The sequence below is a fragment of the Phocoena sinus genome, chromosome 21, assembly GCF_008692025.1.
Source record: "Phocoena sinus isolate mPhoSin1 chromosome 21, mPhoSin1.pri, whole genome shotgun sequence".
Lineage (NCBI taxonomy): Eukaryota > Metazoa > Chordata > Mammalia > Artiodactyla > Phocoenidae > Phocoena > Phocoena sinus.
The window spans coordinates 27,595,013-28,748,445 of NC_045783.1; the positions used below are offsets into that span (position 1 = coordinate 27,595,013).

Below are 1,153,433 nucleotides of genomic sequence, written 5' to 3' on the forward strand. Positions count from 1 at the left end.
GACTTACTTCACTTGGTATGATAACCTCTAGGTCCATCATGTTGCTACAAATGGCATTATTTCATTCTTTTTTATGGCTGAGTAATATTCCATGGTGTGTATGTGTATATATGACATCTTCTTTATCCATCCATCTCTTGATGGATGTTCAGGTTGCTTCCATGTCTTGGCCGTTGTGAATAGTGCTGCTAGGAACAGAACTATCAATATCATTTTACAGAAAGGAAATGAACTTTAGAGAATTTTAATGATTTGATCAAAGCTGCATCATAGGAATGAAGCTAAGCAGAGTTCATTTCTTCACCTTCACAATAATACCTTATTGCCTTCACTAACAATATGACTCCTATTTGTGAAGAGAGAAGGAACTTGAAAAACACTGAGTCCAATTGCTTCATTTCACATATGGGAAGCCTAAGTGAGATTAAATGTTTAGCCCAAGGTTTCAAGGCCAAGCAGATCTAAATTAGAAATCTTAATCCAAACCCGTCTATTGCTCTTTTCACATTTCTAGAATTTACAATCTACTATATAATTCAATTTGACAAGAAACTACTCCTTGCAATGCTTGTATTCATTGCTAATTGATTCCATCCTTTCCCTGTTTTCCTGTCCTTTTACCTCTCCTGCACTTCTCAGCAAATGTTTCTATCTTCACTCATCCTCATTTCTCCACCTTTCCTCTCCTCAGCCTCTCTCCTGCAGTACATGATGGTTTTCAAGTCCTCCTCCTCCTTGCCCTAGTCCGCTTTGGCTACCTTGACTGCCTTTTCTCCATACTTTCTCTCCACACACCTGACTGGTTTTTTCAATCTCCTTTGCTTGCTTCCTCTCCTCGACCGTGCCTTATCATGCGTGGTCCCTAATGCTTCATCTAGGGTTTTCCCTCCTTTATCTCAATCACAACTTTGTTTATACCATCACCTATATACTCATGATTTCCACAACAGCAATTCCACCCTGATATTCAAACTCAAACTGAACACTCTCTGCAGGATATTTCAACCATCATGAAGTTACACATACAACACTAACTCAAGATGTCCAACTTCGAACTCACGTTCTTTGCCTCCCATCAGACTTGTTTTGTCATTTTCTTTTTTGGTCCATGGCATTACCATCCACTGACCATTTTAACAGAAACTGGCCAATTGTTCACCAGTATCCATGTTCTATTCCTTAATATCACACTGCTAGACCACATTTCCTGGCTCCCTTGTGGTTCAGTGGATCATGTGACTGAGACGTGTCTAATGGGATAGAAGTGGAATTGACGGCATCCTCTTCTGGGCGTGATCCTAAACCTTGTGAAATAATCCTTTCTGTCTTTGTCTCTTACCTCACCTGTTGGCCGGATGCAGAGGCTCTGGGGTAGGAATTCAAGATCCTACAGGGTCGTGGAGCTCACGATGGAAGGAGCCTGGGTCCCTGAGTTACCTCACAGAACAGAACTGGTCAGTCCTCTGTCAGATCTCATTAGAATGTCACTGAGTGTAAAATACATCCTTGTTGTGTTCAGCCACAGTTTATTGGAGTTAGTTGTCACAGAAATTAGCTACCCTGACCAACATTATCACCTACGTGAATAATGTTTTCACAAGTGACCCTCTTGTCTTTATTTCCTTTGCATACCCAGTCATTTACAATGCCCAGGATTCTCCCTGTGTATCTTTTTTTTTTAATCTCTCCATTTTTACCACTCTTATCCCCATGTAATTGTACCCATCGCTATAAATGCGCCACCAGGGAAGCCCCCCAAGTCTCTTTGACAATTTTCTTCTCTGTACTTTTGCCACTCCAATGTTTCACATTTTACTGAAAACTATTCACTTCCTTCTTCCCTCACTTTATTTATTCTATTTATAAGTATATAATTATAATGGTAGAGAATTATATATTTTTTCTCTGCTGTAAAAATTCTACTTACTCTTCAAGGCCCAAAGACTTTGTGGTACGGTGGTAGTTTCTCTAATCTCAAGGTCAGACTTAATTTCTATACCCTTTGTGTATGTAACTGTTCCATCACAGTGTTAACCTTGGCTCTAAAAACCCTTTGCCTCCTCATTATTTTGAGGGATTCTAAAAGCCAAGTATCAATATCTTTTTCCAGTGTTTATTTCCTATTTCATGAGAGCAAGCTTTGTTCTTCAAGGAAGGAGCCAGTAAAGATTTGGCAAATGGGGACTTCCCTGGTGGCACAGTGGTTTAGAATCCGCCTGCCAATGCAGGGGACACGGGTTAGAGCCCTAGTCTGGGAAGATCCCACATGCCATGAAGCAGCTAAGCCCGTGTGCCGCAACTACTGAGCCTGCACTCTAGAGCCCACGAGCCACAACTACTGAGCCCGCGTGCCACAACTACTGAAGCTTGCACACCTAGAGCCCGTGCTCTACAGCAAGAGAAGCCACCGCAATAAGCCCACACACCACAATGAATATTAGCCCCTGCTCACCGCACCTAGAGAAAGCCTGTGTGCGGCAATGAAGACCCAGTACAGCCAAAAATAAATTAATTAATTTAAAAAAAAAAGATTTGATAAATGAGAAAATGAATGGAAGTACAAATGCAAGGGCAAACTATTTCATTTATGAAACATGTTGCTAGGTACTGGTGTTTAGATAAATGGCTCATGTCCACTCTGCTTTCAAATCAAAGTCTTATGGTTTCTCTCTATATATTCCAACTCATCAAAGGTTTGTTGTTGTTTTCTCTGGTTGTTCATTTATCTCAACTCTTTGAAGAGGTTGGAGTTCAAAGCTGCCTTTTAACTTTTTCTTATATTTTATGACATATTTTAGGCTTTTCTTGGATTAAGAAGCATAAACCACTTACCCTAGAAAATGCATAAGAGATTCAAAGTAAGGTACCTCTGAAGAGTACACTTAAGAACTAAGAAAGGGTAGTAATATTACCATATAGTTATTTCAATTTATCTTTCAAAGCCCAAAGAATCCTTCTTTGCTTTTCCAGACCATTAGAGATCACTCCCTCTTATAAACTCATAGAAGATGGTATACAACTGATTTACTAATTAATTAATCACTGCCTTATGTAATGTTCCATGTTGTAGCTTATGCTTCTCTTATTTAATTTTAGTATACATACACCTTTATCTCTTTGCTGGATTTTAATTTCTTTAGGCATAAAATATCCCGTGGAAATTAATGCTCTGTTTCATGTTATTCAAATAATCACTCCAGTTTTGTTTTGACTTGTTTTAACCCTTAGAATACACAGTGAAATATTCATGCTTATTGTGTTTCATTTGGGGTAAGGGGTGCATTTCTTTTGCTTAGTTTGTTTAACTGTAGATTATATATTCATCCTTTGCTGTCCCTTACTTTTGTGATGATGATCAAGGCACTTAATTCCAGCAAGGCTCACCTGGTGTATTTTAATTGAACAGTGACTGTTTGGTGGGATGCTATTAAAAGGAATCATCTTGCGATTCACATCATTTTGCTCAGGACTTGAGTGTTGAAGCATACATGGTTCTAGAATTGGTTCTGAGAAATGACAAAACAGAGAGGACAAGATTTACTCTGTGTTAATAACAATGGAGTTTAAATGCCAAGTCTGATTTTAACTCACAATTTTTACTCTTTCATGCCCTGGTATAGTCGCTATGGTTTCACCCATTTCATTGTTTGTGTTTACTCTATATATACTGTTGGGAAGGAATTTGCTTCCTTCATGACTGTACACTCACTTCAGATTCTTAGATTCATATATTATTTCAAGGAGGAAGACCTGGAATCAAATGAGGGCCTGAGGCTGGATCCTTGAGGCTATTTAGTCAACATAAAAAAATGATCATGGGAGTCATGGTTATATGGCAGCAATAACCCTGCTCCAACTTAGGGTTTGAAAGAACGTAAAAAAGAAATGGTGGGCTTCCCTGGTGGCGCAGTGGTTGAGAGTCCTCCTGCCGATGCAGGAGACACGAGTTCGTGCCCCGGTCCGGGAAGATCCCACATGCCGCGGAGCGGCTGGGTCCGTGAGCCATGGCCCCTGAGCCTGCGCATCCGGAGCCTGTGCTCCACAACCGGAGAGGCCACAACAGTGAGAGGCCCGCGTACCGCAAAAAAAAAAAAAAAAAAAAAAAAAAAAAAAAAAAGAAATGGTGTCTCTGGGCCTGACCTTCACCCCTGACTGTATCCTGCTGGATACCAAAATGACCCATCTGTCTCTCTTCACCTCTCATTTTGAATTTGGAGGGGAAAAGAAGAGAAAGTGATCAGTCAGTAGCAGAGGGTATAATTAAAGCTGTTCATAAGAAAAGTAGAACACGGGTGTTCTTTCATTTCTAGGAATCCTTCTTTCTCTTCTCCCCATAAGAACAGCAACAACAAAAATTACAAGTGATTCCAATTACATTTGGAATGAAGAGTTAAGGAAATACTGGTATTCAGTGTTTTTCTGAATTTCTGCAAAGTAGCTCGTTTCTACCATCAACATGGCCATAATGCCTTCCCAAGCGTCCACCAAAGCAACCATTTACCAGACTGGCATCACCCTGCCCAGGATGCAGAGGATGGACGGTTTTATATCTTGAACGTTAGTGCAGCCCTCTCTCCAAGGCCTCTGAAACCCCTAAGCCAGAAAGTCTGCTTGTGGAATGGAATTCCTTAATCGAATATTCAAAGCTCATTACCTCTAAGGAGCTCCCAACTTCCTGCCCCACAGCCATCTGACAGATGGAAAAAGGAGAAAGCTCCTGCTAGGGTTTCCAAGGGATGAAAATCTTTATTCATATTTGTTAGTAATGCAAGGTTGGAATCCTCAGACAGCATTTCCCTTCACTGAGTCCGCAAATCCCCTCCCTGTCCTTTTATGTGTAACAGAGTTAATTCCCAGAGCCAGCACTAAACTGACACGCGATGACAGATTCTCCCTCAGCTCAGTCTGGGGAACATGCAGCGTCAGGCTGAAAATGAAAGTCCCAGGTCCTTCTGCCTGTTCCCTCTCAGTGAGGAAACAATACAGGCCGAGCGGAATGAAATCTGCCTTGAGGTTGATTTGCACTGGTCCGTCCCCTGCCCGGCGTTACCGACAGGTGGCGCTGCTGCAAAGCGGATCAGTAGGCTGGGAGCGCCTGCAAGATTGTATCCAGCGGCTTTGGGGGCCGGGTGTCACCGCAGCAGACAGCAGAGGGGCCAGCCCTCGTTCTCTCACCAGAAATGCTATTTACTCATCACTAGGCAGGTGATTCATTCACAAATTAAAATAGCATATTTGCACAGGACCCAAACTTTGACCTACATTTAAATAAATCTAGGCTTTTATTTAATCACTGTCAGATTATTTTCCTTAAATGAGCTTAACTCTAGTTTACCTCATTAAAATATTTTTAAATATTCATTACATTACAATTCCCTCGGTAAGCCCCGAGAGTATTGTTGTTGTCTGTTTTAATATATGAGAATCCAGACTTCATTTCCCGCCTTTTCTTCCCTTAACCTGGTGCTGTCTTTCTTGGCTTTGAGAGAAATAGTATCTAAGGGTGGCAGGGACCACGGACAAGAACAGAAGCTCTAACTTCAGAAATCTGTCCATCAGAGACAAGGAAAAAAATCAAAACTGGATCAAGAAGAGATATACACATATACATATATATGTGTGTATATGTATGTATTTATCTTCCCTACAGAATTCATCCATGTTTTGTTCATTAATGTCTTTTCATATCTTGACAGAAGAAATGTAGTTATTTCATTGAGAGGATGTGCATGAAGACAAAGTGAGGTTAAAACAACAGCAACAAGTTGAAAAACACTCCTATCCATCTGAAATGGGTTGCTGATGAGCTAAAGAGATGCTGCAAGGAAATAAATGCTAAACAAGGCCAAGAGTCCTGCCCACCCTGTGCCTGTCCATCTCTTCTTCACAGCTCTGGGGATCGTTAGCCAGTGAGTGATTTCAGAGCTCAGCTTCCTGGAATTATGATGCCACAGAGAATGTAATAGGGAACTGTACAAACTCTTCCAAATTCACGAGACATTTCTGAATTTTTTGCTTCACAGAAAGATAACTCTAAGCCTTCTAAAACGGCTTCTGAACGTTTTTGCTCATAATTCTGGCAAAGCATCGATTTCCAGTGACACCCAACACAACTTCCCGCACAACTGATTCCCTTCCCCAAGAAGCTACTAAACCGAGTAGTCTCCGGAAGCCAGCTACATACTCTCTACCTGACTGAGAACCGGCAATTGTTAGTTTCCTGAGCTTAAAGGAACTGGGTAGAACGGTAGTGATCAGGATGTCTGCAGAGCAGACATCAATAGCAATCGTCCATATTACAGTTACTGGAACTCAGTTGGTTTTAACTCCATGTTCATCACCAGTGAAGCTAATTTATCCCTGTCAAGCTCAGCCTTTCTAAGGGGGGGCTAACCCCCCAGAAACACATTTATCACAGCCGGTGTTCAGTGCATCTAGAACCTTAGTTGGGCACCATCATAGATTTCTGGACATTCTCAAGTTATATTATTGGCCAAAGTTCCATGATTAACATTTTAAAATGTCTAGTTTCAGGAAGTTTGTCTCTTCCTAGGTTGGGTAAATAATGCATTTCTACATAAGAGAAGTTTGATGGTATCAGGAAAACTGCTCTGACACCCTGACCTCCATCCAAATGGAAAATTATTAAATCATAAATTTGATTTTATAAAAATCCATTTCTAAACCCCTACAGCTAAACATTAAGTTCTTTCCTGCTTCCATGCACGATACTACACATCTCTCCAAAGGATGTCTTTTAAACTAATTCATAGTTTTCTTTTAAAAAAACATTGTATCGTCCATTTCTAAAGACAAGAATACTCATAACCCAATTGAATTATTTTTCCTTAATAATACAAATATTATTTAAGTCACCTTTCAGTCAATGCAGAGTCTGTCTTAGATGACAGTCGAGAAATTCCCTCTATTTCTGATATCCCTCCTCCTCTGCCCCTCCACTCTTTATTCTCCAAATTACATTTAAAAAACAGACAAATAAACATAAAACAGATGCTCAAGCCCACTTCAAGAGATCCTTGTTCACTTGCATGCAAAGAAGAGATTTTAGAACCAGAGATCCAGTGAAAGATTTAGTTTATTGAATTTTCTTTGAACAGCACATTTCCAAAGCATCATGTCAGAACACCCATGACATATCCATTGGTCTCAGTGAATTTTTAAGTTCTTAGTCAGTGGGGCAAATGAAATTTTAATTCTGTAATTCTTCAAAGTGGTTCATCTCAATCACAGAACAATCGTCTTAATAGTATTCATCACTCTCCAAAATTATTTATTTGTATATACATTTATTTTTCTCTTCCAATTGAGTGAATCTTTATTAAAATACACTGGAATACTGGTTGATCCATAGGGACTCAATAAGTAATTGTGATGAGTAAATAATGTCCCACACGTTCTGGTGTTACAGGTGGAAACAATATAAAAAGTTAATTCTCCTTCATTCAGTGTTGGTAGGAATGCAGAGTGGTTTAGCCACTTTTGAGATCAGTTTGTTGGTTTCTTATGAAATTAAACATACCCTTACTGTATGACTCAGCGTCTGTGGGACTCAGCAATCCCACTTCTAGTTTTTACCTAAATGAATTGAAAATTTACATTCACCAAAAAACTGCACAAAATGTTTATAGCCACTTTGTCCGTAATTGCTGATAATTAGAGACAACCAAGATGTCCTTCAACAGGTGAATGCATAAGTGAACCATGGTGCATCCATACAATGGAACATTATTCAGCAATAAAAAGGAATGAGTCATCGGGCTTCCCTGGTGGCGCAGTGGTTGAGAATCCGCCTGCTAATGCAGGGGACGCGGGTTGGAGCCCTGGTCTGGGAAGATCCCACATGCCTCAGAACAACTAGGCCCGTGAGCCACAACTACTGAGCCTGCGCGTCTGGAGCCTGTGCTCTGCAACAAGAGAGGCCGCGATAGTGAGAGGCCCGCACACCACGATGAAGAGTGGCCCCCGCTTGCCACAACTAGAGAAAGCCCTCGCACAGAAACGAAGACCCAACACAGCAAAAATAAATTAATTAATTAATAAACTGCAAAAAAAAAAAAAACCACACACATACAAACCAACTACTAAATAAATAAAAGTTTCACAGTCATTTGTCCCTAAGTAAACACCCCAACTTTGCTCTATCCAACTTTGCCATATCCCTCAATTAATATTTTTTTTAAAAAAGTAATTAGTCATTGATGAAACATTCATTTTTGCTAAGTATAGGAAACCAAAACAAAAGACTACATATACCCTGGTCCATTTATGTGACATTCTTGAGAAGGCAAAACTATAAGAGTGGAAAAGAGATAAGTATTTGTTTGAGGGATTTGAGGAGGGGGAGTGATTGACTCAGGGGAGACACAGAGGAAATCGTAGGGTGATAGAACGATTCTGTACGGTGCGGTGGTGGGGTACACACGACTCTGTACCTTTGTCAAAACCCACAAAACTATACACCACAAGGAGTGAACTTCATTACGCAAATTAAAACAAACAAACAGAAAATGTTGGAGGATCCCAGATAAAATGCAGACTCGGACAAATGAATCTAACTGTATTACAAATACGGGAGAAAACCTCACTGGAGAGAATGGGGCAAAAAATGAGGTGACCTAAGTTAATGTAGTAAGCAGTGGTGACTAGAAAATAGGATACTAAAGACAAAAAAACCTATACCTAGGGCTTCCCTGGTGGGGCAATGGTTAAGAATCTGCCTGCCAACGCAGGGGACACAGGTTAGAACCCTGGTCCAGGAAGATCCCACATGCCGTGGAGCAACTAAGCCCATGCGCCACAACTACTGAGCCCACGTGCCACAACTACTGAAGCCCATGCGCCTAGAGTCCGTGCTCTGCAACAAGAGAAGCCACCACAAGGAGAAGCCTGCGCACCGCAACGAAGAGTAGCCCTCTCTCGCCGCAACTAGAAAAAGCCCGCACACAGCAACAAAGACCCAATGCAGCCAAAAATCAATTAAAATTTAAAAACCCCAAAACCGGGCTTCCCTGGTGGCGCAGTGGTTGAGAGTCCGCCTGCCGATGCAGGGGACGTGGGTTCGTGCCCCGGTCCGGGAAGATCCCACATGCTGTGGAGCGGCTGGGCCCGTGAACCATGGCCACTGAGCCCGTGTACCACAAAAAAAAAAAAAAAAAAACCCCAAAACCTACACATAAACATTGTACTGTAGTTGGTAAGTGTGTTTTTCAGGGGGTACAGGTTAGCAATTCTGAAACTGCTTTACATGTATACTAGAGTTGAACAAGTCAGTCAGTGGGTTGTGAATAGGGAGCCGAGTGTCTCAGTGCCAAAGACAGAGTGACAAAAGCAAATGAAAGGTGGACTTGAGTAAGAGCTGTAGTATCTGAGAGAGAAAGAGAGAAGAGAGGGGTGGTACTGAAATACAGAATGAATATATAGTATCCATAGTATCCATACATATATATTACCTAGTTCTCTGCAGTGAGAGCGCCTAAAAGCAGTGACAGGCCAGTAGCAACAAGCACAACTGGTGCCCAAATCTTTGTTTCTAAAAGCCATTCATTGATGATAGAAACCAGGGCTCCTTGGAGAAATAGTTGATTCTAGGATCCAGGAAATACAGAATGATTCTGGAGCATCTTGAAGTGCCAGAAATTAAAGAAGTGCCCCCTCCCCAAAATAGAGGCCTGTCAAAAAGACATATGAGCTTCCATGGCCAACACAGGAACAAAATAGATAAAGAGAATATTGGATTATAACACAAATAATAATATAAAAGTCCATGAAATGATGATATAAATAGATGATTAAGTAAATGAATAAATGGGGAAATGGACAAATACTCCTTACAGAAGAATCCCAAATAATAAATATAGAAAGAATGAAGGAAATAGAAAAAGCACCACTGGACCACCATAGTAATAATTGCTTCTTGCAGAATCCACTGATAGATGCTAAAATTTAGTGAGCAAAATGTGAAGGAGAAATAGGATAAATGAATAGCCTGAAAGCATCTCTCCCATAACTTATTAATTGCCATTGTGGTTTTTAATATGTTCCCAGAAAGTCTTTGGTATTCCTCCCTACAGGAGGTGGACCTTAATTCCCCTCTCCTGAAATGTGGACTGACCTTAGTGACTAGCTTCTAATGAATAGAATCTGAAAAGAAAAATAAAAAATAACAGAAAAACCTGGCAGACAATAGCTTAATAAAGTGTTTGAGGCTAACATCACCACTAATAAGTCACAATGATGTCATGTACCCTCTGGTATAATGTGATAATTAAGGGCATTTCATCTCTTTAATATTTTTCCCCTGAATTTATAACCTCCATCTAACCATGAGAAAACCCAAGACAAACACAAACAGAGGTACATTCCACAGAATGCTTGTACAGTACCCTTCAAAAGCGGCAAGGTTATACACCAAAAAAAAAAAAAAAAGAAACAAATTGGTAGAAATCAAGGCGATATGATGACTAAATGCAACGTGGGATCCTGGATTGGATCCTGGAACAGAAAAAGTTCATATTTTCATATTTGAAAAGCTGGAGAAATCCAAAGAAACTTTGCAGTTTGGCTAATAGTAGTATTGAACCAATGTGGATTTCTTAGTTTGGATAAACATGCCATGATTATATAAGATGTTAAAGTAAAGGGAAAATGGAGGATATACAGGACTCTGTACTATTTTTACAACACTGTAAATCTGAAATCATTTCAAAATAAAACTTCAGAAAGAAAACAAGTCAGCTAGTAACGTATGTCAAATGAGTAATAAAGACCAAAACCGATAAAGGATACCGCTGTTGAGTATGGACCTTATCAACAAGGGAGCAGATTAGAAATTGGGTGTTGGAGGAGTAGTTACGATTCAGAGATCTAGAAAGTAAGAGGAAGGTGTAACAGGAACAGAATTGCAGCAGCAGAAGTTCACAGCTGGTTAAGAAAGTCCTGAGTGAATCAGTCCAACCGAATCTTGGGCTGGAGTATAACGGAGGGCAGAGTTAGCAGGACTCTCTTATTGTATAAATAATGGCTTTGCGATGTAGGTACATGATTTAATTACTTGCAACATTTATTTTTCTAAATGAAAATATCTTTGCCTTTATTCCTAGATAAAAGGATGAGTTCGTTACTATCATCCAGACATTGTCTCATCAACTTGTGTGACTAGTAAAAGTGCGTCTGTTTGGTTTGGTTTGGGGCATTTTTTCAGCTGTCAGTTAACCTGTTACTGCCCCAAACAGTTGATGAAACATCTATTTGAGTCACTGTCTCAGAGGGAGTTTAGGAGGAGACGTTAGATCACGGCATCTGATTGAACTCTTATGAGTGGGTTAGAATGCTGAGGAATGATGTAGGCTTCCTGGATCACTATTTTTTTCTTTTTTTCTTTTTTTTTTAACAATTATCAGTCAAAGTCTCTCCCAAGTGCTCCTGAGTCGCTATACTCAGATACTGGCTATTTCCCATCACAAGGCGGCCCCCATCCAAAAGTCTTGTCATCTTTGTGCTTGAGGGATTTGAGCCATCTTTACTGGAAATGCTAGTAGTGTTTCTATATGATTTAACATTTATTTTAGTTAAGGAATCTGCCTGGAATGACTGTGGTATTGTGTATTGTCACATCCCCTGTAATCCCCATCTAGAAAGCTTTCTATGTCATTCAACAGCCCTCTGTGGTCTTCATTGATGGGCAACATCTTTTCCACTTCATTTTATGGGAGACATTTTATGGGAGAAATACGAAGCCAAGTCCTCTAGGGCGTCGGCATGCTACTTAGCTGAAGTTCGACTAACGATAGGAACTGCAGATGAAGCACCGAAGCTAATTCCCTTCACACTCTTTGTTTCATTGACGATCATTAAATGCCACTGGCCATGTGTTTTGAAGTATCAAATCCGCCAGCCAAATGCAAGCACAAATTAACCCTTCTCATTGCAATCAGCCATTACACACACACACACACACACACACACACACACACACACACCATAGATTCACACACATACTTAGCTTTCATTACAACAGAGAATCGAGCCTGGAAACAATGGTCTACTTTGGGAGAGGAAAATTCTGTCTTTTCTGCTGGTAATGAAAAGTGTAAAAAGGTACCCATAAAACCTCTGTCTCCTAGGAATTTACTGCTGCTCAATCCAAGATTTCGCTGGTAACAAATTCTGGGTAGGGGGTTAGGGGGTTGCATGGCTGGAGGTGTCTTCATCCAATTCCATGCAAAATCTGGACAGCACGTGACACAGTAACCCTGGAAATTGAGCCTATATTTTGCACCTCCCGACAACATGATCAAACGTGGATAACTCTTAATAATTCTCCTTTTGTTCTTAAAATTAATTATGGGCTGGCCCAGAGAGCACTGAGGATCAGCTCTTGCCTGACAAGTGTCTCACTGTAGAGGCTGGCAGGAAAGCATTTCCTAGGATACGGACTTAATTAAACTGAAAATATAGAATGTTGAGGTTAAAACCTTAGATTCACAGTGTGGTTTGATTCAGCGAGGAAAAAAAAGGGGGGAGAGCTTTAATCCAAGCGGAAGATGGTGGTGCAAAAGACTGTGAATTTGATGGCAGTGAGGGATCCCAGCCAGAGTCCCAGAGGCCAAGAGAAAGCCCAGGTGATTGTAATCGAGGGCTCTCACCATTTTTTCCCTACCTGCCTGGCACCTTGGCCATGGCCCAGAGGGGTTCCATTCATTCTTCAGAGTAGTATCATGCCCGTTCAGACTTCGACATCACTGTGGAAGTTCAAAGGCTTCTTTGCAGAAGTGGTTTTCATCCCATGGACACTCCATACTCTGAAGGGAAAAAGGACTGTGCCCCAGTCCTGATTTTTCCTGGCTCTGCCCTGCTTATGAATTTGCCTGCACTGATTCCCTTAGCTCTCCCCACGCGCCCAAATCCTTTTTCCCTGGTGCGCGCATGCGCGCGCGCACACACACACACACACACACACACACACACACACACACACACAAAACTCTTTGGAACTGAGTCCCTAAGAAGACGGAGACACAGGCCTCGTTTTTATGCGCAGTGCCAAACAGGAGCGAAAGCTGTCTGCCCCTACTCATAAATTCTGTTTCACTGCAACAAGAAAGCATCCTCTTTCTCTGGCTCTCTCGCACACACACTCACACACATCCACTCCCAGAAATGTTCCGACTTCCAGCACGTGATCAATAGGAGGATACCCACTCGGGAAAGTTGCAGCTGCTGGTTGTATCTAGCAGGCAATGGAAACTGGCAACGCTTCATTCTGGAAGAGCCATCAGAGTGACCAGCATGGAGCCTGGTTTCAGTCCCCAAGAGAGAAAACATGTGAGTACTGACCAGGGTTAGTCGGTCCCCGTGCGGTCACATCATCAGCCCAGCTTGTCACAGGGTGTCCTGACGTGCTAGCTTGACATTAGATAAATAGATACACAGGATGAGAAATCGCGGAGGAAAATAACCGTACCCAGCAGAGAGGGACAGGGAGACATTTCTGGATCCCTAACCTTCTTTACCAAGAAAATCATTCTCTGGCATCCCCAAATGCCAAAGTGAAAGTCTGATAAGGTTAAGGGATTTGATTATCTCTAAAGAAAAAGATAGTCAAACAAAAAAATTGTTTAATAGGAAAACAATACCCTGGTCTCTTTCACACCTCAGATGAGGAACTCAAAAATCAATTTACAAAGAAAGTTCTTGCTTTTCTTGTGAATTAGGAACTCTGCAGATGAAAAATTCCTGTCTTTGACTTCAATTTCTGCCACAAAACTGAGAAGCAGCTCAGTTGGTGTTCTCGAAAGCTCCCCCTGTCAAGTTGAGGGCATATGATGTCCAATTAGTTTTTTGATAAGATGGTATCTTCCTACCTCATGCGTACCCCTTCCATTCTCCTGGGTGCCTCAGCAAATACATGCAAGCGGATTTTGTCATCTGTCTCTCTCTAAACATCATGCCCAAGTCCAACCTGAACAATTTTGAATATTCCTTAATGAAGTCATTTTCTTTGCTTAAAAAAAAGCAGTGTCAGGCTTTGAAATGCGATCATTCTGTTATCTCGGCTCATTACAATTACCCTCTAAATAATAAGTAATTACCTTCTTTGAACCTTTAGTTCTATCTTGGGTTACAGCTAAAGGATTCAGGTCAGAGGAGTGAGGGTTCTCACTCTCCATGAAGATATTTGTTCTTAAATATGTCTTTCAGTATGCACCCTCTCATCCTTTTCTGCTTTGTTTTCTTTACTTGGGTGATGTTCTCTTCACTAGCACTCTCATTTTCAAAGAATGGTGTTTGTTTTAAAATGAAAAAGGGACTTCCAGAAGGAGGAAGACACCACCTTTTAAAAGGAAGAGAAGAGATACGTACCCCACTCACACTCCATCATGTGGTATTTTGCTTTTTCCTCATCATTGATCTCAAGTCAGTGGTAAGGACACTGAGGTACACAAAGTTTATATAATTCAGGCACAGCTCGGCTGAGAGGTGTAACTCCAATCCAAGCATTTGAGATTCTGACTTCCCTGTCCTACACTGTGAAGCTTCCCAAGGTCATGAAATGGGTGTGTGCGAACTAGCAGAAAAGATCTAGGATGTCTGAAACTAGGCATTTTTTATTTGCCTTCCTTTCCAATGAAATATTAAACCCGTAAAAACAGCATTTGAATTGTTTAAGCTTCAGTATTGAATATTAGTGTTGTAAGAGTTTTTGTTATTGTTTTTGTTTTTTTTTGAACAGTAGTAAGAATCAGTTAATGTAAAATAATCTAAAATATTAGCAACAAGGACTTCCCTGGTGGTCAGTGGGTGAGATTCCGTGCTCCCAATGCAGGGGGCCCAGGTTCGATCCCTGGTCGGGGAACTAGATCCCATATGCATGCCACAACTAAGAGTTTGCATACCGCAAGGAAGATCCCACAGCTAAGACCCGGCCCAGCCAAAGTAAATAAATAAATTAATTAAATAAATATAAAATATTAGCAACAAGTAAATGTATGTTTTTTAATGCCAGGAAAAAATAGAATTTCACCCTTTTAAGCATCTTCTGGATCTTTATAAAAAAGTGCCAAGAAAAGAAAAATGGCAGTGCTGAAAGCCAGAAACGTAATAGAAAGAATCTGACCCTTTAATTACTCAAGCTAAGTGGAATTTAGAAGCACATCATGAATGATGAAAAATCTTCCTTTTCCTGTTGGGAAAAGAAATTCTATATTTTGTATTATTAACAACAGCAAGAAATATTTTTAAAATCTAAACTCTTTGTGTAAGGCATCTACAAATAGATCAAAAGGCAAAGAGTCACTTACTACCTATAAATATAAGTATAATCTCAGTATCTTTCCCTTAAAAGTCCAACTCATCCAACTTAATTTACTGACAGTGTGAATTAAAACTTCATTTATAGAGGAAGAAACCTCAGTAATTGTATACAATAAAATCTGTACAATAATGAATACATAATATTTAACTGAATTCTCATTTATTATTTTTTAAATTATAATACTTATCATAGAAAGTGAATATCAGAGTACTGTTACAAAAACCAGCTGAATATCATACCTGTGTGAGAAATAAACTATATAAAAAGAAAGAAAGTAGTAAGATATTGCATATATCTGGTTATAATATATGTGTATGTATATTGCTTCTATATCAGGGGTTGGTAAACTAAACTCAATAGGTAAATCGTGCCCCACTGCTTGTTTTTGTCAATAAAGTTTTATTGGAACACAGCCCTGCTCATTTGTTTACATACTGTCTCTGGCTGCTTTCATGCACACACAATGGCAGAATTGAGTAGTTGCAGCAGAAACAGTCTAGCCTGCAAAGCCTAAAATATTTATTTTGGGGCCCTTTACGGAAAATCGTTTGCCAATCACTGATCTACGTCTCATACATAGCTACTTAATTTTTGTGGAATTAATTTCATTAAGGATCTTTCCTGGATTTACTGCAGTGGCAAATTCTGAAGTTAATTGATGAACACATAAATTTATCTACTTGGATAAACTCTGTGATTATGTTTCTGTTCAGCATGAAAACTAAGTACATGTATAAACATGTATAAATATATAATATATACCGACATATATAAATCCTAGAAGTATACATAGAGATGTGTCATATAAACAAATATTCACACATGCAGGCAAATGTTCATATAAACTCTCCAAAAGACTTGAAGTTGCTCTTTGCTACCTGTGAGGCCTTGGCCTTTCTTTTCTTTTTTTTTTTTTGCGGTTCGCGGGCCTCTCACTGTTGTGGCCTCTCCCATTGCAGAGCACAGGCTCCGGACGCGCAGGCTCAGCGGCCATGGCTCATGGGCCCAGCCACTCCGCGGCATGTGGGATCTTCCCGGACCGGGGCACGAACCCGTGTCCCCTGCATCGGCAGGTGGACCCTCAACCACTGCGCCACCAGGGAACCCCACCTTGGCCTTTCTTGGCCTCAGTTTCCCCATTGGTAAAATGGTGATAATAACTGTTATATTATTGCATACTAGCATAATATTGCCATAATGATTAAAGAAATGAGTGCTGAACGGAGTGCCAAGCACAGAGTAAACACTTAATAAATGTAAGTTACTAATATTTTAAGTTGCTTTATTGACAATCCTTGCCCACAAGGAGGCACCTCTATCTCTGAGAGAAGGTATGTGACCTTTCATAAGGGAAGATTACAAGTCGTTATCAGAACGTTAGCTTTGCCATCAACCGTATGAAAACCAAAGGATGTGCCTTATCAATGTGCCAACAGTTTGAACTCCAGATTCTTGTCAGAGCTTAATCTAGATTAGCTCTTCTTCTACTCATGCAAAAGGAAAACTCAGGATGACTGGAACATACCTAGGGTAGTATAAGGCAAACACTAATCATCCATTCTTATAGCCTTTTTAAAGTTTACTTAGCATCAAGTTTGCTAGTGAAGAGAAAACATCATCTAGGCTGTGTTTCCTTCACCTGGCATCAACTTATCAGGTGCTAGGGAGGACCGCTGGGGCGTCACAAACAGTAGCCTAGCTCTATATGCAATTGCTGTAATTGGGCATTTTGTCCGTCCAATGTCATTTGGAGTCTGTTTTTTCCGTGTACCTCTTTCTCTCATCAGCTCCACCTGATTTTTGAGTTCCTGATGCCCGGTGTTAATTTCTTGGCTCTATCTCTGTTTTCTCTCTTATATGGCTTTTGTCACCTTCTATATATTTCATGATCTCAGTGTTCAACTCTGTTTTTCCTTCACCACAGGGAATGAATAAGATTAATTTGCTACTTCTCCAGCAAAGCCGTCACCACCAGCTCCCACCAACCTTCATCCCTTTGCTGGTATCACACCAGATAGAATAAAATACTTTCACTGAATTAAAATCTAACCTTACATCCTTATTTTTGTTTAGGGTCACTATAAGAAATGCCTACATGAAGTATGTTTTTGCATATTCTAACAAGTTTTCTTTTGAAGGATTCGTCCATTATTAATCAGGAACTCTGATGGCAGGATTTGTATTAGACTGTTTTGCACACAATTTAACGCCAGACACTTTCTCTTCTAAATAACTGAAATGTGTGGTTTTTTCAGACTATGAAGGCACTGTAAACTTTTCTTTCTATTAACTCTCTATCTGTTGGCTTAATAACTGGAAGCTCAGGCTAAATATGACATTTGAATGTAATTACTGCCTAATCGAAGTTTCTCTGAGAATTTTTGTGATTTTCTATGAAGTCACAGATCTCTTTTGGGAACCTAGGAGAAACATGAAAACAACCCCCCAAAATACAGTTTTAAGAAAATTTTGCATGCCATGATTTCTGAACAGAATCCTAGAATTAATCATTACACTTAAAACTTTTAGTGAAGTGATGAAGGTATATCTGTGGCTATTAGCCATCCTGAATTTTGCTGGACTCTTAGTTGAACAGATTGTCCAAAACTTTGACAGTAGGAAGAGGGGAGGCATATACATTTACGAACAAACTAAGCACCATTTACAGAGTGGAGTCAGGTATTATTAAATACCATGGCTACTGAATTAGTTCCTCAAGGTGAGGCAGTTTCTTTTCACTGTGACCAGGGATCTCTAGAAGCTATGGAATCTCTCAATTTTGAGCAGACACATTTTAATTGAGGTATAATTGACATATTACATTATATTAGTTGCAGGTGTACCATATAATATTTCAACATTGGTATACGTTGTCAAATGATCACCACGAAAAGACTAGTTAACATCCGTTGCCATATGTAGTTACAAATTTTTTATTGTGATGATGACTTTTAAGATCTACTCTCTACCAACTTTAAAATATGAAACCCAGTACAGCTATCCCCCTTATCATCCATGGTTTTGTTTTCCACTGCTTCAGTTTCCCATGGTCAACAGCATCCAAAAATATTAAATAGAAAATTCCAAAAAGAAACTCTTCGTAAGTTTTAATTTGTGCACAGTTCTGATAAAATCTCATGCCATCCTGTTAGTCACTTGATAGTCCTCTAGGTTATCAGATTGACTGTCGAGGTATCACAGTGCCTGTGCTCAAGTACCCATATTTTACTTACTAATAGCCCCAAAGTGCAAGCGTAAGGAGGCTGGCAATTCAAATATGCCAAAGAGAAGTCATATCTCTAATGATTAGTGATGTTGAGCATCCTTTCATGTGTTTGTTGGCAGTCTGTATATCTTCTTTGGAGAAATGTCTATTTAGGTCTTCTGCCCATTTTTGGATTTGAGCTGCATGAGCTGCTTGTAAATTTTAGAGATTAATCCTTTGTCAGTTGCTTCATCTGCAAATATTTTCTCCCATTCTGAGGGTTGTCTTTTCGTCTTGTTTATGGTTTCCTTTGCTGTGTAAAAGCTTTTAAGTTTCATTAGGTCCCATTTGTTTATTTTTGTTTTTATTTCCATTTCTCTAGGAGGTGGGTCAAAATGGATCTTACTGTGATTTATGTCATAGAGTGTTCTGCCTATGCTTTCCTCTAAGACTTTTATAGTGTCTGGCCTTACATTTAGGCCTTTAATCCATTTTGAGTTTATTTTTGTGTATGGTGTTAGGGATGGACTTGAGGACACGGGGAGGAGGAAGGGTAAGCTGGGATGAAGTGAGAGAGTGCCATGGACTTATGTATACTACCAAAAGTAAAATAGATAGCTAGTGGGAAGCAGCTGCATAGCACAGGGAGATCAGCTTGGTGCTTTGTGTCCACCTAGAGGGGTGGGATAGGGAGGGTGGGAGGGAGACGCAGGAGGGAGGAGATATGGGGATATATGTATACGTATAGCTGATGCACTTTGTTATAAAGCAGAAACTAACACACCATTGTAAAGCAATTAGACTCCGATAAAGATGTTAAAAAAAAAAAGAGAAGTCATAAAGTGCTTCCTTTAAGTAGAAAGGTGAAAGTCCAGCTTTGCCTTTGCACCTCAAACTGCAAAAGATACAGCCACAGTGCATGATAACTGTTTAGTTAGGATAGGAAAGACATTAAATGTATACAGTAAGATATTTTGAGAGAGAGAGAGAGACCACACTCACATAACCCAATACAGTATATCGTTACAGTTATTCTGTTTCATTATTAATTATTGTTGCTAATCTCTGTGCCTAATTTATAAATTAAACTTTATCATAAGTATGTATGCATGGAGAAAAACATATGTAGGGTTCACTACTATCCAAGGTTTCAGGCATCCACTGGGGTCATAGAACATATCCCCCCCATAGATGAGGGGGAACTACTAACTATATTACTAACTAAACTTAATACTGTACATTACATTCCCATGACTTATTTATTTTATAGCTGAAGTCAGTTCTTTTTGACTCCCTTCACCTATTTCACCTACCCACCCCACCTCCCACCCCTGGTAACCCACCAGTCTCCTCTTTGTATCTATGGGCTTGGTCTACATATATATAAGACCATACAGTGTTTGTCTTTCTCTGTCTGACTTATTTCACTCGGCATCATGCCCTTAAGGTCTATCCATGTTGTCACAAGTGGCAAGATTTCATTCTTTTTTATGGCTTAATAGTATTCCATTGTCTGTGTGTACATTTCACATCTTCTTTATCCATTCATCCATCAATGGACACTTAGGTTGTTTCGTTATCTTGGCTATAGTAAATAATGCTCTAGTGAACATTGGGGTACATGTGTCCTTTCAAATTAGTGTTTTTGCTTTCTTCAGATAAATACCCAGTAGTGGAATTGCTGGATCATGTATATGGTAGTTCTAGTTTTAAATTTTGAGGCACCTCCATGCTGTTTTCCATAGCGGCTGCACCAGTTTACATTCCCTTCTCTCCATATGCTCACCAACACTTGTTATTTCTTGTCTTTTTGATGATAGCCATTCTAACAGGCATGAGGTGATATCTCATTGTGGTTTTCATTTGCATTTCCCCGATAATTAGTGATGTTGAGCATCTTTTCATGTACCTGTTGGCCATCTGTAAGTGCTCTCTGAAAAATGTCTATTCAGATCCTTTGTCCATTTTTTAATCGGATTGTTTGGTTTTTTTGCTATTGAGTTGTATGAACTCTTTATATATTTTGGATATTAGCCCCTTATCAGATATATGATTTGCAAATATTTTTTCCCATTCCATAGGTTGCCTTTTCATTTTGTTAATCATTTCCTTTGATGTAGTTTCATTTGTTTATTTTCGCTTTTGCTGCCTTTGCTTTTGGAGTCAGACTCAAAAAATCATCACCAAGACTGATACATATTTTTTATCATGAGATTTTTCTGATTTTTTTATTCTTATGTTTCGTCGATGAATTGGTCATAGTATTAACATACCATACATTCTCAATAAGTAATCACAACTTTAAAATGTATGTGATTATGCCTCTACACATGTTGAAAAGAAAGAACCCCTTGGTGAAAATGCATGGAGAGAAAATCAAGCATTTAGAAATGTGTATATTGTTGTAGAGATCCATTGATATGGTATATTGGTATTTAGTTTAATAAAAATATAAAAGGGAAATAATAGTCTACCTGTAAATAGTGATTTTTGCATAAGGTAGGGGGCTAGATCTTGGGAAGTGTAAAACATGTAATAAGTAACACTTACTTAAAGGAAATCACCATCCTTTTTGTGTTCTAAAACAAACATTTATTATCGTCCCTCTTGGTTGTGGGAATTGACTGGGCCCACCTGGATGGTTTTGCTTTTGGTCTCCCATGCTGTTGGAGTCAGATGGCAACAAGGCTGGAGTCATCTGGAGGCGCTTTCCCTCACATGTCGTGTCTGGGCTGGGTCGGCTGGAGTAGCTGGGGGCTGGCTGGGCATTTCTTCTCATTCTCATCCTCTCCCCATGCAGCCTTTCCACGTGGCTTCCTTCATTACATGGCAGTCTCAGCATAGCTGAACTTCTCACATGGCAACTGGCTTCCCCAAGCAAGTGGACCAAGAGCTTAAAATCATTTTCAATGGATAAAATAAAATAATAGTTTAATGAACACTGATCCCCATGCCAGGTACTATGAATATATTTTATTTCATTCTGATAACAACCCAGGAAAATGAGTATCACTATTCCTATATTAAAGATGAGGGACTTCCCTGGTGGTCCAGTGGTAAAGACTCCACCTAACAATGCAGGGCACGCGGGTTTGATCCCTGGTCAGGAGACTGAGATCCTGCATGCTGCAGGGCAACTAAGGCCCGCGTGCCACAACTACGGAGCCCACGCGCCCTGGAGCGTGTGCGTCACAACTAGAGAAGAGAAAACTCACGTGCCACAACTAGAGAGAAGCCCACGCTCAACAACAGAGAGCCCGCGCGTGGACAAAAGAGTCCGCGTGCCGCAACTAAGACCTGACACAGCCAAACTAAATAATAAAATTATTTTAAAAAAATAAAAAGTAAAGATGAGGGAACTGAGGGTCCAAATTGGTACCTAACTGCACCACTCCACATAGCTGTAAAATGGGCAATCCAGGTTGCTTTATCCCATTCGAATCCAGATTTGCTCTCTCTCTAAAACCTGCACCCTTCCTCCTCGGCTAGCCACCTCTTATCAAACCGTGAAAAGTTAAATGGCAATACAAGAGACAAGTATCAGTTCAGTACACGGAATGTCGTGAATCATATGGGATTAGTAGCCAGATTAAAGTATGGTCTGCAAGTTCTCTAGGACTTCAGCAGAGGCAAGATTCCCTATGAAGCAGGATTTCTGAGGAGCTTTCCTTGAAGGGGTTAAGTGATCTAAGTGCTACAAAGTTTTGTCCACAAACTGAAGATAATTTGACAAGGTTTACATTTTATTTTCATCAGATATTTTTGCTTACCTCAAACATTCGGTAACTATTTTTCCCTTACATAGATATTAAAATTCCAGATCTGTTAAAGGCAGAGCAGATACAGTTTTCTTTAAGTGGCTTGGATAGTAACTCTTGCTCATCTAGATATTTTTGCTGATTTCCTTTTTACTGTATTAGACTATAAGACCGTTATTATTTAAGCCTAAAAGGGAGTCCAATCCACTAACTAAAGCAGGAAGAAAGGTCTATTTCATTAGAAGAGGCAGTTGTACTTTTCTTTATGGGAAGAATAATGATCATGATACTAAATTGATGGAATATTTTCTCTGCTGGTTGCAGACAGAGAGAGCCTGGCCTTGTGAAATCCTAAAATGCACTTCAAACTTCGCCTTATGCCCACTAAATATGTTACCACCGAGTTTAGAGCTTCATGTCTATGTCGGCTCTTATTTCCTACTGTACCCCCATCCCAAGTGAGAGCCCCGTTGAGAGACTATTCAAGCAAATACAGGTTCCAGAGAGGGAGAGAAATGACACATACCCAGATGGGACATGCAGGAGATTCATCTTCATGCTGATTAAATTGCCCAAATCAAGTCAAGTGGATCCATGGCAAATTAGGCAGTGGAACCCTTTGTTGAGCTTGTAAGAGCTGACGTCATTTGCTGGAGCTGGGGGAATCAAGTTGTCTGGATAAAGGCTACATACAAGTTGTCCCAATCATTTTATTTTTTCTCATTATTCTTTCTAATCCTAGGCTTACAAGTGTTTTAAGACTTCTGTGCCACCATCCAGAGTCTTTTGGTTTGGTAAAAAGCGGAATCCAATGAAACTATCAGGCATCTAGACTAAGACACAGGAGGCAGGGATGTAGACAAGACAACCAGATTCTTCTAGGCATCTAAGGTAGTGCCTGTACACATTGTATTTCCTTTAGAAACAATTACCGTCTGAATGTTTGCCTGCTGCACACTTTACACTCAAGTGATACCAAACTCTTGCAGTTGGCTTCATACCAAAGTTGGGCTCTGGAACTTGGTTCAGTTCTTTGCTCTGTCGTCCTTCATTCTCTTACTACTGCTTAGCTTCAAGTTCTAGCTCAAATATCTTCTCCTCCAGGAAAATTTCCAAAGCCCCATTCCATGTCATGAACATTTCTGTCATGTCCTGGAAATAGTCTGCTGGAGGCATCTGTATATCATGTCTGTCTCCATAAACTTATGGAGAATAAAGATCATTTCTTATTCATCTTTGCACCTCCGTGCCCAGCTCCATGCTTGACTTGTACTTGGACCTCAGTAGTATTTGTTGAAGTAAAGAATGGATGAGACAGGTACTCAACAAGGCAAACCAGGGAGCTGGATGTCCCAGGCACCAGCAGTGTCCTCTGCACCCCTTAGAAAGGGTCGCTTGTACAGGAATTTTGTTCAAATTAACTCCATGTTACCTCACAGAGGCATAACTCCAATTTTTAAGTTTCTAAAGTTCAAAATTGCTATGGAAAAACACAATTGGAAGGTTCTAAAAATTAATTGACTCTATCCTGCTTCCCTTAGGAGTCATGGGAAGAGCCAAGAGGAAAGAGGTAGAAACTGATGTAACCAGAGGGGTTCAAATGGTCTCAGAGCTAGAGTGGGAGTTTCTGATTCTCCCCAGAGAGGCACTAAATCCAGGAAAGCAGACAGAATGGAGTGATACCAAAGTAAAGTGGTGTGCTCTCCTGGCACAGGAGAAAAGACAGCAAGCCAAAGGGGTCAAGCATAAATGGAAAGGAATTCAAGTTAATTTCCTAGAAGAACTGACACTATTTGAGACTTGCTTGGACGGGCCAGATTTTCAATAGCCACAGGCTGAATGGATAGTAATGCTGACTGCCTGGCTGTGCTTTCCAGAGATGGGCAGCATACGCTGGCTGGCTCCACGGCAGATCGGAAATGAGGAACCCTGCGATGTTAGCTGTGAATGATCCCAGCGCCGACCAGCGGAGCACAAATTTATTTAAGACCAGCAGGAAGTGAAGTGGGTGTCATGGCCCCCTAAGGCTTTCTGATCAGCTTGGAAGACGAGAAGGCAGTGAGATACCATAGACAGTCTTCCAAAATCAGTGAAACTTTATTTGCATCTCCTTAGGAAATAGGAGGTGGTGCCGACATGGAAGGACAGGAGGTCATTTCCTTCACTGTCACACTGGAAAGCCCCTAGGAGCTTAGTCCCAGCCTTCCTTGCTCCAATGCTGCTATTGGAATTAGATCTTCTGCAAAAGGCTGCTTTTGCAAAAGATGCTACTAATGTTTCCCCTTGAGTTTAAAGAAGAAAGAATCAAAGAATTGTTTCATCTTCCATAGCCTCATCATCAGCGAATAGGATTCATGACCCTGGAGTGAGTGAGGTTTGAGTTTCTTCAGGTCAAATACTGTCGGTGAGAACAAGGCATGGAGGTCGCCCTGAGCTATTTAGAGATTCTTGTGAACAGAAGTGATGAATTGCGGTTCCTAGCTGCATACTGAATGTTTCCTATTAGCTCACTATCCTTTGCAGTAAATCAACTTACTCTCCATTACAATAGATGGCAATAGTGCATTACTTGTCAGCAACAAGCTGCCGTAATAAGGCTCTTTCAGACAGCCTCTCAAATACAGATTGTGATGTCTGGAGAAATAGAACTGCTTTTAAAAAAATTATGAGCCATGGCTCTGTAATAAGGTCAGATCCAGTATTTCAACAGGAGGGTCCCTGAATTTTCTTACATCATGACAAGAAACTTATTGCACAGAGTGTGATGAAAAGTCATTGTTTAATTGAAAACTATTTATGAAATTGAGGTCCCATTAATTCGGCCACAAAAATATAGCCTCCAAGATGTTCAAAGCCTACAGAATCCACAAATTACCTGGCGGACTCTAGAAACAGCCAGAAGGCTTGGATTCACGGCTTGCCTCTCTAGCTTACCAGCTAGGTGACCACAGGGAGGTTACTTAGACCTTGTCCTTATGTCCCAGGTCTAACGAAGGCGACAGTCATCCCTCCTATACGGAATACACGATTGTGGATTAAATGAGATAACATCTGTAATGTGCCTCAAAAACACCTATAACACAAGTATCTGATCAATGTTATATAGTATTATCTTATGCCCAATGTTTTTAAGTCTGCAACATTGTAGGGCCAGAAGTTCCATTTAATTCAAGGAATCAGGGAATGCCTGTTCCTATCTCTTGCCCTTCCCCTCAAGCCAGTGTTGATCTGAATTCTCGGGAAATATTCCAGAGGGGTTGAATCTTGAGCTTCCCAAAGGAACAAATAAAGAGACCAAAGTCAGCTTGTCCCCACTGGGTTGGCATCTGACAAACATTTGAAATGTCTCTGAGGCATCACAGAGAACAGCTGAAAATCACACTGTCAGCCCGAAATGCATCAAAGCCGTCGCTGGCTTGAGCCACCCCCGGGAGCATCCCCATCCAGTGTCATTTGTGCAGGATCACGCTTGGCCCCGGCAGGATGGGGAGGAACTCACCATCCCATGTGGTATCTAGTTTGTAGTAAGCACTTGACGAGAAAGAGATAATGACAGGAATAACCCTTCTTCACCCTCAAACAGGACCCCGTTAGGGACATCTTGTCACCATTGTCACCCCTGACACAAATTCTGATATTACTTTGTGCTGTGGAAAACGTGAGGAAACTCATTGTGTAGCTAATGGGAGGCTATCTTGCCTTAGCAGTGAACATGAAGGATGTCCACTGTTGGTGACAAGCACACCGCCCCAGCTCTCTGTAGGTGTGTTGCTAATACGGAGAAAGAACTGATACATCCACTTCAAGTTATTTTGCTTGTGCTTAATTCCTCTTCTCTAGCCAGAATCTTCCCTGTACCTTAGTATAATCCAGATTCGGTGGTACTCTTAGTTTTCCACTCTGCTGGGTGATGGATGTGTCCCCCCCTATCAAAAAGTTCTCTGCAAACTTTGGGAGGAATTTCCATCTAGGAGAACCATGACTGGTCCCTCCCTGCTCTCTGGCTATAAAAAGCCCCTCCTGTTACACGTCACATGAGCCTTGAATAAGTCAGCTTCTTCTTTTTTTTTTTAATTAGTTAATTTTATTTTATTTATTTTTAGCTGTGTTGGGTCTTCGTTGCTGCACGCGGGCTTCTCTGTAGTTGCGGCGAGCGGGGGCTACTCTTCGTTGTGGTGCGCGGGCTTCTCACTGCGGTGGCTTCTCTTGTTGCAGAGCACGGGCTCTAGGTGTGTGGGCTTCAGTAGTTGTGGCTCGTGGGCTCTAGAGCTCAGGCTCAGTAGTTGTGGCACACGGGCTTAGTTGCTCCACAGCATGTGGGATCTTCCTGGACCAGGGCTCAAACGTGTGTCCCCTGCGCTGGCAGGCAGATTCTTAACCACTGCACCACCAGGGAAGCCCAAGTCAGCTTCTTAGTGACCAGGGTAGACAGGGTCTCTGGATCAGTGGTTTGTAAGAAATATAAAATTGCTTTCAGTTTCCTCATAGGTTTAAGGCTGTGCTATTTCTTTGCAGAAGGAAGCAGGTTAAGGAAGCAGGTTAAGGAGGAGGCACGTTTCTAAACTCTTGAGAATTTTACAAAGGTCAGCCCAAAATGTAGCTTTTTCTTTCTCGTGATTTCTTAGCAAGTGTCAATATTCTGGTTAGCTAGGATGAAATAAAATGTTCATGCCTGATTCCTCCAAAGCAATGAGCAAGACCGAGTCCAGTAAAGTGTCTTCGAGCAGGACCAACACGTTCCACAATGTGCGTGACGCGTGATGAACCACATCTGTTGCTTTGACACTGGTGTCTTTGGGTTGTACTTGGTGGTGTCTCCAGTTTGACACTCACACATTTTCCTGATAGCCTCATCATTCTGCGTAAAAGACTGGGTTAGTGGTAAAACGTTCTGAATCACAAAACCAGCTAAAAAAGTTCTGAGTTAGGTCTTTTGGCTTGTCACTTCAAATTGTTAGCCTACATGAACCCAATTCCATAAAAAACTGCCTGATGCATAGGTAACGTATTATACTTTACATATGTTCTAAAGGGATCTAAAGACAGATGTTCTAAAGGCCTGAAAATAATAGCTGAGCCTTAGATGAGTAGGTAGTTGTTGTTGACTAGTAAGAGACTGAGGTTCCATACTCTGCCTATTATTCAGGTGTGTCCTGCCATCCACCCCTCAAATGACCCAACCCCTCTAAGCCTCCTTTCTCATCTTCAAATGAGAATAATAATATTCCTATCTCCTAGGGTTGCCATAATGAGTAAATGAGCTAATCCACAAATGGCACTTACCCACGTGCCCACAACACAGTAAGCCCTTAGTGAGCATTACCCGTGACAGTGGTGATGATTTCTATTTCACTTTGCATTTTACTACACATTTCCATTTGTCTGGGTCATCTTTGCAAGCTTAAATGGTTGATTTCCCATCAAAAGAAACACCAGGCTAGATGAGTGGTGTGCTCTGGACCTGCAAGAGTGGTTTCCTTGCATCCAGTCAGCGTGTGGTTCCTACAGGATAGGGCTCCTTACGTACTGCTCATCTTACGACACCATCAATATACTGTAAGTTTCAATATCTTGGACTGATGGGGCGAGTGAAGTCTTGCATTTCTGTTCCCACTGGACTAACTATAGCTTTCACAGGATGGTGGTTGAGAGTCTGGGCTCATGGGACTTCAATGAAACATTTCATTGTAGTAAAAACAAGCTGATTCAGACATAGTGGATGAAGGCAGCTAGACTCAAACCTTGCATTGTATACCCACCCCTCCAACTTTATCCACCCAACAAGACTTCGGTTGACAAAGGAAGACATTTTTCCTTTTCTCTCTTCACTTAACATCTCCTGACACGCAATCTCCGTAATCATTAACACTTGAAGAGATCCTCTTCCGCAGTTCAATGAGCCGCTTCTGTGAGAACTGCTGGGTCTCCTTCCACCCATCCCCAGAGGTGCTCTTCAGCCTGATTCTCCTTCCCAGGGTTGTTTTACTCTAAGTAGGCAGGGCGCCCCCAGGTCACCTCTACTTTCACAGTTTTTTGGTTTTTGGCATTACTTTTTCTTTTTTATTCAAACAGGAAGTCACAAAAATTATAATCCTCCTCATCAGTTCCCTCAGTCCCATGTAATTCATTTTTTTTATCTTGATCTTTTGTTAGCACTTTTATGAATTCATCAGTTCTTCATTAGAGTTCAGAAAATACTTATTCCTTCAGTTCAGCTGTACGGTCAGTTACCAGAAACCTGTACTTGTCCGTCTTTTCCATGAATTCCTTGAAGATGAAACCCGTTTATAGGAACATTTTTGCAAAAGCATCAGAGTACACCCAGAACTGTCTGTAAATGACAAGACTTAAAAATGACCATGGTTAAAGATTTGATGAAAGTTCATAAAAATGCAATTGACAAGGAAATTTAGTTATTTCTGAGATATACATTTTAAAATATTAACTAGAATTATGACTTATAACATTGTACCAGGACATATAAGATTTTTAGAAATTTCATGTAATGTCTGAAATATTTATATTAACGTATTTCCATACAAATAACCCAAAGAAAGTTTAGTATTCGTTTTTTTAAATTTTTTAATTTAATTTAATTTTTTTATACAGCAGGTCCTTATTAGTCATCAATTTTATACACATCAGTGTATACATGTCAATCCCAATCGCCCAATTCATCAAACCACCATCCCCAGCCCCCCACTGCTTTCCCCCCTTGGTGTCCATACGTTTGTTCTCTACATCTGTGTCTCAACTTCTTCCCTGCAAACCAGTTCATCTGTACCATTTTTCTAGGTTCCACATACATGTGTTAATATACGATATTTGTTTTTCTCTTTCTGACTTACTTCACTCTGTATGACAGTCTCTAGATCCATCCACATCATAACAAATGACTCAATTTCGTTCCTTTTTATGACTGAGTAATATTCCATTGTATATAATGTACCACATCTTCTTTATCCATTCGTCTGTCGATGGGCATTTAGGTTGCTTCCATGACCTGGCTATTGTAAATAGTGCTAAAGTGAACATTGGGGTGCATGTGTCTTTTTGAATTATGGTTTTCTGTGGGTATATGCCCAGTAGTGGGATTGCTGGATCATATGGTAATTCTATTTTTAGTTTTTTAAGGAACCTCCATACTGTTGTCCATAGTGGCTGTATCAATTTACATTCCCACCAACAGTGCAAGAGGGTTCCCTTTTCTCCACACCCTCTCCAGCATTTGTTGTTTGTAGGTTTTCTGATGATGCCCATTCTAACTGGTGTGAGGTGATACCTCATTGTAGTTTCGATCTGCATTTCTCTAATAATTAGCGATGTTGAGCAGCTTTTCATGTGCTTCTTGGCCATCGATATGTCTTCTTTGGAGAAATGTCTATTTAGGTCTTCTGCCCATTTTTGGATTGGGTTGTTTGTTTCTATAATATTGAGCTGCATGAACTGTGTATATATTTTGGAGATTAATCCTTTGTCCATTGATTCATTGGCAAATATTTTCTCCCATTCTGAGGGTTGTCTTTTCATCTTGTTTATGGTTTCCTTTGCTGTGCAAAAGCTTTTAAGTTTCATTAGGTCCCATTTGTTTATTTTTGTTTTTATTTCCATTACTCTAGGAGGTGGATCAAAAAAGATCTTGCTGTGATTTATGTCAAAGAGTGTTCTTCCTATGCTTTCCTCTAAGAGTCTTATAGTGTCCGGTATTACCTTTAGGTCTGTAATCCATTTTGAGTTTATTTTTGTGTGTGGTGTTAGGGAGTGTTCTAATTTCATTCTTTCACATGTGGCTGTCCCGTTTTCCCAGCACCACTTATTGAAGAGACGGTCTTTTCTCCATTGTATATCCTTGCCTCCTTTGTCATAGATTAGCTGACCATACATGCGTGGGTTTATCTCTGAGCTTTCTATCCTGTTCCATTGATCTGTATTTCTGTTTTTGTGCCAGTACCATATTGTCTTGATTACTGTAGCTTTTTAGTATAGTCTGAAGTCAGGGAGACTAATTCCTCCAGCTCCGTTTTTTTCCCCTCAAGACCACTTTTGCTATTTGGGGTCTTTTGTGTCTTCATACAAGTTTTAAGATTTTTTTGTTCTAGTTCTGAAAAAATACCATTGGTAATTTGATAGGGATTGCATTGAATCTGTAGATTGCTTTGGGTAGTAGAGTCATTTTCACAATATTGATTCTTCCAATCCAAGAACATGGTATATCTCTCCATCTGTTGGTATCATCTTTAATTTCTTTCATCAGTGTCTTATAGTTTTCTGCATACAGGTCTTTTGTCTCCCTAGGTAGGTTTATTCCTAGGTATTTTATTCTTTTTGTTGCAGTGGTAAATGGGAGTGTTTCCTTAATTTCTCTTTCAGATTTTTCATTATTAGTGTATAGGAATGCAAGAGATTTCTGTGCACAGTTTTTTATATTGAACATGTAAATGCACTTAGTAATTTTTTTATTTTTTTACTATTTATTTTGCTTAGTCAACATTCCTTGTCTGAGGTACAAGTTGATAGATAATCCAAGGTTTAAGTGATTTTGAAATAATGAGGTTTCAGTTGGTTCCCTCTATGCAGGACAGCTTATACCACCATCAACCGTTTTTCTTCATTTGTTTGTTTTCTCAGTTCTATTAAGATATCATGGATATATAACATTGCATAAGTTTAAGGTGTGCAACATAGTGATTTGATCCATGTATATATTAAGAAATGATCACCACAATAAGTTGGTTAACGTCTATCACCTCATATAGTTACAACTTTTTGTGTGTGTGTAATGAAAACGCTTAAGATCTTCAATCTTTGCAAATTTCAAATATACAATACAGTATTGTTAACTGTAAATCCATTCATATATGGCGAACTAATATTTGACAAGGAGCCAAGAATAGTCAATGGAGAAAAGGCAGCCTCCTCAATAGATGATGCTGGGAAAGTTGGATTTTCACATGAAAAAGAGTGAAACTAGGCTCCTATCTTACACAACTCACAGAAAATTAACTCAGAATAGATTAAACGTTTAAATGTAAGACCTGAAACTATAAAACTCCCAGGAGAAAACACGGGGAAAAACTTTCTTGACATTGGTCTTGGGAATGATACTTTTTATATATGACACTTAAAACACTTGAAACAAGAGCAAAAATGAAGTTGGACTATTGTTTTATTAATAAAATAATAATGATGATAGCTAATGTTTATTTGTTCTTACTGTATGGTAATAATATGTTAATTGCTTAACATGCCTTATAACGTTCAATCTTCATAATAGCAGAATGAAGTAGATGCTATTGTTATCCTCATTATGTAGATGAAAAAAGAATGAGGTTAAGAGGGTTGAATGACTTGCCAACTGACAGACAAGAAGAGATAGTAAAGTCAGGATTTGAACCTCAGTGGGTCCAAATTCCAGTCTGTATATGTAACCACTATATTCAGATGATACACTGACCTCACATCTTTCTAGTTACACTTATCTTTTTCCATTACTTAATTTCCCTTCTCTGCATTGTAGAGAAGGAATGTGGTAGTTGTGATTCATTGTGGCATAAGGCATTCATGTATTGAACAAATATTTATTATGGCCCATGTGTGTGTAAAGGTGATTTCAGCTGGTAGAGAGGAAATAAAGTGGATACATGAAGAATTATTTTCTAAACTCTCCCAGATAATTTCTTTCTCCACATCTTACATGTTAAGTACAATTTCTCTATCCTGCTTTCTCCTATAGAGACTCTGCAGCTTTTTGTACTTAACAACTCCTATTTTACCCTATGCAGTGCTGTGCAAAACAGTGTATAAGATATTTTAAAGACCACCTCAGGTAACTTACTGTAATGTTTGAATCTGAAATATTTTCCCCTAAACCCTCAATTTTTTTTTATTTTTTATTTTTTGCAGTACGCGGGCCTCTCACTGTTGTGGCCTCTCCCGTTGTAGAGTACAGGCTCCGGACGCGCAGGCTCAGCGGCCATGGCTCACGGGCCTAGCCGCTCCGCGGCATGTGGGATCCTCCCAGACCGGGGCACGAACCCGTGTCCCCTGCATTGGCAGGCAGACTCTCAACCACTGCGCCACCAGGGAAGCCCTTAAACCCTCAATTTTCCATACAGTCAAGCTCCTAAATTGCCTCTCTGAGAGGAATAAATTACTGTTGATTTGATTTCCTTTGTTTTCTTAAGCAAGTATAAGATATTACCAATTTCTTTTTAATCCCACCACTATTGCCATGTCTCCCTCCTCCCTTCTAAAACTCTAGACAATTTTCAACATTAAGTACTTGGCAGAAATTTTAACTTTTAACAAATGGGGAGAAGTTATGTGTTTTAATAATTTAATCAGCATCCTTAAGCCTCTTTAAGAACTTTCTAACCCAGGTTAAAATCAAAAGGGCAGCAACAAACAAACAATCACAACAGCCAGGAGTTGGCATCCTTGTCTTCCTTCTATGCTTCTGTGGCTATTGTTCGTCAAGCAGCTATTATAAGGCTGCCTTAAAGATATCCCTTAAGAACCAGAGACAGGTGTTTTTGGTTTTGTTTTTTTCTTTTTTTAACTTCTGTATGTGGTAATGAGTCAATATGAGAAAATATAGACCTTTGTGTTTTGAAAATTTATCATAGTTGTGGCACTCCTTTTGGAAAAGTTGCATTTGAACTCTTGCTTTCTGTAGATCAGAGTTACTCGAAATTAGAAGCAAGCAAGTAGTTAATGACCAGTTCCTTCCCTGAAACTGGATCATGACACAATTAAGTCAAGAGAATATCACGTAGGGATAATTTCTCTCAGTTACACAACAAGTAAAGTATTATAAGGATTTATGCTACTTCTTTAAATAACTGAATCCAATGATTCAAGAACTTGAATTTGATTATGTGCTTGTGACTAGAATCCCAGCTCTGTACATACTCTGCTGACTATGCAGCACCTCCTATTATGTTCTGCTTTGGTCAGAAGTTTCTCTATAGAATTTGGTCCGATTTTGAATGTCTGTTCACCTTCATTTTAGAATATTCTGCTTATTCACTCTCGAGGTGGGTTTATGATTGAAGTATATGTTGGCGTTGTTCTGTGCAGTCTGATTTGGGCTGTTTCAGAACCTCAAAAGTAAGTATTTCATCAGTTTACATGAGATATATATTAGTGATTAAAAACATGTGCACTGGAGGACCTTCAAGATGGTGGAGGAGTAAGACGTGGACATCACCTTTTCCCCCACAAATACATCAAAAATACATCTATATGTGGAACAACTCCTACAGAAAACATACTGAACACTGGTAGAAGACCTCAGGTTTCCCAAAAAGCAAGAAAATCCCAACATACTCACGGTGTGGCTAACAGGGTCTTGGTGCTCCAGCAGGGTGTAAAGCCTGAGCCTCTGAGGTGAGAGAGCTGAGTTCAGGACATCGGACCACCAGAGACCTCCCAGCCACACGTAATATCAATCGGCGAGAGCTCTCCCAGAGATGTCCATCTCAATGCTAAGACCCAGCTCCACTCAACGACCAGCAAGATCCAGTGCTGGACACCCCATACCAAACAACTAGCAAGAAAGGAACACAAACCCACCATTAGCAGAGAGGCTGCCTAAAATCATAATAAGATCAGAGACACCCCAAAACACACCACTGGATGTAGTCCTGCCCACCAGAAAGACAAGAACCCGCCTCATCCACCAGAACACAGGCACCAGTCCCCTCCACCAGGAAGTCTACACAACCCACTGAACCAACCTTACCCACTGGGGGCAGACACAAAAACAACAGGAACTATGAACCTGCAGCCTGCAAAAAGGAGACCCCAAACACAGTAAGTTAAGCAAACTGAGAAGACAGAGAAATATGCAGCAGATGAAGGAGCAAGGTAACAACCCACCAGACCAAAGAAATGAAGAGTAAATAGGCAGTCTACCTGAAAAATAATTTAGAGTAATGATAATAAAGATGATCTAAAATCCTGGAAATAAAATGCAGAAAATACAAGAAACGTTTACCAAGGACCTAGAAGAACTAAAGAGCAAACAAACAATGATGAACAGCACAATAAATGAAATTTAAAATTCTCTAGAAGGAATCAATAGCAGAATGACTGACAGAAGAACAGATAAGTGACGTGGAAGATAAAATAGTGGAAATAACTACCACATAGCAGAATAAAAAAGAAAAGAATTGAGGCCAGTCTCAAAGACTTCTGGGACAAAATTAAACACACCAACATTCAAATTATAGGGGGCCCAGAATAAGAAGAGAAAAAGACAGGGACTGAGAAAGTATTTGAAGAGATTGTAGTTGAAAACTTCCCAATTATGGGAAAGGAAAGATCAATCAAGTCCAGGAAGCACAGAGAGTCCCATACAGGATAAATCCAAGGAGAAACATGCCAGGACATATATTAATCAAACTATCAAAATTAAATGCAAAGAAAAAATATTGAAAGCAGCAAGGGAAAAGCAACAAATAACATAGAAGGGAATCCCCATAAGCTTAACAGCTGATCTTTCAGCAGAAACTCTGTAAGCCAAAAGAGAGCGGCAGGACACATTGAAAGTGATGAAAGGGAAAAACGTACAACCAAGATTACTCTACCCAGCAAGGATCTCATTCAGATTTGACGGAGAAATTAAAACCTTTACAGACAAGCAAAAGCTAAGAGAAGTCAGCACCACCAAACCAGATTTACAACAAGTGCTAAAGGAACTTCTCTAGGCAGGAAACACAAGAGAAGGAAAAGACCTACAATAACGAACCCAAAACAATTAAGAAAATGGGAATAGGAATATACATATCGATAATTACCTTAAATGTAAATGGATTAAATGCTCCCACCAAAAGACACAGATTGGCAAAATGCATACAAAAACAAGACCCATATATATGCTGTCTACAAGAGACCCACTTCAGACCTAGAGACACATACAGACTGAATGTAAGGGGATGGAAAAAGATATTCCATGCAAATGGAAACCAAAAGAAAGATGGAGCAGCAATTCTCATATCAGACAAAACAGACTTTAAAATAAAGTCTATTAGAAGAGACAAGGACACTACATAATGATCAAGGGATCGATCCAAGAAGAAGATATAACAATTGTAAATATTTATGCACCCAACATAGGAGCACCTCAATACATAAGGCAAATACTAACAGCCATAAAAGGGGAAATTGACAGTAACACAATAACAGTAGGGGATTTTAACACCCCACTTTCACCAATGGACAGATCATCCAAAATGGTCATAAATAAGGAAACACAAGCTTTAAATGACACATTAAACAAGATGGACTTAATTGATATTTATAGGACATTCCATCCAAAAACAACAGAAAACACTTTGTTCTCGAGTGCTCATGGAACATTCTCCAGGATAGACCATATCTTGAGTCAGAAACCAAGCCTTGGTAAATGTAAGAAAACTGAAATCGTATTAAGTATCTTTTCTAACCACAATGCTATGAGACTAGATTTCAGTTACAGGAAAAAAACTGTAAAAAATACAAACCCATGGAGGCTAAAAAATATGCTACTAAATAACCAAGAGATCACTGAAGAAATCAAAAAATACCTAGACACAAATGACAATGGAAACAGGACGGCCCAAAACCTATGGAATGCAGCAAAAGCAGTTCTAAGAGGGAAGTTTATAGCAATAGAATCCTACCTCAAGAAACAAGGAAGAAGGAAGAGGAAGAAGCAAGAGGAAGAAGAACAAAAAAACCCCAAAGTTACCAGAAGAAAAGAAATCATAAAGATTGGATCAGAAATAAATGAAAAAGAATGAAGGAAATGATAGCAAAGATCAATAAAACTAAAAGCTGGTTCTTTGAGAAGATAAACAAAATTGATAAACCACTAGCCAGACTCATCAAGAAGAAGAGGGAGAAGACTCAAATTAGCAGAATTAGAAATGAAAAAGAAGTAACAACTGACACTGCAGAAATAAAAAGGATCATGAGAAATTACTACAAACAACTATATGCCAATAAAATGGACAACCTGTAAGAAATGGACAAATTCTTAGAAATGCACAACTTTCCGAGACTCAACCAAGAAGAAATAGAAAATATACACAGACCAATCACAAGCACTGAAATTGAAACTGTGATTTAAAATCTTCCAACAAACAAAAGCCCAGGACCATCACAGGCAAATTCTATCTTCACAGGCTTCACAGGCGAATTCTATCAAACATTTGGAGAAGAGCTAACACCTGTCCTTCTCAAACTCTTCCAAAATATAGCAGAGGGGGGGAATACTCCCAAACTCATTCTACAAGGCCACCATCACCCTGATACTAAAACCAAAGATGTCACAAAAAAGAAAACTAGAGGCCAATATCACTGATAAACATAGATTCAAAAATCCTCAACAAAATACTAGCAAACAAAATCCAGCAGCTCATTAAAAGGGTCATACACCATGATCAAGTGGGGTTTATTCCAGGAATGCAAGGATTCTTCAATATGCACAAATCAATCAATGTGATACACCATATTAAGAAATAGAAGGAGAAAAACCATATGATCATCTCAATAGATGCAGAAAAAGCTTTTGACAAAAGTCAACACCCATTATGATAAAAACTCTCCAGAAAGTAGGCAAAGAGGAAACTTACCTCAACATAATAAAGGCCATATATGACAAACCCAAAGCCAACATCGTTCTCAGTGGTGAAAAACGGAAACCATTTCCACTAAGATCAGGAGTAAGACAAGGTTGCCCACTCTCACCACTGTTATTCAGCAAAGTTTCGGAAGTTTTAGCCACAGCAGTCAGAGAAGAAAAAGAAATAAAAGGAATCCAATTGGAAAAGAAGAAGTAAAACTGTCACTGTTTGCAGATGACATGATAATATACATAGAGAATCCTAAAGATGACACCAGAAAACTACTAGAGCTAATCAATGAATTTGGTAAAGTTGCAGGATACAAAATTAATGCAGAAAAATCTCTTGCATTCCTATACACTAACAATGAAAAATCTGAAAGAGAAATTAAGGAAACGCTCCCATTTACCAATGCAACAAAAAGAATAAAATACCTAGGAATACATCTAGCTAAGGAGACTAAAGACCTGTATGCAGAAAACTGTAAGACATTGATGAAAGAAATTAAAGATGGTACAAACAGTTGGAGAGATATACCATGTTCTTGGATTGGAAGAATCAACATTTTGAAAATGACTATCCTACCCAAAGCAATCTACAAATTCAGTGCCATCCCTATGAAGCTACCAGTGGCATTTTTCACAGAACTAGAACAAAAAGTTTCACAATTTGTATGGAAACACATAAGACCCCACATAGCCAAAGCAATCTTGAGAAAGTAAAACAGAGCTAGAGGAATCAGGCTCCCTGACTTCAGACTATACTACAAAGCTCCAGTAATCAAGACAGTATGGTATTGGCAGAAAAACAGAAATATAGATCAGTGGAACAGGATAGAAACTGAGAGATAAACCCACGCACATATGGTCATCTTATCTTTGATAAAGGAGGCAAGAATATACAATGGAGAAAAGACTGCCTCTGTAATAAGTGGTGCTGGGAAAACTGGACAGCTACATGTAAAAGAATGAAATTAGAGCACTCCCTAACACCATACACAAAAATGAACTCAAAATGGATTAAAGACCTATATATAAGGAGAGAGAGTATAAAACTCTTAGAGGAAAACATAGGCAGAATACTCTATGACATAAATCACAGCAAGATCCTTTTTGACCCACCTTGTAGGGAAATGGAAATAAAAATAAACAAATGGGACTTAATGAAACTTAATTTTTTGCACATCAAAGGAAACCATAAACAAGACGAAAAGACAGCCCTCAGAATGCGAGAAAATATTTGCAAACAAAGCAACTGACAAAGGATTAATCTCCAACATATACAAGCAGCCCATGCAGCTCAATATTAAAGAAACAAACAACCCAATCCAAAAATGGGCAGAAGACCTAAATAGACATTTCTCCAAAGAAGATACACAGATTGCCAACAAACACATGAAAGGATGCTCAGCATCACTAATCATTAGAGAAATGCAAATCAAAACTGCAATGAGGTGTCACCTCATACCAGTCAGCCATCATCAAAAAATCTACAAACAATAAATGCTGGAGAGGTTGTGGAGAAGAGGGAACCCTCTTGCACTGCTGGTGGGCATGTAAATTGATACAGCCATTATGGAGGTTCCTTAAAAAACTAAAAATAGAAATATCGTATGACCCAGCAATCTCACTACTGGGCTTATACCCTGAGAAACCATAATTCAAAAAGGGTCATGTACCACAAAGTTAATTGCAGCACTATTTACAATAGCCAGGACATGGAAGCAACGTAAGTGTCCATCAACAGATGAATGGATAAAGAAGATGTGGCACATATATACAATGGAATAGTACCCAGCCATAAAAGGAAATGAAGTTGAGTTATTTGTAGTGACGTGGATGGACCTAGAGTCTGTCATACAGACTGAAGTAAGTCAGAAAGAGAAAAACAAATACCATATGCTAGCACATATATATGGAATATTAAAAAAAAAAAATCGTTCTGAAGACCTTAGGGGCAGGACAGGAATAAAGACACAGAGGTAGTGAATGGACTTGAGGACATGGGGAGTAGGAAGTGTAAGCTGGGACGAAGTGAGAGAGTGGCATGGACATATATACACTACCCAATGTAAAATATAAAGCTAGTGGAAAGCAGCCGCATAGCACAGGGAGATCAGCTTGGTGCTCTGTGACCGGTTAGAGGGGTGGAATAGGGAGGGTTGGAGGGAGACGCAGGAGGGAGGAGATATGGGGATATATGTATACAGTATAGCTGATTCACTTTGTTATAGAGCAGCAACTAACACAACAACGTAAAGCAATTGTACTCCAATAAAGATGTTTTAAAAAAAAAGAACATGTGCACTTCTGTGAATAAAAACAAAGATTAGTTGTAACAGAGAAGAGCAAACGTGTCTCATACAGGATCTGTTCCTTTAGTTCTAACCCTGTGCCCCTTGCCTGTGCTTGGTCATGCTGGCTCTGCACTTTTTGTAATAGAATGTTGCCTGTAGCCTGAAATATACAGGGTAGCCCATTCTCAAGGCTCTGCCTCACAGGCTTGACCCTTAAAGGTGTTAACACTTTTCCATTCACATAGAGATAAAAAACTGCAGAACAGAAAACAACAAGTGTTTTATTGGAGGTTTATAGGAACACTGTGATCAGACCTGCCTGGATAGCTGCAAAAGGATTCCAGCACCAAGAAGTTTGTAACAACCAGCCACACCCCCCTCCCCTTTTAGTATAAAAGCCTGAATTTTATCTCGGGTAAGATGGTTCTTTGGGACACCAGTCCACTATCTTCTTGGTCTGCTAGCTTTCTGAATAAAGTCCCTATTCCTTGCCCCAGCACCCAGTCTCTCGATTTGTTGTACTGTTATGTGGGGAGCAGTACCAGCTTGGACTTGGTAACATACTTAGAAATTTCCGATATAAACACACATGCGTTTATGTTACATACACAACCTAAACTTGAAATATGAACAAATTTCACTCTCTCACACACACACAAAATTTGGGTTTGTTCAGATTAAATTAGAAAGGACTAGAATATATTCTTCAAATAAAGTGATTCCTTCCAACCAAAATGTTTTCCCTCGTTCTTTACATACCTGAAATGATCTTCATATTGAGATAAATCAGAGCACTTAACTAAAGAATGAGTTGAACATTATTGGCCATAATGTCTTATGTAGAATTTTAGACTTTGGGTAGTATTTATGTGGCTGCTCATAACTATGAAAAATAGCCAGAGAAGTTTATTTGTCTTTACATAATATCAAGCCTTTCTTCTTTATTACTATATAGGCTGAACAGAGCTGTGAATACCTGTGATTCATGGAGAGAGCTTTAGGTGAAGGCTGAAGTGTCAGACAGTGGCAGACCTTGTAGTTACAGCCTTTTCGAGTACTATAGAACCTCTCACCACCAACAGCCCCCCCCATGAACTTCTGCCATTCCTGTACCAATTCTTATCCCTGAGCCTTTCATCTTTCTTTTTTCTCCCAATCTTTTACTCCCAGTTGCTAAACATGGAAAGTCATGAAATTTCCTTTTCTGTCATCGCCTCACTCATCTATCCAAGTTCACTTAGATGCGTGGACTGCCCAGAAAAACTTTTATTTATCATTTGTTTATACCTTTAATATCTCACAGGAGGTGATTCTAAATCCTTTCTGTAGCCTTCGGATGCCCAGAGTCATCTCTATATGCCTGACTCTCAAGAGGTGACCTTTTTGTTTGTTTTCTTCTTTACCTTGGTGAGAAATTCCACTGCATCTAGCATCAATTCTTAATCTCATTTCCACTTCACTTAACAACAGAGGCTTCCCACCATCTCAGTATCCTCCATCCCCATGGATGTTGCCCTAATCTCTCTTCCCTCCTGTCTTGGAGGACAAGACATCTTTGTGTGTATTATTGACACTGTAGTCTTTTGCATCTCTCAAGAACTTCTTTCTAGTTCTTTTAAAAACAATTTTAGTTTCTAGCTTTCTGTTGGCTTTTTTTCCCTTTTGCTTTTTACTGTGTTCAAGTCTCGTCACATAAAAATAACTAAAAACTAACAAATTAAAAACACAGTAGTATATACTGGTAAGAATTTAAATTAGAATCTCCCCCTTTCCTCTTGGAAACTACAGAAAGAAATGATGAAAGAAAAAGTGCCAGCAAAAAGTCTCACATACTCTAAAGTGAAACGAATATGGAAAGCTGATGGGGCAGGGTTGTAAGGCAGCTGGCATGGTATTTGACATCAAGAGTAGCAGTGAGCTGTGAAGGAAATGGTAAGGAATCTGAGTGTGGGATCCCCCAGAAAGCACTGGTAACAATCTACTTCCTGAAGAAAAAGGGCAGCATATGCTAAGGTACAGCAGCTGAGAACAGAGCTGGGGATTATCCAGAAGCTTCAGAGATGGCAAGAAAAGTGACAGGGGAGGCTGGGACAAGCCATGGCTGATGTGAGAAAGTATTTTATGAAATATCCCTGAAATAAATCCCATGGAAAGAGCCACCTGTGAGCCCAGAGCTGGTAGCAGAAATCCTCCTGGACCAAATTAATTTTGGAAAAGGGTGGAGGCCTCTTGAGAAGTCACATAGAGAAACACAAGGAAATGTCACACTGGAGTCAACAGTCCGCATATCTAGCAGCACAAGATAAACCCTTGATTTGTAAGGATTTTTCCTTGCCCCACACATCCTCTGTCCCACCCACCATGGAAAACTGCAAACAGCAGGTCCGGAAACATCTAATCCATTTATCCTTGAGTCGTAAAGGAACAGCGGCATAGAATCCATACAAAAGTACTATTACAAAGGTGTAAAAAAGCAGTTAAGCTTTCCGACAAGAGAACAGTCACCAGAAAAATATTGCCAAGTTGCAGCTGAAGATCTAGCCAAAGATCCCACCATTAAAATGAGTTATGAAGCAATCACTGCAAGAAGGAAGACCACAAGGCAGAAAAATAAGGACGCAGGGAGAAATGGCCACATGACAGGGAGAGGTGAGCATGAACTGATGGAACCCAGAGAAAAAAGAGAATGACAAGAGGATCACGGAAACGAAGATTACTGGAAAGAGTGCAAGGAGAGTGGTGACTGTGGCTGTCAGTAGCCACTGAAGGGGCAGAGTAAAAATGAGAAAATAAAAGAAATAAAATGGATGGAGAGTTAGAAGGGATACAGACAAGAGAGGCAAAGGGCAGGCAGCATATTTACGTTTGGACTTCTTTTTTTCAAATTGAGGTATAGTTGATTTACAGTGTTGTGTTAGTTTCAGGTGTACAACATAGTGATTCAGTTATACATATATATTGGAATTCTTAAAAATGAAAAAAAAGCAATGGAATGAAACAAATGTTTTAATATGTAATTCAAAAAGAAACTTTTCTGAAAGTAGAGAAACTTTGAACCTACCTTTTAGTCCCAGAAAAAAAATGGACCAGAATAGTCAATTCTGTGATGCATACTAGTAAAGTTTTTGAATGTTAACGATAATGAAAGAATTTTCCAGATACAGGACACCAAAAAAAAAATCTAAGGAAAAAAAGTCATTTATATAATTAAACTAACATCAGACTTCTCTCTCTACCATGATACCCAGTGCCAGAAAACAATGAAGTAGCCCCTGAAAAATATTAAAGGCAAACAGGGTATGAGTCAAAGATTTTCTATCTAGGCAAGCTATCCTTTAAGCATATAAAAGATAAAAAGCCATATACAATAACTACAAACTGACAGTTTAAAATGGAAAAATTCAGAGAATACTTTTTCCATAAGTTCTACTTGAAGAGAAAAATTATAGGAATTTTACTCAGTCTAGAAACAACTGGGGAAGGATTAGCAGCAGACTGATGGTGAACAAAGACTCTGTTTTGCTACAATTAAAATTAAAACCAATGTGAGAATAATGGTAACAGAATCATTGGAAATACAAGATGGCTTGATAACATAGAAAACAGCTAACAAAAAGAAGAAAGTGAGGGGCTTCCCTGGTGGCGCAGTGGCTGAGAGTCCGCCTGCCGATGCACGGGACACGGGTTCGTGCCCGGTCGGGGAAGATCCCACATGCCGCGGAGCGGCTGGGCCCGTGAGCCATGGCCGCTGAGCCTGCGCGTCTGGAGCCTGTGCTCTGCAACGGGAGAGGCCACAACAGTGAGAGGCCCGCGTACCGCAGGAAAAAAAAAAAAAAAAAAAGAAAGAGGTGCAAGTAAAAACTTGCAAATGCCTCATCGTTAGTAGCTGGGAGGCAAAAGATAGCCTTTACAGCTGGCAAATCAAATAGTGGAAATATAAGCATACTTAAGGGTGCGTTGGTGAACATAAAGGGAAAATACTGTTAAGTCATTGGCAGGACTGGGAGCAGAAAGGAGGGAGAGGAAGATGGATGAAAAACATAGGACGATATACATTTTCTAATGCACATACAAAGAAACTAAAATAATAGATACCAGGTATGATCATAGTGGTGATCATCTGAAAATGTGAACTTTTTCAATATTGAAGGATGTACAATTTTTAAAAATAAAAGTCAACATAGTAGAGTCGGCCCTCAGGAGAAACCGGTGAACCAGAGCCTAATCTTCTGGGGTAGTTATGAGAGCCTAATTGACCTGGGGGAAAGGAAATACCCACCTCCAGCCAACTCTCCCATCCTCCTCCACCCATGGGGAGAGAAAAAAAACTGAGAAACACTTGTGAATTTCACAGTCTGGAGGGATAGATAGGGTCAGGAAAAGCCTGAAATCTCATGAAGGACCACAGAATACTTCTCCTTCCACCATACCTCACACCATGTGACTGAGAGCCTATTTACAGCAGTGAACGCATATATTCATAGTTGCTTATATTTGCATAAAGAAAAATCATAAAGAAAAATCAGTAAATATATTCAAGAAAATGATACATGTGGTTACCTGTTGGAGGCCAACAGGCAAAAACCAGAATAAATGAGGCTTTGCCTTAAAGGGAGACAGGACCCTTTTATATTGTTTTGATTTTTTTTAAAACCAAAATGAATGTCTTACCTGCAAAAAAATGCATTTTTATTATTTAAAATAAAAGTTTAAAACATGTTAAATAGTTAGATATAAAATAAATTGCATTCCAAATGCGAAAATTTCATCAGAAAACTGTCCTTTTGGGACTTCCCTGGTGGTCCAGTGATTAGGACTGCACGCTTCCACTGCAGGGGGCGCCGGTTCGGTCCCTGGTGGGGGAACTAGGATTCCGCAAGCTGATTGGTGCAGCCAAGTGGCCCAAAAAAACAGAAAAGGACACTGTCCTTTGGTCCTGTTGTGCCTTCATACTACCATCCTACTTCTTTTTCATATACACACAGACTTGTTAACAGAGTAATAAATATTATTTCAATAAAAGTGAGTAAATTATATCAGCTTTTTTCTACTTCCTCACTGTCTTCTGCTTACCACATTAATACTTGCAGTTGACTTCCCAGTGTCACCCATGATCTCATGTGGGTGACGCTATAAAAATTACTATCATTAATAAACCTACTTTTACTTAACAGCTGTGTAAATGCTATAGCTACAGCAAATGTTGGTGAATTGAGAATGTTAGGGAAGCTTGCTATTTAGAGGAAATCAGAAATGAACCTTTTTCTTAGTACGTGATATTTAACTCCTAATTTATTTTTCTCATGTTTCAATTTTTGGTAGTTTCAGTGTTGTTAAAATAATGTTAGATGGAATGATTTTGATTTTTGAAATGAAATTTCAGGAAGAATATGACTTTTTGATTACATTATTTTAAAAAGGTCTGTGACTGTAAGTAGGTGTGTATTTACACAAGGCTTCACAAAGTGTTCATACTCTAGCTCAAGGGTGGCAGTTCATGCATTACAATTCAGCCACCTCAATTACACACCACATCGTGTCCATTCATGCAAGCTCCTTCATCTTCCATCCCAGGGTCTCTTCTTAGACTCCCCACCCATACACCCACCTGTTTTGAAAATGTTATTGAATCCACAAGCTCATTGGTATGTACTTGCTTCCTCTGGTTAATGTCAACTACATTTTCCAGACTTAGTGTGCTGTAAAAGAATCTGAAATTGTATTTTGTCTAAGGTAATAGAGGAACACTCGTTTTCATGACACAATTGAAAGAAAATGGGTTTTAAAAGTAAAAAAAGAACATATAACCTGAAAAATGGCCTTTGTTTTCCTTTCGGTGCCAGAGCTTACTTCATTATGTTAATTCCAGAGAGCCAGCAAAAGAAACTGACTTAAATTGAACAGTAATCCATAGTGAAATTGACTAATCCAGCTTCACTTATTACCAACTCTGTTAAATGCAAAAAGTAGTACATTGAATTGAAAATAACAAAAGAGTACATGGTGTTTCTAAATTGAAATTGCTAATACATCGGAAAGCCTAGGTCTTTTTGCTAGGGTGTGCATGTAGCAATAAGGGATGTGTGTGCAAATGGGAATTTTGCAGGCTGTTCTTATAAAAACCTGTAGGAAACTCTATTAAAATTCAAAAGAGTAATCTTTATCTCAGGCAAATCAAAGAAGCATTTTTATCTGGCAAAACCAGGCACAAACAAAGAAAAGCAAGTAAATAGCAATTAGGAATTTCATTAGGAAAAGCCATAAAACAATACAAATTGTTCACTATACTATGTAATGAACTTCAGCTTTGTGTTTACCAGACACCTCACATCCATACATTTCCTGCCCTTCACTGCATATCAGCTTCTTAGGTACAGACTTAATGCCAATTAAAGAATCATTCTCAAAGGTACAGAAGAGTATGTACAGTTTATCATTTATCTAAGGAGGAAGGGAATACAAATACTTGTGTGTGTGTGTGTGAATATATATATCTGTGTAGGTATACACTATATACATATGTATATAATATATATATATATATATACACACACACACATATATCTTTGCTTACATTGTTAAGGGTGCCTGTGGTGGGTAGGTGAGAATAAGGTAAAGGGAACACCAATTCAAGCTAAACTTCTTTGACTATCCCTTGTTTTAGAAATTAGACTTTGAAATCATGTACATGTATTACATAATTTTAAAAACAACCTTAGAAATAAACACTAAAGTTAAATAAAAAATAACTGTGTGATTCAAAGTTTGGCATAGCCAGTCAGAGAAGAAATAGTTCAAGGGACTTTATAATTTAGCCACACATCCATAGTAGAATAGATCCCAAAGAAAACAAATTGCAAAATAAAAAATGTGGTTGTTTTCAGTAACCATATCATTGGTGGTAATGTTATATTATTCTTATGAGGCCTTTATATGTATAATGTGAGATAAAGCAAATGAGTAATTAAGGCATTACTGAGAACTAAGGCATAACTGAGAACTAAGATTTGAGGCATGGGATAAATGAGATACTGATGTAAGTTCAATGATATTAAGTAAAATCTCTATAGTCTTGATTTTGTTTTCGTTTTTTTTTTTTTTTTTGCGGTACGCGGGCCTCTCAATGTTGTGGCCTCTCCCGTTGCGGAGCACAGGCTCCGGACGCGCAGGCTCAGCGGCCATGGCTCACGGGCCCAGCCGCTCTGCGGCATGTGGGATCTTCCCGGACCGGGGCACGAACCCGTGTCCCCTGCATCGGCAGGCGGACTCTCAACCTCTGCGCCACCAAGGAAGCCCTATAGTCTTGATTTTTAATTGGAAAATCAGTATAAATTCAAAATGCATCTTATTATTTATTTTTACTTTATTTTATTTTATTTTTTAACTTATTTTTGGCCGTGCCACGAGGCATGCGGGACCTTAGTTCCCTGACCAGGGATCGAACCCGTGCCCCCCCTGCAGTGGAAGAGCAGAGTCTTAACCACTGGATCACCAGGAAAGTCCCACATCTTACACTTTTTTTTTTTTTTTTGCGATACGCGGGCCTCTCACTGTTGTGGCCTCTCCCGTTGTGGAGCACAGGCTCCGGACGTGCAGGCTCAGCGGCCATGGCTCACGGGCCCAGCCGCTCTGCGGCATGTGGGATCTTCCCAGACCGGGACACGAACCCGCGTCCCCTGCATCGGCAGGCAGACTCTCAACCACTGCGCCACCAGGGAAGCCCATCTTACGCTTTTTAATGTGTATTTTCTAGTTCTGCCCACTGGATAAGGCCTAAAAACAATGAATGACCAAATAGTGTATTAAAACCCCTAGTGCCTAACTGTGGCCTTGACATACCAAAACCAATTGGAAAAAACCCCGGACTTCTCAAAGAAATAGCTGTTACCAGGCAGGAAAATATATCTTAGATACTTTTCAAAATAAACAAGGAGAGGGTACCTGGAAAAGTGGGGATAAAAGGAAACAAAATGAACATTTCTACACCAGAAAGCAAGGAAGCTATCAAATAGGACCATACTGGGTCAAAAAAACTTAGGAGCCAACTTAAACAGGTACTCACAGGTCAAAGATGAGCCAATTTGAGCATCAGTAAAGATAATAATTGCAGTGGCTTGAAAAATATTAAACTATTTAAATCCATGAGTTTATAATGATGCAAAAATAGTCATCACCTTTGGAAAATATTAAGACTAACTCATTACTTTGAAAACTCAGAGATAAAAGAAAATAACCAAGCATTTAACCCTTAAGAGCTATACCTTAGGGCAACCAAATAGTTGATGAAGACAAGTTTCTCTTTATAGAAGTATTCACAGTAATGATTGAAGAAAGAATGATAGAATTAGACTACTACCCTTCTATAACCTGTAATGAATTAATGCATCTAATTAATGATTTTCAGTAGCTACTACTATCATAACGGGAAGGAAAACTGGAAACTATACACCTTCTGTTGGAGGAATACACCCACCTGTGTATAAATTGGCCTGGAAAAAAATCAAACTTGAATATGATAATTACCAATGTACATGAAATGCAGAGAACAACAGAGCATGTGAGTGTTATGGAGATGAACTCCACAGCACAGTCTGCAAGAAATTCTACTGGAAAAATGAAAATTCTATAACAATAACAAAAAAAATGTAAAAACAAAGAGAAATGGAGGATGAATCTGTAAATTAGAAGACACTTAAGAACAAGTTATTGCAATAACACAACATTGTAAGTCAACTATACTCCAATAGAATTTAAAAAGCAATCTACACAGAACAAATTTATGGATACCAAGGGGGGAAGGAGGCTGGGATGAACTGGAAGATTGGGATTGACATATATATATATATATATATATATATATATATATATATATATATATATATATTACTATGTATAAAATAGGTAACTAGTGAGAATCTACCGTATAGCACAGGGAACTCTACTCGATGCTCTGTGGTGACCTAAATGGTAAGGAAATCTAAAAAAGAGGGGATATATGTATACTTACAGCTGATTCACTTTGCTGTACAGCAGAAACTAACACAACATTGTAAAGCAACTATACTCCAATAAAAATTTTAAAAATAAATAAAATAAAAAACAGAAAAAAAAATCTCTACACAATCCAAGGAATGTATTTTGTATTAAAAACATGGTATTGGGACTTCCCTGGTGGACCAGTGGTTAAGAGTCCACCTTCCAATGCAGAGGATGTGGGTTCAATCCCTGGTCGGGGAACTAAGATCCCACATGCCGCAGGGCAATTAAGCCCACATGCTCTAGAGCCCGCACACTACAACTACTGAGCATGCACGCCACCGCTAGCAAGAAGCCCACACAAGCCGCAACGAAGATCCTGAGTGCCGCAAGTTAAGACCCGATGCAGTCAAATAAATAAATAAATAAATGTGGTATCAATTGAAATATGACTGGAGATATTTAGGGAGAAAATAAATTTAGTCTATTAAGGATTCTCATAGGATATCAAAATTATCAAACAAATCCATAAAAACATTTATGTGAAATTACATGTGCATATATAATAAACTCCAGAACATTTATAAATAAAATTTTTGAAATTTGAAACACTTCAAAAAAAAAAAGGAAAGATGTTAACCAATCACAATGCATGGCTCTTGCTTGGATCCCAATTCAATAGGCAAAGAGTGAAAATAATATAGAATTCGTGAAATCTGTGTGATGTATGGGCTGCTGACTCTGCCCCAGGAACTTTCCCTCAGTCTATCCAGGCGGTCAGAGGCAGTAGTTCTTACCTGGGTCTTCCTGAGTAAAAGGCCAGACGTCCCAGGAGGTAACTGTCAACCTGTGAGATGTGACAGAGGATAAATGCCTTGTTTCCTTGACCTTCTTTGGAACTGTTCTGACATTTGCCCCACACGTCTCCGAGGGTCTCCAGAGGGGTTGAATCCTTCCTTCACACAGTAGTGCCTCTCCATTGACACGCTCTTCCTCGACTTCTGTCCCCTCCACTTGCCCACTTCCTCCCACTGCTGTCACCCTCCAAAGTGACATCCAAGTCTTTGTCTCAGTGTCTGTTATTTTGGGGACTGCAGGCTAACACCCTGGGAATTTTATAATAATAACATTTTTTATTTGTCTGGAGAGTGATTATAGGGTTGATGCTATGCTTTTTAAAGGGGTCCTTTGAGAGATGCTCTTTAGGACATTTACAGATAAAAGTGTATGATGCCTGGGATTTGTTTCAAAATAATTTATGAGAGGGTTGCTGGGCAAGTGGGTGGAGCTATAGACATGCAAGATCGCCTCTGATTTGATAATTGGTGGAGTTATGTGATGGGTACGTGGAGGTTTATTACACTGTTAGCACTACTTTTTATAGGCGTTTAATATTTTACATAATAAAAAGCTTTATGAAATTACATCCACACTAAAGGTAGCCCTGGAGGGATTCAAAGAAAGTAGTAAAATTGTTTGCCTCTGGTAAGGAGCAATAAGGGGGTAGGAAAATATGGTGGGAGGAAGGTTTTTCAATGTATAATTTTTTTAATCCTTTAAAGCTGGACTAAGAGAAAGTATTACATTTTCAAAAAATAGAAAAAAATGTTATATATAATAATAAAGCTGCAGCATTTAGAAGAGAAAGTAAAAAGCAGTATGATTGATCACAGCAGTTTTCTGCATAAAATCTTTCAAATGTAACCCATTGACCTAAACATAAGGACCAAAATCTTTTAACACATCCTAAAAGTCCCTACAGGATCTCATCCGTGTCCATCTCTCAAGTTTTAGCTCTTTATAACTTGATCAACATGCCCCAAACATTTCTCTTTTTCATTTTTGTCAATCTCTTTCCCACCTCAAAACCTTAGCACAAGCAATTTCCTCTTCCTTAGGGAAGAATTTTCCAATCCCAGACTAAGTCCTCATTTCATATACATAAACAGTACCCTATGTCACAATTGTGATTTCATTATTTTTATGTTATATAATATGTACAGCAGCTATGATTTTAGTCCACAAATCCAGCTGTGTAAGAAACATACCTTTCTTTAATGTCTCTTTCTCCCCTGTTAGAACTTCATCTTAATGAGAACAGATGCTCTGTCATGGTCCCTTTGGAAGTTCCAGCAGGTGGTGTGCACTCACTCAATATTTATGGGGCAGAGAATGATGAATCGATGGATGGATCGATGGGTGGATGGATGAATTGAAGAAAAAATAAGTAAATGAATGGATGCAACCATGAGCAGAATCTTTTGAATTCCAGCCATCAGTTTTGTTGCCCAGTCAAAGATTTGAATTAACGCGTGGCTGATCTTTGTATTTCACTGTTTCTGAACCCCAATGTAAGCTTTGGTTGTATGCTATGAATAAGGAGGAGAATAATTGTAGCAGATACCTCTACACTGAGGCCCCTCCACCCCCATGCATCATAGTAAAAATCACTCACTGTCTCTTTTAAACTTTAATACAGCAGGCATTGCGGAGGGAACTCTGTCTCCTCCGCCATAATATGGGAATGAAAAGGAAATTGATTGAAAAATGTATTTAAATAAGCAGACTCTTCTCAGGCGTTCCTACTTGTGGATTCAGTTAAAGGGCTAACTTAAAAATCTCTAGTTTTTCTCAGACTTATAAAACTCAATTTCTCATTTTAAAAATATGTATATTTATGTGGCCATGAAATACCCCTTCATTTCTATGTGGAAAAGAGGAACAGTGTGCTCAGAAATGAAGGAAGATTTTGAAATACAGGTCACCTAGTGGACCAATAAAAAGAAACCATTGATTTGCTGCCAGCAGGAGGGTCTGTCCTACCTTCAGATAGTTAGGAGTTTTATATGTTACAGACTGATCAGGTGAAAGCAGGAACACGGAAGCAAGCACGTGATGTGTGAAAGAGGTAAATATTTCATTATCAATTGGAAGTAGTTGATGGTATCAGGACCTGCTGTTTCAGATCAGCAAGGTCATGGGTGCTTTGCCCTAGTACTTGGACATTCTTCGCTCTGCTGGTGTTGAAAAGGGACAGCTCTTGCTCACACAGGAGTTTCAGCAAAAATGTTAACTCTTTACAGAAGCAAAACTATCACAAAAATCACAGAAGAAGCATGACTATTTTGAGCATTGCCTCTGACGCTGTTTGTACTGACGAAAATCAGTGAAAACAAGGTCCTTTAATTTGGGGGCAAAATCTTTGTGGCAAGTTCTTGATGCTACAAGGTATAATATATGCTCACGAAAGCTATTTTCTTTTAACAGGCCCTTAATCTGATTTTTTTTTAACCAGCATAGCAGGTGCAAATTTATCCTCATATACTAAGCTGTATTTTAGGTTAATTAAAAAAAAATTTCTAAAGAGATTGAATGTGGTGATTCCCCTTTCAACTAGTTACAATGACTCACAGAATCATTCTTTCTCCTTTTTGTATGGTGTTAACCCGTACATCTGACTCAGCTACAAAATCAGTTGATTCATCAAGCTGAATTATACTCTGAGATAATCTATAATCACTGTAAGAAGTTCTTGTTCATCTTAGGGTGTTTATTTGGAGTACCTAACCCAGACTCTGTGCTTATGGAGTCACTAATATTTTGACTCTGGTTGCAATCTATTTTTGCTTACTTATTCAAGTAAGGATTTTGATCTTATGCTTAAAATGGCTTCTTAAAATTGAACAACCTTCAAGTCAGCAAATTCTCAATTCCTCAAGATCCTGCTAAGATTAAGCCATGTTTTCTTGGCTGTTAAGATATCAAATTATGTCTGGTTTAACTCCTTGCCTTTTATTTGATTGTTCAGGAAGCATGAATAGTGTGAGATTGGTCTTTAAAAATTACCAGTTGCACAGGGTCCATTGTCATGGAATTCCATCCACCTCTATTATACCATGGAATAAGCACAGCTGTCATTGTATTTGAGGTTCTTCAACAGGACACCACCTTGACATATGGGAGAGATTTTTCTATGAGAACAACCTGAAACCAGCATTAACAAGGAGACGTGAACTAAATTCAGACAAGGCCCAGTTACTCCCACATCCCTAGAACACAGGCTGGAGAAAACCTCACCATGGCCAAAAGGCAGATCTTTTTAGCAGCAACACTACCATTCAACTCAGTTCAACTCCCCATCACACATGATTGTTTATCACACTGACAAGTTTTGCACCAGCAATTGTGATTGTTCACCAAAGAGTCATGCATACTCTTGAATTATTTTGTCAGAGCTTTGCTCTCAGGTCTTATTTGGATCATAATAATGGGATCGTGAAGGAGAATACACTCAAACTATCAGTTGGTACCAAGGCAGAAAGTCAGTGCTAAGTGAGGGTTTAGCTCATGGGACATGTCTGTACTCCTTATTCCTTTTTTTAAATTTTAAACATTTTTTCTTTAAAATATTGATTTTTTAAATTTAAATTAAATTTTATTTAGAATATTTAAAAATTGATTTACAGTGTTGTGTTAGTTTCAGGTGTACAGCACAGTGATTCAGTTATACATATACATGTATATATGTGTGTATATATATATATATATATTTTAACATCTTTATTGGAGTATAATTACTTTACAATGGTGTTAGTTTCTGCTGTACAACAAAGTAAATCAGCTATATGTATACATATATCCCCATATCCCCTCCCTCTTGCGTCTCCCTCCCACCCTCCCTATCCCACCCCTCTAGGTGATCACAAAGCACCGAGCTGATCTCCCTGTGCTATGCGGCTGCTTCCCACTAGCTATCTATTTTACATTTGGTAGTGTATATATGTCCATGCCACTCTCTCACTTTGTCGCATCTCACCCTTCCCCCTCCCCCTGTCCTCAAGTCCATTCTCTATGTCTGCATCTTTATTCCTGTCCTGCCCCTAGGTTCTTCAGAACCATTTTTTTTTTAAGATTCCATATATATGTGTTAGCATACGGTATTTGTTTTTTCTCTTTCTGACTTACTTCACTCTGTTTGACAGACTCTAGGTCCATCCACCTCACTACAAATAACTCAACTTCGTTTCTTTTTATGACTGAGTACTATTCCATTGTATATGTGTGCCACATCTTCTTTATCTATTCGTCTGTCGATAGACACTTAGGTTGCTTCCATGTCCTGGCTATTGTAAATAGTGCTGCAATGAACATTGCTGTACATGACTCTTTTTGAATTATGTCAACAGTTATTTTAGATTAACCATTAAAAGAAATCTTTGAAAAGAAAACAGTTCAACTGAGACTGATGACATTTGGGATGCCTTAAAAATATATATATATATATGTATACATTATTTGGTAATGTCATAAGACCAGAATACTTTGATAGCTCAAACAACAGCAAAGAAAGGAAATCCATGAATTAAATGATTTGCCATTGTGAATGGCATTGTGAATTAAAACATTTGCCATTATATATTTCCCAAAATACCCGGTGTAGAGGATGAGTCTGTTGACCAGCCCTGATTACATAGTGGAAAGACCCTAAAATGAAGAGTGGCAGTTTATGATGTAACCATAATGTGTCAGAGACGTCTCTCAAGGGGCTCCCTCATCTTCAGTTCTATGCCTTCAAAACAACCACTGCCTACAGCATGGGGTTTACTATTCAGAATTCTCCAACGTACACGCCACACACCACAATCCCACAGTGACAGGTAGGATTATTTATTTAGATATTCCTATACATTGTAATAATTGAGGATTCTTGTCTGTCAGTTTCCTATGGGCTTGGAATTACAAAACAGCCAAATCATTTCAGGTCAAACCATTGAGAATATGTTCTTGAACCCATCCAGGCGAGACAAGATTTGATTAGCAGTGACAAAAATAAAGTGCAGGTCATTCTTGTAGCCATGCTTTGAATTGAATGCTAAGTTCTTTCTGTCCAATGTAGCAAAATTATTATTTTTGTCACATGCTAGTTAGTAAGCAGTTAATGGAACTACTTACACATAACATGGTTTTTACAAAGCCAAGGCAGATTTTAGTTTCTGTGTCCTCAATTCACTTGTTCTAAAATTATGTCAATATTCAGAAATTTCCCAACAAGGGCCTACTGTATAACATAGGGAACTCTGCTCAATATTCTGTAATAACCTAAGTGGGAAAAGAACTGGAAAAAGAATAGTTACATGTATATGTGTAACTGAATCACTTTCCTGTACACCTGAAGCTAACACATCATTGTTAATCAACTATGCTCCAAAATAAAATAAAATTTTAAAAAATATTCAGAAATTTCTCTAATACCCTATATTTCTTTATGATCGTGATCATTATCAAAGTTGTCATTATCACATTTATACAGACAACAGGGCCCACTCAGGAAAACACAGGCAAAGAGAAAAAATACTTGCAAAGAAGTACTTCCCTTTACAGCAGTGGAATCAAGGCGTTATGTTTTTTTTTTTTTTTTTTTTTTTTTTTTTTTTTCTTTACGCGGGCCTCTCACTGTTGTGGCCTCTCCCGTTGCAGAGCACAGGCTCTGGACGCGCAGGCTCAGCGGCCATGGCTCACGGGCCCAGCCGCTCCGCGGCATGTGGGATCTTCCCGGACCGGGGAACGAACCCGTGTCCCCTGCATCGGCAGGCGGACTCTCAACCACTGCGCCACCAGGGAAGCCCAAGGCGTTATTTTTTATCTCTAATAGAATGACCATAAGTCCAAGGACTGGTAATTTACCCAATGATACAGCCTCAAATATTTAAAAATTTGTTTGGCAATAGAATGATGTTGTTTACATAAAAAGAAATAAAATATAATTTTTCAAATGAGTTTTAATAAAAATGTTAACTACATATTAGACATAGTCTTTATTATTTTGTTTAATAATTTACCTCCAGAGTTCAAGATTCTTGCACTGGAATTTACCAGTGGACTGATGTCATGGGAGGTGTGCTGTGAATATTCATACTTTTTAAATACCTAGATAAATTGGCTCTATCAAAGCATGAAGCACCTCTTTGCCCTGTCCGGAAAGATGTAGTTGGTTCTTAGGGCTTGTGAGGGTTACACTAGTAGTTGTATAAAGACATAAAAATTATTTTAAAGTTTCACCTCCGTCTATTAACCCATAGGAAAGAAATTCAGAGAAGGTGATTATTTACCCCCCCAAACTGGAATATGCCTACTATTCAAATTTATGAATTCACGGATTTTGGGGAACTGGAGCCTAATATATGTTTTTATATTATTTTATATAATGTCCTATTACTAATCCTCCAGAACCTGGAGCATTGCACATATTATTAAAATACCAACTTCAATTACTTTCAGTGGATAAGAAGCAAGAAACCATTGTATATTTTGAGGCCAGAAAGGAAGATTGTAATTGAGACTTCGATTTACCTGCCAGTTTGTAGGATACAGGAGGGCAGAGAGACATGGGCAAAATCATGCAGTAAAGACATGAGAGCTCAGCCTAGTTGGGTTGTCCGGGAAAACAAAAATAAAAAACAAGAATGAAAAAAGACCCCGATAATTATTTGTGCCTCTTTTATTGAAAATTAGAAAGGGAGTCTTTATTCAAGACATTAAACTGTGGACAATTCAGAAATGTGTAAAATTAAAACACGTTCAGGATATAGGATATAGGACAGTGGTTAAGGATATGGGCTCTGAAGTCAAGAAGATCACTTACTGTGTGGTTTAAGCTATTTACTGAGTTTTAAATTTTCATTACTAAACGTAAATTTCTGGAAACTCAACTTAATCCTTTTTTTTAAATTTTTAATTTTATTTATTTTTGGCTGCGTTGGGTCTTCGTTGCTGCACACGAGCTTTCTCTAGTTGCAGTGAGCGGGGCTACTCTTCATTGCGGTGCGCAGGCTTCTCGTTGTGGTGACTTCTCTTGTTGCAGAGCATGGGCTCTAGGCACGTGGGCTTCAGTAGTTGTGGTTCACGGGCTGTAGCACAGGCTCAGTAGTTGTGGTGCATGGGCTCAGTAGTTGTGGCACTCGGGCTCAGTAGTTGTGGTTCGTGGGCTCTAGAGCACAGGTTCAGTAGTTGTGGCACATGGACTTAGTTGCTCCGCGGCATGTGGGATCTTCCCGGACCAGGGCTCGATCCCGTGTCCGCTGCATTGGCAGGAGGATTCTTAACCACTGCACCACCAGGGAAGTCCCAACTTAGTCCTTCTAAATTTATAATTTACATAAGACAATATCCACTTATTTTAAATAAACAGTGCTTTTGAGGAAATGCATGAGGTGGTGTAATTATCATCACAGTTCAGTTGTAGGACAATTCTTATCACCTCAAAGTGTTACCACACACAGGTTTACAAGCAATTCTTGCTCCCAACCTTCCCTCCCCACCTCCAGCCCCAAGAAAACACTGAGAAAGCTACCTGCTACCTTTTAGTGAAATTGCTAGAGTAGATGCTAAGTGTATGCTAAACTCTTGAGAAAACTGCCAAACAGCTTTCCAAAGTCACTGTGTCCACCAGCAGTGTGTGAGGGTTCCAGTTGCGCCATACTCTCACCAAAATTTGGTATCGGCCATCTTTTTTATTTTAGCCATTCTAGTCATTAGGTAGTGGTATCTCATTGTAACTTTAACTTGCATCTCCCTAATGACGAATAATGTTCAATACATTTCCATATGCTTATTGTTCATTCAGATATTTTCTTTGGTGAAAGACTGAACATGAAAATGGACCATGGCCTGACCACATATGACACCCTGACCCACCACTTCTGCAGCAACAAGTCCAGGAAAGGCAAAGAAAAACCTCTGCAGCAATTGGCTCAGAAAGGTCAGGAATTGGCCAATAATTGTCAGCTTTACGTATTTTTGCCTCTGCTTTCAAATCAGAATCAGAGAAAGCCAGATATTCTCCCAAATCAATCACATTGGCTGCCCCATTTCAGTTAGCCCACCTCCAGCGCTTTTCTGTGCCAATACTCTCATTAAAGCATACCTGAAACGTTTTCCTTTTTTTACTCTAAAAATTTCCCACTCCTTTGCCTGCATTTGAGTCTCTTCCAGACTCAAGGGATGGTGGCTGACACTCTTGCTATAGTAAGCTCTGAATAAATAGACTCTGTTCTATTTTGGGTTGTCTTCATTAACTTTTTGTAAAGTTAATTAATTTTATTTTATTTTTATTTTGTTTGTTTGTTTTTGTTTTGTTTGCGGTATGCAGGCCTCTCACTGTTGTGGCCTCTCCCGTTGCGGAGCCCAGGCTCTGGACGCGCAGGCTCAGCGGCCGTGGCTCACGGGCGCAGCCGCTCCGCGGCACGTGGGATCTTTCCGGACTGGGGCACGAACCCGTGTATCCTGCATCGGCAGGCGGACTCTAAACCACTGTGTCACCAGGGAAGTCCTATTTTATTTTATTTATTTTTGGCTGCACTGGGTCTCCGTTGCTGCGTGCAGGCTTTCTCTAGCTGAGGAGAGCGGGGTCTACTCTTCATTGCGGTGCACGGGCATCTCATTGCGGTGGCTTCTCTTGCTGCGAAGCACAGGCTCTAGGCGTGCGGGCTTCAGTAGTTGTGGCATACGGGTTTAGTTGCCCCCCAGCATGTGGGATCTTCCTTGACCAGGGCTCGAACCCGTGTCCCCTGCATTGGCAGGCAGATTCTTAACCACTGCACCACCAGGAAAGTCCCTTAATTAACTTTTGAATTGGTGAAGTGACTAAATTTTTGTGCATTCTTGAGGACTTTTTGTCCTCTTATTATTAAGTTATAAGTGTTCTTTAATTATTCTGGATATGTCTATAATCAAATACATAATGTGCAAATAACTTACTCCCAGTCTGTAACTTATTTCATTTTCTAATGGTGTGTTTTGAAAAACATAAGTTTTAAATTTTGATGAAATCCAACTTTGGCAGTTTTTATTTGTGGATGATGCTTTTGGTGTTATAGCATAGATATCTTTACCTAATGCAAGGTCACAAAGTTTTTCTCGATTTTCTTTTAGAAATTTTAGAGTTTCAACACTTACAGTTATTTCTATAATCCATTTTTTTTTTTTTTTTTTTTTTTTTTTTTTTTTTTTTTGCGGTATGCAGGCCTCTCACTGTGGTGGCCTCTCCCGTTGCGGAGCACAGGCTCCGGACACACAGGCTCAGCGGCCGTGACTCACGGGCCCAGCCGCTCCGCGGCATGTGGGATCTTCCCGGACCGGGGCACGAACCTGTGTCCCCTGCATCAGCAGGCGGACTCTCAACCACTGCGCCACCAGGGAAGCCCTATAATCCATTTTGAGTCCACTTTTATGTATGGTGTGAGGTGATAGACTAAGTTTTGTTTGTTTGTTACATGTGTATATCCTATCGTTAAAGCACCATTCATTGAAATTATTATCTGTTCCTATGTGATTTTCTTGGTACCTTTGTCAAATATCAATTGATCAAAATACGTGATATATACTTCTGGACTCTCTATTCTGTTCTGTTTGTATGTATCAAACAGATGCCAGTATCATTGTCTTGAAAAGTAGCATTATATTAACTTTTGAAATCCAGAAGTTTAAGTTCTCTCAATTTGTTGTTCTTTAAAAAAATTGTTTCATTTTTATGGGTTCTTTTACTTCCCATATACATTTTAGGATTAGCTTGCTAATTTCTACAAATAAACCTACTGGAATTTTTGTAGGGGGTGTGTTCAATATGTAGATTAACTTGGGGAGGATTCTGATTTTAGGTTGTTCACTGATTGTACAGCTGACCCTTGAATAACACAGGGCTTAGGGCCACCAACCCCTGTGCAGTCAAAAATCGATGAATAAGCTTTGACTCCCACAAAACTTAACTCTATTAGTAACCTACTGCTTGCTGGAAGCCTTATTGATAATATAAACAGTAGATTATAACATACTTTGTATATTATATATATATATAATATAGTGTATTTTTACAATAAAGTAGAAAAAAGAAAATATTATTAAGAAAATCATAAAGAAGAGAAAATACATTTACAGTACTGTACTGTATTTATTGATACTGTAAGGTTACATCCTCTGTTTATAAGATGAATCATCTATCTGTCAGTGCCTACATGAATATTGTCTTATATGATACAAAACACTGTAGAGGTTAAATGTAATGCTAATACAAAGACATCACAAATGAAAAGATAATGTGAAAAATTCATCCTTATTTATAAGTATAACAACTTACGCATTGATACTGAAGAATCAGCACTATGGGAGCCTAGAGTAATCAATAAAACTGCTTCACAGTAGCCTAACATATACACTAATGAATGAATCGTTATAAAATTTTTATGGCATATAGTATTACAGTCATAATTGTAATACAGTATTGGAAACATTGTTATATTTTTATTGAAATACTTACCTGTAATGATAGTTACATGTTAAAGAAAGAAAGGCACACTGTACAATAATGTAATTTTTTGAAAGCAACGTTATTAAAGGCACTAACACATTATTAATTTTATATTAAATATCACTCACCTTATGACTAAGTAAGGATAGACAGGATAGTAGGATCTACATAAATTTTATGCATTCATGACATACGTTTCTCTTAATTTTTTTGATATTTCTAAGCCATGTGGTTCATCTGCAAGATTTTTAAAATTATTGCAAATCTCAGAAAAATTTTCCAATATACTTATTAAAAAAATCAGCATATAAGTGGACCTGCACAGTTCAAACCCATGTTGTTCAGGGTCAACTATATATAGAAACACAATTCCCTTTTTGTGTATTGGTCTTGTATCCTGCAAACTTTCTACACTCACTCGTTAGTTCTAGCAGATGTTTTTTGTAAAATCCTTAGATTTTTGCATTCAAGATCATGCCATCTGAATGATTCATCCTTCCCAATTAGTATGCTTTCTTTTTTTTCTTTTTATTTCACTAATTGTAACCTTAATTACAATGATGAATAGAAATGGTAGAAGTAAATATCCTTACATTGTTCTTTATCTTAAACGGAAAGAGTTCATTCCTTTACTGTTAAGTGTGATGGTATCTGTAGGTTTTTTTTCTAGCTGTTCTCTAACAGTTTAAGTACCCTTTCATTCCTAAAGTGTTGAGATGTTTGATCATGAATGAATGTTGGACTTTTCTTTGTTTCTTTTTTTTAATTGTAGTAAAATATACAAAACATAAAATTTACCCTTTAGCCATTTTTAGATGTACATTTCAGTGGCATTAAGTACATTCATATTGTTATTAAACCATCACCATATGCATCTCCAAAATTTATTTTCCCAAATTACTCCTTTAAATGATTGATTCAATCTCTTTACTAAATATAAATCTATCCAGGTTTTCTATTTCTTCATGATTCAGTCTTGGTAGATTGTGTTTTTCTAGGAATTTGTTTCCTTTATGCTCATCTCGCATAAGTTTTTGTATATTGTGTTTTCATTTTCCTTTATTTCAAGATATTTTCTAATTTCCCTTATGATTTCTTTGATCCATTGTTTGAGTTGTTTAATTTACACATATTTGTAATTTTTGAGCTTTTCCTCTGCTATTGATTTCTAGTTCTATTATAATTAGAAATTATACTTTGTATGATCTTAATCTTTTTAAATTATAAAATTGTTCTGTGGCCTAACATATGGTCTATCCTGAAGAGTGTTCTATATGCATAGAGAAAAATGTACCTTCTGCTGTTGTTGGTTGGAGTATTCTGTATATGTTTGTCAGGTCCATTTGGTTTATTGTGTTCATCTCCTCTATTTCCTTATTTATTTTCTGTCTGGTTGTTCTATCTGTTGTTGTAAATGGGGTGTTGAAGTCTCCTACTATTATTGTAGAGATGCATATTTCTCCATTACATTCTATCGATGTTTGCTTTGCATATTTTGGAGCTCTGCTGTTTGGTACATATATGTTAGTAATTGTTATATCTTCTTGCTTAACTGATACTTTTATCAATATATAATGTCCTTCTTTGTCTCTTGTAACAGATTTTGACTTAAAGCCTATCTTTTCTGATATTAGTTAGCCACCTCTACTCTCTTTTGGTTACTATTTGCATGAAGTTTCTTTTTGCATCCTTGCACTTTCAACTTATGTGTGTTGTTTAGGTATAAAATGAGTCTCTTGTAGACAATACATAGTTGGATTCTGTCTTTATATCCATTCTATGTGTTTTGACTGGATAATTTAATTTATTTACATTTAAAGTAATTACTAATGAGGACTTATTTTTGACATTTTGTTATTTATTCTTTGTATGTCTTGTAGCTTTATTATCCCAACTATATTTCCAATGTTTGTTTTCAGTATACTTTCTATTTCTCCTTTGGCATTCAGTTGCCTCTTTACTGAGTCAATTTATTCTATTTCAATTAAATATTGAAAACACAGTTACCTTGTGTCCTTTGACTAATTTTATAAACTGCTTTAAAAGCTTTTTCTGCTAAATCCAACCTCTTGGCCCACTCAGTCAGTTTCCATTGACTGTCTTTTTCCTTGAGTACAAGTCAAACTTTCCTGTTTTTCTTGGCATGGCTCATAATTTTTTTTAATAAAAATGGGGCATTTAACATAATATAGCAACATCCTGGGTTCTGTTCTGTTTTTTTCTTTATTTTGTTTTGTTTTTAATATCTTGCCTAGACTTAAGCTGTGGAATCTGTCTCCTACTCAGTGCAAGTGATGTTTCTGCTTAGTTTTTTGATTTTTCCATTTTATCTTTTAGTCTCGCTCTCTAGGGTTTGCTCTGGTGTTTACATAGCTTAGTGGTTAGCCAATAATTTGAGAAGAGCTTATATTCAAACACCTGAAGCCCATAAGGCTGCCATCCTAGGCAGTTAGATGTCTCTGTGGTTTGGGGAACACATTCATATTTAGAGCCAGTTCCCACATCTCCTTTGACTTTTACTTCTTGCTGCATTCTCTCAGGTCTACTTTGCTCCTGTATGTAGTTTCCCATTCAGCCAGGTAAATACAGAGAACTTAACTCAGCACTTCTGTGGTTCTCACCTTTCCAGAATCTCGCATTAATTTCTTCCTGATTGCCTGCTTGCCACACTGAGACCTCAATCTTGGGGTAGCGTCGTTGCAGGTGTTTCCCATTCATTTCCTATTGAGTTTGCCAGTTAAAGCTGGCAAAGCTACAAGATGTCACCTCTGCCCAAATTGAGTCTCCCGCTCGCAGCAAATCTGCTAGGATTTTTGGCCAGTTTTATGCTGGTAAAGCTACAGTTCTCACCAGTCAAGCTGGGGAGAAAAGATTGGAGCATGCTGAGGCCAGAGGCTCCAGACTCCTAGTGATCTTGCCCTCAACTCTTCTCATTTTTGCCTCCTTGATTTGTCTCACTTTCCCCCATTTCAGAGCCCTGAAATGGTTCTTTTTATCCAGTTTTAAACTTGTTTTTTTGTTTTGTTTTTTTTTTTTAGGTAGGATTCACTGACACTCAATGCCTCCACAGGCCAAAATTTGTCTTCTTTATCAACTTTGGAATAGTCTGAAACAGTTATTGTATTCTACAGCCCACCAAAGTAAGTTAGATAAAGCAGTATCTCTGTGGTTTTTTCTTCTGTTTTGCTTCTTAATATTATTTATTTATCTTTTCATAAATTCTCCCCGACAAACTTCTGTCTTCAGCTTCTTTTGGGGCAGCTATATCAACCACAAACACTTATGGAACAATTCCTGTCTACTAATTTTATGCTGGATTATAGTCATATGGAGAAAAATATGACACACTCCTTGAAAGAGAATATCTTGTGACCCTCGTGAAGGAAATGATATATTTAGTTCTTTTTTTATATCTATTTAGTTTTTTTGGTATACATCTTGTTTATTGCCCGTGTTTTCAGTTATTTTGCTTGACTAATACTACAGAAGCCTTGTTTAAATTTTATTTTAAAAATTGCAATATCTGAATTCCTTAGTAATATGATTCTTTAGCTTGTTGATTCTGGTAATGCACTCTTATTGAGGCTCATTTCCAGGTATTTGTCTGGGTTTTATGGAGGAAAATCCCTGTGTTCAAGGGTTTGTTCTCCAAAGAGGACATTCTTTTCCTTTGCTATACAGCCCAGGACACTACCCATCTTGCACAAGTTAATTTCATAGTTTCGATTTTCTGTAACCACATAGGTAATATATTTTCGACCCTGAAACCTGTATTTGGGAAAGCCTCATTTAAAATTCTTAAAAACTTTTCTAACCTAGATCTTAGGGCAAGACAAATGAGTTTTCATGTGGCCTCTCTTTGTTAAGTGGATGTATTTCTGGTTCACATTTTCAGTTTTGTTGAAGTACTTTATGGGTCCCTGGTTTGTGTCCAGATCTCAAGTCTACTTCCTCCCCTTCTGAGGACCCAAGAATTAGCCTCATGTCCCTAGAGTTAGCATTAAAATGCAATCCTATAGGCTGTAAACTTTGTTAAATTCCCCAGGACAACTCCAGCCTCAAAGTAAGCTTGTCTTTTCCAGGTCTATTTCTGGCCTGTGCATTTTCTCCGTAATTTGAAGGGAACTATGTACTACAGAGAAGTATATGTTATTTTATACAGCATTTCTAGTTTTTTGTTTGTTTGTTTTTCAGATGCCACAGGCAGAAATCTCAGTAGGGGTTTTGGTAATATTTAGAGTTTAGTTCTGGGATTTTCTAAGTAGGATATCATGCACATATAAATAATGTTTGTTCACTACACTCCTTTCAGATAAGTATAATTTTAAAATAATGTATTGCAATGGCTGAATCATCCTGAACATTGTTAAATAATTAGAACGATAGCATTCTAGTTTATTCACAGTTTTAATGATAATGACGTGCACTTTGCTTTATAACTTTGGCTCTGGGTTTGGAATAGTCAATCAGAAGAGTGTCTTACTCTTTATAGTTTGATCATTTGTAGCCTGAATATATATGCAAAATGCATAGCCTTGACTACCTTCAAAGTGCTCAGAACACTTACATTAGCCTACAGTTGGGCAAAATCATCTAACACAAAGCTTATTTCCTAATGAAGTATTGACTATCTCATGTAATTGATTGACCACTGTATGGAAAGTGAAAAACAGAATGGCTGATGGGTCCAGAATGGTTGTGTGTTGGTTGTTCACCCTCGTGACCACGTGGCTGACAGAACCTGTGGCTGCTGCCACTGCCCAACATCACCAGAGAGCGTGATATTGCATTCCAGTGGTCCCGGAAAGATCAGAATTCAAAATTTGAAGTACAGTTTCTACTGAATGCATTTCACACTCTCACTCTCATAAAGTCAGAAAATCGTAAGTCAAACCATTGTAAATTGGGGACAATCTATATAAATAAATGAACTGGCACGACCAGCCAGATGCCCAGTGTGTGTGTGCGTGCGTGCGTGTGTGCATATGTGCGCGTCCATGTGTAATTTGCTTTATCTTCTCGACAGGAGTATATTGTCAGTGGCTGAGTGTAAAGGAGTCAAAGAAATTCTACATTTATTTTGTTTGGATTCGTTTCTTACATAAGCACTAGTAATAATCATGGCCTTCTAGTGATCCCCAAAATCTACTGTGGAACTAGATTGTCTGTCTCTAGGGAAGCTGGTACTTGAATGGGGTTAAAGTCATCCTTATACCTGACAAGTTGAGTGGAATGTGTGGTTGAATTAAACTGCAAATGGTACTCTCTTAAATTTTATTTTTGGTAAAATACTACTTAACATGTAAAGCAGATCTTTTCTCCTTCAAAATGCGTGACAGCCATTTACTAATGAATGCTTTTAAATCTACTGCCTGAGCCTTAAGATATACCAAATTATAAATTCATAGTTTTTTTTTCCCTGTAAAGATGGATAAAAGGAAGCAGGTATATGGTAGGATTTGGGTCGGGAAAGTCAAAGCGTTATTTGAAAATTGGAAACGACCCTGTTTGTTAAGCTAGCATTTTCTCTTCTTACAACTTTGATTGGAATCACGCAACAGTTACTTAAGTCCTGCTTTGAAGAATCCACAGGAGTTGTCATCCTCCTCTTAGTGACAGGGAGTCATTTATGATATCTTATTCCAGAAGAGAGATCAAGGGAACTGAAGGAAAAATGGAAATGAGAGAAGAAAATTAAAAAATAAAAAGAAAGAAAACTTATGCTGCTTATTCCTTTTGTTTTACTTCTCAGAGAAGCCATTCTTTTCTTAGTGATTGGCATTTGCACGAGTGGCTTCTTGTGGTTAAAGGCTCTTTGATAAACTCCTTCGATAGCATAATCCACCCCCTAAATGTATACACTACCATTCTGTTTGTCATACTTTTTTCCAGAGGCCAGACACCTGTTTCTTCTCTTGGTACTGGTACTCCAAACAGGCAATACAGGCCCTTCTAATCTCCAACTTTGACATACAGACTGCATCCATCTATTCCTTAGCACTTATTCTGCAGGAAAACAGGCAGCTTCAGTAAAAAGAAAGCCACTGGCTCTATTCATGTCTATAGACTGGAAACTGTGCATCTAACCCTACGTTTCCCCAGCAATTGGCTCTGGGTAGATGTTCCAGTTCCAGGAAAATGAAACAGCTCTGGATCTTGTAATACTAATGAGGAGATGGAGAGGTTGGAATAAAAGTTTGTTCCACTTGCTGTATTTTTGATTCTTGATTCTATTCTTGACCAGAACCTACAGGGCAGTTATCTCCTCATGCCTTCAGTCTTCTTCTATTTGGAGTGTGAAGGAAGAATGTCACCTGCCAGATCAATAAATGAAGGACATTGCAGCCATCAAGCCATCAGCTACTGACTGTGCACCCTGAGGGGATTCAGTATGGAGAAAAGCAGGATGCTGGCCCTAGATAGTTAAGGTGCATATCAAAGGAATGATTTCAATGAGCCCAGAATCTTGCATCTTCCCATACATAGAAAAGCGCTAAATTCCTTAACTTGAGACCTCTGTTTTTGCTTTAATTAACAGTAATCTTTCGAGGTTCCAGCTACCTGGTTTTTTGTTGCAAAAACTCCTATATATCCTGGTTCTTCCCTTACCTCTTCGGAGCAGTCCCTCAGAGCTATCCAAGAGGCTGCCTCCCAAGCTCAAGTCCTCAACAAGACCGTTGAATAAAACATCATTCTCAACTTCTAGATTGTGCATTTTTTTCTGTTGACAGGAGATAGCTGTGTGGTTTATCTGTGTGGTGTAGTGATGGTGGCATGGCAGTCATGTGACTTTGAACTATAAATTTACTTTAATTATCTCGGGAAATCTCTTGCCTTGTTTTCTCTATTCACCAGCAGGCATAGTACCCACCAGAGTAGATCAAGAGGAACAAATGAAAACACATACCCCACAGAGGGTTTGGCAGCATCTTCCACTTGACGGTTAAGAATCACAGCATTTTCTCCCAATATGGAAAGATACTAGGCTGTCCCTGAGCTACCATAAAGTGCTGGGAGGGGTAAATTGTCACGTTTCTGATGCTCAGTGCCAAGGTCGGGTAACTCAGGGGTTGCATGTTACACTGTCTTCAGAGACTACATCTTTTATGAGTTTACACATCTTGTCCTTTTCTCATCCCAGTTTATTATTTTTTAAAGCACTAACATTAATTTTACTGCCAAAGAATTGTGTTTCTTGTAATTATTTTTATTTATTTATTTAAAACCTAACTTTTTAAAAAAATTTGTAATTAATTAATTTATTTTCGGTTGTGTTGGGTCTTCGTTGCTACACGTGGGCTTTCTCTAGTTGCGTCAAGGCGGGGGCCACTCTTTGTTGCAGTGCGCGGACCCCTCATTGCTGTGGCCTCTCCTGTTGCGGAACACCGGCTCCAGTTGCCCGGGCTTCAGCAGTTGTGGCTCACGGGCTCCAGAGCGCAGGCTCAGTAGTTGTGGCACACGGGCTGAGTCGCTCCGTGGCATGGGGGATCTTCCTGGACCAGGGCTCGAACCTGTGTCCCCTGCATTGGCAGGCGGATTCTTAACCACTGTGCCACCACGGAAGTCCTTGTTATTATTTTTAAGTTCTTTCCTTTGTCTGTGTCAGCAGCTACAGCCGAAACTCCTAGACACCTGATTCCGGGAAGTAATTACCGGGGTAGAAAATGAGGAAGGCACACTTGCGGTGTCAGGAAAACTGTGTTTAGTTAGAGTCTTATTCTGGTGCCCGCTGTCCTTTTTAAACAAATGTATTGGATTTCTGTACTTTATTGCTGCTCCATAGCCCAATATCCAAAATAGACTTCTCTAATATTGTGTGTGTGAGTTTCCTTAACAAATGATCCCATATTGCCTTTAACAGGGACGGTTGTTAACCTGGATTATTGTACCTGGATAAACATCACATGGGAAGCACTCAAGGCTTTCCGGCTCTCAACATCATTTTCTCCCCCTGTTCCAGCAGTTTCCTGAATTATGAGTGAGACCGTGAGCACATAGTGGTGAATTAAATTCTACCTGCTTTCTGTAAGTTGCATGCGTTTCTGAAATGTGCTGCTCTGATTGAACGTGACCTTTCTGGGGTAATGATTGACACAGAGTATTTCCAATGGCAATATCGCTTGTAGACGCTCTCATTTAATTGGATTGCCAAGTTCACCAATTGAGGTTGCCAACTGTTGCTCTTTTGTCGGTTGATTTTTGGTCTTCACCTATTAATTATCATAATTGTATGATTAATAGAGACAGGGGCTTTTATCAGAAACATCCGGTAGTGGCAGAGCTAGAAATAGTTGGGTCTTCGGAATAGCAGTCAGGTATTCCGGAGGAGGGAAAGCTACAAACGTGGGAAGATTACCCCTCTGTGGTGCATGCTTAGGAAAGGATCTATGTGCAGCCTACAAAGGCCCTAGAAACATTAAAAGAAAGATTCTGACAGTGGTTATAACTAAAACTACCTATTCAGTCCAGAAGGTTAGGTAAAAGTAAGATGTACAACTGTGTGGTGGAGTTCTTTCCCGCTCTTTCCCCCTAAGTCTTCACCCAATGTTTCTAAGCCTGCTGCCGCTCCTTTGTAGCTACAGCTGTGTTCTATTCCCAGGGGTCTTGAGCTCACTGACTTCTGACACCTGGCTTCAGATTTTTAAATAGGCACCTCCTGGGCCTAAAGAGAATTCAGTTCTGTTGTTAGGGAAGCCCCACAGCGTCTCCATACTTTCTGAAAGCTTCCTTGTCTAAGGTCCTCTCTCTCTGTTCTGAGTGTCTGTTTTGTCTTTAGTTATCTAGATTCAAACTACAATTCCTTTGCTCTGTTTTCATGAAGAATTCACTTGCCTCCATAGCCTTAATGATGATTTGGATCTCCCGGGAGAAAGGCCATGTGCTGGCAGGTGTGGCTTTCCACCCACCCCTTCACTCCTCTCCTTCCCCATCTCCTTGAATGACAAATTCTTTCCTCTTACTCTTGCAGAATATTTGTACCTCCTTTAATGTCCCTTGGAGTTTTACCACTTACACCAAACAGGGGGGCCAAATCATTTAACATATGTTTTCCAGGCCAATACACAGGTTTTCATAAGGAGTTATAGTAAACCACTTAAAAAATAATTCACTGGGGCTTCCCTGGTGGCGCAGTGGTTAAGAGTCTGCCTGCCAATGCAGGGGACATGGGTTCGTGCCCCGGTCTGGGAAGATCCCACATGCCGCAGAGCGGCTAGGCCCGTGAGCCATGGCCGCTGAGCCTGCGCGTCCGGAGCCTGTGCTCCACAACCGAAGAGGCCACAACAGTGAGAGGCCTGCGTACCGGGAAAAAAAAAAAAAAAAAAAAAATTCACTGTATTTGGAAGGGCATATCTCACCATGCAAAGTCTGTATCTCTCCTCCTCCAAATTAGACTCAAACATTTTCTATCTTTTGAGACTAGTTTGGTTAGAGATGATCAAAAGGCTATGAAAAAAGAAGGAAATCCTACCATTGCAGCAATATGAATGGAACTTAAGTACCATATGTTCTCACTTATATGTGCAAGCTAAAAGGAAAACAGAAACAAAAAAAAACAACAAAACCTAACCAAAGTCATATATACAGAGAACAGATTGGTGGTTGCCAGCGGGAGGGGTGGGTGAAACAGGTGGAGGGGGTCAAAAGGTACAAACTTCCAGTTATGAAATACATAAGTCTTGGGGATGTATGTATGGCAATGGTGACTATAGTTAATATACTATATTGTATATGTGAAGTTGCTGAAAGAGTAGATCTTAAAAGTTCTCATCACAAGAAAAAAAATCGTAACTATGTAAGGTGACGGATGTAAACTAAACTTACTGTGGTGGTCATTTCACAATACACACAAATATCGAATCATTATGTTGTACACCTGAAACAATGTTATATGTCAATTATTTATGCAGTAAAAAAAGGCAATGGAAGTAGAAATGTTCTACCTCTTGATCTTTAATATCAATTGTTAGAAAACAGTCATAGTCAACTCAAGCAGCAAAGAATGGAGCAAAACATTTTACTAAGCCTATTCATTAAATTAATATTACTTGGTTATAGCTAATACTTATAGGTTGGCTATGATCCAAAATCATTTCTCTAGAACACAATGCATTTGTCACATAATTGTCCCAATTTCAGAAGAAGTGGCTTAATTTCCAACTTGGTTGTATGGAGCATTCAAAATTATAATGTGCTAAAGTTGAAAATGATGGATCTTATATAGGGTTGATCTTAAGCTCATCTAGTGAAACACTCCCATTTTACAGATGAAGAAACTGAGACTAGGAGCTGTTGACTTGCCCTAAGCCACACAGTCCCTGGCAGTGTCAGGGCCCAGCACCTGGTTTCCTGATTCTCAGGTCAGTTCTTCCAGGCTGCTCCTTGGCCAGAGACTATGATCCCAGTTGTTGACTACTCAATGTATTTCTCCAGATGGATATGGATATTTTTCCAAATGCAATGGAGTACAATTCCTGCATCTTTTAAAATAGCCAGAATTAGATTAATACAGGGTGTATTGACATGTGAAACATAGTTAGTACAAGATGTATAATGAATATATGGTCTGTAATAGGTGTGGTAATACTGAAGACCGAACCTCTCCCAACCCAGTTGCTAAACAGTACTGAGGAGAACGAGGCAGAATGTCTCATCTCTGGAAAACTCAGTGGAACGGACAGGACTTCAAACTTCATCTTGGGTTTAGAATTGTGCAAGCTGGTGCCTCATTCTTTTTTTAAAAATTAATTAATTAATTAATTATTTTTGGCTGTGTTGGGTCTTCGCTTCTGTGCGTGGGCTTTCTCTAGTTGCGGCAAGCGGGGGCCACGCTTCATCGCGGTGTGCGGGTCTCTCACTGTCGCAGCCTCTCCAGTTGCGGAGCACAAGCTCCAGACGCGCAGGCTCAGTAGTTGTGGCTCACCGGGCCTAGTTGCTCCGTGGCATGTGGCATCTTCCCAGACCAGGGCTCGAACCCGTGTCCCCTGCATTGGCAGGCAGATTCTCAACCACTGTGCCACCAGGGAAGCCCCCCCCTTTTTAAAAAAATATTTATTTGGCTGTGCTGGGTCTTAGTTGCAGCACAGGGGATCTTCCTTGTGGTGTGCGGGATCTTTAGTTTCAGCATGCAGGCTCTTAGTTGTGTCGTGCAGGCTCTAGTTCCCTGACCAGGGATTGAACCGGGCCCCCTGCACTGGGGGCACGGAGTCTTAACTGCTGGACCACCACAGAAGTCCCTGGTGCCTCATTCTTAATGTTCAGCCCCTTGGTTATGTGACCTTGGGTGAATCACTCTCTACTCAGCCTGACTCTCCTTGTCTGCCCAACAGGGATAATAGTACCTGACTTCCTGGATTCGCTTCTGCTCTAAAAAACAACAACAATTACATATAACAAGTATTTATATGCATAACAATATATATATTTGTATATGTATGTGTGTGTGTGTGTATATCCCATTCCTTGAGCAGCATATGTATTCAAAGGTTCTTAGTTTCCTTTCCTTCTCTCTTAACTGTCATCACAATTTTACTTGACTTAATAATCTCACTTATTAACCTTATTAGCTCATCTATTTCCTAGATATTTTTTCAAAATAAAATTGTTTTTACTTTTGCTCCCCTTTGGAGACAGTAGTAATACTTAAATACTATTTTGGAGAAACACAGTAATTCCCTTTTTCTTTCTTTTCTCTTTTTTTTCTTTAAGAAAATACTCATTTTGTGGTATAACTGCCACATGGTCTTGAAGAATAAAGAAAGTCAGAGGATGAATGACTATTTTCCAGAGGACAGGTAAAGCATATTTGGTAGATTAATTCCCAGTTCACCTTCTCAGAGGAAAAGGACAAAACCCTCATTTACCAAGATTCTAAAGAGATTTTCAGGCGAGTCCCTAGCCCACCCCACATCAGTCTTTGCTTTGAAGCCTTCATTCCCCAGAGCTTGGTTTTCTTGACCAGGTCCCAAACCTTTTATTGAGGGTCAGAAGACCGGAGGAAGCAATTGCTGACAGTCACGTGTCTGGTGGCACTCAGGAGAGGGATGGCATATGTGCTTATCAGGGAATCAATCTTCCTGCCTATCATCCTCTTTTTCCTAGGAAGAAAGCGACTTAGCGCAATTACCTCATCCAGAACTATTACCTCACTTTAAACTGTTTATTCTCCAGAGAAACGTGTTTCGGGTCAGGTGGTACTTTGACCAGATAGAGGGACTTTTTGAAAGTACTGTATTGATATTGACTGTGGGCAGTGGGGAGGTGTTGGGAACGCTGTCTTTCTTTCAAACCAAGATTTCATTTTCTATTGGGGTCCACCAGGCAAAAGGGGACACGTATTCTGACCAGCTAAGTTCTGGCATCATTCTGGGGGCTCGAATATGGTGCTCTGACTATGGAGCCTTGAACTCAGGGCCAACCCCCCAAGCGTGTTCTTTGCTCTGAAACTGTGTGGCCCGAGGCAATCTCTCTTAAATGACTCCTTCTGCAAATGGGAGAATAAGAGGCAACCGGGAGGTACTTTCAAAAGCAGGGAAATGAAGATTTGACAACCTATTCAAAACAAACCACACTTTTAAGAAGTCTTTCCTTCTCATGACAAAGGCCCAGCACGACTTCCTTTCCCTGATACTTAGGAGGAAGGCAATTGCCAGGGCCCAGATTTAAACGAAACAGGAGCCATCAGAAACGAAAGAGCTTTCTGAAATTTTGGGGGCTTCCTGAGTGATTAGGACCACAGACAAGGGAATTGGGGAAAAAAAGAAAAAATAAAAATCGATCACATACCCCTCATGCACCCATGACTTCCCCACCTCTTTATGTACATGCATGCGCATTTAGCTTAGTTGCAATAATGGGTTTATTCCAGTGCTATTTTTTTCCACTTGGCATTTGTCTTTTTTTTTTTTTTTTTGAATTTTTCTGGAGTGGTGTCTGGTCTGATTTTTAAAAATGGAAGCAAGAGGGGCAGGGCTGTGAAAGGGCTCAAAGTTGAACGAAACAGTGGTTTGCAGGAAGCAGCAGACTCAGGCTGCCGAGATGCCCACATCTTTCCGCGCTGGGTTCGCCTCCAAGAGGCCCGCAGGCTTTGCTCCCATCTTGGAGCGAGCGTGACCTCCGCAAGCCCAGCGGCGGTCCTGCTCCGGAGCTCGCGGAGGCACCTGGGGTGGCGCGCAGTCGCCGCGGGGCTCACCTGCGCCTCCCTGCCGCCAGCCCCGCCCCACGCCGCCCCGCCCCGCCCCGCGCCGCCCGCCAGCCCCGCCGCCGCCGCCGCCCCGCCCCGGCCCGGCTCATTGGTTGCCTCTCGGAGGGGAGAAGGGGCGGCCTCTGGGGGGGTGTCTCATTAGCTTTGCGGGTTCCTTTCTCCGCTCCCTAGTCCGGAACCCGGCGGCGGCTGGAACGCCGCGAGCGGGCAGTGCGGCAGGGACGGTGGGTGACTCGGGCAGTGACCGTGGCGGCAGCGGTCGCCCCGCCGTGGGAGGCTATGGGGACGCGCGCATCCTCTGGGTGCCCAGCGCGCGGCGGCTCGGAACGCCCTGCCCTGCTGCTGTAGGGAGCGGCGGTGGAGCAGTCACTCGCCGAAGCCCCCCGGGACCCACTTGCTTCGGCCCCTGGCTCGCCGTGCCTTTCTCCCGGGCTGCCGGGGCGCAGAAGAGGATCCGTACTCCCGAGCGGGGCAAGCAGCATGCGGAGAGCGGCCGCCGCAAGAGGAGGCGCTGGAGGGGCGCGCCGGTGGCTCCCTTGGCTGGGGCTCTGCTTCTGGGCGGCGGGGGCTGCGGCTGCCCGAGGTAAGCGCGGGGTCGAGCGGGAGGCGGAGCCGGGGGCGAGGCGGCCGAGCGGGACCCGCACCTATGGCGTTGGCTTCCCAAGTTGCGCCCTGCACCTCTCCGCGCGCTGAGCGCAGCGGGGTGGGACTCGGGCGGAGGACCTCCGAGGGGACCATTGTCTCCCACCCCAAGTTCGCGATCAGTCGCAGCCCTACAGGTTGCTGGGACCGGGGCCCCTACCCTTCTTTTCCTCTCGTCGTTTGCTGCATTTTCCGAGCCCTCCCCAATTGCTGCAGACTGGAGTCCCCACCTCTTCACTCCAATCTCGCTCCCCCCAGTCCTCTTCACTTCCTTCCGTGGCGAGATCGTTCACGGGTGGGCGCCCGTAGGGGTGTTCGAGAGTTCCTGGGGAGGAGCGCCGGGTGATGAGAGTCTCTGGAGGGTGCTCTTGAATGGAGAGTGCGCCTTTTCTCTGGGGGAGCAGCACCCAGGCTGAAGTCCGCGAAGCTCGACACCTCTCGGGCGACAGCAGCCCGAGGTCCTGGGCAGCAGTGGGCTTTCTTTCGAGGAGGCCGCGGTGTGCGGGAGCTCGGGAGAGCGGCGTGTACCGTCCGCGTTTAACTGCGCCGGCAGTGCCCCACCGGGTTAGCAGTTGGCCCGAGGCCGCCCACCCGGCGCCTCCTCTCCCTGCCCGGTGCCGGCTCCATCCCGGGAGCGCGTGAGCGCGGGGCCCCCTGAGCGGATGGGAAGCCGCAGCTTCTTTCCGACTTAGAAACGTAGACCCCATTTTTCCTGGATCCTCTGGGCTCCGGCAGAGTGACATTCTGCACCTGGTTTCAGCTCCACCTTGAGCGAGGACTGGAAGCATGAACTTAAAACCGCGGACTTGCTTTGAAGCTGATCAGAGGCAGTTTACACGTAGCTTGAGGACTGTGGCTTTACCCTTGAAATCATCCGGAAGCTCTTCCTTCCCGCTCTTTCTTTATTCCTAGGTGTCATCCATTAGGCTTAGAATTTGTAATTGCCTTAAATGATTTACCTAACGCTTGACTGGCGAGGGATGAAACTGATCTGCCCACCTTACCTCTACCTTGAACGTATTGTGAGTAGCCGGGAGACAGGAAAGGGTGGAAAGGGTTGAGGACGATCACAGAAAAACCAGTGTAATCTCATTTTTATAAAAGCTAACGGTGTGTTAAAAGCAGTCGTGCTGTCTGGAATGAAGAATTAAAAAAAGAAAAAAGTGGATAGAGGTTTTTCCCTTTTATGATCCTGTTCAGTGACTATTTGCATTTCATTTCCTGAAAAGTTTTTGGTTTTTGTGCTTTTTTTAATGGAGCAGGCTTTTTAAAAAGCAGGAAAGGTTTAAAAATGAGCCTCAAGTGATTGCACACACTAGGTGATGGTGAAGCATAGTTCCTTTCCTCGCTGGGAGAAACACAAGCTTCAGCCATTTAATTTACTACAGAGAATGCCTCCTTGCAAAGTCAGCTCTGAGTTGTTTTTAATACACTATTAGGAGGGAAAGCGGGCCTTTTCTGAGTGTTGATTTAAATGTCTGAGTTTCCACTTGCTGTTCTATGCTGAACACCTAAAGAATGACTGACTCCACATACTGACCCTTGGAATTTGGTTGGTGGGGCTGTCTTGAAGCCAGCTTGAAACAAGAGGTGCGGACCTGCCAAAAGCCTCTTGGATGGAGTTTTGCTGGCTGTGAAACTAAGGCTAGCACCTCCTGTCTGCAAGCTGTTCTTCAAAGGACTCCTGGAAAACACACTGTACACTCCGCAGGCTTATTTACAACAAATGTCTTGCACAGATCATAGTAATGTTCAAGACACATGGAGTGGAGCAGTACATCTGACTAATATTTCCCTTGTGGTATTTTACTTTCTGGGGCAGAAAGCCTGTTACCTTTAGCACCTGTCAGAGATTCCCCAAGAAATGAGCAGTAAACAGGCTATAAAATCTGTGAAGCCACAGAACCTGGCTTGGGACAGGTGGGTACAGTTAGGGTTTTCAGAACAAAGGGTGCGTCTCAAAGTTATTTAAGTTCTCCCAGCTCAGGAAGGTGCCGGCTCATTAAAAGCAAGATGAGATGCACCCAGGGGACATGTTTGCCGAGTAGTTTCACCGCATTCTCTGGGGTTGGCTCTACAGTGTTCTTACTTATCCAAGTAAATCGTTTTTTTGTTCTACAAGCCTTTTCATGTTGGTCTGAACCAAGGTACTCCGCCTTCCCGAAACAACAGGATAGACAGAATTATGCCATTTGCTTTGATTATATAAGAAGATTGAACAATTCAGTAGCCATTTCTTTACAATTAGTTATCATTTATTTGTTTCCAAGATCATTGTACCAACTCCTTTTTTTCCCCCTTTTCTTTCCCTCCGTACCTAATGTAAAACCCTCTGAAAATTGCAATGAGATTTCAGATGATTGGCTTTGAATGTCCTCAACGAGGAAAATACACGGGGCAAGGGACTGCCTGCAGAAACTAGTAGTGGCCCAAGTAGTGGCCCAAGGCCCATGTTCTGGTTCCCTCCTTTGTAAGCTAGACTTAATTCTTGAGATTTATGTACTTGATGGATAGCATACTTACTGTAAGGAAAGCGCTTGGGTACCATGATTACGTATATTTTAACACTTTCCAAGTTAAAAGAAGGGGGGTTTAAAAGTTATTCATGACCTGCCAAGTGCTAATTGAATCCACATCATGTTGTCACACTGATTTGTTTTTCTTCTCTGAAAAAAAGGAGCACTGCTGTTGATCCGGTTGTGATTCCTCTATTAGATACTGTACATAGATATCCCAGTCTGAAGGCAGGGAGGAAGATGATCTTAGCTGGGCTGAGCTTTCACACAAGTCCTTCTTTTAAACATTTTCATGGACAATGAAATCTTCCTTATGGTAACCATAGTGATACATTAAGGGCAAGAGAAATACGCATCTGTTTTATAGGCACAATAGGGTCGCATGGTTTACGCATACTTAAATCCATTTACGTACCTCGTTCCTGCAGTTTTATATCTATGTTCACTTCTACGTACCTCGTTCCTGCAGTTTTATATCTATGTTCACTTCCTCCTTAACGAACATAATTACTGCCTCCGCCACCCCGCATTCTGCTTCTTTTTCCTCCAGAATCTTCTCCTCCAAAGGGCTATGAGAAAAGAGCCTTTTCTTGTAATTTCTTGGTGGGTTTTTCTTTTTGTGACTCTTGGGTTGTACTCTTCGTTTGAGCAGTCCGGTGGTATCTTCTGCCTGACAAAGGGTTCTGCTCAAGAAATCTCTTAAGTATCTCGGCTGATAAGAAGAGATTCATTGTTCTTACCTGACCCTATAGTGGCAGCATCTGTCACCCTTTTTCATAATCTTACCAGGAAAGATAGTAATGTCAGCCTTCCATTCTTCCTCACTCTTTGAATGACCCATCTGTGGGTCTCTGGTTCTTTAAGTGGTATCCCATAGGTTGGGGAAACCTGTGGAACCCCAGGAATCCTCCGTGAGTTCCATCAAAACTCTATGACTGAGCGGGTCTCGTAGTTCTAGACCCCACTGTCTTAGTAGTTCGGGAAGAAGCACTTTTCTGTCTGTTGCCTCAATGGCTTGTAAACGTTTTATCATCCTCCTGCTACCAAATAAGGACCCAACTTGAAATACTGCCAACTTTCAAGGTTTAACAAGAAATTGGTCGTTCAGGAGATAATGAATATTTGATATCACTCCCTCGGGTCTTTCTTTCTTTCTAAAATATGGAGGCTGGGGACCCAGACCATACGTGTTAACAGTCTAATCCCGAAGACCAAGTGTATGAAGAAAGATTTATTCCATAACATTCTCTTAAGGAAGGTGGTGGTGGTGATGCAGGATGTCCTCTTAAGCGGCAGGCACAGATGTTCACAGAGAGCCCGGATGTGTCCCCCTCCTTGATTATACCTTTGCCATTAATTCTGATCGTCCCGTACACTGGGCAGTGCTACTTGACCAGCCGTGTCATTGTCTTCTGTCCTCCTTATTCTGCTGCCTTCTTGAACTAACAGCATGACCGAATAACCGAGGGGGACTTACCTCTGTCATTCTTGGCCGCATACTCTAGGTAAAGACGCTTGCTTGCGCACCCAGTCATTTGCTTCATGGCCACCACTGGCATGAGACCTGTCATCGTGTTGCTGCCACTCTTTGTGTGATGCCTGTTCCTTAAGAGAAGGCATTTGTGCAGTCTTGCTTGAATATTAGATAATAATAGTAATGACTGTCTTTAGCAGGTGCCATTCATTACTCTAAAGAGTTTTACACACATTAACTTACATAATCCTTAAAGTAACTTAACATAACTTAAAATAACTCTTTGAGGTGAGCACTCTTATTATCCTCCTTTTGAAGATAGCAGAAGAGCTGCACAGAGAAGGTAAGTACCTCGCTCAAGGCCGCGGAGTTAGTATGTGGTGGCGCCTGGATTTGAACCTATGCAGTCCGGCTCCAGAGCCCACGATAAAGACGCTTTTCTAAACTGTGCCGAAAACAAAATGAGTCTGATATTTTGGTGACATAAGTACTAAAATTATATCTCTATAACTATGAGACTTGGAGAAGAATTTAGAGGAGCTTAAATAAATCTATAAATGTATTCAGATACGTCTCAGAGATTTATGTTGTACGCAAACAGCCATCCTCTCACCATTCAGCTTAATATACTTTGGGATCAGATTCACACTTAAAATTCTGAGTGCCAGCTTCTAATATGATAGCTTGCTTTTCCCCCCCAGTTTTGAATTTCAACACAAAATATTACTCTGAATACGCCATCCATGGAATGGCAGAACCCAAGAGACTATTTGTTGCCTGTCTTGTATTTTTAGCCTTGTTTGCCGGGGAAATGTGAAGCATGAGATTTGAGAATAGATTGTTAACACCAGAGGCTGCTGTTTCTGCTGTTTTGGGTACTCTTCCTGCGGCTCTTGCAAGGCAGATGGCTAGATTCATTTCCAGAAAATAGATATTCGTTCTATTTTGCATTTCCACTCTGAAAAGAACTTTTAATTGTTTGTACCACATTGCGTTGTATGCTCTTACCGTGAGCATGGAGCATACACATGCTGTGCGTAGATAGTTTTCAGAATTAGGCGGATGTTAATGTATTTCAGTTCGGACCACGTGAGAAATCCACTGCACACTCTCTTGTGCTTTTGGAGGATTTCTTTGGAAAGTGGGTTTGTGTGCAGGACAGTGTGGACCGCATATGTTGTTCTCAGCACCCCTGCCCCCTCTGGACTTCACTGGACTGAGAAATTAGGGGCAGAAGTATTCGGGTTGTGTTGATGGGGCTAAAGTAGAAACCAAAACGCGTAGTACTCTTCTCGGCTTACCTGGGACCACAACAGGATGTAAAATGTTTCCTAATATTGTTTCCAAGAGGACAAGAGTACCAGGAGGCCTGTATTTTTCCTATATGATCAGTTTCTTCTGACAGTTTCCTTCCTAATTAAGAAAGCTGGAAGCCAAAAGCTGTCTTCCAAGTGAAGTCAGTAACAGCCTCACTTAATGCAGATACTGACTTTCTGCCCCTAAATTTCTGGTTCATAAAATGCAAAAGAGCCTTCCTCCCCAGAAAGGGAGACCTTGGCACTTAAGTGTATGTTTCCACTTGAACCTGGCCTTGTAAGGCTGGGAGGAATAATATGGGGGTAATTTCACCACAACACAGAGGAACTTGGCTCAGAATGGACTTTTACAAGATGCATTGTTTTGCTGATTGAATGGTGTAATTTCTCCCTCAGGTAAGTCCAAGGGAAAATGACATTGCAGACATCCCAGAAGGTAAGTGATTGGCAGACACGCAAAGGAAGCAGGAGGTACTAGAGGCTAAAGCGAAGTCATCCTGACTACTTCAAGGGTCCAACCAACACTGGAATAACTATGTTTAATATCATTCATAGATTTTACTCACTTACTATAAAAGCAAATGTATTTACTAAATATTGGACTAGAAGATTTGCCTGTGAAGAAATTTGTGGCATGCCTTTTAGAGTTGTTTGCAGGTGATTGGTGGTTTCTGCCTCGTCACAGTACTTATTTAGTAGTTAGCATCTTTATTTGAATTTAATTTAATAAAATCTACTGGAAGAGGAAGGGCAACCCAATGATCTTGGGTTAGGAAAGCTAAGCTGGTAATATTTGAAACATACAAATCAGGGCTTTTCAAATGTCAATGTGCCTTTGAATCACTGTAGATCTTGTTAAAATGCACATTCTGATTTGGTAAATCTGGGGAGGGGCCTGAGAGCCTGCATTTCTAACAAACTTCTAGATGACGCCACCTGACCACACTTTGAGTAACAGGGTCATGGATGACAATAATTCAAGTTTTGGGGGTTTGTTTTTGATTTTTAATATTGATTTTCACTTGGAAGCCAGTACGAAGTGGAATTCTATGTAACAATATTGTAAACGTGACAGAAGAATAGGCAAAGACACATGTCACTTTTAACACACAAAAACCTAGAGCTACTCATAAAACAAGTAGACATTCTGGGAGTACCATTCTGATGTAATATAGCGTCTTGCTTCTGGCATTTGTAAAGATGGATGCAGTATTTTCAAAGGCTTGGATTTTATTTTGAAGTAATTGAGGACTTATGTCTGCATCTACTTCATTTCTGTAAGAAAGAGGAAACTGAGTCCCCCAGAAGTTGAACAGTTTGCCCAAAGTCAGATTTTTGCTAAGCTTCTACCCCCTTTTATCTTACTGTATCTCTTGCCTGGCGCTGCATTTAAAAACGATCCCGAGTTCAGGATATTGAGAGAGCGAGGCTACGCTTGAGGAAGAGGTAGAACAAAAACAGTTGGTTAGAAACAAAAACAGAGGAATGTTCACATGGGATAGGGATGCTCGCCAAGGAGCTGGATCCTTGTTGTCACAACATGGTGTAGGACTAGGTTTTGGGTCCTTCCTTGCTGCTGGACACTTTTGTCTACTTGGCAATGCCCATCATGCTTACTGTTACTTACCCAGCACCTGGAGGTGCTGGTCCCATAGCACACGCTAAACAATCATTTTTACTCTAAGCTTATTGCGTTAAGGTATAAATAATATTGAGGATAACATTGCTAAAATTTACTCAATATGGTGCTAAAACATTCAGGAAAATTAGTTGCCAGAAGAAATTAAATAACTGTAAGAGGGTTTTACATTCCCGCCGCCCAACAGATTGAAAAGCCTACGTCCCTAGATAGATTATTCTACAAAGATGATTAAGTGTTAGATGTGACACTATCACGGATGGCTCTTTTGCATAATAATTCATTTGCATGGAATTCGACATTTTTCAGGTGCATTCACAGTTTGGATTGTTTTGGATTTTTACATTGACCCTGATGTTGAACAGAGGATGAAATTAAGGTTTAGAGGTTTTTCCAACCAAGGCTAGACAGAGAGCCACAACTAGTACTAGGACCAGCAGCTGAGTGTCCAGATGGTTTCTGGGCCTTTTTGACTATGAGGTCGTTCTGTTTTATTACCAAATAGATTGGTTGCACTTAAGTTGGACCATACAACATTCTGCTCACACTGTATTTGAGACAGGGCATGGGTACATGAACACGTGTGACAGAGAAAGAAACGAGTAAAAAATTTCAGTGTTACCTTGTTGGCTTCTGGGTTTATGTGGTGTTAGGTTTCTCATGGTTATGAACAGAAGTGGTGTCATCTGGAAGAGGGGATGGTAGGAAATGTGGCAGCAGTGGTTTGAGGCAAGTAAAATTGTAAATATATGAAAAATGGTATACTGCGGTATGGCCTAAGGGGTACGGACAAAGTTCTGAGGAACTTGCTGAACAATAGTATTTTCTTTTTTAAAAAAAAAATGTATTAAATTTATTTTATTTTTGGCTGCATTGGGTCTTTGTTACTGCACGGGCTTTCTCTAGTTGTAGCGAGCGGGGGCTACTCTTCATTGCGGTGCACGGGCTTCTCATTGCGGTGGCTTCTCTTGTTGCGGAGCACAGGCTCTAGGTGCATGGGCTTCAGTAGTTGTAGCACCTGGGCTCAGTAGTTGTGGCTCACGGGCTCTAGAGCACAGGCTCAGTAGTTGTGGCACACGGGCTTAGTTGCTCCACGGCATGTGGGATCTTCCCGGACTGGGGCTCGAACCCGTGTCCCCTGCGTTGGCAGGCGGATTCTTAACCATTGTGCCACCAGGGGAGTCCCTTAAAAACAACAAAGGATTTAAAATTTAGTTCATTAAATAAAAATCACAGTTAGTTCTGCAGTTTTATTTTAAAGTTGTCATTACAGACACCAGACACTCTTTAGAAATACAGTACTGGCTTCATAATCTGCATCGCTCTCTAAATACTTTGTCTTTATTATTAACTTTGTGCTTTATTTTTTCTTTCTGTGTGTAGTTGCGGAACAAGGTTAAAGTATTTTAATTGGTATTTGGGAGATGTGTGGTAGCACAGTGCATTTGGACTTGCAATAATAATTTTCATCAACGTGTCTTTAAGAATTATCTAACCTATTTTAGAAAGAAATAGAAAAAAATACAGACCTCAAAATAAAGTTCTTTGCCAGAGAAATATGTGTGTTGTAGGCCTTTTGAAAGGAGCTGAGGAGATTGTAACTGTCCTTCATCCGAATAGGTGACCCTTGTATCTTTCTCAACCTAGGGACCAGCAGCTACAGTGATTGCCAGCAGCTACAGTGATTGCCGGCAGCTTGCATCAGGGAATTTCCAAAGTTGTCTCCCATTAAAAAAAAAAAAAAAAAAAAAAAAAAGCAGTCAGGAGGTTCACAGGTTTTGTCAGTGTGAGGTGTGTGGGTGGAATGTTAAGTGTTTGGGGGTTTGCTTTAAAGAAAGAAAGGTTTTTAAAATGTTTGTCATTTTTTTCTCACCTTGGAGAAAACAAACAAACAAAACAAACCCACCCACCCCAAATACAAAAATGAAAACTAAAACCTATTGGCTGTTTTCTCAAGTTTAGCAGACAGCTTGAAATGTACATCCGTCTCGGATAGCAATGTGAAAAGACGGCTCTCCCGTGTCATATCCTGCAGCAGACAACACCATTACTTGTACAGCCATTATTAATAATTGTCAAGGGGATAAGTGCTTAATGCATGGATATCTGTGTGTATGTATTATGTATTAGTAGAATGTCATATATCATCATTATGGCAAACTTACATCATTAAACTTCCATGCTGTTAATTTAAATGCCATTAGTAACACTTAAACTCGAGACGGAGACACAGTTTTGACTTGAAATTTAGCTTCTTAATTTGAGCGCTCCCGTTCCTCTTTCTCCCTGGTCTCTCCCATCTAACCCCCAACTCTCAGTCTGTTCTTGCTTCCTGTCTCCTCCTCAAGTCAAAACGGCCTTCCCGTTCCAGCAGTGTGTGGTGGGCTGCAAAGTTCAAGGCTACATGGCCTCCAACATGTCACTTTTTTTCTGGTTCCTTTTATTTCTTAAATGAGAAGAAGTAACGCAATTATCGTGAAAGCTCCTTCCTGCTGTAACATTTTATGATGCTGTGTATCGTTTTCAGTACCCTTTATTCATGGTATTTTTTTTATCATTTCAGGAAGCATTTCTTGGCGTTTAAATAGGCATCAAAACCTTCGATAACAAATACTCTGAAAGTAGAATTTTCAGGACAAGTTTGTAGGACTTCAGGAATGATGCTGGTGAGCCTTGGCTTTAGCGTTTTTAAGAATGCATCTTCAATAAAAGTGTAATTTTATGTATCGGTTTCTCTTTTTTTTTTTTTTTTTTTGCGGTACGCGGGCCTCTCACTGTTGTGGCCTCTCCCGTTGCAGAGCACAGGCTCCGACGCGCAGGCTCAGAGGCCATGGCTCACGGGCCCAGCCGCTGCACGGCATGTGGGATCCTCCCGGACTGGGGCACGAACCCGTGTCCCCTGCATCGGCAAGCGGACTCTCAACCACTGCGCCACCAGGGAAGCCCAGTATTGGTTTCTCTTAAATCAGTGGTTGTACACTAATGCATACACATGCTGCCGCAGCAGCAGAAGTGGGATGGGTGGGAAAGGGCCGCGGGGGCTGGAATCCTCCACGGCAGCCCACTGTTGCCCAGTTGGGTGCGTGGGCCCACGGCTGCTCGATTGACTTTTTCTTTTTTAGCAGAAACCACCTCTATGCTATTTCATGGTAAATTTCCAGATTTGAACTCTTCTCACATCATTTTAATAAAACACCTTTAGTTTAAGCAAGAGTCACAAGATACAGCACTCAACCTTCCAGTGTGTCTCAAGTCAGTGACTTTTTCCACCTTTTGTTAAGAGATTTAAAGGATCAGGGAGTCAGTTGGTCCTCATTTTCAATCATTGTCTTTGAGCTCTGCCTATAAAGCTTTTTCTAGCTTTGTGAAGGAGCACACTGTCCATTGTCTTCCCTTCCTCTCTTGTTCTCGTGATTTGATGACCATCTCTAGTGTTGTGTTTCTTTTTCTTTTTGTGTATGTATCGTAGTTTTGGGGTTTGCTGTTTCCATGAGGTTTGGATATAGTAGTCCATATAGGTACAAGGTTGTTTTAAGTTGCTGGTCTCTTTCCCGCCTAGAGAAGTTCCTTTAGCATTTGAGGAGCGTTGTCTAAAAGCGGAAGATCAAAAGCATTTGAGTGGCCTTTTATTTAACATATGAAAAACACTAATTTGATCACTGAGTTTCTATGTGCCTCTCCATCCCATTTGTAAAGAAGAATCATACAATTATATTGCTGGAAAGGGCCCTAAAATTTCTAGGCTGAAGCTCAAATCTCTACATGGGCAACAAAAGTCTAGAGAAGCAGCGTACCTTGCTGGACTTGTAGGAGGTCATTTCTGTCAGTGTTTGCCCATGAACCCAGATCTTCATTTTCTCAATGTTGTTCTTGCCCCTTCTCCTTTTCAGGCCCATAATAACAAAAGCAATTGATAGAGGCACCAAGGAAATCAAAAGAATGATACCAGAAGACTAAAGCCTATTGATCATTTTACACTTCTGTTAGAGGATGCTTTCCTTTTATTTAAAATGTTTATATTTTTCTAAATACCTTTGAAATAGGATAGATTTTTCCTCTTTGGCACCGTTCTGAATCGTACAGTGTTGGGGCTGTGATTTGAGGGGCTCAGGTTGGTTCATTGTAGTAGAGCTGATGGATATTGTATTACATTATTATCTATATTACATTATCTATATCTACATTATAGGTTTATTTTGTGTTTTTATGGAATTTACAGTGAGTCAAGCTTTTGTTCCAATTACTTACCCTCTGCATCCTTGGTAACAATTTTGTTCAGTATGAGTCTACTAGCAGACCCTAAATACTTTCTAAATATAATTATTAAAAAAAATCTATACATAGGATGAAGACAGTCACCTCTCTTGTACTGTGGGATGTTAGTGCCACGAGTTAGAACAGGAAGCCGTATGCTTCACCCAAGGAAATAACTTCAGAACGGTATTTGCCACACAACTCCTAATTCTTATCTGGATAAGTAAATTACTTCCAATTTCCATTTTTCCCTGTTTAAGTCTGGATTTTCATGTGTGACGAGAAGGTAACACTTTCCAGCTGGAATGCTAGGTCTGTTGTGATGAGGCGGTTTTATTCAAATGGATACAGTAGTTGGCCACTTAGAGGACCAGTAGGTGGAGAAGGTTTTAAAGATGCACAAGCGATTGGCTTACGCTTCGCTTCGCAGAAAACTTCTGATGTTGGCAGCAGCTTGCCAGTGATACCCTCAAAAGGCCATGAATTTGCATCCAAAGAGAGTGAGGATCTAATTTGAAAAGCCTCCGTTGCTTCTTCTCATGCATTCTCTATTGTTCTTTATTTTAAAGCTGAGTTCTGCATTTCTGACGGTCGTGATAACTTGTAAAATGCAATCGCTGTAGTTGAGCTGAAGCTTATAAACCCCCGGTGACCCTGTAATGATGATGATTCACTTTGAAGCCACCTTACTGGGAAAGTGTTAGATGTGGAGGGTGTCGAAAACTTCAGATTCTTGGCGATTAGTTGTCAAAATATTCAGGGTTTGGTTATTTTTAGCAGTTATCAGTGAAAGATCTTGCTGCTGGAAATGGTGATTAGGTTTTAAAGCTACAAATTCCCTGTCATCACCCAAAGCCATTATTTTGTTTTTCAAACTCACAGAAAGGCTGACATCTTTAGTATTGTCGCCCGGGGTTAGGTGAGACGATCACACAGACAGGTGCTTTGAATGTGTGTGGCCATCAGTTTTTTAAGTTTAAAATTGATGTTTAATATTTAAACAGTTTTACTGAAACATAGTAGATTGAAAAATGAGCACCAAAAGTTTAATGTAACCCCCATTTAGAGAAATACGTGTGTTTGTAATTTAAATTTTGAAGAGAAGCTGATGCCAAGAACAGAACAGTTAAGCCATCTCAGAATAGTTGAGCCCAAATCTCAGGGGAGAGGATCCACTGATAGATATTTTTTTAAGTTCCTCAGTTTTAAGTTTTTTTAAGTTCCTTAAGTTTTAAGTTTATATGTTTTTAAGTTTTAAATCCACTGATTTATATTTAGTTTGGGAATCAAAGCCTGAGAGCCGCTGGTGTAATGGGTGGATTGATTGTGAGCAAATGTAGAAACTGATCCTCTTTTTTGAGATTTAGAGACGGCAAAGTGTAAGGGATAAAGGTGACCACCCATGTTTCTCCCTCGCACACCCCTCCACGTTAGGCGTTCTATTTCCATGTTGGATCTCAAGTGACTTGGATGAGTGAAACTGGATAATGGCACTCAACATTTCAGTCTTTAGGAGCTAGACTTTTTCTGCTAGGACGGAAGAACTTAGATATTCATGAAAGAGATGTGATTAAATAAGAAACATTATGTAATCATGGAGAAGAGTTTTAAGAACCCAAGGTTGGAGGTTGCACCATGTTTCCCTTCTGAACAAAAGCACAGGGGCCCACAAATGGACATTCCTATTAATTCTCATCTAATATGTTTTAGGGCCAGGATGTAAATGATAAGTGATCACATTTATGAGTGGGTTAATAACTTTGTACTGGTCTTGGTGTCGGAAGGATGAAAGCAGTATAGCTCCTTACAGTGTAGGGCAGGGCCCCAGTCAGCACCATTGTTGTTGACTAAGGAGTTGGGCGGGGACAGCTGGTGCCTCTTTGCTGTTTTAGGAAATGTGGCATAGGAATTCCAAATAGAGCAAATGTTTCTAATATGTCTGTTCACAACTGCCAACGGTTCCCTATTTGTCTGTGAAATCAAAAGCAAGACATTTTGTGACCAGTTGTGGCACATGAGTTTAGTTTAAAAAAATCAATTTAAAATGGATATCTGTGCCCTTACCACCATATTAATAAACCATTATCAACACAACTCATCTGTATGTCTCTCTTTAACTCCCATCCCTCTGGTTCTCCTTCAAAAGTAATATTGCTTGAATTTTGTGCTTATCATTTCCTGGTCTTTAAAACTATTTTACACAAATACGTATGTACTCTAAACAGCGTTTACTTTTGCTTCTTTTTGACATATATTATAGTTTTCAGCAATTGTTTTTTTTCACCCAGTATTAGGTTTCAGCTATGTTATTGGATGTACTATTGTTGAATCACTTCCCTCCTGTACAATATTTGATGCTGTGACTAAACCATAATTGACTTATTTTACTCTCAGTGACATTTGGCTTGTTTTCAGGTTGTTTTTTCTCTTATGAAAAGTGCTACTAGGAACATTCATGTACACGTCAATGGCGCCCACTTTTCAAGTGTTTCTCATACATCTGAGAGTAGGTTACTAAGACCCAGAGCATGAACATGTTAAATTTTCCAGATATGCCAAAGCATTTTTCAGCCGTATGAGTTCCCATCACTTCACATCAGCCAACGTGGTAGAATATGATTATCTCCCATGGACTTAATTTCCATATCCCTGATTACTAATGAAGTTAAACATTGTTTCATTTATTTCATTGCCATTTATATTTCTTCTACAAAACACCTACTCAAGTCTTCTGCTCAATTTTTCTATTTGTTAATAAAAAATGATAATTTAATTATTAAATTAATAAGTTATTGAATTATAGGGAGCTTTAAATACACATATGTGTATGTGTATATATGTGTATATATATAATATTTTTAGTAAGCTTTAATGTGTTAATGTGTGATTGGAATTTCTTCCCCCAGTTTTTTTTTTAACTTAATGGTATTTTCTGATGACTTGACTTTTTAATGTTAAGTTCTCATGAACTCAAGTTTTAATTTCGATGTAATCAATGTTATCAGTGGTTTTATGCTCTTTTGTGTCGTGCTTAGGAAATCTTGCCTAAATCTCATGAACTATATTCTCCTGTATTTCTTCTAAAATTTTCTAGTTTTGGTCTTTCGTATTTATGCCTTTAATCGACCTAGGATAGATTTTTTTTTCCGTGTAGAGTTTGAGTTAGGGATTTAGTTTCATTCTTTCATGTGAATAACCAGTTGTCACAGAACCATTGAGGGGTCTCCCTCCTTTTTCTGATGATCTGCAGTGCCACCTTTGTAACGTGCGAAGGTTTCATAGATGCACGGGGATTTTTTAGTCTGGTATTAAGTGTTCTTCCAATAGTTCCAGCAAACCTTTCTGGTTTTATTTTTTACTGCTTTTTCATGTACCCTCTACTCATCTGGACTCCATGCTGTGCCTCAAAATTGTCCCACGATTTCCTTTGTCTTGTGCATTTTGTACATTTCTTATACCTCTCATATCCTGCCTTATGCTGTTGTTTCAGGTATATTTATTTCTCTTTTGCTTCACATTCGGTTTTTGAAAGCAGGCTTTATGTTTTTTCATCTTTGATACTTTTGAGCAGAAACTGGTACCTTTTACTGAATAGCTATATGATAAATCATTGACCTAAATTGGGGCTTGGAATTGAAAGGATCTTAGAAATTATCCAGCCAGTCTCACTGTATTTGCCCACCTATGATCATTGGGATTTGCAAAGTTTAAATGCAACGCCCAAGGTCATATACCCTGGTGGGTCCCTGACTTTTTTTCTTGAGCTTATTCCAGAACACCTTTCACTTCAGTTCTTTGCCCATAGAACTGATAATATCAGATGCTGTCCAGAAGTAGGAACTAACATGAAGATACTGGAAAACAGGTGAAGACACCCACGTGGCAGGTCCATGACCCGTTGGCTGGTTGAGTCAGACGGTGATGTTTGGACATGCACGGACACGATGTTCACATCACATGGAAATATCGAGCATCACCCAAGCAGCTCTGCTGACTCACATCCCTGGGCCTTTGTTCACGCCTCTTGTTCAACAGAACTGTTCTTACGGACCACTGTCCATGAGTCTCTGTACTCCTAGAGGTAAATCTCTTCTTGTTGAATGCTGTTTCCATACTTTGACATCACTTCTGTTCCTGCACCAGTCAGACCATATTTTAATTCTTTTTTTATGTCTTTCACTCTTGATTTTTATCACCTGAGGTCAGAGACAATTTTCTATTCTACTGTGTCTCCTCAGCACCTAGCACAGGGTTATATCTGCTCTGAGTTAGGTTTTTAAGATGTTCTATATGTGAAAATCAAACAAGCAAAAAACCAAAGCCTTCAAGTGAGCTTACAAATAAGTCCTGTCATTCCACCATTTAGATGTGTAATCTGGATGAAATCATTGTGCTTCCCCCGCCTAATAAAATATAAAAACTATAGGAAGGATAACCCACTTCCACAGTATTAGCTGTTACCACAGGAGTCCAAATTAGCTAAAGAACTTGGTACACATCTTCAGAGATTCCTTGTCAGGGAGATATTGCTGGGGAAAAAAAGCATGCTAGGTTTGTGATTGAATGAGGCTGTATAGCTGGGAATTTGTATAATCAGAAGAGAACTTCAGGGCCCTAGGTATTTGGACTGAGGGTCCAAAACAGAGATAATTATAGGAAAAAAAAATGGAGAGAAGAGGACACCAACTACAGATAGCCCTTTGGCCCAAAGACTGGTCCTGGAAAGCGCATCTTGGGATGATCACACTTTTGGAGTGAGCGTTCCAAAGGAGGAATAGCATGGGGGACTCTCAATGTTTATTTCACCTGACTGTTTACTGCTGGGAGCTTCTGGGCAGGAGAACGTCCAGAAGCTAAGTCAGGGGGCCAGCAGGGCTGACAGCAGAACTTCTTGGAGCGGATGCTTTCTTCTCCACTCTTTTACTCACACGTGGGCTGCATGGTTAGATGAACACAACTAACGAGCCCAGGGGAGCTTTATTTGCATCTACTCCAAATAGCTTTTCTGGATGGAAGTTTTTTTTTGTGACATAAAAATATTATATGCTCATTGTAAGAAGTTTGAAAATACAGGAAGGTCTTTTTTGTTGCTGAGGCAAGGAATAGCGTATTCAGGAAGCCGGCAGACTGGGAAGATGGCGGACTAGTGTCCCTAAAAAACCGTCTTCTGGGAAAGTTTTAAAGAGAACGGAAATCCCCAGCAGATCATCCACAAAGGTGCTTCCACCTCAGGGGAGTTCTCACGGTGCCTCTCGTTGTCAGCAGGTGTCTGCTGTCCCTCCTATCCTTCATCTTTTGGAAAGAGGAACAACCAGTTACCCAAGTACTAAACCAAATATTTTAATTTTGCTCTTCCTGTCTTTTCGGAATGTTCACTTCTTGGTAGCGGACTCTGAGTACCTCTGTGACATATCTTCAGTGCTTTGGAAAATGTGAAATGATCACATATTTGTTATTTCTCAACCACTGACCAAAGCTAGTGGACACACCCTTTGTAGTGCCCAAGATCATGGGTAGCAGGCTCTTTAGAAGAGTTACATAGCAGAGCTTTGTGTTAACTGAGCCAACGAAATAAGATGCACAATTATTTCTTCTCTCTCAGTATGAGAAGGGCACTGATGGAAGCACTACTTTGACATTCAGAACAGAGTTTTAAAATTTCTTGTTTTTGTTTTTTTTTTGTTTTTAACTCTCCCAAGATAGCTTTGAAGGATGGTTTTCCTATTCTCTGTATGTTACCACATACTGGTTTTATCTCCGCGTCAGAATGAATCAAACCTTGGCCAATATGTGTTCTTCTGACTATTGTAGACTTGAATAAATAGGGATACAGTTTTTAGAATATTTATTGTTCTTATGTGTATGGAGATTGTCTCAGTTGTGCTAAAGCCTTGTCTCTAGGGAGCCAAGGGCAACAATAGCATTACATATACTCAAATTATATTCTGCATTTTTTTTTTCTTGGAGTTGGATTGAAACAAACAATTATATGGAATTTTCCTAGGCAAAATTAATTAAGATTAGAGCAATTAGTCATTGCCAGGTCCCCTTCCACCTTCTTCTCACTCTAATTTGTTAATAAAATGCATCTGATATAATTAAGATGTAGAAAATTAGAATCAGAAGATCGTGTTTTATGGTATGCCATGACTTCACATGTTCTCGGTTCATCCATCCCTCCATCCCTACCCTATCTCCTAGTCAAAGTACTTACCTCCAAAGTGAAAACGTCTACAGTTCCTAACTTTCAAAAGTGTTTCCCCCCAGGTGTGTGTATATGTAATGGTATCAGAGTTCTGTAGCTGGTAGTTTTTGTAGTGAGTTGAATGTCTGTTTGTGTTTCCTCATAAAATACCTTGATGACAGGGGCTGCTAGTTTTCTGAATCTTTGAATACTTGTTGTTTGGCCCGTTTTAGTAATTCAGAGAATACATGAATAGATGAATGGATGAATCGTTACCAACTACAATGGGTATTTGTGTGTTGGATGAGCTCTGGCTTGATAATCATATATGATAATGGTAATGTTTGCTGCGTGCCATCCATCATGCTAGAGGCTTAACATACATGTGCTTTAATTTCTACAACAATCCTCTAAAGCAGGTGTTATTACCTGCTTTAGAAATAAGGAAATTAAAAGTCAAATATATGTATCCAAGTCCATACTTCCAGTAAGTGGGAGAGTAGCGATTTGGGCCCAGGTCAGTTTTCATTCTAGCATGTAGATTCTTTCCTACTATCATATCAGTGTACCTTCTAACTTTTAAGATGTGGGGTGTGTGTGTGTGTGTGTGTGTGTATGTAGTGTGTACACACACACACACACACACTGGAATATTACTCAGCCATTAAAAAGGACGAAATATGCCATTTGCAGCAACATGGATGGACCTAGAAATGATTATACTAAGTGAAGTAAGTCAGAGAAAGATAAATATCATATGATATCACTTATGTGGAATCTAAAAAGTAATACAAATGAATCTATATACAAAACAAACAGAGTCACGACATGCAAAACAAATTTATGATTACCAATGGAGAGAGGGAGGGAGGGATAAATTAGGAGTATGAGATTAACAGATACAAACTACTATACATAAAATAGATAAGCAACAGGGACATACTATAGAGCACAGAAAACTATATTCAGTATTTTGTAATAACCTATAATGGAAAATAATCTAAAAAAATATATGTATCCGAATCACTTTGCTGTACACCTGAAACTTTAACACAATATTGTAAATCAACTATACTTCAATAAAAGAGTATTACACGAGTAGTACAAGAAATACTATTTGTATCCCCCAAAGTAGATTTTTGTCATTATAATGCATTAAAATAAATTTTAAATTAAAAAAATGATGCCCTCCAACTTGATAACAAAGAAGATGTACATGAATATCCAGGATTCTTTGGATATAATACTTCTTTTAGAGCCAGCTACGGTTGGTTTTCCAAAGTAATTTTCCCGAATCACTGTGCTGTACGCCTGAAACATGATATTATAAATCAACTATACTTCCGTAAACAACAAAGTAGCTTTCCAAGCCACTTCTTCATCACCACATATTATAGGGGTTTCCTAAGCAAATGTGTGTTGAAATCCATCTTCTTGGTTCTGTCTTTGGCTGCTGTCTGTGGTATCACCAGTTTATAGATTACGCTTTTTCCTAACGTGTAAATGTCCTTGAATATCAGTCTTGCTTTCACCTTTGATAGTTTAAACCGTGAGCCTGGAAATGACAGCATCTGGCTCTCTGGGGCCTGGCTGGATGACAGACCCACTCTGCTGGTCTTATACTGGTTGGGACTGGACCCTGGCTCACATGGTCCTTGCTGTCCTCAGGGCCTATCTGTTGCTTCCTGTACATCGAAAGGAAAATTGCAGCAGTGAGACCCCTGCCGTGGATATGGTATTATGTACGACTGACCTTGCTTTGGGCAAAGAGTGTGATGCGTTGATGTACAAACTAATAATAGTTGGCAATGTTAATTATAGGCCAAATGATCACCTCAGGTAAGATTAGTAACCTGCGTTTCTAACGGAGCTTTCATTGCTGAGATTCACTAATGGAATTAACCCCATTGGTGTGTACTTGGGCAAGGGAACTAACATGTGTTTAGCACAGCCATGTATCGTGCTAGCCAGATTATAGGACCTTTTAAGTTTAGTCCTCAAGGGGAACAAGTTGAGGTTATAGAGAAGGAAATAAAGTTGGAAGGCATTAACTAGCTTTTCTTGGGTCATTACAGATTCTAAGTGATGCATCTGAATATTTAAAAAAACTTCTTCCAAAAGACATTTATTGAGTATATTTAAGGTGTACACAATATTATTTTTGAAAGGGGCAATGAAGAATATAGTGGTAAAGCACAGTCTCTAGAATCAGACTGTCTGAGTTAGAATTCAGTTTTTTAGCACTAATCAGCTGTGTGACCATAAGAAAATTGCTTAACCTTTCTGTGTGCCGTCTCTTCATCTGTAAAATGGGGATCAGTAATAGTACCTATTATCTAGGGGTATTGTGAGTAAATAGGGGTAAATCCATATATGCAAAGTATTATAATTTTGATATGTAATATTTTATCTATATTTATTACTACTACTCCCGTGTTGAGTCACTGTGCGAGAACTGGGATCTAGAAATAAAAGCTCTTTTGATTGCCAGCAGGGACCTTACAGTCGAGTGAGGGAGATGCCGGAATAAACTCTACAAGACATTGTGGGAAATGCAGGGAGTGAAACATCACAGGCGGCTCTGGCAGCACAGCCAAGAGCCCCCAGATCTTGGAAGAGGAAGTTTACCCAGAGGAAGCGATAGCCAGGCTAGCTGAGGGATGAATTTTGAGTAGGAAGGTTCGGGAGACAGAGGGCATTCAATCAAGGCAGCACAAATCAGGGCAAGACCCCTTCCACTAAGAAATGCCCTTCCCCGTGGCTGGCTAGGCATCTAACAGAAGATAAAACCTTGTATTCCATGGAGAAAGGAAACATACAAATGTCCTCGGAAGAGGGTTCTCTTGGCTTGTTCTGAGGTGTTAAGTTCTGAAATCCAATCCTTTCTATAAAGTAGTTTCTAATAGTAGGGTGGGGAGGGCAGAGAGAAGAAGCAGCCATGCATTAAAGGCAAGACTTCTGAAAGGAAGGAGGAGGCTCACACCAAGGATAAGTCAGTCATCAGGGAAGGGAGAGCTGGTGTTTGGTGGCGGCTGGCGGGTGGACAGGATGGGAGGGGTCGGGAGTGGACCTTGGTTTATTGTCCAGGGTGGAAATTAACGCAGGCTAGATGTTCATCATCCTCATAGTTTGGAAAAGAACTGGTTCCTTTGGAAACAGGTACCATGAAGATTTGAGCGGCAGCCGATGCCTCGTGTTTCGTTTTCCAGCCACGGACTCCAGGGTGCTATATATGTAACTCCAGACGCTGTAACTACTCCCCAGCACATGGGTTGTTCATTTTTACCTTTTCCAAGTGAACACTTTAGGCAGACTGATTTACTTTTTTTCCTCCTCTCTGAAATAGAGAAGTGCTCTTTAGTACTTTTACCCTTTGAAAATATGAAATCACTCAAGGGCTTTCATATTTCCAAAGGGCAGAAACAACCTCAGCGAGAGAGAAGAGTGCAAAAAGCCGACTGATTCTTTTTTTTTTTTTAAGTGCTATAATGAAAACATGTATAAGACATATCCTCCGGGTCTGTATGTGCGGACACTGGTTTAAAAGGTGGCCAAGGTAAGGAGGTAGGGAGGGGAGAAGGCAGAGAAGGATGCATATTTGGAAAGTGATATGGCTTTCTCTGTTGCTGGGATTTTATTCTTTTCCTTTTTAACTTACTGGAGAAGAAGCAATCCTTATCATTTTCCCCCAAGTGCATGCTAAGATATGCCTCAATATTTTAATTGAGAAAATGATGGCTTCCTTCTTTGACATGGATCTGCCAAATCTCTGACCCCTGAGGATGAACTCATAACCAACAAGAACTTGGCTGTGTTATTCCTGAGTGAGTTTTGCCTTCGGAGTGACAGGTATAGTTATGTCACCTCGGAGATGCAGAGAGAACAGTTAACCTGTCAGGTAAGAAACAAACAACCAAGCTACCAGCCAGGCCCATTGTCTTAGCCCTGCACCACACCCGCACACAGCAGACGCCTCTGGAGAGGTCCAGCATTCAAAAGGGCCATATTTTATCCAATGAGGTGGTTACTATGAGGGGCCATAGAAATGATCTACTAACTCAGGCTTCATTGGCAGTCCTGGGTGATGGCATTCTGTGCTAGATGGGCCTCTCTGCCTCCCCAAAGCACAGATAAAGTGTTATTGGCAGACAGGATTTTACTTATTTATGTTTATCATTAAATATAAACATGAACAATGGCATATGGCGTTCGTGGCAGTTGTGATTCTCAAATGCCATTTGCCAGAGATGGTGTCTTCTGTTGGAGACCCCAAGGGTCACAGCATTAACCAGCAGGCTGAGGAATTGCCCCAGACTCTTGTTCTAAGAAGACACCCCGGACACTGCTGGCTGTTTCCAGGATGAGTTGGGTTGGGGGTTTGCTGGACTTTAAAGCCAATAAAGAAGATACTTTGCCATTTCAGTGGCTCAGGGGTATCTTGATGATGCTCTTTTTCTTTTTTTAAGTCAGCCTGCACTGCTGTAGTCCGGAGACAGGGAGACTCTTCTGAGTGGTAGAGCCCCACTCTTCCTTGACTTTACTGCAGAGGAGCGATTAATTGTGAAACTATGTGAGAGTTCATGAAGCTGCCTCAGATAGACTTGCCCATCAAAGTGCCATTAAACTTCATGTACAGTAGCAGCTGTGAAGGAATACCTAAGGCTCGTAAATAAAGCAAACCTACCTTAATTTACGGCCAGGACCTTCTCTACCCATTGAGCTCTTCAGAACTCTGCACAATTGATGTTTCTTTCCTCCAGTTATTTCAATAAAAAATGAACTCTATTTTATGCCACACAAGAATACTAATAGACCAGTGTTTTGCTGCTTATAAAGGCAAGCTGTCACCTGTTAAAATATGTAACTGTCACAGAAAGATAAAAAAGGATCATTTAATAATGATGAACAATGTGCGTGTGGCATAAATAGATTCCAAAATGTAAACAGCAGTTTATTATGCTAGAGCCAGCCGGAGCTGTTCCTCAGTGGAGGACCCGCCACTCATCCACAGGCTGTTCCTTTTAAGGGAGATGCAACCTGGCTTAACAATGATGCGTGAGTGTGTGTGTGTGTGTGTGTGTGTGTGTGTGTGTGTGTGTGTGTGTGTGTTTGTGTGTGTGTGTGTAATGGAGGCTCATTACTGGTTCAGAATCTGGACTGTTGCTCTCACCATGGAGGGAAAAATGGTTTTCAGACATTTTTTTAACTGATGAGGAAAATCTTAAGTGTTCTGTTGTTTTCTAGAGGCTGATAATAGGGAATATTTAGAAGCTTCATTTAGAAGTTCCTGTGCTGGTGGGTTTGGAAAGGAGGTTGTTTTTAATTAAGCTATTCAGCTGCTTTTATTTCACTGTTTGAAGCCAAATATATCCCTAGCAAGAGTATATCTGATGTGACTAAAGCCAGTGCTAGCAAAAATAAAGGTGAGTTTATTGTAGCTGTCTGGGTTTCTTTTTTTTTTAACATCTTTATTGGGGTATAATTGCTTTACAATGGTGTGTTAGTTTCTGCTTTATAATAAAGTGAATCAGTTATACATATACATATGTTCCCATATCTCTTCCCTCTTGTGTCTCCCTCCCTCCCACCCTCCCCATCCCACCCCTCCAGGCGGTCACAAAGCACCGAGCTGATATCCCTGTGCTACACGGCTGCTTCCCACTAGCTATCTACCTTACGTTTGGTAGTGTATATATGTCCATGCCTCTCTCTCGCTTTGTCACAGCTCACCCTTCCCCCTCCCCATATCCTCAAGTCCGTTCTCTAGTAGGTCTGTGTCTTTATTCCTGTCTTACCCCTAGGTTCTTCATGACATTTTTCTTAAATTCCATATATATGTGTTAGCATATGGTATTTGTCTTTCTCTTTCTGACTTACTTCACTCAGACTCTAGGTCTATCCACCTCATTACAAATAGCTCAATTTCGCTGCCTGGGTTTCTTGATCTCTTTTTATTGACCTGTACGAATAATCCCTCCAAGGTACAGCATTGAAAACTCCAGATTCTTTCATGATGTAAGGGGATGTTTACAGCCAGTGGACGGTATTAAAGTTGCATTCCTGGACACCGAATTTTAAGAGGCATCAGAAGCGTTCTTTGGTTTTGATGCAACAAACGAGATTATAATGTAACTTTTTAAAATTAATAAATTCTTCAGTTGTAGTCTATTAAACTTCAGGGAACCAAAAACCAGAACAGTAACCACAACAAGAGCTTCTTCTCTTCTGGAGTCATTTCTCCTTCCTGTTTCCAGGTAGCATGTATTTACATTGACTCATGTCTCGGTAATGACAATTATAGTCAGCTGAATAAATATTGAATGTTTTAAAGATTGTGTAAGTATTTGCCCAACAGACAGCCCTACCTTCTTAAATATTTGGCCTTTTATATTAGGTTCAATTTGAAATGATTTAAAAGCTTACTCAACTATTGAACAGAGCCATACCAGCTTAAAAAAAGAAAGCCTTTCCAAGCACAGTTAAATGCAAAACATTGTATTCAGCAGGAAACAGATTTTCACCCAAATCAGAGCAGCTAAGACTCTGTTGAAAGAATTAAGAAGGGCTTCATTGGAAAGCCAGTGTGAGCTAGTTTCTGGGACTGGGAATGACGGTTTGCTTTGCATCCCAGCCTCGCACCCAAATGTCCCCCTCACACTGAGGTTTCTTCTAGAAATTTCACTTCTCAGCACGATGTTTAAATAACTCTTGTTCGCCAAAGTGACTTGTAGACTTAGCAGAACAATCATTTCATAAATTGAGGATGGAATCCTGAATGTTAGGTACTGGAGCAAGATTTGGCTACCCTCCGATGTCCCATAGTCTAATTAATCTTCCAGTACCAGAATCTGTTTCTAAAACCCTCATTTTTATTATTCCCCCTAAATTGACAGCAGTTCGGTTGCCTTTATGATAAAGTTACAAACTCCTTGATGTGGCAGTGTGGCCTCAATCTACTCTTCCAGCTTCATTGCTCACCACTGCCCACAGGGTACTTTGCATTCCAGCCACAAAAACATACATGAACTTTCACAGCTCTGCAACCTTTGCATATGATTTTTCCAGGACACATTTGCCTGACCTCTTTATCAGCTTGATGAACTCCTACTTAGTCTTTAAGCCCATTCAGAGGTGAGCACAACTGGCAATTCTAATAATTCTACTGGGTGGAATGCATGATTCCTCTCTGAAGCCAGTCCCTTAAAATAGGCATGATGGTTTTCAATGGCACTGAACAGATTGCCTCTTTCTGTAAGTTTTTTCTAAACTTCAAGGAATTGAGTTTTATTCATCTGTGTGTGGCACGTCACAGCTACTTAATAAATTGTTATTTTTCTTTGTGTTGAATAATGGACTCTTTCATTCAACCTAGTGGTGATGAAACTCCATGTCTGTGGCTTTGTATCTGAACATTACGCCTTTAGGCTTTAAAAGAGCATTTGAGTATTAAGCCTTGATCACAGGACAGTAAATTTAAGAATACGAACAGAACAAGTGAAGTGACGTTAGGAGTGAGAATTAGGTGGTTTATTTTTTTCAGTTCTTCACATTCTTACTGCGATCGTCCTTTGCCCACTTGCCTTGGTGTCTGTCAGCAGATTTCCTAGCCTGTAACTCTCATTTGATAAATGAGAGTAAATAATATTATCCTTTCCTGCTGTACCGGATGCAAATTCCAATGATAGAAAATTGACAGAAATTTAACTGAATGATGTTCACATGCGAGGTTTTTTGGCTATAATTAATACCAGTATTCATTTTAATACATTTCCCAGAAAAAAGCCACGTTTTAATTTTTGAGACTAAGCTTACCTGGGTCATCCTCTGTTTGGTCCAGGAACAAACATAATCAGACTAGGTTATGTGATCTCTAAGATCTGGTGGCATTTTGGAGAGTGAAAGCATGGACTCATTTATATCCAGCCACAGAATTATACAGACCAGATTTACAGCACACGCTGTAGCTTATCAATTCATTGATCTATTTGCTCAGCACTGCAGGTGTTGTAAGTGCAAATAAATAGAGTGATAAAGTTTCCTTCCACATGCCTTTGAAGTGGTTTTGCAGTGTGATCTCTCGGGCTGCAGGAGCAAAATATCTCTTTCTGTGAACTGTTGCAAGTATACAGAATGACATAGAGAATACTAATCATATACGTCTGTTCCAAGCTTCATCAAATAACTACCTTTGCATCTAGAAATTAATTTTAAAAATTAAGTTTTTTTTAAAAATTTATAAAGCATAAATTAACCCTTTTGCCCACTCAGCCTATAGGCAGGACCATCCTGGGGTCAGGAGATAGCCTGGGAGAAGTGGGGTGACAAGGTCCAAAGGGCTTGCCCTGGATGGCTGAGTGATGTTCCGGTCTTAACTGATCTGCACAAAATGGGAAGACGGTTTGTAAATGTCCCTGTGCACAAATAGTACATTGGAAACAGTCCTAATAAGGCAGCCACAGAGGAAACTCGAAGAAAATGGCAGGGATGTGCTTCTCCAGGTCTGAGCGCATACCTCCCCGTCATCCATATTGGGAGGAAAAACAATAACAGTCGTGTCAGGTTTGACAAAAAGTCGGCCAAATCATTTTAAAGTGACCTTATTTTGACTCCAGTTCATAATAAATTCCACCCCTAGTTTGTAGTAAGACTACTACCTCATCATAGTATGAAGCTGTTACCTAATCGTATCACCCAATCTATGTATGGAGCCACAATGACTAGCAAGACATGTTATGTTACGTCTTTTTCTTTTCTTTTTTTAAAAGATGGTGTATCTTTTAGAACAGGAGTGGCATGCATTTTCTGAATAAGGGCCAGATAGTAAAAAATTTTAGGCTTTGCCATAGGCTTTAGGCACAGAAGGCTGGATTTGGTTGCAGTGTAGTTTGCTGATCCTTGTGTTAAAGATACATATAGAAATGCTTCTGGAAATGATATGATGTCTGGGTTAGCATTTAAGTACCCTGGAAGTGTGGGGAAAATGTATAGAGGCATGGATGAGGAAAGATGGGCCACGTGTTGATAATTGTGGGAGGTGGGTGATGGACGTATGAGGGTATATATATATATATATATATATATATAGTTTTATTTTTTTATATATAGTTTATATATTTATATATAAATTTTTTATAAAGCATAAATTAACCCTTTAATTTATAATTTATAATTATAAATTATAATTATAAATTAATATAAATATATATTTATATATAAAGTTTTTAATATAGTTTATATATTTATATATATATATAAATATATAGTTATAAAAATAACTATATATTTCTGACTGTATGTGTTTAAATTTTCCATAATAAGTAACCTCCAGAACATTATGATAGACCTCTCTTTTTTCTTCTTGGAATGTTTAAAATCAGGCTTCAGTGTAGTAGCTTATAAAATTTCACTGTTTTTGATGATAAATGCTTAGAACCTTATTTGAGGGTTTTGAGACAAAAGATAGTTTGCTATATACCATTGGAAGAAAAGTTTATTTCTCTTTTCCTTGGTAAAAATGGCCAAAATTATGTGCCCGAAACATTATGGCATTCAGTTGAAATGCATTCCTTTGTTTGCAAGTGCTTTTGTAAAACAGATCGTAAATACTGACGAAGACTTGAAGAAACAAGTATTAGAAGAAACTAGACCACATGGGAAGTTGGCCAAAGTGTTAGATAAAAGTACAGAAGTGTCAACATCTCAGAGCTAACGTTTGTTAGACTGTATTCCAGTAGCGAAATATATAGAGATCTATGCCAATTACTACTGTTGTATAATGAACCTCCCCAAATTTAGTGGCATAAGACAACCACCGTTTTATTATGCTCTTGGATTCCGTGGGTCAGGAATTCAGTAGACGTAATGGGGGTGGCTTGTCCTCTGCTCCATGATGACTGGGGCTTTATCAGGGAAGGCTTGAATGCCTGGAAGTGAGGAGAATGGATGGGGCTGGAATCATCCGGAGGTTTCTTCATTCACGTGCAGGACCTACACATAGCGTCTGAGTAGTTGAGCTTCTCGCAGCATGGCAGCTAGATTGTGAGAGACAGCATCCCAGATGGAGCCTCTGGGGGAGTGAGTGTTCCAAGAGAACAGACAGAAGTCATGACCTAACCTCAGAAGTCACTTCTGCCAGACTGTGTGGATGGAAGCCATCGAAATCCCGCCTAGATTAAAAAGGAGGGGTCATAGACCTCACCTCTAGATGGGAAGAGTGTTAGGGTATTACGGGCCATGTATAAAACTGCCACAAGGACTGAATTTTTCCTTTGATGGCCCATTAAGGGAAAGTTGTAGGAGAAAAGATAAATTATCAACTGTAAAAAATAAATAAACCTATGTGAGTATAATCACTAGTGGTGGAGTAGCCACTTTGATGGGGCTAAAAAATTTTCTAGGGTAAGATTAATGAGAAAGCATCTCATGTGAAGTGTATTTCCCCATCATTCATGACTGAGCTCTTTACAAATGAAGAACCTTAAACTAGACAGACACTGAAAGTGGCCTCTTGCCTTGATACGGCTTATTGACAGAAGAACAAGACTGTTAAATTGTAGAATCTTGACAATATTTTGTGCTGAGTTGGGAAGTGATGCTGTATTTTTTGAACCATATAGAGATTCTCTGGTTATTTAAGCAAAGTAATCTAAAGAGTTGTCAAGCTTGAAGATAAATACCACATATTTTTTCCAAAAAGAAGATTGTTCCAAGTTTTGCCGATCTTTTCTGTGGTGACAAATGAGTGTCACCAGATTTTCAGCCAAGTTTTTGAAAAATTCCATTTGATGTTTTTCATCATTATAAAATGAGTGAAAACAGAGGTGATTTTTTTTTTTTTTTTTTTTTTTTTGCGGTACGCGGGCCTCTCACTGCTGTGGCCTCACCCCCTGCAGAGCACAGGCTCCGGATGCTCAGGCTCAGCGGCCATGGCTCACGGGCCGAGCCGCTCCGCAGCATGTGGGATCTTCCCAGGCCGGGGCACGAACCTGTGTCCCCCGCATTGGCAGGCGGACTCTCAACCACTGCGCCACCAGGGAAGCCCCAGAGGTGATTTTTTTATTAAAAATTTTTTATATTGACGTATAGTTGATTTACAGTGTTCTGTTAGTTTCAGGTGTATAGTAGAGTGATTCAGTTATAAAAGCACACACATTCTTTTTCAGGCAGAGGTGATTTTTAAAATAAACTTCTACAACACACAGAACATTTAAAAATAAGATTTTGGAAGTGACTATTATTAATTTATGATTTGTTGTCAAATACAATTTGTGTTTCCTATAAATTCCTGTATCCATTTAAAAAACTTAAAAGCAGAATTTTATAAACCTGCTTTGAAGTTTTCCAAATGGTAACATGTTCAGTGGATTTCAAACTTCTGTTAAAAGTAAAAAATTATAGTGTCTTTCAATTCATTTTAAGAACAATTGAATGACATCAGTGAAAATGAAAATTTACTGGATGAAACTAACAAAGAAATGACCGAAAACATGAATAGGACTGAACAAGTGATTAAATGACCTGGTAAGTATATACAGAAACGTAACTCTTCTTTTTGGTCTCCTGTTTCCCTGGGAGATCTGTTGGAACTCCAGTGGCCGTCATCTAGCATTGGGATAAACAGAATTTAAATCCAGAGCCATGAATTCCTTCATCACCAAGTAAACTGAGCTAACCAAATTATTAAAAGCATATTCAATCACGTTTCTCTAAAATTATTAGTAATTAATACTTTGTGAGATAAACATTTTTGTGCTCTTAATAAAATCACCTATGTCTTTAAATACTTCCTGTTTTCTAATTATTTAAAAATTTCTGTTTTGGGATGTATTTTATAATACAATCCTAATGGCTAACTTTTATTTAGAATTTCCTAGGGTCTGGGCGCTTTTTTAAATATACTGTTTACGTGAACACGTTTAATCCTCGTAACACCTGCTTGAAAAAGATGCTGTTGTCTCTATTTTATGGAAGAGGAGAATAGGCATAGAGAAGTATCTTATGCAAGGTCCCACAGCTAAGCTATGGCGTATCACTGTAAATATTTCATAAATAAATAAATGTATATTTATTAGGGCATTAAAAATTGTTGTTGAGAATAGGTATGCAGAGATAAAGTTTGGCTACCACTGACCTAGAGCGTGAGGTACAACCTTGGGCCTCTTTGCAGCCTGGTTCCAGTCTCCAGTGACACTCTCCTCTGGTCTAGTCAAGCCCTAAGTGGCCCTGAATACCCGTCTTCTTTCATGCCTCCTTATCGGGGATGTACTCGCTCCTGTACTGGCCTTTGCAGTCTTACTTGTGTTCACTCATCCCTTGAGATCCCTTGAGATCCAGCTCAAATGCCCCTTCTCCAGGATGTCCTTCTTGACTACCTCTGCAAAATTCACAGCTCTTACTGTTTACTGTTCCCACTTCTTTTATGTAGTGTCGGTGTATTCCTGTATTACTGTTTTTAAAATTTTAAGAGCGTGAGCTTATAAAGGCCAAGAACCATGTCTAATTCATCTTTCTAATCCTCACTGGTTGGCACAATGCCAGGCCCATTCTATTACTGTTTTTACCGCTGCTGTGCTGCTGCTTTGACGCCCGCTGCCCGTTTATGCATCGGGCACCGTGTTCAGCCCTTGAGTAGATTATTTCATTTAATTCGAACAACAATCCAGTGAGGCCGAGCTCGTGGGAGACGGAGTCACCCAGGTAGATGGGGAGATTCAAACATGGGTCAGCGACTGATGTGCAGGTTTGCATCCCCTATGCTAGATAAAATTCCCTGTTCAGGTCAGCTTTCATAGCACCTTCCAACCACCAAAGTTTGAGAAATCTTTAGAGGTGCAGAAGAGGACTCTTAAGACTTGGGAGTTGGATGGAAAGAGATACTCTATTCTACCATTTGACATTGAATGTTTTCTCTTCCGGATAAAATAAGAATCTTAAGAGTGGGGAGCAAGAAATGAAACAGAGGCAATCCAAGATATGATACTTTTCTTTCCACCAGCCCTGGGATTTAGCTCAGTGTCCTTTGGTAAGAAATTCTCCTTATTTTCCTCCTGTGATTTTCATCTCTCATTTTAATAGTCGCCTACCGGATGCTTGAGTGTGGCCAGGTAAACTCATTGTGTGATCGACAGTCCATTTCCCAGGCTTCAGATACAAGATCGCCTGTGGTTGTAGTGGTTTATAGAATTTGGTGCTGGGTGCCACTGTACCTGCTCCATCCAAAACACTGATGTAATTCACCCAGTGGCCATCCGTCTTTACAGGGACTCATTCTTTCCTCCTTTTCTCAGGAGACGAACTTCATGAATTTGCTGATTTTGGTTCTGGCTATATTGAGTTCCTTTTTGCCTTTTTCATATAAATAGCCTGAATAATAGCAACAATAATAATAACAGGCTGTCGTACTTAATTAGTTATGACACATTGATAGACTGTATGTAATTATCTTTAGAGGAGTGGGTGGTGTGGTTTAGTATATTCTTCAAATTAAAAGTAAAACCTTGTGTCTTGTCAGATCTTAAATTATAAGATCGAAGAGCTGCACTGTTCATTTATAGCTTTATGAACCTCTTAGCTTTGTACAGGTCTCCAGCAGACACCTGCTTCATGACCACTTAAAACAGTGGCTCGTAACATAGAGTAAATTTATAGGCAGTCATTTCTTGCAGTTGCCAACTTTTGGTACTGTACTTGTGACTGCAATAAAAAAAAATCACTATTTATTTCATTAACTTTTAACATCAAAACGTACCCCTAAGGTACATTATGGAGCTACTACTGTACTACTGGGGATGGCCTCGCCACTTCTCATCAGAGCACATCTGTTTGGGCAAGCTTTGTTTTTGAAATATACAAATGTCACAGTAAACACCACTGATCTTTTAAAAAAATTTTTATTTTATTTTATATTGGAGTATAGTTGATTTTACAATGTTGTGTTAGTTTCAGGTGTACAGCCAAGTGATTCAGTTATACATATACATATGTATATTCTTTTTCAGATTCTTTTCCCATATAGGTTATTACGGAGTTTTGAGTAGAATTCTCTGTGCTATACAGTAGGTCCTTGTTGATTATCTATTTTATGTATAGAAGGAACACCACTGAGCTTTTAAGAGAGATTAATGACTTCTGTCCTGTACTTACAGTGTAGGAAAGTCACTGTTCTTAAAGAGAGTGTGAAGCTGAATTTCAGATTCTCTCATTCAACAAAGATATGTATCGAGTGCCTGTAATTTGCTAGGTGCTGCTGTAGGCACTGGATAAGCTGGACAGGTTTCTCCCCTCATGGGGTTTCCCTTTGCATGGATATGTTTTAAAACGAGTTATAACTGTAAGGGTTGCTTTTTACACGCTTTCATGTCATCGCTATAGATAAGAATATTGTAGTGAACACAATAAGAATGGAAGTTCTTTTTAGCTGTGTCTGCAGTGTAGGCATGGTTAGGTGTGTCATATGGTCAGTCTACCTACCACTGAAATAAAAGTCCAGAACACACAGCAGCTGTGGAAAGGAGTTAGTGCTCTGCTGTTTTTGGAATCGTTGGATTTTCAGGAAAGAAGTGAGGTTGAATTGCTGAGTATTTGTGCAGCCCCAAACAAAACTGAAAATGATGTTTAAAAAATAAATGTTACTTAAAGTGTAATTTCAGTTGTCTAGCTGGGGAGTGTGATTTTTTCTTCCATTTAAACATTTTTCCTTTTAAGTGACCGTCATAGGTTGGATGCCCTGGGATGAAGCTTCTGGGGACCAGCTGTGGGGTGGGGGAGGGGAGTGGGAATGGTGGAGGGAGAAATTGAAGGGCAATGTAGCTGTGACAGGGGCCTCACAGATTCCACGGAGCTCTGAGACTGGAAGGGCCCTCAGAATTGTCCCAGATTGAGGCCAGTGCCTACCACTTTAAATATACCTTTCTGTCCCTCTTCCGCCTCTGACAGTCACCAGATCTGGCCTGCCCATGGGGACGGGGGGTTACTTTGAATGAGTAAGACTTGAGTGAGAAATCAGCGCAGGGCTGGTTTCCAAACCGTGCACCTAAGTGCCCTTGGCTCCCCGGTGGATTCACAGAGACTCTGCCTGAACTACAAGCTCAAGATAATTCACAGTTGCCCCACGGCATTGCTATTTTCCCTTCAAGTCCAGGTTTTCAGCAATCAGTAGGAGAAAAAGCAAGTACCATGTAAAAATCAGTGCAAAACAGAAAAGGAGGGTGGTGGTGTCTAATCGTCCAGGGCTTGAAATTGTAGTGCCCAATGGGTACTAAGTGGACTTGAATACTTAGTAAGTTGTTTGACCTATTTATAAACGGAAGGTCGGGTTTCTCTTTAGTTTGACTGCCATGAAGGGCTCTCAGAAGTAATCATGCTTGCGGGACTTGGGCCGAGAGCAGTTGTTGGGAGAAAAGGGCTCAGCTGGAAGCTGTCAGCCACCAGTGCCCCTAGCTGGGAGAAAAAGTGTTTTGTCCTAAAGTTGGAACCTGGATGCAGCCCGTAGTGTTCATTACAGGGAATAAATATTGAGTAACTTTCCTGCCAGACACAAGTCTTAAAAGTCTGTAGACACCACGTCAAACAAAATACCACTTCTTAAATTAATCTACTGGAGCCATTCAAAACAATCATGAAAGTGTGGAGATTCGTGTATTCTATGATCCTTTGGTTGCTGTCCATCATGTTAACACACACTTAACAGTGAGGAAACATGTAGGCGTTTCAAGATGGAATCAGGAGGTGTGATTAAGTGCTGAAGTTCCTGGCTGCACCTTGTGTGTCGGATCTTGTTAGCCAGACTTCTTTTGGACTTAAGGAATCCAACTTCCCTTGATCGGGGTCTATCTGAATTCTGCTGTGAAACACAGTGTTAAAGAGTTTCCTGTATGTTGGAAAGTTCCCCAAAATGTTGATTTCAGAAATATTTTTCCCGGGGGAAGTTAGAAGAAAAAAAAAAAATAGTGAACACTCAGCAAAAACATAGACCAACTTAATTTTGATGTTTTACTTCCACATCACAACCCCTCCAGGTAGGTAATATTTGAGAATTTTCCATGTGACTGTTGGGTACTTATCGGTTTATGTAAATCCAGTTGATTTTCCATTGTAATCTCGGGTCAGAAAACTCTTACCAAGTGACCACAGAGCCTGAAAAAGTTTGTTAGATGTAAATTTAATATCTTCCGCATAAATTTTATTTATAACTCTGGGAAAAACACAGGCCTTCACAACCCACAGCATTTCATGTTTTCATGGGTTTCCTAGTACCATTTTTATGCCTATTATGGACTTTGAATCAACTCGTTGTTTTTTTTAATGTACTCATGAAGGAGTATGCATCTGTCTCCTTCAATTGACTGTGCGTAATTATGGTTTGAATGGAGCTCCTTTTTACCCTTGAGAACCCCAAATCTTGTCTCTTAAAGTTCAAAAGACCTTGCTTATTCCCAGCTGGCATTTAAAGAGTAAAATCTTTTCTTAGTCATCATGATATATAGGTTTCCTCCGATGACGGTGTGAATGTGAATTTTTTAAAGGAACTGTAAAAAATAAAAAGAAAATAAAGACACCATGATGCAAAAGGACGACCAGAGTGAAAAGCTAAGAGCAAAATGGTTTCTTCAGATGATTTAGCAGATCTGTAAAGCAGGATTTGTCCTAAGAATCCATTGCCTAAGTTGAGTATAGCAGCAATCATGTCCTAAGAAACTATGTTGTCTCACAAGGGAGAGAAAATGATTCTCTAGCCAAATTGAATTTGTAACCTGTTTACCCAGCAAATACTGGAAGAGGTCCAGCACCTCTGGGGTACAGCGTGTGCGTGTCCATGTGTGTACAGGGATGCACATGTCCAGCTTAGATGACAGTGACAGGTGGATGCATGACAAGTGTTTTCATCAGCCTAGAAGAGAACCTCCAACTCTCATTGCTTTGTGAGACACCCCCATTTTATCCTTTGGTGGCGGAGTTTGATATCAACTTTAATTCATTATATGTCCCCTAAAACAGGTGGGCCGAGCAGCAGCTCTGCCACTTCAAAGTTTGTTCGTGTCTGAAACATTGAATATGTATAGGAACCATAGGTAACGACCGCCAGAGGAAATTTTAGTAGGCAAAGTGGCTTAATATAGTGTTGAAAGTAATTTATATTTATCAGTTCTAAAAACCTCTTTTTGATTATAATGAAATAGGAAAATAAATCTGCATGCCTCCTCTTTCACTTTGCTCTCTCATTTTTACCAAATTTCTCTTTATTCTCACCCTCTGGTTTCTGTTTTTCATGCCATGACTTTTCCCAAAGACCTAGGGTAGAAGAAATCTAATAACTTTGGATCGAAAGTTCATAACATATGTCCCCATCTGTTATAAGTAAATTAGTGTGTCCTAATTTCAGGCAGAGTGTTTTGGAAAAATAGTTCCATAAATACAAATCAATATTATTGTGACAAATCAGCGTGGCAAAACATGTCTTTCATACGGAAGGATGTGATCTGCATCTCTTTTCCCTGGGGCAATATAATTGAAAATTGGTATTCCTTCACTTAGTATATTTTAATTTTCTTTGTTCGTATTTCAGCTCCATGAAATTATGCTTATTTCACTTGTTTTCTTTATGTTTGGAGTCGGAGGTGACAAGAAGTGTGAGCTTTTGATATATAATCTCATCTTCAGCATTTACTCACTGTGTGACTTGGAGGAAATCACTGTGCCATGGTTTCCTCATCTGTAAAATGAGTATCACGACACTTATTTCCTAGGGCTTGGGATAGTACATAAAGTACCATCGATTTGCCTCTAACTGCAGTTTGGTTTGCACGTCCTACCTTTCACACATCTGTATCTATCAATCAATCTATATTCCAAATAGTTTTCATTTGTAGTTTAAAATTGTCACAGGACCCAGCCCTTTTGTAAGCAAAACAGTGCAGAATTTCTAAGGGATTAGGGGCAGTGTGGCCAGAGAAATGGGATCTGTTCAAGGTCTGATTGTATTTTTGGAAGATGGGATAGATAGAGATATAATAAGATTTCCTTTGTGGTTTAATAGATGATCAATTCTTTGTTGATGGTTTCGTGGAAATAAAAAAATACTGTGCGTATTTGTTATTGGCAATTTATGAAGGTTTTCGTGTATATCCATCTAATCACGCCTCTTAATACATTTTTCAAGTTCTCTGGATAAGTTGTCAGAACAAGGGGTTATACTGATTTGCCCCCTAACAACATAGTTATAATGGCAGTGAGCTTGCTCCCAGAACATTAAATTTCCGCCCCCCCCCCCCCCCCCGGGGATACATGCAACCCCAGCCATCATGAAACTTTAAATCGGGAGGGAGAGGTAGACAATAATCAAATATCACTGAAGCAAATGAAATCTGCAGTTTGCATGAGCGTTACAGCTGATGGGTAACTGTTTTTTTGTTTTGTTTTTTGAGTATTTGAATTGAATTTTTTTATACAGCAGTCGTTATTAGTCATCAGTTTTATACACATCAGTGTATACATGTCAATCCCAATCGCCCAATTCATCACACCACCACCCATCTCCCCGCAGCTTTCCCCCCTTGGTGTCCATACATTTGTTCTCTACATCTGTGTCTCAACTTCTGCCCTGCAAACCGGTTCATCTGCACCATTTTTCTAGCTTCCACATGCATGCGTTAATATACGGTATTTGTTTTTCTCTTTCTGACTTACTTCACTCTGTATGACAGTCTCTAGATCCATCCACGTCACAACAAATGACTCAATTTCGTTCCTTTTTATGGCTAATATTCCATTGTATATAATGTACCACATCTTCTTTATCTGTTCCTCTGTCGATGGGCATTTAGGTTGATTCCATAACCTGGCTATTGTAAATAGTGCTGCAATGAACATTGGGGTGCATGTGTCTTTTTGAATTATGTTTTTCTCTGGGTATATGCCCAGTAGTGGGATTGCTGGATCATATGATAATTCTATTTTTAGTTTTTTAAGGAACCTCCATACTGTTGTCCATAGTGGCTGTATCAATTTACATTCCCACCAACAGTGCAAGAGGGTTCCCTTTTCTCCACAGCCTCTCCAGCATTTGTTGTTTGTAGGTTTCCTGATGATGGCCATTCTAACTGGTGTGAGGTGATACCTCATTGAAGTTTTGATTTGCATTTCTCTAATGACTAGTGATGTTGAGCATACTTTCATGTGTTTGTTGGCAATGCTGTATATCTTCTTTGGAAAAATGTCTATTTAGGTCTTCTGCCCATTTTTGGATTGGGTTGTTTGTTTCTTTAATATTGAGCTGCATGAGCTGTTTATATATTTTGGAGATAAACCCTTTGTCCATTGATTTGTTTGCAAATATTTTCTCCCATTCTGAGGGTTGTCTTTTCGTCTTATTTATGGTTTCCTTTGCTGTGCAAAAGCTTTTAAGTTTCATTAGGTCCCATTTGTTTATTTTTATTTCCATTACTCTAGGAGGTGGATCAAAAAAGATCTTGCTGTGATTTATGTCAAAGAGTGTTCTTCCTATGTTTTCCTCTAAGAGTTTTATAGTGTTCAGTCTTACATTTAGGTCTCTAATGCATTTTGAGTTTATTTTTGTGTATGGTGTTAGGGAGTGTTCTAATTTGATTCTTTTACATGTAGCTGTCCAGTTTTCCCGGCACCACTTATTGAAGTGACTGTCTTTTCTCCATTGTATATTCTTGCCTCCTTTGTCATAGATTAGTTGACCATAGGTGCATGGGTTTATCTCTGGGCTTTTTATCTTGTTCCATTGATCTATGTTTCTGTTTTTGTGCCAGTACCATATTGTCTTGAATACTGTAGCTTTGTAGTATAGTCTGAAGTCAGGGAGTCTGATTCCTCCCGCTCAGTGTTTTTCCCTCAAGACTGCTTTGGCTATTCAGGGTCCTTTTTGTGTCCATACAAATTTTAAGATTTTTTGTTCTAGTTTCGTAAAAAAGGCCATATGTAATTTGATAAGGATTGCATTGAATCTGTAGATTGCTTTGGGTAGTACAGTCATTTTCACAATATTGATTTTTCCTATCCAGGAACATGGTATATCTCTCCATCTGTTTGTGTCATGTTTGATTTCTTTCATCAGTGTCTTATAGTTTTCTGCATACAGGTCTTTTGTCTCCCTAGGTAGGTTTATTCCTAGGTATTTTATTCTTTTTGTTGCAATGGTAAATGGGAGTGTTTCCTTAATTTCTCTTTCAGATTTTTCATCATTAGTGTATAGGAATGCAAGAGATTTCTGTGCATTAATTATAAGTTAATTATAATTAATTTATAATATAGGAATGTCCTATAAATATCAATTAAATCTATCTGGTCTATTGTATCATTTAAAGCTTCTGTTTCCTTATTTGTTTTCATTTTGGATGATCTGTCCATTGGTGTAAGTGAGGTGTTAAAGTCCCCCACTATTATTGTGTTACTGTCGATTTCCTCTTCTATAGCTGTTAGTAGTTGCCTTATGTATTGAGGTGCTCCTATGTTGGGTGCGTATATATTTATAATTGTTATATCTTCTTCTTGGATTGATTCCTTGATCATTAATGTAGTGTCCTTCCTTGTCTCTTGTAACATTCTTTATTTTAAAGTCTATTTTATCTGATATGAGTGTTGCTATTCCAGCTTTCTTTTAATTTCCATTTGCATGGAATATCTTTTTCCATCCCCTCACTTTCAGTCTGTATGTGTCCCTAGGTCTGAAGTGGGTCTCTTGTAGACAGCATATATATGGGTCTTGTTTTTGTATCCATTCAGCAAGCCTTTGTCTTTTGATTGGAGCATTTAATCCATTCACATTTAAGGTAATTATCGATATGTATGTTCCTATGACCATTTTCTTAATTGTTTTGGGTTTTTTTTTTTTTTTTTTAGGTCCTTTTCTTCTCTTGTGTTTCCCACTTAGAGAAGTTCCATTAGCATTTGTTGTAGAGCTGGTTTGGTGGTGCTGAATTCTCTTAGCTTTTGCTTGTCTGTAAAGCTTTTGATTTCTCTATCAAATCTGAATGAGATCCTTGCCAGGTAGAATAATCTTGGCTGTAGGTTCTTCCCTTTCATCACTTTAAGTATATCATGCCACTCCCTTCTGGCTTGTAGAGTTTCTGCTGAAAAATCAGCTGTTAACCTTATGGGAATTCCCTTGTATGTTATTTTTCTCTTGCTGCTTTCAATAATTTTTCTTTGTCTTCAATTTTTGTCAATTTGAATACTATGTGTCTTGGCATGTTTCTCCTTAGGTTAATCCTGTATGGGACTCGCTGCGCTTCCTGGACTTGGGTGGCTATTACCTTTCCCATGTTAGGCAAGTTTTTGACTGTAAATCTCTTCAAATATTTTCTCTGGTCCTTTCTCTCTCTCTTCTTCTGGGACCCCTATAATATGAATGTTGTTGCGTTTAATGTTGTCCCGGAGGTCTCTTAGGCTGTCTTCATTTCTTTTCATTCTTTTTTCTTTCTTCTGTTCCACAGCAGTGAATTCCACCATTCTGTCTTCCAGGTCACTTATCCGTTTTTCTGCCTCAGTTATTCTGCTATTGATTCCTTCTGGTGTAGTGTTCATTTCAGTTATTGTATTGTTCATCTCTGTTTGTTTGTTCTTTAATTCTTCTAGGTCTTTGTTAAACATTTCTTGCATCTTCTCGATCTTTGCCTCCATTCTTTTTCCGAGGTCCTGGATCATCTTCACTATCATTATTCGGAATTCTGTTTCTGGAAGGTTGCCTATCTCCACTTCATTTAGTTGTTTTTCTGGGGTTTTATCTTGTTCCTTCATCTGGTACATAGCCCTCTGCCTTTTCATCTTGTCTGTCTTTCTGTGAATGTGGTTTTTGTTCCACAGGCTGCAGGATTGTAGTTCTTCTTTCTTCTGCCCTCTGGTGGATGAGGCTATCTCTAAATATTGATATATAGTAGAACAAAGGTTACGTATGCGGAAGGTTGCTTCAGGGCTGGGGGGCGAATTGCTTCTGGGCCAGCAAGATTTAACTGGAAGCTGATTGATTAAATTAACACAGGTAATAAATAACACATCAGAGTGACAGTCAGACTCCAATGCATAGACAAGTGAGGTCAGGAAGACCCACATGATCCCTGGCAGTACAAGCACTCTCCAAGCTAGGGTGAGCTTTGGCCAGTGGATTCAAATATTTTTGAGCCATTAGTGTAGCTATGCATATTTTGAGATGGCCATATCCAGCCACTTTAAGCAGATGCCATTAAAGCTTTGATTTATCCAGCTTTTCCCACTTGTTTTGATCCCATACTCGCTAAGTTATTTTCTGAGTTCTGATATAATAAGGAGATGCTGGGTGAATTTTGCATGAGATAGTGCTTGAGCCAGTTATCTATCATTATTAATTAATACATAAGCACTGGAGCTATTGGTTTGTCCATTGGCAGGAATATATCCTTAGGACTGTATTTTAAAGACTGGTAAATGGACTGTGTATTTTCAGAGATTTTTCTCAATTACTTTCTGCTTTGGTAATTCTTTTTCCATGTCTGCTGTGGTCTCTGTCTGGTATTGCTGTAATGCATATTGGCCATCCTGTACCTGTTTGCTTTGTCATTTAGCTTTTCTTTTTTGATCTTCATCTCTTTACCCTTCCCCTTGAGTCTTGAGAGACCTTCCTTGAGCTTTTACTTAACTGATATGATTTTTTCCGCAATCCTGACTGCTACTCACTGCCTTCATTGCTGTCTCTAATTATGGAGGCTGGGCTTTCTGTTTTTCCCCTGTTCTTGACTGCTTCTTTTCATGACCCTCTCCTGTCATTTCAGAGATGTGGTGTCCTTTTGAGTTCTACTAAGAGAATATATTTAAAAGAAGTTCTCCCATATCTTGTTGTAACTGTGTTTCTGAGGAAGACACACTTTGTTTCTTCAAAATTTTGCTTATGTACAAGTGGAAACATCTATTCTTTTCAAAGATTGGGCAATTGCAATGTGTTCTTTTAGAGATGGTATCGAATACTTTTCAGTTTCTCAGTCTCTTATGAAAGAAGAAGGGAAGTTTTCAGAGATTCAGCATCAGAGGCTGGGATGACCCAAACCAAAGGAAGTACCCCAGGCAGCTTGACCTATTTGCTAGTTTCTGTATTTCGAGTGGTCTGCGGGAATTCACTGGACTACTGCCTTCTTCCTTGGCCTGGTCTAGTTCTTCCAGTTAGCAGCCAGCCAGGACTGTACTCCGTTCGTTCTTCATGCCCAGTGAAAGCCAGGTTTAGTCTAGCAGTGACTTCTGATCTCAGAGAGCCCTGCAGCTCCTTGTGTCCCCCAGATACACTGGGAAAGTCACTGGTGCCTCATACCACACCCACACTCATTATCTGCCCTGCCACTGTTGCCTAATGGGCATTAGCAAAATTAATTTTCCAGGGTCATTTCTACAACCTTCCCAGGCATATTCCTTCCTTCATATTTAAGATGTCTTCATCAGGTCGTGCTTTCCTTAATTTGGATCCGTCTGCATTATAGCTATGAAGTCCTTGAAGTTTCTGGTGTGAAAAATATAGGCAGATTATTCTTTATTTTTAAAAAATCCCGTTGATGGTCATTTCAGTGGGTGTGTGAATTAGGGGATGGAGTTTCATGGGTTCAAGGCTGTATATTACCTGCAGAACCAAATGTCTTTGGAAAAAATCCACTAAATTTTAAGGTTTTTTGTTGCTACTATTAATTTTTATTTTATTGGAGCACAGTTGATTTACAATGTTGTGATTACAGCAAAGTGGTTCAGTTATGCATATATTCTTTTTCAGATTCTTTACCCATATAGGTTGTTACAGAATATTGTAATATGATACAAATGAATTTATTTATAAAACAGAAACAGACACACAGATTTCGATAACAGACTTATGGTTACCAAAGGGGAAACTTGGGGAGGACGGAGGGATAAATTAGGAGCTTGAGATTAACATACACACACTGCTGTATATAAAATAAATAACCAACACGGACCTACTGTACAGCACAGGGAACTCAATAAATGTTAAGTTTTGTGCAATATGATAGAGTCCAGTTATTAGCACCAGTAGTGAGTGATTATCTGCCCTAAGAAGGATACAGGATTTATAGCCTTGAAGAAATCCAATTTCTGCTCTATCCTGGGCTCCCTGCTATGAACCTGGGAGACTCTGCAGAGCCTAGCAGAATCCCTCACACCTTGCCGAGATACACTGAGGAAGAGGAGTAGCTCCTGAATTCTAATGATGCTGTGTGGATTCAACGCCTGTGTGCTCAGTCATTTTGTAAATAGCAACCCACGCTTACAGACTTAAGGCATTATTTCCGCAAGAGGAAGGTAAATAAGCTCAAGAGGAATATTTGGGACTTCACTCAATTGTCCTTCCACTGACAACTTGGTGTGTTCGTATTTACCATGGGGAGAGATGGTGTTGGGAATGAGGGCCAGCTGTTTGTGAGATTTAATGATGAACTTGTAAACTATTCAGAGAACATAAACATAATATAAATTTTATGTGGGTGGCAAATTGCTCCCAAGCCGAATGACCCTTTGCAGTGAAGAGAAAATTTGTCAGCATTTTATTTTCGTTGTAGGTCACACTGGTGATTAATGAACATCGCTCCCAAATGTAAAATATGGAGGAATCAGTCCTCCATGGCCAGTAAGTAACCAGGTCTCCTGCCACAGTAAACCTCAAGGGATGATGGTGACTCTTCCTTCTTACCTTTATTCCAACTACCTACACACACACACACACACACACACATAAATGCTCTGATATTAAACGCTCCTGAAATGACCATGCTTTGCTTCTGAAAGACATTGGCATAGAGACAAGCCCAGGTGGTAGGTGTAGTGGGCTCTCCCATAGGCAAAAGATCCTCAGCTTCCCATTAGCTGCAGCAAATTGGAGTCAAAACAGAAACAGAAGACAGACTCTATACACTCTGCCTTGTAGAATCAAGAAAAATGCAGGATTCTGGGTACTGTTATAATGGAAATGGAACATTATCTTTTCAGTAGCGCAGTTAAACACTCAAACATACTACAGTCCTCCCTCAGTGTCCGCGGGGGATTGGTTCCAGGACCGCCATGGAGACCAATATCTGCGGATGCCCAAGTCCTTTGTAATATAAAATGGCATCGCGCTGCGGCCCTATGTAGCTGGGGGTTCTGTATCCGCGGTTGGTTGAATATGTGGATGCAGAAGCCGCAAGTGTAGGGGGCCGAAAGTACTGTGTATGAAGAAATGCTACCTTTTCTTTATAGAGGTTGAGCTGTACTTTATCTGCTCTGCAAAATACCTGTGCTAGAGGATCTTTTGGGAAAGACTATAGAGAAGTCTTGATATTTAATCATTTAGTGTTCATTGAGAGTCCGTGTCCCATGTTATGTGTTAGGTCCAGAGTTGACCCTACTAATAATACTTTTTTCCTGCACCTGCATCAATCTGTGAAATGGCATGTTCGCATGTGTGGGTGGAGGGATTGTTAATGTGAGAGTGTGGGCAGAGTAACAAGGAATGCGTCTCTCTAGTTGGTGACTCTCTTTACCCGCTGTCACACAGAACAGAGTTCCTACTGGCTCGGCAGTACTTGAAACACGCCTGTGCTTCTTATACAAATTATATCTTTAGAAATCTGCATATTCTAATTTAGCACTGCCCTTTCTTTTCTTTCCCATTGCCATCTAGTGTTCTCTTGCCCAAAAGACTGCATTTAAGTGGACGTCTCTCCTTGGTGCTTTCCCCCATCAGTTCATTCTGTCCTGGGTTGCCAGGTTAATCTTCCTAATGTTCAACCCGAATAATGTCTCTCCCTTCTTAAATTCCCTCTCCATTTCTCTGTTGCCTAACAAAATTCCCAAATGATATTTATTTAAAGCATATGTGTGTCCTTCTTCCCCACTCATTATCTCTCTCAGCTGGATTCTTTTTACCTGTCACTCCGGGCGCAAAGCCTCCTCCCTCTGCTTCCCCAGCCAGAGCTCACTCAGCTCTTCAGCAGCTCTTTGCTTTGCCTCAGATCTCTGTTCTGTGATCATATTTCTGTGTATCCTTCTCCCTGTGGGCAAACTCCTCTCTATACTGAAGCCCTTGTTTCAAATCTTCCTTCCGACTCTTTGCCTTCATGAAAATTTACCCCTTTCCTGACACTGCTGCATTTCCTCGTTTTCTCGTGGCTGTCAGTGCCCTGATTGAAGGGAGGAGAGGTCTTTCCATGGCCAGCTCCACAGCTGCTCTGGGGTACCGTTTATCAAAGACCCATCCCTCTGTCACTGTGTGTGAATGTTTCTTGCACTAAGTGAGTAATTACAACTCTTTCCTTTGAATATTTTTCTTGGCCAAAGTTCTCTTATTTTTGAAACTCTCATGTTGCTCTACCATCCAGCTAGAAGACACTCTTCTGAGTCAAGTACAGGATTCTTTAGAGTGTTCCCCTATAGGCATGCCTTCTAGCTGAGGTCTAGGATAACCCCATTCCACTGCCCCCTGTGACCTGCATCTAAATTATCACAGGAAATAAATCCCGTTGTGCCTTGATGCTTCTCAGTGGATTTTATTTTTCCATTTCTCGCCTACTTGCTTCATTTCATTTGGTGAATGGTGTCATGATAGTATCTTAAATTTAGGTATCCTTCTCACTTTCATATCCTCCGTTTTATGAATTGCTCTTATATCACTTCTTGAATATCCGCATTTAGTGACCTGTCCCCTCACATGTGCTCCGTTATTCTTTTAGGTACTAAAATATTACATTATTTGCTATTACTTAATATTCACCTAAGCAGGATTCCATTGTTAAAAAAAAAAACAGTTCTAAATCTCCAAAAGGCTCAGAGCAATTTGCAGAGGCAGGAATTTGGTCTCAATTTTCTTTTGCTTTCTTAAAATAAGCAGGAAACCCAAACCTCGGCATGGTTGGTCTCTTTCTAAAATATCTCTTGAAATGGTGGCCAGTCTCTGAATATTGCTGCTGTCAGTGTTACTGCAGCACCCAAATCCCAGGACAGTGTGCTCTGGGCTTGCTGTTTACCAGCCCTTTTGAATAACCTTGGTGCATAATTTTCTTTTCTTTTTTAAAAAATTTATTTATTTATTTATTTTTGGCTGTGTTGGGTCTTCGCTGCTGTGTGCGGGCTTTCTCAAGTCGAGGTGAGCAGGGGTTACTCTTCATTGTGGTGTGTGGGCTTCTCATTGAGGTGGCTTCTCTTGTTGTGGAGCATGGGCTCTAGGCGCGCGGGTTCAGTAGTTGCGGCTCACGGGCTCTAGAGCGCAGGCTCAGTAGTTGTGGCTCACGGGCTTAGTTGCTCCGTGGCGTGTGGGATCTTCCTGGACCAGGGATCGAACCCATGTCCGCTGCATTGACAGGAGGATTCTTAACCACTGTGCCACCAGGGAAGTCCAATTTTCTTTCCTTTATACCTGTTTACTGCTAAAATTTAGTTGCAAATTATGTAAATGTAGTAAATAGCCTCCTCTTATAGGAGCCAACAGCTCAAACTTGACTATACAACTCCATGACCCTCCTTGATACCAATTCTAATGACTTCCATTAAATGGATTATCAGACATTTTGGTTACATATGAGGTTTCTTCAGCAAGGAGGAGGGGTTGTTGGGAGAGGGTAGGATTTCTCAGTTTTTGTCCCATGTATATGATTTTGTGTAAACACCTCTTTGTTACTGAAGTTGATGTACGAGAAAGTTTACAAAACTTGACTCAGCATCGTAATTTCTGAGGGAAAGACGCTCCCCATGTTCTTTTAAATGTGTTCTTTCTGTACTGAACTTTATTTTGCTTAATGGGTCAGAAAAACAACAACAACATATTTCCTCCATGGCGTCTCATCCTGGAGTAATAGTTTTCATCAGCTAACATAAAATAAACTACTTGAAATAATCCTAATGGAAGTTTAAATATATTGATTATGGACTTTTATTTTGAAATTTAGAGTGAAGCACTTTATAAAGGATTGCCTTCTTTTTTGGCAAATCTTACTATATGGAAACATCAGTATGTTAATCTTAGTAGACTTTCAGTCTTGATACATGCTTTCGATGTTTTACGAATTCTTAGGTTGACTAAAACTAATACTGTCACTTTCCATGTAGCCTACACGAACATTACTCATTTGATGACTTAATGTTCTTGGGAGGTTGTTTGGGGAAGGTTTTTCTCTTGAGGTTGGTTGTTAACGGCAGAGAATAAGAAAATGTATTTCACAAAGCTATGGAGTAGTCTGCAGTTAAGAAAATTAAGATAGAGTAGGTAAAACTAATTTGTGTTCCTTTTAACTACAAAATCTATTTACAAACAAAATTGAATTTCTAAATAAAAGTTCAAAATAGTTCAGTAAAAATGTTTCTGAAGATAGTTTTAATTTAACACATTAACGCGAAACTACCATGTGCAAGGGAGGATAACTTTTTTTTATTTTATTTATTTTTTTTTATTTATTTTTTTTTTTGCAGTATGCGGGCCTCTCACTGCTGTGGCCTCTCCCATTGCGGAGCACAGGCTCCGGATGCACAGGCTCAGCGGCCATGGCTCACGGGCCCAGCCCCTCCGCGGCATGTGGGATCTTCCCAGACCGGGGCACGAACCCGTGTCCCCTGCATCGGCAGGCAGACTCTCAACCACCGCGCCACCAGGGAAGCCCCGGGAGGATAACTTTTACATGAGAAAATATGTTCGCGTAATCGTTATTTTTTTAATAGAGCGTTATCTGTTCCGGGATCCATTGGACCCCCTTTGTCCCCAGTATACAAATATAAGGGTTGATTTCTAACTATTCATAATAAGTCAGTGTCTGCCCATCAGCATTTAGTAGTCGTTTCTCTGTAATACGGTCTGGGATGTAAGATGAAACATTAAAGAAACTCTGTTCCTGAGATGTGCCATGTGAAGTCACAGATGAGCCTGGGCCAAGTTTTCAGGTGCGGGTTGAAATCATTTGGGGAGGTTTGATTACTGATTCCCAGGCCCTAGCTTCAGAGGTTTTTATTCATTTATGCTAGAAGTGGGGCCCAGAATAAATATTTCTTAAGAGTTCCCCAGATAATTCTAGCAGAACCAAGGTTGAGAACTACTTATATAAGAATCATTCAAGTACCAAGACTCTTAAAAAAAAAAAAAAAACTTGAAACCTTTTAACAGAAGTAATTTCTGTAGGTGTAGGAAAGGAAGTCTTACTGGGGATGAATTCATTTTCAGTTGAGAAAGGATTTAGTGACAGTACCAGTAGAAACTTGGTATTGGCCAATTCTACGATAAATAGAAAAAGACAGACCACAGGAAACTACATCAAACTCTGTTATGCTTGTGTGTACTTTTTGCTGAAATATCATAGAGTTTAGAAATTATACGTACAAAACTATGACAGACTTGCAGAGGTATAAGGAGCTTTTATTAAACTAATAGCAAATATTTATCTCTTTAAAATAGAGTTTACAAAAAACTTTCTTTTACTGATTTTTAAAAATTCAGACTGCTTTGGTGGTAGAGATTTCTTTGCACAAAAATAGCAAAAGTACCACCTTTCTTTGCCACCACCAGCATCGTCCGTCTAAACTCTAGGGTTAATGCAGTGAGTTGGAGGTAGATGACCTTCTGGCAGTTTCGGTTATCTTTACCAGTTATCTCTGGTAAACAAGCAGTTTATTTACTTATTTTCGATGTAGCAGTAGAAAACGTCTGGGAAAATTATTTAAAAATATAATGTGTATTTTCTATAGTAAAAACATTTCTAGCTCTGAGTTAGATGCCACACAGTTATTTTAATCAGTTTGCCTCCCCTGACCCGGATCGCATTTTTCCTTTTGATACCTTCCTGACCAGTGAGTTTAAAATAGACCCATTCTGGTTGGCTTTGAGATAGTTATTAACAGCTGGGTGATACACTCACTAAAACAGTGACCTTCACGTTTCTGATTTTTTTTTTTTACATTTTTGCTCTCATGTAATGGCACTAATTGTATAATCATAAGACTTTCACCTCTGTGCCTACAAGCCCCAAACTGTACCCAGGCAGACATGAAACTATTTGACGGTGTTGATAGCCTCATTGTCAGGTTCAAGGATGAGGAAAACGCCTGTGGGTTTCCCAGCTCCTTCTCTGCAGGAAAAGACCAATTTATCTTCAGGCAGAATACCTTTCCTGGGCCTTCCTAGGGGGATTATAGCATTCATCCTAGGACATTCTGTAGCATAGGGGAAGATAACCATTATTGTTTGGCTCTAGAAGTAGTTACTGGTTTCCACATGAAGCTTTGAGTAAGTTACGTGTTCGTAGTGTTCTATGACTCTGTAAATAATATTAAAATTTCTCCATAGGAGCTGATAGATGAATCTGAGTGAGCCTCTGGGTAGCATTCACTTTGCTATTATATGAAATGAAGGAGAAAGAAAAGATCAAGCTAGTTGATTCAATTATATTTATTTAGGAACCTGGAGTAAGCAATTTGTTCTTTTGCTCCCAGTGACAGAATGGTAAAGAAAATCACTGTTCCACATCAAGGTAAGCTTCTTATTGAGGAAAGCTTCCTGGGAAAAACCCAGCAGAAGTTACCACACTGAGGACTGGTGGAATCACAGATCTATTCCTTCATCCATGAATTTGGCAGTGAGGCTTCCGGCATTGTCCAGAAGTTTCACATCTGCCTACCTACAGTTTGGAGTTTGTAGACCACAGAGGTAAAAGTCTTGTGATTATACAGTTAGGAACTTTTATATGACAGTATATATTGGGGGTGGCCAAAAAGTTCGTTCAGGTTTTCTGTAACATGGAAAACCCGAACGAACTTTTTGGCCAACCCAATACTTAAAAAATAACGTTAGAAACGTAAGTCACAATTTAGCGAGCATGTCATTTTTTTAAGAAAAAATTCAAAGTGATAACTATTCATGGGGCCCCAAAGTTTTATATAAAGATGAAAAAGCTGTTTGGGGAGTTATGAATTCCTGTAGCCTTCTGTTAAATCTGTTTTGACAATTGTTAAAAGTCATTATAATCAGAAAAAAGGGCTGCATTTCACTGTCTGTCAAATACAACCCACATAGAGGACTTGAAGAAAGTGCGACAATAAGGGTGTTCAAAGGAATTGGAAGAAATCACCAAAGATCAGCTACTTCTGGCTACCCTTGGGGAGAGGTTTTAGAATAACGGCCCCCAAACCAGTGCTGAGGACCCTGAGTGGAAACTGAGCCGCTCAGAAGGATCATAAGCTGAGAGCAAAGAGAGTGAAGGAATTTGAAGCCACTTCTTTACTGTTGTACAAGTCAACCTACCAACTCTTCTAAAAATACGTACCATGGAGGAAACATCTCTACAAGTTCACGTGGCATCCTTGGTGGCCCGAGGCTCATTTGTAGCCCAAAATGGGCATCTCTGGCGGCCTTGGAGCTGCTGGTGGGAAGACAGGCCGGCTTTTGCAGCAGAAAAATCATTGAGCAGGGAAACTGAAGAGTTGGCTCTGGACCCAACGTCACTCGTCCCTGTGGTTGGCTCTTAGACACTTGGGTGACTTCCGGGCTGTTTTCTTTTTTATGCTTTAATGAGGTGGGCGGTGGATCGTGTGACCTTTAAGGCCATCCGACCTCTGATAGGCCTTGATTCTGAATTCTGTTTCTTCCATTCCATTCTTCCATCTCTACCTTTTGTGTCGCTGAACTTCAGCTAATCAGTTAGAGGTGTAGCTCACGTTTGTTGTAATGATGGGGTTCAATTTGAAGTCTAACTGGGTACTTATTTTATGCTTAATACATGAAATATTATATTAATATACTGTAATACAGATATTCAGTATTATATTTAATATAGTAAATAATAAACATGTATAACACTACATTATTTATAATACATTATATTTATTTATAATATAAACATAGGTATACATATATAAAATCTAAAATCAGTACTCAGACTTTAAACCTCATCTCTATAGCAAATGTATCACTTTTATATTTGGTTAGCTGAAGTTTAACAACACAAGAAGTATATATATAAAACACTATAATACTATAAATATTGTGTAACCTATTTAATTATATAATTATGTTATAATAGTAAATATTTATAATATATAGTATAATATATAATAAATATAAGTATGTAATTAAATATACATAATATATAAATAAATCAAATATCTATATTGTATACAGTTACATATGTATATAAAATATGTCATAAAACCAAATTTATTCTTCATGTACCAAGGAGAAATATGTACTTACTTGAAATGATGGCTGTTAGTTATGGAAAGATTTGTGCAGCCATGTCAAAAAGGATACATTTTCCCTAAAACATTTATCCACTGGTTTTCTTTTAGTTCCTGAGACCATCAGTTGTCTTCTGCGTTTTGGCTACCTAATTGAAGTTAGGCTTTTTCTAAGCAGTGAAGATTCATTAAATTGTAAGTTGGCCAGTTTCTTGGGAGATTTTGGAAAGTCAAAATAGTTGGAAGGATTTTAACAGCTCTCAAGCCCCACATCCCTTTATGGTTGATACAATTTGATTTTTCTCATATTCTTTTCCTGATTTGTCTTATTTCCTCCCTTTGCTAATTTTCCATTTCTGAAGAAGGAAATAAAGTCTCCGAATTGCATGCAGGGCATTTAAAAAGAATTTGTTCTGCATTTCTAATTACCTTTATCTATTATGTTAGGATTTTACTCACTTTGCCAAATTGCATTGCTACAAAGCCCATTAGGGATTTTAAAAACCAGGATTAGTGCATGCTGCATGTTCAGAACTTTAGTTATTAATTCAGTTCTAGCGGAAAAATTTTGTTCTAATTATGGTAGCATTGCAATGTTGGACATTGGTCAAAGCTTTCAGAGATGGTTATAAACAACTTGAATTTATCTTAAAATGAATTAGTTGATTATATTCTAGAGTCAAAAATAAGTATGACACACCACTCCCTCATACCCCACACAGTATACTGTAATACCCATTCTTTTAACTCTATGGGAATTTGGCAAATAGTGTCATACCAATTTGTGATATTCAAAGTCAACCACATAATAATAATGATATTAGTAAATTCCTTAAGAGTTGAGACTCCTATAGTGAAACTAGTTCAGTTAAAAACACAAAAATATTTTATAGGTCATGGGAAAAACAGATGTCTAGGTGATGACTATCCCTGGGAAGCTTATGTTTGTCTCCATTCAGTTGAATCAACAGGGTTGACCCCAGACAGAGTTGTGAAGTATATCAGTAACTGCTTCTATCTGACCACTTCTTTTATGCCTCCGACAAAAATAAATGTTTTATATCTCTCACTTTCCTTTTGTACTTAGAAAATATTCTCATAACTAATCATATAGATAATTTTTGGCTGTTGGATTAATTTTTAAGAAAACAATTTATCCTCAGTTGTGGCTTAACCAGCCTTTCCATTTTTCAATAAATTGTAGGCATCTAGATAGCAGAGAATAATTTGAGTAGGAGGGTGGAGGTGCCTCTGAAATGATGTTGTGTCCGGTTACTGGGACCTTCCTTTTCAGTGATTTGCATAGGGGAGTATAGAAGGAGTTAAATACTGGAATCACATCTCTCTAGGAGATGGTTCCCCTTAATAGGTTGGCTGAGGCCACCTTGGGTAATTGAAGAGCCAGAGGAACCTAGAATTCACTCCAAGTCCCCTGTCCTCCCACTAAGGACATAGTCCCAGACTGTCCTCCCCAAGGCCTAATCTCAACTCCCTTCATGACTACTTTAGAGGACTTACTGATGAGGGACATAGAGAAGTCCCAATCCTTGTTGCTTTAGCGGTTAATAACTGTGACAGGTGTGAATTGTGTTCCCTAGTATTCTGCTGTAAGATGTCTTTAGTTTTTCTAATTTTGCATCAGCATATGCTGAGTACTAAGACCCTGGATTTATTCAAGTTTGGAGGGTCCCATGACTTCCGTTGGGAGAGTTCAGAAACTGGCGAGCTTCCTTGGTGTCTGGAACAGAGTGTATATGAGCCTGGTCTTTAGTTGGTGGGGTTCCCCCTTAGCTGTACAGTCAGCACTGGTTACTGGTGTTCTTTCTGGTCGGTCTCAGAGATGTTGCTCGCAGGGCTGCCTTTCACGTGGCTCTTCTCTGAAATCCATAGGCTTAGCCACAGGGCCCTCCTCTGCTGTTCTGGAAAGTGCAGTTCTAGGGAGCAGATGTGCCACTGTCTAGAGCCTTTTCTCTTTGATGGGGGCTCTGCATATAAGCAGGGTCCAGGCTCTGTAACACAAACACCCGCACATCCCCTGGCTCCTTCCTAATCTCAGGAAAGTCAACCTTTTCTTCCAGGTTGAGCCCCTCTGGCCATCTCCCACCCTTGGACATTCCCTACCCAACTCACCCCTAAACTTGGCTCCATGGCCTCTTTGTGTATTACAAAAAAAAACCCCAAAACCAAAAAACCACAACTGTTAGTTCTCACTTGGGAACAGAGAAGGTCCATTTCTCTTAGATCCAAAGGCTTGGGTATTCTCTTGAGAGTGTGTGTTGGAGACAAGGGGATCGGGAGGGATCCTATGGCACCACAGCAGAACACACATTAATATCTCAGTAGATGACACTGTTCCCGAACTCTTTGTCAGAGTGAATATTAATTGCTTAGACCAGTACAGAATGGCCATCTTTAAAAAGTCTGCAAATTAAATAAATGTTGGGGAGGGAGTGGAGAAAAGGGAACCCTCCTACACTGTTGGTGGGAATGTAAATTGGTGCAGCCACTGTGGAAAAGAGTAGGGAGTTTCCTCAAAAAACTAAAAATAGAGTTTCTGTATGATCCAGCAATCCCACTACTGGGCGTAAACCCAGACAAAACTGTAATTTGAAAAGGTACATGCATACCTATGTTCACAGCAGCACTATTTACTATAGCTAAGACATGGAAACAACCTAAATGTCCATGGACAGATGAAAGGTTAAAGAAGATGTGGTATATGTATACAATGGAATACTACTCAGCCATGAAAAAGAATGAAATAATGCCATTTGCAGCAACATGGATGGACCCAGAGATTATCATACTGAGCGAAGTAAGTCAGAAAGAGAAAGACAAATACTGTATGATATCACTTACATGTGGAATCTAAAATACGACACAAATGTATTTATCTACGAAACAGAAACAAACTCACTGACATAGGGAACAGACTTGTGGTTGCCAAGGTGGGGGTGGGGCAGGGATGGAGTGGGAGTTTGGGGTTAGCAGATGCAAACTAGTATATATAGGATGGATGAACATCAGGGTCCTACTGTAGAGCACAGGGAACTGTATTCAACATCCTGTGATAAACCATAATGGAAAAGAATATGAAAAAGAATAAATGTATAACCGAGTCACTTTGCTCTATAGCAGAAATTAAACACAACATTGTAAATCAACTACAATAACATTTTTCAAAATGGCTTAGACCTGTAATTTTTTTTTTTTTTTTTTTTTTTTTTTTTTATGCGTTACGCGGGCCTCTCACTGCTGTGGCCCCTCCCGTTGCGGAGGACAGGCTCCGGACGCGCAGGCCCAGCGGCCATGGCTCACGGGCCCAGCCGCTCCGCGGCATGTGGGATCCTCCCAGACGGGGGCACGAACCCGTGTCCCCTGCATCGGCAGGCAGACTCTCAACCACTGCGCCACCAGGGAAGCCCGACCTGTAATATTTTTGATTGTCCTGGTTTCTTTGAATGCTTTGAGGAGGTAATGAGAAGTGCTGATAAAATATATGTACGTGGAGTTGGGGTTCAGACCTATGCATTCAGCAGCAGCAAGGGTTGCAGAATATCCTAATGAAAATAAAGCAAAGAAAATAGAGCAAATTCCCAAATGTTGTCAGGAGGAAGTCTTGGAAGGACTCGGCAGCACTGGATGTAAGTATCAGTGTTCGCTCTTCCAGAGTGAAGGTGTTAAGAGAAGTGGTACTTGAACATTGATAAAAACCATTAGACTAGAAGAGCTGTGAGAAAGAGAAGGATGCTTTTGAATAAAGAGCAGTGTTATTTGCGTGTCTTGTTTATTCATTTTTATCCGTTTGAAAACTTGTACACCTGCCATATTGGCACTTCTGGGTTGAGGAAGATATTGTCCCCACTGTCAAAGTGTGCAAAGACGCCAGATTTACTCAGAGCCAATCATAATGTAGTGGGTTCAGTGCAGTCAAGATGGTGTGAATATAATAGCCAAGACATGGAAACAACCTAAATGTACATCAACAGATGAATGGCTAAAGAAGATATGGTACATATATACAGTGGAATACTACTCAGCCATAAAAAAGCATGAAATAATGTCATTTGCAGCTACATGCATGGACCTAGAGATTCTTATACTAAGTGAAGTAAGTCAGATAGAGAAAGACAAATATCATATGATATCACTTATATGTGGAATCTAAAATATGACACAAATTAACTTATTTACAAAACAAATCAACTCACAGACGTGGAGAACAGACGTGTGGTTGCCAAGGGGTAAGGGCAGTGGGGGAGGGATGGATGGGGAGTTCGGGATGAGCAGATACAACCTATTATATGTAGAATGGATAAACAGCAAGGTCCTACTGTACAGCACAGGGAACTGTATTCAATATCCTGTTATAAACCATAGTGGAAAAGAACATAGGGGCTTCCCTGATGACGCAGTGGTTAAGAATCTGCCTGCCAATGCAGGGGACACGGGTTCGAACCCTCGTCTGGGAAGATCCCACATGCCGCAGAGCAACTAAGCCCATGTGCCACAACTACTGAGCCTGTGCTCTAGAGACCATGAGGCACAACTACTGAAGCCCGCGTGCCTAGAGCCCGTGTTCCGCAGCAAGAGAAGCCACTGCAATGAGAAGCCCCTGCTCGCCACAACTAGAGAAACCTCTCGCACAGCAACAAAGACCCAACGCAGCCAAAAATAAATTTATGAAGAAAAAGAAGATGAAAAAGAATGTGTATGTATAACTGTATCACTTTGCTGTACAGCAGAAATTAACACATCATAAATCAACTATACTTCAATAAAATAAATTAAAAATTTAAAAGGTGGTGGGAATAAAGAATTCCTAGAACACTACGGGGTGTGTTAAATGTAAAACTGTTTTGAGGAAGCAGGATTAACATTTCAGCTTGAAGGGTGAATGGAACTAAGGCATATCAGCTAAGTGGTATGGGTGAAAGCCTGGAATTGCAAGTGAAAAAAAGAGTATGGGCAAAGCTATGAAATGGTGAACTGATCATGGAATGTTTGAGGAATGGCAAGTTCCTTGATGGAATGAGCATCAAGAGAAAGTTGCTGAAGGTGAGGCTAGTCTCAGAGCTCTCTGGAGGGAGCCTTGTAGGTACTTACAAAAGTGTGGGAGCTTCATTTCACAGACAGTAGGGAATCATCTATTATTTTTAAGCTGGAAAGACCTCTGTATCAGTACTTCTTTCTTTCCTCCTTCCCTTTCTTCCTTCTAGATGATTTATGTGGTTTGTGGAGTATGTGATAGAAGAAGAATAAAAAATACATGGAGCCTGGCACTGTCACACATTGCTGCTGGGAATGCAAACTGGTATGGCCCTTCTGGAGATGAAGTTGGTAATTCAGGGTCCCACTTCCAGGAATTTATGCAAAAGGTCCACCTCCAACAATGTGAAGACACATAGGAATAAGATTATTTATTGCAGTATTGTTTGTAAGCGCAAAATACTGGGAACAACCTAAATTTCCACAGAGGAGCATGATTGAATAAACTCTATTACAGCCACACAATGGAATTCAGTGCAGCTGTAAAAAAGAATGAGGGTGATTTCTGTGAACTGATTGCTATTGAGTAATTCCCAGGATATACTGTTAAATAGAAAGGCAAAATACAAAGGTCATCTATGTGGAACCTTTCATTCAAGAGAAAAAGGGTACTGAAAACAATGCATGCATGTATCTGCTAATCTGTGCCAAAGAGATATAGGAAGGATAAATCAGAAACTAATGAGATTAATTTCCTGTAGGAGGGGGTAGGGGAAGAGTAGAAAGAAGGGAACAGGAATGAGGTAGTAGAAATGAGGAAATGACACTCATCTGATTATATTTTTAGTTTGGTTCTGCCTTTTAGAACCAGAGTAATGTTTCACATGTTAAAAAAATAATTAAAATTAACCAGGGTGTGGGTGGAACCCAAAGGGGATACAAGCAATAATAAATGAACCTAACGATCATAAATGACTTAAAGAGCCACCTGAAGGAAAAACAACTAACCTGTGTAACTGTGGACAACAGCATTTTGACTGGATACTGTAAGACTAAAGTCAAAAGAAGTGTACACAAAGGTTATGCTCCATTTAGTGAATTTGTTTCCCATAGCGGTATGGTTAGCGATTGTGAAACTGCTTTGAGTATTCTAGGACTGAAAAAATAGGTGACTATTTTGTAGATACTGGAGAGCTGGATTTTTCACTATTGCAAAAAAGTTACAAATAAGAAAAGGACAAAGGATAGAGTAAATGCTGTGGTATTGGATTGGAATTGGAGGTATCAAAATGAGCACATTTTGGGGGATGGGAGGGTAAAATAGATGATAAATTTTAATGTCATCCATATCAATTAAAATCAAGGAAAAATTTGTGGTTTTTAATATATGTGCAGGTAGATACACACTGAAACATAGATTGTGTGTGTGTATGTGTGTATGTGCATACGTATATTTACTAGCTCTGTTCGTTGAGAGGGACAGACAGAAGCAGTGCCACCGGCTAGCAATGAACACACTCAGCACCTAGATCTTGGTTGCTAAATACCATTTTTCAATAAAAGAAACTAGATTTCAGAACTGGAGAAATGACCCTGGAATATCAGTGCCAGAAAGTAAGGAATTTTTCAAAGAAAAGGCATATGTTGAAAAGACACAGGTGCCAACCCGAAAGAACTCCCAATGGCCAAAGCCATAACAACTTAAGCAAATAAATGAACAATGACAATATTACATTATAATCCATAGGATAAATATCCCCAAGTCCATACTGATACAAATATAACAAATATTTTAAAAAAGAAAAATGGGGGAGAAGGGACTTTTTCAGAGAATTCCATTTAATAAATATAGAAAGAATGAGGGAAATAGAAAATTGTCACTGGGCGCACAACACAGTAATAATTGATGCAGGTTGGATCCAAGATTGGTGGGTGAAAAGTTGAGTCAAAACAGGATATTTGCAGCATATCAGAGTATCTCCTTCAGGGTGTTCGTTGTGTTACAGATGGAAAAACAGAAAACTTACAGTGGAGAAATCCTGAAGGTACCACTTTCATGAAGTGATTAAAGTTAATATCAGCAGTAATAAGACATTAGCATCATGTATGCCTTGATATCCCTTGCACTGAAAAGGGCCCAACATCATTTTTGTGCCATTCTTGCCCAAATTTTGTAACCTCAAATCTAATCATAACATTCACAAAATTACTGACCAATTTTGTATTTCGGATTTTTTTTTTTTTTTTTTTTTTGCAAAAGTGTCAAGGTGATGAAGTGTAAGGGAAGCCCGAGAACTGTCTTAGGCTGTAGGAGACTAAGGAGTCATGACAACTCAGTGCAGTGGGGGATCCGTGGTTTCTAGACAGCAAGAGGACATCCATGGGGAAACGGGTGCAATTCTAATGAGACCTGTAATTGAGTGACTAGTGTTGTGCCAGCGTCGATGTCTTGGCTTTCATAGTTGTGTAATGATTTTGTAAGATATTAACACTAGGGAAAGATGAGTGAGGAGTGTAGAAGAGCCCTCAGTGCAATGTAAGCTTAAATTATTAGAGAGAGAGAGAGAGAGAGAGAGATGGAGCCTGAGAGGTAAGTTGAGAAATTCAGCAATGGTGAGAAACCCATGAGTTTGAGAGACATAAAATGTGCCTGATTAAGTGGATGGGGTGAGAGATAATCGGGGCTGGGGGCAGAGGAAAGGGTAGAATTTGACTCTAGTTAACCCAGTTTGGGTAAATTCAGCAGCTCACCCTTCTATTTGAAATATTTATTTGCCATTGAGCGGCTCAGCAGTGCCATTGGGTTTCAAAGAATGAGAGACGCCCTGACTCTCCGGTGGAGATGGGCTGGAAAATCCTGTCTTGGGAGAAATTCAGTCTCTCCACTATTTCCTTTTCTTAGGATTCAGGATGTTTCTTGTGTTATAAAAGGGGAAAGTTAACCCAAATGCAACTGAAATGCGGCGCAACCAAATGACCTTATTACCAGATGGAAAAATGGCAGGGCGCTCTCTACATATTTTCTTTTCCTTGGGTGCTGTGTGCCACCTGGACTTTTAGAGGATTTTCAGAAGTTGCTTTAAAGAACCTTTTTTTTTTTTTTTAACATCTTTATTGGAGTATAATTGCTTTACAATGGTGTGTTAGTTTCTGCTTTATAACAAAGTGAATCAGCTATACATATACATATATCCCCATATCTCTTCCCTCTTACATCTCCCTCCCTCCCACCCTCCCTATCCCACCCCTCTAGGTGGTCACAAAGCACCGAGCTGATCTTCCTGTGCTATGCGGCTGCTTCTCACTAGCTAGCTATTTTACGTTTGGTAGTGTGTATATGTCCATGCCACTCTCTCACTTTGTCCCAGCTTACCCTTCCCCCTCCCCGTGTCCTCAAGTCCATTCTCTAGTAGGTCTGCGTCTTTATTCCCGTCCTGCCCCTAGGTTCTTCATGAACATTTTTTTTTGAAGATTCCATATATATGTGTTAGCATACAGTATAGGCAACCCTCAGAATGGGAGAAAATATTTGCAGATGAAGCAACTGACAAAGGATTAATCTCCCAAACATACAAGCAGCTCATGCAGCTCAATATCAAAAAAACAGCCCAATCCAAAAATGGGCAGAAGACCTAAATAGACATTTCTCCAAAGAAGATACACAGATTACCAACAAACACATGAAAGGATGCTCAACATCACTAATCATTAGAGAAATGCATAAAGAACCTTCTTTTCATGACCAGATGTAATAGTGGTAGCTCTACGTATATGAGTATGTGTAAGAGAGAGAGACAGAGACAGAATACACATAGTAGAACAGAGAGTGGAAATTTTGAAAGGATGCTATGTGAAGGCAGGAGGGAAGATGAGATAATTTTTTTAAATTCTTTTACTTCTTTGGAGAACACACATTAGGCATTCATGAAGATCTTATATTGCCAAGTATTAAAGAAAAAAAAAATGGTCTAGGGAATTCAGAAAATCTGATAGTTTATTAAGATTTTAAGGTATAAGTGTTGTTCAAGGGACTTCCCTGGTGGTCCAGTGGTTAAGAATCTGCCTTCCAATGCAGGGGACACGGGTTTGATCCCTGGTTGAGGAACTAAGATCCTACATGCCGCGGAGCAACTAAGCCCGTGCGCTTTAGAGCCCTCGCTCTACAGCTAGAGGGAAGCCCGCGCGCCACAGCTAAGACCCAACGCAGCAATAAATAAATATATAAATAAACATTAAAAAAAAAAAAATGTTCAGGGGCTTCCCTGGTGGCGCAGTGGTTGAGAGTCTGCCTGCCGATGCAGGGGACACGGGTTCATGCCCCGGTCCGGGAAGATCCCACAAGCCACGGAGTGGCTGGGTCCATGAGCCATGGCTGCTGAGCCTGCGCGGCCGGAGCCTGTGCTCCGCAACGGGAGAGGCCACAACAGTGAGAGGCCCGCGTACCGCAAAAAAAAAAAAAGTTCGAAGTAAGTAAGCCTTCTTCTGTACTGGGTAGTAGAATTAATAAAAATTACCGTTTGCTGAGTGGTATGCCAGACGCTAAGGAATATGATTTATGTGCATTTTACTTTTACAAAACCCTTCAGTGTAGTTCTTTACTATTTGACAGATAAGGAACCTAACTAAGGGTTGAAGCAGCATTGCCCAATAGGAACATAATGCAAGCCACCCATGTAAGCCACATATGTAACTTTTAATTTTTAGTAGCCATGTTAAAACAGGTAAAAAGAAACAGGTGAAAATTAATTTTAGTAATATGTATTATTTAACTCAATTCATCCAAAATATTATTTCAATATGTAATCAGTATACATTATTAATGAGATATGTTTTACATTTTTTATACTAAGTGTTTAAATTGGAACCTATTTTTACAGAGAACACATCTCAATTTGGATGCTAGATTTTCACTGGAAATACTTGGTCCGTATTTAGATTTCATGAAATGTACAAATTTACATACCCAAGTTGTTCCAACGTGCTTAAAAGTTGTTTCAATAATTGAATTGAGTATCTGCTTTTAAATTTAAATTTTAATTAATTAAAAGGAAATAAAACTCACAGTTCAGCCCCTGAGTCACGCTTGTCACTTTTCAAGAGCTCAGGAGTAAGCTGTGACTGACCGGTGGCTATCATGGGGTATGGTGCAAGTTTAGAGAATTAAACTTAATTACCTCCGCCCTGAGAGCTCCTAAGTGCTGGAAATGACATTTCAATCTGAGTTAACACGACTCAGAATTCTATGATCTTAACTCTGACTTCCAGTATGAAAATGTGGTTGCTTCGAATGAATTAGTTGAATGCATGTCTCCTCTGCTTTTTGATAATTGTACTTAAGCTGATGGGCCGAATGCCTAAAATCAGTTGTCTCCGGTGAGGCAGCTTGTTTATAAGCCTGAGAAAAAGCTGGCCTTGAGAGCAGCGTATACACTTCACAGGCCAAAATGCTAATGTATTTCTTAGTTATTCTCAGTCATTGCCACAGTGAAATGGGGATGGGAATGCGAATGGTCAGCTGAAGCCATTTTACTCTGAGGCTGTTTCTGTTTGTACCAGCATTCTCTAGTTGTACTTCATTAACAGTCTGAATTGTTTGTCCTTGTCATAGTGCTTTTAATTTTGTTTTGTACATTTTGGGGCTCTTTCATGTTAAAAAAACAAAAGCCATTAGACTGCTCTTCTCAAGGGACTCACATTGATCTCCCCAAAGAGGAGTTTTGGCTTCTAAAACAAGAGAAATCTAGACAGAATCCTTTGATTGGCAGGGAACATTGCCATGGCTTAATTTTTTTTTTTTTTCTCCTTCAGCATCACTAGAGAATCATTTTGATGTTTTCATATTTTTCACTAAAAATATATTAAGAAAGCCATAAACACTGATTTCGTTTCTTAATGCTGGCCTGGTCCAGACATGGTTCCCAGGTAAGACGCTTGCTTGTTAGTGATTTGCATTTTTCAGAGCCCGTTTTCCTCTACTTAGAAAAAATAAAATGTGCTGGGCAGTATCTGTCAATGAAAGCAGAAAACCCTGTTTCTTGACTTTGACCATTCTTTAGATGGTGGTTAATTGTTTTTGCACAGAGGGAAGGAAAAGAGTAAAAGAAGAGAAATTGACATGCTGGCAATTTTAGTTAATTTCATAATAACTTAATCTTTGTCAGACAAAGTAAAATGAGTCACAAGGTAAAAAAGGAAATGACTTTTTAATGAAAATTGTTCAGACATGTCATTTACACTGTGTGTGTATGTGTCTGTGCCTGTTTCAGAGAGAAAAGCTGTTAAAGAGGAAAAAAAGTGAATATTAAAAGGCTATAGTAATTTTGTAAGCCAGTGTTTTTATTTTTCTGTTTAGCTTTCTATATGAAGTGTTGGAAGCATATTATATGGGGTAAAATAATTGTTCTCTCCCTGAACTGTAGTCACAGTGTGACCTATTGGGTTTGCTCCATTTACTGTGTCTGCAGCATAATTATGAAGACTTAGCTGCTCTCCCAAATAGTTACAGATGTGGGAGAAAAATTAATTACTTTTGTATGCTAACCCTGGAAGTCGTGCTGTTGTAATATAATGTAATCGGCCATGAACAAAAGGACGTTATTATATTCATTTATATTAGTTTGAAAGCCACAGAAATGTATTATTTTAGGCTGAAGAGTTGAGGCAGGGCCATTGATGATTTTTTTTTTCCCCCTGGTCATCCGGCTTTCCTCTGAAGGTCCTCTTCATGAAATGTGATAATTTCAGCCTTTTCATTTTACTTAAGGTATAAGCACATCATGATAGCTGTCATCAAATATTTGAAGATGTATGGAAGAGGGGTTATATTTGGTCTATATGACTTCAGGTGGGGAGAAATAGGATCAGTAGCTGGAAGTGACAAGACAGATTTCAACTGAACATAAGGAAGAAATGATCTTGGACAGAATTATCTAAAAGAGAAGAGAATTCCTCGAGAGATGGTGAGTTTCTAGAGTCTTATATCCTACTTGTAGGTCCCTTCCTGGAGATGCTCCAGAGTCAGATCGGTGGATTTTTAAAAAAGCAAACAAAAAAATCATCTGAAGTCCTTTTCCTTCCAACCCAGAGACCCATGAAATCAGAACACTAGAAGGAGCCTGGGTTTGTAGCAAAATGTTATAGAATTGTGAGTGAGCCACCTAGGTGTCATGATTTGGGAAAATTTGGGAAAATTCCTCCTGCCACGATTTCTGAATTTATATATATGGAGACGATGATGATACTTACCCCCTTTACATGCAGAAATATGATTAGGTTAATATGGCTTTCTGTGAGATGTATTGATCTATTTACTGAACTTTAAATAAGTAAATCCTACTTCAACATAAAGATAATTAACTGTTTCATTCTTTACTGGAAATGAAGAATAATAGTAAGTTGATTTAATTTACATGGAGTAGTGAATACATGATGCAAGTTAGGCAAAAAATATATATAAAATTATGAACTTTGGAACGGGTGACAGATTTTTTACATTTTTTTTTCCATTTGTGAGATGACTTACATATGTTCTTACCTAGGGATCACCCTATGACTTTCTTGCTTAAAAATAACCCCTGAATTTTTACTCAGTTTCTCAAGGTTACTAGTTATATTGTTAGATTTGAAATAAAAATTTTTAAGCATAATTTTAGTTATTTCTTCAAGGGAGAGATACTGTAAGTGGTGAGGTTTTACCTACATACCAAGAAAAATATTTATTCACACAGGAACACACACACACACACAAACACACAGAACAGGGCAGGGGGAGAACTATTCCTTCTGAGGGATTATTTTTAGTGAGCTTTCTTCATTGTTGAGGTTTTTAAATTCTTATTGAAATGTTAGTAACGCTTGTTACTAACCAGCCTGGTAACTTTTATGAACTACCTTTGGAAGGGAGTTAGATTTATATAGGGCGATTGGAGGAAGGAGACCTTCTGTAATACATCATCACCATAATGAATTATCTCTGAAATTTGACATTGAGGTATTTCCACAGACCGTATCTGCTTAAGTTGGAATATGCTTCTGGGATCAATAGACGTTGTTCCAAGGCTAAAGTTCCATCATTTTATGTTTCGATTGGTTTCAAATTGTTTAACTGAGAATCTGAAAACAGTATTGATCACATTCATTCTGCTGTTGTCATTTTTGTTGTTTTTTGTTATTTGACATTTCCAGTTGAAAGACAATTTGGCAAATCTCAAATTTTGTTAGCAAAAGGTATTCACAGTTGGGAAAATAAAAATGATGGTTAATACCATAGCATAGAATTCAAGCCCTTCAAGGACTTAGCTTGAGGTGAATGTTGTCCTTTGCATTGGCTCATTACTACTAAGTGATTACAGATCATCTGGACAGGATTCTTTATCTGCCTGCTGTTCTTTGATGTAGATTCCGCTCTTTCCCAGGGGACTCAGGTGAAGAGGCATCATTCATCTAAGCTGTAGGTAGTCTTCAGTATTCCATGAGATGGTTGTGACCCTGCCATTTGCCTGGTACTAGTCACTAATGGGACAGTCAGGAGACCTAAAAGTTCTTCTTTGGTGAAGTGAGGAGATGTTCAAGAGAGTGAGAAGGGATGAGTAGGGGGAAGGGAAGTCCCCAGTAGTGTAAAATCATGTAAATTGGCTTAGATTAAAATGAGAGAGTTTGAAATAGAAGGAAAAGGCAATGCACCATCATCTGCCATGTACCTGGTTTAATTAACCTTGCATTTCCACTTGTGCAGTCTTTTGGGGGAGGTGCAGAGAGAATGCTCTGGGATAAAATTGACCTTGCTCTCCTCCACATGCATATGGAAATGTCAGGCAGGGGCTTTACAATTAATATTGATTCTGTGTCAGAAGCACAACATTGATTGCGATGGAAAAGCCGGGCGGGGGGGCAGGGGGAGAGTGGGGGGAAGCAGGGGCGGGGGACCTCCTGAAGCTTTCATTTGGGATGTGTAGAAGTGCAAGCCCGCATTATTGACTTCGGTGGAGATATCGAGGGTGTTTGCTGAGGCCTGTGATCACTGACTTCTCATTTGCTATGGAGGCAGCTTCTTCGTACCACTTTAATTATGCCTTATATATTTCTTACTCAGAAAGAAGGCCTTGTTTGAGATGGAAGCAATAGAGTTACCTGCCTTAAGCCTTTTTTATGTAACAATGGAGAACATGCATCTCTAAATACCAGCTTAGAGAGAGGGCAGCTTTATTCCAGCAGGTGATTTTTGAGTATCATGGGTCTCTATCAAAAGGACATTTTGTCAGCAAGTAATTAACAAAGCCTTACGTTGAGTAGACAGGCAGGACCAAATTCTTATTGGTTAATATAATGCTGTATTCTCACCTAGGACCACCTTTTGTGACATGAATCCAAGGACATTCTTAAAATGAAACTATAGACATGTTTTATGGCCAAATAGTCCTGGGTTAACAACTACCATAGGGAAGTCCAATTAGCAAATTTATTCATTTGGGCCCTGTTTACACTTCTGCTGTCAAGTCTAATTACTTCTTTTTGAAATAAAAACTTTGGCCTTCACTAGGGTCTCTGGTGCCTGTCAGTGAATGATCATCTGTTTGCATCTCCTCAGCTATATTTGCATTTCACAGGTCTGCCATCTGGTCGTAGGAACCAAAACTTCAGCAATATTTATACATACAAAATGACAATTCTTGAGAAGGGATGGTTTCAACTTAAGTGAACGCATCGTTAAAGTTGATACTAGAATTACACACAGAAGCCATGATTTGCCAATCAGTAACGATTATTCCATGCCATGGATGTTTCATCTTTATCAGGAAAGAGCCATTATGCTCTAAAACTTACAGGACATGAAAACTGTGCTTTTAGTGCTTGAAGGGGGAAAAAGAGGAGGGAGAGAGCCAGGCTGGATAGACGACAGCCCCCAGCAACACAGGGGTACTGATGGCAAGACAACCGTGTCTGTGTATCAGTTGTTTTATGCTTTGTGCTTCCGGAACAAGTGCTCTCCACAAGGACACTGGCCGAGAGCTGGTCCCTGCTCGGCTGGGCTCTCTCTCCTTCCTCAACAGGGAACAATTCTGGGACATTCGAATGCTTGGAAAGTTCCCCCACAGTTTTTGGTCTTAGCAAGCAATAATGTCTGCCAGTGAACCGAGCTCTATTTCAGCCTATAGATTTAGAAACTTGAGGCGTGACTCAAATTGATGACCTTGCTACCCAAAGTCATATTTTCAGGTTAGAAGGAGCTGCGGTGAAGAGGCCTGCACACTCGTGTTGCAGATGAGACACTGAGTGCAGAGGAGTTAAGCTGAGCATTAGATGGTGTCACAGTTTCATTTGCTTGGGGACAAAGCCCAGAATCATTGCATGTCCCATCTTTCCCCCATAGCTCATTCAGGTTCTTCTTAGCCTTTGTGGGTCTTTGACTACATTAAACAGGAAATATGCATCTGGAAAAATAGCTTTGCTTTGTCAGTATAAATATTGTTGAAGCGTGAATCCCGTTTGAAACAAACCAAGAACACTAAAACATAAATATTAATCCGAAAGGTTGATTGTGGATACTCATTAATAGTAGCTTTCAAAAATTATTTGTTCGGCAGTATGGAGCTTCCTTAAAAAACTAAAAATAGAACTACCATACGACCCAGCAATCCCACTACTGGGCATATACCCTGAGAAAACCATAATTCAAAAAGAGTCATGTACCACAGTGTTCATTGCAGCTCTATTTACAATAGCCCAGAGATGGAAACAACCTAAGTGTTGTCCATCGACAGATGAATGGATAAAGAAGATGTGGCACATATATACAATGGAGTATTACTCAGCCATAAAAAGGAATGAAACTGAGTTATTTGTAGTGAGGTGGATGGACCTAGAGACTGTCATACAGAGTGAAGTAAGTCAGAAAGAGAAAAATAAATACCGTATGCTAACACATATATATGGAATAAAAATTAAAAAAAAAAGGTTCTGAAGAACCTAGGGGCGGGACAGGAATAAAGATGCAGATGTAGAGAATGGACTTGAGAACATGGGGAGGGGGAAAGGTAAGCTGAGACGAAGTGAGAGAGTGGCAAGGACTTATATATATATTACCAAATGTAGAACAGATAGCTAGTGGGAAGCAGCTGCATAGCACAGGGAGATCAGCTCGGTGCTTTGTGACCACCTAGAGGGGTGGGATAGGGAGGCTGGGAGGGAGGGAGACGCAAGAGGGAAGAGATATGGGAACATATGTATATGTATAACTGATTCACTTTGTTATAAAGCAGAAACTAACACACCATTGTAAAGCAATTACACTCCAGTAAAGATGTTAAAAAAAAATTTATTCGGGGAACTTCCCTGGTGGTCCAGTGGTAAAGAATCTGCCTTCCAATGCAGGGGATGCGGGTTTGATCCCTGGTAGGGGAACTAAGATCCCACATGCCTTGGGGCAACTAAGCCCACGCGCGCGACAGCTACTGAGCTCACTCGCCACAACTAGAGAGAAGCCCACATACCCCAACTAGAGAGAAACCTGAGCAGACCGCATGCTGTAACGAAAGTTCCCTCATGCCTCAACAAAGGTCCCGTGTGCCACAACTAAGACCCAACGCAGCAAAAAAAAAGGAAAATAAATATTTTTAAAAAATTATTTGTTCAGGACTGAAATAAGCAGAATTCCTATAAGTCATTTGTCTCACATTTTTGTCAATAGAACATAGTTACCTAATAATTTAGAATGTTCTCTGACTTTAAAAGACATAGGCCTCTTCTATGGACCTTATTGAAGATACAGATACAGATTCTTCAATAAGACTATGGTTGTAATCCCCAGAGATGGCTTTTGAGCAGTTCTGGGGTCCAAGAAGTTGCATGTTCAAAGATTCCAGGTGGTTCGGTTACAGATCATCAGAAGACATTTTGGTCCTCATCAACGAAGTGTGCTGATTTTGAATTCTGATTAATTTTAATTTAGTCATTGTTTTTTGAGAAATTATATATTAAAGGTATTGTCTTTGAATGAACTGTACATAGGTGCTTCTGTAGTTTGGGTGCTATTGAAGATTTGTCATGTCTCTGCCTCTATTTTGATGACTTGATTTTTATGCTTAGACATGTTATTCAAATATTCCTTGGAAGTTACAAGTGTCTTTTTTTTTTTTAGAAAGACCACAGTGCCATAGCAGTTAATACTTAACTTTTAAATTTTGGTTATGCTCTAGTATATAATCCATTGTGAAAGTAAAATTCTGTTTTACATCTTTTTAAAGAAGTCTCAGTAAATACATAAAATAAACAAAAGGTGAGTAATAGAGGGGGAGTATACTTAAATTACATGAAATTATTAGGGCTTCAAGAATTTACTGCTAATTTGAAAACTCTACGGCAAAAGAGAATTATGTAGGTAGCAGTTAGAACAGCATTCTTCACAGAGTTTTAGTAATAATTTAGATAAAGAGGGAATAAGAGACTAAGGGGGAAGGAGAAAAAGGGAAAGGAAGGGAAAAAACTATTAAATAATTATATACTGCAAATATATTTGCATAGAAGCTTGGCTCTCACTATATATGGAGTATGTCATGAATATGTTGCTGATTTAATTCACTAAACGTTGACAAGTATCTACCGTGAATGGGACAAACTACCACGGATGTATTAGATTGCTAGAGGTGCCATAACAAAATACCACGGCTGGGTGGCTTAAACAATAGAACTTTATTTCCTCAAAGTTTTGGATGCCGGCAGGTCAAGGTCAAGATGCCTTCAGGGTTGCTTGTCCTGTGGCTTCTGTCCTTGACTTGCAGATGGATGTTTTCTCACTGTGTCATCGCATGACCTTCCTTCTGGGGGCCCACCCACCAGTCCCCCGTAAGTCTCTGTGAATTCTAATCTTCTTCTAAGGTCCAGACAGGTCGGAGTAAGATGCCATCCTTATGACCTCATTTAACCTTAATTACCTCTTGAAAGGCCCTGTCTCTCAGTCATATTGGGGGTTAGAAATTCAACATGAGTTTTTGAGGGTACACAATTCATTCTGTGACAAAGGGTACAAAGGTAAGAGTAAGACAGAGGTACAGATACATAATTTAATGGGCTAACTGGACTAAAGGCCATGTCCATTCTAACAAATAATGTGAAAAATAGAGCCTTTGAAAGCCTGGGGAAGAATGATAGGACCCAGGGAGAAATGCTTCACGGTGGAGATTATGTTTGCTACAGATCTGTGGAGCTGAACCCAATTATGGGAAAGGAGGGGAGAGGTGGGGCATTGAGGCAGGATACATGGCATACAGAAGTGAGCATGCAAGCATATGTAGAGGGAAGTAGTGGCTCATGAGACTGGAAAGGTTACTCCAGAGAATATTAGAAAAGTTGTGAATTCTCTGCCCGGGAGTTTGGACCATGAATGTTTGTATTCTTTTTGTTCATTGGATGGTAGGTCCTACAGTGATGATAGTCAAAAGTTCCAACTCAGATGCTGGGGAGGCCAAGGTTTTGTATGATCTTGCTTGGACAGGTTGCCGAACCTCAGGAAACTTTTGCTTCCTCATCTCTGAAACAGAGATAACACTCTCCCCTTCTTCGCTGGACTGTTGAGAGAACTAAATAAGATAATGCACACGAAGTGCTTGCTATACTGCAGACTTTCAACCTGTGCTAGAGTGGACAGTATTTATTTCATTCCTCAAATAACTCAGCAGATGTGTAGTATGGATTTGGTGCTGGGGTTTAATAGTATCAAAATGATGAAAATTGTAAAGAATTTAAAATAATAAACAACAAGGTCCTGTTGTATAGCACAGGGAATTATATTCAATATTCTGTGATAAACCATAATGGAAAAGAATATGAAAAAGAATATACATGTATGTATAACTGAAATTCTTTTCTGTATAGCAGAAATGAACACAACATTGTAAATCAACTATACTTCAATAAAATTGAAAAAATAAAATAGAATACATTGTCATACCGTCAGCACCAACCTGCATGGCAAGTAGTTTGAGGAATTGGGGGGAGGAAAAATAGTGGGAGTGCTGGAGGCAAAGAACAGATCAAAGCTATTTGAAAAGTACAAGGAAGAGAACCTTATGTTAGGTCCTCCAGAATTAGTGGGAAATGTTTTATTTCTTTTTTTTTCCCTTTTTAAAAAAAGTTATTTATTTAATTTATTTGTTTTTGGCTGCGATGGGTCTTCATTGCTGTGCACGGGCTTTCTCTAGTTGCAGCGAGCTGGGGCTACTCTTCGTTGTGGTGCACGGGTTTCTCATTGCGGTGGCTTCTCTTTGTTGCGGAGCACAGGCTCTAGGCGCGCGGGCTTCAGTAGTTGTGGCACATGGGCTCAGTAGTTGTGGCTCACGGGCTTAGTTGCTCCACAGCATGTAGGATCTTCCCGGACCAGGGCTCAAACCTGTGTCCCCTGCATTGGCAGGCAGATTCTTAACCACTGCGCTAACCAGGAGGTCCCAGTGGGATATGTTTTAACCTGTCATAGCTACACTCCTTGTATCAGCACTCCTGACTCCATGTCAGCATCATCTATTTCCATCTGTTTCCTAGAGCTTTTTTTTTTTTTTTTTAATTCCCTCATTCTTTTTAAAATTCTGGGCTTTTATGCTAGTCCTGTACTCCATTCAATCAGTATTTCCTCCTCGGAGGTAAAGTCATGTTTCCCAAGCTAACATTGTTTTTCAATTAATTAAAGTCAGTTAAGAACAATTTAATTGAATGCTGTCACCAGCACCATAAATCACTGTGATGCTTTGCTTTTAGCACCCTGCTTCTGAAAGCACCTCTCGTGGCAAGATCTGACACAGTTTATAGTCATATCCCAAATGTTTAACCAGGATGACATAATTGTCAAATCTGTAATTGTGCTTTTACTGCCTGCAGCATTCACTACTACTGGAAAATGTCAGGAATGACTACTGCAGGCAAGTGGAACGTTTAGATACAGGTCCAGAAGCAATCCTCTGCTGAGGTTTAAAAGCGTCATGACTCCTTGGTGTCTTTAAAGTTGAATGCCCTAAGTATCAGAAAGTGTCTTTCGGTGTGTTCACATGGCATTTCAAGTTTGGGAAGAGTGCAGGGGAGTCCAGCCCTGTCAGTGCGACGAAGAATTATTAGGTGTGGAAATTGGATACAAGGATCTTTTGAACGGAGTAAGGATGGGTTTGTCGTACTGGGTCATATTTCGGAATGAATTTTGACACGTTCGGTAGGCTTCATAACACATGATTAGCATCTCAGACTACTTTATGGACTCTGGTGACCCTCTGTGTTAGCAGGGACATCAGATCAGAGCACAGATTCACGGATGTCAGGGGAAGTGTTGAATTGGTGTTGAATTTTCTCCTGTTTTAGCATTGAGCGTTTCAATTCAGGGCCGTATTCCATGATATAAACTCCCACTAAATTGTCACCATTGTTTAGCCTTTATTTACCCTTTTGCTTTATAACCTAAATTGTCAAATTAGTACCCCGCACTGCGGCCAACTTCCTCCCCCCACCAGCAGCATCCCTAGCTATATCAACATGCACTCACTTGGCAACTCTGTATCAGATGACAAGAGGGTTCTGTCAAACATCTGGGTAACCACATTAAAATAATTCAGCAGGTCCTTTGAAAGGAACAATCGGTTCAAATTCAATGGAAATTTCCACTTAAAGGGAGTACAGCCGTCACCACCGGAATAGATATTAGTCCACATTTATTTGATTAGAGCTCACCCATGATATGTCTGTCATTAGTATGAACTGTGCATTTCTTAAACTACGAGGAGTGCGAGCTCATGTAAATTGCAAATATGATGCATCCATTCAAATATTTATCTGGAAAGATATAGTTCATGGAAATCGTTTCTTTGACATTGAGTATAATGCTCTTTAATATCATGGTGACTTGTTCCTGTGATCTTGCATTTGACTGTGCCAAACTGCCGTACAGAAAACATTTGAGCAGATTATAGACCACTCGTCAACTATTCTCTTCTTTGGAGCCGTGTCGCATGTGATAGAAAATTACTATGATTATCCCGTTCCACATGGAAGTTTTGTGATTATTCGCGGAAAGGAAACCTAAGAACCTTTCGAGCCAGAGATGGGCAGATTCTCTTATTGGTCTTCCACTGACATTTCTTCTAAATGGAAGAATGCAGATGGGAGGCTTGATTGATTACACCAGAGACTTACTTGAGTTGTCTCTCTTTGTTGCCCCCTACAGTAGTTAAGAGGATAGATGCAGGATAGGGCTACCCTGGTCCAGATCCTGGCTCTACCACTTAGAAGCTCAGCAACTTTGACAAGTTACAACCTTTTTATACCTCCATCTTCATCTGTTGCATAGACATAATAATAGTATACCCCTCATAGGATTGTTTTGAAGATTGAATGGGTTTCTGTACCTACCTGCTCAGAGCAGTGCCTGGCACATAGTAAGAGCTGAGTAAACTTTAGTTTAATTTTTTTTTTTAATATCTTTATTGGAGCATAATTGCTTTACAAAGGTATGTTAGTTTCTGCTTTATAACAAAGTGAATTAGTTATACATATACATATGTTCCCATATCTCTTCCCTCTTGCGTCTCCCTCCCTCCCACCCTCCCTATCCCACCCCTCTAGGTGGTCAGAAAGTACCGAGCTCATCTCCCTGTGCTATGTTAGCCATTATTATTATTATAACTTTTGTTAATATGAGTTGATGTGTGGAAGTTAAGTACTGTTAAAATGTTTCTCTTGAGCACGAGAAAGGTATCATGAGAATGGAAATGTTTTAATTTTCTAAATTGATGGAACATTTGGATTCCGAAAATAATAGATTGTTAGAGTTTCTCCTTTGAAAAATTTTGGTCAAAATTACTCAACAGATGGCTTTTGAGCAGTCAGAAGAAACTGTGATGGTCACTAACCATCACGATGTGTTAATTAAAAGCAAGTCATTCCGAACTAGCCTGATCTCATTTTTTGGAAAGAGTTACTGGGTTGTTGGAATAAGAGATGCCTTATCTGGATCTCTGCAAGGTATGTGGATTCTTTCATTATGTACTTTGATTAAAATGAAGAAACATAAGCTTAATCGAGTGGAGTTACTATTTCATTGGTTGAATACCACAAGAGTGACTTATTCTCGTGAGAGGTCTCTCAGAGCTTAAAAAAGTATAGTTGTTTTGTCTGCTTCCATTCAACATTTGTATCCATGGTTTCCGAGAAGACTTGGAAAATATGCATGATATGTGAATGATACACAGTTTGGAGAGGTAGTTAATGTTGGTGGCAAATGTAAGTTTCATAACAGATATACACTATTATATGTAAAATAGATAGACATCAAAGACCTACTATATAGCTCAGGGAACTATATTCAATATCTTGTAATAACCTATAACGGAAAAGAATCTGAAAAACTATATATATAGATACAGATATAGATATATAGATATATGTATGTATGTGTAACTGAATCACTTTGGTGTACACCTGGAACTAATACAACATTGTAAATCAACCGTACTTAAGTTAAAAAAAATATATATATATAAGTTTCAAAAGAATAGTAAGAACAGTGGTTGAAACAAGTGAGGTAACATTTAATAGGAATACAGTATATGTAAAATCATATTAGTATATTTTTAAAAACTCACAGTAGTAAAGTGGACTACGTTTAACGAAAGTTTATTTAAACACATTTTGAACCTTGAAACAATTTTCTTTTGGAGAGTCAACTCTGATGGGTTAGATAAGGTTGACTTAAGCGCTATGCTAAGGAGGACTCAGAAGTAAAGCAGTAGTTAACACCCAGCAGTGACATAGCCCCTACCCTTAAAGAGCTTGTAAACTAGCGTCGGTGATAAATCTATGAGTGATAGCTGTACGCTGTGGAAACAGTAACAACAGAGTAAGCACAGAGTTCTTGAGAATTCACGGAAGGGACATTTTTTTTTCCTGTTTAATGCCTTTTTAAAAACTGAAGTATAGTTCTTTTTCAGATTCTTTTCCATTGTAGGTTATTAGAAGATATTGAGTATAGTTCCCTGTGCTGTACAGTAGGTCCTTGTTGTTTACCTATTTTATATATAGTAGTGTGTATAGGTTAATCCCAAACTCCTAACTTGTCCCTCTCTCCCTCCATTTGGTAACCATAAGTTTGTTTTCTGTATCTGTGAGTCTATTTCTATTTTGTAAATAAGTTCATTTGTATCAGGGGCATTGAACACCACGTAATGGTGACAGGAAATGATTCTCAAAAAAGGCTATAGTTTAAGCTAAGAGGATTAGGAGTTTGCCATGTGAGGGTAGGGACAGTGCTATTCCAGGTTGTTAAATTGTAGATGGGGATGTGAGAACATGTATATTTCAGAATTGTCTGTACCAGTGATGCAAGTGACAATGGCAAGTGAGGCAGAGACCACTGAGTTCTAATAGCTAATGTTCATATATGCCTGACTGAAACTTTTATAAGTGCTTTACGTATATTAACTCATTTAATACTGTTGTATCCATTGGCTTTTGCTTATTTTTTAATTTTTTATTATTATTATTTTTTTGCGGTACGCGGGCCTCTCACTGTCGTGGCCTCTCCTGTCGCGGAGCACAGGCTCCGGACGCGCAGGCTCAGCGGCCATGGCTCACGGGCCCAGTCGCTCTTTGGCGGGGCACGAACCCGTGTCCCCTGCATCGGCAGGCGGACTCCCAACCACTGCGCCACCAGGGAAGCCCAGCTTTTGCTTATTTAACAACCGGTAACTTAGTGGTTTATGTTAATAACAATCATTTACTGTTCCTTATGAGTCTAGGAGTCAGAAAGGTAATTCTGTTGCAATGGACCAGGCTTGGACCATCTTGACTGGATTTTCTCTTTCATTTGTGCTCAGCTGGTGGTTCATCTAGTGGAGGTGATCTAGAATGGTCTCACTCACGTGTGTGGCGTGTGTTTTGCTTTTGGCTGGGGCAGTGGAGATGACGTGGCCCTGTGTCTCGTCTTTCAGCACGTCGGCCAGGCTTGTTCACGTGCCCGTCACAGGGACTCAAAATTAGCAAGAGGACAGATCTCGGTGTTCAAGCACATGCCAAGCCTCTGCTAAGGTCCAAAGCAAGTCACATGGCCAGAGAGATATAAGTGAGATATAAGTGACTGCACATCTTGAGAAGAGTGAAGATATGTGTGACCAAGTTTGTCATCTGTACAACTTAAAAAATCTCAGTGAGGTACAGGGAGATGTAACTTGGTCAGGGTCTGGGTAGGAATGGCAGGCGGGTCTGGGATTTTGCAAGGAGACAGTCTGATTCAGGAGTCTGATTCTTACCCACTCTGCTCTGCTGGTTCCTTGGGGCAGACGTAAGATAGGTACAGACCATGAGAAACACTGTGTGCCATTGCAGGAAGCTGGGATTTTATCCTGAAGGCCATTGAAGAATGATGATCAGAAGGTTGACATGATCAGCTCTACTGCTTAGGAAGCTCACTTGAACTGCATGATGGAGAATAAATTATAGGAGGGTAATATTGGAAATTGATCAACTGATTAATAGGACGCTGATAGAACACTGCTCTACGGTAGTGGTAGTTGAATAGCTATATAATTTTATCTAAACTAAGGAAACGTTAAATCTTTTTCATACAAATATGACACTACTGACGGGGTGTCAGTAGCTTGGGGAAACTAGAATTTTGAGCTTGTAACACATTTAGGGAAGTACAATTTCTTGATCATTTGTTAGTAATGAGTAATAGAGGCAGATGATTTTAGTTGATATAAATAAATGATTGGACGTGACAGTAGAGGTGTGAAAGGGATTTTAATGAATACATTTGCTAATTGGCATTGTAAAGATGCCTGTCCCCATTCCGTCTCCTTAAGTGAGATGTATAGATGGTACTTATTCAGTGCACACAAAACTCCTCTGTGATTGCCCATCTGTGAAACTAACTCACAAGGTGTGAAACAAATATTTCTACAGAATACTGACTGACTCAGTAGCCAGATTTAGAAAAATCAGGTACGTTGCCCTAACTATTTGAGAATGGGAGGAGGACTCTGTTATCTCATTTGATTTAGCGATTTCTGGCCTCTTGGTTTCTGGAATGGTTCATGTGAGCCTGAATGAAAATGATTACAGATTTAATCGAGAGTATAATCATTCAGGTTAAGTTTTTATCGAGGCTGCAGTTCGCTGTGATGAGTAAGTAAGGCCACAGATAACGCAGAAACTGTGGAGATGAGTTTTCCTCATTGCTTACAATACTTTGCATTTTTAGGAAATATACTGTCAGATGGGTTGGCGACGTTACGGGCCACCAGAGGACATTCATGTAATCAGTGAGAGCAGCCATGACAGCCCAAAAGCTAATCTTTGAAAGAAAGTCAAATCATACAACATAAAATAATTGTTCTGACTTTTAGAGGACAAGCTCACATCTAAACTTATAGTGAGAGAATATTAGAGCTTGTGAAGTCCTTAGACAGCATATATTTCACTTCCTCCATTTTATGGATAAAGACATGAGGCTCAGAAGAGTTAAGTCACATTTCTAAGCTTATGTAGCTAATTAACAGCAGAGTTGGGAAAACAACCCAACTTTCTAGTTCCCGTCTAATGCGTCGTCCATCATCATTTGCTATTTCAGTGGTGCGTAATAGTTATGAGTAATTCATCCCCAGATAGTATGTGTCAGAAGGGGATTGGTGTACCTGTTACTACTGTAATTAAAAAAAAAAAAAAACAAACAAAACTGTCCATCCACTGATAGAGAACATCTCTTGAATTGCTCCATGGGGTCCGAAGATGTTTGCAAGTACGGGGTTTTTGGTTGTTCTGGTCACCAGCTAATGACCAGCTGACTCCACTGGCTACAAAGGACACTATAACAATATCTTGGTAAATTTATCGTGGTCAAAGGTATAACTTTTAGCTTACCAGCCAAAAATTAAATAATAACAATATCAGGATGAACACAACTGAGCATGCTGGATGACGTTAAAGTACTTGAAGGAGACTAACAGATTGAAAGCGGAGTGCCCGTCAGTCAACGACGAGAAGCACAATGAACAATCTGTCAAAGGAGACGTTCCCTTCAACCTATTGTGTACTCTTCTGCTTCCCCTGAGCTGGGAAAACCAGGTTACTTGGTGAGCTCGGAGTTAGACTGAGAGTAGGTGTTGATAATTGACAGATGTTTCATGGTTCCAAGCTAATGTTGCCTACTGTGTCCATGTTTGCTGTAGGAACGCCTCCTGCTGGGACAAGGCAGCTTAGCTTTGGGGCGTGTGTGACACAACTTCTGGTCAATAGGAGGACAGGCACTGCCGAAGCTTGTTCTGGTGTCTCTCTTTCCCTTTTACTCAACTTCTGACTGTCCTCTCTTGTGGTTGATACTCTGTCCACATCCCGACCACCGTATATATTAATACATTTTCAAGTCTTGTTGGGCAGAAGAGATAGTCTCTCTCTGAAAGGGGATTTTACATATCTCTTGTCTAATTTTACTATTTCACTTGCAGAAGACAGCCTAGTTCCCTTTATTTCACAGTTCTTAGAAGATATCACATCACCTCACTGTCATTTCCATGTCCTGTGTCCAGCCTGTAGGTTGGAGTCCAAATTCTACATCTGTGTCAGGATACTTTGACAGGGTTTTAGATGGACTGATATATAAAGAGCAGGTTTTTTTTCCTGGTGCCCAGTAAAGAACCAGAAATACTAGTTGTCTTTCACCCATTAATAGTAATGAGACAGACAGATTAGGTCACTCGTAAGCAGTAGAAGAAGTAAGCGCGTGATAAATGCATGAATCCCTGAGGTAGAATCAAAAAGGATAGGCTTGGAAATCAGATTCAGGGTTTGAAGTGAGCCTCACTTCTTACCAGCTGTGGGATCTAGGGCAGGTCTTTTTGCGAACTATTCTGTTTTATCACCCATTACATTTTAATGATACCTGCCTTTTAGGGTTGTTTTAGGATTTAAAGCAGTTTTGTACCTTTAATGCTTTATTGATGTGACTACCACATAGGTGTTTAGTAACTGTGTGTTTTCTCTTCCATCTGAGAACTGGAGATTGTCCGTGTTTAAAGATGCAGAAAGTCACTTCCCATTGGATTACACTTTACCTAAGCAAGTCATTATAGCCTGAACACAAGTCAGGCTGGGCCCCATTGTGGTACATTCTCAGTAAGAACACAGATTTGACCAGTGACCTTTGGGTACCAAAGCTGCAAGTGTGTGGGTTTACGGAAGAGCTGTAACATATTCATTCAGAGTGTACCTGAGTGTGTATCCTTAGAACACACAAAAATGAATACTCCCTCAGGAGGTTCATGTAACAGAAAATCTACCCAAGTACATAGAATCTTAGAGAAGGATCTCACCAGCGTTCACCAAACAAGGCATCTACTCTTCCTTCAGGTCTTTGGAAAAAGAAAAAGGGATTCTGGGCTCTCCCATGGTAGCATTTCATAATCATAACTCGTCTGCATGCCATGCTTGAAGCTCATAAAGCATCTTCGAGCTCGGCTGCACTAGTACGGTGACAAAGTCTGGATTTTCTCCCCGTATGAGGGGTACAACCACATTTTAGCTTCCTATTAAAATAAACCCTTCAGGCCAACTTAACTTCTCATTTATGGAAACATGGGGTATATCTCCCTTTGCTGTGTGTGAGGCTGTCTGAATCCTTGATCCAGTGTGCACTTGGGTAAAGGTCAGATGAATCTGTATCCCTTAATAGGACTGTCTCTTTCCCTATGACATAATAGGTTCTTGTCTCTCTGAAATGTGTTCTTCGGTGAAGATCATTCCACTATCGCTTACTTTCCACGAGCTTCTGCCTTTTTCTCTTTTAAAATAGTGTTTTGTTAAGGGAATCACTAGACTGAAATACATTGATTTCCATTTCCATGGCGAGGAAGGCAGAAAAGAACGAGACGCTATTTTGGCTGTAAGTTTCTGACGTGATCAGAACTCTGTAAAGTGACCACATACAAAATGTTCCATCACAATTGTCATGTTCTCCCGGGAAATAGCAGCAGCATCTGAAGACCAAAGAGAAGTGAGGAGTGTATTCTCGGCGGCACAGTTTGCTCTTGGGAAGTGGGCTATAGTGATAGCAGGTCTTACGCCAAACTGTGTGCAGTACATGAATGTTTGTTAGCAGGCAGCCCCAAACTGCCGTACTGCCTTTCCATAAGCTCACGTAGAACCTGATTCTGTCCTCGTGACTGCGACGGGCATTGTACCTGAAAGGTGAACTCTGTAGCAGGTTCAAGAATATGCTGATCCACTATTCACAATAGCCAAGACATGGAAGCAACCTAAATGTCCGTCGACAGATGAGTGGATAAAGAAGATGTGGTACATATATGGAATATTACTCAGCCATAAAAAGAATGAAATAATACCATTTGCAGCAACACGGATGGACCTAGAGATGTTCATACTAAGTGAAGTAAATCAGAAAGAGAAAGACAAATACCATATGATATCACTGATATGTGGAATCTAAAATATGACACAAATGAACTTATCTACGAAACAGAAACAGACTCACAGACACAGAGGACAGACTTGTGGTTGCCAGGTGGGGAGGAGGGGGTGGGGGAGGAATGGATGGGGAGTTTGGGATTAGCAGATGCAAACTATTATATATAGGGGCTTCCCTGGTGCCGCAGTGGTTGAGAGTCCGCCTGCCGATGCAGGGAACACGGGTTCGTGCCCCGGTCCGGGAAGATCCCACATGCCGCGGAGCGGCTGGGCCTGTGAGCCATGGCCACTGAGCCTGCGCGTCCAGAGCCTGTGCTCCACAATGGGAGTGGCCACAACAGTGAGAGGCCCGCGTACCGCAAAAAAACCCCCACAAAACTATTATATATAGAATGGATAAACAACAAGGTCCTACTGTATAGCACAGGGAACTATATTCAGTATCCTGTGATAAACCATAATGGAAAAGAATATGAAAAAGTATGTAAATATGTACATATAACTGAGTCACTTTGTTGTACAGTAGGAATTAACACAACACTGTAAATCAACTATACTTCTGTAAAATAAATTTTAGAGAAAGAATATGCTGATCCTAGGACCAGCCAACTGCAAAGGCAGATCGGGGGCCAAAGTCTCCCGTGAAGCTGGGGGTCCCTGGGTGACCAGGGTTTCAGATTGCAAGTGCTGCCTAGAAGTTATTAGAAAGCTGCTGCTTTCTGTGTCTTTTAAATTTATTTTATTTTTGGCTGCGTTGGGTCTTTGTTGCTGCATGTGGGCTTTCCCTAGTTGTGGTGAGCAGGGGCTACTCTTCGTTGTGGTGCCTGGGCCTCTTACCGAGGTGGCTTCTCTTGTTGCGGAGCACGGGATCTAGGCACGCAGGCTTCAGTAGCTGTGGCACGTGGGCTCAGTAGTTGTGGCTCACGGGCTCTAGAGCGCAGGCTCAGTAGTTGTGGCGCACGGGCTTAGTTGCTCAGCTGCATGTGGGATCTTCCCGGACCAGGGCTCGAACCCGTGTCGCCTGCATTGGCAGGCGGATTCTTAACCCCTGCGCCACCAGGGAAGCTCTGCTTTCTGTGCCTAGGTCACCTCTTCTTTCACCATCCCTTATGCTGATGGGATGGTCAGCATCGTGGTCCAGGTTAAGAAAGTCTTTTGAACTGCTCAGTGGATATTTTTATCCCCATTTTATAGACAGAAACCTAAAACCCGCAGTACCTATTTCACAAGTTTCTTATGAGAAATATGTTAGGAACGTGTATGTGAAACCCTCAGCCCAGCACCGTAAACATCACAGATGTAGCTTTTATTAATTCTATATATGAACAAGAATCGGTTGTTGGAGGACAGATATTTTTAATGACAACTATGAATGAAGTGCGTAATATCATTATATGAGCAGATTCTGGTGTTAAGAGTTATGCATATTGCAGGGGTTATTTATTTACTACTTGGTCAAAGATTTCTTTTTTCTTTAAAGATGGCACATATTAATATTTATTACCCGCTCATTTCGTAGACATGCTAACTTGCAAAAATTAATGGTTCTTAGTCCTCCTGTAAAGAACTGAAAACAGATAGGGGTTTTCTTTTTTCCTTCCTTCTTTCCTTCCTTCCGTCTTCCCTTCCTGCCTCACTGCCACCCTCCCTCTCTCTCTTTCTTTCTTTTCCTTTAAGTTAGAAAACTGTTCTTCTGCAAGAGTACCCCTTTAAATTGACTAAGACACAAACATGTGTAAATCTTCATTTTACAAACTCACCTTCTTAGTTTCTTGGGATTTGCATCTGCTTTGGATACATCCCTTTCCTCCTGGTCTGATACTCCCTGTGTCAATCCGTTGCTTTCACATAATATTTTTGGATTCCCCCAGGGGACTAAATGAAACATTATGCTTTAATCCCTTCTCCGATCCTGCCTTCTCAAGAGGTTTTAATCATGATGGGAATAGGCAATAAGTGTATGCGAACGTCCCTCATTTGCAATGCATGTTGTGTCTGCCTCTTTAAATAAAGTAAAGGTTAATATGTTGATTTCCTATTTATAGGTAACTTAATGCTTCTAATTTTTTCTAATCATGGCACAAGGTTTTGGCTCAGTACTACGACTTCTTAAATGATCTTTCTAAATCGCTGTAATGATATGATGAGTTTACTACTTTCCCAAGAGGTTGGATTGACAGGTTTAAAGAGAGAAATCATATAGTACTTTTTTTTTACCACATAGTATCTAGTTGTAGCGGCAAGTCTTTCCATTAAGCAAGCTGTATTTCTAAATCATTTATCTTCACGCTTTTTTATTTCAGCCCAGACATTTCTGCTTTGGCAATCCAGATTTAACAGTAGGGCTAATATGACCTTCACATAAATCAGAACAGAATCAGACAATATTTAACCTGAAAGCTGAACTAATACTCTCCATCAGAGGAAGTGGATATTAATTCATTACATGATTTCCATTTCTGACATTAAAAAAAACAACTTGACATTTTACTGTTTTCTCTTTCTACTTTCCTTTTTTACATGGATTACAGTTTAGAAAAGCCTTTCTTCAGTCGGTGTGAGACCTGGGACCATCTTGAGGATGTAATCAGTACTAAACCTAGCCTCCACAGACTATACATGGTCTCTGAAAGGGAATGGGCTGCCTAATTTGGCTTTGTGTTTTTGTGGACTCTACTTGACACACCTTTCCTCGGAGTCACTTGATTTCTGGGGAAATGCTGTGTACCACCTTTAATGAGTTTCAAAATCACCTGTGTGCTCACCTTCCACTCTGTCCTTTATCGTCTTTGAGTGATTCCAGAGACTACAAACTCTGAAAAATAGACATTTCTTCCAAGTAGAAACAAGTCTGAAGGTTCATTCATTTGTCCAACAAATAATTACATTATCAGCTCTTTGTGGTAAGCATTCTGTTAGGCGCTGGAACGGAACTGGCAGTATTACTCCTGTTAACTCCAAACACATATGTGGTGCCTGTAGTGTATGGATTTTTCCACATATTAATATAGTTTTCTTTGGAACATCCGTATGGGGCAGGTACTCTTATTATTCCCATATTAGCGATGAATAAATAGAAGCCCAGAAAATTTGTTACTTGTCCAAAGTACTCCTAAGTGGTGAAGCTGAATCTTACCCAAGCAGTATATCTTCAGAATCTTCTTTCAAACTCAATATGCACTTAACCACTTGTACAAAGATGATTGATAGCAAAGTCATCGGCTTCCTCAGGCTCGCAGATTGTCAACTTGTCCATTTTTGTTAGGCAAAGTCCCTGTTCAGTCTCTCAAGAGCATGTCATGTGCACACAGGTTCTGGGTAAACATGAGAATAATGATGAGTCATTCCATCATCTATTCATTTAATGGATGTTTATTGAGTACTTACTGTGTACCAGGTACACTACAAGACACTTGGAGACAAAAAGAGGAATAATAAAAATCCTTTTCCCAATTTCCTGTGCCATTTAAGTTGTCCCTTATGTCATTTTCATCTTTTGTTTTCCTGCTGTTTTCAAGTATTTAAAATGGGTAATGTAGATATTAGACAAGCACCTCATAAATTCTAAACTGCTATGCAAATTTTCACTTTTATTTTTATCATTGCTTGTTATATTGAACAACAATATAACGTATAATATGTGCCCTCAGAGGTAACTTCAGCCATTTGTTAATTTCATTTATATTCCAGCCGAATAATTCAACTTGGTGTTTGTGGTTACTGAGTAAAAGACACATAGTCAATTAAAATTTTAAAACTAACATTCAGCATGAGATGGCCGAGTTGCTAAATGAAAATGAATATGATATGATGAAGGGAAGCTGCAAATTTACTTAGGTTTTTCTATCAAATTAGAAACTTGCTTGTTACAGAAAATGAATGCTAATTAGTTCTCTGTGCTGCAGAAGGCATCCTGCACTTGTCCCAGGACAGTGTTTGTTAAGCAGTCTCATTTCTTTAAGGTCTTGGCCCCTTTTCTCTGGCACTGACATGAGAAGACGGCAGGGGAGGACCAGTGTCGTGTGCTGGGCACTGTGTTACCACCCATCACCTCTTTTATGGGCATCATGTTTTTTGAAGTAGAAGCAAACCTCAGGAAGACTGTAGGTTGTTCCCAGCCAATGAAAAGTTGAAAGTGATAAAGACCAAGAGATGGGAGACTCTTGGATTCAGGCCTAAAGCAAGTACATAGAATCCAGGAGGGAAATGACAAAGCAGTCTTGTCAGCCTTTGAGGTTAACGGTAAAGCAACTAATTCTTCAAACACATACATTTAAAGTACGTACATTAAAAGGCTGGAGGTTGGAGATGAAAAAAAAATCTTTTCTAGTGATTGTTTTAAAAGGACCTTACCTTGATAATGCTGCTTAAATGCTTCCAGGTTGAAAATCTGAGACCACCAGTGAAAATTCAACAGGAATATCCGTGGTTTTGTAACAAAGGGAGACAGATGCAAGCACCAGGACAAGGAATGCAGGCAGAAAAGTAGGACTGAGAAAACTTAGAATAACCTGGCAAGCAGGTGGTGGCAGAGAGAGGATGGAACTTGAGCGTGTGCTAAGTGAGCAGGCATGGGGTGTGTAAGTCAGCACGGTTCTGCTCCACACTGGAACGCACGTGCGCCAGTGCATTTCATCCTGGGTACCGTGTAAAAAACAGAATCAACTAGAACAACGTGTTGAAGGAGAGTCACCACTAGCATTAAGGAATTTGGAACCAAGAAACTGTTCAAGAAAGGCATCACGGCCTTTCACGCATCTGAGAGACTGACTTTCATGTGGAAGAAGGAGAAACAGAAAAGTAAGAACATCTGTTTAATGTCCTCTGTGTTCTGGTCCCTGGACTAGATACTAAAATACTGCAGTTAATCTTCACCCCCTCAAATCGTAGCTTGGTGGTTCGGTATATAGTCAAAGAAAATGATGCTTGTCGAGTCTGGGTGTTACACACAAGCTTTACACGGCAAGTATTGGGTCGGCCAAAAAGTTTGTTCGGTTTCAAGTAAAAATAAAAGACATTTTTCATTTTCACCAAGTACTTTATTGAACAACACATTCGTTAACCAAACGAACGTTTTTTGGCCAACCCAATGCCATGGTATTACTGGGATCCCAAGTTGGATCTTTTAGTCATCAAAGTCCATATTCCTTTTCCTCCATTTTGTTCTGTCCTGAAGGGTTAGAAATGAGACCAGTGAGTACAGACTGAATGCTTTTCCGCTATATTCTTTTATGGTAGAATAGGTTTTTGTAGGAGAAAGGAGGTATTCAGGCCTCAGCAGGGTGTCCCCTTGACTGAAATGTTGTAGGGTGATTGTGGCTGTCCTTTAAGATTCTTTCCAACCCTGAAAGCATGTGTGTCTTGATTTTACGAATAAACCGATAGAATATCAGTGTGTAGTGACATATCCCTCATATCCCTAAAGAGGGAAAGTCAAGTGGGGGGTGGGTGAGAAACCAGAAGACTTCCTTAAAAGGCAAGGCAGGGAGAGCTCAGCTGGTCGTTAAGACGCAGGAGAGCCCGTGGGACCGCAAAGATCAGGGTTTCAAGTGGAAAAGAAAGAAGACAGAAGCCATCAGCACCCTTAGAACATTGATCCTGAGGTGAGGTTCTGCAGAATCAGCCCCCCCTCCCCCCACCCCAGTGACAGGCACCATAGTGGGGCATGTGTGATACAGGACCCTGGCTGATGGCCAGTCTATAAATGTGTTCAGCTCCCAGAAGTAGCGTCATTTTAATTTGTTTTTAAGGTTCAGCTGCAGTAGAGTTGTAATGAACATTGCCCCCAGTTGGATTGACTTGTGGAGGGGGAAATTTCTCTGAATGAGTGGAAATGGTCAGATGTGTATTTCTAAGAAGGGCAAAGCCACAAAGGTGCGTCATCCCAGTGCCTCAGCAGAGAGATCAACGGGAGGAATGGCCGTGAAAATTGGACGACCACTGAGTTCTGAAACATACAGCCGGAATGCTATTTTCTAAAGCATGTTTCCCAAGGGATATTTCAGTGCTGAGCATACTTGAAACTATGTAAGTCATATCAGTTAAGTTTTACATGGACCAGATGGCCTTCCCAAATGACCACAGGGATGCTCTTGGCTCGGGAATGCACTTTCTGCACGTGTGCTTCCCATGTGGGGCATGTTTGCTGACCCATCTCCTGCCGGTGACCTGGACGTACAACTGGCATCAGTTCATCCCAGCATCCCAAGATCGAAGAGAGAATTCCCAACTTACGGAAATTGCCACATAGGCTGTATTTGGCAGGAAGACTGTTTCCCTTCATCCAGACCTCTGTGATGGCAAGTGGGGCTTGGCAGGGCTCCTTTGCCAGGGCGAGTGTCCGAACTCCGTCGTCTGCATTTACTCTCCGTGTGTCTCCTTTAAACAGAGGCTTATCTTTTGGAGGAGGAACCTGGGAAGTTGATTCCTTACCTGCTTGATTGACTGCCACTGCTCTTTCTGAGTTTGGCAAACTCCTCAGTTTGAGAGCTGTGATTCTCTTCCAATCCACAATGATAGATTGAAGGTGACAGCCCGAGTTAAAGTCCTAAGCTCCCAGCTGGTCAGTGGATTTCACAAGTACAATGCTGCAAGAGTCATTTATCAGAAGTGTGAACCCAGAGATTTGGATGTTTGAGGTGACAGCTGTTAGACACACTACTTAGAGAAATAACTCACGGAAGATTAGGCTAAGAAGGTCTTTGATTTTTCGTCTGTGTGAGTGGGAAATCAGGGTGAGGAAAGGTCTCCATGGACATTTCTACTGTTTAAGTGCCAGGAAAGATTTGGGTGACCTCAAATCTCAGCTGATAGAACCTTCATATAGTGTATGTAGTATGTATTTGTAAATAAATTTAAAACCCTGGAAAAGAGATACCCTGGAAATCTTTTTTTTTTTTAAACAGATTTACTTTTGTGTATGTACCTAATGCTGTTACTAGCAGTGGGAAGATAATCCCTGTACAAAGTCACAGGTAGTAATGGGCCCAATTCTTTTAGTCACAGACTGTAGACTCCCTGACAATTTTGTGCTTTAGACAACGAATACGTTTATCCTCCACAGGGAAGTAAAAGGAAATCATCATTTGCAACACTTTTTGTTTTTGTATTGTCAGGTCTAAACACGGGCATTCAGCAAGACATTCATTCACTTCCTGGCAGGGACCGAGGTTCACCTGATTCTTGTGAGCTAATACCTTCAGTCAGGACAAAGGTTCAAGTGCTTTCTTTTCTTCCCACTGTAAATAATTATCCAAATTCCGTTTCAAAAATATGTCAACAGATCTCTTTTCTTGTAAACTCTAGCTGGTATTGGGCCTCCTAATGTAATATAGTAATTCCCAAGGCAGACAGGACTCGGATTTCAGAGAAAATTTTGATGTGCTAGCTAACACATCACATATAAATTTTAAAATGTTAGACTGGCCCAATGTGAAAACTCCTTCTTCTGAGGCAGGCCGTCTATATCAGGAGCTGCCTTTTACTCTTGGAGGCCCCAGGGATATCCTTCCGCATGTGACCCTTGAGGTGAATTGGTTCTTTCATAATACATTTTGGAAGGATTCTATTTCTGTTTCTTCCCCAGTCACACACCCACATCCTTTTTACACTGTCTTTCTCTGTCTTTTTTGCATCTCCTTGCCCCAAATCCCTGCTTTAAAGCACACACTCCTGCCCTGGCCTCTTATCTCAACTGTATTTTCTGAGATACTGATGAGTGAGTTGGCAGCGTTCCTTTACTCATAAGGTCATCTATTTCTCCAGGTTTTCTTTTTTAATTTTGTGGGTAATAGACTTTTTTTTTTAATCTCTTCTGTGTATTACGTCCTCTAATCATCACTGGCCCCCATACAGTAGATATGATTCCTGTCTTGTACAGGAAAGTGCACTCAGAGAGGTTAAGTAATTTGCTCAAAATCGGAGCCAAAATTTGATTTTGGAATTGTTCAAATTCCATTTTTTATTCTATTTTTTATTTTCCATGCTGTAGTCTCCAGTGCTTTGGCCCCTTTTCCATCATATAGGAAGACTGCATATTTCTGATCAAAAAAAAAAAAAAAGTTAGGACTCTTTCAGCATATAAAAGTTGTATAGGTAGAGAATATTCCCAATTTCTTGGTTTTTATTGGGGTGACTTATATCTGAAAAAAAAAAAAGAAAAGAAACATGAGATACCAATCCTAAAAACATTAAATTAGATTGGAGTTCTAATAAGACCAGAGAATAAATCACCAGGAAAATGCTGAACATCATATTAAATTCTGTTAATAATGGCTGACGTCTTGCCTGTTATTATTATTGTTTTTTAATGTTTACTGCATTTTTTTTTTTGGCTGTGCCACACAGCACGAGGGATCTTAGTTCCCCGACCAGGAGTCAGACCTGTGCCCCCTGAAGTGGAAGCGCGGAGTCTAACCCACCAGACTGCCAGGGAAGTCCCTTGCCCGTTATTTTAGTTGTGTTTCGATATTTCTTCCTCCCTGACTCCTTCCCCTGTATTAGGCCATGATCGGGTTTGCTGTAAAACTGAATCAGTAAAAAATAAAATAAAGTAAAATAAAATTAAATTAAAAAGTTATAAAAACAAAAAGTCTGTACCTGAGGCCCAGCCCAGCTTGCCCAAGGGCGGCATTTCCATCAACAGAATCGGTGGCCCTGTGCCCTTCATACAGGCCTCCAGGATTGCACTGAACTCAGTCCATCATTATCCACTGTTTCCCTGCATGTCTCTAGATTTGAATTTCTAGCACTTGAGCAGGTATGAGCAATGCTTTCTTCAACTTGTCATCATCATCATGAATCCTTAGTAAATTCCAGGCACTGGGCTGAGCACTTTAGTTACATTATCTCATTAAAGAGTTCACACTTACGAAGGAGAGAACTAAATCCCATTTGGAAATTTAGTTGTCTGGGCTTCCACAGCTGCTAAGTCATTTGTTCAAAGGCACAGAGATAGCAAGTAGAGAAGTCAGATTTAAACCTTTAGTTTCTCCAACTCCATCGGCCAAGTCCTTAACCCTGGTTCATACTCGATTTCCATGATCGAATGCAGTATTTGTCACATACGGATGGCTCAACAAATGCTTCTCGTGTTGAAAAGTAAGAGAGAGGCTGTATGCTGTTGAAACACACACGAGACTTATAATTAGTGGATGAAGGATTGAGTTAGATGGATACCGCGTTTAGCTTCGTGACCTCAACAGTTCACATCAACTGTCTGGACTGTTTTTTCTTCATCTGTAAAATGAGAGGGAAAGGGTTAAATGAGCCCTAAGATCTCTTCTAAACTCTGGTGGATAAAACCACAAGTGGTGACTAGCAAATAATTCAGAGCCACTTGCTGATGCACCAGTTACTGGGCAAATAGCTATTGCATTATTCCAGTTGCTCTTCAGTTCAGCTGTAGTGGCATAATTCCATTTAGATCCAATCTAGATATGTTTTTGCAGGGCCTCTTTCATTTTTCAGACTGTTTGAAAAACAAAATACATTTAGGCTTCTAACCCTGTGTTTGGAAATCTGAAATATACATAAGATGGTATGAAGGAGGCTGACTTTGATTACCATAGAGTGGCATAGCTGGGGGCTGCAATAAATAAACCTATAAAATTGAGCTTGATCTGAACCATGGCAGGCCTCCTTAATGCACAGATGCTTTGGCTTGCAAGTGGATTCTTACACTGTATTATACAAAATGTGGATAAAGTGATAAGTGAGTTTTAAAATAATCGTATAGCGGGCTTCCCTGGTGGTACAGTGGTTGAGAGTCCGCCTGCCGATGCAGGGGACACGGGTTCGTGCCCCGGTCCGGGAATATCCCACATGCCGCGGAGCGGCTGGGTTCGTGAGCCATGGCCACTGAGCCTGCACGTCCGGAGCCTGTGCTCCGCAACGGGAGAGGCCACAACGGTGAGAGGCCCGCGTAATGCAAAAAAAAAAAAAAAAAAAAGATTGTATAAGGTGAAGTGCACTGTCGGCATGGGAAAGTGTTTTGCCCCAGGGAGACCAAAATTGTAAGGCAACCTCATTTCCTTTCTTTTAAGGACTTTCTGGGTTGCTTAGGGTTGCCATGGTTGGGTGGGTTGGTTTGTTGTTTGCCAAGTTAAGATCATCCTTGTCTTGATTTTTTTTTCTTTTCTGAGGAATTGTTACCCAAAAGGGATTTTTTAAGAGAAACTGAGAAAGAGCCAGAAAAAAGAAGGACCAGAGACAAAGAAAGACGTGTGTGTGTGTGTGTGTGTGTGTGTGTGTGTGTGTGTATGAGAGAGATTAATTCAGAAGCCTATATAGATGTTTGAAACAGTTTAAAGACACAGGGCAGTTATACTGGGGAGGCCTTTGAATCCAATGATCCAAAAAAAATTAAAACAAAAGTGCAGTTGCCTCCTCTAGCAGTTTACAGACCTCCCCTCCCCCCCAAGCACTGACATTGCCCCTCCCCCAGCCCCAATGGCATGACTATTCACAGATTCCTATGCTCCCTGCATATGGTGGAATGCTTCATCCATGCAGGACCTTCGGACTGATGCAGCAGGCGAACGCTGTGTCCACTTGTCTTATCTTTATCTCTCCTGTCGTTTGCATTGCTTGTCTGCTGGTTCAGGAGTTAAGCAGAGAGAAAAAGCAGCGTGAGCTTGCATTACCAGTCGGGTCCGCTAGCCTTTGAACGTTGACCAACTTTAACATATACATCATTCTCATGTTTCCTTTGTATTGTGAACCAGTTCTTGTCAAGAAGGATGATGAAAGTGCAGTGAACACAGTCAAACTGCTTGACATAAAATAAGTTTGGGCTACGGATTCAGCCTTACCTCCTGCTTCTATCACTACGACCTGTAGGATATTTGCCAAATGCTTCTACTCTGTGCCTGAACTGAAAATAGGAAACCAACAGTTCCTTTGCCCAGATCTCAGGAAAGGTGGTGGTAACAGGGGTAGAAGGTATAGTTCCTGGCATAAAGCACGTGTTCAGTATTTGATGGTCATTATTATGCTTTTGATTGCTCTTGTTTTCTCTCTTGCCTGAAGGTAGTAAACTTTTCTCCTCCTGTAAGTATGCTGTCCATTGACCCATCTAATACGTGGTCAGGCTTCAGCATGACTTGGCGAGTGCCCTCTATGGAGGATAAAATCATAAGCTTTCTGATTCAGGCCAAAATTTGCTAAAATTAGAGTGGACGCTAGGAGTATACTAACTAGCAGTGTTTTGAAGTAATAATGTTAGATCAACGTTTAGCTTTCAGTCTGAATCCATTTTGGAGGCTTTTAGTATTCTACTTGAATGCACCACAGCCGGCTTATGAAAAGCACAAGTTCAGAGTTCTTGGTCTGATATTCTCAAATGCGAATCTTCAGGTTCAAGTGAGGATATCGGCCTTAACAACCACAATGAGAAGCTGTCTCTTTCCTTTGTTTCTTAGGACCACCTTGCGAAGGATTGTTCGAAATGCAAAGATTTCCTCTGAGCTCTTGTTGGATTTTGACAGCTCTGTTATTTTTGCTGCTACAGTTAAATATGTTGAATTCCGGTGGTCAGAACATCGTTATAAAGAGGATCTTGTCGTTTTAAAACATAAAATATTGTTATTTGTCTTTCTCTGTCTGGCTTCACTTAGTATGATAATCCCTAGGTCCACCTATATGGCTGCAAATGGCGTTATTTCATTCTTTTTTGAAACATAAAATATAGGTAATTAAACAATATAATTATACCCAATCAACTATCAATTATATAGAGGCAGATTAGTCACGGTTAAGACCAAACAAGTTCTAGACAGTTTATTTCTGGGCCAAGGCATTTGATGATGGGGCCACGGGTGATTAGTGCTAAATGCTCCCCTCTGCCCACCCTCACACGTTAACTGCAGTGGTGTCAGAAGGTGTGGGGGGAGTCTAGTTTGAGGTCTGGGCAGTTGGGGTGTGATCATGAAGAGAAAGCCCTGGTCCTCAGTTCAGCATTAACTGAGCTGACACAGGCACCCTCGGAGCTCCCAGCCTTGGTTATGCTTCTGAGTGGGGTTAATACACAGTCCTGATCAAGTGCTGACTGCATAATTTTCCAGTCAGCCGGGCAGAGGAAATGTCCCAAGTCTCTGATGCCCTTATGAATAAGCTGCTCTGAGATCAGAGGTGGATTTTTCCAGGTAGCGAAAAACATATAAGCTTTAAAGCTCTTCCTTGTATGCGCCGCCTTCCAAATTCTGATTTGTGTCTGACTTTTAGGTCTCTCAGAAACTGGAAAATTAGTATTTGTTTCAGTCGTGACTTCAGGGTAAATCTTCTTCTACAAAACTAAAATTAGAACAGGAATAAAGACACAGATGTAGAGAATGGACTTGAGGACATGGGGAGGGGGAAGGGGAAGCTGGGATGAAGTGAGAGAGTGGCACGGACCTATATACACTACCAAATGTAAAACAGATAGCTAGTGGGAAGCAGCTGCATAGCACAGGGAGATCAGCTCGGTGCTCTGTGACCACCTAGAGGGGTGGGATAGGGAGGGTGGGAGGAGGGAGATGCAAGAGGGAGGAGATATGGGGATGTATGTGTACGTATGGCTGATTCACTTTGTTATAAAGCAGAAACTAACAAAAAAAAATTTGGTGACTTGGAAAAATTATATATGTATTTGAAATGAAAAAAAAGAACATGGCATGCTTTACTGGAATGTTTTAAAATGTTAATACTATAACTTGTATCACTAAATTACCAATTACCCAGCGTTCAGATCTCAGAAAATTTGGGAGTGTCTCAGACTCAGCTCTAAGTGCTCTAAGTGAATTAACCGTCAGTGTCAATAAAAATTCCTCTAACAGAGCATTTTCCTCCATAGAAAAGGTGTAGCAGAGGCCCTCTTTCAGCACAGAACCTTTTTGATTTTTTTTTTTACTTAATTTTATATGCAGTGTATGCTTGCCACTTTTATTTAACTTCACAGCCCGAGGGGTTAGAGTAGCAGACAGTGAAGAAAATAGATTAAAAGAATAAGAAAAAAAAAAAAAAAAGAGTCTTACCTAAACAAGCAAAAAGTAACTGGTAAGATCAGAGACAGCTGGGAAAAGACAGAAGCCGCGTCAATGAAAACAGCAGGAAGGTGGGACCATTCAGTGTAGGGGAACAGGGATCAAAACCAAATTTGTCCTTCAGGATTTAATTTGCAGGGAGGTAACAAAATCACTAATTAGAACAATAGGCGTCAATTAGCCCTTTATAGTTTATAGACTAAAATAAGTGATGTTGCACTAAAGTAAAACTGAATTAAAGTCAATATTCTTTTTCTAAGTAGGACATTTTATAATATCCGAGGCCATATACTCCGGTGGTTAAGGGCACAGACTTTGGAGTTAGATTGCCTATATTTTAAAACTTAGGTATAATTAATGTACAGTGAAGTGCACATCTTTAAAGTGTCCACTTTGATGAATTTTGACCTATATGGTCACACGTGAAACCATCACCACGGTAAAGATAATAAACATAACCATCACCCCCGAACATTTCCTCATGCCACTTATGAATCCATCTCTCCCTTTTCTGCATTCCCTTTCCAAGCAATCATTGATCTGCTTTGTGTTACTATAGATTAGTTTGCATTTTCTAGAAATGTATATACATACCGTATGTGTTTTTTGTTTGTCAGAATTCTTTCACTCATCTTGATTGATCTGAGACTTTTTCCATGTTGTGTGTATTAGTGTTTGTTGCTTTTATCAATGAGTAAGTATCTCATTGTGTGTCTTTGTGACAGTGTTTATCCATTCACCCCATTGATAGACATATGGATTGTTTCCATGTTTTGGCTATTACAAGTAAAACTGTTAAGAACTTACCCGTGTGGGTCTTCATGTGTACATGCTTTCAGTTTCTTGGGTAAATATGTCAGAGTGGAATGGCTGGGTTATATGTTTGATGTATGGTGACTACTTGGATTTAAATCTCTTGTACCATCAACTACCTTATGACATTGTGTTAGTCACTTAACCTGTTAGATGGTAACTAAGGCACAGATTTGTTGGAAGAATTCAATGATATGATTCATGCAAAGCACTTGGCACTGTGCCTCGCCTGTCGTAAGCATTTACAGTCTTAAATAATTATTTTTTTAAACTTTAACAATTTAAAAACTTTAGAAGATTTCAGTCCTGAAATATGTTTTTTTCTTAGGAAAGTTTGTTCATGTGTAAAGTGATTATTCCATCATACTGCATCATAGTGGGTCTAACTATATTTCAAAGCTATATTTGCTTAGAACATGAAGTATGTGCGTGGTTACCAGCTAACAACATACAGAGAATGATAGGCAATCGACCTTTGAAGTGACAGGTTGAAATGAGAAATTTCAGTTTCTAAAAGACTATTATATATGGAGAGTCAATGATAAAAGAACTAAGATAAAGAAAATGCAATTCTGAAGCTTCTCCTTTAGTGTGTAGTAAATTGAGGAATGATCTCTAGATTGAGGGCTAAGACCATTTTCCTTATCAGCTGTGTTGCTTTGGGGACATCATTTAACCTCTCTGCCACTTAGAAGAATGAGCCTCCAGCTCAAAAATCTATGATTCTGTGACATATGATATCACAAGATACCTCCTTAACCATTCTGGCGCTCCCTAAAATCTAAATATCGAGTTGAATCACTGTTAATTATGCCTATGGAGAGGTTTACGATTGCTGCGGAGGCGCGTAGTATTTTAATGCATTTATGCAGGAGTCTTCACTGGTCTCCAGATTTAGTGCTGTTATCTTTTCGGTCTGAATGCCGAGCACCAGCCAAATATCCCAAGTGATGTAGCCGAGCTCTCAGGTTATAGAGAGGGTCAGAGCTGGGTAGCTGCTGCCCTGCTCCATGTCTGCTTGAAAATAGACTGGACCTGGGTAGTATGGAGACCTCTCTCTCTCCTCCCAGGAGTACTTGAAGAAAGGACTCTTTCCTGAGCATGTGATTTTTCAGACACAAAGGCCAGATAGATTCAAGGGGGTGGTGATTTTTCTTTGACTTTATTTTTAGTTTTACTATTGTTTTGGATATTTCTTTTCTTTTCAGCACTGCCTTATGTGAAATTAACTTCAGTGCCGCCCTGAAATTGACACCTGCTTTCCCTCTTTTCAGCTAACAGCTGGATGAACAGATGCTGTGAGCCATTGCCGTTCAGTAACCCCCCTGGACTACTTTGTCAGGACGATCACATGCATTTTTCATATTTATTTATGTATGTATGTGTTTAGCTGTTTTTCCGTGAGTAATATTCAAAATGCTGACCCCATCATAGGAGAGTAATGATTTAGAAATACTGCAGTGGTTACAAACTGATACATCATGGGCTTCAAGGGCTGAGTGATCTTAATGTTGTCTTTTTTAGACTTACACTTGAGGAGACGTCAGTGTCTTTATTAAATTTCAATCTCCCTGCCCCCTCATTTCAACATCACCACCTAGTAGTATGCAGGAGAGGATTTTTATTGTTTTTGTTTTTGTTTTTTTGGCGGTACGCGGGCCTCTCACTGTTGTGGCCTCTCCCGTTGCGGAGCACAGGCTCCGGACGCGCAGGCTCAGCGGCCATGGCTCACGGGCCCAGCCGCTCCGCGGCATGTGGGATCTTCCCGGAGCGGGGCACGAACCCGTGTCCCCTGCATCGGCAGGCGGACTCTCAACCACCGCGCCACCAGGGAAGCCCCAGGAGAGGATTTTTGATTGGAGTTTCCAAGGTTGATGCTAATAACTCTTCAATTAAAATTTGGTTATTTTCTTGGAGGAATCCTCAGAGGCAGGAGCGGCTTATTTGGCAGTACCTTATTTAGATCTTGCTTTTAAACAGAATGCTTTCTTTCCACTTTTTTTTAATATATATAAATTTATTTTTATTTTTGGCTGCATTGGGTCTTTGTTGCTGCACGTGGGCTTTCTCTAGTTGCGGTGAGCAGGGACTACTCTTCGTTGTGGTGCACGGTCTTCTCATTGTGCTGGCCTCTCTTGTTTTGCAGAGCAGGGGCTCGAGGCTTGCGGGCTTCAGTACTTGTGGCACGCGGACTCAGTAGTTGTGGCTCGCGGGCTCTAGAGCGCAGGCTTTGTAGTTGGGGCACACGGGCTTAGTTGCTCCGCGACATGTGGGATCTTCCCAGACCAGGGCTCAAACCCGTGTCCCCTGCATCAGCAGGTGGATTCTTAACTGCTGTGCCGCCAGGGAAGTCCTTTCTTTTCATTCTGACATAAGGAAGTAATGTTCTGGGTCACTACTGACATCTTATTTAGGCATTTAGCCTATTCAGTGGGTCTGCTGTGATGGAGCATGTGTATTTACTTCAGTTTTCAATCATCAAGGAAGCAGTCTGCTTTTTCTACTGAGTTAAGAGAATCTGCCCCAATCTGTAGGCAGTTCCTCTTAGCATTCTGGTGCGGTACACAGCACACATTGAATTTTACTCCCTTCAGTAAGCCGCTAGAATGGTTTCTCTCAGACAAACTCAACTTGAAGTTGTCTTTGTTGGAAAAACTGTGAAAGTCTCATTCTATGCAAATGTGGAAAAACTATTATGTTTCTGTATTCTGGGGTGGGGGGGGAAGAAAGCAAATTAGGGCTTCCCTGGTGGCGCAGTGGTTGAGAGTCCGCCTGCCGATGCAGGGGACACGGGTTCGTGCCCCGCTCCGGGAAGATCTCACATGCCGCGGAGCGGCTGGGCCCGTGAGCCATGGCCGCTGAGCTTGCACGTCCCGAGCCTGTGCTCCGCAACAGGAGAGGCCACACCAGTGAGAGGCCCGCGTACCACAAAAAAAAAAGCAAATCAGATAGCCAAGAAAATCAATTGTTGGTCTAATTTCAACATTTCCCGAGTGGTAATCATATTTTTAGTTATTACTGTCAAAGTTCTAAATTATTAAAAGTTTGTGTTTGTGATTATTTTTCACTCCTGCGTTATCCAAATTGACTGGCCTGCGGTAAAAGTTTAATTTGCCTTTTGCTGTCTCATTGCTTTAAAATGTTTGCAGAATGCATATGATTATATTAAAGTCTTTGTGCAGCATTCATAATCGGAGTTCTAGGTCAGTGTTTTCAGAGGAAACTTGAGATGAAACCTCCCAACGTTCATCCCTTTGTTCTTGAATCTCTATGTTTTTCCATTTAATTTCGGAAGAGTTAAATGATCATGTAACGCAGAAGTAATATATTCTCCTTTAGAATGTAGAAATTTCTCTGGAATAGATTCTCACAGGATAGGCTGCCAAAGGCCAGTCTTCCAAAGGGGAAATTTGCCCACATTTTTTTTTTTTTTTTTTTTTTTGCGGTACACGGGCCTCTCACTGTTGGGGCCTCTCACTGTTGTGGCCTCTCCCGTTGCGGAGCAACAGGCTCCGGACGCGCAGGCTCAGCGGCCATGGCTCACGGGCCCAGCCGCTCCGCGGCATGTGGGATCCTCCCAGACCGGGGCACGAACCCGTGTCCCCTGCATCGGCAGGCGGACTCTCAACCACTGCGCCACCAGGGAAGCCCTGCCCACATTTTCAAATTTACTATTCTTTGGGTTTTTTCTTTTTTTTTTAATGCTTAGCAGCTAATAACAATTCACAGGCGTGACTGTGTGTTTAAAAGGTAGTGATACCTTCAGCAATATTCATTTTAATCCAGTTTGGCTTTTTGTTTGCTTGTAAAACAAGAGAAGCCAGTGAGATGATCTCCCAAAGAACAACATTTGATTCCCTAGGACAGATTTAAGAACCGGATCATCTGAGCTAAAGAGCAGTGGGTGTGTAACTCGTATTCAGAGTTTCCAGCAACCCTGGAGATTTTCTGTTAGAGACCAGCTTACTGGAGACGCATTGCAGTGTTAGCTTTGGGCCAATGGGGCTGAGGAAAAGTTCTGGAGGAGAAGAGGTTCTCTTCCCATCTCTGACTTCAATACGATTTTATTCCTGGCTCATTTAGAAAAGACATTGCAGTTTCCTCACTGCTTTCACGCCTGCTATTCACCCTCCTCTGGCCTCTGCTCCAGTCCTTTGTCTCCATGCCCCAGCCCTGTCCTGCCTTGTTAAATGCACTGTGACCTACTTCTGCCCCAAGTCCCATTACCCACCTTCACAGGATTAAGCCCTTGAAAGCCACCAGACAGGCATCCCATTCTAGGCTCCCTTGATAGAAGTCTGTATGTACCTTGGGGATGCTGTTTTCACTCTCTTAGGGCTTTTTACTGAACATCATTTTGTAAGGGATGCTTTCATGCCTAAAATGGCTTTCTGATAAACTAGTTGTAAGGGAAAAGAAAGAACATAGGAAGAGACAAGATCCATGTAATAGTGTCATAGAGTGAAAAGCATTTTGCCATTTGGCCCTAACTCTGCCTTTGAGCTCCAGGGTGTTGTGTGGTGGTATAAAGGAATTTGCTGACTTCTCCTCCCTCCCTCCCTTCTTCTTTCCTGCCTTCAGTAGTTATTGAGAGTCAACTGTGTCCTTAATAGTGTGCTAGATCAACGAGTAAAAAGACAAGAAAACATTTATTTCCTCAATACCGCCCATTACTAAGAGTTAATAAAATAGTGTGACAGAAAGAGATATAAGCAAAACATTACTGTAAGGCGCGACCAGTTTTCATACCATGAGGCTGTGCACACAGTGGTACTTTGAGTAACAGATGATGGTGGGACTCCCAGTTTCCTCTCCTTCTGTTTATTATCCATGCTTGCAGTGAAGTCTGCACAGAGAACATGATGTTTGATTTGGGATTTGAAGGATGGGTAGGAATTCTCCAGGGCATCAAGAGGTGAAAGAGAATTCCAGGAAGAAGGAACAAAACGTGCATAGAAATGAAATCCTAAAAGTTCATGGAAGGTTTAATTATACACTGTTGGTGCAGCCACTATTGAGAACAGTATGGAGGTTCCTTAAAAAACTGAAAATAGAGTTACCTTTTGATGCTGCAATCTCACTCCTGGGCATATATCCAGAGAAAACAATAATGCGAAAGGATACGTGCACCCCGATATTCATTGCGGCACTATTTACAGTAGGCAAGACGTGGAAGCAGCCTGTGTCCATCAACAGATGAATGGATAAAGAAGATGTATATATATATACAATGGACTTATTACTCAGCCATAAAAAACAATGAAATAGTGCCATCTGCAGTGACATGGATGGACCTAGAGATTATCATACTAAGTGAAGTCAGTCAGACAGAGAAAGACAAATATTATATGATATCACTTACATGTGGAATCTAAAAAAATGATACAAATGAACTTATTTACAAAAAGGAAATAGACTCAGACATAGAAAACAAACTTATGGCTACCAAAAGGGAAGGGGGGGAGAGATGAATTGGGAGTGAGGGATTAACAGCTACATACTACTATATATAAAATAGATAAACAACAAGGATCTACTGTGTAGTACAGGGAGCTATATTCAATATCTTATAATAACCTATAATGGAAAAAAATCTAAAAAAGAATGTGTATATATATATATACACACACACACACACACATATATACGTATATGTATATATAACTATCACTCTGCTGTACACCTGGAACTAACACAACATTGTAAATCAACTGTACTTCGATTTCTAAAAAGTACATGGAGGGTGTAGGAAACCTGGGGTAGTTGTGGGCTGCTGGAACAGAGAGTGGGTGACAGATGGAAGAATGCGTCTATACCGGAAGACAGGGACAGATGATGGGGAGGGAATTTTCAAACCTCCATTCCCACAAAATATACACAAAGCACTTTATCACGATAGTACAAATACTTCTCTGTGTGATAGCAGGGATACGTTTCTAAATAAAAATATTCTTGGGAATGCCTTGGTGCTGGATACCCTGTACAAGATCATGGACAAATACAGCAAACTGTTGAATGACAGATAGATACAGCAAGTAGCGAATTGTTGTGTGTGGACCAAAGTAATTTTCACTCTGTGGGTTTTCATTTAGTAACTACTTGCTTTACAAGTAGTTGCTTTACTTGCAGTGTGGTCACTCGTTTGGTATGTTTGAGGGTTTCCATGGGCATTATAATATGCGGGTAGAAACACTAAGGCAGTAGATGGGCCTGGAGAAAGTGAAGAGCCCTGGGTGGTCACTGCGGTGATCTGGGATCTTCCATTTGCAGCTTACAGAGAATTAACCTCTCCTTCGTCTCTGGTACCCCGGTCCCGTCTTCACAATGTGTTTGGTCCTTTGGGATGTATAATTGGGAGAAAAAACTGAATTTGTATTTTGGTGTGCTGTGTGTGGATAACAAGTAGCACTCTGATTTGGTGACCCCAGAGTTGAGGTTTATATAATAGCCACACGAGGAAACAAAGATTTGTTGACTTATTACCAGCCTTGAAACTCAGGGGCCAAAAATTTCCAGTCAGATGTTAGGTGGGTGAAAAGTATCTTGGTCAAAACTTTGCTCTTTGACACTTACTGTCCTAAGAGTAAAGTATAGTTTCAGGGGAAGAGAATGACTTTCTGAATCTAATATTCTAAGTTTAAAAATGGTTGATTTCAGAACCTAGGAACATACCCTGACCTGTGACTACTGTAATAGTGGTTATCTGTAATTAGTCGCCTGTTATAACTATGTTGACACAAAGTAATCACAAAGATAGCAATTTTCAGGAACAATCAGAGCAAAATCCTTTAAATTTTCTACTGTATACATCATATTGGAATGATTCCTATTTTTTCCATTATAATCTAGTCATGATTTTATAAGTACTAAACGCTAATTATGACAAATATTGGACATGTGTCACCCACTTTTTTTTTCTTTAACATCTTTATTGGAGTATAATTGCTTTACAATGGTGTGTTAGTTTCTGCTGTATAACAAAGTGAATCAGCTATATGTATACATATATCCCCATATCCCTTCCCTCTTGCATCTCCCTCCCACCCTCCCTATCCCACCCCTCTAGGTGGTCACAAAGCACCGAGCTGATATCCCTGTGCTATACAGCTGCTTCCCACTAGCTATCTATTTTACGTTTGGTAGTGTATATATGTCCATGCCTCTCTCTCACTTTGTCCAGGCTTACCCTTCCCCCTCCCTGTGTCCTCAAGTCCATTCTTTACGTCTGCGTCTTTATTCCTGTCCTGCCCCTAGGTTCTTCAGAACCAATTTTATTTTTAGATTCCATATATATGTGTAGGCATATGGTATTTGTTTTTCTCTTTCTGACTTACTTCACTCTGTATGACACACTCTAGGTCCATCCACCTCACTACAAATAACTCAATTTTGTTTCTTTTTATGGCTGAGTAATATTCCATTGTATATATGTGCCACATCTTCTTTATCCATTCATCTGTCAATGGACACTTAGGTTGCTTCCATGTCCTGGCTCTTGTAAATAGGCGTCACCCACTTTTGATATATGCCTGGGGTGAGGGTTACTTACACATCTATTTTCTTTCAGCAGAGTTGCGTGTTACATGGATTTTAATTCTTACTTGATCTATTACCCAGATAGACTTCCACGTCGGAAGATAGTAAACAGAGCAGCCAAACCCAAAATGGGGCAGTGGGGGTGATGAGGGAGAAGCCTTCATTTTTAGAGGAGACACATTTAAAGCTGATTGAACTAACAGCCATTGTATTTATTTCTTCCTCTTCCTTTTACCCATTTAAAAACATTTTTGGCCCGTCATCTTGATATAACCTTTACACAAGTACTCAGAATAAAGTTGAGATGCTTAATAATCATGCAAATTAGGCAGAACAGACACATCTTTGATAGGAGAATTAATAGCAAAGCTTGTCATTAACAAGTGGCCAGTGATGTGACAAATACTTTGTGTAAATGGAATTAATAGTGAAACATGCAGCAGCCAGCTTTTATTCTAAAAATGAGAATATCATAGTTAACTCAGCTTTATGAGACAAATGCGTATTAAAAAGCTGTTGTATTGATGTCTTATGCAATAGCATGCAGTTTCTTTCCAATTTTTTGTATTTGGGGAGAATATATTTGCAGTCGAGCACTGCAGTTTTACAGTAGCCTAAATATTTCACAGTATCAGTACTGTAGAATATAGATTTTATTTTCTTCTTTTTTTCCCCATCTTCAAGACTCTTGGCTATCAATCTTCATTCTGAAAAATTTAACTTGCCATTGATGCATTGAAGTGATTTTTGTCCCAGGTTATTTGCAATCTAAACAAATCCATTCATGGAAGTTTTAGGGCTCAGTGGAGCTCACAGATAGGAGTCTTATAAATAATATAAAATTCAACCATCCAGGTGTATGAGTTCTGACCTTTCCCTGTGACCTCAGAATCCCAAGTAGATTCGATCTTGTCTTGTGGACAGACAGAAAGAAGGAAAGATGCTCTTGTATCCCAGTACTCATGCTTATTCATTGTATGAGGCTTGATCTCTGTTGAGTGATCACATACTGGGTTTATAAAATTGCTTGCCGTGTTGCCTTCTGAATCAAAAAATATTGAATCCACAGCACTGTAAATCAACTATACTTGAATAAAATTTAAAAAAAGAACAAAAGATGTTGAATATCTTCTGTGATATATGCAGAAAAATAGGAACCGTCAGGAAAATCGTAACCCATTACCTGCAGATAATGGGCGTTGTGGGTAAGAGAAACAACACCCCAAAAGCCATCCACAGGTTTGGTTTGTCAAATAGAAGAAGAAATTGGGGGGTTGAGGGCTGCTCTGCGAAATCCATCATTTACTAAGAAATACAGAAGATGTCTAGAGCAGTGTTTTTTAAAGTGATATAAACCATCATCCTAAGGAAAACACAGGATACTTGGCAAAAAGAAGTATTGTAACACAGTCTCTGGGGAGACTGTGTCATATACTCTCCATTTAGATTCTATAACTGTTAATATTTGCCAGGTTTCCTTTATATCTCTGTGTATGTCTGATATAGAGGGGATGCTTCAAAGTAAGCTGCAGACAGTATGACACTTCACCTCTGTACAGGACCATCTTTTTTTTTTTGAATTTTATTTTATTTTTTATACAGCAGGTTCTTATTAGTTATCTATTCTGTACGTATTAGTGTATGTATATTGTACAGGACCATCTAGCAACATGTTATTGCACACATTTGAAACCAGCCCTCCAGGCAGTGGTTCCCACATTGTAAGATGCATCAGAGTTGCCCGGAGGTCTCGTTAAAACACAGACTCTGGGGCTTCCCTGGTGACGCAGTGGTTGAGAGTCCGCCTGCCGATGCAGGGGACACGGGTTCGTGCCCCGCTCCGGGAAGATCCCACATGCCGCGGGGCGGCTGGGCCCGTGAGCCATGGCCGCTGAGCCTGCGCGTCCGGAGCCTGTGCTCCGCAACGGGAGAGGCCACGACAGTGAGAGGCCCGCGTACCGCAAAAAAAAAAAAAAACAAAACAAAAAACACAGACTCTGGCCCCACCCCTGGAATTTCTGATCCAGTACCTCTGGGTGAGGCCAAGGAGTGTTTGGTCTGAACAAGCTCCAGGTGATGCTGATGGTGCTGGTCTGGGGACCACACTTGGAGAAGAGAATAGCTTGTGGTAGTGTGTTGAGATACAAATTGTTGTTTTTATTAAAGAGTCCAAAAGTCCTGTTTCTTATCCAGTCTATCAAGTTTCTCCTCTTTTTCTTTCCTGCCTCAAGTTTCTCTAACTGAATGAGAAGGGGGGAGGGTCACACTTTCAGTTACACTATAAGTGTTTATTCCCATCAAATGTCTTCCTTCTCTTGTTGCTTCCTAAGGTCATCACATGAGAACCAAATATCCTGGATGACAATACCAATTAAGACCAAGTACAGTGGGTAATATTCTGGTTCTTCTCCAAAGGCTTGTGTTCTAAGGGCCTGAGATGTAGGACCCAGTTGTGTTGGGTGAGATTAGTGTTAGAACACTTCTTTTTCAGTTTGAGTGCTACTATGGGGATGGGATAGCAAAGGAGGGAACTTTGAGGACAGTGTATGGCATTGTCACTATGTAGCTGATACATCATCATCTCCAAAGAAATGGGAAGACTATGCCCTGCAACCTGCTCACGGGGGCATTCTCTGGTGACCTTACTGGACCTGAGGGGCACATATGCTGGAAATGGAAATGCCAGAGTTAGTGAATAAGTATTCTGAGACAGGGAGAGCTCTGAGAGCACCTGACAGCCTCTCCCACGGGTCTCTGGCAGGACTGGGCCCCAGGGTCAGGGTAACCTGCTCAGGTATGTTCCGTGTATAGACTTCCTTCCCTTCCCTGTATCTCTTTGCTCACACTATACCTGCAGGCGTTGACATCGTCCATTCACGGCCCATTACTTCCTAGCAATGTGTCTCAGAGAAACCAACTTTCAATTAAATCCCTGTCTCATGGGTTGCTTTGCGTGGCGGGAGGAAAGACAACCAGTGCAGCTGAAACTTGGGTACCACTGGGAAACTCAAGTGAACATCCATCCAGGGAGCATTTATATAACAACTCGGGCTTTTAGTAACTTTTTGTCAAGTATATTTATTTTATTAGTGGTGAATGTTCTTACAGAAGAATTAGACAATTCAGGTCACCCAAACCTAAATGTTCAAGTTATCTAGCATCCAGAGGTAAACGTAGGGTAAAATGTTGCACCAACACGCATCCCTAGCCATGACTCACAGGGTCCATCCAGGTTCAGAGTAGCGTTGTATTGAAGAGAACACATCCATCAATGGAGAGGAAATTCAAAGTAGCACAGATACTTTAATTTTTTGGAGTATTTAAAGGTTAAGTGTGTGAAGCATGGTCATTTACCTCTAACATAATATAGGTGTCTCCTGTTCACACCCATCAAATACTGGGGCAGCTCCTGCATCTTTTTTTTTTTTTTTAAATACAACTTCTCCCCAAATAAAACTCCCCACCCATATCAGACGGGTATCACTTATCCTCCACTTCCTTCCTTTTTCTTCCTAAGTTACAGGATATTAGAAATCTAAAAGCAACCTGACTCTCTGGGTCCCTCCTTAGAAGGCTTAGGAGAGAAAGAATGCAGGAGCTGGTCCCCGGCCTCCCTTAGCAGGTTGGGGGAAGGCAGATCTGAAGACATCAATAAATAATGTGTGTCCTATTGCACAGATACTTTTACCATGCCTGATTTTTCTTTGACAGCTTTTTTTTCACTTAGCAACACATATACTTTTCTCTTTAATAATTATGTATGCACAGTCATCATGACTTTTGGATTTCATAGATTCAATTCAAGAGTATAATTTATTTGCCTAGTCCACTATTCCTGAATATATATGGTATTTTCACTTTTTCTCCTGTTATAAGTTGCTGTGTGTATATATTTATGTACTAACTTGCTACTTTCCTTAGGATCGTTCACAGAAGTGGAATTACTAGGTTGGAGATAGCAATTTTCAAATCTTCTGATATATGTTGCTGTCTTATCTTCCAGCAATATATGGGTATAGTGATTTTGCCAGGACTTCAAAAACCCAAGAGGTCGTTATCCTATTTTAATCTTTGTCAATTTATAGGCAAATAACAAATAAATACATCAATAGCATCTTGTGAAACATCTGGTTTCTTTTTTTGTTAATTAGATGTTATTGAGGTAACATTGATTTATAACACTATGTGGGTTTCATGTGTACAACCTTATATTTCTACTTCTGTATTCACTACAGCATGTTCACCACCAAAAATTTAGTTTCCATATGTCATCATGTGGTTGATCCCCTTTACCCATTTTGCTCTCCCTCCCTGCCAACCCCAGCACTTTGGTAACCACTACTCTGTTCTCTGTATCTACATGTCTATTTTTGTTTGTTTCTGTTTGTTTATTTAGTTAGTTTTTTATATACTACATATGAGTGAAATCATACAGTATTTATCTTTCTCCCTCGGACTTATTTCTCTTAGCATAATAATCTCTTGCTATTATCACAGATAGCAAGATTTCATCTTTTTTATGGCTGAATAGTATTTCTCTGTGTGTGTGTGTGTGTGTGTGTGTGTGCGCACGTGTGTATCATCTTTATCCATTCATCCATTGATGAGCACTTAGATTGTTTCCATTTCTTGGCTATTGTAAATAATGGTGCAGTGAACACAGGAGTGCATATATTTTTTAATGTGTTTTCATATTTTTTGGATAAATACCCAGAAGTGGGGGATAGCTGGATCATCTTTTCATGTGCCTGTTAGCCATCTGTGTGTCTTCTTTGGAAAAATGTGTGCTCAGATCCTCTGCCCACTTTTCAGTCAGGTTGTTTGTTTTGCTGTTGTTGTTGTTGAGTCGTATGAGTTCATTATATATTTTGGTTATTAACCCCTTTGGATGTTAACCCCAGATATATGATTTGCAAATATCTTCTCTCATTTGGTAGGTTTCTTTGTTTTGTTGATGGTTTCCTTTGCTGTGCAGAAGCTTTTTAATTTGACGTAGTCCCATTTATTTATTTTGCTTTTGTTTCCTTTGCCTGAGGAGACATATCTAGAAACATATTGCTAAGACCTGTGTCAAAGAGCATACTGACTGTGTTTTCTTCTAAGAATTTTATGGTTTCAGGTTGTACATTCAAGTCTTTCATCTATATTGAGTTGTTTTTTTGTGTGTATGGTTAGAGATAGTGGCATAGTTTCATTCTTTTGCACGTAGCTGTCCAGTTTTCCCAGCACCACTTATTGAAGAGACTATCCTTTCTCCATTTTATGTTCTTTGTTGTAAATCAATTGTCTGTACATGTGTGGGTTTATTTCTGGACCCTCAGTTCCGGTCACTTGATCTAAGTATCCATTTTTCCACCACTACCACACTGTTTTGATTACTATGGCTTTGTAATATATTTTGAAGTCAGGGAATGTGATACCTCCAGCTTTGTTCCTTTTTCACAAGATTGCTTTGGCTATTTGGAATATATTGTGATTCCATATAAATTTTAGAATTTTTTGTTCTATTTCTGTAAAAAATGTCCTTTGGATTTTAATAGAAATTGCATTGAATCTGTAGATTGTTTTAGGTACTGTGGATATTTTATCAATGTTAATTCTTCCAATCCATGAGCACAGAATATCTGAGCACAGAATATCTTTGCATTTATTTGTGTCTTATTCAGTTTTTTCCCACAGTGTCTTACAGTTTTCAGTGTACAAGTCTTTCACTTCCTTCATTAGATTTATTCCTAGGTATTTTATTCCTTTATTTTCGAGTTGAAAATGGTATTGTTTTCTTAGTTTCTTTTTCTGCTATCTCACTGTTAGTATATAAAAATGCAACAGATTTTTGTATGTTGATTTTATACCCTGAAATTTTACTCTATTTGTCTATTATTTCTATTAGTGTTTTGATGGAGTCTTTAGGGTTTTCTGTACATAAAATCATGTCATCTGCAAATAGTGACAGTTTTACTTCTTCTTTCCAATTTAATGCCTTTTATTTCTTTTTCCTGCTTAATTGCTCTGGCTAGGACTTCTAATACTGTGTTGAATAAGTGGTGAGAGTGGGCCTCCTTGTCTTGTTCCTAATTTTAGAGTGATAGCCTTCAGTTTTTCACCACTGAGTGGGAAAATCTGGTTTCTTTAATCACTCTTAATATTGGTAGGGTTTTTTTTTTTTTTTTTGTATGTTACAAAATCCTCTTTTCATTCCATAAACTGCTTTTCATTCTGTAGCTTACTTTTTTCATTGAGGTTTTAGTCTCGATGTCTTGCAGGAGCACTTGATAGATAAAATATGTTAGCCATTTGTCTGGGAAATATTTCCCAGGGTAGTGTTTTCTTTGTAAAACATTAAGCTGTTACACTGGCTACTTGAAGAATTACAGTCTTAATGAACAAATTAAAAATGTTCTTTGCTAAATGATTCCCTTTTACCTTGTGGCTGCTACAGGCCTCACTTCTTTAAGTCACAGCACATGTGGTACCATCTCACCTGTGGTGGCCCTTTTTCACAGCCTCAGAAACAAGAAACCACTTTATATAATCCTGTAGCATTGCTGTGTTGAATATAAATGAATGTGTTTGCAAATTCCACTTAAGTATTGCATTTATCATTCTCATGGCTTAAAGTTACTAGGCTGCACAAGAATTTCATGAAGGATCCATCTGAAGGGTATATGAGACTGCCTATCCAAAGTGGTGTTACTGACAAATGCTGGAGAATTTGAGAGAAGGCTGTGACCAGGGTCAGCCTGAGCAGTTGCTGCTTGTGGGAGGCCCTGACTCGAAATGGCTCTGTTGTGATTTCAACAGGCAGAGAGAGAGAAAAAGACATTGTGCGTCTTGCTCTATTCTTGTAGAAGCAAGAAAAGCCTCTTCCAACACAGAGCAAGTAAATAAGAATAAATGGCAATGTCAGTACCTGGGCCAGCTGCTCACCCACAATTGAACTGCCCAGTAGTAAGATTCTGCTGCATGTGTAAGCCCAGATGACCTTCTGGACTACTCTCTACACGCTAAGCACACAGTGGCCTTGAGTCTTGGATCAAACTTGGCAGTAAAATTACGTGATCTCCATGCTTCTGCTTGGAGAGAATATTGTTCTACTCTGTATCTTTATTTTAGGTTCACATGCGTGGGCTCAAATAGTCACACTGTGTAACTATAGAAGACTGTAAATGATATTCCTCGATATGCTGAATAGCCATGCAGGAATATAAATGATATTTATGGGGAAGTTGGGAGTGCTTTAAATATTGTGAAAATGCTGACTTTGACACATGGGGGATAATGATGCAGAAACAGTAGGCTCTTTGTAAACTGTTTAATGGCAACAATTTTCTAAATCAAAGCAATCTACACTTCCCCATTTACACTTTTATCTCTGACTACTACAGTCTCATAAAGAGGTTTAGTACACAAAATCTTTTGCTTTTCTGAATGGTTATCCAGTACTCTGATGCTTCGAACTGTTTATATTTTATCTTTTAAAACCTAGAAATATTTCATGGGGGGGTTGGTAGGGCATGTCATTTTGGCTGAAATATGGTATTGTTAATAGATATAAAATTTAAGAGGCACAAGTTTTAAACATTTGAGATGGTTTCCTTCTATAGTGCTTTATATCCTAGATAAATATTAATACTTATATAAATGGGTTTGTGTGCTTGCATAGAAATAATATAGCGGTAATGTACACACGTCTCTAGCTTATTGAGTAACGGGTGTGCAGTGGTAAATGCCAGAAGGATTATACTCTGCAACTCAATTTTGTTTAATTTTTCAAATATGGCAAAGTTTAATCTGTATATTAACTTCTGTATTTGCTAAGTTATAGACATTTACCTTTTTTTTTTTTTTTTTTGCGGTGCGCGGGCCTCTCACTGTTGTGGCCTCTCCCGTTGTGGAGCACGGGCTCCGGACGTGCAGGCCCAGCGGCCATGGCTCACGGGCCCAGCCGCTCCGCGGCATGTGGGATCCTCCCGGACTGGGGCACGAACCCGTGTGTCCTGCATCGGCAGGCGGATTCTCAACCACTGCGCCACCAGGGAAGCCCAGACATTTACCTTTAAATGCACATTTTTCTCCATGTGTGAGCTGAAAATAATTCTTGTAATCTAATTATATTTGACTGTAGACAGTGCTGTTTACATTTCTTAATGCCTATGTTTATTTCTGACCTGCTATATCTTCATTTAATGAGTTTCTCTAGAATTTCCAGTGAACCCCCTTTGCTTGCATCAGATGAAAAATAAGTTAATAAGAAGAACAGAAGTATTAGAGAAAAATACCTGCGAGAAAACACTCGAATGTTTCTAAAGGCACCTAGAAAGAAGTTTCTTTTTGTCATATGGAACATTTTTAGAAGTAAAGATTCTGCTGTATTCTGCTCTGAGTACATTTGAATCACACATCTCGATGTTAGTAAGTTTTCTCTCATTCCACTTTGCATTTTCATTTACAGGAAGAGATTTCTTTTATTCGGCAGAGTAATTTTCATAATCTCTGATGGTGTAAGGCATGGGAGGAAAAGTAAACCTAGGTTTGTGCTCAGAAACACAATATCCCAACTTTATGTCTCTGGGACTTTACAGTAAACTTTTATTTTAAATGTTTTTCTGTGGGCTCACAAGAATTTAGAGGATATGAAACACATACTACATTTTTTTTACCCTTAAACACTGAATAAATACTCATGCATGGAAGTGCCAAATAAAATGTATAAAGGAAGGAAGAGGAATTTTATGAATCTGGTACAGACCTGACAGAAAAAATTAGGTTAAAAAGCAGAACAATCCCTTTGTGGGGAGCGTCACTAACCAGTGGAAAGATAGAGAAGATTTGCACATTTAATTTCTGGTGGACTTGACTGTGTATAACTTTTGGTTCATGATGTATATTTTCTCTGGAGGATTTCCACGTCATTTTTATCATGTTGGAATTCTTAAGAGAAAAAAAAATTCTCTAAATTGAAAAACTCTTTGGCTTTACCTGATTCTCTCTTTCTACTTTGCATATTCTGGGGAAAAAGTGGAAATGAACTCTAGCTTGGGGTATGGGAGGTAAAAACTGTCAGTGGAAGCCATGATATTATCATTATTTAGACTAATAGGAAATGACAGGAACTGTGTAGAAATAATCATTGTCTTTGTGAGAAGTTGCAAATCAGATTAGAGACTTTCAATCATAGTGACTAATTAAATATATTTATATAGAGAGTAATGAAAACTCATTAGGGCTGCAAAGATTTTTTTTCATAAATATGTTTGAGGAGTCAATTTAAAACATTGGTGATATATGGAATTTCAAAGTGTATTTTCCTTGTTAATCATATGTGCTGTTTTACTGCTTTTTTTTTTAGTATATAGTTTCAGGATCAATGTATGGATTGTAGTTGGAGCAGGGTTAATTGTCAGAAAGAAAGTGGAGGGAAAATATAGAATAGGGGAGTTTTTACAGAACATCTTAACTTCAGGGAAAATATAAAACCATGAAATGAAAAGAGTCATATATAATTACAAATATATGTAAAATTTATATAGATATTTGTATATATATACAGTTTTATATGTATAAATATTTTATTACATTTTCATATAACCAAGAGTTTTTAAGCATAAATATTCATCATTTGATACAATAAAAAATCAGATAAAAATTTGTATAGTGGTCTTCAGTGTACCATGGAATCAGTGGCTCATTTGGGCAGTAGATAATGGAGGGTCACTATTCTAAATATTTATTTCTTTATTAGCTATCGTGAGAGGGCAGAAAGACTTCACTACTCCTTCATTTACCCAGTTTTATGTTTTCCAATGATTCCATGTGTCAGATGTTGGCATTCACAGCAATGATTTTGTCTTTGTGTTTGTTTCTGTAAAACCACACTGGACCTCTTCAGAGAAACACAGCACGTCACTGCAGACCAGAAAATCGATGCATTAGAGCACAATAGCCATTTTTCTTTATGTTAATTGAAGCTTGATAGAAGTTGAACTAAAATTAAGCAAATATAAGAGAGGGATGCTCACCACCATTAAAAGGAGAGTGAAGAACAACTTAATGTTTTGGAAAATGTCCTTTGAGGCTTGTGACGTGAGTGTGGTCAACAGATCGCACCAGTTGACAATTTAAAATAATGAACTCATTGGACCAGAAGTAGGTTCTTCGTGCGAAGAGCCGAAACAGAGGCTGACCCCTTGAGCAGCAGCTGTGGTAACTCAGGAGACAGTAACCTACCCCATGGAGTAGGTTTTTTAGGGCATATATTCAGCCAGTCTCCTTTAGAGGATTTGTAACCCATATATTTTTGAGATATTTTGAGAAGGAGATTGCTTAAATTGTGTGATGGAAATGTGGCATGAACCCAGTCGTCTTTAGTCTTCTCAGTTAAATCCAAAAAACATGTGGTCACTTTGATTGCAACTGACATGCGTTCTCTGGGAAGAAGTGAGAGTTCTCTTAAGAATATTGGTGAAAGTTTTTGTTTGTACAGTCATCATCATCGGTATCATTTTTTCCCCAAGTATGCTTAGAGCTCATTCTCCTAAACTTGTGACGTGATGTTTAGGATTTGGTTGGAAGGTATGTGAGTGCCATCATGCATTGTTCATGCTCCAACACATTCCTCCTTGCTAAGTTCACTGCTAGGAGCCTTGACATGGTTGTAAGTAGCAAAGAGAGAAGGCGACCTGGCCTCAAGGTCAGTGCTCCCAGCACTTTATCATGGCCTTCCTAATTTGTGATTTGTGTATGGTGAATTTCACTCTGTAGAACTCTCTAGAATTCAATTTAAATTTATAATGTATAGCCAAAGAGGTCACATGATGGGAGACCAAGGATGTTGACTAAAGACTAATGAAAATCTAACATGAGCAGAGCTAAGGATAACCTGGGAACTAAATGCAAAGGACAAATATTAATATTTTATATTTCTTTTACTTGGAGTTCTTCAGATTACAAAAGTGATACCTCCTTGTCTGGTCAAATGAAACAAGACAATGGAAAGATGTATAAAGGCAAAGCTGATTATCTTCCTTTCCTCCTGACTTTATCCTAATTTCCCCACCTGGTAAAAGCAGTATTGATAGCTCAGTGTCTATCTTTTTTTTGTTATTTAACATCTTTATTGGAGTATAATTGCTTTACAATACTGTGTTAGTTTCTGCTGTATAACAAAGTGAAACAGATATATATGTATACATATATCCCCATACCCCCTCCCTCTTGAATCTCCCTCCTGCCCTTCTTATCCCACCCCTCTAGGTGGTCACAGTGCAAGGAGCTGACTTCCCTGAACTATGCAGCTGCTTCCCACTAGCTAGCTCTTTTACATTTGGTAGTGTATATATGTCCAAGCCACGCTCTCACTTTGGCCCACCTAAAATTCCCCCTCCCTGTGTCCTCAAGTTCATTCTCTACATCTGCATCTTATATTTAATTTTTGAATTTTATTTCGTTTATTTTTTTATACAGCATGTTCTTATTAGTTATCTATTTTATACATATTAGTGTTTATATGTCAATCCCAATCTCCCAGTTCATCCCACCACCATCCCCACCCCCCCGCATATGTTTGTTCTCTACACCTGTGGCTATTGTAAATAGTGCTGCAATGAACATTGGGGTGCATGTGTCTTTTTGAATTATGGTTTCCTCTGGGTATATGCCCAGTAGTGGGATTCCCGGGTCATATGGTAATTCTATTTTCAGTTTTTTAAGGAACCTCCATACTGTTCTCCATAGTGGCTGTATCAATTCACATTCCCACCAGCAGTGCAAGAGGGTTCCCTTTTTCTCCACAGCCTCTCCAGCATTTGTTGTTTGTAAGTTTTCTGATGATGCCCATTCTAACTGGTGTGAGGTGATACCTCATTGTCGTTTTGATTTGCATTTCTCTAATAATTAATGATGTTGAACAGCTTTTCATGTGCTGCTTGGCCATCTGTATGTCTTCTTTGGAGAAATGTCTATTTAGGTCTTCTGCCCATTTTTGGATTGGGTTGTTTGTTTTTTTGATATTGAGCTGCATGAGCTGCTTGTATATTTTGGAGATTAATCCTTCGTCAGTTGCTTCATGTGCAAATATTTTCTCCCATTCTGAGGGTTGTCTTTTCGTCTTGTTTGTAGTTTCCTTTGCTTTGCAAAAGCTTTTAAGTTTCATTAGGTCCCATTTGTTTATTTTAGTTTTTATTTCCGTTACTCTAGGAGGTGGATCAAAAAGATCTTGCTGTGATTTATGTCAAAGAGTGTTCTTCCTATGTTTTCCTCTACGAGTCTTATACTGTCTGGTCTTATGTTTAGGTCTCGACTCCATTTTGAGTTTATTTTTGTGTATGGTGTTAGGGAGTGTTCTAATTTCATTCTTTCATATGTAGCTGTCCAGTTTTCCCAGCACCAGTTATTGAAGAGACTGTCTTTTCTCCATTGTATATCCTTGCCTCTTTGTCATAGATTAGTTGACCATAGGTGCATGGGTTTATCTCTGGGCTTTCTATCCTGTTCCAGTGATCTATATTTCTCTTTTTGTGCTAATACCGTATTGTCTTGATGACTGTAGCTTTGTAGTATAGTCTGAAGTCAGGGAGCCTGATTCCTCCAGGACCGTTTTGTTCCCTCAAGACTGCTTTGGCTATTCGGGGTCTTTTGTGTCTCCATACAAATTTTAAGATTTTTTGTTCTAGTTTTGTAAAAAATGCCATTGGTAATTTGATAGGGATTGCATTGAATCTGTAGATTGCTTCGGGTACTATACTCATTTTCACAATGTTCATTCTTCCAATCCAAGAACATGGTATATCTCTCCGTCTGTTTGTATCGTCTTAAATTTCTTTCATCAGTGTCTTATAGTTTTCTGCATATAGGTTGTTTGTCTCCCTAGGGAGGTTTATTCCTAGGTATTTTATTCTTTTTGTTGCAGTGGTAAGTGGGAGTGTTTCCTTAATTTCTCTTTCAGATTTTTCATTATTAGTGTATAGGAATGCAAGAGATTTCTGTGCATTAATTTTGTATCCTGCAACTTTACCAGATTCATTGATTAGCTCTAGTAGTTTTCTGGTGGCATCTTTAGGATTCTCTATGTATAGTATTTCATCTGAAAACAGTGACAGTTTTACTTCTTCTTTTCCAATTTGTATTCCTTTTATTTCTTTTTCTTCTCTGATTGCCATGGCTAGGACTTCCAAAACTATGTTGAATAATAGTGGCGAGAGTGGACATCCTTGTTTTGTTCCTGATCTTAGAGGAAATGCTTTTAGTTTTTCACCATTGAGAATGATGTTTGCTGTGGGTTTGTCGTATATGGCCTTTATTATGTTGAGGTAGGTTCCCTCTGTGCCCACTTTCTGTAGAGTTTTTATCATAAATTGGTGTTGAATTTTGTCAAAAGCTTTTTCTGAATCTATAGAGATGATCATATGGTTTTTATCCTTCAATTTGTTAATATGGTGTATCACATTATTGATTTGTGTATATTGAAGATACACACAAGTGGGATAAATCCCACTTGATCATGGAGTATGATCTGTTTAATTTGTTGTTGGATTGGATTCTGTTTGCTAGTATTTTGTTGAGGATTTTTGCATCTATATTCATCAGTGATATTGGCCTGTAATTTTCTTTCTTTCTTTTTTTTTTTTTTTTTTGTAGTATCTTTGTATGCTTTTGGTATCAGGGTGATGGTGGCCTCATAGAATGAGTTTGGGAGTGTTCCTCCCTCTGCTAAATTTTGGAAGAGTTTGAGAAGCATAGGTGTTAGCTCTTCTCTAAATGTTTGATAGAATTCACCTGTGAAGCCATCTGGTCCTGGACTTTTGTCTGTTGGAAGATTTTTAATCACAGTTTGAATTTGAAATCTTGTGATTGTTCTGTTCGTATTTTCTATTTCTTCCTGCTTCAGTCTTGGAAGGTTATACCTCTCTAAGAATTTGTCCATACACATTCTCTTGTATATTATTTTTTGCTTTTCCCTTGCTGCTTTTAATATTTTTTTTGTATTTAATTTTTGATAGTTTATTTAATATGTGTCTTGGCATGTTTCTTCTTGGATTTATCCTGTATGAGACTCTCTGTGCTTCCTGGACTTAATTGACTATTCCTTTCCCATGTTAGGGAACTTTTCAACTATAATCTCTTCAAATATTTTCTCAGACTCTTTCTTTTTCTCTTCTTCTTCTGGGACCCCTATAATCGAACGTTGAGGAGTTTAATGTTGTCCCCAAGGTCTCTAAGACAGTCCTCAATTCTTTTCATTCTTTTTTCTTTATTCTGCTCTGCAGTAGTCATTTCCACTATTTTATCTTCCAGGTCACTTATCCATCCTTCTGTCTCAGTTATTCTGCTATTGATCCCTTCTAGAGAATTTTTAATTTCATTTATTGTGTTGTTCATCATTGTTTGTTCTTTAGTTCTTCTAGGTCCTTGTTAAACATTTCATGTATTTTCTGCATTCCTTTTTCAAGATTTTGGATCATCTTTACTATCATTACTCTGAATTCTTTTTCAGGTAGACTGCCTATTTCCTCTTCAGTTGTTTGGTCTGGTAGGTTTTTACTTTGCTCCTTCATCTGCTGCATGTTTCTCTGTCTTCTCATTTTGTTTAACTCACTGTGTTTGGGGTCTCCTTTCCAGGAGCTGCAGGTTTGTAGTTCCTGTCGTTTTTGGTGTCTGCCCCCAGTGGGTAGGGTTGGTTCAGTGGGTTGTGTAGACTTCCTGGTGGAGGGGACTGGTGTCTGTGTTCTGGTGGTTGGGGCTGGATCTTGTCTTTCTGGTCGGCAGGGCCACGTCCGGTGGTGTGTTTTGGGGTGTCTGTGAACTTAGTATGATTTTAGGCAGCCTCTCTGCTAATGGGTGGGGCTGTGATCCAGTCTTGCTAGTTGTTTGGCATGGGGCGCCCAGTACTGGAGCTTTCTGGTCGTTGAGTGGTGCTGGGTCTTAGCATCGAGACAGAGATCTCTGGGAGAGTTCTTGCCGATTGATATTACGTGGGGCCAGGAGGTCTCTGGTGGTCCAACGTCCTGAACTCAGCTGTCCCGCCTCAGAGTCTCAGGCCTGACACCAGGACGCGGCACCAAGACTCTGTCAGCACACGGCTCTCAGTGCGAAGCCAGCTTTGTGCTTCCCTCTCTCCTTCTCCAAGGCTGCTGGGGCTGCAGCAGCCATGCTGTCCTCCACCGCTGCCTCTTCAGAGCCACATGGCTCCAGAGGGGAGGACACAAGGGGAGGGGGCATGCAGAGGGATGGACCTGGGTGCCAAGCCCTGTGTAGCAGGAAGCAGCGACACCTGGGTCACGATGCCTCTAGATCTCGCTCTCTGTTTTTCAAAATATAATTTAAACCCCCTTATTTCCCCTCCCGCCCAGCCCCCCTGCGACGGTTACTGGCAGGCGGCTCACGCGTGCGCTGGCTGGACTGGCCGAGTGCCTCCTGAGCGTCCCCTGGCCTCACCCCTATTTTTTTTTTTTTTCATTTTCTTTTTTATTTTTGGCCGCGCCACACTTCACGCAGGATCTTAGTTCCCTGACCTGGGATCGAACCCATGCCCCCTGCAGTGGAAGTGTGGAGTCTTAATCACTGGCCCACTAGGGAAGTCCCAGTGTCTATCTTTACACCTTTTGAAATTGCTTATACAAATATATTAAAGCAGATGTAATCCCCATATCATTGGTGGTGTTTTACCAAACTAAAAATCATTCTGTTCACATTAATTTGCTTTTTTCACTAAAGAAATATATCATGGAGTGAACAAATTGTGAGTACAAGGCATGCAGTCAGGGGAGCAAGTTTGGGAGTGTCTGGAATATTGTTACGCACAGTTGGGAGAGAAGCAAGTTCAATGATTACAAAGGCTATTGCATGCTATAGGATAAGATAGAGGTACCAAATATTAATTAATCAGTAAAGATTAGTTTCTTTATTTCTAGCAATCATAGATACAGACATGCTAGTTGGAGCTTTAGATTAGCCTGGGAAAATCAGTGTGGAGTTACCACACTGAGAAGTTCTCATCTATCCATGAGAAGAGGAACCTTAAGACAGCAATGAAATGCTCTTTCTCTGTGATCAGAATGACAAACATAAAAAGTTCTGATAATTCCAAAAATTGGATAGGATGTAAAGAAGAGTAACACATGTGCTGCTAGCTGTAAAAATAGGAAAATATTTTTTTCATTATCTAATAAAGTTGAAGGTTATGTGTATCCAAATCCCGCATATTCATTCTAGAAATGTACTTGAGAACAAACGTTCTCAAATAGTTTTGTCTTAGGATCCCTTTAGAGTCTTAAAATTTATTGAGAACCCCAAAGAGCTTTTGTTTCTGTAGGTTTTATCTGTGGATCTTTACCAGTATGACCACTCTTTACCAATTTACCCATCTTTTCCAATATAAATTTTAGACCATTTTCAGGTATTTATTATTATGCTTAGAATAACAAAAAGATACCCAATACGTAAACAGCATGTTTTTATGAAAAATAGCTATGCTTTGCAAAACAAAAACTTACTAAAAAACATGATGTTGCTTTTTCATTTTTGCAAATCGTTTTAATGTTTGGCCAAACAGGAAACAACTCATATCTGCTTCTGGATTCAATCTGTTGTGCTATGTCGTTTTGGTCCCAGTATATGAGGAAAGTCTAGCTCCACAGTGATGTATATTTGACAAAGGAAGGAGTGGGGTTTTTGTTTGTTTGTTTGTTTGTTTTTGGCGGTAAGCGGCCACTGTTGTGGCCTCTCCTATTGCGGAGCACAGGCTCCGGACGCGCAGGCTCAGCGGCCATGGCTCACGGGCCCAGCCGCTCCGCGGCATGTGGGATCTTCCCGGACCGGGGCACGAACCCGTGTCCCCTGCATCGGCAGGCGGACTCTCAACCACTGCGCCACCAGGGAAGCCCTCAGGAAGGAGTGTTTTAATAGCCTTTTTAGATATTTATGGACATTCTTTTTGATACTACGTGCAACTTGACCTGTGGTAGTTTTGTGAAGTTTAGCGGCAATGTAAAACAATGTCAAAGAACATTTATACTCTTTCTCTATTCTGGTAGCTTGTGTTTTGGTTGGGTGTTTATCCACAATAATCTTGTGATATCATGCAACAGTCAATTAGAAAATATTGATTCACCGAGTTCTGCACATCTTCCAAATGTGGATGCATTCATAATGCAGTAGAAAAATCGTGGGATAGGGAGGGTGGGAGATGAGGCTCAAGAGGGACGGGTGATGGGGATATATGTATACATATAGCTGATTTACTTTGCTATACAGTGGAAACTAACACAACATTGTAAAGCAATTATACTCCAGTAAAGATGAAAAAAAAAATTGAGAAGAGAAGGAATAAAAGAAAAAAAAATTCTAACAATAAAGATGAATCTATGTGACATCCGGTTTCAATACAAATCATAAAAATTTTTAAAAAATCGCTTTCATTCATATTACTACTAATTTCATCTGAACGGTATTTGAGTATTAGGAAGCTATAAATTCGCAGTGGCCGATAAAAGTTTTCAACAATTCTAATTTTCCAATGAAAGCACAAATTTTGTTATTGGCAATGAGTACTGTCAGTTTTTTAGTTTTGTTTGAAATGATAATCTCACTGTTCATTTTCGAGAAAATTTCTGCTAAATACTCAAATTCGAATAATAGTTTTTTTCAGTCTTTCTTCTAGTGTACCAGTGTTCCATGAAAAAAAAGTTAGTTTAGTTTATAACTCAGTTACACAAGGGCTTTTCTACTTCAGTATGCAAGAGGACAGCTTCATGCATAATATTTGTTATTTAAAAAGCATGTACTGAAGAATGGAGACGTAATAAAATAAATGGTTTTTACTGCTTCATCAAAGTCCTCAGGCTGACGCTTTTTTTTTTCTGTTGCAAGTGTGTGGCAGTAAAAGATGCAGTAGAGTGTGGTGCCAATATATCAGTTTTGCCCGCAGTTTACTCACCGTTGGTTTTACACCATCAGTTGAATGTCAGTGCAGTGAAAAAAGAAAGTCACATTTTAGTATTATTAGTAGACTAGATTTTTCTTCCTGGTCCTGTGGTTGTTGGGAAGTCTCAGGGTTCTGTGGATCACATTTTGAGAATAATTATCTTAGAAAAACTTGCATGTGTTCACCACATTATAGGTACAAGTATGTTTTAGTTTAATTGTGTGTAATACAAAAATACTTGGAAATAATTCCAGTGCCTGTTAACTTGAGGATGGAGAAATACATTGCAGCGCACAGGCATACCTCACTTTATCACACTCCAATTTATTGTGCTTTGTATATAATGCATTTTTTTTCATTGAAGGTTTGTGGCACCCTTACATCAGGCGAGTCTCTTGATGTCATTTTTCCAACAGGCTTTGCTCACTTTGTGCCTCTGTGTCCCAATTTTGGTAATTCTCATTAGATTTCAAGCTTTTGTATTATTATTCTATTTGTTATGGTAATCTGTGATCAGTGATCTTTGATATTAACTGTTGTAATTGTTTGGGGGACCCACAAACCACACCCGTATGAGAGGCCACACTTGATTGATGAATGTTGTTTGTCTTACTGCTCCACTGACTGGCTTTTCCCCTCTCCCCTTCTCCTCCAGCCTCTCTTTTCTGGGAGGTGGAAAAATATTAAAATTAGACCAATTAATAACCCTTCAATGGCCTCTAAGTGTTCAGATGAAAGGAAGAGTCCCATGTCTCTCACTTCAAATTAAAAGCTACAAATGATTAAGCTTAGTAAAGGAAGGCAAGATAGACGGAGAGCTAAGCCTTTTGTACCCGTTAGCCAAGTTGTAAATGCAAAGGAAAAGTTCTGGAAGCAAATTAAATGTGCTACTCCAATGAACACACAAATGATAAGAAAGGAGAACAGCCGTATTGCTGATATGGAGAAAGTTTGATTGTTCTGGTTAGAAGATCAAACCAGCCACAACACTGCCTTAAGCCAAAGTCTAATCGAGCAAGACCCTGTCTTCAATTCTGTGAAGGCTGAGAGACAAGGAAGCTGCAGAAGATGAGTTTGAAGCTTGTTTGTTTGTGAGGTTTGTGAGGTTTAAGGAAAGCGGTTTAAGGAAAGAAGCCGTATTCATAACATAAAAGTGCAAGGTGAAGCAGCAAATGCTGATGTAGAAGCTGCAGGAAATTATCCAGAAAATCTAGCTAAGATCATTAATGACGGTGATACACTAAACAACAGATTTTCAATATAGACCAAACAGCCTTCTATTGGAAGAAGATGCCATCTAGGACTTTCATAGCTAGCGAGGAAAAGTCAATGCCTGGCTTCAAAGCTTCAAAGGGCAGGCTGAGTCTCTTATTAGGGGCTAATGTATTTGGTGACTTCAAGTTGAAGCCAGTGCTCATTTACCGTTCTTAAAATCCTACGGCCTTTAAGAAAGATGTTAAGTCTACTCTGCCCGTGCTCTATAAATGGAACAACAAAGACGGGGTGACAGCACACCTCTATACAACATGATTTACTGAATATTTTAAGCCCACTGTGGAGACCTACTGCTCAGAAGAAAAGCTTTCTTTCAGAATATTACTGCTCATTGACAAAGCATATGGTCATCCAAGAGCTCTGATGGAAATGTACAGCAAGATTAATGTTGCTTTCATGCCTGCTAACACAGCATCATTTTGTAGCCAATGGATCCAGGAGAAATTTTGACTTTCAAGTCTTACCATTGAAGAAACAAGTTTTGTAAAACTATTGCTGCCAGAGATAGTGATTCCTCTGATGGTTCTGGGCAAAATAAAGTAAAAATCATCTGGAAAGTATTCAACGTTCTAGGTGCCATTAAGAACATTTGTGATTAGATATGGGGATATATGTATATGTATAGCTGACTCACTTTGTTAAAAAGCAGAAACTTAACACACCATTGTAAAGCAATTATACTCCAATAAAGATGTTTAAAAAAAAACCATTTGTGATTCATGGGAAGAGGTAAAAATATCAACATTAACAGGAGCTTGGAAGAAGGTGGTTCGAACCCTCATGAGTAACTTTGACGGGTTCAGGACTTCACTGGAGGAGGTAACTGCAGATGTGAGGGAAACAGCAGGAGAACTAGAATTCGAAGTGGAGCCTGAAGATGGGACTGAATTGCTGCAATCTCACGATAAAGCCTCAAAGGATGAGGAATTGCTTCCTATGGATAAGCAAAGAAAGTGGTTTCTTGAAAGGGACTCTACTCAGGCTGACGATGCTGTGAAGATTGTGGGAAAAACACCAGGGATTGGGAATATTATACAGGCTTAGTTGATAAAGCAGCAGTAGGGTTTGAGAGGATTAACTTCAACTCTGAAAGATATTCTACTGTGGGTAAAATACTGTCAAACAGCATTGCCTGCTCCAGAGAAATTTTTCATCCAAGAGTCAATCAGTGTGCAAACGTCACTGTTGTCTCACTTTAAGGAATTGCCACAGCTTCTTCAAAATGCTGCAGCCAGCAACATCGAGGTAGGACCCTCCACCAGCCAAAAAAAGATTATGACTTGCTGAAGACTTAGATGATGGTTAGCCTTTTTAAGATTTAAAGTATTTTAAAGTAAGGTATCTACATTTTTTAGACATAATGTTATTTCACACTTAATAGAGTACAGTATACTGTGAACATAACTTTTATATGCACTTGGAAACCAAAAAACTTATGTGGCTCACTTGCCGTATTTGCTTTACGATGGTGATCTGGAACTGAACCTACAATACCTCCAAGGTATTCCTTTGGTCATACGATGGGGTTCTATCTCAAGATCATAATGTTAGGTGAAAAAAGAAAAATGAAAAAACTATGGCACACTACTAAATATGCCTCTTCTAAAATATGATCTCTGTGAAATCGAGTCTTTGTGTATTTAATTCACGTTTGGATCGTAAATAAATACAAATTCCTAGCAAATAATAGGCACTCAATAAGTACTTTTTAAAATGAGATTTTTTTTTTTTTTTTTTTTGCGGTACGCGGGCCTGTCACTGTTGTGGCCTCTCCCGATGCGGAGCACAGGCTCCGGACGCACAGGCTCAGCGGCCATGGCTCACGGGCCCAGCCGCTCCGCGGCATGTGGGATCTTCCCGGACCGGGACACGAACCCGTGTCCCCCGCATCGGCAGGCGGACTCTCAACCACTGCGCCACCAGGGAAGCCCTAAGTGAGAAATTTTAATTAATAAAATCCAAGACTATGCAAAACTCAACAATATAATGTTTAGAGAACAGTAATGGAGTAATAAACTCCTTCACCACTTGTGGTTTCAAAACTTATTTCTAGCTTTAAAATGGACCCCAAAAGTGAGCTTACATTTTCCAAGTAACTGTTTTAGGCATAATTACTTAAAAACAGTCAAATTTCCTATCCTCCATCTTCATTCTAAGTCTTTCTTTTTTTTTTAAACATCTTTATTGGAGTATAATCGCTTTACAATGGTGTGTTAGTTTCTGCTGTATAACATAGTGAATCAGCTATACATATACATATATCCCCATATCTCCTCCCTCTTATGTCTCCCTCCCAACCTCCCTATCCCACCCCTCTAGGTGGTCACAAAGCACCGAGCTGATCTCCCTGTGCTATGCGGCTGCTTCCCACTAGCTATCTATTTTGCATTTGGTAGTGTATATATGCCCATACCACTCTCTCACTTCATCCCAGCTTACACTTCCCCCTCCCCGTGTCCTCTTGTCCATTCTCTACCTCTGCATCTTTATTCCTGTCCTGCCTCTAGGTTCTTCAGAACCATTTATTTTTTAAGATTCCATATATATGTGTTAGCATTCGGTATTTTTTTTTCTCTTTCTGACTTACTTCACTCTGTATGACAGATTCTAGGTCCATCCACCTCACTACAAATAACTCAATTTTGTTTCTTTTTATGGCTGAGTAATATTCCATTGTATATATGTGCCACATCTTCTTTATCCATTCATCTGTCAGTGGATAATTAGGTCACTTCCATGTCCTGGCTACTGTAAATAGAGCTGCAGTGAGCACTGTGGTACATGACTCTTTTTGAATCATGGTTTTCTCAGGGTACATGCCCCCTAGTGGGATTGCTGGGTCGTATGGTAGTTCTATTTTTAGTTTTTTACGGAACTTCCATACTGATCTCCATAGTGTATGTACCAATTCACATTCCCACCAACAGTGCAGGAGGGTTCCCTTTTCTCCATACCCTCTCCCGCCTTTATTGTTTGTAGATTTATTGATGGTGGCCATTCTGACCGGTGTGAAGTGGTACCTCGTTGTAGTTTTGATTTGCATTTCTCTAATGATTAGTGATGTTGACCATTCTTTCATGTGTCTGTTGGCAGTCTGTATATCTTCTTTGGAGAAATGTCTATTTAGGTCTTCTGCCCATTTTGGGATTGGGTTTTTTTTTTTTTTTTTTGGATATTGAGCTGCATGAGCTGCTTGTATATTTTGGAGATTAATCCGTTGTCAGTTTCTTCTTTTGCAAACATTTTCTCCCATTCTTAGGGTTGTCTTTTCATCTTGTTTATGGTTTCCTTTGCTGTGCAAAAGCTTTTAAGTTTCATTAGGTCCCATTTGTTTATTTTTGTTTTTATTTCCATTTCTCTAGGAGGTGGGTCAAGATGGATCTTGCTGTGATTTATGTCAGAGTGTTCTTCCTATGTTTTCCTGTAAGAGTTTTACACTGTCTTTCCTTACATTTAGGTCTTTAATCCATTTTGAGTTTATTTTTGTGTATGGTGTTAGCGAGTGTTCTAATTTCATTCTTTTACATGTATCTGTCCAGTTTTCCCAGCACCACTTATTGAAGAGGCTGTCCTTTCTCCACTGTACATTCCTGCCTCCTTTATCAAAGATAAGGTGACCATATGTGCATGGGTTTATCTCTGGGTTTTCTATCCCGTTCCATTGATCTATATTTCTGTTTTTGTGCCAGTACTATATTGTCTTGATTACTGTAGCCTTGTTATTGTCTTGATTACTGTATCTTTGTAGTATAGTCTGAAATCAGGGAGTCTGATTCCTCTAGCTCTGTTTTTTCCCCTCAGGACTGCTTTGGCTATTCAGGGTCCTTTGTGTCTCCATACAGATTTTACGAGTTTTGTCCTAGTTTTGTAAAAAGTGCCAGTGGTAGTCTGATATGGATTGTATTGAATCTGTAGATTGATTGCTTTGGGTAGTATAGTAATTTTCACAGTATTGATTCTTCCAGTCCAAGAACATGGTATATATCTCTCCATCTGTTTGTATCATCTTAAATTTCTTTCATCAGTGTCTTACAGTTTTCTGCATACAGGTCTTTTGTCTCCCTGGGTAGGTTTATTCCTAGGTATTTTATTCTTTCTGTTGCAATGGTAAATTGGAGTATTTCCTTAATTTCTCTTTCAGATTCTTCATCATTAGTGTATAGGAAGTGTGCAAGTACTCTTAACAGAGACCCCAATTCCAAATCCTCGAGACTCATTTTTTCCCAAAAGATTATTGAAAATCCTTTTTTCCTTTTCTTTTTCTTGCCCACCAAGTCCCCACATGGCTCATGAAGCATTTAAACAATTATAAACTTTGAAAAGTTATAAGTGATCTTATAGAAGATTTTCTAAAATATTCCTGATAGTGATATTTAAAGCACCTGAACTCATAGTATTAAATATATCTATACAGTTTGATTGCATTTTATAAAGGTAGACAAGTTCACATATGCCCGTGTATGTATTTTTAAGTCTCATATATTATTGAAAATGGCACCATCAGGGTAGTATCTTCCTTGATAAATTGTAGTCAGAGCCATCCTACCTTTGGTGTTTTTCAAGATTATAGAAGCAAAGAACTGATCTTCTGCTCATGGAGAATGAAACTCATTATCCCCTAGAAAATATGGCGTTAAATAATATCATGTTCAAAAGAGAAAATTTAGTAATCTCATTGCTCCCAGGGAGCATTCATTCAGCTGTTGCCTAATATGAGAAGTTGTTTGTGTTAGTGGAGGTATAAATGATAAGGCTTTAATTTTATTTTTAATATTATTGAGAAAAAAATTCAAGTTGAAATATGGAAGTGCCATTTTTCCCCTTTTAAGATTTAGAGAGCCTTAAAAGTTTGATAAAAACTGGTGCTTAGGGCTTCCCTGGTGGCGCAGTGGTTGGGAGTCCGCCTGCCGATGCAGGGGACGCGGGTTCGTGCCCCGGTCTGGGAGGATCCCGCATGCCGCGGAGCGGCTGGGCCCGTGAGCCATGGCCGCTGGGCCTGCGCGTACGGAGCCTGTCCTCCGCAGCGGGAGAGGCCACAGCGGTGAGAGGCCCGCGTAACGAATAAAAAAAAAAAAAAAAAAAAAAACTGGTGCTTAGGGCTTCCCTGGTGGCGCAGTGGTTAAGAATCTGCCTGCCAATGCAGGGGACACGGGTTGAAGCCCTGGTCAGGGAAGACCCCACATGCTGCAGAGCAACTAAGCCCGTGAGCCAAAACTACTGAGCCTGCGCTCTAGAGCCCACGAGCCACAACTACTGAGCCCATGCGCCACATCTACTGAAGCCCGCACACTCTAGGGCCCGTGCTGTGCAACAAGAGAAGCCACCGCAGTGAGAAGCCCGCGCACCACCACGAAGAGTAGCCCCTGCTCGCGGCAACTAGAGAAAGCCTGCACGCAGCAACAAAGACCCAGCACAGCCAACACAAATAAATAAATAAAAATAAATAAATTAAAAAACAAAAAAAACTTGGTGCTTATATCCTTTATTTATTTATTTTTTAAATTTATGTTTGGCTGCGTTGGGTCTTCGTTGCTGCATGCGGGCTTTCTCTAATTTCAGTGAGTGGGGGCTACTCTTTGTTGTGGTACACGGTCTTCTCTCTGCAGTGGCTTCTCTTGTTGTGGAGCACAGGCTCTGGGCACGCGGGCTTCAGTAGTTGTGGCTCGCGGCCTCTAGAGTGCAGGTTTAGTAGTTGTGGCGCATGGGCTTAAGTTGCTCCATGGCATGTAGGATCTTCCTGGACCAGGGCTCGAACCCTTGTTGCCTGCATTGGCAGGCAGGTTCTTAAGTACTGCACTGCCAGGGAAGTCCTTGGTGCTTATATCCTTGAAGTGTAACTTTCTTATAACCAAAAGTTTATATACTTTAATTTACATATCCATATCTCCCCTCATACCAGCCCCTTACAACCACCAGTCTGTTTTCTGTTTCTGTGAAATCAACTTTAAAAAAATATTCTTTGTGTGGTGATAACACATTATATGTCTTTCTCTTTCTGGCTTATTTCAGTTAGAATAATGCCCTCCAGGTTCTTCCATGTTGTTGCAGATGACAGGATTTCCTTATTTTTAATGGCTGAATCATTACACATGTGTGTATGTGTGTAGATATATGTGTGTGTATATCATTTTCTTTATCCATTCATCCCTTGAGGGAAATTTAGTTTATTACCATATCTTGGCTATTGTGAGTAATGCTGCATTGTGCATGGGATTGCAGATATCTCTTGAGATACTGATTTCATTCCCTTTGGATATATGCCCAGAAATGGAATTGCTGGGTCCTATGGTAGTTCTAATTTTAACTTTTTGAGGAACCATTGTACTGTTTTCCACAGTGGCTACACCAATTTACAGTTCCTGTAACAGTGAACAGTGTTTCTCTTTTATCTGCATCCTTGCCAAAATGTACTATTTCAAGTCTTGTTCTTATTTTATTTTGTTTTATTTTATTTATATATTTGGCCGCATCGGGTCTTAGTTGCGGTGTGTGGGCTGTTTCTTGTGGCACACGGGCTTCTCTGTAGTTGTGGCGTGCAGGCTGAGTAGTTGCGGCGTGCAGGCTTAGTTTTCCCGTGGCATGTGGGATCTTAGTCCCCTGACCAGGGATCAGATCTGCATCGTCTGCATTGGAAGGGGGATTCTTAAACACTGGACCACCAGGGAAGTCCCTCAAGTCTTGTTGATAATAGCCATCCTAAAAGATGTGAGGTGATATCTCATTGTGGTTTTGGTAATATTTTAAATTTTTTTAAGATATGTATTGTCACCTAACCTATGATCTGTCTTGGAAAATGTTCTGTGTGTGTTTGAAAAGAATGTGCTCTGCTGCTATGGGATAGAATGTTCTGCATATATCTGTTAGGTATATTCGGTTGAAAGTGTAGTTCAAGTCTATTATTTCTTTATTGATTTTCTGTCTGCGTAATTTATCCATTGTTGAAAGTGGGGTATCGAAGTCCCCTGTTATTGCATTGCTGTCTGTTTCTACCTTCAGATCTGTTAATAATAGTTCAATACGTTTAGGTGCTCTGATATTGGGTTTGTATATATTTACACTTGTTATGCCCTCTTAATAACTTGACCCCTTTATAATTGTATAATGACCTTCTTTTTCATTTATTACAGTTTACTGCTGCTAAATTTGCTTCTAGCCTTATCAGGGTTCCCCTGTATGTGATTAATATTTTTTTCTTGCTTGTTTTTGAAATTCTGTTTTTGTCTTTGATTTTGGAGAGTTTGATTATAATGTGTTTATGTGAAGATCTCTTCGGGTTGAACCTATGTGGAGATCTTTGAGCCTCGTGTTATCTGTATGGCTGTGTATTTCCACAGTTTTGGTAAGGTTTCAGCTCTTATGCCTTTAAATAAGTTTTCATTTCCTTCCTCCTCCTTCTTCTCCTTTCTGGGACTCCCGTAATGCTAATATTATTTTCTTTGATGGTATCCCATAATTCATGTCAATTTTCCTAACTCTTTAATTATTATTTTTTCTTTGCTGAATGATGTTGAGAGATATGTATTCAGGTTCTCAGATTTTCTTTTCTTCTGCTTGATTAAGCCTGCTTTTGAGGCTCTCTATTGCATTTTTCACTTTATTCGTTATATTCTTCAGTTCTATAGTTTCTGTTTGGTTTTTTTTTTTTTTTTAATCATTTATGTCTCTTTGTTGAACTTCTCACTTTGTTCACACAACTCTTTTCTGAGTTCTTGGCTTTGCATTCATGCCTGTGCATTTAAAGGAACAGTTACCTCTTCCAGCCTTTTTTGGATTGGCTTTGGTGGGGAAAGACTTTTCCTTAAGTTGGGTACAAAGGCACTAGCTGGGTGGGGTTCAATGTCTCTCGTGTCTGGGAGACCACAGAGGCATAGTCTCTGAGTGTCTCCATCAGCTGAGATCATCTTCTGATAAAACTACAGGAGTTTTCTGTGGTGAAGACTGCAGAGGTTCTCTGAGGGGCAGTGGCAGCTAGAGCTATTGTCATCCTCAGAGGTGAAGGCTGCTGGGCTCTTTTTGTTCTACATTTTTATTTTGGGGAGGATATTTTATTTGAGGTTATCTCTCTTGTCCCCAGGTCTGGTGTGCTGGCTGTCAGTGAAGCAGCAGAGCTGGGATCCTGGGATCAGGTGCTTTTAGAGCTACCACAGCACCTGGGTCCTGGGACAGAGATACACTTTTTATGGTGGTGGTGTTGGTATCTGAGGTGCAGGCCTGTGCATATCTCCTGTGGAACCAGGACCTGCATCTCCAGGGCTCAGGGCAGTAACTTGGGCCGTGTGTGTGTGTGTGTGTGTGTGTGTGTGTGTGTGTGTGTGTGTGTGTGTGTGTGTTGGGGAGACTGGCAGTAGCACAGGCCTTGGGATGACAGGGTACAACATCGGCTTTGGTTCAGGGGCAGGGTATAGTAGTAGGCTCTGGGAATGGTGGCTCAGAGTCCCAGTTCTGGCCCCCCAGGGGGTAGCTGGAGATAGCAGCAGCTTGGCTCTGATGATTGCGGGTCAGTGCCATGACTTAGAAGCCTGGGGGCGGGCACAGGGCTACTGCCGCACAGCCCAGTGATGGCAGGACAAAGCCAGGAGTTAGAACCCAAGGGTGGGTTGCAGAGCAGCCTTAGCGCCCCACCCCCTACCTGTGTAATGACAAGTCAGAGCCACGCCTTACAACCCTTGGGCTGGGGCACAGAACTGCAGCAGCACAGCCCAAGGATGGCAGGTCAAAGCTGTGATTTACGATGCACAGTGGGCAGTCGCAGAACAGTAGCATGGCCCTGGTGATGGCCCATGAAAGCCTCACGTCAGGACCCAGAGATGGGGTTAGAGCAGCAGCAGCTCAGTCCCAGTGATGGTGGGTCAAAGCAGCCAGTGACTTAGGACCTGGGGTCTGCAACTATGACCCTAAATGCATAAGCGTCAGCAGTGCAGGCCTGGTTATTGGGAGTCAAAGCCCAGGTGAGCCCCAGAGAGCAGGTCCAGAGCAGCAGCAGCTCTGGTCCCGGGAGGAGACACATTTTTGTGGACTCCAGGTGGCTCTGTCAGCTGGGTTCAGTGCTAGTTAAGACTGTGGGGTCCTTGGTATCAAAGGCTGCAAATATTCATGACCTCCTTTTCCCTGTGGGGTGAAACCCCTCTGAGTGGATCCCTCCTGGTGCTAAGCTGCTCTGGATTCGGGGATGGGGTGATGCATGTAAAATGCTTCCTACACTTTTCTGTGCAGCAATCCTTGAGTTTTGAGCTCTGCAGGGTTTTGATTGCTTTTTGCTGTAATCCAGAGCCTTCCTAGAGCTGTTTTCATTGATTTGTAGTTTGTTTATTGTTTTTGTAGGAGAGATGAGCATTGGGATCCTCTAGCCCTCCACCTTGCTGACATCACCTTCTTAATAATTTTAGAAGTAAAAAACTGTCAACATCAAAAATTATAAGCAAAATTTTATTGTCTAGTGAAAGCCAAGAAATTGTCCCTGTTGTTTTTTTTTAATTGCACTATAATTACATTGATTCAGATATTGCTGGAAATAAATAATTCACTAATAAGGATCCTCGAAGACATTTTTATCCTATAAAGATTTTCTCAATGCTGATAGCTCTTAATGACACTTGACTAATATCTTTTTGCAGGATACTGGACCCATTACAGCAAAATAGATCACCAAAGTAGTCTTTGCAACTATGCCCCTAAATGCATAAGCCATTGGGGAAAAGTTTAAGAAATTCAACTGCGTTAAGAAAATTTTCATGGCGAAACCTCGATGATCAAATTCAAAAGATGATTTGGGAAAATGATTTTCAGAGCTCCTGCCAGAGCCAAAGTGATAATTTCTTTAAAGAATTCCTAGCAATCAATAGGAAAAGGGCCAATAACTCATTAGAAAAGTAGGCAAAAACTGTGAGCCCGTGATTCACAGAATAGGAAGCACAAATGGCTCTTAAACATAATACAGGAAAGAATTATAAAATAAAACACACCAAAACCCAGTTTTTCACCTATCAAATTAGTAAAAATCCAAATGGTATTAATAATACTGTTGTCGTATCTGTGGATAAAATCAACCATTGCCTTTGGTACTGTAACTTTATACAGTCCCTGTGTAGGCAAAATTGAGAGGAATTACCTAAATTATAAATACCCTCTTACCCAGAACTTTTACATCCTAGAAATGTATGTCGTGTGTGCTAGCAAATGATAATTAGTCATCACAGCGTTGCTGGTAAGAAGCAAAGACTGCAGGCATCTTAATGTTCATCCATAGGGTGCGGATTAGATATAGAGCAGTGTGCTAGGTATTACTCTAAAGATGAACATGACACCTCTATATGTATTAACGCTGAAAAATCTCCGGAATGTATATTGGGAATAGGAAGGTGCAGGACAGTGCATAATGATTGTGTAGAACAGGGGAAAAATTACACACATCTCTACTCATGTGCATAAAATTTTTAAATAAAGCATACAGATATATACAGATATATATGGCATGTATTTAAGTCCAGTTATATAAAAACATATGTACTTTCATTGAATAAAATATTTGCATAAAATGTTACAGGAAACTGAATATACTTGTCATCTCCAGGGAGGAGTACTGAGTGGCCGAAGGTAGGGTTGGGAGGGTGACTTTTCTCTCTATTCTCTTTACAAAGTTTGGAGTTTGGATAATGTAAATATATCACTTAGCCAGAAAGTAAATGAAATGTATATTTTAAATACCATATAAATAAAATATTAATGTGATTCCACAGTTTGTTCCGGGTATGTTTGGTAATTATTTTCAAAGTTGTGTTGAATACAGGAAAATTTATTGGAATCACAGAGCACTATTATTTTTTCTTTTTTCAAGTCTGAATCGTGTTTTACACTGCAGATAGAGTAAAATAAGTGGGTCACGTCTTTCAGTGTCGATATATTTATTCTCCTTTTTCCTCCTCTTATTTTTTCTCCTGATATATTAGGCAAAGCAGGAACAATACTCAAATACATGAGTGACAGCTTGTCACTGGAAAAGTTCATTGTGGGAATTTTTATGAGTTTATGACATCTCTGTTAATGAGTACTTAAAGTTAACATCTTACAAGATGTTAACAGAGGGATGTAGTGAACTCCAGTGCAACTTGAGCTATTTCATATGCACGTGTTTTCAGGGTAACGGAGGATTTCCTTTCTGTTATGCAGAATTTGTTTTATTTTGCTCAGTCTGTATAGTAAGTCCCACCACTGGCCTGGTCACTTTTTATCCTGCCGGTATGCTTTCACCAGGGTGAAGGAGAGGTTCTCTTGAGACCATAGAGGCAGTTTTTTACTTAGGATCCTAAAATGGTGGTTTTGTTTTCTTAGTTCACTTATAATTACCTCCCAATTATTCTTTACTACATAACAAACTACCTCGAAGCTAAATCGTTTTATGTAGCTCCTGATTTTCTGGGTAAGGATGGTAGGGAGAGCTGGCCTGTGTAGTTTGGTTTGGATCCGGAGCTGGGGCTGGTAGACCCATTTCTAAGATGGTTTCCTCACTCAGATGCGTGGCGTCTCAATTCTCTGTGGCTTCTCTCCCCACATAGCGTGTTGTCTGGGGCCTTTCCTTGTGGCTCGTGATGCCCACAGTATGGTGGTATCAGGAGAGTCACTTTTCTTCTATGGCAGCTGGTTTCCAAGAGACAGAACTGAGAGCTGCCTGTCTCTTAAGGGCTGGACTGGAAACAGGCATTGCGTCACTTCTGCTAAATTCTGTTAGCCAGTGAGGTCACAGAGTCTACTCAGATTCAAGGGGAGGGAACATGGACCCAAGCTCTAGATAGGAGGTGCATCAAAAAATTTGAAGTTAATTCCTTATTTTTGAAAAACTTGGACAAGATCCTGAGGCCTCTGTTGGGAACTTACTGAATGAGATCTTTCGGCTCAGACCCCAAAGTGTGCCTTCCTTCCTCCTTAACCTGAGCTTCTGGGCCAAGTCAAAGCAATTTAACTTTATCTTGTTAGGAAATACCTGCCCAGATGGGACTCTGAACATTGAGTCAGCCTCTGTTCTTCTTCTTCATCCCAGCAGCCTGTAACCTGACCCTCAGTCTCAAAGCTCTGATTCTTCTTTCCTGATAAAAAGCCTTTTTTAAAAACAGCTTTCTTCGTCTTCCATTTTCATATGGTAAGCAGATTGAAGTAGCCCCTGAGAACCTTGTAATGCAGTGCCCCCATCAACAGGACCAGGAGGCTTGTTTCCAATTCCTTAACAATCTTGTTGGGGCTTCCCTGGTGGCGCAGTGGTTAAGAACCTGCCTGCCAGTGCAGGGGACACGGGTTCGAGCCCTGGCCCAGGAAGATCCCACATGCTGCGGAGTAACTAAGCCCGTGCGCCACAACTACTGAGCCTGTGCTCTAGAGCCCGCGAGCCACAGCTACTGAGCCCGCATGCCACAACTACTGAAGCCCACATGCCTAGAGCCCGTGCTCCCAACAAGAGAAGCCGCCGCAATGAGAAGCCCGCGCACAGCAATGAAGACCCAACAGAGCCCAAAATAAAAATAAATAATAAAATACATAAATTATTTTTAAAAAAATCTTGTTATTTAACCAATGTATGGGTACGCTTTGTATCTTATTTGTGTCTGTTTCCCCAGCACCATGCAGCTCTTAAGAATATGGTCAATGCTGGCTATATTAGCTATGGAAATGAATGGTGATGGACAATTATTCTTTTTTTTTTTTTTTTTTTTTTTTTTGCGGTACGTGGGCCTCTCACTGCTGTGGCCTCTCCCGTTGCAGAGCACAGGCTCCGGACGCGCAAGCTCGGCGGCCATGGCTCACGGGCCCAGCCGCCCCGCAGCATGTGGGATCTTCCCGGACCGGGGCACGAACCCGTGTCCCCTGCATCGGCAGGCGGACTCTCAACCACTGTGCCACCAGGGAAGCCCAATTATTCTTTCTTTAACCTCCTATGATCCTAACCCACCCTTTTGTCCCTTTCCCTTTTACTATGCCCTACCTGTATTTTGGCTACCTTTATATCTTATCTAGTTCATCCAAAGTCTCCCAATCGATTTCCCCGATACCAGTCTTGCCTCCCTTCTATTCTTCCCTTCTCGTTGCAGCCGAGGTGAGCATCTGGACGTGAAAGTCTCACGAGGTGATGTCTCTGCTTGGATTTCTGTAATGGCTCTGTTGCCGCAACAGCAAAGTCACATAACTGACAAGCCTCTGAGTGATTGTCCCCTGCTTCCCTCGGGCCTCACTGTGACCCAGTTCCCCTTCTCACCTGATGTTCCACCTACAGGGGCTCCTTTTGGCCCTCCAGTACGCTCTGCTTATCCTTAACGGCAAGCCTTTCCCCATGATGATGTTCTGCTCACATCCCTCTCCCCTTCCCGTTTTCTCTCTGTCCCCTCTGCAGTTTCCTAAGTTCCGAATTCAAGGACAGCTCTTCCAAAGGTTTACCTGACCCACCGAAGCTGGGTTAATTCCACTTCTGTGCGCTCCTTTTCTGCCCCCGTATTTTCCCCACAGTAGATATCATTCCATGTTACTGTATTCGCTTTGCTCACTCGCTGATCTATGTCTTCTCTTAGTCTGGGAGCTTGAGGGGGATAGAGACTGAGTTTTTTGAGTGTTATTGCCGATGCCTAGAACAGTGCCTGGTGCCTCCTGAGCCCCACATAAAGATCAGTTGTGCGAATAAGTACATCTGATGGCAGATAGGCTGTGGGTCTTTGAGGAAAGCAATTTAGCTCATTCTCTTGACAACATGATTTTTGCAGACCAGAAGCTAGCTAGCTGTCTTTTCCCTCCTCTCTGCTTCTCTTTCTTCTCTCTCTCTCTCTCTCCCCGCTTCCTTTCCTTTCCTTTCCTTTTCCCTCTCTCCCTCCCTCCCTCTCCCTCTCTTTCTTTTATTCTTCCCTCCCTCCCTCCCTCCCTCCCTTCTTTCCATCCTTCCTTCCATCCATCCATCCATGTTTTAATCTACATGATTGAAATTTTCACATGACTGACTTCCAGATGAATGAGATGTTACTGTAATTTGTAACAACACCTTTTCATATTTATGTCAAATTTAAGCACTGGGAAATTTTTCTCTGGACCCAGATCTTTGCTTACCATCCAGATATTTTAGAACATTTATTTTCTTCTGTTCTATACCTGCTTTGTCATGTGTTTAAGTAAGAATTCAGTATCCATCTCTTCTTCAAGAAGTGTTTTAACCCTGAATCATTCCATTTCGACTGTCATTTTCTTATGAAACATTCTTAAGTTTGTGATACACACAGTTATGTCCAGTGACAGTCATTCTTGCTTTCCTTTTTACATAATAAAATTTTAGGAGCTGGCAGTACATCTATCTTTTGGTATTTCTGGGGCGCTGGTAATACCATAAGCCTTTATTGGATTAAGTGGAAACTGGATTTTTACAGGAATCAGTCAAAAACTAACCTATATTAAATCATGATTTCTTATGAATATGTAAGATACAGCTGCAAAATGGACTTAGGGATTATAAGTCTCTTTAAGCAGAAACTGTATTTCTTTTTGAATGCACATATTTTTCTTTGGTTTTACATCCTTGCTTTTACGCGGTCTGAACACGTCTGGGACCCTTTTGCGGGGGGGGGGTTGTTTGTTTGTTTCTTCATGCCCTTGGGCTATCAGTGCTCTCAAAACAGAAATTCTTTACATAGCTACCAACTTCCATATTTTTGCCAACTCATGGAATAAGGAGAATCCTTCGTTACTCCTTTAGAATACACATCCCATTGCATGTATCTTTATTTGTGGACATTTACAACATTATTGAAGTCCTTGTAGGTCAGATGGCAGTCATCTGTAAACTCTGTTCTTTGATATGAGTTGTTCTGGTGAATTGAATATCCTGGTTAATAAAGTTACCATTTATAACATACGGGGATCATCAGGTTTAAAAAAATACAGTACAATATCACTAGGTCTCTCCTTTCTTTTAATTCCTACATTATGACCCTTAAATCTTCTGGTCCCTCAGCATTGAGTTCAGTAGCTTATTCAAAGTATGCCCTACATTACGTTCATTAAGTGGATGTGCTTCTGGGATCTTCTGTGATGATTCAGAGAGTAGTATGGGTTCTAAAATTATGAATACCAATTATCATTATATCATAAATCTTGGAAGTGAGGGTTAATGGAGAGTTTCTGTACATTAGCTGACTCTCTGATCACTTTCCTTTTTTTTTCTGAATTAGTTGAAATTATTCTGGTTCGTAAGCAAACTCAAATAATACTGCACTAGAAATCCGATTTTTTTTTCTTTGTTTGTTTGTTTGTTTGTTTCCATGTCCCTGCACCATTCCCGGATTCTTGCCCTGTCCTTGAAGGTTCTATCTGCTGCCCGTTTTTCAAGCCGGGTCAGTGGCTAAGCTTATCTCATCAGGTCCCTACATCAGCGTTGTTTCCTGTTTCCTCTGACATGTAAATGTATATATCCCTTCCAAACAGTAGTAACATGTTGAATTCCTGTAATTCACACCAGAAGCTTTCTCTTCTGTAGGAAGTGTTTTAATTAGAGGATCTCTGTACCCTCAGTTTTGTCAAATGCATCTTCCTGTAAAGCAGCTTTTGTGAACTTCATTAAATTAGAGTTAGGGAAGATGTGGTCTCTGATCTTGGGCTTTGCTGAACTGCTGATTGGCTTGATGTGGCGTTTTCTCTGGAATGCTGAGTGTGTTGGAGGATTCTGTAATCTGTCTTGTTTAGTGCACTGTCGATAGGTTACCGGTCATTACTCAGAAAGGAAATTGTCCTCTCTGTTCCAGGTATCTGAATCTTAACTGCAGGTCTGTTAGAAGTCAAGTACGTGCATTTCTGAATTCAATCTATTAATTCCTGCTCTCTGAGTACATATTTCAGGAGTATGGAAGACTGTGTGGGCATGGTGGTAGATATAAACTGTGGCTATATTCATAGGAATATATATTCCAAGCACTGATATAAAATTGACAGTAGAGTTTTTAAAAAGCTCCAACTGTAGGTACTGACAGTAGTTTAAAACTCCTACTGTGTTCTGGTTGGTCTCCCCAGATGGGAGACTTGTGATTGGGATACTGTGGCCGAATTGCTGTTGCTTCAGACAGCTTTATTTTTATACAAGTTGCTTTAAAAATATTTTAAAATATATACACTCTCAAACATCAAAAGCACATTTGGACTCTTTTTTTTTCAAAAAGAAAATAAATTTAATGGATGCCCAAATATCTGAAGACTAACATGTTTGTGCCAGGATTGTGATAATGGTATGTGGACAGTGGAGGAGTTTCAGGGTAGTTGCAAATATTAAACAAGCTTCAGTCCTCTACATGATGAAATGGAAAGAGTATTGGACCAGGAATTAGAATACCTGGGTTCTGGTCTGGGCTCTGCTTGAGTCTCCCTCACTTCCTTTTCTTTTTTTTTATTGTTTTTAATTGTTTTATTGAAGTTTAGTTGATTTACAGTTTTGTGTTAGTATCAGGGTGTACAGCAGAGTGATTCGGTTACGTGTGTGTGTATATATATCCTTTGTCAGATCCTTTTCCACGATAGGTTATTACAAGATATTGAATATAGTTCCCTGTGCTCTACAGTAGGTCCTTGTTGGTTATCTGTTTTAGATATACTAGTGAGTATATTTCAATCCCAATCTCCCAATTTACCCCTACCCCCTTCCCCTTTGGTAACCATAAGTTTCTTTTCTATGTCTGTGGGTCAATTTCTGTTTTGTAAATAAGTTCATTTGTATCTTTTTCTCACTTTTTCTCACTTCCTTTTCTTATGCACATGTTCTCACCTCTCACTGCTTCTGTCTCCTTTGTGGTCCAAAGTAGCTAGACTTGAAGATATGAAATATCATGGCCACCCTTGATTTTAACGTGGACAGTAAGCAATTATGTTATCAGACTGTGTAACCTCTAGGGAACAACAAACATTCAGGACAGAAGTCACAAGGAATTAGCCACTTATTCCAGTGTCTTCAAGATGCCAACTCTGAATGTTAAGAAATCAGCGTAATGGACTGATTTCTTTCAGCTGGGATATTGACTGTCACTGATACCAGGAGCAGAGCACGCATACAAATGCAGAGAGGTGTGAGAAGGTCAGTAGCTTGCGGCCTTACAGCACCTGTGCAGGAGGTCATTTGGGTTCTCAGAATCACCTGTGCAAGGTTCTTTCCTTTGACAGAGCTGAAATTTTCCAATCTTGACCAGCGTTCCCATTAATATGAGTCTTAGTAACAGTTTTAACTGGCCATCTATTTTAGTCATTATTTTTCTTGGTTAAGTCAGACCTGGGATATCATTCTACATAGAACAATCCAAATTAGTAAAAGGTACTTCCAAAAATATATGAGATTATCATATGAAGTGAAGTAAGTTAGACAGAGAAGGACAGATATTGTATGATGTCACTTATATGTAGAATCTAAAAAAATGATACAAATGAAGTTATTTCCAAAACAGAAAGAGACTCAGAGACACAACACAAATTTATGGTTACCAAAGGGGATAGCAGGTCGGGGCAGGGGATAAACTAGGAGTTTGGGATTAACATATACACACTACTATATATAAAATAGGTAAACATCAGGGGCCTACTGTATAGCACAGGGAACTCTACTCACTATCTTGTAATAACCTATAATGGAAAAAAATCTGAAAAAGAATATATATATATAACTGAATCACTTTGCTGTACACTTGAAACTAGCACAACATTGTAAATTAACTATACTTCAATTAAAACAGAAGCAAAAAAAAAAAGTGTTGCTGACCATATACTGATTACATGTTATATATTGTATTTCATTCAAAGGCATACATTTTAATCTCTCTGAATTTGAAGTGTTTATAGTTGATGACACTTTCCAATTAAAATGGGCAAAACGTTTTCTTTTAGGGGAAAATAAAATACTGGTGCATCTTGCAATCAATGATATCTAAGATTTGATGGATTATGGCAGCAGTCCCCAACCTTTTTGGCATCAGGGACTGGTTTTGTAGAAGACAGTTTTTCCATGGACAGATGGACGTGGATGGTGGGGGGCGGGGGGAGGGGGAGGGGGGATGGTTCAGCGGTAATGTGAGCGATGGGGGCGGCAGATGAAGCTTCGCTCACTTGCCCACTGCTCACCTCCTGCTGTGCAGCCCGGATCCTAACAGGCCACGGACTGGTGGGTTGGGGACCCCTGGATTATGGTATTAACCTTTATCATCAGCCATGATATCAGTCCCTTTATTCAAGCAATATTCATAATAAGGTAGAGACAGAAAACCTCCATTAATATGTTTGAGATGCTGGGCATGGAGGAATTTCGCTAAAAATAACCCTTTTACAAGTTGCAGTTGAGTGCTGAGTCGCTATCTGAGGTTGGTCCTCTGTAGTCCTTGTTTGCTTACTTTACTATCTACTAAAACGGTTTTTCTTAATGGTATTAGAAATCTCCAAGTAAATGGATTTTCCTTTTTGCAAATACACTTCTTTACAAGAAAATAGGTGTAAAGCACTTAGCCCAAAAACTGACACAGAATAAATGGCAACCATAAAGTGCCTTCTGGAAAAGAGCATTTTCTGGCTAAGTGCATGGATTTTGCATTTCCATATTTAGTCCTCTCTGAGGGTAGCCACCAGAGGCAACGAAGGGCCAAACTTCAATGGATTAAGCCAGGGAAGAATCCATCTTATAAATGACTGGACCGCTCTGATGGTGGAAATAACTAAGTTCTAAGGTATACATTATTTTTGAATTTTTCATTTTGAAACATTTTCAGACTCACAAGACAGTGGCAAAAACAAGTTTCCTATAAATCCTTCTCTCAGATTCCTCAAACTAACATTAAGAAAAACAGTGCAATTGTCAAAATCATGAAATTAGCCTTGATCCAATATTATTTTCTTTTTAAAAAAATGTATTTATTTATTTACTTTAACGATGTTTTTATTGAAGTATAGTTAATTTACAATGTTGTGCTACTTTCAGGTGTACAGCAAAGTGATTTGGTTATACATATATGTATAAATATCTATTCTTTTTCAGATACTTTTCCATTATAGATTATTACAAGATGTTGAATATAGTGCCCTGTGCCATACAGTAGGTCCTTGTTTATTTTATAGATCCGATATTCTTTTCTAATCCAGAGTTTAGCATATTTTTTCAATAAGGGGCCGAAGAATAAATATTTTTGGCTGTGTTGCCTATAAGGTCTCTGCAGCTACTACTCATCTTTGCCACTGGGCAAGGGCAGCCGTAGACGATACTTAAATGAATGGTAATGAACGTGTTTCAAAAGGTTTAATCCTAACCTTTCGCAAAAATTTGACAGTTTTCCCACGAATGACCTTTCTGTGGTCCAGAGTCCAATCCCAGATCAGGTGTTGCATCTAACTATTAAATCTCTTGGTCGCCTTAAATTTGAATAGTTTCTCAATCTGTTTTTATATTTAGTGACCTCAAAACTAGCATATTGGCCAGTACTTTTGTAGTTTAGATGTCAATTTGGGCTTCCGTGGTATTTCTTCATGGTCATATTCGGATTGTACTTTTCTTTTTTTTCCGGCTGTGCCTCTCGGCTTGAAGGATCTTAGTTCCCCAATCAGGGACTAAACCCGGGCCCCCTGCAGTGGAAGAGCCGAGTCCTAACCACTGAACCACCAGGGAATTTCCAGATTGTACCTTTTTTTTTTTTAAACATCTTTATTGGAGTATAATTGCTTTGCAATGGTGTGTTTGTTTCTGCTTTATAACAAAGTGAATCAGTTATACATATACATATATTCCCATATCTCTTGCCTCTTGGGTCTCCCACCCTTCCACCTTCCCTATCTCACCTCTTGAGGTGGTCACAAAGCACCGAGCTGATCTCCCTGTGCTATGCATTTGCTTCCCACTAGCTATCTGTTTTACATTTGGTAGTGTATATATGTCCATGCCACTCTCTCACTTTGTCCCGGCTTACCCTTCCCCCTCCTCATATCCTCAAGTCCATTCTCTAGTAGGTCTGCGTCTTTATTCCCGTCTTGCCCCTAGGTTCTTAATGACCATTTTTTTTTTAGATTCCATATATATGTGTTAGCATTCGGTATTTCTTTTTCTCTTTCTGACTTACTTCACTCTGTTTGACATACTCTAGGTCCATCCACCTCACTACAAATAACTCAATTTCGTTTCTTTTTATGTCTGAGTAATATGCCATTGTATATATTTGCTACATCTTTATCCATTCATCTGTCGATGGACACTTAGGTTGCTTCCATGTCCTGGCTATTGTAAATAGAGCTGCAGTGAACATTGTGGTACATGACTCTTTTTGAATTATGGTTTTCTCTGGGTATATGCCTAGTAGTGGTATTGCTGGGTCATAGGGTAATTCTAATTTTAGTTTCTTAAGGAACCTCCATACTGTTGTCCATAGTGGCTGTATCAATTTACATTCCCACCAACAGTGCAAGAGGGTTCCCTTTTCTCCACACCCTCTCCAGCATTTATTGTTTCTAGATTTTTTGAAGATGGCCATTCTGACTGGTGTGAGATGATACCTCATTGTAGTTTTGATTTGCATTTCTCTAATGATTAATGACGTTGAGCATTCTTTCATATGTTTGTTGGCAATCTGTATATCTTTTTTGGAGAAATGTCTGTTTAGGTCTCCTGCCCATTTTTGGATTGGATTGTTTATTTTTTCAATATTGAGCTGCATGAGCTACTTGTAAATTTTGGAGATTAATCCTTTGTCAGTTGCTTCATTTGCAAATATTTTCTCCCATTCTGAGGGTTGTCTTTTCGTCTTGTGTATGGTTTCCTTTGCTGTGCCAAGGCTTTTAAGTTTCATTAGGTCCCATTTGTTTATTTTTGTTTTTATTTCCATTTCTCTAGGAGGTGGGTCAAAAAGAATCTTGCTGTGATTTATGTCATAGAGTGTTCTGCCTATGTTTTCCTCTAAGAGTTTGATAGTGTCTGTCCTTACATTTAGGTATTTAATCCATTTTGAGTTTATTTTTGTGTATGGTGTTAGGGAGTGTTCTAATTTAATTCTTCTCCATGTAGCTGTCCAGTTTTCCCAGCACCACTTATCGAAGAGGATGTCTTTTCTCCACTGTATATTCTTGCCTCCTTTATTAAAGAAAAGGTGACCATATATGTGTGGGTTTATTTCTGGGCTTTCTATCCTGTTCCATTGATCTAGATTTCTGTTTTTGTGCCAGTACCATACTGTCTTGATTACTGTAGCTTTGTAGTATAGTCTGAAGTCAGGGAGCCTGATTCCTCCAGCTCCGTTTTTCTTTCTCAAGATTGCTTTGGCTATTCAGGGTCTTTTGTGTTTCCATACAAATGGTGAAATTTTTTGTTTTAGTTCTGTGAAAAATGCCATTGGTAATTTGATAGGAATTACACTGAATCTGTAGATTGCTTTGGGTAGTATAGTCATTTTCACAATGTTGATTCTTCCAATCCAAGAACATGGTATATCTCTCCATCTATTTGTATCATCTTTAATTTTTTTCATCAGTGTCCTATAGTTTTCTGCATACAGGTCTTTTGTCTCCCTAGTTAGGTTTATTCCTAGATATTTAATTCTTTCTGTTGCAATGGTAAATGGGAGTGTTTTCTTCATTTCACTTTCAGATTTTTCATCATTAGTGTATAGGAAGGCCAGAGATTTCTGTGCATTAATTTTGTATCCTGCTACTTTACCATATTCATTGATTAGCTCTAGTAGTTTTCTGGTAGCATCTTTAGGATTCTCTCTGTATAGTATCGTGTCATCTGCAGCGACAGCTTTACTTCTTCTTTTCCAATTTTTATTCCTTTTATTTCTTTTTCTTCTCTGATTGCTGTGGCTAAAAGTTCCGAAAGAATGTTGAATAATAGTGGTGAGAGTGGGCAACTTTGTCTTGTTCCTGGTCTTAGTGGAAATGGTTTCAGTTTTTCACCATTGAGAACGATGTTGGCTGTGGGTTTGTTATATATGGCCTTTATTATGTTGAGGTAAGTTCCCTCTATGCCTACTTTCTGCAGGGTTTTTATCATAAATGGTGTTGAATTCTGTTGAAAGCCTTCTCTGCATCTATTGAGATGATCATATGGTTTTTCTCCTTCAATTTGTTAATATGATGTATCACATTGATTGATTTACGTATATTGGAGAATCCCTGCATTCCTGGGATAAACCCCACTTGATAATGATGTATGATCCTTTTAATGTGCTGTTGGTTTCTGTTTGCTGGTATTTTGTTGAGGAGTTTTGCATCTATGTTCATCAGTGATATTGGCCTGTAGTTTTCTTTTTTTTTTGGCATCTTTCTCTGGTTTTGTTATCAGGGTGATGGTGGCCTCGTAGAATGAGTTTGGGAGTGTTCCTCCCTCTGCTAAATTTTGGAAGAGTTTGAGAAGGATAGGTGTTAGCTCTTCTCTAAATGTTTAATAGAATTCACCTCTGAAGTCATCTGGTCATGGACTTTTTTTTGTTGGAAGATTTTTTTTTTTTTTTTTTTTTTTTTTGCGGTACAATGGCCACTCATTGTTGTGGCCTCTCCCGTTGCGCAGCACAGGCTCTGGATGCACAGGCTCAGCCGTGGCTCACGGGCCCAGCTGCTCCGTGGCATGTGGGATCTTCCCGGACCGGGGCACGAACCTGTGTCCCCTGCATCGGCAGGCAGATTCTCAACCACTGCACCACCAGGGAAGTCCTGTTGGAAGATTTTTAATCACAGTTTCAGTTTCAGTGCTTGTGATTGGTCTGTTCATATTCTCTATTTCTTACTGGTTTAGTCTCAGAAGGTTGTGCATTTCTAAGAATTTGTCCATTTCTTCCAGGTTGTCCATTTTATTGGCATAGAGTTGCTTATAGTAATCTCGCATGATCCTTTGTATTGCTGCAGTGTCAGTTGTTACATCTCGTTTTTCATTTCTAAATCTATTGATTTGAGTCTTCTCCCTTTTTTTCTTGATGAGTCTGGCTAATGGTTTATCAATTTTGTTTATCATCTCAAACAACCAGCTTTTAATTTTCTTGATTTTGCTATTGTTTCCCTCATTTCTTTTTCATTTATTTCTGATCTTATCTTTATGATTTCTTTCCTTCTGCTAACTTTGGGGGTTTTTTGTTCTTCTTTCTCTAATTGCTTTAGGTGTTAGGTTAGTTGTTTATTTGAGATGTTTCTTGAAGTAGGATTGTATTGCTATAAACTTCCCTGGTAGAACTGCTTTTAATGCATCCCATAGGTTTTGGGTCATCGTCTTTTCATTGTCATTTGTTTCTAGGTATTTTTTGGTTTCCCCTTTGATTTCTTCAGTGATCTCTTCGTTATTTAGTAGTGTATTGTTTAGCCCCCATGTGTTTGTATTTTTTACAGATTTTTCCCTATAATTGCTATCTAGTCTCATAGTGTTGTGGTCAGAAAAGATACTTGATACGATTTCAATTTTCTGAAATTTACCAAGGCTTGATTTGTGATCCAAGATATGATCTATCCTGGAGAATGTTCCATGAGCACTTGAGAAGGAAGTGTATTCTGTTGTTTTTGGATGGAATGTCCTTTAAATATCAATTAAGTCCTTTTTGTTTAATGTATCATTTAAAGCTTGTGTTTCCTTATTTATTTTCATTTTGGATGATCTGTCCATTGGTGAAAGTGGGGTGTTGACGTCCCCTTCTGTGATTGTGTTGCTGTCGATTTCCCCTTTATGACTGTTAGTATTGCCTTATCTATTGAGGTGCTCCTGTGTTTGGTGCATAAATATTTACAATTGTTATATCTTCTTCTTGGATTGATCCCTTGATCATTATGTAGCGTCCTTCTTAGTCTCTTGTAATAGTCTTTGTTTTAAAGTCTATTTTGTCTGATATGAGAATTGCTACTCCAGCTTTCTTTTGATTTCCATTTGCATGGAATATCTTTTTCCATCCCCTCACTTTCCATCTGTATGTGTCCGTAGGTCTGAAGTGGGTCTCTTGTAGACAGCATATATACAGGTCTTGTTTTTGTATCCATTCAGGCAGTGTATATCTTTTGGTTAGAGCCTTTAATCCATTTACATTTAAGGTAATTATCAATATGTATGTTCCTGTTACCATTTTCTTAGTTGTTTTGGGTTTGTTATTGTAGGTCTTTTCCTTTTCTTGTGTTTCCTGCCTAGAGAAGTTCCTGTAGCATTTGTTGTAAAGCTTGTTTGGTGGTGCTGAATTCTCTTAGCTTTTGCTTGTTTTTAAAGGTTTTAATTTCTCCATCAAATCTGTATGAGATCCTTGCTGGGTGGAGTAATCTTGGTTGTAGGTTTTTCCCTTTCATCACTTTAACTCTGTCCTGCCACTCCCTTCTGGCTGGCAGAGTTTCTGCTGAAACATCAGCTCTTAACCTTATGGGGATTCCCTTGTATGTTATTTGTTGTTTTTCCATTGCTACTTTTAATATTTTTTCTTTGTAGTTAGTATTTGATAGTTTGACTAATATGTGTCTTGGCGTGTTTCTCCTTGGATTTATCGTATATGGGAGTCCGTCTGCTTCCTGGACTTGATTAACTATTTCCTTTCCCATATTAGGGAAGTTTTCAAGTATAATCTTTTCAAATATTTTCTTAGTCCCTTTCTTTTTCTCTTCTTCTTCTGGGAACCCTATAATTCTAGTGTTGGTGCATTTAATGTTGTCCCAGAGGTCTCTGAGACTGTCCTCAATTCTTTTCATTCTTTTTTTCTTCATTCTGCTATGTGGTAGTTATTTCCACTATTTTATCTTCCAGGTCACTTATCCACTCTTCTGCCTCAGTTATTCTGCTATTGATCCCTTCTACAGAATTTTTAATTTCATTTATTTTGTTGTTCATCAGTGTTTGTGTGCTCTTTAGTTCTTCTAGGTCCTTGTTAAACGTTTGTTGTATTTTCTCCACTCTGTTTCCAAGATTTTGGATCATCTTTACTATCATTGTTCTGAATTCATTTTTAGGTAGACTGCCTATTTCTTCTTCATTTTATAGGTCCAGTGAGTTTTTACCTTGCTCCTTAATCTGCTCTGTATTTCTCTGTCTTCTCATTTTGCTTAACTTACTGTGTTTGGGGTCTCCTTTTCTCACGCTTTAGGTTCGTAGTTCCCATAATTTTTCGTGTCTGCCCCCAGTGGCTAAGGTTAGTTCAGTGGGTTGTGTAGGCTTCCTGGTGGAGGGGACTAGTGCCTGTGTTCTGGTGGATGAGGCTGGATCTTGCCTTTCTAGTGGGAAGGTCCACGTCTGGTGGTGTGTTTTGGGGCATCTATGGCCTTATTATGATTTTAGGCAGCCTCTCTGCTAATGGATTGGGTTGTGTTCCTGTCTTGCTTGTTGGTTGGCATGGGGTGTCCTGCACTGTAGCTTGCTGGTCATTGAGTGGAGCTGGGAATTGGCGTTGAGATGCAGATCTCTGGGAGATTTTCGCTGTTTGATATTACGTGGAGCTGGGAGGTCTCTTGTTGACCAGTGTCCTGAACTTGGCTCTCCCACCTCAGAGGCACAGCCCTGATGCCTGGCTGGAGCACCAAGAGCCTGTCATCCACACGGCTCAGAATAAAAGGGAGAAAAGAAAGAAAGAGAGAGAGAGAGAGAGAGAGGGGGGGGGGAGGGAGAGAGGGAGGGAGAGAGAGAGAGAGAGAGAAAGGAAGGAAGGAAGGCAAAGAGAGAGAGAGGAAGAAAGAAAGAAGAAAGTAGATAAAATAAAAGTTATTAAAATAAAAACTAATTATTAAAAAAGTTTAAGTAATTAAAAAAAAAAAAAAAAAGAAAGAGAGCACCCTAACCAAAAAACAAATCCACCAATGATAACAAGTGCTAAAAAGTATACTAAAAAAGAAAAACGGACAGACAGAACCCTAGGACAAATGATAAAATCAGAGCTATACAGACAAAGTCTCACACAGAAGCATACACATACACACTCACAAAAGGAGAAAAAGGGAAATATATATATATATCTTGCTCCCAAACTCCACTTCCTCAATTTGGGATGATTATTTGTCTATTCAGGTATTCCACAGATGCAGGGTACATCAAGTTGATTGTGGAGTTTTAATCTGCTGCTTCTGAGGCTGCTGGGAGAAATTTCCCTTTCTCTTCTTTGTTCGCACAGCTCCAGGGGTTCAGCTTTGGATTTGGCCCCGCCTCTGCGTGTAGGTCGCCTGAGGGCGTCTGTTCTTTGCTCAGACAGGACGGGGTTAAAGGAGCCGCTGATTCGGGGGCTCTGGCTCACTCAGGCCGGGGGTAGGGAGGGTCATGGAGTGCAGGGCGAGCCTGTGGTGGCAGAGGCCGGCGTGACGTTGCACCAGCCTGAGGCACGCCGTGCGTTCTCCTGGGGAAGTTGTCCGTGGATCCCGGGACCCTGGCAGTGACGGGCTGCACAGGCTCCGCGGAAGAGAGGTGTGGAGAGTGACCTGTGCTCGCACACAGGCTTCTTGGTGGCGGCAGCAGCAGCCTTAGCGTCTCATGCCCGTCTCTGGGGTCCGCGCTTTTAGCTGCGGCTCGCACCCGTCTCTGGAGCTCCTTTAAGCAGCGCTGTTAACCCCCTCTCCTCGCGCACCAGGAAACAAAGAGGGAAGAAAAAGTCTCTTGCCTCTTCGGCAGCTCCAGACTTTTTCCCGGACTCCCTCCCGGCTAGCCGTGGTGCACTAGCCCCTTTTGGCTGTGTTCACGCCCCCAACCCCAGTCCTCTCCCTGTGATCCGACCAAAGCCCGAGCCTCAGCTCCCAGCCCCCCCTGCCCGCCCGGCGGGTGAGCAGACAAGCCTCTCGGCCTGGTGAGTGCCGGTCGGCACCAATCCTCTGTGCGGGAATCTTTCCACTTTGCCCTCCGCACCCCTGTTGCTGTGCTCTCCTCCGCGGCTCCAAAGCTTCCCCTTCTCCGCTACCCTCAGTCTCTGCCCGCGAAGGGGCTTCCTAGTGTGTGGAAACCTTTCCTCCTTCACAACTCCCTCCCACTGGTGCAGGTCCCGTCCCTGTTCTTTTGTCTCTGTTTTTTTTTTCCCTACCCAGGTACGTGGGGTGTGCCTTGCCTTTTGGGAGGTCTGAGGTCTTCTGCCAGCGTTCAGTAGGTGTTCTGTAGGAGCTGTTCCACGTGTATATGTCTTTCTGATGTATTTGTGGGGAGGAAGGTGATCTCCACGTCTTACTCTTCCGCCATCTTGAAGCTCCTGCTCTGTACCATTTTTAAGAGCAACACAGAGATGATATTGTGACCTTCTCTGTGCGTTATGTCAGGAGGCATGTTATATCCATTTTTTCCATTATTGGTGATGCTAACATGGGTCATTTGGTTATTAGCATGTTATCTGCCACATTCTTCCCCTTTAAGGTTATTCTTCTTCCAACTGTAATTTAATTGTTACTTTTTTTACCTTTGTAATTATCATACTTTGAGACTATATACTCATACTTCTGCCCATCAGTTTTAGTGTTCATTAGTGTTCATTAATGATTCTTTCCTTAACCAGTTAATAATCTGTTGTGTGCCATATGGTGACACTTTAGTTCCATTATTCCATCTACATTTATCGGTTAAAATTTTACAGTAAAGATTTGCTTTTCCCTTATTCCTTATTTGTTTGTTTCTTTATATTAATATGAGCTCATGGATTCTTATTTTATACTTTGGGCTAATTTCCATTGCTGTCATGATTTATGTTGGTTTTCAAAACTATCCCAAGTTTGGCTTCTGGGAGGCCCCTGAAGTTAGTTGTGTATCGTTTTGAACGTCCCTGTCATTTCTTTAAGTGCTTTCTTATATTATGGCACCCCAAGATGTTCCTGGCTCATCTTGTGCCTTGCTTGTCGCAGTCCTGGAATCAGGACATTTTATCACAGAGTTCCGGTTCCTTTTATTAAAGAATAATCTTCAGAAACCGTGAGCAAAAGAGTTAGGCAGTGTATTGTCCTGGAGCGCCATTGGCTCCAAGCCCTCTCAGTGAACAGAGCAAGACAGTGTATGCACAAAGTGTACACACACACACACACACACACACATTTGTATCTATGTGTCTGTGTATATTAAAATCCAAGAGTATACCAATGCCTCTAGTATCCATCCAACATAACAGAATTCAACCTTTCCCTATTCCTTATTTTGTAACAATCTTCTTTTCCAGTGAGAAAGCTGGCTCTCATTATCCATGATATATTTAATTTTTTGTTCAATCCTAGAATAACACAAGGTACGTTTGAAATTGCTAACCTATACCCCTGTGAAAACAAACCTATTATTTTTGTGCAATTCTTTGGCTTAAAAAAAAATTATTGGAAATTCCCTGGTGGTCCAGTGGTTAGGACTCGGCGCTTTCACTGCCAAGGGCGTGGGTTCGATCCCTGGTTGGGGGACTAACGTCCCACAAGCCATGTGACGTGGCCAAAAAAAAAAATTTAGTGAAATACAGTGGATTTACAATGTTGTGTTTACTTTCTGCTGTACAGCAAAGTGACTCAGTTATACATATATATTCTCTTTCATGTTCTTTTCCATTATGGTTTATCTCAGGATATTGATTATAGTTCCCTGTGCTGTACAGTAGGACCTTGTTGTTTATCCATTCTGTATATAATAGTTTGCATCTGCTATCCCCAAACTCCCAATTCACCCCTCCCCACCCCTCCTCCCCCTTGGTAACCACAACTCTGTTCTCTATATCTGTGGGTCTGTTTTTGTTTCATAGGTATGTTCTTTTGTGTCATATTTTAGATTCCACATATAAGCGATATCATATGGTATTTGTCTTTCGCCTTCTGACTTAGTCCACTTAGTATTATCATCTCTAGGTCTATCCATATTGCTGCAAATGGCATTATGTCATTTTTTTTTTAATGGCTGAGTACTATTCCATTGTATAATATACAACATCTTCTTTATCCATTCATCCGTCGTTGGACGTTTAGGTTGTTTCCACGTCTAGGCAATTGTAAATAGCACTGCTATGAACATTGCAGTGCATGTATCTTTTTGAGTTATAGTTTCGTCTGGGTATATGCCCAGGAGTAGGATTGCTGGATAATGTGGCAACTCTATTGTTAGTTTTTTGCGGAATCTCCATACTGTTTTCCGTAGTAGCTTTTTGTGCAATTCCTTTTGTCTTGAGCCTTGGATTATATAGTCAATATATTCACTCCCAGGTTGCTTAGGTTGTGCTTAAGTGTGGTTATGCTATTCATTTATTATAAAGTCAGTTTCATTTGTTAATGTCTGTCCACCATTCTCCCATATTTATTTTAGTTATTTGTTCCGTAATACATGGAACATTGTCATAGTTCTAAAGTCAGAAGTGTATGAAAAGTTATGCTCAGAGAAATGTCCATCCCCTATTCCTTGCACCTCAGTCCCACTTACTCATTTCTTTCCATTCTGTTCCCACTTATTATTCCTTTGGTGTAACTTAACTCAGTTCCTTGCATAGCCTCATATCCTTCCTATGTTTCATTGTATACAGTTGAGCAGATATGTGGATATTTTCATACATTCTTCTATATCCAGCAATAGGAAATGCACACTTATGTATATATAGTTTTTTGTGTGTGCAGCATTGTTTGTGATTGCAAAATAATGGAAACAAGCTCCATGTGTACACAGAGGAGAGAGACAGAATTAACTGTTGTACGTTGTACATGCACACAGTGAAACGCTGTGTAACTGTAACAAAAATGAAGATGATCTCTATGAACTGATTTGGAGATAATTCTAAGATACATTGTTAACTGAAAAAAAAATACGTAAGGAATAGCTTAAGAGTGGGCCCCAGCAGGAACCCCCTAGAGCACTTGTGTCTCCAACACAGTTCTTTCCCTACCACTTTTTGTATCCAAATTTTCCCCTTGGAGGATTCTCTCTTTAGCTTGTTGTTTTCATACAAAAAAAAAAAAAAAAGCAAATGTGAGGGATGAAGCGATGACACAGTAATACAGTTACCAGTCACTCCCAGTTGAGGAGATAGAGGGTTTGAGAACTGCCTTGGTCAAAGATGGAAGGAAAAACTCCTACAGGTACCAGGCACTGGAGAAATGGGGAATGGGATCCCTGGAGGGGAATAGAATCCTGGTAGTAAGTGTTGACAGTTTTTCTTTCTAGACGCCAGCTAGGTTTAGGCTTAGGCAATGCTTTGCATGTACTCTACTGGGAAAAATAAGAGTTTAATGAACAAGTAACTGTGCAAACTAGTTTGTATTAATTAGGCACTGAAAGAACTATCCTCAGTTGTTGGGGGAAGAAAATATAAACATAACAAAACGTAATTAAATCTTTAGCCATAATAAGCCACTGAAACAAAAATTGTATCATTTCACACTTTATTGACTACCGCCAAAATGTCATGATTTTAGGTAGAGTGGGGAAGAGAGAGAGGAAAGAAGAGGGGAATCTTATATGGGCTCCTGGGGCGCTTGACCAAAACGTACTCATGCTTGGAATTGAATCCCATTTTAATTAACAAATTGCATTTTTTCCCCCTAAAGCAGGCAGACACCATGGAGTGTGTAAGGATATGCATATTGGTATACAGTAGACCCTCCGTATCTGCAGACTCCATGTCCATGGGTTCCTCATCTGTGGATACAGACGGCCAGCTGTATACTTTTCTCACTCTTTATTCCTCTTACCTTTGCCCCTTCTTTGATAGAGATGTTAATGAACTTCTTCCAGTTTTCCCTAATGTTCCACCTCCCTATAGACTCGAGCTCACGCACTTTACCTGTTTCCCTCCCCCCATTACACACACAATCACCCTTATCTTGGCTAATTCTTTTCAGTCTTCAGCTCTCAGTTAGATGTCATTTCTCAGGTAATTTTTCCCTGACCATCCAGAATTGGTGAGGTTTTTCTTTTATGTATTATTTTGTCTGTGCATCTAGAAATCTTACTGGTTTGCTTACATAAGTGTTCATTTACCCTTCCTCTAAGGTCTTTTAATAATAAAGCTAGTCTGTCATCGACCTCTGATTATATCCCCCTAGAGCAGTATTTACCACCCATGACGTATTTACTAAGTGAACGGATCCATCCGTGGTCCAGCAATCCAGGATGCGAGGTAATGTAAAACCTGGGTTCTCCTCCCGCTGAGTTGTTTAGAGGCTATAAATATAATGGGAAATGTATTGAAAAACAGTTAATAAAAGACAACAGGGTTATTAAAGTGTGATTACCATCATTTAAGATATAGTACATATTCTACTTTATCTCTTGATAGACAGCTTCGTAAAAAGCCTCATCACCTAAGATTAATGGAAATTATTTTCTTAGCTCATGTCATAATAGAGATCATCAGCCTGGTGCAGTCTTCTTTTGCACAACTCCAAGTGGGATATAATAAAATAATGTGAAATGTGGAACTATTTGACGTGTCTGTAGTGGTTATAATTTAGTTAGCAGAAGTAACAGGGTGCAGATCTATTGACTTAATGGTACTAGTAATTTTTTTATTGTAGAACTTCTTAGAGCCTGTCATATACTACTCTTCACTGTGAATCTTGCAGAGGATATATTATACAGCATTTCCAAAACGATTATGGAGTAGTTTTTCTTTCTCCCCATAAATGAACATGTTCTAGAATTAGTGATTATTGGGACTTCCCTGGCGGTCCAGTGCTTAAGACTCCATGCTCTCAATGCAGTGGGTACAGTTTGGATCCCTGTTTGGGGAACTAAGATCCCACATGCTGCATGGAACAGCCAAAAAAAAAATGGAATTAGTGATTATTACTATCTGTCTATCTATATCTATCATCTGTCAACTGATCATCCATCTACCCACCTACCCTACCTACTGAGAGAATGATTATTGAGTTCTTACCTTTTCCTCTCTCTCCCCCTGCTTTTATGCCATTCCACAATTCCTTTCTGCCATTATACTTTTTTTGTTTGTTTTTCTAACTTCTCATTTCTTCCCTATATAAAAAAAAGAAATATTTTAGATACACTCCACTTTCACTACAGCAGGAACCTCGCCCTCCCCAGCTGATAACCTGATTATAAATAAATCATGTTGGGGGTCCATGTGTGTGGGAATATGCCCCTACACTTTCCCAGAGGGGAGAAACATTCATAATTATTAGGAACATAATAGAACTAATGAATATGCATATCTCAACTATAAACTCTAAAATACTTCAGTTCTGATTCTATAACAGTATAAAAGAGCAAATAGAAAAATAGTGAAGTCAAAAATGAAAGCAAAAAATATGACATTAGTCAGAGATATCCATAAAACAAAATAGGCAAGAAGTGTGAATTTATACTGGTGGTACTTTGGGCTGCGGAAGCCTTGAAGTTTGCTCTCACAGGCTTGTCTGACCAAATGAGCCAAAGCAGTTAATCATTCTGTTGTGTGGCGTGCGGTGTGGGACAGAACAAAAAGATTGGCGGTTCACGAGTCATTTACAGTCATTTCCCTCAGTATGTGCACATGGCCTTCCCTCCATGTGCACATACTGAGGGAAGGCCATGTGAGGAAGCAGCAAGAAGGTGGCCTTCTGCAAACTAGGAAGAGAGCCCTCACCAGCACTTGACTGTGCTGGTAACCTGGTCATAGACACAGACGTCTGGTCTCCAGATCTGTGAGAAAATAAATCTCTTGTCGTTTAAACCACCTGGCCCCTGGTATTTTGTTACAGCAGCTAGAGCTGAGTGAGGCAATATTATACAATATACTGTATAATATATTATAGTATAAAAAAATCATATGTTTAAGATATATCTTAGTCCTACTTTAAACGTGTTTTATGTAATGATGTAGGGATATAAAGTTCAGAAAAGCAGTGTTGGCAATTAGCATGTAGTAATGACGAGACCCATCTCTCCCGTTGTCTCTTTCCCTAGAGGGTGATGTCGTAAACGTCAAGAGTCATGTGTAATTCATGATTCCCATGCTTTTTATCTCTGTGTTCTCAGCAGCTAGATAACACTGAGTGGGTGCAGAAGACGTCGTAAGTTGAGCAATACTTTGAATTACATTTGACCCTTGGACATTGCTGGGGTTAGGGCCCCCGACCCCCATGCAGTCAAAAATCCATCTATAACTTCACAGTCAGCCCTGTGTCCGAGTTTCCTCCATATCTGCCTCTGTTCCATATCCTTGGATTCAACCAACCACAGATTGTGTAGTTGTATAGTATGTATCAATACTTACTGAAAAAAGAAATCCATGTATAATTGGACCCATGCATTTCAAACCTGTATTGTTCAAGGGTCAGCTAGTTTTATCTAAATTAACAGGTAGAATGATATTCCCTAAATAGTAAGGCTTTAGGACCTTTGAAATAGAATTCAAGTATATACACACTTCAGGTGATAGCACTTTTATAGTTAAGTGGAAAACCCTAATATGGGATATTTGTGAAGGGGGTTGGGCAGGTACTTTTGTTCCCTCGGATTTTTCTTGCCTCTGTCAGAGAAGGCTTTATCCACATTAAGGGTGTAAATTTAATTTCTCAAATGTTTCCACCTCTTGGCATGGTCAAGTAGTACTGAGAGTTTGTCTGGTTGGCTATGTCCATCTATAGGTGTGTCCTGGAGAGCTTTTCTTTCTCTTCTGGTTTGTTTTCATTGTTTGCAAACAGCTCCCCTGGCAATAGGTATGATAGTTGCTGTGGGATGGTATATAGACAATTCCAATTTTTCCCTGTATAATTGTCTTCTTTATTTTCCCTCAGAATAGAGTATAATGAGCAGACCTATGTCTCTGGAGCTTTTGTTTAGTAAAGATTTTATTGGACTTTGCTTATCATGCTTTCCCTGTATGTTCAATAATTATATTGTCAGTGGTATAAGGACACAGTTTCTGGATGGCAATTTTCTATCTTTTTGCTTTGCATTTGGAATCTCTCTCCTTCCTTCTTTTTTTTTTTTTTTTTTTTTTTTTGTGGTACGTGGGCCTCTCACTGCTGTGGCCTCTCCCGTTGCGGAGCACAGGCTCTGGACGCGCAGGCTCAGCGGCCATGGCTCACGGGCCTAGCCGCTCCGCGACATGTGGGATCTTCCCAGACCGGGGCACGAACCCGTGTCCCCTGCATCGGCAGGCGGACTCTCAACCCCTGCGCCACCAGGGAAGCCCCTAATGATAAACTTTTAATCCAGAGTTTCTAAGAAGCTAACACACCTTCGGAGGGAGAAAACTTTTTCTAGTTAAATTGTACCTGTGGTCTTCCTAAAATGACCTAGAAAAATATGACTCTGTGATAATCTATAGTGCAGTATAAATGCTGTGTATTAACCATGGCCATTCATGTCCAAGGTAGGTTTTCAATTGGAAAATTTAAAAAAAAAGCTTGGATTTCTGTCATAACATATGGCAATGCTAAGATAAAGAAAAAATATAGTTTGTAGTAACAGATGGATTCGAACCACACTTGGATCTGTTGAATACTTTTTAATATTTAATTTACAATGAATCTTTAATATAACATTTAAGTGTTCTGTCACGTTCTTTTTAAATGTATGAAGCCTTTTCAATGTAATTGTGTCTAGAAAATTTCATAAGAATATTGAGTGTTTAAAATTAAAACTGTCTTCGAAGGAAAAAAAAAACAGTAGTTTTTCCTGAGATTTTTATAGTTCCCTTTTATTTGTGCTGTTTAGACTGTCATATATATTTTTTAACAGTCTGTCAGCTTCTTCTTTATTTTCTGTTTGCTGAAAGAAATGGAACCAAATAATGAAAGGAACTTTTGGCCAAGAAAATGAAACATACACGAAAGCCATGCTGAGGCCATTGAATCCATCCTGTTTGTTGGTATGGAGCCATACCACAATAGTTTTCTAAGGGTACTAGAAATTATGGTGGTAGTATAAGCATGGTTGCTGTCTCATGGAGATAATCTGAATAAATAAATCACTACGTAAGTGGTAAAACAGCCTAGTCAGTCACATCTAAAGAAACCCAAGGAAAAAGTCTGTGGCATTACTTATAATGTAGTTGTTAAAACATTTCATACAAGGTTCATTTTCAGTCTTTTTTCCAAAAGTGTATTAGACAGTAAAGATGAAAATGGTAGCAATTAAGATGTGTTCTGATTTATACCTCATGTTACTTTCCATTGGATTGTTACATCTTGATCATGACTGTAACACCTTGGTCCCATTAACGTGGAAGAGAGGAATGTAAAGCTGTGTTCCAGGCCAATACTTATTAAACTGTTTCTTCCCTTGCATTTGATGATACTCTCTATAGGGGCAAGTGTTAGGTTGACATTATCTTTTTAAAAAAATTTAGGAGATGTTAAAGACATGCAGAGTTTATTGAAGATTATATTTGAAAGTCAAGCCTTTGTTTAGTAAACACCTGTTATAAGAGGGAATAACACTGATTGAAGGCCTATCCATTTCTGGTTTGGTGAGAGGAACTTGAATCTAGTTACAGAGTGCTGTCTTGATAGCTGTCGTCACTTCAGGCAAAGCAATTCTTTCTTTATTTACTTATTTATTTGGCTAGTTGCTCCGCAGCATGTGGGATCTTCCTGGACCAGGGATCAAAACCATGTCCCCTGCATTGGCAGGTGGATTCTTAACTACTGAACCACCAGAGAAGTCCCTGTCGTCACTTCAGAAGACTCATACCGGAAAGAAAGATTGGTCCAGGTCATAATTCTTGAAGTCTGTATCTCTGGACATTTCTTATACATCCTTTTATAATTCTAGGTCCTTGAGAATCATAGTATTTTTTGCCTCACTGTGTATAATGGTGAATATGTCTGGACAGTGTCCCATTAGGAAGTAGATGTTTAGATCTGAAGACAGTTTTATAACCCCTCCTCTTAGCTGGGACCTGTGGGCTTATGGTCCTTTCGAACAGAACAAACAAGGAGGAGCAATGAACTGTTGCCTAACTGGATGGTTTAGGAGGAGTCATGGTGACATAATGTCATCTACTCTTTGGATCCTTGATCTTAGGCTCTGATCTGAGTCTACTGTTTCTTTCACTCTCCCCCCTTCCCAGACCATTTGATAATGACATGATAACATGTATTATTTAATTTGGTGCACCACTAGTTTTTGGCTGTTTGATACCATGTTAATCTTGTACATTTTTAGGGGTTAATATACTTTTACAGGGAAGCAGATGGGCTTTTCTACTATAGCCATTGTTTGATATTTGAAGCTGAGTTCATAATGGGTCAGACGAGCTGAGTGTTTTAATTCCCCCATCCCACTCATCTTTCCTTTAGTTGAATAGTCTCTTTCACCACCCCAGTGAGTGCCAAAAGATGTTTAGTCCCAGAGCCCATGGTTTGCTTTATTTTATGTGCCAGGTAAACAGAATCTCAGTTCTCTCTGCCTGGTCCACTCCCTTTCTCTCACATTGGCTAACTTAGATACCCTTCCAGAAGGATATCCTTTCCTTTTGTATTTCTTCAGTGGCTTCATATGTAGCAAAGAATAATTTCACTAGTACCCAGCCTGTCCTGATTCTGAGGGACGTCAAATCGCAGTGCTGCATCTCAGGACAGTTTTACTTTTTAAACAAATAAGAGTACGAAGTGTCATGAATTGTGTGTTATCTGTGCACCACTATGATGACCGTATGGCGCTACACTGAATGATTCCAGACATACTGGGAAATGTTACCTACTCCACAGTACAATAGGCATTTCTTTAAAAAATACACGTAGCAATAAAGCCTGGACATATTTATCCTTTTCCTGTCAGGCATATTTTTTTTAAAAAAAATATAAGTTTATTTATTTATTTATTTTTGGCTTTATTGGGTCTTCGTTGCTATGCACGGGCTTTCTCTAGTTGTGGCAAGCGGGGGCTACTCTTCGTTGTGGTGCGCGGGCTTCTCATTGCGGTGGCTTCTCTTGTTGCAGAGCGCAGGCTCAGTAGTTGTGGTGCGCGGGCTTAGTTGCTCCGCGGCACATGGGATCTTCCCGGACCAGGGATCGAACACGTGTCCCTTGCGTTGGCAGGCGGATTCTTAACCACTGGGCCACCGGGGGAGTCCCACGCGTATTCTTATAACACGGCTTTTATTTTCTAGTTAATAAGCATCCTATACTATGAAGCTGCATACTTGTCCTGCTTGCACTGGGCTATACACCTGAGCTGGTGAAGGTTTAATTCCTCTCTCTAGTGCAAGAAAGCCAACAGTTCATGCAGCCGAGGGGCCCACTGGTAAGACAGATGTGGTTATTTTGAACGTACCCTGTCTTGAGAATGTATCAGCAGTACATTGAGGTTGGCTTATCCCAGGAGGGGTTTTGAGAGTTGAGAGAGAAGAGGCCAGAATCAACTATTGGCAGCTGTATATTATTTGAAAGTTTAAATCCCAGAGTTAACTCAGAATGCACGTGTCGAAACTCCTCTTCATTTTTTTGGATATCATTATAGGGAAAAAATTAACATGGATGAATACATCAGTACAGACCCATCTTTATCTCATTTGAGCGCCAGGGTTCTGGAAATCAAACTGATTTTCCTTTCTTCGGCATGCTTTATTTTCCAAAATGTGTTGGGAATTATTTTGTCTTAAGGGAAGGGATAAGCAAGTATGTGAATGATATAGATTTACAAAGCCGATGTTTTTTTTTTTTTTACGATGGATTAGCTTCAAACAATACTATGAAATTTGCAGAGAGATCGTGGGTTTTTTTTTTGTGACATGCTCGTCGTTTTATGTACGTATTCGATGTGTACTGATGATATTGCATTTCACTCGGAGAAATTACCACCATGCCTGTACTTGGCTTTTAACATAAACCGTTCCTTTGCCGTTTAATAGAAGAAGTAATTCACTTAAATGATAACAGAAGTATGCATTTTAAATAGAGTTTGTCTGGTGTTCTGAGCCAGGTGTCCAAAGTGGATGATGTAATGTTAGGGGTTGAAAGTTGCACTGGTCAAAAGAAGTTGGAGGAAAGACATACAAGTGAGAATGATTTTGTGAAGGATAGTCCCCCATTTCCAGTTGAAAACAGTCTTCTGAGGGGTTACAAGAAGGTAGTATACAGCTTAGAGAAGGCACAAAGCTTTTATGTATAAAGAAGGGACTAAGTATGGTAGAGCTAGGTTGGGCCTATAAAGAGACCAAAAGATGCTATTAAAAATTAGGGAATTCCCTGGCAGGTCCAGTGGTTAAGACTCCGAGCTTCCACTGCAGGGGGTGTGGGTTCAGTCCCTCCTTGGTCGGGGAACTAAGATTCTGTAAGCCGCATGGCACTGCCAAAAACAAAATTAGCAACCTTGGTCCCTCTCCACTTCCTTCCACCCACATTCACATCCCTGTTGAACATCAGCAAACTCCCAAGTGCTTATTTGTTACTGTCTCAAAAGGGCACACTGAATTCTCATTTCAGTTATACTTAATTTTCCTCTACCTTCTAACAGAGATTACAGACGTACCTCTGGGATCTTCACTGGTTCAGACCCTTTGTGAAGGAAGTGGAATTGGTGACAATTTCGGATAGTAGAATTTAAAAACACATTTTTATTGCTGTGTAATACATTGCAAATTAAATGCTCCCTGTTTTGTCTGAGATTCTTTGAGGCTCTGTTTTAACACGGAGGTAAGACGTGTTTTACTCAGCTTAGCAGATCACATTTTCGCATAGAAATTAACCTAAGAAGAATGAGAAAATTTGTTTTACCCTAAGGAGCTAATTGTTCTTTTTATAAACTTTTATAACCTTTTTATTGTTTATTTTCATAGTTTTTTTTTTTTAATCATGTGTCTTATAAAGATGGAATTCAGCTAAGGATTGTACCTAAATTATTAGAGACGGTCATGAACAGTCGAAACTAGTGAGGTTGTCTTATGGAGGAAATAGGTTAACTACAATCTAGAATGAAAAAAATAATATTTATTTATACATCAGTCTATGCCATCTCTCCCACCTGGAAAGGTGAGGGGAATCAAAGCTCTGTAAGTTTACTTTCAGTGTAAGACTGTCCACGGAGGAACCACAAAGTATTTAAAGTGAATGGTGTCTGTTGCTGACACTTTGTTAAAGGGACCACGATGATTAGTATGAGTCACTGAAGTATGCCTTACTCATGTTTCATACCTTGATAATTGCCACACTTGCTGGGTGCTGATGAAGGAGAAGGATGAAGAAGAAAGTGTTTGTGATGGATTCCACTATAGAAATTAGAGATGGTCAAGAAACCCTCCTCCCACAGTTGAGCTCTTATCTAAGAAAAAAGGCAACGTGCACACACAAAATGAAAGTTACAGTTGAGACCACGTGCAGTGATGGCAAACCAATCCTCATACAGTAACAATAATAACAAATAAGATTAATGGTAGCAGCTTTACAATCTATATTTAATTTTAACTGTGGGAATTCCATTTGTTAGAAATCACCAACATTTTAGAGAAAGCAATAGAATAAAGAAAGGTCATGGAGAATTTTCTTCTCTAATCCAAACTATTGATTCATCTGAATTTCATGGAGTCGGCAGTTCCTAAAGCTATAGAGAAATGGCTGGGTAATTGAATTTGTCCCATTTGTTAAATTGCATTTTTGAAAAGAGGAATTATATTTTTAATCCCTTGAGGGTAGGAGCCCAGGGCGGTATTTGAAATCCCAAATACTGATTACTTTTAGATTCTCTTACCGTATGAAAATTTCAAACCACCTCTTTATACCCTCCCACCTCCTGAAGCTCAGAAGAAATGTGGGACATTATCAGAAGTTCGTTTGTGCCAACTATCATCTGTATCTCGTTATGCTGAAAAAGTTCTTGGATTGTGTAAATTTTTAATCACAAAAAATATGACCACTTTCTGTCTTCAGTAAAATGGAGGTTACAAAAATGAATTAAAATGTGCTTGAGTGGAGCTGAAGTAGCATAAGCAAAGCATACTGAGTACCACCTTCTTGGGGGGCTCTGATTTGGTGTGATCCATGGTACTGTGCACTTTCTCCTGGCACTAGGAAACATGTTGATGCCAGTGATTGAGGTGAAGACGGGCACATGTGAATTTTAAGCCTCTCCTGAAAGCCCTCTGCTGAAAAGGCTTTGCTTATCATAACTTCTGAGAATAGGCCAGAGAGAGTTTCTGCAGAATGAAGTATTAGGTGAAGAAAATGACATTGGCCTGTGAGATGTCCTTTGCGAGACAGAACAAATGTAGGGCACCGTAGTAAGTGAGTAAGACCCAAGGGATGGTGGCTGGTGAGCTTCGTTGGGAAGAATGTTGGACTAAGAAGCTCAAGTGAGATGTGTGTGAGGGAGCGTGGCTCTTTGGAGGGGAAGGAGGGAAGGCAGATGCTTTTTTGCAAGTTCATGCCATTGATACAAAGAGAGACAGTTGATGGAAATAGATAAGACTCTTCTGGTTCTTCTTGAAAGTCACGATCCAACCCGGTCATGGAGTCTATTCAAAGCCTTTTCTACAGTGTGGTCCCAACCTGCTTCTACAGTATCCAGTTGCTCTCCAATGTACCTGTGCTCTATAACCAGCCACCCTCCTCCTCCACCTCTGTTCATAGTATTCCATCAGCCAGGAACAATCGCTCCCAACCCACTGTCAATGCCTGTACTTACCATCTTCTATGGGCAGTTAAAACCATACTTTTCTCATAAAAATGTCCCAACTGCCTCATAATGCTAGTCCTCTTTTCTACATGGCCTTTGGTAAACTGGGATTGCCATCCATTGTGTCTTTACCTCTCCTTATATATTTATTTTATGTGCGTGTCATCTTCTCTGGCGAGATGTGAGGCTCTTCCATAAAAGCATCACACGCTGTATCATTGTCCTCTTCTCAGATCACATGCTGCCTGGTACTTGTTGTCCAGCACATATGTTTTGTTCAGCCACTCGGATCACTGCAAACCTTGATCACAATACCGCCATCCTTATCTGGGGCACAGGAGTCCTTTTAGGTTTGTAAGGGAGATGCTTTCTGCTAGAACTTTGCCCTGACTCAGGTGTGGAGTGACTATTGTCCTGTGCTGGGGAGCACAGGTGTCCTATTTGCATTTGACATCTTCTGGGAACAGCTTTCTGCGGAGCACAGCGGGAGCACGAGGGCAGAGAGTGAGTGGTGTGCCTCTGTGGCTTCCGGCTTTGGGGTTATTAAAGCAGAGTGTTGCTGTAATTGCAGCACAATGGGAACGCTCCCCATGTCACCTTCCTGGCTGCTGACCCCAGCCTCCTGCTGGACAGCCTCAAAACACATTAATAAACCTCTGTGGGACCACAGGGACAGCTGGAGTGCCTTTGATTCATCTGTCCTTGTTCCTCTGGTTTATCTGTGTTTACATAGAAAGGTGGTGATATTTACTAGCAGAGTCTCCAGGTGAGCCATGGGGGAGACATTCCATATCTGTGATCTCTGAGACACAGCGGGTCACTTTTCTGAAGGATTTAGCAAAAGGGTCACATCTGGCCTTTTTAAAAATGTGCTCTTCTTCTGAGCCTATCCATTTGCTCTGAGCTTACAGTTTTCCTGTGAGAGAAGTCGTCCATTTCTATTATATATATTTGTGTTTTCCTTTTTATGCGGTGCATCCTTTATTTTCTTACCATATTACAAACACTCCACTGTCATCAGGGCTCTTGCTGCCTCTGTGTCATCCTCCCCAGAACTCCTTGTGTAATACTTGATGCATAGTGATGAGGTGATTACGAATCACCTCCAGCAGCTGCTGTCTCCTCACTCACCTCCTGTTTATCTCTACCGCCAAGCTTTTAGTGTTTTTTAAAAACTTTACTGTGAGGTTAAACAGGCTGCCTTCCTAATCCTGTCCCCTGTCTCCTCGCCTGTGATGTCTTGTGACAGCCTTCTCCACAAGGTCCTTAAATACACCTCCTTAAATGCAGATAGAATGACCTGTATGAATGCCGTTTTCTGCCCAAACAGGGAATTTTACCTCGTGACTCACTTTTCACTTGGTCTCAACCGTCCAGGTCTCTTGTAGTATTTCCCTGAAGCATCCAGCCTCTTGCATGGGTTCCAGGCAGAGCAAAAGGATTTGAGGAAACTGGCACAGTTCTTTTTTTTTTTTTTTAACGTCTTTATTGAAGTATAATTGCTTTACAATGGTGTGTTAGTTTCTGCTTTATAACAGTCAGCTATACATATACATATATCTCCATAGCTCCTCCCTCTTGTGTCTCGCTCCCACCCTCCCTATCCCACCCCTCTAGGTGGACACAAAGCACTGAGCTGATCTCCCTGTGCTATGCGGCTGCTTCCCACTAGCTATCTATTTTGCATCTGGTAGTGTATATAAGTCCATGCCACTCTCTCACTTTGTCCCAGCTTACCCTTCCCCCTCCCCTTATCCTCAAGTCCATTCTCTAGTAGGTCTGTTTCTTTATTCCTGTCTTACCCCTAGGTTCTTCATGACATTTTTTTTTTTTTGGATTCCATATATATGTGTTAACATGTGGTATTTGTTTTTCTCTTTCTGACTTACTTCACTCTGTATGACAGACTCTAGGTCCATCCACCTCACTACAAATAACTCAATTTCGTTTCTTTTTATGGCTGAGTAATATTCCATTGTATATATGTGCCACATCTTCTTCATCCATTCCTCTGTCGATGGACACTTAGGTTGCTTCCATGTCCTGGCTATTGTAAATAGAGCTGTAATGCACATTGTGGTACGTGACTCTTTTTGAATTCTGGTTTTCTCAGGGTATATGCCCAGTACTGGGATTGCTGGGTCGTATGGTAGTGCTATTTTTGGCACAGTTCTGAAGAGCAAGGCAAGCTTTGCATTTCATGTCAGGCTGAAAACGATGGGAAACATCCCATTGGAAGCAGAGGCTCCTGTACTTCAGAATCCCTAGGCAGGCCCCGGGTGTGCTCTTTGTCTCTGGTTCCCTGGCCTGCCGACCCCATGACCCAGGCTGTCTGAGGCTGACTCCTGCTCGTACCCTTGAACTCCAAGCCCCAGATAGTGTCGAAAGGTTCGTCCCCTCCAGTTTGCCCCATATCCAAACCCTGTCCTACCCTGTAAGTGTGCACATTCAAAGTCTCCTGCTAAAAGTGGGGAGCATCCTTCCCCAACCTCAGTGCCCAGCCCCTGTTTTTGGCTGCACCTGTCTGATCCCGGCCTCGTTTCTGGTTCCCAGCGCTCTGGAAAGCCTGTGAGCACCCAGGACACGGTGCTTATACCATTAGTCCCTAAGTTTTTCTTACTTTCTTTCTTTAATTTATTTTACTGAAGTATAGTTGATTTACAGTGTTGTGTTAATTTCTGCTGTATAGCAAAGTGATTCAGTTATACACACACACACACACACACACACACACACACATTCTTTTTCATATTCTTTCCACTGTGGTTCATCACAGGATATTGAATATAGCTCCCTGTGCTCTACAGTAGGACCTCCTTGTTTATCCATTCTCTATATAATAGTTTGTGTCTGCTAATCCCAGACTCCCAATCCATCCCGCCCCCATCTTCCCTGCCTCTTGGCAACCACAAGTCTGTTGCTAAGTCCCTAAGTTTTTGAACTCATTCTCCTACATTGGCTAGTGGGAGTGATAGAGAGCACTGAGAAGTCTGGGTATTTCTGTTCCACACCTGGATTTTCAAGGTGCTGAGGATGATAGAGCCCTGTGGAAGGAAGGCTGAGGAATGGCTCAGGTGTAGCCTGGAATTGTAGCTCTGGGCTGGGGGCTTCCGACCGTGGTCCCAGTCAGATTGCCTTCCCATCATTGTGCCTCACTGGCATCGCTAAAGAGCAAAGGGCCAAGTCCCTGATGGTGTCAGGTTGCAGGTGTGGAGGTGCTCTTTGGATTTGGGGGAAAGCCCTAGAAAAAGGGATAGAAGACATTTCTCTAGTCCTATTTTAGAGCTCCCTTCCATGTCAAGGAGAATAGATGTTTCTTTTGATTTCCTATACTGCTGATTGTGGAAATGGGAGTGATAACATTTGAGCTGTAGTGTCTTGAGCAGAGGAAAGAATAGAAGTCATCTAATTCAGCCTGCTCATTTGACAGGAGATAACCGAAGCCTGTGGTGATTTACGTGTCTGCCAAGGTCACACAGCCGCTCGGTGAGGTCACACTGCCTGTCCAGTGTCCTTCCCATTGAGAGTGACACTGCCCAGTTTGTTTAGCTCCATTTCAGCTTATCTCCCACCAACCCCATGAAACAATCCACCTTCCTCTTTTCCCCTTTGTGTAAATGGCGTCACACCAATTCCTTAGGCCCCCAGGATGGGCATCTTAACATCATTATCCTTTCTCTTTACACCGTCCGTCACTAAGCCTGGTGGATTCCACCATCTCTGGATCTGATGTTATTTGTTCTGTTCCTTTCCTTCTCTTTGTACTTGGCACTTATGTCTGCCTGACCCTTTCCCACCATTGCCCCCAGTGGGTTTTCCTGACTTCCTGGGGGGCATCCTGCCCTAACATCTGTCTGCCAGACCCACCTCCGAATGCATGGCTGCAGTCCTATCTATCTTCTGCATCCCCTGCCATCTGAGTGTCCCTGGACTCTCTGTAGCCTTAGAATCTCCATTTGAGATCCCAAGTTAGGGAAGCCAGCGACTTAATGAGGAGAAAACAAACACTGCGGCTCACCTTTACACAAAGGCTCTGTGAGGAGAGACGCAGGGAATATCGGGGCTTCATAAGGTTAAGGCTTCCTCTTCTAGTAGCCAATGTACACAATGTAGTAGAACAATGTACACTTTGACATGTTATATACTTGTCTATATTTATATATACACACACACAAAATATGTCTGAATATATTTGAATGTATTATAATATGGGGGCTTCCCTGGTGGCGCAGTGGTTGAGAGTCCGCCTGCCGATGCAGGGGACGCGGCTTCGTGCCCTGGTCCGGGAGGATCCCACATGCCGCGGGGCGGCTGGGCCCGTGAGCCATGGCCGCTGAGCCTGTGCGTCCGGAGCCTGTGCTCCGCAACGGGAGAGGCCACAGCGGTGAGAGGCCCGCGTACCGCAAAAAAAAAAAAAAAAAAAGTTAAAAAATATAATATGGGGCACACGAACATTCCATCCTGTGTGAAAGAATGATGTTGCTTTCTAAGGCGTGACCTTTTATTTAGGGGATGTTGAAAGCTTTTTGGGAGGAATACCACTGAAGGATTCCTTGGGTATGATTTTTTATTAATGTTGATTATACTTTTTAATTATAATTTCATGCTTGTAAGAATCTGGCTTCTAGATTAGAAAGTTGAAAGGGAGGCTTATTTGAACTTGAGCTCATAAAGCAGAGAAAGCAAAAAGTTTACTGTAAAATTACAAATTAGATGAGGAAGGAAGATTTGGGATTTTATGCAATTAGTGATGTACACTGACAGTTACAGCAATATGTCAGTTCATCTGTGTTTGTTGTGTGGAAACTGATAGTACGTATATATTTGTGTCAAAGTTCTTAAACCTGTAGCAGTTTTCATGACCATTTTCAAGAGAAATAAAAAAGTCCTGAAGATTATTGATTTGTCTAACATTATGTTTGCCATCCCCTTGCTCTAGACATTACCTTCTAATCAACCAAAACATGTTCGCTGGATAATGAGTAGAGGAAGGTATTGTGTTAAACTCTGTGGACAGACACAAAGAGCTGTGTGTACATGAAAAAAAATTCTGCCAGAGAAATTATTGATCTAGTTAAATAGAGTACCTTATAGGTATTCAAGTTAGTATGATAATCAGCATTAAAAATCAGCTTCCTGAATGTTCCAAAGCAGTGGAAGAGAAAACTTCTAGGAATTAGAATGAGATCTGTGTGAGTTGACTGGGGTGATCATGAAAGATTTTATGGAGCAAATGACACTTAAATTTTGCCTTTAGAGTCCAAATAATTTATCTTGTTCTTTTTACCTCTGCCTGTTGCAGGGCCCTGAATCCTAGGTGACTTATAACTGCAGACTTAGGAGCCGGGCCAGCTGTGCCAGCTCTGTTAACAGATGCCTCCCAGCTATTTGCCCCACACAAGCCCCTCACTCAGTGCTTCGGCTTTAGTGAGATCCTCACCTAATCACCAGCTCTGCTACCCTGTCTTCCACCAGACTCAGCTCTGGGCCATTTGGATGTTTTTTAACTATTATTACTTAGAGTGAGTAATTTAATTCCAGAGACGATGATCTATATTCTTTTAAGTTTCAGTAAGTAGTCATTAGAATGCTTAATCTCAGGCATCTTTATTTTTTTTCTCCAGTCTGAAGCAGTGCCATGCGTTTAGATAGCGCTTATTAAATTTTTAGCCCTGCCAAGCCACTACGATAACATGAAATATTGAAGTTTTGCTCCTTTGATTTTAGCCTAGAGCCTTATCTCAAAGCATATAGTCGCCCTGTGCTTTGCACACTCGCCTGGGCTTGATTTAACAGAACCGTTGATTCCTTTTCATGCTTTCTTGTCGCAGATTTCTGCTGCTTTTGTTTTGTGCCGGAGTTTTCATTTCATATTAAATCTTTATTAACTTAACAGGTGAGTGGATGTAGTTCAGCCACACCTGCAGGACCACCTGTTTGAAGGTTGGATGTGATATCAAAAATGAATGTTGTAGCGCTTTGAAGGGATTCATTTGCCTTTGGGATTTTAGTAGAACTTTGTAATTATGGATTATTTCAGTGCAAATACATTTTTTTTTTTTGCGGTACGCGGGCCTCTCACTGTTGTGGCCTCTCCCGTTGCGGAGCACAGGCTCCAGACGCGCAGGCTCAGCGGCCATGGCTCACGGGCCCAGCCGCCCCGCGGCATGTGGGATCTTCCCGGACCGGGGCACGAAGCCACGTCCCCTGCATCGGCAGGCGGACTCTCAACCACTGCGCCACCAGGGAAGCCCCTGCAAATACATTTTTAAGTAACAAGTTCCTGCAAATCTTGACACCATACGCCCAACATAAAGCAATCTCAAACAACCTTGAGGAGTTCTTCACAGCTCTGCAGAGGCTAAGATAAAATCTGTCAAGGTGAATTAAAAGGCATCTAGAAGCTTTGAATTTAAGGTTCTGTGTTTTCCCCTACAAGAAGTTGATGGCATTTTTTGATATGTAACTCAGGCCAGACAACTGTATTTCTTATTCTCCTTTACACGTCTGTGATGTCCTTAAAGAGAAAAGAAAAGAACATTGGCGAGACTTCCAGAATTGCCTCAAGTCACTTCTTCTAAGAGAAGACAGAACTTGTTCAGGGTCCTTAGCTTACACAATTATGAACAGAGATGCCGCATCCTTTTTATTTTTTGATTTTGAAAAAGTAACGTTTCCTTTTGTTGATTTGAGATTTTGCGGGATCTATTATTTACTTAAAAATATACAGTTTTTTATTCAACTTAGAGTTTACTGGCTAAAGTACTTTATCTTTTGTGTTGTCTTGTGACTGAGCTTTGATATTTTATTGGTAATAATCCTAAAAGATGAATGAGAATTGCAAAGGAGTTTTTTGCTTTGTAGATTTATAGTGATGGTGACTGGACTTGGTTCCTACTGTCACATCTCAGAAAGGACATTCACACCCGCCAGCTTAAACATTGCTTGTTTACAGAGCCCAGTATACTGGGGAGGTTGTCTGTGCCCCTATGCTATGACTGTGACTGTGAAGCTTCTGTGAAAGTTTGTGTCTCACTTTTATATCCTTGATCATAATCACTCTCTTAGTTTATAGATATTATAGACATTTTGTTAATACTTACATCATCTCCTTTTGACTGAAAGTGCCAGGAATTCTGTGCCATCAGACTGCACAGGCCCAGTAAGTTCAGATTTGCATGGAACCTCGCTTAAAATATTCCCCATTGGGAAGTACCAGAGAAGAACATGCATTTCGTGATGGTTTGATAGCCCGTTATAATTTAAAGAACACTTTCATATCAATGATCAGATTTAAGCAATTCAGTAAGAGGGCAGTTTATTATCATAATGATTTTCTGGACAAGGACCTTCATCACAGTGACCTGACCAGCAGTTCACCCCCAGGAGAACCATAGCCCAGGCTGGGACCCCCATGCCTTTCAGCTTAGGACTAGTGTTGCTTTCACTAAATCTGCACCATTTCCTGCAACGCCTGTCACAAACAAGTGTTCCAGTTAAATGTCCTAGTTAAGGGTGGGGGAAATCTGTATACATATTATAGTAATTAGATATTGCCTTTGAAGAGCCTGCAGTCATATAGAGGGGATGAAAATTACAGGACAGGTTGAGAAGTGCTATTAGAATTAGATAATTTTATACCCATTCCTTTGAGTTCATAGAGGGAGGACTGACGTAAGTTACCTGAGAGGTTTCCGGGAGAAAAGATCTTTCCATAGGAACTAAAGGATAAATAAGTAGGTAAAGGACATCTCAGGAAGGGGGATGGTCTGGGCAAAAACATGGCGGCATGGAAGAGTGTAGCCTGTGGCTGATTGTAGGGAGAAGTAGAAAATGAGGCTGAACAGGTGGGATTTAAAATAAATTATAGACTAAAGCTTAGCTTCCAGGTTATGACCTTGTTTTGTATTTGAAATGTCCTTGATTTTTTTTGTTTTTTAATTTTTATTTTTTACAGTAGCTCCTTGTTGGTTATCTGTTTTAAATATAGCAATGTATACATGTCAATCCCAAATGTCCTGATTTCTTCATAAAGCTAAGTCCATCAAATATACGTGTGTGCATAACAGCAAAAACACCCAACAACAAGAAAAATGTTGTCTTAGAAAATTATGGATGTGTTTATAAATTAGCTCTATTTCCCACAGTGTTTAGAATAGGCTGGGCACATAGAATAGGGATTCAGTGAATACTTGATTTGACACATGGGTGTACTGTCAGTGTAGAGGCATCTGCGTCCGTACATTCAGACACGCCTTGCTTGTGTCCCAGTCTCTCTCCTTCCTCGCCATTTAGCTTGGAAGCATTTTGTATCTCTCAAGTCCATGGTGGCAGAATCAACTCTCTGAAAGCCCCTTCTGTTGTTAATGCCCATTTATTTGGTGGAATTTTGCTTTCCAACAAGTCTGCTTGTTCCTTAAGTGCTTTGGGACTGCCTAATGAAATGCAGGGCTCTTCATCAAAGTTACAGATGGTGGCAGTGCACAAACCCAAACTGGGACAAGGGGAAGAAAGAGGTGAGCCACTGACCCACATTTACAGATCGTGCAATTAATTATCAGGTAAAAGTGGCACTTTATTTCTTTCTGATTTTTTAACTCGACAGGTGCTTGGAGATATTTGCGCCCCCAAAGGAGGGTTTTTTTCTACCTACCATAAATATAGCCCTGGAGTTTGGTCTGACTGGAGTTTACATTTTTTTTAGGTCTGTGGGGTTTATAGTCTGGCAGCAGCTAGACCAGTCTAGATGTTCCAGAAGGCATGGGGCTTATCTTTGGAACCTGTGGGAAAGAATGGTAAATTACATGGGAGCCCTTTGGGAGAGGCACTGAAGCTGAGGTGGTGAAAAGAGCCACGTGTTGAAGACGCACCCCACGTGGTCTCCTGAGAAGGCCAGTGTAAGATCAGAGGAGACCTTGGGTAGCAGCCACGGCTCAGCACAGTTTCCCTAGTGAAATTGGGTTTGCCAGTGCTGTGGAATCGTAGAAATTAAGATGGGAAAGGTCTGTGCAGTCTCACCCACACCCTCCCTGCCTGCCAGCCTAGGGAATTGCTCCTGACACTTGAGCCTCTAGTTCTTTGTCCAGTCCACTTTTAAACAATGCAAGTGATAAGGTATCGATCTTCCCTGGTTCTGAATTTCTTTTGATTTGCTCAAGCTGTCATTCTGCACACAAACTCTTGTAGCTCCGCACCGCCTGAAACCTACATGCCACTTTGCGGCGGGGACGGTTACTCTGTTAGACAGGGTCACCCTAGTTGCTTTGTGCTCACATCCTTTTGTCTTCCTGTTCTCAACAAAGACAACAGCAGTAGGTACCCTTTTCAGCTTTCCTGTTCCATTGGTCTTATCTTACCCTTTTACCAATACTGCATTCTCTTGATTACTGTCCTTTTATAGTAAGTCTTGAAACTGGGTTGGGTGTGTCCTCCAGCTTTGTTCTTTTTCAGAATTGTTGACTATTTAGTGCCTTTGCCTCTCCATACAAATTTAAATTCAGTGTGTCAATATTGACAAAAAAGTTGCTGGGATTGGGATTTTGTCGAATCAAATACAAAGGGATGGTCTTCTTTCTAGATGAAAATTTTTCTCATGTTTCACAAGAATTTCAGACATCTCTAACCATATGCAAGGAACAATTTTGTATTTGGTTGTAGTAGATGGCCTCAGTTTCCCCTTCTAACCGTGATTCAATGATGTCTATAATTGGTTTATTTTATTAATTTAGTTCTCAGGCATGTCTGGTAGCATAGAACAATCGTTGTATGTACTCAGAGTTATAAAAGGGATTATTCTGTATTTGAAATGTCAACATTCAGGCCTAATATGACTTCTTTAACTTATTTCTTGCTAGTTTTTCCTTTTTTAGCAAAAATTTCTAAGTGGAAAAAGAAGAAGAAAGTTAGCTATCACTGATTTTCAAGCCATTTAACCCAAACTCTCTAAGAGTATCATGTGTTCAAATTTAAAGATGGACTTTCCAATAGAAATTATTACAATCGTTAGCTAAAAGCAGAAATTGGGTATATCTTTCTTTAGACACACATGCGCGCACACACACACACACACGATTTAAATAGGGAAATCACTGAGCTCTGAGAGCCAGTAAATTAATTGCTTGCCTTTCTAACCATAGTTCCTCATTGTATTTTAACTGGAAGATTGAGTGATTTCTTCTGTTAATTATTTTTTTTGTAAAAGGAGACAGTGCTGTGAAAGGGAAATCGACGAAAAGCCTGAGGAGGGAAAAAAATCGTCTAGGTTATAATTTTTTAAGAGCTCTCGCTGTATTTTTAACCAAACTCCGGCTGCATCGAATCTGTGACGTATGAAAAATTCTTTGGCTTCCCCCCGTTTATCGCGTTTGAGCAGTAAAGAAAATATAATTGAAGAAATGGCATTGAAGAGTATCCTGGGTTGCTTGTTATCAAAAGTGACACGCAGGAGGCTTTCCACATGAAATTTAAACATAAGAAGTGGCTAAATCTGTGACTGTGGAGAAGGGACAATTTGAGTTTCTTTTTTTATTTTTGAAAGTTCTGGTAGAAAATGATACGGGCAGGGCTTACTTTTTTTCCCCCCCCTTTAAAACTGAGACTCTTCTGAAGGAGATGATGAGGGGGAGTCACACTGACAATGAGAAGTCACTTGTAAAATGTGATTATTGTAATTTGCAAAACGATAGCAAGAAAGAACGGGCCCCTCCCCCATAGCGGGGGAGAATGACGCAGAATGATGTATGAGAACCTCGGGCCTGAGCAGTTTTCAGAGATATGTCCCTTCTCTGAAATTACCTTCTTTGCCTGCTCAAAATGCTTGTATTTGGGACTTGGGTAGTGGCACAGTGGTTGAGAATCCGCCTGCCATTGCAGGGGACACGGGTTCAAGCCCTAGTCCGGGAAGATCCCACATGCTGTGGAGCAAGTAAGCCCGTGCACCACAACAATTGAGCCTGTGCTCTAGAGCCCGCGAGCCACAACTACTGAGCCCGCACACCACAACTACGGAAGCCCGCACGCCTAGAGCCCGTGCTCTGCAACAAGAGAAGCCACCGCAATGAGAAACCCATGTGCAGCAACAAAGAGTAGCCCCCGCTCGCCACAACTAGAGAAACCCGGCACGCAGCAAATAAGACCCAATAACGAAGACCCGATGCAGCCAAAAATAAATAAATAAATTTATTTTTTAAAAAAAAAGAGCTTCTATTTGCTAATGCGGCTAAGTTCTTCAATATTAAGTAAATAATTTCAGTAAATAAAAAACAGTAGAGAAAAAAGCGGAATTGAGATTCAGTGTGAGGACCCCGGAGCTGATTCTCTAGCTAGGCCACATGGTGGCTGTGCAAGTCTGGATAACTTCCTCAGCATCTCTGATCTTTAGTGTGTTCGTGGGCAGGATGAGGATGATGCAGTGATCATTAGATTATCCATCTCAGTAGATTTTCTGAGTACCTATATTTAGAGAGGGTGACTGGGACCTAGTCAGTATGCAATAGAAGTCAGCTATTGTTTTCATTATGACTAACACTAAAAATAATTTTTGAAGGGGTGTTCTATGTATTGGGGAATATAATAGTGTGTAAATGAATGCTACCTGAGTTCATTTCTGAAAGCAGGCTGTGAAGGGATAAGTAGTTGGGAAGAGAAAGAATACCAGTTTTCCAAAACAGTAGCACACAAAAGTATGAGGAAAGAGCCAAGAGTGAGTAAGGAATAATACTGACAAGGAAATTCTTGAGTCCTGTTCAGGAACCAGCTTTCTCTTAAGAGGGAAGGAAGATTTGGAAATGGAAACTAATTGACAGCTCTTTAAATTGTCTCCTTTTCCCTAAGATGCTGAGCACTGAACCTTCTGTCCGCCGTACTTCGAGCAGGTGTTTCCTCGTTTGCACAGCCTCAAAGGTTTAAATCAATGTCCTACAGCCTTGGAAGAGTAGCCCAAATAAAAGGGTTGTAAGATCAAATAGGTCCCTGGCAAGTGCATGGCTTGACTCTGGGGTTTCGGTGGGAGTTGGTACTCATACCAATCTGTATGCATGCTTTCAGTGAATTAAGTTAAACACAGACATCTTCCTATGTGTAATCCCCATGCTCAGTGCTGTAGATACAAAGATGCGTGAAAATTAGCCCATGCTATCAAGATTCTAACATGTTATTTTCTGCAGTGGCTGTTCTCTTTTGTTTGTTTGTCTGATTTTATGAATTGAGAGTGACTGATTTGTTCCAGAATGTGTTTGAATAAATTATCTTTGGTGGTAAAATTTGGGCATTGCTAAGAGAGTCAACATTTAGAAGTGAAAACACACTCTTATGTTGAAAACCTCAGGTTTCCCAGCTGAGTAAAAATGAGTAAGACGCTTTTCTTTTTTAACATCTTTATTGGAGTATAATTGCTTTACATTGTTGTGTTAGTTGCTGCTGTATAACAAAGTGAATCAGCTATATGTATACATAAATCCCCATATCCCCTCCCTCTTGTGTCTCCCTCCCACCCTCCCTATCCCACCCCTCTAGGTGGTCACAAAGCACCGAGCTGATCTCCCTGTGCCATGCAGCTGCTTCCCACTAGCTATCTATTTTACATTTGGTAGTGTATATATGTCCATGCCACTCTCTCACTTCATCCCAGCTTCCCCTTCCCCCTCCCCATGTCCTCAAGTCCATTCTCTACGGAATAACACACTTTTAAAAATAGATGTCAGCATCTCTTGGGGTGACTAGTGTGGTTCCTCTCACTGAATCCATTCATAGTTTATTTTGGTTGCTTTTTATGTTTTTTTCATGAACTTCAGAGTTGATAAGTAGACAGAGGAACATTTGGACTGTGTGTGTGTGTGTGTGTGTGTGTGTGTGTGTGTGATTATTTCTTAACTGGGTGGAAATAAGATAAATAATAAAACCACACTTTTACCTGTGGTTTTCAACAGTAACGACACATCAGAATCACCTGTGTGGAATTTTCTTTACAAATACAGAAACTCGGGGTCCATCATGGAGATTCTGACTTTGTAGGTCATGTTCTGCTATGGTGTCTAATAGCTAGGATTGAGTAGCCCTGCCTTTTTTTTTTTTTTTTGATTCCTGTTACTTAAGGCTTTTTCAAGCTGTAAGAGAAAAGAACTAGGGCTTTGCTATCAAATTTTAATGTGCATGCAAATCACCTGGGCATCTTGTTAGAACGGGGTAAGGCCTAGAGCTCTGCATTTCTAAGATGTTGGAGGTGATGCAGATGCTGTAGGTTCTTGGCCCACATTTTGAGTAGAAAAGAACTGGGTCAAGATTTGCACTGTGGATACCATACCATGACTGTAATTAGGAGAATCTGATGCCCACCGTTTAACCTGCAAAAACCCCCATGTTCCTCCCCTGCCTATTTTATAATAAACAGAAAGGAGTATTATGACTTGCTAAATGAGTAGCCCTTTCTTCCTTTATAAGATGAAATATATATATTACCAAGCCTGAAAACTACTTTGTGGTATAGAAAGGATTTTGCAACCACGGTTCACCTCCTTAATGTAATTCTAGAAGTTAATGTTCTGACTGATAAGAAAAAATCAGTCTTATAGGGCGATATATAGAAACAACGAGAAGTTAAAGGAAATGAGAAAGAATATGCATGTGGCTGTCTAGATACAGTTATAATCATCATTGCCTGTTAAAGGAAGGTACTTAGTTGTTATACCTACCTATTAAGAGCATTAACTTAAAGTAGGTTTGAAAAACTCACCATACATAGTAAATCCTCCATAATTGTAGTTATTGCCAATATTACTATTGTTGTGGCTACCGTTATCATCAATGATGGCAGTGCTCATTTTACATAAGATCCTTTTAAGAGAACTCTCTTGGTGTTGGGTACGATATAAGGAAAAAATAATTCCGAAGAGAAGAATTCTGAGAATCAGAATCTTAAAGGGATAGGATCAAAGTGAAATATATAAAACCTTTAAAAAAAAAATACCAAAAGTGCTCTTTTTGTTAAGTAAACACACAAAAGAAATATTTTTCCTGTTCATTGATAACACTCTGGCACATTATTAATCTTAGCAAAGTCTCTCTAAATGTACTGATGCATGTATTCCATTTTCAAATATCTCATTAGTTCCTCCTTATTGATTAAATGGTCATGTTTTCTAGGGAAAATCAAGTTCCAACTGACAGATATAACTTGGATGTAATGGATGATAAGTCGTCTTCATTGTCATCTGAACTGGTTAAACTAATGCATTAACCTCCTCTCCTTAATGTTATGAGAGAGTTTTAAAAAGAAACAGCACAAGAACAAAAACTAAATTCCATATGCAGAAATGCAATTACTTTTAGCCACAATGTCCAACTGCTTTAAGGCATTTGATGAGTCTTTTTGCTTTGTGAGAAGTTGGAGCTTATATGGATTCAGTCTCTGTCCTCTCATCTGTCACTGGCAACCAAGCACAGACTGGAGGGAATTAAAGCTGGGAGAGTGGCATTAAGCATGTCATATGCCTTAGGCATAGTTGGAACCGTCTTGATAAAGACATTTTTGACGAAACTGGACCTCATTCTGTTGAGGTTCATTCAACCTTAATGTTGTAAAATACAAGGTTATGAAGGGGAGGAAAAAGCCATCTCATATGCTCCCCCAGGTAGATTCACAGGAGTCTTCTTCTCATCATTCCTCAGCTCCAGATCCATTCTATCCAACACAGGCCAACCAAATTATTCTTTGGAAATGGTCTTGTCCCAATATGAGAAACAAATACATCCAGAATTTGAGTGTATAATTAAAAAAATACAACAACACACAAATGAAAAAATGTGATATTTAATCAATGTACATTTTCATCTCTGGAATTCCATTGTTAAATTTCCCCTCTCAGCTTAGTAGGAGTCTAAAGTGTACTCTAGATCCATGTGTCTTTGCCTTTACAGCCATATAAAGATATTTCCAGGTATACCCATGAAAGAAATACCCCATCTGTGTGTATTCTTCTCCAAAATAGGAAAATCTGTTGATTAAGCAAAATAAGTTTTGTAGACTTATTGTAGTAAAGAAGAATACCTACTTGGGGAGTAGTCTTGCAAGAGGAGGAAGATGATGGAGAATATTTGTAAGATAGAAGACCTAGTTAGGTGGGTGAGTTTGAGGTAGGTCTTGCAAGGTGATGATTGGGTCAGGATTGGGCAGTTCTGGGTGTATAAACTGGTCTGGAGGGCACAGTGAGATCAGGGTGTGAGTATTGGTGAACAAGTCTTGCTGTTGAGTCACGTATTTTACATAGTTTACAATCTTATTTTCCAGAAACAGAAACAAAAAAAGCATTCCTTTTTGCCTGGTTCCAGTGTTCATTACCATAGGAACTGGAGTATGTCATGGTTTCAGTTCTCAAACTTAATGATGGAGAAATGATATGTATTAGTCTCTTACTGCTGCTGTAACAAACTACCACAATCTTAGTGGCTTAAAAAAAATACAGGTTTATTAGTTTACCATTCTGAAGGTGGGAATTCTAATATGGGTCTTACTAGGCTCAATTCATGGAATCAGAAGGGCTGTATTTTCTTTCTGGAGGTTCTCCAGGGAGAATCTGTTTCATTGAACTTTCCAGCTTCTAGAGGTTGCCCACAAACCTTCCCAAGTGGCCCCTTCCTCCATCTTCAGTCAGCAAAGTTTCATCTCTCTGACGCTGCTTCTCAAAGTTATTGATATATCTCCATCTTCCTCTTTAAGGACCGTTTTGATTGCATTGCGTCCACTCAGATAATGCAAGATCTTCCTCCTACTGCAAGGTCACATCTGCAAAGTCCCTTTTGCCATGAAAGGTAACATATTCCCTGGTTCTGAGGATTAGTATGAGGACATCTTGAGGAGAGGCTGCATTATTTGGCCTACCACATGGGAGATAGATTCCACAGAAATTGGTAAACTGTGTCCTCTTGCAGCCTTTGGCTACCAGAGTTACCTCATGGTACAGATAATTCTTTAGTAATTCTTGAAGCATTTATTTACATTCATAAAAAGCAAGAATTGTAGAGCTTCTCCTTGTAATAAGATGGATGTCAATGAGATCTATTTGATAGCATTTATATATTTTGTTCTTTAAAAAAAAGTTTTGTGTTGTTTTGTTTTTTTTTTGAGGAAACTACTATTCTTTGTATACTAGTTAGCTCCAACAGGACACTTAAGGTGATTATACAAATATAATAAATATCGAATACCTATTACTGCTTTTTATCCTCTGTAATCTAATGACTCCCTTGACACAGTACTATTTCAGATCATCTTCAGTGAGGAATGACTTGCATTTAGCTTTTTATATCACACCGTCATATAGATCATTCTCAGCAATGCTTTATGTAAATTAGGAATCTTTTCTGTCACATTGCAAATAGTACTCACCAAATTAAAGACCTCTACAGTGTAATCTTTGCATAATATGAAAAGCACCAATGAAATGCATGGATTTGAGTGCCTGACTTTAATTACTGAAAATGAAGAGCACCTGTGATTCAAGGGAGACATGCCCCGCCCCCTTTCATCACCATAGGGTCTTTCAGACATGGATGCTATTCTCACCTCAAACCACCTCGTGACAATTTTGTGGCTCTGATGGGAAGTACTTAAGGGAAGGGGAAAGAAATTGAATTGTAACTGTCCAAAGAGGCATTTTTCTAGTTTTATAGAAGTTTTGCATTAGATCGGAATAATCCACTGTAGAACTTAAACAAAGTTGATCTCAGCTTTCAACTTTCATATGGCTAAAGGAATAAATATATATCTGGTTTAGGAATTTCTTTTCCTTCCCTCTTTTTCCTTCTCCTCCTCCCTTTCTTTCTTCTTGTTCTCCCTCCTCCATTTCTCCTTTCTTCTCTCTCTTTCTCATTGTTTTCTCTCTTTTTCTTCTTAGCCCTAGATGTTTAAGTGATGTAGGTATATTTTAAGCAAACCACCTGACCATTCTGTCATGGAACTAATGAGGTTTGTCACAGGACTAGTTCTCCCTATGCAGAAGAAAATTCTGTGTATAAGAATATTTATTTTATGATTCTTCACATGATGAAAAATTGGACATTACCTAAATACTCACCAAATAAAGTTAAATAATTTATGAAAGCAGTGCAATGTAGTCACTATATGCTGACGTGGAAAGTTATAGAACAGTAGAATCGGATTTGTGGTGGATTTATGTTTCTTCTTCTGGGAACTATTTACAGAGTTTGAACACGAACACAAACAGTTTGTCCACTAATGACAAGTGACTTCTCTGTATATACAGATTATTTGAAATAATATTCAAAAAACCATGTATCTCTATGCTGAGAAGAAGAATACGGAATGATATATTAAAAACTAAGAATAGTATTGAAGTAGTTTTGGGGGTTTTATTTCCTACTTTTTATACATCTGGATAACTTGAAATTTATGAACAGCATTTATTTTTACTGTCTAAAGGAAATGAAAATTAAGGAGACTGAATTTATGGTTTATAAGGTACACCTCAATAAAGCTGTTTAAAGCAAACATAAAAGCGAAAGGTATGATGAGATCCTACACCAAAAAAAAAAAAAAAAAGACAAACTAATGCCAGCTTCTGTGTCATCCATAGATTATGAACATTAAGGAAATAGAAGAATTTTTATGTGAGTATGAAGAGGTATTATTTCTCCCATTGCAAGAATCTTGTCATTATAATTGTCAGGTCACTGTAGTAATGAGAAATGCACAGGGGCCAATCTTTATTTAGATCAAGGGTAATGTAAGTTGGGTAAGTATTCGTTCTGTATCTCCAAAATCTAGGTGAGAACCTGGCACTTGTCTCTGATGCATTACTTGGATGAATAGGTGGATGGAGAAATGGGAGTACCTCAGCCTACCCTCAGCTGTCTTTGGCAAAATATTCATTTGTGTTCCCTTTCAAGTGCTTTAGGTATTCATATTTATAAACAAAATCAAAATCCCCAAAATATAGAGCTATTCTTCTTTCTTCATAGAACTACTGGGAAATTACATGGATAATATTTTTGAGCGCTTTGGGAACCTCAAATCAGAAGGGAGACCTTTATTCAAAGCAGTGGTGGTCCAATGTGAAAATCTTACAGAACAGGGACTATTTCTGAGTACCTGGACAGTTCATAATACTACTTAATTATGAAAATGCAATAAATATTGTTTTTCCCTAAAGATATGGCTATCAGTAATAGAGGATTTAACCCAATAAAGTATTGGCATATCTGATAGAGTAAAAGACAGCATTCATTTGACCAGCCTTTTCAAGATCATGTAAAAGAAAAAAGAAAAGAGAAGAGGAAAAAAGAAAGGTGGCCAGGAGAGATTAGGTAGTCAAGGCTATAAGATAATTATCTTTTTTTAAACATCTTATTGGAGTATAATTGCTTTATAATGGTGTGTTAGTTTCTGCTGTATAACAAAGTGAATCAGCTATATGTATACGTATATCCCCATAACCCCTCCTTCTTGCGTCTCCCTCCCACCCTCCCTATCCCACTTCTCTAGGTGGACACAAAGCACCGAGCTCATCTCCCTGTGCTATGTGACTGCTTCCCACTAGCTATCTGTTTTACATTTAATAGTGTATATATGTCCGTGCCAATCTGGGATAAACCCCTCTTGATCATGGTGTATGATCCTTTTAATGTGCTGTTGGTTTCTGTTTGCTAGTATTTTGTTGAGGATTTTTGCATCTGTGTTCATCAGTGATATTGCCCTGTAGTTTTCTTTGTCTGTGACATTTTGCCTGGTTTCGGTATCAGGGTGCTGGTGGCCTCGTAGAATGAATTTGGGAGTGTTCCTCCCTCTGCTGTATTTTGGAAGAGTTTGAGAAGGATAGGTGTTAGCTCTTCTCTAAATGTTTGATAGAATTCGCCTGTGAAGCCATCTGGTCCTGGGCTTTTGTCTGTTGGAAGATTTTTAATCCCAGTTTCAATTTCAGTGCTTTTGATTGGTCTGTTTATATTTTCTATTTCTTCCTGGTTCAGTTTCAGAAGCTTGTGCTTTTCTAAGAATTTGTCCATTTCTTCCAGGTTGTCTGTTTTATTGGCATATAGTTGCTTGTAGTAATCTCTCATGATCCTTTGTCTTTCTGCAGTGTCAGTTGTTACGTCTCCTGTTTCATTTCTAGCTGTCTCCCTCTTTTTCTTGATGAGTCTGGCTAATGGTTTATCAATTTTGTTTATCTTCTCAAAGAACCAGCTTTTAGTTTTATTGATCTTTGCTATTCTTTCCTTCTCTTCTTTTTCATTTATTTCTGACCTGATATTTATGATTTCTTTCCTTCTGCTAACTTTGGGGTTTTTTTGTTCTTCTTCCTCTAATTGCTTTAGGTGTAAGGTTAGGTTGTTTATTTGAGATGTTTCTTGTTTCTTCAAGTAGGATTGTATTGCTATAAACTTCCCTCTTAGAACTGCTTTTGCTGCATCCCATAGGTTTTGGGTCATCGTCTTTTCATTGTCATTTGTTTCTAGGTATTTTTTGATTTCCTTTTTGATTTCTTCAGTGATCTCTTGGTTATTTAGTAGTGTATTGTTTAGGCTCCATGTGTTTGTATTTTTTACACAGATCTTCCTGTAACTGATATCTAGTCTCATAGTGCTGTGGTTGGACAAGATACGTGATACAATTTCAATTTTCTTAAATTTACCAAGGCTTGATTTGTGACCCAAGATATGATCTATCCTGGAGAATGTTCCATGAGCACTTGAGAAGAAAGTGTATTCTGTTGTTTTTGAATGGAACGTCCTATAAATATCAATTAAGTCCATCTTTTTTAATGTATCATTTAAAGCTTGTGTTTCCTTATTTATTTTCATTTTGGTTGATCTGTCTTTTGGTGAAAGTCCGTACTGTTATTGTGTTACTGTCGATTTTCCCTTTTATGGCTGTTAGCATTTGCCTTATATATTGAGGTGCTCCTATGTTTGGTGCATAAATATTTACAGTTGTTATATCTTCTTCTTGGATTGATCCCTTGATCATTATGTAGTGTCCTTCTCTGTCTCTTGGAATAGTCTTTTTTTAAAAAATATATTTATTTGTGGCTGCATTGGGTCTTCATTGCTGTGTGTGGGCTTTAGTTGTGTCGAGCATGGGCTACTCTTCGTTGCACTGCTCTGGCTTCTCGTTGTGGTGGCTTCTCTTGTTGTGGAGCCTGTGACTCTAGGTGTGCGGGCTTCAGTAGTTGTGGCTCGCGGGCTTAGTTGCTTCGTGGTATGTGGGATCTTCCCGGACCAGGGCTGGAACCTGTGGCCCCTGCATTGGCAGGCAGATTCTCAACCACTGTGCCACCAGGGAAGCCCTCTTGGAATAATCTTTATTTTAAAGTCTATTTTGTCTGATATGAGTATTGCTACTCCAGCTTTCTTTTGATTTCCATTTGCATTGAATATCTTTTTCCATCCCCTCACTTTCAGTCTGTATGTGTCCCTGGGTCTTAAGTGGGTCTCTTGTAGACAGCATATATATGAGTCTTGTTTTTGTATCCATTCAGCCAGTCTATGTCTTTTGGTTGGAACATTTAATCCATTTACATTTAAGGTAATTATTGATATGTATGTTCCTATTACCATTTTCTTAATTGTTTTGGGTTTGTTATTGTAGGTGTTTTCCTTCTCTTGTGTTTCCTGCCTAGAGAAGTTCCTTTAGCATTTGTTGTAAAGCTGTTTTGGTGGTGCTGAATTCTCTTAGCTTTTGCTTGTCTGTAAAGATTTTCATTTCTCTGTTGAATCTGTATGAGATCCTTGCTGGATAGAGTAATCTTGTTTGTAGGTTTTTCCCTTTCATCACTTTAAATATGTCCTACCACTCCCTTCTGGCTTGCAGAGTTTTTGCTGAAAGATCAGCTGTTAACCTTATGGGTATTCCCTTGTATGTTATTTGTTGCTTTTCCCTTGCTGCTTTTAATATATTTTCTTTGTATTTAATTTTTGATAGCTTGATTAATATGTGTCTTGGCATGTTTCTCCTTGGATTTATCCTGTATGAGACTCTCTGTGCATCCTGGACTTGATGAACTATTTCCTTTCCTATATTTGAGAAGTTTTCAAGTATAATCTCTTCAAATATTTTCTCAGGTCTTTCTTTTTCTGGGACCCCTATAATTCAAATGTTGGTGTGTTTAATGTTGTCCAAGATTTCTCTGAGACTGTCCTCAATTCTTTTCATTCTTTTTTATTTATTCTGCTCTGCAGTAGTTATTTCCACTATTGTATCATCCAGGTCACTTATCCGTTCTTATGCTTGTTATTCTGCTATTGATTCCTTCTAGAGAATTTTTATTTATTATGTTCATCATTGTTTGTTTGCTCTTTAGTTCTTCTAGGTTCTTATTAAATGTTTCTTGTATTTTCTCTATTCTATTTCTAAGATTTGGGATCATCTTTACTATCATTACCCTGAATTGTTTTTCACGTAGACTGCCTATTTCCTCTTCATTTGTTTGGTCTGCTGGGTTTTTACCTTCCTCCTTCATCTGCTGTGTATTTCTCTGTCTTCTCATTTTGCTTAACTTACTGTGTTTGGGGTCTCCTTTTTGCAGGCTGCAGGTTCATAGTTCCCGTTGTTTTTGGTGTCTGTCCCCAGTGGGTAAGCTTGGTTCGGTGGGTTGTGTAGGCTTCCCGGTGGAGGGGACTAGTGCCTGTGTTCTGGTGAATGAGGCTGGATCTTGTCTTTCTGGTGGGCAGGAGCGCGTCTGGTGGTGTGTTTTGAGGTGTTTGTGAACTTAGTATGATTTTCGGCAGCCTCTCTGCTAATGGATGGGGTTTTGTTCATGTCTTTCTAGTTATTTGGCATGGGGTGTCCAGCACTGTAGCTTGCTGGTCGTTGAGTGCAGCTGGTCTTAGCGTTGAGATGGAGGTCTCTGGGAGAGCTTTTTCCGTTTGATATTATGAGGGGCCGGGAGGTCTCTGGTGGACCAGTGTACTGAACTCGGCTCTCCCATCTGAGAGGCTCAGGCCTGATGCCCGGCAGGAGCACGAAGACCCTGTCAGCCACATGGCTGCTAGTGTTGGAAGGTCTCCTGAGGAGGCGGGGAGTGGCTGTGGCTCACCACGGGGACGGGGACGGGGACGCTGGCATCGGAGGTTCTGGAAGTGCTCCTTGGCATGAGCCCTTCCGGTGTCTCAAGATAATTACCTTCAAGTTTTTGTGGATTCTCGTTTGCCTTTGTTGCTGGAATTGTTATTTCGTATTTAAAGAAGATTTTCTCTGAAGAATGTATTTTTATACTTGATCCTAGAGAGTAAATCATTTCAAATTGTCGGAGAGGTTGTGAATAATCAACACACCGTCCGCCAGATCTGCACAGTATTCACGTCTCTTGTGTTCAGTGCTTCCTTCTAGAATAGGTAGGTGATGGCTGATTCTGTATTATCACAAGGTAAGAAAGCACCTTTTAGTCAGAAAAAAAAAAATCCACAAACACTTACTCAGCCTCTGATATTATTTTCCTCTGACGTCTGCAAGTAGCCAGTCTCTCCCTTCTGTCACAGCTGAAGAATTTAAACTTGATTCTTCAGCTCCGTGGAGTGGCCAAGGCACAGGAACACTGGGAAATTTACTCTGAATGTCAAGAATATGTTGTTACCGGTTATTTCTTTCCTTGGTATGATGACTTTATCTCCCCGAGGAAGGGAAAGAAAACCCCAGAACATAAGCCATGTGAATGCCTGTTTGGAGAGCATGTAGCTTTGATAGTCCTTAGATGAAGTGGTCCCTGCAGTCATATCCCTGAAGTATTCATCCTGTATTATCCACTCTCCCTTCTTTGATCTCCTGTTATACAGTAAGTCCCCTACATACGAACCTTCAAGTTGTGAACTTTCAAAGATGCAAATGTGCTTTCACGTGTCCAGTCACGTAAGTTAGTTCACGTGTCAGTTGTACATTGTCACATGCGTGCAACCTCTGCAAGTGGTTGTGCTTTTGTGTACTTTACAGTACTATATAGAGTACGGTAGTACAGAATCTTTATTTCAAGCCCAGGATGTCCAGAAGCAAGCATAAAAGCAGCGGTAGATAGCCGATTGTTACTTGGGTACCGAGGCTAACATTGTTGGACTTACAAACAAATTGGACTTACGAACACGTTCTTGTATGTAGGGGACTTCCTGTATTTTAGTCTACATTTTGGCATTTGATCATTGTGCCAAGGGTCCACCCTAGGTTTCAGGATTCCCTAGGAGGATGCACAGGACTGAGCGTATGGTTGTACTCATGGCTGTGATGTATTACAGTGAAATGTACACAGTGAAACTGGCAAAGGGAAAGGGGCCTGGTGGAGTCCAGGGCCACCAGACATAAGCATTCAAGAGTCTTCTCCCAGTGGGGTCACAGAGGAGGCACTTAATCCCTCCAGAAACAAATTGTGACAACACGTGTGAGGTGTTACTGCTCAGGGAGGCTCATTGGAGACTCAGTGCCCAGGGTTTTCACTGGAGGCTGGTAAGGTGGGCACCTTCTCCCTGGCATGAACCAAGATTCCAGACTCCCATAAGGAAAGTAGATGTTCAACATAAACCATGTTGTTTATGTTAACAGTCTAGTCCAAGTGAGACATTGTATCAGTTCTGGCAGTGTCGGAAACCCTCTTAAAATCCAGGTTCCCAGAGGCCAGTTAAAGGCCAACTTTGTAAACATGCCTTTTAAAGGATAAGTAATCTGGCCTGCGAACTGAACCCTTTTCTACACAATCTATGTGTTAATAATATACAATCTTTTCAACTTGTGTACCAAGTGGCAACTGTATATCAAGTTGCCACTTGGTATACAGCACGCACTTCTTGAAAACTCAGGTGATACCTAACATCTTGCCGAAACTAACAGTTGCTTTCCTTGCCTGCTCCCTTGTCCCAACACACAATCATCTAAAAGATAACCAGGGTTCACCCAGCTCTGTTCTCTCCCTGCACTGTCCTAGTTCATGCCACTCTCATCTCTAGATGACACTGCCATGGTAACCTCCGAACTGCCTTCTCTGTTCAGCGTTTGCCCTCTGCTAATCCACACGCCACAAGGCAGCCTGAGACTGTTTCTTAAAACTGGAGGATGTTACTTCTTTACTTAAAATTCTTCCTTGACTTTACATTGTTCTTAAGATGAACTCCTGTGTCTGGAATATGACGTCCACTAGCCCCCACTCATCCAGCTCCATCTGGAATCGTTCCGTCTGTTATTTTGCAGCTATGTGGGTCCTTTCTGATTTTATCGAATTCACTGAGCTCTCTCCACCCTCAGGCCCTGAACAAGCTCATTCAGACCCCAGGAACACTAGTGTTTCTTTCTTATTGTTAGGCTAACACCTATTAATTATTCGGAGCTTACTTTCAAAGGAGGACAGCCACATAATTTATCATCCAAACCAGGACACTTTTTAGTGTGAAAGGGGGTGTTATTTATAATTATTCGTGGTCCACAGGTGTAACCTTGGAGATGTAACCATCCTGCTAATCAGTACCTCCCCGGAGGGTCCTTTCTCGACCACATCTTTTTAAATTGGATCACAGTCTCTATAACAACCTGCCACTTTCTTTCCTACTGCTCATCTCATAATCACTAATTTTATACTAATTTATGTGATTATTTGTTTCATATCTTTTACCCCATAATGCTATGAAGTTTCACAAGTTCATGGACAATATAGCCAGCATTTGGCAGGGCCAGTAGACATATTGTAAATAGTCCCTAAATTCATAATTAGATAATAGCAGTGCTTCCAATCAGGCATTTTTTGATCTGTCTCTGATTCATTCTACTTGCTTTATTTTTTCCCACCACTGTTGTTGTATTTGGGAAGCTCTTCATTAAGTTCTTGGGTTTCTCTTTCAGTTGCTGTCTTACTGAATGTATAAAGAATTAATTTGGTTATGTGTTGGAATGTTTCACTTGTGCAAAAACTCTCAGGCGTATTGGTTTGCTAGTGATTTGTGTGTTTTTTAAATTAAAAGGGAATGCTGCGAATTTCATTTCATTCATTTTTTTAAAAAACAGGAGTACTATTTAATAAAAAAAAAAAAAAAAACAGTTCTCTTTATATCAATTAATTCATTTCACCCTGTAGGAATGAATTTGCTCTGATCTCCTGGAAGCGGTCAAGCACAAAATAGGTTTCTATGAACAAAGCAATCTACTCCAGATGCTAGGAAGACCCTCTGGCATTTCCAGCCCTTCGGGGGGTGATCCAGACAATGCCGCCTTCTTTTTCTTCAAAGGCCTTAATAGTCAAATAGGTCTTACAAGTTGTGGGTTAAACTAAAAATTTGCCTCAACTACTATCAACCTTCTGTTATGATACCATATTCTCTAGAGAGTGAGATCTTCTATTTTGTTTCAGATTCAACCCAAACTGAAGGGTTTGCCCATCAGTTTTCAAGCCACGTATTTTCCACTATCTTTGGAAATTTGTTTAGACACTGATTTCCACATCTGGGCATCACAAATTTACATGCATACGGGTGTCAAAAGTTAGTATACTTAACATCTGTGTCTCATTAAAAGATAAGAAATGAATGAGAATTGGAACTGAGACTGCTTTAATTACAGAATAAAGGCTTTTCATTGATCCTAATTCAATATAACGATTTAAATTTTAATCATCAAAGCGGGGTGTAGACACAGTTGATTACTTACCCACTAGGGTTCCTCTTTGCCAGCAGAGCTCTTCTTAACTCTAGGGCTGAAAGGTGCAATACGTACTTCTTTTGAAGTCCCAGCAGCCAGGAGCACCTCATTTCTGTTTGCATATCTCCCATTAAGCCTTTCTACCATCAAAGATTTTCTTTCAAAAACGTTGCAAGAGGGGCAGAGGCACCTCATTCTTGTCTTCCTACCCTGAAAGGTGGTACAGCAGACATTGGACGAGAAGGGAGAGATGTCTTACTAAATCCCTGTGCAGGCTAAGATCATCACCTGAGTTCATATTCTAGAAGAAATTAAAGAGAAAACATGCCTGATGTTTATGAGCCTTCTAGCATACTTCCTTGAATGAAAATAGATGGCAAAGACCCTCTTAGAAGCCTTCGAAAGAAACCAGCAAAGTTGGCATTATCCTGTGCAAATACTGCCATCTTTATGTTTACTTTCAATTGCGGGACTGTCCTCTTAGTGAAATGCGAGAAATATTGATTTTTTTTTTTTTTTTTTTGCGTTACGCGGACCTCCCAGTGCGTGGTCTCTCACGTCGCGGAGCACAGGCTCCGGACACGCAGGCTCAGCAGCCATGGCTCATGGGCCCAGCCGCTCCGCGGTATGTGGGATCTTCCTGGACCGGGGCACGAACCCGTGTCCCCTGCATCGGCAGGCGGACTCTCAACCACTGCGCCACCAGGGAAGCCCGAGAAATATTGATCTTAATTTTGCCTTGTCAATTATGGATTTGACCTGGACAGTTTTTGCTCAGTTGCATACCTGTGCACTCTCTGGTCTTCGTATGATTGCATTTCTGCCCCATTATTCTCCTTCCAGGTGGGTCATTGAAAGGCCCCTGCATTTCTGAATGTTAAAATATAACCTGCAAGAAGTTTGGTCTGGTGATGTCGTGTTGAGTGGCTTAGAGAAAACTGAATCTTTATCTGATGGGTCTGTCATTATCTCCTATCCTTCTACGTTGGAATTTGAAATTTATGCAAACCCTCTGTTCTCAAGAGACCCTAAGAGATTGGTTTTCGTGGGCCATCCATCAACTTGACCTTTGCATTTGCCTGGTAATGGCTGCCATCTTCAACTCTCCAAATGGAGGATGCATTAGGATTCTCCATCAGGAGCCTGTATGATTACCCTTCCTTTCTCCCTAGTACTTACGCTTCTATCTTTGTTATAATTACCCCTTCTTTGCCCCCAAATAATAGTGAGAGGTTGAGAACTATGACCCATAAGGCATTGGGGGCAGTTTGACGCCCTTCAAGTTATCCCACCCTGTTCTTTGTTCACTTAGGGATTCTCCATGTGTGTATCCCCCTTGGATTTTAAGGGTCCAATGCTCAATTCTAGTGCCACCCCAATCTTGGAAAGCCACACCCATGTGGGCATTTATTTTGCCTCATAGACCTGTTCTTTGCTTCCAGTGTCATCGTCAGATCCTGCAGGGTCATTGAACACTGGCATCATCAGATCCTCAGAGGCAGGGGATACATGCGTTAACATTTGTACAGTTTTGGCTGTCGCTGCTCCCTGTCGCCTGTATTCATTTATCAGGCCGGGCCATCACATTGCACTGTGTAAATCAAGGAAGTGAAAGCGTAAGCCATTTGTAACGCTCTCCCCTGTTGCCGAAGCCTGTTGGTCAGCCACCCCTTGTCACCGTGTCACGTTTGTAAAAGCTGCATTCAGGTCACCTCCTCAGCAAAGACGGTGTGTGTTAACACCTTTGGATTGCTGCCTGTTCCGGGCAGTGAGGACAGCTGGAGGAGGGAGCTTCTGGATCCAGCCTGTAGCTTCCTCCTTCTTGCCATTCCAAGAGCTGTCTTGTTGCATCTACTGTGGATGCCAATAAACTAAATACTGGAAACAGTCTTGAGAGGTACTGGAAGCAGAAGAAATACTGAAGCAGTATAAATACTTCAGTGCCTTGAGTTCAGCTACAATAAGAACATTCTTCTGCCTCTGTGGAAGATGATCTAAGAAAGGGTAGTCATCACCATCTTCAACCATCCTCAGAATGACTAGACCAAGCTAAATCCGGATGGTCATTTCTGGTGGGGCAGCATACCCTGTTCCGGGACAGTGCTTCCCGGACCATCTCGCCCTCTGTTCCCTCCTCTGGCTTTTCTCCGTTCCTCCCACCGGATCTTATCTCATGCCAGCTCTCTGGTTTGCTTGTGTGGAGATTGCCGTGTGGGTGTTGCCATGTGCTGCCTGCACTTGTTCTGCTAGGATGAGGTCCTGCAGATGGTGTTTCCTCCTCCAGGCGTGACTCCCTCGGGCCTGAGACAGCCTGGGAGAGGTCGTGAAGTCCCTATAGCCTCTCTCATATTGAAAACAGAAAGACAATCATTCAGATAAGTGGTAACTTTTGGTAGGTCTATTAGAAAACACAAGGGTTTGTGGAACGGGCGTGGAAGAGAGGGTTTGTCCAGCAGGGTTAGAAATTTCTGGAGGAATCGGCCTCTTCATGGTTGGGGAAGGGGCCAGGAGAGCCGTTCAAGATTGAGTCCCCTATGTGAGGTCCGCCCTACCATCCTGATGCCCAGCAGTGGGTTTGAGAAGGAAGAGGAGAAATAGATGCTAGTTACAAAGGGAACAGGCTTCTGGGGTGCTTGGACTTGGGAGAAAACTGGGGTTCAAGGTTGTCTTTTGCTCCTCAAACTGTGACCTGAGAAGAGCAGTTGTCATTGCTGTCATCATCATTCTTAGAAATGCAGATTCTTAGGCTCTATCCCAGAACTGTATCGAATTAGAATGTGCATTAAAAAAATTTTTGTTGGAGTATAGTTGATTTACTATATATTTACTATATAACACAACAATGTTGTGTTAGTTTCAGGTATACAGCAAAGTGACTCAGTTATGCATATATACTTTTTTTTTTTAAATTTAGAATCTGCATTTTAGCAAGATTTCCCAGATGACTCTTAGACACTTTCAAATTTGATACACACTGGTCTTTACTAATAGCGGCTAAAGTGACTTTATATGTTAAGCTCTTGTGCCTCATATCCTTATCTACAAAATGGGAATTGTAGTAGCTGCTTTACCACTGTTGTAAATATTTTTAAGATAAAGAACTTATACAACCAGAAGCATTTTTAAAAGCAATATTTGAACAGCAAGCTGTCAAGAGTTCAGAGACTTCCTACAAGGAATCTCATTTTCAACCCCGGCGGCAACTCCAGCCCAAGAGATGGTAGCTGCTTTCACCCAGATGATGGAGAAAAGAGGAATCGTTAGAAGTCAAGGTTGGGAGTGAGCGGGTGGTGTACATAATAGAAATCAGGCAGTATATGGTAAGAGTATATAGGCTCCCAACGAAGATATACCCTAGACCCAAATTCGTATGTTGCGTCGTTCTGAAATTCTAGCGATCCAGTGGATCAAATCTCAGAGATGCTTGTGGATTCACGCTGAGTGTGGAGTTTGAGCCGCTGACTTTAAATTGCATAGAAAGCTGACCTGGCGATGACTGTATATATTTTATCATAATTGGACATAACCAATGTTAGATGTGCAAAAAGTTTAAAAAAGATTCCCCACACGTTCTTTACCTCTATAAAGATGCATGTTCACTTTGGTAATGAAGGTTCCCCTAACGTTAAACTGTTTTCAGGAGTTGACATTCTCTGTTCGCAACTTCTTTCATAGGTCCTGAAATCACAGTTGATTCATTTTCTAATTTTCAGCCTCATTTCTAGCTACAACTCTGACCAGCTTTTAGCACTGCTTTCCTGTAGGAAAATATTACATGTGACTGTATCTTTCCTTTTGGTGTACTGAACTGGAGTATATAAAAATAATATCCATATGAATATAATTTGCTGAATTTAGAATTCTGACATACGTAACTCAGAGATGTAGCTGTATTCTAGGTCTGCAGATTTAAATGGACTAAAAAGACAAATGCAAAATTAAATGTTTCTGAGCATTCTATATTTATTAATAGAGCATTCGTTTAGTTTAATTATGGAGTACAAATTAATTCAGTGAGGGTTTACCTCTCCTTCCATTTTATTATATTTTAGGCTTGTTAGTAAAATAGTGCCTCCAGTAAGACTAGGGGTAACAAACTTTGATCCTCCAGATTATAATTACCTTTCATTTCTTTAAAAAAAAGTGATCGTCATATAAGTAAGCCAGACAGACAATCATATGATATCGCTTGTATGTGGGATCTAAAAAAATGATACAAATGAACTTTTTTACAAAACAGAAATAGACACACAGACGTAGAGAACAAATTTATGGTTACCAAAGGGGGAAGAGGGGGAGTATCAATTAGGAGTTTGGGATTAATAGATACACACTACTATATATAAAATAGATAAACGACAAGGACCCACTGAATATAGCACAGGGAGCTATACTCAATATTTTGTATTAACCTATATGGGAAAATAAGCTGAAAAATATATATATGTATGTATGTGTATGTGTGTATGTGTGTGTGTGTGTGTGTGTGTGTGTATATATATATATAAAACTGAAACACTTTGCTGTACCCCAGAAACTAACACATTGTAAATCAACTGTATCTCAATTTAAAAAATAAACAACAGCCAAAAAAAAAAAAAAAACCACTGAATCTTCAATAGTGTAAGTTGAAGGCTATACAAAAGATGACAATAGTTGGTAAACTTTAATTATTTTCACATTGCGTACTGGGGTATTGATAAGTTACATATGTTCTTAAGAATTATGAGAAATACTTATTTTCAAGGATATCTTTACTGTGGTAAAACTTAGCGATCTTAATTTTCCAAGACATGATTGTCCAGTAGGATACTTTCAGACACACACACACACACACACACACACACACACACACACACACACACAAACCATTACGCTGAATGGATCACTTTCTGAGAAAAATCCCAAGGTCACATGATAGAAATACAGGTTTTAAATGGAACACTAAACTATAATTATGCCTCCACTTTTAGGTCATTTGGCATCTACTCTCTGGCTAGGAAAGTTTGTGATGATTCATATCATTTTAACAAACTTTTAATGAAAATATTAAAAAAATTTGTTATTTGGAAAGAAACCAACAGAATCTATTTTAAGCGTGTTCACATGTAATGGTTTGGGGTTTTTTTAAGTTAACTAATTAATTAATTTATTTTTGGCTGTGTGGGGTCTTCGTTGCTGCCCATGGGCTTTCTCTAGTTGCAGTGAACGGGGCTACTCTTCGTTGTGGTACATGGGCTTCTAGTTATGGTGGCTTCTCTTGTTGCACAACACGGCCCCTAGAGTGTGTGGGCTTCAGTAGTTGTGGCACATGGTGCAGTAGTTGTGGTTCACGGGCTCTAGAGCGCAGGCTCAGTAGTTGTGGCACACGGGCTTAGTTGCTCCACGGCATGTGGGATCTTCCTGGGCCAGGGATCGAACCTGTTTCCCCTGCATTGGTAGGCAGATTCTTACCACTGTGCCACCAGGGAAGTCCTGTAATGATTTGTTTTCAGTGTTTTTCTTTTTCTAATTCACTCAGCCTTTAAACATTAAAGAGCTGTTTTGTTCTCCTTCCTTCTTTGTAATTGCTTGTGTTCCTGAAAATTCTTTCATGTATTTAAAAAATATGCAATGTATAAATGACGATTTAGGAGTAAGCATTCTTATTTTAATAATGATAGAGTCATACCTCATCAGGCAAAAAGGACAGAGTGTAAAAGTTCATTACAGTAACCAACAACCTTTGTGTATGTGTGTATGTATGTGTGTGTGTGTGTGCCTGCGTGTATCTGTGTCATTTGTCACATTGTGTTAATCTAAGTTACACTGGGAGTTAGTTAGCCCCAATGGTACTGCTTTCTGACAGTGTTTGGCTGTTCATTTACATGGCTGTCAGTGGTATCTTGGAGTAGAAAGAGGGGCTCTTATTTCATCGGGGCACCTGTTTTCCCAATGAAATCTTACCCAGACATGCAGTCAAAACAGGTAAAAGCAGAGCTGCTCAGGCTGAACTAGACTCTGAAGAGATATTTGAAAGCCTCATATAATGACTGCAGTGAGGAGAAAACTGAGCCTCAAAGAGATTATGTAACCTGCCCAAGGTCACACAACAGATTGTTTTAGAAGCTTAAATAGAGTTGCCATCTCCTGATTCTTAGGACAGAGCTCCAAATGACTGCCTTTTTAGATTTTACTCAAACTGGATTATATGTTTCTATGGAAACTGTTTTTTACTTCCTTTGTCCGCTATAGTGAGACATGTGACTGGACTTGATCTTAGCTTCAGTATTTGATTTGAGAGGAGGATGTCTTGAGGCCCCTCCCCCATAGCGAAGAAGCCCTCGTTGATGGCTAAGTCTCCATGATTAGTATTTTATTATTTTATGTTATTCCTGTGATCCAGGTGGAAGATACTGACAGACTTGGGAGAGAGATTACTGAAAACTAGGTGTCAGAATAGTTTAACGACCCTTCCTGGTATAGGACAGGGCTGTTCCCGCTGGGACCCCTGGCACCCTGGTCAGCAGTGCTGGTGCCTCAGGGCTTCCAAAGTTTGTTTTTACCTTTTACTTAAAGGTCTCCTGCTATCTCTGAATGATGAAAGGTCATTTTAAGATTTACCAGTTAAGCTATATTTAAACTGCTTGCATTTTGTGATTCTTTAATCACAACTGAAAAAAAATGCACAACCTAAAAGTTGAGAATCGTGTTTGATTCGGCAGACTTTCTGAGGGCTTAAGCCCTGGAGGCAGCCTCTCATATCGCTCTGAGGGACTGCTCCCAAGAGGAAAGGGATGTAGAGGATATAGAGGGCCCAGGATATATAGGAGTTTTTGCAACAAAAACCAGGTAGTTGGAACATCAAAGATTATTGTTAATTAAAGAAAACCAGACATCTCAAGTTAAGGAATTTAGCTCTTTTCTGTGTATGGGAAGATGCAAGAGTCTGGGCTCATTGAAATCGTTGCTTTGATACGCACCATAGCTCTTTAGGGCCAGTATCCTGCTTTTCTCCATCCTGAATCCCCTCAGGGTGCACCGTTGGAAGCAGCTGCAGAGGCTGACAGCTTAGTGGCAGGCAGCCTATTTGTCTCCCTCCTGAGTTCCCTCAGGGCTCACCATCAGGGGCAGCTGTAGCAGCTGATGGCTTGATGGCCGCAGCATCCTTTGCTGACGTGGCAGGCGGCATTCCTTGCCACAGTGTAAATTGGACTTTCTTGATATTTTGTGAAGAAACAAAAGAACTACAGACATACATTGGATAAGTCTTCCATAAAACTGCAAATACCATTCCCGATTTCAGAGAAGCAGTATCATCTCTTTCTTTTCCTACCACGAAATATTTCTTACGGAGCAGAGGCTTTGTGAATGCCATTTTCTAATGCGCAGTACTGGGTACATAGTAGACAGTGATCAAGTTTTTGATGAATTGAATGACTCGAGTGAATGAAATAGTTCTCATTTAGATCTCAGGTCAAATGCTACCTGTTCAGAGAAGTTCTCCCTGGCCACCTTACCTTGTAAACACAGCCCCTGTCACTATTCCATTAACCAACTGTGTTTTCTTTAAATCTCATCTTAGAAATAGCACTGGCATTGTAGTACATCTATATTTATTTATGGTCTCTCTTCCTCCTCTAGAATGTAGAGGGCAAGAGCTGTGTTCGTTTACCAATGTGTATCCATAGTACCTAGAACAGTCCTTGGCATGGTGTGTTAAAAAGTGTGCCATAGGTGTTCCTTGACTGAATGAGTCTAATGATTCTTACCTGCTTGGAATGATTGTACTCAAAATGAAAGAATAGATCACAGGTCACCTTAAGTCCTGTCCTATCCCTGTGACACTAGGAAAGTATTAAAGAGAGGGAAGGGGGGTGGTCTTTCACAATCCCAGAACATCTTTTATTGAAAAAACTTTGTCATGTGCTGTAGTTTACCTCCTGGTTTTTCCTGATGGTTTTTATACCTCTGTTACTTTATTGGTGTCTAAACAGCCTCTGATAAATGTCAGTGTTCTACTTTATATCTACTTCGGTATAAATGCTTCAACATCGAATGCAGTATTGGCTCCTAGGGTTCCCTGAGCTCCTGCCGTGTCTTATTTTTAGAACTCTCCAGTGGGCACCAGTGAAGAATATCCTTAAATTGCCCACACTGACAGTAATAGGGACAAAGTGGCTCAGATGGGTGGTACTGCCTCTTCTGATCGGATCTTATGCTAAAATTATAAGCACTATTGCGTTAAGTGAAAACAAATGATTTGGCAGAAACATCAGAGATGTTCCCTTGGGCTAAGGATGCTCCCTGTTTTCAATGCCTACATCCTCTGCTTTTTGTATGCAATAACAGAAAAAACATGAACCAAAAATCAGAAAGATCTGACGTCTAATCCCAAACACCGAGGGTTCTTTATGACCCCAGGCAGGATACTTAACCTCTCCCTGCCATGGTTTTATCATCTTTAATATGACAAAAAGACATCTTTTTTTTTTTCCAGAATGGACATCCTAAAATAATGAATCAATCCATGCAAATAAAGCACTCTGAGCCTTTTAGAAAGGACAGTCTCACAGTAAGACAAGACATTGGTAGAATGCCATTCAGTTCTGATGAGCCTTTCCTACTGCCTAGACTGCTTGTTGTCAGGTTTTGGAACCTGTCCTGGTGTATCCCTTCCTGTTTATCATGCACAACTAGTTAGATGTTTGTTCCAACTCCCATGTCTAGTAATGTAGAAATAGAACCAAACCCTGACTCCACTGAGAGCTGCAGAAGACTCTTTTAAGAAGAAGGCAGGTATGCAGTCTACAGAGAGAGAGCTTTTTAACTCACATATGGGTCTCGCTGGATTCCTTTTCAGCACAGAAAATGACCTGGTTCTATTGAATTTCACTGTCAAGGTAGTTTCTTGTTTACACTGAGCAGCTGCAAAGTCACTGGGTAGTGGATTAGTGCCAGGAGCTGCATACAGAGTTTGCCAGTACTGGTTTGTGTATTTCGAGGAGCAACGATGAATTAGTCTGTGCAGTCAGTGCAAAACAAATCTACGTTAGTCGTGTTCCATATACCTGCCTCCTAGATTTCTGGATATTCCTCTTAGGCTTCCTAATTAGGGGCTGTGATTTTTTTCCCCCCTCTTCTTTGCAGTCTTAGGCAAATCGAAGATGGATGTCTGGAGACTAGGATTTTAACAGACTTTGCCAAGAAAAAAAAAAAACTCAAGCCATTCAACTGTTTGTTCCTTTCCCTCTTAAACTCATCAAGAATGTAGCCAGGGCTTCCCTGATGGCGCAGTGGTTGAGAGTCCGCCTGCCGATGCAGGGGACACGGGTTCGTGCCCCGGTCCGGGAAGATCCCACATGCCGCAGAGCGGCTGGGTCCGTGAGCCATGGCCGCTGAGCCTGCGCGTCCGGAGCCTGTGCTCCACAACGAGAGAGGCCACAACGGTGAGAGGCCCGCGTACCGCAAAAAAAAAAAAAAAAAGAATGTAGCCGGAAGCCTTATGCTACCAAGAGCCTTTGACTGTACCATTCTAAGTGTAAAAATAGCAGCTATCAAGGTACTGATAACAGGCATTAAATGGGCTGGTGATGTTGATGATGATGATGTTGATTACCCTTTGACTTTCTGCCATCATCTAAGTCACGTGACAAAATGTAACGGTAGACAATCTGATCTTGATGAAAGGGTCTCCCTACCCAGGGAACTTGTAATTGTGTGCAAAGCCCAAAATACTTATTTCAAGTTCTTCAAATCATCCATTCAACTTAAAGAATGGCTAAGATCTTTTCAAATACTATATGAAAGTAGTGAGGCTGGCCTAAGAAATCACAAAAAGTGGAACTACTTCAATCCATCTCTTAAACTGGGAGCAGAGAGTTCTTTTCTTTTTCTTCCTAGTAGAAAAGGTCTACACATTTTTTGAAGTCTAGAATCGCATAGAGTATAAACTTTACATCAGTGGGTCTTAATGCTGGCTGCCCATTAGACTCATCTGGAAAGCTTTAAAAATTACCTGAGTCCTATAGCCATCCTCAGGTTCCTGATTGCAGTGTGTTGTTTGTTTGTAAAGCTCTTCAAGTTGTTTTAAAGCACTGTTACGGTTGAGAATCACCTGTTGTGGCATTAATTGATCCTACCAGCTCAGTTTCCCTTTAGCTCTATTATATTAATCTTACTAGAAGGTCTGCAGTAAAGATTCCAGTGGAAATCCAAAAGAAATCCAAGAACCTTTGATGAAATTGTGATTCTGAGTTACTCAATGGCGGTAACTGTGTCTTATGTCTTCTTCGTGTCCTCTTGAATATGTATGTTGTATGTTATAGGGGAGGAAACATTTTTCCTCTATCCTTCTAGCTTCTTTTGGCAGGTGTAATAATTAAATTGATTTAAGACAGATTAGCAGGAGAAAGACAAATTCAATTACATAAGTATAGGAGCTCCATAAGAATCTGAGACCCACAGGCAGTCTTGGCAGTTGAGGCTTATATGCCATCCTGAGCTAAGAAGGGGGCAGGGGTTTGGGCCTTCAGAGGGGGAGGAAGGCAGTTCACGTGGAGATGCAGATGTTTGCCATGCCCTGTAGAGACCGTGGGACTCGGAGAAATTTGAACAAACAGGCCCTGTGAGCTCTACTGATGCACCACACCTAGCTCACAGTCTTTGTAGTTATCACTGGTGATAACTCTTCCTGGACCAGTTCCCCTGTCTAAACTCTTTTAGGCAGTTAAAGGGAGGCAAAAAGCTCTTCCTGAGTCTTCTGAGCCTTAATTGTCTTCAAGTCAAAATAATCCACATGCCAAAGTGGCACTTCTGGGGGAAGCTTATTCTGAACCCCTTCCATTTCTTAGTACAGGACTTTAGTTGTCATTAAAGTTTAGAAGTTATGGTGATTACTTTGTTGTCATGTAGCTATAACACATGATATCTGCATATATTCTCAAAGTGTAGCCTTGTTTTTCTACCTTTGATATATTCTATATCCTTCTTACAGTCTTCATTTGTCATATTTAAAAGATCTTCTAGCCTAGCTGTGAATCTGATGGAGGTCTTCCAACTCCTTATTTACCAACCTAAAACTCTAGAATGAAAACAAACATTATGAGTTACTATCATTCAGATTTCTTTTTTAAAAAGGGATTTAAGAACCCAAACTTTAAAATGACCATAATTGCAGAGGAAGTTGAGCTTCTTGAAAAATAATACATTGTTTTGTTTGTCCCATCTTACCAAAGACATGCAAGCTCTGGCCTGGATGGAGACGTGCAAACTCTTACTTTTGAAGAAATTCTCTTGTCCATCACACTGGTTGTTTCATTTATTCCTAGTTTTCCTCCAACTCCCTAAGAGTCAGTTTTCCAAATCATAATAAACTTGATCTCTTTTTCAATCTCAGTAGTGAACATGGAAACATGCACTGGGCCCTGAACAGGAAGACTCATTATTTTTCTCTATCTCTTGTCACTTATTAGAAAATGCCCTCTAATAAAGTGCCACAGTGCAGTTTATGGAACTCAACTAGGACTGTGAATCCAATTTATGCCAGGAATTTCTTCAAGGAACATATGTCTAGGCCTCATCTCAGACCAACGAAATCAAAATTTTGTTTGGGGAAGGGAAGGTCTGGGATTCAGATGAGTGTATTAAAACAAAAAGTTATCTGAGATGTTCTGCTTAGAAAAATTTTGCTTCTCCCAATATCATTACAAAAATTATTTTAGATTTTCTGCTGATAGTTTTACAGTTCGTTTTTGTTTCTAAGTCTGTAATTGATCTTGACATAATTGTATAGGTTTACGGTCTGACAAACTTCAGGATCTTGCTTTATTTTTCTTCTAAATGGATAGTCAAGTGACTCAATATTACTAGGTGATTCTGATGTGAAATCAGGGTTGAAAAGTAAATTCCCAAACCCTCTTTGACCATGCAATCCATCTGACTTATTTATTTTTTCCTTTTAATTTTATTTATTTATGTATTAAATAAACAACAAATGCACATCATGAATTATTTAAAATCTGTTCAAGGTTAGCAGAGAGGAGAAAGTCTCCCTCTCTCCTGTTCCCCGGCCACTTAGTTTTCCCTAACCTCCCAAAGCAATCACTGTTCGCTTTCTTGAATATTCTCCATCTGGCTCCTTTTCGGCTAGGCAGCTATATACTTCTCTTACCTGTTGATCATGGAGAACGCATGCAGCACCCTCTCACTTGCTACTGGAGAATTATCTAGGTCGTTATTTTGAATTTCCAATCATCAGCTGTTTGTGCTACTCCCCGGATTTTTGTGTCCACTTTTAGTTATACCATTTCAGCATTAAGTATTTCAGAAGATACATCACTAGTCTCAAAGGCCATGATAGCTCTCCCTCTATGCCCCCCACTTTCTTAATCTCAACTGTGTAGGCAAGGACTTCCTTGGTGGTCCAGTGGTTAAGACTCCACGCTTCCACTACAGGGGGTGTGGGTTCGATCCCTGGTCAAGGAACTGAGATCCTGCATGCCACATAGAGCAGCCAACCCCCCCCCCCACCAAAAGCCAGCAATCCCCAGGTTTAAGAAAGCTTCAACTATTCCACGCATATTTATAAAGAAGAAAAAATAATCAACTGTGTAAGCTACATCAAATTTGGAATTGTTTTATGGATCAAAAAAGTGAACAGCAATGGAATAGGAAGACACCTGAGCTTATGTTAAAAGATTTGGGTTTGATTTCCTCTGGGAATGCATCTTGCAAACTGCAAAGTACTTAACAGAGTGGAGTTTTGTTACCGCCATTGCTGTTGCCATCACCCTTATATGATGTGAGATTCCAGGGTACCAAGAAGGCTCAGGCATAACCATAGGAAGATTGATTTGGTCTAGGGGTTGCACCTGCTGGCTCCATCGTTAAATTAATCACTAAATCAGAAAAAGAGAACCAGATTTTAGGACAGAAAGGAAATGCAGAGAGTAAGATAAAAAAGCAGGCAGCCCAGCCAAAAAAAAATTATCTTTGTATCGTACTCTACTGACTTTTTTGTTTGTGCTTAAAAATGACTAATTGAGAGCACATTTGAACGTGGCATTTGCTTTAATCAGTGTTTCATAAGCACGTTGATCTATAAAGGCCTGGACAATGTAAATACAAAAAATTAGCAGTTAGCCGTAAGAGGGAAAGTTGATGATGGCCCTCCAAATTTCTAATCAGGATAAATGCCAGAAGAAAATACAGGTGGCCTCACTGGGTTTAGCTTTGTGTTTTAGCAAGTATTTGAGTTTATGACATTTCGTTTGTCGTAATAAGAATCAGGTCCGAAGTAACTCTTGTGAGTTTCCAACTGGGAGAGAAGAAAACGTGCTTGACCTCATTTACAAATGATGACCTGCCATATACAGGTTTGTCTCAGTTGTAGGCAACCTTCATCTGAAAGGCAGCAGATGAATATATAACAATGATTGTACAGGTTTTAGAGTGAGTTTTAAAAAAATTATTAAAGTATAGTTGCTTTACAGTATTGTGTTAATTTCACGTGTACAGCATAGTGATTCAGTATTTTTGCTGATTATATTCCATTATAGGTTATTACAAGATAATGGGTATAATTCCCTATGTGATACAGTAACTCCTTACTGCTTCTCTATTTTATGTATAGTAGTTTGTATCTGTTCACCCCATACCCCTGATTTCTCCCTCTGACTTCTTTCTCCCCATTGGTAACCAGTTTGTATTCTATGTCTGTGAGTCACATTCGTGCAGCCATCGTGGAAAACAGTATGGAGGCTCCTGTTAAAACTAAAAATGGAACTGCCCTATGACCCAACAATTCCACCCCTGGGTGTATATCTGGAAAAAATAAAAACACTAATTTGAAAAGACAGATGCACCCCCATGTTCATAGCAGCACTATTTACAATAGCCAAGATATGGAAGCAACCCAAGTGCCCATCAACAGAAGATGTGGTATATAATTGTATAGTTTTTAAAGTCCACGATTATCGAGATGGAACTTGACCATTTGAGGGTTCTTTAAAATGAACTGTTTGAATGTAGGATCTGCGATTGGGAGTTAATATCCAGAACTCGGCAGACGTGCCAGCTGATTTTGACATCAGATTCAGTGGGGCAAAATGCGTTTGGGGGGCTTCCCTGGTGGCTCAGTGGTTGAGAGTCGGCCTGCCGATGCACGGGACGCGCGTTCGTGCCCCTGTCCGGGAGCATCCCACGTGCCGCGGAGTGGCTGGGTACGTGAGCCATGGCCACTGGGCCTGCGCGTCCAGAGCCTGTGCTCCGCGATGGGAGGGGCCACAGCAGTGAGAGCCCCACATACCGCAAAAAAAAATGAGTTTGGGGATTTGTATTAGGTTTGGATATACATTTTAAGTAGGATTGATGTGGCTCAGGAGTGGACTGTACAAATGATTTATTTTCACCAACAGAAACATTTGGGAAAAAAAGCTGTGCAGGAAAGCAATATAACATAGAATGAATCAACCCTTCTTATTTTTCTTGAAGTAACAAGTCAAACATAGAGATTTTTTTTTAAATGACATGAGTCTAAGTGTTAAACATGCTAATGCCTTTTCATTTGCTTATTTATTATGACATATGTTCACCTCTTGGTTATTGAATTTCCCTGTTGAAATGGAAACTGTCTCTTCATTTTAAAAGTGATTTTGCCAAAGAGACATCCCGGGCATGTTTCTGCTTCTATATTTCTAAGCCATCCAACAAAAGAATCATTATCCCAGAGTCACAGATGTGAGAATGTCCAAGGCAGAGTATTTGTGTCGCGCTGTATGGGACTTTTGACTCTGACTGCTGGATTTTAACTATGCGCATTTCCAACTCCACTGAACACCGCTTAGGTGAGGTAGTGTCAATCAGGTGAGCGCATTCATTTCTTTTTGAAAGCCCTGAGCTTTCCTCTTTCCAGGTGCCCAGCCTGCTGCAGGGTTGAGTGCCGAGTTTTGAAAACAGAGTTGGGGATCAAACCACTTTAAAGCTAATTGCTGTTACATATTATTTTTATTTAATTAAAAAAAAAAGTCTGTCCTGTTCCTTTTGCCTCTCCCTGCCCAGGGCCCACATCAGTGGTGTTCAGAACTAATCTCAGAGGTTTATTGTAGTCACCTCGGCCTCCCTTGGTTTGCTAACTGCAATCTCGCAGCCTCCGGGGAGCAGTTGTTCTCAGAGATTCAACCTGTTCCCTCCCAGGGCTGGAGAGTCGCTGCCAGCGTTTCATTTCATTTTTGTTCCATCTGCAGGGGCTAGAAGCTGGTTTCATACTTGACATGTAAAGGCATTTGGGGCATATTGTTCATTTCAATATACATTAATGATGATTCTAAAGCCTGTATTGCAGTCCGGCTTTTCCACATGCTGTAGACCCCCATTACAGGCTGATTGAACACAGAAGTACTTGTGTTGAATTGGACAGATGCTAAAAGCATATTGTCTCCTGTCTTCAGAATATCTGTCAGAATGCCATTCACAGTCTGCTCAGGATTTCTGATTGTGAGGCCGACAAACAAACCAAAAAAACCAAGAAAAAGTGGAAAGTGATTGGAAGGAAAGCCCCGCCCCATTGCCATTCCATATCTCATTAATAGTATCAGGTTCTACATAAAGCTAACATGGTAAATAGGCGTAGTCTCACCAGCAGACTCTGGAATGTTCAACTCTTCCCTCCGTCTCTACAGTGTCTTAAAAGTGGTGTTCAAAACTGTTGAACACACATTCCTAGAACTTTCGTGGTTGAGTCAAGGAAGTATTTGGAAGGTTGGAAGGATGAAGGTGCACAGGTGTTAATATTTTCATATTTTTTCTTTTGTTGTATTTTATTTATTTAATTTTTTATTAATTTTTATTGGAGTATAGTTGCTTTAGGATGTTGAGTTAGTTTCTGCTGTACAGCAAAGTGAATCATATACCCACTATATATAGTGGATATACATACATCCACTCTTCTGTAGATTTCCTTCCTATTTAGGTCACCACAGAGCGCTGAGTAGAGCTCCTTGTGCTATACAGTAGGTTCTCGTTAGTTATCTATTTTTTTTTTAACATCTTTATTGGGGTATAATTGCTTTACAATGGTGTGTTAGTTTCTGCTTTATAACAAAGTGAATCAGTTATACATATACATATGTTCCCATCTCTCTTCCCTCTTGCGTCTCCCTCCCTCCCACCCTCCCTATCCCACTCCTCCAGGAGGTCACAAAGCACCAAGCCGATATCCCTGTGCTATGCGGCTGCTTCCCACTATCTACCTTATGTTTGTTAGTGTGTATATATCCATGACTCTTTCTCACCCTGTCACAGCTCACCCTTCCCCCTCCCCATATTCTCAAGTCCGTTCTCCAGTAAGTTATCTATTTTGTATATAATAGTGTATATATGTCAGTCCCAATCTTCCAATACATTCCACCCCTCCTTCCCCCCTTGGTAACCGTAAGTTTGTTTTCTGCATCTGTGACTCTATTTGTGCTTTGCAAGTAAGTTTTGTGTGGGCACAGTCTGAAAACCCATGGGATGGTTACTGACTTCTGCTAGGCATTGGGACTTTGAAAATCTGAACCATCCCCTGTTTGGGTGCAGTGGCAGAAGCAGCCAGAAATCTTCAAGAATCACTCGTTAGTAGAAGAATTCACAGCTCTGCATGGTTCCCAAAATACAGCCTCAAGTAAAACAACTGGCTCATTAGCACCTACTTTTAAACCCCTGCACTTAAGCAGCATCACTGCCTTGCAGTGAGGATGATACAAATCACCTGTGGATTTCTGTGTAGCTGGGACGCTCCAATGTCACAAGTCATGCCAATTAAACAGCTGACTGGACTTCCTGCCGGGAGGAATCTTTTGCATCTTTGTGGCCAGCTAATGAAGGATCACTTGAGCAACTATATTTTTCCTTTTCCTCTTTTTTTTTCTATAAGAAAAGAATTTGAAATTAAAGAACCCCCTTGTAAAAGCTGTACAGTTTTTATTAATATGTGTATAATTTACTAGCATTCACAAACCTGGTGAGTAACTCACACATATCCTCTTGACTGGAGATTGAAGAAGATCTGACCTCCTAGGAAACTTCTCATTACAATCAACTGACACAGCATCTTCTCTTCCTATTTCTTTCGCCTGCACTTAGGCCCTTCTGGCTGTTCAGAAAGCTAGTTGCCAATATGGTACTGTACCAGCTGCCTCGTGGTATATCTTAAAGCAAGATGTGAAAATGGAACCCAGGATGAAGTGTCTGTTGGCTCCATCAATTTGAGTACAATTAGTCTGGAGTCAGTAGAAGCCACAACTCAAGAATAGACTAGCAGGGGCTTCCCTGGTGGCGCAGTGGTTGAGAGTCCACCTGCCGATGCAGGGGACACGGGTTCGTGCCCCGGTCTGGGAGGATCCCACGTGCCGCGGAGCGGCTGGGCCCATGAGCCATGGCTGCTGAGCCTGCGCGTCCGGGGCCTGTGCTCCGCAACGGGAGAGACCATAGCAGTGAAAGGCCCGCGTACAGCAAAAAAAAAAAAAGAAAAAAGAAAAAAGAGAAAAAAGAAATGATGTGTGACTCCTTTGTTGTGGAATTACCCGAGACTAACTTAAGTCATAACTTGGTCCCTGCTATCTTTCTTTGCAAGGCTGGGTCTAGGCTACATTGTGAAGGTATAAAGTGCCCCGTTTTCCCACCTATGTTGTGTCCCTCTTCACCCCCCATCTAGGGACTATTTGCCGCCAAGCGCTACTTCACCCGGCCCCACCCCCCCCACCCCCCCCCCCCCCCGGGCAAAGTTTGCTCTCAGGAAAGGTTATGACATTAATCTGAGTGTGCCTCAGTGTTTTCTTCTCTCAGAAGCACGATAGGAGTAGGTGAGAGAGCCGTGGCCTTTGGGGACCAAGCATGGCCTCTTGGTACATCTGAAACGGCACAAGCTGAAATGCAGTATCCTCCGCCCCTCTGTACTGGGAGGGGAGACTTGCCCCCGATCTGCCAGCCTTGCCTGGAGAGTCAGCTGTGACATTGGCCTCAAAACCTCACCTAATAACTGTACTGGAAAGGGGAGAAGGGAATTCCTAGTATTGGGGAATAAATAGGGTTTAGGAAGGAAGGCACTTTGTTGACAAATATACATCAGATCCCTACTGAAGCAATTCATAGAATGAGTACCTCTCCTGCTTTTAGAGACTTTTAAATTATGCTTTCAGACTGAGAATTTTTTGTCATTTATCCATTTGTTACTTGGCAGCAGCTTTGTATACACACTAGTGTTGTAATTTATACGCTTCAATATTGATTGAGTTATTCGTTTCTTATAAGCATGTATTTTTACAGCCAAAAAGATTTATTTATCAGATATACACATATATGTATATAACCCTGCCCTTCAGTTTTAGATCACTTTTGACTAAACTTTTCTTTATACCATCATTTAGCTTTTAAAATGGTGAAAAAGAAGATTTAAACTTGGCATATATATATCTCTCTCTACCTATCTATGTAGTGGGCCTTTCTGAATTAAGAAATTTTCATTGAAGACCCCTGGAAGATACAAGATAAAAATCAAACTTTGAACAGGGTAATGTACCTTCTGCCTTCTTCATGTCCACTAAAAGAACACTTTTGCAACATTGCCTTTCTGGTTCTTTTACCTTTGCAGTGGTTATCTGTGTGTGGTTGAGTGTATATGCACCAGGATTGTCGGAGCTGTTTCGAGTATAGCGACCCATGCCCTTACACTCTCCAAGTTACCGCCAGTTATGACAGATCTCAATATGGCCCCTTTCCCGTGAGTGTGTGACACACAGTGCTGGCTGCAGTTGGGCCGCTGTTATTAGAACTCTGTGGAAATGGCAGAACAGAAGAATGTCTCATAAAGACGTGTCATGCTTAGAAAGAACTTGGAGCGGACTGAGTTTCATCGGGAGACCATTCTCTCAGTTACTCTTTGTTTTGCTGAACTGAGGGTGTTCAAAGTGGTCCTGATGTGAGCGGGGGCTTGACTGTTCTCTAAAGAACCAATCTTCCATTGTTAGTGACGGTCTAGCAACTTAGTTGCCATGTCTAGTGGGAGACCACTCATTGGACTCTATCACTCACAAATGGAAGAATCGCCTCCATAATATACAGTGACAGATGCTCCCATGAACGTTGCCATTCTGCTTCCCTATGAATTTCAGTATATAGGCACACAGATAATTATTTGTTCATATTTGACTAAAACCAATGCTAATTTTGTGTGCATATATATTTGGATGCGGCTTGGAATAATAATAATAGGAAGAAGAGCCCTGTTATTTATTGAGTGCATACTATGTGCCAGATGCTTTATACAAATGGTAGCATTTAATTTGCATAACTACATGAGTTACATGGCGTTTTCTCTCTTTTGAAGTTTGGGAACCGAGACTGAGAAGCAGTGATTTATGATTTACTTGTTTACCTCCAATGTCCATGCTCCTTCACGTCTGCTGTGCTGTGATCCTAGGAAATTAAAGTGGTGAAGAGTGCAAATGTCTTATTTGAGGCTCTCAAATAAATATCCCACGAGGTGGACACAAAGCTTCCATGTTTTAGTGGCTTGCTTTGGATTATACGGTTACTATTTGAATGGCTGGTGCTGCAATCCAGGTCTTGTCACTCTTCCTTCAGTGCTGACCTCCAGGACTTCCCTGACGGTCTAGTGGTTAAGACTCTGCACTTCCACTGCAGGGGGCACGGGTTCGATCCCTGGTCGGGGATGTAAGATCCCGCATGCTGTGACACGGCCAAAAAAAACTGACCTCCATCAAGTGGAAATGAATGATACTTTTGCTTCTGAGAAGCAGCTGCAGTGTGACTTAGCCAGTGGTTTGGTGGTTTGGTCACTTTTATGGCAGGAGGTAATTCCACCTGCATGGAGACCTGTGCTTATAGTTCAGTTGGTGATGCAAGAACGTATAAGGTGGTTGTACTGAGCAGGGCACCGCCTCCGACTGTACTGATACACACACACACACACACACACACACACACGAACCACTGTCACTGCTTGTGTGTCTTTAAGTACATTCACAGGAGCCAGGCTGGTTATGTCGTGCCCTACAGATGCCATTATCACAGCAGCCCGCTGACCTTCCCTCTTTAACATTTCTTCTCTCTGAAATGTCCTCTCTCTCCCCATCTTGTCACTGCTCCTACTCTAGATGATAGAGATCATCTCTTACACATACGAGCAGAGGTCTTCTTCATTCAGGTTAGAAACCATATGACTTATTTCTTTCCTTCTGTTGATTAGTAGACCCATGGGCATAGAAATTGACTCAAATTGTCAATGATTGGGTACAATACATAGGAAGGTGACAAATACTTGAGCTAACACCACTTCAGGCAAGTAACGGTTGGTCGCCAGATTAGTAATTATGACTGATTTTTAATAGGTGCCATATTTTGAAGATACAGCCATTGGAAAATATCTCCTGAAGGATGGAAAACTAGGTAGCATCTTTTCTACAGAAGTATGAAGGGTGACTGCTGTTGGCTTTAATTGAAACTAAAGAGCTCGAGCTGGAGTCAGTTAGGACATAAGATAGCAGCAAGGGATTTATAAACTGAAAGAAGTTAATAAAGAGAATAGTAGTTCTGAGTGAGCTTGAGTGATTTCCTTTGGTTGAGCTTTTGTATGGATAATGTGGCAAGTGAGACAGTGGATGGCAAAGCACACACTTTGAAAATGCAAAAGTCTATAGGAATGTAAGAGATAATTAATACAGCACCTATATAACTAGGTAATTAATACAGTATCAGTGTCATATATTTAATTTTTTATTTACCCCATTAAAAAATAAAAAGGAATAAGAGGAAGTAATTTTAATGATATCTTTTATTTGACAGGATATATCCAAAATATTATTATCGCTTCAACATGCAGTCAATCTTTTACAATCTCTTTAGTACTGAGTTTGGGGACTCTGGTGTGTCTTTCACATGTACAACACATTTCAGTTTGGATTAACATGTTTCAAAGGCTCAGTAACTCATGTGGCTACCACATTGGACCTGTCAGACCTAGGGTATCTGTCTAGGAATGAGATACAAACCCCGGGATTCTTGTGTGAGCTGCAAAATCATCTATAAAGCTTTTACAAAATAAGCTTTCCTAGACCCCATTTGTAGAGGCTTTGACTTGGTAAGCCTGGGGTGAGGTCTCAGCATCTGTTTACGAAGTTCTGTGCGTGATTTTGGCAGTGACGTTCAGGTTCAGCTTCGCACGTGAGCCTCCTGAGGGGGGCTTAGGCCTCACGCCTCTCCCCCACTCTAACTGCTCTTTTTTTTAACTCAGCAGATAACAAATTTGTTTTTATATTAAGCAAGGGATTGACGTATTAGCTGCTGTAACTTAAACAGTGAATTTTATAGGAGTGCTAACTTTTTCTCTCCATTTAACCCTTGGTTGTGGGATAGTGGTTAGTGGGGCTATTTTTGGGGGGGTGGGCTGCACCGTGAGGCATGTGGAATCTTAGTTCCCCGACCAGGGATCGAACCCGCGCCCCCTGCAATGGAAGTGCGGAGTCTTAACCACTGGACTGCCAGGGAAGTCCCAAGGGGCTATTTGTTTAGAGTGTGGGTGGTCAAGTACAGAGTTGAAACTGCCCCTCTTCTAGCAGAGGTGAGTGCCGGGGAAGTTGTCTTCACTCTGTCTTCTGCCCCCTTGGATGCCCATTACTTGTTTAACTCTCTGTGTCGCAACAGTCAGTAAAAAGGCAGAAATCTGGGAAGGTTCTGTTTCAGCCCCTGGCTAAATGCATTATTCTTTTAGCTACGCTTTTAAGCTTCTTGGTGCTTCTGTTTATCCAGCCACAAAATGTGGTAAATGCTGATGTATATACACTCGGAGACCCCCAGGTTAAAACACTGCTGTGCTCTGTATACCATGTCACCTCAGGATTATGGTAAGCTACCCAGCATGCCCGTGAGTTAAGTAAGTGTTTATAGAAATTTGAACAAGACTGTGCTTGAGAAGGTCAGAATGACTTGCTCAAGGACAGTGCGTTTCTCTAGGGCTCTGATTCTTCTGCCTCAGAACCAGTTGAATTCCTCCTATTGACTACTTTTCTAGTCATCGGCTTCCTTTTCTTCTACCCCTTCCCCTGCTCCCCACTTCAGAGAGTTTAGATGGGCAGGCTGTGTGCTTGTGAAGATTTGCTTTCTGGTGACATTACCATGACCTGTTTTCTAACCCTCTCAGGGTTGGAAGAGACCTCAAAACCATTTAGTTAACCTCTAATACGATTTTTGCACATCCTTTTGAATATCCTGACATTTAATCCTCTAGTTTATTTTTTAGCAACACCAATGATAGGAATTTCACCACCTCCTAAGCCAGTCCATTTCATGTCTAAACGGCTCATTTTCCCCTTTAATTTAACTGAAATATTTATTTCTGTAACTTCTACCCTTTGAAAACATCTAAACATGACAACCCTTCAAGTATTTGAAAATAAGGATTTTGGCCATGACACTCCCACTTCCATCAATATATTCCACCTGCCTTTTCTTTTTAGATTGAGTGATTCTGAGTTCTTTCAAGTGTTCCTCAGAAAACATGGTTCTAAGTTTCTTTACTTTCCTCTGAATGGACTTCAAGGACTATATATTAAATGTGATACTTTAATTAGCATGGCCCCTGTGCGAGTATGACACGCAAATCCGTGGAGCGTTCCATATTTTTTAAACATAAACAAGACGAAAAGACAACCTTCCGAATGGGAGAAAATATTTGTAATGAAGCAATTGACAAAGGATTAATCTCCAAAATTTACAAGCAGCTCATGCAGCTCAAAATCAAAAAAACAAACAACCCAATCCAAAAATGGGCAGAAGACCTAAACAGACATTTCTGCAAAGAAGATATACAGATTGCCAACAAACACATGAAAGGATGCTCAACATCACTAATCATTAGAGAAATGCAAATCAAAACTGCAATGAGGTATCACCTCACACCAGTCAGAATGGCCATCATCAAAAAATCTACAAACAATAAATTCTGGAGAGGGTTTGGAGAAAAGTGAACCCTCTTGCACTGTTGGTGGGAATGTAAATGATACAGCCACTATGGAGAACAGTATGGAGGTTCCTTAAAAAACTAAAAATAGAACTTCCATATGACCCAGCAATCCCACTACTGGGCATATACCCTGAGAAAACCATAATTCAAAAAGTCATGTACCACAATGTTCACTGCAGCTCTATTTACAATGGCCAGGACATGGAAGCAACCTAAGTGTCCACCGACAGATGAAAAGATAAAGAAGATGTGGCACATATATACAATGGAATATTCCTGAGCCATAAAAAGAAATGAAATTGAGTTATTTGTAGTGAGGTGGATGGACCCAGAGACTGTAAGACAGAGTGAAGTAAGTCAGAAAAACAAATACTGTATGCTAACACATATATATAGAATCTAAAAAAAAATGGTTCTGAAGAACCTAGAGGCAGGACAGGAACAAAGACGCAGATGTAGCGAATGGACTTGAGGACACTGGGAGGGGGAAGGGTTAAAAAAAAAATGTGATACTTTAAATATAATCTAACCAGCACAGATTCACAAAATATGGATGAAATAAGGAAAATAAAGGAGCAACGGAAACCTCTGTGAAGGCTTTCTTTTCTCCTCTGAGTGATCGTAGAATTCACAATGTAGAAAATAATCGTGCAGAAAACTTCTTGCATTACTTTTGTGAAACCAAGTAGGAGAACAGTGGGATCTTTCCTTTGCTAAATATTGCTTTCTGGTATTACACTAGCAGACTTGTTTTCAGGTTAACTTAATATAATAAGTAAACTATGCTCTGAAGGTCTTCTGTAAGCATCTATATGCTTGTATTCTTACCTTGTAGGCATCTATCTCTTTCTTGTACAGGGAGCAGACTTAAAACTATTAAAAAGTGGTATTTTTAACTTCTGAGTCTTGTTGCCCCTGCATGCCCCTTTTTAGTGTTTGAAATTAAACAGCAGGGAGATTTCGGCTGAATGGTCCAAAGCCATTATAGTGAGTTAGACCTCTGAGATGCATTCCACTGTGCAGAGCCAACAGACTACTTAATCCACATCATTGCCTGGCCTCTAGGGTGCGCACCCAATGGAAGGCATTTATTTACCAAATTAAAAGCACAGCAAGTAAAAGCCAAGGTATTATGCAAGCCCATTTATCGACTCTTTATTCTGCTACTGTTTACTAAATTTCTCAGTGATGGAACATGATGGACGAGTTGATTCTTACAGTCAAGTGGCTCCACTAAAGATGAAATACATCTTCCCTGCTTTATTCCTCTTGCATTGACAAAGCAGCTTATGGTAGAATTGGCAGTTATCCAGCTCCAGCTGGAGAGAGTATGTAGATTTCAAGGTTTGTTTTTCTTGTTTTTTCATTTCTGAATTATTCTGTCAAGACCGCTAGATGCAGCTACATATAAAGAGATGCTGGCATGCTTGGGATTCAGTGCCTGGTTCTCTCGTCTGCTTCCCTAAGTCCCTTCTTTCTCTTCTAGTGGATGTTCATATATACATAGGTGAGTACACACATACATGTACATGCATGGGTGAACATGGATCTCTAAAAACCCACCTGTGGCTACCTCAGGTATCATCCACCCAGTCAGTAAACAGAATGAGAAGTCCAGGGATTTTTCAGCCTACCACTGTATTGTGTGTTAAATTCTACTTGCTGAAATGCTTTTATCATCAAAGAACCTCTCATCTTTTTTAGCAGGATGGATGACAGAGCTGGATATCTTTGTCCACCATCAGCCCTGAGAGACAAAGGGATTTATGCTGCTCTTCTTTAAAAAAAAATTTATTTTATTCAAGTATAGTTGATTTACAATGTTGTGTTAATTTCTGCTGTACAGCACAGTGATTCAGTTCATTATGGTTTATCACAGGATATTGAATATAGTTCCCTGTGGTGTACAGTAGGACCTTGTTGTTTATCTAGTCTCTGTATAATAGTTTGCACCTGCTAATCCCAAACTCCCACTCCATCCCTCCCCCTTGGCATATGCTGCTCTTTGAAGAGTGGGATGTTAGATATAATAGTGATGAAATGTGGGTAGACAGGGGAGAAATTGTTTATGTCATTATTTCATTGAGGCTCTTCCTGCACTATGCTTTCCTAACCCCTGTCCTTTCTTGTATACTGACCAGGCTGGATTAATTTATTCTTGGTTCTCTTTGACAATTTTGCCCTCACTGATAATCTCCAGTATGAAGTCAAATTGATCAAACCAGTGTTTTCTCTGGAATGCTCATTCATGAGTCACAGGCTTCTGGGATACATTTGCCCTTTCCTGCTAATAAAATTGCAAGGCACTCTATGCCAGGGCAACTTAAAACCTATGCATCTAAAACTCATGGGTACCCTGGGTCTGGTGAGTGTATCATGGAATTGTAGTTTACAAACACTTTCAACAGCCAACTTGTTTTTCAAACTAAATCTTTTCTGGAAGCTCAATATTGGATGTAGATAAATGAAGTGTAGTTCTCAGGTGGAACTGAGGATGGATAGTCCAGAATCCCATGGCATGATATGCTGAGAAACTTGCTTATATGGTTTCCTCCTTATTCACTGACACTAGACTGAGGGACCCAAAGGTATGTCACATCATATTTTTAATCCTACTTCTTGCAGAATAATGGATGGTGCTTCTTCCTGGCACGTTTGCGCCCCACTTAGGACACATTTTCTGTTGTTCAGTATAAGGAAAACACGCTGGTGTTCAGAAACTATGACATGCACGCACATATAGACCACACACACACACACACACAGAGTAAATTTTTGTTGGATATCCATGTATCTCATTGGATGCCTGAGGTCAGTTAACAAGTTACTGTTGAAACCTTGATCATCAAGGACTCAGCTATCAGTTTTCTAACATCGCTTAACTTGGGCAACACAAAACAAAACAAAAATCTGTAGTAGTGAGGAAGTATCTCACTCATGAAAAACAACAACTGCAGAAACCAACCCTCACTGGGGAGATAGTGGCTACTCTCCTGACCATTTTAACTTTTTGTTAAAGGCTTTAGTGCCTTCAAATAAGCAGTAAATAATCACTGGAAAAGTAGGCAATTTACAAAGGAATCTAATATGGTAATTGATTAGTCACTGAGAGAACGGGAGATGTTGCTAAACTGTAGTAAATCCATCTCTTTGCCCCAGTTTGCTAGTTAAAAGGAAAATATGGTAGCAATGAAAGTGAAATCTGTTGGCTATTTTATGCTTCATTTACACTGTATAAAACACACATCATAGATGATTGTCAGCATGAATATGGACTGTGTTTTTCAAAAGCTCCGTATCCCCCTTTCTTCTTTGATGATGCAGAACAGGGTGTAGTGGGGGTTAGTGGCATTAAGAGGTCAAAAAGTGTTGTACCAGAGATTTTTAACTATAGATTTTTCATAATAAATAAACTGAGGTTATAAATTGAGCAATTAATTAGATTTTTCTCCATGTAACCTGTTCTTCCTATATAAATACTTTAGTGGATAGAGTATTACTAACTTAGTGTTTGCCTCTGTAGTGATGACCCAGGTGAATTTATTCAAGCCCAATTGTTATTTACAATGTCAATGTCAAAATTTTTAGATACTTTTGCCACAGTATCTCTAATGTATTGAACTTTAACCTTTCCTGAATTTATTTTATTGTGACATTGTGATTTTTTATTATTTAACCTTTCAGGTTGAAAATATTCCTTGGAGAAGTGAGTTTCATAAGCTTATTCTACACGTTATAAAATAAAAATTTCTCCCCATTTTGTCAATGTTATCACAGTATAATTTACGTACAATAAACTATATCTATTTAAAGAGTACTCTTTGATGAGTTTTGATACCACCACAATCAAGTAAAGAACATTTCCATCACCTCTGAAAGTTTCTTGGTATCACTTTTTGTCTATTCCAATCCCAGCCCCAGCCTATGACAACTACTGATCTTAATTTTTGTCACTATAGAACCTAATATTTTGTTTGAATTTGCCTTAAAACTACCTTTTAAAATGTCAAGACTTGGTTTTTTTGCTGTTGGCAAATAATGGTAGAAGGAAAAATATAGTAAAAATTATATTGTTTGGCTTTTCATTTGGGAGGTATAAAGCCTCTGTAAATATAATGGATTATTTGTTAAGAAGTGCTTGAAGATAACACCCTAAAATCTCTATTATGTCATCATCTAGAAATAACACACAAACATTACAAATTTATACCAAAGGATTTTTTATGAATAAAGTACAAGACCCCTAAACATCAAATATTGAAAACAGGTTTACTATTTTTGAGACTGTAGTACATAGTTAAGTTTCACTCTACATTTTTATAATGTTCGTTTGGTTTCCAAACTTAATACAATGTAATATTTAATTTAAAAATCATTTATAAGTTGTGCTTTATCTCAAATAATAATAGTCATAATAAATTATGCTTAAAATAAAGTGGCACGGACCACTTGTTAAATAGAAGGAAGTAATTTTCTGTGCAAGTTACGATTAACTTTAAATACATAGAGTATTAAAAGGAACTTTATGATAAAATATTTAAAAACATATTGATTGTAACTTAAACTGTCTTCCTTATTATGTCACAGAGGAATGATTAAGAGCATAGGTTCTGGGGCTTCCCTGGTGGCGCAGTGGTTGAGAGTCCGTCTGCTGATGCAGGGGACGTGGGTTTGTGCCCCGGTCCAGGAAGATCCCACATGCCGCGGAGCGGCTGGGCCCGTGAGCCATGGCCGCTGAGCCTGCGCGTCCGGAGCCTGTGCTCCGCAACAGGAGAGGCCACAACAGTGAGAGACCCGCGTACCGCAAAAAAAAAAAAAGAGCATAGGTTCTGGAGTTAGGATATCTGGCTTGGAATCCTGGATCTGCGGTGTACCAGGTGTGTGATCTTGGGCAAGTCATTTAATTTCAGTACCCTTCTCTATAAAATAGGGAAAGTAATGCCAACCTACATCATAGTATTGTTGGGAGGAGTAAACAAGTTTAGCCATGTAAAATGTTTAAAATAGGATCAGACATACAGGAAGACGTCTATTATTATTATCCCTCCCCAAAACAGTTAATTCTCCCAGTTTTGAAAAAATAATATATTATTATGTCACAGTTCAGCATTTCAGAAAAATTTGGGAAACAATCCACTGGAAGATTTCTCATTTTCATTCTCTTATGAAATATTTCCTCTCTGGCCCTATGGTACTGTCCCAGGTGCTGAAAAGTCCCAGTCCCTTTTTGCTATACTACCCTTTATACGGAATACTTTAATTCTAACTAGAATCCCTTGGGTTACAGCATCCTGAGATTGGTGCATAATTCTATGAAATTAACGTTGTCTGCTTGGTAGTAGAAAAGCAAGGAAAAATTGTCTGATGATGGAAAGACGTGGGAAAATGGGTCACTTGTCAGTTAAATAACAAGCCATCTCTCATCTCACTTGCATTGAAACCACATTTTGTGTATTTTTCATATTTACATGAGAGTAAAGGTTCCCAATTTCTTAATTTAATTTGCCAAATAGTTGGCTGTCCTGCCTAAGTACTTTTGATCTGCAATCACTTTCAAGGCCAAGGCAGCTTTGTCTAGTGCCAGGAACAATTAATTTCTCACGACTCTAATAAAGAATGTTTCACTTGGTTGCACACGTAAATAGTGAGTTTGTAGTCAAATAAACAAACACACAAACAGAAAGGATATTCACAAATTACTTGTGAGATTTCTGGAGGTCAGTGTCCATGTCTTATACATTATTATATCCTTGACAATCAATAGTGTTGGCACATATGAGGCACATAAACTCTTGAGTAATTGAATTGACTTACTTGATTTCCAAGGCTAAGTCTGAAAGCTGAAACTTATCTTCATTGACTGTCTTTTTCACATGAAGATTTGGATGATAAATTTCTACTGGTATGTCAAATTTCTCTAAAAAGAGCAATAAGCAAATTGTAGGATGGATAATCTAATGTAGTGATGAGGGCTAGAGATGAGATTGTTCCACTTGGTCAGTAATATTCACAGGTAGCTTGGAATCTCCTCTTTCATCTCAAAATGTATATATTTTTATATATATATAAAAGAATATATATAAGAATATATATTCTTAGTCCATTTGTTAAGGATATAACATAGAGCCTTAAATTATATATATTTTCCATATGGATTTGCTAAAATTTCTTTCTTGGTTTATGATGTGAATGATATACAAGAAGAAAAACTCACCAATTAACTCCTAAAGAAGGAAATAGTAGTTTATACATGGTTAAATGTGTAAATTCTATCAATCCCTCTCAACAAAAATATAATCATAAAAGTTTACTCAACTCTTGTTGTGAAAGACTAGTGTTAAAAAATAGTTGTGTAACGGGGCACATATGCTGAGTTTATTATTTCAAGTGTCCTAAAGGCAGTGGTGCCAGATTTAATATGAGGCTCCTCTAAAGATGCTAATTCCTATTAGGAGAATTTTGTATATTCTAATTTTGTTTCCCTCCGGATTTCTACTTATTGTACTAAAAACAAAATAATTCCAGAAAGAAAAATAATAGTTGTGTATTTTATTAGCATAGGATATGAATAGAAATTTAATTGGTTTATAAACCATCAGTATTCAGATGCCATAAGAATAAAGAAAATCCTAAAACTGTTTATATTGTAATATAAAATCATTCTTGGGTTCATGTTAATGAAGAGAACCATTTTCACTGACAATCACCCTATATTCTAATTTATATCAGTGAAACTTTATCAGTTAAATTTTATTTAACAGGTTATTTTTTCTAATCTGTTTTGTTTGCAGTATATTCTATTATTCTCACTTTATTTAGAAGATAATTTACCTTTTAAAGTAGCTTTTTTTTTTTTTTTTTCTTTTGCGGTACGCGGGCCTCTCACTGTTGTGGCCTCTCCCGTTGCGGAGCACAGGCCCCAGACGCGCAGGCTCAGCGGCCATGGCTCACGGGCCCAGCTGCTCCGCGGCACATGGGATCTTCCTGGACCGGGGCACAAACCCGTGTCCCCTGCATCGGCAGGCGGACTCTCAACCACCGAGCCACCAGGGAAGCCCTTAAACTAGCATTTTTTTTTTTTTTTTTCATTAAGGATTTAAAATACGTCTCTGGATAAAACACCAAAATCTACTACCTGACTTGAGAAAGGAAGAATTTTAACTTTTATTGCAAAGCTTAATAATGACTGTTATGAAATTTTAGGATTTTATAGTAAGTTAAATCTAAACAATTTCATACGGATTTTTGTATATTAGCTGACTCATAATACTGAAATATAGAAATAAATTTAAGAACATTTTAGTGAAAATGTAGCAAGTTCTAATAAGGATCAGTGGTTCAATTTTGATTTTAAAAGCCATCAATTGTTGCCTTAGAATTGTTCCAAAATGAAAATACCTTTACTGGGGGCAGGGGAAATGTGGAAAATTAAAGGGAACAGTTTTAAAATTGTTTTAATTTTAAGTAATAGCTGTGTAACAATATCACCTCTTAACTTCGTAAATGAAAATATAGAACAGTTGCTTTTAGCTTTTTTAGATAATTTTGGTTTTTTTGAGAAGGAAGTGTTTCCCAGAAATAAAATTATCATTTTCCTTCCTCCTCTTCAATTCCCCCTGCCCCCCACCCCTTGCATAATTGTGATTCTCCTGCTGTAAATCTTGGGTGATTATCTAACTTAGAAATGACTCATATACCATTTATTAGGAACCATGTATTTTTTTAAATTAATTTTTATTGGAGTATAGTTGAGTTACAATGTTGTATTAGTTTCAGGCGTACAGCAAAGTGAATCAGTTATACATACACATATATCCACTCTTTTTTAGATTCTATTTCCATATAGGTCACTACAGAGTATTGAGTAGACTTCCCTGTGCTATACTATAGGTTCTTATTAGTTATCTATTTTAGATATAGTAGTGTGTGTATGTCAATCCCAATCTCCCAATTTATCCCTTACCCCCTTGGTAACTATAAGTTTGTTTTCTACACCTGGGATTCTATTTCTATTTTGTAAATAGGTTCATTTGTACCATATTTTTAGATTCCACATATAAGCCATATCATATGATATTTGTCTTTCTCTGTCTGACTTAACTTCACTCAGTATGACTGTCTCTAGGTCCATCCATGTTGCTGCAAATGGCATTATTTCATTATTTTTTATGACTTAGTATATAGCCATATATACTCCATTGTATATATATATACCCCATCTTGTTTATCCATTCTTCCGTCGATGGACATTTAGGTTTCTTCCATGTCCTGGCTATTGTAAATAGTGCTGCAATGAACATTGGGGTACATGTATTTTTTTCAGATTATGGTTTTCTCCAGATATATGCCCAGGAGTAAGATTGCTGGATCATGTGGTAGCTCTGTTTTTAGTTTTTTTAAGGAACCTCCATACTGTTCTCCATGATGGCTGTACCAATTTACATTCCCACCAACAGTGTAGGAGGGTTCTCTTTTCTCCATACCCTCTCCAGCATTTATTGTTTGTAGATTTTTTGATGATGGCCGTTCTAACCAGTGTGAGGTGGCACCTCATTGTAGTAATTATCTACTACAGTGCCACATTTAACTTAGAAGTGGCTCATATACCCATTCATTAGGAACCATGTATTTTTAATGATATACCAAAATTCGAAAGCAAGTTAGGTACCTGAGAACTGTCATAAAAGTTCTTTACTAGATCAATTTCCAACAAATAAAACCTATAATTTATGTTACAGAGTTAAAATATTTTCTCTGGCAAATGATAGGCCAAGAGCAATGATGCTGTCAATTATTAATGAAAGGATGGGAATCAGCCCTTGGTCTCTTCAAGTTGTGTGTGTGTGTGTGCATGCACATGTGTGTGTTCACGTGTGTGTGTGGTTTTTGTTCGGTCTTTCAGTACCCTTCATTATTCTTTTACATTAGCTAGTGCTAAACTTATTTTTAAAAATGTCAATGGCCTTTAAAACTGGAAAGACTGTGGAGTATTATTTTTTGAAGGAGGTTCAGTAATTTGGGTCAAAAAATGCTTTTTACTTGATTTTATGGGGGCATCTCCAGATCATTTTATCTTTATTTTATATACGATCAACCATTTGGCAGATCCTTAATTTTGTTTTGGATATCTTAAACATGATAAACAGATAAATTAAAAAAAAACTCATTAACAATTAAATATGATCCAGATACTAATACAGACAGTAAGGATTACATTTCACTTCAGGAATAAGAGGAGTGGCAATGGTATAACTTTGCAGTAGTAAAAACGTATTTTCTGACTTTACTCTTAAGTTTTAGTCATTCTTTCATGCATTTCTGGGGAAAACTGGAAAAATAAATTGCCTTAAAATGACTTAGGAAGAATGGCCTTGGAAATTGTGACAACACAGTTGTGTGTTGTGTGAGATCCATGTGTGATGACCATAATACAACTGAATGTGTCATTATAATGTTTCTAAGCCTATGAAACAGTAAAAAAAAAAAAATCTGTACAAGGGGAAACAAACTTTTTTGAAGATAAAGTGAAAATATGTCTTAAGGGCCAAATAAATTTAAAATCCAATCAAATGATATATCTAAGACAGCTGTGAGTGGGGAGATACTGTAAAACTTGAATTTCAGGTGTTGGAACTTGCCTCTTTGGGGTTATAAAGTCATAGACGTGGAAAGTATAAAGTGTTCAGAGTTCCTCTGAGGGTGTCAACAGTGCAGTCAGCCTCTTAGCTTGAATTTCTGGTCATTTTGAGAGCTGTAGAACACTGGGAAGTCAACTCCAAGGTTACATTGTGGGGACTGAAATAATTATTTCCTTGGGAGTAAGCATTTGTCAAATGCTTAGAAAGTTTTATCATGAAGTAAAAGAGGTATTTATCTCATTGTATTAATATTTATATAAAAAAGGATTTGTAAAAAACTGTACGTACAATATTTAACATTTGGATTATTATAAAAAATAGATTAGCCTGTGACTTTAATTCTAACTTAATTATTCAAAATTTTAATTTTAATAATTAATTTAGAACCATGATTTTTTTATGACTAATAATTTATTTATTGGAGTGTAATTGCTCTACAGTGGTGTGTTAGCTTCTGCATTATAACAAAGTGAATCAGCTATACATATACACACACCCGCATATCTCTTCCCTCTTGTGTCTCCCTCCCACCCTCCCCATCCCACCCCTATAGGTGGTCACAAAGCACTGAGCTGATCTCCGTGTGCTATGCAGCTGCTTCTCACTAGCTAGCTATTTTACATTTGAGAACCATGATTTTAAATTGAGTTTTAGTAAGCTTGTAAACATTATCAGAGTGCTTAATATATAAATGTTTTATTTCTTCACATTATAATTTAAATATATTTGATGTTAACAGTAATTTAAGTGCTCAGTAAGGTCTATCTGTAACGCTATTAAAGTATTCATAATATTAAATATATAAATAAAGTTTCAAATGTTTGAAGATGTTTAAATCTATGGTGAATATAAACATTATCCAGAGCACCATTAAGGGTAATATGGTTTTTTGGTTTTTTTTGCGGTACGCGGGCCTCTCACCGTTGTGGCCTCTCCTGTTGCGGAGCACAGGCTCCGGACACGCAGGCTCAGCGGCCATGGCTCAGGAGCCCAGCCGCCCCGCAGCATGTGGGATCTTCCCGGACCGGGGCACGAACCCGCGTCCCCTGCATCGGCAGGCGGACTCTTAACCACTGCGCCACCCGGGAAGCCCTGTCTTATTTGAAATTTATTGTGCTTCTTAGAACTGAGTTTTGGTGTCTTTTAGCAATTCTTGGAAAATGCCAGCCATTATTTGTTTGAAGGGTCCCTCTGCCCCTTTATTTCTACAATCATCTCCTTCTGGAACTCCAAGTTTTATATGTTAGACCTTCACACACTATCTTTCATGTCTTTTAACCTTAGCTTGTTTTCCATATCTTTGTCAGGGCTTCCTATTGGATTGTTTCTTAAGAATTATCTTGTCGAGGTCTATCCTGATGGGGCTTTTTCTGTAAACCTACATTGTTGGAAATGCCTCAGAGTAACTGCGTACTTTCCTTTACTCATGGAACTACCTGTTAGATCTGTGGGAAAGAAGTACAAGACAGAGCTGCCAAGTAAACTATGAAAAACCTTAGGTATTGGCATATCCCAATGATCTGTACTCTTCTAGGGTGTGATGGCTTAGGAGTGAATATGATTTAAATCTTATACATTTTTAGAGGATGTCAAATTCAGAACCAGGCAGATCAATCTCCCGACCCTAAACATGGTCCTAAAGTAAATCGCTTGAGGAAATTGGATCCCGAAGGGTACAGGTGGGGAATTTTGAAGTGTGTCTATATTCCATTGGAGATCAAAGAAACCTAACTAAAAGAATTGTGGGCTGACTCACATGACAACTTCTTTTTGAAAGGGCTATTTTGTCTTGAAGGTTATGAGTTTGGAGGAACTAAGGTGATTGGCAGTGGAAAGAATCAGAACATGTGAAATTCCTTAAAAATTTATTGACTTAAATAATTTTGTCTGTGTTACACATAATTTAAAAAAAAAAACAACCTTTACACTTCGTGCAGAAAGTCAGCATACATTTTTGGCTCAGAGTTTCTCTAATGTTTTCTGTGGAAGGAATAATACCATTTATCAGTTAAAAAAAAAAGAATTATTAGTCCATTAATTTTCTCTTCAGCTGTGTCTAATCCATTATAAATCATCCACTGGATTTTCCATTTCAATTATTATGTATATTTTTCCTGGAACTTCTTTCTGGTTCTTTGATAAATCTGTATTAAAAAATAGAGTTCTGTACTCATATTTTCAAACCTTTCTTTTTTTATTGAGGTATAATTGACATATAACATTGTATTATTTCCAGATGTACAACATAATGATTCAATATTTGTATATACTGTGAAGTGATCATCACAATAAGTCTTGATAACATTTGTTAACATACATAGTTACAAATATTTTTTTTTCTAATGAGTGCTTTTAAGATCTACCCTCTTAGCAACTTTCAGATATGCACTATAGTATTATTAACTATAGTCACCATCCTGCACATTGCATCCCCATGACTTAATTATTTTATAACTGGAAATTTGTACCTTTTGGCCCCTTTCACCCATTTCTCCCATCCTCTGTCTCCTACCACTGGCAACCACCAATCTGTTCTCTGTATGTATGGGTTCCTTCTGTTGTTTTCATTGCTGTTGTTTAATTCCACATATAGTTGAGATCATACAGCATTTGTCTTTCTCTTTCAGACTTATTTCACTTAGTATAATGCCTTCAAGGTATATATATGTATATCTCACATCCATTCATCCGTCATCAGACACTTTGATTGTTTCCATACCTTGGCTATTGAAAAAATGCACCCGGAAATGGAATTACTGGATCATATGGTAGTTCTATTTTTAATTTCTTGAGGAACCTTCGTACTGTTTTCCATAGTGGCCGCACCAATTTACATTCCCACCAACAGTACATAAAGGTACCCTTTTGTTTTTTTACTTCTTTGCCGACACTTGTTATTTCTTGTCTTTTCAATGGTAGCCATTCTAACAAGTGTGAGGTGATATCTCATTGTGATATTGATTTGCATTTCCCTGATGACTAGTGATGTTGAGCATCTTTTCATGTACCTGTTTCCCATCTACATGTCTTCTTTGGTAAAATGTCTCTTCAGATATTTTGCCCATTTTTTAAAAATTGGATTTTTTTGTTCATTTGTTTGTTTTTGCTATTGCACTGTATTGAGTTCTTTATATGTTTTTGGGTATTAACCCTTTATCAGATACATGATTTTGCAAATAGTTTTTCCAACTCAGGAGATTGCCTTTTCATTTTATTATTTCCTTTGCTGTGTAGAAGCTTTTTGGACTGATGTAGTCCCACTTGTTTATTTTTGCTGTTGTTGTCTTTGGTTCTGGAGTCAGATTCAAAAACTCATTGCCAAGACTAATGTCAAGGATCCTACATTCAAGTCTTCAATCCTTAATTTTTGTGCATGGTATATGATAGTCTACTTTCATAATTTTGCATGTGGCTGTCCAGTTTTCCCAGCACCTTTTATTGAAGAGACTATCCCTTCCTCATTGTACATCCTTGCTTCCTTTGTCATAAATTAATTGGCCACAGATGTGTGGGTTTGTTTTATTTGGGGAATCTCTTTTCTGTTTCATTGATCTATATGTCTGATTTTTATGCTGATACCATACTGTTTTGATTACTGTAGCTTTGTAATGTAGTTTGAAATTAGGGTGCATGATGCCACCAGCTTTGTTCTTCTTTCTCAAGATTCCTTTGGCTATTGGGATATTTTGTGGTTCCATACAAACTTTAGGATTGTTCATTATATTTCTATGAAAGAGGCTATTGGAATTTTGGTAGGAATTGAATTAAATCTGTGGATTGCTTTGGGTGATATGGACATTTTAACACAATTAATTCTTCCAGCCCATGAGCACAGACTACATTTTTATTTATTTGTGTCTTCTTTAGTTTCCTTCATCAGTGTAAGTTTTCAGTGTGCAGGCCTTTTACCTCCTTGGTTAAATTTATTCCTAGGTATTTTATTCTTTTTGGTGAAATTTTATATGGGTTTGTTTCCTTAATTTCTCTTTCTGGTAGTTTGTTGTTAGTGTGTAGAAATGCAACAGATTTTTGTGCATTAATTTTTGTATCCTTCAATTTGAATGAATTCATTTATTAGTACTAACAGTCTTTTGGTAAAACTTTTTTATTTTTTGAAATACAGTTGATTTACACTGTTGTGTTAGTTTCTGATATACAGCAAAGCTATTCATTTAAATATGTATTCGTTTTCATATTCTTTTCTATTTAGGTTGCTACAAGATATTGAATGTAGTTACCTGTGCTATACAGTAGGAACTTGTTGTTTATCCATTTTATATATAGTAGTTTGTATCTACTAATCCCAAACTCTGAATTTATCCCCCTGTCCTTTCCCCTTTGGTAACCACAAGTTTGTTTTCTATGTCTTCGAGTCTGTTTCTGTTTTTAATTAAGTTGATTTGTGTCATATTTTAGATTCTACATATAAGTAATAGCATATGATATTTGTCTTTGTCTTATTTATTTCACTTAGTATGATCGTCTCTAGGTCCATGCATGTTGCTGCAAATGGCACTATTTTATTCATTTTTTATGGCTGAATAATACATAAACACACACACACACACACACACACACACACACACACACACACACACACACCACGTCTTCTTTATCCATTCATCTGTAGATGGACACTTCACTTAGGTTGTTTCCATGTTTTGGCTATTGTAAATAGTGCTGCTATGAACACAGGGGTGCATGTATCTTTTCAAATTAGAGTTTTCTCCAGATATATGTACAGGAGTAGAATTGCTGGATCATATGGTAGCTCTATTTTCAGTTTTTTGAGGAACCTCCATACTGTTTTCCATAGTGGCTGCAAGTGAAACTATTTTAAAATACATGTTTAATAGCAATACTTGAATATTGTTCTATTTACTACTGTCAGTTACTATAACAGAACTTCATTAAGAATATTTCCTTTTCATGCTTGGTTATTCTTGGTGACAAAGCATGCCCTCGTGGTCTTAGGATGGATATTGGATATATCATTTGCATTATGAAAATCTAAACATATGGCATGACTGTTAGGTGTTTCCTTGAAAACTGTCACATTTTGCTACTATCAGTGGCTTCTTGATGTGTTAATGTATTACATTCCCTCTTCAGCATTGAAGAAATAGATGATACTTCTGTAAGATATAGCTGCAGTGGACAAAAAAGTAATCCTTTTGATCTGTGTAAAATGATCAACTAAGTTCTTTTCTGGCAATAGATAGACAAACAGATATTCTTCCCAATATCTATCAGTGTTAAGGGAAATAGAACAACATTTATAGATGATTGCCTGATGAATACCCATTAAATACTCTAGACCATTAAGTGTGCTAATATCTGTCCCAGGATTAGACTGAACCAACATTCGCATACCTGAATGGTATGTTATTAGCTTCCTGTAAAATCACTCACACTTTCCTCCCTTCTGAATTATGCTTTGGAGGGTGCCATTAGCCAATATCAAAAGATGCTATAAGAAAGAGACCTGTAGAAAAATTTCAAGTCTGCTGTAAAGATGTTGTCATGATCTTTGTTCGTGGGATTGCAGTACCCCTTTTATGATTTCCCTTAAGCAGAAATGGTTTGCTGCTTTCTGCACTTTAGTATCAGGAACAGTTGGGTTTCTTCCAAGCAGTTGATTTTTTTATCTTCTTATGGATCCTTGGTTTGTAAACTTATTATCTTTCTTTCACGGAGAGGCCAGAATACTGAATCATATGTTAACTTATTTGATACTATAGTTATATCTGGCTCCTTTTAAGTCCTTACTTTATTTTTCAGTACTTTTTTTCTCATTTCTTCAGCTTTATGTTTTCTTGGTATATTTTGTTTTATTTTTTTAATTGAAGTATAGTTGATTTACAATGTTGTGCTAGTTTCCAGTATACAGCACAGTGATTCAGGTATTCTTTTTCAGATTCTTTTCCCTTATAGGTTATTACAAAATACTAATTATTTTTCCCTGTGCTATCTAGGCAAAGATGTACAGTGACCTTATATATAGGGAACCCTAAATGCCTTTTTACTCACATATGCTATCAAGTAATCTATATGTATGTGTGTATATATATATATATTTGTTTTCTTTAAAAAAATTTTTTTTTGCCAAGACTATTTAACATAAGACAGACAAACCACCTTTACTGGGAGATTTGCTTTGACTCTGGCTTTTGCATAATTTGCCTTTGGCAAATTCTTCATCAAGTAGCAAGATTTAAAGTACAGGGTTGAAGTTCAGGTTAAAACTCTAGTAAGTTAATGATCAAGAACGTACAAGGTAGAGAATCAGAGATAGAGAATTTGGGTTATCAGTTTATCCAAGCGTAGGGAACATTTAACAGACGCACATATACCAGAATTAGGGCATGAGGTTATAATCAGATATCGGGAAATTCTGAGGTCAGGTCTGGCTTTAGAGAAGGTGGGGCTAAGCTTGTATTTGGGGGTAAAGAGAGCTCCATTTAGGGAGAAAAGGAGACAGAGGCTGGAACTCTGAAGAGGTAAATGAGTCAGCCCAGGTGCAAGGACTGATTTTGCCATGCTGAGTGACCACGGGCAAGTGAATTAAACCATCTGAGACCTCTTTCTAGTTTGGGTCATGTAGATAATAATACCTACCTCACAGATTGCTTGAAAGACATGAAAAGTACTTAAAATAGCGTCTGCTCTCCAGCAGGCTTTCAATAAATAGTGATTGTCATCGTGTCCCAGTGCAGTGGCTGCATTCTGCAAGCTGATCCACTGGGTGCCACTGTGAATAAAATAGCACGAGGGTAGCCTTTTCTTAATTTGCAGGGAACCCAATTTGGTTGGGATATTCTCAATTGGCAGCTTCCCTGAGATCGATGTTTTCACCCTTTGGTGTTTACTGCTTCCTGCCTGCCAGTGGGCGGCAATAGATGACAAAACAAATGAATGAACAGTATCAATATTTCTTGCTTTTCTTTCCAAATCAACACATTCCAAGTGTTTCACTGATTGGGTAAGTTTAGGAACCAATGCCTGGTTTAGAACCCTGTGTCCATGACGTAATGCTGCTTGTTTTAGCAGAAGTCTCTTGGGGCCATGGGAAAGCATCTTCCTAAATTCTCAGGTTCGTTTTTTGCTACCTGAACTAGGAGTGGTTGGACAGAAGTATATCTGAGATCCCTGTCATTCCCAGGAAGGGTGTCATTTGCTAGCTCTGGCAAGTATCTTTTCCTAGGACACTTTGCTATGCTGAAAAAAGAAATCTATAACTGTACTGAACTCCTCACTAAGTCAAAGTGTCAGAAATCTCTCAGGCTGTCATAATTTACCTTTTAAAGGTAAATAAAAGGAGATAGGGCAATTATTTTCCGTTGGAAGAAGATAGATCCAATTGTATGATACGAGGATGTAAAGGTCACAAAGCAGGTATTTGCAGATCGAGTACTCTTTCCCCAACCTGCTCACTCATTCTCACTGTTTTCTTACCACAGTTGTCCCCAAGTTCACCTCTGTCACTCCGGTGACCTGTATTGCTAGCCAGTAGCAACAGACCCCCAGAGGCCTCTAACTCACTCCATCCTTTCATCTTGGAGAAATGTTTCTTGATAGGTAAGAAACTAAGCACCGCCGTCTGGGCTTATCTGAGATCCTAAAAGCCCTCTGAATGTGTGTTGCTGACCTCATTTTAAAGTCCCTGGTGCATCTTTGGAGCACATCACAGGTACATAAATCACCCTTAGAAAGTACATTCTTCCAAACTCTGTCAGCCTATGTCTCTCAGAAAATACGTTCACTTTTGGTAGCTTTTTATGAAGCCTGCTTTATGAAAATTAATAATAATAATAAAAGAGGAACTTAAAGATTTTTGTACACTCCGTTGGGTTTTTTTTTTGGAATTTTTAGCTGCCATCCAGGCAAACAAACAGTCTAGTGACTGCTTCTGTTGGTACCTTCATGATGCATTCAAGCCTTTTGTTAAATTTGAACCACACTGAACTTAGAAGCCCTTTGAATCTCACCTCCTCCCCACAGCCTTCCTTGGCTACTCTTGTCCTGTTTAAAGACAAGGAATATTAACGCTTGTGGAGGTGGTATGCAAATGTTACTTGCTGTTGCCAATTTTTATCTTCCCTAAACAGCTCCGCCACATAAAACATGCATCACAAATTAATTTGTATATATTCCTTGATTAATGGGTGCTATTTTGGTATTCCTAATATTGTTCCTGATCTGTGCGTTTTCTAATATGTTGTTCAGTGATTCATACATGGTGATCTTATCTCCATGGCTAGACTATAAATGTTCTCAAATGAGGGCAAGGACCAGATTTTATCTGCTCCCTTAACTAATGTTTAATAAGGGTCTGCCGTTTCGATGCTTTCTAAAATGTTGGCTGGGGAAAGATGGCGGGTCTTCAGGACATGCAATTTCCTGTTGGTATAACTAACTTCCCACTCTCTTCCATGAGCATTGGGGTTTCTTGTACAAGAATATCTTTGTCTTGTTAATCACTTTATTGAGGTATGATTGACATGTAAAAAGTAGTATATATTTAATGTGTACAGGTTGATGTGTTTGGGGATAAGTATATACCTGTGGAACCATCACTGACATCAAGGCCATAGACATATCCGTTGCTAGTAAATGTCTCCTTGCATCCGTTTATTATGATTGTTTTATGTGTGTGAGTGTGTGTGTGTGTGTGTGTGTGTGTGAGTTTGTGTGTGAAACTTAATGTAAGGTTACCTCCCTGGCAAATTGTAAGTATACGGTACAGTATTGTTAGCTATAGGCACTGTGCTGTATAGTAGCTATCCCTAATTTATTGATCTTGCAAAACTGTAACTTTGTACGCTTTGATCATCGTCTTCCCATTTCCCCCTGTGAGAAACTATTTTAGATTTCACATATAAGTGAGATCATGCAGTATTTGTCTTTCTGTGTCTAGCTCATCTCACATAACATAATGTCCTCCAGGTTCATCCATGATGTTGCAAATGGCAGGATTTCCTTCTTTTTTAAGGCTGGATATTGTATACGTGCACCACATTTTCTATACCCGTCCACCCTTCAGTGGGCATATAGGCTGATTACGTATCTTGGCTATGGTGAATACAGAGCAATGAACATGAGAGGGTAGATATCTCTTTAAGATCCTAATTTCAATTCCTTTGGATAAATACCCAAAAGTGAGATTGCTGGATGGTATGGTAGTGCCAGCTTTAATTTTTTGAGGAACCACCACACTAATTTCCACAATAGCTTTACCAATTTACATTCCTACCAACAGTGTACAAGGGTTCACTTTTCTCCACATCTTGCCTGTACTTCTTATGTTTTTATTTTTTTTTAATAGCTATCCTCATAGGTGTGAAGTGATATCTCATTGTGGTTTTGATTTGCCTTTCTCTGGTGATTAATGACATTGAGTACCCTTTCATATACCTGTTGTCCACTTGTATGTCTTCTTTGGAGAAATGTTTATTCAGATCCTCTGTTCATTTGTTAACTGGGTTATTTGTTTTGTTTTGTTTTTGTGCAGTTGAGTTGTATGAATTCTTTATATATTTTGGATGCTAACCCCTTATTGGATATATGGTTTGCACATATTTTCTCCCATTACATAGCTTAGCTTTTAATTTAGTTATTTCCTTTGCTATGCAATAGCTTTTTAATTTGATGTAGCCCCACACTTTTATTTTTGTTTCTGTTGTGTGTACTTTTGGTGCTACATCCAAAGAGTTATTGCCAAGACCAATGTCAAGGAGCTTTTTCCTTATGTTTTCTTCTAGGGGTTTTACATTTTCAAATGTTACATTTAAGTCTTTAATCCACTTTGAGTTGATCTTTTTCTGTATGGAATAAGGTAGGGGTCCAATTTTATTCTTTTGCACATGGATATACAGTTTAAGCAATAACAGTTGTTGAAGAGACTGTCCTTTCCCCGTTGTATATTTTGGTGCCTCTGAAGAAATTTAATTGACCATAGAAGCATGGGTTTATTTCTGGGCTCTCTGTTGTGTTCCATTGGTCATTGGGCTATTTTTATTCCAGTACCATAATGTTTGGATTACTGTAACTTTGTAATGTAATTTCAAATCAGGAAATGTGGTGCCTCCAGCTCTTTTATTCTTGCTCAAGATTGTGTTGGCTATTCGGGGTCTTTTGTAGTTCCATAGGAGTTTTAGGATGTTTTTCTGTGAAAAATGCCATCGAAATTTTGATAGAAATTGCATTGAATCTGTGGAACATTTGGGCAATGTGGACATTTTAAGAATATTAATTCTTCCAATCCAGAAACACACGATATCAAAAAACCAAAAACCCAGTTTAAAAAAATGGGCAGAAAAGCTAGATAGACATTTCTCCCAAGAAGACATACAGATGGCTACAAGCACATGAAAAGATGCTCAACAACATTAGAGAAATGCAAATCAAAACTACAGTGAGGTATCTCCTCACACTGGTCAGAATGGCCATCATCAAAAAGTCTACAAATAATAAATGCTGGAGAGGGTGTGGAGAAAAGGGAACCCTCCTACACTGTTGATGGAAATGTAAACTGGTGTAGCCACTACGGAGGACAGTATGGAGGATCCTTAAAAAACTAAAAACAGAGCTACCACATGATCCAGCAATCCTACTCCTGGGCATGTATCCAGAAAAGACAAAAACTCTAATTTGAAAAGATACATGCACCCCAGTGTTCATAGCAGCACTGTTTACAATAGCCAAGTCATGGAAGCAACCTAAATTTCCATCGACAGATGAATGGGTGAAGAAGCTGTGGTATATATATAGTGGAATATTACTCAGCTATAAGAAAGAATGAAATAATGCCATTTGCAGCAACATGGATGGACCTAGAGATTATCATACTATGTGAAGTCAAACAAAGACAAATATCCCATGATATCACTTATATGTGGAATCTTTAAAAACTGATACAAATGAACTTATTTACAAAACAGAGATAGAGTCACAGACATAGAATACAAACTTACGGTTACCAAAGGGGAAAGAGGAGGAGAGGGATAAATTAGGAGTTTGGGATTAACAAATACACACTAATATATATAAAATAGGTAAACAACAAAGCCTCTATAGTACAGGGAGGTATATTCAATATCTTGTAATAACTATAATGGAAAATAAGCTGGAAAAGAATTTGTACATGTATCACTGAATCACTTTGCTGTACACCTGAAACTAACATAGCATTGTAAATCAACTATACTTCAATAAAAAAATGGATGAAGAAAACCAGAAAAAAATAAAGAAGGGAGCAACCAACAGGAAGGAGAAATTCTTCAAGAGCTTTGGTCAAGAACCCTGCCATGTGCCAGTAAACTTCTGATTCTAGGACCTATTTGATTTACAGAATGATAACAAACTAATTTTTTAGTATTGTCTATTACCAGGTACATAATATCACCTGTCGTCCTTACAGTCCTATATATCCTGTAGGTCCCGTATATCCCAGTAAAATATAAAGTTATTTTTGTCGTTAATTATTTTTCCTCCTATTTTTTGTAAATTGACTTAACCAAATTTGGCTGTTCATAATCATTAGGTTTTTTCTGGTACTGGTTATTATTGTTTTGAAATATCAGGAACCTGCAGTCATTATAGGTAGGTGAGGGTTATATAGTATCTTTCTGCATAACCTTACTGCCACATACAAAGTTATATTTTGGGCCAAATCTTGTTACAAATGCACATATTTTTTAGAATGAAAGTATGAAATTAATCATAATCATGTTACATCAATAATAATATCCAGTGCTCTGTTCTTTTATAAGTTCTATCCACAGCTTGCATAAAAAATGGTTGTAACAAACACAACAGTTATTCTAGAGACAAGAGTTCTTTAATTTTATAATTGGCCTTGGTTACCAGAATCTTACGAAATAGGGGACTAGATTCAAGACTTTTTAAAAACCAAAGTTCAGGTCCCATTTCAAAGGAAGTCTTCGTACAACTTAGTCATGTAAGAATATATATAAAATTTCTAGCCTATCCACACTATTTGAGGATCACAACATTGGCCAATGAATACCCACTTCAAAAATAGTTTATGATGTTTAATAAAACCTATTTTGCTGTTCAGAGATAAAAAGTGTTTGCAGTAGCTACTGTAACCTTTAGATTATATGAGAGCCAACACAATTTAGTCAAGTAACTATCTTTGATAGTAAATTAAAACTTTATTAAACATTCAGACACACACACATACTCACCCCCCCCCACACACTATGATTAAGTATTTTAAAGTGTATTATAGACATCACAACACCATTTTATAACAGAAACCATTAGGCTCAGAGAGGTTAAGCAGTTTGCCTCTGGATTTACAACTATTAATTGGGAAAGGAGAGAAATGACCCCATGGCTTTGGACTCCATATCCATGCATATTCTTTACATCATACTGTACATCTTGGGCTTATTTTCTCTGGGTGCTAAAAACCAAAATCTCTGTTTATTTGACTCAGAACGACCTACTGCTTGTTACCAAGATGGAAATTCTAAGAACACTTGTAAAATATGTCCCTACTGCATCTGCTTTCTTGGGGCACGTAGAGACTTCTGTATTAGTGAGTCAATTCGCTGTGTATGACAATGAGGTACACTATCTAGGGGAAGCACATGGAGAAGATTCAGCAGCAGGTGCAGTCTCAACAGATCACTAAATTACTGCTCGCAGGGGAAGCAAGCCACAGAAGCTGGCAGACTCAGACTGGAATAAATGGGAAAAAGTAAGATGAGATGGGAGCATAAAAGCTCACAGCCAGACATGTTCTGACTCCATCATGATGCAGGTTTGTATAAATGATGGTGAATTTAGTTCTTTGGTGATTCTCAAAATATAGATTATGGATTCCAGTGAGAACATGGTAAATATCTAGTTCTAAGCAAGAAAGCAAGGGATGCATTCATTCTGCTCGCGATCTTTGCCTGCTGATGGTAATAGCTTCACACTAGAAATAATTCTCATTTCTAACAAATTTTGGTTAAAAACTACACTTTTTTAATGAATTGGTGCTTTCTGAAGTATTACCTTGAGGTTTGATTGTTGACATAAAGTTGAGACCTGGAATGTAATACAGAATTCGATTTGCATATAAAAGTCTCTACGAAAATGTATCTGAAGGGGATATATTAGAAGCTGATCATCTTTCATCATGGGGAGAGAAAGTGGGGTTGTATGCTATTTGTAGTTTCTCTTAGAATAGAGATATAAGAAAGGGTACGGCAGAAATTAAACACAACATTTTAAATCAACCATACTTCAATACAATTTTTAAAAAGTTGTAATGCCAGAGAAAAAGGATCACTTTCTTCACTGCTTCTAATGTGGAAATTCATGATATTTAGTGTTGTCTGTATTTTTCCTCACTCATTTTTTAAACACACATATTTTGTTGAAAAAGTTAAATTATTTGATATAGCCTAATAAAATAATTTGATTTATTGTCTCTTATCCAGTGTTCAAAGGCATTTGAGGGGACCTTTTCTTAACCCATCTCTGAATGTGCATCCTCTTGACAGAAGGTGACTGAGTTTGGAGGCATTACTGGAAGAAACATCAACTTCCCCATTCTCCTTTCTGCCCTACTTAAGTGCAGATGTGTTCCAGGGCTCGCTGTTATGCTTAGTTTCATACCCTTTGCATATTCTGCTAGTTCTTCCTGCTGAACCAAGTGATAACCTCTTTGGGGGACTTAGCTAATTTTAGTTTGGAAGCACATTCAATCTGAGATTACTTGAAACATTACTTGAAACAAAGAATGCTTACTTCCTGGAAAGTAATCAGTCTATTATAGTAGATTTCCCCCCAGTCTTTGTGGAAGGGCCTGATTTTCTTTTCCCCTTTCAAGTAACACATAGAATGCGTATTTTTCCCAATTTATTCATCTTCTAAACTCAGATAAGAGGGGGAGAAACTTTTGCCTTAAATAAGCCCAGCCTTTGGAAGATCAATGACAACAGAAATTTAGAATTATATGTATATAAAACATAAATTTCTGACCTGGTCCACCCTGAACCTAGGTCTCTGACTCCCAAGTTTCTATTCTTTTGTAGGGGAGAAAATCTTTTCCTTTTTGCTCTTGTAGGTACTTTGGCTGGTCCAATGATGAAACTGATTTAAGGCAGATTAATAGGAGAAAAATTTAATTTGTATGTGTGGGAGCTCATAGATATATGAGACTCAAAGAAGTGATCAAAGCAGGCAGCTTTTATACCTGTTTTGGACAGATAAGCAATACATTTCTGAAGAACTAACAAGACAAAAAAGTGTGGGTTTGGGGTAGTAAATTAGTAAAGAAGTGGACTTCCCTGGTGGCGTCCGGGAAGATCCCACATGCCACGAAGCAACTAAGCCTGTGTGCCACAAGTACTGAGCCTGTGCTCTAGAGCTCGCAAGCCACAACTATTGAGCCTGAGAGCCACAACTACTGAGCCCGTGTGACATAACTACTGAAGCTTATGTGCCTAGAGCCCATGCTCTGCAACAAGAGAAGCCACCTCAATGAGAAGCCCGCGCACCACAACGAAGAGTAAGCCCCCGCTCGCCGCAACTAGTGAAAAGCCCGCACGCAGCAACGAAGACACAACGCAGCCAAAATTAAATAAATTAATTAAAATTTTTTAAAAAATTAGTAAAGAAGTAACAAGGTTTGTTTATACAGCGGTCTCTATGAATGGCACCTGCCTTCAGTGGGGTAGAGGAGGGTCAGAGTGACTTTCTTGCATCAGCTGTTTCTTAAGTAGTAACTCTGTTTTGAAATAATCAGTATGGCAAAGTGGCATATTTTAGGATGGCCTGCCCTGAACCCCATCCCTTTGAATACAGCATGCTTTTTCCTAAGACTATATCAGAATCCCAAGTCCCCACAGTAATACAGACCCATAAAAGCTATCCTTTTTGACTATAGGAAAAAGAAGGAATTTTTATTTGGTGATTTTGGAGGGTACTATAGCTAGAACTCTCATTTATGCCTTTTGACCCAAGGTAACAATTCATATTACCTCCCTATGCTCACTTTTTTTTTTTTTTCCCGGTACGCGGTCCTCTCACTGTTGTGGCCTCTCCCGTTGCGGGGCACAGGCTCCGGACGCGCAGGCTCAGTGGCCATGGCTCACAGGCCCAGCCGCTCCGCGGCATGTGGGATCCTCCCGGACTGGGGCACGAACCCGCGTCCCCTGCATCGGCAGGCGGACTCTCAACCACTGCGCCACCAGGGAAGCCCCCTATGGTCACTTTTTGTGTCCCAATTGGTATGAGAAATTATGAAGTCATCCTAGGTATGGGTGATGTTTTCATCCTGGGGTAACACTGTATCATTTAAATTATTTACGTTTCTCCTGACCCAGTGACTTGTATATCAGTCCTTAAACGTTTCTCCCGTTGACTTCAGAGCACAGCTCCCCAGCTTCCTATCCCTTGTGCCACCGTGCAGTACTTCATAGGTCCAGTACTCCACTGGCCTTCCCTCTGACCTTATTCACTACCTGCCCTTCAGTAAACATAATTTTTTGAAGATTCTGAATGACTTTATGGCAAGTACTTACAAAAGAATTGAAAAAAAAGGAGTTATTAATCAATATGAGTAAGTTCCAAAATGTGATAGAAATTTTAAAACTGTTACTTGACATTGTTAGTGAAATAGGAAGTGATACATTTGCATTCCTTCTAAAGCAATGCATATAACATTTACTCTGTAATAAATGCTATTCTGAGTTCCCTTACATCTGTTAATTCATTCTACTTATAAATGAATGCTATAAATCTTAGAAATCTTATCACAGTTCTAAGGGGTAGGTACTGTTATGTACCCTCTCTATTTTCGTTTTACAGATGAAGAAACTGAAGTTCAGGGATTAAGTACTTTACACACTTAGGAAGCATCAAGGCTGGGATTTAACCCTAAACAGTCTGGCTCAGAAGTCCATGATCTTGTCTGTTACGGAGTAATTTAAAGCGTGGTCCAGGAACATCAGTGTCACTTGAGGAGCTGCTAAATCAGAAACTCTTTGAATGCGGCCCAGTGGCAAACCCTACTGGTTATTCAGATGCCCCCTAATGTTCGCCTTCTTTTAGAGTCTTTCATTAATTGATCTCTCTGATCTCTCAATTATTTTTACTTTGTTTTTTAACAACAGTAACAAAAAGTCTTAACAGTTCTGTAATCGAGAGTTAATTTAGAAAATTTGGAAAATACATAAAAGCGTAAAAACATTGAAATCTAAGCAGTAATAATTATTGTGTTTACAGCTTTATAAAATGCTTATACTCATGTAGAATACTGTGAACATTTTTTTCAGTCATTGGTAATTCTAAAATACCATTATAAATAATTCCTTGCATTTTCAATATGCAGAAATTTTACTTGTATGTGGTTTTTTTTTTAGGTTCTTACATTTTTGAGAACGTTTTTATTGGCATGTAATTCACATATCATATTACTTTGTCTTTACACTAAAAAGAGTCTACAACTCAAAATCAGATAAGCATTCACTTAGATTTTCAAGTAGCTGCTTCATGAATTTGATGTTTATATTTAGTTCTTTAACTCCCATAGAATTTTTCATTTTGATTTTAGATATAGAAGGTCAAATTTTGAAAAAGTAAAACAAAAGAAAAAAAACAGTAATTATATTAACCCGATGCCATCAGTTGAGGAATTCTTTTTTTCTTTAAATTCTTTAAAGGTCCCTGGCAAAATAACTGGATTGGCTCAGTAAATATTTGTGGAATTCTTGAATAAATGAATGAGTCTCATTGGACCTCTCTGAATTTCAAGAATTTCTTCTCTTTTTAAATGAAGATTTCTATTTCTTACCTCATTTCCTATCTTTGTAAAGTCTGAGGCAGGATATTAGTTGATGACTGAAAACGGTTAAACTTACACAGGAAGCCCAGTTAGTTCTTCATATCTAATGCCTTCTTGCCTAAGACAGTGAATGGATGGTCCATTTGGGCTAGATCACTTCTTCCCTGACAGAACTGCCATTGCCTATGAGCTTTACCTTGAGGGTAAATGGGAATTACTATCTGTGTACTGTTCTACAGTTCATGGTTTCACAAGCATGAGTCTCTTTTATCTTTACACAGAGACGTTGGGGCTGGATTGACGACACTTAGCATCATCACCGTCACCTGCACTGTCATTATTATTACCAGTATCCTTAGAGCTAAGAATGAACATTATGGTGTGATTACTTTGTGCCAGCCAGGTAATTCTAAGTGCTCTCTATATAATAGCTCATTGAATATATATATATATATATATATATATATATATATATAAACTCTATGAAGTAAATACGCTTTATTTTTCACAATAGCAAAGAGGTGGAGAAAATTGCCTAAGGTCACATGACAAACAAGTGGAGATGCTAAGTGTTTAGTAGATATAAGTATCTAGTAAATGCTTATCGCAAAATGTACTAAACGCCTACTAAATGCTTGTTGAATTGATGAACTTTTATATATGAAGACTGTGGCATTCAGAGGGGTTACGTGCCTTGCCCAAGGACAGATCACTAGCTGTTGGTTGAGAGCTTCAAGTCCAACCAAGAAGTTCAGATTATAAAATTCCTATCAGCTGCATAAAGGTATGGGTCTAGGAGAGCAGAGGTGTGAGAGTCCAGGCTTTGGAGCTGTTGTTTGAGTCCTTCTACTAACATGTATTCCTTTTTGATCTTCAAGTCATTTCTTCAAGTCTTTCTAAGCTTGTTACCTCATCTGTAAAATGGAGAAGATGCTAATATTTTTTCTGGAGGTATTGTAAGGCATACGTGACGTATAAAGTGGCTACAAATGTGTCTTGTAGGCAATGATACCCAGTAAATGGGCATTTGCAATTAAACCAGTAGATGGTTTGGGTGAGCTAACCTGTGGATGCTGACATAGCAGGGAGAGAGAAAATTATCCTAGAGGATTTATTATTCACTCCCTCCGCTCCATCTAGTGTTGAGATTTTCAGAAAATCTAGCTCCAAGTGTTTTCTCTGATGCTATAATTACAGTCTTAAACTAGTCACAGGAGAACTTCAGAAGATAGGGAAATTCCACAATATTCTACCAGGAAATAATACTCCTCTGTCTGAAAGTTTCTGAAGTTTTCCCTTTAAACGTCCTCTCATATTTGAAAGTCTTTGCCAGCATTCTCCAAAATCTCCTCCTCCTGCTACCTCCCCTTTTGCTTGTTTCGGAATTTTTCAGCTATAGCAGCAATGCTTTTTGTCATCAATTTAGCAAATTAGTTGAACCTAGGGAACGTGTTGGGGGCTGATTTATCATCATTTCATCAGGAGCACAGGGAACAACGTGGACTTGTGATTGCCCTCTGAATTGGAGGCATCCTTGTGGGACTGAGCCCTTACCCTGTGGGATTTGATGCTGTCTCGGGGTAGATAGTTGTCAGAACTGTAGGACACCCAGCTGGTGTCGGAGAATTGCTTGGTGGTGTGGGGAGAAATCCATAGGGATCGACAGTGGTCCTGGAATCTTTTATCTTTCTTCTCCACAAAGCTGCTTTAGACCATTTTGACTCATACTGATTTCTTTCTTACGAAATACTCTAGTCTGGATGTTACTCCGTTTTTTTCCAGAACTATTTAGTGACACATTTTTGTTAAGTTTCTATTATACTAGACACAGTACCTCAGCTAAAATTTAAGCTCCTCGAGGGCAGAAAAATGCAAATGTTTAGCACTTGGTAAGGTGTTTTGTTGATTAGTGCCGAATGAATCTGGATTGATGAAATGCACTTCGATGGATCGCTAAAAATTTAATCCTTGTTATTTCTGGTGACCATTAGTTTACATGTCCTGTGCCTTGCCCCAAACAGCTTAGTACTATCCTCTATAAAGAAAATAATCTTCCATAAGATAGCCGACCATATACTTATCTGGGTTTTCCTATTCTGGGCTTACTCTTACCTGTTTATAATATCAATATCTATAATAATATCTCCGTTGGTTCTTTAGCTTAGAATTTAGGAAGGCAAAAAGGCTTTTGAGTATGTCTAATGATAAAGTAATGATTCTTATGATGGCTTATGACGCAGGTACTATACATTCTCTAGTGAGAGCTATATAATGATATCAAATATCCTTACAAACAAATGAAGATTAACTATAGTCGTTTCTGAAAGCAATCTGCTTTTCCTCAGTAAGACTCTAGTAATAATCTGTATAACCTAGGTGACTAAGTAAATAGTTCATTTATTAGCAGATCCTTACTAAACACTTTCTAGGCACTAGGCATGATTTTAAGTTCTTTAGATGCATTAAGACAGTAGTCTTTACCATGGTCCAAAGCAGTAGGCATTACTATCTCAATTTTATAAATGAAGTTACGGGGTACAGAGAGGCAAGATGCTATGCCAGGGTCACAAAGGCGCTTGAGCTAAGATTCCAACCCCAAGAGAAACCTGGAGTTTTCATCTCTTAACACTTTTTTTTTTTTTTTTTTTTAGATGGGCTGGGGTGTTATTTTATTTTTTTAAATTTTATTGAAGTGTTGTTGATTTACAATGTTGTGTTAATTTCTTCTGTACAGCAAAGTGACTCAGTTATATGTATATACATATTGTTTTTCATATTCTTTCATATGGTTTGTTACAGGATATTGAATATAGTTCCCTGTGCTATACAGTAGGACCTGGTTGTTTATCCACTCTCACACCCTTAAACAGTATGCTGCTTTGTAACTTTGGTCCTCCCCTGTTCTCGTCTGGGTGTCCTAAAGGATCTGGGCCCTGCTATGATGCTTCTTTCCTGTTATTACTGAATATAGGTCACTGTAAGTCTGCACTTGTTGCTGGAACTCTCTAGGTCCATCACTGAGTGTTCTGTGCCTTTGGTCTTTCTGGTAGCTGAGTTCTCTCTGCAAATTCACATCGCTCTACGCACTGTGATATTGAGAGAAGAAATCTGAAGTTCCTTTAAATAAGGGACAGCCATTTCCTGCTTGGAGGCAGACCGAAACTAGAGCTTTCTTTTGTGAAGCCCCTCACACTTCCTGTGAACCCTTCTCTCCTTCCTCCCCACTCCCAGGCAGTGAGCACTAGTTTAACACATTTGTTTAATTCAAGATTATATACATTACTTCTCTCTATATGGTAAGCTGTTTATTGACAAGGCGGTACCTACCCAATTGAAAGTGCAGTGTTCAGTGCCTGGCACATAGCAACCGCTAAATATTTAATGAATTAGTGTGTGAATCGATGCTCTGAGCCTCTAGTGCATCATACAATTTTGTTAATTGCTTCGAGTTTCGGTGTGTGTGAGTGTGTGTGTGTGTAGAGAAGAGAATTCTAGTTTCTTTCATTAACCAACATTTTCAATACCTAATCCACATGCTGCTATCCTAGTTACCACCCAAAGTTAGCTGAAAAGACACATAGTAGTAGCTTTCTTTGAATTCTTTAGGATTTAAGGCACAAAAAACAGTGTTGCTGATGAAGTTGCAAAAAACATGCAGACAACGAAGGGCATTACATAGAAAAATTAATGGATATTACTGACTACCATTCTGTGAGCCACAGGTATTTATTGTCCAGATGGACTTATGTGAAAGGTTTCTAATGGAAGGATAACTTATGACTTATGGCCTCTGCAGATGGAGGCATTAGTATTCTGATCCAAGAGTTTCAGAGGCATTAGTTTCCTTTGAATATTTTCATATTTTTTACCACTGGGGCCTTTAGTATTGGAACAAATTGATGTCTAGAGTCCAAAAAAGCTGTTTAGTGTGTGATAGTGGAAAATTAAATAATGCATTTGTCCTGCAGGCTTCTGGCTCTCACACTTAGGCAGAATCAGAAAACCCACAGCCACTTTTTTGAATGCTGGATGTCTTCATTGGAAAGTGAGGAAATCTATTTAATTACTGACCTCAAATGAAGGGCATGAGGATGAAGTTGCAGCTTTCTACTTGAATTTCTGTTCTTGTGTCCAGTAACATTTGCTGGTACCGGGAACAGTGAATTATCATCCCAGAATTCCAGAGGTCTTTTTGAGTCATCACCAGTGTTGCCCATTCTACGTCCTGTCTCCATCAAAATGGAGATCTGAGATTTATAAAGCAAATGTACTGTATCTTGAGGGTCTTGAAAAATGGGAGCATTACAGAGGCAAAGTTAACTTGGAAGTGTGTGGCATTGCCTGTGAAAGTTCCAATTTCTGGCAACCTCTAGTCCCAGCAATCTGATTTAGTCTGATATAATCTGATAATTATAATTTGAGAGACGTATGGGGACCATCTTGACTAAAGAGTCCTAAGAACAGTTAAGAGAGGAACAAATCAAATAAGAGAATAATTGTTTCTTTAGTATTTAGTTGTAAAATTCTATTCGCGGAACGGAGAAAAAAAAGAGGATAAAGTCCTCTGGCATTTTCTCAGTTAATTTCTTCTCCTAATTGTGGTTTGGCCTAGTTCTTTTTTTGTCTGTGTTCCCTCCTTGCAGGCCTCCGCTGCTTTGCATCCCGAGGGGGTAGCACATTCAGGACTCTGCTTTCCAACATGTGTTTCTAAAAGGCAGAGTGAGACATCTGCCACCCGCCCACTCTCCTGCCTACCAGGACATTCCTCATCCTCCTTTAGCTGCAGCGTAAAATTAACCTCCTGCCCACACTCAGTACAAAGGGCTGGCTTTGATTTTTGTAAGCCATCTTTTTCTCCCCTCGCCGCCCCCCACCCCCCGCCATTTCTCCTTATAGCAGAAAAATACAGAACCAGAGAAATAGATGAAAGCATAAAAGAAAATTGTGAATACTGAAACTGTTTCCTTATAATTGCATAGCACATTTAACTGCACGTGATATACTTGGATCTTGGAGTCTTGGGTTTATGACCTACTATGGGATCCATCAACCCAACAAACCCTCCCTCTTTTGTCTCCATTTTCCATGTTATATAGAACAGGGGTGGGAAGGAGTAGCCATAGTTGTTCTTGAACCTTTCCAGCCTGGACAGGCAGGGTTCTAGATTTTAAAAGAGGTTGCACATAGGAACACACAAGAGAATCAGCAAGTAGAGGCATTCTCTTCCCCCAACTCAAAGATTCAGGTGAAGGGGATCAGAATAGGCCACCCGCAAATATGCCGCTGAGCTGAAGGCAGTTGAGAAGAAGAAAACCCAAGAAGAGCTTTGTGCCCTCCCCCTGTCTATCTAAAAGCAGAGCATCGATTTCCCTGTGTGAAGGTGTCCTCCTCCTGTCTCCCAAACCAGGAGGACAGTCACCATACCATTATCAACCAGAGATGGAAAGTCAGCCCTGAGAGAAGTCTGCACAGACATTATTTGAATAATTATTATCTTGCAGTAGCTTCCTTATATACTTACCTTTCCACAGTTTACTGCATCTAGAAGCTCACTCAAACCCCTTTTCCTTTGTCTAGTCACTTCCCACACAATTTATCACCCTTTGTTAAAATGGTATACAAGCTCTCAAGTCTAACATCATCTTTGAGTTTTCACTTCTTTTCTGTGAAACTCCCATCACATAAAATTTTAAAACATCAGTAAGATTTGTTGGCCTTCTGTCCTGTTAATCTGGCTTTTTGTCAGTTTAATACACTGATCCCAGTTTAGAATTTAAAAGTGTATAGGGAGGGCTTCCCTGGTGGCGCAGTGGTTGAGAGTCCGCCTGCCGATGCGGGGGACACGGGTTCGTGCCCCGGTCTGGGAGGATCCCACGTGCCGCGGAGCGGCTGGGCCCGTGAGCCATGGCCGCTGAGCCTGCGCGTCCGGAGCCTGTCCTCCGCAACGGGAGAGGCCACAACAGTGAGAGGCCCGCGTAACGCATAAAAAAAAAAAAAAAAAAAAAAAAAAAAAAAGTGTATAGGGAAAGTTCTACGTCACCCACCCTGGGGAAGAATCGTCTGTCCTTTTGGGCAGCTTCTCTTTTCTGACCCAGGAAACCTTCTCGAGCTCATTGATGAGTCTGGGTCTCAAATGAAAAATACCCCCACATCATGGATTTCATCCTTTCATTCAACATTTATTGAGCACCTTTATAAATAAGGCTTACTTCTTGCTCTCATGCAGTTGACAAGGTAGCAGAGGCAAAATTTTAGGGTGTATAGAGACTTTAGACTTGCTCCAGTGAAAATTACTCTGTAGACAGAAGGTACAGTGCTGTCCATCAACCTACCGTCTACCTATCTATCGATGTATCTATCAGTATGCATCTCATCCTGCTTTCAGATATAAAGTAACTATATTTTATAAAGTAGTAATAAATGCATGACCTTCCTATAATTTTGTTCCCTAAAATAAAGCTTTTACACTAGAAATGGACATTCTAATATCATGTACAAAATACAGGATGGCTTTTGTGAAAGAAGTACACAAAACAGCCAGGTATTTAGAGACTGAATTTCCTAGCAGTTAAGGTAAATCCCCGGTGGCCTGCATAGTTTAGATACTGTTTTATTTTAAGAAAGAGAATCCATTTATTAAAATAGGCAATCAGAATTCCACGTTCTGGAAGGAATTTCATTAGAAAATTACCTAGTATTATAATTCAATGGATCTTCTTGGTTTTTTTCCCTCTTATTTAGAACCTGGGTTACTAGACTGTTGTTCTCTTTCGGTTGGTGGTTTTCAAACGTGAGTGTGTATCAAAAACACCTGGAGGGTTTGTTAAACACAGATTGCTGGGTCCCATCCCGGCCTTTCTGATTCTGTAGGTCTAGGACGGAGCCAAGTATTTGCATTTCTGGGTGATGCTGAGGCTGCTGATTAAGGGCGCACACTTGGAGATTCACTACTCAAGGACACAAGGAGTCATGACAATTAGATAAGTTTGGGTGAGATTAGCTCCTGTTTGTGGATCCCTGTGGGGTTTAGTATTTAGTTGCAGATCTTCACTTTTACCTAACACTTAGCATCATGTCCTTAAAGCACTCTAAGAATGGAGGGGTAATGCTCTTTCAGAAAACTTTCAGTGTGTCTTGTGACAGCATCACTTTTCTTAAAAGTACCGACACCAGTGTGCCAGATGAGGCAGAACCTGCCTAACCACAGTGGGCTACCAGAAAAAGAGTTATTGCTGTAATTGACCGTAGCTCTCAGAATGTTTGTTAGCAAAGGACAGTGGGAAACATCGCTCACTGGGGGTATTGCAAGATCACACCCACTAGACATATATCTCATTGTCAACGTCCTTAGGAGCTATAATTTGTGTAATGCATGAAACGCCTCTACCTGATTTACTTGTAGTGCATGTAGACAAGGTTTTGGGTTATGGCTCAGATTTATTAATGTATGTTCTTGAGCAAGTTTTTTCTTATTTTCTCTGACTGCGCCTCATTTTCCTCCTCTCTTAAGGGGATAATAATGCCTACCCTTAATTAGGGTTGCTCTGAAGATTAAATGGTATAGCTTGTAAAATGACTGGCAAGTAAGAAGAACTTAATTCTTCCCTTTTCTCTTTTCATCATTTGCCTAATAAATTTTTTTCATCATTTGCCTAATAAATTTTTAAAAATGAATTGATGTTTCCTGATTCTAGTCATAATTGGAAAGATTCTTGAGTCTCATGGTGTCTCAGTTTTCTTCCAGCCTGAGACTGGAGGCCATTCCAGTTTAAGGATTGGTAAACTTCCAGTTCTGACTTTTGACCTCTTCCTCCTTTGTTTTTCCTTTTCTGTCCTAACAGGATGGCAGTGGCCAGGGTCTAACTGTTGATTCTTATCATACTATTTATCATCCCCAAGGTAACAAGTTTGAATATACCTTCACAGTTCTGATAGGTACAGATAGCTTATCAGGTTCTATTGGAACAGAACCAAGCATTCCCCATTTAAGTGAGTCTTTCAAGCTGTTTGAATATATTCATCCTCTTGGTTTGGGTGCTACCTGCAGGCAGGAATTGGGGCCTGATGCTCAGTGGGTAAATTGGAGATGGAATGGTGTCTAGCGTCCCAAGTCCATGGGGAAGGGACACGTCTGCCATTTTAATAAGTTTCCTGGGTACTTATCTTTCGAGTCCCTTAGGAGCCCAATGGAAAATGAATCGGTGTGAGAACACTGACGGGGTCTTATTTACTTTCTTACTCTCAGTGCTTAACCCAGTGTCTGCAAGGTATGGGCTCAGTCATTACTTTTGAATGAAGGAGCTTATTAAAATATCAGTGTTCTTGGAATTTTTACACAATCCCAAGACATCCAGGAATCTCGTGAAAGAAAAATGGCAAGCGATTTTTCCAAGGACCTATTCAAATTGGCAGTAAAGCACGGAGCATCCTGTAAAGACCTTGTGAAGCCTTATTAGTTGATGAGCTCTATGGTGAACTAGGCATTGAGCCTTACGGGGATTGCTAAAGAGCATTGCTGCCTGCTCTGCTCCTTCACGATGTGGCTGCAGGAGAGTCCCCACTCGTACAGAACGAAATGTCAGCAAGAGCAGGGCCTTGGAGGGTGCCCAGTGCAACCCCTTCGTTCTACGGAAGAGGAAGCTCACTGCCCTCACGGGGAGACCATTTTCTGGCATAGGAATGCCCACCGATATCTTTCCCTACCTTGTAATGAACCCAGAAATGAGTTCTGTCATTGAGCACAACTGATCGTCAGGTTACGTTCCGCAAGAAACACAGCTGATGGTGGCTGTCCACCCTGTCAGTTAGTTGCTTGCTGCAGAGGGCACACCATGAGCGGTAGTTGTATAGCGCTGCCATTTCCTGAGGCCACCAGCACTGACCTGTTGGCCGTGGGATTCAGTCCCTCTTCACTCCAACACGGAATCTTCGGTAGAGTTTAAAGGAAAATAAGAGAACAAGGCTGGCATGGAAAGGAAAACTTTCCTAAGGAAAACGATGATGCCCATCTTAAATACTTAAGACACTTCCAGATGTATGAAAACAGGTGCAACCAAGGGCAGACCCCAGGGATGCTGGGGATGGTTGGTACTCATCCCGGGTCAGAGGTGCTCCAAGAGGAAAGCAGTGGGATGAAACAGTACGCGCAGCCTTTTTAAAGCCAAGGTACCTAATGCAAGCTTCAGACTCTATTGGGTTTTCCTGTTATGTCTTACTCTTATCCAAATAAGTAGCAGTTTCATCATCTAAGTACAGAAACTTTTCTCCCTTCTGTTTTCTGTACTTCTTCCCCCCCCCCCCCCCTTTTGGCCTCCTCTCCCATGCATGTGTGGGGAAAACATTTCAGAAAGTCCGTGAGCTGGTAGAGTATCTCAGTTGAAGTCATTGCTTGACGTATTAATAATTCATTTTTTCTAGCTCTTTTGCAGGGTGGTATGAGGAGTGGGGAGGGTACGTTGGAGAGGCTAATTCATCTGATTTCACTGAGGCTAATTCATCTGGTTCCCTATGAATGACAGCCTTTGGTTCTTTATGCGCACGAGACACTGTTCCATTCATTCCTTTGGGGCATCTTCCTCGGTTAGTTGAGGCTGGAGGATTTCAGGCAGCAATGCTGAGCCTCGAACCAGAGATGATAGTGTTGCCAATAACAAGGAGAAGCAGGGTAATAACATTTCAGTTTTTAAATTCTTGGCCCCATTATTCTTTCATGCTGAAATGTTATTGAAGTATAACTGCTTGTTGAACACACATTAATTCTGGAATTTGTGGTGAATCCAATCACATGTAGCTGAATTTGCCAGGCTCGCTGCACAAGCCTTTTGACATTTGAGGCCAAATGTTCAAATCACAAACCTGAAGGTCGTGGCATGTATTAGACAGGGAGGAATTAAGAAGATGCATGGTCCCCACAATCTTTACCAGAGTCTTTACAGACCTGTCACGATCACCAATGCATTATTTATCAGATTAGGTGAAAGAAATGTTATCTTTTTTTTTTTTTTTAAACAGGGCTTACTAATGGGGGAGCAGTGGTGTCCACATATACTGTCAAATGGGAAAGCATCTTATTTCAAACCTAGACCCTTCCTGTTGCACTAATGAGCCTTCTGTTTTGATTTCTAACACACTGTTGCAGATATCTTTAGCTTGACTTTATGCCATTGGACAGTCTTTCTGTAAGTGACAAACGTTTGCATGAACATAGGTCTCACTAGGTATTTTTAGACCTGCCATGGCCTTTAGACAAGTGTAACTAAGTGGGAGAGTTCTTTGCTGTAGGGTTCAGCTCGGTAGCTCACCCGCGTTGCCAATGGTGAGAGTAACTAGTAATACCACCCAGCTTATCTGAGCAAGAGAGCTGGTTTCTGAATAGTTTGAAAGTTTGGAGTGAAGGGAAAGGAAAAATAAGCTCATTTTTACATATACAAACTGCAAATTTACAAAACTTGGATTATCAAATTGTTTTTACTCCCAGAAAAGTTAAAAAATTCTGAATTGGGCAGTGAGATGGTAAATGTGGCTCTGCCGCTTTCTGAGCAAAAGAGGGGGAAGTATTCCCTTTTTCAAAATATTCCTGAGGCTTGCTTTCCCTGAAGAAGGTTATAATCTCTCCAGGGAGACTGTCTTGACAGCTTGAGAGATACCAGATTCAAGATTTCTCGTGGAAATGTCGGTTAAAACAAACTCCCCATCAGGAAATAGTCCAGATGCTGCAGCATGAAATGCAAAAGCGTGGATTTGTTCACTTGAAATGACACCAGGACCACAAAACCTCTGAAACACACATGGCTTCATCATATTACTCCAAATCCCCTGGGTAGATAAGGTTTAAACCAAGGAAATACAATGGCTACAATGCTACACCACAGTGCCAATTAATTTTTATTCATTGATCTTTGAGGCTATGTTTTCTTTATCACACCTGCACCCTCCCCCTCTTTGTTTAGCCTGTGATTCAGAATCCTTTCAAGGTCTGCAAGCTGCTCAAAGCCTTTGCTCCCATATTGGAGACAATTTTTTTCCTTATCGGTCTCTTTCCGGCTGTTTTCCTCCCTTTCTTGCTCTGCTCCGTGTCTGTGCCCTTCAGGCTAATTTGGATCACCCTTCCCTTTACTTCAACACATTTGGAAGGCTCATTTGTCCTCACTCGCCATCAGCAGCAGTGAGTCAAACTATTTATATTTTCCAGACTTTGTCCACCCAGTGGTCTGTTCATTTAATGAGTTTCATTATTGGTTCCTGAGCAGATCTTTGCCTTATTATTATTCCACGTTTGCATTTAGGTATCAGTAAAGCAAGCAGATGGGCTTTCTATGCTTGGGAGTTGCCGGATGTGACACTGTGCTTTGTGTGTGAGCTGTGGTGGTTCTGAGAACAAGACCCCCCCCAGCCGAGGCTACTGTATTGTTGACTTGGTTGATGTGATGAGTTAGTTACCTGGGTAGTTAGCGCAAAGTCACGGTGCATTCATTACACTCTTTGACAGGAGTGGTGATGGGCGAGTTGGGTTGAGAGTGGACGTTTAATGCAGGAGATTTGTGGGCAAATTCATACTCCACTGTTTCTGTAGATAAGCTGAGGCCTTTTAATTCCAGAGTTCTTGATCGCTGGGTTTATATCTCACGCTTCCATGTTGCTTTACGTTCTGCATCTCTTACTTCTGTGCTACACCCCGATGAAGAGGAATGAACGCTCAGGGTTGCGTCTGGAAAGATTCCATGAGCTGAAGCAAAGCAGAGCTGTGTGAGGCGATGGCACGCCCATCCATCACCTGGAGGAGGTGAAAAACTCCAATATACAGGACCATTAATAGATCGTAACACATAGTAATAGCAGTTCCATTTCTGCTGGAGAAGACCCGCATACATCCCGCCCTTTGGGCGTTGTTTACACGTGTTGTTTAGTGTTGTAGGAGCAAACAAGAGAACAGAAAGTTGTTACGAGCACATCTTGGAGAGATACAGTCACTACATAAACGAACGAATCTTGCCTCATTGGCCCTCACGACAACCCCCGTAAGCAGGTGCTGGGAAGTCTGCTTCTCGCGGGAGTAGGAGAAACATCTTGCTTAAGGTCATAACTATGGTTCTGTGATAAGAATTGAAATTAGACCTGGTTGCCCTTTGTAGAAGACTATAAATATTACCAGCTATGGATAAGCTAACGAATTGCCCAGCAGGCCAGACACAAACCTTCAGGTGCTTCGAAGGAGCTGGAAGGGATTTCAAAGGTTCTTTAGTCCAGACCTTTCATAATAGATGAGGAAACAGACACTCTGGGTAGTTCATGGTGTCTGGGTAAGATTTTTGGTGTCCTTAAACATGGCTTTAATGCTTAGAAAGATTATTTAAGGGCTACTTTCATTTTGAATAGTAATATTCAATTTATTAAAATTACAAATTTAAAAACAGTTCTTTCTTAAGTCTTTAAATTCAATCTACAAATCTCATTATTCTTTTACTAAATCCAGCAACTTTAGCAATTGCTTTGAAAGGGTTTCTTGTTTTACAACCTAGTTACTGAAATCAACTTATTTTAAACTGCACTTATAAATTTAATATATTCGATTCTCTTTTTAAGTACTTAAATTGTCTAACAAATAAACTTCCCCACGTGCTTAAATAACACTTGTAAATCTGATAAGTTAAAGTTTTAAATATGGTAGTTCTTAATTCTTCTGCGTGTTACAGTATTACTTGTAGCTTTAGAAAAACTTTCATAGTGCTACCAGCTTAAATTTAGTTTTAAAAGTTACTCAGTTATGCACCATTTAAAACTTAAAGATCATAAAGATGGTGTCGTGTATATTCTACAATGTTGAATTCTCAAACGATACAAATGGTGCATTTAAAATACCAATTATACACAGAATATTCTTAAACTTAACATATTTAGTAACGAGACCTGCCTTAGAGGACTGTTGGCTGAATTAAATCCATTAGAATGGAAGCTTTAACAAAGTTAGCGATTTTGTCTGTTTGGTTATTGATATACTCTCAGCACCTAGAAAGGTGCCTGGATATTATGTATGCTCAAAAAAAATTGTTGCACTAAATACGCAGTGCTTTACAGTGACTGGAATGTAGAAAACGTCCAAGAAACGTTGGCTGCCATTATGCTTTGGTGACAACTTGCCCATAGTCACTTGCAGATTCTTAATTTTGTACTGATTTATTCGGAAATTGTTGACTAATGATTCCCGTGCCAGGAGTTTCATACCTGTATTTATTTGTGATGTTACTTTCATCCCAAGAAAAGCCTTGGGGAAGCTGCGTGACTCCAGCGCTTGGGTGCCCACAGCTTATTTGTAATTTTCTGGGTTTGGAGGTCTTCTCTCTTATCTTGCTCAGCATATGCGCACTTCTCAGCTTTCCCTGTTGTTTTTTTCTTTAAGCGATCTTGTTCTTGAGTCTTCCTTGACTGTTTCTTAGCCTTTTTCCTGTGTTTTTTCTTTGTGCACCCTTTAAGTGGAGGTAGTCTTCGAAGATCCGTTTCTGTCTATTTCTGTTCATCATCTAGCCTTCCTGGCCGATCTCCCTGACGTCTGTAGCTTTAAGTAAACCTCCCTTTATCCCTACCTCTGACCGTTTCCTAAGTCACAGACCCTCCACCTAAGAAATACCTACTACGTTCACACTCTGACAACAGAATATTTTTCTCACATTTGAAATTTGAGTGATGTTATCAGACTCCTCCGTTCTCCCCTCCAGAACCCAGATTATAGTCAAAATCTTGTCCTTCCTTCAGCGTTTTTCACATCTGATGCTTCCTTCACACAATCAGTGTCAGCGGAGACCCGTATCAGGAGCCACCTGGGCTCTTTGATCTCATCTAGCTGGCCTCCCCAGCGCCAGGTAGATACTGCCTTTGACACCTCGTCCATACTGCTGCCAGGGTTATATTCTTCAGAACAAGCTCAAATCATTTTTCTCCATGCTCAAAAGCCTCTGAGGAGGCACAGTTCTCACATTTCCTGTTGTATCTTCCCTTTCATCCTTCGTTTCTTATGTTTCATCCTCCTTTTTGTTTCCAATCTACCCACCCCCACCATTGTCTTATTAAGTTCTTCTCCCACTGTGATCAGGTAGAATAATACCCTTCCCCCTCCTCCCGCTAGGTCCTAATTGCTGGAACCTGTGGATATGTTAAGGTATATGGAAAAGGGGAGCTAAGGTTGCAGGTAAAATCGAAGATGCTAATCAGCTGACCTTAAATTAGGGCGAGGATCCCGAAGGGCTCAGGTGGGCCCAGTGTAATCACGTGTCTTTAAAAATGGAAGAGGGAGGCGGAAGAGGAGGGTCGGGGTGGGTGTGGTTATGGGAGGAGATCCCGGTGAGGGGACGTGAGATGAACCCGGCCTGCTGTTACCGGTTTTGAAGACGGAGGAAGGGACCTTAAGACAAGAGGTGTGAGTAGCCTTTTGAATCTGGAAATCACAAGGACACAGGCTCTCCCCTAGAGCCTCTAGAAGGGAAGACAAGTCTTGCTGGCGCTTGGCTTTAGCCTAATGAGACCCATGTCAGACTTCTTAGAGAACTGTAAGATAATGAGCGTGTGTTTTAAGCCCCTAAGTTTATAGTAATTTGTTAACAGCAGCAGTAGGAAACTAATACACCCACCTTCATGCTTTTACTCAAGCTGAGCATAATGTTGGGAATGAGCTGCTGTCTCACCGGCTTACTGAAGTCGAATAAAGACTTCAAGTTCTAGTATAAATCTCACCTGCTCTAAAACTGCCCTTGTAGTCGAAATTCATCTCTCTAATCCTGCTTATTTAAAACCTTATGTCCTATATCAGCACTTTCTCTCTTTTATTAGATATGTGTGTGTCTCCCTTTTTGAACTTGGATTGTGAGTGTTCAGAATAAGACCCATATATTTCTTTCTGTCCCCCCATAAAAGCTTCACATTCAAGTCAGTACTTCTTGAATCAGACTGTAAAAATGCGACACGTTGGAAATGGTGCTAAATACGAGTCCTAAATGCCCACAAGATGGGGATATTCCCTTAACAAAAATTTTCATTATCCCATGAGATCATTTCTCTTTGACCCCCTTTCAAAACCAGAAATTCAGCCCTTTTTAGCTGGAATTTCAATCCTGTATTGACAGTCACAATTTCGGATTTTTAGAAAGTTTATATACTGAAAATGTCCTTGACCATTTTAAAACGAGGGTTGGTATGGACATACGTTAAAACTAAGAAAAATCTTTGCCTAACAGGACTTATGTAAACAGCATGACCACACGTTCACAGGTGCAGTGGGTTATTGTGTCTTATGGAGCATAGTTGTATCATAGTGGTTTTCTGTGTTTCCTTTAGCGAGAGGTCAGGAGGAAATGCAGAAATTGTCTTGTTTGCTGCCATCTAATTTCACCTTTTCAATTGGAATACAAATTAAAGTCAAGGATGCTGTCTCCTAGAGATTCTTGGACAAGGGGTGAAATTCCAGGTTGTGTGAACATGTAGGACTGGAATAAAATTAGCATGTGAAGCCACTTACGGTGTCTTCCGAAGCTTCTTCTGACAAGCAGCTTTTGAATATGTTAAGTTCAGACATTCATATGCTCTCATCAGTTCTTCAGATACCTTCCTTAAAAATTGCCCCTAACTCAAGTGCTAGTTGTCTTTCCATTAGGTAATGGATGGCTGGTCTCTGATACCTGAGAACCCAGCTGAAACTACCTGTTCTTTCCAGTACTAACTTGGTCAGGGAAGTGTGGTCTGGGAAGATAAAGAGGGGGAGGGGTGTGGACACGCGGAGTTAGTCGGTTTCAAACTGGGTGGATTGACAGTTTGAAAGAACAGGTTAAGCTATGAAGGCAGGGTAGAAGATAACTTAATTCAGCTGAACCACATGGGATTGCTAGGTCCGTCCCCTTAGGTAAGTAGCATTAATGTTCCGAGTCATCTAGGGCCATTTTATATCTGAAAGCATCCCAGCCATATCGACACTGACAGGTCAAAAAAAAAAATCACGCTTGTTTGAGTAACCTATCAATAACCGTATCAAAATATTTAAAGAACTTCATATAGATAACAGAAAATTCATCTCCTTCAGTGTGGCCTTTTAGGGTAAAGGTAGAACTTAGGGGCAGGTGTCGTGAGGAGGTGGAATTCATTCACTGTCACAAAGCATTATCTTACAACAAGAGCTGTGTAATGATGGAATAAGCTTCTGATAACCAAAGCCTTTCCCCCGAAGGCTGGGTGGTTCCTTTTTAGCAAAACCTTGGGTGGGAAGTGGTATCTGATGACCTTTGTTCTTTTTCTACCAAATCTAAAATTCTGTGATGTTATCAAAAGGACACACACTCACACAGAGACTTCATGAATTTGTAAGCTTCTTTAAAAGAAATCCAGGAATGTGCCTACTTATTCCTTAATAATAACCCTAATTTAAATTAGTATTAGAGCAGACCTTACCTGCTGTTGATTTTAATCAAATTCCTTAGGATCAAAATCAAGATGGCACTCTTAACTCAATAGTTGATGAAACTAACTTAACCTGGAGGCACAGAGTTTGGCAACGCTAGTGGTGAATAATCATTGAGAACACGTGAAAACGAACCCTCAGGTAAATGGAAACAGGAAGGTGCTTCTGACCATCGTAAAGAAAAAGATCACCAGCTCCCTCTACCAGTCAATACTTCTGTTTATTTTGCCTGAACTCTTGGGGAAGCCATAATCATCCTTCATATTGGGTAAAATAACTCATTGTGGTGAACGTTGTATTTCAACGCTCTTTTTTCTTAAGAAGAAAAATGAGTTGTTCAAGTTGGATATTAAGTGCTGAGCTCTTTTGCACAGCCGTGATTCCCCATGTTGGTAGTGCTATCGTCTGTGGCCTCTCCTTCCTAGAGGGATTGTATTGATGGAAGTCAAGATTCTTCATTCCTTCAAGTGACGTCACCACCCAGAATGGTTTCCAGGACCATTGGCTTCTCATCTGGCCAGTGGCAGCAAATTGCTCTGGGCCTTCTAATCTTGCAAAGTGACTAGGGTCCCATTTTGCTGTCATTCCCAAGGAGCAACACATAGTTTCTGAACACCTCCTGGCAAAGTAGGTATAATTTCCACGGGATAGTGCTGAGGACTTTTTAATTAGGATTCTTCTCTTCAGCACGCTGTATTCACAGGTGGGCTAGAAGAAAAGTGAGGGGGTAAGGAGTGCTTGGGAAATGGGAGAGCCATTGTTAATTGGAGTTAGAAATGGGCGAAAAGTAGTCAGAGGGGCCTCTGCAGAGAGAAAAAGAAAATATGCATGCCGTGTGCAAGGTGGGAGTTGTAGAGGGTGGTGGCTGATTATCTCATATTATCTATTATTACACCTTTCTTAGCAAGTTAAAAATGCTCTAGTGATGTGATGGGAGCTATTAACCTATTCTGATCACAGAGAAAACAGGTTTTATGAACATTCAATTTCAGACTGGCATACGTAAAAACTTCTAATTATCAGGGTAATATATACTTGGTTAAAGTTTGGAGCCAACCAGATTCGACTTCAACTTGGGTGATTCATTTAGGCTCCATGAAGCTCATTTTCTTCATCTTTGAAGTAGGAATGATACTTGCCTAATTGTATTATCTTGCAAGTTAGAGTCAGTGAAAACATGCCTAGAAAGCAGTTGGGCTTGTATCTATTCATAGGTGGTATTCAAAGAATGTGATTAAAGAGTGTCTTCAGGACCTAAGCTAAGGAACCTATAAGTTACCAAAAACAGTGTCACCTTTTACTGGAACAGCCCATATTGACTGTCTAAATATATTTGGGGGTGGGGGGAACTATGCAGCCTTGATTTAATAACTCAAGAGTAACTCAACTTCAGATTCCATGTTTTCCATGTTTATCGTTTCTATACCTTAATTTGCCTACCATTCCAGGAGCTTGATAGCATTCACTACTCCCTTATCTGGCAGAGAAGCCAGAAATGTAGATGGCATGAGTCTGCATAATAGTTCCATTCAACTGAAGAAGGGCGTTTAAAGGAAACTATAATGCATTCTCCCAAGAAGACCTGAATGATCAGTGTAAGGTTTTCAGCTCGAAATCAGATCTCCCAACCCCATTACTACACTTACGCCTGGCGTACCTCAGTTTTTGCACCTTAAGAAGAAATCTCAAAATATGATGGGAGAGATTTAGGAATATGGCAGAGGCATTTTCTTGGGGAATGGGAATGAAGGAAAGAATGTTGGAACTTCCTGCCCTTCTTGAATGGGTGATGGCTACATAACTGCTCACCCACTCCTTCCTTGTCTTCTGGGTACCATTGACGAAGGATGTTGTAAACAGTGTTGAGCAAGTCACTGGTCTCAGTGACTACGTTTTGGATTTGATTTTAAAATGACTTTCCAGCAGAGTATTAAGTAACATCATGAACGAGTAATCAGCCAGGAGCTAAGGACAAAACAGTAAAGTACATGTAGCTAGTAATCGAGGAGACAAACTTTTAATAATGATAACTGAGACATGTATTAATGTAGGCCTGCACAAATGGTTTAGAGACACCACAAGGTGCTGTGCAGGATCTTATGGAAAGACTGTACTCTTTTAAATATGCTTTTGTGACCAAAACATATCTATGTAATTCTTTTCGTAAATACAGCGGACATTTTTTAAGCATCTTTTCTTCTGGTTATGGCACTCTGGGAAATCAACTGTGGACTCTCATTCAGGAGGTTATGGTTTAGCTGGGTAAGGAAGACAGACAGACGTATATTTAGTGTAAAGACTTAGTGGGGGTTGGTACGGCATTGACTGAAGCACAACTTGGCAGCTTTGAGAACAGTTCCCCCGCCCTGCCCCCTCAAGGACTTTTATGTGCTTCCATAGAGATTATCTCACTTAAGTCTGCAACAACTCTCTTTGAGTTCTCATTTCACAACTGCAAAAACTGACTCAAAGGTTTCAAGAATACGCTTAAGTTCACACTGCAAGCTAATAGAGGTCCCAGCACTTGAACCTGGATTTCCCGTTTCTAGTAGCATGGAGCCCATTCCTTGATCACAGCTGTCTACCCAACTCACGCCCCTCCTTCGGAGTTCTTGCTTGAGAAGGACTATTTGGTGACCTTCCTCTGCATCTAAAAGTGATAATGTTTAGACACTAACACCCTCATCACCTCAGTTATTTCAAACCCTCAATATCCAAGGAATGACTATTTCAAGAGATTCCTTAAGTTAACAAATCTTTCTTGATTTGTTGTATGCTGTAGTAGATTTGATTAAAATGTTTCACCAGGAATAGAGAATTCAGGAAGTAGGCAAAGCACCTCCTTGCCATCCCCATCCCTGCAACTGGAAGGCATTGCGTAAAATTCATCATATTTTAGTTAAGAAAGCATTCAATGAAAGCACTTATAATTAAAATGAATTGCAACCCAACATAAAAAACATTGGGGAAGACACTACATAGTTTTTTACTGTATTCAAGTTCCCTAGTGGACCTTAAAGCAATTCATACCAGAAGAAGCATAGTAAAAACATCTTACTGATGCTTTTATCATATAGTGTCATATTACATCTTTCTGTTGCTAGTATGTATCCCTGTTTCCTCCATCTAGTATTCTGGGATCTAGGGATGTTATTGGAGATGCAGCAGACAACCACTTTTTTGTTTTACTTAATAAATTAAACAGACATTTACTGGTGGACACATTTTTGCCTGATGGCTATGGTACACTGCAGTGTTTGAGTATTTAAAGATCCACTGAGTTATCAAAAGAGGAAGCAGCCATTACAGTGAAATATATTGAAGCCTTATGGTAGATCACTGCCAACCATTTAATGGCTATATCAATTAAAACAAGCAGACACTTCAGTGTTTGCTTTGTGGTTCAGTGCTGGACAAGGAAAGCTGTGGAATTTTCATAGCCTCTGTCTTTAAGGAGTTAAGGTAACAAGAGCAAAGTGTAAGGAGACCGTAAGACAGACCTCAAGTATATAGTGTTTAAATGAATTTTTCCACTGAAGCAGAAACTAGGGATCGAATCTACTATAAGGAAGCAAGACGAGTCTTGAGATTTGTGTAGTTAGACCAGAGGGTCACCTCAAGGAGCACTTCACTATTCCCACAGATTGGGAGAAGCTTCACAGTGAAGGAGAGGGGATGCCGGTGTTGTGTAGGCCTTGGGGGCGTAGTTGGGGTTGGCGAGTGCCAGTGCAGGAGTGAGCAGTAGGTTATTTTTTAAACATTTATTTTATTGAAGTATAGTTGACTTACAATGTTGTTATTTTCTGCTGTACAGCAAAGTGATTCAGTTACACGTATACATACATTGTTTTTCATATTCTTTTCCATTAGGATTTATCACAGGATAGTGAATATAGTTCCCTGTGCTGTACAGTAGGACCTTGTTGTTTATCCATTCTATATATAATAGTTGAGCAGCAGTAGTTTCAAACCTGCACTAACGAGAGAGAGAGTGCATTTGGTGAGCATCGGACCAGGAGAGCAGTCCACAAATGAGGGAATATGAATAATTCCTGGAGACACGAGTAGGATGGCAGGATTGGCAGTAAGTTGATACGTGGTCTTAACTTGCGATGAATGGAGTGGGAAGAAGCTAGAAAAAGAACTATTTAGAAAAAGAAAAAACAACTTTGAGAAAAGTGTGAAGCTTTTGATCTGAATATAGAATGCCCTGGTAAGCACCTTATGAACTGTAACTTGTGTTTTTAATGGAAACTAAGACATAGTCCAACAAGAGTGATAAGCCTGCTTATGGGAAGGGATGTGGGAAATAGACCATTCTGGGAAGATTAAAATAGAGCGTGTGTTCTCCATCACCCCTTGGTAAACAAAAGAGGGAGAAAATGTTCTTGGCTCACATTTTGCACCAAGATTCCTCTTGAAGTAAAAAAGTAGGAAAAGTGACTTGCTTAAAGTAACAAGTATTTAGTTGCCAAGATAAGTATAGATCCCAAGTTTCCTCTCACCCTGGATCTTTCCATGGTAAGTTACCTACCGTGACGTGAAACTCTGAGTAGAGATTTGAGAAAGAATGAAAGATAGTAAATAATGACACCGGGAGGGAAGGCACGGCATAAAGGTGGAGTGTTGGAGGCCAGCTTTTCCACGCAGGTTCAATGGTACAGGTGTGTGAGTAGCAAACAGAAATTAGAGGCGAACCTGAGTTGTCCTCCTGTCACGCTGACAGAGCAATGAGCCAGGCAAAGCAGGATGTGGAAATAATATTCAAGTTGTCCATTGTAGAATGTAGTGTTTCGTTCAGTGTGATTGCCCTGACAGTTGGTGACAGAGCCTCCAAGAAACGAATGTGCTGATGACCTCGATTACAAGGAAAAAGGTCAATCTCAACTGACAACATGGGAAGAATAAGAGGGTGTAGGATCTGGAAATAGGCCTATCTGGTTCACCTGTGGGGGGTCGGGAAGAAAAGGAAGATGAAAGGAAATGCCCAGCTAGAAAGGTGTCTTATAAACTATGGAATCCAGATTTATTCTAGAAGGTAAATTCCATGAAAACAGGGATTTTTGTAAGCTTTAGTCACTACTATATCAGCAAACTTTAGACTAGTACCTGGCCTAGGGCAAGCATTCAATATTTGTTGAATGTTTAGATGGGTGGTTGGATGGACGATGAGAAGATGGGTGGGTGATGAGCCTATTCCTCAGATTCTTACGGTTTCCCAACCATTGCACAATAATGGGCACTCATCCAGCAGTTGAAAGAGTTCCCTTCACAAGCTCAAGAGCCCTCTACAGCTCTAAGAATGATGTGAAGGACACCTAAGCTTTTTAAGTCAGTATTCTCAACTAAGGACCCCGATTGGTTGGAGATGAGAAACCACCAGGATAACAATTAGATTCCATTCGCTTTGGAGTATTAAGAGCCTGCCATATGAGCAAACAACTGACAGTGTAACGGTGGTGTTTTGGGGGTGTGTGTGTGTGTACTTGGACCGTAGGAGATTGACGTTCAGGTGCAAATCCATGTGATCTGTTCATCAGAGATGTTACCACTTGGGATTTTTCCTTTTATGTTCTACTCACCCCTTTCCTGATTGTTTACCGCAGTTCTTTTCTACTTTCTGGTCCTTAGTACATGCATAAACAAGAATTTCTTTCTGTTTGGCATTGTTTTGGTTGGTTTGGATTTTTTAAACGATTTTCAACTTACCCACACCTCATTAGAGCACCGGAAGAGAATGTTTCCTAGCTCCCAAAAGAGAGATGACAACTGTTGAGATGTGGGTTATGGGAATATGGATAAAAGATCCTCCCAGATATGATGTATATGCTACTATTATATGCAAATAATTACTGCTCTCTTAGGGTCTGTGCACATTCAGTAGTCCATGTGCTTCCTTATTTTTACTGGTCTCTCTTGCAGTTAGGGTAAAGCCATGAGACTAATTCTGGCCCCTGAACATAAATATGATACCTTATTTCTGGGTCAAGGTAGTTAAAAGCCAGTGGGGTGCCTTCTCACTTTCCCTGCCTCAGCAAACTTGAAGGCCACCTGTTGAGATGGTGGCCTCACAAGATGGCAGGATTATGGGTCCCCGAGTCCTGGATGGAGGCTCACCCCCACTGACCTGCTTTGGATTTTCTGTGAGCAAGGAATAGCCCTTCATTGTCGGAGGCCCCTGAGATTTCATGGCTTGTTGCAGTAGCTAAGACAAACTATCGTGACTAATAAAGTTTTTGTTTTTAATTAGTTAATTTATTTCTGGCTGCGTTGGGTCCTCGTTGCTGCCCGTGGGCCCCCTTCAGTTGCAGCGAGCGGGGGCCACCCCCCACTGCAGCGCACGGGCCTCTCACTGCAGTGGCCTCTCCCGCCGCAGAGCACGGACTCTAGAGCGCGGTCTCAGTAGTTGTGGCGCACGGGCTTAGTTGCTCCGCGACATGTGGGATCTTCCTGGACCAGGGCTCGAACCCGCGTCCCCTGCATTGGCAGGCGGACTCGCAACCACTGCACCACCAGGGAAGCCCAATAAAATTTTATATAAGGCTTTAGTGAACTAAACTGCTTTACAGTGGTGGAAAGGAGACCCACCGGAAGGATGAATCATAAAAATCTCCATAGGTGGTTGGAGTTGATAATCTGAGCCCCAGTGGGTGACGTCATTCATTATGTGAATTACTTAAATCATGGGGGATTAAATTGTAGGGAAGAAACAGACTGAGGTCAGTGTCCCCCCCAGCCCCCAGTGGAGTTTGGGAGGCTGAATCTGGACTTTCAACATTTGGAGGAATAAGAAAGAATATCCAGGAGTAAGGAGTAGAGTGTGTGTGTGGTTGGATTTGTTTTTGTTTTATTTTTCCTAAGCATTAATAAAAATGTTAAATAGAGGAGTTTAACTCAGGAGTCTCCGCTTGATGCTAACAGTGACCATCAGAATGAGAGCACCCCGGGACTTCCCTGGCGGGCCAGTGGTGAAGACTCAGCACTTCCATTGCTGGGGGCGCGGGTTCGATCCCTGGTCGGGGAACTAAGATGCCCCAAGCCACAGGGCACGGCCAAAATAAAAACAGCACCCCGATGAGATGATAAGACAAAACAGGGTGAGTCTGGGATGGCTGCACACCTAGTTTTCTCCATGGCCTGTCCCTTTTCGCTAGGCGTGCACACACAGCAGTCACATGCATGCCCCAAAGGTGACATAAGAGCAGTGACCACAGCCACCCAGAGCCTGGCCACCTCCTTCCCTGCGCTGCCTTTGTCCCAGGACTCGAACGTCGTGCTTGCCTGTGCTGCTGTACTTGGTGTGTGGGGCCTTGAGCCTTTTAAAGAGCTGCAGGCTTCTCGTGACTCTAGCTTTGAACAGCCCTTCCCAAAGGACCCAGCCATAGCCCAGGCCTGACCCCTCTGCACAGGTGTGTGGGAGAAGCGGGGGAGGCACGTTTGGCACCTTCCTCCGGAATTACAGAAACTTCTGTTTTGCATTTTGTTTTAACAGGGAGGTGGGGACAAATTGGTCTAGGTCCTAATTTCTTGTTCTTCAGGTTTTTACAAAACTGTGGTATGGATTCATGCTGTTGACGCTGTACTTACGACCAGACCCATCCTCATTTCTGTTGTGAGCATATGTAGGGGGTTTGCAACCCGTATTATGCTTGGAGAGGTAGCCTTTGTTTCGACTGTGGAGCGTGTGCTGAGCACCAGTTGGCAGGTTCTAGCAACGTCATTTTCAACTTGTTTATAGAGCACCCACTGGATGCTTGGCCTGAAATAAGTGTATTACTGGATTGGAAGCTGTTTGAAGGCAGTGTTTTTCATCTGTGACTCCGTCATCAGGCAGCACCTTACACACAGAGACCTCAATTAACATCTCTCCTGTTGGATTTAAAGTAGTGATGCTGTTCCCAACCATGTTTCTTGGCCTCCTTAATCAATAGAAATTGGTCAGAGGCCAGACGAGAAATTCAGCCAAAGCTTCACTGGGGCCCCTGCTGCAGCAGTGGGGAGGAAGAACAAATAACAGGTTCCCTTGCTTGCATGCTCCCCAAGGTGGGTGAGCTGATGACTTAAATGGGGTGAGGGTAAGGATGCGTCCAGGGGTGGGGCTGGAGGGGGGGCCTAGGTGTTTTGCCCACCCCTTTGGTGGTGTTGAGTGCAGGTGGCGTGCGCAGTGCCCTGCTTTTGCTCCAGACTTTTGTTCTTCAGAAATGGCAGTTGGGCTCTTTGGTCTCTTTGTATCTTTTCCAGAATTTACCCCAACTGTGCGTGCACACAGTTACTTTTAGCCCCTTACCGTTTCTTTGTATGTTGTTGCATGAGGAGATGTTTGTCCAGGTGCAGGCATTGCAGCGCTGCGGCTAAGGGTCCCACGTCCCAGCCTGTCTCAATGCTGTGAGAGCTGGAGTTGTTCTTCCTGGCTCGGGGCTGCGTGCTGTCTCTTGCTGTTGCCTCAGGAGCAGTGTCGCTGCAGTCCCCTTTAGACAAGCGTCCAGAATGTGCTGCAGACACAACTGTTGAGAACCAGGGAGTTGGGGCGTGGGCCTTGGCAGGCATACTGGGATCCACAAACCCCATCCTCGAGGAAGCGGTGCCTGAGCTCTAGTCCTGGCTCGGCCGCGACATCAACTAGACGCCTCACCTCTCTGGGTATTAGTTAATTCATCTAGCTATTAAAGTGTCTTACGAAATGCTTACAGAATTTTCTTCCAACTCGAAAATTGGATGACTATCTGATCTTTCATTTATATCAGTATTTTCCCAGGAATGTAACTCGGGGAGTGTGTATGAAGACAGATGGGAGAGAGGTTATTTCCTGTGACAGAATTTGAACACGCTCTGGTCTTAACTTGGAACCTCGTGACAAAGGCTCAGAGCCATGTCTGTCCTCAGCACCACCACTGACAAGTGTCTGTCTTCCCTTAGTTTGTTACCAAGCCAAGTTTCCCTTCTGTTTTCTCCCACCCTGCCTTCTTCAAGACCTCTCGTTCTAGCTGAACCTCATGTGAAATTCATGCCTTCTCCTGAAAATTAAGACAGGCTCCATTGATAGAAGTTCTTTCCTGTTTATTTTTCTCCACAGACTCAGGCTGTAAAAATAAATGAAGGATTATACGTATGTATCTTTTCATTTCTTTCAAGCTTCACAGCCCAGGGTCTGGATGCTTTGATCACCCATTCTGGCATTAATATTGACTTGCATTCTGCTCCCCTTTTTTGTTATTTTTCCTCCCTTACTGCTAGAATTAAGCCCATCTCTCTGAAGTCTGCATCTCATTCCTTCTGTGATCGTTCTAGGAGGGCATTCATTTGAATGGTTATCAACATCCATTTTGTTGACCAGGCAGCCCTCTTGTGGGTCCTTCTGGTTTACCTGAAGTGCTACAAGACCCTCCTAGTCTTCTAAGATAATTTTCTTTGTACTTTAAAAGGTATTTGTGGGCTTCCCTGGTGGCGCAGTGGTTGGAAGTCCGCCTGCCAATGCAGGGGATGCGGGTTCGTGCCCGGGTCCGGGAAGATCCCACATGCCGCGGAGTGGCTGGGCCCGTGAGCCATGGCCGCTGAGCCTGCGCGTCCGGAGCCTGTGCCCCGCAACGGGAGAGGCCACAGCAGTGAGAGGCCCGCGTACCGCAAAAAAAAAAAAAAAAGGATATTTGTCTGTGATTGTTTTCACTTAATTTTGAAGTTATTTGGGGGCCTAATTTTGTTAAATCTTAGAATGTAGCCTTTTACGTTTTCTCTTTGATAGGTTTAAGAGTTTTCCTTTTCACTTTCCATAATAATTATTCCTATTGTATATATTGCTTCCATAAACTGAGACTCATCGTATTTTTATCTTTTTTCCTCTTTCTCATCCATTCCATAACATTTGGGTATTTACCTGCATAATTTCAAAGTCTGTATCACATCGTTGAAAATCAGCTGCTTTTCTTTCTTCACAGATGATTTTTATGATGCTCATTGTTTAAAGATGCCGCTGCTAACGATGACGCTTTTTGCTCAGAAAGAATTATTCTTGAATTTGTGTTTTCGGGGGGAAAATTTGAATGGAGCTATAAACAGGGTATTCTGATGCCCAATCAAAGATAGTTATGGATGGCTATTAAGCACCAGGGAAAGAAAAAGAATAGTAAAAACTAAAAACTAGCTATATTCACAGTGGACCAGAAATTTAGTATCTTATTGTTCCTCTGTACTTTTTACCAAACATCTATTTATCAACACTCAGTGGTAACATCTGGATACACAGTGCAGCATATAACAATCATTACTCCGCTATGTCCTGAACGTTTGCTGGTGACCACACAGACGGAAGTGATTAACCACTTCTATTGTTTCTATTTATATTTCTCTTCCCCAAACTAGTGGTTTAAGTAGGAAGGTAATCTTTGAACATGACCATTGATAAATGTAAATATTCAAAAGGAATTTTGGATTCTGTGCCACAGAGCTGACATCAGTAACGAAGATGGATAAAGGGCCTTATTTAATCAACAGAGAATTCCATTTTGAGAAGGACCTGGACGCAGATTTCATAATTCACGCACTTAGCAATGTTCTTCCTCGCCATGGCCCTTAGATATTGACACATCTTAGGGCAATATTGAGAATCTCTAGTTTGGAGTTTTTCTTATTATAATAATCAACACAGGCGGGTTCACCACTTAAAGTTTTTGAATTTTTATTTAGCTTATTGCATGATGTGATACAAACTGAGCCGCCATGAGAAAGCCAACACGGGGGCCTTAGTTTACGTGCTGAGATACAGACTTGAATCGACAGCCTAAAAGTACAGTCTGTATCCACATAACAGTCCACAGATTAGAAGCACAAATATGAAAGCCCCCTTTTCCTTTAGCAGCTTCTACAAAAAGTGACTTGTTAGCATGAAATTGTTGCAACATTGTACTTTAATGTTCTGATACAAATATATAAGCAAACTTAGCCTTCAACATCAGTTCTTAGTAAGATTCTTATTACAAAGGCCTGTGGTCCCCATCCCTCACTTGCTTGCTGCTAAGGTTATTTGTCCATAAGGGAATCACACTTAAAGCAAAAGACCGAGCTTGACTTAATAGGCGTATATCTGTCTCTGAAAGGATAGACCGAGTTCCGATCCTTAGTTTGGCTTTATTTTCAGTGTTTTTGAATAAGCAGCTCTGAAGCTGTACTGGTATTGCGATGTGTTAATAACATTAAACATTTTTGATCAAGTGTGAGTGAGGTATCTGAGGAAGCAAAAAGTCAAGTACAACCCTTTTTTTTTAAACCTGCTTTTAATGAGATCATTAGGGAGTTAAGGCTCTGTTGGTTGAATTACACTGCAGTCTTCACTCTTAGCTATTGAGTTTATTTAAATTACATCTCAAACTAGTCATTGTAGAAGAGGGTTTTGGAGAATGTTCGGAGTGAAATAAAGGGCAAGCCTTTGAAGAGCATAATGTCTTTTTAGAATGAGAGACTTGGAGAAATGGTATTTGTGTTTGTAGCTCAGAAAGAGGAATGTTGTTGATAGAAACATCTTCAGTACTCGGCTGCTGCATTTTCTATCAAACCTAGACTGTTTGCTCTTAGAGGCTTCGAAAAGCTTTACTTGTGCCTTCTGATGATGAGGATACAAACACACAAACCAGTAAGCCTGCTTAGCCTCAAACCTGGGACAGAAAGTTGCCTGGGATTTCGAAGAAATTAGTTGCTAGTCTTTGCGAGGCTTTGATTCTTAAGGTATTTTGTTAGAGAAGGAATACAAAGGAATTGAAATCAGCTGATTACTGGGGCCGAAGTGTCAATTCCAGGGCTAGGGAAGCCTCCATTAACAATATATGCATTAAAATGCGGCGAATCCATTCCTCTGTCCTCTGGAAGGCACTAATCACTGACTCACCTGTACCGCGTAGTTTCCTAAAGGTGATCCCTGACAAACTATTACTGTCTCTTCTGCGTTATCAGTTAAATGCTAAAAGTCTATTCAAGATCATTTCAGCTTCCAGTATTGTATTGTTTTATTTCAATAATAAATTAGTGATTTAAATGTAGAATGTTGAACCCATGGTCTTCATAGACAGGAGGTTTCTTTATATTTGCTCTTGAAGGTATGTGATTGCACTATCAAAACAGTGTTCTTCCAAAGAATAGGGAAACCAAAGTTATAAATAGCAACATACATTTTGCCACTTAAAAAATAAATTTTACTAAGTTAGGGAAAAATTGAAACTAAAGAAAGCAGCCCTGAGGCATTTTGGAATCTCTAGAAGAAGAAAGGCTTTGTTTTGTTCAAGTTGTCAGCTAGAGGAAGAACTCAAGCTAGATTTTGCGAATTATTTTGTTTAGGCATTACAGGGGTCTGATTGATCCTTGTTCTTTGGAGTTCCTGAGGAAACTTGAAGAGGTTTCTTGGTAGCGAGAAAGAAGGACAAAATCTTCACATTGTTCGGTTCTTTCAATTCGGGGTGGTATAGTAAAGCAAAACAGATCATTATTAAACGATATTTTTTGTCAGCCTAGTAGATCTGGGGGTCTGTTCTAGAATGCTAGGATACATCGCTGATTAGATAGACACAGATGTCCGTTCCTGTAGGGCTTACATTGAAGCAGAGGCAGGGCAGAAAACATATAATAAACCTCATAACTAAGTGAATTATAGAGAATTCCAGAGGTGGTAAGTGCTATTAAAAAAAAAAAAACGGCAAGGTGAAGGAGATCAGGAGAGGCTGCCATTTATTTAGAGTAGATAGGGTGGCCCTTATTGAGAAAATCTTTGAACCTGAAAGGGGAAGTCAGCAATGTAGATATCAAATAACACTTAAGGAGAAGCTCAAGCAGAGCCTCCACAGTAGAAGTGAGTGGGGAGAGTTCAAGTAGGGGGAATATATGGGAATGAGGAGTTGAGGGTTTTGAACAAAGTATGAGATGACGTGCTTTACCTTTTCAGACCATCGCTCTGGCTTCTGTCAGACTGTTGGAGCCCAAGGGAGAAAGCAGTGGGACTAGTTATGAGGCTATTACAATGATTTGTCCAGGCAAGAAATTATGAGTGCTTTGATCAGAGTAGGAGCAGTGGACGCGGTAAGAAACAGATCCAATTTGGATATACCTTGAAGGGAAAGCCCACAGGATTTCCTGATAATTGGATTTGAGATGTGAGAAAAAAGTCTACCAACAGTGACTCCAGACAGCTTTTTTAAATTTAATTTTTATTTTATATTGGAGTATAGCTGATTAACAGCGTTGTGTTAGTTTCAGGTGTACAGCAAAGTGATTCAGTCATACAGATACGTACATCCACTCTTTTTTAGATTCTATTCCCATATAGGTCATTACAGAATACTGAGTAGAGTTTCCTGTGCTATACAGTAGGTCCCTGTTGATTACCTATTTTATATGTAGTAGTGTGGATGTGTTAATCCCAGACTCCTAATTTATCCCTCCCCCCCTGCCCCCCTCTCCTGCCATTTTCCCTTTTGGTCACCATAAATTTATTTTTTGAAGCCTGTAAGTCTGTTTCTGCTTTGTAAATAAGTTCATTTTTATCAAGTTGGACACGGGATCTTGTATCATCTTGGGTTAGGGATTTCAGTTGTGGATATGTTTAAGGTGACAACTAGACTTCCAGATGGAGAGGTGCCATGTGGGGATGTGGAGTTATGTCAGAATATCTGTAATTTTGGTGACTGGAGAGCCCGAGAAGTTAATAAGATCTGTGACGAAGTTTCTTAGCTGGTTGTGTGGATTAAATAATCTTTGTCGAAAAGCTGTGCACACATTTTGTCGGGCAAACATATCCTACCAGGAAGGGGGATTGACCTTTAACATTGAATAAAGCGCTCACAGCCCATCTGACGGGCAGAGGATTAGGAAGTAGAAGGCATGGAGTAATATGGTTCTTGGTATCAGCGCTGAGGCATTGTGTGTGTGCTCTTAACGCCACTATCAGTGTAATGAAAACATAAACATTAAAACAAAATCCCCATCTTATACGGTAGATTTGTACTAGCCCTTCAAAGCCCTACATACTTAACACTTGATGACCTATTTGTATAATGTAATACTAAATTCTAGAATAAATACTCAACTCTTCACTGCCCATATATCCTTGTCGATCTCTGAATTCAAGTATAAAATAAGGAATAGTTTTTTGAAAGGTGTAATATTGAAAAAGTTTTAAAATAATGGATTTTCACCACCTTCTTAAAAACAAAAGAAGGTTTCATTAAAAAAATGCTACCTTCGGGCTTCCCTGGTGGCGCAGTGGTTGAGAGTCCGCCTGCCGATGCAGGGGACACGGGTTCGTGCCCCGGTCCGGGAAGATCCCACATGCCGTGGAGCGGCTGGGCCCGTGGGCCATGGCCGCTGAGCCTGCACGTCCGGAGCCTGTGCTCTGCAACAGGAGAGGCCACAACAATGAGAGGCCTGCGTACCACAAAAAAAAAAAAAAAATGCTACCTTCTAGTTATCCTCCATATGCATATGTAATAATTGGGCTTTATGTTAATATGGATAGAATTTTGTTTGTGGGGGTTTTTTTTTAATTTAACTTTAGAATACACTAGAGTCTTTCTGTTCGGTTGGGGTTTGGTTTTAAATATCCCATTCCAGCACCCTCCAGTTTCCAAGATAACCAGTGTTAACAGTCTGATGTTTAGCCCATCACACCTTGTATATATAGTGTTGGGTATATGTGAAAGAGTAAGTCAAAAGAATTTCCTGAAAAATTGGATTTAAATATGTAGGTAGGTAGAGTATATATAAAACCTGTGGTTTTAGGGTCATACTATCTAAATTTCTCTGTAGCTAGACTGAATAGCGAATTTCTCTCCAGGCCTATAGATATAATCACTGTTCTTAATACCCAATATTCCATATTATTTGCTGTCTGAATTGTTCCTCTATGGATGGACAGTCCAGATTTTTTTTCGGTCGTGACTGTAGTGTTCATAAAGCACTTCATGCAGCGTCTGACACCAGGTAAGCACGCAGTAAATGTTAGCTGGGATCGTCAGCCAAGTTGACACAGTAAGTGCTGGAGCCATGGTCTGAACAGTTTCCATCTTCGAAGCCTGTGGCCTAACATTGTTACTACACCTCTCCACCTGCTCCCTCTCTCTCCTTGCCTCCTTGTTTTGTAACAGCTCCCTCTCTCTCCTTGCCTCCTTGTTTTGTAACAGCTCCCTCTCTCTCCTTGCCTCCTTGTTTTGTAACAACAGCTGTAGCATTTACTGAGTTCCACACTCGCCCTTGGATTGGAGAGCAACATCTTTCTTACCTTATGGTGGATATTTCCATACGCACAGTATTCACACTAAACTTAAGATTTCAAGATCAAGCGTGAGCTTTTCCTCCAAAGCTAGTTCTCCCCAACATTGTAAGATTCCATCAATCTTTCCAATATACCTCTCCTCATTTATGCCCAGAACTTGATTATCATCCTGTACCTTTTGACCCCTTCACCTCCACATCCAGTTAATCACAAGAATATGCGGATTAGATTCCTTCCATGTCCCTCAAGTCCTTTTTTCCCCTATTTATCCTCACTTCTAGCATCCTCGTTAAAATACGTATGACTTCAAACCTAATTCCGTGCTTTTGTCTTTATCCCATCCAATATATCCTACCGTCTACCAAATTAAGCAGTTAGAACGTGCTGTATATATGTCACTTTGTACCTAAAACAAGCCAGAATGCATCTTTTAACCTACAGGTTAAAAGTCACTGAATCCTGATGTTTTAGGAGGAAGCGACATTCTTTCAAGGCATCTTCTCTCTAGCATCTCAGGTGGCCGTGGTCTTTGAGCTGCGGTTTTTTTTTTTTTTTTTTTTGCGGTACGCGGGCCTCTCCCGTTGCGGAGCACAGGCTCCGGACGCGCAGGCCCAGTGGCCATGGCTCACGGGCCCAGCCGCTCCGTGGAATGTGGGATCTTCCCAGACGGGGGCACGAACCCATGTCCCCTGCATCGGCAGGCAGACTCTCAACCACTGCGCCACCAGGGAAGCCCTGAGCTGCGGTTTTGATACACCTATTAGAGGAACCTGCACTTCTTCCTAAGCGAGAGGTTTAACTTTTTAGATAATTCAGATTCTGAGCATCTTCTTCCTAACCTTGAGTTAATGCCTCTGATTGCTTTCCCCACATTTTTTCTGAATTGTGCCTTTTGAAGTTCCAGAATAAGTCGAATTTCTCTAAAATATAACTTTCAAATCCATAAAGAACTCTGCTACAGCGCCATCCCATTCCTAGATGGAACTGCTGACTTTTTTGTTGCTGGTATAACGAGCTTTCTAGTTTGCCAGTTCTGGGCACACTAAAAATCCTCTTAAAATATGGACCTTAGGATTGAAAACAGTTGTCTAAATGAGGCCTAAGAAAAAATTCATTAATTCAGCAGTATTTTTTTTTTTTTTAAGAACTTACTTGGTGCCGATTCAGTGCCCTGCGCTAGATAATGAAATAGAGAAACTAACCTTATGAAAGTTAGGAGAGACCACAGATGCAAACATCAAATCTAAAAATGAATGTAATTTGCAAAGTGACTACATTGGTAGATGCAGAATTCCAATTTTTTAGGGCTGCCGTCCAATCCTACAAGAATTAGGAAGGAGTTGCTGTTCATCTGGAGTTGTGGATCTTGGTGGACAGGCCTGTAAATCTCAGATTCATGAGTTGACAGTCCAAGGTGATACAGATCTCCTTGAAGGTTTGTGAACTAATTAGGTTCCAAAAGACCCTTCCCAAGTTCAGAAAGACATCTCACCCCCAACTACTAGTGCTGTTTACTGAGGGTGGCCAAATTAGAAGCATCTGTTTACCTGCTAAGTTTACCTGCCATAAAGGGATCAAGATAGTCAATCTTTATAATCCTCAATCAGTGGGTGTGTGTATGTGTGCATGTCAGACGTAGGTCCTAGTCTTATGTCACACACCAGGCTGGTCTTCCTGAATCATAGATTGGATTGGGTCACTCCTAAGGTGGGCTTTTGTTGAGGGAGTTTGGCTTGAAAGGTGGAAACATATCTAAGAACTAGTGCATTTTGCTTACATCCTAATAGCAATATATAGCATATGGTTCTTCCACCAATGTTTAACTCCTTACCGACAGAGAGACCCAATGAACGTTTATCCCTCCATTAATTGTAATAGGTCAGTTGGCACAAAGAAAAATTAAGGGTTTTTGTTTTTTGTTTTTTTTTTAACCTACCTCCAACCTCCATGGTCTCAGGAGATATTGATTCATAAACACCATTCACAGGAGCAGTGGTTAAATCAATATATTAGCCTAGGATGCGTCTCAAGAACAGATAAAAACGTTTTAATTAATTTTGTCTTTAGGCGGTCACTTACACTGGTTTTCTGACATCAGAGGCTCAGAATGTGGTTAAGACAGGGCAGCTGGAGTAGAGATTCTAGGCAGGAAATTTGCACTGCATCCAGATGAGGGGAGGCGGAGCGGGGCTTGCGAACTAGCCAATCGGTCGCTACCTCCAGAGACCGGGCTTCAATTTACGCTATAATCTTATCTAGATAATGACCCTTAAGGGAAAGCTTTTCCTTGAGTTCCTTTATCTCTACCTGTAATGAATGAAGCATATTTATATTCAAATCACCAGGACATCAGTGTCAAGCTCCTTGTCAAAAGCATGCTAAGAAGGGAAAAGGAAAAGAAAAATAAAGGAAAAACCCTGCAACCCCACAGAACTGCTCTGCTCTTGTCAAAACATTCCCACTGAGCCAAAACTTGGTGTTCTACTCACTGCCTGGGCTTCCACTGGGGCTGGCTGACTAGCTCTTCAAGCCAGAATCTCTAGTTACCCTCGTTTTCTCTTTTCACTCTACCCCACTCTATCAGTAAGTTTTATCACTTATGCTCCAAACTATATTTCTACTACCTTTTTATTTCTTCATCTTTACTACTGATTTCCTGTGCTGGGCACCATCTCTTCTTTCCTGTCGTTGAAGCAGCTTCCTAACTGGTCTCCCTCTTCTCGCCTGGGCACCATCGAGGGCCATTCTTCACCCAGTAGAAAAGTGATCTTCTTAGAAGGTAAATGGGGTTGTATCACGCCCTGCTTAGACCCTGTGATGGCTTCTTCTGACCTTACAGTGAAAGGCATACCCTGTCCCTCCAGGGCTGCATGATTGGGCTTCTAGGATACGAATATGGCCCCTTCTTGACTCACTCTTCTTCCCTGATTATCACTCTAGTTTTTCATTGCTTTGAACACACTTACCTGTCTCCAGCCTCAGGACCAGTGTGCCCTTTCCTCTGCTTTGAATATTTTTCCCTCGACTGTGTATAACAATCTCCCCCTTCCCTGTCTTTCAGGTCTCACCTGAAAGACCACCTATTCAGAGAGGCAGCCTTAACCTTCCTATTTAAAATAGGTCCTCCCAACATTCTTTACCTTGTTTGCATCTCTCTACCCTGTTTCCTGTTTGCAATGAATGCAGACCATTCATTGCAAACGAATTATTGTTTCTTTATCTACTTTTGTTTCAGTCCTTCCCCCCCCCCCACCTCCCCGAATAGGATATATATACGTATTTCGTGAGATCAGGGACCAAGTCAGTCTTAATCATCGCTTTCCCAATAAAATCAATGTTTATGGATAGACTTTTCAGCGGTAGAGATTTTCTGTGCTCTTCCCCCCCACCTCCCCGAATAGGATATATATACGTATTTCGTGAGATCAGGGACCAAGTCAGTCTTAATCATCGCTTTCCCAATAAAATCAATGTTTATGGATAGACTTTTCAGCGGTAGAGATTTTCTGTGCTCTTATCTACAGGAGAAGCCAGAGGGAAGAATGAGTTTAATGGTACCTCCCATGAGAAGGCAGGGCAGTTCTGTTTCCCGCCTCAGAATCTGTGGCAGAATCCTAGTACAGCTTCTTAAGCAGATGCCACGTGTTGCGTGTTTGATCCCAGCCTGTTTTATGGGTACACGGTGCCAGTAAGGCAGCGGTCCCCAACCTTTTTGGCACCAGGGACCTGTTTCACGGAAGACAGTTTTTCCACGGACGGGGTGCGGGGGACGGTTCAGGCGGTAACGCGATCCATGGGGAGCGGCAGGTGAAGCCTCTGCTCGCTTACCCGCCGCTCACCTCCTCTAGGTTCCTAACAGGCCACACGGGTCTGCAGCCCGGGGGTTGGGCTCCCCTGCAGTAAGGCGCGATTTGGGCAAGGATCATCCTAGAGATCTTAAAGTCTCTCCTTGACTTAATTGACATGGAGTTTAGTGTTACAAGAAGGAGAGCTGACATGTATCAGGTACATACTATGTGCCTGACACCATGCTACGCACTTTCAATCGCTTGCTTAACACAACAACCCTTTGAGTTCCTTGGACAACTTGCTCAGTGTTAATATAGCTAGCAAAGCCTGGATTAAAACCAGGCGGTCTGATTCCAGTTCTCAATATCTTAACAGCACTCATTAATGTATTTGCCTTAAAGAAAGAGACTCCTCTTTTAAATTGTTTTGTTTTGACTTGAAGCAAGGATGTTAGGATTGTAGCACTCTAAGTCACCAACGTAATACTTTATGTAATTTCATTGGATGACTATCTGATATGACAGGAAAAACCCGTAAATTCATGAGAGAAAAACCCTGAGAAGCTGAATGCACAGAAAACAGAGTAGGCAGGAGGATAGTTAGTGATGTAATAAATAAAGACTGATGCCATCTATTTTGCTATTTGCCTTAAAGTTCATCCTGGCGCCGATGGTCATAAACAATAGTAATCTCTCCTACAACCCTAGGACTGAGCCAGTACCTGTTTCTAGAATACCTTCAGGGTAACCTTACTGAGAGATGGACAAATGGATTACTGATATATTTAAGAGAAATATATTCTAATCTCAGAATTTAGAGTTAGAAAGAAATCTTGTGGTTTATCATATTCTTACTGTGGGTTACACGCCGACTTGATGTGAAGAGTATCATTTAATTTCTATAACATAAGGCAAATAATTACTCCATTCTATGGTAAGGTACTCTGCATAGAAAGCTTTAGGTAATTTTATATTTTAGATCCTGCATTAATGTCCAGTATGTTGACCCACTTCCCTTGCTGCTTTGTGGTACCACCCACCCAAATAGCTCTAATCTCCCAAGTAGCATGGACGGTATGAGCAGTGAAAATAACAAAGTCTTTGAATTCAGACAGACTTCGCTTGTCAATCTTGATTCCCCCTTTTCCTAGTAATGAGAACCCGAGTACAGTTTTGGTTTTGCTGTGGTCTGGTTTTCTGATCTGTAAAGTGGACATGATCAGAATCTGAGTTGTTCCAAGAATCAGATGAAATAGTATATGTAAAAACCATAGTAGACACAGGGGAGATGATCAAACGATGGCTGCTCACCGTGGGCCCCGTTGTTGGCATTGATGTCTCAGGTATGAGCTGCACATGACCTGCCCCAGCTCTGGTGCCTCCATGGTGCTGATTTCCCTCAGGACTGTGTGTACCTTGGAGATTGCACGGGGAACTAGCTATTTCTCAGTGCTTTAAATGTCATACTGCTTTTGAAATTTTTTTGAGGCAGTAATTTACCTTTGACAGTGATGGATTATTATTCAGCTTTGATTCATAGCAGGGTTGCCACATTCAGTGAGGTGAGGTGCCGTTTTAAATATGGGAAATATTTTCAGTAGTTTCCTAATTAGCATGAGCAGATAGAAAAACCATTTGCTGAGCTCTGTGAGGGGCACATTCTAATTCCTGTTATGCATACGTAAGAATGAATTCCTTCTGCTGTAGTGATTTATCTAGTGCATGCTGTTTCACGGGACCCATCCCCTAAACACAGACTCAAGTGCACGGAGTGGGGGGCAGGGAGCCAGAAGAGGTCCAGTCCCTGTATTGATGCTGATTCAGAGCGGGACCCAAGGAGACGTGGAGACGTCAGAACTCTCACTCTGAGCTTCTCCCCGTGATAAATATGAGAATGGTCTCTGACCTTTCCTACTCCATGGGACACTTAAGAGGATTTGAATCTGAAAATAAAAATTCAAACTTAGAGTTGAGGTACAACAACAGAATGATTATTAACTTGGTTTTGTTTTAATCGTCATCATTGACTGGTTTGTTGCATGAGATCAAAGCCAGCGGTAGTCAGAATGCCTATGCTTTGTCACCAAGGAATCAGGTAAGGATATGTGGATAAATTTGTCTTAATATCGCTAGCCCAGGACTCTTGCAGAGAACAGTGACAGAATCCCGGGCCGTACTATCCAACCCCAGGTCACAGTGTTAGAGTTAAGGTTCAGCGGATGGTTTTTATTATGCTCGATTACTAAGCAGTTAAAGTCCAGTTACTCTTCTTAGAAGGTAAAGATGATCAGAGTCCTTGGGGCCTCACATCATTGCTGATATCATGATGGATCACAGCACTGCACCCGACACCTATGCCTTATAAAATTGAAACGATACTTGGTGTCATGGGTAGTTTTATATGTTAACATAGCTGGACCGTGGTGCCCAGATATTTGGTCAGTCATTTTTCTGGATGTTTCTGTGAATCTGTTTTTGTTTACTTGTTTAATGAAATTAACATTTAAATCGATAGACTTTGAGTAAAGGATATTACCCTCATAATGTAGGTGGGCTTCATTCAGTCAGTTGAAGGCTTTAATAGAATAAACACTAACCTCCCCTGGGCAAGAAAGAATTCTGCCAGCAGACCGCCTTCGGACCCAAACTGCAATTTGTCCCTGGATCTTCCGTCTGCTCGCTCTCCTTGCAGACCTGGGAAAGCCAGCAGAGACCACATATACATCCTGTCGATCCTGTTCCTTACAGAACCCTGATTAATAGAGATTGTGATACTGGGAAGGTAGGGTTCTGCAGTACCAAATGCCTAAAAATGCGGAAGTGTCTTTGGAACTGGGCAGTGGGTCAAGGCTGGAAAAGAGTTTTTGAGGTCCATGTTAGAAGAAGCCTCGACTGTCTTGGAGAGACTCTCGGTAGAAATGGGGACATTAAAGGGAAGGATGACCCAGTGGTGATTCCTCACTTTAATGAGTGAGGACTCAGAAATGAGGTACATGCTATTGAAGGAAGGGAAGTCCTGGTTATAAAATTGCACAGAACTTGGCTGAATTGTGTTCTCGTGTTTTGTGGAAGGCAGGATTTGTACATGTTGTTGGGGATTAGTTGAGGACATTTCTAAGCAAAGCATTGAAGGTATGACTTGGTTTCTCCCTACTACTTAGGGTAAAATGCCAGAGTAGAGAAATTAAAGAAAGAATTGGTGGGACTTCCCTGGTGGTGCAGTGGTTAAGAATCCGCCTGCCAATACAGGGGACACGGGTTCGAGCCCTGGTCCAGGAAGATCCCACATGCCAGGGAGCAACTAAGCCCATGCGCCACAACTACTGAGCCTGCTCTCTAGAGCCCACGAGCCACAACTGCTGAGCCTGCATGCCACAACTACTGAAGCCCGTGTGCCTAGAGCCCATACCCTGCAACGAGAAGCCACCACAATGAGAAGCCCGTGCACCGCAATGAAAAGTAGCCCCCGCTTGCCGCAACTAGAGAAAGCCTGCATGCAGCAACTAAGACCCAACAATGAAGACCCAATGCAGCCAAAAATAAATAAATAAATAGATTTTTAAAAAAAGAATTGGGAAGCAAGAAGAAACCAGGGCTTGGATACTCATAAAATCCTCAGCCTATCCGTGTTGGGGAAAAAATGAGAAAGCATTTTCTGAAGAGAACACCAAGGGGGTGACTGGGCAGTCATTTGATAAAGAGGTTACATGTGCAACTCATAGATCCAGCTGGCCATGTCAGCAGAAGTTAGGAATAGAGATGGGGTTGGACCAGCAGAAATACAGCCAGCTTGGGCTACAGGGGACAGACATGGGATAAAAATGGAGGAAAACTTGTCAGATTTCTGAGCCTCTACTTGATGAACAAGAGCTATCTGGCAGTGACCATGTCTTGTCCTTCAAGAAAAGGGAAGGATGGATGACTCCAAAGGTGATTCAGAGTGGCAGAGGTGCCACCGCCACTGTGGGCTCAGATGACACAGGCCCAGGGAGTGAGTCTGTCCCCTCCTTGGTTTCAGAAGGCAGGGCTACTGCCTGTGTTTACTGGGACGGGGTCAACCCTGTCAACCCAGTGAACCTGGGAGGTGGGGCCGCTATCTTGGTGGACCCAGACCAAAAACATCAAACCAAAGAGGATTATTCTCAAGCCTTAAAAATCTAATGGAATTTGCCCTGGTAGGTTTCAGAATTGCTTGGGGACCTGTGATTTTTTTTTTTCCCCCTCTTTTCCTTTTTCTCCCTTTTGAAAAGGAAATGTCTATCTTATGCCTGTCTCACCATTGTGTTTTGGAAGCAGCTAATGCGTCTGGTTTCAGAGGTTCATAGCTGTAGGGGAATTTTGCCTTAGGAGGAATTAAACCTCGAGTTGTACCCACATTTGATTCAGATGAGATTAGAGTCTTACATGTGATGCCCATCCCATATCGGATGGTTTAAAACTTCAGGAGTTGTTCAGGTGGGCGTGCATTTTGGAGGGCCAGAGGGCAAAGTGTATGAGCTGAATTGTGTCCCTGCAAAATTCATGTATTAAAATCCTGGCCCCCAGGACCTCAGAACGTAACTGTATTTGAAGATAGGACCTTTAGAGAGGTTAAGTTAAAATGAGGCCATTAGAATTGGCCCCAATCCTATCTGAATGGTGACCTTATAAGAACAGGAAGTTTGGACAGTAGAGACCAGGGGTGTGCAGTACAGAGGGAAGACCATCTAATGATACGGTGAGAAGGTGGCCGTCTGCAAGCCAAGGAGAGAGGCCTCAGGAGAAAGCAAACCTGTTGATACCATGATCTTGGTCTGGAATTTTGTTATGGCAGCCCTAGGAATCTAATACACTTGGGGAACTTTTCCAGTTATATAATTCTGAACTGTTCACTTATTAAAGAGTCAGTTGTATCTTTGATGTCTGCTTCCACAAACATGATGCTTTGAGTTACTGCAAAAGTTAAACATTGCAATCCAGGGTATTCCATCTACTCTGGAATCGTAAGACATCACCTGAGGTGTGTGCGTGAAAGATTTATGCTCAGTTAAAATTACGTGCAGCTTTGATTGTTTTTATGTTTTGTTTTCGTTGAAGACCATTTTTGAGTTTCCACAATTAGTAAATATTGCCCATTTAAAAGATCACTATTCATGCAAGCTTCGACTTGACTTAAATATAACTGCAGGGGAAAGGATCCATTATAAGGATGTTATAGTATGTTTTATTAAAATTGTGAGTTGGTTGTTATTGTAACCAGAGATTTCCTTACTTAGCAATTCTATGTTCTCCCTTTTGGCAGCCACCAGAAACATGAGTACAGAAATCCCTTATTCGTTTGCTTTATTAAGGATTTTGGAGGCTCGTGGAAGAGAAATATCTAGATGACCGAAGTTTCCTTTGTACCAAAACTGAAACACCAGATAATCTTGGTTAGAGATGTCTTTAAAGCACATTATATGAATCCTTAGCTTGGTATATCAGAGAGTGGCATTAGACGTTATGGGTGATTTAGGGTTTCATTATGAACATTATTCTGCTGGCCTCTGGAAGAGAGGGGGGCCCTCAGGAGACATTAAAAGGTTTAGCCCTCTTGTCATTTCATTAAAAGGCTTCACGTGGCTCTCTGGACCTGGAGTTCTTAGGAACAGTTTTATCACTTTTATTATTTTTTTAACAAAAAGTTCGTTAACTCTTTTTGGCTGTTTCTCTTCCTTTCTGTTCATTCACCTGTAGCATTCCTTTTCCCCATTCCTTACTTGATTTTTTAAATCACTGGGTGCTTAAATAATTGGATTAGCTATAGTTGCTTGCAAACTAAGCTCATGTAGGCTGTGGTGATAGCCTGATTCTTCGTGAATTTTGCAGCACTAATAGTAGTTTTTAAGAGGTTATCAGTGCTTTCCATTTGCTTGTTTACATTCAGATAGTTGAGGCTGCTGAGTGAACTTTAGGTAAAGAAAGTATCTTTATAATATCATCAAGCAAGGACACCTTTCTGGAAAGTATCTCTTTATGATGTTTGAAGCCTTTGTGAAAGTGAAATAGAGATGCATCCTCTCTTTTAGAGAAGGTATGATCATTTATTTACCATGTGTAATTTTTCAAAATAAACATTAACTGACTTAGGGAGATACTATTAATGACCATTATTATGACAGACTTGGCTTTAAACAGTTGGCTTGGGCTTGATAAATTGTTTCACTTCAACAGGAGATGTCATTTAAAGATACCTCAACTCTAGATCATTCCATCACTGTGTCCTTCCATTTTAATTAATTTTTAAAAACTAGATGTTTTATGTTTGTTTCCATAAAATAAGGAACCCCAGCATTATCATCCTTGGTGGCTAGTAACATAACATACTCAAAATGAACTCCAAGAAGGCAACACTTCAGAAATTATTTCCTTGTGGGAGGAGATCCACAACTCAAGTTTTTTCTGTTTTGAAGCCTCTAGGAGTGGTATTTGGAGATTGACAAAATTGTTACAGAAATGAGGTTTGGCTGCTTGCCACTCAAAAGCCAGTAATTGAGGGGCAAGTGTTGGTAGAAAGGACAGATGCTTTATTCAGAAAAGCCAGCAACCTGGGGAGAAGGTGGACTCTTGTCCAGAGACCAACTCTGAAGATTCTGCTCAGCCGTGACAGTCTTTAAAGGGAAAAAGGGGAAATGATCTCAGTTCATCATTAAGGTAGGAGGTCAGATTCTTCATCATTTTTCCATTGCATGCAGACTCCTGGCTTCTCCTCATCTTTCTTTGGATGCTGTCTTGCCCGTGTGGTCCACCTGCAGATTTGCTAAGGGGGAAGTTGGGGGTAGAGAAGCAGTCATTCTTTAACTACTTATTCTTCATTCTTACTCCTTCTAATCCAGGAAATGGATCAACAAGTTGGGCAAGGCATTGTGTACATCCAGTAAAGCAAAGATCAGGAGTTAGGTTAAATGTTACCTAGTGATCTCATCTTTATGGCTAAGGTTTAAGGGCAACAGAAATAGACGAACAGGAAAGGGAAAAAAGCCTTCCAAAATGTTACTTTGTGACATATGTATCCTTTGGTCCGATTCCCTACCCCGCCCCCCCCCCCCCAGCTTGTCATATGCTTCTAGTATTTAAACTCCTTTTTCTTATTTATTCTACACTCAGACTTCTATTTGCCAGACACTGACTATGTACATTACTCTCATTAGCTTATGTGGGAATACTTATTAATCAAGTCCCTTGTTCCTTAGCTTTTTAAAAAAACCTATTTCCTTCTCATCACTCTTGTAATGCTTTAAGGGGACAAGAGTGCCCATCAGCTTCCTTTTGGTAGATGGCTTTGCATGAAGCAAGTACTAGATAAACAATAATTAAATCTTCTCAAATATTTTGATAGCTAATTTTCTTTAATTTCCATTGTTTCCTGAATGCTGCACTTTTCTTTCTTGGCTTTCTAGAGTCTGAATATAAGTTTACACTTTCTTGTCATTGTTAAAGAAAGAGCTTCAAGTTTAGGTCAAAGGAAACAGATTGCTATGTTATTAACTCTGCTTCAGAGCTTAGATTTCTTTTTCTGACCTTTCATATTTTTTAACTGACAAGATGTAAGTTAAAAGAAATGAACTTGTCAGGGTGCAAAGGAGGGAAATATCAAGGGACTACTAGCATTTTCATCCTTAATCTAAGAAAAGCTAGAGTTGGCCATCAGTGGATGAGAACTTGGGGTCCCAGAAACTGTCCTATGCGTGACTGAAAATTTGCTCTTATCTATACTCGAATTTCATTAACAATTAAGATATGCTTCAAGGAATCCTGTGACAAAAAGAAAATGCAGTTCACTTTGTAGTTTAGCATCTGTTCCTAGTCTTGAAAATAGGAATCCTGTTATCCGTCTCTCTGAGAGGGAGTGTCTAGGTTGTGTGTTGTATGAAACGTTGTGTCACAGTGGGTCTGGAAGCCAAATGCTTTAAAACCCACTAGAATTTCCTTACGTTGTTGGTCCTATGTTTACAGTTACTGAATTTGCTTTTCCAGTTGGCAAATAATTTCAAGGTATCTTTAGGTTGTTTGAATCACAAAACAAGAATTAGACAAACCAACAAAATTCCAAACCCACAAATGGCATTAAAACAAAAAGAGTTGTGGGTGTTATTAAATTTTTTCTTATTAATACTGAGATTTTGGTATTTTTTAATTCAACAGAATATTAAGTTATATTAAGTTTGTAGAATTCTTTAGAAGGGGTTTTAATGGAGACTTATTTTCTTTCTTTAATTGATAAACTTTCTACCATATTTCTGTGAATAGGAGACTCTGCATTTCTAGGTTTTACTAGTTTATACCGGGGGAAAAAAGGTTACTGAAAACGATAGGTGAATTTTTTCTTAAGCAAAAGGAATGAATATACATGAAAATATTTAGAAGTTAACTTGATTTTTAATTATTTTGTTTTTAAATAACTGACATTTAAATACTTTGAAAGATGATTTAAGTCACTTTTTACTAGTAGATGGATCCCTTTAATAAAATGGATGCCAAGTAGAGTCAAGTTCTCAAGGTGACCTTTCTCACCTTCTCTCTCTTTCCTGTCTGTTCTAAACGCTTAAAGTGTCCCTGTAGTTGGTTTTCCCTCTCCTAAACTCTCAACAAATATACAGACTGCCTTCTCTGTGAGATTATTGGTGCTTAGTATTATAAAGTTAAATATAAAATTATGTGGTTTCCAGTAATACAGAATCTAATTAAATGTTTCTCTTCAGAACAGTTCCTAAGAGTTGAGTTCAGTATGTTTCTAAAGAAAATGAAATAATGTATATTAAACATGCTGTTACACAATATCTTGCATTACTGTGAACTTCTTTGACATGCTAGGTGTGTTTACCTAGCATGGGTAAATGATATTGATAATATATTTTTCCTAAACTCCTAGAAACTTACACTACAATATTTTGCTTACTGTTCCGAAAATCCTATGAGAGCGCCAAGTGTTATGTTTATTTTAGGGAGAATATCTGTAATCTCTGGAAAGAATTGATTTCCTACGAATTGAATCCTACGAATTACAGGTAGATAATGACCGTGGTCAAAAGCGGTATTCTCCATTCACTATTTGCTATTCAAACCGTTTGTACACACTGGCAGAATTCTAATTTCTAAAGTGAGCCTCACATAAGTTGAGTCAAATGCTTGGAATATTTATTTAGATGTAATTGTTCAGAATGATACTGACAAATCAGAATTTTGTCCCCATCTACAGCATCAAAATTTGTTAAATTTTTGTGATTTTAGTTCTTTATCTTTCACATGTATTTTTTTTTAAAAGGAACTTTCCTTTGTCCTGTTTTCATTGTACTTTTTAATGATTTTATTTTAAAAAGTCTCTGATAGAAGAATCTTAGAAACATAGTTTTGGCACTTTTCCTACCCAGCATTTCAGGTTTCTTTCTCTGTCTGGTCTCTTAAGGGCTCCTGGTTTTGGATTAGGGGGTGGTGCTCCAGGAAGGGGCCCAGTGAGGCTCAGAGTTCTGCCCAGGGCATAAAAAGAGTGTCTGAGTTGGGACCAGACGCCTGACAGCTAGCCTTATTGCCAAGTGATGTTTGGGAGCTTATTTTTAATCACAGGGAAAAGAGAGGCTGAGGAATCTGGCCTTGCCGGAGGTGCTGTCATACAGAAGCTCCAGGAGAAGTCAGTGTATGTAGAGATAAGGAAAGAATGTCAAAACACTTTTTTCCTAGCAGACTTTGAGGAGTGTGAAATTTCTCTTTGGCTGGCAGAGGCTCATTCTATTAAATAGAAGAAAAGTCATGATTTAGAGACAAGCTTTAAAAGTATTTTCTGCCTGATATTTACGTGCTTGGTCGTATCTCCATTTGCCTGCTACTCTCTGGGCCTCTGGGCCCAACTAGCTTGTTCATTTCAGTCCTCGGTTTACCTGGGTTCAGTGAAGATCAGGAAACTAGATTATTTCTCAGGTGTATTAAGGATTGTGTGTATGAAAATATCATTGAAATACTAAAAGTAATAGCCATGTCCTACCCTTTGACTGTCTTAAGAAAGGAATTATATATTAATAAAAGTTGTTCATATTAACTGTTACTATCAGAGAAGCTATTCTTTGAACTAATTGTTTGCATCCAAGTATTAGTCTAGGTGCTAAAGATACGATGGTGACCACAAGGGCAAATACATATGTACTTCATGCTCTGATGCAAATTCCATGGGTGGAAAAAGGGGCAGGTATTAACCCAAATTGTCACAGTGGTGAATGTTTAATTACAAACTGGAATTGGTTTTCTTTTTGTTTTTTAATTTTTTATTGAAGTATAGTTGATTTACAATCTTGTGTTTCAGGTGTATAGCAAAGTGATTCAGTTATACTTACATACATATCTTTTTTTCAGATTCTTTTCCCTTATGGGTTATTACAAAATATTGAGTCTAGTTGCCTGCACTATATAGTAGGTCCTTGTTGGTTATCTATTTTATATACAGTAGTGTGTACATGTTAATACCAAGCTCCTAATTTATCCCTCCCCCCTTTTCCCCTTTGGTAACCATAAATTTGTTTTCTATGTCTGTGCGTCTGTTTCTGCTTTGTAAATAAGTTCATTGGTATCATTTTTTTATATTCCACATATAAGTGACATATTTGTCTTTCTCTGACTTCACTTAATATGATAATCTCTAGGTTCATCCATGTTGCTGCAAATGGGCTTATTTCATTCTTTTTTTATGGCTGAGTAATACAGGATTCGTTTTCTGAAGACAAGAAACATGGTTCTATGAGGGCAGTAACCAATGGTTAATTTCCCTCAGGCTAATTCTTGGGCTGCTACCCAGAGAAGGGGGAGTTGGAATAGAGCAGGTGAAGGAGGGGTGGAAGAACACTGCAGATAAAAACATGTAGCTGACTCAGCGGGATGTGGGGAGGAGAGACTGGGGTGAAAGGCTGGAGAGGGGTCAGCTGGCCAGTCACACTGGGTCTTTCGGGTCATTTAAGGCATGTGGTCTTTATCTAAGGACTTCTGGGAGTCAATAAAGGATTTCTAAGCAGAAAAGATCTTTCTGGCTGAAGCTTGGAGAACACTTTGTTATGGGTGCCAGAACTGAAGGGAGACTCTGGTGAAAAGTCCATTGCAATAGTTAGGGAAAAGGTGATGCTTATTTAGATTAGAGCACAATAGAGAGAAATGAATGAAATGAGTAATATTTTAGTAGTCTAATGGGTAGAACCTAGGAAAAGGTTGAACATGGAGGTAAGAGAGAAAAGGGGGGAAAGTCAAATGTAATTCCTACCTATGTAACTTAAAAAAACTGTTTTATAGAGGTACAATTTACATGTCACAAAGTTGATTCATTTTTAAGTGTACAACTCGATAAAATTTAGTGTATTTTTAGAATTGCACTGCCAACATCAGTCAAATTCTAAAACATTTCCGTCACCCTAAAAAGAAACTTTATGGCCATTTTCAGTGACTCCCCTTTCCCATCTCTGGCCCTAGGCAACAGCTAATCTACTTTTTGATCTCTATAGATTTGCCTTGTATGGGCAAACGGAATCATATAATCTGTTCTTTTTTGTCTGGCTTTTTTCACTCACCAGACTGTTTGAGGAGCATACATATTGTAGCTGACCTACCCAGTCTGAAACCTGGTGGGACCTTTCCTTTAGAGGGGCAGCTCCAGAGGTGTGAGGCAGGGTTGGCAATGAGGAAGGGAGGGATGAGGGAGGTCTTGGACATGTCAAGTGTCAGGTGCCTTTTTTGTAAATTGAAGCTCAGAACATGGATAGAAAGAACACAAGAAAAAAACATGGCCTAGGACTGGACCTTGGAGTGTTCCAACATTTTAATAATCGAGTCAGGGATGGATTTGAAGGAAACCATGAAGAAACATCCTTTGAGATTAAGGACAAACAAGAGCAAAATAACATCTCAAGAACAAGGGAGTTGTTAAATGTGTCAGATGTTATAAATTAAGTTGGAGGCCGAAAATGTCCATTGGAGCTATCGTCATGGAAACCGTTGGTGATGTTGGTGGAATCTGTGTTGGTTGACTGTTTCTAGACTGAGTAGGTTACAGATTGAGCATCAAGGAACTGTGAATGTAGGTCACTCTCGTGAAGGAGAAGAAAGATAGTGGAGTGTAGATCTTATACTGTTTTTGATTAACATGATCGAGATTTAATCACAGCTAAATCTTGACCAGAAGGATCACTACAGGGAAATGGGAAAGCTGTATACTGTAGGAAAGAGAGGAAAATGTGATTAGGCGAGCATCCTGGAAAAGCAGGAGGGATAGGATCAAATGCACCTTTGGAGGAAGAAGAAGATGGACCCCTTCCAGTATCCTGGGAAGAAAATGGGGCGAGATGTGAGCAGATATGTTTGGTTTGAGGACTTGTGTTTCAGCCATGTTGGCACATCTCGTATTGCTGTGGCTGGTCTGTTCCTCTTAAGGTGGTTGGCTGGATTTAGTCATCAGGCATGACCACAGAGTCGTAGTTGAGTGTACATAGATGCTGCGCAAACCCAGCTTCATTAGCTTGAAACTCACAACCACGTAAGGAAGTGTGTGAATCACACCATCGTTGGCAAAAATTTAGTTTTTACGAACTTACCCTCTATATTCTCATTACTTTCATCCACATGCTCTTATTTCCCTGGGTAGATCCTCTTCCTCCCCGCCCCCCCCCCCCACCCCCCCCACAGTAGCTTCCAAGCATTGAGCAATTTTCTGAGACTTCCTTGCTTGGAAACAAGAACTCCACCAGCTTAGTCTAAAGCAGGATGTGTATAACACTGCTGTAAGCACTTCGAATGTTTGAATCAGCATTTGGCTTCCTCAAATCCCCTTACTTTAATCACAACAGTTGATCTACAAATCAAGTTGAGGGAAGAGCTTGGGGGCTGGTTCAGACCAATTGGTTCAGACCAACAGCTTCGGTAAATGAAGTGTTTCTCTAGCAAAGAATCAAGAACCACACGCCACAGGTGCAATTATGATCGGGGCAGGATTCACTTTCATTCAGTGTTGTCCTCCTGCCAGTTTACAAGTCCATATATTAGCAGACAATTCAGACCAGAGGCCTGATAAGCACCTATCTTAAGTCTATAGTTGCATTTGGGAGGAATCTTGGTTTCAGTTATCCTTTGTGAAAGTTGGGTATTAGCCTTGCTTGGTTAATTCTCCCCCACGGAAGTTTCTTTCTTTGATTTATCATAACTGACCAAAGGGATACGTTTTGCCACTAAAGAAACCACATGTGATTCAGTGACTACACTGAGTTTAGTGTTTGGCAAAACTTTGTTCTCTGGGGTGAAGACTTTTAAATAAATGTTGTAAGTATATTTTAATTATATCTGTTCTGGCACCGTCTAGCCAGAGGAAGCAATTTTTCGGGAGCCCATTTCATCTGCCTTGAAAGTTTTGGTTTTAATGTTGAAAAGCTTTTAAGAAGAATAGCTTGGAGGGAGGAACGGAGCAAAGCAGAAGCTGCAGGAGCATATACGCTGTTGATAAGCAGCATGTAAAAGGCCTGTTTTTGTTCTCAAGCAGCAGGGCGTTATTAATATGTAACAGTGAATACCCTATATTGCTTCTCAGCTATTACTCATTAGTGGGAACATTGCATGATATTGAAAACAAAAATGTGAATCATGGCAACTCAAAGGTCTCATTTTCTCATCCCCCTCCCTCCATGTTTCATTAATGTCCATGCTGGAAATGCAAAACATCTGATATTCTAACTGAATTTTTGCACAAGTGAAAATATCCAACTGGGAAGGCGTGAACGTTACCTTGCACCACTCAAACCCAAGACGGCGTTAAACAACAGATTAGTACATCTTTCATTTTAAAACCAGTTGGCCCTCTGTATCCGTGGTTGTTTGAATCCGTGGATGTGGATCCTGTGAATACAGAGCGCTGACACTGGGGCTCAAGCATCTGTGGATTTTTGTATCCATAGTGGGTCCTGGAATCAATCCCCCGCAGAGCCCAAGGGTTGACTATAATTGATTTCATGTTTTGGTGGCATTAAGCTATGTATTCTAATAGTATTACTTAGTTTTCAAGGATATTTGTCTTTATCTCTTCTATTGACTGATGTTAGGCTTGTAAGATGTGAAATGCTTCTGTTATGTTTCTAGTCAAGCTGTGTATGCATGAACCAATGACTTTACTCCACTGTGAAGTGTCTGGGGCATCTTTTTTTTTTAACATCTTTATTGGAGTATAATTGCCTTACAATGGTGTGTTAGTTTCTGCTTTATACAAAGTGAATCAGCTATACATATATGTATATTTCCTCCCTCTTGCATCTCCCTCCCTCCCACCCTCCCTATCCCACCCCTCTAGGTGGTTACAAAGCACCAAGCTGATCTCCCTGTGGTATGCAGCTGCTTCCCACTAGCTATCTGTCTTACATTTGGTAGTGTATATATGTCCATGCCACTCTCTCACTTCGTCCCAGCTTACCCTTCCCCCTCCCCGTGTCCTCAAGTCCATTCTCTATGTCTGGGTCTTTATGCCTGTCCTGCCCCTAGGTTCTTCAGAACCATTTTATTTTTTAGATTCCATATATATGTGTTAGCATACGGTATTTATTTTTCTCTTTCTGACTTAACTTCACTCTGTATGATAGTCTCCGGGTCCATCTACCTCACTACAGATAACTCAATTTGGTTTCTTTTTATGGCTGAGTAATATTCCATTGTATATATGTGCCACTGAACTTCCCATTATACTACTCATCAAATCTTACTGAGTGTCTCCACCTTGCCTACTAGGCTAGGAGGCTCTTGAGGGCTGGGGGTTATCCGAAGGCTTAGTACAAAGCCCGCATACCACAGCTGCTCAGTTAAAGGATTGGTGATTGATTGAATGCGTGCATATGAATGAAATTAAAGCAAACGATTGGGCAAGATCATTGTGAAATTGACGAGATATTGTCTACTTTGGGGAGTGGAGATGGGTAAATATGACCTTTTAAAAATGGGTTAGTTAAAAATAAAACCCAAAACCCTATAATAGGGGTTCATAAAACTGTTATAAAAACTGGTGGGGCCGGGGGAGTAGTGAGAAAGATCCCTTTAGTCATTTAGAGGACCATGATTCTTGGTGCCTCTGTGGGTGCTTTACCATAAGCTCGGTGACGTCAGGGAACATGTCTGATTTGTGGACCGGTGCCTAGCACATTAGCTGGTATATGGTAGGTGCTCAGTAAATGTGATGTCTGACGACCGGAAGCAGGAAGACAGTCAGGCATGAAAGTGCTCTGTGGAAAAGTTTACAGGGTTCACAAAACGTGATTACCAAGGCAGACAGAATAAGTCCGTGTGTATAGAGGGGCTTAGTGTCAGAAATAAATTCGAAGAACTCCATCACTTCTGGGCGCTGCCTGACAAAGGCTAAAAGCAAAGGTGCCCTCACTGGCTAGCCTGCAGCCTGCTTGTCCCCTAGATGTTGCTTTTGTGCTGATGGCTGCTTGCATTTAGGTGTCTGTACAAGAGATCTTAGGCTAAGGAGAGGAGAGCTCTCAAAAGCAGATCACAATGGGCTGAGCCCCAGGTAGCAGTGGCTGAGTGTTGTGAGGGAGAGAGAAATGAATTCCCTTTGGGGGGAACCTCTCAAGTTACCCAAAACCAAAGCTTCACTGCATCTGTCTTGGTTTTTGAAGTCTCTGTGCAAGGGCAGACAGAAGACAAAAAGGAAGGGAAAAGGAACTGTTTAGTCACCTCTTTTCTCATTCAGAATTAAACAATTTGGATTAAATTACCCTCATTCTTACCATCATTAGAATCTATTTGAATGAATGTAGAATTCCCCTGAGCTTATGGACTTCCTGCTTTGGTATTTTACCTATGAGCAAACACCATCTTGTGCTTTATTTGATGTCTTAACAAATAAAACCTTGTGTTTGAGGGACTGACTCATGTTATTGATGCGATTTCCTTTCTTAACCTTGGCATTGAATAAGTGTGGGAGACACGTGATTATTTGTTTATAACTTACATTCTACTTAATATTTAAAATTTGTTCTGTAAATATATATGTAGGTAAAATATGGATTTAGATACAAAAGAGACTGCAGTGGAATAATGCTTTCTTCTCAGCTGGTGAGAGAGACAGCTACTACTGGTGTTTTATGAGCATATTAATCCTCATTGGTAGATAGAAATGTGTTGGTCTCACATAGCCAATTATAAACATGTTTTATGAGAAGTTCCCCCTCTTCATTTCTGCAGAGCCTCACTGAGGTAAGGACATCATGGCATAGCTTACCTAAAGCACAGAGAGAACTAGATAACGAGTCCCAGGGTGGGGTGAACTTAGAGATAAGGGCAGCCCATAAAGTTATCCTTCCTACAAGCCAAAGTCATCTTTGTTCTCATTTTATTTTTGGCCATGCCTCACGGCATGTGGGGTCTTAGTTCCCCGACCAGGGATTGAACCCGTGCCCCCTGCAGTGGGAGCTCGGAGTCCTAACCACACTGGACTGCCAGGGAAATCCCCAAAGTCCTTTTTAATATAAAGACTAGGTACTGTTCAGATCTAAGCAGAATTGTCACATATGCGTGTGAGCAGGGACAAATTTCAGGACTGCCCTTACCAGCCTGGATCAAAGTGAAAGCTCCCTGAGCTTCAGTGCTCATAATATTTAGTAACGAGCCTTCTTTCACATATACGGTTGACCCTTGAACAATCCAGACACAACATCGTCTAGTAAAAGAAAGGTCCTTTCTGTGTGAGTGTATCATTTTAAGTCTCAAAGTCCCCTAGCATACTGTCATTCACATCTTAATGGTCGAAATTGTTTCCCATGCCTATTACTGGTAAGGGAAATGGAATTGGAATTATCCTGATTGGCATAGAACATTGCAGAGCCTTGCAAAGGAGAGTGGTAGATGGCGTTCCTCCTCAAAAAGAGGAAGGAGCTCGTAAGCAGTGGTATCCACTAGAGATGTAGGTAGAACTATTCAGCATTGGAGACAAAGAATCTGAAGTTTGAAGATTTAAATAGTTTGCCTAAGGCACTTCCTTGGCAGTCCAGTGGTTAAGACTCAGAGCTTCCGCTTCAGGGGGCACGGATTCTTCGATCCTGGTCGAGGAACTAAGATCCCGCATGCCTCGCAGCTTTAAAAAAAAAAAAAAAAAAAAAAAGCTTGCCTAAGGCCACACGGTTAAAAAATGATGGGCCAGTTGTTGATTCTGGAGCTCACAAAGTACAGATTATAACTTACAACCTCATTCAGAGACCTGTTTGCTTTGGGTAGGACTCCTATCTGTTGAGTCTGACTGTGCCAGTGAAGTCATTGCAGGGGATATTATCAGAGGGGGATTCGGAACAGGGCAGCTGTGGTCCAGCACAGGCTAATGACTCTGTAGGCATTCAAGGACTGTGAGATGGAAGGGACCTGCGGATCCCGGGTGGGACAGGCATGATTTTGTGAATCAGCATTGTTGGAAGAGGACTGTCAAGCTCCAGGAGTAGATGAGGGGCTGCATTGCTTTAACTGATTTATTTAATATTGTCCTGAGTTTTCAGAATCATGTTTTTCAGGTTAACCCATCCCTTTTGAAGGTGGTTTTGTAGGGCTGAGCCTTTTGGGCACCTCTCCATCGGGACCTCCCTTCCCATCAGCCCCTGTTGACAGACCTGCAGTGTGGGTGAAATGCCACCTTTATTGGTGCCGTTAGATGCAGTCTGTCCTTGTCTGTGTAAGAATGGCTTTGGGAACAAGGTTCTGGTGGACGGTGACAGCACAGTCTGGCAGATGGAGAAATTGTCATGGGTCTCAGTTATTGATAAAACACAAATTGAGAAGAAAAATACATAGGAACCTTTCTTTTGGAACTGAGTAGGTTGCAAGGGCTCTGGTTTGATGGAAAAATTATGAAGTTGAAGTCAGAAGCCCTTGTTCTTGTCACTCACTGGCCCTGAGATAGCAAATTGGGCACTAAAATTTTCTTAGTGAAATGAACTTGATAACGACATCTCCCAGGGCTGTTACAAGAAACCAGTGGGTTAACACAGGTGGGAATGGGGAATGCTTTAAAAACTTGAAACTTGCATCTGGAAACTTCTTGACACCCTGATACTCTGTTTCCTCACTGTGTGGACTGCAGTGCATTTGTAATGCAGTGACCTTGGAGGGTCCTCAGTTTGTTCTGTTTAAAGTTAATGGTTATCTTCAGATGCAGCTGGGAAGAGAAGTTGAAACTCTGACCGAGGTCTAGATCGTTTCAGTTTTTTAAATTATCTTCATCTGCTTAGGGCCTGACATTCTGACTTGACCAGGGAGCATCAGGAGTTCTCTAATGAGAAAGATTGTCACTCACTGGACGCTGCAAAGAAATACAAAAGACGGGGGAGTTTCTACCGAACCCCTGCCTTTGAGTCTTCTCTGGTAATTACTAAACAGGCAAGTCAAGAGTGAGCCCTCCAAAAAGACAAATGGCACATTTTTTTTGAAGTCCCGCTGGGAAGTAGAAACTGGTTCTATGTCTTTTCCAACTTCCTCTCAAAAAGAGGATTTCAGAGCAGGAAATGGCAGAAAACAAATTCTGATAGATTGCCAGGTGGCACCATGGCAGGGGCTGTGCCTCTCAGAATGGCAGCCAAGCACTAAGCCCCTTAATTACACACACTGGTGATAAGCTTAGGCCGAGAAGAGAGGGAGAGCGTTGGCAAAGCAAGATGTGGGGCTTTGTCTGTAGTCTAGAAACGAATCGGAGGTATATGGCAGAATTCTGCCACCTGCAGAAAATGAAATATAGCAGTATGCATGCCTCAGATTTGATTTTTGTAAAGCATATTTTTAACTCTTAAATAGTTTGAATTAATAATAGCTAATGTCTGAAATACAGAATTACTTAGATTCTTGCCACCGTTCCTTAAGGTAGATATCATCAACTCCATCTTAACAAGGAGGAGGATATGATGCCTCAGGGAGGCTAAGGGACTAAAATTATGCAAGTTCGGGTGGTGTCTGGCTGATGACACATGCGCTTTCCTCCTGTTTAATACTGTGTCGTAGGATAAAGGTCTATACGCAGAAATCACGTAGACACAGGGAAGTTGTGCAGGGTGGAGTGTGGGGGCAGGAGGGAGTAATCAATATCCCAGGAGGTGCACAGCTTCATTTCTTGTGGATTGATCAAGGAAAATATATTTCTTACTGTGTCAAAGTAGTAGGAACAAGGGCAAGTGGCCTTCATGGGAAACAGGGTGAGGCACCAGGGCCAAGAAGTGGGAAGGGAGGTCCGGGAAAGGGTACAGATGAGTAGGGCCCTGCTGTTTGAAAGGGAACACAGTGCCAAATATAGAGCCTGTGTAAAGATCTGTAGCTTGGCTAGCTTGCTAGGGGAATTAAGAAGTTTTAATTTAACTTTATTTTTTTAATAAGAGTACGGTTGGTTTACAATGTTGTGTTAGTTTCAGGTGTACAGCAAAGTGATTTCAGTTATACATATATTCATTCTTTTTGAGATTCTTTTCTCATATAGGTTATCACAACAGAGTATTCAGCCAGTACAGTTCCCTGTGCTATACAGCAGGTCCATGTTGGTTATCTATCTTATATATAGTAGTGTGTGTGTAAGTTAATCCCAAGCTCCTGATGTATCCCCCGCCCCATGTTTCCCCTTTGGCAACCACAAGTTTGTTTTTAATATCTGTAAGTCTGTTTCCTGCATTGCAAATAAGTTCATTTGTGTCATTTTTAAAACTTAGATTCCACATATGAGTGATATCGTATGATATTTGTCTTTATCTGACTTACTTCACTTAGTATGAAAATCTCTAGGTCCATCCATGTTGCTGCAAATGGCATTATTTCCTTCTTTTTTATGGCTGAGTAATATTCCGTTGTATATAATTGAGGCAGGTGTGGCTCTTGGAGACCCTGGGACATAGCACATGCTGAATTTCTTCCCTTGTATTCTTCCCCCGGGCTGCATACTTTGCCCAACCTTTCTCGTCAGCTCCTAAGTTGAAATAGGCATCATTGGTTGCGTGCTTGCATGTGTGCACACCTGTTACCAGTTAGCAGCTCCTGGTTCTGACTCCTTTAGGGAAAATAAAGCCTCATTGTTGAGGCTGTGACAAATAGCCTCTTACAACCTCTGCCCCGTGTGGTTGCCTGGAGCCCAAGAAACACCACCATAGGTTCACCAGTGAACTCAAACACAGACAGTTTGCCCAGCATCTTGGCTTGGCAAGACAAGTCAGGTTTGCAGTCTACTAATTGGAACCCAGTTCCTTGTTTTTCTCAAGAGGTGATTTTTGCGCTGTTTTTGGGTCTGTGGTTCACAGAGGTCCTGCAAAACTTCCTTCTGATCACCTGGCCTGCTCTTGCCACTCTCAAGGACTTAACGGGAATATTGATGTATACCGAAGACGATACACATACATCAATGTCTGGTATTTACGTAATGTCACACTTAAATTATTAATTCATTCTTGACAGGGACAAATGTACTGTACAATTTACCAGTTGGGACTAATTGATAGAAAGGCCGATTATATAGTGAAGTCTCTATTCACTGGAATCCGACTAGCAAGACCTCAATTCGTCGATTGTTGAGTCTTCATGTGTAAGAGAATTCACAACTCTTAGGAAAATCAAGCTTTCAGGGACTTTTCCTCTCAGAAGTGACTTCTAGATTATTTCTTAGGGTCCATATATGAGCAGCGCCTCTTTCACTGAACTGTGATCTTTCTCGGTACCCAGGCTTCACGAGGTGCTGTAAAACCCTGAGATGCCAAGAAAATAGATGAGTCTTGTGTAATTCTTATTGACATGATTTCTGGCTGATTCTCATTGTCCCAGTGTGCGGAATGATGATCATAACAATAGCAAAAACACTGATTTCAATACCCTGAATACAATAATAAGCATTTTATATGGTTTAAATTCTAGTTTTCACAACCACCGTAGGGAGGAAGTTCTAGGTTTACCCCTATTTTGCATATAAGAAAATGGAGGTTTAGGTGTTAAATAAATTACTGAAGGTCTCACAATGATATGGGGTTATCTGAATCCAGGCTCTCTGACTCCAGAGCTGATTATGCCAGAATCTTTTGGGCCTCTGACTCTCAGAAGGAAAAGGAGACTGAGAGGCAATGATTGCCTCCTCATCTGATGTGCTTTGGCAGAAGATGGACAATATGTTGATAGAAGTTCAAGCATCTGAAGGATGTTGAGATAAGGTTATATTTAAATTTCACTCCAACTCTGAGATGCTATAATTGTAACCGGAAATCACACCTGACCAGAGCACCTCACCCCCCCACCCATACAATCTCAACTATTATCTATGTACTGTGGTAAGGCAAGTTACAAACATATAGCATAAATTAAAAAGACATTTGATAACTTTCTCAATTCATAGCCATGCAAATAGAGTTGAATTCTCTGAATAGATTACTAAGTGGATTTACTTAGCCCTCATGTAGAATGGAGGCTTCTGAAGTCCTTGAAAGATAGTTTTTAAACTAGTTTCGACAGTTTCTTCCTCCAGTCTTATTTACATTTTTAAAATTTACTTGGCAAACTCTCCTGTTATAGAAAATTTAGAGGCGTATCTGTATAAAGTATCATCATTTCTAATTAGGGTATAAATTTAGGGATACTCTACTGCAGAATGTGTACGTCTACTAAGTTATTGAATGTGAGAGCAGATTGCGGATGTGTTTGCACTATATCTCAATTCACCATGTATTCTGAGGACTCGTTACTCAAAGACACACAGAAAAAATGAATAAGGGAAGGAAGTCAGTCTCTCCACATATTAAAATACTAAAAGAGTAATTGGGCCTGAGGTCACTTCGTTACCTGGCTGCATTAACCTTGGTTCTTAGAAAGTTTTACCGTTATCTATTTTAAAAAACTAATTGAATTTACTGAGAACTTAAATTACATTTCTTCCCTTGCAATTTATGCGGTAGGATTCTTATAATCTGACCAAGAGCAATTTCTTGAACTTTGGAGGGTATTACAATCTTTTTTTTTAATTTAACTTTATTTTTTATACAGCAGGTTCTTTTTGGGGGGGGGATTTTTTTTTTTATTCCAACAGAAAGTCACAAAAATGATAATCACCCTCATCAGTTCACTCCCTCCCATGTAAGCAGGTTCTTATTAGTCGTCCGTTTTATACATATCAGTGCATACATGTCAGTCCCAGTCTCCCACCACCAACACCCCCCTGCCACTTTCCCCCCTTGGTGTCCGTACGTTTGTTCTCTACATCTGTGTCTCTATTTCTGCCTTGCAAACCGGTACATCTGTACCACTTTCCTAGATTCCACATATATACATTAATATACGATATTTGTTTTTCTGACTTGCTTCACTCTGTATGACAGTCTCTAGGTCCATCCACGTCTCTACAAATGACCCAATTTTGTTTCTTTTTATGGCTGAGTAATATTCCATTGTATATATGTACCACATCTTCTTTATCCATTTGTCTGTTGATGGGCATTTAGGCATTACAGTCTTAAGGAGAAACAGTGGCAAATTATTTTAGTTTCTTTCTTAGAGTGACTCATTTAAGGTGAGGACTGTCAACCTTTTTCTACCCTTTGTTGTCTTCCACTTCACAAACCTGGATGATTAAGAACCGTTTTTTTCTTAGTACCTGCTTTTCCCCATATTTCCCTTTATCATTCAGGATAGAATAGCTTTCTAGAGCTGTTTGGAAATCATCCTTAGCATCCTTAGCAGATCCTTCTATCAGCTTTCATGACTCAATAAGAAGAACGTATAAGGTTTGCAGCCTTACTGAGCCAGAGTCTCGTCCAGGTACTTGGGATTTGCCAGTGACCTAGAGACAGGTCCCTGCCTTTGTGTACCTGACACCCTAGTAGAGAAGCAGGAATAGACTATGCTTTATAAATAAGAAAAGTGATCTAGAAACTTAGAAGGTGAAAATGCTACGGAAAAAGAAAAAGTCAGGCCATGAGGGAGTGAAGAGGGACATGGGTTTCAGGGTTAAACAGGGTCATCAGGGTTGGCCTCAGAGAAAAGGTAACATCTGAGCCGATGTAAAGAAAGTGACTAGCTGCCATCTTGCCTCCCTGCGTGTGTGTGCCTTATCTCAGCTGGTCTGCCCGAGACCCCCTGAGCGCCAACCCTAGTCCCCCGCGTGGGCCCATTTCCGCCCCAACAAGGTACAAAAAGGCTCTGGACACCGGCATGGGAGGAGGGATGGGAACGGGGGTGCGAAGTGCCCAGAAGGAGTGAGACAGGGAGAGACAGGGCAGGAGAGGAAGGCAATGCTACGGACAGGCGCACCCACTCAGGCTGACTTTCGGGGTCGAGGTCGGGCCAGAGGTGGCCGCCCTGGGGGCCAGGCGATGCCGTCTCTTGTCTCTTCTTCCACCTCGCGGCGGAACCCGAGGACAGGAGCCTCAGAGGAAAGAAACGATCATGCGCCAGGAGAAACTCGCCAAACTGCAGGCACAAGTGCGCATGGGTGGGAAAGGAACAGCTCGCAGAAAGAAGGTGGTTCATAGAACAGCCACCGCAGAGGACAGAAAACTTCAGTCCTCTTTAAAGAAGTTAGGGGTAAACGATATCTCTGGTATTGAAGGGTTTGCATATGTTTGCAAACCAAGGAACAGTGATCCACTTTAACAACCCTAAAGTTCAGGCATCTCTGGTAGCGAACACTTTCACCTGCACAGGCCATGCTGAGACAAAGCAGCTGACAGAAATGCTCCCCAGCATCTTAAACCAGCTTGGCGCAGACAGTCTGACCAGTTTAAGGAGACTGGCTGGAGCTCTGCCCAGTCTGTGGATGGAAAAGCACCACTTGCTACTGGAGAGGAGGAGGTTGATGAAGTTCCAGATCTTGTGGACAATTTTGATGAGGCTTCCAAGGACGAAGCAGACAACTGAGTCAGCTTCTGAAGAGGATAAATCTTGAAGTTACTGGGAACCTGCTATTTTATATTGTGACTGCTTTTTAAAATTTTGTTTACGGATCTGATAAAATCTAGATCTCTAATATTTTTAAGCCCAAGCCCCCGGACACTGCAGTTCTTTTCAGTTTTTGCTTATATACAATTCATTCTTTGCCACTAATTAATTAAGGTGAAGAAGCCTGGAAATAAAGTTTGAAACAAAGGTTAATGAAGTTCTTTGCCTGTTTTTTTTTTTTTTTTTTTAAAAAAAGAAAGTGAGATCATGATGATGACTCCTCTGTCTGGAAATGCCAAAGGTTCGTAATCTCGCTCAGACTCAAACTCAAAAGTCCAGGGACCTAAAAGGGCCTGCATGTGTGCTGTCACCATCCCTTCCTTATTCTCATCTCCTCCTCTCTACCCTTTGCCGCCTCCCCACCCTCCCCCATACACACCTCTCTCCACATTTGCTTCCTATGGTTTGTCTAGTATTAAAGGCACAGTCTCACCTCAGGACCTTTGCATGTACTATTCCCTGTGCTTGAAATGTTCTTTCCTAAATATGCATTGCCTTCTTACCTCCTTTGCCATCCTAAGCCCTTCTAGCCACACTGTCATCAATTGTAATTCCCTCTTTACCCAACGATCTCTTCCCTGCTCTATTTTTTCTACAGAACTTTGTCATCATCTAACATGCTATCTGTTTTTAAATATGTTGAAAATGTGTATATTGTCTGTCTCTCCCTGCCCTAAAAACGTCGACTACTTGAAGGGGAGGGATTTTGTCTCCTGATACTCAGTATTTCACTCCTAGCATGGTGCATGAAGCAGAGAAGGCATCAGAGAAATTGTCCTTGAGCCACTGAATGGTGTTGTGTATAATGGTTACTTACCTGTTAAATAGGTTCTTTTAAGACCCCTGAAAAGAGTTTGCTTTTTAAAACTAGACAATGCATGCAACTGGTCATTTTGTTTACATCATTCACTTAACATTTTTAAGCATTGCAAAAATACACTTCACCGACGGATTGCGTAAAATTCCATTGGAGGAAATCGGAATCAATTGCTTATCATTACAAACACAAGCCACATAAATAAGAAATCTATTGGTGAAAAGGGTGTGGGGGTAGGAGGAGCCTCCAAATTAAAGAAAGTAGATTGAATTAATTTGTTCAGTATTAATTTGTTCAGTATGGTGTTTCAGTAGAACCCTCATTCCCCACCTGTCCTTCAACTGGATCCATCATGCATCTCAGCAACCAGGTGACCTAATAAGGAAAGAACGGTTGAGCAATTCATGTGCAAAACTGAGGACCTGGAGTGCTGGTGTGCAATCCTCTCTCCATCATTAACATGCTGCAGACCCTTTTAGCTTCCCCTGCCATCACCTGCCCACCTGCCAAGCTCTTAGGGAGTGAGCAAACGAGGGCTTTCGAGAGAAACCTTGAAGGGACATTATCAGAACACCAGAGTGATCCAGCTGTGCGTCACAGAGCAGATGGAACTTGTTGCAACCAACCAAGAAGAGTCAAACCCGACATCCATTTCCGGGCTGGCTTGTGCACAGTACCCTAATCTGAGCAGATAAGCTCCCGTCGCTGGGAACACGTAGTGATAGAAAATGGTCTTTTGGTTCTTGCATCCCGACGTGGGAGATGCTACTAACCAAGTACAGCTTTTAACGTGCCTTTACTTTGTTTGAATGTAACATTTCTTTGGCTTTAAAAGTCTGAAAGTATTTTCTTCTTCTTTAAACATAAAGCGAAATCAACATTTTAACATTCAGATAAGCAAGGAGTTCGTTTGCAGTTCGTTTACAGTTCGAGATTTGGAGGACACTGCTTTTGTGTGAGAATATTTGAAATTTCCACGAGTTATTGCACATTCATTCCTGGAGTTTTCATTGCAGAAAATTGCCAGAAGGAATGGATTTTGTCTTCTTCAGCTGGCAGAACAATTTTCCACCTGTCGCCCAAATATTTGATGAGAAGGATTATGTTGCCGCCTCTGAAAGTTTATACTGTGGATCCTTCGGAAGTGAGGAGGTCTAATGAAACTACTACCCTGATATCAGAGTCCAGCTTGCTAAAGCGTCTGTGAAGCTGTGGATGGATTTCTGATGGTTAGGGCAATTTCTGAAAGACTAGCTTCAATGATACGCACACACACACTCTCTCAACTGGCTGCATGGCAAATGATGTTTTTCTTTTTTCTTTTTTTATTTTTTGATGTAACAATATTCTTGTATTCAGCAGAACTCTTGTGTGGCCTCGCCAAAGATCTGCATTAATTGCCTGAGATTATTGTTCATCTTCCTGGTAAATGGAACCAAGAAGGAGCACCAGTCCATGGCTATAGATGAAATTGTCATTTGATTTCAGGTTCGAGTAATGTATCGTCTCCGTTGAGTTTTACGCTCCTCTGTTGTTGGATGGGTATCTTCCGCATAGTACAATCAGCAGAAACATCTCAACATTCCGTGCGTAATGGCAGCAACCTTTTAAGCTGTCAGAATAAATATAAAACTGTTTTTCCCTTGTTGCTTCCAACACTTCACGGACTTCATAAGTAATAATATTGCAGCTGTCAGAAGAATTTTTCTGGAGCGTAGATTTTACTGTGCCGTGTCAGGACTCCAGAGTTGCCACAGAGGAAAGGCTAAAATTCTTGGGCTGGCATTCCTGTCCCTGGTTAATGAGGCTCTGACTTAGCTATTTTCACTTATTTTTTATGCTCCCATGTACCTTACAAGTGAGTGAAACTGAACTGTTATTTCCTGCACATTCTTTGTAGATTTCCTAATCCCCATACTTTTGTCTGTGCTGTTTCTCATCTTTATCAAATTCAAATTTTACCTACCCCTCATTACCTAACTCAAATTCTACTCTCCCCAAAAAGCTTTCCAAAAACTATGCAGCCTAGAGATAATATATTACTTTCTGAACTCAGACCACTTCATAGACATGGTTTATGAAATCTTTCCATTTGTTTTTTATTCCTATCGGTTGCATACAAATCTCGAATAAGGTAGATTCCATCGTTAAAAGCATTTTGTTGTGTTGTTAACGTGAACATGATAGCCTTGCTCCAAACGGAATTGCGTGTTTCTCTTAAAGTCTGCTCCGGTTTGTACTGGATATTGGTACGGTTGACACTTGAATCACACAGGTTTGAACTGCGTGTGTCCACTTACACACAAAATTTTTTTCGATAGTAAATGCTGCAGTGCCACATGATCTGTGGTTGTCTGAGTTGGCAGGTGCAGAAACTGAAGATACAGAGGCAGTGCTTCAGTGGGAGGCAGACGCAAATTATACCTGGATTTTCAATTTCACAGAGAGTGGGCGCCCCTAGCCCCCATGTTGTTCAGGGTTCAGCTGTACCTCTCACAGCTCATTAGTGTCAGCTGACTGGCACTGGCGTTTTGCCACCCCAACAGAGCTTCACCAATCTGCAAAAAGCCACTGTGTTGATCATAATCTTTCCCATATGATACTTTCAACTGATGGGAACAACAGTGTTCACACCAGGAACACCCGAGACAGAACTGAAAAGCTCATCGTAAATCAACCCTTCAGCTCTCTTCCTCGCTCTGTCTCTGCTGCCCCCCCACCCCCCAGATGCACCTACCCAGACCTTCCCCTTCAGGCTCAGCCCCTGCAGGGGCTGCTTCCTCCTCTCTCTATCTGGGCACAAATCCTTGGGGATACCTTTACTTTGTGCATCCCAAGAAGAGCTGTGCCATCCTGTGTAAGCGGCGGCATGTAAGTGTATAAGGAGTCCCAGGTTGGACATGCCACGTGTTTTTCGAGTGTTAATTTTACTTGAAAATATGAGGTCATTATTTTTTTGCTTTGGTTTTATTCACGAGATGTATTATAAAGCAAAACTCAAAATTTGGCTGAATTTTACGATGCAGTAGATACCAGAGAGATGTCTTGTTCACGGTCCTGCTATTATTTTCGCCGACACTCTTTAGAGATCTTACATTCATTCTTCTCTGCCAGCAGGATGATTTCAGTACAATAATTGAAGACTGTGATGCCATCTAGCCTCTTTAGTTGATTGATTTTTGTCCCCTCTCTTTGCCTTATTTTCTTTTTTAAAAAAATTTATTTCTTTTTGGCTGTGTTGGGTCTTCGTTGCTGAGTGCAGGCTTTCTCTAGTTGCGGTGGGTGAGCTGGGATTCTCTTTGTTGCGGTGTGCGGGCTTCTCTTGTTGTGGAGCACGGGCTCTAGGTGTGTGTACGGGCTTCAGTAGTTGTGGCTCGTAGGCTTAGCTGCTCCATGGCACATGGGATCTTCCCGGACCAGGGATCGAACCGCGTTGGCAGGTGGATTCTTAACCACTGTGCCACCAGGGAAGTCCCTTTGCCTTATTTTCTAAGATTTTTTCTTTACTTCTCCCCCAAACCAACGGTTCTGCCCCAGCTTCATAAATGTGCCTACCTTTAACTTCTCTGTTTGAGGCAACAGGAGGCCTAATAGAGCGTCTAGATTTTCATGCAGTTTGGATCAAAGAATTTGGGATCCAGATTGATGGATGGAAAAGAGTGGAAAGGGTAGGACCTGGTTCTTGCTGGTGTCATGGCAGTTCTGTAATAAAACAGATCTTAACATGGGGGACAATAGGGATTTTTTTTGTTTCCATTCTCTTTTAAAGAGAGGGAAGTAAGATCGGGAAGGTACACTTGTTTGTGTGTGGATCTGTGCTTCTCTACAGCTGGGAGAGATTAAGAGAGGGGCTACCATCCGCTGAATTTTAACCTAGGGTCCTAGGATGCTGTAGATTTGTAGAGCAGTTGGGGGTGTGCAGTACTTTCAACAGTTCACAAAGCATAATGCAAAGTGTGCCTTCACTCACGATGCATTTTTCTGCTTTCGGCTGGAATTTTGGAAAGTTGGTAGAATTATATTGGTAATGATGGATTAATCAGAGATTCTGACTGTTGTTGTCTCTGAGAATTTTTAAAAATACAGAAAAAGCAAACACTTGTATACCCATCTTTCACCCTGCTGTTTCTTAATTATTAATCATAAGTAGTAGTATTTTCCATATCCGCTTGATAGATTTTTTTAACAAGAGAAATAAGTAGTACGGATAAAATTAAAGTGCTTTTTCTTCCAAACCCCTTTCCGTCTTCTTTCCCTTCACCATCTTCCCAAGAGCAGCTTCTCTCAATAATTTAATAGCCTTCTATTTTATTTTCATATTTTAGCATACATTTTATATACTTGTGAGTACATAATTTTCATTGCATTGCTTTATGACTATAATTTATAAAACTTTACAGAAATGGACTTCTACAGAATATATCCTTCTGTAACATGTTTCATTCTTTTCTCCTCTCATGTAACATAAATTGAGATGTATCCATGTTGGTAGATCGATTGATGGTCCCTGCTGACTACAGTATAGTAGTTTATTCCATGAATACGCCTTATTTGATTTGTTCTATTCTCATTAGATTTTTTTTTTTTTCCTAGAAAGCATCTAGAGCATACTTAATGTGTGCTTATCTGGGCTCATGTCCTGATGGAAGTTTCTATATTTCTTTAATTACTAAAAAGCAGTGGGGGAAATTATTTAACAAATGTCGTTTGCTAGGCAGAATCCTTTAAATCGTGGACTCCAAAGGAAGAACTAGTCAAAGGATTTGGATGCCATTGATGTAATGCACCTCTCTGCCCATGAGCAGGGCTCAATTTAAGTCCTCTTACAGATTTTCTCTCTACTCTACCCTTTGAAAAAATACCAGAGTAAGGGTCCACAAATCCCTTTGGTTACATATTTTAGTTTCTCCAAACACTAGAGTTCAGAAGTTTTTCGTAGCATTTGACCTACATTCCTACTTCTGTCATTGAAGCCCCATTGCCTCTTGCTTTCTCCAGAAGTACTGAAGACCAGGTACTTGACTCCAGTCTTAAAATAACCCTTTCTATCCCAGTATGCTGATTTGAAATTCTTTTTTCCCTTAGCCTGCAGGAATGTGGTCTCTTTAAATCCTTCTCCTAGGATTTCTTCCCCTAGATCATTTGGGTAGTTTTAATGCAGGCCTTTTTTAGATTTATTTATATCTTTAGTTTTATAGTGCTTAAAGCTAAAAAAAAAAAAAAATCTTATGATGGCCTTGAACAGGACTGATGAGATCACCTCATAGCTTTTATATGTGACTTCTGTGTTTATACTTATGTATATATGTATATGTATTTGTCTCCTTATTCAGGAAATGATATATTGTGTTCCTTCTGCTTAGCAAGCCTTCCACATTTATAACACACATATACTCACACTCACACACACACACACACACACACACTCTCTCATAGTACTGCATGGCTAGATTATACTTAGCATGTGGCCTATTAGGTTGGCCAGTTATGCCTTTTGATATGTTGCACAAAGACAGTTGTTACAGTTTTTACTATTTAGGCATTTTAGTTGATTAAAAAAAAAAAAACGGGGGTGTGACTAGAGCATGCCAGAAAATGTGTAAAGAAAATTCATAGCAGGATTGTTTTCAATTGCAAAACAAAACAAAGTAAAATGGCCATTAACAGGAGAATGGATAAATAAATTATGATGTAGCCACACAATGGAATACTTCGATGAAATGTATGAACCTCAACCACACACGCTGGCAATGATGAATTTTAAAAACAATGTTGAGGGCAAAAAGCAATCAGAAGAATAAGAATGGCCAATAAACATATGAAAAGTGGCCAGAAGCATTAGCCCTTAGGGAACTACACATCACAACCATGAGAAACTACTTCATATTAACACTAGGATGCCTGTATTCAGTAACAAAGATAATAAGAATAAGAGGATGTGGAGAAATTTGAATCTTTATACATTGTTGGCAGAAACGTAAAATTATACAGCCATTGTGGAAAAGAGTTGGTTGTTCAGAGTTAAGCGTAGGGTAACCATACAACTCACCAATTTTACTCCTAGATATACCCGAAAGAAATGAGAACATATGTCCGTGCAAAATCTTGTTTATAAATGTCCATAGAAACATTATTTACAGTATGAAAATGTCCCAGATATCCATCAACTGATGAATGGCTAAACTATGGTTTATCCATGCAATGGAATATTCCTTGATAATAAGGAAGGAAGTCTAGAGATACGCTACATGGATGAACCTTCCACGCAACACAAACGATCACATACTGTATAATTCAATTTATGTAAAATGTCCAGAATAGGCAAACTTAGAGAAAAATTGGATTAATGATTGCCAGGAGCTGGGGTCAGGGGAAGAGGAGGAGTAGCTGTTAATGGGTACAAGATTTCTTTGGAGGGGGGGGGGTGATAAAAATAGTCCAAACTTAGATTGTAGTGATAGTTACACAAATCTGTGATTTTACTGAGACCACTGAATTGTATACTTCAAGTGGTGGATTTTATGGAAGGGGGATTCTATCTCATTTTATGGAAGGGGAATTCTATCTCAAAGATTTTTTTTTAATCAGAAGAATGAGTGCACTCTTCCAATTTTTATAAAGTTCGAAGCCAGTCAACTAAACAATACGTTGTCTAGGGTTGTATACCCATATGGTAAAAACATAAACAGAAAGGGGGAAATTATCTGAAAAAAGAAAGGAAAAAACCCAACAGCACAGAATGGTGGTTGTTAGCACTGAGCTTCAGATGGTATCACAGCAGACAATTACAGAGCCATGGTGTTGGGAATATTCTGTTTTCTTAGGTTCGATCGTGTGTTCCTTTTACTGTCATGCTTCATTTCTGATGTTTACATATATTTTAATCAGTGTGTATTACTAAAAATTTTATCTGCATCAAGTACTTTATAGTAAAATTCTGAATGCATCCTTCTCTGCCTTATGAAGAACCTATATTGTTCCACTAATGTAACACGTGCTCTGTTTATACTGTTTCCATTCCCTTAAAGAGACTACTAGGGAGGGCCTGTGGGTGGGCATCCAGTAGACGTGGCCCATTGCTTAGCTGGTACATTAATGAGCTTTTGGTTGTACAAATCTGAATTGTTACGTATTAGAAAATGGAGGGAATGCAAGTTGTTTTTCCTAAAAATCAGTTTTGCTGTTGTTTTGCCCTTTAAGAAGGAATAGGCAGTGGAGGAATAGGTGAGGGTAAGAAGTGAGAGAAAAATGACAAAATTACGTGAGGGAGTAGACAAGTTATTTTCATGAAAACGGAAATCTGATACCCAATTTATATTATGTTTTCCTGAAATTTAAATGCCATCCAGCTCTGGGGACATTAATATAATCCTGCTGTCTAACAACGACTTTGTGTAAGTAAACTTCATTGAGCATTTATTTTTAATGTTTTGATGGTTTTTTATTGATATAGTTTACATATAACATTATATTTCAGTTGTACAACTTAATAACTTTATATTTGTATCTATTGCAAAATGATCACCATAAGTCTAGTTAACATCCATCACCATCATAGTTACAAATATTTTTTCTTGTGATGAGAACTTTTAAGGTTTGCTCTCTTAGCAATTTGGAAATGTGCAGTGCAGTGTCATTAACTGTAGTCACCATGTGGTACATTACATCCCCAGTGTTTATAAGTAGAAGTTTGTACCTTTTGACCCCCTTCATCCATTTCACCCATCTTCTACCTCCTGCCTCTGGCAAACCCCAACCTATTCTCTGTATCTGTGAGCTCAGTTTTTTGTTTGTTTGCTTTGGTTTTTAGATTCAGCATACAAGGGAGATCCTAGAGTATTAGTCTTTCTCTGTCTGACTTATTTTCACTTAGCATAATACCCTTAAATTTCATCCATGTTGTCATAAATGGCAAGGTATTCTTCTCCGTTTTGGCTGAATAATATTCCATTGTATATGTATATGCCACATTTTCTTTGTCTATCTGGCTATCAATGGACACTTAGGTTGTTTTCATATATTGGCTATTTTAAATCATGCTTTAATGAAAAACATAGTTTTTTGAGTTAGTGTTTTTGTTCTCTTCTGATAAATACCCAGATATTGCTGGATCTATTTTAAAGTTTTGAGAAAACTCCATACTGTTTTCCATAGTGGCTGCACCAATTTACATTCCCACCAACAGTGCACAAGAGTTGCCTTTTCTCCACACCCTCAACACTTGTTATTTGCTCTCTCTTTGATGATAGCCATTCTAACAGGCATGAGGTGATGTCTCACTGTGGCTTTGATTTGCATTTCCCTGACGATTAGTGATGTTGAGCACCTTGTCATGTACCTGTTGATCATCTCTATGTCTTCTTTGTAAAAATGTCTATTCAGGTCCTCTGCCCATTATAAATAGGAATTTTTTTTTTTTTTTTTTTGCTATTGAGTTGTATGAGTTCTTTGTATATCTTGAATATTAGCCGTTTATCAGATATATGATTTGCAAGTATTTTTTTATTTGGTAGGTTGCTTTTTCATTTTGTCGATGGTATCTTTTGCTGTGCGGATTTTTTTTTTCTTTTTTAAGAAATCATGGAAAAGAGCTATGTTTTAGGACTGATTATGTCAAGAGGAATGGCATCAATGGCATAGAGACTTAGCTGATGAACTAATTTAGGGAGAGGGGAGAAAGAGCTAAGGAAATGCTCAGTCTCCCCGACTTCTCCCATAGGTTCCTTACAGATATTAGCAGTAGTTGATCTTAATTTGTGATTTCCAACCCCACGAATGCACTCAGTTTGGTAGGTGAGAACCCCGTTTGAAATCCCTTTTGAATCTTAAAAAAATAGTAGTGTATCCCTGGGTTACATGACTATTCCATCTGAAACATCCCTATTGACCTCTTTTATACGTCTTTCTGTTTTTATATGCCCCCTTTTCAAAATCGTAAAAGTTACGTGACATTTTTAGTGGCTGCTCTAAGGTTGTGACACACTTATCTACATTGCATCTCGTCAGCACTTTAATGAACAAACTCTTTATTAACCCAGCCTAAATCGAAATGTTTTTAAAAATTAGAGCAGTGATCAGCCATCAGGCTCTGTGTGCTTAGCTCAGATGTTAAAACTTCAGATCCCCTGAGGAACAACTCACATGATTGTTGGAGTATCCAAAGTCTTAAATCCATTCCCCACGTTCCCCATCCCCCAAGACACTGTACCCAACACCCGCACTAACCCTAATATCCTCACAGAATATCTGATAATTCTGATAATTAACATTTTTAAATGTTTATTTTGTTCTGTGGCTATTTTTGGAATAAATGCTGTGACGATGCTCTAGCTAACTGGCATGGTACTTGGATGCCTAAAATCAGATTCAAGGAATCACTTCTCTAATCGGTTTTGCACCCACTTGGCAATAATCTGATCCAAACTCAACTCTCCTAATCTTTGATGAGCTCTCATGTGGAGCCAACTCTCAGTTCCCTCAAAGAGAGACGTTTCACTTGCCCTTTTTCTGATCAGTGGAGCCCTCACAGAACTCCAAGAGTTTTCGAAGATGATTACAATGAGCACCGCGATTGCAACCAATTCCTAAGATGCCTTGGGATATTTTTACCCTGCAAGCTGTTTATGCAAAGAGAGGACGTTTCAACTAGAAGGAATGAAATAGTTTAAGGCATCTTTGGGTTTAAATGTTAGATTTTTTCACTAGAATCTCAGTATTCCATGGTAGAAAGAACTCTGTTTCTTAAGAGAGGTGTTTCCAGTCCCCTAATCTTGACTCTGCCATTAACCAGATTTGTAAACTTGGACAAGTTACTTAGATTCCACGATTGGCACTTTTCTCGTCTGTAAAGTATGAGTTAAAATGGATGATTTCTAGAATGCCTGCTAGCGTTAACATGCAATGTTAACAAAGATAGATTTAGACCACTCTGCCCCTTTCTGCTTTTTCTATAACAAAGACACCCCAACTATCCATCTAAAGTTTTTCCTTAAGGACATGTGTTTTCAAAAACACAGCACGATGTTGACTTTTACCTTTGCTCTAAATACTTAAAGAAACCTGGTTAAGAGCATTTACCAAGTAATGATTCTTTGCTGTCTACCAGCTTATCATAGTAAAGTTTATTAAACAGATCTAGAAAGAGTTCCTTCTTTATCTACTTTTGTGATTTAAGACCTATTTTTACTCATAATGGCATCATTGTTTTGGCTTATCTAGAACATTAATTCACAATCAAGAAAAGCAACCATGAAGAAATATATCACGTCTGTGTCAATAGATAATTATGTATCAATAGATGATTTTTAAGAACTGACAGATCTGATTATTGGAGGGTCCCATGGATAAAATCAAGTTGGAGTTTCAGAGCAACTTCAAAGAACTTCTAAAATTAAAAATGTACTCTTTCAGCTCTTTAACTTGTTTTAATTGGGCAGAGAGGCAATGTGTTACTTGCAAAGTTTTTAGTCATAGTAAAATCCGTTTCAGCTATTAAAAAAGAAAATCTTTTCTCTCCTGCCCTAGAATGTTCATAGAGTCTACAAATATGGTCTTATTTTGTGTGTCCCAAATATAAGTGGCATAATTATCTCCATATTTGGCTCATTAAACATTACATTCTTCTGTGAATCACTGCAGCCCGTGACAGTGCCCCAGCCATGAAATAGTTGCCTGTGAGACAAAGGGGAAAAGCACGATTCTGTTCTAGTAGTTTTACCTCTAAGTCTATTGTTGTCATTTGAGAACATTGCTTTGATGTATAATTAATCTCACTGAAATCTAGTGTCTTTCACTGAACTAATAGAAAACCCATAATCTGCATTTATGGCAAGCCCAGACCTTCAACCAAACCTGGGGTCCACGTTGATCTTGAAGGTTCGTGTTGTTCCCTGCGGTCATAGGGAGAGTAGTACATTCTTCAGAAAGCGGCTCCTTGAGTCCTTGGACACCAGAGTTATAATAAGAGCGGGAACCTGTCTCATCCATCTCGCCATGTTCTGTAACGCAAGACACAGCCTCAGAAGCATTTATTACTTTGGAAGCCAAGTGGACTCCTGGGTAGAGGAATACGCCACCTGAGTTGTTGAGCTTGTCACAGCTCTTTCATCTGGGATTTGTGTGGGGTAGGATGGGGACCTCAGGGTGGAAGGCGAGATGAGTGAGTTATTTTGGTTTTCTGGAATGTTAACATCTTAATCTCTGCAGAATTATTTCTAAGAATTTTAAATGTTGGGAGATGAAGAATTTATTTTGTCTTCGCATATCTACTTTCTGCCATGCAGGAAGTGGGAATTAACCAGGAAAGATAAATGCTTACCTTAAATACGTTGATATTTTACTGAGTACTCAAATGTCCCTCCCTCATTTTTTTTAATGACCTGTGAATGCCCAGTTTGCTCCAGTTAAGTGTTTGCATGTTGTGATATATCACATCTTTCAATACGCTCCGTGTCTGCCTCCGTCCTATAACCATGTGGCCAGGCACACTAGCTTTCTCCCTGGCTCGGTCTTCAGTCTGAAGAGTAATTCATTACTTTTATTCACCATCGGTCAAAAGTTTGTATGCCTTCACTTTCATCACAGTTTATTCTGGGTTTCTCTTTGTAATGGGAAGTCACTTGGAGAGAAGCTTAAAGAAATATGAAACACCTTGTAAATTGCACTCTGAGACATTGAGTAGTAAACAATTATAGGCTCCTTGGTTACTTTTTCTTCTCTTTGTTCCAAATTGAGACTTTTAGGATCTTCTCTTTTCCCTTTAAGGACCTCCAGAGCTATTCTGTTGTCTTGCCAGTGGCTGTTGCATAGAGCAGATGACCAAGGAGGTGGTGTTTTGACTTGAATCCCTCCTATGTGGTGATAATCACTGTACTGCAGTGGCTCCTTCCCAAAAGATGGACAACGTCCAGTGAGGTTTACTGGATTTCTGGAATCAACTAGTCATTTTTAGAGTTGACACTATCGTCCATTCAGTGGAAAGAATGATTTCCATGTAGGTTTCATGCCACATTCCCCACCCCTAAAACTTTGTACACAACCCCCCCACTAATCCAAATAACCTTATATACTTCTAATTCTAAAAATTAGCATTTAAAAATATCTTGCTCTGAGACTCAGTCAGATTTGCCTTTTCAGTTTTGCATCCTAGGAATCAGATATTAGCGATGAAATGGTACCATAGCATTTACCTAGGGTTTTTTCCAATGAGCAACTTGTAGTGTCGCTTGTTAGCTTCCTCTGGCATTGCTGTGCTTTGTGTACATCGTACTGTCAACTTTAAGCACTATCTTAACGCTGATTTTTAATGTCTTGACGTTGTTGTCTTCCGATAGAGGTACTAAGTGTGCTTTATTTCTGTTTTGCAGTTGTGTTGAATCCTAACCCTAATCGACTGTAAACACCTTTGAGAGCCTTTGGGTTGACGGTGCTAGATTTTTTTTTTTTATTGAAGTATCGTTGATTTACAATGTTGTGTTAATTTCTGTGTACAGCAAAGTGATTCAGTTATACATACGTATACATTCTTTTTCATGTTCTTTTCCGTTATGGTTTGTCGCAGGATATTGAATATAGTTCTTTGCGCTCTACAGTAGGACCTTGTCGTTTATCCATCCTACATATAATAGTTTGCATCTGCTAACCCCAAACTCCCACTCCCTCCCTCTGCCATCTCCCCTTCCCTTTGGCAACCATAAGTCTGTTCTCTATGTCTGCGAGCTTGTTTTAATGTATGTTAGGGCTACAAAAAAGATAGAGATAGGAGGGAAAAAATGATAGTGCAGTGATGTTATTGACCAGGGTTCTTGGCCCTCTTTAATCAATAGAAACTGATCAGAGGCCAGACAAGAAATTCAGGCAAGGCTTATTGAGGCTTCTGCTGTAGCAGGGGGGAGTGACAACAAGCAACAGGTTCCCTTGCTCCGTCCCTGAGAGGGGCAAGCTGCTTCCTTATATGGGGTGAGGGTAGGGATGTATCCAGGGGTCAGGCCGGAGGAGTGGCTTAAGTGGCTTGCCCACCCCTTTGGGGGTGTTGAGTGCAGGGGGCATACACGGTACACTGCTTTTGCTACAGACACCCTGTTTTTGCTCCTGGCTCTTCAGAAGTGGTAGTTGGGTTTTTGGTCTTTTTGTATCTTGTTGTCTATAGTTTGGCCCAACTGTGCATGCACAGTTATTTTTAGTCCCTTAGAGTTTCTTCGTATTTTGACGCTAGCGGAGATGTTTGTCCAGCTGCAAGCACTGCGGCAAAGGGTCCTGGGTCCCAGCCTGTCTCAACATATCAATACCCATTCTTTCCTCTCCCTTCCTATCCCAACTTACCTAACAACAGCATTGTGTTCCGCTCCGGACTGCCCACTGCTGCTCTGGAAGTCACCTCTAAATGTTGGGGAATGTCTCATTCCTTCTAGAGCACATGGCCGCATTTAATTGATGGTTTAATATCTGCCGCCAAAGTACCAACTCTAGTGTTGGTTGTTTCTTTTAGTTTTAAAACTTGTTCCGTGGTAGCCCAGGTAATTTCTGCTCTCCTCACCCAGACCCTAGGTACCAAGAAAGCTAAGTGCTTGCTATAGGCTCTAGGTACCTGCAAGCTATCCACCTACTGATGACAAACAGCAAACAGGAACGGCCTAACAATATTCACATGATTGATTCATATTCATTTATACATGGAGGAGGAAGCTGAGACAGCTAAATTAAATCACATAAAGCAATTAAACTTCTCTGTTAGAGTGTTCTTTCTCTCCCATTCTTCTTGCTGACAGTATGCGTACGAGGCTTCACCCTAGTGCAATTAAGCTGATTAGGTGATACTAAGCTGCTCAAATATGTAGTGGGCTTTGTTGTTGTTGCTTTTTTTCCCCCTGAAATTCCTTAAGTCGGATGCCAGTTTCTCAAGGTACAACTTCAGGTCTTCTAAATGACGTATGTAAAGCTCTTGTCCAAACGCATTCCAGCAAAGACGAGTGACCTTAACCTTCCAAGAACATCCAGGTCCCCAGTATTGGCCACTGGGTTTCCATCTTAGATAGAGCATTGTAAGGAAAAGGTATGTAAAATTTTCAGGCATTTCTTGAAGTGCTGCCGAATAGACTGGGTTCTTGCTCTGACGGTTTCTTCTTCGCCAACAAAATAATCTTCAGGATGAAAATCTACTACTTTTTCATCCTCTGCCCATCCATCCATCCCTTAGTTGATGTTTAATAATTATAGTAGTGTGCTAACAATAATTGGTTATTTATTGATTGCCTAATATGCCATATAATATCCTAATAGACTTATAATACTATATTATTCTCTTTCTACATGAAATAATACGAAGGACAAAGTAGCTTAGAGTTAGATTCAAATCCAGGTTTTCTTCCTAATGCATTATATGATCTTAGGCCAGATATCTAACTCCAAAGCCCACATCAGTTTCCTTGCATCAGGCTGCTGTTGATAAAGTATTAGGAGGAACAATATTTTGTGCTTCAGTACAACTTGGTATAAATCTGTTTCCGACGGTGTCTAGCAGCTTGTCTAAGGAGGATGAAAAAAGTAAGCCCCATCTATTGTACAAGTTCCACCTCCCAATCAGATAACTGTCACATCAGATCAGGATACAGCTTCTGTTGTTGGTCGCTAGTACCATGTGGTGTATTGTCAGTCTTTACTGAATCCCACATCCCAGCAGGCTCAACTAAATCTGTGTATTAGGAAAAATAACAAAGGAATTAAAGGCTTTTACGTGAGCATCAAAATTTCATCCTCCTATCAACGTCTTAGGTGATTTCCAGAAGAAGGACTTTGTTGTACAAAGAAGGTCATCTCATTAAGAAATGGAAGACAAATCCTGTTCCTTTTGCTGTTCTTTATGAATCTCGCACATAAAATACTGATTTTTTTTTTAAGATGTCAGTTTTTTTCCTGCATAAGACCTTTTTTTTTTTTTTTTTTTTTGGTCTAGAGCTAGCCACTCTTGTCACTGTTGTTGATTTTGGAGTAGTGAAACTGATCTCTTGATTGCTGTAACTCCAAATTGGAGATGAATAAAGGAATTAATGGATTGGAGGAAATAACATAAAAGTAAGGTGTTTGGTGTTGCTTAGCCGTTGATACTAAAACAATAGAAGCTATACAGTTTTTAGATTCAAGTTGTTTTACTTTTAGAGATTATACAGTTAAACTTCCTAAAAATCTATAAAACATAAAATGGTAAAAAAATGAATATGCAATTCGTAAAAAGTAAATGAAAATAGTTGAATATTCTTTAATAGTCAAGTTTGCTGGTAATCAGAAAGTATATTTTAAACAATATTTGTTTTACCCATCAATTAACAAATATCCCCCAAACACGTCTTGGTGGTGAGGATGAAGAAAATTGGTAAACTCCTATAATGCTGGTGGTAATGTCAGTTTGCATTGTCCTTTTTTCTTCTTGCGGTACGCGGGCCTCTCACCGCTGTGGCCTCTCCCATTGCAGAGCACAGGCTCCGGACGCGCAGGCTCAGCGGCTCACGGGCCCAGCCGCTCCGCGGCATGTGGGATCCTCCCGGACTGGGGCACGAACCCGTGTCCCCTGCATCGGCAGGTGGACTCCCAACCACTGTGCCACCGGGGAAGCCCTGCATTGTCCTTTGGAGAATAAATTTAGTCACGCGTGATATGCACTTAGTACACGTTTATTGCAAAGATAATGGTCAAAAGTTTCATCACAGTTTCATTTATCTATGTAATTATTTATTTAGAATATCACACTCTTTGCCTTCATGGAACTTAAAATCGAGAGGAAGGTGCACTGATGTATATGAAAAACTATGTATTAGGACAAAGCGTTATGGAAGGACAAAGAAAAGGAAGGTAACACAGAATTTTTGTTGTTCCAGAAGGGCTTTGTATATGATGTGCCAACTGAGCTGAACCCTGAGGATAAGAACAGGCTATTAAGCAAAAGAGGGCCAAAACAGTACTTTGGACAGAAGGGAAAACTTGGATGCCAGTCCCAGATGAAGAGCATTTGACCCCTGAAAGAGCTGAGCAATAATCCCTCTAGCCCCCTTGTGGTGAAGTGATTTGGCAGGAAGCTAGAGACGGAAGCACAGACCAGATCATGAAAGGTCTTGCTTGAAAGCCATGTCAGAAACTAGGAATCTTATCCAAAGGATTTGGAGGGTTTTTACGACAGAATGACATGTTTGAATTTGGATTTGGCAAAGTTCATTCTGCGTGTAGGATGGATTGAAGGAGGGCAATCAAGAATGTTGATGACGACAGGACCGGTTGTAGTCATTGAGGGGAATGATGGTGGTGGCCAGCGTAATGGGAATAGGGATGAAGAGCTGGTCTTGAATTTAGGAGACAGAACCAATAGAGCTTAGTGTTAAATTGGATGTGGGAGGGTGAGCAAAGGAAAAGTAGGCGACCTCCAGGTTCTAGCTTGGGGGACTTAGTGAATATTAGGACTATTCTTTGACTTAGGGCATATGGTCCAAATAATAGGTATGAGGGGCTAAGCCCTAAGTTCTGTTTTAGGCATAAGAAGTCTGTGAGATCTATGGGGACATTTAGGTGAATACATCTAGAGGCAATTTAATGTACAGGTTTGAAGCTGCAGAGAGAAGTGCTAAAGATATATATTCATGTGTAATCAGGATATAGATGATAAGTGGAGAATTAAAATATCAATGCTATAAACCTAACATTTAGAAACAACGAAATGTTAAAAAGTAAGAAACTACCAAGAACAAAACTGACATATCTACTCTCAGTCATTAAGAATTGGTTTAATGAAAAGTTAATAATACCATGAGATACTATGAGACAAAATGAGATACTATCTTGAAGTATACATACATACATATATATATATATATATATATCCTATTCACAGAAAGCCAAAATATTAAATATACATCTGAAAAAGAAAGATGTGAGAATGAAAGACACCTCATTATTAATAGTATTAGTCTTTGGGAACTTGGTAACTATGGATAACAATGTTTTTTTAAAATACATATATTATTTGTACTTTTCTATAATGTAGCATTGTATAATAAGCCATGATTTTCAATAGAAAGTACATCATAAAATGTTAGATTTTTTTGCATTGTATTTGATTTTACAAGAATATTTGCAAGTTACAATGTCATCATAAGAGAGATTTTACAAGATTGTTTGCTCGGTAGAATTTCTCAGTAGACATTGATACAAAATGTAGTTGTAAATTTAATCATTTGTGTCCCACCCAGACAAAAGCAGCATATATAATGGGGAAAATACTCTAGTAGATGTCAGTAGAGAGATTTCAACCAAGTCTGCTCCTTAGAGCTCTTTAGCAAGTTGTTGAACCTCTGAGGGCCTCGATTGCTTCTAGGATAAGAGAATTGGCCCAGATTTTCTCGAAGATGAACTCCCACTCTATTTTGCCTGAGTCAAGGTCACATAGAAAAAGTTGTATCAAACCATGTTCCCGTTAAATCAGCCCATATTTATTCAGATATATGACTAAATGGTCACAGTCTGAGTGTTTGTTTAAATGTGACCTGACATCTAATGGAAGTGTATTTATTTCGAAGGGAATTTAGTGTCTGTTCCTTATGTTTTTGTTTCCCCTCTTTTGTTGCTTGTTTTTGTCATGAAAAGATTGAAAGTCCCTGCTGTGTTAACGTGTAGAACATAAAACCCCAAGCTCTTCCTGAAAGGTAATTTTCCAAGAATGAAAAATATGAGAATGGTGTTGGGTTGTTTGGTTTTCTGTCATTCAGTGTTGCATTAAAACAACCATTCTTCCATAACTATGAATGGCCTCACTCTTGAAAACTGTCAGTTACAAGTGAAAAGTGATAACAGGCTGAAAGCAAAGCCTTTCCCAATTCCCACTAGGTTTTCAGATGAATTTCAAACCTAATCAATGGCCCACACTCATACTTAAATGTATCCATTATGGGGGGAAAACTTAAACAATTTTTAAGCTCCATCTTGAACACCGTTTTCAGTAAAATATTACCCTTTTAATTTTACATTTTAAAATGAATAATTTTTATCAACCTTACAGTCTGATTTTTTCCATTTCCCCCCCAGGGACATATTTGTTTGTTTTTGTCCTGATTGATTAATTTCAATATACTAGAAGTTAGACACCATGAAGTAAAATCTAGATGTTGCCATAGTTTAGTTTACAGAGCCTTTTATATGCCTTCACTGGAATAGAAAAGTGTGTGTGTGTGTGTGTGTGTGTGTGTGTGTGTGTGTGTGTGTGTGTGTGTTCTTGTTAGACCCAAGCGGTCTACGAGGGATTCCAACTCGCCCAAGAACCGCCAAGAGTCGAGAGCCGTTGCAACACGCAAGAGGTTTATTAGGAGCCGATGCACCGGGGTTCCCTGAACCTCACGCAGGAGGCCGATGGGGAACCCCTAAAAGCGGAATCACATACTTTTTATAGGTTTATTTATTCATAGGGCGGGTATATTCTCACAATGATTGGGTAAATGTGGTGACTTTTGAATTCATTGGCTTAGGAACTTTTGTCCCACCTTCTGGCCGTTATAGTTGTCTGTTCATTGTGGCGGTTAGGGCGTATACCTGTTACGGGCAACTGGAAAATTACCCGCTGTCTGGCAAGTCCCCGTCAACTGAAAAACTCCAAGAATTGGTTTCGATAGGGAGAAGGAGTGGCGCACGATAGGGAGAAGAATTGGTTTCGATAGGGAGAAGGAGTGGCGCACGATAGGGAGAAGAATTGGTTTACGGGAACAAGTGAGGGGGTGGAAAGTCCCTAAAGGCCCCACATTCTGATTCAAACTGTTTATTTAAGAACACATTTAAAAATGTTGAAAAAGCAAAACAATAAAAATTGAAATCATCAGTAATCCCACCACACATAGAAAACCATTGGGCTAAATTTGGCCTCTTACTTTAGAATCCCTTTGGACGAACTGTTATTACGGGAACAGGCGTCTCATGCTGAATCTGATTGCACGTTGCTTGTTTCCACTAAGGGACAAGGCACCATCAGAACTAGTATAAAATCTCTGGCTTTGACCCAATTTCAGAATTCAGTTTTGCAGATGACTCAAGCAAGAGCTGAAATAGTGGATGATGATTTAAAAAAACAAAACAAAACAAAACAACTTCCCCTGTGGTCTTGGGAGAAATGTCAGTTGTGTTAGTGTGGCTAAAAGAAAATGACTCCTTCTTCCATATTAGAACAAACATCCTTTCTTCCTCATTGAAAGCATGCACATGGAATTACTTTAAACTGGCCTTAGGGCTCATGCTATAAACCAAGACAGCTGTCTTTCTTTGATATGCTGATTACTCTGTGTCTACGTCTCAGAAAACTTAAAGGAAGGTGCGTAGAAATAAGAGATGTTAGAGCCAAGTAGGTCCAATAGTTTAGTACAAATGTCAAAGTCAACTCTTCCAACTGTGAGTTATAAGGAAAACGATATTTAACTCTGCGTAACTCCTCAACTGCCATTCCATGCACTCATGGCACACGTGTGCACGTACCATGACCTCAGTTGGAACGCCTTCCCCACGTGTTCTCCTTTTCAACTCCTACACCTGAACTATGCTGAAATGTAACCCTCCCCGAGATGCCTGCCACAGACCATCCCAAGGAAACTTAGGCTTTCTCTCCTCTGTGCCCTGTGACATTTTGTTTATACTTCCAGTGTACTGGTAGCATGCTTGTCATTGTTCTGTAATTATTTGTCTCTAATTTAATCTGAGAACTCCTTGAGGAAATTAACTATGTCTTAGTGTTTGTTGTTGTTGGTTTTTTGGCTGTGCTGTATGGCATGCCGGATCTTAGTTCCCTGACCCAGAGATCGAACCCGTGCCCCCTGCAGTGGAAGTGTGGAGTCTTAACCACTAGACCACCAGGGAAGTCCCCTCAGTTATCTTTCAACTCAATGTCCAGTACCTAGAACACGGTCTAACCTGAGTGCGTATGTACCCATATGTCAATTTAATAAAAAGATTGAATATGTTAAGGTAAATTGTGATAAGCTGGGGAATGATGAATGTGCTTTTATAAGCTCTACCGAATTCTGCAGTTTCTTGTGTGAGGAAGTAAGAAGGTCTCTTCAGATTCCTTTGAACGCGTTGAAGCGTTGTTTACCATCTACTCTGCAGAATTTAAGATCTGCTCAATGGAACAATATCTTAGACCATGTATGAGAATGACACAGGTGACATGAACTATGCACATGCAGTGATATAAAGCATTTCCATTTTTATTAGAGGTTGGGAAGAAGGCAGATAATTTCTGAGTTTAAAAAAAGGTTTTATTGGGGCCTAGGGGAAGAGTCTGGGTTTCATAAATCGCATTAAATATTTGGTATGTAAAATTCCGGCTGTTCTGCCTTAAATGGATACAGTGCATCCCCCATCTAATTAAGTAACCTTATGGAGACAAGTCATACTTACATAAACAAAAGCAGAGAACCCAGCTCTATTGTGTTGTCTTAGATTATGTAACTTGGTTTCCCTGGTACGGCTTTCTGCTCTGACTTGGATATTGCCGTGGACCAAATACGCTCCCAGACATCGAATGGAACTTAAAGAGCTATTTCTCAGGTGACTTGCTTCATTTAACTATTGCAGTGAGGGGGGCCCTGGGATACTATGCAGTTTCCTACGTTTAATAACTGCTTGCCTGTTAAAGCCAGTAGTTTTGGGATGTGGCCAACAGGACATCCATTGTGTATTATTACACTGCTTTGCAGGATAACCGTGAGCCTGGCGTATGGTTTAACCATTCACTACGTGTTTACTGAATAGATAAATGCCTCACAGCATGTTTTCCGAGTTTTTGACCTAACACGATTGCTGTAACATACATACGGGTAGCAAAGAGTAGAGATAGTTTATAAACAGTTCGTATCATGAGGGCACTAGGATGAAAATAATAACCATCCCAAAAATTGAAATATAAATTTCAGGGTAATAAGTTTTAGAATGGAAATCTAGATCATAATTATAATTCTCTCTCCTTTGTTTGCAGTTCTTTATCCAGGCAGTGATGCTGATGGCATTGGTAGTGGTGGCAAATTAAATTTATGTAACATTTTATCATTTACTATATTTTTTTTCATATGTTATCTCACTTTACCATCACAAAATACGAATACATTTTTATCACCCATTTTATGGATGAGAAAAATGGAACCTCAGTATTAAGTTACTCAAGGTAATAGAGTTGAACCAGACTTTAAATCAGGTTACTTGATCCTAAAGTTCTCTGGTTTTACCAGATTTAGACTTTGCTTTATGGCCGGGTCATTGCTTGGACTTGGGAACAAATCTGCATGTTTTGTACCAGTGAGAAGATATGAGTACTTTGGAGATAGAAGAGAAAAAAAGAAATGAAATGTATTTCAAAGTACTCTTGGCAAAAAAGTATGAAAATAATTTAGAATTCATCAAAGTCTGTTGAAGCTCAACATCATTTATACTCTAACCTCATGGAGTGCCAGCACCCTTCACTGATGGTCCAAGGGTTTGTGACTCCCAATTTGAAATGACTTTGGGCTCCAGTGTACCCTGTCCCATTACAAATTTCACATTTCAGACAGTCCAACATTGGCAGTTTTATATGGTTTAAAACATGATGGAATGAAAAAGCCCCAGTTCCAGTCCCTTTATTTTTGCTGAACTGTGTCCTTGTATTTTATATATATATTCCTTATATTTTAATTGGAGTTTTAGTGGTTAAATATTCCTGCTTAAAAGATGTGAAACTATTTCTACATGCAATGTTGAAAAATCCTTCTCATTATTTTATTCTCAAACAGGCTTATTCTTTGACTTCGTTTTCTGTTCCTGACTTTAGAAAGGATGCCTCGTCAGTTGAATATAATTAGTTGAGTACTTGCTGTGCGATTCTCTCCAAAATATTTTCTCAAGACCGTCTCTAGGTGTGTCCATAACACACCCATGCTGACCTGGAATTACAGTCCAGCCAAAGGGATCACTGAGCGATCTTTAAGATGAATATTAGACTTCATCTTGTGTCTCCTCACCACTCTTTTGGTCTTATGAACTGCACATAATTGCCGTAAGACAGGCACTCACTAAATGACCCTATTGCACTTCTAAGGGTCCATTCACTTGAACTGAAATGGAATTGTGAGGTGTTTCAGTCAGATCTGCGTTCAGATTCTTACTAAGCTACATAACGTTAGACAAGACACGTAATCGAAGTGTTTTCTCAAATGCAAAAGGGGGTGTTCGCTGTCCCCACCTTGGAGTGATAGTGTCAAACTTAAATGACTTAATCCATGTAGAAGCCTCATTACCATAACCTGTAACCATTCGGTAAGTGGCAGCTCTTGTTTTTCTCTCTGCTAACATAGTTGCCATGTTTTTCTGGCTTCCCCAAAACTACTTAACACTGAGTGCATTGGGATTTAATAGTGAAGCTTGGCGCTCTGTCTTTAAGAAGGTAGATCTGGGGCTTCCCTGGTGGCACAGTGGTTGAGAGCCCACCTGCCGACGCAGGGGACACGGGTTCGTGCCCCAGTCCGGGAAGATCCCACATGCCCCGGAGCGGCTGGGCCCGTGAGCCATGGCCGCTGAGCCTGCGCGTCCGGAGCCTGTGCTCCGCAACGGGAGAGGCCGCAACAGTGAGAGGCCCGCAAACCCCAAAAAAAAAAAAAAAAAAAAAAAAAAGGTAGATCTGGGTGTATCAGTGAGGAGTATTTTCTGCAAAAACAGAAAACCTGATTTAAAAATAACAAACTATCTGGAGTTCAGCCTCTTTCTTGTCAGAGCTGGTATCTCTGTGTCCTTCTTCAACTTTTCCTTGTGATCTTCCCCAGTTAAGACAGGAACAAAAAAATACGTCGACACCCACCACATTTATTCCTTTTGTCAGGAAAATAAAAGCTATCTCAGAAAGTTCTGTTTATCACGCATTTGCCATCGAGGGGTGCCAGTGGCCATTCCCACCTGCGAAAAGTAAACTCAGTCCGTGACTTTTCGTGCCTCTACCAGGTGGGAGAAGGCAGTTGGCAGGTCAGTCATCAGCATTTCTCACAGCAGGTTTAAAACTATAATCTGAATTATAGAGCACTGGCCAATGTATTGAGATTACAAGTAAATTTACCTTGAAGCCCAAAATACCCATGCAGTCTTCCATAAAACCATTTATTAAAGTAAGTCATCACCACTACCCCACACCCCAATCCCCTCCAAAGGATGGGACTTGTCAGCAACTTTAAAAAAAAATTTTTATTGAAGTATAGTTGATTTATAATGCCATGTTAATTTCTGCTGTACAGAAAAGTGATTGTTACACATATATATATTTTTCATATTCTTTTCGATTACGGTTGTCATCAAATTAAAAAAAAAAATTTTTTTTATACGTTAGGTTCTTATTAGTTACCCATTTTATACATGTTAGTGTATACATGTCAATCCCAATCTCCCAATTGATCCCACCATCCCCGCCCCCAGCCACTTTCCCCCCTTGGTATCCATACGTTTGTTCTCTACATCTGGGTCTCTATTTCTGCCCTGCAGACCGGTTCATCTGTACCATTTTTCCAGGTTCCACATATATGCATTAATATACGGTATTTGTTTTTCTCGTTCTGACTTACTTCACTCTGTATGACAGTCTCTAGATAGATCCACGTCTCTACAAATGACCCAATTTCGTTCCTTTTTATGGCTGAGTAATATTCCATTGTATATATGTACCACATCTTCTTTATCCATTCATCTGTCAGTGGGCATTTAGGTTGCTTCCATGATGTGGCTATTGTAAAGGGTGCTGCAGTGAACACTGGGGTGCATGTGTCCTTTTGAATTATCGTTTTCTCTGGGTATATGCCCAGTAGTGGGATTGCTGGGTCATACGGTAGTTCTCTTTTTAGTTTTATAAGGAACCTCCATACTGTTCTCCATAGTGGCTGTATCAATTTACATTCCCACCAACAGTGCAAGAGGGCACCCTTTTCTCCACACCCTCTCCAGCATTTGCTGTTTGCAGATTTTCTGATGATGCCCATTCTAACTGGTGTGAGGTGATACCTCATAGTAGTTTTTTTTTTTCAATTTTTTTTTTTTTTTTTTTTTGCTGTACACGGGCCTCTCACTGTTGTGGCCTCTCCCGTTGCAGAGCACAGGCTCCGGACGCGCAGGCTCAGCGGCCATGGCTCACGGGCCCAGCTGCTCCACGGCATGTGGGATCCTCCTGGACTGGGGCACAAACCCGTGTCCACTGCATCGGCAGGCAGACTCTCAACCACTGCACCACCAGGGAAGCCCCCTCATTGTAGTTTTGACTTGCATTTCTCTAATAATTAGTGATGTTGAGCAGCTTTTCATGTGCTTCTTGGCCATCTGTATGTCTTCTTTGGAGAAATGTCTGTTTAGGTCTTCTGCCCATATTTGGATGGGGTTGTTTGTTTATTTAATGTTGAGCTGCATGAGCTGTTTATATTTTTTGGAGATTAAGCCTTTGTCCGTTGATTTGTTTGCAAATATTTTCTCCCATTCTGAGGGTTGTCTTTTCATCTTGTTTGTAGTTTCCTTTGCTTTGCAAAAGCTTTTAAGTTTCATTAGGTCCCATTTGTTTATTTTAGTTTTTATTTCCATTACTCTAGGAGGTGGATCAAAAAAGATCTTGCTGTGATTTATGTCAGAGTGTTCTTCCTATGTTTTCCTCTAAGAGTTTTATAGTGTCCAGTCTTACGTGTAGGTCTCGAATCCATTTGGCGTTGATTTTTGTGTATGGTGTTAGGGAGTGTTCTAATTTCATTCTTTTACATGTAGCTGTCCAGTTTTCCCAGCACCACTCATTGAAGAGACTGTCTTTTCTTCATTGTATATCCTTGCCTCCTTTGTCATAGATTAGTTGACCATAGGTGCATGGGTTTATCTCTGGGCTTTCTATCCTGTTCCATTGATCTATATTTCTGTTTTTGTGCCAGTACCATATTGTCTTGATCACTGTAGCTTTTTAGTATAGTCTGAAGTCAGGGAGCCTGATTTCTCCAGCTCTGTTTTTCGTTCTCAAGATTGCTTTGGCTATTCGGGGTCTTTGGCGTTTCCGTACAAATTGTGAAATTTTTTGTTCTAGTTCTGTGAAAAATGCCATTGGTAGTTTGATAGGGATTGCACTGAATCTGTAGATTTCTTTGGGTAGTATAGCCATTTTCAGTCCAAGAACATGGTATATCTCTCCATCTATTTGTATCATTTTTAATTTCTTTCATCAGTGTCTTACGGTTTTCTGCATACAGGTCTTTTGTCTCCCTAGGTAGATTTATTCCTAGGAGTTTTATTCTTTTTGTTGCAATGGTAAATGGGAGTGTTTCCTTAATTTCTCTTTCAGAGTTTTCATCATTAGTGTATAGGAATGCAAGAGATTTCTGTGCATTCATTTTGTATCCTGCAATTTTACCAAATTCATTGATTAGCTCTAGTAGTTTTCTGGTGGCATCTTTAGGATTCTCTATGTATAGTCATGTCATCTGCAAACACTGACAGTTTTACTTCTTGTTTTCCAATTTGTATTCCTTTTATTTCTTTTTTTCTCTGATTGCCATGGCTAGAACTTACAAAGCTATGTTGAATAATAGTGGTGAGAGTGGACATCCTTGTCTTGTTCCAGATCTTAGAGGAAATGCTTTCAGTTTTTCACCATTGAGAATGATGTTTGCTGTCTGTTTGTCATATATGGCCTTTATTATGTTGAGGTAGGTTCCCTCTGTGCCCACTTTCTGGAGAGTTTTTAATCATAAACGGGTGTCAAATTTTGTCAAAAGCTTTTTCTGAATCTATTTTAGATGATCATATGGTTTTTATTCTTCAGTTTGTTAATATGGTGTATCACTGATTTGTATATATCGAAGAATCCTTGCATCTCTGGGATAAATCCCACTTGATCATGGTGTATAATCCTTTTGATGTGTGGTTGGATTCTGTTTGCTAGTATTTTGTTGAGGATTTTTGCGTGTATATTCATCAGTGATCTTGGTCTCTAATTTTCTTTTTTTGTAGTATGTTTGTCTGCTTTTGGTATCAGGGTGATGGTGGCCTCATAGAATGAGTTTGGGAGTGATCCTTTTTCTGCAGTTTTTTGGAAGAGTTTTAGAAGGATGTATGGTAGCTCTTCTCGAAAATTTTGATAGACTTTACCTGTGAAGCCATCTTGTCCGGATTTTTGGTTGTTGGAAGATTTTTAATCACAGTTTCAATTTCATGACTTGTGATTGGTCTGTTCATATTTTCTATTTTTTCCTGGTTCAGTCTTGGAAGGTTATACCTTTCTAAGAATTTGTCCATTTCTTCCAGGTTGTCCATTTTATTGGCAGAGAGTTGCTTGTAGTGGTCTCTTAGGATGCTTTGTAGTTCTGTGGTGTCTGTTGTAACTTCTCTTTTTCATTTCTAATTCTATTGATTTGAGTCCTCTCCCTGTTTTTCTTGATGAGTCTGGCTAATGGTCTATCAATTCTGTTTATCTTCTCAGAGAACCAGCTTTTAGCTTATTGCTCTTTGCTATTATTTTCTTTGTTTCTATTTCATTTATTTCTGCTCTAATCTTTATGATTTCTTTCCTTCTGCACACTTTGGGTTTTGTTTGTTCTTCTTTCTCTTGTTCCTTTAAGTGTAAGGTTAGATTGTTTGAGATTTTTCTTGTTTCTTGAGGTAGGCTTGTATTGCTATAAACCTCCCTCTTAGAACTGCTTTTGCTGCGTCCCATAGGTTTTGGATCGTTGTGTTTTCATTGTCATTTGTCTCTAGGTATTTTTGATTTCCCTTTTGATTTCTTCAGTGGTCTCTTGGTTATTTACTAACGTAATGTTTAGCCTCCATTTTTTGGTGCTTTTTATATCTTTCTCCCTGTAATTGATTTCTAATCTCATAGTGTTGTGGCCAGAAAAGATGCTTGATATGATTTCAGTTTTCTCAAATTTACTGAGACTTGATTTGTGACCCAAGAAGTGATCTATCCTGGAGAATGTTCTGTGTACACTAGAGAAGAAAGTGTAATCTGCTGTTTTTGGATGGAATGTCCTATAAATATGAATTAAATCTATCTGGTCTATTGTGTCATTTAAAGCTTGTTTCCTTACTAAGTTTCTGTTTGGATGATCTTCCCATTGGTGTAGTGAGGTGTTAAGGTCCCCCACTATTACTGTGTTACTGTCGATTTCCTCTTACAGCTGTTAGCAGTTGCCTTATGATTGATGTGCTCCTATGTTGGGTGCATATATATTTATAATTGTTATATCTTATTCTTGGATTGGTCCCTTGATCATTATGTAGTATCCTTCCTTGTCTCTTATAACATTCTTTATTTTAAAGTCTATTTTATCTGATATGTGTATTGCTACTCCAGGTTTCTTTTGATTTCCATTAGCGTGGAATATCTTTTTCTGTCCCCTCACTTTCAGTCTGTATGTGTCTCTAGGCCTGAAGTGGGTCTCTTGTAGACAGCATATATATGGGTCTTATTTTTGTATCCATTCAGCGAGCCTGTGTCTTTTGGTTGGAACATTTAATCTGTTCACGTTTAAGGTAATTATCGATATGTATGTTCCTATTACCATATTCTTAACTGACTTGGGTTTGTTTTTGTAGGTCCTTTTCTTCTCTTGTGTTTCCCACTTAGAGAAGTTCCTTTAGCATTTGTTGTAGAGCTGGTTTGGTGGTGCTGAATTTTCTTAGCTTTTACTTGTCTGTAAAGCTTTTGATTTCTCAAATTTGAATGAGGTCCTTGCTGGGTAGAGTAATCTTGTTCGTACGTTCTTCACTTTCATCACTTTAAGTATATCATGCCACTCCCTTCTGGCTCATAGAGTTTCTGCTGAGAAATCAGCTGTTAACCTTATGGGAGTTGTCTTGTATATTATTTGGCATTTTTCCCTTGTTGCTTTCAATAATTTTTCTTTGTCTTTAGTTCTTGCCAATTTGACTACTGTGTGTTTTGGCGTGTTTGTCCTTGGGTTTATCCTGTATGGGACTTTCTGTGTTTCCTGGACTTGGGTGGCTATTCCCTTTCCCATGTTGGGGAAGTTTTCGACTCTAATCTCTTCAAATATTTTCTCGGGTCCTTTCTCTTCTCCTTCTGGGACCCTTCTAATGCAAATGTTGTTGTGTTTAATGTTGTCCCGGAGGTCTCTTAGGCTGTCTTCATTTCTTTTCATTCATTTTTCTTTATTCTGTTCTGCAGCAGTGAATTCCACCATTCTGTCTTCCACGTAACTTATCTGTTCTTCTGCCTTAGTTATTCTGCTATTTATTCCTTCTAGTGTATTTTTCATTTCAGTTATTGTATTGTTCATCTCTCTTTGTTTGTTCTTTAATTCTTCTAGGTCTTTGTTATACATTTCTTGCATCTTCTCGATCTTTGCCTCCATTCTTTTTCCAAGGTCCTGGATCATCTTCACTATCATTTTTCTAAATTCTTTTTCTGGCAGGTTGCCTATCTCCGCTTCATTTTGTTGTTTTTTCTGGGGTTTTATCTTGTTCCTTCATCTGGTACATAGCTCTCTGCCTTTTCATCTTGTCTATCTTTCTGTGAATGTGGTTTTTGTTCCACAGGCTGCAGGATTGTAGTTCTTCTTGCTTCTGCTGCCTGCTCTCTGGTGGGTGAGGCTGTCTAAGAGGCTTATACAAGTTTCCTGATGGGAGGGACTGGTGGTGGGTAGAGCTGGCTGTTGCTCTGGTGGGCCAAGCTCAGTAAAACTTTAATGTGCTTGTCTGCTGATGGCTGAAGCCCTCCCTGTTGGTTGTTTGGCCCGAGGCGACCCAGCACTGGAGCCTACCCAGGCTCTTTGGTGGGGCTAATGGCAGACTCTGGGAGGGCTCATGCCAAGGAGTACTTCCCAGAACTTCTGCTGCCAGTGTCTTTGTCCCCACGGTGAGACACAGCCACGCCCCCCCTCTGCAGGAGACCCTCCAACACTAGCAGGTAGGTCTGGTTCAGTGTCTTATGGGGTCACTGCTCCTTCCCCTGTGTCCCGATGCACACACTACTTTGTGTGTGCCCTCCAAGAGTGGGGTCTCTGTTTCCCACAGTCCTGTCATACTCCTGCAATCAAATCCCGCTAGCCTTCAAAGTCTGATTCTCTAGGAATTCCTCCTCCCGTTGCCAGACCCGCAGGTTGGGAAGCCTGACATGGGGCTCAGAACCTTCACTCCAGTGGGTGGACTTCTGTGGTATAAGTGTTCTCCAGTCTGTGAGTCACAGACTCTGCAGTTATGGGATTTGATTTTACTGTGATTGTGCCCCTCCTACCGTCTCATTGCGGCTTCTCCTTTGTCTTTGGATGTGGGGTATCTTTTTTGATGAGTTCCAGTGTCTTCCTGTCAGTGATTGTTCAGCAGTTAGTTGTGATTCCGGTGCTCTCGCCAGAGGCAGTGAGAGCACGTCCTTCTCCTCCTCCATCTCGAACCAATGAATCTGGTTGTCAGCAACTTCTACGCCCCAGCTTGGAACTTCTGTTGGCAACTTCCCAGCCTGATGGGTTAAGAAGGGGCTACTTTCCTGGGGTAGCAGCCTTTTTGTTGCAAGGGAGGCATGTGAAGGGCAGGGCACTGCTATACCAGCAATTCAGGTCTGAGCCTGGTGAGAATCCTGGGGAGGGGAAGCGGGGAGAGGGATCTGTATAAGGCAAACAGCACTCCTAACACTTCACTATACATACAAAGCAAACAACAACAACAAAAGGAAAATATGTAACTTTTCTATTTTCACTTACTGTATTTCATTTCTTAGGATGCAAACAAATGGTAATACGTATAGAAATGTATACCCACAGTGGCTCACCTTTCTATTCTTACCCTCATAAATTGATTTTTTTTGTTATTTTTTGCTTTCCTGGACCCTGACCCGTTTCCTATACATACATGATATTAACGTGGCCTCAGTAATAGTTAAGGTAGAATGTTACATTCTGCCTCTTTTTTTCTTTCTCTGAACATTGATTGATTCTTTTGTAAATTGCTTTTCATTTTTTTTTAAATTGAAGTATGGTTAATTTACAATGGTGTGTTAGTTTCAAATGTGTAGCAAAGTGATTCAATTATACATATATATATATTTTTTGTTTTGTTTTGCTATGTACCTAGATTCCTTTCCATGATAGGCTATTACAAGTTATTGAGTATAGTTCTCTGTGCTATACTGTAGGTCCGTGTTGCTTACCTGTTTTATATACAGTAGTGTATATATGTTAATCCCAAACTCCTGATTTATCTCCCCTCACCCCGTATTCCCTTTGGTAACCATAACTTTGTTTCCTGTATCTGTGAGTCTTTCTGTTTTGTTAGATTGACTGATTCTTAATGGAGGGCCTCGAGGTCGCCGGGACACTTACAGCCAACTTTCCCGTTCCACTCTCCTGCTCTCTGTTTTAGATGAAGACTGAACTTGTTATTTTATCTAATGGGGTTTTACTAAAACAGCAGGAAGGTAACCTAATTGCTTTCAGATCTCTGTTTTGTGACTCAGATGGTTAAAACTCGATTTATCTTATCATCCAATACCTTTGTATGTCATTTTACTTAAACTGGTTAAATGTGGTCTCACTGTTTACTTACAAATTGTTTTTTTGTGACCCACACCCCATGTCAGTAGTTACTTCTGACATTTAGGCATTGTTACTAATTAAGCAAAAACACCTCATACAGCATTTAGCAATTACACCCCTGTTCACTCAGGCTACCACTATGGGGATCTGCATATATTCTTTATCAGGTGACCCTTTTCTGCAACAGTGAATTACTTTGGACAGAATTCAAGCCCCTGATGGGAGTGTGAGCTGTTTGATGCCCACATAAAGTCTTCTAATACCTTTGTCATTTCCTCTAATGCATGGATTTACAGAAGCCTGAGGGGACTTGGTATTTATTGAAGATGGAAATTGCTGTGAGCAGTCAGTAACAGAATGAATTAATATATGATACATTTTATGAAGTCCATTGTAAATATAATTTAAAATATTAAAAAACACCCTCAGATTCTATCCTGAAACCCTTCTTATTCCATGTGATATGTACACATTTTATTTTCTGAGGGAGTTTATCTAACTTTTATAACTTAAACTGTTTGCTCTCTTATTATTTGGAATATTTGTGTTATGATGCTTTTTTGGTCCTTCTGTTCATTAGCTTTTCTATTAACATGAGTTAACTTTTCTATTACAAATGCACTTGATAGCTTATAAATATCAAACTCTTTAATATGTGAGGCCTTCCCCCCCCCCTTAAGTTGATACATTTAATGAAAAAAAAAAGTTTGGAGAATCAAACTATTGTGTTTAATTCATTTCAGTGGCATGACATAGTGCTTTTGTATTCCCGTTGGCAAACAGTCTTTTTCATAACTCAGTGTCTTTTATTTTCTTCCTTACGCAAACATATAATTATAGGCAGTCATTCCTCCTGTGTCCTAGATCCCTTCTTTTACATTTACTAATTCTCTCTACAGGTTCTTACAACAGGACATTCCCCCTAATATTGTGAATTATGTTTATCCTTGACAGTGCTTACTTATTTAGGTTATTGACTTGAGTGGCTCTGTTTGTTCAGAATTGCATTGATGGCACCCAGAAAGCCAGGTTAGGACACAGAATGCACCTGGTCTCCAGGCTCTCTCCTGTTGAACTAGATTGTTGTTCCAGTGGTTTCATTTGGTCCCTTTCTGCAGCTTAGCCCTAAAGACTGATTTGCTTTGAATGGGAGTAATCCTCTCTGGGGCATAGCTGATCTGGTTATTGAAATCTTTGCTGGCTTTGTTCTTTCTGTGGAATGGCCATGGGAAGGCACAAGATAGGATTTCTCTTGGTTATGCTCCACATTGCTCAGCAGTTACATCTTTCTTCCCTTGACTTTGTGCTAGTTTCCTGGGACTTAAGTCCTTGCTAAATGGAGTGAAGAGACAATGAAGGCAAGTCTTGGCTTATGCTTTTTCCTTTTCATATTGTTTCTCTCCACTCATCAGTTCCCTGTACTTGGGGAGACTCACATCTGTTTCTTCCCTTTGAACAGATGTAACTATAGATATTAAACTAAAAACTTATAGCTTGTAGTGATTTGTTTTAGTTCTTAACCTTAAAAGTGAGGTAGCTTTTGGGGTCAGGAGTGCTGGGCGTAAAGAATGATGGTCAAAGACAAGCAGAAGAAATGTGTATTCCTTTTAGAAGGTTTAGTAAATTTGGGGAAGAAACGCTATCCAAGGTAGAATACCAGACAATCTCCAAAGTTTCATAGGTAAAGAAAGTGGACAGTTTGGAATCTTTTGGACATGTCTTATGATCGACCATCCTCCACCAACGTCACCATTATTTACACTCATTTATGGGAAAACCAAATCTATTCCCTCCATTATTTCAAAGTTTTGAGGCAGCTTGGGCCCCTCGTTGAACACTTTGCTAGACTGAATCTTAAGATTCAGACTGTCACCCCACAAATGTTTATCTCAGGTCTTTCAGCAAAGGCAGATTCAAAACTGTAGTTTGAGAGCGTCTCCTGTTCATTGTTTTCACTCGTCTGGTAATACTGAATGTGTGTCTGTCTAAAGGTACCATATCATGCTAATTCAATCTCTAGAACATAATTCATCTGCACAGGCCTTACAAGCATGCTGTGTTAGGATACAAAGTTTTCCAGCACAGATTATTAAAGCAGGTTGTTCTTTTTGGCCTGATGTATGTGCTGCCAGTGTAGACGGTGTTCTAATATCTTCTTCAATTTCACAGGAACTGACAATGGCGAAGTCCTCCCTGAATCCATCCCATCAGCTCCTGGGACACTGCCTCATTTCATAGAGGAGCCAGGCGATGCTTATATCATCAAGAGCAACCCCATTGCACTGAGGTGCAAAGCAAGGCCAGCCATGCAGATATTCTTCAAATGCAATGGCGAGTGGGTCCATCAAGATGAGCATGTCTCTGAGGAGAGTCTGGACGAGAGTTCAGGTAAGAACGGGAAGCAATCAGAACCACCTACGGTAGCTTCTCAGATTCTCACATTGTTATATGACTGCTTAAGCCACCACCATTACCTCATTTGAATGAGGTCATAGTAACATCATCTTTGGTATCATGTACAGTCACATCTTTACATGGCTCCACAGCTCCCTTGCCTAGTGTACTTCAGTGTGGTAGAGTTTTTTATTTTCCTGCTCTATATAACTTTAAGACCTAATTTTGTATGGGAGTTAATATTCTCACTGGAAATAAAACCAGGCATTCACTGTTTTCATTTTTCTGAATTCTAAATACTTTTTCAAGCCATAAATCCTTCACCAAACACCTTTTTTTTTTTTTGTGGTACGCGGGCTTCTCACTGTTGTGGCCTCTCCCATCGCGGAGCACAGGCTCCAGACGCGCAGGCTCAGTGGCCACGGCTCATGGGCCCAGCCGCTCCGCAGCACGTGGGATCCTCCCGGACCGGGGCACGAACCCGTGTCCCCTGCATGGGCAGGCGGACTCTCAACCACTGCGCCACCAGGGAAGCCCCACCAAACACCTTTTTAAGCAACATAAATTCAGTTTCTCTAATCTTTCGTCCTGGATATTATTTTTGTGTGCTTCATTCTCCACAGCTGGTGGTTTCTGTGTCGTCTTTAAGTTCTTTTGATTACTGTGTAGTGATAGAGCCCAAATTAGAAGACCAAATTTGGATAGGATCTCCAGTATAAAAGAATTTCAGGACTATCGTTATTGGCTTGGCTAATTTGGCTGATGAGGAGTTATGATGAGAATAGTGATCATACTAGCTGATGTTTGTTGAGCACTTACTATATACCAGGCCTTATCTAGGCATTTGATAGACATCATCTTACTGTCTTTTCAAAAGCTCTCTGGGGTAAATAATGCTGTCACTGCCTTCTTATAGATAAGGAAACTGAGGCTCAAAGAAATTAAGTAAACTATGGGCTTGTGCTGGATCTGAAAGTAAGATCATTTGACTCAACTTTAAAAATTTATAACTTTTATATTTTAACATATAACAGAAAGAGTATATGCTTTTGAACTTTGTCTACTCAGACTAACTGAAAATTTAGCCTCATCCTAAGTCCAGTCTGGTGTCACTCTAGATTATTGATTTTATTAGTTCTGAACTTATTCACTAGATGGCAGATTCTGAATAAATCAAAAAGCCTGAGTATAATTAAGAAGTTTCAAGATGGCTTAATTTATTAACTGTATACCAGTGCTGTTTAATACACTAGGCTAGGCCTTTCAGAGTATTCCAAGAAGGGTAGGAGGCAAACACTGATCTCTAGACCTTCATAGCAACTAATAGGTATAAGACCAATACACCTGTAAGTGCAGTACAAATGAAGTTGTGATAAATGTCTGAAGAGAGGTAGATGGTACTAGGGAGGATTTTTTAAAAAACCATGTCTAACTAGGGCTCTCTGGAAAGGTATGGAAGCTATAGTATTTGAAAGGGACATTGATGAATATGTAATTCAGTTAGGCATAATTGATGCTAAACCCTATGGGGGAGTGAGGAGTCTCAACGGGCAACATTAGCAACTGAAAGGGCAACATTAGCAAATGAAAGAAGGCTGAGTGTATGTTCCACACAGCTTGGTTTGCTTGAAATACGAAATAGATGTAGGAGACAGCAGCTGATAGCTGGAAAACAGCTCAATCAGTGGCATAAAAGACCTCAAATACCAGAGCAAGGAGTCTTTTAATTAATTTTATGGATATTTTGCTAATGGTGGGGGTTGATTATATCGACACATGGGAATGAAGTGGCTTTGAAGCTATGCTTCAGAAGATGAATCTAGCAGAGGCCTTTGGAATGGTAAGGAGAAGTAGGAATGGGGAAGTTAGGAGGCTGGGATAATTCAGTTGAGAAAGTAAGGTCTGCTTCTGGAGCAATGGCCACAGAAATAACTAGATATCTGATGTGAGAAACACTTCAACAAATCAGACTTAATAGCTGAATGAATAAATGAATGAATGGAGAAATAAAAACTAATCTTTTAACGGAAGCAGAAGGGTAGTAATCACATTAGCAAGGAGAAAAGTCTAAGATCATTGTTTGGACAAACTGCACTCGAAATACTTATGGGGTATAATGAAGAGATATAGATCTGGAACTTGGTAGAGTTCAGAGATAGAAAAGTAGATTAGGTAATCATCAATAAAGAATGAAGCCATGGACGTGGAGGAGTTGTCAAGGGGGCATGGGTAATATGACAAGAAAATGGAACTAGAGGCACACTTCCCTAAGGGTCAGGAAGGAGAAACGTCAGCAGCCAGCAAAGAAGTAAGGGTATGCTGTGTTCCAAAGCAAAAGGAGAAAATCATTTCATAAAGATCTTCAGGAATTACCCTGGCTCTACTTAGGAATCAATGAAGAAGGAGGCAAAGAACTAAACACATATATCAGCAGTGCTAAGCCTTATGCAGTTCTGAGCTGATTTGTGTTTGTAGTATGAATGCATCAAAAGGTAGAGAAGCACCTAAAATCTTATCACAATTCCCTATCCATTCCACTTTGGAACTAGTGTGAGGAAAAAAACAAAAGTGCTTGTTTTAGAGATGCTGTTCTTCAGACCAAAAGCATGCTTAGAATTTAGGAATCTAAGTGTGAGAATGGGAAGGGATCTCAGTGGTAAACCTAACAGCCGTATTTTATTCATGAAATAAAAGGTTCCAGGAGATACAAGTATTCATGGTATAGTTCTTTCTAGAACCCAGTTCTCCTGATCTTCACTTTAGATACATTTCCTTGACACTGTAAGCCACCTTTATATGCTTATTCCTGTGGTCTCCTTCCCAGTCAAAATATCGACACATTCCCTTACTGACATAAGGGTGGGTTTCAGCACCTGGCTCAGTATTTCCTATCATGAATCTGTTCAGTGTTTAATTCCCCAAGTATATAATCCAATACTGTTCCATTGGAGTTTCTTTATTCCTGACCATTTCAGCCATCTCTCTAAGGGCCAATCCCTTATTCTATGTTGTGTTTCTGGCCCTGTTAAAGTTTATAACAACCAAAGATATGGAGACATTTCCAGGATTCCAGGTATAGTTTCCTTCTTTAAAGAGGGATTTGGCAAAATCAAAGCAAAAGAAGAGGACAAATTGAATCTTGGTGCCAGGAAAGTTTCTGCTTCTGTGCTCCCAAGATTGGGATTTTGGAGAGACCTAGGTGAATGGACCTGGTGTTGGAGAGTTAAGTCACAGACAATAGCTATCTCACTTACCTTGGCATGAAGTCTTCCAAGAAGACACTTGGCGTTTTGGAAGACAGCAGCAAAGGGAACAGCGTTTCCCATAGGAGCAAAACCCTGTAGAACAATGGTAGAATATGAAAGGTTTATGTCTCATATTCAGTTAGTCCAACCAGAGAGGGACTCAAATACTAGTGGCTCCATGGAGCTGTGTGTTTTATCCTCAGACATTGCTGCCCTAGATTTTGCCCAGTAATGAACTTAAAATAGCAGAACCCCTTAGGATAAACTGCTCCGAATAAAAGATAGGAAGAACATTGAAAAATGATCAGCTATTTTTTTTATACCACTGCTAGAAAATCCTATATCAGTTCTCATTTAAAGACCTCTTGATAAGTATTACAGGCCAATTTAACACTCTACCCTCTTGTCATTTCACAACATTCTGTTTTGTTATTGCTTCTCCCTTTTAATTCCCTTAGCATTGCTGGGCAACTCCTTGTCTTGCAGATAGCAGCGTTGATTACATTCTCTGCCTCCATGTAAAAGACTCCCCTCTTGGCTTCATTTAAAAAAATAAAATAAGACCAATAAAAGTCTCAACTTTCAAAGGACCTGGGAAGAACAAAAAAAATCATGAATGACAAAATCTGAAGAGATTATACACCGATTTAAAAAATAACCTGTTGAGAAAGAATTTTAACAGCTACCTTTTGGAAAAGAATTTAATAAGCACAACCATTTCTTCCAAGTCATTTTGACTGAATCAATAGGAAATGTCTCTCCCTAAAACTGTTTTCCTTCTGTGTGGTTAATGAAAATCACTGTCTACCACACACCGCAATTATGTTTCCTAAGCTCTGTAGTAATAGTGGAAAAGTGGAAACTGGAGCAAGATGAGTGGAGATATTAGACCCAAAACTAATGCATAAGTGTAATTAAGGTTGGAAACGAAATGGCCTCAGGTATTGAAAAATAGATGCATTACTTCCCCTGGGTTCTTCAGCGTGGAGCTGGAGCATAGGGATTGACTACCTTTACAGCCTTAATGGCTTTTGATGGGGTCTGAAAAATAATTACAGCCAGCCCAGTGGGAGTGAATGATACCGAGAGACCAAGGATAATGGGACCACGTTTGACCAGAGGTAGAGAATGCTCCATGCTCTTTTAAGAAGTTGAAAGTAACTGCTTCAATATCTTTGGCCAACTTGGTCTCTATTTCTAAAATCCTAGAGAACTCTGATTCTTTTTACTTAGAGGTTTTCTTTCTTCACAGAACTAATGGGAAATGCATAGGACCTGGGAGTGCTGGGAGTCGACACAGAATCTTTTGTATTTCCAAATTGGAGCAATAAATCCTTTCAGTTGTTAAAGGCTGCACACTGCCTTTGGTCTTTCTGGCGATTTGGCCCCATCATCTAACAGTTCAAACAAGAAGAAAAAGGATTGTATGTTTTCATGCAATTTAGCTCGGAAAACCCAGAGCTAGAGTTCTTTCCTGCAGAAAGCACAATTTATTTGACGTGAGTTACTGTGTTTGCACGGACATGGCTATACCTCTTCGTAATGTACACTTTTAGTTCTCTGCACAAGCCGAGCGATCCTCTTCCATTTGTTCTGCCTCATTTCATTTGGAAATATGGGAAGTCTTCTTCCTTGTATTTTTCCTCTGTTAGCATCTGGAGTTGAGAGGCAATCCCAATTCAGGAATCATGCCCCTGAGAAAGGAAAGGGGTGGATTGTTCAGTAATGCACAAACGCGCGCACACACACACACACACACACACATACACGTACACACACACACACAGAGAAAAACAGCAGCAACCAGCAAAACCCATCCTTGACAATCAGGATAATGTAGCCTGTGGGAAGCTTGAGTTATCAATAAGCTAAACCACTTCTTTACTGTTCAGTAAAAACGGAGTTCCCCGAACAAGGCTCCATGGTTTTTATTCTACCTTGGAGATACCAAAGTCTAATGAGTGAAATAATGTGTATTTCAATGTGTTATGGGAAAAGTCTCAACTCCAGTAGACTAATTTTTCTTCTTAAAGAATATCATTTCAGGGATTTCCTTAAACAACTGGAGTCACTCTCTGGGAAGAAAAGGTTAATGGATTGTGTTGAGAAAAGGGAAAAGAGTAGAATAAAAAATGTGTTAAATCTTTAAAGTTTGTATCTAAGAACTTTGCTCTGCTGGTGATGGGGATGTGAATATAGTATCCTCCAGAAAACCATTAATTTGAAGTTACCTCCAAATATTCACAAATCACCAAGGTGCATTTGGGAAGCATGTATTTGAGACCACAGAACACAGCAGTAATCCATCTCTGAAGTGTTCCATTGACAGTTTGTGGGTTTAAAACCCACAACTATAGAAACATTCTCCGACCCCACCCCAGATTTCATCCTGTTCATCACTCTGCTGCTCAGAGAGGACTGACATATTCTAAAAAGGTTTTCAGGAAAATATGAATTCCTTCCAAAAACTTGTGACAGAGCATGAAGACCTTGTGTCTAATGTAAGCCTTTCCTACAAAAAGAGTCCGTTTACTATCATTTCATTCATAGCAGAGATAGAAGGCAGCTAACCATTTATGCAATTTAATAACTTCCTAATATTGGCCAGAGGTTTGTTCTAAACCCTAAACTCTTAAACAGTGTCTTTGGACTTTTTTATAGTCTTCTCTGTTCATACAACGTTTTAAATGTTTTTTTTTTTTTTTCTAATTTGAAGTGGGAATTATAAGGATATTAAAAAAAAGATGGTCTGGTGATTAAGAGCATGGATATTAGTGCAAGATGATACCTCCATTTATTTTTTTTATTTTTTATTTTTTTGCGGTACGCGGGCCTCTCACTGTTGTGGCCTCTCCCGTTGCGGAGCACAGGCTCTGGATGTGCAGGCTCAGCGGCCATGGCTCACGGGCCCAGCCGCTCTGCGGCATGTGGGATCTTCCCAGACAGGGGCACAAACCCGTGTCCCCTGCATCGGCAGGCGGACTCCCAACCATTGGGAAGCCCGATACCTCCGTTTTTGAGATCTGGCTCTCCATTTACAGACTTTTTAAGGTAGATAGTTCCTTAGCATCCTTTCACCTCGGTTTTCCCATGTATAAAATGGCAGTTACAAGTATATCTACCCCATGGAACTATAGCAGGGATCGTAGAACCTAATATATGTGACATACCTTGCTCAGGGTCTGGTGTATAGCAAGTACACTATCAAGGTTAGCCTTCAAAATGATAAATAGAAAACTGCAATTTTTTTTTTACATGGGGTAAGTGGCTGGTGATTATGCTTCCAAAAACAAATAGAAAATTATGTACGTAATTACAGTTCCAGAAAGATAAAGGGGCTAGTACTATTAACAGGGAAATCATTGTCTTTCATAGAATGACATTTTATTTGCCTGTGGTTCACTCCCTCAGTTTACATTTCGTCTTTGTTATTCTCAGAGCCCCTGGTATCGCCATGGGAGATAGAATTGGTAGGATGTATGCCCTGATCTCGGGATGATCTACTAACAGGAAGTAGTTTTAGTGACTGCAGGAATGGAAAGCCATTGATTGGGGCAGCAGGGTTGGAAATCATGAGTGTGGTTCCCACAAGTTGTATGAGGTCTGAGTGAGTCATTCAGGGGATGCTGTCCTCTAACTGACCCTCCCCTCTCCACTTCTGCCTTTTGAGTTGCCCTTCTCTCTGTTGTCAGACAACACTACCGAGTTAATTTGCTTTTCTCTGCCAGACATCTCTGTGCTGATTAATTTTAATCTCCAGTGAGGATGAAACTGGAGAGCTTGGGTGTATTCTTAGTTTCTGTACTTAAGACTGAACTTGCAGTGCTTCTGAGGAATATGTGGGGTGCTTATTATCCAGGGGAAACTAAAGAGCATTCATCAGGCATTGTGCACGTTCAAAGGAGGACTATTTTTTTTTATCAAAATACATTTTAATCTTGTTGCTAGGATGAAGTAGCAAAAGACATTTAGCCCTAATTAAGCATCTGCCAGTAAAATGAAATATGGTTCTGCCTTTTAATTATCTACACTGAATTTGCTACTTTCAGTAGCATGTTGGCTTGGAGACATCTAAGCTTCCCGCAAGAAATGGAGGCACAGTTTCCTGAAAAGTTTTCTTGTATCTCAAAGTTTTAAAACTCCAAATATGGATCAGATTCATGTGTCTTCACCAGAGCCTTGCCCTAGACACTGAGCTAAATATTGGGTGAGGACAGAGCCTTCAAGTCAAAGGTAGGATGGCAACCATTCCCAGAAGCTTTTGGTGATGCTGTGGAGAGGTTAGAAGCCCCTCTTGTGTGATCTTGTAGCAGTCTGTGCTTCTGTCATAGCAACTGTCGCATCACATTGGGACAGGTTGAAGTGTCTCCTCATCTAGCCTGCAAGATCCTTGAGGACAGGAATCTTGATCATTTACTTTGTCACAGTATCTTCAACACCTGGCAAAATGGCAAGCACATATGAGGCACTCAATACAACTTTTTGAAAATAATATATGTTGTAAACTGTATGACATCTTTGATCGATTTCCTATTGATATGGAACCTACAGCAAAATAATAATAATAATAGCACGGTTTTAAGATGAAATAAGATAATGTATGTGATGACATTAATAAAAGTAAAGTGCCATACAAATGGTATAATAATTAATCAGTAATGATAATATGTTATTCAAAATATGGGGGAACTTATTGTTCAAGCCTATTTTCTAGGCTCTAAACCTGGGCTAGCAAGAGACAAATGAAAAACATCTCCTTATGTAAGTGGTGGACTCACTTCTTCCAGCTGAGTGGACTGTTTTCCATCTTCTTAGGAAACAGTGGAGTAAGGTGGGCCTATCTCAGAGCCAAACCCAGGCATCAGTGGTACTGAGATACCTAAGGAGATGACGGTCTATTAGAGAAGACTCTTGAATAGGACATGGTTGCTTTTTTTTTTTTTTTTTTTTTTTTGCGGTACGCGGGCCTCTCACTGTTGTGGCCTCTCCCGTTGCGGAGCACAGGCTCCGGACGCGCAGGCTCAGCGGCCATGGCTCACGGGCCCAGCCACTCCGCGGCATGTGGGATCCTCCCGGACCGGGGCACGAACCCGTGTCCCCTGCATCAGCAGGCGGACTCTCAACCACTGCGCCACCAGGGAAACCCGGAGATGGTTGCTTTTCATGGGCTGTTTGATTTTTTTTCTCTCTCCCCAAATTGAGCAAGGCCCCATGCTACTCATGAAGTTGTATTAGAATAGTTCTTTGAGGCTTTGTGGAAGCTAATTACGTAGAATCATTCTCTGGGTTAATCCCCAATCTTGAAACATCACAGTGCAAAAAAAACCAGGCATGGAGTGGGTATAACACTGGGCTAAAATGGTCCAGGGAGACAGGCACAGCGAGTAGCATGAGAAAACAATTCACCAAAGCCTAGTCTGCTAGCCTCTTACTGGTTTGGTGTGGTTTGGGAGTATGACCGGAGGAAGAGGGATTCTCTTCTTTTTTCTTGAATCTAGTTATTTACTTTAGCAAGCCGAGTATCCTACTACAGAGAACTTCCAAAGATTGGACGTCCAGTTGTGATCGGTGGTGCATCTGAGAGCTGGTGGGCAGCAGTAACCACGGCGGGATGCCTCTGATGAGCCTTGTTGAAGTGTGATAATGGGCAGTAGATCAAAGGCAGGGGGACAGCTGTTAGTAGGCGCTGTCTGCAGCTGGCATGGTGCTGAATATTCAGTTCTACTCCGGAACTCTTTTCTTTTCTACAGAATAAGTTAGGACTAGAACTAGAGCCCTTCTATTAGAAGTTGACCAGAAATAAATAATTTTCATCCTTTTTCTCTCTCCATTTCTTCCCTCCTTTCTTCCGTATTTCTCTTCTTTGAAGAGTGAAACATACACCTTCAATTAGTTTGAAAATTCCCTTTTATTCTCCCAACAGGATTAGACCTGCTAAGAGTAACTAGTGTTTCCTATCTGATAAGTAAGGGGATTATAGCAATAACTGCTGTCAGCATTTTTCTCATTTAAACAAATAAAGCTGACAGATGATGAAGTTCTGTGCTGCTCTGTTATGTTTAGTACATGCAGAGCAATTATTCATCCATTGCCAACATTCGTCTCTCTACAACTCAACCATCCGCAGCGTAGAAAGCTTATTAGCATTTCAGTTCCAGAGTCATATTTTTATCTTCTGTAGGACTCTCCTCCATAACAAAGGCTGATAGTTATAATCGCACAGTAATTTAAAGGGTTGGACTTTTCCGTGCCCATTAGTTACACAAGTTATCAGGTACGATGCTAGTCTTATTTATGAGATGCCATCTTCTATTTGCCTGGGATTTTTGTTCCCCTGTAGCATTTCCTGTGAATAAGTTAGCTGCCATCTCTTGAGATGGAGAAATAGATGATTATCTCTGTACCACTGTTGGATGAACTTCAGTGCAGGAGCGTGGGGGGAGCTGTCCTGAAATAGAGCCGTTTTAAATGGATGTTTCTCAGGTGTGGTTTCTCGTGTGTATATACACACACACATACATTTTTACATATATGTATTTATGCATATATATAATACATCACTAGAGAGAGCAATAGTGAATATTTGCAAGAGAATATACTATTTAAAATTTTTATTTTAATCAATAGTTATTTGTTACAGTGGAGAAAAGTATAACAGAGACAAAATATTTATGATTTCCCAAAGGTTTTCCTAGCAGGGATGGTTTGACAAGGCTACAGACCTCACGTTAGAAGAAAAGGCCTACTCCAGAGAGACACTATACTAGTAGGGATGGTGGTGGCGGGGGGGAGTAGTGAAGTCACTTGTGGCCTTTTAAAGAAACCTGATACGCTGATGCTATCTGAAGCAAAATACACTGTTTGGATAATACTTGGTTGATAATGCATTCTGCTTCTCCAAACCCATGGGGAACCCCTGTGAGGGACTTGAGACTGAGCCATCGTAATGCTGAAATTGTGATTTCAGCATTTTCCTTTCAGCTGTGTTTAGTCTGAATGAGAGGTTGCCAGACTTCCTCACATGAATGGGGTGAGATCAGTTTTGACCTTCGTGGTGGGGGTCTGTGGCCTACTGTTACGCTTTCCGAAACAATTGTGTGGTTGTCCATGTGTAATAACCATGTTTGCAAGTGTTGGATTTGATGCTCTGACATCTTAGGGTCTTACTGACCCTGGAGGGGGACTGCCCTGCCCAGGGCTGGCTAATTCCTAGACATAGCAAACAACTGGCCCAAGAGCGTGCTTTTCATATGCAAACCAACCGATCCAGAGCTTTATCCCCAACCCCTTCTTTTATCAGGCTCTTACACTGCTGACCCATATCCCCCTGCCCTAACCCAGTACCAGACAAGTAGGGACAGCTCTTCTGTCCCGGAGCCCACTGAAATGATGCAAACTTGCCAACTCTAAATCTTTTTACCCTGCCTCTCTGATTCCTTCCCGTGGAAACCACAATAAAGGCTCTTGCCCACATTCCCCCCTGCCCCCTCTGCCTCCTGACCCTGGTGCTTCCCCGTGTGGCCCTGGGTGCTTTGCCTCTTGTTTCTAGGGATCTGTGAGTGTAAACTTATTCTTTCCTGATGCTCATTTCTGTTTGAGTGTCCTACCTTAGCTCATTAAAACAGGCCGCATGTACCCCTTAAAACACCGTGATGCGTAGATTAAATCATAGCATATTTTAAGGTTTGGATGGGGAACTCTCTGCTTTATAAATATGATGATCTTGAACCATTTTGAGATGGTGATTATCTTCATTTGCAGCCTAGAGAAAGCTGATGGGTTTAGATATTATAAGATGGAGAAAGTAAAAAAATAATACATATACACACACATATATATACACACATATACACACATGTATAAGTTGTGTGTGTATGTATAAATTCCACATGAGCTTGAACACATTTCTGACCTTCTAAGCTTATCATGCATGCTTCTTCAGTGACACCTGATTCCCACATGATTGGCGTATTTTGCTTCATAGGTCTGCCCATCACATGACAGGGGAGCTCAGACATATCAAAGTTACCCCACCTGGAACCTGGATGTGCTGATTTAGGATTTTCTCTCCTCTCTTGCACTATGCAAAGTAGATCATCCACCATTTGTCTCAAAGCTGTGAAATATAAACCAAGTCCTCTTGTCTACAGCCTAGCTCCTTATTTTTGTCTTTATGCAGCCTAACTTTAAAAAGTCCAATATGGCTGTCACGCTCCAGTCTGCTTTCTGTCCTCACAAACTTTTTTGTAATCTGACTTCCTTTTCCCTTTCCCTTCACCTGCCAGCTCCACCTTCTCCAGGTCCTCTCATTCTCTCTTTTATTTAAGTGCAAATTTAAAAAAGCAGCCGCAACAATACAATAAAAACCCCTCTAAGGCTTCTTTCCTATTCCACGTAGGAGGTGACTTTCAGGACTCTTACGTCTCTGACAGGTAAAAGGCATGCTTCTGCGTTCTGCAGAAACAGAAGAAATGTGAATTATCAGCTGTCATCAGGATGATTTTCTATATGCGGTACCTCCTACAAATTTAGAAAGTCTAACTCAGGTTGTGTACATGGTGATTGATGTGGCCGTAAAACTCTCACCACACACTATAAATAACATGTTATTGATTGGGTAGAGGGGAATGTTTCCCAAGCCTGACTAATCCACCTCCGTTCTTGTTTTTTAAATCCTACCAGCACCCAGGATATAATCACATTCCACCTCCTCCACCAACAGTCCCTGGCTCCTTTTGACTATACTGATGGTCCTGTCCCCTGAATTCCTTTTGAAAGTAAAGGAAAAATCATAGTCATGCACCTAATTTTTTCCTTAAATGTTCCATGCATTAGTCTTATTTCCATAATTATGTATAAGTACCTAAAGTACGAGGACAGAGTCGAATTTTTATGAGGGACCTGTGCAAAGTGCTGGTTTGGGTGTAAAACAGATCTAGCTTCAAACCCTGGATCTTCCATTTACAGGCTGTGTGATTATTGACAAATGACTCTCTAAGTCAGTTCTGTCTTCCGTAAAGTGGGGATACAGTAGCCTCTGCTACATTAGGACACTGCGGAAATGCAAAGAGTGAATAGGCTAAAGGCTTGTGATGCTGGGCACTTAGTGGAGTTCAGTAAGCATCGCCTCCTTCTCCCATGCTGCCTGTCTCAGGGCAGGGCACAGCCTCGGCAGATGCCTATTAGCTGGAGAGAGCATGCCGATTATAAAGGCTGCTGCCCTGTTTGTGATGATTTAACTGATGGTGTTGAGGAGGGCGTCCTTTGCTCCTTGGCACATTCTGTGAGGTGGCTATCCTTCCCAAAGAAAGAAAGGCTGATAGTCTATGGCTGGAGGTTTGGAAGAAACTCAAACTCCTCAGTAAGAAACACCAGGCAAATTTTTTAACTATTAGATGGGAATGCAGAGGTATAGTAATTAAACTAAGACGTTGACCTTGGCATTTTTTATCTCATTTCCCAGGTGTAGCCTTAACCCCGCTTTCTGTGAAAGCCTCTCTTTTCTTCACCTCCTCATTCTGTTGCTCCAGGGACCTTCCAGGGTTTTCAAGCCTTCAAGACCAGCTTAGTTCAACTTGTCTGCTTCCCATTTGTTGGCTGAAGTTTTGGCTTTTCCTTGGATTCCCAGCCGTTCACCCGTCCCATTGCATGTTCGCTGTCTTCTCGTTATTCTAAGCCACACGTCCAGAGTGACCCTCTCCTGCTGCCATACCCAGGGGTGGGAACACTTCGAAGCACTTGGAACTATGTCTCTGGGGTTGGTTTGTTGAGGACTGTTTAGTCTCCAGAATCCCAGGAATTAATTTGGTGCTACTTTCTTCATGGTAGATTTTACACCAAGAAAGACAAAGAGGGGGGAAGCGGTGGGGAGGGATAAATTGGAAGATTGGGATTGACATATACACGCTACTATATATAAATAGATAACTAATAAGGACCTACTGTAGAGCCCAGGGAACTCTTCTCCGTACTCTGTAATGACCTATATGGGAAACGAATTTTAAAAAGAGTGGATGTATGTATGTGTATACCTGATTCACTTTGCTGTACAGCAGAAACTAACACAACGTTGTAAATCAACTATACTCCAATAAAAATTTAAGAAAAAACAAACAAAAAAGGAACAATAAATGTTTATAAGAGCTCAAAAGAAGACGGAAAAAGCATGGTGTCAAGGTACTGTGAAAATGATTCCATTGTATGGGAACCACACTGGCTGACGATACTTTACACTTGTTCTTTCCAGCCTACTCAGCCGTTGGAATTTAATTAGCAGTAATATATTATTGTCAAAGTAATTAAAACTTCACCTTGATTAAAAACAGAATGGTTTAATTAACAGGAAGAGGTTGGGCTGGCCTTAACTTTCCGCTTGAGAAATACACCAGCCTCAGTGGATTGGTTCTATCTCCTCTGCAGGCCTGAAGGTCCGGGAGGTGTTTATCAACATCACCAGGCAGCAGGTAGAGGACTTCCATGGGCCCGAGGACTATTGGTGCCAGTGTGTGGCGTGGAGCCACCTGGGGACCTCCAAGAGCAGGAAGGCCTCCGTGCGCATAGCCTGTGAGTATATTCTCGGTGACCTTCTTGTCGTGTAGGAGCACAGACTAGCCTTCCATAGAGCTGAAGAGCATTGGGACAGGCCAGTTGCTTCTGCAGAACAGGGATGAGAGGATAGCAAGACACCATCAGAACTGTCTCCACCTCTACTCAATTCTCTCTTTTAAAATTGTATTTTAAATGTTTGATAATTTCCCCTAGAAGACAATCAGCAAATCAGTTGGGCTAAGAGATTCTGCCTAGGTTGCCAGAATGCAGGTGCCTCCACAGTACCGGGAAAAACGGTTTCCGAAAAAGAAAAAAAAAAAACGCAGGCAAATAGATTCTGCTGTTCATCATGAATGACACAGTTCAAGGGGCATTGATGAGAAAAGTTGAGCAATGACTGTTTACTTCGCCAGCAAATCTGTGAAAATAAGACATTAAAGATTAAGGGAGTTTTATAGCCTCCTGTTAAACCTCTTTCCTCTGAATCTTAAAACATCGAAATGGGCTTTAAAACTGCATTTTTTTGACCCAAGTAGGACTGAAAAAAAGACGCTTGAGGGGAAAAAAAAAAAAAAAAAAAAAAAAGATTGCCTTTCAGGAGAGTCTAAGATTTCTTTATCATGTTTCAGCATCAGCGTTTTTATCATCTCAAACATGTTTAGAAATACACCAACTTCCTTTCTCCTCCTTAAATGTATCTTACCCACCCCATGGGTCCCCATAAAATCTCCTTTGTGAGCCCAGGAGTGTTACCCCTCCCCCAACAAAGAGATGGCGGGCAGAGATGGTTATTGTTTCTTTTTTTTTAATGCTGCTTTTGAGAGTGCCGTGAAGAATACGGGACAAGGGGGATTTATTTAAGGACTCAAGGAATTCTTTGTAGCAGATGTTGATGGTTTAGGGATTAAGAATAGGAGTGAATTGCTCTTTGCAGAGACGTTTATATTTCTTGGGAAATGACATCTCCTTGTCAGCATAGGCGTTTCACCTTCATTATCCTGGTGATCTGGGAGGCTGTTGCCTGGGTCCTAGGAGACCAAGGAGGACCTTGCAAGCTGCGCTCTTGTTTTAAGAGCCATGGGAAATATTTTTCCTATTGTTATTTCGTTAATTTTAGCCCACAAATACTTTCTGACAGGTCAGTTGAGAAAGGGAATGTGTTTGATTTTATTCTTCCTTAACAAGTCCAGCTTTGTGCTCCTGGCATGGCCTCGCCTAGGCTAGCCGAGGTATTGTATTGTAACATCTTATGGAAAGACCTCAACGAACTTTTTGGCCAACCCAGTATTTGACCCTGGTCAGGGTGAGGCAGATTATCCTCTGGATCCTGAAGAAAGGAGAGGCAAAACCGCGCAGGGGATTTCAACACAAGTTCCCTTGATTTCCTTGTCAGTGTCACTTTCCCCTTCCTCTTTTTCCTGTACTTCTTTGAGCCCCACATGACCTATTCTATGAATTCCCATAAATAGCATCTCATTAATCTGTCCGTCTCCAATCTCTGTCATCTCCATACTTGCTCACTTCATTCCTGACTGTCACGTGCCTGCTAGAAACCTCCAGAGGTTTTCCCCCTGCTTATAAAGTTTGGCAAAGAATGGCTCAGACCCATTTTGTTAATTTCCCATAGGCTTTGATCGTGTACAGTCTGCTTCATCCTTCTAAACACTTTAATGTTCTGTGTTTCACCCTCACTTCTCTGCCATGCGCCCTTGCTCCTAGAGTTTCCAGTTGGATAAATGTGTACCCTGGTGGCTGAGAACCCAGATACTGAAGTCCTGTTGGTTTCCAGTTCCTAAATCCACTACTACTTACTGTTGTGATGGTGGACAGTCGATTCATCTCTGTGTCTTAATATTATGATAAAAGAGTGCTGACTTCATAGCTACTGGAAGAGTCAGAAGTATTGATAGCTACAAAGTGTTTAAAACCACACCTAACGCGGTGTTAACTCTTATCAGTCATTGGCTATTATTTTGTGACATAGTTGATCGTCTGTATCCCGAGCATCATTCACCAGTAAGTGTGTTAATACTTAAACTAATTGAACTGAATTACATTTCTAGTGCCTTAGTGATTTTTCTGTGGCTCATGGCTATATAGACTCTAAAACTCCATTCTAGGCCAGCCCTAGGTATCCAACTCTCCCAAGTATGGTAGGATCACAGAATGTTTTTTAAAAAATGGAAAACACTTTTCTATCACTTCCTACCTCTTTAGAGTCAGCTGATACTTTTGTGGTACTAATCTCGCAAACCTCTTCAGGGATCAAAAAAATCATTTTGTCATTCTTATGTATGATATGCACATCTGAATATGATAAAGGTGTGATTTTTAAGTAAAAAAAAATATCCTTAAAGCCTGTATTATGCAGTTAGCTTAATATAATCTCTAATATTTACAATATATTTTTAATCTCTTTCTATGTAGCAAGTGACAGATTATTTAAAATTATTTATGCAAGTCAAGACATGATTTGTCATTAAATATTGCATTTGACTTGGAGACCAGTATACATTAAAATGTACACTGAAATTTAACTATGTTTATTGCCATCGAAAGTGGAGGGGAAAAACTGCCTTTAGGACCTTGCTTGGAATTCTTTTGATTTGCTTGCAGGAGGGGAAAAAAAACACCACTTATTTTTGTATAACTTTCATGTTTTATTGAAATAAGAGATTTCTCGCTGCTATTTGCAAGCACTTCCCAGCAAATAACACATTGTACATGAGGATAGTTTTTATTCCCAATAAGTGAAAAGCCAAATTGGACATAATTGTCACGATATTTCTACTTTTTAAGATTGGTTTTTGAAGTGCTAAAGACATCTTCATGTGCTAAATAAGGATTTTGATATATGAATGTAGCTTACGAATCTGACAGTTGTCTTGAGGGGACTTTGCAAAATTAGTGTCAATTTTATATGATTCATTAAATTATTGTAGTTCAACATCAGAGCTCCTTATGCTTCCTGCATTTAACCAATGATCCATTAAGAATTTAACAGTTTCAGAAATGCAGTGGGCAAAACCTTCATGGCATCTGGGCCATCAGCCGAGGGATGTCTTGTCATGATCACGTTAGCTTATCTCTATAAAAACACCAGGAAGCTCGCTGACATGGTATCGCTTAGAGATCATTCGATTTTAAAGGGAAACAATATAGACACAATTATTTTATTTATGTCACTCATATTTTTATTGAAATGGACCCACCTGGGGTATCAGTTAACTATGCAGATTCCTGGCTTCTACCCCAGACCTGAGGAGGGACCAGGGAAGCTGTGTTGGTATGAAGTTATCCAGGTGAGTTTATGATCAGGTATCTTTGGGACAGCTTGCTCAGGAACAGTGTTTCTCAAATTTTAACACATATGCAAATCAACTGAGTTCCTATTGAAATGTAGATGATTCAGTTGACGTGATTTGGTATGTCCAGTCCAAGGTCCGAGGTTCTATCATGTCTAAGGGTTCCCATATGACGCTGATGCTGCCAGTTGTGGACCCTGCTTTGAGTAGCAAGACCCTGAGAACACCTTTAGGAGCACTATTTGGGAAATATGGATTTAACCCATAGCTCCAATGTCGTCATTAATAGCTGAGAAAGTGATATTCAGAAAGGTTAGGTGGCTTGACCAGAGGTCCCCCAGCAGACATGGAACCAGATCTTACATTCGTCCGTTCATCCTCCCTGGGTGATCTTGCTACCAAGCCGTGTTGATTGCTTTCTATTAGATGGGAGTTTGAGAACCATCATAGAAAGATAAGTTCATGTGCCTTTGAGCATTTCCTTGAGGAAAGCAGTGATTGCTTTCCTGTTCTGTTTCTGAAGAAATTGAGTTCCTCCACGTGGTCAAGTTATTATATATATACACATATACATACACACATATATAATACATATGTATAATATATATATACTTTATATATATGTTATTATATATTATATATATAATATATATTTTTATATATAAGTCATGACTCACTGCTGCCTTAGTGGTCACAAAAAAATCAGTACAGATTTTGTTGTAGTAGCCAAAGTGCCTGTCATCTTAAACCATTTTCTTAATAATTCCACCCTGTGTCTGCTGGCTGCCCATCCAATCACCTGGGGCTGGAAATAGCTGAGGCTCCATTTCAAAGTGATTTTCTGGAGGGAAAATAAATAAATAAAGCAACCCACATTCACCCCCACCAGGTTGGCAGAAGTCCATCTGCAGGGAGTGGCTCCCACTGGCCTCCTCTCGTTTGTCTGATTCGATCACGCTGGAGGAAGTCGGGCTGCTCTAGCAACTGTTATTTCTGCCCCTGGACAGTTGTCAAAAGGAATATTCAGTTATTCGTAGTTTTTTATTCTCATGGGCGAACATTTGGCTGCTTAGCTGTTGCCGTTTTTCCCTCTTCTTCATCTGCGTACAAATTGTTTGGCCTCTATCATCACCCCTTGGTCGGGCAAACTCTTCTTTTTTTTAAATAAATTTATTTATTCATTTATTTATGGCTGTGTTAGGTCTTCGTTGCTGTGCACGGGCTTCTCATTGTCGTGCCTTCTCTTGTTGCGGAGCGTGGGCTCTAGGTTCACGGGCTTCAGTAGTTGTGGCACGAGGGCTCAGTAGTTGTGGCTCACGGGCTTAGTTGCTCTGCGGCATGTGGGATCTTCCCGGACCAGGGCTCGAACCCGTGTCCCCTGCATTGGCAGGCGGATTCTTAACCACTGCACGACCAGGGAAGTCCCCGGCACACTCTTCTTAACACCTGAGCCTTTTCTTCAATACGGGAGTTGGGGTTGGGGGGATGAGGGAAACCTTGGCCTGTTATAGTCACATAGCAAGTTGGCCACTTGAGATAAAACGCAGCAGGAACCCATTGTTCTGCTGATTTTTTAAGAAAAGTAATCTATAAAACATGATGCATCCTGAATATAATTTAAATAGATGGCTTATTTGAGACACTCCTAAAATGTCTATACAGTCGCACCAAGAACGAGTGAAGAACTTAGAGAATCTCATTTAAAAGCTATGAAACTCCCTACCTAATTACAGGCCCATAGCGAAAACAGTATTATTTTAATTTGCTTTGGTGGGGGAGGGTGGTATCTTTTTTGAGAACTTACAGGAGTTATCCAACTAGACCTCAGTTATGGATCTTGGCTTCATGGCTTTGATAAATAATTTCACCTGTTAAAAACTGTCCATAACGCCCTCTTGATGGCAAAAATACATATAAAAACACACATCGGCACGTGTGTCTGGTGTTCAGTCAGCCTTAACCTCTGTTTTCCGTCTTATTACCCATTATATCCATACAAGCGTACTGGGCTCCAGCTGAGTTAGGACAGCTTAGATTCTGGGACATAGACTTTTCTTTTTCCTTGATGTGCTCATTATCCTTTCTTCTTCCTGGAGTGTATTCCCAGCCGCATCTCGCACTCCTGCCTTTGTCCACCTAATTCCTACATCCAAGGTCTGTTGTGGATACCGTGTCCTTTATGAAACCTAGTTTAGCAAATCCCTTAATACTAATTGACCTCAGCAGCCCGACATACCGACTGAGCCCTTAAAACAAGGTCCCCTCCAGCATCTCCAGCTTCAAAATTGATAAAACCTAAATATCCATCTTCGAACTCTCCTAGCATTTCTTTAGCACTTCTCCCATGGTACTTATTATCATTTTCCCAGAATCATGGTTATCGTGAAGTTATTTGTGGATTGGTTTTCCCTTGTTAGATGGTAACCTGCTGTAAGATTCCGTTGCATTGCTCTCACTGTCTTGACCCCTGAGCCTGGTGGGGAGCCTTATCTATCACCTTTGTATTATAGATGTTTGTTTGGTTTGAAAGGCAATCCTGTCAATGCTGGATATGGTTCTGCGAAAGGGCATTTGTGAGCTGTGTATCATGATGGTGCCATGGGACTAACATGGGAACTGGTTTTAGCCAATCCGTAGCTCACAAGGATGCTGTTATTATAAGGACCGTCTCTGTCCTCCCTGGCTTGTGAAGTACTCCTAATGTTTACTGCGGTAAAGAGGAGGTCTAAAGGGAATCGGGAGTAGGTGAGTCATCACAGCCCCGCGATGTGCAGCGTGTGGGCCCCAAGGCGTCCAGCTTTATCTGCACTTCTCCCTTCCTTCCTCTTCAGAACATGGAATCTGTTCAGAGGTTATGGAAAACATGTTCTGACCAATTCTCAGCACCTGGTAGCAATCGCACAGAAGTTTAAAATCCTCCTTCCTCTTCTCTTGGAAGAATGTGGCCAGAGTGAAGAGAAAATACTATCTACTTGGCCAAAGGTTGATCTTTCTTCCCTTTGGACTGAAATTTACTTCTTTGAATATTACTGAAAGATCTGAGAGTCCAGGCCTCCTGATGGAGTTGCACACTACACAGGAACATCTAGCCAAGGAAGGGGATTGGTGTTGAAATGCAGCCTGCCTTCCACTAGGCAGGAATGCCCCCCAGAGCATGGCTACAACCACGTGAGGGTAGGGACTGGTTTTTCTTGCTGCTGCTTTATAGCCAAGACCTGTGTTCTCACAGGTGTCCAGTTTACAGAAAGGTGCCACATAGGCTGGTGGCAGCAGAACTGGGTACAAAATTTGTGGTACCGAGTGCAAAATGAAAACCATAATTCGAAGACACATGAACCCCAGTGTTCATTGCAGCACTGTTTACAATAGCCAGGTCATGGAAGCAACCTAAATGTCCATCAACAGATGAGTGAATAAAGAAGATATAGTACATATATACAATGGAATATTACTCAGCCATAAAAGGAATGAAATTGGGTCACTTGTAGAGATGTGGATGGACCTAGAGTCTGTCATACAGAGTGAAGTAAGTCAGAAAGAGAAAAACAAATACCGTATATTAACACGTATATATGTGGAATCTAGAAAAATAGTACAGATGAACCTATTTCCAGGGCAGGAAGAGAGATTCAGATGTAGAGAAATGGACATGTGGACATAGGAGGGGAAGGGGAGGGTGGGATGAATTGGGAGATTAGGTTTGGTATAAATACACTAGTATGTGTAAAATAGATAGCTAGTGGAAACCTGCGGGATAGCACAGGGAGCTCAGCTCTGTGCTCTGTGATGACCTAGATGGGCGGGGTGGGCGGGGAGGAGGGAGGTCTAAGAGGGAGGGGCTAGATGTATACATATAGCTGATTCACTTCCTTGTATGGCAGAAACTAACGCAATACTGTAAAGCAATTATACTCCAATAGAAAAAAAAGAAAAGAAAATGTGGGTCCCCTTGTTCAAAAATTAAGCATTTCAAGACATCAGTATTAGACCATTAAATCAAGCATGGGGCCCCGTTTGACTATACTGGTCCCACACCCATGAAGGTGGCCATAATGGCAGTAATGGTGATGATTCAAAAAATCACTTTATATGTGTAACGCTATTATAAAAAGGAAATAATTGGCCTAGAAAGGCTAGAGACGTATTCAAACTGATTCCACGTGGAATTAGAGACAAGATTATTCTGTTTTTCCTCCAAAGCCAGAGGCAGCATCACAGGAGCTAAGTTTTAAGATGGCATATTTGGGGTAACTAGAAATGCCCATTATGGAACATTATTTCTATGGTCACGTTCTCCTGCAGTCTGTACAGAGGCAAGCGAGGGATGTAAGTCTGGTGGCAGTGATACCGAAGAAGGAATTACTGCATTGGGTGAGTAGGTGACTAATAGGGTTTTCTTTAAAAAGTTATTTTGACATAATTCAGACTTGCAAAAAAAATTGCAATATAGTACCAAAAAATTCCCTTAAGCCCTTTACTGACAATCTTCAAATGTTAACATTTGACCATATTTGCTTTGGCATCGTCTCTTTCTCTGTTTATCAGTATATGTATTTGTATGTAGACAATTATGGTTTATTTTTTGACTTGTTTAAGTTGCAGACATGATGCTTCCTTTCCCCTAAATACTTTATGGTGTATGTTTTTAAAAAACATATCTTCTGACATTACTGTAGTATATTTATCAAGAAATTAACATTGATACAATTCTATTATCCAATCTAAAGACCTTACTCATCTTTCATCAGTTGTTCAGTAAAGTCCTTTATAACAGTAACAAATCCTAGATCATGGCTTACATTCAGTTGAGAGATCTCGTTAGCCTTCTTTAATCCAAATAATTGCTTGGTCTTCCCTTATTGTTCATTACACTGAATTTTTCAAGTGTAAAGTCAGTTATTTTATATAATGTTCCTCAAATTGAACATGTAAAAAGGAAATAGCAGTCACCTAGAAGGGACTGCCACTGGTCAAAGAGATCATCGTAATGGTTGTAACTCATTAAGAATCCACGAATCTACACTGGTATATTTTTTAAATGAATATAAAAATAAATGGAGGGAAAGAGACAGCTCTTCCTTACAATAAATGAATAAATGTAGAAGGAATGATGGAAATGGAAAATTATTTAGCATCTCGTAAAGTTAATTAAGACAAGTGTCATTGGGTGCTAAAACCAGTGGCTGAAAGTTTTAGGAGTAACAGGATGTTTACAGGATCGCAAAGTATCTCTCCGCAAGATACTGACGAATTACAAAGGGGGAGTTAGTAATTTAGCAGTAGAGAATCCTGCCATATACCACCTTAATCAAGTGGTCACAGTTGACATCACCAGCAATGGGACAAATCCACAAATTACTCCTGATGGGATAGAATGAGAAGATAGCGTCACTTCAGTGATATTCCTCCCAAATATAGTTCGTCTGTATTTAACCATAGGAAAACATTGGACAAACCTGAAATGAGGAACATTTTACATAATTGGTCATTTTTTAACTACACACGTCTTTCACAATGCCAGCCTGGGGCTGGGGTGTTCTGTGGATATAAGAATCCACAAGATAGACAAGCTACATCTTTTTGGGAATCAGTGGTACTCCCTTTGAGGTCAGTAAAATATAAACATGAACACAATTATGGAAAAAAATTTTCTTGAATTGTGAAGATGCAACTTGAAACATCCAAGCCATTTGGTGGATGCCACATCTTTTTAGGCTCCATCTATAAATGCCTTGGGGATATGAATTTATCCTCCTCTGTCCGTGGGGGCACTTTAGTCGAAAGTATGAGTAACACCGAAGTATAAGAGACTGTGATTCTATGAACAGAGTAGGGTTATTTCTATGGAATTGGTAGAAATTATGCTACTTTTGCCTAACGTGTACACAGTTGAGTACATCAGCCTTAAAGATGAGAACTGCTGGGTAGTAGTGCGTTACTTTACAACATATCCTACAGTCAGTGATGAAAAAGTTCTCCAAATAATATTCCTTCATGTTATTGATTGCCAACTATTAGTTACTGAGAAGAATTTGTAGAAATATGGCCACCCCCTTTTTAGGAAATCTCAGTTTATTCAATCTGCCATTCTCGTGAAATAAACCTTAAACTTCCTGGAAAATGGCCATTTCTCTAAAAACCTCAGTGGAAGTTTAATAGGAAGAGGATATAGATTTTACTTCAATTCAGCTCTCATTTTCTCCACCGAAGAAACCTTCTGACATAATATGAGCAGACGATAAGCAAACAAAACAAAACGAAAAACACAAAACAGAAATACAGCATATCTTTGAGGACGTTTTTAGCCTAGTGATATTATTCTTAACTTATTTAATATCCCTCTACCAGGATAAGTAAGGACAAGGGTGTGCATTCTAGAAACTTTTTAAGTATCAAAGAAATGCTAACTAAGGTGTGGAAGCGCCGGACAGCCATGAATAATTGTCTACATGTTCTAGATAGCATGGCAATAAATAAAATCCCATCCTTTCTTTTGAAGAGTTTATACTCTGGCGAGAGGATAGACTTATCAAACAAGTTTTTTCGAGGGAGCACGGTTAGATAAGCACAGTCTGTTTCAGGAGCTCACCAGAGGTTCAACTTATGGATCCTAAAGGTCTGTGGTATACTTCCTGAGCTAATTCCTTAGGAAGAAGGAGGGTTAACTTAAAGACCCCATGTTCAGGTTAAGGAGAGAGTTTGAGTTGCAAGCACAGAAAGATGGAACAGTATGGAAAAACTACATGGAACTATGTGGGAAAACAAGGAGATGGAGCTACCCAGGGAGAAGTAGGTCAGATTATAGAGGGTGTTTGAATTCTCTGCTAAGGTTTAGATTTATTCAGGATGTGGTCTAGGGCCACTGAAGTGTCATAGCAGGGTTGTGACGTGGTCATATCTTCAGACCCTCACCCCACCTTCCCATTCAGCCACAGAGATTTAAAGGCAAGTAAAACTGAAGGCAAGGAAGCTTCATGCCAACCTGTGAACTGCTGACGGGACTTGAGCTTCTGCTGGGATGGTACATGTTAAAGGGGAAGGGGCAAATTGGAGATTCCAGGAAGGTGAAATTACCAAGACTGTGTGGCTCCTTGCATGCAGAGGTGAGAAGTGAGGTAGGAATTGAGGAATTACCCCACATTTGGGGCTTTCTTGATTTTGGGCTACAGTGACTGAATTAATGGTGATTCCATTAAATGAGGTTATGATTAGAGTAGAAGAAACTAGTGTGCAGAACAAGATACTGAGTTCGGTTTTTGATCATGTTACGTGGGAACCACCCATGGAACATTCAACGAACTCTTTTCATCATGCAGTTGTGTTTATGAGCCTAAAGCCCAGGGATCAGCATCAAACATTAGAATTGGGGCTTCCCTGGTGGCGCAGTGATTGAGAGTCCGCCTGCCGATGCAGGGGACACGGGTTCGTGCCCCGGTCCGGGAAGATCCCACATGCCGCGGAGCGGCTGGGCCCGTGAGCCATGGCTGCTGAGCCCGCGCGTCCGGAACCTGTGCTCCGTCCGCAACGGGAGAGGCCACAACAGTGAGAGGCCCGCGTACCGCAAAACAAAAACAAAAACAAAAAAACATCAGAATTGAAGGTCATTGGCAAGTAGGTGGTCATTAGGATAATAGATCTCCATCAGGAAGATAGGAGGATTTTATCTGAAATACTGAAGATGGTGTCAACTGAAAAAAATATACAACCTAAAAGTTGAGAGTTATGTTTTATTCAGCAGACTTTCTGAGGACTTTAGATAAATGCTGAGAAAGGTGTTCTGAAGAGCCAAGGGGGAAGCCAGGATATGTAGAAGTTTTTGCAACAAGAGACCAGGTAGTCAGAACATCAAAGGATTACTGTTAATAAAAAAACCCCCAGATATTTCAGGTTAGGGAATTTAGCGCTTTTCTAGGTATGGGAAGATGCAAGAGTCTGGGCTCACTGAAATCATTCCTTTGATATGCACCTCGGCCCTCTGGGCCCGGTATCCTGTGTTTTCTCGTCCTGAGTTTCCTCAGGTGTACTATTGGGGGTGGCTGCAGCGGCTGACTGCCAGATGTGCTTGGCAGTGGGCAGCCCATTTGTCTCCATCCTGAGTTCCCTCAGGGCTCACAGTCTGGGCAGCTGTAATGTGATGGCTTGATGGCTGCAACAACCTTTGTTTACTGATACGGCAGGCAATATTTTATTTCTCAATGGTTTTCCACACTATACTTTTTCTATCCTACCCCCCAGCACCCAAACTGCTGGGGAAGAGAGAGCAACAGACCATGAGTAGAATTCTGCATGTGGTTAAGGGGTGGACAGAGGGGAACCATTAAGAAAATAAAGGAGAAAAAAATGGAAGAGGGACTGGGAGATTGAAGAGAGTGGAGACTTGTTTGAAGGAATAAATGGTCCATGGTGTCAGTGTGATCACCAGGTTAAAGTAAGAAGTGAGAAGAGTGGATTGATTGGCTTCCACTGACCGGAGCAAAGCAGTGTAGTGAGAGGGGGATAGGAGGTTATGGTAGGTCTAGGAATCAGTGGAAGATGAGAAAACAGAGATGGTACGGACACCCCTTTCCAAAAATTTGACAGAGGACAAAAAGTCTAGAGCACTAGCTGGAGTTAACCATTTGGGGAATGGATGGTATTTTAATACAAGCATGACAATTAGATGGGCTCATTTTTTTAAATGTGAAGGGATAGGAGCAGCAGAAAGAGTGAACAAGTAAAGGTCAGAAGAGCTGGGTGTGAGTTCTGGGCTCAACTAACTGTTACCGACCAGGGTTCTTGGCCTCCTCCATCAATAGAAATTGATCAGAGGCCAGACAAGAAATTCAGGCAAGGCTTTACTGGCGCCCCTGCTGCAGCAGTGGGGAGCGAAGGTAAGCGACACGCTCCCTTGCTTGTTCTCACCGGGGGCGGGGGGGGGGGGGCGGCGAGCTGGTTCCTTATATGGGGTGAGGGTAGGGGTGGCTTGGTTGGTTTGCCCACCCCTTTGGTGATGTTGAGTGCAGGGGGCGTGCGCAGTACCCTGCTTTTGCTCCCGGCTCTTCAGAAGTGGCAGTTGAGTTTTTTTGCTCTTTTTGTATCTTGTTGTCCATAATTTGCCTCAACTGCACGTGCACGTGGTTATCTTTAGTCCCTTATAGTTTCTTTGTATTTTGTTGGTAGAGGAGCTATTTGTCCAGGTGCCGGCACTGCAGCAAAGCCTGTCTCATGATCAGCTTTGTACTCTGTAATAGTGTTTCCTAAAACTCACAGCACACGTGAAGCACACCAGGTGCTCTTTAAAAATTAAGGTTACTGGGCTCTGCTCAAGACCTGTGGAATCATAATGTCTGGGAATGGGGTCCAGGGATGCTTTTGTGATTTTGCTGTCTTCTGTTTCTTCTCCTTCCCACTGTCCACAATTCAGTTTTCTCTGCAGATTCCTCCTTCTCTTCCCATTTCTAAATATTGTAATACCCTAGGTCTCTCCTTCACGCACAGGTTCTCCCCGGGTGAAATCTCTTACTCCGTGGCTCCAATACTGGCTATATACCGATTATTCCCAACTTTGACCTTGCACCTCATCTCCGGATGACTTTATTCACTGCCTACCTGATATATCCACTTGAATATCTAGTAGGCATCTCAAACATAATATGTCCCAAAGAGAACTCTCTTGGTTTTCACCCCAGCAGCACTGCTGCAAACCTGTGTTTATTCCCGCCTTTCCCAATTCAGTAATGGCACCTCGGGGCTCATGACAAGACATAGGTGTCATCCTTGACTCCTCTGTTTCTTTCAGTCACATCCCATCCAGCAACAAGTCCTGCCCCATGTATCTCCAAAACACATCCTGAATTTGCCCACTTCCCTCCATCTGGTTTTTTTCTCTGCTGTGATAATCTCCTCACTGCTTCCACTCTTGCCATCTTAAAATCCATTCTCCAAAGAGCAGCCAGAAAGGTTACTCAAAAAACAAATCAGATCATGCTATTCTCTTGGCTGAATTTCTCCCATTGGATTTCCGAACTCCATGATATTGGCCCCATAGGAATAACCAGCCCCCTCTTACCTTCCCTTGCACCAGAATGTTCCCCTTCACTGTGTCAGCCCTGGTGACTTCTTTTATTACTCAAGTACCCCTGGTTGTCACTGCCTCAGAGCCTTTGCCACTCTCTTTTCCTGGAAAGCATCCTCCAGACCTCTGAGTGGTTGGTTTTTACATGTAAGCCTTAGTTTCATCTGCATTGTTGGTTAGGTCTCTTTGTAAGATTTCATACGAAATATGGAGCTTGCTACCCAAAAGGTGAAGAACTTCTGGCTGGAGTGATCTCTTAGATTCTTCCTGTTCTGGCAAGATTGATTTAAAAGGCCAGGCAAAATGCCATTCACCTTTCTTCCAGCCACTTGCCGTGTGGGCCGAGCAGTAGGCTGAGTGTTAGCTGGTTGGTGGCATATTCCAGCCTTTACATGCTCAAGACACGTGGCCATGTCTTGTCCTGATCGACCTTCCTGGCCTCAAGGAGACCTGGGGTGAGGGGAGAATCAAAAAGCTAACAATGCAGGATAAAAGATATTTCTTCCTGCTGCTAGGTTGGCTTCTTCTTTTTTACTCTTTCTCCCTGAATTACAATGAGATGGTGGCTGTTGAAAGCTTAACGTTATGTTTGGGTCATTTCTTTTTAAACTTATTGCTAGTTCACATGCTTCTAATTTCCTGGGGAGGGCTAGGCGGACACCAGAATGAAAGTCCAGAATGATTCTTCGTGTCTGTGTTCTTAAAATTGTTCTACTGAGCATGTAGTTCGTTGGTATTCAAGTCTTCCTCAGGATGCTAAGCTGAAGATGAGCTCTAGGGCTGCTTGTAGGGATGCGGGGTTTAGGCAACACCATAGATGGGGAATCCTGACAGTTTGAAATATAAGGAGTGTACCTTTTCTATATACTTCTTGAGAACTGAGTAGACTAGTCTAGTCAGTGGCTCCTCGGACTGCACTTCTTTTTTTTCTCTCCATCAAAAGCACTTTGGTTCAAGACTTGTGGTTGCCAAGGGGGAGGGGGGAGGGGAGAGATGGATAGGGAGTTTGGGGTCAACAGGGTCCTACTGTATAGCACAGGAAAGTATATTCAGTATCCTGTGGTAAACCGTAATGGAAAAGAGCTTTTAAAAGAATATATATATGTATATAACTGAATCATTATATGTGTATAACTGAATCATTATGGTGTACAGCAGAAATGAACACAACATTGTAAATCAGCTATACTTCAATTAAAAAGCACTTTGGGGGACTTCCCTGGTGGTCCAGTGGTTAAGACTCTGTGCTTCCCCTGCAGGGGGCTCAGGTTCTATCCGTGGTCGGGGAACTAAGGTCTCACATGCTATGCGGTGCGGCCAAAGAAAACAAAAACACAAACAAAACCAAAAAAGTACTTTGGTTCAGTGGCTATTTCTGAGTTCACCTAAAACTCAGTTTTCCTGTTGGAATCACAAGTAGAACAGTAGTATTCTCAAACATACAGAATATGGAACTTCTGAGTATTTTATTTCCATAGCTTTCAGTGGAATGTGATGTAAAGATACAGAATGTGAGTTATTAACTTTATTTTAATATGATTTAATACCGTGAAAACAAGGTAGCAGAGCATTCCTATATTTTCACCTAATAATTTTTGTCAAGATGTGCTATTTAGGTCGTGCTTTGGCCATTCTTTACGTACTGACATAGCCAAGTCAATAGAATCAATACACAGAAAGAGCCTTTTACGGAACTTGGAGATAAAGCAACCTTTGAAATCTTTCTGCAGGCATGGTTTCGTTACGGAGGCCCCACCCATAGTCCCTGCTGAGGGAAGTGGTGCTGAGTGCCTTCTTAAGCATAGGTGGCCATGCTGTGTACCACATACGGCCACTGGCATGTCAACTGGACCAGGAATGCACACCTAGGTGGGTTAGCTGCTCACGAGTGTAGACTCAGTGAGACTTGCCCCGGAAGGGTGAAGTGATTGTGTACTTGTGGATTCTTGCTCTTCTGAGTATGGCTTGATCCTAAAAGAGAATCAGTAGTTGACAGAGGCACCAGGAAAGTAAAGACACAAAGAAGCAGGCAGTAGTGCCCATGAGATATCAGAAGACGTGAGTGAATGCAAGTAACGGATACGCAGAGGCCATTAAGACAGAACAGAGTGAGAGGCAATTGGTTAGGAGGGACACAAGTGACAGAAGCAACGTGTGTGCTAAAAGGATGATGAAATAACCCACTTCAAAGAATTACATTGGCTCTCTTGACCCCCTTGCTTGGCCGTGTTACAGTCTCTTTAAGATCTACTTACTTTGTGATCCTTATTGTTTCCTCCGAGCCTGGCGTGCGGCCTTTCTTGGTTTCTAATCAATCCTGGCCTCAGAATTGGGATTGTCTTCCGAATGTTCAGTTCATCCTCAAATTTTGATGGAATCTGAATGAATTTTTGCATGTCCTTGTAAACAAAAGAATAAACAAATACAATGGAATGTATTCAGTTGGGAATGACTTGATACAGAGCAGGTGAAATTAGTACTCAAAGTTTCTTCCCACTGTCATGTGTGTCCCTGCTGCTGGATGCTGTCTTCCCAACCACTGCTGCCTGACAGACTATGCTACTTGTTGTGAAAGGGATAATGATACACCGTGCTAGTTATGAAATGATTTATTGATGACAGCAATTTAACAGCAGAGGAATGGCCGAGCACAGAGGATCTAACAAAGCCCCAGCATTATTCTGTGGCTCACAGAGACAGCCTTGAGGAGACTCTGCACAACAGGACCCACCTGGCATCATCCAAACTCCTTGATGTCCCAATAAACAGAGCCTGCGTGTTGCCTTGCACCCAAGTGGAGTCAGAGGGAACATGGAAAGGCTCACACAATCCAGCTATGATCAAAGGTGCCCCTCCTTCACTGTTGCTGCTAGATTTACTCAGCAGGAGTTAAGGCTACGGTATTCAGAAATCTTAAGACAGAGAAATCTACAGAGGGATTGGTTCAAGATAGTGGGGTAGAAAGACGTGCATTCACTCCCTCTTGCGAGAGCACCGGAATCACAACTAGCTGCGGGACAATCATCGACAGGAAGACGCTGGAACTCACCAAAAAAGATCCCCCACATCCAAAGACAAAGGAGAAGCCACAATGAGACGGTAGGAGGGGCGCAATCACAAAAAAATCAAATCCCATATCTACTGGGTGGGTGACTCACAAACTGGAGAACACAAACCACAGAAGTCCATCCACTGGAGAGAAGATTCTGAGCCCCACATCAAGCTTCCTAACCTGGGGTCTGGCAACAGAAGGAGGAATTCCCAGAGAATCAGACTTTGAAGGCTAGTGGGATTTGATTTCAGGACTTTGACAGGACTGCGGGAAACAGAGACTTCACTCTTGGAGGGCACACAAAAAGTAGTGTGTGCATTGGGACCCAGGGGAAGGAGCAGTGACCCCATAGGAGACTGAACCAGACCTACCTGCTAGTCTTGGAGGGTGTCCTGCAGAGGCGGGGGGTGGCTGTGTCTCAGCGTGAGGACAAGGACACTGACAGCAGAAGTTCTGGGAAGTACTCCTTGGTGTGAGCCCTCCCAAAGTCCGCCATTAGCCCCACCAAAGAGCCTGGGTAGGCTCCAGTGCTGGGTCACCTCAGGGCAAACAACCAACAGGGAGGGAACCAAACCCCACCCATCAGCAGACAAGTAGATTAAAGAATGAGTTTCAGAGTGTTTCCTGCTCTGCAATTTTTTGGAAGAGTTTGAGAAGGATGGGTATTAGCTCTTCTCAAAAATTTTGATAGAATTCACCTGTGAAGCCAACTGGTCCTGGACTTTTGTTTGTTGGAAGATTTATAATCACAGTTTCAATTTCATAACTTGTGATTGGTCTGTTCACATTTTCTATTTCTTCCTGCTTCAGTCTTGGAAGGTTATACCTTTCTAAGAATTTGTCCATTTCTTTCAGGTTGTCCATTTTATTGGCATAGAGTTGCTTATAGTAGTCTCTAACGATGCTTTGTATTTCTGCAGTGTCCATTGTAACTTCTCCTTTTTCATTTCTAATTCTATTGATTTGAGTCCTCTCCCTCTTTTTCTTGATGAGCCTGGCTAAAGTTTTATCAATTTTGTTTATCTTCTCAAAGAACCAGCTTTTAGTTTTATTGATCTTTGCTGTTGTTTTCTTTGTTTCTATTTCTTTTATTTCTCCTCTGATCTTTATGATTTCTTTCCTTCTACTAACTTTGGGTTTTGTTTCTTCTTCTTTCTCTAGTTCCTTTAGGTGTAAGGTTAGATTGTTAGAGATTTTTCTTGTTTCTTGAGGTAGGATTGTATTGCTATAAACTTTCCTTTTAGAACTGCTTTTGCTGCATCCCATAGGTTTTGGATCATCGTGTTTTCTTTGTCATTTTTCTCTAGGGATTTCTTTATTTCCTCTTTGATTTCTTCAGTGATCTCTTGGTTATTTAGTAACATACTGTTTGGCCTCCATGTGTTTGTGTTTCTTACATTGTTTCCCCTGTAATTCATTTCTAATCTCATAGTGTTGTGGTCAGAAAAGATGCTTGATATGATTTCAGTTTTCTTAAATTTACTGAGGCTTGATTTGTGACCCAAGATGTGGTCTGTCCTGGAGAATGTTCCATGTGCACTTGAGAAGAAAGTGTAATCTGCTGTTTTTGGATGGAATGCCCTATAAATATCAATTAAATCTACCTGGTCTATTGTGTCATTTAAAGCTTTTGTTTCCTTATGAATTTTCTGTCTGGATGATCTGTCCATTGGTATAAGTGAAGTGTTAAATTCACCCACTATTATTGTGTTAATGTTGATTTTCTCTTTTATAGCTGTTAGCATTTGCCTTATGTATTGAGGTGTTCCTATGATGGGTGCATATATATTTATAACTGTTTTATCTTCTTCTTGGATCGATCCCTTGATCATTATGTAGTGTCATTCCTTGTCTCTTATAACATTCTTTAAAGTCTATTTTATCTGAGTATCGCTACTGCAGCTTTCTTTCGATTTCCATTTGCAAGGAACATCTTTTTCCACCCCCTCACTTTCAGTCTGTGTGTGTCCCTGGGTCTGAAGCGGGTCCCTTATAGATAGCATATATATGGGTCTTGCTTTTATATGATTCAGTGAGCCTGTGTCTTTTGGTTGGAGAATTTAATCCATTCACATTTAAAGTAATCATCGATATGTATGTTCCTATTATCATTTTCTTAATTGTTTTGGGTTTGTTTTGTAAATCCTTTTCTTCTCTTGTGTTTCCCACTTAGAAAAGTTCCTTTAGCATTTGGTGTAGAACTGGTTTGGTGGTGCTGAATTCTTACAACTTTTGCTTGTCTGCAAACGTTTTGATTTCTCCATCAAATCTGAATGAAATTCTTGCTGGGTAGAGTAATCTTGGTTGTATGTTCTTCCTTTTCATCACTGTAAACATATCGTGCCACTCCCTTCTAGCTTGTAGAGTTTCTGCTGAGAAATCAGCTGTTAACCTTATGGGAGTTCTCTTGTATGTTACTGGTTGTTTTTCCTTTGTTGCCTTCAATAATTTTTCTTTGTCTTTAATTGTTGTCAATTTGATTACTATGTGTCTCGGCATGTTTCTCCTTGGGTTTATCCTGTATGGGACTACATTAATCAAGGCAGAATGGTACTGGCACAAAAACAGAAATATAGATCAGTGGAACAGGATAGAAAGCCCAGAGATAAATCCATGCACCTATGGTCAACTAATCTATGACAAAGGAGGCAAGGATATACAATGGAGAAAAGATAGTCTCTTCAATAAGTGGTGCTGGGAAAACTGGACAGCTACATGGAAAAGAATGAAATTAGAACACTCCCTAACACCATCCACAAAAATAAACTCAAAGTGGATTAAAGAACTACATGTAAGGGCAGACAGTATAAAATTCTTAGAGGAAAACATAGGCAGAACACTCTGACATAAATCACAGCAAGATCCTTTTTGCCCCATCTACTAGAGAAATGAAAATAAAAATAAACAAATGGGACCTAGTGAAACTTAAAAAGCTTTTGCACAGCAAAGGAAACCATAAACAAGATGAAATGATAACCCTCAGAATGGGAGAAAATATTTGCAAACAAAGCAACTGACGAAGGATTAATCTACAAAATATACAAGCAGCTCATGCAGCTCAATATCAAAAAAACAAACAACCCAATCCAAAAGTGGGCAGAAGACATAAATAGACATCTCTCCAAAGAAGATATACAGAATGCCAACAAACACATGAAAGGTTGCTCAACATCACTAATCATTAGAGAAATGCAAATCAAAACTACAATGAGGTATCACCTCACACCAGTTAGAATGGGCATCATCAGAAAATCTACAAACAACAAATGCTGGAGAGGGTGTGGAGAAAGGGGAACCCTCTTGCACTATTGATGGGAATGTAAATTGATACAGCCACTATGGACAACAGTATGGAGCTTCCTTAAGAAACTAAAATTAAAATTACCCTATGACCCAGCAGTACCACTACTGGGCATATACCCAGAGAAAACCATAATTCAAAAAGACACACGCACCCCAGTGTTCATTGCAGCACTATTTACAGTAGCCAGGTCATGGAAACAACCTAAATGCCCATCGAAAGAGTAATAGATAAAGAAGATGTGGTACAAGTATATGATGGAATATTACTCAGCTACAAAAAGGAACAGAATTGGGTCCTTTGTCGAGATGTGGATGGCCTAGAGAGTGTCATACAGAATGAAGTAAGTCAGAAAGAAAAACAAGTATTGTATGTTAGCGCATATATGTGGAATTTATAAAAATGGTACGGATGAACTGGTTTACCAGGGAGAAATAGAGACACAGATGTAGAGAATAAATGTATGGACACCAAGAGGGGAATATGGTGGGAGGCGGGTGGTGGTGGGATGAATTGGGGGATGGGGGTTGACATATATACACTAATATATATAAAATAGATAACTTATAAGAATTTGCTGCATAAAATTAAAAAAAAAACAACTGGGATTCTCCGAATCCAGAAGAAAAAAAATCCACATGTGGAATTGTCCTTTATTCCTTCAAAGAGACAGCAACATCTGTACTAGAGGATCCACAGCAAAGCCACGAAATGAGAGCTACGAACAGCCTGGTGTCAACAGGGATTAGTGGGTCAAGCAATGGGCAGAATTCATAGACGTAAGCGAGGCCGAGGTTTTAAGCCAGGCTGGCAAGAGAAGCATTGGTAAAGGCACCAAATACGAGGAGGTTATCACCAAGGAAAGCACTGACCTGACAGAAAGCCTTTTTTATGCGTCCTTTGGGAACTAAAGTTAGGAGCTGAGTCCTCAGGTTCTAACCATCTGGGGCTGGAGGATTTAGGCAGAACCAAACGGGGGCACCAAGCCTTGACTTTTTGTTTTGTTGGCATCCAGCTGTTCTGCATTTGAACCAGCACTTTTATTACAAGTGATCTGTATTTGGCCGAGTTACAAATTCCTTTTATGTATGAAAAATGTGGTCTGTTGTTCCTTTAGTAATATGTGGCTGGGAAAGATCTGACCCTGATTTGAATACCAGTGTATTTGAGCACTAGTGGTACGTTGTGCCGTCCTCCTGCAATCTGAACAAATGACTATGACTATGAAAAAAGAAATGACTATGATTTTTCACTGGCTGATTTGGTTTGAATGAGTAAATTATTTTTATTTCATTGCGTTAACTGCCAGAACATTGAATGAGCCGATAACTCCCTGGTGTTTCTGAGCTGCAAAGAACTATTATTTGGAATTGAATTGTTATTGATTTTCTTGTGCTGCAATGACTTTTCTAACATAGTAGCATGAAAGGGAAATGAGAAAAAGGCCAAATAGGGAATAGGCTGAGGAAAGGGAGGCTGCTGCTTCCCGTGGCCCGGCCCCAGATGGACTACGTATTGGCAGGTACTGCTGCTTCTGGTTGGTCCTGTTGCCGATTATATGATTTACAGATTAGCCAAATACCTGGCTTCATCACCTTCCCCTCCTCTTGCCACCTGCTTTGTTTCTAGTCGTCATGTGCCTCGTTGGCATTCTGCTGTGGAACTGAACGGGGGGACAGGGTGAAGAGGGAGCAGAAGCAAACGGGATAACGCTCCAAATTGGTCAGTGTCGATGACCGTTAGTATCATTCCTACTAGGAATGAAGATGAGAATGAATAAGTGTTACTTTAACATCGCTGTAGTACATTTATCTATTGGTGTTTTTGCTTCTCCTAGTCTTTTTAACTATTGGAGATTTAGTTGTATCTTAGTTTCTTATAATCGTTCAGATGAGCTGAAATGGAAACTCACTGATTTATTCATTCTTTCAACGAATATTTATTAAGTGACTACTGTATACCTTTCCAGGTACTAGAGGAAAGGCAATGAACAAAACAGATGAAAGATTTTTTTCTCATGTGCAGAGATTTCCCATACGTAAAATCAAAGAAGACTATCTTAGCACTTACTAAAGATTGAAAAATACAGTTCTTCTTGCTTCCTAGAATAGACATCGTAGGAGTGGAACTTGATATAATAAAATAAAACAAAATGTACTTCTTCCCTGGCTTCTGATTCAGTTTCGTCTAGTTTAGAGAATCTTGACAACTTGTAGGAAAAGGGTTTTTTGGGGGGACATTATTTTTTCTGGCTATAAAAGTAATCCACATTCATCACAGAAAATTTTAGAAAATACAGAAACAGAGGCAGAATATACTGAATATACCCATATTCATACAGTAGCAAATCTTTGAAATGTTGAGTGATTTCTCTTTAGGGCTTTTCCTATGACATATGTATAGTAATCCCATACCAGTTGCTATTTAAAAATTTTTAAGTCTTCAATCTTGATGTGTATATATGCAGTTTGGTTCAGTTCCCTTATACAAAATAATGTGAAATTATTATTTTTCTTCTTTCCATAGACCACGTGAGCATAAGTGAGATCGGAAGGTGGAAATCTATTTCTATTCCACCCTCTCCATATATATGAATAGAAGACCAAGTCTAATAAAAGAGTATCCTTATGTGATGTGATAACTTATGGAAAGAGAGGTAGCTAGGCAAGCATTTTGCATAGACTTAGAAGAAAAAAACGAGAGCCTCCATATGCAAAAAAAAAAAAAAAAATTTTTTTAAGCCAGTAAAAGCCCGATTGAAACAGTAAATGAGGTATAGAGAGATAAAGATTCTTATCAAGTCAAGGTGCTAGTAAGTGGCAGACCAAGAATTCAAACAAATACAGGCATACCTCATTTTATTGTGGTTCGCTTTATCGCAGATACTGTTTTTTTTTACAAATTGAGGGTTTCTGGCAACCCTGTGTTGAGCAAGTGTCATTTTTCCAGCAGCATTTTCTCGCTTTGTGTCTCTGTGTCACATTTTGGAAATTCTCACAGTATTTCAAACTTTTTCATTATATGCATTATGGTAATCTGTGTAGTGATCTTTGACGTCACTATTGTAATTGCCTTGGGGTGCCGTGAAGCACGCCCATGTAAAATGGTGAACTTAATCAGTAAATTTTGTGTGTGTTCTCACTGCTCCAACAACCAGCTGTTCCCCTCTCTCTCTTCCTCTCCTTGAGTCTCCCTAGTCCCTGAGACACAATGATATTGAAATTAGGCCAATTAAAAACCCTACAATGGCCTCTAAGTGTGCAAGTGAAAGGAAGAGCTGCACATAACTCACTTTAAATCAAGAGCTAGAAATGATTAAGCTTAGTGAGGAAGGCGTGCTGAGAGCTGAGATAAGCCAAAAGCTAGGCCTTTTGCATTAAACAGGTAGCCAAGTCGTGAATGCAAAAGAAAAGTTCTGGAAGGGAGTTAAAACTACTTCAACGAAAACACAAATGATGAGAAGCAAAACAGCCTTGTGACTGATGTGGAGAAAGTTTGAGTGGTGCGGATAGAAGATCAAACCAGACGTAACAGGCCCTTAAGTCTAAGCCTAATCCAGAGCAAGACCCTACCTCTTTTCAATTCTGTGAAGCCTGAGAGAGGCAAGGAAGCTGCAGAAGAAAAGTTTGAAGTAGCAGAGGTTCATTCATGAGGTATAAGCAAAGAAGGGCATTTTCAGAACATAGGTGAAGCAGCAAGACCTGAGGTAGAAGCTGCAGCAGGTTATCCAGAAGATCTAGCTGAGATAATTAATGAGGGAGGCTGTACCAAACAACAGATTTTCAGTGTAGACGAAACAGCCTTCTAGTGGATTTGAAAATTTTAAGTGCTTTTTATTGTCCACGGCCAGATTTTCTTTTTAAATCATAACTCAAATACTTAATTCATGACTTTGTCTTCTCATTAGTTAGTTTATGTCAGAAAAGGTAATGTCTTCAGAAAGGATATGTGGCTGCCTACAATCTCTTGAAATTATCACGTCTGAGACTATATTATTATTAGTTTGCTCATGAATAATAACTTATTTGGGAATGGAAAATTAGTACCCATACTTTTTCACTAGAAAACAAAAACGTAGATTTGGTTACATAATTATACTCCGGTATTGGCTAATACAGGGAAAAGTTTCAGTTGTAGCCTGCTTTTTGTTTCACTGTCAGTTCTTTATTTCAGATTTTATTTCTTCATCGAGCTTTACGGAGAAGATATATTTGACGAATTCCATTGTGTAACTTTAAGGACCACAACGTGATGATTTGATATATGTTTATATTGAGGAATGGGGACCACACTAATGTTAGTTAACAACACCCATCACCTCGCACAGTTTTATATGTATAGTAGTGAGAACATCTAAAATTTGCTCTCAGTTAATTTCACATATGCAATACAGTACTGTTAACTGTATCCACTGTGCTGTACGTTAGGTCCCCAGAACTTATTCATCTTATGACTTGAAGTTTTATCCTTTAACCACCATCTTCCATTTCCCTCAGCCCTCATCCCCTGGCAACCAACAATCTACTCCTTGTTTCTTTGAGCTGAGCTTTTTTAGATTTCGCATATGTGGAATCATACATTATATGCTTCATCTATGTGAGATCATGCAGTATTTGTCTTTCTCTGATTTATTTCACTTAGCATGTGTGTGTGCATGTGTGTATCATAGTTTATTCATCTGTTCATCCATCTGTGGACACTTCGGTCATTTCCATATCACTGTAAGTAATGCTATGAACATGGGGGTGTGGATATCTTCTAGATAGTGATTTTGTTTCCTTTGAGTATATATGCAGGAATGGGATTGCTGGATCATATGGTTGTTACTTTTTTTTAAATTTTAGCAACTTCCATACTGCTTTCCATAGTGGCTGCACCAATTTACATTCCCACCAACAGTGCACAAGAGTTCCCTTTTCTCTACATCCTCATCAAAACTTAACTCTTATCCTTTTGATATTGGCCATTCTAACAGGAGTGAGGTGATATCTCACTGTGGATTTGATTTTTGCATTTCTCTGATGATTAGTGATGTTGAACACCTTCTCATGTACCTATTGGCCATTTGTATATCTTCTTTGGAAAAATGTCTATTCAAGTCCTTTGCCCATTTTTTAAATTGGATTATTTGATTTTTTTTGTGGCCGAGTTTAATGAGTTTCTTATATATTTTGTATAGTAACACCTTATCATATAAATGGTTTCAAAATATTTTCTCACATTCCTTAGGTTGGCATTCACTTTGTCGATCATTTCTTTTGCTGCACAGAAACTTTTAAATTTGTTATAGTCTTACTTGTTTATTTTTTTCTTTTGTTGCTTTTGGTGTTATATCTGAAAAAATTATTGTCAAGAAGCTTCTTTTTCCTTTGTTTTCCTCTAGGAGTTTCACAGTTTCAGGCTTTATATTTAAATCTTTGATCCATTTCAAGTTAACTTTTCTGTGTGGTGTAAGGGAAGAGTTCTTCTCTTTCACATTTCATTCTTTCACATGTACATATATCCAGTTTGTCCAGCACCACTATTGAAGAGACCGTCCTTTCCCCGTTTGGTATACTTGTATCCCTTGTCAAATATTGAACCATACATATGAGGTTTTATTTCTGGGTTCTCGATTCTGTTTCATTGATCTATTTGTCTGTATTTATACCTATACCATACTGTTTTGATTACTACTGCTTTGTGGTATAGTGTGAAATCAGGAAATGCAGTACCTCCTGCTTTGTTCTTTTTCAGGATTGTTTTGGCTCTTCAGGGTCTTTTGTGGTTCCATGCTGAGTTTAGGAGTTTTGTTTTGTTGCTGTGAAAATGACATTGGGATTCTGATAGGGATTACATCGAATTGGCTTTGGATAATATGGACGTTTTAACAATATTAATTCTTTCAATATGTGAAATTTTTAGTTACTTCTGTTTATTTACTGTAATTATTTTTACAATTTTTAAAAATTTTGTTAATTCAATCTTTCAACTGTGATATATCCAGGAACATTTTTTTCTTTTCAAAATTATTTTGCCTTGTGTGCAATGAACTCTTTTGTAAACTGAAGTTGGTTTGTTTTCCAGCTTGGAGAAGACATTGTTACCATTATTAAATTAATTATCATTTATTTTCTTTGGGCTTGTTGTCTCCTTCTAAATTTCCAATGATATTTAAATCATATTTCTCTATCTCAGCATTATCTTTTGTTATTTATTTCATCTTTTTTTTCTGGTAAATCCATTATCATTTTATCATTTTCCTCTTAGCTCATTTATTCAACTTGTGTTTATTAAGAACCTTCTCTGTATCAGCTGGTTAGTAGGCACTGGGACTATAAGGGTGAACATCTCAGACATAAAGCCCACATTCATTGCACTGATGATCTAGTGAGGAAAACAGATATGGAGTAAGCAATTAGAGCCCTACTAGAGGACATTTCTTTTTTTATATATAAATTTATTTATTATTTATTTATTTATTTTTGGCTGCATTGGGTCTTTGTTGCTGTGCGCGGGCTTTCTCTAGTTGCAGCGAGCAGGGGCTACTCTTTGTTGTGGTGCGCAGGCTTCTCGTTGCAGTGGTTTCACTTGTTGCGGAGCACGGGCTCTAGGCGCATGGGCTTCAGTAGTTGTGGCACGTGGGCTCATTAGTTGTGGCTCGCGGGCTCTAGAGCGCAGGCTCAGTAGTTGTGGTGCATGGGCTTAGTTGCTCAGCCGCATGCGGGACCTTCCCGGACCAGGGCTCGAAACCGTGTCCCCTGCATTGGCAGGCAGATTCTTGACCACTGCACCACCAGGGAAGTCCCTAGAGCACGTTTCTTAAACTGGGTTTTGCTAGATGCTAAGCCATTGCCTTCTATCTCAAAAACCACTGGTTTGTAATTTGTAAAGCTAAGGCTGGGACTTCCTTGCCAGATCCCGGCTCCCTGTAAGGTTCCACCAATAGGGGGTGCCACAGGAGACTGGACAGTGAAATAGGGAGGAAGGCTACTTCTTTCTGTTCATTTTCTGTCTTTGTCACCATCTTCCCAGCAGAGTTTCTTTATGTTAGAAGTGGCAGTTTCCTGTTTTGCACTTATTTTAAGTACTTCCAGATCCAGCTTTATTATGCTCTCCCTCTCCATCCCCTTTCCCCAAGAGATGCCAGCACCAGACTGGTGGACAGTCTTTCTTCAGAGGTCTAGGTCTTGATGCCTTGGGTCCCTCTTCCAAGTTCCTGAGGTGCCAGCACCAAAACCCAGTGCCCTCTCCTTGGAGAACTGAGCCATCTCTAAGCTTCAAAGTTCTATAACGCCAGCCTCTTCCCTTTGTTCCCCCATTCCCCATCCTTCCTTAGGGTGGGACCAGTTCCTAGCAGTTCCCCTTTTGCCTTTTTAGTCCTTCAATTTTTACATTAATATTTTCTGTTAAAACATCTGGTATGCTTTGTTTTCCTGCCTGGATCCTGACTGATAAATCTGTCTTCTGTTTCACTAGTTCAGTTTTCAGCAGTCTTCAGTATGCTGTCTACCATCTCCATGATATATATATATATATATATATATATATACACACACACACACACACACACACATATATGTACACACACATATATACACACATATATATACACATATATATGCATATATATATATATATTTCTAATTCAGCAGTTATGTTGTTTTTTCCTTCCTGCATAGTGGCAGTTTTCTTGATCTCAGATGTTATCCTATTTATAAATCCCTACTCTAGATTCTCAGTTACTATTTCCTTTTGATTTTAAAGAACTTAAATTAGAAGTTATCTAAAAATGCCTCTTGTTTCCAGTCTTAGAGGAAGCCATTTAATTTCAGTTCTATGGTTTGTCTCCTTCATTTGTAGCATCATTCTTTTTATATGGCTGGGGATGCTTTTCCTACTATTAGAAGTTACACAGGTTTCTATCTGAATCTTTCAAGCCTTGGAACTAACATAGGCGATAAAAGTATCTAGTTTGCCAATTCAGGAACTGATTAGGTTGGGAATTCCCTGGTGGTCTGGTGGTTAGGACTCTGCACTTCCAGTGCCAGGGGCCCGGGTTCAATCCCTGGTCAGGGAACTAAGATCCCGCAAGTCGTGCAGTGTGGCCAAAAAAAAAAGAGGGAGAGAAACTGATTAGGTTGGGTAACCTATCGTGAGAATCGTAGGTAGAATGGAAAGCATTTCCTTCTATGTCTAAGAATTTGTTTCCATAATTTTTACTATTTTCAGTAGCTTTCTGGAATTTGTCTGGTGTGTTTGCCCTCCTTGCGAATCAGAAATGCCAGTGTTCCTGCCACTAGTATTAGGCACAGGCCAGGACTCAGTGTCACTTGGGTTTCTCATTTGGTGTGATATCTAGTGTGTGGGGGGCTGCTGTGATGAGTTGGATCCATATATATGACACCCCAGTTGTTGCCTGACCCCCTACTCTACTGCCTTTAATCTTTGTATCTCCACATTTAGAAGTGTCCATATACTTCTTGTTGGAACCCTTCAAATGGTGATTGCAAATGTCAGTTGGGAAGATCAAGAAGTTGTGTGGGTCCTTCCTTCAATCTGATCCTGGCTGTATGAGATCTACTAGAAATTTCTCAAAGCTTCTTGTTTATAGACTATACCCTTTCCTACATCCCAGTGTCAGTACGGGGTTTTCCTTCTTTATATACATATTTGCTTAGCTAGTTCATTGAGTAGGTGGGAATGGAGAGGAAAAACGACTTCACACTAGTTTTTCATCAGCCAACGTAGTTACCGTAGGGGAGTGTGGAAGTACCCGAAAACTATACATTTTGTTACCTTTTCCATTTCTAGTGAGCCAAGAAAGGAAACAGAAGATAAAATAGAAATAGTATAGGACAAAATAGAAATTCATGCTATTCATTTTCTGTGCTTCATTTGGCTGAATGCATATTATTTGGTGTTATCAAAACTGCAGTCATCATGTAGCAACACTGGATAAGACTTCCTTTAGAAAACAAAGCAATCAAAGAAAAGAAAAACGTGGCAAACAAACAAAACAAAATTAACCACAAAAACACAACCCTTTCTTTCCATTAACAAACTGATGTGTCATGTAAGAGTCACTCATACTCTACAATAGATTCATTTCAATATAGAGTCATCCCCCTTATCTGTGGTTTCAGTTACCCATGGTCAACCTTACTCTGAAAATATTAAATGGAAAATTCCAGAAATAATTCATAAGTTTTAAGTCACATGCCATTCTGAGAAGCATGATGAAATCTCATGCCATCCAACTACATCCTGCCCAGGACAAGAATCATCCCTTTGTCCAGAGTAAACCGCCCATTCATCTCTAAGTAACCATCTCGGTTATCACATTAACTGTCCTGGTATCACAGTACTTGAGTTTAAGTAACCCTTCTTTTAATTGATAATGGCCCCAGAGTGCAAGGGTGGTAATGCTGGAAATTCGTATATGTCAAACAGGTGCTGAAAAGTGCTTTCTTTAAGTGAAAAAGTGAAAGTTCTTGACTTAAAAAAGAAAGAAAAAATTTTATGCTGAGGTTGCTAAGATCTATAGTAAGCACAAATCTTGTATCCGTGAAATTGTGAGAAGGAAAAAGAAATTCATGCTAGTTTTGCCGTCATACCCCATAATGGCCAGGATACATGATGAGTACTTCGTTAAGGTGGAAAAGCATTAAATTTGTACAACAAGGTATTTTGAGAGAGAGATTACATTCACGTAACTTTTATTACAGTATATTGTTTTGTTTTGGTTTGTTTTTTTGCGGTACGCGGGCCTCTCACTGTCGTGGGCCTCTCCCGTTGCGGAGCACAGGCTCCGGACGCGCAGGCTCAGCGGCCACGGCTCACGGGCCCAGCCGCTCTCCGCGGCATGTGGGATCTTCCCGGTCCGGGGCACGAACCCGTGTCCCCTGCATCGGCAGGCGGACTCTCAACTCTTCCCTGCGCCACCAGGGAAGCCCCTACAGTATATTGTTTTAATTGTTCTATTTTATTATTAGTATTGTTGATCTCTTACTGTGCCTAATTTATAAATTGAACTTTATCATAGGTATGTACGCATAGGAATAAACAGTATATATAGGATTTGGTACTGTCTGTGGTTTCAGGCATCCTCTGGGGTTCTTGGAATGTAACCTCCATGGATAAAGGGGGGTTACTATAGTCTTGATGAGTATATTAGTCATACAGAAAGGGGATTTCTGACTCAAGGATCCCTTGGGGGAGCGCAAAGGAGAATTTGTGGTCACATTTTGCAGGAAGTGTGAGATTTTTCATTCTGGGGGTTGTTCACATTTTCATCACTTGTAATTTTGCCATCAGTTTTGTGAACTTCCTCACACTTGAGAGTCAGAAATTCTGAATCGTAAATGCTGTGGCAATTTACAGATCTCCAGTAGAAGGAAGCTTGGCTTTACGATTTGGGGGACAGCAGAGAAATGGGAAAATAGATCCTGCCACCTGCCTACACTGTGAGTCCTTGTAAGATCCTTTGCTTCCAGTATACTCCCGAAGATCTCCGAATAGACAGCACTACTGACAGAAGACGTCAGTTGCCTCTGGGAGGGAAAACATTAATAGTAAAATTCTGAAGAAAGTGAATACATAGATTGCTGTTCTTTTTAATCATGGCGTGTTTTTGACTTGCTAAAAACAAGTTTAATGTATTTATACAATTTGTAAAGATGTAACTGAGTCTGAAGCTCTGCTCTTTCCAGAGAACATATTTCATGTTATTGTAAGCACTAAAGAAAATTAAATCAATAAATCCACAGCCTGTAATTTGAGATCTTCGATTGAAGAAAACTACATTGTCCGGGAGGGAGGGGGAAATCTTCGAAAGACTTGTAAAACTGTCTTCGCTCCACCATCCCAGGCCTTCGAGTGCCAGTGGGCATTAAGCTCGTGCTGTAAAATTATAGAAGTGTTGTTATGACGCCTCAAAAAGAAGCAAAGGCCAACTCCCACTCTTGTTAATGAAGCATATGCTTAAGTGGAAAGCTGTGCCAATGATACTCTTTCTCTCTTTCGAACTGGCCCTGTATCCTTTTCCCTGAGAAAGCTTTGCTGGTGAGCAGTCAGATACTGATGTCCAGACACTTGGTGAATTTTTCCCCATCACTGGCACTAATACTCTCCGTGACCACTGGCAAGCCAGTTAACCTCTCCAAGTGTCACCCTTCCATGTGCAAAAGGTTAATGGTGCAGCTTGTTTGCAAAGAGCCTGGAGCCTTCCATGAAACGCACTGCATGGATACCCAGCATTGCCGTTGGACTGGAGGGTGTTGTGTTTTTTAATTATATGTTTGGTTGGATAGGTTATAGATTTTGTTGTGGTTGAACGTAGCCTCTTCTCCCTGGTTACAAATAAAAGACTAATAGGTAATCTCACTCCATTACCATCTTCTAGAGCTCCCTAGAGGGTTAAGGGAATGGCAGAGGTTACAGGTTAATAATGCATTCTTTAGTTAATAAAAAAAAAAAATCACGTGCATCTCAACTGCATAATAGCTGTGGATGGCAAGTTATTAGGCCAAGTGCTTTATGAGATACTAAGTAGGTAATGCTGGCAAAGACTCATGAAATAATGACGTTTTTTCTTTTCCTGCTCCCCCAGTAAATCTTTTATCCTTCACCTCAATATAGAACATTAGGGACAGTTTTGTTAAGATTTCTTTCTTAACAAAAATGCTTGTGAATATTTAGGAACCCCTGAAACCAGTGACGTGTGTGTGTATCTAGGTTGTGACGTTCAGCTCACTATTTTATAACCTCTGGAGCAAACGTGGATCCTACTGGCCCCAGAGCAAAGTGTCATATCTTTCACGTTCTTTGCAGATTTACGGAAAAACTTCGAGCAAGACCCGCAGGGAAGGGAGGTTCCCATCGAAGGCATGATTGTGCTGCACTGCCGCCCGCCTGAGGGAGTTCCTGCTGCTGAGGTAAGACCCGGCCTGTTCCCAAGAGGGAGGGCCCGAGTCCTGTGTGCTACAGGTGATGAAAGCCGGCCTGGGTATGGCCTTGTTGCTGTCTGGCCCCAACTGCCAAAGATGGTGAAGAGACCGTTGGAAATAAGTTGGAAGAGGAAATTGTGTCTCCTCTCATTTCTTGTTGACACAGGCTCTTGCTAGGCAGCCCGGGTAGGATTTGTTCTGTGCCTTTGCTTTTGGGGACCTCAGTGGTACAGGCAGCATCTTCTGTGTCCTCCATCTGACCTTGGCTTCTGGATCAATCTAACAGGCAAATTCACGTGAAAAAGTGCAGAGAGAAGGAGGTCAGGCCCTAGTGCCAAGTTCCATGGGTGTCTGCACTTACTCATCCTCTGTTTGCTTACGGGACAAACATTCCAGGAGTTTTTGTTGTGTTTTAGGTGCTGCGCTGGCATAGGGATGCAAGAAGTGTTGAAGCCACAGGTCTCTGATCAGTTATCCATTGTTCATAGTGAGGCAGCAGGAATCCAGAGTCACTGTGGTTTTTGCTCCTTGTTTTCTAGAAATTTCTATCATATGGTTAGAATATAATTATTAGTAATAACACATTGTGGTAGTAGAGATGGTGTCCTTAAAGTCACTATTAAAAGAGGTTCTCATGGGTTAGTAATACGGTTATTAAGGCAGTATTGTGTGGGGGTACTCAGAAGTATAAAGAATGCTTGGTAGAATCCTGTGTTTATAAATGTAGGCCTGAGTCAAGCAGTCGATAGGCCAGCTGTGGCTTCTCTCTGGGAAGCTAGGAAACTGGCCGAAGAGCCGTCGTTTAGTCACTGAGAAGTAGAGAGATTTAAAAAACAACAAAAAAGGATCCTTTGCCTCGCCTTTTAGCAAACATTGCTATGGGATTTTGCATTTGGAAGGACAAAGGAGTCGAAAGTATCAAAGGGAATGAAAAAACATACACACTTGCCAATCTAGACAGGAAGCCTGCAGGGTGGACACTATTCAAAACTCAAATGCTTCCCTGAAATGAAGTAAACGGACTTGAAAATTAAAGTGAACATTCCATGCATGATGTGAAATGATGAGAAAGGAAAATGCTTACTTTTAGATTTGTATTGGGTTGGCCAAAAAGTTCGTTTGGGTTCTTCTGTATGGAGAGTGTGCCCTGGATTCCCGAGCAGGGGGACAGGCAGCAGGGCGTCAGTGCCCAGGTGAATGTCAGTCTCGTTGAGGATGCCCCATGTGCTCCTGGGAGTCTGACTTGGGTACCAGCAGTTTGCTGTAGTCACCACCGTCTCTCATAACCAGGCTTCCTTCCAGGCCTGGGCTGGGTCACTCTGTCAACTTTGCCAGCATCAGAGAGGAGTGAAGACAGAAGGAAGGTCATGGTTTTATTAGCTGTCCTGTGAGAGCGGAACATTCTCTAGATGTCTAGAAATTAATTTTTACAACTGGAGGAGAACTTAGATATTTCCCTGGCACAGCCTTTGCAGTTTAGAGGCAAGAAAACTGATGCTCAGACCCAAGCCCCACCAAAGGTCTTGCACCTATTTAAGTGATAACTGTTCGGTCTTCCAAAAGATCCCCAGAGCACTCAGAGTAAGAGTCTATTTTATTTTGGCACCTTATGTGGTCCAGCATAACCTAGCCTGCTTTTGCCTCTGACCTCATCTTCTGCTCCTTCGCTTCTGACCCTGCTATAGCCACACTGGCCTCCTCACTCTTCCTCAGCTGCACCAGCCATGAAACTGCCCCAGGGCCTTTGCACATGCCGGCCCCTCTGCTAGAACACTCTTCCCCAGTTACTACATCGATTCATCCCTTCCTTCAGGGCTTGCTTAGGTATCACCTGCTCAGTGAGGCCTGCTCAGGGCACTCTGATGAAAATGTCACTTCCCTATCCTATGTGTGTACTTTCAAGCCCCTTTCTCTGCTTTATATTAACTCAGCTCTTAGCACAAACATACTGTATTTATTTGGCTTATTTTCTGTCTATTAGAACTTATGCTCCATGAGGGGAATTTTGTTCACTTTTTATTGCTGTATCCCCAGAACATAAAACAGTGCTTTTCACATCCAGGTGTTCAATAAATATCTGTTGAATATGAATGAAAAATTGTTTCCTGCCTTTATTCCTGAATATTTGAGCTCGTACCAGGACTAGCCCCAGACTAAACTGTGAAATACACTAGACTCTTGTTTTTCTCCTATTCTGGTACTAGAAAATGGGTAAGACCTTCTTCACTCGGTCTTTGAAGACATAAGTAGAAACAAAGAACAAAGGAGAGAAGGGTAAAGAATGTGCAGTCTGGAAAAGTATATAGAATAATAGCCAAAGGGGAAAATAAAACTTGGTGTGTAAATGGGTGCAGGAGTGTGTACACATGCATGCACACCCACACACACACATTGAAGCATCTTCCCAGAGGCTGCAAGGATTTAGGAATTCTAAGGGCTCTGAGGCTCTCTGGGGCCGTGGTCGGGAGGGAGGAGTCCTGTGTGGAAAGGGGTGAGCCTCTAGGAAGTAAGCAGCCTTCCTAGCTGTTCACCTACCTGGGAAAAGCTGAACTTGGGTTGAAGTTGAAGCAGCTCTTCGGACATCCCTCTGAAGGTTTCTTGCATCAGCACCCTGTTCTTGAAGGCAAATGAGTCGTGCCTATTGGCTCAATTCATTTTCCATCTTTATTTGCTTCTGATCTGCTTTTCAGCTGTAACCACGGGAGCAGATCAGGATGTGAAAAACTTCCAATAGTAGACACATTACTACAGACAGTTCACATGGTATTCTTGTCTCTGTATCTTCACGTGTCTGAGTTTTCCTCTTCTTATAAGGACATGAATTACTGGATTAGGGCCGACCTCAACCCAGAAAGGCCTCGTGTTAATGTTCCGGGTCACAGTACACCCTTTTCTGAGTAAGGTCACGTGCATAGTGTACGTGTGGACGTGAAATTTGGAAGGGGGCCACTCCTGAACTCAGTCCACTCCCCATTCCCCTTTTGACATCACATCACTCTTATTTTTAGGCATGTAGATGTCATTAGAAATAAATTTCAGAGCCAGGCTGGCTGAAAGTAAATAGAGGGCCATTTCAAGGAGCAGCTGTGGCTGGAGGATGGTTTAAAACAGAAATTCTGAGCTGAGGTGGAGGAGAAAGCTTTGTTTTCTACATTTTCTATTATAGATGAAAATAGAGAGCGTTTCAGCTACACTGTGGGTTAATGGCTATTGTGGGCCCCTAACAAGCTTTTATAGCATTATCTTAAGGCGGGAAAGCATCTGGGTTCCAAACACTTGAGTTACTTTGAAATTTCACTTATTTGTGAGCTGGATACTACCTATGTCTGTGCACCAGTATTTACAGCTGTTTTACTTTCAGCAATAGCTTACACACTAGTTATTACCACCAACATCTGTGTTTTTGTTGAAGGGAAGGCAGACCCAGAGAAGAAAGCTGTGAGAGAGACGGACGCAGAGAGGGAAGGAAGGTGAAAATGTTCATACCTTCCACGGTCGGGGTCTCGCAGGGTGGAGATGTCTGCCAGTGCCTGTCGTGGGGTCTTCAGGTCTCAAAGAGTGTTTTTGTGCTTACTGACCTCATAGTCGTGCGAGGAACCTACCGTAATGACTCTTCGGAATGGCGGGAACTGGGAGCTGTGCTTGGAAATTGATTAGTTGTCACTGTGAAAGAGCATCAGTCAGAGTTACCTTCCCTGAGCAGACGGTGTTCCACCCTCTCCACTGCACCACTGGTTCCCTTCCTGCCCACCTCCTGTGGGACCCAAGGGGTCATCGGTAGAAGGAGTTGTGGCTGGCAGGGCTACTGATGTACCAGCTGTACCTGCAGTGGCATAGGAGGTGGAGGTCTCCTCCTTGGCACATTGAAAGGAACCTTGGGGGCAAGTCTTACTTTCACAAGACATATACGATTGTCTTCTCTCTGCAAGGTAGAACTTACTTGGCAATTAACTAACTCCATCTGTATGACCAGAGAAGGTAGTTTGTATAAGAACAGAAAGAGCTACCATTTATGGAGTCTCTCCGTGGGCCAGGCATTGTGTTCAGCAGTTTCTCTGTGTTATTTCATTTAATTTGCAGAAGACTGCTGTGAGATGCTAGAAAGCTGTTGGTACTTTTCGTCCATCTTACAGAACTTGTCCAAGCTCTCGGATCACCAAGAAGCCAATTGAACCTTAAAGCTCAGACCTTTCTTTTCTTTGATAGTTTGTGTTTCTTTTTAGTGAGATGGTGGGTCTAGTTGGTTTCCCCCAGAGCCTTTATGAAGCTTGGGAGCCCCTGGGCCAGTGTTGGCGTACCTGCTTGTTCTGCTTCCTGACATTCCACCCACCCTTAGACATAGAGTTTTTTGTTTAAAATCTCTTCTAGCTAATTTGCTAATCCTAAATCTGCTATAAATGCTGTGTTTCTTTGTTTGAAATAGGTAATCTGGTGATAAAAGTAAGAACAGAACACCTGAGAGAAAATAGAGGCTTTGGGAGCTGAGGAAACAAGCAGCCTGGAGCAGGGCCGCTCTGGAGTCTCTGTGCTCCCAAGGACCAGGAACCTGGGTTGGATGCTATCTGAGCAAATGAGAAGTACTGAATGTCTGCAGTTCCAGAGAGGGTGCCTTGGAGGGGAAGCAAAGGGAGCATATGAAGGGGAGAGGATAAGGGTGATCTCTACTCTCATTGCAGTTTTCCCCACATTTGGCCATGGCCCCGACAGATCTCCTTGTCGTAAAGGGCCCTGGATATATTCTGATGAGCACATACTGATGTCTGTATCACAGGGCTCTCTCTCCGTGGATACAGCCATGGCGTCTGGAAATGGTCGAAAGGGAACGGAGGGTTGTTAGTGTGGCATCGCGGGGGGAAAGTATGAACTTCAGAGTCGAACGGACTGGGGTTCAAACCACTGACTAGCACTTCCTAACTTCTAGGACCTACAGCAGTACTAGCCACCCTGAACCTCAGAGTCCTCATCTGAAAATAGGAAAGGTACTTTTCCTGTAGGATTGCTCAAACCAAAGAAGAAGGAAACCCAAGAATTTGCAGAGCATCTAACACAGTTTCTAATACTAAATAAATAGTAGAGATTATTGTGACTTCTTTTCTTCCTCCTTTTCTAAAGCATCATGAACCTTTGATTCTCAGAGGAAGATGTAGGGCTCCGTATGGTTGGGGATCCAGATTAAAGCCGAAAACGCTTGCACTTTCTAACACATTCTGAGCCCCATGAAGAAGGTTGCTGCTAAGACCATCCCTTGTCACCGTGGGCTCCCCAGCCTGTGCCCTTTGTTCTTGCCTTTGAAGCTCATCAGAGGTTGAAGGCACCATAAAGTTTCCTGCTTTCCTCTCTTGTAATCTTGTGCGTGGAGGAAATAAAAGGTTATTTATAGAAGCTGGTGACTATCAATGTTTTTAACCTTGCTTATCCCATGAAAGAGTCTTATGAATGGCATTATTGTTACTAAAAACACTTTTTGAAAAACGGTATAGGAACTCGGAGGTTCTCACCAGACTCATATAGACACAGGTTTGATGAAATAATTGGTCGTACACTTTTCCTAAAATACCTGAAATGTGAACAGATGATAATTCAAGCTTTTCTAAATGCTATGAGCTCATCCTATCGCTAGATGTATTCAAACGTATTTGTTACTACAGTTGCTTTTAACCTTAACCTTGGGGCAGTTCTAACTAAAGATGGCAGCCTTTTAGTGTTTGACACCATTGTTTAGCTAAAACCAATTTGCTCTTTTCAAAACAATTCATTATCCCACGCTGCACTTTTTTATACTCCCCAGTTAAATGGAAAATCTGTCTTTCATAAAAGTTAGAAATTATGTCCAATGAAAATCCGACATTTTAATGCTTTTCCACAGATTAAAATTGTAGAGTTCTCAAATAAACCCTGATTTACTGATGTTGGTTGTAAAATGGTTATTGCTGTTAATAAAGTCTGTAAATCTTAACAGGTTATGTTTGCCTTGGACAATAAAACTTGCCCTAAAGGCTTCGTATCTAAGGCTAATTCTGCACACATCAAGGTAAACAGCCTCCTCAAAATAATTCAGTGTCTGAGAATTAAAGCCCAAAGCCAAGCAACTGACAGATTCTAGCCTTGAGCCACTGCATGCCGGGCAATCTTCTTGTTTTTATCTCTTTAAGGAGTCAAGAGGGTGCTGGAATTAGAAAGGTCAAGAAGGTCAAGGGCCATTGGCTATTGTGAATAGTGCTGCTATGAATATATGGGTGCATGTTATTTTCTTGCATTATAGTTTTGTCCAGATATGTACCCAGGAGTGAGATTGCTGGATCATAAGGCAACTCTGTTTTTAGTTTTTTGAGGAACCTCCATACTATTTTCCATAGTGAATGGATAAAGAAATTGTGGTACATCTATACAATGGAGCACTGCTCAGCCATAAAAAAGAATGAAATAATGCCATCTGCAGCACCCTGAGGTTATCATACTAAGTGAAGTAAGTCAGATGGAGAAAGACGAATTACATATGGTATCACTTACATATGGAATCTAAAAGATGACACAAATGAAGTTATCTACGAAACAGAAACAGACTCACAGACATGGAGAACAGACTTGTGGTTGCCAGGGGGGAGGGGTGGGGGAGGAATGGATTGGGAGTTTGGGGTTAGCAGATGCAAACTATTATATATAGAATGGGTAAACAACAAGGTCCTACTGTATAGCACAGGGAACTATATTCAATATCCTGTGATAAACCATGATGGAAAAGAATACGAAAAAAGAATGTGTATATATGTATAACTGAATCACTTTGCTCTACAGCAGCAGTTAACAACATTGTAAATCAACTATTCTTCAGTTTAAAAAAGTAATTTAAAAAAAGGTCAAGAGCCTTAGTCAATGTAGTGTGAGCTTGGAGAAGGTTCCCTTCTCTCTGCTGGCCACCAAGTGGGCTTTGGCATTCTTGTGTAAAAAGGGGAGGTCCCAGGAGCGGAATGAAAAAATGTATTTTCTGTTTCATAAAGTGTGTGAGAATCACACAAGTGTTAGAAGCCAAATTATTGGGGGCGGGGGAAGTTTAAGGGAAGATGATCATTCTCCTTCCGGATGCCCACGTGGAAATAAAAGTTTGTTAAAGAAGCTCTGTTAATCTTGGTAGACTTGGTGGACATCTGTCCTAGTTTCTAATGTTCAGGCAATTTCTTTTTAAGTCTTACCTCCCTAAGGTAAAAGCTGAAAAACGAATTTTCTAGTCTTCTTGGTGGTTAGGCCCACTCATCAGGTGTTCTCACCCAAGATGGGATGGAGAAATGAGCGATGTGAGGTGGTACTTGTACGGCAATCCTTCTCTGGAAAGGATGGTGGTGGCGGAGATGCCCAGCTCCTAGGGGCAGCCAGAAGAACTGGCATCTATCTCTCCCAGGTCTCATGGTTGTGAGCCTTGTCAGCGTCATGGTTTTTGAACTGTGAGGGTGTTGCTAGGTGACCGTCCCTTTCCCTACGATGTGGTTGGTCGTTGTTCCTGGCTACTTGGCAGCCCGGTCGGGCTCTTTGGCCCTCCTGGAGGTTCTGGGCACTGCTAATCTTCTTTAATAAAGTCTTTTCCTGACCAAACAAGCCGGAGCAGAGTTAGTTGCTAGCAATCAAGAATCCTGAACATGACACTGCTTGTGCCCTGTCTTACTCTTTCAAGGATGCCTTTGACGAATACCTGAGAGTGGCCGTTGGAACCAAGCAAGTCACTGTAAGCTAAAGGCTGTCTGTGGGCTGTGATCTCTCTCTTTTTTTTTTTAATCTATAAAATAAGGAGAGGGGCTAGAATCCCCCTAAGGTCCCTTTCGTAACTCTCATTATTCCTGATGTATAAACAGTAGGATCTGCGTAATATCTCTGACTTGTTTTTTTTTATATGAACTTATTAATTTATTTATTTTTGGCTGTGTTGGGTCTTCGTTTCTATGCGAGGGCTTTCTCTAGTTGCGGCAAGTGGGGCCACTCTTCATTGCAATGCGCGGGCCTCTCACTGTCGTGGCCTCTCTTGTTACGGAGCACAGGCTCTAGAGGTGCAGGCTCAGCAGTTGTGGCTCACGGGCCTAGTTGCTCCACCGCATGTGGGATCTTCCCAGACCAGGACCCGAACCCATGTCCCCTGCATCGGCAGGCGGACTCTCAACCACTGCGCCACCAGGGAAGCCCTCTGACTTGTTTTAATAATTCTGCGAGACTGGTGCCAGACAGTTTTCAAGTCAGAAGCCTTTTCCTCTTCTTCCCTGTGAGGGTATTCTTAAAGGTTCGTTTGTTTCAAATGTGTTCATCACCATAAAACCCAGGAGAGAGTCTTATGACATTGAACTATTTCATACAAGAGTCACTAGACTATTATGTTTAACCTCAAGCAAACAGACTATGAAACGAGGACTTTATTTTTAAAATGAGACTCTTAATAATCCACTGGAGAAATGTTGAGATGCCCAAGTTCTGAAGCGGTGGACCTCAGGTATAAATAATTAATTTGGTACAGCTAAAGCAGAGAGAGAATGTCTAATAGTCCAGATAAACTTTGCTTTGAGGAGACTGACAATGAAGACCTTTACAGAAAGTGACATTTGATTGGAATGTATAATACTGTAACAGAAACCTAATGGACTCTTAGAAAAGGGAATGTTGAATTGTTTAAATGCTAGTAATTAAGTGCCCGTAAATTACTTCTCTGAAAACATTCCTGCAAAAAGAAATTTGCTATCTTAAGAGAGATGGGAAAATGAGGTTAATATAAGTTATTTAAAAAGTGAATGTCTACAGCCCAAATACCCTCATCATTAATACTGGTCCTTAAGTAAATCTTATTAATGGACCAACTTTTACCACATCCTGATCTGAGAAGCTCTGGTTCCTTACCGAGGAAGAAAAGAAGCCATCTAAAGCTCCTGATTCGTGTTTATTTTCTTTTTTCTTCTCGTTCTGTATTCCTGGAGTGGCGGGGGGGTGGGGGGCGAAACATGGAAGATAGAATTACATTTTTCAAAGCCAAGGGTAGAGACACACAATGAGATGACAAAGGTAATGTAGTTACTGGTCTTGCCGCCTCTTAACTCTTTTTTTCTACATTCTTCTAGGTCAGCTTCACACGCTCAGCTTTCTTTCTTTCCAAGCAGTACTCTCTGGCTGTATTATTTACAGTCCTATCTCTGTGTCCGCGTAACCATTTCTCTTTGGAAGATCCTTGACATCCTCCATCTGTCTGTCATTTTCACAGTCTGGGAGGATCTGTACTAACCCAGCCAATCTCTGATTTCATTCCTGGCCGTCCCAGGTGACACTCATTTTTCTTTTTTAGAAATACCTAATTTAATTGGTGTGGCCTGCTCAAGTAAGGACCGCAGTTTCTCTCTTTCTCTAAACACTTTTATTTTTAAATTTTTATTGGATATAGTTGATTTACAATGTTGTTAGTTTCAGGTGTACAGCAAAGTGAATCAGTTATACATATATCCACCCTTTTTTAGATTCTTTTCCCATATAGGTTGTTACAGAGTATTGAGTAGCATTCCCTGTGCTATACAGCAGGTCCTTATTAGTTATCTATTTTATATATAAATAGTAGTGTAGGTATGTCAATCCCAGTCTCCCAATTTATCCCTCACCCACCTTATCCCCTGATAACCGTAAGTTTGTCTTCTGTATCTGTAACTCTATTTCTAATATTATTTTCTATTTTTGCCATGCCACACAATTTGTGGGATTTTAATTCCCCGACCAGGGATTAAACCTGGGCCCTCGGCAGTGGGAGTGCAGAGTCCTGACCACTGGACCACAAGAGAATTCCCTAAACTCTTTCTTTCTTTCTCTTTTTCTCTTTCTCTGTCTCTCTCTCTCTCTCTCTCCCTCTCTCTCTCTCTCTCTCTCCCCCTCCCTCCCTCTCCCCCTCCCTCCCTCTCCCCCCCTCCCTCCCTCCCTCCCTCTCCCCCTCCCTCCCTCTCCCCCCTCTCTCCCCCCTCCCCCCTCCCTCTCCCCCTCCCTCCCTCCCTCTCCCCTCCTTCCCTCCCTCTCCCCTCCTTCCCTCCCTCTCCTCCTCCCTCCCTCCCTCTCCCCTTCCCTCCCTCCCTCTCCCCTTCCCTCCCTCCCTCTCCCCTCCTTCCCTCCCTCCCTCCCTCCCCCCCTCCCTCCCTCTCCCCCTCCCTCCCTCTCTCCCTCTCTCCCTCTCCCCTTCTCTCCCTCTCTGTCCCTCCTTTCTTTCCTTCCTTCTTTCCTGTGTCGCATCTTAGTTGCTGCGTGGGCTTTCTCTAATTGCAGCAAGCAGCGGCTACTCTTCATTGTGGTGTGCGGGCTTCTCATTGCAGTGGCTTCTCTTGTTGCAGAGCATGGGCTCTAGGCGTGCGGGCTCAGTAGTTGTGGCTCATGGGCTCTAGAGCGCAGGCTCAGTAGTAGAGCTTAGGCTCAAGGGCACAGTGACTGGATGATTAAGCCAATCGTTGAATCCAGACAGCCTGGCTTCCGAGCCTGTTCTCTTAAACTCGACCTGATGAAGCTTCTTTATGTGTTGGACGTTGTATGCTGAGCACAAGCTGAGTAAGATAAGAAGCCTGTCCTTTACTCGCCCACCATCTTATTTCATGCATATGCAGCTAAGAGTATGGACACAAGATAATGGCATAAGTGAATGCATATGTGTATACGCACACACATGCAAGCCTACTGCTTTTCCTCAATTTCTTTTTTTTAACTTATTGAAGTATAGTTGATTTATAATGTAGTGTTACTTTCTGCCGTATAGCACAATGATTCCGTTATACATATATATATACACACACGTTCTTTTTCATATTCCTTTCCATTATGGTTTTTCACAGGTTATTGAACAGTGTTTACCGTGCTATACAGTAGGACCTTGTTGTTTATCCATCCTATATATAATAGTTTGTATCTTCTAACCCCAGACTCCCAGTCCATCTGTCCCCCGCCCCTCTCCCCCCTTGGCAGCCACAAGTCTGTTCTCTGTGTCTGTGAGTCTGTTTCTGTTTCGTAGATAAGTTCATCTGTGTCATATTTTGGATTCCACGTCTAAGTGATATCATACGGTTTTCTCCCTTTCTTTACTCTTGGCTGTGATTCCAGGGCTGAGCCTTACTGTTTCCCCAATTGCAATGAAACCCCATCATTCGATGGCCTTGGAACCTGCCTTGTTTTCAAGTCCCAGAGATGCACTGGCAGAGTTGCTTAGTGCCGGTGACCACTTTGAACAAACTTCGATGGGATGCAGAAGCAGTTGACAAAATATCTCTTTATCCTCCACCCTCTCTTCCCCTCCTCTTTTTTTTCCTCCGGCAGAAAATTACGTGCTTTATCCTTTCAAAATATAAAATTTTTGTATTGTGCTTAAGGTTTCTCAAATCGGGAGCACAAACAAACAGATCAAGAGGGAAGGCAGTGTGGAGGAAAATATGAGAAGGTCAGCAGTCAATCAATCAGTAGTAAACATTGAAAGAAAAACACGTAAGAAAAGGAAATGCGTAATTTCTGAGTTAACATAGCGAAGGTGTAGAGCGATTTCTCTGTCCTGTGCCACCTTACACAGTTTAGCAGCCATAAACAGTCTTTATGTCTTGAATTATGCAGACGTAAAAGCATTCTGGGAGGCTTCCACATAAAGACCTGCCGTTCTGTAATTCAGCAGTAATGCTCCATGGGCGTGAATCAAGAACTCCGTCCTGATCCTGCTGAGGGAGCGTGGATTTTAATGCTTCTCTGAAGCACACCACATGCCATCCTGATACACTTAGCAAATGTAGACTGCCTTTGTGTTTTAGGCAGAACTTATTCAAATAGAAACCACCAACCAGTGCCATCACAGCTCCTCCTGGTAATCCTCTGCTGTGATTCCCAAATGCTGATGGCTACCTGTCTGGTCTCTTGGGGAAGAAATGCCGCCTTCTCTAATGCCTTTTGTTTTTAGTTAACTTTGGGCAACCGAAAGGTACACCGGCACCCTGCATGATTTTTCACGTAGCTTCTAGTCAAACAGAGTGTGCCCGTTTCTCCTTCGGGGGGTCATTAGAGACCCACAGAATAAGCGCCTGCCTCCAGGTACTGTGGAGATACGCCCAGCTCATCTTATGACGAGTTAGCTTCAGGTCCGGAATTTGTGTCTGTTTCAAGAACCCTAGATGGCCTCTTTCATCGCCCTGTACAGCTCTCACGCTTCTTCACTCTGTAAAATCTTAAGAAGCTGTGATCTTCCCACGGAGCCACCCGAGATTCAGCGCAGTAAGTACATTGAGTGCAAGGGTAACTCCATGAAACTCCCAGAGCTTTAGCTGGTGCAAGTCACAGTGGCTTCCACACCCTAAATGACAGGCCTGCCACTCTAGCTTAGCATAGCTCACATCTGCATATAACTCCAGTTCACTTGCCTCTGTCAGTTAAGCTTCCAAGAAAAAACATCCAGCGTTCAGAGCCGAACAGCTGATCATCCCCTGCTGCGGTGACTTTTGATTTAAATATAACTGAGTCTGCCTTGGCTAGGGCTTAACTGAATTGGAACTGTTCTTTTAATTGTTGATTCAGTCTTGCCTTACAGACCTGGCTGTCAGTCATCCCAACAGATTCTCTGTCTAGGTGTGCTCGTTCATCATGAGTTGTCATCCTCCGTGCACCACCAGCACTGGCCCTTGCTAGTTACGAGTGATGGTCTAAACATCGATCTCTGTGTGCAGGAAGTGTCAGATGGATGATTCGTGTGCCAGCTCCACAGTAGCATTTGGAGATCACCTCTGGGAGGCAGCTGTGCCACAGCAGGGGAGCAGAAGAGCAGATCTGCCTAATACCACCCCAGCTGGACAGAAGCAGTCACTGGTACATAAGTTCTGTATGAGGCTAGGTGGTCAGTTTGACCTTTCCTTGTCATCTATGTACTGCCTGAAATACCTTAGCTACCATATCCGTGTATGTTTGGAAGGAGTAGAGTATTACGTGGTAATGAACGTCATGCATTTGCCCGGAAAAATGTGCCTCCTTGATAGGCAGGGAACGCACGTTCTCATTTTTAATTAACTCATTCAAATAGTCATTGATAGGAATTGGCACTGTAGAGGGGTGATGGTAATGGCAGATAAAGAAAAAAGATAACAAAGCTAATGGGGAGAAAAGACCTCAAAGCAGATGGGAGCTGCCAAATGCTGGATTGTGTGTATAGGTCATTTCACTCAGAGCCACGATGTTAGAATCCTCACGGATGGTCGTGGTTGTTAGCTGCCCTACACTGAGGACCACGTGCCAGGCCCTCTGCTAGGCACTTGCCGTATGCCATCCTATTTCATTCTCACAGCTGAGTTAGGTACTGTTATCATTTTCACTTTACAGATTGAGGCTTAAATTAAGTAACTTCCCCAAAGTTCCTGCGAGAGTGAGGGGCCTTAGTTCTCTTTGATTTCAAAGCCCGCATCTTTAGACAACCCTACAGTGTCTTGCTGTTTAACCGTGTGCCCTGTGCTTGGTAAGCAAGGAAGTAGTGATTCCAGCAGAGGTGTATCTGATTCCCATGTTGGATCCTTTCTGTTACATCACACGACCATCCCATTGGTGCTGGGTCAGCTTTGTTGTAACTGACACCAGAGCGTGATTTAAAGACAACTCATGGACAAGTCTCTTGCTTGGTGTAATATAGCTTTAATCTGTCACTACTTCAATAGATGGCTTCTTTGCCTCAAGGCATACCCAGGAATGAGGCACAGTCTCTATTCCTGACAAGCCCAAGCATCCAATAAATGAAATGAATATGTAAATAACTATCTAAAACAGAGTGTGCTACCTCTAATAATAGAACATTAATAAAATAGGAGGGACATGATTATTTCTTTTGGCCAGAGTGGTCAACCAAGACCTTGCCGAATGTAATTCCCATAGAGGTTTTTTTGTTGTTGTTTTTGGTTTTTTTTACATCTTTATTGGAGTATAATTGCTTTACGGTGGTGTGTTAGTTTCTGCTTTATAACAAAGTGAATCAGTTATACATATACATATGTTCCCATACCTCTTCCCTCTTGCGTCTCCCTCCCTCCCACCCTCCCTATCCCACCCCTCCAGGCGGTCACAAAGCACCAAGCTGATCTCCCTGTGCTATGCGGCTGCTTCCCACTAGCTATCTACCTTACGTTTGGTAGTGTATATATGTCCATGCCTCTCTCTCGCTTTGTCACAGCTTACCCTTCCCCCTCCCCATATCCCCAAGTCCATTCTCTAGCAGGTCTGTGTCTTTATTCCTGTCTTACCCCTAGATTCTTCTTGACATTTTTCTTTTTCTTAAATTCCATATATATGTGCTAGCATACGGTATTTGTCTTTCTCTTTCTGACTTACTTCACTCTGTATGACAGACTCTAGGTCCATCCACCTCATTACAAATAACTCAATTTCTCCCATAGAGGTTTTGAAGGATGAATAAGAGGTCACCATGGTAGAAAGTTACACAGAAAGCTCAAGGTGCAGGATCAGCTTGATTAAAAGCAGGCAGGTATCAAACAGCATGGTTGACCAGGAAGTACAGTTAGTTTCATTTTGAGAGAGCCTAAAGGACACGGGGAAGAATCAGTGAAGTGAAGACTGATGGAAAGCCTTGTTGGCCATCTAAAAAACTTTGATTTTTCTTCTTTTTTAAATTTTTTAAAAATTCTATTGAAGTATAGTTGATTTACGATATTGTATTAGTTTCCAAAATGCAAAATGATTTAGTTATACATATATATGTGTATATATGTATATTCACTTTTTCCCATTCCTTTCCATTATAGTTTATTACAAGGTATTGAATATAGTTCCCTGTGCTGTAGAGTAAATCTTTGTTGTTTAGAAAAACTTGGCCTTTTTGCTCACAGATGATAGGGAGCCAGTGAAGGATTCGAATCAGAGAAGTGAGATGCCAGATTTATGTGTGTCTGTATTTTTCAACGTCCATATATATTTTAGTTCAAGGACCCAATAGTTAGGTGGCAACAAGGAAGCGTGTAGGAAGTTGTAAATGTGTGTGTCTCTGTGTCATCATGGGAAGTGACTTTCTGAAAATTCTTTATTTGTAAATGAGTAACTTCAAACTCGCAGAAAAGTCTCAAGAATGAGACCAAGATCGGTATCAGCTGGTGATGGCGGCGGCCGCGATGATGGAGATCCAGATGGACAAGGGCGGCAGCGTGGTCGTGTACCAGGGCGACTATGGCTCTGCCTCGGTGCTGTCGGAGCGGGTGTCCATCTACCGCGAGTCCAAGCGCCTCATCCACTGCTGCACCGAGGAGGTGGTCATGGAGCTGATGCCACTCGTGGTCGGCATCCTCGAGCACCTGGACTCGGCGCTCAGCGAGAAGCAGAGGAGCGCGAGGCGGCGCTGGAGCCGCTGTGCGAGGACGAGCCTCTGCTCACCCCACAGTAGCCGGAGAAGGCGCCGCTCAAGCAGGCCGAGGAGAAGTTTATGGAGTGTGAAGATGCCTTGGAACAAGAGAAGGAAGAGCTACAAATCCAGGTGGAACACTGCGAGTTTCAGACCCCGCCAGCCGGAATTGAAGGCCAGAAACTCTGCAGATCAGATTTCCCGGCTGGAGGAGCTGGCGTCGGAGATGCAGGAGGAGTGCAACGCCCTGCACCAGCGGCGCACTGAGGTGATCCAGACCTACGGGGAGCACATCGGGAGGTCCGAGATGCGGCAGGTCGCGGGGAACAGCCAGACCGAGAGCACCCTGCCGGGGAGGAGGTAGAGCAGGAAGCCGGACGCCAGAGCCTGGTGCCCTCCCCCTAGAGGAGCCATGGTCCCCGGGCGTCAGGTCGGAGTGTGTGGCTTGAGTCGGGCTGTGTGGTGAGGACGGCGCCGAGCAGGTTGGGGGCTGGGATGGGCCTGCTGCGGGCCCGCAGGCCAACACGGAGACGCAGGGAAAACCGCGTCGTCCATCCCAATACCTGCAAGTTCCGTGTTTCTGAATTCGCCTACTCTGTAAATTTATTTGTAGCCTCAAAATCACCACTCACGGCCCAGGGGCTGGTCAGTGGGGACTGGATGGAACCCAGCTCCGGCCCCTGTCCTCTAAGACATGGTGAATACTTGTGGCGCCTCGTTTTCTGTTTTGTAAAATAAAGGAAACAGAATGTACCAGGATGAGTGAGAAATGAAGATTCTAATCTGCGTGAGTTGCGTACGTACCTGTGTACATGTTTCTTCTATGATGAGCAAACACCGTGTTTGCGGGAACTTTGTAGAATACAACCAGCTGGACTCGCGAGGATCGACTCTAGGCGGTGGGGAGGCCCGCACACCTCGGTGACCAGCAGACGCGCCCCGCCGTGCTGGTTTTATTCGGGGAGCAGAGAGAAGCCTGCAGAGGCCAGGTTTCTGCTCCATCTTCAGTCAGGATAAAAGCGCACCTCTGTACCCCGGGAGCAGACTGGCGGAGATCTTCTCCAGGGCGTCGCGTGGGAGGCCACGCCTCCATCAGACTGGAGGAGGGAGGAGGCGCCCGAGGCCGGAACCCCAGGGCCCAACGGATGGAGCTCGTTGTTCGTGCCTCTGCGGCTGCGGCCCCTTATTCCTGCCGCGAACACCCGAAGCCCCGGGTCTGGTCACGAAAAGGCTCTGTTTTCTCTGCACCTGTCTCCTTGGTGGGCGATATCTGCAAACAAGGAGATTCAGGTCCTTCCATGCTGGGCATCCTCCGCTACTCACTGGGCCATGGTGGGCGGAGCTGTGGAGTCTTCCTTTGAAAACGGAAAGTGTAGTATGTCAGCGGAGGCCTAGCAGGGCCTAAGAAGGGCGGTCATCCAGGGGGACCACTGGCATGTTTTTAGACAGTGTCGCTGCTTCCAGTGGGGAGTAGGAGATACAGCCGTTGTGGATGCTTTCTTTCTGTAAATGCGTGCGCCCCAGGAAAGGGTATCAGGGGGTCCTTAGCCCCACCCCCCACCCCCGGCTCTGTGAGAATTAAGTGAGGGAATGTGGATCAAAGAGGGTGTTAAACTACAAAACCCTTGGCAGATACTGTTTCTGGGTCTGTTTTATCTGAAGGTAGGAAATACCCGTCTTCAGGCCACCGTTTCCCGACACACTATGAAAGCCTCCCTCCTGGCCCTCAGGAGTCACCGAGGGAATTTCCAAGGAACTGCACCGAACGCCAGCGTGGAATCGGGAGCTCCTCGTGTTGTTCTGGGGCTGCAGAGGCTGGCTGTTGGGGCATTACCCAGAGTTTGGGCTCCGGCCCAGATTCCCGCCCAGCCTTGTGTCCCCATGTGATCCTCTTCAGGGCGTCCCCGAGGCCGAGGTGTGCGTGGCTGTGTGTCCATCGTCCTGTGCCTTGGCAGTGAAGAGCCGCCTTCCTGTGTGCGTGTGTTGCAGGGAATGTGGCCAGCACAGCGCTTGTTTGGGAAGCGGAGAGGCAGGGCCGCGTCTGGGCTGCCTCCATCTCTCTGCCAGCTGGCTGGCGACGTTTAACCTCACAGTGGCGCCCAGAATCGCTTGCCCTGCGGTTGCTGCCACAGCGTATGAGACTCTGGGCTTCTGCTGGCCCTGCTGCCGCCCCTGCCCCCCCAGCCTGGACACTGGGCTGTGATGGAGATGTTCCCAGGGCCCAGTTCCCAGGGCATGTCTGACTGCCCCGGCCCGCTTCCGGGTGAACGGATGTGGGCGGCAGCCACGCCTCCCGTGTCCGGAGGGCATGGTGGTGGAAGGAGAGGGTGCAGATGTCCCACTGTGGCCTGTGCTGCTGCAGCAGGTGAAGGGGAGGCCCCGTGCTGCCCTTCTGGCCTGCTGTTCTCTGGGGTGTACCCTGCCTGCCACAGCTACGATCCTTTGGGCACAGACGTGTGTCTGCCTATCTCCTTAGTTCAGACTCTCCAGCTCCCCAAGGAGGCTCGTCCTTAGTGCTGGGGAGCCGCTGAGCCCACACAGGCAGAGTTTTCCTTCAGTCCTGGCTTGGTTTCGTGAATCTGTGTGTCTTTAGAATAAAACTGGTGGTGAGGGCTTCCCTGGTGACACAGTGGTTAAGAATCCGCCTGCCAATGCAGGGGACAAGGGTTCGAGCCCTGGCCCAGGAAGATCCCACATGCTGCAGAGCGACTAAGCCCATGTGCCACAACTACTGAGCCTAAGCTCTAGAGCCCATGAGCCACAACTACTGAAGCCCGCGCACCTAAAGCCCGTGCTCCGCAACAAGAGAAGCCACTGCAATGAGGCCCGCGCACCGCAACGAAGAGTAGTTCCCGCTCGTCACAGCTAGAGAAAAGCCCGCGCACAGCAATGAAGACTCAACGCAGCCAAAAATAAATAAAATTTTAAAAAATGATAGACTGATTCATCAAGGAGTTACATGTGTTGGGTGGACATGACCTGGACTCTGAAGGATGTGGTGAATCCATGTAAGAAGAGCTGGCTAAAGAGAAAACCAGTGTGAGCAACAGGGTGAGTCAGGCAGACGGAAGTTCTGTTCCCAAAAGAGGTGGTCCTAGTCTACACTCTGCCTCTGCTTCTCAAGTGGCCCAAATTGCCTCACGTGAAAAAATAAAAAGCCACGTTGCACAGCTGTAGACCGCATTCATGGCCTTGAACCAGCGGGTCAAAAATGCATGCCATGGATGAATCACATGAGACCACCACCCTGCTGAGGAAGTCGTCTCCAAGTAGGAAGTCTGCTGAACTGTATCAGAACGCTGACAGAGATACAGTGGGGGTGTTGGGGGGGGGGGGGGACAACCTATTCTTGGAGCTTGTACCTCATTCTCCACCAGGGCAAACCCAAGATGGGCATGCTTACTCCACAGCTTCACTTGACGGGACTGTCAAGGGACTGTCACATGTTGAAGGTGGTAGACCTGGCTCCTAGACCCCTTTCTCTACCTCATAATTAGAAAAGCTAAATCCCTTGTTTTGTTTTGCTTTAATGACACCGTTACCTTTTCTACTTGAAAAGACAGGGGGCTGGAAAAAAGCAATCTTTGGGGGGGGCCCTTAAAATCCAAGGGAGGCATTATTTACTAAATCACATTATTTAAGAACATGGACCTTGGAATCATGAGTGAGGTAGAGTTCAATCCAAGCCCCTCCTTTTATTAGCTGTCTGATCTCGGGCTGATTCCGTAACATTTCTGAACTTCAGGGTCCTCATGGGCAAAATGGGATACTAATGTCTCATAGGGACGCTGTAAAGATTGATTCAAATGAGATCATGTGGTTATAACATTTACCTGAGTTCCTACCATGTAGCATAGTAAATGGTTATTGTTAATAGTAGTTGTGTCAGATAGATAATAAAATCCATTAACACTTCATTGCTTTATTTTTACTGTTTCTCCACAGTGTATGATCGGGGAACCAGATCTGCCTCTGTGGTGTTCTCATATTGTTAATATGTTGTTGATGTGAGGTCGTGTTGAGGTTTACATCCACTCTTCTCTCTTCCTAAACCACGTGGTCCCACTTCATTCCTACCCGGCTTAACCTGTTCTCATCCTATTTCCATCCAGGCTAATGCCTTCTTTCCAGGCGATCATGATCTCCCTCGGTTTTAAGGATGTAGAGACTGTGGGAGTCATGTGTTCTCAGTGACAAATTCATTTATTTTCAAAGTAAAACAATGCGGCATGTGAACAACTTGATTTTGTCATTGGAAGTGACCAGTCAAGGTGGGAGATCAGGATCAATTTGAGGAATGGATCTGAGCTCCAAGTGGTAGAGTCAGCAGAAAGGATAAAGTATCACCCTGCCTCTCGGATGGTAATTTCTTCTCACTGTCTCATCTGTGATGGCCAGCGTTGTGTTTGCCACAGCAGCTGTCAGACCAATCACAAACCAAGCCTGGGAAGCATTTGGTCAATAACATCCCGTGCATCAAACTCGGAGTCATTTTTATGTTTGTTTGTTCCCCTTATTACTTTCTCTGGCTGAGTAAAATCTCTATTACTTTGGGGTCAGGAACAGAGAATGTGCTGTGAACACCCGAGGCGCACATTCTATTTTATTTTTATTCTTCTTTGTGATGACTTCATTATTCCCTTATGTGTGAGTTTTCCCCCAGATTGTTTTTCTCCCTTTTGCTTTCTTCAGTGCCCTCTTCTTTTGGCTTCCCCATTTATTTAGTCCAGCTGCATGGTAGTGAGCTGATGCCATGGCTTGGCTTTCCTCCTTCAGAGCAGTCAGTGGCTCCCGGACTTCTGCATTTCACAGACCAATCAAATTAATCCCCTCCCCTCCCTGTAAGAGGATGGGCTAGCCGAGTGTTGCCAACTTTTTTGTTTTTTTCAAGGAAGGGCATGAAGACATAAGAGCCATTTTCCATAACTATTATTTCATTCAGAAAAGGGCATTTAACAACAACATAAAATCACAGAATTATACATTTATTTTATTTTTTTTAATTGAAGTATAGTTGATTTACAATGTTGTGTTAGTTTCTGGTGTACAGCAAAGTGATTTAGATATACATATATATATATATATATATATATACATATTCTTTTCTATTATGGTTTATTACAGGATATTGAATATAGTTCCCTGTGCTATGCAAGTAGGTCCATGTTTTTCTATTTTATATGTAGTAGCGTGTATCTGTTAATCCCAAACTCCTAATTTATCCCTCCCCCAACCCCTTTCCCCTTTGGTAACCTTAAATTGGTTTTCTATGTCTGTGAGTCTGTTTCTGTTTTGTAAATAAGTTCCTTTGTATCATTCTTTTAGAGTCCTCATATAAGGGATATCATATGAGATTTGTCTTTCTCTGACTTACTTCACTTAGTAGGATCATTTCTAGGTCCATCCACGTTGCTGCAAGTGGCATTATTTCATTCAGAGTTATACATTTTAAATTAGCTTTATAATGAATTTTACTGTTTTCCTTTTTCCTCTACAAGACTGAAAGCAAAGTCACTGTAGTCCATGCATCTTGTGAATGAGGGACACAAGGCACCTGTCACCTTCCCTCGGACAACGCTGGTGGATTAGAGTTAAGAATAGTGCTCAAGGCTATCTATAGTGGAAGGAACAATCAAAGATCTCTTTAGTTCTTTAATCAGTTCCTCTGCGTTATTCTTATTTTCAGGAATACCTTTCTTCACATTTTGTCCACGTGTTTGCCATGAAATCAGTACTGCCCAAAAGAGAAATGAGCTTACATTTCCATTAGAAGCTACAGTCGTGAGTAAAGCATCAAACTTTGTGTAGAGATTTGCTAGAACATGGAGAAACAGCCAGACCTTGTGTTGCCCACTAGCTCTCCATGAGCGAACAGGATGGGCCTTGAAAATTGCTATCATATATCATCCATTCACAGCATGCATGCACCAGTGATGATGGTTTTAGTTTTATATTTGATTTGTACCTTCCTGCACAAAAGCCCTGGGTTCTGGAATCAACAGCGAGGAATTCAAACCCTGCATCTGTCAATCACTGGCTGTGTGATCTTGGACGACTTCCTCCTCCGCTGATTTTCTCACTTATAAAAACAAAAGAGATGCTAATAATGCCCACCTCCAGGTAGTCCTAAGATTTAAATGAAAGGAGGTAGTAAGAATGACTGGTACAGTGCTTGGCACAAAGCCTTTGGGGATACAGAGATGCTCCCTTATCCTTTTTCATTGCAACCCCGTTTAAAAGGGAAAACCTAAATAGGGCATCTCAGAACCGTTCATGGTCTCTCTCTAAATTAACTAATTGCTGTGGCTCTTCCCTCTCCTCCATCAGCCACCTGTTTTGGGTCGTGTTCTATATATGTATTTGCCTACATACACCTCCTTGTTAATTTATTCTTTAAAATAGGGCCTTTTTCAATTACAGGGATATTAATTATTATCACCCTTAATTATTGTAATCTGCTACAGTCTTATTTTGAGTGTGCATGCGTGTGTGTGTGTGTGTGTGTGTGTGTGTGTGTGTGTGTGTTTTAACCCAGTAGTCTGTGAACTTCAGCAGCCTACGGTACCTTTTTTTTTTTTTTTTTTTTTTTTTTTTGGCGGTACGCGGGCCTCTCACTGCTGTGGCCTCTCCCGTTGCGGAGCACAGGCTCCGGACGCGCAGGCTCAGCGGCCACGGCTCACGGGCCCAGCCGCTCCGTGGCATGTGGGATCTTCCCGGACCGGGGCACAAACCAATGACCCCTGCATCGGCAGGCGGACTCTCAGCCACCAGGGAAGCCCTATGGTAGCTTTTTATCTGCTTTCCAATAACACTGTTTCATTTCCAGCCCTCACAGGGCATTCCACGGTGATGAGCTATACAGCTGCTTTCTGACAAACATAAACCTCCTTTGATTTTTGAGTGTTCTGCAGAGGTTGGTACAGTATTCTAAAATATCTTTAAAACTCTATCACTTGAAAAAAATGTTAGAAATGTGCCTTATACGTGCTCGTTTATCAAATGTTTAACACAGGGTCTGGCACTTAGATGGTCTCCCCTTGATGTTCCAGTGGATATCTACATAAACTGTTACGGTTTATTTACTACTATAGCTTTTAATAGAAATGTAGAATAATTTCTCTTCTGGGCAGTACCGAATTTCATTGCAAACCCATCAGCAAAATGTGAAATTCACATAAAATCCAAGTCGCAAGTATCGCCAAAGCTGGGAGAGTCGTTGCTGCCTATTGTAGATGGGCTAGTCTATTTACGGTTCTTGTACGCATACTGTACGATATAATGTGGCAGGATTGCTATATTGTAATAAAACAATGTGGTGCTCCTGGAAGGAAAAAATGGGGTTGGTGAATTACAGCAGTCATTGTACCTTGTTCCCCGTTATTGACAATGTAGTGTGATTATTAAATGCGTGCAGTGTGCGTTTTACACACTTCGTGATACGTCTAGGTTTTTATGTGTGCCTGGAATATCAATATTTGCTTTACTTTCAGGGAACATTAGTTACAAATACAATAAGCGTGTTTCATTTTTCATTGAGGACATACTGGCTTCAGTTTTCAAGGCGGAGTGTGCAATCGATGCCGATGATTATTGATCTAGAAACTCTGTCGAAAGTAAGCAAGACTGGTTTGGTGATAAGCAAACACAGATGCCGTTGCTGCTTGCTGAGATGCATGAAAGTGGAGTGAGTAGCAGTAAACAAGAGTTTAATTAAATTGCTCCTTGGCCGATAGTGGGACTATTTCTCGGCTTTGGTTTAGAACCCACGGGTTCTCTTTTTCCTTTTGTTGTATGTCTGGCCTTCTCATCAATACTAATGGGAACGGTATGCAGTAAGGGGGCAGCTGACCCCATGTCCCACAGTGTCTGTAAAATACCGCACGGATTTTTCCCCCTTGGGCTACTCAGATTGTTTTTAAATGCAAAAAAAAGAATTAAATCTCAATGTATAAGAAAATCTCAAGTTATAAATTCTGTGCGGTACTCTCAGGGTATCTTATAAATGCTAAAATAATAATCATAATATCTTAGAAACTCATAAAAGATCCATATGCGTTTTGTATAGGACTTTGTTTCAGATTGTAATTATAACCAAAAGATTAAAATATAGCCTCCCCTTGGAATTTAACTCTGATGAGCTATATGCATAGACGTGATGATGGTGCTCGGTCAACCATGCTCCTAGGCTAGAAATGAATGAAAATGATTAATTCGATTCTGTAAGGTATTGCGTTGATAGCAGGGCACACGTAGCCTTCAGCACATTTGGGTTCAAAGCCATATGAAAGATTACGAGTGCTTGAAAATGATTAAAGCAGAGCTAGCAAGGTATGATTTCCACTTGCTGTGTTGCTATTACTTTCCCTAGAGCACAGACTGGGAATATGTATCATCCAGGCAGCCTCAGTGCTCTAGCAAAAGGGACGTTTCATTATTTCTCTGTACTAGTTCAAACATATTTTGGATAATACTATCAAGCAAACCTGTGTGTCCGTGTAGGGACCAAATCTGCTTATGAAACTGCTTTGCTAGTTTGTAATTGCTTATGTTTTCTGCCAGACATTGCATTTGTTGGTATTGGAGGTTATTTGACTTAGTAAAACTCTAGACTGGCTCTGACCACGTTGCAGAACACTTAGTACTCATAACCTAGTATGCGCTAACTCTACTAGTCTGTAGAGACCGATGCCTCTCTCCTACCGACCCCTCAGCACCCCTCTACTAAGAAATGGTTAAAGAGTTGATAGTTTCGTTCATCTTTCCAAATTAAACACAGATGTCAACAAAATGTGTTCAGGGATTTTTCTTTTTTTATTGAAGTATAGTTGATTTACAATGTTGTGTTAGTTTCAGGTGTACAGCAAAGTGATTCAGTTATACATATACCCATTATTTTTCAGATTATTTTCCCTCATAGGTTTTTAACAAAATATTATGTAGAGTTCCCTGTGCTATATGGTAGGTCCTTGATGATTATTTATTTTATATATAGTAGTGCATATATGTTAATCCCAAACTCCTAATTTATCCTTCCCCTTATTCAAGGATTTTTTTTTTTTTGGCCCCGCTGAGCGGCTTGTGGGATCTTAGTTCCTCAACCAAGGGTTGAACCCGGGCCCATGGCAGTGAAAGTGCTGAGTCCTAATCACTGGACCACCAGGGAATTTCCCCAGGGATTTTTAAATATAAAACAGAAACAAGTGAAAAAAAGCTTTTCATAGAGTCCATCATATTAGCCTCTTCCCCAATTTTTCTTATCAGTTTTGTACACACCCCCGGAGTAAAACCCGGTAACCTTTAAGATAGAGTTCTAAACATTAACGTTCAGACATAATCACCTGGTTTAATTAATCTAGTAATTTCTGCCCTAATTTGTTTGATTCATCTTGTGAAGACAGGAGCTGGGGGCGGGCGTTGGGGGGAGACGCTTAGTACATTCAGGGCACCTTTATTATACTGATTTGTCACCATTCCCTTCATAGCAAAGCATGCAGTCTTTTCCCCTGGTGAATAATTTATAGTCTGTGGGTCTTCTGTCTGAGAATGCAGCCATCTTTACTTAGCAAAATCTAGCCCTCCTGTTTCTGTGGGAAGTAACCCAGGATTTTCAAGTAGTCATCATGGCAGAAAATTCCAAATGCCATTGCCATTCTCCAGTTGATAGCACTTTATTTTAAAAAAAAAAAAAAAAAAAAAAAAAAAAGCCTCTCTTTTTGTACTTACTGCACTGTCTTTTTTTGTTGTGGTTGGAAGAAAGGTGTGAGTCTGGTGTCTAGGTGACAGGCAATACTGCATTTAATAGACTTTAAGATGCCATCAAGTGTAAGAAGAGCAATTACTTTGTATACCACTGAAAGCCAGTGTTTAATTTTAAGATGTTATCAACTATAAACACAACCAGATTTCCAAGATGTCAGTGTGCAAAGTGTGCTTGTATATTTTAGAATCAGAGAAATATTTCTGTCCTCCTTTCTTTGCTTTTGCTTGGTATTATATTTTAGAAACTTTCCAACGCACAAACAATTGTCTTTTAAAAAGATACTCCGAACTTAATGTTTTCAGAAATGGATTACGTATTAAATGACTGTGTCCTACATAACCCTAGAGTGATAGGTTTTATAGGTTCAAACAGAAGTTAAGTTTATGAAGGGGATAAAGAACAAGCTTGTTATCAGAAGCGCTATGAGGAGCTGGCTTAATGCTGTGTTACAGTATGGGACTCACTCTTGACGATATAATAATTAGAGATTTCCCACAGGGTGGCCCCTTCTAGAAAATATCTGTATACATCATAGAATTAGCGATTGTTAAATCTGGATGGGATCATAATGATTAGCCAGACTTGTCCAACCCCTTGTTTATACAGATGAGGAAATCAACCTCAGAATGCAAACACAGCCAAATTCCAGGCTGTGGTGCTCCATCATTGCTGTGGACATTCTTGTGGATTTCTTTGGTGCAGAAATGGGGAGCAGACCCAGGGTACAGTTGACATCCAAAGCTTCTACCCTCTTGCCTTTTGTATTTGCCATTTTTCTCCCAAACTGCCAGTGCTGCTTCAATAGCAAACCTATATTTTCCCCTAAATAATGGTGGCAATGTTTTCTGTTGTTTTAAATCGAAGAGTGAAAAGCTACCTAAATATGGGCACTTTTTCGATCACTCGGTCATCTCATAATTAGCAAGGGCTATGTTTTAGTTTCACGAAAGTGCGTACAAATTTTAAGCACACGGCTGTAACTTCTGTGCTGTAATGTGTTGTCTGTTTATCAGTCTTAAGTTCCCCTCTGAGTCATAAAAGTGTTGAGATCATTATAAATGAGGTCATCTGTATGATGCCTAGACCCAGAATTATTTTAATTTGGGGGTAGCCATAAGATTTTGGTTTTCCCAGCTTTTTTGATTTCCCTTTCTTATTGAATTATTTGAACTCTTTCTTACCTGGCAACCTGTTTTTTTAATACCTTGAAAATAAAAAATATGTAATATAGTTACATGTGCAAAAGGCTTTAATTTTGTCTTTTATTTTCTGGATTTAAGTTGATGAATCCAATGAAATAAATGTAATGAGTTGCTTCCCTGACAGCAGAACTCTGGACCTTTTATACTGGACTTTATCTACTTGTAGGAAAGGTTGTTATGATATTGGAATTCGTGGTAAAGCTATTTCAGCGACTTGGAGCATCTACAAACACTCTTGCATTCACTGATCTGTACTTCCCCCCCCCCCCCGCCCCCGCTTGCAATTACTTTGTATGATCAGTATATGATCAGGGATTAATAGACCCTCATTTGAATTCTGAGCACTCCTGAACTCAGAAAATAAGGCTAGCATTAGGGATAGTTTACTATTCCTCTGACACTGGCTGAGTCATCCAGCCTGGTTATACCAGGAGCAGAGAAAAAGCCAAAGCTAAGTCTTATTAGCCCTGAAGAAGCAACAGAGTCCTCTGTTTCTGTGTCATCAAGCCAGAAATATTGTGGCAGTTAAGTGTGTTGAGAATGGTCTGGCTCTCCCTAGGGACTGCCTTGCAAACTCTTGTCTTGTAGAATTCCCCAGGATTTTCTCTAGAATTTTAGGACTGTGCCTTCTGATCCAATTTCACTTTCATCTAGTGATTCTTAGAGAGAGAGGGAAAAAAAAGGCTAGTTAAATCTTCCCCATCTAATTCTGTTAACTGGTTTAAAGTGCTACCAAAGATACGATTAAATCAGAGCCAGAATAGTTTACAAGGGAGAAAAAAATCTGCCAGAATGTTGCCAACTTCATCCCTACTGTAAGCCAGGCTTCTCCCAAGGGCATAATTTTGGGTCTCAAGGATTCAAGATAGCACCTGGATATCTCTGCTCAGCGATCCTCATTTGTGAATGACAGCAGTTTCTCTGGATGGTGGGTCTCTGATCTCTGCTTTGTGAGATCAGACGATTTGATCTGGAAGGAAGGAGCCTCGGAAACCATTTGACCTGACTGCCTCACTTTAGGGACGGTGAAATGAGATCCAGAGACGCCTGCTGCTTTACTCAACGTCACACAGCTAGTCGGTGTTACGGCAGCCACTTCACACGCCTCTCCTGGCTCTCGGTCAAGTCTTCGATCACCTGCACCACTCGCGGCTGGATGGCTCCACTCTACACTGTTGGACAGTTGTTGACCCAGTGGCCTCAGATCATTAGGTGTTCAGACTCGTTCGACTTTGTCACCCCAGCACGTGTACGGACCAGGGGAATTCAAGTCTACGGAAGCAGAAAAGTGCTCAAGCTGTTCACTTCCGTGACCAGTAGTCTGAACAGGGCAGATGAAGAGGAACTTCCTCTGATTTTGCTTAGAGCTCTTAGTGTCTTCACCTGTAGCATGAGGATATTGACGATGATCACCCTTAGGCCTGACCTTATATGATTATGTGCAGGGATTATGTGTAGTTGCGATAGAGCTTTGGGATCTATGGTCCCTCACTCTTGTACTTTCTTCAGAGGGTGTTTCAACACGGCTAACTTATTTTCCTATGTAATATGATTTTATATTAGCCAGAAAAAGAATTCCTCTGCATCATTTATCCAGTCCTCTAAGGACAAGATGAATTCCTAACTGGGGTCCGTGTAGGCATCTGCACGTGTCTGGCATCACCCACTATTCCGCCAGGCTCATCATCAAAGCCTTGCTTCCCAGACTCAAGTACAGAAATCAGTTGCGTTGCCACAGAGCAATCAGGGCCTCTTTGCACTTAAAACCAAGACCCAGCTGAAACCAGATGACTGATATCTGCATATGTGAGATGCAACCAGTGGCAAATCTATAAACCTGCCCTGGATCTGTGTTCATAGTGGACAGAAAAGTTTTCTGTTTTTCTCTTATTTGGGGTGAGCTTCAGTCTCTTTTCCACTCATGCTTTCTTCTCAGTATGTGATTGAGGAAAGCCTACATTATTTGGGAAACAAACCTCTTTAACATGGCATTGATTCCCTCCAAAACTTGGAGCTGAAAGATCAGCTACTTTTATTTTGTTTGTTATATGGAATGACATAGACCTAGAAATAGGTTCTTTTTTTTTTTTTTTTTTTTTTGGTACGCAGGCCTCTCACTGTTGTGGCCTCTCCCGCTGCGGAGCACAGACTACAGACGTGCAGGCTTAGCGGCCGTGGCTCGTGGGCCCAGCCGCTCTGCGGCATGTGGGATCCTCCCCGACCGGGGCACGAACCCGTGTCCCCCGCATCGGCAGGTGGACTCTCAACCACTGCGCCACCAAGAAAGCCCCTAGAAATGGGCTCTTTGTGACCTCAGTGGTTATGAAGGCTGAAGAAAGGGGCCTTCGATCCCTGAAGGCTGAGTGTTATTTGACTTCACATCCACTGGTGGTCCTCATTCTGTCCAGGTCACCTTTATCCAAGGAAATACGAGAACCTGCCACCAGCCACGGCCTCCTCCCTGTGCTGCTATGGCTGCCACATTCAGAGGTAGGAGGGGACATGGAATTCTTCTCTGAAGATCACATCCCTGCTCCTCTTTCACTGCAGTCCTGTCCACTGCAGGACGGTGCACAAGGAGGTCAGCGCAAAGTCACACCTCGCCTTTATGCTGGTGTCCTCAGACTCACTGTGGGCATTCTGCCCCTCCCAGCTGTTAGCCACCTTCAGGCCAGAAAGGCTCAGATGAATCTAGGCTGCCGCCTCCTCTCCCGCCACATGTGTGAGGTCTCACCTGCTCCAGGAACCCTCCTAGTTCTTTGATCTGGCTTCTTGTCAAGATTCTACCTTCCACATGATCGTTCTTGTGGATTCCTACCCGTGGGCAAGTGACCCTGCCTCGTGCCTAACCCAGGCTCTATGACACTACATTCCTGCCTGCACTCACTGATTGTGGTTCTTTTCGAGCCCCTTTCCTAGTCCAAAACTAGCCCTTGACGTCCCACATCTCGGCAAACTGCCTGTCGATGGATTCTCACCTCCTTTGTTTGGACTCTAGCTTTAAAAAAAATTTTTTTTATACAATTTTTTTTTTTTTAAAGAAGATGTTGGGGGTAGGAGTTTATTAATTAATTAATTTTTGCTGTGTTGGGTCTTCATTTCTGTGCGAGGGCTTTCTCTAGTTGTGGCAAACAGGGGCCACTCTTCATCGCGGTGCACGGGCCTCTCACTATGGCGGGCTCTCCCGTTTTGCGGAGCACAGGCTCCAGACGCGCAGGCTCAGCGGCCATGGCTCACGAGCCCAGCCGCTCCGCGGCATGTGGGATCTTCCCGGGGCACGAACCCGTGTCCCCTGCATCGGCAGGCGGACTCTCAACCACTGCACCACCAGAGAAGCCCCTAGTTTCATACAATTTTTAAAGGTTACTTTCCATTTATAGTTATTACAGAATATTGGCTCTATTCCCCGTGTTGTACAATACATCCTTGAGCCTGTCTTACCCCCAGTAGTTTGTACCTCCCACTCTGCCACCCCTGCGCTGCTCCCCCACCACTGGCAACCACTAGTTTGTTCTCTGCGAGTCTGCTTCTTGTTATAGTCACTAGTTTGTTGTATTTTTTAGATTCCACATACAAGTGATATCATACAGTATTTGTCTTTCTCAGACTTATTTCACTTACCTAATGCCCACCAAGTCCATCCATGTTGCTGCAAATAGCAAAATTTCATTCTGTTTTACGGCCGAGTGGTACTCCATGATGTGTGTGTGTGTGTGTGTGTGTGTGTGTGTCTGTGTATCTCACATCCTCTTTATCCATTCATCTGTTGTTAGGCGCTTAGGTTACTTCCATATCTTGGCTATTGTAAACGATGCTGCTGTGAACACAGGGGTGCATGTATCTTTTCAAATTAGTGGTTTTGTTTTTCTTTTGTTTTTTTGGATATATACCCAGGGGTGGAATTGCTGGGTCATATGGTAGTTTCCAAGTAGGAAACTACTTTTAGTTTTGTGAGAAACCTCTATACTGCTTTCCACGGTGGCTGCACCAGTAGACTCTAGCTTTAATAATCGGCTCCCTCCTTACAGAAGAGAAGTTGGTTCTCAGGTGCCAACTTGCAGTTCGGATAGTCTGGGTCCCAGTTAATTCCCACGGAGTCTGGGGTCTCCTGTGCAGGGTTCTCCGCCTCCCTCCAATAGTACCGTTGCTCCCCTGGGGACATGACTCAGTGTGCAAAACGTTGGGATCCCAACTCCCCAGTGTTCAGGTAGACCAGTTGTCTGTCTTTACATGCTTGTTAACTTGCTGCCTGGTTCAAAATCTAAATATTCCCTTGTTGGTGGTTGCCCGTGTCCCACCTTTTTCTGATTTACAAAGACTTTTTCTAGACCACGGTCAGTAATTTTAGGTGCACATACCCCTTCTAGTCCAATACTAAGCATTTATTTTATGCTTTTTTGTTCCCTGAGATGAAGAATTATTTTCTGTTTCGATCCCAGCCTTTAAAATATCTGGTCAGAATGGCTAGGCCTACATTTTCTGGTGTCCAGTACACGCTTCCAGGCACACGGAGGCCCAGAGCAGTGAGTGCAGGCAGGAATGTAGTGTCACAGAGCCTGGGTTGGGCACGAGGCAGGGTCACTTGCCCACGGGTAGGAATCCACAAGAACGATCATGTGGAAGGTAGAATCTTGACAAGAAGCCAGATCAAAGCCCGGTGGTTGGTCCAAACCAGTCACCCATTGGAATGTACAGAGAAGAACACAGGCTTTGTAGTTCAAACAAACAAAACCCTGGCACTTCATTTTAACTGTACCACTCATTGACCTATGTGATCTTAAGATTTCTGAATCTCAGTCCAGATAACATCTATCTCCTTATGTTGTTGTTAAAATTTTAAATCAGGATTATTTGGAAAATGGTTTATAAACTCATAAGTGAGACTAAAACAAAAAACTAAACAACATTCACCATTTTGTTTGTGTTGTGCTCTTAAGCATTTTTCCAGAATCACAGAGAATTTCCATTCAATCAAGACCTGTGTACACGGTGCTCATTTTCCCCAAGAAGCAAGAAGCCTGCATATTTTTACTTCAGTGTTAAACTGTAAACTAAACTAGGCAACACACAAAGGAGTAGCAAAGGTTACAGAACAGAGACACTGCAATACACATCCTTACTAATGGGATGGCTAAAATGAGAATGATTTCCATCCCAAGGTCCTCTGGCACTGACTAGAGAGCTCCTGGTAGAGCTGTGTGAATTCATTTCCTGGGCCTTGGGTGACCTAAATGGATCTATTTGAGAGAATTTAGAGCATTAGAAGAAGTATACTGAGTTCCAGGGTACAGAGAGACAAGTTATTTAGTTTTGAAAGGTTACACTTTATGATGCAGGGAAAAAACAGATGACGTGACAGCGTACATTGATTTCAAAGTGCCTTTTGTGCAATTATAAGGTAAATAAAGAAACAATTCTTATGGGTTATTTTTTTTCCCTCTCTGGATTTTTCTACAGAGTTACACAAAACACGTACAGACTTCTTAGAAGAGTCCACTAGCGTTTTATTTTTTTTCCCTACTGTCCTTGGACACCATAATCTACATCTCACTGTGGGGAGTGTTTACCTCCTCATTCCCTTCTTACTCCTGACTCTCCCGACCTCAGTCCCAGGGTGTATTTGCACCCAGGTGTGTCCTTTGGGTTCCAGTGATGCAGCTATAGAGTGATACCTCCGTTGCTATCACCCACCACATCCACACACACAAAAATACTTTGACTTTGAAAGTGATGCACATTTTATCCTAACGCACTAAGTGTGTGGCTTCCACTTTACCTGTCACTCATCTAGGGTCTACTCACCTACCCAGGAGACTAGCTCTAGCTCTGAGGTAGTTCAGCTCTTAATAAGAAGTCAAGCAGAAGTTATAATAACTCATTGCCTTGGCTGCTTGGAAAACACGACAATGCTCCTTAGTTGTAAGAAATCATTTTAACAACACTGACTGTTGGCAGTTTATTGATGAAGGCTATGTGAAAACTGCGATGAATAGCACGTGATGCATGTAGTAGAGGGTTCTTCTGTGTGGCATTTATCTATTTGTAATTTATACCCTGCTTACATTCACAAAAGGATTTGAGCTGGCTGATAATAAAAGACGCATATACAGTAAGACTGTTATGTATGTAAAAATGGGAGATCGAGAATCATATGGAAAGAGAGAGGAAAAGAGTTACGCTTGTAGTGTTTCCCTCCTCATCAAGGCGATAGACGTAGGTTATGGTCTTAGGTTCCCTCTCTCAGACTCACTGAGATGCCCTGAAGAGGAGACATGCAATTCATTCCTCACGGAAATAAACCCAGTAAAATTATATGGTGGGCACGGGGGAGGAAATTATATTTAGAAAGAAGAGAGTAGAAGTCTCTCTCTTTTTTTCTTTCTTTTTGTCGTTTATATGGTATTACTGGTCTGTTAATGGGAAGGGGTCACGAGCTTTCTCAAAGCCGGCTTAGTGGGAGTGTCAGAAAGAAAGTGTGGGTTAAATTGCTCAGATTAAGAAACTTCTCATACAGATTTAAGGGGTTCGATTGAAGCTAATTATACCTCCATGACATTTTATTTACCACTGCATAAGAAATCATCCATTTCCTTCCTCCCCGAACCAGTGCTATTCTACACAACTGACGGATTAATCTGAGAACCAATGCTTCATCTGAGAAAGGGTGATGAAGGATATATAGGAATCAGTTAGGTGGCAGATGTCTAAACAATGCCTGATTAGATGAAATGTGTTTTCCTTCAAATGTATTAGCATAAAGTGTCGTATAGCCTCAGAAGTCAAAAGCATCCAGGTAGTTATAAGAGCTAATGAGTGACAGAATTTTTCCAGGGTCCCTTCGTTATAAGCATGAATGATTGCTTAGTGTGGGGTGAACAACCAGATTAATTTTTTAATTATTTATTTTTTTAAACAGCAGGTTCTTATTAGTTATCCATTTTATACATATTAGTGTATATATGTATGTCCCAATTCATCACACCACCCCTCCCCCACCACTTTCCCCCCTTGGTGTCCATACGTTTGTTCTCTACATCTGTATCTCTGTTTCTGCCCTGCAAACCGGTTTATCTGTACCATTTTTCTAGGGTCCACATATATGCGTTAATATACGATATTTGTTTTTCTGACTTACTTCACTCTGTATGACAGTCTCTAGATCCATCCACGTCTCTACAAATGACCCAATTTCATTCCGTTTTATGGCTGAGTAGTATAACAATGTATATATGTACCACATCTTCTTTATCCATTCGTCTGTCGATGAGCATTTAGTTGCTTCATGACCTGCCTATTGTAAATAGTGCTGCAGTGAACATTGGGGTGCATGTGTCTTTTTGAATTATGGTTTTCTCTGGGTATATGCCCAGTAGTGGGACTGCTGGGTCATATGGTAGTACTGTTTTTAGTTTTTTAAGGAATTTCCGTAGTGTTCTCCATAGCGGTTGTATCAATTTACATTCCCACCAACAGTGCAAGAGGGTTCCCCTTTCTCCACACCCTCTCCAGCATTTATTGTTTGTAGATTTTCTGATGATGCCCATTCTAACTGGTGTGAGGTGATACCTCATTGTAGTTTTGATTTGCATTTCTCTAATAATTAGTGATGTTGAGCAGTTTTCATGTGCTTCTTGGCCATCTGTATGTCTTCTTTGGAGAAATGTCTATTTAGGTCTTCCGCCCATTTGTGGATTAGGTTGTTTGTTATTTTAGTATTGAGCTGCATGAGTGGTTTATATATTTCGGAGATCAATCCTTTGTCCATTGATTCGTTTGCAAATATTTTCTCCTTTTCTGAGGGTTGTCTTTTCATCTTGTTTGTAGTTTGCTTTGCAATAGGTTTTAAGTTTCATTAGGTCCCATTTGTTTATTTTCGTTTTTATTTCCATTACTCTAGGAGGTGGATCAAAAAAGGTCTTGCTGTGATTTATGTCAAAGAGTGTTCTTCCTATGTTTTCCTCTAAGAGTTGTATAGTGTCCGGTATTACCTTTAGGCCTGTAATCCATTTTGAGTTTATTTTTGTGTGTGGTGTTAGGGAGTGTTCTAATTTCATTCTTTCACATGTGGCTGTCCCGTTTTCCCAGCACCACTTATTGAAGAGACGGTCTTTTCTCCATTGTATATCCTTGCCTCCTTTGTCATAGATTAGCTGACCATAGATGCGTGGGTTTATCTCTGAGCTTTCTATCCTGTTCCATTGATCTGTATTTCTGTTTTTGTGCCAGTACCATATTGTCTTGATTACTGTAGCTTTTTCGTATAGTCTGAAGTCAGGGAGACTAATTCCTCCAGCTCCGTTTTTTTCCCCTCAAGACCACTTTTGCTATTTGGGGTCTTTTGTGTCTCCATACAAGTTTTAAGTTTTTTTGTTCTAGTTCTGTAAAAAATGCCATTGGTAATTTGATAGGGATTGCATTGAATCTGTAGATTGCTTTGGGTAGTCTAGTCATTTTCACAGTATTGATTCTTCCAATCCAAGAACATGGTGTATCTCTCCATCTGTTTGTATCATCTTTAATTTCTTTCAGCAGTGTCTTATAGTTTTCTACATACAAGTCTTTTGTCTCCCTAGGTAGGTTTATTCCTAGGTATTTTATACTTTTTGTTGCAATGGTAAATGGTAGTGTTTCCTTAATTTCTCTTTCAGAGTTTTCATCATTAGTATATAGGAATGCAGGAGATTTCTGTGCATTAATTTTGTATCCTGCAACTTGACCGAATTCATTGATTAGCTCTAGTGGTTTTCTGGTGGCATCTTTAGGAGTCTCTATGTATAATATCATGTCATCTGCAAACAGTGACAGTTTTACTTCTCTTCCAATTTGGATTCCTTTTATTTTCTTTTCTTCTCTGATTGCCGTGGCTAGGACTTCCAAAATAACATCGAATAATAGTGGTGAAAATGGACATCTTTGTCTTGTTCCTGATATTAGAAGAAATGCTTTCAATTTTTCACCATTGAGAATGATGTTTGCTGTGGGTTTGTCATATATGGCCTTTATTATGTTGAGGTAGGTCCCTCTATGGCCACTTTCTGGAGAGTTTTTATCATAAATGGGTGTTGAATTTTGTCAAAAGCTTTTTCTGCACCTATGTAGATGATCACATAGTTCTTATTCTTCAATTTGTTAATATGGTGTATCACTGATTGATTTGCGTATATTGAAGAATCCTTGCATCCCTGGGATAAATCCCACTTGATCATGGTGTATTATCCTTTTAATGTGTTGTTGGATTCTGTTTCCTAGTATTTTGTTGAGGATTTTTGCATCTATATTCATCAGTGATACTGTTCTGTAATTTTATTTTCTTTTGCGGTATCTTTGTCTGGTTTTGGTGTCAGGGTGATGGTGGCCTTATAGAATGAGTTAGGGAGTGTTCCTTCCTCTGCAATTTTTTGGAAGAGTTTGAGAAGGATGGGTATTAGCTCTTCTCGAAAATTTTGATAGAATTCACCTGTGAAGCCATCTGGTCCCGGACTTTTGTTTGTTGGAAGATTTTTAATCACAGTTTCAATTTCATGACTTGTGATTGGTCTGTTGATATTTTCTATTTCTTCGTGGTGCAGTCTTGGAAGGTTATACCTTTCTAAGAATTTGTCCATTTCTTTCAGGTTGTCCATTTTATTGGCATAGAATTGCTTGTAGTAGTCTCTTAGGATGCTTTGTGTTTCTGTGGGGTCTGTTGCAACTTCTTTTTCATTTCTAATCTTATTGATTTGAGTGTTCTCCCTCTTTTTCTTGATGCGTCTGGCTAATGGTTTACAATTTTGTTTATCTTCTCAAAGAGCCAGCTTTTTAGTTTTATTGATCTTTGCTATTGTTTTCTTTGTTTCTGTTTCATTTATTTCTGCTCTGCTCTTTATGTTTCCTTTCCTTCTCCTAACTTTGTGGTTTTCTTGTTCTTCTTTCTCTAGTTTCTTTAGGTGTAAGGTTAGGTTGTTTATTTGAGATGTTTGTTGTTTCTTGAGGTAGGATTGTATTGCTCTAAACTTCCCTCTTAGAACTGCTTTTGCTGCATCCCATAGGTTTTGAATCATCGTGTTTTCATTGTCATTTGTCTTTAGGTATTTTTTGATTTCCTCTTTGATTTCTTCAGTGATCTCTTGGTTATTTAGTAACATATTGTTTAGCCTCCATGTGTTTGTGTTTTTTACGGGTTTTTTTTCCCCCTGTAATTGATTTCTAATCATATAGCATTGTGGTCAGAAAAGATGGTTGATATGATTTCAATCTTCTCAAATTTACTGAGGCTTGATTTGCGGCCCAAGAGGTGATCTGTCCTGGAGAGTATTCCGTGTGCACTTGAGAAGAAAGTGTAATCTGCTGTTTTTGGATGGAATATCCTTTAAATATATCAATTAAATCTACCTGGTCGATTGTGACATTTAAAGCTTGTGTTTCCTTATTAATACTCTGTTTGGATGCTCTGTCCATTGGTGTAAGTGAGGTGTTAAATTCCCCCAATATTATTGTGTTACTGTCGATTTCCTCTTTTATAGCTGTTAGCATTTGCCGTATGTATTGAGGTGCTTCTATGTTGTATGCATATATATATTTATAATTCTTTTATCTTCTTCTTGGATTGATCCCTTGATCATTATATAGTGTCCTTCCTTGTCTCTTGTAACAATCTTTATTTTAAAATCTATTTTATCTGTTATGAGTATTCCTACTGCAGCTTTCTTTTGATTTCCATTTGCATGGAACACCTTTTTTCCATCCCCTCACTTTCAATCTGTATGTGTCCCTAGGTCTGAAGTGGGTCTCTTGTAGACAGCAAATATATGGGCCTTGTTTTTGTATCCATTCAGCAAGCCTGTGTCTTTTGGTTGGAGCATTTAATCCATTCATGTTTAAGGTAATTATTGATATGTATGTTCCTATTACCATTTTCTTAATTGTTTTGGGTTTGTTTTTGTAAGTCCTCTTCTTCTCTTGTGTTTCCCACTTAGAGGAGTTCCTTTAGCATTTGTTGTAGAGCTGGTTTGGTGGTGCTGAATTCTCTTAGCTTTTGCTTGTCTGTAAAGCTTTTGATTTCTCCATCGAATCTGAATGAGGTCCTTGCTGAGTAGAGTAATTTGGTTGTAGGTTTCTCCCTTTCATCACTTTAAATATGTCATGCCACTCCCTTCTGGCTTGTAGAGTTTCTGCTGAGAAATCAGCTGTTAACCTTATGGGAGTTCCCTTGTATGTTTTTTGTTGTTTTTCCCTCGCTGCTTTCAGTAATTTTTCTTTGTCTTTAATTTTTGCCAGTTTGGATACTATGTGTCTCGGTGTGTTTCTCCTTGCCTTTATCCTGTATGGGACACTCTGCACTTCCTGGACTTGGGTGGCTACTTCCTTTCCCATGTTAGGGAAGTTTTCGACTATAATCTCCTCAGATATCTTCTCGGGTCTTTTCTCTCTCTCTTCTCCTTCTGGGACCCCTGTGATGCGAATGTTGTTGTGTTTAGTGTTGTCCCAGAGGTCTCTTAGCCTGTCTTCATTCTTTTTCATTCTTTTTTTTTTTATTCTGTTCTGCAGCAGTGAATTCCACCATTCTCTCTTCCAGGTCACTTGTCCATTCTTCTTCTGGAATACTGCCTATATCCACTTCATTTAGTCGTTTTTCTGGTGTTTTATCTTGTTCCTTCATCTGGTACATAGCCCTCTGCCTTTTCATCTTGTCTTTCTGTGAATGTGGTTTTTGTTCCACAGGCTGCAGGATTGTAGTTCTTCTTGCTTCTACTCGAAGACAGTAGAAATCTTGGATGATCTTATTTTTGACTGAGAAAGAGGTGTATAGCAGGAAGACCACAGAATAAGCAAAACTATGTAGTGATTAGATTTTTCCTAGTCATTGAGAGTTCTGATTACCTACTGCCCAATTCTGTATTACACTTGCCTGGCTTTATGCAGGAGCTATTGATCTACACTTATTTGTGTAAATCGATTTCGGGGGTGGAGGGCATGGAAAGCAGGGTGTAAAAATAGGTTTCATACCTACAATACAACAAACACATGAAAGAATGCTCAATATCATTAATCATTAGAGAAATGCAAATCAAAACTACAATGAGATATCATCTCACACCGGTCAGAATGGCCATCATAAAAAAAAAACTACAAACAATAAATGCTGGAGAGGGTGTGGAGAAGAGGGAACACTCTTGCACTGTTGGTGGGAATGTAAATTGATACAGCCACAATGGAGAACAGTATGGAGGTTCCTTAAAAAACTACAAATAGAACTACCATACAACCCAGCAATCCCACTACTGGGCATATACCCTGAGAAAACCATAATTCAAAGAGTCATGTACCACAGTGTTCACTGCAGCTCAATTTACAATAGCCAGGACATGGAAGCAACCTAAGTGTCCATCAACAGATGAATGGATCAAGAAGATGTGGCACATATATACAAGGGAATATTACTCAGCCATGAAAAGAAACGAAATAGAGTTATTTGTAGTGAGGCGGGTGGACCTAGAGTCTGTCATACAGAATGAAGTAAGTCAGAAAGAGAAAAACAAATACCGTATGCTAACGCATATATATGGAATCTAAGAAAAGAAAATGTCATGAAGAGCCTAGGGGTAGGACAGAAATAAAGACAGACCTACTAGAGCATGGACTTGAGGATATGGGGAGGGGGAAGGGTAGGCTGCGACGAAGTGAGAGAGCGGCATGGACATATATACACTACCAAACGTAGGGTGGATAGCTAGTGGGAAGCAGCCGCATGGCACAGGGAGATCAGCTAGGTGGTTTGTGACCACCTAGAGTGGTGGGAGAGGGAGGGTGGGAGGGAGGGAGATGCCAGAGGGAAGAGATATGGGAGCATATGTATATGTATAACTGATTCACTTTGTCGTAAAGCAGAAACTAACACACCATTGTAAAGCAATTATACTCCAATAAAGATGTTAAAATAAATAAATAAAAATAGTTTTTAGTAACTGAGCATCTGTCACAAAGGAGACGGTGGATGACCTAAAATTAAACAAATAAAGGATACAGTGTTTTTTCTATGTGTGATTTGATATCACCTTTGATTTCTTTTTTAATTTAATTTTTTATTTTATATTGGAGTATAGTTGACTTACAAAGTTGTGATAGTTTCAGGTGTACAGCAAAGTGATTCAGTTATACATATATCCATTCTTTTTTTATAATTTGTTACAGAATATTGAGTAGAGTTTCCTCTGCGATACAGTAGGTCCTTGTTGTTTATTTTATATATAGTAGTGTGTATATGTTAATCCAAACTCCTAATTTATCCCTTCCCCATACCTTTCCCCTTTGGTAACCATAAGTTTGTTTTTTAAGCTGTGGGCCTGTTTCTGTTTTGTAAATAAGGTCATTTGTATCAAGGATACATTCTTTTGACTTAGGCTGGGTTTCCCGAACCTCAGCACTATTGATTTTTTTTTTGCGGTACGCGGGCCTCTCACTGTTGTGGCCTCTCCCGTTGCGGAGCACAGGCTCTGGACGCGCAGGCTCAGTGGCCATGGCTCACGGGCCCAGCCGCTCCGCGGCATGTGAGATCTTCACGGACCAGGGCACGAACCCGTGTCCCCTGCATCGGCAGGCGGACTCAACCACTGCGCCACCAGGAAAGCCCCCAGCACTATTGATATTTGCAGCCCAGTGATGTTTTTCAGCAGGGGGAGTTGTAGGAAGGTTAGTAGCATCCATGGGCTCCACCCACTCAATGTCAGTAGAACCCCCTCCCACCTCAGTTGAGCCAATCAGAAATGATTCCAGACGTTGACAGATGTCTCCCCTTAATTGGTGGGCATCATTGCCCCCAGGATAACCATTGATTTAGGTAAAGACGTATATAGAGACTGCCCCATAGACAGGTGACACCACAGAATCCTTCCCTGGCTCTCGCATTCCCAGTGAGGGAATTACACTGCCAAGGAAAGTTCCTCAAGGTGTGGAGATTCCCATCGGCTCCCCTAGTAGGATATCCTTTCCTCCTGTTCTCAGGAGGTCTTTGTGTATCTTGCCCATCCAAACGTTTTGGAGACCCCCGCTGCACTCCTGCTAACTCAGCAAGGAACACCAGTACCATTGAAAATAACCCTGGCCACCTTCCTGTGTGTTTACTCTTGACAGTCGATAAATCACAAGTCATTTTCACAGACTCTATTCCCTCGTGGGAGCGGTTCTATATGTCTGCCTGAGGTCTGTTCCTGTAGTCATTCTGATTTCCTATGGGGAAAACTCTAATAAATCTTCTCCCATTCAACTGATAAGGAAGGAATGTTTGAAACATAGAAGGTTAGATTATAATAGGATCATGCCCAAGCATATCAAATAATGAATTGTTTCGTTTTGTAAGTAAAGGTCCAATAACTAGTTTCTTAACATGGTTCCTAATTTGTAGCACTCTTTGTTTTTATGTGAAGTCCGTAAACAGAACTGTACTCTGAAGGAGTTTACCTGTTTCATCTTATTTGTAATAATCACACATTTTCTATAAGATTGAGTCACAAACGTATTCTAGCTCAACTCAGGTTCAGTCGTCACAACAAACATTGTTTTATTTAGATGTCATGTGGAGGTCAAGTTTCCCAGGTACGTAGAATGAATGAGTTTGAATGTAGTTCTGCCTCACCTTTCATCTAAAATCCCCAAGGCACTTTGTGGAATAGCCCTTTTATCTTTATAATACATCTGTAAAATTGAGAGGGAGCCGGTGATACTGAGCCCATTTTGTAGATGAATGTGACCAGTGGGATTAGGGTTTTCACTTTCATAGTCCTCTCTAATTGGTCTGGGATTGGGCAGTACCAGTATATTAAACTCTGATGATGAAATAAACACACACAGATCCTATCTTAACAGGAGAATTCAGCTTACTCTGTTGGCACTGGTGTATCTTGATGCTAATTGGAGTTTTTCACAGGTTTAAATCAAAAGGGTGCGGGGAAGTGGTGTGCTCTGTTTCCCTGGAGAGAGCTTCTTCACTCTTGCCTGGTAATGAGGATGCTATTGAGAGACACTCACCCTCTGATATTATTCAAGAGCTGCTTTTTGAACTGGGGTTTACTGGCCCTATTTATTCCTCATACACCAACCAACCAACGTACAAAATGGTGGATGAAGTCCCTTCATTATGTTTCTGATTTGGGACCAGCTGTCACTCATGGCGTTTGCCGTCTAGTGTGTCTCTGAGACAGTGTTCTCTACGTCTTGAGATGGATGGGAAGGAAAAAATGAAAAAGCCTGTGGTACATCCTTGCACAGAATCTTTCCTTCATATATTTTCATTCCAAGAACTACATGTGTACCAATGTGAGGTTTTGCAAACTTTGTTCATCTTTAAGAAAAGGTAGTTATTTGCTTTTTTATCCATAACAGTGAAAGAAGATATTTCACCTACATTTCCTGCACACATTTTTGTTGTAAGACCAAATGCTTGTTCTATAGCATTTAAACCATAAGGCAGAGTAACTTAAATGGTAGTTCTTTGAGAAAGATGCTAATGGGAATCAGGTAATATAGGTACAGTGTGTGCATGAGAAAACCAGTTTAGGTACAGAAAGAGTTCCCTCAGTAAGGATTCAATGCCAGCAAATGGTATCCAGCACATAATAAATACTCAATTTGACTAAATGAATGACAACTACAAAGTGGACCACATCCTCTGTATTAGTTTTTAACATCTTTGTTGCAGTATAATTGCTTTACTATGTTGTCTTAGTTCCTGCTGTATAACAAAGTGAATCAGCTATACGTACACATATATCCCCATATCCCCTCCCTCTCGCGTCTCCCTCCCACCCTCCCTATCCCACCCCTCTAGGTGGTCACAAAGCACCGAGCTGATCTCCCTGTACTATGCGGCTGCTTCCCACTAGCTATCTATTTTGTATCTGGTAGTGTATATATGTCCATGCTACTCTCACTTTGCCCCAGCTTACCTTTCCCCCTCCCCGTGTCCTCAAATCCATTCTCTACGTCTGCAACTTTATTCCTGTCCTGTCCCTAGGTTCATCAGAATCTTTTTTTTCAGATTCCGTATATATGTGTTAACATACAGTATTTGTCTTTCTCTTTCTGACTTACTTCACTCTTTATGACAGACTCTAGGTCTATCCACCTCACTACAAATAACTCAATTTCATTTCTTTTTATGGCTGAGTAATATTCCATTGTACATATGTGCCACATCTTCTTGATCCATTCATCTTTCAGTGGACACTTAGGTTGCTTCCATGCAGTGGCTATTGTAAATAGAGCTGCATTGAACATTGTGGTACATTTCTCATTTTGAATTATGGTTTTCTCAGGGTATATGCCCAGTGGTAGGATTGCTGGGTTGTATGGTAGTTCTATTTGTAGTTTTTTAAGGAACCTCCATACTGTTCTCCATAGTGGCTGTATCAATTTACATTCCCACCAACAGTGCAAGAGGGTTCCCTTTTCTCCACACCATCTCCAGCATTTATTGTCTGTAGATTTTTTTGATGATGGCCATTCTGACGAGTGTGAGGTGATATACCTCATTGTGGTTTTGAGTTGCATTTCTCTAATGATTAATGATGTTCAGCATCCTTTCATGTGTTTGTTGGCAGCCTGTATATCTTCTTTGGAGAAATGTCTATTTAGGTCTTCTGTGCATATTTAGATTGTGTTGTTTGTTTTTTTGATATTGAGTTACATGAGCTGCCTGTATATTTTGGAGATTAATCCTTTGTCAGTTGCTTCGTTTGGGAATATTTTCTCCCATTCTGAGGGTTGTCTTCTTGTCTTCTTTATGGTTTCCTTTGCTGTGCAAAAGCTTTTAAGTTTCATTAGGTCCCATTTGTTTATTTTTGTTTCCATTTCTCTAGGACATGGGTCAAAAAGGATCTTGCTGTGATTTATGTCATACAGTGTTCTGCCTATGTTTTCCTCTCAGAGATTTATAGTGTCCGGCCTTACATTTAGGTCTTTAATTCATTTGGAGTTTATTTTTGTGTATGGTGTTAGGGAGTGTTCTAATTTCATTCTTTTACATGTAGCTGTCCAGTTTTCCCAGCACCACTTATTAAAGAGGCTGTCTTTTCTACATTGTATATTCCTGCCTCCTTTATCAAAGATAAGGTGACCATATGTGCATGGGTTTATGTCTGGGCTTTCTATCCTGTTGCATTGGTCTATATTTCTGTTTTTTTATGCCAGTACCATACTGTCTTGATTACTGTAGCTTTGTAGTATAGTCGGAGGTCCAGGAGCTTGATTCCTCCAGTTCCATTTTTTCTTTCTCAAGATTTATTGCGCTATTCAGGGTCTTTTGTGTTTCCATACAAATTGTGATATTTTCTGTTCTAGTTCTGTGAAAAATGCCATTGGTAGTTTGATAGGGATTGCACTGAATCTGTAAATTGCATTGGGTGGTATGGTCATTTTCACAATATTGATTCTTCCAATCCAAGAACATGGTATATCTCTCCATCTGTTTGAATCATCTTTAATTTCTTTCATCAGTGTCTTATAGTTTTCTGCATACAGGTCTTTCGTATCCTTAGGTAGGTTTATTCCTAGGTATTTGATTCCTTTTGTTGCAGTGGTAAATGGGAGTGTTTCCTTAATTTCTCTTTCAGATTTTTCATCATTAGCGTATAGGAATGCAAGAGATTTCTGTGCATTAATTTTGTATCCTGCTACTTTACCAGATTCATTGATTAGTCCTAGTAGTTTTCTGGTAGCATCTTTAGGATTCTCTATGTATAGTATCATGTCATCTGCAAACAGTGACAGTTTTACTTCTTTTCCAATATGGATTCCTTTTATTTCTTTTTCTTCTCTGATTGCTGTGGCTAAAACTTTCAAAACTATGTTGAATAATAGTGGTGAGAGTGGGCAGCCTTGTCTTCTTCCTGATCTTAGTGGAAATGGTTTCAGTTTTTCACCATTGAGAATGATGTTGGCTGTGGGTTTGTCATATATGGCCTTTATTACGTTGAAGTAAGTTCCCACTATGCCTACTTTCTGGAGGGTTTTTATCGTAAATGGGTGTTGAATTTTGTCAAAAGCTTTTTCTGCATCTATTGAGGTGATCATATAGTTTTTCTCCTTCAGTTTGTTAGTATACTGTATCACATTGATTCATTTGTGTATACTGAAAGATCCTTGCATTCCTGGGATAAACCCCACTTGATCATGGTGTATGATCCATTTAATGTGCTGTTGGATTCTGTCTGCTAGTATTTTGTTGAGGATTTTTGCATCTACATTCCTCAGTGATATTGGACTGTAGTTTTCTTTTTTTGTGCCATCTCTGTCTGGTTTTGTTATCAGGGTGATGGTGGCCTCGTAGAATGAGTTTGGGATAGCTCCTCCCTCTGCTATATTATGGAAGAATTTGAGAAGGATAGGTGTTTGATAGAATTCGCCTGTGAATCCATCTGGTCTAGGGCTTTTGTTTGTTGAAAGGTTTTTATTCACAGTTTCAATTTCAGTGCTTGTGATTGATCTGTTTATATTTTCTATTTTCCTGGTTCAGTCTCGGAAAGTTGCGCTTTTCTAAAAATTTGTCCACTTATTCCAGGTTGTCCATTTTATTCGCATATAGTTGCTTGTAGTAATGTCTCATGCTCCTTTGTATTTCTCCATTGTCACTTGTTTCTTCTTCTTTTTTCATTTCTAATTCTTTTGATTTGAGTCTTCCTTTTTATCTTGATGACTCTGGCTAATGGTTTATCAATTTTGTTTATTTTCTGAAAGAACCATCTTTTCATTTTATTGATCTTTGCTATTGTTTCCTTCATTTATTTCTTATCTCATATGATTGCCTTCCTTCTGCTTATGCTGGTGTTTCTTTGTATTTCTTGCTCTAATTGCTTTAGGTGTAAGGTTAGGTTGTTTATTTGAGGTGTTTCTTGTTTCTTGAGGTAGGATTGTATTGCTATAAACTTCCGTCTTAGAATTGCTTTTGCTGCATCCCATAGCTTTTGGGTCATCATGTTTTCACGGTCATTTTTTTCTAGGTATTTTTTGATTTCCTCTTTGATTTCTTCAGTGATCTCTTGGTTATTTAGTAGCATACTGTTTAGCATCCATGTGTTTTGTATTTTTTTTTACAGGTTTGTCTTGTAATTGATATCTAGTGTCATAGCACTGTGATCAGAAAAGATACTTGATATGATTTCAGTTTTCTGAAATTTACCAAGGCTTAATCTGTGACCCAAGATATGATCTATCGTGGAGAATGTTCCATGAGCACTTGAGAAGAAGTGTATTCTCTTTTTTTGGATGGAATGTCCTATAAATATCAATTAAGTCCATTTTGTTTGATGTGTCATTTAAGGCTTGTGTTTCCTTATTTATTTTCATTTTGGATGATCTGTCCACTGGTGAAAGTGGGGTGTTAAAGTCTCCTACTTTTATTGTGTTACTGTCGATTTCCCCTTTTATGGCTGTTAGTAGTTGCCTTATGTATTGAGGTGCTTCTATGTTGGGTGCATAAATACTTACAGTTGTTGTATCTTCTTGGATTGATCCCTTGATCATTATGTAGTGTCCTTCTTTGTCTCTTGTAATAGTCTTTATTTTAAAGTCTATTTTGTCTGATATGAGAATTGCTACTCCAGCTTTCTTTAGATTTCCATTTGCAAGGAATATCTTTTTCCATCCCCTCACTTTCAGTCTGTATGTTTCCCAAGGTCTGAAGTGGGTCTCTTGTAGACAGCATATATATGGGTCTTGTTTTTGTATCCATTCAGCCAGTATATGTCTTTTGGTTGGAGCATTTAATCCATTTACATTTAAGGTAATTATCAATATGTATGTTCCTATTATCATTTTCTTAATTATTTTGTGTTTGTTATTGTAGGTCTTTTCCTTCTCTTGTGTTTCCTGCCTAGAGAAGTTCCTTTAGCATTTGTTGTAAAGCTGGTTTGGTGGTGCTGGCTTCTCTTAGCTTTTCCTTGTCTGTAAAGGTTTTAATTTTTCTGTCAAATCTGAATGAGATCCCTACTGGGTAGAGTAATCTTGGTTGTAGGCTTTTCCTTTTCATCACTTTAAATATGTCCTCTCACTCCCTTCTGGCTTGCAGAGTTTCTGTTGAAAGTTCCGCTGTTAACCTCATGGGGATTCCCTTCTGTTATTTGTTGCTTTTCCCTTGCTGCTTTTAATATTTTTTCTTTGTATTTAATTTTTGATAGTTTGATTAATATGTGTTTTGGCGTGTTTCTCCTTGGATTTATCCTGTATGGGACTCTGTGCTTCCTGGACTTGATTATTTGCTTCCCCATATTAGGGAAGTTTCCAACTGTAAGCTCTTCAAATATTTTCTCCGATCCTTTCTTTTTCTCTTCTTCTTCTGGGACCACTATAATTCAACTGTTGGTTCATTTAATGTTGTCCCAGAGGTCTCTGAGACTGTCCTAAGTTCTTTTCATTCTTTTTTCTTTATTCTGCTCTGCAGTAGTTATTTCCCTTATTTTATTTTCCAGGTCACTTCTCTGTCCTTCTGCCTCAGTTATTTTGCTATTGATTCCTTCTAGAGAATTTTAAATTTTCATTTATTGTGTCGTTCATCATTTTCTGTTTGCTCTTTAGTTCTAGGTCCTTGTTAAACTGTTTTTGTATTTCCTCCATACTATTTCCAAGATTTTGGATCATCTTTACTGTCATTACTCTGAATTCTTTTTCAGGTAGAATGCCTGTTTCCTCTTCATTTGTTTGGTCTGGTGGGTTTTTACCTTGCTCCTTCATCTGCTGCATATTTCTCTGTCTTCTCACTTTGCTTCACTTACTGTGTTCGTGGTCTCCTTTTTGCAGGCTGCAGGTTCGTAGTTCCCATCGTTTTTGGTGTCTGCCCCCAGTGGGTTAGGTTGATTCAGTGGCTTGTGTAGGCTTCCTGGTGGAGGGGACTGCTGCCCGTGTACTGGTGGGTGGAGCTGAATCTTACCTTTCTGGTGGGCAGGTCTGCGTCCGGTGGTGTGTTTTGGGGTGTCCGTGAAATCAGTATGATTTTAGGCAGCCTCTCTGCTAATGGGTGGGGTTGTGTTCCTGTCTTGCTAGTTGTTTGGCATGGGGCATCCAGCACTGGAGCTTGCTGGCCGTTGCTTGGAGCTGGGTCTTAGCTTTGATACAGAGATCTTTGGGAGAGCACTCGTCAGTTGATTTTACGTGGGGCCGGAAGTCTCTGGTGGACCAATGTCCTGAAGTTGGCTCTCACGTCTCAGTGGCTCAGGCCTGACCCTTGGCCCTAGCACCAAGACCCTGTCAGCCCCATGGCACAAAAGAGAAGGGAGGAAAAAAAAAAAAAGAAAGTAACATAAAACCAAATAAAGTTATTAAAGTAAAATAAATTATTAAAATAAAAAAATTAAAAAGTAATAAAAAAAAGAGGAGAGCACCCAAACCAGTAAACACATCCACCAATGATAGCAAGTGCTAAGAACTATACTTTAAAAAAAAAACAGAAAAACCTGATAGAAACCTCTGACAAGTGGTAAAAGCAAGCCTATACAGAGAAGAGCACACAAAGAAGCATACACATACCCATTCACAAAAAGAGGAAAAGGAAAAGAAAATAAAAAAAAATATATATATATATATATATCAAACAAAAGGAAGAAAGCAATCAAATCAGTAAACAAATCTACCAATGATAATAAGCTCTAAATACTAACCTAAGATAAACCTAAAAGCAGAAACAAATTAGATGCAGAAAGCAAACCCCAAGTCTACAGTTGCTCCCAAAGTCCACTGCCTCAATTTTGCGATGATTTGTTGTCTCTTCAGGTATTCCAGAGATGCAGGTACATCACGTTGATTGTGGACATTTAATCCGCCGCTCCTGAGTCTGCACGGAGAAATATCCCTTTCTCTTCTTTTTTTGCACAGCTCCTGGGGTTCAGCTTTGGATTTGGACCCACCTCTGCATGTAGGTCGCCTGAGGGCGCCTGCTCCCTGCCCAGACAGGTCGGGGTTAAAGTAGCAGCTGATTTAGGGGCTCTGGCTCACTCAGGCCCAGGGGAGGGAGGGGTACGGATGCGGGGCGAGCCTGCGGCGGCAGAGGCCAGCGTGACGTTGCACCAGCCTGAGGCGCTCCGTGTGTTCTCCCGGGGAAGTTGTCCCTGGATCACAGGGCCTTGGCAGTGGCGGGCTGCACAGGTCAGGCATGTTTTTAAATCTGTAATCTACTAAACAGAAAATGTGCAATAGGTCAGAATTTAGAAAAAAATGCCAGTTAAGGTGACAAGTCTGAAAACATCTGAGCTTCCAGAAATTTTAGATTTTGGAAGACACAGTTATTTGGAATGAGCAGAATTTTTAGTTTCAACTTTGACTGCTGTATCCTTCTAGGGCATCTTTCTCCAGGTAGGTCTGTGATAATGGAAGATGCCTAAGGTCTTTAACACCAGGCCTTCTTACTCATGTAGAGTGGCTCATGACAGCTTTATGTAATCCTCTAAAGATCAAAGTCCAGAATCTGAATTTAAGCTACTCAGTCCATAGAGCAAAAGCAGTTTGACCTCATATTAGTTTCCAGTTACTTTCTTGTGGGCACATGAACTCGTAAAGGGCTATATGCTTTTACTCCACAGCCCTGAGGGCAGACATCATAATTAGATCAGAATATAAAAATTAAAAGCCAGGGGGTGAATGAATCCTCAATTTTGTGTAACTGAGGAACTTTGAGAGCTGGAAAACATTTGGCCTAGCTTGGGTTTAACCTCATTACATACAAAATAGGAATTAGAGTATAAGTGAGAACTGGGCTTGTATAATTGCTATAGGACTATTTTCAATTTTTTTAATTTTTTTGAATTTTATGAATTCTATGTGATATCTTAAATATTTTTCAAGAGAAAGTGCACTGGGGCTTCCCTGGTGGCACAGTGGTTGAGAGTCCGCCTGCCGATGCAGGGGACACGGATTCGTGTCCCGGTCCCGGAGGATCCCACATGCTGCGGAGCGGCTGGGTCCGTGAGCCATGGCCGCTGAGCCTGCGCGTCTGGAGCCTGTGCTCTGCAACGGGAGAGGCCACAACAGTGAGAGGCCCACGTACCACAAAAAAAAAAAAAAAAAAGAAAGAAAAAAGTGCACCATGTGCGTAGTTTTAGAAGTCAAAAGATTTTATATATGACTTAAATGAAAAGGACTAATTTCCCTCCCCAACTCCTCCCTACTTTTGAGTTTAACTTCTAGGATTTATATCAGTAGGTAAAATTAATGTGTTTTCTGGGTATTAGTTGGATTTTAGATTATAGTACTTATTTGTTTCTCGCTACTGAGGAGGAGGATTCAGTATCGTACTATGCGTCAGCAACACGTTTCTCAATCACCAGCCTGCCAGTGTAATAAATATATCACACATTTGATTAAATTAATATTCAAGGTTTACAGTATTGGAAATATTTAGCACTGTTTGCACTTAAGTTACTTAATTTGCTGTGATTACTTTTCTTTTTTTTTTTTTTTTTTTTTTTTTATGCGTTACGCGGGCCTCTCACTGTTGTGGCCTCTCCCGTTGCGGAGGACAGGCTCCGGACGCGCAGGCTCAGCGGCCATGGCTCACGGGCCCAGCCGCTCCGCGGCACGTGGGATCCTCCCAGACCGGGGCACGAACCCGTGTCCCCTGCATCGGCAGGCGGACTCTCAACCACTGCGCCACCAGGGAAGCCCTGCTGTGATTACTTTTCTTTCCTGATGCTTTCTTCCCCCTGGAGTTAATAATTCCATTAATTTTTGATGCAGGCAATTTTTCTTCCAAATTCAGTTCCAGAAGAAATGTAAACCTCTCAATATGTACAAATGAATTACGTTATGTAAGGATTCAGAAATGTACAAATGAATTACGTTATGTAAGGATTCAATATGAATTACAATATGTAATGAATATGTACAGTATTCTCAATATGTACAAATGAATTACGTTATGTAAGGATTCAGAACGAGTCTCCCCTAAATGTGGCACTTTTGTATGAGGATTATTTTGGGCTAAAGGCAATGAAGATCCTGTGGGTTCAAGAGAAACTACAGGCTGTCCCTTAATTACCTAGAAGAATTTAAATTTGGGATTTTTTCCAAGAAAGACTTATTACCAGAGATAGATTTTATCTAAGTGGCTCCATCTCTGTGGCAGGGCAGATATCTAATTACCATACATCTGCTGTTCTTCTTACTGTCCTGTGAATGACCCTTCTGTCCCTGGAAGCCCCAGGCCCCTAGTCCATTCCTTAGCTCAGAATGGCATACAGACTTCATTTTACCCTTCTGTCTTTGAACCTCTCATGTATGTGGGATTCCCAGACTTACACAATGAAATTTTATTTTCTCCTGTTAATCTGTCTCATGTCAATTTCATTCTTTGACCAGCCAGAAGAATCTAGAAGGGTGGAGGGAAGTTTTCTTCCTTCCTGACAGTAACCTACAGTTCCATTTTCTTCTTTGAGACATTCTTTCTGGATCTCCCTATCCCTAAGTTCTAGTCAGGGCTATACTTGCCTCAGGGCCTGCTGCACAGATGATTTCCTGAGTCATGGTGTTTGGATTTCATTTACCGTAATCCTCAGAATTCAATTTACCTCTCTCTTATACTGGATCCAGTACGTGCTTGAAAATTTTTTATTTCCCCTTATACTTGAAGTTTGCTTTGGGTACACAGTTCAACGTGGGGAGGGCATATTTATCATGATATCTACAGCATCTTTCCTGAATCTGACCTCTAGGAGACTTAACAAATGTTAGTAGGAAAAATGGAATAAACCAGAGTAGGTATAAGTCATACACCCTCTATTGCTTTTACCTTGTCTTAACGAAAATACATTTCCATATTAAGAGTGCTCATTTCACAAACTCACAGACATAGAGAACAGGCTTGTGTCTGCCTAAAGGAGGGTGGTGGGGAAGGGATGGATTGGGACTTTGGGATTAACAGATGCAAACTATAATATACAGAATGGATAAACAACAAGGTCCTACTGTATAGCACAGGAAACTATATTCAATACCCTGGGATAAATTATAATGGAAAAGAATATGAAAGAGAACGTGTATATATGTATAACGGAATCACTTTGCTGTACAGCAGAAATTAACGAAACATTATAAATCAACTATACTTCAATAAAACAATTTTTAAAAAAAAGATTGTTCATTTCAGTACTCTTTACCTCCTCATGGTACTGTGACTGAGGCTAGTCTCAGGATACATTACATTACGTTTTCATCCTTTCCTTATTAGAGGACAGAGAACAAACTGTAAAAAAAATAAAGATAGGGACCTTCAAGAAGGCGGAGGAGTAAGATGTGGAGATCATCTTCCTCCATCACATCACAAATACAGCTACATGTGGAACAACTCCTACAGAACACCTACTGAACGCTGGCAGGAGACCTCAGACTTTGCAAAAGGCAAGAAAATCCCCACGTACCTGGGTAGCGCAAAAGAAAATAAAACAGAGACAAAAGAATAGGGACAGGACCTGCACTTCTGGGAGGGAGCTGTGAAGGAGGAAAAGTTTCCACACACTAAGAAGCCCCTTCACTGGCGGAGATCGGGGGTGGGCGGGGGGGAAGCTTCGGAGCCACAGAGGAGAGCGCAGCAACAGGAGTGCGGAGGGCAAAGCGGGGAGATTCCCGCACAGAGGATGGGTGCCGACCAGCACTCACCAGCCCGAGAGGCTTGTCTGCTCACCCGCCGGGGCGGGCGGGGGCTGGGAGCTGAGGCTCGGGCTTCAGACGTCAGGCCCCAGGGAGAGGACTTGGGTCGGCTGTGTGAACACAGCCTGAAGGGTGCTAGTGCACCACAGCTAGCCGCGAGGGAGTCCGGGAAGAAGTCTGGACCTGCCGAAGAGGCAAGAGACCAGTGTTCCAGGGTGCACGAGGAAAGAGGAATCAGAGCACCACCTAAACAAGCTCCAGAAGCGGGTGTGAGCCGCGGCTATCAGCTCGGACCCCAGAGACGGGCATGAAGTGCTAATGCTGATGCTGCAGCCACCAAGAAGCCTGTGTGCAAGCACAGGTCGCTATCCACACCTCCCCCCGCAGGAGCCTGCGCAGCCCGCCACTGCCAGGGTCCCGTGATCCACGGACAGCTTCCCCCGGAGAACACATGGTGCGCCTCAGGCTGGTGTAGCATCATGCTGACCTCTGCCACTGCAGGCTCGCCCCACATTCCAAGTATAACTACCATACCCCTCCCTCCCCCCAGCCTGAGTGAGCAAGAGCCCCCTAATCAGTCACTGCTTTAAACCTGTCCCGTCTCGGTGGGAACAGATGCCTGAGGGTGACCTCCACGCAGTGGCAGGGTCAAAACCAAAGCTGAAACCGTGAGCTGTGGGAACAAACAATAGAAAAGGAAATTTCTCCCAGCAGCCTGAGGAGCAGCGGATTAAATCCCCACAATCAACATGAGGTACGCTGCATTGTGGAATACCTGAATAGACAACGAATCAACCCACAATTGAGCTGGTGGACTTTGGGAGCAACTGTACACTTGGGGTTTCCTCCCTGTGACTGACTTGTTTCTGATTTTTATATCATCTTAGTATAGTTTTTAGCACTTGTTATCATCAGTGGATTTGTTCCTTGGTTTGGTTGCTCTCTTTTTTTTTAATTACTATCTTATTTTTTTATTTTAATAATTTATACATTTTTTTGTATTATTTTATTTCTTGTACTTATTTTTTTTTTTTTAATTATTATTTTTCTTTCTTTTTTTTCTTCCTTTTCTTCTGAGCTGTGTGGCTGACAGGGTCTTGTGCTCCGGCCGGGTGTCAGGCCTGAGCCTCTGAGGTGGCAGAGCCGAGTTCAGGACACTGGTCCACCAGAGACCTCCAGGCCCCATGTAATTATCAATCAGCGAGAGCTCTCCCAGAGATCAAAGCTAAGACCCAGCACCAAGCAACAGCCAACAAGCTCCAGTGCTGGATGCCCCATGCCAAACAGCTAGCAAGAAGACAGGAACACAACCCCATCCATTAGCAGAGAGGCTTCCTAAAATCATACTAATTTCACGGACACCCCAAAACACACCACCAGATGTGGACCTGCCCACCAGAAAGACAAGATCCAGTCCCACCCACCAGTACACAGGCACGAATCCCCTCCACCAGGAAGTCTACACAAGCTACTGAATCAACCTAACCCACTGGGGGTAGACACCAAAAAACAACGGGAACTACGAACCTGCAACCTGCAAAAAGGGGACCCCGAACACAGTAAGTTAAGCAAAGTGAGAAGACAGAGAAATATGCAGCAGATGAAGGAGCAAGGTAAAAACCCACCAGACCAAACGAAGAGAAAATAGGCATTCTACAGAAAAAGAATTCAGAATAATGATAGTAAAGATGATCCAAAATCTTGGAAATAGTATGGAGGAAATACAAAAACAGTTTAACAAGGACCTAGAACTAAAGAGCAAACAGAAAATGATGAACGACACAATAAATGAAAATTTAAAATTCTCTAGAAGGAATCAATAGCAAAATAACTGAGGCAGAAGGACAGATAAGTGACCTGGAAAATAAAATAAGGGAAATAACTACTGTAGAGCAGAATAAAGAAAAAAGAATGAAAAGAACTGAGGACAGTCTCAGAGACCTCTGGGACAACATTAAACGAACCAGCAGTTGAATTATAGTGGTCCCAGAAGAAGAAGAGAAAAAGAAAGGATCGGAGAAAATATTTGAAGAGCTTACAGTTGGAAACTTCCCTAATATGGGGAAGCAAATAATCAAGTCCAGGAAGCACAGAGTCCCATACAGGATAAATCCAAGGAGAAACACGCCAAAACACATATTAAGCAAACTATCAAACACTAAATACAAAGAAAAAATATTAAAAGCAGCAAGGGAAAAGCAACAAATAACATAGGAGGGAATCCCTGTGAGGTTAACAGCGGAACTTTCAACAGAAACTCTGCAAGCCAGAAGGAAGTGAGAGGACATATTTAAAGTGATGAAAAGGAAAAGCCTACAACCAAGATTACTCTACCCAGTAGGGAGCTCATTCAGATTCGACAGAGAAATTAAAACCTTTACAGATAAGCAAAAGCTAAGAGAAGCCAGCACCACCAAACCAGCTTTACAACAAATGCTAAAGGAACTTCTCTAGGCAGGTACACAAGAGAAGGAAAAGACCTACAGTAACAAACACAAAATAATTAAGAAAATGATAATAGGAACATACATATTGATAATTACCTTAAATGTAAATGGATTAAATGCTCCAACCAAAAGACATAGACTGGCTGAATGGACACAAAAACAAGACCCATATATATGCTGTCTACAAGAGACCCACTTCAGACTTCAGGACACATACAGACTGAAAGTGAGGGGATGGAAAAAGATATTCCTTGCAAATGGAAATCAAAAGAAAGCAATTCTCATATCAGACAAAATAGACTTTAAAATAAAGACTATTACAAGAGACAAAGAAGGACACTACAAAATGATCATGGGATCAATCCAAGAAGAAGATATAACAGTTGTAAATATTTATGCACCCAACATAGGAGCACCTCAATACATAAAGCAAATGATAACAGCCATAAAAGGGGAAATCGACAGTAACACAATAAACGTAGGGGACGTTAACACCCCACTTTCACCAATGGACAGATCATCCAAAATGAAAATAAATAAGGAAACACAAACCTTAAATGACACATCAAACAAGATGGACTTAATATTTATAGGACATTCCATCCAAAAATAACAGAATACACTTCTTTCTTAAGTTCTCATGGAACATTCTCCAGGATAGGTCGTATCTTGGGTCTGAAATCATGTCTTCGTAAATTTAAGAAAACTGAAATCATATGAAGTATCTTTTCCGACCACAGCACTATGAGACTAGATATCAATTACAGGAAAACAACTGTAAAAAAGATACAAACACATGGAGGCTAAACAATACGCTACTAAATATCCAAGAGATCACTGAAGAAATCAAAGAGGAAATCAAAAAATACCTAGAAAAAAATGACCATGAAAACACGATGACCCAAAACCTATGGGATGCAGCAAAAGTAGTTTTAAGAGGGAAGTTTATAGCAATACAATCCTACCTCAAGAAACAAGAAAAATCTCAAATAAACAACCTAACCTTACACCTAAAGCAATTAGAGGAAGAAGAACAAAAAAACACTGTCAGCAGAAGGAACGAAATCATAAAGATCAGATCAGAAATAAATGAAAAACAAATGAAGGAAACAGTAGCAAAGATCAATAAAACTAAAAGATGGTTCTTTCAGAAGATAAAATTGATAAACCATTAGAGTCATCAAGAAAAAAAGGGACAAGACAATTCAATAGAATTAGAAATGAAAAAGGAGAAGTAACAACTGACACTGCAGAAATACAGAGGATCATAAGAGATTACTACAAGCAACTATATGCCAAAAGTGGACAACCTGGCAAAAATGGACATATTCTTAGAAAAGCGCAACCTTCCGAAACTGAATCAGGAAGAAACAGAAAATATATACAGACCAATCGTGAGCACTGAAATTGAAACTGTGATTAAAAATCTTCCAACAAACGAAAGCCTGGGACCAGATGCCTTCACAGGCAAGCTCTATCAAACACTTAGAGAAGTTCTAATACCTATCCTTCTCAAGCTCTTCCAAAATATAGCAGAGGGAGGAACACTCCCAAACTCATTCTGCGAGGCCACCATCACCGTGATAACAAAACCAGACAAAGATACTACAAAAAGTGAAGACTACAGTCCAATATCACTGATGAACATAGATGCAAAAATCCTCGACAAACTACTAGCAAACACAATCCAACAGCACATTAAAAGGACCATATACCATGATCAAGTGGGGTTTATCCCAGGAATGCAAGGATTCTTCAATATACGCAAATCAATCAGTGTGTTACACCATATTAACAAATTGAAGGATAAAAACCATATAATCATCTCAATAGATGCAGAAAAAGCTTTTGACAAAATTCAACACCCACTTATTATAAAAACTCTCCAGAAAATAGTCATAGTGGGAACTTACCTCAACGTAATAAAGGCCATATATGACAAACCCACAGCCAACATCATTCTCAATGGTGAAAAACTGAAACCATTTCCACTAAGATCAGGAACAAGACAAGGCTGCCCACTCTCACCACTATAATTCAACATAGTTTTGAAAGTTTTAGCCACAGCAATCAGAGAAGAAAAAGAAATAAAAGGAATCCAAAATTGGAAAAGAAGAAATAAAACTGTCACTGTTTTCCGATGACATGATGCTATATATAGAGTATCCTAAAAATGCTACCAGAAAACTACCAGGACTACTCAATGAATTTGGTAAAGTAGCAGGATACAAAATTAATGCACAGAAATCTCTTGCATTCCTATACATCATTTCATACAGTGATGAAAAATCTGAAAGAGAACTTAAGGAAACGCTCCCATTTACCATTGCAACAAAAAGAATAAAATACCTAGGGATAAACCTACCTAAGGAGACAAAAGTCCTGTATGCAGAAAACTATAAGACATTGATGAAAGAAATTAAGGATGATACAAACAGATGGAGAGAGATACCATGTTCTTGGACTGGAAGAATCAACATTGTGAAAATGGCTATACTACCCAAAGCAATCTACAGATTCAATGCAATCCCTATCAAAGTACCAATGGCATTTTTCACAGAAGTAGAACAAAAAATTTCACAATTTGTATGGAAACTCAAAGGACCCTGAATAGCCAAAGCAATCTTGAGAAAGAAAAACGGAGCTGGAGGAATCAGGCTCCCTGACTTCAGACTATACTACAACGCTACAGTAATCAAGGCAGTATGGTACTGGCACAAAACCAGATCAATGGAACAGGATAGAAAGCCCAAATATAAACCCATGTACATATGGTCACCTTATCTTTGATAAAGGAGGCAAGAATATACAATGGAGAAAAGACAGCCTCTTCAGTAAGTGGTGCTGGGAAAACTGGACAGCTACATGTAAAAGAATGAAATTAGAACACTCCCTAACACGGTACACAAAAGCAAACTCCAAGTGGATTAGAGACCTGAATGTAAGAACACTCTTATGACATAAATCACAGCAAGATCCTTTCTGACCCATCTCCTAGAGAAATGGAAATAAAAACAAAAATTAACAAATGGGACCTAATGAAATTTAAAAGCTTTTGCACAGCAAAGGAAGCCATAAACAGGACGAAAAGGCAGCCCTCAGAATGGGAGAAAATATTCGCAAATGAAGCAACTGACAAAGGATTAATCTCTAAAATATACAAGCAGCTCATGCAGCTCAATATCAAGAAAATCAAACAACCCAATCCAAAAATGGGCAGAAGATCTAAAAAGACATTTCTCCAAAGAAGGTATACAGATTGTCAAGAAATACATGAAAGGATGGTCAACATCATTAAGCATTAGAGAAATGCAAATCAAAACTACAATGAAGTATCACCTCACACCGTCAGAATGGCCATCATCAAAAAAATCTACAAACAATAAATGCTGGCGAGGGTGTGGAGAAAATGGAACCCTCTTGTGCTGTTGGTGGGAATGTAAATTGATACAGCCACTATGGAGAACAGTATGGAGGTTCCTTGAAAAACTAAAAATAGAACTACCATATGACCCAGCAATCCCACTACAAGGCATATACCCTGAGAAAACCATAATTCAGAAAGAGTCATGTACCATAATGTTCACTGCAGCACTATTTACGATAACCAGGACATGGAAGCAACCGATGTGTCCATCGACAGAAGAATGGATCAAGAAGATGTGGCACGTATATACAATGGAATATTACTCAGACATAAAAAGAAACGAAACTGAGTTATTTGTAGTGAGGTGGGTGGACCTAGAGTCTGTCATACAGAGTGAAGTAAGTCAGAAAGAGAAAAACAAATACCATATGCTAACATGTATATATGGAATCTTAAAAAAAAGGTTCTAATAAACCTAGGGGCAGGATAGGAATAAAGACGCAGATGTAGAGAATGGACTTGAGGACACGGGGAGGGGGAAGGGTAAGCTGGGACAAAGTGAGAGAGTGGCATGGACATATATACACTACCAAATGTAAAATAGATAGCTAGTGGGGAGCATCTGCATAGCACAGGGAGATCATCTTGGTGCTTTGTGACCATCTAGAGGGGTAGGATAGGCAGTGTAGAAGGGAGATGTCAGAGAGAAGGGGATATGCGAATATATGTATCCTATAGCTGATTCACTTTGTTATATAGCATAAATTAACACACCATTGTAAAGCAATTATACTCCAATAAAGATGTAAAAAAAAAAGATATATATATATGTGTATGCGCCTGAGTCCCCCTGTATGAGTAAAGGAATATTTTCTATAGAATAGATTTTTTAAGAATTTTTTTTCTCTGTTAGTTGTCTTTAGTCCTTTATGCCTCTCTGACCACCCCCGCTTTGGCTCATTCTCTCTCTAATAATTCTTGGAACTCTAATTTTAACCACCTAGAGCATGTCTTTGTTTGGGTTTCTTTTTCTTGTAAGGTGGCCTTTTTGAGATATGAAAGTGGATTAGATTTGGGCCCAGTCAAAGCCTAGAGCTGTAAGTTGTTTAATATAGACATTCACAAAGTATTGTTTAGGGTTTAGAAAGTTTCTCAAAGAGAAAGGTATCTCACACTTCTAGAAAAATGTATACATATATATGCACACGCATACCGCTGACACATGTATCTATATTAACATATATGACGGGCAGAATTTTTTGTATGTATCTCCTCATCTGATATGAAAGCAGTGTCTACTGAGCAATATTTTACAGCTGCTAATATTTTCTAATCATTCTTTTTTTTCAGTTTTGGGCCAGCAGATTTGTGGCAATATGTCGTACCTTATAACTGGGGTGGTGGGCCCGGAAACAAGAGAATATAACATTTGGGAAGTCAGAGGTCACTCGGATGGTGGGCCTCATCAGATCTTTGCCAACTTTTAATTTTTATTTTATTTTTTAAATAAAGTTATTTATTTATTTATTTATGTATGGCTGCGTTGGGTCTTCGTTGCTGCGTGCGGGCTTTCTGTAGTTGCGTCGAGCAGTGGCTACTCTTCGTTGTGGTGCAAGGGCTTCTCATTGCAGTGGCTTCTCTTGTTGTGTAGCTCGGGCTCTAAGTGCGTGGGCTTTAGTAGTTGTGGCATGTGGGCTCAGTAGTTGTGGCTTGCGGGCTCTAGAGCGCAGGCTCAGTAGTTGTGGCGCACGGGCTTAGTTGCTCTGAGGCGTGTGCTATCTCCCTGGACCGGTGCTCGAACCCATGTCCCCTGCATTGGCGGGCGGATTCTTAACCACTCGACACCAGGGAAGCCCCTTGCCAAATTTTTAAGTCAGTGGCTTTCAGGGGTGTAATTATGTCTCCCTTGGTGAGAACACATATAGCTTTCATTTTAAAAGAAATGCTAGCCTTCATTAGAGAGTGTCATACATTATCATTTGTAATATCTTACGACAGTATAACCCATTCTGTATTATTTCATAGGTAGAAAGGAAAGGAGAAGCTAGGACTCAGATTCTTGTGTGCCATTCGCAGAGCCTGTGCAAAAGCAGTGCTATTTTCAAGGCTACTTGGGAAAATTGGAATGGGACCTCTAAGGCGATAGACTCTGAAAACGGTATTATTTATCTGAAACTCTGGGCTAACAGATCTCAGCTCCAAGTGCTGTCTAAGATTTTCATAATTAAACATAAAGGGCTGGCACAATCTCATAGGGAGCTTATTTCTGCAGGTCCTTTCTCAGATACATATGGTGGCATCATCTCACATTTTAATACCCTGATAATCCTCTCAAACACTCCAAGGCCTGTGGTCATTAAAGAGTTGGGGCATCTCTGTAAAGCCCACCCCCATTAGTTTATATTTGCTGTCTGAGACTTTTACCTTTCCCCCGACTCACTGGCCTCAGAATGACTTCTCTGGCCGAGATTCTGACCCTGCTACTCCTGGAGCTGATTTTAGTCTTGTAGAGCTACAGAAACGGCCGATCTAAGCATGATATGCTCACATTAAAATAGCAAGCATTAACGTGAGTGCTGAGGCCTTGCCTCGTTTTATGGCCGTTAAATTAAACACGTGATCTGTGGGACCCATGTGTTACTGAAGGCAGTTTTAGAACCCAGGACCGGGGATCAAGAGATTTTTATTTTACTCCATCTTTGCTCTTTGCCCATATTTTGCTAATGGTATAGATCATATTCTTGAGTTTTCACAGTTCTGTTATACAAAAGCAATAGAAACAACATGACAACAGCATTGTTTTTAGAGATTTTTCTGCCTTCTCACTTACTCCAGGTCTTTCAGTGGACACATCTTAGTTGTCCACCTAGATTGACACTCAGGCTTTAACCAGTAGGCTTATACTTTCCTTGATAAGCCAAGGGCCCTGGCTAACAGTGTTCCTCTGGACCCCAAGTCATCAAATCGATCAGGAGAGGAGGCATATCAACAGATTGCTTTCCTAGCTGAGCTCCTGGCTAATCTCAAAGCATTTGCTAAATTTAATTAGTACATACTCTGCAGATTACTGGGAAGTACCGGTTTTTGGCACGTACAGATTTAATTTTAATGAGGTATTAAGCACCTATAAAACATCTTAATGATGAACTAAGCTCACAGAAGATACGTCTTTGCATAATTACAAATGACTTTTCCCCCCTATCGTTAGTTACAAGGAATTTTTTTTTCCCCTTCTCCCGCCCCAAATCTGGTAAAATACGTGTCTTTTGTTGAATTAGCGTAACACCCACTGAGTGGTTCAATATCTCAGGTTGAGGAAGACACTGCAAAGTAATACTTAATGGAAGAGACTCAGTGCTTCTGGTCATGCTGCTAATTCTTGGCTATGGGAAAGTGCGAGTTTTTAGTCTCCGTAATTCAGGGTTTCTCAAGCTCAGCGCTATTGACATTTGGGGTCACATCAGTCTGTTTGTCGGGGGCTTTCCCTGTGCACAGTAGAATGTTTAATAGCACCCCTGGCTTCTGTCCGGTAGATGGCACTAGTACCTCCCCCCGGCTGAGACAGCTAACAATGTCTCCAGACATTACCAAGTCCCATGGTGGCGCTGGGGAAACAGTTACCTGTCAGTTGAGAAACAGTGCCCTAATTCTGTCCTTTTCTCCTGACTCTCCTTCATGGAGACCATATCTGTTTTAAAAGCTCTACAGTTGAGTTTTTTGAAGCAGATCGGTCCTTGCATAGCTTCAAAATCATTGAATGGCTCCTACTTGTCTAAAAACGTTCTGGAATGCTGATGGGTAAGGAAGGAGAATGGGAAGGAGAACGAGGTCTGGAGAGGCTGTTTTACCATTTTAATTTAGCTGCATCAACAAAATTGAAATATGATAAGGAATAACCCCCTGGTCTTTATCAGGCTAATAATATCCTAAGACCATCATCATTCCCCAACCTCAAACACAGCCCGTCATTTTACTCATGGTACCTACAGGAAACAAGGGGGACCAATGAAGCTGTCCCAGGTGTTGGGCCATCTGCTACGTTTGTCACCAGTTGAAAGATCCACTCCTGCCCACAGCTTCACGATGCACATTTCAAATTAGAAACTGCAGTGCATCATTGGAATTTGTAATCGCTAACAAATCGTCACACATCCAAGCTCTGCAGGGTTGAAACTGAGGTTGGTATAGCATCGGGAGTTTTGATCTCCTGATGCTTCCCTGTAAGAATGGGAAGGAAAAGTCGAGATGCAAATGGTTAACAGAGAAAGGGGCGATGGGGTTTCTCTTGGGTCTATTGAAGACAGATCTGTGGCCATCCTCTGAGCATTTAGAGAAAACCCTTATTTCTCATCAGCACCTTTGATGTCAGTAACCCATCCACAGGGGGCCAAAAAGTTTGCCTTCACCATAGCTGTGCTGATTTATTCACCATCTTCTTTCTCCCTCCTTCCATCCCCCTAGTTATTTATATGACCTTGAGAATTAAAGTTGATTATGGGCTTCAGAATGGAAAGCTTCTCAATCACCCTCAGCTCCTGGGTCCACAACCTAGAACCATTTTGAGCATTTTTAAAGCTCTCTGGGCTAACTTATCATACTGAGAATGACTCAGTGAGCAGTCAGTGGGGGCATGCTGTCACCCTCACACTCAGGTGGTCCACCCGTTACCAGCCTATTTCTGCCCTCATTAATGAAGACCATCTGAGATTCTAGTTCAAGAGAGCATAGCATTTTCTCCCTTCCTGTGAAAGTTCTTCTTGGATCATCTTGAAGGGTTATGGTTAATCACATATGTGCCTAGCTAGCAGAAATGCATGCAAACCACAAGATTCCTTGAACCCACTTGTAACATTTCTCCATCAAAACAAATATATTTAAGTGAATTCTCACTTGCTTCTAGTACTATTCCTCTTCTTTTCAGTTTGTGTAATCTAAAGGAGGTGAAATCACTCAGTCAGATGTTCTACACCGGGAATTTCCGTTGACATAGACACATGTCAAGGAGAGAGACTTGGAACAGTAACTAGTGGAATTCTGGACATGGTTTCTTTTTGGAATAGCTGATATAAATATAATAATATCTTGGGACTCTAAACAAAGGTCTTTGGAGCTAAAAAAGATACATTCCATGGATCTGTTTGAACAATTTAAGAATCCAAGCAATCAGACAATCAGAGAGTGACTTTTGGGCAGGGTATGTACAATATCCCCTAGCTGTGTTTAAGAGCGTTATTCTTAAAACAAAACTCTAAAAAGTAAAATGATTTTAAGGAATTCAAGCCTGAAAGAACACACACTTCACTCTTATCAAGGACCAGTGGGCTAAAGACAAAAGGGAGTTGGGTCTAAGTCTCATCAATGTCTCATCTGTCTTGACCTTGACCAGCAAGAGTGTAGGAGGGCAGAAAACAAAAGTCTCAAGAGAATAATGTCATTATTCTCTCTTATGAGTATATAACTCTCATTATGAGAGTTCTCTCTTTCTCTCTCTCACACACACATACTGCAACCTACTCACCGCCCCAACTCTTCCTTCTACACAAATCTGATTTTGCTTTCTTAATATAAATGTCTCTCGCAGGCACTTTGGAATCCTTGGACAAGCTTGCCTGAGCTAGCTACATAGAGGAATTTCCTCTTGGTGGGTGACAGAGCCCTTATTTGAGCTTAATTTACTGTTTTGGAGGAAGCTGAAGCAGCACTTGGTCTCCCTAATTAATCAATTATTGAATCCATTGGGCATGCATAGAGTTCTGTGAAAAAGATGCATGCATGCTGCCTGCTTGCAGTTTTAGCCTCCAGGTGACCCTTTAACAGAACAGTGAAAGAAACTGGAGGAAGAAACACATGCAAATCGTTAGATTCCTTGAACCCATGTGCAACATTTCTCCATACCAAAAAAAAAAAAAAAAAGGGGGGGTGAACTCTTGCTTGTTTTAGTATTCCCAGCCTTCTGTTAGCATATGTCACCTAAGGGGGAATGTTTTTCCTGGGCAGGAATCCTGGAGTCTTATTACTTGTGGAAGCATTATGTGAATGAGGGTCTCTGAACTAGGACACCTCCAAGTACATATGGGTGTTCTTTGGAAAATTCATAATGACAGGCAGAGGAATGACATTATTCTCTTGAGACTTTTGTTTTCTGCCCTCCTACACTCTTGCTGGTCAAGGTCAAGACAGATGAGACATTGATGAGACTTAGACCCAACTCCCTTTTGTCTTTAGCCCACTGGTCCTTGATAAGAGTGAAGTGTGTGTTCTTTCAGGCTTGAATTCCTTAAAATCATTTTACTTTTTAGAGTTTTGTTTTAAGAATATCTGTATATGTGTGTGTGTGTATTTCCTTGACTGAAGGATTCCCAAGTTAAACCAATAGTATTTTCTCTCTCGAGTTCAGTAAAGATTGTTGACCCATGTAACGTAAATGACGTGAGAACATGTGGGGAAAAAAAAGATTAGAGTAACATTAAGTAAAGTTTTTATTGAAGGCAGGGCATTGGCTTACAATTTAGCAAATTTAACACTTTCTGAGCACTTACTACCTGTCAGGTACCATGTTGGGTTTGGAAAAGGTAGATGAAACAAGCTATGCTTTAAACTCACGTAATTAGGGGATAAGTGAAGTTGAGAAATAGTTTGAATCAAGAAAGACTCTGGAATGAAGCACCGAGAGAGCATTGGAAGAACATTGGAAGGTGGCCAGGAGCCAATTAAAATCAGCTCACCATTGTCGTCTCTGTTTTTTCCTGATGTCGTCTTTAGTTTGGACAGTATTACTAATACACGGCTTCAACCCAGTCATTGAAATAATCAGGACTGTAAAACTACGGTCACCTGTCTCATGATTGATATTTGTCAGTAATGCACTGGGAGGGGGGAATTAAATGATGGTATTTAGTACTTTAAGACTAATACTGCTATATGTACATATACCTCCTCTGCTGCTGCAAGAGGAGGTATACATGTACATATAAATGAGTTTGTGTATCTGTCGTAAAAGATAGATAGCATAGACACCAAAGTTACAGCCGTGGTTATCATTGAATGATGGCATCATTGATGATGATGATTTGTCCTTTACTTTCTACGTTTTCTTTTACAGTAAACGTGTTACCAGTGAAAAAAAGTAATAACTCTGACTTGATACATATACTTAACATAACAATATAAATGTGTGTTTGCTTAGGTGAAAATGGAATACTACCATTGATGTACTGTATTTTTTCTAGCACAGAGAGCCAATGCTTTCTTCTTGTTAGTATTCATCCAGCCCTACCATCTAAATGTAACACATTTGTTAACCAATAATTGTATTTCTTCAAACATGGATATAGCATTGAGTTCAAACACTTATTACCAGTGCAAATAGGAGGATGATTCATTAGCAGAGCTTAATGATGTTTCTATCTGTCTGACTTCACCTGCATCTTATAAACAAACAACAAATGTACGCTTTGAAAGTAACTGTTTATCAAGAGAAAATGTCTGATATCTGTGCCTACCTGGTTAGCTATAACTCTAAACATAATCACACGTAGACTCTTGCTTTTATACACAGTGAAGAAATATCCAAGTTGCTGCTGTAATCAAAAATAAGGACCACATAAGCCAGCGGTAAAAAAGAATTTATTTCTTGAGACCATGGTACATTTATCAAGATGCTTCATTATCATTAAAAATCCTGGTTTTGAGCTCCTGTGTGGGGTGTGTGTGTATATGTGTGTGTGAGAGAGAGAGAGCGCGTGCAAGAGCTTGTGTTTGTGTACATTCAATGATGTGTCTTTACGTCCAACATTATACAAGTATTACATTTTTTTTTCTAAATTTTATTCAGTCTTTTTAATACTTCATTTTCATGTTAGGAGAAAGGAGATCTGCGAGGAGAAGTTTACTGGTTTATAGCATGAGTTTTCTATGATTATTGTCTGGATCCTAATCTTTGAAATGAGTGCTGTAGAGACAGATGCCCTCTTTGTAGATCATACAAAAATACAGTTGCCACATTCTTATGTACAGTTGTCTTTTGGCCTGGTTTATCTATTGGCAACGTGCGGGCACTTCCTGGTTAATTGGAAATGAAAGCGAGCTAGAAATAATTATAGACAATGGGTTTGGAATTCTTTTATCTTTTGCTCTAGATTCAAGAAATCTGCCTACCTAAGCATTGTGGAAAGGAAGGCTTTGTGCTTCTCTACATCTTTACTTCCCAAGTTAACAAGATAAAGTAGTATCCCGGAGACAACTCGGATAATTTGCTCTTCTCATTCCTATGAACTATATAGTCAAGGGATCCAGAGTTTCCGCTATGGTCGGGTCATTTATTTCTTACTAGAAAATAATTGAAGTCACCTGATACGTATGTTGTACATCACTTCAGAGTGTATCACATACACCTACTGAACCATCTGGAGTCCCTTCTGCCAACAGTGAATCCTAGGACAGCATCTACAGAAAGGAAAGAATGAGTGAATGTTCCAATTAAAAAAGAAAAAAAAGTCAAATAGCTCTTCTTTATAGACTGTGGTCTTCCATTAGCTGTTTGATCTCATCTTTAAAGTACAAAATTATTATTTAGTGATGTGACCTAAATCTAGAACTTGAACCCTTTGCCCTGAGATAATATTTTAGGATTGTTAGCCATCATTAACAGGTGGGACACGGGTACCTGTTCCCACAATATCCTCATAGGTCTGAATTCTTAAGGGAAATTAAAGATCCCCAGCTCCTTCTAAAGTCAGTAGTGAGAGAAGCTTCAGAGAACAAGAGTCAAGATAACTTGCGGCAGTATTCAAGTCAGGATCTAATAATGTAAAGTTATGTCACTGACAGATTGAGTTCATTATATTTTGGCATGATATGGTGCTAAGGAAGTCTACTGAACACTGAACAAGGCGAACGATGCCTCTCTAGCTAATAGATTATAATCTAAATACCGAACGCAGATTTCAACGTTCACAGAAAGTCCAAGCAACTCTCTAGGATCTCGTAAGGCAATGCAATGTCAAGAACAAGAATTATCAGAAGGGGGTGATTTTGCATTTTTATCACATAAGTTTTAGCTTATCTTTGAGATTACGTTCTTAGAGACAGAACAAAGGAAAGGGAGCTTGTCATATTTTCATAATCACATTTAGGCATCAGGTTTTTAGAATTGTTGGATGAAACTATTTCTGGAATGGGGACAAGTTCTCAAAATAATATAGAACAGGGAAAAGAAGTTGCAAACCTACAACTCAGACCATGAAGACTGAGATTTGAAAAAGCAACCACTGAACCCATATCTAAAAATTCCATAGCACCAGGCATTTAGAATAGAGACTAGTTGATGATTAAGACTCTAGCTTCTGCTCCATTACTGACTTGATGTGAATCTCGTTGTCACTTAGCCCATCGTATTGTTTTCTCTCTGAGGGAATGTTAACTTACAGTGGGTGTCCAGATCCTCCGTTACCTTAGGTGAAGCAGTTTCTAATGTGGTAGATTGTCGAGAGCAGGAGTATTTTTATTCCTCCTTAATCATCACGACCCTGGATTACAAAGAGGAGACGCTGTAGAAAACAACTGCTCTGTTTTGATGTAGTACCGGGCTGGCAGTTGCAGCAAAGAAGCCAGAGAACTTGAATTTGCATTGCTTAGTACTCATGAGCATCTTTGCAAAGCATGATTTTTAATGAGAATGAGATACCTTGTCAAGAAATAGGCTTTAAAAAAAACTCTGTTCCTTTGAATCCCTTCAAGATCTTATATTCTCATCCTGTCAGGTTTTTGGCTCTGTGGTCAAGTGACAGGTGTGCTCATAGAACCTTCCTTATCTATCAGGGATAGTGGGGTGTCCCTGTGGTCTGGCCCCTGTTGTATTTACTGTTCCACACAACAGAGTCAGTGTGTTGGTTTTTTTTTTTAATTCCTTCCTTTCTTCCTACCTTCCTTCCCTCCTTCCCTCCCTTCCTTCCGTCTTTGTTGTGGCGAGCATGGGCTACTCTTCGTTGCGGTGTGTGGGCTTCTCATTGTGGTGGCTTCTCTTGTTGTGGAGCACGGGCTCTAGGTGCATGGGCTTCGGTAATTGTGGCACGCAGGCTCAGTAGTTGTGGCACATGGGCTTAGTTGCTCCGCGGCATGTGGGATCTTCCCGGACCAGGGATCGAACCCGTGTACCCTGCATTGGCAGGCAGGTTCTTAACCACTGTGCCACCATGGAAGTCCCAGTGTGGTTTAAAGGATGGCCCTGGGTGGGGAGTAAAGATACACAATCTTTATGTTTCTGGTGCCTACATATAAGGTGGGCCAATCCAGGTAGGATTTTCCATGGAAACAGTATATGTGAATAGGACTTCCCAGTTGCCAGGCCAGAGCAGGAAGGTTGTGTGTAAATATAGGGGACCAAAGAAGAAGAAAGGCATGGCTGGAGAGACCCAAGGTTAGAAGCTAAGAGTCACCATGCAAGATGCACAAAGGACGAGAATGATGGAAGCAGGAAATGGGGAAAAAGGGAAGAGAACAAGGTCAGGAACAGAAGTGGAAGCTAGGTTTGGAGAGGATGAAACCAGACAGTTTGAGAAATCAAATTCTAGTTATGTGGCATGAATCAGGATGTGCTTTACTTGAGAACTATAAAAGAGTGTATATAACTTACAGTTTTAGCTTTAAATAAGAATAAGAAAATTCACCAAAACAGTTTAAAATATGAAACACTGCTGGGTGGACCCCGCCTACCCACCTTCGTCCCTGTCTCTCCCTGCTAAAGATCATTTCTATTTTGAAATTTGGGCTACTCATTCCTTTACTTTTCTGTCTTTTTTTTTTTTTTTTTCTGTTTTACCTAGAAGATACATCCCTAAATGATGTGTTATTTAGTTGTGTCTAGTTTTGAATTTTACGTAAGTGAAATAGTACTCTTCTATGTCTTATCTAATGTAATTTTAAGTGATTGAGATGCACCCAAGTTGATGTAATTCTGGTTCATTCATGCTCACGGCTGTGTACGGTTTTCCTGTGTGAATATGTCACAGTTCATTTAGTCATTCTCCTACTTAAGGACCTTTGGATCGTATCCAGGTTTGAGATACATGCAAACAATGCTGTTATTCCCACTCTTGACAGACTTCCTGTCCAGATGTGCTGGAGTTTCTCTAAGGTACGGAGGTAAGATTAGGCTGGATAATACAGTTTGTGCATATCCACCTTTGCCATGCAATGCCAAATTATTTTTAAGAGTGGTTATATAAAAGTAAACTCTCAGCAGCTCTACGTGATCTTTATGGCTCCACATACTCGGCAGACACCTCTTATTTTCAAGCCTTCCATGTTTTGCCAGCAAGCGAGAGGGTAAACTGGTCTTTTATAGAAGTTAAACATGCTTGCATTTATTTAAAGAGGCAACTAGTTTAAGAAAGCTTGCTATAGGGCTTCCCTGGTGGTGCAGTGGTTGAGAGTCTGCTTGCCGATGCAGGGGACACGGGTTCGTGCCCCGGTCCGGGAAGGTCCCTCGTGCTGCGGAGTGGCTGGGCCCGTTAGCCATGGCCGCTGAGCCTGCGCGTCCGGAGCCTGTGCTCCGCAACGGGAGAGGCCACAACAGTGAGAGGCCCGCGTACCGCAAAAAAAAAAAAAAAGAAAGAAAGAAAGCTTGCTATAAAGAAACCATATCTATTGCTCCTCAGCGTTGACTACTTATAACCATTTTAGATTTTTTTTTTTTTTGCTATTTCCATCCACGTTTCAGTTGCTGTCTTGATTTCTCATGTGGAGATACTGCTTACTGTATTACTCATAGAAAAGGGGGATCTACCTTTCCCTTCCCTTTTGACCCTCATTAAGTACTTTCCAGCCCCAATCTAGTTATAGTATACTTTTTGTTAGATCATCTTATGATGTATATGAGTAGGAGTATATAAAATCTATTCACAAATGTGCAAGTTATAGCATGATTACTTTTATTACACAATATTCTGTTTTCCCTGGAGAGTAATTATTAGATTTTTTTTCATTTTCTTAATTTTCTATGTGGTTATCAGCTATTCACACACCCCAATTTTTGCCAGGTATGAAAATCTTCTCTTTATATATTCAAGAATATTAGATATTGAATGTTTAGTGAATGTTACTATCTTGAAGAAATCTTTCCTCTAGCCTTATCTGCTTTTAACCGGAGTGATCTCTTTCTGGGCTAGACTTCATTCTTATGGTCTCCTATGACTCTAAATTGAATTTCATCACTGACTGTTTTTAAGATCTTCTTATTGTCTTTGGTATTCATTTTCACTATGAGGATTTCTTTTTATTTATCCTGTTTGGAATCCATTGAATTTCTTTGAGTACGAGGGTTGGTATCATTCATTAATCTAATGAACTTTATTAGTTTTTCAATGTTACCAGTCCAATATTTTATATGTTCTCTGTTAGACCTTACATTAGCGCTACATTAGGTCTGTGCTTCTCATATTTAGCCTACAAAAAAAGTCAGCTGGATGACTGGTTATGGAACAAATTCCTACCACACGGTAGGTTTGCGTTGTGTCTTGAGAATGTACCAGTAAGGATACTATCAGTCTTTGGACCACACTTGGAACAAACTCTGTTAGAGCCTCTCACTCTCTTTCCCCGTGCCTCTTAACCACTTTATCATATACGCCATTTTTTCTCTCTCAGTGCTACTACTTTGCATGTCATTTCTGGATACGCGTGTATCAGTTTACAAAGTTTTTCTCCAACTATGTCAATTTTATATTTTGAGTTTTATTCATTTGCTTTAAATTTGAATAATTCTCACTTCTATAAATTCCATTTGTTTCCATTTCAGTGTTTTCTGATCAATCCTGATAGACTCATTTTCATGTGTTATATACATTCATATAATTCTTATTTGAATAGATTGGGACTGTTTTACACTCTGTACTTGTGAATTACGTATCATCAGTCTTGTGAATCTGATACTTCTTTTTTTGTTGTTTCTGCAGATTGATTCATAGGACTTGTTGGCTCATGTGCTCTAGAGGTATTTTTTATGATGAGCTTGTGTTTGTGGGATTTCATCGAAAGGAATTCTTTGTGACCTATGCTTGGAATATGTTTCTCTAGATAGGATTTGGAGATTGTTTTTGCTAGGTACTTCAAGACACTGCTTATTTGATACTTAAATTTTTTCTTGAGATTTTTCTTATATGGATCCCGGCCTCACTCTTTGGAAGATGGACCTTGGGTGAGGAACTCTCAAGAGACGCTTTTATTTTCCCTGTTCCGCTCAATGTCAATTCCAAGAAAAGCCAAGTTTTCTGTGGACTGCACTTTTTTCTAGTGCATCTTCTCTGAGTTGTTGCCCTCCGTTGTTACCGTCTTTGTGCAGGGTCTCTGATGACCTCCTGTTCTACTTAGATGTCAAGCTTTTCCTCTGTCCTGTGTGTGTCTCTCACTACCCCAGGGATTGGAAGGCATACTGATGCAAAATGCCTACTCCTAGGCTCACTTACCCAGAAAACATCTTGAGATGTCTGGCCTCTAATTTTTACCTTACTTTATCACCAGTCTAGCCATGCTTTTAAAGAGTTTTTTTTTTTTCCACATGCTACCAAGCATGTTATTCTGTGCTAGTAAGAATGTCTTTGCACATCTGCTCTAATTTACAGAAACAGAATTTCCAAACTTTTTTTTGGGGGGTGGGCAGGGGTGGGGGACAGAGCTTGGTATATCTTTCCATGGTGTGAGTAGCTAACTTAAGTTAATATACGAGGCCAGAAATTACAGATCGATAGTGTGATTTCAAGTAACTTGTGTCACTCCTTTGCCCCTGGGTTTCTCAGATCAAAAGCAAGGGAGATGAGCTACGTCAACTCTAAGTCTCTTCCATCTCTAAAATCCTGTGATTTGACAGTGGTGAAAGTGGTGCACAAAATCTACTTCGTAATGTCCTGTGACATTCAACAGAAACTAGTGGCCATATAGAATATGCTTGCTCATAAAATTAACCTCTTCAGTTTTTTTTTTTCTAAAAAGAAAAATGGTAATAATTCTACAAAAGTTTCTTCCAGCCTGCTTCCTATAGCCATGTTTTAGGAGTTCATTGGATCATAAATTGTTTCACATGGATCCTAAAAATGTTCAAGCTACCATTCTCTCCATAATTAAATTTTTCATATTCTTGCGGTTTTAGCCAATTATCACATGGATATTAGCCAAAAATATTGTCATCTTCTCTTATTGAGATGAAAGTCTCCTGGTTACGTAACCAAGTCTTCACATACATTGTTTTCTCGGTTGGTGATATTGGGTGAGTGCCCATTTCTTTAAGGTATTTAATTGGTATCTAAGGAGTCATGCCTAGAAATGATAGACTTTATAACTCTCTCATTCCTTGTGTATTCCAGCTGCTCTATTAGAATAACATTGATCATTTCTGTACTTATTCTTAAAAAGAAGCCTCGTGGTCATTTTAATAATAACTACTTCATAATAAACATAGTTAGGTATTAGGGATCCCCAGAGATCGATTTTATTCCTTTAAGAAGTTTCTAATTTAGTCGAGGAGACAGAATTTATGAAAAAGTATTAACAATAGAAGACAGAAGATGCCAAGGCCCAGTTTGGGGTGTAAGACAGGAAGTGCTCTAGAAATTTTGAGGAGGAAGATAAAATAGTCTGATACAGATGAATAAATCGTCATGAGGAAACACAGTCCCTCTTGCCAGTTTTGTACAAACAAGAGAAGAAAACATGCCAACAGCCAAATTATAATAAACAGCTATAACGTGTAGGCTTTTGTCTAGAATTTACAGATTTTGCTAGGTGTAACTTTATATTCTAAGTTTGAATATTTAAAGCTGGGCCCAACTTTAGTCATATATTTATACGAAATGCTATCTGAGTTTGTGCGCGAATAATACTCAGCTTATATTAACCCTTTCTTTGTTCAACAGGAAGAACAGTTACTCTTTTAAGTTATATTTAGGTGACCCAAGTGTAAGCCTCCTCAGTGAATCACCTTCTTCTTTGCCTGTTAGAGCCAGGATCTGTCTCCTGAGCCAGCTGCCTCTCAGCTGATGTGAGGGTGCAGTGCGTTCCTGCTGCCTGCTCCCCTCTCAGTACAGATCTCTGCTTGCTTTGCCCCCGGCCTCCTGAACCTGTCACAGTACGGTCAACTTCAGGCCAAGGGATGTGTGTTTAGCAGGACACACTTGATTTCATTATCTCCAGCCTTTCCTCCTCCCAGTAGCACCAGCCAAAGCTTAAAAGGTGTATCAGGTTTTCCTGAGACATCGAAGGTTAACGCAAAGGGAATTCTAGCATAGAAGCAAAACATCAAATACAGTAGATGACATAGGGCTTTCCTCACCTTGCAAGAGAAAAGGATTGAGTTAACCCCATCACAGGGTTTCCCCTCTGGAGCATACCCCGCTTCCTGTCTTTCCTTGTTCTCCTCCCTCTCTCTCCATAGAGAGACCATCAAGTCAGACCTCAGAGTCAGTTTCCTTGAACTTTTGTCATGCAAGCCTTAACCATCTTCGGGGAGCTGCACCCCAAAGCTCCACCACTGTAGCCTTGAGCCCTAGTCCGGAGTCCGCCTCCCTCCCGTTAGTTTTCAATCGTGGCAGTGCAGGTACCAAGAACAGTACGTTCCCCGAAGTCTGGGTTCTTCACTCTGGACTGCGCACAGGGAAGCTTTAGCAGTGCAGCTCAGCGTGGAATGGGTGCTATGGTTTGTCCATTTCTGTAAAGAGTAAAGTGTACATATGCCTCCTTATTCTTTCTAGCTTACAGAAGCTTTTTAATAATAGAACAAACAGGCAGACACACACGCACAGACACACACACACACACACACACACACACACACGTGCTCCTCCCAAAACAAGTATTACTTTTAAGATAGGTTAGTCTAGAACCACATTCAGCCCTTTATCATATTATATATATATTTTTTAATTGAAGTACAGTTGACTTACAATATTGTGTTCGTTTCAGGGATACAGCAAAGTGATTTGGTTATACATATATATGTATATATCTATATTATTTTGTTTCTGATTCTTTTCCATTGTAGGTTATTACAGAATTTTGAATATAGCTTCCTGTGCTCTACAGTAGGTCCTTGTTGTTTTTCTGTTTTACGTATGGTAGTGTGCGTCTGTTAATCCCATACTCCCGATTTATCCCTCCCACCTTTCCCTTTTGGTAACCATAAGTTTGCTTTCCATGTTTATTTCTCTTTTGTAAGTAAGTTCATTTGTACTATTTTTTAGATTCCACATATAAGTGATATCATGTAATGTTTGTCTTTCTCTGTCTGACTTACTTCACTCAGTATGATCATTTCTCGGTCCATCCATGTTGCTGCAACTGGCATTATTTCATTCTTTTTTATGGTTGAGTAATATTCCATCGTGTATATGTGTGTATGTATATACACACAATGGAATATTACTCAGCCATAAAAAGGAATGAAATAATGCCGTGTGTGTGTGTGTGTGTGTGTGTGTGTGTGTGTGTGTGTATACACACACACCACAGATGATACTGTAGTTTTAAAAAATAATAGAATCAATTGCTTTTTGATGCCCATTCTCTGTCCATACAAAGATCTGGCTGAAAGTTTGAAATTGCTGGGAGTTTTGTGTTGTTTGCATGCATCTCAGGCTAGATTAGATTCTCAGGTACAATAGGTACTTACACTAATCTCCATATGCAAAAGAGGGGCAGTACAAAGGTTTATGGTTCTTATCCAAGAAACCTGAAGGGCTAAGTAATAGTTACACATTATAATTCTTGAACATCTCCAGCATTTTGCCTGAGATTGTGATTACTTTTTACAGTACTTTAAAATTAGCAGAATTTCTGCAAATTTGACATCAAGAGAGGGGAATTTTTCATCTGTAAAGAATTATTAACTCAACCAGGCAAACTATTATGACTTCATATGTAAAACGGAAATTTAAATGAACTTGGGAAAGTCAGACAGCAAGCCGAGAACGGTTGCTCTGTAATTTGTTACCATCGAAGACATAATGACCACATACGTGTGACATAAGAAGGCATCTTAACATTATGTGTGAGTTGGCAAATGTGGTTTCTTTTTTAACAACCTTCTAATCCTTAATAGAATTCACATCTTCTCAGGTTGACTTTATTTCTCTTTGGAGCTGAAACATGACATGGCCTCAATAGACTAATGATTTTTTAAGGGTTAAAATATTACAAAAAAGAGACACTATTTTGTCTGTCTGGGAAATTATTAGTTTTAAAACTTTTTTAAATGTTTAAAATGTTAATTAGAAGTATATTACATCCATCCTTATAGAGGTATTTTATAAGTGATGTCTATTCATTATAGATGTATCAGCATATACATACCAACATTTAGAAAATCAGTTTAACTGGGATTAAAACTAGGGTCTTTTTTTTCCTCCAAATGTATTACATCATCTTTGGAGCTAGAGAACATATCTTTTGCTCTTTCCCATCCCATTTATCACTGGACCAAGTACAGGACACACTTGTAGATGCTCTGTAAATAGATATGTTGGTGGTCTGAGAGTACCCAGATGTTACATGATGTTATAAAATAGGAATAGCTGATGTGATTAGATGGGGGGAAAATTAGGAAGTGACCTTTTGGAAAGATTCATGAGTGAAATATTTTTTAAATGTCTGATTGCATGGAAAAATGGAAGTCAGTATGATAGCCCATGTGGCAGTAGAACTAGGGTGCGTCGACAAGAGAATAAGAAGTGGAATGGCACCGTGGCATTATCTGAATGGCTAAAATTATACTATGCATTTTGATCACACTTTGTTGCTTTTCTTTTTTCTTCCTTGGGCCTTAGTAACAGAAGTAGAAGCTGATTTACGAGTTGAGAGTCAGTAAGAGTGTCAGATTTCTATAATAAGATTATACATTAAATGTAACGGAGGGAAAATATGCTTACCCAAAGCAAACAACAGCACTGTGATTAAACGACTCAAATCCCGCGATGGATTCGTTTAGACAATACAGCGGGTAAAGTGACCTCCTCTTCTCCTAGGTTTGTGGTCAGTTCTGTGAAATGAAGATGTATGTCCGTTATTATTCCAGTGACATAGCAATATGATCATAGAAGCAAAGAGGAACAAGATGGAAGTAGTAAACCGAGTGACGTGCTGTGGGTACTGTGGACGTTTGTATAGATTAATCACCTGTGTTCTGTTTTATGGTGACTGCTGACTTCCTCAAAGCAGTTTGGTTGTGCGCCTCTGTTTATTCATGAGTTTGGAGTTCAAGGTACATTTTTGCAAGCGTGTGCGTGCACAGGTGCCTGCACACCCACATATACATACACAGAAGCTTGAGCTCATGCTTTATCTTGAAGGTGATGGCAATGTAAATGGGTATTGGCCTCACCACCACAACTACAAGTTCAACAAGAATAGCTTCTGCATGGTACCTCCATGTTGCTGGAGCAATGGAGGGAGTTTTGTGAAAGGTCTTAGTAGTAACTGGACGTCTAAAGGGTCAATACTTGAAAACTTTGGTAAATCCCAGCTCTAATAAAACGTTGGTAAATCCCACCACACCACCTATTCTTGAAAAGGAAAAGAATAGAGTTAGGAAGTCAGCCCTGTGGAAAGTATCACGAATGAAGAAAACCATTTATGGGGGAATGAGTTAAAGGAGATTTCATTTCCCAAAATGTCCATCCATTTCCACCTCGCCTTCATTTTCCCATCCTTGCCTGAAATTTCACCATTAGAGAGTCGTTTCTTAGATTAAGCTTTTTGTTGCAATTAAAATGCAAATATTTGGGGGTATGTGTCATTTATGTACTTTCTGAATAATCATTTTCAGTTTGGGATTAAAATATACACACTACTATATATAAAATAGGTGATTAACAAGGACCTACTGTGTAACATGGGGAACTGTACACAATATCTTATAACATAATGGAAAAGAATGTAAAAAAGAACTTTATATATATATATAACTGAATCACTTTGCTGTACACCTGAAATTAACACAACATTGTAAATTAATTATACATCAATAAAAAATTTTTTTAAATAATTATTTTCAGATCCTATCTCTGTGGGCAGAACATGATAGAAATGGAACAATTAAGGAGCATAAAAAGAGAGAAAGGATGAAACAGTGAATCCAGAACAAAAGGTTTTATCTGTGTTTTAGTTTTGCCTAGAGCTGGCTGTGTGAAAGGAAGTTAGCCTGATGAATGTGGTTTTCTCTTGGTAGCTTCCTGCACTCACTTCTAGTTGCTCCGCTGCTGTTTCCTACTTTAATATTCATGCATTGGAGGTCTGAGATCTGTAACCGAGACGTCATGGTACTTAGCATTGCCACATACAGATACTTTTAAGAGCAACTTCATTAAAGATCATTTTCTCCCGGAGCATTCTGTGCTCTACAGTGGTGGTTATCACCCAGCATTTAGTTTTGATCCCAGTAATGTATGCAGAGTCAAAGACACCCTTCATCACTCTGCTTCTGTTGCGAGTTGGTTTATGTTGTTAAACAGGGGAAATGGGAAAGAAGGGAAGCAGAGTTGCGTATATACAGTAATCTATTGAGATAAAGTAACACCATGGGACTAGACGATTAGAGAGGAGGGGTGGGAATAGATGGATTCTCTCTCCCCAGGGCTGTCTATTTACAGCAAATTCTGGCTAACAATAACCTACCGCCTACCGCCCACCGCCCAACTCTGCTGGTTCTAATTTCTCTTATTCCGTGAATTGACTTTAGACCAAGCCACCATTCCCCTCCCCAATACAATTCTAGGCCTGAGGTGTGTATTTAGGAGTTCTGATCACTTGGTGACTAAGGATGACTTGTAAATCCTCTGACACTCCTCTCAGGTTAAATACTGCAAGGCATGGCATTATACACATAGAGTTGCCTCAGACAAGAAATGTTTATGAGAATCATTGGTGTAGGGAGGAGCTTATCTGAATGATTCTGTTGTTCATTTCTAATGGTTGAAATACTGAGACCTCTTTTGGTGAGAATAGAGAAAACTCAGGATCTTAAATCTAAATTTTGGGTTAGGCTTGCCAGTTCTAATGTCTTCTTTGTTTCTGGTTTAATTTTTAGTTTAAAACACTTCTTAATTTAAGTTTTAAAATGTTTGAGTTTAATTTTTTATTGAATATAGCTGATTTACAATGTTATGTTAATTTCTGCAACTAGAGATTATCGTACTAAGTGAAGTAAGTCAAAAAGACAGATACCATATGATATCACTTATAAGTGGAATCTAAAATATGCAACTGAACCTATCTATGAAACAGAAACAGAATCACAGACATAAAGAACAGACTGGTAGTTGCCAAGGGAAGAGTGGAGTGGGGGAGGGATGGAGTGGGAGCTTGGGGTTAGCAGATGTAAGCTTTTATATATAGTTTAATTTTTTATTGAAGTATAGTTGATTTACAGTGTTGTGTTGGTTTCAGGTATACAGCAAAGTGACTTAGTTATACCTACATATGTATCTTTTTTTTTCAGATTCTTTCCCTTGTGGGTTACAAAATATTGAGTATAGTTCCCTATGCTATAGAGTAGGTCATTGGTAGTCATTTATTCATAGGTAGTAGTATGTATCTGTTAATCCCGAACTCCGAATTTATCACTGTTCTAGTTTAATTTTTAATTTCCTTGTTTCTGGTTTAAATCCCCAAGGAGGTATTTGTGGCTAGGAAGGAAAGGGTTGGGAATGGGCCCTGAATGGCTGCCTATGAAGGCAAGAAACCACTGAAAGAGAGATTCTCCTAGCGTAACGTTTGTATCTGCAATGACTAGCTTTCCTTCCTGCCCGTATACAGCTTTTTTTTTTTTTTTTTTTTTGCAGTACGCGGGCCTCTCACTGCTGTGGCCTCTCCCGTTGCGGAGCACAGGCTCCGGACGCGCAGGCTCGGCAGCCGTGGCTCATGGGCCCAGCTGCTCTGCGGCATGTGGGATCTTCCCGGACCGGGGCACGAACCCGCATCCCCTGCATCGGCAGGCGGACTCTCAACCACTGCGCCACCAGGGAAGCCCCTGTATACAGCTTTTGACGTAATGCTCAGGACCCTACCCCCACTTGTAGGTTGATCTTTATGTCAGGTTCTAGAACCAATCCTCACAGATAGCCAATAGGCACGTGAAAGGATGCTCAACATTACTAATTATTAGAGAAATGCAAATCAAAACCACAAGGAGTAGTTCTCATTGTTCTCTCACACCGGTCAGAATAGCCATCATCAAAAAGTCTACAAATAATAAATGCTGGAGAGGGTGTGGAGAAAAGGGAACCCTCCTACACTGTTGGTGGGAATGTAAATTGGTGCAGTCACTATGGAAAACAGTAGGGAGGTTCCTCAGAAAACTAAAAATAAAGTTACCATATGATCCAGCAGTCCCACTCCTGGGCATATATCCAGACAAAACTGTAATTCAAAAAGATACATGCACCCCTGTGTTCATAGCAGCACTTTACAATAGCCAAGACATGGAAACAACCTAAATGTCCACTGACAGATGAATGGAAAAAGAAGATGTGGTATATGTGTGTGTGTATACACACACAATGGAATATTACTCAGCTATGAAAAAGAATGAAATAATGCCATTTGCAGCTACATGGATGGACCTAGAGATTATCTTATTAAGCAAAGTTAAGTCGGAAAGAGAAAGACAAATACCATATGATATCACTTATGTGGAATCTAAAATATGAAACAAATGAACTTATCTACGAAACAGAAACAGACTCACAGACATAAAGAACAGACTTGTAAGGTTGCCAGGGGGGGAAGGGGCAGGGGAGGGATGGATTGGGAGCTGGGGATTAGCAGATGTAAACTATTATATATAGGATGAATAAACAACAAGGTCCTACTGTAGAGCACAGGGAAGTGTATTCCATAGCCTATGATAAACCATACTGGAAAAGAAAAAGAAAAAAACAGAAGCAATCCTCTGCTAGGCTGGGGAGCTCTGAGGAGCCCTGGCCAATCCACGAGACACACAGGGCACACCACACACAGGGCACACCAGCCTTCCCACCAGCCCAGAGTAGAGCTTATCTCCACTTCTCTGTTCCTGTCTTACCACAGTGACTACTAGCCTGTAACCACCCTCAGTCCCAAGTGAGGTACATGTAATTTAATAAGCAAACATTCAAACCAGTATCTGTATTTTATTAATGATTTTCTCACTCTAGAAGCTTCTAGTCTGGGACTCCTGAGTGCCCCCCTGCAATGAAACCTGAGGCTGTTCTGACCGAGGGAGAGGGGCAGTCACTCATTTCCAGCTGTATGTGCTTTCTTTCCGCTTCTCCACATTCTGTGGCTGAGGACCTAGCATCATTCTGTCAGCACTATCTTCTCCTAGGAAAAAGGACAATGGGTTGCAGAACACATTTTCTGCTGCCAGGCCTGAGGATCCTCATAGACCTGTATCAATTCCAGCACTTGCTCTGTATGAACTTTCTAGGAGGTGTGCTTCCTCGTATCTCTTGCTTTTAGCAGAGTCAAAAGGGAACAAAACAAAAGCTTCAAAAAAAAACTTGAAAACAACTTGTGGGGCTTCCCTGGTGGCGCAGGTGGTTGAGAGTCTGCCTGCCGATGCAGGGGACACGGGTTCGTGCCCCGGTCTGGGAAGATCCCACATGCCGCGGAGCGCCTGGGCCCGTGAGCCGTGGCCGCTGAGTCTGCGCGTCCGGAGCCTGTGCTCCGCAACGGGGGAGGCCGCAACAGTGAGAGGCCCGCGTAAAAAACTTGTGCACTGTAGTTTAGACTGATGTAAGTGAAATCTGGTTCTATAATAAGATGTGGTCCAGCAGTTAGAGTTACAGAGTAGCCTGGTGGAGTGAAGGCAGGCCCTGTGCTTTATTGAACCTGCAGTAGTTCCTAAAGCACGTGATGCCCTCTGTTGATACTGCATTACCGCCGAGGTTGATAGGGATTGCACATGTGAGGATGAGAAAATGAACAGCTGCCCTCGGTCTGTGATTTGTGTAAAAAATTATGAGCCTTTAAGAGATGAGTCTTGCTTTAAAGCAAAATAAATACAGAGAAAGGGAAAGGGTCGTATAGCTCCAGGGTCCTGAGGTGGGGATAGGAGGAACCCAGAGCAGGTTACCCCAAGCCCTCTCTTTATAAATCTGTCACACCCCTGCTCACATTTTCACACAAGCAAATCCAGACTAAAAAAGAACAGCCCTAAAAAGGAAAAGAAGTCATAAACGGTCAGTCTGCAGCCACAAGTTTGCTGGAAGAGGAGAGGCTGTTACCACGCATCTCCTTTAGTGTGTCCTTTAGGGGGGTTACTTATTACCAACCAGTGTGTACAGATACATCAGTGAATAGATGGGCTTGAGCTAATAGACATGTACCGATACAGAGCTCAGGGCGGAGGAAAAACAGCTGACACATTCCTTGTCTTTAGATGGCCGGAGCCTGGTAGAAAATGATTGAACATTTTAGCACCTCCTGGCCAAACAGCCTTCCTGTCCTCACTCCAGTTCATTGTAGTCTGAAGACAGATCTAGTCAGCTTGCACTCTTGCTGGTCTTAAGCACTAGACACATTGGTACTGTTAATTGCAGTGGTAACTGTAGTGTATTTGGTGGTTTGAGCCTTTTGGCCTAAAGGTAAAACGAGTATTCATGACAAGCTAAAAATCCACAGGAAGATGAGGGAGGTACCCCTTTCAGGAATCACATCTGTATCTGCCTAGACCACTCGGGTGCCAGTGATGGTGGCAGTGGCTGTCAAGAGGGTGGTATGTAGGGATGAGGGTGAATATGTGTAGATGTGGGAGAGAGACAGAGATGGGGGTGGGGGGGAGACGATGTTTTTCAAAATAGGGAAAAGAATTTGATGATAATTGTCCAGTCGAATGCCCTCATTTCAATCCTAGGTACTATGTACTTTGTAAAACGATTAAAAGAAGTATGGAGTGGTTGTTTATTTGGCTGTGTCCTACTTACATTAGAAAATGCAGATGAGAAGTGGTTGGTTGAAAAATAAAGGGTAAAGAACCTTGTACTTTTTAGTTTTTTAACAAGAGGATGATTTATAAACTGAAAAGAACAGGCTCTAAGAAAATGATGTGTGACCACCAGCTAGCTGTTGACCTTTTTTATATTAAACTGGTTCCAGTTTTATCTTGTGTCCAGAGATTGATGGACTGCTGTTTTCAAGGAGTGCTGATATTCTGGATCTGGGTGCGATATATCTTCACTCAAGAATTGTAACGTTATTTTATAGTTTGACCTATGAAGTCATCACCACCAACCTGAAGCCCACAAACAAACCTTGTTTTCATTGATGAGGACTCAACAGTGCCTGGTATAAAATGTACTTTAGGGCTTCCCTGGTGGCGCTTCCCTGGTGGCGCAGTGGTTGGGAGTCCGCCTGCCGGTGCAGGGGACGTGGGTTCGTGCCCCGGTCCGGGAAGATCCCACGTGCCGCGGAGCGGCTGGGCCCGTGGGCCGTGGCCGCTGAGCCTGCGCGTCCGGAGCCTGTGCTCCGCGGCGGGATAGGCCACCATGGTGAGAGGCCCGTATACTGCAAAAAAAAAAAAAAAAGTACTTTATCCTCAAATCAGAGACACCGGTGGTTGCGTGTTTGGGGGATGTCTGTTTCACTGGATGGGTCCATTTGCTTAAGTCAGTGATCAGTTCTTTAAAGCGTCCCACAGCACCTTAAGGATAACATGTACAAAACAGATACTTCACCTTGAAACTCTGGGACCCTTTGTCTTAGTTAAGGGTACCAGTTGCCCAAGCTGGGAACTTGTGAGTTACGCACGTTTCCTCAGTTCCTTGATTCACGCTTCCTCTCATTTTCAGTTATGGCTACTTATTAATTCTATTCATTCTGCTTTATGTCTTCTCTATCTTTACTTCACTGCCTTATTCATCATTTCTCCTGCTTAGTGGAGTAATGACTTTCCATCTTTCTTAGTGGAGTAATGACTTTCTAATCCCCAGTGTCACCTGGCACCTTCCACATGGATGCCAGAATGATTTTTCTTTAGCAAAACTCCTTTAATTAAAATCTATCACTTAGCCATAAAAAAGAAGGAAATAATGCCATTTGCAGCAACGTGGATGGACCTAGAGATAGATGATCATACTAAGTGAAGTAAGTCAGACAAAGACAATATCTTATGATATTACTCATATGTGGAATCTAATTTTAAAAACGATACAAATGAACTTATTTACAAAACAGAAAAAGACTTACAGATATTGAAAACAAACTTATGGTTACCAAAGGGGACACTTGGCTGGTAGGGAAGGGGGGATAAATCAGGAGCTTGGGATGAACATACACACATTACTATATATAATGTAGATAACCAACAAGGACCTACTGTATAGCACAGGGAACTCTACTCAATATTCTTTGATAACCTGTAAGAGAAAGGAATCTTAAAAAGAATGAATATGTGTATATGTATAACTGAATCACTTTGCTGTACACCGGAAACTAACACAGCATTGTAAATCAACTATACTCTAATAAAATTAAAATTTAAAAAGCAACAATTGGAAAAAAGCATCCGTCAGTGGCCGCTCAGTGCCTGAAGGTTAAGTTCAGCCTCTCTGAGTGGCATGCAGGGCCCACGTTCAACCTGCAATTGTTCTGGTCTCATGTTTTTGAACTGTTGACTCTGCATCCTGAGTGAAACCATGTGAGATGATGTGTTCCTGGAATCTGCGACCACATTACATTAATTTCTTTCCTCACCCTTCCACAAAAATCCTTTTGTTCAGGTTCACTTTCAAACTCCCAATATCCCCATGAGGCAGAGGAAAGAAGGTACCTTTCCTTCTCATTTTACAGAGTAAGAATACAGCATCATCTCCATGCTGACATAATCATAGGTACTACACAGAACCAGCTCTCGAACCATAGGTACTACACAGAACCATAATACTTACGTAGATTATAGAATTTTTGAATGATTGGTGGAGAAAGTGTGATGTATGCTTTTACCATCTAGCAGACTACTGGTCTTCTGCAGCTTACATTCAGCTGATTTTTAAAAAATTTATTTTATTGAAGTATAGTTGATTTACAATGTATTCATTTCTGCTGTACAGCAAAGTTATTCAGTTATACATATATAGGCATTTTTTCATATTCTTTCCATTATGATTTTTTAAAATATTTATTTGGCTGCATCGGGCCTTAGTTGCGGCATGCGGGGTCTTTTGTTGCGGCGCGCAGGCCCTTCATTGTGGCACGTGGGCTCTAGAGCACGCAGGCTCAGTAGTTGCGGTGTGCAGGCTCTCTAGTTGTGGCTCACAGGCTCTAGAGTGCACAGGCTCAGTAGTTGTGGCACACGGGCTTAGTTGCCCCACGGCATGTGAGATCTTATTTCCCCAACCAGGGATCGAACCCACGTCCCCTGCATTGGAAGGTGGATTCTTAACCACTGGACCAACAGGGAACTCGCTCCATTATGGTTTATCACAGGATGTTGAACAGTGTTCCCTGTGCTGTACAATAGGATCTTGTTGTTTATGCATTCTATATATAATAGTTTGCATCTGCTAACCCCAAACTCCCACTCTATCCCTCCCCCAGCCCCCTCCCCGCTGGCAACCGCAATTCTGTTCTCTAAGTCTGTGAGTCTGTTTCTGCTTTGTAGATCAGTTCATTTGTGCCATATTTTAGATTCCACATATAAGTGATATCATGATATTTGTCTTTGTCTGACTTACCTTTGCATGATAATCTCGAGGTCCATCCAATGTTGCTGCAAATGGCATTATTTTCTTTTTATGGCTGAGTAGTATTCCATGGTATATATGTACCACATCTTCTTTATCCATTCATCTGTTGATGGACATTTAGGTTGTTTCCACGTCTTGGCTATTGTGAATAGTGCTGCTGTGAACATAGGGGTGCATGTATCTTTTTGAATTATAGTTTTGGATATATGCCCAGGAGTGGGATTACTGGATCATATGGCAGCTCTATTTTTAGTTTTTTGGGGAACCTCTATACTGTTTTCCATAGTGGCTGCACCAATTTACAGCTGATTTTTTTTTTTTTTTTTGCTGTATGCGGGCCTCTCACTGTTGTGGCCTCTCCCGTTGTGGGGCACAGGCTCCGGGCGCACAGGCTCAGCGGCCATGGCTCACGGGCCCAGCCGCTCCGCAGCATGTGGGATCTTCCCGGACAGGGGCACGAACCGGTGTCCCCTGCATCGGCAGGTGGACTCTCAACCACTGTGCCACCAGGGAAGCCCTACAGCTGATTTTTTAATGAACTGTATACCCATTTAAGATACACATATGTACATTTATTTTTCCCAAAATAAATAATCAAATATTTAATTCCCAAGTAGGTTGTACTTTCTTTTTTGACAATTTTGATCATGGTTTTCCTTTGTTGAATGTGTTAATAGGATCAACTCTCCAAGTGTTCGGAAATAAATCTAGAATCACCACCTCTTTCCCAACACAGTTTATGGTACACTAGGGCTTGCAGAGTAATTTTGGTTTTTGGTAAACATATGTCCATGAAGCAATAAGTAAGATGGACAGGTGGATTTTTTAAGGCAAATAAACTGCTAAATATGTTATATACAGGCATTGTAAGGTGATAGAACAATGAAAGATAGGAGTGGAGAGAATTGCAGGCTAATCTCTACATTGTGTAGGAAACAGTGTCTCCCCTAGTGATATTAATGGAATATTGTAAGCTCATTTTAGTACCAAAATTTAAAAAGGGAGGAAGGGCTTATGGAGTAAAACCTTTTAAAAAATCTCATTTTCAGCAAGTTTGAAAAAAAGTCACGAAGGCAATTTAGTTTATTTTTTAAACATTCCCTGTAGTGTTATGAAGACCAAACAACAGCTTTGAGCTAGTTCATAAAAACCAGCATGCACAGACAAGGAGGATAAACTGGATAGAAAATAAATAGGAAACTGTCCAATTTAATTGACCAGGCTGATTAAAACAAGAAACGTAAACACCATCCCCAAATGAGAAAATGTTGGATGTACAAAGTCACTTCTTTAGATTCCTCTTGGAATGTTTGTAATCCATGAAACTACTTATGTTATTTAAAAAATAAAAACAAATGAAAAACTCACTTCTGTTAATGAAATTGTATAGTCAACTGAAGTTAAGTATGACATGTGAAAGTAACAATTTCATTTAAATTTCCCTCCATGGATTTAGAGGTTAGAGTTTTAACATAGTGACTTACTATCTGTGATCTGCACAGTGTGAGATTATGCAGAAGTTAAGGAGTTGTCTAAAATAGCCGGGTAAAGACAGATGTGAAGATAGAATACGATATGGGACAGTCACTTAGTCTGCTAGCCATCTAGAAATGGATTGTTTTTCTAGTTAATGTATTAGTTTAGGAAAAGAAAGATGCAATTTAAGACAATTTGTTTCATCTCTCAGAGACCAGGAGTATTAGAAACCTTTTGAGGACAAATATTTGTTTGTTTAATGAAAATAGCTTTTTTTTTTCCTGCTTAAAAACATAATATAGATGGTAGAAAATACGGTGATGTACATTATGGTAAAGTTAACAAACTACCTGGAAATCTCAGTGGCTTTAAAACAATTTTTTTTCTCTGTCACATTACATGTCCATCACGCCTCAGCTGGGTGCTCATGGACACTCCTCCTGCAGTTCCAAGGTTAATGGGGTAGCCATTCTTCAAAACCCTATGAGCTGTTGTGGCAGAGGGAAAAGGAGAAAAGACTAGAGCATCTCAACGCAGGAAATTAAATACTCAGGCCTGAAATTGACAAAGTCACTTCTACTGACAACTCATTGGCCCAGAACTAGTCACATAACCCCACCAAACCCAGAAGAATTCTGGAAGTACAGCCATGCTTGTAAAGGAGATGGCCAGATATATTTGGTGAATGGCTCATACTGAAAATTAAATCAATCTAGGAATCTGTAAAAAAGAAAATTTTGATCACTGAAAATTCCAGTACCCAAATAACAGTTGGTGAACTGCCTTCAAGATACTTATGAGTGTCTTTGAATGTAGAGATAATAAAAATATAGTTTTATGATCTGCTCTTAACACTCAATTATGTCTCATGGAACTGCATCATTCTTTTGATGGTTGCATAGTATTCCACTGAGTAAATGTGCATAATTGATTTAATCTGTTAATGAACGTTTAGGTTGTTTACAGGTTCTTCATTATTCTAAACAAGGCTGTAATTAACATCTTAGTGCAGATCTCTGGATTTTTACTGATGACTATTCAACTACAACCAGTGGAAATTTACATTAGATGATATCAGTGTTTTCAGTTTGGGTAAAGTTTGCAACATTGTCCCACAAAAGGATTTACTAATTGTACTAATTTTTACTATAACCCTAAAGTCACTGAAAACATCTATTTCTTTACACTTTTGCCAAACCTACATAGTTTCACTATTTGCCACAGTAATAGGCTAACAGTAATATCTCATTTTCATATTCATTATTAGAGCAGTTGAAAAACTTTTCATATGTTAGTCCTCCATTTGTATTTTTCTCCTCTAAATAATCTGCTTGAGTTCGCAGCTCATTTTCTGTTGCAGTGCTGGTTTTCTGTTGATTTTAGCATGATCTTTATATATTAGAAACCAGGCTGGTATTCATTCAGTACATTCTGGTAGAACATAGTAACCAACATCCATTTCTATTGTATGGGCATTATGCTGCATAAGTTGCAAAATGTATTTACTATCTCCCTTGATTTTAGTATAATAATACTTTGTCATATGTTGCAAACGTTTTTTCATGTTTATCCATGTGTATGGCATCTTTTTGGTATATTGAACTTTTACACTCTAATAGTCTTTATGGCTTTGGCTTTTATATCATGCAAGAAATCCTTCTCCACTGTAAAGTTACAAAAATATTCACCCATGCTTTTTCATGGTACTTTTGTGGCTTCATTTACTGTATTTTTAATATTTTATATGCCTGAGGTTTGTTTTGCTGTAAGGAGTGAGCTAGAGATACCACTTTATTTTTCAAGTGGCCAATTAACTTTGGGGAAGTTTCAGTGAATATTGAGGAAACTGAACAGAGGGGGACAGTGTAGGTTTATTATTATTATTTACATTAAAAGTAACAAAGACAAGCGGAGTCCTTTTATTAACATGCTGTAGAAGGAGCTTCATGTTGAAATGGAGCCTGGGACTTGACATACACTCACCTTTTACTTCAGTGGTAATTTTAAGTCCATAAAATATTTTTCTCTCTCGACTTCCATGACACATACATTTCTACTTTCTCTTACCTCAGTGTCCTCAATGTATTTCTGCAGCCTCTTTTTCCCTTTTCTGCTACTTTTCTTCAGTGTTGTATCTTAAACTTTTTTTTTCATCTTTCTGCATGATTTCATATATGCTTATAGCATTGGATACAAATTATCCTGAAGACTGGAGTAAGTATGCCCCAAAAGTTGTTGACTATGTAAATCTGGAGCTGAAGAGAGATCTGGGTTGAAGTTGTTTATTTCAGTTACTATATTCATCTTAAGTTTAACTAAAGGCGTCACTGAGTTAATTATTTGAGTACTTAGCCTATTTTGCTGTTGCCATGTTGATTTGGTTTTTCTTTCTCTCTTTCTTTTGACTTAAGAATGTTCTTTTTATATTAGGGACCAAGGGGATATTCAGTCAGCAAATATAAGTACACCATCCAAAAATGACCTTTTTACCTGGTGTTCTCAGTTACCCAAGTCAGATATATGGGTGCCAAATTTTGATCGCCTTCTCTTGAAATATTTTATCAAATCAACCACAAATTTCTATTCATTCTGTTTTACCCCTTAACTTCTTGTTAAGACTCTTTATTGTACAGACATACCTGATGTTATTGAGCTTCACCTTATTGCAGATAATGTGTGTTTTGTTTTGTTTCATTTCTCTTTTTGCAAATTGCATGTTTGTGGAAATCCTGTGTCATCAGATGATGGTTAGCACTTTTTAGCAATAAAATATTTTTTGACTAAAGTGTGTACATTGTTTTCTTAGACATAATGCTGTTGCACACTTAATAGGCTACAGTATAATGTCAACATAACTTTGACACGCACTGGGAAACCAAAAAATTTGTGCGATTTGCTTTATTGTGAAAGTTGCTTTATTCTGGTAGTCTGGAACCAAACCCTCAACACATTCAAGGTATGCCTGTATACCCACTGTAATATCCAGTTCATCCCACCACGATCACTCCCCAGGGTTATGGTCCCAGCCTCCTAGTGATCTTTCTGCTCCTCACTTTGCCTGCCCCGCCCCATATATTCTATACATCGTATCCAGAGTCGTCTTTTTAATGTGAAATTATTTTGTCAACAACCATCCAATCTTTTTCAGTGAATCCCTATTTTCAGATGATAAGATTCATATATTTTAATGTCAAATAGGTAAGGAAATCATCTATCACTTTCTGAATTCTGCAAGAAAAAATTCCAAAGCCACTTCCACCTGTCGAACTTGAAGCATCTATGAAGCTTACAAAAATAAATGCTGAGTAGATGTCTAAATATAAGAGACTGTAACTCAAGAAGGTCAGTGAACTAAAGATAATTTGGGAATGTTCTTGGGCCCCCCAAAAACACTTCATGTTTGGATAGAGAAGATGCCAACACAGAGACAGAGCAGGGGTGACCTGAGGCTACAAAGAGAGAACACGTGGCATCATCAAAACCAATGGAAGACACAATTCAAGAATGGTTCTCATTACCCCTGAGAGTCAAAGAAGAATACAGAACAGTTTGCACTGAATGTAGCAACATGGGGAACATCGGTGACGTCAGCAAGAGCAATTTCAGTGAGTTGATGGGGGTGGAAGCCCGATTGAAATGTAATGATAAGGAGTAATTGCTAAAGAATTCGAGAGATGCCTGAAATGCAAGGAAAGGAAGGGTTTTGTGTTTGCTCACTTGTTTAAGGTGGCAGAATTTTGAGCACGTTCAAATATTTCAGCTCTTTCGTGCTAGTTATTTTCCTAACTGTAAAGACGTAGTTAACAATGGCCACCTCACCAAGTGGTTTAAGATGTGAAAGAGCCTAGAATAGCCTCTGACATGTGGCAGTCTCTCTTCCCTTCTCCTCCTCTTCCCCTGCTTCAGCTCCAGTGGGCCTATCATCCTATGTAAGAGTAAAACCCACTGCATTTAGTTACAGTAGAAATTCTTTTTTGTCTTTCTTACTAATCTGCAATCTCTTGACTATCTCTTTTTCTTTAATTTTTTTATTGAAGTATAGTTGATTTACAAGGGTATGTTTCAGGTGTACTACAGAGTGATTCAGGGACACGTGTGTGTGTATATTCTTTTTCAGATTCTTTTCCATTATATGTTATTACAAGATATTGAATATAGTTCCCTGTGCTATACAGTAGGTCCTTGTTGGTTATCTATTTTATATATAGTAGTGTGTATCTGTTAATCCCAAACTTCTAATTTATCCCTCCCACTACCCATTTCCCTTTTGGTAACCGTAACTTTGTTTTCTATGTCTGTGAGTCTATTTCTGTTTTGTAAATAAATTCATTTGTATCATTTTTTTAGATTCCACAAATAAGTGATATCATGATATTTTTCTTTATCTGACTTCACTTAGTATGATAATCTCTAGGTCCCTCCATGTTGCTGCAAATGACATTATTTCATTCTTTTTTATGGCTGAGTAATATTCCTCTTTAGTGTGTGTCTTCCTACGTGCTGGGCACATTCTGGTATATATAAGCATAATCTTAACTGATTAAATTGAATTGCCTTTTCAGCTTTAAAATTAGGAGACTAAATCTGTTGCCTTCTGTACAAAATATGTTTGACTCTCCTGTACTCCTTCCAGGTTGGCAATGATTAATTAACAAGGCAGCAGGTTCTATTCTATTTATAACAGGAGAGCAACATGAAAACAACAGGAATAGTGGTGGGCTTACCTTTGCAGAACAGCAGCATTGCATTTTTGCACAAAGAACTTCTGTTTGGAGCAGGTAATGACAGGCTTACTCACAGTTTTATTCCTAATCAACATTTTGGAGAGAACACAAGGGGTGATGTGAACTACTGTCTAAAATGTAAAAGCACTGTCTGAACCACTGATCTAGAGAAATCATCCATACAAGACTTCAGAGTTTGAATTTGGCTATTTTGCACTTGAGATATTATAGTAAGCACGACTCTTTTTTTTCTTTTTGTACAGCATGTATTTTTTCCTCTTTCATGGTGGCTTTGTGTCTGTCAGCTAAAAGGAGACTTGCATGGAGTATCAAAGGGATGAAAGGGGAATGAGCATAGAGCCTTTTTTTTTAAGCACCATTAACTCAGTGGCATGTACCTGGGCTGTAGATGCACTTTGCTGATTGCATTTTGAAAATGCTGTAAGCTGGGCTCTGATAATTGCCTTCTGTAATTGGAACAAATTTACGATTATGCTAATTCATTCTCAGCCACCCAGTATATGGAAGCTGAGCTCATCTATATCTGTCCCTGCGTTTCCTTTGTAGATCATTACACGATTAGCCTTTCAATGTAGCTGATAGAAACATTTTTATTCTGAACAGATCTGGTTTCTCCAATGGTTTGCATGTATGCACGTGTCAGCGGTATGTTTGCATTTCTTTATCGAATGTAACTCAAGATACCAGCTTTTAAAACCAGTTACAATATGAACATTTTGAGTCTTTAATCCTTACTAAGATGGCTATCTTCTCAACACTTGAGTATATGTTACCTGGTTGTAAGGAACAGAAAAAGGGAACTGTTAATTAATATCCCCTCACTACCACTTTAAAACCTGATTTACATACCAGCAATTACGGGAGGAAATGTGAATGCAGAAACTATTTTGAGTCTCTCTGAAAGCCAGCTCTTTGTAATGTTGTTAAAGAGTTCTTCCTATCCTAAAGTAATCCCTTAAAACGAAGAGGCACAAGATACAATGTTTTAGGTCACTCCTTGGGATATCCAATCCAATTCAAAGCTTGAGAAGCTTTGGAAGCATCTCCTAGGGGTTGCTTTATCAAATATTCAAAAACCAGCATTCCTTTTCCCGTAGCAGATGGGAATGAGCAAAGGTAGAATTAGCAAAGAGCAAGATCCATTGCACTAGGGAAAGCACAGCTGAAAAATTGATGGTGGCAGACACCCTCCCTTACGGATCATCTTTTGATTGCAAATCTCTCCCCATTTTTATATTTATGCTTCATCTGTTCAGTGTTGTCTTTTCCCTCTCATCATCATTCTTGTAAATGCTTTACATTAATGTAAACGCGTCTCATTTTTCACTCATGACAATGTTACAGTTTCAGTAAACAGTTGATCAGGGTGTTTACTTTCCAAGACCATTTACCTGTCAAAATGAATTAAAACAAACAAAACAATGAGGCTGCACCTGGCTTTCATAACTGAAATGGGGAAGTCAAAGGACAACACTGATCTGACAAGAGGCATACAATGTCAGAACGTAAAGTTCCATAATCGGAATTCAGGCTTCTACAAAGGAACTCCTGTCTGTCATTTCATTCAGCGTCAGTGAGTGTGATTCTGTCTGTGATCATTAGGTTTCTCTCGTTTGCCTGGTTCTGCAGCCGTGGCTTCACAATTAAGCTGAATTTCTGCTTCCTTTTGTGATACGTGATCAGATCAGTGGAGCTAAATGGCAGCAACCCCAGTATAGGTGGCTTTGAAGTCAAGCTGTCCAGCCTGGAGAGAAAAGGAAGACAAAAGGAGAAACACGAGAGTAGTGTTATAAGTAACTTGAAGGAAATATTATCAAGGAGAGCAGAGAGGACAGATGACATCTAATCTGAAAGTAGCAAAACAAGTGATGGCCTAAACTAACATGAGAAGGTAATTGGCTCCGTTCTGAGTAGAGGCATATGTCCCTCTATTGCGATAGTTGAGTCCCGGTTAAGACTTGCTTTAGAATGCCGAGCCAGATCGTGGGAAAGATTAAGGAGCGGCCGGCCCTTCACGGGGTCAGTAAGAGACAAGAAAATGGCTGATGTTTTGTGGCAGGAAAATGATTTGAACGCTACCGGTTCTAGTTCTACCGTTTTCCAAGTATGTCACCTTAGGTGAATCATGTAATCTGTAAAATGGGAAGGATAAGATTTTCTTTGCCTGTCTTGGGGTTGTTGTGAGGATCAAATGAGATAAAGTGTTGTATAGCAGTGTGTTCATTTGAGAGTGGAAAGACAGTGATCAGTATCTCTGTGGGTTCCTTTGCCTTTTCTTCGTGGTCGCAAGATGCCCGCCCTAGCTTCACAATCGCATCCATGCCCAACCAGGTAAAAGGCCAGAAATACCTATCCCTTTTCTCAGGAAGGCAAATGATTTCCTGTAAGTCACCCAATAGACTTAGATACAGTTGGCCTTCTTGAGTATTTAGTATTTTAAGACTACAGGCTGTCATCACAAAGATTTCAGGGACTACTTGTTCCATTCATTTCTGCCCATTGCTCAAAAGCAAAATCAAACACCAGATAACTTGGTGAGGGCTACCATAACTTCTAATGAGCTAAACAGGGACAGATAATAAGTTTGAATAATTTTTTGATGTTAAAATAGTTCTGGTCACATTCTGAACATGCTGACATGCTAATATATTATAACCAAAATGTGTGCATTCAAATGAGAGCTGGCCTTTAAATCAACCCTCTGGGAGACAGTATACTTACTCAACAGTGTTGCTTTTGTCAAGATATTTTTTGCACCCCGTCCTTAGGAATGATTGTAAAATCCCCAAATACGTTTTCAAAATTTATGTTTAATGTAATTTTGCAAATGGCACAGGGTCATTCCACCCAAATCTGGCAAATGATATGGATGACTGAACACAGTGGTTAAAAGCAAGACTTGGAGGGACTTCCCTGGCGGTCCAGTGGTTAAGACTCTGCGCTTCCAATGCAGGGGGTGCAGGTTCCATCGCTGGTCAGGGAACTAAGATCCCACATGCCGTGATGTTTGGCCAAAAAAAAAAAGCAAGACTTGGAGTTGAAACTTGGATTCAAATTCTGGCTCTACCATTAACTATATATAATATATGACTTTGGCAAAGTACTTAACATCTTTGTTTTTTTATTTGCAAAATGGGGGTAATGAAAATGGTGTCGACCTCATAGAGACATTTTAAGAGTGAAATTAATTAACAGATGTACAGTGTTTAAAAGAGTACTTGGCACATAGTGAGTATACAAGAAATGCTAGGTCTCATTTTTTAGGCTGGGAAATACTCATTTGATCAAAATTCATGATGTGGCTTTAGGTAAATAAGAAACATTGGTTAGACTAATGTCCTAGGGTGTGGAAGTCAGGGGCTTCCTCAGGGTCCTATGGAGCCCCATCTTTACTTCTGCCTGGTCCCCTCCTACCCACTCCTGTGTCCTTGTGTACCATCTCTGGTTAGCCCCCAACAGCTAGAATGCATGCTACAGCCTTCTCTCGTTTTCCTGCAGAAATCCAATCACACTTGTTATTTGGTAAGGTGGTAACTTTACAAAAAACTTTGAGAGGTTCTGTAGGGAATGACCACACTGTGAATGGTGACTTTCCAGTGTTTCCCTAGCTCGACCTCTCTCGTACACCCTCGTGTAGCCCTGTCTCTCCACCCTGTCCTATCGGACAAGGTTGCCTTCCCAAGCCACTCTTAGTTGTAGTGAGGAGAAAAAGCATTTGTTACTCTTACATAGCTCATATCTTGAGCAACTACATGAAATTCAACATGAGGCCGTTTTTAGCCATTATGAAATATTAGTGGTTCCCAGATTATAGTTAAGAACAACTACGCTAAAAATGTCTCTCTTCTAGATCATATCTATGCTTGATCCTGGAATTTAAAGCAAAGAAGAGTATCCCCACCCTTGGTCCAACCCCTAAAATGCAGTTTGAAGTTGTATTGTATGTGTGTATGTATATCACACCAGTCTCTAAACTTGCAGGTATATCAATTTGGGCCAAAAAATTTATTCAACAGGTGCCATTGCACATCCTCAGAAGAAGGTTCTGTGCAAGATACAAGAACATTTAAAAATACTGTTCTTGTTCTTAAGGAGCTTGCCACTGAGTTGTACAAGAAGAAAATGACCCCAAGCAATGAGGAGATGAATTGAAAAGCTTCTGAAGTCAGAAATCTGAGGTTACATCTTTAATATATATGAGCAACTCAGTTTTATATTTCATCTAGCAGATCCCAAGAGGACTGGAATTGGGGGTGGGGGAGATAAGAACACTTGTTAGATGATACCAACAAATGGCCCCCATTAGCATTTTCTGTGGGATAGGAGGGGAGAGAGAGTTCCAGCTTGATACTATCTAGAATTCAAAAGACAACAGGCTTGGGATCTTGTGTGGGAAGAGAGCTGGCCTGTTAAAGTGGCTTTCTCTTTCTCATCTAGCTTTTACATTCCTAAATGATTAATAACAGCACTCACCTTCTCACGCTCTTATGGAATATTAAGAACAAGAACAGGAGCATTAGAACCTGACATGTGTCTGATGGAAATAAACCTTTAGGTGTAGAGTTTATGTGTATACATGCACAGGACGTCTTTGACAAAAGGTCAGAAGAAGCGAAATGTCAGGACTCATGCAGAGATTTTCAAAGGTAACCCATGTCTCAGATAAGATAATCTCCCATGAAGCATCTCTCTTCCAAAGGAGGCTGCCTCCCATCCAATTACACCATGCTGCCTATTGTTGAGGAAATCTACAGGGTCGTCAATTACATACCTTCTGTCCCCAGCTAACCAGAATGACTGATCAGGAACCTGCTGTTGGGCATGAAATCTAATTGTCTTTGATGGTCTGCTTTTCCAGATTTGTTTATAAACTGGAAAAATCTACAAATTGCAGACCATCTGCACATAACACTATGCTAATGAACTCATGGATCCTGAAAATCCATTAGCTCATTACCTCTAAGTAGCTGGTTTCTTCCCACACTCCTAACAGGGATTACCCATCTCAGCTAAATAAGTAGAAACCATATGAAGAAGTCTTTTCCTCTCAGGGCGTGAATGCCTCCTATGACATTCCAGAAAGTTAAGCCTCTCTGTCAAAGAGATGACCTGTTAGTATGAGGTCATTTGGATCAGTGATAAAAAAAATTGTCCTTTAGCCTCAGGTGATCACTGTATCTATCCCATCATGCTATAATTTGAAAATGTGAATTGCTTTTGTTAAGAGCTTAATGGGGGCTTTCCAGTGTTGACAACCTCTTATAAAATCATTTCTGAACTCAGTATTCATGCCCTTATGATACTTGTAGGATACTGTATATAAGTTCAAAAATTCTTAGGTGCTTGACATGAGAAAGCATTGAGAATGGGCCCTGATACATATGAACTGGAACATTCTAGGATGATGGGGGAAGCGGACCTACCGAAAGGAGTTAACTTCAGGGAAGGACATTGAGCTCCTCTTTGTGATAACGCTCACAGAGGGCCAGAAAGCTGGTGTGTTGTAGTATCTGGAGAAGAGGGAGTTCACGGATATGTTTTGTTTGACCCTCGCAATATATTTTGTAATATATGAGCCATCATGTTAGAATCAAGAAATAGTACATGAAGATACACAGCCGTGGCTTCTCAAGAAAGATGGAAGGATCTAGTTACACTAATCACAGTAGTGTGGACCCAACCGGTGGCTGCATATTTATTTGCACAAACCATGGAATCTACATGTTTGTCATTATCAGCACCAGGTCCCCGTACATCCTGATACTGAAGCTACATACTCCGTAAATGTGAAGACCACTGTGATACATTAAAAGCAACAGAAATTTTAAAGCAAAAACGAGTTCACGGTCATTTTTCCTTACACAATCATTAATTTTTAAAAATACTCGTGTCTATCTAAAGTGGGGAAACAAAAGGAGAAGGAAAATAACGTTTTTTAAGAAAAATGAGCGTGAGCTCATTCCTTCGTGGGCACAAAGAATAGCCCCTTGTCTTTAGTATGTAAGCAACGCACGTGGATGTTTGCCCCCAGCTCCACTTCAGTAGTTTACGTTACCTCCCTGGCCCCTAGGAACATTCGAGTTTGCAACTGCTGCTGTAGGAATGCTTTTTTTCTATTATTTATTAAACTATTCTACATTAGGAGCACTTAGCTCATCAAAAATGTTTTAACATTTCTCTAAGTGACAAAAGCATAAATCAAAGAGCAATTTGTCACTTTTGTAAGCCCAGAAAATACCAAACTGAGTTTCTCATAAAGATCCTGCCATCAGTTAAATGGATAAACTATTAGTTTACAAATAAAAAACAGCCCCGCAGTTAGGTGTCTCCTAATGTGCCGATTGTTTATAGACATAATTGGGTTGATGAACCTGAGTCATGACAGCGTGAACACCAGGTAGACCAGAATGTGTATGTACCTGGGATACCTCATTCATCCTGTATTGATGGTTTTCAAGCTATGATCTGGGGAGACCAAGTAGCAGACCATTGTACGTGTTCATAGTACACATGTAGGTGGGTGGCGGTAGATTGTATGGCAGGGTCAACTTATATGATGGTACAGGTGCGCTGAACATCTCCATTGGGCATGATTGACATAGACAGGGAAGGACGTGAATTACCTCTCCTGGAATTTTACAAACAGTGGCCCTGGGTGTGGGCCATTGCAGCTTAGGGCCCCTCATTTCTGTAACTCCAATACCCTCACTTCTGCACCTGTTGTAAGAGCTTTCCTTATTTATCTGTTTTTCACTTGGGGCTTTCTGAAAAGCTTTATTTTTATTTATTTATTTAATTTATTCATTGAAGTATAGTTGATTTATAATGTTGTGTTAGTTTTAGGTATACAGCAAAGTGATTCAGATATATATATATTCTTTTTTAGATTCTTTTCCCTTATAGGCTATTACAAAATATTGAGTAGAGTTCCCTGTGCTATACAGTAGGTCCTTGTTAGTTATCTATTTTATTTATATAGTAGTGTGTATCTGTTAATCCCAAACTCCTAATTTATTGCTCTCCCACCCTTTCCCCTTTGGTAAACATAAGTCTGTAGGTCTATTTCTGCTTTGTATATAAGTTCATTTGTATCATTTTTTACATTCCATATATAAGCGATATCATATGATACATATCGTATATATCCTATGATCACATAAGCTTTAAATTGAGGAAACAGTCTATGGTTAAATATAAATTTGAATACCACTGTGCTACATAAGTAAAGGAGTTTTTTTAAGCTAAAGTGATTTTTTCCGATTACTAAATACTTCTTCCTTGAATGTTCCACAATTAACCACCAAGAAGAAAAACAACAGTTACCCCAAGTCTTCTCTTAAAAACCTCTGCAAACATACTGCATTTTCTTCCAACCATTTTTTAAGCGTATGTATGTTTGTGATTTCTTTTTTTTGTTGCTTTCGCAAATTTATGATAGCAATGAACATAGTTTTGCATTTTGACTCTTCCATATATTATGAGCATTTTCAGTGCTTTCACTAGTGGAAATCAAGACTTTTAGTGCTATATAATATTATATTTTATTACTGAATCATTTATTTAAACAAAGGTCTGTTATTTGGCCTGTAGCTTTGGCATACTTTTTTTTTTCTTTCATTCTTTTTTGCTACAAAAATAGTTTATTTTGTTTAAATCCTTGTTTGTAGCCCTAATAATTTCCTTTGGTAAATTCCTGGGATCACATGTACAAGAACAGAAGGCTTTTACTATCTTTAAGCCTATTAGATGGAGATAATATTAGGAAGAAAATTAAAGCAGGACACCGGGAGTGAAGGAGCCTTGCTATACTAGAAAGGATTGTTAGGCAAGACCTCTCTAAGGAGGAAATATTTGATTAGAGACCTGAATGAAAAGTAGGGTTGAACCGTAGGGATACTTGCAGGAAAGGCCTTCCGGGTGGAGGGATCAGCAGGTGTTAAGGTCCTGAGGTTGGAACTGGCTTTGAGTTTTCTCGAACAGGAAGGAGACCAGTAGGGCTGGAGTAGACTGTGCAGAGGTTACTTAGGGAATCTAAGGTGGGGAATTAACTCTGGGCCAGACCAAGATGGGCTTTGTTAGCCATGGTAAGGATTTGCAATTTTGTTCTTAGTGGGCTTCAAGGCTGTTGAAGGACTTGGACCCAGAAAGTGATATTACCTGATCCCTTTGTGGAGAATCAACTGTAGAGGCAGGAGTGGAAGCACCAGACAGACCAGGTAGTTAAGAGGCTACTAGTGTCGTCCCAGAAAGGAGATAATCGTAGAGCAGCAATAACAGAAATGCCCCATGCTCTGTAAGTTCAGCCAAAAAATACTATATGTATGTGTGTGTCTGTGTATGCTTGTGTAACTTTAATCTTTGCTCTTTGGGTAGAAAAATGTCATTTATTGTTGTTCATTTTTTTTATTAGTGGTATAGAATATTCAGTTGTTTAATTAGCATGTGTTTTCTCTGTCTTATCTTGGATGGCATTTTATCATCAACTGATATGAGAGCTTGAGTGATTCAGATCAGTATCCCTCAGATCATCATATTATTATTGTTTGTTTTTTTTGCCATATTCAGACCTCTCACTGCTGTGGCCTCTCCCGTTGCGGAGCACAGGCTCCGGACGTTCAGGCTCAGCGGCCATGGCTCACGGGCCCAGCCGCTCCGCAGCATGTGGGATCCACCCGGACCTAGGGCACGAACCTGCGTCCCCTGCACCGGCAGGCGGACTCTCAACCACTGCGCCACCAGGGAAGCCCTATTATTGTTTTATATATCAAATTTCTGGCAAATATCTTCCTAGTTTGTTGCCCACTTAACTTTATGTATGATGTACTTTATGTAAGTTTTCAATTTGAAACCAGACCTCTACTTGATGATTGTGGCTTTAATTTTCTCTGGGCCAAGATTTGTTTAGGAAAGCTTTCTTTGATTTCCAGGTGCTGGGACTCCTTTTCTGTTTCCAGGGTCACTGCCCCCAGGGCTCTTTCTGGTTATTTCCTCAGTAGGAATTATTTACTTACGGACCATGGCCAGACTTTCCCGACTTCCTGACCAGCTGTTTTGGGGGAAAGTATGGAAAAAGAAGATGACCTGAGGCGGAGACAGGAGAGAACGGCTTTGTAGGTGCTAGAAGTAACAAGGATAGGAAATTAACAGTCAGAAAGTCAGGCAATTTACACTCAGAATTTCTGGACCAGGAGGAGAGTGGAGTGGAACCAGAGCTCCTCAGACTTACTTGAAGCTGACCAATTTGTTCTTTCCAGTGACACAACAGTGATGGTGGTTTAAAAAATCCAACCCAGGGCTTCCCTGGTGGCGCAGTGGTTGAGAGTCCGCCTGCTGATGCCGGGGATGCGGGTTCGTGCCCTGGTCCGGGAAGATCCCACATGCCGCAGAGCCGCTGGGTCCGTGAGCCATGGCCGCTGAGCCTGCGCGTCCGGAGCCTGTGCTCCGCAACGGGAGAGGCCACAGCAGTGAGAGGCCCACGTACCGCAAAAAAAAAAAAAAAAAAAAAAAATCCAATCCTATTCGCTTTACAGTGTTTCATCCCAAATATTGGTGACAGCTCTTATTTTCTGGTGGTGATGTGGATTTAACTTCTTTGTTTCCATCTTGTCCATTAAAAGTAAGATCCATGAAAAAAGAGGCTATACTGGTTTTGTTTATCTGACTTTACTCAACTCTCAGGATGACCTCCAACGTTCAGTAAAGGTTGGAATATTTGTCAGATGAATGAATGAGTGGTCGGAAAATATGCAGTGTTAGTGGGGAGTGAAGGATATTTTGTCATGGGCCGGTGGTCAGTTGTGTTTTAAAATTGGCTCCACTGTCCTGCTTTGTTAAACAGAGCAGTGCTTTTGGGCTCTGGGTCATCATTGGTTCTTAACCCACCAGGCTGGCACGTGGTGATGCCTTGAGGAGCTCCTGGGGTCGGTAGCCAGGCTTGCTTCCTTACTTCGCGGTCCTGTACCATGTTGCTTTTTCAGCTCTTCTTCATGTTTTAAAGCAGTTCTCAGCCCTCTTTTGGCTATTTTGGCATCATTTTCTCTTCTAAAAATCGACCTCATCTAGGTTACATTTTGGATGGCTGATGACTTTTGGTATTCTATACTCATTAATGGGATGGTACTTGGGATAAATATTGAAGGATCGTTGTAGGTTTTCTTCTGATAAATCTCTTTTTTTTTAAAAATTATTTTTTAATTTATTTTTGGCTGTGTTCAGTCTTCATTGCTGCACTCAGGCTTTCTCTAGCTGTGGTAAGCGGGGGCTACTCTTCGTTGCGGTGTGTGGGCTTCTCATTGCAGTGGTTTCTCTTGTCGTAGAGCTTGGGCTCGAGGCGTGCGGGCTTCAGTAGTTGCGGCACGCAGGCTCAGTAGTTGTGGCTTGCGGGCTCTAGAGCACAGGCTCAGGAGTTGTGGAGCACGGGCTTAGTTGCTCCACAGCATGTGGGATCTTCCCAGACCAGGGCTCGAACCTGTGTCTTCTGCATTTGCAGGCAGATTTTTAACCACTACACCACCAGGGAAGTCCCCAATAAATCCCTTTTTATAGAAGTCAAAAATATTTATTAGACCAAATTGCTGTCTAACAGACGTTACTTGATTATTGTCAATAAATTAGAATTCTTTAGATACAAACATGAAATGAGCCAACTAAAGCCAACTTTCAATTATCTATGCTAGGGGTGGGCAGGGAGGGTATGGTGAAAAGAACCCAGATGCATGTGCTTCCATGTGGTGTCTTTTTGTTGTAGTCATTGCCATTGCTTTTTGTGTTGAATTACCTTTTTTTTTTTTTTTGAAATTACCATTTTTTTGGTTGTTTTTTTTTTGCGGTACGTGGGCCTCTCACTGTTGTGGCCTCTCCCGTTGCGGAGCACAGGCTCTGGATGAGCAGGCTCAGCGGCCATGGCTCACGGGCCCAGCCGCTCCGCGGCATGTGGGATCTTCCCGGACCGGGGCACGAACCCGTGTCCCCTGCATCGGCAGGCGGACTCTCAACCACTGTGCCACCAGGGAAGCCCTGAATTACCGTTTTGATGTGTCTGTTAAATTCCTGTGTATAACACATGCTGATAACTAGAGCTAAATGGTTATTGTCAAACAAGAGCTGCGTCTGGTGCTACCGAGATGGCATGAGAGAGTGGAGACGTTGTTTAGATGTGGTAGCAAAGGACAAAATGGGGAAGGAAGGCAGTTAGGTCTGGGAAGACTGGTCTGCTTGATGAAATAAGAGATGTAGGGATGGTGCAGCCCAGCTGTGGGGAGGATGAGAATCCAGGGAGTAGAAGGTCTCATCTGGGTCTTTCTCAGGTGTCCAAGGAAAGAGAACTTTGGACCAAGGATAGGATTAGGGTGGAGATGGAAAGAGGGAAATAGGTTCTCTAGGAGCAAGCTAGAGAAAACAAACCAAAGATGGGACTAGCCTACGCTCAGAGGATGTGAAAAGTGAGCTCCTTTGGAAGGGAGACTGAGGCTTAGATGTCTGGGGTGCCTGATCCGACCTAAATGTCTGCTGAATCACTGAAGTAGTAACATAAATGATGACCAAAGAAACATATCCCCAAAAGCAGGGAATATTGAGATCTGAGTTTCATTTGTGTGCCTATGATTACCCAAATCTGTGTTACATTGGCCTTTAGACATCATTGCACCTTTGTTAAAATGTGTTTAAATGGAAACATATTGACTTCAAACCCTGTCTGACAACATAATATCCTCTCCGCACAAATTACAAAGTCGACATATATGTGTTTTTTCTGAGCTCCATTTTGGGCCAGTTATTAAAATATCATCATCTTCATCGTCAGAGTTGGAACACAATGAAATATAATGAAATGACCTAATTACAGTCTTTCCTCTCTCCCACTGCATTTTTAGAAAATAGGTCAAAGTCAATAGGATATTTACATTCTCTTCCGGCCTCCAGTTTATTAGCTTGAGTGTTCATGTCCTGAGAATACCAAAAAGGATGGGATATGGAATAAAGATTTTTTAAAATCCTTGTTGCTACTCTGTTACGTTAGGTACAGCTCTCTCCCATATGCCCTAACTGCTCATCTTCCAACTCCAGGAAAGTTCTCTTTTTTTAATGACTTATAAACATTGCTGTCTTCTGATAGGTGGAATGGCTGAAAAACGAGGAGCCCATTGACTCTGAACAAGATGAGAACATTGACACCAGGGCAGACCACAACCTCATCATCCGGCAGGCGCGGCTCTCGGACTCCGGAAACTATACATGCATGGCGGCCAACATCGTAGCCAAGAGGAGGAGCCTGTCAGCCACAGTGGTGGTTTATGGTAAGACCAGCCCAAAGGCTAGGAATGGATACAGAGGACAGAAAGCAGAGAGGTAGAGGGAGGTGCATTTCATTAAAGCTTTCAATGTTTAGCATGGAAAGGACTTTGGGGGTTATCCATTGTAGCGTTCTCTCCTGCCTCACCCCTTTGACAGGTGAAGGCAGATGCCTGTTTCTCTTTCATCCAGAATTGGACTTCTGGAGATAGTCAGTAACATTTTCGATCTCTTTTCGAAATAATTTAAAAAGTTGTTTGTTTTCTTCCATTGTGTTTATATTTGAAACGAAATGAGGTGGGCAACTTCTGCTTCCCACTCTTCGCAAACCCCACATCCACCAACCCCCCCATCTTCCCCAGACCTGCTGTCAGCACCTCCTCTCCTGGCATATGAAATCCACCAAAAACAAACATGACTATTTGCTGAATATCTCAGGTATTGTATAAATGAAATTCCCAGCTATTGAAGTAAAGGCACTCGCTTCCACAATAGAAGAGCCCTGGGATTTATTTTTGAAGCACTTAAAGTTAATAGAAATTCAAATGCTGATATTTTCTTCTTATACTCTGGATTTTCAAGTGCTTTAGAGATATGTTGATGAGTTCTTCCTATGGCTCATCATTTCCTTGCAATGCAAATTCTCTGTATCCCTCCTGTATCAGAAGAGTAGACTGAGGGGTGGAGACTAGATCAGCCCTACTGTTGCCTCACGATGGGGCAGCCGGGGAGGGTCCCCTCCAGTCTCTTGGTACTCAACTCACAACACAGCTCACAAGTGGCTTGCACATAGTAGGCAATCAGTAAATACCTCTTTCCTCTTTTTTCTCCCCTCCCCATTTTTCTCTCTCAGTGAATGGAGGCTGGTCTTCCTGGACAGAGTGGTCAGCCTGCAATGTTCGCTGTGGTAGAGGATGGCAGAAACGTTCCCGGACCTGCACCAACCCAGCTCCTCTCAATGGTGGAGCCTTTTGTGAGGGAATGTCAGTGCAGAAAATAACCTGCACCTCTCTTTGTCCTGGTGAGATATATGTAGATTCCCTTTTCCCTTCGGATCCACCAACATTATTGGGCCGGTGTGAAGCTTTCAGTAGAACCTTCCTTTCCAAAGTTACCATCTTCCAAGTTCTTCGAGTGGAGCCTTTGTCCAAAGTGCTAATGTGGAACTCATTGTAATAGGAACATGGGTGAAATACCTCTGTTTGGGGGCATCATTTTTTTCTTAATACTCAGATGACCCTAGACACTCACCATCAATAAGCCAAATGTTTTGACGTATTTTTATACTACCAGTGTTTAAAACCCTTCTCTCCTCGGGTTCTCCCATTCTGTAGCATTCATCTGTATAATAGGGATTAAGTGAGTTGTCTGTGAGCACAAAACAGGTACCAAATCCTTGACCTTTTATCATCAGTCACCAATCAACTAACCTCATCCGTTTTACCTTTGTATTTATTGGCAATATAATTGGCAGAGATTGTATCACAGCCGTTTCCATTTCGAATGTGGGCTCTGCTTGCCTTCCTCTCTGAATAGAGAGAGGCTTCATTTACCAAATAGGGCTTTTATGAGTTCTTTTGCTTATCTTACTGGCTTTCACTGAATTTATACAATGAGGAGTAGCTGAGATGGAAGGTGACTTTCTGAATGAAAAGCATATCCTCCCACTGAGAAATGAATTGATCCTGGGTCTCACATGCATGATCAAACATTAGCTCCAAGGACACTGGACCAGAGACTCGTGTCTTTAAAATTGCGAGTCTAGCTCCACTCAAAGCTAAGGCCAGGCTCTCACCAGCAGCATATGCTTGGAGCTTTGTTTTGAATTTGCATTCAATATACATTTATTGAGTGCTTACTATGTGCCAGGTACTGTGCAAGATACATGTATACATGTAATGTCATTTAGCTCTGTGTTGTGATTTTTATGATCCCCAGTTGACAGAAATAGTGAAGTCAGGCTAAGTGCTTACTTAGGGTTGCTCCACCAAGAAGTTGACAGGACCAAGATAAGGACTCAGACATTTTGCTTCAAGTTCAGTATTTGTATTTTACCCTGCTCTTGACTAGCTGCTCTAGATTAAAAATGGCAGTGTCTTCAGTAACCCACATAAACATGGTTGGCCTGTTCCTGGGAGATAGTGGGACACTTGTCTCCAACAGCTGCTATAATCTCTAGGGTGGTTTTCTAGGGGAATTAGATTCAGTTTGTTCATTTCTACATACAGCAGCAATGCACGACCCAAGAAATTCTATTTGTGTAAGTCTTGGCATCTTGGGATTTGGCTGACCTGTTTTAGTTTAATACTGTCAGTATATGTGGGTTTAACTTTTTATTATTGAGGGGCTTTTAGGAATTGAAGAGCATTTATTCTACTCTCTGTTCTAAACCATCAACCCACAAGGAGGTGGTGATTACCAGTGGTTCCTGCACATAGTGTATCTGTCCATCTAAGATGCATTTGGGCATGAGAGATGGGGAGAGAATGGGTAATAACATTATTAGCTAACCCAAGGGCACGGGTAATTCAAATATTTGCCCAAATTCAGTAAATTGGTCTCATCCTGAAATAGCAAGAGAATTACGCCACTGCTTTTGTTAGCCTGTCTCTTTAGGAAAGAAACCACGGAGAGAAGATAAACACATATATTATTTTGTTTTTGTGGTGCTGGTGACGGTTTAAAATCCAGCTCTAAGAACAACAGCGGCCCTGGGGTGAGTCTCCCAACAGCTGCCAGATTCATTCTAACGATGGTTCCCTCTGTTTCCCTTTGAAGTGGACGGGAGCTGGGAGGTGTGGGGAGAGTGGTCCGTCTGCAGCCCAGAGTGTCAGCATCTGCGGATCCGCGAGTGCACAGCCCCGGCCCCAAGAAATGGGGGCAAATTCTGCGAAGGCCTAAGCCAGGAATCCGAGAACTGCACAGATGGTCTCTGCATCCTAGGTAACACCTTCTGTTGCACGTCTTCTGTGTCTGTCCAGCGTAGGAAAAGAAATGCCATGACCGTTAATTCGGTGAAATAAGTTCACAGAAAACAAAATCTCCCAGAGCAAAGAGAATATGGGAGAAAAGTGTCGAAAAGTAGACAAAGAGATGTTTAGTAGAGGTGGGGTCATTTTAAACACCGTTATCACTGTCAGTTCCACAAATGCGTATGTTTATGATGGATGTAACTGGATATGATTTGAAGATACATGATGAAAGAAAATGAGTTAGACTTCTGAGCTTAGCAAGTCTTTTCTTTTAGGGGCCAGCATTTTTAGGTTTGGTGAAATTCTGATACGGATCACCATATGCTTGTATTTCTCCCAGGAATTTTACAGCACTATAAAGTGTTTCATGGTCCTCAGGGACCATGGTTCTGGAACAAAGGGACGTGTTGTGACTGTTGCCTTACAAATGGGGGGGAAATATGGCACTGAGGAGGTGGGTGGGTCTTGTATCAAATTGGTCTGGCAAGGCAGGAAATAGAATGCTCATTTCAGAACTCCCAAGCCTTTGCTTTATTCCCGAGATTACATTACAGCCATCTTCAAGTGACTGTCTGCCTGGGTATGAAAGAAGTATGGGAGGGTCAAGTAGAGCCACATAGAGATTGGTTTTAATTTGGTGCTGTCCTATACTAGCTTTGTGGTCTTGGGCAAGTCATTTAGCTGCTTAACTTCTCTGACTGTAAGTACCCAAAAAGTACCTATTTTTGGTTATTGTCAAGGCTCAGTGATAAAATAATGTATTTGAATATTTCATGGAACAGAATAGGTGCTCAGTAAATATCAGTTCCTTCTCTACTTGCCCACTCAGATGTGCTAAGGTGTATTTGATTTTTCTTAGATCCTTCAAAAACAGGAGATTCAGGGCATACCTATTCTCTAGAACCAGGTTGCCTTCTTGGAAAACATCCAGCAAAAAAGAAACAGTGTAGTTCAATAGTGTGTCATCTTTTCAGGAATATATGTCCTTTTTATTTGGGAAGATTATGGTATGAAGGAAACATCTAAGTTGCATTTATTTTTCTGTATCAATATGACTAGCTACGCTTGAAAGCAAGCCTCTACAAACAGTCGTATTTTCAAAATAAGTCTAAATGGTTAACACATTGAAACGTTGGAAGAAGCACTTTCTCATAGCCCATAGTTCCTTTGTTTGCTGGTACTACTGCTGAGTAGCCTGCGTGTGTCAGATACAATACAAGGGTCTGTAATTAAAGGGAACTTACCCACCAGTCTCAGTGATGAAAGGGCCTGCTCTCGAATAAATACATTCCGTCCCCTTCCTAAATGGAAGGAAACATTTTTTTAAGATCAGCTTTATTGATGTCTAATTTACATATGATACAGTCCACCCATTTTAATCGTGCAGTTGGATGAATTTTGACAAACATGTACGGTTGTATACACCATCACAAGTAAGACAGAGAACATTTTCATTAATCCCAAAAGTCTCCTCATGCTCTTTTGCAGTCAGTCCTTTCCTCCTACCCCAACCACCTTCTACTTTCTTTCACTTGACATAATGCTTTTGACGTTCCTCCGTGCTGTTACCTCTATCAGTAATTAGTTCTTTCTTATTCTTAAGTAGTACTCCATTGTATGGCTCTACCACAATTTGTGTATCCTTTCATGAGCTGACAGACATAGGGTTGTTACCATTTGGGGGCTACCATGAACAAAGCTTCTATGAACCCTTGTGTACAGATCTTTGTGTGGACATGTATTTTCGTTTCTTTTGGGTAAATACCTAGAAGTGGGATTGGCGGGTCATATCATAATTAGATATTTAACTTTATAAGAAACTTTCCACGGTAGCTGTAATCACTTAAATTTTTACCACTAAGATGTAACTGTGCTAATTGTTCCACATCTTTGCCAACACTTGGTATTGGTCTTTTTAAAGTAAGTCATTCTAATGAATAAGTAGATTTGTGATTTTAATTTGCATTTCTGTAATGGCTAACGATATTGAGCAAATTTTCATTTGTGTTTATTGGCCATTCATCTGTGTTTTTTGACGAAGTGTCTATTCCAGTCTTTTCAAATGTAAGGAAACAACACAAATTCATTAGCAAGAAGTTTAAGGAAATGTGTCTCTGGCCACCCTTGGCTACCACCAGATTTATGTGAAATATACCTTTAAGGTATGACTATTTTTAACATGTTTTTAAACATATTTTTCCATTGATTAGGACTCTAATCTCATATATCTTCTAAAAAGCTGTTGACAGTATAACTATGTGGCTACTGATTATCGTTTAGATGATCATTAGATACTTTTGAAATATTAGAAATAAGAAAGTACTGGTTGAATTTTAGATGACCATAGTAATAACCTTTCCTAACAACCAGCAACTGAGCTTGAGCTTGGGGAAAATTCTATGAAGTCAAGCTTCAACCTTGGTTGACTGACACTTAGAGTTACTGACTGAAGACAGACAATGGTTAGCTCCTAATGTGAGAAAGAATTGTTATCAAACATGTAAATATTATTCATTTGTACTTGTATTGCAATATATAGTTATTTTTTAGTTGAGTAAGAGTTATGTTTAGGGCTAAAAGGAATCACCAGCACTAAGAGGATAGTGACCAGTCTAGATCCCAATTTTAAAATCTGAGATATTGTATTCATCAGGGTTCTCCAGAGAAACAGAACCAATAGGATACGTATATAAGATACAGGCTATAAGCATACGCACGTACATACATACATATGTAAAGAGATTTATTATGAGAAATTGGTTCATGTTATTATAGAGGCTGGCAAGTCCAGAATCTGCAGAACCAATGTCCCAGTTCAAGTCCAAAGGCTGGCAGGCTGCTATAGAACCAGGAAGAGCCAATGGCCCAGTTCAGAGGCTTTCAGGCAGGAGAAGTCTCTCTTACTCGGGAAGGATCAGGACTTCGGCTGATTAGATGTGACCCACCCACATTATGGAGGGCAATCTGCTTTTCTCAGCCTGTCCGTTTCAATGTTGGTCTCATCTGAAAACACCCTCACAGACTAATGTCTGACCAAATATTTGGGCACCTCATGGCCCAGTTGGGTTGGCACATAAGATTAACCATCATAAACGCATATGTACTTGGGAAGTCCCAAAGCATCGTTCTTTCCTTGGAGCCAGTCAAGCCGAGGTTCAGGAAATTGCTTTAATTACTGAATGAAACCCTTCTTTGGACATTGGCCATGTGTGGTTTTAGTCTCACATGTGCCGTTTAGTGGATATTCTGTTTACATTTTCCAACAGTGGAAATAAAACGGATAGGGAAACAGTGAGGTTTAGAATATGTTCAGCACTGAAGGTTGAGAGCTCTGTTAAATCCCCTCATGAGTTTAAAATGCTGTGTAAGCCTTTCCTTTCTGTTCAATCTATTCGTTCCCCTATTCCCTTTCCTACTTAAGCATGAGTTTTTCTAGCATTCTTTGCCTCTGTAATATGCATATTAAGATGTCTGTCAGACATGATCAGAGACTCTTGATGGCTACAATGACTAAGCTTTGTGATGGAAAAAGAGTGAAGCCTGTGAAATCATAGAGGTGAATGAGATGTATTTACACATCAGTGGGAAAGGGGTATGTTTCTAAGAGCTCAACACTGGGATGTATTCTGCCCTTTTAGACAGAGAGTGGCTACTCATGTCAACAAAAATGGATAGCATTTTACTATCTCTGCGGGAATCAATGAACAGCAGTCTAGTTAGATGATGCCAACATCACTCTATGCTTCTAGCTGGTACTTCGCCAGGGTGCTCTTGGTGAAACTAGCTGTGCTCTCAGGATAGAGATCCAGTGAAGGTTTGGTTTGATTAAAATAGCATTTGGCAACAGCTTTATGGAGCAGTCGCTTCCCGAAAGATCTAGGTCATGTTCCAATTTGGGGATTTCCTTCTTTTAAATTTTCTTCCCTTTATGCCAGATACGACCCTAAAGCAAGTCCTCAATTCCCAACTTCTCTTGGCAGTTACACAATGACCTTGCTTGGGCTGTTGGATGACCTACAATTCTTTGATTTTATTTAGCTCTCAACAAAGCATCTGGATTCCTTTTGTTGTCCCTGAGGGCTGCATTCCTCCTAGAGGTGGAGCTGCCAGCTCTGAGCGATCACTGTAATATTGGGGCATGATTTTGTTGCTAGGTCAGTTGTGACTGTAGCACAGGACCTTAGTGTTATGCTGTCACAGATGGCCACACCTAAATGCCCTCAACAAGGAAAGAAATGCCCCAAGACCGGGGAGTGTAAGATTAAGCAGTTGGTACCAATAGCGGTGAGTCCGAGGTTCCAAATTACAAGCATAAACTAAACATCAGGGCCTTTACGCTAGAACAGTTCTTTTCGAGGAAGATAATTACGTGGGATGACCGTCGAGAGACAAGAACTTGTGGATCCATGTTTTTTAAGCATTAACATCAAAATCAGGTAGTTCTCTGACCGCCGTCCTTTCTACTTGCTGAACTTAGCTGCTTGTGTGCTGGAGGATGGCAGAAATGTCCATGTAAATGACATGTACATTCCTCACTGGCAGGAACAGAAGGGCGAAAATAGTGGGGTGTTCAGTTAGAGTCTGAGAAGTAAGGGGAGCCTGCTCCCTCTCCTTTTTATTCCAGCAGATGGAAAACTAAGGGCTTTGGCTTCAGAGGACTGAGTGAATCTGCTTCAGAGGGGATTAGTGCCCAGATGTGCTGTGAGGACGAAGCCAGAGAAATGCCACAGGGACCCAAAAGAGAGAGGAAATCTTCAAGGCTGAGCTGCCTGAGAGCTAATCAGTCCTTCTTGTCAGGATGTGAGACAGGTCATTTCAACATTGACAGTTCAGAAATGGAAAGATCAGTTACATGGTGCTTTGTTTTCATTTCTCCTGAGTACACTGATAAGAAAAGTTGGAGGTGACAGTTTGGAAACCCCATCAAGGATAAAGATGTCTATACAATAGCAGGTTCAAATAAACATCCCCAAGCTACATCTCATAATCTAACCGCATTGTCTGTTGAACCATCTACTTAAGTGACCTAAAGGAAGCACCTGAAAAGGTGAGCCTGTAATCACATCAGAGTACAGGTTGCCTTGGTAAGCATTTTCTCTGGAATCATTCTAAGCCTCACAGTGGTTACCCGGGTCCCTTCCCTGTGTTTCTTTAGGGCACTGAATAAGAGAATATTCACTCCAGAGTTAGCTAAGTGTATCTGAAACAACTCTTACTTTTTGCTAGTGGTTTACAGAATATCTGTTTCATATATAAGATTATAACAGATGGATGTCCCTTTACCAAAACGAAAACCGTCATGTCCTTTCTTTGGGCAGAGAGTCAGGAATCATATTGGACTCTTCTAAAACCTTTTTGTTGGATAAGGTCATATTTCAGGGCCTCCTGCACTACATAATTGGTTAATTATAGCACAGTAAAATTCTACATAGCGAAGAAATAAAAACGGCATCGGCAAGATAACATGCTAGCACGATGCATTAAGTTGTCACGAAGTTTCCTACCGCTTAATTCTCCCAAGTAGTTTTAATGTTAAAAACCCATTTCCATTCCATTTATACATAGTAGGTATTCCTTTTTCCATGAAGATTTTCGCTAGAAATACCCAATAGCTACCTTTCTGCATAACAAACAATTGATTAATTCAGAGTTGCCTTTATGTATACAGCATAGAAAATGTGGGTATAATATTGCAGACCCACAGGAGTGATAAGAATGTAGATTTGGACATATGTGGTGTCATTAGTAACTTAGCCACGATCTCTCTCCCATGCCCCAATAATGCTTTCCCGTTATGAGACCCAGTAAGAAGACCAGCGAATGACACGCTTTAACGAGACAGAGTGAAGTGGCTCATAACAGAAGTTTCCGTTGTACTTAATTAAAAAAGAAAATAGAGATAGCTCAATACTCATATGTCTTAGTGAAAGCATTTTTAAAAAATTCTACAAGGCTAAAACTTTTACTTTTGTGCCTTGTGATAAGAGGATTTGAACTCTAGTGCCACATCCTGAGTGGAATTGAGCATAAAAAGGAAAAAGAATGAGCCGTATACAGCAAATTACCATAAAATGTCTCCGCTTTGTTATCCACCCTCTGTGGACTTTTCTGCATTTATACCTTGTTAACAAGAAGATAAAGACATCTGATTGTCTTTTTGAGCATAATCCCCCTTCCAAGTAAGGACTGACCTTCATCCATGGGCCCATTGATGATTGATTATGTATTTAGTAAACCACTAAAAATCTATGGCCTCAGGCATAGAAAATAAATTTTTGGTTACCAAAGAGGAAGGTGGGGTGGGGGATAAGTGAGGAGTTTGGGATTAACATACACACACTACTGTATATAAAATAGGTAAATAACAAGGACTTACTGAATAGCACAGAGAACTATACTCAATATTTTGTAATAACCTAAAAGGGAAAAGAATCTGAAAAAGAATATATATATATATATAACTGAATCAATTTGCTGTACACCTGAAACTAACACAACATTGTAAACCAACTATACTTCAATTAAAAAAAATCTGTGGCCTTTCTTTTCAACCAGCTCTGAAACAAGGACTTAAGATGCCTTTTTTTTTTTTTTTTTTTTTTTTCTTCGCGGTACACGGGCCTCTCACTGTTGTGGCCTCTCCCGTTGCGGAGCACAGGCTCCGGACGCGCAGGCCCAGCGGCCATGGCCCACAGGCCCAGCCGCTCCGCGGCATGTGGGATCTTCCCGGACCGGGGCACGAACCCGTGTCCCCTGCATCGACAGGCGGACGCTCAACCACTGCGCCACCAGGGAAGCCCTAAGATGCCTTTTGTGATGCAGGAAATTTTCCCTCTGTCATCATCATCTCTTTATTTCTTCCCAGACGTGTGCCACATGTACGTAGTCATGACAGAGTAACCTACATAAAAATTTCCTTCTCAGCTAATAGAAATCAATGCAATTATTCTGTTTCTTTCTTCTTCTTTTTCCTATTCCTATCAACTCCCCCTGACCCACCACCACCATATTTCCCTATGAACGTTTACACTGGGCTTACATTCTTTTGGTGGAATTGGACAGGAAGTGCTGTCATACTCCAGAAACATGTCTGGAAGATTGTTTATCTCTGAGGCATCTTGTTAACTTTGTTCATTTTATGAGAGGAATTGAAATAAAACACCTCTCCTGTAAATAGGAAGGACTTTAACATTAAATTTGGGCAGCTGGAGAACAGGATACTTAACCTCCAGGTGACATTACTTAGAGAGGGTACACACGGTACACACATCACATTAGAGAGAGAGGAAGAAGACTAAAACAAAACAAAACAGAAAAACCCCACGAAAACCAGATAGACAAATAAGAACAGATCCCCATGACAGTGTAAACTGGAGACAGAAAACCCAGGAGAAAGCTTAAAAACATTTCTTAAGGACGGGAAATTTTAGCCACAGGGCCAGATAGTTGAAGTGAATACAAATTCATTACAAAGAAAAGAGAAATATTTTGTAGATGGCATCCCCAAGAAGCACAGGGAAGGCACTGGCTCCTAACTGGGGATTGCGAGAAGGTACAGAGGTTGAGTTTCCATGAGGGCTGGCCCAGGATGGGCCTGGGTTGAGCTGGCATTGAGAGCAAAGGCTGAATGGCCTTCCAGTGTCCTCTGTGATTCTGAGTTGAGATGTTATTCTCTTTCTGAAAAATTAGAAATGGACATGAACCTAGAATTGAGAGAAATGAATGAGCTGAGCCTATAGGATTTGAACATTTATCCTATAGGTAACAGGTTGAAGAATCCGGGCTTTGGCATCAGATTGCTTGAGTTTGAATTTCGGTTGCAATGCTATGAGCAAATTTCTTCATTTCTCTAAGCCTAAATTTATTCCTCTATAAAATAAAAGTTATAATAGTGTCTATTACAAAGGGTTCATTTTGAGGAGGAAATGACCTAAACCATGCAAAGCATTTGACATCTGTAGTAAGCACTCCATTTGTGTAAATAATAATAATGTGTGTGTGTTCTAGTAAAGGGATTCCTGTGGCAGAAAAAGTGTGTTTTCCATGTTCTGTGGCAGAATTGACAAGTGACGCTTTAGATATTTTGTTAAAACATTTCCTAATATATCTGACTAATATAGTGTCTAATGAAATAAAATGTGCTTCACATTAAAATCTATGGGACACAAATTGTGTTCTTTGTATGAACCAGTTCTGAGGGGTAATTTGAGCCATACCGTTAGTTGGAGGAACACGGTTTACAAGGACCCTAACAACTCATGAGGATTCTTCAACTTGGTGTCAGACCAAAGTGTCAGTATCCTTTCCCAGAAACGTCTGAGAAGTAGCTGAGAGAACAGCTCTTGATTTTCCAGTCTTCCTTTGCAGGGGGGATTTAGTTAGGAGGAGGAGACAGACCAGGTGATCTTTGAGGTCCCAACAAGTCCTAAAATTCTATGATTGTAACAACTAATTAAAAATAACTCAAGGGGAAGGCCCAGGAGAGAAGCCTGGATGGTCCCCAAGTGAGAAAATCATTCTTCATTATACTGAGAGCTTCCCTCGTGTTATGAAATACACATGTTCTAACAATCGTGTTAGAAAATAAATTTTCATAAAGCAAACTCTAATTTGTCAACACTCATTTAAAAATCCTTTCTCACTGGTGGGGGAAAAGTCCCCCATACGCACTACTAGACCATACACAATCTCCAGATCCCAGGGTTATCGTCCTGGTGCCAGCTCTTCTGGATCAATGATATCTGTTACATGTCAACACTTCCATCATTCGACATTCCCACATCCCCAAATTAGCGATTTGGGCATTATTTTTTGTATTTTTAAAAGCTATCTAATAGATTGGGTCAGTAACTGATGATATCCAGAGTCAGGAAGTTTCCAAAATTTAGGCTTTCTGTCATATAAAACAGACTCTCCCCATTTCAGCAGTTCTGTGTATTCCAGATCCTACCTCTGCAGTGTATTTAATCAGGACTCCACAAAACCCTGGGTAAGAAATAGGAGTCTGGATTAGAGAAAGATTTAATGTCTGAGATCATAGAGTGGACCAGCCATAAAAGAAACGGCAAGAACCCAACCAGGGAAGTGATTTAAAACAGAGTAATCTACTCCTGTAAAGGATTCAGTGCTCTCTGGGGTGTGCTGAACAAAGTGAATTAATAGAGGCGGAGGAAACGTCTTTGTTTTGATTCTATCTTTTCTCCTTACGTTACAAATTAAATACGTGTGTGTCTTCAAGAGCATTGAGACATGTGATCCAGAAAGCGAAGATGATATGAACATCACCAGCATGCTTTGTCCTTAACCCTGGCCTTGTCCTTTTTCTTCCCTTTATGCCAGCATCCTCCTGAAAGCCCCGGCCTTGCGTACATGTGTTTGGGAGAGGACAATGTTAGTATGCAGTGGAATAGAAAATTGCCGTGATCATTTAGAAAGAGATCATGGGGTAGGGAAAAGGGCTCTGAACCGGGAGGAAGGAGTCCTAGGTCTTAGTTCAGTTGTTTTGTTACTAGCGTGTGACCTTGACAGATCTCCCACCATCCCTTGCCTTCTGTCCATAACTATCAAACGGGGGCGGGGAGGCGGGATACGGGGTGCTGGGTGATCTCTAAGCTTCATCTCAGTATAAAAACTTGAAGTCATTATGATTTTACAGATACTTGTCTTTTAGCCAGCTTTGAGGAGATATTCTAGTTCAGTCACACCTAAAATTCACCGTTTGGATGATGAATATGCAGGGTGATAGGGGGACATCTTTTAGATCTGAAACAAAGGTAACCCCATCCCCTACCCAGCAAAGCCAGTTGCCAGCCACCCCTAAGAACTGAGTCATCAAAGCAGGCCTCTAGCATCTGCTCCATTCCCTTCATTGAGAAGCTACAATGTCCTAGGAATTCATACAGAAATTAGGAAATTTAGGGACCCTGACTTTGTAATGATCGTGGTTGAAAGTACATACAAGGCTGAGTAGCACTCATCTGTTCAACAAATGTCTACTGAGTACCTACCATATTCCACTTACTGTTCCAGGCACTGAGAATAGATGAAAAACACAGATATAGACTCTACATGCCTGAGGCCTGAGGAAGCTTAGAATAAATCTACAAGTCAAAGATTCACAATTCACAGTTTCTTTTTCAGCTTTTTTTTTTTTTTTTTTTTGGTAAGACAGGACTGATGGCCTGTGTATATCAGCTGCTAAGTATTTCTTTAGCAGTCAGTGAATAGTCATCATAACACCCTCCCCAGTCTCACCACCCCCACCCCCAATCCATTCCCTACCGACACCTCCCTGTGACCCAGCAACTAAAGGGACCGCCCTGGACACAGCAGAAAGTCACCATGACCCTATGTCAGGGCCGGTGCTTACACGGACAGGATGCTTCTAAACTATTTTTAAATAATTTGAATATCACTCCTCCCTTAAGGTAAGGAAAGTGATCGTGATGACGTTTATCAATAGATTATTCCCTTAAGCTTGAATTATAGACCCTGAACACTTATGGTTAGTTTTGAGTGTGTATGTCTGTATACACATACATATATTTTCCTGTTGTGGATAGAAGGGAGGGAATCAAAGCAAAACAATTTACAGCATAGAAGAATTTTAATATGCATCTTCCCTCAGGGCAGAATTGGAAACAGTGCATTTTATCACTTTGAGGCCAATTGCCGATAAGACAGCCTTTGCAGACAGCTGCTTAAACATCTTTGCTGTAACCCCAAAGCATACTGTACCCTGTATATCCATCATAAAAACAAACTAACCCACAGTGAATCAGTGGGAATGGACAAAGGTGGTAAGAAATCTAGACGTTGAAATGATTTAGTTCAAAAATGAAATATGCAAATGCCCCTTGGGAGTATGTCATTATGGGTACTTATTCATCTGAGTTTAGGAAATACAAAAGACATTCCTATAGGAGACGTCAAATTTGAAAGAAGGGAGAGGGAAGACGACATCATCTCATGCACACAAATTGTGTGATTTGGCTGAGGGGCAATTGTGGAAGGTCTTTGTCATCATAAGTCATATCCATGAGCTGTCTCTTGTAGTACCCATCTGATTTCCCCTAATTAATTCGATGGGATCTTGAACAGTTCTTTGGTAGAACATATTAATACAACTGATCTTCATTTACTGATGTACATCTCAGATCTTACGGGTTTTCATTCAGGTGGAGGGTTTTGCCACAGCCCTGGAATTTCTCTAATTACCCAGATATCTCTGAGGAAACCAGCGATGCCTCTAACAGACGTAACCAACTGGAAAACCCTGGGAGGAATCTCTCAAAACCTCCTGTTCTCTGTACTTGTCCTGCATGGATGGATGTGCTCAGAGTGCATTTTTTAAATTTTTATTTTATGTTGGAGCATAGTTGATTAACAATGTTGTGTTAGTTTCAGGTATACAGCAAAGTGATTCAGTTATACATGTATCCTTTTTCAAATTCTTTTCCCATGGGGAGGGGTAAATTGGGAGTGTGGGATTGACGTATACACACCACTATATTTAAAATGGGTAGCCAACGAGAACCTACTGTAGAGCACAGGAAACTCTGCTCAGTGCATTTTAAAAGGGGCAGTAGAGCTTACGATGGTCTATACAGGCTGGGAAGTGGGGAGAGGAAGCAGGAATTGAATTAACTCAGTAACGTGGGGTAAATACGGTCTCTGAAGAGTCATTTCTGAGCAGGATCTTTAAATTAAAAAAAAAAAAAAAAAAAAATCCCGAAAGAAAAACGCAATGCAGAAATTAACAACTGAAAAGAGTAAAAAAACGAGAGATGCGCTGTGTTTTCCATCACCGGAAGAATTTCATGGTTTTTACGAGAGCTGGTGGTTGTGTTCCTGCATGTCCTACAGCCTTAGTGAGCTCTCACCAACCACAGGAGAACAGAATAGAATCCCTGCTTGTCATCTTCCGTGTCTGCCTGACACGTTCAATCACGGTGGTGTTGCCAGTGAAAGCAGACCTCGTGTTTATCTGATTATCTGCCAGTGCTAATACAAAGCAGAATCCACCAGATCCTGGGATTTCCTGCAGCTTTGGAGAGCATTCAGAGGGCTTCTTAATTATTTCTGGTTATGGGAGAAGAGGGAAAGCATGAGTAAATGAAACACACTGATAATCAATAACTTCAACTTTTTTTCTCCCAATCAGTAAATAATCAAGCAAATAGCTTTTAATTTCACTTCTCCTGCTACTGTTTTTCTTGCCATGATCCTCTGTTGCAGTGCCAGTTATTTGTGAGCTCATCATTTAAATATGATTTTCATGTTAGGAGCCCATAACTAGTGGTGATGACAAAAGTATAAAATCAATCAGATGAACACTTACAAAGTAATATATTTTGAAAGAAATTGCATAGTATTTTAGCGAGTATAAGTAAGATAAACTGTCTAGAGAAGGGAGAGATTTCTTCCAACAGAGTAGTAATCACCAAAGATTTCATGAGGGAATCAGAAATTGATCTAGGCATTGGAGAGAGGACATTTTTATATAGGAGCCTTGGAGGGAGGAGGGTGTCCTTGGAGAGGCAACAGCTTGGGCAAAAGCACTGAGAGTTCATGGATTGATCGGACTAGAATATGGATTTTTGCTGAGGTGCAGCGGAAACTGAGTCACATTTGATGTGGTGGGACCAGTTAATAGAAGACCATAAAGGTAGACAGAGAAATTGGCCATGACATGGAGGCTGTGGAATCATGGTAGATTCCTTCGTAATGATGCTAGAGAATTCTTCCAGCAAACAAGGAACCAGCCAGAGAGAATGGGCAGAGAAGACTGAATCTGCCACACACTTCAGAATCAGCTCCTAAATAATTTGTAATTACAAAGACTGTGGAGGATAAATTAAAATAAAACTGAATTCAAGACATATCTTTTGCGCGGCGGGGGAGGGGGGTGAAAAAGGTTCCAAAGCATATGATCTATGAAGAAGGAAATAATGAAAATGGTCTTTGGAGATGAAAACATGGGACGTGTCTGGTTCAGTGAAAAGAACGGCGATCGTGAACTCTCATGACATGTGTCAGCTGCTGCCCAGCAGGAGAGAGCTGTTCCGGCTACTGTCCTGGTGGGCGTTTAGTCCACACGGAGTGGCTTGATGCCGGAGTCTCAAGAAACGTATATGTGTGGTATCCAAAACCCATAGAAGCCGATTTCAAATAATCACAAGGCACGGGTTTTGAGGGTAGCCCCTTGCCCAGTCTGTGGGTTGGAGATTGAATCCATCCATCCACGTGTCATCTTGCAACGTTTCTGTAGTGTAGTTGTCAGCACGTTCGCCTTACACATGTGTCGTCTCTCCTTATTCTGGCTCACTCAGATCCGTGGGATGTGGGCTGCATGCAGCTGGCCACAGTTTTTCCCTGGCAGAGAAAGGATAAGGCTGGATGAGGGTGGGTGGGAAGGTAGGAATGCAGCCATAAATAGCTTCTAAGAACAATGGAAATGCTTTGAGAGCATGCCATATAAAAAGGAAGCCAAAATTTAAAGAAAGGTGGAAAAGAAATGAATCACCACCAAAAATAAAAACGTAGATTGTGGGCTTCCCTGGTGGCGCAGTGCTTGAGAGTCCACCTGCCGATGCAGGGGACACGGGTTCGTGCCCCAGTCCGGGAGGATCCCACATGCTGCGGAGCGGCTGGGCCCGTGAGCCGTGGCCACTGAGCCTGCGCGTCCGGAGCCTGTGCTCCGCAAGGGGAGAGGCCACAACAGTGAGAGGCCCGCGTACCGCAAAAAAAAAAAAAAAAAAAGGGTAGCTTGTCCTCTCTCTCCCTCTCCCTCCCTCCCTCCCTCCCTCCCTCCCTCCCTCCCTCCGCCTCTGTCTCTCTCCCCCCTTCTCTTCCCTTGCCTCATATATAAGTGTATATACTTCTATGCACACACTCACCACACGCACGGCAGACTCAAAGCAACATTGGCAATACAGCACTGAGACAAAAGCAGATTGCCCAACGGTAAAGACAATTCCATGTTTTTGTCGGTAAAAATGATCAATTACTGTCAATTTCATGTAGTTTCCTGCTAATATATGTATAAGCGTATATGTGTGCAGGTAACCTTATATGTATATAAAATCACAGAGGAAAAAAGCCTAGACTTGTATATATAACAACATAATAGTGGTTATCTCTTGGTGGTGGAATTATGGGGGGGGGGTTTGCACTTATCTGTATTTTTTTGATATGGTAAGTGTAAATAATAAAAATGATTTTTAAAAGAAAACACAATTTAAAACACTATTAAAAATAAAATTTAAAAAACACTTGCAAATCTTTAGCCTGTAAATACACAAAATCACTATAGGACTGAGTTATAATTACCATCAATTTCTGTTTACCCAGAAGGTACCTCTTGGTGTATAAGTTAGACCCTGGGAAAACTTGTGATTTTCCCAAACTACAGCTCAGCTGCCACTGGTTCAGAATTACATTTCTCTTCCTGTAAGAGAAAATGGGCCCTTCTGTACACTCCAGCTACCCCAAAGCCTCTTGGGAGGCAGAGAGGAACTGGAGTTGAGTACACAGAACCCCAGATTTGTTGCCAGGAAGTGGTGGTGCCCTCAATAATCACAAAAACACAAACCCCTATCAGGAGTTCTTGGAGAAGGGCCTAAGCATGGGTATTTTTTTTTAAAAAAAGCTCCCCAGGTCATTTTAATATGCAGCCCATGTGAAGAACCATGGTCCTAATGGATTAATTTACTAAGGGGCCATTTGAACATGGCCTTGGAGAGAGGTAAAATTAAAACAGAGAGGATTTGGTTGACCAAGGCCAGTGACTGCATGGCCCTGAGCCTTGTGAGAAAATGATTATGCAAACAGAATAAAAGAACATGAACTGTGGGTGGGCCATTCTTGCAAAACATAGCGAGGTTGGTGGTAGCCCTCTCTTGAGCTCACGGTAGAACAATCTCTAATCAGACATTTCAAGCTGGGGAAAATGGTCTATGAGAGCAGCTTGCTGACAAGATACTGCTTTTCACAAAATACAGCAGAACCCAATGTTGATGCCAATGCCAGGGGACTAAAGCTCTTGGGCACCAGAGACTTCCAGCCTTTTCCGTGAGACGATGCAGGCTAACACACGTGCTGGATCTCAGCATAACACACGCGATGGTAGAGGAGCGGCCCTTTGAATAATTTTGACTCTGCTTTCAGAATTCATTTCAGGTGGATTTCTGTGGAATGTCTTTGGTAGTTATTCTAAAGATTTATAGGAGTGAAAGCAGGGTAGCACAGGGGTCTTCTTTACATGGCAGGAAAGGGAAGTCTCGACTTGCCCTTGGGGTCAGCAAGCAGAGGACAGGATTAGGCACTTGTTTCTTAACTCCCGTTCAAGGACCCCTGAAATTCACTGGAATTGCTGATTTGGAGCTATGCCTTGTCTCCACGCAGTAGCACATGAGTCGTCCTCTGAACAAGTATGATGATCATATTCATAACATGTTCAAGTTTTTATTCATCAGCTGCTACTTATTGATGGCTGAACACGTGCTAGCCCGATGCTGCGTGACTTCATGGTTATCATGTTTAACCCCCCGGGACCAAGCTTCAAGGACATTTTTATTCCCATTTTACTGTGGGGAACACTGAGGTCACAGAGGTAGATGAAGACAATCCAAGATTTAAATCCATTTCTGATCCTGAGAGTCTGCACTAATCCGTGTCAGTGATGACGACGCCGGAGCTGGGTGCCATCAGGTCAGAGCGGAGGATGCCCTCTTCTGCTGCTCTGTGCATCCATGTGGCCCCCGCCCTCTATCTGGGGACTTTAGCCCTGGGATTTTCAGCTCCATTCACTCTATCTTTTTTTCAGAGCTGTACCGGGTAGAACTCTACTACCCCAGTTTTTTCACATCTTGGCTCTATTCGATTTGTTTTTCTGAGGAGTAGTTATACATCTCACCTGTTTTTAATGGAGTTTCATTTTCCTACCTGGCATAATCTTCGTTCCTGTGGTTTAGAAGGAAGAAAATACTGTTAAGCTCAGCCAGAGTTCTAAACAGATGTTCTGCACGTCTCTTTGTGTTGTCCTAGCAATGCATCAGTCTCAGATGTCTTAGCCTTGGCCTGCCAGCATGGCTCTGCCCATGCCAAATGCTTAGAGCGTACAATAAGCAAAAACTGAAGTCAGGTTAAAACCACCAAAGTCGTTTTGTTCTAGTTCTTCAGTGCATTAGCATCTGGACTTTGGGCGGTACCACCTGCTCTAAGGAAACTAGTATGGCATTGAATCTGTGCAGTAAGGGAAATGCAAGGTTTTGGTTTTAAGAAACCTGACTGTAAGAATCTGAATATGATCATATCAACTTGAACAGATTATTTTATTTTATGAGGATTTCTTTTTTAAAGAAAGATTTGTCAGATATTACCCTTTGCCTGTTAACTTGCCCTCATTGTAAAAAAAAAACAATAGTGGCCCCTTTGCAAAAGTGTGATTTACACACAACTTTTATAAGCTACTTCCATCACAAATCAGATGGCAGAACACACAAGAGGTGTATCTAAAGCACACGGCAAGGGTTTTCTGTCAAAATCAGTATTAAGTGCAGAGAGTGGATTAGGCTAAGAGATATTCCGTGAAGGATTCGGAACCTAGCTGTGTCTGTCTGCCTGGGAGGGGTTACGGTGCAGTCAGCCAGGTAATATTTATGAAGTTCTCAAATGTGTACTGTGCGAGATTTGATTCAGTTAAAAACATAATCCAAAATGACAGGATCTCACCCCGCTTGGCTCGCCTTCAGGCAAAGAGAGGAAGGAGGCTACACGAGGTGACTTTTCAAGGTCCCCTGCCTTATGGGAGTCTGTGAATCCTTAGCAACAGCCCCCGTGCTTGTAGTCGGACTGTGTTCCATCTACACCCTAAGAAGCCGCGAATGAGAGGGATGGTGCGCCCTGCAAATCCCCTGGAATTTGACACGGTGTCAGACCTGGTCTTCCCAGGTTTCTGCACGGTGGTGGAGTTGTGTTGGCCTGGGATGGGACCAGGGGCGGGAGGAAAGGTTAGCGGAGGGACTGTGGTGTAAGACAAAGCAAGCCACGGGCACCACGTCTCCAGGTGATTTGCAAGATGATTGCAAAATATTTGGTGATGAAAGACGGCAGGGGATGGTGGATGAACGGCCAGCCATGAAGAGAATGGATAAGAATGTCTAACTTGCTTTAGAAAAGACCAAGTGTCTTTTCTCTGTATCCGTCTCATCCGGCCGCTGCCCTGCTCAACAGCACGATTAAAAAGGACACCTTTCCGTTAAGAGAGATCATCCCCATTTTAACAGATGATCAAGATCTGAAACAAAAAAGTGTGATTTCTTAAAAATAAACCTTCAACACGCTCACAATACCGTAGCACCTATACCCAACGAGAACGGAAGAAAAGCAGAGTTTGGAACATTTTATCCAGACCATGAGAACTGCAAACCAGTGCAGGGTCCCTTTAAATATTTATTCATGGTTCATTTTTCTATCATCATATATAGTGAAATAGCATCCCTTACCTGAGCAGTCTTCTGGCTGTAGATAAAAAACGGACAGGCGACAAGCTCACTGCTCTCATCATGCCGATAAGAATCTAACAAATGCAAGAGAAAGAAACCAGTAAGCCTGAGGGATTTTTTTTTTTTTTGGAAGGAGTGAAGCAGTCATGCTAGAAAAATATTGCAAAAGAGAAAAAATTTTTAAATTAGAATGAAAAGGATAAATATGAGTAACATAACCCGTATTGTCTGCAGAAAGAGAGAAAATGTTTCCTTTATGGAGGTAGACGTAAAGGGATATAGGAAATATATCTGTTCCGTGTAAATTATTAAATGCAACTTTCTTTTTTTCTCTTTCTTTCTTTTAGATAAAAAACCTCTTCATGAAATAAAACCCCAAAGTAAGTTATTCTTCCTCTTGTGAATATCACTTATTCTCATATTTTTGCTGTTGTATTTGTTTAGGAGCCAAAGAGAATTGAAGTTCCTTCGAAAGATCCAGGGCTTTCGGGGGGCTTCTCATTGGGTTTGGAGTCACATATCAGAGGTTTAAATGGAACAGAAACATGCACACCCCCTCCCATCCTTCAGAGTAAAAGTAAATCTCTCCTCTTGATTCCGCCTGCCGAGAGCAGTCCATTTACCTGCAAATGTCATCTAGGACTCTTATATCTGAGGAGATTTATCTCATTAAAATTAATAACTATTTGTCAGTACAGGCTTTCATGAGAGCAGCCTTGGGCAATAGCCTGATTCCAAGACTCTCCACCTGGGAGGGGGCAGGGGGCGCCTAAGAGAAGAACCCTGAAATCCATGGCAACTGGGTAGACGAAGAACCAGTATTCCACAGTGAAAAGGCCAGGAATTGAACCTAGTGGGTGGGTGCTGGCTCGAGGTCTCTGTCCACTGGCTTGCTTCCTGGAGAGGCCTTTGCCTTCTCTCCATCTTACGCATCCAGTAGATTTGGGGGACAGAGCACAGCTTGAATGATTGGCAGCTCGGCATTCAACCCCAGGGTGTTCAACCCCGGCTGAAATTGAGGGCCACCGGAGGCCGTTTATAAATCCCAACTCCCAGGCTGTACCCCAGTGAAATCAAAATGGGAAGAGGGGATTTAGAACACAGGAATCCCTAGTATTAAAAGCTCCTCAGGTGATTTCAATGTGCAGCTTGGATTGAGAACTATTTTTCTTAGAAAAATAGTTCTCGAAACTTAGATAAGCGACCACATGCATCAAAATCTTGAGTTATGGTGGGAGCTTGTTAAATATGCCCCCCCTCAGAATAGAACAGATTAATTTGAACACCCAGTGCGGGGGCAGCTCCTGAGAATCTACATTTTAATATGTTCCCCCAATGATTCTCAGAAATGTGTAAAGTATACCACGGTATCATATAGACGTCAGACTCCGTATAGAAGGGCATCCGCATTGCAGCTCTTAGCAATGGTAGAAAGAGAGAGCTCCCTAGCCAGTTTGGTTTGTAAAGCTTGTGAAAGACGTTCTTGACCAGTATCTCCTGTTTTGGTCGAAAATGAATGGCTTTTGATCCTTAAATCCTAGGGTATTAAAATTCAAATAGCATGGGAGCGTTAACAGCTTCGATTAACCACCTTCTTTGAAAGAATTAAGACCCTGTGAAAATAGACAGAGATCGGTGCCTTGGGATGGGGGTCAGGTGACATGAGAGAAAGATGCAGTAAAGCTGTGATGTTCATACTTCAAATGTTGCTTCGGGCAGGCTTGAGATAGAAAGATGCCATGACTTCTGGAGCCTGAGAACTTTACAGAACAACAGAAACAAACCTTCTTGTTTTCCCTGCTGTCTGCTGCCCATAAAGTCGTTATTGGGACTTAGGCAGTGGCCCTCCGGAGTCATGCATGCTGGATTTGGAGCTCATGGGAAGACTGAAGGTGGGGAAGCCTGATCGGGGGGTATGCGCGTGCGCACGCATGAGAGGGTGGAGGAGACAAGGGGGCACTGAGTGTTCGGCTTGTGTCTGGGCCAAGGCCTCAGAGGGACTGCTGGAGTAAGTGGTCCCCCAGGGCTTCCTGGTCACAGAGCCCTCACCCTCCGCTAGCCCCCGTGTGCCACCCAAGCAAGATTATGGGTATCCATGTGGCGGCCAATGGGAGAGTTCCTCAGAAATGCATGTGTGTTTTTTGAACATTAATTTCACGCTTAGTTTGTGAGTCCTGTGCCATTCTAATTTGGGTACAAATTTGGGTACATTCCAGCCATAAGCCCCACAGTAGCTAGTTCTGGTCCTCGGGGACTCGTGAATGAGGTTTTGCTTGGGGTTCTCGCTCCTCTACACCATGCTTAATTGCTGGATACTGCCACGGAATCGCTTAAACTGTTTTAATTTGTGATTTCCTAAAAATAAAACCTTAACAGAATCAATGTGATTGCAAAAGGCTCCCAGAGGCATCGGATCCGGGTTCTGGAGGCTGCACGGTTAGGAGTGCGTTATATGAAGGCAGGCTGCGGTCGTTCGTTGAAAGAGAGGGGCTTCGCTGAAGATTCCATGAATCATCACTGATGCGAAATCAAAGTCAATTATGAAGATAATTGAGAAACAACCTGCTCCTATATATAGCTGTGCACATGATCCTCTGCCAGGCTGGTTGGATGGAAACCATCCCTCGGAGCCTCCCGGGCAGATCCGTGTGAGGCGGGCTGAGGATCCGGCTTTGAGTTGCGGGGAGGTGTGAAAAGAAAGTGAAATCTTAAGATGCCTGTTGGCAAATCTTAATGACAAACGGGGGGAAATATGTGCACAGCATCGCTCCTGAAAGCACTTATTGTAAATGAGATAATTTAATCAATTACGTTTCCTAATGTACTAAACCGAATGTTTCATTTTCTGCTTCTGCACATCTTAAATTATCTTCAGGTGTTTTAGGAGATTTAATCATAGTTAATAGAAACTTCATTACCAGCAAATGTGCTTTCAATAAATGTTGTGTAACAATGTCAGGACATGCAGTAAAATATAGTAGGTTCTGAATGGCAAACAGGTACCCCCAGAGTCAGGCTGAAAGATGGATGGTCATGTGCAGACAGACTCCTGGAGGCTTGGGGAATGAGGCTATCTGAGGGGCTGTGAGCCCCCAAGGAGCGACTGCTTCAGTAAGTTCACCTTAGGGATGAAAAGGATTCAGCTTCCCCCTAGAAAATAACTCAGAACATATTTTTTTTCTCCATCTTCTTTCCACGTAGTTGTTTTGTGACTTAATAGAAACACACGCTACACACGAATCCCATTAATCGTTCTAGAGTCAGTTACCTCCAGGACTTCGCCGGTTGAATGTCTCCCAATAACCTGAATCTCAGCTTTTTCAAAATTGAATGTGTCCTTTTCTGTCCCTGTTTTTAACCCAGGCCTCTTCCCATCTTCTCTAGTTCAGTGAATACTACGCCTTTAACCCAGCGGGGTCCCACACTTGGACAGCCTCCTAGACCCCCGTCTTCTTCCTCTCCCTTCTCCAGCTCAGTACCCAATGAATCACTACCGTCTAACCATTCTGCCACCTACACAGATCAAGTTCACTGACTCTCCCCCTTTTCCCTCTTGCGTACCCATCCCCCCATTCATTCAGCAGCTATTCATCAAGTGCTTCCCATGGGCTAGGACATGTTCTAGGTGGTGGAGAATCAACACCTGAGCCAGACAGATACAGAGCAGAGTTTCTGCTCCCACAAAGCTTACAGTGAGGGGAGATGGAAAAAACCAGAAAATAAGAGTGCTGCTCCCACAAAGCTTACAGTGAGGGGAGATGGAAAAAACCGGAAAATAAGAGTGCTCAGTGCTGTGGAGGTGGTGACGTGTTGTGAAGAGGAATAACGCAGGATAAGGGGCTCAGGCGGGGATGGAGGGAGTGTTGCTTTTTTGTATAAGGTGTTCAGAGAAGGTCTCTGTAATAAAACCACGTTTAAGAAGAGGCCTGAAAAAAAAAACAAGGACAAAAACATTCTAGATATCTGAGAGGAGAACATTCCAGGCCAAGGGAACAGCAGGATGCCAAGGCTGTGTGGCGGGAACTTGTATCCGAGGAACAATTAGGGCAGGTATCTGGAGCAGAGCGGCAAAGGGAAGAGTCATAATAGCTCAGGTCAAAGAAGTGGGGCACAGGGAAAAACCGCCAAGCGTATCATAGGCCATCGTAACGACTTTGACCTTTCATGTGAGCGAGATGGAAAGCCATTGAGGGTGTTTATTCATAGTGAATATTTTCAAGGATAAACTCTACCTGCTGTGTTGAGTGTAAACATACAGGGAACCAGAGCAGAAGCAAGAAAACCTGTTACAATGATCTATTGTAACAATAATCTATTAAAATAATCTAGGCTGTTTATAATACCCAGGCTATTATAATAACTTAGATTCAAGATGACTGTGGCTTGGGCCAGACAGAATGCATTGGAAATTGTAGAAACGGGCCATTATGGATATCTTTTGAAGGCAGTCAAAAGGATTTGCTGGTGGATTGGATATAGAGTTTGAGAGAAGGAAAAGCATTAGGGATGATTCCAGAATTTGGGCTACGCAACTGGAAGGATGGACTTGCCATTACCAATCTGGGGAGAACTTGGTTTAGCACATCTGGAGGGAGACTCAAGAGTTCATTGTTATAAATGCTAGATTTGAGATACTTCTTAAACATCTAAATGGAGAGGTTAAACAGGCAGCTGAATATATGAGTCTGGAGGTCAGAGGAGAGTCCTGGCTGGTGACATAAATCTGGGGCTTGTCACTGTCCAGATGATACTTAAAGCCATTAGGCTGAATGAGATCACCGAATAATGAGTGTGAATAGAGAAGGTATCTGAGGACTCAGCGCTGGAGGACATCAACGTTTAGATGTAGAGAAGGTCAGAAGTCACTGCAGAGGAGACAGAAAAGTAACAGCCAGTTGTAGTAAGAGAAAAACCAAGTGAAAAGAAAGGGGTGTCCCAGACAAAAATGTTTTAAAGTTCAGGCCACCTTTCTTCCTAACCAGGATTTCTGCCATTGCTTCCTATATCCAATCTTGGCTGACATCAATTTATCTGATCTTTTGAAAACATCAGTTCTGGTCACATGACCTCTGTGTTTAAGCCTTTTCGTTAGCTGACCATTATTTTTAAGATAAAGTCCAAAGTACTTAATGTTTGTGATCTGGTCTGAGATGGCTTTTCTTAAGCGTATCAGCTTCTCTCAAGCCGCTGAATCATTAGGTATTTTCCTTCCTACCCTCTCACCGTTTCTCGTATTCTTCAGCCAAACAAAGATTCTTAGTTGTCCGAATACCCTGGGCCCATATTGGCATAAACTTCCTTATACGTTCTGTTACTTCTGCCAGAAAACTTTCTCTCCCCCTAATCTTAACCTGTTGAATTTATCCTTCCTCCAGGTTTTGGCTTGGGTCTCACTTCTGCAAAGCATTCACCATCTTCCCCCCAGCCCCCAAGTCTGAGTTAGTTACTCCTGTAATTGGCTCAGTATCAAGCAGTTTCCCTATTTCTACATCATATGTTCATTGCCTTTATCCCAGGCTGGATTCCCTCTCTGCTAGACATAATTCCTGCCATCTGGTAGATGGTATAGGATCTTGTTCACCCTTATGCTTGTGGCGTTTACCACTGTGCCTAGTATGTATTAGATGTTCAATTCATACTTGTTATTATGGTCTTACATCTTCCTGCTAACTCTGCACGGAGCCTTTTATTGTTAAGGTGAAAATAAAGACTTTGCTTCTTTATATTTATTTTAACTCATTCATGTAGTAGATATTTATTGCACAATTATTCTATATAAATAGTCCTGGCCCAGTGAAGTGTGAAGGAAACAGTAAGAAAGGCTTCTTCCCCACAACTTCAATACAAGGTAGAAGATAATAAAGGATTTGAGAAGAGGGGGAAGTAAGGAGATAGTTTTTAATAATCATCTATTCTGTGCCAGGTGCTAGGTTAAAGTCTAAGCTGGATGCTTCCCAGAATCATTTCTATCAAAGAATGACCCAAATGTGTCCTTACGTCTGAAAATTAGGTATTTCTCGTCTCCTTACTAACACTCCATTCTACATCTTTTCCCCAAGTACACTGCTTTCATCCATAGTGGAACAATGTGGATTCTGGGAATACACATTCTTTGTGATCCTCATAGGGTTAGGGAACTCCTCAGAAGATGCACAGACTGCACTGGTAATTTGGACCATTCTCTTTCAGGCTGTGTAGACCTGAATGGTACCTTGAACCCGTAGAACGATCTGCGACTTTGAACCATAATATCTTTAAGTTCTCAATAGACTTCTAGATTCTTCTAAACTAACATGAGGCAACTGGCATCAATGCTAATCTTCTAGCCATGATGTAAAGCACATTTTTTTTCTATTTTACCCAGCATTTTTCTTCATCTCCTGCTGATTGTTTTCCATTACATAAACAGCACTTCCCACAAATTGCATGACTTGCTTTGTCCTTCAGAATCACTCTTACTGTGAATCAATTCAACCCATGCATATGTGCAACGTTTACAATTTTCTTACTACTTTCAATCTTTTTATTACCTAATTTTTATTCCATTGTAAGTGTATACCTTTTCTTACTACCATCTTCAAGAACATCATTGACCTTACTGGACGTGATGGGATTTCGTTCGTTAAATACTTCGGAACTAAGCACAGACACAGTGAATAAGTGACGGACCAATGTGTTCATCAGCATCAGAGGAACCCAGGGTACTCGCTAAAAATGTGAATTCACAGGCCCCATCTTTCCACGTGTTAGTACATTCAAAGTTAGAGTTTATATCTTCAATTTCCAGAATAGAAAATGAAAGTGAAGTCATTTTCTCAAGGACTGGAGTTCAAATCCTGCTTTTTGACTCTAGTTCTCATTTTACCTTGGTCTTCGTATCTGATGGGAAAAAAACACAGTTCTTTTTGCAGTCTGAAGGTAGACTTACCAGATAAAATACAGAACCCTTAGTTACATTTGAATTTCAGATCAACAGTGAATACATTTTAGCATAAGCATGTCCCAAATATGGCATGAGAAATACTTCTACTAAAGTTATTCATTCTTGATCTGAAATTCAGATTTAACTATGTCGTATTTGTATTTGCTTGATCTGGCAACTTTACTCAGAAGGAAGAATAAAACACGTGAATGTGCATTATCAAGAAATATTTTTGGGGCTTCCCTGGTGGCGCAGTGGTTGAGAGTCCGCCTGCCAATGCAGGGCACACGGGTTCGAGCCCTGGTCCCGGAAGGTCCCACATGCCGCGGAGCAACTAAGCCCGTGCACCACAGCTACTGAGCCTGCGCTCTAGAGCCCGCGAGCCACAACTACTGAGCCCGCATGCCACAACTACTGAAGCCTGTGCGCCTAGAGCCCGTGCTCCTCGATAAGAGAAGCCACTGCAGTGAGAAGCCCGTGCACCGCAACGAAGAGTAGCCACCACTCGCCTCAACTAGAGAAAGCCCGCGTGCGGCAATGAAGACCCAACACAGCCAAAAATAAATAAATTAATTAATTAAAAGAAATATATTTTATAGAATAGATTATCTTTACTGTCAATCTTGGAAGAATGGTTAGAATTAAAACAAATATTAGAGGAGAGAACCTTTCAGTGAAAGCAAGTCTGAACAAAAAGAAGTCTACTGAAGTACAAGTTCTACTTGAAAAAAATGGATATGGGCAGACCTCACTTTATTGTGTTCTGCTTTCTTGAGCTTCGCAGATACTGCCTTTTTTTTTTTTTTTTTTTTTTTTTTTTTTTTTTTTTTTTACAAATGGAAGGTTTGTGGCCACCTTGTGTTGTCAGATGATGGCTACCATGTTTTAGCAATAAAGTATTTTCTAGTTAAGGTATATCCATTGTTTTGTTCAGACATAATACTATTGCACGCTTAACAGGCTACAGTATAGTGTAAACATAACTTCTAACTGGAAAAGCAAACAATTTGTGTGACTCACTTTATTACGATATTTGCTTTATTGTAGTGGTCTGGAACTGAACCTATAATATCTTTGAGTTATGCCTGTAGTCAGATTTAGCCAAAGAGTAGGGTCCCTATGGATGAGAAATGGGCAAAAGCAGTTGAAAAATAGAATGGGGCAGAGCAGAAAGTGTCTTGAGCTGTAAGGAAAGTCCCTGTTGGAGTGAACTCACACCTACTAGAGAGTTATTGAAAGGTCAGTGCCAGAACCGTGTTTGGAGAGAGTAATCCATGTGTAAAGTGGTTCAGGGTGAACAAAGACTGGGGCCTCGGTACCAGGTAAGATGAGACTGTGCAATGTGGGTGCCTCCCGTTGAAACGGAGATGTGAGAGGCACTGGGGATCCGATCAGTAAGGCGTGTCAGTGGTCTGGGGAAGGGGTCTATGGAAAGAAGAGGAAAGATGACTCTCCGTCTCAAGCCTGGTCTCTGGTGATGTCATTACTAGAGAAAGGGAATTCAAGAAAAGAAAGTATCTGAAGAGATAAGAATGGTGAATTCATCAATCAGATGACAAATTTGAGATGTTAGCGCAACACATAGTTGCGTGATGGTATTATCCATCGAGCCGGAGGAAATGTTGGATGAGGTCTTCACATACGCGATGAGGCAGGAGATCTTGGTTTGAGACTGTTTGTCATCGGAGGAATAGTTAGTGCTGTCTGCGTGTGAGTGATGATCCGATTAGATGAGCGAAAGGGGCCAAGAACTGAGCTTTAAAGATCTTTATAAAGATCTTTAAAACTGAGCTTTAAAGATCTGAAAGAGGAAATATAATACCTACCCACAAGAAGGAAGGGTAGTTCCTAAACAATAAGAAAAGAGATGTTGGGAGAATCAAATTTAAGGGACTTTTTCTTTCCCCTAGAGGGAGGGTTGGCTATTCTTGTGTTTCTACTGCAGAGCAGTGGAAAAGAATAAGAGAAAAAACATTACTACTAATGGAGTGTTTGAGACCAGTCTTCAAGAGGGAACAGTGGTTTGTGCGAGAGCCAGACTCTAAAAGGGTAAGAGAACAACCAAATAAGACAGAAATAGTGAACGAGTTACACCATTATACAGCCTGGCCATGGGCTTAGACACGTGTAAAAAGAAGTGAAGCAGGTCTGTAGGTTCTGATAGAGGAAAGATCTACAAGATACTGTACGTGGTGGGGGCAAAGAGCAACATACAGGAAAGGAAATATAATTTAGAAATATAAGGATAATAGAATTTTTCGAGTAAACTTGGTAAAAAAAAAAAAAAGGAAATTTACTTTTTTTTCCCTGAAAGATCTCAAAGATACTATCAAGAATGGTTACTTTTATTTTTTTCAATTTTATTTATTTTTTTTATTGGAGTATAGTTCATTTACAATGTTGTGTTAATTTCAGGTGGACAGCAAAGTGATTCAGTTATATATACATATATATCAGGTTTTTATCATATTCTTTTCCCTTATAGGTTATTACAAAATATTGAGTAGAGTTCCCTGTGCTATACAGTAGGTCCTTGTTGGTTATCTGTTTTATATGTAGTAGTGTGTATATGTTAATCCCAAACTGCTAATTTATCCCTCCTCCCCTTCCCCCTTTGGTAACCATAAATTTGTTTTCTATGTCTGTGGGTTTATTTCTCTTTGGTATATAAGTTCATTTGTATCCTTTTTTTTTTTTTTTAGATTCCACATATAAGCGATATCATATGGTATTATATGTCTTTCTCTGTCTGGCTTAGTTGGAGGATAAATTTTCTCTTGGTGTAGTGTAACTTTTTATAGTTCCTAAAACATTTTCTCATCATATGCATGTATTCTATTTATTCTTTTGTTTCAGCAGGACAGAGGTTAAGTGGTTAGGGAAATTATGGAACATGGATCACGAAAGGTTCAATGTTAAGAACAAATGCTTTGGGCTTCCCTGGTGGCGCAGTGGTTGAGAGTCCGCCTGCCGATGCAGGGGACACGGGTTCGTGCCCCGGTCTGGGAGGATCCCACATGCCGCGGAGCGGTTGGGCCCGTGAGCCATGGCCACCGAGCCTGCGCATCCGGAGCCTGTGCTCCACAACGGGAGAGGCCACAGCGGTGAGAGGCCCGCGTACCGAAAAAAAAAAAAAAAAGCTTTAAGTTCTCTTCAACAAAGAGCTAAGGATTTCGTGGATGTGAAAAGATACTGCATCTTTGCAAGGTTTATCAGAGTCGGGAGAAGGATTTGGGTGGGAGGTGATTAGGGAGACCAGGCTGTGTCTGCAGGCAGAAGGCAAGGCTCATGTGTGGAGGCAGAGCTGAAAGATGCAAGGCCGAAAGGGAATAATGAACGAAGCCGGGCCCCCGCAGACGCAGGAGAGGGCGGAACGGAGCTGGCCTGACACAGAGGAGCAGCTGTTCAGGGAACAGGGAAAAGGAAAGGAAAAACGTGGGAAGGAGCAGAGGAATTCTGAGTTGTGGAGGAGGGAACTCACATAGGAGGGCCTCTGTTTTTTCAACTAGAAAAGGGGCCAGTGAGAAGCAGCGGTGTTGAAGAAAGGAAACAAAGTTCAGAGTAACTGTTTTGATGAAAAGCGTTATTTGGTCATAGGACATGAATACAATAATCACTCGGCTGCAAGGAAGGCCCCGGTGAGTTTGCAAAGCATCGGATTTTTGATGATACCCACCAGTCTAGTTGGTGAGTTTCTCCAGCGGGGCAAGTTGACCTCAGTGCAGGGAGCCACCCTCTAATGGTTAAGCTATTTGGGAGTGAAGACAGGTGGGTGTCCAAATGCTGCCTTGGCCATTTTCTCATGGCAAAGCCTTGAGCAAGTCTCTATCTTATCTGCACCTAAGTCATCGTCGTGAAAGAGGAAATATAATACCTACCTCAATAGACTTGGTTGTGAGGATGAGAATGTGATCACACCTGTAGCTCTCAGAGAAGCGAACACAAGCTTAGTGCTCCTTCACCGGGCTACCCTTGCCAGCAAGAGGTATTGCCGCCGAAATTCGGCCTGTACACACTGGTGCCGGGTGAAATCTCAGAGACAGAGTTTGGGATGAAATAGAAAGAGCGAGCTTTTTTGCTCTGGCAGGCAAAGGGGACCACAACGGGCTAAGGCCCTCAAGCCTGTGTGTCCCGCCCTGGAGGGGGCAGTGAGGAGTTTTATAGTAGTGGTTCAAGGAGCAGGGCGTGATCAGCTCGTGGTCGTCCTTCGGATCGGCTGGTGGTGAGGTAATTGGGAGTCAGCTTCATCAACCTTCTGGTTCCAACCGGTCTAGGGTCTGTGTTCTTGTGGGCAGCAGTCTTCATCTGGTGGTGGTCTACTTCCTATAAAAGCAATTTAGGAATATGTGTCAGGCCTTTATCTGTATCTTTCAGGGAACTGGGAGTTCTGCTATGTGGCAGAATTATCATCTAAATTGTTTCCAGTTCCCCAGCCCAACAGCTATTCTTTATTTCTACATCTTAACGTTGCCCAATCATTAACTTTGGAGTCGAACTTTTACTTCAGAAGACAAGGACACAGGGGCTGGTACACGGTTTCAGTATCAGGCAGTGTGACCAGGACAGAGGTTAACAGCTGAATAGGGAATGAGCCAGAGAATCGATTCTGGAGCCAACTGCCTTGGATTGAATCCCAGCTCTGCTACTTACCAATCGTGAGGCTTTGGGCAAGGCAAGTGATTTTCTGGCCTCAGTTTACACATTTAAATGGGCACATTTTTACAAGGTTGTTGGAAGGATTAAAATGAGTTAATAAGTGTAAAGTAGTAGAACAGTGCCTTGCACGTAGCAAGTGCTATTTAAAAATGTGCTGCTGTTGTTATTAGTGACAACAGTAACGAGGTTTTGGAGGATGGCAAGTTGGAAAAGCGAGATGGTGATTGGTGACGGGATTTTGAGAGTCCAAGCAATGCAGATATAATCGGAATTGCTTACCATGGTTGACCATAGCTGACCATTTAAAAGCTATTTTCTGATGTGTTAAAGAAAAAAATGGTGCTTCTCAATGACAGCAAGTATAAACAACTCGAACAATAATTTGTTATGTTTCCGCGTGCAATTAAATACTTGGGTACATCACTCTGTATCTACATAGCACTGCCTGTGCTGGGAGGAGGGACTGGTCCAGAGATGGCTGTTTCCCGGGAGCCCAGCACAGCAGCTGGTTCTTTAGCCTCCTATTTATTTTGCCTCTCTCAGCCCTCTCTTTGTGAATATTTATAGTGTTAATTCCTTAGTAATTCACTGCCTCTCATGTATGCCAATTCAAGTTGCTGAGGTTTTCTTTCCCCCTGAAATGGGAGCAGTGGTCACTTTATAATATCTAATGAGATAAAACAGAATAGCTTTTTTTTTTTTTTTTTTTTTTTTTTTTTTTGCGGTACGCGGGCCCCTCACTGTTGTGGCCTCTCCCGTTGCAGAGCACGGGCTCCGGACACGCAGGCTCGGCGGCCATGGCTCACGGGCCCAGCCGCTCCGCGGCATGTGGGATCTTCCCGGGACTGGGGCACGAACCGTGTCCCCTGCATCGGCAGGCGGACTCTCAACCACTGCGCCACCAGGGAAGCCCTAGCATATTGTTTTTTAACTTTTATTTTACCATTGGAGTATAGTTGATTAACAATGTTGTGATAGTTTCAGGTGTACAGCAAAGTGATTCAGTTATACGTATACATGGATCTATTCTTTTTCAAATTCCTTTCCCATTTAGGTTGTTACAGAATATTGAGCAGAGTTCCCTGTGCTATACAGTAGGTCATTGTTGGTTATCCGTTTTAAATATAGCAGTGTGTACATGTCAGTCCCAAACTCCCTAACTATATGTCCTGAAAGGTATTTTGTTGTGCTCCTTTGTTCATTTGATGTACCTATCTGATCCTGTGAAACAGACTCTAATCTGATACGTAGTTAACCTCATAACATGGGAATTGAGCTAAATTTCCATAACTAAGTGGCATTAATATGTTCTTCCAGTGAGAGTCCTGTGGAGAGTGGCAGGCAAGCTAAGTAAAGAGCCCTTCGCTTTATTCCTTTGGGGACATAAGTTACTGTGAATGACTAGGTGTGATAATAATTCATGAAGACAGGAACTTGCTAATACCCAGTCCTTGAACTCTGAAGTTCGAAGGGGCTTTGAAAGGTCACTTAGCCTTTCTCGCCAACTTTGCCCAAAAATGAAATAACCGCAGACTACTGTCAAGCGACGCTGGTTTTCAGAGCCTCTGAAAGGAGATTTCATAAGCTCCCTCAGAAATAGTGTGGCTTTTTTTAACAACCCTCCTTGTAGAAAAGGTCATTTTAATATCTAAGCAGAGTCCAAGTGCTATAACAAAAGGCCATGTCCTCCTTTTCAGCCCTCGTTAGAGCTGGTGGAGAGCTCCTTACTAGCCTCATCGTAAAATGAAGGTTCGCTGGGCACCTACTGTGGCCTCTTCTTAGAGCAACGCTTCATGCGTGAAAGAGCCCCGCACAAGCCACTTTCTAGTTCTCCTTTCTCCAGGCCCAATGAACCCGTAAACATTTCCTTTCCAGGGTCCTAGCTTCCAACTATTAATCTTTGTAGCCTTTCTCTGTAGATGTTTCACACTCCTTCCAGCAGTGAACAGATTCCTCTGTAGTTTCCGACTAACTTGGAATATAAGAGATTTCCCAGTCCTTGTTTTTTTCTTTTTGTTTTCTTTAGCCTATAGATTACACACAAGTTTTTCTACCACATGTTGTCTCCTTCTGAGCTTGGCCTAAAACTTTCACAACTCTCGGAGAGAGGAAAATAGGGATGAAGACACAGGAGAGACATCAATCACACGTTGATAGGTAAACAGAAATTCAGAGAAGAGTACCCTACGCCCACAAAAGGCAGGATAGCCTGATCAGGCAGGGGGTATCAAGGCTTTTGTTCAAAATCACTTGGAGGAAACAAACCAGCACCACATGAGTATGAGAGCAAGCAGACAGGTATAGACATGTATGTGTGTGGACGTAAAGGAAAAAGAGGGTCTCTGGGGCAGGGCTTCTACAATCAACCTCAGACCGGGATCTCTTTCCTACCTCTCTTCCCGCAGTCTGAGACCAGGCAAGCGATCAACAAACAGTCGCGCAATGATTCAAGGCAAGTTTCTGTGGGAAATGATAGAGATAGAACTGCTTGTGAAGAACTTAAAGCAGTTATACAGAATGCGCGGGCAGTCAGATCATTAACCATCAGAAGATCCAAAAAGAGTTCTAGGAACCGTAAGTGACAGAAGAGTTTAGAAAACCGTGGGTTGGCAGGGTTGGCTGGATTGGCCAGGACAGAGTCACTTTCTTGGAGGACGAGGCCCTGCGCTGGCACCTGACAGATGGGTAGGGCCTGGATGCCCAGTGGTATGGGGGGCACAGGGCAATGACCCGTCATTATAATCTGAAAGGTGCACGGGGCTTTTCGCTAGCAGAGGTCCACCTAGCCGGTAGGTTAACGACCGTTGAATCCGGGGTGTAGGCAGTGTGGAGTGCAGGAGTGCAGGGCTGGATGTGGAGAAAGCGTTCCAGTCCTGGGAAGAGCCTGCACCCTGTGGGCATGTGACTGGAGCAGCTCCCCTGGGAAGGAGCCAGCAGTGGCTTCTGACGTTCTGACGAGAGCTGGGAAGTGCTCACGTACGCGCACGCACTCAGTCTTGGGGTGATTCTGCAGTGGCACCCCTCCAAGTGCCCATGTGCTCACAGACACCTGCACCCAGCCTTCCCCTTCTCCCGTGAAACTGTGGTGAAAAACGTGGAACTAAACCTCAGGTTCTCCTGGGGCCTGTCCTGCACACACATGAAAAGGGAATCAATTACCTTTGTGAGCACACAGGAACCCTTATAGGGAAACCCACTCTACTGTCCTGGAGAAATAGATTAGAAAATGGTGGGGCAGAGGGGGAAAAGAAAAGAAGAAAGAATGAGGTGAAGTGAAAGCAGATAGATAGAGAAGAGAAAAAAAAAAAGAGGGAAAAGCAGCAGGGTGACCCAACTTGAGAAGAATTTGAGCTATAAGATGACTGATTACATCTCTTGAGACGCGCACACGTGGCCTTTGATGACGTGTCTACCTCTGTAGCTGCACCTGGATACCAGGTCCCATCACCACCTTGGCTTTTATCAGTTTTTAAACAGGAAACAAACTGAGAATATGGACCACATATTAATTCACCCCTGTATCATTTCCGCTGCATGGCTGAGCCTCCACAAGTGTATGTTGACTGAATGAAATTATTAGATCCTGAACCTTCGAATTCCCCGGACAGATTGTTCTTGTAAAATAAGTCCCCCTTTGCTTATCTTTCTGTAGGAGTCCATGGACTTCTGCTTTTAGATCAGACTGTCCCGCCAAGTGCCAGGGTGAGCCTCGTAAGGGAGCAGTGCTCTCCGAACAAACCTCTCTCCCTTCTTTCCCTACCCTATCCCCAAAGTCCCCGTATTCATTTTTAAAAATCCTGTAATTCAGTATTTCATTCTCTTAAGTCAAATACATTCTGCACGTATTCCTGGAAGAGGAAACACAACGAGCTATATCCAACATCCATACCTCCGTCTGAAGGCATAAGTAGGGTCCTTTCCTAAAACAGGACTTGTATCTGGAGGGCAGAGAATTCTGGTTACCTAGGTAGCAAGAGGGTGGACACATAAAGAACAAGATAGGAATCCAGGGGAACAAAGACAGCTTGTTCCTGCTACTTAGTTTTGTTTCCGGATTTCGTGTCCAGTGATGTCCATTTTCAGCAGAAGTACCTTCACCCTGGTTATCCTCTGGCTCCTGGTCCTATTTTAGTACCTGGGAAGCTAAAGATGCCTTTGTGTCTACTTCGCCAACTCAGCAGGAGAGCAGCTGCATTCAGGACACTGTCAGACTCTTGCTCTGTGTGCTCAGTTGCCGAGCAGGTGTCTTCTCCCCAGATACACCTTTTCAGATGGTGGTGTCATCAGTCAGCAGCGCCCAAGGACCTGGAGGGGAGGGGTGGGGGAAGGCTAACTGGTTCCAATCCAAAGTTCTCTCACTGCTCCTGGTACCCTGGCTTGCTGCACCTGTTGTGTTCTGTGTCCTCTCTCTGCTCTAACGATTCCCTCCAAGGAACTTAATTGAGTAGAGGGAGGGTGAGACTGTAAGTGGGGTGATCGCTGCCGTCCTTTCTCCCCACATGACATAGGTAGACATTTGGGGTTGGTATCAATCATCATCCCCATAGTTCTGGGTGTCTAGGGAAGACCACCACCAATGCCCCATCCCTCTCCCTCTCCCATTTGGTCCATCATGAAGTTGAACTAAAGCCTAAATCACACCCTGTTTCTCCATACCTCCCAGGCTCTTGTGGTTACGAAAAGTGTCTGATAATCCTCTGACCTTTCAGTTACTGTTCTTTGGGATGACTGTGTTCTTCTCCTCACGAATTATTTTTATGTGTTGACCGCCCTATTACTGAACCGGTTCTGCTTGATTTCCTTGTTCCCTCTTGAATTTGGTGGCGCCTTATTTTATAGTCCACTAACTTCGTTGAAAATAAATGGACTTGTATGGTTAGTATTACTCAGTCGGTAACGTAAGTACCATATTAGGGTGCAGTGAATGCGGAGTGAGTGCCGTGCAACTACAAGGTAAATATATGATGGGTTTATTTTATCTGCTAAGCCCAAAAGGGGTGACATAGTAATTACTTTTGGACCTGTTAAGTATACCTACTGCATAATCTGTAGGGAAATCAATTACGTAGTTAGTACTTGCCACCTTCCATTTTTACACGTTTTTAAGGTTATGTGGTCTTGGGTAAATGTCATGCTGAGTTGCAGTAGCCGTTATGAATCTCTTCCGGAATGAACCACACCCAGTGTACATCTAGCAAAAGGGTTGGGAAGCAGCTACAGCTTACCTTGGGGTATGGGGAGACACCCACCATCTAAATTCAAACTAACGCTTTTATTTTTGCTTTGCCCATGCATTCAATAGGATGGAGTAGGAGAGGTATGGGAGAAACAGCATGTGCCCTCTCAGAGACCAGTCCTCTTCCACAAAAAAAAGTATTAGAGTCGAGCGTCTAGTTGGTGCCAGAAAACATTTACTGTGGACATAAGAGCGCCTGGGACCAAACCCTTTTCATACCTCACAACAGAAAGTCGCTCATAATGATTGTAAATACCCTGATGTCTGTCACTATTCTGATGAACTGAGTGACGTGCCAAAGCTCAAGTTCATACTTGTGAGCTCTGGTCTCCTCTCTCGACTCATAGACTACGCGTTACCCTCTCACCCTAGAGCGCTCTCTGTGAGTGCATGCGCCCCAGGTCATAGACAAGCAGAGCAATTCACCTGTATTTTGTCATTGTACGTGGGTCTCGTGTCTTCCAACAAAAATAAAATATAAAAAATACTTGGCAGGGCAACAGGACGTCCTAAACCAAGCAAATTAAGGAGTTGCCTGTTTTTCCTTGAAAAATATATTCTTTGCAAAATTGATTCTGTTCCAGATTCCATTATGTGGTGAGCTACCTTAATGCAGTTACGTTATTTGACTAGCATCCCTTTGATTTATACAAGGTCTTCTAGAAACATGATTATTGTGTGAAAGAGAGTCCAGCTCGCAGCTAGCTACATTTGTCATTTCGTCTGATCAGTATCTCCCAAAATTCCGATAACATTTCATTCTGTGTCCCGGGGTGGGTCTTTGGCCCTGTGCCCATGTTGGCCATTTAGAATTTCTCTTGTGTCTTTCAGGCATTGAGAATGCCAGCGACATCGCTTTGTACTCAGGCTTGGGCGCTGCGGTCGTGGCCGTCACAGTCCTGGTCGTCGGCATCACGCTTTACAGACGGAGCCAGAGTGACTACGGCGTGGACGTCATCGACTCTTCTGCATTGACAGGTGGCTTCCAGACCTTCAACTTCAAAACAGTCCGTCAAGGTCAGCGGCATAGGGCCCCCCAACGCTGCGTCCCCAGGACCATAGACTACATTCACGCAGGACCCTGGCGCTCTTTGGTCCTGTGTGAGGGTAGCTCTTGGCACTGGGAGCCGCTACCAAATTGCCTTCACTCCTTAGGACACCAGGTTCGATGGAGGAGTCTGCCCGAGTCCTTGGCTGCTGTGAGGATCAGTGGGTCTCGATTTACTCCTACCGACGTTTTATATGAGGCATCTCATTTAAATCTTTGATATGTAGTGAGCCTAACAAGTTATTTTATCTCAGATCACCCAACTTTCTATCTTAACCAGCCTGCTTTGGGGATGTATATTTAGTTAACGAAAGTACTGCTTATTCAAGGCTAAGGGCCAACGACTATACCAGACATATTTATTACACCACTTATTAGGTGGAGTTATTTTTGTGGCTTCTATTTTAAAGAAGTAAAAGGATTTTCAAGGATCTCTGATGGGCCAGTTAGCCAGGGAAAAAATGAAATTCCCAGCCTAAATGACTCTGCTGTTGCCAAGTTAAGGTGGTCTTTTGTTGTGGGGAAAGAAAATGTATCATGTCAAACTACAGCAATATTCATTTTTAAAACACAGAGTCATTTAATTCTCTTATCTGAACCACTCTATTCCTGATTGGGAGATGGGGGTGAGGCGGATGGCTTTTATTTTACAAAATGAAATTGTCTCGCTTCCATGGATGAAGTTTTCTACCTTGACCCTCGTGGTCAACATTGTCACTTTTATCTCTGTTTACTGCTTGTCAGTAGCAGCTGCAGCACACAAGAAGTCTCACTGCTTGGCAGGGATGGAGTAGGGACAGGACGGCGAAGCAGGAACCCAAGCAGACTAGAAATTGGGAGATGGCCGGGAGAGACAGGATGCGTGACTGCTTACCACTCACTTCTGGCACCTCGGCTTCAGGTCCGGGTCTGAGTCTGGTTGACCTCAGATGAGAACACATCCCCTCAATGTGGTTATAGAGCTTAGTATATAGGATTTAATTAGAAATACATCCAGTGAAGAACTCACCTTTTTTTAAATTTATTTATTTCTTTTTATTTGGGGCTGTGTTGGGTCTTTGTTGCTGCGCGTGGACTTTCTCTCGTTGCGGTGAGCGGGGGCTACTCTTCGTTGCGGTGCGCGGGCTTCTCATCGCGGTGGCTTCTCTTATCGAGGAGCACGGGCTCTAGGCACGCGGGCTTCAGTAGTTGTGGCATGCAGGCTCAGTTGTGGCTCGCGGGCTCTAGAGTGCACGCTCAGTAGTTGTGGCGCACGGGCTTAGTTGCTCCGCGGCATGTGGGATCTTCCCGGACCAGGGCTCGAACCCATGTCCCCTGCATTGGCAGGTGGATTCTTAACCACTGCGCCCCCAGGGAAGCCCAAGAGCTGATCTTCGTAGTGTGTAAGAAACTAGAACTGTATTTCCATCAAATCATAAGATATCAACGTCTTTGACCCTAACACTTGAAAAATAGAGACTATACACTAGTGTGAGAGGTAGCTTTGTGTACGACTTTGAAATCAGATAGACTTGAATCCAGAATTGCTGTAGGACCTAGTTAATCAATTATGCTCTCTCAGCCTCAATTCTTATAGCTATAAAGGGGGGATACTAACATCTATCTCAAGGGGTTCTTGTAAGGATGAAACCACCTGGAATAACGTGGGTCATAAACCCTTGGCTTATGGAAGGGACTCAGTAAATGCAGTGAGTATCGTTCTAGAAGCCAGTTGTTTCCTCTTACCTTGGTACAGGACACCAGTGAGTTCCATAGAGCACCAGGCAGCATGTGAGAGGAGTGGGTCCCTGACCTGAACATTTTGGGGAAGGCTGACTTGTATAAGTCGAAACACATCTCGTTAGGGTGACGCTTCTCAGGTTGTACTTGCACTGTGAATTTCTAGGAGAGGATGTAACCTTTCCAAAGTTACTTTACCATTTTCTTTGACCAAGAATTCACAAAACTAGTGATACAAGCAGGAACCCTTTATTAAAATTCTACTCTCCTCCATATTCATGGTGAGGCTACACTGTACACTGATGCTCTGTTGTCTTAGTGACATCCCTTCTTGAACAAATACGGATGGAGCCCCAGCAAGGTGAACTGTGACGCTTAAATAGAATGGCATACGTAGAGTAGATCAGGGACCTCGAAGGACATCCGAAGAAGAACTTGGGGTCACTGGGGGATTGTCCCCGATCAAACTTGAATCAAGTTGGCTGCCAACTTTCTTCAACCGTGGACTCTGTCATATGTATATATTATGATAATCAAGCATTTTAGACTTGAGTCTAACTCTAGGAAATGTTTTTTGCTTCTTGGCTTTACTCTTAAAAGTAGCCAGGGGGCTTCCCTGTTGGTGCGGTGGTTGATGGTCCGCCTGCCGATGCAGGGGACGCGGGTTCGTGCCCCGGTCCGGGAAGATCCCACATGCCGCGGAGCGGCTGGGCCTGTGAGCCGTGGCCGCTGAGCCTGCGCGTCCGGAGCCTGTGCTCCGCAACGGGAGAGGCCACAGCAGTGAGAGGCCCGCATACCGTGTAAAAAAAATGTAGCCAACTCCAGAAGGTAAGACAAAACAGCCATGAGACTCAGAGATATGCTTTTTCAGGTATCTGGCTCCAAACTCTTTTCAGATGTGAGAGGGTTCTTCAGTCCCGCTTCTTGCCCGGGAAAACCATAACCCAGGGTAAGGCCGGTACCTGTAGAGTTCAATGCAGTTCTGTTACAAACCTCAGCTCCTTATTATGTCTGTGTCTTAGTACAAGAGCCTCAAACATGAAAAAAATGCCTCATCAAGGTGCCTTTAGATCTATAAGGTCATTTCATCTCATTTTAAACCTCCTCCTCTATGATTTTGGATTCTTAGAGCATCAGAACAAGGAGGTGGGAGAAGTCAGGGTTATAGATTTCCTGCTGGCATTGTTACAAATTATGAAAATGGAAAAACAATAGAGGCTAATACGCTATGGCCTGCCATTGCAACATTTTCAAAAATATCATACTTGAAACAGTTTTGTCAAGCCCCAGAGGAAAACGGTTTAATATGGTTTGGGTTTCAATTTGAGATATCACATTGACGGACTAATATGGGTGGGAAGTTTGGAACTGAGGGTTATTTTGTTATTTACTAATAAATGAGATTACTTCATCACAAGAAAATGTCACAGCATTTCTTTTTTGATACTTGGCAAAAAAAAAAAATATATATTGGTAAGTCCCAATAGATGAGAAGGTCCAGTTTCTCATGTTTTTGTAAGGATTATTTTTCTCCATTTGTTTTGAGTCAGAAAGGAAGTCGTTCTAAGATGCTCCCCGTGTGGAATCTGAGTCTCCTATCCCTGTGTGGTACCCTCTTAGCCTCTCAGAGTGACATACATACTCTTAGAGCCAATTGACTACTCAGACATGGAACAGTTTGAGAAGTCCCCTGACCCTTTTGCTCCGAGGACACATCATGTCCTCCCTCAGCCCCAGAAACTACCCAGAATCCCACGTGAGACGTGCCGGCACCCACCCCACCTCGGTTATAAACAGCAGCCCCTCGTCACCATGCTGTGTCATCTCTTGCCATTTAAAATGAACAGATGTTACTTTTGCTCCAAACTAGCTTCCAAAACAGCTTTTTTTCCTTTTTTATTTTTTGGAAGCTTCTCTTTGCCAGTTAAAATAATCCCATAAACCATCATACCTGAGTGAGTTGCCTGGTGGAGTGCCAGAAATACTTGTTTTGAAAAGATGATGGCATGTAAAGAACTCTGGGAAGTGATGCATTTGGTCAGTGGCGTCCAGGGAATTGACTGTGAAAGCCAAATCTCCTGATTCCAAGGCTCTGGGAACTCATGATCAGCCCGTTAGAGGTGCTTTAGATGCCCAGGGTGGGTCTGAAGGGCTAGGCTTGACCGGAGCAGCTGGCGAGCCTTTGTCGTGCAGTTAGGAGAAGCAGATGTAAAGTCCTAACTGTGACGCTTTCCGGTTTCTGAGTGACAGATCAATCTTCTTTAACCAGGTAACTCCCTGCTCTTGAATTCCTCCATGCAACCAGACCTAACAGTAAGCCGAACATACAGTGGGCCCATCTGTCTACAGGACCCCCTGGACAAGGAACTCATGACGGAGTCCTCACTCTTTAACCCTTTGTCGGACATCAAAGTCAAAGTGCAGAGCTCATTCATGGTTTCCCTGGGAGTGTCTGAGAGAGCTGAGTACCACGGCAAGAATCATTCCGGGACTTTTCCCCATGGAAACAACCGCAGCTTCACTACAGTGCATCCCAGAAATAAAACACCCTACGTCCAAAATCTGTCATCACTTCCTACAAGGACAGAACTGAGGACCACTGGTGTCTTTGGCCATTTAGGAGGACGCTTGGTAATGCCAAATACAGGTGGGTGGTAAGTGTGCGTTTGTGTATTTTCTCGCGTTTGTTTGAACGTGTTATATTTACATAATGATGTCCCGTAAGATTCATTTATAAGACGTTGACTGTTCCCATGTCAGAGTGACAAACACCGTGGCTCCATAAGTTGGCTTGATTTACACGGCAAACCAGAACCAGCACTGAGATTAGATTTTGCCATCTTCATCTCAGCATGGGCCGTACACTCCATCAGATGCTCTGTTAGGGTTGACGGCTATATTGGCTCAAAAGCTTTGGGTGGTCCCCAGAGTTTAAGCCCCCTTGAAATATATTTCCTAGAACGTGATCAGGAAGCACTGAAAACGTTCTTTGACATGACTGAAAAATACCATTTTTATAGCGAAGCATGGTTTACGCTCTAGTCGATAATTTACTGCAGTGACACTCAAACTTCCTCAGTAACTGACCTAATAAACACCATCGGTGTCTGTCAGCCTTACTGTAATGTTGCTTTATGATGCGCAGTGATGAGGGTTCCTCGTGGGGTTGCTCTTTTGAATTCAAACTTCAGATCCACGGCCATATAGTTCTCAAGAGTGTTTTCTTCCTTTGGGTTGGAAGATTTTCTTGATGTTTTGACAAGGTGTACAGCCCAGGTCACTTTGAAAATGACACCGTACCTATAGATTAGTCTTCAGAGTTGCCATCTAAGACCTAACTAACTGGATGGAGGAAGAGAGCCATCTCTCCTCCGATTTCCGAGCAATGAGATTTAGGGAGTGCTCTGAATCATCACTGTTGGCTGAGAGGAAAGGGAATATATCAGATCTGCAAGTGTTGTTAAAGAACTGGCTAGCATTGAGTCAGGACCAGCAGGGCCTTGGCAGATTTCTCTGTAGGGGAGAACCAACCCACCTAAAATATCAAACATTTTCTCTTATACAATGAATTCTGTAGTAGAACTAGTCTGATGCTACCATTCCACTAACTGACCATCTAAGTAGCTTAGTGACTTGCGCCTGCAATTTGTTTCAAGCTGATGATTGTTTGGTTTTCGTAGATCAATCGCTTCCTTAAAAACTTCATTTCAGGCAAATAGCCCTCCAGTGCAGCCCCAGTGATGATTTTGTTTTCTAAACTTCCAGTTCTCTAAATCTTCCTCGGTCAGTGTTCTCGGATGTGGTAAGAAAAGTTGTTTAAGTATGTCTGAGTGTCAATGTGTGATGCCTTCCGCCTGGTGAGATTTGGCAGATAGGAGATTGATGGGACATGAGTAGGCGGCCATATTAACAGGTACTGTTCTTGTAAGAATCTGTAAATTGGAAGTGTGGGATCTGGAAAAGATACGAACCCTGCCCTTTCAAAAAGAAGAGTATATATATATATATATATATATATATATATATATATACACACATCAGAGTTATATGAAGTTGCACGTTGAGTTCGAATACTTTGATTTCCACTTTCTTACCTAGTGCTTGGCACTCAGGTGCCTCTCAGTAGTTACTGGTTGAATAGATTGGCCCACTCTTCTGTCTTCCCATCCTTGTGTGTCTGTGTGTGTACATTTACACACACGTGGAGGAAGTGCCAAGATCAACCCATTTATTGGCCACGTTTGTTTAACGTTCATCGGAGAATGTGAGATGAAATCGCGACGAAACAGATATTTTTCTTGTTTCCCTTCTGACTTGAGAGGCACTTGGGTTGAAAACTCAAAGTTCTGATAGCGTCTCCTGTGATTCCCAAACGGTTCCTCTGTGAAGGCGCATTTTCAGAGCTCTGAACAAGAAGCCCTAGACAAGACTGAAGCTGTTCACTGGGAATGAGTTTGAGGAAAAGTAAGTGTAGGGAATTGAAACATATGCTCTGTTATTTGCAGAACATAAATGTAAAATACGCCCTGGGGAGCTAAAGTATAAAGAAGCAAGGCACAGAAATTAAGTTGTTGTCATCCATCCCAAGTTATTGTGAGGTGCCTGGCAGTGGTCCCCACACTCTCAGAATGATTAGGCAAAACGTGAACGAAAAAACTCAGGTGGTTCTGTTGTTGTCCTATCAAATAAAAGGCTGTCAGGGTAGCAGGTGGAGTTTGGGGGAAAGTAAAGGCTGTCAGGGTAGCAGGTGGAGTTTGGGGGAAAGTAAAGGCTGTCAGGGTAGCAGGTGGAGTTTGGGGGAAAGTACATTTTTCTTTAATCAGAGATAACTCGTGAATGACACGTTGAAAATAGATACGTCTTTAGGGGACCACAGGCATAAAGATTCACAGAGCCATTCACTCTTCATGAGGGGTAACTTGACACAAGCAGTACCACCTCCCATGACCTTTGCCTCTGTGTTTGACTATCTATCTGCCGTTGCTGTATACAATTTACATGTTTGGGTGGGGGGAGGGAAGTATGTTTAAAGGATAATCGTGCGAAATTGTTTAAAGCACCAGTGATCCCGTACATTCAGGTTGAATTTAGGAGTATTATGAATAATGTTTCATTGTAAACACAAGAATTAAGCCGACTTCAAAGGAATGTGATAGGATCTGCTCTACAAACAGCCCTTTCTCAAAAGTCCACACGCATATTTATTCTGACTCGATCTGGGAATTGATTGTCAGGCCCTGATGGTCTGCAGAAAACAGACAGCATGTCTCAAAGCCTGGCTTTTTTTTGCCCCCCTCAAAATATTGAATCCTGTTCATATAGTCAGGCATTGTGCTGTAGAAAAGACAAACTAATCAACATGTCAGAAGGCAAATAAATGATCATTTGGGCTGGCGATCAAACTGACTTCTAAAGGGCGTGAGGGAACTTTCTGTGGCAGTGGAAATGTTCTGTATCTTGAGCTCGATGGTGGTTACATGAGAGTATACATTTGCCCCAAAACTCATCAATTCGTATACCTAACATGGGTCCATTTTTAAGCATGTGAATTATACCCCAAATCAAGGGAAAAAAAGGAAAAGAAAAATGGGAAACGGGAGAACAAAACTCTTATTCTGGGTTAATTGCCTAAGATGGCATTACTTCTTGATGATAACCTCCTGTGCTATTCTGTGTCTAAAAAATAGGGTCCAAATGTCTCTGTTGTCATCATAGTCTAAAAGAGAGGCAACAGAGAGAAACTGCGATGCCAAACTAAATACACAATGTCTAGCGTGTGTTCAAGTTCACATCCACATACGCCGAATATCCTGCATTACAACTTCTGCTCCCCAGCAGGGAAGGATGTAATGGAGACCACTTCATTTGGCAACTACATGTAAGGAAGAATGGGCCATTAAAGGAGGAACCTGATCACAGGCCACCAAGTATGGCAATTACAGTTCTCCTACTGTTGACATAAATGAAAACCCTCGCTGAAAAGCTGTAAGCAAGATTTAAATGGGCCTCATTCCTAGTATTAGTGAAGGATACTGATGGTAACTAGCGTCTTACTGAATAACGTTCATAAATGTGAATCACAAATAACTTGTTTTGCCGAGTCTTGCATTCCTTGGTTCTATAGCAGCTCACAGGCACATAGAAGAATATCGGTAAAGCCTGCCATCTCTAGGTTTAAATTATCATCAGCCACCCAAAAGCTTCCTGGGTGATTACATTAGCTCTAATGAAAGGAGAAAAGGTGAGTGCTGCATTGTTCAAAGAATAGGAGACTACCCTGAGATTTTTATTTTGTAAAGATCTTACTGTGTCTCTATTTCATTTCTTTTTATAGACAAGAAGGTACATTAAAGAGAATCTCTGCCTGCTCTAGACTCTTCCCTCTTGGCCAAAGTGAAATATTTAGTTCACAGCATTCGGGAGGAAAGAGGGGAATTTTCAAATGCAGTGTGATGTGCCCTCCTGTGCCCCCCCCCTTCCCTTCATTATATGATTTTACTGAAGTAAGGCTACTGCGTTTTTTTTCAATTTGACCTTGAATGAATATGGTTAAGTCACCTTTACCCTCTACTAGCTTCTGTTTACAAATATGGGGCCAAATAGTGGCTACACAACAACGTATAAGTTCCTAAGCTTATCCATGCTTTTTCCTTCTCCAGTTTTCTTGACAAAATGCACTACTCCATTGGTCACCTCCCTAAACTGACTTCAAGATGCACCATTTAGAAGACAGTTACACACCAGGCTCTAGCAAAATGTTAGATGGCTCACGCATCATCCCAGATACCTTTTCAGGAAATGAATGGATAGAGACAGAGAAGTACCTTTTGAAATTTTAGAGTCGATTAACTGATAAACTCATATATTCTCAGATATGTTTGATAGTGCCAGGTCTCAGGACACCAAATCTTATAAGAGAATTTTTTAAACGCTAGGCAGACTATTTTTTTAACTTATTTTATTGAAGTATAGTTGACTTACAATGTTGTGTTAACTTCTGCTGTACAGCAAAGTGATTCAGATAAACCATAATGGAAAAGAATATAAATGTGTTATATCACAGGAGATTGAATATAGTTCCCTGTGCTATACAGCAGGGCCTTGTTGTTTATCCATTCCATATGTAATAATTTACATCTGCTAACCCCAAACTTCCAATCCATCCCTCCCCAACCTCAAGTCTGGTTCTCTATGTCTGTGAATCTCTTTCCTAGGTTCATTTGTGTTGTATTTTAGATTCCATATATAAGTTACAGCATATATTTGTGTTTGTCAGACTTACTTTCCTTAGTGTGATAATCTCTAGGTCCATCCATGTTGCTGCAAATGGCGTTATTTCCTTCTTTATGGCTGAGTAATATTCCATTGTATATATGTACCACATCTTCTTTATCCATTCCTCTGTCGATGGACATCTGGGTTGTTTCTCTGTCTTGGCTATTGTAAATAGTGCTGCTGTGAACACTGGGGTGCGTATATCTTTTCAAATTAGAGTTTTGTCCAGATATATGCCCAGGAATGGGATTGCTGGATCATATGGCAACTCTATTTTTAGTTTTCTGGGGAACCTCCATATTGTTTTCCACAATAGCTCCACCAATTTACATTAGGAAGACTTTAAATAAAAAACTAATTTGAGTACACAGTTGACCAATATGCAGTTCTTTATGTCACTTTAGGAAACAATGTCTACGAGGATTGGAATTTCATAAAGTGCTGTGAGGTGGTCCCTCTTTGAGAGCAGCTGTAAGCTGTTCAGCTGAGGTGCTTCAGGATAATTGGAGAATCTACAAATGATTTCTTGGCTTTTTCTGTTTCAGGGGTGAGTTTACTGATACCACATGGCGCCATCCCGGAGGAGAATTCTTGGGAGATTTACATGTCCATCAACCAAGGTGAACCCAGGTAAGAGACAGAGACGGATGGCATATTAATGAGATCTTAAGTATGAAATGGAACTTCTGCAGAAAATCTGAAGTTATTAAGATAATGTGACATGGTGGTGTGTGAAACAGGGAGCTACTTGACTATATAAGTAGTTGCAAAACTGTTGGCTGTCCATTTTGTAGGCAGCTAACCCGAGTCACCCACATCTAGACAGCAGACACTGAAACAGTAAACCCATAGGCAAGGCATAATCAGGGTCGCTCCACAAACAGTGACTGGGTCACAGAGCCTTCCTCTCAAGAGAAGAAAATATCAACCCCTGGAGGTACCCTTTGGTGCTACGCGTTATGAAAATGCAGAGAATAACTGACCTGTGACCTTTTAATATCAACAGAAGACCTGCCCCAAAGCAGTTTCTTAGGCAATATTCCTGAAAGAAAAAAATAGTCTATACTTCAATAGCTTTCAGGTCTGGCAGATTTCAGCAGCATTAAATTCAATTACATGAACAAATACAAATCTTGCCTCATACTCTTAATGAAAGGAGTTGGTTATCTTCCTAGTGCAACTATAATATCTGTAGAAACGTTGCCTGCCTCCACACAAGATAAACCAAACTCCTCTTGAGAAAGCAATTTCTCTTATAAACTGGGTCTGTATACCTCTGGCATTTTCAGTCATAACATCTTGGTTATTTTAAAATAGATTTTGTCAGTCATTCTTAGCAAAAAAAAAAAAATAATAATACACACACGAAGGAAAAACACTGAAAGGAAAAACAGAGAAACAGATGGTTTGAACAGACTTTGATAGCTATCTCCATAAGAGGATTTGTTGGTAACCAGTGGTTTTAACTTTCTGCTCTACGGTGCTTGAGAAAAAAATGGAAGAAAAGGCTCTGCTAGTTGGTTGACGGGGAGACTTTCAGAGGACTTGCACGTAAGCTGTGCTATGTCGGGCTCTTATGTTACTTCCTCAGGTCTGTAGACCTAGGTCCTTCAACTGAAAACATGCCGGTGTTTAAATATCTCCACTTGGCAAAAAGGGCAAGAGGTTTTATTCAAAATCTCAACTAAGCAGCCCTAAAAATGGAGTTCTCTGGATGAGAGTCACCTCGTTTTTCTCTCTTTGGTGGATTTATTTAAGCGACTGGACCTGTTCAAAATTGAGGTCATGGTCAATTATACATATGCTCTTAAATGCATCACCCTTCAAAAATCAAGTTTGAGGCAGAATCCAGTCAACCCTGCCTGAAAATCATGGCCTCCTGCAAACCCTCCTCCCCGCTGCATCCTGTTCCCTTAGTGGTTTAGAGGTAACGAGTCCACAGAAGCTGTGTTCAGCTCCTTCCTCTCAAACCCACCTCCAGGGTCTTTCACCTCATTATGCAAGAACCAGCCTAGGGCTCATCCACATTTTCAAAGGCACCTAATGCACAGCTCACCTCAATCCCCATCTCTTACTAGAACTTTCTTTTTAGGAGGTCAGAGCTAGCATGTGTCCAAAGGCATCAAACATACAGGGACTTACATTAAATGGCTCAAAAATGAGGGAAATATTACTTGGGAGATCCTGCAGTTGAAAAATAAGAAAGAGAAATACATAAAAACTTACCAGAGCTCAAAGCCTTTGAAAGACAGCTTTGGCCTCCTGGGATCACCCCCTGCTAAGCTTCATAAGTTCCATGTTAATCAGTTTGGTTTATCCATGTGTATCTGAGGCTCAGGTTCATTGCTGCTGTTCAGGAAGGTGGATGGAAACAAGAAGAGTTCATCCAGGACTTCAGATCTATGAAGTAAGCGTGTAGTTCTCTGTTTAACAGAGGATGAAATAAAATTGTAGAATGCACACATTTTTTTCCATGTTGCTGAAACCTTCCCAGATGTTCCTACTTCACACCACTAGACTACAGCCCACTTAGCTTCCTTGGCTAGTCTCACTCCTTTTGGAGGAGCTCCAAACTGCATACTTACAGAAACACTAAAAATAGTAAATGCCTTTTAGTTACTTTTTCTAAAGCTCAGGTACATTTGTTTTTCCATCCTTGCCAGGAGGCTGCTTGCATCCGAGTTCTGCTTTTAGTCCTGTGATGAATCAGAAGACAACTGATATAGCTCTTCAGTGTCAACTTTTCTTTGTAAGGCCACTTGTAAACCCATGGTCATCTCATGCTCTCTGTTATTCTGAACTTGTGTCCAGATTAAGGCGCAGTTCCTCAAAGTTCGTGGAGCTGGTACGGCACTGCTCTCTCTGGCTCTTTCACCTTTTCCTCTAGAGCCATCTGAGTTCCCTCCCTCTCGGGTCACAGGTGTGAGAACTGGGTTTTCTGAGTCTCCATCACCTCCACACACACAGAATCACAGCGGGATTCTCTGAACACCATCTTTATGCTGTGTTGAAATGCTGTGTTGAAAGGCCGTTCCATTTTGCTGTTGATGATTTATTTCTGTTGCTCCTTTCTGAGTTACACACCCCTGGTTGTAGCAGGGTGATGATTTAGTGGAACCATAATGGATATCAAGTATCCAAACTCTGTACCAGATTGCCAGGGGTATGGGTGAGTGGCGTCAACCACAGACTCAAAACAAGCCCCCGTATTCAAATAGTCTCAGATGGATATATATTTAATATTCTGGTAAGTTTCAAGGGAGGTTGTTCATTGTTTGAATTGAATGTGCTCTGTCTCTCTTGGGATGTCCTACTTGCATACGTGGCAAGTCTGTACTTTCCATTAAGTGGAATGATGTCACTTTCCTTCCTCAATATCCCTGCTTTGTCTACACTCTCAGACTTGACCATCCTAATGAATCTTTTCTAACCTCCTCCAGCAATCTGGACTTTCGGTTGGTTATAATGCTGAGGGAATTAACTCTGTTGACTTTTTGTACATATATACACCTTAAATGGTTCGCTAGAAGGGGACTTCGCATCCTTGGAAAAGTAATTTCTTACCTCTGTTTCAGTATAACTTGCAAAGGTGCTCTCAGGTGCTTAACTCATTTAATCTCCCCAGTTATGTTCAAAAGAAGGGGATTTTGTCCCAATTTTTGAGATGAGAAAAAAAGATCTGAAAAATGAAGGTTCAAAGAAGTGAGGCTGCTTTGCGAGGGCCTGTTACTTACCGGTGAGCTGGGATTTGACTTCAGGATATCTGACTCCAATTGCGGTGCTCACGGACTAAAGGATGCCACCTCTCCTTGAAGTCGGAGACTTTAGGGAAACAGCTTTCTGACGTTGCACGCCAAGGTTTGGCCCCTGTAAAGAGGCATCGCCTGGAATCGCTCTGTAAGAGCACCGAGAATTAGGCAGGACCAGACAGAGGTAACTGGCTGTTGTTACATCATCATAGTTGAGAGAAAAAGGTCTGGAAACAGGTGTCACCTCAGTGCTGAAACTTGGTGGACATGATGTTAGGAGACATTTGAGTTCAGGGGCTAAGAGTGCGCACTCAGGCATCTGAGCTCTGGGTTCAGACTTAAGACTCACTGGTTTTATTCATGTGACCTTAGGTAAGTTTATGAAGCTCCTTGACTCTGCATCCTCATCTGAAAAACAATAGTAGGTACCTACCTCATAGGGATGTTGTAGGATTGCATGACATACAGTGATACTACAATTTGAAAGATAAAATAAGAACACCTAATTGATACATTTAAATTTGATAAAGTATTCTACCTACAAGATTTCCTTTAATCTTCTCATCCATCCTGCTGTGGTAAGTAATGATAATTACCCTAATTTTGTAGACTTGAAGACCAAAAAAAAGTTAGGTTTGCCTAGGTGGTAGCAGGACTGGGCACCAAAAGTTTCTGACTAATCATGTACTTTTAGACTATGTCACACTCCCCACTTTAAGGAATAATTAAGTGTATTATTCTTGAGTCCAGTAAGACATGTTTGATGAGAGATGGGGCTTATGCCTAATAATGGAAATACACCGTGAAACATACAGAATGGGACCCAGATTTGGCGAAGGCAGTAACTTTATACTTCAATGTGGAATGACACTGCAGTAGAGGATTTCACAGAAAACAATGGGAAAAATAGAGGAGGCCCTTAATCTGTTCTAAGGATAGATTCAGAGAGGCATAGTAGGTAGGGAAGGAAGGTGGCTAAAAGATCAGTAGAAATTCACCAGACAAAGAAAGGTATAAGAGTTATTAACTCAGTGATTTCCAGCTCCAGGATACATTTTCCAGTATTTATACAGCGTAAGGTAGGAAGAGGGTATAGAACAGTAGGTAAATCCAGGCTTTTTTATTTTTAAGTGAGGTATAGTTGACTTAAAATGTTAGTTTCAGGTTACAGCAAAGTGATTCAGTTATACATATATTTTTTCAGATTCTTTTCCATTATAGGTTATTACAGGATACTGAATGTAGCTCCCTTTGCTATACAGTAAATCCTTGTCGTTTATCTATTAATCCCTCCCCCTAGCTTTCCCCTTTGGTAACCGTAAGTTTGTTTTCTTATGTCTGTGAGTCTGTTTCATAAATAAATCCGTTATTTTAGATTCCACGTATAAGTGATATAATATTTGTCTTTGACTTCACTCAGGATGATAATCTCTAGGTCCATCCGTATTGCTACAAATGGTAATATTTCATTCTTTTTTATAGCTGAGGAATATTCCATTGTATATAGGTACTACATCTTCTTTATCCATCTGTCTATTGACGGACACTGGGTTGCTTCCATGTCTTGGATGTTGTAAATAGTGCTGCTATGAACATTGGGGTGTAGGTATCAAATCCAAGCATTTATTCTCTGCTTTGAAGTCACTCTGATGCCCGAATATTGCCTTAAGCAGCTTCCTTCCAACTCTACCCCAGGCCCAGCCACCGGCAGACAGAAGGGTTAAGTTTCAGGCACTGCTCCACTCACAAAATAGAGGATGCTTTGTGATGTCACAGAAGCTAGAGTAGCCTCACCGAAAGGCAATGGCATAAACTTGGAGCTGCCAGAAGTATTTGCTGGTGAGAGGCCCTTAGGATTCTCCTGGATCAAGTGTATTTAAGAAGCTCAGTCAATGCCAAATGTGGCCACCTTTATCGAAGACGGCTTTGGAGGGCAGGAAACCAGCAGTGATCACTCTCAACAAGGCTGCCTCTTTTCCCAAACTTGAATTTGAAAGAATTTGGGTCTAACATTTCTTCAGGAGCTTTGGGGGGATGTGGATTTTTCATCCTCTCTAAACAGGTTTTGGTAACTTTTGTTAAAAAAGGGTGTTTAGGGTTTCCCTGGTGGCGCAGTGGTTGAGAGTCTGCCTGCCGCTGCAGGGGACCGCAGGTTCGTGCCACGGAGCGGCTGGGCCCGTGAGCCATGGCCGCTGAGCCTGCGCGTCCGGAGCCTGTGCCCCGCAACGGGAGAGGCCACAACAGTGAGAGGCCCGCATACCGCAAAAAAAAAAAAAAAGAGTGTTAAATAGAACTACCCTATGATCCAGCAGTCCCACTCCTGGGCATATATTCAGAGAAAACCATAATTTGAAAAGATACATGCACCCCAGTGTTCATTGCAGTACAACATCCAAGACATGGAAACAACCTAAGTGTCAGAGGAATGGATAAAGATGTCATACATACACAATGGAATATTACTCAGCCATAAAAAAGAGTGAAATAATGTCATTTGCAGCAACATGGATGGATTATCATACCAAATGAAGTCAGACAGAGAAAGACAAATACAAATACCTCACTTATACGTAGAATCTTAAAAAGTTCATTTTTTTTTTTTAATCTACAAAAGAGAAACAGTCACAGATGTAGAAAACAAACTTATGGTCACCCAGAGGGGAAAGGGGGGGATAAATTGGGAGACTGGGGTTGACATATACACGCTACTATATATAAAATAGATTAACTATTAAGAAAGAAACTACTGTATAGCACAGGGAACTCTTCTCAGTACTCTGTAATGACCTATATGGGAAGAGTCTTAAAAGGAGTGGATAGATGTATAACTGATTTCACTTTACTGTACACCTGAAACATTGTAAATCAACTATACTCCAATAAATTTTTTTTTTTTAATTAAGGTGTTTAAACAAGAGGATTAAAAAATCAGTTGTCGCCTTTCAGAGGTTTCCCCCACATACACCCCAATAAGAAAATGATATGGATGTAGCACAATCGTTCCACTCCCAGCTCTCGTTTTGTACCCCCCTTCCCACCCACGGTTGGTGAGTAGAGAAATGGACCAGAACATTACTATATGGAGCTTTCTTCTGAGAGGCAATAAAATGAAACCAAAGACAAACATTCATTTCTTTTTCCAATTACACTGTCATGTGGATATTCCTGACCAAATGCTTAGACTAGAGTTGGAAGTGTAATCTTACTGAAGAATTTACGAAAGGACACATATTTGGAATTTGGGCTCAACCTAGATGGAGTATTTCAACCACCGTTTTTCTCCTGTGCTTTTATTTTCTCTCAAATGGTATGGTCTTCCCACTGGGTACATCTTGGGGTGAGGAGTGAGAAGGCAGACATGGTGGTGGTAGGAAACATTAACTTTTGGGGGGAGTGGTGCCTTGATGGTACAATAGCTTTGATAGCAAAGCATGAAATAAGACCAAATATAAGACTAGGAAGACAGAAAAAGCAGGCCTGAAACGGAAGGGACTAGACAATTTCTTCTCTGGTAACAGGCTCACCATTCAGCACCGCACTGTAGCTACTTCTATGGAATGGCTTCATGTGGCCTTTCCTCCATGGTTGCAAGAATGACACACACACAAACAAAATTATAAACACACACTTGCTCACATACCATGCCTGAGAGAGGATACAGGCACTGAGAAATGTCCTTAGGCTGTTTGGGAGGACCTCATTTCTAGAAGGCTAAAAAGAAAACAGATATGTATGGCCATTCTACTTGTAAAGATGGTCTTCATGAAATGAATCCGTTTCTAGTAAACTACTCTTTATGTCAAAGCAGACATTTGAGGCCATTCTAAAAGCACCCATCCCAGTAAAATATGAAACTGAGTTCATATTTTATGAATCAGAGCCTCCAAGGGCTCTGATTTCACAGAAGCTAAGAAACCCCTGCCATCAGGCTACTGCAATTAGTGTAGGGGTCCCAGTCAAAACCTTACCTCTTGAGCATAAAATAAGGGCACCTGCCTTTGGCTCTACCCTGACACCAGGTGACTGATCAGGACATTACTGCAGGGAGGAGACCTGGCCAAAACCCCTGGGATGATTTGCATCTCTGTTTGCCTTCTCCAGCTTGGAGGACTTACCCACTAGGTTACGTCTCAAGCCATCCTACAGCAGCTCAGGCAAAAACACAACAACAAAAGAATACTACACCTTCTCACTGCAAGAGTTACCAGCTCAGTTCGGTCAGTGACAAGGGCCAAATGTACTCAGTACTGTGAACCAAGAAAAACAGGAGCCCTTATATGTAAGGAGGTTACTCTGGCGGAGGTGCTGGTTGGAGGACAGATTGTGTATATGTAGGAAGATCGTGTCTGGAAGATCTCTCTGATTTCAGAGATTTCGCCAGGATAACGTCAAGTCTAATTTTCCCACCTCCCTGCGGAACCTGCTGAGAAGCATCATTTCATCAGAATGGGCGCCACCACTCCCCCGCCCACCTACGCGTCATGCCTTATCCCTCCCTATTGATGTAAGAATTGCACGTGAAGAGAGAGAGAGAGAGAAGTCACAGTTTGGAGAAGTATGGGGATCAAAGATGGCTGTCCCTCTGCTCGCCAAAGCCAAAGAGAGTAAGCCCAGGAGAACTACTCATAAGATTCAGGTCATCTGCAGGAAATGGATATGGATACCTGATTTTCTCATTGTTTATCAGTTTGTTGACTTGTTCAGTGCTTCCAGGGAAGAGGGAAAAAGTAAAAAGCTTTGAGAAGAGAGGGCAAGCTGCCAAAGCACAGGAGAGAGGGGCAAAGAGTGCTTCTGTAATCTCCAATTCCCCATATTCCCAAGAGGTAGAGAAGATGGGCCAGGAAGTGGGAGCCAGAGAGGTTAAGTGAGATGGAAAACAGGTTTGCCAGAGGCCACTTCAGGGGCTCAGAGAGCAGGTAAAGATGCTGCCAGCTGGGGGCTGGTTGGCAGGTGTACCTGAAACACACAAGGAACAACAGATGCCTAGGGATACTGTTTGCAATCCAGTCACCTGCACCCTCTGCCAGCGAGGCCTTTTGGAGTCATCACCTACTTATACTGAATTCATTAAGGATTATCTTAAGAAACATAAGCCATCCAAGGAAAATACGCCACAGTTAAGTAGGAGATGGTGTCTATTTTCCTTTTCTCTACCATAATGCCACAGAGATAAGCTCGTGGAAGAGGGAATGCATGAGGGAGCAAGTTGTCTGCTTCAGACCCAGTAGCTAGAACCTTGTGTGGGTTCATGCAAATATGCATGAGTGTGTGGGCACAGATGTGTCCGCGTGCAGAGCTACTGGGGGCGTGGGTGGAATTTTGAATCAGATGTGAGATTAAAGTTTTTAAATGAACAAAAATCAGTCCCCAAAACAAACTATTTTAATAATTCGATGTTACTGAAAAGTTATGGACTCAAAGTTAAATATCTTCAGGGCACATTAGAGTGACTACTAGGAAAACTAGAGCCACTTCATACCATAATAGATGAAACCCCGAAAGCAAACCCAGTTAAATGAATGATGATGTTGCAGTGCGCTACATGTGGTAACAAACGTACCCAGATACTAACCAGGAGTGAAGGGATGAACCCTGGGTAAAGGCTCAGGGAAGGTTTCAGAGAGGAATTGACAATTGACTTAAAACCTGACAGACAGAGAGTAAAGGGCATTCCAATCAAAGGGAACAGAATGTGCAAAGGCACAGAGGTAGAAGTAGCATCACATAGCGACTTCCCTGGTTTTCCATAAGAATCCACCTTCCAATGCAGGGGATGCGGGCTCAATCCCCTGGCCAGGGAACTAAGATCCCACATGCCCCAGGGCACCTAAGCCCGTGCGCCACAACTACAGACCCCACGCACTCTGGACCCCGCGCACAACAGCTAGAGAGAGGCCCCCGCGCGCCGCAACAGAAGATCCCGCATGCAGCAACGCCCAAGGCAGCCAGAAATAAATTAATTAACAAATAAGTAAAAAAAATAAATAGCATCACGTGTTTTGGAACTAAGCAAATCAGAACAAAATATGAAAGGAAGAGTGATGAGGAATGCAGCTGAAAAAATAAAGGTTTGACCATGTAGAATGTTGTTTGCTGCCGCCTAGGGGAAACGGCAATGTACTTGATGGGTAGGGATTGCTGAGGCTGAAGATTCGGGAGGCCCGGTCATATTTACACTTGAGATGTACTATCTTCTCCTTCAACTCCACTGCCCCTGGCCACGTTCAAGTCTTCATCATACTAGTCTCCTTCTGAGCACAGTGAAAAGATGCCTCATTTTGCCTAGCACAGATATTAATAGCCCTCCTTTTCACACTCAAAAGTATCTCAATTTGGACAGTAAATTATAGTCACTCTACTTTTGAGTGTCCTTGTCTCTAGGTGCGAACGTTTTAAATCCTTTCTCTAATCCCCACGTTGCTGTCGATGGGGATTTTTTTTTTTTTTTAAGTGAAGCAAGTGTTTATTAGGAGGAAAAAGAGTACAGCACGTGTGGATAGACACGGGCGGACTCAGGGAGAGGGAGAGGGAGGGAGGGAGAGAGAGAGAGAGAGAGAGAGTCGCACCCTCATGGCAGTTTGAATCACTTTTATGGGGCATTTCTTCTGGATTTCCTTTGACCAATCATCTTGCTTTCCCAGGCTGTGATCAGGGTCCTCCCCTGTGTGCGTCCGCATCTCTTAGCCAAGGTGGATTCTAGTGAAGAAGCCTATGGGTAGTTTTCATCACTTACTATGAGGTGGCACCCCTTCCCTTTTTGACCTCCAGGGAGCCTTTCTGCGTATGTGTAGTCAGGGAGGTCTCCTTGACTTCAAGAATGAGGAATATGTGGTCTCTTATCTTCTATCTGGGCAGGGCCCAGCCTCCTCCATCATCCTGCTTTTAGGGAGTTTCTGCTATTATGGAGTTTCTGTCCACAAGGGAGAAACTATTCAGACTGGGGTCCATCTACCTCCTGCCTCAAATGCCCCCTGAGAGACATGAACCCCAAGAAATCTTTATTGGGAGGAGGAAGGATAAAGGTCTGTCTTCTGTAGCTTCTTCAGGTTGCCAAGGGGCTTGTAGACCCTACCTAGTTGGGGGGTCACAGAGCTCTCGCCCAATGGAGAGCTTTGAGGGAGAGACTTGGGGAGAAACTCGGCCAGGTCCGCTGGTGTGCGCACGCGTGTGTTAATGTGGGGTGAGAGAGATGAAGGACTTGGAGATAATTCCCAGAATTCTGGCTTGGAAACTGATGATTAATTAGTAGAGAGAGACTTGCCAGCTGAAGTCACCTGAGAGTTTGTGATAACAGCTGCTCCGGGAGCAGCTCTGGATTTCTTTCCAGGGAATAAACACAGCTCTTTGACTTAACAAGAAAAGGGATAGGAAGAAAACTGATTAAAGAATAAATAAATAAGAGACAAAAATAATATGTAATATATTCAAGAAAACAGACAACTGCTGAATTGAAATCCCACATTTGGCCCTAGCATGTGACAGCAATGCTACTTACAGCAAAATGTCCCAATAATGGGCCATGTTTGCATGCCTCACGCACAGGGGGATCTTCTGCCTTCCTTTTGTTTTCTTTGCCTTCCTAGCTAGGTAAGACTCTGCCAATCCTGAAGTAAACTAATGACATACATAACTTGTCAGGAGAGTAGTACAGACTTAGTCATTGACACTGCGTGAGAAGTAAAGAATTATCAGAAATGAGATGATATAGCAGAGTGAGGACAACACGGGGATCCAGGAGGCTTGAGTTCCAATCCCCTTTGCCACGTCCAGCCTGGGTGGCTTTGAGCTAGTCATTTTCCTTCTCCAAGCCTCAATTTTATCATCTATAAATTTTGTGTATTATTAACTGCATTCCAGGATTTGAGTGAGGACAGTAAAGTGACTTTAAATAGGAGAAGTCCTGTGCAAACTGCATGCTACATTTTGGTTTTTTTGTTTTTTTTTTTTTTTTTTTTTTTTTTTTTTTTTGCGGTACGCAGGCCTCTCACTGTTGTGGCCTCTCCCGTTGCGGAGCACAGGCTCCGGACGTGCAGGCTCAGCAGCCATGGCTCAAGGGCCCAGCCGCTCCGCGGCACGTGGGATCCTCCCGGACCGGGGCACGAACCCGTGTCCCCTGCATCAGCAGGCGGACTCTCAACCACTGCGCCACCAGGGAAGCCCTGCATGCTACATTTTGATATTATTTTGTCTATCCTTTTTTTTTTTTAATTACAAAGATACAAAATCCATGGAATTTGCTTGAGCTCTGACTCAGTGATACTGAGTCATTCCCATTTAACTACTAACACATGCCTAGACTCAGCAGAAAGTTTAATTCAGTGATAGCAAACATATTAAGTGTTCACTCTAAAATCAAAAGCTTTGTCTTGAAGGCTTAAATATAAGACATGACACCATAAAACTCCTAGAAGAGAGTGTAGGAAAACATTCTCTGACATAAATCATACCACTGTTTTCTCAGGTCAGTCTCCCAAAGCAATAGAAATGAAAACAAAAATAAACAAATGGTACCTAATCAAGCTTACAAGCTTTTGCAGAGCAAAGGAAAGCATAAAAAATTTTTTTAATTAAAAAAAAAACGAAAAGACAACCTGCGGAATGTGAGAAAATATTTGCAAATGATGCAACTGACAAGGGCTTAATCTCCAAAATATACAAATAGCTCATACAACTCAACAACAACAAAAAAACCCAATCAAAAGATGACCTTAAAAGATATTTCTCCAAAGACAACATACAGATGGCCAGCAGGCACATGAAAAGATGCTCAACATCACAATTATTCAAGAAATGCAAATCAAAACTACAGTGAGGGGCTTCCCTGGTGGCGCAGTGGTTGAGAGTCCGCCTGCCGATGCAGGGGACACAGATTCGTGCCCCGGTCCGGGAGGATCCCACATGCCGCGGAGTGGCTGGGCCTGTGAGCCACGGCCGCTGAGCCTGCGCGTCCGGAGCCTGTGCTCCGCAACGGGAGAGGCCACAGCGGTGAGAGGCCCACGTACCGCAAAAAAAAAATACAGTGAGGTACCACCTCACACCGGTCAGAATGGCCATCATTAAAAAGTCTACATATAACAAATGCTAGAGAGGGTGTGGAGAAAAGGGAACCCTCCTACACCGTTGGTGGGAGTGTAAGTTGGTGCGGTCACTATGGAAAACAGTATGGAGTTTCCTCAGAAAACTAAAAATAGAGTTACCATATGACCCAGCAATCCCACTCCTAGGCATATACCTAGACAAAAGTATAATTCGAAAAGATACATGCACTCTAATGTCCATAGCAGCACTATTTACAATAGCCAAGACATAGAAACAACTTAAATGTCTATTGACAGATATAAAGATGTGGTACATATATACAATGGAATACTACTCGGCCATAAAAAAGAACGAAATAATGCCATTTGCAGCGACATGGATGCAACTAGAGATGATCATACTAAGTGAAGTAAGTCAGAAAGACAAATACCATATGATATCACTTATATGTGGAATCTAAAATATGGCACAAATGAACCTATCTACAAAACAGAAACAGACTCACAGACATACAGAACAGACTTGTGGCTGTCAAGGGGGAGTGTGAGAGGGGGAGGGATGCACTGGGAGTCTGGGGTTAGTAGACACAAACTATTACACTTAGAATGGATAAACAAAAGGTCCTACTATATAGCCCAGGGAACTATATCCAATCTCCTGGGATAAACCATAATGGAAAAGAATATTTTAAAAAATGAATGTATATATAAGTGAGTCACTTTGCTGTACAGCAGAAATTAGCACATTGTAAATCAACCATACCTCAATAAAAAATTAAAAGTAAAATCAACAGCCTTGTGATGATACAAAGGACATCCTGCGTCAATTCCTGTAGCCTCTGTTTCTCATAACATTCTGGCCTATGATTGGTACTTTAGAGGTATATCCTATGGGTCCAAACCATGGACTCTGGGTGGGCTGGTATTTAGATTAGGAGATGAATGACCAGTCAGGCTGGGGTGGGTGCTTATGCCACCTTAAACAAGCTTTGTCCCTGTCCACTTTGCCAGGCTTTCCGTGCTAGATACTGATGGATATAAATGAACGAATTATCCCTGTCACTATTTCTGTTTGGCGGTCAGTCATGGATTTGAATTTGGTTTGTTGCTTTGAGTTTGAGAAATCTTTATTGGAAGAATCAAATTAGTGGCGTCTACCTATCCCTTTGAGGAGATTTGGCATTAATTAACTCTATAACAGGCATAGGGGACCACTGAGGAGGAGAGCGGCTCTGAAGTAACAAACAAAGGTACTACTTGTGCTAGCGAGAGGGAGTACATTGCTACCATATGGGAAACACATTAATTCTTTCAGGCTGCCAGGGTCATGCAGTGTAATAAAAGGGGCAATTTATCAAATGGTACCTTAATGGCCTAGAAGGGTTAATGCAACTTTAGCTAAAGATTGGGCTCTTTCCCACAGTAAAATCACAGTGGTTTCTTCACAAAGTCATTTAGGTTAGACTATAATGCCATTAGCCCCCAGAATGAGGAGGGGAAGAGAAAAATAGTGAAACAGGGAAAAGAAAAGGCGGGGGGAGATTCTCACTTTGTCATTCTATGATCTGCTCTTTTTGGAAAGGAGAATTTCTTCGTATCAAGGCCTTTACCCATCCTTCTACCTCACACCACCCCCTTGGTCCCCAAACAAACGCGCATAAATAAAAATTACCGTCATTCTAATCAAAGTGCTTTTGAAGCCCACGTGAGCTCACAAAGCGAAGTGATTAGAGTGGTCCAGAGGAGTCTTTAATTAAAGATGCCACTGACAAGATAACAATGGTTTGTGAACATGGTTAATAGGTCTGAATGGAAGGGGCACCTTAATTCAATAGAGGAAAATCATTGGTTCATGAGTTTGGTTGCACATTGTAAAGGAACAGCACATGCTATAATTATTTTTATTTTGTATGTGCCATCTCTTTTACTGCCCATGCTGGAAACAGAAATAACCTGTCCTATTAAGATATTTAATATATGTCATCCTTTCCACTTCACTTAGTTATAGCCTAATAAAGATGCCGGGAGAAGATGCCAACCCACACTGAGGCTGCCCTCCTTGCTTACTAAAACACGCCCTTTGAAAACCTGGATGATCAACCGCCTCGCTTCCTTGGTTACGGTCTTTTTAACAACTTCCCAGGACCCCATAAAGTTATATGCAGATATGGAGCTTCGCTCTGCATAGAAACTTCCGCAGCTGAAGCGTGAAGATAACCCAAAAGTCAACCGACACCTGCAAGATCGTGTGGTGTCTGGGAGACGGCAGTGGGTCAGGAGGCAGCGACAGAGGGGTCTTTAGGTCCTGACTTCAAAGTGAACAAGCCATGAAAGTCCCGGTGGTAGACAGAAGAGTGGCGCCCCGAGGATGTCCACATCCTAATACCCGGAACCTTACGTGGCAGTAGGGACTTTGCAGATGTGATGAAGGTTAAGGACCTTGAGAAGGAGAGATTATCCTGGATTATGCAGGTGAGCTCACAGAAGGAGCCTCATAAGAGGAAGGCGGAAGTACCAGACTCAGATAAGGAGACTGATGTTATTACCGCTCACAGATGGAAGAAGGGGTTTCCAGCCAAGGAATGCAGGCAGCCTCTAGAAGCTGGAAGAGGCAGGGTAATGGATCCTTTCCTAGAACCTCCAGAAGGAACACAGCCCCACTGACACCTTCATTTTAGCTCTATGGGACTTCTACCTACAATACTGTAACATTATGAATTTGGGCTGTTTTCATCCAGTAAGTCTATGGAACAGCAATAATAGGAAACCAACACAGGCCTCTGTGACCACTCTACGCATCTCAAAGCCCTGTTTTCCTAAGGCTTTCTCCAGGGTCTATGAAAACAATCTTAGCAGTTCTCATGCCAACATTACACCTTCGAAGTTCCAGGTTTGGAGACCACGTCCCAGGGAACATCCGTCTCTCCCACTGCCCGTCGCCCCCGCCCCACACAGACACACACCCCAGGACCACCACAGGACAGGAGATTCTAATCCCAGCTCTGTCACAAGTGGGTGTGACTTCGGCCACGTCCCTCCACCCCGTAGCATGCCCTTCTGTTTCCTCATCTGAATGGTGATGGTGTTGGCCTGATTACTCTTAGGTCCTTTCCCAGCCCCCGAAATGAAATGATTCTATGACATAGGACTCAGGTTCCTCCAGGGAAGCCTGTTTTGCCCATTCAAAATGCCAGTGAGTAAACCACTTAGCAGATAATAAAAACTGTCATAGCAGCATGCCGCCTAGATCTTCTCCCCTCCCCGTCTTGCACTTTAAAGCACTCTCCCTGAGCCATCATTATTCCACTTCTCATAGTAAACAAAGCTAAAACGCCAACACTGCATGAAAGATGAGGTTTAAATTGTGTCTAGGAACTGGTGATTTACACATGATTTGCGATTCCTTTAGTATATTAATTGGTAAACACCCTGTGAAGTGTGTGTAAACTAAAGCCCTGAACATCCAGCAAACAGTTTAGTCTCTCAGTGTGGTGTTACTCAAACTTCAGCAAGGTCAAATCCTCATTCCAGCCTGTATGTAACTGCCCTCCCACCCCAAGCCCCTTGTGCCAACTCCCTTCCCGTGATCCTACTGCAGATAATACCAAGTGGGTGACACAGATCTTTAAACCCTTTAATAGCAGAGATGTATGCCTCCATCCTCAGTTAATAGAGCTTGTTGCTTATTGCAATCCACCCTTCTAACTGCCCCTCTCCCGCCCCAACTAATGGCATAGAATGGCTTGAAGGGCTGTAACGTTATTTCCAGTTACTGCTCATCAACCCCCCAACCTGAGAGCCTTCCATATTAATACGCGTGCTCCTTAGAGAAAGAGGATGTAGGAACAGTCCCTGTGCGTTTCAACCATAGTAGCACCATCCAAAGCCACAATCGTGAGCATTTCAACTTGACCGGCGTCTGAATTCCATTTCAGAAGCCTACCCGATGTATATCTGACAGACCACCCAGCCCCAGCTGCGTGAGGCTTTGCTTCGGATATTTTCTCAAGAACCACACAACTTTGCCCCAACGTCAGCGCCAGGGCTAACTTGCAAGCAAGGAACGCAAGTGAAAAGCATGAGTTCCCAGCTCCTACCTCAGAAATACTGAATCCGAATCGTCATGGGTGGTATCCACGAATATAATTGTAAACAAGCTACCCAAGGAGTCTGAAACCACGTTACAGTTTTAGGGCCACTTAAAGACTGAAAGAGGAATCAGTTGTGATGAAGAGGTTTTGCTCAACTTCTCTCTTTTCTCCTCTATTCTCCTGATCCCCTATTCTCCCTTTCCAGAAGTCTATTTTCTTAAGTCATACAAAGCAGTTACTAGAGATAAATCCCCCAGGAAACCTAGTCATGCTATTGGGATGGATTGATGAGCCACGCTGCCTTCTAAAGGGCCCATATCTCCGAGAGATTCTGTGATTATCGTTTCCTGGGACTGATCTCAAAGATCTGGTCAGAGCTGCAGAGTGAGCCAGGTGTCTTGACTCGAGTAAAATGAGAAATCATAAACCGCAACTGATTTTTATCCATAGCAAAGTTAGCACTCTAGGTCAGTGTACCAGGGTTTCAAAGAAAAGAGAAAAAGAGAATGATAATAGTAAAACTGTGTCATCTCAGGCCCAAAACTGTAGGAGGCTGGAGCCAGCTTGCTTTCAGAGCTCCAATTTTAAAACTAAGTACAGCTTCCGTCCATCGGCCTTTTATGTCTGTTCCATTAAAATATGCTTTAATTATGGATCGACCCAGGGTCTGGCATAGTAAAACTATCATTACTCTCCTGCCCGCATTCCTTGAGTGATACTCTGGGAAAAGGTGATCAAACCTACGTTCATCTATAATACAGACCACAAGGAGGAAAGGAGGGAACCATAATTACCAAGCACAGCATGGCCGACAACAACAGTGAAAATCTCGTCTTTAAATATGGAGCTGATTGTTTTGCTTGAAGAGAGTGACACGCTACAAGCCTGGGGTCAGGTCAAGAGATATTGAGAGCAAAAGCAAAATGTGCCCGGATGCACCTCCAGACCTGCCGTGGTTAGCACTTGCCACCTTGTGGCTGACCTTCACCGTGACCTTACGTTGTGACTTTGGCGCTACAGAATGTGAGTCACGGTGTGCCAAGGTTTGGACCGTGACCTCACCACCACCAAGTGCAGAACGCTCATCGCCTCCACCACACACTGTGTGCGGCTGTCAGCGACCCTGCTGACTTCATTTTAAGAGTTCCGGACAGATTCTCCCTGGGCCTCTCTTCATTCATTCATTCATATTTTTTTGTTTGTTTGTTTTGACGAAATTTTAAAACTTAAGGAAAAGTGGCAAGAATAGTACAGGTGACTCTTGAACGACACGGGTTTGAACTGGCTGGGTTCACTTTTCAATAGTAAACACTGCTATCTGTGCTTGGTTGGATCCATGCATGTGGAACCACGGATGCGGTTTTCGACTTCACAGAGTGTTGGCGCCCCTAAACTCCCATGTGGTTCAAGGGTCAACTGTATGAAGAGTTCCCAGTTCTCCCACATCCAGATTCACAAATGTTAACGTTTTACTACACTGACTGTGTTCTACTCTTTCTCCGCATGTGCATGGAGAGAGACGTGCACGTGTGGAGAGAGGAATTAATAAATACACATCCACCTATATTTTTTTAACCATTGTGAACAAGATGTTCCCTTTTCCCCCTAGAAACTTCAGTGTGTATATTCTAAACACAAACTCTTACATAAACACAGCACAATTCTCACAATCAGGAAATTAACATTGATACAATACTATTATCTACTCTGCAGACTTGGTTCCTATATCACCTCTTATCTGAATAATGTCCTTTATGGCAAAGGAAAATCCAGTTCCATTCACTTCGTTTTGTTGTCACATGCCTTTGGTCTCCTCTGATCTGGAGTAGTTCCTGAGTCTCTCTCTAGTTCATGATATTGACTACTTTTAAGAGTGCACATCAGCTATTTTGCAGAATGTCCCTCAGTTTGGGCTGGTATTTGTGTGATAATTCTCTTGATTAGATTCAGGTTATGTATTATTGGCAGGAACATTACAGAAGCGATGCTGAGTTCTTTTCCCTTTTTCTTATCGGGAAGTATGTTCTGAAAATTCATCCCATTACTGGCAAGATTAACTTTGATGACTTGGGTTAGGTGGTGTCTGCCAAGGTTCTCAAGTATAAAGTCATGTTTACCCTTTGTAATTTTTAAGTGTGGGAAGATACTTTGAAACCACATAAATAGTTCTTTTCTTAAAAATTTCACCAATTAGCATCCCGTTCATAATTCTTAACTGAGTCAGTTATTAATATGATTGGTTGTCAAATGATGACTTCCTACATTTATTAGTTGGCTTCCTATTGTATGGAAGAGTTTTCCCTTCCCACTCATCCATTCATTTATATCTGTATCTTTCGTGGGTTCTTATGTTATTCAGTGGGTTATCATCCTTTACCACCATTATTCACTTTGATGCTCAAGATGTTCTAGATTTGATCAGTGGAAACCACTGGCTCCTAAGCTTGCTTCAACAAATACTTGTGAGTGCTTGAGGCCTATATTAGGCACTGGGGTGCGGGAAATGGGTACAACAATGACCAAAACAGAAAAAAAAAAAAAAATCCCTGGCCTCATAGAGCTTACATTTCAGTCTGTGGAAGAGAAAAATAAACAAATGGTATAGTGCATTGGAGGGCAATGAGTGTGAAGTCAAAGAAAAACAGGGCTTCCCTGGTGGCGCAGTGGTTGAGGGTCCGCCTGCCGATGCAGGGGACACGGGTTCGTGCCCCAGTCTGGGAATATCCCACATGCCGCAGAGCGGCTGGGCCTGTGAGCCACGGCCGCTGAGCCTGCGCGTCCGGAGCCTGTGCTCCGCAACGGTGAGAGGCCCGCATACCGCAGGGAAAAAAAAGAAAGAAAAAAAAGAAAAACAAAGATCAGGTTTTGATGTAGGAACGTTGCAGTTCCACGGCTTAGGCATAATTGGGGAACGCCTTGTTAGTAGGTGTCATTGCAGCAAAGGTCTGAAGGGCACGAGGGAGATAATCATGGGGACGTCTGGAGGAATATTCCAGAGCAGCAGAAACAGCTGCAGTTCCTCGAGGGGGAACAAGCTGGCATTTTTAGTGGGATTCCTCAACTCAATATCATGAGTTGAGGACAGACCATGGAAGGGAAGCATGAAAGCGCTGCCAAGGTGCCTTCATTAAGTGCACATCCCTAAGGCACGTACTGAGATAAGAACCATCTAGTGAATAAAGTGGCCATCTCAAAAACACAGTTGCTATAGAACTAAGACTCATAAAAAGGTAGGAGAGGTGGGAGTTCAGTTGAGAAGCAGAACTTTTATGCATGGAGCACACACTAGGTGCTTTTTAGGCTTAACTTCGTTTAACTCTAGAACAATCTTAGAGTAGGTATTACGTTGCATGGGAGGCAAGTGAGGCTCCGAAAGCCTTTCCCTTCTGCCACCGTGTCTGGTTTTCATGCCACAGAAAAAGTCAGACGAGGGGTGTAATATCAGGGATGATGCCACAAAGAGCACAGTGAGGACACAAGAATGTTCTTTTCATCCACATTCTGTGTTCTCTGCGGCTCCTCTTGGTTTCCCCTGCCGGTAACTAAACGGGGTTAATCACGTGGGGCTTTCTGTCTTGCCAGATTCCCAGGCAAGATGCTCCCAAGCCCTTTACCAGCACCCTTTCCTGCCATGTATATTTATTTCGTGGTTGGGGGCATCAAAGCTGCAAAGCTGGCAGAATTTTCTCCAGAATTCTCAGCTGCACTGCGAGAGCAGAAGTTTGAATTCACAACCATGTTTCCACATAGTTACTCAACAAGCCACCTGCTTACACAGACCTGGCTCTTAAATTATTGATCTTTTTGTATCCGTAAGCTTTCGTAAACATGCACAGCATACATATGGAGAAAAAGGCCGGGGAGGGGACACAGTGAAAAATAGCAAAAGTCTCACGCCAGCAGACTTTTCATACAGGAGGGTGTGTGATGCAGTGACGTTGTTCATATCACGGTCCTGAAATCGCTGCTGTTATTAGTTCCCAGTTATTATTAGCTCACAGCAATTTTAGAAAAATGTGTTGCCTTTTTTCTTTTTTTAACACCTAGCAAGAGCACGAATACTTCCTTGGCATATACTATGTAATGTGGGCAAACTTAAATGCCATCCATGCTTTCCTCCCAAATCTTTGGTTTTGCCCAATTAAAGCCTCCTCTCCTCAGCTATCTTGTCCCTAGATGTCCTAGGTCTGTATTCATGGCTACACTTGCACTACATCTTCTCCTCCATCTTCACTTGGGATGTCACAAGAGCCAGCAGTTCGACCAGCAATCTCCTAGTGCTAACAGAGAAGCAAAGTGCATCTGCTCACAGGGGTCAGGAGCCTGGAAGTCAGAAATCTGTGGTGATTCGGCTGCCATCTCTTTGATTGACTTTTCTGTGACCTTATATTGTTACCACCTGCCCACACAGGCGTGTGGAGAGCTTTAATCAATATCTGTAAATCTCCCTGATTGCCACAGATAGAAGGTGGCAGAAAAGGGCAAATTATTATTAATTGTCGGGGGAAAAAAACGGAGAGATTACATTTTGTTCCTTCACCAGAGAGAGACCTGCAAGCACGGACACCCTTTTCACGGTAGGAGGATTAGATATGTCTTAATTTACTTCCTTTGCACTTCCGGAAATGCCCAACAGCTGCTTAATGCAAAGCCCCATCCCAGTCCCCACGTTAAGTTTCCATGGGCACCACCTCCGACTTCTCAGCTGCTGACATTATTACCGAAAGGAGCCCTGCTATTCACAATGAGTGTGAGAGTTCACTAATTAGCTACTTTCCATTCACTTGGCATTAAATAATTCCCCCAATTCCCATATGTTTGAATAATACGTTCAACAAGGGGGATCATTCTCTGAAAGCGATTAAATTGTTCTTTTAGGAGAGCTTGTCGTTGGTCACTCAGAAGCACCCCTGCAATCCCTGTCTGTGAAGGAGGCAGGCGGCAATTACACAGAAAGCACTTAACCCTCTCCAGTGGCCGCTGGCAGGCATCCACACGCAAGCTGCCACCTCGCGCTGGGTACAGTTTACACTGGAATTTTACATTTTTTTCAAACCTCAAGTATAGCGTTCTAGGCTGTTCATAGAGCACTTGTCATTGCTAATACAGGACTTTCCAAACCCACCCACCTCCCCGACTTGCCTGCCCTGCTTCGACATATAAATGCATAAAAGACATTTTCAGTTTAGTCTGTGCTTTGCCTGTATGGGAAGAATCGGTAACTTTGGTTTGCCTACGTGGAAGGCTGAATTTTCGGAAGGCAGCTCCAGTGCTTCTTGGGGAGGGAGGAAGACGCTGTGATGGTGTTCAGGTCTAATTTAGATACAGTAGATACAAGATGCTCCTTGTAGCTTATAGGCCGTGCCTTTTATGGTAACAGTGAATTATAGATAATGAGCTAAAGTGTGGCCATGACCAACTGGAGAGGGAACAAGCAGTGTCCTGTCATCAAAAGCAATTCAGAAATTAACAACATGTTAGGCGTCCTCATAGAAAACCTGTTTGTTCACACAAGATCACAGACAAGGTAGTATCTTTCAGTACTGATTCCATCCTGCTCAAAGGGCTGCTTTTTTGACCGGGGATGACATTTCTTAAATGTCCTTCCTAGGTGAGATGAGAGAAAGCTTAGGTAATAATACCAGTCCTAGCTCTCATGTTCCATTGTTCCTCTGAGCGTCCTAAACTGCTTTATGGACTATATTCTGTATCAGTATATTTCTTACAAGTGAAAATAAAGGTGGAAAAAATCAACTGGCTTGTTCAAAAACATATAAGCAGTTGGGGAAAATGAGGAGACTTCTGGGTTCTCACTGATTGCTGTCCTGTGAACTACCCCATTTACTCTTTGGGGCAGAGATTAAAAACAAAAGACGCAAAAATGGAAGAGGGAGGCATTCAGTAAGGTGGTATTATTTCCTCTTAGTTAAATTTCTTTGATCTGTGTCGTGGCTCTGCCTTCGTATTGTAAATTATTCACAATACAGAAAAATCTGAACACCAGGTTTAGGTAGAATGATTTTAAATTTAGAGCTAAAATAGGAAAGAGATGAAACATCATATATATTTATGTATTTGATTATGCCGTTTATAACTGTCTACTGTGCTCTTGCTATATAACTTGTGTATTTGTGCATTGGCAGAAAATAAATGTTTTCAAAACCAGAAGAGACATACTCAATCCTGGTACGTTTAAAGTGTTGCTTTGTTTACAAAAATAATTTGTTTTGCGGCTAAGTAGCATTAAACATATTTATAGAATGTGTTGTTGGGAGAAAGGAGTGTGATGATGGTAAGATTACCAGATCGGTCATTAGGTCCTTGGCTTCGGTCATTGATAACGTTATCAGTGAGAATAAGGATTCAGCAGCTGGTGTGTGACCCGCCGGCCAGGTCTTTGCTTTCTCCTGCTCTGCCCTGTATTTCTGAAGAAGCATTTGTCATTTTGTTTTTCAAAACCTAGATTTGAAATCTAGGCTCAACCTCAGCCTGTGTGCTTGGGCAGTTCAGGATAGATGGCTGTGGTCTAGAAGAGCCATCCTCCAGGAGGTGGTGTTACTCAGGAGGGAGTCCCGGGAAAGGATTTTGCTAAACCTGCAACTAAATTCTCATTCAAATATGCCCCGCTCCTTTACACGCTTCTCTCTTTTATCCTTTCCCAACCGTACAGCCTCCAGTCAGATGGCTCTGAGGTGCTCCTGAGTCCGGAAGTCACCTGTGGTCCCCCCGACATGACTGTCACCACTCCCTTTGCCCTGACCATTCCACATTGTGCAGACGTCAGTTCTGAGCACTGGAATATCCATTTGAAGAAGAGGACCCAGCAGGGCAAGTGGGAGGTGAGACCTGAGTCTTTTTTAAAAAACGGGGTTTGGGTTCCACCCGTGGAATGGATTTAACTGTTACCCTCTCTTCACACAAGTCAGCCGTGAAATTTGTGAGCATTTACTTGTTTTTCAGAGGGTTGGTGGCAAGTGTTCACAGCATCCTCGAGGTATTGGCTAGTGTTTGGGGGGCAGTGTGTGTGTACATGTACCCTGTGTATCTGCCTTTGGTACATAAGACTGTGACTCCCGCCTTTGTTCCCAGGCCATGTCCCTGTCTGAACTGACTTTCCTCTGTGGCTTCTGTGGGGTTAGGGAAGAGGCCCAGGGCAAGCAAGCTGGATTCATAAAAGGAATCACTCTATCTGTTTTTGCCATCGTAGGGATTGTAACAAATCTATGTTGAAGTATTCAGAAACAGAGTAGCTGCTAAATAGATGTTCATGAATTAATGAATGCATTGAAAATCATTCTATCTTGCCCTGTGTGTATGAGTACATGTAAGAAACAGTACAAGGAGAGAACAAAAGGGACAGAATGAGAATCCAGAAGAGGAGAGTAAGGACGAGGGAGACAGCCACAGCAAAGAAAGATGGCAGCGGAATGACTGTTCTTAGGGAAACCTCTGATTTATCTGTCTGATCGGGATTCCTTGGTGTCTGAGGTCAGTATGCATGAAAGTAGGTGAATTATCTTGCTGGAACACAATGACCTAGTCCAGCCCTGGGATCCTACCTCCCCAGTCGGTGCTCCAGGCAAAAGAAGTCAAAGGAAAATCATGTTTCTTGAGGAGAAGAAAATTCCCAGTTGCTTCAGTGGATGACATTTACCCTGCCCGGCTGTGTCTTGAAACTCGTCGCCATTCTTTATTGAAAACGCATTCTGCTATTTATTCAGTTGTGATACATCCACAGGCAAATTTCCCCGGGTGTTAAGTTCCATGGGTTTCCTAAAGGGACCAGGTTTTTTCTCTTTTCCATTACATCTTGCTTTGCCTTGATTTTTACCATCTTTGTTTTTCTTCCCAGCACTTCCACACTGTCATTTATATCCAGATGGTGTCAGATTCGTGTCCTATCACATGCCACCCATACCTTCTCAGGGAGGGTGAAATATTCTGATACGTCTTATCCAAACCATTTATTGAATGGTCCCTCGTAAATGATTTTGATGGAATGAAAGAGGAAAAAGTATTTGAAAGAAATATTACCTTAAGGATAGGGAAGAAGGTTTTCAGAAATAGACCTTTATAAAAACATAAGAGTTTGCTCATTGATATTAATGTTCAGGGCTGTTTTTTGTTGTTGTTGTTTTTAATTTGGCCTTGAACAAATTAACTGAAAATTGGAGAACTTTGAAAGTGACGTTTGTTATAATCTACTAAATCGAATCCCAACACCCTGAATATAGCCATTCATTCAGTTCCTGATGTCAGCAGTTATTTTGAGAAAATGAGTTCAATAAAAATATTCTGAAAAAAAATGTTATGTCCTTGCAAAGTGACTGTTAAATCACATTTTATTTCCCAAGCTGAGAGAATTCAACAGACCTTTTCCCAACAGGAAGTGATGTCGGTGGAGGATGAATCCACATCCTGTTACTGCCTTTTGGACCCCTTTGCGTGCTACGTGCTCCTAGACAGCTTTGGAACATACGCCCTCACTGGAGAACCAATCACAGACTGTGCCGTGAAGCAGCTCAAGGTTGCGGTTTTTGGCTGCATGTCCTGTAACTCTCTGGACTACAACTTGAGGGTCTACTGTGTGGACAATACCCCTTGTGCATTTCAGGTCAGCCTTTTCTCTATAATTCTTCCTGTGGTGTCATGAAAGCACAGGGTTTCCTGAAGATCGGTATCAATAGAGAATCTGATTGCAGAGGGTCTGGAAAATGAACCCACATCACTGGCTAGATGGGGAAACCTCTCTCGAAATAAGAGCTGTGTTACTATGTGTCCAACAATGTGCTGAGGGTACAAGATACTTGCCAGTCGAGAGAAGGGTTAAATTAACACGTAAGGAACACTGTGTGCTAAACGAGAAAATTGACTAGAAGTATAGTTGAGATTCAGAAAACAGAGACCCAATTGCAAGAGAGGAATTGGAGAAGAGTTCTGGAGGACCCTCAGGGTACTTTCTTGCATGAATGAGATTTAAGAGCAAAAGAGGAAGGGATACCATGTCCAGAAAAGAGAATGGCGTGAACCACAGGAACAAGAGTTATTTGATGTACGGCGAGCAGTAAGAAAAGTGCTTGGTCTCCCGAAGGTTGCAGTTGGGGAACAACGATTATAAAGCATACCTCTCAGCAGGCTGTCACGTGACATCCTGGACACACAGTCTATTAATTTTTAGGGTTACTAGCGCAGAGATGGTTCCTTTCCATTTTTGGTCCTTTTAATCATGCATGATTCCTTTTAAATTAGCTACTCACAAAGAGTGCAAGTTTATTAATAGCAGCAAAGATAATGCAGAAGTGCCTGTGTAAGCTCTGCCCTTATATAAATAGCTCTCCTGACACATCCCAGATGCCAGCTATTCCAGTTCTGGATCGTTAAGTCCATGATGCAGAGCTTTTCCTCAGGAACTAGCTTTTAAGACACTGAGCTGGAAAACTCATATTTACCAACAGAAGAGATACAGTGACCTGAATCCTGAATATAAATCAATAAAGGTGACACAGTGCCAACCTATGTGCCCAAATCTTCCCTGACTACCTCTTCAGTAGCACAGGTCATTATAAAGGGCACGCTTCATATTTGGCTGTTCACAAAAGGGACCTTTTTCATAAGGGGTGCCATTCTGTAAAGAACTTGAGTATAAGCAGTTAAACCTCATCCTAGGAATGGCATTTTAAACTCTTCATCTGCTTCTGAGACCCCCTAATCAGAGGACTTCTCCAAGATAAAATACCTGACATTCAGTAATCAAAAATAATAAATTGACATGTGATATCACTTGTATGTGGAATCTAAAAATATGACACAAATGAACCTATCTACGAAACAGAAACAGACTCACAGACTTGTGGTTGCCAGGAGGATGGGGGGAGGGAGGGAGGGAGTGGGAGTTTGGGATTAGCAGATGCAAACTATTATACATAGAATAGATGAACAACAAGGTCCTACTTTACAGCACAGGGAACTATATTCAATATCCTGTGATAAACCATAAGGGAAAAGAATATGAAAAACAATGTGTGTGTATATATATGTGTATATACAATCACTTTGCAGTACACAGTTTGCAAGGCAGCAGAAATAGAGACGCAGGTGTAGAGAACAAATGTATGGACACCAAGCGGGGAGAGAAAGGTGTGGTGGTGGTGGTGGTGGGATGAAGTGGGAGATGGGGATTGACATGTTATACACTAATAGGTATAAAATAGATAACTAATAAGAAAAAAAAGTTTGCGGTACAGCAGAAATTAACACGACACTGTAAATCAACTGTACTTCAAAAAGAAAATTGAGGTTCCTACCGCCACTGAATAGTTGTAAAACGCACCATCACACAAGTGGATGTTTAGTAACTCAGCCAGATTTTGAAAGCTGAGTAAACATGGAGGGGGGGGCGGGGAGGATTTCCAATCTCCCGGGCTCATATGAGTAACCCACTGCTAACTAGGGTTACTGTTGAGGATCTGTTCATCACAAGTGCCTTGGAAGTCAGCCATCATAACCAGTCTGGAATCTCCTTTGAATAACAGTCTCACTGCTGATGTATATACCAGTGAGTTAGACATTTGCCAGAGGAGTTTCTTCTAAGGGACTTGCAGATAATGTCTTTTCATTCCCATTCACTGCTCTCAGATTCTAGAAGAGCTCAACTGCTAACAGCTGAATTGCAGTGGGAATCATGAAAGTGATGCTCAAACCACAGCTTTTCAAACCATTATCCATCCCTGTGGGTAGGAGACCCTTCTTAATCAATGCTCGAGAAACGGGTATACTCCCTCGTATTGAATATAAATGTCTTTATTTCATCACTGAGAGAGATTTCTTAAAATTCTTTAATTTTGCTGTAGAGAAATGTTTTTTCCAGTGGAGATACCTTTGGCCCCATTGATCGGAATCTGATTACCTCCAGTGATTCTTTCCCTCTCCTATTATGTCAAATAAAGCTGATTTTAAAGTTGAGTTGGGTTGTACTTGTTATTGACAGAATGTATGTGACAGCTGTCGTGAACAGCAAAGGGCATGCTTCTCCCCTGGGCTTCTGAGAGACCATCAGCCTTGGCTGAACAACTTTTCTGGCCCACAGAAAGATTAGAACATAACTTGTAGCTTTTCTGAACACAACCGTTTACTCCGCGGTCTTAGTCTCTGAGTCTTGCGCAAGAAAGGAATCTTGCTTTCTGGATTTTTATATCGCTAAGTGAATGTGTTCAGGACCTCCTCCCCAGGTTCATTTAAACGTCCTTCATATCCCAAATCATCTATGTCATATTTTTTCATGGCTTCATATATGGTATTTAATTAGAGGGAAATATTATATAGTTACTAACCCACTAAAACAGTTCCACTTGAAGAAAGCCGTAGCAACAGGACACTTTCGGAACCTCTAAAAGACTTCACACATTAATATTCGCTCCTCCCAACTTGTGTGGTGTGAGCTGAACATCTTGTATGCAGTGATGACTCACCTTCTATAACTCAAATAGAACCCTAACTTCTTAATCAAAATTCATAGGTAGTTTTTTTTTTCATGAAGCGTTTCTGCAGAAATTGCCTACCCTGGAATTTGCCTCTGTTCCGTTATCACTGTAATGAAAATGTTTGTCACGATTTGGAACTAGAGACCAAGCGTGGCTGTGACAGTTGCTGCATTTATTGTAGTACATCTTTCATAGCTCAAAGTAATGGTACATATGAGCCCAGCTAGACCTGGGCTTGTAACCAAGAAGGAAGCCTGGTTAAAGGACATGGTTGCATTTTCACGCCATTTCCATCTCCCTGGACATCTCTATGTCCCCACAAAAGCCCACCTTCTCACTGGAAATCCTTGGAAGAAGGGCAGCTTCTAGACCCAACTCTCCTGTCCTCTTAGAACTAGGTGGGGACCTGGCAAGACAGTGGCCTCACCAAAAAATATTCCTTTATAGGATTTTAGTAATCAAACAAACATTCTTCATTTTTTTGCCATGTCCTCCTTTGCCTCCTGCAGGGCTGCTTCCCATTTGCTCTGGGGATATTTCATCTGAATCCTAGTAGCAATTTCTTTGAATCACAGAAGCAAAATGCCTCATGTACCTTGGTAAGGCATAATTAATTTGGTTTCAGATTTTTGAAGCTATGTTCTAATAAATACATCTAAAACCATCTCAATGGAAAATTAAATCCGCTCAGATAGGCTTTTTAAAAAAATACAAATGCCATCTGCCTTAAGGTGAGAAAGGGACCAATGACTTCTTGTCCTTCCTGTTCGTGTATTTCTGTAATAATTAGAGCTGCAATTTTATGTTTGTGTTTGACATTGGCACTTTTGATGAATTCAAACCAAAGGTTGAGGAACGGTGATATATTTTCAAAGTTGTAACATGTTAAGACCTAGGTTTTTGTTATTTTATTACATTCTCTCTCTCTCTCTCTCTCTCTCTCTCTCTCTCTCTCACACACACACACACACACACACACACACACACACACACAGTTCAAACAAACCTTAACATAGGGAAGCAAGGAATTAAGCACTTGCCCTATCTTAGAGGGGGAAAAAAAAAACACAACTAATTTTTTTCTCGATTTCTCCCAGCACTCCTATTCAGTACCTCTGGGTCCTCCTTACTTACTTGGCATTAATGGAGATTTAGAATCTAATTTCAGAGGATTTCCTCCAGATGTAGCTCTTGTGTTTATCAATAACACAACCTTGGAAAATATCATTCACGTAAAGCAGTTAAAGGAAAACACCACAGCGACATAACTTCTGTGTGTGTGTGTGTGTGTGTGTGTGTGTGTGTGTGTGTGTACTTAAACAGTTTTGTCTCATAAATATGTAAATTCAGCCTGCTTGTTTTAGTATCCCTGAAGCACACCTGAATATCGCTGCCTGTCTCATTAAATCAACATAAATGGCTCAGTGAGGCACAAAGCACAAGTTTCTTCTGGCCACAACTCCTAGCCCTGGATGACTAGCAACCGCCAATGTGAAATGATGAAACAGAAGAGACAGAAAAACCACCAACCATAGCCTTTAGGTACATCTTATATACAAGAAACCAGCCAGACCCTACTTTCTACTTTAATTAACACAGATATCAATTTAACAGTAGACTCAGAGGTTTAGCCAAGGGCCCTTATCACATAGGAGGCAGACAGGAAAAAGTCAAATGGATATCAGATTCCACTCTCGGGGTGAGGCATCCGTGTTAATGACTGTGAAGGAGCTCAGCAGAGTTGTTTGTACCACTGATTCCCAAACCTGGCTGGACATCGGCGTCATCTGAGAAGTATTTAAAAATACAATGTCTAGGCCCAGCCCCTGAGCGGAATACAATAGGTTTAAGGGGCGTAACTGGGAATTCTGTGTTAAGTACAATTTATCCTATTTGGAGAGGGATTTAAGCTTGCACTCTGAAGCCAGTTGTGCCTTTACAAATATATAAATACAGTGATGAGTTCATTATTGGGCTTCTTCATTTTAATAAGTAATTGGTTTGTTACAAAATAGCTATAATTGCTTAATATTTTGTACAAGGTTACAAGACACTGTTAATTGTATGTAGCTGGTTCAGTATGTGGAGATTAAAGTAATCAAAAAAACAAAAGTAAAAATAAATTATGGTTATATTTAAATTGGAGGCCCTAAAGCAGAATCTTTAAGAGGTACCATTTTCCTCGGTGATAATTGTAAGTGGATATCCATTTTAAAAAATTCCTAATATCCTCAGGGATGGCTTAGATAGTATATATAACCACTGGGCAAAAACTTTTTTTTAACTTTTTATATTGGAGTATAGCCGATTAACAATGCTGTGATAGTTTCAGGTGTACAGCAAGGCGACTCAGCCATACATGTACATGTATCCATTCTCCCCCAGACGCCCCTCCCACCCAGACTGCCACGTAACATTAAGCAGAGTTCCCTGTACTATATAGTAGGTCCTTGTTGGTTATCCTTTTTAAATATAGCAGTGTGTACATGTCAATCCCAAACTCCCTAACTATCCCTTCCCTCCACCCTTCCGCCCACCCCCCACTCCCCGGTAACCATAAATTCACTCTGGAAGTCTGTGAGTCCATTTCTGTTTTATAAATACATTCATTTGTATCATTTCTTTTTAGATTCCGCATATAAGTGATATCATACGATATTTCTCTTTCTCTGTCTGACTTACTTCACTCAGTATGACAATCTCTAAGCCCACCCACGTTGCTGCAAATGGCACTATTTCATTCTTTTTTATGGCTGAGTAATATTCCATTGTATATATGTACAACATCTTCTTTATCCATTCCTCTGTCAATGGACATTTAGGTTGCTTCCATGTCCTGGCTATTGTAAACAGTGCTGCAGTGAACACTGGGGTGCATGTCTCCTTCTGGACCATGTTTTTCTCCAGATATATGCCCAGGAGTGGGATTGCTGGGTTATATGGTAGCTCAGTTTTTAGTTTTTTAAGGAACCTCCCATACTGTCCTCCATAGTGGCTGCACCAATTTACATTCCCACCAACAGTGCAAGGGCGTTCCCTTCTCTCCACACCCTCTCCAGCATTTATTGAAAAACAGACTGACTTATGTCATCTTTACATATATCTTGCAGTAATGAAAAATTACTTATGGGACAGTGTTAATAGCAGTCTGACCTTCACACGACTCTTAAAAAAATCAAGCATAGTATAGGAAAATGCAGGGAAATCTAGTAGAAAAACTACTTAGACCATGAACAGGTTCTGATATAGTAGCTCTGTCACTAGCCATGTGGCTTCAGGCAAATCACTTTCTTGGGGGTAAGGGGGAGGGTCTCCACGTTTTCCTCTGTAAATAATCAAGTTTTAAATCACTAACTACCTTAAGTTCCCTTCAAGTGTGATGATGCTATATAGTTTCTAAATATTAAAATAGACTAGCTCTACACCAAGTAATTCATGGCCTTGAACAAGTCACTTCATCGCCTGACCTCGGTTTATTTCACTGTACTTTCAGGCAAGTCAGATTTAAAGAACAGGGATACACTTCAGAGAGCCTACCCAGTCAAATATACTTTGACAAGTCAACACCGTTGTTATTCCATGGCTTTAATATGGTTTGAATAAGCCGATTTCTTATTTGTCCCTGTTTCTAACCTTGAATGGCAAACAGCAGGTAGTATATTACCATGCTAATGATTTTGCTTGGCTGTGGATAAACCCAAGTAAAGAACTGAAGCCTAAAGATTAAGTGACTTGCCCAAGACCATGCAGAAATGTGATTAGAAGCCTGTGCTTCCATTTCTGGTTTACAAGATGAGTGCCCTCTTGAGTATATATAACCCTCAGGAAATTCTCATACTCCCTGAAACCCGAACATCAGTCTAAACAAAAATACAAGTCCCTAGCATGGTAAGGGAGAATTCGTGATTGGCCCCTGCCCTATAATAATATTCATCACCTCCAGCCATACACTTTCCACCCTAACCTTCTATCCCAGCTCTGTCTGGCCTCCGTGCCTTTGTGCAGAGCCCATTCAGTGTCTGGAATGCACTCTCCCTCCCTTTCCCATGAGCAGCCCCTATATTTACTTCCAGGCTCAGTTCAAATATCACTTCCTCTATTAATTTCCCAATTCATTTCCTGGCCTTTCTGCCCATCTGGGTTAGGCACCCTCTGTCTTGCCTTAACCTTTGGGAATATACATATCTGTAATAGTTAGATACTATATTATACTCTATGCTTGCTGTTCTGACCCTCTCTCTAGACTGTGAGCTCCTTGGCGTTTCATTTCTGTCCACCCAGTGCCCAGCTCAAGCACTGCTCCACTGGACACTCATTAAATCTCAAAAGAGGGAACAGACCAGGATCCGTAAAGACCTAAAGTCAGCGTCTGGCATTAATTCCCTTTCCTCCCACCCTGCCTCTTTCCTTCCACTGCTTGCAGCCCTCACTAGACACTGACCACTGTGTTATTATGTCCAGCGCTTAGACCCACAAGGTAATGAATTATCTAGCACCTCCCTGTCCAGGGCGGTAATTGCCAACCGTGTGTGCGTATCCACATTTGAATTAACTAAAGTGAAAATCTTAGTTCCTTAGTCACTCTAACCACTCTGGCTAGTGGATACCATATTGGAAAGCACAGGTATGGACCACTTCCATCATCGCAGCAAGTTTAGTGCTGACTCAGGGCCCCAAGACACACCCCTTCCACACCCCGAGAGCTGGAGAAAATGACACTGGAATGGAATCGTTTAGTCCTGAGAAGAGACACTAGTAGCCTGTTAACAGTTTGTGTGTACATGAAGGATAAAAGCTGGAAAGCTGCCGCTTAGAAACATTTTCATTACTGTTAATCTATACATAGACAAGAGATGGGAAAGATAACTCCTGAGGCTGTTTTCACTCCCTGATAATTGAAATGTAAGTTTTATTGTATTTATAAACCTATTTGCTTGGCTTCTTACAACCTTTTTGAAACTCTGGGAAGATTATAGGACATCATTAAAGGATTTCAGTTTTCCTATTTATCCTAGCTCTGCAAGGAAATTATAAGTCAGTTAACGGTGATTTTTTTAAATGGGGATTTAGGGAAATCTTTCATCTCCACTAACACTGAAAACCTCACCCCCTACAGTAGTTTGACATTTTATAGCACTCATGTCTGTTCTATTATTTCACTTGTCTTATGGAGATGATTCTAAATGCCAGAAATTTGAAACCAGTTAAATGGTTTGCTTAATAGAATGTATGTGAACTGTGTTTGTATGAGATATAATTATAAAGATTTGTCAGTGAAAGATAAAGGAGTATTTATCTCAGGAATTTGATTTCTTTTTTTTTTTCTGAGCTGAAACTGACTTGGCAGCTTATTTTTTCTTGGCCTTTTGGCATAACTTCTGTGAACATTACTACAAATAAACATGATACATGCATTTGCAACATTTATTTTGAGCTAAAGGATAAATATTGGATGATGCCTGTGTTAGTGACAAACAAGGGAACCAGAGCGGAGGAGGGGCTGTGTCTCCCTTTCTCGTGAAATGTGATGATGTGTTAGGTTAAGTACAAATACATCCCTTGATTATGGCGATATCAGGATGAAATTCACACAGTTCTGAAAGCTCAATAGTATTGCAGTTTGCTTGGGGCAAAGGAGGTCTTCCAGCTTTAAAGACGGGCACAGTGTGTGTAAAAGCCTCAACAATACAGTAATAAAGAACAATTGTTTCTTTGTGTCCGGATCCTCATTTCTCAGCAGCCTGTATGTAGCCGCTTAGTCCTGACCTTGCAAGGATGGGGGTGGGGTGTAAAAGTAGAGTGTGCTCCTCATGCTGTTTGTCTCTTCCTGGGAGACACGTGAGAGGGAGTATACGTATCTGTGGAAGGAAAACGTGGAGGAAATTGGGTACTTTATTGCTGTGCTTCTTTCTTTTTCTTGCCCTCTAGGAAGTGGTTTCAGATGAAAGGCATCAAGGCGGACAACTCCTGGAAGAACCAAAGTTGCTGCATTTCAAAGGGAATACCTTTAGTCTTCAGATCTCTGTCCTTGATATCCCCCCATTCCTCTGGAGAATTAAACCATTCACTGCATGCCAGGTACTGGCCAAATGGGTTTCTGACAGAAATAGCTTTGCTTTAACCAGTGAGTAGATCACAAGCTCTGGTGAGGGTACTCTTGACTTTCCTCCTCCTTTAAAACTATGGATTTAATTTCAAAGCTGTCACAGACATGTAACAGTTTGGACTACACCCGGGGGATGAAACCTATTGTCAGAAATCCATGGGTTTCTAACACGTGGGGGGAAAAGGGGCTTGTGTGTCAGGTAATGTGACATTTCTCCTCTCTCCTGCTTAAATCGCCACTCGGGATAGGTTGAAGGTGGTCATGTAACAGCTTAGAGCAGGATGTGTTTGTGGGTTTGTTTTGATTCAGATCAGTTCATTATGAGACACAGTTTTAATCCTGTTCAAGTACAAATGAACTGGATTGTCAGGGAGAAACCTTTTAAGGGTGATAATTTTGAGTTGTAGAGAGAGCTCTGGCCAACCAGATGGGAACAAGAGATTGTCCTGAATATATGAAGTGCTTGCTGCCAGGTGAATTGAGCAAGATGGGAAGAAGAAATCACAAATTGAAAAACAAAGCAATGTCAATGCCTCTTAGAATCTTTTTATAACTATAAAAATATTTATGTATGATTGTTCACACACCTCATTATTAGAGACTTTAAAAACAACTGCAGGATGACTTACGAGTCTCCTTGGATCATTTGTAGGGATTCCGAGTAGTTGCTTAGCATGAAAAGATATCAACTTGTGATCTTGTCACTGAATTCTATGAAAATTTCCAGTGATAAGTAGTGTCATAAGGAGCAGCCAGCTGGTCTACCACCGTTTCCTAAGCTAGAGTCATCTGTGCTTCAAGTGACAGGACATTTCCCTCACTCTGGGTAAGCTTCTGGGAGACTCATATCGATCTGGACTCATAGGACGCTTTCAGACTTCTCTGTTCTTCCCACCAGCATAACCTGCAGAGCCTTGTGGTTTTGTAACCTTTCCACCTTCACAGCATTCATTTTCTAAAAACCGTGCACAAGATATACCGGCTTGTCAGAATGGAAATAAGCCAAATCTCAAAGAGAAAAACCTTGGCCATGCCATGAGAGTTAGAAAGAAGTTGTACCACCAACACCTTATACTTCTAAACTTCAGAATTTTCAAATTGGTTAAGGCCATATTTTTATATTTACTTTTCAGATTTCTCATTACCTTGGGAATTGCCCCCTCTATGTATAACTTTAGCACATTCAAAGCAACAAGAATCTCTCTCAGGGCCCTGTACAATTTTTTTGAAAACTTTACCACATTTCTTTTTATGGAGATGGGTTTTCTATGAATAAGTGTATTATTTATGATGTTCTAGACCTAGGTGTCTCTGTTTCCCAGAAAGCAGTATTCAAAGTTTCTAGTCTAAATTGAACTTCAGGGTATTATTAAAACAAATCCCGAGTCATGCAGATTCCTCTGTGTATTAATCTTTATTGATTTAAGGGCATCATTTCACTGGATCCTAGTAAAAGTGACTCAGTCCAAAGTAACTATTAAGTTTAATGCTTGGAGATAAAAAAAAAAAAAAAAAAATCAGATGAAAGAACCATAACCTCTCAGTGGCACTTAAACAACAATTCCAACACCAGGGATTCCAAAGAGAGCCTCAGGTAGAAAAGGCTTGGTGGAGGTTAATGCCTGCCCACCCCAGAGGATGCAACAGGGCCGGCCAAAGGCAAAGGGCACTGGCTAGCAAGAAAACCCAACCAGCTTTACTGCCAGGATGGCTTGGATTACATAGAGGTTGTGAACAACTAGAAGCGTTTGCCTTCTGTAATTGAGCATAATTTGAAAGCGTCTTGGAAGGCTGAGACACAATTTAATTTTCTCTGCACCAGGAGGCTTGCCACTGAGTTTTCATTTCCACTTCATTTTTCTTCCCCACAAATGGCTTTCTGCTCTATTCTTCCTTTCTCTTCACCACCCTTAGAACCAATTTCTTTGCTCCTGTGGTCACTGAACCCCCAGCAGTATGCCTACATGTTGTGCTTGTCTTAATGGCCATGCTGTGTTTGCTCTAGGCATCAGATTCTCACACTCTGGGGAGGGTTTGTGTTCAGAATGCTTGAACTTCATGGAGAACATCACGTGCGCTGACAAACTCGGTGTGGATAACAGAGAATGGCTTTTTGTTAAGGCTTAGCGGATAAGGGCTCACAGAGCACTATTGTGGAGACAGAAAACCTCACTACTCCTGACATCATTTATAGGTCTCTCCTTCAACTGGTAAATGTCCCTGTCATCTTCTAAGTCAGTGGGTAGAAGACCTCTGGTATTCTTCTTATTCCTCTCTCCCTTTCTCTAACTTCAAATCAGGAATCTGGGAATTGACATATTCCAGTTGGCACCCAAAGCTTACTCTCCTAAAAAAAACCTTCCTTTTCTCTTCCGGGAAAGGTGGAATTTCTCAGGGAGGTATCTAGTGCATAGAATAGTTGTGCTATCAGACACCAACCAAGAGATGTTTTTAGAATGATGTGAGTTCAAGACTGGGTCCAGAGCTATGTGATGAGAGCCTACATATTAGGACCAACTAGATTTTAAATCTTGTTGGTTTCGATTCTGGAGGACGACAGTTTATAAAATGCTAGGCTACAACCCTTACTGCTTGTGAAACCGGGTATGATGGGTGAAAGGGAAGGGTATGTGAGTTCTTAGGAGATCTGGTTACCATAGCCCCCACTAACCTTGATTCAAAGAAAAAAATGAAGCCCACAACACTAGTCCTTCCAAAATAAGCAATTAATTATGCCCCCTTTTCTTAAGACTCTACCACAGTTAGTGATATGCTGTTGTCCCCTTGGAAGACTTAGCAACCCTCCTTTAGAGGGAAATAACTCTGCTCTCAGTAGGTTACTGGGACCTGAGAGCTACTTCATCATCGTTTCCTTTATTCCTTGCTGCCTGTGGGGTGAAGAAGCTGTAGTAAACAGTATGCGATAAAATATTAATTTATTGTCTAAATCCTACAAAACACCAAGCCAGGTTGTCACCTCTGTAGGATAAAAGCAGCTGTCTTACAGCATGCTACGTATCCTGGAGAACCCAGTGTCTGTCTCCTGCTAGGATATGATTTACATGGTCCCCATCTACTAGGAAACTAATTATAATGGGACTCAAAATGAAAACATTTCCGGAATTCTTTAAACACCCAGAACTTTGCTACACTTTGTCCTCTTGTATTACTTTCCACATAATTCCTCTCAGCTCAGTGAGCAGCTTGGTGTTTTGCCTTTTTTTTTTTTTTTGGAATAAATGAAAGCAAAGATGATTGCCCTGAAAACACACTAATCACAGTGCTTCTAATTCTGTTATTTTTCAGTGTTTTGTTGAGCACTACTGGTAGCTGCTACTCAACAATTAAAAGATATTCTTTTGACACTGTCTCAATATCAGATTTTTTAAATGTTTTGATTGTGTGCAGTAGAATGGAAAGAGAGAAGAATTTTTTTGTTTGCTGATTCTCACGTCTTTCTGCAAGAAAACATTATCTCTGTGGTGGGTTTTTCCAGTGTTCTCAGGAGAAAATATACAAAATTTAGCAAGTGACACCACAGAAGATACTTTTCAATAAGTGGTCAGTGCCTTTTTTTTTTTTTTTTTTTTTAAGGAAGGTAAGCATTACCTAGGATTCAAAGCTACTGCAGAAAAAATGTAGGTTTGTTTAAGATCTGGACCTTGAATTCAGCTCTGTCTGGAGCCCTGAAGTGCAAACATTGATATTACACTGTAATGACTCAAATTTCAGATTTAGAAAACAAAAACCTCCTTAGTTAGCTTAGTTAGGCAAAAACACCTACGAACCGTAGAGCCCTCTGTTATAGTTACTTTCGTTGAAGGGGATGGTACAGAGTAACTCTATCAAAATGTACCGGCTTGGGGAAGGGAGTGAGTTTGAGGGCTTGTACACTGAGACTGGAGAGAGTGAGGATGAGGTGATCGAGGATGCAAGAAGCCCTCGAAGGCCAGGCAAGGGACTGTGTTTGTTTTGTTTTGTTGGCCGCACAGCATGGGGGATCTTAGTTCCCCCTGCAGCAGAACCACGGAGTCCTAACCACTGGGCCACCAGGGAAGTCCCAGGGGGCTGTGTTTATCACGCAGGCTTCCTGGGGCCATTCTGGTCCCCCAAGCAGAGGAATCATGTAATGAAAGCAGAGTTCCCAGGTGATGTGGTCACATCAGTGCCCCCCCCCTCAATTCATGATTACAGGTAAAAGAGAGACCATGAGCTCTTCCCTAAAGAATACCTATCAACTGCTTTCTGTTTCCTCCCCAGTCAAGCCTCAACCCCCTCATTAACTCGTGTAGTAGAGACTGAAGATAGGAAGGTTGCTGAACACTTTACTCCCAGTTAGCCATGATGACGTCAGAGAAGATTACGCGTGGAGATAGAAAAACTGGAGGAGAATGACGATGAGAGAGAGATGGTGATAATCCGTTTTCAAAAGGTAGACCTGTCTGAGAAGGGAAAGGCCAGCTAAAATTGTGGGCTGATTTGGGGTATAATGTTTACAATTGTTTATAATTGATTAGGGGTATAATGTCAGTGATGGATGATAATGAAATAAAAACCAGAGATGTAGCTGTTGGGAGTTCTCCACAGAGAAATGGCAGTTGGGCGTATGTGAGCAGATGGGGTTTTGAAGAGTTCAGGAGACAGAGACACAAGAGCTGGAGGCTGAGATATGAAGTGAGAGTTACCCGTGGTTTCCTAAACCATGGAGGAGCGTGGAAAGCGTCGGATTACACAATGAGGAGAAACGGCAGACCTTGTAAATACGTATTATTACTGTTTTATCTGCTATAGGATTGGGGGCAGGTGAAAAGTCATTTTTGAGTGTTTTAGGGAACGACTTCCTCTAAAGGCTGCTGGGAGGCCACACCGATCCGAAGTGCCTTCTGCTGCTAGGAGAGAGAGGGAAGAGCTCATAAGAAAAACTCTCAGTTCAGGAAGAAAGTAGGCTGGACCTGTGCTGTCTTGCTGGAGGCGTGAGCAAGCTGTGCCACAGCCACACGCTTCCTTAGTGACCGTCAGCTTCATGCTTCTCCCAGAGTTGCCCCCGGATGAGAGCCTCTCTGTGGAACCCACTAGTGAACCATCCAGCGCTGCCCAGCTCATCTTAGTTTCTAAGAGAACTTCTTCTAAGCCACTGGTGTTTCATTAGAGAATGGTCTGGGTCAAGAAAAGATATTTCAATCAAGGGGAAATGTAATCAAAGGATTTATGTGCTTATAAAGCCTTTGGAAAGCCTAGGAGAGCCAAGGTCAGAGAAAGCCACTAGTGATATAAGGAAACCAGCAAGTTTGGTGATTTCAGGAAAACACAACACCCCTGAAGCAGACGGCTCTCAGAAGCCCCTGCAAACCTCACATGTGCTGTCAGCTGAACCCTTTGGGTTTGCTCGCTGCTGTCAGAGGAGCAGCGAGGAAGAGGCTTCTGCTCCCTCCTCCTCCTTCCAAGTTTAAAACAAGTACTTCTCACTGGCAGAATGGAAATGTGAACCCCCTGCTGGAGAGAGCTGTGAAATGTAGTTTTCAGGCTTCCAGCCCCTGCCATGTAGGGGAGAACTGAGGATGGTGGAGAGAGAGTTGCCTCCTAACAGCGCACATTCTGCACGGGGATAAAGTCGATGAAAGTCTGCAGTGTCAACATATAGACCTTCTCTGAGTCCCTGTCTCTACTTCTTGAGACAAAGATCCACTGCCTTTCCCTTGGTTCAGGTTTCAGAACAAACAAAACAAAAACACGACACCCTTACATCCCTTGCTGGGATGTGTGGTAGGGTTTAATGCGTGAGTTCGTTCCTTCATAATCCCTAAAGCTGGCTCTCTTGTACTCAAGTCTGCAACAATCTAAACTCCGTCCCTCCCTGCTGGTCCCCCCCGCCCCCGCCCCCAGCAAGTACCAAAATCAGGGTCTGTGAGACTTCCTATAGAGAAAATGAGGAAACCAACAAGTGTACAGATTGGAGCTCAGGGATAACTAGGTAACTCATAGTTCCTCAAAGTGGGTAGATTGAATTCTAATCATGGCCTTTGGTCTTAAGACACCTGCTGAGTCCATCGCCAGTCACACTTCAGAGACTCAGACTTCTAGACTTGATACATCTTTTGCTGCCTTTCAGCATCAGTATCGGGGGAAACTGTATTTGTAGCAACAGGTGAAAGAGCAAATGAATGGGATGCGGAAAAGAGAAAGAAGGGAGAATGAAGATTACTATGGGCTGGAAATATGAGGTCATTGCCAAGGACCACAGCCTGATCTGAGTAGGAATGAAAGACATTTTAGGACATGGAAGATTATCAGTGACTGACCTCTACTTCACTTTAGTGTAAAGCCACGTGCCTGAGCCAATTGGTGGCAAGCACCAGCTCGTCATGGGGAAAAGGGAGATGTGTATAGATTTTACAATTTCCCCCCTCATTTAGTGAAAATTGCTTTTGCCACTCAATTGTCTGTAAGTCCCTTGAAAGTGGGGACCAGACCTCAATTCATACTGTTCTTTTCTTGTTTATCTAGTACAGTGTCTGGCTGTCAGTAGGCATGGTACACGTAACTGTAGAATGGATGAATTGAATGAATGAGGAGTTGGCAAACTAGACCGTTCTGGGGTAGCCTGTCGTGTTTGTGTGTGTCTCGCTCGGGTGTGTGTGTATGTGTGTGTATGATTCTGCAGTAGGTATAATTTTTATGCCGGATACATTAGCAACATTATGTTTATACAATTTGGCATTTGTTTGTGGTATGGGCATAAGTTCTGGCCAGTCAGTTCTTCAGCATAATTTTCATTTAAGTGAGAAGATGTCATCCTACCCCGGGCTTAGGTAGAAGGATGGAGTAGGCATCTAATCCTAGGAATCTACCCATAGGAGTCTTTTAGAATATTTCTGTCATGGAAAGACACGACGATTAACTTTTGATGGTATTCTTTCTAACTGTGTGAGTCACCAAGTGAAAGCTGAGCTCTGGCAGTGTGGTTTTGGAATTCAAATGTTATCCGTTGGAATTGACGTTAATTACTTTTGTGCTGCTCGGCATATGCTGGAACATTATTTCTACAATTCCACTGGAGTCGCTTAGGCAATCACCTCTCCTGCCATCACCGCCATCATCATCATCCTAATTACTGTGATTAGGTCCCTCCTGCTCTCTGCTCACTTCAGCCGGGCTCTGCACACCATTGCCCTCTTCTCTCCCCCGTCTCCCCCGCAGGAAGTCCCATTCTCCCGCGTGTGGTGCGGTAACCGGCAGCCCCTGCACTGTGCCTTCTCCCTGGAACGCTACACGCCCACCACCACCCAGCTGTCCTGCAAAATCTGCATCCGGCAGCTCAAAGGCCATGAACAGATCCTCCAAGTGCAGACGTCAATCCTTGAGGTGAGTCCTTCGTCTACAGGTCATCCGACCCCGTTTCTAAAGGACATTAAGGATTGTATACCTGTCTCAGTTGGGCTATACATATAGCATGAAAGAGCTTCGAAAGGCACTCACTCTTTCAATCCTCATTACTGATAAGGGAAAATTAACTTTTTCTCAGGCTGAGGATGGAACTGAGCTGCCCACTGGGGCGGGGAAACACAACCCATCAGAGCATAGGCTCTGTGGAGGGACCTTTGCGGAAGGAATTTGTCCAGGGCTTTTTACACACAAAACTACAATCAATCTAACAGTTCATGGCAGACATAGAATATCAGCTGAGATTTATTATTGAACTGAGACACATACCCTAAGAAGACACAAGGTCACCAGTGGGCTGCTTTTCTGCCAGTTCTGACTAGTTGTTCAGAAGTCAGTTGCCCAGTCTGTGTTATTTCATTTTCAAGGCTTTGGTTCCCGATTGTCTTACGATTTCTCTTACCCTCCAGGATCAGGGTTTCTACACATCCTCATTTCCATTAAGCCTAGATTTCATCAATACAATAATATAAGACAGAGTAGATAATAATCTCATTCTACACAGGAAGGACACAGCAGTGCAAAAAGGGATAGGACTTCCTCCAAGGTCATATAACTGAAGGGCAGGGTTAGAATGGGAGTCAGAGGAGAATTCACTTGGGAACTTTTGCAAAAAGATACCTGAAATGCCATGGCTTTGATTGGCCCTAAACCACTGAATGACTCCATGGCTCTGGACTTGAGTTTATCAAGTAGACAATGACATTCCCTCCTGAATGGTTATTTGAGGGTAGAGGGAGGGAGTAGCTGAGGGGGAGAATCAGGGGAGCTGGTAACACATTGTTTAGCAATTCCAAGGTAATCCCTGGCTAGTTTAGAAAAACACACATACTGGATCATTCACCTTAGAACGTGTATGTGTATATATACATATACATACATATACACACATACATATTCACGTATACATATATAAATAATATATAAGCTCAGCAGAAGGTTTAATGCATTTTGTATCCGTACAACTCAATTTCAGGTGCGGTTTTTTCTCAAAACTTGTAGCCTTGGGCTTCCCTGGTGGCGCAGTGGTTGAGAGTCCGCCTGCCCATGCAGGGGACACGGGTTCATGCCCCGGTCTGGGAAGATCTTACGTGCCGCGGAGCGGCTGGGCCCATGAGCCAGGGCCGCTGAGCCTGTGCTTCCGGAGCCTGTGCTCGGCAACAGGAGAGGCCACAACAGTGAGAGGCCCGCGTACAGCGAAACAAACAAACAAACAAACAAAAACTTGTAGCCTACAAGCATTATCACTTCCCTCCTTTCTCATTGCAGTTCACTGTTTATGCAAAATGAGTGTGGCTAATTCCCCAAATAGTTTTCTCTAAAGTGCGGATGGCTTTCCAAAGAAGCATGTCTCAAAATTGATAGCTGTCTTAACCGACATGTTTCTACCATATTTGCATTTGTTATTGCCAGTTAGCATTATGTGCTAACAGTTCCGACAGGGAAGGTAGATCCAGAAACCTCAGGCAAGATATTTTTAGAGTCTCTTTCTTGAACAGTCATGGCATATTTAAGACAATTTATTTCAAAGTAAAATACAAATTGTATGGGAGTTTTCAAATAAAAACAAAAAAGAAAATCTAAGAAGAGCTGCACTTCAGAAGGAAGAGTGAAAAGGCAGGACATAAAGATGCCTCTGATGAAAATTGCCCTAAATACCTGTCAACAGGTCGACAAAAGAATTCCAGGTTTAAAAGGTTTTTACTATCTAAGGCACCCAGATATTGAGGATCAATTTCAGCTATTACAGGATATTTGTGTGAAAGGAATGTGATAAGGTTGACACATCCTGGCACCTTTGCTCCTTGCTTAATAAACCCTTGAAGTGCATGGAAAGAAAACGAGCCAATAGGGGCTGCCCTGGTGGCGCAGTGGTTAAGAATCTGCCTGCCAATGCAGGGAACACAGGTTCGAGCCCTGGTCTGGGAAGATCCCACATGCTGCGGAGCAACTAAGCCCGGGCACCACAACTACTGATCCTGTGCTCTAGAGCCCACGAGCCACAACTACTGAAGCCTGCACACCTAGAGCCCATGCTCCGCAACAAGAGAAGCCACCGCAATGAGAAGTCCGTGCACCGCAACGAAGAGTAGCCCCTGCTCACCACAACTAGAGAAAGCCCGCGCGCAGCAACGAAGACCCAACGCAGCCAAAAATGAATTAATTTAAAAAAATAGAAAATGAGCTAATAAACATAATCTTCTTTACTCTCCAGTTCCTTTTCTAATGCTTAACAAAGTTTACGATCACTTTGGAAAGCCTTAAAGAACATGACATCACAGTACCTCTTGGTAAACGGAGGCAGAGTTAGCAAAATAATATTTAGACATTCAGTGGTGGACTACAGCAATCTAAGTTGTAGGCTACTGCATTTTAGAAGCTTTATTAACTTGTTTGATCCTGTAAGGATCATTTAATCAATTGCTTTAAGTGTCCCTGCTGAAATTTGGCCCAGTGCATCCCCATTTCTTTGTACCAAACTCTTATTTCTTAGGCAAATTTCATTGGCCATCATTTTCTACATCAGAGGAAAATTAATAACTTTTGAAAGCCACTATGTTTCAGGCACTACTTCATGTGCTTTCACATATAACCATCAGAGAGCTCTGTGGATTAGTATTATATCATCACAGTTTTACATGATGTAACAGTCTCAAGGAAGTCAACCTTCTTATCCAAGATCATAGAGCTAATAAGACGGGTAGCCAGAGTTCCCAGCTGAGATACTAAACTTTAAGACCAAAGTCTGGATTTCTGTTCAATACCACTCCGGGAGCCCAACCGAGGAGGTTTAATTTATTCGTCCTAACCATGGGCCTTGTCCATAATATAAGCCCTCTCTTTGGGGGCTTAAGCACTAGTGACAAACATCACAGCATCAGCAATTTTGCCTTTGAGTCTGAAAGCAGATGAAAATTGGGAAGCTCTTTCCTCAAGACTGCAGAAGGATGAGACGTACCTGTTTGTGTGTTGGGCTAGAATAAGTGTTCATTCTATACATCTTCACAAATAGAATTGATTCCCTACATGTAGATCTGCCTACAAAAGGATGTCTTGATTGAATGATCACTCAAGGCCCTTCCAACCCTGGGACTGTTTCATTCCTGGGAAAAGCATATATCTGGTGATAAAAACCATCTTCTTCTCCCTAAAGCTGACTTGGTTTTTATGGTAGACGTTTTGAGAAAAATGAAGATACATAAAGTTCTGAGAAATTGGGAATAGCTGGAGAGAAGAGGCAGGATATATTCAAGACATGGGTCTATATCAATTACTGAGTCAAGAATAATAGATCAGTTATTAAAGGTCATCATACTTCATGGCCACTATGCTGAAAGATTCTGCTTTAGGTGGTTTTAATAAGTTCATAATAAGGTAGCATTGATTAATAATAATAAAGAACTAAAATTTTTGAAACGTTCAATAGATATCTTTGAAGTATGTATTTTAATATCTCACCCACCAAAGAAAAAAGAATCCTCACATATCTGGGCTCAGAGCTCCCCCTTCCTACCTTACTTTAAAATGGATTGCCTTAGTCTCACTATATTTCGAGATTTTAGCAATGGAACCATGAGAGGTAAAATATGTATGTGTCTCTGTGTGTGTGTATACATACATATATATATATATATATATATATGAAATACAAAACATTGATTTTAAATTAATTAATGCAGTGAGCATACTCAGTGAAGGCATTTGGTTCTTTATGTTCAGCTCCACATCCATCATGTTCCTTCATGCCTCTTATCGAAATGGTTTTCCAAATAATCATTCATATCCTTCTCAAATTTAAAAATTATTTCAGTGATCAAGGTAATATATCTTTTCTGTTCTTTAGAGTAGCCATTATTGTGTTAATCTTTGGAAGCAGGTTGGTTCTCCTTAAATTTAACCCAACTACATTACCTAATGATGATAGCCAGCTGATACTCTATAAAGCAACAGTATTGTGGACTAAAGCAAAGTAAGTTTGCTAATATTGAGCAGAAGGGAAGAATCCCCAAGTCATTTATTTCCTCCTTCCTTATTAATGCAATAATATTAAAGAATCTATCTTTTGGTAGAAACAACTTAAAATGGGAATCTTGCATGTTAAACTTTTCCCTTCAAGAAATTCTCTTATCTTTCTTCTAAAAGGGGTAGAAGTTGGGGGATGATGTGTCTGTTACAAAGTAGACAGAATACTTGGAATTCCTCACTGATTTACAGCTCCCGCGTTAACCAGGGAGCGGCACCTTATCTCCTGTGTTCAGAGCATGAAAATCTACTGTTCCTCTGCATATTTAATTTAAACAATCAGAAGATGTGATGCATCCACTGGATTCTTATTACTCGGCCCAGATGACTTTTAGAATGCGTCATAAATGTTATGTAAAGTGTCATCCTTACACATGGGAAATATTTAAATTTGGAAACTTTGTAAGGGACATGGGGGCCCATTTATTAAAGTGTAGTAAGTAGAAGAAATACATATTTTTACAAGTCAGTCTCATGTAATACTTTATTCACCTTTAGATCGTACCACTCTGTCCATTTTTTTCTGAAGACTTTGTGTATCAGGGTGCTCTTTCTTCTGCCAACAGGAAAGACTGAGCTTGGTCGAGTTGGTCAAATCATAGATGCCACGAGGGCATCTGTCTCTGTCTATTGCCATCTTTTCACATGGATACACTGTGTTTTCAGTTTCATCAGCAAGCCACCTTTTCACATGTTAACGCCCTTTAGTGCCATTTTACAATGACAATTACCATGTTATCCTGTACAGAATTCCTTTTATTCTCTCTCTCAATGGTTTTTTACTATTCTTTTTAAGGACATTACCCTGCCTTAAGTCAGGAAAATTTTTAAAGAAATGATTCTTACTTGATCTGTATTTTTAAAGGCTAGAAGAAATTTTACATACCATGATGAAAAGTGACGTATCTTGTAACCTATCTTATGCAGTAAGAAGCCTGAGGTGGTTTATTTTATGAACATCTTATATATCAGAAAAGCACTGGGCTCATTGGTTCAAGATGGCGGAGCAGACGGACAGGCGCTCACTCCCTCTTGCTAGAGCACTGGATTCACAACTAACTGCTGAACAATCATCCACAGGAAGACACTGGAGCTCACCAAAAAAGATACCCCACGTCCAAAGACAAAGGAGAAGCTGCAGTGAGATGGTAGGAGGGGCGCAATCACAATAAAATCAAATCCCATAACCACTGGGTGGGTGACTCACAGACTGGAGAACACTTATACCACAGAAGTCCACCCACTGGAGTGAAGGTTCTGAGCCCCACATCAGGCTTCCCAACCTGGGGGTCTGGTAACAGAAGGAGGAATTCCTAGAGAATCAGACTTGGAAGGCTAGAGAGATTTGATTGTAGGACTTCGACAGGACTGGGGGAAACAGAGACTCCACTCTTGGAGGGCACACACAAAGCAGTATGTGCATCATGACACAGGGGAAGGAGCAGTGACCCCATAGGACACTGAACCAGACCTACCTGCTAGTGTTGGAGGGTCTCCTGCAGAGACGGTGGCTGGGGGGGGGGGGGGGGGGGCTGTGTCTCACCGTGAGGACAAGGACACTGGCAGGAGAAATTCTGGGAAGTGCTCCTTGGCATGAGCCCTCCCAGAGCCTGCCATTAGCCCCACCAAAGAGCCTGTAGCCTCCAGTGGGTTGCCTCAGGCCAAACAACCAACAGGGAGGGAACCCAGTCCCACCCAACAGCAGACAAATGGATTAAACTTTTACTGAGCTCTGGCCACCAGAACAACACCCAGCTCTACCCACCACCAGTCCCTCCCATCAGGAAGCTTGCACAAGCCTCCTAGATAGCCTCATCCACCAGAGGGCAGACAGCAGAAGCAAGAAGAACTACAATCCTGCAGCCTGTGGAAGGAAAACCACATTCACAGAAAGACAAAATGAAAAGACGGAGGACTATATACCAGATGAAGGAACAAGGTAAAACCCCAGAAAAACAATTAAATGAAGTGGAGATAGGCAACCTTCCAGAAAAAGAATTCAGAATAATGACAGTGAAGATGATACAGGACCTAGGAAAAAGAATGGAGGTAAAGATCGAGAAGATGCAAGAAATGTTTAACAAATATCTAGAAGAATTAAAGAACAAACAGAGATGAACAATACAATAACTGAAATGAAAAATACACTAGAAGGAATCAATAGGAGAATAACTGAGGCAGAAGAACGGATAAGTGACCTAGAAGACAGAATGGTGGAATTCACTGCACAGAACAAAATAAAGAAAAAAGAATGAAAAGAAATGAAGACAGCCTAAGAGACCTCTGAGAACATTAAACATGCCAACATTCGCATTATAGGGGTCACAGAATAAGGAGAGAGAGAGGAAGGACCCGAGAAAATATTTGAAGAGATTATAGTCAAAAACTTCCCTAACATGGGAAAGGCAATAGCCACCCAAGTCCAGGAAGCGCAGAGAGTCCCAGGCAGGATAAACCCAAGGACAAACACGCTGAGACACATAGTAATCAAATTGACAAAAATTAAAGACAAAGAAAAATTGAAACAAGGGGAAAATGACAACATACAAGGGAATTCCCATAAAGTTAACAGCTGATTTCTCAGCAGAAATTCTACAAGCCAGAAGGAAGTGGCATGATATATTTAAAGTGATGAAAGGGAAGAAACTACAAGCAAGATTACTCCACCCAGAAAGGATCTCATTCAGATTTGATAGAGATATCAAAAGCTTTACAGACAAGCAAAACCTAAGAGAATTCAGCACCACCAAACCAGCTCTACAACAAATGCTAAAGGAACGTCTCTAAGTGGGAAACACAAGAGAAGAAAAGCACCTACAAAAACAAACGCAAAACAATTCAGAATATGGTAATAGGAACATACATATCGATAATTACCTTAAATGTAAATGGATTAAATGCTCCAACCAAAGGACACAGGCTCACTGAATGGATACAAAAACAAGACCCATATATATGCTGTCTACAAGAGACCCACTTCAGACCTAGGGACACATACAGACTGAAAGTCAGGGGATGGAAAAAAGATAATCCATGCAAATGGAAATCAAAAGAAAGCTGGAGTGGCAATACTCAGATAAAACAGACTTTAAAATAAAGAATGTTACAAGAGACAAGGAAGGACGCTACCTAAAGATCAAGAGATCAATCCAAGAAGAAGATATAACAATTATAAATATATATGCATACAACATAGGAGCACATCAATACATAAGGCAGCTGCTAACAGCTATAAAAGAGGAAATCGAGAATAACACAATAATAGTGGGGGACATTAAGACCTCACTCATACCAATGGACAGATCATCGAGACAGAAAATTCATAAGGAACCACACGCTTTAAATGACACAATAAACCAAGATAGATTTAATTGATAGGACATTTATAGGACATTCCATCCAAAAACAGCAGATTACATTTCTTCTTAAGTGCACACAGAACATTCTCCAGGGTAGATCATACTGTGGGTCACAAAGCAAGCCTCAGTAAATTTAAGAAAACTGAAATCATATCAAGCATCTTTTCTGACCACAACACTATGAGATTAGAAATCAATTACAGGGTAAAACTGTAAAAAACACAAACACATGGAGGCTAAACAATACATTACTAAATAACCAAGAGATAACTGGAGAAATCAAAGAGGAAATTAAAAAACACCTACAGACAAATGACAATGAAAACACGTTTTCGTTGGAATGCAGCAAAAACAGTTCTAACAGGGAACTTTATAGCACTACAATCCTACCGCAAGAAACAAGAAAAATCTCAAACAATCTAACCTTACACCTAAAGGAACTAGAGAAAGAAGAACAAACAAAACCCAAAGTTAGTAGAAGGAAAGAAATCATAAAGATCAGAGCAGAAATAAATGAAATAGAAACAAAGAAAATAACAGCAAAGGTCAATAAAACTAGAGGCTGGTTCTTTGAGAAGATAAACAAAACTGGCAAACTATTAGCCAGACTCATCAAGAAAAAGAGGGAGAACACTCAAGTCAATAAAATTAGAAATGAGAAAGGAGAAGTTACAACAGACACCTCAGAAACACAAAGCATCATAAGACACTACTATAAGCAACTCTATGCCAATAAAATGGACAACCTGGAAGAAACGGACAAATTCTTAGAAAGGTATAACCTTCCAAGACTGAAACAGGAAGAAAGAGAAAATATAAACAGACCAATCACAAGCACTGAAATTGAACTGTGCTTAAAAATCTTCCAACAAACAAAAGTCCAGGACCAGATGGCTTCACAGGTGAATTCTATCAAACATTTAGAGAAGAGCTAACACCCATCCTTCTCAAACTCTTCCAAAAAATTGCATAGGAAGGAACACTCCCAAACTCATTCTATGATGCCACCATAACCCAGATAACCAAAGCCAGACAGAGATACTACAATAAAAGAAAATTCCAGGCCAATATCACTGATGTGTATAGATTCAAAAACCCTCAACAAAATACTAGCAAACAGAATCCAATCACACATTAAAAGGATCATACATCACGATCAAGTGGGATTTACCCCAGGGATGCAAAGATTCTTCAATATACGCAAATCAATCAATGTGATACACCATATTAACAAACTGAAGAATAAAAACCATATGATCATCTCAATAGACGCAGAAAAAGCTTTTGACAAAATTCAGCACCCATTTTTGATAAAAAATGCTCCAGAAAGTGGGCATAGAGAGAACCTACCTCAACATAATAGAGGCCATATACAACAAAGCCACAGCAAACATCATTCTCAATGGTGAAAAACTGAAAGCATTTCTTCTAATATCAGGAAAAAGACAAGGATGTCCACTCTCACCACTATTTTTCAACGTGGCTTTTGAGGTCCTAGCCATGGCAATCAGAGAAGAGAAAGAAATAAAAGGAATCCAAATCAGAAAAGAAGAAGTAAAACTGTCACTGCTTGCAGATGACATGATACTATACGTAGAGAGTCCTAAAAATGCTACCAGAAAACTACTAGAGCTAATCAATGAATTTGGTAAAGTTGCAGGATACAAAATTAATGCCTAGATATCTCTTGCATTTCTATACACTAACAACAAAAGATCAGAAAGAGAAATTAAGGAAACGATCCCATTCACCATTGCAACAAAAAAATAAAATACCTAGGAATAAACCTACCTAAGGAGGTAAAAGACTGTACTCAGAAAACTATAAGACACTGATGAAAGAAATCAAACATGACACAAACAGATGGAGAGATATACCATGTTCTTGGATTGGAAGAATCAATATTGTGAAATGACTATACTCCCAAAAGCAATCTACAGATTCAATTCAATCCCTATCAAATTACCAGTGGCATTTTTTACAGAACTAGAACAAAAAATCTTAAAATTTGTATGGAGACACAAAAGACCCCGGAGAGCCAAAGCAGTCTTCAGGGAAATAAATGGAGCTGGAGGAATCAGACTCCCTGGCTTCAGATTATACTACAAAGCTACAGTAATCAAGACAATATGGTACTGGCACAAAAACAGAAACATAGCTCAATGGAACAGGATAGAAAGCCCAGAGATAAACCCACGCACCTATGGTCAACTAATCTATGACAAAGGAGGCAATGATATACTATGGAGAAAAGACAGTCTCTCCAGTAAGTGGTGCTGGGAAAACTGGATAGCTATATGTAAAAGAAAGAAATTAGAACACTCTCTAACACCATACACAAAAATAAAGTCAAAATGGATTAAAGACCTATATGTAAGACCAGACACTATAAAACTCTTAAGAGGAAGACATAGGAAGAACACTCTTTGACTATATAAATCACAGCAAGATCTTTTTTGACCCACCTCCTAGAGTAATGGAAATAAAAACAAAAATAAACAAATGGGACCTAATGAAACTTAAAAGCTTTTGCACAGCCAAGGAAACCATAAACAAAACGAAAAGACAACCCTCAGAATGGGAGAAAATATTTGCAAATGAATCAAAGGATTAATCTCCAAAATATATAAACAGCTCATGCAGCTCAATATTAAAAAAACAAACAACCCAATCCAAAAATGGGCAGAAGACCTAAATAGACATTTCTCCAAAGAAGACATAGAGATGGCCAAGAAGCACATGAAAAGCTTCTCATAACTAAACGTAACTAATTATTGGAGAAATGCAAATCAAAACTACAATGAGGTATCACCTCACACCAGTTAGCATGGGCATCATCAGAAAATCTACAAACAACAAATGCTGGAGAGGGTGTGGAGGAAAGGGAGCCCTCTTGCACTCTTGGTGGAAATGTAAATTGATACAGCCACTATGGAGAACAGTATGGAGGTTCCTTAAACCAAAAAGAGAATTACCGTATGACCCAGCAATCCCACTACTGGGCATATACTCAGTGAAAACCATAGTTCAAAAAGACACATGCACCCCAGCGTTCATTGTAGCACTATTTACAATTGTCAGGTCATGGAAGCAACCTAAATGCCCATCTACAGACAAATGGATAGAGATGTAGTACAAATATACAATGGAATATTACGCAGCCATAAAAAGGAACAAAATTGAGTTACGTGTAGTGAGGTGGATGGACCTAGAGACTGTCACACAGAGTGAAGTAAGTCAGAAAGAGAAAAACAAATGCTGTATGCTAACACATATATGTGGAATCTAAAAAAATGGTACAGATGAACTGGCTTGCAAGGTGCAAACAGAGACACAGATGTAGAGAACGTATGGACACCAAGGGTGTAAAGTGGGGGGGATGAATTGGGAGACTGGTGTTGACATATATACACTAATATGTATAAAATAGATAATAAGAACTTGCTGTATAAAATAAAGGCAAAAAAAAAAAAAAAAAAAAAAAAAAAAGAAAGGAATTGACTACTCTGCCCAAAATAACTGCTTATTACAGAACAATTTCTGTTCACTCAGTAGCTACCTATCCTTCAAGGGCAACTCGGATGCCTCCTCCATGAAGCTCTACTACTCTTAATTCTTGAAATACAATGCTAATATCACTCAGAGAGTATTTTTCTGAACCACCCTGCTCTGTGGACTTTTGGTACTTGTCTTGATGCAGGGTGACGTAGTGAAGTGAGTCCTGGTAAAGGTATTAGGGTATCGGGATTCTAGTTTTAGCTATGGCACCAATTACCTGGGTAACTTCTACCAGAGTTTATATCCCTGTGGAGTCTATAAAAAATGTCGAAGACTGATTAGGAAATTGAGGCTGAGGGAAGTCCTGTAGCATCCAAGGTCACTGAGCTACGAAATGTGAACTTACACTGCAAAGCAAGATATTTCTGACTCTGAAAACCACACTTTTTCTGTTAGTCCATCCTAACCTCCAAAACTGGAAGAATTTTGATGAGCGTTGTTCTATAATAGTCCAGGGAATAGAACTAAAACCAGTAAGTAGAATCTGTTTAATCTGATAACATGTACTTTGAAGTTCCAAGAGTAAGATATAACGTGCAGCATTTCTCAAAAAGTATTTGACCATATGACTGCTCTTTCTTGGAACATCTTCTGAGATACCCTGTGGGAATACTGGGTTAAGGCATTGTGTTTCCAAAACATCCTCCCTTATGTAATTGTGTTAAATGGTTACAGAAAGACAAAACACATGATCATTCATTAATAAGATCTTTGTATGAACTAGTTTCCTCAATTAACAGATTTTTGAAGATGTAAGACACACCAAGTCTGAAGGCTTAAAGCTCCATGAGCCTGGACCCTAGCCAAGAAGGGCTTCCATGGCTGTGGTGTCCACAGAAGGAGATGTGTAAAAGGTCAGAAAAACATCAGGGGAAGCTCACAGGGGCAGTTCAGGAAGGGCATGTGTTGACTTAAAGGACAGCCCAAGTCGACAAGTTCCTAATGCAAAGGATAGTTTCCTGGCGTCTAAACAGTGCTAACTAGTCCCTTAACCCGACCTCAGATTTGTGTTTTAATTTCCCTTTGCGTTAGTTATCTTCTCTTGCATAACAAATTACCACAAATCTATCAGAAAAAAACAACACCCGCTCATTGTCCCACATTTTTTGAGGGCAGAAGTCTAGGCATAGCCTAACTGGGTTCCCTGATCAGGATCTCACAAGGCTGAGGTCAAGGTGGTGGTGGCAGCAGTACATTCGCATCTGGAGCTCAGAGGTCTGTCCCCAGATTTATTAGGGCTGTTGACAAATTCAGGTCCTTGTGGCTGTAGGACTGAAGTCCCCAATTTCTTGCTGGCTGTTGGACAGGGCTCACTCTCAACTCCTAGGGGACACCCTCAGTTCCTAGCTTCACCCCCTCCCACCCCCAACCATAGGCAGGTCACAGCGTGGCTATTTGCTTTCTTCCAGGCCAGCAGGAGAGATACCTCCAGATAGGAGCTGCGTCTTCTCTCTTTTAAGAGCCACTTGATTAGGTCAGGTCCACCCCGGGAAAAATATCTCTTCGTCAATGCACAGTCAACTGATTAGGGACTTGCAGAATCCCTTTTGCCTTGTATCCCATCATAATCACAGGAGTGATTCAGCTACCTTTCAAGCCTTAAAATTCTGTCAGTCCATATAAACTTTCAGCAGCTATTCTGATATGATGGATGGATGTGTGATTTCACACTGGATATGATGATCTAATTGTTATGATGTATAACTAATCCTCACTGGACAGCTCTTAAGTCAGAAGAGTGGGCAGACAGCAGGCAGAAGCTCTCCAGCCTGCAGCACTCCGCCGGCTAGCCCAGGTCTCGTCGCTGACTCGTGGCTGCCTCCCATTTTACAAAAGCAATTTAATTCTGAAACAAAACCAAAATATTTCCTATAGAATCACACTTGAGGCCTGGGAGAAACACAAACTTGAAAATGATCAACATACAATCAGGTCCCCTTTGTAGCTTTCCTGACACGTGGCTTCCCAGCCAGCTCCTTTGATCAGCACATTCTTCTCTGATCAGCTCTGACTCTCAGAAGGTCTCCTTACAGTGAACTGAAATCTGTCATCTGGTAGCTTCTTCCTACTGATTTTAGATTTTTTTTTTTTTTTTGAGAATTAAAAAAAAATCTAAGTCTGCTCTCACCTGACACCTCCTTGGATGTAGGAAGCTGAACTCCCCTGAGTGGAAGAGGCTTTTGTAAAGCTCCAGTACACGGTTTCCTAGGCTACTAGAGACACTATTTACTATTTTAGAAGAGAGGGGAACTTGTCAGTGTATTTTATAGACTCCATCACAACAGGCGAGCATTTTTGCATGTGTGTTAACACAACTTCTCTTAAAAAAATAAAAGTGTTGACCAGTAAGGCTTCTACTTAGATCTGATCCTGCTTTCCTTATTTTGTTTACAGAATGAAAGAGAGACCATCACTTTCTTTGCGCAAGAGGACAGCACTTTCCCTGCGCAGACTGGCCCCAAAGCCTTCAAAATTCCCTACTCCATCAGACAGCGGATTTGTGCTACATTTGACACCCCCAATGCCAAAGGCAAAGACTGGCAGATGTTAGCACAGAAAAACAGCATCAACAGGTAATCGGGGGCAACTTCAAAAAGAGGATTTTACTAAAAGAGCTTGAAAACTAAAATGGGGCGGGTGTATCTACGTGGTTTCCAGGCCCTGATATCTGTATGGATTTCTCCGGCTGTATTTCATGTGAAATCTGGACAAGGAAGTGGGAAAAGAACAAAAATATGACACAGTGTGTGGCCCTTCCTGCCACCCCACTCTGCCTTTGGGGACGTTACGGAAAAGTCCTACTTTAGTCCTGGTCCCATCTCCAGGTTTGCTAATTGGGCCACCATAATGGAGGTTTAGACTTCGTCATCTTGGTGCTGGTGCGGGATCCCAGGGTCTTGAGACAGTGATGGAGAAACAAAGCAGCAAGTTTCTCACACCTCCTCCCTCCCATCGGGTAACCTTAAGTGTTATTTAACCCCTAATAAGGATATGCTCAGCCTGAAGAAGTGGGTGCGTGAATATAAAAAAGGAAGTTTGGGGGCTTCCCTGGTGGCGCAGTGGTTGAGAGTCCGCCTGCCGATGCAGGGGACACGGGTTCGTGCCCCGGTCTGGGAGGATCCCACGTGCCGCGGAGCGGCTGGGCCCGTGAGCCATGGCCGCTGAGCCTGCGCGTCCGGAGCCTGTCCTCCGCAACGGGAGAGGCCACAACAGTGAGAGGCCCGCGTAACGCATAAAAAAAAAAAAAAAAAAGGAAGTTTGAGATGATACCTCTCAGGTCTGAAGGCGGAGGGCATCAAACAAGCAAAAGCAAAAGTCTGCTGCTTAAACCGACACTATTCATTACCGGGCTACTGTTGTGGTTGAGTTGAAAGGAGAATAGCGAGATTCATAGTGGGCGCTCGTACTTTGATGAGAAAAAGCAGGGGTGATGCTATTCAGAGCAGCACTGACGGGGAGGCCAGTTAGGGCTCAGCTTGAGGGATGACTGGTGGGGAAAAGGCATTGACAAATAGGATCTCCTCTCTCACTAACCCACCCCGCAAACCCCAGAATGAAAAGAGAACAAGTTTTCCCAGCACCCTTTTCCTTCCCTTTCCTTTGGTGCTTTTTATGTCTTTTGAGACAAAGCCTTATTTTTCTTACTGTTTGGCTTACTCTGTCATTTCCATCTTTTTTTGTTCTTTGTTTTCACAGACATCCTACCTGACTCTTTCTTCTCTGAAAGGAAGGTAGATGTCTGCCAAGAAAGGATAGAGGGCCGCTCCCTGTTTCAAAAGGGATCCAGAAGCCAAGAACGAAGGGCCCAACTAGAAAGCAGTCAGGCTCAGAGAGGAAAATCAAGAGAGAAGGCATGGCTGTAAGAGAAAATGGAATTTACAGACAGGCAGGCCCAAAAAGAACACATTCTTGAAAAAGGCACATAGTGAAAATGAGAGAATACAAAAATGTCTGAGGGTATAGGGGAAAAAAAATTCGGTTGAATTTTTCCCAGCAACTTTGATGAAGGATGAGATGTGTCACATATAACCTGTGAACACCATGACTATGTCAGGTTCGCTTTCTGATCCACCTGGGGACAAGAATGAAAAACTAAGCCAGAGGACAGAATTTGGTCTAAAGAAAGGAAAGTGAACACTGGGCAGGGACTCAGGAGCTCTGTTCTGGTTCTACAGCTAATACCAGTCTGCCCAAACACATCACTTACCATCCCTCTGTTACTTTTTCTACAGATGCAGTTCATAGAATTCAAACTACATTAACTCTCTAATCCAGTCTGGCAATAAGAGTTTATGATTTTTAATTCACCACTTGCAAGAAAGTAATTGCCGCAAAGTATCTACCTACTCCTGGCTGCTGGCCTTCATTTGCTAAAGAAGCGTGTGCACGTTCCTGCCTTGTTCATTTTATTCTCCACTTCCAGTAAACATACGAGAACTACACAGGCTGCCTCCAAAGCCATCAGTTTCTGACCTTGCACAGTAGGGAAAACGCATTTCAAACTGGGAGACTAAGGTTAGCATCCTTTTGTGTCTGGGCTCTAATGAGCAGTAAATAGCTACACAGGAGCACGCCTGTCCCCTCCAATGTCGGGGGTCAAAAAAGGCAACCATTGGATGTGCCTGTTTGCTTTTGCTTGCTTTTGTTTCTCCCCAAGACCCCTCTCTCCAGGAAAGCCTAAACGTCCTTAGTGTACAAAATTCAAACAACCTACTTTATGGAAAGTTTCTAACACGGTTCTAAGAAAATGTCCATTTTAAATAAATGTTACTCCCTTTGAAATGTTCACAATTAATAGCAAGTTAGAATAGCATGAATGCACGGAATCTTTGTAGTTAAATAAGGTTTCATCTTTAAACCTTATTTAGTTACCATATTCGACTTCAGTGAATGGCATTTCCTTCCTCTTTATTCTCTAGCTTAACTCTCCAATAGGAGTCTCATTATGGAGTAAGAACGATTCAAACTAGGGGTTAGCAGGCTTCTTTCTGTTAAAGAACCAGAGACGGTAAATGGTTTAGGCCATATATGATCTACTGCAACTACTCAGCAATTATTCAACTCTGCTTCTGCGGTGTGAGAGCAGCCACAGGAAATATCTAAACAGGCGGGGCTGTGTCCCAATAAACATTATTTACAAAAGGAAGCAATGTATTTGGCCTACAGTACATGGTCTGCTGACCCCTCATCTAAACGAGTCTGCTCTCATTTAGTAAAACTTTCATAGGACCTGTTGCTGCAGTTAGAGTTACACCCGCGGCTAAGCTAAGGCACAGGATAAGGCCCCTTTCTGCAAGCTGGTGTTGTTCCGGCAGAGATGGCCACGAAGATATTCAGAGAAGCCAAAAGAGAAAGATGATGGAAAATCACCTCGCACCATGTCAGCTAATCCCCATTCTCATTTTGCAGAAATTGTCCAGTTCATTAAACGTTTCCACTACTGTAGCAGAAATGTATCTTCTCCTACATGGGAAGAAACATATGGGACAGAGATGAAGGAGATTTTCAGATTAAATTGTCACAACTTATTGTGTAATCCCAAATCACTGGGCTTGCTCTCTTGGGGCTACAAATAATATAGTACTTATTATACTACATAATCATCAGTCGCTAATGTGATCATTAATGTGTGTTAAAACACAGAAATCTGACGTTGTCAATACGCCGGTATTATTGGGTAACAAAGCTGTTGGATAGCGTGAGATTTCATCAACCCTGGGATCACGAGAGAAAGATGATCACAAAGCAGAGTCGGTCTTCTATTAGGGAATTCACCTACCATGATCTTGTGACAGCACCTTTACCTGACTCTCCCCTTCCCTTCAATTTCCAAAAGTGAAAAGCTAGTAAAGCAACAGCCCTCAAACCATGAAGGAAGCACTTTCAAAGGGAGTGGAAGGAAACATTCACTGTTATCGTGTTGCCAGTGGAAATGTTCTCCTTTCGGTAAATGCAAATGTCACAGATGATAATTTGCCTTTTTGCCTAACAAAGTTTCTACTTAGATCTGAATAGGAGAGAAGATACATGAAATAGGAAGTTAAAGGCTTAGAGTGTGAGACATGTCAGTGGGTGCACTTAAGGCAGCAACGCAGGTGGCTCTGCAACTTGCTTGGCATATCGATTATGATAAATAAGCCACACAGCCTAGCAAAGAATGTCATAGTTAACAGTTGCAATTACAGTTTCTGTGGGCAAACTGACGATTACTCAGAGTCCACACGTGCTGCATTTTAGAGCTGAGATTGCACATTTATTCTACAAATCCAGCTGCAATAACTCTCCTCTTCAATGCTCTTGGTCACAGGTGATTGGTAGGTAGGTGGGACTAATAAAGAGTTGATCACATAGGAGTAGATGGTGGGGAGCTTTGCTGAGAACTAAACAAATTAAATAATATCAGAAACTAACTGCTTCAGCTAGAAGTAATCTTCCGTATCTAAACTTCCATAGCGCTTTGTATTTTTATGGTACTTTTTTATTTTTTAATTACAGTTAGACATATCTAGATAGTACTGTCTAGTTCGGGGAAATTCAAGAAATTTGTCTTGAATGAATGACATGAACTTTTTCTTTGGATAGTACACTTGACCTTAAAAACTTGCCTCCTGGGGCTTCCCTGGTGGCGCAGTGGTTGGGAGTCCGCCTGCCGATGCAGGGGACGCGGGTTCGTGCCCCGGCCCGGGAGGATCCCACATGCCGCGGAGCGGCTGGGCCCGTGAGCCATGGCCGCTGAGCCTGCGCGTCCGGAGCCTGTGCTCCGCAACGGGAGAGGCCACGACGGTGAGAGGCCCCCCGTACCGCAAAACAAACAAACAAACAAAAAACTTGCCTCCTAATACAATTGAATTAAGTGTCAAAGGATTTTGAAAGTTGGTCTCAAAAGAGAGCAGGTTACAGGGCTGACACTGGGGAGGATTCCTATCTTTCAGCACCTGAAATTCTACTATTGGATCATTCTTCTTTAAGGCCTCATGATTTGCATATTCCAGAAACCCTTGTGAAAACATAGCCAGCTTGACCAAGTTGCCGTGGGAACGGATGTTGGATAAAGTGCATGAGATACAAGAGGATGAGAAGGGAAGTGACCAAAATGGAAGAAAGGATTCCAAGATGGAAAGGAGTAGATGAACCACACCTTATTAACAGTTTCTCCTAATAGCACACTTGCTTGAAACTGCGTAAGCACTGCCAGAGAAACCTATTTATTATTGGTCAGCTGGGTAAAATAGTTCAAATGTAGTTTGGATGTTAATGTTTTTGGGTGATGCTAGAGAAATCGTGAGCAAATGAAATTTCTCAAACTTCATGGCTGATCAGCGGTGCTACAGTAACTTGTTTTTCCACCAAATCTTTTAACAGGACCTCTAATGAGAAGCAGAATCTTCTCAGTTGAGGTCAAATCCTTTTATTCCCTCTGTCCGCCCTCTTAATTGGATACACAGGAACAGTGAATGGCCAGAGGGCAGTGGGAAAGGACAGAGGAAGATTGCAAGACAGTTTATTAATCTGTCTGAGTAACTCTTGAGAATTCACTAAAAGTGGAAGTCCCGGGGCCAGCTTTCTTTTGGGGTGAAGGAAGGAGGAGGAAAAAAGTGAGAGAAAGTGATTACAAAATATATACAGAATGCCTGCTTCACAGGCAGACCGCCAAGGGTGGTCACTCAGGGACCCGTGAGACTAGGTATTTTCACTCTTGTGTTTTGGGATTTGCTAGGATTACACCAAATGAAGCTGTCTGGGCTCTGCAGACTAGAGGCTAGAAAACACATCCTAACCTTTAAATAATAAAAATGGATGTGAGGCTGCCATTTCCAAAAATCAATATTCATGACTCTTCTAAGGAGAATTAATGCACAGGAAGATAGCATTCATTACACAGATCCTTGGAGGCAAAATATGATAAAGCTCAAATCAGATTTTCTGGTTCTGGCCCAATGGACTTGTGCAGAGTCTGGATTTGAAGAGCCCTCAGTGTGAAGCCAGAGGGACCCAACACAGCCAAGTGGTGGGTGTTCAGGCTTCATTCCACTTAAGTTAGGGACTCATGAAACTGCCTACTAATATGAATCTGAAGACAGCCTAGGGCCAGTTTGGCCCTGAACAAACTATATATAGTTTATAAGTGGCAGGTGTTTCTCCTAAAGGCAATAAGGGAGAGAAGCTGTTTCTATCCCTCCAAGAGAACCAAAGTCGCGCTCCCACTCTAAGCTGCAGGGGTGGTGACAAGGGGCAAGTTTGCATTGGTCTTTGAAGGACTAGGTTTCCCTCCTTTAAGCTAATGTAGTTTTCAGATAAGATGGACATGCCTAAGCCCCTTTATAGCCGAAATAATCCCCTTCACGGGTCTGTCTCAAAGAGACCCGGAAAAGCTGACAAAGTCACAATCCCCGGATGTGATGTTTTCATAATCTGAGAAAATGAAATTATGGGAAGGATTTTGCCTAATTCATTAGAGAGTCCTTTGATAAAGTGCTTAACTATTTCTTGGCGGTTATTTGTGAGGTTTTATTGAAACACACTGAGTATTTTGCAAAAGGAAAGGTATCAATATCTCTCCCTTTCCCCCTTCAGGATTAGCACTCCGGTCTTTTCTCTTGGAACAAATAGTGGTCATTCTCCTTTACCCTCAGGATCCTTGAAAATGTCTCAACGTTATTGAAGAGGAACATTAAAGGAGACGTATTTTTCTATGCTATATCCCAATTCAAAGAAAAGTTGAGCTTTGATTTTGCAGTTTTCATTGCCTTTCATTGCCAAATATGAGAAACTGTCAGAGCCTTATCAGGAATGAAACTGGAGAATTGAAAACGAGAGTCTACAACTGGCTTTATTCCTGTTTGGAAACCCACAGCGGGTTCTGAAGGCTCCAGGGCTAACATATATTTTCCAAAGAAGGAAGAATCCTTGCTGGTCCCTTTCAGGAGCCAGATAATGAAATCGGCAAAAGGAAGAACTATGAGGGGAATTTTATTGCCAAATTCATTGGTCCAAAAGGATTAATGTACCACCTTTGGGGCACGGCAGAGTGGAACTCAGCATGTTTTCAACTGCCTGTATCTTTTCCTTTTGGGTTTCCCATACCAGCTTCATTTCACTTGAAGGCACAGGGGGGCAATAGGCAGAGGTGACATAATGGCAAGCATCTTCTGCTTATTCTTTAGGAAATGAAACAGACTTGCTTTATCCTGAAAGCTGCTCTCTGCTGTTTGTTGAGTACCCAGTGAGGATGACGTTTGGGGATGAAAGCTTGAGGAATGGACCAAATGCTTATGCTGTGGTCCAGTTACCGCTGTCCAGTATAAATGGCTTTTCTCTTCTATTTGCATTTAAAGAACGATAGGGAGGGTTGGTTTTGGTCACATAAGAGGCTTTCATTAAATGAGACAATTACGATGATAGCGGGGATATTAATTTTTTTTTTCATTGTGACTATGTTTCAGTTCCCTATTTGGTACTATACAGTAGGACTACGCACCATTCTTGTAATGATGTCTCCCAATTTATTATAGGCAGTTTAACTTAGTTTTCACTTTCTGTGCTGCCAACCTACCAGGAAGATATTTTTCAAATATGCTTTTTTTTAAAAAAAAATAGCTGACTTAGATATAAATGGCAACAGCTTATAGAATAGAAACATACTTGCTGCCTTAATGTTACAGGTGCAAGTGCTCCCTTGTACTTGGAAGTGCTGGGTGACATCCTAAATTCTGCATGAAAGTATAGCATGTACCTGGGATGAGGCGTCTTCTTGTGCTAAGGATGTTAGGCTGCAGTGCAGATGTGGTCCCCTGCTAGGTTTTATTACAGAGGAAATTCATTCTCACCATTAGTTACAAAGAAGGGCTTACAGCTTTCAAATAGGCATGTCAGCCCCCTGGTAGCATGGCTCTGAGTAACTAAGATAAAAGCTTTGTTATCTGGAATTCAGAATGAAAGGGAAGTCCCTTATAGGCCACACATAGTCAGACAGAACTAAGACCCTAAGCAGGCAGACTCCAGCTTTAAGCTCGCACGTGCCCTTGGTAGCTCTTTCTGTGTGCATGTCCCCAGGGCTCAGATAGAGTCTCAGACCTGTGCCCCGTCCTGTTACTGTTATCTAATCTTTTTGTTAACTGACTGAGGATTTAGATGTTACTATTCCCTAAGACATTTGTATTTGAATACTGCTTTCAAGTACTAAAGAAAGGGTGGTATCTTTCAATTCACACTGGATACCTAGACACCTTTCCTTTCCATAGAATGAGCCCTGCACTGCAACAGTATATAGACTTATATGGCAGAATTTTATCATGGTCCTCAATTCTCTCTTCCTCTTTGTACCCCAAAAAAGAAAACAGATGGCACAATAATTATTTCCAGAAATTCTCGAAATAACCTAATTTTCGTTATTAGTTTAATGTGGTCATTCATTTGAAGATGTATTTTGAAAACTGAGATTCTATATAAAAATTTGGTGGTTGACCCATATACACCATTATAAGTTGGTCTCTGTCTAGCTAGTGAAATTGCTAGATTCATGTTCCCAATTCTGCCCTGGCTTCCACATAAAGAATGGAATTTTAATTGGGCTGGGGGACAGCGCAGATAAGGAAGTCTCAGAAAGAAGAAATTAATCATAGTAATAAAACAACTCCTCAGGGGCTCAGGTGAATAGAAAGCATGTAGGCTCAACAAAACGAAATTAAACTTAATTAACTATTACTACTCAATGAATTTACATGGATAAATCTATTCAGCTGTCTTAGCATGTGGTTTTTTAGTTCATCTGGACTTTTTCAGTGAGAGTTCCAAAGAAAAAGATGGAGTCACTGAGTCTACAGGACTTAGGACAAATAAACTGAAGACATAGGATGATTCTAAAGTAAATTCTTTAAATTTAGAGAGTAAATAATCTTATGTACACAGTATGCAGCATCTTTATGAACCACAAAAAAATAAATCTTATTTTTCAGAATTACCTCAGTCAATCAGAATTTGAAAAGGCTATGACAAAAGATTCAGTGCATAAAGAAGTAACAGTATGAAGCATCTAAGGCAAGCATAATAAACATTTACTTCTTTAAATATTTTCCAAAGAGAAAGGAAAAAATGGTTTTGTTTTGAGCCATCCACTGGAATTTCAAGATGACTGCTTTTGCCAAATGTTCTTTATTCATTTCAAAAATAATAATAATAATCAAAGACTCAGGAAATCAACTATTGCTATGAATTCTACTTTCTAGTATTAACCATGTTCCCTGAATTGTGTGTGCATTTACCTGCTGGTGTCCAAATGTACCAGCATTATTATGAAGAGAAATGGGTCACACAGATTGGGGTCAAAATAATTTCAAAAGTGAGGTATGGAGATAACCAAATGGATATAGGGTATACCAATTTTCAAAAAACTCAATGCATTTGCACACATGTAAGCCGTAAAATAACCCTACTGTGTTTGAGAAATAGCCCATAGCATTAGCACTTTAGTGTCTTTTGCCTATTAATTCTTCTGGTGTAGACAAGTAAGTGTAGTTCGATAGGATGTCTGTTTATCACAAAGCTGACTGAATCGTTTTTAATAAGGCTGATATGCTCCTACGTGTATTTACTAACATTAAGTGGAATTTGAGATTTGTGTGTGTTGCCGAGTGTACTTGTATAAATCAGAGCATCAATCTGGAACATGCTTTGGGGAGCACATTTCACTTGCTACAGTATGTTCAGAGATCCATGCCAAGGGAGAGTTCTATTTCTGCCTCTTTGATCATTTAGCTTCCTGTTGGCCTGGGTGCCTAGTCTACAAATCGGGGCATTTGCAGGACTTCTCAGAACCAAGTGGCTGGCAAGAGCCATCCTCCAGCTCTTCTCTTCTTCTTCTAGGCAGGTGCACTTAAAACACCTTCACACTGCAACTGGATTCATGAATATTTTGAATAGCATGCTGGGACAAGGATTCATCACAACCTCCAGAACATAGTCTGTATGCCTCTCCTCAAGTTTTGTTTTTGCATTTTCATGCCCAGATCATCTTCTCATGTCCTGAAATGTCAAAGCTCCCCAAATGATACCAAGGATAAAAGTCTCAGAGTGCTTGGGGCAGGACACGTAGCTTGAGGACCCAGCAACTTTCACCCTCTAGGTGCTTATTTTCAGATGCAGCACAAAATGAAAGTTCAATCTCATCTTCTCTGAAATTGCTAGTATGTCTGGAAATCTAGTTTGGGTTATAAGACAACATGGAACGTGGTCAGCACCATGACCTAGGTGCTAAATCTGGCCCCACACCTGCTTTTCTATAGCCCCAGAGCTAGAACGGTTTCAGGAGGATAAACAAAACAAGAGTGATATATATGGTGTGACATGTGAAAAGTGTATGACATTCAAATTTCAGTGTCTCTAAATAAAGTTTTATTGGAACACAGACATGCACGTTCACTTATGTATTGTCTATGGCCATTTCACACTACCATGGCGAAGTTGAGTAGCTGCTACAGAGACCAGATGTGGCCCCTACGGTCAAAAATACTTGCTGTCTGGAACTTTAAAGAAATAGTTTGTCAACCCCTGGTACAGAATAGAGGGTAGCTTTGGGGTTAATAGGATCGCAAGGAACTAGTCACTCCAACAGACACCAGTCCATTGTGGTTCAGTAGGAAATACAAAATATAAACCTTCAATACTATGAGAAATCTGTGCTTCTTTTTGTTGTGCTTGCCAGCATTATTTTTCTTTTGAAATGACAAGGGACAGCATAAAGAATTATTTCCCCCCTCCAGGAAACAATGTGTGTCCATGGTCTATTCTCATAAATTACATGGAAAGACATTATCACACAGCCCACCCAGAATCCACTCACACAGCCTCTCAGTTTTTGCCTCTTTCTCAGCTATTCCTCCAGTTTGTATTCTGCCTGCACATTGCTTGGGGTGTACCAATCTATTTACAGACCAGGAGATACAGTAACTTCCCCCCAAAACAGCTCCCTACAGCTAAAAGGAAGTGGCAGTATTCAAAACAACGTTTTGAATAAAAGGAACGAGGATCCCTTCCACTACAGAAGCAACATTTGCTTTGCCATTTCTATTAGTGTAGAAATAAATAACTATATTTGATTCGAAGGCCAGCTGTGGAGAGGGCGACGAAGGGGAGAAGGAAGGAAAGATAAAAGGAAAAGAAACTGGAGAGAATAGTTTTAAGCTGGCCCTCTCCCTCTCTCAATTAAAGATTCAGATGTAGTGGAAAGCGTATATCGTACCCTGATATCTGTGCTATTTGGCAACCAACTAGCTTTAAGTAGTGTCGTAAGACCTTTGAATAAAATAGCACTTTATTCACTCAGAATTACTATGTGTGTATGTTGCTTGTGAATGATAACGTGCCCTTAAAAGCTTGTCTTCTCTTCCACTTGCTCTTGGCTACATGAGTCTGCTTTGTGATTATATGCTGAGTCTGGTGATGGAAAGTTGTACCATCCTCAAAATAGGCAATTCTTGGTTGACTCTGGAAAATCTTTTCAACTCATCAGAATTTTACCAGAGGTGACATTTCTATCCGTGCTGCAGAAGTACCTGTGAAAAGCTGTGACCTCTTAATCCTTTGTGTTGTCTCAGTCTTCATCAGAGCAAAGTTATTGTCCAAAGGGTTATCATTTGTTTTCACTGAAGATCCCATATCATCTGAAACAAGCTCCTAGCAATCAACTACTCAGTTGACGGATATGGAATAAATACCTGTCATAGTGTTATAAGTGCTGTTGTAGAATCAGAAAATGATTAGCTATGACTCTTCTCTTTCAGGTGTCTGCAATCACACTGAGAAGGCAGAGGTCACACACATGGAATATATAAGCATTTTACTCACATGAAAATTTAAGCAGAAGCGTAAAAAGAGTTGAGAAAAGAAATAAATTACTTTGAGAGGACATGAGAATTATCTACAATCCAGGCATTGTAGGAGTATAGGATCTTGATAAACAGAGGAGAAAGAGGGAAAGTGGGCATTTCCTAGTGAACAGAATACACTGGATGAAAGCAAGAACAAAGTATTACCTAAGTCAGTGTTAATGGCTCAAAGGAGAAAAGAATATTGAGGGAAAAAATATATATATTACCAGAGCTAGTTTGATGCCGGACCAAGGCAGGCACCGAAAACAAGTGGAGTAGATACGTGATGATTTATGAAATAGAATGCAAGGTATATTAGAGAGTTTGGAGAAATAAAGAGCTATAAGGCTTCTGCTGGAATTTAGTCGTAAAATGATAGAGCATAAATTAAATACAAATGGTATGAATGGAGAGGAAGAGTGAAGATGATGAGTTTGTCAAAAAGAAACAAAGGGAAGACTCAGAAATCAATGTCCTGGTGTGAGAGATTAGAAGGATGGTTGTAATTACTGGGACATTTGTTATAGTTAGAATGGAGGCCAATGGATTCCTGATGCACCGAGTCTGAGGAAGTGGAAAGCTATATCTAACTGGAGCAGTCCCAAGGTCATTCAGAGATCTGTGACTAGCTCATTATTAACCCATAAAACAGGAGATGCCGACTTAGACACTGTCCACTTGGAGCTGATAAGTACTCCATTTAGTATACGAACCCAAGAAGACACAGATACAATTTTGACAGCCCTTAGGTTTACCATGAGAGACATAAAGAGGGGTCAGATATTTTGGAAAAAACAATAGGAATGAGTTATATCATCACATAAGCTAATGAAGTAGAGCTTTTCAAGAGGGTGTTCAAGAGAGAAACACACGTACACGTATACACACACCACTCAAGGAAAGTGAGGACTAAAAAAAGACATGGAGGATTAAGAAGGTCATTGGTAACCCTCCAAAGTACAGTTTCAGTTTAGTGTTGGGATACAAACTGGACTGTCCCCAGACCTGCGTTCGTGGAGCTCTTTATTCCTATTTTAATAATATCTGTTCCAATTCATTTTTAATTCCCTTACAGTGATTTATATTTGTTCCTTTATTTCTATTTTTGTCATTTCGTTTATTTAACTCTCTGTCCAGGAATTTATCTTATTTTGCTACACAAAGTAGCCCGTCTGCTGTCATTCTGAACCTGTGGGAAGCTCGTCATCAGCATGATGGTGACCTTGACTCCCTGGCCTGTGCCCTTGAAGAGATTGGGAGGACACACACGAAACTCTCGAACATTAAGGAATCCCAGCTGGATGAAGCCAACTTCAGCTACAGCAGGCAAAATGGACTCTAGTCCACTTCCTCTCATGAGAGAGTGATGGCCAACTTCGGGACATTTGCTTTACAGGGGAAAGAAAGAGGCGGCTTTCTGCCCAGTGGCATTTGGGGAATTCAGCCTTCATTTACAATCAGTGAGCATCCCTGATTGAAGAAATTGCATTTTATATAGGTAAAATATGTTAATAGGGAAAAGTACAAGCTCTCTTAAATATATGCGTCTCCTCTGAAGCCACACTCAGGTTCACAGTTGAGGAACTTCTCGGATTTGGAGTGGCAAGGATAAAAGCGAGGGCGTATCTAGATAAAAGTAACTGTGGGAAAAGATGAGCTACAGCAAAGCTGGGAAGGCAGAGATTGAATAAGTGCGTGTTTTGCAACAGAGTTTTAATGATGTGCCCCAAAGTACCAGCTGATTCTGGCACCAAATTGTCTGAGTTTTCTACCAACTGGCATCTGGGATGCGAGCAATCATTGTCAACTGGCTTTTAGAAGTGAAACACGGTTGCCAACCCATCTGTAGGACTTCAACAACGTCAAGGAGGGCATTTAGAATTTCGAATCTGAGTACACCACACCAGCACCAATTCCCTATCTATCCTAGCCACTTAATGGAAACAAGATCGAGAGGTAGAGAGATCACAAGCTAGCTCTAGCAGCGTACCTACCCCTCCTTCATTTTCTCCAAGGACCAAATCCATCCACATTCTTTCTTCCCCTTCCTTACGAATTACACTAGGGGGAAAGTTTCAAGGAGCATAGACTTTTCAATATGGAAATTTATTTTTTTCTAACTCAAAGCAGGACGACCATCTCTATTCCCAGCTAAGCCACTCAAATTGCAAAAGCTATCAGAACACAGCTTATCATACAGATTTCGAGACAAGGGAGGTCAAATCAGGTCCAAGGAAACATGAACTGCAGATGCCTTAGGCCTCAAATAAGCTGTTATTCTAGGATGCAGATGTTGATTTAGTTCCCCAGTGCAGTTGTTATGAAGGGATTAGGGGGTTTACTGTCCTTCACAATCCAGTTCTTGAATTTTCTAGCCTTTTGGTACTATGTTATCACAAAATCTCTCCATGGGGCTATAGGTCATCCTCCTTTTGCCTCTTGGGAAATTAGCAGACGGTCTTTGCTCTAAATGATATCCGAGTACATAGACCTGAGAAACCATATGCATTGTTCAAGCAGCCTTCAAGCTCTGATAATTCAACCTCACCAAGTATGCTTTCTTTCCAGGACCATTAATATATTGTTTTACATTTTAAATGAGAGGCAGTGATACTGTGGAGAATTGAAATCCACAGATAATACATAACCCCCATCTTAACACTTCACTCCATCTTTTATCCTATTTAATCATTTTTGACAAGATGTCCAGGTAGACTACAGATGAACAGATTTACTCCTGAATATCTTTTGGTGGATGTTTTAATTAGCTGTCCAGAATCAGGACAACCAAAGTCAAGGACCTAGATTAACCACAAGGTTGATTAGCTACTTAGAGGTTGGCCCCATTAGAATAAATATAGTCAGGGAATGGGGGAGGTAGGGAGTACTTGGCAGTAGGGATGGGATCAACTTTTTAAACAATGTTTTTGTAGATCCCATGTTTAAAAAAATGTTGTGAATCTCCACCTAAGTGAAAAAGACTTAAAATAGGTTGAATTTATGATATCCTGGGTAAGGCATTGAAGAAGTAACTCTTGAATGTGTTGGCCATTCTCTCTAATGAATGTGTGGTATAGAAGGTCCCCTGTAATCGATGGAAGGCTTTGCTACATGAAATTCAAAAAGCATCTTGCTTTTCTCAGGAGCCAAAGGCATATTATACAGAACAAACAAGTCCTCTTAGAACTGTTGAACATGTTTTCAAAATACCATAACTAGATCAGGAAAATACCCTTTTTGCTAGTATACTCGTTTATTCCTTCTAGGGAGCAAAAGACAGAAAGCATCAAAGTGTTAATCATCTAACATAACGATGGGATATAATTTCTGAGATAGAAGTGGAAGTAGATGGTCATCCACCCAAAATAAACCAGAGGGTTGATTGGCATGGGTGGTATGCAGAAAGAATCTACATTAAACTGTTGAATAGGAACTTACAGAAAGTACAGTGTAGAGCATATGTTGTTGTCCATCTCGGAGGATTTTTGTTTTAAAACATCCTATCCTTTTTTCCTCTTCCCTTCTAATTGGCCTTCTAATTGTTCTTATCTATTCTGTGAATCCACACAGATCATTTTTGGATTTCTGATATATTTTTTGTATTTTAAAACAGATGAAAAATGTTAATGTTTCCCCTAGAATCTATCTAGATTATTTTTTAAGATAAGAATTTATTATCCCTGACTGTCTAGAATTTCCTCCCGTGTGTTTATTCTTTTCTTTTTTTGGCCTGGGTTTTATAAATAAATGCACTTGATCACTTTGAGTGATAAAGGAAGCACAGGAACACGATTCATCTCGGATTTCAGCCCAAGGTTCAAATCCATCTTTCAGTCCATTTTGTTTCCTCTTTGCATTTCTCCTACTTATTTCTGCTAGGACCATACGTAGGATTTCTGTAGGTTTTCTACAGTTTGAGATTCTATGGCCATTGCATGTCAGGATTGTGCAGTATTTTACAAAAGGATTCCAAAGAGAACCCATGTTTTTGAGATTTACAGACCAAGGTGTGTGTGTATGTGTGCGTGCAGGGGCGGGGCGGGGGGCAGGGAGTATGAAACTGCAGATCAGATGGACTTAGCTGGCGCTTGAACTTGTGGTTACTTACTGTAACCTAAACCCTGGTTCAATTTTAATATTTTCATATCACAACACAAATGCCTCTCTTGACAGAGATTTACTTACTCACTCATCAGCCCAAGCGCTTACTTTCGAAGTCTTATTGTCCTAGTGCCAAATGAAAAAAGAAATTAAAGGTGGTCTTTCATACTTGGTAGGTTACTTCAAATTTTTACAGAAGAGCCCACTTAATGCCAAATCTTTCAATCCTCAGAAGCATTTGAGTCTAATAGTCCTGCTTTAAACATGACTTAAAAGGATGCCACCAAAATGGTGCACTTCCCAGCTTAACCAGACTGCAGTCTCTAAAGTTAATTTATAGTTTTTATGGCGTCGCTTGTGCAGTCCTCCTAGTTTACATTAAAAATCCTTTAAGCCAAAAGGAAGCTCACTCTGTGGATTTAAAGGCAAACTTCCCTTACCGCTGCAGGAAGTCTCATAAAATTCAGATGTACTGCCACAAAAATTTTAAGGGTCTTTTTGTAAGAGATGAATAGGAATTGACACAGTTCTCCTTAAGGAGGGGAACTACTTCTTTTTTTTGTTATTTTTATCTTCAGCTGCAGGTGTTCTCCTTTGCCACACCCCTTGTCATTTTCCTTTCAGTTGACTTTGAGAGAGGATATGAAATCCAATCACTAAAACAGGGTTCTCTTTAGATTAAAAGTTCTGGGTTTATTGCAGCTGTTTCCCTTGATAGAAATTCTCAACATCTGGATTGATAAGCAAAGGTAGAATATTAAAAAGATAGTTGGTTGAAGATGGTATTCTCCACTTGCCAAACGTCTGGCCAATCTACCTGTGAATTTCAAAACATTACAGAATCTTTTGATGTGCTTTTGGTTTTCCTTTTTGGCCATTTTCTCTTCAATTTCTTAATCCCTCTGTAAAGGTGTTGAGTCAGATGTGTTGAAGGTGAAGTTCTCTCGAGGGTCTTTGTTCCAGAACCTGAAGGTCACAGGAACCGTGAAGGAGCTGAGAAACGTGCTTTTCTGGCCCATTGTGTGGCTCATTTTCATTAAGTTTCCTCATGAAACACTGCAGAGTTCTGAATCCTTGGTAACTCCCATTGACTGGACTAGGGGTGACATCTACAGCAAATGCGAGAACAAAATATACTGTCCTACAGATAGTGACACATTTTATTATCCCTCTGGTGTTAGTTACCATAGCACTGTATTTGCAAAATCAATGCTTTAGCCAAACGCTGAATGGCCACCGTTTCCGCCGTTTCCACTGTTTCGTCTGCATAGAATTTTCCTGAACTACAAGCAAAAATGTATTTCGTCAAATGTCACAAAGTGAAAATGTTACTAATCTTAGATGTGTTGCATATTTTGTGTTTTTACTCTCCAAACTCTTTCAAAAGCTGCAGTTATAAAGCTGTTTGGCTGTGTTGACAGCACGTGGTGTTTTTTGCAAAAGTAATTCTAGGAGGGCCAGTGTCTACCATGGACTTTTCACATCCCCAGCTCCGGTCTCATCAACAAAATCGAGATGACAATTTGTACGCTGTGATTTTTTTCAAAAGAGAAAAGGGGATGGAAATCAGACCTGGCCGTTAGTCACTAGTGTGTAGTACTGTGATCTGAAGTAGGAAATTTAACTCACATAGAATAATTGTGGTTTTTGAAGCAGCTACTTTCATTTTTCCTTTTTCTGTGAAGATCATGGATTTGGAATGTCTTCACGAGGTGGATTTAAGACAGTCACACTAAGCTCTAAGTCTTAGAACCCACCCTCCATCTGAACCCAAAGATGAAAAAGGCAGTAAGCTTCATGGTTAAGCCTAAGCTTAAAAATGTCCTCCCCCCATCCCTATTATTGAGTTCAGCAAGGGGTACTTTTTTCTCCCCCAAAAAAAGTTGAATTGGAAAATACATAACTAAATTTGGTAATGTAGTTCTTTGCATGAATGGAAATGTGGGATAAATAATTTTACAAAAGGCACGATTACAGTGAAAATGTCCTTTTGCTTCAAATTGTGCTCACCCCAAAAGTATTTCCCTATCTCAAGCATTACTTACATCCAAAATGGACAAATTATACAATTCCATTAAAATTGGATATATAGGATAGAAACTTGACTGTGATTCTACTGAATCGTGCTATTTGAGGGGAGTTTGTAAGCAGAATATCATGCCTGCTGTCCCATTACTGGAACGGATATTGCAATCAGAAATAGATCTAATAATTCTAATATCCCTCCATTAGCAGCTCTGATGATACTGAAGGGAGATTCACCCCTTCCCAGGAGGCTTCCATTTAAGCCTTAACAGAGGGTGACTAAAATATTTCAATCAGAAACACCTTCCAAGGCCCGCCCTAGATGATGCAGGCCACTCCCATTCAAAACTTCTCTATAAGAAGGTGGGAAACACTCCATCTGTGGGAATTAATTTTCCAGTAAGGAAAACAGTTTTCTCCCTTTCTAAATTGGAATAAAGACTGACTTAACATTTTCCATTCTTCAGAATTGTATCTAATTGGTGCATGCAATCCAGTAAGTCTCGACCTAGAAATATTGCAAATATAAGCAGTTAGAGGAAAACTGGCTGATTCTCCTCACCCAAACTCAAAAAAAAAAAAAAAAAATATATATATATATATGTAATGGTTTACCTCCATTTCTGTATGGAAGAATTTTAAAAACAGACTTCATTTTGTTCTATTTATTTTGGGAAAGTGTGTGTGTGTGTGTGTGTGTGTGTGTGTGTGTCTCGGGGATGTGGAGGGTAGCTCTTTCAAGTGACTCATATCTCAAACCCATTCCACTCTCAACTTTCATTTGATGTGTTCAAAGACGAAAAAAAAAAAAGCAGAACTGAATACTTAATTTGACATGAAGCTGAAGGAGTGAACAAGCCAGAGGAGAGAGTTTGAATAAAGCATGGCCTTGGCTTCATACCACACTTTTTGTGCCTTGTATTATCAATGTAAATTCTGAATGTTGTACAGTAAATACTTGGATGGACTTCTTAGAAAAGGCTGCACTGGCTTCTTTTTCAGCACATGTACATATCTATAAATATATATACATATATATTTGGTAATGCCAAACAGCTGTGTTATATTGTATTGAACAAAAATGGACGGTTTGGATGTTTTATGTAGAGTTTGCAAAAAAACTGGATGATGACAGACTTTTCGAGATAAATGTACAGACATAAATTACTGCATATCAGTTATTTATGAATAAAGAGTCTTTTATTGACATTTTAGGATAGTCCACGAGTGGAACTTTGAACTGGCAATGAGGATCCCCTCTACACACCTCCTGCCACAGTCAGCCAGGGGCTGGAATGCCCTTCACATCGAGGTCAATTTCCTAATACCTGCTATATATTGAACCTAATTTCTCCTTCTGTCCTCAAGAAGGAGTTTAAAATGAGGCAAATGGAAGCAAAGATGAGATGATTTTTTTTTTTGAGATGATGATCTACATATTCCTACTCCACTCCAATGCACACACATACCACTATCCTTGGGATATAGTTTAATATACTCTGAGATACCCGCCATACCATAACTGGGATACTGTTCATCTTTTTCCTCAAAATGCCTGCATTATTTTTACAGACACTCTAGAAAGTGTTCTGCCTCTCCATGGGAAAAGGTTAAGAAAGTAAGTACAATGCTGCACATTTCAAATACATCTTCACAGACTGAATCTGTTTTGCATGGTTTTTAAAATGCCAGAAGTTCCCAAGAATTCGATCATAACTACTTACAACTCGTTGGAGCCATTTTAAACAGTATGATTTACTAGAAGATGGTTTCTGATCTGCTTCGACCAGTTGGTTATCAATGAAAAGGTCAAAAGTTGGCTTAAACCAAGTGTTTTCCAAATTTGGTTTTTTAAACCGTCTTCACAGAAAGGTAACAGTTTTTCTCCCCAAGTTGGAAATCTACAGAATAAAATGAAAATATCATTCTCTACTCTAGATTTCTGAACACCTTTACGTGTATGATGGATCTAGTGGATATGATGGAGCTCTAAGAGGGGAGGAGTACAGGCAACATTTCCTCAGCTTTTGGGGGATCATCGGATGGGACTTAGCAGGAATGGGTGTGAATATTCACAGAGTGGCTGTGAGTGGTTTCCACTGTTCTTTCTGACCATTTTAAGGTAGGCAGCGCTTTCAAGCTGATTAAAATGTATTTAAGTTACTGGTAGAATGTTGAGTGATTCTAATTAACTTAACCTAGGTAAACTAATATGAGTAGGCAGAACCACACCAAACATTTCAGAATTCCTTGTATCATTAGAGCAAACAAATCCAATCTGAGTTGGTCAGAACGAGTTTTAACTAGATGGAGGCTGTGGGCTGGCGTACAGACCCGGATATAACTAGCTCGTCCTAATGAAAACTTAACAGATCAGCTTCAACCTGTAATAAACTCTTCAAAATAATTTTTAAAAATTATAAAAATGTTTTATCTAGTTAAGAACTAATTCTGAGTGGATTAAAGCTATTTTGGGCTAATCTAGGTTTGTTTGATGTAGCCAACGTTCATTTGTTAGAATTCGATCAAACTTACTCTGATAGGGGTTACTCATTCATTTAAAAAATATTTAGCATTTTCTATAGATAACAGAGTCCACGATCAAATTCTCACTCTACCAGTTAGCATTTGATATCAAGCAAGACACTTGGCATTTCTACTTTATCTATAATACAGGGATGATAATAGAAGTTTAGATTCTTTCCAAAGTCTGAATATTAAATGAGAGGAAAAAAATACATGTAAAGCCCTTAGCGTACTACATAATAGTAAGCAACCAATGAGAGTTAGGTTTTGTCTTATTTTAGAGAGGCAGTATGCATAGTAATTAACAAAATGTTTTTGGGGTTTTGTTTTGTTTTGTTTTGTAGTACGCAGGCCTCTCCCTGCTGTGGCCTCTCCCGTTGCGGAGCACAGGCTCCGGACGCGCAGGCTCAGCGGCCATGGCTCACGGGCCCAGCTGCTCCGCGGCACGTGGGATCTTCCCGGACCGGGGCACGACCCCGCGTCCCCTGCATCGGCAGGCGGACTCTCAACCACTGCGCCACTAGGGAAGCCCAACAAAATGTTTTTGAGATCAGCACGGTCTGGGGGAATAATCCGGATCCTGCCATTCTCTGGATACACGACCTTCATCAAGAAACTATCATTAAAAGGAGATGATCATATCAAGCTCATTGGACACAAAGTAAATGTTCAAGAAATAGTGTAGTGATAAAAGCATCTCCACCTGTCACTGGCGAGTTCGGGTTCTGAACAGAGATGTCCTAGAGTGTTCATTATATAGTTGTCCCTCGGTATCCACGGGGCTTGGTTCTAGGACCTCCAGAGATACCAAAAATTTGTGGATGCTCAAGTCCCATATATAAGATGGCGTAGTACTTGCATATAACCTACGAGCACTCTCCTGTATACTTTAAATCATTTCTAGCTTACTTATAATATCTATACAGTTGACCCTTGGACAATATGGGTTTGTACTGTGTGGCTCCCACTTAATTCACGGGTTTTTTTTTCAGTAGTAAATGCTACAGTACTAGATGATCCACGATTGGTTGAACCCGTGAATGCAGAAGAACCATGGATGCAGAGGGCCGGCTAGAAGTTAAACGTTTTCAACTGAGCCCCTGAGCCTCTCGTTATGCAAGGGTCAACTGCACAATGTAAATACTAGGTAAATAGTTGCTGGTATGCAGCAAATTCAAGTTTTGGTTTTTGGAGCTTTTTTAATCCTTGATTGAGTGAATCCACAGTTGGGGAACCCACAGATACAGAGGACCGACTGCATAAACATAGGAAAGTAACAACAAGGGCCAAAGACGTACTCAACTTTAGTGTCGTTCTGATACCTACCTGAAAGCTATTTAAGAAAAAAAAAACAAAACAAAACTATGTCTTAAACTATCCCTGAAGTAAATGAAATTTGTTTTCAAATATAAACGTTAAGGCTTAATACAATGAGCTTAAAAAAAAAAAACTCTACTGAGGTCCCATTTTCCACCCATATAGAATGGTTTGAGGAGGGAAAGAATGAGGCAAATCCATATTAAAAGGGTAGCTATAATGAAGAGACATAACATTTTGTTTAAAATGATAGAAATATGGCATAGAATAGATGCTCCATCAGTGAGATGACCCATTTTCTGGTTTTCAAACAACACAAGGGCCTTAAAAACATGACAGTGTTCACAATTGCAACATCAAAGAGTTACCTGGGCACTATCACCTGTATGTGCCAACCCCTCTTCTCCAAGCTGGGCATTCATACATGAAAGATGTTGACTCGACCTTCAAGAAGCTCACACTCTCTGATAATCCAGAAGATTATCATACCATCAGATGAAAGAGGTGCGTGTAGATTGTTAAGGGAGAATGGGGGAGGAGACCAGGGTGTGCTGTATGAGGGAACATTACATGGTCAAGTTGCCACTGGGCTAAGATTTAAAGATGGTGTATTAATACAGCTCTTCCAATAATACTTGGTAAAATCCCTACAACTTGTGGCTTAAAATAAACATTTCTCATTCTTCCAAGTTTATGTGTCAGCTGGGGGGTCCTACTGACCTGATCCCGGCTTGGCTGATCTCAGCTGGACTCATTCATGTATGTGCAGTTAGCAGGGAGGTTAGCTGGGCTGGCTTTTCCAGACTGGACTCCTGACATGTCTGGGCCTTGGCTAGAATAGAACCAACTAAACTCTGCTCTATGTGTCTCATGATCCAATAGGTGAGGCTGGCTATGTTCTCACAGTAAAGGCAGAGAGAGAGAAGCATGTCAAGTCTTTGGAGACCCCGTCTTGAAACACCACCATTTCTATAATATTCTCATGGCCAACATAACTCACAAGACCAACCCATTCAAGAGACAGGGAAATAGAATCCACCTCTTGATGAGAATTGCTGCAAAATCACAGTGCAAAGAGTGTGGATACAGAAAGGGGTGGAGAATTTGGGTCATGGTTTCAATTTCTCCATCAGAGATGAGTAAGGATTTGTCAGACAAAAAATAAAGGAGGGGGAAAAAAAATAAAGGAGGGGAGACATGGAAGCAACCTAGTTGTCCATTGACAGATGACTGGATAAAGAAGATGTGGTACATATACACAATGGAATGTTAGTCGTTAAAAAGAATGAAATAATGCCATTTGCAGCAACATGGATAGACCTAGAGATTATCATACTAAGTGAAGTAAGCCAGACAAAGACAAATATATGATATCACTTATATCAATATGTGGAATAAAAAAAATACAAACGAACTTATTCACAAAACAGAAAGACTCACAGACATAGAAACCAAACTTATGGTTACCAAATGGGGAAGGCATGGGGGATGGGGGGTAAATTAGGAGGTGGGGACTAACATATGCACATGACTACATATAAAATAATCAACAAGGACCTACTGTATAGCACAGGGAACTATACTCAATATTTTCTAATAACCTGTAAGGTAAAAGAATCTGAAAAAAACTGTATATCTCAATCACTGTTGTACACCTGAAACTAACATGATATTGTAAATCAACCATACTTCAATAAAAAATCATTAAAAAGATAAAGGAGGGAGAGCTTTCAAACAGGAAGATTAGCATTGATAAATATATAATAAGCATGTTATTCAGGAGGCTGTCATACTGTTTTTCATGCCTCTAGTCCTTAGGACCCACTGGATTTTCTACAATAGCACTTTCCAAACTTCTATGCTGTTATTAGGTACTGACCCTATGGTTAGCCATGTTTGGGAAAAGCTGAGTTCATCACATTTAGATGTTTCTTTATTGTGAGACCTCTCAAAGGTTTTTGCATAATAATAGTAATCAACACTTTCTGAATACTTTCAATGTGCTAGGCACTTTACATGGATTCATGCATTTAATCCCCTAGCAACCAATGAAGTTTTGTTCACATTTTGGAAGCAGGGAACTTGAAGAAGTTATGCTAATATGCATTTTTAATCACTCAGCCAAGCCTATTGTCTACAACATTTTCCAAATATATATCACTACTAACTCCCATTTAATGAATATGTAATAACATCTCACAGTTCACATTTTGGGATCCACTTTGCTAAAGAAATATAAGAAATAAATTGGGTCCTCCATCTTAAATTAATTTAGTCCAGATTATCTTTCATTTTTTCTCATCTATCAACCCATTTCTTTGCATTTTGCAAAATTTCTTATCTCCAAACATATGATAAACCCATGGCAACCTTTTGAACGTTTTCATTCTTGGCTCTGAATGCTTGATTTAACTAAGTTCCTCTATAACTAATTAAAAATGCATCCTTAAAACTCATGAGGATGAGTTCTATTTTGTTCAATCTTATAAAGACCACTTTTAAAAGCTGGAGGCACCTTTACAAACAATTAAATGATTTGTATCAAATAACCTTGGTTTCTTTAAGCTCAGAGAAAAATTCAATCTATACTTCCTTTCAAAAAAGGTGTTTTTGGTGTCCAGCCATGGATGAGATGCTGTGAAGTTAAATGGACAGAGCCCAGAGTAGATTAAGAAGGCGCTAACTACACAACATTGTAAATCAACTATACTTCAATTTTTTTAAAAAAAGGCACTATCTGAAGAAAATTCTACTCCTAGCTCTCAGGCCTACCAGTGGAGTATCAGACAATTCATTTTACATTTTGAGTCTCAATTTCCACATCTGTAAAATCAGCGTCATGAACATCCTGTCCCACTTCCCATATATGTCTACAGCAGGGATCAAAAGAAATATTGCATGTGAAAAATAACTTTATATTCTAGTAAATGCTATGCAGGTATTTTAACAGAATGAGAACTGCACACTTACTGTCAATGATAAAAGATCTGAAATGAATGTTTTTAGACCAAATTATTGTTAGACATGCAGGTAAAAAATTCTAAGTGACCCATACTTGTTCCTTCATCTTTGCTGATACCTAGGGTTAAATAATTTGGTTAAAATGCCCAGAAAAACAGAGACGATCTCTTCTCCTAGCATCACTGCTCTCAAAATCCAAATACTTTGGGAAGGATTATCAATATGCATGTATTTTGACATCGTAAGTGAAAAATTATATAAAATGCGAAGGTCAACTCTACATTTATTATCATCCCTGAAAGAGGTTAATACTTCTCTTCTGTCTTTTATGGGCACAAACTATCATTTCTTTTTATCATCCTTTACAATCTTGGCAAAAAAAGGAAACACAACTTACCATTAAATTGTACCTTCTACTGGCTCACTGCTTTACCCAAATGTTGGGTTTATTTAAAAATATATATTTAAAAAATATTTAAGAAATTTATTATTGCCAACTATCAGGGAAACACTATATTAGGCAGTGGACTACAACAATAAATAAAAGCTAAGTACCCCACTCTCACAGTGGTTTCATTCTTCTGGAGGCAGAGACAAAGAATAAAAACTAAATATAGAGTAAGTTACACACAGGAAAGAGGAATGGGATTTCTGGGGTGAGATTCGAGTTGTATTTTTAAGTACAGTTGTCAGGCAGGGTCTCACTGAGAAGGCAACTTTCGATTAAAGAGCTGAAGGAGATGACAAGTGAATCAAGATCATCCCTGAGAGAAGAGGACTGAAGACAGGGGAAATGTCAGCTCCAAAGTCCTGAGGCGGAAGTATGCTGGTCTGTTCAAAGGACAGCAAGGAAGTCTGGGTGGCTTGGAGCAGTCTGAGTAAGAGTAGGAGGAGATGAGCTCAGAGAAGTCAGGGGGTGGATCAAATATGATCCCACAAGGTTTGGGCTTGTAATCATGTGAAGTGAGAAGACACTTGAGGGATCTGAGCAGCATTGGCGTGGCTTGAGAATACATTGTAGGGACGAAAAGGTAGATGCAAGACAATTACCACTTAGTTGCAGGACGGGGAGTGGAGATGATTGTCGATTGGTTCAAAGCGGTTGCTTAGGTGTGATGAGAAGAGTTTGAATCACGGATATATTCTGAAGGTACAGCTGGCAGCACGTGCTTATACAATGGATGGATGTTGGGAAAGAAAAGGAAGAAATCAATGATGACCCCAAGGTTTTGGTCCGAGTAACCATGTTAAAATGTACCTAGGGACATTTTAATACAAAAGTTTATAGGCAGTGAGTTTGGAACCAGGGTGCAACTTAAATTTGTTTTCTTCATATAAGCAATTTAGCAGTGTTTTTCAAAGTATGAGCCCTCTGAAGTAGAATCACTTAGAGTGTTTATTAAAAATGTAGGTTTCTGGGTCTTACACCTCAGATTGAATCTCACAATCACTTTAGAATGAATACTAGAGATTAATAATCATACTGATCTTGCATTTCCACAACCTTACCCTGAGATCTTTAGGAGCAATAAAATCTAAGAGCCACTGCATTAAAACAAATAGTCTGTGTGCTCCCGGAAAGACTTACTCCCCATTTCACCGTGAAGAAAGGATCAGTTATTTCTGCACTGAAGGATAGAAAATGATTGGCAGGCCGGTATCCCTTCTCTGTCACCGACATCAATAACTCAACATCTGAAGCCACTAGGGAAAAATAGAAGTCTCCTATCTCGATCCTTGTCTAAATCTAAGCAGTTGCCAATCCTGAATTTGAGGATTGTTTTTCATAGTTAATATAAAGTGGTGAGCCTGTGGCAGGGGAGGGAGTCTGTTTCAATGTGTGAGGCTTCATCCATCACTGACATGTACAATTCCCCTCCTTTTCCTTCTTTCCTATTCCCCCCCCCCCCATTTTCAGTATAATTAGACTCAGGGGGACTTGAGATTTGTCTTCAAATATTTGAAACTCTGTTACATAGAAGAGGGATTAGACTTGTTCTACCTGGTCCCAAGAGGTAGAAATAGGATAAATTCTGCAGAAAATACAGGGAGACTGTTTAAAATTATTATTCCTTTTAGGAACCATAATTTTCATAGAGCTGTTTAAACTTGGGATAAGCTTTCAAGGAATCTTTAAAGATTCTGGTCATTTTTTATTCATGACTTTCATTGAAACATGCAAATAGTGTCATGCTCTCTTTGTTGACACTTTTTCTGTTTGGGGTAAGTTCCTCCCTCCCAAGGCAACACTCGGATTTTTTTTCTCTTTTCCTTTAGATCGAGACTTTTGACTCCTCTCACTAACCAGATCTTCATTCCCTAGTCCAGGGATGAGCAAACCATTTTGGTAAATCAGAGGGTAAACATCAGGTTTTGTAGGCTACAAGGTCTCTGTTAAAACTTCTCAACTCTGCCACTGTAACAAGAAAGCAGTCACAGACAACGTTTAAACAAGTGAGTGTGGCTGTGTTGCAATAAAACTTTATTTATGGACACTGAAACTTGATTTCCATATAATTTTTATGTGTCACATAAGAATGATTTAAAAAATTTTTGCAACCATTTAAAAAATTTTAAACTATTCTTATGCTCAACATCACTAATTATTAGAAAAGTGCAAATCAAAACTACAGTGAGGTACCACCTCACACCAGTCAGAATGGCCATCATTAAAAAGCCTACAAATAACAAATGCTGGAGAGGGTGTGGAGAAAAGGGAACCCTCCCACACTGTTGGTGGGAATGTAAGTTGGTGCAGCCACTGTGGAAAACAGTATGGAGGTTCCTCAAAGATCTAAAAATAGAGTTTCCACATGAGCCAGCAGTCCCATTCCTGGGCATATTATCTGGACAAAACACTCATTCAAAACGGTACATGCACCCTTACATTCATAGCAGCATTATTCACAATAGCTGAGACATGGAAGCAACCTAAATGTCCGATAACAGAAGGATGGATAAAGAAGATGTGGTACATATATATACAATGGAGTACTACTCAGCCATAAAAAAAGAACAAAATGGGACTTCCCTGGTGGTCCAGTGGTAAAGAATCCATCTTCTAATTCAGGTTCTATCCCTGGTGGGGGAACTAAGATCCCACATGCTGCAGGGCAACTAAGCCCATGTGCCACAACTACTGAGCCTGCACACCCCAAATTACAGAGCCCATGTGCTCTGGAGCACATGCACCACAACTAGAGAGAGAAAACCCACATGCCACAACTATAGAGAAGCCTGTGCGCCACAATGAAAAGCCCACACGCTGCAGCAAAATATCCCGCGTGCTGCAATGAAGACCCGACGCAGCCAAAAATAAAAATAAATGAAAAAATTTTTAAAGTTATAAAAGAATGAAATAATGCCATTTGCAGCAACATGGATGGACCTAGAGATTATCATACTGAGTGAACTAAGTCAAACAGAGAAAGACAAATACCATGATATCACTTATATGTGGAATCTAAAATATTATACAAATAAACTTATCTACAACACGGAAACAGACTCACAGACGTAGAGAACAGACTTGTAGTTGCCAAAGGGGAGGGGAGGTAGGGGAGGAATGGACTGGGAATTTGGGATTAGCAGATGTAAACTATTATATATAGGATGGATAAATAACAAGGTCCTACTATACAGAACAGGGAACTATATTCAATACCTGTGATAAAACATAATGGAAAAGAACATGAAGAAGAATGTATATATATGGACATATATATATAACTGAATCACTTTGCTGTACAGCACAAATTAACACACATTGTAAATCAACTATACTTCAGTAAATAAATAAATATGTAAGTAAAATGTTTAAACCTTAAGAAAATAAATAAGAAGTAAAAACTATTCTTAGCTCAAGTTGTACATAAGCAGGTAACCAGCTGGATTTGGCCCAAGGGCTATAGTTTACACCTCCCGCCTGAGCTTCTCATTATAGACCCTAAGGAGGGACTACCTGTCGGAAGGACACAATCAGATGCATTGAGATCTGAAAGGAGAACCTATAGGCTGAGAATCTGCTGAGAGCTGGGGGACAGGAGCAGTCCTAGGGTTCAGTCATAAGTCTTCATAGCTCCACGTTTTTATCTAAGTGGGTAGTTTTAAAAGTGGTTTCAGTTGAAGATATGATGATAGGTGTGCATGTTTCGAACACAATACCTGGAATAAAAGTCAGAAACTCAAGTGCAGAAGTAGGAAGAAAAACTAAATCTGTTAACAAAACTTTGAGACTGATCACACCTCTAGAGGGTTAGCAGGTCTACATTTGTCAGAGAGGCAGGCTTTGGGCTAACCTACTCTGCTATCTCCTTCACAATAAAGTTTGACTGCTCAGACACCACATTATTGCCTTGTAAAAACTGAGCATCTCCTATTATTATCCATTTCAGGCTTAAAGTATAATAATAGATGAAAATAAACATTCTGGTAATAAGATATGTTTAAAGATTATTTCCCAGACCATTTGGTAGCACTTATGTTATTACCGTCAAGGTAAGCCTCCAAAATGTAGTAACAAAGTATTGCAATAATGCTTACAAGATTTCCTCAAAGGGAGGTTCTGGAGACAGCTTTTCATTTTGGAGCAACTAGTAGAGGGGAAGTTCTAAGGTACTTATCTCTTCTTTTACCTGTTTCAGTGTGTAAGGCTTCATCTATCACTGACACGAACCAATTCCCCTCCTTTCTTTCTATTTTTTTTTTTATTTTCCAAATAATTAGATTCAAGGGGACTTGATATTTGTCTTCAAGTATTTCAAAGTCTGTCATATGGAACAGGGATTAGATTTGTTCTGCCTGGTCCCAAGTGGTAGAAATAGGACCAATTCTGCAGAAACTCCAGGGAGAGGTGTTTTTTGTTTGTTTGTTTGTTTTTAATTCCTTATAGTGAGCATAATTTTTACAGAGCTCTTTAGAACTAGGATGAACTCTCCGAATTTCAAGTCACTGAAAGTGTTCATACAGACATCAGACTACTACTTGGAGGGGATTTTGTAAAGAGAACTCAACTAAAATAGTTCTAAGATTCTGAGTCAATGAATTGTTAGCCATATAATACGATAATAATAGCAGCTCCATTATTTGACTACATAATATTGTAAAATACTGTACTGAAATGTACATACTTAGTTAATACTCACAATGACAGGATCTGCACTACTTAGTATTTGAACTTTATAAATGATACCAAAACCCATGAGGTTAAGTAACTTGCCCTAAATTACAGAGCTAGTAAACAAAAGATTTGTTTCCAGATCTACTTGACACCAAGGTCCAGGCTCTTAAAACTATGCCGCTTCTTTGTAGTGGTGGAATGCAATGAGCTTTAAGGACTTGATTTGCGCTGCCTGATAGCTTTTAATCTAAGACAAAAATAAAGGATACAGGGGACTTCCCTGGTGGTCCAGTGGTTACGACTTTGCTTTCCAACGCAGGGGGGGTGGGATCGATCCCTGGTTGGGGAGATAAGTTCCCACATGCCTCATGGCCAAAAAACCAAAACATTAAAAAAAAACAAATTACCAAAAAAAATATTGTAAGAAATTCATAAAAGACTTTAGAAATAGTCCACATCAGACAACTACGGCACCCACCAGGAGCTGGTGGGGGACCTCGGACACCAAAGGGGATGAGAGGAACCCCCAAGCGACTGGGATGGGGGTTGAGCCTGAGTGCCTATGGTGGGAGTGCCAAGTCCAAACTGCTGGACTAACAGAGAACCTCAACCCCAGGGAATATTAATCGGAGTGAGCTCTCCCGGAGGTTCTCATCATGGCACCAAAACCCAGCTCTACCCAACTGCCTGAAAACTCCAGGGCTGGATGCTTCAGCCTAAACAACCAGTAAGACAGGAACACAGCCCCACTGATCAAAAAAAAGATGACAGAAAATTATGTCACAGGTAAGGGAACCAGGCAGAAACCTAAAAGGCCAAGCAAATGAAGACGAAATAGGCAACCTATCTGAAAAAGAATTCAGGGTAATGATAGTAAAGATGATCCCAAATCTCGGAAAAAGAATGGAGGTATGTATTGAGAAAATACAAGAAATGTTTAACAAAGATGTAGAAGAACTAAAGAACAAAGAAACAGTGATGAACAACACAGTAACTGAAATGAAAAATACTCTAGAAGGAATCAATAGCAGAATAACTGAGGCAGAAGAACGAATAAGTGACCTGGGAGATAGAACGGTGGAAATAATAGCCAAGGAGCAGAATAAAGAAAAAAGAATGAAAAGAAGTGAGGCCAGTCTCAGAGACCTCGAGGACAACAACTAAACGCACCAACATTTGAATTATACGGCTCCCACAAGAAGAGAAGAAAGAGAAAGGGACTGAAAAAATATTTGAAGAGATTATAGTTGAAAACTTCCCTAACATGGGAAAGGACATAGCTACCCACGTGCAGGAAGCACAGAGAGTCCCAAACAGGATAAACCCTAGGAGAAACACACCAAGACACATATAAATCAAACTAACAAAAATTAAATTCAAAGAAAAAATATTAAAAGCAGCAAGGAAAAAGCAGCAAATAACATACAAGAGAATCCCCATAAGGCTATCAGCTAATTTTTCAGCAAAAACTCTGAAGGCCAGAAGGGAATGGCAGGATATATTTAAAGTGATGAAAGGGAATAAACTACAACCAACATTACTCTACCCAGCAAGGATCTCATTCAGTATCAACAGAGAAATCAAAAGCTTTACAGACAAGCAAAAGCTAAGAGAATTCAGCACCACCAAACCAGCTTTACAACAAATGCTAAAGGAATTGTTCTAGGCAGGAAACACAAGAGAAGAAAAAGAACCACAAAAACAAACCCAAAACAATTAAGAAAATGGTAATAGGAATATACATATCAATAATTACCTTAAACGTGAATGGATTAAATGCTCACAGACTGGCTGAACGGATACAAAAGACACAGGCTGGCTGAACGGATACAAAAATAAGACCCATATATATGCTGTCTACAAGAGACCCACTTCAGACCTAGGGACACAGACAGACTGAAAGTGAGGGAATGGAAAAAGATATTCCATGCAAATGTAAATCAAAAAAGATATCCAATGCAAATGTAAATCAAAAGAAAGCTGGAGTAGCAATATTCATATCAGACAAAATAGACTTTAAAATCAAGACTGTTACAAGAGATAAGGAAGGACACTACATAATGACAAAGGGATCAATCCAAGAAGATATAACAATTATAAATACTTATGCAACCAACACAGGAGCATGTCAATACATAAGGTAAATGCTAACAGCCATAAAAGGGGAAATCAACAGTATCCCAGTAAGAGTGGGGGACATTAACACCCCACTTACACCAATGGACAGATTATCCAGACAGAAAATAAGTAAGGAAGCACAAGCTTTAAGGGACACTACAGACAAGATAAATTTAATTGATATTTATAAGACATTCTACCCAAAAGCAGCAGAATACACTTTCTTCTCAAGCGCACATGGACCATTCACCAGGATAGATCACATCTTGGGTCACAAAGCAATCGTCAAATTCACCAAGATAGATCACATCTTGGGTCACAAACAATCCTCGGTAAATTTAGGAAAACTGAAATCATATCAAGCATCTTTTTCCAACCACGACGCTATGAGACTAGAAATCAATTACAGGAAAAAAACTAAAAAACACAAACACACGGAGGCTAAACAATACATTGCTAAATAACCAAGAGATCACTGAATATATCAAAGAGGAAATTTAAAAAACCACAGAAACAGATGACACTAAAAGCACGATGACCCAAAACCTGTGGGATGCAACAAAAGCAGTTCTAAGAGGAAAGTTTATAGCAATTCAATCTCACCTCAAGAAACAAGAAAAACCTCAAACAATCTAACATTACACCTAAAGCAACTAGAGAGAGAAGAACAAAGAAAAACCAAAGTTAGTAGAAGGAAAGAAATATAAAGATCAGAGCAGAAATAAATGAAATAGAAACAAAGAAAACAATAGCAAAGAGCAATAAAACTAAAAGTTGGTTCTTTGAGAAGATAAACAAAATTGATAAACCTTTTACCAGATTCATCAAGAGGGAGAGGACTCAAATCAATAAAATTAGAAATGAAAAAGGAGAAGTAACAACTGACTCTGCAGAAATACAAAGGATCATGAGAGATTACTGCAGGCAACTATATGCCAATAAAATGGACAACCTGGAATAAAGGCACAAATTCTTGGAAAGGTAAAACATTCCAGACTGAATCAGGAAGAAATAGAAAATATGAACAGACCAATCATAAGTAATGAAACTGATGAAACTGAAACTGTGATTAAAAATCTTCCAACAAACAAAAGCCCAGGACCAGATGGCTTCACAGGTGAATTCTATCAAACATTTAGAGAAGAGCTAACACCCATCCTTCTCAAACTCTTCCAAAATATAGCAGAGGGAGGAACACTCCCAAACTCATTCTACGAGGCCACCATCACCCTGATACCAAAACCAGACAAGACATATCACAAAAAAGGAAAATTACAGACCAATAACACTGATGAATATAGATGCAAAAATCCTCAACAAAATACTAGCAAACAGAATACAACAACACAGTAAAAGGATGATACACCATGATCAAGTGGGATTTATCCCAGGGATGCAAGGATTCTTCAATATACGCAAATCAAAACAATGTGAAACACTATATTAACAAACTGAAGAATAAAAACCATACCATCATCTCAACAGATGCAGAAAAAGCTTTTGACAAAATTCAGCACACATTTATGATAAAAACTCTCCAGAAAGTGGGCATAGAGGAAACCTACCTCAACATAATAAAGGCCATATACGACAAAGCAAGCATCATCCTCAATGGTGAAAAACTGAAAGCATTTCCTCTAAGATCTGGAACTAGACAAGGATGTCCACTCCCACCACTATTATTCAGAATAGTTTTGGAAGTCCTAGCCATGGTAATCAGACAAGAAAGAAATAAAAGGAACACAAATTGGAAAAGAAAAAGTAAAGCTGTCACTGTTTGCAGATGACATGATATTACACATAGAAAATCCTAAAGATGCCACCAGAAAGCTACTAGAGCTAATCAACGAATTTGGTAAAGTTGCAGGATACAAAATTAATACAGAGAAATCACTTGCTTTACTATACACTAATAGCTAAAGATCAGAAAGAGAAATTAAGGAAACAATCCCATTCACCATTGCAACAAAAATAAAATATCTAGGAATAAACCTACCTAAAGAGGCAAAAGAACTGTACACAGAAAACTATAAAACACTGATGAAAGAAATCAAAGATGACACAAACAGATGGAGAAATATACCATGTTCTTGGATTGGAAGAAACAATATTGTGAAAATGACTATACTACCCAGAGCAAGCTACAGATTCAATGCAATCCCTATCAGATTACCAGTGGCATTTTCTTTCTTTCCTTTTTTTTTTTTTTTTTTTTTTTTTTTACAGAACTAGAACGAAACATCTTAACATTTGTATGGAAACACAAAAGACCCTGAATAGCCAAAGCAGTCTTCAGGGGAAAAAAAAACAGACCTGGAGGAATCAGACTCCCTGACTTCAGATTATACTACAAAGCTATAGTAATCAAGACAATATGGTACTGGCACAAAAACAGAAATATAGATCAATGGTACAGGATAGAAAGCTCAGAGATAAACCCACGCACCTATGGTCACCTAATCTATGACAAAGGAGGCAAGAATATACAATGGAAAAAAGACAGTCTCTTCAATAACTGGTGCTGGAAAAACTGGACAGCTACATATAGAAGAATGAAATTAGAACACGTAACCTCATACACAAAAATAAACTCAAAATGTATTGAAGACCTAAATGTAAAACCGGACACTATAAAATATAGGAAAAATACTCTTCGACATAAATCACAGCAAGCTCTTTTTTGATTCACCTCCTAGAGAAATGAAAATAAAAACAAAAATAAACCAATGAGACCTGAGACTTCCCTGGTGCCTCAGTGGTTACGAATCTGCCTGCCAATGCAGGGGACATGGGTTTGAGCCCTGGTCTGGGAAGATTCCACATGCCATGGAGCAACTAAGCCCATGAGCCACAACTACTGAGCCCGCGCTCTAGAGCCCGTGAACAACAACTACTGAGCCTACGTGCCACAACTACTGAAGCCCACGCACCTAGAGCCCATGCTCCACAACAAAGAGAGGCCACCACATTGAGAAGCCTGTGCAATGCAATGAAGACCCAATGCAGCCAAAAATAAGTAAATTAATAAAAGACAAAAAAACTAAATGAGACCTAATTAAAAATGGGTGGAAGACCTAATAGACATTTCTCCAAAGAAGATATACAGATGGCCAAGAGGCACATGAAAAGATGCTCAACGTCACTAATTATTAGAGAAATGCGAATCAAAACTACAATGAGCTATCACCCCACACTGGTCAGAATAGCCATCATCAAAAAATCTACAAAAAATAAACGCTGGAGCATGTGTGGAGAAAAGGGAACCCTCTTGCACTGTTGGTGGGAATGTAAATTAATACAGCCACTATGGAGAACAGTATGGAGGTTCCTTAAAAAATTAAAACTAGAACTACCATATGACCCAGCAATCCCACTACTGGGCATATACCCAGAGAAAACCATAATGCAGAAAGACACATTACCCCAATGTTTATTGCAGCACTATTTATAATAACCAAGTCATGGAAACAGCCTAAATGATCATCAACAGATGAACGGATAAAGAAGATGTGGTACATATATACAATGAAATATTACTCAGCCATAAAAAAATAAATTGGGTCATTCGTAGAGATGTGGATGGATGTAGAGTCTGTCATACAGAGTGAAGTAAGTCAGGAAAACAAATATTGTATATTAACGCATATATGTTGAATCTAGAAAAATAATACAGATGAACCTATTTCCAGGGCAGGAATAGAGACAGAGATGTAGAGAAAAGACATGTGGACACAGGGTGGAAGGGGAGGGTGGTATGAATTTTACAATATGTAAAATAGATATCTAGTGGGAACCTGTGGTATAGCACAGGGAGCTCAGCTCGGTGCTCTGTGATGACCTAGATGGGTGGGATGGGGAGCATGGGAGGGAGGTTCAAGAGGGAGAGTATGTATGTATACATATAGCTGATTCGCTTCATTGTACAGCAGAAACTAGCACATTGTAAAACAATTATACTCCATCACAAAAACTGGTCAAAAAAATTTTTTTTAAATAAATAAATAAAGGATATAGAATATACCCACAGAATGCCTTACAGCTGTTAAAATGAGTGCATCAAAATGTATACATCACTAAAATATGTTCAGTGAAAAAAATACATGGAACAATAAATACAGCATGACACTACTTACACAGACTTTCAAACAAGCAAAATAAAATCACAAATTACTTAGGGGTATATACACGGACATTAAGATATAAACATGGACAGGAATAAGTTATACCAAGTGAGTTTAGAGTATCTGCCTCTGAGGAGTGAGGGAAAAGACTGAAATTGAAGAATGTTAAGAGACTTTAACTATACATCTGTGTGATATTTTGGTTCTTTATAAATAAAAGAGGGACAGAAATCCAAAGCAAAGATGACTATGGTAAGACTTTTCAAAGATGTGGATACATATGTTCTTTTCTATACTTTATCGATGCTTGAAATATTTAAATATATACATAATTATGACAAAATTAAAGCAGAAAATCTATGTATCTATGTGGCAGACTAAATACGTATTTCTCTCCATCTCTCCTATCTCCAGTGCCTACAAAACTGACAGCAAAAGAATAAATAGGCTATAAACCCCCAAAGACAGGAAGAACAAGAAAAGATCAAAGAGCAGTAAGGAGAAATTACTCTGGGTAGAGGAGTGGTAATTGAAGTAGTCTATCTGAGAAGCTGAACTCTGGACCTATCAAGTAGGAGTCTACAATAATACATTATAACTGTTGCCTCTGATTGCTGAGCATTTTTAAAGTCATTTATTTCATTAATTCAACAAATATTTAGTGAGTGCTTAATATGTGTCAAGTACTGTTCTAAGAGTATTGATACACAGTGAACAAAGAGTAAAAGTGGGGATGCAGAGTAATCAGCAAGCAGGATTGGCTTTAAACAACTCCTAAGACAGGATTTAACAATTGCAGGTTGACTCCTGGATACCTTCCCCATCACACCAGTTGGCTGCCTTGTGCCCACCACACAGAGGTTGCTTTTACTTTGAAGAAGCTGAAACAAACAAGCTTTACAGAAAAGAGTTCATGTACAGCTACTGAAAGGAGTGTGCACCATGCTTAGAACAGTGAGAATGACAGTGACTATATTGAATAGTGAGACAGCCATATACCCCTCCCACTCCCCTCCTACAATACTTATATCACCCAGGCAGGAAATTGGTGGATTCCTTGCTGGGGAAATGGACAAGGCTGAGAGAAAGGAACACTAGATACTGACATTTGGAGGCCCTCAAACAAGACAGGCAGGGGCAACCTGATTACCCGGTCATGAAGCTTATCAGTTGACAAGCCCTGCCCATTCAGAAAGCTTTTGAGTAGGGTTTTGTGTGTTTGTGTGTGTCTGCGTCATTTTAAAATATGAACAGAAAATCACTGATGACCAAACATTTGATGAAAGCCTCAAGATACCAAAAGAGGAACACCAAAAGTCAGAGAGTATAGAATAACAATAAGAAAAGACAATCTATGGAGAAGAAAATCAAGACTAAAACTAAAAAGAAAAAGAAAACTTTAAAAATTATGACTAATCTTTATAGAGAAATAAGAAATGAAACTATGAAACATGAAAAAGATTCTATTAAAAAAGTAAGAGAACAAAAGAGTTCTGAGAATGAAAAATACACCAAAATTAAAATAATTCCATAGAAATACTTGTAGTTTCAACCTAATGGTTAAGAACACATCAAATCTCAAACAAAACATATGAAATTAGACAAGAAATTAGAGATACATTAAGGAATTAAACTTAGAAATTAGTATTCAAAGAATAGCAATTCCAGAGAAAGCAGATAAAACATTAAAAAAGAACTGCCAAAGGAACAAAAGAGAAAAAACAACTCAGATTGCAGACTGTGAAATAAATTGAGAAGACTTGTGACATACTGTATAAAAGAAAAGATCCACAATTAGACATATTACTTTGAAATTTCACAACACCTGAAACAGAAGTTCTTAGATGTTCCCAGAGTAAAAAAAACACAAAAGGACATCAGAAAGGAATTCACTGGACTTCTCTATCATAAGGGAAATGATTTATAACCTGGAATTTTATACATAGCCAAGCTATCAACAAATTAGAGGATATTCAATAAAAAATTTAAAATAAATAAATTAGAGGATAGAAAAAGACATTTTCAGACAGAAAATGTCTCAAAATTTTCCATTCTTAGGGAAATCCAAGGAGATATGCACATTGAAAACAAGAGAGAAAACTAGAAAGAGAAAAATCTGGAATCTAGAAAACAAAAGAGAAGTGAAAGAGATTCCCAGGATGATGAAACTTCTAGGATGACTGCTGTGCTTCAGACACATCACAAAGAATAAAATACCTAGGAATAAACCTACCTAAGGAGGCAAAGACCTGAACTCAGAAAACTATAAGACACTGATGAAAGAAACTGAAGATGATACAAACAGATGGAAAGATACACTGTGTTCTTGGATTGGAAGAATCAATATTGTTAAAATGACCATACTACCCAAGGCAATCTACAGATTCATGGCAATCTCTATCAAAATACCAATGGCATTTTTCACAGAACTAGAACAAATAATTCTAAAATTTGTAATGGAAGCACAAAAGACCCTGAATTGCCAAAGCAATCTTGACAAAGAAGAACAGAGCTGGAGGTATCATGCTCCCTGACATCAGACTATACTAAAAAGCTACAGTAATCAAAACAGTATGGTACTGGCACAAAAACAGACACATAGATCAATGGAACAGACTAGAGAGCCCAGAAATAAACCCATGTACTTATGGTCAATTAATCTACAACAACAGAGGCAAGAATATACAATGGAGAAAAGCGTCTCTTCAGTAAGTGGTACTGGGAAAACTGGGCAGCTACATGGAAAAGAGTGAAATTAAACATTCTCTAACACCATATATAAAAATAAATTCAAAGTGGATTAAAGCCCTAAATGCAAGAAAAGGAGACCATAAAACTCCTAGAAGAAAAATAGGCAGAACACTCTTTGACATAAACCATTAGCAATATTTTTTAGGATCTGTCTCTAGGGCAAGGAAACAAAAGCAAAAACAAGCAAATGGGACCTAATTAAACTTAAGAGCTTTTGCACAGCAAAGGAAATCATCAACAAAACAAAAAGACCGCCCACTGAATGAGAGAAAATATTTACAAATGTTATGACTGACAAGGGGTTAATATCAAAATATATAAACAACTCCTACAATTCAATTAAAAACAACAACAACAACAACAACCTGATTAAAACATGGGCAGAAGACCTGAATGGACATGTTTCCATAGAAGATGCATAAAAAGATGCTCAACACTGCTAATCATCAGAGAAATGCAAATCAAAACCACAATGAGATGTCATCTCATACCTGTCAGAATGATTATCATCAAAAAGAACACAAATAACGAATGTTGGGGAGAATGTGGAGAAAAGGGAACCTTTGTACTCCATTGGTGGGAATGTAAAGTGGTGAAACCACCATGGAAACCAGTATGGAGGTTCCTCAAAAAACTAAAAATAGAACTACCATATGATTGAGCAATTCCACCACTGGGTATATATCCAAATAAAACAAAAGCACTAACTGGAAAACATACATGCACCCCAATGTTCACAGCGACATTATTTACAATAGCCAAGACGTGGAAGCAACCTAAGTGTCCATCTGCAGATGAATGGATAAAGAAGATGTAATATATATGTGTGCATATATATACACATACACACATACACACACACACACACAATAGAATGTTACTCAGCCATAAAATAGAATGTTACTCAGCCATAAAATAGAATGTTACTCAGCCATAAAAACTAATGAAATTTTGCCATTTGCAACAACATGAGTGGACCTGGAGGGTATTATGCTAAGTGAAGTAATTCAGACAAGAGAGAGAGAAATACTGTATGTTATCACTTACACGTGGAATCTAAAAAGTAAAATGAATGAATATAGCAAAATAGAAAAATAGAAACAAATAGAAACAGACTTACAGATACAGAGAACAAACCTGTGGTTAGCAGTGGGGAGAGGGAAGAGGGGAGGGGCACGGTAGGGGTACGGGATTAAGAGGTACAAACTAGCAGGTATAAAATAAATTTTAAGGATATATTTATTGTTCAACACAGGGAGTATAGTCAATATTTCATACATAACTTTAAATGGAGTATCATCTCTTTTGAATCACTATGCTGTACACCTAAAACTAGTATCATACCGTAAATCAACTATATCTCAATTTTTAAAAAGTGGAGCAGAAAATCTGTGGGTTCCAGAAGCAATAACTCCAGTAAGAAAACAAAACAGAAAAAATACCTAATATATTTGAATATATTCAGGCAACATTGTCAAATCTGTTAGAGACTGTAGAGATAGATTTGTAATTGATACAGAGAGAACTAAGAAAAATTAAATTGTGATAATGAGGGGATTTCAAGAAGGACTTACTCTCCAAGAAAGAAAATGTGATTGGGATGTACGACACTGTTCACCTGTGAATGTTTCATAGTCTTAGTAATATAAACATATAATACTGATCTCACAAGAAAAATGTGATGTAAGTATACTGGAAGAAGAGAATAACTATATAGAGAGAATAGTTTATGAGTGAATGGGATTGCATTGTATGTGCATATCATTCTGTATGTGCGTGAGTGGGTGTGTTAAGTATTTAAGAGAACTAGTTTCTCGTGCTTCCTACTAGGCATTCAATGGAGAATATATACAGCTTTAAAACATTCAAGAAAGAATAGTAGAGAAACAGTATTTGCAAATACAGAAGCAAATAGAAAAGAATAGGGGGCTTCCCTGGTGGCACAGTGGTTAAGAATCCACCCGCTAATGCAGAGGACACGGGTTCGAGCCCTGGTCTGGGAAGATTCCCACATGCCGCAGAGCAACAAAGCCCATGCACCACAAGTACTGAGCCTGTGCTCTAGAGCCTGTGAGCCACAACTACTGAGCCCATGAGCCTAGAGCCCATGCTCTGCAACAAGAGAAGCCACCGCAATGAGAAGCCCACACACCGCAAGGAAGAGTAGCCCCCACTCGCCACAACTTGAGAAAGCCTACACGCAGCAACAAAGACCCAATGCAGCCTAAAATAAAAATAAATAAATTTATGTTTTAAAATTTAAAAAAAGAATAGCTTAAAAAGTTGAAAGGGGTTTCCTCAGGGTAGCGAGAATTAGGAGTGAATAGGATGGAAAAGAAAACTTTTTCAGTATATGTTTGGAAGTACTATTTAACATTTTTAGATTTATATTTATACTTTACTATGTAAAGAAAGAGGGGAAAAAAAGAAAAACAACTAATACGTGACTAGACCATGAGACATTTTCATAGAAAGAAAAAGATTTCCATGGCAAAGGCAATTCATGGTAGCAGGAAAGAATGAGTGCCTAATTGAAGTAGAATGCCCGCAATGTGTGTTTGTTCTCTTTAAAGACTGGAGGGAAAAGGAGCTTTCCAATTATGACAATACACTTAATCTTGATTGAGCGGAGCAGAAACCAGCAAGAGACCAAAGATTAACTGTGCGATCATCTTTACGCTGAGGTTTTAGATGCTTCTCCCACCACACTCAATGCCAAGCCCACTTTTACAGATGCAATTAAAATTAGGATTATCCCCAATCTACATGATGTTCTTAGGATTTGTTACATGTATTAAACCTGATTAAAAATATTCTAGGGGTAGATAGCTTTTTCCGACACACAGAAGATTCAATCCAAGTCAGATCAATGATGTAACACTACTTCTGGCTGGAGGAGCTGAGACAGGTAAGAGCTGGAATAGCAGCAAGAAAAATAAATTGCCTAAAATCACATGGAGCTATAAACCAGAAACAAAAACAATCGAGTATCCCATCATACATCAAACATCTCTCTGTTCTTAATGATTTGAAAAAGGTATTTCAAGTCCCAGAAGGTGAATGCTCAGGTAGTCTAATCAAGAGACATGAGCTATGCAAGAAACTGGATCATGCACCAAAAATCACCTATATTCTTTCCACCTGTGCTAGGTTCTTCGTGAAATACAAAGGAAACATAAGACATGGTGCTTGCCCTCAAGAAGCATGCAGTCTAACAGGGGAGACATGACTAGAATGTGTGAAATGTAAAGAAGGGATTTGGAAATTCTAATGAATAAGAGGTAACCAAATTCAAAGGCAAATGTGTATGACACAGGACTCAGAGAAAGGGAATTAGGAGCGACAGGATTCCTAGAAAAAGCGGCTTTGGGTGAGGCTTTGAGGAGGGGGTAGGGATTTGGTCTGGTAACCGGAAAAGGCTTGAATTATTTGTAGTTCAGAAACTGGAATTTGTGGTTCAGAAATTAGAAGCGACTACATTGTTTGTGGGGGGAGGCGGGGGAGAGATTGGGGAAAACAGGGAAGTGGTCAGAATCAAGTGTATCACGTTTACTTTTATCAATTTACTCTAGATTTTGGACGTATTTCCCTTCCCTTTCTTTAGCTTTTAATGTGGGAGACAATGACCCCATTAATTACCTAATACCCACCAGCTGCCACAAGGTTGACGTTGCATTTGTCAATGTTGTTTTAGTTTTAACTTTCCTTTAGTGCAACAGTGATTTTTTTAATATTAAAAGCATCTCCCCAGTAAAAATCACTGCTCATTGCAAATACGTTCGTTTCTCTGTATCCACAAGAGATTGGTTCCAGGAGTCCCCAGGTATACCAAAATCCACGAACGCTTAAGCCCCATAGTTGGCCCTCTGTATCCATGAATTCTGCACCTGTGAATTCAACCAACCGTGGATGAAAATTTCCATCCACGGTCAGTTGCATCTGTGAATTCAAAGCCCGCGGTTATAAAGGGCCAACTGTATATTTATTGAAAAAAAATCCAAGTATGAGTGGAACCACAGTTCAAACCTGTGTTGTTCAAGGGTCAACTGTACAGGCTTAAACACACCACTGAATGGCTCATCTAGGAGGAAGCTGGGGGTCAGAAAGTCAAGAATGCATTAGAGTGTTCAGCCATTAATTTTAAACAAAATAGATGGAAACTAACCACAATTTGGGAAGGTCACTTCTCCAAGGTCCAGCTATTTCCATTAGCAACATGTGTACTACCTCCCCTGGGGCTTTTGCGGGATCATTCTGTAGAAGCTAGACCTGAGACCCTAGCAGGTGCGAATGGGCCATCATGACCTCTCCCGGAATCCAATCACTGTTCACATTTGCAGACAACTGGAAGAAATCATGGAGTCCTGTAGAAGTAAATCATGGGTAGTTCTATTTTCAGATTAATCAGACAAGCTGAGTAAAGAGAGGAACGATAGATCTTTCTCTGAACCATTTCAATCCACTTGTTCTTTGATTCTATGTGCTGTTATTTAAACCATCTATATATTAGTTAAGAATGGGTGGCAGCTAAACAGGAAAAAAAATGATACACTTCTACTGATCTGCTGCTAGTCTATAAATAATACAGATTCAGAGTTCTGCCCTCTGTCACCCAGTTTTATGATATTTGAAAAGAGATTTTAAGATATTTGCAAAGATTAGTCAAGTGATAAAAATAAAATGGCTTCATGGAAATCTCCTGATGGCTGGAAATAAGGACTCTGGAGAGAGGCATCCCACACTCTTTCTTATTAACTGGGTGAGTATATCTTGACCCTATGAAACACTTGCCTGGAGTTTGTGGTCACTGTAACTTTTATTTTGACTTCTCTCAACTACACAGTCCCTCAAACTGCCTCTCAGGGTATCTCAGGTACTTTCATTCCTGTCTTTGCCCAGGTGAGGTTGATAATCTAATTTAGGTATGAGCCTTAGGGGTCTATTTAGGTTCTCAGATCTGCTTAAGATACAGCCAGAGACATTAAGTGTTAATAAGTATCAGGCAAGAAGGGGGAGGGGGTAAGGGAGGGAAGGAATGGGAGTTTGGGATTAGCAGATGCAAACTATTATATATAGGATGGATAAACAACAAGGTCCTACTGTAGAGCACAGGGAACTATATTCAGTATTCTGTGACAAACCATAATGGAAAAGAATATAAAAAAGAATATATATATATATATATATGTATAACTGAATCACTTTGCTGTACAGAAGAAATACAACATTGTAAATCAACTATACTTCAATAAAATTTAAAAGTTTCTGGCAAGAACTCCTATCTAAAAGGGGAAGTTGTATACATGGGGTTTCTTTCAATGCGAACCTGGAAATTCTCAGGATAATGATGATTGTTTTAATTACTAAATTTAGTAGTGGTAAAGGAAACCTGGGGTAGCAGGGGAACAAAGTAGATTTTCCAAAGAATTTAACACTGTCTGTCGCATGGTAGACAAAATCCAGCAGTACAAGTTATCTGAGCAAGACAGACCGTCAGAGAAGAAGCCCAATATTAAGCCAAGGACGATAATACACAAAATACACAAAATGCTGCAACGCCCGACAAGGAATATCCAACACGGAGGGATATTCAATTATGACACCAATTCCAGTGGGTGGGTTTTTCCTCACACCACCATGCAATCCTCTGACACCAGCTGGGTGTCCCGACAGTTTACCTCAAGGCTGAACCCACGGGTTAAGGGCTCAGTCTTACAAGACGCCCCACTTCCACCCTTGCAACCCGATACACACTTCAGATGCCAATCGCAAGCCCATATTGTCACCTGGGCTTCTGACCAACTGGCTACAGGTTAGAGGTTCCCATGACCCCCTCCTTGAGGTTTATTAAGTTGCCAGATCATCTCACAGAACTTAGAGAAACATCTTTCGTACCTTATTTCTGTTACAAAGAGGGACAGTCCAATGAAAGCGATGCACAGGGCAAGGTCTGGAGAAAGGGCGCAGAACTTCTGTGTTCTCTCTGAGCAAGCCACTCCACCCCCGCCTCCAAGTCTTCATCAACACAGATGCTCCTTTTTGGGTTTTTAAGGACGCTTCATTACGTAGTCACGATTGATGAAGTCATTGGCCAATAGTGATTGAACTCCACCTCCAGTCCCTCCCACCCTTCCCCGCCCCTCACCCCTGCCCCCAGGAGGTCGGGGACTGGGCTGATAATTCCAATGCGCTAATCACCTGGTAGGCTCCACTGATAACCAGCCCCCAGCCTTAGGTGCTTTCCAAAGATAGCCTCATTAACGTAACAAAAGGCACCTTATCACATTCATCATAGGAAATTTCAAAGGTTTTAGCAGCTCTGTGCCAGAAACCAGGAGGAAGACCGAATATTGATATATACTATTTTTATTTTAACTCACAATATCACAAGGAATACAGTAAGCAGATCCTCATTTCACCTTAGTAACAGCTTAACAGGACTAGATCAAAGCAGGGTAAAGTCAGCGTAAATGAAGAAGTATTGTGTTTTTAGACAGTGGGTTTGGAGGTGGATGGTCACCTAAAAACACCTGAACTGTGTTTTCGTTAGCTTTTGTAGAGCAAATCCATGAAGATTAGATGACTGTGTCTCAAAAAAAGTGGAAAATCAAGACAAGGTTCAGGAAATCTAGCAGAGAAATCTGAACCTAAATAGCATTTTTAGTGGGGATGTTGCTTACAGAAATAGAGTAGGCAGGAAGAACTAGAAATTAGTTGTTTTAAGACCCTGGCTTTTGTAAGTGAAAAAACCTCCATCTGAGTTCCCATCCCATCCCACTTGCTAAATGTCTCACCTGGGGGAAGCTATTTAACCTTTCTAAAAGCCCTATTTCTCTTCTACAATTTGGGGAAAATAATAGTGCATGCCTCCATGAGGTTTTGTTTTATTTAAGGACCTGCTAAGAGGATGTATGTTGCCTTGCATAGGTGCCTCGCATAGTGATAGGCATACAGCAAGTACTCAATAAATGTTAGTTGTTATTACCATGAGGCCCACAGAATACCCAGGAATTGCACCATGGTTGTCGTTCTCCTGTTTGGTGGCTCCAAGTTACAATTTAAAGACATTATTACCTCTGTGACGTAGAGGCAGAGCTTTCTAACACAGTTATATATATATATATATTTTTTTTTTTTTGCGGTACGTGGGCCTCTCACTGCTGTGGCCTCTCCCGCTGCGGAGCACAGGCTCCGGACGCGCAGGCCCAGCGGCCACGGCCCACGGGCCCAGCCGCTCCGCAGCATGTGGGATCCTCCCGGACCGGGGCACGAACCCCTGCCCCCTGAATCGGCAGGTGGACTCCCAACCACCGCGCCACCATGGAAGCCCCACAGTTATATTTTTAATAACATAAAATTGAGCGTCATATTGGGGTAAAATTAGGGCTAAGGACAATTTTTGTCCTAAGTCTTGTATTGCGTGTAGAGATCATTATAGTTCCAAGCACGTCTTGCTGCTAGAGGCCATGGAACCTGGATTATGGTCACACCCATGTGCCCTGCCAACAATATAATCTTATAAAATCTACTTATCCTCCTAGCACCTCAACTTCTCCATCAGCAAAATGGAAGTGTCAGGAGATCCACCTTGCTTATTGGACTGTTGTAAGGACTTGGTATTAATAATATATTTTTAAAAAAGACCTGAAAACACATGGACGACTGAGCACAGCTGCCAGTACTGGGATGGTATATACAAAAATAAATAAATAAATACACTTTATGGAATGGCTAGCATATATCAGATACTATGAAAAACATTTAGAGACATCATTGATAGCCCCACCATCATGTGTAAGAGAACACTAAGAGGATCTGAGACAACCATATAATATACACAGAAGTTAATTTCTGTTTACTAAAAGAAATGCAGTATACATATAACACATGATAATTTTAAAAAAAGCATCTCTACGGACCTCATGAAACAGAATCATTTACACAGTCAGTATATTGTGTTTGGATTTCTCTCTCTTCAAAAAAATGTCATTCTTCTGTCCCAGATGGTTGATGACACCTGAAATCTGATTTCCTAAGTGAGGCATTACCCCATTATTTTTACGATTAATACTGATACGTGATGAGTTGAGTTACGAGGTGAATTTCTTGGGTGTCCTCAATTTCAAGTTTTATTTTATATTTGGATAATTTCAGTCTATCAGGCTGTCTTCCTCTCTGCTCTATTTTTTTAAAGCTGTGTTGTCAGAGATTTTAACGACTTGAAAACTATTCATATAGTTCTGGAAAAAACAAAAGCCGGTTACAAATTCCTATTCCAGTGTTGCAGTACACACACAGTTAAAAGACCAGGAGGGAAATTCCTCAACATGCTAATACCATTAATGGTGTCTTCTCTGGGTGGTGGGATCCTATTGATTTTTATATACTTCCTGACATTCTTCAATATTTTCCAAAATATTTACAAGAAATGTGCATTATTACCCAACCTTGAGCCTGTTATCAAAATTCTATGTTGCATGAAGTAACTGTCAAGCATGCCTTCAAGTTAGCACTCACTGGTTACAATGAGTCTCTAAAAGATGGCCTTCACATGGGCCACTGAGCATAGCTACACAGGTTGTGTGCTGTGTAGTCTAGGCAGTGAACGATGCCCCAAAGCCATGCAACTTCATACACAACTATCCCGGTCTTTTAGGAAGTGTGGTTTCTGAAACCGAGCAGGACCCTGTGGGGCTCCAGGGCATGGAAGCGCTTCTGTGTCCCTCGTTCCTTGTTTGTAGGGAACAGGCTCCAGCCTCCATGACCTTCCCTGAGTTCTAAAGGGCAGATTTGAACAGTTGCTAATCAGGGAAGGGAGGGAATGCAGAGAAAAGGGAGAAGTAGCCAAGAAAGAATAGTGCAGCCTTGGGACAGGGTCCTGGTTCCACCGCAAGGGATACACATAATGATATCTTTGAGCTCTTTATAGGTCGAAAACCCAACAAGTGGAAGATGTCAGCATTCTTCATTCCAGAGAAGCCCACCTGAGGCCAGATTAAAGGAACCAGAGAAGCTCATCAAGAGATTACCTGAAACCAAGTGAAAGGAGTGCAGGCCCTGCACACACAATAATCTTATCAGCAGTTCTACCCTGGAACCGTTGCTATAAAACTCCTCACCAAATCCTCCCGGGTTAGGACACACAGTTTTCAAGGGCAGGAGCCTGCTGGGTTCCAATTTGCCTGGCAAAGCAATAAAGCTATGCTTTTCTACTTCACCCAAAACTCTGCCTCTGAGATTCGATTTGGCACCAATGCACAGTGGCCCAGTTTTCAGCCTCATTTCTGGCAAAGCATTAGCTGGAAGTGTGTGGTTTTAAAAGTCAAGATCCTCTCGAGGTACGTATCACAGATGAGTGGTTCACACATCCTTTAAACACCTCAAGCCCTTGGTGAACTAATATTAGTTGTGAAAATCATAGGACTGTTTAACTCTATAAACAATGAGAACAAATATATAACCAGAAAAAAAAAAAAGGCAGATGCCCTTTGTCAAACTAGAGAAAATTGAATAACACACAGTTCCAGGTGTAGGCCTATTGGCATTAGGCATGTGATACCTTTCCTTCATTATGAGTATAGGTCCAAGACCCATCAACATCAGATACTTATATACTCACAGTTGTAAGATTCCAAATACATCCTGCTCCTTCCAGCATTTCTCCATTGATTTAAAACAAAAACAAAAAGGAAAAGGCAATGAAGGAGGGGTCTTATAAAACTTTTTTGTTTGACAACAGATGGTTTTAGTTGACAACCCAACTGACTCGGCTCTGTTCTTCCTTACCTGCAGGGCATCTGTTGAATCTGGGAGTTCCTCCTCCTTCCCCCGTATAACCCAAGGCTAATAACTGATGAGTCCAAGTTAATCATAGTATCTCATTTCTTTGCCAGCAACTGGTTTAAAGATGGGTAGCTGACCAGTTCTAGACACTATGATATGAGAAGAGAACTGCAAGGGGCTTTCTCGTTCCTCACTCCTAAAAAGAGACACAAGGAAAACACAATCCTTTTTCTTCCACTGGTCTGCATTTCTGGAACTATAGCATATTTTGTAAATGGAAACCCTTGCCTTCCCTGCCTTGAGGCCTTCCAAAAACATTTTAACCTAGTTTTTAATCAAAATACATGTAGGTACTTGAAAAAGATCTGCAACAATTATTCTAATGATAAACAGAAGCTCCCTACACACTCATTCCCAATCATTCATTCAGTGGAGGCAGCTTCTTTAAACTCATTTAATTTTCTTTTCTTTACTTCCATGTTTCTAAATATTATTGCTATTTCTTCAATTTTCAGTTTTAGACATTTTAAAGTTCCCTTGATGAAAGATGAGGATTTAACTCTTACACCAAACTTCCACACAACTTTTACCACCACCTCTATTTTCCCAATATATTTATTAATTAAGTATTTGGTGTTTACAGCTGAGCTGAGTAAGACAATATATTACATTGTCTTTTTATACCACTTGTTTTACCCGGAGTTCACAATCATCTTAGTTTTTTCCTTTGTGTAGTTTTGTTTTAAGATATATGTCATTGCTTTATCTCTAAGCTGTCTGCCAAAACTGGAAAACCTCTCAGTATAGTCAGACTCACAATCTATCAGCTCCATTTTTTTTTTTCATCCAGCATATCGATGTTGGCAAAGGAACTGATAGCCTCCATAGTGGAATTTGGAGGAATGGCAGCATGTCCCTCTTTGCACCCCTTTAGATGCCTACCTTACTATCTTTATTGATATTTTGGATTTTACTTTCAACACTTCCTTTCCTCCTATTAGCTGTTAAGTTCTCCTGATGACCTTCTTTGAAAATATGGGCACGTTTAATAGAAGAAACAATTTGAATAACCCACATGGTAGCATGACTGGATTATGCATACCTTTTCCTCCATGGCAGAGGAAGTGGGGAGGCATGGATAGGCTAAGAAAGGGGCCAGCAGCAATGGTAAAGAAGGTAGCTCCTCACTTCAATACTTAAGGCAAATGCTAACAGCCATAAAAGGGAAAATCAATAGTAACGCAATAATAGTAGGGGACTTTAACATCCCACTTTCACCAATGGACAGATCATCCAAAATGAAAATAAATAAGGAAACGCAAGCTTTAAATGATACATTAAACAAGATGTACTTAATTGATATTTATAGAACATTTCATCCAAAAACAACAGAATACTCTTTCTTCTCAAGTGGTCGTGGAACATTCTGCAGGATAGATCATACCTTGGGTCACAAATCAAGCCTTGGTAAATTTAAGAAAATTGAAATCATATCAAGTATCTTTTTCCGACCATAAGGCTATGAGACTAGACATCAATTACAAGAAAAAAATCTGTAAAAAATAAAAACACACGGAAGCTAAACAACACACTACTAAATAACCAAGAGACCAAAGAAGAAATCAAAGAGGAAATCAAAAAATACCTAGAAACAAACGACAATGAAAACACAATGACCCAAAACCTATGGGACACAGCAAAAGCAATTCTAAGAGGGAAGTTTATAGCAATACAATCCTACCTCAAGAAACAAGAAACATCTCAAATAAACAACCTAACCTTACACCTAAAGCAATTAGAGAAAGAAGAACAAACAAATCCCAAAGTTAGCAGAAGGAAAGAAATCATAAAGATCAGATCAGAAATAAATGAAAAAGAAATGAAGGAAACAATAGCTAAGATCAATAAAACTAAAAGCTGGTTCTTTGAGAAGATAAACAAAATTAATAAACCATTAGACAGACTCATCAAGAAAAAAAGGGAGAAGACTCAAATCAATAGAATTGGAAATGAAAAAGGAGAGGTAACAACTAACACTGCAGAAATACAAAGGATCATGAGAGATTACTACAAGCAACTATATGTCAATAAAATGAACAACCTAGAAAACACAGACAAATTCTTAGAAAAGTACAACCTCCTGTGACTGAACCGGGAAGAAAGAGAAAATATAAACAGACCAATCACAAGCACTGAAATTGAACTGTGATTAAAAATCTTCCAACAGGGCTTCCCTGGTGGCACAGTGGTTGAGAGTCCACCTGCTGATGCAGGGGACGTGGGTTCGTGCCCTGGTCTGGGAAGGTCCCATGTGCCATGGAGCAGCTGGGCCCGTGAGCTGTGGCCGCTGGGACTACGCGTCTGTAGCCTGTGCTCCACAACGGGAGAGGCCACAACAGTGAGAGGCCCGCGTACCGCAAAAAAAAAAAAAAAAAAATTCCAACAAACAAAAGCCCAGGACCAGATGGCTTCACAGGTGAATTCTATCAAACATTTAGAGAAGAGCTAACACCTATCCTTCTCAAACTCTTCCAAAATATAGCAGATGGAGGAACACTCCCAAACTCATTCTGTGAGGCCACCATCATCCTGATACCAAAACCAGACAAAGATGTCACAAAGAAAGAAAACTACAGGCCAATATCACTGATGAACATAGATGCAAAAATCCTCAACAAAATACTAGCAAACAGAATCCAACAGCACAGTAAAAGGATCATACACCATGATCAAGTGGGGTTTATTCCAGGAATGCAAGGATTCTTCAATATACGCAAATCAATGAATGTGATAAACCATATTAACAAATTGAAGGAGAAAAACCATATGATCATCTCAATAGATGCAGAAAAAGCTTTTGACAAAATTCAACACCCGTTTATGATAAAAACTCTCCAGAAAGTAGGCACAGAGGGAACTTAACATAATAAAGGCCATATATGACAAACCCACAGCCAACATCGTCCTCAATGGTGAAAAACTGAAACCATTTCCACTAAGATCAGGAACAAGACAAGGTTGCCCACTCTCACCACTATTATTCAACATAGTTTTGGAAGTTTTAGCCACAGCAATCAGAGAAGACAAAGAAATAGAAGGAATACAAATTGGAAAAGAAGAAGTAAACTGTCACTCTTTGCAGGTGACATGATGCTATACATAGAGAATCCCAAAGATGCTACCAAAACTACTAGAGCTAATCAATGAATTTGGTAAAGTAGCAGGATATAAAATTAAGGCACAGAAATCTCTTGCATTCCTATACACTAATGATGAAAAATCTGAAAGAGAAATTAAGGAAACAGTCTCCTTTACCACTGCAACAAAAAGAATAAAATACCTAGGAATAAACCTACCTAAGGAGAAAAAACCTGTATGGAGAAAACTATAAGACACTGATGAAAGAAATTAAAGATGATACAAACAGATGGTGAGATATACCATGTTCTTGGATTGGAAGAATCAACACTGTGAAAATGACTATACTATCCAAAGCAATCTACAGATTCAGTGCAATCCCTATCAAACTACCAATGGCATTTTTCACAGAACTCGAACAGAAAATTTCACAATTTGTATGGAAACACAAAAGACCCCGAATAGCCAAAGCAATATGGAGAAACAAAAACGGAGCTGGAAGAATCAGACTCCCTGACTTCAGACTATACTACAAAGCTACAGTAATCAAGACAGTATGGTACTGGCACAAAAACAGAAATATAGATCAATGGAACAGGATAGAAGGCCCAGAGATAAGCTCACTCACATATGGTCACCTTCTCTTTGATAAAGGAGGCAAGAATATACAATGGAGAAAAGACAGCCTCTTCAATAAGTGGTGCTGGGAAAACTGGACAGCTACATGTAAAAGAATGAAATTAGAACACTCCCTATCACCATACACAAAAATAAACTCAAAATGGATTAAAGACCTAAATTTAAGGTCAGACACTATGAAACTCTTAGAGGAAAACACAGGCAGAACACTCTATGACATAAATCACAGCAAGATCCTTTTTGACCCACCTCCTAGAGAAAAGGAAATAAAAAGAAAATAAACAAATGGGACTTAAGGAAGCTTAAAAGCTTTTGCACAGCAAAGGAAACCATAAACAAGACAAAAAGACAACCCTCAGAATGGGAGAAAATATTTGCAAATGAAGCAACTGACAAAGGATTATCTCCAAAATATACAGGCAGCTCATGCAGCTCAATATCAAGAAAACAAACAACCCAATCCAAAAATGGGGAGAAGACCTAAATAGACATCTCTCCAAAGAAGATATACAGATTGCCAACAAACACATGAAAGGATGCTCAACATCACTAATCATTAGAGAAATGCAAATCAAAACTGCAGTGAGGTATCACCTCACACTGGTCAGAATGGCCATCATCAAAAAGTCTACAAACAATAAATGCTGGAGAGGGTGTGGAGAAAAGGGAACACTCTTGCACTGCTGGTGGGAATGTGAATTGGTACAGCCACTATGGAGAACAGTATGGAGGTTCCTTAAAAAACTACAAACAGAACTACCATATGACCCAGCAATCCCACTACTGGGCATATACCCTGAGAAAACCATAATTCAAAGAGTCATGTACCCCAATGTTCTTTGCAGCTCTATTTCCAATAGCCAGGACATGGAAGCAACCTAAGTGTCCATTGACAGGTGAATGGATCAAGATGTGGCACGCATATACAATGGAATATTACTCAGCCATAAAAAGAAACAAAGTTGAGTTATTTGTAGTGAGGTGGATGGACCTGGAGTCTCTCATACAGAATGAAGTAACTCAGAAAGAGAAAAACAAATACCGTATGCTAACACATATATATGGAATCTAAAAAAAAAGTAGCTCTGAAGAACTTAGGGTCAGGACAGGAATAAAGATGCAGACGTACAGAATGGACTTGAGGACAGCAGGAGGGGGAAGGGTAAGCTGGGACAAAATGAGAGAGTGGCATGGACATATATACACTACCAAATGTAAAATAGATAGCTAGTGGGAAGCAGCCGCATAGCACAGGGAGATCAGCTTGGTGCTTTGTGACCACCTAGAGGGATGGGATAGTGAGGGTGGGAGGGAGATGCAAAAGGGAGGAGATATGAGAATATATGTTTATGTATAGCTGATTCACTTTGTTATAAAGCAGAAACTAACACACCATTGTAAAGCAATTATACTCCAATAAAGATATTTAAAAAAAAAATTAAAAAGGGAAGGTAGCTCCTCCTATTCCAGACTCATCCTGCCCAGCTCTACCGTAAGATTCTATACGCTTGTTGAAGCACCAGGCAAAGGAGGGAGTATTAGTTTTAAGAGAGTAACATTTATGGCACCTCATCCTCTGGAAGGCACAATAAAATGGATTTTGACTTTAAAGGCCACAATTATTAGTCTCATCTCTCTTTGAAGATTTCTCTTCATGGGTGAACGCCAATGATGATTCATGCACACGTGCACACACATACACACAAATACACTCATGCATGCACTCACAAACATACCTCTACACACACAGAGCCACCCAAAGAGAGGTGAAATAGACACGGGGGCTTGATTGTGGCCCACTGAGTAAGAACTCATGCTGTATCCTGTCTTTCTCCTTCTATGGCAGTGTTTCCAGTAGTGAGTTAGTAGAATGAAAAAGCTGAAAGTCTAACATTAAAACAGTTTTGCTTTCCTGGTATCCACCTAGGTACCCTCAGACATATAAAACAAAGTTGGATCTTCAGGTGAAAACAAACAACCTGTATTTCCCTTGGTCACTTTGTTTTTGGTTAAACTTGACAAATTTGAGAATGCAACGTCCCCAAAGTCAATATTGACATGATCATTAGGTTAAGGTTTAACATCACACAGCTAACATGATCACATTTCCCCTTGTTTATCTTGGATCTTAATATATCACTTAGTGACTGTCCAGATAAAACATTTAATTTCAGGGCTAGCTACTTCTAGACTCACTCCCTCTATTTGCTTTTCCTCTATGCCCTCTCCCCATCTAGTACTGCTTCCAGCTGGATACAGCTCAATCTAGGATGTGCAAAAATGTGGACGGAGTTAAGGAAACATTCTCTTAAGCCTCACCCCTAAGAATAGCCACAACCCATGATTTGCCTGGGATCAAGGAGCCAATGGGTAAGGATGTAAACCCCGACCACAACCGGGATTCAGTGTAGTACAGATATTTATGAGAAATTAAATAGAGCCTGATAGAAACCAGATTGCAGGGAGGCACTACAGGGGTTTGAGGAAAGAAGCATCAGCAGAAAGAAGGAAGTAGCCTGGCCCAATAACAGGGGCACAACTTGGAGCGAAGAGTATTTCTGACTACACTACGTTGGAAAGCATCTCAATTCAGCGCCCTGAAGGTGACTCAGCTCCCTTGGGAGGAGAGGTCTCTGTGTTAAACTTCTGACTGTATCCCTTGCAGGTGGTGGCAAGCACCTGTGCTGAGAGATGCCCTACTGCTTAACCATCGCCCACGTCCTCGGTAAAAATGACGATGCTAGAAAAGAAGGAAGTTGCCTGTAAGCCAGAAGGAGATGAACGTCAGACATGGGGAGAAAAGAGATAAAAATTCCAAATAGTAAAGAGGTGAGCACAGAAGGCCAGAGGTCTGTGAATAGGGAGTGTGAAGATGGCCGGGGGGATGGAAAGCCAGAAGACTGGCACTGCCCGTTTTGAGCAGGTGTAGGTGGTATCACCTGGGGCAAGCACGAAAGCATAGTGGGCTCGCAAGAAGAGCAAGGTATAGTCCAGGGCCCAAATAAAGGTCAAATTCCATGTCCTATTTACAACTGTCTTTGAACACCTGGAGAAATACAATGGACAGCTTATTCAGCAAGAGAAGATTATTAATATTATGGACGTAGGGTCTGATGACTACAGGAATCTGACTTAGGACCCATACGCTGGTGAGCTTAGGGGGCATTAAAGAGTTTTATCTAGTACTTATACATACACACACACAAATAAATATATTACTTGGATATCATTTACAATAAAAACGACACAGCTTTATATATGAGCCTCAGCTAAAACAAAGGCGAATGTTTGCTCTAAAACTAAAAAACAAAGAAATTTGAGAAATGTAATATGTGAACATAAATTTCAAATATATTATCTTTCTTTGACAAACAAAGAATGTCCAGGAGGAAACAAAATGCACGTACTTGCTGAATGGAAAGTGATACTTGAATGGCAGTGATAACGTTTTCTCTGGAAGCTTTCACATCGTATGGTTTTCATAGTTAATACTGAAATGGTTTGTCGTGGGGGGGCCCCCCCCCGAACCCTTGCAACACGCCTGGGGTCAGATGGCTTTAGGACTCTCTGTCAAATAGCTCCCACCATATGCTGCTAGGGAAATGGTGTTATTTCCATTTCAATGAAGCGGATACAAAGAACTGGCAACCACAGTGAAAGCCTAAACAGCCTACAGTTCATTAGCTTTATATCATATTTGGGTCACACACATGAACTCCGGGGTCCCCTCCCAGTCACCGTCTTGAGATCCGAGGACGGCCAACGTTCCCACAGGGCTGTGTTCTGGCTACAATGCCACCCAGAACTAGAAAGAGCCAGGCATCCATTGTCTACTGCATCTCCCCTTTGTAATTGGGTATATCTTTTTTTTTTTTTTTCTGGTACGCGGGCCTCTCACTGTTGTGGCCTCTCCGGTTGCGGAGCACAGGCTCCGTCCGGAAGCGCAGGCTCAGCGGCCATGGCTCACGGGCCCAGCCGCTCCGCAACATGCGGGATCCTCCCGGACGGGGACACAAACACGTGTCCCCTGCATCGGCAGGCGGACTCTCAACCACTGCGCCACCAGGGAAGCCCCTTTTTTTTTGTAATTGGTTATATCTTGAGCAAAGCTGGAAAGCCCAGGCGACAGCTTCCCCCTTCCCTTTTGGTGAGATAACCAGCTCATTAAATCTACATGTGAAGGGCATTTTATTATGAAGAGTCAAATCCAAAGATTTACTTGCCCATTTTTCACCTGCTTCCCCCCTCCTGCTTATTCCTTTGTGTTCACTAATGGCCTGTCTCCTGTCACGGGGTATAAAAATATCACTCCAAGGCTGCTCATTGGGTCTAAATCATTCAGCCATTAGTGGTATCAGGGCGGGTGTCTGAACCACACCAGAGTCAGGAGGGCAGCTGTCCCACTCTCTACCTGATGTCACCGGGCTAAGGGATTCTGAGATTTTAATAAGATCATAAAGTAGAGTGACATGGACTGGCAGGATAGGCGGATTTCATTAGCATTCACAATGCCTGGGATAATAAATTAGAGCAATTGAGCAGAAATGGGCAATTTGATTATTCAACATTTTTCAACACCAGCCCAAGCAGCTGGACCTGCAGCCGTTCCCGCTGATTTCTCCTCACGCAATCTGGCTGGCGGGGCACAGCCATCACTTGCTCCCACCCAGATCCCGGGCGTGAGAGCCCTGGAGGGAGTCTTAAGTGCCTGGTGAGCATAAATTGGTGATCCGGAGGAAGAAGTCTTCATATATCCTTGTAGTAGAGGTGGCAGACTTTAGCTGGCTGACTTTCTTTTATTGCAACAGGCCGATGCTGATTGAGGGAGCCCTTGTGCAAAGAGAGAGGAGCCCCCAACACATAGCATGTTCTCTATCAACATGGTTTTCCCGTAGAAATTCTAATATAGTGTGAGACTAGCCTTTAGTTACTCTGGCTAAGGGGCCAAGGAGCAACGTTTCCAGAACTGTCATCAAATCACATTTATATTACAATTATAATATAAAAATATAATATATATAATTTATATTATATTGTATGGGTTACAAACATTGTATATAAATTGGTGAGAAAAGACAGTATCGTAAGCAATTGTAGAATTTTATATGCAGTGAGACACAGGGTCGTCTGAACCACTATACAATTCTTGTTGTTCGTTTGTGCTTTCTTTTTAGTTGACAGCCTATTAAATATAATTTTTTTTTTTTTTTTTTTGGCTGAGCAGCATGACATGTGGGATCTTAATTCCCCGACCAGGGATCGAACCCATGCCCCCTGCAGTGCAAGCACGGAGTCTTATCCACTGGATCGCCAGGGAAGTCCCCCCAAAATAATTTTCAGTTTAAACTGTTTGTTAATAAGAAGGTGAATGAAGAAGTTTATCAGAACTGACGAATGGCTTCCTTAGATATTTCCACAGGTGTTTTTGAGGAAGTTTGACAGTTATATTCAGAGCCACATCATGTCTTTACGAGTATCTGACAAAGTTCTGTTTTGAGATCTTATTGTCTCTGTACTTTACTGAATCCTGCAGTAAAACTAGGTATTAGACATTGTGTTGGTTCTTCTGCTTTTGAACAGAAAGCCCTTTGGTATTCTTACTTTGTCATCTCATTTATGTTAGATACTTAGCCTCACACTCTGGTGTTATGGAGGGATCTCATACTGCTAGCTTAAATAGTAAAAAAATCTCCAAAGTGTTCAGTGCTGAAATTGATTCTGATGTCATAACTTTAAACACTTACCAATTCAACTATAGAGACTCTACATATTGATGTATAGTTGGGTATTATCATCATCCTTCAGTGCCTTTTGGGGTGAGGTATCAGTATATATATATTTGTGTATATGTGTGTATGGCATTTACATGCAATTTGACTTCACCTGTAGTATAGCTTAATTGAGAAGCTACCCACTCATCCAATGACCATGCAAACACATTTTGGAACCACTCTTCACAGATGTTTTAATAGTTATGTTATAAAAATTAGCATGATTACTGTAAGTTAGAGAGCATGCTATTGTAACCAAATATATGTTTTCTATCTTTCTCCTCCTTTCCTTGTTTCTTTTCATTAATTCTGCTTCCTTTCACACTCAGTTCTTCAGTCGACAGCCTAAAGAACTCACAGAAGATGTGTACTGGAGCAGAAAAAAACACCAAGAGACGCAGGGAGAACCTAAGAAATGAGGCTGGGGAGTCGCAGACCCTGAGGGTCCTGCCTGGGGTTGTGAAATGGCAAACCTTACAGGGCGACAAATGGGCTCTGAAGTTTGGAGTCAAGTTCGAATTCTAATTGGAATACTCATAGTAGCGTGACTCTTGACTAGCCTGACCTCTGAACAATAGTTGACTTATCTATAAAGTAGGGATAATAACTTAGTGACATCATGGGATTATTGTGAGAATGAATTATGTATAAAGCTCTTAAAATGGCCGGGAGTGGGATTTAGACCTCTTGTCTCCTCTGTCTACACTAAGTCCCATAGTGGTCTTGGGTAGGCTCAGGACTTCAAGTATCATCTGTATGCCGATGAGTCCCAATTTATCTCTCCAATACAGGGCTTGCCTCTGAACTTCAGACCTGTATACTGAACAATAGACACCACCTCTTGGACGTTTAGCAGGCATGTAAAATTTAACATATCCCAAACTGAGTTCTTTGTCTTTACCCCTTCATCAACCGCTTTCCTCTTGTGGCCAACCTCATTTGGGGCAAGCCCACCTTCCCATACCTCAGGCCAACAACCTCGGAGGCATCCTGGCCTCCTCACTTTCCCTCAAACTCCAGATCCAACTCATCTGTAATCACGTGGGGTCCAACTTCAAAATAATTCCAGGGCTTCCCTGGTGGCGCAGTGGTTGAGAGTCCGCCTGCCGATGCAGGGGACACGGGTTCGTGTCCTGGTCCGGGAAGATCCCACATGCCGCGGAGCGGCTGGGCCCGTGAGCCATGGCTGCTGAGCCTGCGCGTCCGGAGCCTGTGCTCCGCAACAGAAGAGGCCACAACAGTGAGAGGCCCACATACCACACACACACACATACACACACACACAAAATATAATAATAATAATTCCAGAATCCCATTATTTCTCACTATCTCCTCCGCTAACCGTCAATTTGTCATAATTGACATTTATAGGATACTTCCCCAAAGTATAGAAGATGCTTTTCCATTGCTCCTGAAGCACTTACCAAAATAGACCATATACTGGAACGTAGAACACATCTCAGCCATCATTACCTTGGGCCTGAGGCACCAGCTAGCTTCCCATTACTCCTCATGACGCACTGTCTACCACCCTTTCTGTCTTGTCACCCTGGAGGCAAATTGGTGGGGGTGATCGGGGTCGACAAACCTTTTCTGTAAAGGCCTGGATGGTAAATGTTTAAGGCTTCACAGGCCAAACGGTCTCTGTTGCAACTACTCAGTGCTGCGGTTGTGCTCTGAAAGCAGCTGTAGATAATAAGAAAATGAATGAGCATGGCTGTGTTTCAATAAAACTTTCTTTATGAAAACCAGTAGTGGACCAGACTGGGCCAATGGTTGGGCTGTATCAAGGATTCCCCTTGCCTAATGGATTCCATTGGTTTTGGTCAATGGGGAAACGTTGGCAAGAAATGGGAGGGAGAGTGGAGAGAAGGTTGGCATCTGTATTCCACAGGCACATGCAGGGTCACTGCAGCCTGGCTATATCCCTCCAGCAAAGGCTCAGCTGACATCAAGCATCTCACTCTAGGCATCGCTCTCCATCTCGGGGTCCTGGTGACAACCTTCTCCCTCATCCCTTCAAGCTGAGGGTGGTAATAGCAAATATTCTATTCCTTGTGGTTTCCCAACATGCCGTCCATTGTTCTGTAATCGTCCCTTTACTAAACTGTTCTTCAAATAACCCACTTTAGTGTGCCACAGCGTCCTCTGGGATCCTGACTGCTACGTGTAGATTAGAGCAGTAGCCCTGTGCCCACCCTGCCTCCGTCACCCAGTCTATTTTTAGCACAGCAGCTACAATGATCCTGCTAAGATGGGCGGCATCCACTCATGTCACTCAACTGCTCCAACCTCCAGGGGCTCCCGTGTCCCTCAGAGTGAACACCAAAGGCCCTGCAGTGGTCTGTGAGACCTGCCCTCTGCTACCATCGGTCTCACCTCACTTCCTGCCGTCCTCCCCTCACTCCACCCCAGGCTCCTGAGCTTCCGCAGGGACACTGCCACCCATCAGGCTTTCTCCTGTCATAGGGCCCTTGTGCTGGCGATGCCTCCTGCCAGACGCTGTCCCAAATTTCTACAGGGCTCCCGCCCTCGCCACTTGGCTTGCTGTCTCACCTTTACTCAAAATCAGATGAGGGGGCTTCCCTGGTGGCGCAGTGGTTGAGAGTCCGCCTGCCGATGCAGGGGACGCGGGTTCGTGCCCCAGTCCGGGAGGATCCCACATGCCACGGAGCGGCTGGGCCCGTGAGCCATGGCCACTAAGACTGCGCGTCTGGAGACTGTGCTGTGCAACCGGGAGAGGCCACAGCAGTGAGAGGCCCGCGTACCGCAAAAACAAACAAACAAACAAAAAACAGATGAGGTCCCCGCTTAAGACTTTATATCCCCCTTCCTCCTTCATTCCCAAGCCTGCTTTCCCAGCTATTTTATTTTATAGAACACTGGATTCCTTTTTTTTTTTAAGCAGAAGAAGAATTTATTTTTTGAATTTTATTTTATTTTTTTATACAGCAGGTTCTTATTAGTTATCCATTTTATACATATTAGTGTGTATATGTCAATCCCAATCTCCCAGTTCATCCCACCACCACCCACCCCCCGCCACTTTCCCCCCCCCCCGATGTCCATACGTTTGTTCTCTACATCTGTAGAACACTGGATTCTAATGTACTATATAACTTACTATTGCCTATCATCTCTCTCCCCACTACAATTAAGCCCCATGAGGGCAGGGATTTTGGTCTCTGGATACCTACAACAGCACAGACATTCAAAACACACTTATTGAACGAATAATAGTTATTTATGAAAAGTACTCTGGACTTACAGTTGGGGAACCTGTTCTGGAATCCAATTTCTGCTTCATTTTTAAATCATTCCTTTCCTCCCTCCCTCCCTTACTTCCTTTCTCTCTGCGATAGCCCTTGAAATAAAGTGTTTGATTTTATAATGGCACAGAAAAATTAATAGAAATCTATATGTAACAAAATCAAACACTATTCTCACCTGCTCAACCTTTCCATATTGATTTCAACATCCAAGGTTCCTTCCCAACCATTATTCATATGCAGATATGATCTTAAAATCATGAACATAACATAGATATGACGTTTATGTTTCACTTTTTGGCTTAGTTTTTCCACAATGAAACTGGCTCCCCTCTCCCCCCGCTCAACCATTATGCTTCTTGAAAACTAAATGAACGGCATATATAATATGAAAAGAAAAATAAGAGATATTAAAATCTCACCACCTAAGGTACCACATCAGCATTTTGGTGATCATCCTTATATGTATCTCTTTATGTATTTGTATATGTGTGTGTGTATGCGTATGTGTGTATATACATATATTATAATTTTTTTACAGAAAGAGGATAGCATGATAAATGCTATCTTTATCATTGGAGCTCTTTCAAAATAAATAAAAATGTGACTTCTCAAAAAAAAAAAAAAAATGTGACTTCTCTAACCAGGGTATTCATCTGGTATATAATATAATAGTTTTCCACAACATTCTTCAGTTTGCTTCATTTTCAAGTTGAGATTTCAGTGCTTATTTGTTTTTTCCTGAAGGAAGCAGTGCAATCTGTCTCAAACTCGAGTATTATGAACCTATTTTAAAGTAAAAATACAATTACTGTAAACCCTGAGTACTGACTTTAGTGATTTTGTTAAAATGTAACTTAATATATACTAATGTATAACTTTATAGGTTTCTTATGTTTATCACTCCCATGTAAAACCAAAGCAAGTTTATAAATTAAATATAGAAGACACACTGTAAAATCAATAAAATTCAAATTAATAACATTAATTTAATATGATGCATGGTGCTATTTTGATGAAACTAAATTACTAACATTTGGTTTAATGATTGAATGATATAGCCTCAAGTTTGAGCCTACATTTACTTTCTCTGAGTGTTTTTACTTCAGTAGTACAAAAAATGTTAATTTGTAATTGTGTTTTTACAAATGAGTATTAATACCTTTAAGGTATTGTTGGCTAGCTCAAGTTAATCAGACCACATACTTAAAACTGCCACCAATCAATTCAGGATTGCAAATTTTAATGAAATTTGATTTTGTAGAGTTGTCTTATTCAATTACAGATCCCGGTAATCATAGCATTGCTGCATTATTGAAATCTACTTTCAAATAATCAATTTTTGCTAGGCATAAATAATCACCATTTCATTTTTACTACTACCTTACGTTCCTGTGCTGATACACAGAGATGGGCATCTTTGCAGGATGTTGGCCATCCATCTGCCTGTGGTCCCCACAGCTTTGGTACAGCTTCAGGTATATGAAGTTGCAAGGCTTGGGATGGCTCCATTTGTTTACTCCTTTTCCCTATTTAAATCAAAGTAAAATACTCATTTGTAAGGTGTTTCCTGACATTATTTGATTATCACTTGGCAGGAATATGCTCAGAAACTCAGACTTTGAAGTCACGTGGTTATGTAGATGGACAAAGTGATGATAGAAGGGCCTATGTTTTTTCATGTAGATGATCACTATAACTAAACCCCAACTTAACAAATTTTATTAAAGATCTCACTGGCCTGAGGGAATAGGAGTCCTGTGCCCCAGATTAGAAGACATAGATGTAATGGGGTTTTAGAACCTACATAGTTCTGGGCTTAAATGATAGCTTCACAACTTACAGGCTACGCACACATGGGTAATTTACTCAACCTTTCTGAACTCCATTTTTCTTTCTTGTAAAATGATGATCATTCTCACTGTTCACATGAGAAAATCAACACTGTGGAGTGTGGTAAGGACTTAATGAATTGAAACAGAGCAAGTCCCGGCCAGATCTAAGCATTATGAAACTCTCAGTTGCCATTACAAGCAGTGCAGCTGGTGGAGCCTCTCACCCCAGCGAAAAAGCCTCAACAGTTAGGTTCACCAAGTTCCTAAATCACTGCACTGAGTGGGCAATTATAGACTTAATCACCAGCCAGATATTAAGACCCACTTTTACAACCACAACATTACATAACTTTCCAACAAGCAAGGGGGTAATCTTTTTGCATAGGACCAGTCCCTGATTTAATAAAAGCATTTTTCTTATCTAAGGTTAAGACCCAAGCTCAGTCCAGAGTCAGCAGGACAGTTAAATAGGCATTCAAATGTGCTGCAACTCTCTTAAGGAGCAGTATTCAGGGCAGGGGAGGATACAAGGCAATTAGACAACTTTTGTGGATGATTAAGTGTTCAAACATATGCTGTGAACAGCTTTCCATATCCGAAGGTAGTAAAAAATAAGGACTAGGGTTGATTGGGATGGCTTATACACACAGAGACATGTAAAGAGATTCTTTTAAATCATTCAGTAGGTATTTTTCAGACCTCTTTTTTAATTCCAGGCACTTGGAACTCCCTGGAGGAAATGGTAATCTACTAGAGGGAAACATGCATAGACACATAAACTCAATACAATAGGCCATGTGCTTTCTTAGTGATATTTACCAAATGCTGTGAAGGGGTTGAGACTTAAAATACATCTTTACAGATGAAGCAGGCTTTCTTTTAATTTCTTCCCCTGTATACTTCGTGAAGCATAGTGCACTTGCTACCTTCCTAGACCACTTGTGTTTTCTCTAGGGTCAAAAATAAGGTGGATAATTGCTTTCTGTAGGAGTCCACCTAGATGCCCAGTAGGATTTCCATGGAGACAGGGAATGATAAGTCCAAGAGCCATAGTGCCCTGGACCTAACAAGGAGCTAGGAAAGCACCCACTCTCTTTTCCTACAAGACACCTGCAAATTTGCTTTTGTCTTAGAATGCATATGTCCTGAGTCAGTGCAGGGAATGAGCCAGCTTTAAACAAGCATCGAGTCGGTGGATTTAAAAAAAAAGAAACATAGAAGGAGAATAAGAGAGCTGAATATAAATTGCCAGAGGAGGCTGGAGACCAAGAACTGACGCTGACTGTTACCCGTGTAGTGACAGGGCCTCTAAGCCTGGCACCAACAGCGTGCTGTAAGCCAGGGACTTGATCCAGTGCCAGGGCAGAGAAATACTCCTTCCTCTCCGCACTGGAGCTCTGGCCACCTACTGTCATTATTTCCATTATCTCTTCTTCCATGAAGCCACCTGGCCACTGCCGGCTCTTCTCAGCTGACTGTGTGGATTGTGTTTATTCAAAGTCTGTGTGTCTCGCTCTCCCTCAGTGTTCCCCCTCCCTCAGTGTTCCCCCCACTGGGCTGCACGGGACTGTGGAGCTTTATAACCTTCTTTTCAACAGCTGGCAGCTACAAATTAACTTTTTGACTTCATTGGGCTAATATGCTGCATTAGGCCCATTTTGGAGCACCTGAGGCCCTCCCCACCACCTCCCTCTCCCCTCCAACCACCTTCTCTCATCAGTCAGGGGCTGAGGCGCAGGGAAGCAGCATGTGGAACATTCGGCAGGCCTGTTCAGAGCCCTAAGTGTGTTCGTCCATCCCTGCAGGACCACGGAGGGCTTGGACCGTTCCGATCAACGCATCCCGTTTCTGTAGTCAGGGCTGGCGTGAATATGAGATGCCACCACAGTCGTAAGAAGAGTGAACGGGACCAGAGAGCTCAATCATCCCTCTGTCTTTGGAGCGCATGCCTCTCCTCAGCCAGCAACTTCCATCCTGGACAGTCTGATTCAGAGCTGCCTTTGGCACCAGTACCTTTGATTTTCTCCAGCATTTCCAGAAAGTCAGACCACTAGATGTTTTCATCCCCTCCCCATTTTCCCAGCAACCAGAAGACCGAAAGCTTTCACTTCACTTACACAGTCTGTGAGAAATGAAAAACAAAAAGTGAACAAACAAAAAACCCCCCGAGGGTTTAGATCTTTCTTGAATCACACCTGATAGGGGCTCTTCGCTAGCTCCCTTCCAGCTGGATTTCCTTAAAGCCCCCCAGATAGTTCAACACGCTCTATAAAGTTGAACAAAGATCTTCCCACTATCCTGTCAGGCTCAAGTGCCAATTTTTTGCCCAGAGAGTTTCCCCCAGAGCGCACTGAACCAGCACAGACACAACTCTTAAAATCTCTTTCAGCTCCATGGTGCACGCTTCCCACAGTTTCAGTGGTTAAAGCTCTTTTCAACCTATGGTTCTCCTGGAACCTCCCCTCCCTAAAAGCTTGTCCTGCAGAATGAGGCTGGGGAGATGGGAGAGGCAGATAAACAAGATTTGCTAGAACAAAAAAGCCAGAACATCCCTGACTTAAATCTTATAAGGAGAGTTACACTCTGTAACAGCAATTCAGATGCACTTTGTACATGGAGCAGTAGTGGAAATCGTTTCTTAGAGATAGAATTGGAGCACAGAAAGTGAACATCGATGCCAGAATCTTCAATTGGATATTTCTTGATTTTGTCCCTCTTAGGTTTTGTTTTCTGTAAGCTTTTATTTTTTATAGTTTGTAGTTCAGGCAACCATATGTCCTTATTTTCCTAGGACAATTCTTGTTTACACGTGTTATCCTGATATAATTTAGTAAAACACTTTCTTCTATTTTCAAAAATATTCCAATCAGATCGTACTAACTGAAGTCAGTCAGAAAGAGAAAGGAAAATACCATATGCTATTACTTATATGTGGAATCTAAAATATGACACAAATGAACTTATCTATGAAACAGACTCGCAGACATAGAGAACAGACTTGTGGTTGCCAAGGGGTGGTGAGGGGGAGGGTTGGATTAGGAGTTTGGGATTAGCAGACGCAAACTAGTGTATATAGGGTGGATAAACAACAAGGTCCTACTGTAGAGCACAGGGAACTATATTCAATATCCTGTGATAAACCACATGGAAAAGAATACGAAAAAGAATATATGTATATGTATAAGTGAATCACTTTGCTGTACAGCAGAAATTAACACAACATTGTAAGTCAACTATACTTTAATAAAATATAAAAAAATATTCCAATCAAAATTAACATGACACTGTAAATCAATTATACTTGAATAAATTTTAAAATGTCCTAATCAGGATAATAAGTTATAAGGTCATTCTATTTGCTGTGAACTCTCCAATAACCACAGCTTTTCCTCTGTAACAAAACAGCTCTTTAACCTTGGACAGGCAAGCCAATTTCCTCCCCTGAGTTTAGGTCTTGCCTAAATTGCAATTTCTTTCTTTTAATTGTAAAATGAAATAACGCTTACGAAAAACTTTACAGAGGATAGTTGCTAGGAACCTCAAGCATCATCCCCTAGACGCTCTATCGGTGAGTGCCGTTTGGGAGAGGATTGCTACATGTCGTGAGAAGGTGTTTGATGTTGTAATCTAAGTGATGGAAGTCTCGAGAATGAGGGTCCTGGTTGTGAAGCTCCAAGGTCTGCCAGGAGCGAACTGCAAGCTCAAGTTACTGGGTGAAGGCATACACCCAGTATGCAACGGAGGAAAGAACTGCCTAACGATCCAAGTGATTGGAGACACAATACCTACCCTGTGTGGCTGACGCAATTATTTACCCAAGAGCCACCTTCTCTTATTTTCTGCCAACAGACTCCTGTATTTTTAAGATAGAAAGAGGTCCTCTGTCCCAGTGGAAGTCAGCCCTGTTCCTAGTTCTGGGGATGAACCATGCTTGGTCTATCTCAGGCATGGCGGTCCCATCCCCTGGTCCAGTGATCATCCTGGGTGTGGGCTCAAGGTCCCATTCTGGCCAACGAGACACAGAGTGTGGTATGGAAGATGCAGGGACTTCACTTCCAGGATAAAAAGACAGACCCTTTCTAGGAATAAGCCTTTCCCAGTTCCTATGTCCTGCCTTGACTATACTGTAGAAGGCGTTTGGTAGCTGTCGTGCAGTCAAGAGACCACACACGTGAGGTTGAGTAGCTAGAATGGTGAAAACAATCCCATTGCCCCTAGTAAGTAACAATCAGCCCAGGAGTGTCTACCACTAGATCACTTAAAGGAGATCATGTAGTACATGTACTGTTTGTTCCACTCTTAGACATACAACCAGAAGCATTCCCACGTGACACAACTCCATAAGGTGGAATTAGATCAATGAATCCAAAGACTATTTTAGAGTTTCTTTTTTTTCAGTGTTTTCTTTCAACTGTCTTTTGTGATGAGTAGTTTGACTAAATATCATGCTTGGGTCATGTGAAGAAGAAAACATACCAGCTGTAGATGGGACTCATATCTTTATGTATTTCTACTTCTTTGCAAGAAGAAATGTGGAAATTATGGGGCAGCAAAAGTACGTTGTTCTCCAAAGGGAAGGGATTTTCAGACTCTCAATCAGTGCGTGCATAAAATCCTGCTGTGATTAAACCATGACGTGTAACTCACTCGATTGGTCTGAACACTTTGAATTTGTAGTTTTGGATTTTGGCATCTTTTATGTCTCCAGATCACATGATATATATATAAAAACTAAGAGTTAAAAATAATAAAGATTTGAAAAACCACACTGGGCTCGTCAGCGGTGGTTCCATTTTTATGTGTCAGGATTAATATTTCGCATACACCAGCTCATTAAAAAAAGTAACCTTGGAACACAGTGTCAGGTGGAGATATATTTTTTAAGATGTGCTAGAATTTATGCAGCCACAAAGAGCGTTCCCACTTATTATCTTGGCACTCACGTTACGCTGACCGGTTTGTCACCAAGTTGCGGGTGGTGGAGTAGAGAACCCCTTCCAGGCTGTCTCATGCATAGCTTTGCTCCATTTTCTCTCCAAATCATTTACTTGATGCTCATATTTATGCGAAAGAGGGTAATGAGGTAGCCAAAGGTTATAGGGGGCGCAAAGGGCTTTTGGATGATTAGAGCATTGGAAACTAGGGAGGCTAGCCTCAAGCTGCCTGAAATTGAAATTTGGGGCTAAATTAATAACTCAAATGGAGCATATGCTGTTTTACAGTAAGTCTGTCTCCTCTAGGGTTGAAACTATGTAGTCTGACATAAAAGGATCACTAGATATGACAGAAAAAAATGTTTGAGACTATTCCATTGCAAGTATCACCTTTTGTTGGGGGGTAGAAAATAAGGGGTTGGTGAGACAACCACTATTCAAATTTTGCCCAGAATGTACTTGCATATTTCAGTCCACAGGATGTGTGTGCCTGTGTGTTGTCTTAAAAAATTAATAATGATCTTGCACATATTTATATGTGCAAACAAACAGGCATCTGCTCTATAGTTACCCTCCAGATGATTCCCTGCAAAGTCAGTGTCAGCGAGGGTCTAGGTAAAGCTCAGGAGCAGAGCAAGACGCTGACTGGACTTATGACTGTGCTTTTCTTTTACTTTATTTCTTTGCATTTCAGGACGAGGAACATTGAGATAATTTCCCGAAGTCAGGTTAAAGATATGGTTGACTACTTACCTGTATCTTTCAGTTGTACATACGTTAAAGGAAGGCTCCCGGGGGGTGGGGGGAATGTCAAAGAACAACAGTAAAAATGATACCTTGGAGACATAATAGATAGGCCCCTTGAAGACACTAGCTTACAGCTGTTCTGTAGACTGAAAGACATGGAGATAGGTTAGCCTGAAAATAGAAAACAGAACCCTACATTTCTCCCAAACCATGTTTGCCTTTCCTGGATTGGATGATGTACTTGATCATGTTTCAAAATAGATATAACCTCTTAATAGGATGAAGAGAAGGGCACTACATTGATTGGAAGAATTAAGAGGTTGCTATAAGATGGCCAAGGAAAATTCTTTGAACTGTATGTTGTAGAAAGTCATGGCTAAAACATGACTGACTGGAGGTTGCACTGGGGATAAAAGCAGCGATTTAACAACGTTTGCAATTTAAAGTACTCAAAATTGGACGAATCAAAGGATTCCTTTGTACAAATGAGGAAGACAGGATTTAAGTGATCTTTTTTCATGCCCTACAGAAAGTGCTCCAGAACCCTGATCCGCTGATGCAGGCTGCGGTGGGTTTTCACTTCCCAACAGTGCTTTGTGAGCTGGGATATGCGGTCAATGAATGAAATGGTCTCTCAGTTCTGTTCCAGCTGTTGTGATGGTACCATCGGATCATCTGTGACGGACATTGATAAGGGCCACCTCCATCCACCGATGACGCAGAGATGTGAGGTGGTCTACGTACCTTTTCAGCAAGAGGTGCTCTGTGATATCCTTTCTTCCAAGGATTTCTCTCAAGTCCAGAAATAGCACAGAGTGAAAGACAAGAGCTTTTCCTCTCCCCTAGCACAATCAAGACGCATAAAGGTGTTAAAAAAAAAAAAAAAAAAAGGATCTCCTTTATTTAAGTTAAAAAAAGTAGCTTTTGGTTACAGTTCCTATCCTACTTCTTCTCCAGTAAGGCAATCGGAAGCTGAAGGGCAGGCATGCTGAGCTGTATAGCCGATGCCCGTACAGTTTTGCCCTGATTTCTCCTCCCAATTTAATTTCCCACAGCTCAAACCCTGAGCCAAAGTGAACTGCATCTTTCTTGCCACAAGTGCCCATTGTCATGCTCTTCAAACCTCTCAGTCATTCCATTTCTCTAACTTTTTTTTTACCATCAGGAAACAATCTGGTCTCCAATTTCACAGAGAAAAAAACCACAGGCGTCACTTCAACTTACTGCTGGTGAAACCTCCAAACCCTATGTTCAGGTTCACCTTTAGCTTTTCTGGGGTTTTTTGGGGGGTTTTTTTGCTTTTTAATCTAAGGTCATCCACGTTCTCCAGACACCATTCTCTTCTGCATTTTATGCGATAGTAACCTATGGTTACTAGCTCTTTCATTTGTATCTTAACTTTATCTTCTAGATCCCTGCTATCAGGATTAGGATACACTTAGATTTCATCCATTATAAAAAATCCCCTCCCTCAGTCTCACTCTCCTGATAAGCATGACATTCCTCTTACCTATAGTATATCTTTATGATTAGAGGTAGATAATAATTATAAAATTAGTCATATAATGCTTTTTTCTTTTCTCGTAGTAAAAGTCTTATGGAGCAAGGACTGAGTTTGTTTAACTCAATACTGAATATCCAGTGCCTAGCACAGTGTCTTACCTATTGCAGGGAGGTACTCAATAATTTTTTAATTGAAGTACAGCTGATTTATAATGTTGTTAATTTCTGCTGTATAGCAAAGTGATTCAGTTACACATATATATACATTCTTTTTCATGTTCTTTTCCATGATGGTTTATCACAGGATGTTGAATATAGTTCCCTGTGCTGTACAGTAGGACCTCGTTGTTTATCCATCCTGTATATAATAGTTTGCATCTGCTAACCCCAAACTCCCAAGCCATGCCCCCCTCCACCCAGGCAACCATAAGTCTGTCCTCTATGTCTGTGAGTCTGTTTCTGTTTTATAGATAATTTCATTTGTGTCATATTTTAGATTCCACGTATAAGTGATATCACATGGTATTTGTCTTTCTCTTTCTGACTTACTTCACTTAGTATGATAATCTCCAGGTCCATCCATGTTGCTGCAAACAGGAATAGACTCACAGACTTAGAAAAAACTTAGGAGTTACCAAAGGGGAAAGGTGGGGGGAGGGATAAACTGGGAGTGTGGGATTGACATATACACACTACTATATTTAAAATAGATAACCAACAAGGACCTACTGTATAGCACAGGGAACTCTGCTCAATATTCTGTACCAAGAATTTGAAAAAGAATAGACATGTAAAAAAAACCAAAAAATGAAGTCAATGAGACCATTCAAAAAAAAAAAAAAAAGAAAGTCCTCCCTGGCTGGAAAAATGAAAGCACAAATAAATGGAAAAAAGATGAGGATTTCCATGTAGAATGTGGAAGTTAAACTCCCTCACCTTGCATTTCTCCCTCTGTGTATACATTTTCCGGGATTTACCATTTGTCCTCTGGGTAAAGTGTACTGTGAATCTTGTCCTTTGGTCAATTTTTTCTATGAGACTTTAATAGTCTTCTCAGGTTGTTTAGAACTAATGAGGCAAATGTCCTCAAACAAGAAGCAATTTAAGAACATGCTGCTAATTTCAATGGGTTCTGTAAATGAACTAATTTAATACCAGTTGACCTTTTTATTTAGGGAGAATGATTTGTGGCTGTATTTTCCTGACTTGTGCCTATAAGCCCTGGCAGTCTGCATGCGCACTCGGAGCCCAGGGGTAAACATTAATCATGGTACAAGGATGGCGTATCTTCAAGCAGAGCATAGCACATTCACTTCAGTAAGCGAGAGGAGGCTGTCTTTTAACAGGAAGGTTTTGACTGTGTTTATTAAAATAGAAAGCCATAGGGCTTCCCTGGTGGCGCAGTGGTTGAGAGTCCGCCTGCTGATGCGGGGCACACGGGTTTGTGCCCCGGTCCGGGAAGACCCCACATGCTGCGGAGCGGCTGGGCCCGTGAGCCAATGGCCGCTGATCCTGCGCGTCCGGAGCCTGTGCTCCGCAACAGGAGAGGCCACAACAGTGAGAGGCCCGCGTACCGGCAGAAAAAAAAAAAAGAAAGCCATAGAATAAAGAATACTCTCTGGGTATCCTCAGGGGATTGGTTCCTGGACCCCTATGGATACCAAAATCAGTGGATGCTCAAGTCTCTTATATATTATAAAATGGCATAGTATTTGCATATAACATGCACATTCTCTCTTATACTTTAAATCATCTGTCGATTACTCATAATACCTAATACAATGTAAATGCTATGTAAATAGCTGTCAGCATGCGGCAAATTCAAGTTCTGCTTTTTGGAACTTTCTGGAATTATTCTTTCTTTTCCCCCGCAAATGTTTTTGATCCCAGGTTTGGTTGAATCCACTGTACTTCTCTGGTGATAAAGAACAGGTAGACAAATGCTGAATGATAGTATAAAATTTTAAACATGTCCTAGAGATTTTGCTACTCTATCTTAAAAAAATTTTTTTAGGGACAAGGGGAAGATGGTGGAAGAGTAAGACACGGAGATCACCTTCCTCCCCACAGATACACCAGAAATACATCTACACGTAGAACAACTCCTACAGAACACCTACTGAACGCTGGCAGAAGGCCTCAGACCTCCCAAAAGGCAAGAAACTCCCCACGTACCTGGGTAGGGCAAAAGAAAAAAGAATAAACAGAGACAAAAGGATGGGGACGGGACCTGCACCAGTGGGAGGGAGCCGTGAAGGAGGAAAGGTTTGCACACACTAGGAAGCCCCTTCGCCGGCGGAGACGGGAGGTGGAGGGGGAAAGCTTCGGAGCCGCGGAGGAGAGCGTAGCAACAGGGGTGCGGAGGGCAAAGCAGAGAGATTCCTGCACAGAGGATGGGTGCCGACCAGCACTCACCAGCCCGAGAGGCTTGTCTGCTCACCCGCTGGGGCTGGCAGGGCTGGGAGCTGAGCCTTGGGCTTCGGTCGGAGCGCAGGGAGAGGACTGGGGTTGGCGGCGTGAACACAGCCTTTAGGGGTTAGTGCGCCACGGCTGGCCGGGAGGGAGTCCGGGGAAAACTCTGGACCTGCCGAAGAGGCAAGAGACTTTTTCTTCCCTCTTTGTTTCCTGGTGCGCGAGGAGAGGGGATTAAGAGCACTGCTTAAAGGAGCTCCAGAGACGGGCGCAAGCCGCCGCTAACAGTGCGGACCCCAGAGACGGGCATGAGACGCTAAGGCTACTGCTGCCGCCACCGAGAAGCCTGTGTGCGAGCACAGGTCACTCTCCACACCCCCCTTCTGGGGAGACTGTGCAGCCCGCCACTGCCAGGGTCCTGGGATCCAGGGACAACTTCCCCAGGAGAATGCACGGCGCGCCTCAGGCTGGTGCAACAACACGCCGGCCTCTGCCGCCACAGGCTCACCCTGCACTCCGTGACCCTCCCTACCCCCCGGCCTGAGTGAGCCAGAGCTCCCGAATCAGCGGCTCCTTTAAACCCGTCCTGTCTGAGCGAAGAACAGACGCCCTCTGGCGACCTACACGCAGAGGCGGGGCCAAATCCAAAGCTGAGCCCCTGGAGCTGTGCGAACAAAGAAGAGAAAGGGAAATTTCTCCCAGCAGCCTCAGAAGCAGCGGATTAAAACTCCACAATCAACTTGATGTACCCTGCATCTGTGGAATACATGAATAGACAACGAATCACCCCAAATTGAGGAGGTGGGCTTTGACAGCAAGATTTATGATTTTTTCCCCTTTTCCTCTTTTTGTGAGTGTGTATGTGTATGCTTCCGTGTGAGATTTTGTATAGCTTTGCTTCCACCATTTGTCCTAGGGGTCTATCCGTCCTTTTTTTTTCTTAATAATTATTTTTTATTTTAATAACTTTATTATATTTTATCTTTATTTTACTTTATCTTCTTTCTTTCTTTCTTATTTTCCTTCCTTCCCTCCTTCCTTCCTCCCTCCCACCCTCCTTTCTTTCTTTCCTTCTTTGTTTCTTTCTTTCTACTTCTACTAATTTTTTCTTTCTACTTGTTCTCCCTTTTATTCTGAGCCGTGTGGATGAAAGGCTCTTGGTGCTGCAGCCAGGAGTCAGTGCTGTGCCTCTGAGATGGGAGAGCCAACTTCAGGACACTGGTCCACAAGAGACCTCCCAACTCCACATAATATCAAATGGCGAAAATCTCCCAGAGATCTCCATCTCAACACCAGCACCCAGCTTCACTCAACGACCAGCAAGCTATGGTGCTGGACACCCTATGCCAAACAACTAGCAAGACATGAACACAATCCCACCCATTAGCAGAGAGGCTGCCTAAAATCATAATAAGTCCACAGACACCCCAAAACACACCACCAGACGTGGACCTGCCCACCAGAAAGACAAGATCCAGCCTCATCCACCAGAACACAGGCACTAGTCCCCTCCACCAGGAAGCCTACACAACCCACTGAACCAACCTTAGCCACTGGGGACAGACACCAAAAACAAGGGAACTACAAACCTGCAGCCTGCAAAAAGGAGACCCCAAACACAGTAGGATAAGCAAAATGAGAAGACAGAAAAACACACCGCAGATGAAGGAGCAAGATAAAAACCCACCAGACTTAACAAATGAAGAGGAAATAGGCAGTCTACTTGAAAAAGAATTCAGAATAATGATAGTAAAGATGATCCAAAATCTTGGAAATAGAATAGACAAAATGCAAGAAACATTTAACAAGGACCTGGAAGAACTAAAGATGAAAAAAGCAATGATGAACAACACAATAAATGAAATTAAAAATATTCTAGATGGGATCAATAGCAGAATAACTGAGACAGAAGAACGGATAAGTGACCTGGAAGATAAAATAGTGGAAATAACTACTGCAGAGCAGACTAAAGAAAAAAGAATGAAAAGAACTGAGGACAGTCTCAGAGACCTCTGGGACAACATTAAACGTACCAACGTTCAAATTATAGGGGTTCCAGAAGAAGAAGAGAAAAAGAAAGGGACTGAAAATATTTGAAGAAATTATAGTTGAAAACTTCCCTAATATGGGAAAGGAAATAGTTAATCAAGTCCAGGAAGCACAGAGAGTCCCATACAGGATAAATCCAAGGAGAAATACACCAAGCCACATATTAATCAAACTGTCAAAAATTAAATACAAAGAAAACATATTAAAAGAAGCAAGGGAAAAACAACAAATAACACATAAGGGAATCCCTGTAAGGTTAACAGCTGATCTTTCAGCAGAAACTCTGCAAGCCAGAAGGCACTGGCAGGACATATTTAAAGTGATGAAGGAGAAAAACCTGCAACCAAGATTACTCTACCCAGCAAGGATCTCATTCAGATTTGATGGAGAAATTAAAACCTTTACAGACAAGCAAAAGCTGAGAGAGTTCAGCACCACCAAACCAGCTTTACAACAAATACTAAAGGAACTTCTCTAGGCAAGAAACACAAGAGAAGGAAAAGACCTACAATAACGAACCCAAAACAATTAAGAAAATGGCAATAGGAACATACATATCGATAATTACCTTAAATGTAAATGGACTAAATGCTCCCACCAAAGGACACAGATTGGCTGAATGGATACAAAAACAGGACCCATATATATGCTGTCTACAAGAGACCCACTTCAGACCTAGAGACACATACAGAGTGAAAGTAAGGGGATGGAAAAAGATATTCCATGCAAATGGAAACCGAAAGAAAGCTGGAGTAGCAATTCTCATATCAGACAAAATAGACTTTAAAGTAAAGGCTATTAGAAGAGACAAAGAAGGACACTACATAATGATCAAGGGATCAATCCAAGAAGAAGATATAATAATTGTAAATATTTATGCACCCAACATAGGAGCACCTCAATACATAAGGTAAATACTAACAGCTATAAAAGAGGAAATCAACAGTAACACAGTAATAATGGGGGACATTAAGGCCTAACTTACACCAATGGACAGATCATCCGAACAGAAAATTAATAAGGAAACAGAAGCTTTAAATGACACAACAGACCAGATAGATTTAATTGATATTTAAAGGACATTCCATCCAAAAACAGCAGATTACCCTTTCTTCTCAAGTGCGAACGGAACATTCTCCAAGATAGATCACGTCTTGGGTCACAACTCAAGCCTCAGTAAATTTAAGAAAATTGAAATATAACAAACATCTTTTCTGACCACAGTGCTATGAGATTAGAAATCAATTACAGGGAAAAAAACGTAACACACACAAACACATGGAGGCTAAACAATACGTTACTAAATAACCAAGAGATCACTGAAGAAATCAAAGAAGAAATCAGAAAATATCTGGAGACAAATGACAATGAAAACTCGATGATCCAAAACCTATTGGATGCAGCAAAAGCAGTTCTAAGAGGGGAATTTATAGCAATACAATCGTACCTCAAGAAACAAGAAAAATCTCAAATAAACGATCTAATCTTACACCTGAAGGAACTAGAGAAAGAAGGAGAAACAAAACCCAAAGTTCGTAAAAGGAATGAAATCACAAAGAGCAGAGCAGAAATAAATGAAATAGAAACAAAGCAATAGCAAAGATCAATAAAACTAAAGCCTGGTTCTTTGAGAAGATAAACAAAATTGATAAACCTTTAGCCAGACTCAACAAAAAAAAAAAGGGAGGGGACTCAAATCAATAAAATTAGAAATGAAAAAGAAGTTACAATGGACAACACAGAAATACAAAGCATCCTAAGAGACTACTACAAGCAATTCTATGCCAATAAAATGGACAACCTGGAAGAAATGGACAAATTCTGGGAAAGGTATAACCTTCCAAGACTGAACCAGGAAGAAATAGAAAATATGAACAGACCAATCATAAGTAATGAAACTGAAACTGTGATTAAAAATCTTCCAACAGGGCTTCCCTGGCGGCGCAGTGGTTGAGAGTCTGCCTGCCGATGCAGGGGACACGGGTTCGTGCCCCGGTCCGGGAAGATCCCACATGCCGTGGAGCGGCTGGGCCCATGAGCCATGGCCGCTGAGGCTGCACGTCCGGAAGGGGCCACAACAGTGAGAGGCCCATGTAAAAAAAAAAAAAAAATCTTCCAACAAACAAAAGCCCAGGACCAGATGGTTTTACAGGTGAATTCTATCAAACATTTAGAGAAAAGCAAACACCCATCCTTCTTAAACTGTTCCAAAAAGTTGCAGAGAAAGGAACACTCCCAAACTCATTCTAAAAGGCCACCATCACCCTGATGCCAAAACCAGACAAAGATAAGAAAATTACTAAAAAAGAAAATTACAGACCAATATCACTGATGAATATAGATGCAAAAATCCTCAACAAAATACTAGTGAACAGAATCCAACAAAACATTAAGGATCATACACCATGATCAAGTGGGATTTACCCCAGGGATGCAAGCGTTCTTCAATATATGTAAATCTATCAATGTGATACACCCTATTAACAAACTGAAGAATAAAAACCATATGATCATCTCAGTAGATACAGAAAAAGCTTTTGACAAAATTCAGCACCGATTTATGATAAAAACTCTCCAGAATGTGTTCACAGAGGGAACCTACCTCAACATAATAAAGGCCATATACAACAAACCCACAGCAAACGCCATTCTCAATGGTGAAAAACTGAAAGCATTTCCTCTAAGATCAGGAACAAGGCAAGCATGTCCACTCTTGCCACTGTTATTCAATGTAGTTCTGGAAGTCCTAGACATGGCAATCAGACAAGAAAGAAATAAAAGGAATCCAAATTTGGAAAAGAAGTAGAACTGTCACTGTTTGCAGATGACAGTGATACTATACAGAGAGAAACCTAAAGATGCTACCAGAAAACTACTAGAGCTGATCAGTGAATTTGGTAAAGTTGCAGGATACAAAATTAATGCACAGGAATCTCTTGCATTCCTATACACTAGCAATGAAAGACCAGAAAGAGAAATTAAGGAAACAATTCCATTCACCACTGCAACAAAAAGAATAAAATACCTAGGAGTAAACCTACCTAAGGAGACAAAAGACCTATACTCAGAAAACTATAAGACACTGATGAAAGAAATCAAAGATGACACAAACAGTTGGAGAGATATATCATGTTCCAGGATTGGAAGAATAAACATTGTGAAAATGAGTATAGTACCCAAAGCAATCTACAGGTTCAATGCAATCCCTATATCAAATTACCAATAGCATTTTTTACAGAACTAGAACAAAAAAACTTAAAATTTGTATGGAGACATAAAAGACCCCAAATAGCCAAAGAAATCTTGTGGGCAAAAAACAGAGCTGGAGGAATCAGACTCCCTGACTTCAGATTATACTACAAAGCTACAGTAATTAAGACAATATGGTACTGGCACAAAAACAGAAACATAGATCAATGGTACAGGATAGAAAGCCCAGAGATAAACCCATGCACTTATGGTCAACTAATCTATGACAAAGGAGGCAAGGATATACAATGGAGAAAAGACAGTCTCTTCATTAAGTGGTGCTGGGAAAACTGGACAGCTACATATAAAAGAAAGAAGTTAGAACACTCCCTAACAGCATAGACAAACATAATATCAAAATGGATTAAAGACCTGTATGTAAGACCAGACACTATAAAACTCTTAGAGCAAAACATAGGAAGAACACTCTATGACATAAATCACAACAAGATCTTTTTTGATCCACCTTCTAGAGTAATGGAAATAAAAACAAAAATAATCAAATGGGACCTAATGAAACTTAAAATCTTTTGCACAGCAAAGGAAACTATAAACAAGATGAAATGACAACCCTCAGAATGGGAGAAAATATTTGCAAATGAATCAATGCACAAATGGTTAATCTCCAAAATATATAATCAGCTCATGCAGCTCAATATTAAGAGAACAAACAACCCAATCCAAAAATGGGCAGAAGACCTAAATAGACATTTCTCCAAAGAAGATATACAGATTGCCAACAAACACATGAAAAGCTGCTCAACATCACTAATTATTAGAGAAATGCAAATCAAAACTACAATGAGGTATCACCTCACACCAGTTAGAATGGGCATCATCAGAAGATCTACAAACAACCAATACTGGAGAGGGTGTGGAGAAAAGGGAGCCCTCTTGCACTGTTGGTGGGAATGTAAATTGAGACAAGCCACTATGGAGAACAGTATGGAGGTTCCTTAAAAAACTAAAAAGAGGGGCTTCCCTGGTGGCGCAGTGGTTGAGAGTCCGCCTGCCGATGCAGGGGGCACGGGTTCGTGCCCCGGTCCGGGAAGATCCCACATGCCGCGGAGCGGCTGGGCCCGTGAGCCATGGCCGCTGAGCCTGCGCGTCCAGAGCCTGTGCTCTGCAACGGGAGAGGCCACAGCAGTGAGAGGCCCGCGTACAGCAAAAACAAGCAAACAAACAAAAAACTAAAAAGAAAATTACCATATGACCCAGCAATCCCACTACTGGGCATGTACCCTGAGAAAACCATAATTCAAAAAGACACATGCGTGCCAATGCTCATTGCAACACTGTTTACAATAGCCGGGTCATGGAAGTAACCTAAGTGCCCAGACAGATGAATAGATAAAGAAGGTGTGGTACATATATACAATGGAGTGTTACTCGGCCATAAAAAGGAACAAAACTGGGTCATTTGTAGAGACGTGGATGGACCTAGAGACTGTCATACAGAGTGAAGTAAGTCAGAAAGAGAAACAAATATCGTATATTAACGTATATGTGTGGAATCTAGAAAAATGGTACAGATGAACTGGTTTGCCAGGCAGAAATAGAGACACAGTTGTAGAGAACAAATGTATGGACACCAAGGCGGGAAAGTGGTGGGGGCGGGGGTGGGTGGTGGTGGGCTGAATTGGGAGATTGGGATTGACATGTATGCACTATATGTATAAAACAGATAACTAATAAGAACCTGCTGTATTAAAAAAGAAAAGTCTGCTTTGTTCTGGGATCTTAACCTATTTCGCTCGAGGCCTGAGACTGATCTTTCTTTGAACGGTGATTTCAAAAAGAAGATAGAAAATGACATATTGGTGACTTTATTATTTTATTTTAATCCATTTTTTAAGATTTCCAAGGTTCAAGTAATTTTTATTCCCCTGAATTCTTTCTTTTACTGACTTCTAGCTCTGAATTTGATTTCTATGTATCTCATTGATCTATGTTAGTCATATAGAGTTATAGCCATTTTTTTATTTCCAAAGGAAATTATTGTAACTATCAATGATGTACTAGAATTAAATCCATAAACTAATAGGCTGAGCTCTTTATGTAAAAGGAAACAACTTTATACAGTCTTTGCTTTTCTATAGTTTTAAATTTGGCTGATATACTTATCTAAGAACGCTTACAACACATTTATATATAGTATTTATTGCAGCAGCCTGTCTTTTTTTCTTTTCTTTTTTTTTTTTAACGTTGGGGGTAAAATAAGTGAACACTTGGCTATGGAAGGCCGTCTGGTGTCGATAGGGAGTAACTATGGGCTTATGTGGAAGCTTAGGAAATGTGTTTCCCACCTCATTCTGCTTTCGCGTGTGTGTTTTTTTGAGAAGGGCTCTGCACACCCAGACAAGTCTGTACAGCCTGCCTTTTCTTATCCCTGCAAACTGGGGGCAGTTATAGTACCTTTCTGGTGTTGTTTTCATTATGTTATGGTATAATTTTTATAGGATTTAGATTTGACTTCAGAATATGTTTGAAGGGCCGTTTCGCTATGGATATAACTGATAATTTGAGATTTTATTGTATATTTTGACCATGTTACATAAAGTTCTGCCTCAGAAGATTCTAGCAGGTCGTTCCATTTTCCCACGGAGTCCTCTCGCTCTGCTCTTCTCTTCTGCTCCACTTTGTGCAAATCAGAAATATCTTGACCTCTCCCAACTCCTTTTGGAAAAATGTAAGGCCCACGTGCTTTAAAAAGAACACAGTGTCTGCTTTTCAAGTGATGGAAACATACAATTAAATATTCTAATGCAGTAATTGTGGGAGGTAAGTCGCAGGCACCAATATCATGGTTATTCTTCATATTTTAATATGGTCAATATGGTAGACACAGAACAGATAAAAGTCACCCTTTACCCTCGATAAAAAGTTTTAAAAATAAAAAAATTCAGAAATGGTAACGGTAGAACTTATCATAATTTATTGTTTAAAGTGGAAACAAATGGACTCATTCAGTTTCTCTCATCATCTCATTTGTTTGCTTAGACACCTAAAAGGACTCACTCAGGATAGACTTCTAAAAAGAAGTGACTTGGAATTTAAATGGACCTGAAATTAACGTTCTCTTTAGCAATTTCCTACTCTCTCGGGGTGTAATGAATATGATGTTGTCAATGAGTCACTCAGTTTTGGGAAAAAACTTTTGTCACCTAACCTGTTCTTTTCAGCGCTTTATGGTTCAGGCTGATGAATACTGAAAAGATAATGGAGATGCCTAGTTATAAGAGACTGGATTTGAGGGCATCCCTCTTTGCTCTTTGTCCTCCCGTGGAGAGTTCTGGAAACTTGAGTGGATCCATTTCCTGTGGATACTTTATGGTGTAGGACAGAAAACATTAGTGAGAATCAAGGGCTTGACCTCTCCCTCTTTGGGTGATCTCGTTAAATTTCTTAATGCCTCAGATGTACCTATTAAGCAGGAGACAAAATGGGAAGTGAGAAAGTGATAAAAATATATTTTTTTAAATTGTGGCTGTTCTCTAATGGCTGATGCTGCTAGAAGTGAGGTATTTTGCTTCGAAAATGGATGGGATGCTTTCTGCCTTGCTGGAATCTCAGGAAGCATAATTCATTAGTGGTTTGAAAAGTGCTTTGAGCTAACGGAATGAAAGGCACTGGAGAAATTCATACTAATATTATTAAAAATGAAAAATTGCAACAGAGAAACTGATTTCCCCCAGAACACAGACATAAATATCGCATCGACTATTGCCCAGACAACCAGTTTGAGAAGGGAAAAAGCCAGTCTCTCATCTGGACATTTCACCCATGTCTTTAAATTACCAATTGGACTGATTTTATTTTCCTACCTAATTGTATAAGTTCAGTTCTTCTCTGAGAGCCTAGATTCTTGTTCCTATTTAGGGTACAATAGCATTTTTAGGTATTTCAATAGTGTATTGAAATCTATATATACTATTCGGTATAAATTCTTCATTTATACTACCTGTTTTTTTTTCCTCAGTGACTCTATCTTGACCTCTAAGGTCACATATATCCCTCCTACCGCTCCCCGTACAACTCTTGAAAGTCATATTTCAAATCAATGCCTGTCTTCATCTTTAGAGACTGTTGCCTTCATTATACTCCTATAATAATTAAGATGGGACATACCAAAGTAAATTTAATGGATGGCAAGCATTTGTGCAGGTTTCTGAGAATAGGAGGCATCTTATTGCTTTGTTCACATTTAGTTTTTCCACAGTAACGTTGGGCTGGGAATTAATGAACGCAATTAGGGCTCTTTTTGATATGGTACACCTTTGAAATTCTTCATTATTCTGTTAACAGAACCTTGCTAATTTTCTTCTAAATGAATGTACTCCTGCTGTAATGTAGATTATATTTTATAATGCAATTCAGTAGGTTTTCACTTTCCTCCCTTTGTTTGTTGATTTCAGTTTCTTTGTTCATGGTGTCATTCAGGTGCATAATAAACTAGAATAACTTTCAATACTTTTTTTAGGGAAGAAACATACTTTATCTTAATGATAATTGTTTATCACTGCATCTCCCTTTTAATATATCATCTAAATGCAAAGACCAAACAAATTAATAATAGGTATTTTAAAATGCACCTACTAAGGTCCTTTTGAAGTAGTACAGATGGTCCTAACCCTTCCCTTCCTCTGAAATTTCTATTTCATGTTCTCTGTCAAGACTTTGAACACAACTCATATTTTGCCGTTACGTTGTAATGCAATGGAAAGTGCCAGCAGCAACCAGAGAAGGTGAACATCAGGAAGTACAGACATATATTATATTGATGCTTCTAGCCTAACTACCAAATAACTCTACTTGAGGAATGGAAGGGAGCAAAGGTTAAGTGTTTGCGTTTCAATAATTTTTTTTTTTTTTTTTTTTTTTTTTTTTTGCGGCACGCGGGCCTCTCACTGTTGTGGCCTCTCCCGTTGCGGAGCACAGGCTCCGGACGCGCAGGCTCAGCGGCCATGGTTCATGCGCCCAGCCGCTCCGCGGCATGTGGGATCTTCCCGGACCGGGGCACAAACCCGTGTCCCCTGCATCGGCAGGCGGACTCTCAACCACTGCGCCACCAGGGAAGCCCTCAATAAATTTTAAACCTGGTGAACTACTCAGAGCCTTAATGCAAAAGCAGGGTTGGCTTGTGCTAATTCACAAATACGCATGTTAACAGGACTATTTTCTTATTATTTTCTTATATTTCTCAGCCGCAGAGAGAGAGAACCTCTTTCTCATTAATGGAAATGAAAATCAGAATTGAATTGAACTCCGGAAATGAATGACTGCTTAAGTTGTCCTTTTTAAGGGGATGCATTAAAGTCGACCCTTCAAAGAGATATTTCCTTTGCTCTTATCTCATTCTTGAATTTTAAAAAATTCTATCATTTACTCATTGCCATTTTCTTTTCTTCCTTATTTCTTCACTTGCCTTGTCCTCCTTCCTCTCTCGCTCCCTCCTTTCTTCCTTCCATCTTTTCTTCTTGGGTGGGGAAAAAATAAAATACAACAAAATTACCTGCTACATGGGAATCCACATAAATGCAGAAGGTCAAAACTGCCAAGCTCAAACCTTGAGAATGCTTTGCAAGGTTTTCAAACCGCTCGATTTTGTGTGTGTGTGTGTGTGTGTGTGTGTGTGTGTGTGTGTGTGTGTATGTGTCCATCCATTTTAGACAGCTTTAATGTCTCGGGATCTCCTTTGCCTAATCAAATCGGAGGTCGGTCTAATAGAAAAGTCCAGAGGATTAAGTTTAATGCACTATAACAGGTAACTGAGATTTTGTTAGTGCACATTTTATGAATGTGACTCTTAATAAGGACCCAGAAAATTAGGTTTACAAGCATCTTGGAATGTTTCCTGTTGGTCTTTTTGCATCCTTCTTTTTATGCGGTGATCTCCAAAGAGATCATACGAATATTGGAAATACCAAGTAAAGAATCAGAGAAAGGAGAAAATGAGAGAGGCTTTGAAGCCTCGTGTTGGGAAACCATTGTTTCAAGAGGCTGATGGTGAGATTAAATTGAATTGATTTACACGACAATTGGATACAGAGTACCAAGTAAAATGTCAAACGCAAAGGAAGAACTATAAAATCTGTAAGCGCAATAATTATGCAAAAAGTAGTAATGGTTTTCACAGCAAGGGGCTAAGTGTGTCTGATTTTAGCTTATTTACCTCTGAGGCAGAACAGAAATTAAGGACCAGTGAAGGAAGCATGTCACCTCATGTTGTATTTGATAGCCCAAGAAACCTGCTACTACCAGTGAGGAAAGAAGCCAACAGGCTTTACGGAACTACTTACAGTGACCACCCAATGTGTTCAGAGTGTTACACTTTTCAGAGTACTTTCACTTCCATACTTTTAATTAATGTTCCCAATTATTTTGAAAAGCCGGTGATGCCGGTATCCCATTTTAAAAGAATACTAACACACAGCAAAATCACCAAAACAAGGGCAATTTTTGTCCCCTTTACTAACACAGATGGGTAACTGTCTTACTCAACCTGTGTTCACTTAATGTTCATGAATTGGAAGTTTACGCCTCAGGCAATGGTGACCGCTAAAGGTTTCTGAGTAGAGAGATATCAAGATGAGGATTTGGGCTTAGGGAAATATCCCCAGTGGATCTAATGGAGGAGATAGGGGTGGTCCCTGGGAGGGACAGGAGGCTGAACTAGTGGGATTTTGCATGAAGACAAAAGGATGGTTGATTTTGACTTCAAATGAGAAAGCGCAGATGTACTGGAGAAGAACCTGCTTGGGATGAGGGAGGGCTTGGCACTGGGAACCGTAGGGGGAGCTCCCTCTAGGTTGGCAGAAACAGGCTGTTTAATTTTAGAGGCACCGCCATTTTTTCAAACTCATTTTCCGTAAGTTCAGAAAATTAAATTTTACATGAGTAATTGTCATGATGGAATCTGAACTCTATCCCTCCAGAAACAAATCATCCTGGCGATGGAATAAATACTCTGATAGACTCTGTTTTTACTAATTTGAGATCTGTGATCACTTGAAGAGGGTCTATTAGTTAGGAATTTCTGTACCATCTCTATTAGTTAGGAATTTCTGTACCATCTGTAGAAAATAATTACTCCTTAGGCAGATTACTAATAAAGGCAGGCCAGCATTGTCCTTAAAAAATATCTCAAGGAAATTAATTGTTTTCGTGTATTCTGAAGCCACTAGAACAACAGTCACTGGCGTGTGGTTAATATTAAAAAAATACAGAAGTTTCATTAATATTACAACTAGAGTATTTCACAGCCTCCCGTTGGAAATAGTTTAATTACATACTACATCATATATATGTGCTTGAATAACGTGAACATTTTTGTTTTCTGGATATTTCACTTCTGCCTTATTATTCTAAATTAATGTTCAGAATGTTTAGAGTTTACTGACACTGTAAATCTATAGATTAAATCCATAAAATATTTTAATTTTTCCTAACATTCCACGTACTCAAGGAGTCTTGTGTTTAAGCAAAGTTAAACAAGTTCAGACTAACTGTGGAAAGTTTTCACTGATTTCAATTTGTCTGGATATGTTTTCTATTATGGGATGATACAGAAAGAAAGTAAAGCAAGCCGCTGATTTTCAAGGTTGTTGAATTCACTTAAGCATGGCTAATTCTGCTCCCCAAATAAAAGGCAGTTCTTGTTGAACTCTAAGGCCTTGTGATTGGATCTACCATGGGATCTGGGGTTGGAGGGAGGGTCATGAGCTCACTCATTTATGAATGAATGACTTTCTCCTGGATTTCTGTTTGTACACATGTGAAATTAGATTGAAACAAACGTCAACCACCTTTTTGTTTGGCGATGCTTCCAGGGTATAGGGACTAATTTTATACATATGTTATAGAAAGGAGCTTGGAAACCAGCTCCTTCTTCTAGTGATCCCCGAGGGGGTTGGCCCTAATTCACTATGCCCATAATGTACACATTCTTAATTGAACCGTCCGTGATCTCTGCTACTGTTGTATTGAATACACAATGCAGTTGGTTTCTGTTATAGCAATTTGGTCGCGGGAGGGGTGGGCCATTCTTTGTTAAAAAATAATCAAGTCACTTGATTCTTCATGTGCATAACCAGCTTTTTGATGGAATGTCATTTTGTTTTTAACGTCTTTATTGGAGTATAATTGCTTTACAATGGTGTGTTAGTTTCTGCTTTATAACAGGGTGAATCACCTATACATATACATATATCCCCATAACTCCTCCCTCTTGCATCTCCCTCCCACCCTCCCTATCCCACCCCTCTAGGTGGTCACAAAGCACCTAGCTGATCTCCCTGTGCTATGCGGCTGCTTCCCACTAGCTATCTGCCTTACATTTGGTAGTGTATATATGTCCATGCCACTCTCTCACTTTGTCCCAGCTTATCCTTCCCCCTCCCGGTGTCCTCAAGTCCATTCTCTATGTCTGCATCTTTATTCCTGTCCTGCCACTAGGTTCTTCAGAACCTTCATTTATTTATTTTTTTTAGACTCCATATACATGTGTTAGCATACGATATTTGTTTTTCTCTTTCTGATTTACTTCACTCTGTATGACAGACTCTAGGTCCATCCACCTCACTCTAAATAACTCAATTTCGTTTCTTTTTATGGCTGAGTAATAACGAATGTCATTCTTATACGGTAGAAATATCCAAACATCTGCTTGCTAAGACATGGGAGAATAGCTTTATTTTCTCATATATTTGTTTTAAGCTTTATTTTGGGCTGCCTCTTTTGGTCTGATGCTGACAACGTGTGGCACATAGGAGCGTGTGAATGTTCACATTCAGTGCCTGCTGTCCCTTGCAGAGGTAAAAATGGAATTATCCATTTCCTCTGGCTTAGCTTGTGCCTTATTTTAACTGTACCCGGAATTTCTATGAAACCATGTCATGTTGCCAGAAATGGCCTCCCTATCGAACTCTGCCTTGTCAAAATAATTTTATCATTCGTAAATATTTCAGTGAAAACCAAAGACTGCTCATAAATGATTGATTCTGTAGAGTTCACTGACCTTTCCTATGAAGGCTTTTATGAATATTAGAATAACCTATCCTAAATCTGACCATTAATTGTTAATAATGGGCTGACTGAAACCTAGGTTTCTCTAGGTTTGAGAAATTATATAGGTAGTTATAATGATGTATTGAAATTAAGGAAGGTCATTACAGTTCAAAGCTCGTTCTCAAGCTGAGCACTATACTGTAGTGTATTCTGATTTCTAAATTAAATCAGGCAAACTTTGCACCTGGAGGGATCCAGAAGCAACAAGATAAAGAACACTTTGGAGGCTGGAAATTAACATGGATGGGTTATTTGTGTCATCTGTTCAATCTTACCATTTCTTTTCTTTGTTGAAATATGGCATTATTATTTTAGGTGGGCATACAAAGTAATTATCACTTAAATAACCAAACACTATGTGCCCTGAGAGCTGAAACATTCTGGTATTAGACAGATTCAGTCATGGATATAGGGCTAAATTAGGTTTTTAAGAAGGAGTCTGTTTTCTTGCTTTCATCATTGTAAGACAAGTAGATTAAAAACATGACTCTTTTTAGACTTTTCAAATTCTCGAAAAAAGCACATACTGCTTTTATGAAAAACAAAAGTTAAAAATAAAAGGAAGCAAAAGCAAAAACACAAAACAATTCCACCAGCCACAGTTTCCATTTCAAAGGGCATATTTCCTTTTAGCTTTTTCTGTACTTAATTTTTATAGTATATCCAAGACAACAAGTATTTGAGGAACATTACTGTGTACTATGCCCTGAGAATAAAATATGCTAGTAAGACAGAGGCTCTGTTCCACAGAAACTTACAGTGTAGTTAGGAAGACAAGTCATTCATTGCCTTATAGAAGCAAAAAGGGTGCCATAAGTTCTGAATGGGAGGTAGAGACAGTACCGTCATGGGAAGGGTTTGAAGAAGATGAAGATGCTTGGCTGTGGTGGTGAGGAGACCCCTGATGGAAGCGGTAGGTCCCCTTCCACCCAGTGGTTCCCTAGATTAATGCAGCAAGCTGCAGGATGTGTACATGACACATCACGGGGCCCTCAAGTGCTACCATAAGAGAAATGACTTCCTCTACAGCAGATGCTCTCGGTGTTCCCATTCATCCGCTTGTCCTCAACATTTCCACACAGGCTGGCTGACTTCTGAGGGTTAGTTTATAACGGTGATAACTAAGCACTAATTAATAGCACCCTGTTTATTGGATGTGCCCTTCTCCTCTCTCATCTCCTTGTAACTTTTAATTTTTCCTGGAATAACCTCCCAGCTGAACAACTTCTACTTGAGTCTCTGACTACGGGTCTGCTCTGGGGAACCCAAAGACAACAATTTTACCAGCTTCCTACCACCTACTCTTTTTTTGCCTTCTAAAGCTTATTGTAGAAAATTCTAAAGATGCAGTGCAAGATCATTCAGTAATATCCCTGTCTGCTAAGTAAGCTTTCAGGGATTGAAAGCATGTTAGAGGTCACTGAATCCAATTACCTTCGAGCAGATGCCATTGGTACCCTGCCTGCATCTCCTTGGCCCACCCTAGAGGCAGTTCTCTTATGCTCAGATGATTTCTTGCTACTCTCTGGTGGTGGAAGCATGCTTGGTCCATATGGAATAAGATGAAGTGTCCCAGGAGGGATGGCTGTTGATGAATAAATACCCTGGTGAATAATTCTGAGAAGTGATCATCTCAGAGGGTCTCCAGCAGGACTCGTCTCCAGTTTTCCACAGAGTTAATTACAGCTCATTGGTTAACACCCTTTTTCTTTTCTGAATCTCACTTTTTCACTCTTCACTGTGCTTCCTGGAGCCACAGCACTAATAAGCTACTTGTATTTAAGCCCTTGATCAGGGTGTGCTCTGGAGGCACTCAAACCTGGCCACCTCTCGTTATAGAAAAGAGGAAACTGACCATACAACTCAACAACAACAACAAACAATCCCATTGAAAAATGGGCAGAAGACCTAAACAGACGTCTCTCCAAAGAAGACATACAGATGGCCAACAGGCACATGAAAAGATGCTCAACGTCACCAATTATCAGAGAAATGCAAATCAAAACTACAATGAGGTACCACCTCACACCGGTCAGAATGGCCATTATTAAAAGTCTACAAATAACAAATGCTGGAGAGGGTGTGGAGAAAAGGGAACCCTACCACATGGTGGGTGGGAATGTAAGTTGGTGGAGCCACTATGGAAAACAGTACGGAGTTTCCTCAAAAATCTAAAAATAGAGTTGCCATATGATCCAACCATCCCACTCCTGGGCATATATCCAGACAAAACACTAATTCGAAAAGATACATGCACCCTTATGTTCACAGCAGCACTATTCACAATAGCCAAGACATGGAAACGACCTAAATGTCCATGGACAGATGAATGGCTAAAGATGTGGTACATATATACAATGGAATACTACTCAGCCATAAAAAAGAACGAAATAATGCCATTTGCAGCAACATGGTTGCAACTAGAGATTAAGATACTAAGTGGAGTAAGTCAGAGAGAGAAAGACAAATGCCGTATGATATCACTTATGTGTGGAATCTAAAATATGGCACAAATGAACCTATCTATAAAACAGACACAGACTCACAGACATAGAGAACAGACTTGTGGTTGCCAAGGGGGAGCAGGTTGGGAGAGGGATGGAGTGGGAGGCTAGAGTTAGCAGATGTAAGCTTTTATATATAGAATGGATAAACAACAAGGCCCTACTGTACAGCACAGGGAACTATATTCAATATCCTATGATAAACCATAATGGAAAAGAATATTTAAAAAGAATGTATATATATATGTATAACTGAATCAGTTTGCTGTATAGCAGAAATTAACACATTGTAAATCAATTATACTTCAATAAAAAATATTAAAACTAAAAAATCAAAAGAGGAAACTGAGACCAAGAGAGTAAAAGTCACTTGCCTATAGGTCTATGAAGTTGCACAAGCCTGTTTGCTGCGTGCCAGATGGCCCCAGTTACTTGGGGATGGACAGATATCGACAAAACAGAGTCTTTGGTACAAAATGATGCCACCAAATGGTTCTATATAATGGACATCTGAAGCTGGGGGACTCGGAGAAAAGACAAGCTTCCTAAGTAGTTGCAGATTCTTTCTTTCTTTGAAAAATAATCAGGCCTGCAAATACCTCATTCTTTAGCCCCCAAAGCTCTGCATAACAAAGGACAGATTTCTTGGATACCTTTAAAAACCGCGGGTCCTATTATCATGCCACTGTTAAGATCCTGGAGAATGAGGGGTAAAGGGGTGGTGCCGGGGAGTTTGCAAAGTGGGGGAGGGTCAGGGTAATGGCAGATGAACCCCTGAAGATATTTCTGTTCTCAGCCCCAGCAAATTTTGGTTTAGGGCGCTCAGAGAGTGCACGCTCTTCTGAATCCTCCTCCCCTGGAATTAATAACGACTGCAGGTGCTTTTCCTCGTTTGGGTTGGGACACCTGCACCTTTCATCAGACATAGTGACTGAGGGGCACTCACTCGGAAGAGCTGCCAGAGTTCAAATACATCCAGACTTCTGCCAGTCGTGCTACGCAGGGATGCTGTGTTTGTCCAGAGGCTGTCACCTGAACCGTGTGCTTCTGTTGCTCCAGGTGGACGCACCATTGCAGAATAATTTTGGAGAGCTGGTTATTGATTTTTTTCATATTTCAGGAAAAAGGAGGTGGAATGGAGATGCTCTTCCTGCAGATGGCTGGATATTCGATGGTTTCTGTGAGTTAGCCCTGAACTCTATTAAAATCAGCGAATACCATCTTGAGGATGTTAGGTTTCTCCCTGACATGAAAGCCCTGGAAGTTCAAGCAAACATCCAAGTATGTAAGCATGTTGCCTGGGAGGGGAACACATGAAACTCTGATGAACTGTTAACGTGTGCAGTGCACGCAGATGAGATTACTACAGTCACGTGAGCATTGCAGCAAGATGTTCGGGGAAGAGAAGGGAAGGGAAGCAGAAGACATGGCACGTTATAGCCGGCTCTGAGTAGTAGTGGGCAGTGGGGGGAGGGTGCCTCTCACCTGGTCGATGAGGTAGGGGCAGGCAGGAGGAGAAGGTCCCTAAGGGCACACTTTACTTCCTGCACGATACTACCTTTACAGGGACGAATCTGCATCACCAGCAGGGCTCTGTTCGGTGTCTTGAAAATTATAAACATGTCTACGAATATTGATGAAGTATAAAATGCTACAGGGTCTCTGGAGAGATTCAAAGAGCCATTTCTTGATCAGATTAGGAAATAGAATGCCCATTATCATGACCACTTTGGAATTACCTTGTAGACAAAACATTAGCATTTAGTCCAAATTAAAGTTATATTTCTGCCTTTAGAATTTGAATAATCCTGTCAATTCGGGAAATAAAAGAAAATTTGTCATCTTTCAGCCACCCAATAAAGAAAAGGTGATAGGTGTACCCTGTAACATCCTAACTTTCTTCTTAATAGTTCTGTTGAACTCAGCACTGGAAATCCGCCATCTACATTCAAAGGATTGACGGCAGAGCATTCATTGCATCAATATAAGCCCAATAGTTTAAAAAGAAGGTTGAATTAAATGTCGCACAGGGCTTGTCAGTTCTGACACTTGACAACCTCATGGAATACAAACAAAAGGAGTGACTCTCCCTTTCTTTTCTATTCTGTCTCTCTGTCTTCTTGCTTCCTTTTTCTCCCTTCCTCCCACCCCCCCTTCCCTTCCTTCCTTCCTCTCTTCTCTTCCTCCCTCCCTCCCTCCCTTCCTGCCTTTCAATGACAAGTTGTACCTTTTTATGACAAACTCTCCTTTCAGTTAAATGAATTTTTCTGCTTCCTCATACATACAACTTCTTTCTGGAGGAAGATGGCGGACAGAGGACTTGCGTGACAGTCAGAAATGACTGCTTAGAAGAACGGACTACTCTTCTGAGTTCAGTCACACATGTAAGTATTGTACCTAACTTGACATAGTTTTAATGTTATCTTTAAAAATAAACCTCGCGGGCTTCCCTGGTGGCGCAGTGGTTGAGAGTCCGCCTGCCGATGCAGGGGACACGGGTTCGTGCCCCGGTCTGGGAAGATCCCACATGCCGCGGAGCGGCTGGGCCCGTGAGCCATGGCCGCCGAGGCTGCGCGTCCGGAGCCTGTGCTCCGCAACGGGAGAGGCCACAGCAGTGAGAGGCCCGCGTACCGCAAAAAATACAAAACATTAAAAAAAAGAAAAAACAAAAAAAACCTCGCTCCAGAAAAAATTCACAGAGAAAAATCGATCTGCTGGGCCCGCAGATTTGACTGGAAAAGAAATAAACCTTGACCCTTAGGACAGGAGGTGATATTCTCCAAGCTTGACTAATGAGAGTTGAACCAGGCAAACAGTGTTTATTGTTCTGTGTGTATTTCAGCAGCCCTGAAAACCAACAAGTGCTGCTTGTTGTGGCTTTGGTTGCAGAGAGGGCCAGTTAGCGCGAGCTAGACACGATAACCCTGGGCTTTGCACACTGTTTTCTGCCATGTTACAGAAGCTGGTCATTCAGAAGTGGAAGTTTCTCCAACCAGGTGCTTCCCACGTGACTGCCAGAGTTTTAAGTTTCCTATGAATGATCTCACGAATTTAAAAATGGGGCAACATATAGTAGCGTCTGAGACTAATTTCTGAAAAACTAAGTCCATAGGTTTTATAACAACGGAGAGCTTCAGTTTCTTTCTTTTTCTTTTTTTAAATCTTAGTGCATAGTTGCTATTCTCGGACCCAGAGAAGTAGATTCTTGCTTTTCAGTATTATACTTACTCCAACTAAATAACTGTCAAAAGTCTGTTAGTTGGTAACGTTGAGGAACATTAGCTCTGACAATTGCAAACCATGTCCTGATGATTACGTTTACCCTGATGAGCTGGACACAGTATATAAATGCAGACTTGCAGATGCTCAGAGAAAAGTTCTGGCCTTGAGATTCAATAATGAAGCACATTTCAGCCCATAACTGGTCAAAAGTCAGAGAATATATAAGCTGATGGAGAGTTCAATCTTTGGATTATGAGGCTTAAAAAATTACCTGCAGTTTTAATAGCACTCACACTCACTGTAGCACAAGTATTTAATTTCCACACTAATGGTGGAAAAGGCAAAATAAGGTTTATAAAGATATCCAGGAGAGTCAGTAATTTCTTAGATAGAAGAAACACACGTTTAGCTATAATGAAAAGCTTGAACCAGGTAACAGGGATTGGTTGTGAATACAGATCACATCTCCTGCAGCTAGCTGTTTTTTCTGGGAAACTTAGAGAGGCAAGAAAGGGGAAATGAATTATTTTCCTAAGAGCTATATTGTTAAAAATTATTCTACCACTAAAGGAAGTTTCATTTTATGCCATTGTTAGTTTCCTTGAGGTCCGGAATTCTGTTATTATGTTTAATACCATGCCATAAATATATTTATTAATGGTATATTTTGGGGGGGAACAGAAAGGGAGATAATATTTACCGAATGTGCTGCCTGGAACTTTAAAAATAACAAATGAATTCTAACAGCAATACCTTAAAATTGGTATTACCGTCAGGGTCTTACGGATAGGGAGAAACTAAGGCTCAGAGAGGTTCATAAAGCTTCTATGTGGCGGAGCTAAGATGTAAAGCCCTGATGTCATTCCATTTCACTGCAGGGAGAGAGCTAACTGACCATCCAGGATCCCTGAGGGGAGATCCATCTCCATAGCTTCATTTCTCTTGTGATTGTGCTGACAGTGAAAAAAATGAGGATATGCTCTATAGCAAACATGAGAAAAGAGAGAAACAGATCCGGAAGACAGACATTCCTTGGCAACCTGTGAAACTACTAAAGATACAGGACTTCTATCCAGGATTCTCCAAGACAGACAAGGAGATGGTTAAATAACCAGGTGGATGATTAGGCCAGTCTTCCGGGTCAACAGATCGCTGTTGAGTTCAGTTGCGGGCACAGGATAGGACGTCAAACCCTCCCAACGTGGTTCCACTTCCCCCAAATGGCTGTTTCAGTCCTTTGGTTCTAGAAGGCTCTGGGTCAGAAAGAAATAAAAAAAAAAAAATCCCTGGAGTATGTTAAATGTGTTCAGAAGAAAGCAAGGAACTTGGATAGAGTTGAGGCCCCTGAGTATTTCCACTGGGGACAGTGGACAGACCAGAAAGATCTAAGGAAGTGGAAGTAAAGGGATTTCAGATACAAACCAACGTCACATTGTGTCCCTTGTTAAAATGGGCTACCAGATTATTTTAGAGAACAAAACAAGCGTGTTTGAATGTGATTGCCTTTCCCAGTTGATGTCGTACATGTTATGGACATACTTTTTCAGATCTCTGGTCTGACAGGAGTGAACAAATAAACAAACACCATCTTATTACGATAAAATTCTCTGAACATGAGAAATTATTGCCGAAACCTACAAAACGGTAAGGTCCGTCAACCTCTTCTGGGCTGAATTGAGAAAACTTGGTGAAAGATCCAAACATCAGTGGTAGGTGACAGAATCTTTCCCGTTAGCCTTAGAAAAATAAGGAGAGCAAAGGAGATGGTACTGCTATCATGTTACAGATCATGTCTGACGTGGAGAACGCGGTCCCGTAATGCAGCCATTAAGCACTAGGATCGGAGGCGAGGCTCGTATATTCTGCAGAATGACTTAGTTCAGTCATTCAGAGTCAACCCATTCCCTTAAGACACAGAACAGCTGGCACACGAGGGAAGCTCTTTGCTGCTGTCTCTGCCTGTAGCACTCGTGGTAATCTTGTCAACATGGTGAGCGTCACAAAGTGCGTCTGCTTATTTTTGTTGTTTTCTAAAGGTGGGAGAAGAGATTTAACTTGAGATCCATTCTCACCTTTTTGCTCAGCCTGCAAACCTTTTCTGTAGTTCTCAGATCAAGGTACTCATCGAAGGTCTTGAGCATCACCAATGTGCTGGGCAGAGAAATCAGGTCTCTCAGAAGAGAGAATTGGTGGAAAACAAACAAAATATGAACTTAGATTCCTTCAGATGGGCAAAGTAATTTGTTTTGGAATTTCTTTCTTTATATCACCTTTCTCTTTAAGTGTGTGTGTGTGTGTGTGTGTGTGTGTGTGCATGAGAGAGAGAGAGGCTATGTGTGTGTATTTAATCAAATGTTACAATAAAAAACTTAACTCCTACCTGACCCCCTGCTCAGACTTCCAGTCAATTTCAAATGACATACCACTTCCCTCCAAATCACAGCTAGCTTCTGGCCCCCAAACTCTACAACAGACATGAAGGAAAGGAGAGCTGGATGAGAAAGAAAGCAGGAGGTAAGAACATTTTAATCTGTCAGCAGGGAGTTTTTGAAAAAAATCTAGAGTTAAGTGTAAGAAATGAAAAACGTTGTGCGAAAAGAAATAACCAAAATAAAAGGTAGGAGTAGGTATTTCCAACAGGGGCATATCCAAAAAGAAAGGGGTATGAATTCAGGGGCACTCAAGTGCCTTCCCAACTGAAAAGATGCCTACTGGCCTTTGCCAGAAAGAAATTAGAGGAAATCTGTATGAAAGTTCTGAACTGTTTTGACTATATTCCTGGACATCTGAGGGAGACACAAGCTCATAAGTAATGGTGACTCGTTACGACAGCAGTTCAAGTGTGTGGGTGTGACAGAGAGAGAGCGAGAGCGAGAGAGAGAATAAAAGGGCTTAAAAGGACATCGCAGAATGCCTGCGGTTTGGAGATGCATGATGTGAAAATATTCCCTGGGTACCAACTGATGATTTTCCTTCTCAGCCCCTTAGCAATGCAGATGGTCCTTGACTTTAGATGATTTGATGTAAAAATTTTCAACCGTATGATGGTACAAAAGCGATAGGCATTCAGTAGAAAGTGTACTTCGAATTTTGAATTTTGAGCTTTTCCTGGGCTGGCCATATGCAGTACGATCCTCTCTGGTGATGCTGGGCAGGGCAGCAGCCTCAGCTCCCAGGCATCCCTGCCATCGCAAAGGTGAGCAACTGACACACTCACAACCATTCCGCCCCTCTGCTTTTCACTTTCAGTACACTATTCGATCCATTAGGTGAGATATCCAACACTTCATTATAAAACTAGCTTTGTGTTAGATGATTTTGCCCAGCTCTAGGCTAACGTAAATGTTCTGAGCACATTTAAGGTAGGTGAGGCCAAGCTATGATGTTCGGTAAATTAATGTGTATCAGATGCATTTTTGACTTGACAATATTTTCAACTTGCGATGAGTTTATTGGATCATAACGCCATCGTAAACCGAGGAAGATCTGTAACGATCAGCAGTTCTCAAACCCAGCAGCCATCAGAATCGTGGAGCGGGCTTGCTTCAACACAGATCGCTGGACTTTTCCCCAGGTTCCTAGAGCTTCTGATTCAGGAGGCCTGAGATGAAGCCGGGAGTTTACATTTCCATCAAGTTCACAGGGTATGCTGATTCTGCAGGCTGATCTAATCCAAGTGCAGCATTACACTGTATGTATTTATTTTCTCTCCACTTTTTATAGATGAGGAAACAGAAGCCTCTGTAAAATAAGCAGCTCCAGGAGCTGTGATTCCAGTTCCAGGCTACATGATGCAAGTCAAAGTGGTGTTTGGAAAGGAGATCTTTCTCAAGATTGGCCCTAGTAGGCCTGTCAACCATTTACAGCTAACCAGAACTTGGGTCAAATGTATTCCAGGCCAGAGACATCGTCATCCCAGGATCTGATGAATAGATCTTTCATATTGATGTTTTTCACCGCAAATGGCTCTCTTTGGCATGCTGAGAAACTTGTTACATTAGCCAGTTTTTTCTTACATTTTAATCATTTAAAATAAAGGTTTAATTTTTTTCATTTTAAAACTAGTATTTGTACCTGTTGAGAAAACAGTAGCCATGTAAAGAAGAAAATAACAACTTTTGGTTTTATCACCCAGAAATAATCATGGTCAATATTTTAAAGATTTTGAGGTTAAGTTTTTGTTTAACAAGTTGTGTAAGTTTCTTTTCCCTCAAGTCTCTTTTTAAAAGCAGTTTTATTGATTCATATATTCATATGAGTATATAATTCACATACCATTTAATTCACCCATTTAAAGTGTACAATTCAATGGCTTTTCACGTACTCACAGAGCTGTGGAAACATCACCACAATCAATTTGGGAACATTTTCTTCACCCCAAAAGAAGCTTCTCTTTAGCAGTCACTCCCATCCCCTCCCCTCTCCCACCCAATCCTCCAGCCATGGAAAACTACTAATATACTTTCCGTCTCCACAGATTTGCCTACTCTAGATGTTTTATAGAAATGGAATCATACGATACATGCTCTTTTGTGACTGGCTTCTTTTACTTAACCTATATTTTTTCAAGGTTCGTCCATGTTGTAGCATATATCGGTACTTCACTACTTCTCACTGTTGAATAACGTTCCATTGTATGGATATACTATGTTTATCTATCCATCCATCAGCAGAACATTTGGGTTGTTTTCACCTCTTGAATATTGTGAATAATGCCTTCAACAGTTGTGTACAGGTTTTTGCGTGGATGTGTTTTCTATTCTCTTGGGTGTATATATATATATATATATATATATATATATATATATATATATATATATACACATACATACCTAGAAGTAGCATTCCTGTAGCTTATAGTTACTCTATTTTTAACTTTCTAAGGAACTGTCAAACAACTTTCCAAAAGCTGTACCACTTTACATCCCTACAAGCCAGGTATGAGGGTTTTAATTTCTCCGCATCCTTGCCAACGCTTGTTATCCAACTTTTTGATTGTAGACATCCTAGTGGATGTGGAGTGGTATCTCATGGTGGTTTTGATTTCTATTTCCCTAAAAATTAATGATGTTAGGCATCAATTCATATACTTGTTGATTACTTATACAGCTTCTTTGCAGAAACGCCCATTCAGATCCTTTGCCTCTTTTAAAATTTGTTCGTGTATCATTTTGTGAATAAATTGTAGTTCTTTATATATTCTAGATACAATTCCCATATCAGATAGATGATTTGCAAATATGTTCTCCCATTTTATGGGCTATCTTTTTACTTTCTTGAACACTGTCTCCACTTTCTTTGAAGCACAAATGTTTTTTATTTTGATGAAGTTCAAATAACTTATTTTCTTCTTTATTCACTTGTGCTTTTGGTGTCACATCTAAGAAGTCTTTGCCTAATCTAAGATCATGAAAACTGACTCCTGTGTGTTCTTCTAAAAGTTTCAAAGTTTTAGCTCTTACATTTTGGTCTATGATCCATTTTGAGTTAGTTTTTGCTTATGATGTAAGAAAAGGGTCCGACTTCATTCTTTTGTATGTGGATATCCAGTTGGCCCAGCACACATTAAAAAACTGTTCTTTTCCCCATTGACTTGCATATAACTTTCTACCATGCATTTATATATGTGGAATTTTTCAGGACATTTCTCTGTTGCTTTAGATATATTCCCTAATCTATTTTAAATGACGAGTTATTATCCCTTGGTAAATGTATCTTCCTACCTGCACTTAGGAATGAATTTAGGAAACGGCCCTTCCTACTGCCTGCACTGAACCAGACGTTCTATACTGACCATGTGACTTCACATCCCTTGATCACATCTGATTGGCTGAGGTGTCGGGTTTATAGGAAGGTCTCCTCTCCACAAGTTCAGAATCATTGGAAAGACAGAAGCAGGCATAGGCAGATGTTAGCTTTATTATTGATAAGGTGATTAGAAAATGTGACTCTAGAACATTGGTCAAAATAGTTTTGTAACATTCCCTCTCGCCCTTGTCCAAAGTCTAGACTTTGGGGAAGCCAACCTGAGGGAAAGATTGGTTCTATAGAGCAAGACATCTCACAGATCCACGGTGGAGAGAGAAGCAAAAGGGAGAGTCATCTGTTTCTTAAAGTCCCACTTGAGAAACAGAAACAAGTGAACATCACCTCCATGGGGAAAAATAACAAGAGGGAAGAGATCAGGACTGTAACTCCAGTGCACTGACTTTCAAATTTTAGCATGCATTAGAATCGACTGGAGGGACTGCTACTGCTGTTTATTTTTATTTTGAAATAATTTTAGACTTAGAGAAAAGTTGAAAAAATAGTTCCCTTATACTCTCCGAGTTATCCCTGATCATAGCACAATGATCAACACACAGAAACTAACACTGACATAATAATATTGCCAATATACAGACCTTATTCAGATCTCACTGATTGCCCCAATTATAGTCCTTTTTATTTTCCATTCCTAGGATATAATTCAATGTCTCACATTGGATTTAGTTGATATCCTCCTTAGTACCCCCAACTCTGTGAGAGTTCTTCATTCTTTCCCTAAGTTTTATAACCTTGACACTTTTGAAGGGTACTGTTCAGATATTTTGCAGAATGTCCTTCACTCTGCAAATACAGAGAGTTTTACTTGTAAACTCCCCTCCTTTATGCCTCGGACTGGTTTCCCTTGTCCAACTGAATTGGCTAATATCTCAAATACAACGTTGAATAACAGCAAGGGTAGCCTCCTTGACTTGTTTCTGACTCTAGTGGAAATGCCTCTAATGTTTGCTCATTAAGTAAGATACTGGCTTTAGGATGAGGTACACATATTTCATGATTTTTTGAAAGTAGCCTTCAAACCCTATTTTCTTGAATGTTTTTACCATGGATGGGTGTCAAATTCTGTAAAAGGAGGTTTTAGCATATGTGGAAATATCATATAATTGTTTCCTTAGATATATTAATATATGATATCAATGGATTTCCTAATATTAGACCTAAATTGCATTCCTGGAATACATTCCACTGGGTAATAGTCTATTAATTCTTATTGTGGTATTGAATTGTTTGTTAATATTTTACCTAGCAGTTTTGCATTAATATTCATAAATGGTATTGGTCTTTTCTTTTTTCTTTTATACCGTTTTTGTCAGGTTTAGGTATCAACATTACAGATGCTTCATAAGAATAACTCGGGAGTTTTTCTTCACTTTGAATACACTTGAACTATATATGGAACACTGGAACTATCTGTTCTTTAAAGATTTGCTAAATTTCTAATATGAATTCATCTGAACCTGATGGTTTTTTGGTAGCATAGTTCCTTAATAACTTTCTCTATTTTTTCCATGGAAATTAGTCTGGCTAATCTTTCTAATTCCAATGGGTTCAAATTTGGTAATCTGTATTTTCCTAAGAAATGATCTATTTCATCTAGGTTTTCAAATTTATTTGCACAGGTGCCTGCACCTTATGAGTAGTATCTTATGAGTTTGTTTTAAAATTTCTGTGACTGTATCTCCAGTTCATTTTGTATTTTGCATACTGTGATTTCTCCCCTTTCTTTTCCTTCCAAGTTGGCTGGTAGTTTGACTATTATATTTTTAAAAAGGATTTTGATTTGTTAATTAGGTCTGTGGTTTTAGTTTTCTCTACCTCACTAATTGCTGCTTTTATCTTTATTTCTTCTCTTGTTATTTCTTTTATTTTATTGTATATTTTTTCTAGTTTCTTGATTTTGGTAATTGGATTCTGAGGCAAATTAAAGTTTGAGGGACACTGAGCTAAAATAATAGAAGAGACTTAGCATGGAAGAGGATCTTCGTGGCCAACTAGATTCTAGAACCATGCTAGAGCAATGGTTCTCAACCCAGTCTGTACATCAGAACTACTGAGGAAAAGAATATCAAATACGAAAATTAGGCTTCAGCTCCAGAAATTCTGATTTGTTTGATGTGGGATGAGCCCCAGGAATCAGGATCTTTAAGAAACCCCAGGTGATTCCTATTGAGACTTACTACATTTGACTTACTGTACTTTCCTATTGAGACTTACTATACTTTCACACCACAGGGTGTGAAACCATTTTATTATGCAACTGAAAAAGGGGATGCCCTGAGAAATTAAATTGCTTCCCAAGGTCACAGAGCTAATTTGAACTCCGACCCTCTTCTTAAGCCAGTCCTAAATCATGTTTATTTTGTTGTATTTTATTAATTAGTTTTTTTTTTTTTTTTTTTTTTCGCTGTACGCAGGCCTCTCACTGTTGTGGCCTCTCCCGTTGCACGGAGCACAGGCTCCGGACGCGAAGGCTCAGCGGCCATGGCTCACAGACCCAGCCGCTCCGCGTCATATGGCATCTTCCCAGACTGGGGCACGAACCACCTGCATTGGCAGGTGGACTCTCAACCACTGTGCCACCAGGGAAGCCCTATTAATGAGGTTTTACAATGACTTCTCTTTGGGAGTGCAACAGAGCAAAAATATTCCAAATATTTAGTTGTCTAATATGTTTGCCCAAAGAATGTCCAAATTTTTCTATATTAGGAGGTTACTGATATTTTGATTTTCATTTTATCAATGGTTATCCATATATCTTCTTACACACACACACACCACCCAGCGTTCCAGTTTCCTATATAAACAAGGGTATGCTGGCTTGTTCATATAGGACATCAAATACACTCCCTTACAAGCTAACATTTAATAGGATTATAGCAATGGGAAATTGAAAATAGCAATCCCCATGTTGACAAATTTCAAAGAAGTGTGTCTCAAAGGGAAATATGATAGACCTATGATCAGTGGGTCCTTAGCATCTACTAGACACAACTCACTGATGACTTTTGGAGTCACTTAATTAGCCAGGATAATTTTTTTTAAGTGAATTAATAGCTCTGAAGTTACTTTGCTCTAAAGGGAATTATAGGAAGACGTTGTAACCGCAGTTAAGTTAAACCATTACAGACACCGCTTCACAGAAACTTTAAGTGAAATAGACTGTGCCATTCAAACTATGTTTATTCCTCAGAGGTGTTTTTAGGTTCCACAAATGCTTCAAATCTCCTTTTCTTCTTTACTTCAAACTATTTAAAAACTTGAATTAAAAAGAAAAAAATGCGCATGCAAATGCGTTATGTGAACATTAACTCATTGCAGGTAAACAATGCATTAACTTGACTACCTATTGATTAGCTTTACAAGTATATATTATAAATTTGAATTTAATACTTGCAAATGTAAAATGTACTCATAAATATGCTTTTATTTATTTATTGGGAGTTTTTGTGTATTTTATTACAAAATATGATTATATGTCTGCAAATTTTGAGAATCACTGGACTAGAAAAAGATTAAGGGGCTTAGAAGTATCAGAGCTACTGGCCACCATCTAAATAAATAGCCACTTGGAAAGAAAATATTTTTTTAGGTGTTGAGGCATAAGGACATCCACTTATTTATTTGGATGGATTATTAGATGAACTTTACCATAAATGTATGTGTATGTTTGTGTATGTGTCTGTATGGGTGTGTGTGTATGTATATTTGTGTGTGTGTGGGGGTGTGTGTGTGCACCATGGATTTTACAAAATTATCCAGGCTCTCTATTAGAATCAAATTCTGTAGATCATTTTCTCCTTTCCTTTTTATAGGATCCTGAGTTGCTGATAATTTTTTCCTCCCTAGAGTGGCCTATAATAAAGGATCGATTGAACTTAGAAAATGATCCCTTTACAAAGTTTCTTTTCTTCACCATGTGTAATCTATATCCAAGGACTGAAAGTAGGAATATGTTCATGAATAGTTCATCCATCGTGGCAAATTTATGAATATTTAAGAAATGTTTCTGCTCTCTTATTTATTGTATCACAGATTTCAATGGCTATGATCTCCCACAGACTATGAAGAGAACTAGCCATTGCCTGGATGAACCAAGGTGTGCTTTAATAGGACTGAGTCCCATGTCAGAAGTAAATGAAATAGGGACTTCCCTGGTGGCGCAGTGGTTAAGAATCTGCCTGCCAATTCAGGGGACACGTGTTTGAGCCCTGGTCCGGAAAGATCCCACATACCGTGGAGCAACTAATCCTGTGCACCACGACTACTGAGCCCATGTGTTACAACTACTGAAGCCCGTGCGCCTAGAGCCCTTGCTCCACAACACAAGAAGTCACCGCAATGAGAAGCCCATGCACCGCAATGAAGAGTAGCCCCCATGCAGCAACGAAGACCCAACTCAGCCAGAAGTAAATAAATAAAATAAATAAATTTATTATTTTTTTTAAAAGAAGCAAATGAAATATACCTGACACTGTCTCTCACTTCTTATGTTTACCACCGGCTCAGTTAGCACCACATTTAAAGGTTTATAACTTTCCCTTTCTTTCAGGCAACTTTTGTGCCAACAGTAAAGAGTCTGCTAAGGGGAATGGCCCCTAACAGAAAGCCCTGCTCAGTGCCCTTCTAAGCCATGAAAGATAGTGGCCAAGAGAAATTCTTCCAAAGAATGAAACTCAGGGTCACCAGGTTATTTCAACAAGAAGTTTGTGCTTTTCCTAGAAGGCAGGATATGGGACTCGATATTATTTCCCATGTTCCACTTTTCTATACTGGAGTTTTTAATGTGGTGGTTCTACTTTTTCCATACCTTGTAAGTGGACAGTATTAAAGATAGCTGCAATTTTAGCTCAAAGATTGCAAAATCATGAGGAATGCATACAGATCCGATTAAATTCGAAAATAGATGTAGAACTTATGTCCACATAAAAACCTGCATACGGATGTTTACAGAAACTATTCATAATTGCCTAAACTTGGAAGCCACCAAGATGTCCTTCAGTAGGCAAATGGATAAACTGTGGCATGTCCAGACAGTGGGATATTATTCAATGCTAAAAAGAAATGAAATACTAAGGCATGAAAAGACATGGAGGAACTTTAAATGACTACACACTGTATAATACAAACTATGTGACATTCTGGAGAAGGCAAAACTATGGAGACAGGGCTTCCCTGGTGGTGCAGTGGTTAAGAATCCGCCTGCCAATGCAGGGAACATGGGTTCGAGCCCTGGTCCGGGAGGATCCCACATGCTGCGGAGCAACTAAGCCCGTGAGCCACAACTACTGAGCCTGCGCTCTAGAGCCTGCGAGCCACAACTACTGAGCCCGCATGCTACAACTACTGAAGCCTGTGTGCCTAGAGCCCGTGCTCCACAACGAGAGAAACCACTGCAACGAGAAGCCCGCACACTGCAAAGAAGAGTAGCCCCCGCTCGCCACAACCAGAGAAAGCCTGTGCACAGAATGAAGACCCAACGCAGCCAAAACAAAACAAGACAAAAAAAAAACTATGGAGACAATAAAAAGCAGTGGAGCACAGAGGATTTTTAAGGTAGTGAAAATACTTGTATGATATGATAATGATGTATGTCATTATACCTATTTCCAAACCCATAGAATGTACAACACCAAGAATAAACCCTAAGATGAACTGTGAACTTTGGGTGATTATAATATGTCAACGTAGGTTCATCCTTTTAAAAATGTATGATTGTGTTGAGTGAGGTTGATAATGGAGGAGGCTATGTATGTTTGGGGGTGAATAATTTCCTCTCCATTTCATTGTAAACCTAAAACTACTCTAAAAAATAAAGTCAAAAAAATAATAAAGTCAAAGAACAGTAAAACACACACACACACACACACACACACACACACACACACACCTTTCACAATCCCTCCTTTATCACCAAACAAACAAAAATCCACTAAAATATCTAACAGGAGAGGGGTAGTTAAACCAGGACACTTATAAGATGCCCAATACTATAAAACAATCTCTTGGTTTAGGCACTAAATAGGCTCTATTAGAGAAACTTAAAAGGAAAAATCAACTAAATAGGATCTATGGCCCCATAGTTTATTGCCATTCTGAGAATGTATGTTTTTGATGTTTATACAGTAAGAGCTTAAGAAAAATCCCACAAGCAGGAGAAAAACATTCTGAACTTTGGTACTCACTGTTCGTTGAAAGACAATTCTTTATAGGTCCCTCGTATTTCTGTACATCTTGCAAAGTGACACATTGATCAGCCTTTGTTCAAATTATCTTTTAAAAGATGCATAGGGCTTCCCTGGTGGCGCAGTGGTTGAGAGTCTGCCTGCCGATGCAGGGGACACGGGTTCGTGCCCCGGTCTGGGAAGATCCCACATGCCGCGGAGCAGCTGGGCTCGTGAGCCACGGCCGCTGAGCCTGCCCATCCGGAGCCTGTGCTCTGCAACGGGAGAGACCACAACAGTGAGAGGCCTGTGTACAGCAAAAAAAAAAAAAAAGATGCATAAACCCCTATGTTCACAGCAGTACTATTTACAATTGCCAAGACATGGAAACAACCTAAAAGTCCATCAACAGATGACTGGATAAAGAAGATGTGGTTTATATATACAATGGAATATTACTTAGCCATAAAAAAGAATGAAATAATGCCACTTGCAGCAACATGGATGGACCTAGAGATTACCATACTAAGTGAAGTCAGAAAGAGAAAGACAAATACCATATGATATCACTTATATGTGGAATCTAAAATATGCCACAAATGAACCTAACTATGAAACAAAAATAGAATTGTGGACATAGAGAACAGACTGGTGGTTGCCAAGGGGGAGGGGCTGGGGGTTGGGAGAGGGATGGAGTGGGAGGCTGGGGTGAGCAGATGTCAGCTTTTATATATAGAATGGATAAATAACAAGGTCAAATCTGTCAAATCTGTAAAGACAAAAAGTAAAGTAGGTGAGTGGCTGGCAGTGCTGGGAGTGGTGTTCGTGGTGGTAAATGGGTAGTTACTGCTAATGGTTATGAGGAACCTTCTAGGAGTGAAGAAAATGGTTTAAAACTGATTGTGGCGATGGTTGTACAACTGAATGAAAATAAGAAAAACCATTGAATTGTATACTTTAAAAAGGTAAATTTTATGCCATGTGAATTATATCTCAATCAAAGTACTATGGAAAGGACAATTTTACCTATTTAAGAAGTAGAAAGTTATGCAGTACCCATAAACCATAAAAGTGTTTGATAAATCTTCATACCTATTATCTAGTAAATAAACAAACAAAAAAGTCAAGCCCAAGTCCACAAAAAATGTAAACCCTGTGGTCCCAGGCAGACAATAAAGTGCCTATGGTTGCTGAGCCAAAGGGTTCCCAAAACCAATTTTATTTGTTTGAGCCACGAGAAGACGCCATATTGCTCAAAACTGAAAGTAAACATACCTTGTGATTGGTGCCACCTGATTCCTTCCTCCTCGTCTACTCCAACCTCAGCTGCTTTAAGAAGATGACCAGAGGTAGGGCTGAGGTCTCCCTGTCCCCAAGGACTACCAAAAGCCATATATACCAGAATAAACATGCTAGGGAACTTCTGGGAGGGAATGGACTTAAACTCCTACGGTTCTGTTGGATATAGGCATCCAGGTCTCCATCCTACTCAATCTTGCGAAGGCAGGGGGCACCTGAACTCCAACCACGGGTCTCAGTGGGAAAGAAAAGCCAGCATGACCTTGTGGGTGGGGCCTTGGGCACATTCAATGTACTGATGTTGTTTCTACATCTGATGTAAAGGAAGAATTAATGTGTCATATGCTTTTAATTCTCTGTCCCATAAATGCCAGACAGGATTATTCTGATCAGAAATTGTTGCATGTCAAGAGGTAATCATGCCTTTGGGGTCCTTAATTCTGAAGACCACTTTGAACTACAATTCTCTATGATTTAGGATTTTACCAGTTGGAGCCTTTGGCAAAGGGAGCCAGCCTCTACCTGGAAACGTTCCTTGGGATTTTATTATCTATCTATTTACATATCTGTCTATCTATTATTATTTTTGGCTGCGCCATGTCTTAAGTTGTGGCATGCGGGAATCTTTTTTTTTTTTAGTTGCGGCATGCGGGATCGTTTTGTTTTTAGCTGTGGCATGCGGATTCTTAGTTGCGGCATACCTGCAGGATCTAGTTCCCTGACCGGGGATTGAACCTGGGCCCCCTGCATTGGGAGCAGGGAGTCTTACCCACTGAACCACCAGGGAAGTCCCTCCTTGGGATTTTTTCCTTGCCTCCCTTTTGAAAAGCAGCTATTGACTTGCTGTTGGGCTTTCGTCAACCCTGAACCCTGAACTCGAGCAGGATTTGATACTCTGTGTCCTGATATTTCTATTTTGGGGTGGATCAATTCCTACTTACCGGGTAACAAGGTAGGAGGGCCCAACAAGGCTCTTTTCAATGGAAAATGGCATGTTCAACAACGAAGAGGGCCTGGCTCCAGCAGTGTCTGCAAAAAAGTGACAGCTATTTCATTTGGGGGGAATGTCATTCCCAACTTCAACCTGTAGCAGAGTCACTGGCTCAGTGGAACCGTCGATTTCCAGAGGTTCTCCTGGATACTGGGAAGTGGTTATCGGATGGTTTGGCCAAGCTGATATTCGATGGTGTCCACTCAGCTACACAGCAGTGAAAACGGATGCAGTTGTGCCAGTCAGTGAACAGAACACAGCCCTTGTTCTCATAGCTCTGGCCAAAGCCTGCCTTCATAAACTGTGGTATATTTTTACTCATTCTTGAGCTGCTGCCAAGAGTCTGGCTGTTTGGTCTGTCACGTAGAAAACCAAAGGCAGGCAGATTAAAGACAAACTTTGGGCAAATTAAAGGCACCCTTTGGAGCAGATTAAAGGTACTCTGGGGACTGCTGATTGAAGCGTCTATGTCACTCACAAAGATGCCCATGGGAAGGGCTGTTCTCTGATGAGACCAACTGTAATCTATCTGCTCATGGAGCCTGAACTACACAAATCCACACACCTGCCTGGGTCCCTCATCATACCGTATGCAGTGATGCACCAGTCTCCATAGACTGGGCCCAAAGGACTTTACGTTGCTGATGCAGGTAACCACGTTGTGTACCAGTCCAGTCAGCTGACTCTGGCCATACGATGTGGACTCTGAAACTAATTGTGCCATCTTTTCAGCTTTCCAGATCATTTTTAGACTGAAAATGAGGTGCATTGTTACACATTGCATTGCAACAACCCTTCAACAGTGGTATAGTAAGGATATTTGATGGACTTCCCACATTGCTTGTCATACACACGCACCTACTATTACCTAGCTTGGAATGGCTCCTCAAAACTTGCCAGAAAAGGAGTTCTGAATCCACCCCCTTACCTGCTTTGCACCTTAGTAAGGCATTTGTTCCCCAAATGACTTCTCCCCAGAGAGAGTTCATCTTCTCTTAGCTGCTTCCTATGATTAGGATAAGAGGACTAGAAAATAATATAGACCTATTTTGTAAATTTGGGATTCCTCCCTGATTATTCTTGGGCACGATGTTTTTCCTTTTCCCTAATGACAGCCCCAGGTCAGCCCGGTTGGCCCATATGCTGGATGACAGGCCAGCCTGAAGGGGACCTAGGAGATTGAAACTTAATTCTGGTTCAGGTTTTGGAGTCTCGTTTGACTGAGAGGGTCTAAGATCTTTAAAGATAAAACGTTACCTCTTGGTTGTGTGTACTGCTCACAGAATCCCTGATGGAGGCCCACGTGGGTCCAAACTGGGGGCATAATGAGTCTCTGTGAGATTTGTAAAAATTCACTTTTCCCTCTTGCACTTGACTCTCTTAGACAAAAGTTCTGAGTGCAGGTGGGGACCAGGCCACATTTGTGGCAGTGGAATGAGAACAACAATCTGGGGGGTAGGGCTGGGGAGGGAAAACATTAGACCCCGGGAGATGTGACGGCGGGCAGATATTAATGATCTCTGTCTTCCAGAGTTACCATTGGAGACTTTCTCAAAAAACAAAACAAAACAAAACAAAACACCCTGTTGTATCTCTCCCAAGCTATTGCAAGTACCATATATTTAACCCAGTGTTGGGTCTGCCATTCCCAACCAGACAGTCCTGACCATGATTTGATCACATTTCCTCTTAACCTTGCTGCCAAGCCTACTAGAAATAACAGGGGATGGTCTCAGGGTCCACCTGTCATCACCTTCTGATGGCTTCCCTACCCTGTTCTCCGTCATTCCACAGGGCAGGCAAATGCTACCCAGTGTGTGGTGTGGATAAACATGACAGATTGGCTGGATTGCTCTTTGGAGGCCCTCCAAGACAATTATTCCAATTGAGCTGGAAAACCTACGGCCTGCCATCTGACTAGGAGGTCATACTGAAGGGACTGTCAGCCTCTGCCATCAGGCTTGTGGTTTCCACTTGGCAGGCCCTAGCAATTATAAATTCTTTCAAGTGGTACCATGGGTGACCTCAGGACTGTATTGTGAGAAAGCCTGACATTCATTGACTTCTCTCTAAAAACATAGTGACTTGTACTTTGCAGGTGTTCATAACAGACCTTCAAGTATTTAAGGAAACACCAACAATAAATCATGTAGCCCCAGATGATGGCAAGATGTCTCTAAAATAAAGGTACCCTTAGATACTGGTGGGGGAGACTTCTTGGAGGCATAACCGATTCATTATTTATGCTCGCTCTGTAGACATTTATGCATACGATGTAGAGTTATTCATATGATAGGCACCGTGCAATTAGAAAAGTTGGTAAGAAATTTGTCTCTGACGTGGGCTGATGTCATCAATGATGAAAACTTTACCCTAGAAAGTATACATTTTAGCCCCAGTTCACTGGCCAGAGTTGTTACGGATGATGCAGTTGCTCTAGTCTTCCTCCTTATGGGCCAAGGCACAGAGTCTGGGCAAGTGTTCATACATCCTGCTGTGCCTGGTTGTCTCAGGTCAAGTGGAAACGTCCATATAGAAACGTAGAGAGAAAGAAAGCGACTTGACTCTCTGAAGTAGACCCTGGTGGCTTATACGGTGGGTTCAGCCGGCTGGATCTCGGATCCTGGGGGGAATAGTTGACGTTACTATTGCAGGTTGGCCTTATCCTGCTGCCTGGAGTCCTGTTCATAGTAGCTGTTATTAAATGCTATATGATACAAATTGAATGGACTTTGCTCCAGACTCTGTTGGTCAGATTAATCAGAGTATCATTGGCATGAGATACGCATGGCAAAGAAATGAGAAGCAGGGATGACATAGAAATGAGGGGTGGTTATTGTTGGGAGACAATTCTCCACGGGTCTCTTGCATTTCTGCACAACTCAGGAAGCAAGTCCTTCATTCTAGATTTGCACAACAAACATTCTTGGAAGGTAGAGGTTGTACTCCCCTCCACAGCAAAGGACAGATTGACTTACAGTCTTGGAAGACCGTGATAGTGTCTCCCCCTGGAGCAAAGGGTAGGTATGCGTGGTTTCTGATCATTATAGAAGACTCCAGTGCCCTAAGCTCAGGGCTCCTCTTTTGGAATGGAATCTACTGCATGTGATGGGTTCATCTGGCCTTCCTCCTGTCCCCGTGTCAGAGAACCAGCACAAATGCTAAAATGTTAACATTCTGGCACTTTCTGTTGCTGTAATAAATGTCCTTTGTCTCTGACACAAGACACTTAATGTTTTCTATCAGCAAATCCACGAAGATGTGGCAGGTTAACTCGTTAGCTTGCAAGTAGAGTACTATTTCTCAGTTCTTGATACTGTTCGGAGGAGTTCCATGCCAGAACTAGATCACACCCAAGACTTATGATACTAAAGATGCTAAGGCCTCTGCAGGTATTTCTCTTGCTGGGGTGGGAGGAACAGGAATTTTGGGGGGCAACATAGAGTGAACCTACAGAGCAAACAGGAAGTCCACTGTCCGCATTGGGCTGGCACTAAGAAGACTGACGTTAGGTGACGGTGCGGGGGCGGGTGTGCTTGTGACGATCATAATGCCAGAAAAAGTATGATGAAAACAGTTTGTTAAGGTACATTCATCCGTTAGCATTTTGTAAAATGGACTGTGAATCAGCGAAACAAATTTAGTTCGACAAATGTATTGAACACCTACTAGGCGCAAAGCCACTAGGCTGAGCTCTACAAATGACGCAGAGATGACTAAGGAGAAATGAGGCAGCTTATACTTTGGGTGGGAAACATTTTGTATCAAATCATATTGCAATTTGCATAAAGTAATTTAAATAAATTGTATAAGTGCTGTAAAAATAAAGAGGCGCCAAGTACTAAGGGATTAGACATTTTGGAGGAAGGAAGTTAGGTGTGTGCATTGTTTTACTGTGGCTCCATCTGTGTGAGTTCCACACCTCTGGTTAGTCTGCATGCTCCCAACGAAAAGTTCATGAAGAAGCCTCTCTCCGAAGGAAGGTCAGAGCAGGGACCTTGAGAGAGCAATCATTACAGTATCTAAACACCACCAGGCCTTCGTGGCACTGGCCTGGAGTTATCTAACTTAGGTCTTAGAGTTGGGATCCCTCATCGTTCATTGAGCAAAACACTATAAGAGATGGGGAGAGAGCAGAAGATGTTGGATTGAAGGAAAAGAGGAGGTATACAAAGAAAAAGCATCCTTCATCTTCTATGTACAGATCCCCTGTGCCTATTTATAGACGTGGAGAGACCAAAACCGACATCCCTGCTTCCATCTCTACCATTACTCATAGCAACACAAAGGCATCTCAGAACGACTCTTTCACTGGCACACACCATGATGTTTTTTCTCCTCAAGCACCTGTACACATAGATTGTGCCAAGTAAGCCTAGGATACAGTGAGCTTTTTAGAATTTTATACTTTTGAATAAAACACTTGAAGAGGGAGCTTTATATCTGCTAGCAAATTTTAAACTCACAATTTATAGTTTTACTCCAGCAATAAATTCCTTTGGGACCACTTACAGGGTGGTTGTACAGATTAACCAGAGTTAATATATGTGAAAAACGCTTGGTAAACAGTAAAAGGGTAGACACATTTATAAATATATTTATGTATTTCTCTGATAATACATTTCTGTCTTAGAATATTTAGAAAAGAAAGGCAACTGGAAAAAATTGAAAATTATCCTTACAGATAATCATTGGTGACATTACTGTACATATTTCAAATCCTTTTTCTAAAAATCGTATATATTACTTGAGTCTACATTTTTTTCACTTAATAATATATTGTAAACATTATATCATGTTCATAATATTCCTCAGGGTCATCATTTTTAATTATAAATTATCACATAGTGATCCATTTGGAGATAGCATTAATTTACTTAATTGTTTTTTGTTTAGGTAGTGTGAAAATTTTCTCTTAATGAGTTAACACCTACCATATAATATAGCCATTCTACTCCTTAGATATTTACCCAAGATAAATGAAGCATCTGTCCATACAAAGACTTATATGTATACAAATATTCATAGCAGATTTATATGTAATATCCCAAACTGAACAAAACCCAAATGCCCATCAACAGGAGAATAAACAAAATGTGGTATATATACATATACTGTGATACTACTTAGCAATAAAAAGGAAAGAACTACTGAAACATCAAACAACATGGGAGAATCTCAAAATCATTGTGCAGACTGAAAGAATCCAGATACCAGATAACATGTGCTGTATGGTTTCATTTACGTTAAATTCTATAGACTACAAAGTACCCTACAGTGACAGCAGTTGCCTAAAGACAAGTATGGATTCCAAAGGGACATGAGAGGGCTTTTGGAGGTGATAGAAATATTCAGTATCTTGATTTTTCTGATTGTTTCATGGCAGGAAACATAAACTAAAATTCATTGAGTTGTACACTTTAATTATGTATTGTTTAGTGTACATATATAATACCACAGTAATTTTAAAACTCCACAATTAGGTGTGAATATAATGTGTTGATATGGGATGACCAACTGAATTCATAAATTGATTTTTGCAAAACTCTGTTTCCTTTAACATATTCCTAGAGGCTATTTTCTTGGGGGAAAAATGGTCTGAACTTTTTAGGGAGTTGAGCACATATTGTATAACTGCCCTTACTATTTAGAGTCCCACTAGCAGTATACATGTATGCTTGTTTTCTGACAATTGGGAAGCTACTTTCATCTGGGCATCCTTTTATACCAGTGTGAGTTACACTCACCTTACCTGTACAATTCTTTTCTGGGTAAATTAGTAGATAGAACAGAACCAATTAATTCCCTAATTGGACAGTGTCTGGTTCTGGGAATTAGTGCTTATGGGATTGAAGATAAAAGAAAGGATTCATATGCAGGACTATCTATATTATTCATCATTGGTCAAAACCTACCAGTTGGAATCTTCTTTGAGTTATCTAAATTGGCACTTAACACAAATTGCCTAGTCTCATGGGTAGGTCAGGAACTTGAACCCATCCACTAACACAGGAAGCTGGCATGGAAATTGGGACAGGAATTTCATTTGCACTTGGTCATATAATGAAGGGGAGAATCAAAACCTGGGCTTATGACCCAGTAGATGCCCATGCTCTGTGAAACCCCATCTGGCCCTCCCCGTAGCTGACCTTAGAAACATCACTACGTACGAGGAGCACTGAAATACCACTACCCTGTGGCAGTAGTCCTTTTTAAAAAATTCCTACAGAAAATATTTGTTATAAATTGTCTGTATGATTTAGTAGAGGGAACACAGATGTTGGAGCTGGTTTGGACTTGGGACAAGTTACTTCATTTCTCTGAGGCTGATTTGGGCAGTAAAATTTATCTTGAAAGGCTGTTGGGAGGAGAAATTAGAATATATATATGTAAATTTACACATGTAATAAATATATGTGCATATATACAGATTATATGTATATATAATAAAGAGATATGTATATATAAATATATAATTACTATACTGTATATTTATATATGTATATCTAATTTTATATGTATTAATATATATATATATATGTATATATAAATTTACCACAATATCTAGGGCAATGTTAGGTAAATATTAGCTTCCTTCCCTATTAAAAAAATGTGAATGTGTATAAGCCCTATCACCCAAAATAGATTGTTACTGTCTCTAATACTCTCTAATCTGTGGCTGGAAGGAAAACACGACATCTATAAAGATGCTTCACAAAAACTAGAGTGCTGTGCGTATCTAAAATGCCATCCTTGTGTGTCCTTTTGCATCCTGTAACACCTGGATCAACATTAGCTCCCCAGAAACAAACAGAAAGTCTGTAGTGATTGATTGATAAAGAGCAAAGAGAGCAAGTACTCGAACAGTTCAATGGATGCCAGGATGCCAAACTACTTTTTTTTTTTTTAATAACAAGAAAACGTGCTGTACCAACTATGTCCACTGGATAATTACCTTGAGGGTGCCAGGGCCGGTGTTGGCAGTGGTTTAGAGGCGCTGTGAAAATTCTGGAATGGAGCCAGGCAATTTTATTTAAGGAAGGACGGTTGTTGGATGAAATATATTCACAAGAGCAGTGATGGCTATGGTTTCTAACAAAGGGGAGACTTCAAGAAAACCAGGCTTGAAATAAAGCATTTTCTTACCCTTGATAACGAGGTCTATGTTGATAGCCACTGCGAAGTTGGAACAGCTGACCTACTGTTAGCAAAATGCTTCCATGGACTGCAAGGCTGGGAAGAAACCCAGAGAGCCTGTTTCCTGAGGGGCGATGAGCAAGCCGGCACGTGCTCTCCAAACCTTATGACAGCTTGGGAAATCTCTGAAGTTACCTTGTATTTTTGGAAAGTGAGAAGCCAAAAAAAAAAAAAAAAAAAAAAAAAAAAAAAAATCCTGGGAAGTCATCCAAGTTTTAAAAACATCTTTTCTCTTCGTGGTCCTCCTGCTGTGATTTCAACTCTCTGCAAAGAAGGACAATCAACAGTTATTTTTAGATATTTAACACACCATGAGATTGGTAATTAACCAAGGTGATGTTTCTGAGAATAGTTTGCTTCTATATACAAAGGTAATATTTGCATAAGGGTTTTTCTCCCCTACAGCAAATGTTTGTTAGCTCATTGAAGACTTTAATCCCTGCCAGCCACGTACAAAGGTCATGATTATCTGTCTTTCTGTAAATTGTTTCCCTTCCTTGTACCGGACCCCAAGTGGCAGAATGAAAGGGAAGGGATCAGAAATCTTCAGCAAATACAGTGGCTAAGGGTAGGTGTCCAAAAGCACCTGATCATTGCCTTCCTCTCTTGGAATAAAATGAAAGATGATGTAAATGTGAAAAACTAAGAAATACCTGGAGGAAAAAAGATAGTAGGTGGTAAGACAGTTCTATTAGCAGGTAAAAGAAAAGTAAGATAATGTTATGGGCCATTACATCTAAGAACAATACAAAAGAAGGAGCTTTCAAGCAAGAAAATCGTGCCTATTTTATTCCAAACAAGCATATAGGAAATAACAAAGATGATTATCCCATGTTTAATAATCAGCAAGCTGATTCCTTGTTTCCATCCTCCTTGAAGATATAATCTTTTTAAATGTTTTTTTTTTCCCCCCCATTGAAAGTGGGAGGTAGTCTCCCTACAGCTCTCCATGTTCCCTGCTGGAGCTACATCATTTTCTTATAATTGCAAGATCTGCTTCAGAGACATGAAGAGATGCCAGGACATTAGCACATTGTGAACATCTGACCTCTGATTTGAGGAAATGATGAAAAATTAATGGGTGCAGATGTGCCCATCCTGCAGTGGACAGATGCTCTCTTTACACACCATTTAGAATTCCCTGGTGTGTCTGACTACAGGATGATGAATACAACGGCTAAATGATATGAGGACCGACAAGAGTGTTAGGAAAGTAAAAGTTTATGCCAGAGGCTGGCCACATTGCTCCCCACCAACTGGTACTGGTGTAACTAAAGCGCCCTGCTGGGATGCAGATGGCTAGCCTAGGGGCAGAGGTCCCACTCAAAATACCACCAACACTGTGGCTAATACCCGCGCCTCTACATTGGACAAGTCACTTCTGTAGGTCTAGCCAGAGTCCAGGACAGGTGAACGTCATGTAGTTATGTAATGAATTTGGTGACCTCTGGTTTCCTTCTGTGACATTTATCAAACAAGTTTTATAGTCAGACTAGGCTGTGGTTCTGGTACCATATTTCCTAAATATTTTTCAGAAGATATTATGTAAGACACAGATATTATGTAATATATTTTTTTCCAATCAACATGCATTAAAATAGGCTTTTTTTCTTGTATAACCTTTACAAATGAATTTATGTGAAAACAATTTCCAAGTGGGAAAAAGTCTTCTGTGAAAAGATTTGTACCCATTTGTTTAAACCCAAACCAACAAGAGTTTCAAAATAAGGTGTAACAGTGGAAACATAGTTTTACTGAAATATAGCTGACATACAACATTATGTTAGCTTCAGGTGTACTACATAGTGATTTGACATTTGCATGCATTATGAAACGATCACCACAAGCCTAGTAACCAGCTGCCCCTGTACTAAGTTCTTACAACATAATTGACCATACTCCTCATGCTGCATTTTATCCCCATGGCTTATTTATTTTATAACTGGGAGTTTGCACTACTTAATTTCCTTCATCTATTATTCCCCCCTCCCCACCTTCCTCTGCTCTGGCAGCCACCTGTTTGTTCTCAGTATTTATAAATTGTGTGTGTGTTTTTTTTTTTTTTTCGGTACGCACGCCTCTCACTGTTGCGGGCTCTCCCGTTGCGGAGCACAGGCTCGGGACGCGCAGGCTCAGCGGCCATGGCTCATGGGCCCAGCCGCTCCGCGGCATCTGGGATCCTCCCAGACTGGGACACGAACCCGTGTCCCCTGCATTGACAGGCGGACTCTCAACCACTGCACCACCAGGGAAGCCCAGTCGTTTTTTTTTAAAAATAACATTGAAAATCTTTATTATTCAGTAAGTATTCGGTGAATACTGTATGCCACAGAATGTATCCAGGAGAATAATAGTCATGTATAATGTGCAACATCTAATATATAATGCATAATATAGTATATACAATATAGTTACGTGTTATTATCTGAACTTGTAGTTCGGTGCATTTCATATATAGCTACTTTGATGCATTTCATATATAGTTACTTATGTTCATATAGTTATATGCGTGGTGTTTGTATGTTGTCTGGCTATTCAATCCCCAGTTATATAATAGAATTTATGTTGCTACATATGAAGTACTCTGAAAGAGAAATTCAGATAATAATCACAGTAGGATTTCAGAAAAATGGAGAAAAATATGGTGAAACAAATAAACATGGCTTCATGGTAGAGGACAGGTAGAGGGATACAGGATTAAAGAGGGTGAGAGAAATGAGTAGGCTACGTGGAGACACAGCTCTGTATGTGAAGAAAGCTCTGTAATTAAGAATAGCCTCATATATGACAAACCCACAGCCAACATCGTCCTCAATGGTGAAAAACTGAAACCATTTCCACTAAGATCAGGAACAAGACAAGGTTGCCCACTCTCACCACTATTATTCAACATAGTTTTGGAAGTTTTAGCCACAGCAATCAGAGAAGAAAAAGAAATAAAAGGAATCCAAATCGGAAAAGAAGAAGTAAAGCTGTCGCTGTGTGCAGATGACATGATACTATACATAGAGAATCCTAAAGATGTTACCAGAAAACTACTAGAGCTAATCAATGAACCTGGTAAAGTAGCAGGATACAAAATTAATGCACAGAAATCTCTGGCATTCTTATACACGAATGACGAAAAACCTGAAAGTGAAATTAAGAAAACACTTCCATTTACCACTGCAACAAAAAGAATTAAATATCTAGGAATAAACCTACCTAAGGAGACAAAAGACCTGTATGCAGAAAATTATAAGACACTGATGAAAGAAATTAAAGATGATACAAATAGATGGAGAGATATACCATGTTCTTGGATTGGAAGAATCAATATTGTGAAAATGACTCTACTGCCCAAAGCAATCTACAGATTTGAGGCAATCCCTATCAAACTACCACTGGCATTTTTCACAGAACTAGAACAAAAAATTTCACAACTTGTATGGAAACACAAAAGACCCTGAATAGCCAAAGCAATCTTGAGAACGAAAAGTGGAGCTGGAGGAATCAGGCTCCCTGACTTCAGACTATACTACAAAGCTACAGTAATCAAGAGAGTATGGTACTGGCACAAAAACAGAAATATAGATCAATGGCATAGGATAGAAAGCCCAGAGATAAACCCACGCACATATGGTCACCTTACGTTTGATAAAGGAGGCAAGAATATACAATGGAGAAAAGACAGCCTCTTCAATAAGTGGTGCTGGGAAAACTGGACAGGTACATGTAAAAGTATGAAATTAGAACACTCCCTAACACCATACACAAAAATAAACTCAAAATGGATTAAAGACCTAAATGTAAGGCCTAAATGTTTTGTATATAGTGGGTGCTCAATAGACACTATCAAACTCTTAGAGGAAAACATAGGCAGAACACGCTATGCCATAAATCACAGCAAGATCCTTTTTGACCCACCTCCTAGAGAAATGGAAATAAAAACAAAAATAAACAAATGGGACCTAATGAAACTTAAAAGCTTTTGCATAGCAAAGGAAACCATAAACAAGACCAAAAGACAACCCTCAGAATGGGAGAAAATATTTGCAAATGAAGCAACTGACAAGAGATTAATCTCCAAAATTTACAAGCAGCTCAATATCAAAAAAACAAACAACCCAATCCAAAAATGGGCAGAAGACCTAAATAGACATTTCTCCAAAGAAGATGTACAGATTGCCAACAAACACATGAAAGAATGCTCAACATCATTAATCATTAGAGAAATGCAAATCAAAACTACAATGAGGTATCATCTCACAACAGTCAGAATGGCCATCACCAAAAAAATCTAGAAACAATAAATGCTGGAGAGGGTGTGGAGAAAAGGGAACACTCTTGCACTGTTGGTGGGAATGTAAACTGATACAGCCACTATGAAGAACAGTATGGAGGTTCCTTAAAAAAACCAAGAGTAGAACTACCATACGACCCAGCAATCCCACTACTGGGCATATACCCTGAGAAAACCATAATTCAAAAACAGTCATATACTACAATGTTCATTGCAGCTCTATTTACAATAGCCAGGACATGGAAGCAACCTAAGTGTCCAACAACATATGAATGGATAAAGAAGATGTGGCACATATATACAATGGAATATTACTCAGCCATAAAAAGAAACGAAATTGAGTTATTTGTAGTGAGGTGGATGGACCTAGAGTCTGTCATACAGAATGAAGTAAGTCAGAAAGAGAAAAACAAATACCATATGCTAACACATATATACGGAATCTAAAAAGCAAACAAAAAACATGGTCATGAAGAACCTAGGGGCAAGACGGGAAAAAGACACAGACCTACTAGAGAATGGACTTGAGGATATGGGGAGGGGGAAGGGTAAGCTGTGACAAAGCGAGAGAGTGGCATGGACCTATATACACTACCAAAAGTAAAATAGATAGCTAGTGGGAAGCAGCAGCATAGCACGTGGAGATCAGCTCGGTGCTTTGTGACCACCTAGAGAGGTGGGATAGGGAGGCTGGGAGGGAGGGAGACGCAAGAGGGAAGAGATATGGGAACATATGCATATGTATAACTGATTCACTTTGTTATAAAGCAGAAACTAACACACCATTGTAAAGCAATTATACTCCAATAAAGATGTTTAAAAAAAAAAAAGAATAGCCTCATGGCTGTTTGGAGGTCAGGGGGACATAATATCTCAGACAAGAAGAGGTCATTGGACATTTTGAACAGTGAAGTGAAATCACGAAGCAAGTCTTAAGGAATCGCTTCCTCAACTCAAACTTCAATCTGTTAGTGTCATATCAAGGGAAACACAGATTAAATGAAGCATAGGGAACAGTTTTGTTGTAGGCGGTCCTGGATATGATCTGTATCCTTGGATGAAGCAGTGATTTGAGTCCATCTCCAAGTGGCTGAGCTTTGCATGCTGAGTGTGGATCAAGAACTCTACTGTTTTGTCCAAATGGAGCACTCGTACGGCAAGCTGGAGTACTTGAGATGTCTCAGAAGAGGTCACTTCAGCAAAACCAAAGCTTAGAAAATAGTAATGATATCTAAAGTTTAAATAAAGAAAGTAAACATTTGAAGAACAGAAGTCCTGCTATGGAGATAATAACAGTTTTTAGGTCCCCTACTAAAACGGAAAAACCCGGATAGATGCTTAAATTAAGCAATGAGGAAACTCCAGGTAAACTCAAGGTCACGACTAAAGACAGTTAAAACCTAGAACAGAAAAAAATAGTATTTGGAATCTGTTTCCTTTAGAATAGGACAGACATCTCTGTAACAGCAAAGACTTATGAGCCAAACTATCTGAAGAGAGAGAATTAGAATGAATTAAACACTGGAGATTCCTTCCAGAAATGAGACTCTTATGAGACAAAGGAATGAAGGCATCCAGGTAAGCCCGTGATATAGTTACTTCCTACATTTCTTTTCCAATCACGCTATCTGAAGTTTTCTCCCCCACCATTCGTCAAGAACCCATAATACCCCCCTTCATTTCTTTCACAGTCCTTAGGCTAATCTGAAATCATCTAGTTTATTTTGTTTAGTTAAGTATTGTGCCTCTTCCCTCATAAGAATGTACAGTCTGTGAGGGCAAAGACCTGGCTATTACCTACCCAGCATATAATGCCTTGTTTTGTATATAGTAGGTGCTCAATAGATATTTGTGGAAAAAGAGAACTACATATATTGTTGCTAAAGTGATGCAGAGAATGAGGCAGGATGGGATGAGAAAATAGCATCCTCTCTCTTAGTGTCTAAACTATTCACTTCAGAAAAGGCTTTCTGGAATTACTTCAATTTTCTGCTGCTCTTTGCAACGAGTTAGAGGGCAGAGCGGCAGCGAATTTTCCTCTGATTGAAAACTCAGGCACTGTACAGAGTAGCTCTTTCTCGGGTTTCTTGAAGATCATTAGCTACCTCCTGGTCTGATTCTTTTTGCTTGAGGACTTGGCCACCTTTCCTGAAATTATTATTTTCTTCTCTTCTATTATGCTTGCCCGATGTGGCACTTACACTTTAATGCCTTATAGATAAAATGGTCTCTGTCAGCCTGTACTTCTCATGCCTGGAGAAAGTTTTACTGCTTCATAAAATCCTGTAATGTCCCAGTGTTTAAAAAAGATCTATCACTCTATCAGTGGGTCTTTATGGGATCTGTGTACATTTTTTTTTTTTTGCAATGCAAGGTTGGTTCCTGAAGCAAAAAAGGGGACAGAGATAAATGGATCTGTGCGTGCTAACGAATGTCAAGAATTCTGCTCAATTTTATACTGAGGTGGTATTAAATAGTGACAGCAAATTGTAGAACATCTCACACACAGTAGCATTAAGCATCACGAAAGAATGGTAATAAAAGATTTTCCCTTCGTAGGTGGCTACAGGAAGAGGACTATTTTTTTTTTTTTTTACTGGTTTGGGCTAGAGAGTCTTGATGGTTGCTGTTTCAATTTTTTCCCCTCCTGACAGATGCTTAAAGGCCTGATGCTTGTGGAGTGGCGTTGGTGGACAGGGGACATTGGGCACAACGTGTTTCTACCACCTGTTCTGCACCAATCGTCACTGTGTGGCCTATAAAACCTCTTAAAGGTATCGATTCAAGGTGTAAGCTGGAGGAAGATCTATGCCATTTCAGGCATGAAATATATCTCTCTACTCTGTTGTTTGAGGACTGCCTTAGCCACACACTGGCTGATATCTGTCAAGAGGTTTACGCCTCTGTGTGCGTGTGATCACCCACACAGACATGTGGCACCAGGGCTGTGTTTGTCCCCATGCAGGTGACCCAGAATGGCCTGGAAGAAATGTGTGCTATCCAGGGTGCTGGAAGCTCTCAAGCTGCTTCTCCCCTCTGCGATGCTACAGAGCCACTTCTGGCTGTGTCATGGGTGAGTGTGGTAATTCAGTCCTGCATCATCCCAGCATTTGCAGTGAGAAGATGAACTCAGCATCACCTGCCCTGTGGCCAGGTGGTGGGAATGACCTGATTCCCTGTTGATGGACACTTGGGACAATTAGACTTGTAACTCCACTTCCCATCCCTCTACCAAATAGCTACTCCTCTCCTCATTCTTCAATCATGGGGCGCTAAACCTTGTGTTCAGAAGCTCTCAGGGAGTAAACGAGCATCTGATTCCACACCGCTGAACAATTTTTTGTGTTAGTTTCAGAAAGTATTTACTAAGCAATTTGTTTATGCTCTGTGCTTCGATAACAACTATGGCACATAAACACATAGCAACACATAGTTACTGGAAATGGGACCTGATGCAGGGGTGCTTGGGTAATTTAAATTAAATAATGCGAACAGATAACACAGAAAGCTAGCAAACAGGAAGCAGACATCTCTGCCACAGACATGCCCTTTATTTTATAGTTTTAACATCTTTATTGGAGTATAATTGCTTCACAATGATGTGCTAGTTTCTGCTTTACAACAAAGTGAATCAGCTATACATACACATATATCCCCATATCTCCTCCCTCTTGAGTCTCCCTCCCACCCTCCCTATCCCACCCCTCTAGGTGGTCACAGAGCACCGAGCTGATCTCCCTGTGCTATGTGGCTGCTTCCCACTAGCTATCTATTTTACACTTGGTAGTGTATATATGTCCATGCCACTCTCTCATTTCATCCCAGATTACCCTTCCCCCTCCCTCTGTCCTCAAGTCCATTCTCTGCGTCTGCATCTTTATTCCTGTCCTGTCCCTAGGTTCTTCAAAACCATTTATTTTATTTTATTTTTTTAGATTTCGTATATATGTGTTAGCATACAGTATTTGTTTTTCTCTTTCTGACTTACTTCACTCTGTATGACAGACTCTAGGTCCATCCCACCTCACTATAAATAACTCAGTTTTGTTTCGTTTTATGGCTGAGTGATATGCCCTTTAAATCTGATCCATTGCACAAACTTTCTGCATCTCTGCAGCCGGTCAAGCGTATATTAAGCAAATGCACATAGAGTGCCTACTTCTTGTCCTACCCAGGATAGAGGATCAAAAACACAAATCATAAAACACAAAAACCTGCCAAAGAGTTTATTTTTGACTTCAAAGATGTGATTTTAAAAAGGAAAGCAAAGGAATGGTCTGTTAGTGTTGAGATGGTCAGAAGCATCCCTCCCATTTTCATTACTACTCAACAAAGAATGCCTTCTTCAAAGGGCAGATGAAATACTATGAACAGTTATAATCCAACAAATTGGACAACCTAGAAGAAATGGACAAATTTCTAGAAGTAAAATTTTTCAAGAACGAATCATGGATAAATAGACAATCTGAACAGACTGATCACTAGTAGTGAAATTGAATTTATAATTAAAAAACTCCCACCAAACAAAAGTGCAGGACCAGACAGCTTCACAGGGGAATTCTACCAAACATATAAAGTATAGCTAATACCTATCTTTCTCAAATTATTCAGAAAAATTGAAGAGGATGGAACACTCCCAAATTCATTCTGAGTCCACCATTACCCTGATACCAAAAACCAGACAAAGTCACTACAGAAAAAGAAAATCATAGGCCGATAGCTCTGATAAATATAAATGCAGAAATCCTCAACGAAATATTAGTAAAATAAATTTAACACTATGTAAAAAAGAACCATACACTATGATCAAGTGGGATTTATTCCAGGGATGCAAGGATGGTTCGATATTTGCAAACCAATCACTATGATATAGTATATTGATGAAAGGAAGGATTAAAATCACATGATCATTTTAATAGACACAGAAAAAGCATCTGATAAAATTCAACATCTACACATGATAAAAATGTTAATCATAGTGGATACAGAGGGAACATATCTCAACATAATAAAGGCCATTTATTACAAACTCACTCCTAATAACATTCTCTAATGCCACATACAAAAATAAACTCAAAATGGCTTAAATACCAAAACATAAAGCCAGATACAATAAAACTCCTCAAGGAAAACACAGGAAGAACACTCTTTGACATAAATTGCAGCAATAGTTTTTTGGATCCATCTCCTAAAGTAAAGGAAATGAAAGCAAAAATAAACAAATGGGATCTGATTAAACTTAAAAGCTTTTGCATAGCAAAGGAAACCATCAACAAAATGAAAAGAAAACCTACTGAATGGGAGAAAATATTTGCGAATGATATGACCTATAAGTGGTTAATATCCAACATATATAAACAACTCATGCAACTCAACATAAAAAAAAACTCAATTAAAAAACAGGCAGAACTAAATAGACATTTTTTGCAAAGAGGACATGCAGATGGCCAACAGGCACATGAAAAGATGTTCAACACAGCTAATCATCAGGGAAATGCAACTCAAAACCACAGTGAGATTTCTCACCCACATGTAAGAATGGCTATCATCAAAAAGAACACATAACAATGATGGCAAGGATACAGAGAAAACGGAACCCTCCTACACTGTTGGTGGGAATGTAAGTCAGTACAGCCACTTTGGAAAACAGTATGGAGTGTTCTCAAAAAACTAAAATAGAACTACCATATCACCCATCAATTACACTCCTGGGTATATATCTGAAAGAAACAAAACCACTAATTGAAAAGATACATGCACCCCAATGTTCATAGCAGCATTATTTACAATAGCCAAGATACAGAAGCAAACTAAATGTCCATCAGCAGAAGAATGGATTAAGATGTGGTATATATATACAATGGAATAATACATAGCCATAAAAAATGGGGGAATTTTGCCACTCGCAACAACATGGATGGACTTGGAGGGTATTATGTTAAATGAAATAAGTCAGACAGAGAAAGACAAATACTATACAATACCACTTCTATGTGGAATCTAAAAATACAACAAACTAGTGAATATAACAAAAAAAGAAAGTGACTCACAGATATAGAGAACAAATTAGTGGTTACCAGTTGGGAAAGGGAAGGGTGGAGGGGCAATATAGGGGTAGAGGACTAAGAGGTACAAACTATTATGTAAAAAATGAGCTACAAGGATATATTGTACAACACAGAGAATATAGCCAATATTCTATAATAACTATAAATGGAGTATAATCTGTAAAAATCATGAGCCACTACATTGTACACCTGTAACTTATGTAATATTGTACTTCAACTCTATTCTGATTAAGAAAAAGATAAAGGAAAAAAATGGGCAGAACACATGAATAGACATTTTTCCAAAGAAGAGATGCAGATGGCCAATTGGCACATGAAAAAATGCTCCACATTGCTAATCATCAGAGAATTACAAATAAAGACCACAGTGAGGTATTACCTCATACCTGTCAGAAGGGCTATCGTAAAAAAATACCACAGGTAACAAATGTTGGCAAGGATGTAAAGAAAAGGGAACCTTTGCACACCATTGGTGGGAATGTAGATAAATTGGTGCATCCACTGTGGAAAACAGTATGGAGGTTCCTAAAAAAACCTAAAATTAGACCTACCATATAATTGAGCAATTGCACTGCTGGGTATATATCCAAAGAAAAGGAAAACACTAATTTGAAAAAATACATGCATCCCAATGTTCACGGCAGCATTATTTACCGAAAACCAAGATATAGAGGCAACCCAAGTGTCCGTCAACATGTGAATAGATAAAGACTGTGGTATGTATACAATGGAATATTACTCAGCCATAAAAAAGAATGAAATTCAGCCCTTAGCAACAGCATGGATGGACCTAGAGGGTGTTATGCTTACTGAAATAAGTCAGATGGAAAAAGAAAAATTCTCTGTTATCACTTGTATGTGGAATCTAATAACTAAGACAAACAAATGTATATAATGAAACAGAGACAGACTCACAAATATAGAGACCCAACTAGTGGTTACCAGTGGGGAGGGGGAGGGGCTAAATATGGATACAAGATTAAAAGATACAAACTACTATTTATAAAATAAATAAGCAACAGGATATATTGTGCAGCACAGGAATATATAGCCTTTATTTTATTTATTTATTTATTTATTTATTTTGTGGTACGTGGGCCTCTCACTATTGTGGCCCCTCCCGCTGCGGAGCACAGGCTCCGGACGCGCAGGCTCAGCGGCCATGGCTCACGGGCCCAGCGGCTCTGCGGCATGTGGGATCTTCCCGGATCGGGGCACGAACCCGTATTCCCTGCATCGGCAGGCGGACTCTCAACCACTGCGCCATCAGGGAAGCCCTAGCCTTTATTTTGTAATGACTTTAAATGAACTATAACCTATACAAGTATTGAATCACTATGTTGTAACTCAACTACCCTTAAATTAAAAGAAAAGGCAGATACTGGGGAAGGAGGAAGCAACGTTAAGGAGAGGATGTATGTGAGGAAGGACACAGATTCCAGTCACCACACAGCTGCCACACTCATTGTGCTGTGTGACCTTACTCATTAAGTCTTAGTTACCTCTTCTGGAAAAAAAGGTGTGTGTGTGTGTGTGTGTGTGTGTGTGTGTGTTGAGAGCTGGAGTGGGAAACGATAAGAGATGGTTATACTGTGTACTTCTCAGTGTTGCTGTATTAAGGAAGTTGCTGTGTGTGCAAGGGCTTTGTAAACTGTATGCTTCCCAAGTTAGTCATGAATCATTAGGCATGAGCAATGTCAACTCAAATGACAGGTGGGAGGTTGACTCAGGTGTAATTGCTGCTCACAGAGAGTGTACTAAAGAGGACAATCTCCTTCCTGTGACCATGGCTTGGGGGCTACTTGGTCTTGACGCCCTTTGCCCAGTGCTCTCCCTACTCTCCAAAGCACCTGCACCAAGCAGGGACCCAGTAAAAGGTAACATCTATTACTATTTTAACTTTACCATTATTTTATTATTACTAATTTTAAGATTATATTAGTATTATTTTATTACTATTTTAATAGTTAATATCCAGTAAATACCTTGGAACCCGGCAAAAGCAGTATCAGACCTCCAGCTGAGGGTCACTCTGAGGTGTTACGGAACCAATGACTTTGGAATGAAAGTATCAATTTACAGGCCAGCAGAGGCACAATCCAACCATGAGCCATGCTGAAAACCTAAAAGCAAATACTGCTGTCTTTATACAATACCATCTGGGTATTGGCGAGGGCTTCTCCTCACCTGTGATAACAAGTTCAATTCTGATTGCTACATGTCAAAGAGGGTATGACACAGCTGGAGGGTCAGTCCTTGCTTAAGGACCAATAGTCACAGAGGAGGATCAGAAATCTGCAGTCTTAAGTGTGAATCAATGAATGCTGAGCCTGGGTAGACCCTTTCCAGGGATGGCCCCTCCCACTCTTCCCCAGGGGAGGAGTCCAGTCTCTGTGCCTGGGTTTCTTTCCTGGCTCCAGGCTTGTATGCTGGCTCCCTTCAGTGGCTGGAGCCCAGCCCAGTGTTGTGACTTAGCTCCTCTCTCTCTCCTTCTCTACAGGGAGTAGATCCTGCTCATAGCATCTTAAGCTCAGTTCAAAAAATGGAACCTTCAGGATTCAAAGAATTCTCCATGGTGATCCTGTTCTGCAAGGTGACCCTGTTCTGGATCTGATTTTTTTCTTGAATTCTAGATCAGTAGGCACTGAAAAATGTGTTGCTTAAAAGCTCCATGAAAATATCCTGCTTTTTCAAATATGGAAGTTTAATTTTCTTTTCTGTATAACTAAGAGGCTCAGTTATTGTAGATTTCCCCCAAACAAAGACTCTGCTAAAATAGTGGTATTTAATAGCTAATTATTAGAGAAATGCAAATCAAAACTACAATGGGATACCACCTCACACTGGTCAGAATGGCCATCATTAAAAAGTCTACAAATAAATGCTGGAGAGGGTTTGGAGAAAAGGGAACCCTCCTACACTGCTGGTGGGAATGTAAGTTGGTGCAGCCACTGTGGAAAACAGTATGGAGGTTCCTCAGAAAACTGAAAATGGAATCCAGCAATCTCACTCTTGGGCATATATCCAGACAAAACTAGAATTAAAAAAAATACATGCACCCCTATGTTCATAGCAGCACTATTTACAATAGCCAAGACATGGAAACAACCTAAAAGTCCACCGACAGAATGGATAAGGAAGATGTGGTACATATGTACAATGGAATATAACTCAGCCATAAAAAAGAACAAAATAATGCCATTTGCAGCAACATGGATGCAACTAGAGATTCTCATACTAAGTGAAGTAAGTCAGAAAGAGAAAGACAAATGTCACATGATATCACTTATATGTGGAATCTAAAATATTATGCAAATGAACCTATCTATGAAACAGAAACAGAATCACGGACTTAGAGAACAGACTGGTGGTTGCCAAGGGGGAGGGGTTGGGGATTGGGGGAGGGATGGAGTGGGAGGCTGGGGTTAGCAGATGTAAGCTTTTATATATATAGGATGGATAAACGGCAAGGTCCTACTGTATAGCACAGGGAACTATATTCGATATCCTATGATAAACCATAATGGAAAAGAATATTTAAAAAAGAATGTGTATGTATATATATGTTTAACTGAATCACTTTCCTGTACCGCAGTAATTAACACAACATTGTTAACCAACTATACTTGAATTAAAAAAAAGATATGCTACAATAGTGATATCTAAGAATTCTGATCCAAAAGGAGAGACAGAAAATTGGTATCTGGGGGAGATCATGCTTTTGGGGAGACACTTATTAATGTAAGCTGAAGGATAAGGATAAAAACTTACATTTAACTCCAAATCTCCATTGGACTGGGTTGGGAGCTCCATGATTAAGAGACAAGGTCTGTTAATTGTAACACTATTTATGAGAACATGTTGGGTCTCTATTCTTAAGCAAAGCTGCTTTAGGTACCAGGTGACAAAATGTAGCTCAGAGCTAGAAAGGAAGATGCTCCCTCTGCTTTCTACACAGAACCCAGCTCTGTTTTGGCTCCCTGAGAAATGGCAGCTTTGGGACCCCTGAAGGCTGTACGCCTGTCTCGTGTATTGGGATTCTCATGACAGTCAGTCTGAGCACTTGTGGCAGGGACACTTCATGGATGTGACAGCTGGGAGCCAGGGTACATAAGGGCATATGTCGTGTGATGCTTATAACCAAACAAATGATCTTTGGGTACATTTGAGGTACTGTTTTGGAAAGTATCGGAAAACAAAACAAAACTAATGACACCAGAGGGGACAAATGTCATTCTGTTATATATTTGGAGGCTATTGAGCCCAAGAGAACTTGTGTTGCCCTAGAGCCACAGTCCTGCCACCTGTTTGATGAAGAAGGATTACTACTCTTTGGTAAATCCTGCTTCTCATTAAGTAGGACTTTTAGATTGTCAGGACCGGTTTTTATCTACCTGGAGCCTGCCTTGGACCTGCTGATAAGCACTTCTATGGGATTCATTCCTTGAACCATGAGTGAAATTAGTCCTTTTTCTGGGGTCAAAAACTATAGATTCACGATATGAAGAAATCTGATAAAATTTGACAAGAGTTCGTAGGTTTGGGGGTTGCCATGTGAAGGGAGATAGATGGTGAAGAGTCTTAGGTATAGAAAGACAAGGCACAAGGTGATATAATAACATATCTATAAAAAAGCAAAGTGCATGGATAAAATGGACATATGTCTACCAAAGCATAGGCTAAAAGAATTAAGGGGTATTATTTAAAATTACAAAAACACAAATAAGAGAGAATAGTCAATGTACACCATAGTGATTCAATATTTTTAAAGATTATACTCTATTTAAAGTTATGAAATATTGGTTATTTTCCCTGTGCTGTACAATATATCCTTGTGGCTTTTTTATTTTATACATAGTCATTTGTTTCATTAGCATTTGACATAAGAAGTGATAAATAATATGCCAAATTCTTTATAGAGCTTTTAGCCAGTATTATTTTTTGTCATTTTTGAAAATATAGTTAAAATTTTTTTAGGTAATGAGTGAGTGTAGATGTTTATGATCTGAGGATGTCCTTAACGGCTAAGGTTGATTCCATGGAAGATGACCATTTTCTCTCCACATTGTGCCTGATGCAATTGTCATAGACGTAATCTTAGTTGGATGAATCACAGAAAAGAATCAGGGTTGGTCTTTACAATTTTTTAAACTGCTTTTTCAGCACCATCTTAATAACCCATAATCTTTCAAATGTCCAAAGAATTAACTTTTTTATGAATATAATTTGTTGAAGCAAACGAAAGCCCCATCTTGTTGAGCAAAACCACATTGGTTACATTAATTCATCTGGTTAATTCCTCAAATATGCTTCTAAATTTCCTAGAAATAAACACTTTTAGTGTATTTTTTTAAGTGTTGGTATTTCAATTCAACAAACATCTGTTGAAGGAGGGAAGAAAGGAAGGAAGGAAGGAAAGAAGGAAAGAAGGGAGGGAGGGAGGGGACAAACAAGCTAGATATTCTGTGCACTGTACAGATGCTGGGTGCTGGCAATATTTAATGAGAACAACCTTCACAACGTTCTGTGTTTTTAGCAAAAGTCAATTTAGATGATAACCTTAAAAGTGAGCATCTGTCTATACTAGAAACATAATCTAATGTCAAGACAAGGAATACCAACAATGTTGGAGCCGTTGAGTTAGTGTCTAAAATGTTGTGATAAATACTGTATGATCTCACTTACATATGGAATCTCTAAAAACAAAAAACCCAAAACCAAGCTCATAGATACAGAGAACCAGACTGGTGGTTGCCAGGGACAGGGGGTTTCAGGTGGGCAAAATGGATGAAGGGGGTCAAAGTTACAAACTTCCAATTATAAAATAAAAAGTCATGTGGCCATATAGTACAGCATATTTGGCTATAGTTAATAATATGGTATTATTGCATATTTGAAAGTTACTTAGATTTTAAAAGATCTCATCACAAGAAAAACATTTTTTTCGAACTATGTATGGTGACAAATGTTAACTAGACGTATGGTGGTCATTTCACACTGTATACAAATATCAAATTATTATGTTGTACACCTGAAACTAACATAATGTTGTAAGTCAATTATGCCTCAATTAAAAACATAAACTTAGTGTCAATAAAAAATAAAATAAAATGTTGTGAATGTATTTCCTAGTTTAAAATATGATAGTAGGAAATGTATAGTTACAACTGAGACTAGCTTACATAAAAGGAAGTTCTGTCAAGTTTCTGGTAAAAACTAGTTATCCTGAATCCCATTTAAGATTAAGGAGGTCTCAGTACAGACACAGAGAATAAACACATAGCTACCAAGGGGGGGAAGGAGGGGTGGGATGAATAGGGAGATTGGGATTGACACCTATACGCTACTACATATAAAATAGATAACTAATGAGAACCTACTCTATAGCACAGGGAACTGAGGTGACCTAAATGGGAAGGAAATCCAAAAAAGAGGGGATACGTGTATACATATAGCTGATTCACTTTGCTGTACAGCAGAAACTAACGCAACATTGTAAATCGATTATACTCCAATAAAAATTAATTTAAAAAATATTCAGGAGGTCTCAGAATAACATATATTGGAATTTAATAAAATGAACTAGATCTTTAAATTAGATATTATATGATAAATAGTAAAATTATTATTAACACAAGAGGAAAATGGTGAAATGGAAAAGTGATCAGAGATAGGACTGTTGATTAACCATTCCTAGTGTCTTTGTGCTAGTTCCAATATGTAAATTATTGAAACAATAGCTCAGAATCCCCATTGTTTCTTAGGGTTGCACTGAACTTAGCCAAGGCAGGAAAAGGAAGAATTTCCCCAGGTAGCACTGTGCCTATAAGCTTGGAAGGAAATGGGAGAACCCTAGGGAGTATTTTCTAGGCAGACTGAATGGAGGGGAGTTTATACGGTTACCTCTAAGAGAAATTCCTAGAGCCTCTACCAGCTCTAAAATTCTAAGTGGTAAAGCTGATGTTATCTTTTTTTTTTTTTTTTTTTAACATTGGAAAAATGTACTTTCCTAAAATAAACAGCTGGTTGGGGGAAGAACTCCTTACCACCAGCTCAGTGCGTTTTCCACTCTACTCACTGCCATGTGGATGGACAAGATTTACTCACACATGCTGAAAAATATTGCTTGAGAGCCAACTTAAAATCCAGTTTAACTGGATTTTAAGTTAGCTGGTTAAGAAAAGTCAGTTTGGGGTCAGGTATGTCTCAGGAAAAGGAAATGTTGACACATCACACATGTACTCCACATCCTTTCAGAAGAAGGGTGGAGATGGATTCTGTGTAAACCAAGAGCCAGGGTGTCCTATTTTGATGTAAAGTCAGAATCTCTCTTATTCCTCCTTCCATTGCCACTCCAGAGGAAATAGTCAGCACAGAGGTACGAATGCCTAGGCTTTTTTTTTTTTTTTTTTTTTTTGCAGAACGTGGGCCTCTCACTGTTGTGGCCTTTCCCGTTGCGGAGCACAGGCTCTGGACGCGCAGGCTCAGCGGCCATGGGTCACGGGTCCAGCCGCTCCACGGCATGTGGGATCTTCCCGGACCGGGGCACGAACCCGTGTCCCCTGCATTGGCAGGCGGACTCTCAACCACTGTGCCACCAGGGAAGCCCATAGGCTTTTGATTTAGATGAACCTCCATAGGTTCAAACACCAAACTTATTGATAATGTGTAAGTGACTCTGAGTGATTTGCTTAACTTACTAAGGCCTCTGCTTGCGTATCTCTAAATGAAGTTCACAGTCTCAGTCTCATAGGATTACTGCAAAGATTAAATAAAATAGCCTGTATGGTACACTGGGATAAATGACTGACTCATTAAGGAAATATTTAATAAATGAAAGCTTCTGTATCTTACTTTCTAATGTGAAACAAATATTTATTGCCTGGAGAATTTTTTTTTTAATAGATTGATGAACTTCTTTTGGTTTTGTGAAAGGTTTATCATAGGGAGAAACCAATTTTAACACATGCATTCTTACACTCAACTGTTTGTACCACAAACTAATTTATGAAAAGAACAGGGATGTCGATGGGACCCAGAGGATGCTTTCATCAGCTTTGTCACTAAGTGCACTGTGGACACAATCATGCCTCACTCAGCAGGGGCCCAGGACTCAGGCCAAAAAACACCCAACAAGTACCAGCACTGGCTGAAGAAGTTCAATCAACATTAATCTCTGAATATTACTTACAGAGTTTATGAGGAAGAAAATGTGATTAATCCACACAAAAAGAATTAAAAAAACCCATTTCTCAACTGAAGGGGAAAATTCCTTTGAGCATAAACAGATTGCACTATTTATACATGAAATATTTTCTGCATCTATAAACTTACCATGCTCAAGTATTCTAATTAATCGTGGTGGTTGCCAGGGAAACCAAACTAACTCAATTATAGGTCTGCAGGAATGTGCAGTGTATTTGTGACTACGAAGCAGGTACTTTTCTGTGCAAAAACTAAAACTGAGCAGATGCTTAAAGATTTCAAATGTTCTAGAGAACACAGCATTATCAGGATGGATTTCCTTAAAGAATGTCTTGATTTTCTTTCTTTATAACAACTCGGTCTGGTGACATGGACCAAGATGGGTCAAGAAGAATTAGGAACACGATCAACAGTAAAACCTAGGTAATGATTGAAATAGGAAGCTGTGATTCCTACTGAAAGAATCTTAATTCTATATACCATTTGTGTTTGACTACCTCATTAGCTAAATAACCGAGGTCTAAACAATATAAGAGATAAGAGGGAAGCAGCTGGCAGTGAGAAAATAATTTAACATATCCCACAGAACCAATAAATTTAACTAAGTAACTGTTAGAGGAAATTGTGGGAAATTGATGGCATTTGGCTAGAGGACCCAGGATTTCCTGCATTTTTCCTACTAACAACCTGTTTTCCCATGAAGATGCTGGAAAGATGTATACAAAGAACTAGTGGCAAATGAAATAAATAGAAGGTGAGGGGGGAAGTTTAATCAGGTTTGAGAAAGTTTCTAACATGCCATATTCATTAAGTCAAGTTGTTATAATTACTTAAATCTACTGTTTTATTTTTATAACTCAGATGCCCCTGGTATTTCCTCACTACATTATTAAAATCTATAATTAGAGTTTAAAAATCTGCAATTATGTAGTCATTGTCTAGGAACAGTATACTCTTATTTATCATGTAGACAATATATAATGTTTTTCTGAGGCCCAACCTGACCATCCACCCATCAATCCCATCCACCCATTTATTCAATTAAAAATTACTTATTGAGTTCCTACTCTGTGCTCAGCCCTATGCTAGATCTTCAGTATACAATAACGAATAGAATTTCTATCCTTAGTGAGACAAATTATGAACTGATAATTATAGAAACAAATGTTTAATAAATTATAACTTTGTGAACTCTTGAAAAAACTTGACAGGAACTCAAAGCTCAATCAACGATTCTATCTTCATAAAAAAAATCCAGCCTCTGGGTGAATTGCCACTTTCATCATTAATTTCATTCATTATCTCTAGTAACACCCCTTGCTTTAAAGTCTACTTTTTTATACTATTGATCTGCTCTAGTTATCTTTCGGTTATTGGTATAATCTTTCTCTGTGTGTATATATATACATATATATATATTTTTTAATTTAAGGTGTGTCTCTGATAGGTAACATATACTTGAATGTATTTTAGAATCTAGCTTGGTAACTGTAGTTTTTAAATTGGAATCCTCATTCTATTTAAATTTAATTACTGATGAATTTGGTTTTAAATCTACCATTTTATCTGTTTTCTTTTATCCCACCCATCCTATTCCTTTCCTCTCCTTTTCATCTTTTTTTTTGGATCAGTTAGTATTCTTTTTATAATTCAATGTTCCCACTCTATTAGTTTGCAAGTTATATTTTTAATTCTTCATTTTGTGTTATTGTAGAGATGATAGAATGAATGCATGGTTTATTTAATCTGGTATAAGTTGGAATATTTACCATTTTCCAGATGAGGCAGGAACCTAGGAACACTTAATTCTTTGCTCTTCTTAAATTTTGTGCCATTTTGTCATGTTTTGTATTTCACCTATATTCTACCCCCAAAGACTGATCTCATAAAATCAGTATTTATGTATATTTATTCACATATTTACTCTTCCAGCTGCTCTTCATTTTTCCTGCATCTTCACATTTTCATTTGGGACTGTTTTCCTCCGGCCTGAAGTAGTCACTATAATAGGTTCTTTTCATGCAAGTCTACTGGTGAAAAACATCACCTGGTTTTGACTTCTGGTTATTTGAAAATATTTTTTTGGGTATTCATTCTTTAAGTATATTTTTATACTTTTACTGGATATAGAATTCTATGTTGATAGTTATTTTTTCCTCCATCCTTATAAAAATACTCCTTTCCATTGCTTTGCTTCTGCAAAGGATATATATCTTTTTTCCTTGGCTGCTTAAAAAATTTTCCCCTTTGTCTTTGCCCTTCAGGAATTTTACTACACTGTGACCAGGTGTGGCTTTTTAAAATTAACCCACTTGGGGAGAGTAAAGAGCTTTTTGCTTTAGTGGTGTGATTTTTTAAAAAGCAGTTTTGAAAAAATCTTGGTTGATAAATTGCTTTCTCCCTGCTTTCCTCTCTGATTACACATTTACCAAAGCTTTTCATTGTGTCACAAGTATCTTTTACATTCTTTTTTTCTCTAGGTCCTTTTCTTGTTCTATCTTGAGTTCACTCTTCTTCTGCTGGGTCTAATCTATTTTAAACACATTTATTAAGCTCTAAATGTTATTTGTTTTTCAGATCTAGAATTTCTATGTGACTCCTCTTACAGATTCTAGTTTTCTGGTGAAATCTCCAGATTGTTTTCTATTATCTTGAACATATTAATAACAGCTATTTTATATCTCACACCTGGTAACTATAATATCTGGATCACCTAAGAACCTGCTTGTATTGAATATTTTTTGACCTTGCTTTCAATCATTTGGCACTTCTGGCATATCTAACAATTTTTGACTGAATGCCAGACATCATTATGAAAAACTGTGTGGATGTCTTGAGACTCTGGCTCAGGTTGTCCTTCTCCAGAGAAGACGTACTTTTGTTTGGGGGCAGGCAGTTTGAGTTTAGGACTGTGCTTTTTCAAGTTAATGTTTTAGAATTTGTGATACTTGGTCTGTTCAGGTGTTCTTACTCCTAGGATGTGGGTCTTAGCTAGCAGTCTGTGATATTTACCAGCCCTTCCACAAATTGGTAGGCTCTGAAATACATTGCTGTTACTCTGCTTCCATGAGACTTCCAAAAGTTCTGCTAAGTTTCCTAACCTCTTACCCACTGATATTTCCTTAGCTTCTTTGTCTTTTTGTCCTGGATCCCTGATAAATGCCTGAAGGGAGAAGAAAGAAATGAGAAAAAAATGGCTTTTCTCTGGAAGCTCATGCCTTCAGGTCCTGGCTGTCATGGTAACGCCATAAGGCCTTCAAACACAATTTTTAAAAATTGCCCGGTTTTTCTAGTTTTTATTAGACAGACATTTGGTTTGCAACAAACTCTGCTACTACAAGAAGGGAAAATTCTTCATTACATTATTTCCATTTTCCTAACTTTTCGCATTTATTTAAGTTTCAATGACAGGTCAGGACCATATGCATTTTTTTCTAACTTCCCCTGTCCCCACTTTGCGTTCTTTACTTCAAGAGAAGCCATAACTTCTACTATGTTTTTGGTTTCATCAAGATTCATCATTCATTAATATGTTGGCAACAATATTTTTGTCTTATGGGATCTCCCTGGTGGTCCAGTAGGTAAGACACCATGCTTCCAAGGCAAGGGGCGTGGGTTCAATTCCTGGTTGGGCAACTAAGATCCCACATGCCACATGGCAAATAATAAATACATAAATAAAAGATCATCATAGATCACTTATATTAAGAAAAAGAAGATGAAGAATCTTATTAAGAATAAGAAAAATATGGACTTCCCTGGTGGTGCAATGGTTAAGAATCCACCTGCCAATGCAGGGGACATGAGCTCTATCCCTGGTCTGGGAAGATCCCACATGCCGCAGAGCAACTAAGCCCGTGTGCCACAACTACCGAGCCTGCGTGCCACAACTACTGAGGCCGTGTGTCACACTACTGAAGCCAGCACGCCTAGAGCCCGTGCTCCACAAGGGAAGCCACCACAATGAGAAGCCTGCGCACCGCAACGAACAGTAGCCCCTGCTCGCCACAACTAGAGAAATCTCGTGTGCAGCAATGAAGACCCAACACAGACAAAAATAAATAAATAAATAAATTTATTTTAAAAAAAAGAATAAGAAAAATAAAAAAGAATAAGACAAAAAAAATTTGTCTTTATTCAGCACCTACTAAGGTAGCTTTTTGATAGTCACCATAGTGAACTAGGCCATTGAACTGAAAAATAATTTTGATTCTAGCTTTTACATGAACATCTCTTATTAAAGTCATTTGATAATTATTTGTTTCTCCTGAATCTTTAAGCTGCCTTTATACTGGAACACGTTAACTATATTTCTGCTCCCACCCAAGCAAATCGCTGCGGACTGTGGAAGGCCATTCTTGACAAATGCATGAATCTACCCAGTTGCAGGACAGTTTTCTATGGTGCAGATTCTTTACCGGAAAAACAAATTATTTGCTCAATAGGGAAAATTTTTTTTTAAAAATGAGTTTTGGCAACTTCTGTGGAGCTTGATTCTCTGCATCGTCCAGAAGGGTTTCTCTGGTGAAGTATTCTAAAGGAAGAGAGATAAAAATGAATCCTAGACATTGCTGGTATGCTGTGAGACAAGTGGAGTCCCTATGAGATGCTCCTTATTCGAGAATAGTATCCAGACAGGAGATTTCATTCCGTGCAGCTTAACCAATCTGGCTTGACAGCACATCACACAGTGCCTCTGACAGCACCAAGGACTGGAAAATGGAATTGCAACTATCAGGCATCGAGTTATGTTTTAACATTTAGTTATAAAGGCCATGTCATGCCCTCAGAGATGAAGCCGGAGTATTAGGTCTGACATTTTGAATTTCAAATGCAAATTGGAAAATCCAACCCAAACTAGGAAAGGACAATGCATGTAAATGGACTATGTTCAGGATTCTGAAATGGCTCCTGGGTTAGGCTAGTCAAGTCTCTCCAGGGTTCTTGTTTTACTCTATTGCTGCAGGTATGAATAATAATACCTGAAGAGTACCACCTGAGTATCTTATTTCACAAAGATTAGTAATAAAATGTATCCATATGATACAAGTCAATATTATGCCACACTAATCTAGTTTGTTTCACAAATAGATTATTACACAGATTTAAATAAAAAACTTAATGGTATTCAAAACGTCCCAATAACGGCACCCATATTAAATAGATTTATATTTTTCAAAGACCTTAAGTTAGCTTCTTATCACCATTTTCCAGAGCAGTTAAGTGACTTGCTCCAAAGCACAATTTGAGGAAGTAATTGGGGCTGGAACCTGTCTGTCTGATTTCCATTTCACTGCTTTTGCTCCCACTTCCACCCACCGTATCCCACCTACAAAATAGTTACCATGAGAAACGGAGAGAACACGTAGTTCTGTTGAAACGTGAGTCCATTCTTTTTCCTCTAATCAACACAGGTGTGTGTGTTGGAGATAAGCATTGGCTAAAAATGCGTGGCTTTCACAGTGGGCCTTAGGCCCTAGAAACTTACTATGTTCTCAGTGTCGAAAAACACAAATTTGCAGTTCCTTTCCTTAAACCTTAAATACCTGTAAGCCATGACAGCCCTTGAATGGCTCCTCATTGTCTAGGTTAGAGTCCAACTTCCACGGCACAGCTTACCCCCGCCTGTCCCCTCTCTTCTCCCTTCTTGCAGCTCCTCGAGCGTTCATGCTCTCTCCACATCTGGGTTTGCAGATTTGCTGGCCCCTTTATCTAGGAAACTCTCCTTGTCTCCTGCCCTTTGCCTGACTAATTCCTTCCATTCTTCTGGTTTGCAGCAGTTGCCACTTCCTCTAAGAAACATTTTGTGTGTCCCAGATCTGAACGAGATTCACCTCCTATGTCTCCAAGCACCCAGTATTTGTCTTATCTAAGGCATCACAACAGGCATTGGAATTGCCTATTTGTTGTTCTTTATTATCCATTATTCTCTATGCACCGTGTGTGTAGGATCCACGTCTGTCTTGCTCTTCATTTTGTTTCTGGCATTTAGCACCCTGCCTATCACATAGCAGACACTCCATATATCTGAAGAACGAATGAATAAAAATCATTCTGACACTTGGAGAAAGGCCTTCGATAGACAAAGACTTTCACAAGGACGAATATCACACTGATTTATTATCCATACCATTTTCTGTACATTATCTCATTTAATGATCTTTTTACGGAAAAAAATTTAAAAAACAATTATCTTGTGATAGATTGTTTTATTGGCTAATATTCAGTGCCCCCTTCGAGGGTATTGCCCTAGTGAATTCACATATGGTCGTGTGAAATGAGAGCAGAAATGACAAGTATGACTTTGATGCAGTAGCTACAAAGCAATGCACAGTGGCTTGCCATGTAATTGATCATTGATATGTTTCCAGAAGAAGTTTCTTTTAACTGAAACCTCAGATACCATGGAAAAAGCCCTAGCCAACTTGAACAGAGTGAGGAATAGAAATGTTTGTTATTTTAAACCACTGAGATGAGCATACTGTAGTCTATCCTGATTGCTGGAGATCCATTCAGCCTAGTTCAAACAAAGGGGAGTTCAGTGAAAGGATTCAACATGGAATCTTAGGCACGACCTAGATTAGAACCAAGACTACTTAGGTTTCACTGGAACAAGGAACTAAAACGTCAGAGACTGGTGCTATTTTATTCACAGCTTAGAAGCTGCCTCACATTTCTGCTTCTCAGTGCTTACATGCTACTTCTTTCTTCCTCCCTCAATAAACTTTATATACGTAGCAATCATAAATTTGACCCAAATGAAGATGATCTCAAGCCTTTGTGTCCATCTGATCTTCTAGCTTGGAACCCACTACCAACTGTCACCTCTCTCTGAGTCTCCTGGTTTATACTATTGAGGGAGAGATTTATGATTTTAGTGAATCTTTTTGAACCAGGTTACAAGCCAGATGTCACTGGCTGGTCAGGGTTACTGGCTATTAGTCTAAAACTTGTCCACCAGTCGCGTCTCTGTGTGAGTGTGCTGGGGAGGGTGGTAGTAGTTCAGTACCAAGCCATGTGCTACAAAACCTAGTTGTTTGGGACATCAAAGACTATGTGGTTGGGTTCTGTGTCTTAAAAAGTAGACAGGAAGAAGAGATGCCTTAAAATATGTCAATTTGCCAATTGGTTTTATGAAGAAAGTATTATTATTACTCTTATCAGTATACCAAACTTCAGATTATAAAACTAAGAACGGGAAGTTAATCTGGCTAAAATTGCACACTAATAAGTAAGGGACAGAGTAGATTTAAATTTTAAACACTGGTACGTTTTGCTGGCCCCAAATTTCGTGTTCTGCAATATACTAAATCATCTCAAAGACTGGAACTGTCTCTATCAATGAAACAGGAATACATAACTTTACAGCAAAAATAAAATATACATTGTTTAAAGATGTAACAGGTAGGATTATTTTTGAGGGGAAGGAGGGATAATTAATACATACCATAGGGGAGAAAGTGTTTCAAGATTCCCCAAAAGGTTTTCTTCCTAACCCGTTTTTCCAATATTTTATTGTAAAAAATTTAAATGTATTGAACTTGAGGGAATAGCCATATATCCACCTAGGTCTCAAAATTTATATTTTGCTATAGTCTTGCTTTATCACATATTTATGTAGCCATCCATTAGTCTGTCTTTTTTTTTTTTTTTTTAATTGGAGTACAGTTGCCAATCTATCGTATTTCTGGTGCACTTCTAATTGAGTTGCCTGGCCCCCTGTCTTCAAAGATTTAATTAGTTTGTTGGGGTCTGGCAAAAATATTTTCTTACAAGCACTCTAAGTGACTCAAGATATGTTCCATGACTACCAGCAGCATTGGCATCACCTGAAACCTTATTAGAAATTTGGAAACTTGGGACTTACGCTAGATCTACTAAACCATAAGCTGCATTTTACTAAGATCCCCGGGTGATGTGTGTGCAGGAAATATTGAAAAAGACTGATATGGATGATTCCAATGAGCAATGGGGGTTGAAGAGTACTAAATTAGATAAGTAGTTTCATTATATGTTTCTTCCACTTACCAACACTATGATCTTAATTTGAATCTCGGGATTTTTATCTCTGGTATGGGGAGAACAATACTGTACTTTGCAGAGTGATAGAGGTCAGACGTGATCCTTAATGGAGCGGGTCCTAGACGTAAAAAGCTTGCTGTTTCCATAGGCAAATGCATGTCTACATGCATTTCCATAGGCACACAAGCAGTGGCATCCAATTCAATAGCTCCCCAAAGTGGTCCTAAATTAGTCTTCTATTATTGCCCAATTTTGTAGATAACGATGGAGAAAATAATCTGGCTAAGATCTACAGAGAACAGATGGAACAGGGTTTGAAGTAAGTTAGATACAAACCAATTAAAGGCCTGGATAGCTAGAAGCAGGGGTCTGGGCTGCAGGGAGAAAAGGGAGTTCTGAGGCTCAAAAAAGTGAGAAAGGATAAATTTCTTTGTCATTTACAGTTAAGATTTACTGGGATGGGGAAGGACAATACGGTAAAGTCACTGATTCAGAGAGGCCAAGAATTCATTGAAAGGGTAGAAAGTGACCTGGTGGTTTGGCAGTGGGTTTACTGGAAATTAGCCAACATTTATTAATGGGTAGTAGCCATCACACTGAGCACACATTCTTTGCTGATAAAAAATGGTAGAGAGAGAATCACAGATCCAAAAAGAGGGGGCAAAAAGTAGCATGCTCGAGTTGTGAGAAAGAAATGAGAGAAAAGAGAAATAGATCACACATCCCCAGAGCTCAGGACATAAAGAAGAGTGAGCTACACTGCAGTAATGAAATTCAGAAGGAAAACAAGAGAGTCCTCTTGAACATTTCCATGGCAAATACATGCTTATCTGCACCCCCAGGTAGCACCACCGCATTCAATAGCCCCAAACAAAATCCCTAGAGATCTCTAGACTTATTACTCAATTCTGTGTTACGCCAGTGCCCTTCAGGTCTAGAGAACTCACACTGCAGCCTCCAGAACTGGCTCACAGTCCTTCCAGGGACTATTACTCTTACCTCACCTCCTAACCTCCTTGCTGTGTCAGTAATTACCCTTTCTTTGTATGTGTTTCCGTATGTTTCTCGCCTCTCTCTCTTTTAAGTTCCTTAAAGTAAAGGCACAATGAAGACAGAGGAAGCCTTTCACAGGCAGAAAGTCCCAATACAACATGACAGGAAGCTAAGGCCATTTACATCATACCCTCAATATCATGAGTGATGCCAAACCTTTGTTCTTTTTCTGTTCCACCTTCTTAGGGGCATTGTATACTGGTGTGGTTATGATGTCCTAAATATTTTAAACACCTTCTCAAAAGTGTCACCTGATAAATACATTCTTTCTACCAGTTGTTCCTCTTGCTCAGCAGTTATGGATTCTATTTTTAGCCAGGGCTGAGTTTTATCTTTCCAAGCAGGGCTGTTGCTTCAGTTGCTTTTACTTTGCTTCCATTTTTTTTTAAAGGCTTATTTCAAAAAATTTCCAAAGAAGCTTTCAGCAAATTTCAATGCTATTTCTTCCTAGTCACCTAAATAGAATAGGCCAAAGAATGTAGCCTCTAGACATTCTTTTAAAGGTTACTATTTGATTTGGGGAAAACAGTCTCAACAGTAGTGATTTAAAGTAAAATAATCCAGATCACCCAAGGATTGAGTACTTTTATTTCAAAAGGAAACAAATGACCAACAGCCAATGGGAAATGAAAGTCTGAGATGAAGTTTCTAGCATAAATGAAATTTACCTTGTATAGTAAATGTATGCTAATTTCAAAAGAATACTTTTGTTCTATCCCATCCTATAAAATATTGTGACAGAGGGTAAAAGCAGATGTCCAGGACAGTTTCCATTTCCCTTTCCAGTTCATTTTCCAACCTTTCCTACCCTGCTCTGTGCTTGGGCACTGACTGTTTGGGGCTATATTAACAGCCTTCCTGGTCCACGACCTGCAGTTGGGTTTGGCCAATGGACGGCATCAGCAGGATACATGAGGCAAGAGGAAGCAGAGAGGTCTGGGTGTTTATCTTTCAGGCTCCATTTCTACTGGGTCACCTCTGATCGGCTGCATCCCGCAACTGAAGTCCACAACTCCTGCTGGGTAGACTTTTCTTACAGCTACTCTCTTCTTATTCTAGCATCTGATTCCTGCCCTTGGCTCCTTTAGGTACAGAGATAACACCACCACCCCACGGTTCCTGGCTCTTGGGTATTTCACCATCCTTATTAGTTCCTTCCATGTTGTAAATACTCCCTTCTTTAAACTTACCTAAATTTCCCCATTTGAATTTTCCATATGCTTCCTGCCGGTGCCCTGACTGATACAGAAGAGTTTAGTTATATTCATTCATTCGTTTACTCATTCATCCAATCCTTTATTGATTTATCTATTCAACACGTATTGAATATCTACTGTGTGCTATGTGTTCTATGCTATTCTGTGCCTTAGGAATATAAACACTGTGCAAAAAACCCAGCAAGAAATCTCTGCCCTTACGGAGCTTAGGTCTAGTCAGGAGAGACAGACAATACCAAAAAGAAGTAGCTGAATTATGAAATGTTAGAAAGTGGAAAGTGTTATGAAGATAAAGGAGGGAAAAGGGTAGGAAGCATGTGTGTGGGAAGAGACATGATGTGATTTTAGATAATGTGGTTAGGGAAGGTCTCACTGAGAAGGTGGCATTTGGGTAAAGATTTAGGAGAAGAGAAAAAAACCAAGGTAGAGACGTGGGGGAAGCATTCTAGGCTGATTAAATAGAAGCTGCAAAGGCCTAAAGGCAGAGAATGCATGGATGTTTGAGGACAGTGTGGCTAGAATAAAATGAGAGGGAGGGAGAGTTCTGGGAGGTGATTTCAGAGAGCTAAGGGGTTTGCCAGAATGCGCAGGGCAGATAAACCATTAGAAGGACTGACCTTCACTGGAGTAAGTCAGGGAGCCTTTGGAAAGTACTGAGCAGAAGAATAATATAGGAAACTTCTGTTTTAAGAGGATTACTCCAGAAGTTGTATTGAGAATAGGCTATAAAGGAGTGAGTGTGGGATCAGGGAGACCAATTAGGAGACCGTTGTTGCCATAATCAAGTGGAGAGATTTCGTGGCTTGGAGCAGGGAGGCGGCAGAGGAGAGAAGTGGTCATCTTCTGAATACTCGAAAGAAAGCAATTGATAGATTTACTGTTAGATTGGATATAGTGTGTTTATATAGACTGAACATTTGTGTCTCCCCAAAATTCATAGTTTGAAATCCTAGCCCCCAATGTAATGGTGTTAGGAGGTGGGGCCTTTGGTAGGTGATTAAGTATGGGGGGTGGAGACTTCATGAATGGGATAAGTGCCCTTACCGAAGATACCCCTGAGAGCTCCCTGGCCCCTTCCACCATATGAGGACATAGATAGAAGATGGTCCTCTGTGAACCAGGAAGCGTGCTCTCACCAGACACCAAATCTATCATGACCTCGGAATTCTCAGCTACCAGAACTGTAAGAAATAAAATTCTGTTGTTTATGAGCCATTCAATCTATGGTAGTTTGTTATGGCAGCCCAAATGGACAAAGACAGTGCCTGAATGAGTGCATTCCAGAGTAACTCCAGGGGTTTTAGACTAAGAAGATGGAAAGAGGGAATAGCTATTAACTGAGATGGGAGAGACTGTGGAAGGAGAAGATTGGGGAATGAAGAGCTGGGTTTTACGTTTAGATATAATAAGTTTGAGATGTCTGTTACACATTCATGTGTAAATTTTGCAAAGGTTATTGGATATATGAGTGTGGAATCCAGAGGAAAGTGCTGGGTAAAAAGTATAGATATGGTTGTCATTAGCTTTTATATTGTTTTGGGGGCCATACAAGTAAATCTATCAAAGAAGGAAGGGTCGATAAAAGAGAAGTCAAAAGAATGAATCATTGTGTACTCCAACAATAAGGCATTATGAAGATGGGGGGGAACTGGTAGAAGAGACTGAGAAAGTGTCCAGTGAAGTAGAAGGAAATCCTGGCTCCTATGGAGTCTTAGAAGCCAAGTGAATACAGCGTTTCAAGAAACAGTGATTAACTGTGTCAAATGTTTCCTTTTTTTTTAATTTTTAAAATTTTAAAATAGATCTTTACTGGAGTATAATCGCTTCCCAGTACCGTGTTCGTTTCTGTTGCACAACAAAGAGAATCAGCCGTATGCATACACATGTCCCCATATCCCCTCCCTCTTGAGCCTCCCTCCCACCCTCCCTATCCCACCCCTCCAGGTCATCGCAAAGCACCGAGCCGATCTCCCTGTGCTATGCTGCTGCTTCCCACCAGCCAACTAGTTTACATTCGGTAGTGTATATATGTCGATGCTACTCTCACTTCGCCCCAGCTTCACCCTCCTACCCTGTGTCCTCAAGTCCATTCTCTATGTCTACCTCTTTATTCCTGCCCTGCAACTAGGTTCATCAGTACCATTTTTTTTTTTTTTAGATTCCATATATATGCATTAGCATATGGTGTTTTTCTCTTTCTGACTTACTTCACTCTGTATGACAGACTCTAGGTCCGTCCACTTTTCTTGTATTACAAGACGAAGAATGAGAATTGTCTACCGGATTTAGTAACATGGTAGTCTTTGGTGATCTTGAAAAGAGTAGTTTCTCAGGAGTGGAGAAGGTAAAAGCCTTACTGGAACGGGCTCAAGACTAAATGTGGATGGACCTAGAGTCTGTCACACAGAGTGAAGTTAAGTCAGAAAGAGAAAAACAAATATCGTATATTAACGCATGTATGTGGAATCTAGAAAAATGGTACAGATGAACCTATTTGCAGGGCGGGAATAAAGATGCAGACCTAGGGAATGGATGTGTGGACACTGGGGGTGAGGGTGGGATGAATTGGAAGTTTGGGGTGGACATACGTGCACTGCTGTGTATAAAAGAGCTAGCTAGTGGGAACCTGCTGTATAGCACAGGGAGCTCAGCTCGGTGCTCTAGTGACCTAGATGGATGGGATGGGGGTGGGGGTTGTACAGCAGAAACTAACACAACAATGTAAAGCAACTATACCCCAATTAAAAAAAAAAGACTCATTACAATATATGAGACTCTGTATTGCCAGTAGAAACTCTTGCTTTTCTGCTCATCTTGGCAATCCAAGACTGTGGCAGGGAACTATGGATGGTCTCCAGTAGCTGAGGGCAGCCTCTGGCTGATAACAGAACAAAGCTGAAGCTCTCAGTCCTACAGTTTCAAGGAAATAAATCCTGCCAACAACCTCAGTGCAGTCTGGAGGCTGATTCTTCTCTGGTCAAGCCAGGGGAGAGTGCTAGCCTTTAAAAGAAAGGGATGGGTCATGTTTGCAATCCCAGAATGTTCAGGGAAATCTGGACATATAAAATTTTCAAATGCCCATATGTTCCCATCTCATCTCAGAGTCACATTATTTCCCAATCAAGGCCTTAACCTTGGTGTAGCAGACTTGCCAGGTTTCAGAATTAAACCTTATATGATACTCCACTACCAGTTAAGTCCTGGACCTGATCTTTTGCTTTCTTTTTTCTCCAGCTGCAGCAGATGAGAGATTCTTTGCATGTTGCCAAGGAAGCTTTCACTGTTTGCCTTAAATTGGTGGTTTATTGCCCTTGGCCTTTCATTATCTTTCTACAATGCTGTAACAACCCCAAGTAGCAGCTCTCCAATTCTATATTCTTATAATTAGTATTTCCTATAGCTCTCAAGGGCCTGAGAAATTGTGTCTTTCGTGGCATTCTCTTCCATGGGTATACCCTGTCAAAGGTAGTTTAACAACTGCACCATGGCAACATGATCAGGACCCATAATAACTGCACTTTCTACCTGTGATGCTGTCCTTCATGCCAACTTGGAGACTGACGCTCCAATTCCAAGATCTGATATTTAGAATCTGCCCTCTAGCACCACTCCTCACACTAACTGTTTAAGTCTCCTTCCCTGCTAAACAGACTCTGAGATGAAGATGTGTGTGCAGGTGTTTTCTGGGGCAGCGATCTGGGGAATAAAACTGCATGGGGGTAAAGGGAGTAGGATTAGGCAGAGGGTGAGGTTGAAATGCAAAGTGTTTGCAACAGAGCAGAGTCCTTAGCTGATTTCACTGGGACAACAGAGTTGGGATGGCCATTCAGAGATGAAAGACCATTCTGGGTCTTTGTATCCCTACATCCATCGGTCAGTCATTGGACATAAGACCCTGGGGACAAGGTGTAACCTTGGGCAAGTCAGCTCCCTTTGGTAGAGGGCGATTCCTGCAGGGAGCAACTCAACTGTGGGCCAAGAACAGCCAGCAGTCTTAGCAGTTGGGTGACTGGATGCATGTGTCCTGAAGCAGGGATCTGGATGTGGCTCTACAGCAAGAAAAGGTGAAGCTAGAGAGGGTGAGGTAGCTCAGACAGACCATGGAATTTAGACAGGTAATGAGAAAAAGAGGACATAAGAGGTGAAGAGGTGGTGGTTCACTGGATCGTAGGTCCTAAGGAGGTCCATGGATTGTTGGAGTCAGCAAATCAGAGGTAACAAACTAGAATAACAAAAGATGGCATTTGAAGTGTGGGATGTTTGTAATTGAGATTTTGAAAAGCTTCGTCCTCAGATCCTTACATGTCCATTTATTCTAAAGGTTCAATCACTCAATCGGAAAGTCTCATCATATATCAAATTACTTGCCAAATGAGAGCTTTTCTACATATATCAGTGTATAATTCTATGAAGACTGTATGCATTTAAACACACCCACATATACAGTCTTAAGAGTGTGAAGGCTACAGTCATTTTTGCTCCAGTGCTGGTGACAAGTTACATTGAAAAGTTTGGTGATAACTAGCTCAGCAGTTTTCAAATTATCTCAGCGGAAATAAATGGTGTTTTTGCATCAGAAGCAGCTATCACCATTTTCCCCTCAAATCTAGTTAAAAAATGGATATTAAAACATGAGTAACCAAATATTCTTCTTTGTCTGTCTTATGCTACATAAGCCAATTCTCTTACTTCCTGACCTCTGAAAGTCTCTTTTATCACAATTGAAATGCAGGGGTTCCTTGGCAAGGAATGCTTTAAAAAAAAAAAAAATTGAAGTATAGTTGATTTACAATGTTGTGTTAGTTTCAGGTGTACGGCAAAGTGATTCAGATATATATATATATATATATATATATATATGTGTATGTATGTATATTACAATTTCAGATTCTTTTCCCTTTTAGGTTATTACAAAACATTGAATACAGTTCCCTGTGCTATACAGTAGGTCCTTGTTGGTTATCTCTTTTATATATAGTAGTGTGTATATGTTTATCCCAAACTCCTAATTTATCCTCCTCCCCTTTTTTCTTTGGTAACCATAAGTTCGTTTTCTATGTCTGTGGGTTTATTTCTGTTTTGGATATAAGTTCATTTGTATCATTTTTTATTTTTAGATTCCACATACAGGTAATATCATGATATTTTGTCTTTCTCTTTCTGGCTTACTTTACTTAGTACGATAGCGTCTAGGTTTATGACAAGGAAAGCTTTGAAAAAGAAACAGAAGTTTGTAGACTTCAAATACCAAAGAAAAGTTTGCAGACTTTTAAACTCCAATTAGAACATGCTTCATTGGGAACTTCAATTTTTCATTCATTTCCAGCAGAAACTCACTATCCTTCACTAAATTTTGAAGGCTACCAGAATAATTCAGGATGAAATGGCTACTTGCACACAGACCTAAGGCAAAGATGTGAGCTTTAATCAAAATTAAAGATTGAAAAGGATATGTGAACTATTTCTGCCCAAGGGGTAGATATTTCCTACAGTCCAATAAACTTTTATTAATAAAAATTCTACCTCTAATTCTGTAGCTGTACTTATAGATGCAGACATACATTTGTATATGAACAACAGTATTCTGGATAAAATCAGGTAAACCCCAACTGTTTGACTTTTTTCAGAGCCCTGTGAATGCTTTCCCTTAATATTCATGACTGATTTTTCCATTTGTGTTGAGGAAGTATTGTGTATCTCAAAACCAGGGTCCCAAATGGCATGACCAGGAAAAGCAGATGCTCTCACAAATGTGTGTTAAATACCAGGTAGACAAGAGGGATAAAAAGAAAAACTTTATGTAAACACAAAGCCAATAATGAGAAGAAAGTAGAACAAATTAATGATATTAGGTCTATTTTATCACCTACTTATCTGAAGACGCCTTTCTCATTCTACTCTTTTTTTTCATTCTAATCCTAATCCTTCTTTCACAAGTTTTTGAGGCCACCTGACAAAAGACGGTTGAGTGGTTTGGATCAGTGTGAATATTCAATCAGATCACTTTAGAGCAGGCTTTAGGATTACCTTTGCCCCTTCCCTCCACCACATGTGATAGATTGTTCTAAGGCTATTCCATTTTTTGAGTCGAATCTAATTAAGCCAGCATACAAAATATAGTTTTCATGAAAAAACTGATGCACAATGGACAAAAAGAAACTACATATTGGTCTTGCTTTCATGGAAGAAAGATAAACTTGTGTCCAGTTCAGAAGCTCTAAAATCCTAAAGAATATTTTCTGTAGCTCCCCAGGAGAGGCTGGGATTGGGAAAAGTATACAACTGTATTGTTCTGGTTATTTAAAAACTATCAAAAGGAAATATATTACATTATTGATATAATGTTTGATAAGATTGGTGGTAGCTACATGGATTTTCATTATAATCTTCCTTTTTTTGTATCTTTGTAATATTTCATAATAAAATATTATAGAAGATGCTTATGGAAAGAATCATAATATTAAAGTTGAATTATACGGAATTCATTGTCTTCAATTGCGTTTGTCCCACGAAACATAGCAATTTCCTATGCTTCAAGGTAATAACACAGACATCTGAAATAGCTTCTTCCTGTGACCACTCACGGAACACATTTTTCCTGATATTTAATATTTTAGTGTGGCCCAAAGAAGGAAAACGTGTTTACAAGGTAATAGATTATTATTTCAGACATACAGTTTCTCTGGTGACAGTAATTATTTTGTAACCAGTAATGTCTAGTGCATCCGTATTATAGAAAATCTCAAAATATGTTGATTCAGTTCCTTAATATATTAAGGGTGGTTATAATATGATGGCTGTCTAGGGTGAAATTAGGAATTTTTAGGCTATTCTAAACAGATCAAATTAAAATTATTTGAAGTGCATGATAAATTGAATAATGGGTTTCTAAAGGTCCTAATTTCCAGGACCTGTGAACACGTTACCTTATGTGGCAAGACGGAATTTGCAGATGTGATTAAGGATCTTGAGATGGGGAAGTTATCTGGATTGTCTGGGTAGGTCCAGGGTAATCACAAGGGCTTTTATAAGAAGAGGGAGGTGGGAGGGTCAGAGTCAGAGATGATTTTGTGGATGGAAGCAGAGGGAGAAAGTAGATGTGATGAGGAAAGCAGTGGTCAGAGTGATGTGGAGCTGTCAGGCCCCAGGACTAAGAAGAGTCTCTAGAAGCTGGACAAGGCATGGAAATAGATTCTCTTCTAGAGCCTCCAGAAGGAACACATTCCTGCTGACCCATTTTAGATTTCTGGCCTCCAAAACTCTAAGAAAATACATTTGTGCTGTTTTAAACCACTAAATCTGTGGTAATTTGTTACAGCAGCAAGAGGAAACTAATGCAAAGTATTTTTAAAAAGGAAGAATTTCTATTACCAATTTCCTTTACCTATTTAGTGCTCATGAACTCAGTGGCATATACACATGCTGAAAAATCTATTTATATTTTTGTTAAACTCATTTCTGGAAGTATAGGTTTAAAGTTATCTCAAAGGCCTTTTGAATCAACAAACCTTTCAATGCTTGAATTTCTTCATCCTTATACATCGCTGATGATAGCAAATCCAAAATACTTGGGGAAATTTGCACAGATTTATGAAGAAAATCTTTCCCTCTATGGGTTTCTCCCATTGATCTTAGTTCTACCTTTGAGAATAAGGCCAATTATATTTCACAGTGTATTTCACTAAAATGTTTGAAGACAGCTATTGGGCCCTTCCTCTCTGTAACATCACAAAAAATACTTGATTTTCTGGCTCAACAATCATTCCTCATTTTCCCCCGTTTTACTTAGATACTGGATTTCATCATAGTCAAGAATTTCTTGGTCTCTGGAAACAAATCATGACTGTTCTAAGCTCGTCATGGTTGCTTTATTCTCTGGATTCTAGGGTGGGTATCTACACATGTTCCGACAGTGGCACATACAGGGCATTCTGCTATTTTTTCCCAATTAAAAAACAATAAAGGCATATGAAGAGAAAGTCATTTTTCTGATTTGGACATGAGTATGTGAAGAGATAAAGTAGCAGCCACCTTGCAACCATGAGGGGCCAAACCAAAGGATAAAAGGCAAAAAGTTGAGGATAATGGAGCAGAATTATAGAATGAATCTAGATCCCTGATAACATCATTTAAGAACTGAACCAATGCATGAAGTACCAACTTCTAGACTTGTTTTTAGAGATAATAAAGTACCATTTTTTTAGTCAGCCTGGACTGCTAAGACAAAATACCACAGACTGTGTGGCTTAACAATAGAAACTTATTGTCACATAGTTCTGGAGGCTGGAAGTATGAAATCAGGGAGCCAGCATGGTCAGGCTCTGGTGTGGGTCCTCTTCCTAGTTTGCAGATGGCCACCTTCTTGCTGTGTCCTTACATGGTGAAGAGAGGGTGAGCTTTGTTCTCTTTTCTTATAAGGACACTAATCCCATCATGGAGGCTCCATCCTCATGTCCTCGTCCAAACCTAATTACTTCCCAAAGGCCCAACCCCAAGTACCATCATGCTGGGGAAAAGGGGATAGGGCTTCAACATATAAATTTGGGGGATACAAACATTCAGTCATGACAATTCTTGAAGCTACTTTTAGTTGAGCATTCTGTTACTTTCAGCCAAAGGAATCCTAACTCTTACACGTCTACTCCAGTTCCTTCGATATTCTCTATTTAAATTGGGTGCAAAACTTTTCACAGCCTTGGTTAATGTCCATTTGTTTTTCTTACATTTATCTATATCTCTTTTTAAGAGTGAGGGCATGAGTAGAGGCCTCGGTCCAGATTTAGTCTGACGAGACAGATGGTGAGATTATGTTATCAGTAACGTTAGATTTTATAGTTCTATTAATTCAGATTATGATTTCACAATTTTTTCAGTAGCCACAGCCTTTTGTTGACTCCAAATGAGTTCACCATCGATTCTCTAGCATTTGCTAAGCTATGTCTCATCTGCGATGTGATTATGCAGTCGGTTTCTGGGACCCAGCTACATGATCTTAGTCCTGTTGATTTTAGGCCTATTGGATCTTTTGAAGATTTATCTTATTTTTTATTGTGTTCTAATACTCTTGAATTTTGATTTAAATTATTCCAAATATACAAAAATTTTTTAAATTAATTAGTTTTTTGGCTGCATTGGGTCTTTATTGCTGCGCGGGCCCTCCCCAGTTGCAGCAAGTGGGGGCCACTCTTTGCTGTGGTGCGCGGGCCTCTCACTGCGGTGGCCTCTCCCGTTGCGGAGCACCAGCTCTAGGTGGCTTGTGGGCTCTAGGGCACAGGCTCAGTAGTTGTGGCTTGTGGGCTCTAGGGCACAGGCTCAGTAGTTGTGGCGCACGGGCTTAGTTGCTCCGTGGCATGTGGGATCTTCCTGGACCAGGGTTTGAACCCGTGTCCCCTGCCATGGCAGGCAGATTCTCAACCACTGCACCACCAGAGAAGCCAGTCTCAGATAATCCACAGATGTGATGAATGTTAACTTTTTTTTTTTTTTAATCAAGTCATTGTAGAAGACAGCCTGTCCGATCCCATGAGAAGTCCCCTTCAAGTCCATAACAGCTCAGTTATCCAATGGGTCACAAATGTAAATAGCTGCCCAAATATCCCTTTTAGGCTGTGATTACCTTTAAAGCAGGGACCAGAACTTACTCATCTTTGCCAGATGTTGGGAATGCAGAGCATCTGGTTCTCAGTAGGAACCAACAGAATGTTTAATGCACTGGTCCTCCACCCTGCCAGTCTATTAGCACAGCCTGTGTAGCCTTTAAAAAATACCTGTGCCTCACCTTAGTCCAACTGAATCAGATTCTTTTAAGTGTTAGGCCCAGGTACTGATAATTTTAAAAAGCTCCTCAGGTAATTATAATGTATTCCTTTTTTTTTTTCCTGTACGCGGGCCTCTCACTGTCGTGGCCTCTCCCACTGCAGAGCACAGGCTCCGGACGTGCAGGCTCAGTGGCCATGGCTCACGGGCCCAGCCGCTCCGCGGCATGTGGGATCCTCCCGGACCGGGGCACGAACCCGCGTCCCCTGCAGAGACAGGTGGACTCTCAACAGCTGTGCCACCAGGGAAGCCCTATAATATATTCTTATAGTTCCAAACCACTGATTTATTGAATAATTATTGTGTGACTATGACTCAAATTCTTTTAACATGTCCATAAAGTTATCGTATGTTAAGTATACTTTCTGTGATTTTTCCTCCGTCACATTTTGTTTTTATTTATAATGTATGTAAATGTCTGCCTCTCTTCTTACCTGGTAAATTACTTAGGATCTCAGACCATAGTTTGTTCCACATTACAAAGAGTACAGTACCTTCCATGCAGTAGCTACTCAATAGAGGCTTAAACAGAATTAAAGAATGATGTTTATGAACAAATATTGGAAGTGATTTGCCTGTTCTTGATAGAGGTCACTGATGCTCTACTGTTTTTATTTTGGTTTTAGTGACAATACACTCCTTTTGGAATTTATTTCTTTGGTGGTGTTTTAGATGGCTTTCTATTAGAGTTTTTTGTTTTGTTTTGTTTCTTGTTTGTTAGCTTGTGCTCCCAGCCTCTTGCTAAATTGATGGGGAGAGAACAGAAACTAGCCAGTATTTGGCAGAGCTATTTTGAAGACAGAGAATTTCACCATGTGTTTGTCATATGCACGTCTGGTGTTTATATAGTGGATATTCTATGTAAGAATTAAGATTATGTCCTTGCTGTGAATCCTTCTTGGCCATGGAAATTGTGAATATCAGGGTGTTTGAAGGCATATAGGAAAGTAAGAAATGCTACAGGAACGTATCAGAATGCTACAGTGACTTAGAATCGGGGAAGTCCAGAGTAAAATTTTTTCAGTAATGGAGTCATACATAGTTGATGCCCTGCTTGCTTTCTCTATTTTGTTATTACTGACCCAAACATCTGGTTGTTATGCTTAGATGCTCTTGGATAACCTGACCACAAAATGTGGAGTAAAGAAAATTCTCCATATTTCTGACAATCAGTTGAAAATTGCCCTCATGTTGGAACCAAATAAGTTTTCTATATAAAGGGCTTGCTGTGGTATCTATTGAAGAACGTGATGTCATCAAGCTTGATCTCCTGGATTTATGTGTTGACAGATTTTTATTTTACCTTAAAAGAGCAGAATAATAATGTTGGAAGACACCATTTAACCTCACTTATCCTCATTTTCCTGATTAAAATGAAGGAATCCAACTAGGTAAGTGACTTTCCAAGGTCATATACCTCCTTAAAAGCACTGTCAGAGTTAAATCTGCATTTTTATATAAATATTTTTCCATCTACATTATGTGGTTTGCTTTTAGAAAAGAGGACAGACCTTAAAAGGAGGCATATAATGCTCTGTTTAGTTTATGAAATCCTCTTCAATGCCATATTGAGATATCTATCTTTTCCTACTTTCCTTAGATTTGACATTTGATTAACTTTTGAAATTACTGAAAATGTCCTCATCCTCAGCATGAAAATTTATATTATACAAAAGAAGTCATTCACATGGACAAGACTTTGTTTCTTCTACTGCTGGGGCTTCTATCAATACCAAAATTGTAGTGGTTTCTTGAATGGCATGTTTTGGGATCACAGGTTGTAACCAAAGCCACGACAGTCTTTTTTTCATAAGGTTCATAGACAAAATAAACAGTCAAACAACTTTAAAAAAAATCACTGTCCAGATGATATCTAGGGCCTCCCTGATGACACAGCGGTTAAGAATCCACCCGCCAATGCAAGGGACACAGGTTCAAGCCCTAGTCTGGGAAGATCCCACATGCTGTGGAGGAACTAAGCCCGTGTGCCACAACTACTGAGCCTGCACTCTAGAGCCTGTGAGTCACAACTACTGAGCCCTCGTGCTGCAACTACCGCAGCCCGCATGCCTAGAGCCCGTGTTCCTCAAGAAGAGAAGCCACCACAATGAGAAACCTGCACACCGCAACAAAGGGTAGCCCCCGCTCACCGCAACTAGAGAAAGCCTGTGTGCAGCAACGAAGACCTAATGTAGCCAAAAAATAAATTAATTAAAAAAATGATATCTGAGCTTTAATCAATCATAATAAGAAAAGCTGTAATTATTCAGTACAAAACACATATGCTGGATGAAATTTCCATGCCTCTTCCAAATGATATAATAGAAGTGAAACAATGAAACATCTGCTTTGAGCCAAAGTTATGTTATGTTGAAGGCAGCATGATCCAGTAGAAAGACTGAGAAATTCGAAGCCAGATTGGACTTCAGGAATCCAACCTGCATACTGCCACTTTCCAGCTATATGACATTGGAATATTTGCTTGACTTTTCCAAGATTTACTTTCTTCATCTGCTAACTGAGAATAATAATACCAGGGTTATATTTAAAGTTAAAAGAATATACAAAAAATACTATGCATGGGGCTTCCCTGGTGGTGCAGTGGTTGGGAGTCCGCCTGCCAATGCGGGGGACGCGGGTTCGTGCCCCAGTCCGGGAGGATCCCACGTGCCACGGAGCGACTGGGCCCATGAGCCATGGCTACTGAGCCTGCGCGTCCAGAGCCTGTGCTCCGCAACGGGAGAGGCCACAACAGTGAGAGGCCCGCGTACCGCAAAAAAAAAAAAAAATACTATGCATGAAGAATTCACTCAATGTTTCCCCAGAGAGACTTGATAGATTCATGTTGACTATGACCAACTTCCAGGAAACAGATTCTGATAAGATTCTATGCAGGTTCCATGAATGCCTTATTATATTCATCAGGCCCAAGAAGTAACTTGTTCAGCAAAACAGTGGTTTTTTGTTGTCCATTCAAAAGTTCAAAGAACGAGTTGCTTTAGTTGCAACCTACTTATTTTTTGTACATGTCCATCTCATGTCACACATAGGCATGCTGGCAGAACAAGCTTCTATGACTGAGAGAAGGCAGGGAAAGAAGTGGCTAGTGCTTTCCAAAACTTAGTTCCCTTTCCGTGAAACTAGGCTGACTGAAAATGTATCTTACATTTCAGAAAGTAGAGAAGAAAGCATCTTAAGGATTAATGACATTTTCACAGTGACACCTAACTCAACCGATGTATTCACTAAATGCTTATGATGGAGTTACTTAAGTAATTTGAAAATGCACCGAGAGAGATTATCTGAATTCCCTAAGTGTTGACTTAGTATCTAAGAAGATAGACATTGGCCCTAGAGCCATCTATGCTGGTGAAGAGAGTCAGGACTCTAGGAAAGTTCAAGCCATGGACAAAAATTATAGTTACTTTACACAGTAGAGGAAATCCTCATCTTATCTGACCTATTTTTTTTTTTTTTTTGGTTATGAAGAATATTACTAAAAAGGCCACATGCCAACGATTTCTGTTTGTGGTCAAGATATAGTGACAAGAACCAGATTTACCCTCCTGCCTGAATCAACCAAAAAATGAACAAAATATATGAAACAACAGGTAACGAAGTCCAGGGATGAGGTAAACTCTACAGTTGTCCCAAATCATTGCCTAGAAAATGTTTTCAGGCCACGGTGCTAGAGGAGGAATCCAGGCAGAGCCTAGGAGAATCCCTGAGTTGAGGAGAGAGAGCTGCAAGTCTGGAAAGACCAAAGCAACGGAACAGAGTTCCAGAAAGGTAAAAACGGCATAAGAAAATAATTTCAGAGAGCTGGAGAGGGTTCCAGTATTCAGTGGAGTACTAATAAAAACGTGTTTGAAAAAACTACTCAAGTTTGGAGAAAGACCCACCCGAAATGATTAGAAATAATAGAACTTCAGACAGAACCAGAAATAGCGCCTGTTTTCAATAGCCAGATTGGAAAACTTCATAGTCCATGAGGCACTGAGGAAAATACACAAAAGAGTCTAGCCTCGGTCATGGAGCATAAATTACCCCATACTAAGCACTGCTCTTATCCAGTCTTACATCTTAAAATGAAGACTGAAAGAATCACACTGATTCCAAGGAAATTAAATGCATTTTAGAACAAAGCTTTAAAATATTTGTAGGAATACAAAAACAACCAGCATGTAAAATATGCAATGTCTGGCTTCTAATAAAAATTCAAGGCATGCAAAGGAGCAGGAATATATAAAGAGATAACAATCAAAATTAACTCCATGCAAGCACAAGTGTTAGAATTAACAGAAAAGAACATTAAAACAATCATCATAATTTTATTCCATATGTTCAACAGTTCAGCAGAGTCATGGAAGATACATCCAAGTCCCATAATGAATTTGTAAAGACAGAAAACTTCAATGTGTAAGATAAAAAATACACAGGATAGGATTAATGCCCAATTAGACAATACAGAAGAAAGTATTAGTAAAGACACAGTGATAGAATATATTAACACTGAAACACAGAAAGAAAAGAGAATATTAAGATAAAATAATAACAGAGCATCAGTGAGCTGTGAGACAACTTCAGGTAGCCTAATATACATGTAATTAAAATCCCCCAAAGATAGACTGGTGGGTGGGTGGGTAAGCAAAAAAATAATTCAAGAAATACGAACAAAATTTTCAAAATTTTATAAAAGCTATAGTACAGATCCAATACACTTAATGAATGCCAAGACAAGAAACATGGATAAAACTATACCAAAACAGATTATAATCAAATAGCAGAAACCAGTGATAATGAGAAAATTGTAAAACAAATCAGCAAAAAAAAGATATTATATATGGATTAACAAAGATATTTATTTGCAAACAGTGCAAGTGAGACAACAGTGAACCAATATTTTTAAAGGAAAGATTTCTATGCCCAGCACAACTTTCTTTCAAAAACAATGGCAAAACCAAAAAGTTTAGACATACAGTAGCTGAAAGAATTCACCACCAGCAGACTACTACTATAGATATTTTAAAGGAAGTCCTTTAGGCTGAAAGAAAAGGATAGAATGGAACCATGATATTCACACAAAGGAATGAAAAAACACTTAAAATGGTGACTACATGGATAAATATAAAATTTTATTATTATTTAAATATCTTTAAAAGATAATTTTAAACTGTTTAAACAAAATAACAGTATCATGTGTGCTTTATAATTTACATAAAATTAAAATATATGACTACAATAGTGCAAAAGTCAGGACAGGAGAAATGAAAGTCTGCATTTGTAAGGTTCTTATAATACAGGTGAAGTGTTATAGTGTCACTTGTAGGTAGACTATGATACATTAAAGTTTTATGCTAAAAGGCAACCTAATGAATGGGAGAAAATATTTGCAAATCATGTATCTGGTAAGGGGTTAAAATCCACAATATATAAAGAATTCATATAACAATAGCAAAAAAACCCAAAAAATCTGATTTTAAAAATGGGCAAGGACCTGAATAAACATTTTTCCAAAGAAGACATAAAAATGGCCAACAGGGACATGAAAAGGTGCTCAACATCACTAATCATCAGGGAAATGCAAACCAAAGCCACAAGGAGAAATCACCTCACATAGAAAGATAGATAGCTATCATTGAAAAGACAAGAGATAATAAGTGTTGGTGAGGATGTGGAAGAAAGGCAACTGTTGTGCACTTTTAGTGGGAATGTAAATTGGTGCAGCAACTATGAAAAACAATATGGAAGTTCCTAAAAAAATTAAAAATAGTGCTACTACATGATCTAGGATTCCCACTTCTGGGTATATATCCAAAGGAAATGAAAACAGTATATTGAAGAGATGTCTGCACTCTCATGTTCATTGCAGCATTATTCACAACAGCCAAGATATGAAAGCAATGTAACTGTCAATGGATGAATGGATAAAGGAATGTGGTATATACATACAATGTAATATTATTCAGCCATGAGAAATAAGGAAATTCTGCTATCTGCAGCAACACAGATGGATCTCAAGGGCAGTATGCTAAGTGAAGTAATCCAGACAGAGGATGATAAATACTGTATGGTATCAATTATATATGGAATTTAAAAGTCAAAAAAAAGTCGAACTCATGGAAACAGGGTAGACAAGTAGTTGCCAGGGACCGGGGGTTGGGGGATTAGGAGAAGTTGGTAAAAGGGTGCAAATGTTAAGCTGTAACATGAATAAGGTCTGAGGATCTAGTGCAAAACATGGTGACTATAAATGATAACACTGTATTGTATAAATGAAATTTCTAAGAGAGTAGAATTTAAATGTTTTCATCAAAAAAAAGAGATAAATATGTGAGGTGCTGGACATGCTAATTAATCAGATGGGAGGAATGTATGTCAAGTATGTCAATGTATATGTATGTCAAGTCACCACAATGTACATTTTAAATATCTTACAATTTTATATGTCAGTTAAACTTCAGTAAAGCTGAAATAAAAATATATATACTATAAACGCTAAAAAAAACACTAAAAATTATTTTTAACTAATAAGCCAAAAATGGACATAAAATGAAAGAAAAAAAGTCCAAAAGGAGATGGGAATGAAAGGAAAAAAGGGAATAAAAACAGTGGGATAACAAACAGATGGAGAGATATACCATGCTCTTGGATTGGAAGAATCAATATTGTGAAAATTGCTATACTACCTAAAGCAATCTACAGATTCAATGCAATCCCTATCAAGTTACCAGTGGCATTTTTTACAGAACTAGAACAAAAACTCTTTAAAAATTTGTGTGGCGACACAAAAGACCCCAAATAGCCAAAGTGGTCTTGAGGGAAAAAAATGGAGCTGGAGGAATCAGACTCCCTGACTTCAGACTATACTACAAAGCTACAGTAATCAAGACAATATGGTACTGGCACAAAAACAGAAACATAGATCAATGGAACAGGATAGAAAGCCCAGAGATAGACCCACGCACCTATGGTCAACTAATCTATGACAAAGGAGGCAAGGATATACAATGGAGAAAAGACAGTCTCTTCAATAAGTGGTGCTGGGAAAACTGGACAGCTACATGTAAAAGAATGAAATTAGAACACTCCCTAACACCATACACAAAAATAAACTCAAAATGGATTCAAGACCTAAAGGTAATACCAGACACTATAAAACTCTTAGAGGAAAACATAGGAAGAACACTCTTTGACATAAATCACAGCAAGATCTTTTTTGATCCACCTCCTAGAGTAATGGAAATAAAAACAAAAATAAACAAATGGGACCTAATGAAACTTAAAAGCTTGTGCAAAGCAAAGGAAACTACAAACAAGATGAAAAGACAACCCTCAGAATGGGAACAAATATTTGCAAAGGAATCAACGGACAAAGGATTGATCTCCAAAATATATAAACAACTCATGCAACTCAATACTAAAAAAACAAACAACCCAATCCAAAAATAGTCAGAAGACCTAAACAGACATTTCTCCAAAGAAGACATACAGATGGCCAAGAAGCACATGAAAACTGCTCAACATCACTAATTATTAGAGGAATACAAATCAAAACTACGATGAGGTATCACCTCACACCAGTTAGAATGGGCATCATCAGAAAATCTACAAACAACAAATGCTGGAGAGGGTGTGGAGAAAAAGGAACCCTCTTGCACTGTTGGTGGGAATGTAAATTGATACGGCCACTATGGAGAACAGTATGCAGGTTCCTTAAAAAACTAAAAATAGAGTTACTGTATGACCCAGCAATCCCACTACTGGGCATATACCCAGAGAAAACGATAATTCAAAAGGACACATGCACCCCTATGTTCACTGCAGCACCATTTACAATAGCCAGGTCATGGAAGCAACCTAAATGCCCATCGACAGACGAATGGATAAAGAAGATGTGGTGCATACATACAATGGAATATTACTCAGCCATAAAGAGGAACGAAATTGAGTCATATGTAGAGACGTGGATGGATCTAGAGACTGCCATACAGAGTGAAGTAATTCAGAAAGAGAAAAACAAATATCGTATATTAATGCATATATGTGGAACCTAGAAAAATGGTACAGATGAACTGGTTTGCAGGGCAGAAATAGAGACACAGATGTAGAGAACAAACGTATGGACACCAAGGGGGGAAAGTGGCGGGGGGGTGGGGAGGTGGTGGTGGGATGAAGTGGGAGATTGGGATTGACATGTAGAGACTAATATGTATAAAACAGATAACTAATAAAAACCTGCTGTATAAAAAAATAAAATAAAATTCAAAAAAAATAAATAGAAAACAAATAGCAAGATATTATTTTAAACTCATGCATATAATTAATCAGATTAGACATAAATGGTCAAAGTAAAATGCAGAGATTATCACGTAGGTTTAAAAAAAGTAAGATCCAATTTTATGCTGTCTAGAAGGAATGCATTTCAAATATAAAGACACAAAGAGCTTAAGAGTAAAGGATAGAAATATATGTACTTTTTTTTTATATGTACTGTTTTAACACTAATAAAAAAAAAAAAAACCTGGAGTGGCCACCTTTATATTAAGCCAAGAAAGTTCCAGAATTTCATAATAAAAGTGTCAATTATCAAGAGAGATTTTAATCTCTCTCGATAATTTATCAACCAATTAGCTCAGAAAAATAACTAGAGATATAGATTTGAACAACTTCATCCACAACTTCATCTCATGAATGTTTATAGAACACTCCACTCAGGAGAATACACATATTTTTCCAGTGGCCAGAAAACATTTATCAAAGTAGACCACAATCTGGGCCATAAAACGAACCTCAAATATTTAAAATAATTCAAATCATACAGATCTGCCCTCTGACCAAAATGAAATTAAATCACAAGTCAGTCACAGAAGTAATTTCTAGATTCTAAAAAACATATGGAACTGCAAAAGATTTGGAATTGCCAAAACAACTTTGAGAAAGAACAAAGGTGGAAAACTAATCCTGCCTGATTTTAGGAATTATTATAAACCTACAATAATCGTAAAAGAGTGATATTGGTGAAAATATAGACACATATGAACAGAACAGAATAGAAATTTGAAAAGTAGACTCACACATATATGGATAACTAATTTTCAACAAAGTCACAAAAATAATTCAGTAGAGAAACTAAAGTCTCTTCAACACATAATGCTGAAACTACTGAATATCTATATGAAAGAAATGATAAAGGAACAAAGAACGAACAAAAAACATTGAAACGTACTTCACACCATATACAAAAAAGTAACTAAAAATGAATCATAAATCTAGATACAAGACTTAAAATGACAAAACTTTTAGAAGAAAGCATAGAGGAAAATTTTTATGGCCTAGGGCCAGGCAAATATTTTTCAGATATGATACCAAAGCTGATCCATAAAAGAATAAGTTTATATACTGAATTGCATCAAAATTAAAAACTTCTGCTCTGTGAAAGACATTGTTAAGAGAATGAAAAGACAAGACACAAACTGGGAGAAATATTTGCAAATCATATTTGATGAATGACCTCTATCCAAAATACATAAAGAACTGTCAAAACTTAATAACAAAACCCCATTATAGAATAGGCAAAAGATAGGAACAAATACTTCATCAAAGAAGACATAGAGCTGGCAAATAATCACATGAAACATCATTAGTGTTTTGGGAATTGCAAATTAAAACCCAATGATATTTCACTACATGTTTGTTAGAATGGTAAAATTATAGACTGATCATATCAAATGTTGGCAATAATGTGGAAGGATTAGAATTCCTAAACGCTGCTGGTGGTAATGTAAAACAGGATAACCACTTTGGAAAAGTTAGGTATTTTCCTTACAAAGGTAGGCATATAACTATCATTAATCCAGCCATTTCACTCCTAAGTATTTCTCTAAGAGAAATGAAAGCACATGTCCATAACAGCTTTTTTCCTAATAGACAAAAATCGGAAACAACTCAGATGCTCATCAACATGTAACTAGATAAACTGTATCTGTATACAATGCATACAATGTATCTGCATACAATGCAATGCTACTCGACAATAAAAAGAAATGAATTACTGATAACCACAAAAACATGGATCTCAAAATAATTAATGCTGAAAGAAGCCAGAAAATAAAAGAACATATATAGTATGATTCTGTTTATATAAAATTTGAGAAAATGCAAACTAATCTATAGTGACTGAAAGATCAGTGTTTGCCTAGGGGAGGGCAAGACAGGAAGGGGTAAAAGGGGAAGGAAACTTTGGTTGACGGTGGGTATATGTTCATTATCTTGATGTGGTAATTATTTCACTGATATATACATAGTTCAAATCTATCAAGTTTTATACTTTAAATATATGCAGGTAATTGTCAATTCAAAACACAAAACCAAAAACAACCCACTAAACACACACGCTTCTTTATCCCAAAGAATAAATGCCTAGGCACTACAACAGCATTATCAAGTTGTATTTCTACAGCTTTCAATATAGAAAGCGCATAGGAGCTCACCACTGTTTCATATATTTCATTAAATCCTCAAAATAGATCAATGAGATTCTGTGTATCTAGTTTCTAACACCCTCCCCCATCTTAAATCTCACAAATGTATATAAAACTTGGAAATAAGAGATTCCTCTGAGGCATGTCTTTAAAATCAGCATATAATCAAAACAAAGGTATGCAAAATCCCCACTCAGCATCAAGAATGTTTCCACGTAGAAACACTTGATTGCACTTTAAATATCAACTTGACTGAATTTCTTAAGGACAGAATCTGCCAATTGTGAAGAGATTTGCCACCAATGACAGAAGCCTAGGCAAAGGAGCATTTCTGAGGCCTTCTTTGTCAGTGACCACTAAGCGCTATCCAGGAGAGAGAGGCCCCAAGAACTTGACCCATCCAATTTTTGTGGCAACTACATCCTTGTTATGAGGTTGGGTTCATGGATCTGAGTGTATTGCTCTAAAATATCTAGACTCAGATAATTAAAAGTTCTGCATTTTCAGAAAGCACCCTTCTAATAATAATTCAGCTTCTGAATTATTATAGACCCTGCCTTCAGGGAGATAGTGTGCTGGTCAGAGAACGCCAGGGCCCCTCGGCAGTTATAGTTTAAATTTAAATGAAACACGGGCTTTCAGGAGTTACACCTTCATCACTGTGTGAATGGCTAATGTGAAGCTTCACTGGGAAAACTGTCTTTCTCTTTTTTCCTAATAGACAAAAATCAGAAACAACTCAGATGCTCATCAACATGTAACTAGATAAACTGTATCTGTATACAATGCATACAATGTATCTGCATACATTGTAATGTAAAAAATTACATTACACTGAGCCTGCAAGATGGAGATGGAGAATGAGACTTTGTAACTCTCATCATAACAATGCAACTTCATGGGGACCTGGCTGCAGCAGTCTCAATATTTTCTATGAAAACTTTCTTTGGCTATATTCCCATTTTAGAATTTCTCCAATTAGGTAGTGTTAGAGGCATTTCATAGATGAAAAAACTGAGGCTCAGTGATGTTATATTTCCTCCTCAAGTTCACCCAACTGGTAAAGCAAGAAGCTTAGAATCATACTCAGGACTTCTGACCCTGAGCGCAAACTCCCTTTGTTGCTTCCTGCTAATGAAATGTGGTCACTGTCCAGAGATTTCACTTTGTGATACCCGCAGTCTCTCTGTAGGTGCTGGTAGAAGGCCCTGGGGGCTGATGACCGGGTAATGGAGGTGGAACAGAGAGGAAACATTTCTTAAAAGGCATGTGCTAAATGCAGTAAAGGCATTTAAGCCTTAACTTGTCAGCCTAAACCCTGCCTTTCTGATAGCAAGAGCGTCCATCGCCGAGATTCAGCTTCATGGCATTTGTTGACTTGTTCACACTCTGCAGGTCTAGGTTTTGACTCGAGAATAACGTGTGTACATGTGTGTGCTCCATCTGTTCCATGTATGCAAATGGATATGACTAGGTGACTGTTGGTGATTCTCTTCAGACATGGTTGGTAATTGGAAATGATTTGACTTCAGGATCAAATGCTGAGCTGGGATCTGACTGAGAGTTAGTCCATTCTGCACAGCTGGATAAATCTCAAGGGCTGGGATTATCGGGCTTAGTTTAGCAGCTAGCTCCATTACAGTTCATTATATATGACTGGATGTCTCGGGGGGCCTGGAGGGCCCTGCTAAGGCATTCAGGATGTATCAGCCTGGATAGCTTATATGTAAAAAGGGAGGAGTGACACAATTTTTTTCCATTGGGCTAAAGCTAAGGTAATTAAGCTTGACAGAGCTAATCTGTTGTTGGGATCAGTATGACAGTTGATTATTCCTGCATATTTAAGGATGACAGCCTCACCTCAGACTGTCTTCTTCCCAAATGGAAGAGTCAGCATTTACCTATCTTGCTTAATAAAATGTAGTACACAGATCTACAATCAACCCACCATCCAAGGGAGGTGAGGGTCTGGTGTTTTGTAAGGAAGTGAGAACTAGAATGTCAAAGTCTTTAGTGAAAGGAAATCAACTCTCAAAGTAATTGTCCTTTACAATGGAATTAGGGTCCAAATTCCTTGAGGGCAAGAACTGTATTCTTTTTTTCATTTTTGTATCACAGAAGAGTAACTGGTAACATAGTAGGTACTCAATAAAGATTTGCAGTATTTCACTGAAGCATGATTTCGAAAAGAAAGCCAAATCACAATTCAGAGTTGTAAGAATTTTGTTCCATGAACTTGTTTCAGTACTGTCCAATTCAATCCCACCTCCCTGTGCTTCAATACCCACAGGGATGGATTTACAATGGAAAGCTTGTTCTGGGTGGCTATCTTTACTTATATACATTTATTTGTATTATATTTTATTTATATATTTTACATATCTGTATATTTTAAATATATAAATGTAAATTTATTATTAATTCATAAGTATTTATTTATATTGAATTTATTAAAATTTTTTTTATTGGAGTATAGTTGCTTTACAGTGTTGAGTTAGTTTCTGCTGTACAGCAAAGTGAATCAGCTATACGAATATTGCATTTATAAATCAATGAGTGAAGCCGTGCAAATCAAAAAGGAAGTCTGTCTTAGGAGGATGTTATGGAGGAAATAATTTCCAATTTCTCAAGAAGCTTGGCAGATTATGCAACAATTACAAGTTAGCTGATTAGTTTTAAATCATTACGACCATACCACTGGGTCTCTAGACTTTGGCTTTGTTTCAAAATTCTATAAAACATTCAAATAAAATTTAGTCTCCTAGCCTTAACTATATGGTTTAGATTTTGTATACCTTATCTATTACTTTGCTTATTTTTTTATTCTTATATTTTATGCCATTTTTCATAACATTTTGGTATCACAGTTAAATTGATACTTTTCAACAGTAATTCTTACAAGGTGAGTTGTTTTACTTGAGCATTTATCTTCTCACATTTTTATATTCTTGAACTTATTGTTACTATCCATTATAATTATTATGTGCTATATAATTAAATTACACCTGTTGTATAGCACAGGGAGCTCAGCTTGGTGCTCTGTGATGACCTAGAAGGTGGGGATGAGGGGGTGGAAGGGAAGCTCAAGAGGGATGGGATATATGTATGCATATAGCTGATTCACTTCGTTGTACAGCAGAAACTAACACAACATTGTAAAGCAATTATACCCCAATAAAAAAAATTATATTACACTATAATTATGTTGAGTCTACATGACTCCAGTATTTTGTTATATTTTAAAGTAGTTACAAATTAAGTCACTCATGATGCCTTAAATCATGATATTATTCATCATATATGTGCACAAGTGTATGTAATACATAAATATATTCAATACTTACTTAAAATATTTTAATCTATGAGAACCAATGACATGAGCATTGTTATAAAATTTTGAATATGGGATTTCAGGGACATGGAATACCTTCCAAGAAGTAAAGTATCTGACAGAACGATAACTTATTTGCCTGAGACTTCAGAGATAGAGAAGGCTAATTCATTTTTGATTCTGTGCTGATAGTAGCTAATAGCTTTGACCCTTTAAGTTTGAATTGTTGAAAAGTGAAAGGAAAGTATAGGTGTTTCTGTACATATATTTTCACCTGGGAGCAGCACAAATAATCTCAAAAAACGTACTAAAGGCTTTAGACTTTTCTCTGAATTAATTCATCCATCAATACATTTATCAATACCAACTATGTAGAATTCATTATGGCAAGCAGAAAGGAAAACACACAAAATAAATGGCACATTATCTGTCCTTACAGAGCTAATAGCTCACGTGAGGAGAAAAGTTCATGCAATGTACTTCTTTGTTTTGTTTTGCACTACCATGTAGAATGTTTTGATGGCTATAAAAAAGATGAAAACACAGACCTTATGCCCATGGCATCTGGAGCTTGTTGGTGGCTAGATAAGCTGAGGCCATTCGGAAGGGTAATAATCAGGGTGAAGCTAAATCCTGTGTAGTGTAAAGAATATTTGAAAGGACAGTAGGTGTTTAGCCTGAAGGACAGAAGTCTTAGCAACACAGGACCTCATTGATAAGGATTCTGATTATTTTGGACGTGAATAGGAATAGAAATTATGGCATATATAGGCTGAATTATTCAAGTTTAAAGAGGTATTTTCTGAAAATGTTGTCCAAAGGAAAGGTAAGTTTTTCCCTTGGAGGATACCATTTATTCAATAAATGTTTATTAAATGTCTACTATCAAATAAAATTTCCCATAAATTGCTGTATCATATCACTTTTCAATAAATCTAATGCAGGATGAACTTTTGAGCAGTTTTGAGACAGACTTCTGTTTGATCAAGAGGACAAGTGAATAATAAAAATGAACATTTGTTGAGAAAAAAACCCCCCAAAAACCCCACTGACCTTAACTCAAGAGGCTTACAGTCTAGTAGAAGGGATAAAGCAAGCATATAAACACATTTAGTGATGGAGTATGAAATTCATTATAAAAAAGATCTAAATAAAATGTTATGGAATTTGAAAAGCAAAGTGTCCATATGTAATAGTGGTTTCATTGAGCAGGTAGCCTTTCAAATAAAGTTTGACAGACATAAAATACCAATTGCTTTCTAGTTACCTTCAATATTTCTAAGACACCTAGGAGATTTTTGACAGCCTCTCTATCTCTCTGAATAGTTATAATTCCAGACGGCTCAGGAGAGAAGTCATGATAGAATGTGATATAGTTGCGTGTGTGTGTGTGTGTGTGTGTGTGTGTCTGTGTGTGTGTGAGAGAGACATGGAGTAATAGGACCTTACAGGATACTGACAGATGACATCTACTTTTGCAATCTCTTCCGTGTCTGTGAAATCTAAATACAGTAAGTCCCCTACATATGAATGAATTCCGTTCCGAAAGTGCGTTTGTACGTCCAATTTGTTTGTGAGTCCAACAAAGTTATCCTAGGTACCCAACTAACACAATTGGCTATATACCACTCCTTTTATGCTTGCTTCTGGACATCCTGGGCTTGAACTAAAGATACTGTACTACTGTACTCTACACAGTACTATAAAGTACACAAAAGCACAACCACTTGTAGAGGATGCATGCATGTGACATGAAAACAGCCAAAGACAAGATGTAGAAAGTACATAAACAAATGAGTGTATCTGTGTTCAATAAAACTGTATTTACAAAAATAGGAGGTGGGCTGGATTTAGCCCATGGGCCATAGTTCTCTGATCCCTGGTCCAGATAAGCATAGATTGTACTTCTTTGTGCCCTTGAAGTTTGGTGTGGTCATATGACATTGCTTTGTTCAATGGAATAAGAGCAGAAGTGACATGAATCACTTCCAAGTACAAGTCTTTTAAGAGCTGCTGTAAAATTTGTCATATTCCCTTCCCTCCTGCCAAAGAAATCACTATTTCAGATGGTGGAGATGTCATCAACTTAGTTTCCTACATGAGTATGTCATGGAACAGAGCCCCTGTCTAACCTGAAATGGCCATGTGGTGTGAATGAGAAATGAACCAGTTTTTTAATAACTTTTTTGAGGTACGTTTCACATACCATAAAATTAATTCAGTGGTTTTTTAGCATATTCAGGGTTGTGCAGCCATCACTACAATGTAATTTTAGGACATTTTCAATACCTCCAAACAATCTCCACATTCATCAACCGTTATTTCCTGTCCCCACTTACCCCAAACCCCAAACTTATCCCCATTAGGGGATCACTAATCTGCTATCTATCTCAGAACCTCCATTATCTACATAAGTAATAATTGGATGCTTGTTTTTGAAGCATAACTGAGCTGATGCATTCACTGGTCTTCTAGTGCTATTTATCTTTATATTAGCACCCACCACCACGAAAATCAGAAATTAGAAGTTATTCATGACACTACTCTACCTCATTCCTCACATCCAGTTAATCTATAGCTCCTATGAAATTTACTTCCTGGATATCTCCTGAATTTGTCTATTTTTCTCCCTCTCCATTGCTACCACTATAGTTCAAGATACTACCATCTCTTTCTTGCACTTTTGCTAGTGCTTTAAATTCCTGACAGATATTAAACTTCAGGATTTAGGAATAAGAAATCAGAATTCTGGGAATTCTTTGGAAATCCTGAAATCATAAATTATTCTTTATTTTTCATAACAATTTATGTGTTTTTTGGTAAGGGAGCTGTAATAATACTTTTTAACAACTTTGGTACGTACTTAAAAATAATGAATGGTAATAATAATAAAGCATGCATCATTTTTCTGTGACAGGATTATACTAAAAGTTTCAGAGATTTTCTATAAAAATATAATAATAAATGCATGCTTTACCATTTTTATGAGCCAACATTTTGTGACAGGATTCTACATTTCAATAATATATAAAGATGGAAACAACCTAAGTGTCCATCATTGGATGAATGGATAAAGAAGATGTGGCACATATATACAATGGAATATTACTCAGCCATAAAAAGAAACGAAATTGAGCTATTTGTAATGAGGTGGATAGACCTAGAGTCTGTCATACAGAGTGAAGTAAGTCAGAAAGAGAAAGACAAATACCGTATGCTAACACATATATATGGAATTTAAGAAAAAAAAATGTCATGAAGAACCTAGGGGTAAAACAGGAATAAAGACACAGACCTACTAGAGAATGGACTTGAGGATATGGGGAGAGGGAAGGGTAAGCTGTGACAAAGTGAGAGAGAGGCGTGGACATATATACACTACCAAATGTAAGGTAGATAGCTAGTGGGAAGCAGCCGCATAGCATAGGGAGATCAGCTCCGTATTTTGTGACTGCCTGGAGGGGTGGGATGGGGAGGGTGGGAGAGAGGGAGATGCAAGAGAGAAGAGATATGGGAACATATGTATATGTATAACGGATTCACTTTGTTATAAAGCAGCACCATTGTAAAGCAATTATACTCCAATAAAGATGTAAAATATATATATATATAAAATTGATCTCTGCCTGATAAAGACATTTAGTAACAGAAAACATTTAAAAGGGATGATTATTACAAATTAAATGCCAAATAAAAATCATTTAAAAATTGAAATATGAAATCTTAAATAAGTTATTCTTCAAGTGAAATTTAAAAATAAACAAAGCATGAATTGCCCTGTAAGCCTAGATCTTTGACTCATAACAAATATTACAGATGTAGAAAATTTTCTTACATTGTTCACTGGCAGTCAAATTTTTAAGAGTTTGTCCAGAAGAATTTTAAGGTGGGCATTAAGGTACACATTGCTTCCTATAAACTCATTTCCTTTTTTATCAATAAAAGTATTCTGTTGCTTGCCCCAATTTGGGTTTTGCCATGAAATTCATATTGCTTTTGCTAGTTCAGACTTTTAGATCAGTTTCTAATTTTGTGTTGAAGTGTCTTCAACATCCTCTTCTCTGTACACAGCCTCTGTTAAAGTATTTACATTGAACCGTAACCCATAGTAAATATTCAAACACTAGAAAACACTAGTGAATAATTTATTGCAGAGTATTAAAATAACACGACTACAGATCTCTTAGCAAGCTTAATAATACTCGAAATCATGTGTCCAAATTGCCAAGTTAAGGACTTTGCATCAAAAACGTGTTATTTTTTTGGAACATCAAACATAGGATTTGTATAAAGGATACTATGTGAATAAATTTATTAATTGTTTTTATTTGTAAGAACAACTCCCCCTTATCAGCATACAGGGCAACAGATACACCCTTGCAATGTGACAAGAGCCACAAGCAAGACTGACTGATCAGACTGTGACCACTTCTCTCCCATGGGCTCCTGTCTCAGTTCCTAGAAATGTTGCCCTTTGCCTTCCACTCTGCGCGTCACTGTCAGCGTTTCCTGCTCTGGCTTTGCCACTTGATGTCAATGGATTCTATCAACCCAGCGGTATCTATGTGGATCGTGGAGCTTTAATTCTATCAGTAGGGTTTTGTGACTTTTTCCTGTTTTGCTGAGCTCTTGACTGATTATTCTTGGGATTCAGAAAAAACAAATGTCCTGAGAAATTCCCATATGGAGATCCTAACTCTTACAATAGTCTCCATGTATCTTTCCAGCTCTCCTTTCATCCTTTATCATATTCAGAATTATTTTCTAAAAACACAAACCTGGTGTGGGCTTTCCCATGTTGAAATGTCTTTAATGGCTTCCCCATTGCTCTTAGGATAAAAACCAAATCCTTAAAATGGTCTTTAGTGTGCCTACAAACCTCTCTGGGCTCTTCTTACACTATTCTCCCTCTCAGCATCTGTGTTACACCTGAGCTACCCAGGTCTCCTTTTAATTCTGTGCTCTTCCCATCATAGGACCTTTGCACTTACTGTTTCCTGCATCTGAAAATGCATCTCCCTGCTCATCCTTCTGATCTCAGCTCAAATGACATGTCTTTAATTAAGTTTTCTCTACCTCAAGTTATGTCAGGTTTCTTTGTTAAATGTCCTCTAAATCCATCCTCTTTCCTACAAAACACTTAGCTCAATTCATAATTATACAGTAATTTGTGTGGGGTTATCTGTCAAAGAGTATTCATAGCACATAGAAGGCGCGTAAAAGCATATGTTGAATGAATGCTAAATGAATAAAATCATGGTTCAGGAAGAAACAGAACAGGATGTGTAAAATTTATAGTTTCTGGCAGATCATGGTTAAAAAAAAGATGTCCCATAATCACCTTCCAACAGTATAATCGATTAGCAATTATATGCCAAGCACTGTGTTAATTTCTGGAATGTAAGAGTGAACAAACCAACAACAAAAATCCCCATCCCCATTGGAGCTTACGTATTCTCATGGGAGGATACCTCAATGTGCAGAATTAGTAAGTATACATGACATACTAGATGGTGATAAGTACTATGGAGAAAAATAAATCAGGGAGGTGGACACACGTTCTGGGGATGGGAATTACACATTTATAAAGGATGTCCAGGAAGGCCTCACTGAAGTTGACAAGGGTGCAAAGACCTAACAGAGAGGGACATAACAACCAACTATAATTCAATAAAAAGTAAAATAAAAAAAGTTTAAAAGAGAGGAACAGAAAGAGTTAAGGGAATATTTAACTCTGTGATTCCACAGCCAGTGACTTCCTGGAGGGTCAGTAGAGCACACAGCACAGGTACTCAGTAAGGGAGGAAAACTGGATGGGGGACTGGGCAGTGGGTTTTAGGGGAGAGGCCATCCCACGGTAAATATATCTAATTGGCAATTAGAACTAATAGGAATGACTACTCACAGTTACATATGCCGCCGACTTTCATCTTACAATTACCCCATTTTGTTTGTGTTATTGCCCTCATCTTACAGAGAAGGAAAGTCAAACATAGTGTTTAAGTAACCAGTCAAGGTCACTCGGGGAAAAAAAAAAGAGCTGGTTACAGAATCTAGGAAGGGCTTACACTTTTTCTTTCAGAGCTGATTTTTTAAAAAAAGAATGATATTAAAAGGAGAAAAATGCAAAGTTGATGCCTAACAACTGAATAAGCACAGTAGTTTAGGCATATATAAATATTTCTTGTAGAACAGTCATTGAAAATATCTCAAGAGCACAAGGCTATCTTTAGCTAGCAGCAAAACCACAGCAGAAATCATTTAGAAAAAGGGTACAGTACCATCAAGGCCTGTCTGACATTTAACACTTATTTACCTCCTCTGGAAGAATAGAGCAGTGAGAGGAGAGAGCTTAGAGTGAATGAAAATGTGTTTTGTTCACAATCAAATGAAATGTTTTGGGCTTAGAGCCAAAAAAAAATTCTGTCATTGAATTTTTTTCAGATGCCGAAAACTAACTTGCTCAATTTTCTTTCCGCCCCCTGTACCCTTCGTCATCTACAAAATGAGGGCTTTTGACGAAATAATCTCTATGTTTCTTTCCAGCTCTTAAATTTCATGGCTCTATTCAATTTGTTAGTTAAGGGGGAAAAAGAGAGACTTTAACTTTTGGTAGGAAAATTCTATTTCATCCGAAAGATAAAACAACATGCCCTTGACTTAGTAATTCTTCATATAAAATAGTTTTCTCTTTGTACTTTATCCTTAACACATCAGTAAAAAGAGATTTAAAATAAAATCATTTCAAGCCTGATAGAGGTGGAAGGATCATAAGTATAAAAGATAAAACATCTACTCTCAGAATTTTAATCCTAGATTGGAAGGATTCTCAAAGATATTTTATTTAAAATTAAGAAACAATGAGAATTTCTATATAATGAAAATTATCAAAATTCATCATCTTGAATGGTTGTTTAATCGGACACTCTAATGGTCAGTTTGATGTGTGGAACAGTTCATTGATTGGGTTGCAGAATTAACAGATTGATAACATCAAATCTATAAGAACATTTCACAAACATTTCAAGTAGAGGTTTAAAATCATCTAAACATTTTAATGGCGATATGTACTATTATTTAGATACAAAAAGTCAAAGACAAGTTCATCATGTGAAATGCTAGGCCTTGGGGGTCTCTCAAATCCTTGAGAGTTCGTCAAAATATCTCATCCAATACAGGATGTTATATAATCCTATTAAGCTACAGAAAATTGAGAAAGAAGAATGTTCATGGGATTCCCATTACTAAAGCAAAGTGAAGTGTGTTATTGATAACATCATCAGGTTAATTAAGAATTATTAGTGATAAGAAAATAGGTACTTTTAGAATTCTGACATGACTGAAAACGTAGATATATCAGATGCTGGTTCAACAATACAAAATAATCTTAATGTGACAAGTTTTAAAATCTAATGCCACTATATTGTATAAATCAGTTAAGTTCTTTGGGACTTAAGTTTTTCATCTGTAAAAGGACCTTGGATTGGATGAATCCTTTCAGACCCACGAGGGCACGTAATAAAAGTAAATGTTTATTGGACATTAACTATGTGTCAGGAATTTTTCTAAGTGCATTTACATGTGTAAATTCATATAGTTTTTAAAAACAACAGTATGAGGTAGTTAATATTGTCAATTCTGGTTTTATAGAGTACAAAACAGAGAGTTTCAATAACTTGCTTAAGATTTGACAGCTACTGAGTGGCAAGACTGGTATCTGAAGTCAGGCATCTGGCACGTCGTCCACGCTCTTAACCATGATGCAATACTGCTTGTTTTTCAAATAACATGTGCTGTTATGCTCTCCCCTCTCTTGAGAACATTATCTGTAGTGGGCAGAATAACGCTCTTCCTCCCTTAAAAGGTGTCCAAATCCTAATCCCTGAAACTAGTGGAAATGCTGAAAAAGGGACTTTACAGATAGGATTAGGGTAAGGATTTTTAAATGGGTAGATTATCCTGGATTATCTGGGTGAGCCAATGTAAACACAGGGTCCTTATAAGAGGGAGGCAAGAGTGTCATAGTCATCAGAGAAGGGGAGGTCCAAGGGATGTCATTACTAGGAGCCCAGGAATGCAGGTTGGGCAGCCTCTAGAAGCTGGAAAAAGCAAGGAACAGATTCTCCCCTGGAGCCTCCGGGAGGAATGCAGCTCTGTCAACATGTTGATTTTTAGCTCCATGAGACTCATTTCAGACTCTGACATATGAACTGTAAAATAATAGGTCTGTGCTATTTTAAGACACTAAATTTGTGGTAATTGGTTATAGCAGCAATAGGAAACTAATACACTACCATGGTGAGTTTCTGTTGATGGTCAGTGTGTTTCTCAGGTATGCTGAGCGAAATAAACATCATAAACCCATGGATTAGACAATCTCTAGGGTCTGCTCAGCTCTATGATCATATACATTAGGTATGATATGTATTTTGTAGCTACATGTGATAAATCCTTGTCTTAACAGTTAGCCTTACAAGAATGTACAATGGGAAAAAGGCAGTCTCTTCAGTAAGTGGTATTGGGAAAGTTGGACAGCCACAGGTAAATCAATGAAGTTAGAACACACCCTCACATCATGTATAAAAATAAACTAAAAATGGCTTAAATACTTAAACGTAAGACATGACAACATACAACTCCTAGAAGAGAGCATGGGCAAAACATTCTCTGACATAAATCATACCAATGTTTTCTTAGGTTAGTCTCCCAACGCAATAGAAATAAAAGCAAAAATAAACACATGGGACCTAATCAGACTTACAAGATTTTTCACAGCAAAGGGAACCATAAACAAAATGAAAAAAACTACGTAATGGGAGGAAATATTTGCAAATGATGCAACTGACAAGGGCTTAATTTCCAAAATATACAAACAGCTCATACAACTCAACAACAACAAAAAACCCAATCAAAAAATGGGCAGAAGACCTAAATAGACATCTCTCCAAAGAAGAAATACAGATGGCCAATAGTCACATGAAAAGATGCTCAACACTGCTAATTATTAGAGAAATGCAAATCAAAACTACAATGAGGTACCACCTCACACTGGTCAGAATGGCGATCATTAAAAAGTCTACAAATAACAAATGCTGGAGAAGGTGTGGAGAAAAGGGAACCCTCCTACACTGTTGGTGGGAATGTAAGTTGGTGCAGCCACTGTGGAAAAAAGTATGGAGCTTCCTCAGAAAACTAAAATTAGAGTTACCATATGATCCAGCAATCCCACTCCCAGGCATATATCCAGACAAAACTATAATTCAAAAAGATACATGCACCCCTATGTTCATAGCAGCACTATTCACAATAGCCGAGACATGGAAACGACCTCAACGTCCATTGACAAATGAATGGATAAAGAAGATGTGGTATATATACACAACGAAATACTACTCAGCCATAAAAAAGAACAAAATAATGCCATTTGCAGCAACATGGATGCAGCTAGAGATTATCATACTAAGTGAAGTAGGTCAAAAGATAAAGACAAATACCATATGATATCACTTATATGTGGAATCTAAAATATGACACAAATGAACCTATCTACAAAACAGAAATAGACTCATGGACATAGAGGACAGACTTGTGGTTGCCAAGGGGGAGGGTTTGGGGGAGGAATGGTGTGGGAGGTTGGGGTTAGCAGATATAAGTTATTATATATATATATAGAATGGATAAACAACACGGTCCTACTGTATAGCACAGAGAATATATTGAACTATATTCAATATCCTATGATAAACCAGAATGGAAAAGAATATAAAAAAAGAGAATGTAGATATATGTATAACTGAATGACTTTGCTGTACAGCAGAAATTAACACAACATTGTAAATCAATTATACGTCAGTAAGAAACCAACGCCCCCCCCCCCCCAAAACAGCCTCTAAGATGATGCTTTAGAAACGACTTTGATGAAAACAGGAGTAACAGATTCCAATTCTATGTATGAGACAATGCCAGGAACTTAGAGTAAAATTAAACTTATATATAGGTTCAATATTTTTCATATTGCTTCATATATTCCACCAAATTATTTAAAACACTAAATTAACAAATGTTTCAACATAAAGGAACAGATTAAGGAGTTTTCTTTATGGGAAAAAAGAAATACCTAGTTGAGTGTATTTATGAATAAACTCAATAAAAGGGTTTAATGAACTCTGAGTTAGAGTCAGATGCTATTAAATGACAGTCCTAATTCAATATGTGAATATAGTGGAGGAACTTTTCGTTTTCCTTTTAGAATACTTTTTTCCTTTTAAAATACACTTTTTCTTTAAAGAGTTAGTTACAAGTTATAACATTCCTGATTCAGACTTATTGTGTGCAGGAGTGTATTAATCTAAGAAGACTGATTGCAACCAAAACAGACACACATGGTATCCAAGGTAAGGTGAGAGAGATGAAGATGAGCTGATTAAGACAGTTTCAATCTATCTCACCCCTAAGCAAAATCTGAGTCATGCTGTTATAAGAAAACGACACAGGATTACGTAAAATTTACAGAGGGAAAAATCTATGTGCATAATTCTTCATATATACATTTAATGGACCTAACATTTCAAAATATCAGAAAATTCAGAGCCGCTCTGAAGACAATATCTAGCTGATACAACTAATTTTGATATTGTCTTATACTCAGGTTGCATGTGAAGGGATTTTTCTCACTTACCTTCAGGGATATCAGAAGCAGGTTCTGAAATGAACTGACTGGTGAACCTTTTTAAGAGGCACAGGCTCAGGCGCGTATAAGTTACAGTACAGCGTTTTATAATGCCTTACACAATGCTGAAATGATTTAGAGCATTCTGGCAAGAATCTAAATCTCAGTGGAGCTTTTTACATTTTTTTTTTAACGTCTAAGGATTTCCAGTCCATGTAGAAAAGTGGATTCTATTTCCTAAAGAGAAGGTGATAAGTATGTGAGTATTAGAACAGAGTTGCTTGTGTAGCTCAGCTGGTTTTACCTGGAACTTATTACTGTACAAATTGAAAATGCTTGTATGCATTTTACAAAAACATTGTGTTGTCCTGAAGTAGCATCTGCCATCAGATGTGTGAGGTTAGGAAAGTCATATGGGTTAGCAGTTGTTTACGAAGCAGGGATTTATAAAGTGCATGTTGCATAATTACAAAGGGGCAAAAGAATGGTTCAAAAAGAGGAAGGAATATGGTTTCTCAAGGATCTAATTAGACAAATGTGACACAAATATATGAGCAAGATGGAGAAAAATGGAGCACACAAACAACTATACAATACTGTGATGTGGGCTGTGACCAGGAGTGCCGAGGAAAGTCAAAATGAAGAAGGTCAGTGTGAGTCTCAATTAGTGAGGAAAGGCTTCTGGGGGGACTAGTCTTGATTGGCTAAGTGTGGAGTTAATTCAGGATTTAGATGGTCTGAGGCAAGAAAGAAGAGAATCCCATGCAGATAAGGATGAAGAAACTAACCGACAGTTCATTTATTCGTTCAAAAAAACGCTGAATGATGCCCACATGGCAAAAGTCGTCCTTAGGTGCTAACAATACAGTGAATAAAGCAAGAAAAGAAAATCACTTCCCTTATAGTTTACATTCCATAAAAAGAAGTAAAATGAATGGTCTGTTAGATAAGTGCTATGGATGAAATAAAGCAGAAAAGATGATTTGGGACTGTCGTGAAGGCAACTTTAAATAAGGTAGTTAGGGTAGGTCTCACCTAGAATGATATTTCAGTAAGATCCAAAGGAGGTGAGGGAGCAAATCGTATGGGAACCTAAGAACAGAGTATTGAGGCAGGAGCGTCAGGCCCTGAGGTACAATCACACGTGGTACTGGAGCAAGGTTAGGCAGGGGAATGTGGCCGGAGATGAGGTGAGATCTCTGTAGAGATGAGATCAGGTTAGTGTAGGCTCATGGGGGCCATTTTAAGGAGTTTGGCTTTTACCCTGCCAGAAGCTAGAAAGACCTTGAAGAGAGTATTCGTGAATGCTTACGTACCTTAAACAGACTGTTGTAGAAGTTGGGGCGGTCAAAGAGGCTCAAAGGAAAGAGAACTATCTTATTGGAAACTGAAAGGAAGGGATTCCTGTTAAGTACTGTCAGGGAGGTTAAAGACACTGTCACCTACAATAACATGGCAAGTAGAAAATGACTTAATGAACTGAGTGAATAAGCTAAAGTAATTTCTAGAGGGAATGTTGAAGGTGCTTCTTGCTTTATTTCTACTTAGAGTACAATGTGAGAGGAGAGACATAAATTTATGCAAGGTCTGCCAAGCCAAAGGAAGCTAGCGTTCTGGCTTTAAAAATTCCCAGCCTCTCCAGATGGTGAAAGATGTTAAAACGAAGAAATAGCTTCTGTATAAATATGAAACCAAAGGCTCTGCCAGGTCTGATGTTGAAGCTGAGGATGTGGCTATAAAATCTCTTAAGATTTCAGAAGGATCAATGGTGCTACCTCAGAAAAAAGGGTCCCTGAAGACCTGTATTGTCTCATAACTCTCCTCAAACAATATGGCTTCTAAGAAGCTTAAGGACTCTGTCCCTCAGCAGAAGCCCTAGATAGAGAAGAGCTTATTCTGATTTCTAGGTGTAGATTTATCTAATGATTTGGAGCCCAATAACATTCACAGAAGACCCACAAAGTTTAAAGAATTATGTCAGCAGAAACACTGTCACCTTGGACTGAAACAGAGAGAGCTAGCGGTAAATAAAAAGAGGTCTTTGAGCCCCTCCCCACCCCCAAACTCTACTGACAGGAAATCAGGCTACTCAGCTACAAACACACGTTGCCTTTCATGAAAAAGGAAAGATGGCTAAGAAGGCAAAAACAAGAATAGGACCAAGAGCCGTGGAGAATTATTCTCAAACTTTGAGTCCCAATCAAGACACTGCCAACCTCTGTTAGATTGGATTTCAGAATTGGTATGGACCAGTGACTCCTGGGTATCTTCCATGTCTATAGCGGTTATCACATGTCTATCCCACCACTGAGTGTAGGGCAAGGGAGAGAGCAACAATTTGTCTCTTTAGTTTTCAGGTCTTCAGTCAAGAGGAACGGTACTCAAGGATCTTACAGGACGATATCTGCGAACCTGCATTTGTGCCTCGAACTCATTTATATGACATCATCTTGGATTTCAAGCTAACACTGCATTGGGAGGGGGTAGTAAATGTGGGACAAATGTAAATAAATTATGGCCAGAGTATAAATTGTGGTGGTTTTAAAACACGTCTGTGGATTCTTAATACGTCTCTAACACGTAGAGCTTAATACTCTTCCCCTTGAGTGTGGCTGGACTTCAGTGATTTGTTTCTAATGAACTGAGTTAAGTGGAAATGACAGTGTGGCCCTGTGATGAGGATATAAAAGGCATTGTAGCTTTCTCCTTTTTCTCTCTCTTGGATTGCTTGCCTGGGGAAAGGCAACGGCCAATTCATAAGGACACTCAAACAGCTTTATGAAGTGAGAACTGAGGCCTCCAGGCAAATACCACTGAGTGAGCTTGGAAGCAGGTCACCCAGCTCTAGTCAAGACTTCGGATGGCTGAAGACAACTGACATTTCCATTTCTACCTCATGAGAGACCCTGAGCCAGGACCACTCAAATTCATGATCCACAGAAACTGTGGGATAATAAATGTTTGTTGTTTTATGTCACAAAGTTTTGGGGCAAATATACAGTCATAGATAACTAAAAGAAGACTCATCACCCTCTAGCAGGATCCCTGGAAACTTGGCCTCTAAATTCTCCTTTAGGGGTATGTGCATGTGTGGGACGGTGATAGGGCAGAATTCCATGGCTCATGAATGGTGCTACTCCTCCTTTTTCCATCTGGCTTTCCTCTTATGATTGCGGGAGGCTTTGTCCTCCACCACACCCCATAGGCTGCTGTCACAGTGATATTCTTTTATTTGTGTCAATACTCGTCACGTTGAGCTGGAGAAAGTTTCTTCCTTCTCACCTGTGTTACAGTCTATCCCTAAAGCCATGAAAGACAATTTTTAAAATGTATTTAATTTATATCCTGGCCTCTAAGAACGTCACTCTTACTTACCTGCTTTTGGTTTCAGCCCCTTCTTTACTAGGAAGCTAACAGTTTGTTCCTGAAGGGCGAGGCTGGAAGACAGTCTGAGAGACAACACAGCCTAAGGCATTCGTGTCCTCTCAACCCTCTGCTGCTTACAACCACTGACCGGGTCAAGTGCCTGTATATCACCTCTCTCTGAATAATCCAATTAAGTGTGTGTTATCTACAAGCTTAACACACGTACAACGATATGACTACAGAGGGGAAAGAGATTTTTTACATTTAAGAACTTAATAAATGCACAGTGTGATATGATCTAAAATATCTTACCAGATGACTTCTTTGAAAGGTACATAAAGTTTAGGATTGCCATAAATATTTATTTATAAGAATATAAAATGTCTTTCCTCAGCAGAAACTGTCCTGAAGGGACCAGTTGGCTGATAAGGACTCAGAATTGCATAGATACATGTTAGATACCATCTCCAAGCCATGAGAGCAAATTGACAACCTCAGTTCTCCTTGGCAAAATGACCAAAGTTAACTCCTTCCACACATGTTATCAAACTTTGAGCCGCTTGACTCTGCCACGCTGCCCACCAAAGATTATGCCGTGGGTTGAAATTCTGTCACAAGCAATCACCTCTTGCGGCTGCCCAGAAGTCTGAGGCAGTGGGACCTGAAAAGTCTAACTCAGTAGGGATGGTCTATCTAGACAATGACTGAACTTTCTAAGAGAGGATCTAATTTTATCAGTTACACCTGAGACACATAGCGAGATGATAACGTGCTAAAGAAAGGCACAGATTCGGAAAGGGAAACGGAATGGCAAGAGGAACATTGGACTCTGTAGACCAGCACGTGGCCATTGCCGAGTGAAAGCAGAGCAGAGAGTACGGAGCTGGGCAAAGATGGACTGTTAAACCCTGTGGGGATCCTGGGGCCGCAGGGGCGTGTGAAAGTCCCAGGTCTCCGTGAGACTCTACTGCACTACCAATGAGACTGATCACCCTCCTTTCTTACTTCCTATGTGACTTTACACTACACTCCTACCACTAGAGAGAACCACATTATTTGGTTCTTTAGATGACTTTTACCAGACACGGCAGTCTCAGTTTTCAGGGCCAGTTGTTTACCTCATTATGTCCAGTTTGCCTTCCCATGGGCTTCCCCATGTCTTTATAAAAATGACCTCTGACTGTCCAATCCTCTCCACCTTCGTATCCGAATAACAGCAATGGTTACCTTTACTGAGCGTGGCATTGTTTGTAACACATGCCATTCCCAAGCCTACACTGGCCTGAGAGCTCCATTCACTGAGTCAAAAATATTTATTTTAGGATTTATCATCACCATTTTAATCATACAATTTTTTTTTTTTTTTCTTCAGTACACGGGCCTCTCACTGTTGTGGCCTCTCCCGTTGCGGAGCACAGGCTCTGGACGTGCAGGCTCAGTGGCCATGGCTCACGGGCCCAGCCGCTCCGCGGCACGTGGGATCTTCCCGGACCGGGGCACGAACCCGCGTCCCCTGCATCGGCAGGCGGACTCTCAACCACTGCGCCACCAGGGAAGCCCCCTATGATCACCATTTTAAAGTGAGGAAATTGAACCTCAAAAGATTAAAGACTAGCCCAAGGTCACACAGGTAATCATTGTCAGAGTTGGGATTCAAACCAAGGACTATCTGACTTCAAAGTTTCATCCACCGATCCAATAGTTTCCAAACCTAGCTCCAGAAAAGAGTTTATTCATTCGATGAGTAGATACTGAACAAACAATATGTGTCAGTCACTGGTCTGGACACTGCAGATTTAGCAGTGAACAAAACAGACAAAAAGAGTCTATATCCTAAAAGATGGAGACAGACAAAATGGTTAACCGAAGGGTGTAAAAGCAAAGATTCCCAGGTATTAGCCCCAAAGATCATGCTTTTGTAGGTTACGGGGTGGAGCTTCGGTATCTAAATTTTTAAACAAGGATCCCAGATAGCATTTTGGTACTTGGTCTTGACTTGACTCCACTGTACTAGAGAATGCTGACTCCTTCTAAACATGTTTTAATTCATTTTGGTTATGCTGTTTAAGTCCTTAATATTCAAGAATATTAAGAAGTATTCTTGAATACTTCTTACATAGTGTTTTCTTAAAGTTAAATTTTGGGAGAAATGATATGATTTTCTTACAATTAGAGATTAACCCTGGGTAGTGCAAGGTTTGCCTATTGATAATAGGGATCCTGTAATGCACACATTTCTAAATATCTGATTAGGACTGGAGAGAGATTTAGAGAGCCTTATTAACCCCCTAGCAAGGAAAGCACTGATCTTAAAGTTGCAATCATGGTTTTTTTGTTGTTTATTTGTTTAAAACAAAGTATCTCTATTGATGACTACTTTAGAAGTTTGAGTTTTGTAGGCACAGTACCTAGAGAAGAAATAACGAGATTGGGAGACCTGACCCTGGAAGTTTGAAGTCTCTAGAAAGGGCATGAAATGAGGAGAGAGGGGCTTGAATCCAGTGAATAGTGTGGAAGGCATGTGGGAGGGGGAGGGGCAGGGGCAGGAGTAGGACAAGTGGGAACATTTGTTACAGGCCACCAGATGCTGACACATGCTTCGATGTCATATGGGAAGTGATGGGGAGATATTTCATTCCAAACTGGGAAGTAGGAAATAGGCAATTAGAGCACATGTCTGGTCTGGGGAGAGGAATAGCAACTGCCCAATTAATTCATTTGCTCAGGGAACGAGGGACTGCTGGTGAGTCACCAGCCCTATGAAGGGCTCGCTTCGTTGTAAAGAGATAATTCCAAAACCCAGAGTTGAAGGCATGAGCCTTTAAAAATGACTTCACCCATCCTCTAATATTGTTTTTTAAATTTCCTGGGTCTCCAGCCTTCCCCGAGTGGCCTGGTATTACGGAAATGTGCTTAGCCTGTTCTGACTGTGGCCTGCCTATGAGGTGTAACACGGCCACGCTCAAATTAGGTTAGCGCCATGGAAAGACTATTCTCAAACCCAGGTACTAAAAGACAAGCTGTATTTCTCATTGTTTCCCTCTCCTTCTGCCTGGAGTCTAGAGCACACGTTGAATAATAACTATGCAAGAAATTACCAGCCTGAGTCAGTCTTATTACAGATGAACAGTTCATCGCTAATGTATTTAACTCAAGTTCTTGTTCTAATGAATTAACTGCACTTAAGTGACCTCTGCAGCTGAGAACTTGTTTGGGGATAATGGCTTGAATGCAAATCCCATCTGTAATCACCCCTTTAAAACATTTAATACTTGTGCAATATTTGAGTCAAGGATTCTTTCCAAATCCATTGTCAGAACATCTTAAAAGGAATGTAAACATCTTGTGATTAAAAAAAAAAAATACAGCAATATGCAATGCATGCAGATGACCATTAGGGAGAAGTAAAAATAAATGTAAAAGGCCCTCTAATTGGGATCTCTTTTCCCCTTTAGGCTGTGAATGCATACTCCCGGGCAGCTTTATTTTGCCAGAGAAAATTCCAGCCAATGACTACATCCACAAGGCACAAAATCATACTGTGGATCGGCTCTAAATCCTGTGAAGTCAAACAACCTTTATTTGATTTAACCACCGTCTATCAAAAGAAGATACACGTGTCTAAAGTGATCCTTGGGAGTTAATATCAAAAGCGCCATAAGATCATCTAATGTACAGTTCATCATGCAGCGATTTGAGCAGCATTTGGGAGCCTCATGTCACTTCATTGAAGAAGAGCCTATAAACAAACACTGCTTAAGGTCCTTTGCCGATGAGCTAACGATGTCAGTGATATCTAGAGAGAGCCTGAGTTTCTCTAAGAACCCACAGCAACTTCCTTGGTCAGTGAACATAGAGAGTTCTCACTTCCACTATTCATGTTTGAAGAGGGTTCAGCCAGGCTATACTGACCCTGAGCATGAAAAGGACTCATTGTCAATGACTCTGAAGTTTTCATAAGACACAGAACAGAGATACTATTCAAAGTTGGCCAAGACCTTAACAGAACACTGCACCAATTTTAATTTCAGTATGTTAAAAGAGATGTCTGGAGATTGGATAGAGTCCAGAGGCGAAAACAAGAGCGATGATTAGATGGTAGGGAAAATACTAGTTCTTAGAAAAGTCTAAAAAGATTGGGATTTTTTTTTTTTTTTAACTCTGAGGGAGATGGGAGCTGGAAAGTTTTAAAAAAAATCATCTTCCTTTTCATGACAAAATATTATAAAGGTAGATTGAGAAGTTGTACATGGAGACAGTACATAATATCTGAGTTTAGATACAGGGTAAGGAAAACGTGTTCTCTGGTGTGAAAGTTTTTCAAATGCCTTATCGCTGAGGGTGATAAGGGTACCATTTTCCCCCTAGTGTTTGAAAATCACTGGTCTCAGAGGCAGGACAGGTACCCACTGGGTCATCTCCACAATTAACTTTTGGCTTTTTGTCAGTCTTGGTGTAATTTCCTCCAGATACTTATTCATGGTCTCTACCAGACTCTTATTGATTATAATTTTTTTTCTAGTCCTGCTTGAGGGAATTTTTTTTTTTTACTAATTTTACATCTACTTAACAAATTAGATTTAAAACATCTGATGGAGCTTTATAAAGTATGGGAATCTGAATTCTTGCTCAGTCCAAACCACACACTTATAAACACCAGTGTCCTTCATTTTATATTATATACTGCAGACAAGCAACAAAAGTAGCTTTAATTTACTGGCCAACTGCATTCCCTCGCTATTCTTGCCAAGGAGATAGCTACAGACTGTAAAAAGTATTAGTGATTAATTCTGCCTATTCTACCTAATTGAATTCTCTCCTAGGTATAGGTCTTTTGACAAAACCATTATATAATGTAATTAGTCAAATAGCTTTATAAACGGAGAAGGAAAGAGACTAATTATCTCTTTGACTGAATGAAAGATGTGTCAAGATCATTCTGAATAAAGGAATATATGTATTTATAAAACATTTGTTGAATGAATGGACTGTTTTAAAGGTAGTATCTTAAATATGCCAATTACTCTCAAATCACCTACTGGTGAAAAGTTCATACTGGCTAAGGTCCAGATTTCTACCTTTTCTCAATGGGTCACCAGACTATTTTGAGTTCAATGAAGACATTTTTTTCCATCTTGAATTGGTAATCAACTCCACCTTCCTTCTACCCATAACCATGAGCCATAGCAGTCAAGAATATATACCTACGATTGAAAAATCACTCTATAGCCATAGCTCAAGAGTGATTTCTATAAATAATAAATCCAAGATTCCCACTGTATCTCCCGTACCTTATTGAATCATCACACACTTTAAACTGCTCTCTGGTGTGTTTAACAAATCTTTCACCATGTCCCAAAGTATTACTCATAATTTAGTCTGAAACATTTAGCAATTTCATAAAGTTTTGCATTCTGGCTCTACAGCGAGCCTTTAGAACAGAACTGAAATGTTAAATGTGTTTTATGTAAGTAGAAGTGATGTGAATTCATACATTACTAAACGTTTTTATACTTTTTTCCATTTAACCTTTAATGCTTTCTTCCTGCAGGGCCATTAATTTTTGTTGTAACCAACAGATCTTAAGCCCCTTCCTGCTCACTTATAATGGAGCCCATAAGGCATGATGGGATAAAAGAAAATAGAAGAAGGTTTTAGACAGACCTATTTGGTGTCCTGAAATGGCTGAATAACCTTGCAGGGGCGGAACTCAGCCTGTGAGGGAAATTGCATAGACACCACTTGCTGGCAAGGCAGGGTCTCCCAGGCTGGTTGGAAGAGGGTAAACGGCAAAGCCATCATGAACTCACGTGTCTATGGAGTAGCCATGGAGCTGAGGCTCTCCTCTCCTTCCTTTGTCTGTTTCCCTTTCTGCCTCTTTCTTCTCATTCTCAGCCTCAGCGCCCCCAGCCAAATTCACTTAGTCTTTTACCCGCCCCCTCACCCAGCTTCCTTTCCTGAGGCGTTGATTGTCAGCAGATCCAGCCCCTCTGACTGGACGCACCTGTTCCCTTTGTTTCTGCTCCACGCAGACAAGCTGGCTGAAGAGGAGTAGGAGCGATGAGAATTTTGACTGAGATCTGTCCCATTGTTTCATAGCCATGTACTGCACAGCCTGCTCCTCCTGCTCTCATCTACAGCCTTAATTTAGAAACCATCTCATGTTTGTCTCTGTGAGTACAAGTTTAAGGCCAAAAGAAATATTTGAAAACTTTTAAAAATAGAAACTTACAAAGGTTTAGGAAAACACTTTAGTCTCTTAGCCTAATAGATTGAACATGGTATATTAGCAATATTTTTTTAAATTGGTGTATAGTTGATTTACAATGTTGTGTTAGTTTCGGGTATACAGCAAAGTGAATCAGTTATACATACATCCACTGTTTTTTTTTTAAGATTCTTTTCCCATATACGCCATTACAGAGTACTGAGTAGAGTTCCCTGTACTATATATACAGCAGGTTCTTACTAGTTATCTATTTTATATATAGTAGTGTGTATATATCAGTTCCACTCTCCCAATATATCCCTCCCCGCCTTACCCCCTGGTAACCATAAGTTTGTTTTCTACAGCCGTAACTCTACTTCTGTTTTGTAAATAAGTTCATTTGTACCATTTCTTTTTAGATTCCACATATAAGCAATATCATATGATATTTGTCTTTCTGTGTCTGACTTATTTCACTCAGTATGACAATCTCTAGGTTCCTTAAAAAACTAAAAACAGAGCTACCATATGACCCAGCAATCCCACTTCTCAGCATATACCCAGAGAAAACCGTAATTCAAAAAGATACATGCAACCCAATGTTCATTGTAGCACTATTCACAACAACAATATTTTCTGTTGCTGTGTAACGACTTACATTTATCTGTTTCCATGGGTAAGGAGTCTGGGCCTTGCTTAGCTGAGTCCTCTACTCAGGACCTTGCAAGGCTACAAACAAGACGTGAGCCAGGGCTGGTGTTTCACGTGTGGCTTGAGTATTCTTCTAAGCTCATATGGTGGTTGGCAGAATTTATTTCCTTGTGTTTGTAGGAAGGCAGTCCTTATGTCCTAAATTAGGCTATTGCCCCACCCTTGCCCCGCTCATTGGCTCATTGGAAATTCATCAGGAGGCTCTTGGCTTCTCAATGGCCAGCAAGAAACTTTCCCTGACTTCTCCATGCCTGACCTTTAGAGCCTCTTTTAATGGCTCACCTGAAAAGTCAGTCTCACTCAGGATTATCTCGTCCTTAATGAACTTAAAGTCAACTGATTAGGTATATTAATTACATCTGTAAAATCCCTCATTTATGCCATATAATTTAACAGAATCATGGGAATGATATCCCAATACCTTTACATGTTTTCTGGGCAGAAGAAATTATAGGTCTCATCCACACTTAAGAGTTGGGGTGGGGGGTTCTACCAGAGTGTGGGTCATTGGAGGCAACAAACTATCCTCACACATCTTTCATTTACTCAATTCTAAAAATTTTTTCCTAAGCACCATGTAAGCCATATGCTTTGCTTGACCTAGTTTTCATTACCAGCCAGAAATCATAAATGGACCAAATCAGAAACCGTTAATGCAAATATTCCATGCTCTAATCTCAGACTCTTATCAATCATACTTGTGTCCTCGCTCCAACTATGTCTACTCTTCCACTGCAGGTGGGTAAGGGCCCCGGGACTGGTCCTTGTCTTCCAGATTACCAGGAGCCTCCTGGCTCACTCATTTCTCTAAGTAACTAGTCTAAACTACTCACCTTATTCAATCACTTTCTCACTAACACCCTCAATTACCTTGAAACCCGGTAATTCCACTCTGCCCTCCTTCATAATCCCCAGTTATATTCCCTCCCAACCCCCTTGCTGCTTAGCATTGACGTCACATGTGCTTCTCAAGTCGTTACAAACCCACAGTGAGCAAGGCTCTTAATTACTCACAGTTTTAACATATTTGTTCTCTCTCCCACTTCTCTCAGAGACTCTGTGTCTTTGGCCTTCTATTCAAGCCCCCTACCCAGCTCCTATACCCTTTCATCGAAGTGAACATCCCACATTTCACATAGAAAGTTGAAGCCTTCAGGAGCAAACAGCCTGATCCTTCTACCACCTATGAAATGTATCCTTAACTGCACTTACTGCCAGCCATGTCCTCCTCTAAGATGATCAATTATCCTCTTTTCAATATAGTCAACGTTCTTCTCTTCCTTATCCTTACCTTCTGTATACGAATCTTTTATCGACCGAATGAGAATACAACACCTTCCCATCTTATTACAACATACCCCCATCTTTTCCTAGCTCTAGATCATGCCCTCATCATCATTCACTGAGTCTGTGAAATAATGTCCCAACTTGTTTCCCTGTATTTACCATTGCTAGAATACTGCATATAAACTAAAACATATCACTATGTCACTGCTTAAAGACCTTCGATAATTCCTCTTTGCTTCCAACACAAAAATCCATCTTTAGCATTGCGTATATCACCTTCCAAATACGTATCTCATCTAATGCCACCTAATGTATTATCTTCACCATTCCTGTCCTCTCTTTTTATGATTTACTGCTGCTATCACTCTTCCACTTACATTTCATGGGAGATTGCAGTATTTGTTTAAAATGTTTGTCGCCTTTCCTTGTGAGAGGCTAGCACTCCCCTACTTCATTATGTTGGGCTTAATCACGTGATTTTCTTTAGTCGGTAGAATGTGGGTGAAAGTGACAATTGCCACTTCAAGCTAGAATCTTTGAGTCACTGATTCATGTAACCATTCACTCGTTTACCCTCTGCCATTAGGTTGGCATGTCCCACATGGGGGCTGCTCCTACAGCTTTTGTGTCAAAATAAAGAGGATGTGGGGCTTCCCTGGTGGCGCAGTGGTTGAGAGTCCGCCTGCCGATGCAGGGGACACGGGTTCGTGCCCCGGTCCGGGAAGATCCCACATGCTGCGGAGCGGCTGGGCCCGTGAGCCATAGCCACTGAGCCTGCGCGTCCGGAGCCTGTGCTCCGCAACGGGAGAGGCCACAGCAGTGAGAGGCCCGCGTACCGCAGAAAAAAAAAAAAGAGGATGTGGAGCACAGCCCTAGCTAATTAATAATGAGCATTAATGTGAGTGAGAAATCTTTATTGTTGTAAGCTATTAAAGTGTGGGTGTTGTTTGTTATGTAGTATAATCTAGGGAAATCAGACTAATATGAAAATTGGTGCCTCCATTTAAAGAAGAAAAACTAAAAAAAAAAAAAAAAGAGAGAGAAAAACTAAGCCAGACAAATAGTGTATGACATCGCTTATATGTAGAATCTAAAAAAAAAAAAAAAAGAAATGATACAAATGAACTTATATACAAACAGAAGTTGACCCACAGACTTAGAAAACAAACTTACGGTTACTAAAGGGGACCGTGGGGGTGGGGAGGGATAAATTAGGAGTTTGGGATTAACAGATACACACTACTATATATAAAATAGATAAACAACAAGGACCTAATGTATAGCACAGGGAACTATATACAATGTTTTGTAATAACCTGTAAGGGAAAAGAATCTGAATCACTTTGCTGTATACCTGAAACTAACACAACATTGTAAATCAACCATGCTTCAAAAAAACTAAATAAATAAAAAGAGAACTAAAATATATAGCTTTGGCTTCTAGGCCACATAGTGGGGTTTGGTGAAATGAAGGAAAAGTGTTTTGTCATTATTCTTCCAGCCTCCGTTTTGTAAAACCATCACCTGTATGAACTCCGGAGGCAAATAATATACCTAATGAATTTGTGGCTTTAGGGAAATAAAGAGAAAAAATGAATGTTGGTAACATGTTTGCTATTGGCTGTACTTGACAAAGTAGGGAAAAAATGAGCTCAGAAAAGAGCCAATTGATTTACACAGAATTTTTTAAAAATATAAAAAATTCAGAACTTATGAGACTTGCAGAATTTGAAGACGTAACTGGCTGTCATTTCCAACTAGTAAGGTATAAAATCTAAGTCTATGAACACCAAGGACCAGTTAATACAGACTAATGGCACAGTCCAAATTTAGGGTACTGCCAACAAACTTTCTGTTAACATTTCTGAATTGATAGGGAGAACATAGTTAATTTTAGGCCCCAAAGATTTTACAGGTAGGAAGCAGGCTTAAAATGCTCTTGAGCCTTTAAGATGGGCACATTCTCCAGTGTGATCTTCAGGTGTAGCCAATGATGATAAAAGGAAGAAAAAGGATCTTCTGAAGAGTGGATCCAGAGGTTATAGAGGATGATAAACTGAGGAGCTGTTCCTAGGTTATAGAACTTGGGCAAAATCAAGAAAAGTTTCAGATCTCCAGGGTAGGGACCCCTCACAACGTCTACTCTGTGGAATTTTTGGATTGCTGAAGAACAGCAGCCAATGGATGTCTCCTTTCTGCCTCTTTCCAAATGGGAGGGTCTATTTTAGTTACATCTTCCTGTTCCACTATTACACATTGCACATATGAGGAAACATCACTTATCTTTGTAGTTTACAGGTCATTGAATGAAGAAGAGCCACATCTAGATTTAACGAAAAGGCTACCAAAAACATCCTAGATTTTGAGTCTAATTTAGACTTTTGGGTTGTCTCGCTTGGAGGGAGGGAGAGTGAGTGAAATTAGTGTACAAAAGTGAAAAAAGTAAATATTTGTGATCAAGACACTGAAGTTTTACTTGTTTGAAATATTTGCTACCCCTCCTTTAGATGACTATATATTCCTTCATTGAAGTCAAGCCTGCCCATGTGACTTTCTTTGGCCGAGGAAATATGAGAGAAAATGAATTCTGTAATTTTCACAAGTAGCTATTTGTTTTTTTCTTCTCCCTTAAGACAGGTATGTCTTATGTGAAGGCTGCTTTTTCAGCCTGGGGCTTGGAATGAAGAAGACTAAGAGAGATGGCGGCCAAATGCATTGAACATTAATGAGAGCAAAACACAACCTACATTGAGATTTTGCAATTTGTCATAGCATCCTCTATATAGCAACCTGACATACATACCCCCAGTGTGTTTGATGCTTTCTTTGTCTGAGACTCCATTCTTATCATTCTTTGTGTTCTTATGTCATACATATTGTTTAAGACTTAACTTAGTCTAGAAAGTTTGCTTTGGACTCCCAGGCTGAGAGAAAAGCCTTTATAGGCCTCGTAGAGACAAGTGTACACCTTTACTGTTAAACCCACCACGTGATATAAAAATTGTCAGTTATGCCAAGATAGGAAAGATGGTCTTAATCTTCATAGTACTCCCCCCAGATAGCACCATGCCTCTGATGGCTTTGTGGTGTGTCAACATGGCTAGGCTGAACTACATTTTCCAGAATTTTCTTTCTAGTGTATTTCCTGTTAGGGTGGGCCACAGGGGAGATCCTTGGGACGTTTGGGAGGCAGAAAAGCAGCAGCACCCATGTTGCGGCTTACACACATTGTCGGCCTGCTGACCCACCTTGCTGGCGGGAAGCAGCAGCTGGGCCTGTAATTGCTCTACCTTCCCCTGGATCCTCCTACGGCTGCTTAGACTCCTGGGCCAGGTGTGAGTGTGACAGTGTGTGTGTGTGTGTGTGTGTGTGTACCTCTGTGATGAAGGGTACTGACTTCTATAAGATCCTCTTATAAACAAGGACAGAGGAATAAGACAGACATGGGAATCAGTCTGTTCTTATGGGGTTCCAGCTCTTCATGCTTGTGGATTCCAGTCTACCTGTGATCTTCCCTTCCTGACCGTCCTCTGAATTTCAAGTTCCAGCAACAGATACAGAGACAACATTCTTTTTTTTTTTTTTGCGGTACATGGGCCTCTCACTGTTGTGGCCTCTCCCGTTGTGGAGCACAGGCTACGGATGTGCAGGCTCAGCGGCCATGGCTCACGGGCCCAGCCGCTCCGCAGCATGTGGGATCTTCCCGGACCGTGACACGAACCCGCGTCCCCTGCATCGGCAGGCGGACTCTCAACCACTGCGTCACCAGGGAAGCCCGAGACAACATTCTTATACAGACTTGACTGCTTAACCAGCTCCCTAAATTTCATTAGCCAGCTTTTTCTAACACACACACACACACACACACACACACACAAACACACACACACACATTATATAGATATCTAGATATATCTTCTACTGATTCTGATTTTCTGGTTAAACCCTGAGTGATAGAGTTCCTGGAACAGAGCTAATTTGTTAATTTTACTTGAATGTTTAAAAGGCAGTTCAAGCTCATCATGGCCTGGAAATTTTTATTGTTCACCCAAATTTAGTCATCTCAGTGAATGGCAATACCATTTATCCTATTATACAACTTAAAAACCAGATGTTGACCCACCAAGGTCATGTGACTTTTCTGTACTGTTAAACTTCATTGCAAGAAAATGAAAGAAAAAAAAAAAGATGTCTTTTTTGGCATCTCCTTTTCCTCTAACCTCCATGTGCAATCCACCGCTAAATCCTATCAACCCCACCTCTTAATTATCGCTCAAATATTCACCATTCTCCATGTATACTACCAATAGCTTGGCCTAAGCTACTATTATTCCTTGAATGGATGACCTCAAGAGCCACCTAATTCTTCTATTTGTACATATTGTGCTAGTCATCAATTAGTTCTCTATTTTGTAATATAGTGATGTTTTCTAAACACATCTATGATCATATTGACATCCTGCTTAAAACACTATAATGCCTTCCTATTGGTCTTAAAAGAGAGATCAAAATCCTTAACACATATAACAAAGTCATTTGTGTGCTGCTCTTATGCAACTTTCCATCTGCAGCTTTATTTTGTTTGACTTTCCCCCTTTTTTTCAGTTCTTTGAAAGTTTCACTCTCCCCAAACCAATCAACCCAGGGCCATTATACATGCCAGCTATTTCAGCCACCTATAAGGCATCTCCACCCCTGCCACAACCAACTTAACTTCTATCCTTTCTTACAAAATCAGAAAAATCACCACTTTTGATTGTTAGATAAGCAACATATCAAAATTTGAAACTAGTGAGAAATTTACAGTACTGTCCCCCAACACACATTGACATTACAAGATTATTCTTTATGAAATTTGCTATGAATCACCTCTCCTGGACTGAAATTCAGATAACTGATTGGATTCTTAGATTGAAATTCAGTTAATTCCTCTCTTGGATTTAAATTCAGATTTGCATGCAACTCCTTTAAAATTTAGCATTGTTTATTATGACACTATCATATATGAACTTTTTGTGGAAGAGATTTTACGGAATTGAGCTTAGAGATAAAACCACATAAATGATCATATGCAAAATACTTTAACATGAACAAAGGGATTGGTGATTTGTATTTTCCTACACTTCTGTGTGCTTCTTGAGGGCAGGAATGTGATTTTGTTATTCATTACTGTGTTCTGAAAGCACCCAGTACATTTTTTTTTGCACATGATTTATTGATAGATATTCAGTAAATGTTTGGCATACTCAGTTTATTTCCAGTGTAGTATATCTCACAGTCTCTGTTTGTCTTTATTTGCTTACTTGTTCATTTGTTGCCTCCCACAAATAGAAGGCAAGCTCCATGAAGGGAGGAAGCTTGTCTGCCTTGTTTATAGGTATACCATTAGTTCTTTCAGCAGTGTCTGGCACTTAACAGATATTTGTTAAATGAATAAATAGCTTATGTAAAAATATCTGGCATTTAGTAGGTGCTCAATAAATTAAAAGATACATTTTGGGATACCAGTTCAAAGTGAGAGAAAATTTAGTCAATTTCCTTTCAAATCAGCTTTTCTTCCCTTTTATAGAGAAGAAAGTTCTATACAAGAAGAATATATTTCATGACTTGAGAAACATCCATCAGAAAAGTTGCACAGACATTGCTATTTCTCTGGCTTTTGACAAAATCTAATGTCGCATGAGAAAACATCTCGTTGAATGACACAAAGCATTATCCAAAGCACAGGGGGTGTCTTAGAAGGTAGGTGTAGACGTATCATAATATGATTACATTGTTTTGAAGTTTCATTACTTTTTCAGATGAATGAATATGAAACCTAGAATATTCATACAATGAAGATTGGCCATTGATGACCCTACAGAGGCTGCTCCAAGTTGCTGATCAAACATGGAATGTGGTACCTTCCAATCTCAGAGTCATTTGTAGGTGTCTTGTCTGCAATCAGGATTTGCAGGTGATGGTGTGTGAACTGTTCTCTGGTCATTGTTATTCAATGCCATCACCTACCATTACCTGCGATCTTAAATGGGCTGTCTCATCTATCAAACCTCCCATCCTATCCTCACAGTATCTGAGATCAGCAAAGCATGTAAAATCAGCACTTCACTCAGTCCTTGAGAGGGTGCTACTTCTGAAGCGAGCCTTCTTCCCTTCCCCACCACTCCCCATGACAACTTACAGCCCATTCTGCATTTGACTTTTGCAAATACCTTCCCCCAGATATAATGAGGTCCCCTGGGGTTGAAAGGTGAAAGGTGTTCTGAGTAATGCCATTTCCTTTTCTGATGCCTTCTTGCCTGAGTGCCAGGTGGAAGATTTAATATCAACTCTATTCCTCTGATGCATATGACAATATAATATCCTCTAATTGCATCTGTTATGTCTTTGTACAAGGAGGAAAAATATTCTTTACGGCAGAACTACAAAATTACACACATTACAACTGAATTAGAATAGGTTTCCTGCTTGAAAGGGAAAGGAAGAAACTGGAAATTGTTTTTGTTTTTATTTGGCATTTCAGGTACGGTGGGCCGGAGGGAGCTGGATTGGGTCATTTTACAGGTGTTTTAAAATACATGGCTCCTGGATATTTGAGAGGAATACCTCGGGATAATGATGCAAATGTCCCTTCAAGTGAACAATGAGTAAATCCATGTTACATCATTTTTAGTGCTCTTAGGGAGACAATCAAAGGGTGATCGAATCGCCTTTTTTAAACCAAAGTCTGGTTTGCTTTTTACCACATTTATTCATCAGAGTTGACCTGAGTTGTGCTCAATCCAGGTAGTATTTAGTTAAGTGCATTTCATAGGTGTGTGAAACTATCTGGTTGCTTATCTGTCCAAATTAGACCATTTGCATGAACAAATCCAGTTAGAGTCCTTACACGTTCTTTTCCTTTCCCAAACAAGGTGCCTAACATTTTGTATCTGATCATACAAAAAAATCTATTAACTTGTATCTCTGAATAAACAGACACCTACACACACGGAAATAATAACTTAGAAAAAGTTGCTTTCTCACTAGCTTTGTTATTGAGTTTACTCTCAGCCTTCAGAACTACACAGAAACAATATGCTTGAGAAGTGGGAAGTACAGTTTATTTGTATCTTCTACTACTGCTTATTTGTATCTTCTTGGTCCTAACAGAGCTTATCAGTAATAGTATATGGAGCTCTAAATAGATTTCTCTTGGTCTTGATATGAAGCTTTAGGTTAGAACTAAGTGACAGAAAAGAATGTCAAATGTAACAAGTTTTACGAGTAATAATTAAAATCATGTTTTTTTGAGTCTGTGATGGGTGAGAACATTAATACTCTTAGAAAAATAGGGAACAATGACTTCACCCATCTTTATTCCTTTCCTTCATGTTTCTTAGCCATAACTAAAGAGTAAATAGCAAATTAAGAGCTTTCACACTCGAAATCAACAATTAGCTCTGTTATATAGTCCATTTGAAATCATTGGAAAATTAATAGGCTTCCCTGTATTCACCATAGCCAGACTATATCTATGATATCTAAAATGAAAATCTATGTCATTGTGTAAAAGCCTTCAATGTTATCCTTTTTCATCAAAACTAAAAGTACAAGATCACTTGCATGGTGTACAAAGCCTTTCTAATATATGTTCCTCCCCGAATCCACCTCTTGACTGTTGACTTTGCTGCTTTATAAAAGAAGTACAGAGACTGAGGTTCAGGCCTCGAGTTTTCATGTCTACTCCATGCGCAGGCCCAGATGAAAAAATAAGATAAACTCAGTCTGTCCTTGGTATTTTCTTTCCTTCCAGAATCTTACTTGAGATATTTCCCTATCACCTAGGTTCACCCTAGGATTCCATAATGAAGTCCCCACTTTCAGCTGTCAATCTGATTCAGTGGCAACGGAGTAAAAGAGTCATAGACTTTTACAGCCAGAAGAAGAATTAGAGACTATCAGGCCCCTCATTTTCAGATGAGGTTGTCAAAGTCTAGAGAGCTAATGACAGCTAGTACCAGAGTCAAGATTAGAACTTATGTGTCCCAACTCCAGGACAAATGTGGCATCTGTTAAATGATGCAGTCACGTATGACCCAGCGTGACAATGGGGTTATGTGCTCTTACTAATTTTACTAAGTCAAAAAGATTTTGTATTTAGCTTTGTTCTATTTTATTTTGTATTATTATTATTTTTTAGAAAAAATATTTTTCCTTGTGATGAGGACTTTTAGGATTTAGTCTCTTAACAACTTTCATATATATTGTAACATACAGCCATGTTAACTTTATTTACCATGTACATTACACCCCTAGTACGTACTTATCTTATAACTGGAAGTTTGTACCTTTTGGCTGCCTTCATCCAACTCCCCCGCCCGCTACTTCTCATAACCACAAGTTGATCTCCTTATTTATTAGACTGTTGTTTGTTTTTGAAGTATAGCTGACCTACAACACTATATTGGTTCCTCTTATACCACATAGTGATTCAATATTTCTATACATTTCAAAATGATCACCACCGTAATTCATTACCATTTGTCACCATACAAAGATATTACATAATTATTGACTATATTCTCCACACAGTATATTTTATACCTGTGACTCACTTATTTTGTAGCTGAAAATTTCTACCTCTTAATCTCCCTCACCTATTTCTTTCCTTCTCTCACACTCTCCCCTGGCAACCACCTTCTTGCTCTCTGTATCAATAACTCTGTTTTTGCCTAGTTACGTTTGTTCATTTGTTTTGCTTTTTGGATTCCACATATAAGTGAAATCATACAGTCTTTGTCTTTCTCTGATTTATTTCACCTAACATCATACCATCTAAGTCCATCCATGTTGTCAGAAATTGAAAGATTTTATTTTATTTTTATTCTAAGTACATCTTCTTTATCCACTCATCTTTCAATGTGCATTTAGGTTGCTTCCATATCTTGGTTATTGTGAATAATGCAACAATTAACATTAACATAGCATGTATCTTTTCTATTTAGTATTTTTGTTTTCTTTGGGTAAATGCTCAGGTATGGAATTGCTGGATCATACAGTAGTTCTATTTTTAATTTTTTGAGGAACCTTCATACTGGCTGCACAAATTTACACTCCTACCAATAATTCTCTTTTCTCCACAACCTCACCAACACTTATTTGTTGTTTTTTGGATAATAGCCATTCTGACAGGTGTGAGATGACATCTCATTGTGGTTTTGATTTGCATTTTCCTGGTGATGTGAGTTGAGTGATGTTGAGCCTCTTCTCATGTGCCTGCTGGCCATCTGTATGTCTTCTTTGGATAAATGTCTATTCAGATCCTCTGCCCATTTTTCAATTGGGTTGTTTGTTTTTTGATGTTAAGTTGCATGAGTTCTTTGTATATTTTGGATATCAACCCCTTAGTGAATATATCATTTGCAAATATCTTCTCCCATTCAGAAGGCAGCCTTTTCGTTTTGTTGATAGTTTCCTTCCCTGTGAAAAACTTTTTAGTTTGATGTAGTCCCATTTATTTATCTTTGATTCTGTTTACCTTGTCTGAGGAGACAGGTCCAGTGAATTATTGCTAAGACCAATGTCTAAGAGTGCATTGCCTATGTTTTCTTCTAAAAGGTTTACGGTTTCAGGTCTTACATTTAAATCTTTAATCAATTTTAAATTTATTTCTCTCTATAGTGTGAGAAAATAGTCCAGTTTGATTCTTTTTTGCATGTGGCTAACCAGTTTTCCCAAAACCATTTATTGAAGAAGTTGCCTTTTCCTCATTCTTTCCTCCTTTGTTGTAGATTAATTGCCCATGTAAGTGTGAGTTCATTTCTGGTGTATTTGTTCCATTGATCTGTGTGTCTGTTTTTGTGCCAGTGCTGTACTGTTTTGATTTCTGTAGCTTTGTAGTATAGTCTGAAATCAGGACGCATGATACCCCCAGCTCTGTACTTCTTTCTCAAGCTTTGTTCTATTTTAGACCACAGATCTGTTGAGTACATTCACATTAGTCTTTCCTATTTCTGCTAATAAAGTTTGAACTGCCCATTTGCTGTTGTTCATTATTCAATCAATATATAACAAATGTCTACCAAAAAGTGTACTAGGTACTGAAAATAAATAAATAGGGCAGGAAATGCTTTTGATAAGTTTGTAGTTAAGTAGATAAGGAATTGAAAGAATCCATGTCTGATGGAATCTATATATTTTTTAAAATTTTCAATAGAAAATATGTGGCCTTATGCTAAACACTAAGATATAATAGGAGGCTTGAGGAAAGAGGAGAATATGTTTTGAAAGGTAAGAAATAACACATTAGGGGAGAATTAAAAGATTACCAAGCAGAGCTGAGATTCTAGCTGTGCTCTCTACCCTGGAACAGAAGAAGAGGAAAAGAATATTGTCTTTGTAAGGTCTAGTACATTGATAGCATAAGTCCAAGTAAGCCCAATGTATAGTCAGGTAACAAAGGAATCTTTTAAAAGCCTGAGAGAATTCACTGAAATGTTTATTCATGAGTTCCAAGCAAGTGAGAGAGGAAATGGAATTTAAGGGATTTCATAGGAAGTAGAAAAAACAGGATTCAAGATCTAAACTCAGTAAAAGCTTCAAGGAAAAAACAGTAGGAATTGAGAAAGGGGTGTGGTAGAAAGATAGGTAATTGTTGTCTAAGACAGGAAGGCTTTAGAAGTTTGAGATGATGGAAAATGATGGTCCTGAGAATGGCTCATTGAGGTAGAGTAATGGTGAAATACATTTAAGGTGAGGAATTTACAGAAGCGTACAACAGAGCACTGGACAGGCCATTAATGTGACCTGGACACACACTCAGAACACTAGGATCACAGTGAGTGATCTGGAAGTTGGTGGATGTTGACTATGAGGATGGGAAGGAAGTGCATTTACTGATGTACTAGGCTCTGTCCTGGGCCCTAGAATATGAGGTCCAGGAAAGCTACATTCTAGTAGTAAACAAGTCAACAAATAAATAACATACTTTAAGGTAGTGACAACTGTTATCAAAATGACACAAGGTAATGGAATTTAGAAGGACTGAATGAGGGACACACCAGAAAAGGAACGTCTCCCTAAGGAGGTGGCATGTGAGCTGAGACATGAGAAGACAGCCATGCTAAAAGCTGGGGAAAAGTATTTTTGGAGGAGGTAAAAATGTGTATAAAATTCCTGAGACAGGAAAGAATTTGTTGTGTTTAAGAACGAAGACGGCCAGCATGGCTGAAATGTAATGAATGAGGCAGAAACTGATAGTAGGTCAGGCTCGAGAAGAAGCAAGGGTCAGATGTTTGGGGCCATGATTATCCATAGTAAATAATTTAAATGTCATTCTAGGTTCCACTGGGAGTCATTAATGGCTTTCAGTGGATGGGATGGATTCCAAAGTAGGAGCGATTATTAAATAGAAGTGAAAAGTCATATTCTCCAAATGGTAGGTAATAGCCAAGCAAATGCTGCACCTTCGACTGGTCACAAGATACTGAGGGAGGGTAAAGGGAGAGAAGTGGGGAGACACGGGAAAATTAGGAGTCAGTATCTGTTTCCCATAACTTTCTTGGATACAGAGTGTCAAAGAATCAGTAACAATCAAGCCTTTATTCATGTACCTCAGCAGTGCAAGCAGAGCCAGAAAGAGGTGTTGGCCCTCTTGTGTTCCATTTTCTCCCCAGAACAGCAAGGGGCAAGGGTCGGGTGGAAGGTAAGGGAAATCATCTCATTGTTGAGAAGCCCCAAACAGAAGGCTCTTGTCTCTGTATGGACCCATGAGCCGGGGGGAGGCCAGGAGTAGAAAGGTATAGAGTCAAAGTGGAAAAAAGTGCCTCAGCCCAGGCCCCTGGGAGACTGGCCTCTGAGTGGAGGTACCTGGGTTAAGCAGGCAGATATGCATAAGGGCAAGGCTGGGCCAGGGCCAGATATTTGAGTCCTTGACTGCAAATCTCTCCAGGAAACTACGGTGCATTGACTGTGCACCAAGTCTGGATTGGGGAGGGCAGTTTCTCTCTGTGAGGCCTGACAGGCAAAGCCTCATTGGGCCTAAAAGATCATAGCACAAAAGATTTCGGCCTGGAGCCACACTCCTCAGAGAGAAATCTATTTTTCAGTTAAGATGGAAAAACAAATCTGAGATATGAGAGTGAGAAACAAGGAAGGAAATATTTAATGATAAGTTTGTATGATGGCATCTCTGAAATGTACCCTTCTGGGGGAGAAAAGAAAGCTGTTTGTGTTAAGCCCAAGCGTCCTCTGGATGTGGGACTCAGACCTTCTGTGACGGCTCCGCTAAATGTCCAGCTTCTGAGGAAGGGACTTCCTCGTCTTTGGTTCCCTGGCATGAGCCCAGTTCATGACAAATGCTCAATTCACAAGAGAAGAATCAATGAATTATGACTTTGGCCTCTGTAATATTTCTCCACAGGGTGGTCTTTAAAGTGAAATTAACAGGGTCACAAACTCAAATGCCTTCAAGAACCAGGCAGGCAGGTAAGGTATGTGTAAGTCAGCCAAGTATAAGACATGGGAACACAGGTAGAGTAGTGAACAATAGCATCTATCACCTGCCTAAAAGGCATTTAAACTCAATGAAAACAACACCGGAAACAATACTATGCGAACAGAAGACCATTCTGCTTACCTTTTCAGTCTGGAGGCTGCCACTGTAGAACTCATTACCCTAAAAATTAATCTCTAAGATCAGCAGAAAAATAAAGACTTGCTGAAATCCCAAGGTATCCTAAGCTTTCCCTCTACTCATTAATTTCTCATTCATTCGCTCATTTATTCATTCAACAGCTATTTTTTGAGTGTCTACCTTGTATTATTCTAAGTGCTGGAGATACCATCGCACAGAACAGATGAAAATTGGTGCCTTCACAGAGGTTACATTCTAGAGAGGTGAGACAGACAATTAACAAAATAAATAATATGAGATGAGAAGATGATGGATGATACTGAACATTAGATAAGAAGAATGGAGGAAAATACAGCACAGAAAGATAGACGGGGATTGCGTGGGAGGTAGGACAGGAAGAGTTTTCCATCTTAAATAGAATTGCTGGAGAAGACCTCACTGAGAAGGTGACAGAGAGAAAAGGCCAGAGGCGAGGGGGCAAGCTATGAGAGTCTGCAGGAAAAAGGGTATGTGGCTGAAGAAACGGCAAGGGTGCAGCGTCTGAAGATGGAAGGGTGAGGGGCATGTCTGAGCAGCAGCGTCTGAAGATGGAAGGGTGAGGGGCATGTCTGAGCAGCAGCGTCTGAAGATGGAAGGGTGAGGGGCATGTCTGAGCAGCAGGAGGAAGGCCAGTGTGATGAAAGCTGAGTGAGTGAGGGAAGGAGGGCTAGGAGATGAAGTTAGAGAGGTGGGGGGCACCAGCTCAGGTGTGGCTTCCTGGATTATTGCAAGTACCTTGGCTTGTGAGCAAAGAGAATCAGGAAGCTGATGAAGGGTTTTGAGCCGAAAGCAATGAAGGGATCTGACCTGTGTTTTAACAGGATGATTCTGATTGTAGGTAACAGATAATAGATGGATGGGGACAAAATTAGTAGCAGAGAGACCAATGAAGAAGCTATTAAAATAATCCAAGAAAGAGATGATGGTGGTTTGGATTGTGGTACAGGTGATATAGGAACTAGTCAGATTTGGGACATATATTAAGGCTACAGCTGATGAGATTTACTAATAGACTGGATGTGGAGTGTAAGAAAAGGAGGGGAGTAAGGGCAAGGCTAATTCTTTTTGAGCAGTTTTGCTGTTTGGCACTAACCAAGATGGGGAAGATCTAGAAGGAGCGTATTTGGGAAGGAAGGCAGATAAGGTGTACAGTTTAGTGCAATTTAAGTTTGAGCATACACTCAGTCCTCTGTTATGGATGCGTCTGTACTTGGAACTTTAGCCAGCTGGTAGCAGCCAAAAGCTAAGAGACAATGTCATTCCCTGTGTCTTATGTCATCAAAGGACCTAGGCATCTACCCATCAGTGGAGTAACTTAAAGTTCACTCTATTCCAACTGCTTCTCCATGGCCGATGGAAAGGCTAACTGTTGTCAAGCAGATCTGATATTTTTTTAGAATGTGTTTCTTATTAAGTAAGAACCTACAACATGCTTACTTTTCCCCTATACATAAGGTAATTTTGTCCTCTATAATGTTCATATGTACTGCACATAGAAGGGAATGTACGGTAGCTTTTGTTGCTACATCTACCCCAAATCTCCACATCCCACATACACAAAAAGTGAGCAACTATATTAGATGACATATGCTACATTCAAGGACATAGGTGATGCTTTGGTAGTTGCAGGCACAGAAACAACATCTGCAAGGTTAAGGATAAATAATACGATTTTAATTTTTGCTTTTCAGAATATTACTGCTCTCTGGATGGCAGAGAGTGTGCTGAAGTGAAAAGCACCCTGGACAAGATGTCTAGAGATCTGGATTCTGGTGCTGACTGTGTGATATTGCACAAAGTATTTCTCATTGGGCCGCACGTGCAAAAGCGGAGGGAAAAAAAAGAACTAGATGACTTCTAAGATTCTTCAGCCTGAATAGTATGAGAATAGGCTAGAGTTTGACTACTCCTAAAGGTAACCTATGCATTTCAATAAGCGACTCATGCGGCTCAAAACCACCATGCATGTTGGAGAAAGCATTGGACAATTTTGTTGCCAACATAGGAAACACTTTAGAAACTAGGTGTCCTTTTTTTGCTTTCCTTGGATTAAATCACAGAAGTTTGCCCTTAATTCACTTATTGCTATGACTGGTTGGCCTTATGTTTCTCTTGGATGCTTGCTCTTGGTCAAGACGAAGTGGTCGTCCTGGCAAGCAGCCAGGTCCAGATGTTTCTTGGTCCACAACAGTGCCCTTGTTACCTGTCTGCAGTAATCTGCTTGCTTACGTCTTCTCAAAACCCAAAGTCAAACAAACAAAGCCAAATCCTGTTTTCAGGAACGAATTTGATGAACGCATTCACCACTAAGTGTCACTGTGGTCACCAAACAAACAAACAAGCAAATAAAACTAGGCAGGGATAAGAACAAAAAAGCCATGACTACCTCCTGGTTGCATTTGGAAGTCAACCGTCCCCGTTGCAGAGAATAGGTCTGGGCTGTGGCTGAGGCACACTGGGATGGCAAATGGGATAGTAAAAATGTTGTAATTTAGGAGACTGTACTATCTTGCCTCAATTTACAAAACAATAATGCCTTATGTCATACTTTGTATGTTTCAAAACTTTGATATTTATATTCTTTCACTTAATAGCCCCCAAAAACTGTGCTAAAGGGGATAGTAGCCCTCTTTTAGAGATGAAGAAACTGAAGCCATGAAGTTCAACCTATGAGTACTCAGTTTCATTATGGTATATGAGGCAATCTGTGCTAATAGACCCTTAAATCCAAGTAGCTTAATATATAAAGCTTTCACATTCACACAGAGTTCAACGTATATGTTTGCAATCAGGGAGAGGCATTCCACGGGGCCATGCAGGGACCCAGCATCCTTCCACCTGACCCTTCTCTAGACGATCTTCACAGTGTCCTCTTCATTCTGCAGATAGGGGAAGAGAAAGGTCATTTTTATGAGCCAAGCATGCAAATGGAAAATATGACTTCCACTCACATTCCATGATTCCATGGGCCAGCACTCAGTAGTATGGCCGCTTTTAACAGCAAGGGAGGCTGGCAAGTGTAGCCTAGGTTGTGGCCAGGAGGGAAATGAGACCAGTTTTGGCGAGCACATGGCAATCACTGCCACAATCAGTAACAGAACACAGGATGTGCCATCACAGGGTGCTCTTTACATTGGACTAGTCACTTTTGACAGCAGTCACTCCTTGCCCCAATTTTAGATTTAGTTTGTTCAATTCCTCAGCATAGGGAACATCCCTAGAAGAGAGGGCATATTCATAAATTCCATTCATTTCACCATCCACCAAGTCATTCTAAAAGTCACAGCTTCTCTCAAGAGGATTTCAGAAGCAGCCAGAAAACAGAGAAGCAAAATTAGCTTTGACAATATCTGGGAATTTGAGTTCCGATGGGGACACCTCAATGCCGTTAAGTTTGTCATTGCTCTGTTAAGTTTTGTGATCATAATTTAATACAAATTCTAGCAAGGTGTTTTGCCCAGTTCTGTGATTTTGTAGATAGGAGCTCTAGTAGGTGAAAGGGAAAAAAGTGCCCCCCCTCTTTGCCATTTTAGTCCCAGTATCCATTTTGCTTCCAGGAAAGTGCAGGGAACCCACAAAGGGAGCCCCAGAGCAACTGGGTAACTGCATTTCTCACTTTCCCCGGGTTTCTGTGTTCCCTGTGCTCCTCCCAGACTGGAGTGTTTCCTCCCTATGGTCGCTCATCTGCTTTCCAATTTCAGGTCTCATGCAGGTGTGTGTAATTTTACCCAAGGCTTTCTCTAAACAGAACTTTCTTCTAATTTGTGACCTGGCCAACTTTGTCTTTCCTTTTCGCTGACTTTTAAGAGCTCTGGGACTCAAAGAATGAAAGTCGGGTATTCAGATGAGAAGCAGGGTAGCAAGCCACAGGGGGAAAGTTCACATATATATATTTTAGGCATTTTTCAGGAGGAACCAACTTGTCTTTACCATAGGTGAGGACCCTTTCAATTTTCACTCGCCTTGGGCAGCTGGGCAAGTGATTATCTGCAAAGTCGGATAAGATTTAAGGAATTTGGCCTTTTATTGGCTGCAGAGCCCTGAGTCCTGCTCTGGCATTAATAGTCTATTATAAAAGTAAAGGAGGAGAGAACGTTCCCGCCCCCGTCCTACGGTGCAAAGCAAGGGAAGTCTCCATAAGCTCCTGGGACTCTGCTTTTTATGGGGTCAGGCTGTTTTTTCTTTTTTCTTTTTTTTTTTTTTTTTGCTGTACGTGGGCCTCTCACTGTTGTGGCCTCTCCCGTTGCGGAGCACAGGCTACGGACGCGCAGGCTCAGCGGCCATGGCTCACGGGCCCAGCCGCTCCGCGGCATGTGGGATCTTCCCGGACCGGGGCACGACGGCAGGGGGACTCTCAACCACTGCGCCACCAGGGAAGCCCGGAATTAGAAATATTTTAAGGTAAGTTATTATTTCCTAATTTCCAGAGGATTCAGTCTCAATTGAAATGAAGATTTTCTCTTATTTGCTTCAACTCTGTATTGAAAAAAATCATGCCTTCCCCAGGAGATTCACTACCGTATGAAAGAGTTGGGGCAGAGGGAGAGTCAGAGTAGGATAAAGATGTTCCAAAATACGAAGGTCTCTGGAACAGGCCTTTTTATGTTGTCTCATGGTGTGATGAGTGTAGGAGCTCCAAAGTGATCAGACAGTAAATTTAGAGCCAATAAAAAGGAGACACTTCACAGGGCATGTATCTTGCTTGCAGGAATCGCTGACACGGAAGGTCAAGGAATTAAATACTGGAGTTGGATTTATATTAGAGCTGACTGTTTTTATGGCCAGTATAACATTTATTGGTATGCTAAGATAAAGTTAAGTCTGCGCTTCGTGGTGGGGAAGCAAAGATTACCTCTTGAGAGTTCGGGAGGCGTCTTTCCCATAACCCCTCCGCATACACACTTGTACAGTCACTTAGTTTTCACTCCTCACTGGGAGTTATTAGAAGTTCAGAGAGTATTCGATGAACCTATGGGCTTTAAAGAAAAGGTGAGCGTCACTCTGAAGCTGTCACATTTTCCGGGGTGCGTTGTCCAAGCATTTTTCATCTTTAAACAATTTGTCTCAAGGCAGAACTTAAGCTTTAGTTCTGTACCTACATCTTTGCATAGTCAACGGCCAATATCTCAAGTTCTCTAGCTCCTTTAAAAATGAGGTGTCATACATTTTAGGGGTGGATGGGCGGTTGGATTAGGCTAAGGCTTATAATCTTGAAGTATGTCCTCCAATCCAGTGCTCAACGATACATGACCATTTTAGAGGGTAGTGTTGGTACCATGTCATGTTGACAGTTAGCCACACTGATAATTCAGTATTTGGGGAAGGCACAAGCAATTTATGGTTTGGATTTTCACAAAGACATAAAAAGTTCTCATCACATGGTTAATGACCGGTTATTTTGAGCCTAGTGTTTCACAGCTTGAGTTAACTGGATTAGAAATGGTTGAAAGTCGAAGGCTAAAGAGGAGTAGGGTAGCCATTAGTGAGTAGATTGATGTCATGGAAAAAATAACTAGCGTTCAAATCCTGGCTTTGCCACTTAGTCTCCCTGTGTCTTTGGCCAATGATTCCTATTTTGATCTCAGCATCTTTCTTTATGAAGTGGGGGTATTAAACATTAACTTGGACTGCTGTGTAAAGAATAGGTTTAATGCATGGTACTCAGTGGGGACTGTTTTGTCCCTCTGGGAGGATTTGATGATGTTTGGACACGTTTTTCGCGGTCACTATGGTGGATGAGGTAGGTAGATGCTACTGGCATCTAACGGGTTGACACTGGCATAAGCCAGGGATGCTACTAAACATCCTACAGTGCTCAGGGGAGCCTCCCATCCAACACCCACAAAGAATTATCTAGACCAAAACGTCACTAGTGCTGAGTTGGAGAAACTGTGGACTTAATTTATGTAAAGCAACTAGAATCCTACCCAGCAGAAATGAAGACTGGTAACTGTAATATCCTGAATCGTGCCCCCTCACATGTATATGCTGAAGCCCGAGGCCCCAGTATCTCAGATATAACTGTATTTGCAGAGAAGGTGTTTAAAGTGGTGATCAAGTTAAAAGGAGGTCTTTAGAGTGAACCTTAATACAATACGACTGGAGATTAGGACACAGACAGACACCAGGGGTACTTGCTCACAAAGATCACGTGAAGACACAGTGAGAAGGTGACCATCTGCAAGCCGTGGAGAGGGGCCTCGGAAGAACCAAACCTACTGACACCTAGATCTTGGACTTCTAGCCTCCAGAACTGTGGAAAAATAAATTTCTCTTGTTTCAGCCACACGATCTGTGATATTTTGTTATGGTAGCCCTAGCAGACTGATACAGTAACAGCTATTATTATCCTTATTATTAAAAAGTAAGCATTTGATTTGGAAAAAAATTACCACAAAACTCAGAACTAGAATACCAACTCTGTATTGCTATTTTAACAGATTGTAGCCACTTTAGAAAAACAGTAACTTAAGATGGTTGAAGCAAATTAAAAAATGGAAATGCTTAGCTCACAGATGTGGCAAAGTGCAGTATTAGCAGGAATCACAGCAGTAAGACTTTACCCAAACAGGGTTTACACAGATAATCCTCTTTGAGTACTTATTTATATTTTTTGAGCCCGAACTGACCAGGATCTGATGCCATGAACCTCATAGATGTCTGCTGCTGTCACAGACTCCTGAGTGAGTTCTGCACAGGGCACAGAGCCAGCAAATGAATATTCTTATGAAAAGCTGATTTTCTGGTCCCAAGCGCTCTGTGGAACCCTAGTCCTGATCCAAATCTGGGCATCTGCTGGGCATGAGGATTCTTTGTGCCTTGCTATGCTCTTCACGGTCTTGGCCCCCAGCTCACACCTTCATTTGGAATGCTAAGTTCTTACTGCTCTGATGATAAAAGCCAGAAAAGGCATGGAGGCTAGAGTGTTTTTCCTGAAGACTAGAGCAGAAGTTGCCTGACCCATGTTTCCCTAAACATCCCCTTCAGGCCTTCTCGTGACTTGTTCCTTCCAAAGGGAAGTTGATCTCAGACATCAGGCAGAAGCGGGGAGGATGTCACTAACAATTAGTGAACATTAGGTGATGGTTTTATGAGGATGAAGCATGGCTGCTGTCACCATGTGCTTGTATTCAATTAGAAGGAAGTGGTAATTATGTGAATGCACAGTTCAAGAGGAGAACATAAAACATGTACCAGTCTCACTTCCATTTTGCTGGAGACAGTGAGTAGAGATCATTTAGGGCAGTACAAAGGCTAACCATACGGCAATTTACGAGAATTAAAAAAGGCATCCCTTTTGGTAGGCACGTGGAACACTCATATTCTTATAAAAACCTGCCTCTGAAAAGTTTGGAAAAGATTGCTTTTGATTCTGATAGGCAGAGCCCAATATGCCAGGCTGGCTGAATTTCAGTCCTAGAAGTCCCCTCCTCCAGGTGTCCTAGTGCCATTCAGACCCTTTGCTGCAGTGCTTGAACCTGGACAAACGTCTCCACGAGCAACAAAATACAAAGAAACTAGGAGGACTAAAAATAATTGCGTGCATGTACAGTTGGGGCAAATTCTGGACAACAAGATAAAAAACGACCAAAAAAACCTCAACTGCCACTTCTGAAGAGCTGGGAACAAAAACAGGGTGTCGGGAGCAAAAGTAGGTACTACACGTGCCCCCTGCACACACCACCACCAAAGGGGTGGGCAAACCACCTAAGCAGCCCACTGGTTGGGGACCCCTGGTATAGATGACTATCTAGGTTTTACTTAAGAAGACTAAAATGTTTATTTCAGTCTTTACCAAATCCAGCAACTCTCAAATTTTCTTTTAACGAGAGAGCACTGGAATAAATTGTATAGTTGCAGTAATACAGTTAAATGAACTTTTGAAAAGAGATGAAGGAACAAAGATGCTAGAATTTGATAACAGAATTTAACAGAATTTGTTAACTGTGAAAATAGAAAAATAGGTCACATAGCAATACAAAAATTAAAGATTTGAGGTTACCCAAGTCCTGGTCCAAGACTGAGCTGGTCCGCTTACTATTTATGATCTTAGACAAGCTACTTAGTCTCTCTAAACCTTATTTTTTTCAACTCTAAAATGCAAAACATGATATTTAACTTACTGAGTTCTTGTAATAATTGGTGAGAATGTATGTAAGCTACCTTGCGTGTCGTATGTAGTACTGAGCAGTGAGGTAGATTGAAAAAATGCCCCTCTTTGAATCCACAGCATTTGGGAGGTAACTTTGCTGTGGTACTGTCAAACCATGAGTCTAATTCGCCACGTGGTGAATTGAGACTCTGCCTGTGATTTGCTTTGGGTTAACAGTTATTACACCAGTTTTGAATCAAGGCCCCTGCTTGCTTTCTTGGACTCTTGTAACCACATGTAAACATGCCAGTGCTAGCCTTCTCGAAGGAGACAGAAACACAGCCCAGTCACTCCATCCCAAAGCCAGACAACCCTAGCAGCAGCACAGCTTAGCTAACATGCATTTGACTGCAGAGGGAGGCCAGCCAAGGCCAGAGAAAACAGGAGATGAAACGGCTTACATTTCCAACCCACAGGACTGTGAACCAAATAAATGCGTGTTGTTTTAATCCACTGTGTTTTGGGATGATCTATCAGGCAGCAACAATGAACTGATACAAAGCAGTATTTTTATTAGAGTGTTTAAATGATCAAGGACATTACCTTAAGTTAAAACAACTCCAGATATCGTAATTTTCTCACGCACAAAAAGGAGATCAGGGCTTCCCTGATGGCGCAGTGGTTGGGAGTCCGCTTTACGATGTGGGGGTCGCGGATTCGTGCCCCGGTCCGGGAGGATCCCGCGTGCTGTGGAGCGGCTGGGCCCGTGGGCCATGGCCGCTGGGCCTGCGCATCCGGAGCCTGTGCTCCGCAACGGGAGGGGCCGCGGCAGTGAGAGGCACGCGTACCACAAGAAAAAAAAAAGGAGATCAGCAGAATTTTCTTTTTCAGAGTGTAGAAGCATCTTTACTCAAAATTTTAATTTGTCTCTGAAAGTATTATTTTTGTCCAAAATGTCAGGAGGTAGCACCAATAAACAACTACAGCAGAGAGCAGGTATAAATGATAGCCAATAGACTGGTCATACATGGCTATTTCTTGCAAAGTCTTTTAAAAAAATGTTAACAAGGATTTGAAAGAGCAGAGGAATTATTGGAGAATGATTTGATGATACCTTGCAGATATTAATTACTCATATTCACTCTAACACACCCCACCCACACACTGAAAACACACCCCCCACACCCCCCCCACACACTGAAAACACACACCACACACACACCACACACAGAATCACTCCCGGTCACAGCTTTTCCAAGGGCAGTTGGTAGATTACAGTCCTCTTTACCCTTCTCCAGAAAACAGTATCAGCCTCAGGCCACCCATTGTCCCCAAATGTTTTCTGTTTAGTCCTAGTGTCAGAAACAAGTCCATTTATCCTACCCAACACTGACCTCTGCATCTTCAGATGAGATCTGACAGTATAGCTTGGCCCCTGCCTCAGACTGAGACTCCAGAAGGAAGCTGTGCTGGGCCTCCATGCCAGATGTCTGCCTAATGGGCAAACGGGGTCTGGTTTGCAAACAGAGATGGAGACTCTTGAAAGCGGTTTGCTTTGGCTCTCGCTGGGAAACCAGAGTCCAGACATCACAGAGGATTGAAAAATCAGGTCACATGTGATGAGAACTTGAACAGAAACAACTGTTGCTTTTTAAAATCTGTGTTTATAGATTTTTTTCTCTGTAGAAATAGCTTTCAAGAGCAGCAGGCGTGAGAAAGTTTGGCAGACGAGAAAGTTTCTTATTTCTTTTCAGCAAATTCTTCTTGGATATATCTTCGGCTGAATCCCGGACCAAAGGCACCTATCAGTTTCACCTGAGGTTTTGATTAAAAAATTGAGTTACGAAAGAGAGTTTGGGATTGCAGATCATCTCAAAGTCAAATCCAAGTAATCCACATAGGGAGATCAAAGAGAACGGTCACCCAATTATTCTACATAGTCATGAAGATTTCATGAAAAAATTAAATTATATTTACTTTGAGGGAGCAAAATATAAAAGATCAGAGAATTAAAGCATCTTAGATATTCAGTATGCCTTAAAGAGCCCAGCATTTTACAGATTAAGAAACTGAGGTCCAAATACTTGAAGCTGCCTAGCAAGTACTTTCCCCAGAAAAGCAGGTCAGTTTAGAGATCTGGGGTTGTACAAAGTTAATTGTGTAAACTGGAACACGGCATATTAATTTCTCAATATTTTCTTAGAGAACTTGGCAAATGCAATTTGTGAATTGTAGAAACAGCATCTCAAATTTTCTGCCCTCACCAACTTTTCATTTCTAGCAACAACACCTGAATATTCTGAACATTCAATATCTAATTCTAAATTAACTAATAACCTAGTTACTGCAGAAACCAACCCTTCAACCCATAAAGTAAATTCTACCTGTGTGTGTGTACGTGTGTCTCAGTAGTCACTGCCCTCAGACTCCAGAATCGAAATTCTTCAGTTATTAGAGAGATTAACTCATCTATGACTTCCAACATTATCATTTCCTTCAAAGCTACACAAAGCTAGGCATGACAGTTTTCTTCTAAGCCCACAGAATGAGCACAGAATGGCTGCTGTTTAGGATTTTTTCCAGAACTGATCCTCCCAGTGGTCTGCAAGATCCCGTGTGATCTTGTCTTTGCCATCATCTCCAACCTTACTCTTTGCCAGGAACTCAGCACCTCCGGTCTTATTTCAGTTTCTGGGGTCCAGCAAGGTCAAGACTCAAGGCCTTTGCACTTGCCATTCCTGCAACCTAGAAAGCTCTTCCCCACCTGTGTTAGGAGACTGGCTTCTTCTCATTCTTCAGGTGTCGGCTTGTAAATCTCCTCCTCAGAGTGGCTTTCTCAGACAGCCCAATCTAAATCTTCCCTGCCTAATATTTCTACCATAGCAATCTGTTATGTTACCGTTTAGCCCTAAAACAGTTGGTTCTCAAGTGGGAGTGATGTTGCCCTCCAGAACACACTTGCCGATATCTGGAGACATTTTTGGTTGGGAGGGGAGGGCTTGCTACCGGCATCTAGTGCAGAGAGGCGAGGGATGCTGCTAAACATCCTGCAATGCACAGAAAAGCCCCACAGCAAAGCATCAACATCAGTATCAGGAGCGCCAGTGATGAGAAACCCTGGCTTTGGAGGAGGTCGTTGACAGGACGTGACCGCAGGTTGACCTGCGAGCTGGATCCGGGCAATCGGAGGTTCCTCCGCCACGCCCCATCCTGGAAATGTACCATCTGCCCACCGTTCCCACAGTGGGAGCCATTTTTAAGGAGGCAGCCCTGGGAGAGCAGCGAGCTGTAGAGCCCACCTGGGTGGTGTACGTGACTGAACCCTGTTAAAGCCTCTTTAAAAACTAAAGATTCTGGCCGGAGGGTGCTGAGATCTGCTGTGTGGCGGTACCAAGACAAGCCTCGTATGTAAGTTCCCTTGCTTATTAAACCTGCTGCCCAGCAGTGTGAGTGGCTGCCTCTTTCTTCGGTCTCTCCCTGCCCTCTGGTTACGGGGACCAATTTCAGATTTCACTGGGGAAGCTCCCTAGGAGGTTGGGGAGCAACAGTTTGCGAGCCAGCCAGGAGACCGAAGAAATGGGCTTTGGGAAAGAGGCATCCATGGCGGGAAATCCCGGGTTGGCTATGACCTCTTTGTGGGCAGGGGTGGCCCGTTTGTGAGATGTTTGTGGTCCAACATGTGACTTTGGGGACGCCCTGAGAACGTCAGCTGCTTGGATGCGCTTGGTTGAGGAATGGTGCGTAGTGCACTGTGACACAGAGGGGGACATGGCAGGTAGTTAATAAGTATTTGATGCAGGAAAATATAACACAACCACATTTAAGTACAATGGCTAACAGCCTTTCTAGGCAAAAATAGGAAAAGGCCATAGAGAAAAGATACATTGTAAATTTAGCGGGAGACAGTATTGTATGCGGCATTAGTGAAACGATTCTTCTCAGTAAAATCAAGAGGTTTCGGGCTTCCCTGGTGGCGCAGCGGTTGAGTCCACCTGCCGATTCAGCGGACACGGGTTCGTGCCCCGGTCCGGGAAGATCCCACATGCCGCGGAGCGGCTGGGCCCGTGAGCCATGGCCGTTGAGCCTGCGCGTCCGTAGCCTGTGCTCCGCAACGGGAGAGGCCACAACAGTGAGAGGCCTGCGTACCGCAAAAAAAAAAAAAAAAAAAATCAAGAGGTTTCTTCAGGATTTGATACGTAATCTGTTCTGGGTCAGGAGAAGACCTGTGAAAAAAAATACTGGTTCAAGGGATAGATTAGTCAAGGTGGCTCAGCCCCTAGCGCCAAAGTACCTGGAGTGATCACTAAAGCCAAAAAAGGAACTACAGCGTGATTGCTTGCAGTTGTAGCATTTTTCTGGGAATATGCACCCTGGTAAATGTATACATATTTATTCATAAATTATATGCATATGCATATAATATTGGCATTAGTGTACATCATAAGGAACCTAATTCACTTAGGCTAGAATTCCTTAGGAAGCACAGCTAATGACATCCATTGATAGTGGATATAAATCCATATTTTCAAGGCTTTTCTTAGTAATTTCTAAAAGCTCTGGTAACTTCTTGGGAGCCCTCATTACATTGCCATTTTTTTCCCCTTGTAAAATTTACAAAGAAAATATGCAGGAAAGGTAGATCGTCAACTCCACCAATTTTTGTTGTTCCCTTGTACTTGCATTATGGTCTTTAGTCAGCAGTGTTTTTATTCGGGAATATATTAAGCCAGTTGTATATCTTTAAGGGTTAATTTAGTTAAAACTACACAATACGTTGCATGAATCCATATGCATAAATTAAGTGGGCAAATGTAACTGCGCAGTATTGCGACACTCTAAAAACAAAGGGGGGCTTCCCTGGTGGCACAGTGGTTGAGAGTCCCCCTGCCGTCGTGCCCCGGTCCGGGAAGATCCCATGTGCCGCGGAGCGGCTGGGCCCGTGAGTCATGGCCGCTGAGCCTGCGCATCCGGAGCCTGTGCTCTGCAACGGGAGAGGCCACAACAGTGAGAGGCCTGCGTACCGCAAAAAAAAAAAACAAAAAAAAAAACAAAGGGGATGCCCCTGTTGAACCATCTGCGTGGCAGGCTCCTCTTTCCTCTGCGCACTTCATACACCATGTGATCCAATGAAAGCAGGAAAAAAGTGAGAATGAGCTCATGTGATTCTATACATAATTTTTTTCCTTTCCCTGAATAAAAAATATTAAGGAACGTTCTAATATTTTTTCCCATATTCCAGGGAATCATCTTCCACAATGAACGAGGCGTACATGCCTCTCTTTGGGTGTCATTTACTTAAGAGGACAAGAAAGATGACCACTGTGTCCTTTGACCAAGTGTGGAGCAGACCCCAGAGAAAGCACAGCCCTGGGTTCATGTGGAATGCCTTATCCCATCTACGTTCAGCTCTGGGTAAGGAAACTGATCTATTTCTTTCTGAGACTGGAAACTGGTCCCAAAGGAGCTCAATTAATACTCCTTATATGAATGAAAACATAAATGACTACACAGAGAGAAAAGGCGTTGTGAAATAGCCTCACCAATGAGAGGAAAAGAAAACTATCTCACGTGAGGGTAGTAAAATCTAGTATGGTGATCACTGGGTGTCATACACAAGCACAGGTATCTGTAGCCAGTGACTTTTTTTTTTTTTTTTTTTTTTTGCGGTACATGGGCCTCTCACTGTTGTGGCCTCTCCGCGGCATGTGGGATCTTCCTGGACCGGGGCACGAACCTGTGTCCCCTGCATCGGCAGATGGACTCTCAACCACTGCACCACCAGGGAAGCCCTGTACCCAGTGCGTTTTGAGGCTCAGGAAGTACATACTCCCCCCACAAAAAAAGAAAAGTACAAATCACTGTAGGAAGAGACAAGGAAGAAGCCCCATAGCTTTTCTTTTGCTTTGTTATATTTACAGCTGCCTATCTCTGCCCATATATATGGCTTCCATAAATCTAACAGACCATCTCACATAGGAAATGGGGAAAAAAAATCTAAAAAGTGTCAATATTATTGATGTCTTTATGAACTGAGAGAACTATGATATAACACAGTAACAAAAAATTATATGTTAAATAACCTTGTTATTTCGAGTAAATCCTGGCCCCAGAATATTTTATTTCTAGAATGATTTAACTATGTCTTCTTAATTAAGATATAACAATGAACCAATAATTAAGTTCTTGTTCATCTTAAGAGTAAATAAACCGATGAACATTCAAGTCCTGCTTCTGAGTTTAACGCTCTTGGGAAAGATGGGCCAGTGCGGCAGGCACACTTTTTTGGGTGGACAGGGCCAGGGCCAGAAGAACCAAGAGAACTGAGTATTTATCAAGTTGTAAAATGGAACTGCTATTATTGGCATTCTTCTTATTTACACAGTACTTTGAGATTCTGACCTTTTTTTTTAGAAGGCTCACCAAAAATCCAGCACAATCTTGCTACAGTCAAGAGGGATCACTAATGTTCACTCTGTCACCACATCTGTCGTAAAAAAACCATACGATTTCATCAACAGCTTGTCCTAGGGCAGAACTAGAAAAGGAGAATCATGCAGTTGGTGGTACTTAGCCTTTGCCATCGCCACCCTCAAATAAGCCCCCTTTCCTTCATGTGAGAACTATCTACTCAGTAGACAGGCCAATGTTGATGAGGTTGGAGGGATGAAATAAGACATTCCCTCTGTCTTCTCACTAATTCAAGGCCATTGGGGCATTACATAAACTGTTAAATAGATCAGCATTTGAAGTACCCTAGTAATGCTTTTTTTTCCATTTTTTGTTTACAAATATTTAAATTTTGCTCTTTGCTCAAGCCTCAAGATAAAGAACTCCTTTATATATTTTAAGACAGAATTTCCTTGATGTAGAGGCCCTACTATACGAATGCTCTATAATGGTGTCCGTTCAGGGGCTGCTACAAAACTGTCATCCTGGCAGAGGTAATTACTATTTAGAACCAGAACAGACCTGGCATGGAACTGGCTATGTCCCTCGAGTGCTTTACTTATATATAGGAATTGCCCATAATGTATGTGTGTTTCGTGATCTCATGGGAAATGATGGTTGGTAACACCTGTGTTATGCACAAAGACATGATCACTGAAGTATCCACAGGTGCTCTGAAATTTTGTACTCGGTAGGTGATTCCTCATCTCCTCTACAAATAGAAATTGTCAAACACAGATCATTAAAATATATAAAAGATCTGATTCAGTGAACAACCACCTGGAGGAATCAGAATGTGTGTTTGGGAGGTGGGCGCGAGCAGGGAGAGCATCAGGTAGAAATTCTTAAATATAAGAAAATGACAGCAATTTCTGTCTTAACCTCTTCAGCTCTGGTTGCTAAGTTACCATGGCATACCACTGTGTGTGCTTTTCAGTTTTTGGTCTTGGGCCTGACAGTTTGATTAATTCTCTGGAGTGCAAAATCTTCACATTGAATATTTAAAAATTACACACGCATGCACACACACCTACCCACTCACCCAGCACCCCATTATTGCTTCTTATTTATAAAATCTGTTTTATAATTAAATTGACATATGTAGGTGGAAGCCTGAAATGATGCTTCATTCTGGGGAGAGAAAATTCTCTACTGTGTGATGTTTCTTGAGATTTTTCTTTAACCATACTACCCAGTTCACTCTTCCCTAATAGCACACATTTTTTTCCCTTTTAATGTGCATTTAACCCTTAACTTCATGCCTAAGAAAATGTAAAAATAAGTGTTATTTAAGAAGTGCCATAGCTTTTCCTTCTTCTGTATGCCTTACTTGCTGTGTGATTGAGTTCAAAGGTGTCCATAAATATTACTGCAAGCTGGCTGACTAGTGGTTGCAGTCACGTGTGGGTTGTCACGTGTATTTATAAGAAGATATGTCAGTGTCAGTTAGCTAGACCAGTGGTGGCTCAAAATCCCAGGGCATTGCATTAATGGTAATGTAAAAAATTTTTTCAATGTTTTTTAAAAAAGCATACCAAAAATGGCTTCCAAGCCATGCTCTTGTCCTGTTCCTCAGCATTTTGGTTCAGAGACTCAGTAGTCAAGATACAATGCGTTTCTCTCTCAGTCTGTGTGTGTACTTCCTGGTTTTTAGAGTTTTTAAGCAAAAGTGACAACTTAAAATCCTTATCACCGGGACTTGCCTGGTGGTCCAGTGGTTGAGAATCCGTCTTGCAATGCAGGGGATGCTGGTTAGATCCCTGGTCTGGGAACTAAGATCCCCATGTGCCACAGGGCGACCCGCACTGCAACTAACAAGCCCGGGGGCTGCGGAGCCCGTGGGCCACAACTAGAGAGAAGCCCGCACGCCCAAAAGATCCCGTGCACCGAAACTAAGACCCGATGCATCCAAAAGATAAATAAATATTAAAAAAAAAATCCTGGTCACTAAAACAGTGTGAGTTTTTATAACACTGATAAGAAAGGATTCATAGCACCAGGTACATAAAATAAGTGAGTAAATGCAGGCAAAGCTATTCCAGATGCTGAACAAAAGTTACCTTTTACCACCATTGCTGCATTGTTACCTGAAACGGATATCTGATCTCCAGAGAGTGGCTAGAAAAGTTAGAATCTCAGACTCTGCCGATCAGGTAGCAAGGAGAAAATCTGATAGGTTTAGTCTTTGACTTTGTTATATCAGTTTTGTAGTGGAGAATTAGGACTTGGTTGCTCTTCTGACCAAGGAGAGGTAGGTGAAGTCTGGAATTGTCTTATAAAACTAGAAACTTACCTGCGCCCATTCTCCTTCCTCAGTCTTCCTACTACAACTAGCTAAAGGCTCCCTCCTGTTATCAAAATCCGATCCCTTGTCTGTGTTCTAGATCCCATTCCTTCCGAACTTCCCAGGGTGATTACTCTTACAGACAGTCTTGCTATGGACTGCATCATTAGTCAATTTCACCTTTATTGGGCCATCATGAGCAGTAGATAAACATGCTTTAGAATCTCCCATCTTTTAAAACCCTTCCTTGATCTCCTGTCCTCCTTGAGATCTTGTCCCCTTCCTCTGCCTCCTTCAGAGACAGAGATCTTGGGACAACCATCTACACTTGCTATCCCCGCTTGCCCAATTGCAATTCACTGTTTATTCCCCTTCATTTTAAATTATTTTTTAACTCCACACTTTTTTCCAGCTCCCTTTTCTCCTCCTCCAAATCCCACCATTCAAAGGAAACTGCACTTGTCAAGATGGCCAGTGACCTTCGTGATTACAGAATTTGGAGACACATCATCTTCCTCAGCCTCTCCAACACAAGTGACCGCCCCCACTTCCTGAAAACTGTCTTCTGCTGGCTTTCATGTAACCACAGTACACTAGTTTTTTTGCCGACTCCTCCTCTTCTATTCAACATGTAAATGTTGGAGTTGCCAAGGACTTTACTTATCTGCACTCTCTTCTTGGGTGATGTGTTTCATTCATTTGACTTTGGACTCTATGTATATGCTTATGACTCAAAGACTTCCCCCAAGTATCACAACCAAACGTGAACTCCTGATTTCTCCTCCACCTCTGAATTTGTTCCTTTCTCAACAGTCCATACATTAATAAAAGGAATTGTCATCTGCTCCGTTGCTCATGCAAGATCCTTAAAGACATTCCTTATTGCGTCTGTACTTTATATCCTCCATCCAAGCTAGTGGCAAGTCCTATTGATTCTACCTCTGAAATATATTCCAGATGTGTCGCCTTCTGGGTGGAGATGTGATCAAGTAAATGGTCTTATTGCTTCTACTCTTATTCTGCATCCTCTCCATTTCTGCATTCCAGAAGCACATTTTTAAAATGTATCACATTATTCCCCATTTAACATGTCAGGTAACTCTCTATTTAAAATCCTTCACTGGCTCCCACAGTATTTAGAATTTATCCTATATTCTTTACCTTCAAATTCTGTATGTTTTGGTTTCTGCCAAAATCTCTCCAAATCGCATGTTATGAATCCATTCATATCATCCTCCAGTCACTCTCCTGATTTCTGCTTCGAACTTGCAATTCTGCCCAGAACACAGATTGTCATCCTCATGCCACTTCACAAAACTGGCTTCTTCTCACTGTTCTCAACTTAGAAAAGCAGTGTGTAGCCACCTTATTTAGAGTACTCCCTTGTGCGTTCTCTGCCGCAGCTCACTTTACCCGCTTCGTAGTGAGTAACATAACGTTTTAATAAATATTCCTTTATCTGTTCATTTACTTGTGTGTTGGCTTTCTTCTCATTAGACTATATGTTCTGTGAGAGCAAGGACTATGCTTGTATTATTCACCGCCATATCTCCAGTGCTTAACTCAGAGCCTGGGGAATAACATTTGTTGAACAAATGAATGGATGAAGGATTGCTGTTACAAACAGACATGGGAAACACTAGGGAGGTGAAAGGGACATGAAACGACATGAATCAGCTTGGGAAGAAGAATTTTAGTTGAATAGTGAGCATCTCTTAGATATCCTCTGCTGAGGCAGTGATCACTTTTGATTGTGGATACGGGCCCATTTCTCTTTGAAGAAGAGAAGATAATCTGTACAAATATATGCATTTCCTTGACAAAGCCTCTTAGACCACCATGTGTGGCAAAGTTAAGTATTTGCCTCTCATCTTATCTTTGAGAAAAAGTGCACATTTTCAACAGTATGGAATCAAGGTCTAGGTCCTGGACTGTAGGATATGCCATATTTCATGGGGGATTTCTGTGTACCATAGCTCAGGTGAAGTCCTAAGCCAGAATGACAAACCACATGGAAAAAAGTTGATAGAGAATTCAATCCGTCAAATCCTCAGGGAGGAGTGGTGTTTCATTTTCAGAGAGAAGAGAGCCGACTTCTGTAGAGCAGGGCTGCTCCCCCTCTTTTGGCATGATTCTACCAAACACTTTCCAACACGAGACATAATTGATGTCTGTGATGGGAAGGGCATGATGCTTTATATGTTAGATCTCAAGTTTTTAATACTGAAAGTTGCAGAATTACATTTAGAGAGCTATGTTTTTTCACTTATCATTTTTGATAAGTGAAGAACCACAGATTGCTTCAGAGTATACAGATTAAACTCTGTTTCTAGTAGAAAGGTAACGAAGCCAAATAGAAAAGACCATTCAGGCCAGCCACTCTCAATAAGAGGCGAAATAACACATTGGAATGTGGGTCTTATTTAGCTTTCCTGCTTGCGGTTTGAGACGAGTCAGAAAGCCATCAACAATGAGAACCAACCAAAATGTACCCCTTGCTCAGGTGAATGGATCTGCCTTTCCTCAAGAAGGAAGGAAGCAATGAAGAAATGAAAGAAGGAAAAGCAATCAAGATGAAGTCCATGAAAACATTTGCAATATAAATGAGAATTTAAGGTGCAGAAGAAAAAAAGTACTTCCAAAAATTATTCATAGTTGGATATAGAAATACATTTAATTAAGTATGTGGTTTATATGCTCAAGGATATTCATGAAAACGGATTGTAAAATAAGAGAAGAGAGTTAACAAAAAATAATAACTGAACACTGAAATTTAAAAGATGTTAATTGAGAGGCAGAGAATTCGTGGAGGGGGTGCAGGAGGAGTAGTAAAACATGCTATTTTCCTAATATTTATAGACAAGAAGCAGTAAATTATGTCCTTTGTTACACTGATGAATTGAAAGTATATGATTCTTGATATTTGAGAGTATGTACTATTAAAATACTTTATATATTTTCTAACTTATTAGGAAAATAGAAAAAGCAAATAAAAGATACTTAGTTTTTGATGTTCTATTTTATTTTATTTTTAAATTAATTTTTATTGGAGTATAGTTGCTTTACAATGTTGTGTTAGCTTCTTTTGCACAGCAAAGTGAATCAGCCATACATATACACATATCCCCTCCCTTTTGGATTTCCCTCTCATTTAGGACACCACAGTGCATTAAGTAGAATTCTCTGTGCTATACAGTATGTTCCCATCAGTTGTCTATTTTATACATAGGATTAATAGTGTATATGTGTCAGTTCCAATCTCCCAGTTCCTCCTATCCCAACCCCTTTCCCCCTTGGTATCCATATATTTGTTCTCTATGTCTGTGTCTCTATTTCTGCTTTGCAAATAAGGTCATCAATACCATTTTTCTAGATTCCACATATATGCATTAATATATGATATTTGTTTTTCTCTTTCTGACTTACTTCACTCTGTATGACACTCTTTAGGTTCATCCACATCTCTGCAAATGACCCAGTTTCGTTCAAAAGATATTTATTAAACACAATATAGTAAACAAAAGGAAGCATAAAAACTAGAAGTGTAAGAAATATTTATGACACATCGCCTTTTAGAGGCCAAAGGCTCACATTAATTAAAACAACCAAAACACAGCGTTTATATAGTTTTTACAAGTACAACTCTAAGAGAATTTCAATCAGTTAAAAATTGGGACAAAGATACATCAGGCAATACCAAGGAAAAGAACACCAAAGCTGCTGAAAGAAATCAATTCCAAAAGCAATAAGTGGACAAAGATGCTGATTTTATTTTGATGGAAAATTCCACAATGAAGGTATAACAGTTACGAACCTTGATACAGCAAATAATGTAGAACGTAAATATATCCAATGAATGCCTTTAAATATTCATGGAACAGTTGATATAACTATAGTAGAGAGGGCTTTTTAACACATCTTTTAGTTTTTGAGAGATCATTTAGGGAAAAAGAATAAACAAGAATAATTATTAATTCATAGAATTACAAATATTTCTTAAGTATGCTTGACATTGTGCCAGGCTTTAATGACGCAATAGTGAAAAGGACAACTACAGTCCTTGTACTTTGGAGCTTAGTGTACACTGAAAAGCTTACTCATAAAGTTGCGTATATATTGAGAATGTGTATTAAGAATATACATGCATATATTTGTATCCTCTGGAGAATATATTACCTTATAAATATTCATGGAAAATTATTTAAAATGAAGATAAATGAGAAAAATAACTTTTCCTTTATTATATAGTAACATTCTATCACTATCATGTTCTAAGAAGAAATTGATTGCAAATAATTGAGGAGACAAAGCTTTATTAACTGGAAAAAAATCAAATCTCCTAAATAATTGAAATGTGCTAGTTGCAACCTCAGATTATTTAGGAATTAAGGTCAAGAAGAGCTCTATATTTGTATGATCATGTAGAGTATATGGTCAAATCTACATTCAGAGAAAAATCCATATTCTGAAACATTTATTAAAAATGAATTGGTCATTGTATTCTCAATATAGAAAGAGATCAAGAAAATATACTGGAGAATTTAAAGTTAAAAATAGATATTAGTGTACCACATCTTTATCCATTCATCTGTTGATGGATATTTAGGTTGCTTCCATGTCTTGGCTACTGTAACTAGTGCTGCGTTGAACATTGGGGTGCGTGTATCTTTTCAAATTTTGGTTTTCTCCGGATATATGCCCAGGAGTGGGATTGCTGGATCATATGGTAGTTCCCTATTTAGTTTTTTAAGGAACCTCCATACTGTCCTCCATAATGGTTGTACCAATTTACATTCCCACCAACAGTGCATGAGGGTTCCCTTTTCTCCACACCCTCTCCAGCATTTATTGTTTGTAGATTTTTTGATGGCCATTCTGACTGTGTGAGGTGATACCTCATTGTAGTTTTGATTTGCATTTCTCTGATAATTAGCAATGTTGAGCATCTTTTCATGTGCTTTTTGGCCATCTGTATGTCTTCTTTGGAGAAATGTCTATTTAGATCTTCTGCCCATTTTTTTTCATACATTTATTTATTTTTGGCTGTGTTGGGTCTTCATTGCTGAATGGGGGCTTTCTCTAGTTGCGGCGAGTGGGTGCTACTCTTCATTGCGGTGCGTAGGCTTCTCATTGCAGTGGCTTCTCTTGTTGCGGAGCTCATGCTCTAGGCGTGCATGGGCTTCAGTAGTTGTGGCTCATGGGCTGTAGAGCGTGGGCTCAGTAGTTGTGGTGCATGGGCTTAGTTGCTCCATGGCATGTTGTTTAGTTGCTCCAGGATCTTCCTGGACCAGGGGTTGAACCCGTGTCCCCTGCATCGGCAGGTGGGTTCTTAACCACTGCACCACCAGGGTCCCTTCTGCCCATTTTTTGATTGGGTTGTTTGTTTTTTGATATTGAGCTGCATGAGCTGTTTATATATTTTGGAGATTAATCCCTTATTGGTCACATTGTTTGCAAATATTTTCTTCCATTCTGTGGGCTGTCTTTTTGTTTTGTTATGGTTTCCTTTGCTGTGCAAAAGCTTTTAAATTTAACTGGGTCCCATATGTTTATTTTTGTTTGTATTTTCATTACTCTAGGAGGTAGATCCAAAAAAATATTGCTGTGATTTATGTCAGATAGTGTTCTATGTTTTCCTCCAAGAGTTTTATAGTATCCGGTCTTAACATTTAGGTCTTTAATGCATTTTGAGTTTATTTTTGCACATGGTGTTAGGGAGAAGATGTGGTACATATATACAATGGAGTATGACTCAGCTATAAAATAGAGCAAAATAATGCCATTTACCACAACATGGATGGACCTAGAGATAATCACACTAAGTCAGACAGAGAAAGACAAGTATCATATGGTATCACTTCTATTTGGAATCTAATAAAAAAAAATACAAATGAACTTATTTACAAAACAAAAACCGACTCACAGATCTCGAAATCAAATTTATGGTTACCAAAGGGGAAACGTTGGGTGAAGTGATTATTAGGAAATTGGGATTAACATATATACACTAATATATATAAAATAGATAACTAATAAGGACCTACTGTATAGTACAGGGAACTCTGCTCAGTATTCTGTAATAACCTATATGGGAAAAGGATCTGAAAAAGAATGGATATATATATACATATATATGTATACATAACTGATTCACTTTGCTGTACACCTGAAACTAACACAACATTGTAAGTCAACTACTATACTCCAGTAAAAATTTTTAAAAATTAAAAAAATTAAATACAGGAAAGGCTGTCTCTGCCCCCTCCAAAAGATATTAGTGGATTAGAAAACAAAGTATAATAGTGATATATAATAGCACAAAATATATAAACATACAGGAATAAACTTAAGGTATATGCCAAAACTATATAAAGAAATATACATAAATATCTATGTAAAATATTGTTACACAAATGTCAAGGAATAGCTTTTTGTATATTACTTAGAAATAAATTTGACAAGTCATATACAATATCTATATGAATAAAACTACAAAGAAGCCATAAACCCTGATGTATATAAATGGAGAGATATATCATGTTTCTGAAAGGGAAAGTCAATACTGGAAATATATCATTTCTCACCACATTATTCTGTACTTTTAAGAAAATGAAAAGTTCCAACATGAATTTTGTTTTTTGGCTGTGGTGGGTGGGGGGTGTTCAGGAACTATTGGCAGTTATTTTAAAATTTATCTAGGAATAAACTGGTGAGAAGAGTGAACTAAAATACTACTTTAATTTTACTGTGGTAAATGCACACCCAGCAATGCACACATCAGTCAATATTGGGTTCATAATTCATTGAATCAGAGGAGACTGTACACCATGGGGGACAGGGGAGGGGCTCAGAAAGAAGGTGTCATAAAGGACCTGTTATCAGATTGGGGCTTCGATTGGGTGATTTGTGGGAGGGTCTAAGAAAAAAGGAGGTTTATTGTGGATTCAATGCTGTCAGAAAATGGGGATAATTTTTTAACCGAGTATCTTAGCAAATCTTAGCTATAAGTATGGCAGGCTAGTAAGACACAAAAGCTGAGATTGTTAAGAGACAAAAGCACATTCACTCATATTATCCAGGAGGGGGGGATGCTTGGTATTTTGTGGGTGGAACAATGACAGTGACTCTATTTAGACCATATTATAAAGTGGTCTTATTTCGTCTCGCTTTATCATGGTCTCACAGCGACTTCATCTGAAGTTGGTGTTCTGTAAGATTATTTATGTCCAGCAGGAGAACAGCACAGCCCAGCTTTGAGTGACTGGACTATTTCTAATAACTCTCAGGTTTCCTTGTAATAGGCCAGTTCCTGGATCTCAGAGGCTGCTTTTTTCCTTTCTCACTATCTTATTTGGACTTAAGTCAAACATCTTATTTTTCCTATTTTTTATACTATTTTTAAAGAATTTCTTGTTTTTCTTTTCTCTTTTTTAGGACTTCTATTTGAAGTTATATAACTTGTTTCCACTCTTAGTGGTTACCCTTAACATTTTAAACATCTTTTCCCTAAAAATCTAGTTAGCCAGTATCTCTGTCCTTTTGTAGAATGGCACATGAGCTTTGGAATTTTTTAACTCGGACTTACTTTCGTTTCCTATGTTGTTGCTTGCATTTTAGTTTCATCTCATTTTAAAACACAACAAATTGCATTGTCAGTAATATTGTGAGTAGGCAATCCTCATTTAAATTCTACCGACGTATTAAAAAATTCTTTTTCACATTTACTTTTTTAAAAAAATTAATTAATTAATTTATGGCTGTGTTGGGTCTTCGTTTCTGTGCGAGGGCTTTCTCTAGTTGTGGCGGGCGGGGTCCACTCTTCGTCGCAGTGCGCGGGCCTCTCACTGTCACGGCCTCTCTTGTCGCGGAGCACAGGCTCCAGACGCGCAGGCTCAGTAATTGTGGCTCACGGGCCCAGTGCTCCGTGCATGTGGGATCTTCCCAGACCAGGGCTCGAACCCGTGTCCCCTGCATTGGCAGGCAGATTCTCAACCACTGCACCACCAGGGAAGCCCTCACATTTACTTTTTGTATCCCTCTGCTTTCTTCTGATTCCATTTTCTTTCCTATTAAATGAAATAGGTTTTAAAAGAAGTTCTTTTACTGTAGTTTGTAATGTACAGATTATCTCAGTTTTTTTTTTTTTTTTTTGGTTTGTTTGTCAGAAAATACTTTTACTTTGCTCTCCACTCTTGTATGATAACTTAGCTGGGTATAGAATTTCAGGTTGAAAGCAGCTTTATTTTCTCAGCAAAAATATTTCTTGGAGATAGTGTTCTATTGTTTTTGAGAATCTATTAGTGCTGATGTGAAGTCTGTTGTGCAGAAAAATCATGTCATTTGGTTGCTTTTAAGAATTCTTTTTATCTTTGATAATTTCTTGTTCCTTTCTATGAGTGTTCTAACATCTGTAAACCTTGCAGATTTTATAATATGCTAGCAAACCTGGGTGACCTTCCAATTGCTTATTTATTTGTTCAACAAATATTTACTGAAAACCCATTACTTGCCAGGCAGTATTTCTATGCACTTTGGTTACACACTAACAAATGCCTTATGCATAAAATACTGTACATAAAATGGGTTAGCCAAAGAGACTCTTCCTGCTTTCTAGTTGTATGGCCTCTAAAAGCTGAGAACTATAGTTGTCAGATAACCTATGCAAGATATGCTGAAAGTTTGGAAGACTGTTTTGTGAATCCTAGCTTATTAATTATCTCCAGCTTTTATAAAATAAGGCTATTAAGTCATTGGAAGATTGGAGAGAGGCAAAGAATATATCCTTAGAGAATTGTCAGAGTTCTTAAGGTGGGGGGAGGGGAGCTCATGAAAAGCTCTCAGAGAAATCTGTCCCCTGGAATTTGAGGGATTCAAGAATAATGGCTCAAACCTATGAAAGTTTAAAAATTAATAACAGGAGGGTAAAAACTTACTGCACAGAGAGAGCGGCTACAAGGAAAGTAAGCTGAACTTTCACTGACAGCAGGGGGCAAGGGTGTGTAGTATCTGTAAGCCAATTGGAGAACCTATTGAAAGAATCTGTACTTTACTCTGCAAGTCAACATTTTCTCCTTTCTTTTACCTTGTCACAGTTAAGTGAAGGTCTAATGACTTGCTGCTGGTCCCAAACAGTTCCTGGCCAAAATGAAGTACAGTGCCTCGATTTACCTTCTCCCCTGAAGCAACAAAAAACAGGCAAAATAAATAAAATAATAGTTTTTAAAGCATGAAATATCATGTAATAAAGGACAACGATCCCTGAGAGTTGAGGAAACAAATGAAGTGAGCCTTTTCATTGTCCCTGCTTACTGCCTGGAGATCTTACAGGCCATGCTGCAGGTGGGGAAAGCCCAGAAGGAAGCTGTCAGTTTCTCCGACTAAATGAGACAGAACTGGGACCCCAGAGAGCACGAAGAGGCAGAGTTCACAGGGCAAAGGACCAGAGAAGAGGTGAATCAGAGAGAACAGACTTTGGAGATCTGTAGAGGATCTAGACCCTTCTAATCTTCAGCTGAGATCTGATCAACTCATGCATGTGAGGAAGTTGTTTAAGACCAGCAAAACAAATACCCCCAAATTTAGAGGAAACATTCCCCACAACTCAGTCAGGGTCAGGAAGAGTTTCATTTGCACCAAATTGGAAAACTTCATAATTCATGGGTAATAGGTAGAGTACTCAGAGGGTCTTTCCTAAGCAGTGGTGCAAATTTAGTTCTAGAACGCCGCAAATCAAACTGTTTTAATTTAAATACATCTCAAAATAAAGCTTAAAATATTTATAGGAATATAAATATACCTAGTGCTCAATAAGGCAAGACTTGTAAAGTCTGGTGTTTAATAAGAAATTACTGGGCGTGAAAACAAATAGAAAAATATGACACATAATTAGAGTAAAAATTGTTCCATCAAAACAGGTCCAGAAATCACATTGATGATAGAATTAATACAAGGGGACATCAAACCGATTATTGTAATTATTTTCTGTATGTTTAAGAAGCTCTACTTTCAAGTCACTGCTTGAAATATGTTTAAAAAATACAAAAACCAAATCATACTTCTAGAGGTGAAAATGGTAATATATGAGTTGAAAAATATACTCAATGAAGAGAATCAGAAGACAAGCCACACACTGGGAGAAAATGTTTGCTAAAGACATATCTGATAAAGGATTGTTATCCAAAATGTACAAAAACCTCTTAAAGCTCCACACTAAGAAAACAAATAACCTGATTAAGAAATGGACCAAAGATCTTAGCAGATACCTCACCAATGAAGATATACATTATGCATCATTAGTGAATTGCCAATTTAAACAGCAATGAGATAATATTACACACCTATTAGAAGAGTCAAAATCCAAAACACTGACAACACAATATGCTGGTGAGGTTGTGGAACAATAGAAACTCTCATTCAGTGTTTCTGGGAATGCAAAATAGCACAGCCACTTTGGAAGACAGTTTGACAGTTTGTTACAAAACTCAGCATACTCTTACCAGTAGTAATGCTCCTCGGTATTTACCCAAAGGAGTTGAAAACTTACGTTTACACAAAAACCTGCATGTGTATATTTATGGAAGCTCTTTTTCATAATAGCTCAAACTTGAAAGCAACAAAGACATCCTTCAGTAGGTGAATAGATAAATTCTGGTGCATCCATACAATGGAATATTATTCAGCAGATGGCGGGGAGGGAGGTTCAAGAGGGAGGGGATACATGTATACATATAGCTGATTCACTTCATTGTACAGCAGAAACTAACACAACATTGTAAAGCAATTATACCCCAATTAAAAAAAAAAAAGAAATGACTTATCAAGCCATGAAAGATATGGAGGAAACTTAAATGTATGTATTACTCAGTGAAATCAGCCAATCTGCGATGACTAAATATTATTTGATTCCAACTATATGACATTGTGGAAAAGGCAAAAAAAAGGCAACAAACAAACAAACAAAAACAAACTATGGAGAAAGAAAAAAGATCATTGGTTGCCAAGGACTTGAGGAGGGGGGTAAATAGAAAGAATAGGGGATTTCTAGAGAAGTGAAACTAGTATGTATGATACTCTAAGGTGGATACATGTCTTTATACATTTGCCAAAAACCACAGAAGGTACAACGCAAAGAATGAACCATAATACAAACTATGGACTTTGGGTGGTAATAATGTGTCAGTGTTGGTTCATTGATTGTAACCAGTGTACCACTCTGGTAAGAGTGATGGTGGGGATGGGAGAGGGCATATAGGAACCCTCTATACTTTCTACTCAATTTTGCTGTGAACCTAACCTAACACTACTCTGAAAACTAAAAAAAAAAAAAAAAAATTTAAATACACTAGATGAGGTTAATAGCAGATTAGACATTGCAGAAGAAACAATTAGGGACCTTGAAGGCAGAGTAATGTAAATGATCCAAAATGAAATATCGATAAGAAAAAAGGCTGAAAAAAATAGAAGCAGAGCTTCTATTGAACCAATGATCAACACTATAAGCCAGCTTGACCTACTCTGTGCCCACAAATCTGACAATCTAGATAAAATGGACTAATTTCTTGAAAGACACAGTCTTCCAACACTCACACAAGAAATAGACCATCTGAATGGCCCATATATATTAAAGAAATTAATCAATAATCAATAATCTTCCAAAACAGAGAGCACCAGGCCATGCTGGGTTCACTGGTAAATTCTACCAAACATTTAGGAAGAAATTATACCAATTTTCTACAGTCTCTTTCAGAGGACAGAAACAGAGGGAATACTTCCTAACTCATTGTATGAGGTCAGCATTATCCTAATACCAAAATCAGACAAAGACATTACAAGAAAAGAAAGATGCAGAACAATATCTCTCATGATCAGAGGTGCAGATATCCTCAATAAAATATTAGTAAGTCAAATCCAAAATGGTATAAGAAGAGTTATATGCCATGATGAAGTGGGACTTTTCCTTGGTATGCAAGGCTGGTTCAACATTCAAAAATCAAGGACTTCCCTGGTGGCGCAGTGGTTGAGAATCTGCCTGCCAATGCAGGGGACACGGGTTCGAGCCATGATCTGGGAAGATCCCACATGCTGCAGAGCAACTAGTCCCGTGAGCCACAACTACTGAGCCTGCGCATCTGGAGCTTGTGCTCCGCAACACAAGAGGCCGTGACAGTGAGAGGCCCGTGCATCACAATGAAGAGTGGCCCCCGCTCGCCGCAACTAAAGAAAGCCCTCGCACAGAAACGAAGACCCAACACAGCCAAAAATAAATATAAAAAAGAAATCAAATAATGTTATCCATCACATCAACAGACTAAAAAAGAAAAATTACATGATCATATCAATAGATTCAGAAAAGGCATTTGACAAAATCCAACACCTATTAATGATTAAAGCTCTCAGAAAATTAATAATAGAGGGGAACTTTCTCGAACTGATCAAGACTATATGCCATTTGCGGCAACATGGATGGACCTAGAGGTTATCATAGTAAGTGAAGTAAGTCAGATAAAGAAAGACAAATATCATATGATATCACTTATATGTGGAATCTAAAAAAATGATACAAATGAACTTATTTAAAAAGCAGAAATAGACTCACAGACATAGAAAACAAACTCATGGTTACCAAAGAGGAAAGGTGGGGAAGGAATAAATTCAGAATTTGGGATCAGCAGATACAAACTACTATATATAAAATAGATAAACAACAAGGACCTACTGTATAGCACAGGGAACTATATTCGATATCTTGTAATAACCTATAATGGAAAAGAATATGAAAAACAATAGATATTTATATATGCACATATAACTGAATCACTTTGCTGTGTACCTGAAACATTGTAAATCAATTATACTTCAATAAAAAAGTAAAACTTTACAAAAAGGTAGCGGGAAAGGAAAAGAAATGAAGGAACATAGAATTGTGACAGACTTTTCTGAAAATATGCCAACAGGCTGGAAAACAAGGACTACCATGTGTAGAGCGTTTATTAAAAGCGCACTAACATCTTATTTTTCTCTCTCTCCCTTCTCTCTTTCCCCCCAAACATTTCACATTTCCTTGATAATGTTGAAAATATTGGTGCCTTCACAGGGTTTCTCACGAATGCCAGATGGTTTTCTGAAATACAATAATTCTGACTGGGGAAAAAAATTGCAGAGGATGCCTGAAAATCTCTCTCTCTCTCTCTCTCTCTCTCTCTCTCTCTCTCTCTCTCTCTCTCTCTCTCTCTCTTTCTCTCTCTCTCCAGTTCAGTAGACCAGAGAACCTGTGTGTCTGGAACCTCCAGTGTAGAGGCCCTCATAGGTCTTTAAGCCAGCAATATGAACTTTCAATTATTTTTTGAATTTTTGCATTCTCTGTGCTTCTGAGTAGAAATATCTCATTTTCTCCAAATATTTAAAACTCTACTTCGACAAAGGTGAAGAAACAGCTATGTAATCTTCCAAATTTGTGAGCAAATGCCTGATACTCTCTTGAGGGTCTCTGATAGTTAGACATACAGACTTCATGTAACTTCTTTTGTATTATTAAGGAAATTGAAGCCCATACAATTTGAGGAAACCTTTGTCAGGAAACAGATATAATAATAGGTATGAGAATTAATATTTATTTAGAATTAGGAAAGATATCACAACACATTTAATCACAGTAATAATTATCGGGTTTTGTCAGTAATTCAGTTTCTCATCTACTATGATTGATCAGTATCGCTTTTCTACGAATAAGGGTTTAGAAAATTTATTTTTTTGCTTCACAATAGTAACGTCATATAAAATTTCTAGTAGTGTAGCCAAAATTTAAAAACCTCTATCAAATTTCTTTCATTTATGAGCTATTAGAGATATACTCATTTTTATTTGGTATTCCAAATAAAATAGTTTTGTGTTCTACAGGAAAAGGAATTCAGGTAAATTTTATGTCGCATGATTACCATGCAAAACTTAAAATGTATGGAGCTTTTATACTTTTATCTGTTGCATTATTGATTATATTCCTGTTTTGACTAGAAATTGATGGAAACTAAATCCTCTGCTTGTAATTTTGCATGTCAGATGATTGAAAGAATTTTTATATAGCTAAGCTTCTAGCTACATATTTGCAAATCTTGTTTTTCCTTCACTGCTCACAGATTTCTGTGCCAGGTGTTGTAGGATACTTTCATATTGTGATACAGTCTCTATTTTTGCATCTTAATGCCACAGTGATGGTTGAGTCAGCACACTGGCCAGAAATAGAATCCCCAAAGCCACGTTTTATGGAATAAATAACAGTAAATTAACTTTACTGAGAAATACTTATAAACAGCCTAAATAAATCCCACGAAACCCAATGATGGCCCAATTCAACTGATTCTTAGTCATATCTCACAAAATGCCCACAGTCACTTCATTTCTACCTACCATAAGAGAAAATATGATAGAGGGGAAGTCACAGTGGAAAGAGACATTCGTCTTACTTTTGCAAATTTACAAACACATATGACCTTGTGCACACATTTTTCGGGTTCCTGCCAGGGCCTTGAAACGAGCTTATACGAGTGAGGTTCCCTGAAGTTTGAGATTCATGAGTTCATAGTAAATCCATCTTTGCCACCATTCTTCTGTCTGAACTAGCATTGTGGTAAGGGTCCTCTACATCTTGCAACCTGTTGGGTAAGGGACAGTTCATCTTCAACAAGAGGTCAAATGTTTTTCTTGAATAGAAACCCAAAGTAACCTTTGGGCTGTTTAGCTTCTCAAATCAATTCTTTTCAAGCTATTTCAACATATTCAACTTGGAACAAAGATAGGATTAAGAATGTAAAGAGCTAGATTAAGCTACCTTTCTTTTGTTTTCTAGTTTGTGGTTACTTGGAAAACCCAACAGGCATCCTTGAAGGAAGATCTTCCCTTACATATGGTCTTGACAAAGATGATTCACTGATCATGCCACTAGCGTATGAGCAATTTTGACTTCAGATAAGAAGTATGATTAACCAAAGACAGAGAGAATTCAGAGCAGAAAAAAATAGAAATGATTTTCATGACAATTACTACCATTTGTTGAGCATTTATTAAAAGAAAGGCAATATATTAACAAAGCTATGTATTATATCAGTTTAAGTCCCTGTAGGAAAGACACGGCCCACTCAAACAGCGTAACTCAGGAGAGTTTAATAAAGGAATGATTTAGGTGAGGACATGTTTAAGAGAAATCAATGAAAAATGGTGGAGTACCCTGGGAGTCTCAATTTTGGAGAGCTGTTAGCACACCTAGACTTGAAGGGGCTTAAAATGTGGGTGGAGCTGAAGCTATAGCTGTTACTGTAGGAGAAGGCTACTTGAGAAGAGCTAAGGAATTCATTGTAGGGTTGCAGGTGCTGGCCAAACTGTCATCTGGCCGTGAGGATGCTCGGGAATAAATATCTCGACCACACCCTTCTCCTGCCCTGCGACCTACTGCCTGTCCCATCTGAATTAATTGGAGGCTGGATAGCAAAAGAGCTGTTCATGTAGCTCTGTCTTTTAGGACACAGAATGAGTCTATGTCAAAATTTGTAGAGTGGGTCTGGAAGGACAAATGAATATCAACAAATACATTAGGTTGAAGTATACGAAATTTCCAACATTTCACCATGTTTAACCTATAACAACAATTTATATGGTTCAACCTACTATTATTTTAAACTTCACAACAAATTTTCAAAGTCTGTGTTATGATCCTTACAGTATAGTGACAAAACTGAGGCTCAGAGAAGTTGAGTTTGAGGTAAGAGGAAAGTTCCAAAGAAGAAATTCTCAAACATTGTCTAAAAATACAGTCTATGCTGTTACCTAACTTATTTTGTTTGTAAAGAATAGAAGTTTCAGAGCTCTTTTCCAAGTATTATCCTACTTAAAGCTCACACAAAAAAGAAAATGGTATGGTAATGTCTCAAAAAGTTAAGGATAGAACTACCACATAATCCAGCGACTCCACTTCTGGATATATATCCACGAAGTGAAAGCAGGGACTCAAATAGATAATCTGTACACCCATGTTCTCAGCAACATAATTCACAATAGCCAAAAGGTGTAATCAATCCAAGTGTTCATGAACAAATGAATGGATAAATAAAACATAGTATATAATATACAATGGAGTATTATTCAGTTTTTAAAAGGAAGGAAAATTTGACACATGCTACAGCATGGCTGAACCTTGAAGACACTAGCTAAGTGAAACAAGCCAGTCACAAAAGAAAGATATTATATGGTGCCTCTTATATGAGATCCCTAAAGTAGTCAAATTTATAGAAATAGAGAGTAGAATGGTGGTTTCTAGGGGCTGGGCTGGGAGACAGTGGGGAGTTACTGTTTAACGGGGACAGAGTTTCAGCTTGGGACGGTGAAAAATCTCTGGAGACGCATGGTGCTGATGGTTTCACTACAATGTGAGTGTCCTTAATGCCTCAGAGCTGTACAATTTAAAAAGGCAAAATGGTAAATTTTGTAATGTTTTACAGTACAATATACTTTAAAAAAATCACAAGTCTAGTCAAATTTATAGAGCAGTTAATAACTTCTAAATATATGGAAATGCCAAGACACAGAGAGGTTAAATATCTTGGACAATTTTATACAATTAATGAATATAGGAACTCAGCTTCAACTCCAAGTCTTATGGTCAAAAATCTAGTTTCTATTCTAGAAATACAGAACATTTTACAAACCCACTTCAGGGCCCAGACTAATCCCAGGTTTATCATTTCTAAGGTCACTGAATAAGGCAACTGATGGTTTGGTGAAGGAAATCAGATCCATTTCTATGAATAAATAATGTGTTTGTCAAGAACTTCCTAACTGGTGAAATCCATAATTCTCCAAGGTAACTATTAATGATCTGGTGCATAGTATTTGGTTCTCATTAAACTGTGTTGTTAGTTTTCTGGTATGATCTTGAGAGCGTTTGTTCTCAGGGTTGAGATCTGCAATTCTGGATGTCTCATCCATCACTGCCAAAAGTATAGAAACATAGAGGAATTTCTTGTTGTTTTTTGCTGCATTTCAACATTATTTTCTGCTTAAAACAGTGGATGGGATTTGATAAATACATACGTTTGTGTGTGTGTGGGTATGGGTGGGTGGGTATGGAGAGAGAGAAGGAAAGAAAAAAAGAGGAAGAGTGAGTAATTGTATCAGTGTTGATTTTAGAATTTCCTTATAAAAACATAAGCTTTATATTGCATGTAGTTTGAGAAACACTGACAAGCAAGTTCACAGCAAGAAAGAAAATCTGAAACAAACCAGATTATGTTAATACTTCAATTATGAAGGAATATAATTTCTGATTTTAAATGTAAATTTTGGGTTGTTAATCAAAACCAGAACTAGAAGGTGTTGGTTGGGTTACTGGGCGAGTCTCCACCTTTCAGATACCTGTGTGGAAAACCTCATTTAACAAAGGACACAACACAACACAATCCAAGGCAAACTATTCTAGTTGAAATAAAGAACTGTCTTGTTAGTAATCAGGTTTATATATCTGTTCTCAAGATTACTAAATACATTTCTTTAATGCAAACTCTAACTTGTATATAAACTCTAATTCTGGTATTGTGCAACCTGACTAGCCAAAGTAGGCTAAAAAGGAAGCCAGTACAAGACAGTCAGTTAGCAATATGGACATCATTGGGAGAGGCTATCAGTTAAGCCTATAGGCTTACCAACTTTAAGTAATATTTTTAGGGTCTTATCCTTAGTTCCTTAGGTTTTTGGGGGTGGAATAGGACCCAGAGATCAGGCAAATCCAAGGGTTAGGGAGGATTGACTCTTGACTTTATTCAAATTCAGAATTTTGATGTGGATATCCACAGTTACTCTTATGGTCAGGGACTTGGTTATTTTCTCTTTTTAGCCCAAACAGACCTCAATTAATATTTGGAAGGAAAGAAGGAATAGGGACTTAACTCTAAAGCTGAGAGATTTGTTAGTGTGAGAAAGGAAAATCTACACAAGTCAAGATAATGCAGATCAATAAACAGATATAAGGAAATAAGCTGGTGGCATATGTAGAGATGTAGAACAAAGATTGGGGAAATTAGGGTTCAGGGACAAAATCCAGTCACTGGTATTCAGGAGTCCAAGGCACCAACTTAATCATTAAGGAACATGGCAAGAATTCAGTTATTGGGAACCTTATTACCAAGGTCAGAAAGACTCTAGTAAAACTGACCTTGAGGTTGAGCTAGTGAGTTACCGCCACAAGTAAGCAATTCATGTATGTCCTTCATTTGGGGTGAAGATTAGTCCAGAGTCTGGGTAGAAGCTAGCTGTCTTGGCAGGATTTCAGGTAGCACACTGAGGTTATTATTGTAGAAGTGGAGGGCTGGATGGAAATCACAAAGTCCAGAGAAAGAAGAGGAGCCCCTTCTCAGGTGATCTAAGTCGGTTGTGGTTTGGTTTGTGATTTTTTAATTTCTAAATTTCCAAGTGTGAGCTTTACCTTTTCAGAGCGCCTGTTTTGGATTTTAGCTGCTACAGGGAAGGAAGGGAATTTTCAGCTTTCGGGAGCTATCTTCGAAGACTGGAGGGCACGTTTGTCTAGGAAAAAAAGGAAAAATATCTTTCAGTTTTACTTTTAAAAATAGAAAATACCTGGATGCCTAGTTCCTTGAGTGACTCTTAATTTTCCCTGGCTTCTCTGAAGTGCTTACTTAGTTCTACCCCAAATGCCTAGTCTCACATATTCCAGCTTGGCTTTTCATGTTTCAGCAGTTAATGTAAGCCACTGAACTTGTGGGTATTTATCCAGATCTGGTACGTGAACATGTGGAGGTTTGCTCACAAGTCTCTTTCACTGAGATCTTCTTTTCTGGGCACTGATTTGGGCTGAATACACAAAGTCAAAATTGACTCTTGGGACAGAGATGCCAGGCTGAGTCTGATAAAAGATTTACTGCAGAGTGTTTAGAATCACTGAGCTTTGTTATGGAATTATTATAGCCTTTCCCACTGGGGTGCAATGATTTATAACCTACTGACAGACAAGACTGTTTAACTCTGTTCCCGTTCATTGATTGGACAATTTACTTTCTGCTTTGTTCTCACACCTGCTTTTGATCAAAGCTGGTTCCTATCCTGCTCTTGGCTTTTGCATGATGCTGTATTAATGGTTTATTGGTTCCACTGTGCCTATAACACAGCAGAGTTTCTGATGTTTAGTAAGATGACAAGTCTAAATAGTTTCTTTGCTTTTGATTGTCTGTTTATCAAATTAGTACCATGATGTGGGTTTTCTTTGGACTTGAGAATTGCACACTTCTGCAAAAGTATGCCACATGACGCTTCAAATACTCTGACAGCATTCTTGCAATATACAAGAGAGGGGGAGAAAGTATTTTCTTGTTAGTTGGTGTTCTTTGCCATTTGCTCCGTAAGCTACGGGATGCCAGTAGGAGCCTCTTGGGAGAGAGGACCTGGATGAATGAAGACAATTTTAGGCATGATCTGTAACTCCTTCTCCTTGAAATCACATATTTTTGGGAGAATGAATTGTGCCTGAGAGGTGCACTGAGGAAGGTGATGACTTCTTTTTGAAACAATGGAGGTCAGAAAACCTATGAAGCATGCAGCAAAATAAATTCCCATGATGGCCGATGTAGGTTGGCGTTTTTCTCTAAGGAGAACTTGTTGATTTGGAATAGTTTCTCTCAGGCAGGGTTACTTATTAGAGCCGCATGGGAGGTAGGAATCTCCTCCACCTACAGAGTGTGTCCTCTTTACACTTGCTCTTCTGCCTCCAGTCATACCAAACCTTATTAAAGTCTTTCTGTAAACCATGCGCCATATTAAGAATTTACAGCATGAATTCTGGAGTCAGGCTACTTGGGGAAAATTCCAACTCAACAGATCTGAGACAGGCTAAGCCTCAGATTCCTCTGTAAATTGGGTAAAATAATGTCTAGTCTATGTTTTGAGGTTTAAATGAGCTAAAGTTAGTAAAGCTCTAAGCATAGTACTTGCCATTTAATAAACACTCTACAAAGGTTAGCAGTTATTATTATCATAATGTTAAGTTATAGGTATTTTAACTCTTTTAGAGTTTTTAACAAAGTACCTTGTACATAGAAGGAAGGAGGATGGAAGGAATGAATACATAGCAGTGGTAGTTTCCTTGGTGGTGACTGATTACATCAGATTAATTGCTCAGTTTAATATATTGCCTTGTTTTTAGTAAATGCTCAACGAATGGTAGTAATTGTCATGAAAATGACTTAATTTTTGGCTACTGTGATTTTCCTATGTCCTTGGTTCATATGAGGTCAGCCAGCTAAGTTATGTGACCAAAGATTACATTCCTAACCTCAGCCAAAAGCTCTGGAAAAGCATGCTTAAAGGAGAAAGCAAGGAGGCAAGGTCATCACCAGTGGAAAAACAAACCATGCAAAACACAGACCCTGCCAATGAAAATGGTGTTCGCCTACAAAGAGCCTCATGAGTTGTTTTTTTTTTCCAGCTGCATAGCTTCATGAGTTTTAATTGCAAGCGTGAAATGTCAAAACAAACAAGCCAAAAATAAGAATGGATAATGTCAAGCATAGGCTTTTCCTCCTTCCCGGAGTGTTCTTATTCTACAAATGACTGGCTCTTACTTATCCTCAACTTAAATGTCACTTCATCAAGTGGTGTTAGCTGACTTTCTTTTCACAGTCACCTCCCCTTTCGAGGGCCTCCGCTCATCCACACGGTGTCTTTGGGCAAACTGGCAACAAGCAGTCCTTCCTTGAGACTTTTTACTTACATTGTGAGAGAATGAGCTTAATATACCAATTTACTCGAACAAGACATTTTACTGCTCTCTACCGGAACATTTTTGCAATAAATATACAAATCTGCTCTGCCATGACATGAATGGTGCCTCCTAGGGTTGTGTTGTGTAAAACTGTACGTGACATTCCCACAACCCTCTGTCCTTTATAACAACATCAGTTACATTTGTGTAATTCACAGTATATATTTCACCCTGAAATTATTTGTTGTTTATTTATGTCTTATTCCTCCGCTAATTTAAAAGCTCTGGGAAGGCAGGGACCATGCCTGTCTTACTCACTGCTATATCATCAGTACACGAAACACTGCCTGTTTTATTGTTGGTGCTCCAAATATATTTGTTAAATGAACACGTGATTAGATAAATGCTTTTATCTATTTAATCTATTAGCCCAACTTGTCTATTCATATAGCTGAATGCAATATATAGTATGGAATCTGATTTAAATCTTGGTTGGCTATAGAAGTACATAGAATGTTGTCTTGAACGTAGTAAAAAATTAATAACTATGCATTGGCTGAAATTGAAAGCCTTGTTCTAGGACCTGCAAGGATTATGAATCATATAAAACACAGATCTTGCCATTATAAAATTAAAATCTAATGTGAATGATCACAACAATAACTTAATTCTCTTTGGTTTTAGGATAAGAATAAGGATATTGGAGGTAAGTAAAAAAGTAGTTTTGAAGCCTGGCTTTGATGGGAGTATGGTTTTGGAAGTCAAGAGTCACACGTGTTTTGAGCCAACCCTTTGGCCATAGACAAGCCTTCTCACCTTTTTGAGTCTCAGTTTATGCATTTATAAAACATTAGGATGAGAACTCTCAGCGTGTTTTAGATTAAGTGCCAAAACAGCATCCATACACTACCCTGAGTTGAGAACCCTGGTCAAGATGATCACTTTGAGCTTCCCTAGACCGTAAGAGCCTATGAATATGATGCCTTGTTGTGACTTAGTTTTTGTATCTATTAAAGGGAAGTAATACCACGTTTTTCTCTATCTTGTTATGAGTTTGGTAGATGTATGTGATGACACGCTAGTGCATGCTAAGCGATTTTGAGCTTCTCTGGCTACTTTAACTAACAGAGTAATTTTCAGAGTCACTATCTGTTGATTGTGTCAAATAAGAGTATTGGCCTCCTCCTCCTTGTGATATTAATGAAATAATCAACTTAGGCTTGTGTGAGTAAAAGAAGCTTGTAAATTTGTAATTTGAAACATGGAGAGTTACACTAGTCAGGATCTATTTATCAAACAGAAGTTCAAGTATTTAGAAAAGAAAAACTTAAATGCAGAGAATTGGTTATGTAGATGATAGGATAGAGAACTGAAAAGACAGAAACTGTTAGGAAGGCCACTCAGAAGGAAGTCAAGGGGAACAGAGGTAGGAGGCATCATTGGAGCCACGAATCAGGAGGTCCCAGCAGAAGCCACAACCATGATGATTATGTTAGGTAGAGTTAGAACAACGAAGGAGATGAAGTTCCGTTTATTTTCCCAATTCTACTGAGATATAATTTACATATAACATTGTGTAAGGATAGGCGTACAATGCGACGATTTGATACACTTACATATTGTGAAATGATTACCACAATAGGGTTAGTTAACACCTCCATCATGTCACGTAATTACCATTTTTTAAAATGGTGAGAACACTTAAGATCTACTCTCTTAGAAACTTTCAAGTGTATAATACAGTGTTGTTAACTATAGGCACCATGCTGTACATTAGATATGTAAAACTTATTCATCTTATAACTGGAAGTTTGTACCCTTTGACAGATATCTCCTCATATCTCCCAACCTCCAGCCTCTGGAAGCCACCATTCTACTATATGTTTCTATGAGTTCAGCTTTTATAGATTCCGCATATAAGTGAGATTATACGGTATTTGTTTTTCAGTGTCTGACTTCTTTCAGTTAGTATAATGCCCTCAAATTCTCTCAATATTTTCACAAATGGCAAAATTTCCTTATTTCTTATGGCTGAATAATATTCCATTGTATATAGTATCTCTCTATATACTGATATAAATATAGATATAGATAAAGATATAGATATATATCACATCTTCTTTATCCATTCTTCTGTTGATGGACACTTAGGTTATTTCCATGTGTTGGCTATAGTGAATAATGCTGCAGTGGACCTGGGAGTGTAGAAATCTTTTTGAGATTCTGATTTCAGTTCCTTTGGATAAATACCCAGAAGTGGGATTGCTAGATCATGTGGTAGCTCTATTTTAATTTTTTGAGGAACCTCCATACTCTTTTCCACAGTGGCTGCACCAGTTTACATTCCCACCAACAGTGCACAGGGTTGTCTTTTCTCCACATCCTCACCAACACTTCTTATCTCTTTCTCTCTCTCTCTCTTTTTTTTTTTTTTTGGTGAGGAAAAGGATTTTCTCTATGTTTTCTTCTAGGAGTTTTATGGTTTCAGATCTTACGTTTAAGTTTTCAATCCATTTCTAGTTAGTTTTTGTAAGTGGTATAAGAGAAGAATCTGATTTAATTCTTCTGCATATGATTATCCAATCTTCCTAATACCATTTATTAAAGAGACTGTCTTTTCCACATTTGGTATTCTTGGCTTCCTTGTCATATATTACATGACCATATATATGAGGGTTTATTTCTGGACTCTGGATTCTGTTCCATTGGTCTATGCGTCTTTGTGCCAGTACCATACTGTTTTGATTACTGTAGCTTTGTAATATAGCTTGAAATCAGGAAGTGTGATTTGTTCCACAGCTTTGTTCTTCTGTCTCAGGATTGTTTCGGCTATTCAGGGTCTTCTGTGGTTCCATACAAATTTAAGGGTTTTTTTCTATTTCTGTAAAAAATGACATAGGAATTTTGGTAAGGATTGTGTTGAATCCATATATGGCTTTTGTTAGTGTGGGCACTTTAACAATTTAATTCTTCCAGTCCATGATCACAGAATATATTTCCATATATTTGTGTTTTCTTCAGTTTCTTTTATCAAGTCTTATAGTTTTCAGTGTACAGATTTTTCACCTGCTTGGTTCAATTTATTCTTAGGTATTTTATTCTTTTTGATACTGTTTTCTTAATTTATCTTTCTGATAGCTTATTATTAGTGTATAGAAATGCAACTGAGTTTTGTATATTGATTTTGTATCCTGAAACTTTACTGAATTCTTTTATTTACTGAAAAATGTTATTAATAGTTTTTTGGAGGAGTCTTTAGGGATATATATATATCATCTGCACATAAAGAGAGCTTTAATTCTTTATTTCCTATTTGGATGCCTTTTATTTCTTTTTCTTGCCTAATTTCATTAGCTAAGAATTCCAGTACTGTGTTAAAAAAAAGAAAAGTGGCAAGAGTGGGCATCCTTGTCTTGCTCCTGATCTTAGAGAAGAAGGTTTCTGCTTTACCCTGTTGAGTATGATGTTATCTCTGGGCTCATCATATATGGCCTTATTATGTTGACATACATATCCTCTATAACCCGCTTGTTGAGAGTTTTTATCATGAAAAGATGTTGAATTCTGTCAAATGCTTTTTCTGCATCTATTGAGATTATCTTATGATTTTTATTCTTTATTTTGTTAATATGGTGTATCACATTAATTGATTTGTGGATGTTGAACCATTTCATCCCTGGAAGAAATTCCTCTTAATCATGATATATGATCCTTTTAAGGTATTGCTGTATTGGTTTGTTAGTTTTTTTCTTGAGGAGTTTTTTCACCTATGTTCTTTAGGGATATTGGCCTGTAATTTTCTTTTCTTGCAGTGTCCTTGTCTGATTTTCATTTCACGGGAATGCTGCCCTTGTAAAGTGAGTTTGGGAGTGCCTAATCTTCTCTTTTATGGAAGAGCTTGATAAGGATAGGCATTAATTATTTTGTAAATGTTTGGTAGAATTTACCAGTAAGGCCATCTGGTCCTGGACACTTATTTGTTGGGAGATTTTTGATTACTGATTAAATCTTCTTCCTACTAATTGGGCTGTTCAGAATTTCTAATTCTTCATGATTCAGTCTTAGAAATTTATTCAATTTTTGTTGGTTGTACGATTTGTTGGCATATAAGTGTTCATAGTAGTCTCTTATGATCCTTTGTATTTATATGGTATCAGTTGTAATGTCTCCTCTTTCATTTCTAGTTTTATTATTTATTTGAGTTCTCTTTCTTTTCTTGTGTTAAGTCTGGGAAAAGTTTTGCCTATTTTGTTTATGTTTTCAAAAAACATAATTTAGTTTCATTGATTCTATTGTCTTTCTAGTATCAATTTTGTTTATTTCCACTCATGTCTTTGTTGTTCCCTTCCTTCTACTAATTTTGGGCTTAGTTTGTCTTCTTTTTCTAGTTCTTTGAGGTATAAAGTTAGGTTGTTTACTTGAGGTCTTTCTTTTTTCTTAATGAAGATGTTTATTATTATGAACTTCCTTCTTAGAACTGATTTTGCTGCATTGTAGAAATTTGGAATGTTGTGTTTCCATTTTCATTTGTTTCAGAATATTTTCTTATTTACTTTTTGATTTCTTCTGTGACCCATTAGTTGTTCAAAAGTGTGTTGTTTAATTTTACATATTTGTGAATTATCCACTTTTCCTCCTTTATCAATTACTAGTTCACACCATTTTGGTTGGAAAAGATGCTTTGTATGATTTCAGTCTTCCAGCATTTGCTGTGACTTGCCTAACATATGATTTAACTGGGAGAATGTTCCATGTACACTTGAAAAGAATGTGTATTCTGCTGCTATTGGATGGAATGTTCTACATATGTCTGTTAGATCCGTTTGATCTAAAGTATAGTTGAAGTCCAAGGTTTTCTTATTGATTTTCTATCTGGATGATCTATCCATTGTTGAAAGTGGGGTACTGAATTCCCTTATTATATTTTTGTGTGCTTCCTCCTTCATATCTGTTAGTATTTGTTTGATATATTTAGGTGGTCCAGTGTTGGGTACAAACATATTTATGACTGCTTTATCCCCTTGATGAATTGACCCCTTTATTATTGTATAATGAGCCTCTTTGTCTCTTTTACAGATTTTCAGTTAAAGGCTATTTTGTGTGATATAAGTATAGTTACCCCTAATTCCTTTGGTGTCTACTTGCATGGAATATCTTTTCCATCCCTTCACTCTGAGCCTATGTGTGTCCCTAAACCTGAGATCAATCTCTTGTAGGCAGTACATAGTTGAGTCTTGTTCTTTTTATTCATTTGCCCACAGTATACCTTTTGATTGGAGAATTTAATCTATTTACATTTAGTGTAATTATTGATAGGTAAGGACTTACTAATGCCATCTTATTAATTATTTTCTGGCTGTTTTGTGGTTCCCTCACTTCATTTTTCCTCTCTTGCTGCCTTCCTTTCTGACTTCATGATTTTCCAGAGTGGCATGCTTTGATTCCCGTCTTTTTATCTTTTGTGTATCTACTGTAGTTTCTTGCTTTGTTGTTACCATGAGGCTTACATAAAACATTTTATAGATATGAGTCTATTTTATGCCAACAACTTAACTTCAATCAAATACAAAATCTCTGCCCTTCTACTCCACCCTTTTATGTTTTTAATATCACAATTTACTTCTTTTTATATTGTGTATCCATTAACAAATTACTGTAGCTATAGTTATTTTTAATATTTTGGTCCTCTAATCTTTCTGCTAGAGTTACGTGGTTAACACACTACCATATGACAGTATTAGAGTATTCCGAACTTGACTACCTACTTACCTTTCAGTATACTGTATGTTTTAATATACTTTTATATTAATATTGCAGCATTTCTTGTAAGGTAGGTACAGTTGTGATGAACTCCCTCAGCTTGTGTTTGTCTGGGAATGTCTTTATATCTCTTTAATTTCTGAAGGAGAACTTTGCCTGAAAAAGTTTTCTTGGTCAGCAGTTTTTTTTTCTTTCAGCACTTTGAATATATCATCCTACTCTCTTCTGGCTGGTAAATTTTCTGCTGAGAAAATGTGCTGACAACCTTTGGAGGCTTTCTTGTAAGTGATAAGCTTCTTTTCTCTTGTTGCCTTTAATATTCTCTCTTTGCCTTTGATTTTTGGCAGTTTCATTGTAATGTTTTTGGAGAAGATCTTTTTAAATTGAATTCAGTGGGGAGAACCTATAAGCTTCAGGAATGTGGATGGCCTAATCTCCCCACATTTGGGAAATTTTCAGCCATTAGTTCTTCAAATAAACTTTTTTCTCCTTTCTCTCTCTCCTCTCCTTCTAAGATTCCAGTAATTTGCTGATTGCTTCTCTTGATACTATCCCATAGTTCATGTAGGCTTTCTTCACTCTTTTTTTTTTTTTGTCTGCCTGTTTTTTATTTCAAAGATCCTGTCTTCTAATTCATAGATTCTTTATTCTCCTTGATTTATTCTATTATTGATGCTCTTTTTTGCATTTTTAATTTTATCCATTGTATTCTTCAGCTCTAGAATTTTTGTTTGGGTCTTATTTATGACTATGATCTCTTTGTTAAATTTCTCATTTTGTTTATGCATTGTTTTCTTGATTTTATTGAATTGCCTTTTTGTGTTATTTTGTAGGTCATTCAGCTTTTTAAAAAATAGCTATTTTGATTTCTTTATTGGGTAAATCAGATATCCATGTTTTTGAGATTGGTTACTGAAACGTTATTGTGATCTTTTGGTGGTGTCCTTTTTCCTTGATTTTTTTTTAAAGTCTTGCATTGCTGTCTTCACATTTGAAGTAACAGTCACCTCCTCCAGTCTTTACTGAATGATTTTGGGAGAGAATACTTTCAGCCCTGCTGGGGATTCTTAGGCTTTCTCAGACCTTCTTTGGTTATGCTTGCTCCCCACTTCTTGCTCCCTTTGTGGAAGATTTCTTAAGCTTGTACGCTTTCTCTAGACTCTGCAGTGCATCAGGCCATGTGCTGATAGCCTCTCTCATGCTTTCCCCAAAGTGGTGCTAAATACTGAAATTTGAGATGTCTCCCTGTCATGCTGATTTGGGCCATCTTTCTACATGCACTTACTAGTCTTCTGCCAAAGCTTTCCTTTGCCATTATTGGGAGCATGCACAGGGGGCCAGCCATGAGGTAGAGGGGTGTGTGGCTGAGGCTCACAGGGTGCTGGGGGTGCCTGTGAGCCAGTTAAGGGAATCTAGCATGAGGTACCTCAGCAGCTTGTGAGCAGGCTTCCCAATGGAGTCTGTCATGCCATTAGTGGGGTTTGCATCCCATTGGTATGTTCTGGGCCCTGGCTGCTGTCCTCCCATCTGAATCACCACCCCCTAGTTATGCAGCTTTTGACTCAGTGACTCTGGATAGGGTCAGAGATAAATGGGATTCTTTGGCAGAGCCACACACAGCTGGGGAAGCTAGACACTCACTATATGCTCTCACTTTTCTAGGAGAAATCACTGTCCTAGAAGGGCTGTCTTGCTACTGAACTGTGCTACCTTGCAGGAGGGGTTATGCAGTTAACTGTTCCTTCTACCCTCTTCATTGAGTCCAAGTTTGGATTTTATTTTTGCTCCAAGGGCATGCTGCTTATTTCCCCTAGACTCCTGGACTTCCATTAAGGTTCTTATCCATGGGTGACTATTTAAATCAGTGTTCTCGAGGGGCTCCCACACTGTGGCTGTGAGGGGCTAGAGCCAATTCATGGGCCACTTCAGGGTCCTCAGCTGGAACTGAGGTCTGTATGCCTATTACCTGACCCATGAGTGGGTGAGACTCCTCCTGGGTCCCTTGGCATAAGGTGTTGGGTCACACAGCTCCCACAAAGGCACTTTTGTCCACGGATGGAGGACAGTTGTTGTTGAGAGGGGACTACAGTGAAGGATGTCTTATTCAGTCATCTTGCTGATGTCACTTGCAGCTGCTTCTAAAGATGCTGCTTGAAGGAGAAAGCATTGCAGGGGTGGGGGGGATGGACCTGGTATTCTCTACTTACCGCATTTCCGTCTTTTACCAGGGCATCCGACTGACTAAAAACAGCTGGAAATAGGCTTTCTGCATTTTTTTTTTTTTTGCAATACAGAGTAAAGCAGAGGAGGCACAAACAATGGATTTGAGGGCAAATAGCTCTGGATTAGGCATAAATATCTCTCATTCATTATCGATAAAGAAATATCCCAGCCTGTGGGAGGTTCATAGAGAATGGACTTTGTCTCAAATAGAGCAAAGTATGTTTGTGATTACATTTAACACCAAAGCTAAATAATCAAAATATATAAACCTTTATATATGATCCATTTTGATTCTTACAGTGATCAATATTGCTGAATCCTTACACTTTCAACTCAGTCAATTCCTACATGGCCAATCACTAAGAGGGTTAAAATAATGAAATTGATCTTGTATAGTCAGTTTATACAATCATATTGCCTGGGTATAAATTGCAACTAGTGCTAACAATATGAAAGATAAGAAAAAACATTCAAAATAACCTTGAAAATACTAGGATGGAGGTCAATGGCAAAAAATACAATGCTGAAATGTGCGCAAAAATATGAGGCCAGAATGAGAAGCATTCTAACAACAGCAAAAAAGTGTTATTGTGATGGGGGTGGGGAGTTGCATTCACCTAACCTAGAAGGGAATTGAAGCAAAAACAATGTGTTATTTTATGAACTATCATCTCTTTGAATATAAAGTGAAAATGAGAATTTAAACAAACAGCCTTGGAATACTACTTTACCTTGGCTTCATCTTCAGCAGATGAAATTTTACTTAACTTTCAGGGTTTGTTTCAATACCATCCTCCTATGGGCTTTCTTTCTTCCCACCCTCAACTGGATATTATTCTTTAGCAATTTATTTGTATATATCGTATGACATTTATTATATTGGACCTTTTAATAATTCTATTATCTTGTATATTGCAAACCACTGGAGTAACGGGGTTTTAGTCAATTCATTTTGACATCCATCATAGCATTTGTACAGTATGTTTTCCATAAATTTTTGTTTGACTAATTGACTACAAAATTGTTCATTCATTTCATAGGTACTTAAACATTTACGAATACTCCCAACACTAGATATTCATACATGGAGCTTTGGCATGACTTTTAGCTTAGAGTTCTTGAGTCTTTTAGGCTGCCTTAGATTGTTTTATTTATTTAACTTTTTATTGAAATATACATGCAGAGAAGAGCCCACATTATGTGTATTCAGTTTTTTTTTTTAAATTATGGTAGATTTTGAATTTTGTTGGTTTTTCTTCCTTCATTTATCTGGATGATCCTATGATTATCTCGTTTGTTCTGTTAATGCAGTAAATTAAACGGATCAATTTTTGAACTTTAAGACAACCTTGCACTCTTAGAATACACAAGTTGGTAATGGTGTATTATCTTTTAAAAATATATTTATATATCATTGGGTTTAATTTGCTAGTATTTGTTAAAGATTTTTGCATCCATAATTATGTGAGATACTGATTTGTAATTTTCCTTTCTTGTAATGTTCTTTTAAAAATTTTAGAATCAACATTATGTTAGCCTTATAAATAGAGGCAGAGTATTCACTCTTTTTAAAATTTTTCTGGAAGAGTTTGTACAAGATTGGAATAATTTATTCCTTAAATATTCAGAAGAATTCACCAGGGAAGCCATCCTCACAACACCAGGATTCAGCAAGCGTCTCATAGGGAAAACTGGTCAGGCATTTTTATTCCTTCAGATTTCCAAATTTAGCCCACCACATAATCTCTCCAAAATTGTACTGATTTTTCATTTCCCAAAAGAGGGTCTTAGCAAGTGCTATTGCCAGCCCATGCCCAGAACTGGCAAATGCTCCTAGATAAAGAGATATGATCAGGTCACCTTGGAAATAGTCCATCCCTTGGAGTTTTAGATCCTCACTGCTTTCATAGCTCTCTTATGCCTTAAAATGTGAAGTGTGGTAATGTGTATGACTTTTTCTGGTTATCACTGCAGAGGCGCTGGCCCGCCAGGATGGACAGCTGTCAACCTACATGCAGAAGTGGAGGCTGCCTTACTTTCTCAGACAGATGGTAGCTTTTCACTTGTCTGCAAAGCTCAAAGGGTTCTTTATGTCTTTTTAATGTTTATGAATGTCACCCATTCATGGTTTGTCTGTTTGTTTTTATTCAGAAAATAGTACCTGCTGACTTTAGGTATATGATAGTCAATTGTGGTCTTACAAATTCCCAAACTGGGCTGGAATAAGAATTGCCTTTGTTCCTGTTTAAAACACATATTAAAGGGCCTCAGCCCTGGAAATTCTCTTGAACGATTGGGTCGGAGCCTAGGAATCTGTAATTTTAATATACTTCCCAGGCAATTCTGATGCAGTTCATCCACACAAAGCCATTTGGAAATCACTGGACTGGGCAGGAAGTGATTAAAAAATAATGTTCTGAGTCACTGTTTTTATGATGGAATGTAGGAAATTTCACGGACTGTAAATAGGGGGGAGATCAATTTTCAGTTCCCACTCCTAGTAGGTAAGGAAATATAGATCTCTAGAAGAAGAGTAAAACCACTTCCCAACATCACAGTACATAAAAGAAAGCAGATGATGAAAGACTGCAAAGGCCAAAACTAAAAATTCTGATCCTGTGGGTAGAGTAGTGTCTCTCACCTGAGTCTGCAGTAAGTTGTCCTGGAGGCTGAAAAGCTATTTCTAGGGTTATTTTAAAAAGACCAAGAACTCTGGGTGATTAGTTAATAAGGATTCTGAAATAAGAAGCAAACACTTCTGAGCAGACCAGATTCTGTGAGACAAGAACAATGCACGTCACACAGAAGTGCCCACCCCGGACCTAAACTGCTCTTGTAGTCCCACTATTGGATATGATTGTAACCAGTGTTTTAGTGAAAAGGAACTAGAATTTGATGTTAAAACCTTAACTGTGTTTTATGAGTAATTATATAATAGATATCTGTTTGTATGAGATCTTCATAGGTTTGGTTATTTTCAATAAATCATTGTATTGTCTTTATAGTGGCAAATCTTTTAAAAGTTTTATTATAAAAAGCACACTTTTACTTGGTGATGCACCCTACCTATTGAAATCAAGAATTTGGCACTGAGAAATGGAAAAAGAAGTAAGCCAAGGCAGTCTTGACCAAATGCTCTCGAAATGAAGCCTATCTGTATGTTCCATATATTAGGTCACACATCAGATATGCAGTCACTCATTCAAAGGGCTCAGGATGACAGCAGGCATGCTTGATACAATGTCACAAGTGTGACTGTGAACATATACCTAGGATACTGAGCACAGAAGAGTGAGTGCCCCATTTTGTTGGTTGGAGGAAGTTGAGCCAAGGAAGCTCCAGCAGGAAGATGATCTTTAATGTATTTTCGAGGTTAAGCATGAGTAACATAGGCGGGTAAATGTGCCTAAGGAGCTTTGGCACAGGAGATAAACATGGAGTAGAAAATGGTCCCGTATAACAATGGGATGTGCTCTGAAGAAGCTTGATGGCCACTTGGACATATTGGGTATTAAAGTACAGATGGGGAATGAGGTTGGAGAGTTCAAGAGATATTTGACTTCAAGTGACATTTTAAACAAGGCTAATAATTTTGGACTTTATTCTGAGGATGAATTACAGTCACTGAAAGATTTTAAACAAAAAAGTGGCAGGAACAGCCCTGTTTTCAGATTATTCGGGCTGTGGGCGATATGGTTTAGGAAGGCGAGATCCTTAAATCAGAGTAATAATCACAATTACTTTCCAAGACCACAATTCTGAGTGTGTAGAGGAGGTGATGGAGTTTTAGAGACATAGTGAAGACGTAATTTATAAAACTTGGTCACTGACTTGCTGAGGAATAGTGTGGAAGTGAGCAGTTGAGACTGGCCCTCTGTTCAGACTTCATTAGCATTATGGTGGAAATAACGAAGGTACAAGCTACTTGAGGAGAAACAGATTTGTAGGAAAAAAATAAACTTAGATATAGACTTGGAAAGTTTGAGATATTTGAAATGGATACCTGATTACGGGAGGTGGAGCCGCCATCCTGAACTACAGGTCGGTCCTGTGAATGGGGGCCCTGCTAGCAGAGCCTAGATCCAGGGAGCCTGTGTCCCCAAAGACTTCATGGAGCAGCTCTGCCATACTGTCCCTGGACTTCCCATGTTAAGACTATATCTTGAGTAAGAAATACATTTCTATATCATTTATGCCTTTTCATTTTATGTTTTGATGCTACTTGTTGAACCTAGTCCTTACTGATGTGAGATCATCGGTGGATTGTGTTGGAGTACACTGCATGAAGTAACAGGCATTAGCCCTACCACTCTGTGTTATGCAGTGAGTGGTATATGAGTAAGTAATGTAGTAAGTGACATCTACTCTTTCAAGAAACTCGATGGTAAAACCATGGTTTGGCTTCTTTACATTGTGAAGTCATTTAAAGTCATGCTTAAGTAGTAAATAACAAGGAAAATTGCTTATGATAAAGCATTTTTGGAAAAGTAGGATACAAAATGGCATATACTACATGAATACAACAACATGAAATTACCCTATTCACTGGTGTGTGGGAGGGAGACCTAAAAGAATACATCAACCCATTAAAAATGGTGGTTTATGAAGAAAGGGACTATTTATGGTATTTATTTTCTTTGTAGTATTTTAAACCAGACTTTATTTGACACAATTATTTTTATTTAAAATGGAATAGCTATTGAAGGCATTGGGAGAGAGAACATTGACAAAGACCAAAAATAAAGATTTCTAATAAAAAATAAAGATTTTCTGGGGCTGAGACTGACAATTGAGGCATGAATGTTTACTGCCACCAACCTACATATGGTAGCATTATCTCAAGTATCATTCTGCAACCCTGGTGTAGGAACAGAGAAATCGAGAGGCTGGAATGCTGAGGCCCATGGTTTTTCAGGAAGGGGGTGGTGGAAGGGGAGAGGGGTGAGGAAGTTGTGACCGAAAGGATGGACCTTTGGGATTTATCAGGAAAAGAGGGAAGGGAAGCAGGTAGACTGATTGACTTCTTCGGGACTCTAGCCCCTCCTGAGGCCAAGATCAGCTATAATGTGGGTGAAGAAAGCAAGAGCTGAAAGGGTTGTCATGATAAGAGAGTAGGTATTCAAATTTAAGATTTTAAAGGTGTACAAGTTCTGGTGATTACACTTTGCAGTTGTGACCTGGACTGGGCTACTGCAGTGGAGTGCTGTGTTCAGGTCAGTGGAGATCTGTGAAGTTCATTAACTCAATAGTTAGTCATCATGTTTCAATGAGGCTTACCATTTCTTTAAGGTGTAATTGTTAAAAAAAAAAAAAATGTACGTTTAATTCTTTAAATTAAATTTAAATTGATTTAATTTCTTCAAATTAAATTATTGATTGGAATGGAAAGAGAACCCGCAATTATGAAAAGTCTTTAAAAAATAAAGCTGAGAAAGTGTTTCTAAAAGAAAACCCTAGGTGCATAACAAAGAAGATGTGAAATTCCACTTCAGAAATTTCATTTATACCCTTAGTCAGCCTTAGTCACTCACTTCTGTGCTTCCCTAGCAACTGCAGTTTTGTACTTGTCGTAAGTGAAATACAGTTACTTATCTCTTAAACAGACTGTGAAATCCTTGACTTCAAAGACTTCATTTTTATATTGCACAGTATTTGGTACATTATGGTAGCTCAATGCATTCTCTTATATGAACGTTGTTTTTTTTTCCTGACTGCTAAAAATCTATATACCTGTAGCTGGCAACCTGAGAGTCAGCCATTCAAAAAGAACGGTCTTACATTTCCAAGCATGGAATATTTTTAAGCATAAGTGGAGGGCTTATTAGTTGGAGATGGAAAGGGCTCACTGACAACAGGTTGAGAATTAAATGGTTCTATATGCTCCTTCCAAGCTTATAGATTCTATGAGTCGGTAACAACTAGTTGTTTGTTTCTCTTCATGTGTTAATATGGCATGGATCCTCATCTCTTTTCACTGTACATGACAGAGCTGGAAAACATATCAATTACCAGTAGTACATCTTATTACACAATTGTAGAACCTCAGGGTTCAAAGGGAAATTAAATGTCAACTCATCCAAGAACCCATCTGTTTGAAAACCTTCTGGTTACCCAAGAGAAAATGTAGACACAAGACAAAGAAAGAAAATGACTTTTCAATTCTCTTACTTCTTTTTCAGTATTATCTATGGTTCTCACAAATAACCCTTTTTATCCCCTCCTATGTTTGTAAGGCATTGAAACATAAGCAATAAACAAATGGAGATAAAACTGGTAATATTGCCCACTGGGGAGAACAGTTTTAGATGTGTGGTGATAATGGACATCCTGTTACTCACCCCTGAATTGAACTTCTTCCTCCAGGCTTTGCCTGTTGAAGGCAGAGTCTGAATGTAAACTCAACCCATGGTGGGGAGTACACCAAGATGCATTTCTCTCCAGGAAGGCTGAAGCTGAGCATGTCCTAGGTCTTCTTCTAAATACACCTGTTACATAAGTGACTCTTCCTCTTTGGGGAAGGAGGCATGAAAAGCTTCTTGCCATATTTTCTCTCGTGGGGAGTAGAGTAGAAATCTCCTCTGTCTGCAAGTACCATTCTCTCCCTTCACAACACCCAATGTCCAGTATTGTCCTAAGTAACACAGGGGCGTTCACAAGATCACTGTCTTTGCTAAAAATTCCTGATGATTTTCCCTTTTCCCTCTCTTGTTCCCCGTTTCCTCATGGCTCTGCTCTACATGCCGCCAACAGAAATGGTTGATCTGTATTTTGGGTAGTGTGTTCCATCCTTCCTAAATAAGGTATTGCATTGTACCTCTGAAGATCTTCTTCCAAGACTTTACAGAAGACTGTTGGGTGAGACACTTAGGGGGAAGCGATTCATAATAAGTGCCCTCAGCTTACACATCAAGGCAACGATGTGTACACTGGGGAATCAACCTTACCAAGCGAGTTGCTCTTGTAGCCACTGATCTAGCTTAGCTGTGATGCATTTATTATGAACATACTTCTTTTCAAGGAGGCTTTTCTCTCCCCAAACAAAAGATATTTCGTTTGTGAATTGGGGTTCCTACAGCCCATTCATACAACCTCATCTCATCGATGATTGCCTGGTTCCTCATACGTGCTTCATATAGCTCGAAATCCCTAAATCAGAGGTCACACACTCAGATATCTACAGAGACCAAGTAAACAATGTAAATGAGCAGAGCAGAAAGGTGTAATTTATGAGAAAATAATGGGTAGTGTGGCAAATAGAAGGTACTAGCCCCGTGTAAGCATGCAGCTGCTGCCCCTCGTTAGACTTTGTCACGGTTTCACATGGTAAACTAGCTGTCTTCCTATCTTGCAGTTTTTAAAAGGAAGCAGAGATACTCAGACTTTTATGTGAAATCTTTTGAATGTGAGATATTTAGAACTAATTTAAAATAAAAAAACAATTTACACCATGCTAGTACAAAACAAGACCAAAATAAAATGAAGCCACAAGCTAAAATACTTAGACTGTATATGGCCTATAAGCTACACATTTACAGCTGTTCCTCTGGATTAAATCATTTGACTGTTGACCCACCCACTCTTCTTTGTACCAGATGGGGTCCAAGCATGCCCCTTCCCAGAAGGTCTTCTCTGTCTGACACCCATGCTATAATGCTTGCCCCGCCCCCCTGCCCAATACCATGAATTGTCTTCTCAGAGCCAAGCTCCCTTTCTGGCTCATTCTCAGAGTTTTTTTTTTTTTTTTAAGGAAGAGTCTTTTTTCAAATTAAAGTTTGACTTTTAAAGAGTATATATTTTCATAATGTGAGCCATGGAAAGTCATTTTCAGATTTGTTTCTTTAACGTTGGACCTGGCACTGTCAGAGTAGGAAGGATTCAGGTTAGTTTTGGGAGCTCCATGATTTAGTGAGTGAATCTTGACGAACAGTCTGAGAAACATAGTTCTAATCCTGTCTCTGTCATTTCTTAGCAGTGTGAACTTACTCAAGTCCCACAGCTCTATTGAGTTTTCATTTTCTCACATACAAAATGGAGATACTAATAAAGGAGTGTTATAAGGATTAAGCAGGATAGCTTATAAGAAAGTACCAAGAAAACCACTAAGTTTATTGAAACATAGGGCCTTATTATGATTGACGCTTTTAATATTTCAATCTAAACTTGCCTTGGATATCTTTTGTTTTATTGAAATTGCTTATTTTTCTTTTTTGTCTTATGGAATGGCATTAACAAAAGGCTCTACAAAAAGGGAATAACTTATCTCAAAGCAGGGTCCGGTTTTAATGGAATATATTTATGTGATACAATACTGTCCTCAATATTTCATTCTTAGAACAGCTATTTGTTGAGTGCCTGCTATAGGCCACACATTGTTCTAGGCACTGGGTGTATAGGGATGAACAATACAAGAAAGGACCTGCCCTTTGGAACTTCAGTTTCTAATTAGGGAGACAGATTACGAGCACTTAAGTAAATAAATACATAGTTTAATGTGGTTTAAGTGCTTTAGGGTAAGATAAAGCAGGATATGGAAATAGAAAGTGACAATGGGACAAAGAGGAGTTCTTTTATTTTTTTTAAATTTATTTATTTTTGGCTGCGTTGGGTCTTTGTTGCTGCACACGGACTTTCTCTAGTTGTGGCGAGAGAGGGACCACTCTTCGTTGCGGTGCACGGGCTTCTCATTCAGTGGCTTCTCTTGTTGTGGAGCACGGGCTCTAGGCATGCGGGCTTCAGTTGTTGTTGCACACAGGCTTAGTAGTTCGCGGGGCTCAGTAGTTGTGGCTCGCGGGCTCTAAAGCGCAGGCTTAGTAGTTGTGGCACATGGGCTTAGTTGCTCCGTGGCATGTGGGATCTTCCTGGACCAGGGCTGGAACCCGTGTCCTCTGCATTGGCAGGCAGATTCTTAACCACTGCGCCACCAGGGGAGTCCCTAGGAGTTCTTTTAAATAGCATGGTCAGGGAAAGCCTCTCAGAGCAAGTGTTGATTGAACAGAGATGTGGCTGAACTGCAGGATGAGCCCTGTGGTTGTCAGGGGGAAAAGTATTCCAGGCAGAGGAAGTGACAAATTCAAATCACTGAAGGCAGGAATAACCTTGGTATAGTCAATGAACAGAAGAAATAACCACTGTTACTAGAACAAAGTGAGCGAAGAGAAGTAGGTAGGAGGTAAAGTATGAGTCAGGAAGGGTGGATCATGCAGAGCCCTGTGGACCCCAGTATGGGTAACGGTCACATGTGTGGATTTTGTTCTAAACAGTTACTAGGTTTGAACTGGAGTGAGATCACTTTAGCTGCTAAGTGAAGGAGAATTGATCTTAAGGGGACAGGAGTGGAAGAAGGGGACGTAGTCTAGGAGGGATGTGATGCTGGCTATCACTAGAGCTACAGCAGTGGAGGCAGAGTGAAGTGGTAAGATTCAGAGCATATAGTGAAGAGGGGACTGAGAGGGCTCGCTGGTGGAGGAAAGGAGACGTTTCCTGGGTGGTTTCCAGATTTGGGCCTGACTTACTCATTATTGCCATTTAATGAGACGGCAATGATTAGAGAAAAAGCAGATAGGATGGAGATGAGGGAGTCAAATACAAAGGTCTGTTTCAGACACGTGGCGTATTAAATGTGAGATTCCTAGGAATCATCCAGGTGGGGCAGTATCAAGTAGGAAGCTGGATGCTTGCATCTGGAGCTGACGAGTAAAGCTGGGGCTGGTGATGTAGATGACATTTAAAGTGACAGGACTGGAAGAAATTATATAGGGAGTGTTCTCAGAGTAGAGAAAAGAGACAAAGACCCTTGAGCACTGCAACATGAGGTGGTCAGGGAGAGGCAGCACACCCAGTAAAGGAGACAGGAGAGGAGCAGCCAGGTGAAACTTTTTCTGAAAAGTAGGCTGCCTTAGAAGCAAAAAGAAAAGTAAGGAGCAATCAAATGCATCTAATGCTTCTCACAGGTGAAGTAAGATGAATCCAGAGAATTAGCACTACTTTGGCAAAGTGGAGGTGGTTAGAGCCCTTCAAGGGGGGGTTTCATTAAGTGCTGGGCAAAGTCCTGATTGGAGTAGGACAGAGAGAGAATAGCGGGGAGAAAGATGGTGATGGTGACTCTACACTCTTTTCGGCAGTTTTTTTTTTTTTTTTAATACAAGCAGAGAAATAGGCAGTCCTCGAGAGGTTAACTGGGGTCTGTGGTTACTTTCTATTTATGTGAATACAGAGAATGAGTAAGGGAGCTAAGACACGAGACTAAATCAAGGATATGATGAAGTTGATGAGCAAGAATTGTGACAGAAATTTCAGAGCACGAGTCACATTTTCACGAAACTAAAAGGGCTCTGAATCTATGTTTACAAGCAAAGCTGATCTATCCTACTTTAAACCCAAATGGAACATTTGAGTGCTTCCTCCATGGTCAAGGGGTCTGCATGAGAACCACAGTTATCTGAGGTTTCTCTAAGTCCTTCCTTGTTGCTGAATTTAGAGGGAGAGGATCCAGCCCTTCACCACTAAACATGTTACCTGTAGACTTTTTGTAGATGGCCTCTTTCAGGTTCTATAACTAGCTTGCTTGTAGATTTTTTATCCTGAAAATGTGTTGGATTTTGTTAAATGCTTTTCATTTGCCTATTGTGATAATTGTATGTTGTTTAATTCTACTCTTTAAATTTTAACGTGGTGAATACATAGGTTGATTTTTCAGTTGTTAAAGCAACCTTATATTCCTGAGATAAACCCCATTTGGACATAATGTGTTATCATTTTTATGTCTTGTTGAATTTGATTTGCTTAAATGTTGTTAAGTATTTTTTTTCACTTACGTTTATAAAAGTTATTGGTAGTCAGTTTTGTGTTTTTTTTCCTTGTAATACTTTTGACTGAGGGGGATGGCTTCATAGATTAAATTAGAAATTATTTTTCCTTTCAAATTTGTTCTCAAAAATGTTATGTAGAATTGGTATTATTTATTCTTAAAATACTTGATAGAATTCTCCAGTGAAGTTATCTGTGTCTGGAGTTTTCTTTGTGAGAAGATTTTTAACTATAAATTCGTTTGACAGCTATAGAGCTATTCAAGTTACTCATTTCTTCTTCGGCCAGCTTTTCTAGTTTGTATCTCTCTAGGCATTTGCTATTTCACCTAAATTGCCAAATTTATTGGCATATTGTTTTTTCATCATATTCTCTTAGTATCCTCTAAATCAGGGGTCCCCAACCCCTGGGCCATGGACCAGTACTGGTTTGTGGCCTGTTAGGAACTGGGCTGCACAGAAGGAGGTGAGCGGCAGGCGAGCCAGCGAAGCTCCATCTGTATTTACAGCTGCTCCCCATCACTCGCGTTACTGCCTGAGCTCCGCCTCCTGTCAGATCAGCGGCGGCATTAGACTCTCATAGGAGCACGAACCCTACTGTGAACTGCACACGCGAGGGATCTGGCTTGCGTGCTCCTTATGAGAATCTAACGCCTGATGATCTGAGGAGGATCTGAGGTGGTGATGCTAGCGCTGGGGAGCGGCTGCAAATACAGATTATCACTAGCAGAGAGGTTTGACTGCACAGAGACCATGATAAATCAATTGCTTGCAGACTCATATCAAAACCCTATCAGTGAGTGGCAAGTGAAAACAAGCTCAGGGCTCCCACCGATTCTGCATTCTGGGGAGTTGTATAATTACTTCATTATATACTACAATGTAATAATAATAGAAATAAAGTGCACGGTAAATGTAATGCGCTTGAATCATCTGAAACCATCACCCCCCCCCCCCCCCCCCAGTCCATGGAAAAATTGTCTTCCACGAAACTGGTCCCTGGTGCCAGAAAGGTTGGGGACTGCTGTTCTAAATATCTGAAGAATCTGTAGTAATATCACCTTTCTCATTACTGATATTACCTTATATCTTTTCTCTTTCTCCTGATCAGTTTGGCTTGAGGTTTATCATTTTTATTGATCTTCTCAAATAACCAACTTTTAGTTTCATACTTTTTCTCTGTTTCGCTGTTTTCTATTACATTGGTTTTTGCTCAGACTTTTATTATTTCCTTTCTTCTGCTTCCTCTTGGTTTAAGTTGCTCTTTTTCAAAGTTTTTTTTTTTTTTTTTTTTTAATTGTGGAAGCTGAGACGTTAGGTTGAAGCCTCTCTTCCTTTCTAAAATAGCTGTAAAGCTATCAGTTTCCCCTTAAGTACTGTTTTGTATGCATCCCACAGATTTTGGTACGTTTCATTTTCAATCAGGGACAAATGACTTCTAATTTCCCTATTGATTCCTTCTTTGACTATGCATTTTCCAGATATTTGCAGATTTTTTAGATTTCTGTTATTTATTTTTAATTTAATTCCATTTCAGTTTGGTCCACTTTGTGTGTAAGTAACCCAAGTCCCTGAGAATGTGCTCTGTGTCTTCCTTTTGTCCTTGCAGATCTGTTCTCTGCTCACCACTTCGATTTTTTTCTTAGGAGCCCCATCTGTACGGGCTGTCTTTTGCCTTTGCCTTTGCTTTACTTTTGGTTTTACCATGGGAAGCTGTGTAAGGAATCCACAGGGAAGGAGGTGAGGCATCTGTGGCCAGGGTGGTGACTCCCCTACTGCTCCTCTTACAGGGACCCTGATTCCGATTCTCCCCTTAAACAAAGATCAGCCAGAACGTACCACAAAGCCTTCTCTGCTTCTGACTTATAGTGACTGCTCTCCATTCTTACCTTTTAGGATTAGTCAAAGAATAAACCCTATAGTTACTAGTCTCTATAGTTACTATCCCTTAGGGCACAGGTCCCCAACCCCTGGGCCACGGACCGGTACCGGTCCACAGCCTGTCATGAACTGGGCCACACAGCAGGTGGTGAGTGGCAGGTGACTGAGCAAGGCTTCATCTGCCGCTCCCCATCGGTCGCGTTACCGCCTGAACCGTCGCGCACATTACTGCCTTGAACCATCCCCCCCCCCACCCCAGTCCGTGGAAAAATTATCTTACACGAAACCGGTCCCTGGTGCCAAAAATTTGGGGACCACTGCCTTAGGGGTTGTATATAGCCCCTTGACTAAATTTACTCAAATTATCCCAGTTTGAATGTGCCATCTGCTTCCTCCAGGACCTGGACTGATAATGGAGAATATTTTCAAGGGTAGAAGAGCTGTTCTCAAGGAGCTAATAATAGGAGAAAAAAGCCATATAGTTTACAATCTATTGTGAATTGTCTTTAATGGATCCATAAGTGTCAAAGGAGTGAAACAGATATTAATGGCTATAGGCATTCCAGCATGGGAAAAAGAATTTTAAATAACAGATCCATTCTAAGTTCCTGTCTGAGTTTGGAATACTTTTCCATATTTCCTCAGCAAACAAAGCTCTAATCCAAAATGTGAACTAAGAAATAAAATTTCCCATAAGAGGTGGAATTCAACCAGGTAGTTGAACCATAGAGTGTATTTGAATAGGCAGAGATGTGGCATGAAGTCATATGCTAAACTACGATTGTTCTTGATTGTTCTTTAATTATTTAATATACATGCTTTGTTTCTCCACACCTATACATTTTCTGAAAAGACTTATAATAGCACTGTGTGACTTATTTCTTCCATCAGATAATGAATAAGCCTATTGGGAAAGCCAGCCACTTGAATTAGTGCTAGGGTAAGATGTTTTGGCCCTACTTCTAGGGAATGAGGTCAAAATTATCCTGAAAAGTTGGATGGGTACAAAGAGAAATTACAGTTATAGCTGATACAGAGTCAGGTCGCTGAGCAGTGATATCAGCCTTATATTTATGAGGAGGATTTGAGTCAACAGACAAGAGACCCAGCATTTAGCCAACAGCAGAGAAGATCAGTAATATATTGGGAAGTAGAGTAGAGGATGGCATCAATCAAAAGAATTAGGTAGTATATTGTGAGAAAAGAAACGCCTTTGAGTACTTATTATTACTGAGTACTGTCCAGGAGGCCTTGAAGTGACCCTTTAATAAATATTAGTGGAGTAGGTGAAGGAATGGTTAAGTGAATGCTTCCATAGACAACACGTACATTTCTACAAGAGAACATTTTTGGGTTGAAATGAATTAATATGCTTAGGCTCCCAGACACTGAGACTACAGAGGATTAAGGTTCAGGAGTAAAGAGGGGAACACATATGTCAGTGTAAGTGGGTTTTTTTGGGAAATGCACTGAAATGTGGAACCAAGCAAATGAGTCATGACTTTATTTAAACACTGTGAAGCAAAAGCAGACCAAAACGTATGAATAAATTGAGTAAGCTAATAGCTTTGGATCCTTTAAAAGTTATTTGGCTTTTTCTCTTTTCCGAAGAAGAAAAGGTGAATGCTATGAGGGGGAGGGGCCTAGAACAATGACAGCGGGAGTTAGTACTCAGCTTCTTTTTGCCTCATGAAGTTCAACTTTGTTCTCAAATTGCATCTCCCACTCACCAATCCAAAAGCTTCCAGTTAACCAGCCCCATCCTTCTTGAAAGGGAATTAAGGACTCTCTGTTGTTATCTGGGCGTGTCCCTTAGAGATCTTAATCCAGCCCCCTTATGACATGCAGACTCTTCTCAAAAAGAAAGACTTCTAGGAGTTTGTTATTGATGAAGACAAGCCTGAGAGCTTTGAAATACCACTTTATTTAATAAACACCAGTTTATGGAAATTAAACCACTTTCTACCTACAGGCATTATAACCTTTTTTCCAGTTCCATTTTTATAATAAGCCCCCTTTTCACAGTGGCCTGCTATGCTACTTGTATTATATTTCAAAACTCCATATGTGTGTTGGCCTTTTTATGGGTTTTCTATTCTACTCCATAACATTTGTGAGTTTGTCTGTTTTTGCATTAATATATATGTGTCTTAATTGCTGAAGTTTCATCATAAATCCTGATATATATATATATGATGAGATATCTTCTCTCTTAGCTGTCTTTAGACATGTCCTGATTATTGTTGACTTTTTATACTTCCATAGCAATTTAAGAATCAGCCTCATTCCAAGTCTGGTTAAATCTTTGATTGATGTTACATTGAGTCTATAAGCAAATTGGGGTGAACTGACCTCTCTATGATATGTTTCTATCACAAACATGTTGTCTCCAATTATTTAAGTCTTCTTGAATGTTTCTCAGTGGAATTTTATGATTTTTTTGCTCTTAGGCCTTATACATCTTTGGTTAGATTTATTCCTAAATATTTTACAGTGCTACTTGCTATGTTAATATCTTTATTTAAAAACTTACATTTTCTTATTATTTGCTACTGATGTATAGAAATACAATAGAATTTTATATTTTGCCCTCTTAAAACTGTTCAATTCTCTAATTATTTATAATAATTCTATTTTATATATTTTATAATATATTTTTATAATAATTCTCTGTTGATTCTCAAGGGTTTTCTATGTGAACAATCATATCATCTGCAAATAAGGACAGTTTTTTCCTTCCTTTCCAAGTCTTATACCTTACTTCTTTTTTTTATCTTATTCCACTGGCTAGGAAATTGAATATCTATTTCTCACCATACAAAACAAACAACTTCAGATGCACTGAAGACTCAAATATTAAGTGTAAAATTTTCTTAGATAATAGAGTTGATACAGGGCTAGGAAACATTTTATTCCACAGGATATCAAAAAACTATTAACCATAAAGGAAAAGACAGACAAATTTGTGTATTTTAAAATGAGAATCTCTGATAATCAAAAGATAGCTTAATGAAAGTGAAAAAAAAGCTATAAATAGGAAAGAGTATATGTGTCACACATACAATTGACAAATGATAGTCACTATCTCCTTAGTGGATAAAAAGCTTCTACAGTACAATATTAAAATGGGAAAACTATCATTTCACAGTAGAAAAGACCACTAACCATATTTAGAGATAATCAACTTCATTAGTGATGAGGGAAATGCAAAATAAACCCATGACATAATACTTTTTACTCAATTAATTAAAATGTTAAATGTCTAATGACACCAGGTATTAAAGAGTATGTAGATCAATAGGATTGCCTAAAAGTTGCTGATAGGAGTGTAAATTGGTATAACATATTTGGAAAATAAGGTATTATCTTGGAAAGTTGAACAGTCACATGTCTTACAAACCAGCAGTTTAACTTTTTGTTGTATACCCAAGAGAAATAGTTGCACAGTATCAGCAGAAGACATAAACAAAAACTTTCACATCATCACAGTTCATAATAGTAAAAATCTGAAAGCAGCCTTAAGAGCTATAGTAATTAAATTATATCATATTCAAGCAATGAATTACATAGCAGTGGACTAAATCAACCCCATGTATTCACTAAGATATGAATGAATCTTGCTAATTTAATGGAAATGAAAAAAATCAAATCCCAGAAGATTATAAACAGCATAATATTCTTTTCAAGACTCAAAGATAAAAGTTATTATCAGTTTTAATTATTGGGTTGCATGGTGCATTCTTGAGTGTTGATTTTATTATTAAAATTCATAAATGAAATAAATTAATGTCATGTGTGGATCACTGAAGATTATTATGACCTGAGGATTATAATTAATCCAATTCTGTACACATGAGGTTCTTTAAAATCATATATAACAAGAACACTTATGAACTGGAATTAATTACTATGCACAACCTCCCAGGGAGTAGACTGTAAGGACAAAAAGACAAGTACTTTAGTGACAGGTACCATGGAAATGCACTGAGGCCTGGATAAATACACTTCCTCCCAAGCAAGCTGTGGGTTCTTTCTTTCTTGGTCATTGTTAGGCTAAGATTAGCCAAACTTATCTATTTCTTATTCAGGGCCTCACAGAATTTGATATTAATATGGACCCTAGACTTCATCCTATTCCAATGATTAAAAAGATTCTGATTTTTTTTATAGCTGCCTGAATTATGTGACCTTTTCTTTTAGCCTACCTATTATAATACTCTTTTCTTAGACTCATTTTCTCTTTTTTTTTCAGAGCTTTGGTCTTATGGTGATATATAATTTATATTTCCACTTAGGATTATGATGGTACTATCTTATGGCTTCCCTGATTAATTTTATTAGTAAGGCTGTACTGTGTATATTTTCCTAGTTAAAGTATAAGCCCCATCCCCTTTTCCTCTGAAGCATTTGTCAGGGCCCTAAAGCACTTGTCAAAACCACATTGGTGGGACTTCCCTGGGGGTCCAGTGGCTAAGACTCCACGCTTCCAATGCAGGGGGCCCGGGTGTGATCCCTGGTCAGGGAACTAGATCCCACATGCTTCAACTAAGACCCAGCGCAGCCAAATCAATCAGTCAATCAACCAATCAATATTTTAAAAAAACCATATTCGTGGCGGGAGGGATGAGGGGAGGGGCAAGGGAGGGGGATAGGGCATAACATAAAGCATCAAGGGGTGTTTGAAGTGGAAAGGATATAAATAAGAAGAGAGAAGCAGAGAGAGAGAAAAACAGTTGCCTAAAATCACTCCGTTGATTACTTAATTCAAAGGGATATTTGTTGTGGCTGGTGGCAGAGCTAGAACCCGAGCCCATTTCTCTTGGCTTTGGACTAATGCACTTCTTATTTCATCCTGCTGCTCTTCACCAGCCACTTGTGCCCAGAGAGGGCGCCAATTTTTTCCTGTTTTATTTATACCTAGAAGCTTCGAACGTATATACCTTCTCTGTATCTGCGATTCCACTCCACAGGAGAGGGTCAGGTCACTTCTAAATCTCTTCTGGAGTTGATACTGAGTCCAGGCTTGCTCTGCTCACCTCATGACAGGCCAGTACATCTGGAGACAAGCTGTTGGGACGAGGCATAGTGACTTTAATCTGAAAGCCAACAGACCGAGAAGATGAGAGACTAGTGTCTCAAAGAGCCCCCTTCCTCCAGTCGGAATTCAGGCTCCTTTTATACAGAGGAAGGGGAGGGGGAGGGGAACCACCGTGGTGCCTACATTGGCAGAGCATGACCGCTAATGGCCCTGCCCTAACGGCCCCGCCCTAACGGCCGCGCCCTAATGGTCATGCGCCCTAATGGCTGCGCCCTAAGAGCCCCGCCCTAACGGCTGCGCCCTAACGGTCATGCGCCAGCCGGCCCGGCCCGTATTACACAGTCACTTCAAAGTATGAAAGAGTTAGGCTTGCTTGTTGTTGCCAACGGACACAGGTAGGATTATCACCAGGTGCCACGCGCAGAGTCCCAGAGGAACTCATGGAACCACCAGAATCACTGCCCGAGGAGGGAGGAGGGGCTGTGCAGGTGAGACGTGGGCGTGGGAGTGATAGTGAACAAAACTGTTGTGGAATTGTGTAGACAGAACACAGTTTTCTTTTTCCCCTCCCCAAGCCTTTTTATTGTTTCCGAAAAAGCAGTTTTGTCCACAGCAAACCTCAGTGCCCCACATTTGTGACAAAATCATTCTCTAGGACGGATGCCAGGAGAAAACAGTGAGGTCCAGAATTGCTGCCACCAGCAATATTTTCTGAAGTGTAGACAGTTTATCAGATATAATGTAGCCAGAAAGATAAATGCAACGCCTTAAGAAAATTCCAGAAGACTTAAAGAGCCCAAAGGCTGAGCAGAAAAGAGCCTCTGCTAATAGCACCAGGTCAAGGAGAGGGCTCTGGGCACAAGAGGCCCCTCCCCTCCCAACATGAGTTGATGGTGATGGCTCTTCCTATTCCCAGGCTGCCCACCCACCCCCGTGGGTTCCTGTTCTCACCCCGCCGTGGGTTCCTGTTCTCACCCCCCCCCGTGGGTTCCTGTTCTCACCCCCCCCCCGTGGGTTCCTGTTCTCACCCCCCCATGGGTTCCTGTTCTCACCCCCCCGTGGGTTCCTGTTTTCACCCCCCCGTGGGTTCCTGTTCTAGCCCCCCCATGGGTTCCTGTTTTCACCCCCCCGTGGGTTCCTGTTCTCACCCCCCCGTGGGTTCCTGTTTTCACCCCCCCCGTGGGTTCCTGTTCTCACCCCCCCGTGGGTTCCTGTTCTCACCCCCCCCGTGGGTTCCTGTTTTCACCCCCCCGTGGGTTCCTGTTTTCACCCCCCCGTGGGTTCCTGTTCTCACCTCTCCCCGTGGGTTCCTGTTCTCAACCCCCCCCCGTGGGTTCCTGTTCTCAACCCCCCCCGTGGGTTCCTGTTTTCACCCCCCCGTGGGTTCCTGTTCTAGCCCCCCCCGTGGGTTCTTGTTCTCACCCCCCCCGTGGGTTCCTGTTCTCACCTCCCCCTGTGGGTTCCTGTTCTACCCCCCCCCGTGGGTTCCTGTTCTCACCCCCTGTGGGTTCCTGTTCTACCCCCCCCCCGCCCCGTGGGTTCCTGTTCTCATCCCCTCGTGGGTTCTTGTTCTCACCCCCCCCCCCGTGGGTTCCTGTTCTCACCCTCCTGTGGGTTCCTGTTCTCACCCTCCTGTGGGTTCCTGTTCTCCCCACTGTGGGTTCCTGTTCTCACCCCCCCCCGTGGGTTCCTGTTCTCACCCCCCCGTGGGTTCCTGGTCACACCCCACTGTGGGTTCCTGGTCACAGTCAGGAAGCCACTCCCCCAAGAATCCACAGCTGTTAACTAACACGGTGCTACCTCCTCCCAAACACCCCTCTATCTCTAGTGTGGCCACCTCCCCACCATGCGTCTGTTCCTCCACCTTTAGCCCTAGACTCAGCTAAGAACCTGATTACCTAGAATATTTAATTTTATCACATAATCACTGGAACTTGTTTTCTTTGAACTGTGCCTTCCTTTCTGTTGGTTTCTTTGCGGTCTGCCTTTTAATTAAACTCCTACTATATCTGTGTAAGACCTCCCCAGACTGATTAATCAAGTGCACCAGGAAACTAAAATTCCATCATAAAACAGTTACTAGTGTGCGAGGGGGGGATGATTCAGTTGCTGTTTTATTACCCAAATTGACAAAGATCAGTGATGGAGAGAGAGCGTACTGGGGTCGCCTGGCAACACGCTCATCTAATTAATGAAGTGACTGCTTTATGCTGTGAAGTAGCAAAAGGACTTGACAAGACTCATGGCTTTTCTCATTGGCTCAAACAGCTGGAATGATGTTTCTTAACGTTCTCCCAAGGTTTGGCAGTAATACATTACCCTTGTCACACTTGAAGAAGGAGGGAGGGCCAATTAAATTCTTTTCCCAGTGTCCTGAATCCCAATAGGAAGACAGTGCTGAGAGCTGAATAACCCCCTGTCACCTTCCAGTGCCTGCCCCTGCCACTGTTCGTACTACAATCACATATCTCCATTGTGAATCTTATTGCTTTTTTGGTATGTTTTCTGGGGGAAAGATGGAGAAATCAACAGGGACTAACATTAATTTTTCCAGGGAGAAAAGGAAGTAAAAGCATAAGGCCCTGATGTACAATTTGTTAATGATGCTGAATTCATAAACCAAGGGGATTGAAAACAGAAAACTGGGACTTATTTGTAATTAATCAGACATGAATAATATTGATGAATATTTTCAGTTGATGAATATTTTCAATGACAGTAAGGACTGTGTCTTTATCAGAAGAAAAGGCATGTGATTTAATCTGTGTTTTTAATTTTTTTTTTCTTTTTTCTTTTAAGCATCTGTTGCCTGGCTACTTCTGTTGTTTGGCCAAATATTTGGGCCTCTGTGCGTTTTGATTCTGCTCAGATAAGCAAAAGGGATCAGATGGGTTTGAGAACCCTGTCTGTCTCTCTTGAGTCTGGAGAGGCCTCTGGAGAGCAGATGAAACACAGTCTGCTCATTTCTGGGATTGCAGAGTTCCAGAAAAACAGATTACATGGCACTATAGAGGCAGTCTTACTTCTGATAGTTCAGGTGTTCAATTCTTTCAATATTTCCCCTTTGAATATCCTCTTAAAAGGGGAAAAAAGAAAGCTGTCTTTCTCTCTCTACATGGGTTTCCTTGGTTGACACGGGTAGGTCCAGACTCAGGTCTAAAGCACATCTCACCCCAAGATTATGTGTGTGAAGCTTGGTCCTGAAAACTATCTTTTTTTGGAAGGCAAATGATTATAAATGTAAATTTCAACTCCTTGCGGGGCTTCTTGGCTAGAAAGGATTTCTGGGGTTGGCACAGCTCAGGGGTAATTATTGAGAGTTGAGCATAGTTTTTGTCTCAAGGGGAAAGACGCTGGCAGCAGATCCTGCAGGCTCTAAAAGGCCATGTCAGGTTTTTTTTTTCCCCAGGGAGGCCAGAACCTCTAATTTCCATACTTAAAATGTTAATGCCCTTCGCTCACCCATATCCTGGTCCCCACTGGCTTTGAGGAGGAGGTATGGCTTTTTCTGGATCGCTCTCATCACGGGAAACCACAAAGCTTACAATCTGGCAGAATTTCCCTTGGTGCCAGTGTTATCACTCAGGCCAGTCCATGTCGGATGGCTTTCAAATTTCTACAGCCAAACTCGTGTTTCACTTGAAGGGATAAACCAGAGTTACTCAAGCAAATGATACCTAATCTTTCTGTACAATTCATGGAAAAGATTCATCTCTTTTTCTTCTTGAGCAACAAAAGCAGTATTTTTAAGCATCAAGTCTGCGCCAAGTGTTATGCGAACCAATGAGAAAAGGTCTTGAAGTGGGAGACACAATTCTTGACTTTTAAAGGTCTGAGACCTGTTTGGGTAATAATACATGTTCAAAACCAGCAGAGTATGATTCCAAGGTCCTACATGAGCTATCAAAATAGTGTGTGTGTGTATGAGATATATATATAGATAGAGAGAGAGAGAGAATATAGTGTATTCATTTATTCTTTCAACAAACACTATGCTGATATCAAAGGGGAAAGGGGAGAAGGATAAATTAGGAGTTTGGGACTCACCTTTACACACTACTATATATAAAATAGATAACCAACAAGGATCTACTGTATAGTACAGGGAACTCTATGCAATATTTTGTAATAACCTATAAGGGAAAAGAATCTGAAAAGGAATGGAGATATATCTATGTAGCTTTAACTGGATCATTTTGCTGTACACCTGAAACTAACACAACGTTGTAAATCAACTATATTTCAATACAAAAAAACCCCAAACAAACAAAAGAACCCACTATACGGGAACCTCAGGATGTTACGATGAGTAATATACTATCCTCAAGGAGCACACAGACAATGGAGAAAACATTGAGCCAACAGATCATTCATTTCTTTTATACTAATATTTACTGAGTACTTATTATAAGGCCCTATGCTATATGACGGAGATGTAAGGCTAAGACACTCATTATGGATCTTGCCTTTATGGAATTTGTAATCACGCACATGAACCATAAGTTCACAGTGCTAAGTACAAAACTGTAGGTGGGCTTTGGAGTAAAATCAACTGTGTTCAAATCTTAGTTTCTCAATGTACTACCGATAAATCTAGGGGTTTCTAAACCCCTCTAAGCCTTGCTTTCATTTTCTGGAAAATAGGGATAATAGTATGTACCACATAAATTTTTCAGTGATTAACAGAAGGAATATAAATACAACACCTATTACAGCGTCTGCTCTATCATAGATGCTCAGTAACTAGTGGTTATTTATGGATATAACTGGGGATTTTTTAAAGGCAAGTGATGGTAGTACGTAGGTGGGGCGGTCAAGCCAGACGAGGGGTACAGATGACCTGAGGTGCACTTGAAGGAGGAGAGGAATTAAGGAGAGGAGAAGTAGTGTGTGCAAAAGCACAGAAGCCTGAGGAAGCAGGATGTTTTCGCAGGTCTGGAGGGTAGAGTGCCAGGGGTGGGGAAGGTTAGTGGTGAAGTATTAAGTTGAACAGGAAAGCTGAGTCTTGACCATGATGGCCTAGGATGTCTTAGTAAGAAGAATGGATTTTTATACTGAAGACAATGAGAAATCATTGGATAGTAATTGTAGGAACATTTCTCGAAGGAAAAGGTGCTTGAACTAAACATTGATTCATGGGTAGGGTTTAGACTGGTAGAGACAAAGGCCTGGGACAGAGGGAGGAGAGAAGCAGGAATACAGAGCTCAGAGGTAAAAGTGAGCTCAAGACTTACAGGACCCAATCAGCTGCCAGGTGCTTTCTCTTGGAGCAATCTTAGGCAGCCATTGTTTTAACTGATGATTCCAGAAGGGGTTTAAGGTTAGAGCAACTAAGAGTGTGGCTGGCATATTGGTACATGACTCTTTTGAATTACGGTTTTCTCAGGGTATATGCCCAGTAGTGGGATTGCTGGGTCGTATGGTAGTTCTATTTGTAGTTTTTTAAGGAACCTCCATACTGTTCTCCATAGCGGCTGTATCAATTTACATTCCCACCAACAGTGCAAGAGGGTTCTCTTTTCTCCACACCCTCTCCAGCATTTATTGTTTGTAGATTTTTTGATGATGGCCATTCTGACCGGTGTGAGATGATACCTCATTGTAGTTTTGCATAAGTCCCAGTATATTACCTTCTTTAAATTGTGTACAATCACATGGTCTTCTCTCTTTAGGTACTTTTATTTTTCTTTTTGGCAATAGGGATGATCCATGTGCTCATGATCTTCATATAAAGATGGTCCCTATTTGCCTGTAGGGTCTTTGATGCTTTTATATGTTACAGTGAGCATGTCCTTTTGACATCTTGCCTAGCCTTGGATATAGATTTGATGGCAATATTTCTTAAAATCAAGCACATGGTTTGACATGTCTGGGAGTCTTGCACACTGGAGATCAATGTGGGTGGGCCAACGGTACATCCTATGACTGAATGTGTGGATGTTTCCACAGGGCCTCTGCCTGGGAGCAGACATGCACTCAGGCCCCAGAGGGATGAGCAACAGCTGCTCCTGACTTGATTCTTCAAAACCATCATCTCTGCAATGGAACAGATTTCCTTGTCATTTCATCCAAAAGTAAGTCAGTTCTAAAAGAACTTTTAAACTATTATTATTACACTTTTCTGGTTTGTTTCATGCAAAATTTTCTGTCATCTCTCTAAAGATCGTATATACCTTAAAAAATGATCCTGCTTTCCACTTGGTTCCTCTTCTTGTTTGACTTGGTCTCTATCTTTCGTGTTAATGGTGAGATCTTAAAAATGAATTGACAGCAGGGTGTCGGAAAGGATGTCAGCTCGTCAAACTTCACATTATTCAACTTCCAATTAATCCTCCTGTTTTAACCTCACTCCCTGCCATGGCCGTCAGCAGTGTCTTCCAGTTCCTGAGCCGGCCCTCTGCTCCCTGGGTCGGGGTGCGTGCTCTTTGTTGCTTTATTTCCCACAGTAACCCAGAGTCCAGCTTTCCCTGCTATGTGAAGGCAGGTACCCCTCAGTCACTATTTTCCCTTTGTGGGTTTCTGGCTTTGTGGATTCCAGGAGGGAGAAGACATACATGCACTTGTGCAGTTTACCTTTCTAAAGTAGAAGGGTGTGACTGTCTTAAAGATGTATAAATATTTGGATTTAAAATCATAAAATAATTTGTTGATTATTTGAAAGATACTATGAAACTGGCATTCAGTGTTTAAACTTTTAAAGCCTGTAGGCAGGGAAAATATGATCATCTGAAATGTACTGGGAATGTGCTTTCTATGGTTTGAAAGGCATAATGGAAATTTATCTTTACATAGTCTCTTTCTTTGTTCTGGGATAGAATCATTTTGGTTGTGTTTCTTGTTCATCTAGTGTTTCATTTTGTTGTGCTTAGGGTTCTAAGCGGTTTTGAAGCAAACAAAACAAATGCTTTTATTTTCATTTGCAACTCAATCATTCATTTGTCTGTTAATTTACTTCTACAACAAATATTTATTAACCCTCTACTCAGTGCCCTGCCTAAACTACAGGGAAGGAGGCAGACATAACAGCTGTGTACTTCTTGTTATTCTGCTTTATAGTGTGAAAAGCTGTGTCAAGAGATTGGAGGATGGAGGTAGCTTTGAAGAGTGGTTCTCCTCCAGTCTGGTATCCTGACCGGGGAGCATCAGCTACCCCCGGAAATTTGTTAGAAATGCCAGTACTCAGGCCCTGAATCCGAAATTGTGGGGTTGAACCACCCCCCTGTTTAACCACCTGAAGGTTAAACAGCCCTTCAGGTGATTTCAGTGCACCCTAACATGTGAGAACCACCGTTCTAAACAAGAAGAAAAGCTTTTATTAAAAAAAGTTTAGTTTCTGTGAACCAGAAAATAAAGCTGTGTTGTATTCTGGGTCTGCAGAAAGGGGAGAGGAGATGCAAAGAAAGAGCTTGGAGATAATGGAAATTCCAGAAATCCATTAAAAAAAAAATCTGTCCTATCCTCAGACTTAATTTTTGAAAAACAAAGACGTGTACTGTGTGTCTTATTGAAGATATCTGGGATTATTTTTTAGTTCATTTTATGTGCTTTGGAACTCATTTTCTGGTTGGAGATGGGAATAAGATCCTTATTTTATGGTGTTTATGTTAAAACTGTAGGCAGCCCTGATGTTGACAGAACCAAGGGATCAGCTGCAAAAGTTGTCGCATCACTGTTAGTTTTGCCAATATCATGGTCATGGCCAATACTGCTCTCAGTGTCACCCTGGTATTTTGTTGACATTCATCTTGTAGCTTTTACTTTTCTGGGGATGTGAGGGTTAGTTAATAAGCACTGGATTGTCTTAGTGATAACCTAGTATTTTACTCCTTTCAGTGATGGCTTAATATGATGAATTGATTTCCCTATACAACTCCACTGTTCTCTTCCTTTTGGTCCCATTTTTTTTTTTTCCCAGAAGTCTTCTTCTATGTTCCTGTAAATAGATACCTGGGGGACTTGTCCTCAGTCCTTCATTCATGTCCAGATATGCCTCTATGTTTAGGTTAAAGCTGTCACTCTGTTACATGGATCACTCACTTGGGTTTGTTGCTTACGTGCAGTTACAGCAGCTACAGTTGATGTTCATTCCTCTTGTGTCTGGGGAGGCAAGATGGCATAAGGCAAAGAGTGCTGGATTTAGTGTCAGAGCTGCAACTGATGGCTCCCAATTCCAGCAAATCCACATGGCCTAGGAAAAAAATATCCATCTCTCATTGCCATATTTGCAAAACTTTGGTATCATCTTATTTCTGAGGATCTTCCCTTTCTTCCCTTCCCTGATTCTAGGTACAGAGGTCACAATCTGTACGGAAATGTTATTCTTGGGCTTTCCGCCATGAACATCATACTTATTTGGGAATCGGAAGTGGATTTGGAGTATTAGGAAGATACTAGAAGGGGGAGATTTAACAACTGTTCTTTACCCCTCCAAATCCCAGAAGCTTTTGTAGAAGTCCATTTCCCAGAAACAAACAAACAAACAAACAATAGGAGACCTCAGGTTCTCACCATAAGCTCATTGTTATGTGAGTGGGTTTGGGTTGCTCTGTTGTTGCTTCTCTATGGCAAATTCAAATACATCCTCAACCATTAAGATTTTTGTGATCAGGACAACTCTTCTATTTCCTTTCTCCCATTCTTCAGATGCAAACCATTTTTCATCACTTACGGCTGTAAACATATTCTTGAAAATATTCATTATATGTGTACTGGTCTTATGCCCCTTCTTGTACTGGGGATCCTATCCTAGGAATTGAGCCTTGCTCTTTTTGGGGGACCCTGTGTTCAGCACAGTGCCTAACATATATGAGTTACTTACTGAATACATGGAAGATTCCCTTAATTAATAAAAGTGTGTGTGTCATGTGGATAGTGGTCTGTGATCCCAGTCCATGAATTTTTTGTTACCAGTCTATGATGAGAGAAGTACAGAAATTGAGAATAAGTGATACAACCTGTTGTAACAATTTGACATTGCTGCACCATCAAAATATGTGATCAATGCACTTATTTCCCTGACTAGGGCACATAATATATTTTATATATTGAGCTTTTATCCTCCAAAGTTGCTAAAATCACTTATCTTCTCTAGTTTCTTTTTGGTAGATTCATTGGGATTCAACATAGTCACGTCACTGGCAAAGAAAGTTTTATCTCTTCCTTTCCAATCTGGGTGCCTTTTATTTGTATTTCTTTCTCTTTTCATTAAGACCTCCAGGATAATGTTGAATAGAGCTGATAAGATGGGATATTCTTAACTCATTCTCCATCTAGAGAGAAAGCATTCAACCTTTTACCAGTAATTATGATGTTAACTGTAGATTTTACCATAGGTGTCCTTTATCAGATTGAGGAAATTTCCCTCCACCCCAAGTTTCCTGAGAAATATTATTGTGAGTGGGTATTGAATTTTGTCCAGTACTTTTCCTTGAAGTCATATGGTTGTTCTTTTCTGTCAACATAGTGAATTGCCTGACTTATTTTTTTTTAATTTTTTTGCGGTACGCGGGCCTCTCACTGTTGTGGCCTCTCCCGTTGCAGAGCACAGGCTCTGGACGCGCAGGCCCAGCGACCATGGCTTACGGGCCCAGCCGCTCCGCAGCACGCGGGACCCTCCCAGACCGGGGAACGAACCCGCGTCCCCTGCATTGGCAGGCGGACTCTCAACCACTGCACCACCAGGGAAGCCCTGCCTAACTTATTTTTAAATGTTGAAACAACTTTGCATTTATGGGATGAGCCGTGAATGGTGGTGATGATCACCTGAATGGTGATATATTGCTGGATTTGATTTTCTAAAAGTATGTCAGAGAGTTTTGCATCTATGTTCATGAGGGATATTGGTTTCTAGTTTCTCTTATTGTAGTATCTCTGCCTGGTTTTGGAATCGGGGTAATTCTAGCCTCATAAAATCAGCTGGGGAGTGTTTACTTTCTTCTGTTTTCTTGAAGAGCTTGTGTGTAATTGGTATTATTTTTTTCATTAAATGTTAGATAAAATTCAGAGCCTGGAATTTTCTTTGTGGAATTTTTCAGCCTATGATTTCAATTTTTAAAACTAAACATAAGAGTATTCATTTATCTCTTCAAACTGAGTTTTGGCGGTTGGTGTTTTTGCAGGATTTTACACATCATCAATGATGTCATGAAGTTATCATAAGCGTCCCTTATTGTATTGTGAATCTTTTTAGGATCTGGAGTGATGGCCTCTCTTACATACTTGATTCTGATTATTTGCGTTATCCCTATTTTCTTGGTTAGTCAGGCTAGTGTTTTCAATTTTGCTAATTTTTTCAAAAACCAACATATTGTTTAATTGATATTCATTATTGTCTCTGTGCTTCCTATTTCACTGATTTCTGCTATTATCTTTATTATTTCATTTCTCTGCTGTATTACTTGCTGTACCTTTATTTTTTTTTTTTTAGAGGTTGCTCTAGTGTTTACAATATATATCTTGAACTTATTGCAGTCTACTTTCAAGGAAAATTATGCCATTTCATGCATAATTAAAAACCTTAAAATGGTGAGCTTCCATATGCGCTGTGTTTTAATATACGTATGTATAAATCTCATGATATATTCTTATTTTCATTTAAGCTGTCAGTTACCTTTCATACAGATTTAAATTTTTGAGACTTTTATTTTTATATTTACCCACTTTTCTGGAACTCTATTTCTTTGAGTAGATCCAAATTTATATCTGATATTATTTTCCTTTCACCTGAAGAAATTTCTATATCATTTCTTTTAGTGTAGGCTTGGAAACGGTCACTGGGCATAAGTTGGGTCAAGCATAGAACTCACTTCTCTTTGTTTCACTTTTTCCAGAGGTCAAGTTCTGTCCTGTCTCTTTTCCAATGCCTAAAAACTCAAAATATATATTCATGTAGTTTTTCCAGTTTTCTAGTTGTTTAAGACCAAAGAATAAATATCTTTCTTGTCGCCCCATGGTAGCCTGGAGAGAAATTTCTGAATAGAGTATAGATCAAAAAGAATCTGTGGTAGATTGGAAAAATAAAACAGCAACCACATCAACAATAACTGGGCCTTCACCATAGAGCAACATTGTTCAATAGAACTTTCTGAGTTGATGGAAGTGTTCTATATCTGCACTTTTCTCTACAATAGCTGTCAGTAGACATGTGGCTATTTCAAGACTGAGTACTTGAATGTGGCTAGTGTGTCAGAGGAACTGAATTTTTAATTATATTTAATTTTAGAAAATGTAATAGTGGGACTTCCCTGGTGGCACAGTGGTTAAGAATCCGCTTGCCAATGCAGGGGACATGGGTTCGAGCCCTGGTCCAGGAAGATCCCACATGCCACGGAGCAACTAAGCCCGTGCGCCACAACTACTGAGCCTGCGCTCTAGAGCCTGCGAGCCACGACTACTGAGCCCACCTCCCACAACTACTGAAGCCCACGTGCCTACACAGCCCATGCTCTGCAACAAGAGAAGCCACTGCAATGAGAAGCCACGCACTGCGACGAAGAGTAGCCACCGCTCGCTGCATCAAAGCCTACGTGCAGCAGTGAAGACCCAATGCAGTCAAAAATAAATAAATTAAATAAATTAATTAAAAAAAAAGAAAATGTAATGGTAACATGTGGCTAGTGGCTACTTTATTGGACAGCTCATATCAAGAACCTTTAGAAAAATGTTAGCAAGACTGGAACAGAAAGAATGTCAGTAAAGGAGAACAAAGCTAGACTGAGGACAAGGGATGGATGTTTATATTTTTTAGGTGAAACAGAGCTGGGTAATGTGTGCTTAAGGCTTGTGCTGAAGAAGACAGGAAAACCAGAGAAGACGTAATGACACAGTGAGGGTTAAATTAACTGTTTCAAAAAATGCTTTGGACTCGCGCACTAGTCATTGCTGCTAATATTGTTTCCCTAGTGATCTGAGGTCAAGGTGAGCAATTGCATAACATGTATCACACATGAGTAGGTACATCTCTCTCAATTCCAGCTTTCCCTGCCATTTAGCACTCCTAGGGTTTTCTAATTCCCAAGAGGACAGTTTATAACGCTTGCACTGTGTCCTAGGTTTTATAAGGAGGTAATAGTTAAATTGGTCAAAGCTAGCACCTCTTCCAGGTTGTTGAGAAACCTGGCATTTTCCCAATATGGAGCATAGAAGACAAGGGGTAGCTGCCATTGATCTTGCCTTCCTCAAGTGTCTGTCTTCCAGGGTGATCATCCATAACAGCATCAATTCTTGGAAGCCCTATTCCTGAAGCTCAAGTATTGAGAGACCTGCATGTCAGGGACCCTTTCTTGTGTTCAATTCTCATGATAACTGATGACCTGTGCATGTGGAGAATGTACAGAGGTCTCCCCAGTACCATGTATGTGTCTGTAGTAACTTCAGGTGAAATCAGAGTCAAGGAATTTGTTTTTCCCTTTGGATGCTGAATTACATTTGAGTGTCTGTATGGAAGTTTTATTTCCAGGTTATCATTCTAAGAAGGCCTTTTCACGACTGACCTATTTTTATGGGCCAGACCATTAAAGAAAACAGGAGATAAATTGCGTTGTTTGCCATCTGTATCTACAGTGCAGCATATATAATTCACTGAAAGATACATAAACACACAAACTTCTATTAGTCACTGTCAGGGTATCTAACAGCTTTGCTTGCTTGTCCCTAGTCCACCATCAGTTTTAATCAGAAATTTGGTGTGCTCATGTTTTCCTTTGAAAAATTATTTATCTTTAACATATAATAAGCCAGCCTATAGACATCAGTTAATGGATTGTAAGAGCACATTAGATATTCTAGAGTGACCCAAGTAGGTCACAAAGGTAGTGGGGGTAGGATAAAACACTGCAGTGAGTTCATTCACAGAAGGAACATGAAAAAATCACAAGGAGTTCTTGAACAAGAAAGCTGGGAATGTAGGCTGGGCAGAACCGACTGGTACAGAGTAGAGGACTGGTTGGGAGGTGGAAAATGGCATCTTTTCCAAGTCTTGTGGGAGGCACAGTGCCAAGAGCATGAGCTCAGACAGAGGGTCAATTCCTGGCTCTAATTTCTGAGTTACTGCTTCTGCAACCTTGGGCTGGCATCTGGCCCAGAGAAACAATACTTCCTACTTTTAACAGTTTTGTAAATAAAACACAATGAATTAGGGAACTATTCTCAATACTTTGTAATAACCAATAAGGGAAAAGAATCTGAAAAAAATAGATATATATGTATATGTATAACTGAATCACTTTGCTGTACACCTGAAACTAACACAACATGGTAAATCAGCTATACTTCAATTTTGAGAAATGGTAGAAGTACAGTTTAAAAAAAAATCACATGAGTTAAAGTTTGTGTAAACACAGGCCTAAAAATTCAGATTAGTGTGCAGATGTGGCTGGTGGGGCAGTCCTGCTGCAGGACTTCTTGGTTGAAGGTGGAACCTCGGAGGCAGGGGGCGGGGTACGGGCAAGAAAGATAACACATTCTAAGGCAAGGGAGATGCTTAGATGACTAATCTTGTTTAAGGACATGATGTAAGTGTTGGAGTATAGGTGTGATTTCAGGACCATCTATTGCCAATCAGAGCTCATGTGGGCCTGTTTCTGAGCTTTAGGAGATGGACTGCAATGAACACAGAAAAGCCTAGTTTCAGTAGATAAATTCTGAGAGGAAAAGACCTGCTTTGTTGTAACTGAGTGTTGTCCTTGTGCCAATGAACAGTATTTCCTCCTTTTGGATTTCTACTGGAGCATGACGTGATGTAGAAAAACATAGTAACTTGATTTGTAAGGCACACCAATCCTTATATGGAAACACCAAAAAGATGTCATACTGTGCTGGCTTCACAGTCTGCATCGTATCAGCTAAGTTAGTGGTCATGAAAGATCATTTTCAATACCTAAGGAAGAGAAGAGGAAAATGGTGGGCACCACCCAGCAGCTGAGAAGATGTTCATAGTAGAGTGAGATATCCCCACAGGGTGTCCAGAATTGATTTAGGGTGAGGGATTTTGAGGGCATCTGGGTTTACCATTATGGCGCAAAAGGGCACTTATTTTCCCCAGTTTTTAGATCTAGGTTGGCGAAGCCTGGAGAATGTGAGGCCATGGAAGGACATGGCAGCCTGGTGCTGGCTGCATAGAAGGACTCAATAACTGTTCTCTCCTTTCTCTTCTTCCTGGAGACAGACACTTATACACTGGTAGCAGAGACAGAGGCAAAGACTTTTTCCTCTAATTCCTGTTCTACTGCTTAAGCTACCCCCCAAGACCTCCCTTCAAGAAATTTTAAGTAGTTCCTCTTGTTTAAGAAGTTGCCAAATTGAAACACATCAGCAGTCACGCAGCTGAGGAAGGCTGGTAAGAACAGTAAAGGGGAGTTGGGAGTCTTGAGTCTTTATTCTGCTTCTGTCACTACCTAATTGTATGGACTCAAGCAAGTTATTTAATCTTTCAGGACTCAGTTTTCCTGTTTTTACAAGAGGGCTACATGATTCACAAGCACCCTTCTCTCTCTGACATTCTGTGAGTTCCTCCACCTTCTTAAATTCTCTGATTCTGTTAGGGGTCCCTCAATAAGTATCAGAAGGAGTTACAGTGAAGGTAGTAGTGGTCCCAGGAGGCTTCTCAGACTGCATGGGAAATGTGGGATGCAGGAGTGCTCAGTGGATACTAAGGACACCTGTTTGACTGAAATTGGGTGTTCTTTGGGGTACTAGGAAGAGACAAGACAAAATGCGGGCTGAGGTGCAATGGTGAAACCTCTCCTCATCTTTGTTTCTCTCAGATTTATCTGACTGAGTTGGGACTGGGGCTCACCCTAAGAATTCTGCCTACCACTGTCGGGCAAAGCAAGCAATGATGATGTGTGTTTAACTTTTGTGCATAGAATATGGTTAGCATTTCTACGGGATGGTAATAATGACCATTTATTGAGTGCTTGCCTAGTGTTGACCTAAAATAAATAGACTGCCTGTAAAAATGGTTTTATTTGGGATCAATAGAGAATTACCGTTCGATGTCTGCAACCATGGGGAGCCATATGTAAACCCCTGCACAGCAAGGGAAGGAAAATGTTTTAATAGAGCAGAAAAGGAATTTGTGGTGGGGAGGCTACAGTGAACACTGAGTCCATGGTTTGTCAGTGGCTGAGTCCTTGCTTGGAAAGAAGAGGTGTCTTTCGTCTTCCTGTCAGGCTAGGCTAACATTGCAGGGCGTGCTAGCTCCCCCTTCTGGTCCTCCAACTTGGTTTAATTGAGGTTTCTGTTTATTAATTTTTTTACACCAAATTAGTTGTAAGTCCAAAATGCTTTACATTCATTTTCTTATTTGGTTCTCATGATACCCTGTGAAGTCAGATACATTTTACAAATGGCGAAACCATAGTTCAGGAATGTTTGCTGCTAAAATTCACACAACTGGCAACTCAAAAGAGCCAGGATTTGAATCTGCATCTGTTTTGACCTCCAATGCTGGGCTTTGCCGTTGACTCCTTTAAGGGCTGGGTCTGTATAGCTCACACGCTGACAAGCCTCAGTGCAGAACACATCCAAGTCTTTGGGCATTTTAATGATAAATGAATTAATCAAAAATAATTAAACATCTCAAGCATTAAATACAAAATAACTAGGACATGGTTGGCTCTCCACATGAATTCCTCCTGATGAAGCACTTTCTGCTGTGACAGAAATAAAATAAAGTCCCTCGGTAATTCAAAGCATATACAGCAATTAATTCTACATTTATATGGTCTTTTCTGTAGAACTGTATTTTAATTTTTTAAAGCGCCATTTTAATATCTGTGCTGTAACTGATCGTTATTTTGGGAAGGGGGCAGCAAGAGGATTTCAGTGGCAGCGCTAAGTTTTTTAAGGCAACAGCTGCAGGGCTTAATCACCCTGTGCCTATCTGAGGGGAGATAGTCTGTAGCTATACCTCCTACTGCAAGGTCATTGGTTTGAGTCTGGTCAGAGTTGGTCAAGGCTGAAGGTCACCTTCACTTGACTGCTCCTTGGTGGCCTCTGTAAATGAGATCGTGGACTTACCCAGTTTCCTCCTGGGCAGCCATCCAGGACTAATTCTGAAGGCTCTTACTCCAAATGGGAGGACCAGTCCTGGCTTAGACACTTATCATTGTGTCCTTTCAAGGTCTAGGCCATGGCTAATCCCGCCGGCTATTATCATTGTTATTATTATTACTATGTATTCACTCAGAGGCACCAACAGAATACCAATTTGGAGAAAACAAGCACGTTAGCTTCAGTTCCTGTTGGTCGTGATGGCTGGAGGTGAGCACAGGAACAAATAAGAAGTTCATTACTCCTATCCACCCATCTCCTAACCACACTTCAAAAGTCCATCTCAGGTCCCATCCCATCACAAAGCTGTTCAGGACCAGCAGCCCGTGATGCCCCATGAATTCCAGTTGTCTCTGCTGCCTGTGGGTATCTTACGGCTCATTATCATTCACGACTTCACATTATTATGCACTCTCATTTTGGATGCTCAAGTGGAAAATAGCAGTTAGGACATTAAAATCTTTCGTAGGTTCGCTGACTCGTGAACCTTGGCTTAATATAAGTCTTCCAGTGTCCTAATTTGAATCACTGTGGTTTCCTCTAAGGAGTCCTTCCCCGAGACCCTTTTTAATATATCAAGTCTCTAAGTCATATACAGCAACCACACCCCACCTGCATTCTTACTCTTAGTGTATATGAAACACCATATACGAGGTGGGCATGCATTCTCTCAGTCTGCCTCCTTAATTATTTTACTCTGCTTACACCTTAGAATTCTTATGTTTCTTTAAGAAACAGGTGGAACATTAATTAATTAGCTAATTAGCTTAATATTTAAATCTGTAATCTCCTGAACGCTTTTCCATCATGGCTCTCTTTTAATCCTGAATACATGTTTTCTTTTAATTATTATGACTTCAGTTGTTCCTGTGTTTCAACCTTTTTGTCTCAGATATGAATCCCTGGACCCATGTCTGTAGTGATGTCCTGGGTTTTACCTGAACTGAAAAACCTATCCTGCTTAAGTACTTCTCCCACAGGTGACTCTGTAATCTGAGACAATGTGTACTTGTAGAACGGACCTGGGCATAGCCTATGGAGTTCATGGGAGGGAGAAAGTATAACATCACAGCCATGGAGGAGTCAATGGTGCTTAATAAATACGCATGGAATCCATTGAATAAATGAATGATCTAGCAGAGCCACTGTGAGCAATTCCCTCCACTCCTTCCCATTTGGCACACTGGGTCCTGAGAGAGTCCCAGGCCACTGAGAACTCTGACCTCACATGCTTCCTGAAAGGGATAAAACCTCCTGATTCAATCACCTGGTCCTAGACTCAACTGCCACCTGTCTACCAATTACTTTAGCAGTGTAAACAGAAGTTCTTTGCTGCTTGCATAGCACGCTTAAATTTCTCTCTCTGCACCTGGCTGTAAGAAATACCACATTGTTTAATTTTTCTAAATCAAATTAGTTCTGAGTTTGTGCCCACACTAGTCATGCTTGGGAGAAATTCAAACTCAGTAATAGTTTTGGAGACACGTGGCTTATGCGAGTGTCCAGAAACTGAAGAAATGCTCGCTACCTTCAGTCTGCTGAGGTCGGCTCTCATATGTACATGTCTCAAGGCCACATGATCCATGCACCATATGCAGACCTGTTATGACCCCAGCTTGGGTGCAGGGGTCTTGATGTAGTTTAGGTCTTTAGCACCTGGTGTCCAACCTGAGAAGACACACCAGGCAGGTCCAGGGTGCTGTGAGTGAATTGGCCCAAACTCTGTTTCCTTTCCAGTCTTTATAAATCTCATCTTTCTCTAGGACCAGCTGTTCCATCTTAAACTCTTCAAGTATTTCTCTCTATTCCTTCCTTTTGGGGAAGTTCTTGACAGGTAGTGTGAGTATATATCATCTAAATCAGGACACTTCTAGGGGTAAAAGGGAGCACTAATAAAAAGTATACCAAGAAAAGAGGCATACACCAGGGTGTATGATTGTCCTATGGAGGCCTTCCTAAATGAGTCTTTAGAAACACAGTGTGGATTTCTTTTCCCTAGAGGTGACAATAAGGAAAGAAGATGCTGCCATTGGTTCACTTTTCCCATCAACTTATCCTCTTACATATGTGTACCCTGGATCAAAAACTAATCCTCTTTCCAGGAAGGTTATTCTCCCTGGCAGTGCATGTGTGAATGGAGAGGGAGAATGGCAACACTCTCTTGATCACCAAGATCCACCAAAACGACTTTAGAGGATATTGGGATAAAGGGTCTGAGAACAGATTACCAAGGAGCAAATGGCTATAAACCTGAAATGCCAGTTTATCATGCCTAGTGGCTGCCACTTCCCTTTGCTTTATGCTATGGATAGAGAACTAGAGCTCCTTGCGTTGGGCAGTGAAGCTGATGTGGAAATACAAGTCTAGATGCAGCTCAGCTGAGATGCTCTCCGATTGCGAACTTCCCGAGGCAGGAAATGCAGAAGGCCTCTATTTCCAAAAGCCATTAGGAGAGAGTTGCAGGCACGCAAAGCTTTCACTTTAACAGCAGAAAGCCTCCATCTCAGGAGCTTAAATCTGTCTCCAAGGTGAACCTAGGAAGGTGGCAGAAGTGTAGCTATTATTATAGCAATTTGTCCCCTACAAACAGCAGCCCCCAGGTGGAGAAATGTGAGTGGTTAACTTGCCTTTTTTTCTCCTAGATTATTTTTTTCCTGAGTCCCCGTGGTGCTGCCTGGGGAAGGACAGAGCAGCCTTTTCCTGTCCTCCTGTCATACTGAGTACAGCCCAACATCTATTGGTTACTGCAGAGCCCAGTCTCTCCCAAATGGACAGTTAGACAATTTGATAGCAGAGAATGTCAATCTTTAATCAAAGGACACAGAGATACCTAATTATCCTACAAAGAGAACAGAAGAAAAAGTCAGTACCCACCTTACTCTTCCACAAGTTTATAGAGAACAAATTTTTAAAACATTTATTTTATTCAAGTATAGTTGATTTACAATGTTGTGTTAATTTCTGCTGTACAGCAGAGTGATTCAGTTATATATATATATAAATATATAAATACACACACACACACACACACACACACACACACACACACGTTCTTTTTCAAATTCTTTTCCATTATGGTTTATCACAGGACATTGAATATAGCTCCCTGTGCTGTACAGTAGGACCTTGTTGTTTAACCATTCTATATTTAATAGTTTGCATCTGCTAATCCCAAACTCCCAATCCATCCCTCCCCCACTCCCCCTTCCCCTTGGCAACCACAAGTCTGTTTAGAGAACAATTTATGACTCATGCTGGCGACACTTCTGAGGTGAAGAGTTGGTTTGGCTGCTTTTGCAAATCTAGAATATTTTTACTTTTTAGGGCTCTGAAAATATGGCTGTATTTCTTTTGTTTACAGGCTGAAAAAAGTCAGATATCCTTCCATATTGCCTGAGAGATGAAACATATATTTTGTTTTTGCTTTTAATATCCAGGCCTCCAAAAAAATCGTATATTCTCACATTCTTATTTGGGGCTTGCTTTTATTTTCTTCTCATCGCCAACAGAGGAAACACAGTAAGGCACATTAGGAGGAAAATTTTACTGCCTTGTAATTAAATATATTCAAGAGGAATTTTCCATATTTCAAGGAAAATGTTAAATCTGGGCTTGAGGAGGGTGATGGTGGTGCTGGGTTGTATTTCCCTAGCCTGTAACAAGGGGTATGAAAAATATTGATTTGCTCCTGAGAGATGCTGGAGCAACTTAATTAAAGCTGTTTAAGTACTTTGGAATCTTTTGACAGAAGGAAGCATATAAAAGTGTAATGTGCTTTCATTTAATGTGAACTTTTCAGAAACCAGAAGGAAGCCTTTCCACACCGCATCCCATTTCAAAACAATATGCTGGTGAAGATATCTTTTCAATATCCAAGTATATTTGGTTGCGATAAATATAGTCTCTGACCTTTAACAGATGTACAAGTGAAAACAGAGAGAAATTGGACATGCTGTGATGGCGATTGCCTGTTTTACTGAGCCTCTCAGCATATTGATTGGCTGGAAGATGTTTCCGAGAGCTGGTTTAAGACTTATAAATGCACACCATTGGGAGGGGAGAGTGTGGGCTTCTAAGACCCTACCCAAGATAAGTCACAGGAAACAAAGACTGCCGTAGTCGGTCAACTTAACTTTGTGACAGAAGGCTAGCAGGAAGCTCTGCTCCAGTCTTGGCAGGGGGTAGACAATTTCCCCCTCGTGGTTCTCCACACAGTACAAAGCACACATATCCCCCTCATAAAAGGCTCTGAAGGGACATTCTTAGCTGATGCTTCCAAAACCACGTTGGTCTTCGGCCAACAAAGTGAGTGTGGAATTTGGCTGACAAGACCTTGACTTCTTTCCATCATGCTGTCAAGGACTTGATGGATGCACTTTTCCCTCTTCCACCTCCCAGAGCTCTGTCGCTGGCGTGTGCCTGCTTAATGAAGTTGGTGAAGCACTTGTCTCCTAACCTTCACCCACGGGAGACCTGGACACATTTCCATACTCATTGAAGACTTCCTTTTTGGCAAGTCCGGCCCTGACTAAGACTTCTTGATTGCGTTATAGTAGAAAGCTGTGCTTGGAGTTCTAGTCAGGGTACCTCCTATAAGACACCCTGTATGATCACTGCTTGAGCTTCGTGCTGTCGGGGGAAGGTGGAGTAGGGGCTTTGGCAGGGAAGAGGAAGCTTTACTCATGACCTTGAGTTCACCTGGGAGGGGCTGTAGTAATATAGTCACACGCTGGACTGAAGACAGAATAAGGGGAGTGAATTCCACCGTTCTTGGGAGGCCTGCCCTTCCTTGGTTTCTCTCCTAATGAAGGGAAACTTCAGCTGTAGGGACAACCACCCCTTGTTTTTGAGGCAACCTCATTAGGCTTAAGTTTGCTGTCTGGTGGGATTTGTTCAGTTCATGGCCTTTTAAACTGGCCTGGGCCACCTTCATGCACTAGTTGGTCATTGCAGCTCTAATCGCTGACTTTATCACTCTTACCAAAATTTTGGCCTTACCCTCATTGTGGTATTTGAATTGGGCTTGTTAGTATTTGAATCTTGGCTTTTCCCATTGAAAGGGATTTGGTTATTCTTCTAGCCTTGGTGCCTCGGGTATCTCTCACGAGTATCTCATGCCAGCTTTTACTCGTGGAACCCCAAACTGACCTCTGACCCTGAACTAACCTCCCAAATGGGCTATCTGTGGCAATTTGTTGAAAGTGACTAATGTGGACAGGTGAGATTTGGAGTTCATGTTATTGTGATAGACTCTGGGCACTTAAGTGCTCGTTCAATATGCTTTCTCTTAATCTCTGCCACGATTGTTCAAATGATACGACGACTAGCATTTCAGTTGCCCAAACTGCAGGCAACTAGTCCTGGAATTCTGCCAGCCTGCTTCCTACAGGATTAGCTTCTCCTAATCTTTTTTCTCTCTGAAGCTGGGTGGTTTCTAACTTAAGTTAGTGTTCTTGCACTTTTTCTACTGCTGTATTAGTATTGCATATTATAGACATACCATAACTTATTTGTCTTTCCATTGATAATATGTTGTTTCTGATTTTGTTCTATTATGAATCTCTTTATACATGTATTTTTGTGCACTGTTTCAGTAGGATACACACCTGGAGATTAAACTTTGGGTCATAAGGTATGAATAGTTTGACAGATACTGCTAAATAGTCTTCCTAAAAGGCTGTAGCAGTACTGCTGCCAAAGAAACTCTTAGAAGAATCTGGAGAGCACTTGCTGTGCCATCACTTGTGGCACTCCATATGTTGTTAAACTGTTTCCTTCTTAACCTGCGGATCTCAGCTAAAATGTGACCTCCATAAGGGGCATCCCTGACTCCTACCTCTCCTCACCAGCGCTACCTCAGTTTAACATGCCTTGCTTTTTCCACAGCAGTATTAATACTTGAAATGATCTAATTAGGTTGCCTATTTTTATGCATATGTTTTTCCCTCTCTTTTTCTTCATTAGAAGACATACTTCCTGAGAGAAGGATCCTGCCCTGTATCCTCAGCAGCTAGAATAGTGGCTGGCAGATAAGAGGTGCTCAGAAAATAGCTAACAGATGACTAGTTTCTCCATCCCTTTCCTAACACTAGTTTTCTTTCTTTCTAAACATGTTAAGAACATTTACTATTGACTAACTACTGTTTCAAGCAGTTTACACATATTAACTAATTTAATGGTCGTGACAACCCTGTAAGGTAGTTACCATCTCCATTATACAAATAAGAAGATAGACCAGGAGAGGCTAAGTAATTTGCACAGGATTTGGTAGCTAATCAACTATGAATCTGGGATTCAGACTCAGGCAGAACCACTCTGACATCTCTGCATGTAGCATTACACTATCCTGCTTATTTGCTGGGAGAAAAGTGATATCTCGTTGATGTTTTATTTTTAATTCTCCTGCTTCCGGACAATGCTAAAGCTCATTTCATGTCTTTATGAACCATTTAGAAGTCCCTTTTTTGTGAACTGGCTGTTTGCTTTATTATTATTATTTTAATTTTTTTTAACTTTCTTTCTCCTCTTTCCCTCCATCCCTCCCCCTCCCACTTGTTACCATTGTTGTACAGGAATGGAAACTTTTGAGTAATTCTGTTTCTTAAATATATATATATATATATTTAAGGTGTACCACATGATAATATCGACATACATATACGTGATTATTACAAAGTTAATTAATATTTCATCTCCTCACATAATTACCATATTTTGGTGATTAGGATAGCTGAAATCTGCTCTCTTAGCATATTTCCAGTATTATACAGTTAGATTCCACATATAAGTCAGATAATAATACAGTATTTGTCTTTCTCTGTCTGGCTTATTTCACTTAGCATAATGTCTTCCAGGTTCATCTATGTTGTCACAAATGGCACCATTTCCTTCTTTCTCATGACTGAATAATATTCACTTATATACATATCTCACATCTTCTTATACATTCATTTATCAATAGACACTTGGGTTGTTACCGTACCTTTCCAGTGCATAGGAATTAATATATAGGTTGGCTTTGTATGATGTTGATGGGTCAATAAATAAACACAAATCTGAATGGAGTATTACTCAGCCATAAAAAGGAATGAAATTGGGTCATTTGTTGAGACGTGGATCTATCTAGAGGCTGTCATACAGAGTGAAGTAGGTCAGAAAGAGAAAAACAAATACCGTATATTAACACATATATGTGGAACCTAGAAAAATGGCACAGATGAACTGGTTTGCAGGGCAGAAATAGTGACACAGATGTAGAGAACAAACGTATGGCCACCAAGGGGGGAAAGTGGCAGGGGAGCAGTGTGGTGGTGGTGGGATGAACTGGGAGATTGGGATTGATGTGTATACACTAATTTGTATAAAATGGATGACTAATAAGAACCTGCTGTATAAAAAGTAAATACAGTAAAATTCAAAAAAAAAAAAACCTCACACAAATCTGGGGTTAGGTTCTGCCAGCAGATGTACTCAATTCTGATGTAAACTGATGCAAACCACTAATAAAAAATGTAAAGTATGGCAAGGAAAGCAAGTGATTACGTGATTTTTAAAACTAGATATTTGTTGCTGTTAAAGCCATAATTAAATTTCATTTTTGCAGAATCATTCCATTTTTGTCACAGCTAATGTCATAAGTAAATACAACCAATTGTTCTCTCTTGGGATTTAAAATCTATAAACAGTATTAGGCTTACCTTGAGTTAAAAAAAGGAAAGAGAAACAAACAAGAAATTCAGGAACTTTCAGATGAGCAAACAGGATTTTATTTGTATGCAGTCTGGTAATTTGATTTTCAAGACAAAGAAATCAAGTATTTGGAGAAAAATGTAGGCAATTATCAGTAGTAAAAATACATACAAACAGTTGTGTTATTATGGACTATAGGGCAAATATATTTGTAAATTTGATTTAAATCTCATCCACTTACATTTATGTACCCCTGGTTATTGAGTATAGCCTGCTTAGCATGTGCTGTGCTATATGCCCAGAATACTAAATATCAATATATAGATGTTTAGAGCATATGAATTTCAGTATACAAATCTAGGTGGATAAGAAATAGAGCACTTTTTATTTCCTTTGAATCCATTTAATTTCTGTCTTGAGTCCTGTTCCTCATGTGTTGACAAGAAATTCAGGTTAGTGTGCCTGGGATTTCCCCCTGTCTTGCTCCTGTGGTCATGCCATATGCAATTCCAAGGCATCCATGATGAAGGGATGCTGGAGGGAGCCTTCACTTATTAGATACCTGTGGTGATGAAGTATATCTCTTCCCTGTTTGCATGGTGCCTTTAGGTCGTTTCCACCATGCATGGGAGGAAAGAGTCTTATGAGGCTGGAGACGCCAGTACCTGAATGCTCATTCATCTTGGACTTTGCTGCCAGCCCTCTCTGGGGCTCTGGTCCCACAGCTCCGTGACCACAGGCCTCTGTCTCTCTTCCAGGGGAACACCTTTCACAGTCTGGAGAAGTATCTCTCTCCCTCTTGCTTCTTCTTACCCTGCTTTCCCATCCCATTTACTTCCTACAAATTATCAGGTAGTCTATAGGGTTAGGCTATTGGAAACAAAAGCCAAGATGTAGGCTGCCTCTGCCACCTGGCCCAGCCGCACCTCCCTTGAGGCAATGATAATGAGTCCCTTCTTCATCTACCTGTGGTCCTGGTTTAGATCAGCATAGTATTTCAGGAACTGTTGTAATCACTTGCTATCCAATTCTATTTGTTTCTCTCTCTCCTTGTCCTTTAAGGCATTTCATACATAGCTACCAAATAACTCTTCCCAAAGAGCAGGTCTGGTCTTGTGATCTCTGGTTCAGATATCTTTCCTGTTTTCCCATTAACAATAAAATTAAGCCCTTACACCTCAGATGTTTGGAATCTCCCATGTTAACCTTTACATGACAGTTAAAATTAAAGTGTTCCCTCCCACCTGTCTCCTTTATGTCCCTTGTGCTCCAGCCAAACTGGAAAACAACTTAACATATACGCCTTCCCCTTTGCTGTCTTGGTTCTTGATGTTCCTTCTGCAAGAAAGGCCCTCTTCCCTTCATACTGATTTCCTTTTTTAAAAAATTAATTAAAAAAAATTGAACTATAGTTGGTTTACAATATTGTGTTAGTTTCAGGTGTATAGCAAAGTGATTCAGATATATATATATATATATATATATATATATATATATATATATATATTGTTTTTCAGATTCTTTTCCGTTATAGGTTATTACAAGATATTGAATATTGTTCCCTGTGCTATACAGTAAATCCTTGTTGCTTACCTATATTATGTATAATAGTTTGTATCTGTTAATCCCATACTCCTAATTTATCCCTCCCCCTCTTTTCACCTTTGGTAACCATAAGTTTATTTTCTATGTCTATGAGTCTGTTTCTGTTTCGTAAGTAATTTCATTTCTGTTATTTTTTAGATTTCACAAATAAGTGATATAATATTTGTCTTTCTCTCTCTGATTTACTTCACTTTAGTATGATAATCTCTAGGTCCATCCATGCTGCTGCAAATGGCAATATTTTATTCTTTTTTATGGCTGAGTAATATTTCATTGTGTACATATACCACATCATCTTTATCCATTCATCTGTTGATGGACACTTGGGTTGCCTCCACGTCTTGGCTGTTGTGAGTAGTGCTGCTATGAACATCGTGGTGCATCCCTTCATACTGATTTCTACATGACCAAAATCTATCTGTCCTTCAAGGGTGAGATGCCATGCTGGTTTCATCCTGAAGCCTTCCCCTTACTCAGAAAACACTAGCTGTGGGAAAAGGAATAATAACACCAAAAAGTGAAATGAGTTTATGGCTGGTACCAAAGAGCAGAATGGAAAGTTCGTCTGGGAATAAAGGCAAACATGTGAGGTTAAGTCATATTCCCATAACAGGTATCAGGGACCAGAGTGAGAGGTTACCCAAGACTGAGTGGTGACTGAGCCTTTTGGGCCTGGAGTGGGGATACTCAGCAGTGGGTCCAGGCACAGTCCATTCTCTGGTGCTGGCAAACATCAGAGCTCTTTCTAACTCCAGCCTTAGGCTATGCTGTTCAACCTAGTGGCAATGCCTCTTGGTGACTTATCTGAACTCTCATTGTATATCTTTTATGACACTAAAATTAATGAGAATATAACAAGGTCATTATTTATCTGTCCTGTCTTCACTACATGCCTCCTCAAAGGCAGGCCTCACATCTCCTTCACCTTGGTGTCCTCTGAAGCATCTGTCACAAGACCCTGCACGTAATTCCCAGACCACCCATTCTAAAAATGGAGACATCGAGTCACTGGTATACAGGATGATGTCAGAGCCATTAAAACATTGACACCACAGTAAATTCAAAGACTGATGAGACTGGTGCCATACACATGCTTGCCTTACTTGGCCATCTCTAGATGAAGTGGTGATGTTCTGAAGCTATCAGACCTTATTTATCAATACAGCACATGCTAATTAGACAGCAGTTTCCAGTATTTCTTTTTACAGGTCTGACTGTACCTTAACACTGCAGATGTTTAAGTGAAATCTGAGGGGTCCAACCCTTGGCATATCAACCAATGTTTGCAGTTGTAATTGCCACGAGACCAGATTTCTCCATGAGAACTAAGTCATCCCAACACTAGGGATGAATACGGTCATTATACTGACCTCAGTAAAAGAATAATATGATGGAAAAAATGTAACTTTGCTATGAAATACTGAAGCTACTTTGAGTCTCTTTTAGTGAAGTCTCCACATCCTTCTTTAATGAAGTGGAAAAAACCTCCCCATCAGCTAGCCTGTGAGCAACTATGATTTGCTTTATAAATGAGATACTTGGGGTAGCTCTGGAAGGAAAATGATAAAGGAAATCACTTTTGTCAATTGAAGTATTTGTCTGTTTTAAAATGTGTTTTATCTATTGGTCCTTTCTCTAACAGGGACACTTTACCTATTCATAAAAGGAAACCTAGTCCCAAATCATTTAGGCAAATAGTATTTATTTCTACAAGCATTGTTTATGCTCAAGGCTCCTCTTATGGAAAGCCTTGAAGACACATTTCTAGAAATTTCTCCTTCCTCCCATGGCACATTGAAATGCACTGAGATTTAAATTTACTTTCATTCTATCATTTTTTAGTAAAAATCTTTTCTCCCCACAGAGGAATAAACTGTTCAAATGCTTTTGGACACCCAGGATTCTAACAGTTTTCATAGGTCGTTAGCATATCTGACTGAATTAAATATTGAATGTGTCAATCCTTTTATATTATCCTTCTGCTTTATAACTCTCCTGCCCTGTCTGGAAGAACTAAAGGAAACTGAGAGACTTGAATTAAAGGATGTTCCAGTAATATTGTTTTCCAGTCTTGTCTTTGGCTAAATGCTACATTGATTGTAGCACTTGAAGGGTCACCATATTTAGCAATACAAGCTTCACATGATTTGATATTTAACTTTCGGGAAAGGAGCCCAGCTCTTTCTCTTCTACCTTTCCTCCCTGTGTGTTTACTGAAATAGGAAGCCTCATAACCAACTTGTCTGTTTACTTTCAGCCCATTGTTTTGGGAAGAATGAGGAGAAAACTGACTAGCATTCAGAAACAGCAGTCGAGAAAAACACACATCTTTTTTCTTCTTATATATCAACTTGTTTAATCAGAGCATTTGTACTTTGATGTATTATTATTATTTCTCTCTATGGGAATTGATGCGTAATGTTACCTAATCAGTGTGGTTCCAATTTTAATATTGGAGCTGAGTAATAAATATAAGACATTAATTTCCATAAACCATATATATTTGAAAGCTTCATTTACATAGCGAGCAATTTAGGCCTATAAATTCTAATATGTTTCTATTCCTTTTGGGTTACTGTTTGCATAACCTTTTTATAGCTCTGGCAAACCATAATGCTGCTGAGCACTGACAAATTTCTTGCTGTTGTCCAATGCATAAAAATGTGTTGTAAGTAACTCCATAACACTCCCTCTGTAACTTTTCTTCTTTCTTTCTCACTAACCATTGAGGGTAATTCCCTTTCAGGAGCTGAAAAATTCCATTTCTTTTCCCCACCGATTTCAGCATCTTATTTGGCAGTTTTCTGTAGCCTAGTATATGGGTCTGATAGAGCTGGTACCAGTACAACCCCATTTATACCAGGCAGGACTATTCAACAGTAAGAAAGGTGTATACTCAGCTGTAATTAATACCACCTTTGTCTCTAGGAGATTGGGAGCATGGGATTGGGTGTAACTGAGAGTACTTAACACATAACCTAGGGTTTCTCAAGGTGATGTAAGAATGGATTTAAGATGTTAAAATGGAACATCCTATTTCAGCGGAAAAAAGAGAGATAAAGAGACTTAACACATAGAAAACAGAATCAGCTTCTGACCATTCATCTTTAGCAGTTTCTACCATCTTAACGTTTCAAACACTTAAAATTTCTTGCTTTTTATAGACAACTGCCTTGAGCCTAATCTCATCCTGGTTTTTAATGCACTTTCATGTCCATTATCACATTTGATCTTTACAATATTTCCGTTTCTATATTCATTCTAAAGATCAGGAATCTAAGGACCAGAGATTTTTAGTACTGTATTGTTATTGACACAAAGGGAATATTTATTGGGTATGTCTGGAGAATAGGAAGTACTGAAATATATACTTGTTCATGCACAGTCATTAAGATATTGACACATTTTAATAAGACCACAGTAAATGTTTCTCTGGCTTCCCTAGCCTTTTGAACCTGAGGGAAGATGAATTACAGCCAAGACAGAAAAGTGTGTTGGCTCAGGCCCTAACTGTGTTCTCCTGTGATTCCACCCACGCAACCTCCCCTGAGTCTAGTCCAGGCAGGTAGTGAACCAAAGTCATTAGCTGCTGTTTCACAAACAAGGAGAAATAAATCAGGGGTCTCAGCTCAGTTCCTAAAAATCAAGAGTCAGTTTCACCCTTCCTACCTTTGTTAGGCAGTCTTAGTGGTCAGAGATCAATTGGTACAAGAGAAGCGTGTTCACCCCTCTGCCTGGAATCAGATGGACGCTGAGGAGGTTGCTGGCTCTGTGTTGTAGCTTGGAGCAGAGGTAGCACAGCTCAGGTGAAAACAAAGGCTTATGATGAGGGTGCTGAGCCTCAGCTCTGCCCCGGGTACCACCTTACCTTAACTTACTGCTGACACAGTGTTTCCCTGCCTGCACTGCGGGAAGGGCGGGGGTGGAGTCAGGCACACTTGGGTTGCAATCCTTGCTGCTCCACTGACCAGCATTGAGAGGCTGGGTGTGTTGCTTCAACTCTCTGAGCCTCAGCATGGAGAATTATTTGGTATAAGCTTGTACTAATGTTCTACTGCTGTATAACACATTGACATCAATTTAACACCCGTTTATCATCCTACAGTTGATAATTTTCCTTCCCCCAAAATGGTTGGACTTAGTCAAAAAATACATTAAACAAATATTTATTGAATGCCTAAAATGCATCCACTACTTTGCTGTATAAAAGAAAGCTTCTGGGGGAGTGTGCAGAAAGAGGAAGAGTATGAAAATATGAGTGGGTCAGGGGTGACTTCGGCTGGGATGTCACCGCTCTCTCCCTCACTGTACCTCATGTCAGCCTCCCTGGAGGATTCCTGAGCTAAACTTTGAGCTCTTCAGTAAAAACAAACAAGCCGCCTTCTTTCTTTCCTCTTTCTCACCTGCTTCTTCTGCTGTTCCTCCTTCCTTCTGACGTGCTTGGCCCATGGGAAAGCTCCTGCTCGCCACCATGTCTACTGGTGGATTCCACGGGCTTCTGCATTTTCAGAGCAACTTAGCTATGTAGTTTTCTTTTTTTTTCACAACTCACACACACACACACACACACACACACACACACACACTGTATTTTATTTTTACAAGAGATAAACTGACATCAAGCATTGTAAATGGATGACCACAACAGAAGCAACAATGATTGCAATTACCGAACACGAAACACACTCATACTATGTCATAATATTGACATTCAGTCCAGTAATCCTCCACTGTAACAGCTCCATTATTTTGCAGTGAAAATTGATTTGTATATTTTTTGCCTCTGAGTCCTTGTGGGATTTTATTTTTTTATTCAAACAGAAAGTCACAAAAATTATAACCATCCTCATCAGTTCACTCAGTCCCATGTAATTAATTTTTTTATCTTGATCTTTTGTTAGCACTTTTATGAATTCATCAGTTTTCCGTTAGAGTTCTGAAAATGCTTATTCATTCAGTTCAGCAGTATAGTCAGTTACCAGAAACCTGTACTTGTCAGTCTTTTCCATGAATTCCTTGAAGATGAAACCCTTTTATAGGAACATTTTTGCGAAAGCAATGATTTCTCTTTTTGCGGTCTGTGCTAACGCTGGCCCTCATCATGTCGTACCTGGACTACTGCATTAGTGTGTTCCTAATCACGTTTCCTGTTCTCAGGTTCTCCAATCCATTCTGCAGACAAGTGTCCAAGTTATGTTTCAAAAGTATAAATCTGATGCTGCCTCTCGCCAGTTTTCAATGATTCTCAGTTGATATTAAGAAAAAAGTCTGGCCATCCAGCTTCTGCCTCCACTACCTGGCTCTACATGAATCTCCATACAGCAGGAAAAGTTATCTTTTAAAATATTTTTGAGATATAATTTACATATGATCAAACACACAGATATTGTATCTGTTTTGATGAGTTTTGATAAATATATGTATTTGTGAAACCACCATCCAAGATATAAAACATCTAGCATATCTTTTTAAAACATAAATCTTATTATGCTACTTATTGTCATAACTCTCAAAAACTTCCCAGCACAGAATGTAATTGAATTTCACCTCTCAACTATGTGATTACATAGGTGGGACCCTGCCCACTTCTCCAACCTTTCCTCCTACCACCCACCCCTTCCCTCACACAGCTCATGCCTTGTGATCTTTCCTAGGTGTCCCAAGTATCCCAGCCTTATCCCTGCCTTTGCCTAGAGCATTCTCATGGCTTTCCCCTCACTTCAGGTCTGTTCAAAGGCCACTTCCTCAGAGTTCATTAAACCTTTGCTAAAAGATTTGTGCTTTGGGGAGCTCTCTTGATCACCCTATTAAAATGGCACTCACATCTCCATCCTTTCCCTTACAGGTATCACCATCTGACACAATTTTATACATTTGTGTGTTTGCACTGGAATATAAGGACTTTGGATGTCTTGTTTACTGCCATATTCCCAATATTTTAAATGCTGTCTGAGAACAGGTTCTTAATTAATATTTGTGAATGGAAGGGGATGAAATCTAAACTCTATAGCTTGACATAAAAGGTCTTTCATGATCTGGCCTTTGCTTTATTTTTCACCTATATTTTCCACTTCCCATAATCCCTAAACTTCAGTCAGTTTCAACTACTTCCAGTTTTCTAAAGAAACCAGATTTCCTTTCACCACTGAGTACATATTCTCGATGTTCTTGGAATGTCTGCTTCCTTTGTCTATCTTTCAGATGTTTGTCCTGTGAATGAAAAATGTTGCCTGCCATATCGGTAAACAAAGGATGTTGCAGCCATCAAGCCATCACATTACAGCCGCCCAGATGGTGCACCCTGAGGAGACTCAGGATGAGAAAGCACAGGATACTGGCCCTAGATAGCTAAGGTGCACATCAAAGGAATGATTTCCATGAGCCCAGCCCAGACTCTTGCATCTTCCTGGACTTAGAAAAGCACTAAATTCCTTAGCTTGAGATGTCTGGCTTTCTTTAATTAACAGTAATCTCTTGATGTCCTGACTAGCTGGTGTTTGTTGCAAAAACTCCTGTATATCCTGGTTCCTTTCTTACCTCTTTGGAGCAGCCCCTCAGAGCTGAGAGGCTGTCTCCCGGGTTTGAAGTTCTCAGAATGTCCACTGAGTAAAACATAATTCTCAGCTTTTAGGTTGTGCATTTTTTTTTTTTTCAGTTGACAGTTCCTTCTCAGCTTGAGTTTCTTCCTCAGAGTATCTCCCTGAGTCCCCAACACACGTAGATCTCCCTGCTGCATGCTTTCTCTTTCAAACACTCTTCTTAAAATAGCTCCTAGAATGTCCAGTGTACATTCCTATTTCAGCAGTGTTTTTCTACTGATACTTGAGTTCTTTGAGGATACTGATATGTCTTTTCATCTTTGTATCACCAGCACTTAGCTGACTGTAATTTGAACTCAGTAACTGGGTTTGTTAAAAGAAGGTAACAGGAAACAAAACAGGACAGAGGGAAGAGGTAGGTAAGAAGAGAGGAAGAAGGAAAAGGAAATAGATATTTAGATCATGGAATGTGAAGATATGATTCCAGTCCCTCAAATGCAGAGTCCAAGGACTCAGCAAAATAATCTAGAGTTAATTCATGCCTATTCCCAGTTATTAAATCTAGTACTTATTTATATATAGGATTTCCAAATTATTCTTCCTTTTGGAGTGTGTGTGTGTGTGTGTATGTGTGTATATGTGTGCATGTGTGTTTGTGTGAGGCTGTGTTTTTGAAGGGAAAGAAGGTTGTACAGAAGATATATTAAGTAGTGGTTTGCATATAAACCCATAGCAGCTTTAAATACTAGCAAATAGTATAACACACATCTGCGTGATGTTCATTATACATATAACCAATTCCCTAATGTTTTTGTAAATGGTTGGAAACACATTCACAACATAGTCAAATGTGAACATAATCTTTTTATGTATGACACCCGATAAAACCCCTAATTTTTCCTCATTTCAGTTTAAAAGTTCCTCCCTTGACCAGTCTTTCCTCTTGAAGTTGTATAGACCAAGAAGAATAGAGAGAAAGCTTAAGAGATGGTTGTTTTAATCATGTTTTTTGTTTTATGTATTTTATAATGCTTTGACATCTTGGTACCTTGCTAGCTGGGGAGAGATTGTCCCTCCCAGGGTTGCGTAATTCCAAGAGAGAAAATGATTCTCCGGTGAGCACAGCTTTCAAATGCAAACCAACAGATCCAAAGCCCATGCAGCTGTACCATCTCCTTTATCTAACTCTAATGTACCAAGTCAATATTTCCCCTCCCCTAAATCACCCCAGGATCGAGTACCAGATAACTAGAGACCACCCCTGTAGCCCAGAACCTGCTGAAATTATTTAAACTGTTCAATCCTAAACCTGCTCAAATTTGCCTACCTCGTCCATTCCTTCCCAAGGAAACCACAGTAAGGCTCTGGCCACACTTTGTCCTTCATTCCTTCTGCCTCCTGACCAGCCTGGGGGCTTCTCCATGTAGACCTGCATGGTGTGGCATGCCCCTGTTTCTTGGGAACTGTGAGTAATAACGGTTCTTTAAATGGCATTGACCTCTCTGTGCCATCACCTCTAGAAATTAAAGTCAGTCTCTGTAAATTAAATTCTGGGCACAATGGAGACAATGGTTCGATGTAGATGAAACAAGTAATGAATCCTTTTATAGTTTGATTAATTCTAATTATCAGTACTCTGCATTCCCCTTTCCTCTAAGAATTGCCTGTTATAGTAATCATACCAGAAAAATCAAGAATTGCCTGCAATATTAATAACATTAGAACACAAGGAACTATGAGGAAAAGAAATGGAGGAAGTCCCTGGGAAACACTGCAATACACTATCACATCGTTCTCTGGAACAACACTTTGGACAATCCATTTAACTTGTTTTCAGCCATCAGAGTTGTTTTCCTGAATCATAAAATTCCCATTATGAAATAAACCCTGACATCAACTTGATTAGTATGATAATAAATCTTAACGGCAGCATGCATGCTTTAAACTGCAGATTTTTAGGCCACAATTACAGATTCTGTTATTTCCCCTACCTACTGCAGTAATTAGATATTATTTCAATGCACAGCCAATTGTTGGCAGTACTTTTTTAATGCATGTAAAATAATCATTGGTTTGAAATCATTGAAACAAGATTTTTGAGAGCTTAATGGAAATGTGTATTAAGTATTACTTTTATTGATTAATTTTGAATCCAGTTAAAATGGGACCAAAACTATGCATAGTCTTTGCTTATAGAGTTATATATTCCCATTTATATATAAGACTTCTTTGAGCTTTTACATGTATGGGCACATCTATCTATAGATAATTAGTTATTTTATTTGGGTATGTTTTTAAGGGGAGCTTTCAATTGTAAATTAAGAGGTATGTAATAAACACTTTTCTTTGGACATTTATGTAAATGTGTACATTTTAATTTATGTAAATTTACATTTATGCAAATTTCATAAATTAAAACAGCCCTGCTGTTAAATGGGCTGCTGCTACATGATGCTCTGTGGACTTCAGTGCAGAGATGGAAGGTTGGAATTCAGGCCTTTGTAACTGGCTTGGTCATATTTCTGAAGGTAAAGGAGCTTCTAGCTGATGACTAGACACAGACAATATCAGTTCTCAGAATTTCCGTTCACAATGAAACCCACCTGCAGGAGGCTGACTTTGCCCCTGAGTTCAGATTTCGGCTTTACCATTATTTGATTGTGAGCAAACTTGGGTCCATTACTTGACCTCTATCATCCTTAGCTTTATCATCTGTAAAGGGAGAGGTTAAAATGAATAATCGCTAAGGTCTTTTCAACTGCTAACCTAACAAAAGTATGGAATTAAGGAATTGCATAACATAAACATCTCGATTGTGCACATAAATAGAGAAGGTAACTGTATCATGTACTGCCTTACTCAGACACATTCATTCCCTAACTCATTCATTCAGTTACCCATTATTCAACAGACACTTCTTAGTATATATTAGATGTGAAAGACACATAAGGTGGGTTCCTTACTTCAAGAATGACCTCTCTCTACCTTCCCATCTGAGGTTCATCAAAGAAATACTAGTTTGATCTTTGTTGTGGCCAGATTATTTGCTTTAAATTCCGCTCATCAGCTAACATATATAAAGAAATCATTGAATAACCAGTCACCTTGGTGATATTAGACAAGTTGTTAATTGATGTTAAAATTATCTTTCAGTTCTCGTTGTTCAACTTAATTTCCTTGGAAGAACAGCTATGAAAAACTAAAGAGTAAGCATGTTTTAAAACTTGTTTTTGTGTAGAATTGTTTTTATGATAAAGATGGCTGAACAATTGGATGGGATTCCAAGCTAAATGATCAAATCTTTTATTGAAGTTTCAAAAACAGATTGGATTTTCAATGGTCTGAAAGAATGTGAAATGACTCTCATAGAGGCTATTAATACAAATCAAATATTCATGCTTAAAATAATAATAGTGATGATAACAATAATAATATGTAACCTGGTCTCTCAATGATAAGTACATGACACTCCAGAATCAGTTCAAAGACATAGCCATCTAACCAATGAATAGGACTAGGAAGAAAAACTAAAAAAAGTCATACTTACGGACCACAAACACAGAACCTCAAAAACTCCATTCTTCTTCTCTGAGAAGGTATATCTCTTAGTGATTCTGTTTAATGATTAAAAATCAAAGCTGAAATAACATGACACCAACCTCGTTGCTTGTCATTCCTCTATCACACCCCTTGGCTGTTTATACACACACACACACACACACACACACACACACGACATAAAGCAAGGTGCAAATCAAGCAAAGAGTGACTCACTGTGCCCCTTAAGAGATGACAAAGGCCTGCAGCAGAATGTCCAGTGGAAGGAAATCTAAGCTCACAAATTAACTAAATATTCAATGTGCTCCAAAATCCTGATTATCAGGAAAAGAGTTAGAATAGCTAATGTACAAGCAGGCTCAATTAACCCTAATTAGTTCAGAGTCAGGCTACAAAAGACTTAATTAGCAGTTATTAGGTGCCGCTCAGAAGAGGAGCATAAATAATCGTTGGTAGCAAGCTGTGTTTAAGAGTCTCCTGGCTGAGCGACACCAAAAAAAAAAAAAAAAAAAAAAAAGTAAAAGCAATGTTCCTCCATTGAGGATTGACTGTAAAATAATAATATGGGTCTTGATTTAAATTTCATTTATTCAGAGTGGATTGTTGATGTAATTATTCTTTCTGGGTGACTCAGATGCTTCAGGAGAGGAGTCTGAAAGTTTAATTCTAATGGTGTGATGGTTATACTCTACCACACAGAGATGAACATCTGCTCTTGGGATGGTGAGTGGCTAAGAGAGGGTACAGAGGAATAGTTGAAAGGTTTTCCTTGAACATTTCAGAAGTCACTCTTTGGAGGGTCTCACATTAAGGAGGTCCGGGGAAGGATGGCTGATGTACAGAGAAGGCTGGGAAGCTGAGTTATAAGGGGCATAAAGATGAGCTGGTGACTGGGGCTAACTCTGATTGGTCCCAGTCTGAGTCCTGGCTGCACATCAGATGGGTCCAGCACAATTCCCCTTTCCTCTTCCCTGTCCCATTTATTCACCAACGTGTATCTCATAGTTAAGGACCCCCCGTTTGACTTCAGAGTAAAATAATTTTCATCAAAAAGACAGATTAGGGCTTTCCTGGTGGCGCAGTGGTTGAGAGTCCGCCTGCCGATGCAGGGTACATGGTTTTGTGTCCGGGTGTGGGAGGATCCCACATGCTGCGGAGCGGCTGGGCCTGTGAGCCATGGCCGCTGAGCCTGCGCTCTGCAACGGGAGAGGCCACAACAGTGAGAGGCCCGCGTACCCAAAAAAAAAAAAAAAAAAAAAGATTAAAAAAAAATGGACAGATTAAGTCAAATATACAGATTAAGATAAGAAGCAGAGACAAAGGAATATGATATACCCTCTCCACCAGTTTTGCTTTCTTTCTCTGACACTTTTATTGAATAAGTATGACCCTCAGAGAGGTAGAAAATTGTAATATTCCTCTTAAGTTTTATAACATCTTACACAAAATATGGGTTTGGCATGAATGAGGTCAGGAATTTGTTTTAGAACACTTCAGGGTTCTTATCTTTTAATGCATATCTGATTATCTATATTTAACATGACTATAAATGTTATCACTCATAAAGCTATTCAGCCTTGTCATAAATTATTTCATAGAACAATACTGTTTTTAGGTGGATGTAAATACAGAAAAGCTGTCTTTTAAGAGGCTACTTTAACCGACTATTAATTTCATGTAATAACTGGCTCCCTCTTAAAAAAATAATGCCAAAGGACCACTTAGGAAGAATAGAGGTGTATTTGTTTTCTATTGCTGTGTAACAAATTACCACAAAGTTAACATTTTAAAACAATATCCATTTATGAGCTCATTGTTCAATAGATCAGGGTAGGACTTGGCTGGGCTCTCAGGAGGTCAAAATCAAGGTCAGCCTGAGCTTTTGTTTGGAGACTGTGGGAAGGAATCCTTTTCTAAGACCATCCAGGTTGTTTTCATAATCCAGTTGCTTGTGGTTATAGGTCTGGGTTCCTAATCCCCCTGGCTGTTAGGTGAGGGCTGCTCTCTGTTCCTAGAGGCCCCCCACATTCATTGATGCAAACACACCCCCCCTTTATCTTCAATGCAGAAATGATACACCAAGTCCTTCTTACGCTTTGAATGTCTTTGACTTCTTCTGCTCCCAGCTGGAGAAATCTCATTGCTTTTACAAGTCCCATGTGATTAGATGGGCCCACTTGAATCAGCCCTCTTCAGATTAACTCAAAGCGAACTGATTAGTAACCTTGATTATCTCTCAAAATCCCATTTGTCACATAGCGTAATATAATCCCAGGCACCGTATCTCACCATATTTATAGTTTTAGGGATTAGGGCTCAACCTTCCCTGCATCCACAACCTAGGCCCCTGCTGGGGGCAGAGGGTAGTAGTGGTCACTGGGCAGGAGCAGGAGAGGGAGGCCAGCAGGGTGACCAAGAGTCAGGAGATGGGAGAGCAGGTGGCTGAGTAAATATCCTGGAGACACAGGGGGGCAGTGGGAGGGGACATTAAACATGGGCTGGGACTCCAGTCCTCCAGAACACGCTCCATGGTCCCATTGGACTTCACTTACAGAAAACAGATTCAAAGATGAGATTATGAAGAATTTAAGATGGTGACTGGAGAATATTAAACCCTATTTGGGGGCCTCTCTTCTGAGTGTAAGAGCCTGTGAGACTGGGCTGATCACGTACTTGTGAAGCTGGCCCTGGAAATGGACACTATATAAGTGTTTGCTCTTATGTTTTTACTGATAGTTATTTTGTGGACATTAGACACTTAGTAGACAAAGTGCTCAGTTGCTTCAAGATACCTGTCTTATTCTTAGTTTGTACACATGGACTTAAGAAATGAGGCCCGATACAGAGGCATCTTGTATTCAATGAGGCTGTTCCAAAGGGCTGTCTATAAGGGTTCCAGACCATTGACTTAAAGTACTTCTTCTCATGGCAGAGGTGATATTGACATTTTACAGGGAATATGCACAACTCCCTTCTTTTTTTTTAAAAAACTTTTTCTGTTGTTCGGGGTATTGCCTGAATGCCAAAGCTGGAAATCTGGCTTGTTTTACCATCACTGAAATTAATTAAAAATAAATCAACTTGAACATTCACTTTAAGCATTTCCTTTTTTTCTTTTTTAGCTTATCACACAATTCAATTCAAATTCCATTCTGTTACAGAGTAAGTTATGAAAACTTCACATCGTTTTGCCTTTTTTTTTCTTCTTTTGCTGTCAGAGCTACTATAGATGGTAAAAGCTTAATCCCAGGGAAACTAATAAAGTGAATTGTTCACACAATTACATATTATTTTCCTGTTATGTCCAAGTCTCTTGGGTGCCCAATGCTCAGTTATTGACTAATCTGTGAAGCCAGAGTCCTGTCTGATTTTGAGTTTTGAGTATTCAACCACCTCTAAATTTTTGACAAGGCTGTTTAAAGACAGATGTGATTGAATCATAAGACCACTCAAAAACTACAACATACGCTTTGTTCTGTGTGGGGAAAATATTCCTATCATTCATAAAAAGAAGAAGGGGAAAAAATATAACAAATTCTTTAAGAGTGGTGAGTCGAGCCAAAGATGATACATATTGGAGAGCCCAGATAGATCAGGGCTCTTGGCTAAAATAAAAAGAAGAATCAAAGTGCAGCAGTGACAGCAGATAGTGTCTAATTATCTCCAGAGGGGGGCATTAGGATTTTCAGACTCCAGATGTCCAGCAGCTGTAAACTTCTCCAGGCTAGTGTTTGAGTTTTCACAGTAAAGCAGCAGACCTCAGTTGCACCAAGAGACGACAGGGTCAGTGCAGAGCCAAGGCAGTCCTGACTCTTCGGATGCTGGGGGACTTGCTTAAACAAATCTGGTCAGCTTTCCAGATGCATGGCTCTGCTATAAAACTTGAAATACTCGTAGTGATACCTTTGAGACTCCCAAACAGTAAGCGGGTTCTGATTCTAGTATTTGTGAGATAGTTGATCAACAAAATTTAATTTAATTCTAGTAACATTTATAGAGCACTTTGTTACAGGAAAAGCCTCATGCCAAGGAGACAGTGTCATGTGGTGGTCAACAGCTAGACTTTTCCATTTGTGTAACCTGGGACAAGGAGCCTAGTTTCTCTAGGTAAGGAGGCTCTCATGTGTATCGTGGCAAGAATAACTATCTAGATATTGCTTGTTTTGTTTTGTGTTTCCCTGGAAGCAGGCCCCCAAATATGGACTGAGAACAAATAGTTTACTTGCCAAATGATCCCAGAAACACTGGTAAGGGAACAAGGGAGGGAAGAAAGAGAAGGCAACCAATGAAGGATAGGCTATAAAACAAGTTATCACTGTGATACCTGGAGCAAGGACTGAGTCTCAAAGTATGGTTCAAGGTTGACCAGCATCAGCATCACTTGGACACTAGTTAGAAATGCAAATTCTCAGGTCCCACTCCGGACCTACTGAATTAGAAACTGTGCATGAGGGTCCAGCAACCTGGTCTAGTAGGGAATTTTGTTACTCACTCAAGTTTGAAAACTGATGAATTAGGGAGCATGTGCAGAACACCTGTCTTGGAGTTATTCCACGGGGGGATGGAAGGTAGCTGGGATATTGATACACCAACTCCCATCAGTCATTATTAAGGGCTGCTGGGGAGAGGGTGATGGAAATAAACCATAATTCTCCAGCACTTTCTCTTGTGTTGCCCTTGGGCGGAATGGATTCCAGAGTAAACTCTTGGCAAAGAGATGTTGGCCCCGGCAGCTGGAAGTCCCGGGAACATTACAATTTCTAGACCCAAGGACACATGGATGGGGCACCAACAGCTATTGTGGTGTCTGAAGGATTGAGATAATGCACTAAAGGGCATAATGCAGTGTCTATCACAAAACCCATCATATATTCAAATCTAAGGATTGTACACAGATTAACAAGCTGTAATTCCTGCCCTCAGAGAATAGAGTGTTTCCAAAGAGAGCTAGGATGCAGACTCATAAGTAGAATCTAAGGTGGGATGCAATAAATACCACGAGTGATGGAAGTGTAGGAGGGAGAGAGCGTACCTGATTTGAAGAGGAAGAAAGACATTCGTGAATCAGTGACACCTGAGATGGGAGAGGTAGGCTCCTGGGCTGGCTGAGATGAAACAAGAGGGGTGACTGAACTGTGGAGAAGGACTCGGGTCACTGTATTAGCTGCCTCATCAAGTGCCTCTTGTATCTGGATGTCTGAGCTGCACGTGTTCATTTACCGAATGGAAGTAACATCCATGGGCTAACAAATTTGAAATGCAAGGGTGCTAAAGGTTAGTATTTCTTTGCCATTTCACATCTCCAACAGCCTCACTATTGATTTTCTGGGAAAGAATTAAGGCTTACTGGTTTGAAAAAACATAAAAAGATATTTCAAGCTGCTGCACAGATGTGCTGCTTTCCTGGGACTCATATGGAAATGAGAAAATGCTGACTTAATTTTTTCAGTAGCATTGTTACCATTATGACATAACTTTGATAGTATTAGGCAGAGCTGCCAATATTTACTGTGAGAATTTTCTACATATACCTTAAAAAATCAGTTCTGGGGAGGAGGGTGGAGTGGTGAGAGGAAATAAGTTGAGTAGAATGAATATAGTATTCATGTTTTTGAGGATTTTTTAACTGGGATCCCATTTCTCACAGCAAAATACATCCCTTGCTCTGCTAACCTATTTCACAGATTTCCTTGGTGTCCACCTCCTCTAAAGCCACTGCTACGGACTGAATGTTTATGCCCCCCACCCCGTTTCATATATTGAAGCTCTAAGCTTCAGTGTGAAGGTATTTGGAAGTGGGGTCTTTGAGAGGTAGTTGGGTCATGAGGGTGGAGTCCTCATAAATGGAATTAGTGCCCTTATAGGAAGAGACATGAGAGAGATGATATCTCTGTGTCATGTGCGGATACAGTAAGAAGGTGACGACAGCAAATCGGGAGGATTCTCACCCTACACCAAATCTACTGGCACCTTGCTCTTGGACTTCTCAGTGTCCAAGGCTGAGAAATAAATGTCTTTGTTTAAGCCACTCAAGTCTATGGTATTTTGCTATAGCAGTTCAAGCAGACTAAGGCAGCCACCAACCCCTGAAGCTTCAATTCCTCCTCAAATATGCTACATTTCGTTGCATCCCTGGTATCACCCTGTCTTTTCCCATCTGTAGGCTCAATGGAAAATGGTCCACAATTATCAGTATATTGGGGGTCTCCTACCTTATAATGAAGGGGGCTTTTGTTCTTAATTTCTTTTTTTCTGAGTTTTTGAGCATATTAGTGAGAATAAGGCTAGAGGAGAGGAAAGAAGGATTAGTAATGAGGTGCTTAAGCAAAAGGGAGTGGAAGAAGCTTAAAGTGAAGAGAGCGAGAAAGGAGGCTTCACTGCCAGCTGGACTCTATTCTTCACTGTATCTTCCAGCACACTGTGGAAAGCAGTGTGTGTGTGTGTGTGTGTGTGTTTTGTGTGTTATTCACATACAATATGAGCTCTGCTAGTAGAACTTTCTCAAATAGTTGGAGACCTCCTGAGAGATTTCCTGTTTCACAGCTTTGTGTTAAAGTATTTTGTTGTGGTGAATCTCAGGGTGTCTGATGCCTGAGGTGTTGCAGAGCACCAATATGTGCTGTATCCTTTTTAGTTGATGGGCCTGCTCTCACCATATGCAGCAAACTCTCCAAATTATGGACAGATAAACATTCTGATGTCATAAACTGAGAAACAGAGTTCTGGGAATAATTGAGAAGATGTTGCAAAACACCTTCCCCATTAGCTCAAGGTTAAATATTATGCTAAGATTCTTTTAAAGTATGTAAATAACTGTCAATTGCTTGACTCACTGGTCACCTATTATGCCAACTCAATATTTTATGAAGGTCTGATACTTGCATATGACTTTGTTAATTATTTCCCCAATATTTTCCTCTAAGGGAGGACTTCACCACAGACAAAACACTGGGGTATTTAACACTGGGGTATTAAGTATTTGTTACTTAAGTCAAGCCAAAAGGTTACCTGAGAGTAGTGAGTCTGGTGGTGATCATAGTTTTATCATGGGATTAAAATCAGAGCTTGTCTGCAAAGAGGTCAGCCCATTGTATAGACTGAATAGAATTTGAAAATAGAGTGTGGGACTCAGAAGACAAATCAGACATTGAGGATAAAATGATTAAAATGTATCAACAATCTTTTATGTATCTCATTCTGGAAAACAAAATACTGTATCTTTCAAGTATGCCATGCATTCATCTCATTCCTTCATTTTGATAAATATTTAGTAAATCATTTCTAATATATAAAGCCAGGCACTATGGAGGATACAAAAGGAAGTTAAGAAATAACCTTTGCTGGAGGTCACCAAAATAGCAATATAGGAGATCCCAACTTTCTCCCACCTCCAGCAAAGATCAACTATTAGACGGCTGGCTATGAACGAAAACAGCTCTGGGGGCCCTCTGGAGTCTACCTAAGAATTTTTGCCAACACAGAGTAATAAAAACCTGAGAATAACCATACAAGGAGAGAAGGATGGCAGCTTCATTTCTCCTGCTTCATCCCATCCCCCAAGCCAGCATTGCTCAGCACAAAGACGAACTTCTCAGCTACAAAGAGTTCCTCTTTCCAGGAAAGGAAAATTGAGACAAGCTTCCAGTTTTCCCAGCTTTTCGAGGCACCAAGCTAAGGTCCTGCTTTGGTTTCACCTCAGCCAGGCTGGCAGAGCTGAGATGCACAGAGATGTAGGAACAAGGAAGAAAAAAGCCTGGGCTACCAATAGCAGCCATGCAGCGGGAGTGATTGTGTCCACAGTGATCTGTTCTGCAGACAAACCCAGCAGATTTTGCCACCAAAGGAACTAAAAGGCTGGTACAGCCACTTCTGCAGATTTCACCAGCTTTCACTCCACAAGTATTCATGGTCACTAATGCCAGCTGCCTGAGCCTCTCCCCAATCACTCCCCACCCCGGCCAGAACCCAGGAACCACAGCCATTTCAGGCTTCCATGGCTCCATGAATATGAGATACTAGCCTAGACCCCTACAGCTGCCCCCACTCTCATACATATGCTCGGGACTGGCCTCTAACTGTGCACAGGCATGGGACCAGCCTCTACTGCAGCACACACGGGGGAGACCATGTAGCCATGGGAGAGCAAACCCACAGCCAGAGCCGCTGCAGCCACTTGCAGCCTGGATCAGACCCTGTCTTCTGTCACTGGCCTGCACCACCATGCTTACCTGCAGCTAGCCTCTCCAGCTGTACTTGTGCATGCCACCAGTCTGACCCCTGTCACCAGCTCTCCCACTGCAGTGTGCATGCCAAAGGGGAGATGGTGAAGCTACAGGAGAGCATGCTGACAGTCAGGGCCCCCAAAGCTGCTAGTGAGCCCATAGTTGGTTACAGCCCTTGCTGCTGTGTACATGTCTGCAGCCAGCCCCTGCCACTACAGCTGAATGTGCTTGCAGCATTGGCTCCAGTTACCACTGCTTCCTGCCCTGGTCCCTAGCAGCTGGACCTGAGGGTGCCACTGAGGATCCCAGCGGCCCTTGCAGCCACTGCTACGCTCCCTCCCCTTCTCAGTACTAACCAAGGACCACACAGTTATTGCTGCTATGAACCTCAACAGGCTGAGCGGAAGAGATATCATGCCCCCCTGCCCCAGCCCAGATCCACTACGTGCCCCTACACTAAGTGCCCACGCCACTAGACTCAGGGTCACAGTAAGCTCCAGTGTGCCCCAAGCTCGGGTGAAAGTCTTCCCTTAATGAAGTTAATCCATAAAATCTGGAAGAGGTGACTGCTTCTTCAAATGCACAAATACCTATTCAAGGCTAAAGGAATCATGAAGAATCAGAGAAACATGACTCCATCAAAGGAATATAGTTAACCTCCAGTAACTGGCCCCCAGGAAATGGAGATCCAAGGATTTCTTGACAGAGAATTCAAAAAAATTGTTCTAAAGATGCTCAGAGAGCTACAAGAGAACACAGATAAACATTTAAACAATAATAGGAAAAACATACAAGACAAAATGAGAAGTTCAACAAAGATATAGAAAACATAAAAAGGCACCAAAATGAATTTTGGAGCCAAAGAATACAGCAACTGGACTAAAAAATTCAAAAGAGAGTTTTAATAGCAGATTTGTCTAAACAGAAGAGAAGAGTAGTAAGCGAGAAGACAGATCAATTAAAATTAACCAGAGGAGGAAAAAGAATGAAAAGGAATGAAGAAATCCCACAGGACTTATGGGACAACATCAAGAGAAACAATGTGTGCATCACTGGAGTCCCAGAAAGAGTATAAAGGGAAAAGGAGATAGAAAGCTTATTTATAGAAACAATGGCTGAGAACTTCCCAAACCTGGGATATATTTGAATATCCATGTTCATAAAACCCTATTAATAGGTACCAAAAAATTTCAATCCAAAACTAACTTATCCAGGATTCACTAAATGAAACTTTCTAAAACAAAGACAGAGAGAATTTTAAAAGCAGCAAGAGCAAAAGAAAATTCTTGTACAAGGGAACCCCCATAAGGCTATCAGTGGATGAGCCTTTACAGACCAGCAAAGAATGGGATGATAAGTTCAAAGTGTTGAAAGGAAGAAAATGCCAACCAAGAATACTGTACCCAACAAGCCTGTCTTTCAGAAATAAAGGTAAAATAAAGACTTTTCCTAATAAACGAAAGCTGAGGGATTCATCACCACTAAATCTGCCTTACAAGAAATGCTGAAAATAGTTCTTTAAGCTGAAATAAAAGGATGCTAATTAGTAACAGGAAAACATATGAAAATATACAACACAGTAGTAAAGTTAATCATATAGTCAGATTCAGAATACTCTGTATTCTGTATACATAATACTGAAATATGGTGGTGTGTTAACTACTTAACTCTAGTATATAGGTTAAAGACAAAAATATTAAAAACAGCTCTACTACAATAATTTGTTAATGTATACACAGTATACAAAGACGTAAATTGTGACATCAAAAACAAAAGGAGTAAAAGGGTACTTTTTGCGTGCAAAGTTAAATTGCTATCAGTGTAAACAGAGTGCCATATTTAGTGTTGTATGTAAGCCTCACAGTAACCATAAAGCAAAAACCCTTAACAACAGATTCACAAATGATATAGAAATGGAATGAAAGCATAATGGAAAATAGTAAAAGCTATAGTAATCAAAACAGTATGGTTCTGGCATAAAAACAAACACATAGACCAATGGAAAACACTTGAGAGTTCAGAAATAAACCCTAACATATACAGTCAACTAATATTTGACAGTGAAGCCTAGAATACTCAGTGAGGAAAGGATGGTCCTTTCCATAAATAGTGTTGAGAAAACTGAATAAGCACTCAAAGAACAATGAAATTTGACCCGTCTCACCATTCACAAAAATTAACTCAAAATGGGTTAAAGACTTAAACATAAGAGCTGAAACTGTAAAATTTCAAGATGAAAACATAGGGATAAATCTCCTTAACATTAGTCTTGGCAACAATTTTTTTTGATACTACACCAAAAGTACAGGCAACAAAAGTAAAAATTAATAACTGGGACTATATCAAACTAAAACACTTCTGCACAGGAAAAGAAAAATCCACAAAATAAAAAGGCAACCTATGGAATGAGAGAAAATATTTTCAGATCGTTTATCTGATAAGCAGTTAATATTCAAAATATATAAAGAATTACTACAATTCAATAGCAGAAAAAAATAATCTGAAAAATGGTCAGAGACACTGAATAGACATTTGTCTAAAGAAGGCATACAAATAGCCAACAGGTACACGAAAAAGTGCTGGAAATCACGAATCATCAGGAAGTGCAAGTCAAAACCACAAGATATCACCTCCTATCTGTAATAATGGCTATTAGCAACAAGGCAAGAGATACCAAGTGTTAGCAAAACTGGAGAAAAGGGAGCCTGTGCAGTCGGAACCTGTGCAGTCGGTGCACTGTTGGTGGGAATGCAAATTGGTGCAGCCAGTATGGAAAAGAGTGTGGAGGTTCCTCAAAGTATTAAAAATAGATCCACCAGGGCTTCCCTGGTGGCGCAGTGGTTGAGAGTCCACCTGCCGATGCAGGGGACACGGGTTCGTGCCCCGGTCCGGGAAGATCCCACATGCCGCGGAGCGGCTGGGCCCGTGAGCCATGGCCGCTGAGCCTGCGCATCCGGAGCCTGTGCTCCGCAACGGGAGAGGCCACAACAGTGAGAGGCCCGCGTACCGCAAAAAAAAAAAAAATAAATAAAAAATAAATCCACCATATGATCCAGCAATTCCACTTCTAGGTATATATTCAAAGCAATTGAAATCAGGATCTTGATGAGATATCTGCACTCCCACGTTTATTAAAGCATTATTCACAATAGCCAAGATCGGAAAACCCCCTAAGTGTCTTATCAACTGATGAATGGATAAGGAAAATGTTATATTGAGATAGAGGTACAGAGATATAGCTATAGATGTATAAACCTATCTTTCTGTCTGTCTGTCTGTCTTTCATGGAATATTATTCATCCATGAGAAAAGAAGGAAATCCTGCCATTTACAATAACACCAGTGGACCTCGAGAGCATTATGCTAAGTGAAATAAGTCAGACAGAGGAAGACGTATGCTGTATTATCTATGCTGTATTGGAATCTGAAACAGCTGAAGTCGTAGAAACAGGGAGTAGAGTGGTGATTACCAAGGGCTGGGTGTCAGGGGAAATAGGAAGATGTTAATCAAAGGGTACAAAGTTCCAATTATAAAATGAATAAGTTCTGGGAATCTAATGTACAGCATGATGATTATATTTTATAATACTTTATTATATACTTAAAAGTTGCTAAGAGAGTAGATCTTAATGCTCTCACCACACACACACACACAGACACACACAGACACACATGGTAATTATATGACATGATAGAGGCGTTAGCTAATACTATGGTGGTAATCATTTTTCTATACATAAGTGCATCATATCAACACATTGTATGCCTTAACCTTACACAATGTTAATGATATCTCTGTAATGCTTTAAAAAAAGAGATGATCTTTGCCTATAAATACATTACGATTTACTTGTATATAGAATAAAGCTAGTATGTATACTATGTGATAAATGGTAAGTGGTATATAAAGATATGCATTTAGTCCACTCTATATTGGATGGAGGTGGAGAAGGAAAAAATAATTTTAATATAAAAATTGTTCAGGGTCAGGAATTTGATAAATATTAAGCTTTATAATGCTAACTAGATAGGCTTACAAAGTACCACGGAGAAAGCCCCAGTGTGGAAAGTGTAATGTGTGTGTATCTGGCTCCTTGAACAGGCTGCTTCACATGATACAAGTCTTCACAGCTTTCTGGAAGCAGTACCAGTCAACATTTAGTCACTTTTCCTTGGTTGTAGTAGGAACTGATCTACTTAATGTACAGTGTAACTCAAGTTATAACATTTTAAACAGGATACAAATTTTATCCTTTTTTCTTTCATGGACACTCATAAAAAATATTCCCTGTGCTGTTAATGAAATTTCTAACTCCACTGAACTATGCAATATGCAACACTGCCTGCTATGCAAATTTAGTTTTTATACTCACAATAAAAATGCTTAGAGTCCACATTGAAGCAACACTAATGTGTTACTAAAGCTGGGAAAAGGAAATGAATTATACATAGACCTCACCCTTCTCCCTTAGCTGACTGTGTTACATTTAGGCACCATGATATATGTTCAACATATGCGATACTTTAAAACCCTGACATATTGCTATTGTTAGCTATTGCTATATGACAAACTACCCCAAAATACAGTGACTTAAAATAACAATGTATTATTGTTGCTTACTGTTTTGTGAGTGACTGAGCTCACGTGGGCTATTCTTGTCTGAGGTCTTTCATATACCTGTAGTCCCATGGCAGATGGAACCCAACTGAAGGCCCATTGGGCTGGATGTCCATGATAGCTTTTAACTCACAAATCTTATGCCTCACCTGGGAAGCTCAGTGCAGTTGGGGGTTGACTGGGCATGTCTCTCTATCCATGGAGCCTCACCACTTGGCTAGCTACTTTGGATTCCCTTATAGCATGGAGATCTCAGTATAAACTTCTTACATGGTGGCTGGTTTTGAGCACATATTTCAAGAGACCAAGGGGGAAACTGCATTTTTAATGACTTAGTTTCAAAATTAACACAAAATCACCATACGCAGGACATGATTACTGGGAAGCGTGGTTCACTGGGAAATCTGTCTTTGAAGATAAATGACCACATTGGTCATGTATACCTTATTGAAATATGATGATGCCTGACTTTGGTAGACTCTTGTTATACCCAAAGTAATCAGACCAGTCAGCAAGTATTATAAATCCACTTTCAGAAGAGTACCTAGAATAATAATTGAAAATCTGCATCATTTGTTAAACTGCTTATAGCAGTTAAACAAATTATTTATTAATGATTATTAACTATCTGCTATGTGCCAGAGACTGTGCCAGATACTGATGACTTCTGGATAGGTGGGGTAGACATGTGAGGACACTGAAGCTCAGAAGGCTTGAATGGAAGTAGGATCGGCTTCTCCAAAAGCAGCAGAATCAGGTGCTCATACAATGCAGTGGCCCTGGGAACACTTGCTGAGGTAGGGAAGAAGCCAAAGAGGAGCCAAACAAAATACTGGACTGTGATTTTATAAATAAGATTTAAGATGCATGCTATAATGTACTCTGCAGATTGACTTTGCATATTTGAGAGATGGGTTTGTAATGTGTAGTAAAAAAAATCCTTTATATTGTCTCTCAGCCAAAAACACATTGACGAAGTATCATGCTACATGGCAGTGGTTCTCAAATTTTAGAGAACCGCAGCATCACCTGGAGGGCTGGTGAAAACCCAATGCTGGGTCCCATCCCCAGAGTTTCTGATTCAGTAGGTCTTTCGATCAAGTTCCCAGGTCATGTTGATGGTGCTTTTAAGTGGATCACACTTTGAGAATCACTGCTGTATGGTTATCCACACATAGAAGGTTAAAAGCGTAGATGTCGAGTCATAGACAAGACACAGCGGTGAATCATAAATATGTTACCTAATCTTTCTAGCTTGGTTTCCTGATTTTTATAATGAAGATAATTAATAGTAGCTACCTCATTGGATTGTTGTGTGGATGAAATGATATATAGCAAGAGTTCAATAAATGTTAGCCAATCATTAACATAATCATGTTAACGGTTATAATTCTAGAAGAGATATAGTCCTATCCTCATATATTTTACCTGAGGAGTTGTATTATTGAGGAGTTGTATTATTGTGTAATGTACACCTATTTGCACTGTAATCATCTTCCAGACTATATAGCTGACTACTGTGAGCTTTGTGCCTTTCCTGCCTCCTTCAGAAGAGAAGAAATAACAGAACTTTCTCATTATCTGTTTTCTTCCTTATACAGTACATAAAATTTAGCAACTAAGTATTTAAAAACAATCTACAGACTCAAAAATAAATCTTACTGTTTTCAAGTTAAACTCCTCCTGGGATTGGTATTAAAGGAGAATTAGGTTTGCATTAGTTGAGCTTTGCAGGATGCCCAGATAATGCCTCAGCAACCAAAATGTAATTATAAAATAGGGATGTTTCAACTGCAGAATTTTTTTTTTCTATTCAATGTAAACTGTAACAGTCAAGCATGTAGTTGCATTAAGGTGAAGATAACAAATTAAGTTCCAGATCACTTCTCAAGCTGTGTGGTCAAACACAGAGCAGTAGTCAACAACAACAAAATTCCAATAATAACCAAATCACAATGTATTTCCTTGACTGCCAATAAATGTCATAACCCTTGCTTCTCCAGTAAAATGATCCTCCTTGTGAGGCTGCTGGGAGTACATAGGATGGAAATGTATCATCCTACAGTTGTTTTTACTGTGCCATTACTTCATCCATTGGGCCACACTCAGTCCCTTTCTGTGCCTCAGTTTACTTATCCAAACTGGGTTTACATTTTTCAATGTATTGTTTGTAGAACACTAGTGAGATGCTCAGTAGAAAAAGTCGCCTGTAGTAAAAAAACTTCTGGAAGCATTTCAGGCTCTCTCTTCTTCATCAAGAGTCAAGACCCATATTGGTGCTTGAAAAACTCTTGAGAATCCCTATTTTAAAGAAACTATAATAGACCATGGATATTTCATAGCAACTGAACTTCCAGAGGGTATACTTCTTTGGGAAATGCTGCTCCAAGTTATAATTGCCTCACACTTAGTCGTAGTAAGTTCATAAATTGTCAGTTAATGATACTTTATCTACCAAAACTATTCTTCAAAAATGAATGAAAGGGGGCTTCCCTGGTGGCGCAGTGGTTGAGAGTCCACCTGCTAATGCAGGGGACACGGGTTCATGCCGTGGAGCGGCTGGGCCTGTGAGCCATGGCCGCTGAGCCTGCGCGTCCGGAGCCTGTGCTCCGCAACGGGAGAGGCCACAACAGTGAGAGGCCCGCGTACCGCAAAAAAAAAAAAAAAAGAATGAAAAATAAAGACATTCCTAGATAAACAAAAACCGAGAGAAGTCTTTGCTAGCACATCTCTCCTATAAAAATGTCCTTTAGGCTGAAAGGAAATGACACCAGATGTGAAATCAAATACACAAGAAGGAGTGAAGAATAGGGAAATGTAGTATGTGGGTGAATAAAAATTACTCTCACTATGTATTTTTGTTTACTCTTAATCTCTTAAAAATACACATACGCTTGTCTAAAGCAATTATTATAACACTATTATGATGTTCAGAGCATATGTAGATACAATACATAATGACATTAACAGCACAAAGAGGGGATGGAGGTATATTTTACTAGAATTAGGCCACTAAAATCTGAAACGGATTGTGATAAATTAAGATGAGGAGGTGGGGAAAATGGAGAGACGTTGGTCAAAGGATGCAAATTTGCAGTTATGTAGGATAAGTCTAGAGATCTAACATACAGGAATGTTCAAAAGAGTATAATATTGTATTGCATACTGGAAATTTGCTAAGTGAGTAGATCTCAGGTGCTCTCACCACACACACACAAATGATAACTGTGTAAGGAGGTGGATATATTACTTAGCTTGACTACAGTAATCATTGCAATATATATATATATATACATACATATATATATATACACACACACACACACATATATAGCAAAACATCATAGTATATACCTTAAATATATACAATTTTTATTTTTAAAGATGCATGTTGTAATGTCTAGTGTAAGCCATTTTGAAAGCTAAATTTAAAAAATCAGAGTAAAATCTCAAGAGAGTAATTAAAATGGTTTACTTAAAAAAATATTGGTTTAACACAAAAAGAAACAGTAAAGGAGGAAAAAATACATGAGACAAGCAGAAAACAAATAGCAAAATGACAGATGTAAATCCAACAATATCAATAATTATATTAAGTATGAATGCACTAAAGACTTCGATCAAACATACAAATGATCAGTCTAGCTAAAAAAAAAGCAAGATTTAATGATATTTGCTGTATACCTGAAACTGACAACATTGTAAATCAACTATACTTCAATAAAAAAAGATTTAATGATATGCTCTGTACAAAAGACATAGTTTAGATTCAAAAACACAGACAGGTTGAACTTTTAAGGAAGGAAAAAGATGTACCATGCAAACAGTAACCAGAAGAGAGCTGAAGTGCCTATATTTAAAGAATAATAGAAACGTTTTATTTTAAAATCTATATTTATAAAATGCTAGAAAGTATTTATTTTTGCAAACATTTAAACATATTATTGAAAATCTAGATGTCCTTTTAAAATGTGCAAGGGGACACAATATATTTTTTAAAAATTATGTTAGGGCTGTGGAAGTAAAAGTGTTTGAAGCCTGCTCTTCTACACAAATTCTGTCATGGTACAGAAAATAAGTTTCATGGAGTCCTGACTTAACCAAAATCATATACTTTACAGCAAAGTCAATATTAAAAGCTGTACTCTCTTTTTTGGTCCTGCATTTCTTGCCTATTTTAAGGAGGCACCATAGGATAATCATTAAGTTCATAGAATTTGGTGTTTCATTTAAAAAATTCTAACTCCAACCTTTGTCTGCTGTGTGACCCTGTAGAGTGTTCTCAACTTCTCTGTGCCTCAATGACTTCATCTGTAAAATGGGTCAATAAGGGCATATATCTCATAGGAATTTTGAGAGTTAATACGTGCAGAATATTTAGGTCAATACCTGGTACAAGGAAAGTACTCTATAAATGTGAGTTATTTTTATTCGGGGCTTTGACATGTTCCAATAAATGTGCTACAGATAAATCATTATCACATCTCCCAACACATTTCCACATTGCTGGCACAGATTTTAGAGCTCCTGACTCAGATGTTGAATCTACACCTGGACCTCAAGTCATTTTAGCAGTCAGCATTAGAGAGATTGAGTTGCAAAGAGGCAGCAGTGAAGGGAAAGCCTTGCTAACAAGATAATATATGCTGAACTCGGCAGGTTTGTCTGTTATTGCTGATGAAGGGGAGACAGTGCGAAATGTGAGATGTGGTACCCTCAGAGGGAAGTCTATATCATGCATATAATTTGTTGATTGCTGGAAGACTAGAAATGGAACACTGGGTCTGCAGGATGGCCAGATGGCAACTCACTGACCTGAGAAATTCTCTTTGTAAAGAACAGCTTTCTTTTCTAGCCCTCTGCTCCCCACTTCCCTGCCTGAACTCTGTGTGCCTCTCTGCACCCTAGACACAAGCATTATTCTCTTGCCCTGTGCCTTTGTTCATGTGGGTCACTTGTTCTGGAATATCTCCCACCCACTTGGTCCTTTTCCTTTCTCGCCATTTGCCACCTGCTTCGTAGGGTGAAATTCATTCAACTGAGAACTGATTATGTCCTGAACACTAGGATGAGCACCGAGGATACAAAGTCACACAATTTTAGAATCAAGCATGAGAGAGGGCCCTTATCACACTTGATTATGTTTGTCTACAATCAAGGTCGGCACAGGTGTTCTGTGAGTGCAGACGAGGTATCTTACCCAGTCTGGGGATGATCAGCAGCTACCTCCTGAATGTTTAGTGAGTTGTAGTCGACTCTGTAGATACAGAGAAGAAACAAAAGCAAGAAACGCGTGCACAGGTCACAGGCGTGCTCCTTATGACTGAAGAATAGGGCACTTGGCGGTAGAGTGAAGAGAAGTGAAGCTGGGAAGGTAGATAAGGCTCAGACCAAGAAGGAGCTTGGAATGGATGAATGCCTTGCTAAGGACTTGGATTTTACTGTGACCATCATGGGGAGCTAACAAAGGCCTTTAAGTAGTACAATACTTTAATCAGGTTTGCGTTTCTGAAAGAGAGCATTGACGAAGCATGAAGAATGGATGAATTTTAAAAAGTGGGGGCAAGAATGGAGTCATTCATTTATTTAGGGGACTATTGAAAATCATAAATAAGGAGAAGATGAGGGCCTACACTAAGTCAGTGGTGGTGAGAAAGAGAAAAGAGATCAATTCGAAAGACACTCAGGGAGAAATCAGTGTTCCTTGAGATCTAACTGGATATGTGAAGAGAGGTAGAATATGGATACAGGATGACTCGGATTTTTGGCTTTGGTACCTGTATGGATGGTGGTACCACTCTCCTGAGAGGTTCTATAGGAAGTGAGATAAGGGGGTAAGACTATATTTGAACGTGTGCACTTTAAGATTCTTATTTGTATGTTTAACAATGTTTGCAGACAGCCTACCTCCTAGGTGCCGGGGGCTACTCTAGGCACTGGGCATACAGCAGTGAATAAAACAAACATAAATTCCTGCCCTTGTGGAGCTTACATCAAATAGGGTAACTGTGAACATCCCAGGAGGTGGTTGAATTGGTGCTGGAGCTTAGATGAAAGATTTGGTCTAGAAATACTGATCCAAGGGAAAGCAGCTTATAGGTAAGAGTTGAAGCTATCACTTAATAAGTTTCTATACTTCAAAAAATGTTAGTGCATAAAGAAAAAGATACAGTTCAGCAGAAGAATTTAGGCCAATGTAGATCAGAGATATCATCATCAGAAAAGCTAATGCCAAAATTGCTGCATGAATGGATATAATGAATTAGAATCCAGGGGGTGATAACTCTGGACCTAAGGAAGACCATCCCACACTGCATGTGGGGTATAGGCAGACTGTAGGGCATTTAGAGAAGAGTGACGGTGAGGGTGAAAAAACTCAAATGGTGTCTAATGACGAATGGTTATGTCAAACGGAAATGGTTAGCCTGGAGAAGGTGATCATAACAATTGTCTTCATACAGTTAATTCTGTTATGGCTCCAACGGGGATAAACAGTTTCAGTGGGAGGGAGTTATAGGGAGAAAATCAATAATAAGATTTTTGCCATCTCATGCATGTCCTCAGATACTTAGCTTCAGATTCAGTGATGTATTAGGTAGGGTTGTCCAGAGAAACAGAACAAATAGGATATGTGTGTGTATGTGTACATACATACATAAAAAGATATTTGTTATTATAAACATAGCTTATGCAATTATGAGCTGGCAAATCCCAAGATCTTCAGGGTGAGTCAGCACGCTGGAGACCCAGAAGAACTGATAGCGTAGCTCCAGTCTGGAGGCCAGCAGGCTCAAAACCCAGGAAGAGCTGATCTTTCAGTTTAAGTCCAAAGGCAGGAAAAATGCTGATGTCCTAGTCTGAAGGCCATCAGACAGAAAGGATTTTCTCTTACTTAGGGGAGGATCAGCCTTTTTGTTCTATTCAGGACTTCAACTGATTGGAGGCAGTCTACCCATAATAGGAGGGGCCATCTACTTTACTCAGTCTACCTATTTAAATGTTAGTCCCATCCAGCACACATAACAGAAATACCCAGAATAGTTGTAGACCAAATAACTGGGCACGTTGTGGCCCAGTCAAGTTGATATGTAAAATTAATCATCATAAGTGAGAATTGTTTCTACCTGGGGATTGACTAACCTCCATCTAGGAACAAACAACATGGTCAGGATTTTTAGTCCAACTAAACAAGTTCACTTCTGGGTGTTTAATCAAAGACTTAGTTCAAACAAGCTCCAGATTCTTGAAAATAAAGAAAAATTTCACCATGCTCACAAGTCCCTCTGTTCTCCTCAAAGCATAAAGCCCAGACAGCCATGCCATGGGTCAAGGTTAGCAGTGGCTCACTGCATTTCACAGTCATTGTCTAACCCACTTCCCAAAGCAAGAACATCAGCAAAAGGCAAACCCTTCTCTCATCAGTTCAAAACTCTCTTTGCCTTTCTTGTCTTTCCTATTGTTTCTTCTCAAGGACCAGACCCAGCAGCCGGAAAAGAAAAGAGAATGGGAGCACTTAAAATGTGTTTTTAACTAGAAGACTTTTCTCTGATCCAAAGCACTGTAGAACTCCAAGCTCTGACGGTGCCCTAGTTCCCATTCAATCTTCATTCCTCAGTTTCCCGTCCGCTGCGCATGCAGGTGCTGACATCGTGTTTGTGTATCACGGGGCCGGGAGGGTTTATGGTTGGGTGCCTGTTGTTGGGCTGCCTTCCCCGCTGTCTTGGCGCAGCTCCTGAGCTTCACAGCAGGGGGGACCCTTAAACATGCTTAATGGGGAAGTTGGTCTCACGTGTTCCCTGTAGGTTGTCACCTGGTGATTTTTCAGCTTATGCTTTGGTTGCAGTTAAGGTCATTACAAAGTTATTATTTGTCATTTCCATTATCTTTGGGGTCAGAAAGACATCTGTTGGAAGTTAGCATCATCTGTCATTTATGCCAGCTGGTGGTCAGCACCTTAGTGGACGTAAAAAATGAGGGAAGGAAATTGGTGCAGCCACTATGGAGAACGGAATGGAGGTTCCTTAAAGAAACAAAAATAAGTTACCCCTATGATCCTGCAATCCCACTCCTGGGTGTATATCTGAAGAGAACTCTAATTTGAAAAGATACATGCACCCAATGTTCACAGCAGCACTACTTACAATAGCCAAGACAGGGAAGCAACCTAAGTGTCCATCGACAGAGGAATGGATAAAGAAGTTGTGGTACGTGTATATAATGGACTACTACTCAGCCATAAAAAGGGTGAAATAATGCCATTTGAAGCAACATGGGTGGACCTGGAGATTCTCATACTAAGTGAAGTAAGTCAGACAGAAAATGACAAATATCATATGATACCACTTATATGTGGAATCTAAAAAAATGATACAAATGAACTTATTTACAAAACAGAAATAGATTCACAGACATAGAAAACAAACCTATGGTTACCGAAGGGGAGAGCTAGGGGGGTGAGAGTTTTTTTCACTGACTACTGGTAATAAAAGTGTGGTAAACCCATAAAATAAATGAGGGAGGGAGCTGGGTGTCCTTGCAGGCTAGCTGTGTGTGTGTGTGTGTGTGTGTGTGTGTGTGTGTGTGTGTGTATACAAAAGAACCCAACCCTACTGTGAAGTTTTGAGAAGTCTGTGCCTCCTTGCCACACCAATAATGATGAGCTGTAAGGAAACCTGGGATGCTGCTGTCCAGGGTAGTCTCAGGGCTTTCAAGACACTGAAGTGGAGAAAAGTAATGGAGTCAGATGAAGTATTCAGGGTCCTTCCTGCTGGGCTATTGATTTTCTTCCCTAACATGCTGCATATAATTTTCTTTGCAGAGTGAAAATGAACTGCTGTATTACCCAATGAAGAAATATGTGATGTATATGATCATTACTGGCTTTTTGAGCCTGCAAATAACCTTAATGTTTGTAGATCCAAAGTCTTCAGTTGATCCTTCAGTTCAGAGTTAGCAAACTTCTTCAGGGAAGCATCAGATGGGAAATGTTTTAGGCTTTGTGTGTCACGTGATCTCTGTTGTATCTCCTAAACTCATCCTGTAACTCCAAAGCAGCCACGGGCAATGTGCAAATGAATGAGCATGGCTGTGTTCCAATAAAACTTTATTTACAAAAACAGGATGTGGGCCAGGTTTGGCTCATGGGCCGTAGTTTGCCAACTACTGCTTTCATTGGCATTTCACTAAAAGCTTGCCTCTGGATAAACAGGTCATGGAGTAGAGGTTTGAGATGGGAGAGGAGAGTGAGAAAGAAAAGGAAAGAGTCCTATACCAAAATGCATGGTTCTCTAGGCAGTGGGGTGCCCTACTCCCTTTCTTAAAGCTTATATCTTCCAAGGCAGACCAACCTTTCTTTAGGATTATCCAATTTTCTTTGATAGCCCTGAAGGGATAAAATTGGGTGATGTTCAGAATTCTCTAGAGCTGAGTGTTCAGTTATTAAGAACGTGATGGCAATCTCAGAATTAACCATGGATTGCTACTGTTTTCAAATCTCATCATTTACCAAAAGGAAAAGAAGCAATCGCGGGCTGTGTTAATATCCTCCTTTGTTAGATGGGAAGAACTTTACCTAATGCTCAAAAAGGAAAATGAAATCTTTACAGATCGGTGATGTTATTCCCAACATCAGTTCAGAGAATGGTAATGTGTTGAACCAAAGACCAGAGCTTAGCTTCAGTGTGTTGAGCCCTCACCAGGATCTAAAATGTGGGGGATTGAACTTGAGTTCTGTTTCACAAATGCCTTTACCTTTTCTCGTAAGTTCATTTCTAGTTGATAAGTTTAGGGGATCTTATTCTCCTGTGTTTGTTCTACCAAAGAAGCTCCTAAAAAGAATAGGAAAACAGGATCAACTGGCACTTTCATAAGGAAATGAAACTAAACCCAAAGATGTTTACATGAATTTTTAAAAGTATGGGAAAGAATTAAGAAAAGTGTTAAAATTTGCTAAAATTAAAGAATAAAGTTAAGTATGGTTCACTTTTAGTATGTGGTTTTTTTTTTTTCCCAGTGGGAAATTAGTTCCGAGAAACTTTCTCTTCCTCTGAAGGCAGAAAGCAGGGAACTTGAAAGACTTTTGGTAAGATGCAATGTCCATTACATGAACACCAGCCAGTATGTACATCAACTCCAACCAGATTTTTCAGGTATATGGTTGAAGATTTATGCAAACTGGAAGAGCTCTTTTCATATGATAATGTACATCTGCTACTTCCCAAACTCAGCTACTTTCCAAACTCATTATAAAGGTTGTGGAGAGACTAAACAGGGTTATAAAAGTAACAACAATCCTTGTCCATTTGGAATTGGGGATAAATTGCTTTAGATAGGATATACATTTATTCAATTTATATGAATCAGGAAAAAAGAAGAAATATGTGTATTTTGGAGTCTAAAAATATCTTAATAGGCTCTTTGAAGATATTGCCTTTAATATCAATTAGCTTTATTTAGTACAAACTTATATAAAATGACTCATTATTGAAAAGTCTTAGCTATACCTCTATTTTCTTTCAGATAGTATTCCAATAAATTACATACATAGATATTGATGAGTTAATATGGATATAAGTAAAAACATGTCTATTTTTACTGCTGAGGGAGAGGCTTTTCTGGCATTCAGCATTTGGTACAAGCAATTGGTTGATTGCTACAGGACCAATAATTGACATAAACATCATACATTTGTATCAGTTGCAATCACATATAAAACTATCAGTTTATAATAATATTAAAAATAATAAAAAGGTGTAAAACCCTGACATTTTGGAATGTGAACAATGAATGTGAATTTCAAAAGTGTATCAAATACTTTCTTTCGTATAATAAATTAGAATAATTAATAGAAACTGCTTTTAAAATTGTGTATCTATTTTTTATTTATTTTTTACAATTTTCCTCTTATTTATTTATTTAATTTTGGCTACGTTGGGTCTTCGTTGCTGCGTGCGGGCTTTCTCTAGTTGTGGCGAATGGGGGGCTCCTCTTCATTGCGTTGCGCGGGCTTCTCATCGCGGTGGCTTCTCTTGTTGTGGAGCATGGGCTCTAGGTATGTGGGCTTCACTACTTGTGGCACGTGGGCTCAGTAGTTTTGGCTTGCAGGCTCTAGAGTGCAGGCTCAGTAGTTGTGGCACTCGGGCTTAGTTGCTCCACGGCATGTGGGACCTTCCTGGACCAGGGCTTGAACCCGTGTCCCCTGCATTGGCAGGTGGATTCTTAACCACTGTGCCACCAGGGAAGCCCTAAAATTGTGTATTTAAAGTATAGTCTTCATTTTAGGAAAAAAATTAACGAGTGGTTTAGGCCTTCGTCACTATTGGGAACAATCAGGATGATCGACAAGTGTAAAATTCAAGAAGATGGTACCTCAGAGCTATCTCACTACTTCTTCACTTATGAGCTAAATAAGAAAGGAAGTCTTAATGGAGTCATGGGCTGAGTTGTTAGTTTACAGGGTTTATTACAAATATCTATTAATTATTAAAAAGCTTTTCTAACACAGAATTTGCATTGTTGACCCATTTCAATGTAAACACTTTAATTGAAATTATTACCAGTGAAAATTGCAAAAGCCCACTTGTTTTGGGATTGACTACTGATTTGCTAAACAGTGATTGTTCGCTTAATGCATATGGTGTATGCTATATAGTACTGGGAGCTCTAGAGGTCAGCAGTAAATTATATGATAGGGTACTATTTTATCAAAAGGATCTGGGACTTATTCATCTTTGCATCACCCATAATGGCTGGAACGGTCTTAGTAATGACTAGCAGTAGTCATCAGCATTACTCACTATTTATTAAATGCATGGAATCTACTGGGAACACATCATTATGGATAAAAAAGAAATAAACCTAAGGCACTAATATTAAAATGATCTACTGACCTCTAAAATATAGAGCTGGGCTATATACTGTATATAATAAGATGATACGAGCTGTGTACTATGCTTGCCCTCTGGCACCAAAGAACATTGTCAAAGTTTTTGGTAATGTTTTATGTACTAACTGATCACTAAATCCTGTTCATCTCAAAGACCATAGGAAAATATGCTACATGCCTCCCCCCGAAAGGAACAATATGCATTACTGTTTATAATTGTCTAAAGAGTTCAAATTTCCAGCTGAAAGAGTCATTTTGTTTTTTCATAGATGTGTACGCAAGTATACATGCTCTGGGTCTGCATGGCAAGGGCATGTTTCTAAAAGGGGTGTGACAAACTGATGAAGGTCTTGGAAGTGATAAGCCATGTACACAGATATATCACACAGCAGATTTTCTGAGTATAAAAGACACAGCTGATATTCTTTGTGTAACCTAAACCTTACTCTTCTTGGGGAAATGGCCCTTTATTTTTCCCTTTGTCATTATTAAGGTAACTATTTCCCTTGCTTTCATTTTCTCTTTCATGGAAGGATTCAAAGGCCCACATAAATAAAAATGCATGTAACTGCAGGACACTTGGAAAGTCTGGACTGCAGGAAGCAAGGTCATAGTTTTTCATTTATATCCCCATGAAGGCTGCATGTCCTGGAATGTGAGAGGAAAGGCAGAGTTGTGTCAATGGCAAGATTAGTGACCCAGGCATCAAGATACTGGTGTTCCAGTGTTAGTTTTGCAACTAGTCACCTTTGGACCTTCAGAAAATCCCTTAATTTCTCGTAGCTTCAGTTGTGTAATCTAGAAAATGAATCGGTTGCTAGTGCTCAGATCTTGGCTTCTGATACCAGTCTCCAGTAAAAGGTTAATCAGGGCATCGTACTAAACGTCTGAGATCAGGGCTGAGGCAGGGAATAGTGCTGGAAAGTCAGAAAGAGCTCAAAAGAAAATATGATATGTCAAAGAAGATTATAGCATGGAAAGTGGAACATGAAAGTAACTTTAGAGTGGAGAAACCTGGCAGACACTACTAATTATGATCCAGGTTAAGATCATCATCGATGAGCCATGTTGATAGCGTGTACCCTTGAAATGATGCAATGAGAGAGCACTTTACCTTGTCATCTTCCAGAAACTCAACCTCAGCTTGATGTTGAGAAAAACATCAGATAAACCCAAATTGAGAGACATACTACAAAATACCTTAGCCAGTATTCCTCAGAACTGTCAGGGTCATAAAAAACAAGGAAAGTCTGAGAAACTGTCATAGTCAAGGGGAGCATAAAGCAACATAACTAAATATAATGTGATATATTAGATTGGATCTTGGAACAGATAAAGGAGGTTAGAGAAACACTAGTGCAATTCAAATAAAAAATGAAAGTTAGTGAATAATGATGTATGAGTATTGGTTCATTATTTGTGAAAATGGACTGTAGTAAGATGTTAACAATAGGGGAAGTAAAGTGTGGGGTATATGGGAACTCCATATACTATTATTTAATTTTTTCTGTAAATGTAACTCTATCTAAAATAAAACGCTTATTTAAATAGAAAAAAATAACATAGTTGTATTAGATGCTATGTAATAGTTTTTTATGTTCCATGACTTTAATACCTGTGGGTTGAAGTATTATTCCTTTTGTGAATTTGGACCAGAAAATCTGCCTGTTATAGCCTAGTTCATTATAGAGGATACTGAGCCATCCTTGTATCCCTTTCCACCAACACCAGCCTTCCTAGCTCCCAACACAGAGTTCTCAGTACATGTTGATTACATGAAAAAAAGATCATGACTACCTCTTCCCTGATAAATAAGTAGAAACAAATCCTGGTTCAGGAATGAAAACCAGTCTTGTTTTTTCCTTTTTTTAAGTACAGCCTTTTGATTCTTAATAAATCCAAAAATCAAAGTGCAAAATTTTTGAATGGATATTGCATAAACCCACATATATGTTTACTAAAATCTTTGCATGACAGTACTTGCTTATTAATACTTTCAGTAACTAATTTGCAGTGTCAAAAGTAAGCGAATTCATTGATAGTCATTGCCCATAATTTGACACTTGAATAGCTTAGCCCAGCAAACAGTAGTTTGTTAAGATGTAAATTTTTGCAAGTCCTGGTGCCAGGGTTACTTCAAGAGTTAAACCAGGCTAGGTCTGTGGTTGCAGAAAGGGGTCAGCCTATTTCCTTAGAGGCGGGAATTCAAGAAGGGCATAGGGCTTCTCAGATACCTTCAAGCAAACCCATCCACCAAATTAAAAACCATATAATGTGAATCTCCCGTTCCATTCCTAAATGATTATGAAGTATAACTTTTTTTCCACATTTTTCTTTTCTTCTTTTGTTTTTTTGGCTGTACCACATGGCTTGTGGGATCTTAGTTCCCAGACTAGGGATCGAACCCAGCCCTGGCAGTGAAAGCGCTGAGTCATAACCACTGGTCCACCAGGGAATTCCCTAGATGTATAGTTTTGACCTTGGAAATATTTCAGCATTTTTACCTTTATGGTGGCTTTGCTTTGTGGCGTTCCATTGTGCTGTCTTTCCCTGCCATCTTTATCCACATGGATCTCTAATCTGTCTACTCCAGGGCGTGATTAGCCAAACTCCGTCTTCTCCTCTGAAGTGTTACGAGGATGAGTAAATGAGGAACCGTCAGGGGCCTTGGGAGATACTATATATTTAAACGTGAGGATATTATTGAAATTGTCACCACCTGGTTGGCAAAAGGCAAAATGTCAGAGCAGCAGCCATATTTGGCAGACCGGTCAGAGAAATTGAAATATCATGCCCAGTGAAGCAGGACACTTGATTTAACTAAGAGATGAGAGCAATAAAAGAAGTAGAATAAAAGGAAGCATTTCCCAAATGATTTTGAAAACAATACTATATTATGTTGGAAAGATAAAAAGGATGTTTAAGGTACATATCTGAGTATTTGATTACTCTTTCCATCCTGAGATCTCTTGTAATCAAATTTTTTTTTGTTTTGAGTTAATAATTTTCTTTGGCAAATTTGTTAAATCATAGTATGCTGACTCAGAATTGCTGACAAATGGAATAAGCCTAGCTCCAATTTACTTCATATTATCAATGTTTTTATTTGCTTAAAAAATTTATATATCTTTATTAAATGGTATCAAAAGCTCCCAACTGTTTAAGAGAATAAACTTTTGTTAAGAAGTATAACATGCTTTTGAAACTCCTATTACTAATCTTAATTTGGCTTGTTACTGTGAATTGTTTAAACCTCAGAGATTTTCACTTTGCCCTTCTAATCCAAATTGTTATACGTTCTAACGCATAATAAAATTGTATCAATTTGAAAATACCCTAAAATTCAGCCCTTTTAATGCTTCAAATTCACCCTGTCCCAGAGTATTTGTATTTGCTTGCTTTTGTGTGTGTTGCGTGTGTGTGCGCGTGCGCGTGCGCGTGTTAAATTCTAGGGTGTTGGACTCACGGGTATGATTTGCCCCGTTTGAATTCTTAGTTTTGTGCTGTAATGATTGGGCTGATAGTAGCCAAAAAGTTTTACTTCAACTGAGACTTTATGGATGGAATTTTCATCCCTTTTCCTGCTTGAGAATCCAGTCTGCGTGATGTGCTCCCTTGATTTCCATGGAATTGTTTTCGTTATTCAAAGAAAGGGTTAAAGCAACAATTGGGTCGCTAATGATGAGTCCCTAAGGGCTTGTAACAATAGAGGTGGGTCTTAGTGGTCACCTGCCTCTTCATTTTACTGATGAGAAAAGTGAGGCTCAAAAAGAAAAAAAGAAAATTTCTCCAAGCCTACGGGCAGCAGTCAGGTCAGTCTGAACCCAGGTTTCCCCAAAACACACCCCGTGTGCTGTTGGTGGTTCTCAGGAACCGTGTTTGTGGGGTCATCCCCAAGTTCTTCCTTACCATTCAGGCCAATCACATGGTGCCACTGTTTAGAAGGTCCCTCCCCTTTCTCTGGAGTCTTTTAATAGAGTGAGAAGTTCTGTTGTTTAATATAAGGAAACTCAAATTCATTGAAATTTAAGTTGGTCTCCCACCTGGAATGAACACATGCACAGTCAGGCTGTTATTTCTGCCCCTGGGCATTTGTATGGAGCTGCTTTCCTGGGGCTGCTCCAACCTTTGCCAAAACCCTTTCATCCTCAAGAGAGTAGCAGAAATGAGAGAGAAATCAGCAAAGCACATGCTTTTGGAACGCCTATTACTAATCTTATCAGATTAGCATATCAGACTGTTGTTTTCAATTAAACCCTATCCTCACTTTGCCTGTTGAAAGAGACAGGTCAGAAAATATGGAGTCCAAAATCCGTCTCTGCTACTTTATGAGACACGCTAAAGATTGAGACTTCTCTCTTTGCACCATTTTAACTCTAAGGAGACTAAGGTCCAGAGAGTTTAGGTCACTTTTATGCATCTCTGCGGTTGTCAGGAAGGTATCTCTTTACCTCACTTTAAAAAGATGAACTTTGAGGGCTTCCCTGGTGGCGCAGTGGTTGAGAGTCTGCCTGCTGATGCAGGGGACGTGGGTTCGTGCCCCGGTCCGGGAAGATCCCACATGCCGCGGAGCGGCTGGGCCCGTGAGCCGTGGCTGCTGAGCCTGCGCGTCCGGAGCCTGTGTTCCACACCGGGAGAGGCCACAACAGTGAGAGGTCCGCATACCGCCAAAAAAAAAAAAGAAAAAAAAAAAAAAACAGATGAACTTTGAATCTCTGAGATTAGGTTATGAGAAATATTGGTTCCTTAGAGAAACCTATTTTTAAAGGATATCATCAAACTGCTCTAATTTAGACTGCACCGATCATTAAAATCTGGGTTTTAAAAATAAAGACTGTGGATTCAGGGGTAGAGTATTCTATTATGGCTGTGTCCCCAGATGTAGTATTTGCTCAAATCACCCAGAGAACCTCTATCTTCTTCCACTAATTCTCCGTGTTGCCCTCCCATAGCAGAGAGCTTGATCAAAGATCATGGGGTTTTCTTTATGGAGGAGAACTATATGTAGTTAGGAATGTAAATGCAGTTTCAGTTCCCTTCTAAAGCCTGCCCATCAGCAGCAAAATGCCATTTATTGAAGTTCTTAGGAAGCAAATTACAGCTGAGAACTTTTGAGATCTATAGTAATATATTCAGTTCTTGTTTATATGTGGTAAACTTACAAACTTTGAGAAGCAATGGAAGATAATTCTATTAGAAACATGCAGTCTCTAATTTTGTAACAACATACTTTAAACTACCTATCACTTTTGTTTTTCTTTCCCACAGGCAGCATTGCTTGGGGTTATTGTAATACTGCCAAGTAAATTCTTCTCAAACATCATGCAAATGTATGCCCAGGCTACCAACTACATTCCCAACTGTTTAGCAACACAGTGTTTTATAGTAATTCTGAGAGTGTACCCTGTGGTCCTATGTACTTACTGAATGGGCATCTTTATTACCTTTTAAGTGAAATAAAGATTAGAAAACATTGATTTACATAGCAGGGTGGCTCCCATATAAAGCAGCAAAATACACCCATTACTGGTATGAATATTGAGCTTATAGGCCATGAACATCAGCCCCTTTCTCCAACTTAGTAAAAGCATTGTTGCAGACATTGATGATGATAGTACAGGATTAAAGAATAATTAAATCTGGAACATCACTATGAATATAAATTTATCCCCAAATATTCCTGTAGTGAGGATAATATTTTGGAAATATTTTATTGGTTAGCAATTCATGTTTTTCTTTCTTCTGTTGTATTTCTCCACCATTAAAGTTATATCATGAAAACTGTGGCCCCAGAGAAATAAATAACAGTAATTTTTAAAGGGCTACAATTAGGGAAAAAGAAAATATGACAGAACTAGAGGTCTGGGCACAGGAAGCTGAAAAGAGAACTTTTTGGAGAGGGGGAAATGGGGAAAGACAGCACAAGCAGCAAGAGGTCAGATGAGTTCTCTGATTTCCCTTTGAGATCAAAATTCCTTTGGAATAAAGGGAATAGAAACATCTAGATTGTCCCTGAGAGAGTCCCAGTGGATGATGTAGGAAGAGAGAGCAGGATTAAATCAATCATATAAGATAAAGAAAAGTTTATCATCATCATCATTTATTTACATTCATATATTTATGTGAATTTAAGTGCATTCATTTCAGTTGTGCTACCTTCCTATTGATACAATTAATAAGATAAAGAAAAAAATAGCTAATGGTTTTAGGCTAATGCCTCATTTGAATATTAACAATGACTCTTTAGGTTTATTTCATGGACAGTTTAAAAATATATATCCACTTTCCTTATCAAAAGCTATGTATTTTACAAATGAAGGAGATATGGCAAATAAATAACACAACTGAAAATTTTAACTTGGTGATATGATCTTTTTTTTTTTAATTGAAGCATTTGTGAAGTGCTTGCCATTTTTCAAAGTTCTAACGAACATAGGAATTGAAAGCTAGGTATACATATAAGTACTTTTAAATGAATATACCTCTTATGGAGAGCAGCCAAAGGCAGGAACGCACAGGGAAATCTCTTTAGAGCCTGAGGCTCTGCCGAAAGGGAGGCTGACATTTTGTTTCAGCTTTGAAGCCTGCTTATCCACTGGCTAACTTGGCACTCTCCTTCACTGGAGAAGGAAGAGCCAGGAGGTGAGGGGGGCTTGGGGAGACATGGGGACTCTGCTGGGTGTGTGTGGGGCAGGCACTCGCAAGTGGGAGAGTGTAGGAGAGCACAGCTCTCCTCCAGCGGTCACTAGCCCCATGAGTTCATCCTCCTGCTACAGGGGTGGGGAGGGCTACTTTTTTGAATCAGTTATGACAATAATGTTTTTTTAAATGAAGAGAACTACGGTTTTTATAACCAAACATAATTGGAGATTATGAAATCAAACTTTATTTTCATGAAGAAGAGCAGAACAGGGAGCAGTTAGGGGAAAAGCAACACATTTTCATGTCTTTATGATGAGTTCAACCCCCGTCCCGTTTGAAAGTAGCTGTTCTTACACACAGGGTTAAACCTTTGCCTGTGAGTCTTTGTTCCGTGTTAATTTACTAAGAAAAAGCATGCTTTCACAGGACTGTCCATTAAGCTTCAACCCAAATCATACTTCAAATTTTAGATTCCTGTTAGTGGGATCTGAAATTATGAAGGTTTCCTGGGAAGCCATACAAAACCCAAACTCAAACCAGAATGAAATAGTCCATATTCTAAGTGATAGTTTCAACTGGGTGTTTTGTCCATGTAACTGTGTATAGACCTGTAATAATTCTCTAGGCAGTGGACATAAAAAAGGAAAAAATAACCCTCTGGAATTTAATTTCCTCTTGCCTCTCACCCTTTCCTTTGCTCAATGAATAAGTGAATTAAGTATGCAAAAATCCTCATCACAATTTCCTCCCCACCGCATGAACAGAGGTTTGGCTACTCGCAGAAATAATTGCCGTCCTTCTTTTCACGTGCACCAATAAACCGAGCTTCTGTTAAGTGACATGGGTGAGAGAGGAGGAAAACTTCAGTTTCAGAGGTTTAAAATAAAAGAGCGATGAAATGTCGCTGCTTATATAAGTTTTAAGGAGACATCACCTGAACTGCATACTTGGTGAGCTAGTCTTAGCAAGTATGGCTTTGCAAACTGAATCTATTATGATGCACTGTAACTTCCCAGACCGGGGACATAGGCCCCCGACGGTTATTCTTTGATGTCTGAAGGACTTTGTTATTAAAGGCTGAAGCCTAAGAGTGACCCTTCAGGTACAGAAAGGAGAGACTCATTGGCTTTTCAAGGGCGTTGATCATCAAGGGTTTTCTTCTGTCTCAATGTGGATACTGTAGAAACATTCTGTCGATTCTAGGGGAAATTCAGCTGCTTTTTAGTTTGGAGAAATTTGACCTAAATAGTTTCACTCAGAAGAAATAGAGAAAGGAAGAAAGAAGGCAAGAACAATGGCTTAATGTCCATTGTGTCCTTGGTAAAACTGAACGAAGAACGTTTTAAAACTCTATCACCCTTCTGTGCTCTTTTCGTTTAATTCAGAACAGTAAGTGTTAGGAGCTGTGTTAGCTGCTAAGAGGAACAAAGCAACAAGCAACATGGAGCATAGGGCGTAATTACTGTTCCTATTAAGATCCAAGGCACACCAGAAGAATGACTGTTATCTGAAGATAAATTCTAGATCGGACCTCACATTAATTGGGAAGAGGACTGATTTAAAAAGCTTTCAGAATTAGATCCTGGAACAGAAAAAAATAACATTAGTGGAAAAACTGGCAAAATTACAATGAAACCAGGTGTTTAGTTAGTGGATCAATGTTAGGTCCTCAGTTTTTTAAAAATTTATTTTATTGAAGTATAGTTGATTTACAATGTTGTGTTAATTTCTGCTGTACAGCAAAGTGATTTGGTTATATATATATATATATATATACACACACACACATACACACACGTGCGTACTCTTTTTCATATTCTTTTCCATTGTAGTTTATCACAGGATACTGAATATAGTCCTCTGGGTTCTGCAGTAGGACTTTGTTGTTTATCCATTCTATGTGTAATAGCTTGCATCTGCTAATCCTAAACTCCAAATCCATCCCTCCCCTGGTGCTCAGTTTTGACAAACGTACCACAGGGATGTAAGAGGAGAACATCAGAGGACACTGAACTGGGGTGAGGGTATACAGGGACTCTCTGTATTATCTTTGTGGCTTTTCTATAAATCTAAAATTATCACCAATAAAATGTTTATTCCAGAGTATTCCAAATAAATACTCCATGAAAAAATAAATAAAAGCTTCCAGAGACAGTTATGCAATTTCCTTCTGTGCTGAAGCTCCAGGGCACTTTGAAATCCTGTCTTGCAAAGATGGTGCTTAGAGATCTGTTAGATCCTTAAATGAGTGGACTGGGCAGAAAGCCTTGACCTTTAATTTTGTTTGAAAATGAAACAAAGAAACATGTGTCATTCTAATGATGTGCATCAGAAGACTGACTGTTGCAATGGGGATGGTTAGAGTCTGGGATGTTTGTCAGTGAAGACTTTGTCTTTGCACCTGGATACTGAGACCATAATCTTCCAGTCAATGAGGCAGAGATTCTGGAATGATCGCACTCTGGAAACCAGCCTGCTTGAATCCCAGTAGCAAGGGAGTGTTCAGGTCCTGACAGAGTTGAAGTGAACTCAGAGAAAGCTGCTGAGATTCTAGGGCAGAACACTAGCCTATACTGTGCCTCAGTTTCCGCAGCCACTAAGGAGAGCAGGATAGGTTGTCCAAAGATGTTTTCAGAATAAGAGCAGTTAAACAAGCTGTCAAGGATAGCTCTCCCTCCTCAATGTCATCTGCCTGCCATCCAGATTCTGAGACAGTCCAATCTCCAGAGCAAGTCCTGCACTGTCTGGAGACAGAACAGAAGCTTACCCACACAAGGTGATCTGGGGGAAGGCAAAAGGCCAGGTGGTCCAGAAACACTGTCCTCTAAAACTGAAAAGGGCTTGCAATTCTTGTTACTCTTCTTTTAGTAGGGTAGATTCTAGAAAACATCTTTTAAAATGCTGCTTCAATGAAATAATATGTCAGCAAACAAACTGTCAATGTCCCATTAATAGAGCAAGATGAAGAAAAGACTGAGAATCTCAAACCACTTTGCATGCAGGGGGGGTTAGGAAAGGGAAAAACCTGAAGCTAAGGGCATTTATGACTCATTCCTCATCTGTCTTTCCCGTGTCCTACTTCTTCACTCCCTCACACCTTAGGACACACCCAGCTCTTATCCACTGTGAGCTTGGGATTGAGGAAAGAAATAGTTCCAGTAAGATCTAGTAGCAGAAAATTCCTGCAAAAAGTCTGAAGGTGGAATGTTGGAACTGATAAGAGAAGTGATGCCAAATGAAACGGTGTGGATGAGCCTAGAGCCCTGTATCCCTCTTTCCAAAAATGGGTCCCATTTTTCTTGGGAGGGACTTTTCTATCTGACTACCATACAGACAGAAAACAATAATAGGACAATGAGATTTGGAATCTAATTCAGAGAGGATGCAGTTCTTTTCCTGAGCCATCCTCATCCTCTCTCAAGGAAGAAAAGACCTTCAACTTCAAGACAGAGTCCAAAAGTGGTTAATTAGAATACTTGTATGTCTAATTAAAAATGAGAATGGCTCCTAATTATCAATTTCATTAGTATTCATTATTATTTCAAGTGGATAATCATGGATTATTGCCATAGATTAAGGTGCATTGTAAGGTCAGTTCATAAAGGTATTTTTTTCTTACACAAAAGCACAGAGAAGACTCACTATTAGGCACCCATCCTATTCAGGGCTTCCACTGAAAATTATAATATTCTACCTGCAGTGAAATAATTGTAAAATTCCAGTACCTTTCCCAAGGACAGAATATTGATATTTACCTCTCTTAAAAAGACATGCTTCACCCTGGGATTCCTTTACAAATATTACCTAAATTAGGTATCTTCATGATGAAGCTGACAGTCAAAATTGATCATCCTGAACAGTTACTATAAGTAGCAATGCCAATTTTGTTCTTCCTCTATAGTTTTTTCATAGAGTGACAGCATTGCCTTCTATCTAAAATTTGAAAATACCAATAAACAATCAACCAGGAATCAAGGGCCTTCCAAAAAGAAAAGAATCAAAAGTGTTCTAAATTTTAATCTAGGTGGTAGTTATGACAAAATATATAGTATATGTAAAAATTCATTGTGTGGCACAATTGAGATTTGTGTGGCTTAATATATCTGCGTATATTTCACAAAAGTGAAGGCAAAATAAGAGTTGTAAGAGTACAAGGGATGCATAAAAATTAGAGCATTCTGTTTTTTGGTTTGGTTGCTCTCTTCTTTCTTCCTTTTTTTTAATTACTTTTTTATTTTTAATAATTTTTCTTTTTTTTTTTTGTGGTACGCGGGCCTCTCACTGTTGTGGCCTCTCCCGTTGTGGAGCACAGGCTCCGGACATGCAGACTCAGTGGCCATGGCTCATGGGCCTAGCTGCTCCGCAGCATGTGGGATCCTCCTGGACCGGGGCATGAACCTGTGTCCCCTGCATCGGCAGGCGGACTCTCAACCACTGCGCCACCAGGGAAGCCCTAAAATTTTTTATTTTAAAAACATTTTATTCTATTATTTATTTATTTTTTTCTTCCTTTTCTTCTGAGCCATCTGGCTGACAGGGTCTTGGTGTGTCAGGCCTGAACCTCTGAGGTGGGAGAGCTGAGTTCCGGACACTGGAACACCAGAGACCTACCGGCCCCACATAATGTCAAATGGTGAAAGCTCTCCCAAAGATCTCTGTCTCAGTGCTAAGACCCAGCTCCACTCAACGACCAGCAAGCTACAGTGCTGGACACCCTATGCCAAACAACTAGAAAGACAGGAACACAGCCCTACCCATTAACAGAGAGGCTGCTTAAAGTCACTGAAAGTTCACAGACACCCAAAACACACCACCGGAAGTGGTCCTACCCACCAGAAAGACAAGATCCAGCCTCATCCACCAGAACACAGGCACCAGTCCCCTCCACCGGGAAGCCTACACAACCCACTGAAACAACCTCACCCACTGGGGGCAGACAACAAAAACAATGGGAACTATGAACTTGTAGCCTGCAAAAAGGAGACCCTAAACACAGTAAGTTAAGCAAAATGAGGAGACAGAGAAACACAGCAGATGAAGGAGCAAGGTAGAAACCCACCAGACCTAACAAATGAAGAAGAAATAGGCAGCCTACCTGAAAAAGAATTCAAAGTAATGATAGTAAAGATGATCCAAAATCTTGGAAATAGAATGGAGAAAATACAAGAAACTTTTAACAAGGACCTAGAAGAACTAAAGAGCAAACAAACAATGATGAACAACACAATAAATGAAATTAAAAATTCTCTAGAAGGAACCAATAGCAGAATAACTGAGGCAGAAGAATGGATAAGTGACCTGGAAGATAAAATATTGGAAATAACTACCACAGAGCAGAATAAAGAAAAAAGAATGAAAAGAATTGAGGACAGTCTCAGATACCTCTGGAACAGTATTAAATGCACCAACATTCAAATTGTAGAGGTCCCAGAAGAAAAAGAGAAAAAAAAAAAGGTACTAAGAAAATATTTGAAGAGATTATAGTTGAAAACTTCCCTAATATAGGAAAGGAAATAGTCATTCAAGTCCAGGAAGCACAGAGATTCCCGTACAGGGACTCCAAAATAAATCCAAGGAGAAACACACCAAGACACATATTAATCAAACTATCAAAAATTAAATACAAAGAAAAAATATTAAAAGCAGTAAGGGAAGAGTAGCAAATAACATATAAGGGAATCCCATCCCCATAAGGTTAACAGCAGATCTTTCAGCAGAAACTCTGCAAGCCAGAAGGGGGTGGCAGGGACATATTTAAAGTGATGAAAGGGAAGAACCTACAACCAAGATTACTGTACCCAGCAAGGATCTCATTCAGATTCAATGGAGAAATTAAAACCTTTACAGACAAGCAAAAGCTAAGAGAATTCAGCACCACCAAACCAGCTTTACAACAAATGCTAATGGAACTTCCCTAGGCAGGAAATACAAGAGAAGAAAAAGATCTATAATAACAAACCCAAAACAATTAAGAAAATGGTATTAGGAACATACATATCAATAACTACCTTAAATATAAATGGATTAAATGCTCCAACCAAAAGACATACACTGACTGAATGGATGCAAAAGCAAGAGCTGTATATATGCTGTCTCCAAGAGACCTACTTCAGACCTAGGGACACATACAGACTGAAAGTGAGGGGATAGAAAAAGATATTCCGTGCTAATGGAAATCAAAAGAAAGCTGGAGTAGCAATTCTTATGTCAGATAAAATAGACTTTAAAATAAAGCCTATGGGCTTCCCTGGTGGCACAGTGGTTGAGAGTCTGCCTGCTGATGCAGGGGACACGGGTTCGTGCCCTGGTCCGGGAGGATCCCACGTGCCGCGGAGTGGCTGGGCCCGTGAGCCATGGCCTCTGGCCCTGTGCGTCCGGAGCCTGTGCTCCACAGCAGGAGAGGCCGCAATGGTGAGAGGCCCGCGTACCGCAAAAAAAATAAAAAAATAAAAAAAAATAAAGCCTATTACAAGAGATAAAGAAGGACACTACATAATGATCAAGAGATCAATCCAAGAAGAAGATATAACAATTGTAAATATTTATGCACCCAACATAGGAGCACCTCAATATATAAGGCAAATGCTAACAGCCATAAAAGGGGAAATCAACAGTAACACAATAATAGTAGGGGACTTTAACATCCCACTTTCACCAGTGGACAGATCATCCAAAATGAGAATATAAAAGGAAACACAAGCTTTAAATGACACATTAAACAAGATGGACTTAATTGATATTTATAGGACATTCTATCCAAAAACAACAAAATACACTTTCTTCTCAAGTGCTCATGGAACATTCTCCAGGATGGATCATATCTTGGGTCACAAATCAAGAATTGGTAAATTTAAGAAAATTGAAATTGTATCAAGTATCTTTTCCGACCACAATGCTATGAGACTAGATACCAATTACAGGAAAAAATCTGTAAAAAATACAGACACATGGAGGCTAAACAGTACACTACTAAATAACCAAGAGATCACTGAAGAAATCAAAGAGGAAATCAAAAAGTACCTGGGAACAAATGACAATGAAAACATGATGACCCAAAAACTGTGGGATGCAGCAAAGGCAGTTCTAAGTGGGAAGTTTATAGCAATACAATCCTATGTCAAGAAACAAGAAACATCTCAAATAAACAACCTAACCTTACACCTAAACCAATTAGAGAAAGAAGAACAAAAATCCCCCAAAGTTAGCAGAAGGAAAGAAATCATAAAGATCAGATCAGAAATAAATGAAAAAAAAACGAAGGAAATGATAGCAAAGATCAATAAAACTAAAAGCTGGTTCTTTGAGAAGATAAGCAAAATTGATAAACCTTTAGCCAGACTCATCAAGAAAAAAAGGGAGAAGACTCAAATCAATAGAATTAGAAATGAAAACAGGAGACGTAGCAACTGACACTGCAGAAATACCAAAGGATCATGAGAGATTACTACAAGCAACTAAAAGCCAATAACACGGACAACCTGGAAAATGGACGAATTCTTAGAAAAGCATAACCTTTTGAGACTGAACCAGGAAGAAATAGAAAATATAAACACACCAATTACAAGCACTGAAGTTGAAACTGTGATTAAAAGTCTTCCAACAAACAAAAGCCCAGGACCAGATGGCTTCACAGGCAAATTCTACCAAACATTTAGAGAAGAGCTAACACCTATCCTTCTCAAACTCTTCCAAAATGTAGCTGAGGGAGGAATACTCCCAAACTCATTCTACGAGGCCACCATCACCCTGATACCAAAACCAGACAAGGATGTCACAAAGAAAGAAAACTACAGGCCAATATCAGTGATGAATATAAATGCAAAAATCCTCAACAAAATACTAGCAAACAGAATCCAACAGCACCTTAAAGGGACCACACACCATGATCAAGTGGGGTTTATCCCAGGAATGCAAGAATTCTTCAATATATGCAAATCAATCAATGTGATAAACCATAATAACAAATTGAAGGATAAAAACCATATGATCATCTCAATAGATGCAGAAAAAGCTTTTGACAAAATTCAACACCCATTTATGATAAAAACTCTCCAGAAAGTAGGCATAGAGGGAAGTTACCTCAACATAATAAAGGCCATATATGACAAACCCACAGATAACATCATTCTCAATGGTGAAAAACTGAAACCATTTCCACTAAGATCAGGAACAAGACAAGGTTGCCCACTCTCACCACTCTTATTCAACATAGTTTTGGAAGTTTTAGCCACAGCAATCAGAGAAGAAAAAGAAATAAAAGGAATCCAAATCAGAAAAGAAGAAGTAAAGCTGTCACTGTTTGCAGATGACATGATATTATACATAGAGAATCCTAAAGATGCTACCAGAAAACCACTAGAGGTAGTCAATGAATTTGGTAAAGTAGCAGGATATAAAATTAATGCCCAGAAATCTCTTGGATTCCTATACATTTATTATGAAAAATATGAAAGAGAAATTAAGCAAACACTCCCATTTACCATTGCAACAAAAAGAATAAAATACCTAGGAATAAACCTACCTAAGGAGACAACAGACATGTATGCAGAAAACTATAAGACACTGATGAAAAAAATTAAAGTTGATATAAACAGATGGAGAGATATACCATGTTCTTGGATTGGAAGGATCAACATTGTAAAAATGACTATCCTACCCAAAGCAATCTACAGATTCCATGCAATCCCTATCAAACTACCACTGGCATTTTTCACAGAACTAGAACAAAAAATTTCACAATTCGTATGGAAACACAAAAGACCCTGAATAACCAAAGTGATCTTGAGAAAGAAAAACGGAGCTGGAGGAATCAGGCTCCCTGACTTCAGATTATACTACAAAGCTACAGTAATCAAGCAATATGGTACTGGCACAAAAACAGAAATGTAGATCAATGGAACAGGATAGAAAGCCCAGAGATAAACCCACACATATATGGTCACCTTATCTTTGATAAAGGAGGCAAGAATATACATTGGAGAAAAGACAGCCTCTTCAATAAGTGGAGCTGGGAAAACTGGACAGCTATGTGTAAAAGAATGAAATTAGAACATTCCCTAACACCATACCCAAAAATAAACTCAAAATGGATTAAAGACCTAAATGTAAGGCCAGACACTATAAAACTCTTAGAGGAAAACATAGGCAGAACACTCTGTGACGTACATCACAGTAAGATCCTTTTCGACCCACCTCCTAGAGGAATGGAAATAAAAGCAAAAATAAACAAATGGGACCTGACGAAACTTAAATGCTTTTGCACAGCAAAGGAAACCATAAACAAGACAAAAAGACAACCCTCAGAATGGGAGAAAATATTTGCAAACGAAGCAACTGACAAAGGATTAATCTCCAAAATATACAGGCAGCTCAATATCAAAAAAACCAAAAGGCCATTCCAAAAATGGGCAGAAGATCTAAATAGATGTTTCTCCAGAGAAGATATACAGATTGCCAACAAACACATGAAAGGATGCTCAACATCACTAATCATTAGAGAAATGCAAATCAAAACTACGATGAGGTATCACCTCACACCAGTCAGAATGGCCATGATCAAAAAATCTACCAACAAGAAATGCTGGAGAGGGTGTGGAGAAAAGGGAATCCTCTTGCACTGTTGGTGGGAATGTAAATTGATACAGCCACTATGGAGAACAGTATGGAGGTTCCTTACAAAACTAAAAATAGAACTACCATACGACCCAGCAATCCCACTACTGGGCATATACCCTGAGAAAACCGTAATTCAAGAAGAGTCATGTACCACAATGTTCTTTGCAGCTCTATTTCCAATAGCCAGGACATGGAAGCAACCTAAATGTCCATCGACAGATGAATGGATAAAGAAGATGTGGCACATATATACAATGGAATATTACTCAGCCATAAAAAGAAACGAAATTGAGCTATTTGTAGTGAAGTGGATGGCCTAGAGACTGTCATACAGAGTGAAGTAAGTCAGAAAGAGAGAAATACCATATACTAACACATATATATGGAATTAAAAAAAAATTGGTTTTGAAGAACCTAGGGGCAGGACAGGAATAAAGATGCAGCTGTAGAGAATGGACTTGAGGACACGGGGAGGGGGAATGGTAAGCTGGGACGAAGTGAGAGAGTGGCATGGACATATATACACTACCAAGTGTAAAATAGATAGCTAGTGGGAAGCAGCCACATAGCACAGGGAGATCAGCTCGGTACTTTGTGACCACCTAGAGGGGTGGGATGGGGAGGGTGGAAGGGAGACACAAGAGGGAGGAGATATGGGGGTATATGTATATGTATAGCTGATTCACTTTGTTTTAAAGCAGAATGTAACACACCATTGTAAAGCAATTATACTCCAATAAAGAAGTTTAAAAAAGAAGAATAAATAAGTAAATTAAAAAAAAAAAGGTGGGCTTCCCTGGTGGCGCAGTGGTTGGGGGTCCGCCTGCCGATGCGGGGGGCGCGGGTTCGTTCCCCGGTCCGGGAGGATCCCGCGTGCCGCGGAGCGGCTGGGCCCGTGAGCCGTGGCCGCTGAGCCTGTGCATCCGGGGCCTGTGCTCCGCAATGGGAGAGACCGCAACAGTGAGAGGCCTGCATACCGCAAAAAAAAGGTGCAGCAGATCAAGGCCTAAGGCAGTGATGTTCAAGTCAAGGCTGCTTGCTTTGGAGTAATGTGGGACTCAGTGGGATCTGGGAATAGATTTTTCTCCTTGCAGAGGCTTAAGTGGTGGAACCTAATATCTCTCAGGGTCACAAGAGTGATAAAAGGACCTGTAGCTCCCTTTCAAGTTTTCCTTTCCACTCCAGGAGACTCCACTGTGTCCACAGGGAAGGTTACACGTGTGCTTCTGCTATGGCTCCAGCCCCATCTCTGGCCACTCACTTTACTTGGCTCCAGGTAGCCAGTCTGGCCTTCACCCATGGCCACAGTCTGCACCGCCTGCAGGTCTGCGGTGGCAGTCATAACCTTAGAGGAGGCTTTCTTAGTCTCAGCACTATTGACATTTGGGGCCAGATAATTCTTTGTTTTGAACGGGAGCTGTCCTGTGCATTGTCTACCATCCTCACTGGCCTCTACCCACTAAATCCCAGTAGCATCTCCATTTATGACAATAAAAATGTCTTCCCACGTTTCCACATGTCCCCTGGAGGGACAAGAATGGCTTACCTTGTCTGAGAACCTCAGCTTTAAAGGTTTCTACCTTTAATCCACTGGCCTTGGGAATTCAGCTCTCAGCCTAGATTGTATACTTACCAAGACAGTAAAGGACATTTGAAGAAGAATGAAGTTTCTAATGCAGAAAAAATTCAGCTGACTACTAGGTGGGTCTGTCCTCAGGACCCAGAAGGCCACCCCTTTGAGTCTCTAAAGCAATCCTCTCTAGGTGGCCATAGAGCAACCTCCTTGCCCAACTTGAAGATTGTTTTTGCATGGGGATCCTCACTACCCAGAAGTATATTTAAGCTTTTCTATATTTCTGGCAGACTAGTCTCAGTGGGGAAAGGCCAGAGGAAATAGTTTTCTCCCTAGCTTTTGTGTCATAAATCTTTTTTTTCCAGGCTCTGATTCATTTCAGGAAAGTTGACAGTCTGAATATGCACTCCCTTCTGGGGAAACCCTACACTCTATCCATGCATGTGGCCTCACTCTGAACATAAAAGCACAAAAAGTACACATCAAGCAGCAAGTGGGCAGCTTTTTCCTATCTCCTCCTTCTGAATGATATAAATAAGTGGTAACCTTTTAAAATTTGTAACATTTACCAGAATTTTCCTGAGTGGAGGAATTAAACTACGTGACGACAAAGGGTAATATGGGACCAAAGGATGGGACTTACAGGAGAGAGATTTCATGTCAGTAGAAGGAAGAAGCTTCTGATGTTTGGAGACACTCAAGATGCAATTGGAGGCAATAAGTTTCCAATCCCTTTGGATACTTCAACCAGAAGCTGGAAGATCGTAAAGGAAAATCAGTGCATTGGCTGCATGGTTGTTCAGAGGATGGTTATATGACTTTGGAAGATAACGTGAACATCACACAATATAACAAGTAAAAATTTCAAGAAGACTTTACCCTCAAAAAATTCCCTACTATTTTTGATTCACCTGAATAGCAGGTGCTACTTGAACGATATTCAGATTCATTAACAATCACGAAGAGACGGATTCTATGCCTTATTCTGGCGTGTGTGTGTGTGTGTGTGTGTTTGTGTGTGTGTGTGTGAGTGAATTAATTAAACTCATCAGGGGTAATTAACCAGTTTGGAATCATGATTCATTTTGAAAAAAATTATTAGAATTACTATAGAGATCTTAAAACGGTCAGATTACTACAAATCCATGGCTCTACGGAAACAAGGAGGTGTCTTTATGTGGAGCACAGTAAGGCGCACATCACATGTCTCATTGCCTGTCCTCCCCTCTGGGGGTGCCCCTGCTCCTCGCCAGTTAGGCCTCTGAGAACAGCATCCCTTCTCTCTGCCAGCAGGCTGCCGAGAGAGAGCCAAGGTGAGCCCTTAAGCAGCCTGCTTAGTGCCCACGCCTGTGGCATCGAAATCCCTAAGGAGGCTGTGAGGGTGAAGGACTTGGGTAAAGGAGAGAAGGAGGAAGCGGGGGGAGCATGCTGCTCAGAACTTAATAATGAAGGAGGGATGGGTATAGAAGATGAGGAAAGACACTAGTAGGATTTCATTTAGATTTGGTTTAGTTCTTGTCTGAGTTAATCGCCGGAGAGGTAGAAGCATTTATTACATTACTTTTCCAACTCTTCTTCCCGCCCCACCTCAGGCTTTTTTTCCTTGAACTCTAGGCCCAGGAATGAGCTTGGCTCTTTTGAACTCTTATCTGCAAATCTTTACAGCAATGCACCATGGAAATCAGCAGTAAAATGTTACTTTCTCTCCTTGCCCTGGGCTTACGTAGTGTTTGTGGGTGGTTGGAAGTCACACAGTGGCTGCCTGAACCATTTCCATCCTATAATATACTATTGATATTTGTTTTCTAGTGACTAGTGGGAAACAAAGTGTTTTTTTGTTTTTGTTGATTTCTCAGGCTCTAGAATATTTATTTATCTACTGAAGGGTTAGATTTAGAAAGAGCAATTCTCCCAAAATACCTGCTCGCAAGATAACTGGCAAGAAGCACAGATAGAAACATCCCACAACAGATTAACAATCAGAAAATTTAAAGCCTTGAGAGGAAAAATGCAGAAGCAGAATTGCTTTTTGTGTCCTTCTTTTTATCTACACTACACCTAGGAACTCTTCATTGTGCCACTGATTTACAGCGCTCAACAACGAGATAATCTTGTGCTTATACATAGCTTCTGATAGCCCAAGTGAATAATCAGGCCCCAAACTCTACCCTTGCGCCTGAATTATTCGCCATGGATTTCTGCCTCAACAAGCAACTGGATAATTACTAAATGTTCCTTTTTAAATTTTTTACCCATAAGCATACATGCATTTACTGAATTGGATTAACTAAAACAAAAGGAAATATTTAGCAGACAATTGCTTAAAAGGCACTGGATAATACAGTGCCTAAAGGCCTATGTGAAAGGTCTCTAGACTAAAGAAATTTTCTCTCCCTATGCTTATAAGAAAAGTGAGGCCGGCCCTGAGGAAAAATAATTTTACTTAATAAACTATCAACAATAAACTCGCACTAGTTTACCCTCCAGTGATTGGAAGATTTTATATTTTAGAGTAAGGGCTATATGTCCTGTGAGGTCTGGCAAAGGCCTGCATCTCTTTCCCAGATGTCACCTAGGAACTCTGGTCATTTATTCAAATGTTATTGGATAGCCACATATTTCTGACTCCTATTTTTAAATTTTCAGCAGAGCTTATGACAAGGTGTTTTGAAAATTCTCAGGTATGATAGTTCTGAATGATTTTGCTCGTTTCTAAATAAAGTTATCCTCAAAGGATGAAATCTAAATTTGATAACTAAGGTAGGAGTTCAGTCCACTTTTGGCCCAGGCTTACCGTGAGGTAATAAGATCCATTGTTTCAGCCTGGATGCAGTAGATAAAACCAGGTAAATATTCCATTGACCCAATTAGATTTGAAATTACTAGGGAGCATGAATTGCATTATGGCATTTTTCATATATTTTTGTTTCCCCCCAACTTAGTGACTGAGACTTAGAAGATGCTCAGTAAATATGTCATATATTAATTTCATACTGGCTCTAAAGGAAATTCCAGAGACGAATTCTAAGTATATTTTTAAGATTTTTAAGGATTGGTGGCATTAGTGGAATAAGTTTAAGACTTTCCAAATTACTTCTATAAAACATTTATGTACATTATCTGTACATGTAAAATGAACTGTATAATTTCACTTATCTGCTAAGCCAGTCTTTATTTTTGGTCACATCTTCTTTGATGTATTTTAATAACAAACAAATACATTCTTTGGCACACTTAATCTGCTCCTTGGGACTTAGCAGCTCAAAACTGAATTCAAATTTGATTTCTATCACTTACTAGTTGTAGAAACTTGGACATCTTACTTACCCTTCCCAAATCTCATTTTTCTCATCTGTAAAAAGGAGATATTAAATACTCTTTGGAATTAAGTTAAACTAAAGGAGGTAATATATGTAAAACGTCAAATACAGGTCACAACATTTAGTAATAACTACATGAATCTTAGTTCTTTACTTTACTTCATATCAAAATGCATTTTTAAAGACATGTCATTTTATTTCTGTGAAAACTGAAGGTTATTAGAACAAATTCATCTCATCTGTTTATTATAGGGGAGCCAGTCATCCTTCTAATTGAAAACACTCTCCTAGCAAAGTTACTATCTGCAGCTGAAAGTAATAAAACTGTATTTGCTTTTAAAACATCCATAATTTTGGCTTTTTGTATGTATTTTATTTTGACCTCTCTATGCCTAATATTTTCTGTGAAATTTTATGTGATTTGTTGCTACCATATTTTACTGTGTAATTTATTCACCACCAATTCTTCAGAATTGAGGAGGTTTTCTGAAATTAGAATGGAAACTCTCTGAGGTCTTCTGTTTGGGCAGTATCTTATTCTTGAGCTACTACTTGAATACTAACAGGATAATCATTCTGGCAGTGGCTGGCAACGCAGAGACAGACCGATGAGCTGAGCTCTGTGGTTTGAAATGTGTATCCTCAGTTGTTAAGGCTGTTAGATTTAAAGTGTGTGACTTTGGGGCTTCCCTGGTGGTGCAGTGGTTGAGAGTCCGCCTGCCGATGCAGGGGACACGGGTTCGTGCCCCGGTCCGGGAAGATCCCACATGCTGCGGAGCGGCTAGGCCCGTGAGCCATGGCCACTGAGCCTGCGTGTCCGGAGCCTGTGCTCCGCAACGGGAGAGGCCACAACAGTAAGAGGTCCGCGTACCGCCAAAAAAAAAAAAAAAAAAAAAGTGTGACTTTGGAAAGGATTTGGACAGAATTTGATAGACAACTACTGACCCAGGCATGGAACTCAATTCACCTCTGAAATGAGAAAGGTCCTGCTTCTTTCTGGTCCCTCCCCCAGCCCCTGTTCCTCAACCTCATTCCTCCATGTGGTCCAAGAACCAATCACCCAGTGGACAGGTGGTGCATTGAGAATGTGCACAGGGTGAGCTGACTCAGGAGAAATGTCCCCCCTCTTCAGTGGAGGGGTGCCTCCTATTCCATTTCAAGCTGGACTAGAAATCAATATGTCATTATAAACGTATATGGTGCAGGGAGAGACAGGAAGTGGATACACACCCAGGATAAAATTATTTGGAAGCATTAATTACTTTGAAACGTGCTGCACACCAAGGAGACTTGAACATTTCACAGTGGATTTCTTTGCCTCAATCAATGTCCTTTTTTTCCCCCTCACTTAAAGCAGTTTTATAGACAGGTGTGGTTACTTGCTTGGGAAAAGTTCAAATTCCAGTAACATTTTCTGACTGCTTGTCTAGCTCCCAACCTCTAATTGTTTACTTTTAACTGCAACCCACATCATCTGCCTTGGGGAGAAAACCCTTGGTAAATTAAAAAAGGGGAAAAGAATGAAACGTGTGCTTCAATGCATCCTGCAAGTAATGGTGTTTTGCGCTCAATTGTTTTTCAGTAGCATAACTATCTTGAGAGTAAACCCTTTGTTAATGTTCCCATTCCTATTACCCCTTCAAAAAATGCACTAAGTTACTATGACAAGCATGCAGTGATACCTTAAATTGAGAAAGGGGTCAGAACAAGATTTATGAAATTCTCCTCTAGCTTTTCATACTACATCTCCCTTAAAATATTTTTCTATTTCTTTTAAACTACTTTGAGCCATCCCAACCCAATTCGTCAACTTCCAAGCTTCCTTTTGGGATACAGCTATCTTGCTCCCTGTTCCCCTGCAGAAAATTCTTTTTTTTTTTTTTTTCCAAGATTCCTCCAATCTTCCATCTTCAAACCTGCTCCAAGTTTAATGAACTGTGTTTTTATAACTGGATGCCATTCTGAATCTCTTTACATAAGAGAAGTATTTTGCTTTATTTTCCAGGAATGAGGAAACATTTGTGCTCATGCAGCTTCATCCTCTCCTTTGGTTGGGGGCTGAAGTTTAGACTTTGGAACTTAAATGCAGTCCAGCTAACCGGTCAATGTGGGGATTGAATATATAACTCTGACCTCATTAACATCATGTTTCAACTAATTGATTGACCTGGTCCTAATCCAGGCTGGCTCCATTCTGCATTCTACTCCAAGTCCCGTTTCTAACATATTTTTAAGGGCTTAGTGGGTGAATATATTTAGGTATTTTACAGAAAAAAATATATTAAGAAGAAATGCAGGTATTTGTTGAAACTGGTTTTTTTTTGCTTTACAATGGTGTGTTAGTTTCTGCTTTATAACAAAGTGAATCAGCTCTACATATACATATATCCCCATATATCCTCCCTCTTGCATCTCCCTCCCATCCTCCCTATCCCACCCCTCTAGGTGGTCACAGAGCACCGAGCTGATCTCCCTGTGCTATGCGGCTGCTTCCCACTATGGACTTATAAAAATGTGCTTTAGGAATGCCTGTTGAGGGCTTCCCTGGTGGGGCAGTGGCTAAGAATCCACCTGCCAATGCAGGGAACACAGGTTCGAGCCCTGGTCCAGGAAGATCCCACATACTGCAGAGCAACTAAGCCCATGAGCCACAACTCCTGAGCCCGTGTGCCACAACTACTGAGGCCCGTGCACCTAGAGCCTGTGCTCTACTACAAGAGAAGCCACCGCAATGAGAAGCCCGTGCACCGCAACGAAGAGTAGCCCCTGCTCGCTGCAACTAGAGAAAGCCTGCGTGCAACAACAAAGACCCAACGGAGCCAAAAAATAAATAAATAAAATAAATAAGTTAAGAAAAAAAGAATGCTCGTTGAAACACTGCTAACCTAAGGTTGCTAATTTTTAAATCTGAACATAGAAGCAAACATTTAAAACGTATATCTGTGTGGTAAAGATTAGCTTGACCTCAGACTTTCCAACCCTTTATCCTTGTTAGTTGGTACAGTTGCTTGCTGTATCAATTCCATCATATATGAGGCAGGGACTTTGGCTATCCAGACGGATCTAATACTAAATGCAAAATTTAAGATGTGCTATGTTATTTTGTTTGCCTAATTTAACCAACTTTAGAAGTCCATACATTTTAAAGAATTTCACTGCTTAGCAAAAAAAAAAAAGTCAGACAAAGACAAATACTATATAATATCACTTATATGTGGAATCTAAAAAATAAACTGGTGAATATAACAAAAAAAAGAAACAGACTCACAGATCTAAAGAACAAGTTAGTGATTACCAGTGGAGAGAAAGAAGAGGAGAGGGACAAGATAGGGGTAGGGGAGGTACAAACACTATGTATAAAACAAGCTGCAAGAATGTACTATACAGCAGAGGGACTATAGCTGAAATTTTATAACTGTAAGTGGAGTATAACCTTTAGAAATTGAGAATCACTGTGTTGTACACTTGAAACTTATCTAATATTTTAAATCACCTATACCTCAATTTGAGAAAAGAGAAATTGGGAATTCCCTGGAGATCCAGTGGTTAGGACTTCACGCTCTCACTGCCGAGACCTTGAGTTTGATCCCTGGTCGGGGAACTCAGATCCCACAAGCCACGTGGTGTGGCAAAGAAAAAAGAAAAGAAAGAAATTGACTGCTTAACAAATTTCCAAAGATTGGTTTTTAATTCCAGTTTACTCTTGCGTCTTTATACTCACCTATTCATTCATTCATTACTTACTGAGTAATTGCAATGTGGAATGCACTAGGTTAAGAATTTTGTGAAGGTCTAGTGTTCCCACTAGATTGAGACATATGCAAACAACTATAACACAGACAGAATATGAGACATCTCACCAGAAAGGCGTAGAGCACTGTGAACATCCATATATGATAAAAGGAAATCCTAGTTGACCAAGAATGACTCCATGGAATGGATTGCCTTGTCCATAATATAAAGAAAAAAAAATTCAGGCATACCCAAAAGGAAGGAAAAGGAGAGAAAACTATGTGAATAAGTCAGAGAGCAGAAGACTCTGGTACAAATGGGACCCACTGGTTTGGTTGGGGAATAGTATAGAGAGAAGTGATTGGTGATAAAATAAAAAATGAGCACTAGATTAATGAGTCTTAAAAATCAGGTTAAGTGTTCTTTAGATGGTAATAGAGAACAATTTAAAAGAAATTTTGAAATTATTTGTTTTATTTGCTTTTTAGCAAGAAAATAATGTATATTGGGATTAAAAAATCGACTCTGTTAGCCTCATAAAGGCTATTAAATCAATTGAGGTGAAAGGTAAAGAGGTTCTGAATGCCATAGCACAGTAGAAACAAAAAGAAAGGAACAAATTAAGACAGGGTATAATTAAAATTGTAAAGACAGCATAGACCAGCCTTCAGAAGGATGAGGTTCAAAAACGAGACAAGCTTCATATTGTTTCAAGAGTGGCACAGAGGAAAAACAGAAAAATGTCGAGGAAAATTAGTTTAAATGCTCTCTCGTTCACATAATCTTCCAATAGAGGTCTGTTCTTAGATCATTCGAATGTATTAAATTGCTTTCAAGTGAAAGGCCATTGACTCTGCAGTCTGATTGCTTCAATATGAAAACTGACCATCCACTGGAGCAAGAGATGTCCACCTGGTCCCCAGGGCAAGCTTTGTAAAAGGTCAATCAAAGGCACTTGTGTTTTCAGCTTCACAGCAGTGATCAGTGTTGGCTTGCAGGCTTTACAGAGCTGGATATTTTATAAATCATATTTATCCAAGAACTCTATGCACAAGTCTTGTACTAGATGAGAGTCTCCGCCTCCAAGAAACTCATTGACCAACGGGGAAAGAGACCATCTCTCCTTCATCTCCTTCACTTTATTTTACTTCCTCACTACTTTATCAGTCTGTAATCCTTTGCAATCTGATTTTTGTCCCCACTCTTTAGCTGAAACACCTATTTTCAGTTATGTCAATATAGTCACCACACTGAGTAGGTTCTACTGGATTCTCATTGACTTCCCTCTAATCTGTGGTATTTGAAATTACTGATCACCTTCCTGGCCTCAGATCTACTTCCTCCTGGACTCATCACCCTTCTTCCAGCATTTTAAGTAAAAACACACACAAGACAAATACACGCTTATTTTCTTTTGCTCTCCCATTGATCTCTGTGGCACTTTACTAGTTTTTCTGACAATTATTTTCCTTTCCCATTCTTTCTCTGACCTTCCTCCTGTCTTTAATCCTTTTAGTATAGGTTACTGCTAGATTTTTTCCCCCTGAATCCTTTTGTCCCCTTTTAAGTGGTCATTTCTTTGTTGACTTCATCTACCCTTACCGGTGAACTCTCTCTTCTTTTTACCCCCAGCTCTATTAAGATATAATTGTCATATAACGTGTAAGTTTAAGGTGTATAATGTGATGATTTGATACATGAATATGTTGTAAAATTATTACTACAAGAAGGTTAGTTAACAAATCTATCAGTGCACATAATTACCATGTTTTGGTTGCTGTTTTTGTAGTGAGAACATTTAAGACCTAATCTCTTAGCATCTTCCAGGTATACAATACAGTATTGTTAACTATAGTCACCAGATTTAACTGTTAAACATCTTACAGAAACAAAGGAGCACTCACAGCTCTTGGCAATAGTTAAGTAGTTTGTGAAAGATTGAGTGTGAGAGGGAAAATTGATAAAATAGGCAAGACCAGACCCTGGGAGAACTTCTGTCAGAGTAAAAGCATAGACTGTATCCTGTAGGCAAAGGAGAACAATTAAAGCTTTTCAACAGGGTGATGGTAGCATTACATTTGTTTGTTTGTTTGTTTTAGAAGGACCATACTGTAGCATAGTGGAGAATATTCAAAGCAAGAATGACAAAGAGCTTTCAACTAGCCGTTAATTGGCACTGTGTTGAGGAGGATTCTGAGGCTACGTTCAGGCTAAGGTGGAAAAAGGCCATAATTATGTACCCAGGTATGGCTGTTATTCCAGGGACAACTTCCAGAAAACATGTCTCCTGTCACTGTGTCACTTCCAAAAATATATATCTAACTTCTCCATTCAATATTTATGAAATATGAGGTATATGGAGGATTTAATGGAAATAGAGGTCAGGGAAGATTCAGCTTCCAAGAGAAATAAGATTTTTCTCCATTGTTAAAAATAACTGTGGCTGTCAAGGGCACAGTAGTGGAGAAATGCAGATAATATGCCCTATGTTTGCCATCAAAGAGCTGGCAAGTGAAGCATGACCAGGAGAACAATGGGAGAAGCAGTTAGGAGTCTGTTGCTGAAATCCAAAACGGAAATGAAGAGGTTCTAAACTAAGTTCATGTCAGTCGTGCTGGAGAGACGAGGATGGATTTGGGTGACATTAAGGATGTAACTGAAATCATTGACAGAACCATGGAAGCACAATCATTTCATTGGCAGGTGGAAGAAGAAGAGCTCATTAAGAAAACTGAGAATGAGGGTCGTATCTAGAGGCCTAAGAAAAACAGAGAGACAGTGGTGTCCCCAAAGGCCAAGTCCAGTTCAGGAAGAATAAAAAAACACCTTGCAGAGAGGAGAGGTAGGGGATGGCTAAAAGTTGTCCATTGAATTTAGCTGCTAGGATGATTGATGTTGGAAAGAACAGTTTCAGTGTACAAGTCGGAGGGGAAGCCACGTTAAGTGTTTTTATTTCCTCACCTCCCATTCACCCTTTTCAAGAAGCTGAGCTATAAGAGCATGGAAAGTGAAGCCACAGCAAACTTAAGGTCATATCCCCTTTTTGCAGTGTTTTTCAGGTAGAAGAGGTTTGAGCATATTTATAAAGGAGAGACATATGTGGGAGGGGGGGACATAGAAAGAGGAAAGTGCCTGAACTCCGAGAGAAGTGAGAAAATCTCGGAAACGGAAGTGTTGTGGCCATCAAGGATGGCCATCAAGGATGTTGTGGCCATCAAGCCATCAGTCACTATAGCCGCCTGCCCTCTGCTCTGTACCCTGGGAAGATTCAGGAGGGAGAAGAAAAGGATGCTGGCCCTAGATAGTTAAGGTGCATATCAAAGGAATGATTTCAGTGAGCCCAGACTCTTACATCTTCCCATACATAGAAAAGTGCTAAATTAATTAACTTGACATGTCTGGTTTTTCTTTAATTAACAGTAGTTTTTTGATGTTCCGACTACCTGGTTTTTGTTGCAAAACTCCTATATATCCTGATTCCTCCCTTACTTCTTCGGAGCAGTCCCTCGGAGTTGTCTGAGAGGTAGCCTCCTGGGCTTAAGTTCTCATCAAGCCCACTGAATAAAACACAATTCTCAACTTTTAGGTTGTACATTTTTTTTTCAGTTGACAGAAGAAACAGTAAAGTAGGTGTGGATACAGATTCATTTGTAGGTGTTGGGGGGGAAACTGAGGGAATTCAAATTCATAGATTCATTTTATTTGGTCAACTAGGTTCATTTCGTGAGGCAGAGATGGTGTCAAGGACTTCAGAAGAATCATGATACTTGTACTGAATGTTATAGTAAATTAGGGCAGGTGACTAGCAACAAGTAAAAGATCGTTTGAGAATTTCTGCAACTGTACCGTGTTGTTCAGATGAAGTTCTTCCTTGGTCGTTCTCTTAGTATGATCAAAACCTGTACCTGGCTGTTTGGAACAGTGCTAGAAAGAGAGGTCTGCTTTACCTGCTGGTTCTTGGGTTTGTTGCCTCTACAGAGATGGGGGAGGAATGCTACCCAGGGCGTCAGGTGATTATTTCTCAATGAATCCCTGAAGCAAGTCTTGGGAACTGAGTCCATGATGATAGTTCTTCCAGCTTTACATAATTCTTAGAGCCCATCTAATTATCCTACCAGATTCCTGTAGAGCCTAATTAGGAGGTGTTCTCCATTGGATAAATAGCATCAAATCTATATAATCAGCTTGGACTTTCTACCTCATTCTATGAAGCTATGTTTTTTCTAGGTGCCTCAAAACTAAAAGCTTCAGTCTTCAGGTTGGTCTTGTTCTCATTGACTACACACGTCTTTCCCCAGTAAAAATCCATGAGTTTCCTCCTATACTGATTAATATTACAACAGTGAGCAATTCTACCCCAGGGGAGAAAGCCAGTAGGCTATTTCTAATAACTTACTCAGCATGATCTGTTTCGGATGTGATGAGATAGCCTGCTTGACTCCATAAGCTGTCGAACCACAGCTGGGGTTTACAGATCCCAAACAGCAAGGTAGTACCAATGACTATAAAGTGTGTGTTTGACAGACTTGAGAAGTGCACACCAGGGAATCTATGACGACTTGTAACTCTTATGGAATGTGGCTGGTTGATTCTTTAAGGTATAGGTCCCAATGGCTTGACATTTTAATTATACACCCACACAGACCCACACATAAACACGCATGTGTGTATAAATACATACAGTAAATAATTCAGAGTTTGGAAAACTTATTAGCTCATGTATGCATATTGCTCTCAGAGGAAAGGGAACCAGATTTAAGCTGAGATGAGAGGGTGGTCTAACCAGTGTCATCACTGTCAGCCTCACAGGGGCCGCTGCTATTGATGACCATGAATGGACTGTGTTGCTCTAGGTCCTGATTTGGTTTGCTGAAAGTTTGACTTGGTATAGATTCACATGCCATTATTAACGGTTATGAAATCCCAAATGCTCTGAAAATCAAAAGTGGTTTTATAAATATGGGCAAATTCATTTGGTGGCAAAACTTGACTTCAGTAGATGTGATTTTATCAAGTTTCAATTTTCTCACTTAATATGAGTGTTTTCCTGCAGAGATATTAGTTTTGTGGTTACAGGGTGCTCTATCCCCATACCCTGATCAGGGAGTTCCATATTATATGTACTGTTGTATATAACTTATGAAATCTGAAAAATTCTGTATAGTAAACACTTTATCCCCGAGGATTTCAGATCAGGAATTGAGAGGCTGTACTTAAGTCTATCTTGTGAAAATGTGACTGCTATTTGCCTGCACTAAAGTTTAGTGACATTTTGATGATCTTTTCACCTTTTTTTTCTATAACTCAGTGATTTGCAAACTTTAGTGCACGTTGGAATCACCTGGAGATCTTTAAAAACTACTGAAGTCTGTCTCCTACCCCTAGACATTCTGATTTAAGGTGGGGTATGAACTGGGTGTCAGCATTAAAGACTGCTCAGGTGACTCTAATGCAGAGGGAAGCTTGGCGACTACTGTTCTAACCTAGTGCAGTTATTTCTGGGGATGTGAATGTCAATGGAGCTGAGCCTGGACGTCCTAAGATGCTTCATGACACTTGAGTTAAATTGTACTGCGTAGATGCTACTGCTGTTAGAGCACCACAAGATGTTTCGCTATGTGATGCGTTTTGTTTTCGTTCTTTTGTGTGGGGCTTTCTTTGCTACTAGAGTCACAATATCACCATTTTATATCACTGCAGCACAAAGACCCACAACTTTCCAACCTCATTATACATTGGATACTTTTGTCATTTGAAAGAACTAGTATGATAACTAGAGGTAGCTACACATAACCTCCAAAATAATCTTCTGACAATCAACTGATATTTAATTACATAACAACTGATTTTTGTTCTTAAAATTAAATGATCATTATGAAAGCAGCACATTTTTAAAAATGTTGCCCCATTAGTGTCCTGGCTATTTACCAACAAAGGATATTCTTTTCTAATATATCCTAAGCCCAACTGCACCCAATCTAGGTTGTGAGTCCTTACAAATGAGAAAAACGAAAGAAAAGAAAAGGAAGAATTCAAGAAAGCCTGGGTGTTAGCTGGATTTCCAGTTGGTTCTCAGTTATGTCTCTGATTTATTCACTTGTACAAACTTAAAAACTTCAGAGTTAGTGCCTTTCCAGCTGCATGTTACTTACCTATGTCAACTTTATAAAGATAAGGGGAGATTTATTTGATTAAATGAAGTATCTAGAACAAACTGGACTTCAAGAATGAAAGGACTACATTTTCAGGGTTAAAAATGGGAATATAAAAGCACACATTTTACACTGTAAAGAACTGAGAAACTTTTAAATGTGTTTCAACTGATGCAGAAGGCAAATTCTCCTCGTTGGTGACTGAGTTATAATGTCACAAATTCACTTCTGTCTATGGAAAATCTGTTTTTACTGTTAAAGGAGGAAAATGAATTAGTGATAAGCTTTGTCAGCAGGGAGCCTGTGGCAGTCATTTTCCTGAGGGAATAGTGGCTAAAAAGTATACATTTAGTATTGGTCACAACTTCAAAGAAAATAACTAGCTTTCACCACTGACTACGCTAGTTCTGTTACCTAGAGCTTCAAAACCAGAGTTTGTTTTTATAAGCAGATGCTGTTTTTCTCAGCATTTTGTATTGCTGGCCATCCAAACAGCAATTAAGGCCCAGCCAGCTTCAGAATTTGTGAAGCAATATAGTAAGAATCGCTCCTTTAGTAAGCCAGCTTTCTCCAAGAGGTGATTTTTAACTTGTTTTGCTTACCTAAAAACTGGAGTTCTGGCTGCCATTGTCAATTGGAGGCCACCAAGAAGAGAGAAAATTTTCTGCTGATTAAGGAGGATCTTTTATTGGGGATATCATAATAGGCACGCAAGGATTGCTTAAGAATGACCAGGCCCATCCTGTGGAGTGAACTATGAAGTTAACTATAAAGTAAACTGAAGAATAAATACATATTTACAGCTGCAAATGGTATGCTTGCATTTTCAGTGTTAGTATCCAATCCTGCCTCGCTTTGAGAGAGAGAAATGGAATTTATGCTCTGGGACTATTTGGACCCTCCTTTAATTTTTTTTTTCTAATTTTTTAAAATTGAAATATAGTTGGTTTACAGTGTTGTGTTAATTTCTGCTGTACAGCAACGTGATTCAGTTATACATACATATACACATTCTTTTTTTATTCTTTTCCATTGTGGTTTATCTCAGGATATTGAATATAGTTCCCGATGAAAACTATTTGTTTTAAATCATTCTCATCTTCTTGGCCTCTCTGCTGATTGTTCTCTGTTCCCTAAACTTGCCTGCCCTGAAATAATTGTTTTCTTGTATGGAGGCTTATGGACCACTTTCAGGGAGTTCTTTTCTGCAGTTACTCCTAATTCACATGACATCAACTATTTCCGAATCTACAGCTACTGCTATTTCTAATGGCTTTTACACAGGCAGGCAATGCTGATAGTTGTTTACAGTCTGTTGTCCTGGGGACGACTTCTTTCTTCCCAGACTGTGCTGTCTGTCTCAGGGCTGGGTCCATCAATCACCCCATTCCAACCTTCCCTGGGCTGGACTACAGTGGTGTGAGAAACTTTTTACTTCACACATCACTAGGGGAGATGTGTGGGCCAGGGATGGGGGGAGGATTGGAAGCTGCCAGTCTCTGTTGGATTTTTTCAGAAAGGCGCTCTTCCTGTCCACAGTATAGCACTATCAAATGTAATCCCACCACCCATGCTCCTCCACCCCAGCACACAACAAACCCAACAGAATCGAGTCTTAGGCAGCTCAGGACTTGAGATTTGTTGACGTAACAATTTCACTCTGAGTGAGAAACAGCAACACAGATAATAGATGCTGAAGATGGGGAACCTCAGTATCCAGATGTGGCTGTGCAGCCCAATGTTTCAAAGTCCAGTCACGAGCACTGCCACTGTTATTCATCCGGGAAATGTTGATAATGTTTCATTTTGGGCCAGTTGCTGGGAATTAAAGGTGACCACAATGCTCTCCCTGCACCCAGGGAGTCTCCTTCAGGGGTCCACACTCTACTTTGATCACAGCTCACTTCGCAGTGGTGTGCCTTCTGGGGTAGTCATATAAAACTGTCTTCTTTGGAGAGTATCATAATTAAGGGTATCTATCACTTGGCCCTGGTGCAGCTCCCTGGAACCTGAAAGTCCCATATGTTAAACATGGTTACTAGCTCCAAGTTCCTGGGTCCTAGGTCCCAGAAAAAAAGACACTTACCAGTGCATTCATGCAAGGGAAATTGGGTTTCCTCTGTTACTTTCAAAGCCTTTTTTTTTCAAACAAGAAAGAAATTTGACCAGGAAGGCAATTTGGCAGTACTCTTTTTCTTGAAAGCAAGCAAAGAAGATAAAGAAAATATGAGAAACATTGTATAAACCCTAATGCTGTGTATGGTGGGTATGTAATAGATGTTGAGTTAAACATCTGAGGGGTGCTGTGTGCACTGTGAAGGGCTCCTGCCTAGTAAGTAGAGCTGATTAATTGATAATTATTTGATAATTAAGTATTTCCTTCTAGATGTTATTGATCATATTGAGCTGTTTACTCACACTCAACACTTAAATCTCTCTAGCCAGATTACATAGTTGTAATATCAGATCCATGAGTGGCCAGTATTATTACTGTATGTTCATACCAATATTTCACTCTGTGTCTTACCGGAATGTGGATGTGTCCAAGATAGATCTTGGCAGTAGAGCTAGAAATTGGTAATAAAAGATAGGAATGCTGGTGTCCAGGCGCTCTTTATAACCCAAGATCACACACCAGGCTGTCCTCAGAGCTGTGGGAAATGTGATGAGTGAAATAGACTTTGCAGTGGTGCTGTTTGACTCTAATTTTCCACAGCTACGTAATAATGCCCTCAGTTCTGAACATTGTACAGTAAAAGGCAGGAAAAAATAACCCTAGAGGTTTTTATTTTACCTTCAATTTTTTGGGAAATTTTTTGTGCTTAACATAACAATGATGACTCTAAATCAAAGCATTTCCTTGGGATTTAATGACTAGATGGGGTTAGTTGAGGATGGGTAGACCAGCTTGTGACGAATACACCAGGATCGTGATGGATTAAATATTATCCTATAAAATTAGGAAATATCAAGCATTTATGTTCAGAACTATATGTCTCACAGCAAGCTGATTCAACACATTAACTAGTACGTTACTGAAAACTCCAGCAGGATGGGGGCTATCCTGATTTTGGTGGAGCTGGAATATGTAATTAATTAATCCATATTAATAGGGCAGTACAGCTCTTAACCAGGAATGCCTTTTCTACCTCACTTCTTTTTACCATTCTGCTCCACCAGAAGTTAAATAAAAGTTCTTAGCAAGGTTCAAACTACTTTTATCAATCAGCTCAGAAACACCACATCTCTGTTTCCTCCTCCATCTGTTTTAGTTTTCTAGGGTTGTTGTAACAAAATGCCACAACCTGGGTGCTTAAACAACAGAAATTTATTCTCCCTCAGTTCTGGAGGCCAGAAGTCTGAAATCAAGTTATCAGTAGGGGTGTTTTCTTCGGAGGGCCGTGACGGGAACCTGTTCCACGCCTCCCTCGCAGCTTCTGGTGGTTTGCTGGCAATCTTAGGAGTTCCTTACCTTGCAGATGTTACCCTGACCTCCTCTGCCTTATGTTCACATGGGCTTCTCCCTGTGTCTGTCTCTGTGTCCACATTGATCCTTTTTATTAAGGGTGCCAATCGTATTGGTTAGGACCACACTAATGGCCTAATTTTAACTTTATTATATCTGTAAAAACCCTATTTCTTAATAAGGTTGCATTCTGAGATACTGGGCTTAGGACTTAAACACATCTTGCTGGTTGGAACAAAATTCAACTCATAACACCATGTATCCAGCATTCTTAGGACTTAAACACATCTTACTGGTTGGAAGAAAATTCAACTCATAACACCACGTATCCAGCATACTTAGTCTCTGATCTGATCTACCTGATGTTAGATCATAGGCAGAATATTAATGTAACTCATTAGATCCCATGGGTTTCTGGGGGGAACAGGGATTAGCTAATTGGTGGGTAAACAATGCTTTCTCCTTCCCTCTCATCAGGTTAGACCATCCCTAGAAGATGTGGTGCCCAGGACAATGTAGTACTTGATCTCATTCAGAGATCATGCTTGTACATATGGACATGTACAACTCCCAACACACACACACACACACACACACACACACACACACACATCTAAGGAATCTGTGTAAAAATAAATATAGAGGGCAAACCCTAAAAAGAAATAGCAAGAAACGGTGACACACCACACATACTATACAGTAGTCCCCCTTATCAACAGGGGATACGTTCCAAGACCCTTAGTGGGTTTCTGAAACTGTGGACAGTACTAAACTCTATATATACTATGTTTACTCCTGTACATGCATACCTGTGATAAAGTTTAATTTATAAATCAAGCACAGTAGGAGATTAACAACAATAACTAAGAATAACATAGAGCAGTTATAACAATATACTGTAATAAAAGTTACGTGAACATGGTCTCTCTCTCTCTCTCTAAATATCTTATGGTACAAATTTAATGCCTTTTCAATCTTAAGTAAGCACTTATCAAGCACCGTGGCCGTAACTTTTGCAGTCTGAGATGCAATGGCAAAACTAGCAGGACTTTCTTTTTCCCTCTTCACAATTTCATGGATAGACGATTTGTTCTTACCTTAGAGCTTGGTGACTTCAGCGTATTATTTTTTTCTTTCCTTATCAGGTCAGGAACTTTACGACTTCTCTTTGGCAGATCTGAATTGCCAGCCAAATCACTATTCTTGCATTTTGGGGCCATTATGAAGTATAATAAGTGTTCGTTGAGTACAGCACTGTGGTACTGTGGCAGTCAATCTGATAACCAAGATGGCTACTAAGTGACTAATGGGCTGGACAAAGGGATGAGTCAAGTCCTGGGTGGGACAAAGCAAGATGGCATGAGATTTCCTTACGCTACTCAGAATGGCACGTGATTTAAAGCTTATGGATATTTTATTTCTGAAACTCTCCATTTAATATCTTTGGATCACAGTTGATAGGGTTAACGAAAACAGTGGAAAGGGAAAATCATGGATAAGTGAGGACTACTGTATGAAAAGGCAAAATTCCTTGCCAGGAGAGCCTAGTTATTATACAAGTTCTATGTGTACAGGCAGACTGCATTTTATTGTGCTTCACAGATATTGGGTTTTTTTTTTTTTTTTTTTTTACAAATTCAAGGTTTGTGGGAACCCTGCATCAAGCAAGTCTATCGGCCCCATTTTTCTAACAGCATTTGCTCATTTAGTGTCTCTGTGTCACATTTTGGTAATCCTCGCAATATTTCCGACTTTTTCATTCTTATTATATTTGTCATGGGGACCTGTGATCAGTGATCTTTGATTTATTATGACAACCCCCTGAAGGCTCAAATGATGGTTAGCACAGTTTAGTAATAAATTATTTTAAAATTAAGGTATGCACAGTGTTTTTTATATATAATGTTATTGCACACTTAGTAAACTACGGTACTGTGTAAACATAACTATTGTATACACTGGGAAACCAAAACATCCGTGTGACTTGATTTATTGAGATACTCACTTTATTGCAGTGGCTTGGAACAAAACCCATGATACCTCCAAGGTCTGCTTATAGCTGAAAGCCTATGTCTTTTTGTACACAAGCTGGTAGATTCACCTCCTTCTCCTTCACAGACTACCCAGCCCTAATGATCTAGCCCAGGGAGCATCTTAGGAAAACCTTCAGTTTGTTGGACCTACAAGGTAATTACTTATGGTTATGATAGTACTTCTTCAGGTTGACAGTTTGGGGCAAGGCTCATAAATGCCTACAGCCCTGAGTGCAGTGATTAGGAAGGTGGGAAGAACAGTGGAGCAAATGCTGTTATTATTGCTGATTTGGTTTTCTTTCAAATGCAAAAGTTCCTCTAGAGGAATCTTTAAGGATACCAAATATGTACTAATAAGCCGCCTATGTACCAAAGGTAATGAGTGTAATATGCATGGAAATTAAGTTTTTCCTGAGGTGGAAATTACATTTTAAAAGAACTGGTAATCCTTTATGAGTAATGATCCATGAGCTATGTTTTCAAAAGGTATGTTCTTTGAAGTAGTTGTGCCCATGTTGTACACACAGACGGAAGCAAGCTTTTGAAGTTGTATCTCTGCTGTACAAGCCCTGCAGTCCTTCCCAGTAGGTGGGATTCCTCTGCATTGTACCTACTTAGCCTTAGCTACATCCTCATCTCTTACAAGGATGCTGCTGAAAATGGCTGAACCTGAGGAGACACCTGGTGGAGAAGGGAAGCATTCTTCTCTCATATCTTATACTTATTTCTTTTCCAGTAATATTTCAGATGATAAGAGCTCAAGGTAATGTCACAGAATCTTTTTTTTTTTTTTTTTGCGGTACATGGGCCTCTCCCTGTTGTGGCCTCTCCCATTGCAGAGCACAGCCTCCGGACGCGCAGGCTCAGTGGCCATGGCTCACGGGCCCAGCCGCTCCGTGGCATGTGGGATCCTCCCAGACCGGGGCACGAACCCGTGTCCCCTGCATCAGCAGGCGGACTCTCAACCACTGCGCCACCAGGGAAGCCCTGTCACAGAATCTTTGTATTTGCTTCTTAGCAGTCTAGAGTTGTGAAGCAATTATACAAGCAGTAAAAAAGATGCTGCGCTAATTTAACCTCCTTATAGTATAGCTTAGATGCTATGAGTTTGGTTATTATTTATTCACTCATCTACTTATTCATAGGTGCATCAGGGAAGCAGAGGTCTTGGTCCCTGTGGAAAGCTCTTATACTGAGCTATGGTGGCAGGCCATACAGTCATCGAGAGCAGTGTAGTCGCATGGGACTGAGACCACATATAAATGCTAAGTGTCAGGTAAGCAGAGAATAGGTGACTAGGGGAGAACTCATAAATGGATGGAGTAGAAGTGGGGTTTTAAATAATTAGATTTGACAACAAGTTCCTACTATATAGCACAAGAAACTATATTCAATATCCTATGACAAACCATAATGGAAAAGAATATATATATATATAATATATATATATAATATATATGTATATATATTATATATATAACTGAATCGCTTTGCTGTATAGCAGAAATTAACACATTGTAAATCAACTATTCTTCAATAAAATAAAATAAAGTAGAAGATTTGGTTGAGCAGAGAGGGAGAAGCGGCCATTAGAACTGAGGGTATGTTTCTCAAAAGATAATATGTATGAATGGTGGGTGGGAGGGACTCCAGCCTGTCTGTAGCAGAGAATATGTTAGGGAATAACGGGAGATAAGTTGGACTAGCTCGGTAAGGTACAGTTTACTAGAAGAAAGTTTCTTAGCCTCATAACTGAAAAGCTATCTAGCCTCAGATGCTATGTGCACTAGGCAATCTGGCCTAATGGAATATCAGTAGTTTTGGAGTCAAGACCTTTTGAGGCTGAGACTTCGAATTGGCGTACCATTGCTTCAGTCTTGTCCAGTTGGCCAATACAAGTGATAAAGACAAAGTCAGACTCAAGGGATGAAAATAATCTTCGCTCCTTTTGTTAGAGGAACTTAAAGTCATGTGGCAAAGGGGACTGATACAGGGAAGGGTGAGGAATGCAATTCCCTTAAATTCCTAACCATATTGTCCGCATCTCTAAAGCAGAGTAACAACGTCTGTCCCTTCACCTCAGTAATTATGAGGATAAATATAATAATTCATGTATGCATAAGTTTTTACTCAGCAGTAAAGCATGATGCAAAGTAAAGGACAATTATTTTGCATGTGCTTCTATTCTGTCCCTTTAGCAAAAATATAAAATCCTTTTAAAGTCCACCTGCTGCCAAGCCTCCAATGCCATCCTCTTACTCTAGCATGAGCTCTGTATAGAATGTCTTCCCAATGAGTGCTTCCTGAAGCCATGTAGGATGCAGGTTTCTACAGTGACCTTGGATGTGTCCAGAAGAATAACTGGAAAAAACAAAAATCTTGTAAGTTGCTGATGCTTTCTTCCTAAATGTTCAGACGATGCAGGAGATATGCTACCCATCAGAGTAGTCCTCTTGAACCCATCTCTCCCTGGAGTGACAGTGTTCTTACACTGCCCACTCCACACACCCTTGTTATTTCTCCTTTATGCCCAAAGCAGTAATGGGTAAGAGCTGGCTTGGGTTCCAGGTGTAGACAAATGGAAAGAAACTAAGACTGATGTTGAATGTGCCTTTTTTCAGCATTAAGCTCTAGTTAAAAGTGAATTAAACTCCCATACGTGTTCAGAATGTTGTTCATAGTTATTCATGTACATGTTCAGAGTTATTAATTCATTCAAAACTTACTGACTCCTGAGGGCAAAGAGTATAGAACTCAGCATTATTTAAGGTATAAGATAATATGTTACTTTCACATTTGGGCAGCTTCAACTCCAAGGCATGAAAGATCCTTAGGAAAGCAAGTTAGGAGATGTCAGTGGTTTTTAGTCATCTGGATTAATACAGATTTTCTGCAGCAAGGCATATGTTCATTAAATGACTCAGCTTAGTCAAGGTTGGCTTAAAAGGAAGTTGGACTCTTCCAGATAATAATCAGCTATTCCAATGGGGACAGTGGTGAAGGGAACAGAGTTTCACATATCTGCTATGAACTCCGGTTCCTAACTTCACAGCTAATTCTCCAGAGAGATTTTGTGGCAGAGATTTAAACCGGGGGAGCCATGGATATTAATATAATCTGAGATTTAAAAGATGAAAGAAGTGACCAAGGTTATTCGTATTTGAAGTCTGTTCAAAGCCCAAGCCATGTGGAGAAGTTCAGGCACTGAAAATGAAAGAGGAAACAGCAACTAGAAAGAGGCACATTTTGTCACTTTCCGTGATTCTTTTCCACTCCTAGTGACTAAATCTAAAGGCATTTCCACATTAAGTTAAGCTTCAGAATGGTGTTTGTCTGCTGTAAAATTGAGCTAAATTCCTTTAAAGGCAGAGACACTATTCAGGCTGCTCAAATGTTCTGATTGGATTAAAATACAAACTTTTGGAAACAAATCTATTTACAGTCCACGGAATCCTTCAGGTGTGCATGGTTTTTCTCTCTCCCAAGTTCCTTTTTTTTTTCTTTGAAAGTAGTGCCTTGCAGCTCCTTTTTCCAAGATAGGAAAAAAAAAAAATCAATGATCAACAGCAGTCCAGCACTCAAGACCAGCCCAGAAATAACAAATCAGCCTGTGTGTGTGGCAGAAGAGGACAGTGTATGTGGTGAGAAGAGAGCTACCATTTCAGACTTCCTAGGGGCAGTTACAAGGATCAGTGCAGAAAACATAGTTGGAAAAAGGTGAGGCAAATGCCAACGTCACCTAGAGTCACGAAGACCCTGGAACTTGTCTTCAGCTGACTTGCTTCCGCTCGCTCTTTGTGGCCAGCTCTGCTGTCCTCCTCATCTCCTAGGCACTGGGCAGATCTCCTTGATTCTTTACTATAGCGTGGGGACGGAGGATCAGCCAGCTAAGAGAGAGGAGGTAATGACAGCAGATGCCTGCCATGGAATTCTTCCAGTATGAGTGGCTGGAAGCTATGGTTTTATTGCAAACAGCAAAAAATAGATTTTTTTGAAAAATTTATGTTTCTTGCAGGAAATGGAAAAAACCTAGACTTGGAAGTCAAGTAGCTGTGGCTTATTTTTTTTTTTAATCACTTTCTTGGGATATACTTGACATACAAAAAAGCTGTATGTATTTGATGTGTACAACTCGTTGAGTTTGGAGATGAGTATGCCTCAGTGAAATCATGATTATGGCCTATGCCATAAACATATTTACCACCTTCAAAAGTATCTTCCCACCCTCTTTGTTTCTTCTTCTTATTTGTGCATGTGTGATAAGAACACACTATAAGATCTACCTTCTTAGCAAACTTTAAGTGTTTAATATAGTACTGTTAATTGTAGGCTCTTTGCTGTATAGTAAGTCTCTAGGATTAGTTCACCTTGCATAATTGAAACTTTGTAGCTGTGGTTTATAATCCAGGCTTACTAGCTCAGCCTTAGACTAGTGTCTGAACTCCTCTGTGTCTGTTTTCTCATATATGGGAAATAAAGAAATTAGTAGCACGAACATATTCTTGTGAGAATTACATCAGGTAATATATATATAAATAACCTAGCAAGATGGCTTGAACAGAATAGGCACTTATTATGCCAGCATCAGGCATGATATGAGGAAAACAAGGGGCAGTTTGCTTTGTTAATTATTCATATGAGGATTTAGAGCCTACTAAAGGCAAGAGTGCCATGTGGCTTTGCGTGCCGACTCAATGATTGACAGTATCTGACTGAAGAATTGGGATGAGAATGATTTTGAGAAAGGGCTCATAAGAAATTATGTTGTGTTGGATTTTTGCAGTCTGTTGTGAGTGAGGAAAGAGAGAATGGGGGCAGATACGCCATGTGCTTACTATTTCTGGGTAAGCAACAATACACAAATAAAGACAACATATATGTCCCATCTTCATGAATCACACAGCCTAGTGGGAGATAAATACCAATGAACTAAGTGTTAGAAAGGCTGCTCTCCTCTCTAGTGCCCTAATAATCTGGGTAGATGGCTTTTGGAGTGTTATTCCAGAAGGTGTTACTGAAAGTTCCTTAAAGGGATGATTCTTGAGAAATGACAAAGAGCAGTTAGTCATGTGGCTGGTGAAGGAAAAGCAGCATATATCCCTTACAAGAAGAACCAACACAGATGAGACAGCGCCATGAGAAACCACAGCAGGAAGGTGAAGAGCATGGAGGCTTGTAAATTTGGACAGCAGCATTTGTATGGGGAGGCGGCTGCAGGTGGGATAGCTGAGATAGTCAGGCTGTGTACCATGTTAAGCTCTATTAAGGTACTTTTATCAGCTCTACTTAAGGGTGGTGGCCGGGGGTGCAGTACAGTTCATGGCTCCAAGAATTTCCATTCATAAGCATCATAAACAATTTCCTTGGCATGTTGAAACTTTAAAACTGATGAGTTGCTATAAATTTTTATGTGCAGTTTCACTCTCCTGCCATGATCTGTGCCATCTCGGCAATGGGGTAAGTTCTAAGGTGAAATAAAATTGTGTGGACTTGCAGTTTATTGCTCTGATAGGTTGTTACTGTCATTAGTATAGGCAAAAACAATGGGAAGTAAGGATTTCTAGTGGACAGCTTTTGTTCATTTGGTTCCTTGGACTGCTCTGTCCTTTCTTCCTTACTAATTATTATCTAATGCCCTTGGGAAGCCTGTACCAATTTCTTCTCAAAGAATTAACCACCCCTTTCTCCATGTACACAAAGAGCACTGCTTATAACTCTGTCATGGTCTTTATTCTATTCAGCCAGAATCTTGTTCATTTTTTTTCATATTTGTAAGCTGCTGGAAGACTGTCAGATCTGTTCTGTAAACTTCTGGAAGACAAGGACCAGAGCTTATTATCATTGTTACTCTCACAGTATTCAGCCCAGTGCTGAGCACATAGCAGGTGCTCGATAAATATGTGACCAAGAGAACTAAATGATGAGTGCTATATGATGGTTGAAGTTTAATCATCATCGTAATGGAATTGGATGCAAGCTTGCACTATAGTTCATAAAGCTGTGCTTCTAAATACTTGCCATATTATCAAGTAATTTGTATTCCAAAAATAGATTAAGGAACAAAGGCAATAATGAGTTAAATCAAATTTATCTGACATAAAAATTAAATATAAAGCAACTTATGACTACGATTTTAGTTACCACTGTAGCATATTAATATTTTTTTTTTTTTTTTGCGGTACGCGGGCCTCTCACTGTCATGGCCTTTCCTGTTGCGGAGCACAGGCTCTGGACGCGCAGGCTCAGCGGTCATGGGACCTAGCTGCTCCGCGGCATGTGGGATCCTCCTGGACCGGGGCATGAACCCATGTCCCCTGCATCCGCAGGCGGACTCTCAACCACTGCGCCAGCAGGGAAGCCCGCATATTAATATTTTATACCAAACATAGCCTCCAATAGACTTTGAGATTGTCAATTCTTGGGGTAAAATTCTCCTGGTTATATAACAAGTGTCTTTTGATGGACATCAAAGAATAGCAATGTCTCGGGCTTCCCTGGTGGTGCAGTGGTTGGGTGCCCGCCTGCCGATGCAGGGGACGCGGGTTCGTGCCCCGGTCTGGGAAGATCCCACGTGCCATGGGGCGGCTGGGCCCGTGAGCCATGGCCGCTGAGCTTGCGCGTCCAGGGCCTGTGCTCCGCAGCGGGAGGGGCCTCAGCGGTGGGAGGCCCTCATACCGCAAGAAAAAAAAAAAAGCAGTTAAGTCTTTGCTGCCTGAATCCTCTTAGTCTCTGGTTTTTCTTGGACTTTTCACAACAGCTTGGACCCTGCCTCATCGCTTCTTTAGGATTTTGTTCAGGGAGCTGCTGTGCACTGGATGGAGCTCCCTACCTGGAACACACAGGGTTTGAAATCACATAGAAAGACATTGGCAGTTAGGTCCTCACTCTTTGGTCCATTCCAAAAGCATCTCAATTTTCACTTATTCAGGTGTTTATTTTTTTCCTCCTAATCCCCAAATTTCCCACAACTTTGCCCTAGTGTACCACCATTTGTGGTTCCAAATCATCTTTTGGGGAGTGAGTCACTTCTTTGAGGCACGTACATCTTAAATTATCATCGTGGTCACCTACCTTATTGTATAAATGAGAACGGTGAAGTCCAGGGAGATTAAGTAATTTTGTAAGGTCACATGACTAGCAAGTGGCAGAGTCTGTCTCTTAATGCTAATCGTGCATACAAAATAAAAGGACAATTATTAAATTACAGTAATCACTTAAAACCCAGCACATACTGATTACTTTGATTCAAGCAATACTCAAAATAACTTTCAGATTCACAACTTGGCACCATGCAGGAGAGGGGTAGACATTAGTCACAATGATTCAAAACAAGGGAGCTTGATGATCTATTATCTTGAGCATTTGCCTTTCAGGGCAATTGTCATAAAGTCAGAAAATTACATAAACATTATAAGATTGTGACTCAAAGTATTTTCCCTTAAACTTAATAATAAAACAATCTATTATGCATCTTTGGATTCTCATTTGTTTTCTTGCTTCAAGGACAAAGTGAATAGTACATCTTCAGGGAAATGTTCTCTATTAGGAGTGGTTGACAAAAGTTTCCCGGTGAGTTAGTGGGTCCCAGTGTAATGTTCTTACATAAAGAAATGAATGTCAATGAAGTGAGAGCCCCATGGCCTGACCATTTTAACTAGATGACAGATGTTGCTAAAAAAAAGTTTTCTGACCCCGAATTTAGTATTTGGGAGTTCAAACTCTCCTAAATTTTATTCTAGGAAAGATAGTCCCCTGCAAACCTGTAAAATATCTTAATGGAGAGATCAGAAAGTGACCTCTCCAAACTGAATTAGCTTTATACAAGTTCAATTCTGGAAAAATGGTTTGGATGAAGTAATGGCCCTGGTTAATTATGACATTTCATTCTGTGCTGATTCCATCACACTTTTCAGATAAGGACTGATCTTTGGGAGCTTATCAGAACCACTTGAATTTTTTCTCCCCTTCACTTGGGACTTTTAAGTCTTTCTTAGTCAATTGTACAATACTGTTGATTAGCTGATATTTAGTGATATTTGACTTGAAAGATTACCATCTTTCAAGTAATGCTAGCATAATACTGCCATGAGTTTAACGGAAGAAAAATAAAGTCAAAACACTTTACTTCGGCTTTTTCTAGCATACTATTTTTTTTTCCTCTTTGGCAAAGCTTTTCAAGTCCTTTGCCTCAAGCTGATCTCTGTAATTAAAAGAATGATTAAAAAAACTCTCAAAAAGGGGTTCTGCATAATAAAATTCATTAAAATGCAATATTCACAAAACAGGATATTTTATCCTGTTTTATATGAAGAGGAAAATAGGAAGGAAAATGGTGCTTCCTCCGTATCCATTGCCCATGTGTTTACTACAGTTTGATTGTGTAACTGAGAACTTGACACATTAACAAGTAGTTACAAGTAGGGCTATTAACAAGTAGGGCTATTAGCTCAATCTCTCTTTAGAGGCTTGAGAAAAGGAGGGAAGAATGAAAGTAAGAAAGAAGAAAACTCCTACTTGCTAAGCTGTCCACTAGAACAGCAGCCGTTTCATTCTCGTGAAAGTGGTATGTTCGTGGCGAATACAGCTAGTTCACTGGTGAACAAAACTAGTCCATTGCCACTTAGAAGAGGTCATTGTAATCAAACAAGACAGGGAGTCATTCACATAACTCACTGGGCACTATGGAAATATAGCAACTGGATAATTAGTGGACCATCCCCCAGACTGTTGTGTTGTCATGGGTACACAACCAAAGTGAGCCTTGCGGTAAGCCTGGTGGGAACAGCCCTCGCTAAGCCAGGCTGCCAAATCCCAAGTGCCACCTGTCTGTAGTCAGTCCTGGGGGATGGTCAGACAGGTAAGAAGTTCTCACTTGTGACCTATTTCAGAAAAACTTTGGACAAAAGTAATTGTGAGAGGAAGGAGGAATTAGAAAGAGTTGTTACAGGCATTCCAAAATATCTGGTTTTTAAAAAAAGTTACAAAATAGATGGCAAGTTACCCAGCAACATAAACCAAAATCACTTTCAGAATCCAATTATTTCTCCTAGTTAATATAAGCAATATTTTTAACAAATGGATTACTGGTTCAATCTGAAAATTCCATTTTGACTCAAAACAAAACCATTTAATCATGTCCTAACTTGTAACATATCTTAAGCACTTTGCCTTAAGAAAATGAGATTTTTATGTTGTTATTTAATTTTTTTGCTATTTATATCTTGCCTTTCCAAATCAGCTAATATCATCTAAGGGATAAAAGACGCCATATGATCCTGCTTTTACCCACAGTCTATCTGTTTCTCTTTATAGGCTTAGTAAATGTTTTCTGATTTATTTGGCTTTAATTGTATGGAGCATTTTGGACACTTCTGTACAGTAGATTTCTTCTCCGTGGCACACACTTCTTTTCTTTTTTTAATTTTTTAACATTGTTATTGGAATATAATTGTTTTACAGTGGCGTGTTAGTTTCTGCTGTATAACAAAGTGAATCAACTATACATAAACATATATCCCCATATCTCCTCCCTCATGTGTCTCCCCCCCCACCCTCCCTATCCTACCCCTCTACATGGTCACAAAGCACCGAGCTGATCTCCCTGTGCTACGTGACTGCTTCCCACTAGCTATCTATTTTACATTTGGTAGTGTATATATGTCCGTGCCACTCCCTCACTTCGTCCCAGCTTACCCTTCCCCCTCCCCGTGTCCTCAACTCCATTCTCTATGTCTGTCTTTATTCCTGTCCTGCCCCTAGGTTCTTCGGAACTTTTTTTTTTTTTAGATTCCATATATATGTGTTAGCATACGGTATTTGTTTTTCTCTTTCTGACTTACTTCACTCTGTATGACAGACTCTAGGTCCATCCACCTCTCTACAAATAACTCAATTTCATTTTTTGTTATGGCTGAGTAATATTCCATTGTATATATGTGCCACATCTTCTTTATCCATTCATTTGTTGATGGACACTTAGGTTGCTTCCATGTTCTGGCTATTATAAATAGAGCTGCAAAGAACATTGGGGTACATGACTCTTTTTGAATTATGGTTTTCTCAGGGTAATATGCCCAGTAGTGGGATTGTTGGGTCGTATGGTAGCTCTATTTTCATTTTTTTAAGGAACCTCCATACTGTTCTCCATAGTGGCTGTATCAATTTACTTCCGACCAACAGTGCAGGAGGGTTCCCTTTCTCCACACCCTTTCCAGCATTTATTGTTTGTAGATTTTTTGATGATGCCCATTCTGATCTGGTGTGAGATGATACCTCATTGTAGTTTTGATTTGCATTTCTCTAATGATTAGTGATTTTGAGCACCCTTTCATGTGTCTGTTGGCAATCTGTGTATCTTCTTTGGAGAAATGTCTATTTAGGTCTTTTGCCCATTTTTGGATTGGGTTGTTTGGGTTTTTTTGGTATTGAGCTGCATGAGCTGCTTGTAAATTTTGGAGATTAATCCTTTGTCAGTTGCTTCGTTTGCAAATATTTTCTCCCATTCTGAGGGTTGTCTTTTCATCTTGTTTATGGTTTCCTTTGCTGTGCAAAAGCTTTTCAGTTTCATTAGGTCTCATTTGTTTATTTTTGTTTTTATTTCCATTTCTCTAGGAGGTGGGTCAAAAAGGATCTTGCTGTGATTTATGTCATAGAATGTTCTGCCTATGTTTTTCTCTAAGAGTGTTATAGTGTCCGGCCTTACATTTAGGTCTTAAATCCATTTTGAGTTTATTTCTGTGTAGGGAATGTTCTGATTTCATTCTTTTACATGTTGCTGTCCAGTTTTCCAAGCACCAGTTATTGAAGACGCTGTCTTTTTGCTCCATTGTATATTCTTGCCTCCTTTATCAAAAATAAGGTGACCATATGTGTGTGGGTTTATCTCTGGGCTTTCTATCCTGTTCCATTGATCTATATTTCTGTTTCTGTGCCAGTAGCATACTGTCTTGATTACTGTAGCTTTGTAGTATAGTCTGAAGTCAGGGAGCCTGATTCCTCCAGCTCCATTTTTCTTTTTCAAGATTGCTTTGGCTATTCGAGGTCTTTTGTGTTTCCATACAAATTGTGAAATTTTTTGTTCTAGTTCGGTGGAAAATGCCATTGGTAGCTTGATAGGGATTGCATTGACTTTGTAGATTGCTTTGGGTATGTAGTCATTTTCACAATGTTGATTCTTCCAGTCCAAGAATATGGTACATCTCTTCATCTGTTTGTATCATCTTTAATTTCTTTCATCAGTGTCTTCTGCATATAGGTCTTTTGTCTCCTTAGGTAGGTTTATTCGTAGGTATTTTATTTATAAATGGGAGTGTTTCCTTAATTTCTCTTTCAGATTTTTCATCATTAGTGTATAGGAATGCAAGAGATTTCTGTCCATGGTACACACTTCTGATTGTCCTCTTGCCTCAGTTGCCTTCAGACTGAGGACCTGCCATCTTCTTCCTAGTTACCCCTGTACAACTAGAGCCCAGTCCAGACCCCAGCCTAGTGACTTGGTACCTGCTGCCTACTCACAGACTTTGCTGACAGTAATCCTATCTGTAAGAATCACCTGCCCCTTAGACTGTTTTTCCTCCAGTCTCTGGATTTATCTGAAAGATATTCCTTCCTTTGGAATGGCTGTCTGAACTTAACTTAAATGTATGTTTTTCAAATCAGGCTCACCTATTGGGGGCATTTACCTGTTTCTACCCCTTGTAGGGTGCCAGGGTCTAGTTCAAGAACTGGCCTCACCCATTTAGCCCTCAATCTGATGGAAGTCATAGGGCCTTGCTCAGCCTAGCCGTGGAGCTTACCCACTGTCTCCTGAAAAAGGGGTAGGGTAAAAGTCTTTATAAGGAGCATCATTCCTGACATGCCTACATTCCTGGGCACCTACCACTTCCCCCAGTGAGGAGACAGCAGGTGTTTACTACATAAGGCAATTGAAGCTATGCTCAGGTAATGGGGTGGATCTGGGATTAACTCTACCCTCTTGCAAAACTTGGTCCGAGCCAGCCCAGATGTTCTCAGTTCACCTGAAATGCTGCTCTTGGCAACAGAGTGATATTTAAGAGCAGAGTTTAAAATGTTCAATTTCTTCTTAATTATTGACTAGTTGCCTCAAGGCATATGGCAGAAATCTATCCTGAAAAAATGTCATTGATAAAATATTTCCAGATAAAAATTTTCTTCATTCGAACCTGTGCATGCAAGCACCCCATGTTGTGTGTATATAGGGAGCTTCCAAAGACACAGACAGATTATTGAGTTAAGTCATTATGGTATCTGGTAAAGGCATAAAATTAAAAACAGTGAGAAACAGTCACTGTATTTGCTCATTATTTTTGGTAAATGTTTATACCTTTCACTTTAAGAGTGCTGAGGGACTGGATTATAACCCATGAAATAAATAGAAACTCCTTAGTGGCACTTGGCTGTCCTTCCATCTCTAACCCCAAAGACTTCTGCAGTCCCTTTCATGGCCATCCTCTTTCATGCACTCCATGTTTTACATTTCTGAGCTTCTTGAGGTTCTTGGAAAGCCACCTTTTAGCACATCTGCCTTCACGTATGTGGTTTTACTTTTCCTCAGATTTTCCGTGTCATAATACATAGATATTTACCCTCGAGACCTAGTTCAAAGGTCTCCTCCTCTCTGAAATCTTTTCTTAACAACTCAGATCAAGTTGGTCCAGTGGAAAGCAGGAAGCACACACTCTGATCCCAGCATGAACACTAGCTGTGTGTACCCAGGCAGGCCACCTAACCTCATTGGGTCTCTATCCTCAGTATCACGATGGTTCAGATCATTCCAGAGACAGTCGCAGTGGAGAGATACTAAGATGACCAAAAGCTCAGAAAGATTGCAGAATCTACAGTCTATTGATTATAAGTTCACCCAGGACACTTCTTTTTTTTGCCCTGGAACTACATGCCTTTGTGGGCGCTGAGATGTGATTCACTTTTTAAACCATGGGAAATTAGTCTCACAGCATTCTCCCTCTTTTTTTTTTTTTGCGGTATGCGGGCCTCTCACTGCTGTGGCCTCTCCCGTTGCGGAGCACAGGCTCCGGACGCGCAGGCTCAGCGGCCATGGCTCACGGGCCCAGCCGCTCCGCAGCATGTGGGATCTTCCCGGACCGGGGCACGAACCCGTGTCCCCTGCATCGGCAGGCAGACTCTCAACCACTGCGCCACCAGGGAAGTCAAGCATTCTCCCTCTTGAAAGTGAACATTCACAAGGCTCAAGTGATCATGGACCCCAGAGGCTGGAGAAGAAGCTTATGTCCTATGTCCCAGGCCAGGAGAATAGGAATTTGGCAAGAGCAGATTAGAAAGATGACAGATTTGGAAGCTGTGTGCAGGAGTGTTAAGTGCCCATGGGGAATACACAGTAACATATTGCCTGTGTACTCTTTGTGAAGCAGTTGCTGCCAGCCCGGGCAGACAAAGCCTATTTATTGAAGAGCATTGTCTCACCTTCCCTAAAGCCATGTCAGACAGGGCAGTGAGGCTCTGAGTCCACGTAAAGCAATCGACTCGAAAATGATCTGCAACCTTCAATCCACGCTCTTTTTAGAACATGGAAAGACAAAACACAAAAGACTCTTGCAGAATAACCTCTGGTAAAATGTGACTGAATTCTGCATTGAGTATTTGAATGTAGGCTTTCTTACTGCAAGTTGGATGGATGCTGGGTATCTGGAAACGAGGCTGGGGGAGAAGATGTGAGACGTAACATTTTGTGATTAGGCAAATCTCTATATTCAGCTTGGCAGGAAGTGATATTAAAACGGCTTGTAAATTTTACAAAGCATGCTGTAATATTTTTCATTAACATTCCCTTTAGCTTTAATGGTAGGTAATAAATGCTGACAGATGACAGCCATTGTGGTTGCCTGCTAGTACAGCTTATTCCATGGAAGGCAGAATAAATGCGAGAACCCATTCCACTTAAAGAGGATACCTGGGGAGAATGAATTTGGTGGGCAAAACATGAACTCTAGAAGCTTGTTCAGTGCTCCCTGATATTTTGCTTTGAAGAACCTAGGTTTTAGTAATTAGATGAAATTGTTTTCTGGGACTGGCACTCTTTCAGTAGTTGTGACGTCCATGTGATCACTAGCGGGAAAGGGAAGATGGAAATTCTGGTTTGCAGCATCTCTTAAAGCTTTTTGACATCATGGTACATGCTGGCATCTTGAGAACAGGGAAACTGACTGCTCAACAAGCTCCCATGAATGTATTTGCGAAAATTAGTATCACCCATATCCCTTTCTATTTGCAAACATCATTCTTATTTTTCTCCCTGGTCACTCCCCTCCTCTGCCATCATAATAACCAATGACCACTAGAAAGTAAGAGCCAAGAGAGCAGGAACCTTGCTTTCTCTTTTCCTAGTGACCAGCAGAGTCTCTGGCTCATTAGTGGTGCTTTGTATATACCAGTTGGCTGAAAGCGTACCCCATAGTAAACAATGTGACACGCTATGAATAGAAGTGCAAGTCTGCAAAGAGGATCTTTCCTCCAGTTTGAAAGTGTTTAACTTGATTCTTCCATCCACAATAAAGTCTTTTTCTTCTGATCTGTAGCCTGTTAGATCCATATTTTCACTGGAGATAATTCTCAGAATCGTATGTGTCCTCCCAAATTGATTTTCATATGTTCAGTAAGGTGACACGAGCTTATAGGAAAAGCTACAGGAAGAATTTTGAAAATGTCTGTATTTGTTACCTAGATGTTATTTCCTTTTGGGAGAAAGGTTTTGAGATATATACTAAAGGAACATGTGCCCTTGACCCAATTTCCAGCCATTCAGCTCTTTTGTATCCTACAAAATTTGAGCACTATGCCTTTTAACTTCCTGGAATATAATAGAAACAAAGAAAACAACAACAACAATATTTTGATTTAAAATGAAAAATACGTATCGGGCAAAGAAGATCCATTGGAAGAATGAAATATCTAGAAATAGGGTAAAATTTGGGAAAGTCGGAAGACTTAGTAAGTAGATATTGCTTGGCTTGGGTAGATTGCCAAACTTTAAAACCATTGCAGCACTCTGAGCTTCAGCAGTCAGATTATGGTCAGACATTGGTTAATTTCAAGCAAGCCATAGTGTGACCAGAACAGGAGCAACTGACACATCATCCCAGTTTACTTCTCTTTGGTTTTGGGGTGATAGATAAACCTTCTGAAGCTCAACGTGAGCAGGCAGGTGGGCTGGGCAAGGACTGGGCAGGACATAATTCAGCTTCCGGGTTCCTGGGCCAGTATATCTTTGTAGAGGCCTGGAATGAATACATAGTACTGCTAGCCTGGATCTCCCAAGGAGAGATATAAGTTTCGTATTCTTAAACCATGTTATTTTTCGTTGTGAAAATTTGACAACAGAATGTACTAGGGCCCTGAGACACATGAAGGAAAATCATGTCTGTGTACCTGGTAGATGACATTAGCAACAGACAGCAAAATAACTCCATCTGTAGCTCTCCTGGGTCTCCTCAAAATTCAGTCCTAATGGTTTGTGCTTTTGGAGCAGCTCTTCAAATTAGAAGGAACAGGAAACAATTGACTGAGCATCCTTTCTTTTCCTTTCCTGTTTTCTGCCCCTTTGCAGCTATGCTTACTTTTGTTTCCCAGTAGTGATAATGATGGAAAAGGGAAGAAATGATCTCTCAGACTGGAGAATAAGCTGAGGATAAAGCTGGGGATAAACCGAGGCCCCAAACTTTGTGATTCTTCACTCTGTTGGCCAGCCTCTTACAAAATGATCCTGTTGAGAAGCATTAAGAAAGAAGGAGGTGGCTTCTGGTAAAAATTACTAAACCTTCCATGACATGTAACAGAGACTTGATGTGAAGCAATGCTCCTTACACTTTGTTGTGTAAGAGAATCACCTGGGGGTCTTGTAAAAATACAGACTCTGATTCAGCAGCTCTTGGGTGGGCGTCCAAGAGTCTGCAGTTCACAGGCATCCTTTAGTTAGCAAGGGTCTAGAGACCTCCCTCCATCATTTACTAACTTGTGACTGAGGTAAGTGACTTACCTCTGGGCACATCAAGTTTATTTATTTCTCAATTGGGGTTAATAATATCAATAACATGCATAATTATCTCATAAGGATGTTGTAAGACCCACATGTTTAGTTTACATATGTATGTATGTGTATAGATCATACATTGTGATGCTTCATGTAAGTATATTATTGACTCATCACCAGTCCATATGTATTCTTTGTCACTGCCATTATTATGACAAAGAATAAATGGGAACCCTTCCCACTGCAAAGCTTTTATGATTTCTTTTTCTCTGTAAAACAGCCTCTGCTATTCACATTAATAGGATACCACCTGATTAAAACATCCAGGAGGAAAGGGAGTGGTAAATAGGAGCCGGGGGACACAAATAGACTTGCCCTGGTCACAAAGGCCATTGCCCTTCACATGGGGAATCTCAAATGCAAGGCTCTTGGGAAATCTTCACCTCAGTACTGTTCAGATTGCCATTTCATTGTTACTGCAAAGGAATGACTAGATAAGAAAGCCAGAAGATTTTAAAACCAGTTTGGAAGTAAATGAAAGTGCAACAAAGCAGCACTCCCTTGGGAGAAGGATGTAGTCTGTGCTTCCATGTGACGGGGTCCTCTCTCTGTCTCTCTCTCTCTCTCTCTCTCACTCTCTCTCTCTCTCTCTCTCACACACACACACACACACACACACACACACACACACACACACACACAAACACACACACACAGAGTCAGGAACATAAACTTCAAAAAGGACCTGGTCTCTGAACAGCTAGCTTCAAGCCAAAAGTGATAGTGAGTCGCTGCTTTTTGAAATGGTCTCATTGCAAACTTGGCTCATCATATGAGTAGAGGAAGTCATTTGTCCCTGTGCTCAGAAGGAAGCCAGAGATAGTATACAGTTTAAGAGAAAATATTTTTCCTTAAGTGTGCTCCTTCCTATAGAGCTTTGTGTAGGAAACTGTGACTGTGTGTTCTGTTGCAATTAACCAGTGCAGAGCATGGGCCAGCCTGGCTGTGATCAAGTGGATTGCACCAAAATATGACTGTAATACACAGCCTCTTGAAAGCAACAAAAGTTGAGAAGGTGATTTGCTTGCAGGTGAGAGAAAGGGACTCTAGCTAATTTTCTAAAGAAGGAGAATCCATAGGAAAGGCAGACGGGGTACATGAGGTTGAAAGGGGGCCCCAGAATCAAGCTTGAAAGAGACAGGAACAAGGTGGCTTCAGGTGGTGCTACTAGCAGGAGCATAATTTCCCCAGTAGCTTGAATAAGCTCTGAGACTTACGTCCTTCCCCTGAGAAATCAGTCACAAATGGAAGTCTGATGAGCCACATCTTGAGTGAAGGAGCCTTGAGAGGGAGCATTTGGACAAGAAATCCTGAAGAAGCACCTTCACTTCTACAGCGGGAGGGCAAGCACCAGATTTAACACTCCAGGAGTCATTAGGAGGTGCTGGTGACCAACAAAACAAAACAAACAAATAAACAAAATGCCATTAAAGGGGGAAAGTCCAGTAAAGAAATTCAGATTGTAATTTCTTTCCTTAAAACTCCCATGTTGACTTGGTCTAGACCCTTGGTGGTATCTGATTTCTCTCCATGTAGAAGCAGAAGCTGGGTGCTTTAAGCATTTAGGCTGGTGGCTTGGCTACTTCACCATGGCGTAGAGACAGGCAGCCTTCTCTGCATGATTGTAGGACACAGATCCTGGTGACAGCTGCTACAAGTGGCCTCTGTATATGGGCTGGGTCAGAACCTGGTTTGGCGTTCTGAAATTGGAGAAAACAAAAAGCTAAAAAGAAGAAAAAACCAAGATGGACCCAGCAAAAATGGAGTCAAGATAAGAAGCTTAATTAGATAGAAAATAATATTCAAAGTAGACTGGGGGAATGGGAAGCAGAAGGGCAGCTCCCTGATCGACTTTGTATCCAGTTCAAATGGTATGATTTGGTCTTGAACATTAAGACAGTCTCAGTAGAATATACACACAGAACATGGTAGTCTTTCCAGTGACCTGGCTGCCAAAGGATAGTATGGACCCAGGCTCAGGAGCCACGTTAGGACTTTATTGTAGGCTGATAAAGTAAGGAAAGTAATTCAGAATCCACAGCAACATGTAGAGAACAAAGATGTCAGTGGTCCCCAGGAGAACAGGTGAGGTAGGACAGGACACCATCATTTCTAATCACAGAACAGATCCTCATGGCAAACTCAGGCCTAGTTTTGACTGTTATTTTTATTAAGGAATCTAATCTTAAGACCAGAAAACTCTGCACAGTGGTCGCATGAAAATACCGGTCTAGTAAAGGGTTTTGTTTCTAGATGGATTTGATACTATTCAAGGGTCAACACTTAAATTGCATTACAGAGATGACCAGCCCCTATGGGAGAGCCAAAGCAAAGCTACACAAGCCATCAGGTATCCGTGAGCAGAATCAGGTCCCCAAAACAGAAGCATCCACGTTTCTGATTTGTTCTCTGATTTCCTGAAACTGGGCACCTGGTATAGGGAGTAGGTAAAGGGTGCAGTGCAGTAGACATGTCTTTGTCAACTTTTACTGCCCCTTCTTGTTCTAATCAATTGTGTTTAGCATCTCACTGAAAGCCTTTCATCTAGGAAAGCAGAATGTAGAGTTGAAAGAAATCCTGGGTCCATATTTCCAACTGCAAGGAGACAAAATATTTTTCCTTCAATTTTCAGTTCTTTAAGAGACCTTCAATACGATTGAAAGCTGGGCAAGTACAGACAATAAAACAAACTTAGGCATATACTTGAATGTGACCAGACAAGAGCAGGGGCCAAGAAAGTTCCCCAAACAGTGGTAAGCTTTAGACACTGTCATTCAGGAGAAGATATTTGGAGATGGAATGAATAAGTTTGAACTCCCAAGAGTGGAGAAACAGGAATGACCTTAGCCTGTAAATCTGTGTCATGTTTTAGGATAAAACCTGTAAGAATGGAGATTCTCCTGAATCCACATAACTATAGAACTAAACGGAGGCCACCTATGTCAACCTGACTTAACTCTTGCTCAGAAAGATTAGGCTATAAAGCAATAAAAAATTTCACTGTTTGTTTCAGGGAATTCCCACAAATAAATTTATGGGAGCGAACAGTTTGCTCATCTAGGTAAATAGCTCTTCTATCAGGATCTTGAGCGAACAGCTCACTTATCAAACAAAGAATTTCCTTATCAAGATTGGCTTTAAGACCAACACCTCAAGGTGTCTGTTCAGCAATCTTGAAGCATCATGTAAAGAAAAAAAAAAAAGCAAGAAAACACTTATGTGAATCCAGTCAGCTCCTTGCCTTGAAAGATCTGCCTTAAATGACAGCACCCTTCAAATACCTTCCCCTGAACTCCCTCTTCTAAGACACTGCTAAGGCACTGTCAAGGCTGTATCCTCCCTTACAGCAGTGGGTCAAATCAACTAAGTTTTGCTTCATCAGTATATTTTTTGGTGTTCTTTGGGGAGTCCAGAGCTGACTCACCCCCTGTTCCTCCATGTGATGCCTACTGACACCATCTTAGGAGACTTCTCTGCTGAGAATCTCCAAGACAGGTAGAAGAGATAAAAGACCAAGTATAATGAACTGAGGATGGACTGGGGGGTGACATGATCCTGTTATTCTTGTCAGCACTCTTTATGAAGAAATCCCTCTCAAAGTAGAGAGAGTGATCATTCCTGCAATTTATTTGCAAGGCAGCTCAGACAAGTAATCCGTTTAAATAATATGGAGAGGGAGGAGTCAACATGGTGGTGTGGGAAGATGCCGAGTTAGCATTTCCCCACAACTAGGGTGTTCCGGCCGCTGGTAGAGGACCCTGATGCCCAAGGAGACGGGAGGGACCCCCAAGTGAACTGGTAGGTTGTAGGGGGACTGAGGGGGAGAGGAGAAGTGGTGGCCAGACAGGATCAGCGCCACTGAGGCCAGGGAGATCAGGATAGGCAAGCGGGACCCTCCAGGAAGAGCAGGAGAGGAGCAGAGGGTGATCGCCTGGCCTACTTGGGCTGGGGAGCCTGCTGAGCTCCCAGGCTGGTACCCCCACTCCAAAGCCCCCTGCAGGCCGCGTGGGTCCTTTGGGGCATAGGAGGGAGGCTGGGGAGATCAGGAGATGCCACTTGAGCCCAGGAAGCCTGCTGGGCTCCCTGGTGAGTTCCCGCGCCCTCTGAGACCAAGGGGCCCTGCCCTCTTAGGCCCCTTCTGTTCCTTGAGCCTAAGCCCCACCCCCCACAGCCCCCAGGGCCTTTTCTAGCCCTGTGGGTCCTGAGCACAGGCCCCACACACCACCCAAACCTCGTTCTTGCTTTGGCCCTGCCCTCCACAGCCAAGACCTTTTTCTCTTTCCCTCCTCCTCTTTTTTACGGTTGTGGTACTGATGTACCTTCTGGTCGTTGAGTCATCTATATTTTTATTTTTATATTCTTTCTAACATATCTGTTAGTTCCCTAGTCCAATTTTATTTTTTTACTTCGTTATTGTTTTTTTTGTTGGTTTTTTTTTGCCACCCCACGTGGCTTGCGGGATCTTGGTTCATGAGCCAGGGGTTGGGCCAAAGCTCCTGCTGTGGGAGCTCTGAGTCTGAACCACTGGATCAACAGAGAACCACAGACCCCAGGGAATATTCATTGGAGTGAGGTCTCACGGAGATTCTCATCTCAGCACCAAGACCCAGCTCTACCCAGCAGCCTACAAACTCCAGTGTTGGAAGCCTCAGGCCAAACAACCAGTAAGACAGGAACACAATCCCACTCATAAGAAAAAAAAAAAAAATGAGGCAGCAAAAAAATATGTCACAGATGAAGGAGTGAGGTGAAAACCTACAATACCAAATAAATGAAGAGGGAATAGGCAATCTACCTGAAAAGGAATTCAGGCTAATGATAGTAAAGATGATCCAGAATCTCGGAAATGGAATGGAGGCACAGATTGAGAAAATACAAGAAATGTTTAACAAAGATCTAGATGAAGTAAAGAACAAAAAACAGAGATGAACAACACAATAACTGAAATGAAAAATACACTAGAAAGAATCAATAACAGAATAATGGAGGCAGAAGAACGAATAAGTGAGCTGTAAGACAAAATGGTGAAAATAACTGCTGAGGAGCAGAATAAAGAAAAAAGAATGAAAAGAATTGAAGACAATCTCAGAGACCTCTGGGGCAACACTAAACACACCAACATTCGAATTACAGAGGTTCCAGAAGAAGAAGAGAAAAAGAAGGGTCTGAGAAAATATTTGAAGAGATTGTAGTCAAAAACTTCCCTAACATGGGAAAGGAAAGAGTCACCCAAGTCCAGGAAGCACAGAGAGTCCCATACGGGATAAACCCTAGGAAAAACACAACAAGGCACATATTAATCAAACTAACAAAAATTAAACTCAAAGAAAATATATTAAAAGCAGCAAGGGAAAAACAAAAATAACATACAAAGGAATCCCCATAAGGTTATCAGCTGATTTTTCAGCAGAAACTCTGCAGGCCAGAAGGGAGTGGCAGGATATACTGAAAGTGATGAAAGAGAAAAACCTACAACGACGAATACCTAGCAAGGATCTCATTCAGATTTGACAGAGAAATCAAAAGCTTTTCAGACAAGCAAAAGCTAGGAGAATTCAGCACCACCAAACCAGCTTTACAACAAACGCTAAAGAAACTTCTCTAAGTGGGAAACACAAGAGAAGAAAAAGACCCACAAAAACAAACCTAAAACAATTAAGAAAATGGTAATAGGAACACACATATCAATAGCAACCTTGAATGTAAATGGATTACATGCCCCAACCAAAAGACACAGACTGGCTGAATGGATACAAAAACAAGACCCATATATGTGCTGTCTACAAGAGACCCACTTCAGACCTAGGGACACATACAGACTGAAAGTGAAGGTATGGAAAAAGATATTCCACACAAATGGAAATCAAAAGAAAGCTGGAGCAGCAATACTCATATCAGATAAAATAGACTTTACTATAAAGACTGTTACAAGAAATAAGGAGGGACACTACATAATGATCAAAGGATCAATCCAAGAAGAAGATATAGCAATTACAAATGTTTATGCACCCAACATAGGAGCACCTCAGTACGTAAGGCAAATGCTAACAACCATGAAAGGGGAAATCGACAGTAACACAATAATAGTAGGGGACTTTAACACTCCACTTACCCCATTGCACAGATCATCCAAACAAAAAATAAATAAGGAAACACAGGGCAGAATCCACTTGCTTCTGAAGTGCACATGGAGCATTGTCCAGGATAGATCACATCTAGGGTCACAAATCAAGCCTCGGAAAATTTAAGAATATTGAAATTGTATCAAGCATCTTTTCTGACCACAACGCTATGAGATCGGAAATCAATTACAGGAAAAAAACTGTAAAAAACACAAATATATGGAGGCTAAACAGCGTGCTACTAAATAACCAAGAGATCACTGAAGAAATCAAAGAAGAGATAAAAAAAAATATAGAAACAAATGACAACAAAAACACGATGACCCAAAACCTGTGGGGCGCAGCAAAAGCAGTTCTGAGAGCGAAGTTTATAGCAATTCAGTCTCACCTCAAGAAACAAGAAAAATCTCAAACAATCTAACCCACACTTAAAACAACTAGAGAAAGAAGAACAAAGAAAACCCAAAGTCAGTAGAAGGAAAGAAATCATAAAGATGAGAGCAAAAATAAATGAAATAGAAATGAAGAAAATAGCAAAGATAAATAAAACTAAAAGCTGGTTCTTTGAGAAGATAAACAAAATTGATAAACTCTTTGCCAGACTCATCAAGAAAAAAAGGGAGAGGATGCAAATCAATAAAATTCGAAATGAAAAAGGAGGGACACTGCAGAAATGCAAAGGATTATAAGAGACTACGAAAAACAGCTATATGCCAATAAAATGGACAACCATGAAGAAATGGACAAATTCTCAGAAAGGTACAATTTTCCAAGACTGAACCAGGAAGAATTAGAAAATATAAACAGACCTATCACAAGTAATTAAATTGAAACCATAATTTAAAATCTTCCAACAAACAGAAGTCCAGGACCAGATGGCTTAACACGCAAATTCTATCAAATGTTTAGAGAAGAGCTAACACCAATCCTTTTCAAACTCTTCCAAAAAATTGCAGAGGGAGAAACACTCCCAAATACATTCTAAGAAGCCACCATCACCCTGATACCAAAACCAGAAAAAGATATCACAGAAAAAGGAAACTACAGGTCAATGTCACTGATGAATAGATGCAAAAATCCTGAAGAAAATACTAGCAAACAGAATCCAACAGCACATTAAAAGGATCATACACCATGATCAAGTGGGATTTATCCCAGGGATGCAAGGATTCTTCAATACATGCAAATCAATCAATGTGATACACCACATTAACAAATTAAGGAATAAAAGCCATATGATCATCTCAATAGATGCAGAAAAAGCTTTTGACAAAATTCAACACCCATTTATGATAACTCCCCAGAATGTGGGCATAGAGGGAACCTACATCAACATAATAAAGGCCATATATGACAAACCCACAGCCAACATCATTCTCAACAGTGAAAAACTGAAACCATTTCCACTAAGATCAGGAACAAGACAAGGATGTCCACTCTCACCACTCTTATTCAACGTAGTTTTGGAAGTCCTAGCCACAGCAATCAGAGAAGAAAAAGACATAAAAGGAATACAAATGGGAAAAGAAGAAGTAAAGCTGTCACTGTTTGCAGATGACATGATACTATACTTACAAAATCCTAAAGATGCCACCAGAAAACTCCTAGAACTAATCAGTGAATTTGGTAAGGTTGCAGGATACAAAATTAACGCACAGAAATCTCTGGCATTCCTATACACTAACAACGAAAAATCAGAAAGAGAAATTAAGGAAACACTCCCATTTACCATTGCAACAAAAATAATAAAATACCTAGGAATAAACCTGCCTAAGAAGGCGAAAAACTGATACTCAGAAAACTACAAAACACTGATGAAAGAAGTCAGGTGATATAAACAGATGGAGAAATATACCATGTTCTTGGATTAGAGGAATCAACATTGTGAAAATGACCATACTACCCAAAGCAATCTATAGGTTCAATGCAATCCCTATCAAACTACCAATGGCATTCTTCACAGAATTAGAACAAAAAATTTTACAATTTGTATGGAAACACAGAAGACCCCGAATAGCCAAAGCAATCTTGAGAAAGAAAAACAGAGTTGGAGGAATCAGGCTCCCTGACTTCAAACTATACCAAAGCTACAGTAATGAAGACAGTATGGTAGTCATACAAAAACAGAAATATAGATCAGTGGTACAGGATCGAATACCCAGAGATAGACCCACGCACATATGGCCACCTAATTTATGACAGAGGAGGCAAGAATATACAATGAAGAAAAGACAGCCTCTTCAGTAAGTGGTGCTGGGAAAACTGGACAGCTACATGTAAAAGAATGAAATTAGAACACTGCCTAACACCATACACAAAAATAAACTCCAAATGCATTAAAGACTTCTATGTAAGACCAGACACTATAAAACTCTTAGAGGAAAACATAGGAAAAACACTCTATGACATACTCTACAGCAAGATCTTTTTTGACCCACCTCCTAGAGTCACAGAAGTAAAAACAAAAATAAACAAATGGAACTTAAAAGCTTTTGCACAGCAAAGGAAACCATAGACAAGACAAAACGACAACCCTCAGAATGGGAGAAAAAAATTACAAATGAAAAAACAGGCAAAGGATTAATCTCCAAAATACACAAACAGCTCATGGAGCTCAATATCAAAAATACAAACAATCCAGTTAAAAAGTAGGTGGCAGACCTAAATAGACATTTCACCAAGGAAGACATACAGATGGCCAAGAGGCACATGAAAAGATGCTCAACATCACTAATCATTAGAGAAATGTAAATCAAAACTACAATGAGGTATCACCTCACACAGGTCAGAATGGCCATTATCAAAAAATCTACAAACAATAAATGCTGGAAAGGGTGTGGTGAAAAGGGAACCCTCCTGCACTGTTGGTGGGAATGTAAACTGATACAAACACTATGGAAAACAGTATGGAGTTTCCTTAAAAAACTAAAAATAGGTACTTCCCTGGTGGCAAAGTGGTTAAGACTCTGCCTGCCAATACAGGGGACACAGGTTCCATCCCTTGTCCGGGAAGAGCCCACATGTCGCGGAGCAACTAAGCCCGTGTGCCACAACTACTGAGCCTTCACTCTAGAGCCTGCAAGCCACAACTACTGAAGCCCACGTATGCCTAGAGCCCGTGCTCCACAGCAAAAGAAGCCACCTCAGTGAGAAGCCTGTGCACCCCAATGAAGAGTAGCCCCCACTCCCCACAACTAGAGAAAGCCCGCACGCAGCAACAAAGACCCAATGCAGCCAAAAAAACAAAACAAAAAACAAACAAAAAAAACTACCATATGACCCAGCAATCCCACTACTGGACATATACCCTGAGAAAACCGTAATTCAAAGAGAGACATGAACCACAATGTTCATTGCAGCACTATTTACAGTAGCCAGGACATGGAACCAACCTAAATGTCCATTGACAGATGAGTGGATAAAGAAGATGTGGCACATATATACAATGGAATATTACTCAGCCATAAAAGGAAACCAAATTGAGTTTTTTGTAGTGAGGTGGATGGATCTAGAGTCTGTCACACAGAGCGAAGTAAGTCAGAAAGAGAAAAACAAATACCATATGCTAACACATATATATGGAATCTAAAAAAAAAATGGTACTGATGAAAAAATGGTACAGGGCAGGAATAAAGGTGTAGACATAGAGGATGGACTTGAGGACATGGGGTGCGAGGGGGAAGCTGGGGCGAAGTGAGAGTAACATTGACATATATACACTACCGAATGTAAAATAGTTAGCTAGTGAGAAGCAGCTGCATAGCACAGGGAGATCAGCGCGGTGCTTTGCGATGACCTAGAGGGGTGGGATAGGGAGGGTAGGAGGGAGGCTCAAGAGGGAGGGGATATGGGGACATGTGTATGCATATGGCTGATTCACTTTGTTGTACAGCAAAAACTAACACAGTATCGTGAAGCAATTATACTCCAATAAAGATCTATTAAAATAAATAAATAATAAATAAATAATATGATGACTTTACATAAAATAGAAATTTCTGTCTTCCTTTTTCAATAATTGACAGAAAAAGCAAAAGAAACCCAAAACATTAGATTCCTAAATATTTAGCCATACTTATTGTAAATTCTGAGAACCCAAGTGCATCCTTTCTGTTGGGCTAGCGTGTCAGTGGAAGCTGTCAGTGCTACCCTGGGCCCAGGGAGCACTGTGATCTCTGACACTGACAGGCTTGAGGAACAGGCATTCCTGTTGTGACAAAGAAGTGAAAGCCAAGCACTGAAATAACTAAGTTAGCTCATTCTGACAGTATGGTTTTCAAGCACTGTGACTGTCACTGACATTTCCATGGCATTTAAAGGCACTCCACAAATATCTTATAAATACTACCTAATGCAAAGCCTGACCTTCCCCTTAAAATACAGCTACTTATGAGATTTATTTTTTCTGCTCCACATTTTCTTTCTCTTTTGTGCTGTCCATGGATGGTTGTTTATCTATACCACCTCTACTTCTACCAAAATGATTTGAGGCAGCTTATAATAGAAGTAAAAAATAAAATCAGGCCAATTGTGTATCCCATTCAGAGTAAAATACAGGTTGCATACACTTTTCATAAAATTGTTGGCATTATTTACTGCCCTTTATCCCTTCAGTCCAATGTGTGCAGCATCTAATTGTGAATCTTTTTTCTAAGCACATTCTGCAGGTTTGAAGGAAATCCTGAATCCAAATTTCCACATCCAAGGAACCAAAACTTTTTTCCTTCATTTGTCAATTCTCACAGAACTTTGGTTCTATTGACAGCATCAGACTGTTGATGATGACCTCGATTCAGAATATGCATAACACACACACACACACACACACACACACACACACACGCCACACGCATGCACTCAATCAATTAATCCTCTTTCCTATTTCCACTTGAAAAAGATCATTTAAATCATGGCGTGGCAAACTTTTCCAGAAAGGACTACAGAGTAAATGTTTTTGGCTTTGCAGGCCATATGGTCTCTGTTGCAACTACTCAACTCTGCTGTTGTAGCATAAAAGCAACCATAGAAAATATGTAATGTATAGATGTGACTGTTTTAATAAAACTTTATTTGCAAAAACAGGGGGCTGGCTTTGATCCAGTGGTCATTGTTTACTGACTGGTTTTCTAATCTTTTCCATTACTCCAATCTATGTTCAGAGTAAAAGGTTAAGTTGTGGAAATGAAATGAGCAATAAGCATTCAAAGTGGACACAACATAATTATTGGCTGTATTGCTCTTATTACCTTTCTTTTCCTGTTTTTTATTTGTTTTGTTTTGTTTTTTTGCTAGACTGCATTTTCATTATTCCTGTGTAGTGGGATGAATAGTAGTCCCAAAGATCTGTCCACCTCCTAATCCGTGGAACCTATACAAATTATCTTGTTTGGAAAAAGGGCCTTTGCAGATGTGATTAAGTTTGGGATACTGAGATGGGAGTACCATCCTGGAAGACCTGCATAGGCCCTAAGTTCCATCACAAGCAGCCTTAAAAAAGAGAAGCAGAGGGATATTAGACATATGCACATCAGAGATGGTGATGTGAAGATGGAGGCAGAAGTTGGAGTAATGTGACCCCAAGCCCCAGAATGCCGGGAACTAGAAGAGGCAAGGAGCAGATTTCCCTGATCCTCCAGAGAAAGTGCAGCCCTGTGAAACTGATTCGGTCCAGGGAAACATGTTAAGATCTGCCCTCCAGGACTGTGAGAGAATAAACTTCCATTGTTTTAAGCTATCCAATTTGTGGTAATTTATTACAGCATCCATAGAAAAGTAATATTTCCTTTCTCTGGATTGGAAATTATCCTCCTTCTGTTCACTTAGCCCTTACCTTTAAAATGCATATTTGACCTACCAGTGTATAAATTTAACCAACATCTCTATTTCCTACTGGAATCATAAAGGGAAAGAAGAACACTTTAATTTCAAACATGCCATTTCAAATTCCATGCTACTATTATCCACTGTGTCTATTCTCCCAATTTATTCTTAGCATTACAGTATTATTTTATTTCTTCTTTACAATTAATAGTTATTTACCTGCATCATCACATTTACCAGTTTTACCAACTTATTTGCTTATTATTGGTTCTAGCTAAGCTTTTGGGTTGAATTTTCTTCTTACCAAGTGCATTCTTTAGAAGATCATTCAGTGAAGATCTATAGAGGAAAATTCTCTTACTCTTTGTTATATTGAAAAAACAAAGCAGTTTGAAATTTGCCTTTATTAAATGATAGTTGAGCTGGATATAGAATTTTACAGAGACAATTATTTCTTCTAACACATTGAGGATATCATTTCATTATCTTCTCATCTTTACCATGCTGCAGAGAGATCTGCTGCCAGTCAAATGTGTTTTTCTTTTGTAGGTGAGCAGCTTTTCCCTTTTGGTTGCTTTTATGCCCTTTTTGTTTTCTTTGCTCTTCTACAGGACTTTTGTCTCAGAAATTGGTGTGTTTCTTCAATCTGCGAATCCATGTGTATCTTCCATTCTTGAATATTTTCAATTTTTATCTCTTTACATATTGCATTTCCCTCATATTTTCTCTTTTTAAAATTTCTAAAACCTTAAAGATGCATATGCTAAACTCCTTGTACTATCTTTATGTCTCTTGATCTGACTTTATATTTTTAATTTATTTTTTCCTCTAGGTTCAGTTATCACTAATTTCCTCAGTTCTTTTTCCTTCTGGCTAACTAATTCTCTGGTAAATCTTCTTTTTAATCCTTCCATTGAGTCATTACTTTTTTTTTTTGAGTCATTACTTTTAATGATTGACTTTTCATTATTAGTTTTATTTTCTTCTTTTGAAAGTCTTCCTAACTTTTTTTCAGAGTGCCTTTTTTTATTATAATTTTTTATTTTTTCTCCTTGCTCTTGTAATATTTTTAAATAAACTTATAGTCTCTTCTAGGTTGTTCTAGTATACCTTGTGATTTTAGTGGGTCAAGTCACACACAAGGTAGGCCATTTATAATGTCTTTTTACGAGCTCATATTCAATGGGAGTTGGTTTTTTGTGGGAGATCTGTGCATTGTAACTTTTTAGATTTCCAAATGGAATGCTATGGCATGAGCTCCTACTGCAGAGCAGCAATTTGCTATTCTGAATTCAGTTTATGTCTTAATCTGTCAAGTTGGGATACCTGTGGCATGAGTGGTATTAATTAAGTTTTCACATCTGTTCATGGTGAAGTCTTGGGGTTTTGATTTTCATGAGAAATTTTTCTTCCTTCTGAAAGATCCTGGAAGATGATATGTTTTCTTGTGTCCATGGCAGTGAGTGGAGTTTTTCTACCCCCTTTTCTTGGAGGAGATGAGTCTTTAAGAGACTTCAGTTGGTGCACTGTTCTTAGGTCTGGCTTTCTGTCTCATGCACTATCCAAGGAAAGAGCTACTGTTCCTGATGGTTGTTAAATAAGAACTCCCTAAAGTGCTCAGGCCTACATCTAGGTCTATCACCTTCCGGATGGCCACTGAGTCAGCCTATAGAATAACTGCCTTGGTTATGAATTCTCTCTTTATTTCTGAGAAAGTGATTTTATCATCTTTCAAACCTGACTATATATGTTTCTGATTTTTAAGAAATCCAGGATAGCTATGCATTTGTACCGAGAAGTGAGGTCCATGTTAGTTTAAATCTTCCAAATTGCTGAGGATATTTCTTACAAACTCTAAATTCAAAAAGCCAAGAGCTAAAGAAGGTCTCTCAGCTAATGTTCAAACGCAAGCTGTGAATCACAGGCAAGGTAAGCCTTGGATGTCAAGTCAGAATGATGAGTGAGAAACTAGACAGTGGGGTCAAGGGTCAGGAATCACACAGATAAGGCAGATTAAAGAAAGCGGGTGATGGAGGAGATGAGATAGGAATCAGATGTGAATTGAGTGACACAGACTGTAACTAAGAGAACTACTACTTAGCAAAGGAAATCTCTCATGTGCCTCCTGCTGAGCTAGAAGTCAATCCAAAGACTGACTAAGCCAAGCAGAACTTGTAAAGTAGAGCAGAACAATGCTACTCAACACATGGTCTCTGTACAGCATCAGAGTTGCTTGAGAGCGTGTTCAAAGTGCAGAATCTCCAAGCCCATCTCAGCAACACTGAATCAAAACCTGCATTTAAGAAGAATCCCCAGGTTACTTGTCTAATTCATATTACATTTCAAAAAGCACTTGTATAGCATCCTGATTTAAAGTACAAATATGAGATTAAAGAACTGAGTTTGAATACTCAGTCCACCACATATGAGTCATGTAAACTTAGAGAAGTTACTGAAATTTTCCAAAGCCTTAGTTTCATTCTTTGTCAGTGAGGCGAATGATATCTCCTTTATGGCATGTTTGTGAATATTAAATGAAATAATATGGGTAAAATACTCAGGACAGAGTCTTGTACATAGTAAATGACAGGAAAAAAATGTGAGTTTATTTGAAAAAAGAGTTAACCTGTCTGACATTAAATATACAGGTTCAAAAAAATAAAGTCTTGTCCTTGAAAAAGCAAAGACAGGGGAGATATAAAATAACTATTTTGCTAACAACTATTACTTTCATGTCAATAATTCATTATCATTCAACAAACATGTAGTAATAACTTATAGAATGTGAGATATTATATTAGACTTAGAGTCTAATGATTAGAATGTGGTCCTTGCCCTTGGGGAGCTTGCTGTGTCAGTAGAGGAGACATTCAACAAGAAATATGTGATGCTTGAGTTGAGTCTTAAAGTATTAGTAGGACTTTACTGAGAAGGAAAGGGGAAAACCAGCCCAGGAAGAAAGAAACATTTTTTATTCTTAAATTTAGAAAACGAATCTGAGAATTTATCAAGATTCTCAGAACAACATAGAATATGGACATAGATAAAGTATAAAATTCGTCCAGTAAGTAGGAATAAAAATAGAACACACTTATGGAGTAACTACTATTCTGCCTTTCTGACAGTTTGTTAAGACAGAGGTGTAGCACTTCTATATCTTTACATAGGAATTTACATGGAAATTACGTTTCGTCTTCAGAGTAACTGTACAAAAGTGATACTATTAAGGTTCCTTCTCCCAGATGTAGATACTGACTTATGGCAAAGCCAAGTCAGGAGCAGAACTGGAATTTGAACTTAAGCAATCTGGCTCCAGAGTCTACCTGTAGCCACTACTAACACTGCCTCTCAAAAGGTAATATTTCTTAAAATAGGTAAACCATGAATTGATATACATAGACATTCTTAATGAGACTGTTCACTAAGAAAATGAAATATCCAAGGGGCTCCTTCTTTCTCCTTTAGCACTGTCCCCCTTTTCTCTCTAGGGGAGCAGAATGGCACTTGCAAGCAGCACTATTTGCAAGATTTTACTGACCACTCCTATGCTCACAGCACTGATAGCAAAGAGAGCCTTGTAAGAAAAAGACTGACAAACAGTACATAGGAGCTCCTCCCTTTGGCTGTCATCTGGAGACTAAGATGGGAATTTTAGTTATTTTTTATTTTTTAAATTATTTATTTATTTGGCTGCACCAGATCTTAGTTGCAGCACATGAGATCTTCGTTGTGGCATGCAGGATCTTTAATTGCGGCGTGCGAACTCTTGGCTGGGGCATGTAGGATCTAGTTCCCTGACCAGGGATTGAACCCGGGCCCCCTGCATTGGGAGTGCGGAGCCTTAGCCACTAGACCACCAGGGAAGGCCCAAGACAGGAATTTTAAACCATGTCTAATTACAAAACAGAAGGAAGAAGCTGGGAGGTTTATCCTGGAGATGTGAGGGCATGAGCTTCCATACACTAGCTATCGTGTGTTTTTGTTTTTGCCTAATGGGGTGCAGCTACCCTTTGTAAAATGAGGAATTGTTCACCTTCTTCCCAAAAATAAGAAACAGAAATTCTGTCTCTGAACTAATAGAAACCATCTTAATTTCCACTTAATCTTTTACCCCTCGGTTCCAACTCATCCCCAAATCGCCCTTTTTGTGCCCTCTCCTCTCTTCCCCATCTGGACCACTGCTGCACTCAGGTGTGCATCAGCTGTGATATGGCCTATTGCAATCGTCTTCAAATGCTCCTCCCGACATTTTTGTCCTTTCTTTTATAAGATCTCTGTACTAGGTTGCAGAATAATCTACATGCACTGTAAATAAAGCTGGTCCTTTTTCTATTTAGACCCCCAGTGATGCCGTCCTGTATCCTTCAAAATAAAATCTAGACCTGTTGCTTGGCCTGCAAGACCTTCAATTAGTAGATGGTCCCAGGGAGATTTCTCAGCCTCATTTTAATGACCTCAGGCTTCACACTCGACATGTGTGTCAACTGAAAAAAAGATGCACACCATGAGAGCTGTGAGTTAAGTTTTATTTGAGGCAAAGTGAGACAAAGTGCCCAGGAGACAGCCCATCAGATAGCTCTGAGGAACTGCTCAAGAGGTCGGGGGCGGGGGGGTCAGTATATACATGATTTATGCGAAGGGGGTCCATGCAATCCAGCCCACATTTTGGCAGAAGGTTGCTGCTAGTCACAAGGAGCAGATGTCTCCATTCATGATTTTAGTGCTTTTCTAGATATGAGGAGATGCAAGAAATTAGGCTCATAAAATCTTCTCCTGAAAATATCTAACTATCTAAAGGTCTGTTCTGCCGGTTTTTCCCAGAGCACAGAGTGCCCCATTCCTGATCTCCGCCCTGAACCGCTTTCAGGGTGTGTTGAAGGTCAACAACTTCAGTGGCCAGTGACTTCATTCTTGTAGAACCAGATGGCAAGCAACAATTTTTAGTTGGCCTGCGGCAATTTTTAGTTGCATAGTTCCTCAAAATTCTTACCCTTCATCATTTCACTCCCCCTGCCTTTGCTTATGCTCTCCCTTCTTTATAAACTGTCCTTCCTGCCTTTCTTTACCTGGATACCTCCCAACGGTCTTTCAAGACTCGCCTGACAATTTCTCCTTCAGGAGGACTTTCCTAAATCCTAAGCCATGAAGTGCATCTCTTGTACACACTCTTCATATCTCTGTTATTTTACTTACTTATCCTATAGTGATGCAATTTTTATTCCCATTGGGCTATAAGTCCCTTCAAAGCAGAGGTAATATCTTTTTTTTTTTCCCTTTGTGTCCGCAGTAGGTAGCACAGGACCTGGAATAAGACATGTGCTCAGTACATGTTTATCTGTGTGGGTAAAATTCAGTTCAACAGGTCCCAAATTCTGGTGACTGTCCCCCTGAAAGGCCCCTTACACTGTTTTCTTGTTAACTTATTTTTGAATGTCAAATGGTTTGTTTACTTTCCACCTATTGAATCAGAGGGTGTACCTCATCTTTCCCAGAAGAGCAGTATAATGGAGTTTGGCTTAGAAGTGATATATGAAGTTCAACCGTTTAACATTTACTTTGGGAAGCAGCATGCTAATTAGTAAAGATGCGCCCCTGGGCTCCAACTGAATGTCTCTGCCTTTAGAGAAGGCTGGAGACACTGTCCAGAATCTATTCTAATGGAGCTGAAACCACAGCTTCCCTGCTCTCCCCTCTCAGCCACAGTTTGACTCCATTGTGCCTTTTTCTGCTATTGAATTTGAGGGAAGGGCACTTTACAGACCAAACAGGAGGAAATATTTCCCAAGGTATTGTCAGGGAGGGGGGGATTTCCCCCTTGACTCCTCTTGAATTCTTGTGGCTAGATTAATAATAAAACTGACACAGAACAGATTAACAGGAGGAAAAACAACACCCACGTTTTAATTTTTTCACATGGTGGTCTCATAGAAGTAAGACCTAAGAAGTAGCCAAAGCAGGCAGCTTTTATATATACTTTTTAGACCAAAACAAGCCAAAAGTAAACAAAAAGACCCCCAATACATTTGAGAGGAATTGACAGGACAAAGAAATTTAGGTTTTGGGTGCTCAGTTAGTGAAGAATCTAAACAGAGTTTGGGCTTGGGGTAGTAAATTAAAGAACTAACAAGCTTTATCTAAACAGCCTTCTTAGCCTGAATTCCATATCTTTGGTGATCAGTGTCCTTCTACCTCTGGATACAGAGTGCATGAGAGATATCTTTCCTGTCTTCAGGGAGACAGAAAGGAGGGCCAGAGTATCCTTCTTGTGTTGGCCATTTCTTAAATAACTTTAATTCAAAATAACCAATATGTCATAGTGGCATATTTCGGGCAGCCCACCCTGACCCCCAATAGTATCATATTATATGGGGATCAGTGGGGCTGGGGTGGACCTTTGAACCAGTTGACCTGGGTCTGCTTTCAGCTCTGCCATAAATCCAGCCAGGAACTATCACTCCACCTCACCAGACCCACTGCTGCTCCCTTCTGGTGAGAGGAGTGGACAGTCTGTATGTACATTCTTTGCTACATGTGTGTAGTTTTCAAAATGTGTTTAATTTAAAGGCCCAGAAAGTCTCAAACTGCAAAACCAAATTCTAGTGACTGAGTTTTTATGCTAAACAAAGAGCCACTGGGAATAAAAGTCATTGAATTGGACCCTCGGGTTTATTAGGTTGCATGGTGTAGCACTGTGCTTTCTCCAAACGGTACACCTCATGCTGGGCTTGATGAGAAGATCCTGATAGTACTCTACAGCCGTGCACTAGAATCTCTCATTCTCCCCTGCCTCTGGAATAATGAGTCTGACACTGTTAACTAACCTGCTGCGGATTCTACTGAAAAATAGACTATCTTTATGATTTTTGCAATTTTACTCATTTGCAGATCCATTTCCAGATGGGCTCAAAGACAATTATCATATCTGTCACCCGCTAAGTGTTCTGAAGAGCAGAAGCCGGTCTCTATCCCAAGCTTTCTTCCAGTTTTCAGTCTCCTTAAAGAGAAGCTTTACTTGCTTAGTTTCAAATTTTGAGATTGACAAAGAGATTAATTATATTTTTCTTTCTTTATACAAGTCTATAAAAGGCTTAATACAACAACAAATCCCTATCTTAGATTATTATACATGAAACCCTGCAGATCATGAGTGGGAGTGGGAGAAAAATCTTTTTATTTATTAATATCGGGGAAAAAAGACTTTTACTAGCATTCCAAATATGTATTTTGTGATTACATATTTAAATTTGTTTGTTTGTGAATGTGTCCTACATACACGTCCCCTCTCTTCCCTTTGTCTTTTCCACACTATTTTTTTCAATGTTATAGAGTCAAAATTTATTATTATTATTTTATGAGCCTGGAGTAGTTCTATAATATACCACAGTAGAAATATAATGTGATGTGTAGGATGTGTATTTAATTTAAAATTTTCTAGTAGCCACATTACAAAACATTAAAAGAAATAGGTGAAATTAATAGATCTTGTTTAACCCAATATATCCCAAATATGATCATTTCAGCATGTGATCAGTATAAGAAATTGTCAAGATATTTGACATTCTTTTTTTTTCTATTTTATTTTTTTATATCTTTATTGAAGTATAATTGCTTTACAATGGTGTGTTAGTTTCTGCTTTATAACAAAGTGAATCAGTTATACATATACATATGTTCCCATATCTCCTCCCTCTTGCGTCTCCCTCCCTCCCACCCTCCCTATTCCATCCCTCTAGGTGGTCACAAAGCACCAAGCTGATCTCCCTGTGCTATGCGGCTGCTTCCCACTAGCTATCTGTTCTACATTTCGTAGTGTATATATGTCCATGCCACTCTCTCGCTTTGTCACAGCTTACCCTTCCCCCTCCCCAAATCCTCAAGTCCATTCTCTAGTAGGTCTGTGTCTTTATTCCTGTCTTACCCCTAGGTTCTTCATGACATTTTTTTTTCTTAGATTCCATATATATGTGTTAGCATATGGTATTTGTCTTTCTCTTTCTGACTTACTTCACTCTGTATGACAGACTCTAGGTCCATCCACCTCATTACAAATAGCTCAATTTCATTTCTTTTTATGGCTGAGTAATATTCCATTGTATATATGTGCCACATCTTCTTTATCCATTCATCCGATGATGGACACTTAGGTGTTTCCGTCTCCTGGCTATTGTAAATAGAGCTGCAATGAACATTTTGGTACTTGACTCTTTTTGAATTATGGTTTTATCAGGGTATATGCCCAGTAGTGGGATTGCTGGGTCATATGGTAGTTCTATTTGTAGTTTTTTAAGGAACCTCCATACTGTTCTCCATAGTGGCTGTACCAATTCACATTCCCACCAGCAGTGCAAGAGTGTTCCCTTTTCTCCACGCCCTCTCCAGCATTTCCACACTATTTTGACATTTAACATCTTCCTGTGCAAACTGTTTGCTTCTTTTCCTCAATTCAGGTTCTCCCAATTACACTTTTATTTTCTGTTTTTGTCTCTTATACTTTACCAGCCACAGTATAGAATAGAATGTTTTAAAGCATTATTTAATAAACCTTTACTTTGCCTTTTTTTTTTTTTTTTTTTTTTTTTTTTTTGCGGTATGTGGGCCTCTCACTGTTGTGGCCTCTCGCGTTGCGGAGCACAGGCTCTGGACGCGCAGGCTCAGCGGCCATGGCTCATGGGCCCAGCCGCTCCGCGACATGTGGGATCTTCCTGGATTGGGGCATGAACCCGTGTCCCCTACATCGGCAGGCGGACTCTCAACCACTGTGCCACCAGGGAAGCCCTTACTTTGCCATTTTTAAAACATCTGCTAATATTTCATAATATGTATGTCAATTAAAATGGTAGGAATTCAGTGGTTAGCTCATACTGCTTTTTATTCTTTGTCAGTGACCCTACATAAAATAGTTTCCTACCTCTGTGATGTACGAGAATTCATCTAGAATTATATCCTTGCTAAGAAAATATCTTTCATCATCGCTGAGCCTATCGTTTTATAGATTACAGAACAGAAAGAAACAACATTTGTTGCTGGTATGTCCTACTGTATTGGATGATATTTGTTTTCATAAACTACTGGAACATTTGAAACTCTTTCACCAAAAAGTGTATTGTGGAGAACTGAGAACAAAGTGGAAGATTCTCCAAAAGGTCTTCAAGACTGAATTCATGGCACTATGCGGTCCTAGAGGTGGAAGTAAGTTTGAAGCTCATCTAGTCTGCAGGGCCTTTCAATGAGGTGCAGGCCTCCTCCAATCTTATGTTTGAGATTACATCCAGAGAGACCAGGATTTCGTTTGTCAAATATCACAGTACTAGTTAGCACCATTGTTGGAGCCTGAACTCAGCTCTTGACTTCTTTGATCCAGGATTTTTTCTGTAACATGAGCTCATGGAATTCTCTGATATATCTACCTTATAAAAATTGATTGACTTAAAAGTAGAATTTGTATTTTGTTAATCCCCCCCTTTTTTTTTTTACTAAAAATAACAATTGTCATGTACATAAAAGAACTTAAACGTCTTAAGAAATGAATAATGAGGGAGTGGAGTAAGAGGTACAAACTATTACGTATAAAATAAGCTACAAGTATCTTGTATAACACGGGGAATATAGCAGATATTTTATAATAATTATAAATGGAGGATGATCTTTAAAAATTGTGAATCACTATATTGTACACTGGTGACTTGTATAATATTGCATAGCAAGTGTACTTCAATATAAAAAAAGAAATGAATAATATAACATATCTAACACCCAGATAAAAAATGAAACTTGCCAACAATATTGAAGACCTTCACTTCCCACTCTGTAACCACTATCCTAAATTTTTTTTATCATATATCATATATATTTATATAAAGAAAATAGATATTATACATAAAATATATACAATTACTATAAATATATAGAAATATATCAAATATATTACATATATAAATATATAAGCTGTATATGAACACATCCTTAAATAATATAGTTTATAGAATAGTTATATTATGGTTAATATAAAAGTTCTGCAAGTTTTAAAACTTTATATAAATAATATTTAATGCATGTATTCTTCTGGGACTTGCTTTTTTCATTCATCTTTATATTCTTAGGATTTAACTGTTGAGATTCATACATGCTTATGTGTGTGTCTCTATCTCCTTATGTGTGTGTGCTAAATAATATTATATGGATATTTAACGATTTATTTGTTCATCTTCTTGTTTTTGGACATCTGGTTTATTTCTACCTTTTTGCCTCTGTCTTCTGGTGCACAATTGCAAGATATTATCCCAGATGTACAGCTAGCAGTTAAATTTTTGGTTCATGGAATATGTGCGTATTCACATTGTTTTCCTACAAACACTGTACAAGAGTTTTTATTTTTTATTGTTTTACAACTTTGCCAAGAATTGATGTTGTCAAATTTTAAAATTCTTGTCAGTCTTGTATATAAAACAATTTTTTGTTGTGACATTTCATTTTTTATTTATCTGATTACTAACAAAGTTTAAGTAGCCATCCTGAGATCCTTTAGCTGACAAGTAGCAGAGCTGAGATTCAAATCCATGTCTGGCTGGCTCTGATGTTTATGTTTTTTCTACTTTACTATATTATTTATTATTCATCTTGATCAGAAACAAGTTTCTCTGAAATCTCAGTTTTTTTCTCTTTGCTAATATATCTTTAATAAAATGATTAAATGTATAAAATTGGTACAGTATATAGACACTTATATAAAGAGATTTACCGTATCCCGTATTCATTTATTTGAAGATGAATAAGTGTAACTCACAAGTTGTTTATATGTATGAATATGCCTAATACCTTGGTAAGATACTCCATATCTTAATACAGAATATTGGGGAAAATGTAAAACTGATTAGGGGCAATCTCATGTGTCCTGTGTCCCTATACTGCACAGGGTTCTCCAAGAAGCAGAACCCATAGGATCTATATAGATATGTAAAGGTATAGACATAAAGGTAGGAGATGGATGATAGATAGATAGATAGATAGATAAGGAGCTGGCTCCTGTGATTACAGAGACTGAACTGTCCCAATATCCACAGTTCAAATGCTTGAGAATCAGTAGAACTAAGGTGTAAGTTCAAGTTTGAGTCTGAAGGCAGAAAAACACTGATGTCCCAGTTCAAAGACTATCAGGCGAATAGAACAAATTCTCTCTTGCTCAGCCTTTTGTACTATTCAGGCCTTCAGTGGATAGGATGAGGCCCACCCACGCTGCGGAAGACAATCTGCTTTACTCAGCCTATTGATCCAATTTTCAATCTCATCCAGAATCACCCTCATAGACACACCCAGAATAATGTTTAACCAAATATCTGGGTATCTCGTGGTCCAGTCAAGTTGACACATAAAATTAACCATTACAGTCCTTTTTATAAAGAAAAGTGTCATAGCTTGGGTAGCACAGATGTTTAATATGTGGAAGAAAAGTGAAGGTAGTAGATAACTGTGCAGATTCTTAAGCTAGACTTACTGGATTAAAGCCTGGCTCCATCTTTACTATCCGTGTGACCTTGAATGACTTATCTAAATGCTGTGTTGCTTTATCTGTGAAGCTGATATAATAATAAGGATGGCTTCATGGGGTTGTATGAATTAAATTAGTTAATTTTTATCAAAGTCTTGAAATAGTGCCTGCCACGTTCTAAATGCTTGACAAATCTTAGTTCTTTCCTTTATAAATTTATTTATTTTATTTATTTATTTTTGGCTGTGTTGGGTCTTCATTGCTGTGTGTGGGCTTTCTCTAGTTGCGGTGAGAGGGGGCTACTCTTCGTTGTGGTGCATGGGCTTCTCATTGCAGTGGCATCTCTTGTTGCAGAGCACGGGCTCTAGGCACGTGGGCTTCAGTACTTGTGGTGCGTGGGCTCAGTAGTTGCGGTGCACGGGCCTAGTTGCTCCGCGGCATGTGGGATCTTCCCGGACCAGGGCTCAAACCTGTGTCCTCTGCATTGGTAGGCGGATTCTTAACCACTGCACCACCAGGGAAGCCCAATCTTAGTTATTTCTATTAGTTATGCCCAAAGCTAGGGAAGAAGACATTTTTTCCTTCTACCCAGAAACACAAATGTTGGCATCTAGAAGCATATTTTAGGAGGGAATAAGGCTAGGCAATAAGGGTGACAATAAGGAGATATAAACATGTGAAGAGGAGGGAGACAGTACAAGGAACATAAGAGATCCAAAATTTTAAAAGCAAAATTTTTAAAAACCACCTGTGATAATCTTGCATCCCAACCACATTCCTTTAAAGAGTCTTAAAATGTCATTACTTATTTATCGTCGGAATGTGCCATGGAGTGGGTGTTCCTGTGCGTTGTAAGATGACATAAAACTATGTTTACTCTGAAAGCCAATTTAGACTAATAGGGGAGGTTGATTTAAATAAGCAAAAAATCTAAACTATAGACTACTTTTTAGCAACATTCATTTACATTAAGTTTATTTAACTGACTTCACATATTTGAAAGTGATCAAGTATAGCTTAGTAAATAGCCCTTGGGGACAAGCTTTAACAACTAGATAAGAACATTTTATTTTTAACATAATTTGGCGTATGTTTTAACTGCAGTTAAGGTAGGTGCATAAATAGTGTTTAATTTCTTAAGCATATTAAAAATCCTGCCCCAAATTTCCACTACATTGTTAATCTTTGAAGTAGGTGTTGCTGAGCAAAGGCAAACACAATGCTCATCTTTAGCAGAATTGTCACAAATACTCAATCAAGCTTGAGTTAATGGGATGAAATCTATTTGTCCTTTTTCTTAGCTTCTACCATGTCCTGAACATTTGAAACCTGAGATGAAATTCAGGGTCTCTATAGCTGCCTTAAGCTTCAAGTTTCTGGGCTGCCATATCTACATGTTTTGGTAGAAAATTTTATATAATTTTTATGGAAGAGATTATTAATTTTTACCATCTAGAAGACCAACAATGAGAGAGCCAGAATCTGAGAGTGTGGAACCAAGCTTCCAGTTTGATTTCTTTGGAAATTCCCAAAGTAACGGCACTAGAAAGCTAGGAAGGCGACTACACATTAAGCATTGTGTACCATGTACTGTGTTAGGTGTTGTAATCATCACACCATCCCTCTGATATTGTCACTATAGCAACTCCATTTAACTGATGTGGAAATTGAGGGTCTGAGCAATTCTATTAACAGCTAGTAAGTCCTGAATGCAGGATTTGAATTTAAATCTGCCTGACTCCAAAGCTCTTTCAACTGCATTACTCCATCTCCATACCAGGTCATTTTCCATCAGCTGCTGCATCCTCCACAGGTGTATCCTGCAAACCTTGTCTGATGAATCCTAAACTCCACTGTTAGGGACTGAATGTTATGGACCCCCAAATTCATATGTTGAAGCCCCAACCCTGAATGTGATGATATTTGGAGGTACAGCTTTTGGGAGGTAGTTAAGTTTTCTTGAGGTCATAAAGGTGGGGCCCCTGTGATGGGATTAGTGTCCTTATAAGAAGAGGAAGAGAGATCAGAGCTCTCACTCTCTCACCACATAAGGATACAGTGAGAAGATGGTGATTTGCAAGCTGGGGAGAGAGCTGTCACTAGGGACCAAATGTGCCAGCACCTTGATCTTGGACTTCCTAGCCTCCAGGAACTGTGATAAACCAATGTCTGTTGTTTATGCCCCAGTCTGTGGTATTTCCTTAAAGTAGCTGAAGCTGAGTAATACACCCATTCTCCCAGAAATGGTTCCCATTGTTGTCAGATAATTAGCTTTCAAAAAGTTAGAAACATAATTCTTATACCAGTGTAGGCTGAACATGCATCAAAGATTTTATCCAATTCCTTTATTAATGAAGAAAGTGATAAGCTGGTAAAGCTAGTTCAAAGAACACTTTGAGAAACAGGGTACTTGTAGTCTACTAGGTAAGGCATTTTTAAATAAATTTGCTGAGCTAGAGATAAAATTGGTTAAGGTAGATTGGTTAAAGTCCTATGGAACAATAAAATCTGATGGATAACATCTCTTCCAGACAGAAATCTACAAGTTAACGTGTAACTTCATGAAGTCTGAGCCCTCAGTAGTAAATAGCAAAGTCAAACGTAGGTACATTCCCTGAGCTAATCATATAATCCTTGTTAAACAACATCCCAGTGCTACATTGAAAAGATGTGCCACTCACCTTTTGTTTTATTTCCAAGTATTAAAAAAATTTGTCTTAACAATCTGTTACTCTTTATTCTCCTAGCACCTGCTTACCTTATTATAAGATTTATAACAGTTTATGTAACAGTTTACCTTTGTCATCTCACCTTCTTTTAACTGTAAGTTCTTTGAAGGTTAGGAGCAATTATCACTGTCTCTTCATGGTAGTTTCAGCTCTTAGGTAGCACAGTGCCTGTGATGTAACAAATGTTTGGTGCATTTTAATTGAATAAATAAATGAATTTGAATTATGTTTCATGTGTTCTTGAGCGGGTTGCTCAGAGAGTTTTCTGATGGACAGAAATCCCAGTGGCAGCAGAAGCATCAGCCTTTTCTGTCAGCGGTAGTGACAGTTCTCCCCAAAGCCATGACATCCAACATTGCTGAACTCCAATAGGCTGTTCTCTGGGGTCACCTCATTTTTCAGGTATCAGCCTCCTTAAATCTAGGACAAAATCCTCAGGCCCCTCAGCAGCTGGGAAGTTCAGTTTTATTCTCTCCATGTCATTTCCACAGGACTTTTTTCACAGCAGAGCTCATAAGACCTTTGAGTGCTGTGTAGTTTTCTCGGGAAATTTAATCAATAACTCTGGAGATAGGATTAAAGGAACAACCCTCAATATATAGAATGAGTTCCTTCCTGATGTTGTCTCTTGTCTTTGACCCAAGACAAGGCTGTTACCCCAGGGTAATTTATCCTACTTCTTAGGTTACGGATGCTCAGCCTTTTCCCCGCTACCTGTCATGAGAAATATAACTTGCTGTTGTCCTTGGCAGTTGCTAGCTCCAGCCCTGATGCTCAGTAGGGTATCCATGGTAAGCATGCCCCTCAAGAAGTTGCTCATATCAGAATCACCAGGGGGAAGGGTGACATTTGCAATTTTCTGGGCAAGCGCAGATCTCCATTTATTCCAGTAGAGAACTTATCACCTTGCCATGTTCAAACTCTAGCAACCCTGGAATCTGACAACAACCCCACGTTACTTCTGAAAACCCCGAAGGACTAAGAATTGCTTATACTAAGAAAGTCTCAGGAACATTTGCTGGACATCTCTGAATGCTTTATTTTAAAAACTCGGCTTTATATCTACATTTGTTTCATTGGTGTACAGTTCTGTAGTTGTTTTTCTGGAACCTGCACTTATAAAATTTATAACCTCTGAACCTTAATTTCTGACCTGTAAGATCAAGGTGACAGAACCTATGTTACAAGGCAGTGATGCATAGCAAATGAAGTCATATCTGTAAAGTGCCTACTGTAATGCCGAACCCATAGTGAGATGTCGTAAAAGTAATCTCCTTGTCTTCCCCACTCTCCCTATGATGAAAGAAATTCATATTTAAATTGTCTTTTGCAATTTTCCATTCCTAATCCCCAGGTCTGTCCAGACAGACATTATATCACTTACATAAGACATATTTCCTTCTTCCAGCCCAGCCTGGAGAGCTCACCTGAAACCTAGAACATGGAGGTGAGTCTGCCTCCGTGGGTGAAAAAGCCATTACCGTTGGCAGCAAAAACCAGTGGAAGTTCATGGAGGAGTAGATGAGGACCATTCTCAGACAAAACTGTCAATTATTCATTATGGCATAGTAAGTGCTTGCAATATGACACTATGAGATGCATTTTGTATATTATCTTACTTAAGTTTTACAGATATCTTGAGGAAAATACACTCATGTTAGGATCAAAGTATTGAGGCTTATGGAGATATAATTAATTGGGTAGGTAAAATAGGTAGGTTGTAAGCCCACACTAACTGCTTCTAAGATCTGTAGCCCTCATGTCTAAACGATGTTGAGCATTGTTCACCTTTGCTCTCCGATGCCCACGTTCCACATGGGGTGTTGAATCACTAAGCACCTTCACGATATCCATTTCTTTCTGGAGACGTGAACGTCAAAGTACTGTCTTGGTCCAACGTTTCCTGCTGGTTCTTTAGCCTCTTGATTTTCCCTCTTCCCTGCTCCCATCAGAGTGTTTTCTGCTGTGGGTTCCATTCTTCTTTGGGGGCTTAAAATGTCTATGTGTTGAAATTTCAAAATCACACATTTGTATTTTAATAAGAGACATTATTTATCTGCTAAGGCTTAATGTAACCCCAAGTGGACAACATCAGGGGTGGGAATTTTAGGCACTGAGTAAGCTCATGGTGTTAAAACTCATCCCTCTCACAGACTTCTATTCTTCCTACCTGTAAGACGGCTTTGCCATCAGAAACCATGTCTGTCTCCTGACACTCAGCACCGCCAAAGATTTAATGCTTTTAATGTAAAACATTTGCAGTCTTCCAGACAAACTCTGGTAGGTGATCATCCTTATAGAAAAGATGGTGTTAGTACCATAAGATAGATTCCTTGGAAGTCAGTATGATAAACACCCAATTCTTTCTTCATTTGCAAATCTATATTTTGGATGATATTTCTGAGGGCTAAACTTGGTAAATCTTCTAAGACCTCATTTTTAGGATCTTATGCCTTTTTGGTTTCCTGAAAATTATACCACATGACCTTTTTTTGCCCCCCATCGGGAAATTTATAGGTTTCTCCCATGTCTCACCTTAGTAATTTTTAATTGGTCAATGTCTAGGTATACTTAGTATGTTGCAGCGTTCAGTAAATATCTGTTATAACTCAGCACTGGTAAAATGGTCGAAAATATACTATCATCTTTGGCATCAGCATTGTTTTCACTAAATGGACTAACAATCTCTAAGGCATAAAGCATGGCACAGTATTAATAAGAACTGTGCAAAGTATTTTTATGCCTTTGAGAATCGGTCTTTTTTTAAAAAAATAGGAAAGCAAGTAGAGTATTTGTTAAATGTTGAAACATTTAAAGAAGTTTCGTAGTACATGTGTCTAATAGGACTAGCTCAGATACCAACTATATCTTTCATATGGTTTATTTGAAACATGAAAATAAATCTGCCAGAAGTTAATATTTTTAAATTATGGGAGGAAGTGTTTAGATAGTATTTATTTTACTAATTCATATTGCTCTCTGTGCTTGAAAGCTTCCTAATTAAAAGTGAAACGAGTTGAAGAGCCGCATGTATAACAGAAGCCCATGTTGGTGAATAAACGTCCTTTACACAAACCTTATGTGTGTGTAGTGCATAGGAGGCTGTGGAAGGACACATGTCCCATCATTAACACCCTGGGTTGGGAGAGAAGAGTGTAGATGAGAGGAGAAAGAAAAAATTTCATAATTTATATATATTTGCATATACATTGTTTCACTAGTTGCAAAGAAAATGCCTAGGTTTAGTAATTAAAGGATTTAATGAAGACAACAATTTGAAAAATGAGCAAGTAACTTGAAGGAGTAATTCACAGTAGAAGCAATGTAGATGACATGAATATTGGAAAAGAATGTTAGTCCTCATAGTTGTAAAAATTCACATTGAAATAAGAATGAATTGCATCCCCTCACCCCCAGCTGATTGGAGAAATCAAAAAGGGCATGGAATAAAAGACACAGCAGATAAGAATGTAAATTGGTCTAACCTTTCTGGAAGGCTATCTGGAAATATATATCAAAATATTTTAAGGAGAACATTTAATAAACCCTGAAAAATTGTTTATGAGTAAATTAATCATCACGTGTGTATGATAAGGAAAAATGAAAACAATGTCTGTTAATAGGAAATAAAAAGTTATCGCATCTAAGCAAAAATTTGGCATGTAGCTATTAAATATTACAATGTAAATAACAATTTATTTATGAAAAAGAATGACAATGTTACATAGCTAAGTGAAAAATAAGGTTAAAAAAACTAGCTTGCAGAACTCTATTTTGTAAATAAATAAATAAAATCAATAAAATGCATGAGTGCTTACATTAATAAAAATTCTTATCAAAAAGTTAACTCTAAAATGTGAGTTAAAGATCACATTTTGTTTAGTCTTTTTAGTATGTTCTCCAGTTTCTTCACAATAAGAATATATTTCTTTTATTTTCAGAAAATTTAATAAGTCCAAAGTTTAATGGGAAGTACAAATATCTACCCATTATAAAATGGACATAATTAAAGATCAATCAATTATAATTATTGATATGAAAGATAAATTTGAAGAAATCTTTCAATGTTGAGGGGAAAAGACAGAAAATATGACAGAAATGTAAACAAATATGCAAAATATAATGAAGATGTTAAACATTCATCTAATGCGAGCTACAGGAGATGATAGACGTAATGGAAAGGACAAAAAATTATGAAAATGCAAGAACTTTCCTCTTAAACTGAAGAAAGGAAAGAAATTCAGATTAAAAGTCCCTTCCTGGCCACCTCCCCCAAAGTGTAATGAAACTTATGAGTAGACACATATAGGTGAAATGTTATAACCGTAAGATGGATAGTCGAATAAAATTTCAAGGTACTGTGGTTTCTGTCTTCAAGTTAAAAGTGGTTAATTGAAGGTTTGTTCTTATTTCCACTTTCTTCTTAAATCCCTCTAAAATGATAGTAAAGAGTTAAAAACACAGGGAGAAGAGGCCAAAGAAAAAGTATTAGAAGCAGAGAGAAGTGGTAACTGACAGAGATGGTAAGATAATGCTGAAACTTCATCTCAAAGTGGGGAGAATAGGAGTTGTTGTTTAATGGGTACAGAGTTTCAGCTTGGGATGATGAGAAAATTCTGGAGATGGAGGGTAGTGATGGTTGCACAACAGTGTGAATATACTTAATGCCATGAATTGTACCAACACGGGTGTCACAGGGCTAAAATCAAAGTCTTGTCACCCTTTCTTTCTGAAGGCTCTAAAGAATCCCTTTCCTTACCTTTTCCAGCTCCTAGAGGCCATCCACATTCCTTGGCTTGTGATCTCTTCCTCTGTCTTCTAAACTAGGAATGTTCCATCTCTCTACCCATTCTGTAGTTACATCTCGTGCTGGCTCTGATCTCAGCTGAGAAAGGTTTTCTGCTTTTGAGGACTCATATGATTAGGTTGGACCCACAGAATTATCCAGGCTACTCTCCCCACATCAAGATCTGTAATCTTAATCACATCTGCAAAGTCTCTTTTGCCTTATATGGAAACATGCTCACAGATTTCAGGGATTAGGATGTGGATATCTTTGTGGGGCCATTATTCCTCCTACCATGAAGGGAACAATTCAGTGTCAAAGCCATTTACTCTCAGTCAGGGAGGTTATCACCATGAGGGCAGCCATGATGGACCACAGTGGGTATCAGAGCTGGCATGGGGTGAGGAGAGCATCTGTTTTAAAAGATAGCCCAGCACAAGGTGTAGGAACCTGAGCAGGGTACGAATACTGCCACGGAAAGGGCAGAGTATGGGATGTCTGGAGCCCAAGAATCATGAAGAGGTGAGGAGGGTGACTGCCAAGGGGTAAGGTGGGCCAGCAAGAGGGATGGCAGCCTGAATGGAGTGAAGGGGAATTGGGTGGGGGTGACCTGGAGGGGCAGCATATCAGCCTGAGAGAAGGAGGGGGAAGTTCACACGGGGAGAGGGATGTACCAAACTAGGAGGGTGTTAGAGCTCAAACAGGATGAGAAGGATCCATGGATGAGGGGGCCATGACAGTGGCCCTGAAGGAAGTGTCAGAGCTCAGAAGATGTGAATAGGGTGTATTGGAAGGTCGGGAAGGTTGCTATAGTCCCTGGAAATTGTTTCCATATAGGGAGGTATATCAAATGTGTTAAGGATAGTGAGAGCTAATTTTCTTAGATTGGAAGAAGGGAGTTACAAATCTGGAAAGGAAGAAAATTAGAAAGGACCTATGATATTAGGTAGGAATTAGTGGTATTGGTATGAAATTGTGGTATTCAGTGCATATATAAGTGTAGAAATATATATTGATGAAAATGTGTGTATATACAAAATACATGCACATGTATATATATGCACATACATACATCTGTGCATAGCAATGAACACACCTAACACCTAAATTTGGTATTATTTAAATAGCATTCTTCCAGTAAAGATAGAATTATTCCTCCTTGCATAGTTGGCTGATTCCAGGGCTTGAACAGGCAATGTGCAAAATGAGCTTGGAACACCCTCTTGTGCCAGAAAGTACAGAAGTACTCAAAAAATAATTGGGGCATGTCAATAGGACATAGGAATCAGCCTGAAGAGGCTCTCAGTGGTCAAATGAGGACAGTTTAAGCATCAAAATAAATGATGATTGTCATAGGTAACACACTGATTAAAATAGAAAACAATGAATTCATAATTTTTTTAAAAGGAAAAAATTGGAAGTTTTATAAAGAGCAGAATATTTATATATTATTTAGGTGTTCTCAAAGTACCTACCCCCCAAAAGATTTAGTATTTGCAAAACATGGTAGAGAATTCTGGCAGAAAATAGCTTTATCAAATAATCAAACTTAACCTTGTCTGTAAAAGGACAAATATATGATTTTGAACTTTTTCCTTTTATCGATAAACTTGAATGCATTCCGAGGTTTAGATGGTAGTAATGACTTAATGTTAATTTCATAGTTGTGATGGTTGAATTGTGGTTATGTGGGAGAATGTCTTTGTAGGAATTCTGTCTGTAGTATGATGAGACATCAGGGTTGATTGGAGGGACCTGAAGATGCATCCGTCCCATTATTGTCCATGATATGTTGTTACTATCAGGTTCAGCATCATAGTAAATAATCTTGAAATAATTATGTCACACTCCAGGAGGGGATTCCATTCTCTTTCATTTCCATTTCCGTATTGCTGGTTGCTGTAGTACATTAACCAGAGTTGTTCAAATTTATCATCAGCAGATGATAACGGTTTTTTTTTTTTTCTCTCACACTTACTCATAGCCCCATGCTACAAGCTACAGGTCAGAAATGGAATCTTGGAAGCAACATCAGAAGAATCTTAGTTTCTGCAATGGCCTGTACCAGGTTCTTCTGACCAATGACATTGCATGAAAAAGACTTATGGTTTCAGGCTCCCCAGTATAAGCTGGTGTCATCACTATGAGCAAACACTTCTCAGACTGTACCGGGAAACTGAGCTTGGATTCCAGGGTTTTATGAAGCAGATGACTTGACAGAAAGTGAACTTTGATCTAAGATCTGGTCAAACAGCAATTAATTATATAGGAATAAATGAAATTGATCAAGAAACTTAAAGAAGCATTTTATAATACTATATTTGTGACAATTTCTATAATCATGAAATCGTTTCAGAAAAATTATAACCGTTTTATTAATACAAAACTATGAAATTTTCTGAATATTGAACTCACATAAAATATTCTCTCAATTTTCACCATCCAATATAAAATTTTCCAAAATGGAAAAGAAAGACTCCCCTGATTTACTTGTGAATTTACATCACGAAACTGATTAAAAACATAAACATTTGAATTAAAGCTATTTGAAAATATTGATTCTCCAGGGGAAACATTTATTTAAAAAGAAATTACTTATAAAGGAAAGCGAATTAGACTGCATTACACTTTTTGTCAAAGCACCTAGTATCAGTAAACAATGGAATAGACACTTAAAGTTTTTAGGGAAAAAAAATGTGATTCTAGAATTTTCTACTCAGCCAAAATATTAATCTACTCTGAAAGAAAAATTGCTTTTTCCCAAAACCTTCTCAAAAATGCTTTATATGTAACAGCAAAAATATTCGAAACAAACGAAAGTCCAAGGAATTCAAGAAAGAATATAACATACGCTATGGGAAGCAGTGGCAAGTAACTGTAATCCACAAGCAGTGATTAGTCATGATAGCAAACCCCGATAGACGCTCAGTGCTTTGAATATATAAATTTATTTAATCTCAAAGTAAATCAACAAGATAGGCACTGATATTATTGCCATTTAAGGCCCAGAGAGCTTAAGAAACTCTATCAAGTTCTCTGAGCTGGTAAGTGCCAGAGCCAGGGGCTGTCCAGAGCTATTCTCTTAACCACTCTTCTGTCCTGCCTCTTCCAGTGTAAATGAATGGACTTCAGGTGAAATTTAAAGAGGATCCATTTGATCTTCAACAAGTGAAAGGTTATTTTTGAATGGTAAAGTTTAATGACAAAAAATTACCCATAATTTTCTGTTAGTCCAATCACACTACCTGGTTAATGGTATATATTTTATACTTGTAATTATACTCACAAAACAGATTGTACATTTTAAAAAACTTAAAAATGAACAAACCATAAAACTAGCAGAAATTGGTAGAGCAGATAGCAAGAGTATGTATAGTGTACATACATACAGTGAATATATAGTGTACACACTATATATATACACTATAGTATATATAGTGTATATAGAGAGTGTACTCTATATATTATACACTATAAACACATACATATAGTGTACATATATAGAGTGTAGATATAGTATGTATATGTATATAGTGTGTATTTCTAATATATAATGATTAATATTAGTAACTTTTGGAGAGTGGAATTGGAATTAAGTGTAGGAGGTATGAATGGATACATTTACTTTTCATTTTATGCCTTTAATAACTTTTTTCAGTTATTTTACAATGTGCATGCAATCTTTGTAAAATTTAAAAGAAAACTAAATTTAAAGTACAATGTGGGATGCTGACAATACTGGAAAAGAATGCGGTAGATCTGTTTGTGTGGGCCTGGGAATATATTCCCAATTCATTGTTGACTGAAAGAAGTAAACTGTGGAGGGTCCCAATTGTGTTTTTAAAAGTATGCCAGTATACATATGTGTGTGCGAGTGTGTGTGCGTGAGCACACATGTGTAAATATCTGTATGCATATGTGCATGTGGTTAAATAGGTAAAAGGTGTTGGAAGGATACACAGTCAACTGCTGCAAATGCCACCTCTAAGGAGAGGGATTCTGAGAAAAATAGGGGGAATTGGTACATATACTTATTATACTTCTGTGGTATTTGGATATTTTTACAAGGTTCATGTATTAAAAATATGATGATAATAAGGTAAAATTTTGAAATAGTAGAAGAAGAATGGCAAAAGATCTTCTCAATTGGAGGAAAATGATGGGAGAATGACCAGTGTCAGTTTTCAGCTCTCAAGGGCTATGATGCTAGTTAACTCTGTAAGATTGGAAGGGAAGTGGAGTGAGGGTGACCAGAGGGAAAGTGAAAAAGTAGGCAGATAAAGGATTTTTAAAGTTCAGTATCTCATTCCACTCTTCACTCTGGCTTTTTTTTTAAATAGATGTTAATTGGAGTATAATTGCTTCACAATACTGTGTTAGTTTCTGTTGTACAACAAAGTGAATCAGCCATATGCATACACAAGTCCCCGTATCCCCTCCCTCTTGAGCCTAAGAAATTATTGCTCCCAATGGAATAATAGATTTATACTTTACCCACAATGCTTCACCAATCACTTAATCTTTACTTCTGCTCTGCTCAGCTAGCTTTGTTCTTTAGAGAAATAGAAAAGCCCCTAATGTACATAAATCCACTCTAGACCTCCCTCCCAGGAAATTGTGGAGCCCAGTTAAGAAAGAAATTCCTTAAAATTATAGAACCAAATAAGCCGGGCAGGTTGTTCTGTTTGTTTCCATGGGAACTAGTGAACCCTTCCTCCTGAACACATTTCCTCATTTCTGCTCCCCAGACACACATGCTCACTAATGAATTTCACACTGGGTACTTTTCCTGAACAAGGTACTATTTCTCCACAAAAGGGACTACTGAAGCTTCCTTACTTTTCTTGAATGCAGTGATATTATCGAGTCACAGATCACCCAAGCCAATTAGACAGGGGGATTCAGCTACACTTTCCACTAGTATTCTGATGCATCCACTTTAATGAGAATTTGAGGCAAGAGGGAGCAGTTGTTACACACTCACTGAAGACTCACTGAGTAGCTGAAGTCAGGGTTCAGCCTCCAAGGTCCTGTTTGCGTCCCCACTCAGAGCTGACAACACTCCCGACAGTCAGGATTCAAACCAGTAGTTAGGGATTCTCTAAGACCAATAAATGGCCATTAATGTCATTAAAAATGCAGTTTCTCAAAGTTCAGGCAGAATTCAATGTGCACCCACAGGGTCAGGATTAAGAGAAGATGTGTGAGGGGGCAGTGTTACGATAACATCAGCAGGCATTAATTGAATATACTCTGTGTGTCAGAAACTCTTCTAAGAGGAAGAGCTCCTTTTCCTAAATCCATCCATCTCTCCTGCCACAGTCATAATTTTAGTGTCTAAGTTTTTATGAGAAGATCCTCTAAATGTCGAATCAGAATTATCAGCTTCCAGGTGTAACACATCTGTATAATTGTTTGGTTTCTATTTGATATGATTATACAGAGGAAGTCAAAAGGCCAGAGAATTAAAGCTGCTATCAAGACAGAATTTAGGGTTGTACACCTCACATAGATTAATGTATAGTATGGTTTCTAGAAAGCTCTGAAATACCTGCATACACACACATTCCAATAAAATACAAACTTCATCTGCACCACCTGGTGCCTTGTTCCCTTTGCAATTTTCAATATATAGAAATGGATCACTCTCTCCCCTTCACCTGTCTTCTGACTTGACTTTGAACCTGGACTTCACCTCTGCCTCACTCTAAAATCTCAGACACACTTTGTAGTACGAGTAGGATTGCCCAAAGAGTTTCAAGGAGATGCTAAAATCTATTAGGATTAGCAAATAAGACCTGTGGCTTTTTACACTATATACAAACATTGAATCATTATGTTGCACACCTGTAACTAACATAGTGTTATATGTCAATTGTATCTCAATTAAAAAATGTTTAAAACTAAAAAAAATTTCACTCTCTTTCCTTGCCCACATTCTTTCACTTTGTGTATTAGGCTTCTTAGACACCATAATATTCTGGATATGTATGGATGTGCTTATTTGCATAATGTAAAGAAATGGCCTATTTTCCATAGTGAGTAAAAGAATTCTAAATATTAATATGTGCAATTATGCTGTTTGCAAATGTGACAGTTCTGGATACTTAGCACAATGCAAGACCGTGCTGTGTCATAATAATCATAATGGCCATAATTATTCTAATTAGTACTTTTATTTGTGATTTGTTTCTAGTGCAAACTTTCCATGGGATAACATTAGTTACTACCCTTGACTTTTGTTCATCTTGACCAAGGGGCTGATTTATCACAGACTTGTGATCTACAAACTACATGGAGAGCTTGAAGGAAAGAAAAAGAGAAAGGAAGAGGGAAGGAGGAAAGGAGGGATGGAGGAAGGAAGGGAAGAAGAATAGAAGAGGAGAAAAGTGGGAGGGAAGTGAGAAGGAATACCAAAAGGCTAATACTGATAATTCCTAGGAGTTTTTCAGAAATAACTTACCTTCTCCATCTACATTTAGATGTCTGAATAGTCGCGTTGTAAAATGTTTAGCATCAACCATGGGCGGCCCAATGTAACTTTGAGTGTTGTTAACATCTTGTACTCCTCTAAACTGATAGGAGAATAAGCTATCACTACTTCTCTGTTAAGGAGTACTGCACATATTAGGTGCCATCACAGTGAATGAGTTGTACCAACTAGACCAAGAGTGTGAATTCCTCACCAGTGCATCAGAGTGGTAATTAGTTGCCATGAATCTGCAAAAGTTCCTTGTGTGATCCTCTGAGGTTGGACAAAAATAGTGAGTATCGTAGAATGCCATGGTCTTACTAACATCTTCACATTTTTGGTTAATATTTTATAGCTACAAAAAGAAAAAATGGTGTCAACAATATGTAATTTTCACCTTGAAAAATAAATTGGTCTCAATAGCTCCCTACCATCTGTCTACCATATGTGGAGACTTTCTAATAAAAGAAAATCTCTCCTCTCACAATTATCCTTTAACTTATTTTCTTTTGCATAAAATTATTTTTTATGAATATAGAATTAATACATATTTGAGTTAGAAAATTTTGGAAATTATAAACAAGAAAATGAACACTATACATAATCCCATCACTCATACGACCAATTTAAAAACTTTTATGTAATGTACCCCAGTATTTTTTAAGGTAAAAAATTATTGGGAAATATTAATTATCTATGCCCTCTGGATTAATGATAAATGATGATGACATCATTTATGATTAAATGATAAAAATGAACACTCATTCATTCTATGAATCTTAAAGAGATCAATATAAGTACTTACCCGTATAAAATACTTTTATTGAAGTATAATAAACACCCAGAAAAGAGCACTAATCATAGGTGTACAGCTTTATGTATTTCCATGAAATGAGCATAATTGTATATCCTGATCAAGAAGTAGAAGATCCCCAGCATACAGATACCTCAGCTCCTATCCTCCTCCAGTCACTACCCTCTCCCACTATTCTAACTTCTAATAGCAGAAATTACTTTTGTTTGTTTTGGGACATTATATAAATGAAATCATACATGTGTCTTCTTTGGAGTCTGGCTTTATTCCATCAGCATTATAGTTACAAGATGCCTATTGCTTTCTTCTATATGTATTTTTTGTGTATAAAGATATTATACATAACTTTAGTTCCAATATTATTGTTTAAAACTCATTTATTTTTTAAAAAATAATTTTGGAATTGCTTGAGCTGATCCATAAGAAACAGTGAGCTGTTAATTTAGAGATTATGATCAATTTTCTAGCTCTTCAAAGATGCCCTTGCCCGATAAAGGCAAATGTAATACACTGAACTTTGTGGGTTTTGGTCTTCTTTACTTTGGTTTTATTGTCACAAACTCTGTTTACCTCTTTAAATTACAGTGGAGAGAAGAGTTATTTTTAGCATTAAGTCCTTGTTGAGAGTTGAGTGGAGACATGAGAGTAATAAAGAACTACATCCTATATCATAATATTTTAGAGCCAGAAGAGAACTTAGGCATTAAGTCTAACCTCTCTGGACTTGAGGCTCAGACAAAGTAAATAACTTACTGATGTCAAGTCATATGGCTAGTTATTGGCAAAGGCCTTGCCCAGTATCCTCTGTATTATGCCTTGATATATCGCAGTTTTAATTTGGGCAGATTGTGGAACATTTGCCAAGAAAAATATAACAGCCTTACATTTGGCAGTTTCTCTACACTTCTTGTTTAGCTTAACGGTCAACTTATTTCCACTCATTTGAAGGATGTATGGTCCAGGGATGAATTAAATTTTATAGAATCATGCCATGTTGAACTGTAATGTCACAACTTTTATGTAACTTGACACTTATTTTCCAGATGAGGAAAATGAGACTCAAAGGCTAAATTCTAGTTGGGCAAATTTGGCACTAGAAGCCAGATGTTTTCGATCATTTTCCAGGATTTTTCTTTTCATGCTGGTCCTTGCTAATCTACAATATTAGGGTTGGGAGCAAATTCCAAGTTATTTACTTCCTCTTAGCTACTGTTCTTGGCACCTGATTGAGCTGCCTCTAGGTAGATGTTGCTCTCCTTCTTACTGGGGTATCAGGACCCCAGCCTTGACCTCAAGCTGTATTCATTACCACTTCTCAGGCAAGATCAGACACTTATGGTAAAATAAGGTGGCCAACTTACCAGGAGTTTGTTTATGGGGGGGGGTGGATTCAGGAACAAAAGTGGGGAATACACACATATCTAAGAGGGAACAGTTTTTAGAAAATAGAACAAGTTCTGTCTAAGACATTTTCCGTACAGCATTGGACTCCAAAGATATTGTCTGCTACTTCTGGAAAGAAGGGTCCCAGGCAGAAGTTCAAGGAGGCTTCTAAAGAACTCAGTGAGCTGGGCAAGCACAAGCCATGCTCATCTGCCATCTTTCTTACTAGCTTCCTAATATAGAATTTAAAGATGCCAGATATGTTTGCACTCTTAAAGTTAGGGATAGCATTTTGAGCCAATTCTAGCCAAAATTTCTTTTATAAAAAGAGAAATGTATCTGAGGAATGACTAGCCCTGTATGCCTTTCTTTCTTCTTGAGATACATTAAGGTATAATTAAGATGGGTGCACTAGGCAGGGCATGCAGTACTCTTTTCACTTACTTTAGAGTTATGCATGATTATTCCTGATCGACATCATGTGATAATGTGAAGCTTGGTCCTCCTGCAGCCATGTTGTGACCAGTAGGCAGGAGACACTGCCTACTTGCTGAAGAAGAGCTATAAGATGGAATGAGCAAGACTTCGCTAAGGAATTTATCAATTCAGTATTTTTTGATTATTCTGCTATTTCAGCTGATAAACAGTACTGCCTTGTTCTTAATGAAACGTGTTGACAGAGAGTGGAGAAGAGGGATGCTTCATACTTCTTTTGGAATAGAGTGTCACTGCAGTGCTTTGAGGATTCCAGGTGACACTTAGAAAGTTTTTGGATTTATGATCTTGGGAGGCAGCACACTTAGGGCCGATGTAGCTCAGTTCTGGTGGACAATGCATGCAGTGGGAGTGTGAGATGCCCTTAAGACGTTCAACGGATGAGACATCAACAAGGGATCCCAGGGCAGGGCAGGAGCAGCACTACAGGAAGGACAGTTTAAGAACTCCTGTGGCATATTCTGGAGGACTTCCAGAAATAACTGAATGAAATTAGAAGAGAGCTGGATGTCCTGCATTGGCAAGCAGAAGCTACAGCCATTGAAATATGTGGCTTGTCTTGTAAGACCTAGGGAAATCCAGGTTGTACAGTTTTTTTGGTGATTTACTTGTTTTGCAATTAACCAAATGTAAGATAGGTCATTTGGAAATTTTGCTTTGACTTTAGAAGTTGCTTAATACATGCTTTTCATGATTAAATTCCCCATTTTAGAAATGACAAAAACAAAGCTCAGAGGATTGGATTTGTCTGTCTCTAAATTTCTTCTGGATATAACATTCTTTATCTATGCAGTTCTGCCCAGGTATAAATGAGTTATCCTCTCACTGGGGCCACTCCCAGGGGGACTAAGACATCATAAACAGGAAGAGACCAAGACTTGACAGTTCAGCTTAGGGTCATCTTGACAAATCAAGCTTGTATTTGAATAGAACTTTAGAATTGATCAGAGACTTTCTTTTCCCTAAACACTCATTGGAATGGCTAATCAGCAAAATAAATGGATTTTACCAAATGTTCAGAGATTGCAAACTGTAAGTAGCACTCATCAACAAATTAAAGCATTTCTGTGGGACCTTCCTCCTAGCATCTTTTTTCCTTTTGCCAAAGATAAATTCTTGATATGAGACTCCTCTGATGCTTTACATTTATTATACTTTGTTATGTAGGGTTAATTTCAGGAGGTTGATGTTGAGGTCGTTATTTATAAGATGGTGACTCCAATCACAGCAGAAACATCTGTAGGAAATTGGGCTAATGGTAGACTAGCACAGGCTAAAACTGATAAAATCCAGTTTTTCATTTAAAATCAAAAGAAACAATGGCCTGCCAGTCATGTCGGATTCAGTAGTCAAATCTGTGCACTTATTCAATGGTGTACCAGTAAGAAATGTGATCCAATTCAATTCTATTTGTAAATGTACTGAGAGTTTTATTTAAAAAAAAAAAAGCACAAGATGCTGTACTAATCCCTACAGGGGCTAATGAAGTTGAGTTAAACATTCTTTAGTCTCTTCAGACGTGTACAAATGTGCAGGTGGTATGTGTGTGTGTAAAGCATAGAAAATATAATCGCACAAAATTATATTATTAAATGAAGATGAATAAAGATAATCAAAGAAACAAGGTCCTCTTGGAATTGAAAAAACAGAGAATGTATAAACTGTTGAGGAAATCCAAATGGCTTCATTTGGATAGTAATGGGGTTTTAAACAATTTGTAGGATTTAAGCTATCAGAAATGTTAGAAGATCCCATACCTGGAATTCTTAATAGCACTAGCTAAGATGTGAAAACACGGATGTGTGGACCAAGTCAGGGGAGTGTACATACTAATTTGTTTGAACATCAACTGTAAAGATAAGTTGGGACCATTATATAGATTTTCGTGGTAGGTCATGTGATGTAACTTCAGAATGCAACAGGATCTGCACCCAAGAAAGATGATTCTGGCCAGGGTAAATTTCTTTTAGATTAGGAGAAGACAATGAAATTAGATGAGAAGTGTTTTGTTCATATACCATTCCACTGGCACTTGAATTTATCATAGCTAATGTTTCTTTTGTTTCTGAATGGCTCCACATCTTCTAAGATTGCTTGTGATAAGGAAAATAAATGAATATTAAGGTATTTGTTAAGAAGAAATTAAACTTAACTGTGGACATTTCTATGACTTGGTTAATTGTTAAAGATTCGTAAAATCTATGTGTTTCATGGACCTAATCTGATAGTACTATTAACATTCAGAAAGCACAATTGTGAAAATTTTGAAATAGGTTTGGTAGCTCATGAATTAAAGTAAATATATTTATAATTAAGGTTTCTCAGTCAGTGATCCGTAGCCTTTAAATCCATCCATCATCTGTCACCATATACTCTTAAACTAGTCTTCGATATAATTGTGATTTCAAAATGGAGCTGGGAAAACACAAGGGAGTTTTCTCCTCTTATTAAACTCTTAAAATGATGGTAGAAAGTTTTAAGTGAATACATATTCATGGTCAGAAATAGAAGGGGAAATTTCAGAGCAAAAGAAATTGTGAGGAAGCCCTGAGATTGACTAGAGATAGAATTGGATTGAAGCACCTGACAGCTTATAAGCATGGGGGTGTCTTTTTAAAAAAAACTTTATTGGAGTATAGTTGGTTTACAATGCTGTGTTAATTTCAGGTGTACAACAAAGTGAATCAGTTATACATATACATATATCCACTCTTTTTTAGATTCTTTCCCATATGGGCCATTACAGAGAATTGAATAGAGTTCCCTGTGCTATTCAGTAGGTCCTTATTAGTTACCTGTTTTATATATAGTAGTGTGTGTACGTCAATCCCAATCTTCTAGTTTATCCCTCTGCAGCATGGGGGTGTCTTTAGGAGAGTTTCATTCATAAAGTTGAGAGTAGTATGCTTTAATAACAAGAAAAATAATTCCAAGTGAATAGGATGGCATGCAAAAGTGATGGCAAGAAAATAGATACATAAACTTTACAGTCTTAATTGTATTCCTTGTTTATAGAAATGATTACTTTTACAATCTAGGACAAAGATTATAAACTAGATCAACACTGGAAGTGAGGTAGAGACTAGAGATGGAAGTATAGAGACTAATTAAAACACATTTTACTAGGAAAATGTCAATGTAAGTAGTTGTGCTATATTAAAAATTTTTAGAAGAATAGAAATAAGTTTTAAGCCAGTTTAGAAAAATAATGGAATAAAAGAAATCTAACATACCCAACAAAAGACAGAAGAGAAAAAAAAAGAGAAAGCATGATAAGTAAAGTCTTAAGAAAAGAAAAAATAATTAGTCCAAAAATATTAGGAATCACAATAACTGTGACTAGTTTAAGCTAATCTACTAAAGTTCTCAGTATGTAATAAAAACGAAGCAATCCAAATCCTGCCATTATTTACTTTACAAAAGACACTAGATAAATAATTTTTTTTTTTTTTGTGGTACGTGGGCCTCTCACTGTTGTGGTCTCTCCCGTTGCGGAGCACAGGCTCCGGATGCGCAGGCTCAGCGGCCATGGCTCACGGGCCCAGCCGCTCCACGGCACGTGGCCTCCTCCCGGACCGGGGTGCGAACCCGTGTCCCCTGCGTCGGCAGGCGGACCCTCAACCACTGCGCCACCAGGGAAGCCCAGTAAATAATTTTTTAAAAATATGTAAATACTCATTTAGACTCATGCCAGACATAATTCCAAGCCTTACAACAATGCTAGGATGTAGACCTATTATTAGTTTTATTTTACAGACAAGGAAATTCAGGCACAGAGAGGTTATGTAACTGAAAGTGGGGTCCGGCTGCTCGCCACTCAAAAGCCAATAAAGAGGCAAGGTTGGTGGAAAGGAAAGTTTACTTTATTTTGGATGGTGGCAATGGCGGGGTGGTCCAAAGGTGGACTCCCCCCATCAACTGACAACCAGTGGGCAAGAGCTTTCATAGCCGGAGGGAAGGGCTATGTAGAAACAGCACAGGCAGCTCTGACCGTCATCTTGAAATTGGTCCTTGGTGGTCTGACCAGCATCATCTTGATTGTTTTAGGTACAGTTAGTCTTCAGTTCCAGGGTCAGTTTGTCCCCATTTCTTTAAGGCCAGTTCTCAGAATTGTGGCAGCTTATGTCATGGCAACAGTCTGGTCATCATGTAGTTAACTTCTTCCACCTGGTGGGGTTTCAATATCTGTAAGACAGCTCACAGGATATGGTTCAGAATATCATCTATAGCCCTTGAGAAGGAACTAAAGATCCTTGACTTTGCTTACTGTATAAGCTATTATTATTTTGTCCTGTTTGACTGCTTTTCTTTACTTCTTCATTTTCTCACTTCTTTGATTAAACTTATTCTTTGGCTAAAGTTTTTCTACAGACAAAAGGCAGGCTGAGGACATGGGGAGCAAAGACTAGGGTCTTGCTCAGTTTCAGTTAGTCACCTTATTCAAGCTCACATAGGTAGTAAGTAGCAGAGCCAGGTTTTGAACCAAGACAAAGACAAATTCTGGCTTCAGAGTCTTGCCTTCAATTTCTTTACAATGTGTACTGGTGAAAATAATAAAAATTAATCATGTGCGGTAATGTTATCAGAGAAAACAAATTTAAGGTGAAAACCTTAAAAAAAGGACAAATTAAGAATTTCCCAATTATAATAACTCACCAAGAGGATGTAATGGTTATGAAACAGTATGCATTTTGCAGCATTTCTTTGAAACTTACAAAGGGAAGCTAATGCAGTGACAATAAGATATAGTCCCACAATAAAACTGAAAGACTTTAATACACTTCTCTCAAAAACGGACATATCAAACAGAAACAGAAAGTGATGTATATTGGACTAGGTTATGCTTTATATGTTAGAGTTTATTATTGTCAAGATATGCACTGCCTTCCCTTCTAGTTCTTCCCTATTAGGACCACCCTAATGAAAGCGTAATTCTTTCTACACCATTGATACCAAGCTTGTCTATACGATGCACCTTTAGCTAGAGCAATGTGAGTGCAAGTGACATGATCCACTTCTAGGCACAGGCTTTAAGAGGCATCATGTGTACCACCATCTCTGTTGTTCCCTGCCATAGCATCAAGAGTATGTGAGAGGCACTGCTCCTTCATCCAAGGTCCTAGAGCAAAATCCAGAGCCCCCCCTTGGGCTATATATCACATGAGCAAAATGTCATTGTTGCTGTAAGCCATCACAGTTTTGGGGTTGTTTCGACAGCATAAATTGGCTTAAGTTGACTGATGGAACATTATACTAACAAATAATCTTCAAATCTCAGGGCTTAAAGAAGAAAGGCTATTTTTCACTCATGCTACATGCACTAGTGACTCAGCAGGGGAGCCCTGTTCTACAGAGTCAATATTCAGGGATCAGGCTGGGAGAGGCTCCACCATCTTTTCATGCTACCATCTCAAAATGAAGCTCCAGAAATTGTAGCTACAAGGGAGGATTGCACAGGAGGTTGTGCCACTAGTTCTTTCTTGCTTCCATTAAGTGTAACACATGTTGGGGCTTCCCTGGTGGCGCAGTGGTGGAGAGTCCGCCTGCCGACGCGGGGGACGCGGGTTCGTGCCCTGGTCCGGGAGGATCCCGCATGCCGCGGAGCGGCTGGGCCCGTGGACCATGTCCACTGGGCCTGCGCATCTGGGGCCTGTGCTCCGCAGCGGGGGAGGCCGCGGCAGTGGGAGGCCCACGTACCGCAAAAAAAAAAAGAAGAGTAACACATGTCACTTCCACTCATATTATTCTCTCAAACAAGTAACAGGGCCATAGCTGAGTCTAAGGGGGAGGGAAATAAAACCTGCCTGAGGAGCAGGTTTTATTTCCTGAGGAGGAGTGGAGACTTAGAAATGTTGGTGGATATAGTACCAATACTGATATGTTGTCTGCCAAACTCAACAAGTGCAGAACACATATTTTCAAACACATATGGAATACCTGAAAAACTTGAGCTCATATTAGGTAGAAAGAGAGTCTCAACAAATTGAAAATATTGATATCACATAGACCACACATCAGAGATGTCTAATGAAATATGATTAAAAATCACCCACAAAAGATATCTTCAAAATTTCATTATTTAAAATATTTAAAAGCCTATTTTACATAATTCAAGTGTTGAACAGTGAATAGAAAATGGAAATTAATAAGCACTTTGAAATGAACAAGGAATATAAAATTGTAGAATAAGCAAGTAGTACTCTAAAGAAAATGCATACCATTAAATAATTTTTTAATGAAAGGGGAGAATAAATATATAATAACCTTTAGTTTGAAAAAGCATACTGAAATAAACTCAAAGAAAGAAGAAAATTGTAAGTGTAAAAGCAAAAGTTAAGCAAATAGAGATGAGAGTATATCAATGAAACAGCTATTTTTTAAAAAGAGATAATAAATTCTGGACAAGTATTCACAAGAAAAACAAAAGGAAGAACCAAAGAAAACAACAGTAAGAATAGAAACACGGCCACATGCAGAGGTGGCAAATACATAAGAATATGAGACTATTACTACTAATTGGTGTAATCTTTTTATTCTTCTTGGATCATGTCTTGAAAATAAATTTAAGTGGTAATGAACGACCTACCCTTCAAAAGGCACCAAACATTCATAATTTACAGACGAATTCTCTATAATAACTTCAAAGAACACAGGAACAGATAATTCCAAGTTTTACAATTGTTCCAGAAAATACAAAACGATGGATTACTACCCAACTCATTTTATAAGCTAGCATAACCCTGATACTAAAACAAAAAAAGAAAATTAAAATGTAGGCCACAGTGGGTTAAATTTTATTACAGACAACATAATCATCTGCCTTGAAACTTCAAAAGAACTGACAAATATTAGATAAGAAGTGGCCTGATACATAATGAACACACAAAAGCCAATAGCTTTGTATATCCCTGCAAAAACTCATTCAAAACTGTAGCAAGGGGCTTCCCTGGTGCGCAGTGGTTGAGAGTCCGCCTGCTGATGCAGGGGACGCGGGTTCGTGTCCCGGTCCGGGAAAATCCCACATGCCGCGGAGCGGCTGGGCCCGTGAGCCATGGCCGCTGAGCCTGCGCGTCCGAAGCCTGTGCTCCGCAACGGGAGAGGCCACAACAGCGAGAGGCCTGTGTACCGCAAAAAAAAAAAAAAAAAAAAAAACTGTAGCAAGAAAAAAATTATACTCACTGAAGCTACAAAAATGGCACAGAATGTTGAAATTAACTTAACAGAAATGTATTATGTCTTTATTCCTTATGGAGAAAATATTAAATTTACTGAAGGAATTAAGAGATCTTAATAAAAAGAAGAAAAAGAATCATAGTTCAATGTTCAATATTATGATAGAAGTGACACTTCAGATCAGTGGGGAGAAAAATTTTTCAATAAATGTTCCTGGGAAAATTTAAAGTGTTATAAAAAAATAGATCCCTAAATTACACCATTCAAAACAGTAAATTTCATAGAGATTAAGGACATAAACACAAAAAGGAAACAATTCTAAAGTTTTGGAAGATAGAAAACTATCTTTATGCCTCTGTATAGGGAATGCCTAAAACAAGTCATGGAAGCAAAAATTACTTAGGATATGAAATGTAAATATTTGTGATTAGAGGCAGATTTCTTTTGACACTAATGATTATTAAACTTTAATACTATGCTGACTTGCACTCCTTCAAGGGTCACAGGGGGTCTTAAATATGCTCAAATGGTCATATATTTATGTGAAATGTACACTGGAATGATATTTTCACTTCAGCTGGTTTAGATCAGAGGTGGGCAAATCCAGCCCACCATCTGTCTTTACAAATAAAGTTTAATAGAAAACCACCGTATTCATTCCTTTTCCTATTATTTATGGATGTTTTGGTGCTACAGTGACAGAGTTGAATAGCTGTGACAGAGACCTTATGGTCCTCAAACCCTAAGACATTTACCATCTAACCCTTTACAGAAAGTTTGCTAATCTTCATTTTTATCACCATCTCCCTCTGCCCAAACCTTCCCTCTGTTACATTTGCTTCCATGTCAGGAGGCAGTGGATTGTCCAGGGATATTTTTTGGAAGAAGTGTTGAGTGAGGAATATATCCAAATTAGATTTAGTTGCATATATTTAGGTGATTTACAATAACTTTTGTGCATGGAAACAAAACATGATTGAAATTAAGTAGTAAGCAGCTGGCCTGTGGAAAATTCTTCCACATAGAAGATACATAAAATTTACAGAGGATTTACTCTTTTCCAATGACTAGTCAAAAATGGAAGTTCTTTCCTGTTGGAAATGTACTGATTAATGCAGATTACAATTATAAATACAACACACATTTTAAACAATTTTCCCTTGGGAATTCAGTGAAGTAAAAGTTATCAGAATTCCTGTGCTTGTAGAGCCCAAATTTTTAACAGTACTCCAAATAGTTGAGTATATTTGTGGGTAAAGTCTCAGGTTTTATGTCTCTCAATTTTAATAATAAAACATAAATGTTAATCAAACTGTAGAAAAAACTTAACTTTTATCCTCTCTATAGAAATGTTATACAATCTTTGATACATGAAAAAATCATCAAAAGTTTATGATACTTATAGTATTTACCCATCTCTTTTATATTTGTAGTTCGTTGTAATTTTTTTCTTATCTAAAATATTTACTTTCATAATTTAAATTGTTTTTATAATTGTACTTCTTTTTAATGAGGACTTGGGAAATTGTATAACATTTTGCCCCCAAAATCCTGGATCTAACTCTCATGTGTGAAAAGAAAAATTCCATAAACTAAATGAAAAGATAAATGACAAACTTTAAAAACACATTATCACATATATAACAGGATTAGCATCAAGGTATCCAGACTAATTTACAAAGACAAAACAAATTAAAAAAAAATTTTCAGGGCTTCCCTGGTAGTGCAGTCGTTGAGAGTCCGCCTGCCGATGCAGGGGACCACGGGTTCGTGCCCTGGTCTGGGAAGATCCCACATGCTGCAGAGTGGCTGGGCCCATGAGCCATGACCGCTGAGCCTGCGCGTCTGGGTGGAGCCTGTGCTCTGCAACGGGAGAGGCCCGCGTACTGCAAAAAAAAAAAAAAAAAAAAAAAAAAAAAAATTTCATAACAGGAAGAAAAACAATAATTCTTTTATCATTTTTGACATTGCAAGCAAAAGAACTGACCCAAACTGGTTTAAACAATGAGAAGTGCAACATAAATTCTCCTCTAATGCAATTTTACTAGGCTCTGGCTACTTTCCTTCTCATTTTTCATGATCCCAACCCTTGTGTTGGCTTTCCTCATGGCTTCAAATGATTGCCAGGAGTATCTGGGGCTACCTGACTCCTTACTCACCTGTCATTACACAAAAGTCCTGAGCTTTGTACTGACTAAAATATCTATGACTCAATCAGCTCTGCACAGGAGACTGCCAAGTACTGACTGGTTTAAATCTGTGTCACCTGAATCAATTATTGTCACAAGAGGGATGGAATTGCTTTAACTGGCTTCTGCCAATCCCCTTGGATAGTTTATTCTATCTAAACTGCTTTACTGTTATGCAATGGGGGAAGAGTATTAATGGAGACCATAAAAACACATTGGATAATTTACAAAGCATATAAACAGACAATTCCCCCAAAAGAGATACAAATAGGCAATATACTTCAACAGAAAGCTGGCTGATGGGCACATAGTAGTTTATAATACTATTCTGTTCAGTTTGGTAAATATTTGAACATTTCCAACAGTACTATTTAAAAATTTCCCACCATGATTGTGGATTTTTATATTTTTTCCTTTATCTGTCAATTTTTGTTTTACATATTTGATGCTTTGGAATTAAATAAATAAATATTTAGAACTGTGATGCCCTTATGATAAAGTGAACTTTTTATTATTATATTATGAATTGCTTTTCTCTAATAATGGTTTTGGACTTGAAGTCTATTTTGTCAGATATTAATATAATTTCACACTTTTTCTTTCTGGCTAGTATTTACTTGGTATTTATTTTCCATCATTTGACTTTTAATTATCTGTGTTCATATGCTTTACTTCTCTTATAAACAACATAAAATTTAGGCAAGTTTAATAATCTTTGTCTTTTCTCTGGTAAATTTAGTCAATTTACAGTTATTGTTGAAAAGTAGAGAAAAACATTCCCTTATATCCACAGGCAGAACTGGAGATAAGAGTTAGGTCTTGGTGTTTCTAGGAGCTGGGCTGGCACTCACGGCCAAGTTATGGTGTTCTCCTGTGAAACACAAACAATTCCAGAGAACATGAACATCAGATACGGCCTCACTGTGACTGTGATGGAGAAAGGCACAAGCAAGAGCTCTCCATTAATCATGTTGCAGCACAAACAAAAGCATTATCCAAACCAAAAAAATAACCAAATAATTCCCTTGTCTGATTAACACTAGTAACTGCTGCTTCTGTACTAATTACCTATTTAGCCCATCTTCATTTCTCCTACCTCTTCGATAAAATTCATTGAGATACCTATTCATAGACTTTTCCCTGCTTCCTAACAATATTCAGTCCTTAACAAATCAAATCCTTAAATCCTCCTCCCAATCACTCAATGTGACCAAGTCTTATTATAAATTCTTTCTAAAACCTCTTGAGATGTCCTGTGGTCCCCCATGGTATGCTCTCTTCCTTGTGACAATGAGGCAATAAACCCAACCATCTTTGACTATAGGTATATCGCTGATGGTCTTTAACAGATGGGCATCAACACTACAATCCACTGACATATTTGGATTTCTTTCTACTGATCTTATGAAAAGCAGTTTCTATTTGTCTTTTTTTTTAATGTTTATTTCCCTTTTTTCTTACCTTTTGGATTTCTTTTCTTCATCTCATTCAATTTTCCTCTACTTTTAGGCACTTTATGTCAATTCTTTAGTGTTTACCCAATTTTAATGTTCATATTTAATATATAAGACATTATTTTACGGTCTTTTGTTTAGAGCCTCTTCCTCCCTACACACAAAGTAGGCATTATTATTATGGTACAGTTCATATTTGTATCTAAATATTTATCATTACCTTTGCTCACCATTTATTTACAAAATACAGACCTTCCATTTGGGTTCATCTTTTTAAAGCACATCCTTTAGCTTTTCTTTGGTATTTTTTTTCCTAATTGTTATTTCATATTTCCCCTTGAAGGATGTTTTACTTGGTATAAGATTATAGATTGACTTTCTTTCAAATTGTCTGAAGGCTAAAATGAAGCTGGAAGACAGTTGAAGCATATTTTCAAGGTGTTAGATAATTGGTCTTTTGTTTTTTAAGAAGTTTTTTGGGATTTTCTGGTTTTCTTTGGTACTTTTCAGTTTCACTTTAATGTGTCAAGGTTTAAATTTCTTTTTATTCATCTGGCTTGGAATATGCCAGACTTTTTAAAAGACAACAGCATTTAGATCTGAATTCTGGTGTTTTTCAAACAGTCTGGAAAATTTCAGCCATTTTATCTTTAGATATTCCTTCTCCATTTTACCCTCCTGTAAACTATGATTAAAAGTATTTCAGATCTTTGTTGCTTTTCTTCTTGTCTCTTATCCTCCCTTTATATTTTCAATCTATTGGCTGTGCTCTGGATTTCTTCAGATCTCTTTTCCAGGACATTTGTCTTCAGCTACATGAACTCTGCTGTTTAAACTATACACTAAGGTTTAAAATTCATTTATATTTTTCATTACAGCAGTTCTATTTTTTCATGCATCCTTGTTCTCTATTCATAATTTCATCCTCCTTTATTATGTTTAAAGGTATTAAATACAGTGATTTTGAATTTTGTGTCCAAATCTACCATCTGAAGCACTTGTCGTTCTGTACATACTGCGCTTTATTTCTGCTGGATTCTATTCATAATGTCTTTTATCCTGACCTATTTTATTATTTTTGACTGTAAAATGTCCTTTTACTTGGAACTCTATCTGTGGAATTCTTTGAAGCCTGAATTAACTTTGAGTTCCTCCAAAGAGAATTTGCATTTGTTTCTGCCAAATATCTATGATCACTACCAACCTGAGACCACTTTAACCTAACTTTTGTAGTTGAAGTTTTTCAAACTATAATGGTAACCATAAATTCAGACTGCAATCCTGCATGAGGCCTAGCATATAAATATGACTTCTCAGGGCATATTTTTAATCTCTCTCTCCAGCACCAGAGAATCCAAATAGGCAACTTGCTTTTCTGTCTATTTCTGCATGAAGGGTTTATTTATTTTCTATGCTTAAGTTGAGCAAAGAGCTCTTTGCTTTCCCAGCTTTATTCATGAATTTTCTATTGAATTTCCTACCTTCATTGGAACCAATGAAGCCATCAAAAGAAGCTTTAAGGTCTCTAGAGTGTAGCTAGAAACATTCATATCAAAACCCATGTTGACATTGGCTTACCTCCCAGGGTTCTGTGGATTTCTTATTTTGAGCCAACTCTAATATTTTTTAAACTTTATTTATCCATAAGCTTAGCTATTTTAAGTAGACAGTTTCTTTGGAATACCTAATCAGTCATACTGCTAGATTCAGAAACCCAATTTAATATCTCTAAACTTAAGTTTTCTCATTTGGTCCTTAAAGGACCAAATTACATGATGTGTATAAAAGGTGGCTGCCCAGCATTAAGCCATGACAGGCATCCTTGGGTAGGCAACAGGGAAAGAAAGGTTCAGGATGGCACCTCCCAAACTATTCTTTGAACTCTAGTGTCTTAGACAACCCTGATGGGTATTCTGCCAGAAAAAGTGTTGTATTGACAAAACATTGGGGACATTCTTTATGCATTTTTCCCCCTCTTGGAGAGACTTATGCATGTTAACACTGGGAACATTCTGAGGATCCTATCCTGATGAAATTTATTTAAACAAATATTTTCAACCACATTTTATCAAAGAACCTATTTTTTTGCTGAAGAGCACTGGTATCCATAGAACATAGTTTAGGAAATACTGGTGAAAGGGAATATAATCATTAATCCGTCTCTTCTCTGAGGAAACAAAATATAGTTTCTTCACATGAAGGGGCATATCGTATGGGAAAATAAAGGTCATGGGAGAAGAGGTGCTAAGGTATGTGCAGAAGTTCTGTGGAGCGAGGCAGAACTGTGGTTTACTGTCTAAAAATGTAGAGCTGTTTATAGGTGCTGCTATGAGGACCTAGGGGATCACATTGAAAAGTTAAGAAATAGCGTTAAGTCCAGAGGGGAAGAAAGGCAAACATGCAAATGAAGAAAAGAATTGTCAAAGAAATTCAGACTGATGAACCTGTTTTGCATGGTCAAGTATTTCCCTATGTCTTTCTGCAGTGATTAACAGCTTAGACTGCGGATCTAGAAGATCTGGTTTTCAGTCCTGGCTTCATCTCTCACTTTACCCTCTGTCTACCTGCCTCATTTCCACATCCGTAACATGAGTTGATACTTCCCTGCCCAGTCCACCTCTCAGTTTCTGTGATAATCAGAAGAGGCATATGATAATCACATTGCCCCACCCCAGGACTATCTAGCATTCTTAATTTGAATTAATCCACACAGGGCTAATTCAACAGGAAACACCCATGCCCTTTTACATAAAAGTGTAAAAGAGAAAGCTGGGGGAGGGGAGAAGGAATATAGCTGGCTGGTGTCAACGACTCCTTCCATGCCATTTCTTCTAGGACGTAAGAGGCAGTCTTGAGCTTCCGTGAGTGTATGTTGGGTAGGAATCACTGAGAAGTGAGGGATTTTGGAGAAGTGGCAGAAAACTAGAGGCTAAGAAAAGCTGTCCATGGGGAAATGGACCGGGTTTGAGCCAGGTCCAAAGAATAAAAAGATTGGTACTGCTCATCCTCATAGCACTAAAAAGTCCTTCAGAGTGAAAAGCTGTATAGATGGTATAGGGGTAAGAGCTGACAATAGTCCTTATACGCAACATTTGGGTTAGAGATTGAGTGTATTTGTGGTGACCAATGAGAAAAAGAGGCCAGGGGAACCCAAAATAAGATTATGAATTTGTGTACAGTCCTTGGGAGTCAAGAAAATCCCAACCACAGAAACTGAATAGTAAATTCCTGGCCATGTGGAAATTTTGTTTTTGAAAATTATTGTAGCTTTTAAACAGCCCTGCATGTTGTTGTGGAGTATAACTCATACCCTCTACAGCAGCTGTAAACAAATTTGGATCAATTATGACAACAGTTAGACTTAAAGAACCTTTTAAACAGCAACAAGAGGAGCCAGAAGATGTGATTTTATCTTCTGAGAAGTTATCAACCTGCTATTAACCTGTTATGTAAAATTGCATTTTAGTTCTTTTTTCCCTTCCTTTTTAGTTTTTTCCACACGCTCACCACTTTCTAACATGTACAGTTTCACTAATTTAATTTGTTTATTGTTTATTTTCCCCAACTGGAAAGTAAGCTACACAAGGGCAGGTATCTTTGTCTATTTTTCCATTAATTTATCCCAAATGCCTAGAAGATTGGCTGATATTAGGCAGGATTCAACATTTGATGAGTAAAACACCATCTTATAGGAACAGAACTTCACAGAATGTGAGACTAGGGAGCATTTGGCTTTGTTTTCCAGATAAATAAAATAGCCAAGCTGGTGTTAGGCACAGGCAGTAGGTCTGGAACTCTTATGTCAATTTATGTGAATATAATAAAATTCCTCAGAGGTATGAAAACCCAGGTAAACAGAAACAACACCTTTCCATTTTTCTCCTTTATACTTCACACTGTTAACGCAGTAAATCTTCTGTAGTTGAGATTTCATAAAAAAGTGAGAAAGAAGGGGCAAACAGCCCAAACAAGCTAAACAAGTATAAACAACCTAGCCAACTTTTATTTTCATCCACTATATGTCAAACTGCATTGGGCTCTGTGAATTATTTTAATTAAAAATAATTCTCTTTAGTACAAATGAGGATGAAAAATATAATCATTGGCCAACTTGTGAATTACTTTCAGTAGTGTTTCTGGAACCTTAATGCTCACGGCATATTCTGTTTGTTAATAGTCCCCTTTTGCAGAGAAAATTACTCTTTGCCATTTGCTTAATTTGCCACACTGTACACCTTGACTTACTTAGATCGAATGGTGTTGGGCAGAATATGAACTTTGAGCTTTTCCCAGTTACATTACTAATATTCCTTTTGTGGCAAGTTATATTCTTAAAAAATACAGCTCTTTCGTTCCCCACATGTTTTTCCTAGAAGACACACTACACACACCAATTTGGATAACGTTTTTCTACCCAATTTTATATTCACAGGTAATTAAGTACTGTGAGATTTTAGTTTACAGTTCTTAGCCATTTGCTGAAAACAATTATTTATGAAAAAACGTTATTGGCATCCTCTTAATTGGTCCTACTTTCAAGAAAAATTTTAAACCCACGATTCTGAATGATAGACTCTTTGAAAGTCAGATATTTGAATGACTCTACATTCTGTCCTCATGAGTGTCGAGGAGGAAGAGGACACAGTAGCTGCCACTGGGGAGGGAAAAACCCTGTAAATCAAGGTTTCCAAAACTTCAGAAGATTGAAAGTAAAATGATTACAAAATAACTTCCAAGTGTCTGACAAGCTATGCAGTTGAGTAAAATTAACTAGTATTAAAGGTCTCGCACCATCTGGGATTACTGTGCTCGCGATCTCTCTATCAAATAGTATCCATGCTGTGGAATAGTCAATCCATATTTGCTGTTTAGGATTTGGCTTCTAGTTCATTTGTCCTAGTTAGTTAGTCAGTAGATCTTAGAAAATAGAAAACATGTTTCATAGAAAAGACTGAGGTGACAGAACAACATATGTTTATCACCTTATCTTATACATGCAAATTCTTTCTGAAGTCAGTTTTTTTCACCTTGTGACCATTGTTTATTACTGTCTTTATTCAAAGTTAAATGTCTTGCAATTATAACCCCACTAATACTGTTTCAACTAAAGTCAATCCAGAAGGAAGAGGAAGTGGAAGAGGACGCTTCCAGTAGACTGAAGGATTCAGTGTTTTTCCCAAATACTACTTGAAGCAATAAATTCCAATTTACACCTAACAAAATTAGCTACACTTTACATGAGAAATATGTATAAAGACACTTGGCTGAGAAATTACCAAAGTCTGAGAACTTAAATCTGATAAATCTGTTTGGAGCAGAGAAATGATAAAGTCAATGTACACTGAATGAAACAGATGAGAGTGGTAGAAAGCTCGAGGTATTAATTGCAGAGTGAGTGTGCAGTTCTTTCTCTAAGAACTGGAAGGTTTACTATGTGGCAGTCATCTTTGAAAAGGAGGTTATGTCTCTTTTGCAATAAAATAATACCTTTTATGTTGTTTTGCTAATACTGATGGTGTTTGAATTGAGATGTTGGGAGCTGATTGGACCACAACATGATGGCTGATAAGCATCGTTGTGGAGTCCTCCCTCTAGCCTATTAGTGCTGGGGGCTTACTCATCATCTAGTCAATGGACACCAGTCCTGGGAACCCACAGGCCAAGCATCCAGCCACATGGGGATCCAGCCATGCCCACCAGTGGGCTAGCTTTAGCTGTAGCCCCTCCTAAACCTGTCAGCCAGCTTCACTGGGACCCAGCACTGCCTCCCAGTGGGCCCAGGACCTGGCTCTGCTCACCAGAAGGCCAACACCTCTGGTTACAAGACCCTCTGGTCCCTGTAACCAGCTGGCCTAGGACTAGGACCTGCCCACAACTGGTCCTACACCAGCTGCAGGACCCCCTGGGCCCCAAAGCCAGCTGCCCTGGGACACCCCAGGCTATGCAACCTGTGATGCCAGAACCAGGCTCTGCCCACTAATGGACTGGCACCAACCCTGGGATACCATAAGCCCTGCTGCCAGCCACCCCAATACCACCTAGCCCACCCATGGAAAGTACCAGTCCTGGGATATCCCAGGCCAAAGAGTCAACTACGCCAGGACCCAGCCCCACTCACCAGTGGCAAGCAGCTTCTGCACAAGGCAGGGCCTGGCAGCCAACCAGGCTGAGGACCAGACCCACATACCAGTGTGCCCATAGTAGTCAGTGCTGCCACAACAGACAGATCCATGCAGCCCACATGAGGGAAGCCCTAGAGCATATAGCTCTGGTGAACAGAGGGGAATGTGCTGCTGGGCCCCATAGGAAAACTGCTATATGAGGCCACTTCTCCAAGACTGTGAAATGTAAACAACCTGCCTAATACGTAGAAATAAAAACAGAAATTTAGGCAAAATGAGGTGACAAAAGAAAATGTTCCAAATGAAGAAACACAATTAAGCAATCATGTTTATCAAGTAAGCAATCTACCTGATAAACATTTCAAAGTAATGATCTTAAAGAAGCTCCTGAACTTGGGAGAAGAATGGATGAACACAGTGAGAAGTTTAACAAAGTGTTAGAAAATACAATTGTATTGAAGAATACAACAACAAATAAAAAATACACTAGAAGTGATCAATAATGCATTAGATGATAAGAAGAATGAGTCAGCAAACTGAAAGACAGACTAGTGAAAATCACTCAAACGGAACAGAAAAGAGAAAAATAAAGAATTTAGAAAAATGAGGCCACTTTAAGAGACCTCTAGGACAATGTCAAGCATACTAACATTCACATGATAGGGTCCTAGAAGGAGGAGAGAGAGAGAGAGAGAGAGAGAGAAAGGAGCAGAGAACTTATTTGAAGAAATAATAGATCATAAGAGTTTACTACAGACAGTTATACGTCAGTAAAATGGGCAACCTAGGGGTAATGGATAAATTCCTAGAAATGTACAATGTCCCATGACTGAGTCAGGAAGATATAGGGAATATGAACAGATCAATTACTAGTAATGAAATGTAATTAGTAATCAAAAACTTCCAATGAATAAAAGTCCTGGGCCAGATGGTTTCACAGGTGAATTCTACCAAAAATTTAAAGAAGAGTTAACAGCTGTCCTTCTCAAACTATTCCAAAAACCTGAAGAGGAACAAACGCTTCCAAATGCATTCTATGAGGGCAGCGTCACCCAAATACCAAAAATAGAAAAGGACACCAAAAGCGAAAATTACAGGCCAGTATCCCTGAGGAGCACGGATGCAAAAATCAACATATTAGCAGACTTAATTCAATAATACATTTAAAGGATCATAACCATGATCAAGTGGGATTTATCCTAGGGATGCAAGGATGGTTCAATATCTGCAAATCAATCAATGTGATACACTACATTAACGAATTGTAGAATAAAAAATCAGAGGAACATCTCAATAGATGCAGAAAAAGCTTTTGGCAAAATTCAACATTCATGTATGATAAAAGCTCTCAGTAAAGTGGGTTTAGAGGGAGCATACTGCAAAATAATAAAGGACATATAAGACAAACCTACAACTAACATTATTCTCAATGGTGAAAAGCTGAAAGCATTTCCTCTAAGTTCAGGAAAAAGACAAGGTTGCCCACTCCTTCCACTTTTATTCAACATAGTATTGGCTGTTTTAACAAGAGAATTTAGATACAAAAAAAGAAATAAAAGACATCCAAATTAGAAAGGAAGAAGGAAGACTGTCACTGCAGATGGCATAATGCTATATATAGAACATCCTAAAGATGTCACAAAAAAACTATTAGAACTAATAAATGAATTCAGTAAAGTTGTAGGATATAAAATTATATATAGAAATCTGCCACATCTCTGTACATTAATAATAAAGTGCCAGAAAGAGAAATTAAGAAAACAAACCTATTTATAACCACATCAATAAGAATAAGATATCTAGGAATAAACCTAACCAAGGAGGTAAAATATTTGTATTGAGAATACTATAAGACATTGATGAAAGAAATTGAAGATGACATAAAAAATGGAAAGTTATACCATGATCATGAATTGGAAGAATTAATATTAAAATGACCATACTACCCAAGACAATCCACAGATTCAATGCAATCCCTATTAAAGTATCAATGACGTTTGTCACAGAACTAGAACAAATAATTCTAAAATAGGTATAAAAACACAATAGGGCTTCCCTGGTGGCGCAGTGGTTGAGAGTCCGCCTGCCGATGCAGGGGACATGGGTTCGTACCCCGGTCTGGGAAGATCCCACATGCCGCGGAGCGGCTCGGCCCGTGAGCCATGGCCGCTGAGCCTGCGTGTCCAGAGCCTGTGCTCCGCAACAGGAGAGGCCACAACAGTGAGAGGCCCGCGAACCGCCAAAAAAAAAAAAAAAGCACAATAGACCCTGAATAGCCAAAACATTCTTGAGAAAGAAGAACAAAGCTGGAGGTATCACGCTCTCTCATTTCAAACTATACTACAAAGCTGCAGTAATCAAAACAGTATGGTACTGGCACAAAAACAGACACATAGCTCAATGGAACAGAATAGAGGGCCCAGAAATAAACCCATGCCTTTTTGGTCAATTAATCTATGGCAAAGGAGGCAAGAATATACAGTGGTGGAAAGATGGCCTTTTCAATAAATGGTGTTGGGAAAACTGGACAGCTACATGCAAAAGAATCAAACTGGACTACTTTCTCATACCAGATACAAAAATAAACTCAAAATGGATTAAAAACTTAAATGTAGGACCTGAAACCATAAAACTTCAAGAAGAAAATATAGGCAGTACAGTCTTTGATGTAGGTCTTAGCAATATTGTTTTGGGTGTGTCTCCTCAGGCGAGGGAAACAAAAGCAAATATAAACAAGTGGGACTGTGTCAAACTAAAAAGCTTTTGCACAGGGAAGAAAAGTACAAAAATAAAAACATTGCCTACTGAATGGAAGCAGATATTTGCAAATGCTATATCTGATACAGGGTTAATATCCAAAATATCCGAATAATTCAAACAACTCAACATTAAGTAAATAAACAACCCAGTTAAAAAATGGGCAGAGAACCTGAATAGACATTTTCCCAAGGAAAACATACAGATGGCCAACAGACACATGAAAAGATGCTCAACATCACTAATCATCAGGGAAATGCAAATCAAAACCACAATGAGGTGTCACCCCACACTTTTCAGAATGGCTATTATCAAAAAGACAACAAAGAACAAGTGTTGGTGAGGACGTACAGAAGAGGGAACCTTCATGCACTGGAGTTGGGACTGTAAATTGGTGCAGTCACTATGAAGGTTCCTCAAACAATTAAAAATAGAAACACCATATGATCTAGCAATTCCACTTCTGGGTATTTTTCTGAAGAAAACAAAAACACTAATTTGAAAAGATACATGCACTCCTATGTTTGTAACAGCATATTTACAGTAGCCAAGATACAGAAGCAACCTAAGTGCCCATCAGTAAATGAAAGGATAAAGAAGATGTGTTATAAATATACAATGGGATATTACTCAGTCATAAAATTAATGAAATCTCGCCATTTGTGACAACATGGATAGACCTAGAGGGTATTATGCTAAGTGAAATAAATCAGACAGAGACAAATACTGTATGATTTCACTTATATGTATAATAGAATCTAAAAACAAAACAAATGTACAAACATAACAACAGAAATAGAGTCATAGATACAGAGGACAAACAGGTGATTGCCAGAGGGGAAGATGGGTAGGTTGCAGGGTGGTGGTGAGTGAAATAGATGAGGAGAATTAACTTCAAGCTACAAAATAAATGAGTCAAAGGGATGAAATGTACAGCATGGGGAATATAGTCAACAATAATGTAATAATTTTGTATGTTGACAGATTGTAACTAGACTTATTGATGTGATCATTTTGCTCTGTATAGGAATATCAGATAACTGTGTTGTGTACCTGTAACTAACATAGTGTTGTAGGTCAATGATACTTCAATAAAAAAAGTCTTTCTTAACAAATGCATTGAGCAGTAAAATAGATAGCTAGTGGGAAGCAGCCGCATAGCACAGGGAGATCAGCTCGGTGCTTTGTGACCACCTAGAGGGGTGGGATAGGGAGGGTGGGAGGGAGGGAGACGCAAGAGGGAAGAGATACGGGGATATATGTATACGTATAGCTGATTCACTTTGTTATAAAGCAGAAACTAACACACCATTGTAAAGCAATTATGGAAACATATGTATATGTATAACTGATTCACTTTGTTATAAAGCAGAAACACACCATTGTAAAGCAATTATACTCCAATAAAGATGTTAAAAAAATGCATTGAGCAGTAACTTGAATTTGCTATTGCTGTGATCCAAATTGATGACAAACACACGATTAAATCAATATACAGGGTTCTTTTGTTTTAAATTAACTTTTAAAAGTTTATTTTATGCTATGTATGGTACTTCCATTTTCTCATAAAATTAAATGTGCAGGTTTGTATATTTTCTTTTTCCAAACCCAACAATCAGATGAGTAAAAAATAATTGTCAATTATTTCTAAATAAATGTGGGAAAGAAACAACAAAACTATGATTTAAAAAATCTATGGATTTTGGAGGCATGCCCTCTGGAAAACATTATCAACTTTGCAGTTACATGAGACAAAAATGGAAAGGTTGCATGCTTGAAACAGCTACCTTTCTGTAATGATAAACCACACACACACACATTTCTTAAAGACCTCAGGAGTTATATTTGGGCCAGAGACCTCTTAGATCTTGACAAAAATTGGGTGTGTCCAAATGTGGAAGGACTGGGGAACTGTGTTGAGGATCACAGACCTATCTTCGCTTTAGCTGTATCCCTTGATTATATATATCCTTGGAATTATTAGTAAAGTTTGTACTAGGTAAGACCTCTGACTCTTTTCAGTTCAACAATGTGACAGTTGTGTTATCATGGATATTTAAGCCAAAGAAAGAATCTCTACAAATGGAATTTCAGATATTAAGATTCCTTCTTAGAACCATGGCAAGTGTGTAATCCAATTGACTGTCATCTTTTCTGCATACTTGGAATGTAGTTCTTGTCTATAATAAGGCCAAGAAATATTTGTGGGTGTTATTATTACTCAGAGTTCTAATATGAGAAGAAAATGGAAGAAAGTAAAGAGAGGAATAAAATGAAAGTGAAGGATATAATAAGAAGAAAAGAAAAGGAAAACAATGAGGAGGGAGAAAGGAAAAATAATAAAGAGTGTCATATGTTGGAAAATAGTAGGACCTTCTCTCGAATTGCTGCAGGTGCTGTTTGACTCCAGCTCAAAGGTTGCATGCTGCTGACTTGGAGCAGAGGAACCAAATGCTAACATGCCAAGCTTCTCCTGAGCCATCAAGTTGAAGCCAGTTGATGTAAGGAAAATAGGTTTACTCAAGGAGAAAGCATGACTTTATTTCAGAAGTTGGAAAATAAACTGCGTTGAACTAATGTGAATAATAGCAAAAAATTAAGATGGATGGAAATGAATATTGCATTTAGTTCTGGTCACCAAACTTATACAAGGATAAAAATGGACCTGAGGAGAATAATCAGGAGATTCAGTCCTATGTCAGGTCAAGACCTGGTGGATATTTTAGAGATTTACCAGGGGGAAAATACATGAATGGTTTTTATTAGGGAGAAAAAAAACTTGTGCTGTGAATACAATGAAAACATAATGGTGAAGAGTTCAGGGAAACAGATTTTGTTTACAAATGATAAATAGTATTTTGACAAAAAATAACTTCCAAGAATTGAATGGAATACCTTGGAGAGGGTGATTTCCTTGACATTTTATGACTCTTAGCAGAGGTGCTATAGATTAAATATCAGAAAAATGATTGAATATAATACATGTTGTTTACTTCTAATTCAGGATATCTGTTATTTTATTGCACAGAAATGGGTGTCTTATGTTCTCTGATGGCTCCAATTTCACTCAGCATAGCATGTGAAGCTTTTACCGTGGTCAGCATGGCCCTCTAAGATATGCCTCTTGTTATTCTTTGACTTTGTTTCCTGCCACTCTTCATCATTCACTCTGATCCCGTCCTGTAAGCCTTATTATAAATTTTTGAATATGCCTGCTTTTTCACTTTCTGTCTCCTTTTCCTGGGACATTGTGTCCCCAGCTATCCAAATTCACATGACTCACTTCCTTACTTCACTGAGCTCTCTGCTCAAATGTCACTTCATGGGAAAGGTTTCCATGACCATGCTACCTAAAATAGCATCTCATTCTTGACCTTCTTATTCTGTTTTAGTGTCTTTATGGATGTTATCACCGCCTTACATTAGAATTTATTTACTTATTGTCTATCTCGATCACCTAGAACGTAAGCTGTATAACAGCAGGGACTATGATTTGATTACTCCTATGTCTCCAGAGCTTAGAATAATGACCTGATACATAGTATCGGATCAGTAACTCCACCCAACCACGTTTGGCATTCTCAAAGGAGCATCTACGGATAGTTTGATTATTTTAATACTTCTTGATAAAAAAGGGCAAGTGTGTGTGTGTATGTGTGTGCATGTGTGTGTGTATGAGCAAGATGCATTGCATATATGCATGTCTAAACCTCCAGCATCTTCTTCACATTTGGCTAGTTGAGTCTACCAGGGAGACATGTGCAAGACACAGCTGGAGACAGAGGGAACTGAGTATAGTGGCATAGATATCGTTGTTCCCATTCTGAAACTTACATTTAGGATATTATCCCATGAGAAAAAGCATTATAAACATTTCAAATGAATATAATTTATCCCATGCTTACTTCAGGAAAGGAAAGAGAACACAAATGTCAGTGATGAGTTTTGAATGATTCGTGTAAACTCTTCTTGGAAGAATTTACATTGGTGGAACTTTCGAAAGCCCAAGGGCTAGGCTAGAAGTAAACACAGCCCAGAGACTCATTATATATCTCACACTGCTCATCATGTAGCTAAGTTTTGTCTAGTACATACTTCCACTACTTGGAAAATGATGAGGGGTACCCGCTACTACAGGTTTCCATTTGACAGAAGGAGAAATGGAGGCTAAGTGGCTTGTCCACCTCCAAATAGCAAGTTAAAAGAGCATGGCCACCATACCCATTACCCTTTCCTTGTAGACTTTTCACGTACAATTCTGAGCTATAGAAATTGCAGCAACTTGAATATATTTAGAGATGCTTTCATATGAATGCTTCCCTTTCCACTTGTCATATGCTCAAACTAGGAGCTTCATAATCCGCAAACCCTAGAAATCAGAAGCTTCAGAACAAACTTACCACTTTGATAGCAGCTGGAGACTCAGTGTATGTCAGCCTTCTCTGAGAACAACTGCTTGTCAAAACAGCCTAAAGGATACAAACGCAATAGAAGTTCACGCCAGAAATGGAGAAGGATTTCCCAGAACTCTCATCAGGATAACTCACTTTCAAGAAAGATGCCTAAAAATCAGGAGAGTAGCATCACAGATACTTCCAGCATCATGTCATGTCCACTCCTCCTGGGAAGAAGAAAGAAAGTAGAAGGAGAGATAGATAGATAGATAGATAGGTAGAAAAGAAGAGAGGGATGACAGAGGGAGGAGGGAGAGAGAGGGGCAGGGAGGAAGGAAGGAAGAGGTTCATGCCATCTGTTTGTCCCCATAAAGAGCTTTTCTAAAAGTACCTCCCAGTGACTTCTACCTACACTTCACGGACCATGGTTGTGTCACATGAGCATTTCCTGTTTTAAGGGAGACTAGCTCTTTGCCTTTAAGCTGACACGTTGCCATCCTAAATAAGATTAAAATTCTGTTAGCAAGGAAAAGGAGGAGAACATATATTGGGAGAACTAGTAGCATTAGTTGCTGCTGCCACAGGGACAAGATCTCCTAAATTCTCACAACACAGGTCTGATTTTTATTTTACAGAGAGAGGAGGAAAATGTCTCTTTTTTTTTTTTCTTTTTTTTGGAAAAAGATAAATATTCCAGGCAATTATGTGCATTTGTGAATCATTCTAATTTCAGCTTCAGCATTCAGTTGAGTGGCAGGACAATCTATGTTTCTCTTGATTCCCTTCCCCAATGAAACATCTGCCTACATACTAGAATTTTTATTAAAGGAGCACAGGGAGCTTCAACATAATTCATCTCTAACTCTTTTTCTGGCAAGTCTTTGTATAAAACAATCTTCCCTTTAATAGGAATCTGATACTCTTTTTCTGGCATAAAACTTACATTCATCTGGTATAATGAAGGTTTGTTTTTGAAGAGAGAGACTTTTTGCCAACAAAATGAGAAACTGTGGGGGAGGATGGATGTTATATTGTTATGGAATGATATATTATTATTTTCAAAGCTCTGAGGAGAGATACTCAACCTTGTCAGCCTTGATTTATGTTTGTTCATTCTGTGATTCAATAGGAAGTTCAGGTGAGCTTTACTGAAATATTTTGTTACGTATTTTTCTACTGAGTGCAATGAAAAGCATCCTGTACCCCCGACCTCACTTTGCATTTCCACTGTTAAGAGCTAAGCTTTTATTGAATGGATGCTGCATATTTTTAGGACTAAAACGTTATTTACAATCTATATATGTGTACCTAACTCAAAATGACCTTTCCAGGGGTACTTGAAGTCAGATTATTAATGGAGAGATTAGGGTATATGTTTGGAAAAGTTTTAAACATCATTTTTAGGGTAGCTAAGTTTTGAACAAAACCCCTAAATATTTTCTTACTTATAAAAGTTTTTCTACATGAATCACAGAATCTACTTAAAAGCAAATATAGAGGCATATCCTACTTTAGAATGTAAAAATAAGTCCTGAAATGTAACTGGATTACTTCAGTATCACTTGGGTTTATAAAGGTATGGAGTAGTAAATAAAGAGACATGTAATTATTTTTTTTTAAGTCCACAAAGGGCTTCTAATACATATGGGAAGAGAGTATATGATAACAATGATATTTCAAAATAGTAAAAAAAAAAAGAAAAAAAGATGAGATTGTTGAAAAAATAGTGTTGGAACAAGAATTTAGTTATAAGGGAAAATAAAGCTACATATGTAATTCCTTCTTTATACAAAAGATAGTTCCATAAACATAGGTCATGTGTTTGATGATGTTCAAGGGAGTAAGGTCTTCTTAATTGCATAAAATTTCTGTTGTGTGTGTGTGTGTGTGTGTGTGTTATAATCCCATAATGTAAGGCATGTCTTTTTACTTTCTTTGTGGTCTTTTTTTTTTTTTTTTATGTACAAGAGTTCCTAATTTTAACAAGTTAAATTCTCAAATTTGTGCTTTATATCCAGTTCTTTTATATCCTTCTCAAAAGCTTTTGCCTACTCTAAGGCTATGAGGGTAACATTCTTTATTATTTTGTAGAATCTTTATCATTTTACCTTCTACATTAGATTATCCAGTTGATCTCTCTTATTGGTAAGTTTATTCTTTGTTCATCACACTGCCATGTCACACTGCCACAAATTAAGTGACAATGTATATGCAGGTCTGTTCTAGGCTTTCACTCTGTTCCCTTAGTTTGTTTGATTAGAATTGTAGCAACACCACATTATAATTTTCTTGTTTTATTGCTGTGGCTAGGAATTCCAGTATAATATTGAAGAGAAATGGTGATGGTGAGACTTCTTGTTTCATTCCTAACCTCTAAAGAAAGGTTTCAATATTTCATAATTAAATACATTTTTAATTTATATTTTTCTCAGATTAAGAAAGTCTTCAAACTTGCTGTCTTCTTTAAAACTGTCTTGGATCTTTTTGGACCTTTGTATTTTCATATACACTTTAGAATCAGCTTATTAATTTTTACTAAAAACCACATTAGGATATTGATGCAATCATACTGAATCTTTGGGTCAAAATGGAAAGAGTTCAGATCTTATCCATGATCATGGTGTGCCTCTCCATTTATCTAAGTCGTAAAGTTTATTTCAATCATATAGACAGATTGATAGATAATTTTAGTTTTATGGGAAAGAATCCAGCATTTTTTTTTTACATCTTTATTGGAGTATAATTGCTTTACAATGGTGTGTTAGTTTCTGCTTTATAACAAAGTGAATCAGTTATACATATACATATGTTCCCATATCTCTTCCCTCTTGCGTCTCCCTCCCTCCCACCCTCCCTATCCCACCTCTCTAGGTGGTCACAAAGCACCGAGCTGATCTCCCTGTGCTATGCGGCTGCTTCCCACTAGCTATCTGTTTTACATTTGGTAGTGTATATATGTCCATGCCACTCTCTCACTTCGTCACAGCTTACCCTTCCCCCTCCCCATATCCTCAAATCCATGCTCTAGTAGGTCTGTGTCTTTATTCCTGTCTTACCCCTAGGTTCTTCATGACATTTGTTTTCTCTTAGATTCCATATATATGTGTTAGCATACGTATTTGTCTTCCATATATATGTGTTAGCATAGGTATTTGTCTTTCTCTTTCTGACTTACCAGCATATTTTTAATTTTATTTTTTTCTAAAAGAGAACTTTTAGAGTAATGTTTCCTTGACAGTTACTTTAGTACTGTTAGCTATGTTTTACTTTTTTGAAGTCTTTACTGAAAGTCTCATGTTCCCAAAGGGGGTTCTCCACTCTGGCTGGTGGTAACTCAGAAGATTCTCAGGTCTCGGTAGACCCTGGCAATTGTTTGGCTTATAGTTCCAAGTAATTTGCTTTCCCTAATGTTGTTGTTTGCCTGGATTCATGAAGTTTTCCCCTAGAAAAATAGAGATTGCATTCGACAAAACACTCAAGGTGTCTCTTTATAGACTTCTGGAGCTCTTTCTCTGCTTAGCTCCCTCCTCTGTGAAACTCCCAACAGCAAATTCTAGCTTCTTCAGCCTCCCTGAATTCATTATCTATCTCTTCTATTCAATGACATCTCTGAACTCTGAGTTCCCCTCCATTCATCACAGACCAAAGACTGATTTCAGGAAGAAAGACAGGGCAATTGTAAGGCCTGTTTCATTCGTTTCCATTATTTTTCAAATCATAGGCCTTTGCTGCTGTTATTCAGTGTCTGAAAAGTTGTTTCTCATTTTTCTCCAGTTTTCAAGTGGTTTAAGACAGGAAGAACTGTGCTATAGCAGTTACCCCTTCATGAGCAGAAATAGAAATCTTTTGTCTACATTTTTTCATCTTGGTTTTCATGCATCTGGTCCTCTCTCCTGCCATGCCTGCTAACATTTTATTCAGTACGGGTTATTGTGCTTAAGAAAATTGAGGCTCTGTGGTGTTTTCTTCCTGTAGAGAGGATTTACTTGATGTCTCAGTCACTAAAGTAGAGGCAAATTATAAACTATATTTTCACTTATCACAAAATCAATTGTATCATGTCTATAAAATAGAATAGTATAGAACTTTTATAATAAAATATAGATCTGTATGTGCTGATATGTAAAGATATCTATAATGTATTAGTTTGTTAGGGCTGCCAGAACGAAGAACCACAGACTGGGTGGCTTAAACTACAAAAATTTATTTTCTCACATTCTGGAGGCTATAAATTCAAGATCAAGGTATCAGTGATATTGGTTTCTTCTGAGGGCTTTTCTTGGCTTGTAGATGTCTTGGCTTGTAGATGTCTATCCTATTCCACGGTCTCCCATCAATATGACCTCTTTTTACCTTAATTACCTCTTTAAAGATCCATCTCCAGATATAGTCACATTCTGAGGTACTGGGGGTTAGGACTCCATCATAGGAATTTTGCGCAAACACAATTCAGCCCATCCCGTATATTATAAAGAAAATAAAGCGAGGTGTGAATAGTATATGTAATAAGTAATTTATTACAAGTAATAAGATTTCACTTGCTTTTAAAGTATTTGCGTATATGTATTTGCATAAATGTGTAAGACTTCAAAGAAAGTGTTAATAGCAGTTTCTTTGAGAAATTGGACTAAGGGTTCATGGTGACAGAGGAAAGTAAGAGTAGGAATGCCTTTTAAAATCTTTCTATACTGTTTGCTTATTTTGCCATACTTCTGTATTACTTTTATAATAGTAAAGAAAGATCAACTTTACAGATGCTCTCATTTTACTGATGCGTAAATCAAGGGCCAAACTCACCTGGGGTTACTCAGTTATTTCCAGATAAAGCCAGAAGTCCAAGTTTTATAACTGCTGTATCTGTGATCTTTTATGCTTGTCAAATAGTCATTCTGCCTCACATGGTAATTGGCTATATAGATCTTAACTTTCCATTTCACTACTTAGGTTAAGTTTCTGCTGTGGTTATTTGAATCACATGATAACCACTTAGAGTATGTTACACGAAGAACTTAGTAAAGTTATTATGTTTAGGTTTCATTGTTCCTCAGCTTGATTGTCTTCTGTTTTCAGGTATAAGTTTAATACGACTTTATTTTAAAAGAAAGAGCCTTACAGTGTAGTAGGTCATTCTATTCTGAATTTTCAGCTCCTCTCCACAAATACTGCATTACCATCTCTCTTTACTGTGGGTACCTTGGCAACTCCAGGCCTCCCTGATCTTTGGTTATCTCAGTAAAGCCCCTTGTTCATTCGCCTTCCAACTTAACAACAGGTCTAATTCTCAACACACTTCCTTTGTTACCTGGCACTACTTTAACCTTTGCCCCTAATTGTCTTCCATGATCAGGCCTCCAATGACCTCCTATAATGGACCGGCCTCAGCTGTGTCTCACTGTGTGACTCCCAGAAGTAGAAGTAAGGCTTCCTGACCCTTCATGTGGTATTTTCTCACTTGAACAGTGTGGAGAAAATGCAGTTGCGAATACTACTCTCGTGTGACAGGCTCTGTAATTCACTGTGAACAGTCAAATGTCACTTCATTACAGGATCTCCACTTTAAACACAGTTCTTTGGCTAGAATTAGAAAGGACCTGGTGTGGCAGAAGCAGCAGCAGGATTTCAAAGAACTTCGCTTTCAGGTGGCTTGGACAATTTGTTCTGAAACTGCACATGGTTTTGAATTTATTCTCTTTTAAGTGAGTCTCTCATCTGGTTCTGTGAAGATGGAAGACTCAATTAAGAAACCACTGTGTGGCAGTCTCAACTGGGTCCTTTATCCTGCTCAGTGTGGAGGGGAAAAAAAGACTCCCCAGAGCAAAATGTACCATAACCATTTCACTTGACCTGTCTTTACTGACTAGGTCATTCAAAGTTTGTTTCTTTTTTTTTTAAAGGAGGAAACATAAAAGACATTAAATGGCTTATTTGTTTCCTTTTAAGCACAGGGGCTGAGAGGGAAGAGGTCACTATGCCAAGGGTGGTCACAAGATGGTACCCTGTCTGTTAGCCCCCTAGGAGGTTGCTGAGGCTTCCTCGTTTTGTTCACTTTGCCTCAGCCTCTCTCACCCAAACTCCTTGATCTTACCTGTTTTTTTTTGTTTGTTTGTTTGTTTGTTTTGCGGTACGCGGGCCTCTCACTGCTGCGGCCTCTCCCGTTGCAGAGCACAGGCTCCAGACGCGCAGACTCAGGGGCCATGGCTCACGGGCCCAGCTGCTCCGCGGCATGTGGGATCTTCCCAGACCGGGGCACGAACCTGTGTCCCCTGCATCGGCAGGCGGACTCTCAGCCACTGCGCCACCAGGGAAGCCCGATCTTACCTGTGTTTATCAGTAGAGTCAAAAAATTGAGAAATCAGATTGACCTGATGTCCTCTGTTACATAAGTCTATATACAGATCTCCAAAGTTGGGAATGGGAAGACTAGGTGCATAAGATGATCATTTGGGATGCTGAAATAAAATATGAAAACTTATATTTATTTTCACCTAAATATAAGAACAGAGTTAATCTTCAGTCTGTTTAATTTATGAGTTGATATCTGTGCCCTCCTATCACGTTTCCAATAGGGAGACCAGATGTCTGGAGGAACAAGTGAGAGAAATGTGGTGCAATTGAAAGTGGTGATCTTTCTAGTGCATTTGTTTTTAGTTGTTGTGTTATCACAGTGTATATATGTGTGGATACCTTAATTTATTGATTGCTTTACCCAGATTTAACTAAGCCAATAATCACAGGTGGTTTAGTAAAATTTCTGCAAATTGTACAAGGAGAAAATATGAAACAAAGATGCAACACAAAAAAATGTCAAGAAAATAGAGGATTTAGCACTTTTAAACTTAGAATGAGCTTTTTATCATCCATATTAAAAATTAAAGACAAAAATGATTTAGTCATGTCTGCCACATTCAATCAGAATTTTGCTAGTTCAAAAAGTCATCAATAATATATTCATGAGAACACTATGGATTTTGTCCTATTAATTATTAGACAAATTAAACAATTTTTAATTTCATTTTACTTCATCCTTTTCAACGTTTTATTTTCAGTAGATTTTACAGTGTGCATCATAATAGTACAGTAGTACATGCATGTAATATACGTCATACAAAAATCATACAACTGTCAGAGCTGTATGTGCAAACATTTATTGGCAGAGCACATCATCAAAACAGTGTAGAGACCACTGGTGAGATTTTTGCTTCCCTCTGACCAGAGGAAGAAAAACGTTGTGTTTTGAGCCAAGGAAAGGCCTTGCTGGTCATCGCTGGGGCAAGCCACATGGCTTCTGCATGCACACAAACGGGTGCCATGTGCTGTGGGTCATGCATACTTGGATAAGCAAGAGGAGAAATGAGCTCAGGGAGAGGTGAAGCTCTTCCCAGAGTTGTTTTGGGATCATACTTGAGCATCTGAATTTTTCAAATATTAGCACATTTCATCTGGGTCAATAAGGGCTATATTACAAATATACCTAGGATTACAAATATCCTAGGTAAGGTCTAAAACTGTTTTCACATCCGTTACCTCCATCACATTTCCCACCCTAGCCCCAGCAAAAAACAAGCAGAAAACTCCACATGTGTCACACCCCCCCATTAGTAGATCAGACCAAATCTCCATTCAAGGAGAGTGAATGCCACTCACGGCTTCCTTCCTTCAGAGATAAGGAAGCTCCTTCTCAAGAAGGAGGTCGCTTTGCTTTTTGGTGCACTGTGCATTCCACAACGCATGGTTAACTTTGCGTTGATGTGGATTTCTACTAATAGACATTGAGGAGGGCCAGCACCCTTGGAAAGGCTGGCAAACTTTGTATCAGCAGATAAGTCTCATTAGCAAATAATTGCTCTGATTCTCCAAGACAAGACTACAGAAGGTGAGGCCTCATTCTTTCTGTTCTGCTGCCCACAGCTTTGGGTCAGTGCACTGATTGCCGTTTCCTGAGGTTTCCATATGTCAGGCTTCCATAACCCTGCTCTGGACCATCCTTAGTTTTGCTACATGTCTCTTATTACGGAATACTCAAAAGACTAGTTCTGACAGCTACTTGTATGTTCATGAATAAAAATCTACTACACTGCAGGATTTCAGTTTTATAGCATCTGCCTGGATTGCACTTACTTAGGTAGAATGCCATCAAGCATGACTATAAAAAAAAACAACAACACTGTGTGACTTTCTTTTTATGTATTCAAGCTACACTATTTACATTCTTCTCAGAAAAAGAAAGTGCACATATATGCATGGGAAGATAGAGTTCTTCTGAAACTGAACATGTTTCATGAGAACTAGTTAAAGTCATCTTAATCTTCACAATTGGCATGAATATTTTTCCGGGTCAGGAAGCAAGACACGGTATTGGTACATCTATGTTTTGTCTAGAATACAGGATCAAGAAAGCCATGAAAAATCTACTTGCAAAAGTAGGTACTGAAACTAACCTTTGGGAGAACTTTACGTCCTTGAGCTGCTATTTTCCATGAGCGAGTTAGTGAGATTCACTCAGATTTACTGTTATTAAAATTCTTCCTCATCACTGCCAGCATCATTATCACCCCCAGGTGGACATAGCGCTTTTCTTTCCAGATGCTTAAGTTGCTTTACTTATATTACTGTAGTCATTTTTAAATATGCTTAAAATATAAGCCCACACACTTATCCACACAACACCTCGCTATGCAGAAAAAGGAAAAATAAAATGATTTAAATTGGCATTTTCCCCATAGTCTCTGGCCACAGATGCCAGTGGCCGTTCCAAAGCCATAGCACTTCGTCTATTCTTATAGTATTCCAGGGAGATAAGAATAGTCATTATTCATCTAATAAGAAATGAAACAGAGGTGCAGAATGTAAAAAAGACTTGTCCAAGGACACATTCTGAATTAGCAACATTGCCAATAAGTTAGCCAAAGCCTTGTAATCTTTGCATCAATCTTCTTCATGCTCAAATATGCAGATTCAATGATAACAGATTTTATTGAGATGTACTCTGTGCAAGTCAGAGGCTTTGAACTCCTGCAAATATGATGACCACACACCTCAGAGATGGTAAATAGGGCAAACATACACATGTGTGGATCGCTGAGATTTTATGGAAAGAAAACAGAGTTTAGAATGAAGTTGAAGTGGATTTGAAGCTATCAACTTGATATGGTTCTTAGTAGCTCAAAGACATTGGGTAACGCCATCTTCTTCCTTCCTTCTCCTTTGCTCCTGATAAGATGATGTCTCCCCAGTCACAGTTCTGTGGCCTCGGCAGCATCATCAGTTACTTGATGGACCAAAATTTGCCACAATTAGAAACACATTATAAATTTTCATAGGCCTATATGGCTTTATGTAGAAAACAACAGGTAGACTTTTTCAGTGTAATCTGTACCCCCGTGTTTTTCCTGATCTGGAATAAAATTGCTTTCTTGTATTTGATACTCCATTTTGCTAGGATGAATGCCTGAAAAGAAATTAATGACAAAAACAAAAAATGGTTCAAAGAGTGAACAGCATCAAGGCTTGTAACAAGAGCCTGCCTGGCCCTCCACAGTACCACTGACAACAGTGAAGAGGGAACCCCTGCATCCTGGGTACTGCTAACAAGTCCCTGGTCTCCCAATACCCCGACTCTCACCACCGCTGCTTATCTTGAGACCATCAGGATGATTATCATTATGTCCTTTATCCCTTTTGACATCATCTCTCATCTCTTGATGCTAAAACATGGGAAAGAAGGGATTCCCCCCACTTACTGACCCCACTTAGATCTTCCTTGTCATCTTTCTAGCCCTTGTTTCCTCAGTAACACTTATTTTCATTCTTTACTGTTTTTTTCCTTCTCTCACTAGAATGTAAGTCCCTTGAGGACAGGAAGTTCATATGTTTTTGTATGTTTTATTTACTACAGTACTCCCAGCATTCAGAACGGTGCTAACAGAGTAGCATTTTTGTTGAATCATCTGAACATAGCACTATACTCATACTGTAACATTGAGAGTGCTGATAATATTTCTACACGTTAAACACTTTTAATAAGCTAAGTATTGTGCTAGATCCTCTGAATATCTTATTTCAGTTTAGCGTTTTAACACTTCCATGAAATAGGCTCTTTCATTAGCCCTACAGCATAGAGAAGTTGAGTAATTTGTTTACGGTTGCTCGGCTGATAAAAGACAGAGTTCAGAAGAAGTCTACACTCAGTCTTCTTTTGCAAACATTTGACTTCCTGGACTCTGGGCAGTGTCTGCAGATGCAGGTCATGATATCATATTTTTTTAGGACCGATACCAACAACCCATTGCATCACACCACAGCTCTCCTGGACTTGATTAGTTTTTTTCCTCACTCCCTCCAGGCTGTTTTCCTCTCATTGATTGGATATAGAAGGATGGCTTATCCTTGCCTTTATTATTAGTTTACCTAAGCCAAGCTTTAATGACTAGCCCATACCCTACCTGGTATTTGTTTTTTAGGTTGTGCCTATTTTAGATTTGTAACTCGCATATTAAAGTTACTGAAGTGTTTCTTTTGTCCCATGGCATATGGGTTAATATAGTATTTAATCCACTTTGGTTTTGCTGTCTATATGGGACAGTTACAGCTACAGGGTCAGCAGGATGGCTTCTGGCCATACTCTTAATCTTTTTTGATGACTCTTTTTCCAGTGTCCCTACATTTCACTGTGGTACTCAACCTTCTGAAGTGGAAGGGAAGAAAAGGAAGTGGCTTGTGCTAGAATACGAAACCCCTATATTTGGCTCTATAACTATTACATGCCCCCAAAGCGTGTAAAACTTATACTAGATAGAGAGAAACAATTCAAGCCACACCCTGGATAATTCTCTTTCCTTTTTTTGAGCTTTGAATTTTCTATTGGAGTATAGCTGATTAACATTGTTGTGACAGTTTCAGGTACACAGCAAAGCAATGATACTTTTCCTTTAAACTATATCCATTCTATTTTACTTCATCAGGTTATGATACTTATCCCCTCTTTCCTCTCAGATTATGAGTTGATTTTTTTTCTGTGAGGAAATAATATTTACTTGGAAATAGACATGGTGTAGCTGTATAAGAAGAATCAAAATTTTTGCTTTGGAGTCTAATTAAGACCATCCATTTGAAACCCTGAACATATATTTCTAGTTCTGACTCATTCTCTGGCTTTGACCTGTCTTTAGGCATGATGTAATAACCACAAACTACCAACTTCCTTCAAGTACTGCTGTTTTTCATCCTTTTAGCTGTGGTATGTAATACTATATTTCCCTTTTACCTCCCACTTCTTAAAAGTTTCTCCTGTCTAATCAATTCTAGGTATAGATATAGGTATAGGTTGCCAAAACTTTGAGTTTCATTTCAAACCCAATTTCTTAATATAGGTAACCTCAATTTAAGAGTTACAACTTCAGTTCCCCTTTTAAAATATCTTTCCATCTTTCCTTCTTTCACTCCTTTTCTTCCTTCTTTTTTTCTGTCCTTTATTCCTTCTCACTCTGTGCTCTTTTTATTTTTGTTTGTTTGTTTGTTTTTTGTTAGCATCTAGTACAAGCTACTCACACTATAAAATATGGGAAACCAAGGTGAATATAGCATAGTGTCATTGCTCAAGGGATTAATATTTTCTGTATAGGAGAGAATATTTTCTATACGGGAGAGAATATTTTCTATACAGGAGAGAACATTAATATTTTCTATACGGGAGAGACCTATACAAAAAAATGTGCTGGGCCTCCAAATAAATTGTACTAAGGCTTTTCCTTGAAATCTCTCATTGAAATGACTAATATAGGCAAATTTCTGCATCAGTTATGAAAACTAGGAAAGAAGGCTACCCATGAACTTGAAACACTGGTGGATTTCAATGCGATGGAAGTCTGCTAAGACTGGCTATAGAAGGCCAATCAAACCTAGCAACACATGAAAAAGGTTCACCAACAGTAAATAGGATTTATCCCAGGAATGCAAGCTTGTTTTAAGTTCTGAAAATCAAACAAGATAATACACCAAATTAATAAAATAAAAGGACAAAAACCACATAGTCAACTCAATAGAAATATAAAAAGCACTTGACAAAAATCTACCACTCATTCATGAAAAAAATACTCAACCAAATAAGTATAGAAGTGAAGTTCCTCTACTGATAAAGGTCATATACTAAAAATAAAAACGAAAAGCATAAAACAAAACACAATGAACTTCTTATTTAAGGATTGCATGTTTTCCCTCAATTGGTATATCTTCTTTGTAAATATACCTATTTAAATCCTTTTTCAAGTTTTAAATGAGTGATTTTTTTCTTTTATTATTGAGTTTTAAGTGTATATTGTGGATACCAGTCCCCTATCAGATATATAGTTTTCAAATATTTTCTCCTATTTTATCAGCTGATGGTTGATTTCAGGTCTGGGGCAGAGAAACTACAAAGAACATCTTATGGCCAAGAAAGCAAGTAAGTTCTCAAAGACTAAGAGGAGCATGTTCAAAAACATAGGATCTGGCTTGGACAAACTACCATTGGCCAGTTCTGGGACAGTTTTAACAAGTCTATAACTAATAAACTAACGATCATAATTTTATAATTATAAAAGAAACAAGTGAATTAGAAGGGAGAGTGAGAGAAGAAAAATAAAACTTATATGCTTCCAGCAGATATAATTATCACATTGTCAACTTACTTTTAAATTTAGGACTAAAAGAAAAAGAATTAAGCATCTAGCCTGCCTATTTAGGAAATATCCAGTTGATAGGGGCAAGCTCTTTTCTGTAGAAGATTGTTAGACCACAGATGTAGGAGGATTTAAATATCTTTTACAAGATCACTATTTTGCAACCTCCATTGAAATAATTGATTCAGCAAGAATGCCAAAACTTTTTATTCAAAGATTGTTGGATAGCACCCTGGATGCAATTACCCCACAGATTATTTCCTAAATGAAAATGAATAAAAATTGACCCCACAATGAAGAGATCTGGCTTTGATCACCAAAGCTGAGCATTATAAATAGTGAGGCAACATGGTACTGTGTGCCTTTTAATGTAACGCTTTATGAGGTTCACAGCATCACCTGTGAATGATTCTTGCCAAAAAAAAAATGTTTTTTAAATGACCTGAATCTAAGCTTTCCCATCTAACTTTCAACATATAATAGATTCAAGGGCTGGATAAACAGGTTAAGTACCATCAAAAGTAAACAAACTCAAAAAGAATGGGATGTAGTTTGTAAGTCAACTGACCTGTTCTCTTCAAAAAGTCAATGTCAGGAGAGGGGAACAAAGGGGAGGACTATTATAGAATAAAACCAACTGAAGAGCTACAGGAACAAAATGCAATACAGAGACCTTGACTGGACCTTGTTCAAACGAAGAAACAGAAACAGCTGTAGGAGACACGTTTGGGGAAAATTGAATAAGGACTATATATTAGTTGACATCATGGAATTGTTAGTTTTCTTTGGTGTGATAATGAAATAATGATTATGTGAGAAAATATACTTATTTTTAGGAGTTTCGTGCTGAAATATTCAGAAGTGTCATATCTGCAAATCACTTCAAACCTTCAGCAAACGCACAAACACAAAGAGAGAACTAAGCAACGATAAAATATTAATATGTGTCGAATCTATGTTGTGGGTATATGGGTGTTTATAGGACCATTCTTTCAACTTTTGTCCATGATTACATTCTTTTATAATAAAAAAAATTGGAAAAATAGCATCTTTTTCAGGCTTTGATTTTTATGATGCTTTTTTCAGTTTTACCAACACGTATAGAACTTAACCTCATTAAGAAACATGAAATTAAAATGCATTAAATGCTGCTGCTTAATGTTTCTGGTAAACTTTCTGTTTAACTTTATTTTATTACTATTTTTTTTAACATCTGAATTGGAGTATAATTGCTTTACAGTGGTGTGTTAGTTTCTGCTTTATAACAAAGTGAATCAGCTATACGTATACATACATCCCCATATCCCTTCCCTCTTGTGTCTCCCTACCACCCTCTCTATACCATCCCTCTAGGTGAACACACAGCACTGAGCTGACCTCCCTGTGCTGTGTGGCTGCTTCCCACTATCTATTTTATATTTGGTAGTGTATATATGTCCATGCCACTCTCTTACTTCGTCCCAGCTTACCCTTCCCCCTCCCTGTGTCCTCAAGTCCATTCTCTATGTCTGCGTCTTTCTTGCCCTGCCCCTAGGTTCTTCAGAACCATTTTTTTTTTTTTAGATTCCATATATATGTGTTAGCATGTGGTATTTTTCTCTTTCTGACTTACTTTACTCTGTATGACAGTCTCTAGGTCCATCCCCCTCACTACAGATAACTCAATTTCGTTTCTTTTTATGGCTAATATTCCATTGTATATATGTGCCACATTTTCTTTATCCATTCATCTGTCGATGGACACTTAGGTTGCATCCACGTCCTGGCTATTGTAAACAGAGCTACAGTGAACATTGTGGTACATGACTGTTGTTGAATTATGGTTTTCTCAGGATATATGCCCAGTATCAAGATTGCTGGCTCATATGGTAGTTCTATTTTTAAGGAACCTCCATACTGTTCTCCATAGTGGCTATACCAATTTACATTCCCACCAACAGTGCAAGAGGGTTCCCTTTTCTGCACACCCTCTCCAGCATTTATTGTTTGTAGATTTTTTGGTGATGGCCATTCTGACTGGTGTGAGGTGATACCTCATTGTAGTTTTGATTTGCATTTCTCTAATGATCAGTGATGTTTCATGTGTTTATTGGCAATCTGTATATCTTCTTTGGAGAAATGTCTATTTAGGTCTTCTGCCCACTTTTGGATTGGGTTGTTTTTTTGGTATTGAACTGCATGTGCTACTTGTAAATCTTGGAGATTAATCCTTTGTCAGTTGCTTCATTTGCAAATATTTTCTCCCATTCTGAGGGTTGTCTTTTCATCCTGTTTATGGTTTCCTTTGCTGTGCGAAAGCTTCTAAGTTTCATTAGGTCCCATTTTTTTATTTTTGTTTTTATTTCCATTTCTCTAGGAGATGGGTCGAAAAGGATCTTGCTTTGATTTATGTTATAGAATGTTCTGCCTATGTTTTCCTCTAAGAGTTTTATAGTGTCTGGCCTTACATTTAGGTCTTTAATCCATTTTGAGTTTATTTTTGTGTATGGTGTTAGGGAATGTTCTAATTTCATTCTTTTACATATAGCTGTCCAGTTTTCCCAGCACCATTTATTGAAGACGCTGTCTTTTCCCCATCGTATATTCTTGCCTCGTTTATCAAAAATAAGGTGACCATATGTGTGTGGGTTTACCTCTGGGCTCTCTATCCTGTTTCATTGATCTATATATCTCTTTTTGTGCCTGTACCATACTGTCTTGATTACTGTAGCTTTGTAGTATAGTCTGAAGCCTGGGAGCCTGATTCCTCCAGCTCTGTTTTTCTTTCTCAAGATTGCTTTGGGGGCTTCCCTGGTGGCACACTGGTTAAGAATTCGCCTGCCAATGCAGGGAACATGGGCTTGAGCCCTGGTCCAGGAAGATCCCACATGCCATGGAGCAGCCAAGCCCGTGAACCACAACTATTGACCCTGCACTCTAGAGCCTGCGAGCCACAACTACTGAGCCCACGTGCTACAATTACTGAAGCCCACACACCTAGAGCCCGTGCTCTGCAACAAGAGAAGCCACCACAATGAGAAGCCTGCACACTGCCACAAAGAGTTGCCCCCGCTCGCTGCAACTAGAGAAAGCCCATGTGGAACAACAAAGACCCAATGCAGCCAAATAAATATAATAATAAATAAATAAAATTAAATTTAAAAAAGGATTACTTTGGCTATTCAGGGTCTTTTTTGTTTCCATACAAATTGTGAAATTTTTTATGCTGGTTCTGTGAGAAATGCCATTGGTAGTTTGATAGGGATTGCATTGAATCTGTAGATTGCATTGGGTAATATAGTCATTTTCACAATGTTGATTCTTCCACTCCAAGAACGTGGTATAGCCCTCCATCTGTTTCTATCATCTTTAATTGCTTTCATCAGTATCTTATAGTTTTCTGCATATAGGTCGTCTCCTTAGGTAGGTCTATTCCTAGGTATTTTATTCTTTTTGTGGCAGTGGTGAATGGGAGTGTTTCCTTCATTTCTCCTTCTGATCTTATGTTGTTAGTGTATAGGAATGCAAGAGATTTTTGTGCATTAATTTTCTGTCCTGAAACTTTACAAATTAATTGATTAGCTCTAGTAGTTTTCTGGTAGCATCTTTAGGATTCTCTATGTATAGTATCATGTCATTTGCAAACAGTGACAGTTTTACTTCTTCTATTCTGATTTGGATTCCTTTTATTTCTTTTTGTTCTCTGATTGCCGTGGCTAAACCTTCCAAAACTATGTTGATTAGTAGTGGTGAGAGTGGGCAACCTGGTCTTGTTCCTGATCCTAGTAGAAATCGTTTCAGTTTTTCACTGTTGAGAATGATGTTGGCTGTGGGTTTGTCATCTGTGGCCTTTATTATGTTGAGGTAGGTTCCCTCTATGCCCACACTGTGGAGAGTTTTTATCATAAATGGGTGTTGAATTTTGTCAAAAGCTTTTTCTGCATCAATTCAGATGATCATATGGTTTTTCTCCTTAAGTTTGTTAATATGGTTTATCACATTGATTTGCGTATACTGAAGCATCGTTGCATTCCTGGGATAAACCCCCCTTGATCATGGTGTATGATCCTTTTCATGTGCTATTGGATTCTGTTTGCTAGGATTTTGTTGAGGATTTTTGCATCTAAGTTCATCAGTGATATTGGCCTGTAGTTTTCTTTCTTTGTGACATCCTTGTCTGGTTTTGGTATCAGGGTGATGGTGGCCTCATAGAATGAGTTTGGGAGTGTTCCGCTCTCTGCTGTATTTTGGAAGAGTTTGAGAAGGATAGGTGTTAGCTATTCTCTAAATGTTTGATAGAATTTGCCTGTGAAGCCATCTGGTCCTGGGCTTTTGTTTGTTGCAAGACTTTTAATCACAGTTTGAATTTTAGTGCTTGTGATTTGTCTGTTTATATTTTCTATTTCTAACTGGTTCAGTCTCGGAAGGTTGTGCTTTTCTAAGAATTTGCCCATTTCTTACAGGTGTCCATTTTACTGGCATATAGTTGCTTGTAGTAATCTCTCATGATCTTTTGAATTTCTGCAGTGTCAGTTGTTACTTCTCCTTTTTCATTTCTAATTCTATTGATTTGAGTCTTCTCCCTTTTTTTCTTGATGAGTCCGGCTAATAGCTTATCAGTTTTGTTTATCTTCTTAAAAAATAGCTTTTAGTTTTATTGATATTTGCTATCATTTCCTTCATTTCTTTTTCATTTATTTCTGATCTGATGTTTATGTTTCCTTCCTTCTGCTAACTTGGGGGGTTTTTGTTCTTCTTTCTCTAATTGCTTTAGGTGTAAGATTAGGTTGTTTATTTGAGATGTTTCTTGAGATAGGATTGTATTGCGATAAACTTTCATCTTAGAACTGCTTTTGTGGCATCCCATAGGTTTTGGGTCGTCGTCTTTTCATTGTAATTTGTTTCTAAGTATTTTTTCATTTCCTCTTTAATGTCTTCAGTGATCTCTTGGTTATTCAGGAGTGTATTGTTTAGCCTCCATGTGTTTGTATTTTTTACAGATTTTTTCCTGTAGTTGATATCTAATCTCATAGCATTGTCATCACAAAAGATACTTGCTATGATTTCAGTTTTTTTACATTTACCAAGGCTTGATTTGTGACCCACAGTATGATCTATCCAGAGAATGTTCCATGAACACTTGAGAAGAAAGTGTATTCTGTTGTTTTTGGATGGAATGTTCTATAAATATCAATTAAGTACATCTTGTTTAATGTATCATTTAAAGCTTGTGTTTCCTTATTTATTTTCATTTTGGATGATCTGTCCATTGGTGATAGTGGGGTGTTAAAGTCCCCTACTATGTTTGTGTTACTGTCGATTTCCCCTTTTATGGCTGTTAGCATTTGCCTTATGTATTGAGGTGGTCCTATGTTGGGTGCATAAATATTTACAATTGTTATATCTTCTTCTTGGAATGATCCCTTGATCATTATGTAGTGTCCTTTGTCTCTTGTAATAGTCTTTATTTTAAAGTCTGTTTTGTCTGATATGAGAATTACTACTCCAGCTTTCTTTTGATTTCCATTTGCATGAAATATGTTTTTCTATCCCCTCACTTTCAGTCTTTATTTGTCCCTAGGTCTAAAGTGGGTCTCTTGTAGACAGCATATATACAGGTCTTGTTTTTGCATCCATTCAGCCCATCTGTGTCTTTTGGTTGGAGCAGTTAATCCATTTACATTTAAGGTAGTTATTGATATGTATGTTCTTATTACCATTTTCTTAATTGTTTTGAGTTTGTTATTGTAGGTCTTTTCCTTCTCTGTGTTTCCTGCCTAGAGAAGTTCCATTAGTATTTGTTGTAAAGCTGGTTTGGTGGTGCTGAATTTTCTTAGCTTTTGCTTGTCTGTAAAAGTTTTAATTTCTCCGTTGAATCTGAATGAGATCCTTGCTAGGTAGAGTAATCTTGGTTGTAGGTTTTTCCCTTTCCTCACTTTAAGTATGTCCTGCCACTGCCTTCTGGCTTGTAGAGTTTCTGCTGAAAGATCAGCTGTTAACTTTATGGGGATTCCCTTGTATGTTTTTTGTTGCTTTTCTCTTGTTGCTTTTAATATTTTTTCTTTGTATTAACTTTTGATAGTTTGATTAATATGTGTCTCGGCGTGTTTCTCCTTGGTTTTATTCTGTATGGGACTCTGCATTTCCTGGACTTGATTGACTATTTCCTTTCCCATATTAGGGAATTTTTCAACTATAATCTTTTCAAGTATTTTCTCAGTCCCTTTTTCTTTCTCCTCTTCTTCTGGGACCCCCATAATTAGATGTTGGTGTGTTTAATGTTTTCCCCAAGATCTCTGAGACTGTCCTCAATTCTTTTCTTTCTTTTTTCTTTATTCTGCTCTGCAGTAGTTACTTCCACTATTTTTTCTTCCAGGTTACTTATCCGTTCTTCTGCCTTAGTTATTCTGCTATTGATTCCTTCTAGAGAATTTTTAAATTAATTTATTTTGGTATTCATCATTGTTTGCTTTTTAGTTTTTCTAGGTCGTTGTTAAATGTTTCTTGTATTTTCTTCATTCTATTTCCAAGATTTTGGATCATCTTTACTATCATTTCTCTGAATTCTTTTTCAAGTAGACTGCCTATTTCCTCTTCATTTGTTTAGTCTTCTCATTTTGCTTAACTTACTGTGTTTGGGGTCTCCTTTTCACAGGCTGCAGGTTTACAGTTCCCATTGATTTTGGTGTCTGCCCCCAGTGGGTAAGGTTGGTACAGTGGGTTGTGTAGGCTTCCTGGTGGAGGGGACTGGTGCCTGTGTTCTGGTGGGTGAGGCTGGATCTTGTCTTTCTGGTGGGCAGGACCGCATCTGGTAGTGTGTTTTGGGATGTCTGTGACCTTATTATGATTTTAGGCAGCCTCTCTTCTAATGTGTGGGGTTGTGTTCCTGTCTTACTAGTTGTTTGGCATAGGGTGTCCAGTGCTATAGCTTGCTGGTCATTGAGTGGAGCTGGGTCTTAGCATTGAGATGGAGATCTCTGGGAGAGCTTTCACTCTTTGATATTACCTTGAGTCAGGAGGTCTCTGGCAGACCAATGTCCTGAACTCAGCTCTCCCACATCATAGGCTCAGGCCTGACACCCAGCCGGAGCCCCAAGACCCTGTCTGCTACAAGGCTCAGAAGAAAAGGGAGAAAAAGAAAGAAAGAAAGAAAAATAAATTAATTAATAAAATAAAATGTTGTTAAAATAAAAAATATTATTAAAAATAAAAAGTAATTTAAAAAAAGAAAGAAAGAAGAGAGCAACCAAACCAAAAAACAAATCCATCAATCCACAAGCGCTAGAAAGTATACTTAGGGGCTTCCCTGGTGGTGCGGTGGTTGGGAGTCTGCCTGCCAAGGCAATAGACACGGGTTCAAGCCCTGGTCTGGGAGGATCCCACATGCCATGGAGCAACTGGGCCCATGAGCCAGAACTGTTGAGCCTGCGTGTCTGAAGCCTGTGCTCTGCAACAAAAGAGGCCACGATAGTGAGCGGCCCACGCACCATGATGAAGAGTGGCCCCCGCTTGCCACAACTAGAGAAAGCCCTCACACAGAAATGAAGACCCAACACAGCCAAAAGTAAAAAATAAAATAAATTAAAAAATAAAAACTATACTTTAAAAATAACAAAAAAAAAACAAAAAAAAATCCGGACAGACAGCACCCTAGGACAAATGGTAAAAGCAAAGCTATACAGACAAAATCACACAAAGAAGCATACACATACACACTCAGAAACAGAGAAAAAGGGAAAAAATATATATATATATATGAAAAAAGGAAGAGACCAACCAAATCAATAAACAAATCTACCAATGATAATAAGCTCTAAATACTAAACTAAGTTAAATACAAAACTAGAAACAAATTAGAGACAGAAAGCAAACCCCAAGTCTACAGTTGCTCCCAAAGTCCACTGCCTCAATTTTGGGACGATTCGTTGTCTATTCAGGTATTCCAGAGATGCAGGGTACATCAGGTTGATTGTGGAGATTTAATCCTCTGCTCCTGAGGCTGCATGGAGAGATTTCCCTTTCCCTTCTTTGTTTGCACAGCTCCTGGGTTTCAGCTTTGGATTTGGACTCGCCCCTGCGTGTAGGTCACCTGAGGGCGTCTGTTCTTCTGTCAGTCAGGACGGGGTTAAAGTAGCAGCTGATTTGGGGGCTCTGGCTCACTCAAACCAGAGGGAGGGAGTGGTACGGGATGCGGGGCAAGTCTGCGGCGCAGAGGCCAGCATGACATTGTAACACCCTGAGGTGTGCCGTGTGTTCTCCTGGGGAAGTTGTCCCTGGATCATGGGACCCTGGCAGTGGCAGGCTGCACAGGCTCCCAGGAGGGAAGGTGTGGAGAGTGACCTGTGCTTGCACACAAGCTTTTTGGTGGCTACAGCAACAGCCTTAGCATCTCATGCCCGTCTCTGGTGTCCGAGCTGATAGCCGTGGCTTGTACCTGTCTCTGGAGCTAGTTTAGGTGGTGCTCTGAATCCCCTCTCCTCATGTACCCTGAAACAATGGTCTCTTGCCTCTTAGGTAGGTCCAGACTTTTTCCCGGACTCCCTCCCGGCTAGCTGTGGTGCACTAGCTCCCTTCAGGCTGTGTTCACGCAGCCAACCCCAGTCCTCTCCCTGGGATCTGACCTCAGAAGCCCGAGCCTCAGCTTCCAGCTCCCACCCGCCCCGGCGGGTGAGCAGACAAGCCTCCTGGGCTGGTGAGTGCTGGTTGGCACCGATCCTCTGTGTGGGAATCTCTCCTCTTTGCCCTCCACACCCCTGTTGCTGTGCTCTCCTCCATGGCTCCAAAGCTTCCCCACTGCCACCCCCTATCCCCACCAGTGAAGAGGCTTCCCAGTGTGTGGAAACTTTTCCTCCTTCACAGCTCCCTCCCAGAGGTGCAAGTTCTGTCCCTATTCTTTTGTCTCTGTTTTTCCTTTTTTCTTTTGCCCTACCCAGGTACGTGGGGAGTTTCTTGCCCTTTGGGAAGTCTGAGGTCTTCTGCTAGCGTTCAGTAGGTGTTCTGTAGGAGTTGTTCCACATGTACATGTATTTTTGATGTATTTGTGGGAAGGAAGGTGATCTCCATATCTTACTCCTCTGCCATCTTGAAGTGCCCCCTCTGTTTAACTTTAGATAAATAATTGATAAATTAATATTTATGTTTTTGAGGAAATAACATTAATCTAAAGTATTGTCTGTTAAAATAAAAACTGCTGAATAGTAAATATCTCTAGATGGTAGGCTTTTGTGTAATTTTATTTCCCGCTTGCTGCGTGTTCTAATTATTTAATAATAGCAATAGTTAACCTTTATTAAAATTTTGTTCTATGTTAGGCACCATGCTAAGCTCTTTATATACAATTTCTTGATTCCCTACAAAAACATTGAAACTGTAAGAAAGGTAGGGTTGAAGGAAAAGGAGATAAACTAAGTGAAATTTAAAAAAGGTTTTGAGTAACCACTGTAAGAAATGGGAGAGAGGTCTCTTCAAGGATACATAATAGGGTTTTCAAATATGACCGAGAGCCTCGCTGAGCGTGGAGCCAGAAGGTTACACCGTAAAATATAGGGACTGTAGTCTGTGCAATGGTGTTATTTCTTTCTTCCTATATCATCGCTCATATATGTAGGTGCTGAGAAAGTAGATGGATAGATAGGTTGGTACAAAAGCAGGGTTGGCAGGGCAAATGCAATAAAAGGGTACAAAAATATGAATTTGATCATGCAGACAAAAAAGTGTGATTAAAGTAATGTACCACACGATCCAGAGAGGAAATGAATTCTTGGTTGGGAGGTGTAGGTCAAGGGCTGAGGGTTATGTGTACGTAGGAGCCATGCACAACAACACAATCATTTCTCTATAGGCGAGGACCTTAACTGAAGCCAGAATCTGCTTATCAGGACAGTCTCAAACGCACTAACAACCCACTGCAGACGAGCAGAATTTTGAAGGGACGCAATATTTACACTTTTATCCACTAGAAAAAGGGGTCTTTGTGTAGGAAGCTGTTTGAAAACCTAGAGGACTAAAGGCTTCTGAATATGTGTGAGACAGGCTAGGGAGGGAAAGATTTCATGAGCTCCTGGCCCTAGAAGTACAGAAATTCACCTGGCTTCCAGATGAATGTAAGCTGGAAAATCAGAAACAGTAGATTATGAACCAACGACTCCTGCCATTTGTGAGATAAAACACATCTCAGGTCCTAGGGATAGACAGTTTGTTTGTTACTGTCTTCTTTCCTCCATTTAGGCTGAAAGATTAGAGGTAAAATGTTAAGTAAAAAAGGTCAGTGTGTGTATTTTTAGGAGGCAGCAAAGAAGAAAATTTTCTTAAAGTTAGCTTTTAGGGGAGGAATCTGGAGAAACAGGTAGGCAGGGCTTCTTTTTCGTTTTGTTTTTTGTTTGTTTCTTTTTTGTTTTCTGATTACCCCAAGTTAACATCCATCATTTCCTTTGATACAAAATTAAAGACATAGAAAGAGACAAAATTTTTCCCGGTGATGAGAGCTCTTAGGATTTACTCTCATATCAACGTGCGTACATAACACAGAGCAGGGCTAACTATAGCCCTCATGCTGCATAGGACATCCCTAGTACTTATTTATCCTGTAATTGGAAGTTTGTAATCTTTTGATTGCTTTCATCCAGTTCCCCCTCCCTCACCCCTCACCTCTGGTAACCACAAATCTCATTTCTTTTTCTAAGAGTTTGTTTGTTTTTGAAACATAATTGACCTACAGCACTTTGTTAGTTCCTGGTACACAACATAGGGATTCAATATTTGTATACATTTCAAAATGATCACCACGATAAATCTAGTTACTATCTGTCACCATACAAAGATAGTTATTGACTAAATTCCCCACACTGTACATTTCATACACATGACTCGTTTATTTTGTAACTGAAAGTTTGTACCCCTTAATCTCCCTTATCCATTTCTCTCCCCCTCTGCACACAACTCTCCCCTCTGGCAACCACTTGTTTGTTCTGTGTATCTATTTTTTGTTTGTTTGTTTTGCTTTTTATATTCCATATATAAGTGAAATCGTATAGTATTTGTCTTTGTCTGACTTCTTTCACTCAGCATAATATCTTCTGTGTCGATCCATGTTGTAGCAAATAGCAAGATTTTGTTATTTTTACGGCTGAGTAATGTTCCATTGTGTATATATGTATATATATACCCCGTATCTTCTTTAACCATTCATCTATTGATGGACACTTAGGTTGCTTCCATATCTTGGCTATTGTAAATAACGCTGCTATGAACATAGGGGTGCATATATCTTTTCAAATTAGTGTCTTATTTTTCTTTGGATAAATATAAATAAATATTTTTCTTTGGATAAATGGAAGTGCTAGATGGGATGGTGCTACTATTTTAAACTTTTTGAGGAACCTCCATACTGTTGTCCACAGTGGTTGAATCAGGTTACATTCCCACCAACAGTGTATGAGCATTCCCTTTTCTCCACACCCTCACCGACACTTGTTATTTGCCATCTTTTTGATAATAACCATCTGACAGATGTGAGATGATTTCTCATTCTGGTCTTGATTTGCGTTTCCCTGATGATTAGTGATGTCGAGCATCTTTTCATGTGCCTGTTGCCCATCCATGTGTCTTCTTAAAAAAAAAAAAGTCTTTTCAGATCTTCTGCCCATTTTCAACTGGGTTGTTTGGTTTTTTAATGTTAAATTGTGTGAGTTCTTTGTACATTTTTGATATTAGCCCCCTATGTGATGTATTGCTTGCAAATATTTTCTCCCACTCAGTAGGTGGGCTTTCATTTTGTTGATAGTTTCCTTCACTGTGCAAAAGCTTTTTAATTTGAGTAGTCCCATTTGTTTATTTTTGCTTTTGTTCCCTTTGCCTGAAGAGACCTATCCAAAAAAATATTTCTAAGACCAATGTCAGAGAGCTTACTGCCTGTGTTTTCTTCTAGGAGGTTTAAGGTTTCAGGTTTTACATTTAAATCTGTAACCATTTTGAGTTTATTTTTGTATATGGTGTGAGAAAGTCCAGTTTTATTCTTTTGCATGTGGCTGTCCAGTTTTCCCAACACCATTTCCTGAAGAGACTGTCTTTTCAGGCAGGGCTCCTTTTTAAAAAAAGAGAAGACAGATCAGTCCCCATATCTCATGAAAAATATGGGAAGCCAAGTCTGAGAAGTTGAGGCATGACATTTGGTGATTAAGAGGTAATAAACCCTGACTGCTTCCCTACCCATGTTAGCCACACATAGTACAGCTGCCTCTGTTTATGGTTTCTGTGAAAATGGGAATTCTCCTTTTCTCTGGCTCCCTTTTCCTGATTGAAGATTAGATTAAGTATAATTGATTGATGACAGTGTACATTGGAATGCTGTGCCTTGCACTGGGTCAGATACTATAAGGAATGTCCAAGAGGCACAAAGTATGATGGCTTCTCAAAAGAAACTTACAAATTAGATGCAGAGAGAAAACCTGTACTTAGGAACCAAATAATGAAGGGCTGGTGTGAACAGATAGTTGAGTGTTCTTACAAACAATAAACACTGGGGGAGACAATCATTGAAGTTAATGAAAGTTTAGTAAAGTCTTCAAGTGCATTTCCAATGAAGCGCTAGGTTGACTGTAGATGCTGGGAACATTCGTTGGTTGAGGAAATAGTAACTTGGTCAAGATAAGTATGGTTTACATGCCTGTAGTGGTAGGAGTAGGGTCCAGGGAGGAAAATATTTATAAACTGAATAGTCACAGCTGGGTACCATTAAAGTTTTAAAATATTTACTAAGTACCTAAGTACAAAATACTTCATTGGGTGTTAAGACAGAAGGAGAATTACTTCAAGTATATTTAAGAGCATGGTTAGAAATATGGTTAGATAATCAAAGCTAGATATGACCATGGTGATTTTTAATCCGAGTACAGGAATATTAAAAATTCCAGTGCTGTACAAGAAACAGAAATGTCCAGTGTTTAACAAACTAAAAAATTGAAAGACTGTGAAATAGTGCCGTATTTGCAATTTCACTGGTGTTCTTCCTTAGCTATCATGAAACTTCTTTGCCTTCGTCTTCTTTACTTTATGATGGACTGAAAGACTGGGTCATCTTTGTTACTTGAGTACATGAATCTGTCCACCTTCCCTTCTTAGGGCCACTTTAACTGCACTGTGAAGTAGGAGCTGTTGCAAAATCTTCACAAAAAAGTTCTACATTCACTGGCTTTATATAGTGGATCTGATATAAGTACATAATCGGTAAACACGTTTTCTGACACCAAGGAAAATTTCTAGATTTTACCCAGGCTGGATGTTAACTGCCATGCTGGCAAAAGGCAAGGGTCACCAAAGTACTCCCACCACTCTAGAGGAGCACAGGCCAAGTTAGAGTAGAAGAGAGAGAGAGACGGGGGAGGCAGAGAGAGAGAAGAGAAGCCACCCCAGAGACTCCAAACCTCTAAGACCAACCAAGTCAGGAAAGACCCTTCTCTTCATCATACCTGCCAACTAGCAGCCCCCCACCTCCCCGCCACACCCTCAGGAGAAGAAATTGGAAGGCAACACAAAATCAGACCGTATCACTTTTTATTCTTCATTTTAGAAAGTCTGTGTCTATGTCAGCTGCTTAATACAGCGCATGACCTTCGTACTGTAGTACGGCCTCTGGCTTTATTAACTGAACTTCATATTACTTCTAAGGTCTTGAAGTAAAGGGCTCTTTCCAGTTTATTTAGAAGTAGATTTCCCTACCAAAAACTTCATTCAAGAGGTTGCTGTTTATATGTGAGCAAAGCCTTCTTCTAAAACATGCCTGGACAAAGTTTAGAGCTATCTGGTTCCATTTGTTTATTTAACAACTATTTGAAGGCAATTAATTGAGATATATGTGCCATGCTGTGCTAGGAGTTGGAGCGGACAGGAAACACTGATCTTACCTGTATTAATTGTCTATTGTGGATCATATTACTCCAACACTTAGCAATATAAAACAAATATTTATTATCTCATACAATTCTAAGAGTAAGAAACCCAGGAGCAGTTTATCTGAGTCATTTTGATTCAGGGCCTCTCGTGAGGCTACAGTCAAGTTGTTGGCCGGGGTTGCAGTCACCTGGAGGGACTGAAGAATCGGCCTCCAGCTCACTCACATGGCCGGTGGCAGATGGCTTCAGTTCTTTGCCACGGGGACCTCTCAGTCGGGCTGCCCAGTACGGGGCAGCTGGCTTCCCAAGTGCAAGTGGTGAGAAAAGGAGAGGGAGAGGGGTTAGGGGGAAGAGGAGGGTAAGGCCAGGTCAGAAGCCAGTCTTTCATGACCTAGTATTAGAAGTGACATGGCATGCCATCACTTCTTTGTTCTGTTGGCCTCAGAGACCAGCCCTGGTGCAATGTGGAAGGAACTACACAGGTATTCCTGTGAATACCAGGAGGCAGGGATTATTGAGAGCCATCCTGTAGGCTTCTCACCACTTTACCTTATGGCACTGACCTTATAGTTGTGGATATAGACCACAGAAAAGTAAACAAATAAACTACAATAAATGGTTACAGAAGAGGCAGGGATGACTTAAGCTGAGACCTGAAGGATGAGATTCATACCACCTGAATAACCAGACCCCCACCTTTGTATGTATGTGACATTACGTTCATGAGAACAATGTGAAATCAACATGGAATTAGGAGTGTAGGCATGGTTCTTCTAAAGATGGAATGAATATGGATCCTGGGTAAATTCCAGCATATGTGAAGGCATCCGACTATCCAGCCTGGCTGAATCCACCTAGGTCACAAGGCCAGAAAGGAAGAGTGAGCTTTTGAAACCAATTGAGCCACAAGTACGAGGCAGTTGGACTGGAGATTTCCCAGATTTTTGTAATTGTCTTTGTATCTCTAACGTCCAGGGTTGGGTTCCCTCACAGAGGGAAGAATCCAGAGAACAGAATTGCAAAGCCTTGTCATGATTCTAACATGTTTAGAAATGAAGATATGAACAGATTAAAGTTTATGATTCCCTACATGCCCTCTCCATCCCAACCAGGGATGAATCGATAATGCATTCCTCCACAAGACAAATGCTGCTTCTTTTTGCTTAAAAATGTTTTAAATTTAATCACAACTCTTGCTGGCTCTGCTTCAGGCCTCCTAATAAACAAAAACACTCTCCCTTCGTTGAGTTAAACCTGACACCTGTGCTTGCCAGATATGCCGACTGCTCTCTCAAAAGGAGCAAACAGTATCTGGAGCGCTCGGAGACGCATCAGTCAGCTTGTCTTTGGCATATTCTTTGCCATTTGTAAGAAATGGAAATTGAAAAGGCCAGTCATGTCTAGAAAGACTAATGTGGCCCAGGTTGCCATCTTCAGGTTTTTTATATAGAAGATGCTCTGAGCCCACCTCCTGCCCAGCTCTCGTGACAGATCTGAAGGACTGGTACCAGTCAGTTGAGTATAGCTTGCTTTGCCCCTAGATAGGAGTGCTCATTATCTTGATGAATAAATCGTGCGTGATTAAGTGTACAATGCAAATACAATGACCACTAGAATGTAAAAACCTTTGGCGTTGCAGCCAATCAACAACACGCTCTACCTTTTGGAGGAAAGAAGGGAAAACCTCATCCACAGCTCTCTACAATCACTGACATCTCCCTGCCAGGTTGGAGGAGCCAAATCCTCCTGTCATTTTCTCAATGCCTCTCGCTCTGTGTACTTAATTCCTCTTATTCATAGCCACACACAGGCACACATGCACACATATGAGGCAGCTCCAGCTAGCTCTGACCTTTCAGACTAAGCAGAACCCAGTCGTTAATAATGTACACGTGTAACATGTGCCCAGGTCCTTGTTGTACCAGGTGTGGCCCCGACTGACCTGTTCAGAGCTCAAGTTCATTGCACCCAATAGCTGTTTTTGCAACAGGTAAGTTCAGCCTCAGAATGAGAGGTTGTTCTTAATTGAAGATGACCACCCATGTCTCAGGTTCCTATGTACGTGGAGACAGCACCTGAAGACGGCACTGAAGCATCCATGAAATGCTTGGCTTACTGAATCCTTTCATTAATTAAGGCTTAGCTTCTAGAGACTGCTGTTTAATTCAGGTTCATCCTATTTGTTTAGCTATCCTGAGGAACTTTGAGTTAAGAGGCTGCCATATGTTCACACAGCTTAGGTATAGATTTAACCATCAAAACAAAGTACCCAGTTATTCAATATTTAAACACAGTGTTTTCTGCATTTTCTATTAGAAAGGTTTTCTTTCCTCTCAGGGCCACAGTCAATGTATTTGAAGTTTCTTTTTAACGAAAAGTTGTGTACTTTTCCACTCCACAAAGTCAAAGCTGGGTTGTTCCTGTGTCATCAAACTCGCTGAAGCAGCTGAGTTATTATATCGTGAAATTAGTTATTGAAATGAAGACATGCTTTGTTCTGCTTTAAAAGGAAGGTAAAAGCCTGAACAATTAAAGATGGTTTTCTATCATAGCTAATATGCAATATGGAGTCTAACGTAATCAGTTGAATTTGGAAAATTATTTTTATATTATCAATAACTTATTTTAATACATTTATTCATTCATTTATTCATTCAAAAATATTGAGTGTCTTCTAGGTACCAACCCTTGTGAAGGAAAATGAAATACAAATATAAATAAAACATAGGTCCTGTCATTTGAAAGCTCTTTACTTAATAGATCTGTGAATTCCCCTGGCTCTGGAAAGCCAGCAGGGTGTTAAATGGACCTTCTGTGGTGCTCTTTCCCCAAACTTGATGTTTTTCTGATACATATGTTATACCAATAGATTCTCTATTTTGCCTCAGCTGCGGTCCAAATTTCTTTTATAAAGTTTAATTTTACTTAATTGAAATGCTTCTTCTGGTATTTAGGGTGCTATAATGAGCATAAATCCATTTGTTTAAACCAGAGCCATCTAAATACTTTGGGTTTTTGTTTGGTAGCTCTATTTCATTTTTGTCAACATTGGTAGGAACAAGTTCTCTTTAAAAATAAATTATAAAAACGTTCCCTTGCAATTACATTTAAGAAAAGAGAGAAAACTGATGGTCTGTAGTACAGGGCAGTACACCTAATAAATCTCAGTTCACTGGACACTTTCTTCCATTTTCTGTAAATTGACTCTCAGCTTGGCACTTCCCCTAATGACAGTAGTTTCCGGTACAGTAGTAGCACCTTCATGTATTAAGAAACAAAGCAGTAGTGATTTTCATGGGAAGTTTAACATGTTTCACTTTGTTTCAGGGTGGCATTGCTACCAAGGAGTAATTGCTTGGAAATGGGCAAGACAGAAAATATCAGCTCAAAATGTGAAATGTAAGGAAACATCACAACGATGTAGATCTCTTATGTGCGTGTTCCGTCAGGCTCTTTCTGGTGGCCTTATTGCCTAAGCCTGAGGGCTCACCCCATCACAGTATCAGGATGCTGTACTGCTTCCCTCTTTCTTTCCTTATCATCACCCTCTCAGACAGTTCAACTGGCAAAGGGCTCAGGTGTTTTGTGAAAAAGTTAAGGCAGAATGCATCACAGGAATAATTCCAGTTCTTTCACAGCCAGACTTGGAATCCATAGCCAAAGCAATATCTCTGGCCTTACAAAGCTATCAAAATATTTGCGCTCTCCCTTCAATAATTTTGACTGTTTTTTTCTTTCTTCCTCCTCTCCCTCACTTCATTGAATTTGTGCACAAGACCTTAAATTTTAAAATCTTTGTGAAAACACCTACTATTTGAACAGTAATTGACGTCTTCAAAGCATGTTGGTGTGCCCTAGCTTATCGTCAGTTGTTCATTCATTCATTCATCAGCTAGGTTCCGGACTAGGGCTGAGCAGCAGCAGCGGGAGAATTAAGAGTATGTGAGTGACTGCCAGGGCAGAGCGGCAATGAGTATCTCTAGTGGTCAGCTCTCAGTTTCCAAATGCCCATTTCATCTGAAACAGTCCAGGACTTCTTGGAGAAATAACTGATTCCACGCAAAATTTCAAGAGAAGCTCTGGATATCTTTCTGTTGTTCCGGAAAGCAAGGAGGTATCCGGAGCATGTTGAGTTGTGTCAAGGGAACACAGGAGCTAGCCTGAAGCGGCTCACACTGATTACATAGGGAATAACTTGAGAATAAAAAGACCCCACACTACCAGTAATGGATTATAACACATTCATCATCATCATCATCAAATACTTAAGAACATAATAATTTGAAAAGAAAAAAGACAAGCACATGTTGTCCTTTGTAGAAGAATGCCGCATAATCATGGCAGAAGGATTGATGGAATTAGGAAATCCCCATTTTAAACTCCCAGCATAATACATTCATTCACGGAAGAATCATTAATGGAAGTTACAACCATTATGCACAGTACTGTGGAGAAAACACATATTTATACAACCTCAAGGCGTCACTCTCCGAATCGTTTACGAATTCAAGGAAAACCATACCTTCGTGGTAGAGTGACGGCAGTCCACTGGAACCAAGTAATCAAGCTTAGCATTACTAATAGTGGTGATGTGATGAACTAAGACATACAAACCATAACAGATGATGTTTTCTTATCAACAAATTTTAACCTGAATCTAATGATTAAAAAACGATCACACATGGGCAGAATAATGAGATACCTTACAAGATAGCTGGTCTGGTCTCTTCATAAAATTCACTGTCTAAGAAGTGTGTCTGTTGAAGGTGGGGGGGTGGTGAGGGACTGTTCTAGATTTTTAAAAAGTAAAATTAATCAAATCAAATTAGTCAAGTTAATACGTAAAACTTTATTGGAAATCAGATGGGGGGATGAAATTCATTGTGCTGGCTAGAATAAGGAGCCCTCAAAGATGTCCATGCCCTAATCCCCAGAACCTGTGAATATGTTATACTACAAGGAAGTGGGAATTCAGGTGTCTACCTCATCCCTAGGTCCTTTAAACGTGAAGAAAAAAGCAGAGGAGTTAGGGTCCAAGTGATGTGATGTGAGAAAGGCCATTGCTTTCTTTGAAGACCGAGGAATGTGGGCACCTCTAGAAGCTGAAAAAGATTTAGAAAGTGGAGGTTCCCCTAGAGTCTCCAGAAAGGAACACAATGCTGACATCTTAATTTTAACAGAGTGAGACCATTTTGGATTTCTGACCTCCAGATAATAGGACAATAAACTTGTGTTTTTAGGACACTTAAGCTTGTGCTCATTTGTTACAGAAGTAACAGGAAACAAATATACCTATAGAGGTCATTCTAGGCACAATTGGGTAAAACTGAATATCTACATTTGCTTGATATTATGGAATGATTGTTAATTTTATTAGTTGTGTTACTTTTGTGATTGTGTTGGAAAATGGCTTTATTCTGGGATGTACATGCTGGAGACCTTAAGTGTAAATGATCATGAGGTTTGCAGCCTTTCTTAAAGTGGGTCTGCCAAAAAAACACACACAGACACACACAGAGATAGAGATAGAGACAGTGAGAGAATGAGAGAGAAAGAAATCAAATGTGGCAAAATACTAACAATTAGCGATTCCAGCTGAAGCATATGCATATTTATATTATACAGTTCATTGAACTTTTCATTGGGGCATGAAATTTTTCAAAATACAATGTTGGAAGAAAAGAATATTTGAATTATCCTAGAAAACGGATACCATGAAAGATTTTCTTCTTTCTTCACTCTTGCTAATTAAGAATGTAAAGTAGTAAATGATGAAGTGTCAAAAGGAATGGTACTGAGAGGTGATAAAGATTCATGGCACAGTGTGGCCCCAAGTGCTGATGAAGCCCTTTTGGAGGAGAAATGCGAGCTGAATCTTGAAGAATGGCTAAAGAAACAAGTATGCACTTTCCATAAAAAGGACACAACCAGAGCAACATAGGGGAATGGAAGAATGAGAGAAGGGCTGGCATGGGTGAGACCTCGATGGCACGGGCCACGTTGGAATATGGAGGAATAATCAGTGGAGTAGAGGTTATTCTCCGCACTAAGACAGCTTGGAGAGGAAACGAGGAAAACAGGCATAAACCAGAACAGTGCAGGGCCAACCAATTTGTGTGGTCACCCTGCTTGAGACAGATGGACCTATAAAGACAGGCACTGCCAGTGAGAGAACACTAATGATGTTTCCAAAGGGCAGCAGCAGAAGGAAAGCAGAGATGTAACATTTACCAAGTAATTTAGGAAGATCAGTCTGGGAACATGGGAAGGATAAAGCAGATTTGAAGGGGTCTTGGATTAAAGACACAGAAAGCATTTGAGGTGTTCCAGCATCTGGTGCGAGGTGACAAGTATCTTCCCTAGCATGGCAGGAGTGAGAAGGAAAGGTCTTAGGGGATTGTTTTTTTATGGTTTGCTTTCATTAAATACTCTAAGGATCTGTCTTCCTCACTAGTTGGCTCTGTGTGCTCATGTTTACTTTACTGTGAGCCCCTCACAGAGAAAGCAGTATTAAAAATCAAACTCTTTGGGCCTTCCCTGGTGGCGCAGTGGTTGAGAGTCCGCCTGCCGATGCAGGGGACATGGGTTCGTGCCCCGGTCCGGGAAGATCCCACATGCCGCGGAGCAGCTGGGCCAGTGAGCCATGGCCGCTGAGCCTGCACGTCCGGAGCCTGTGCTCCGCAACGGGAGAGGCCAGAACAGTGAGAGGCCCGCGTACCGCAAAAAAAAAAAAAAAACCAAAAAACAAAAAATCAAACTCTTTAAAACAAGTATTTTGATTCTTAAAAATATATTTTTAATTTTTAAAAAAATTTTGACAATGTATTATGAAGTGCCTTTTTTAGAAACAGCTGCATGTCTGAGCTGATAGGACCTGATTCCTAGGACAGCAATGTTTCTCTTTCACAATCAACTTTAAAGATTAGCAGCCTTTTAGAAGCAGTGGGGTGTTCCTTAAGTTATTTATACCCACTTAATGTCTAGGTGCAGCCACTAAGGACTCTCCTCTTTCCCAAGTCTTTGCGGTTTAAGACTTTCTAATTGAGGACCTGTTGGCATAAATACACCAGCATTACTTTAAAGAAAAAAACAATAAAGCCCAGAAAATGTGACACCTAGGAGAAGGTGTGGTGGTGTGGGGGTGAGGAGTAGGTGGAAAGTGTCGATAGAAAATTTTAGAGCTTTCAGAGATTTTGTAGCTTAGAAATATATGAACAAACACAAAAAAAACAAAAATCAATCAAGAAAATGATTACCCTTTGAAAAAGGGAGGGTGACAATCATCTTCCTTCTTCTGTGCATCCTGCCTGACAAGGCTTCCTGTTTAAAACATAGCCTACACTATCGGTGAGAATGTATAGTGGTGCAGCTGCTACGGAGACCAGTATGGAGGTTCCTTAAAAAGCTAAAGATAGAACTACCATATGATCCAGCAATCCCACTCCTGGGCATGTATCTGGAGAAAACTCTAATTTGAAAAGATACCTGCACCCCCATGTTCATAGCAGCACTATTTACAATAGCCAGGACATTGAAGCAACCTAAATGTCCATTGACAGATGAATGGGTAAAGAAGGTGTGATATATATATATACAATGGAATATTACTCAGCCATAAAAAAGAATGAAATAATGCCATTTGCAGCAAAATGGATGGACCTAGAGATGATCATACTAAGTGAAGTAAAACAGGAAGACAAATGTCATATGATATTACTTATATGTGGAATCTAAAAAAATGATACAAATGAACTTATTTACAAAACAGAAACAGATTCACAGACGTAGAAAACAAGCTTATGGTTACCAAAGGGGAAAGGGTGGGAGGGATAAATTAGGAGTTTGGGATTAGTAAATACAAACTGCTGTATATAAAATATCAATAGATTAAATAACAAAGTCCTACTTATAGCACAGGGAACTATATTTAATATCTTATAATAATCTATTATGGAAAAGAATCTGAAAAAGTATATATATATAACTGAATCACTTTGATGTATACCTGGAAACTATCAACTATCACAACATTGTAAATCAACTATAATTTAAGAAAAAAAAGATTCAACGGGGAAAAAAATCATAGCCCATGGCTGAGGTTTTGTTTCCTTGAGTGGTAGAATCTTGTCTTTCTCTGCTGTATACCCAGCTCCTGTCCCAGTGCTCAAAAATTAGACTCAATAAATGTGAATGAATGAATGTGTGTACAGTCATTCAAACATCTACTAATCATAGCTTCCCCTGATCAGTTAATCAAGTGCTCTCAGAGACCCCACAGTCTTGTGGTAAAAAAAAAAGAAAAACATGTTCAGCAGTTAAAAATCTCAGGCTGCTAATTCAGGAGGTCAGGAAACACAATTTTTCTTCACTTTTCTATAACTCAGTTAAACTCATTCGGGCTCCCATTCCACCAACATAGGAGAAGCTTGATTTCAGTTGACCTAGGGTTTCTCACAATCCTGGTTGTTTGGGGTGAGGGAGCAGAAAACGGGGATGGAGTGGTTCATGTACACTGTGCTATGCTGCGTTGTCCATCCCCTCTGAGGGTCTTTTTCTAGGCACCTGCCATCTCCTGAGATGTCCTTTCTTGGTCTGGTCCTCAACTATTTGTCTGTAGAGCTCCTTGCTGTTCCAGGTGCAAGGTTTGTTAAGGTCCAGCACATTTTCTGCTACTTCTGTGACCCTCACTAGGGTCATTCTTCTGTTTCTGTACAAAGCCAGAACACAGGAACACCCAGTGAAGTTTTTAAGGCTCCTTAAACTAAGCAGGACTTTTCCTCCTTTGTTTATTGCCATGTACACAGTACCTAGAATAGTGCCTGGCACAAGATAGGCACTCGATAGATGGAATAGGCTGAATAAAGTACACTCGCTCTCTGAGTTCCTAAACATAGTGGGGATTCTACAATCCACTCTCAGGGGTCTACCCAGTGTGGGGAAGAGAGCTGCCTCTTTCCTCTCATCCAGAATTCATGAGTCAATCTATCATCCTCTCCAAAGTCCTTTCTGACCTCTATCCAGAGACTGTTTACCTAGTTGAGGGAAGGAGAACTCAACTATTGCTCCTCGGATGGTTTCCCAACTCTCTTTTCCAAGTCCTCTGCCTTTTCCTCTAGAGGGATGAGTTTCTGAAAATCAAAAGCCAGACACTGATTCCTTTCTTTCTATGTGTTCTGTTTGTCATCCCATCCCCAAGACACTAAATGAAGGCTTCTCTCGCTGACTGAAAGTAGAAAGGACAAGAAACATAACGGAAAAGGATAAAAGCAACATGGATAGTATTCTGAAATATCATCCCACCAACATTAGAATAATGTATAATAAGTATTTTACCATATGTAGGTAGGAAGTTCTGAGAGAAAACAGAGAAAGCTCCCATGGCAGGGGGCAAAAGAAGATGGCAAGGAAAGAGTCTCATGTGTAGTGACTATTTTATTTCACTCTTAAAGGACACATAGGCATTATGCTAAGTGAAATCAGACAGAGAAAGACAAATACTATATGACATCACTTATATGTGGCATCTAAAAAATACAAGAAACTAGTGAATATAACAAAAAAGCAGACCCACAGATATAGAGAACAAACCAGTGGTTACCAATCGGGAGAGGGAAGGGGGGAAGGGCAATATAGGGGTTGAGGGGTGGGAGGCACAAACTACTGGGTGTCAGACAGGTTCAAGGATGTCTGGTACAATATGGGGAATATAGCTAGTATTTTATAATAACTACGTGGAAAGTAACCTTTAAAAATTGTATAAAATTTTTTTAAAACTTAAAAAAAATAAAATTTAAATGAAAAAAAGGAACACATAGACATTCATCAGGAGAATGAGGTAGGAAGAGAGAGAGAAAAACAGGAGGTACAATGCAATAGAGGATGCAGAATGTAGAAATGAAGAAGGCAAGCAATGAAATCTGGCAGGGCAGGTCTAGGCTTAAGCTGTGGTTTACCACCTCCTAACTGGGTGATCCCGGGCCTCACTAGCTCCCTTAGCCTCAGTCTACTCATTTGTAAAATGGGGTGATGATGCACACTTCATAGCTTGTATGTGAAGATTAAATCATGAACATGGAACACTTAGCACCAAACCAGCATTTGTGGACTATTGAATCTGTGCTGAGCAATCAGTATCAGCTACTTTTAGAGGTCAGAATTAAGGAATGATAGTGGCAGAGATAAGATTTGAACTGTCTTTTGGACACAGGAAGGAGTTGGTGGCTGACTAGATTTGTGAATGATGGAGACTGGGTATGGGTTAAGATGACTTCTACTTTGGGTAATGACAGTGACCAATTCAGGCGAGGAGGACCAGGTTTGGGAAGGAGTAAAATCATTCTGTGTTGCATGTGCTAAGATGGAGATTTTGCAGTACATCCAGGTGTAAGAACTTCTATTAGTCACTGGAACTGTGTATGATAGGGTTTGGTGTCCTCTCCTTTTCCCAATAAATGCTGAATTGGTCTTTCAAATCCAGACCTCATACAATGAAAAGACACTGATCACTGCCAAACTTAAATAGCTCCCAAAATGTCAAAATGCAGAGTTAATGAAAATAGTGAATCATTTTTTAACATTTTCTCTGCATCAGGAACTATGCTAGAAACTGTACATTACGGTGCCAAGAACTGTACATTATTTCATTTTTTTAAACCCTCCCCATGTTGGACAAGGGGTGTTTTAACATATAAATGCATTGAAATCATACTGTGAAAAGTGATAAACGTTATCATTATCCAATGCAAAGTATATTTATCTGTTGATGCTCCATTCTGAAGAATTAGGGTCCGCTCTCTGCTTCCAGAATGGAACCATTAACAGCTCTCCCTGGCTGTTTACAAAGGGTGCTGGCTGAATAGACCTGGGAGCTTGGAGAGGGCAAAGAGAGAGAAAATAAAGAAAAGCAGGGAGGATATTTGGTCATGTTTTTGTCCTGTCCAAAACATCCATGAAGACATTTGGTCCAAGATAAAAATCCTTGACATTTAGTCCTGTGCAAAACCATCTGGCATGGACCAAAATGCTCGTGGAAATTTTGAATAGGACCAGATTTCAAGGAACTTTTGGCGTGGACTCAATGTCTTATGGACGTTTTAGACAGGACCAAATACCTGCTAATCAATGGAAGAAAACAGAACGCTTTGGTACCTTTCTTTTGACTCTCAGAATTTTTGTGATCAATTGTGAGGAGGAGAGAATCCTTTGGTAACAGATTATCCCTGTATGCCATCCTGATGCCATAAAGTCAAAGAGTAGGGTTACATTGGGGTCTGGAGTGGAGTTAGGAATAGAGTGCACTTTTGGGAATCACTGAAGTTGGAGGTTTGGCAAAATCACCCAGGTAGAACCTGTGTTGGGAAGACAGAGTTTCAAGGATAGACTTGTAGACAAGATCGATATTTAACGCTCAGGGAGAATAAGAAGATCACCGAATGAGACTGAGCAAAGTGCCTAGAGAGGCAGGAATAAGTCTAAGGAGAAGTTGTATTCCCAGATCGGAAAGCTCTCACTAGACTAAATGTTCCACTTGAGATCATCAGCACACCACATCAGCAAACCACTGTTCATTTCCCAGTGGTGGCAGAATCCGGATTGTAGTGGACTGAGACAATAATAAGTTGGTAAATACAGTAAGTTCAGATCATTCTTTCATGGACTTCAGCTGGGAACATGTGAGGTGTAAATAGAATTGTAGTGAGAAGGAAACAGGCATGAGGAAGGAAAATTGCTGATGGGCAAGAACACTGAACGTGTTTTATAAGTATAGCTGAGGAAGTAGAGAGACGTTCCCAATGCCGTTCCTACGTTTACTGTGCCTTTAAGTGGAATAGCAGCGTGAGCACTGTTCGAAGTCGTGCATGGGTTATTTTGGGAGGAAGCACCAGGTCCAAGCACCTGACGGGTCTTGGGGAAAGGGGGAAAAAAAGCAGAGACACACACATCCTTGGAACTGAGCAAATGCCAGATAGAGAAGCGTAGTCTTCAGTGTTCCGTATTCTACTCAGACACTCCTGCTTTCAGTGAGTCTTCTCAGGCCCCAGGTTCCCTCCTGCTAGAACCCTGAGTCACCTCTCCCTTTGCTGGGATGCATCCTGTGTTAAACACATCTCCTTTAGTTGTCTTTTCTCTCTTCAATAAATACATCCCTATGCTTTTCTTGACCACTTCCCTTCTGGTCTTTGCTAGTGACAGTGTAACTAGTTAACTAACGTATGGCACATCTGTTATGTGCTGGATGCATCCAAAAGCTAGGAGATGGAGGAAGGAGGGCTGTGGTTGGATTCTCAGATACATAAACCGAAGTAGAGTGAAGCCATATCAGAATCACCAAGGAGGGTATTTCAAAATATACACACTTCTGGAGACTCTGATGGGACCTCCAGACATTATGCCTCCCTCCTCCTGCCTCTACACCTCCCAAGAATCACCACACCATGAGCCATTGCTGGCGGAAATGTTACAAGTCCATCGAGTATATTGTGCACCATTGGTTTCAAAGGAATGGGATACCTATCAATGAACCACCATAACAGGAAACTGATTCAGACTAAGGTGTTATTGGCTGCTTTTTCATGTGGAATTCTCTTGGGAAAGCAGCAGGTAAGCCACCAAGAGAGCTTTTAAAATAATCCTTAATTTTCTTAGTACTATCTGGAATGGAAGGTCATAGGAAATGGCTAGTAAACGGAGTCTGTGAGTTGTTTCAATTTATGTATTCAAGAAAATGTTACCTGGACATCTGGTAATTCAACTTTTCTGGGGTAACTGCTAAGTGCTAGACCTGTGGAAAAAGATTAATAAAATTATCTAACAATCAAAAGTTGCTCTCGAAAGGGGACCAGTGACTCTAGAGTGCAGTAATCGTGTTCTTCTAGGGGAAAGCATGTGTACTTATAAGAGTAATGAGGGCACACGAGAAGCACAACTAATGATTCTGGGGAGAGTTAGGGAAGCCTTCCTGGAGTAGGAGGTTTGACGTGACAGTGACTTTCTATATTTCCGCAGAAGCATTCAAATGCTTTAACAGAAAGAAATGGTCCAGACTTGGAATGTTTGGCCAAGTTGGGACGTGTTTCATTCTTTGAGGTCTCTAAGCTCCAGTCATACTAAGCCCATCAGATGGGTGCTGCCTGGTTGGTGCTCGAGTCTACAGCCTGCCCAGTTGGGGGATACATGACATCAGGCAGAACTTTCCCTTTAGAGAAATTGATGCTCCCTAGAGACAGACTCATGCTCTGATGAATTTCACTATGCAGGGATTTGTGGATTCTGCACTTCCCCCACCAACCCCTTTCTTATTGAATTTACTCCAAAGGAAACGTAGAACAAAAACTAAGAATAAATCAGCCATATTTTTTAAGTCGCAGTGGTAGCTGTGACTGCTACTAAAGAGCAAAAGTCTATGAGAAATGACCTTGAGTCATAATGCTATGCATACGGAATATACTATGAATAGCTCAATACAAAGCAATATTTCAGGGGGATTGTTGTGCTAGGGTGACATCATAGGCGGGAAGAGCGAGGAGGGCTTCATACAGATCGACGTGCAGCACCATACAGGGTGGTGAGGACTGTAAGCCATACACTCTCTTCACGTTCATAGCGCCTTAATTGATGCAAATGGCCTTTGAAACATGTGTGATGGGAACATACTCATGAAGGCCCACAAGTAAAAGGCTTTGCTACTCCCACCAGTTATGTTTTCTGATCAGAAAAGAAGTAATTGTAAGTCCACTTGAAGCTGAGAGAAAACAGTTCTTGGAGAGGCACGTAGCAAACAGCACACCCATCTCAAAGCAGAAGAGGAAAGAGGATGAACACTCCAGGATTACTTTTGAAAGGGAAGAGCACACACCTCAGTTGAAACCGCCTCCCTGTTTCCCAGAGCTCTCTACATTACAAAAGTTAGAAATCTGCAAAATACAAGTACAGTCTGTCTTTAGGGATCTCCATTCTTACCAGTATAGATCCACTGTTTGCCCCATCAGTGCTAAATGCATCTTTTCATTCAGAACTCATACACGGCAAAGGCACTGATCATTACCAAAGTCTAACAGTTGCAGATAATGTCGAAATGCAGACTGAATCATAATGGCTAACCATTTACTGAACCTTTCCTCTGAGCCGGGAACTGTGCTAAAGAACGGTGCATGCTAGCGCTAACTGACCTATATCATTTCATTATTTAATCCTCACTAAAACCTCAAATGGCACTTATTATCCCCCTTCTACAGATGAGAGAACAGCAATACTGATTATTAAGCAATTTGCTTAGGGTTACATAATTAGAAGGAAGATAGAAGCAGGACATACTCTCAAGTGGGTCCGTTACCAGCACCGTGCAGGATACCTGAAGGGGATCTGACCAGAGGAAGACATTTCAATTATTCATTCAGTCACTTGCTCAATACCTAGTTCAGTGCTGTGCCCTGGGTTTAGGAAAGGGCAGCGCTGTGTGTAGGGGCACGGGAGTCTGAACACATGGGTCTGTCCTCTGACACTTTATAACTGGTGTTGGATGCAAGGCACACCTATGTTAAACAATTAAAGAATAAGGAGCATTTTTAATTGACATGTCCTACAATCACTACTGAGGAATTCATCCCCTTCTTCCACACTACCACCACTACAAGTCACAGAGTAATTTATGAGGTTATTCCTCTTTTTCCAAAGGGCAGAACTCAGTTTCAGCTCTTTCAGCTCCATGTCTTATCTATAAGATTGGATGGCAGAAAGCTGAACCTCACCTAAGCTTGCAACAGTCTGTAGATTCTGTACCTTGATGTGTGGCATGAAGGACCAGCACATACAGTCAGATCACCTGTCAAACTTCATGAACAGGACTGTATCACCACCAGCATGCTCCCCCTTTGGCCAACATATTGTTGTTGCTCTCTCTCTCTCTGCACGCCTTGGTGCTGAGCTAGACCTCTTGATGAAAATCTGGAAGAAGAAGAATAGCAAAGTGTGTTACATGGAGCCAAGAAGACCCAGAGCAGGAGGCTGGATGTAAGGCAGTGACCTCAGGAAAGGAATGAGGGCATAGGACTATGGATTTGATGAAGGAGTTTCCGAGAAGAAAGTAATGATCAGAAGGAACATAAAATCAATTTTTATTTATTTGTTGATTCAACAGGTGAATCTTCCCTGTTTGAATGAGGGAGTGTTCTAAGAAGGAAGAAACATGAATTAACCATGGCTTTTTTTCCCTCCAGGAGCTGTTAATCTGTGGGAAGATATCATGCCTGAGCATAGAAAACTACCAAATGAAACGATCCATGTGGGGTTTCCATAATAGCGGTATAGGTAAAATGTTATAGGCCTTTAAGACCCAATTCAAATGCTATACTTCCACAGCCTGGAAGGGATCTCTCCGCCACCTGAGAGATGGGTAGGATTTTTTTTTTAACATGTGACTTATGTTTTTATTATTTTCATTAATCTCTTGTATTTTTTCTTATAAGAACACGATCTTTCTAACGTCAGTTTTGGCAAGAAGTTCCTCCTTGCCGAAATACTAGTCCAGTAATTCTAGTTTTTAAATTGAAGTACAGTTGATTTATAGTGTTTCTGGTGTACAGCAGAGTGATTTGGTTATACATATCTATATATCTATATTATATATAGATATATATAAAATATGTATCTATTCTTTTTCAGATTCTTTTCCATTATTGGTTATTACAGAATATTGAATACAGTTCCCTGTGCTATACAGTAGGTCCTTGTTGGTTACCTATTTTATATATAGTAGTATGTATCTGTTAATCCCATACTCCTAATTCATACTCCCCCTCTTTCCCCTGTGGTAAGCATAAGTTTGTTTTCTATGTCTGTGAGTCTATTTCTATTTTGTAAGTAAGTTCATTTGTGTCATTTGTTTAGATTCCACATGTAAGTGATATCATATGATATTTGTTGAAAGATGGGTAGGATTTAGATATGTGAACTAGTGGCAGAATAGTTGGAAGAATTAGCAAGAGCAAAGATGAAACAGTCTAGCATGTGAAGGCAAAGAGTTCCCTTTGCTTGGTGCGGAAGACATGATAATGGGACTACTGGGGAGAAGGTCAAGTCTGTAACCGTGCAGGTCTGTCTCTTTGCCGTATGTTACCTCCCCACTCAGCTCACTCTCAGCCTAAATTCTGGTGTATTGTCCCTGACTTCTCCCACTCTCAGCTTCCCAGATAGGACCCTATTTATGTTTATAACTATTTCATGGCTGCTCAGACTTGAGAGAGCAAAGACCCTATACGTCCCATTTGCTCCAGGTGGTGTTTGCTATAAAGTGGCATGATAGCATTAGCAATGGCATAGACAGTGGAAAGGGGAGAGATGATACAAGGGTTTGTGCAGATACCCACACAGTGATAGTCTCCAAGGTATGACGTTGTATGGTAGACAAGGCCTTCGTCCAATGCCCAATTATTCACTTAGTCCCAGAGAGCACAACTCTGGATGGACAGCTCTGATGGACACGCAAGGCTCAGTCTTGTCACTTTGTAATGAGCACTGTGGGGTCACCCTACAGTGGCATTTCCTGCTAATGGTTGGACCCACATGACTTGAGATGAAAGACCCCATGATTATTGAGACCACTCTGTCCTATCCGCACTCACATCCTCTCTCCAAGTGTCCACGTTGCTGCTTGTTACTCTCTGCCCCACACCTGAGCCTCCTTCCACGCTTCCTCAAAAGACTAGAACACAGCTCATTTTGTTTTAAGGGCCTTAATGCCACTGACTACCGTGGAGGAACATATTATTGAATATGGGATATTATGGAGTCTTGGGAATGCATAAAGCCCTTCAAGTCATGATCTCTGGTGTCTAGTTCTGAGTCCCTTGGTAAGAATATAAATCAAATCTATCAGATGCCTGTTGTCTCCTTCAAAGAGATGATCTCACCGATGCCTAACCTCCATCCCCTAAACCAAAGTTACAGGCTCTGCTGACCTTCGTGAAGAGTTTCTTCCTGGACAAAACTATTAGTTCTCTTGGAATTGATTCAGAGTTGGGAACCTGACCCTAACTGGGCTAGTGCAAGTTGTTCTGAGCACTTTGCTGGGGTTACTGGGAAACCTCCCAGTGGGACTGCAAAGCCAGTAAGATATAAGCCTGGAGCTGTCTGTAGTCATCTTTGCCATGGTAAGAGGAGCCCGCTGAAGGGGAAAGTCGACATAAAAAGAAGTAGAGCCAAGAGTTGGAGACAGAGAGGGAAAGAGAGAAAGAAAGAGAACAAAGTACAATACCCACCGAGCCCTTGAGAACATGCCTGTAAACAGCTCATTTCTGAGTTTTATCCATGGAAAATTCAGTTGAATTAGTCATTTCTTTTTTTATTATCAACATTCATATGTATATTTCTTTTGTTTTGCTTAAGTCAGTTTGATTTGGGTTTCTATTACTTTCTTACAAAAGAAACAACCATAATGTAAATAACTAGTGGGTAATTTGCATTTCTGAAAGCCTTCAAGAAGGGTGATCTGCATTAGAAAGACTCTATATTATGAAAAATGTGGTCACTTTGGGACATTTCTTAACTCCTACCTTATACCTCCAGCTTCTGTGCTCCCTAGCACCTTGAATAATAGCCTGGACACCGTAGACGCTCAGTGTTTGCTTTGTTGTATGGTAACAATGAAGGAGCAGGCATTAGAGGTGAGTGTGTTGGCAGAAGCATAGTTCCTCAAGTTGGAATGAACATATTGTCTGATATTGATAAGAAGGAGACTAGTCTGTGTGCATTGGAAAGCTCATACTGTGGAATGGTAGGAAGTAAGTAAATAATGTAATACTTTACCTTCACCAGCCCTTCTGAGCTGGAGCCATTGATTCCTGTCAGCTGCAGGTTCAGCGACGTTGCATTCCACAGCCAGTCCAGACACATTGACTACCTCTTGGAATTGGCTGGTCTTGGGAGGCACACTCCCTCTGGGGTCATCAAGGCCTCAAGGTGTCCAGCATCAAATAAAAAAACTAGAAAACATGGTTATTACATCTGGATAACTTTAAAAAGTAACTTTCTGAAAGGATATTGGGTATCACATAGAACTGATGGGAAGCACGTGAGGTTAGACTAGAAAATGGGCAGGATTCCAAAGAGGCTGAAATATAGCCAAGGTCTCATCCCAGGTCATCCTGATCAGGAAACAGTGCGAGACCCTCCACAGGGTCATCTTCACTCCACACTGGCCCTGCCACCACTGATCACTTTTGCCACACTACTGAACTCTGCTTCTCCTGCTGCAAATGAACTTTAGCTCCTCCTGGGCCTTTCTGCTGCTCCCTCAAGAATCAGATTCCTTGGGAGGGCCATGCGTTTGGCCAGACTCAGGTCACATGCCTATGCTCTAGCTTCTAAGGAGCCAAAAAGAGATACAGATGCTTGGCTTTTTAAGCAACTATAGTGAAACTTTGGAGTTTGTAGCAGAGAAGGGTTTATTGCAGGGCCATGCAAGGAGAATGGGTGGCTCATGCCCCAGAAAACCCCGAACTCCCCAAACGGTTTCAGAAAAGTGTTTTTAAAGGCAAGATGAAGGAGGACTGTGGTTGGTTGTTGCAGACTTCTTGGTGTAGGGATCCTTTGTTCTGCAGCTGTCCGTGTAGGTCAAGGTCACAATGTTGCTGTAAACCTCCAACAAGACAAATGTTATTCTCTGTTCTGCAACTTTTTATCTCTATGTGAATGGGAGAGGGTTACACCTTTAAAGGTCAGAGCCTTGAGAATGGGCTATCCCATATATTTCAGGCTGTAGGCAACATTCTTAACTCAAGCAAAAGCAATGGAATACAAATGTTAAAGAAACAGATGTAACATGGAATCAGATTTGTTCTTCCCTGTTACAGTATAGCTTTGGGATTTCCTATAAGCAAGAGGGTTTTCTTATTTTGGGAGTGGGGGTAGGGTAGCAAAGGAAAGTCAAATGTGTATAACATCTTATCAGGTGGACTGAAGTAGGAAGGGACTAGACTTTAGATAAACAGCCAGGAAATCACTATCTCTATCTATATTATATCCATACCTCTATCTCTCTCTCTATCTATATTATATCCATACCTCTCTCTCTATCTATATTATATCCATACCTCTATCTCTATCTGTATTATATCCATACCTCTATCTCTATCTCTATCTATATGTATATCTGTATCTCTGCCTTTATCTCCAAGCAAGAGGCAGAGGAGTTGAGCGTGGAGGGCAGGGAATTCCCTGGCATCCCAGTGGTTAGGGATCCACTGGACCTCGGCTCTCACTGCTGAGGATGCAGGTTCAATCCCTAGTTGGGGAGCTAAGATCCCACAAGCCGCCTGGTGCAGCCAAAAAAATAAAAAGCGTGCTGAGGGCAATGGCAATGGGACTGGAAAGGAAGGAAGGGGTAATAGACCTTCTACAGAGTATTCACAGAGCATGATGACCGGGGGCCCGGGGCAGGGGTGGGGGTGGGAGAGCAGTGATATAAATGAAAGAAGAATCAGAGTTATATCTGAGACTTTGAGCTAAACAACATCGTGTTGTTAACGGAAGTGTGCTGTGTTTTCTCGATCACAGGATATCTAAGTGACAATACCCAGGGAAGAGTAGAAAGGCAGCCCCAGAACTAAGATGATTAATAGGGCAGAGAAAGCGAGGTTTATGTCATCTGAATGTTTGCGATGATAGATTCACAGAGGAGGGGGGAAACTCTGAGGTGAGGCATATAGAATTTAGAGGGGAATTAAGGAAGTCACAGGGCATTGCAGACTGGGCTTTTGTATAAACCTAGTGAGCTCATAAAAAGAGGATGAATAGGCTGGGAATTAAATTAGGAATAGTAAGAGGATGGGGAGTGGAAACGAGTGAAACGGGGTGAAACGAGGAGCTTGAAGGAAGTGACTACAGCCTCCAGTTTGGGGAAGGTTTTAGGATTCAGTTCGATTAGAAAGAGGGCCTGAGAGGTTCAACCACAGCTAACCATGTCTGGGGAGACGAGGCAGTGATTGTACAGCAGTCACACAAGATGTGTGGCAGAGGAAAGGAACACATTTTCAAAACTTTCCTAATCCCACCTTCCCTCATTTATCCTGTCTCTTTTCATCCCACGTCACCTTTGACTGATGGTCAATTTAAACTCGCAAAGGCCCCACACAGCTCAGGGGAAGTTGATTTCATGGCTTCCTATGCTCTGTCCCTCTGCTTTCTTTACTGCAAAGTCAAGATGGAGGAAATATCATGTTTTGGCTGGAAAACCAGAGCAAGGTAGAAGGGAATGTGTCAGGTCTTTGAGCTCAGCTGACCCGGGGAAGAGCAGCCAGGCCAGAGGGACATCAGAGGAGCTCTCTGAACCATAAATGTCCTCTACCAAAAGCAGCTGTATTTATTTTTGTTATAGATTACTTATTAATGTATTTATTTATTGCATTTTGGATTGGGTGGGATTTCATGTTTTCGCAGGTCTGGTACTCATTTCTTGTAGTGAGAAAAAGATAAAGGATGAACCCTGAGTTGATATAGGAGGAAACACATTAGATATAAACCCCCTTTTAAAAAAAACTATTAAGATCCTGATTTATTGCAAACGTCCAAGTATGCCCAGGGCTTAGAGTTCCTCTCTCCCGCCTTCCTCCATTTCTAGTTCTAATCAAACATGGAGGAAAATTAATAATGAACAAGTCTTATCCTTTGAGTTACTGGAAACTGCTGAGGTCTGTGTATCAGCACGAAGTACACACACACACACACACACACACACACACACACACACTCAGACATCCCTGCAACTCTCTCTAGCCAATTCCACATTCTGAAATATTTAGCTCCTCGGAGACCTAATTGCTGCTGGCCTGTTTCTTCTCCTTCCTCCCCTCCCTTAACCCTCGGTCTCAAATTCCATTCATCTCCAGCCCCCCCGCCCAGGGTCTGATCAAACCCCACTGCAGCCCCCTTCCATTATGGCTGAGCCACTCAGAGTCAGAAGAAGCAGAGGAGATGATGCACAAGCCAGAAGAGGCTGGTGAGGCAGCCAAGCACCCAGTGTGGTGAGACGGTCACGACAAGATTGATGGGCCCTATCTCACAGCTGAAAGGCTGGAGCTCGTAAAATGGGAGCACTGTCAGTAATTTATGGGAGCTTGTTATGACAGACTTCTCGACTGAGGCTGAAAAAGATGCCGTTAAAACAAAACCAGGCTCTCCGGGATGTTATCGCAAACAACAGGCCTCTGCGCACAGCCCCAGCACCAAGTGGCTTCATAATTCTCAGGAGTGGAGGGGATACAGGCTGCACTGAGGGGACCCTGCCTTACTACATCCATGGTAAGATGCGAGCAAGGCAGCGATGGGGAGAAGAACTGGCCATGAGGAGCAGCTGGATTTCCCCTCCACCCCTCTCCCCTCGGTGCCCTTGGAGAGAGGCTCTGGACCTTCCAGCGGCCACCACACACCAGCTGAAGAAGCTTGTGGGTATAATGCGTGCCCAGGGGACACTGGCTCTGTCCTGGGCTGCTGCGAGGGGGCACTGGCTCTGTCCTGGGCTGCTGCGAGGGGGCACTGGCTCTGTCCTGGGCTGCTGCGAGGGGGCACTGGCTCTGTCCTGGGCTGCTGCGAGGGGGCACTGGCTCTGTCCTGGGCTGCTGCGAGGGGGCACTGGCTCTGTCCTGGGCTGCTGCGAGGGGGCACTGGCTCTGTCCTGGGCTGCTGCATGGATAAAACTGTTCACAGCTTGTGCACAATTTCAGAGCCTCGCTAGGGTTTACTTCACCTTTCTCTCTCATTCAGGTGTCACCCACATCAACTCGGGCTCACTCCCTCTTGTTTTAAAGCAGCTTCTGCACAGGGTCGGATCCCGACAGCTTGGAGTTGAAAGAATTCATTGGAAAGCAAATTAAATCTATAATGAAATCTTTTTGAAAGCTCTGAAGGAGGGTCTCATTCATAAGCCACAGATACTTAAAATATTCATTCCCCACTTGCCACAGCTTATGTTAGTATCTCACCTAAGCTGCAGACAAACATCTGCTTTACTCCCGAAATACTAAAATCTGTCCCCAAATCCTAGACCAAACAGATCCTATTATAATTCTTCGTTCCTCCATTCACATCTCTTTCCTCTCCCTTACCTACCAAAAATTTTTCCAAGCTATAGTTCTTTATCGTTTCCAAATGAAATCCAAGTAACTACTCCACTTTTCTGTTAACCGTGCTTTCTCCAAATTACATACTTTACTTTCTTTTTTTTCACTGTTGTGGCCTCTCCTGTTGCGGAGCACAGGCTCTGGACGCGCAGGCTCAGTGGCCATGGCTCACGGGCCCAGCCGCTCCGCGGCATGTGGGATCTTCCCGGACCGGGACACGAACCCGCATCCCCTGCATCGGCAGGCGGACTCTCAACCGCTGCGCCACCAGGGAAGCACCATACTTTACTTTCATTTTGAAGCAAAGAAACAATCAACGGAGTAAGGAAGAATCCTCCTTATGGAGCCTAAGGGGAGGCCAAGCCATCAACAATAGGCTTCTCTTGGGTTGGGGTAGGGTCTAGGGAAGGGGTTCAGGTGTAGGTTGGGGATAAGGGTGAGAGGCATTGAATAAAAATTAATATTTTTGACCCTGTTTTGGAAGAACACAAGTAAGAGATGCTTTATTACGGGGGTTACCTTGAATCTACTCCGATTCATTTATATGTTTAGAGTAAATAATTCGCAAAGTGCAGCACTTGATAAATAGCAAGGAATTGCTTGCCACTCCGCGTTAGTTAAATCCACTGTGACCCCCGTAGTGCCACAAAGCAGCTTCCAGTCCCTGGGTCTGCAGGACGCAGCCCGCTCTGGATTCCGTGTCCCCAGCATGCTTTCCTGCCCCAGGGCTTCATTTCCAGTCCTCTGAGCCCCACTTTGATCTCTGCTTCCCCCGTCAGAAAGCTCTGGGCTCTGGTGGGAGAACAGATGTGGGGAGAAGCCCTTGCTGCGATGCAAAGGTAGGAAGAATGTTTCTTAATAAGCAACACTTGAGATGAAAGAGGCTCATCTTGCTTTATTCGGCCTCAAACTGCCTGGCTGCCGAGCACGAGTCCCTGTCAGTGTGCCTCCCCTCCGCGCAGGCTCTCTCTTCACAGCTGTGGGGCGCCGGCACATTGCTCTTCCTTTCCCAGCTTCTTCATCTCAAGTCCTTGCCCCCGCCCCCAGCCCCCGCCCTCTGATTTCTTAACGCAGTGCACGTAGCTTGTAGACAACCTGTCACTCCTTGTGCTTTCTACTCAGTGGTGATTAACCTGGGACTAGCCTGGATGGAGGGAGTCCAGGTCCAGAATTCTCTAACAGAAACTTCCCTGGAGCAATTGCTCCTCAGCCCCTACAGTGCGTGCACTTTATTCCTGGCAGGTTGTGTGGTGCTGCGCTATGGTGCTGTGTCTGTGTGTGTGCTTTCTAGTGGAAGTAGTATGAGTTTCAGTTCACAAGCTCAGGTGTCCCCACATTCTATGGATTTGTTTTCAACGGCAGTCTTTTGACTCAGGTCATGGGCTCCTGTTCTTTTGGGACTTAAAGTTTGTGCCCTCTTTCTCTGCGAAATTCGTATTTTGAAACCGTAACTCCCAAGGTAATGGTATTAGGAGTTGGGGCCTTTAGGAGATAATGAGGTTCAGATGAGGTCATGAGGGTGGAGCCCCATGATGGGATCGGTGTTCTGATAAGAAGCAGAGATGCCAGAGCTTGCTTGCTCTGCCATGTGAGGACGCAGCAAGATGATCACACCACCATCACTCTGGGAAAAGAGCTCTCACCAGGAGCTGAATCAGCACACACCTTGATCTTGGACTTCCCTGCCCGCAAAACTGGGAGAAGTAAATGTCTGTTGTTTAATCCATCTACTCAGTGTATGGTATTTTGTTTTAGCAGCCTGAGCAGACTAAGACAGGTCCTGTAGCTCCTGTGTTTGAATCTCAGCTTGGTGGCTTGCTGTGTGACTTTGGACAAGTTGCTTAACTTCTCTGCGAGTTGGTTCCCTCAGCTGTAAAATGGAGCTCATAGTACATTCCTTGGAGGGTTGTTGCAGGGAATAAATGAATTACTTTATTTAAAGCATTGAGAACCATGCCTGGAATATAAAAGTGTGATGTTGTTGTTAGTTATCATCTCTCTTTGGGGAAGACAATGAAAGACCCTCAGGTGGTACCATAGTACACTGGGGACTTGTGAAGCACCCAGGCACTGGAATAGAGGGGCAACTGGTCTACCTAGGTTCTGTGGACACATCCGTCACCCCAGCACCCTTGGGCCCTCCAGTTCTGGTGAGTCTGTTGGTTTCTCTCCACACCAACAGACTTGGGAATTCTTGGCAAAACTTTCTATGTGTCCATCCACCTAGATGCTTCCTGTGGTGATTTCTCCCTTGGGCCTCACATGATACCCAGTAGTGTGACCAAAAAGAGGATGATAATCTCAAATCCCTCTAGTCTAGAAAATAAGACTTTTGGAAACCAACATCAGTGAGAAAACATATTTTTTCTGCTTTCGCTGTCACATTCCTCCTTGAGATGGGAAGAGGAGGGGCTGTTGACTGAAGATGGAGAAGAAAAGGGGAGGGGGTAACAAGGAAGAAACAAAACAAATTAATACCTCAAAGTATGGAACAAAGCAGCACATTTGTATATCCGGATGATTTCTGAAAGTTGTGGCACTGGACCAAATGAACTGGAACGTTTGAAGGCAGGGCAAGGATTCTACCTTTAAAACAAACTTCTCGTGATAAACGTAGACACCGAAGTTTGTGATGAAAATTCTGAAAGTTTACATGTATAATCACACATTTCTATTTTTTCCCAAAACGAGAGAGAGAGACAGAGACAGAGACAGAGAGAGAGAAGGGAGATCCCACCCAAAAGACCAGCCCTGGCGATTTGAATGCAGGTGAAATCTTGGAGTACTCTAGGCAGCAGCAGTTTGGAGAACTGGTGTATCAGGTGTCAGTGAAGGTCAGGTTGAGTGGGTCAGTGGAGGTGACCAGAGCAATACAGAGTGGGACAGGCATTAGTGGAATAACAACTCCTTTTGGGGGAACTTTCAGAGATTTCCACAAGAGAGGAAGAGCTGGGGTCTGCCATTAGACAGGTGGGGGGCATATTGATACATTTGATTTAAAGAAAAACTCTTTTTTAAAAACGATTTTATTGAAGTATAGTTGATTTACCACGTTGTGTTAGTTTCTGGTGTACAACAAAGTGATTCAGATATATATATTCTTTTTCAGATTCTTCTCTATTATGGTTTACCTCAGGATATTGAATATAGTTCCCTGTGCTATACAGTAGGACCTTGTTGTTTATCCATTCTGTATATAATATCAATGGTTTGCATCTGCTAATCCCAAACTCCCAATCCATCACTCCCGTATTCTGCCTCCTCCTCGGCAACCACAAATCTGTCCTCTATGTCTGTGAGTCTGTTTCTGTGTGATAGATAAGTTCATTTGTGTCATATTTTAGATTCCACATATAAGTGATATCATGTAATGTTTGTCTTTCTCTGTCTGACTTACTTCACTCAGTATGATCATCTCTAGGTCCATCCATGTTGCTGCAAATGGCATGATTTCATTCTTTTTTATGGCTGAGTACTATTCCATCGTATATATGTACCACATCTTCGATTTTGAGAAAAACTCTTAAAATTACCTTCTCTAGGAGACATAAATTAGTGGCACTCATTTCACATTGAGGTTATATTCTCTAAAAATGATAGCCAATTATAACACCAATTAAAGATGATTTAAGGTCAAAGCCTTTCCAGATAAGTGGGATTTCACTGATTCTTATTTTCCTAGTTGTTCCCCCTCTCCCTTTCATCAGTGACCTTGACAAAATAAATGCCTCTTCTAACCAATAATATTTGAATATATTTAGTCTCTTGGATGAAAGTCATGAAGCTAACAAAACTATATCTGATGATCCTGGCCTGAGTTCTGCATCTGTGCGGACTCCTCCTGTCCCTTTGCTTAAGGAGAAACTATCAAGACAACATTGAATGGGGGCAAGTGGCAGCAACAGAATTCACTCAAAAAGAGTTTAAACTCTGATGTAATATTGTGATTTGTATGTTGTGGAGATTGAAAGATATATGACCACTATCATCTCACATTTTTTTCTTATTCCATCACTGAGCTTTGATTCACAGTTAGTCCCTAGAATTCTACTTCTTCCACTTACTCCAGGGCTGTTAGATTATAAGGTTATATGGTGGTAGAGAGTTAAGCTACAGCTCCATTCTCAAAGGATGAGAGTGTTTGAAGTTGGGCCTTAGATGGAAATTCTACCATGTAAATTTGTATGCTTAAGGTAACCTCTACTTTCTGTACTCTCTCAAGATCCCTTATGAGTTTCTACTTCTCCCCGAAGTTAACGCATACTTTCAGAAAAGGCTTTGATGTGTCATTTGCATCTTAGTGTGTGAATTTAAGCTATTGGGGCAACTTTCCCATGAATTTTCAGCCTGATCCCTAAATGAAGAAAGGATGGCTAAGACTGCAGTCTAGGGAATTTCAGACATAACTAAGCAGAGTGGAAGTATGTAATAAAAGGTCCTAAATAAGATACACGTTCATTTAATCATTAACTCATTAGGAATTTAAAAAATGATACCTAGACTCTAATATAGAGCAAATCATATTATTGCAATACTGATCTCAGGAAAAGGTCTGCAGTGAATGTCTCAAACCTTGTCTTATCAGTTTGATTTGTATCTCAAGGATTATCCTTTCTTACTTTTGTATTTTTATATTTCATGACAGTTCCTTTTTTAATCAGGACATTATTAGAGTTGATTTTCATGTTGTCCATATTCGCTTTATATAATCAATGTAGTTGTGATGCTTACCTTATTTTTAGTGAACTGGTGATGCAGACTTTAGTGAAAATAGGTGTGATCCTCAGTGGTACTTCCAGCTCCTGGATTCTGTGGATAGTGAGGCCTGATGATTCCAACTGGGATTTTCAGATACCCATTGAACTTGAGCATTGGTTGGTACTTTATTTCTCATAGCAGAACAAGGGCCCCCAAAATAGATAAAATTACCGAATGAGCACCCTTAGGACACATTAAAATATATTTGCATTTTGTATTAATGCCACCCACTGCTTATTCTGGTATATGAGTTGCTATTTTAATAGTCATACAAGGAGCTTGGAGGAGATCAGAATTATAGTGAAATGAGATGAGGAACTTGAGCTGCAAAATCCTGAGGACGAACTATACACAAAAATGTATTATTCTGAGCTAAAGCCACATTGCACAAATCTGTCATGCTTCCATGCAGCATGAGGTCAGTGAGATCACATACAATGCAATAAACTAAGCTTCTCTCTATCCTTACAACTTTACCATGGTGTAGTGAGCTAAACAGTGTCTCTCCAAAATTCATATCCACCTGCAATCAGAATGTGACCTTCTCTGGAAATAGAGTCTTTGCAGTTACAGTTAGTTAAGAATCTCAAGATGATATCATAGTAGACGTAGAGTGGATCCCAGATCCAATGACTTGCGTCCTTATAAGAAAAGGAGAGGACACAGAGACATAGCAGGCCACATGAAGATAGAGGCAGAAACTTGGCTGCTGCAAGCTGAGGAAAGTCGGGAACCACCAGAAGCTGGAAGAGGTGAGGAAGGATTCTGCCCTAAAGCCTTTGGAAGGAGCTCAAACCTGATGATACCTTGACTTCAGACTTCAAGCCTCCAGAAATATGAAAATAAATGTCTACTGTTTGATGCCACCTAGTTTGTGGTACTTTGTTACAGCAGCTCTAGGAAACTAATACACCTGGTATCACCAGAGGACCCTCAAACGAAGGCCTTCAAAGGAAAACTACACTGCATAAAATATTGTCTAGGGGAGCTTGCTGGGCAGGCGGCTTTTAGTCAGCAAGATGCAGAATAGAGCATACAGATTTAGAAGGAAGCATCAGAATGTACCAGCTCAGATCTTCCCATACGCACCTGTCTCCAGGAACTGTGACAGCTGTTCTAGGACAGTTGACATTGTGGTGACCAGCCAACTTCATGTAAGGACAATCCAAAAGGGTCTCTCCTGAGATCCTTTACTTCCTGCCCTGAGGCTCTGTTGTTGCTGAGGCTTGAAATGCCAAGGGACTAAGTGTCCACCATACACCACCTGGAAGTATAGGTGAATTAAAACACCAAGGGGCCAACTTTTACTCGAAGAGACAAAGAAGAGCACATATATTCTTCTGCTTTTTTCCCCACCAAGCAGACTTTCCTGAGACACTGTTCATACAGCCTCTCAGCAAAAGATCCTACTGGAATTCAGTAATCAGATGATCCTGATACCAAGCAGAGGTCAGCTCAGTAATACACCTTCACTTTATTCTCCTTCCCTACCTTATTGTCCTAAATCCTCACTCCTCCTTCCCTGGATTGAGTCTCCTAATAAAGAAGGAGCACAAAAACTTTTGCTTCAGGCCTTATTTTCTGGGGAACCCAAGTGAAGACACAGTTATTCAGTGGACCAGTTGATCTAAATCTCTGCAAATGTATTAATCAAAATGCTTTCAGTTACAAGTGGGAAAAAACACTACCGAAAATATCTTAGGAAATTTATAATCTTACACAATAAGAAGAGCAGGCTTCACTCATGTGTAATCCAGGTATGAAAATATTGTTGGTTCTGCTTGCTTTTATCTGTTGGCTTCCTTTTTACAAATAGTCCCAGAGTCACATCCCTCCAACTTAATAGTCTCAGCAGAAAAGGGATTTCCCTTTTGAAAATCTATATATTCATCCAAAGAGGCATGTATATTCATTCTAGGGCGTGTACTACTACTGGTAATGGTGATTTTTGGTAGGAAGTCAACCCCATAATTGTCATTTTTTCCAGGAATTCATGAAATAAAGCAGGAGAAGTTCATTAAAGGAAATATGGATGCAGAGTAGGCGAAAACAAGAGACTGTATGGCAAAAGTCATCTCCACTATTACAGTGTTCAGGTTCTACCAGTAGACCGTAAACTCTGTGCTCACCTTCCAAGACTCTGGACCTGAATGTAATCAGTTATTTCCCAAACCAAGCATCTTTTTTTCTAAATACCACCTTTTTTATTGCTTTTACTATGTGGCACATCCTAAAATTATGCTAGTCAAAGTGTCATCCATAGACCAGCAGCGTGGGCATCACCTGGGAGTTTGTTAGAAATGCGAAATCTCAGACCTTCTGTCAGGCTGACTCAATCAGAACCTGCATTTTAACAAGATCCCCCACTGATTTGTATGCACATTAAAATTTGAGAAGCACTGTCCAAATGTCCTGTGTGAAGACAGACTGAACCCCTGAAATGCAAGATGGGAAAGGATCCATTAGGTCTGGCAAGGTTTAAGAGAGGAATGATAATTCTGTCTTTGGGATAAGACACTGTCGTATTTTTTAATTAATCCCAAAGCTGGTGGTCAAATAAGTTATTCACTTCTTAGAAGAGCAGCTGGCCGTTTCCAAAGGGGAGTTTATGTACACAACCAAGAAGGTTTTAAATTCCACATCTAGACTCTTTCGCAGACATCATACCGAAGTGTGATTTTTTTTTAAAGGCACAAAATGTATAAACAGATTCAACAAAGTAAAACTATGGTCAGTCGTTGGGGTGGCTAGTAGGTGCTTAAGGGAATTTAAATATTATCTAACGTGAAACTAGCCAAAAGACTTTTTCGTAGTACTGGAAACAATATTTTTGTACAGTTTGGAGGCTATGAGAAGGTGTGTGTTGAAGCATCACCTGTAAGTTTAGTAATGTGTTCTTTGTGGAAATACTGTTCTCACCAAACTATGTTCACATTAACAAAATCACAGAAGTCCACAGAAGAACTATCACCTTTAACAAGGAAATATTATCCTTCTCTTTGACGTCAGAGGAAAATACACCTAAGATGTGCATGGGTTTTATGGCTAGAGAAATATAAAAGGCTGAAACTTCAGCATTAAAATCCAAAGGCAATAAAGGGAATCCAGTTTTCATATTACCATCTGTCTTCACATTGTCTTTCATAGTCATCTACTATGTTTGTATCTAACTTGCAACCACACATCATGAGATGGAAATGCACTTCCTTATTAGGTGATGACTTTTTCTAAAAAAAAAAACAGGTGTGGCCCGTGGGAAGGCAGCCAGTCATGCACTCGTTGTAGTGGGTTAACTGGTGACCCCCTTGCCCCCGCTCAAAAAAGATAGGTCTGTCTGGAACCTGTGAACGAGACCTTACTTAGAAAAAGGATCTTTGCACATGCAATTAAGTAATTAAGAATCTGGAGATGAGGTCATCTTGGGTTAGAGTAGGTCCTAAATCCAGTGACCTCATAGGAGACAAAAAAAGGAAAGAAAACACAAACACAGAGAAGGGTGAGTGCAGATGAACGCAGGTTGGAAATACGCTGCCACAGCCAAGAAACACCAGCAGCCTCCACAGGCTGGGAAAGGCAAGGAAGCATTCTCTGCTAGAACATCCAGAGGGAGAACAGCTATGCCAACATCTCGCTTTCAGACTTTTAGCCTCCAGAAATGTGAGAATAACTTTCTGTTGTCTTAAGCCACCCAGTTTGTGGTAATTTATTATGACAGCCCTAGGATACCTCATTCGGGATACTTTGTCTTTCTTCTAACTTTTCTTTAAATTTTATAAAAGCAATAGGCTTTTATAGGTGGACATTGAATATATCAGCAGCAAGCCACCCAAGGTTTTCTTTGCCTGCTGATCTAGATGGGGAGGCTTGATGCGGGTAAAAGATGCTAATGAGTGGCTGGATATAGGGCATGAAATTTGAATCGTTTTCCCCAGGATACATGATAATCCATCCATATGCACTCTGTAAGTTCCCTTGTGACCAAGGCATGGAAAATAGAGGGAACGGGAGGTAAGCATAGAAGTTGGTACGTGTGGCTACCCGCCTGAGCATTGAACTATGCTCGGTGCTTTATTTTTCACCTGATCCATTTCAGAGTGAACCTGGGGCTTCCCTGGTGGTCCAGTGGTTAAGACTCCACGCTTCCACTGCAGGCGGCACAGTTTGATCCCTGGTCGGGGGACTAGATTCTGCATGCCCCACACCGCGGCCAAAAAAACAAACAAACAAAAGACATTTCAGAGTGAATCGACCAGAGGTCACACCTTTGTTTTAGTCATTTCATGTGAAATCCCTGTCAGGCTTATTCCTAGCAGTGCGTCAGGGCACAAATGATTCATTCAGTGCTTTGGAGGACAGACTGAGTCTGGCAAGAGGCAGCAGAGGACAAATCAGTGGGAACCTGTTATGAATTGAGGAGGAAACTACAGATGTGGTTATTTCCAGGAGAATAACTGACAGCTGTAAATCAAGTTCCATGCAGGGAGGCACTCAGAAAACTCGGTCTAGTTCTGGTCCTGATTTTCGGTGAAGTTACTGTAGTTACAGAGATTATTAGGGTGTGTGGACACCCCCCCCCCAATTGTTCTAATAGTTTGTTCCAACTGTTGTGATGGAAAAGAGGGACGCGTATTACCCTTCTCTTCTCTATTTCCTCTCATACCTACTAATGGGCATTCCCCTTGCTCACCCCTGAAAAATGGAGACCAGACAGCAAAAACTGGAATCAGATCCCAGTGAGCTCCCTGAGAACCACGCTCATTTGCTTAAAAGCCCCTAAGCCCCAAAGGAAGGCAGTGAAGCCCTCAACAACCAAATACAGAAGGAAAACTCCACCAGGAGCTCGCAGGAGGGACGGTAATCCACCGTTACACGTCAAATCGTGTGCTAGCTCCAACCTTAAATCTGGGATGGCCCCAATTCTCTGTGTGTGTTTAGAATAAAGGCCATTGATATACCATTGAATGTGAAAAAGGAGACAGTGCATCAGGAAGAGCCATGCGTGTCCACATTAGAAAACAAGTGAGAGTAGTCAGGGAGGCCAGGGGGAGAGGGAAGACCAATGATCTCAGACCGAACTTGGATGAAGGGAATCTCCTAACAGAGGATGTCATAAACCTATTGGGAAAAGTCCTCCGGAGCTTCAGTCTCCAAAAGGAAAAAAATATCACTTGATTTTATAACTATGGGCAGTTAAAAGAAGAACTGTGGAGGGTTGAACAGTGGCCTTTAAGAAGATATCCACCTCAAATCCCAGGAACCTGTAATGGTATCTCATAGGGCACACGATGTGATTAATTTACAGATCTGGAGAGGGTGAGCTATCTGGATTATCTGGCTGGGTCCTAAATGCAATAGCATATATCTTTATAAGAGAGAGGCAGAGGGGATTTTGAGGGAGACAGAGGGGAAGGGAGTGCAAAGATGAAGAGCTGTGGTCACAAGCCAAGGAACCCCAATAGCCACCGGAAGCTGGAAGAGGTAAGAAAGGATTCTTCCCTAGAGCGTCTGGAGGGAGCACAGCTCTGTCGACACCTTGGTTTCAGACTTCTGGCCTCCAGAACTGTGAAAGAATAAATTTCTTTTGTTTTAAGCCGCCCAGTTTGTGTCATTTGTGATGGCAGCCCTAGGAAACTAAAACAAAAACTGAAAAGGTCCTTAAGAGCCAATTTAATACCCTTTCATTCACACCCTGAGGAACAGATATTCACCTTCAGCGTTCTAGATGATTAAGTAATAATAACATCCTGGACTTTGGAGAGTCATTTATCAAGAGCTAAGGTATTTTTAGGTTTCACCAACGTAATTTTTCCCCTGAGAACTATAAGGCTAAGTTTCTGTTAGAGAGAAAAATGTTGAGGGTCAGGGATTCCTGATCCTGACTTGAATATGGTGTTTAGGCAGCCGTTACGTTCTGTATTGTTTACTGGCATTTCAAACACAGAGACAAATGTCAGAAGAGAAGATAGAGACCAATATGAATTCCTTAAGGAGAAAAATACTGACAGAGAGAGAGAGAGAATGAGAGAGAAAGAAAATGGTACTCCTGTATCAAGGAATAGAGTTTAGATCTGTTGTCGGTGCCTTATGGAGATTATGAACTGTAAATAACAACTTCATCATTCCCACTCCAGAAATACAGTTCTCTTGGGGAAGGTACTGAGGGGCAGCAATAACCATTAGTGTACTACCAGCTGTGATTTACCTTTGATGTTACCAAGATGGCAATATGCACTAAGCTAGGGGCTTCTTTTCCAGTAAGCCCAGAGTATGTTCAGAGGGCAAAACCAGAGTTTTCTAACATCAAAGTTGTTGGAGGAAAAAGTTCCACTCAAGAAGTAAAGCTCCTCTAAATCCTACAGATTTCAAGAATAAGGTCAAACTTTACATTCCATGATGGGACTAGTTTGAAAATTACAGTCTTGCACCTCAGATTGATTTAAGTAAACTTTGCCTCCGTTGCCCTGGAAGCTCCCTCAACCTGCTCAATAGAACCAAACATTCAATCGGCTGGCAGCTAGAATGAGCTGTTATGTGAAGGTGAGAACTTTCACAGTCTCTTCTCAATGATAAGACAGCCACACACATACGCATGGGCTCCTGTTTATAAACAATAAGTGTGAAGCCATGTTTGTAAAAAGAATCAGGAGCAGGGTGAAAATAATACAGCCCGGCTTTCTTGTTTTTAATTTGCATTGAAATATAGTTGATTTACAATGTTGTATTAGTTTCAGACGTACAGCAAAGTGATTCAGTTATATATAAATATATATATTCTTTTTTAACATTCTCT

At 40.1% G+C, this 1,153,433-nt stretch overlaps 1 protein-coding gene, 1 non-coding gene and 2 pseudogenes across 2 annotated transcripts; all 4 read left to right on the forward strand.

Annotated features, from left to right (window-relative positions):
• The first annotated feature begins 73,161 nt into the window (after positions 1-73,161).
• UNC5D (unc-5 netrin receptor D) lies at positions 73,162-664,318 on the forward strand. Its single transcript, XM_032618440.1, has 17 exons — positions 73,162-73,264; positions 400,332-400,550; positions 414,221-414,364; positions 445,873-445,976; positions 548,757-548,937; positions 549,786-549,953; positions 551,711-551,875; positions 569,759-569,791; positions 587,057-587,242; positions 591,262-591,639; positions 596,813-596,897; positions 619,816-619,984; positions 621,532-621,759; positions 630,554-630,703; positions 637,929-638,093; positions 651,506-651,684; positions 664,114-664,318. Exons 1-17 carry the CDS (start codon positions 73,162-73,164, stop codon positions 664,316-664,318), a joined length of 2,862 nt encoding a protein of 953 aa, XP_032474331.1.
• LOC116746911 lies at positions 280,503-280,597 on the forward strand (annotated as a pseudogene).
• On the forward strand, positions 291,917-292,045 carry LOC116746918. Its single transcript, XR_004347920.1, has one exon. It is a non-coding gene; the product is annotated as a small nucleolar RNA SNORA18 (small nucleolar RNA).
• On the forward strand, positions 366,101-384,178 carry LOC116746874 (annotated as a pseudogene).
• Positions 664,319-1,153,433: the final 489,115 nt, after the last annotated feature.

Bases quoted from the DNA above. Each gene is read 5' to 3' on its own strand.
- UNC5D (XM_032618440.1), top strand. From the start codon at position 73,162: ATGCGGAGAGCGGCCGCCGCAAGAGGAGGCGCTGGAGGGGCGCGCCGG. The intron at 551,876-569,758 runs GTAACACCTTCT...TCTTTCTTTTAG, and splicing joins AGATGGTCTCTGCATCCTAG to ATAAAAAACCTCTTCATGAA. The intron at 569,792-587,056 runs GTAAGTTATTCT...TGTGTCTTTCAG, and splicing joins TCATGAAATAAAACCCCAAA to GCATTGAGAATGCCAGCGAC.